At 37.8% G+C, this 1,152,549-nt stretch overlaps 5 protein-coding genes, 3 long non-coding RNA genes and 2 pseudogenes across 17 annotated transcripts; 6 read left to right on the forward strand and 4 right to left on the reverse strand.

The window, feature by feature from the left end:
- Positions 1–21,528: 21,528 nt before the first annotated feature.
- FHOD3 (formin homology 2 domain containing 3) lies at positions 21,529–728,668 on the reverse strand. Its single transcript, XM_072599353.1, is given in 31 exon segments — positions 21,529–22,184; positions 30,427–30,591; positions 33,737–33,908; positions 37,238–37,261; positions 44,524–44,716; positions 51,611–51,801; positions 53,481–53,642; positions 54,346–54,465; positions 63,312–63,494; positions 72,031–72,189; positions 84,687–84,986; positions 84,988–85,275; positions 85,277–85,575; positions 90,508–90,813; positions 111,971–112,185; positions 122,868–122,918; positions 131,026–131,160; positions 149,082–149,195; positions 157,260–157,340; positions 157,815–158,189; positions 161,086–161,190; positions 223,256–223,494; positions 228,612–228,755; positions 238,978–239,072; positions 256,812–256,923; positions 289,469–289,563; positions 350,207–350,312; positions 358,868–358,935; positions 573,414–573,478; positions 623,284–623,390; positions 727,939–728,668. Coding segments are annotated over 31 exon segments (4,917 nt in total). The 5' UTR covers positions 728,104–728,668; the 3' UTR covers positions 21,529–22,101.
- Positions 728,669–757,865: 29,197 nt separating this feature from the next.
- On the reverse strand, positions 757,866–876,674 carry MOCOS (molybdenum cofactor sulfurase). 3 transcript variants are annotated; one of them, XM_072605269.1, is made up of 16 exons: positions 876,335–876,421; positions 863,813–863,910; positions 863,249–863,338; positions 859,288–859,354; positions 855,498–856,139; positions 849,372–849,448; positions 849,026–849,225; positions 844,771–844,887; positions 838,743–839,198; positions 836,769–836,931; positions 821,923–822,004; positions 811,268–811,392; positions 804,107–804,212; positions 794,301–794,439; positions 783,635–783,739; positions 757,866–763,073 (listed from the first exon to the last, which is right to left on the reverse strand). In XM_072605269.1, exons 2-16 carry the CDS (start codon positions 863,868–863,870, stop codon positions 762,948–762,950), a joined length of 2,553 nt encoding a protein of 850 aa, XP_072461370.1. In that variant the 5' UTR covers positions 863,871–863,910; positions 876,335–876,421; the 3' UTR covers positions 757,866–762,947. The 3 variants fall into 3 exon arrangements, 2 of the variants coding, with proteins under 2 accessions (XP_072461370.1, XP_072461369.1); XM_072605268.1 differs by lacking the exon at positions 863,813–863,910 and having other exon boundaries at positions 876,335–876,667; XR_011966214.1 differs by lacking the exons at positions 794,301–794,439; positions 863,813–863,910 and having other exon boundaries at positions 876,335–876,674.
- On the forward strand, positions 780,227–803,922 carry LOC140501524 (uncharacterized). Its single transcript, XR_011966217.1, has 3 exons — positions 780,227–780,327; positions 798,196–798,393; positions 803,318–803,922. It is a non-coding gene; the product is annotated as an uncharacterized lncRNA (long non-coding RNA).
- LOC140501522 (uncharacterized) lies at positions 876,347–881,129 on the forward strand. Its single transcript, XR_011966215.1, has 4 exons — positions 876,347–876,435; positions 877,151–877,254; positions 878,426–878,467; positions 879,668–881,129. It is a non-coding gene; the product is annotated as an uncharacterized lncRNA (long non-coding RNA).
- Positions 881,130–900,721: 19,592 nt separating this feature from the next.
- LOC140501523 (uncharacterized) lies at positions 900,722–910,099 on the forward strand. Its single transcript, XR_011966216.1, has 2 exons — positions 900,722–900,847; positions 909,235–910,099. It is a non-coding gene; the product is annotated as an uncharacterized lncRNA (long non-coding RNA).
- On the forward strand, positions 904,405–905,889 carry LOC140501520 (dicarboxylate carrier UCP2 pseudogene; annotated as a pseudogene).
- Positions 910,100–913,075: 2,976 nt separating the features above from the next.
- Positions 913,076–914,700, reverse strand: LOC140501521 (14-3-3 protein zeta pseudogene; annotated as a pseudogene).
- A 9,988-nt stretch (positions 914,701–924,688) lies between these two features.
- On the reverse strand, positions 924,689–972,912 carry ELP2 (elongator acetyltransferase complex subunit 2). Of its 3 annotated transcripts, XM_072605271.1 has the most exons (22): positions 972,745–972,912; positions 966,073–966,151; positions 964,081–964,151; positions 960,469–960,625; positions 957,079–957,156; positions 955,511–955,575; positions 954,980–955,046; positions 954,287–954,427; positions 952,119–952,214; positions 949,452–949,552; positions 948,989–949,120; positions 946,533–946,682; positions 944,274–944,462; positions 943,775–943,844; positions 940,319–940,414; positions 940,164–940,221; positions 932,463–932,535; positions 931,125–931,317; positions 929,101–929,222; positions 926,498–926,640; positions 925,616–925,729; positions 924,689–925,038 (listed from the first exon to the last, which is right to left on the reverse strand). In XM_072605271.1, the coding sequence occupies exons 1-22, from the start codon at positions 972,880–972,882 to the stop codon at positions 924,882–924,884; spliced, it is 2,490 nt and encodes an 829-aa protein (XP_072461372.1). In that variant the 5' UTR covers positions 972,883–972,912; the 3' UTR covers positions 924,689–924,881. The 3 variants fall into 3 exon arrangements, with proteins under 3 accessions (XP_072461372.1, XP_072461374.1, XP_072461373.1); XM_072605273.1 differs by lacking the exons at positions 966,073–966,151; positions 972,745–972,912 and adding an exon at positions 965,225–965,320; XM_072605272.1 differs by lacking the exons at positions 924,689–925,038; positions 925,616–925,729; positions 926,498–926,640 and adding an exon at positions 928,043–928,221.
- A 6,254-nt stretch (positions 972,913–979,166) lies between these two features.
- SLC39A6 (solute carrier family 39 member 6) lies at positions 979,167–1,019,977 on the forward strand. Of its 3 annotated transcripts, none has more exons than XM_072605274.1 (10): positions 979,167–979,556; positions 982,577–983,254; positions 985,177–985,360; positions 987,568–987,737; positions 992,408–992,626; positions 994,151–994,256; positions 998,791–999,168; positions 1,004,912–1,004,992; positions 1,015,480–1,015,670; positions 1,018,641–1,019,977. In XM_072605274.1, the coding sequence occupies exons 1-10, from the start codon at positions 979,491–979,493 to the stop codon at positions 1,018,791–1,018,793; spliced, it is 2,226 nt and encodes a 741-aa protein (XP_072461375.1). In that variant the 5' UTR covers positions 979,167–979,490; the 3' UTR covers positions 1,018,794–1,019,977. The 3 variants fall into 3 exon arrangements, with proteins under 3 accessions (XP_072461375.1, XP_072461377.1, XP_072461376.1); XM_072605276.1 differs by having other exon boundaries at positions 998,971–999,168; XM_072605275.1 differs by lacking the exon at positions 979,167–979,556 and adding an exon at positions 979,560–979,924.
- Positions 1,019,978–1,054,927: 34,950 nt separating this feature from the next.
- RPRD1A (regulation of nuclear pre-mRNA domain containing 1A) lies at positions 1,054,928–1,150,050 on the forward strand. Of its 4 annotated transcripts, none has more exons than XM_072605278.1 (7): positions 1,054,928–1,055,257; positions 1,085,110–1,085,239; positions 1,086,270–1,086,376; positions 1,086,460–1,086,557; positions 1,088,733–1,088,859; positions 1,088,957–1,089,132; positions 1,148,411–1,150,050. In XM_072605278.1, exons 1-7 carry the CDS (start codon positions 1,055,107–1,055,109, stop codon positions 1,148,558–1,148,560), a joined length of 939 nt encoding a protein of 312 aa, XP_072461379.1. In that variant the 5' UTR covers positions 1,054,928–1,055,106; the 3' UTR covers positions 1,148,561–1,150,050. The 4 variants fall into 4 exon arrangements, with proteins under 4 accessions (XP_072461379.1, XP_072461381.1, XP_072461380.1 ...); XM_072605280.1 differs by lacking the exon at positions 1,148,411–1,150,050 and adding an exon at positions 1,090,734–1,090,820 and having other exon boundaries at positions 1,054,934–1,055,257; XM_072605279.1 differs by lacking the exon at positions 1,148,411–1,150,050 and adding an exon at positions 1,090,722–1,090,820 and having other exon boundaries at positions 1,055,009–1,055,257.
- The last annotated feature ends 2,499 nt before the right edge of the window (positions 1,150,051–1,152,549 follow it).

Genomic DNA, 1,152,549 nt, shown 5'->3' on the forward strand with positions numbered 1-1,152,549 from the left:
AAAGAGGAGGCAGCACCACTGTACTTTCTTTTAGTGGTCACCTTAAATCCACCTCAGACTATATTTTGTATGACTCCACATGAGAAATGATGATGAAAACACTAATTATTGATTGATATGTCACTGATGACATACCATATAAGAATGCTGAGTTGCCAAAACTATGAACCAGTACCATAACATCTTTAGTATTGTGTATCCTTTCCCCTAAGTTTATTAAGTCAACAAAACCATTCAAATGAACAAACAAGAATAAAAAAAAGCGTGAGTAAAACCATAAACTCTGTCATTTACAGCCGACTCTATAAAATGCTTACTTATTAGTGGGGAGGGGGACCCTCCCTGGTGCTCATTACAATCTTGTAGTTAAGTTCCAATTAGATATTTGACCTGGGACTTGAACACATGATTTCCTAACACCAAGTCTAGCAATCTATCCATTACATCACATCGCCTCTTGTCTTTAACAATACAATTAACAAAAATGAGCTATGCTTCTGTGCCTACTTCTGAACCCTTTCTCTAGTATATCTTGTCCTGGATTGCACTGTTTCTATTTCAGACAAGCATGCCAGTTATATTCATGATTACACTGCTCAATGCAGCTTGCTTTGCTCTGCATTGTGTTATAAGTCTTTCCATATTTTGTTATTCTTCATGTAACCTGTGTGTCAAAAAGCTCCCTCCTGACACAAAGAAGCTGAGCACACTTTGGGCTCTACCTACTTCTGACTTACTGCCCTCACCTAAATAATGTGTAAACTTAAATAGCAGACACCAAGATGTAGTCACCACCAACACCCTGGTCAGGCATCGAAGCTCACAGAACTCAAAAAAGAATAGGTTTAACTACAGGCTAAAAAAAAAACAAAACAGAACTCCTATCAGAACCCAAAAAAAGTAACAGTACTCGCCAATGAGGGATGCTTACTTAGGCTTGTAAAGTCCCAGTACTTCCCTCAGTAGGGCTCTATGAGGAGGCACCTAAGGATTGTCCCTACACATCAGTGCCTTGTCTTTGTTCCAATTCCTTTCTCCAGTGGTTCTCAGCAGATGCTACCTCAATTATGGCTCCTTTATTCCATCTTGTGTCGTTTCACTTGTAGCCTACACCCTTGCAAACACTGGCAACTCTTAGCAGGCACTGTTTTTTGTTTTTTGTTTTTTTTTACCTTCTCCATTTCCAGAATTATTGATAGCCAAAGCTATAACTAAAAAAACGTCGCCACGGTTGCCTGTAGTTCTGCGCCACCTTCTGTTCTATTGTTCTTATAAACCTTATGAGAGATGTAGGGGAACCAACTTGCCTTTACACCTTATAAAGAAGGTTTTCTAGACAATTCTGTGTTCACGGAGGGTAACATCATAATTTGATGTACTACCTCCACCTGGGAAGTACTCTTTTCCTCTGTGCCTCCATTAGGTTAGGATCTCTCCACAATTGTCTTTTATTCTGTCATGATTCGTCCTCAGACAGCTGAATCGAATTATTCAAATTGCTGAAACATCAGTAATTTGACAGGGAATGAGTGCTGTGTACCTCCTCAGGCATTGTTAGGACCCATTACATTCATGTTTCTTAGGGTACATTAATAATCCCTAACAATACTTCCATGAGAATATATGTAAATATCTACAGATACATCTTTTCCTTCCTTTTCAATATTATCCTTAGAGATCACTGGATCAGATAGTATAAACATTTTTGCAGCTTTCTTGTACAATATCATTTTCCTTTCTGAGAAGATTGCATGAATCTACCACTCCACGCTGAAGTGTCATAATGTACTTGTCTCTCCACATTCTTACTAGCATTGCATTTTATCACTTTTAATTAACTTTGCCAAAGACATGGACATTAGTCAATATATCAGTTATTTTCTTCTAAATTTATCCAATTATTAGAAAGTTTGAGCAATTTTCAATTGGTAATTGTGTTTGTCCTTTTAAGAACTGCCTATTCATATCCTTTGACCTACTTACCCAAGAAACAGATTTTAACCTTATGACTTTGAGTTAATTCCTTATAGTTTTGGATGTCAGTTTTCTCAGACGTGATTAGTAAATTATTTCCCTCCCAATCTGTTGTTTCCCTTTTTATTTTTGCATGTGTTCTTTGTTGTGCAAAAGCTATGTCTGTAAAATCAAATTCATCTATTTTGTCTCCTGGGCTTTAATACTTCAAAGAATCAATTATCTGTAGTTTCAGTGGTGTGCATACTCTCTCTGCTAATACAGATCACAATCCATCTACTTGAACTACAGTATTCAAGAGCTGCTATGGCCTTTGCCTTCAATAATTTAATTTATTTGTTGACCAGATAAGGATCTTCCTCCTATACAACTGCAGTAGATATATAATTTTGTTTTCTCCCAATTTCCTCTATGATTTTAGAAATAATTAGATCATTGACTTAACTGGAGTTTATTGTATAATAGTTTATTCATAGCTTCAAGGAAGAGAACAGTTCTCACTCTGGGAACATACCTGACTATGATTTATTAACAACAGAAGATGCAGTTAGGCTTGTGTATACTTGTGTGACATAGCCACTTTGAGTCCTGGCCTTTTGTCCTGATCCGGAGTTATGCTAAGATCTCACATATGAGTTTCAACCAAGGGCTGACTAGCTCTGCCTCCATTTATGTGTCTTTAGACGAGAGAAAACAAGCTCTTCTGGCGAATTCAGATTGGGCCAGGTGCTGGTGCTCACCTGAGTTGGTCTCATTTCTTCGATGCTTAATAGTTGTATAAATGACTTATTTGGGGGCTATCCTCCCTTCTCTCTGGGGTCAGAAGGAACATGCTAAGCCTGTCTCGTTGCACAGCTTGACTGGTAACACAGAGAGGTGGAGCCACTAAGGAATATTTCAACTATATTTCATCTTTTCTTATATAAACTATATTTCAGCTCTATTTCATCTTATATAAACTATCCACACCCACAAATGATAAGCACCAAACCACTAAAAATGAGAAATCCTAACAAAATCGAAAACAAGGACATAGAAAATATGTGGTGGTTATATAGAAAGAATACTTTTCCTTGCTACCTCAAAGGAAGCATTCCCATCAGAATTGTGAGAATCCAGACTAGACAGACACATTGCTGTAATTTTTTTAACACTGTTCCAAGTTGTACACAGGTGGGTGGAACAATTTTCTAGGATGAATTAAAGTCAGTGTCATCACAGGAAAGTTAAGTGAAATCCAGTCACTTAGTCTTTTCTCCTTCTGTGTTGCAGACATTAATGGGAATTTCCCCTTAGGAGGTCTAGTCCAAAGAAACCTATATTGGTACTTTGGGAAGGTCACATTTGTTTGGACCACAACAAATTATATGGTTATGGCCCCATGGAGGAAACACCAAAAGAAAGTGGTTTTTCCCCAAGTATCATACTCCCTAATTTCCCTGCATTTTTCTTTATCTCCATTTTTTAGTTCCAAGTGGGTTCCTTACAAGTGTGCAACCTCTGAATATCTTAGCGTTGCATTCGATGGATACCAGGCCCCATTACAAATCCATGCCTACACTTTCTCTCTGGGGAACACATAAGAGTACAACTGGTCACAACTGCTACAACCAAGACAAGGATGATTATGGACTATTTCCATCTCTGAGGTATTTGCCAGCATTCAGATTTAGAACACTTAGGGAAGTCATCAAATCTTGACCAATTCCAAGTTTTCCCTACACCCAAGGGGTGGGTTTTCTTCCCTTTTTATTCTGACCTTAGAAAATACCAAATAAAAGAGGCATTTCTACAAACAGAACAAGAGCAAAAGGATGATAAATGAAACTGAAGAACTTCATTAGACATAGCTTGCTTTTCTTTTTTAAACATGTGCTAAATTCAACATATAACCTGCTTTTCTAAATAATATTTTATTATTTCACCAGCTACATGTACAATCATTTTTAACATTCATTTTCTGAATCCCACATTCTCTCCCCTCCTCCTCCCATACCCTGCCTCCCTGAGATGGGAAATAATTTCATCCAGGTTACACATCAAGATAGAACTTCCTGAGCTATCCTGCTTGTCTGGGATTCTCTCTGGCTTCCCTTTTATGCTCTTCTGTGCACTTTTAAAAAAAAAGTTCCAAAATCCTAAATTTGAATGAACAAAAAGAGAACGTTTCCAAACCAACAATCTCCTTTTTGCATCATTAGTTTTTTAAAAAAAAATATGTAATTAAGTTCTACATGCTACTTTAGAAATTTCTGCTTGTCTTCCTTCTGAATATTCTTTTCTGTGCATTTAAAATTGTTTTAAGGGCCTGTTATTTTTGCTATGGCTAACCTCCCCTATTCTTGCTCTTTTCCCTCCTACCACCCTCCCCCCCTTAAAATTAAGCAAAAGAAAGAGAAAAAAACCTTTGTGGCAAAGAAACATAGTCCAGCAAAGCCTATCCAGGGTGGGGAGCTTGGGGCCTCGAGGCCACATGTGGCCCTCTAGGTCCTCAAATGTATCCCTTTGACAGAATCCAAATTTGACAAAACAAATCCTCTTTGTTCTGTAAAACTTGGACTTGGTCAAAAGGCAGCACCCAAGGACCTAGAAGACCACATGTAGCCTCAAGGCTGCAGGTTCCCCACCCCTGGTCTATAGAGTGGCAAAGTCCACAAAAGTATGTTTCAACAACTTGTGTTCATCACCTCTTTGTCAGGAGATGCATAACATCCTAAGCCCTCTGGGGATATGGTTGGTCATTGCACTGATCAGAGTCTCTAAGTCTTTCCAAATTCTCTTTTACAACATTGTTGGACTTATATGGCTTGTTCTCCTGGTTCTGTTCATTTCACTCTGCATCACTCCAGTCTACCCAGGATTCTCTGAAATCATCTCTTTTGTCGGAGCGTATGGCACAAAGTAAGTGCTTAACAAATGTTTGTTGTTAACTTGAATGTTTACAATACAATAATATGTCATTATATACTACAATTTATTCTGCCATTCCCAGCGTCTAAGAGGCAAGCCAAGGCACTCCCTTAGATTTTTGTTCTTTGCTTTCCTTTGTTTTCCCCACTTTTAATCTCTGCTTCAACACCAGGAAGTTTGTTTGCCTTGTGACTCTTTCCTCCCTTGATCTTACGCTCCTTAACCCTCCTTTTGTTGCTCAGTTATTTTTCAGTTGTGTCTGACTCTTCCTGATCCCATCTGAGCTTTTCCTGGCAAAGATACTGGATTAGTTTGCTATTTTCTTCTCCAGCTCATTTTATAGAAGAGGAAACTGAGGCAAACAGGGTTAAGTGACTTGCCCAGGGTCGCATGGCTAAGAAGTATCTAAAGCTGGATTTGAACTCAGGAAGATGAGTCTTCCTGACTTCATATTCAGTACTCTACTGTGTCACCTAGTTGCCCACTCTTAACCTTCCCCTCAACCCCAAAACATACCATCATACCTTCTTGTCTTCTTGAGTTGAATATATTTAGACATTACTGTGTGTGTGTGTGTGTGTGTGTGTGTGCGTTCAATTTTCCATTGTCCTCCTCAGCGAAAAGTGAGATTCATCCGATGCCCACTCTGACCTCCCAGGTTTCAACACTCTTTTCATGTACCCCTGGAATGACCCTGTACTATATTGTTTTTACTCAGTGTATTACTTTTATTCCCCCTTTCATATTCTCTGACCAGAACCGACCCACCCCCAGGAACTCTGGCCATCTTACTTCATTCCCTCAATGCCCTTTGAAGACAGAAAGGTTATGAAGGAGCACTTGTTTCTTCTCCTTCCCCAAGTCCTCCTCATTAGAATATTAACATTTCAACATCATACACCTCTTTCCAATTGTTCAAAAATTATCTTTCTTGGTTCCTCTAGCCTCATATTTATATTTCAGAGTTCCAACTTGGCTGTGTTCTTTTCATCAGAAATAATGCTTACAAGTCCTCTGTTCCATTAAAAATCCACAGTTTTCCCTGTAGGATTATACATAGCTTTGAAGCAGAAGTGATTTTTGTGTGTTGTAATCCTACATCTTTAGCCTTTTGGAATATTATATTCCCTTTCATTTATAGTAGAAACTACTAGGACTTGTGTGATCCCGACTGCAATTTATTGGAAGTTGAGCTCCTTCCTTCTTGCTGGCAGTATTTTTTCTTTGATGTGGGAGCTCTGGATTTTGGCTATGAGCATTCTTGGAACTTTTCCTTTGGAGCATTTTTTTTCTAGTAGGTAAGAGGTAGATTCTCTTTATCTTTAAAATATGTTTTGTTAAGTGTCTTACAGATGCACAGTCAGTGATATAATAAATGGGAGACTTTTTCCTAGTAGGAAAGGAGTTTGAGCCCAGATAAGACTCTAATTCTCACTGACCAACTTTGTAATAGGAAGTGATCACCAGTAAAAAGCTATATGCCAGGCTCTGTGCTAGGGACTCATGCTACAAAAACATAAATAAATAGTTCCAGGCCTCAAGAAGCTCACATTCTACCAGGAAAATAACACTTGCATAAATTAGGTAGCTGTTAATAAAGAGGAATATTGTACCCTGCTGTGTCTTTATAGTGATGTTGGAATTCCTCATAGTCAAGGTTAGAGGCAGCTTAGCACTCAGTACAAGAGGGCTAAGAAGGTTAGGCCAACGGAGAAGGGAGACTGAGGTAGTAGGTAGGGAACCCATGCTTGCAGGTATCCCTCATCGAAGAGCTACTTCTGCTTTCTGGCTGTGTGGGATGGCAAGATCCCCAACTAAAATTTATTACTCAGAGGCCTCTCAAAGTGGAGACAGAAAGTTTATTTATTCCATTCTCAAGAAGCGGGGCAATTCCTCCACCAGGTGGTCTAGAGCAGGAAAAGCCAAAGACAAAGGAAAAGCAGTGATATATATTATATAGACCCTAAAGCAATACCCTCCTCCCACCACTGACCATTATTCTCATTAGCTGAGAATATGATCTTATTTTCTAGACATGAAATCTAGCCAATCCCCTTTGAAATGAAGGCATCGAAAAGTTATGTAAGTTTTATCCAATCATTGAGACCCTAATGTACTACATAGTCTATATCCTTAAATGGAATTATTCCACAATGAAGGCATTGTAGCCTGAGCCTCTTGGTCTCCTTTACCCCTGGGAGAAGAATTACAATCTGAGAAGTCTTCACTGAATCTATTCCACTCAAGGCCTTGAAAGACTATTAGTAGAAATGGCTTTCTGGGGAAGTTCTCTCCTCACCTGTATACACTCCTAGGCTCCTGGGCCAGGTGCTGCCTTTATTCTAAGGATGACTATCCCTTCAAACCCCCACCTTTTTCCAGCACAGCACTAATCCAGTTAAAGAAACAAGTTCTCTCAACTCAGGCAGACCCTTCTCTAATTGAATTACGGAAAACTGGACTCAGGTTCAGGAATGCTAAGTTAATAGCTCTTACTTGCTGCTAAGTACAATATTAAGCAGACTTCAGAGGTATAGAGCCTAGACTTTGGGACAGAGATTTGGAAGGAGTTGGCCTGACTCTTAAGGGGCATTGTGCAATTGGCAATGTGCTCTCTCATTTTATAGATGAGGAAAGGGAGGCAAACAGGGTTAAGTGACCTGCCACGATTCACACACCTAGTAAGTGCCTAAGGCCAGATTTGAACTGACTCCAGGCCCTGTGTTAGCTGCCCTCCAGGGGAAAAGGTAGACGTTAAGTTGAATTTTTATCCTAGCACAGCATTTCCCAGTCAGCTATTTCAGGTAAGTAGTTGCCAAACTTTTTTCATTGCTCATCCCTATCATTAAAAAGCTTGATACACACACACACACATTTATATATACACATATATTGTGTGTATATATTTATAAGTTATGTAATTTGTATTACTTATGTACAATATAAAACAAAACCAAAAAATGGAAATCTAAAAAGGAAGAGATAAAGGCAAAAATAATGTATGATCTTACAGTAAACAGGAAGTCACTGGAGTTGATCGAGTGTGGGACTGTCATGTTCTGACCCGTACTTCATGAAAACCATTTTAGCATCTAGCTGCAGGATGCACTGGAGGCTAGCCCTACCAGTATTAATTCTCTCAGGGCACTCTGTTTTGCATGGCTATCCTGTTGTAAAGCTTGGAAGCTTAAGTTTCTGACAAAGTCACACAATAGGAAGTCCCTGAAACTGGACATGGATCTAGGCCTCCTGGCTCCAACACTACTTTTCAAAGAACTGTGCATCATTCTTCATTCTCAGCCTTAGACACTGGTGTTCACTGTGAAATAAACAAGAACATGGATGGTGTTTTATAAAGCTTTATTGCAAGATGAGTTTAGATACTGCTGAAGAGATCAGCACTGCGTTGCATGTATCAAGAAGTTGGGACGTGAGTCTCAGTTCAGATTTCCCAGTTGGACTCTATATTGTCAAGAAAAGCAGGACTGCAATTTCCTAGGTGGGGCATGTTGGAAGAAAAAGAACACGGACTTCAGAACACTGAAAATGCCTGTTGGTTCATCTCCACATGGGGTCGGTGTGTCCAAATGGCTCAGGAGACAATTACTGATAACGCTGGCGGGCTAACAAATTCTCAAACACTGTTTCAAGTTCTTTATAGAGTCACTGTCAGAACAACAACAGCAAAAACAACTTTATAGACAACTTCACATTAAAAATAATCAAAAACCTTTTACCTAAAATGAGTAAACAACAGCAGTAGCAAAGACCATGATGGGGTCACCAGTGACCAGAGGCACACAGGGTATTATCTTTTAACATGCGAGGCTTGTTTTAAATTACAGTTCACAGAGTAACACTGCCAAGAAGTCTATTTTACACAATGAGTAGTAACATTTACACAACTGTACAGCTTTTCTCTTTTTACCTTTTCTTAAAGCATCTTTTTAGGCTTTACAACTGTTAATTTTATTTTTTACAACCTTCAGCTCACAGAACAAAAAACAAACAACCCCCACACTGAGTCTGCCTGAAGGCCCTCCCCCAAAAGAAGAAAGTCCTTAGGCCATGGACTACCTCTTCCCATGAGGCTTCTAGACTTCTGGTCTCTATATGTGGCCAGTTAGCCACAGGTTGCCCTTTGAGCACCTCTTGGACCTCCAACTGTGAAGACACATTCCAAATGTGATTTTCTTCTTTTTTTGCCATCTATCATAACAGAGCTTTATTTACACACAGCCCTCCCCCATAGGTGTCCCTTGTTTAAGGGGAACTCACTTTGTGTAAATCCAAACTTACAGAAATAAGAAATTCAAGAAACAATTCTTTTAAGCAGGCCCCCATACTCTTCTGTGGTAATGATTAAAAAACAGATTTCTATTTTATTTTATTTTTTTTACAACATAAAGAATTTACAAAGAATAAAGAAAAGAGCAAAAGTGTAAACGCCCTTTCAAATGTAAAACGTGCCAAGCAAGGCAGAAAAATGGAAAATCCTTGGGTGATGGAGATAGGGTAGAAGACAACAGAAAGCAAAGCACAAGATAAAGCCCGACGGCGATAAATGCATGGCCTAAAGCTGTGGGGCTCTGTAGCTTATGATCTTCAGTCTCAACTGAGAATACTTGACTAGGTTGAGGGCTCACCTTATAGACTACCTTGAGAGGAGGTCAGGAAGTCAACAGGGCACTTCTCTTTCTCATTGAGTTTTCACCTAAAGGCTACACAGTTCCTGGTACGGCATTTGTACTGTGTAATGTTCTAAATCATTTTCTTTGCATCATAGATTTGAAGTTAGAACCAACTCCCTCATTTTACAGATGAGAAAACCAAGTCCCAGAAAGCCTATGTGACTTGCTCAAAGTTACACCAGCACCCTGTGTCAGAGGCAGAATTGAAACCTCAAGCTTCTGCGACCAAATTCAGCACTCCTTTTCACTGGACCTTACCACCAATGGTACACAGTAACAGCAATATTGTACAGTTGAATATTGAATTCAATATTGAGTCACTTAGCTGTTCTTTGCCATACTGTGACCCAAGACAGTCTCAGAAAATTCATGATGAAAAACGTTATCCATCTCCAGAGAAAGAACCAACAGAGTCTGAATGCAGTTTGAAGCATACTATTTTTCACTTTATTTTTCTGTGGGAGGGTGTCTTTTTTTTTTTTTTGTCTGTGTTTTCCTTCACAACATGACTGATATGGAAATATGTTTTGCACGATTGCACATGTATAGCCTATATCAATTGTTACCATCTCAGGGTGAGGAGAGGGGAAGGAAATAGAAAAAGGAGAATTTGGGACTCAAAATTTTCAAAAATGAATGATAAAAGTTGTTTTTACATACAATTGAGAAAAATAAAATATTTTAAAAAAGAAGAAAAATATTGGTTCAAGAGTATTACTGTAGTCTTCTTTATTTAAAAAAAAACCATGTCCTTACGCCAGCTTTTCAAAAACAGAAGCACACTTCCAATGTTACAATGCAAGTCAAAGGGAAAATATGATTTGAATTATAGAAGACTGCTTTACAGCCTTTTTTTCCCCTCCCAAGAGCATAGTTATTCCAGAAAGTTAGCTCCAAATGTACATTTCATGGAAACGTGCTAGCACAGATGATCATCTTTCTGGTATCAAGGCAGCAGCTTAAATGTCTATGTTACTTATGGGAGCACTTCTCATTTGATAGAGTTCCATTCAGTTTTTTCTCATTAGTGTCCAGAATATTTGTTTCTTGAGCTGCATCATGGAGTCACTATTTTCCGAGTGCTTCTTGTTGAGCTGATTTCTCTGCTGGTGTCTTCATTGGAATCCCTCTCCTGAAGTGGAGCTGTGGGGCAGGTGGTGGTGATACCACTCGTGGTGCCACAGAGTCCATCAAAATTACTTCAAAAGAATTACTGCAAAAAGAATCACCTGGGTGTAGTGAGTGCTTTGATCATTTATCTATCCATCCTCCTTCCCATTCTCGCAGCTGTTCTCATATTCCTCAGTTTCCTTTTAACTTTAACTGCCCACAAGAGAGGCATTTCTGGATGTCAAAAGTTAATTTTGAAAACCTTTGTCTTTATGGCCTACATGATTCCAATAAACATCACTAACAGCAACCATAACAAAATCCAAGACAAATCTCATTTTGCCTACCCCATTCAGATAATTGGGGATTTCCCGCCTATAATTTCTGTATTTGTGGCTATTGACACCTGGCCACCTTTTCCTGTAACTGTGCTGGTTAGTTCTGGGCTATGTTGGCCAGTTATCCTTGCTTGTGTAATTTCTGGGGACTTATTGTCTTGATATGACTTTCCATTTTAATGGTGGACTCTTGGCTGCCCAGTCCAAAGGTGGTTGAGAAAGGAGGTGGTTTCTCTGATTTCATAGTTCATGAAAACTAGAAATGCTAAAAACTACAATGTTCCCCAACAATCAGAATCTTTTCTTTGGACAATCTAGTTGTAGCCCCAGTGAATGAACCAATCACAGGTCTTACAGAAAAGCAATGGATCTTTCCAAAGGGCAAAATTGTGTGTGTGTGTGTGTGTGTGTGTGTGTGTGTGTGTGTATGTAATACATATGTATATATATATGTACTTATATATATGTGTATGTATGTATATAATGGACCTGAGAAATCATCTAAGTCAAGCTTCTCATTTTACACATGAACATATGGAGTTCCATAAAGGGGAAATGACAAGTTAAAGGACAATTAGTGGAAGATCCAGAACTAGAACCCAAATCATCTGACTCCCAGACCTGTGTTTTCCCATGACTGCAAAGCTGTCTCATGCAATAAACTGCTCATGGAATGAGTCAAACTGAAAAGCTACAGCCTAGGTTATGGTGACATGAGGGATGGAGGCTAGCACTTAAGAGACTTCATTTTAATTGGACTAATTTGCCTTGTGGCTGATTTTTGTACTTTGTTTTTTAAGTGGTAGCTCAAAGGCACTCCAGGCTCTGTGCCTGTCCCTTGGATATCTCTTTAACTATATAATTAAGCTGCAGCTGGTTCCATTCCTTCCTAGGCAGAATTGCATGTTGAGGCCTAGATCAAACTGCTATTTCTGATGGTGATCTATGGAGTCCCTCCACTGAAGTGGACCTATGGGCCTGGTGGTGACACCAGATTTGCTACCACAGGATCCTTGAAAATGACTTCCATTTCTGCTTTGGTTACAGCACAATAATATTCCTCTCCTCCCTCCCTTGAGATGTAGGAGTATCATTTCAACAGGAATACTGTGAACTGAGCTCTTATCAGTGGTGGAACATGTTTCTTGGTTGGATTCTTCAGACATGTATACATTTATCAAATCCATTCCAGTATATTATTTTACAATGGCAGGTTTTATTCCAATTATCCAATCTGTTTAAATTTTAGCCTGTACCTACATGACACTGTTGCTACATAGCTATATATAGCTGTTGCTTACCAAGCATTTCCAAAGCATATGGGAGGGAGAGCTCACAGTGGAGTATCAACAGGATCTGAAACATTAGCTTTAGATAGCTGTTAAACCATTTCTTTATAGTAAGACTTTCTAGTATATTATAGTATCTAGGACAGCTAGGTGGTATCATGGTACACAGAGTAAAGGACCTGGAGGTCAAATCTGGCCTCAGACACTTACTAGCTATGTGACCCTGGGCAAGTCACTTAAACCTGTTTGCCTCAGTTTCCTCATCTGTAAAATAAACTGGAGAAAGGTATAGCAAACCACCCCAGTATCTCTGCCAAGAAAACCTTGAATGGGGTCACAAAGAGTTAGACACAACTGAAAAAAGACTAAACAACAAAATATAGTGCTACTATGTCCTGCTTGCAGGGCTAAGGCACCTTATAGATATCTCCTTTGCTCCTCATAACAACCCTGGGAGACAGATACTATTATTAGCACCATTTTACAGTTGAGGAAATTGAGATTAAGTGACTTGCCCAAGGTCCCAGGGCTAGTAAACATCTGAGGCTGGATTTGAACTTGGGTCTAATTGACTCCTGGCTCACTCTCGACTGTACCACCCAGCTGCCTGCCATGTTTCTTCTTTTAAGAAAAGCAACCTAGGGGGCAGAGCCAAGATGGTGGAGTAGAAAGACACACATACTGAGGCTGCTCCCACACAGCCCATAAAACACCTGTAGAGAGGGACTCTCAGCAAATTTTGGAGTAGCAGAAGTGAAGAACAACAGAGTAGAGGAGATTTCCAGCCCAGGGTGACCTGAAAGACCCATAGGAAACGTCAGCTGCACTGGATGCAGAGCAGAGCTTGGAGCGTGGAGTGTGGAGCCCAGCCCAGCCTTGGCCACGCATGCACAGCTTGTGAACAGCCTTTCAGGGCGGAATTTCCAGTCACAGAATCCCCAGTCCCAGCAGCAGAGGGTCCACAGATCCCTCAACCCACAGATGCCAAAGGTCAGTGATGGGGTTTGTTCAGCTGGCCAGGAAGGGAGAAGGGCCTTCACTTCAGGCAGGTGGCAGGAGCTCTCAGGGCAACCCCTACAGCAGCCAGAGACCATAGCTGGATCGTAAAAACCCCTGGGGGCACTGAAGAGCTGAGTCTTACCTCAGCCCTGTGTAGATGCCCTGAGGCAGCTGGTCTTTGTCTTGCACTGAATGGAGGCCCTGCCCCCGCAGCTTGACTGAATCCCACCCCCACCCCCCCAGTGCTAGCTTGGCAGAACTGGAGGTCAGGTGCCTGTGGAGAGGAAACGCTGCTAAAATTCTGAGCACAAAAATCCTTTCCTGCACCCAGACCAGCACACACTTGATTGTGCCACCTTGGAGGAACTGATATCTTACAGGTCCCCAGAATATACCCTACTCTTGACAAAGAACCCAAAAGTCAAGTAACTGTTTGGGAAAATGCCCCAAAAAGGGAAAAAAAATAAGACTATAGAAGGTTACTTTCTTGGTGAACAGATATCTCCTCCCATCCTTTCAGATGAGGAAGAACAATGCTTACCATCAGGGAAGGACATAAAAGTCAGGGCTTCTGTATCCCAAACATCCAAAATAAATATACCATGGGCTCAGGCCATGGAAGAGCTCAAAAAGGATTTTGAAAATCAAGTTAGAGAGGTGGAGGAAAAATTGGGAAGAGAAATGAGAGAGAGGCAAGAAAAGCATGAAAAGCAGGTCAACACCTTGCTAAAGGAGACCCAAAAAATGCTGAAGAAAATAACACCTTGAAAAATAGGCTAACTCAATTGGCAAAAGAGGTTCAAAAAGCCAATGAGGAGAAGAATGCTTTCAAAAGCAGAATTAGCCAAATGGAAAAGGAGGTTCAAAAGCTCACTAGAGAAAATAGTTCTTTCAAAATTAGGATGGAACAGATGGAGGCTAATGACTTTATGAGAAACCAAGAAATCACAAAACAAAACCAAAAGAATGGAAAAATGGAAGATAATGTGAAATATCTCATTGGAAAAACAACTGACCTGGAAAATAGGTCCAGGAGAGACAATTTAAAAATTATGGGACTACCTGAAAGCCATGATCAAAAAAAGAGCCTAGACATCATCTTTCATGAAATTATCAAAGAAAACTGCCCTGATATTCTAGAACCAGAGGGCAAAATAAATATTGAAAGAATCCACCGATCACCTCCTGAAAGAGATCCAAAAAGAGAAACTCCTAGGAATATTGTGGCCAAATTCCAGAGTTCCCAGGTCAAGGAGAAAATATTGCAAGCATCTAGAAAGAAACAATTCAAGTATTGTGGAAATACAATCAGGATAACACAAGATCTAGCAGCTTCTACATTAAGGGATCAAAGGGCATGGAATATGATATTCCAGAAGTCAAAGGAACTAGAACTAAAACCAAGAATCACCTACACAGCAAAACTGAGTATAATACTTCAGGGGAAAAAATGGCAATTCAATGAAATCGAGGACTTTCAAGCATTCTTGATGAAAAGACCAGAGCTGAAAAAAAATTTGACCTTCAAACACAATAATCAAGAGAAGCATGAAAAGGTAAACAGCAAAGAGAAATCATAAGGGACTTACTAAAGTTGAACTATTTACATTCCTACATGGAAAGACAATATTTGTAACTCCTGAAACTTTTTTCAGTATCTGGGTAGTTGGTGGGATTACACACACACACGCACACACACATACACACACACACACACACACACACACAGAGCATAGGGTGAATTGAATAGGATGGGATCATATCTCAAAAAAATGAAATTAAGCGGTGAGAGAGAAATATATTAGGAGGAGAAAGGGAGAAATGGAATGGGGCGGGTTATCTCTCATAAAAGAGGCAAATAAAAGACTTTTTAGTGGAGGAAAAAGAGGGGAGGTGAGAGAAAAAACATGAAGCTTACTCTTATCACATGTGACTAAAGGAAGGAATAAAATGCACACTCATTTTGGTATGAAAACCTATCTTACAATACAGGAAAGTGGGGGAGAAGGGGATCAGCAGGGTGGGGGGGATAAGAGAAGGGAGGGCAATGGGAGGAGGGAGCAATTTGAAGTCAACACTCTTGGGGAGGGACAGGATCAAAAGAGAGAATAGAAGCAATGGGGGGCAGGATAGGATGGAGGGAATTATTTTATTAGTCATTATTAAATTATTAGTCATACACAACACGACTATTATGGAAGTCATTTGCAAAACTACACAGATATGGCCTATATTGAATTGCCTGCCTTCTGGGTGGGGAGGGAGGGATGGGGAGAAGTTGGAACTCAAATTTTAGGAATAACTGTTGAGTATTGTTCTTGCAACTAGGAAATAGAAAGACAGATAATGGGGTATAGAAAGTTATCTTGCCCTACAGGACAAAAGAGAAGATGGGGATAAGGGAAGGGGGGGATGTTAGAAAAGAGGGCAGATTGGTGATAGGGGCAATTAGAATGCTCGGTGTTTTGGGGTGGGGGGAGGGGAGAAATGGGGAGAAAATTTGCAACCCAAAATTTTGTGAAAATGAATGGTGAAAAGTTAAATAAATAAATAAATTAAAAAAAAAAAAGAAAGAAAAGCAACTTATGATGTTTCTGGTACTCATGAAAGCAGTGCCAGTTACTTGGCTCTGATTCCTTTGTCCACCTGATTGATCCTACCCTGGCCAGAAGCCTTACTCAAGCATCCCCTTATCAGGAGGATCACTATATCTTCATGAAGATAGGGAACATTCTTGTTGGTTCCCTTGGACTGTGTAGATGCTGAAAAGATGCAGGACAAAGCAGATAGAATACTAGATTTGAGTTTAACCCTACCTCTGATACTAACTGTATGACCACTTTTATGGAACAGCCTCCTTGGGCCTCAGTTTCCTTATCTGAAAAACAGAGATAATACTTTTAGCACACACCTCACAGAGTCATTGTAAGCTAACTCAAAGGAGATAATTTCATTCCACGTCCTTTGCAAACTATATGTAAATGTTATCATTGGGGTTAGGGAACACACCTAAAACTTATCTTTGTAGATGTGTCCAGTTGATAAGGGCCTCACTGCAGGCTCTGATGCTGAGTAAGTGTATGATTATAACTTTCTCTACAGACTCACAGAAGCTGCTCCAGGTTTCAGTGGGGATTTCAGGCCCTGCTCCATATTTGAATCAGCTGAAACAAATGACTGATCACCATGTGATCCCAGTTAGAGGCTGTAATCCAGGCTCTTGATATTAGTGTTAATCAAGAACTTCTGGAAGAATATTGATTACTCCCTCTATGCTTGTGTGGGAGGGTGGGCAGAGCCTGGGTAGATCCCCAGAGGGGCTTTTTGACTTAGAAATGTAAATCTAATCACATTGTTGAGGATCCTTTCTGCTGATTGATTTACTTCATTAAAGATTCCTTTACTGGGAAGGATTAAGGAAGGAGGGTGGCTTTGTAAAAGGTTCTCCCCAATCTGAGAAAATTGATTTTTAAGATATTCATCTTTTCACCATTTAAATGAGCCCTTGAAATATTCCCAGGTACAACTCCTCCATTATCCTCAATGGCAAAATATGTATGTTACTTCTGACAAGTGCCTGGCCTTTCAGGGCTTTGTCTACATATGTACTGGGGGTCATCAATGAAGGGCCCACAATGCCTTTTGTTAAGGGATAACCTAAAGGTTTATTCAAAAACAATATTTAAAGAGTGGGATGTACCAGGAGGACCCAATGAAAGACAAAAAGGCTACCTTATGCAACCAAATGCAGCCCTAAAGGGGTCACCACAACAAAGTGTGTGTAACAGGACACTAAGGGACCTAAAAAAAATCTATCCAATGAGACCAGATCCTTTAAAGCATCTGAAATCAAGGGGATCCAGAGAACTTGGAAAAGCAGAAATTGCGTGGGTTTGGAGTCAGGGGATCTGGGTTCATGTGCCAGTTCCATCACTCCTCAGTTTCCTCGTCAGTAAAACAAGGGAATTGCATTAGACAGCCTCTGGGCTGTAATTATGTAATCACACAACTCCATTGGCTGGTACCTGTTGAAAGAGAGGTTTAAACCAACTAGCTAAATTGAGCTGGGAACATGAAAACAATTATTTAAAACTTGGAAAATGATGTCCCCTTGTCGTTATTTTCGTTTAGTGATGCCAAGCAAGTGGCTTCCCCCCCTCAACTGGGTGATTAAAACAAAACAATCAATTCTCTGTTTTATTCTTAGACTGATATCCTTATTGCATTTGATAGTGATGTCCATCCAGGTCTCTGTTGTACTGTAGAAAGAGCCAGAGAGTGATCTGTTGGGAAAAACCTTAGATTTCAATTCTAGCATTTATTAGTTTGTGGGTATCTCATGACCTAGATAGAGCGTTGGGTCTGGAGTCAGGAAGACTCACTTTCCTGAGTTCAAATCTGGCCTCAGACACTAGCTGTTTAATGCTTAACCCTGTTTACCTCAGTTTCCTCATTTGTAAAATGATCTGGAAAAGGAAATGGCAAACCGCTCCAGTATCTTCGCCAAGAAAGCCCCAAATGGGTCACAAAGAATTGGACATAATTGAAATGATTGAACAAGAACCAATCTGATGATAACTGTGCATCTCAATACCCTGCATGGATTTATAAGATCCTGAGAGTTGGAATAGATTATAATGATCCAGTCCAATTTACTATTTTAAAGAGAAGGAAAACAAGTATAGTTGGTGGCACAGACATGAGTGGGCATTAGGGTTTAGCATATTTAGGGGTAAGGCACAGCTACTAATAACCCAGGTTTCCTGGGCATTTCTTCACCATTGCTTTACGCTTCATACCATATGAAGAGGAGGAGAAAAAACTGGATCAATTAATAATGAAGCAAAAACTTCTTAAACCGCCCCCCCCCCAAAGGTTATAAACAAATAAAACCCAGATCTTGTCTTGCTTAGCAGAGAGTTGCCTTCTAACTTCCTATTTTATTGCCTGTTTAAAACAGTTCTTTGTATTTTAATCATATACCAAGAAGAGGTGAGAAAAAGTTATCTTGGGTGCTCTGTAGTTGAATGTGGGGAATAGAAGGAATTTTTCACATGTGGAAAATTCAAGGTGCAATTCATTTTCTATACTTAATCCTTTTCAAAGCACTATTAGAGAGTTTCTTAGGGGCTAACCCAGCTGTGCCCACCAAAGCAATACCCAAAGAGAAAGATCCAGAATCAATGATGATCCTCATCAGAGAGGAGAAAAGGCAAAAGGGAAAGGATATTCTCATTCTAAATCCATTCATCTTGAAGACAAAGATGAGACTTGTGATTTCATCGGTATAAAGAAAGCCCAGGTGAGGAAAGTCCCTCTACCAATGCAGGTTGGCACCCTCTGTATAACTTAGGGTCTTAATTATCTAGGGCACTGAGAGGCAGAGTCAGCATACCCAAGGTAACATGCCTGTGGGTCTCAGAGGCAGGACCTACCTCACCATGTTGTTTTAAGGATGATTGTGATAATAGACAGTGAAGTGCTTTGTAAGTCAGAGAGCACTACTAGAGAGCAAGTGTGAGTCAATATTACAGGTGGGAGAGGAGGAGGAGGTTCAGGGCATTCAGTCTCCTTAACTATGATTGTTATACACACTTTAACTCAAAGACTTCTTACTTTGGGGAGCTTTGTTTTCCTATAGGATTCTCTACCAATGAACCTTTTTAGACCCAAGGTAAGGTTAAAAAAAATGGGCTCACGTTTGCACTGAGAATAATTAACTGTAGGTTAGGATGAGTCTTTGGTATTTTTTATAAATTCTATGTTTTTACTATCACATACTATATCTCTTTTTAAACCCCTTCCTTTCTCCTCTGAGCCAATATTTTTGTACATGGAAAGACGATACTTAAAGGGTTAAATTGTCCTTTCCCTCACCCACCAAAAAGGCTAAGTTGTGAGCTTGTGTGACTAACCAATAGGATTGCTATTTCCCATGGAGTTCCTGTATCCAATGACACTTGAGTAGGGCCAGGTGAGTAGGAGACACTGGGAACACATCCTTGTTTTCAAAATTATACTGGGAAAGCACAGGAAGGAAAGCCTTTCATAAACTTTAAAGCACTATGTTCATCTGAATTATATGTTAGGATTTAGATTTGTGCAGATTCCACAATCATGGCTTTTTGACATTTTTTTCTACTATTGCAGACAAAAATCAAACACAAATGGTCTATTGTCTTATTCCCAAACCCCTCAGGAAGTGCCAATTGCCAGTCTCTGTCAGGCACACAACCTTATCATAGGGCCTAGAGGTGGAAAGACAGCGTAGGCCCCTGCAAAGAATCCTGAATGTAGTTGGAAGGGTCTGGCTTGGAATCCTCCTTCCATTACTCACTGGTTGTATGGTCTTGGGTGTTACATCATTTCTCTAGGTTTCATTTTTCTTCTTTGAAAAAAGTTGGGTTAGACTAGGCAGTCTTGGATGTTCTAAAATTTAAAACAGGAAAGGACCTTAGAGAGCCTAAATAATTTGGCCAAGAACACACAGGTGGGAAATATCCCAGCTGGGATCTGAACTGATATCCTTTCACTAAATCCCAGGCGCTTTCTACCATACCATACTGCCATCTAACTGCACAATGCCTCTTCCCTAGTTTTCATGTAGAAATTAATTTCTCTGGTTTCTTTATGTTTTTCTTTTATTCTTAAAAAAAATCCTTTAAATAAATTATTAACTCTGAAGAGGAATATTGAAGTATTCAGACATTGCCTTCTGAATGTAAGCTGTGCTGCCATGAGAAAGATTCTGTTTTCAGTCATAAACGTGGTACTTGGAGCCTCAAAAGCTAACCAAGCAACCAAACCCCTGATTCACCTTCTTTTCACGACCACAGAGCTCTTCTCTCTCTACCAAGCAGGCCCATCATGCTGCTTATGGCTAGGGGTTATAGCAAATTACCAAACCATAAGCAAAGCAACACACAACACATTTGCTTTAGAACCTTGATGTTAATAAATAATACTACCCTGGTTTTTTTTCCTTCTTAAATAAGGACCATAATTAAATAAAACTTGTTTTTTTATAGTACTCAGGCCTATTCCATGACATTTACAGTATTTAGGTCATCCTGGGGCATACATTTCATAAACTATTTGACAAATGGTTGCTTTAAAAAAATTCCACCTGTCTCCCAACAAAGTGGAATGCAGACACAGGAAAGATACATTCACTGATGCCTATGAGCAAAACATTAGCTTTAGTGTTCAGGGGAAGGATTATTCCTTCTAAATGCATTCTCAATATCCTTAAGGCCAGGCCTATAACCAGGTCAAATCTATTTGGAAAATGAAACAATGATGGATCTGTAATTTAATGATCATTAAGACATCCCAAATACTCAATGTTAGACATGACTGATCTATTGGCTCCACCACTAGTCCCAAATAATAGAAAAGGGTTCAGACCTTAAGAAATCCCCAAGAGGGTGATTCCCCTCCCCCGACTCCAGTCCCCTGCCATTTCTACCACCACCCTGCCTTGGTCTGGTTCCTGATAGGCTAGTGGTTAAAACTGACTAAAAACTAGGACAAATTCTTTGTCAAAAGGACCTTTGCACAGCTTCCACATGGTTAGCTCTCTCAACTGAGTTAAGTGACATTACTCTGAAGGCTTTTTTTTTTTTTGGTTGCACACTCATTGAGTGCCCCCAAATGACCACAGCATTTGATCTGGTGGTCCTGTACACTGCTTAACATGTCTTTAAAATTTTTTTCTTAGTATCTTTTTTTTTGAAAGACTGAAATTGGAAGGACGCTGAGTAAAGTTTCAGTTTCAGACAGCCAGAATTGTGGGAAGGAGGGGAAGAAGTCCTTTATGGGGGTATGTCAAAGCACTTTATTTCATACAAGTTCAACCTTTATGATAAAGCCATGGGCTGGAGGGAGCTCAGTGGAGTGGGACAGATCACTGTAATCACTATGGTGTCCAGCAAGGTGGCACAGAAGATACTCTCAATGCTAATGTTCATCATGATAAGAACCTGAAAATTCTTCCTGCTTTATGAAATCAGGAGTATTAACAACTCATCTCAGGGCTACTTTCTTCATTTGCTTATCTTTTTTCCCCTGCCATGGACCACCCCAAAGCAAACATAAAAGGCCTTTGAAGTCTCCCTGTTCATTGCAACGGTCTTTGTTTCTGACCAAGACTCCAAAGGAGGATTACAGACTAGACGAATATTAAGGACTTTATCCAGGTGAAGGAAACCAATAATCTCACTGAACTCTATTTATTTAATATTTGAATGTGGCGTGCATTTCTGAATCTGCATGAACATTTACAACATCTAGAATTCCCGAAGCAGACATCTGGGCTTTCTCTGGTGTGCAGCTTTTCACTTCTGATCCAGATATGTTGGTGTTGTATAGACCCTGTCTTACGTGAGTACACAACACATCATGGGAGTGATAACAGAAGACATTTACATCTGAGAGGCCTGCTGCCTACACTGAAAAGATGTCACATGTCAGAGTTATTGAATCAAATCACAGAGAAAACCAACATGGTAAAGAGGTGAGGCAAAGGAGACGTGTGGTACCCATGCTCATCTATACTGAGAGAACAAGCTGTGTGAAGTTGCCTAGAAATACAGACACTCCTTTTCATAACTGTCTGGTTGATTTTTGTGGGGCACGGTGATGCCCCCTTTTATCCCAGCTATACATTTTGTAACAATTAAACCACATGAGCCACTATGTTGTGCACCCACAGACCCGGGGAGGTGCCACGTGGAAGAGTTTATCTTGATCTTAGGGAGGAGAGAGTTCTTGTTATCACCTCTGCCGACGTCACAGCTGCATTTCAGAAGTGCTGACGAGGCCTAGTGCTCTGGCTTCTTCTGGGGTTAGTCCACTCTTCAGAGTTCTTCTTACTACAGTGCCATGGAAACCCCAGGCATGGGAAGACAACAACAACAAAAAACCAGGTGATTAAAAATACAATCCCAGGTTAGTTGGTAGACCATATTGCTTTCTAAGCAGATTACAAAGACAGACTATAATGCCCATGGGTTTGAATAATCTTTTAACCTTTTCAGAAAATCATCTTGCTCCTTCCCCCTGCCTGCCACCCCATACTTTGCTCCTACAGAAATGCCTTTGACCAGCAGGGTTAGAAATGGATATGGGTGTCTGTCTATATGGCCCATGGCAGAAACCATTACAGACACACTATTGTGTTTTGTAATTGACATTGAAATTCTGCCACTAGAAAGACAGTTACTCTTCTTAGCTGTTCACAGTTATAGATTCTCTCTTTTTTTTTTTAAATCCAGTGTAACAGGCAACAACCTCCAGACTCAGAGTAGGGCAGAGAGAGGATGGAAAACAAGGGAGTATTGACTTAACCTGTTTTCTTCTGTTGTCTTTCCTTCTATCCACTCCATGAAGAAGACATTCAGCCTAGAGTGATATCCCTGAAGATAGGACATCTCTCTTGTAAGATGTCCAACCCCAATTAAGGCAAGGGAATAAGCATTTATATAATACCTACTTTGTGCCAGGCACTGTGCTAAGTGCTTTTTAAAAAGTTTCATTTGATCCTCACAACAGCCCTATGAGGTAGGTGTTGTTATTCCCATTTTACAGTTGAGGAAACTGAGGCAAACAGAGGTTAAGTCACTTGCCCAGGGTAACACAGATAGGGAGTGTATGAGGTTATATTTGAATTCAGGTCTTCCTAACTCCGGGCCTAGCACTTCATCTACTGTGTCACCTAGTTGCCTCAGTTAATTAACTAACAAGATACACTACCTGCTGGTACATTTATCAGATGAAAATGCCTCTTAGACTGAATTTAGAATCAAAGAATCAACCAAAGGTATAAACTAGATGGGAACAATTTCTAAATACTTTTATTGAATCTACCAATCAAAAGCATACACTAAGTAAGTAAGGACAACCTAATTAATCTGATGGTGAAATGTACTGGGATTGGTTGAAAGAATGAGATACACTTCTGGACTTATGTATACTAGAGAAGAAGATTCTATCAAAAGGATTCCAGCAACTGCTTCCAGAATCAAGCTTTGGGAGCTCTTTGAGAAAGGAAATCTCTTTTGCCTCCACCTATGCAAAACAAGGTGGGAAGTGGGGTTGCAGTAAGCACAGAGGAAGCAGCATACTTTCCCTTTGCCCTGCCCCACCCCCCTTCTGTGACCATGCCAAATAATACATCTAGCCAGGAGGACAAATTAGGCATACTGAGGAAAAGGCAGCTTTGGAGACAGTCACCTCTTCAGCTCTAGGATTCTCCACTCCAACCCTTGGAACCTAAGAGAAAGCTGTATCTGTAAGAACTTTATGGACACCCCAAAAAAGGATAAAAGAACTTCTAAAAGCCAGGAATTGTGAGTTATGTTTGCTCGTGTGTTCTCTAAACTTTCTACTAGTCTCTGCATGTATTCATGTGAGAGTAGATCACAGCTTTTTAAGGGGGATATTTTGTAAATATTCCTAACTAAAAGCTATTCATCTCTTGCTGGCTAACTGATATCAACTGGATAATTAATGGAGAGCACACTAGCTGTGTAACTCAGTGAGTTACAATATTAGAAAAAACAACCAGACTTCAGGATTATCCCTGTAACCTGGCGGAGGGGGGGGGGGCGAAGGGGGGGAACGACGACTGGAAATGCTCATCCTTCCTTTGGGAACCTGACTAACCAGTATGAGTCTGAGTTGTAGAGCGCATCCTCAGGTACATGTTAGACAACACTTTATACCCAGTTTCCCATCAGTGCTGGGTGAGCACACAGAATAAATGTAAGAGCATCAAGGAAATAACTTGTTCAGACATCAGGAAGGCTTTGAGCCAGAAAATGGTCTGAAGAGCATTTAAATCACTCCTTCCAAAAGTCCAGGAGGGAAAACTCTTATGTAGTTCTTGTAACGTAAATGTAGATTATGTAATTAATTCAGTTTTGAATGACTATAGTAAATGTTACTAATACAACCTGTAGTTTATATACGCTATGCTTAGAAGCATCTGGCTACAAATTGGAAGATTACTGTGTATTAATTGTTTAAAGGTACAGATGTAAATAACATCCCTTGGTAATAATGTGTTTTTTCAGACGGGCTCAGTGGGCTACAAATACCCAAAACTATCAGGAACAGAGAATTCAGTATGCTCAGGCTTTTCTTTAAGGGCCCTGGAAGAGTGGTCATTTTCCTTTAGATCCCTGTGTGCCTCCCTCTTTCCTTTAAGCTTAGATGTTTTAAGAATGTTCATGTCTTAGCTTAACCATGCTTATGACTTGTGTCATGTGGTAATCACTCAAAAAGAAAAGGAACTGATAAGTTATTTCCAACTGTAGTGTTTATGACTAATAGTAGCTTCCTGTATTTGTCCCTCTTGAAGTTATCTGATAATGAATTTTCTGAAACAGTATGGATCCTTGTTTTTGTTGTTCAGTCCTGTGCAACTCTTCTTGACCCCATTTGGGGTTTTCTTGATAAAGATACTGGGGCAGTTTGCCATTTTCTTCTCTAGCTCATCTTACAAGTGAGGAAACTGAGGCAAACAGTGACTTGCCAAGGGTCACACAGTAAGTGTCTGAGGCCAGATGTGGAAGATGAGTTTTCCTAATTCCAAGTCTAGTGCTCTATGGATTGCGCCACCTATCAGCCCCATAAGAAACTCCTTTGGCAGATATCATCAGTCACAGCCTGTGGGGGAGCTATGTCGGGGAGGACCATGCTTACCTGACCCCTCACGCTAAATGATGGCCCTGAAACTCAGGCATTTTCCATCTGTGCTTTAGACTCCTAGAAGCTATAACAATCTCTTCTTCTTTCTTTGCCGTTAAACTCTAGATGTATGTCTAACTTGACTAGACATAATATTTTGGCTCTTAAAGGTCTTGTCTCAAGGCAGATTACATTTAATTGAGTAATGGAATGCATTCTATGCATTGGCAATAAAAGGAAAACTTTCTAATGACCTTTTATGTTCTTTAAGCAATCCTTAAAGCATTTGTTGAAGAAATAGACTTTAATAGGTTAGAATAGGATAAAAATACCTCCTCGTTCTTAACGAGAAAGGCCTGCCGAGATCTCATAACTAAGACACAAAATACTGCCTTAAGAAGGTCAGGAGGGCATAACTTACTGTACTGTAAGGCATCTTAAATTTAATTAAATTTAGCTATCTCAGTAGAAGGTAGAATACAGATGTCCATGAATGGTAATCTTAGTTCATTTAATGGAAAAATGCCTGGTCAAATAAGTAGAGAAGTAAACTTCACAGATCTAAGGGCATTTTTGAATGCTCGCTACACTCTGGGCACACATTGAGAAAATGTTTGGCACTTGGGTTCACATGGTGTTTAAGCATCATCGTGACAGCAATGTTCTGTTTATTTAAATAAATGGAAAAAAATATCTGACTACAACATGGTTTCTTTTAATAGTATAATTTCCTAAGCCTTACCAAAAATAGGGGCATGTGGGTCAGACTTGATTCGCTTGGGCAGGTTTAAATGGCAATCAGGACCAAAACCTCTCCAGTATCATTACCAAGAAAACCCAAAATGGGGTCACAGAGTAGGACACGACTGAACAGCAACATTTTCTAGGTATTTTATCCACATAATCTCCCTAAGAAGCTGATGGCTTTACCCCTCCAATATTCCTCCATGCTTACACTTAATCCCAGTCCTCATACTTGTACAACTATTCAATTTCAATCCTATATTTGACACACAGACCTTACTATCCACTCATGTCCTGGCCAATTATTTTATCCCATCAATTGTATGTTCATGCTATGGTCAATACTGTGTGACTTCAATTGTCTGATTGGCTTTTAACATACATTTGAGAAAGGGAACTGGAGTATGGTATCACTGCTTGTTCAGGCCCCAGCACATCTGAATGCAAGCTATTCTGTGCTCAGAAAATTCTCTTGCTACTGCTGAAAATGAAAAAGTAAAAGTCTACACCAGAAGCACAGCCTTTTTTTCCTTTGTCTATAACGTAACTAGTATGGATGGATTTACTGCTTTGTGTAACCTTGACCTACAAAGGAATAAAATACATTGTTTTGGAGAAAGAAGTAAGTGGAAAGTGCTGAAGTTAAACTCCGGAGATCAGTATCAAGAGTTTTCTTAATGGGATTTGTGGGGAGATTCCTGGATAGCATCAAATACTACTGGAAAGAAAGGGTGGTGGTAACTGAAATGTGTTGGGAGACTGGTAGGCCCAAGGGGGCAGGAAAGTGAAAGAAAGATATTGCCCAGTGAGGACCTTCTGCTTTCTCTAAAGGATTTCTCAGACTCCATCATTCTCTCCCTTTAGGAAATTCTACTCTTCACATGTCACTGTTGCATTCCTCAATGCTATATGAAAGGCGAAAGTCAAAGGCATGCCGGCTCAAATATATTTTGCTTATGTGAAATAAATGTAAAAGAGAGGCCATATGGCCTCCAGGCTTTTTTAAAGGAAATTCAATAAAGAATAGCGATTAATGGAGTGACAGAAGGTATCACTGTATAAATCACTGTAGAAAAAGAACTGGCTCTCAAGACAGGGCTTTCAGGTTCAAATCCTCCCTCTGCCACTTACTGCCCATGTGACCTTGGACAAATCACTTCATCCACTTCAACCTCACTTTCTTCATTAATAAAATGAGAGTCAGACTCAAGGGCCTCTGACGTCCTCTTTCAACTTCAGGTTCTATGATCCTCTGAATTGAGATGTCAGACATTCTCAAATAGCAATGCTGGAGGTCACCTAACCCATTTCACAGATATGGAAACTGAGGCCCTGATATGTGATGTGACTGACATTGGTTGTAAGGGTCTGCTGGTTATGTAACAAGCCAATCAGAGAGCAGAGATTGGAGTTTGGCCAGGAGCAAATATAACTGAGTAAGATCAATCAGAAACTAACTGGACTGGACTAACTGGAAAAAAAAATCAACCGTTGGAAAAAAAGAGGATTTATTATAGTGATTTGGATGCCCTTCTATGTCTCTAAATTGAACAAGTTTTTGACTTTTCAACAGGATGTCTGGCACTGTGTAGGTAGAGCCATAAGCTTCAAATCCAAAAGCAGACATTTAATTATCTTTGCAGCCTTCAAATTGTTTTCATATCATAAATTCCTGGGTTACTGGAAGGATACTGTTCAGTTTCTTGGAAATGGTGTGAATACTTCTTGTTAAAGCGTTAAATGATTCTCTCTTCCAGCCAAATGAGTTTATAGCAAGACTGTTTGTGTCATTCATTATCTACTTCATTATCCATTTACCTCAGTGCCACTGTTCAGCAACTAAAGGTAATGAACTGAAGCCTGAGGCCCTGAACTATGGAACTTTACATTCATTTTTCAGTAGTTTTCGATTCACTGAAACATCATGTTGAGACTTTGAAAGGCTGGAATTTATCAATCACATATTACAAAGGAAATTGGGGTCAACCTAAACTTTTACTGGGTCCTGAGTTTTTCTTGGTTTCCACTACACTCAAATTAAAACCAGCTCTATGGAAATAAACAGTTTCGCTGAGTGAAATGTGCTTGGTCAGATGAAACAATAGATGACTCTTTCGTGCAAGTATGGAAGAAAACTGATAAAACAGAGAATTGTCTTAGGGAAAGGCAAACCACAGGCATGTGGGAACTAGATCATGGAATCTTAAGAGCCGGAAGGGGCCATCTGGTCCAACCTCCCACCCAGTGCAGAAAACTCCCATGCGCTAACATAGGATCTCTTTGAGCACAGAACAAAAGAGAATTTAGAGAGTTAGGTCATGCTTTTCTTAAATGGATCATATCTTTATTAAAAGACCAAGTAAGAAAACCAAACCTTATAAATAATGCTTACTGGTACGTTTTTATGATACCCATTCAAAGTGATATCTAAAGAACCAAAACTTCTGATGGCTCACTAGGAACTCTACGGCAGATATTACTTGTGACTGTAAGTCCAAGAAGGCATTACTTCAGGCCACAACATGCCAATGAATTGATTATGGCTCTATTTTTCCTAAATAGCATTTAGTGCCATGAAATGGTTATTGCAACTTTCAGCATGCGTAATGATAAATTAAAAAATATCTTCAACAAGGACAATTTTGATATGGAAAGGGTTGATTCTACTGGAAAAAATGAATAAAGCCCTCTCTCCCAAAACTATCCCATATTCATCTTATACATGTTCTATATACTTATGGAGTACACACACACACACACACACACACACACACACACACACACACATGCAGATTCTCTGTGCTGTTCCCCTTTTGAATTTGTCTCCCTAGGCCTAGCACACAGTAGGTGCTTAATAAATCTTTGTTGAAGGACTGATAGACTAGACCTAGCTGACTCAGTCTCATGCTGCCTTAGTTTTAGGAAGCCATTCTGGTCTTGTGGCTCTTTTCTGAACAAGGGCTAACATCTGTCTTTTCTTCCATATGTTAAGTCTAGGCTCTTCGTTCTTTTCTCTGTGCCAAGCAGTCACTTATCTCTGTCTCTTCCCTAGACTTCACTCTGTATCAGAAACTGGTGATTCCTAGATGAGATAGTAGGGAACTGGCCATGATGTCTTCATTGCTTGGGGATCAGTAAATAGAGAAGAATGAGTGGGTACAATCTAATGCCTTTGACAAAGTCCCATACCAAAGGCTATATACAATTTTGAGTCATAGTGGGTTTAGGGATTGAGCAAAATAGTTTTGTCTAAGATAATGAAGAATCCTAGGGAAAAGAAAGGACAGAGATAATTATCATAATAGCTAACATTCAGACAATGCTTTATAGTTTTCAGAGCATTTTGCATATGATATCTCATCTGAACCCTACAACAACTCTGAGAAGTGGGTGCTGTCTTTATACCCATTTTGAGGAAACTGAGGCCTGGTGAGGTGATGTGACTTCCCTAGTGTCACACAGTGAGTACCTGAGGCAGGATTCAAACTCAGATCCTGCAGAATCCAGGACTATCTCCATTATGCCACCTAAGGATAAATCAGTACTTCTCTAGATGGAAAAGTATAAAGATCTGTCTTCCTTATGGACTGCTACTTGAATTAGTATTATTAGTTGTTGCCCAGTCATTTTCTGTCAGGTTCAGCTGTTCATTTGGGGTTTTCTTGGCAGATATACTGCCAAGTGGTTTGCCATTTCCTTCTCCAGGTCATTTAACATATGAGGAAATTGAGGCAAACAGGGTAAAGTGACTTGTCCAGGGTCACATAGCTAGTAAGTGTCTGATGCCAGATTTGAACTCAGAAAGATGAGTCTTCCTGTCTCCAGACCAAGTGCTCTATCCATGGTGCCCTACTAATTAATATCTTTATAAATTATCTGTGAGAGGGAGCACACAGCAATATCTCCAAGTACAGTGATAACACTAAACAGTTCTGGGGAGTAAAGAGATGCTGGATCTGGAATTGAGAGAAACTAGGGCTTAAAGAATACACCACCTTTCACAACCTGAGCATAAGCTGTCCTTGGCCCACACCTCTGATCTCCAGTGCTGTGTATAGAATTGAGAGCTAGAATGGGTTTTAAAGAACATCTAGTCCTACCACTCCCTCATCCTTTTACACATGTGGAAACTGAGGGCCAGAGAGTTGAAGGAACTTGTTTAAGGTCACATGCATAATACTCAACAGAGCAGAGGCTGAAAGTGAGGGACTCTGATTTCAACTCCATTGTTTATTCACTACATCATACTGTCCTGGCTAAGGATGCCTGTGGCCTTCCTTGACTAAAAGTTTGAGCCAAAGCAGGCTTAGGAAAATAGCTTCAGGCTGTAGCCCCTGGATTGTATCTTCTTCTGGCAGAGCTCCTGGGGAATCCCGAGGGGATTTGAATTCTGCAATACTGAACAGATTTCTAGGACCACTGGAAGTCCTCAGAGTTCTAAGAGGGACCTTTTGTTGCAGACTGACTCCACCGGGGTCGATGCATGACATATCTCTTCTGTCTTGAGCTATGGCCCCAGAGCTCTTTACAGCATGACGCTACCACAGGCCAAAGACATGGAGCTCATGTATACACTGCCCCTGCCCTGGTCCCTCTCATTCCTCTCTGCAGACTGGACGGGGGAGGTCGGCTTCTTGGAAGACGTGCTCTGTTCTGCGACCACTCCCCTAAGGGACTTACATGATTTTCTATTTGCCCGTGATCGTTTCCTTTCTCTTGGCACCACTCGTTGACTGGGCACTTGGGTGGCCGATTTGACGATGCGATCCATGATCTCATCCGCTGCATCATCCGTAACATTGGGTGAGTCATCAATGCCAGCGTGCCATGTGCTGCTAGCAGAGCCTAGACAGAAAGAACCCCAAAAGACACGAGGTTGTGAAAAAGAAAAGAAATAACAAGACAAAGTGAACTTTTCATCTAGAAGCTGTATGAAAACTAGGTATCCTCCTGAGAATTATCCTAATAAAAGTCCAACTGAGAGGTTAATACACTCAATTCTCAAATAGTTGCATTTGTATTCACTATTTCAAATGACATCAGAATACTCTGAGCACCTTCCAGCTAACGTTGAGCTTTAAAGATGAGGGACCAGGTCTGGCATTTCTTTGATAACCATCTTGAAAGGGTGCTGGGTCTAGAGTCTAAAAGAACTTGTATTCAAATGTAGTCTCAGATTCTTACTAGCCACGTGACCCTGGGCAAGTCACTTAACTTCCTTTTGCCTCAGTTTCCCCTCTGAAAATGAAGATAAGAGCACCTTCCTCCCAATGCCTGTATTACATAAACATTAGCTATTATTATTATCTCAGTGCCAAGGTTAGAACTATGTACATCGTACATGTTAATTAAATATTCATTACATGCATGAATGAATCCTATGAGACATATAAAGTTGGTGTCATTATCCTATAACATCGACAAGGAAGCTGGAGCTCAGGTAAATCATATGCCTAAGGTCACAGAACTAGTTGAAATGAGGCTTTGGGACTAACAGTTCCATGAACTTTTTACTAGACTTCAGTTGCCTCTCTGGATTGGTTTTCTAGTAGTGAATGATAAATGCGTAATTAATTCTTAGCCCTTTTAGCAAACTGTTCCTGTTATTCACTCAGTCTGACACTTCATGACCCCATTTGGGGTATTCTTAGCAAAGATACTGGAGTGGTTTACCCATTTCCTTCTCTGGTTAATTCTGCAAATGAGGAAACTAAGGCAAACAAGGTTAAGTGACTTGCCCAGGGTCATACAGCTAGTAAGTGTCTGAGGCCAGATCTGAACTCAGGAAGATGGGTGTCTACCTGACTCCAGGCTCCACACTCTATCTGTTGTGCTACCTAGCTGCTATATAGGTCAAAATAATACCAGAAAAACAGCATACACTTCTGAATAGGCAGATATTTAACTCTCAAGGGAGAAAAGATCTTCCCTGGAAATTGTGCCAACAGTGTATGTGGCCATTAGCTGATTATTCCTTCCTTATATTTACCATCATATGCCCACACTTAGACTCATACAGAGTCTCTCCCTGCCTTTTTGCCACAAAGCTGTGACAAGGAGCAAGGTGTAGGTTTAATGATTGGCCCTGTGCCATGAGGACATTTCATGAGCACCAGTTAAAAAACTGTTAACAGTGATGAATCCAGATGAGGAGATTAAAAAAAAAAAACAAAACTCAATACAGAGTTTTTTTTCCCCCAGAAAGTCACCTAATTAGGGCCATTCAGTGAGTACATGCAGGTTGTGTGCCATTATTGTTGCTTTAAAGACTAGAAGAGGTGGAACTAGACTGAGTCAAACCAAAATGTTAGTGATGAGGCCACCTTTCATATGAGCCAGGAATCAGACTGCTAAATCTAGACCTTTATTGACTATCCTCTGGGGAATCCTGTGGGAAGGCCCTTCAGTGGTTTTTCATTGGCTTTGTTCCCTGACCAGGCCTTTTGAAAGCTTGCCACTGTTACATTTCTTCCCCTCTTCCAATTACACAAGAAAATAAATTTTATGTACAAAAAGACATTACAAGATAATTATCCCCATTCCTCAGGCAGTCAAGGGCTAGGCTGCTGGGAACCCATCAAGGGAAGCTCTCTCCACATTGTCATTCCCTTTATTTAGTCCATGCGGATCTTCAGGGTTATAAGAATTCCATCAGCAATTCTTGAGGAACAAAATGTATGGCTTGCCTAGGAGGCCTGTGTTGAAGGGTGAGGACTGGTGGTTTAAAGCTGGCTGCTGGCTGCTTATTAGTGTAATCTCTCTCTGACCTAGACAGCCTAAAGATATTTCCTTTGCCACTGCCAGGAAGGCCTCTGTATTATGCTTTTCCAAACTCACTTAGGATTGAGTAGTTTTGTGAAATCACCTGTTTGCTTTCCCTCTCTCCATTCCATATGTAAATTTTTATGAAGGGAAGATATGCACATGTAAAAAGTTAAATAAATAACAGCACAAGAGATGTTACCAAATGGCATAACCAAAGGGTCAGACAAGTGGGACAGACAGTAAGTGAGAGGCAACATATAGGAGTGTGAATATAATGCTGGACTTGGAATTATTCACATCCCATCTCGGCAGCTATGTGAACAAGTCATATAACCTTTCTGAGACCCGATTTCCTCATCTGGAAAATGGACCTAATAATACTTGGTAAAAAGGGCTAGTATGAGGCTCAAATGAGATAATGCACATAAACCTTAGAGAGCTTCAAAAATGTCAGCCATTATTATCAGTGTTTTGAGTTCAGAGGAGGGAAAGATTGGTAGGTTGGGCTTATATGGAAAAGCCAAGCTGGACCTTTAAAGAGAGGCAGTTCACTAAAACAGGAACTCCCTGGTAAGTAAACTCCATCCCCCAATTTACTTGCCATTCACCAACAGATAGGAAGGAGGTTGGCACTGGCAGGAGGTGGTATGCCCTGAGGGAGCACGAACAATAGATGTAAAATCGAGAGCCAGATAATGGAGGCTGTTCTGTTTTGCTGAGCATTTCTTTCATGTCATACAATGGTAATGATACAAATGCATCTTCATCTATCTGTGAAAGTGATGCTTCCTCCTTTTCCACGGTCAGTTGACCATAACAGCAGGTACTATTTCAGTATAGAACTTTTTGTTTTTCAAGTTGTTTTATAGCTTGACTTTGAACAAGTCATTTATAATCTCTCTGAGTCCCAGTTTCCTCATCTTTAAAATGAGATTAGACACAAATGGCCTTTGAAGTTCTTTCCTCTGATGGGGGCCTTTAACCTTTTCTGTGTCACAGACCCCTTTGGCAGCCTGGGTGAAGCCAAGGGACTACTTGTCAGAGTAACGCTTGAGTGCACAAAATCAAATACACTGGATTACACAGAAAACCAATTATACTGAAGTAATGTTAAACCAAGTTCACAGACCCCAGGTCACGAACCCTAGATCTGTGACCTGAGAGTCAATCCCACTGAAGCTTGTATAATGAGGAGAGTACTATAAGGAAAGAAGTGGCCAATTACCTCTACTGGCTCGACTTCGTGTCCTCATGCCTAGCACCGAGGTGCCCTCTTCACCAGTGGAGGAGGTTTTCAGCACAGCCTTCATGTTCTCATGTTCAGCTGCATCTTCTGCATATTCCAGTCCCTGTGGTTGGCTCTGGGAGGGAGTGGAACTGTTGGAGAATTTTCCAGTCTGCAAAGAGGCAATCAGAGTCAAGATATGTGTCACCTTTCTGAAACAGCTGTTCAAGAGGGAAAAAGAAATTCACAGCTGAATTCCATTAAAAAAGAAAAAGCGAACAGAAGACGGCTGCCTCTGCAGATTCAGCTATTACTGCGGTTTACAGGGGTTGTCATCTGTTTGGAGATAATAATAATAATAGCATTTGCATAGTGCTTTTATGTTTACAAAATTCTCTACAAATACTATCTTATTTTGTGAAAATATCTGTGTGACAAATTCTGTTGTGTGAGAGAAGAGCTCTTGGGTCTTTTGTTTGCCACAAGAAGGAACTTGTTGGGGGACAGCATAGGGATTGGACCTGTGATTTCACTAGTATGGGAACTTCTGTAGAATAAACTCCATCCCCCATTGGAGGTTAGCACTCTCTCTTTAATTTAGAGAGTTGTTGAGAAGACCAACAAATCTATCAATTCTAGTCTTTCTTTCTTTCTTTGTTTTCTTTCTGTTTTTTTCTTTCTTTCTCCGTCCCTTCCTTTCTCCATCCATCCATCCATCTACGTATTTCTCTATCTATTTTTGTATGGCTAACCAGCCTTGCTGCTTCACAGTTACACTGACTCATGCTTCTTTGCAACCATTCTACCATCTTCCTGTATCTCTATTGTGTCTCCCTCAGGAAACCACTCATTCCTTGATGTCTTATATTTCTTTGTGCAGCTGCCTCCTATACAGGGGTTTGACCCAGTTCTCATAATAAAGCACACACATCGTGGATTGACTGACTCCAACTGACTACTTTAGGGGAAAAGGAAGGAGTACTAATTTTACAGAAACAATCTTGTGTGTGACATAGCTTGAGGTGACAGACTTCCTGTTAAGAAAAAAAAGAGTTATATTGTAGTGAAGGGTGGGGACAGGCTTGGATCTGTAATTTCAATGGTATAGGGAGTTCCAGGATAAAGAAACTCTTATTAGGGCAGGTCAACATCTTGTAGTTTGAGAGTACTGCCCGGTGTCACACAGCCAATATATGATAGAAGCAGGGTTTGAACTCGTTAGTAAAGGGTAAGTTTGGCAGATTAGGTCATAAGGATTTAGCATTCCTGAAAAGGGGATCCATTTTCTTGCCAAGAAGACCTTAAAAAAACTCTACAATAACATCTAATCATTTATGCGATCAACAGGATAGCATATAGTTGATTTGACTGGTCACTGTCTAAAATGAGCATGCATAGACTGACCACAAATGCACATAACTCTCTATATTATGATTGTTTGTGCCTGTGTCTCATCTCCTCTGGGGACAGGCACTACATCTCACTTAGACTTCCTATCTCCCCTGTGCTTAGCATACTGATCTTCATAGAATATAATAGGTACTTAATAAATATTTATTGAATAAATGAATGAAAACCCTATTGAGTTAGGTTACTGATTGATATGATAGTGAAAAAAATGAATTGCCTGCGAATAGCTGATTTTCTTATTTACTGGGTTTCTATGGTATCCAGGCAATCACTTTGTTCCTAGTTAGGATGTACATAGATAAGTGAGTGTGGCAGCACAGAGTGTAAATCCCTCATGTTGTTTTTGTCCTTCATGTTTGAAGAGGAGCACAAAGATATCATGATGTTAGCGTCAACGTATAGTGTGTAAATCCCTGCTACTGTGGAGGTGGAGGCTGTGTACTCAGTCAATCTGGTATATGAATTAATCCAGTATGATCAGTCTCTGAGCTGTGGAGGGAGACATTAAGCTTCCTAAGGAGGGAAACTGGCCCATGATGGAAACAGAACAGACCAAAGTTCTCATGTGGGGATATATATGTATATACATATATATGTATATATATACACATATATACACACACATATATACACACATATATGTATATATACACATACATATGTGTATGTGTGTATATATATTTTATATGTGTGTGTATGCATATATATATATATAAATATATATTTTTATGTATGGATAAATGAATAAAAGGAGTGAGCACTTCCAGGGATTCTGTTTTCAAGGTTCATCCTTTCATAGTAGAGAAGCATCATTAATATTAGCTCAAATTTTGGGGTCTAAGTTAGACATTAGGATGAGGTACTATACTATTCCCATACTACAAGGACTTAGGTAGTAGCTACACCTGAGATTATAACTTACATTGAATATCCAGTGAATATGGAAAAATTAAAGCATCTATGAGTTTCTAAATATCGGTGGTGAGGCACAGTGTTCCCTCCACCCAACATAGTGTAATCCTGGATTGTATGTACTAGTTCATAATTTGGAAAAGGAATTTAACCTGGAGGTAGTGATGGGCAAAGAAAAAAATCTGTGGAAAGATATATACATGTTATATTACATGTAAACTCATGCTGAAACAGTGAGATAATATCCACTACTTTTGGTAGTGACAGACATTTTAGTAGTTTTAACAATCATCTGCATAAAAAACATGCAAACTGGTGTTTTCTTGTTCTATGAACCATAAATTCTAGACCAATCACAGCAGCATTCTGAAGGAGGCAAGCTAATACTTCATGGTGAATAACTCTATGATGCTAAATATCTAGCTGAATCCTGAAAAATTCAATTATCTAGATTTTGGCAGGGGAAACACTGCATTTCCATAATTTGACTTTTTTCCTTTTTACCCAGGAGTTTGGCATTCTATAGATCCAGCCCTGGCCATGGTAGTAAGGCAGTTTCATAAATCATTCTACAAAATTTTAGGTCCACAACAATTGCCTGAAGACTAGATAGCTGTCATTTATATCTTCCAATGATAATTCCCCTCTCTTGTTATCTTCACCTTATTTTATTTCTACTTGTATTACCAGGTTCAATTAATGCAAATATCAGACAATTTAGATTTCAAGAAACAAAATAGGAGAGTCAGAAAGAGCAAGAATAGATTTCTGAGATTTCTTTTCCATATTCCTGGAAATATTTCATGTTCAAGAATATTTAAGAGTCAAAATTTAAATCTTTAGCCCCTTATTTCACCAAAAGAGCTGGGCTACCCCTGAGGGTCAGTGGGCATTTTTCCTGGTTTCTGTTTACTTCCAGTGGCAAGGAAAACATAATAGGATTCAGCCTGAAATTCCTGAAAATCCTGCCTCATGGCTGAATGAGAGGAAACAATGAAAATCCCCATAAAAAGCTGTTAATGATAAAACTGTCAACCAAACACAAAATTCCAAGTGTAGGGTTTCAAGCCCCTAAGTTTCAGATGCTGAGCACGTCACGCTGCTGGTGTTAGGAACAGACTTCACAGCACACCCCAAAGAGGTCAAGAGCATCATTCCAAGCTTTGTAAGTAAACATACCTCAACTTCATCCTCTTCATCAGTCTATCAGAAGGGAACAAATCATACACAGAAGGTAGAACAGATTCTTAGCGATTACAAAAGCAAAGCATGTTCTTAGAGTTCTTGACATTTTCCTCATTTTCCAAATAAACTCAGTAAACATAAAAACAATGGCAATTTTCTAAGTGGATCCCCACTGCCTACCTCATCAAGTGTATTCATAATGTGGCACAAAGTATGATGATGAACTGGGATTTGGGAGACTGATTCTAGTCCCAGATCTGATATCAGCTACTTGTGTGTTCTTGGGCAACCTAGAGAAGGCTCTTCTTCTGTGAATTCTAGAACTAGATGAAATGATTTTTAAGCTACCTTTTCAATCTCAAATTTTATAATTCTCCTTTTCCTATCTTTGGAGATTCTCCATGCTGAGACCCTAGACTTACTATCCATCTTTCATTCACTGATTCAATCCAATAACATTTACTGGGCACCTAATTTGTAATTGATGGTCTATTAAAAACTACAGGTACCGCAAAGGTGAAACAGACATGGACCTTGCTCTCACGGAGCTTAGAGTCTAATAGAAGATTGTCTTTCATTTCTCACTATTTCGCAATAGTCTGGTCAGTTTCCATCCTGTCCTATGGACGTGCCATGCTCACCTTTCCTCCTCTTGTGCCTTTGCTTGGATTGCTCCTGGTGCCTGTAATATCCTCCTCATTCTCTATTCTTAGAACTCTAACTATCCTTCAACTCTGACCCAAGATTTACAGGAAGCCTGCTTCAGGAACCATCCAGAGACCTCTTAGAGCATGTCAAGTCAGTGCTATACAATTCAGCACTTAGTAATATACTACCTTGTATAGCTTTTTCTTGAGTGTTTATTTTATTTCCCCAAGAAGATTATAAACTACTTGAGGGCAAGGATTTTATGTTTCTTTATAGTATCCCTCACAGGAGGTGGTACATACAGTGCTTGACAGGAACAAAAAGAATCATTCTATCTTAGAATCTGAAAGAACTGGGAAGGAAGGCACCAGATCTTAATCTCCCATCCTGAGGCAGGAAACTTCTCTATCATATCCATAATATGTGGTCATTTCACTGCTCACTGAATAATTCTAGTGATGTTGTTTAATTGTTTTTCAGTTGTGTCCTACTCTTTGTGATTTCATTTTTTCTGGCAAAGATACTGAAGTAGTTTGCCATTTTCTTCTCTAATTCATTTTATAGACGAAGAAACTGAGGCAAACAGGGTTAAGTGACTTGCCCAGGGTCATACATATTTTCCTGAATCCAAGCCCAGTGCTTTTCTATTCCAAGCCCACTGCATCCCTTAGCGGTCAAACCCTACAATTACTGGACTAGGAATAATGAAATGACATCTGGGTTCAACTTCCTACTATGTCATTTATTAGGTCTGTGACCTTGTACAAGTTACTTATAAAAACTTCTCTTAAACTCAATTTTCTTACCTTCAAAATAGGAATAATTATAATTGTACTATCTAAATCAAGGAGTTGTTATGAGGAAAGGGCTTTGTAATTTTTGATGTGATAGAGACATTTTAATTATTCAAATTTTGCTTAGTTTTAATTTTTGGAAGCTCTTTTGTATAACTGAGTCAAAATTGCCTTCCAAAATCAACCGTTTTAGTTTTGCTCTCTGGAGCCACACGGGATGAATGTAATTTCCTTTTCCATGTGAAAATCCTTTAAGTATTTGAAGACAACTATCATTTGCCTTACAAAAAGTCTTCTTTCCTTGAATGATATGGTTTCCAGACTCTTCCCTATCCTGCTTGCCTTAATCTGGATGTATTCCAAGGTGTCAGTGGCCTCCTGTAGGTACTGTCAATGTTGTCCCTATGAATATGGTCTCACCAGCACCCGGTATAGTGAGATGAATTATCTTCTGAAATCTGGGCACTAAACTTCTATTCATGCCATCTAAAGTACCTTTACCTTTTCCTAACGTCTGCTGTGAATTGCTGGCTCATACTGACTTTATGGTCAATTAAAACTCCTAAGTTTTGTTCATAAAAAATGGCTTCCAAGGCAAGATCTCACACATTGTGTAATTGTATAATCTCACAGTTGTACAATCTGATCTTTTTTTTTTTTTTTTTTTTTTTTAGTACAAATGCAGAACTTTACATATTTACCTTTTAAGTTTTATCTTGGTTTTGGCCCCATATCCTAGTTAATGGAATAGCACAGTCCTTTGCGTATAGTAATACTTAATAAATTTATTAACTGTTGATTGAAAAATACAATTTTTCATTTTAATAGTTCTCCATGCATTAGCTTTTCTTCTCACCTTAATAAAGAATGTTAACTGTTTTCTTATCTAAAATATACTTATGACATGTTTTACTGCTTAGACTTCTGTGTAGTTTAATTTTATTGAGAAATAAACTTCTTTTGGAAGCATAAACTGTAACATGGTTGAAAATAGCAGCATTTGCCACATAGGATTTACTCAACTCTCCCCTTGGTCTGGCTCTGTGTTGAATATTACTTCAAAAGGACATCAAAATATCAGAGTGCAAACTATTAAAAATCTTCCTATTTTGAAACTTTATTTTTTAGTTTTACTTAGAATGTAGTTGTGTTGGTGATTTAATAAGCTTGGGTTTAGTAATGTTATAAAGTTTATTTCTGATAGATACTGAAGGAAGATGTAATGGAAAGAGCCTTGAACCAGCTAGGTTCAAATTCTAGCTGAGTCAGAAGTAGCTCCAAATCCATTGTGAATTCCCTGCCAGTGGTGGTCCTCATGAGCAGTCTGGATGACTACTTGTCATGAATGTTGCAGACAAGATTCCTGTTTAGATATGGCTCATATTAGAGAACCTTGGAGGTCCTTCCAACCCTATGTAGTCTTTTAATCAAAGTATTTCAGACTCACATGAGTTAATAAAAGCTTTATAGTATTCTTTGGTTGTTTCACAGAAATACATTTTATTTCTTCAAATAGACTATAACCTCTCTAAGGAAAGGATGAGTTTCTTTTTCTTTCCCCTCTTCAATACCTTACACAGGATAGGGTTGGATCCCTTGAAAGATTTTATCATAGTATAATTAGGTGAATCTGGAACTGATTAAATGACTCAATCTAAAGAAATTGGCTTTTAAGGAAGTTTCCATTGGAATGCTTCAGGGATCTGTGATTGGCCCTGTTTAATATTTTTATCATTGAATTGAATAAAGACATAGATAGTATGTGCATTAAGTCTGCAGATGCTCCAAACATGGGAAAGATAGTTAACATGCCATGAGAGAGAGCATCCAAATATATCTTGAAATAATCTAGATTACTGGATCAAGTTAAATTGAATGAAATTCAGTGGGATAAATGTAAAATTTTACACTTGGATTTTAAAAGTCAACATTAAAAACGGAAGACAGGGGAGGTATGATTAGAGAGCAGGTCATCTGGAAAACATCTTGAGGTTTAATGGACTGCAAGCTCAATACAAGTTAATAGTATGATATGGCAGTCAAGAAAACTAATAGCATCTTGGGCAGCATTAAGAGAGACATAGCGAAGGCAGGTGAGAGTCCTGTGTCATACCACAATTGATACATTGCATTCCGCTCTGAATGCCATAATTTAGAAGGACAGCAATATGCTGGTGGTTGTCCAGAAGAGAGTAATCCAAATGGTAAAGGGTCTTGAGATGATGTTGTTTGAAGATGGGTTGAAGAAATTAGAGATGATTAGACTTAACAGAGACATGACAGAGGGTGTAAAGGGGATCATATAAAGAGGGGTATTTCCTCTGCTTGGCCTCAGGGAGGATAGAGGAGAAGGAAGGATAGAATCTGGTTCTCAAAATTAAAAAAAATGTTAAGAATTGTTTTAACATGTAATTGGGGAAAAATAAATATAAATATTAAATATAATAATAAATTATAATAATATATTATATATAATATCTATAATTGATAAAATTTTAAAAATATTTTTTAAAAAGTTGCCAAAAGGCAAATCTACATGTGATATTTAACAAAAAAAAAATTATCTTTTGAAATGGATAGAGCAATATTCAAAGGTGGAATGGGCTGCTTCAGGAAGTGGAGTACTCCCTTTCATTTGGGTTCCAGCTGACCAGTCTGAGACTCTGTGATTCGCAGAGGTAGACACAAGCATAAGATGGCACCATTTCCCTTGAAAAGTCTTTAAAAGTAACATCCTGAAGTTCCAGTAGATGGGGATATGGCTATGTGAATGAAGACTACATAGAAAAAAGAAGTGACAGAAGCTGTCTCTTCCGACAGCAGAAAGGCTGGGGTATTTTCCTGCTTTGAAAAACTAAAAGATGGATTAGATTCTGCTCATTCCTTGTCCTGACCTTCCCAGCAACATCCGTACTTGTAAATACTTTAAGTATATAGAATATAAAATATAATTTGATATGAAATTTCAAAATATAATTTAATATAAATGTATTTAATACAACATAAATAAAATTTTTAGAAATGTCCTCTTGTGTTTCTAATCTGAAAAAGGAAGATATAGTAAATTAACTAGTTTTTATTCTTATGTATATGGCAAAAAACAGTGCTTTAACAGAACTTGCAAAAATATAGCAGATATTTTTAAAAATAATTTTCCACATTGATTTCTTATGGCACAGTGAACAGAGTTCTGGGCCTGGAGTCAGGAAAGCCAGGTTCTACTTCTACTAATCTCTCTCTGAATATAACTAGGCCAAACCTGAGATGACAGGCACAAAGTAGGTCACTGAGCTCATAATGGAGCTCATGCCAATCATTTTATTTCACTGTCAGCTAAGTGGCATAGTGTGATGATTATATGACCTGGAAATAGGAAGACCTAAGTTCAAGTCCAGCCTCATATACTTCCTAGCTATGTGACCCTGGACAAGTCAAATAACTTCTGCCTCAGTTTCCTTACCTGTAAAATGGGGATAATAATAGTGCCTACCTCCCTGGGTTGTTGTGAGGGTCATGTGACAGTATAATTATAAGGCACTTAGCATGCTGCCTGGAATGTAGCAAATACTATAGAAATAGTATTGTTATTATATTATTATCTTGTTAAAATTCTCCTTTCAAGGCTCAGTTCTGGTGCTACCTCTTTCATTCACCCTTCCTAAGGAGCTTCAGCTGAGTAGGCATTTCTCTCCATTCAAATTTCCTGAGGCTTAGGACTTGGTAAATATTTATTTGACTAAATCGAGGGAGACCTTCTATCTTTTCAGTTCCCCTTGAGGTGAAATTTGGGCAAGGAGTTTCCCACTTGACCTCAGTTTATTTTCATACTTTTTTTGTCTGCAAGTAGAAAGATGCTTATCATCCTCTGGATACAGAAGCCAAGAAGTGTGAATACTAAAGGGAAAACTCAGTTGTCACTGCCATTAAGAAAGGTGTCCAAGTGTCTATAGTTCCTTTGGCCTGACTGATGCTTGGAAGCCCTAGTTCTCTTGAAGCATTACAAGGATTCCTGGAAAGCAAGTTTAATCTTGACTCCCAAAGGATGGCTTAGAGTTCCACAGAGTTAGAGATGAAGACATGAGTCTGTTGGTCTAGAAATTAAATTCTGAGCAATGAATGTCATTGTCTCCAGCTGGTTGCCATCTGAAATAAGTTTTCTCTCTCTTGTCTGGGGAATAGAGTCCTGATGGAAACCATTCACTCGGAAGTATGAACTCAGTTTCCAAGGTTTGGTCAAGTGGGTCTGGAACCAGGTCCTACACATTCTTCTATGAACATGTGACTCACTAGATAGTAAGGGTTGGTGGAGGGACGTGTGACAGGGGAAAAATTTTAATGCTAAGTTATACAGTATAAACACGTATCTCTAACTAGTATGTAGATGAATTACTTATATACTGCTTTCCAATGAACACGACTGAAGAGGGAGCAGATTTATTCTCTATACTTCTATAGGAAAGAACTAAGATTAATGAAAATTTTTGGGATGGGTTGGACAGATGTTGGTTCAAAATGAACAAAACAAAACAAAAAAACTTTTCTGACAGATGTCCAAAACTGAATGATGATAATAATATTATCATAATCTACATTTGTATAACTTACTACGTAGCAGTTTAAAGTTTATATAGCATATTCCTCTCAAGAATCTTAATGGTAATAGATAACATTTATATAGACCTTTAAGGTTTGCAAAGTCAAGGATTATGCTAAATGGTTTACAAATATTTCATTTTATCCTCACAACAAACTCCCAAGGTAGGTGCTATTATTATCCTCATTTTACAGATGAGGACATTGAGGCTGACAGAGGTTAATACTTTGCCCAGGCTCACACAGCTAGTGAGTATTTAAGGTGAGACTTGAACTCAGATCTATCCACACTCCAAGTGCAGTGCTCCTACCACCTAGCTAGTCCATCTATGATCCCTATTTTACAGTTGAATCAATTACAAAAATGACTTAGCCTATGGCAAAATCACTGAAGTATTTAAGCAGAGGCTGAATGACTCTCTATCTGGGATGTTGTAGGAGGGGATTCCTACTTTGGCTAGGGGTTTGATGGTCCCTAAGATCCTTTCCAACTTTCTAGGTTTTGATTGCGTGGCCTGCACAGCCAAGCTCAAGTTATTTTCTGAACAACCAAAATAAAGGAAACGTGTAATTTTGTTGTTGTTCAAACAACTGGACTAGGCTGTCCATTTGCTAGATCACAGAACTCCACTGTTTGGAAGTTTAAGTCATAGGGACCAACCCTTACACCAGGCAATCTGTCGTGGTATATAGGCACAGCTGCTATCTTCATTTATTATATGATCTGACATTTCCTTTAAGTTTATTCCTCATGACTTGTCCTGGTCAGGCCTATTAATAACGATGATAATAACAATAAAAACTCATTTATATAGCACCTTTACATATGCAAACTTAATATATGTTTTCTTATTTGATTCAAATGAACTAACATGGAAAAAAACCGATGTGGAAAAGATCATGGAATAGCTCCACATGATTACAAAGATTCTACAATTCCACATCTCACAATACTGTCTACGTGAAGTAATCTTAAACCACTGAGAAACCTTGCCCTAGGACAATTCACTATACAGAGCAAGCTGCCATAAGGAGCAAAGATGGTAACGGGAACTAGAATGCAGTCTTGGACCTTGGAGGGCATTTTGTTCCCCAAAGGATCTTATTATAAATATTGGTTTAAGGTAAAGCTCTCATATCCAAATGTTACAGCGAGGCTCCTGTGTTCGGCATTCAGAGAGCTGTGTTTATTTATTTTACTCAGAAGCAAACTCTTTGGCAGGAGGCGGATTTCTTGGCACTTACATCAGTGATCATTTTCCCTCGGGTCTTGTTTCTCTCTCTGTGGTTTGCTCGTTTCTGTTTCTGCTGTAAAGCCCGTTCCCGGGTAGTGCGATATTCCAGGGCAAACTCGCTGATGATTCTACAGAATTTATTAATGTTCACATCACGGATTGCGTAAGGGGGGTGACCCATAAACAGTAAGAAGGAGTGGAATCTGTAATTTAGAGAAAAAAAAAGAAAACTATTTTCTTTTTTAAGGAAAATGATTCACTTTTCTAAAAACTCCCAGTATAAAGAAATCCAGCCCATTCCCTTTTCCTTTTTCCTTGTCCAATACATTCCTCAGTTGGCAAATCCTTTTTGCTATTGCAAAGATTTTGGATAATGAAACATCACTGGCATGATATGATTAAATACAAAATGCAAATAACTGACAAATTCAGCCCACTTTCTCAGACTTATGATGGTGATATTTCCAGAATCCCATTTATTTGCATTACTATATTAATTGGTATGTATACATATACATATACATATATATATAACATTTAAAATTTAACAATGAAAATATTCATTCATAAGTTTCATTTATCTTAAACCACTTTAAAAGGATGACTAAGAGAATTTTTAGAGAAGAGGACAGAAGTTTTCCATGCCACCTCAGCAATACAGGAAGGAAAGAATTCCTACTTTATAGGGGTCTGCAAAATGGTCAAATAATTTCATATGCCTTAAGTTTATAACTGTGACCTTAGTCCATAGCATGGGTTCTGCTTTAAAATAAAACATACATCTAAATGAAGTGTCAGGTGCAGTTAAAGATGAACAAGGTTCAGCAGAGAAAGCACATTCCCACATCAGACTTGTGATTATTACTGCTGCTATGAAGGCTGAAATAATTTAATTCAAATAAGACTCTTAACCTGAACTACAAGTATCAATCAACATGTGAACATGTTGGTTGAGCCTAGGTTCTTGCTTTGAAACACAGGACTATAGGATTTATCAACCCTTCTTCAAAAAAACAAAGCCAAATGACAACAATCCCTCCCCTACAATGTCTTCGAATTAAGAAAAAAGAAACAGAGGTCAGCTTAGAAAGCTTCCGAAGTCCTTAGGACAAGAATGACTCATATAATCTAGAACCCAGTCAATGCAGTTTAAGAAGGATATTGATAACCTGAAGAGTATCTGGGGGAGTTCAACCAGAGTGGCCTTGAGTCCTTTCCATATGAGGATGAAAAAAAAAACTGGACATGTTTAACCTGCAGAAGGGAAGAATGAGGGGGGACATGATAACTGTTTTCAAGTATGTAAAAGTTGCCAAGTGGAAGAGGTATTGGAGTTATTCTTTTTGGCCGCAAAAGGAAGAAGTAAGATTACCAAGAGGGTATTACAGAGATCAATCTAGGTTTGATGTCAGCATTAATTTCCTAATAATTGTTCAGTCCTATCTGGCTTTTTCTGACTCTGCGGATCAAACTGTCCATGGGGTTTTCTTGGCAGAGATACTAGAGTGGTTTGCCATTTCCCTTCTCCAGCTCATTTTACAAATGAGGAAACTGAAGCAACCAGGACTTGTCCAGGGACACACTGCTAATAAGGATTTGAGGCTGGATTTGAACTTAGGTCTTCCTGACTCCAGGCCCAGTGCTCTCTCCACTGTGCCATCAGCTGGCTCCTCCTAACACAGCTGTCAAAAAATGGATTGAGCTGCCAGAAGAGGTAGTGGATTCTCTTTCCTTGGAGTCTTAAACAGAGGCTAAATGACCCTTTTGGGTTATTTTGTGATGGTAATTTTTTTCTGCCACAGGGTGAACAAATGGCTACTGATGTCCCGCCCAACTCTCAAGATCTGTTATTCTGAGTGATATCCAATATCATAATACTGTTTACTAAGACATCCATAGAGACAGATGTCCTGCTTCCAAAACTGGATACAAATTCTTAGCTTATTTCTTTTTTTAATAAAATATTTTTGACTACTGATTTTTAATTAATAAAGATCCATCTGCTCTTTCTCCAATACCTCCATCACGCACCAGCAACTTTGAGTAAGAAGTACCATCAATAATTTTTCTATTAGTATGTAGCTTGTTATATGCTAAGCAACAAGATGGTCCCATAAATCACATAAATTCCCATTGTGAATTGGATTCCACAATGCACTTTCAATGTGTAGGGATCAGACCTACTAATCTTTATGAACCATATTAGTGTAGACAGGCAGTACCAATTTGTCTGGCTAGAGGTTTATGGTCAGAATGACTACTGGAACAATTCTGTGTGTGTGTGTGTGTGTGTGTGTGTGTGTGTGTGTGTGTGTGTGTGTGTGTGTGTGTGTGTATGAAAATACCTATCATGGGTATGGTTCTAATGAACTTGGTGGAAAAACTTCTATTTTACTTAGGAAAATAGAGGAAAGTATGGGTGAGGATGTAGGGAGTTCTGATTAATGAGGTGAGGGAAACATAGGTACTTTTGGTAGGTAGTCTCTGTTTGGTGAAATAACAATAAGGGCATTAGCTGAAAGAGAGGTGGTAGTAGCAGAGGCAACGGAACTTTGAGGAGAGAAGATAAGGTTGGAACAGCTTCTGAAGAAGGTAAGAAATAGGATTAATCAGAGAAAAATAAAAATATTGCCATGTAGCACTGATAGTCCATTTAAGATTAGATAACATGCATTTGTAGTAGATACAGCTACCATGGGAATCTGAGTTCCCCCACTAGTGTTCTGTAGCTCAGGGGTAAAGGCAGAGAAAGTAGACGGGGGGTAACCCAGAGGTCACAACAGACAGGATATAAATGGTGGTAAGGCAAGGGAGACAAGGGAGTCAGAAGTAGAGAGCAGTATATAGCTAAAGTGGTCAACTATAAGGTTAAGACTCCATCTCCCTCCATTGCTTCCTCCAGTTTTCTTTCTAACCTTGAGAACATCCAATTGGAGTACACCAAGTATGGCTTTATTGATGGCAACATGTTGGCTTAAGTTAGCCCCTGTGTTTTTTATCTCTGTAAAATGACTCGACATCTCAATGCAGGATGCAGTATATGAAGGTGGAGAATTTTGTGATCACCCAGTGAGAAGATTCATCCTTCAGGTGTTCTTTGGGAATCTAAGGGTTTTAGGGTTAGGGTATCTAACCTAGAAAAGACAAAAAAGACTTCTAAGATCAGCTCTGATCTACCTCCTGAGATTAAGACCCTTATTCCAAAGGCTTAATAGAAAGGCTTAACAAGTATAAAACTGAACTTATCTTCTTTTCTCCTAAACTTAACTTTTCCTTCTAGTTCCCTTATTTCTGTTAATAATGCTACTTTTCTACCAGTCACCAAATGCTAGAAATCTCTGTCATTTAATACTCTTCCTTTTCTTTCTCTCCTACTTCCAGTGTCCTCATAGATTCTCTTTCTACAGTGCCTTTCACATCTATTTTCTCCTTTCCATTATCCATGCCATCACTTAAGTTTGGGCTCTCATCATTTCTTATCTGAATAACTACAATGGCCTAATTGGTCTTCAGTCTTTCATCCCATCCCACACAGCAGATCAGGTCAGGTTAATTTTCCAAATCAAAAACCTTTGATGGTTTCCTTACTGATTATAGTCTCATATCCCTCTATGATCTGACTTTAACCTGTCTTTCCAACTAGACACTCACTACTCTTCCCTGTATCTCCCTAGATTCCCAGAATGGAGCCTTGCATATATCATACATACTCAATAAGCATTTGTGAAGTCAGTTTATATAGGGTCTGGAAACAGGCTAAAAAGTATTACTCAGTGGAGAACTTTAGGGAACCTACTTTAACAAAAAGAAATAATTTGCCATTAGCAAAAGTTTGCAGTCAATGGTGATTCTTAAGTATTTAAGGGATGAATCTTTAAATTTGAATAGATTCTCCTAAGTAATACACAGATAAACTGATTTAGCTCTTTGCAGTTAGGTGGTACAGTGGATAGAGTGTTGGGTCTGAAGTCAGAAAGATCTGAGTTCAAATTTAAACCAAATACTAGCTGTGTGACACTGGGCTAGTCCTTTAACCTCTGTTTGCCTCAGTTTCTTCAATTGTCAAATGGGAAAATAACAGAAAATGCTTCACAAAGTTTTTGAGAATTAAATGAAATATTTCCAAAGTTCTCAGCACAGTGCTTGGCACATAGTAGATTCTATATAAATGCTTATTTATTTCCCCTTCCCTTCCCTTGTTTGAATGTTTACATACTGGTTTGAATACTGGAGTTTGAATTAAATAGATTCAACTGTATAGGAAATAAAAGAGTTTCAATTCCACATTCAGATATTACTCTCATTGAGGATGGAAAGAGTAAGAAAGAGGTGATAGTAGCTCTGTGGGATGGAAATGGTGTTGATGAGGGACATTTTGATGGATGTACCAGTAAGGACAGGAAGTCATCCTACCTAATGTAGAACATCTAGTCACCTACAGTCTTACTTTTGACGGAACCTTTGGATTCTGCCCAATTCTGTTAGTCATCAGAATATGAAATAGGACTGATGGAGAGAAGGAAGATATTGAGGGAAGAAGGAAAAGAAAATCTATCCATGTAACTATTATTGATATCTGTAAATAAAAAAAACATTTAATTTTATCTTAATTCTACCTATTATACTAAGAATAATGAAAAATCATCTCATGTATATGTGTATATACATGCATATACATGTACATATGTGTGTACATATGTATTTATTTATATATGAGACATACATGAGCACCTCTCTGTTAGCAAGAGAAATGCTCTTAAAAAGTTGATTTTAAAATAGTTTTTTGGGGGTAGCATTTACCAATATTTTAAGTGCACCAGGGTAGTCAAGAACTTAAAAGAATCTTGCTTTATCTTCTCAGCAGAATGTAAGCTCCTTAAAGGCAAGGGCTGTTTTGCTGGTATTTTTGTATCCCAGGCATCTAGCATAGCACTTGGCAGGGAGTGGGTACCAAACCACTGTTTTGGTTGGAGCAAAATGAAGCAAATCTGTTCAGTGTTTGTGTGAAGCCAAAAAACTAGCATGATTTCAAAGAGACAAGGAATGAGTCAGTACCTTGTATTGTTAACATATTTTTAGCTTAATTTGAAGATCTTTTCCATCCATTAATAGGCCCATGTAATCTGCTTAAATCACATGGAAGTCTAAGTCACACGTGAGGGGAGGAGCTTGCTGAATGGGTGGAACAGAAGAGGCAGAGCTACAGCATAGCTGAGAGGAAGTACACTAGTCAGAGCTGAGAGAGAGACAGGAAGCAGGCAGTTGGTTGTGGGTGAGAGAAGGGCATTTTGCTTGAGGGTGTTCATTTGTGGGAAGGCCTGATAATGTGTATAGACTTCTTGGTTACTCTGATGGACTTTTTTGTTATTATGATGGATTTGGTTTTGTGGTGTTGGGATTTGACTTCCTGATGTCTGAAGAAATGTGTTTTTTCTGCCTTCTACATGGAGAGCCTGTTATACTTTATGATTCAGAACTACGCCAGCATATTCATAGTTGCCCTTGTTGCTGTGAATATTGCCTTGGCGATATATACCTTCATTTCTTGGTTCTGACACCTTACTGGTTCTATGACCTTAGACTTGGGTTTCTTCATCTATAAAGCGAAAATAATACCTTTACAGACTGTCTCATCGGGTGTTGTAAAGATAAAATAAGATATCGTATATGATGCCACACAAATGAGATAACGTATTTAGTGTCATATGCTAAAAATGCTGTTTAAAAGGTAAGGTAAAGTGAATAACTGCCCCATAACTTGGTGTTTGTCTCTCTCTGTCTCTCAGCTTACTTTGTTCATGGAAAGAAAAAAAATAATCCAGACCATATAGACTGTGTCTTTAAAGTTCATTTTAGTGATACTGGAAACTTGATCTTCATATTGAAAGCCTCTTCTATATGTCCATGGATGCTTCTGAGTCACTTGCTGCTTAGAGAATCAGTAATTTAAAACATATGGTGCTATATTAAATGGATGATGTTTCTATCTAATTATATACTCTGTGAAATTATACTCCTATAACATACCCTTTTCCCCTAAGGAAAAATATGTGAGTTGTGCATGTTGTCTACGTGACAAAACTGTCTGATTTCTGCAAAGATTGCCCTGCCCTAACCACTTTTAAGCACTGTATGACTTCCTTAACTTCCTAGGGCCTCGGTTTCCTCGTTTGTAAAATGAGGGGTTCTGTGTCTGATTACACAATACTTTTACCAGTAAAGAAACACATGGTCTGTTAAAGGTGTTCATGACTGAAATGGATCATGAAACCAAGTATCCTGCCAATTCTGCCCTTGTTCCTTTTTCAACCCTTTAAAATTTTATTTTTTTCAATTAACAAGCATTTATTTTCTTTTCCTTCCAACTCTCTCTCCCCTGAAGAAAAGATAAAGAGAGAAAAAGGAAACCCTTGGAAGACATATGCATAGTTTAAAAATAGTTCCCACATTGGCCATGCCCAACAACTTAAGTCACATTGTACATCTTGAGCCCATCACCTCACTGACAAGAGGTGAGCAACCTCATCAGTCTGGAAAGCAAGGGATGCCCATCAGTTCAGTAACTGAACAAGTTACAGTATATAAATATAATGGAATACTACTATGCTATAAGAAATGGTATGATCCAGAGTGAGGTGAGCAGAAACAGTAGAACAAATTATAAAATGAAAGCAATATTGTAAAGACAAATGACTTTGAAAGACTTAGAAACTCTGCCTTTGTTATTATCCTCCAGAGACAGAATGCAGGCTGTAGTAAAAGACCTAATAATTGGAGATGTTAGCCAAGAAATTGGAAATTCCTTTTGCTCTTCAAGGAGAAGGGAACCCCTGGCACAGAGAAGCCCTTGTCAAGATTCTGTCTGCAACGATGGTTCTAGGTACCAATTCAACAATATAATCCTCTGAATCTATGAAATAGTATGATTATTTTCCTCAGAAAAAACCTATTGTACAGATGAAATGACTGATCATCCAGGACAAATAAGTACTTCTTGCCTTAAATTTATAGCACAAATTTTAGTAATCTTATTTATGACATTCTAGTTTAAAAAGTATTTTCAAAGTATTAATATGCTGATGTCCCAACTCTTTTACCTATTGATTATTCTTCTGTGAACAATCTTCAGAATTATAATTCTTTCTGCACAGTCTTTCAGGAACTCAGACATTCTTTGCTTTAAAACTGGTTTCATTTCATGTTTAGCAATTGCCTTGAGGTGATCCCAGGATGCTTTGCATCTTCGTTCCATCTGACACAAGTTGTCTTGAAGTTGATCAAAGTCAACCTGAAAACAAAGGAGACATTAATAAACTCTCTGTCATAAATGACCACCAAATCTTTACATGGGCCATTTGGGCTATAATATTCATTTCCCATAAGAAAATAGCCAAAAAGTGAAAATGACAACATGATTAATGCTGGGAATGATAATTTGAAAATCATTCATATGCATGTTGACACTGATAATTTGGCTGTAAAACTATTTTCCAAGTGAAACCTAGGGAATGGAGTTACATTTTTCTGTCATGCCTTGAAAGAAAATACCAAAACTCAAACTTTGCATAGCAAGATGAAAGGGCTAAACGTCTGGTCTGAGACTCTTCCACATATAGTAGAGCAAGATAATCTCTTCTTCCTCTAAAGTGATGTTTCACTAATTATAGGTTAGAAGAATGAGTAATTGTTTGAAATTCACATTTATATGGAATTTTATGGTTTGCAAAATGCTTTACTATGTGATCTCATTTGCTTTAAACAGTGATGCAGTGAAGACCATCACATAACTGCCTTGACCTCCAACAGCAAGCTAAGAATTACCACCAGCCAACTCTGAAGGTGAAATGAAGGAAAATGAAGGACTCAGTTGCTCAAACGAGAAATGAGTCTCTCTTTTTTTATCCTTTTTCCTTTCCTACTTTCTTCCTTACTCTCTCCTCCTTCATGGCACATACTTCATTCCAATGGCTCCACTCTATAAAGGCCTGCTGCTCTCAGATCCAACACTACATGAACCTGATATTTTCTTATTCCCAGGTGATAAAAGGGGTTTGGAGAGAGGGAAGGTGGAAGAACACAGCTACTCTTTTTAATTTTATGCCTTAGGACAATATCCTGTGTTCGGTGTGAAGATTAAGGAGAGCAGTTTAGAAAACCAGTATTACCAACAGCAACCAATGAGAAACTTGGAAGAAGAGCAGGAGTAAAAGTTGTCATCAGGGAAATGTATGATAGGAAGAGAGGATGGGTTGGTCACATGACAACAGTGAGGGATATGATTATCATATCCAAAAGAGAACTTATTATCTTTCCTCCCAAACTTTCTCTTCTTTCAGATGTCTGCATTGCTGTCTAGGGCATGACCATCCTCCCAACTTTGCCATCCCATTGTCATCTCCAGCTCCTCGCTCTTAACCTCCATAGCAGTCAACTGTCAAATCATGGACTGACAAGAGTGAGGGATGATGGGTGAATAGTCAGAGCGCTCTACTAGTATGTTCTTGATGTCAGGAGAAATCAAGGAGGACTTTAAACTCATTGGATGTCTCTCCTTTCTCTCCATTTCCTTTTACAGTGCACTTATAGAAGGACATTGACAAGAGCTCAGCACAATGGTTAGGCATGGATGGTCACAATCTGCCCCATTGCAGGAAACATATGAATCAAGGAGATGGCAATTCATTCTGTTTACCAATAAATCAAACTCTGGTATTTTCTGTGCCAAGGTATTAAGTAAAAATTAGCAGGGGGCTGCATGATTGTCTTAAAGACATCAGTGGGAAACAGTCTCACAGAGAACCAGAGGTGAAGGAAGTGCCTTTAAAATTCATTAGGAAGTCACATTCATAATAGGTACCAGAGTAGAAAGAGTGAAAGCAACACTTAAGCATTTATTCTGGAGAAGACTGTTTAAGATCCAACATCTGTAGCAAAGGCAAAAGTTTTCTTCATTGTTCATAGACATACCTTGGCTGACCTAGTGATGGCCCCAATCTCGGAATATAGATCTGTACTGTCTGGGAAATTTTCCACCACCATTGTGCACACATGGTGAAGGAGAGACTGTTTGTGCACAGTGTCTTTGACTTCTGGAACCTTCTCAAGGTAGCTCAACTCAAATGCTTTGGCCTGTTTGGCAAGAAAAGAAAAAGGGAATAAGCTTAAACCTGTTTTGTTTCTCAGTCTCCTAAACAGAACATGAAGCTGTACTAGGAAACTGTGCCTGGTTTAAAAGCATCTTCTTTCCAATCCTTAGGAATTACAGGGATGGACATTCTATAGTACAAGGACTCATCTCCCCATTATTCCTTCACCAAACACCTTTAGTGTAGGGCAAATTAAATGTGCCTGTGATGACCCAGTTTCATCTCCGGTATTCTGATGTCCTCCCTCAGGTTCCTTGCTACCTAGCAGCCTCAGCCTCTCTCTCCATCCTCCTTCCCATCTTATCAGCTTTTCTTTTACCTCCTTTCACTTACAATTTAATTTGAAGTGTTAGACTCGTCTGAAACATAAACATTTTTGAACATGCAGCATGGAAAAAACTGAAAAAGAGAAAGGCGCTACAGATGCCCCTTTGACAGTAATAAGTATACATTAGGAAAAATGTGCAGACTGTTCCCAAGATGATATATTGACATAAAAGCTGAAGGTCTACATTAGAAGCACTGGTAGTTACATGCATTCTCAGGATATACTATATCCCATATTTCCCTGAATAATAAATTAAGAGTTTTGTTAAATGGCACATCATGAGAAATCACAGCTGTAATCTTTGTTAATAAATACTCCTATTACCAAAAAAGCGGGTAGAAGATATTAAGATGCTTACATTAGAACCATTGAGGAAGTTCCCAATGGCTAACAAAGTAGACAGAATGAAGCCCAGGGTTTTATTATTTTCCAATTGATCTATCCCTTCCTTCAGGTCCAAAAGTGGTTCAGCCACCTCCTGGCAGTTAAAAAAAGGATAAGAAAGTAGAATTGGAAAACATGTATAACATTTCTATTTTCATTCTATTTCATATTTCTATTCATATATATTTCATATTTCTATATTTCATTCTATTTTCATTATTATTATTATTGTTACTGAATGAACATATAGACTGTGAGGTTTTGGAAGTTATAATAAAAAAAACTGATTGTCTCTGGCACATATAAGTCATAAAGGTCTGGATATTTTCTTTTGGACACCTAAAAGTGACATAAGGGGACATACACATTGGTTCTATAAAGCTTGCTCTGGTCCTAGGAGAAACCATGAGACCTAAGCAAATGCTTCTGCATGACAGGAATTTATACTACATGTAGAATCAAAGCTGTGGAGTATGTGGGATGGGGTGTGAATGGAGAACAGACATTTCTCCATTACATTCATAATGATTCTGTAGCCCCTCAAAGCCACAGGTATCTGACTTAATTTATGAGACCACCATTAGCTTGTTCTTCAACACTCACCATTTCTCCCCTCTTCTCCTTTCTCTTTCCTCCCCTTTCATTCCTTCATACTCTTCCTCCTCTCTTTTTCTTCCTCTATTCCTAATCCTTTAATTTATTCTGATGCTCTTTCTTGGCCTTTTTCTTTGCTGCTCTGGGTCCCATGGTTCACTTCCCATTCTGTGTTAGCTGATCTCAAGCATGTTTGCTTTATGTAAAACTCATTAATTTAGATCCTTAAATCAATTAACCAGTATGCATTAATTAAAGGCTTATTCTGTGCCAGGGACTGTGTTAAGTTCTTGGGATACAAAGAAAAGAGAAAATAGGCCCTTCCTCAAGAAGCTCACATTATAGTAAGGAAGACATGTAACAATTAAGTGCATAAAGATACATACAAGGTAGATGGAAGGCAATCTCAGAGGGGAAGGTACTACCATCTGGGGAGGTCTGGAAAGATCTTCTGGAAAAGATGATATTTGAACCTTAAAAGGAAGTCAGAGATTTCAGGATGTAGAGATAGGAGGTAGAACAAGCCAGACACGTGGAACAGACAGACGAAAGGCATGGAGATAGGGGATGGAGCATCACATGTGAGAAAGAGAAAGGGGGCTAGTATGGACTGCTTTGTACGTAATATAGAATAGGAAGGGACCAGGCTATAAAGAGCTTTAAATGTCAAAACCATTTGATTTTTTATTTTTTTTTATCTTATTTGATCTTAGGTGAAACAAGGAGCCACTGAAGTTTATTGAGAGAGAGAGAGTGTGTGTGTGTGTGTGTGTGTGTAGGTTTGACTTCTACTTTGGAAAATACTTTGGCAGCCAAGTGGAGTCCAGAATGGAGTAGGAAGAGATCTGAGTCAAGGAGAAAAATTAGAAAAATTATTCTAAGTAGTCTAGGCAAGAGGGGATGAGGGCCTGACCTGAGGTGATGGCTGTGTGAGCTGACAAAAGGTGATCTCTAGAAAAGAGGTGTTGTAAAGGTAGAAATGACAAGATTTGACAATTGACTGGGATGGAGGTTAAGAGTGAGGAGTTGGGGATGACAATGGGATAGCAAAGCTGGGAGAATGGTCATGCCCTAGATAGCGATGCAGACATTTGAAAGAAGGGAAGATTTGGAAGGAAAGATAATGAGTTTTCTTTTGGGTATGTTGAGTTTGAAATGTCCATAGGGGATTCAGTTAAAAACATCCAAGAAGCAGTTTGTGATATGGGACTGGAGAAATGGAGAGAAACCAGGACTGCAAATATTGATCCGGGGAAAATTATGCATTGAGATGACAATTGAGATTCCAATGAGATCAGGATGTAGAGAAAAGAGAAGTGGGCCCAGGATAATGCTGTAGAGAGTCAGTGGGCAGACATGGATAAAGACCAAGCAAAGACTCAAGAGGAGTCATTGGACAGGTAGGAGAACCCTCCCAAAACAGCAGTGTCATGAAGACTTCAGAGAGGTGAGACTATCTAGAAGGAGATGATCAACTGTATCAGAGGCTACAAAGAGTTAAATAAAGCTGAGGTTTGAGAAAAGGCCATTTAGATTGGGCAATGAAGAGGTTATTGGTAACTCTAGAGACAGGTTTACTTGAATTGATGAGATCAGAAGCCAAACTTCAGAAAGTTTAAAAGACTGTGAGGAGAGAAAGGGAAGGCGTTGAATAAAAACTCTTTTCAAGGGCTTTTGCTGAGAAGAGGAAAAGAGAAAATAAGGTGATTGTTAGTGGGGAAAGTAGAATTCACTGAGGGTTTTTTTTTAAAGGATGAGGAAGACAATGGCGTGCTTGAAGGCAAAAGTAGATAAAGAGATTGAAAATTAGGGAATTAAAATGAAGATAGAAGAAAATGATAGGAAAGGGAAGGTTTGGCCTTGGCCAGGAGAAAGTCCACTTTTCATCAGTTAAGAAGGAGATAATGTGGGGCAAAGTCAGAGGAATGTGAGGTGAGAAGGGGAGAACATGGAGCTCTCAGCAAATGGCATCAAGTTTTTTCATTGAAATAGAAGATGATGTGCTCAACTGGTTGGTTGGTTGGTTGTTGTCCTTCGTTCTTGAAGAGCACCAAAACAACATCATTATGCTAGAGTCAAGTTTCAATGTGTCCAACTGTAGTTGATCAGACCAACATGAGCTTGGAATGAGCTCTACTATAGGTCGGGCACGGTGCATGTGAGCATTTGGATTGGATACTCTAAATTTGCGCATCCTGTGTTTCCTTTGAACTATTTCAATTCTTCTTTGCTCATAGAGCACAACACTTCCTCTGATGTGGGCACGCCATGCTGGGAGGTCCTGTGCCAGTGTCTTCCATGTCACACAATCAATTCCAAAGTACCTAAGAGAGACCTTGAGAGTGTCCTTGTATTGCTTCTTCTGACCACCACATGAACGCTTGCCCTGAGTGAGTTCTCCCTAAAACAGTCTTTTTGGAAAGCATATTTTTTTGCATTCAAACAACATGGCCAGCCCATTGGAGTTGCGCTCTCTGAAGCAGAGTTTGAATGCTTAGCAGTTTAGTTCAAGTAAGGACCTCAGACATTATCCTGACAGGTGATCTTCAGAATCTTCCTAAATTCAGCAGAGATTAGGGGAAGAGAAGCTGTGGGAGCCTTGAAAAGAAACAAGTGATTTTGGAACTGATCCTGTGGTGAGAGAATCAATTAGGGAGGAACTGAAGAGGTACTTTACTTCAGTGAGGTCCCAGCTGAGATTACATAAATTTGTAGTGAACTCAGTTCCTACTGTGTTGTGATTTTCTCCAGGGAGGCTCATCCACAGCTCATGGTGGAGGAGCAAAGCAGATAGATGGTAGGGAGAAATCTAGAGTTTGGCTTGGCAAAGTGTGACTAGTGATAAGACAAGAATAAAAAGAATTTGAGATTATAGCATAGTGTAGAGTTGAACTGGTTCACCAAGGGTTCAAGACTGGTAAAAGAAAAGACTGCAACAGGTGAAGGGGCAATAGCCTAGGAAAGTACTGGATTAGAGAGAGAGATCAGAGTAGGGGGCCTGAAGCAGAGAAATATGGAATGATAAAATGTTAGGATCAGATAAAGCTCATGAACACAAAAGTAGAACATTTGTGACTGATGGCAAAAGCAAGTATGGCTATTTCTTTCTGTATGTGGCTAAGGTGAAGTGGAAAAGTAGATCATGGGAACTGAGGAGATTGAGAAATTGAATTAGTGATTATAGAACTTTGTCTTGGAGTCAAAAAGATCCACCTCTAACCCATACTGGCTGTGTACCCTAAGTAATGCCCTAAGCATCCCTCCAAGATTAAATCTACGAAAAGGTACTTCTGTATTTGTAGAGGGTGTTAGCTGATTGGGAGCTTCCAACACTAATGAAATGACAAGTCTACCCCTTAACATATCCACCCCTCTCAAAGGGAGTTATCTAAATGTGATAATTCAGAAGGGAAATAGGCTGAAATGCAATTTTATCTACAAAAAGTACTTGCTAAGCATATTATTACTGTAAGTAGTCTTGCAAGGAGAATATTTCCTTCCATTTTAGAGATAATGTGGTACCTCAGTAGCTGCTGAGTCTAACCTCCCACCTTAAATAACAACTCCTTCTACAATATTCCCTACATGGTTCATATAACTCCAGATTGAATGATTCTAGTGATGCAGCTCAGTATTTCTTGAAACAACCTGTTCATCTGTTTGATTGTATAGCCCTTCCATCTATAAAATTAAAACCTACCTCCTGTAACTTCCACTCACTGCTCCTGGTTTTGCTCTCTGCTTCTATGCAGAATATGTCTATTCCCTCTTCCATATGAAATTACTTCAAATACTTAAGGATGACTATAGTATTTTTCCCTGCCTTTTTATTCCCCATAATACCTTCCATTGAAATGATCTCTATTGTTCCTTACATGACTCAGCTAAAGACAGAATGAGGATAGGTAGAATGTAAACTCTTAATATACAATGTAAGCTTTTGGAAGGCAGAGACTTGCAATTTTTTTTTTTCATCTTATATCCCTAGCATCTAGCCTAGTGCCTAATATAGAGAAGGTACTTAATAAATGTTCATTGATTGACTGATTAAATATGCCAATCCACACCTGAGCACAAAGTTTCAGAAATGATCTGACTAACTTCTGGGAACCTAGACAGCTGGAATGTGGACACTGCAAAGAGAGGTCAACTCATTGCCCCTCAAATACCATTTGTTAGATAGAACTGTACTCTGATTATGTCTAAGGCTAGCCCAATACCATAAATTTATGTAGATTTGTGAAGACTGAGTTGGATTTTCAAACAGGTATTTTCATCAGACAGTCCCAAAATCTATTATACCAGAGTTCTTGCCTACTCAGGAGAGGAAGTCTGGGGACTACACAAACCAGCAGTGATTAGAGCTCCCTATTCTGGCAATACTCAAGCCTTAGGAATATTCTCATGTCACTTCCTGGAGTCACCCAGTCTCTCCCCACTTCCCCTCACCAATATCCCTGTGTGCCAAAGGGAGGAATGGACCACAGGGCTGTGCTTTGGCAGCAACTATCAGACTAAAAGCTCTTTGGCAAGTTCCATTGTACACCAGCTTGCCATAAGGTTTCCAGGTTTTTGGGTTCAGGACAGATACATTTTTATGTAAATTAATGACATTAAAATGATCCAGGAGGATTAAAGGAAGAATCCATTTTTAACGAGCAAAATGAGACATCAGAATGGCTTTGTTCCTTTAGAATGTCACTGAAATGGACAGTTATTTTTACAGTGGACTGGGAGGATGGTGTTTACATACAGAGCCACTTGAGTTTATATTTGCCAGTGCATATGTTTCGCTGTAGATTGCATCTGCAAAGAGTAATTATACCCTTGTGGGTCCCTTGTGCATTTGAGAAATAACATTATGTATTGGAAGGAACGCTGGACTTGGGGTCAGAGGAGCTGGATCCTGGCCCTGGGGCTGCTACAAAGTAGTTGTGTGACACTGGACTAGTCATTTATTTATCTCTTTGGATCTTCAGTTCTCTTGCGAGGATGATTCAAATGGAAAATTCAGGACAAGAATCAGGTCTGCTGTTACCTGAACCAATACTACTACTTGCTTCTAGCTGGGGCCCTTGTTTCGAGTCTTTCCTTTTAAGTGCATCCTCCTGGTGCTGCCAGATTTCAGCATTTTATTCCTCCACTTAAAATTCTTCAAGGTTCTTTACTGCCAATTTTTTAGGTCTTCCCATATCTGGGCCCTTCCCAACTACATAATCCCATAATTCATGGCACATCAATGCAAATTCAACAACAATGAACATTCATTAAGCAGTCATATTCTCTGCTAACCACAACAATAAAAAAAAAAGTGACAAGTGGCCTTCAAAGAACTTATATTGACCTGAAAGGGGGACATGACATCTATATAGCTAAGTATATCACCTGGTAGAGTGTGATGAAGGTAAAGTCTACTAGGTGAACTTTTAGGAGCTAGAGCAGGCCTTCACCAGAGGCAGGGATGGGGAAGGGAGTGGTACTCATGGTATCTGAGGAGGAAGAAGGTACCCGAGCTAAGTTCTTCAGGAAGAGAAGAATTCTCAAAGGTGGAAGTGAAAAATGTGTACATTTCAGACCTGGGAGAGGACCTTTAGGTCTTTCTTTTAGTCAGGGTTGGTCTATTCAGTATACACACACTCTCAAGCATGCACAGTCCTGTCTTTGTCCTTTTGTTCACTCCCATGATGGGTATGCCCTCCCATTTCCTTTTATCTAAATTGTACTAAATCTTACTTCAAGACCCAGTACATCCCATAAGTCTATCCTGACCTCTCCTTCCACAATGTTTGCTCCTTCTTTGGAATTCCTTGGGAATTTATTGTCTGTATCATTTCTGTAACGTGTAATGTGCCTTCTTTGCATTATTATGTGTGCATATATGTTGGTTGTCTTATTGAAATGTACAATTTCTTCCCAATCAAACTGTAAGATAGTGTCCACAAGAGGGCAACCAGATAGAATGGGTCCATATCTCATACTTCTTGGCATCCTGCTAAGCACATAATAAACCTGTGGTAAGAATTCAATAAATGTTTTACAGAATCACAAAATCTGAAAGCTAGAAGAGATCTTAGCGATGACCTAGTCTAAACCACACATGAAAGGAATCTTCTCTGTAACATACCCAACAAGTGATCATCCAGCTTCTGCTTGAAGACCTTGAGGGAAGAGGAACCATCTATGTCTTAAGGCAGCCCCCTCCACTTTGGGATAGTTTTAATAGTTAGGAAGTTTTTCCTGACATCAAGCCTAGATTTATTGTTCTCTTTATAATTTTTCACCCACTGGGGCTGAAAGGAAGAGATGTAATCTTTTCTCCACGTTACAGTCCTTCAAATACTTGACAATGGCTATCTTCAAGTCTCACTTGAATTTTCTCTTTTCCAAGTTAAACATGGCCAGTTCCTTCAACTGTTCCTCATATGGCAGGGACTCAAGACCCTTTACCATCTTAGCTGTCCTTTTCTATATCCTCTCCAGCTTCTCAATGTCCTTGTTAAACTATGGCTCCAATAACTGAACACAACACCCCTTTTGTATCTTACGCACCTCTCCCTGGAAGTTACGGCCCTCTTAGCAGAGCTCATATTTTTACTGGTTGCCACATCACACTGCTAAAGTTGCAGTTCATTAAAACATCCTGATTTTTTTTTTTTTAGAACTGCTATCTCATCATTACTCCACCATCTTATTCTTATGAAGTTATTTTTATTGTTGTATGACTGATGTCGATCTTTTGCTTATTTGATTATTGGTTAAATTGAATTGCAGTAAATTCTTGAAGTATCCAATTCATAATGTGGACAATTCAGGGGCCTTTCTGAAATACTTGTGGCTAGGCTCTTGCCAATGGTGAACTACAGCCTGAGAGCAAAGAACAGAGAATTTTAGAGATAGAAGTGGCTCTGGAGACCAACTACTACTTGTTGTAAGAATTGCCACCATCAACATTTTAGCCTTCCGTCTTTAAGGTGAATAATAATAAACATTTAGAAACTTAGGATCATTCCTCCAGCCTTTTTCTTCAGAGATACTTTATCTAGGCTGCTCAGTGGGCAGCCCCTCCCTTCTTGCCTGAAGATATCTGGCTGTTCTACAACTTAGAAGAGGGAGCTTTTCCAGTCTTCATGGTTTTGATGGCAGAGCTGGCCTCTCTGAAGGCTGGGACCAAGGACAGGGAAGGTACTGTGTGCTTGGCAGAACTCTATCCTCAGTTGTGAAAGCTGTGCTCAAAGCAGGTTGGCACCCCCACAGAGTTTCTTTTCTAGATTGTCTACCTTTCTTTTAGGTGCTTGGCGGCAGATTGGCCCATGGGCTTTTTTCTTCAGATTTCATCCTCCTTGACCCTTCTGACCCCCCTGGGCATTGTTGGCCAACCCTCTTCTACCTTTGGCTTCAGACACACTGTTTTCCTGCTTCTCCTCCTACCTCTCTATAACATCTTCTCTATCTCCTTCACTGGCTCCTTACCTTCCCTACAATCCCTTAATGAGGCATTTTCCATGGTTCTGTCTCTGGTTTTACTTTCTTTTATCTCTACACTCTCTCACTTGGCATTCTGATACATTCCCTTGCCTCTAACTACTACTTCTATTCAGATGACTCTCAGAGCTATAGCTTTCATCCTAACCTGTCTTTTCTTCTTGAGATTCATAGCTCCAAGTACTGATAGGACATCTACCTCAATATTCTACCCTCCACCTCAATATTCAGTGTCCCTCCTGATTTCACTAATTCTATTGTCCCTGGCAGTATCAGTATTCACCCAATCTGAGCCATATCTATAATGTCTGACTTTTCTTTCTCTGTTCTTTCCTATCACCAATCTGTCACCATATCTTTACTATAGAAGTCATTTCCAAAATGTCTGTCAATTCAACCCCATCCTCTATATTCTCATTGCCTCTACCTTCCTATGTGCCTCTATTTCTATCCACCTGGATCAAAATTGTCTTACCCACTCTGCCACCTATTTTTGTATGGCCTGAGAGCTAAGAATGATTTTTTATGATTTTAGATAGGCTAGTGGGCCATAGTTTGCCAATTTTTTACCTATACTATTATAATTGTCTCTTTTTAGGTATACTTGTTTCCACTTACTTCCCCAGGCAGAGGACTGGCAACAGGGACCATGATGAGTGCCAGAGACACCAGCCCAACGGGAATCGTAGGAACATGTAACACTGGGGATTGCTGACTTCTGTCTGGTACTTGACACAATGAACGTCATTTTTCAAATTTTGTCAACATACCCATCAAGCCAAAATCTCCTTGTTCTTGAGAAGAGCTAATTTCTCAGGAACAATTGTTGTGTGTGGCCTCTTCCCTCCCTCATTTACTGTTTACCTTCTCAATGATTTCGTAGTCCATTTTGAAAGCCCAGAGTTGGAGTCTGGCAGACAGTTCACTGATGGAGGAAAGTGTGAGGAGGAACTGCTCAGCACTGCCTAGGGGGAGATCTGGGTTAGCCATCTGGGCCTCCTGGATTTTTTGCTTTTCTTCTTCGGTGGGAATCATGGTGAGAATTTTCTGGAAAGAGAAAACAACACTATCTATTTTCTACTTACAGTGTGGCAGAAAAAGCAATGCTTCTATTATCGTTCTGCTAGAAGCTGGAGATGCGTTTGTTCTTTATGGTGTTTCCTCACAAACATCTCATCAGTATTGTGCTGTTGTAGTAATATAGATCTCAGAGAGACAACAACAGAGAAGCAATGTAAACATGGAAAAAGCCCTCTGTAGGTAGCACTTCTGATGCCTGGGGAAAATTTGTGGATGGAGGAGGAAGGACTCAGAATTAGATCTTGGACCACAGACAAATGGGCCTCAGGCCACTGTCCAGAGTGTGGGAAGGGAGACAGACCCACAACTGCAGAACCCAGAAAACTACTGCCAAGTGGGGCTGTCACGACATCCCCTATGAAAGGCATGGTATGGGTTCCCAGGCCTGGCAGCATGATATAATTTGACTGAGAATTTAACTCTTGGTGCTTTAGCATCAAGAAGAGGTGACCTGTTCCCCAGAGTTGGGCCCATCCCCTTCTGGCATGGCTGACAGCCATTAGTCTCCCTCTGCTTCTGGGAGGGGGAGGTCCAGTGGTGCAAAAGATGAGCCCCAGGAGAGGAACTCAAGGGGTGGTGATCTGGGTCCGTGTGAGGAGAGAGGGCAGTTCTGTCACAGGACTGGTAGATCTGCTTGCAAGGTGTGGGGGCAGTAGGCTGCAGGGGTGTTGGAGGGAAAAAGCACACTCCCTGTATCCTGGCAATCTGGGAGCAAAGTCCCAGTTACCCTACCATAGTTACATCTCCAGATATACATGTATTTGGTCAAGTATTTCTTCATTTTTTACAGCGATCCTGAATAACTTAGAAGCAGAGATTTAGAGCTGAAGAAACCTTAGAGGGATGGTACAGTAAATAAAGAATCAGGCTTGAAGTCAGGAAAGTGTGAGTTCAAATTTGGCCTCAGATACTCACTAGCCATGTGACTCCAGGCAAGTCACTTACCACTACTTACCTCAGTTTCCTCATCTGTAAAATGAGCCAGAAAAGGAAATGGCCAATCACTTCAGTATCTTTGCTAAGAAGACCCCAAATAGGATCGAGAAGTGTCAGACATGACTGAAACAACTAAACAAGACCTTCGATAGTATCTAGGCCCAACCCTCTCATTCTACAGATGAGGAAGTAGTGACTTGCCTGCCCACAGTTGTTACATAGTGAGAAACAGAGTTGTGGCTAGCAACAGGGTCTTATGGTTCCTAGACTGATGTTTCTTCCACTAACTGTCTAAGAGCTCCACGGTTCTGAAGATAGATAGAACTCTAGGTAAGACAAGAAAGGGGCATGTAGGAAAAGGAGAGAGAGAAATCAGGACAAGAATGGAAAAAAGAAAACAGTAAGAACATACACTTTGTGAGATTTTATTTTTTTGCTCTTCATTTAGGAAATATATTTATGGTCAACAAATAAATTTTTCTTTTATGCATGTTTTTCTTTTTTTTTCTTTTTTTGAAAATAAATTGATAATATTATTATATATTATAATATTATAAATTGATCATATTTCAATTTTGTCCATTTAAGCCTTGAAATGAAAAGGAAAATGTAAACACTTCAACTAAAATCAGCCATGTCAAGTCTTAGTTAACTTAAAAAGGATGGTAAATATTTTTGTAAAAAAGTAAGACACACAACTATGAATTCAAAGAGATTTTATATTTTTTTAACTTGCTCATAGCAAAAATCTATTGTAGACTAATTAAGAGAGGGCAAAAGGTCAGCACGGGAATGGTTATTTTGAATTGATATATGGATTCACATTGATTCATATCATTTGGCCTAAGTTAGCATTTTTAAAGGAATGTAAAAAGTTCTATGATGTGATTTCTAATGCAATGTTTTACATTGGCAAAAGGAATTTTCTTTTTTGCTAGTGATTTTCTCTTATGCATTCTCTTTTCCTACCCCCAACACCCACACCCACACCCACCCACACACTCACACTCACACACACACTCTCTCTCTCTCTTTCTCTTTTTTCCTGCTCCTTGTTTTTGGAATTTGTATGAATAAATCCAGATACTTTGGCTGCATATGGATAGCACCAAACATCTGGATGAAAATGGAAAATTAGTCCAGATACCCAGATGTTTCTAACAAACTGAATATTTGGCACCACAGAGTCAAAACAGCTAGATGATCAAATAGATTTTCATCTGAATGTTTTGGTTCTGTAGGGCAGCAAGACTCAGTAGCAGTGAGGTTGCTAGCAGGTGGAACTTGTTTCAGGGGTTCACCCCGAAAAAATTATTTTAATAGATTTTCTTTGTGTTTTTGTCAAACCACATTATGAAACACTTTCCTTGCACCATCGTGACACCTGGTAGAATGGTTTGAATGAAAGTGGTTTGGTCATAATGTGTGCATGGGCTAAAGGCATGTGCACAGGCTGAAGAAAGCTCCTGGAGACATTTAAAATATTTATTTCTGCTCTTCAGCAAATTATGGGCCAAGACTAAAGTTTCAAGTACTGGTAAGTTCTGGAGATTCAGGAATGATGCAACAAAACCTGTTTCTAAGCAGAATGCAAATAATGCCCCTGATGGTCAGGGGCTGTATCAGTTGGGTGAAAAAAAATAACATATAATGATTTAATACCTTACCAATAGCACACTGGGTATAGTGAAGGCTAAGACTCACATATAGGATCAGCTCTAAGCAGCACTGTTACATAAGATTAGACATCTTGTGATTCTATGAGTCTAAATTAAGTTTGTTTTTGGCAGTTTCCCATCTACTTTTTCTTTCTTTCTCCTTTCCCCTCCTTTATTCTTCTCAATCCCTTCTTATGGTGTTTGCTAATAAAATGGCTGAAGGCGTTACTCTTGTTGAATTTTAATAGAGAACTCTTGAAAACAAGAACAACAAAAAAGGTCTGGGAAAAAACCCTGGGAAAGATGCTATAATGGTAGGACTCCAGGCACTGTGATAGGTGATTTGAGTAATGATTTGGGGGAATTCTTGCACTATACAGACAGTGTACCTCAAGTGATGTCATGTTGCTTACCAACTATGGTGCCAACTTATACATAAATTAAATACACTTCCTTGTTCATCACAGTTTTTCTGGTTTTACTTTTTACATGTCATTAATACAACTATGGACTTTCTTGATCTACAAGTAACATGCTTTGCTGGCCAACTTATAATGCTACTCCTTTGCAGAAACATATGGTTTGCAAACAAGTGTTGAATTCAAATGCAGTTATTTTAAACCACTACTAGGAGGTTGCTAACCAGTTGTTTCAAAAATAAATAGCTAGCTGTTTGTATTAAATTAATTTTCAAAGTATCTGGCACATTGAATTTTACCTTCACTCCTCCTCCCTGCGCTCCTCCCTCCCCCAATGCTTTGCATTCAGTCAGATTCTATAACAAAATTTTGTCAGCGCCTCTGTAGGCAGGACTGGTTCTTTAGCAGACAGGACAAGCAATCCTTGATATTTTTATAGTGACGATGACTTGCTTTCTTTGTTCCTGCCTGAGAAAGTAATAACATATTCTTACTTTTGTTTTTTACTCTATGACTAATTTAAACCATTTGTTCAGTGCGGAAGATTTATGAGTCCACCATCTGCCAGTTGGTTTTATTTTATTTTTTACACATTACTGACAATAAAATTACATCAAGGCACAGGAGCATGGCAGGATAAAGTCACCTCCCATGAACTCATAGCTTTTTTTCTTTTCCAATTTAACAAACATTGATTAACAATGAAAAATTAAAATGGAATTTATTTTGTATATATTTTAATATATTTATTAACACACATATTACTTCTGCTGATATAAGCAGAGAATGTATGCTTTCTGATGGTGGGGACATTTTCATTATCATCTTTCTGTCCCCAATACCTATGATGTGTCTTAAACACAATAGGTTCTTTTTGAATGATTGTTAATAAATGTTAAATATCCAGTGCCCAATATATACGAAGAACTATATTAGGTTTAGAGGATCCAAAGAAAGATATGACATAGGGCTTGTTCTCAATGAGTTTGTAATCTAATCTACAGGTTTGGGTTTATTGTCCTGTGCTTATTATAATGAGATATTTGTTTCTACAGGAAAAAAATTATTGGGATCCATCACAGTCTATGTATTTCTACCTCAGAGCTACGTGAACCTTGCTTCTAAGAAAAGTAGGGAAGTAAAATTGTTGGTTTTGGCTACCCAGCTCACCTGGAGATGAAGTCATGACTACTAAGTATTTTGCTTGTTGAGTCTGGAAAAGAATCATAGAATGTTAGAGTTGGAAGAGACCCTAAGATCATATCATCCAACCCCTTCATCTTACTGATGAGGCAACCCCCATCAATACTTTTGGAAAAGAAAATAGTGACAGGCTTCTGTGGTCAAGGGGCCCAGAATTCTGGTGCTTTGGATTTCAGCTCTTTTGGCACATTGACATCAGTCCTGCCAGGATCTATGACTTCATCAGCCCAAAGGCTACTCCACCATTGCAGACATCAGTCCTTCTGCCCCATGAGTGGCCATGGCTCCAAAGACCATCATTTGATAGGCAATCTCCTAGAGATGTGAAGTTGCTTGTAAAGATCTGTCTGCATGCAACTATCAAAATTTTACAGGAGGGCATTAAATAGAAAAAAGGCTTTTCACTTGGCACTTAGTACAGTGACTGGCACATAGCAGGTGCTTAATAAAGGCTTGTTGACTCTAGGTGGTATAAAGGAGTAAGTCCAGCACTTGGCATCCAGGAGACCTGAGTACAAATTCTACCTCAACTGTTTATTAGTTTTACCACTCTAAGCAAATCACTTAACCTCTGTTAGACTCAGCTTCCTCATCTGTAAAATGGAGAGAATAATGGCACCTACCTTACAGAGTTGGTGAGAGGACAAGATGTGATAACATAGGTAAAACATTGCAAACTTTAAAGTTCTTTAGAAATAATTATAACTATTGTCATTATTATACTTCCATAAAATTATTATTACCTTAAATGAGTATCATTTATTGTCATTATTTTGTTTTTCTCAGGTATTTACTGCTTTATCCTCAAAAACTCTGTGAGGCATGTAGAGCAGGTATTATTATGCTTAATTTACCGATGAATCAACAGGCACAAAGAGGTTAAATAATTTGTTGAAAAGTCAGATTGCTAGTGATGAACATCACTAGGGCTCTTTCTGTGGGACTTGCTTGCCTTCATAGAAAATTCCTTAATTAGACCTCCTACTTTCTTACCCCTTTTCCCATATTTCACAGGTTATCAAGCAAAAAAAAAAAAATTCAATACCCACAGATTCCTGGGTTTCCTCCTTTCAGATAAGCATTGACCTGTGGATTAGCATCAGAAAGAAGAGATATGGGGCCTAAGAATTCGGCTGCTTCAGCTACAAGTCTCTTGTACTCATGCATGTAGGAGAGGATGGTATTCCTGTTTCCCACCATATGATGTGATCATGATGATCTTTTGATGTCACCTGATTTAACTATCCCCAAACAGACATGGCCCAAGAATTCTACAGCAATTAAATGGCAAGAAAAAAATGAATTCCCAACATTTAACTATAAAAATGAGAATGATATTAATCTGGAAATTTAAGACTATAATCTGGTTCATATGGGGGCTGCATCCCTTCCCACATTTTCTGAAGTCTAATATACTTAAGAAAAAGTAACTGGTGAATGTTTCCACAGTGACATTTAGTTGACTAGATGTTTTTGTTCAGTTTTTCATGATGATGCATGAATCCATGCCATTTGGCTGTTAAGAGACAACCCAGAATGGGATTAAGACAGCCTAGTAAGGCTCTGTTTAGAAACACAGATCATATATGCAGATCTGCTGAGTGTTAGTGTCATCCTGGAAAGCTAGAGAAGAGGAATGAAACTTAAATAGTCTGTTGCACTGTACACCAAGCCTGAGTGATTGCCAAGAAAGGAAGGAAGGAAGGATGGAGGGAAAGAGAGAATAAGGGAAAGAGGAGGGAAGGAAGAAAGAGAAAGAAAAGAGAAGGGAGAGAGGGAGGGATGGGGAAAGGAGGAAGGAAAGAAAGAAGGGAGGGAGAAAAGAAGGAAGGAAATGAAAAGAATGGAGAAAAGGAAAAAAAGACAAAGAAAGAAGGGAAGAAGGGAGGGAAGGAACAAGGAAATGAAAGAAGAAAGAAGGGGGGAAAGAGGACAGAAAAAATCCAAGCAGAAGAATTAGTTAAAGGCCCTTTGTGTACAAGTTGAAAATCTTTTTAGCAAAGTTTCATAGATATGTACTTATATTTTTCCAGCCCTGATTTCTCTCTTGAATAATAAATTAAATTAACCAGCCTGAGGGGAAGATGGCAAAAGATCATAGGATTAGGAGATGGAGGGAATTGTACATGCCACATAAGTCGACTTCATCACTTTACTGATAAGTAAACTGAGTCTCATAGATTTTAAGTGACTCGCTCAGGTCACACAGGGCAGAGCCGGTGTGTTTGAATTCTACTTCCTTGGCTTCAATTATAATAACACTTTCACTATTCCATTCTGACTCCAACTCCAGTTGGCTCCTGAAAGGTGTTTTTTCACAGAGATTAATCCTCATTATTTACTAGATAAGAGTTGAAAGAGTGGGCTCAGTTTAAAGTTTTCATATAGCTAGTCCTTCCATTGAACTTAAAAGGGGCTGTGCCTGAGAGGAGCTTTAGAGTTTAGAGAACACTTGTCTGCAATTAGTTTGGAAGGAAAAACCTACTTTTGAAGGGAGCCCCTCAGGTATAAATGCTTAAAAGGATCTTATTACTGGCAGTATTTGTGGCAGTGCTTTGGGGGAGGGTTTAATATATATTTACCAGGTCTAAAGAGATGGAGTAAGATGGGTTTACACTTGAAAAATAACTTTTAAGAAAACCTCTGGAAATTGAGTCAGACAAGTTGTTTTAAAAACTATCAGTTCAAATTAGTCAAAATAATCTCTCTAAAACACCAATTATTAATCATGTTTTTGAAAAATAAAGTATTAAAGCCACACTGAGATCAACTCTTTCTCTCTCCTTTTCCTCCCTTCCCTAAAGCATTCTGTGTGCAGATGTAAAATATAGTACCAGTCTTAGACAGAGTTATAAGGCACACTGACTTCTGAATTCTCCTTCCCACCTGACTGTTCCTTTACCTGCTTTTGCTTCCTCTGTCTTCATTCCTATTGTACCTTCACTCTGGTTTCTGGCTTCCCTTTGATCTAGCCCTGACCACACCGGGCAGGCAGTAAACAAGGCGGCCCACTTGTGAGGCTCACCTCTTTAAGCCTCAGTTTCCTGAGCTCAATGGTCCTCAGCTCTTTCAGCTCTAGGTCTATGCTCCTTTACAAATCTATGGGCTATGTGGCCATGATATATTCTTACCTTTATTTCATTACTGAAATGATTGGTTCAAATTGAGTCATATTTTAATGAAAGATGGTGAACAACAACAACAATTATTTAACATTTGCACAGTTTGTATTCTTTTGAAGTCCAAATATACAGTTTCTCATTTCAGTGCCTGTTTAAAAAAATGCCAGCTCACATATAAGATAGGAAAGGAGTGTGCCATAACAGAAGGGACCTGAGAGGCCACTGAATCCACCCCTCTCTTTTACTTTTTAGAAAACAGAGATGCAGGGTGGTTTTAATTTTAGTTATTCAGTCATTTCAGTTTTATCCGACTCTTTATGACCCCATCTGGGGTTTTCTGGGGAAAGATACTGGAGTGGTTTGTCATTTCCTTCCCCAGATCACTTTACAGATGGGAAAACTGAGGCAAACAGTGTGACTTGCCTAGGGTCACTCAGCTAGTAAATGTCTGAGGCCAGAGTTGAACTCTTGAAGATGAGTCTTCCTTACTCCAGACCCATCTTTCTGTCCACTACGCCACCTAGCTGCCTCTTAAAAAAAAAGCTAACATTTATGTAGCAATTAAAGACTAACAAAGAGTTTTGCATATATTAGCTCAGTGAATCCTAACAACAAACAAAAGAAAGAAGGGTGCTGTTATCAGCCTCATTTAAGGCTTTGGGACTTGCTCAGGGTCACCCAACTAGTAAGCGTCTGAAGCAGTAGTCAAACTCAGGTCTTTCAGACTCTTAAGTCCAGAACTCCATGTAATGCACCCAGGGAGTATATAGTTGAGATGAGATTCAAACTCAACATCTGTGATCCAAGTTCAGGACTCCTGTTCCATGACAATGTTAAGAGCAACCAAAAAGGTATTTCTGCAATATTTCTCATATATAATAAATGAATTTATTTATTTTTTTAGTTCAGACCTGTGATTTCAATGGTAGGGAACTCCTAGTGAAGAGACTCCTTCTACCAATGCAGATCTGTCAACTTAAGGACTAAGAGAGCTGCCTGGTGCTCTAAGAGAACAAATGAGTTGACTAGAGGCACTCAGCAAGCATATGTCAGAAGTGGGATGTGAACACGCATCTTTCCTGCATCTGAGGCTGACCCAAGCCATCATGCCTCTTCCACAATAAATATACCATCGTACAGGGTGAAGTATCATATTTTTTCTTACCTCAATGCCTTCTTTGTTTAAGGCATACTCATCGAAATTCAAAATGGCAATCTTGATTGTCCTTGGTGGGGGTAACACAGTCAGACCAATGTTAATAGCATTACTGCGCTTGGAGTCCAAAACGATGATTTCTTGTCGTTTTCCATCTGCAGCAGTTTTCTTAGTAAGAAAATAAAGGAAAAATTCAAGATTAACTCATAATCTTTGGTGCTGTGTGCCTTTCATCAAGGAACTGTTAAAAGCTAAGTCTCTCAACTTACTACACATTTAGGGAGGAAAACAAAGAGCTCAAAGCCAGGAGAGGGGAAAGCCTGGCGACTGACCAGTATGAAGAGATCAAGGAGTGAGAGTGGGGAGCAGTCCAAGCATGGGTCAGGCAATGGAACTTTGCAAGTCAGACATGTTACAAAATCAAATTGATTTTCCTTCAATGGGGGAAAGGGAATAATTTGTGATAGTTGAGAAGAAAATGGCAAGTTCTGTATTTCCAAAGCAGTACTAGTAACAAAATTAAAATATTCAAGGGTCCTCATGATGGGTATTGAGAAAAATGCTAGCATTTGCCTCATTTGGCTCTAGATTTTCAGGGGATTCACATTTTTGTTTGTTTTGAAGGCAATTGGGGTTAAGTGACTTGCCCAGAGTCACACAGCTAGTAAATATCTGAGGCTGGATTTGAACTCAGGTCCTCCTGACTCTACTAATCTATCCATTGCACCACCGAGCTGCCTGAAGAGGATTCACATTTTAAAAGTATATGGAAATATATAATTCGAGATTTTGAGCGCATGGTTTAAGAAAGCAGCCTTTCAGGATGAAAGCTAGTATTTCTAAGAAACTAAGGGCATTCCTGAGTAGCTGCACTACTCTTGAATGGAAAAGGAGAGGGATAGTAATATAGTACAGGCACAAGACAGGGAAGAGACAGAGACAAAAAAAGAAAAGGAAAGGAAGAGAAGGTGACCATAAGAGGCAGAGCAGAAATAAGGGGTCAGAGTGTACAAGTTGATGCTCCTAACTCTCTTGATTTTGCAAGGGGGTCACTCTGGAAACAGACCTACATAAACTTGGCTAATATTTCTTGTTGTCACTTGGTGCAAGTCCTCTCAGAGCTGGATTTTTGTCCTGTCTAGGACAAGCCCTTGGCCACTGGGCTGAAGGTTGATAATGGTAAGGAAGAAGGTTAGTGGTCGGGGGAAACAAAATCTGACCATACTCCAACTCTTATCTTAAGGCTGTCCCCAAACCTGAAGTCTAGGTGGTTTGGCATTAGAAGAACACTCTTTGGCATGACTTCCCCTTTGTGAGGAGCTGAATTTCCTTTATCCCTCAGTTCTTCTGGTATTTGAAGGTCTCCTCCCCACCTTGTTTATTCTAGAGAGGGGTAATCAACCCTGACACAGACAGAGCCAAATGCTCAGGAAAGCCTAGCTTGCAAGGACACCACAATAAAATTTCCATGACAGCATTATAACACGCCAATCAGGAGGCCATGGGTTAGCAAATGGAAAAAGGAAAAAAGAAGCTTTCTTGGTGCCACTACTGAGAACAGTTCTTAGTTCCCTTAAATGCCATTTTCCATTCCTACTCGACTGGGCACATTTAAATGAAGAAGGCTGATTTTGGGTTATTCCAAATGTGCTCGGGGGTAAGAGGTCAAATTACTTTTTTTCAGGAAGAAAAAGGTGAAAAGTATTTCTGTCTTTGGGAATTGCTAGGGCAACTGGGTTTTAAGAGGGTTAGAGAAGCTTTCCTGTGAAGTCTGGCTACCAGTGTACTAAAACAGTTAAATTCCAAAAGAAATGTGATTGTAGGCTATTCAGCTGGGACAAATTTGCCCCTTTTAAAATTTTTTTAAATTAAAATAAATTTAATTTTTTTAAAATTAAAAGAAATTTAAAGTGAAAAGAAATTCCTCTTGTTCATGGCATCACGTCTTCCACTTGAGACTCCATGTTTTTAATCATCTGCCCCCATATCATCCTGGCACTTCAAGACCAGGTCTGAGCTTCCATTTCACAGGACCATGGAATTTGGAGCAAGAAACTAAACCAAAACCAAACAAACAAAAACTTTAGCGATCACCTAGGCAGTGAGCTGGGGCCAGTAAGATACATGGAAGGAAATGGGAAAGGGGGTACAAGAGAGAAAAATGAGATGTTGATATGGCAATTAGCTGCTCTGTTCTCTGACACTATAAGCAGACAGTTCTTTTATATGGTGGGGTATTCATTCCAGGCCCTGCCTAAAGGCCTCTCAAGGGACCCATTTTCTCTAAAGGAAAGCCATTTCCTTGTCTGAATAACTGTAATTGTAAAGAGATTTTTTTTCCTAAATCTGCCCTCTGCAACCTCCAAGCATTGTTCCCAGTTCTTCTCTCTGGAGCAAAGAAGAAAAAATCTAATATCTCCATATGATAGCCCTTCAAATACTTGAAGACAGTCACTATGTCCAAGTTTCTCTTCACCAGACTAAATAAACATCCCCACTTCCTCCAAATTATTCTTGTATGGTACATCATAAGGTCTTTTCTCATCCTGGTCACAATTATCTGGATGCTCCCCAACTGATCAATGTGTTTTTAAAAAGTTGCTGCTGAGAACTAAACACACATTCCATCTGTGATCTATGTAGTAAGACCTTCCCTTCCCAAGTCCTGAATCCTATGCCTCTCTTAGTGCAGCCTAATTTTTGCCTTCTATGCACAATGTTGACTTGAAACACTAAGGGTACAATCCATGGCAGTACCAAACATTCCCCCCCCCCACCCCAGAACTCTTGTGTAACTTCATGAAGTTGACTTTTTGATCCTAAGTATAAGACTTTACATTTATCCCTAATGATTTTTATCATCTTATATTCTATCCATTGTTCCAGCTTGCAAAGATAGTGTTATATCTTCACCCTGATAGCTATCATGGTGGAATGGCAAGAAAGAGGGACTCTGAGTCAGTGAAATGTGAAGTTCCACCTCAGAGAAATAACAACATTGGGCAAGTCAAGAAATTCTCTATCCGCAGATTCTGAGGGGATTTGGTAGTTTTTTCACCAGTGAAACCACAGATCTGGTCCAAAAACAGACAACGACTCCTCCAACTGATACTGCACTTTAGAATCAACACAATGTTTCCTTCACAATTACCTGAGAAAGCAAGTAGTAAAAATATGCTCATTCACATCTTACATATGAGGAAAGAGGTTCAGGGTGCTCATGATCTGCTTAGAGTCATGCAGTTCATCAAGAGGCAGAGCCAGAAGTGGAATGCACTTTGCTCTATATCACAGTATCTCCCTTAAAATTTTTGTTTATTTATTTTAGTAGTAAGAAACAAGGAGTCTTCAGGAAGTCAGAGATAAGTTTAGGCAGTTAGACTATACAGTGGCCACCTGGTGTCTAGAAGACCAGAGTTCAAATCCAATTTCAGATACGTGATACGTTTATGACCCTGGGCAAGTCACTTAATCCTTGTTTGCCTCAGTTTTCTCATCTGTAAAATGGGGATAACAACACTTCTCTCCCAAGGTTGTTCTGAAGATAAAATATTTATAAAGAACTTTGCACACCTTAAAGCACTACATGAATGCTTGCTCTTAAAGGGTTGTTTTATTATTTTGAAAGCAAAAAGAAGCCTAAGTTTAGTCATCAAAGTAAGTGACTTTTACCTATCCCCAGTTCCTAGGTAGCAGTTATTTGACTTACAGGCATAGTATCCAGGAAGAACTACTTTTTTGGAGGGCATAATTTACAAATTCAGTCCTACTAAGTGACAGACTTGTCACATATAGGAACAGGAATATTTTATACAGCACATAGCACACAAACAGGATAATGAATTAGGGCCAGAAATATTAAGATTAGAGAAGCTACAAAATTAGAGTGGGTAGTGAAATGGGGAGACTTCAATCATTCCCATAGACTAGTGGAGTACCTCACAGGGAAGAAATGAAGGCATATGGGTTTAGATCAGATCAATCAATCATCACTTCTAAGAACAGAGAGTTTTAAGGTCAACAAGGAAAGGAAACATATTGGACTTAGATCTGAGAAGTTAACAAGAATCTTCCCTTCTGACCTCACATAGTACTTTATTTTAAAACTCTCTGATGCATTTATTTAATATTGTGAATTACAGATATCTGTATATTTTTGTTCTTTGATCTTCTACTAGACTGAAAATTCTGTGAGGATAGGGATTGTGTCATATCTAACCTTTGATCATGCTAAGCACCTAACACATGCTCTGCACACAGTAAGTGTTGAATAAATATTTGGTGAGTGGAATCGAACAGGAAATATTTGCGGGTAACTACCACTAATTAGGGATTATAATGTAATTAAATTCATAAACTCCCAGCATATTATAGAGCTACTCAATTTTAAACAATGGAACTTTAATTAATTTGGACACTGGTGTTAAAACATTTAGAGTTGGAAAGGCCCTTAGGAAAGGCCCATCAATCCACTTCCTTCATTTTATAGATGAGGACACTTTTCTAGCAAGGAAAGAATAGTAAAAATAGTAAATAAAACTCATGAAACTTGAAGACTACTTAAAAAAAAGACCTTATTGGAAGCTTGGGGGTGGCAGAGAGGGAAAAGGAAACGTGCTGAGAATTAAGAGCATCAAAAGCTCAAAAATAACATATCAAAACATTGAATAGTTAACTAGTAATTTTTAAAAAGGTTTTTCTTTTTAAATAAAAAGATTCCCCAAGTGAGAAGAGAAAATTCCTTGGTATGTGGCAAGATACATATTAGAAAACAGATAAATTAAAAATGAATTTAAAGAGTTGGCACCTACAAGGAACTCCAAAGCCCATAATAAAGGGATTTTTAGATGAGAATAACAGTGGCTCTTATTTGGATGGTGATTTCAAAGAGCATCAAGGGGCTTCTCACCTCATTCTTATGGTGTTAGAGGACTTGTCCTCCATGGAGATCATGGAGTTAGAGCTGAAAGTGACTTTAGAAACCATCAAGTCTAGTCTGCTCATTTTACAGGTAAGAGAACAAAGGCACAGAGAGGTTGAAGAACTTGCCCAGGGTTATATAGCTAGTCATTGTCTGAAACAGGAACTCTTATCTCTATCTCCAGATCCCTGCCAATTACATCAGAGGTTCTCAAAGTGTGGTATGGGAATCGCTGAGACTCCTTCAGAGCCTCTGAAAGATCAAAGATATGTTAACTTCTAATATGCTAATGTTAGCCCACATCAACTGTTCTTTGGGGGTATTCAACAATTTTTAAGAGTATAAAAAGGTCCAGAGACCAGAAAGATTGAGTTTGCATTGCACAGCACCATAGGCTTGAAATACCAACAGCGAAGAGAGAATTCTTTGCAGTCTTGAACGAGAGAAATGTTAAAGATGAGAAAGTCATCTTTGTGGTTTACAGGCTGGAGGTACTAAATTAAACAATGGCAAAAGCAGAGGTTTCTAACAAATTAGATGCAACCAAGTCACAGGGATTGGACATGCTTGGGGCTACATCTCAAAGCTTTTGAGTTTGCTGCCATGAAGGATAATCAGGACTTCCCACAAAATATTCTGTAATGTCAGTGGCGTCATGGGTTTTGGAATCACTGGTGTCTTTCAAGATTTAGCTCAGCCATCACTTTCTGCATGAAAAAGTAAAATGTATGATACTTCCAGTGATAACAATGAAAAGAATAATGGATTGAAGCCCAGATCTGGGGTTTACTGGAATCATCTAGGTCAGTTTCATTACCTCTCTGAGACTCAACTCCCTCCCTCAGGGGTAGTACTTAACCTTCATGGGACAGTTATAGGGAAAGCACTCTGCAAACCTTAACATGGGAGATAAATCTGAATTACCAGTGCATTTAGTTTTCCTTTTGCTTCTTACACCAGGGTTCTGAGTAGGTAAAAAAAAAAGCTTCTTCTCTGCCTAAGAGATGAAATTCCAAGAAGGAGTTATCATTATGATAATGGGAAGCAAGTAGGAGTAACTTGGGGAGGGGGGTAGAAGGGAAGAAAGCAACTGCCCCTCCCAAAAGTAGTATTTCTTTTATTTCAAAACTTTCACTCTGACTTTCCTTTTTAATCTCCCAGTTTCCTATACTTCTATGCCCCATCTTCCTCTCTGGACTCAGTTTCTTGTACCACTCTATTTCTATCACTGAAGAGATTGAGATTGTAGCACAGGTCCCATTTTTAAGATTCCTCCCACTTCTGAAATTCAGGTAGGTATTTCTAGGTAAAGGATGGTGCCTGGTAGAAGCAGCACAGGCATTATGGGGAGGCTTACTTCAGGTTTGGACAGCTCGGGGAAGCAGATTTGTAACACTCATACCTGTATGTGGAGATGGACTAGACTAGAGTACTTCCCATGGGGTTAGACATGGGTACTTATGCTTCTTGAACAGGTAAACATGCTCTGGTCCCTTACTAAAGAACATGGGAGATCAGCAGCTCTTGGTTGATCCTCATGTACCCCTGTGATTGACTAGGGGCTGTGCCAAGGGGAACTGGTGCCTTAGCCAAGAGGCTACCTTGGAAGAGGCTTGACACCATCTCTCCTCACTTCTTATAGCCCAAAGGATAGATGACTCTTTATCCCTTACTCATCTTTGCTCTTTGACACATGCACCAGTCATGAGGATACTTGAGGACTAACCAGGAGCTGAGCATATTCTTTAGCAAAGGGCCAAACAAAGTATGTGTCCTAAGCCAAAGCATCCATAACTCCATGGTGGTGGTGGTGGGATTCCAGCCCACCTCCTCCTACCTACCCTACCCCCACTCATATAAACATTTTATTTAAACATACTCTGGCTGGTTTGCCTATAAGCTGGGAATTAGATAGTCTCCTTTAAGGAGAAGGTAGTGGTTTCATTTCTCTCCAGTTAATGCTGCCAGCGGTGGAGGAAGAAGTGTGAGAAAGGGAAATTTACTAGCCATAGATTGGGACTTGGATTTACCTTGTATCTTAGCACAAGGTGTTCTTTGGGAGTCAAAACTCTGCATTTCCTTTGTCCTCTTACCTTCTGCTCATCCTCATCCCTTTCTTCCAACTCCACAAGTCTTGGATTGTACCCATTTAAATCCCCCACAAGAAAAAATAGAGTTAATAACTCTGAAGTTTGAGCCAGAAAATCTGGGTTCAAATCCCAGTTTTGCCACTTAATAGGGACAGTAAGTCCTTTGAGCATTTAAGTCCCTGAAACCCTGAAGGTTAAATGACTTGTTCAGAATTGAGGGGCCAGTATGTATCAGAGGAAGGACCTGAATTTTAGGCATCCTGAGTGTGAAACTGACTCTGTCCACTCCATCACCCTGCCTCTCATAATTAATTCTACGTAATATAATAGGATCGGAGGAGTAACTGATCTGTGATTTCCCCTGGCATGGGAGTCCATCACAAGGAAACTCCCTCCAAATTCTGGTCAGCACCCTCTTTGCTCTCTTAGAGAGCTGCCTACAGGAAGGAGAGGTAAAATCACCAGCCCTGGGTCACACAGTCAGTATACGTCACGTATAACTTGAACCCAGGCCTCCTATTCTCTATCCACTTATATACCACAATGCCTCTACACAGCACAATAATATAAAGGAATAACAGGATATAAAGACAAGTTTTATTCAAAACTTTAAATATGGAAATATTGTATAAAATATTTGAAATCTACACTTTTCTTTAGCTAACTAGCTAACTTTAGCTAACTAGCAACACAAATGCTAGTTTCCCAGGTAATGGTGAGAACAGCTTGCTGTTTTTATTCAATAAGAGAAAATCTATAAAACACTGTTTAGATAAATTTTTTCTGCACATTCAGTTATTCTTAATATTGAAGGACTTTAAGATCTGCCACCCAAGTTCATGTTAAATTACTGATGAGGGGATTTCTATTTGTCATGCAACTGAGTCCTAGGTTCTAACTGTAATGTCATCAGTACCAGACAGCGCTTATCCCAGACCCAGTAATACACAGTTTCTTCTCATCTACTTTCATTTGAGGTCTGTCTCCTTTGGGACATGGAACAGCTAAGCAGTATCAATCAAACTCAGAATTCTAAACTATACTTTAGACCAGCAGTAGAGGTGCAAAATAATGAAACCCAGGATATTGTTCATATCTTTTTGCAGAGAAAAAAAGTTCCATAGAATGTTGGAGGGGGAAGGGGCCTTGGAGATTTTTTATTTGAAGACTCTCATTTGACAAATGGGGGAACTGAGGCTTAGCAGTGAAGTGATTTGCTCAAGGTTCCAGGGCATTACCCAAGTCTCCTGATCCCTCACCCCTCAGCCCTAAATTCTTTCCATCACACTAGCTTGTTTTAAAGTAAGCTTACATTCTTGCTCTTTTTCCGCTCTCTGTCTCTCATTCCCCCCTCTAATATCTAAATTGACAAGACAAGAGGCAATATGTAGGTCCATGTTCCATAAGCCATTCAGACAGAAAATTACAAGGGACATCTTTGTTTTCATATTAGTTCTATTAAATCATCATCATAATCTTTAATCTGGCAAATCAGTTTCCTTCTTTACTGAGGTGGGGAACAGGTGGGGAGGGAGACATTGCTTTTATGATTATAATCATATCCCTGTGACTCTCTCTTGGTGTAAGTTTTGTGTCCTAAACTACAAATGACTCACTTGTGTTATATGCTGCCACATGAAGTCTATTTCATTTTATTTTTGTACACTCTATTGTGTTTAATAAAAAACTTTTTGTGGGCCAGAATTAGGAAGTGGCTGTTTATAGCTATGTTTTATGGAAATCACAGTTAAGGATTAGAAACAGAAGTAGAATTGGTCACATCTGTATCAAATAACATAAGCCCCCCAAAAATGGAGTCAACTTTTTTTTCATTTTAATGCATATTAACTTTAAAATAAATTTCATTTAATTTTAATTTTATTTTTGTTTCCCATGCCCTTAATTAGCACCTACCCATCTTGGCTATATCAAAAAGTAGTGAGCTCTGTGTTTTTATTTCTAATTGTGGAACATCTTGGAATGAGTTTCAGAAAATTTTTATATTTTACCTTACAATGTTCTATATATTACCTTAATCTTATATTTCTATTCTAGAGCTGAGATATAGAATATGATCTTAGATTAGAGGCACTGAATCATAGTGTTAGAAGGAATCTCAGAGTTCAAGTAGCCAAACCACCACCTAAAGCATCAATCTGCTCTATGCTGATGAGCTCATCTTTATTGGAAATATAACTTCAACCCAGCCACTTTTTAAGATACATTTAGTACTGATAACTCTTTTCCTGACCTGTCCTACTAAAAGCCATGTCCTAATGAGTACAAGAATGCAGAGCATTTATATGGGCCACAAACTTATGGTTTCCTGGGGAAGACATTTACTCATGCTTCTTCCTTTTAAAAAAACAAATAAAGTGTTATGTTTCCTCACTGCCAAATGGTTACTTCTCTCTCCTCTTCTCTACCCTTTGCCAAAGGTAGCTTCTTCCCAGGAACATCCATTGGCAATTAGCAATCCTTGTTTTCACTAGCTAAACCATCTTCCCCACCCTCAGGAGTCCAGAGGGACTTAATCCCCTTAACAAAAAAGACATTTTCTGTAAAACTTGGACTCAGTCAAAAGGCCGCATCCAAGGATCTAGAAGGGCACATGTGGCCTCCACCCCTGCAGCCTGGACCAATGGGAATCTAATGGATCTAATGAAGCAATGGGAATCTAATTGGCACAACAGAAAAACACCATCTAGATGAAAGCCATGCTGATTAAGTTAGTGTAAGAAGGCCAAAATTTTCAGTTTGATCTCAGTAATAATCAGTTCATTTTTAAGAATTAAAAAAATTTTCTATAGCCACAGATGTATTCTTATTCCTAGTCAGTTATCTTTTAAATAGCCACTTAGAACTGGGTGAAAAAGTGGGGGTGCTTTGTCACTGTTTCTAGACAAACTTGAATCACCATGACATTGATGATGGGTCACTGCTACCATCTTTACATAAACCACTTGATGTACATAATCAAAATTGTGTCTTTGGTTATTTGAATGTGCAGGGCTGCCTCTTTGATAGGAGTTTTTCTTCATTATCTCCCAGAAGCCTCTACAAAATTCCTCCTCTTATCGATACTTCATGGTGGTTTGTAGAAGACAACAGAACCTCAAAAACTAGAACAGCAGAGGGAAAACCTTGGCAGGTTTTGCCAAACCAGAAAGGCTTCAAGTATAGCTCTGGTTAAAGAGTAAGTCTGCTCTCCAAAGACTGGCCTAGGTAAGTATGGAGGGACTTATCACTAGTTAGCTGGCATAAAGGTGATGAATTCTTTGGTCATGGCAACCATCCTGCCAACATGGCTCTCTAGACAAGAGATAGATAGCATTTCTGCTGAAGAAAACTCCCTTTCGGGAAAATCAATTACATTTTTACACGGAGTTCTTCACTGATATGGAACAAAAGTGGGTAATGTAGAATAGATTAGTTGGGTTTTCAATCTGTGTGTATGTATGCATGTGTGTGTGTGTGCATGTGTGTGACAGGAAGAGGCATTTAGGGGAGGTGGCATTTGATAAAAGAAAAACTTATGAACCAACTAAAGCCAATAACAATTGGCTATCTATATCAAACTGTAAGGTGGATTTGAAATGAGTTGTGGGAAGTCATAACTCAATATATGCCTATATTCTCTGTACCATAAGCACCTTAACTCTGAGAATTGATTTACTTTCAAATAGAGCAGATTTCCCATACTGGTTGACTGGGAAGTCCAAATGGGTTGACTGCAGACCTGTACCTTCTATAGTAGCTCTGTGTTTTACTAGCATTCTAATCCTTAAGTTGTACAGGCAGTAGTGCGGCAGGTCGTTTCAGCTCACCACAGGAAATCCCAATGAGGAATAAAGATGAGAGAGAAGGGATTGTTGGCAGCTCCTGGCCATGTGCCTGGGAAGCAAGCCTGGCCCTTTACCTCATTGCTCATGGATTTTCAGCACTCCGCCCAATCAGTCATGAGCATTCAGCTGAATGCTACAAGAAGTTTAGCGATCCTGATAGAGAATAGGAGTTCAGTGCTCTACTCCCCTTACATAGCTACTTAGGGCCACTTACTCAGGGTAATATACAATAACCAAATGATCAACCCCTTCCATTCCAACACTTTCTTCTTCCTCCCCTTGCCAAAGCATGGAATTTATGAAGATAAACACTACATACAAAATATAATTGTGTATGTTTCAGTTTTTCTATTTCCTTTGTGTTTGACCCTTATGGGAGTCTGTGTCCATGGGGTAACATGGGATAGTTTTGCTCATTTGATGAATATAGTCATTGAAAGTGGTGATATATAGCAAAAGAAGAAGGAAGAATGGGTTAATGAAGACAAAATTTGACATTTGTAGATGGCAGTGTACTTGATAAAAGTGCTTCCACAAATCTTATTTCATTAAAAGGGAAAAGCAATTGTAAGTGGTGACAAAGGACATTTTGCAGTTTAAATACAATTTTAGTGGATGTGATAATTAAGGAAATATTTTCAAGACTGCAATATACACTGACTAAAAGTTTTTGGCCTGCTTTTAAAGATGAGAAACCTACCTGAGTGTCCAAGCTAGGATTTTATTTTAATGCAATGAACAATCAGAAATATGTTATTAAGTCTATACTGGAGAATTTTTTTCCGTAGTACCCTATGTTAATTTTTACTTTGCATGCATGTACCTTATAGGGAGCTATCTTATTTTCAGTAACTTGGAAGATGAAGTGTAATTCATATATGCAATACTTCAGTTAAGGGCTAAAACATTCAGGTGTAAACCAAAAACTTCAATCAATCAGCGCACTGCACATACTGTCTATTCCATCCAAAACATAGAAAGATTAGGTTATTTAGAAAGGTCCATATTTTTGGCATTCTGTAAACTTATTCAAGGGATTACTTGAAGAAATTCACTAGAAAGATGATATGTATCTTCTTTTGTAGGCACTGAGTTGCATCCCATAGTCAACTCCCAAACTGTCTAACGTTAAATTAGGATTGCTGGATCACTATATTCATTGACTGGATAATGCCATTTCTGGGCAGCTAGGTGGCACAGTGGATAGAGTGCTGGGCCTGGAGTCAAGAAGCCTCCTCTCCCTGAGTTCAAATATGGCTTCAGACACTTACTCTGGGCAAGTCACTTAACTCTGTTTGCCTCAGTTTCTCACTTGTAAAATGAACTGGAGAAAGAAATGGCAAACCACTCCTGTATCTTTGCCAAGAAAACCCCAAATGGGGTTACAAAGAGTCAGATATAACTGAAACAACTGAACAACGACAATGTTATTTCCAGCATGTCAGTAGTTTTTAATTCTCTAACTGGCTAACATGAATGCTACCTGGCTAATATTTTTAAATAATTCTTCCTTCTTCCAAGCTCTGACCACCTGAGTTCTTAGATGGCCATTTTGGTTCATATTCACTGACTACCTCCTACATCATCCAGGCCACAGCAATGAAAATGGAGCTAAAGAACAAGAATCATTAAATTTGTATCAGAGCTGGGAATGATAAATTAATAATTCAAATCATAATAGATATATGGCTCCTATTGAATGCATAAGGCAGCATAAATGTATTTTGTGAGCTACAGAGCTCTATGGTCTTACCAAATGATGAACAGAAATGCCACAAATTAAAGGAACAAGCTAGATGTACGTGGTACCTTTGTGACAGACAGTTCCTTGGATTTAGACTCAAAGAGGTGCTCCAGTTTGGAAGTATCCACTTTTATGGGTTCCAGTTTCGACCACAGGAATTCTCTGCAGCGTTTGTTTTTACACTGCCACTCAAATGGCCGCACCTCATTCCAAAAGAGACGGATGGTTTTCTTCTTCTTTGTGAATGCTGGCTGACCCCTAGGAACCTGGGGCCACCCTAAACCCTGAGGAGTGCCAAACATTGGGGGAGGAGCCAATAAATTAGCAGGGGCTGGAGTTGGAGATGAGCAATCAAAAAGAGGGGGGAGGGGGAGGTGGAGGCAAACACAAAAAGGAAGGTGGAGGTGGAGGAGGAGGAATAAGCGAGTCCCTAGGACCCCAATCCATGTCCAAAACGTCTATATCATCCTCATCTCCCAAGTCCGTAAAGTCCATTTCTTTGATTTTCAGTTCCCTGGGATTTGCCATGAGCTGATCCCAAATATAGTCCGACTCCTTCTTTGGTTGTGCTTGTGTCTTTTCAGAGACCTGTTCACCAATTCCTGTCTCTGATGATGCTGTGCCCTTTGTGAGCTCACCACTGTTGAACTTCTGCAGCAAAGGCTTTCACGCTACCCTGGTTATCTAAATTTTCAATCTCCATCTTTTTGACATTCTCATCTTTAGCCTGTGTGTTAGCCTGGAGAACAGAGATTCTACTGGCTACACAGGTGACGGACTCCTCATCTTCTTCTGTCCTCTTCCTCTCCTCCCCCTTCTCTGGTTCTTTCTCCTCTTCATCCTTGGGTTTTTTATTATGGGCATACAACATGTCCAGCATAAACCGCTTGTTGTTGAGAATGTTGCTACACTGCTCATTTACCCCAGCATCCTGAATGGTCTGTGACCATAGACCTGAAATTATACAAGCATAATTAATGGAAAACGTAGAAAAAGCATAATTAATGAAAAAAAATTTTAAAAAGAGGGGATCCAAATCAACAAGAGCAGATGGTAATGGACATGAACAAAACTGATGATTTTTTGGCAGGTTACAAATTTGGAAAATCAACACCTGTATATATATCCCGATGGTTCTCTCAGAAACATGATGCTTTTGTACACAGCTACTTCTAGATAACTGCTTCTCTACTGGGCAGTTGGCAGAAATCTCCTCTTTGTCTCCAACATCCTACAACTTGATCCCTCTGCCAATCACACATTCATGAGATGAATCTGTTTTGAGGACCTCTGTCTCTAAAGAGGCAATTCATTGTTTTCCTTGAATGACCATGACAAGTGGATCCCTGCTTTGAGTCTCCCATGATCTTTCTTTAATGATAATATATATTCTATTCTTTTCTTTTATTCTCTATAGAATCAGCCTCAGAGTTCAGAGATTTAAGTTAAGATTAGAGTCTTTGCGGTTGACTCTCTAGGGATAGGGTCCTTGAGTATCCCTAATGAAGCAAGGGCTCTCTGGACAGTTTCTATGGGATACCTAGTCTCTCTTAGTAGAGTAGGGAAATCATGGATGGCTCTAGATAAGGGGTGGTGAAACCTGTGGCCTTCTAGGTCCTCAAGTAAGACCCTTTGACTGAATCCAAACTTCACAGAGCAAATCCTTTTAACATAAGGATTTGTTCTGTAAAATTGGATTCAGTTAAAAGGCCGTATCCAAGGACCTAGAAGGCCACATATGCCCTCAAGGCCACAGGTTCTCCACCCCTGCTCTAGACATTTCTACTTTGCCACCAGCATGCAAAGACCGTAGCCAAAGGACCTTATTCTATTGTTTTTTGATCCAAACTTATGAAGCATTTAATTCAAAAAGTCATACTCTAACCCACCCAAGAAAAATGAAGGTCTTCAGTGTGGATACATTTTCTAAAATATACTCTTGTTCCATGTTTCGAGAATTCCTGTTCAGTTTCACAAATTAAATAAATTTAAGAAACAAACATATTAAGAGATGAGCAGCCTATTTGAAATGGAACGGAAACTAAATCAAAATGAATCTTTCATGGCTCTGAACAGCTCTCTTGTTCTTCTATTATGTTGACGATGTTTGGATTTTCTCACATGGGTAAGAAGACCAAATGGTGCAATATTTTAAACTCTGGATTTCTCTGCTTACTTTTCTACCACTGTCATGAAATTTATATTACACAAGACCCCAAAGAAGAACCAATATGAATGTAAGAGCAAAAGAAGAAATCATAAAGTAAGAAAAACAAAGATGAGTTTCTTTCAAGTTTTAAATTCTTTTCCCCCTTTAAATGAACATATAATCTGTGGAAACACTGACCTGCTAAGGACAACTAGATTTTCTCTGAATTCCTCTTATAGGTTTAGAATCACAGGGAAGTGTGTCTGTAGGCACCGAATGAGAGGACTGCCAGAGCCGATTATTCCAATTCACCCCAGCTTGTTTGGATAAGCAGCAAGACTTCTCAGAGCCCAGTAATAACAGACTGCAGTAAAGCAGGAGGCATCCGATTATACCATAAAAGTATAGACAGAGCCACAGCTTGTGAATAATTAGTAGCATTTGTTGATCTTCTGTTCTTGCTAAGAAGGCACTCACTTGTGATTGAGAGCTGAGACTCTGCTTTGGGAAAGTTATCCATATTTGGAAGAATGTTGAATAACCTGAGCCACATGAGTTCATTGGCTTACTTTACTAATCCAACTAGTTGATATATTTTGGGACTGCTAAACGGGGTAATGATGACTAGCTGTTAAAGCATAATAAACAAAACATGATGCGGGCAACATGAAGAAAGTTTGGATACAGAGCGTGTGTGCCTACAACCCTGTACACAGTATCAGAGCAAGCAGTGGAGAAGACTCTAGCTAACCTGACTTGGAATAAAATTCAACTTAGCATTAGCGTGGTGTCATACCTTGCACTAATTCTACTGCAGACTCCTGCAACTCCATAAATAGAAGACTGGAGTAAAAGGCAACGAACATCCCTGAGATGCAAACATATCACACATTTCTCCTCTGTCACTCCGTCATGGCTGCCAAGACTATGGACAATATATCCCAACACTGCCTTTTGCCCAGGCAAATAATAAGGGAAAATGGACATCTTAATTAGTCAGCCTGACTGTTAACTGTCATCATCTATGTAGTCTTTCTCATTTATATAAAAACAAGGTAATTCTGGAGCTAAAGAGCTGCTGCCACAGGAGTCTGCTGAGTGATCCTCACAAGGTTTTTTGAGGCCACTACTCCAGAGAATCCAGCTTTAAAGAATTTGTATGTCTTCTGGATGAGAACCTTTTAAAAAAATATTTCAAGGATCTGTGACTCCACCATCAGGTACACTCCCTCATCAGTGTGATTTAGGTCATCAGGAAAGAGTGCTCTCAAGTTTGGGGGAACACATCAAAAGCTGCTGGCCATTCCTCTGGAGATGAGCATCTCTCTGAGCTCCATGGGACTGATCCTTAGAGCTCAGGCATGTAGTTTGCTGCTCAGGAAACACTGAGGGCAAATTAGCTTAAAATATACATTAATCAGCTGATCACATGGCATGTGACCCCAAATGGATTTACTTTAAAAGAGTAATAATAGGCAACTTTTTAAAAGACTATCATTTTAACTTCAGGAATTTAACATCCTTTAAGTACTAAAGGGACAGCAAAGAGCTCTATTTATGAGTTAATAAGTGACACCATATTCACCATTACAGGCAGTTTTTACAGCATTTGCAAATTGTTTTTAACCTTATACTTAGAAATCTAAATGTGGCATATTCTTGTAAATCCCATGATAAAAACTTCAATATTTTTAAAAATCAAACCCATACTTTCAGTGTTCTATTTTTCACTTTGTGCAAAAATTCTTCTCCCAGCAGTGGAAAGAGTTAGATTGTGTATGATCCCCAAAGGGAGTAATTCCAAAATTAAAATGGTGTAGTCTAAATGAGGGAAATGGCCTCAATCAAATCTTAGGAAATTCAGCATGCAATATAATACAAGGAGCAGGTGGTGTGGCATCAGAAGATCTGGGTTTGGATTCTGCCTCTCCTACTGACAATATATATGACCTTGGGCAAATCACTTAGCCTCAGTTTCCTCAACTGTAAAATGGGAAGACTAATGTTCATACTATTTCTTTCCCAAGATTGTTAAGGGGATCAAATGGGATTCCATATGTAAAGTACTTTATAACACTACAGCACCATGTTGAGTTATGATCAGCCATTGCTTTTTCCATCGGAACACTGACCACAATGGTTCAGCTTTGGAATTCAAAGACTGCAGAGGTATTTGCAGGGTCTCATCGATGTGGGAACTGTTTCTGCTAATTCAGATCACAGTGGCCCAGCCCATGTGACTTGTCCATGTACTGCCATAAAAGCATCAAGGGGGTGCATTCATAGGACCTGTCTTGCTTTCTCTCTACTTTGTAAGGATACCAGCTTGTCTCTTCCTCTAGATAACCAATCTTCTTTGGTGAGAAGGGGTGAACCAGACCTGTGACTTTACTGATTATAGAAACTAGCAATGAGGAAACTGCCTCTACCAATGCAGACTGGCACCTGCTTTGTACCTAATAATCTGAGAGTGTTTCCTTGGGTACTGAGAGGGTAAATGACTTATTATGGGTTACAGAGCCAGATTGTGTCAGAGGCAGGACTAGAACCAGAGCTTCCTCAATCCAGACCAGAACTCTGACTACTAGGTAACACTGCCTAGCAATTGTTTTTTACCCTAGAAAAAAGACAAATTAAGGATTTTAAGAAAAAATATTAAATTTCACAACACAATGTAATCAAACCCATGCCATCATTGTGTTACGATGTTTTAGTGCTATCAGCATTTGCTAAGTACTTACTATGTGCCAAAAACTATGGAAGGTGCTAGGGACACATAGACAAAAATTAAATTATAAAACTGTGAATTTATTGGTAACAAAGAAATAACTACATAGCTCTTACTGTACCCTGGGAAAGAAAACCTTCTTCTTGTCTCACAAAAGAGAGAGAAGGTGGTGAGAAAATAGCTTCTTTTACAAGATTAACGATTATCACAATGTGATAATCCAACCAGCCTGGTGAAGTATGCCTCCCTCCCGCCCTCCTTTCTTCTTTTCTTACTTCTCTCCCTCCTCTCCTTTTTTCTTTTGTTCTCTCTCTTTCTCTCCTATCCTTGATACCTTTCTCCCTTTCTTCTTCCCTTCTTTCCTTCCTTCTCTTTCCTTTCTTCCTTCTCTCTCTCTTTCCTTCCCTCTCTTTCCTTTCTTCCCTTTTCTATACTCAAATCTGTGATTTCCTGAGTGTAGGGAATTCCCAGTGAAGAAGCCCTTTCTTATGGACACACCTGAGGTACTAAGTAGTTAAGTGACTTGCTCAAAGTTACATTATATGTGAGAGATGGGCCCAGGACTTTTTGATTTCAAAGCCTACCTTTGAAAAAAAATAATAGAATTTTAAGGACTGCAGTAAAATCAACCACTAAGTCAATGAAGTATAATGCTTATTTCTTAAGAGAAACTACCTGATCCTTTAATTATCAGCAAGTTCAAAGAATTTCTGAATTCAGCTCTATGGTAAAGTCTACTACCATATGCTACAGAAGGATAAAGGGTACTGGACTTAGAGTCAGAAAGGCCTAGGTACAAATTCTACCTTAGATACTTATTTACCTATGTGACTCTATACAAGGCATTTAACTTCTCTGTGCCTCAGTTTCCTCAGTGGGAGTTGGACCTTTATGTTCTTCCTCAAGGGGGCTGTGTGTATTATCCTACGGCCAATGTGGTGGTTCACTTGTCTCTCCCACCCCCTATTTTCCTTAGCCTTTGTTTGCATGATTGAATAAAGGACTTTACCAGCTTCATTATCACTGGTTAACTTGCTCTCTTTCTCTTCTCTTTCTAAAGTGCTGCTTGTGGAAGAAATGCTGGAGGCTGAGCAGTTGTCTTTCTCATTCACTTCTTCATTCTGCCTTTCCTTCTCGCTGAGTATTGTGCTTTCTTCTGGTCCTTGGGTCCCCTCACTCTTTGGCCCCCCTTGCTGACATAACACTTCCTGATGTGGCACATCCGCCCTCTGCTCCACTCCGGCCTCTGCTTTGTGTCCTTCTTCCACTCTTTCTGTCTCAGTCTCTGCTTCAGGATCAGGGCCACTTGTACTCACTGGTGGAGACAACAATGGAGAAAATATTCACTTAACAGTCATTTCTCGAAGATGTTGAGTGAGAGCTGAAAACTTATGGGAGTGGGGTTGTCCCCCCTCTTTCCATTCTTTTTTTCTCCTAAGGAAAGAAAAATATCCATGGCGAATGTACAGCCTCACAAGTAAGTGCTGATGGATGCTGGATGAAATCGAGAGGTACCTGAACAAGTTCCTCATCCTTTGTTTCGATTGTTCCCACACTGGGACCCTCTCCATATCTTCAAAACATATTTAGAAATTTGGCTCTGGGGTTCTCAAAACCATTTATAAGGCTATTAGAAATGGAGGCCGGATGCTTATCTTCTAGTAAAATGGGGACCTCCACATATGGCCTGATTTCCTGGGCTATATAAAAACTAAATATGTTACATCATGCCTGTCTGTCCTGGGTGGAACTGATCATGTGGATCAGTTCAACTTTCTGGGACTCCTATTCAAGTCCAAAGAATTGGGGAAAAAATTCTGATTGAATTCCTGCCCATGCCAGAAATATGTACACAGGTATAAAACCAGAAGAAGATAAGGTCACTGATTAGAAGGGACAAGATCAAATTCTTCCAAAACCTTCCACATGCAGAGTCAGTATGTGAAGTATATGTATATTTTTTTAACGGACAAAATCACAAGGACATGCAGACAAAGGGAGAGAGAGCCCCATAAGGGTACATGGGAGTCACCAACAAGTTCTGTGTTTGAGGAAGGGATGTACATGTCTCCCCAACAGAATGCAAGCTGCTTGAAGTCAGAATCTATTTCCCTTTCCTATGCCCAGTACCTGACACACAATAGACACTTCAAAAATGCTTTTTGATTGAGTAAGCTCTGTCAAAACCTCTCTACTACTAATGGCAAAGGGAGTTTTGCTTTCAGTTTCTGAATGCCTCAAGAGAAATTATTTTTTCAAGGCTTACTTAGGAGATCTTCATAAGCTCTCTGAACTGTCCCTTGCTGAGAGGGCTAAATGTATGTATCTAAGGGTGAACACTAGCCTGTGTACCAGTCCTTGAACATCTAAATATGACCTGTTTTTCCACTGAGGAATTTCTCAGGGCTCTTTTGAGATATAAATGGATAATGGGGTGAGGTACTGCTCTCCCAGTCCTCCATCCCTTGCTTTGCTAGCTTTGGGAGGCTTAAAAAGGTGGTGCTTTGTTAAGATGTTCAGTGTGTGAATTTAATTTTAGAGGCTTTAGTTGATAAATGCAGAGGTTATGCACAGAGTATGGCATTCATGGAGATAGGTAGTCAAAGGTATCCTACTGCATCTTTGTTATTAGAAAACTCATCTTGAAACTCTGAAGACCTAGGTTTGAGTTCCAGCTGTTCCTCAGTAAGGGTATTCAGGACCACCTGAAAGTCACTTAAACTCTCAATTTCTTCATCTGTAAAATGAACATAATTACACATGCACTACCTTCCCCACAGAGCTCATGGGGGACAAGCACTTTGTATACTTTAAAGTGGTACATAAAGACAATGTATTTTACAACCATGATAATCACTGACAAGTTCTCTGAGTAACAAGTGTGTTATAGGCTTAGGAGTAAGAGGCATCTCGCTTGATCCTCTCCTCTATTCAAAGACATGCTGGATCCAAACAGGAACCCAAATGTTCTGCAACATGCTTCTTAGTTGTGTTGTACTACGCAATTTTTGCTTCCAAAAGACAAAAATGAATTATTAAGAGGAGCGACTGAAACACAGGTGAAAAGAAAGCAGAAGCGTGCCTTTTAGTTTAATTTCCTTTGGTGCTTTTCCATGGAGATCCCTATGGAAATATGAAAGGAATACTCAGCAAAGCCTATTAATTTTGTAAGTGGGGCCATGCCAGAGTATAGAAAAATGGCTGTGTCAGACATTTGGTTGACAGAAAGCACATGTTTTTACACAAATTTCCATCTTAATAGCCACATCAAAACTGAAGTGTTTCCAACAGCTTGGCATATGGCATCCATTTTGCTTTTAATTGATTGGCATATGGTGGGAATTGTTGGTGGCACACTCAGTCCAAGCCTGAACCCTAATGGTGAAATCCAGCCAGTCATCTTCTGTGTTTCCAGCTAAGCCTGGGTTTTCTTTGATTTCTGTAGAGTGGGAAAGTAACAAGAAAGCAGAAGCTGCGATTTGGTGGTTTGAATGACCAGGTTTCCCATTTTAACCTTGACCACATCAATTTACAGCAATGCTTGGCTATTTTTCAATGTAAGCAAAAAATTCAGCCCTATTAAGATAAGCAAACTCATGTCTTCTAGCAACAACACTGGACAGTAAGGCTAGAACTGATCAGGATGACAACAGAAATTCACGATCTGTAAAGGGAGTTAGTAGAAGTACAGCATCAATAATAAGCACTATGTATTCAATGCTGGGCAGCAAGGTGGTACCATAGTACATAGAGTCAGGAAGACTCATCTTCCTGGGTTCAAATCTGACTTCAGTCGCTTACTAGCTGTGTGACCTTGGGCAAGTCACTTAACTCTATTTGCCTCAGTTTCCTCATCTGTAACATGAGGCAGAGAAGGAAAAATGACTGATTAGCCCTCTTTCTACTCCTCATGGAAAAGAGGTTAATTCTGTTTGTTCCTAGAAGGCAGAACTAGGAACACTGGGTACAAGTCACACACAGGCTTAGCACAATGCCTGGCATATTTTGTTTCTGGGCCCTTTTTCAGTCATGTCTGACTCTCTGAGACCCCATTTAGGGTTTTCTTGGCAAAGCTACTTGAGTGGTTTGTCATTGCCTTCTCCAGCTCATTTTACAGAACGGGAAATTGAGACAAACAGGATGAAGTGACTTGCCCAGGGTCACACAGCAAGTAAGTATCTGAGGCCAGGTCTGAATTCAGGTCTTCCTGACTCCAGGCCTGATGCTCTATCCACTAAGCCACCTAACAGCCCAAATGGCAGCCACTAAGCATTTAATAAATATTAATAGATTGATTGACAAGCAGGTAGTGTTTCAATATATGATATTTCCTAACACATAGGCTATTCAGAAAAGGAATGGGATGTCTTGGGAAGAGATTGTGAGCTCCCGATCACTGGAGGGGGTCTCCTAGTATAGGCTGGATAAATGCTGGGGATACTGGAGAGCAGATTCCTACTCTGGCCAGAGGTGGACTACATCTGTGGTATCAAACAAACAGAAATAGGGACTGCTAAGCTGTGGGCTGCATATTGATTTAGAAACTGCATGCTTTTTTATATGTGTATATATGCATATATATACATATAGACACATATGTATTTATTAATACATCAACACACTAAAATTAGATACAAAGTACATTGAATCTGGTTCAAGCCATACTCCAGAGTGCTATGTAAGTCTATACATCTGACACGTCTGGACTAAATGACCTCTCAAGTCCTTTCCCTCTCTGGGATTTTGAAAGACACACCTGTCTGGCAAGGTGCCTCTGACAAGCATTTTCAGATCTCATTTTCTTTCTGTCACTGCATCTGTTCCCTGGCAACCTGCCTGCCATTGGGCAGGTGAATGGTAAAGAAGTGACAGGAAGGGTCATTTCAATTCCACCCGGGGAACAGAAAACCGAAGCAGAAACAGTCAGCAGTCAGTCACCAGGGGACTAAGGAGATGAGGCTAAAAACACCCCTCGATTCCTGGGGAGACAGAAGAAAGGTAGACACTGAAGAAATTGATGCAGTGACCTCCAAGGTGTTCACTATTTCTTTTCCTGAGGGGACCAACAAGACTACAAGGAAATGTGTCATTTAAAAAGGGAAGGGTTGTTTAGATACCCAAAAGGGATGAGACTATGCTTAAGCCTAAAGGTCAAAACCCAGGAATGGATAACGATAGCAGAGAGGGGTGAGTACTTCAGGACCCCCTACAATTCCTCATTCTTCACAAGATCATAAATGTCAGGGACCTTAGCAGACATCTAGCCCAACTTCCTCATGTTATAGACAAAGAAAGTGAAGTGAATTGACTAAAACCACACAGGTAACTTTTGTCAGAACCAGAATTCATGTGAAGGTCTTCTGATTTTAAGCTCAACTCTCCTGCTGTGCCATGCTCTTCTCTCTTATTTTTAAATAGCTAGTTGTACACTCTTTTGCTTTCTCATTGTTGTAGAACTGAGTTTTAAATGCAATTTAAGTATAATTTTATTATGGACCACAAGTATTAAGAAATGCAAACACATTTTAAATTCCAAATTACATAATGAAAAAAAATGTGATATATTGATGTGTCAATAGTATTCAAACTTGCATCCTGGGCCATCTTCAGTAGTCCTGATGAAGATCTGGCTACGGGACTCTGATCGCTCAGGAGAAGAAAGTGAGGTTGGTGACCTTGCACAGCCCTCCTTCAATCAAATCAAAGTCAACTGCAAGTCATGTCATCATCCTGATGATCTTTCCTCTCCTCTCCTCCCTTCTCCTCCCCTTCTTTCCTTCCTTCCTTCCTTCCTTCCTTCCTTCCTTCCTTCCTTCCTTCCTTCCTTCCTTCTTTCTTTCTTTCTTTCTTTCTTTCCTTCTTTCTTTTCTTTCTTTCTCTCCCTCTTTTTTTCTCCTCACCACTGCTCTCTTCTGCTCTGCTCTGCTCTCCTCTCTTTTTCTCTCCTCTCCTCAGGTGTTCTACCCAGGGGAAGGTACACTTCCATGGCCAAAAGCCACCTTTCTTCCTTTGGGTTTACTGGCTAGATTTCTTGCTCAAAGACCAAGCCTTAAGCCCAATTCACTCTGCAGCTCATAAACTGCACAATAGGTCCCCACCATCCTAGCACAGAGTGAATGTAAATACTAAATGGTAACTGTTTCTCTTTTGCCCAGGATCCCCGAGGGTCTTCCCCTCCTAGTTTGATTTTTTCTTCTTACTAAAGGGACCATCCCTGGCATAAATACTTAAAGAGGCCTATTCATTGAATGAGTGTTTCCCATTGCATCCTGTGCCATCTCTAGTCATCCTAAAGAATATCAAGCCACTGGACCCAGATGGCTCAGGAGAAGAAACTGAGGTTGGTGACCTTGCACAGCCCTCCCTCACTCAAATCAAATCAAATCAAATCAAAGTCAACTGCAAATCATGTCATCATCTTGATATCATGGTCTTCTTTCAGAATGAAGGACAAACACAACAACAAATTGTTCAAGAAATCAGTATTACTTAGGTAACTGAAATTTCATTTGACAGTGACAAATTTTATGCTGGGCATTAAAACCAGCTTCCTATTGTGCTTAATTATAAAATGAATTAATAAATAAGTATTCATTAAGCACTTATTACTTCTTTCTAAGCATAGTGCTAAGTGCTGGGGATACAAAGACATAAATGTAATAGCCCCTGCAAACAAGAAACATATATTCTGTTGGAGGAGAAAATGTGTACACACATAGACAAAATATATAGGAAAAAATACAAAGTAATTTTTGTGAGAGATAGCAAAAAGTTAAGTTTCCACAGAAGTTATTATTAGTTGATGAAGTCGTTAAGAAAAAGTCAGATAATAAGAAGGCTAGCAGACTACAGGTGGGCTCAACCAATCAGGAGACAGACACTGGCCTTCAGAAAACTACAGAGTTCTTGATAAAGGGACCAAATCTAAAGCTAGCTAGAACCAGTCAGGGAAAACGGCCTAGAGTTACCTGGAGAGGGCTTTTCTTCACTGCTCTTGCTTAATGGACTTCATGTATATAAGCAGACACAGCCTAATAAAATTATCCCTCCATTTTCAGATTATGGGTCCTATGTTGAAACATGTTTGGGAGGGGGAATCACACCAGGGGTGGTTATGTAATGGGCATGTAGAGAAGATAGTGACTTAATGGAGAACGGACCAATCCATCTTCTGATGGGAGGATCTGTCCTGAATTAACAGTATAAAGCCAATCTCACTTCTGTATTCGACTCCCTCCTTCTGAAAAGAGGGTGGGGGCCCACTCTGGCCAAAGTGTTCAATTCCTCTGAATTCTGCTGTAATAAATTTTCCTTGATACCTATTAGTGTCAAATGTGTTTCTAACATTCTTTTAGAGGAAGCATTAGTAGCTGTGGGATTCAGCAAAGGCCTCCTGTAAGAAGTGGCATTTTAGCTAAATTTTGAAGGAAAGTAGAGATGCTAAAAGGTTGAAGTAAGGACGAAGGTCATTTGAGAACAGCCTGTGCAAAAGTAGGGAGAGAGGACATGGATTATTGTGTGTAATGAATAGAAGAGAGCAATTTGGATTCAGTAATATGTGGAGAGTAACGTCTAATAAAACCAGAAAGGTGGTTGAGACCAGTTTGTGAAGGGCTTTAAATCCCAGAGTTATTTAAAAATAATGCTGTGCTCTATGTATTATGGTTGTTATTTTGTGTGCTATTTTAATATATTGGAGGGAGCTCTTGTAACTGTGTTGCCCCAGGGAGCCACCTGTTCCAAATCTGCCTGTGGCAGAAAATGAAATCAATAGGTTATAATTTACAGTGAGGCTAAATTCAAATCAAAAATAAGAACAAATTTCCCAATAATTAGAGTTATCTCAAAGTAGAATGAGCTGACTTACTTAATAGGCAGAAAATTTCTCGTTGTTGCAGGTTTTCAGGAGGATGATCAATTGTCAGGGATTTATTTGGTAGTGGCACTTCCTGCTTAAGGGGGGAATTGGACTATTTGACTTGGGGTCCCTTCCAAGACCCCTCTATGACTCCCTCTTTGTTACAAGAGCCATCTTGTCATTGTGCTAGTAAAAGAAAGAAAAAAGGTTTGAGAGGTACCATTTTATATTCTGGGTAATTAGAGAAGATGTAGCAGTCTTAGAGGAGAGAGAAGAAATACAGCAGGAAAGAAGGCAAACAAAATATTCTGAGGAGGAAGGCAGCCAGTTCCAAGGAATCCACACCGATGTGGAGGGATAGGAGAAGACAAAAATAGGGAAGAACAGATAACCCTTCCCCCCAACTCTGCACAACTTGGGCTCCATAAAAGGTGTGAGGACTTTCTCAGAAAGGGTAGTTGCAGAAATCTTAAGGAAGCTCCTACCCATCATACACAGAACACCCCTAAAGTTGATGACCCACAGCATTAACAGATGGGAACAATTTTTTTACTGGTCTCAGAAAGAAGAAATGTATCATGATTTTTGAAAACTCCCTACTTAGAAGTAAATGCAAGTAAATACACATTAACATAACAATAAAATAGAAGTAAACACATATTTAATGCAATGTAAAGTAAAAGAAGGAATATAGAAGTAAATACATATTAACCTAACACAATAAATTGGTAGGTATGTTTTCTTCCATGGCTGTGTAGACAAGATGGGACAAAGAACAGATCAAGAACCATTAAACCAGCTGACCAGTTTCCTTCTGCTGATTCATATAAAAATAAATGACAGTCAGAAGGAACCTGGATTGTATCTCTAAACACTTTACAATTCTGGAAAGGAAAGTCAAGGATTTAGGAACATAAGTCATACTGTCATCTATTATCCCAGTTAAAGTTTGTTACTTATGAAGACAAAGGAATAAATAGAAAAGTGAATGGCTGGCTATATAGATTGTATCAAAGAAAATGATTTGGTTGCTGGGACACAGCCCAGGACTCTAGAACAAAGGGTCCTTACAAGGCACATGGTGCTCTTCACTGAAACAGCAAATAATATGTTTGGCAGAAGACTGGCCAACCTAACCAAGGAATCTTCAAACTAAAATTCTACTGAGAAGGAGCAAAAGACCCAAACAAAACTGCCAGTCAGGATAATGTGTAAGATAACTTTTATGAGACAGAAAGAGCAGAGTGGAGAAGCTGCTCAGTACTTCTCAGGAGCAAATAATAGAGACTCAGATTGGGAATGACAGCAACAGACTTGGTTGATTACATAGAAGTGCATGAAGTAGCGGTAACCAATAAAGGGATCTCAGGGCTTGGGTTCTTATCTGAAATATGCCAACTGCAAAGTGTATTTTATTAAACAAATGCACATGCACACACACACAGGTGTGATAAAAATGGAGAAGTGCATAGAAAGCAGGAATAAAGAAGGACAGAGAGAACATCTGGGCAAGATTGAAAGGAGAGAGAAAGTGAAGAGTTATTCTGAATGTATACTCTATCCAGATCACTGCCAGGTGGAGGGCACAGAATTTTAGATATGAAAGGTCACTTAGATCAGAGGTGTTAAAGGCCAACTCTAGGCCATATGCTGCCTACAACAAAGTAGATAAATATACAGTAAATCGCAAATGTCACATTTTAAAATTAAGTCAATGTGCTATTTTGGCTGAAGCTTGATTGAAGACTGTTTCCTTATGGATCACCTTCCCCAACTATTAGTTAATGAAAAGAACATTGGACTTAGAGTCAGGATTCAAATCCTACCATCTGCACTTAGTTGTGATATGACTAAAGGCAAGGCATCTAACCTCTGTGAGATTTGGTTTCTTGATCTGTAACAGGGGGGCAAATAGCTCATAATAGTGAGAAAATGAGATAATGCCAGGAACGTCAGAAACTGTTTAAAGTTTAAAGACTTCTGTGAATATGTTATTTTTATTGATATTATTATTTTTTAACTATTAGTTTCCTTAAAGAGGTATTTATAAGGTCATAGGGCTTGATGCACTTAGTACAATGCCACATGCAAATAGGAGCATTTGGATACCTTGACCTTCAAAGTAAGACCTTTCCTCATTTGGACTCTTCAAAGAGTATTTTCAGACGCTGGAAAAATCTTATGTAAAAATGTCTTCCTCTTTACTGAGGAGATAGCAAGAAAAAGTTGTATTTGTAGGTTCATCTCACACATCTTGTATAATCTGAATATAGAAATAGGACGTCTAACAAATAACACAATGTTCAGCACCTGGACAAAAGTCTTACAACTCAGACAGCTGAGAATATTATTACATAGGAAGGCAGTACAGTGGACAGAGTGCTGGACTGAGTCAGGAAAACCTGAGTTTGACTTCCACTATCCTCAGACACTAACTAGCTATGTAACTCTGCACAAGTCACAACTTTGCTGAGCCTCAGTTTCCTCATTAGTAAAAAAAATGGGGATAATAATATCTTGCCTCATAGGATTGCTGTGAGGATCAAATGAGATAAACTGTGTATTTTGCAAACCTGGAAGATCTATAGAAATGCTAGCCACTATTATCCAGTTTTCTAAATTATCTAGTGGTAACTTTATTGAACCAAAGAAGAAAATATATAGCCAAACTTACTTGTCACTACATCTTGTTAATAACAGATGGTAGTCCATGAGATAAAATTGGCAGGAACTACAAGTAAATATCTCACCAAGAAGCAAGTGTTATTGACTGTTTTACGATCTGGCCTTCATTGTTTATTTTAACTCCAGAGATGGACAACTTAGCTGCGCCAAATGTTTTCATTTCCTCCAAGTTACTTTGACTCTTGGTGTTATTGAACTTGAGTCCCACCAGACACACAGTTGGAATGGTAAAGACCTTTATGACTAAGGGCTTCCCATACTAGTTTTGCCATAACATACTTAGCACTTGAAATTATCAATAGAAAACATAACTCTATTCTGAGGAGCCTGGAAGACTGGAATATTTCTGAAACAAAGAAGGATCTGGGAAATTTTGGATCAGGATAGAAGACATTCAGCTTATTCTGAGAGGCAGTGTTGTACTGGTGACTGAGCTCCAGCCTTGATTCAGCAGACTTGGATTGAATCTAGCTCTGTGACCATAGGAAAATCAATTAACCCCTCAGAGTTTCAATTTCTTCATCTGATCCTTCCTCACTTCATCCTGTAAATTAGTTTGTACATATTTTGTACGGATTTATCTACATACATGTAGTTTTCATTCAATGGATAAGTTTCCATGAGAATGAATCTTATAAAAAGACAATACTAATATTTGGACTAATTACCCCCACCAGATTATGAGGACAGTATTCTGTGACAGCCTTAAACAACTCTCTAGGTAAATGTAAATTCTTATTTCTTCCAATGAAAAGAAGTTGTGTATGATGGACAGTTTTGATACGTGCATAATTTCCTTCTTCATGGTTCTCAAAGAATCAATGTTTTCTCCCAAAACTGCTATTCTGATCATGTGGGACAAAAGGGTTCTTTGGGATCTAACTAATGAGATATGAGAGTAAGGTTTAGGGACAATGTCTACCGTGGATCTGGAACATTGTTGGGCGTAGTATGTCTTTGGGAAGAAAGATTATAAAAGTATAAATCTTTCTGGATAATGGAAAAAAGTGATTTAAAAGAGCCATACTTGCTGACTCCTAGTGATAGGGAGTCTACTACCTGAGGTAGTAGCTAGCAAGGTAGCAAGCTATTCCTTACACTGAGCCTAAGTGTCTCCCTCCATTTCTATTCAGTGCTTCTCATTTTGGTCTCCTGATCTACTTGGAACACTGTATCGCAGTGGAAAAATCAATATATCTAGAGTCAGAGGGTTTAAGTTTTGGCTCCAACATTTACTACTTGTGTGACCTTGGGCAAGTCACTTAAACTTTCTGGGCCTCAGTTTCTACAATAGCTATAAAATGTGGGGATTGGACTATATAAAATCTAAGCACTGGGAGTACAAAGAAAAATCCAAAAATAGTCCCTATCCTCAAGAAACTTGCATTCTAATGGGGGAGACAGAATGTAAATAATTAGATACCCACAAAATACCTATAGAATTGTGTGTTTGTCCTTAATTCTCGAAGAGGACCATGATCTCAAGATGATGACATGACTTGCAGTTGACTTTGATTTGAATGAGGGAGGGCTGTGCAAGGTCACCAGCCTCATTTTCTCCTCCAGAGCCCTCTGGGTCCAGTGGCCAGATATTAATCAGGATGACTGGAGATGGCCCAGAATGCAATGGGAGACTGTGGCCTTTTAGGATAAGGTCTTATCAGATTCTCACTTTGAGTGAGATGAAACATAATGTTAAAGAAGAAGACACTGGCTTCCGGGAAGGGCTGAGAAAGGCCTCCTGAAGAAGGTAGCATTTGAGCTGAATCTGGAAGGAAGCCAGCAAAGTTAGAAGGTAGAGGTGAGGCCCTGCAGGTATGCAGTGCATGAGCAAGGCCAAGAGATGGAACACTGCATACTAGGGAGGGCAAAGAGAACGGTATGGTTGGACTTCAGAGTGCATGGAGGGGGATAATGGGTATGGAAGACCGGGAAGGAAGGAAAGGGCTAGGCTGTGAAGAGTTTTGAATGAAAAATAAAAGATATATCATTCTAGAAGTAATAGAAAGCCACTGGATCTTACTGAGTAGGTGGTAACATGGTCACATGTAGACTTTAGGAAAAGCACTTTGGCAGTTAGTTGTGTGGAGGACAGATTGGAGTGAGGGGAAGTTTGATGTAGTAAAACCAATTAGAAAGATATTGTAATAGTAAAGGAGAGGGAAGATGAGGGCCTGAATGAAGGTGATGTCTATGAAAGTAGAAAGAAGGAGAGATGTGGAAGCAGAAATGACAAGATTTGACTACAAATCAGATGCACATGTTAGGCTCAGCCATTAAGCATGATGCCAAGGCTGTGAACCTGGATGAATGAGAAGATGGCAGTATCCTCCAGAGTAATGGAAAAATAGGGGAAGCTGTGTTTTTTTCTGTTTTTATTCTTTCATGCCATTTCTACTTCCTCAATAAACATTTTTTGAATTGTATTACTGGCTTTCAAATGTAGTGACTCTACAGTTCTGGATGATAAAAAACCTGCTATAAAAATTCTGCAGATCTTTTCTTTCTGTTATTTGTTGTTCTGCTTCAAGTTTTATCTTTAAGTGCCTCTGTGATGGCTTAGCTTTGTTGAAGCTCTTGCCATGCTTTCTTTAAACTGATTATATCCTCCATTTATCTGTTTTCTAAGATGATACTGCTCATAATTCTCTGCAATAATTTCCCAAAAGATTTTATAGATAAGTTTCTATTCAAAGCTGATGTTGTCCTTGGCTGTCACATCTCTCCATCTGGCAAGTAACTGAAGTCATTACAGAATAAGGTGCTGTTAGGATACTAGGTCAATCTCTTGGATAAAATTATAACTTGTGTCTATGTCTTTTTCTCATCCAAACATCCCATTTCTTTCTATCAATAACATGAATACATAATTGGTTAGATAGGATTTTTAATTATGTATCATATTTTTTCTCATGTCTATTTTTTTTGGCTATGTATGAATGACCATTTTTTTGGGATGTCATCATTCAACCAATTTTTAATTCACAGAGTTGTACCATCGTGTAGCCCTTACCTCTCTCTCTCTCACTCTCTCTCTCTCTTTCTCATTTTAAGACTTTAACAGACTGTTTATTACATGTTTTGTTATCCCATTATATTAGTTTCCATATCAAGAAATGAAGCTAGTCTGGCAGGACCTGTCTTTGATGAAGGCTTGCCTGTTGCTTTCTTTTCTAAATGATCACAAATCACCTTTCAAATAATATGTTCTACAATTTTTCCAAGAACAATGGTCAAAGTCTCAAAGTCTTTGCAATTTGTGGACTCTTTCCTGATGCAATCTAGCCAGAGGAGGCTCCTTTCCCTAGAAGGAGAAGGAAAAGAAACAGAAACAGCCAGAAAGATTGATTAATCCCATAATAAAGATAGCCCCCCGATAACTCCTTACTTAGCTCTGCTATTATTGGCATTTGGGGGTCTGTTCATCTAAGATAGATGTATTTGAATAAGGTCAAAGTTCCCTCTGCCTTTCTGGGTGAAAAACATGGTCCTGGCTCTAACTAGCAGAGTCATCTGGAACCTGCTGGCACAGGACAGGTCTGTTTTTTTGTCAATACCGTTTGTTTGCTTTACCTCTCCAAGGCTTGAATGGACAGCAGAGACTTGGGAGGCTTGACAATAACAATTAGCACATGAGTTCTCGAACACTTTCTATAGTTGTGTGTTTCTGATGATCTGTATAGTATCAATGACCCTCTCAGGTTTGAAAAGTATGGGACTATCTTTCTTTTTCTTGATATCCAGGAGGAGACTAGCTTATTTTCTCTCTCTCTTTTTTGAAAATCAACACATTTAGAGGCAACATGGTGGCCCAGAAGGAGCCTTCAATTTGGGCTGAGAAAACAAATCTGGGTTCAAATCTTGGCTTTGCTACTTACCAGCAAAGTTTCTGCTTTTCTTCTTACTAGCTAGATAAGTCACTTTACTTCTAAGTGCCCCAGTTCCCTCACTCATCAAATGAAGGGATTAGAGGAGATGATTTCTAAGATTCCTTCTACCTCTAAATCCCATAATGTGTGATTTGTTTTTTCTGAGCTCTGGAACACTTCTCTCATTCTCACTGATCTTTCACAGGGTCATTGATAAATGTTTTAGCAATCACATCTACTTATTCTTTCAGTATTCTAGAATATAGTTCATCTATACCTAGTGACTTGACCATCTACATGCTCTTTTCTCAACAATATAGTTCATTTTTTGTTACCTGGTGCCTTGTTGTTTGGAATTAACATGCTTATGAGCAGCTTCCTGAGACTATACTGTGGTGCACAAGTTTTAGCAGATCTCATTAAGCAGGAAAGACTTTGAGTATAATTGATGAATGAAGTGCTTGCTGTCTGAGGACTGGCCAACTAGGTGTGGAGAAGTTTATCATCAGAGGGTAGAAGGTGGTGATTTTAAATATAGTAACTTGTGAAAACCATTTCTTATGGTGTAGAAGGGTTGAAATCTGCACAGGAACAATAAAAACAACTAACATATCTATATTGTCCCATTAATCTGTTGGGTGTTCCTTCTAAATTCTTTACTGGCTTTCTTCTTGAGAAACTGCAGGACTGAGTTTTTCAAATTAAATCTTTCATGAGAAGCAAGCAATTTTCAGAAACATACAGTTTAGTGATTCCTGGTTATCACTGTTAGAATAGTTAATCTGTCTCATCAAGAATACAGCTAAAAGCAATTTAAGATGATTTGCAGTATTCATCAACCTATCATCAGTCTTTGATTAAACAAACAGGGACTGTCTTTGGGCCAAACCATATAACAGAATGCCAGTACTATTTTCCTCATGTCTGGTGTCTAAAACATGTGGTTTTTCACTCTAGCAACTGGGAGTATCTGCTCTGTGGGCACTTGCTAGCAAACCCAGTCATGAACTGTTTTGAGCTCGAACACCTTCCCAAGAATCAGTAAGGACAACACATATTTAAAAACCAGTCTAATGGACATGTGAACAACTGAATCTTCTATATTAAGTTCAATGCATCAAATATAGATATTACACACCTTCTCTACTGCTGAATCATAAGAAATCAAAATACTTCAATCATATTCTCTTTCTCTGCACAAGTTCACTGAACAAAAAGTTAATTTTATTCTCTCAGATATCAAAGAAAATTGATACATGAATACCCTCTTCCAACAACCTTCATATGCTTTTCTTATTGGATCACAGATTTAGAACTGGAAACAACTTAGAGGTCATCCAGTCCAACCCCCTCATTTTACAGATCAGGAAACTGAGGCCCAGAGAAAATAAATGACTTGCCACATGGCTCAGAGGTAGCAAGACTCAAGAGATGAAATTAAAACCCAGGTGCTCTGAGACCAAATTCAATACTCTTTCCACTACACTATTCTGCCTCTCAAAAATGAGGAAGAAGACATTGCCTGTTATGATGTCCAACTCTTATACAAAGACTTGTGAGTTTTTCCCTCAGTTCAATTCCAGAAAAAAAGTTTCAGATAAATCTGAATGATTTCTTTTGTTACAGTGAAAGTTCTATAATTCAAGAGTTTTTATTTTGTCCCTTCCGTCTAGAAAACTTAGACCCAAACTGAGTAGCAATTATTAGCAAGTGTCTTCTCATAATATCTGTTCCCTCTCATATAATTCAGAAATCCCCTTCTCCAACATACACTCATAGAAATGGGCTTCCCTTTAGATGATTTGTCTCTAAACCCTTTTTATACCTAATTATTCACTTTTACATTAATAATTTGCTCTCAATCCTTACTGAAGTAGACTAGATGTAATTCATACATAAATATATAAAAGTAAAAAGTAGTTTTTTCCAAATTTATTAATTTGTTTTTAGTTTTCAATAATCACTTCCATAAGTTCCAAATGAAAAGTAGCTTTAAAAAAAATCTAATAAAGCCTTAGGATGAATTAATAGTAGCATGATGTCCAGCTCATGGAAAATAATTATCTCACAATAAACAGAGTTAATCAGACCTTATCCTGTAAATAGGCCTGTCTATTGTAAATATGGTTAATTCTAGATGCCATGTTACAAGGTGCTACAGGCTAGATTACCTCTAGAAGATGGTGGCCAGTATCTTATTTACAGAGTAATTATGACAGAATTAAAGACAGAGAAATCTGAGGTGGGACAAGATCTCTGTCTTCAATGATGAAAGAATTTTCATTTAGGAAAAGGAACGGTTTTATTTTGCATTGCTACAGAAGAAAGAATTGAGACCTGTAGATTCAGGGGTGAGGAACCTTGAGGCCAGCCACAGATTCTCCACCCTGATAGATACTAAAAGGAAAAATATTTCAATTACACAGAAGTTAAGGACTTTGTAGCAAGTAAAGCAGCTCACCAAAGAAAAAAAGGAGACATGAACTACATCCCTGAACATGTTCAATGAGCACTTGCTGCTTGAAGTTTTTTCAGCAACATGGAGTACTGAGAAAAGAACAGGATTTGGGAATCAGAAAACCCATTTTTGACCCAACAGCTGGATTTAACAGAAAATTTGGAACAGAAAAGCAAGAAAGACTGGAGAGTTTGTAGAGGAAGAGATAGTAGCTTCTGAGTGATACAGGGGCCATCAGGAGGGGCCAGACTCAAGAAATGCTAGGTAAAGTCAAGGTATAGCTTCCTTCTCTCCAACTTCCCAAACCAGGTAAAGGAATTTGGTCCTTTTAATGTCTAAATTTTATTTCTGGAAAAAAAGTTCAAGCCATATAAACTTACTTACAAAAATATATTTTTGTTCTTTAGGACCAAAGAATTTCTGCACTTTAGACACAAAAATGTGACTTACATGGATCTGGATGTCTACTAACAACAAAGTCCAACATTTCGAGGCCTTTTTTTTCTTATTTCTATCTGAATTATTTGAAGCTATATAAATAAATTCTTTAGGCTATAGATAAATAAGTAACAAGCAACTGAACAAAACTACCAGTCACACTTATAATTTATTAGATATGTTCAGATACAACAAATGAGCATGAGGATGGATATACCAGTTAATATCATGGTCATGCCAAGTTTAAAAAGAAAGTTGAACAATATATGTAGTATTCAAGATATCAATTATATTCATTTTTATTTTAGGAACTCCAGTTTAATTTCTATGAAATGGGCATTCTAAAAAGACATCAATATAAATGTTATCTTTAGCATGTCAACTGCACTGACAGGAACCTTTGTATCTTTAGAATAACTCCCATGGGAATCAGATTGAAGAAAGATGCCACAATTTGAAAGCTGTGCTTATTTCTTTGACTAAGGTGAACTGGTAAAGAGCTTCCATGCTATGAATTCAATAGCATATGATTATTTAATGATAACACATGAAAGGTCAAAGATGAAAGTCTTTTAAATGTGTAGGGCAGGGCAAGTGAAGAGCAGGAAATTAAAAGAGATCTGTGGCATAATGAGGAGAGCACCCGAGCAGGAGACCAGGCTCTTCTTTCAACTTGTGCGACTCTTGAGTAAGCTTCTAAATTTCTCTTACAGCCAGTTTTCTCATCATTAAAATAAGGGCACCTGTTGGGTGTGATGACAGAGTTCTTACTTAGGTACAGGTTGGACAATGCGGTCTCTGAGGTTCTGAGATACCATCCCTAGGTGATCTCTGAGGTCCTTCTGATGCTAACAAGCTAAGAACTCTATCAAGAGAATACATGGAATCTATTTCTATGCCTCAGAAACTGCATGGAACTGCATGTCACATGAAAGAAAGTGCCTGGAGTTTTGTGGGGCAGTTCAGCTGGTTGCGGAGCAAGATGATGACGATATCAAAGTTGTGAGTAGGAGCCTCATTTGTGCTGGAGGTGATAGGAACACACCACAAAAATGAATTCAGGACTGCTTTTTAGAAAAATGCTTGCTGCTGGCCCCGGGAGACCAGCTGCCTATGAACAGACTGGGGCAAACGCCTCTCTGTAACTCAAGTAGTAATTTGAGGAACATATCACAGTTATGACTGGATGGCAAGTAACACCACTGCTTGATGAGGTATGCTGATTGGGAAGGTCTCTGGTGAAAAAAAGATGTGATTCTAAGGCATGCAGTGGGGGCTGGCTTTGTTTTTATTATCATCATCATTATTGGCGTAGTCATTTTTCAGTTGTGTCAGACTCTTCATGATCCCACTTGTGGTTTTCTTGGCAAAGATACTGGAGTGGTTTGCCATTTCCTTCTCCAGCTCATTTTACAGATGAGGAAACTGTATATACAGTTTGTACATACTGTATGAATGTACAGATGAGGTAAGCAAGATTAAGTGACTTGCCCAGGGTCACACACCAGTAAATTTCTGAGGCTGGATCTGAACTCACAAAGATGAGTCTTCCTAACTTCAGGTCCAGGGCTCTGTGCACTATGGTGCCACCTAGCTGTCACTGTCACTGTTATTGCTAATAATAATAAACACTATGTTATATCATTTGGCCCTCACAACAACTCTGGGAGGTAAGTACTATTATTATACCCATTTTACAGATGAAGAAACTGAGGCTGAAAAAGGTTAAGTGACTTGTCCCAGGCTATCTAGTTTATAAGCTTCTGAGATAGGATTTGAACTCAGGTTTTCATGGAACAATCTAACACTCTCTACTGTATTCCACGTTCTTTCTTTTAAGAATTTTTAGGAATTTGTGATACACCTGACAGAGGGAGTTTTCTAAAGGAGCTCATATTCTGAACAAGAGCTCTGGGATCTTCTTCTCTTCTACCTCTCCTCTCAGCAAATATACTTTTAAAATGTATACGTATATATATATATATATATATATATGTATATATATATATATATATATATATATATATATATATATATATATATATATATATATATATATATATATATATATATATATATCACTAGGAGTCTCTTCTTTGGAGAGGTGGAAGATAGAACGGTAAAAAGATCATGTGCCATCCCTCAGTGACAACACATCTGGATAAAAAGTGAAAAGTTCAGTCAATCATCTAGATATTTCATCTACATGATACCAGATGTTTTCAGTAGTTCAAAGATTTGGATGACTCCACTTTTCTCGATCTAATGGGGGTGCATCTACCAATAAATTCCACTTTTTTTTAACCATTTGACAAGAAGTCCTGTTATAACAGACTAATGACAGTTCACATTTATGAAGGACATTAAGATTTACATAATGATTTCCTCATAACAACTTTGTAAGGCAAGCAACATAAGTACTCTGGATTAGATAGAAGAAATGCCGCTGAGATAACCAGCAAACATGACTGACCAAAACTTTTAAGAGCATCTCCAATTTCAGAGAGCCCCGCCAGAAATCATTCTCAGCAGCTCCTTTGGTGTCCCAATCCACCCCATTGTAATTCCAATTCTATCTTGTCCCCAAATACTCTTGCATTGAAGATAAAGAGAGTAGATTCACTCAGCCAGTCAACAAACAAAGAAGGGCAAAGGTTATTTTAACTTCCAATGGACTCATTCAGCTTATGGAGGAAAATTCACATACTCCTGGAAATCAAAAATTACTCTCTTTAGGACATTAATTATATTCAATACTTTTTTTCCTCTAGATTCAGCATTCTATTTCCAGGAATTTTACTGTTTGTTCTTGACAAAACAACTTCTCAATTAACCCTAGCGGAGGGTTGCGTGAGGGGACGATAATAACAAACTCAAAAATCTGACATCATTTCAAGTTTCAATGGGTTACACAAAGTAAATATTTTGTGCTTCCTCATAAAGATTTGGTAAATATCTTCATGTCTGCCCTACTACAGAACTGGTGTTCTTTGATTGCATGACCTCAGAGGATGGCCATCCAATGAACTGTAGCTGGCCAAACTCAACCTCAGGAAAATGTAGCTAAAACACATAGAAGTATGACTAGTAAGCATTGACTTGAGGGATGAAAGGTCCCTCTTGTACCTTGCTGATCTTGTCCTGACTATTGTTTCATGCTAGTCTACTGAGCTAACTTGGACCATGAATTAACCCTTTACGACCTTTTAATAGTTGACCATCAGGCAGTTAGGTGGTACAATGGATAGAGGTCTGCAGTCAGAAGAACTGAGTTCAAATTTGACCTCAGACATTTACTAGTTGTTTTACCCTGGGGAGGTCACTTAACCTTGTTTGACTCAGTTTTTTCATTCGTAAAGTGAGCTAGAGAAGGAAAGGGCAAACTACTGCAGTATCTTTGCCACAAAAGACCCAAATGCGGTCATGAAGAGTCAGATATGACTGAATAACACAGTTGAACATGTTTTTTGTTTGTCTTAGATACTGATTAGGGTAGGATGGAGTAAGTTGCCTTTGCTCAGGCTCAAAAAAGACACCTTGGTGGCACAATGGACCAGAAAAGACTTGAGTTCAAATCCTGCCTCAGACACTTTCTAACTACATGATGCTGGGCAAGTAATTTAACTTGCTAAGCTTCTGTTTTCCAATTTGTAAAATGGGAATAATAATAAAACTAATCTCAAAGGGTTGTTGTGATGATCAAATGAAATACGTAAAATGTTTTGCAAAACTTAAAAGCAATAGCTACTATTGCTAGTTTGCCAGCTACTATTACTGTTTGTTCAGAATATAGATTGAAAGAGTGAAATGAAACGTTCCAGTGGAATTTCTTCAACTGGCTATTGACAAATATAACTGTTGGCACCATTAAGATCAGGCAATAGAATGATGCTTCAAAACAGGAACCTTAACGTGTAGGTTTGTGAATGGACAATATTACTGCTTCACATTCAATGAGATAGTACTTGAAAATTAGATCTGTAGATAAATGGCCATAATTTCCAAAATTTTAGTCTCACAGGAAGTTAACAACACTTCTCTCAATCTAGGGATCAGTGTCTATAGAACCACAGTAGTCTTAGATGGGACTATAATATTTGGTTGTTACTGATTGTTGAAATGGTATTTCCAGGTCCTTGCTCCTTATGCAGTCACAAAGACAAAGACAAATTAGACAATGAATTTCTCGATTACATTCAACCCTGAGGTTGTAGAGCCACCATTTGACTTGAATGAAACCATATTTTATTATATTATATTTAGTAAATGCTTTTAGACTTACGAATTTACTATGTCTGTTCTGTTTAGTTGGCTAACTTCAGTCCATAATGTGCAATTAAACAAAACTGTGACAGTTACTTCTGTATTAATTAACCATTCAGTACAGGGACCATACTACATGGCAAAAAGCAAGCAGGAAAACTGATCCTTAACATGCATTAGAAATCATGAAAATAACAGAGAAATAAAGTTGGCAGTGGACAGCATACAATCAATTTTCTCTAAAAACAGTAAAAAGTACATGCAGAATTTCCCTAGGGAAATTCCACACATGTGTACACACAGGCCACATGCTAGTAACATTTCTGAAAGTAGGGGAAAAACTTTTAAACTATTTTATTTCTTCTCTACTGTCTGGCTTCTGTTTTTCTCTAAATCAACATTTTTTCCCTGTGCTGTATTCAACTCATTTTAGCTTCAGTTACAACAATTTAGTTTGCTTAGACAGTCCTGTTCTTATAGTCTTGGTAATAAAAGTTCCTTTTCCCCTAACAATGGCACAAGATGATGTTTTATTATTATTCCATAATCTGTAATTATTTCTAGTTTCAGAATCAAATGTCAAAGTTATATCTTGCTCCAAGCAGTGTTTTTCTTTTCAGTTATCCTACATAACAACATATCATCAATACTTAGCATAAACACAGACAGCTACTAAGACACCAGAAAGTAGCCTACGAAAGGAAATGAGCGAAGATAGAGGCAGGTGGAAGAAATCTATGTGACAGGCTTCAATTTATCCCTCTTTGGTATCTCAATATTATTTTGTACTGAAAAGATATGAACAGCAGGCGACTGCTGCCCAAACAAAAGACTTAAGCTAAGTGAAGAAAATTCTCATTGTCAGATGGCTCAGTTCCCCTATATTCTTTCTTGCACTTACCTTCAACAGGCTGAGTTGTTGCCTGGGATGTTGAAGTTTCTTTAAGCTCCTCTTGGGACTGGAGAGATGGTGGGCTAATGCACTTAGGAATTGGAGAGGACGGGGTGGCAGGAGCGCTCAAGTCTAAGCAGAGCTCAGTCCTGCCTCGGCTCGTACTCCGACTTCTCAGCTCCTTTTCATACTCCTCAGTTGCCAACTGCTCCAAGTATTTGTATCTGAAAGTTAAATTCCAAAGGGTTTCCGTAAAAAGACAGAGGAGGCTGTGGTTGCTGCTTGTTTATGGCTGAAACACCTGCAGAGTGAGCAGATTTCCTGTTGCATGGACTACAGTGCAAAACTGACTGATGGGTCAGTCTGCCAGAGAAGTACAGCAAAGCCAAGATGTTAATGATAAAGGAAAAATGCACGCCATTCATAACAGCTTAAATAGGAAAAAAAAAAAAAAGACAATATTACTTGATCCCCAGATACTGCCTGTACTTTCTGCATTAATCCTATCTCTTTGGAAGCATTTGCATAAATAATCCAATCAACCTCCCCCTCCCCCCAACTGTGAAGGTTCTAAACAACAAATCTGAAAAGTGCAGAGATGGGGAAAAAGGAGGATGGCTCAGTGCAATGGCTCTAAAAATAAAAAAGTAGTTCCCTAGAAAAATACCAATACTGAGAGTTTGGATTGAGGCCTCTTAGTTTCTGAACCTGCTTCAACGCTAACAGCAGTGTGCTGGAATTCACTTTGTTCTCTCAATGTCTACAATGGAAACTTTTTTTATATTCTAAAATATTTCTGAGCCGGACTCAACCACCCAATAGCTTGGACCTGACGTCACATATAGTTGATTCATCAAAGTCAGTTTAAAAGAACAAAGATACATCTGTTTTGCATTTTAGGCAGGCAGAACTCACTGTTTATTAAGACCAGCTACCAATCATATTCTTCATACTATGCTTTATAGAATCAGACCAAAATAACTTTGAAATATGTGCCTCTTCCAGATGTCTGCTAATTTTATCCACCATTATTTGCTAAGGAATAAATTGATGAACATAGCTGTAGCAGACTTAGGACTATCTTATCCACAATCAGACTCCTAAAGAACATCTTTGAGACCTATCTTCCTCCTCCTCCCTTGACAATTTATGTGGTCAGTAACCAATGGCCAATGGATTATAACTTTCTCACCCAAGAAGCCTTCCAAATTCCTGCACACTCTATCCTTGCTACATCCTAAATACACTTAGGACAAGGAAGTTGTTGCACATGTTAATAGATTTTTTTTGGAAACCAATGCAAATGTAATATACATTCCTATTTTCTTGCCTCAAAGGCTCTAGTAATTCTCTCACTCATAATATCCTCTCTCCTGCTTGTCATTTAGTCAAATACTACTTACCTTTGTAGTCTCGGCTCCAGTTCGTACCTTCATGGGGCGGGGCGGGGGGGCGGGGAGAAGCAAGAAGGCTTCTAAGAGTATGGCAACTGGAAGTAATTTCTTTCTCCATTGAAAGTCTTATAGCTCTAACTATAAGGGATGCTCATTTGGCATTTCTGATTTAATGTTTAGTATTGTTAATTGTCTTTGTGCACGTATACAGTTTATATCCCTGTACTAACTGTATGCTCCTCAGGAACATGAGCCATATTTTATAGCTTTTTGTAATGACCTCAGCACCTAGGACAGTGTCTGGCACATAGCAGACATCCAGTAAATGTTTGCTGCTGCTTGAAAATAAATGTGCCATAAAAAATATTAAGAAAAAGAAAATAAATGTGCCATACTTAATGCACTCTTGGTGGCCCAGCCATTCTGGAAAGCAGTTTGGAATTATATGAAGAAAGTAATTAAAATATCAGTACAATTGAACCAAGCAATTTTACTGCCTCAAGGATGTAAAAGTTAAAAAGAAAACTCACCATAGTATTTTATAATACCCCCTTTCTTTAGTAACATAGAATTAGAAGCAAAGTAGATAAGAACTGATTGGGGAATGGTTAAATTACATACATAGAAGCTGGTGAACTTTTTGCTTTTGATTTTCTTGGAAAATAAGAAAATGGTACCTTCCTTGACCTGTTACTTTGGACTCATCTTCTAACCAACAAGGAAAAAATGGTTGGGGATGAAGAGGAGACAGAAAAGACAGTGATCAAAGAATCTGAGAATTTATAATAGTCATGAAAGTGACCAATCAGCATCAAAATATCTTTACCCACTTTATTATTTAAAAGTAAATTTCTAAAAGTTCACAAGAAAATGTCTAAAAACTCATGATTAATTCAATGTAATTTTCTTAAGTATCCACTCTTTGTTGGGTGTTCTGAATAATGAAAAATGTATATGGTTGGAAAGTTTAGAATCTAATTGGTTGGCAGGATGAAGTGTACACAAATATGATATAAGTTCAATAGGGTAAAATCAGAGAAGAAATGCACTATGAAAATTTGAGAAGGGATCACTTTGGATTGGATCAGATTAGATTTTATGGATGATGTGGTACCTGAACTGAACCTTGCAAAAAGAGGATTATTTCAGTGAGATAAGAAAGGCATGGGAGACTGCATGAATTCCAGAAGCTGGAAAAATGTAAGACTAGATCAGGGAAGAAACTTACCTGGAATTCAGAGAATGAAAGAAAACTGAAAAGGTATACCAGAGCTAGAATGTGAAGGGTCATGGATAGCATACTCACTGACAAGTTTGGACTTTATCCTATAGAGGATGGTGAACCTTTGAAAACTTTTGAGAAGGGAATGATATAGCCAGCCACATAGTAGGATACTCCTTTAGACAGCTGATGAAAAATGGATTGGAGAGAAGAGAGACTGATTAAGGATTTTTAACTAAATGAAAGTCTCAAAAGCAAAATTTTGATTTTATAATTTTAAACAAGCTGAATAAGAGAGGAAATGTAATTTGAACACCTGAAACACTTGAAAGCATCGACAGAGAGCAGTAAAGCTACCTAGGAAGTTTTATGATGAGCATATATTTGAGAGGATAAGTACTATAACAGGAAGAGCAGTTGATTGTAAAGAGGTGGCTATACTATAGTGGAAAGACCATTGGACTGAAGAACAGAAAATGTGTATTCACCTCCCATCTCTGCTACTTATTACTTGTGCAACCTTGGACATCTCACTTAAACTCTTTGGAATTCTGTTTCCTCATTTGTAAAATGAGAAGGTTGGTCTAAATGTCCCCAGTGGTCCCTTCCAACTGTAAACATATAATCCCAAAAGCAGAAAAGATGGAAAAAGGGACATATAATAAAGGCTGAATACAAAGGACTATTTCAAACCAGTAATAATAGGCTCAGGAAGACTGAAAAACCAAAACCCACATTTTCTGAAGAGGATCATGACAAATGTTAAACATTTCGTAAACTCAAGTTTAGGACCTTATATTTATCTGTTTTGTCTGACCTGTCAATATTTTTCTTGATCCTAATTCTATCATTCAATTTTTTTGGTCAATGAAGCTTTATGTCATGTGTAAATTTGATAAGTACCCCTTTATCTTCATCAATGATGAAAGTATTAAGCAGTACAAGGACACCCCCTTAGAGATCTCACTCCAAAATAACAAACTCATTAATGACTGCCATTTGGATTGTGTTATTCTACCAGTTTGAAATCTACCTAAATCTAATTAGGCAATATAAAGTAGGCACTTCATAAGTGTTTGTGGAATTGAACTGAGTTAGAGAATCTAATTATCTAAACCTCTATTGTATTTTACAAGGATTTACTAAAATATAATCACTAATATACTGGATGAGAAAATCGAGATTTTAAAAGACTCCACTAGACAGGAACCAATAAGACAAAATTTACCATGGATAAATGTAAAGCACTGCTCTTAAATTAAAAAGAAAAATCAATTGCACAAATATGGAATAAAAGGGGGGGAAAGAAGATGTATATTACCAGCAGTTCATTCAAGAAAAAGATCTAAGTGTTTTAGTCGACTGCTAGTGAGATACATTCGGTAAATATTTGTTTAATGTAACACTCCAGAATTTTGTCGGGAATCTCAAGTCTTGGCAGACTTCATTCTCTTCCCTTTTCTTTAAAAATTGGGAAATTTATCCTATTCTAGTTCTCTTCTAGAGGACTCTTCTCTTTGATCTTTCCAAGGCCCCTGACAATGGCACAAAATCATAATAGCCAATTCATTATTCTAGAATAAAGGTGATGTGAATTCATTAAAGGTAACTAGTTTTTCTCGTATTACCTTCTTAGTTATTTTGGATTTCAGTTACCTATTAGCAATTTTCCCATCTTTTTAGTTCAGGATAATTATCCTTGGCAGAGAAAAGCAAAATAAAAATTGAGTAGTTCTGCCTTCTTGCCACTGTCTGCTATCGTCATTCCATCCGCTCTGCCAAGAGTGATACAATTTGATCCTCTTATTCTCCAGTACAAAATCCCCTTCTAATTGTCCTCAGCATTATTCTAGTGAACCTCAGATCATTCTAACTTCTAGTGCTCCTGGCCATGCCATGCTTTTGGATTTGTGTTACGTTGCTTGCCATGTTTCCATCTTTTGTATCTTTAAGGAATAGTCTAAATTGATCAATGAGATTCCTTACTCTTGAAATGACTCCCCCTTTTCTTCCTCATATAAATTTGTGTGGGTGTGTATTCAGATTTTGACTTTTGAGAGTTTCCCATCACTTCTGAGCTGACTTCTACATAATTTTAGGTCTTGGGAACCTACTTATCTTTTCTGAGGATTCTGAAACTGTTTGAAGTTGAGCAAGTTCAGTGGAAGTAAGAGAGTGAGACAGATGGAAAGAAAAAGGTGAGAACTTATGGTCACATAGGGTATTTTAGAGTTCAAGACCTTAGAGGAGGAAAAACTCATAATAATGATGAAGTCCAAGGCATGGTAATGCTCATGGCTATATAGAGAGTAGCTGATTTAAATAGGACACTCAGGCACTGTGGGTAACATAAATTAGAATAAGAAAAGTTCAGAAGGTAGAATGGTGTGTAATCATAGATGAACACAACACAGTAGCATCAAATGGTGACAGCAGCCAGAACAGTTCAAGTCTCAAATAAGATAAGGCTTCAGAAAAACTCTAAGGGAAGCAAAAAAATTAAAAGGAGACACTTGTTGCATATTTTGCTTCAACTTCTACCATATAAAAGAATTTTCAGATTGGTAATGGTAGAAAAATTATATTTAAGAATTAGAGTCCAGAGTAGATGAGAAAGATAACAAGAGAACATCAAGCTTCTTTAAATGAGCTAAAAACTCCAGGCTCAGAGAAATTTGATCCCAGATACTGCAAAAAATCATATACATGATCAAGGAACCACTGTCAATAATTTCTGAGAAACTGTGGAGAAAGGAAGAATTGTCAAAAGACTAGAAATGAGCAAATACTGCCCAAATTTTCAAAAGGGTGAAAGGAGTTTGAATGTAGAAACTACTTTGATGTCAGTCCCTGGAAAAAATTATTTAAAAGTTAGAAAAAGAAGATCACTGAAAACTACCACGAAATCAATAAGAACATGATACAACAAGATAGCGTGATATTCTCTTTTTGTTAGCATCGCTAAACTGGCAGGTTTGCTTTGAGTACAAAACACCTGAATTTCAGAAAGGGATCTGACAAAGTGTTTTTCAGGTTATCCTCATGGATAAAATTTGAACGGTTTCAAAGTGTCAATTAGATCCTATTGGTTGGTCCTAGGGAGTCACAGTAGTTTATGGATCAGGGGACTGACATGATCAGACTGATATTTTAAGGAGCTGTGTGGAAGAGAGACTGGAGGGGGTTCGACTTCAAGTGAGAAGACTAATTAGAAGTTAATTGCAACAATACAGAGACAGCGGTAACATGGCCCTGAACAAGGGAGGCAGAGTGTGAGTGAAGAGGAAGGAAGGATGTCACAGAGATAGAGACAATGAAATCTGTCAACTGGTTGAATATGCTGGGGAGTGAAGAGTCACCCATAATACTGAGGTTGTTAGCCCGGGACCTTGGAATAACAGTGCACCCTTAAACAGAAATATTAAGTTTGGAAGAGGGGTAGCTTTGTCAAATGCATTTCTGGAATTCAGGTATATTATATATAAATAATATTTCCACTAGTACTTTCAACTTTATCCACAATTAGTAACCTTAGGGAAAAAAGTTTTGTGTTTTTTTTTTTTTAATAAAACCCTATTTTGCTGTGGCTTGTTCTTAATGAATTCATGGTAGTATCCAGTGTTGGACCCAAAGTTAGGTTCAAGTCAATGCATTAATGACATTTATTAGGCATCTACTATAGCCAATTCCTCTAGATACTCATTGCTTAGTTTTATCTGGGCAAATCATTTAACTCTCAACCTTGGTTTCTTTATTTTTAAAATAATGATAATACTGGCACCTCTATCATATGGTTGTTATGAAGATCAAATGAGGTAACGATTGTAAAGTGCTCTACAAGCCTTTAAGTGATTTAACAATGATAGCTACAGCCACCATCACTGTCATTTTATTGGGCAGCTATGTAGTGCAGTGGATAGAGCACAAGTGCAGGAGTCAGGAGGACCTGAGTTCAAATCTCACCTCAGACACTTGACACTCACTAGCTGTGTGACCTTGGGCAAGTCACTTAATTCCAATTGCGTCATCCTGGGTCATCTCCAGTCATCCTGATGAATATCTGGTCACTGGATTCAGATGGCTCCGAAGGAGAAGTGAGGCTGGTGACCTGCACAGCCCACTCTCACTCAAAACAAAGTCAAGTGCAAGTCATGTCATTATTTCTCTGATGGAATGGTCTTCTTCGGCAATGAAGGATGAACATACACATACACACTGTCATTATTAATCATTATTAATTCTTTTACTGGAATCGTTATACTAGACATCTAACGTGTTTCCACAATTCTGGTGTCTCCCTCCCTTACCTGTCTTCTACACTGCTGCCAAAATGATTTTCCTAATGCAGAGGTCTGTCTATCACTCTCCTGCTCTAAAACTTTTCATGACTCCCTTTTGCCTTAGATAAAATACAAACTCCTCAGCCTAATAATAAACATTCCACATTCTGGTTTCAAACTTTTCTTTTCAGCCTTGTTTCCTATGAATCCCTCTCCCACACACTATCTTCTTGCTAAGATAGGCCACAAACTATTTCTCAAACCCTATTATGTATATCATCTCCTATCTCTGTTCACTCACTCACACCATTCCTGGGTCTGGAGGGCAATATTCCCACCTCTATCTTTAGCTCCCATAAACTTATACTCCTTTGAGGATAAAGTTAGGTACCATTCTCTTCCATGAAACCTTCCTCAATTACCCTAATTCTAAGTAAGACCCATCTTCTTCAAATTACTTTGTATTGACTTGTTTGTGGGCAGGTTTAATCACCCTAATAGGATGGAAGCAAGCTCCTTGAGGGCAGAGATTGATCATTTTTGTTTCAGAATCCCTATCACTTAGCACAATATCTGGCCCACAGTAAGCACCCAATAAATGCTTGTTGAATTGTTGGCACTTAATAATTTTTGTGGAGCTCAATCTGTCCAACAGAACTGAACAATGATTGCCCTTCTATGAGGTGGAATGTTATCTATCACAATGCAAGTGTTTAAGAGGAGGCTGGAAAATCATTTGTCAGAAATACTAGAGAAAGATTCCTACACTGAGGACAGAGTAGGACCAAATGCCCTCTAAACCATTTTAACCTCAAAATTCTATGAGAGTAAGCTGTTCTCCCACACTCCTTATCATACTCAGCTTCTCTGTGGCACTGTTAATCACCCATCATTTAAAACTCTTTCTGTCCTGTATTTTATAGCACTATGCCTCCTGGCTCTCCCAATTTGTGATAACTCTTTGGAATCTTCTTAATTTTTTTTCTCCTTTTTTCCTCAACTGTGTGTATCTTACAAGGACGTTTCTTCCTTTAGGTCCTCTCCTCCCTCAGTGTGTTTATTCACTGTCAAGTCTTCATATTTTCCAAGGTAAAACTCTTCTCTTCCTTCAAGGTCCAACTCATAGGCTGTTCCCTCAATAGAGAGACAGACAGACAGACAGATAGATAGATGACACATAGATGAGATACAGAGATAGACAGATGATAGATAGATGAAATAGATAGATATAGATAGACGGATAGATAGATGAAATAGATATAGACAGAAGGATAGATAGATGAGATAGATAGATGAAATAGATAGATATAGATAGATAGATATAGATAGATGGATAGATGATTGATAGATAGATAAGATAGATACGTCGATAACAAAATGGACCACTTCTAAGGCCTTTCCAGCTCAACGTCTATGATCCTGCTCAAAAAATGTGTCAATGAAGAACAAACATAAGACTATACAATGGTATTTATCTAGCTAACCATTACCTGGCACAATGAAACCAACCATTTCCTCTGGTTTCTGTCCTAAATGCCTTTTTTCTGTGAAGTGGCATAATATGACCCTGTCAGCTTGATGAACCAGTAAATATCTTTAGCTACTTGGAAGAGTGGTTAGATAAGTACTCTTGTTTCTGTGTTCTCCTTCACCTTTAACATCACCTGTCTCCTAGCCCTTATCCCAGCTTTTAGTTTGTTTCCACTTCCCAACCCTCAATGAATTGGGATTTTCTTCATTTGCTCCCCAATCTATCACATTTGCATTGAGTAGGGAACACCTTATTCTCCTGGTGCTGTTCATACAGATCTTCAGAAATACTTTTTCAAAATAAAGCACAATTACAGGTTGCTAAAAAACCTAAAACAATAAAGCACCAAGTTATAGAACCACAAACTGTGGCTATACTTATTTGCCAGTAATGAGTTATAGAAGCAGAATATTTGAGTCTGGGTCAGAGGTAGGGGAACTTGGACAGCTTTTAAAAGAACAAACATGGCCATTCATGATGTATCCTGGAATCTAAGTGGGTGCAAGAGGAAGGGGAAGAAGAGAGCAGGCAATTGGCCAAGCCTTTTGGACCATCTTAATTGTCTTATTTGGAGAAAAATAAGTGGCCAAAAATAATGAAATGAAATAGCTCCTTCCTAATCATCGCAGTACATTTCAAGGTCTGTCAGAGATAGCTCAGACATTAAGACACAATACCCTGAGACCTCACCAGTAGCTTTTAAACAACTACAGCTGTTTTTGTTTGCTTGTGTGTGGACATAACCTAAGAGCACAATCACCCAACCTAAAAAAGTTTGGAATCTGGAACTCTATCTAAAACACATTTAAACTCTCCAAATCCCTCAATTCTTTAAAAACAGAACAAGACATATTATAGTCATACAAGGACTGTTATTGAGACAATTATATGTAATAAAATTAAATAAATCCCCTCAATGGAAAAAAATATGCCCAGAAGATCAGAAAAACTCCTCAGTTTCTCTTTTGGTCTCCTGTTTGCCTCATATTTCTAGGCTACACTTGATTTTTAGGCATGGTAATCATGTAGTTGGAAGAATCAGTGTTCTATAGTAGGTAGAAGAGCAGTTTGGAGTCAGTCAAGAAGATAAGTCAAGGGTTCAAGTCTTGTCTCCGACAGTTACTTGGTTATGTGACTCTGGGTAAGTTACTTAACAACTTAGCATCCCAGGCAACATTCTAATTTAGGTTATGGATGGTTTGTCAATTTAAGTGATTGGAGGGAGTTTCCACACCACTAAAATCATACGTTTAGACAAAATCAAAAGAGAAAAAATCAATTTTTACTTTTAAAGCAAATTCTATTTTGATTATTAGAATGACACTAATAATGGAATTCTTTCAAATTCTTCCAAATAAAAAGTATTTTTTAATATTTTGCTATTTTGCTAATCTGTTCAAGTACTGGCATCCATATTTCACTTTTCACTGACACAGCCACTCAGAAGCACCAGACATCCTCTAGCATTGAAGAAGGGTACATTTAGAACTAGATGGGAATTGAATACAGAAAGGATCTGTGATTTTATCAGGGAGAGGAACTTCTGGTGTGGTACTTCCTCCACTAAGAAAGACCACAGAGCATGAGACACTTCAAGGTTCAGCGTCTTGCCCAGGGTGATACAATTTAGTGAGCATTAGAGGTGAGATTTCAACTTGGGTCCTCTTATCTCCAAATCTTACACTCTACCTATTATACTATCTGTCTATTAGCCTCTCTAGGCTATGAAAGACACAGAAGGGAAAAAAGATTTTCTTTTTTAAACAATATTCAATATTTTGCTTAATTAAAGTCATTAGAGACAACTCTAACCTTGTATTTTTTCCAAAACGTGTATTGACATTGAATCCAAAGAACTAGTGACCTGAATCAAGATATTTATTTGGTAAGATTTTAAAAAAATCACTTAGTTAAAAGATCAATAAATAAAATTATCATAGGTGGTGCAGTTAGGTAGTGTAGTGGACAGAGCACTGAGCCCGGAGTCAGGAGTTCAAATCTGGCTTCAGATATTTACCACATCTAGTAAAGTCATTTAATCATTTAAGTTTCTTAAACTTTAAAATGGGGATAATAACAGCACCTCACTTACAGGTAGTTGTGGTGAGATATTTATAACACATTTAGTACAGTGCCGGGCATAGAGTGGGAGTTTAATAAATGTGTTCCTTTCTGTCTCTTCCCTTCCCCTAATCATACTGCATACCTGTAAGTTCTGAAAATGAAGAAAGTTTCTTAAATCTTACCCAGAAGCACCCTCATCCTGAGTATTTCACAGCACTTACCTATAAAATGCAGTTAACCAAAATATCCCATTCCTCAATCATATCAGTTATCTGAGTGGTTAGTGGATGTAACTTAAACTGCGACCATATTAAAATATTTCATTTTAATAGTTTTTCTTGCATGCTTGGTTAGCTTTGTGTTTTAATTCCAAGAACTGTGTGGTTAAAATGGGAAAAATGACAGATTTACAAACCTTTCTTCTCTTGCTTGTCTTTGCTCCTCTCTTTTGTCTAAATAGTCTCGACTAACGGAAGCATACCGAAGAAAACAATTTTTTTAAAGATAGGAAAAATGAAAGTATTAGATGATCAGCAAATGATAAAGAAATAGCTAACAGAAGATAATGAAAGTCTTCTTATTAGTAATAGAAAACAGTTGTAGATGGAAAAGCATTCTCTCTTGTTTCAAACTTTCCTAAGTCTGGATCCTTCCTTTGTCCCTCTCACAAAATAGTAATAAAAATAACATCAATAACAATGATGATAAATAATGATAACAGAGTTTACATAATGGTTTAAAATTTGTAAATCCCTTCACATATCTTGATACACCCTTAGAAGCACATACAAACTTGTGTATTTCAGTACAAGAGATTCAAGTACTATTGGCATCTTACCTTAATGTAATGGTTAGAGACAAAGGAAAATAGGAATATATGAATAGTAACTGCCATTTATAAAGAGCTGTAAGGTTTGCAAAGCATTTTACATATGCTATCACATTCAATCATGTTTGATCCTCACAATAATTCTCTAAGGTAGGTGATCTTATTATCTCTGTTTTGTAGCTGAGGAAACTGAGGCTTAGGTTGAGTGGTTTGTCCAAGACCACACAGCTAGTGAGTATTTGAGGTAGAATTTGAACTCAGACCTTCCTGACTCCCTATTCTATACACTACGCCACCTAGCTACCTAATAAAAGAAACAACATGGGGATCCTAATTACTTTCTAAGTGCTCATAGCTCTTTTTTTTTTAAATTGATTTTTCACTTAACCAGACTTTTTCTATGGGGATTACAGGAACTGTAATTCCCAGATGCCTGTGGTTTATCCTGATGATCCAAATTCCCCCACAGAAGAGGATTTTTCCATGATTTATTTATGTGTCTTTAAATAACTAACAAGACCAATGAAATACTGGCAGGTTCAGACAATTAGACAGATGTTTCTATATGGGGAAGTTAGGTTTTGATTCTCAACGTGCTTTTCCCATTCCATTTTAATTACTTAGTAGAGAATGCAAGTGAATTGGATTTAAGTAAGGGAGGGCTGTGCAAAGTCACTAGCCTCACTTTCTCCTCCCAAGCCATCTGGATCCAATGGCCAGATATAGATCAGGATTCAGACCTAGGACAGCTTAGTCTCTACTGTACTTGTTCATCACATTGAGATGAAATATGCCCCCTTATAAATTCAACTAGTTTGTCCTTGTTCTGATTTCTGGGGCTAGGCAGAACAAGTCTAATTTTTTTCAGTGGTCAATTCTTGACATGTTTGAAGACCATCATCAATTCTCTCTCCCCTCTGTTGAGCTATTCAGTCAGCAAGCCTTTATTAACACTTAGTAGGTGTTAGATACTAGGCTAAGCACTGGGGATACCAGGAAAGGCAAAAACCCAGTCCCTCTCTTCAAGTTCACATTCTAAGGGGCTGAGAGGGAGATAACATATAAATAACTAGGTACATATAAGATAGATAATCTATCTTTTATATATATGTATATATACACGCACACACAGTAATATACATGTAAGACGCAGACATATACAATGTAAATGGATGATAACCTCAAAAGGAAAGCACTGGAGGTGGGAGAGGGAAGGCTGGAAAGGCCTTTTACAAGATGTAGGATACAAGCTGAGTCTTGAAGGATGTCAGAGAACACAGGAGGTTTGGGTGAGGAGAGAAAGCATTCCAGGCATAGGGATACCCAATGAAAAGACATGGAGGAGGGAGATGGCGTGTCATATTAAGAGAAACAAGGAGGCCCATGTCTCTAGGCTGAGTCAACATTAGTAGTTCTTTAAACTTGGATTTTTGTTTTTAAATTGACACTTTCATCCATCTTCAGCGTTTCTTTAGTTCTACTTCTGACTGAGAAATAAGGGACCCATATGCCTCTACAGGGGAGCATACAATTCTATACTTAGAGCCTCCAAATCTCAATCTTCCTCTTTAAATCCTATTGAATTGGACAACAGGTCCAATCACCACTTAATGGTTATTTTTTTGGACCTTCCTGGCTCAAAGTGAATGCAAATAGTAACTGTTTCTCTTTTGGCCAGCAACCCTGAAGATCTTCCCCTCCTAGTTTGATTTCTCTTTTCTTTTCTTCCTTTCTTTTTCTTTCTTTCTTTCTCTTTCCTTCCTTCCTTCTTTCTTTTTCCTTCCTTCCTTCCTTCCTTCTTTCTTTCTCCTTCCTTCCTTCCTTCCTTCCTTCCTTCCTTCCTTCCTTCCTTCCTTCCTTCCTTCCTTCCTTCCTTCCTTCCTTCCTTCCTTCCCTTTGTATTTTTTTTTTTTTGATCAAGGTCATCCCTTGACTTACTTTTCAAAAAGACCTATTCACTGAATGGACCTTACCTCACTCAAAGTGAGAATCTGAGAAGGCCTTAGCCTAAAAGGGTCAAGGTCTTTCACTGCATCCTGGGCCATCTCCACTTGTCCTGATCGATATGTGGCCACTGGACTCTGATAGCTCTGGAGGAGAAAATTAGGCTGGTGACTTTGCACAGCCCTGCCTCACTCAAATCAAGGTCAACTACAAGTCATGTCATCATCTCCCTGATGTCATGGTCCTCTTCAAGAACAAAGAAATACAACAACAATTCCACACCTCATGCTGTTTAATTTCACTTGTATGGAAAAAGAGAGTCCACTGATACCTCTAACTCAGATACTGATAAATGATTCCAGATTCCATTCCTCTTATTACTTTCAAAAAATTTTGAATGAAGTTATATAGCATTCAATTTTTCTACTGAGTGTATCAGCTAGATACTGAAGAAATCTTCCAATATCTTTCGCTCCCCAATAGCTTTTGCAAACTGTTCCTCTCATGGTGCTGTTTAGCACCCGTTCTTAGGAGTATTCCTTTATAGCACCATCTTTCCTCCTATGATTCTTATAGTGCTGACTACTGCCTATCTATCTGTCTGTCTATATGTCTGTCTGTCTATATGTCTGTCTGTTTATCTATCTATCTATCTATCTATCTATCTATCTATCTATCTATCTATCCACACACATATACATGTACATATACACATATATGTATGGTTGCATGCTTATCTTGAAACATTTTTACTCTTTCTGTCAATATTTCTTTATTTTATTTTATTTTATTTATTTATTTCACTTTTAACATTCATTTTCACAGAATTTTTGGGCTCCAAATTTTCTCCCCCCTTGTCCCCTCTCCCCACCCCAAAACACCGAGCATTCTAATTACCCCCATCTCCACTCCACTCTCTTCTCCATCATTCCTCTCTGCCCTTGTCTCCATCCTCTCCTCTGTCCTGTTGGGCCAAATAACTTTCTATACCCCTTTACCTGTATTTCTTATTTCCTAGCGGCAAGAACAGTACTTGACAGTTATTTCTAAAACTTTGAGTTGCAACTTCTTCTCCTCCCTCCCTCACCTCCCCCTCCCTTTGGAAGGCAAGCAATTCAATATAGGCCAAATCTGTGTAGTTTTGCAAATGACTTCCATAATAGTCGTTATATAAGACTAACTATATTTCCCTCCATCCTATCCTGCTTCCAATTACTTCTATTCTCTCTTTTGATCCTGTCCCTCCCTGTGAGTGTTGACCTCAAATTGTACCCTCCTCCCCATGCCCTCCCTTCCATCATCCCCCCCACCCTGTTTATCCCCTTGTCCCCCACCTTCCTGTATTGTAAGATAGGTTTTCATACCAAAATGAGTGGGCATTTTATTCCTTCCTTTAGTGGAATGTGATGAGAGTAAACTTCATGTTTTTCTCTCACCTCCCCTCTTTTTCCCAAACTAAAAAAAATCTTTTGCTTGCCTCTTTTATGAGAGATAATTTGCCCCATTCCATTTCTCCCTTTCTCCTCCCATATATTTCTCGCTCACTGCTTGATTTCATTTTCTTTTTTTAAGATATGATCCCATCCTATTCAATTCACTCTGCGCACTCTGTCTCTATGAGCGTGTGCGTGTGCATGTGTGTGTGTGTAATCCCACCAAGTACCCAGATACTGAATAGTTTCAAGAGTTACTAATATTGTCTTTCCATGTAGGGATGTAAACAGTTCAACTTTTATAAGTACCTTATGACTTTTCTTTGCTGTTTACCTTTTCATGCTTCTCTTCATTCTTGTGTTTGAAAGTCAAATTTTCTTTTCAGCTCTGGTCTTTTCATCAAGAATGCTTGAAAGTCCTCTATTTCATTGAAAGACCATTTTTTCCCCTGAAGTATTATACTCAGTTTTGCTGGGTAGGTGATTCTTGGTTTTAGTCCTAATTCCTTTGACTTCTGGAATATCCTATTCCATGCCCTTCAATCCCTTAATGTAGAAGCTGCTAGATCTTGTGTTATCCTGATTGTATTTCCACAGTTCTTGAATTGTTTCTTTCTAGCTGCTTGCAATATTTTCTCCTTGACCTGGGAATTCTGGAATTTGGCCACAATATTTCTAGGAGTTTCTCTTTTTGGATCTTTTTCAGGTGATGATCGGTGGATTCTTTCAATATTTATTTTGCCTTCTGGTTCTAGAATCTCAGGGCAGTTTTCCTTGATAATTTCATGAAAGATGATGTCTAGGCTCTTTTTTTGATCATGGCTTTCAGGTAGGCCCATAATTTTTAAATTGTCTCTCCTGGATCTATTTTCCAGGTCAGTTGTTTTTCCAATGAGATATTTCACATTATCTTCCATTTTTCCATTCTTTTGGTTTTGTTTTGTGATTTCTTGGTTTCTCATAAAGTCATTAGCCTCCATCTGTTCCATTCTCATTTTGAAAGAACTATTTTCTTCAGTGAGCTTTTGAATCTGCTTTTCCATTTGGCTAATTCTGCTTTTGAAAGCATTCTTCTCCTCATTGGCTTCTTGAACCTCCTTTGCCAATTGAGTTAGCCTATTTTTCAGGGTGTTATTTTCTTCAGCATTTTTTTGGGTCTCCTTTAGCAGGGTGCTGATTTGTTGTTCATACTTTGCTTGCAAGTCTTTTATTACTCTTCCCAGCTTTTCCTCTACCTCTCTAACATGATTTTGAAAATTTTTTGGGCTCTTTATGACCTTTTCCCAGAACTTATCCCATTGAGTGGGCTGGGATGTAGAAGCACTGACTTCCGTGTCTTCCCCTGATGGTGAGCACCGCTCTTCCTCATCAGAAAGGAGGGGAGGAGAAACCTATTCACCAAGAAAGTAACCCTCAATAGTCTTGGTTTTTTTCCCTTTTCTGGGCATTTTCCCAGCCAGTGACTTGAGCTCTGAATATTCTCCTCACACCCACCTCGCCTCTGGATCCTCCCAGCCCGTGCTTGGGGTCTGAGAATCAAATGCTGCTTCCCAGCCTCAGTGCTTTGGGTGGGGGCAGGGCTGCTATTCAGTGTGAGATTATGTTCAGGTGCTCAGGTGGGGGCAGGGCCACCTCACGGGCTCAATTCCCTCAGGGGGTTTATGCGGAGACCTTCAACAATGGATCCGGGCTCCTGCCTGCTTGGGGAGCCCCGGTCTGCTCCCGCCTCCGCTGTTGCCTCCCGAGGGGGCCTGAGTATGGGGGCACCCCACTCCCCTCTCGACCCACCAGAGAGACCTTCTCACCGACCCCGTCACCTGTGGGTGGAGGGACCCGCGCGGCTGCTGGAGATCCCATTCTTGAAGTCCGCTCGGATCTGTTCCTCTCGGTGCCGGGGCCGGTGCAGGGCTGGGCTGGGCTCTGCGTCCGTAGCGCGACGGACCTTTTGTGAGAGGTTTGCAGGTCCCTCTGGAACAAAAATCTTATCCGCTCCACTGTTATGTGGCTTCTCCTGCTCCCGAATTTGTTGGCGGCTCTTTACTACAGATATTTCATGGGCTGTGGGTTCGGAGCTAGCGTATTTGTGTGTTTCTACTCCGCCATCTTGGCTCCGCCCCGGTCTCTGTCAATATTTTTGTGAGAATTCATTCACTCACGGTGGCTACAGGAAATATCTGCTTTTGAACTGCTCAGTTTTGGTACAGTTTATTGGTTAGTTAGATTTATACTGTCAGACTCAAAAAGTGCTTTTTGAAATTCCAGTCCAAAGTACGTCCATCTCCTCTTCAAAATCATTTGACTGGCATTACTTTGTCATTTATTTTGTTAGTATTCAAACTTTCAGGAGTTTGTGTTAACTTAAGTTTTGCACTGACTTTGGGTTTTTCAACATTTTCCTTTTTTCATATTTTAGCTCTTATGTTATCTAATCTGGACTTCACAGTAAAGTTATTTCTCACAATTGCCCTGCATTGGTTTACAAAATGCTACTGTCTGCTATTGGAGCTGAGGGTATTGTTGACAAAAAGCAGCAGTCCTTGATAGTGGCAAAATGACTTGCCCAAGTCCTTGCTTATAACTGGAAAGATCTGTTTTCAGTTTTGTTAAGATTATGCTGGCACGTAATGAAAGCATCTGTATTGCCAGGTCTTTTCTAATGCACTCATAATTTGCTTGCTTTACTGGTCAGTGCCATCTGCACTGAAGCATTTCCAGAAGGTGAGGTATAGGTATTTCTGGGTTCCCCCCCCCCCAGTATAGCCTTTCTTCTCTTTGCACCAAAACACAAAGCATATCATCGTGATAGTTTGAATAAGGCTGGCTTATAACCATATACCACTGTTTCTATTTTCTTTGACTCTTAGGAACAGTTCTATCATAACTGACTAGGTGCTAACCCAACTGGCAATATTACTGGACCCCAAATTACCAGTCTTTCATGCTTTCTGCTAGGAAGAGCCTTACCTTTCTTAGTAATACCCCAAATGATGAAGTCTCCACTGGACATCAATCTGACTGACATTCTCCTATCAGGCTGCTGGCACTCTTCCCCTCTCACAGAATAGGCAATGGACAGAGCTTTGAGGAGATTGTTATGATGATGATGATGATGATGATGATGATGATGATGATTATTCAGGTAAAATTTAGTAACTAATTCTATATACATACACTCAACAGTGATAGATCTGGAAGGAACTGTAAGAAAATGGCTTTTGATAAAATATGTTGAGATAGCCACAAGAACTATAAAATCATTTTCCCCCTTCTACTTATATGGTAATCAAGATGGTCATTGCATCATCTTATAGAATTTCAGATTTCCAGGTGGATAATTATATTTAAGTAATTTTACAATTGCGCTCATCAGAATTCAATTGGATTCTGATGATTTGATCAGAATCAGTTGTCCCTTTATGGTAACCTTTCTTGTGGCAAAGACAGTTTGGACAACAAAGACTGTTTTAGGTAATAAGTATGAAAAGTGTGGATCACCTGTAAGTGGCTACGCGAGGGACAGGAAAACAGTGGAAAAAGCACAGGATTCAGTGTGAGGAAACTGGGTTCAAAGCTTGGCACTTCTGCCAATGATAGTAGTGTGTAGCTGACCTTGGGCAAATCATTTAAAAACTATCAAATTTAGTTCCCTCATCTATAGAATAAGAGGACTGAATTGTCTCAAAGATATCTTTCCACTGTAGCATTCTATGACTATTTCTGTGAAAGAATCTCTAACTTTCTATAACAAAACCTACCTAAAGAGAGATTATCTGATATCTAATATCTTTGATTTTAATTTGATCATATAGATACAACCTCAAATGGAAACTATTCATAGAAACAAACCTTTAAAGCTGATTTCAAATGTCATCTAAGCCCTCAATTTACAGATGAGGAAACAGAGGAACAGAGTGTTTTAGTGACTTGTGCAAATTCATGAGGTAGGAAGGATCAGATCAAGGAGCTGAACCTAGATCCTGACTCCCAAAACTAGGATTCTTTCCAGTTTATCACATGATCTCTCATGTAAAAACATGGTGTAGCATCCAGAGTGAAGGACATGAAGACAGGTTTGAGTCCTGTCTCATGACACTTACTGGTTGTGTGACCCTAGTCAAATCACTTAATTTCTTTCAGCCTTGGTTTCCTCATCTATAAAGTGGGGCAAGAATAGTATCTTCTTCATAGGGTTGTGTGGTGAGACTCAAATGAGATAATTTTAGTAAAATGTTTTGCAAACCTTAAAGCACTTATGTGAATTCAAGACACTAGTATTACCATTAGAGCATTTTCATGTATAACTGTATTGGCATTCGTGGTGACTATTTTCAAGGTATCACGTCATACATCTCAAAACTGTTCCTTACTTGAATTTGTTTCTTTCTTCCCGTTCTATCCTTTGCAACCTCTCTTCTCTCTCCTGCCGTCGCCTCTCTCTTTCTGCCGCTAATGACTCTTGGTGTTGACGAAATGATGATGTTAGAAGACCACTCAACGATGACCTAAAAATAGAATGTATTCCCATTACTCAGAGACTGTTTTAGTGACTAAAGTAACAAAATGTATTAATAATCACTAGGAACAAACTATATTTTCACTATCCAGAGTATCTTGGAAATAAACACAAATGAATAATTTATTCATTCAATAATTCTTTTAAAGTGCCTATTTTATGTTAGGGAAAGTATAAAAATAAATAATAATAATTATATCTAATCATAAATGACCAACTGTTATAATTAATATTATTAATTACTAATGAAAATATAAACAAGAAATAGTTTGCACTTAAGAAGCTTACAACTGAGTATAAAAAGTATAACCCATATACATAAATAATTATAACACAATATGCACAAATAATTATAACACAAAATAGAATACACCAAATTAATAATAAAAATGCAAAGGGCTATGAGTTTATTTGAGGAATAAGTCACTTGGAAAATCCAGGGAAATCCTTCTAAAAGAGGCAGGATTTCACCTAGACCTTGAAAGATGGACAGAAGGAAGAGTTAAGGAAAGATTTATTAAAAACTATTACTTCCCCTAAAGAACGTTTAACTGAGCTTTTAATCGACAATAATTTCCAATGACATGTATATTATATATTTCTACATTGAGTAAGTTAACATCCAGTTCTGTGGTTCTCTGTGACTCACTGTGATTCACCAGCTTCTTTGTCCTGGAAAATGCCTTTGCCACCATCCTCCAGAAACCTCACCCTGGATGATCATGCAGCCTTCTCAAGCTAGAAGATCTGCCTCCCTTTGTGGCCCCTTCATCTGACTGGTTGTTTCCTCTTGCAATCTCCATTTTAAGGCAGGGCTCCAAGTCCAGCCATGTTTACTCTGTCAGCCCTCTCTTGGCCCTGCTTTGGACTTTCCAGACTTCTTTCTCCACCACATCCTTAATGGGTACTTTCCCTTGCTTCGGTGTCAGCTTCCTTTGATACGTTATCTTCCTCCATCAGAAAATTGTAAGTTCCTTGAGTGCAGGGACTGTCTTTCTTCTTGCTTCTATTTGTATCTCCAGCGTTAATCATAGTGCTTAGCATACAGTAAGTGCTTAATAAATGTTTGCTGCTCAATGAATTATTGGTCCTATTCTATTTGCTTTTTATTATCTCTTCCTTCCAGCTTTCTTTACCATCCTCCTCCCCAAAAAGTCCCCCAATAATTATACAGCATTGGACTTAGTAGAACAAAATTTGGCCTCAAAGGCTCTCTTCTATAAAGGCGTCTCCCATATATGCACCAAGATCATGCACAAGTCAGATGCTCCCAGAGAGATAACTTTGTTCAGTGATCAATATCAACACCAATTGAGACATAAGCCAGGTAATGAGGATGATGGAGGAGACAGAGAGTGCAGAAATGACTTAAATTTATGTCTGTCTCTTGCCAGGTCTAGCTATGGGTACTAAAAAGGTTGTGAAGGTCTAGAAAATGCCATGGAACCCCACAACTTCTGAACTCATTCCCTGCCAATTGGGGAAAAGGAGAAGCCAAAGCTCAGCAAAAGAGGCTGTATAATACCATGAGCAGAGTGCCAAATTTGGAATTAGGAAGGACTGGATTTAATCCTACCTCATAAACTTAGCAATTATTCTGGACCCCCCTCCAGAAAGTCACTTAAATTCTCTAGGCCATAGTTTACTCATCTGTAAAATGGACTCAATGTTCTCAGGGTTCCTTAAAGCTCTAAAGCTACAATCTTATGATCCGTGGTCTTGGGTTTTGAGGAGGATATGATTCATGGGAGGTCCCTATGCCAAAAGAGTCAGAAGAAGAGGCATTGCTGGGGGAAAGCTATCATGGTTTCAGCACACAATAGAAAATGGGAGGGGGGTGAATTTACTACCTTAGTGGAAAGTCAATTTATCTGTAAAAGTTTCAGTTCTATTGTCCCACCCTCATTTGTACCACAAGCTAACCAAGTGAACCCGTGCTTTAGCATAGCTAACTGACTCCTGACGGGTATCTTGTCTCTGGCTAAATTCTTTGTATAACACTTGCATACATCTCATCTTTTTTCTTCCTTTTTTTTTTAATGGAAACATCTGTTGATGTCATCAAAAGGTCATAGGAATTTTTAGTAGTGTCCAATTAAAGCAAGAAGCTTCTCTTTAATGTTGAAGCCTGCTGGGAACACTTTAGGTGAAGGACAATGAAGTGGCTACTTGGATTGAGGAAAGCTTAGTTCCTGCTTGACTTTGAGAGCAAAGAGTACTTATTTTAGCAGGTAGTTATCATTAAAAACAGATGTAAGTTCTCTCTCTCTTCTGAATAACTGAGTTCAGAAGAGATTGTAATGTGAACTGAAAGCACTTGAGGAATGAGTTTTTCTTTCCCTGAAATGAAACAAAATGACTTGAACGACTATAGGTTCAGTCTTACTGCCCTAAATATTTGGTTTGTTGCCTTTGTGAAACTAGCTTTCTTCTAATTCAGATAGGGATGGGAAACAAGAAATAATGGAATTTCTCCACGCTTAGCTAGTCTGGGGGACATGTTTTTGTTTTTGTTTCCCAAGCTGAAGACACCATGAGAAGCAGTATCCTACTGGAAGCAAGTTGACATAAGTATAATATGTCAATAAACTGAATTTCTCTAGATCTTATCTCACTTAGATGCATATTACACATGGGAGAACAAAAACCTGATATTCTATAAATTTGGTTTCTGGAAGTATGCTAAAGCTAAAATATCAATGCTGGAATTCAGTCAAAACCATAAATTTTTTTTAATATTATGAAGCACTATAAAAAATTTTCATTATAGTCAACTATACACAGTCACTCATTTCTTATAAATCTATCTTTAGCAGATTTTTGCTTTTCATTTTAACTTCTCCCCAAAAAAGGATTGGATGCATTAAATTAAGGTTTTGTAAGACCTGCCTTGACTTTTTTTTTATGGAGGATAAGTGGTGTGTACTATTCCTCTCTCCAGACTAGCTTTTGAGAGGAAGGGTAACATTGATGATTTTAAAATTTGAGTGCAAACCTCCAATGATAAAGGAAGGGAGGTTGTTTTTGAGGTAGGATCCATGCTCCTGTCTGAATTCAGCAGCTGCCGGGCTCACTGGGGCATCTGGAAAGAAGTCTGAAGTATAGCCAAAGCCTCATTAATGGAGTGAAACCACACAGGACTGCATACCACATACAAGAAGCAGGTGGAGCAGGACAAGGGGAGGTAATTTTCAGGGGAATCTATAATCTATGCTGAGTGGAAAGAGGTGCACCATTTAATTCTGGCAGTACCAGGTACCAGGTGTTGTCTTGGATCCATCCTTCAACTGGGGCCTTACTGTATGATAGATCTTTATAATAGCTCCACATTGTACATTGGGATATCTAAAACAATCGGGGAGTTCTACAATTTAGTTGGATTCTAAAAACATTTATTTATTTGTTTTATCTATTTATCTGGCTGGACACAGAACCTCATTGGTAGAGGGAACTCTCTATGAGAAAACTCCCTCTAACCATTGCAGATTGACAAGTGTTTGGCAACATAGTCTTACAAAATTGTCAGTCATTTAACTGACAGATGCAGTTGCTTCTCCAGGATCACACAGACAACATATATTAGAGGTGAGACATGACCTCTAGTCTTACTATTTCTGAAGCCAGATATCACCACATGCTTCTCACATAATAATATAGTAATATATGTGTACATATATACATGTAGTAATAATATAATAATAAAGTATACCATAGCAAATCCAGGATTTCTTTACCTCTATAGGTAATATATATGGACTGCTGGACTCATAATGGTACCATTAACCAATGGTTCATTAAGATGGTTTCTGATGTCTTCCATCACTATTACAAGAATCTTCTGGGATTCTTCTCAAAATGGTTTGGAGTTAGTACACTGTATTCTGTGAGCTGATCCTTGTGTGTATCCCAAATACCACTCATGCAATGAGAACATGCCTATTTTATTCTGCATTTCTGTCTCACTCAATACTTCTATTCTAGAAGGTGAGTTGGAGAACTTCACCATTTAGGCAATAGCTCCCTTTTCTTTGGCTTTAATGATGGATCTCATTCTATGCAAGGTTCTTCCATCATGATCTTCCCAGTTATGAGGGCTCTCCACTTCCCCTAAAATTAATTTGTATGTATTTTGTATTGATTTACTGTGTATAATGTGTTTCTTTCAGGTAGAACATATGCTCCTTGAGGACAGAGATTTTTTCATGTTTCTTTTTGTATTTTTAGCCCTTAGCAGAATGGTTAGCATATAACAAATTCTAGCTAACTTGAATGGACTACTGAGTCTTCTATCTGAAAGGATCCCTAAACATCTTATTGTTGTAATCTAAAGTCTACCCTCTCTTGATATTGGCTTAGAAGATACTCTAATTTACCCTAAGCACATGATGACTTAGGGTGGTTTCATATAGGCCAATATGTGCTTCCCTGGCTAGCTTATTTAAGACTACAAATGCTGTAATTGAGAAAGAGTAGCTCTGGGAACTATATATTTCATTTAATGAAATACACACACACACACACACACACACACACAAACACACACACATATATGTATAGGAGACAAGTCCTTTAGAAAATTTTGGCAGGTTAATACTTTATTGAACATAATAAATGATGCAATGTACTATGTATTTTGACTATAAGCTATATCTTAATACTCTTTAAAGGTAAATAAAATTTAAGCAGAAATTGTTAACTTCTTCAAAAACTGAACAGACCACCAATGAAAGATAAGAAGTCTATTAGACACATTAAATTCAATGTGAAAAAGGAACTCCAACACAAAGGACTAGAACATCCTGCAACTACCTGATTTGCCAGATGAGGTGACATGCCATGCCATGCACCAAGTCACACAAGTGGTAAGTAGCTGAGTTGTTATTCCAAATGAGAATTCTTACCCTTAGGTTCAAGAAATCACCTTAATAAGTACAAGATGAGGGAAATATAGCTAGATGGCAGTTTGTGTTATATATTTTGTGGAGATTTCTTTTGAGAGATGAAATAAACTGGAGAGTCATGGTTCCTTCCAACTCTAAAATTATATGATCCTGTATGAAAAAAGATCTGGGCTTTGATAGATTACAAAGGTCAAGAGGAGTCAACAGTGTGAGATGGCATACAAAAAATTAATTCTATCTGGGGCTAGATCAAGAAATGAAGGAACAGGGTATGGAGCCAAGATGGTAGAGTAGAAGCTTTCCCCCCATAGCCCATAAAATATCTGTAAAAAATGACCCTCAACAAATTCTGGAGCAGCAGAAGCAACAAAACGGCAGAGTGAAAGAGATTTCCAGCCCAAGGCAGCCTGGAAGGCCAACAGGAAAGGTCTATTGCACCAGACCTAGAGTAGAGCATAGCCCAGTTTTGGTTGCATGGCAGGGATCCAACAGAACTGGAACAGGCTTCAGGGAGTCGTATCACAGGTAGCAGCTGCGATTCCCGGATTTCTCAACCCACAAACGCCAAAGACAGCTTCAAAGGTCAGTAAGAAAGCTCTTTCACCTGAGTGAGAAGGGACCAGGGTCTGGCCCTAACTCTGGCACCAGGGCAGCAGTAAGCATCCATTTTTGGAGCCCTGACCTAAAGACCCTGGGGGAATCAAGCAGCTGATCTGAGCCTTAGTTCTGAGTGGTAGTCCTGGGGTAAGGAAGTGCACTGGTGTGGTGGAACTAGTGGAGGCTCTGGAGATGGAATTCTACTCACAGATCCTGGGCAGAAAAGCTTGTGGTTACTCCCAGACCAGACCACAAGCTGCCACCTTGGAGGAACTGAGAACTTACAAGTCCCCAGAGTATACCCTCCACTTGACAAAGGACTCAAAAGCCAAGTAACTGGCTAGAAAATTGCCCCAAAAAAGGGAAAAATAAGATTATAGAAGGTTACTTTTTTGGTTAACAGGTATTTTCTTCCATCCTTTTGGATGAAGAGGAACAATGCATACCATCAGAGGAAGACATAAAAGTCAAGGCTTCTGCATCCAAAACCTCCAAAATAAACATGCAATGGTCTCAGCACATGGAAAAGCTCAAAAAGGATTTTAAAAATCAAGTAAGAAAGGTGGAGGAAAAATTGGGAAGAGAAATGAGAGTGATGCAAGAAAATCATGAGGAGACCCAAAAAATGCTAAAGAAAATAACACCTTTAAAAACAGCATAACTCAAATGGCAAATGAGGAGAAGAATGCTTTAAAAAGCAGAATTAGCCAAATGGAAAAGAAGGTTCAAAAGCTCACTGAAGAAAATAGTTCTTTAAAAATTAGAATGGAACAGATGGAGGCTAATGACTTTATGATAAACCAAGGAATTACAAAATAAGACCAAAAGAATGAAAAAATAGAAGACAATGTGAAATATCTCACTGGAAAAAAAACTGATCTGGAAAACCGATCCAGGAGGGATAATTTAAAAATTATGGGACTACCTGAAAGCCATGATTAAAAAAAAAGAGCCTTGACATCATCTTTCATGAAATTATCAAGGAAAATTGCCCTGATATTTTAGAACCAGCGGGTAAAATAAATATTGATAGAATCCACCAATCACCTCCTGAAAGAGATCCTAAAAGAAAAATTCCTAGGAATATTGCAACCAAATTCCAGAGTTCCCAGGTCAAGGAGAAAATATTGCAAGCAGCCAGAAAGAAACAATTTGAGTACTGTGGAAATACAATCAGGATAACACAAGATCTAGCATCTTCTACATTAAGGGATCGAAGGGATCGAAGTCAAATGAACTAGGACTGAAACCAAGAATCACCTACCTAGCAATACTGAGTATAACACTTCAGGAGAAAAAATGGTCATTCAATGAAATAGAGGACTTTCAAGAATTCTTGATGAAAAGACCAGAACTGAAAAGAAAATCTGACTTTCAAACACAAGAATCAAGAGAAGCATGAAAAGGTTAACAGGAAAGAGAAATCATAAGGGATTTATTAAAGTTGAACTGTTTACAATCGTACATGGAAAGATAATATTTGTAAGTCTTGAAACTTTTCTCAGTATTTGGGTAGTTGAAGGGATTATACACACACACACACACACATACATATATAGACAGAGGGCACAGAGTGAGTTGAATAGGAAGGGATGATATCTAAAAAATAAAATTAAGGGGTGAGAGAGGAATATATTGGGAGGATAAAGGGTGCAATGAAATGGGGCAAGTTTTCTCTCATAAAAAGGCAAGAAAAAGCTTTTTTCAATGGAGGGGAAAAGGTGGAGGTAAGAGGGAAAAAGTGAAGCTTACTCTCATCACATTTGGCTCAAGGAAGGAATAACATGCACACTCAATTTGGTATGAAAATCTATCTTACACTACAGGAAAGTAGAGGAGAAGGGGATACGCAGGGTGGAGGACTATGATGGGAGGAGGGAGCAATTAGAAGTAAATACTCTTGGGGAGGGACAAGGTCAAAAGAGAGAAGAGAATAAATGCGGGGCAGGATAGGATGGAGGGAAATATAGTTAGTCTTTCACAACATGACTATTAAGGAAGTCTTTTGCATAACTACACATGTATAGCCTATATTGAATTGCTTGCCTTCTCAATGGGGATGAGTGGGGAGGGAGGAAGGGAGAGAAGTTGGAACACAAAGTTTTAGGAACAAATGTTGAGAATTGTTTTTGCATGCAACTGGGAAATAAATACAGGTAATGGAGTATAGAAATCTATCTTGCTCTGTAAGAAAAGAGAGAAGATGGGGATAAGGGAAGGGAGGGGTGTGATAGAAGGGAGGACAGATTGGTGAAAGGGGTAATCAGAATGCATGGTGTCTTGGGGTGGGGGAGGGGAGAGATGGGGAGAAAATTTGGAACCCAAAATCTTGTGGAAATGAATGTGGAAAACTAAAAATAAATAAATAAATATTTTTTTAAAAAGGGAAAAAAAAAAAAGAAATGAAGGAACCACCTCCAGACAAAAGTAGTTGACAGTCCTGTTGTCATCTGCTCTAGTCAGGTCAGGCCAGTCCTAGAGTACTATATTCAGTTCACGGTATTACATTTTTGGAAGGACATTGTAGAGAATGTCCAGAAAAAAGCAACCAAAAACCTGAAGTATTGCCAGCATATGCCATGTGAGGAATGGAAAAGGAATGAGATTATTTACCTTGGAGGGTGAGGGTTCAGAAAGGCTGTCTAGGGGAAGAAGGATTATTAGGCTGGTCTCTTTCAACCCAGAGGGTAGAATTAAGAGATAGGGGTAGAAGGTGCAAAGGGATAAGCTTAAGTATTATGTAAGGAGAAAATTCCTAATAATTAGAGTGACTCAAACATGGAATGGACTTCCTTAGGAACCAGAGAGCCCCCTTAGTCTTTAAAAAAAAATCTAGATGATCACTTATTTGGTCTGTTGTAGTAGAGATTCTTTTTGTGGTGTGGATTGGACTGACTGACCAATGAGTTCCCTTCCAACCAATGAGGATTCCTTCTGCTCTGAGCTCAAAAGCTAAGAAGGCTTCCGTGATTTCCCCACTGCCATGAGAGGGATTTCTTCCTCTTTTAACACTCACAGCCCTGTGTTTATATTTCTGTTATATACACTTACTGCATTCTGTTTTGTACTAGCTATTTACATACATCAGTTATCTTTCCTTTTTTACTGTAAGATGCTTGAAGTAAAAAAAAAAAAAAAAAGTTATATTTTCTTTATTTCCCTCAGTGCCAGGGACACAGTAGACAATAAATGGTTGCTGAATTTGAATTTGATTATACTTGGTACATTTCATAGTAAATTTCCTGTGTGTATGAAAGTATTCTTAAGCTTTTAGTCTAGAGTCTGGGAAGACAGAGAGGGGGAAAGGGAGGGATAGAATTTGGAACTCAAAACTTAAAAAAAATAATAAGTATTAAAAATTGTTTTTACATGTAATTAGGGAAAAATAAAATATTATTTAAAAAAGAAACAAAAGAGATTGTGGAGACTGGCTAAGGATGACAAAGATCAAGAATGAGGGACCACTTTTAAGTGAGCCTCAATCATGAATAAACTTTGGGAGGTGGGAGCCAGGGTTGGCCTTAGTTAAACTGGTCCATGGCTAAAGTATGAAGATGAGGCCCTAGAGAAAAGTGTGGAAAAATCTCGACTTTTCCTAAAGCTCAAAAAAGAATACTCTGGCCATAAGGCATTCTGGCTTCCTTCTCCCTCAAACTTCAAGTGAGGGCATGAGCTGGAAGCCCAGAATCCCAGGTCCTATCATCATACTAGAGGAGAATAGGGAGCAAGTAAGGGCAAAGCCATCCAACTTCGGGATATGTCTTCATGCAGCTTTTGCGGGGGACTTCTGCCTTTTTCTCCCTGATGTTCTTCTGTCCCCATTAATTCCTCCCAGCCTTTACTGGTGCCTCAATTTTCCCTAGAGGCAGCTAGGTGGTGCAGAGGACAGAGTGCTAGGCACGGAGGCAGGAAGATCTGAGTTCAAATCCAGCCTCAGATAATACCTAGCTGGGTGACCTTGGGCATGTCATTTAAACTCTATCCACCTCAGTTTCTTCAAATGTAAAATGAGGATGATAATAAAACACTTACCTACCAGAGTTATTATGAGGATCAAAGGAAATAATATTTGTGAAGTAGTTAACACAGTGCCTTGCACACAGTAGGTACATAAATATTTATTTCCTTATTTTCCTTCCCTCACAATAAAGAAACAGAAATATTGGCTTCATTTTTTATAGATAAATATATTTTCAAAACTGGTTCACAGAGATCAATAGGTTCAAATCCCACATTTTATACATGAAGAAATCAGTGTGAGAAGTTCAGTGGCTCACCCTAAGACCCTCCAGATCTTAGCAAGTTAGTGATAGGGCTGGGACAGGAGCCTACATCTCCTGCCTGCTGGTCTAGTATCATTCCATAGCTCTGGGCTGTCTCCTTCAGGATTAGAAAAACTATAAAAGCTATAACTCGGCAAGTTTTCCTTGTGCTAACTTCAATTTTTCCAGACTAAAAAAGGATCTGCATTTTCTTTTCTGACAGGTACTTAGCACTGTCTCCTTTCTGAAAATCTGGACAGAGAGAAAGGTCTAGGCTCTAGGAAATGCAAAAAGAGTCTTCCCTATGCTGAAAGACATTCCCTTAGATCTGAAAATAACAACTCCTCGTTTTCCATTATATAACAGAGCTTTAATATGTGAGCAGTGATTGTTCCATTTTCTTAAAATTCTCTCTTTCTTCAGTGGAAAAGTGATATGCTGGAAGAATCATCACAGACAACTGGTCACAACAGACCGTAAGTAATGTAGAATGTTTCTTGGTTCAACCACAGCAAAACAACTGGCCCAGGCTGAAAAGACCCAACAAAGGAGGCTAACTCGGCCAAGACCCATTGTTCTTCACAGTTTTGGCAACTATTTCTGTGATTTGTAGTTTTTTTTCCTTCTTTTTTTTCCTCTGATGGGTCAGCCCTGTGTTTATCTAATGAGCTGCATATACTAAAGTTTAAATTGTAGGATGGCTTCATACAAATCAGTCTAGAAAGTAGGAAAATCAGAGGTTGATCTACAGATTTGCTTTTATTTTTAAAGATCACTTGAAGATAGGCCTGTAGACTCTGCTACTGGGGAGTCTGAGCCAGGTGGATCACTTGAACTCAGTTCTGCTGCAGATCAGGTCTCTGCAATAAATCTGGTACCTTTCACCCTCCCCATTCACAACCTCCTGAGAACAAGGGGCTACAAGGCTGGCCAAGAGAGGTGAATCAACTCAGGTCATAAACAGTAGATCAACGCTCCTATGGTGAACAGCAGTGGGGCCAGGCCTGGGTGAGGTGGGGAGATCTATTCTCCAAACACACAAACAGATAAACAAATAATAATGATAAATAATAACTGCTAACCCTTACATAGCACTTAGGATGTGCTAAGCACTTTACAATTATGATCTCATTCGGTCCTCACAACAATCCTGGGAGGCAGATGCTGTAATTATCCCCATTTTACAGATGAGGACACTGAGGCAAAAAAGAAGCTAAGCAACTTTCCCAGGGTCACAAAGCTAACAAGCGTCTGAGCAGAGATTTCAGCTCAGGTCTTCCAGAACCCAAGTCCAATATTCTATGCACCACACCACACCACCGTTTGAAAACAGTGTGGACAACAAGCCTATTAATTAACCAAGAACTATCAACTGATCACAAGACATCAGGCCTATTTTAATTAAACTGCTTGGCCCTTGGTGTTTCTACTTCTCTGCTTGTCCCACGCCAAACATCTGAAGACTTGACATTAGATATAACTTAGGTTCAATATTCAATCTTAAAACAAATCACTGAAGTCAATAAAGGATGTGAAACTGGACTCTTTTTCTGCAAATTTGGTAACTGTCCATGAAACCCTCTATGATCTGATCCTGTTCTTTTAAGCTTATTTTTCATTTCCATTCCAACATGAGCCTTCTTCACCAGTTGAGACAGTTTTCCAACGCTGTGCCCAAAGCTAGCAAGACTCATAGGCGCTTATAGACCTATGCTCATGTTAGTCGCCTTACCTGGAATAGCCTTTTACTCCTCTTTACCTGTTCAACTCCTATGACTTCGCCATTTCCACCTTTTTCCATGGAGATTTCTTGGATGATTCCTGCTGATACTGAAACTTTCCCATTTCAGTAACACTTCTTGCTATCAACTCACTTTGTTTCACTTTTTAACATTTTTGTTGTTCAGATATTTTTCAGTCATGTCTGACTCTACATAACCCATATGCAATCATGTAAAACATTTCCATATTAGTCAATTTGAAAGAAAACCAATGTAATGCCCATTCAGGCTCCATTTCAAAACAAGTAACTAAAACTGTTAACAGATGATTAACTTAAAGCACTCTGTAAACTTAAGCAGTTTGTTAAATTACTTGTTTTTTTAGAAAATTTTAAGGCAGCAATTTAAAATTTTTAAATTTAGTATGTAATTCATACTTTAAGAAAGTGTTGGATTGGATGACCTCTCTAAGATTGTAGGGTCATATAAAAATAAAGCAATGATGTAACACTTTTATTTTAATATAACAGACCTCAAAGACACCTCTCAATCAGAAATCACTTTTGGGGGACAATGGGGGCATTCTGAGTAATAGGATGATCCACTTGTTCAGGATCATTAAGAATCAGACTTGTAATCTTTTGAGAATCACAGGAATGATGTAAAATAAACTACACAAGACAGGGCAGATGGCAATGATATACTTGATGCTAATCTAAGGCCTGCAAAGGAGATGGGGAAGGACTTTTCTTCTATGTTTCAAAGATGACTTTGGATGCTGATAAAGTAGTTCCATATAAACTATGACTTGAAAGACCTTGCTGCCACTCTGACTTGGGCTTTTGTTGGATTCTGTTTGCAGATACTGATAGAACCGTATAATCTAGCATGAAATTTCATGTTCCCACTTAAATCTCTGGACAGTAGTTTTCATTTTCTTTTTTCCAAATTCTCTTTAAATTGAAAGGCTTTTCTCTTGACCATATGAGAAATTTATGGTTTTGTCCAATTTACCTGTGATATAAGTTTGTAGTATGTTTTCTACCTTTTTTTCTGAAGGTGATCTGTAGATTTACTCATTTGATGCTTTATTATCTGTTTTCAGAAGTTCTGGGAAGTTTTCTTGCATTATTTTCTCGATTATATAATTTGGTTGCTTTTTTTAAAAATTATTCCATTCTTCTTTGATACCTGTGATCCTTAGATTGTTTCAGTGCATCTTGTCTTCCAGGCAATCACTGGTGTCAGAAGGTTGGAGGGATGTGAGAGCTCTAGGTCATAAAATAAGAGCTAGAGCTCAAAGGACTCTCTTAAGTTATGACTTGGCCAAGTTCACACAGATAGTAAATGACAGAATGCAAATTTGAACTTGGGTCCTCTGATGTGATGATCTTTCAAACTGTACCACAATTAATAAATGTTCTACAAAAAATAGTGGGATGAGTTCGATATGGGAGTGATAGCTAGCACCCCTCCCATCTTCTCCACTGATCCATTCAGTTAATCTGATTCAAATCCTAGGCTTCTTAGGGGCCCTGGGAGACGGACATGGTAAGCCATGGGATTCTCAAGAGAGGCTGCCTGAATTCTAGGGCCATGGGGTGGGTGGGAAACAGACCCCAAGTGATATAATCCTCTGGGACAAATAATTCAAGTCTAGAGCCTTGAACACAACTAGAGCTCAATAAACAACTGTTTGTTGATTTGATTTGACTCGAAATAGGACTGAATAAGAGCCAAAATGCCTTTAAGATACAATATCCTCAATGGGCAAGTCAATGAAAATTTCAAAAATGATTAAAACTTCAGAAATTAAAAAAACATTTAACATGAAAAGGGTTGGCATGATACCATTGGGAGTTGCAATATAAATATTATCTGGGCCCTTCATATTTAGCTATGGTAAATTTTGTTTTTCAACCACTGCTGTCACAGGTGAGCTTCTGGCACTTTATTGAGGATCTATATGTTTCTAATCTACAGGATTCTTGTTGATATGGAAACTTTGCTTCTGATACCACACTGCCCAGTGGTGGCAGCTGTGTGATTACAGGCTTACTTTGTCATCTTTCCTGCTAGCAAATATCTGAAAGTGATTTGGGAATTATTTTAACAAATTCTTTCAGTATTGTCCACTTTTTGTAGATAGAGCTCACAGTAAAAATAATCTTATAATATAGTCAAGAAAAGCAACTGGGAACAGAGAAGGCAATGCTTAAAGTTATGATGACTGCAGGCTGTGTGACCCTGACCAGCTCCCTCACCCTCTCAGTGTCCTGGGCATCTCTTTAAGATTATTAGTTGCAGAACAGTTACCAATCTGCACTGATAAAAAGGGAGAAGGTTTTCTCATGAGGAGCATTGAAATCCTTAGTCTGTATGTAACACATAGAAATGCCAACTGAACAAAAGATTTTTGAAATTAGAAAACTGAATGGGTATTTTTGCTGGATAAAAAGTCAAAACAAAGAAGTCACACTAGGAAAGAATAAACTGTACCTAAAATTCACAAGAGCCATCCAGTACTTGCCTCTCAATTTACTGTCATATGACCACCCTTTGTGGTCACTGATATTTAAACCATTTTGTACTTGAAAAACAATAAATATTCTAGAGTTTTCCCGTAAGTTACATTCTTCCCAACAACGTGGCACAAATGTATATCTTTGACTATGGACTTTAATTTTTTTCTATAATTATTCCTAATGTATTTTAACACTATTGAAGCTTCTTCTTTCTGAGAATCATCTGAATACAATCCACGTGAACACTACGATATTTAGCAGATTTAACTCACTCAATTAATTTCTTTGTTGCTGTCCCAGGAGTAACATAAATGACCTCATTCGGAATATCTTTCAGTGAGGAATCCAATGATGATCAGGATGAGATCTCTAGAATGGGCAGGTTCATTTGGAGCTGGCATTTCCTGAGTTTTCGTAGAAAGAATGTCTTTCCATCTACCTCTTCCAAGGGACAGCAAAGGGGTTACTGGGATTATAGTCAGTGAGAGTCCTCTCACGCCAATACACATTCAAACTCTGAGTTAGCTGGCTTTGCCTTCCAAACTCCTGTAGCACAGATTTCCACTTTGTAGTCTAGGAAAAACAGGCCCAACTGAAGTCACTCTGTCCTTTCCTTCCAATGTTGTTCAGTCATTTTGGTCATGTCCGACTCTTCACGACCACATTTTGGATTTGTTTGTTTGGTTGGTTGGTTTTTTTGGCAAAGATATAGGAGTGGTCTACTGTTTCCTTCTGAAGCTCATTTTACAGATGAAGAAACTAAGGCAAACAGGGTTGAGTGAGTTACCTGAGGTCACACAGTTAGAGTCTCCTGACTCCAGGTCTAGTGCTTTACCCACTGTACCACAATACTCTAGATGATTCCCTTTCTAGCTTTCATTTTCCCATTGTCTTTGTTCTCCTCCTCACTTGTCCCTAAAGACCTGACTTTAAGTCAATTGTGAGTCTTTTCCATGGCCCAGATGACTTTGACTACTTACTCTGCAGCTGCAGGGATAGGTTAAGGCAGAGGTGGAAAAAATGACTCACCAGATCTTTACTGATCCCTCTAGTGTACTGAGCCCATGCTGAGCTGAACTGTGGATGAGACAGATGTCTGTTATCAATGGTGATAATTGATAGTTCAGGCACAGCTGGAGGGCCTTTGTACAAAGCATAATCTACATACTCCATTATGCTGAGCCTTAAGGGTCTGTGGCCTTTTGACGGAGGCACAAGCCCCCTCCCAAAATAGAGGTCCAAGAAGATATTGTCAAAGATGCAGCTGTCACTGACCTTGATGTAGTAGTCATGGCTCAGTCCAAGACTTTAGTGATGACCTAGTCTCAGCACTTGCTTTAAGCAACTTGTAACTTTAAGCAACCTGTAACTCAGCCCAGCACTCAGGAACTCTCCAGGCACCTACACAGTAGGGAGACTACCAGTCCAGATACAGAGGGAAAGCCATTTAGGAACCATAGCCCTGGAACCATACTATGTTTTTATGTGGAGGCCATAGCTTTCTTAATCTCTTTCAGAGAATAAGACACTCTCAAAATAAGAAGGGACTTCACAGATCTAATCCAATCTAGACCTGATTAGGAACTGCCCTCTATACTGCTACACAAATGGTCATCTGGGATCCTCCTGAAGACCTCCAGCAATGGAGAATCCATAGCTGAAGAAGGGAAGGTAGTGACATAGCCTTACAATTCCCATTTCCCTTAACAAACTATTAGGAAGATATCTGAGCTCTTCCAGACTAGGCTGTATTTCAATATGCGCTATCTCACAGAGTATAATGAGTCCCATATGTCTACTATATACTTGCAAAGAAAAGCTTCCTTTTATTTGTCTTAGACTAACCTCCTTTCAAGATAATAACCTCTGAGAGTGGATTATGGTGGGCCAATCTGTAACAAAGAGGAGCCCAAAGGTTTTGGCTCTTCTGGTTCTTATATACTTCCTCCTGGCAGCCTTACAATAGGAGGGATGCTTGTACCCTCCTTTGGTAGTGGCTGCTGCCTTTGGGTCCCTACCGCTGAACTGTCCTCCTTGATGAGGGTAACACTCAACAAGGACAACTCTGTTGCAAGTAGCATCCAACAAAACAATACTCCGTATAAATATTCAGTCTAAAGAAGCAAAAAGGTCAAAACATATGAAACAGGGAGGTTAGTAAACAATGTTCCACTTGTCCTAGGAAGCAAATTAACCTCTGTAATCTGCACACTTGTGAACTTTTCCTGACCTGTGCCAGGGTTTTCTGTTTTTTTTTTTGTCATGGACTCCTTTGGCCATCCAGTGGAGCCTTTCTCAGAATCATGCTTTTTGATCATAATAAAAATGAAGAAATGCTAAATTTCAGCTAGAGGTCACTGAAAATAAGTAATTCCCACCCTCCTCCCACCCAAGTTCACAAGTCCTCTGAAATTCCAGGTTAGAAAAACCCTGACCTATGGTGATTTCTTTGAATGTAGAGTTCTAGCCTGGATTCTAATCCTGACTCTATCACTAGCTAACTGTGAGACTTGAGCAAATCACTTAAATTCTCTGGACCTCAGTTTATTTATTTGTAAAATGAGGAAAGGTATTGAGATTAGCTAATTCTTAAGGTACCTTCCATCTCTAAATCCCTATAGTGATCATAAAGCCTGCATTTATACAGTACTTTTGGTTTGCGAAGTACTTTTTCTACAATGGTCTCTTGAGACATATGGTACAAGTATTACTATTACCATGTAACACATGAGAACAATGAGGCTCTAAGAGCTTAAGTTATTTGCTTGTGATTCTATAACCAGTGTCTGGGGCAGGATTCAAACCCAGGTATATTTAATTGCCCCTAACAATCCTGTAAAATCCAAGTCATGTCTCTTCTGTGGGTTTCAGTAAAATGAGGAGGATTGGACCAGATAACTTCATGATTTAGAGGCTAATTTGTTAACACTATAGGAACTTATTTAAGCTTAACTGATCTTGATGCAATATAATAAAAATCAGTTACTTCACTCTTTTAAATCTACTCTTTTGAGTGATCATTCTGTCAGATAGTAAGTGCTCATTTCTAGCATCCTGGATTCTTTCTTTCTTGATTGAAGGGCTCCCCAGGGTCCCACTGTGGCACATAGGTAAGTCTGAGCTTGTAAAGGCTAAGCCAGGACAGCGTGAAGTGAGCTGACATTGAGATAGCACTTACTATACGCCAGGCAGTATTCTAAGAGCTTTACAAATATTATCTTATTTCATCCTTATAATAGCATGAAAAGGGTAGACATTCAGTGATGAATCTTTTGGCTACTGAAAATGAGATAGAGAGAACCCATACAACGTAAAACTGGATCATTTGTAGCAAGGAGTTTCCTGCCAAATGGAATTCCTTCCATGTTGCCATAAAATTCTTTTGCTCTTTTAGGAGAAAATACAAGAACTTTTGGATCATTGCTCAGTGATATATTCTGGTCTATCCTGCACTAATTTCTAAAAAATTAATGGATACCTGATTTATTTTCTTTTCTTTTTTTCTCTAAGAAGTCTTCACAGTGGGAAAATAAAAGTGGGTGTACATGATAAAATTACATTTTTTAAAAGAACAAATTAAGGTACCCCGATTTAATTTTTAATACTTACTTTTCATGGAAAGTAGATAGGAAGAGGAATGTAACTAACCTCTGACCTTCAATGAAATAATCCCTAGAGTATGTTAGTCAAATAAGAGGGAGGGGAGTGAGAGTGAAGAGATTTTTTTTTCCTTTCGAATGGTTTTCTCTAAAGAAAAAACATTTAGAATTCTGGCACCCTGTCTCCTAATTTCCTCAATTCTCTCCAATAATTTTCCTGACAATGTTCCATGTTTAGAATTTCATTTTCTTTGCCCCTGGATGACAGCATCACTAAAGTATTGACATAATTATCATTTACCAACCGTTCTGATTTGGCCTCCTGGTGTGGTGAGAGGGATGAAGTAGGTGTTGTAGGTGCACTTGATCCTGAATGACCTCTTGTGGAGAGGTAAGAGCTATTGCCATAGTTGCTGTATCTGATGAGTCCAGGAGCCCAAGCAGAATGGGAAAAAAGAGAAAGAATGTCAGTCAGCAAAGCAACAAGGTATAGCAAAGTCCTTTGGTTCCGACATAGGAGCAAAATAATACTTCCTTACAGGAAGTATTCAGTTAGGCCTTGATATTTACTGAACCTGCATTTTGGCCAGGGAAGATGGGGCTGTGGTTGTGGAGCAGTGGGTGGATCCCTGTAAGAGAGAGGAACTGCAAAATCTTGGGTTTAACCCATAAATGCTTATCAAGGGAAAGCAGGCAGGGCTGAGAAAATGGCACTTGATGGCTTACTCCAGATGAGTCAAGTCTTTATAACCCCTTTAACTGTGACTTTGAATTAAGGAACATCTTCCTTAGGCTAGAGTATGAAGAACATCTCAACCACCAGCTGGCTGGCTCAGTGGATAGAGTGCTGGGCCTGGAGTTAAGAAGACTTAAGCTCAAATAGGACTTCAGATACTTACTAGCTGTGTGACTCTGGACGAGTCATTTACCTTTTGCCTACCTCAGTTTCCTCAACTGTAAGAGATAAAAATAGCAGCTACCTCCCAGAGCTGTGAGGATCCAATGAAATAAGATTTGTGAAAGTGTTTAGCACAGTGCCTGCCTGGCACAGAGTAGGTCCTATGTAAATGCTCACTCCTTTCCTTTCCCTTTCCTCAGAAATCCAGTTGTCTAAAGCTTAGTATGAACTCCACAGACCAAAATACTCTTTGGTTTAAATTACTTTATAAAATGAAAAAAAATACAACTGAAAAGTAAAATTAAATGAGAAGCAAAGGAAACCACAGAACTAAAAGTGCAACTTGAAGAACCCTGAGAGTGATTTATTAGCTGGTTTGAGACTTGATAATTGATCATTAGGAAAGAAGCCGAAAGGCCAAAACACATGAGTCAGCAGGGTTCATTCTGAACAAATGAAAGAAAACCACGAGGGTTATTACCCAGGCTTCATTACAACCATACATGCAAATTATTTGGCAACACATATGTTACAAGTGAAAAGAATCCAAATTCTTTCCAGTTAGAACATGAAGCATTTTCTCCCTTTCACAAATGCACACAGGTGTTGCTCTCTGAGAAGCCCCTAAAAGAGTTTTTTAGTCATGGTTAAAGACGCATCCCTCTCTGGGAGGAAAAAGCAATCCACAAAACCCAGAGCTTTAGGGATTTCAATATCCATTTCATTCATTAAAAAACAAAACCACACATCCAAAATACCCAACTTCAATATGTGCTTGTTGATCAAAGAGAAACTGTTTCCACAGCTTCTGGAATGACCATTTATCTCCCTAGAGTCTGTTTTCAACCAGGACTGCGTACAAAGCCAAAAGCACAACCGCTTCACTTCCTCCCATCCTTCTCACCCTACCATCATATTTAACTGACAGGACAGTTACAGGACATGCACATATCCCAAGGTTTCCTTTTGTTCTTCAGAAACAGATGTCCTTTATCATTTGGTCCTGTTCACTAGCCATTAATCACTGCAAGAAAAATTTCCATGGAGTAAACACAGATCATCATGAATTACTGGCTTAAATATATTAAATTTACTTTACCCTCTAGCCCACTCATAAAGTCCATATTGACTATTGCCCCTTCAGAATAATTCTCACCTCTAGGGCCTGATTTGACTTATGAACAAAACTGTCTGGATATGTGATAATCATTAAAAACACACTCTACTCAAATACCTTGCTACCTAGAAAAGTGTTTTTTTCATACATATTTCAGAGAGAAGGTAACAATAATAAAATCTAATGTTTATATAGCACAGAGTTCCTTAATATAAGTACACATATGTGGATTAAATGTGTATATATATACATTATATATATACACACACATATATGTATATATATGTGTATATATATAGATAGGATTAAATGATATTACACATTGCATTCATATATAATATACATATATAATTTATATATGTATATAAAATATATATAAATTTTATTTATATACACACACACACACACACACACACACATAGTTTAATCCTTACAACAATCCTGTGAGGGAGGTATTATGGATATTCCCCATTTTATCGATGCAGAGAATTAAGGATGGGAAAGCTCTTAATATCAGAGCTAGTAAGAGTCTGAGATAGGGTTTGAACCTACATCTTCCTGATACCAAATTCAGCATCACCCTTATGATGATGCTGGTCATCTTTCAGAATGAAGGATGCAACCACTACCAAATTCAGCTCTCTATCTACTCTACTGCATTGCTATAAAAACTAAGCTAAAAGTCACCTTATAAGGGAAAGGCAGAGATTTTAACCCTGAGCTTCCATGTATCTTCAATTTAACATGATGAAAGAAAACCTTTTATACACAGAACAGATATCCTCGACTGTCCAACTTGTGTCCCATGTCCTTGTCTCCCCAACTCCTTTATTCCAGCCAACCTCTTAGTTCCCTTGGGTTGTTGGAAACTTCCTTTTCCCTCTCAGCAGGCAGAAACCTACAACACAGACCCTACAAATCCTATTCTCTTTCCCTCTGTTTACCTACTTCTATCAAATCTTGGTGGCTTCTTATGTTCCTTGCAGAATCCTATAAACTATAAGCCAAATATGCTAATTCCTTTTTTCTCCAAGGTACATACATGGTCCTTTTCTTCTTGTTATAATAAATGAGCCCATCTCTGTTCTCTAGAATATATTTCTGATAGCTTTCTAGACAGCAAGGTCTCCATCATTAGAGATAATATATTGCAGTCTGCCCACCGTACATCTTTTTATGACCTTTGGGTTATTTCATTTAATTTTTTTTCCCTGAAATGATAATACTTTATGATTGAAAGCTATATAGCAACACCAGTAGTGTGTTGATATTTAAGAGATGAGCCTTTGTGGTAGCAAGCAGTATGGGATTATTAGCTTAATTTCCCAAGTGACATCCAGATTAATCTCTTCCTCTCATTCAAGTCGGGGTCCAGCTCATTGTACATTTACACTCATTTATATATTTATATGTTGTCTCCCTCATCAGAATCAGAATCAGAATTCCCAGAGGGTAAGATTTTACTTTTACCTTTCTTTATATCCCTAGACATAGTCCTTTCACCTGGCATAGTGTTGTATCTAACATAGGAGTAAAGAGTTAAATTTTCATTAATTCCTAGAAAACAATTTGACTATTTAGAAAAAATTATATTCCATAGCAGAATATAGGCATGAATTTGAATAAAGGCCACAAGATATGGCTCACAAGTTGGGACAATCAACTCAGTCCTTTATAAAGTAGTTTTATGGAATGGTGATAAGTCAAGGAAAAACTTCATACATGATGTACCCTGTAGGGTCAAGTTTATAGGGCTTTTGGAGTCAAAGTAGGAATTAACTGGATTATACATTCAATAAGTTTCCCTTGAACTGGAAATCTTCAGAAGACTGGTTCTCCACAGAAAGCCCAGAATTAGCAAATCAAATGATTATTACTCCATCACTGTGGTAAATTAATGTAATGAAGACAGTTGAGATTTGTGCTTTAATATAATCTTTCCACAACTGTTAAACTGAAAGACTTTCTTTTCTAAATGGATGTTGCCTGACTGGTAACATTTTCGTTGTTTAATCCCAGGTGGCTAATCTCAAAAGCAGGAGAAGAACATCCCAGAAGACCTTCATGGCCTTTCTTCCTTGTTCTAATAGCTCCTGGATTTGGGGAAATAGTGGTCGGTTTAAGTGGATGTGTAGATGAGAAGCTGTTGTCTTTGCTGCTGTTCCTCCTTCATTCTCGAAAAGAACCAATGGCATCACCTTAATTTAGAAAGGTCAAGGTCATCCACTGCATCCTGTGCCATAGTCTGTTGTTCTGAATTCTGTCTTGCCACTTGACTTTGATGACTCTGGGGAGAAAGTGAGGCTGACAACTTTGTGCAGCTCTGCCTCACTTAAATCCAATTCATATGCAAGTCAAGACATCACTCTATGATGTCACTGGTCCCATTAAATGGGAGGCAACGCAAGAGGGGAAGGCACCAGTATGCCCAAAGGATAGGATAGGGAGAAGGGGAAAAAGGTGAAGGATGAAAGAAAGAGGCATGGAGAGAATCCTAGGTAGGAAAGCTGAGAAAAAGAGTAAATCTGCAGGTACTCAACAGAGGTTCCCATTCATACTCTGGGCTGTGTCCCCTTTTTACATTCATTTACATATTCTTCATGTTATACTCGGGTTTATCTCCAGTTCATATACATGAAGCATGCAATGTCTAATAAAATACATCAAAAATTGGCTGTCTCTCAGAGATTGTTATATCACATTATGTATCTATATGGCTCAACTGAAATCAAATATAGTTAACTTATTTTAGGGGCTGCCAAGAGAACCACTTGCAAAACAACTGATTTGATCACCTTTTGATCAATTCAGTTTGGTTGCACTGGAGCACAGGCAGGCTTTTAAGTTTAATCTCAGATTCTACAGAGGAGAATCCAGGACTGGTGTTCCAAAAAAGGCTGAGAAGTGTCAGAAAGAAGGTCAGATAGATAAGCAGAATCATGACCACTGAAAGAAGGCTTCAGACAAAAGCCAGAGGAAATTCTGAAGTCATCATCCATGGAAAGAAAATGCTAAAGGAGAGCTATCGGGTCTGGGTCAACAAATGATCCAATCTGCTACACAGAAAGGCTAAGGGAGAGCAGGGTTGACACATAGTCAGCCTGCGCTGAGAGCTGAAATTTTCAGCTGCAGAGGCTTCAGGTTTTATTAACGCCATTATTTATGTCTGCCCCTTGGCTCATGGGAGATTGTGCACCTGTTTGACTCCAGGGCTGAATACATGGTCTGGTGATTTTCATTTTCTTAGTGACTAAAGAGAACTGGCACTGTGGCCATATGATCAACTGCAGTCAACTTAACAAATGGTCAAACCAGACCTACATGATGTAAGGATCACACACTAAAACGATAGCAGTAGCTAAAACTATATTTGTTGAATACTGGAAAATTCAGTAAGTATGAGCAGTATTTATTCCGTGCTCAGATAATACTGTCAGAGACATTCTAAGACATTTGCAAAACTCTTCAGTAAAATCTTATTTCACATACTTAAGCAAATGTTAATCTTCTTTGATTTTTATAAGTGCTCAATGAGAAAGTTAACACATGGTAAACCATTATCAGTGACTTCCCACCCAACATCATGTCGTGATTATGGAGAAAAAAGTAGAATGTTTGGACCAGGAGGGCTTTATGGAGGAGATTAGGGACTTCACTAAAACATTTGCCGGCTTCTGATAAAAGTCTAACACCTAATATTTATAAGAAAATGACACAAATTTACAAAAGTAAGACCTGTTATCCCACAGATGTTTGATCAAAGGATATGAAAAGTCAGTTTTCAAAAGAGGAAACAATTATCAACAGCCATATGAAAAATGTTCAAAATCTCAATAATAAGAGAAATAGAAGTAAAAGAACTCTGGGATTCCATATGACATTGATCTAATTAACCCAAATACAATCTAACAAAATTCAATGGTGATACAACTATGATAAGACAAACACTGCTAAGAGGAGCTGTTGGTCCAGTGTTTTGGAAAGCAACACAATTATGTACTAAGTGTTTTACAAATGTGAATTCTGCTGATTCGCCAGACCCCTTACTGAGATTATACCCCAAGGAAGTTACTGACCAGAAAACAAAACAAAACAAATTTCTCTGTACAAATGTATTTCCAATATCAGTGGAGATGTAAAGGCAAAAAAATTAGAAATAAACTAAATGTCCAACAACTGAGTAATGGTTGAATAAATTATATTAATTGAATGGCATGGAATGGAACAGTGACATGTTATGTTGTTGTAGAGTTGTTTCAGTTGTGTCCAACTTTTGTGACCCCATTTGGGGTTTTCTTAGCAAAGATACTGGTGTGGTTTACCATTTCCTTTCTCAGCTCATTTTACAGATGAGAAAATTGAGGCAAACAAGATTAAGTGAGTTTCCCAGGGTCATGTATCTAGTAAGTGTCTGAGGCCAGATTTGAACTCAAGAAGATGAGTTTTCTTGATTCCAGACGCAGAGCTTTACACATTATGATACTACCTAGATTCCCTTGGGTAGACCAGTTTCTGATTGTGATTTGGTGAGCAAAATATTTAAGAACAACATATGTTCTTAACTCCTCATCAATTTTTTCCTCTACAAGGAGGATCTGGGATATGTGCTCAGGGATGTTGACAGGGCTGTAAAATTCCACTAAGAATTCCTGGGAGATAGTTGTTTAATTTACATAGAAGCAGTTAGGTGGTACAGCAAATAGAATGCTGAACTTGGAGTGAGAAAGACCTGAGTTCAAACTTTGCCTTAGGTCTACTTGCTAGCTATGTGACGTTGGGCTAGTTACTTAACCTCCCTGGCCTCAGTTTCATCACTTGTAGAATGAAGATTATAGATCACTTACCTCAAAAGGTTATTGGGAGACTCAAATAAGATAATGATAGAAGAGTGATTTGCAAAGTGCTATATAAATGCTTATCATCACCATCATTATTAGCCTAGGAAAGGATAGATTCAGCAAAAATCCAATGAGACCACAGACAGCAGGTTAGTGAGACAAGGATCAGGCCCATGCAAGGGGGAGAAAGTTCACACTTTTTCCTCTTAAAGTTGTTCTTGAAACCATGATATTTGGAAGGTATGGGGGTAGGTACCCAATTCTGTGGTAGACACATGCATCTCAAGATAAGGCAGAAGTCCAACTGCTGTTACTGACCAGGGTTTCTTTAGTGGTTTGTGGGTAGCTGTTGCCTTAGGTCTTACTTAGAACAGAAAATGACTGAAAGGAAGGACACTAGGAAGGAAGGAAGGTGGATACTACTGGATAATGACCTGATCATGAGCATTAGTAATGTCATGGGGCATTTGGATGGCAGAGAAGTCAAGGCAAAAGGTGACTATAATCAGGCAGGCAGGAAGGATCTGGTAACACCAAAATTCATGGTCTGAAGGGACTGTCGGAGATCTAGATAAGACATAGGCCATTATGAGAGGCTAGTAAAGTCCTGGGATAAAGAGTAAGTGGAAAAGATGTAAAGGTTATTGCATTTGCAGAACCAATATCTTTTACCAGTGATGACTGCTATAATGCTATAATGCAAATCCATTTGTCAGAGTAAAGTTTCATACCGAATGTTTTCTCTGGGGCCATCTTGGTCTGGGATTCCCCCCTTGCTAGACACCAAAAAAATTCTATCCTGGGTATCCTAGATCTACTGAGAGTCATAGATAGCTGAAAAGGAAATCTAATCTGACTCCATCATCTTACAGAAGAGAAATCCAGGCTAGGAGCCCTTTTTACCTGGGTATTTAGGGAAGGTGACCAAGGATTAACACATCAAAGCATCACGTTAGGAATCCAGGAAGATGGACAGAGAAGTCAACAAGGAGACAAGAGGGTCATTGCTACTGAGCTATTAGGTCCACCTAATAGCTTCTTATATACTGTGTGTTAGGGTACAACCCACAAAAATGTTGTGGGCAATTCTGAACCTATGGTTCACAGCAGGTAAGTGAATGAATAAACCTGGCTAGAAATTAAGAATAAAGTAGGAAAGGGAAAGGAAAAATTCTTAAGTGAAAAAAAAAGCTTCCATTATAAAATTAACATAAGTAACTTGTTACTTAACATAACTTATTAACATAAGTAACTTTATAACTATAAAAGAATTGATCAACTAGACTGTAACAATCATGCCACTTTCCATCTGTAGCTCTGCTGAATTTCAACTCCAAGGAACATGATGCCCCTGTGCCCGAGGATGCCCTGGTGTCTTCCCCCACCCTCTTTCTCAGCTTCCTTTTCTGTGCCATCTTCCCCCATTAGCTCCTTGAGGGCAGAGATTGTCTTTCTATTCCTTATTTGTACCCTCAGAACTTCGCACAGTACCTGGAAAATAGTAGGGGCTTAATAAATATTGATTGAATTGAATTGAATTATTTTGAAAAAAAATGTTAATTTATATGTAGCAGGGAAAAAACCCAGAAAAATAGAAATAGAAGAAAGAAAAAGAAGAAAAGACACCCACCTATTAGAAGAAAAAGACCGGAAATTGTAGGGATCAGAATCAGAATCAGGGTATTTGTTCAAATGTACAGGATCTGATGCACTGCTAAAGGAAGAAAAATGTATATGTTATGTAGGTTATGTCATTAAGAAAGGGCAATAATACTATTTCTGTTATTTGTGTCAAAAAAGTGGTTGTAAAATATGTAGCTATGTTAGAATATCCTTTTGTAAACTATGTTTTTGTCAGAGGTGCTTTTAACTGGGGTATTAATAAAAGAACTGTATCAAAGTGAATACTACTTACCCAGCCTTTCTGTAAAGTATACTTCCTTCAAACTCTCTACTGAATCTTAAAGTAAGAATCTTCTGTGTAACTTAAATAATTAATGAAAAGCTTAGCCAGGCTGAATATAAAGATGTTCTTATGTAGTAGTAGTTATTGATATCTGAGCCAATGAAAATGCCTGCAGATACTGCAGAAGTCAAATAAAAAAGCAACTACAAAGAATACGCTCATGCTCCCCAGAAGAGTGCTAAATAATGCCTGTGCCAAGAGCACATGGGAAAAATCTACCTGTTTTCTTTCTGTACTTCCCTTTCCTTTTCTTTTGCAGTTAAAGGAGAGTCCTCAAAATCATAAGAGAAAAGGTGAAAAGGAGTATGTGGTACATAAGGCAACTTTTCTACCACTGGAGATGCCTTCTGATTGGTAGATGCCGATGAGGAAGTAGTAAAAGCGGTTGCAGATGAGGGTGGTGAATTGGAAGCATGATGGGGGGATGATCCAGGAGATGAACCAGGCACAAATGATGAGTTGGAAGATGGACTTTTTGATTTAATACTTGGAGAAATCCATTTTTCTTGAATCATTGCACTTGTGGCAGTTGAAATTTCAGAACTCTCTGAAATATCATTTTCAGCTTGCTTGAACTCTGGACAGTTGACTTCACTGTAAGAAAGAGATGTAGTAGAGAGGAAAGAAAGGGGATAAGGAAACAAGATTTGAGAAAGGAAGGGGGGAGAAAGGAATATCAAGCAATCTCTAAGATTAGTACCATTGAGTACAGTTCTGTCCATATATTGGAAGCAGAACTATATATAATCTAAAGAATTTGACTATACAACTCTAAAAGCAATGAGATCTGTAAGTCCCTTGGTTGTCTCTTTGGGGGTAGGGGCAGGCCCAGTTTAATGAGTACTGAGAGCAAGCAACTGCCCGCACATTTAGATTTAAGGGCCATCCAGAAGGCTCCTAGTCTCCCAAATCCCCTTCTACCTTGTGTCCCAAATTCTTTCATATTACATAATTAGAGTTTCATTCCTTGCCTTAGGTCAAATAGAGTTTATTCCTTTTTAAGAGGAAATAAAGCAAGGAGAGGGAAAATATAGTCTTTTAAGTGCTATGCAAACCATTCTATTAAATCATTTTCTGAAAGGAAATTCTGAGGAGAAAAGTGAGGAGGAGAGAAAAACAAACGGAGAAAGATAGTGATGACAGGGTAATCAAGCAGGGTTCAAGGTACAGAAAGCAGAGATGGGGGACACTAACAACTAATTTTCCTGACTTCATAACTTAGCCTACTGCTAACCCTATCCATTGAGCCAAAGTCAATCAGAATGACCAACTGTTTTAGGCATGCCCAACTCTGCCACATTTGTATAATCATGGCATAGAACAAATGCTTCATCTAAAAGCATCCCATATGTACACTGGGACATGTTCCTTCTACTTGTTTCTCAGAAATTCAGAACTTTGAATCATTTTAAGCAAACCACTGAATTTCCCCTGGGCTTCAGTTTCCTCATCAGTACAATTGGGCAGACTAGATAGCCTCTGATTTTTATTCTTCATAGGTTGTATTTCAGAATTCAAAGGACCTTGGGGTGACAGATGTAAGGCTGGAAGTCTTTGGAGATCATCTAGTCCAATCTTTTCATTTTAGAGCTAAGGAAGGGGAGGTCCAGTTGAGTATGTATAGCTTACTCTTCTTGAGGGAGTGTGACATAGTGGACAGAAAACCAGGAAAACCTGAATTCATGTCTTGCCTCTGACACATATTGGCTATGTGATGCTAGCAAGGCACCAAACTCATCCACACCCCAGGAAATCCTCTAAAACTGTTTAAGAGAAAGTGCCGAACTGCCTTAATAGAAGTTGTTCCCTATATCAATGAACCACAGATTCAGCCCTTATTTGTACTTCACTTCTCTCTTATCACCTTTATCCCAGGAATTTCTGGAAGGGTTCAGCAGTAATTAGTTTATTAGGTCAAAAATGTTTTAAGATCTCCCGAGAAAAACCATGAATGTGTTAATATTTAGAAAACAGTCTCTCCCTTATACAAACCAAAAAATTCTCCCAGATCCAATCTCTCTTTTTTTTTCCTACCATGAGACACTGTCCCATCTTTCTCCTTCCTTACACTGCTAAACTTAGAAAGAGTAGCCTGATACTTGCTGGCTGACTCAACTCCTTGACCACCCAACCCTTTGCAATATAGCCACCTTTCATCAACAGTACTCAGTTGAATCCATTATGTCAAAAGAAACCTCCCAACCACCCAAATGAGTCTCTTCTTACATCTCTCTGACATTACTGACTATCCCTTCCTTCTTGTCACTTTCTTCCTTTACCTTCTGGAGCAATGCACTGTCTTTTGTCCTTGTTATTTTCTCCTCTCTCTGATCATACCTTCTCTGTACCTTTCTATTCTTCCTCTTGGAAATTCCCCGAGGTTATCTTTATCTACTTTCCCCATGTGTTCTCTGTCTCTATCTCTCTTTCTCTGTGTGTCTCAAAATATGGAATGTTTCATAAATTTCAGCAACTCTTTGCAGAGATACCATGCTAATCTCTTTAACATTCCACATATATATATATGTACATATATATATATATAAATATGTAGTACGTGTATATGTATACACACACAGCGGAAGTGAGCATTTCTAGCAATCTCATCTGCAATATAATTGTCAATTTGAAAAAATGGAATTTACTAAGTTTACTAAAGATACATATACATATAAAATAAGTATTGTGGTAATACATGTTTTATATATATATATAGTTACATGTGCATATAACTATATTGTATAGTTAACAAGTTAACTAAAGATAGATATATGTATAAAATACACATTTATACATAGAAATATAATTCCCTAAAACTACATATGCCAAAAAATATAAAGGGAATGAATACAAATTGATGCAAAGTAAGAATTAAATGCAAGGTAGTTTGGGAGGGAGTACACTCGTAGTTGAGAGGAAGAGAAAAGGCTTCATGCAAAAGACCGATGCTTGAGCTGCATCCTGATGGAAGACAGGACTCTGTGAGCAGAGGTAAGGAGAGAGGGCACATCTGCCCTTGGATTTCCCCCACTACCCACTAGCTGAGTGCCTCTAAAATAGTAGATTCATAATAAATGTTTGTTGAATTAAATATTTTAAAAAACAAAATATGTGAATAATTGTAGTAGTTTAGTAACAAACATATTCAATCATTTCTGCAAATTAAGGCTGCATGAAAAACTGAAGCGTGATACAGTGGTAAGAGTATTTTCTTTAGAACCAGAAGACTTGGATTCAAATCCTACCCCCAATGCTCACTACCTGTGTGACCTTGGGCAAGTCACTTAACCTCCTGGGGCCTCCGTTTCCTCATTTGTACAATGGGGATGTTGAATTAGATCCCTTCCCAGCTTCCTTCCAGTTCTTGTCACTTAATAAACAAAATATAGACCAGTGTACTAACAGGTAGCCAGTGACAAATTAGTAAAGTGAATTAGTATTGACACTTTCAGATTTGAGTCCAGTCAGGGAGTGCACACAACCATGATACCTGTCTTTAACCTGACAGGAAGCATCATCCTCTCTCTCATCCTCTGAATTGGGTTCTGTGATTGGTTGTTCTTCTTCTTCTTCAAATTCCTCCTCCTCCTCCTCTCTGATATAAAGCCAAGAAAAGAGACATGCATATAGAAAGAGACAAGGTGGAAGAATGATGAGTTACACAAAGAAATTGCACAGAAAATTAAGGGAAGTAAGAAAAAAGGTGGAATTGATGAAGACAACACATGTGATTACTGGTAGACAAGATGAAAACCCTAAGAAATCTTAAATCACAAGAGGCAGAGAAACACAGAGGAAAGAATTCTGAACTTGAAGTTAAAGAACCTGGGCTGGACTCTTGGACATTCACTTATTATTTATGTGCCTTTGGACAAATCACTTAACCTTATTGGGTCATAATTTCCTTATATGTGAAATGAAAGGGTTGGTTTAAGTGAACCCTAGGATTCCCTCTGGCTCAAACTGTGATGGGGGTTGGCTGCCTCAGCCCATATGCCAGATAGCAAGTGGACAGATTTTCTCTTGTAGGTGGTCTGGATGCCAACATATAAGCCTTCCTGAGGTTAGGGAGAATTGCTGCCAGCAATGATCATGAAGCAGTCAATGCCTATAACTATTCTGTGACTTCCATTGGGATTCAGGAGTCAGGAGTCTTGGGTTCCAGTCCTGGTTTTGTCTCTAAATAGCTGTGTGACCTTAGAATTTAGGGAAAGCACTTCAGCTTTTTAGGCCTATCTTTCTTTTCCCATAACAAAAGGTGGTTGAATGAGATGGGCCTTCAAGGCCCCTCCCACTTTGAAAATTACTATGATTCCTGCCCCATGCCTGACAATAGCTATAGGCTTTATTTAAAACAGAATCTTATTCCCAAATATCTAGTTTCTAAGTTTACTAAAACAAAGACTCTATGTACATGTAAATTTAAGGTTTGGAAAATAGTTCCATAGATTTGACCTTACCCTTCATTCCTAAAGACTATTATTTTTTTTCCCCCAAATCATCCTAGTGTTTGGCTCTTCTCAACTATTCTCCTAATTATATGTGAACCAATAAAATATGTTCTTTTGACTTCCTGATCCAATGGATATGCCTGGAGAAGATGATGAATCCGGTTTTTAAGATATCTTGTCTGGTCCTGACACTGTTTTCAGCCACTCTAGTCAAGCACACACTTTTAATGGGTAATTTCCTTTTGCTCACATGCTACCAAAATCACCATCTATTGCTGTTGCAACAAGGTTATTACTAATATACACTCTCTCCACTTAAGGACTGCCTTAAAATAATTGGAGTCTCACAGAATTTATAGAAGAAACATAGGTTTTGAGCTGTAAGAGTCCTTAGAAATCATTTAATCCAACCTCCTCCATTATGTAGATGAGGAATTTGAGGCCCTGGAGATATGAACCAATCAAGAAATCAATCAACAAGAATCTATTAAGCACCTGCAAGCACCAGGCACTGTGCAAGGCATGGGGAATCCAAAGACGAAAGGGAAGCAATCCCTGCCCTCAAACAGCTTATAATCTAGTGCAGTACACATGAGTACACACACACGCACACACACACACACACACACACACACACACACACACACACACACACACACAAATACCAAATGGAACCTCACCCCACCAAAAAATATCCCACAACTTGGGAGAGTATTAGCTACTACTAGTATCAGGAGAGGCTTCACGTAGAACTTCTTGAACTGAACTTTTCAGGGATATAGAAACTCTAAGAGAAGGGGCAAAAAAAGAAGTACATTCTAGGCACAGGCTGGACAGATAGGAGGGGATAATCCTATCTTGAAGGGCTTCTCATGCCCCCAAAAGCACTTATATTTTATCCTAGAGACAACAAGGAACCAGTGGAGTTCATTGAGTAAAGGAATAATGTGGTAAGACCTGAACTTTAGGAAAATCATTTTGGCAGCTGTGCAGAAGATGGATTGGAGTGGAGAGAAACTTAAGGTAGAGATAACTACAGGAGGCGTTGCAATACTCTAGATGAGAGGTGATAAAAAACCTGAATTATGATGATAGCCATGTGCGTGGTTAACGAGGGATGAATTTGAGAGATGATGTGGAAGAGAAAATGGCAATATCTGGCAAGAGATTGAATCTGTGGGTTTGAGTTAGAGCGAGGAGTCAGTGATTATACTGAGGTCACAGACTTGGATGACCAAGAGAATGGTGATACCCTCAAGAGAAAAGGTTGAAAGAAGGGCAAGATTAGGAGGACAGAACTGTATTTACTACACATTTACTTGTGATTCACACCTACAGTCACAAAGTCAGCAAAAACAAACAAAACAAAAAACAGTGCTAGTAGTAAATTGTACATCTTCTGACTTCTATATTCTGTACCCACCTCTTAAAGACTCTTTACCTAAAAATTTATGTAAATGCTAATGAAGTCTGAAAAAGTCTTCAGAACTTTCTTTTCAAGATATTGTTACCCTGAGGTTAATGACTTCGAACTGTGGCATTCTGTGCAAAACATCATTTCCAGGTGGACCTTCCAGCTATCTGGTTATGCTGAATATTCGGAACAATGATAAAACCAATGTGGCTACTTTAACATTCAGGCCTTAAAGGATCAGTTAGAACTTCCAGTAAAATAAGAATTAGCAATGTGCAGTTTATTTTAACATACTCATTTTTTTTTCTGGAGTACAGAATCCATATAACTGGATTGTCCATTTGATCAGCACTACTTGCAGGGGCAGAGATGGGGAATTACATTCATGAGGCCACAAACTGGTAAACACATAATACATGAAAGTGAATGCTAAGGCTATAACTTAGATACTGTGTCTTCATAGCTGCTACTCTTTCCATAATATCATTCTGACTCCCATAGTCCTGCACCTACAGAGAAAAACTGTGCAACCTTGAATATGTCCTTTAATCTCATTGGGCCTCAGTTTCCTTCTTTGTAAAAGAAGGAGGGTTAGACCAGATTACCTCCAAGGTCCCTTTCATCTCTCAGATTCACTTTGCAGGAATGCATGTAATATTTAAAGTCAGACCAAACTGTATTAAATCTCAGAGTCCTCAGGGGATGCAGGTCAGCCTCACTTCTACATTTCCAGTCATTTGGGAGCATGGAGGGAAGTAAGAGTAGCAATGAGTTTGCTTGGAAACCTGCCCCCTACATGCTCTCCCGCTTGGCCTCCTTCCTACTGCCTGATCTGGTTAACCCCAAACACATGTTCAAATGAGTATTAAACTAAGCCTTGTTTTTAAAAGGAGAATCCCTTTCCGGGAAAGCTTTCAGAACTTTCTTTTGGGGAGTTATTTGTTTGTAACTGTGTGCAATGAAATCACTTCAAATCTGTTAAAAAATCTTGTTCAGTTTTCTGTTTGAGTGTTGTTTCACTGTGACATTCTGGTACCAACTTGAGTGTGAAACTAGATGCTCTTATAATACAAGGCTGGGCATTATCGTATCCAAGGCATGGAAAAGGCTGGAAAAGGTTTCTGAGAAGAGTTGCTAAGTGATGTTCAATGTATAAGACTTGCTTTTTTTTTTTTCTAAAATGTCATCTTATGGAGCAGAGAAAAGCTTGAGAGCCCAGACAGGAAAGGGGAAATTTCTCTTTTCTAGTAGAGCGCAAAATTACCTCCCCTCTCTTTCTGATGGACCAGTAACTAGAGTACACATAGTCACTGTAGAAACAAGCTAATGTGATTGCAGTCTCCTTGGTTTTCTCCATTCAGGAAAGGTGAGGGGGGCACATCTTTTCTCAGTCCTTATGCTCCTTAACTTTCTCTTGCAGAGTCTCATCTATCTTTCTAGTCTATTTTCACCTTTCTATCCCTCATGAATCCTCCATTCCAGTCAAATTGGACCGTGGTCTGTCATCTGGGCAAAGTATTTCATCTGTTCTCTATTCCTTTGCAAAAATAGTCTCCCTCCTCTGGAATACATTTCCTCCTCATTGTTGCTTCAAAAAATCCCTACTTTCTTCCACAGAACAATTTAGGTGCCAATTCTCACCCAATGCATTTTCTGATTGCCTTCCCATTTCCAGACACCTCAGTTATTAGCTCTCTCTCCCTTTTGAAATTATTTTTTTATGTTCATGTTGTAAATCCCTCCCCTCCCGAAAAATTTAAGGTTCTTGAAGGAAGAGACTGTTTTGTCTTGTTGCTGTTTCCACAGGATCTAATACTGATTTGTTGTCCTGTACCTAAATCTGTACCTGTTTGTACTCAAATTTCATTGGCGCTAGCTTATTGGGTTTTCAAATGAGCAATTACTATTTTTCTCTTTCTGTGGATTCTCTGCATAATCCTCATGGGCTCAGTTTCCAGTTGTATTATTCAGGATTAACCCCTCTTCCCCCCAGTCAACGTACTTCCCATTAACAATTAGCCATTAATTAGCCATTCCCATTAACAATTAGGATTCAATTAGCTTTTAATTAAGGTATTTACTACGATGACATAGTAAGAATAATTAGAACAAATATTCTCACCAGAATCCTGGGGCACACTCTCTCCAAAACAGATAGAGGTTCATAGGAAGAATGAACTCAGACTTAGAGGGAAATGGTAGTGGAGCACATGGGTAGGCTACATGTGGCAAAAGGTAGCTCATATTTTCTCTGGCGCAAAGGGTCGTGTGCCTTCATGCTGTCTCCCTTTTCCGATGACTTTCTATATTCTTTTGTCCTTAATGTGTCACTTTGCTCCCAGAAGACTATCCTACTGTTCTGGTCTTTCTGATCCCAGCAGGACTGCTTTTCATCTACTTTCTCTAAGAATATGGTCAATGGAGAAAGGGGGAATGGGAGAAAGAAACATTCTCCTCCTCCAAGATCAATTCTGCCTCCCTGGCTTGGTTCCCACTCTGGAACTAGAATCTTCTATCTGAAAGCTGAGCTGGCTCCACCTCTGGACTGACATGACCCATAAATGTGTCTGATACTTTCAGCCAATCACAAATATTTCCTGTGTAGCATCATCTATTTTCATCCATTGCTTGAAACACTGTCTTTCTAATTGATCAAGGAACTGTTCACACATTTGGAGGAAAATTCCTTAATATCTAAGAGTCTATTGATTGTATCTGAGCCTTCTCAGATTAATTGCGTTGGGAATAAAACCCCCTACCCTCTCATTTATATCCTCTAAAAACATGGTGAACATTTTTATTGATATTACCGTTTGAGGGCGCAGTCATATTTTGATTCTTATGCGATATCCTGTTTACAGCCACTAGGCATAGACGGAGACTCACATAAACTCACAGCTACGTGATAGAAGTATCGTGTTTACAGCTCACAGCCACAGAAGAAATGAGAAAATATATATGCTGGTATTACATGGCCCTTCTACACAAGCATTTTTTTCCCATCAATCCATATAAAAGTGGTGCTGGCTGTCACAAAGAGAACATTTATTCATTCCATCTTCACTGGAGGCTGCTAGTAAAGAAGTGAAAGCAGCTTTCATTCTCAGCTCCAGAGAAGCTGTGTATGCATTCTTCAGGTAGTACTGGAAAAGGACGTGTGCCTCAAGGCATCTTGATATAGTGGAAGGAGCAAGGTATTCATACTCCGAGAACCTGGGCTCAGTCTTGGCTCTGCTGCTTAATGTTTATGTGATCTTAGGCAAGCTACTTCCTTTCTCTCTAGACCTCAGTTTCCTTACCTGAATAATGAAGGATGACCTCTAAGGTCCTTTCCAGAGCTAAAGCCTGGTTGTTTTTTGTTTGTTTTTTGTTTTTTTTTTTAGAACATAATCCAGACTTCACAAACCAATTCCCCAACAACAAACATGCTCTCTGAGGAACACAAGTACGTGACTTTCAGCCTGAGGAAGGACCCTCTTTGTCTAGAGAGCTTTGTTTTTATGATGAGAACAGCTTGAACATGAACTGTTGTCATCTGCATGAACAATATTACATCAAGAAACAGCAAACAACACTGGTGTAATTTTTATTCTTGAAGGGAAGCTTTGAAGGCAACAGAGTGCTGTTGAAAAGTCACCATGAAATGACAATAGCCAAAGAATGCCTCTGCTTTATATGAAGCCATTCAGAATCCTGCATCTGTCACTCTCACAGTCATGCCCTCACCACATGAGCAGATGATGTTTGTTGACTTCTCCGGACAGTCTTTCAAGGAATTTCCATGTGCCAACTTAATTTTAAAAACCCAAATGAATCCAGTCTGTGTGCTTAAGGACAAGTCATACGACTGTTTTCATCATTTTTTCCTGAAGCTTTCCAAATCAATCAATCAACTGACAACCATGTATTAAGGACTTACTATGTGCCAAGCACCACCCTGCACATTGAGAATACGAAGATAAAAATGAAACAACCCCTCTCCCTAAAAGTTTATGCTCTATCATAAGAGGGTTGTACGCAAATACAAAGTGTATATAGAGTCATATAAAAACTAAATACAAGGTCATGGGAGTAGGGGAAGAGTTAGCAGTTGGGGGATCATGAAAGGCCTCATGTAGGAGGTGATGCTTGTGGTGACATTTCAAGAAACTAGAAATGAAAGAGGGAATGCTGCCTTCCTTTCATAGTGGCCATGAAAGCCACAGTGACTTATGGTAGTGTGCTAATCACTGATATGGATGGCTGATTTCTACAACTTGATGCCTTTTCTCCAAAGAATGGATAAGTAACATGTTTTGCTAGCAGTCATGGAAGGCACACTCCTCTTTATGTCTATACAGGCAGGCAACTGATATGTCTTTGAAGTTCCTTGGAGTTTGTTCTTTCTGTTGTTCCACTCTTTATGATCCCATTTTCATGGGGTTTTCTTGCCAAAGATACTACGGTGGTTTGCCATTTCTTTCTCCAGTGGATTAAGACAAACAGAGGTGAAGTGACTTGCCCAGGTTCACACAGCTAGTAAGTGTTTGTGGCTGGATTTGAACTCTTCCTGACTCCAGGCCTAGTGCTTTACCCACTGAGCCACCTAGCTGCCTCCTTCTTCTTTCTATATCTTGCTAAATAAGATCTGCAAGTTGGGTAAAATAACTAGGATAACTGCTGAAAAGAATCAGGATTCCAAAAGACCCTTGCAGGATGACATAAAGGAAAACTCCAATGGAAGGCAGAGCAGGAGAGACAAGAGAGTGTCAGCTTTTGAATCAGAAGATGTGAATTTGAATTCTGATTGCAATTTACTACTGTGTGACTTTGTAAAGGTAACTTAAAGCAGGGACTGACAAACCAATATACTGGTCTATTATATTATTATATTTAATATAATATAACATATTATTATATTTAATGATATTTATATATTTAATATTTAATAATATATTGTATTATTATACTTAATATAATATATTATAATATTATATCATTATATTTAAAAATATAAAACTAATGTGAGCTTGTAGAGCAAACAAAAACTGGCTGAGGGCTGGATTTTGCTCTTGGGACAGAGTTTGCCAACCAACGATTTAAACAATCCAGGTTGTAAAATAGAGGGTCTACATGGACTGGCTCTCTTCTCCCTATATACTTTTGTGTGGCAATCTCACTCACTCCTATGACTTCCACTATCATCTCTAGGCAGCTAAGTGGCTCAGTGCATAGAATATTGGGTCTGGAGTCAGAAAGACCTGAGTTCAAATCCAGCCTCAGAACACTTACTAGTTCTGTGACCCTGGACAAGTTACTTAGGTTCTGTTGGCCTTAATTCACTGGAGAAGGAAATGCAAACCTACCCAGCATCTTTGCCAAGAAAACTCCTGCACAATATTGGCGTGCTATGGTTCAAGGGGTGACAAAGAGTTAGACATGACTCAACAACTGTAACAATAACGCTTCTACACAAGTGGCTACCAAACCTCTATTTCCAGCTCTGACTTGCTTCTCTAGCTGATTTTAAAATGTCTCCACCTGTCTGATGAAGGTCTCATTTATAAAATATACAGAGAACTGAGTCAAATTTACAAGAATACAAACCATTCTCCAACTGATAAATGGTCAGAAGATATAAACAGGCAGCTCTCAGATGAAGAAATTAAAACTATGAAAAAATACTCTAAATCACTATTGATTACAGAAATGCAAATTAAAACAACTCTGAGGTACCACATCACACCTCTCAGATTGGCTAACATGACAAAATAGGAAAATGATAAATGTTGGAGAAAATGTGGGAAAATTGGAACACTACTATATTGTTGAAGGAGTTGTGAACTGATCCAACCATTCTGGAGAGCAATTTGGAATTATGCTCAAAGGGCTATAAAACTATGCATACTCTTTTACCCAGCAATATCACTTTTAGGGCTGTATCCCAAAGACATAATAAAAATGGGAAAAGGACCCACATGTACAAAAACATTTATAGCAGCTCTTTTTGTGATGGCAAAGAATTGGAAATTGAAAGGATGCCCATCAGTTGGGGAATGCCCGAACAAGTTGTGGCATATGAATGTAATGGAATACTATTGTTCCATAAGATGAGTTGGTGGACTTCGGAAAGACCTGGAAAAACTAACATTAACTGATTCTGAGAGAAGTGAGCAGAACCAGGAGAACCCTGTACATAGTAAGAGCCACAATTTGCAATGACCAACTTTGATAGACTTAACTCTTCTCAGCGATACAAGGATCTAAGACAATTCCAAAACACTCATAATGGAAAACACTATCCACATTCAGAGAAAAAACTATAGAGTCTGAATGTAGATCAGAGCATACTATTTTCTTTTCTTGCTCATTTCTTCTTTCTCGTGAATTTTCCCTTCTTTACAGTATGACCGATGTGGAAATATGTTTGATATGACTGTAGGTGTATAGTCTATATCAGATAGCACACTGTCTCAGGGAGGGAGGGGAGAAAATTTAGAACTCAAAATCATATAGAAGTGAATGTTGAAAACTAAAACATTAAATGACATGTATGCAAAAAAATGTCCCCACCTGGACATCCTAATGGGATCTCAAATTCAAAATAAATAAAGCCATGCTTATTATCATTTCTCCCAAAGCTGACCCTCTCTCTGACTTTAGTACTTCTTGCCAGTAGCACCATTACTCATCTAGTCTCCTATATTTATAAACTTGAGGTCCTTTGATTATTTGCTCTCCCTCAATTCTCATATCCAATCAGTTATCAATTCACAACTCAACTCTGGCTACCCCATAACAATTATCTCCATACCCTCTCTTCTCATTGACACCACTCTGTGATACATTTTTGTTACAACCCAAATGGCCTATCATAATAGCTTCCTAAAAGGTTTTCTAACTTCTCCTTCTTAATATATATTTAATAGTCATTCCGGAAGCTGGTCATGTAACTCTTTTTTCCCAAAAATCTGAGTGGCTATCTCTTGCCTATCTGGTAAAGTTCAAATTACCTTGCCTGACATTCAAGGCTTATTATAAACCATAGCTGTCCTATTTCAAGTCTTATTGCCTTGTGTATTTGATCAAGTCAAACCAGACATTTCTCTATTCCCTGAAAGTGTTCTATATTTCCTAGTCATCTTTGTAATTAGCACCTCAATTGCCTTCTTCATTCAGGAAGCCTTTCCTGATGCTCTAATCCAAACATAACTCGCTACCTTCCACATATTATAGTTACCTGTGCACACGTCTCATCTGCTGATGATAATCATGGTTAGGGCAGCAGCTGCATCTTGCCAAACTTTTCCATTCTCTCAGTGCCTATCCAAACTGTTGCTGTTGTTCAGTTGTGTCCAAGTCTACAAGAGCCCATGGACTTATGTCCATGGGGTTATCTTGGCAAAGATACTGAAGTGGTTTGCCATTTCTTTCTCCAATGTGTCCCTGTTTTACAGGTGAGGAATTGAGACAAATAGGGTCCAGGGTCTCAGAGCGTGTCCAAGGCCAGATTTGAACTCAGACATTCCTGTCTGCAGGCTTGGTGCTCTATCCATTGTGCCACCTATTAGGTACTTTTTTGAACTGGAATACTTCAAAAGTACCTTCAGAGGTATCCTGAGTCTACAGTTCTTTCTTGTTGAATTGCTAGATGAAAATTACTAAAGTTATAGCAATATATGGAAGGTGAACATGTCCCAAAGAAACTTTAAAATATGTTCACTGTCAGATAAACCAAAAATCAATTGGAAACTAAATAATCAAATCCTAAAGAAGGAGTGGGTTAAAGAAGAAATCACAGAAACAATCAACAACTTCATTCAAGAGAATGACAATAATGAGACAACCTACCAAATCTTATGGGATACTGCAAAAGCAGTTCTTAGGGGAAGTTTTATATCCCCGAATGCCTACATAAATAAAACAGAGGGAGAGAGGAGATCAATGACTTGGGCATGCAGCTGAAAAAGCTAGAAAAAGAACAAATTGAAAATCCCCAAGTAAATACCAAATTAGAAATACTGAAAAGCAAAGGAGAGATTAATAAAATTGAAATTAAGAAAACTATTGAATTAATAAATGAAACCAATAGTTGGTTTTATGAAACAACTAATAACATTGATAAACCTTCAGTAAATTTGATTAAAAAAAGAAAGAAGAAAATCAAATTACTAATATAAAAAATGAAAGGGGTGAACTCACCTCCAGTGAGGAGGAAATTAAAACAATAATTAGAAATTACTTTCCCCAACTTTATGCCCACAAATTCGATAATATAAATGAGATGGATGAGTATTTTAAAAAATACAAATTGCCCAGATTAACAGAAGAGGAAGTTGAATACTTAAACAACCCTATCTCAGAAAAAGAAATTGAACAAGTCATCAATGAACTCCCTAGGAAAAAATCTCCAGGGCCAGATGGATTTACAAGTAAATTCTATCAAACATTTAAAGAACAGTTAATTCCAATACTATATAGACTATTTTTGAAAACTGGGGAAGGAGTACTCTCAAATTCTTTCTATGATACAAATATGGTTTTGATACCTAAACCAGGAAGAGACAAAACAGAGAAAGAAAATTACAGACCAATTTCTTTAATGAATATAGATGCAAAAATTTTAAATAAGATTTTAGCAAAATGAATACAGCACCTTGTCACGAGAATAATACACTATGATCAGATAGGATACAAAACAGGAATGCAGGGCTGGTTCAATATTAGGAAAACTATTAGCATTATCGATTATATCAACAAAACTAACAAAAACCACATGATTATCTCAATAGATGCAGAAAAATCTTTCGACAAAATACCACACCCATTCCTATTAAAAACACTGGAGAACATAAGAATAAAGGGAACTTTCCATAAAATAATAAGCAATATCTACCTAAAACCTTCAGCAAGCATGATATGCAATGGGGATAAGCTAGATGCATTTCCAGTAAGATCAGGGGTGAAACAAGGATGTCCATTATCACCACTATTATTCAATATGGTACTAGAAATGTTAGCTGCAGCAATTAGACAAGATAAAGAAATTGAAGGAATAAGAATAGGCAAAGAAGAAACTAAGTTATCACTCTTTGCAGATATGATGATAGAGAATCCCAGAGATTCAAGTAAAAAACTACTTGAAATAATAAACAACTTTGGCAGAGTTGCAGTTTACAAAATAAACCCGCACAAATCTTCAGCATTCCTATATATTAGCAACAAAGTCCAACAGCAAGAGATAGAAAGAGAAATTCCATTTAAAGCGAGGGTAGACAATATAAAATACTTGGGAGTTTACCTGCCAAAAGAAACCCAGGGACTATATGAGCACAATTACAAGACACATTTTGCATAAATAAAGTTAGATCTAAGTAAGTGGAAAAACATCAGTTGCTCATGGGTAGACCGAGCTAATATAATAAAAATGACAATTCTACTTAAATTAATTTATTTATTTAGTGCCATACCAATTAAACTATCAGATAATTATTTTCTAGAGCTGGATAAAATAATATCAAAATTCATCTGGAAGAACAAAAGGTCCAGAATATCAAAGGGACTAATGAAAAGAAATGCTAGGGAAGGTGGCCTAGCATTACCAGATCTCAAATTGTATTATAACGCAGCAATTATCAAAACCACTTGGTACTGACTAAGAAGCAAAAGGGTAGACAAGCGGAATATACTTGGCACTCAAAACACAGTAGGCAAGGAATGTAGCAACCTCCTGTTTGATAAACTCAAGAACCCAGCTTCTGGGATAAGAACTCACTGTTCGACAAAAATTGCTGAGAAAACTGGATAACAGTGTAGTGGAAACTAGGCATAGACCCATGCTTGACACCGTACACAAGAATAAAGTCCAAATGGGTACACGATCTAGGTATAAAGACTGATAACATGGACAAACTGGAGGAGCAAGGAATGGTGTATTTATCAGATTTATAGAGAAGGGAAGAATTTTTTACTAAGGAAGAGATAGAAAGCATTATGAAATGCAAGATGGAGAATTTTGATTACATTAAACTGAAAAGTTTTGCACAACCAAACCCAATGCAACCAAAATTCGGAGGGATGTAGTAAATTGGGAAAGAATTTTTACAGCTAATCTCAGGGATAAAGGCCTCATTTCTAGAATATAGAGAACTGAGTCAAATGTACAACAATACAAGTCATTCCCCAATTGATACATGGTCAAAGGATATGAACAGGCAATTTTCAGAGGAAGAAATTAAAGATATCTATAATCATATGAAAAAATGCTCTAAATCACTTTTGATTAGAGAGATGCAAATCAAAACAACTCTGAGGTACCACATCATACCTATAAGATTGGCAAACATGACAGAACAGGAAAATGATAAATGTTGGAGAGGATGTGGGAGAGTTGGAATACTAATTCATTGTTGGAGCTGTGAGCTCATTCAACCATTCTGGAAAATGGTTTGGAACTATGCCCAAAGGGCTACAGAAATGTGCACACCCTTTTGACCCAGCAATATCACTACTAGGACTGTATCCCCAAGAGATCATAAAAATGGGAAAGGATCCCACATGTACAAAAATATTTATAGCAGCACTCTTTGTAGTTGCCAAAAACTGGAAATCAAAGGGATGCCCTTCAATTGGGGAATGGCTGAATAAATTATGGTACATGAACGTAATGGAGTACTATTGTGCCATAAGAAATGATGAACAAGAAGACTTCAGAGAGGCTTGGAAGGACTTATATGATCTGATGCTGAGCGAAAGGAGCAGAACCAGGAGAACTTTGTGAACAGCAAGTACCACTGTGTGTGAGAGTATTTTCTGGTAGAGTTGGAACTTCGTAAAAATGCAAGAACTTAAAAAAAAAAAAATTCCCAATGGTCTTCTAAGGCAAAATGCCTTCCACACTCAGAGAAAGACCTATGGAATTCATTCGCAGAATGTAGCGGATCATGTTTGTTTATGTGTGTGTGTGTGTGTGTGTGTGTGTGTGTGTGTGTATTATGTTTTGATTTGTTATATGATTTCTTCTATTTATTTTAGTTCATCTACACAGCATGACTATAGTGAAAACGTATTCAATAGGAAAGTATATGTAGATCCTATACAGAATTGTGTGCTGTCTTGGGGAGGGGGGGAGTGGTGGGGGAGAAATCTAAGTTTCATGGTAGTGACTGTAGAACATTGCATAAATAAATTTAAAAAAAAATATGTTCACTGTTCATTTACTCAGACATAAAGAGAAGTCTGCCGGCTGTGACAGCAGCTGAGATAGATCACTCATCCACTACAGGGAAGATATTACCATATATCAGATTCCATAGATTAGTCACACATGTCAATGAGTAGTATTTTACCAGTCATGAGAGTTGAGAGTATCAACATATCAAGTTGCAGGAAATATGTAAATTGTTGGGTGCCATCAAAAAAGCTGTCTCTGGAGATGGTGGGGACTGTGAAAAGGAGAGGGGTCTGCCAACATGCAGACTGAAGACACTTATAATCATTGCTACGAGGAGAGGAAATCCTAGGGAGTTCTGGCTTGGGGGCTTAGAAGTTAAGCTTCTATCACTGGCTGCCATATTTGAGTATTTTTATGAGAAAGCCATCAATGTAGGATGTTCTACCAACCGAAAATTGTTTAATGGCACAAAGTACTTCTGACAGCATTGGTGATGAAGTAATTCCTATGTTAATCTTGGGCTTAAAGATCTACTGCTAAATCTAATCTAAGAAAATAGATATTTTATTTTTTTATGACCAGGCCTACAATAAATTTGGAACTATTTGGGCTTCAAAACTCTATTAGGTATAGTGTGATGCTAAAAATGGTAAGAGCACTAGGAGGCCCAGTGGGCAGCTAAGAAGCTTGGTGAATAGAGCACTGGTCCTAGAGTCAGGAGGACCTGAGTTCAAATCTGACCTCAGACACGTACTATCAGTGTCACCCTGGGCAAGTCATTTAATCCTGCTGGTCTCAGTTTCCTCATTTGTAAAATGAGCTGGAGAAGCAAATGGCAAATCACTCTAGTATCTTTGCCAAGAAAACCCCAAATGGGGTCACAAAGGGTCAGATATCACTGAACAATAATAAGGGGGCCCTTATAGTCAAGTCTAGACACTGGTAGACCTGAAGTCAGGAAAACCTGAGTTCAAATGCAACTTCTAACATTTATTTTCTATGCAACACTGGGCAAGTCACTTAATATCTATCTGCCTAAAATTGAGGCAAACTCCTTATCTGTAAAAATTGAGACAATAATACTCTCTACCTCCCAGAGTAGTTTTGAGGATCAAATGAGATGATACCTATAAAATGCTCTGTAAACCTTAAAACACTATAAAAATGCTAACCATTAGCAATAGTAGTAGCAATAATACTTAATTTTAATTAGTAATTTATTTTTAATATAATAATAAGCACTTAATATGTATAATACCCTGCGCTATAGGAAAAAAAAACTATCCTTCTGCTCAAGGAGTTTATTATGCACATAGAGCATGTACACAGAACAGTATAATATGGGACAGGAAATGAGGAAGGCGAGGAAGGGATCAAACAAAATGTCCTAAGAATATATGAGGAGGGAGAGAACGCTAACAGCTGGTGGGATTAAGCTTCAGTTTTGATCCCCATATGGCTCAGTTTGTGTAGAAGAAAAATAAAACTATTAATGGACACAGACAACAGCCCTGGCTTCAGTCAACCATCTTTCAGATTCCTGGTATTTTTTACATGGTGATCTGGAGAAGAGAGTTGAGTGAGGGTGACTCATCACTAGTCTAGTCTGGCTACTGGAAAACAAGTCAAGGCAATGTCCTAAGGATGGCAACTTGAAAAAAATTTTTTTTTTGCAATGGGAAAACTTTCAGAACTATCATGTGATTTTATATTCGTGCTAATTATTTTTGCCAAGGAACACATTTTTGAAAAGCTGTTAACAGCTAAGGATCAAAGTTCATGTGAAAAGAGGCCTAAAATGATCTCAAAATTAACAGCAAGAAATATAGGGTGTAGAGCAAATGGGTTACTTAGAATGTCCAAAAATAAATAAACTTTTAAAAAGCATAAAGTTGATTTATTAATTATTCAGGAAAGGGGAAGATTATTCAGTACCTAGCACACAGTAGGCACTAAATAAATGTTTGTTGAACTGAATTCACAGGATGAAAGAAATAGATGCCAATGAAGAAATATTTTGCATGTGCCTAATGAGATTTCCACCTTATGAGTCAGTTACAAACCACATGGGAGGCAGATGGAATTTATCACCCACATCTCTTTTTCTCATATTAGCAATACATCCATCGAAAGGAAAAGTGAGCCAATAGTCTACTCATTATTTCCTTACATTTATTCTGTGTAGAAAACACAGAGAAAATGAAAAATGAGCTTTGTGGATTTACAATAGTTTAAGGATTATAAAGGTCAAGTCAATATCTGTTTTACCATCCAGAAAATGTTAGAACAGTATGGTCTCCTGCTAGAGTGAACAGTCCAAGAGAAGTCAAGTATTAAGTGATTTCTGAAGTAGGTAAATTCTGAGTTGGATTTTTAAAGAGATGAGGTACGGGGATTGGCAGAGAGGAGTGGATAGGTCATTCCAGGCAGACAGGATAGCATTGCAAAGGCATGAATAAGCTACATGAAAATGACAAGATGACTGATCTGGTAATTATTACTACTACTAGTGCCCAGATTATGACATGGAACTGGATTAGCTGTCTGTTGAGTACAGCCATCAATATATATCATGGAGACCTGTTGCAAATGGGCAATGAACTAGGCCCAGAAATGAGAAGTACGAGGAGTGAGGAAGATCTTATTTGGGAAACTGCATTGTGCTTTTGATTACCTCAAACTACTTGATGTTACAAAGGCCCATCTTTAATACTAATACTCTTGGGGTCATGCTATATGGCTATGGATTATGAAACTCTATGATCTTGGAAGAATCAAAATAGCAATTAACCCAAACAGGGAAAGGGAGTTGTGGTTAAAGTAAGCAAGCTGCAGCATGCTAGCAATGATGATTTGAATGCAAAATTATGTAGGTCAGGAAAAAGAATTAAAAACAACAGTGACAGACTGAATGGCTTCTAGCAGACTGGGTAAGTCGTCTGTTATGGAAATAATTATCCATGGCAATGGGTGGAGTGGGGGGAAGTGTGGGGTGGGGGGACCCAGAGGTGTTGCAGTCTCATCATTTCTCCTCAAACTAGGAAGACTTTCTTGACTTCTCCATCACCTACAAAGGCAGACAAAAACATCCTCCTGCTTCCCCAGGCTTGAGTTTTTATTCCTTCCTTCTTTGCCCTCAATATCCAGCAAGTTACCCGATAGGCCAGTTCTTTCTCTGTCCATATTACTTGTGCCCACTGGCCCTTCATTTCCATAGCCACAGACACTGGCCAAACTCACATCAATTCATATCTGAATTTATACAAGTGTTTCCTTACTGATCTCTCTGCCTCAAATACATCCTATAAAGAACTTACAAAATCAACTTTGGTTCTCTATTGCTCAGATCCCTAGCTAAACTCTTATTTAATTAGTATATTGATCTGTACTGGCAATTTTATTCTATTGGCTTAGCTCTCTATTACCTTTGTGGCTAAATTCCTTGAGAAAGCCATCTACAATAAGTGCCTCCATTTCCTTTCTTGTCATTCTCTTCTTAACTCTTTGCAGTCTGACTTCTGACTTCATGACTCAATTGAAACTGCTCTCTCCAAAGTTACTGATGATCTCTTAACTGCCAAATCTAACAGTCTTTTTTCAATCCTCATCCTTCTCAATAAATGTTGACCGATTTTTATATTCACATTGTAAATATGATATAGGACTTCCAAATCTTTATTTTTAACATCCTTAACTGGTTTTTATAATCATCTGGATTGTTTTCATATGCTAACAAATCTCTTGAGGAGTACTTGATCATTTGGATGTATTAAAATATTGTTAAACTTTATGGTGTCATGTAGCCAGCTTACTGTTACTGCACATTATTTAACATTTCACAGACTTGTGACAATAACTGGTCATATCCAAGACTTCTTTCCCTCTGCCCTGGAAAAAGGAACAAACAGAGAATTTAGTACTCTCTTCTACTACTCAGGCTTTGGAGGACAAAGGGGGAAGAGCTTTTCCTGAAGAGCAACACAGTAATATGGGGATGGAAGCCATGGAGGGGAACAGACCCTGTCCCCCACTATCCCACTGGGCTAGTGACTTGGGCATGCAGCAGGTTTTGGACACCAAGTCACTCAGAGTTCACACTAAGATCATGACATCAGAGAAATGATGACATGACCTGTACTTCACTTTATTTTGAGTGAGGGAGGGCTGTATAAGGGCACCAGTGCCACCCTCCCCTCCTGAGCCATCTGGATCCAGACATTAATCAGGATGCCTGGAGAAGGCCCAGGATGCAATGGGAGACCTTGGTCTCTTCAGGTACTCACTTAGAGTGAGGTAAGGCCATTCAGTGAATCAGCCTCTCTAAGAAATATAGTATTAGACAAAGCTGATGGGGCATGAATAAGAGACTGCCTCTCACCTCTAGGGTGGGCTGGGAAGGGGAGACTGAGATAATCTAGACCAGAGATGTCAAACAAGTGGCCCCCAATACTCTCAAGTGTGGTCTGAAACAGATTCAAATGTAATTGAGAAATATCTAACAAAATAAGTAAAAATACAATAAAAATAGATGATATTACTTTTTAAAACTAAGTCACTATGCAGTCTTCAGGAATCCTTAACTGCAGGTTAGTGGCATCATTTCTATTCTGACACCACTGATTAATACCACTGAAATCAGAGTATCTTCTAAGCTGCTTAAAAGCAAATGCAGAATGAGAGTCAGGGACTCTCTTGTGGCACAAGAGACATGTAGCTGAGGAAAGCAGCAATGAAAACCTGGCAGACGACTATCCTGGGGTGAGGCATGAGTGGTTTTCAACTTCTTTTCACAAGTCCACAGTCCTGCTCTCTGAACGGGGTCACTGCTAGCAAAGACAGTCTGAGAGAGGGAACATCTCCATCTAACCTCTGCTCCTTCACTGTAGCAGGAGGTCTTCTATGTTGTGGTGCCTTCTCCATATCCCTAAATGCTATAGAGCTACACAAAAGTAATAATTTTGTTGTTGTTCAGTTGTGTCTGACTCTTCATGACCCCATTTGGGGTTTTCTTGGCAAAGATACTGGAGTGATTTGCCATTTCCTTCCACAGCTCATTTCATAGTTGAGGAAAGTGAGGCAAGCTGGGTTGAGTGACTTGCTCACTGTCATACAGCTGATAAGTGTCTGAGATTTGATTTGAGCTTGGGTCTTCTTGACTCCACACTGGGTGCTCTATCCACTGTGCCACCTAGCTGTCTAATAAAAATGATAATAGCTATCGTTTATGTAGTGTTTTAAAGATTTACAAAACATGTAATTGCTTTTGTTTTCACAACAACCCTACGAGGTAGGTGCTATTTATTATCTCCACTTTTAGATGACAAAACAGAAGCAAAAGTCATTGACCCCTTGCATTGATACAGCTAGTAAGCGTCTGAGTATGGATTTGAATTTGCATCTTCTCCACTCTGTTATCTGACTGCCCCACTTGGCTGACACATCAGTGGTGACTGGCCACAACTATGGACCGTCAGCAAAGAACTTTCAACCTAGATGTAGGCTGCACTGGCATAATCAGCCATTTTAAGGGAAGAAAAAGGCACTAGCATTGAAACGCCCAATGGCAGAAACAGAGAGGATCCTGTTTGCTGTGGGGCACACCAATCACCAAGATTGTATTTGATTATAGCCTCTAAATCCAGCAGAGCAGCCAGCTAAACCAGCAGAGCCTCCCCCTGGCATCGACCCCCAATTCCCCTTCATAAACGGTTTATTAAGAGAGAAGTGATTTAGCTAATTTTGCTTTCACCCTAATGGGGATTTCCCAAGAAGTATGCTTTGCTTTGTTTTGCCTTTAAGATTTTTTTAAAAAGTCAGCTCAGGGGTGCTCATGTACTCTGGGTCTTTGAGGTTTAGCATTTTAAATACTCCATGAGCATTTATCTGTCATCGGTTGGCTTGCTGAGTTGATGAAAATGTGAACTTGGCACTGGCCTCACCCCATCAGGTATTTTCCCTATTTCCAAAAGCAGGCCTAGACTTCAGGCCCATTTTCTGCTTGTTACAATACCCCCAAGAGCCTGTGGCTTGTCCAAGTCTTTCAGGCCTAATTTTTCACTTAGAAAAGTATCCCTAAGGTTCCAAGTTAATTTCATTTCAAAGCTGACTTAACTATTGTATGTTTAGAGTATTAATCTGGGGTCACTTTTCCTTAGACCTTAAGAAACAAACATCTTACCATAAGTGCTCTGGGCTTATTTCAAAGTAATAACCCAGACACTGGAAACAAATAAAATTAACCCACATTCAATAGAAAAAGTAAATATAACTGAGACAACTAAAAAATCAGAAATATCCTGGGGAACTGGGAGGTGTCTAGGACAGCAATGTGGTATCATAAAAAGAAAGCTAAGGGAGTAAAAGCAGGGACTTGCTTGAGCTTTCCCCCAGACATCCAAATACCTGTAAAAAGGATGCTGAACTGAGTCTTGGTTCTTCCACTTATTAACTACGTGACTTTGGAGAAATAATTCAACACTTTAAGCCTCAGTTTCCTCACCTGTAAATAATCTCTCCATAACCTTCATTTTGAGGAAGGGCTTAGGACAACTTTGCCACCATGACTTAGTAACCTTCCTCTACCTTGATACAGTTCTCTTCTCCCACTGGCAAATTTTTCCCAGAACCTCCATTTTGAGGAAAGCTCCAGGAAGACCTACCCTTCATTTTCCTGACTTCATCACCAAAATGTGTGAGTACTTTTACCCTTCCCAACACTACAATTCAGCTTCATTCAAGGCAAGGACTATCCTTTTTTTCCTTGTATTTGTATCCCCATCTCTTAGCACAGTGCCTGGAACTTAGTGCTTTAAAAATGCTTATTGACTGACTGATTGATTGACTAACAAGACTCACATTCCACATGACAGGACTGCTGCAGAGACATTAAAGTGCTAAATAAATGTGAGCAATTCCTAGTCCCAAAATGAAATGCCCTCTTGGGGTTCCTGCAAGTAGCACTGGACCCCAAATTTCATGAACGTAAGGATAAGGTTGAAGAGTGATATAATGGACTGAGATCATTGTCTAATAAGTCTGTACTCTGAAATCAAAACTCAACAAACCAGTAATATAAATTCCACAGTAAATGGGCTTGTTTTCCATGTTGTTACTCATGCCATCATCTGTGTTTTTCAGTCTATCTCTACACAGAGAGCCTTGAATTATAAATCAGTAGCTTCTGGCAGGTATTAAGTAAACATAGCTGGACCTTCTTGCTATATAAGATTGCTGACTTTGGAGTTAAAAGGGTCTTTAGAGAACAGCTAATCCAATATACTTTTTTATAGATTAAAAACTGAAATCTGAGGAGAAGTGACTTCACCAAGGTCACAATGATAGTAAGTAACTGCATCTGGAAACACATGCGGATCCTCTGACTCCAAATCTCCTGCTCTTATGCCCAAAACAGCACATTGAGGAGGAAAAAATTTAGTAATATTTCATATTCATACAAGGATTATAATTTCAAACTTTTTTCACATCCGCCATGTCAATTGATCTTCACAGTCCTGTACAGTAAATCATTTGCTGTATCATAAAAGCTCTGAGTCTCACAATTGAGGATAAGTCTGATAAGTCTACAACATCCACAGAAAGATGATGAAGACTGAAATGACTGGAGACCCCTTCAAATGACACTTGTTTGAAAGAAGGGAGGCTTTTTAGCTTGAATAAGAAGACTTAGCAGTGGTATGATCTATAAGTATGTGAAGGGATTAGATTTGTTCTGCTTGGTCACATAGTGCAGTGGTTGGAAGCTGCAAAGAAGCAGATTTGGACTTACCCTAAGGAAAAAACTTCTTAATTTAAAACTGTTCAAAAGGAGAATAGATAGTGAGCTTCCTCTCAGCAGAGGATTTCTGTTTTTGTGGTCAAATGGAGGTTGTATGTCTTGTTGGGATAGTTGTAGAATGGATTCTAGTTCATTTCTGGGTTGAACTAAATGAGCTCTGAAGTCCCTTCCAGCCTTAAATCTATGATCCTGTGATTATCTCCAGCTCTGAAGTTCAGTGATTCTGTATGCTTCAACTGTTATAAAAAATGAAACAACTTAAACACTAACATAAAGGTTTTTTTTTCCATTTCCCCTGAAACTATACAATTAGATATCCAATAAGAAGAGACGGCAACATTGGAAACCTTTCTGGAAATATGCTTGGGTAGTGTCCAATTGTTATAGAAACATGAGACCAATTGTTTTTGAACTTGCTAAGGTCATGGTCACAAACATAATCTGAAAGGGAAGAATTTCTCATCTCTTTTCTCTGGGTGCACAACTTCCTGTGCTTTTGAAAAGCCTTATTCCACAAAGAAGCTTGGAAAGGACCTTGTAAGGAGAGCTTGTTTCTCTTTAGTGGTGCCATGGAAAAAAAGTAGGGAATCTGGGAAGAGGGAGCTGGAAGAGGGAGGAAAGAAGATGAGTTTACTCTTGGACATGAATCTGAAGTGATGGCAAGACATTTGAGTGGAAATGTGAAAAACATGTCAAATGTTATTATGAATGTTATATTGCATTCAAATACGGTAATGGGAGAGGGGTGATGAAGTCCTGGTGCTCTCAGGTGTCGGGGTTTTGGGACAAGCCAAATGCTTTTTGCACAACATTCCCCAAATCATAACTGTCTGAATATAAAACATATAGTATACATTTGCTTTGTGTAAAAGGATTTTTTTTAAAAAGGTAATACAGTACTGATAAATCTGTCAGTTCCCAAATTTAACTTTGCATATTCACTTCTCAGAAGGATTTATTTATTTCTTCAGAATTGCCCTTGCAATTTACATATATGGCCCACTGGGGGCAGTAATGTGCCACATGATTGACTGCAGGTCCCAAATGCCTTTTGTAGAATTCAAGATGGTGGCTCCCTACTGGAGCTCCTTCAGATGAAGCTATAAATCTTCCACATCTTATTTTTCTAATAATGTAGTCACTTTACAAAGATACACAAATTTAATGTAATAAAATGAAAGCTACATGGGGAGATCTTTATTCCTTGTTTGTTTTTTTAACTGTTTTCAGACTGAAAGTCCCTCAGCTTCTTTATTCATTTAACTAAGTACTAAAAGCTGTTTTTGGTTGTTTGTCCTCAACTTTTGGATTTCAGGTAACTGCCTTTCAAGCCTTATTCCTTTCATCCCCCTTCCATGTTCTAGTCTCATGAAACTCCATTAGTTTTTCCTTGAACTATCATTTCATTCCTGGTCGCTATGCCTCCACACAGGCAGCTGCTCATTCTTAAAACAGTCTATTCCCTCTTCTCTTCCACATCTCAGAATTTTCATTTTCTTTTGAGGCTCCGCTCAGGAGCAAGTTCCTATACCAAGGCTCCCTAATCCTTGCTTCTCCCTCCTAAAATTCCCTTGTATTTCTCTATCTGTATACACATTGCCTCCCTCCTAGAAGAACATCAGCTCACTGAGAGTCAAGTTGTTTCATTTTTTCTCTTTTATTCCCAAGATCTTGCCTTGCATATGATATACATTCAATATTTGTTGAACAGAATTGAGATGTATTTTTCCTAGCACCAAACTTTCCCAGTTGTTCTTTTCTTTCGTCTCTTATCTCTAACTCTCTGATTCATTTCTTTAAGATATTTTCATTTCTTTGTCAGCTAAGTAAAATACAAAACCTCTATCCACCTGGGAAGTAAAATATATATCCCTCTTTTCTCCCCCATCAGGGAGATGCTCTTTTTTTTTTTATGTTTAATGATCCCTTTGTATAGGAAAACAAAACACCTAGCCTTATGGTCACTATAAGAGTTTCCCCAACTCCTATCTTTCTTGGGTTTGTCAGTGCATGAGAGATGAGCCCTGCAGTTGTCTATGGAAACTAATATCATAGGGGAAGCTTCTTGTCTGTCTTTCCTGAGGAATCAAGGCTTTTTTTTTTTTTAAAGACAAAGGTTGACGTTGACTGTACTAGGATTACCTAACCCTTAATGCTGATTTGCCACTGCAATTAACATCTGATAGCCAGGTCTGCTGACTGCCCTGAGGATAGACAACAATTTCATTAAACTGGATCTTTACAGAACAAAAACTCAAATTTCTATCTGCCAGGAAAGCAATGAGAAACAACTTTTCAGACCCAGTTCAGGGGGTATAAAAATATGATTATGCCCATTAGATTGTAAACACTATGGATATCTTCTAGCATTTATTAGTTTTACTTTACAGGGTCTGCTGGATCATGACATGGTGATCTACTTGAACAAAATAATTACAATAATAATATGCATTTGTATAGCACTTTGAAGTTCGCAAAGTGCTTTATAAATATCATCTCATGCTATCATCACAATGATCCTGGGAAGTGGGTGCTGTTATTATCCCCACTTTAAAGCTTAGGAAATGGAGCAACTGAGCTGTTAAGCCAGAATCACACAGCTAATAAGTGTCTGAGACTGGATTTGAACTCAGGTCTTCCTGACTTGGGGTCCCAGCACTCTATCCCACCTAGCTGCCTGTATCTAAATCTCCTAGAGCCTAAGCACCATAATCTAATGAGTACATATAGGCCTGCTCCATCTTTGGGAGCACGACAGCCTCTACACAAAACAAGAAAATTTTTTATTTAAACTGAAGGGAATTTTTTAGAATTGCAGGTAGGCCAACAGAAAGTCAAAATAGATTTCCAGAAAGTGAATGTGGTATAATCCCAGGGGGACTTCTAAGTCTGCAGATTCAAAACTGGGACCTGATCAACTTGCTTACAGACATACTCAAGGTCCCAAAGGACCAGAGATTTGAATTATCAAATAGTAATTCCTGAAACTAAACACGAGTTTCTTGACTATCTTCTTCCTGGCATACGCTGGCCCCAAACATCCTTTCATGGAGATAACTAACTCTTTGGAGGCAGCTACACGGCAGAATATACAGAATTCCTGAGTTCAAATCTGACCTCAGATATTTACTACCTGTATGATCCTGAGCAGGTCACTTAACCCTGTTTGCCTCAGTTTCCTCATCTGTAAAATGAACTGGAGAAGGAAACTGCAAATTACTCCAGCATCTCTGTCAAGAAAAACCTAAATGGGTTCATAAAGAGTTGGACATGGAATAACTGAACAACAACTCTTTTGAGGTAGCAATAGGTAGTAACCTCTTGCAGAAGGACCTCAAAACTGACCCATTATGCCTCTGGGCCTGCTACTCCAGGAACATATCTGGAGCAGACCACTTTGCTTCCTGGGAAAAGGAACTGTTGGCAGTCAAGATGGCTTTTGAACCATGAAATTGCTACCTTGAGGAGACACAGCATTTAATCACCACACACGATGACCACCCAAACAGAGCTTCTGCCTTTAGCCCAGAAGCTAAACCAGTGCCAGATGTAGTTGGCCCTTTTGTCAATTTCACTTTTTAATACCGAATGCTTCCCTGGAAGCCAGAACCAACCCAGGCCCTGGGGAGAGGCAGCCTCTATAAGCTCTACCATGCTGAGAATTTCATGGTTATTCAGCCACACCTTGAGTTCATTAAGATGATCCAGTAATATATTTCATGGCTAGCCAGCCTTACCTTGACCTCATTAAGATGATCCAGTAACAATGCCACAAGGATCCAGATAACACTTAGATAACCAACTTGCCTGGTATGCCCAATGATGAGGCAATCTTAGATGGGATCCCACATGAGAGGTTTCCTGTGGGTTCCCACCTAGATCAGAAGAGTAGGGAGTTGTACTACAACTGTGGCATGATGGGATGGCATCAATGTAGTGATCAATGTAGTGTTCAGCATTCTACAACATCTGCCAATACACTGCCTAGTATTTTCCCATCTGTGTCACAAACATACCTGGAAAACTGACAGTTCTCCTTCATTTTAGACCACAGAAACCATGATCTTCCATCCAAAAGAACTTTACTTTAGTTCTATCACCCTTACTGGTCTAGGATGCTATCTTGTCTGATATTTTTAATCATTTTTTTCCCTTGTGCCAGATCTTTCTGTGCCATTAAAATGGCCTGGTTATTCTCATATGGGATCTACCACTTTCATACACTTCTTTTCCACTTTCAAATTATGGTCCACTGTGTACACTGTCCTCTGAATCATTAGTGGTGGCACTAATCACCTCCTGAACCAAGAGACAGAATACACTAATCATTCCTCAAACAGGAGTCTGCAGCCACACATCATATCAGTAGAACGATGGGACAGTCACTCTGTCAAATCCATTCATTCTTCCACTGAGAACATACTGTCTTATTAAGTGTTTCATGCTGGTTCTGCTCATCTGCCACCACTTGGACTATGTCCCCATGGCAGAAGACATCTGTTGGTCCATGAAACTACCTAAGTCAATCTTTAGGCCACCAAGCAGGCTGCTGCTAAGGTAGTGTACAATGTGTTAGTCAAACGTCACTGAATCTTGGGAGAAGTACTACGATCAAGGTTCTTAACCCAGAGTCATCACCTTGTTGAAAAAATGCAAAACTATATATAAACATTTTTCTGAGTTAGGGGTCTAGAAGCTTCATTTATCTGTTTATCTAAAACCTTCATTCTACCTTGCCCTCTAAAGAAGCCAGGCCTTTGAGCATTTCTCAGTCCTCATATGGGCATTCTTCTAGTGTCCTTCCAGTGACAGCTTCTTGTTTCTTTCAGAGTCTGTCCTGTCTCTCATTGAGCATTTCTGCATAAGACTCAATCATTCCAAGTGTTAGCAATTTGGCTCTCAAGTCCCCACCAATGTTCATGGGAGGATAGGAAGATTTCATAATCCATGCCATCTTTCATTCTAAGCAAAGGTAGATGAACTTCCAGTCTCTGGTTAATTGGGAGGTGATGGATTCAAAATGCAGATTGAGACAAGACTTACATTTTTGGACATGGCCAATGCAAAAATGTGCCTACGTCATCAGCTTCCCTGATATCTTGACCCAGTTTGCCAGCAGATGGTACCTATCTACTTTAGTCCTAGATTTCAAGTTGCAGACTTGAATCCATTTCCTAACTTTTCAATCACTATTTAACTGGTTTGTCACCATCTACACCTGTCCAGGCTGGTTCTCTGAGGTATCTGGGGGATATCAAGAGGGAGTTTCTAAAGATGATCATCTTATGATAGAAGGTCAGGACACACCACAACAAGTCAGGATCTGTAGTAATGCTCACTCACTGCTGGATGTTGATATATATATATATAATATATATATATGCATATACCTTTCTACACTAGAAAGTGAATTGCATTTTCTATTGTGATAATTGTTGACTAATTTCAGTTGTGTCCAACTCTTTGTGACTCCATTTGGGATTTTCTTGGCAAAGATACTGGAATGATTTGCCATTTCTTTCTTCAGATCATTTTACAGATGAGGAAGTTGGGGTAAATAGGGTTACGTGACTTTTTCAGGGTCATACCACTAGTAAGTGTTTGAGCCTGAATTTGAACTCAGGAAGATGAGTCTTCCTGATTCTTAAACCCTTATCCATTGTACCACCTACCTGTCCATATTATGATAATACCATGGTAGAAAAAGCACAGAAGAAGCAGAGGGCCTAGGTTCAAATTCTGACTCTATTCCTTATTACTTGTGTGAACTTAGGTAAGTCACTGAAACTACTTGAGCATCAGTTTCCTCATTTATAAAATGGGAGAGTCAGACTAGATAGATTCTGAAATTGCTTCTAGCTCTAAATCTACGATCCTACTAGTATTACATGTATGGTATATTATGAGTCAATAGGTGCTTGTGGGTTGACTCAGGAACTTAACCACTATTTATTACATTTATTCCATGGGAAGATACGTTCCAAATTCCAAAGACGTGACTTACAAATGAACTTTTGGAGAACAACCCATTTGTAATTTGAGGAATGCCTGGATTATTGTTAGCTAGTTCAAAGCGATCAATATCCCTAACAACAAAAAAAAAGCATATTCCTTTCTATTTCTAGAATGCTTCCCTGGCCTAAGTCTTCGCTGCCTCACATGTGGATGATCATGGGGCTCTCTGAACTTGTTTTTCCACATCTAGTTCTATGGCTTCATTTGACCCCAACTCACCTCTCACTTGTCCATCTGCTTGGTGCTGCCAGATTAACTGGTTATTTGTCATCTGTTTGCTGATGATGTTGTTCTGATTCCAATCCATCAGCAGCCCCAGTACCTGAAGGATAGGGCTCTAATTCTTCAGCCCAGAATTCCAAGACTCCAACCATCTGGCTCTAATCTATCTTTCCAGCTTTATCTCCAGCCATTTCCCTACATGAGCCTTCTCATTTAACCAAACTGCTGTACTCACTGTCTCCTGGATATGCTGAAGACATTCACATCAGTCTCTCTTCTTACAAAGTCTTTGTTGATACTGGGACTCAGGTGGCAATAGCGTGAATCAAACTGGTGATGTCTAGGCCCAGAGACTAGCAAGACAAACTGTAGGGAGGCAGGTAATTTGAGGAGAGTAATGCTTTGGGAATGAAATTAAGACAGCTGGCTTATCAAAAGATTTTGATGGGAAGTAAAAGATGGAGGTTTGTGATGGATACTAGCATCTGGCCAATGGTAGGCAAGCGATGAAATAGGCAGAATCCTAACTCTTATTAATGAGAGAGAATTTGGAGATCATCCTATTCTTTTAAATATATATATATATACACACACATGTGTGTACATGTATAATGTATATATACATATATGTATATACATATATGTGTGTATATACACACATATATACACATGCACACATACATATATGAAAACTGATTCTTAGAAAATAGAAATAATTGCACAAGGTTACACAGGCAGTAAATTACAAAGCTAGGATTCAGATTCAAGTCTGACAGCAGGTAGCTCTTTCATTGGAACATGGTCTGGTGGCAAGCAGAGGTGGGCATCTAGGCAAGAAGTTGGCTGGACTCATGGATAGCTGGCAGCATGGAGTGAAGATGGCCCAATAGTCTGTAATTTGGGGGCAGGACCACCGGCCCTGGAAGGACTGACTGACAAGATCAAATCAAGTCTCTAGCCTCAGAAGAGTTGAGGTACTTGACAGGGATTGCAAAGTAAGGAGCAAGGCAAAGATACAATTAAGAGCATGTCTGTATTCTTCATGTAGAAGCTGAAGAGATGCCCTGATGGCAGAGTTAGGTCTGCTGTAAGGAAAACATTCCTAATTCAAGTTATCCATGGGTAGAATGAGTTATCTTGGCAGTCTCTAAGTTAAGCCTGGATAACCACTTGTCAAGGAAGCTGGAGAAACAATTCTTGCTCAGGCTTGACTAATTCTAAGATTCCATACAATTTTAGCAGCACCACCTTGCACTATAATCACTTAGCTCTGAAAGCCCACCTGACACCTGCCAGGCTGCAGGTGCTACTAAGTCTTTGTCCCAGTAACATGCTGAGCCCTGAGCTGTAACTTCATTGTTCATTTCTTTTTCTCCCATCGAGAATCTGAACTGTACCCAGAATCTGGGAAGCAGCCTCCATGAAAGGGTAAATTAGTCCCAGCTCTAGGGATTACAGCCATGTAGACATACAGAAACAATCACTTCTCTGTCCTCCCTTCCATTTGTCTAGGTCTTACCCATCCTTCAAGAACCAACTCAAATGTCACCTATCATCATAACAAATTTTTCCAAATGAAAGGATCTTGAATGTCTGTGAGGCCTTTTCTGACACTTTCTCATGAATTTACATAAGATTCATTCATACTTGGGGCCACTCTGACTATGGGTTTCCTTATATTACTTATCTTCTTATATATGTGCACTAACTCTCCAACTAGATTTTAATATTTCTTAAGGTCAAATGCTATGGCTGGGCTACAGTGTGTGTCTTATACCTGCAGCACCTAGAAGTGTTTTATGCAAAGTAAATGCTTAATAAACGCTTGCTGATAAAAAGATAATAAAATTAAATCTGAATAAATGTGAGTTCAATATCAATGGCAGAGACTTTCTGTGCATCCTAGCAATTGACTTCCATATGTTTTGGCTATAATGTGTTCCTTTAGCTTATTACAACAAGATTTTACATACAGTTTAAATTGTCAGGGAAAAAAATATTCCATGGAAATACTCTGTTGAATTTACCCTACAGAAAGAATCGCCGTTGTTTTTATTTTGGATTGTCTCTTTCAAATGACCGTTAAAATGCATTTTTGTGCCTATTTTGGAAGCACAAAGGCTAGAATTGGAATGATATGGAAAATATGTTCTTTTTTTATAGCCTTTCAGAAACCCTCATGCCACTAAGTTGTTGTTCAGTAGTTTTCAGTTGTGTCTGACTCTTTGTGACCCTATCTGGGGTTTTCTTGGCAAAGATCCTGAAGTGTTTTGCCATTTCCTTCTCCAGCTCATTTTGCAGATGAAGAAACTTAGACAAACAAGGTTTAGTGATTTGCTGAGGGTCACAGGGATAGTAAGTATCTGAAGCTGGATTTGAACTCAAGTCTTCCTGATTCCAGACCTGGCACTCTATTCACTGTGCTATGACATTTCAGATGCATTTAACTTGACCAGTGATGTTTGGAATTTTTCAGTTAACATTTTTTAACAAATAAAAACAAATTTCCAAAAATGGAGACGTCAATTTTACTTTTAAAATGAACTCTGGTTATCCATTGAGGTTAAAATAAGAAAAAAAATGAAAAGACTATCATCAGCCAAGTGAATGAAAAGCCTTAATACAGTTCAGTTGTTGCATGGTGGTTTCCATGGTGAGAACCCAAAGTTAGACAGAAAAGTATTTATTGTCCCTTTAAAATATGTGTACATTTAGAAAGGACTATAAAATACAGTATATAGATAGTACATTCACCAGAGAAGCTGGACAACAACTAACCAATCTCCAAAGAGCAGAGTTTGTCTTCTTGTGGTTTCAATTCAGATGGCTGAAAATGCCAATTGATCAGTTTATTATTTCATCTGTTGAGTTTATGGGGGAATTCTAAATAATGAAATCCAAGCACAACGAACATAGATGTCAATCAAAAAAAAAAAACCAAAACTGATTAGTAGTTTAAACCACAGATGTATCTATGAACAAAAGGCAAATCAATGTACTGCTAATCAAAGACAGTGAATCAAAATGAGCTTTATGGGAATCGTTTGACATTTGCTTTCCTGTAATATTTTATTTTCATTTTTCCCCTCTAATTTAATTTTAATCTAAGTCATAAATATGGAATCAAGGTATCTGCAGTAAGCACAGAAGAAGTCTAAACTTCTTTTCAGGGAGTGGGGAAATGTAATGATGTGACCATGAGAAAACAGGCTCCAGATCTCCTAAGCAACAGGTGTTAGAAACAGCTGAGGCATTGAAAATCGGCTCTAGATGGAGGATTTTGGACAGCTGTAGCTAAACTTGCCATCCAGAGACCTAGGTTCTAGCCCTGACTCTGTGGCAAAATGTTGTATGACTAGGAGTAAGATCCCTTCTACATCTAAGAACAAAGGAGAGATTGAGACACATGGGATCATAGAATCAAAGACTGACAGCTGGAGGTGATTTTGGAAATTAGTCCAACTTCCTCATTTTACAGAAGAAGCAACTAAGGTAGGGAGAAATTAAGGGTCTTGCTCAAGGTATTTGAACTCAGATTTTCTGACTTCAAATCTAATACCTACTCTATAGTGCCTTACTGACTCCCTGTAACTAAACATTTGAAGATAACAGATTCTCATTATAGCTTTCCCCCCACCCCACTGCAAAACAAACCAAAAACATGCAGAAGGGTAATAGAAATCAAACTAGATTTGGAGTTAAAGGACCTGGGTTTGAATCTCAGTAAACATATCAATGGAGGCTCATGAGATACTTTTTTTTGAGCAGATAAAGATTTTAAAATTGGGATCGTTTTTTCTGGGGGACTCACATGAGACAGGTTGGTACACCAGATGTGACAATGAAATGTGGAGGATTTTTACTTGAACGATTTGAAGACTTATTAGTGTTACTGAAATCAGACATTACAGAGGCAGACTCAATACATATCTACATTTTAAAATGGAAATGTTAAGGAAGGTTCACGTCACATTATCTCCATTTTCTTTCTTTTTAAAAAAAATTACCTTCCACATAACTATCAAGTATGGTTTTCTTTCTACATGGCACGTAGAAAACAATTTTCATGAATTCACAGGTGAAAAGGAAAAGAAAAAATATTCTGTTAAGAAATATTTGGGTCGGGGGCGGAGCCAAGATGGCGGAGTAGAAAGACGCACATACACATAGCTCCGAACCCACAACCCACAGAACGGCTAGAGGGGACCAACTCACGGTGAATTCTGCACCCAGAGGCCACGGAATATTGGAGCGAGGGAGATTTCTGTTCCGGAGAGACCTGCAAACCTCTCGCGGGGGGTCCTTTGCGCTGTGGACTGGGCGCCGGGACTGGGAGCTGAGTGCAGCCCTGCAGCGGCCGCGACACCATGAGGAAAAGATCCGAGCGGGCTACGGGGACAGGATCTGCAGCGGCCACGTGGGTCCCTCCACCCACAGAGGGACCTGCAAACCTCTCGCAAAAGGTCCGTCGCGCTGCAGACAAGGAGCCCAGCCCTGCGGCGGCCGCGGCTCGGAGAGGTACAGATCCGAGCAGGCTTCAGAGACGGGATCTCCAGCGGCTGCACAAGCCCCCCCCACCCACAGGTGACGAGAGTCGGTGAGAGTCTCTTTGGCGGGTCGAGAGGGGAGTGGGGTGCCCCCATGGCTCGGGACCCCCCGGGAGATAGAAGCTGAGAGGCGGCTGCAGACAGGGGCTCCGCAAGCAGGCGGGAGCCTGGATCCATTGTGGAAGGTCTGTGCATAAACCCCCTGAGGGAACTGTGCCTGAGAGGCAGCCCTGCCCTGACCTGACCATCTGAACTTAATTGTCACATTGAATAGCAGCCCTGTCCCCGCCAAAAGCCCTAAGGCGGGAAGCAGCATTTGAATCTCAGTCCCCAAACGCTGGCTGGGAGGACCAGGAGGCGAGGTGGGTGTGAGGAGAATATTTAGAGGTCAAGCCACTGGCTGGGGAGAATGCCCAGAAAAGGGAAAAGAAATAAAACTATTGAAGGGTACTTTCTCGGAGAAAAGACACTTCCTCCCTTCCTTTCTGACGAGGAAGAACAATGCTTACCATCAGGCAAAGACACAGAAATCAAGGATTCTGTGTCCCAGCCCACCCAATGGGCTCAGGCCATGGAAGAGCTCAAAAAGAATTTTGAAAATCAAGTTAGAGAGGTGGAGGAAAAACTGGGAAGAGAAATGAGAGGGATGAAAGAGAAGCATGAAAAGCAGATCAGCTCCCTGCTAAAGGAGAACCAAAAAAATGTTGAAGAAATTAACACCTTGAAAACTAGCCTAACCCAATTGGCAAAAGAGGTTCAAAAGGCCAATGAGGAGAAGAATGCTTTCAAAAACAGAATTAGCCAAATGGAAAAGGAGATTCAAAAGCTCACTGAAGAAAATAGATCTTTCAAAACTGGAATGGCACAGATGGACGCTAAGGACTTTATGAGAAAGACAGATATCACAGAACATAGCGAGAAGATTCGAAAAATGGAAGATAATGTGAAATATCTTATTGGAAAAACAACTGACCTGGAAAATAGAATCAGGAGAGACAATGTAAAAATTCTGGGACTACCTGAAAACCATGATCAAAAGAAGAGCCTAGACATCATCTTCCATGAAATTATCAAGGAAAACTGCCCTGAGATTCTAGAACCAGAGGGAAAAATAAATATTCAAGGAATACGCAGAACACCGCATGAAAGAGATCCAAAAAGAGAAACTCCTAGGAGCATTGTGGCCAAATTCCAGAATTCCCAGGTGAAAGAGAAAATATTGCAAGCAGCTAGAAAGAAACAATTCAAGTATTGTGGAAATACAATCAGGATAACACAAGATCTAGCACCCTCTACATTAAGGGATTGAAGGGAATGGAATAGGATATTCCAGAAGTCAAAGGAACTAGGACTAAAACCAAGAATCACCTACCCAGAAAAACTGAGTATAATACTTCAGGAGAAAAAATGGTCTTTCAATGAAATAGAGGATTTTCAAATTTTCTTGATGAAAAGACCAGAGCTGGAAAGAAAATTTGACTTTCTAACACAAGAATGAAGAGAACCATGAAAAGGTGAACAGCAAAGAGAAGTCATAAGGGACTTACTAAAGTTGAACTGTTTACATTCCTACATGGAAAGACAATATTTGTAACTCTTGAAACTTTTCAGTATCTGGGTACTGGGTGGGAGTACACACACACACATGCACACATGCACACATACATAGAGACAGAGTGCACAGAGTGAATTGAAGAGGATGGGATCATATCTTAAAAAAAAAATGAAATCAAGCAGTGAGAGAGAAATATTGGGAGGAGAAAGGGAGAAGTTGAATGGGGCAAATTATCTCTCATAAAAGAGGCAAGCAAAAGACTTATTAGTGGAGAGATAAAGAGGGGAGGCAAGAGAAAAACATGAGGTCTATCTCATCACATTCCATTAAAGGAAAGAATAAAATACACACTCATTTTGATAGGAAAACCTATCTCATAATACAGGAGAGTGGGGGACAGAGGCACAAGCAAGGTGGGGGGGAGGATGGAGGGGAGGGCATGGGGAGGAGAATGCAATCCGAGGTCGACACTCATGGGGAGGGAAAGGATCATAAGAGAATAGAAGTAATGGGGGACAGGATAGGATGGAGGGAAATATAGTTAGTCCTATACAACACAACTAGTATGGAAATCATTTGCAAAACTACACAGATTTGGCCTATATTGAATTGCTTGTCTTCCAAGGGGAAGGGGTGGAGAGGGAGGGAGCTAAAGAAGTTGGAACTCAAAGTGTTAGGATCAAATGTAATGTTCTTACCACTGGGAAATAAGAAATACAGGTTAAGGGGTCAAGAAAGCTATCGGGCCCTACAGGACAAAAGAGAAGACGGAGACAAGGGCAGGGAGGGAGGATAGAGGAGAGACCAGATTGGTCACAGGGGCAATAAGAATGCTTGGGTTTGGGGGGGGGGGGGGGAGGGGATAAAAGGGGAGAAAATTTGTAACCCAAAATTTTGTGAAAATAAATGTTAAAAGTTAAATAAAAAAAAAATATTTGGGTCCAGTCAAACTTTACTATATGTGACCCTTACATAGAGGGATAGTGTTAACTTGCCTTGGTACTGCTCCTTAGTCCTACAATGTCCTCTCTTGAATTGTCTGCTTTTTGAAATCTTATTCATTATTAAAGTTCAAGTTTAAATGCCTTATCTATCAAGAAGCATTGGCTGACTCTGCTGGTCAGAAATAATCTTACTTTCTTTGAAATTCACATATCTTTAAAAAATATACTTATCTTATTCTCCTTTGTTAATAATATAAGCCACAAGTAATTATCAGTTAACAAACGATAATAAAAATCACAAATACTAAATAGGGTATACAAATATTTCTTGATGTAAATGGCTCTCTCCAAGATTTGAAGCTTTGTGAAGGAAGGAGCTATCTTCTCTTTGGATTTCCCTAAGACCTTGCAGAGGACTTTGCACAGAATTGACACCTAAGTAAATGTTAGCTGAATCTGCTGTTAAAAAAAAGCTTTGTAAGTCAAGATACTATTATTGGGATTGATATTACACTTTTGTGAAATATACGTGTTCTAGATGAAATGGCTCTATTTAGGCTTGAAAATTTGGATGTAATATGCTCTAATGAGACTCTTAATTGTATGACTAGTCTTAAATATCATATTTACATGTTAATGTTACAAGATTGAGAAAACCCTTTACAGTGGAATAATCACCAATAAATTTATTTCAACTTGGATTTTCTAGAGAAACAGGAATATTGCAAATGAGTAGTTGCAAAGAATATTGTAATTTTATGTAAACTTTCCATATAATTCCTTACTTATCTGGATATTTAATATACAGATGATCCATAAGAACTTCAGACAAAAGTGTATTTACCTCTTACAAATAATCTGACAGATTGGACTGAGGGAAATGATTATTTTTTTTATTATATTATCAATTATTAAATTAGGATTAAGGCTTTTCTCCTTTATTTACTCATTCAGGGACCAGTCAGTCAATCTCTGAAGGACACTGCTGATAGAAGAGATTGCCCAAATCCTCTGGATATGTGCATCTTGGGTGGGACCCCACACCAACTAGCAGACCTTACTTAGGTTTAGAGGGTAAACAAAATCTAATCTAGGTGAATTCTTGCCCTTAGGAAATAAGCTCATGTCCTTGCACCCTTCCACTGGAGTTCAGGGTAACCCAGTTTATGAAGGGGAAAAACCAACTAGCAAGGTCTGGTTAGAGAGAGATTCCTTTGTCCAGACTGCTGAAGGTAGCTGAGTCTCAGGATCAAGCCACATTCTCAGCAAGAGGAGCTAAAGATGTTTAGCTCATCTCCTCAATAATAGGTCTACCCACTCATTAACTGTTCACCAGTCAGGATTGATTTTCACCTGTCAAGGGCACTTCCTTTTCCAAAGATATTTAAGCATTCAGTGATCTCCATGGTTTTGTCTTTGGTTACTGAAAGAGACCACTGACCATCAATTTATTAATTATCAGCTAGCCTAATTAAAAGATTGATTATTAACTAGAAAACATGTCTCTTGGACTTTTCATTTGTTTCAAGACCAATGTTGGAATGTGATAGGCATCAGGGACATAAAGAAAGAGACCTCACCTTCCACACATCCATTCTTCTCTGGAGAATATATTCAGGGAAGAGCTATCAACTCAAGATACAGAGGAGGTTGATTGTCTTAATGGAATTCGCTAGAATTTCTTCATTCATTTTTCCAGTTTTTCTCCTTAAATACAGTGACAGGAAGCAACGTACCTATTTTCAAAGAGAGACATCTTGTTCTCCTAAATCATCCACTTTGTTCTTCCCTTCTAAACATTCTTTTCTGCTAAGAGGATAGTGGGACTATCTAAGTGGGACTATCTAAGTGGGACTACTAAGAGACTCTTGCTGGGCTCTGTCCTGCCCAGACCACATCTGGAGTAACACATTCATTTTGGGTGCCACACTTGAAAGACACTTACAAACTGAAATGTGTCTGAACATAAGAGGGTTGTGGAAAGCATCTCCTAAAAGAACAAGTGAAGAAACTGGGGATGTTTAGCCTGAAGAAGAGTTATGAAAGACATGACAGTTGTTTTCAAATATTTGAAAGCTGGTCTTCTGGAAAATGGAGAAAACTTTTCTGAGAAAGTCTAGAAGACAGAACTAAGAGGGATGGGTTTTTCAGGACTGAGTAGAAACACAAACTCTTAAAGTGTTTTAGGGTCTCTGTTATGAATATAAATGATTACTACAGCAAGGGAGGGTAAAAGATTGTATAAAGAGTATCAGCTGATTAAAGCTCAGACAAATCAGTTGTTATTCTATTTGTATTTTAATAGGATTGTTTTGAGGGGCAGAGCAAAGATGGCAGATTAGAGGCATCAATTCAATTGAATGCTCTCAGTATTTCCCTCCAAATAATTCTAAAATAATGTTGCTAATCAAATGTTGGAGTGGCAGAGTCAACAGAAGATTAGGGCGAAATGTCTGTCTACCCTAAGAAAAGTCAGGAGATCTGTAGGAGAGCAGGGTGGAGACTTGTCGGAAGTGCACACATGTGGCACACTAACAACAGTTGCAGAAGCTCTTAGCACTAAAACTGAAAGGGATCAGACAACTGGTCAGAAAGAAATTATAGGGGACCTCTGGCTGGCACTAAGTTGGCACTGATTTCCTATACACAATTCTGGGTTGCAGTTTCAGGGCAGAGAGGAATGCTTATAGTTAGTCACATGGGACCAGGGGTCCTGGTTGCAGCTCCAAGGTGGAGAGGATCATTAGTACTTGAGGCAGCAGGAGAACAGGGGACTTAGTCACAGTTCCAGGACCAAAAGGAGAGCTAGCACTTGTGGCTGAATGGGAACAGGACTCCTTCCTGAGTAAAGACCAGACCAGACAGAGAGCAGTCACCACAGCTCTCCCCAGATCAAACCACCTTGGAAGCACCAAAAACTTGCAGATCCCCAGAAGCAGCTCTGAAAGTCCCAACCTTCAAAAGCATGAAACTTGAGGCAGCACCTCCCCATCCCCAGGTGAGGAGAACCCAAGAAATAGGCTGGAAAAGTGAGTAAACAACAACAAAACCTTGACAATAAAAAGTTACAATAATGGCAGGGAAGACCAAAACACACAGCTCAGAAGAAAACTGCATCAAAATAGCTACAAGCAAAGACTCAAATAAAAATGCTAATTGGACACAAGCCAAAAAGAATTCCTGGAAGAGTTAAAGAAAGCAATAAGGGTAGGAGAGGAAAAAATATGGAAAAAAGAAGTGAGTGACACAAGAAAAATAAGAAAAGAGAATTAATGGTTTGGGCACAAAAATATTGAAGAATATAATATCTTAAAAAATAGAATTGGCCAAGTTATAAAATAAGGACAAAAATTCACTGAAGAAAAGAACTCTTAAAAAAGCAGAATTGTCCAAATGGAAAAAGAGATGCAAAAGCTCACTGAAGAAAATAATTCCTTAAAAATTAGAACTGGAAAACTGGAAGCTAATTATTTCATAAGCCATCAAGAAATATTAAAATAAAAATCAAAACAATGAAAAAAATAGAAGAAAATGTGAAATATCTGATTGGAAAAACAACTGACCTGGAAAATAGGTCAAGGAGAGATAGTTTAAGAATTATTGGGCTACCTAAAAGCATGAACAAAGAAAGAACTTAGTCATCATATTTCAAGAAATTACCAAGGAAAACTTCCCTGATATCTCAGATCCAGAGGACAAAACATAAATTGAAAGAAACCACCAATCACCTAAAAGAGACCTCAGACTGAAAACTCCCAGGATATTGTAATCACATTCCAGAGCTACCAGGTCAAGGAAGAAATATTACAAGCAGCCACAATAAAACAAATAAAATATCATGGAGACACAATGAGGATAACAAAAGATTTAATGGCTTCCATATTAAAGGAGTGGAGGACTTGGAATATGATATTCCAGATACCAAAGGAGCTAGGATTACAACCAAGAATCACCTACCCAGCAAGACTCAGTATAATCTTTCAGAGGTAAAATGGACATTTAATGAAATAGAAGACTTTCAATATTCCTGATGAAAAGACCAGAACTAACTAGAAAATTTGATATTCAACACAAGACTCAAAAAAGGTATAAAAAGGAAAACATGAAAGAGAAATTATAAGGGCCTCAATAAGGTTAAACTCTTTACATTCCTATATGAAAAGATGATTCATGTAACTCCGAAGAACTTTATCATTTTGAGGGCAGTTAAAAGGAGTTTACACAGATAAAGAGCATGGGTGTGAATCATGTATGTTAGGATGATCTAAAAAAAATAAAGAGATGAGAAAGAAGGATGCACTGGGAGAAGGGGAAAAGGAAGAGAAGGAATGTGGAAAATTTTCTCACATAAAAGAGGCACTTAAGGAAGACCTTTTATAATGTAGTGATAAATGGGGGCAATTGATGGACAATGTCTGAACCTTCCTCTTACTGGAATTGATTCAGAGAGGAAAATACACCCACACACAACACTCAATTGTGTAAAGAAGTTTCTCATGAGGAGGGGAAGGAGATATGAGAAAGAGGGCAAGGGATAAAAGTGAGGGCAAATTAAGGGGGAGAATGATGAGAAGCAAAATACATTTTGGAGGAGAAATAGGATAAAAGAGAAGGAAAAATAAAATGAGGAAAATAGGATGGAGAAAAATACACGGTAATTATAACTGTAAATAGGATGAACTCACCCATAAATGGAAATGGATAGAAACCAGAAGTCAACAATATGTTGTATATAAGAGACACATTTGAAACATAAAGATAAACACAGAGTTAAAATAAATGGCTAGAGCAGAATCTAATAGGCTTCAACCGAAGTAAAAAAGGCAGGGGTAGCAATCATGATTTCAGGCAAAGCAAAAGCAAAAATAGATCTAATTTAAAAAGATAATCAGAGGAACTACATTTTGCTACAAGTACCGCAGACAATGAAGTAATATCATAAATTGTTACAGTAGATTTCTCTGATAAAGGCCTAATTTCTCAAATAGGTAATTAAGTCAACTTTGTAAAAAAAAAAAAAAATAAGAGCCATTCCCCAATTAATAAATGGTCAAAGAATATGACCAGGCAGTTTTCAGAACAAGAAATCAAAGCAATCTACAGGCATATGAAAAAATGCTCTAAATCACTACTGATTAGAGAAATGCAAATTAAAACAACTCTGAGACACCACCTCACACCTATCAGAAATGATAAATGCTAGAAGGAATGAGGAAAATAGATACACTAACTTGGTTGAATAGTGAACTGGTGCAAGCATTCTGCCGAACAATTTGGAACTATACCCAAATAAACATAAAGCCATGCATACCCTTTGACTCAGCAATAACACTACTATGTCTATATCCCAAAGGGATCAAAGAAAAAGGAAAAGGATTTATATGTATAAAAATGTTTTTAATAGCTCTTTTTGTGGTGGCAAAGAATTGGAAATTGACAGGATGTCCATCAATTGAGAAATGGCTGAACAAGTTGTGGTATATAATTGTGATGTAATACTACTGAGCTATAAGAAGTGATTGGGGGAGGGGGGGCCATGGGTCAGAAAAACATGGCCAGACCTCTATGATTCAAAGTGAAGTGAGAAGAAGCAGACGATCATTGTACACAGTAAGAGCAAGGCTGTAATAAAGATCAACTGTGAAAGACTTGATTACACTGACCAATTACAATGATCCAAGACCATTCTAAAAGACTCATGATGAAAAAATGTTATCCACTTCCAGAGAGATCAGATGGACTCTGAGTGCAAATTAAATTATAATTTTCTCACATTTTTGCTTTTTATTTTTTCTTTATGACTAATATGGAAATATGTTTTTCATGCTTTCACATGTATAATTGATATCATGTTATGGGGGAGGGAGTAAGATGGAGGGGGAGAATTTGGAACTCAAATTTTGAAACGAAAGAATGTTATATGTTTTAACTTCTATTAGCTAAACGATATATTTTTAAAATCAATAAGACTGTTTTGGGGACCAGTGTGACTTCTCACAACATCACAGGGTTTTTGTAATGCCAATGAAAATACAGGGAAAATGGTCTTGTGTAATAGGACCTTCTATTTAGTTGTGTTCCATTCAATTTCACATTTATTATATTCCTATCATATTCCAGGCACTATTAGGTACCATAAATACAAAGACAAAAAAATTAAACAGTTCTTGCTCTCAGAGAGTTTTCATTCTGCTGTATATAGATAAATAAACCCAAAATATATACAAATTAATACAAAATCATTTCAAGAGAAAGACAGGACTAACAATGAAGATGGGACAAAAGGAAATGGTTACTACTTAGAAATGATAAATGTTTCTTTTTTCTGGATATAGTACTATAACTTCTATCATAATCATCATTGGTTGATATTAATAGAGCATACATTGTGAGGTGCAGCTAGAAAGGTACAGCCCATGGAATGTGCCTCCCACAAGCACTAGTTTGTAATAGCATCTTTTGGGGGACAGAGAAGAGGGAAGTATAATGAACCTACAGGTATAGAAGCTCCCATTTGTGGAAGTTTCTTCCTCCAATGGAGATCAGTCATTCTTCAGGGTTTATTGACCTGGGGATTTGCCAGAGGCACCAAGAGGTTGAAAGTGGCTTGCTTGCTCATGATAGCAAGGTTGTGTCAGGGACAGAATCTATGGATCCAAACCTGGTCCTGTATCCTCTTTACTTCTGAACATTAATATGTCATGACCTAATCCTGCCATAATGTCACAGAACCCTGCATGATATCATCCTTTGGATCATGCCCCTCAAACATTGTTCCAATGGAAATGTCATGTCCTTTCGCCTGTCATATTTTTGTGAAACTGGTTAGCAATATTAGTTGGCCGTATTTAAGTGCTTGCAAGGATTATAAAGAGAAAGAATATAAAAAAGCCTGGATGACTTTTCTTTATCAGCCTTTAGTCTTTTTTCATTCCAACTAGTCCAAAAGACTTCTGAAAAAAATAATCTTTATTGCAATGTGCTTTGAATATTCTCCTGCATACTTTTCATTCATGATTTCACTTCTTAGCATGTTTAGACTCTTGCCAGTCTTCAAGGTCATTTTCCTGCTTGTTCCCATCTATAATGCCTCTCTTCTTGTCTACCTACTCCTCTGGTTTGAGTCAAGCACATCTGATCTCAGCCTCTTTGGCATCCTCTGATTCCAGGCTCTAACAACTTTTTCCATGGTTCATTCCAATCTAATTCCATACAAAAGGCATTTATTAAACTGACACTCTTTTCCTAGCTCCATGGCAGGCATTGTGTGGCATAGAAAAGAAGTAGAAAATATAAAATCCTACTCTCAGACCTCTTACAATCTAATTATGAAGATGAAAAGTATTTACATAAAACAAATTAAGAATACAAGGCACTGGAGACTGAGTAAAGTAGCTGAGCCTTACTTAGCTAGCTGAGAAGTCAAAGACAGTCATTAAATGTCTTGGTACAGAAAAGTACTCAATTAGGAATTAGGAAATGAAGTTTTTAATCATGTATCTGCCACTATAATGCAATTCATCTAATTTTTTAGGCCTTCATTGCTTTATCTTTAAAATAAAGGAATTGAACTAGGTTCTAGAAACATCAATTCAGTGCCTGCTGCATACCATAATAGATATATAATAGATATAGACCTAGAAAGAACCCTCGGTTTAGAGTCCAAGACCCTCTTCTTATAGATGAGAAAATAAGGCTCACTGAAGATAATCAACTTCACCAGGGTCACACGGCTAGTGTCTGAGGGAGGATCTGAACCTAAAAGTCTTCCTGATTCTATTTCCAGTGCTCTCTACATGGTATGCCACTTTGTAGTCAAAATTTAATTAAAACAATAGAATCATAAAGCTAGAAGAAATCTTAATTATCTTATTTTAAGGGTGAAAACACTGAAGCTTAGAGAGCTGAAGTTACTTGTTTAATGTCACAGTTAGCTAGTGGCAGACCAGAATGCACTCAAATTTATTATCCCTTATTTTGGTGGTCTTTCCACTATGCCATGTTTAATCCCAACAATATGATTTGTCTTATTGATCAGATTCGGCTCCAAATGACTTTACAGCCAAAATTCAAATCGACCCTAAAAGAATAAAAATTTGCTGCTAGAAATTCAGACATAGCCTTTGGCTAATTCCCAAAGCTCCTTTCAGTCACCCAAGTTCTCAACCTCCATGTAATCCTTGACTCATCAATCTCATTATTTATTACTTATGTCCAATCAATTGCCAAATCATGTTTCTTTTACCTCCACAACATCTCATATATCTCCCATTCTCTCCACTCACACAGCCATCACCCTAGTTTGGAAGATCCTCATCACTTATCACCTGGCCTACTATGATAGCTTCAAGTCTGTATACAAATCCACTCTCCCTAAGGTTGCCCAGGTCTGGCCATGCTACCCTCCCAACTCAAAGGACTCTAGTGGATCCCTATTATCCATGTCATCAAATACAAGTTCTTGTTTAGAGTTGTAAGCTCTCCCCAACCTGGCCCTTTTGTAACCCTCCAGTCTTCTTCCCTTCACGTACTCTATACTCCCTTTATATTTCATACTTATTCTTCACATGTGACACTCTATCTTCCATCTCTGTGCCTTTGCACCAGACATTCCTCATGCCTTGTCATTGTCACCTCCTGGATTCTCTGATTTTCTTCAAGATTCAACTCAAGTGTCACCAACTATAGGAGACATTTTCCAGTTCCTCCAGTTCCTCTAGTATCTTCCAGTCTGTTTTAAAATTGCCCTGTATTTACCACTCTACATATACTGTGTCTACCATGCTAGAATGAATTCTCTTGAAGGCAGAGACTATTTCACCTTTGTCTTTACGTCTTCAGTGTTTATTAAGGTTCTCAGTACACATTAGACACTTAATAAATGTTTGCTGCTTGACTGGTTCATTGATACATTGCTATTATAAGTTCCTGGGATGTTCCACTGGCAAGGCATACATTTTGAGCTGCACCCTCCCCTCCGGAGTTCACACTCCCTTTTCTTTGGCATCTGCAGTCTTTACTTTGGATCTTGGCCATCATGGCCTTTTAGTCTGACAATGTAGCTTCTGGCCTGGCCCAAGGACACTTTGCCACTAACCCAGAAGCTGCTGCCTCTGACTCACATCCCCCATTTCCATCATAATCTAGAAGTATCTTCCTTGCTTCCCCCTTACTCACTCCTGTGTTCCTTTTTTGCATATTCTAGGGGCCTACTGAATTAAGGAAAAAAGCTATTTAGCTCCTCTAGCAGTGACTCAGATCCTCTTCAGGCCAGTACAATCAGCATGGGTAGGGCTGACCCAAAACAACAGACTCACTCAGATCAAATAAATATCTTATTCTGAAATTAGGATGCTGTACCTATTATTCCCATATACCTTAACTACAGTGCCTGCAGGAAAGTATTTTCTGTCACATTCAAGAGGACTAGCCTGCTCACATAGTGCCTAACTATGAGGAAGGGTCTAGCCTGAAAAAAAAGACAAAAATATTCCTAAACTAGTATCCCAAGTAAGAAAAGAGAGGCTGTAGGTGATGACAGTGAAGACAGGAAGCCTTCAATGCTGCCAACACTGGTTAAAATGAAATTCTACTACAAAGAAAAATATTTGCATTCCCGATGGAGTTAGCTGTAACAGGATTTGACCTGTACATTACTTAGACAAATTCACTCATGCTTTTCAGCAGCTGGAAACAATGAAATTATCATTTTGAAAGCAAGGAAGACTATGGGACTCATTATTTGAAGACTGTTGGAACGAAGACTGAAATAATTTTATAAATTGACATTGGATATGGTACTGACCACCCATGCCAATCCAATGTAAGAAAACTCTGATTCCTTTCCATACTAACGCTGATCAGGAGACTCAACACCACTTCCTTTTTTCCGATCATTTAAGCATATTGAATATCTATTGTATTTTCTTTTAGTTGAATGGTCCACCCATCCACGTTTTATATCACATATAGTTTGTACCACACCACCTATATGACTCCTGTATGCTTCTGAAATATCATCATAATGTGGGATTTTGTATACTGATTATTCCACTGCTAATTATTGTGGCTATAAATTATCTCCTTGAACAATGTATTACCCTCTTGACTGTGAGTCACTGCTCCACACAGTCCTCATTATGACCCTCTCCTTACATCATGGGAGATCCTGATTTCCCTAGTTTGAAGTCCTATCAGGAAGTCCTATCAGCACTTAGAACTAGCAATGAAGCACTTGGAGCTTTATTGTACAGTAATTTTTGTCTTTGTCAATAGTTGTGAGAGGGAATCTCAACTACCGCTAGATTTCAAAATCCTGTAGGGTAGTGTCAATATCCTGCAGTTCTTTTGTGTCCCCCAGAGTATCTAGCAGAGTAACTGCTTGATAAAGAGGCAGAATTAAAATCCCTAACACCACTTCCTTACCCATTCTGCCTTTATTCTGTAATGTGTTATACTCTGAGAAGACCCAGCCTTCTAAGGTAATATCACATACCTGCTACCTAGTTAGACTTATTCAAGGCAACAAGCTTTTAAAGCTTGACTATATACAAAACCCTGAGATTACAAAGATTAAAAATGTGCATCATTTCCATACTGTCAGTCAGTACTGTCAGTAAGTCTTCAGCACCATCCCCAACTGATATCTCTTCTTTCTTTACTTCATGAATATTAAAAAAAGAGTTTGTTTAGCTATTACGGACATATTTGAAAACATCCTGTTCAATGAGTTGTCTCCTGGATTCAAACATCTATGCCCAGGATTGATTTCTTCCCATTCAGATCTTTTCTCCAGGGGCTCTCACAGTGAGAGACTACTATAACAGCTCACCTCTAGACTATCTTCTTAATAGTTGCAAATGAAACATAGCCATCAGCAGAAAAAGGTGCATCAGTCACTTAGCTTCATTAAAGTTTCCTGTTTCTCAGCTGAATATTATGAGCACTGATTCCTGCCCGGTTATAAGCACCTAGAGTAAGATGACATGCCCTTGTTTTTCTTACTCTAAACAGATTTATGAGGGATGGTGGCTGAATATCTTAACTGCTGTTACACAATCCCAACAAAAAGATTCCACTTTTGTTAAGCATGTCAAGGACTGCGTGTTACATTTTACTGTGCTTTGTACTTTGTTGTGATCAGCGAACACAAAGCAAATTGGAATTTGCTATATTTGACATTTTCTGTTGTCTGTTAGAAAGAATTGATTAGACAGTTAAGTGTGCTGAGAGAGTTCAGCTTATTGCTTTCCAGTATGTCATTCAAGGACTTCCTGACATATTTAAGTAAAATTCTAAAGAGGATTTTATATATTTGTGAGAGAAGAATAATCAACTGGTAGTTATAAATAGTCTTTAATTCTCTTGTCCTTATGAGAAACATTGCCTTTGATTTTTTCCCCCACTCTATGACTTCAATCATGAAATTAAAAGACTCCTGCTTCTTAGAAGGAAAGCTATGGAAAATCTAGACAGCATACTAAAAAGCAGAGGCATCACCTTGCCCACAAAGGTCCATTTAGTCAAAGCTAGGTTTTTTCGGGTAATAATGCATGGCTGTGAGAGTTGGACTCTAAGAAAAGTTGAGCACTGTAGAATCTGTGCCTTCAAACTGAGGTTACTAGAGAAGACTTTTGAGAGTGCCTTGGAAAGCAAGGAGATCAAATCAGTCAATAAATAAAGAAATTAATTCAGGCTATTCGCTGGAAAGTCAAATATGGAAGCTGAAACTTAAATACTCTGGCTGCGTAATGAGAAGAATGAACTCACTGCAAAAGTCCCTAATATTGGGAAAGATTAAAGATAAAAGGAAAAGGGGATGACAGAGGATGAGATGGATAGTGTCATGGAAACAACAAACAGGAACTTGGACAGACTTTGAGAAATAGTGGAAGACAAAAGGGCCTAGCATGTTATGGTCCACGGGATCACAGTCAGACGTAACTGAACAAACAGAAAAAAGCAGCAACAAAAGAGGGAGTGTGTTCCAGGCATGTGGGATGGTCACTGCAACGGCATGGAAGTGGGAGATAAGAGTATCATGTGTGAGGAACAGAGAGAGAAGGGCAGTTTAGCTAGATTGCAGAGTGTGGGAAGGAAAATAATGTCCAGTGAATCTAGAAAGACAGGTTAGTCCCAGAGTCCCAGGTTGTGTAGAGCTTTAAAAGCTTTCCCTTATTAAAACAGAAGCTTCTGAAGGCCAGGGACTATCTCACTTTTGTATTTGTATCTCTCATAGTCCTTGGCACAAAGTAAGAATTTAATAAATTATTTCTTTCTCTTCATTTCTCTTTATTTTCTCCTTTCCTTCCTTCATTTCTTCCTTTCTTTCTCTTGAAGACAGCTATTATATGTCAATTAAGTCTTTTCTCCAAGCAACTATCTACATGTCTTCAATCAATATTCTGGTGGCATAAGCGGAGATCCTTCTCCATCCTAGCTGTCATTTTCTAAACACTCTTCAGCTTACCAGTGTCCTTCCTGAAATGGGCACCCAGAGTTCAAATCAATATTTCATAGAGACTCTGACCAGGTAATAGTAAAACAGAACTATAAATCTCACTAATTCCAAACAAGAAGCCTTGGAAGGAATACATTGTAACAACACTGTATTAGCATATTATATTCTGAGTCATACTTTCTCAGATAGACTGTTGGGTCACCATGCCTCCCCAGTCTTATACTTGTGAAATTGATTTTTCAAACTCCAGTACAATGATTTACCCAATTAAGTTTCAATTTATTAGATTCAGCTCAGTTCTCTATCTAGTTTGCCAAAATCATTTTCAATCTTGACACTATTGTTCAGTCAGTATATTAGCTATTTCTTCCAGCTTTCTGTCACTTACAAATTTGATAAGCATGATAAAATATAGTGTTTATTCCAAGTCACTGATAAAAATGTCCAACCTACATCTCTAGGACAATCCATGGAGACCTCTTTAACAAGATGACATAGAACCAATAATGTCTACTCTTTGGGTCCATCCATTCAACAAATTATAAACCCACCAAATTATGCCATCAGCATATCCCATAGAAGCAGCATGGGGGAATTTGGTATGTGTTTTATTAAAATCTACGTAAAATTTAGCTATATAATTTTCCCCTAGTTGTGCTATTAAAAAGGAAACAAAATTAATCCATCATGACCTTCCTGATGAAGCCATCCCAGTCCTATATGATCACTACTTGCTTTTTATTAGAACCTAAGCTTCAAAGTGACCTCTCCTTCTTTGACTCTCTTTGGCCACTTGTCTGATCTCTCTGTGTACTTAATCTTTTTTTTAGGTTTTACTGCAGATTATCCGTATACACGTCTCAGCTTCATTCTAGATCATAAACTTCTGCAGGGCACTACTTGTTCAGTCATTTCAGTTGCGCCCAACTCTTTGTGACCCCATTTGAGGTTTTCTTGGCAAAGATACTGGAGTAGATTGTCATTTTCTTCTCTAGCTCAATCTTACACATGAGGAAACTGAGGTAAGCATGGTTAAGAGACTTTCCCAGAGTCACACAGCTAGTAAGTGTCTGAGGCCAGATTTCAACTTGTCTTCTTGACTCCACTATACTACCTAGCTACCCTCAGGACATTACAGTGGGCTAGATATAATAATTATATGAAACATAAATGCCACAAAATAAACATAATGAAATATATTAAAAATAAATATAAATTATATAAAATATTAATACCATTCCCCTACTTCACCCTTTTGCTGGTCAGAACATTTTTGGAGTGGTATGACCAGTCCTGGCTGGTTACCACACTTTATGACAGTTAATCTAGAACAGTTTTTCCCAATGTAAACTGATTGGTAGACTGGTAAGTTGATGTCAGAGACCATTCTGCCCTTGTTAATCTCAGTACAGCAATTTAGAGAATGGGAGGTGGGAGCCAGGGAGAAAAAGGGATCAAGGTAGGAGAGAAGTAGGATGCAGGAACAAGAAGTCACCTTTTCTTTTTTTTAAAGGGGATAGTCTATGGAAAGCATGGGCATTTGATAATAAAAAGTGGATAGACAACTAGGAAATGTTGGTATAGAGCTTAGGAGGTATTTGGAAAATAATCAAGCTAAAACAAAGCCAAAATAACAAAAACAAAACCAGCCAAAGTTCTGAGGCCTTCTTACTGGTCATTTTTAAAGATGTATTTAATCTTCCTTCCTTCCTTCCTTCCTTTTCCTCTCTTTTTTCCTCCCTCTCTCCTCGCCCTCTGACCACATAAGGAATCATATCCTTACCTGCAGATGCTCTGCCCAAAGGAATATAAATTTTGATTGCTGAAACCTCACAAGACATCTTGAGGTTTAGATTTCTTTCTGGAGGACCATGCCTTAAACCCAGATCACTCTAGCTCTCATTGCTTGCTAATGCTAGGTCCTAGCCCAAGCCTGACTTGGTCACTGTTTGGGCTCTGATGGCTAAGACTGATTGTAGACATCATCTGTTTCTGTTTTGTCCAGAAACCCTAAGGATCTTTTCCTCCCAGATTGATTTTGTTTTGTTTTGTTTTAACTAAGAGGACATTCTTTGCCTTATTTCATACCTACCCTTAATTACTGAATGGGTGCTGCCTCAGTCAGACTGAGACCTGAAAAAAAAACTTATTTTAAAAAGACCAAGGCGTTTCACTGCATCTGGGGCCATCTCTAGTTGTCCTGATCTATATCTTGCCACTGGACCCAGATGGCTCTGGAGGAAAGAGTGAGGCTGGTGACTTTGCACATCCCTTCCTCACTTAAATCCAATTCACTTGCAAGTCATGACACCCCCTTTCCAATGTCATGGTCCTCTGAGAATGAAGAAGAAACAACAGTTTAATCACCCAGTCACTGACTAACATTAAATATTCCACTCATTTTTAATAGCTACTTGAAAGCCTGAGTTTTGCTTCCACATGTTAACACATATAAACAATGTCAGATGTTTGCATCACATCTGGAATTGAGAGGAATGGACAGAAACCTGACCTCAGAGACAGAAAAATCCAAGTTCAGGTCCTAACTGGGTGGTCCTATACAAATCTCAACCTCTCCAGAATCCTAGGAAATTCACTAAGACTGACTTTCAGAGAAAGTGCTGAACCACATCTACAGGGAGAGTCTCCTCATTTGGGAGCTTTCTATCCCAAGGAAATCCTGTGCCTAATCCTCATCCTGCTAACTGATGAAATACATAAAAAAAAATGTATTACGTAGATACAATGAATATCTCATGAATGACTGAATGAATATGCTTTCAAAAAGGCTGTTCTGTTGATGCCTTGAGAGGCAGCACTGGAGTGCAGTAGGGGAAGCACTAAATGAAGAGTATCAGAAGACCGAGGCTCTAAACTCATGCCAGCTCTTAACTAGCTGGGTAACCTTAGACAAAGCATTGAATCTTTCTGGGTTGAGTCATGTCTGTATCTGTACAAAGGGGAATAAGGCCTATCTCACAGTGTTGTGGTGATGATCATGGAAGAACATCAGAATGCTTTGAGGATCATAGATGTGCAGGATTTGGAGTCAAGAAGGCTTAGGTTTGAATCCTGTTAGACACTAGCTGTATGATGCTGGGCAAATCAGTAGTTCTTCCTGGGTCTCAGCTTCTCCTTCTGTAAAATGGGGATGATAACACCAACTACCTCATGTCATAGTTGTGGTGAAGAGAAGATGAGATAAGGCACATGAAGTTCTTTGCAAACTTCAAAGTGTTATATAAATGTCAGTGCTTATTATAAATAATAATACATTATAATAATTTAAATACAAATATGATTTAATAAAAATAATAAATAATAATAAAAGTAAGGTATTGTGTTTCTATCAAGTGGACTATGCAGTATCTTTCTAACCTTTAACCTAGTTCCATCTTTCAGTCAAAAGAGTTAAGAGTTAGTTGGATCACACAATTGTAAAACTTCATTTAAAATTCCTTGCATGTGGTGCATACGGTCAAAAAGGAAAAAAAAAAACCCCAAAAGGTTAGCAGTAAGTAAAGCCAGAAAATTCACATAGATTCGAAGAAAAGAAATCTAGGTCAGGCATGCTTCTGTGTATTTCAAGGTCTACAGGGAATTCAATACAATGAGCTACTTTATTTTAAGGTATTTTTTTAATGCACAGATGTTACACAGGTGACTCAGCTATGCAAAGAGGGACCATTTCCCACTTTACTTCTCACCCCCACCCCTGCCTTCCACTCTCTCTCTATCATTCACCTATTCACAAACTATAGAGCTGCTTTGGGGGCCACAGAACAAATACCCTTCAAACGCGCATTTGGGATGAGGCCATTTCACAGGAACCAACTTTTGGAACGTGATTCATCTTGAAGAATGTGGAAGTATATTTTTTTAAAAAACAAATAAAACTTTTTAAACTAGGCTATCTTTAAGTAAATCCGGAAACCAGGATAATATCATCCCATGTGAAAAGAGTCAGATGTTTTATAAATAAACTGTTGTCAATGGTATGTTTGTAATTCAGAGAAGAAACATGGGCCACACTGCTTTGCACTTCTGAAGGGCCTAACGCCATGAAACTAATGGGCTGTGTCTAGCAGGTGGTTTGCGCACCTGTTCTTACACAATCTGTGACTACAGCACAATGTCATTATCCTCTCCAGCCAAAGGTTACTAGGCTTTTCCACCTGAACTCACAACATACCAAGCCAGTGAGCAGTATTCAAGGCAAGGCATAGACTAGAATAAGCAGATGGAAAATTAATTAGGTCAACAGACCTCTATGGGATGCAATACTGATGCCAATTTAACCCTTCTCTCTCCCCTCCAATAAATCTATTTTTTTCTTATAAATTTATTTATTTAACTTTAAACATTCGTTTTCACAAAATTTTCGGTTCCAAATTTTCTCCCCTTTTGTCCCCTCCCTCCACCCCAAAACACCAAGCATTCTAATTGCCCCTATCACCAATCTGCTCTCTCTTCTATCATCCCTGTCTGCCCTTGTCTCCATCTTCTCTTTTGTCCTGTAGGGCCAAATAACTTTCTATACCCCTTTACCTGTATTTCTTATTTCCTAGTGGCAAGAACAGTACTTGACAGTTGTTCCTAAAACTTTGAGTTCCAACTTCTTTACCTCCCTCCCTCCCCACCCCTTCCCTTTGGAAGGCAAGCAATTCAATATAGGCCAAATCTGTGTAGTTTTGCAAATGACTTTCATAATAGTTGTGTTGTAAAAGACTAACTATATTTCCCTCCATCCTATCCTGCCCCCAATTACTTCTATTCTCTCTTTTGATCCTGTCCCTCCCCATGAGTGTTGACCTCAAATTGCTCCTTCCTCCCCATGCCCTCCCTTCCATCATCCCCCCCCATCCCCTTATCCCCCACTTTCCTGTATTGTAGATAGGTTTTCATACCAAAATGAGTGTGCATTTTATTCTTTCCTTTAGTGGAATGTGATGAGAGTAAACTTCATGTTTTTCTCTTACTTCCCTTCTTTATCCCTCCACTAATAAGTCTTTTGCTTGCCTCTTTTATGAGAGATAATTTGCCCCATTCCATTTCTCCCTTTCTCCTCCCAATATATTTCTCTTTCACTGCTTGATTTCATTTTTTCACAAGGGTCGGTGAGAGTGTCTCTTTGGCGGGTCGAGAGGGGAGTGGGGTGCCCCGATAACTCAGGCCCCCTCGGGAGGCAGCAGCAGAGGCGGGAGCAGACCAGGGCACCCCAAGCAGGCAGGAGCCTGGATCCATTGTTGAAGGTCTCTGCATAAACCCCCTGAGGTAACTGAGCCTGTGAGGTGGCCCTGCCCCCACCTGAGCAGCTGAACCTAATCTCACACTGAATAGCAGCCCCGCCTCTGCCCAAAGCCCTGAGGCTGAGAAACAGCATTTGAATCTCAGACCCCAAGCACTGGCTGGGTGGATCTGGAGGTGAAGTAGGTGTGAGGAGAATATTCAGAGTCAAGTCACTGGCTGGGAAAATGCCCAGAAAAGGGAAAAAAAATAAGACTATAGAAGGTTACTTTCTTGGTGAACAGGTATTTCCTCCCTTCCTTTCTGATGAGGAAGAACAATGCTTACCACCATCAGGGAAATACACAGAAGTCAAGGCTTCTGTATCCCAGCCCACCCAATGGGCTCAGGCCATGGAAGAGCTCAAAAAGGATTTTGAAAATCAAGTTAGAGAGGTGGAGGAAAAACTGGGAAGAATAATGAGAGACATGCAAGCAAAGCATGAAAAACAAGTAAACACCCTGCTAAAGGAGACCCAAAAAAATGCTGAAGAAAATAACACCCTGAAAAATAGGCTAGCTCAATTGGCAAAAGAGGTTCAAAAAGCCAATGAGGAGAAGAATGCTTTCAAAAGCAGAATTAGCCAAATGGAAAAGGAGGTTCAAAAGCTCACTGAAGAAAATAGTTCTTTCAAAACTAGAATGGAACAGATGGAGGCTAATGACTTTATGAGAAACCAAGAAATCAGAAAACAAAACCAAAAGAATGAAAAAATGGAAGATAATGTGAAATATCTCATTGGAAAAACAACTGACCTGGAAAATAGATCCAGGAGAGACAATTTAAAAAATTATGGGACTACCTGAAAGCCATGATAAAAAAAAGACCCTAGACATCATCTTTCATGAAATTATCAAGGAAAACTGCCCTGAGATTCTAGAACCAGAGGGCAAAATAAGTATTCAAGGAATCCACCAATCCCCTCCTGAAAGAGATCCAAAAAGAGAAACTCCTAGGAACATTGTGGCCAAATTCCAGAGTTCCCAGGTCAAGGAGAAAATATTGCAAGCAGCTAGAAAGAAACAATTCAAGTATTGTGGAAATACAATCAGGATAACACAAGATCTAGTGGCTTCGACATTAAGGGATCAAAGGGCATGGAATAGGATATTCCAGAAGTCAAAGTGCTGGGGATGGAAGCTCAATTCCATGTGGACAGTCTTGGGCGGGTAAAGGTGGGAACTTCTAAATCTTAGAGTTCTCACGAGGCCCCCCCCAGGAAACGACTGGGAATCGAGGTGAACCGAGCTATCTCGTGTATTTCCGCCTCTTCCCGTGAGAAACGTGATGGGAGAGAGCTCTCCCCGCCCTCGAGATTGTCCTGGATCTGGGCACACTATTGTTATCTAACAGCACGGTATTCAGATGCAAACTATGCTGCTGAAGAGTTTAAGTAGGATCAGGAAAGCCTGAAAGTTCTCTTGGGCGGAGGGGCGCGGAGTGGACAGGACACAAGGCTCCGCTTTTCCTCTCTCCTCTCTCCCCTCCCCCTCTCTCCCCACTTATACTTCTACTTCCAATCTCTTATTGTAAGATCTTTGTCTCCTTGGGAGATTCTTCGCTCCCTCCTAAGGAAGAATTCCCCTGCACTTGTAACTAGACCCTGAAATAAAGCTCAACCCTTGTTCGACTCTGGAACGTCCTTTCTCTCATATGAGCATCCGGTTTGGCCAACCGAAGACCTCCGATAGAGGTAAGGGAAGACTCGGGTAGCCCTCAGGCCTCTAGGCCTGGCACAAAGAAACTAGCACTGAAACCAAGAATCACCTACCCAGCAAAACTGAGTATAATACTTCAGGGGAAAAACTGGTCTTTCAATGAAATAGAGGACTTTCAAGCATTCTTGATGAAAAGACCAGAGCTGAAAAGAAAATTTGACTTTCAAACACAAAAATGAAGAGAACCATGAAAAGGTGAACAGCAAAGAGAAGTCATAAGGGACTTACTAAAGTTGAACTGTTTACATTCCTACATGGAAAGACAATATTTGTAACTCTTGAAACTTTTCAGTATCTGGGTACTGGGTGGGATTACACACACACACACACATGCATACACGCACACATACATAGAGACAGAGTGCACAGAGTGAATTGAAGAGGATGGGATCATATCTTAAAAAAATGAAATCAAGCAGTGAAAGAGAAATATATTGGGAGGAGAAAGGGAGAAAGGGAATGGGGCAAATTATCTCTCATAAAAGAGGCAAGCAAAAGACTTATTAGTGGAGGGATAAAGAGGGGAGGTGAGAGAAAAACATGAAGTTTACTCTCATCACATTCCACTAAAGGAAGGAATAAAATGCACACTCATTTTGGTATGAAAACCTATCTTACAATACAGGAAAGTGGGGGATAATGGGATAAGCAGGGTGGGGGGGATGATGGAAGGGAGGGCATGGGGAGGAGGGAGCAATTTGAGGTTGACACTCATGGGGAGGGACAGGATCAAAAGAGAATAGAAGTAATGGGGGACAGGATAGGACGGAGGGAAATATAGTTAGTCTTACACAACACAACTATTATGGAAGTCATTTGCAAAACTACACAGATTTGGCCTATATTGAATTGCTTGCCTTCCAAAGGGAAGGGGTGGGGAGGGAGGGAGGTAAAGAAGTTGGAACTCAAAGTTTTAGGAACAACTGTCGAGTAATGTTCTTGCCACTAGGAAAGAAGAAATACAGGTAAAGGGGTATAGAAAATTATCTGGCCCTACAGGACAAAAGAGAAGATGGAGACAAGGGCAGACAGGGATGACAGAAGAGAGAGCCGATTGGTGATAGGGGCAATTAGAATGCTTGGTGTTTGGGGCAGGGAGGGGATAAAAGGGGAGAAAATTTGTAACCCAAAATTTTGTTAAAGTGAATGTCAAACAAATAAATAAATGAAAAATTAAAAAAAAAAGAAAAGAAAGGAAACAATTCAAGTATTGTGGAAATACAATCAGGATAACACAAGATCTAGCAGCTTCTACATTAAGGGATCGAAGGGCATGGAATAGGATATTCCAGAAGTCAAAGGAACTAGGACTAAAACCAAGAATCACCTACCCAGCAAAACTGAGTATAATACTTCAGGGGAAAAATTGGTCTTTCAGTGAAATAGGGGACTTTCAAGCATTCTTGATGAAAAGACCAGAGCTGAAAAGAAAATATGACTTTCAAACACAAGAGTGAAGAGAAGCATGAAAAGGTAAACAGCAAAGAAAAGTCATAAGGGACTTACAAAAGTTGAACTGTTTACATTCCAACATGGAAAGACAATATTTGCAACTCTTAAAACTATTCAGTACCTGGGTACTGGGTGGGATTACACACACACGCATGCACACACCCTAGAGACAGAGTGCACAGAGTGAATTGAAGAGGATGGGATCATATCTTAAAACAAAAAATATATTTTTTAAAGTAATGTCCAGATGTAAAGATTATCACCTATATCCTCTTTCTCCAAACTTCCAGACATCCTTAATGTGTTCGTAATGATGCTTTAATAGGGTGAAAGCCTAGAAAATGGAGTAGTTAGTTGATAATGCTGAAAATTTGATTTCTCTCATGCTGACAAGTTGCTCTTCCTAAAGCACAGGTCAGACTCTGCCATCTTTCTTTTCAAGAAGTTTCAGTGACTCTTTTTTTTATAGAAAAAATGCAAACTCCTCTGTTTGGCATATAAGACCTTTCCCAATCCAGCTCCAAGCTATTGTTTTCTGGACTGATTTCATATCCCTTTCCTGACCTCAACTTTGTAGCCAAACAGGCTTACTTCATGGTCCCCTTTCCTATGCCCTGTGGGACATCCCATCTCCTATCTCTACACTTTTGCCCAGATCTTTGCCTCCTAAGCCCTGCCTCTTGGAATCCCTAGCTCCCTACAAGGCTCAGCTCAAGGATGACCTTCTATAGAAGGTCTTTTCTGAGCCGGCAAGTTATTAGGGCTCCCTTCTGAAATTACCTCATATTTGCTTGGCATATATTTATTTACTTATACACATATATATATTTTCCTTCAATAGGATGTAAGTTCCCCCAGAAGAGGAGCTGCTTTTTTTTTTTTTGCCTTTGTGTTCTTAGCTTAGTAGATGCTTAATACATGCTTAATGAATTGAACTTTAAGGCTCTCTAGCTTTCTTTAACACACTGTCCCCAAGGGCTCATGCCATTTGCACAAAAACAATGTTTGCTTATAAAGTCTATTTGAAATTCTTCTATGTCATTTTAAAGATGTATAAGAACTCTCAAGAAGAGCACCACTGTTTTGATGGGGAAGCACTGAGATTATGCTATCAGTACTTGGAAGGCAGATGTGACACATCAGAGGAAATCACTCAGAGCACTGAACTCCTTTGGGTCGAAGTTTGGGCTGCTTTAGGTCAAGGTTATTTCATGAGTTCAAATCTGCTAAGATCATCCCTAGAGCAGCTATGTGCCATAATGGATAGAGTGCTAGGCCATTTTCCTGAGTTCAAATCTGGCCTCAGACATTTATTAGCTTTTTGACCCTGGGCAAGTGACTTAATCCTGTTTGCCTTAGTTGAGATAGAAAGTCTGTCTGTGTTCGTCCTTTATTTTTGAAGAAGACCATGACATAAGAAAAATGATGACATGACTTGCACTTGACTTTATTTTGAGTGAGGGAGGGTTGTACAAGGTCACCAACCTCACTTTCTCCCCCTGAGCCATCTGAGTCCAGTGACCAGATATTTATCAGGATGACTGGAGATGGCCCAGGATGCAATGGGAGACCTTGGCCTTTTCAGGTACTCACTTAGAGGGAGATAACAACCATTGAGTAAACAGGCCTCTTTAAGAAGTAGTCAGGGAATGACCCTTTTAATGAACAAAAGAAAAAATAAGTAAATCAACTGAAACAGTTACTAGTGATAATCACTGTAAGCTAACCATTAAGTGGTGCTTGGGCAGAGACCTATTGTTGTCCGGTCCATGGGCACTGGCTTTAAAGTTTTGGGAAAAGGAAGGAAGGAAGGAAGGAAGGAAGGAAGGAAGGAAGGAAGGAAGGAAGGAAGGAAAGAAGGGAGGGAGGGACATCTAGCCAGTAAAGCCCCAAAGGAAGGGGAGAGGGAGACAGAAAGGAGAGGATGAGCTGGGTTACCCAGCTAGCTGGGTCCCCACTCAGGCAGCGCTGAGCTGGAAAAGGAAATGGCAAACCACTCCAGTATCTTTGCCAAGAAAACCCCAAATGGGGTCATGAAGAGCTGGACTGAAATGAAAAATGACTGAAAAACACCAATAGATCATCCCTAGAGATGAGATGGAATGAGGTTCCCAATTTTGTGTAGTCTTATATAATTCTAAAGCTAGTTTTGGGGAGAACAAATACACAGTCTAAATCTCTTTGCAATGAATTTTTAAAGGTGATGGTGAAATAGGGCATTGGCATTCCATGGAGGGAGCTACTCTCTGCTGCTAAATAGGTAACATGCTTTTCCATTTTAATACCTTTCCTCATATTGTTTCCCATACCTAAAATGACTTCTTTCTTGTCATCTCTTGCATTTCTACTTATCTTTCAATGACCAACTCATATGCAGCCTCTTTTATGAAATCTGCCCTGTTACTCCCCTAAATAATGTCAACAATGACCTCAAACCTCACATGGCGCTTAACTATAGAACATATTGTCACATGATATCTTTATCTTATCATGATATTATGTCTTATTCTCTTATTAGATGGTAAATTCCATGCGTATAGGGTCCATGTCAAATCTAAACTTTTTAATCTTTTGTACCCAGAGGGGCTTGATAAATATTTTACTGAACTGAGAGGCTCATAAAGAAACAGCATGGCTTGGCTAGCAGAGAGTTGAGCTTGGAGGCGTGAGGAGGTGGGTTTAAATCCCACTTCAGGCACTTACTAGGTCAGCCGTGTGACCCTGAGTAAATCACTTACTATCTCTGAGCCTCAGTGAATTTACCTTTTTTTTCCTTATCCTTAATGAGGGAGAAAGGGGAGAGGGATAATAATAATCCCCATGTTATGGAATTGTGAAGTTCAAAGGAGATTATGTAATGCTTTGAAAATCTTAAAAGACTATAGAAGTGTCAGTGGTTCTGAGGGAAACCAACAGCATCTAAAGAGGGTCCAGAGCTAGGAAAAGGAAAAACCAGGTTACTATAGCAGGTTTAAGGTTTAAGATACAGTGAGCCCTGCAGAAACATAAAACACGATTGAAGTCAACTTTACCAAGTAATAATTAAAAGAATCAATTAAAAAGGAAGCAAAGTCAAAAGAACTCTACTTAGTTCCTCCTAGAGAATTAACAGTCAGGAAAGCTTTCCCCTGAGAGTCACAAGACAGGCAAGGTGAAGCTTTTTGCCTCAATCCCCCTTGGGCTTAGGGAGGAAGGAAGCAAAACTTTCTCCTTATTCCCTCTGAGGACAAGTAAAGGATTAGCTTACCCCAAAATATGTGTCATCCCTATAGTCCTAGCACTCCTGCTTCCTAAGACCCCAACATTCACCTTATCTTGACCTTAGATATTTATACCATGGGCGGGGACCCAGGTCTCCAGCCTTCTCCAGCAAAGATGGTCAGGGAGATGAAGGATGGGGCTTGGAATTAGTTTCTTCCACTGACAGCTAGCTCTGTCATATGACGAGCTAAACAGCCCAACTCCCTCCTAGACATTGAGAAACAACAGGGTGAAGAGTGGGGATTTGGGACTAGGCAGCACTATTTCAAAGTGTGGAAAGGGTGTTCCCTCTCTTTGTTTAAATGACAAAGGTACAACTGGACAACTCAAGCTTCCAAGTCTAGATCAGAATAAAAAGCGTGTCAGGGAGAAGGTGACCACCTCTACCTTCCCACAGGAGTGAAGCAAGTGACTATAGAGCACTTCTTTATAGTTCAGAAGACCAAGGTGTGAATTTCAATTTGGCTTCTTATTACTAAAGTACCCTGGGAAGTCATTTAACTGAGTCTCAGTTTACTAATTCTTTCTAGGGCTAAATATTATGAGATCCATAATTTTCTTTCTTTTGCCACCCTCCTCATAAAAAGACCCAATCTCTTCCTCTCTATCCCACTGGATGATCCCAGAAGTATTCTCCATATTCTAGCTTTTGCAGTCTCTATGCCTGAACTGGATTCCACTTGATGAACGCTTTGCTTCTTGGAAACTCCCAGGATCAGAGTAGCTAAACTGTCAGCTTAACTGACCTCTTCCAAAGCCGCAATCCAAACACTATTCAGATGTTCTCAGTCGTCACCATCTACTGCTCATGTAGCATGGCTGTGAGCTCATGGAACATAATCATCAGCTCATAACTTTAAAAGAATTAAAGGTTATACATATTGGGTTGGAATCTTGTTTTTCCTTTCAAATCAAATCCAGTTGTGGTTTTGTCTGCCTAGGTCTTGTTTTTATTTAATCCCACTCCTACCAGGAAAGAAAGGGAAAGAGAAAGAAATTAGGAAAAGGAAAAGCAAGGAACATGATGAAAAAATTAAGACTTCAGGAAGAAACAGGTTAATCAATGTGATCAGTTTTAGAAAGATGAGTGATAGCTTTGTGCAGGATAGCTTGAAAGAAGGAAAAGCTGGGGGTAGGGAGTCGAAGAGACAAAAGGAATGGTGAAAAGACTCCATAAGGTGATGTGTCAAAGGAATAAGGGATAATTAGTCTGGACGAGAGAACACTTGGAAGGTGAGGGAGGAAGAAGGGGGGAGATGGTATCTGTCCCCGAGTATTTAAAGGATTGCCAGGAAAGGATCCCTACTGGAAGGGGCACCTGGGCAAAGGCCCAAAGGGAGCTCAAGATGCTGAGAGGCAGCGGTGAGGAGGGAGAACATTGGAGAGACACGAAGTGGGAGTGGGGAAGTCTGTATGAAGGAATATTTAAAAATAGAGGAACACTTTGCAATGCAGGAATGATCACCACAAAAGCACCTGAAAAGTAGTTTTGAGAGGGATCAGGCATGGAAAAGACCTCTGTATGCAGGTAAATCAGAAACCACCTTTAGCCTAACGTAGAATTTACAACTCCTTTCTCAAATACCTAGTAAGATATCCTGCTTTGGACACTTTGGCTTTCTCTTAAATGATTCAAACTTTAGGTTTCTTTATGATCCTATGACCTAAATAAGCATATAACTTTTGCACTAGGCTAATTAAGTGATTAAACAAGAATTCTTATTTATATATATAATATATGCATATATTGTATGTGTGTACATATATACATATACATACACACAAATAGATGACAGTCCATCATAAACATTTGATAAACAACTACATTGTGCTAGGCACTATGCTAAGCTCTGAGGGTGCAAAAAGGGGCAAAAGATAGTCTCTGCCCTCAAGGGGCTCACAACAAGCAAACAAAAATGTACAAGCAAGCTATATATAGGATAAATAGGAAATAATTAATTCTTGTTTTTAATTAACAGAATTTTAGTCCATTTTTTAAAGTAATGGTTTTAAATAATGGAATTGGGGCTGGGAAAGGTTTCCTGGATTTTAGGTGAGATTTTTAAAAATGAAGGGGGTAGAAATGGAGGAGATCACTTCAAGCATGGGGGGGGGACAGATAGAGAAAATTCTCAGAGCTGAGAGATGGAACATCTCCATAGACAGACAAACAGAGAAATGGTAGAGACAAATAGATAGGAAGATGATGATAGATAGAGCAGTAAAATGGAACCTAATTAGCTATGACTTCTACTTTTAGAAAGTTTACTTGCCCATGGTCACCCAGAAGGCAAAAGGATAGGAACCCAAGGTTTTCTGACTCCAGATGCAAACCTTTACCTACGATACAAAATGACTCACAATGTCTGTGTGTGTGTGTGTGTATATATATATATATATATATATATAATATAAATACGTGTACATATTATATATCCTTTTTAAACAAACAATCGTATTAGAAGTGCATTCTGGAGGTAGCACGGAGGGTATTTCAGGTCCTCAAATAAGACCATGCTACTTGCCTTCTCAATATTGAGTGAGCCACATCACCCCCTGGTGAAGGGAGAAAATAAATTTTTTTAAAAATTTAATCTGCAAAGCTAGGTACCAGACAATGTAAAATAATAATTATTTCTCATATACATACAGATGCACACCCAGCCACCACACATCACACACACCCATACTCCATGACACACACAAAAGTTGTGTCTCATAAAGTACAGTCTGACACAGCCATCCAGTCTTAAGTGTATCAGCACTTAAGTAACAACACTCACTGGGTGTGCCACTGCTTTTCTGAACTATTTGTGGTTTCTATAATATCCACTCTAACTTCACCTCCCTGCCCTACACCCCTCGAGATCCATAATCTCTCACAGACTTGTTGGAGTTTTCCACTTCCAAGCAAGGGAAAGTTCTAGAGGAAGGTTTTATGTTCTCCCTCAGGATCCACTAAACTAACATCAGTAGAGACTTTAGACTTTTCACAAGGGCTTTTCCAAAGTATATGAACATTGTAGTTCATGGTCTATTATTAGCTTGGAGACCAGAAGTACCTCTCCCACCTGACAAAAGTGCTACATATTCCCAAGTGCATAATGGAGACAAAACAATGAATGTGTCAGGCTGGTAAGATGAAGGCTCCCACGTCCCTTCTTGCCTGCCCTGGACAGCTTCAGAGAGAAATCCTGCTGATGCTTTAGATAGAGATCTATATGAGAGAGGAGGCAGGAACTCTTGAGTTGGAACCAGAATCCAAGAGGGTATGACACTGACAAGTGGAGATAGGGGCGAGGTATGCTGATCTCTTCCCCGCCTCTCCCTCTGGCCATCAGAGGGCTACCATCTGAGGGACAGCACAGCTTTGGGTAAATGGGCTTACTTTTCACTGAGCTCTCCAACGGGATGGCTTTGGCTGAGCTTGAAGCTAGGAGCTGGCTGGTTACAGGGACTAGTAGGAGCTGATAAAGTGCTTTTAACACTCTGAACTGAGTGCCTCCGGCTCCTTCGTCGATTTAAGCCCCGATGTTCACTTGAACCCAGACTAGCCCTTCGCCGATCTTTCCATCCGTTGGGGGGAGGGTCAGCATTCTCATCACCATCCTCGTGCCTCAGTGTCATCTAAAGAAGAAAAAGGGAAAGGTCACTGTTTAATACTAATTTACCAGGAAGTGTGGAATAGGACAGTAGTTGCAAATACATGGTGAATGCAGCCCTGCAACACTCCTGAATGTATCCAAAAGCAGATTAAAATGTAATTGGGAAATATTTAACACTATAAACAAAATACATTAGAACAGAGATAATATTAATACATGTCAACATGCAACCTGAAGGAATTCTTTATATATTGTTTAATGACCCCTGATTTGAAGGTGATACCATTGACACATGGCAAAAAGTGGCCGTCATTTTTTGTTTTTAGTGTTCTAATAGAGGTACATATTTATTAATATTTCAAGCAATGGCAAGGGACATTATCAACAAGCAAGGATTCCCTAAATCAGCCAAGCATTATAATTTAAAGGAAATCTGGGGATTTAGATATTTATATTTATATATTTCTATACCTGATACAGGGAATTTTTAGGGAATATTTATTTATTTATTTAGGGGACATTTATTTATATATTTACTTATATTTATATACCTGATATAGGGAATTCTAGTGATTTCTAAGCAATTATCATTATATACCTTATGTTTAAAGTTAAAAATGAAGCACAGAGTGTTTATCTAACAGAAAGGAAAAGTAATTCAAAGATCTATCTGTAGTGTTGTCATATCAGTAACTTATCAGTAACATATAACATCAGAGACTGCAGGATAAGATCCAGAAATTTCCATTACAGGGATCTAAAAAACTGAGCCCTTTGTATCTATAATATTACTAAAATATTCTAGTATATTATAATCAATTGGCAAATAAGCAATAGATCTTGATTCTACCATTACTGATTAGATCAGAGGCCTAGTTTTTTTTTTTTATCTATCTACCAATATATCTTTTAATTCTACTATACTTGTAAGTTTGAGACTTAAATAGTGTGTTTCTCCAATCATTCTCTTTGACCAAGAGCCATAATAACGGCATCAGCCTCACTCCTCTACTTGCTGCTTTCCCCTTCTCACATCTGGGATGTGATGGCACTTACATTGTGGCAGACAAGTTGATTGTCTTTTTAAAAAGCTTTTATTTAGTATTTTATTTTTCCTCAATTTTTAAACAATTTTTAACGTTCCTTTTTAAAACTCTGAGTTCCAAATGGAAAAGCAACAGTCTTACATTTAGGGGAATTGTGTTTGAATCTTGTTTCTGACATTTAACAATTTTGAGCCTTAGATTCCTCACATATAAAATGGAAATAATTTCACTTATTATATTTATACTGGAAATAACTTACCTACCTCACAGGAGACTTGTGAGAGGACTTTGCAAAACTTAAAAGTTTATAATTATTATTAAACTTTCTTATTGCTCCTAAATATGTTTAATTAAATTTTTATTTTCAGTTTTCAACATTCACTTCCACAAAATTTTGAATTTCAAATTTTCTCCCCTTCTCCATCCTCCTCACCCCAGGACAGCGTTTATTCTGATTACCCTTTCCTCTAATCTGCCCTCCCTTCTATCACCCCTCCCCACCCACACACTTATCCCCTTCCCTTCTATTTTCCTGTAGGGCACGATAGATTTCTATACCCAATTGCTTATATATCTTTTTTCCTAATTGCATGTAAAAACAATTTTTAACATTCATTTTTAAAGCTTTGAGTCCCTCATTCTCTCCCTTCCCCTTCCCCACCTACCCTTATTGAGAAGGCAAGCAATGTGATATAGGTTATACATGTGTAGTCATGCAAAACACTTCCATAACAGTTATGTTGTGAAAAATAAACTATATTTCCCTCTATTCTGTCTGCCCCTAAATATTTTTATTTTGGTATTTTTCCTTCTAGTCTATAATGGTATAAAAATTAGGAAAATTACATAGGTATCTAATTCTTCAATAGGAAGCATTCTACAGAGCCTGATAAGTAGGACACTTTTGTCAACAATATCATCCTCTGCATAACTTTCTTAAATTTCACCTCATCTAAGTTCTCATTTTCTCTGTCAACAGCCTTTAATCAATCTGTACCTTTGGCTCAATATTTTTTAAGCTCTTCATTTATCTTCATATAGAACATATGGGAATGACCACAAATTCTTTATCACAAAGTATTAGATTTAAGATGAGCTGAAGAAAATGAACTAAAAAAATAGAATTAAGATATTCATCTTAATTTCATCAATCCCAATAATATGAGTGGCACAGAAACTGAAGAAATGTATAAAGTAATTCCCATTCCCAAAGCTAAATAGATACATTTACTCTGACCTTGAAACCACATGCCTGATCATCACATGCAGCCTTTATCCTAGAAAATGTCAGAATGAAGAGGTCAACGCAAAGAGCCACATCTCACCTTCCTCTCTAACTTTAGCATTATATTCCTGGAAGACTGCCAGACATTAGAAAATGAACTCCCCAGTGTCTAAAGAATTGAAATTTTTTTTTTTTTTACCCCATGTAGCTGCCTGGCAAAGTAACTAGCTATGTGATCTAGGGAAGATTATTTAACTGTTATATGCCTCAGACAACTCCTAAAGACTTAATAAGGTCATATTTGAACTCATATCTTTCTGATTCCAGGCCCAATTCTCTCTCCAATGTGCCCTATCTACAATGAAGTTGAGATGAGAAGTGAAGGACTATGGGAAAACAAGAGTCTGGCTTCAGCCTAAGTGCATATCTCTTCCTGTTTCTCCTTTTCCCACATAGGTGGGTTGGACTCTGCAAAATGAAAGGAGCTCCCACATTAGTAGTTCTCCATAAGGATGAAATCTCAGATCCTGTGGGTATGAGAAAATTGCCTATTAGAACAGTGAGATAATAGGAACAAAAAGTTAAGACAGGATAAGAATGTCCACAATTTTAAAAAATTAATGCCCTGAGGTATAAATAATTGCTAGCATTCCATTTACATTGTCTTGAAGGAGACATTTCCTCATTAACTACATACTAGTAGTTGGTAGATAGGCTGAAAGAAGCCTGGAAAATAAGACTGAGAAAACAAAGAACTGACCATATATTTTGACTCCATAAGGGTTTGCAGAAAGCCAAAATAAACAAAAAACCAAAAACCTAACACAAACAAACCCTGGCAAAGTTATCAGACAATGTCACAAATGAAGTTCGGTTAAAGCCAACCAAACACTTGTTAGACTATATTATTTTACATTATTTCTCTTACCAAAGAAATTTGGATTATAATAGATACCCATGGTAGATTTTAGACTTGGGGATCAGGGGTAATAGTGAATACAGTCTCGGATCAATGACAGTGGTTGGCAGTTTTGATAAGGGAGGAAAAGAGAGGGAAAAGGAGAAATAGGAAGAGATATATATTTACAGAGAAGCCAGATTCCTACTTTCAGAGTCTTATCTTAATCTCAGCCCTTTACACACTGTAGCAAGGTGGTGAGGAAGTCTATAGACTGCTAGGCTTGGAGTCAAGAACAGAGAATTCAAAGCTGGCCTTAGATATGTACTAACTGTGTGATCTTGGACAAATCACTCAATCTCTGTTTGCCTCAGTTTCCTCAACTGTAAAACAAGGTTAACAAAAAGCACCTATCTCACAAGGCTGTTGTAAGGATCAAGTGAAATAATATTTGTAAAGCACTTAACACAATGCCTAGTAGGCACCAGACAAATGCTAAATATTATTATTTGTGTTATCCTCCCTGTGCATCTTTATTTTGAGTATCAATCCTAAATTTTTCCCTACCTGTAGAAATTTCTTGAATTACACCATTCCTTCCACACTTTGACCAATTACAAAGGGCCTTCTCTTTTGAAAAAAAAAGGAAGGTTTGTGAACTATGAGCAGTATATTTCTACCAATATCAGGGAGTTTGTCCTGACTAGGGTTGAGAACACTTGCTCACCTTGAGGAGGTCTATCCCTACAAGACCCCCTACTTTCTCAGATTCTATAAACTTCCAATGTCTTCAGACAGGTTTTTTTTGTTTATTTGTTTTACTGATATTCTAACCTGGAACACTAAGAGATAATATCCATGGTATAGCCTTTTTTGACCATCAACCCACCTCTTATAATGCCTTATAACAAACTGCTAAATGGTACTGACTTTGAAGGGCAGTTAGGTGGTACAGTGGAAAGAGTACTGGGTCTGGAGTCAGGAAGACCTGAGTTGAAATCTGGTCTCAGGCACTTTTTAGCTGCGTGATTCTGGGCAAGGTGCTTAACCCTGTCTGACTCAGCACCCTCATTTGTAAAATGAGCTGCAGAAGGAAATGGTAAACCACTCTGCTATCTTTGCCAAAAAAACCCCCAATAGGATCACAAAGAGTCAGACACAACTGAAATAATTGGACAGCAACGACTCTGATAATCCATATTTTTAAGAAAAAGTTCATTTTCAAGAAATATCATGAGAAAGACATCTTCATGCATTTTCTGTTGCAAACAAGTTGCACTATTAGTTTGTGCTCAAACTCAATACTCCATCTTCCATTTCCATTCATTTTCATTAGGGCCCCCTTTCTTAGAACACAGCTCCTCCTTAATCTATGTCAGAATCCTTACCTTCCTGTAAGGCTCCTTTTATGGGTGCTACCTCCCCTCTGTAGTCTTCCCTGATCCCCTTAGTTGTTAGTATTCTCTCCTTTCTTGAACAATTTTGTATTTATCTGCGTACAAGTTGTTTCTCCCCAAGACAATGCAAATTCTTCAGATGATGGAATTGTTTTGTCTTTGTGTCCCTAGTACCTAAAACAGTACCTAGCACATAGTAGGTGTTTAATAAATGTTAGTTGAACTAAACTGAATATAGCACAGATGTGGAAGTGGGAAAAACACATTTGAAGAAAGTTTAATGAGAGGTCAAAGTAACCTAGATTATCCCCAAAGCACTAAGATGAAACAATGAAAAATGGAAAAGATCTGTGAAGATTCTTGTAACAAATGTTTCTATCACTGGCAAGAACTCAAAATTTTTTTAAAAAAATGAATGTTAAAAAATTCACATATAACTGGAAAATATTTAATGAACTAAATAAAAATATATTTTAAAAAGAAAATAGGAGTGATAACCAAGTTTTCCCTAAGTTATGTTTCCTTTCAATCTTTAGAGTTAGCATGTGGATAATGAAGGGCAGATTAGGTTACCTCATAGATGTTAAATTGTTCCACCAAGTCCAAGTCTGTGCCTTTCTTGTTCAAATGTCTCTGAGAAATGGCTTCAATGCCGAGCTCCTCCAGACAATCTACTACATCATAGAAAGTATCTTGATCTGGCAATCCTGATAGAGTCTGAGGAGAGAAAAAACATTCACAGTTTTAAAAGATTTCAACAAATCTGCCCAAAAAGGCTGATTTGGCAGCAACAAGATTTGCCAACAAGTTGTTTTTTTTAAAAAAACAAACAAACATGGCAATCATTGATCCCAGTCAAAACAAAGAGAACAACATCATCAAAGCAGAGGAGAACGGGTAAAAACATGAACTCGTTTTAGCAAATTGCTTTCATAATTTATAAAAATCAGATTTAGGGCAATAAACCCTCTTTACTTTTTTCTTTTTTGGCTAAATTATCATCATTATTTTTTGATGAAAATTCAACAGAGGCTTCTCTGATCTATACAACTTAGAAAGTGAAAATTTTTAAAAATTAGAGCAATCACAAAAAAGGAAAGCAATCCAGCTGATAACATATTCATTCATTGAACTATCTGAATATCTACTTGTATGTCATGTAATCTTACTGAAACTCATATGTTTCCTCATATGTAAAAAGGACATTCACATAATTAATCTCCTTGGATTGTTTTGAGCTTTTAAGGTTATTTGTAAATCTTAAAGTGCTACATTGTAAGTTGTTGCTGTTGTTAATATAAATAATATGGACAACTGATTACATTGTGCTAAGTATACATTTCTATAGGGAGAAATAAAATTTTCCAAGTAGAGGATCTCCAGCTATTGAATACTGAGTACTACCATGTGAAAAACCTTATGTAAATAGCAAAGTTGAATAAGACATTAATTATGGCCCACCCTGAAGGAGCTTACTGATTCTTCATAGACTTCTGCCTTTTTAACCTGTTGAAGAGATACCAGGTACATACCTAAATTAGCAAAGTCCCCCAGTCCACTCTCCATTCCGTACCAGCTCTTTAAAATCAGAACCTGAGGTCCTGAAGGGACTTCAGAGGGCATTTCATTCAATCCTATCATTTTACAAATTGAGAACCAAGAATCCAAGGGATGTGATATGACTTACTTTGTGTCATTCACCTGGTTAGTGGCAGAGCAGGGATAGAACTCACATCTCCTGACTTCCAGTTGAAGGTTACTTTCTTCACTTATCTTGCTTATAAACTTTTCTGTGCTCTGTATATTAATGTAGACTGAAAAGAGCAATATTTGTCCAAATAATATTTCTGTTCAGTGTTCAGCTGTTCAGTGGAGCCATTGGCTCACGTTGCACATTGGGAAGATGATGATAGATTTCAATATAACCTCTCTGACAGAGATTTTATATAGAATATATATTTATTATATATATTTGATTATATTATATAGAATATTATATTTTATATAAACTCTCTTCTATAAGAGAAGAGGGTGTCTCCATTTACAAGTCAGATTCTTGTTTTCCTGTTTCTATATTGATCAGAAAAGCCACAATAATATCAAAAAGAACTTAACAGACAAGCAGGACAGCTTTGGAAGCTGTACGTTCCATTTATTTTATACTTTAAAATAAAAGCTAGTGATACATAAGAGAAATCTGTAGTTCCATGGAAAATCCTCTTTTTCTGTTCTGCCATGCATATGGAAACATCTGTATTATTTGTGGTATGTTAAAATCAGAATAAAAATAAATAAGATTTTAATTTTTAAATGAATCAAAGGCAAAGAGCATGAGATAAATAAGAAATACTATGAGGCCATATCAGCTTTTAGTTTTACATTTGCTTTCTGGAATAAATATATACATCTTAACACAGAAAGATGCCAAGACAGGGGCCTTTAAATTATGAAGCCCTAGAAAATATACACTTGATCACAATGTTGAGCACTGGTTTTTGTTGTTGAGTCATGTTCGACTCTTCATGACCCCATGTGGGGTTTTCTTGGCGAAGATATTGGAGTGGTTTGCCATTTCCTTTTCTAGCTCATTTTACAGATGAAGAAATGGAGGCAAACAGTGTTAGAAGTGACTTGCCCAGGGTCATACAGCTAGCAAGTGTCTGAGAGTCTGCCTCCATTTCCTTAATTGTAAAATGAGGACAATAATAGCACCTGTATAGAGTTGTTATAAAGATCAAATGAGAAAATATTTGTAAGGTGCTTTTAGCATAGTGTCCGGCACATAGTCAACACCTGACAAATATTTGTTTCTTTCCTTTTTTTCCTTCAATAAACCCCTTTGGCTCTTTATCTCCTCTAGGATCCAACAAAAGTTGTTGTGTTAGACATTTAAAGGTCTTCACAACTTAGCTCCTTCCTTCCTTCCTTTTCAATTCTTTTACATAATACTTCCCTCCACATACTCTAGGTACAGATATACCAACCCTACTTGCAGTCTTTCAAACCCAACATTCTACTTTCCCCCTATGCACTGTTGTCCTGGCTGACCCCCATGCCTCGAATGCCCTCTTTCCTTCAAGACTCAGCTCAAGCTCCAACTTCTAATGAATTTTTTTACGATCTCTGCAGTCACTAGGGTCCTCCCATACCAAAATTATACTTATTTAGTATATATTCTGTATTTTATACATTTATACATGCAGAGGTCAGCTCCTTGTTAAAATGTCCCTGAGGGAAGGCAGTTCACTTCTGTCTTATATCCCCAGCATAGAGCTTGTCATACAGTAGGCGCTTAATAAATGTTTGTAAATTGATTGATTCAAATATGTTGGATAATGCCTTTTGTATCACTTCTCATCCTCATAGATAACATTCTTCAGCCCATACCCTTTTAATTGTCCCTTGGGGTATTTATCATTACTCTTCTGAGATGGTAGAATTCCATGTAACCATGCCAAGCAGTCTTACCGAAATAATACTGGTATTAAAGAAAACTTCTTCTGTGACAGTTTAGAATGATTTAAAGAACAGTATTGCTTTCAACATGCAATCTAGCCAACTCTCTTCTTTCTAATAAATTCTAGACCAAGCTTAATGTTCATCTGCAGCTCCTCTGTTTCTGACTCTTCTCTGTTTTCCAAATTCAATGGATTTCTTTCCTTTCTTAATCTTGAGCCACATTTTCCAACCTATATTTTGACAGTGAAAATCTCTATAAATGTGGCAATCGTGGATACATTAAGTAGATACACATTCTAACTTCACTGACAACATTTTACTCCATTTTACTCAGTTGGAATATTTCTGTCTAGCCTGATATCTAGTGGGCCAAAGACCTTTTGGATTTTTTTGAAACTTCTGTTTGTTTCCCCAAAAAGTTAAACTCTTGGTCTCAACTGGGTTTATACCTTTCAATATCCAAGAAATCTATTCTCTGCACAGTCTGAATTCCTGTTTTCCTAAATATTTTTTCTATTTTTTCCTATCCTCTTCCCTCTCTCCAACCTAAAATCTCCTCTCTTTGCTCTTATTATTCTGCAGATCCACAATCATCTGGCCTCTCCTTGGAAATTCAGAAGAGAATCCAGACAACTATTCCTCTCATTAATTTAATAATATACACAATCAATCAACACTTATTTATTACGGACCTACTATGTTTCAGGCTCTGGATATACAAAGACAAAAATTAAATGATCTCTGGCTCCAAGGAACCTACATTCTATTGGAAGAGACAACACATAACATATATTCTCTGTCTCTGTCTCTCCACACACACACCCATACACACACATGTACATGTAACTATGTATGTATGGTTTTTTGGAAGGTGCCTATAATTTAATTGGTGTAGAGCAACAGTTCTAAAGTGTGATCCAGACGCCCCTGGGGTCTCTGACACACTTTCATGGAGATCTATGGGATCAAAATTATCTTCATAATAATACTGAGACTTTCAATCTCTAAAACAGTAAACATAGATATAAACCACATGGACAAAAAACTCTTTAGTGGGTCTGCAATAATTTTTAAGAGTTTAAAGGAACCCCGACAAAAGTTTGAGAATCACTGGACAGTTTCTGGTAAATAACTTCCTCTACTGAAGTAGAATGCACCTTCTATGCCATTTCTAGCCTTAAGAGAGTTGGCCAGGATAATACTGAGAATTTAAGTGATTTGTCCAGGGTCAAATAACCAGTTTGTGTCAGAAGCACATTTGAGCCTACTTCTTCCCAACTGCAGCCCACTCCGCCATCCACTGCCTCACTAGATACAGAGTATATGAAAAATTCATACCGGATAGTATTTGGTGGGCAAGCATTATCTGGAGTTTGAAGAAAATGAGGAGGGAAAGCATTCCAAGTACAGGAGGCAGATGACACAAAGGGACAATCCCTCTTGTGTGATAGGAAACAAAGATGATGTTGTTATTGATGATAAAGATAAGGCCAATAACGACAGTTAGCATTTATGAAGTGCCCGATCAGTGCCAGGCATTTTGCTAAACACTTTACAACCACCTCATTTGATCCTCACAATTGCCTGGGGAGGGAGGTGCTATTATTATCCCTACTTTACAGTTGTGGAAATTGAGACGTTTAGAGGTGAAGAGACTTGACCAAGGACACACATGTAGTATCTAAGGCTACATTTGAACTCAGATTTTCCCAACACTATCTATCCATGGCACTATCCAAGGCCAGTTTAGCTGTAGTGAAGAGTGTGTGAATGGGAGTAAACATATCGTAAGGCTGAGCTGGAAAGGCAGATTGGAGCTAGGTCTTTAAATATGAAACAGAAGAGAATACGTTTGATTACAGAAGTAATAGGGAGACACTAGAGTTTACTGGGCAGGAGAGTGACATTGTAAAACTTGTGCTTTAGAAATAGAAGTTTGGTGTTTTGGGGGAGGATGGACAGAAAGAGGAAAGCCTGGAGGCGAGTGGACCAATCAGCATGTTATTGTAATGGTCACAGTAAGAGGCGACTAGGGCCTGAGCTAGGGTAGGAGCCATGAAGGAAGTGGACCAATCTATATAAAAAGATGCCTATGGTCTAGGTCTGTGTATAATTCACTTTTAGTAGGTTGCTGAGCCTTCTTCACACCACAACAATAACTAACATTTATACAGCACTTGAATGTTTGCAGAATGTCTTGGATACACTGTCATTTAAGCCTAGAAACAACCTCTGAGGTCAGTACTATAGATACTAGCCTCCTGATTTTACATGAGGAAACGCATGCTGATGGAGTGACTTGTCTACGGACGTTCAGCGAATGTACTCACCTCTTCACAGTCCCAAGACCTTTATTCTATCTACTATACAAACTGTTCTCCTCTTCGAAATAAGAAAAGCACAAGAAACAACAGTGCTAGGGCTGAGGCAAACCTTTGGGCCTGAGCGAGTCAACACTGCTAAGATATTTTAACGAACACTTATTTAAACAAGGCTGTCTTTCAAGTCCCAGCTAAAATCCCTGCTTCTACAAGAAGCTTTTCCCAATCCCCCTTAATGCTAGTGCCTTCTCTCTGTTGATAATCTCCAAATTATCCTAGCTATAGCTCGTTTGTACCTCATTGTTTGCCTGTTATCCATCCCTCCTCACTGCACTATCAGCTCCTTGGGAGCAAGGACTGCCTCCTGTACCCTTCTTTGTAGTATCCCTACCACTTATCACAGGGCTTGTCTCTGGTCAATACATGTTTGCTGACTGACTGACACTGATCTACTTCAATAATATTGTATCATCCTGACATTATTTTAATCAATAATAGCATCCATGTGGTATGTCCCACTAAACAGGCAATAATTTAGTTTGTTACCTTTAAGATTTCTGGATAGGGTTGGTCTTAGGCATAGGCAGAGTAGAAAACTACTAATGTTTTGACTTGAGAGGCACCAAAAGGCTTACTGACCCTAGATCAACTTCTTGAATGCAAGGATCCAGAGGCTAGGTGGCTAATTCTTCCCCAGACTCATCCTTCTGCCCCTTCCTCTCCCACAAAATCTAAGCTTCTGGATGCTTTTCATATTGCATCCCATAAAACACTGCATTTACCACTAAGAGGCGAGTTTGTATTTTAATTGTATCTTATTTTCCCAGCTACCAGTCCCTTTTTCCTGAAATTGGTTTCTGCTAAGAAACTCAGATCTGCCTTCTGTCCTCTCAAAGTTTCCACTATCACTTTCAGGTGGCAGATACCAGTTCCAGTGGAAGACTTTATTCTGCTAAGCAGGATGGTATCATTCCCCACAAACTGCCCTTCTCATTTTGTTTTTGTCTCCTGGCACCAAAAAGAGTCCTCTCTCTCCTTCCTCTTCTTGCAAATATGATGGCTTTGACTTAAGAACTGGGAAACTGCTGAGAGAAAAGGCTTGAGTCCTCTTCCCCCAGTGAGAACAATCTGTTCTCAGAGGGAACAGGCTGGAGAGTGGTAGAACCTGCCCTGACCCTCCCATAGCCCTCCACTACTCACTCTATACTTTTTCTCCTCTCTCGCCTCACTGGCTCCCTGGGCTCTTCTCCCAGTCCCTCATCACTCCTTCCAGTTCCATAACCAGCACTGGCCCCCTCTACTTGAAAGCCCCATGCTAATGCCTTTCTTTCCTGCCAATGGAACTAAGAAAGGTGACAGAAGAATTCATAAGTTGGGGTGCAGTACTGGAAAATCCCCCCAACCACTTTTTCAAAAATATACATACACACAAGAGACAGAGAGAGACAGAGACAGAGGAGAGACACAGAGAGAGAAAGTCATGTAGCCCCTCAGGAAAAAAGGGAGGAAAAAAAAAGAAAAACTTAGACTTAGAAAAACCAAATAGAAAGTGAAGGAAAAAATCTGCTTAACAAAACATATAATAATCAAAATAACGATGATGATAACAATAATAACTGACATTTATATGGTATGATAAGGTCTGTACAGCACTTTATCTAAATTACCTCATCTGAACCCCCACAAAAGCCCTGGGAAGGAGTCTTCTGAAAGTGTTAGTACGGGTTTAAGTTATTTAAGCTAGTAAGTTATGAAAGCTTCAAATCACACTGACTTCTGCGATGCCCTGTATCATCATCCTCATAATTCAGATGAGGACACAGGCTCGGAGAGGTTGTGACATAGCTAGTAAGTGTCAGAGGTAGCACAAAGAACCTACTATGAGCAAGTCATTGTGCTAGATAATAAAAATATAAAAATGAATAAAAGAATCCAGAACTGTGCTACATAATAAGAATACAAAAATGAGTAAAAGAACCCAGAACTGTACTAGACAATAAAAATATTAAAATGAACAAAGGAATGCACTCAAGAAGCTTCCAAGCTACTAGGTAAATCACACAGGTAACCAAATAATAGAAGGTGTTAAGAGCATCCAGACAAACTGCTATAAAAATGTGAGGAGAGAAGTCGTTTGCAGCTCAGGTGGAAGGGAAGACTTCTGGGGAAAGGTGGCTTTTGAAAGAAGAGAAAGATTTTAACAGGTGGAGAGGAAGAGTATGTTTCAGGTACTAAGAGTGTCCGCACAAATACACAGAGGCAGCAGGGGGCAGAACAAGATCAGACCAATAATTCAATTCAGCTTGAACGCTGAATGTCAGAAGAGAATTTTGGTCAAAAAAGACTGAAAGAGCAGGCTGGGGGCAGATTTTAGAAGATGAAGAATTTGTATTTTACCTTGTAGGCAAAGGGAACATGCTAAATATTTTTGAGCAACGTGATCCGTCTTACGCACATTATTAATAGTTTAGTAGTTATTAATTTTATTAAAAATTACTTTACCAATTGTATGGAGAATAGGTGAGACACTGGGGTAGAATGACAGATCAGAAGGTTTATTATTCTAATCTAGATGAGGGGTAAGAAGAGACTAAACAGGGGAGGGAGCTTTGGAATGACAAGGTAGAACCAAACACACATGGATACATATCTCCATGTATATACATAGCTTATGGATGTCATTTTTTGAAGCATGATTTCTCCAGCCTTGTGACCTGGTCTGATACAGTATTACAAGGACAGCATTAGTAATATCTTGGGTTTCCTTATTTCCTTACATAGAGGTTAGGTTCTACCAAAGGAGAAGTGAATGGAAACAGGTATTATAGTGTAGCGGTGCAGCTCATGGACAGATATGTGGATCCATACATCATTACTACTATTGCTGCTGCTGCTGCTGCTGCTACTACTACTACTACTACTACTACTACTACTACTACTACTACTACTACTACTACTACTACTACTACTACTACTACTACTATGGCCACTACCACTACTGATAGCATACATATATTTATGTAGCATTTAAGGTTTGTAAAGCATTTTACATATGCTAACTCATTTGATCCTCCCTCACAACAATCCTGTGAGACAGATGTTTTCATTTCCATTTTATAAATGAGGAAACTGAGGCAGTGAAAGATCGAGTGACTTGCCCAGGGTCATCAATCTAGGGAGTGCCTGAAGCAAAATCTGAACTTAGTTCTTCCTTGCTACAAGTCCTGTGCTCTATCCACTGTACCACCTAACTGCCTCTATTATTTTCTATGCTATAGTCTGAAATAGAAAGTAACATTTAAAATAGACACCAACAACCATTTTACCTTGCAATGGAGTAAGATAGCAGCCACTCAGCTCTAGAGTTTAGAAGGAAGTCAAGAAAAAAGAAAATCTTATATCATCTGACCTAATATCCCTGTCCTCTTCTTGAATTAATTTTCATTTTTTTCATTTTGGGGGTGAAGTCATTTGTTGGCTGCCTAGTACAAAGAGTAAAGGGATCCACGGTGATAATTCCTAATAGGATGGAAGTATGACTGAGCTCAAGTGGCTGAGATTAAAACCTGTCCCTGTTCTGAGACATGGCTGGGTTCCAAACCAGGATGGGGGCCATTACAGTCAAAGGGCATCTTTGGATTTATGACTGAAGAAGATGTGGAAGAGTAGGCCAAGTGGGACCATAGAATTCCTGCCATTACAGTGGGGGAAAGGGAGAAATACAAGACTCTTCCCTTACTATAGATATGCATTTTCACATAATCAGAATTTACTACACAATCCAAATTAAATATTCTTGAGGTCTTTCTTAGGTCTCATAGAATCTTCTAGGGATAAATCACAATTTTCCATTTTAAGGAAAATTCTTTCCAACAGTATGATCTTGGTATTTAAGGCAGTTACAAAAATATTACAATCATTACTTCATTTTAGAGGAAATCAATAGATACTCTGATGAAGCCAGTCACACTACTGATTGCACTGATATCTTCTTACCCTGTGTTATTCCTGTCATTGCCTTTCCATTAATCTTTCATAGAGGATCCAATCAATATGCTTGAGACTTTTCTCCAATTCTTTTAAATGGCGGAGGGGAACGGGGAATCAGTGCAACACTCAGGTTGTCCAATTGTTATCTCTCACATAAATGGACTACCTACATTTCTAGCCTCCTATATCACTAATTTTTTAAGCCACAGATTCATGGGAATTCATGTTTGCATATGTGTATATATGTGTGTATAATATACAGATTCATTGATGATAATGAATATAAGTTAACTAATATACAACATTATTGTGTATAGTATGTATTTTCTGTCACTTACAGTCTTTTGCATGGGAACACTGAGAGGATAAGACATAAGAACTTAGAATGGTGTTTACATTTTAAAATAAAATAAAACTTTATTTTAAAATGCAAAAACACTTCTTAGCTCATAGGCCATACAAAAGCGGGCTGACATTTGACCCATAGGGCATTTTTGACCTTTGCATTATACCATGCTTCCTCTTACAGGTAATTTACCATCTCATCTCATATCATATCACATCCTACCATATCATGTGGCTTATAATGTATTACCACATCATATATTATAATGTGTTATGTCACATTATATCATACTATATATTATGCTATATGCCTTTTCTCAAGTCAACTACTAGAAGGCAAACAGAAATATACCATGATTTTCCAAGAATTTCTCTATTGCTATGTCTATCTGGTCAGATCTTAACCATCCCTCAAGGCCCAACTCATATAAAGCCATCCCTAATTTGGAACTATTCTCTCCCCCAGCACCTTGAAGTGATGTCTTCCCTTCTTGACCTCATAACATCTCATATCCATTTCATATACTCCTTCTATTCTAATGTATAGTTTATTTTTCTGGATTTATGTTTTCTTCTTCTTCTTCTACCAAACTGTTCAGTCCTATAGGAGCAGGGATAATGTCATTTAAACAATGCATATGCTTCAGTGTCTAGCACAAGGAGGAGGTGAAACCTAGTAAGTTTAGGTTCTTAATAATTTTGTTGAATGAATGAACGAAGGAAGGAAGTATGACATATTGGCCCTGTGTTCTTACCACAGTGGGAAGAGTTATCTGGCTTGGCTCATATGTAGGTGGTGAATTTCAGTCTAATTGTATACCAACCTTATTCACTAAAGTCATGGCATAAACCAGCAGTTCAGTGTCAACCCCATCTTTCTCTTCCAAGATCTCCATTATATTAGACCATGGCTTGACTCCTATAAGACAAGAGCAGAGGGCATTAAAAATAATTGTTTATGTTATAATTCACTGTCTTGCACAATTTAAATCATACATTCCCTGAAGTGACAGCACCCAAAACAGTGTCATCAAATGGAAGTTTTCAGAAGTGCACATTTTAATTAAAATATGTTATGATGAAAGTAGAAGAAGCCCCAGGTTAAGATTAAGAGTTCCTCAAAAATTCCAAAGACCTCTGATTAGAACTTATACCTTCTTTTTGTATACCATAATTAATAAAATCACAGGATTTCAGTGCTGGAGTGGAACTTAGAAGTCATTAAATCCAACTGCTTTACTTCACAGAGGAGGCCCAGAGAAATGAAGACTTTTGCCCTGAGAGAAGTCATTATTTTACTGTTATATTAATAATCAATTGTTAATTAGGATCCAGGCTTTTTATTTCCTCATTCTGGGCCCAGCCCCTGTAGAAGGTCAGTTAGTTTCTGAAGGACATGTCTGATTGATGAGATGGCCCTAACCCTTGGGGAACATGCTCTTCAATCTTGGGTTGGACTCACCCAACAAGGGTAGTGGGGAGTAAACAGAATCCAGTCTAGGTGAGTTCTTGACCCAAGGAGAATAGCCATGCCCTTGCACTTCTCCATTAAAATTTAGGGTGACCCAGCTTATGAAGGAGAAAACCAACCAGATTAGTCTGGGTGGAGATGGATTCCCCTGTCCAGACTGCTAGAGGTGGCTGTCTCATGATCAAGCTATGTTCTCAGCAGGAAGACTTCTAGCTCATATCCTCATTAAATGTCTACCAATCTGGGTTGATTTTCACTTGCTAGGGCACTTTTTAGAAGGGTATTTAAAGCATTCAGTGTCTCCTTTGGGAGTCTTTGGTTTTCCGAGAAAAATCACAGATCATCAATTTACAGATTATCAGCTAGCCTAATCAATAAATTGATTATTAATTACCCAGAAACTCTGTCTCTCAGGTTTTTCATTCATCACAGCTTACAAAGAGCAGGAGACACATAAGGTTAAAGCCAGGGCATACACCCAGAGCTCCTAATCCATTGCTCCTAGTCTATTCCCCTCTAACTGTCCATGTGAATCTTAATCATTACAGACTACTAGAAGTGAGGAAGGAGGGAAACTTCCACACTTAGTGCCTTTTGTTCTGCTTCTCACTCTTGAACTGGGACAAAATCCTTAGTCACTGGCACATATTCTCACCTTTGGAGAAGAACAACAATAATGCTGGTTGACTTCATATAACCAGCATGTAGCACGGTTCACAGAATCGTAGGAGTTAACAAGTGAGACAGCTAGTCTAATTCAGCTTTTTACCAACATCATAAAACTGGATGACAATCACAAGCTTGAGTGGATGTGAGTGCACGGATATTGGGGGAAGAGGAAGAGGGGAGTCAGGGCATGAGGACTAAGAAGCATACCTCCTGATTTAGGGCCAGTGTTCTTTTCCCTATACAGTGCTGCAGCTCATCTTTCTGAAAATATACATATAAATATTAAGTGTCTGTTTTACAGGTGTGCCCTACTTTAAGAAAAGGCTATATATAAGGTTAATTACAGAATACTATATTTCAAATTAAAACTATAAGCTAATGAACAGGGGAAATATTTTCCAAATCCAAATATCCAGAACAGAAAAATGAGGAACTGATTATTCATACTAATCAATAATGCTTCCTTTAACAAAAGGATTTAAAACTTCAAATTGCATAGATCATCTACTTCTAACTGCCCTCCCCCTCATCCCTACCACACTTCACCATTGTGAGTACTCCCATTCAATTTAAAATACAATTTACTAAAAATTAATTCACTTGCCACTTTTAAGGACCATATCTAACTTATTCAAATTATATCAGTAAAACTATATGTTTATAAACAATGTCCAAATCCTCAAGTTTGGTATTTCAAAAAAAGGAAAATGCTACTGCTAGAATTGTCTGATTCACTACAAGAGCTAGCCTTCCTACCTATCTATTCCCTGCCTGCCTGCCTTCTTGCCTACCTTCATGCTATCTCCTTTCTTTCCACTGATTCAACAAATATTTGTGGAACATCCATTGTGACTATATTACCAGGCCAGACACCATGCTATACAAAGTTGACAACAATAAGCCTCTGCCCTCAACTGTAAGAAAAAATCATGGTAGAGTACATATCTCAGTGGAGCACATAATAATAACTTACATTTATATAGCACCCTAAAGTTTGTATCATAGCGCCCTGAAGTCCTTCCAAGTTCACATCAGATTATTAATAAACACTCCAACCATTTCCAAATCCACCTAACTGAACTATTATTCAGCACACATCTCTCCATCTGTATACCAGGATATCATGAGAGATTTAATCAAATGTCTGACTGAACGTGAGACATACAATGTTTGTGGAATTCCCCAGTGCTCACAAATACTGTCTAATCATATCTTAGATTTTGAGGGAAATGAAATTGGGTGATTTATTGTCACTGTGTTTAGGAATTATCAAAGAACCATAGCTTGAAATTCAATCAAATAGGGAGGGGGTTGCTTCCAGAATATGATACCACTCCTGTCAACAAATTCCCACATGAAGAATAGTTGAAGAAAAAGGAGCTATCTATCCTGGTGTGGATTTGGTTAAGGAGACACTTGATAGCTATCTTTAAATATTTGAGGGGCTGCTGTGTAGAAGAAAGAATCAATGGTACTCTGGATTGTTCCTCAGGGCACAACTAGGATCAACAAATAAAAGATATATGGATATAATTTCAATTTAATGAAAGAAAGAACCTTTTAATTGCTGGAATAGTCTAACAATTGGATAAAACCAAGGATGTGCTGAGGCCAGCTCAAATTAACTTGTCAGAGCCATTGTTGAATGTTCCATGTGAGCACTGACACCTCAAAAAATGGCAAATGCTACAAATCAAGGCTTGATTTATTGTTTTGTGGATCATTCCAGAATTAAGAAAGTGGTGAAGAAAATGGAAATAAAACAGATTTAACATAAAAGTGTGTTATGCATACATTTATTTCAGAGAGTCAGTTGGTAAACACTGTTGCATAAAACTTCCTTAAAGTAATTGGATCCATATCACCATTAGGGTTCAAGCATACTCTGTATGGAAATAATTTGTATGTATTAGGGGAAGGGAGATTTCTATCCTGAGGGGTAAGTTAAATTAGATGATACATAAGGTCCTTTACTACTCTTATTGAGTAACAAAATCCATGAGCAATATTTAATTCTGAAAGGGTGACTTCTTCCCACTTTCTCTTCAAAATAAAAAAATAATTTCCCCCATGCACTATAGTTCCAAAACAAAACAAAAAAAAGAGATATTCTGTAATGGACTTTTCCAGTTCACAGAATCATATATTTAGAGCTGAAAAGGTCCTCAGAGGCCTGCTACTCCACCCACCTAAATGCATTCATATGCTCTTTTCAATCACAATCGACAAGCAATGATGGCAAGCATAATCAACAACCTATTCTGTCCCGGGCACTTTGAGAGATATGTACAAAGAAGCAAAGACATGGCTCTTTCTTTCAAAGGACTCTTACTCTAGATGGGGCAGGCAGAAGACAAGCAAGTTACATTAAAACACTGATAATCAGTCAGCCTAAGAGCTAATTGGGTGGAACAAATATCAACTGCTATGGGAATTAAGTGGTGGAATGGCTCCATGTGGGTTGGGTATAATCAGGACAGACTCTTGGGATTGGTGGAATTTGAGCTAGGTTTTGAAGAAAGTGTAAAATTTATATAAGTAAATGAAAGATAGGGAGAACATTATGAGATGAAGGATGGCAGGGCAGGGGTGAATTATGTGTAATGAGCAGACTGGTTTGCAAGAAGAATTTGTGGAAAGCAGAAAGAGATAAAAAATAAATAGGGAGAATGGGAATAAGCAATATAGGGCACTGAATTTGAGACTTCATTTCATAGGTAATATGAAGTCATTGAAGATTTTTAGAAGGGACTATCACCATATAAAGCTGTGATTTAGAAAGATGAATCTGTCACGGATATGAAAGAAGTATTTGGGCATGAAGATACTAAGGGGAGACAGTTAAGCTAGGACACTATGAAAGCAGTTCAAGAATTTGCTGATGAGGACATAGAATAGGGTTACTAAATCAGTCAACAAACCTTTGCTAAGTGACAATTGTGTGCTAGTCATTGTGTTAAGCACTAGGGATAACAAGAAAGGTTTTTAAAAAGCCAGTAGGGTGATGGCAGTGGAGATGAGAAGGAAGGAAAAGAATGAAAGGGCTATTGAGAAATCAGAATTGGCAGGAAATGGTGAATGAGGACTTGTAGAAGACAAACAAGAAGGAATCAAGGTTTTGAACCTGGGTAAATGGAAGGATGATGCTACCTAATATCAACAGAAACAGGAAAAAACACAGGGAGGGAACTTGGGGAAAGGACAATGATTTGGTTTTAGCCATAACAATGGAATGGCAAGAGGAAATATTAAGCAGACAGAGAGAATGAGAGCAGGAACAAAGTGAGGGCTGGTTATATAGGCTTACATATGATCTGTTTTAGTGGCGATATTTGAGGAAGAATTGACATTTTCAGTGCACTTTTCACATGTTCCCAAAAACATGTGGAACAGATTTATTCAGTTCAAAGAAGATACATAATCAGTTAAAAAATCCTTACTACAATATTGTCTTCCTGTGGTTTCTAAATGAAGGGTAGGAAAAGAAAGGGAGGAGTAAAACAGATCAGAATGGAAGTTCCAGAACATTACATTATTCGGAAGGGCATATACATACATGTGCAAATGTTCCAGATACACATGCATGTGCAGAGTTTCATATATATATATATAATATATATACATACAGATGTTCCACACAAACATACATGTAGACTTTTCCATGCATGTACAGATATTCCATATATACATATATAAATACATACATGCACAGCTCCTCCCTTGTCTGAGAAGAGAGCCAAATGATTCAGCTGCCAAACTGACTCTTCAGCAAGGCAGCAATTCTACCAGAAGACTTAATGTCAAGAGATTAGAGAGCTTCTCAAATTGGGAACAGTTCACTGCTAACTTGGAGGGAAAGCTGAGTGAACACACAGCTGGCAGGAGTGGAACAGAGAAGGAGTGGGCAACTTTCAGAGATCTGGTGTATGCATTTACTCATCTGGGTCAGAACACTCACAGACATCAAGTTTGGTTTGACAAAAAAGGGGGAAACACAAAAGCTGCTAAGAGAAAAAATAAGAACTCCACAGGGTTTACCAGCAGGATAGCTCATCCATCTCTAAAAAGGCAGCATTTAAGTCCATCAAAAGTGAAGTGCAAGCAAAGCTTAGAGAGATGTAGGATTCTTGGCTCAGTAAGAAGGCAGATGAAATTGAGTTTTATGCTGATAGTAACAATCCAAAGTACTTTTATGGTGCCCTGATGGCTATTTATGGGCCAAAGATCTATGGTGCATCTCAACTACTCTGTACTGATGGAGCCACACTGATGGTTAGTGATATAAACATGAACCTGGAGAGATGGGCTGAACACTTCTGCAGTGTTCTCAATAGACCTTCATTAACCAATGATGATGCCACTGACTGTTTACCTCAAGTTGAAGTCTCCCTTTCTAGCCAAACTTCCAACTGAAGAAGAGGCTTTGAATACAATTAAATGCCTCTTATGTGGCAAAGCACCTGTTGCTGATTCTTTTCTAGATGAAACTGACACTCATACAAAAAGCTCATACAAAAACTGAATGAAATCATCTGGACTATATGGCAAGAGGATTTTATTTCCCCAGGAATTCAAGGATGCCTCCATTGTCCATCTCTATAAAGGTAAAGAAAATAGATTGTCCTGTGATAATCACAGGGAGCTCTTAGTTGTTGCTGACAAGATTCTTGCCAGAGTCCTTTTTAATAGGCTGATTCCTCACCTGGACAATGGTCATTTACCTGAGAGCAAGTGCAACTTCAAAAAAACTGAGAAATGATTGATATTGTGTTTGCTGCCTGACAACTCCAGAAGAAATGCCAAGAGTAGAACAGAAGTTAATACACAATGCAGATCTGATGAAGGCCTTTGATATTATCAGTCATGAGGGCAAAATGTGGTTGCCCAAAGTTCATTGGTATTATATGCCAGTTCCACAACAGCATGCTAATACAGATTCTGGATACTGCTTTCCTAGTCGCCAGTGGAATGAAGCAGGGCTGTGTGCTTGCTCCCATGCTTTTTAGAATGATGCTTTCAGCAACGTTATCTTACACCTTTAATGAGGATGAAAACAGCATCAAAGTTATCTACTACACTGGAAGGCAAGTACTATTATTATTCCTATTTACAGATGTAGAAACCTTGGCAAACAGGTGACGTGATTTGCCCAGGGTCCCCCAGCTAATAAGTGTCTGAAGCCAGATTTTTAACTTAGGTCTCCCTGACCCCAGGCTAGCATGCAGAAAGCTAAGAAGCAAATATACATGCGTACATACATGCATAAATACACATTACTTCTAAATAGGCCAATTTAATTCAATTTTTCCTTAGGTTTTGGAATCATAGCTGACATATCTGTCACACAATTATGATTTGGATCCCTCCTTTATCTCAAACAATCTTTAAAATTAACTTTACAGAAATTGTTAGGGTCAAGACAAGGCATTAATTATCAATATATTTCTTTCACTAATCTGTATAGTGCTTTGCACATAGCAGGTGTTCAATAAATAATTCTTGAATGAATGGGTGAGTGACTGAATCTTTAGACTACTGGCCTGGACAATTCTTTTCTACTGAAAATTCAGTGTCCTAGAGTAAGGAAAGGAAGAAAATGAAAATCAGGTAAATTTTGTCTTATCATACACCCACATGCACACATGCACATGTTTATGCGCGCACACACACACACACACACACACACACAGAGCTCCTTTATCTAACCATGGTACAACAGAAAAAGCAATAGCTCTGGAGTCAGGAGATGTGGATTCCAATACCACCACTGATGCTCAGTACGAGTGTGATCTTGGTGAAATAATTTAATCTCTAGGACTTCAGTTTCCTTTACTAAAAAGTGAAGGGTTAGAACTAGATGATGTCTTGTGTCCCTTTGAGGTTTAGTGTATGACGGGACTAACGTGAAATATCCAAAGCTTCAATCTTTCCAAAAGTTGCCTCTTATCAAGGTTGATGTCAATGAAACCTTCCTATACCTCTGCAGCACTTGAGAAACAATCTGATCTAACCTGTCCATTATGCAGAAAGAAACTATATAAAGTTTATATATAAACCATATGTAAAGAAACTAAAACGCAGAAGAAAGTTAGATGGTGTCACCAAAGCCACAGGAAAATCAGCGGTAGGGCTTACACTAGAACCTAAGTCTTCTGGTTTCCTGTTCAGAGTTCTTTCATCTTTCTATGTTTCCCCTTCAAAAAATTCCTCAAGTTTCTTTCTCCCAAATTCAGAACCAAAACTTTCTTCATTTCATCATCACTGACCCCAAAGGAAAATAAGATATTTGGCAAAATGTCTTTTACATGTGTTTGTCTACGTTAGAATAGAAGCTAGTCGGGGGCACATTCCATGCCTTTCAGCATGATTGATAAATACACCGTGGACCTTTAATACATATATATTTCTACTATAAATAATAATGACATTATAGTCTTATTTCTTACATTCACTGGCTTCCATGCTGCTTTGTACTTTGTTGTGCATGTGGAGATATTCTAGAGCTGGAACCACAGATGGGATCACTTGGACGGAGAGCTGAATTATGATTTTTTTTCCTGTTAATCATGTGTGGTACACATGTTTAAGAATTATGTCATATCTCATCGCCTTACATTTGAATGAAAAATGGCATTTCTTCAAAAGCAGCGCTGAACCTAATTAGTGAGCTCCACGATTTATGATTAAAATTCCAGAAGAAGCCATTGCATCTGGTCTGTCTAACATCTGATAACCAAGATCTTATAGGTTAATGAAAAGGGCTTGTCTGAAAGGAAGGGGTCTGCAAATGAGACTTGGATTCACTGAAAAAAACCTATGGAAGGAAGAAATAGACTCTTCTCTGGTGACCTAGAATAGGACTGAACAGGACCTATCCAGGATGGAACTTCAGGCACCATCAAGCCCAGCCCTCCTAATTTACAAATAAATAAACTTAGATACAGTGAGGTTAAGTGATTCCACCCCTCTTCCCTCCCTTGGGGATGCATTATTGTTCTTTATCTCCATCCATACATAAATGAAACAAACAAACAAAATGTGTACTTTGGCTCTCTGATTTCAGTGGTGTGATATTTCATTCAATGGTATAGGTTGAAACCTCTCCACATCTTTTCATTCAATGGGATTCTTTTTTTCATAAGTATGAAAATCCAGTCCAGTTCAATCCAACCAACTTTTATAGAAGCCTACTTACTATATAATAGCCCCTGTTCTCAGGGAGCTTACATATTACTGAAACGTAAACTTTCCAGAATCAGAAGCCTTTCTATAATTCCTTTAATATCTCAGAGGTATTAATGTAACATTCAGCTCTCCATCTTTTTTCTCTTATTCTCAGTACGTGTCTGACCAGCTGGTTACCTCATCTTCCTTGTATATCTGGCAATAATAATAATAACATCTTCTATGCACTGTCCTGCCTTGTCCCTCCGAAAAGAACCAACACAAAATTCCTACCCTACTACATCATGGTAGCATGGAGGCAACCCTGGGTTGTTGTTTTTTAAAGTGATGCCAATGGACCAAAAGCTCTGACAAAAACTACCCCAATAGAATGGTGTCTACTACAAATCTGGCATCTAGTACAAATCTGGTATCAGAATGTGTCTAAACTAAGTACAGTGAGGGTCATTAACAGGCAAGGATCACCAGCTTCTGAGGGGGCACAGTGACCCAGAGACAGACAAAAATGATTAAAGATGCAAAGCAAACAAAAAAGGAAAAATCCCACCAATGAAATGTGTTAGTCATCAGGAAGTGCTAAAAACTAAGTCAAATCATTTTTTCACTTCTGCTTCTTGGTTTTAAAAAACGTCAAATTAATTGAGTGGGGGTTTCTTCTTCCTTCCTTCCTTTCTTTCTTATTCTTCATTCATTTATTCAGCAGATATTTCACATCTCTACTATGTACTCTGACCACTTTGTTTGTCCTTTCTCACATGTATTGCTCCCCCTCCCCAACTGGTTCTCCCCCAGCTGGAACCAAAAAATTAACTTTTCCTTTGAATCTGACTAAATTTTTCTTTTCTCTCTCTCTTTTTTTGGGGGGGAATGGGGAGTCAGGTGTGGAGAGAGCAATCTCAGAAAGTTTAATCTCCTCTGGAACTGTTCTTTTCCTTCTTTCTTTTTAGGGACTCATTTATTTAATGGTTCTGTTCGTTTACAAAGCCTAGAATTTCCAAAAAGAGGTGGAGTTACTGATTCCTTAGTGACCTGACATTTAAACAATCTAAAATGAGTCCTCCAAAAGAGCTTTCTATTTCCTTTGACCAATCTATTCATTTGCCCCTCTGGGAGACTGGTATAAAACAACTCTAATGACCCAAATTCTTGATTTACTTTAGAAACTTTGCAGAGGAAAATATGATCACTTCTGCCCCGCTCCCGTCCAAGTTTCCATCACTCTTTCTTTGGACTGTTTTCCCCTCTTCTTTTCTACTTTGAATTTGCCTGAGGTAGGTTCTAAAATAATCCGAATACCTTTCCCACCTCATGTGCTTCTGAAAACTAACAGACAACATATTAATGAGTGTGTCAGCCCTGTGGATAGAAGAGTTCCCATGGTTCCCCACTTCCCTCGGACTAACATAACACTACTAAAAGCTACCACTTTCAGACATTACATATTGTTATGCCCTTGTCCCCTGAAATAGAGGCCTGGAAAGTATCTAAATTGGTTTAAATTGGGATGCACTGCACATGGTAGCATTTAAAAAGAGGGTTTGGTCCTCTGGAGGTTGGTCATTAGTGGTTTCAAATATTCACAGTTTAGTGCACCAGGCCATGGTGACTTTTTTGTCTCAATGAACCTTTATAGGCTGCACTTAGAAAGGTGAGGAAGAGGTGGAGGGTGGGTGGCCTGGGGCTGGAATGCTGGGAATTTTTTTAAACTCTGGTTGACTAGTTAGGAAGGGAATGGGGAGTTGGATTTTATGGCTTATATAAGCAAGAAACATAAGAAGCATATTGAAATACATACATTATCTCATTTGATCCTCACAACAAGCCTATGAGGTAATTACTATAATCATTATAGGTTTAGAGACTTTTGCTGGTTTACATAACTGGTGAGAACACAAAACCCTTGAGAATGTCAAGAATCTACCCCATTAGAATATAAGTGACCCCCAACATTAAGATGGGTTTGAGAGATAACCCATCTCTCAAAAGTTCATTTGAAAGTCGTGTTTGAATTAAGAATGAGTTTTAACCCTAGAAACCATACTACATTTACCCTGCTCACAAAATGTTATTTAACTAATTTGCCTTAAATAAAGCATTATATTAATAGGATTATAGAAACCGATTGCCATATATAAGTGTTTTTCATGGAAAACTGCATTCAGAGTTCTAGACTGGACTGTCCAGAAGAGATTTCTCCTTACATCTGCATAGAGAACAGGGACTTTTAATATTTGGCACAAGCCCCTTCCCCACAGCTCCTCCACTGTAAAGTAAGGGACAGCAGAGAGTTCACCAGGTTCAAACTCTTATTAGTGTCAAAGAAAACAAAATGAGTAAAAATATGGAGATGAAAAATGCAAAGCAAGCTTGGTGAATGGTACATCATCTAGGCTGGGGAGAATTCAGAATTCTTATAAGGACTCAACAGGAAATAAAGCTGGAAAAATCATAGATGGGGTCATTTAGTCTAAGTCATTTACAGAAGAAAAAATGGTAGTCAATGGTAGAGGTAGAGCAAAGGAAGGGGTGTTCACTGTTGTTGCCAAATTATGGAGGCCCCTAAATGCCAAGCTAAGAACTTTGAATTTTGTCTAATAGGTAATAGGAACCCCTAAAGGTTTTTGAACACAGAGCAAAGATGTGTTTCTCCTGTATATGCATGCCCATTTGCCTTTTCTTTATGCAAAGATGACTAAAGAGGAGTTTTAGAATATTACTCTGAAGGTCACTACTTAGAATGAATTAAAAGTCTGAAAGAATGAAGGCAGGAAAACCAATTCAGAAGCCACTGCAATCAGCTAAATGTGATCTGAGTCTGAACTAGGGTCATGGCAGTACAAATAGAAAGGAAAGGACAGACTGATGAGATGCGAAATGACACAGAACTTGGCACCTAAAGGTGGGAAGCAAAGGAGAGATGCTAAGTTTGGATGATTGAAAGAATTGTGGTACTTTGCACACAGTAGGCTTCTATCTGATAAATTTGTGTTAAAATGAAATGAAACAAGGAAGTCAGAAGGAGAAGCTGGTTTTGAGAGTCTGGGCTTGAGAAATAATGAATTTGAAACATTAAGAGAGCATCCCATTTAGCAGGCAGATGAAAATGTGTGAGTAGAGGTAGCCAAAGAGGTTTAGGTTGGAGACAGAGATTTGAGAGCCACTGGCATAATGGATACAGTTGAAGCTGTAGGAGTCAACGAAAACAAATATGAAAGAGAAATGTGCAAAGAAGGAAGAGAACGCAACCAAGGATGGCATCTTGGGGAATGGTTGAATTTAGTTAGTATTGCAGAAGACCATCAAAAAAACAAAGAATTACTGGTCAGAGAAATAAAAAAAGTAGGAAAGGACAAAGTAATAGACAAAAGAGGAGAGACTTTCAAGAATGAGTGAGTCAACAGTCATACCAAATGCATCAGAGAAGCCAAGAATATAGGAACTGAGAAAAGGTCACTGGTTTTGGTCATTGATGCCTTTTTAATGAACAATTTCAGTAGAACAGAATGGACAAAAGGCAGATTACAAGTCAAAGAAGTTTGTGGGCAGTGGGGTGGTGGAAGAAGCAATTACAGACCAAAATGTGGAAAGTTGGATGGCTTATTGAAATTATAATAAGCTATTTAAAAAATTTCAGCAACAGTAATTGCTCCTTCAACAGGAATGGACATTTTTAACCTTCCTATTTACCAGATAACCACAATGCGTAATTTTTCAGAATGTTCTGGGAAAGCAAATATTTAAAATAATTATCCTCACAGTTGGTATTATTTCTGTGAACACAATACATTTGCTTTATTTTTATTAATGTAAATTTCTATTAAACAACTTTCCCTGAACCTAAAACTTGAAAGGCATAAAGAAAAGGCAAATGGGCATGCACATAAAGGAGAAATGATGGTTATAATCTACTTGAATTCTCAAGAAGCTTTTGACAGGGTTCCATACCAAAGACCTTTTTTTAAATGGAGTTACATGAAAAGATCCCAGAAACAAAGCCTGAAATAAATGTGTACAACTCTGAATATTTCTAAGGAAAAAAATAATGACTTGTTTTATTTAACCTGTATAAATGAAATGAAGATCAATACGTTCAGTGAAATTTCTAAGTTTCTGAATGACAATAATAACCTCTAGTGGGTAGTGAATGGCTGAGCTAAGGGGACAAAACAATAGGTAGATTTGGTGAATCTGTGCCTGAGCAGAAAAAGGGGCAAATAAGAGTGAAGACCACAGAATAAACACAAATCTACAAATCTAAACCACACAGCCAGGTCCTCATTACTGCAAATAACAAATCCCCTGAAGAGGTTGCGTTACTCAAATTCACACTGCATACTTCTACTGAGCTGGAAACATTTACCATTTTTAACATAATTATAACTTTGAACAGTGAACATTGGACGGCATGTGACCACTTCAGGGGATTCTTTGTTTGCATGAATCAGGACCTGCCTGATATACAAAATGAATTATAGGAAAAATTGCTGATATTTCTAGGGTGCTTGAGGGATTGTAAGTAGTATTTTATGCATATTATCACATTTGAGCCAGCAAATTTTAAGCAACTACAGGTATTATTATCTACATTTTACAGATTAGGTAACAGGCTTAGAAGGATAAATCACCCATGTCTATGAACCTTAAGTGACTAATATGTGCTAGAGGCAGTAAGCTTGATTCTAGGCCCCCTTGAATTCAAGTCAAGCATTCCAATAATTGTCCAGATGCTACTTCAGATAAAATACGTCTGAAGCCCTTGGGTACAACTTAATAGTTATTGTATATTGTTTCCTGAGTACATTGGTTCAATGGGTAGAAAAAAAAAGCCAATAAAATATTAAGTATTAAGAATAAAATAAAAATACCATTGCACTCATAAAAAAATGCATTTGTGAATATGCATCTTCTTGCCTAGAGACTTATAGTGGCACATGCATTCTTTTTTTTAAAAAAATGTTAAATTATATTCGTTAATTTTTAACATTCCTCTTTAAATTTTGAGTTCAAATTCTCTCCCTCCCCATAGCTCTGCCCTCACCTGTTGAGAAGGCAAGCAACATAATATCCATTATACATGTGAAATCATGCTAAACATATTAGCCATATTTAAAAATAAAAGCAAGAAAAAAAGTAAAAAAAATATGCTTCAATCTGCATTCAGAGTTCATCAGTTATCTCTTTAGGTAGAAACCATTTTTCATCATAAGTCCTCTGGAACTGTCATGGATTATTTTATTGATCAGAGCAGCAAACTCTTTCACAATTGATCATTGTTAAAGGATTGCTGTTAACTGTGTACAATGTCTTCTGGTTCTACTCTGTCTTACATAAATTCATATAAGTCTTCCCAGATTTTTCTAAAATCGTCCTTCTCGTCATTTCGTATAGCAATAGTAGCTTGCCACAATCATATATCACAACTTATTCAGCCAACTGATGAGTAGCCCCTCGATTTCCAATTCTTTGTCACCACAAAAAGAGCTGCTACATTTTCGCACATATAGATCTTTTCCTTTTTTCTTGGATCTCTTTAGGGTACACAGCTAGTAGTGGTATTGCTTGGTCAAAGAGTACACACAGTTTGATAGTTCTTTGGGTATCGTTCCGAATGCTACATGTATTCTTTGGCTCAACAAACTGTGGTACAAGATCACAATGGAATACTACTGTGCAGTAAGAAATGATGTTTCAGTAACCTTAGAAAAACATGTATAAACTTGCACAAAATAACAAAGAACAAAACGAGCAGAAACAAGAGAATGTTGTATACACTAACATCAATATTGTTTGAAGAACAACTTTGAGTGACTAAGTCATTCGGACTATCATAAATTCTCAAATTAACCACAAAAGGACAGATGAAGGAAGATACTGTCTGCATTCAGAGAAAGAACTGATAAATCGAAGTATGTAGAGAATGAGTTTACACATATATATACATATACATATTTTTGTCTAATGGTAGCTATCTGTAGGGTGAGGAAGAAGGAGGGAAGGAAAAAAGTTAAATAGCTTAAATATATATTTTAAAGGAATAACAAATTATACATGCTAGATTAGCAATTTCATGTGCAATCATATTTTTCCCTTTCTACTATGTTATAGAAATGCTTGTTTTATTTCTTAAGTTCAGAATAAAATGAATTTTTAAAAAGGTGTAATGGAACTATGAAAGACAGTGTGGATTAGCCATTTCCCAATTTCTCTGAGTAATTATGTAGGGCTCTGTCATTTAAGCATTTGTTCAAATTAGTTTGGAATCCATTCCTAATTTTTGCCTCCATCACCTCTTAGGGTAATGAAAACCATGAGAGTAAAAAAAGACCAAGGTTCAATTTCTGCCTCTGACACACATTGGCAGTGTGACCCTGGGGAAGTCACTTGAACTTATGGTGTCCCAGGTCATTCTTCATGTCTATAAATTCTAGACCTGATGCTGATCTGTATCTGTGGTAGAAATTTCTACCGTGGGAATTCATCACATCAAGAAAATCATATGACTCTCCCCTCCTTTTTTTTGGTGAGGCAATCAGAGTTAAGTGACTTGCCCAGAGTCACACAGTTAGTAAGTGTTAAGTGTCTGGGGTTAGATTTGAATGCAGGTCCTCCTGACTCCAGGACTAGCCCTTTATCCACTTTGCCATCTAGCTGCCCCTCCTCCTCCTTTTTTAAAGAATATAAAGTCCACAAAAGAATACTTAGAACAGATAGGGTCTATTGTATAAAGACAGAATAAAAAGATAGAAATCCACAAAACTGGTAATACCCAACAAAAATGGGTAGAAAGAACAGAGATTTGTTCATGAAATCACAAAACACTAGGCTGAAACTTGAATGTGGTAAATTCAGGACAAAAATAAAATAAAATCTCCTTCACCAGAAAGTAATGAACTTATGATGCTCATTACCCTAAGCAGTGGTAAAGAGAAGAATTACAAATGGGTTCTAATTAAGTTTACTAAACAACCACCAAAAGAAAGTTGGGAAACAACTAACCTTTCAAGTTAACTAGACCTTCCAGATCTCCGCTGGCAATGGAATCCTGGCTTAATGGACCATCAGTTGGATCCAATGTGGCAATTCCTGTATTCCTACAATTCCTCTCTAAGCATTTTCCTTCTAATGTGAGGCCATGTAATGTCCAGAATGACCACAGATTAGTGGGTTGGTTTTTTTTCTTTAAAAGAAAAGTATTGATGCTGTCTTTTGTCCTTTTGGCAGCCACATTTTATAGATGCATTGTGTATGCCGGCTTTTATAAACACGTTTGGCACGTCAGCGCTTCTGCAGGACTCTCCCCACAGTCTCTCCAGAGGGCTTAACCATTTTAATGACTTCAAACATTTCTACGGGCATGACACTAGGACCAACCCAATTTCCAGTTCATCACTTTCAACTGCCTCTAGGACAGCTCTGCTAGGTCATCCTGCCAACATCTCCTAATAATAATAATAATCCTAAGAGTCAAGAGCTAGAGTTGGAAGGGAACTTGGTGGCTAAACAGTCTAACCCCTTTATCCTATAAATAAGGAAACTGAGCTCCAAGCAGGTTTCTCATATTAGAAATGGGGAAAAATAGGATTTTCTCAAAGTAGAGGTGAGCTTTGAACTCATGTCCTCTGCCTCCAAAGCCAATGATTTTTTCATGCACCATGTTGCAGCAACTTGTTCCAAATCACACAATAAAGGATAGTGTTAGGACTGGAACCAGGTTTCCCCAATTTCTATCCCACCCTTTGTCCATCACATCATGCTATCTTGTGTATCTTTTCTCCTACTTCTTTTTTTTTTCCTACTTCTTTTTTTTAAAAAAAAATTTATTTTTAACTTATGAAATAAAATAAGAATTTTCATAACATAGTAGAATAAAAAGATGAACATGAAACCGTAAGTGTATTATTACATGCTTGTTATTCCTTTTAAATATATAATAAAGTTTTCTTGTAATTTTCCTTTTTTTTCCTTTCCCTCCCTTCCCATGGTTTTCAAGAAGCTTAGAACAGCAAGAATATTACACACTGATAATTTTGGGTAAGAAAAATAAATCTTAAAAAAATGAATGTTGAAAACTATCTTTACATGTAATTGGGGAAAAAAAATTAAGACTACCAAAAAAAATTCTGTGTTCTAGAAGAAGCAGAATTGACTCTTGTGCCCTAGTTAAGTTCCAGAGAGGTTGTTCTCCTTTTCTGCTGGCCTTCTATCAGTTGATTTCTTGGGAGTCATTTTGAGAGGTCATATGGTGGTACTCCTAGTGAAAAGATCACTTCACCCAATTTCAGATTTATGAGATTAATAGTCTTTTGTCCATGAACCTATGTGTAATGAAGTGGCTTTGAGGGTGGAAAGCTAACTTCAGGTTTTAATTGAACTCTGAACTTTCTGCCTAAAAGGAACACATCCCAAGGATTGAAGGTTAAGTAAAAAACTATCCAAGAGCCTGCCCTAATCCCTAAGCACTTTGTAGTACCTACCAAAACCGACAAAGCCTTTAGACTACTATTCTACTATCAATGGTCCTTTAACTTTATTAGCCAGGTTGTTCTCAAATTCTTCTTAGTTACCTCCTGTTCCTTCTAGAATCCCAGTTAAGACCCAGTCCCTCTAGCTGACTACTGGCCTTTTTGCTTTGTAGCTATGGTCAGTCTTGGCCTTTGCCTGATACTATGAGTTTGCCCACACTCATAATCTTGGCCATGCTCCATCTGTCCTGTTCCACTATCCCTGATTCTTTAACCACTGGACTTATGATTCTCAACCTTTTCAAGAAGGAAATTTTTAAAAAATATTGCAGTGTACTGTCAGGCACAATTGTTTTATTACTCATTTTTACTGTAGTGCCATTTTTATTTTTTTACTACTTCTTATTTAATTTGTTATAAGGTCTGGCTTGGTGGGTTGAAGAGAGAGAGAGGAATACATTTAGGAATGAAAATGATATAAAAACAAAAGTTATCAATAAAATGAGTTTTAAAAATTGGCCAATCCTTACACAACTGAAGCTGTCATCATATTGTCTGAGTTAAAGAAAGACAAATGATATTATTTGGTGGGAACATGGATCGGAGCCTTTTTTCCCGTAACTCCTCCCCCAGAAGACCTGGGACACAGAAGCTGCGAACCATTGCTTTGAGCAACTCTTTCCCCAGAGCTACCTAGAGTCCTTACTCTCTGTTGAGTCACATAAAGGAGATGACCTGATGGCTGACTGCAATGTACCTTACTCCTCCATCAAAAAAAAAAAAAAATGTACAGCTTGGAAAATTGTGTCAAGTCTTTTTCATCAAAATGTTGTTTCTCAATCAAATGCTTAGCAACAGAAAAATACCTTACCTCTTTCTGTATCGACTGAGGAGACAGCCTGAATCAAAAGGGGCGCATTGGACTCAGCGTACTCCACAAACACCAGCAGTAACTTCAGGGCAGTCTTCACCACTAGGCGGAACTGGAAAGAGAAATTAAATTCATTATGCAGCTTTTTGGAGGGGGAGGAGAGAAGCTTCTTTCTCTTCTGGGTTTCAAGCTTTGCTTTTCAGACATAGTCAATTATAGGACAATGAAGCTACATTTATGGAGTTTCAAAGAGTAGATGTTTTAACACATGCACACATATACACAAACACACACACACACACACACACACACACACACACACACACACATACACATGCTTAAGTCACGTCCAGTTGGTTCTACCATCTCTAGATTCATTCCCTTGCTCCCAAGTCATCTTACATTGATTTTGCAAGGCTCTCCTTTTCCTTGAAGGAATCCATTTTTTCTCCACATGTGGGGGGGTTCCTGAACATTTCCCCTGACCCATATACTCTTTTGTTTGCTTTGTCTGAAGCAGGCTAATTAGCCAGATGCTAACATATTTTATTAGACCTTTCACTGCAGGTGAGCTAGGTGACTGAGTTGAACCTCATTAGCAGCCCTGGTCTCTGCATGGAAGATGTCATCCCTCCTTGAACCTGATTTGCATTATTTCAGCTTAGTCTGAATTAAAGTTCTATTTACTTCCTACTTTAAATTTTTTTCTTTATTTTGAGTCACCTGTTTCCTGTCTGGGGATAATTTTAGTTTTCAGTTTATTTGCAAAGCAGAGATAATTGATAAACCCCGAACCCAATGATACCTTTCTTGGTTGTGTTTATAAGGACTACTCTTTCATTGGGTTTTCTGCATCACACCAAATGAAAGAAACTTGCCTTACTAGCTCAAAAGTTCTCCTTCATGTTTCCTGAATTCCTAATAAATAGAATTTCATGCACATTAACAGCTACCTGTTAACTTTCATAGTGTTAACTAGAAGGAGACTGTTGGTCATTCACACTTTAGTGAAAATTAGCTACTCAGCTTTTTTCACACCTAGTCCTGGTATGAGGAAATTTGCTGAGGGGAACAGTTTTAGTAAGTGCAATGGGGGTTTGTGGAAAAAATCTAAAAGAATTTTTGAGGGTATCTAGTGTGGGCCAAAGGTTCTTAAATTGGTGTCTGTCAAACTGATTTTTTAAAAATATTTTTACTGCATTTCAGTACAACAGGTCTCCTGTGTATTCCTGTATATTTTACCTTATGAATTAAAAAGAAGATCCATCAGTGTCACTAGGCTGCCAAAGGGATCTATAGCACCAAAAATGGTTAAGAACCCCTGATATAGGTAGAGATCAGGATCTAGGCACTAGGTCTTTAAGAGAGGCAAAGAAATAGGAGTTGATAATATGAAGGAAAGGGGTTAATACTTTACTTTGAAGCTCCTTGAAGGTAGAGACCACTATTGTTTTTTCTTGGTATTCTCTATTTTGTCTTAATTCTTAAAAAATGCCTACAGACGGCTTGCTGGAGCTGTAACTTCATCAGTTTGGATTCTACTTCATCCGATGTAGAAGATGCTATAAGAGAGCCTAAAAATGGGGATAGGAGGGACAAAACTAGACAGAAGATGGGAAAGGCATAGGAACCAATACTTTCTAACTGAGAATATTTAAATTTTTTTCACATTATTGGTCTCTTGAAAGAGACCATTTGGGCAAAGCCCCCCTAAGTATAGATAAAGAGAAAAGGTAGAGTGGTCTTTTTGCTTTTTTCCCTCAGAAAATTAATTAGTGAACTTTCATATTTCTATGGATCTGTGATCTCATCAATGTGAGTGCTCTCTCCGACCAGCTGGCAATGTGGTTCAGTAGCAAGAGATTGGAGTCATGGAACTTGAGTTCAAATCTTGGCTCTGTTACTTACCACCTATAGGAATTTGGGCATTCTGACCATCAGTGTTTTCATCTGTAAAATGAAGGAGTTGAACTGGATATTCTTTTTCAGTTCTAGATCTATGACCTTGTGAATCTAATTAATATCAGCTCATTAAACTGAGAAAGCATAGAAGGAAATAGCAAAAAAGAAAAAAAAAGGAAAAAAAGATGTAGTTTTAGAAACTGGTGAGTCTGCATAATAATTATGTCCTGTATTACAGTAGGAGATATTTTATGGGTAGGAAAATAATGTGTCTGTAATAGGAGATTCCAAACTTATTCTTTTGCAACTTGGCTGAGAACAGAGTAAAACTCTAGAGCTTGTTGCCAACAATTATAAGGTTGAGGGGATAAGGAACATGTAGAATAGGAGAGTTGAAATTTTTTATTTTTTTTATTTTTTGCTTCAGGGAATTAGTTTCAGGTAAATTAGGGAAAATCAGAGTAGCAAGTCCAGGCCTGGATTCCATCTTCTTCTCTAGAGGGTGTACTATCATTATGAACTTTAAGCCTTTAAATACTTTAATGGGAAATAACCTGGCTGCTTCCCAGATCTGTACTGCCAGCCTTGTCCTGACAGGTATCTACACTATGCTTATGTAGTAAAGGGCTCTTCCAAAGCCCTTCTACTCTAAGGTAAAAGCAGTACTTCTCTTCTCTAGGATGCCCCTCTCCCGAAATGTTCTCCAGTTACAGGGGCATTTAATTTTCACTTCTTCTGGGCATGTCATTTCACGTTCTCCCTCTGTTAAGAATGCACTCCACTGGCCTAACATTCTGCCCTCTTTTCTCAGCACTATCCATTTCATGTTATTTGAGCTTTACAAGAGGGGAAGCGCTAGGCTATCCAGTAGGTATATTTCCCAGATCTCTGGGTAGTATCAAATGAACAAACTCCCAGAAGTTAGTCCAGGCTTTTCATGCTACAGGTGCCTCTGACACAAAGCTTACCTGCCATGAGACAGGAAAACAATCACTTTCAAACACTACAGTTTTTACACCATTTAGAGCTGTGGAAATGGACCCTATATGTTTGCTTGAACCCATCAGAGGCAATGATCTAAACTTGGGATCATAGGTCTAGAGCAGGAAATGCCAAAGAGGCTATTTTGCCCATTTCCTTAATTTTACAGAAGAGGAACTGAGATCTATGTTCAAGATCACAAAGGCAATAAGTGGCAGAGTTGAAATTTGCACTTAGCACCTATGACCCTTTAGCAGTCTTTCATTATTCCATAGCTTCATTTACTAATACAGCTCTTATGGTTAGAGCACAGGGGGAAAGATCAACCATATAGTTTTTATATGAGTGAACATTGATATTTTAATTTCTTCACAAGTTTTACAAGCACAGATATATATATATATATATAGATATAGACATAGATATAGATATATAGATATATATATATATGGTTGTATTCTTGTTCTTTTCCCCCAACTCTCACCCTAAGAGCTACACACATACATACATACATACACACACATACACACGTAACTCTTTCTTTTCCTCATCTTCAATGGAAATTACACCTAACTGCTGGCAGGATGGTATAGTTAAAAAAAAAAAAAAGTACTGAACCTAACTAGAATCAGAAGGCCCATTCTGCCTTAACTTGAGAAAGTCACCTAAACTCCAACTTCAATTTCCTTATTTATAAAATTGGACTAATAGATTTAGAGTCAAATTTAAATTTATATTTATATTTGTGGGAGGGACCATGGAGGATATGTAGTCTAGCCCCATCATTTTAGTGATGAGGAAACAGAAAGGCTTGCCCCAAGGCACACAGTTTACCTCAACAGCAGTGAGGTCTGAAGCCAGGACATTGCAAAGCAATGGTCTTTTCCACTCTACCAGGGCTGCTTTCTCCACAGGGCTGTTAGATAAACTCACTTCATCTTGCCTGGGTCAGTTTCTCCCTCACTTTCCATCCATTATCAAATCTTGCTGCCTGGTTCATTTGGCATCATCCCCACTTCTTCCCTAGCAGAAACTTGGACCTCATACCTAGAATCACTCTACTTTCTAATAAGTGAACTTTCCCTTTATCCTTCAAGGATCCAGGACTTTGATTAACCTCCTGGTCCATTTCAACTCATGACCCAACTACATCTGGCTCCCTGCCTCTGTCTCTCTAGTTCTCCTTTAACTATGATCTTCCCTCTTTAGAATATAAGCTGCTTGAAAGCAGGGACCATCTTGCTTGTTTGTACTTGTTACCCTAGAGTTGGGTACTGTGCCTGGCTTATAGTGAATGCTTTTATGTGAACTGTTTTGTAAAGTGCAAAACTCTGAAATAAAACTAGTTATTATTAATGCTGTTCTTATTAATAAAAATAGCTTCTATGTCTTAATTGGCGGGGGGAAGATGAGGGAGACAGAGCACAATTCATTCTGAAAAAAAGCTTTCTACTCTCACAAGATACTATCCCCATCTTGTGGCATGTTAGGATTATTATCATCAAAGACATTTAAAACCAGGTTGTGTTTTTGCTGCTACAGTCATAAATGATACCTGCAGGCTAGATTCAATTACGTGAAGGGACAGATTTAATCTGGGTACAAAGGTTTCCCATCCCCCCTTCACTGAGTCTCATTCTGGGAAACACTAATCATATTATTTTAACACATGCTCATGCAAAATGGAGGCTCATTTATATTTTGGAATACTTTAAAATGCACAGTCAAGATAAATTAAGATGATATGAACAGTCATACCATTGACTGATATAGGACTCTTGTAAACAATAAGAATAAAAATGAGTATAAGCAGCTATACATGGAGTTATCCTACATGATAAGAAATATCACTCTCTCTGGCAAATCTGAGGGTCTGCTTATTCACTATTTTTACTTTTTCCTACAACATCCCTCACTTTGCATAGTGAGTTATTATTAACTGATAAAGTAAAAATTACAAGCTTTCAAAGTTACAAAGCTGTGACTTACGGGAAATACATCCTTTAATCACCACCTCAGCTAGAGACTGAGCTCTCTAAATCATGAAAGGCTATGCCATGGATGATGAAGATGAAGGAGGAAAAAGAAGGAAGAGGAAAAGAGGAGACGATAAAACAAAACAACGAAAGTACCAACAAGTAAGAATAAAGTAAGCAGAGTCAAGAAATTAGATAATAGAACCCAAGGAGGTAGACTCAAGAAGAATAAGGACAAGGTAACTGGAAAGACAAGGAAGGTAATTAAGAAAAGTTAAATGGAAATATTAGAGGATCAAGTAAATTGATAGTGATGGGTGAGAAAAATTGGTAAAATGGATAAGAGGCACAACAATGCAGAAGGAGCATGGGTGTCCCTGTGCCTATGAAGAAAGGAAATTGAGTGGCATTGTCTTTAGAAAGTTTTAACTAGATATTTGGGGTTGAGGTATAAATATCCACAAGTTGTTTCAAGAAACATGGCTGAACATCTCAACCATTATGGAGAATAGGAGTAATTATGCAGTGACTTGAGTCAAGGGTACAATGTTTGTATTTCTGCTATTTGTGTTCCAAGGGCATGCTGATCTCTCTCCTGGAGGGGGAAGTGAAAGCACTCAATGAACAACTTTCCATAACGGAGGCTGTTAGGGAAGAGTTCCTAAAATAGGGGGAAGGCTTCAATGGGAAAGAAAGTGTTCTGAGGTTGAGGAGAGGAGATGTGTCCCTTCTAAGGATAGGAAAGGAAAAGCAAAGCTATACAATTAGAGCTTAAAAACACACTTGAGGTTCTTCTTGAGAAGAGAGATGGATGCTCTGAAGAAGAAGTTGTTTGTGCTCCCATTAATAATATCATAGAATCGCATCATATCATAGAGAAAGAAGAAAAGACTAGTAGTCGATGGTAATTCTTCATTCCAGGTTACTGGGGTAGCCAACTGTGTTCCTGATAAGAATAAAAAGTTCTGATGTCTTCACATAGTATGTATCCAAGACAAAACTGGGAATTTCCTTCAAAACTTATCAAAATGCGTGACAATTACCTACTTATAATGATTCACAATGGGCAGAAATCACACTTCCAAAAGGAATCTAAAACTTATTGCTAAAACTCTAAAGTCTTGAGAGAGCATTGGGGCATTTGGTATTTTCCTCAGTGTTGTGCCCATTTAAGGTAAGAGATGCAGATGGTAAGTGAACAGCTGGCTAAGGAAGTGATGTCTGAGAATGAGATTTGGATTTCTAGACCATGGCTTACCACAAGGAATTGACAGATTCCTGGCCAGAGATGGAGCATGCATAACAAAGGCTGGTAAGAATGTAGTTGGAAGGTGTCTTGCAAATCTGATCAAAAGGATTTAAAGCTTAAAAAAAGGATGGGAAAAATAGAAGATTCCTTATGCACATGCCCTAAATTAGATGTTACAGAGAGTAGCAATGAAGAAAGAAGATGAATAGCATTTGATATATCTTAAAATTCACAGTTCCCAAAGTTCAGGAAAGGAGGCAGCAACAAAACCCAAATATCTAGGTACAAATGCCCAAAAGAAGGGCAACAAACAAGATGAACTAGAGATCTTCATGCAAGGGGACAATCTGACCTCATTGGTATCATAGAAACTTAATGGGAGGAAGCCTATGACTGGACTAGGGCTCTTGATGAATATACCTTATTCAAAAGGAACAGGATGGGGGGCAAGGAGGGAGATGAAACAGTGGAGCAGCAATGCATTTTAAGAATTTATACTCGTGAGGAAATCCAGAAACAGAGGGAAAAGACATTAAAGGTGAAGGTCAAAGGAGAGAAAAACACAAGTAATTTTATCAATGGAGGACACTACAGGCTACCTGAACAGAAGGAGAAAATAAATGAAGAGTTTGGGACACAGATCATAAGCCCAGCACAGAGCCATGGTATTTTAGTGATAGGGGACTGGATATCTGCCGGATATCTGCCAAAAGTAATGATAATTTCATCCTTCAAAAGGTGGAAGAACCAATAAGGGAAAATTTTATTCTAGATCTGATTCTCACTAACAGGTAGGAACTGGCTTTTAGGGTGGAAATAATTGAGTCCTTGGGGGAAAATGATCATTCCATTACAGTCTGCAATAAGGAAGAGAGGAAAGATAGGCATAGTCTGAAATGCACCTTAGATTAAAAAGTTCAAAAGACAGACAGGTAAGATATCCTGTAGCAACATGTTTCAGGGGAAGTCAGCCAAAGATGGGAAGAGTCTTAAAAATGAAATTCTTCAGTTTCATTTCCATTGATAAAATCACATCCATTTATGATGTTGAATCATTTTGTGGTGCCAACAACTATTATGGAAGAAACTTTTTTTCTTAGTCTTTAGCAGTTGTGTCTGTTGAGAAGGCAGGGACTATAGCCCCTGCAAAGGGAGCTACCAGGTTGACTCTCTACAAGGGTTGCTCCTTTCATCAGTGGCTGGAAGGATAAACTGGAAGCAATGCTGGTGGTCTGTTGGGGAACTGCTATTTCCAGTATTCTTGGGATTACCTGTCCATTAGTGGCTGTTGGCTAATGGCTGGTGTTGGTGATGACCTTTCTCCAAAAGAGTTGCTGCCCTGGAGTCAGTTGTATGAGAGCAAGGCTGGTGATCTGAGAAGGTTCCCAGGACTCTTAGGCACAGAGTCCTTCAGGGACAGGGCAGGGACCTTAATAATCATCTTCTTATTCTCTTCTGCTAGATCTTCATCCTAGTCTTGCCTATTTCCCAAGGTTGTTCCACAAGGTTCTTTCTTGAGTCCATTTATCTTCCCCTATTATAAGATTTCACTTGGTAATCCCATCAGCTTAATTTTTAAATCTACTTATCTTGCCCTAACCCCTCTGCTGACCTCCAGGTTTACTTCTCTATTCTCTTCTTTACTGAACCTACTGAACTGAATATCCCACTCACCATGTCTATAACTAAAATCATCTTTCCCCAAAACCCTACTCTCTTCATAACTTCCCCATTACTGCTGAGCATACCATCCTCCCAATAACCTAGGCTCACAACGTAGCTGTCTTCCTTCACTCCTTATTCTCTCTCAAATCCCCCTCCCTAATCTAATCTGTGCTCAAGTTCTGCCCATTCCACTTTTACTCCATTCTAACTCTTAGAATTCTGCCTCTTTCCTTCACCCCCCCTCCCACTTTGTAGATAGGAGTAAACTGGAGTTCTCATCCTTTAAAGTTAAGCTATAGAGGTAACTATATCAATATGTATACCAGAAATACCTTTCCATCTCCATTATGACACTCCCTTAAAATGTGTTTGATTCTTAAAGGGTCAAACTATCTTTATTTATTTGTATTTTGAAGCATCTCTTTTTGTTTGTTTGTTTCAAAGTTCTATCTATATTTTTAAAAATTAACTGTTACTCCTCCCTTTTATATTTACCTCACAGTAATTTCTGGATATATTCCTTTCTTTGTAATAAAGAAAAGTGCTTATGGGAAAATGACTGATTCAATGGCTAGGTCCAGAAATACTGTGCCCCTGTAAACCCCTACCTCACTGCCAATAGGAGTGAAATATATTTCTGATCTGTTTTTTTCCAGGACCATGATTTGGTTTGCAATAATTTGAAGAATTGTTTCCTTTTAGTGATTTTTACATTAATATTGTTATAGTCATTGTATTGAACTTCCTGGTTCTGCTTATTTCACTTTCCATGAGTTCATACAGATCTTCCCTTATTTCTCTAAATTTGTCATATCTCTGAATATTTTAAATTTATTTTTAAATAACATTTGAATTTTCTGAGTTATAATTGATATTTTTCAATAATAACTCAGATTCCAACATATTAATTGATCTTAGTTCCTTTAGTATTTTAAAAATACATATTATTTTTGAAATTCTTTAAATCTCTTCCCCCTCAAACAAATGAAGAAAGACACAAACCTTGTAAGAAACAAGAATTGTCTACAAAAACAAATCCATATATTTGCCATGTGCCCCAGAGTGTTTAAACTTGTTTTAAATTAGGCTTTCCTCATACCTATTGCTTCCCTCCAGGGGCTGATTTTTGTTTTGACTTCCATAAACAGCTACAAGCCACAGTCTGAGAAGCAGGAAGTTGTGATCTGCACTGTGGATACCTAAGCTAGCAGCCCAGACAACAGCAGCATACTAATTAAGATGAATGAGATATGTCCTTTCTGGGAGACAGTTTGAACTCCTGACAAGTGGGGTAAGAAAGGTCAGAACAGAACCACAAGGTAGAACTCCAAACATACACAAAAGTGCAGAAACTTGACCTTGAATCTCAAGGTGTGCCTTGCCTTGGTCCTTCCATCTTGTTCTGGGCCTGCAATGCCTTTCCATCATGCTCAGGCACCATCTGCAGCTACCTACACCTCCTCTGGGTCTGCCTTACCCCAACCCAGACATTCTCCATGCAGCTCCCCTATACTTTTCAACTCTGGGATAACTCTACCTGAGGATAAACTCCTGTGGACTCTGATAACCTGGATTCATTCCCCACCTTTCATACCCACTCCATCACAGCAATTCTGAATGACTAATCATCATTATTCAAACCCTAGTCAATATCCTCACTGAGCTCTCCCTTATTCCCATCCTTTTCAACCTCAATCTCCCACCCCTACCCCAATTCTAAAGCTACCCACACTTTTACCATGCTGTCTAGAAAGCCTACTCCATAGATAACAAACTAGCCTTATCTTAAACCTTTTCCTTTCTCGCTCCTTCCATTTTGCCCTCACAGAGATACAGCTCCCTCCTGATAACGCAGCTTTTCTACAGTCCTGGTTGTATTTTCATTCATTCATCCAGACTCTCTGGTTGTGGTGGGGGAACTGAACTACTTCTTGCCCCCCATTGCTACTCCTAAGTTCTCCCTCTACCACCATTACTCAGCAAGGTATTAATCCCTTAGGTTCATTAAATACATATTTGCCAGGCAGTCAAGACTCTGGTAAATGTTGTCTGCAGACCTCCAGGACACTGCACTTCCTTCTCCAGTGAATTCCATGCCTAGTTCACACTCTTTCCTCCCCTCATACTAGGGGACTTCAACATACAGACAGGTATTTCCTCAGTTCTTCAACTTTTCTTCTAATACCCCTTCCTCTGGATTACTCTCACCATTCATTATTTTGACACTGACTCACATGCTATTGTACAAAGATGTGGAAAATCACAAAACCATGCTGGTATTTTCCACCACAAGTTTAAGTTACAGTCTCAACTCGGACCTTATCACAAGGCAACCCTTGTATGTCTCCCTTATTCATTCACTATCCCATTTAACACAGTGACTTTTCCAAACTTTTTCATCCTTCCTCAAATCCCTCCATAGCTCTCTCTCCTTACATCCCTCAGCTGAGAACTTTGCCTCATATTTCACTGAAAAAATTAAGGTCATTTGCAGAAATCTCCCTCTTCTCCCTTGCTTCTCACTTCATATCACTCAGAAGCCTTCTGCTGCTACCTATTCTGTCACCTTTATTTCACACAAACAGATGGTCTTTCTTCTTGCCAACACAAAACCCTCTATATGTTCCAGTGATCCTATTCCATTCTGTCCTCTGCAGCAGACTGTCTCTTCTAACATCCAAGCTCTCTCACTAGCATTCATTGCTCCCTGTCAGCTCCCAGTCAGTTGACTGTTTCTCTACTGCCTACAAACATGCCCATATCTGTCTTCTCTATTCTCAAAAAACTCTCATTTGATACATCCCACCCCTGCTCACTATCTTCCTGTATTTCTTCTCCTCTTTGTGCTTAAACTCCTTGAAGAAGTCAACTCTAGCAGGCTTTCATTTCCTTTCCTCTCACTTTCTTAATTCCTTATAGTCTGGCTTCTGACCTCATCATTCAGAAAAAATTGCTCTCGCCAAAGTTATTAACGATCTCTTCATTGACCAGTCTAATGGCCTTTATTTCATATTCATCCACCGTGACCCATCTGTAGCCTTTGGCATTGCTGACCATCCTTTTCTCCTTGATACTCTCTTCTCTCTAGATTGTCATGATGCTTCTCTCTCTTGGTTCTCCTATCTGCCTCTATGGAATGCCCATGACCATTGGACAAGACTCCTTCCTGAACCTTTTTCGTTTCTTCCTCCATACTACTCCACTTGATGGAATAGTAGCTCTCATCATCACCCATGGTTTCAATGATCATTTCTTTGCATATGATTCTCAGATATCTTACACTTGAGGCTCCACAGACATCTTAAACTCTGCATCTCCAAAACTGAACTCATGTTCTCTGTCCCTATTACTGTCAAGGGTCCCACCATTTTCCTAGTCACCCAGACTTCCAAGGCAGGTGCTATCTTTGACTCTTCACTCTCTCTCACTCCCCATACCCAATTAGTGGTGAGGTCCTGTGCATCTTACCTTGGTGACATTTCTCACATATGCCCCTTTTCCCCTCTTCTGACACTGCCATGACTTTGATGCAGTCTCTCATCACATCATGCTTTGATCATTGTGGTAATCTACTAGTTGGTCTCCCTGACTCAAATCTCTCCCTGCTCTAATCCATCTTTACTCAGTTGTCAAGTTGATCTTCCTAAAACACAGATCTGACCTTATTACAACCACCTTCACATATACTCACCATGTGGTTGAACAAAGATGGAGAAAATCACAAAACCATGTGGATGCATTCTACTACAAATTTATGCTAGACAATCTTAACTGAGACCTCATTACAGCAAGACAACACTTTTACATCTTTACAAACCTTACTGACTCTCTATTACTTCTAAGATCCAATTCAAAATCTTCATTTGGGCTTTCAAGACTCTTCATACCTGGCCCCTTCCTATCTTTGCAGACTTCTTATACCTTAACTCCTCTCCACACACGCGGCAATACAATGACACTGTTCTTACTGCTTTTGCAAGACACTCCATTTTCCAATGGTGAGCATTTTCCCTGGCTCTCCCCCATTCTTGGAATGTTTTTTCTCTTCATCTCTGCTTCCCAGCTTCCCTGACTTCCTTCAAGTCTCAAGTCCCACTTTCTGAATAAAGTCTTTTATAGTCATTCTCAATCTTAGTGCCTTCCCTCTGAGATTACTCCCAATCTGTCCTATATGTATCATGTTTGTACACAGTTGTTTATGTTATCTTCTCCACTGGGCTGTGAACTCTTTGAAAGCTGGGACTTTTTTTCCTTTTCTTCATATTCACAGTATTTCCTTTTCTTTGTATTAGTAACTGGCCCAGATCAAGTACTTAACAAATACTAGATATCTGCCTGATACTAAAATGAAATAGATCATATTCAATCACAAAAACGATTCATCTGCCATGACAGCCTTGCCTACAAAAAACCTCTCTGCTTTTGGCACTGTTTTTTTTAATAGTCCCTTGTAATTATTTCTGTCCTTAATGTCACATGACTAAATAATTTAAAGACTCCATAAGTAATAAGCTATAAAGATTGAGTCTAAATGAATGGTTTACTTGACATAGAAAGAAGTAAATATACTAGCAGCCCATCTCTTCCCATTTCATCCCAAATTCCCAAGATACAAAGGCACCTGGTAAATTAAAGTGTACCCCAGGTGGAATGAGAGCAGGAGACAGTTTTACCAGGCCAACAAGACTGGACTGAACTTCAAATGATCATTACCCTAGAAAAACAGAGACCTAAGGCCAAGGTTACCCAATGAGTTACAGCTTAACCACTAAGTATTAAGGTTTGATGGGAGCAGGAGGTTACGAAGGAAGCAGAGGAAATGTAGGATCTGGGATAAGGAATGTATTTCAAGAGTCAGCTAAAATGAATGAAGAAGGCTTTGAGACTGGGATTGATAGTTCAAGGGGAAGTCCTTCATTTGCATGGGATGCCTATAGCGAAGGCATTTCAGGAGCCAATGTCCTGTCTGCCATAACTCTCAGCCAGTGTCTAACCTCCTGCTTCTACTTTCCTTATTCTCATCTCACTTCTAGTTAAGAGCACAGTAATCTTGCTGTTACTCAAATTGTAATCCATTCTTTTTGTGAATAGCTGAATTCAACACTTTTAATTTTTAATTTGTATGAGTGAGACAGAAAGAGAGAGAATTGGGTAGGGGTGAGACAGAGTGAGAGAATGAGAGGGATAGGGGAAGGGGGGGGAGAGAGAGACAGAGAGAGAGAGAGAGAGAGAGAGAGAGAGAGAGAGAGAGAGAGAGAAGGAGGAGGAGGAGGAGGAGGACGAGGAGAAGGAGGAAAGGAAGAGAAGACAGACAGAGGGAGGAAGAAAGAGGGAGAAATGGAGAGAGAGGAAGGGACGTAGGGAGGGAGAGAGAGAGATAAAATATAAGAGATATGGGGGAAGGGAGTGGGGAGGAGAGGCAGAGAGAAAGGAGACAGAACTGAATTATACTTGGTATTATCCATAACTGTAGCACTGACAATATTTAAAGTCGCTAGAGCACTATCCAGAAAAAGAGTAAAACAGCAGAAACCTAGTTTGGCTGTGCAAGACTATTTATCATTTATGCCTAATTAGCATGAAGTATAACAATAATAATGTCTGTCATTAAGTTTGGATCAGATTAATTTTGGTAGGAGTTTTATTTAATTATAACATCAAACTCACGAGCTTAGTCTTCACAGTTTGTTTGCCACATGGTTGTATGTTACAACTATAAGTAAATAAATTATAGAAGAAACATGGCCAACGAATGAAAATCTGGGTAGGTCTCAAACAATTTTACACAGTTAAAAGGTATGAAGTGGCAAGAAAGGGTCAAAAATGGTAGAGAAAGTAGAAATTAGATTATGTTGAACTATCTAGATGGTTATTTTCCTGTTAAAAGCAGTGTTATGTCATTCGTCAGTAGATTCATCTTTTAAAGTTATGACTTTTCCTTTTCCATTTTTCATATTTTAATGTTTAATTCTTTCCCTAAGTAGCTCATAAGTGTTTTAAAAAGCTGTCTAATTAATCTTCACAGCCTCACAGTCAGATGAATAAGAAACAATTTTATCATCTCTATTTCACATGGGATTTATAGAATTGCTCAAAGCCAAATAACATCCCTGTGACCAAAATGGGACAAAAACCTGGCTCTTAGTCCAGTGTTCTGTCATAGCTAAGATTAGATCCTGATGGAATGCTTCAGAGAGAAAGCAAATTCATTTATTAAAAAAATGCACTTTGGAATATGAGATTTCAATCAACTATAATCTAGTCAGAGTCAAAGAATACTAATTCCAAATAGTGATTACATCCCAAATGAGAATATCAAATTAAGTGACACTTGGTACTTACAACTCATAATTTCTCCTATCCTAGTGAGGCTACATTAAGCATATCATTACAATGCCAGGAGTTTTTCCACAAAGCATCATGGTGATTAACAAATTTTTCCCTTAAGGTATAGAAAAAAATTACTTAATGAAAATGTTTTGATCAATATAGCAAATAATGACTTTATTTTTACAGTAGTTTGGGTAGTCAACTCACTAAAAGAGAAAATCAATGGTATACTAGTAAGACCACTGGCTTTGAAAGCTGAGAACTAAGCTTCAAATCTGACCCATCCCAATCCCAATCTCTTCCATCCCTAAATCTCTGGTCCTAGGTTGTTGTTTTGTTGTTTATTCATTTTCAGTCATTTCTGACTCTTTGTGACTCCTTTTAGGGGTTTTCTTGGCAAAGGAGGAAACTGAAGTAAACAGTGACTGACTTACCCAGGGTTAAGAAAGTATGGTAAAATTTAAAAATTTATTTGCTTCCTATGAGTTACCTGCCACTGACCAGACCATTCACACAAGTATAATATCTTAGAGATAGAAGGGCCCTCAGAAGCCACCTAGAACAAGACAAATCTCTTCAATAACATCTCCATTTAATGGCAAAGCCTCTGCTTGAAGATGTCCAGTATGGGGAAACCTACTACCTTCCAAATCATAGTATTCCTCCTCTGTTCTCTAAGTATTATGGGGTTTTCCTTTATATCAACAATTAAATAATTCCTGATGTCCTTGGTCCTTTTCAAGAAGAAAGGACAAACAACAACTTTCATCCACTGTTCCTACTTCTGTCCTCTAGGGCCAACCAGAAAAAGGCAACTCCATCTTCTACCTGAGAGCTATTCAAATATTTAAGAAAGTTATTCTCTTTTTAGCATTCACATTTCTGCCATTTATATTCCCCTATGGCAACAGCCCTCAACAGCCTGGCCAACCACTTCCAGGGAAAACCTCAATTTATCTGTCTTTCCTAAAACTGAACAAAGATATAGAAGGATGATGTAAGCAAGCAGGGTGTAAGATAGCAGAATTAAAGCTTTCCTCATTCTGGTCACTGTGTATCTTTTAATGCTGCTTAAGACTGCATTTGATTTTCTGGCTGCCATCTTGGTCTTATGATTACCACTGGGCTTGTACTTCCCTCACGATCTTTATCACAGGTACACCTCTCTCTCAACTCATATTTGAGAAGTCTAATGATGACCAACTTACCGAATACTACTCCCTGACTGAGCCAAAGTCATTAAATTATAGTACACATCCTAAATTTTAAGTAGTAAAAAATCATGAAAATAAATCTTGAAATCTCAAAAAAGCTATACATAAAAAAATAAGATGATTGATAGCAGCAAAAAGAGATTTGGATAATTTTTAAAAAATCTTTTAAATTTAGTTTTGCAAGGTGTGTGAAATATCATTTATAACTGAACATAGTGTTCAAACAATATTTATCACTGCTTTTAGCAATTGTTGAGAGGTTCTAAAAGGCTAAAAACAGACGAATGCTCTAATTTTCAAAAAAAATGGGGGAAGATAAATGATTATAGAAATTGGCTTCTGAGTAAGTTTGGTGCTTATTTCTAGAATGAATGATTAAATAGATGGATTGTGAACACATAAAAGAAAAGAGTGATCACTAATAATTTATGCAGATCCATTTCATTTTCTTTTCTTACAGGATCAATACAGAATCACCTCATTTTCTTTTCTTATTGACTGACAGATAAGGGGCATGCCACAGTTTTATTAAATCTTAATTGCAACAAGGCATTTGACAAAAAGTCTCTCATGATATTATTCTTCTGAACAATATGGAGATACAACATACTGAAAACCACAGCCAAAGAGTATGGATCAATATCAACCTAGTGAGACATCTTTAGAGGATCACTGCAAATTCTACCATGCACCTAGTTTACCTATAAACATGATCTATAATTTATCTTCCATTTTAAATGGAATGAATAATTATCTGCTTCCTAGCCCCCAAAGTACAAAGCTCATACTCCTCAGCTGAGCCTTCAAGTCCATTTTATTTCAAGTCTTAGTTCTTGCTACCTTCCTACATGAACCAACTGCCTCATACTTCTGTAACACCAACTTTAATAGCCTTCCCCATAGATATTACTGTATCTTCCCCATAGATATTTTTAAGAGGCAATATCTTTAAGAGGCAATAGTAAGAGGGGCAGCTAGATGGCACAGTGCATAGAGCAACCAATTTTAAGTCAAGAGGACGTGAGTTCAAATATAGCCTCAGATACTTACTAGCTGTGTGACCCTGGGCAAGTCACTTAACTCCAATTGCCTTAAAAAAAGGCAATAGTCAGTTAATATGCTCTAAGCACTGTGATAATCTTGAGGTACTAGCAGTCTGAGTCATTCTGGAGATATTTTATTTGTCATCGCTACAGTATAAAAGACAATGAAGAAAATTTCTTTCCTGAGAGAACGATTTTAAGTCTTATCTTGGAAACAAACATTATAAAGCTGACTAGCTGGGGATATGCTTCCAGAATTGAAAAGAAAATAGCAACTGTAGCAATGGTTAAAGGTGACTCTTTCTCATAGCTGTTACACTAAAGATGATAACTTCTCTTGGTTTTATTGCTGGTTACATTGTTAATAGTAACAATTGACATTTATACAGTACTTCAAAGTTAGCAAAATGTTTCAAATACATTATCTCAGTTGATTATCACAACAACCCTAAGAGTAGGCATTGCTATCCCATTTTACAGATGAGTACATTGAAGCTGACAAAGGTCAAATGACTTGTCCACAGTCTTAATAAGTGCCTGAAGTAGGATCTGAATCCAGGTCTTCCTGACTCCAAATCCAGCACTCTATTCACTACACCATCTAGCTACCTCCTTACTAATGAATAGCGTAGCCAGTATCCTTTATGTTTCTTTAAGCCTAGGAAATGGTGGGGTCTCTTAAGATATACATGCACACACACACACACACACACACACACACACGTATTTGTATAAGACAGATGAAAAAAAGCTTAAGAAAAAAGTATTACTTAAGTTTCTGAAATAAATAGTATTTAATAAATGGTGTCGAGGCCTTACCTTTATAGAAAAAAGAAAACAACATTAATAAACACAGCAACTTTACTAACAAAGGACAGTTTTTCTCTTGTCATAGAATCTTCAGTCTGTGCAGCTTCGGCATGGAATATTGTGAGCGGAGACTATACTGGGTAAAGAACACTTTTATTTTTCTTTTGAAAGAGTAATGGTTTGCCTGCAAATGTCATCACTTTCTCCCCTGGCTCTTGGTTTCACATATCTGCAAGTATGCATTGCGTAAATGCCCTTTGGCAGACTGTAAGATCACATTCTGTTGCCCTTCTTTGTTCATGGAAAGAAAATAGATTATGATAAAAATGGAATGACATTATTTTTTTAACACTGAAATTCAATTATCAACTCTGATCTTGTTCAAGACCAAAAAACAAAACAAAACAGGATCTTGTGGTAAACCCTTCTCATTAAGGGAAATTTGACTCTTCAAAGGGAAAATTCTGGGAGCTCTGGCTCTCCTAATTTCTTAATTTAATTTGAACCATGGAAACATACTGTGTTCTGTTATCATTTCCATAATCTTAAAGTACTTGTTCTATGTGACTGGGTAGGTATATAACCTTTGAAAAGCAGTCTTTCTTCTCAAATAATATAGCTTCAAAAGACAGACACATAAATATACCTTTTCTTTTTCTAAAGTCAAAACTGTTTTTCTTTAGGTCTTTTTTAAAATGTGGCTCACATGACTCTTCATATCATTCATTTTTGCCAATCAGTCTTAGGTGGCACAGAAGAATATATACGTATTTAAAATTTTATAAGTCAGAAGTAATTTCTTCAAAACATTGCAAATAAACTCCCATTTATTTATTTAGTTAATTTATTTGGGGTTTGTTTGCATCGAGCTGCTGCTCTAGACTCTAGCACACATAGATGAGCTGTGTGCAAGTGCATTTGGAAGATGGTGAAGGAGGAGAATGCTACATATGATAAGCAGTACAAAGTCTGTTTCAGGTATATTGTCTTCAAATAAAATTATGAGTTGCCAGAGGTCAGAATCCCGTCATATTTAGTTTCTGCTCCCCACAAGATCCACAATTGTGCTGTATATGGTGGGATCTCAATAAATACTTATTGATTAAATGGGATTGAGGAAAGTGGAAACCAATATATCCTTTCCTTTCTGGAAAATGAAAGGCAGAGTGAACAGTGAATAGTATGGATCCACTAAACCAAATAATACAGAAAAAGAAAAGAAACAGAAACCAAACTGGACATGAGGGTGAAGATGGGGAACAGAGGACTGTGTGCATTAAAGAAAAAAATACAACACTTCATCTTTTGTTTAAAAAAGAAGTGAACCTTAGATTTAAAATATGGGAGATGAGGATAAAGGCAGTCATTAAGCAAAGGGGAGCAATAAATATCAGTCTTGGAATATCATCACTTTTAGAATAATAAAATATTATTGTTAGAAGGGACTTCAAAAAGTATCTAGTTCAACTACATACACAGTCTTCTTCCTTGCCACTTGGCCCTGTGTGATAAAACCTCTGGTAAGAGAAGGAAGAGACATGGGAAAATTATGCATTAGTGTTGATGCCTTACAGGTGGTACAGCCTATGGCTTTTCATGTTCTGTTTATAAGACATGACAATTTCAAACCAGCCTTTCTTACAAACGTATGTATAATCTCAAATTTGCCCAATCTTTAAGAAATACATATTTACTGAAGCACTCCTGTAAATACACTTCAAGTTTCCAAAACAAAGAGTCTGAACTAATAGGCAAATAAACCAAATACCATTCTAAAAGTTATAATTTGAACAAAGTACATACTGCAAAGACAGTACACTTAGAAAGTTCTTTGGCTTTTAGGAAGAAACAACTATCAGCCAGTAAGTGATTATTGAGTACTTACTTTGTGTATTGTGGAGGACACAGAAATTTTTATTTCTGTCAGCACAGATCTTATGATTTATTTGATGACAGGAGACAAAAATGGTAACAACAACAGCTAAACTTTATATAGTCCTTTCAGGTTTGCAAAGCTCAAACTCCCTATGCATATACATATATGTGTCTATATGTATACACACATGTTATTCCATTTGATGCTTCCAACAACTCTGTCAAGTAGGTGCTACAGTTATCCCCATCTTACACATGAGGAAAACGAAGCTGAAAAGTTAAATGACATACCCAGAGTCACATAATTTGTAAGTGTCTGAGGTGAGATTCAGACCCAGGTCCTCCTGACCGTTTTATCCACTAATTCATGTTGTCTCCCAAAAGTTAATACAAATATTTAGTTGTACAAAAGAAGTCTAAAAAAGATAAACAAATAAAAGTGATGCTAGATTGATGTTTACTTTCTGACTTTCTAAATGCTATTTCACACAAACACACACGTATACTGCACTTCTTACTCAACTACATGAACTTGAGGTTGAAGTAAGTAGAGTCAAGGAAGCAATATACACAATAACCACAACAATGTAAATGGAAGGAACTACATACCCCTCCCCCAAGTCCAAAGAGACTGTAACAAAATTATGAAGATAAAGTACGACTGAAATGAAGAGAGATGAGAAGAAAGCCCCGACTCACCCTTTTGTGGATTGGGAGGTCCATGGGTGTTAGGACGTTGTACATGGAATCAGTTGTGCTGATTTCCCCTTTAAAAATGCTATTTATTATGTGAGATGGCTCTCTAGGAAGAAGAGATGGAAGGATACTAGGGATATCCACAACAATGGAAGAAATGGAAGACTTCAATCAAAACATTTCAAAAAACAGAGTTGGGAAGAAGCAGCTGGGGTTGCAGAGGAAACATCCTCAGGGACAAAATAGAGATCGAACACTGTTATTTCTTCCTAAAGAGCCACATATCTGATGGGAGTCTGAGAATTTCTTTTTTTTTTTTTCATCTTCTTTTTTTTTTTTATTTAACTTATAACATTCATTTTCACAAAATTTTGGGTTACAAATTTTCTCCCCTTTTATCCCCTCCCCCCGCCCCAAACACCAAGCATTCTAATTGCCCCTGTGATCAATCTACTCTCTCTTCTATCATCCCTCTCTGCCCTTGTCTCTGTCTTCTCTTTTGTCCTGTAGGGCCAGATAGCTTTCTATACCCCTTTACCTGTATTTCTTATTTCCTAGTGGCAAGAACATTACTCGACAGTTGATCCTAACACTTTGAGTTCCAACTTCTTTACCTCCCTCCCTCTCCACCCCTTCCCTTTGGAAGGCAAGCAATTCAATATAGGCCAAATCTGTGTAGTTTTGCAAATGACTTCCATAATAGTTGTGTTGTATAGGACTAACTATATTTCCCTCCATCCTATCCTGTCCCCCATTACTTCTATTCTCTTTTGATCCTATCCCTCCCCATGAGTGTCGACCTCAAATTGCATTCTCCTCCCCATGCCCTCCCTTCTGTCATCCCCCCCACCCTGCTTGTCCCCTTGTCCCCTACTTTCCTGTATTGTGAGAAAGGTTTTCATACCAAAATGAGTGTGCATTTTATTCTTTCCTTTAGTGGAATGTGATGAGAGTAGACCTCATGTTTTTCTCTCACCTCCCCTCTTTATCCCTCCACTAATGAGTCTTTTGCTTGCCTCTTTTATGAGAGATAATTTGCCCCATTCCATTTCTCCCTTTCTCCTCCCAATATATTTCTCTCTCATTGCTTGATTTCATTTTTTTTTAAGATATGATCCGATCCTCTTCAATTCACTCTGTGCACTCTGCCTCTATGTATGTGTGCGTGTGTGCATGTGTGTGTGTGTACTCCCACCCAGTACCCAGATACTGAAATGTTTCAAGAGTTACAAATATTGTCTTTCCATGTAGGAATGTAAACAGTTCAACTTTAGTAAGTCCCTTATGACTTCTCTTTGCTGTTCACCTTTTCATGGTTCTCTTCATTCTTGTGTTTGAAAGTCAAATTTTCTTTTCAGCTCTGGTCTTTTCATCAAGAATGCTTGAAAATCCTCTATTTCATTGAAAGACCATTTTTTCCCCTGAAGTATTATACTCAGTTTTGCTGGGTAGGTGATTCTTGGTTTTAGTCCTAGTTCCTTTGACTTCTGAAATATCCTATTCCATGCCCTTCGATCCTTAATGTAGAGGCTGCTAGATCTTGTGTTATCCTGATTGTATTTCCACAATACTTGAATTGTTTCTTTCTAGCTGCTTGCAATATTTTCTCCTTGACCTGGGAACTCTGGAATTTGGCCACAACGTTCCTAGGAGTTTCTCTTTTTGGATCTCTTTCAGGCGGTGTTCTGTGGATTCCTTGAATATTTATTTTGCCCTCTGGTTCTAGAATCTCAGGGCAGTTTTCCTTGATAATTTCATGGAAGATGATGTCTAGGCTCTTCTTTTGATCATGGCTTTCAGGTAGTCCCCAAATTTTTAAATTGTCTCTCCTGAATCTATTTTCCAGGTCAGTTGTTTTTCCAATGAGATATTTCATATTATCTTCCATTTTTCCATTCTTCTCTCTTTGTTCTGTGATATCATGCTTTCTCACAAAGTCCTTAGCCTCCATCTGTGCCATTCTAGTTTTGAAAGAACTATTTTCTTCAGTGAGCTTTTGAATCTCCTTTCCCATTTGGCTAATTCTGCTTTTGAAAGCATTCTTCTCCTCATTGGCTTTTTGAGCGTCTTTTGCCAATTGAGCTAGGCTAGTTTTCAAGGTGTTAATTTCTTCAACATTTTTTTGGGTCTCCTTTAGCAGGGAGCTGATCTGCTTTTCATGCTTTTCTTTCATCTCTCTCATTCCTCTTCCCAGTTTTTCCTCCACCTCTCTAACTTGATTTCAAAATTCTTTTTGAGCTCTTCCATGGCCTGAGCCCATTGGGTGGGCTGGGACACAGAAGCCTTGATTTCTGTGTCTTTGCCTGATGGTAAGCATTGTTCTTCCTCATCAGAAAGGAAGGGAGGAAATGCCTGTTCTCCAAGAAAGTAGCCTTCAATAGTCTTATTTCTTTTCCCTTTTCTGGGCATTTTCCCAGCCAGTGACTTGACCTCTGAATATTCTCCTCACACCCACCTGGCCTCCTGATCCTCCCAGGCAGCGTTTGGGGACTGAGATTCAAATGCTGCTTCCAGCCTTAGGGCTTTTGGCGGGGGCAGGGCTACTATTCAGTACAAGATTATGTTCAGGTGGTCAGGTCAGGGCAGGGCTGCCTCTCAGGCTCAGTTCCCTCAGGGGGTTTATGCACAGACCTTCCACAATGGATTCAGGCTCCCGGCCGCTTGGGGAGCCCCAGTCTGCAGCCGCCTCTCAGCTTCTACCTGAGAATTTCTTAATAAACAGATAATTTGAAATCCTTTGATACTACTTTCTAGAGTGGAAAAAGAAGCATTATACTGGAAAATCCATTTGGTCAGTGATTCATTAGTAAGTTGGGCAGGAGTGACTGAACAACCCTGACTGCTATACCAAAGATCTAAGCAGGAAGAAAAGATGGGAGAAATGAAAAAGGGAGGAAGACAGAAAGAAGAACAAGAGAAGATAGGAAAAGAAATCCTCTCAGGGTATGTGTGTATATATATATATACATAAATATATATATAAATATACACATTCGCTCAGATATATATGTATGTACATTACACATCAAGCATAGATACGTGAAGAATTTGTATACTATATCATACATATTTAATTACATTGTATCTGTATATATTTTAACATTTGTGTATTTATGTGTCAGTAGTAAGAAGAGGAAAGAATAAGGCTGGCTGAAAAACCTTAATTGATGTGGTAATCATATGTAGAAACATACCTATCACATAACACATAATTACATGTGTGTATACATGTATGATAAGGAATGACAATTACTCAAATAACATATGGTGCATATATTTTAAAATATATCTTTATATACATATATACATATATATATATACATATATACATATGTATATATATATACATATATGAAAGACTAATGCTCAGGGAATTTACTTTCCTCATCTTGTTCCTCTTTCTCTCTTTTGCCTTTTTTCTCCTTTCGTCTTTTCTTCCTCCCCTTTTTCTCCTTCTTTATTTTTATCCCCCTTTCTCTTTCTGTTTTCCTTTTTTCTCTCTCCTCATTTCTCTTATTTTCCCTCTTTCTCCTCATTTCTTTCAGACTGTTTCTTCTGCCTATTTCCCATCTTCTTCCTTTTAGTTCCCCTATTTCTCCCTTCAGCCCATCCCTCCTCCTTCTTCTTATTCTGCATTCCTATGATTGGACACTTGGAGATAGGGTGTTTGTTTTTTTTTTTTTTTTTTTGAAGTAATGAAAGTTCAATGACTTACCCAGGGTCAGATATGGTTATTCTTTTTAAATGAGTTGCTTTCATTGCATTTTAGAAATAGAAATATTTGTTTCACACACAAACATACTAACTACAGTTAAACCATTTATGATGATACAATTGCTTAATCAGGATAGCTCTGACTGTGTCACTGTCAATTCTACAATCATTCTTCAGTTACAAAAAATCCACCAGTTTCCCTGAGATCATCTGGAATGATCAAAGGTGACTGTCAAATGAATATAAAAGCTAAGCCTCACAGAAGCAGAGGCACTGTCCAGAACAGAATCAAAAGACAAACTAGGAAAAATTTAAACAGCATGTGAGATATAAATCTTTAATGAACCTTGCTAAATCAACCTAGGCTGAGCATTCCACTCAGTCTTCTGAGGTCACCCAGCATCAGTTTGAAAATGGATTAATTTCCATTTTCCATTGAAAATAAAGCCAAAAAGGGGTTTCAGTTCTCTGGAGGGAAACTGCAGCAGCTTCCATTATGAAACAGGGGAAAATCACCATCATCAATTACACAGTGAAAGGGAGAAAAAAATGGCTAAGTAGTGTGAAGCTGTGCTATGGATTTGGGAACATTTAATGCTACCTTAAGCATAAATTCTAGGCTGTGAGAACAGGGAGATGGATTTGTGAGTTTAAAGAGAAAAGGAACATTTACATACTCTAATTCCATGTTCAGGGAACATGAAGACATATGGACCTAACTAGGTTAAGTCTGGTTAGGAACTCCCTCTCTAAAATATCTGGAAAAGCTCAGACTAGCCCTGTGCTCTCCTTGGACAAAGCTGACATATCACTACGTTGGTAATTTTCAGTACGGAAAATCTGAACTCAAATGCAAGATGAGAGGATGTGTTCCATCTTGAGGCATGTAATATCTTTGGGTCATATAAGGTTTTGAAGTTGTCTTGTCCTGCTCTCCTAGACTCACCTTGTGCATGCATACGTGCGTGTGTGTGTGTGTGTGTGTGTGTGTGTGTGTGTGTGTGTGTGTGTATGAGGAGTGGGGTGCATGGAAGTCACAGGTAGTTCTGAGTTGGCCTGATACTCTGAAAGAATTATAAAAGCAGAATCATAACTAGGAATCTTTCCACCTGGGACAAGCACCTGGAGCAACTGACATAATGAATGAAGGTTGAAAGCAATGGCTAAGGAAGGGATATGGTGACCCTGTGAAACTATCTCAAGGTTATTGGCAGGGAGGTTTTTCTTGGGGTAAGCGAAGCTTCCACTAATACAGGCACATGGCAGTTTCCTATTTTAGCTAATTATCTCTACCAATTAAATGTTAAGCTGTGTTGTTTCTACACTGAAGGACAAATATTGTAAGCCTTCTCTAATCCCATCCCACTATGGTTATAGTCCTGTCCGTAGGTTATGTCAATTCTATCCCTTATCATTTCAAACTCAAACTCTTTAGTCCAGTATTTAAGATTATTCAATCTCACATCAAGGGGCAGCTAAGGTGGCACAGAAGTCAGGAGCAACCGAGTTCAAATCTGGCTTCAGACTCTTATTGCTGTGTGACACTGGAAAGTCATTTAACCCTACTGATCTCAGTTTCCTCATTTGTAAAATGAACTAGGGAAGGAAGCTGGTAAATCACTCCAGCATCTTTGCCAAGAAAACCCCATATGGGGTCACACAGATCAAACATGACTAATCGACTAAACATCAACAACAGAAAAATCTTACATCTCATTATACTTCAACATATGCCTATTAATATATTCATTTCAGTCTTTTTACTGCCCCATTATAGGCATTTTCATTTCCCCTTCTCTCCTTCCTTGCATATGTTGTTTCCCTCATGTTAAAGTTTCCTTTAATCTCATTTCTCAAACTTATTCTAGCCAAGTTAGTCTCCTGATCAACTTTCCAATATAGGCCATTTTTGTCACTCGCCACAGTTGTGTGTTTGTCCTTCATTGCCAAAGAAGACCATGACATCAGAGAAATGATGACATGACTTGCACTTGACTTTGTTTTGAGTGAGGGAGGGCTGTGCAGGTCACCAGCCTCCCTTCTCCTCCAGAGCCAGATATTCATCAGGATGACTGGAGATGACCCAAGATGAGGCAATTGGGTTAAGTGACTTGCCCAAGGTTACACAGCTAGTGAGTGTCAAGTGTCTGAGGTGAGATTTGAACTCAGGTCTTCCTGATTCCTGCACTGGTGCTCTATCCACTGCACCACCTAGCCGCCAAGTTACCACACATATCAACCATGTAAGAGGTTAGCTGGGTAAGAAGTCACATTGATAACAGCCTAATTTCCTGTACCTTGTAGCTGGCTTCTCAAATGGCTTGGCTGGATGTAGACATCACTGCTTATTCTAATTTCTACTTCATATACAGTGCCTGATTCCTCATTACCCATCTGGCCTCTGACCAACAACACTGCCTTGTTGTCTCAAGTAACTATTTCTCTTTCTGGTTTATGATGACCGTTCCTGGCTTTGATCTACTCTACTTCTTTAACTTTTAGCTCAGCAGTTCTCATACTTTTTGGTTTACATCCTTAAAAGTTATTGAGGACTTTACATCAGTTATTTCTATATTGATATTTGCCATCATCTGAGTATTACTAGGAAGATAGTTTTGATCTCAAGAACTGCCTTTAAGGATTTCAGGGAGTCCTAGAAGTCCCTGCACCACACTTTGAAAATTTGATTTAGTTCAGGTCTCTTGGACTAGTTCCTGTTTTCCTCATTGCAACCTACTATGTTCCCTTGAGATGGACACTAGGTGGCAGCATCATTTAAGATAGCATGGTAGAACAACTACTTTAAAGTATGCATTTGAAAGTTGAGAAGCAATGTCAGTGGAGACAAGGAAGAGAGAAAAGGGTAATGGACAAGGAAGAGATGTATGACTGTGATTGTTCGTGTCTTAGAAGAGGCGTGCTGCCTTTCTTGGTTACTTAAGAGTTTAACCAGTATGTATCTTTGCGCAACTAAATTTAACCTTTTTTCATCACGGGGACTTCTATCTTGCACTTTTTTCCTATGAATGACCATTCTGCCTGACACATCAGTGCTGTACACATAAGCATTCAAAAGCACTTTACTGAAAAAGTGAACAAACACGAGTTTGGAAGAGCTTTTAAGTGGTTTCATGATAATATGTTTGAAAACATTCATATGGAGGCAGATGTTTTCATTAAGAAAAATAATATCTAGATGCTTTGGTAAGATAGGCCAAACATTCAATAGTTTTACCTAATTTATAAAGTGTCTTCATAAGTCATAGTGCTATGTCAGTCAGAGTGCCATGTCATGTTTCAGTGCTATGACTTCCTTATGGGAGTATTTAGAATGTATTAAACATCCTCCTTTATCCCTCTTTCCTACTACCACAGAAGTCTTCAAAAAAAGTATAAAATAGTTCATATTGATAATATTTAATAGTTTGCATGCTGAAGTAAAATGAATATAAATATTCATTCCAAATTCCCTTACACATATTTGTAGTTGTGATGAGGTGAGCTATTTTTCAGGAAAAAAAATCACAAAATGACATTTAATTTTAACTTCACGATGCTTTTATTTGAGTCTTTTTAAGAGAAAGAAAAAGGGAGAGGTTGCTAAGGAAATCTATGTGGCTGCACAGGAAGTTCTCTGATGAGTTCATTTGATTAAAAGACATATGAAAAATGACTAGAGGGCCCTGGAATTGAAAAATAACGGAAAACTAGTCCAGAATGAATTAAGCCTTCTAAAAAACAACTAATGACAGAAAAAAGACTTTTTTAAAAAAACATGTTTATATAAGAGCATATTTTAAAAGAAAATATGATTTCAATAAATATCTTTCAACTCTATAATGCAAGTATCATTTCTCATTTTTCTGTCATAGTTCTGATTTTTAATCATATAAAATAGTTTGATATTTTAAAAAGCAACTGAAATGCAAACGGCCACTGGTTACCTTTAAAAACTTACAATTTACTATGCCTGTAAATGTATTACTTCTAACGAAGCAGTGATACTGGGTAATATGAAGGTTAAGTACCATAAAAGCAGGAAAAGTATTTTATTGGAACTTGATGTTTTTGTTGAACTCAATTAAATGAAGCCAAAAGGGACTAGGAAAAACATCTAATCACACACACACACACACACACACACACACACACACACACACACACACATATTTTGTCTTTCCCCTTAGCTTCTAACATTCCCTCTTCCTCCTCCCCTCCAGTGTCTCCCTCTGTCTCTCACATATATACTGCTAGGTTAGACTCAAGCCTGAGATCCTAGAGTGGAACAGAGGTTAGTTTACACAGAAATGAAAGAAGAGAAGCATATAGAAGGCCCACATTCTTTCTCTCCTCCCCACTTCTTCCTTACACCATACATTCCCTACTTTTGCTCCCAGGGATGCCCCATATCATCAACACAGCCTGAGGAAATAACCAAAAAAAAATTCAGAAATACCAGCCTTAGATGAGAATATAGGAAAGATTGGAATAAACACAAAAGCACAAAACTGTACAACTTGTCTTCATTGTATTTTATTTGTAATGAAATTCAGAGAATTTTCTAGTCTAATGCCTGCGTATACTGGCTAATAACAAATATCAGCCACAGTTTATGTACATATTTTAGTATGTATACAGTTTATGTATATAGTTCAATATTTAAGGAGATAAATATAAAAATGCAGTGGATAAAACAATCAGTATTGTATCCATATTCTCAGAGAAAATAAAGGAATTTATTTTCCTAAGAAAAATTGGATTAAGTAATCTCTAAGGTCCCTTCTATCTTTAAATTCTATGACGCTAAAATATATATTCATAGGCTCTTAAACTATGAGAGACAAAGATGACCTTAGAGATTATAAAATCAAAGCATCTCAGAGTTATAAAGGATGCCAGACACCATCTAGTCCAACCTGTACCTGAACAAGGACCCTTTCTTTAGTCTTTCAACCTTTGCATTAAAGACCTCCAGTGAGGTGGAAACCACTCCCTCCTCTGGAGATCCATTCATTCTACTTCTGGATAGTTCTAAATGTTAGGAACCTCCTTCCCCCACCCCAGTCCCCCTTACATTAAGCCTAAATTTACTTTCTACTTCAACTCTGACTCATTTCTCAATCTCTTGCAATGTGGCTTCCAATTTGTTTACTACACTGAACTTATTCTATCTAAAGTTACCAAAAAGCTTTTAGTGGTTAAATCTGATGATCTTTGTCAGGCTTCACCCTTCTTGTCCTTCATTTAATTTTTGATATTATTAACCACCCCTTTACTTGGGATGTCTCTTCTCTGCCAGCATTCATGAAGCTCTCTTAGTTTTCCAAACTATCTCACCACTCCAGTCTCCTTTGATGTATATCATCTAGGTCTTACTCCATTAATGACCATATTGGTATCTTCTAAGAAAGACACTCTCCTGGACTCTCTTCTTATACCCTCTCCTGATCATCTCATTAGCTTCTAGGGCTTAAGTCATCAGCTCTATGTAGAGCACTCTCAAATCTATATATCTGGTCAGAAGCTCTTTTCTGAAGCTCAGTTCTGTGTTGACCAACTGACTAATCTTCTGCTCTAACTAATCTCTTCTTCCCATTCTGTAGCAGGCACCACCATCATCCCAGTCTCCTAGGTCTAAAACCTCAGTCCTTCTCAAATTTTTCATTTACCTTCATTCTCCTCCCCACATCCAATCAGCTACCGAATCTTGTCAATTAAATATTTTTCCTTTTATTATCATGAACTTGAGGAACATCAACAAACATGAAAATTTCCCTTCATAAAGAACAGAAAAAGAGGCCTACATATGAAACCACAAATCTCCACAATGTACAGGTTATTTTTCTTTTGCATATTTCAAATTTAATATGGTTGTTTAATATTGCTCTAAGTCATCTTCTGAACTTTGTTCTGCAATATTCTGTGTTTTTTAAAAATTTTTTAACATTCTTTTCTTCCTTTTTTTTTTTCGGGTAAGTTTTGACAGTTTTACTTCCACAGTGCCTCTCATATCTGTCTCATGATTCCACACTAGTTTAGATTACCTGGCCTATTGTAAAGACTCCCTTTTTGGTTTTCTTACTTGTAGTGTCTCCTCTCCAATCTATTTTACACATAGACAACAAAATAGAATTTCTAAAGCACAGGTCTAACCATATCATTTCTCTGTTCAAAAATCATCATTGGCTCCTTGGGGACTTTAGAATAAAGTACATACCCTGGCCTTTAAAACCTTTTATCCATGTCTTCCTGCACAAAGCCAACCATAATTAAAATACCTTTGATATGAACCTTTTTTAGGGACATATAACAAGCATACCTCACTTTATGCTTTTAACCACAGAAGTAAGGCCATTCACTTTGGATTCCTTGCTATCAATTTATACAATCCATTACTTTAATGCTAGATACAGGTTTGAGGTCTGACATCTCAGAGGCTTCTATGAGAATAACTTCATTATCTTACTATGCAGGACTGTAATTAAATAAAATGTCACCGAACAATGTAAAATTGTTGTTATTGAGTCACTTTTCAAATGTGTCCTGCTCTTCCTGACCCCATTTGAGTTTTTCTTGGCAAAGATAGTGCAGTGGTTTGCCATTTCCTTCTCCAGTTCATTTTATAGATGAGGAAACTGAGGCAAACAGGGTTAAGTGGCTTGCCTAAGATCACACAGCTAGTAACTATCTGAGACCGGATTTGAACTCAAGAAGATGAGTCTTCCTGATTCCAGGCCCAGAGATTTATCAGTGGATACCTGTACCACCTAACTGCCCTACAGTGTCAGATGATGGATATAAATTTGAAACAAAAACATACAGTTCACATATTTATCATGTTTAAGAGTATGATCATCAATCCAGATATCTCTTCATCATTGCTGTAAGCCACAGTTAACTGACATGACCCTTGCTTGTTCACCTGCCAGTTAATCACATTCCTATCTCATCTCTTATGTTCATTTCATCTAATTCTCTTATGTGTTCTCATTACTTGCTAGATAGATAGATGTATAGATAGACAGAAAGACAGAGAAACAGACATTCAGACAGACAGGCCTAGAGACAGACAGACAGATAGATAGATAGATAGATAGATAGATAGATAGATAGATAGATAGATAGATAGATAGATAGACAGACAGATAGACAGACAGACAGAAAGACAGACAGATAAATAGGAATTTAGATACGTAGATAGATAGATAGATAGATAGATAGATAGATAGATAGATAGATAGCTTCTCATAGCTTCTCTAAATAAAGTGACAGGAATCTCTCCTGAATGTGACCTACATAGGGGCATCTAGGTGGCACAGTGAATAGGGCACAGGTCCTGGCATCAGGAGGAACCTGACTTCAAATCTGGCGTCAGACACTTATTAGTTGTATGACCTTGGGCATGTCACTTAACCCCGATTGCCTCACCTCCCTCCTCTAAAAAAAAAAATCAGCAACATAAATTCTTCTTCTCTCTCCTGTCTGGTTAACAGTTTCATGGATGATTTTATAAGCTGAGATTCCAAAAAGTCCGAGAAACTTACATTGGAAGGAGAATTCCCATCCCCCAGATATTATGGCCAACAAACAACTTTTTAAAGTCAATAACATATTTGAAATCATAAAAACCAAGAATATTTAGCTCTAGAAAGGTACTCAGAATTGTTCTTATTCAACTTCCTTATTTTAATAGATGAGGAAACTGAAGCTGAGAGTGGCTAAGTGATTCCCTCAAGGTCATACTTCCTTACTAAGCCTAGACCTTACGGTGGCATTTTTCACTCTCTGGAATCTTTCTTGAAAATGGACTTTCTTGAATTGGCAGAAAATGCTAACAGAAAGTCACATCTGGACTACTGTTTGGTCATCCATGGGTGTCCCATTTGGGGAAGAACACAGTAAGTACTATGCAATGAGATTTTATTCATCATCATCTTACATAGAAGAGAATAAAGTTATTATCAATACTAGATCCTGTGATCTGGCAGGCCTCAATCTGTATCCAACAATTAAATGATGGTACATCCAATTTGCAGATAGAGAAGAATTCAAAATTCTATAATCCTTACTTCTATAGTATTAACACATACAGCAAAGTATACATCTTATCTGTTCCTGACAATCAGAACTCTAGTAAAAGAACACTGATGAGTTGGGAGCCATCCCAAAGGTAACTGAGATGGTGAGAAGCCACAAGAACTTTCCACAGTTGAAGGAACTAGGGTTATTTTGCCTGAAGACCTCTGGGGGAAGTTATATCTGCCTTTGGTACCTGAAGGGCTTTTACACATGGAAGAGGAAGTCAACTCATTTTCTTTAGACCTCCAGGACAGAACTATTAACCATGTGTGAAGATGCAGAGAGCCAAATGTGCAGCTGAAGTAAGGAAGGATTTACACACAGAGAGGTCTAGTTAGAGTGGGATGCACAGGGAAAGAGTAGGTTGCTCTTCACTGCAGGTCTTCACTTAATGGCCACGTGGCTTCTTTGCTACTATGTCATAGATAAGATTGTTTTATGCTTATAAGTTGGATTAAATGGCCTCTCAGGTCTCTTTGCTAAGTTGGGTCTTGGGGGACAGACTGTTGCCAAACACATACTCAAAATCTTTCTAGCTTTGTAGGACCTGCTTGAGTTTACATTTTGTGCTGGCATAAACTCTGGGAACCAAGGATCATTTCTGTGCCAGAAAGAGGCAGCAGTGCTGGACTCCAGTTACAGAAAATAAGATCAGAAGGTAAGCTGGCAATTTTTCATATGGATTCTGGGCCAAATGGAAGGATATTTATTGTAATCATACCCAGAATTTGGTAACATAGTCATTAATGTATGTTTAAAATTTTATTACCAAAATATTGAGGCAATCCCATTATAAACATGAATTCTTGAAATTGAAATCAATAGAAATGTCCCCAAGATTGCATGGGGACTTGTTGGATTTATTTCTGAGGGAGTTAGAGTTCAAAGAGATATCAGACTTGATGGGATGGCCTCCAAGGTCCCAACTTTCTCTGAGATTCAGTGATTCTCAAAATATGTCACATTTCATTTATTCAGTATTCATAAAAAAATCTAAAAGGTAATCTCTCATATTTGTACTGTGACATGGCTAAGGCAAAATTACACAAGATTTTTTTTCTGGGTATAAAAATGGTATTTGCCTATACAGTGCATGAAATACATAACCTTGGCATTCTCTTACCTTTGAACCAATGAGAGTATACAGCCATTGAATGGTTTCATTATGATTTATGACTCCATTCATCCCGTCTACATACAACATTATCTGGCCCAAAGCTATGGAAAGGAAAAGAAACAAGGAAGCATTATGGTTTCTTGTAAAAAATATTTCTAATCTATGGATATCACAAATAAGCATTCATCACATATCATGACATTAATCAAGGAATTTTCATTCCTTGAGCACTTAGATTCAACACATTCCAAGAGGGATTTAAAGAGGACTGATTAATGAGTTTTTCCTATTGGCTATACCTCATTGCCAGAAATGAAGGCAGCAGCAGATTGCAGCAGAAGAGGGAGAAGCATTCCCTGGCATCAGTTAGAGGGAATCAGTCTAGGGCAAAATCTGGGGTGAAAGCCAGAAGTCATGGATTTACAGGACCGAAGGTAAAAAATGCTAGTAAGAGTATCATGTGAAAAAAGGATTAGACATTCTGTTTGGTTCTAAGGGGCAAAATGAGAATGAGTGGGGAGAAGCTATAGGAAACAAAACTTCACCTCATTTGCAGAGTAATTAGTCACCCTCCAATTGAATGGGATGTCTGAGAAAGAAGTTAAAATTATTGTCAGTAGAGGGAGTTAAGTAGAGGCTGGAGGAGAATCCAAGGAAGATACTGTAGAGGGTGTATGTTCGTCCTTTATTGCCGAAGAAGACCATGCCATCAGAGAAATAATGATGTGACTTGCACTTGACTTTGTTTTTGAGTGAGGGAGGGCTGTGCAGGTCACCAGTCTCACTTCTCCTCCAAAACAATCTGAATCTAGTGACCAGATATTCATCAGGATGCCTGGAGATGACCCAGGATGAGGCAATTGGGGTTAAGTGACTTGCCCAAGGTCACATGGCTAGTGAGTGTCAAGTGTCTGAGGTGAGATTTGAACTCAGGTCTTCCTGACTCCTGCACTGGTGCTCTATCCACTGCACCACCTAGCTGTCCCAGGTCAAGGGGGCAGCTGAATGTATGGACTTAGCAGTCATCTGCAGAAAGATCATAACTGAGTCCATCAGAGTAGATGAGAGCCACTCATCCATGGTAGAGGGTAGAAGATGGACCAAATGCCCTATGAGGTCCCTTGGATCTCTCCATTTCTATGATTGTGTGCAATCAGGCTCAGGAGTTAAAGTAGACATCCAAGACAAGCAAAAGGAGGTTCAAGACCAACAGAGTAGAACCCAAGACTGTGGTGGAACCAACAGCTCATTCTTCTTTTGAGACTAATCCCAGACAGTGACTGAGCTCCTTAATTAAAACTAGTAGGTTCTTGAGATTTTAGAGCCTTGACAATAAGAATTCTGACTTTTACTATCTATATAGCTTAAATTTTGGAAGAAAAATAGAAGCACCATATATATATATATGCATATGACAATCTACACTCATATGCTGATAATTTTTAAAAATTTTCTATGATTCCATCAATGTAAGCAAACTTCTTTCCTTGATTTAGGACAATAACAACTGTAACTTAAAAGTCTTGACTGCTTAAGACAATGAAATGTTAAATGACTTGCTTGTGGTCACAAAGAATATGTCACAGGTGGGACTAATTCTAGATCCAACTCCATGCCTTTTATCCTCTATGTCTCCTGCTTCATATGTATGCATATGGGTGGTATGTATGTGGTATACATATATATGTATACACACACACACACACACGCACACATATAGCTATCTATATCTGTCTAGGTGTACATATATAACTGTACTCTTTTTTCAATCTCATCATATTGTCTTAAACAAAATGGCTGAAAAGAGGCAAGTTGTTTTGACTGAGAGAATATATAACAGCATTGTTTGATATTTGGCTTACATTGAGTCACTCTAGCCTATGTTTCATCTATAGCATTTGGCTGAAGAGATTTACATCCTATGGATGCTATATGGATGCTTTTGCAGAAATAAAACGAAACAAAACTAAAAACCACAGATAGGTAGATGGGTGATACAAGAATGACCTATGGGTCAATCCAGACCAGGAATGAATCTCTAGGATTAGTGTGAACCCCAAATGGCCTCCAGAAACTTGGCCAGAATTAATGAAACATCTAGGGATGGGGAAGAACAGGGCAGAATCCATGTGAGTATTTATTCCATCATTCTTCTAATTGTATACGTTTCTCATCAATAACAATCTCATCTCACACCAAAATAGTTATTTTCCAACCAACCAGATACAAAATTACTTTTAAAGCTCCATCAACCTCAAAAGAAAAAGAAAAAAACATGGAAAGGGATCAAAGAATAGCGACTTTTATTTACCCAATAAAACAGTATTTAATAAAATAAATTTACTGAGCATCTTGTGTATCTTAAGTGTTGCACTGAGACCAAGGAGACACAAGATTTAAGTAAGACATAATTTCTGCCCTCATTAAATTTACAGATTAGTAGAAGGATAAGCTATGTACAGCGTTAATTGTAAGTACATAATTATGTAGGATGGGTACATTAGATAGATAGGTGTAAAAGAGACTGTTATGTGAGATCAAAGCTAGAAGGGATTTCAGAAGGTTATTTAGTGCTACTCCATTTTGTAGATAAGGAAACTGAGGCTCAAAGCCACTAAGTGGCACAGCCAGAAATTGAATTTACATTAATTCAGTGCTCCTTCTACTGTACCACTCAACAGAGACACTGTGGGAGGCTTGCTTCATGGAGGAGGTAAAAGCATCATATGAATTTGGGCTATAAATGATGGAAATAATTCAAGTCAGAAAAAGAGGGACACTACAGGCATAGGAAACAGCACAGAACTAGAAATGTACAAGGTATAAACAGTCAGTCAACTAGCTTTTATTAAATTATTACTGTATACCAACAATGGAAATACAAAGAAAGAGGAGAAAAGAAAATAAAGTCTGTGCTCTTATGGAATTCACAATCTAATAGGAAAGACAACATGGAAACAACTATATACGTACAAGATCTATACAGGATAATTTGGCGATAATTAACAGAAGGAAGACACGAAGATTAAGGCAGACTGGGAAAGGCTCGTTGCAGAAAGTGGACTTTAATTGAGACCTAAAGAAAGCCAGGAGGCAAACATGAGGATACAGATAGTTTAGTTGGAATAGGAGAGGGATAAGGGATAGACTTTTGATATCTTCGGTATAGATAACTCCCAGTTAAGGAGTTGGCAGGGACTAAAAACCACGAGTATAGAATACCTCCCTGGTAGACTCTCACAACATAACAAGGTATCACTGATGAGAAACATTTCACATCCCTTCTCAGAATAGGAAATAGAGTAGACACCAAAGTAATGTCTCAAGTGCCTCAACTATGCTCCTGGAAAATTAAAGGGATCTCTTCACGGACAAGCAGGGACTGTGATACCCTCTTCAAGGTTAGAGAATAGTGATCAATAGCATATGGATGTGGGGTGTGAAGGAGAATGGAGGATCTTTAAGCTGATGAAGCAATGGTGACACAAGACCATCAGAAGTTTAAAAAGTTTTAATAATCTGACAAATGTGTGCTAACTGTTGGAATTCCTCTTTCTGAGAACACTCATAGCTTCAAACTGGGAGTCGGGGCCCAGAGGTACACATTGTTCCAGCTTGAAAAGAACAGAGGCCCCCTTGACAGGAGCTTGGACCAGAAAAAAAAGTTTAATTGTGTGTCTATTTTAATGGTCCAGAAATTATCTGATCTGAGGAGAGGGGAAAAAAAGTCAAATTAGTCAATGCTTCAATTAGACAGTCAATTCTTCTTGGTTCCATAAGGAAAACCTCAGTTCGAATAACCTGGCCAAATTTTCATTTTTAACTGAGATGTTAGATCATGTGCAGACACTGCCTTAAAGAAAAATTCATTCCACTAAGGGACAATCTAAAAAAACATTTTAAAACTTCTTTTTAGTACAAGAGACTTGGCTTTTGAATAGGGCAAGATCAAACCAAGATAAGATCAGCAAATAGTTCTGCTTTATGGAATTCTTTGGATGGGAGCAAAGATGTTAACAATGAATTTGGAATCGATGTGAAATAAACAGCACGTGTACCTGTCACATTTTGAAATAATATATGTGTAGGTATATTTTAAAATCAATGACAGCAATAACTTTCCTTTGAAACAGGGCAAGGGGCAAGGAAGACAGGAGATGCATCAGTGTGATCACGTTTCCTTGGATGCTTTAATGCTGCTTCCCCTCTTAAGAGTAGGTGACACTCTTCTGGAGAACTCTTCCCAGTGTCTTCTTATCCTTCCTATAGGATCCAGATATGGAACTCTCAGTGTGGAAATTCCCTCTGCCAAGACAGATTAGCAACTCCTGTGTACAATCTTAGAGAGAAGCCAAAGGCACTGAGAAATAAGGAAACTTGTCCAAGGTCTCACAGCTAGTTATGTGTTTGAGTTGGGACTTAAACTCAGGTCTTCTTGTCTCCTTTTTCCTGTGTGTATGCGCATGCGCACACACACGCATATATATATATATATATGCTTATGTGTATATTGTTTATATGTCTATATGCATGTGTGTGTATATATGCTTTGTATCACATGTATATGTGCATGCATGTGTTTGTGTATGTATATGTATCTCTGTGTGCATATATGAACATACTGTATTGTACATGTATGTGTATGTGCTTATGTATATGTGTGTGTGTGCATATTTATACACATGGGCATATAACATTATAAACATGACAGTATTCCAGCCAAGAGTAAAGATAAAAAGAGAAATTATAGAAATGATGAAATAATTATCTCAAATTCAAATGTTACTTCCTTCCCATTTCTTTTCCTGAGGTCCCTTGGTGAGGAATGATTTTACCTCTCAACCCTAACACAGGTACTTTGTCTTGCACCTCTCTGATGTACTAATCTAGTATTACATTGGCTCTTAGCACAGTATCTGACACAGTGAAGGTTCTTAATAAAAGTTTATTGATTAATATCTATGTGTATGTATTATTCCTTTGATTAGATTTAACAACTATGAAGGCAAGAATTTTAATCTAAATTTTGTTATCTACTCCAAAACCTACAACAGTGCTATGCACAGACGAGGTCCATGGTAAAAGACTGTCACTCTGGAACTTAGCTCAGGGAAGGTTCAGTCTGGCCATTTTTCATTCCTATCTCAGATATGTTTCTGACACTTTGGATGCTGCCATCATGTCCCCAACTGGGTACCTCTACCTGAGCTTTTCAGTTCCCTTTTAAATGTAAGCTCAAGGGTAAAGAATGAATTGGTTTTGCCTTTAATTTTAACCCCAGAATTTATGTTAATTCTTTGTATCCTAACAATGTTGTAAGTTAGCTGCTATTATAATCCTAATTCAATAGAAGAGGAAACTGAGACAGAGATAAATGACTTGCCTAGGGTCACCCAGTAAGTGTAGAAGGCAAGATTCAAACTCAATCCTCCTGATTCTAAGTCTCACTTTCTATCCATTGTACCACCCAGCTGCTTCAAATAAGGTCAAGGACAAGGAGAATATGTACCTGAAATTGTGGAAATGTATTCTAGCTCACTTCACTCTTGGTTTTAGGATCCAAACCAAAACATATTATCAACCACTTTGACAAGTTTACTAGCAGTACCAGTGGGTATCATCTAAAATCTTTTTTGCAAAGTCAATGAATGCTAAGTGAGATATTTGTTATTGTTGAGATATGACCATATGTATATAGAAAATCAGTAAAACCTTTCTCTTGATATACACACATTTATTTCATACATATACACACGTATTCATTATATATTTTCACAGTGTCTCCTAGAGGGAGACAAAATCTCTAGATTTCTATTTTTTTTTTTGCTTTTATTCCATTTATAATTGCTGCTGAATTTATATATGTGCAGGATGTGCAGGTATATTCAACCTAATGGTTTATGGGAAGAGATGATTTTAGATTTCCATTTCTGCAAGGTGATGACCTTCAAGGAAAAAGGGTCAATGGAAAGTGTCCCACTTCTGACTGAATCTCACCAATGAAATGCAATTAAATAATTTTAATTTGATTAATTATTTTTTAAATTTAATTTAAATCTAAAATTTTTAATGTATTTGATTGACAAATTATTAAAACAACTTTCTTTTCACAAAATCAGCTGCTACTGATTCACAACAGTTTGATTCTTGTTTTGTTTTTTAAGTCCATCTTAATTAACACTTTTGTCCTGAAGCTGTCAAAACTAAAGTACTTCTTCATGTCAAACTTACTCTAGACACATGATGGAACCAGGCAGATTCAAGTACATTACAACTGACCTGGGACTCACTTGAATCAATGAACACATAGAGCCTTCTTAAAAAAAAATACACAGGCCAAAAAAAAAAGTGAAAGATGACCAGAAGGCACAAATCTCAGTAGGAAATATAAGTCCCGGAAGCTTTCAAAAGGAAGAGTAGGGATGTGAAGAGAGAGAGGCATGAGCGCTGGGGCCCCAGTTACTTCTCTGTTATCTATCTGATAAGAGAGACTACACATACAGCAAGAGTCATTAAGATTTTAAAAGAATGTGAGATTAGGGATAAATATATAAACCATATCAGAAATTTAACAGGACTTAATGAGAAAGAAGTCAACTTGACTATGGAAAGTGGAAAGCGAACCAGCCTGCCAGTTTAGGTGGCCTGGGTTCAAATTGCCATAAGAACATTAACTGAATAATCCTTCATAATGCCATTCAACTGCTGAATGTCTGCCACCAAAGAAATTCCACAGAGGTCAATGCCGGTAGTCATAGCAACTGGGTGGTGCAAAAGATAAACCGCTGGGCTCAGAAACTTAGTTAGGAAGACCTGAGTTCAAATCCAGCCTGACACTTACTAGCTATGTGACTGAGCAAGTCACTTAATCTCTGTCTGCTTTGGTTTCCTCTACTGTAAAATGGGAATGATAGCACCCACCTCCCAAGGTTGCTGTGAGGACTAAATGAGATATTTGTAAAGCACTTATCTTTAGGCACAGTATAAATATTCTTCTCTCCCCCTTTTCTCCAGCCAGGAAGGATCTGCCTGAGTCTGGAGAGTGAGGATTATATTGTAACTCCCTCCTGACAAATAAACCCATTCTCTTGATGTAATTTGTCTTTTTGTCTACCTACATTTTCTCCAATAGTGATCTGGACTATTGCTACCCCTCTTCCCTTACAACTTGTGAATTTCTGGTGTGGACCTTGCCTTTGTCCTGCCAGTCCTTTATACTGGCTTGCACTGCCACCCTCACCCCATTCCCCATTTCCTCCCTCTCTCTAGGTTGGCATTTCTACTTTTCTTCCTATTCCTCAAGTGTTCATTTAGTCCCCCTAACCTTACTCTGCTACAGTTCTCCTCCTCCTCAGATAATAGCTACAGTGAACCCTATTCCCTACTGGCAATCAGAACAGCAAGGGCTGGGCCACTATACAGAGGAGAATCTCCCTGGGGAGGGAGATGGGAATCAGGGAGGGAGAGCGAGTAGCTCAAAATGGCACCCGAGATGGCACCAGACCAGGGACTTCTTGGATCCACTGCCCAAATCTAGTTGGTGATTGGTCTAATTTCATCTTATTATCAAGGAGGCACAGGAGTAGTTATAATCCTCTCTGCCTACTGCCAACAGAACTATGAGGACCAGGGACTACCCTATCAACCCAACCTTGGGACTTCACAGTTATCTAGGCCACCAGTGTTCTAGTACCCTTAAATGAAGTCCCAGTGAACAAGAATATTTTTGGGGGGAAGAAACAAAACCTTTGAAAAGTGCTGATCCATCCTCTCTATCTCCCCTCCTGGACCCTTTCATGAAGAAAAGGAGTGAGCAGATCAGTCTCTTCCATGACTATCAGAATCTCAATGGAAACAGAACTCTCCCCATAATCCCTGACCTTTCAGACATGCTACATTCGAATATCCTTTTCCCTGAAATGGATCCACGGTGGCCCTCCCTGTAATCCTTTTCAGATTTATGAAAAAACTTAAAATGGAAAATGACATTTCAGACCTCTCAGGAACAATCTGAGGATAATGCCAGATTATGAAGATTGCGCAGCATCTGAAGGGTCAGGTGGCACTGTACAAATGGGCCCAGGAAAGTCAGAGGCAGTGTGACCAAAATCTGACCACCGAGGACCTCCAGCCCTTCCTCGAATTCCCACCCTCTTACTAGTACTGCTCTTCTCCAGGCATTTCTACCCTGACTGCACTTCTCGTAGACCTTCCCCAGTACTCAGCTCTGGAAGCCCTGACCTCCAGGAGGCTTTTAAGAAACTGAAAAGACAATTCACTATGACCTCAAAAGCAACACACTCAGATTCAGACAAGGCCTATGCTTTTTTTTATCATACTCTTTTTTATTATCAGCAGATCCTACGTTCTTCCAAGTCAGATATTTTCTGAAGGTACTTCAGCAATTTGTATATTTTTTCATGGAAGCTTTCAATAGTTGAAGGAAAAAAATACACATACACACACACACATATGTATTTAGAAAAAAAAAAAATGAGTCATCATGGAGGAAGTACTTGAAGTTTGGTTTCATCAGTTGGAGGAATCCCAGCAGCCTGTGGTAGTCTAGGCATTCCACAAGAAACTAAATCTTCTCCAACAGTCCAGAAACTCAAACTGTGACAGATAAGGTAGCCATACTTCTTCACCTGGTTTAATTTCTCTGTAGTTCTAGGCCACTGTTTGGTCATCCAGTTGTGTCTGACTCCTTCTGACCTGGACCACTACTATTCATTGGGTTGGCTTGGCAAAGATACTGGAGTGGTTTGCCATTTTCTTTTCCAGTTCTATTGTCAGAACTCTCCACTATGACCTGTCCATCTTCAGTAATCTTGAAGGCATAGTTCAGTTTCATTGAACTACACAAGCACCTCTGCCATGAAAGGGAGGGCTGCTGTAGCCAATTGAATCCTCAGTCCATCCTTTGAAGCCCAGTTCTCATACCACTATCTCCACACGGCCTTCCTTTATCTCTCAATCTCTCCTCACTAAGATTTCCTGTCATATGGTACATGTCTCTGATGCATAGATTGGGCATTTTTGTTCCACATCACCTATCAACCCCCACCACTATCAGGTGACTAATAAACACAATACACATTGAACACAGTGGCTATATATCTTATCTAAACTTTCTATCTGCCCCAATGTCTAACACAGAGCTCTGTACACTGTAGGAATTTAATAAATGTTTACTCTTTAACTGAATGATATCATTGGAAGGATCTGAAGTTAAATAACTACACTTGTACCCTGTTGATTCATATCCTGAAAAGTCTCCTTTTGATGGGCCTATGTGAAATTTTCATAAATAGATTAGATAAAAGCACAGGTGGAGAGCATAACAAATCTGCAGATACTTGAAAGGTGAAGAGATAGCTAACATCCCTGACGGCAGACAACAGGTTCAAGATTATAACTGACATTTTCCTTGTGCTTTAGAGCTTACAAAGTATTTTACACAGATTATCTCCTTTGAGCCTCACAGTAACAGATATGGGTATAAAATCCTCAGGTCAAGCTCTCATAACTTCTAGGCTCCCTGGAGCAACTCCTTAACTCATATCTCCCCACTCCAGTCCCTCCTACACAATGCTAAACACATAATTCCCTTTCAGTGCAATAATTTTCTTTAAGTCACCTGCTCACATGACTCCCTTATCCAGTCAACTCCAGCAGCTCTCTCTTGCCTCTAGGATAAAATATAAAATCTTCTGCATAGGTTTTAAAGTATTTCATAGCCTAGATCCAAGCTATCTTTCCAGCCTCACTAGACATTATTCCTCAACTTCTGAACTCTCCAAACCAGCCAAACTGGCCTTTTCTCTATTCCTTACATATGGCACTCAACCACTCATCTCTCCTAAGCCTAGAATGCATTCACCTCCAGCCCCATTACTTTGCTTCATAAAATCTCTTTTCCTTCAGGACGTCGGTCATCCACCCATGAAGTCTTACCTGATCCCCTCACAAGTGCTGGTGCCCTTTCTTCTGACCTATCCTTGATTTAACTACTTCATATTTAGTCTCTTTATACTTATCCTGTTAGGTGGCACAGTGGATACAATACCAGGCCTGGAGTCAGAAAGACTCATCTTCCTAAATTCAGCCTCAGACACTTACTAGCTGTGTGAGCCTTGACAAGTCACTTAATCCTGTCTACCTCAGTTTCCTCATCTGTAAAACGAGCTGGAGAAGGAGATGGCAAACCACTCCAGTACCTCTGACAAGAAAAACAAAAATGGGGTCATGAAGAGTCAGACACGACTGAAATGACTAAACAACAACATGTATTCTATATAGATTTAAATATGAACTTACTATCTCTCTTTAGAATAAGAACTCTTTAAAATTGGAGGTCACTTCTGTATGTACCAGCACCGTGCCTAACAAACAGTAGATGCGTAATACATGCTTGCTGAAAGATTAGTCGATAGTCCTGCTGTAGTCCCATGGCAATCAGATAACATTTGAAATATTACGTTAAATTTTGGGTGCCATATTTTAAAACAGACGTTAATCAACTGGTATGTTTTCAGGGGTCAGAAATCAGAGTGGTAAAGGGTCAAGAAACTATATGATAAGAAGATGGGAGAAAGAACTAGGAATGTTTTGCCTTGAAAAGAGAGAATTTATAAAACATATGCCACAACACCTTCATATATTATATATGAAACATACACATGTGAAACCTGTCTTCAAATATCTGAAGCTTAACTACAGCATGGTTGAAAGCCATAGAAATCCAATTTTTGTTCAGCCTTACAAACTTTATAACAATTAGAACTGACCAATGATGAAATGACTTCCCTCCACAGACAGGAGCTTCCCCAATACCAGAATTATCTAAACAAAAGTCAACTGATTACCTTACAGACATAATGTAGAAGGAGCTTTTAATAATGTAAAAGAGACTATACCAGATGAACTATAAGGCCTTTCCCCAATTCTTATCTCTTGTTCAAAGACTCTATTTCAATTCCTTTATCAGAGCAATAATCACTCTGCAACATCCTTGTTTTAGATGATATTCCAGGCTTTGCTTGAATTGTGAAGTAAAATTTTACTTAGTCACTAAGCATGCAATTAATTCTTGGAATGGCTTAGGTTTGTCAATGTCCCTCTAAATGACTTCCCATCTAGTTCTAAGATCCTTCCTATCTATCACTGATAATGTCCTGAAAATGACTTTTGTACGAAGATTGGGACTACTTTCTTGTTCTTTCCTTAAGGAAATTATAAAAGTAGAATGTGATAATACTGTCTTTTTTTAAAGTAAATAATGCCTTTTCTTATAATACCAATACAGATAATATTTAACATATGTTCAACTTATCAACAGGCAAATATATATATATGTATACATATATATACATATATGTGCTATTTTTCTCAAAAATACATCAATATATCAATACTTTGTAGGATTGGGATTCTGGCTTCCTTCTATGCAGATCACAGCTAATTCATGTTTTCTTATTTTGTTTAATTCTTGTCAATTGGTCAATTAACAAGCATTTATTAAGTATCTGCTATAACCTTCTACTATACTAGGCAGTAAGTATAGTAAGAAAAAAATGATCTCAAGAAGATTAACTTCTATTAACAACACAAATACGTAAAATTAAACAAACTATATACACAGTTAAATGTTAAATAATTTTTTGGTGAGATCAGAAAAAATATCACGTAGGAGGCAGCATCTAAAGTGAGTTTTGCAGGGAAGAAGGGATTCTAAGAGGGACAGGTGAGGAGGGAGAGTGGTGAAAATCCACTGACATAGGAGGTGGAATGTTTCATACAAGAAACTACAATTCGAGGAACTGTGTGCAAGGACTGGACAACTAGGCCAATTTGTCTAAAACACAGAATATGAAGGTGGACACGTAGGCTAGAGTGAGATTGTGAAAGTCTTTACAAGTCAAACAAAAGAGTCTGTATTTTTTCCTAGAGGTATTAGGAAGGCACTGAAGTTTTCCAAATGACTCTGCATTCTTCCTCAAGCAAATGTTACACAATAGAAATAAAATAGTTTATTAAAATTGACAAAGCATCAGCTTATATATTCAGATCATCTATGGATGGAATGGATATCATTAAATATTAACTTAACCAGATGACATTTAAGAGAACTAAAACCTCAATTTTTACATCAATTTTTTTAATTTAAAAAGAGTACAAATATAACTATGTTTTGCTCTCTCAAACATATAGTTATTCTCTTTCATCTGGAAATATTTTCTTAGTGTGTTGTGAGAAATATAAGCAAGTTTAGTCTGTACTCCCAAATCAGTTATCTGCCTGCTTGTGCATGGTGGTTCCCACTGCCAAGGATGTCAGCAAAACTGTGGAAGGAATTGAAAGGCAATTCCTTACTGGCACCAGTGTTGAACTTTGTTTTAACAAAGAGTTCTTAAATATTGCTATCCTGTTTAATCCTTTTTATAAAACTTCTGGCCCTCTATTCCTTTTCTTGGCTAATAATACATTCCTTAAATGGGCATAAAAAGATCCATCAGCTAGAATCCCTTTTTTAGTGAATTCTTTAGAAAGGGATATTGGTATTTTTCTTCCAGGACTGGTGAAGGCAGGCATCATTATCACTGTGGGACTCCATAGACAACGTGGAAATGTATCCTACTGTTCAAATAAATGGGCAATTTTCATATCAGCTGGGACTTTTGCTTTTAAACTAAGCATTTGTTTAAATACTTGGCTCCACAGTTTACCCCACAAGACAAGGGCTGAGCAAAGATTCCTCCCACTGAAGTCTCAGAACTTATGGTTCTTTCCTACATTTTGAGCAGTATTTCTTTTCAGGAAAAAAATAAGCTTAAAAAGTTGTTCTCAGAAATATTATTAGAAACATCTAGTAGCAAGCAATTTTTCTTCATTAAAACTGAAGTAAGCAAAGGCAGAATATTAAAAAAAATTTCAATTCAACATGCCTATATACAAATCTAATATCTGTAGGGTAGATTGAGTAGATTACAATGAGACTATGAGGTATTCCCTGCCCTCATGGGGCCTACAATTCAGTAGAAGAGATGAATCAGGCACATACATAACTCTGAATAAAGGACAGCAATGACAATAATAGTAGCTAGCATTCATACAGCACTTTTAAGTTTTACAAAGCACTTTGTATACCCTATCTCATGTGATCCTCACAACCACCTGGGAGTAGGTGCTATCAAAATTCCCATTTTAAAAATGATGGGGTTAAAGGATTTAACCAGGGTCACACAGTCAGTAAGTGGCCCCAGCAAAGACCCAAATTCTTGTCTTCCTGATTCTAAGCCCATCATGTCATCTGCCATACTATCTAGCTGTGTTAGTACAAATAAAGGGACAGGATCCATGGCTGTAAATTTAAATTTCATAGTCCTCTGGCATATTGCAACGGTGTTTCTGAGAGGAATAGCCTGAAAACGGGGCTCTTTTGAAAGTGCAGTAAGAGATATAAGATGTGATGAAGTCAAGATCAGGTCTTGCAGGGAAGGCTAAGAAAGGCTTGAGTTAACGAGGTCCATGGCTGCCAACTACAAACAAATGCCCCAGAGCTTCAGAAAAAATAGGTCTAGCAATGAAAAATGTTCACATGATCTTTAAGAGGATGAAACTGGTTTTTAAAATATAACTTTGGAGAATCAATTCCCTTACAAAGCAGGTACCTGCTTGTGACTTGGGGTGTGTGTGTGAAGGGAGGACCAAAATTTATGTTGCTTTATCTTAACTGGCCACTATGCAGGCATATTCTTTAAAAGAGAAACGTATCATAGTGAGTGAAAAAGCAAAAACATCAGCGGCATCGCAAAAACCTTATCATTTGGAAAGGCTGAAAAATTATTTTTAAAACATTTTTCCCATTCTCTTGCTTAAAGAGAATGCATGTTGATTTATTTTAATCAATTCACTGAAACTTAGTATTCTAAACATTCTTCTCTGAAATGACTCAGACTGGCCTTTATTCTCATTATTTATCAAAAGACCACTGAAAATATTGGAAAGAGGTTTATGATTTTAACATTCCTGGAACAAAATGGAAACTGTTGGGTACATGTTATTATTATTCTGTTCCACTTAATTGTCTGTCTTAAATAATAACCTCAGTTCTATTTTTCCCCAAGGGCAACCGTCAAAGAAATACTCTTTCAACACTGATTACCACATGAAAATTAAGGCGAATAGGCTGCCAATTCTAGGCTGGAGATAGGAATGTAATCTGCATGCAGAGAGAAAACAAGGTGTCAAACTTTTGAGAACCTTGCTGACATTCAGAGATATTTGCAATGCAAATTTTCACAAGTGCTCCCTGAAAGATGACAAACACTACTCCTAATTCCAAAAAATTCACTCCCAAGAAGGCTCACCAAGATAAATTTAATAATAAGTTAGAACTTAAGCCCACTCAACACTTACATGCTTAATTAATAACTTGGTATTGGGGAATGGGGGGTGGGAAGGGTAACAGGGCGTGCCCTAGCCACCAACTCTTCTGCAACAGGAAATGATTCTAGTCATTTCTGAGTAACTTTTCCACAAAAGCATTATTGCAACCAAACCCTGTCTCTTCCTGACATTTTACTGTCCTATAGAAGTTGACTCTGTCTTTCTTTTATTCTTTCCTTTTTCTTACCAATGACCAAAGTTCCAATCCTAGGTCCACGTGAAAAAATAGTTTAGAGGAGCTCATCCTCTAGACCATTGTTGTCAGAAACAATTCTTCAATAAACCATGAGACTACAGATTTCATCTGTGGCTTTAGATCCCACGACATGAACCACTTTTCATCTGTGACCTTAGATCCCACAACATAAACTGTTTTCGTTATGCTGGCTGATTTAATAAATTAAGAGAAATTTAAGGGATGACGAAAAAAATGAAAGTAGCAGAGATTTGAAGTCTCTTGAGGGAAAAAAAAAGTCTTTATCTTAAATGCCTATGGACCCTGAGCAAAGGTCTAGAGGTAAGCACTGAAATATAAAGCTGACAGGTCATGACTGGTACAATGGAGAGCGTACCCACCCTGATGAAATCATGATGGATTGAGTGATGACTGATCAGGGAAATATCAGGGAAAAGTTCAACTGAATATCTGTAGAAGCATGTGTGTTATCACAAAAGAATTCATAATATCAAGAGATGAAATGATACATAGATATGCCCTTAAAAATGAATATTTTGAATGATCAGTTAAAAAAAGCATCTCTTAAGTATCTACTATGCTAGGCACTGTAAGAGAATACAGATCACATTGCCCTTTCCCTCAGGGAGTTTACACTATCATGGACTCTTAGAACTGAAGGTGATCTCAGAGGTTATCTAATACAACCCATACCTAATAAATAGAACTGGCATACATACAACACATATTATATAATACATACATTCAATGAGAAAACAATTAAGACCAACCAGAGAAGTAGACTCCCAGAGTCATAGGAATCCAGAGAAGACAAAGATCAGCATGTATAGAGAAGATTTTCTACAAGAGGAAGGGTTGGAATTGGGTCTCAGGATTTGGGCAACATTTTACATGGAGAAAAAACCATGAGGAAAGATTCAGAGATGAGCACTGAGAGATTAGGCTGTCTGAAACTAAAAGTATGGAGGATGGAGTCCTGGGAAATACAGTGAGATAACTAAAGGGGGATTGATTGGGACAAACCATGAAAGCAAGGCAGAAGAAATTTTGACCTATTATTTTGTTAGGCAACAGGGAGGAGAATATTATATTTGCTTGAGCAGGGTCACAACAGGATGAAAATAGTATTTTGGGAATTTTGCCCAGTAGGAGTTTGCGGTAGGCATTGAGGGGAAGTAAAACCATAAGCAAAGAAATCAATGTTTACCTGAATCTAGGCATGAGATGATGAGGATCTGGATTGATTTTGGAACAAAATATAGGCTCCTCTATTTGGCTTTTAAAGCCCTTCACAACTTGGTCCCAAACTCTTTCCAAACACTATAAATTTCTCTCCTCTATTAGTTAGTTAACAAGCATTCATTAAGCACCTACTACATACCAAGCATGATATTAAGTGCTGGAAATACAAAGAAAGGAAAACAAAGTTCCTATTCTCAAGGAGCACACAGTCTACTGAAGGAGATAATATGCAAAGAACTACGCACACACAGAATGAAGGAAGATTAAGAAAGATTCCTTGCAGAAAATAAAATCTTTAGGAAGAAGCTGAAGAAAGCCAGGGAAATGAGGAAGCAGAGATGAGGAGAGCATTCTAGGCATGAGAAACAGTCAAATAAAATGCCTGGAGTCGAGAGATGGAGTGTTTTGGTCAATGACATCAAGAAGATTGTCAGAAGCCCTTCAGACTGAAAGGCCCTTTTGATGTTCCTCACATATACATTATAATACTCCATTTCCTTCTTCTGTACATTTGCATCATCTGTCTCACGTGTCTCCAAAGAATTTATTTCTCATGTTGGTCCTAGACGGCCTGTCATTTTATTAAAAATGACAATGAAATAGAATAAAATAAATAGAAAATAAAAATAGGAAGGCAAATCCAAGAAACACTTTAAAAGAAGACAACCCTTAGAGAAAAATAAGTTATAGGGAATTATAGCATCAGAATATTAAAACTAGAATGTACCTTTCTTGCTCAAGCTCACATAGCTAGTAAACATGTTAGCTAGGACTTAAACTCAGGTTTTCCTGATTCCAAATCAAATATTCCATCCACTAAATCACTTAACTGCCTACATTTCAATTTGGGGGTGGGGAGGTTGTACAGAAATGAAAAAACGTTGCCATTTACATAAAATCATTCTTGGGGAGAATGAGCAGACCTCCAATTTCCCCAACTTAGAGACTCCCTCTACCAATGTGGTTTGACAGCTTTCTGCAACACATACTTAATGCAAGGAGTTAATGTCATGGACCCCTTTGAAAATCTGGTGAAGCCCCTGGACTCATTCACTTTTTTTAAAATTTATTTATTTATTTTAATGTTCTACAATCACTACCATAAAACTTAGATTTTTACCCCCCCCACCTACTCCCCACTACCCCCCTCCCTCCCCAAGATGGCATACAATTCTATATAGGATCTACATATACTTTCCTATTGAATACGTTTTCACTATAGTCATGCTGTGTAGACGAACTAAAATAAATGGAAGAAATCATATAACAAATCAAAACATAACACACACACACACACACAAACATGATCTGCTACATTCTGCAAATGAATTCCATAGTTCTTTCTCTGAGTGTGGAAGGCATTTTGTCTTAGAAAACCATTGGGAATTTTTTTCCCCCTGGACTCATTCTCAAATATTGTTTTTAAATGCACAAAACAAGATACATAGTGATTACAAAGGAGATAATTTATATTGAAATATAGTTGTCATTTTTTAAAATGCAGATTCCAGTTTAAGAAACCACATCTTAGAGAACTGTCTAAGGCACTGAGAAGTTAAATTACTTACTCAGGGTCACAAAGTCAGCAGAAGGCAGAGGGGATCTGAATCCAGATCTTCCTGTCTCGTAGTTCAATATCTACTATACCATGTTAGTCTCTCATGTTAAAACGAGGACTGTATTAACTGAATAACTTGGGCATTGCATATCACCCAGGGGAAGCCAGATGGCTTAGTGGATATAGTCATGGAGTCAAATACGGCCATAGTCACTTAATAGCTGTGTGACCCTGGGCAAATCATTTAACCTCTGTGTGCCTCGGTTGCCTCATCTGTAAAATGGGACTAATAGCACCACCTCCCAGGGTTGTTGTGAGGAACAAATGAGATAACAGTTGTAAGGTGCTTAGCATAGTGCCCAGAACACTGTAAGCACCATATATTAGCTATGATTACTATCATTATTAAACGAGATAATAATTATGAAGTGCTTAGTGCAACACCTGGCACGTAATAAGTGCTATAGCCTGGTACACAGTAAATGCTATATAAATGTTAGCTATTATTACTATTATTATTAAATGAGAAAATAATTATAAAGCACTTAGCACACAGGAAGCGCTATATAAATATTGGCTATTTATGATCACCCTCATTATTGTCATCATCATGATAGGACAATAGAAGAAATACATCTTATAACAATATGCTAAATAACAAAAAACGTAGCCACTTTGAGGGCCCTGTGGAGAACGATATTGCTCCCAATGATTATTAAAGTATTATCAGAGTAAGTCATCATAGAATTTCACTTTCTTTTCTGTTTTTCCCTAAAGCCTAGATTTGCCAGCTTCCCTCTGCACTTCCCCATCTACAGCCCCTAAGTGGTTCTCCCTTGGGCACACCCTGATAGCTATGACTAGCTAGCCTGGGGCATCTTGCCTCTTTGAAGCTCGAAGCATCAGAGTTGAGCATGAAGCAAGTTAGTTGTTGGAACCTATCAATTAACTTTAAAAAGTAGTAATGCTACTTACTAATGAATCTACTCTGAGACAGATAGCAGCACCAAATTTGAAACTCAAAGGAAACCCAAAGACAGGGCGTTGTAAATGCCCATACTCCCTGTTTTTCTAATTATCTTTAACCCTGTCAAGGCTGAATTCATCACATGTATGATACAGCCAGGACATATGATTCTGCTTGCTTCCCTGAGGTGCAAAAAGTGTCCAAATTCTTGTGTAATCTCTGGGTTTTTCCTTTTATTTGTTTCCTTTTCCAGCTCACAGTTATAAAAAGTTTCTTTACACTCAGTCATGGAAAGCTAGAGATGAAAGTCATAGATATCATCTGGTTTGAACTTTATAGATAAAGAAAGTGAATCATTGATATCTGGCAAATTAGAGGCCCAAGGAAACCAGACTTCCACTCGAGGGCAAATCTGCTCATAAAACTCTTTCCCTAAGTCATTTTATTAGCTTATTTGGTGTGCTTTCTGCTTACAGAAACTGCTCCAATGAATTTTTTCCCCCTTTTAAACATCATGATTGTTTAAAGGCAACATAATATATCTTTATTACATAAGATAATAAGAGAGATTTTGGACATATATGGAACCCTAGTTTCTACACAAAACCTAACCATGAGGGTTTTACAACTCATCAGTGGTTAGCACATTGCCTGGCACATAATAAGAGCATAAAAAATACTAATCAATTTATTGACTAACCTATAAAGTCATCTCACTAATACGACCATCCCATGGCAAAGCCTTTACTAATGGTGGAGTTGTTAGTATTCTTGTGGAGTCAAGAAGAGCTTGGTTCAAATCTGGCCTCACATACTTCATAGCTGTATGACCCTGGATAAGTCCTCTAACATCGTTTTGTCTCCATTTCCTCATCTGTAAAAGGGGGATAATAATAGCACCTACTCCCCAGGGTTGTTGTGAGAATCAAATGAAATAATACTTGTAAAGCATTTGGCACAGTGCCTGGCTCATAGTAAATGTGATATAAATATTGGCTATTATTACTAAATGAGATAATAATTGTAAATTTTAGCAGAAGTCAACCTATGACCTGAAAGGAAAGACAGAAAAACATCATACAAATAAAAAATGTAATCATATCTATTTTATAGACCTGAACTTGGCTGTGTGAGTAGGAGAAGATGATGTTGTAATGTTAGACAAAACAAGATTTGGTAAAGGACTGGCTGTGCGAAGTTAGTAAGAACAATTACTCAAAAATCAATCAATCAATATGCATTTATTAGGTGCCTGTTATGTATCAGGTGCAGCTAGGTGGCATAATGGATTAAGGCAGCACCAAGCCTAGAGTCAGGAAGACCTAAGTTCAAATCTAGCCTCGGACACTTACTAGCTCTGTGACCCTGAGCAAGTCCCTTAACTCTGCTGGCCTCAGTTTCCTCATCTGTACAATGAGCAGGAGAATGAAATGGTGAACCAGTCCAGTATCTTTGCCAAGAAAACCCCAAATGGGATCATGAAGAGTCAGACACAACTGAAACAACTAAACAAACTACAAAATGTGCCAAATACTGTGTCAAGCACTTTTTACAAAAATTATCTCATTGAGGCAACAAGTAAAGTAAGGAGAGCCTAGTGCTGGGTTAGTGTTCTAGAATGGATCATTATAAAACTTTTTACAGAGTTTGAAAGAGAGTTGGTGGTGAACTCTTGATGACAAAATGGTGAACCTCCCAGAACTTGGCGTCCCTCAATGGCTGTCTCTGAGTCTACTTTGTGTTCTTTTGTACTGTATGTCTCTGGGGTTGTATTGTGGATAGGCCATACTCTAAGCTAGAGGTCTTATGCACTGAAGACAGGGAAAGCTTTGGTGATGAGGATCCTGCATCGCAAACTTAGTGACAGAAGTACCCTCGACAAGGCCTTCTGAGTTGTTTTCTGTCTTCCTGGGCATGTTGGTTTTGGAGTTGTGAGGATCAACTGTAAAGCGCTGTACAAATGCAAAGTATTCTTTGTAATAAGAGTAGGTTCTGCCTTTGTTTGTAACATGATAATTCCACAAAATAGAGGTTTCACATCATACAAATTAAGTAAACTCCCTACTTCATTAATTCAGCATGTATAATTCTGCATGTCAGTTTACTAACAACTTTAGGGACTAACACTGTAAGGCACCTTTCCCTAAAAGCTTAACCAATATATACTTTCAGACAGGAGTTTCTTTCCTTCAGTGCTCAATGCCTGAAGTTTGGGTTGGTTTTTTTTCTACTGGCTTCTAATCTTGATGCAGAGATAATAATGATTTAATGACTGTGAAATTACTTTGAAAGCCTATACAATTGTAAGAGATTAAGGTAAACGATGAACTTGTCAGGAGACCCCATCTGCACATATTTACTTAAAATAGCTAAGGTTCATTTATTATGAACCTTATTCATAATTCATATTGAGAACCTTACTCATACTTCAATATTTATTTATTTATTATGAGTCACCAATAGAGACACTAAAAGTAAATGCAAAGCATGAAGATCAACTTCAGTTCCACTTCTGGAATTCTTCATTTGGGGAAAATGAGCTTTGAAAAACTTTAAATTGCTACATAAATGCTACCTATTGTTATTATTGTTATAGATTACCTATGTGCCTCCTTTAGCCTACACTTAGATGTATATCAGGAGAGGGGATAATGTTGTTATAGACTGACAATGATTTGGAAGGAAGGAATAAGCATGTTTTAAGAGCCTACTATGTGCCAGGCATTGTGCTAAATACTTTAACAGATACTAACTCATTTGATCCTCATCACATCTCTGGAAAGTAGATGTTATCATTATCTCCACTTTGGCAGTTGAAGAAACTGAGGCAGACAGAGATTAAATGACTTCTCCAGGGTCAGAAGTCAGGAAGTATCTAATACAAAATAATAATAATTATTGTTTGATGTAGTATAGTAACATATCCGCATCAGTTATCTTGGCTGAATCTTTAAGCTATGCCCTCTAACCAAGGGTGTCCCTCAAGGCTCTCTACTGCTTCCTTTTATCTTTTCCCTCTGTATTATCTTACTTGGTGATCTCTTCCATTCCTGTGAATTTTATTATCATTTCTATGTAAGTGATTTCCAAATCGATATAACCAGTTCTAGTCTTTCTCCCGAGCTACAGTCCCACATCACTAACTGCCTTTTGGAACAATTCAAACTCAACATAAGAAAAAAAAAACACATCACCTTTCCCTACAAAACTCTCCCTTCTTCCCAACTTCCCTATTAAGGTCAACTACATCACCCACCTTCCCAATTATCCAGACTCACAACCTCAATATCATCATCATTCTCACTCACCCCACATATCTGTTCTACTGTCACCTCCACAACTATCTTACATACTCCCCCTTCTCTTCACTCACAAAGCCACATCCCTAGTTTAGGTCTGAATTCATCACATTTCACCTGGACTGTTATAGTAGCCCTCTAGTTGGTCCCCTTGTCTTAGGTCTCTCCCCATTCCACTCTGACCTCCACTCAGCTATCAAAGTGACTTTCAGAAAATATATGTTTGACTATTTCGGCCCCCTAATCAATAAACTCCAGGGGCTCCCTATTACCTCCAGGATCAAATATAAACTCCTCTGTTTGGCACACAACTCTTCATAGCCAGGTTCCTTCCTTTCTAGCCTCTAGAATCCAGTTCCTCAAGCATGACATTCCATGTCCTATCTATGTATCTTTGCACTGACTATGCCCAAGTATTTAATGCTCTGCCCCCATCACCTCTGCCATTTAGCTTCCCTGACTTTCCTCAACATTCAGTTCCAATCTCACCATTTGTAGGAATCCTTTCCTGGTCCCTCTTCCTTCCAAACTATTAGTGTTTTCCCCTCTGAGATTATCTTCCATATGCTCAGTATATATCTAATAATAATCCTCATTTTATATTACTCAAAGACTTACAAAGCACTTTGTAAATATCTCATCTATATGACTCTAGGAAGAAGGTACTATTATTAATCCTTACTATTAATTAAATCTACTAGAATGGAAAAGGTCACCAAATAAGATAATATAAAACAGGCCTGCACAACATACGGCCTGTGGTCACTTTTGGCCCACCAAATCATTTCAGGCAGCCCACGAAAAATCTAGAGGATGTAAATTAAGTGGTAAAGCAGAAACAGAAAAGAAGAGGTTGTAGGACAGAGCCTCAGGGTACACCCATGGTTAGTGGGCATATCATCAGGGGTGGACAACCTGTGGCTTGAGGACACATGTGGCCCCTGAGGTCCTCAAGGGCAGCCCTTTGACTGAATCTAAACACAGAGTTCTATAAAGTTTGAATTCAAAAGGGCTGCACTGGAGGATCTGGAGGGCTACATGTGGCCTCAAGGCTGCACGTTACCCGCCCCTGTAAATATTCAGTCAAGGTAGCTGATATGGATATATTGCTATACTCCATCAGATAAGAAATGGGATTGGGATTAATAACAGCACCTATATCTTAGGGATAATGAGAAAACTGAGTCACAGGGAGGTTAAATCTTGATTTTGAGCTAATAATGATTTAATGACTGCAAAATTAACTTTGAAAGCCTATATAATTATAAGAGATTAGGGTAAATGTTGAACTTGTCAGGAGGTCCTAACTTAACAGATTTATTTAAAACAACCAAGGTTCACTTATTCATTATGAGTCATAAATAATGGTACTAAATGCAAATGTGACACACTAAGATCAAGTTCAATACCACTTCTGCATTCACCATTTGGAAAAAAAAAAAAAAGATTGGGGGAGCTTTTCAAACCTTAGATTGCTATATAAATGTTACTGCTGCCAGGGTGCTGCCCGTAGCTGGTAGGTTTCTGAGGCTGCATTTGAACTCAGATCTGCTGGACTCTAGGTTCAGCATTCTAACCCTAGGCTGCTTGAAGAGAGAGATGGTGGATGTGCCTTTCTTTTTATTACTTAGCATCATGTGTGGCCCACATTAATTACAAATGGTTGTTTACTGACTGGAAATAAGGCAAGAAACACAAAAGGATGAGGAAGCAGATTGTAGAGGGCACATTAGGCCAAGGAACATATATCTTATGCTATCAGCAAAAGGAAATCACTGATGGTTTTTGAGCAGGTGAGTGATATAGATCCTTGGATTAGGAAGATTATATTGAGAACTTTTTCAAAGAAAGGCTGAGGAGGGAGATTAGTTAAGTAATTGTTACAATAGTCCAGATGATAAGTGCCTGGATTAGGAAATGTCTGTACAAATGTAGAAAAGGACACAAACAGAAGGGATGTTTTTAACTTACAAACTGATTAGATGAGGAGAGAAAAGAGAGAAAAAGAAGTGTTCAAGATGGTGCTGAGATTTATACTTTGGGGGACTGGGAAGATGATGATACTATTTGAAAAGGAGGGTATGACTCCCTGATGACTCTATGAGGGAGTTTCTGGGTTCAAGATTTTTAGAGACTATAAAACCTTATTTAGGATAAATTAGTATGAATAATGAAAAGTTTAAACACCTGAACATTTAAACAGAAACCAAGTTGTTTTTTTTTAATTACTTTCAAATACTATTTAAAAGCATTGCTGATGGTCTTGTTTTTTTCCTTTCTCCTGTGTTGAAGAATCTTTAAAGTGTTTTAACAAACAGATAAGTCATTTAAAATTATCCTAGGATTTTTTTTAACTGAAATCCTGACACCAATGACCTTCGCTGTTAAGTAGGCTAATATTGCCTTTTGGGTGTGTGTGTGTGTGTGTGTGTGTGTGTGTGTGTGTGTGTGTGTGTGTGTGTGTGTGTGTGTGTGTGTGTGTGTGTGTGTGTGTGCGCGCGCGTGTGTGTGTGTGCGTGTGTGTGCATCTGTGTGTGTCTGCGACTGCGTGTGTCTGTGTGGGTGGGTGTCTGTATGGGTGGGTGTGTCTGTGTGTGTGATTTGACACACTTATTTCCTTAGGAAATGTGGTAGTTTCCTTGGTAATTTTTTCATACTCATTTCATAATAACACAAAGCTCTTTATCATCATACTATTTCCAAGTTCTTAAGGATGAGAACAGTAATAGCCATCAGGTAATCCTGGAAACAGAAGACAAAGATCTATCTATCTAAAAAGAACATTTCTGTACAGTGAGTTCTGCTGTCTCCGATTCATGTCTCTACAGCAGCCACTGGAGGGCTGCTAGGTCTATCCTATCCCACTCATTCAGAACCCAAACTCGGAAGAATTCAGATGATTAATGTGATCATTATGATTTCAAAAGATGGTGATAATATTCAGCATCCTCCCACCTAAGTAAACAAAGTATTTGCAAGGTAGCTTACTAATATTTTAAAACCCCTTAAACCTTTCTCCCTCTTCCTCCTGCTCTCCCCCATTCTTTGAATAATTTTTTTTTCTCAGGCATCTAGGTGGCTCTGTGGATAAACCCCCGGGCCTGAAGTTTCAGGAGACCTGAGTTCAAATTCCACATCAGACATCTACTAGTTCTTTGATTTTGGGTAAGTCACTTAACTTCAGTTTTCTCAGCTGTAAGATGGGGATAATAACATCCCCTGTTTCCCATGGTTGTTGTGAAGATCCAGATGAGATAATACTTGTAAAGCACTTAGCATAGTTCCTGGCACATAGCTGGGAACTATATGTATCTGCTCATTGCCCTTTTCTCTGTGACTATCTCTTGTTTCCTCATCTCTTTCTCTCTCCCCTGTACCTTTCTCCTTTCACCCTTCCCTTCATTCCCCTTTCTTAGCAATCCATGATACTGAATTTTAAAATATTTTCAATATTCATATTACATAAAATTTTGCTTCCTGTTGTGTGCTAAATAGTTTTCTGAATATGTTCCCAGTTAAAATCAGGTAAGCTTTAACTTATTTCTCTTCGTCTTCACTTGTAAGGAAGAAGAGATAAAAAAAATTTACTCTTATATACATTTGATTTTTTCCTATTTAATGTAAACCCAAGGGTCTTGAAGAAGAAAGCATTTTTCATCCATAAATCTTCAGAAAGGATAGTATAGGCGCTATTTCATTATGGGTCCTGTGACTTCTGGTCTTTATTACCCTTGCGGCTCTTAACATTTTTTGTGTGTCCTAAACAATTTTGACAAACTGGTGAAGCCCATGTAACCCTTTTCTCAGAATAATGTTTTTAAATGCATAACATGAAATATATAGAATTATAAAGGAAACCAAATATGTTGAAAGCTATAAAAATTTCTTTTAAAATTTTTTTTGCACTTAATAGTACTTAAAAAATGTTTTTTAAGCTCATACTCAGGTTAAGAAGCTCTGCTGCCCTGTGTCTTCCCTGGCTGGCCCCTCTGTCTTCCCTGGCTGGCCCCTCTGTCCCTGCTTCTCAGGGTCATGGTACTTTTGTTATTATGAAAGTCAACAACTGTAACTGGCCATTGGATGCTCTCTCTCCATTATGATAAGGTCCTGGAAATCTTTCTAAGCAAACATCACGATGAAGTAGGGCAACATGAGAAGCGATTTTCAGCATCCTTCAATACCATGTTCAACTACCTAGGTCCTCTACACCTAGATCTGTTCTGCTGATAAATGTAGGTTTGTCTTTTGGGGGAGTGGCTGCCTACAGGGAGAAGAACCCTGGAATTGGGGTCAGAAAGCTGGTTTTCATCTGAGGCTCTTCCATTTATCAGCTGTGGACAAATCCAAAACTTATGAGGCTATAATGGAAAGTGCCTTGGTGCTAGAATCAGAGGATATGAGTTCAAACCATAACTCTGACATTCACTGCCTTATGTGACTGACCTCAGGCTGTTCCCTGGATCTCCGTTTCTGGAATTGTTTCTAGTCAGAGATCTAGGAACCCTCTCTGGATTTCAGTCTGGTTTTTTGTATTTACACTATCTAACTTACAGGACTGTTGTGAAGAAAGGTGTTTGGAAACCTTCAAGCACATTTAAATATGACATGTTATTATTTTCCTACATTAAGGTGACAAGGATCACATTCACCTTGTAGAGTCAGTTACTAGTTATATATGACACTTTCTACAGAGATTTCCTTTTTAAGTGGACAGGGATTGATTATCAGTATTAGATGAGTAAACATTGGGTATTCTAAAAAGAATAATGCAGACATTAATTTTTTTTTTTTTACTCAACTCAGATAATGTGCTTATTTACAGTAGCTTCTAAACATTTGGGCTTTTTCCTACCTCATCTTTTATTTTTAAAAATTGAACTTTCCTTTAGCTGCTTCCCCAGGAGGTGTGTTTGCATAGGGGAGGAAACCAGTATGAATGGAAGCAGGATCATTTCCACAATATTTCATTTACACACAGACCTAATTACACATTAAGGAGGAATCTTGCTCGAAAACAAATATACCCATAAACCTTAATACACATAGACTACATTTTGATCTTAAAGCTCCAGACTACTTCATGACTTGAACCACGAGCCAATCCATTGTATCTCAATATTGGTGGATCAGCTAAAGAATCTAAGGCTATTTCACCTGGAAGAGAAAATGTGGTGAGGTCACAGTAGCTTTTCTTCCCCTCTTAAATCTATTTGATGGGCTATTGGATTCGGAGGGAGTAGATCTGTTCTTGGCTTCAGAAGGCTGACCCAGGAACAATGGTTGGAAATTATAGAAGCAGATTTATACTCAGTGTATCAGCTACAAGTGCCCAGAAGAGGAATCCATTATTTTCAAAGGTAATAAGTTCCTTGTCATTGAGGTATTTCAAATGGAGACCAGATTACCACTTGTTGGATATTGTACTGTAAGGAAATTAGCCCAAGACTTCTGAGGTTTCTTCTAAGATTCCATGAAAGAAACTACTTTGAGTTTCTTCTCCATGCTTGGTCAGTATATCAGATTGAAACTGTTATACAAACACTTTGAACTTCACAGTATCATTCATGAATGCCACTGGCACTTAAGCAGAATAATAAACCATCACTAGAAGAATGAATGGTCCCTGAGACACTTTCCCCCTCTTGGCATCATCCCCCCTCCCCGAAAATCAACAAACACATTAATTATACTGATGCTCTGAACAGGAAGCAACCACAAGATTGTTTCTAGCATTCTCTGTGACTGCTAGTTTCATTTTAAAATTAAACATTCACACTCTTAAGTTCAAATGAAAGTTGCTGCTGAGGGTTGAACAAAAGCACACTTATCTGGGAAAAGAGAGTGAGTAAACAAACAAATGCGGGATGAAAAGGAGACCAACTATCCCTTAGGCATTTTTGCAGTATGAGGAGGAAACACATGTATGAGTACAAAAAAGTTTCTGTCACCAGGTAAAGTTAAGGTCAAAAGAATTGACTTAAATAGCCTAAGGAGACTCAAAATGAATGTGATTTATTCTCCATAGCACTACTAAGTAATGTTTCTTCTAATATGAAGCATGTGAGTCATCTCTTTATATGAAGAATATGCCTTCACCTATCCATGAGTTCCACAATAATTTACATTGGTTACATTCCAAAGAACACGCAGATATAAAAATAAATGTGGGGAATTCTCTTTAAGAAATGGATGTCCCTATTAGCAGTCCTCCATACCTTATCCTACTTCTTAGGCAATACTGATCTGGTTTGTTACTGGAGTTGTTCCGGCTTAAAATATCTTAAATGAAATTTTTCTACATCAAAGTAGCAGCAGTACACAACTAAACCTCATACTCTACCCCACTTGTTTTAGAAAGAAATAGTCCAAATCAACAAAATTCTACTCTTCTACCAATAAGAGAAAGCACACTCTGAAAACTGGTGGGAGACTGAGAACGGAGTGCTGTAGGCACTGTCAAACACAAATCACTATGGTGGTGGCATGTACTTTTTTTTCTTACAAGGAAAGCTTCAGTGTTTTCTGGGGGGGATTACTTTGGGGTGGAATAAATTAAAGTGTATGAATGGAATGAAATATTACTATGCTGTAAGAAATAACAAAAGACACAATTTCAGAGAAACCACAGGAGATTTGTAGGAACTGATACAGAGCGAAGTGAGCAGTATCAGAAGGATAATTTATAGAACAGCAACAATGTTATAAAGACAATGAAGTTCCACAGAACTTCCGCATTTCTACTTCAATGCAGTGACTAAACACTATTCCAGACAACCAATGATGACCTCCTGACAGAGGTCATGACTCATGTTGCAGAATGAGACATACATTTTTGGACATGACCAATGTGGAAATCAGTTCTGTTTGACTAAATATATGTTTTCCTTTCTCTTTTTCAGTTAGAAGGGGAAGGTGCGAAAAATAGGAAACAGTGCTTATTAATTAAAAAAAAAAAAACTTGATTAAGGAAATGACCATGATTCAAAACCAAAATTACTGGCAAAACTTACTTTAAAATAAAATCAATAACCTTTGAAGCATAGAATGCCTGTCTGAAGTAGAAGAGAGGTTAGAGATCATCATATCCAATCCTTGTATTTTACAGACCAGGAAACAGATCAAAACTGGGGAAAGGGTTTATTCAAGGTCAAACAGCACATGATGCTTGACATTCACTAATTCCTAGTGACTGGCTCTTTCATCACATCACACTGCTCTGACACATATACAAAGGTTCACACAACTTTGTCTTCTACTATTTTATCCAGATAAACTTCTGAATTTAGTACATATAAGAATCCTCCAATAACAACAGTCCCTGAGCTTTTCTACAAGCAGTATGGTTACTGTAGTTGACAGAAGCTCCATGAAATACTTTACTTGACAGTTTCTATCTATGTGAAGTCACCAAATAACAATTATTATCTCAGTAATCAAATACTTGGAAATAGATAACAACCTACATTAGTCATTTGGATTCACTGACTGCTACTGAGGAGCAACATCAATTTAAATTTGGCAGTGCAGAAGACTCTGAGCCCACTGCTTCCACAAACATCCTTGCCAGGAACCCAAGATGGTCACTTCTACTTTCTGGGAAACCAAGAGCTACAGGTGCTAATCAGGTTGTAGCTACATTACTCTATATCAACAAAAGAAGAGAAACTAATGAAAAAGCAGTCCATTTGGTCTGCTACACAGTCATGACCCACTGACATCAAGATGACAGCACAGAAGAAGTAAGAAAAAATAGACCCCCTCAAGAATCATTACTTACTGTCCATCCTTACTAGCAGACGAGGTAGATTACATCATATATCACTAAGGTTAAACTCAGGTTTGACTATGGCAAAACTCACTCCAGACAAATCACCTGCCCTAAGCATCCAGGTGTAGCACTCCACGCTTCTGTGATTAAGTTTCTTTGCAAAGCAAGAATGATAATCTTCACCTTCCTCCTCTTTGGGAGCATCATGAGAAATGACTTAAAGGTTAGGATTGCAAATTTTTAGGGAATTACTACACCGGGTGCTAACAATAATAAAAAATAATGACACTAGCTACAAAATGACAGGAATGACGGACTTGTGACAGACACTGGGGGAAAGAATGAGCAGACTAGGAAGCATCTAAATAGATAATATAAATTAAAAAGCCCTCAGGGATTAATGAATAGAGAAACTCAAGTAAAACCCAACTCTGACTACCTTTTTCCTCCTCATCCCTTTATCCCCTTGAGGGGAAAAAAATAAAAGTAAATGCTGAGAGGTGTGGGAGGAAAGAATTGTACCAAGTTGTTTTCAACATTTTTTCTCACCAGAGAGACCAAGTCATAACCACTGAAATCCATAATAGGCAGCCGAGCTCTGGAGTGATTGTTCCAACCAGCACAGGAAATGTCTTTCAACACTTTAACACTGGGGACAGTGAGATTTCTGTTTATCTAGTAGGCACTATTCTAAGAAATTCAGATGAGAGAATTACAAAAAATTAAAATGATTAAGATTAAACAGAATTTCTCTCATGTAATTAAACATTTTTACATGTCTTAAAGAAAAAGAAATTTGTTGAAAGAAATGCCAGAGAAAAAAATCAGGAATGGAGAAGTGGAATTCCTTCAGAGACATTTATAAATATTACCCTGTAGATATAAATTCAGAAATATGCCAGAGGAACTCATCTACCTATGCCCCGATTTTCTCATTGATACTTACCTTATCTTCCAGTTTCTCCAAAGCCCTTGTCTTGTTTTTCTACAGAAGATCCACCACCCAGATTGGTTCTCCTTCCCCCCTACAGCTGGCTAGTCATTTTTGTTTTATTAGTTGCCTCTTACAGGCCCAGGTGCGCTGTGGAAGATTGGTTACGACAAGACATCTGGCGTCAATAGCTGTAATTACTGAATGACTCCAGTCCGGAAGCATTTTACAGAGAGAGTTGGCTGTGGATGCAAAGGAGCTAAGAACACCACACACAGTAGTGTATGAATCTAGTCTTGCCAAATGAATTGTCACCACTCTCATACTATAAAAATAGAATAAGATTAATCAATTAGCAAGCATTTATTAAGTATGTACTATGTGCCAGGCACCACATTTTAGGAAAGACAGAGCCAAGCTGAAATGTGACCAAAGAAGAGTGACCAGGAGGATGAAAGGAACTGAGGCTGTTTTTTCTGGAGAAGAGAAGGATTAGGGAGAAATGTCTTTAAATAACTGAAAGGTCACCATGTCAAAGTGAGATGAGACTTGTTCTGCTTGATCTTGGAGGGAAGAACCGCTGGAAGTTTCAGGGAGGAAAATTTAGACTTAATGAAAGGAAAATTTTCAAACAATTAGAGATAACCAAAAGTAGAATGAATTGGCAAGGGGAAAGGAGTGAGCATTTATATAGTGGCTATATATAGCCAAGCACTGGGCTAAGTGTTCTACACAGATATTATTTCTCTCGATCCTTATAACAACCCTTTGAGGTAAGTGCTGTTATTATCCTCTCTGTACAATTGGGGACACTGAGACAGAAGTTAAGTGACTTGCCTTGGGTCACAAAACCTGAGGTCTGAGGTCACATTCAAATTCAGATCTTCCTGATTCCAGGCCCAGTGCCTGGATCCACTGATGCACCAACCTTGCTATCTTGGGAGATAGTGGGTAGCTCCTCCCCTGGAAGCTGTCCAGCAGACAGGGTGGATCTCTACTTCTTGGGGAAGCTGTGGACATTCTTGCTTAGGAATGGGTTGGACAGGATGACCTTTTTGCTTCCTCCCAGCTTTTAGATTCTGTGATGCTAGATTTGAATCCCAATGCAAGCTATTTCCTACTGATGTGACCATGAAACAGACTTGACATCTCTGGACCTCAGTTATCTTACCTGGAAAACAAAGGGGTCAGACTGACCTCTAAGCTCCTTTTCCACTCTAAATCCAATGAATAACACCTATTTTGCTAACTGCAAACTCTCACATAATGAGATTTATGTGGAGAACTAAGATAAAAATGCTTGCTTCTCCAACTTGATGGGCAAGCAAGTCTAGAAATTGAACATGTATTAATATAAAAAGAGTTCACTCTTAAACCCTATGCTTTCCAATTAAAAGTTTCATAGTCTTTTTCTGATCGTAGGTTTCCCTTCTAATTAACCTTTTTTGGAAGGGGAATAAAGTATCTTCCCCCTTAATTTTTAAAATTCATCAGCTCCATGGTAAATGTTGTATGAAATTGAAATACAATAACACTTATATAAGGAAATGAGGCAATAGGATAGAGAAAAGTACACCAAATGGGCAATTAAAGAACCCTGAGTTCTAAGCACAGTGCTGCCATTTAGGTTTCAATACCATGAACAGGGCAGATTAGCTGTAGCTGATCTTTAAGTTTCTTCCAGTTCCTAAATTCAAGAAGTTACCTTTGCCAAACTGCAACTTCAGAAACTGCCTTTTATGGAGCTTCCTCTTACAAAAATCTTCATTTACACTACAGATTTCTCTTCTCAGAAGTCTAACTCTGTGCCAAAATTCAGGTCAGTTAAGCGTTACTGAGTACAGTCCTTAGGATACAAAGACCAACTAAACAGACCCTGTCCTCAAGAACGTTTCATTTTACTGGGAGGATTCAACACGTATGTAAATAAGTTTAATACAAAGACAACTACAACAGGAAAGAGCACTAACGGATAGGAGCGATCAATCAATCAACATGCATGTATGGAGTGCCCGTTCTGTGCTAGCCAGTGGGGGTACAAACATAAAAGTGAGGCCAACCCTGCCCTTACAGTCCACTATGAGGATGCGATGCATTTCAAAGGATCGGTGGCCAGGGAAGGGAGTTAGGGTCTACATGTTCACAAGGATTGTGAGTTGAGCCAAAAGGTAGAAGTTTGTCTGACCGTATCCAGGAGCTACGGCCTGGAGTCAGGAAGACTCATCTTCCTGAATTCAAATCTGGCCCAAGACATTTACTAGTCATATGACCCTGGGCAAGTCACTTAACCCTGTTTGCCTCAAGTTTCCTCATCTGTAAAATGAGACAGAGAAGGAAATGGCAAACCACTCCAGTATCTCTGCCAAGAACCCCAAATGAGGTCATGAAGAGTCAGACACAACTGAAAAATGACTAAACAACAAATCCAGAAGTCATGGAAATACTGATCTAATTATTGTTCCTCAAGCAAGAGACGAAAATCAAGATTAAAGCAAGGAACATGTGCTTCATATAATGGAGTACCAAACCCATCTATAATGTAAGGCTTGTAAGAGAGGAGCATATGAAATAAAGATAAAAATGTGGGTAGGAGCCACGTTGCAGAGGGGCTTAAATGACAGGCTAAGGAGTTGAGATGTTTATCTTATAGTTGAGAAGGAGCTCCTGAAGACTCTTGGCCTGGGAATATGGCTGCAAGATGATTCTGGTAGGATGAAATAAAGGAGGGATTCACTGAAATAAGGACAACCATTAAGAGATTATTGTAATTGTCAAAGTAATTCCAGTCAATGATCCTGTGATCCTAGGGGAATAAGAGCCTGAATAGGGTATTGGCTATGTAACTAGAAAGAAGGAAATGTTGTGGAGATAGAGTGTAGAGGGCTTAATCAACAATTAAATACTGGTAGGAAAGGGGTAGGGAGAGAAAGGGAAGAATCAAGAATGACTAAGGTTATGGAGCTGGATGACTAGAAGTATGGCAGAGCTATGAAAATTAGAGAAGCTTGGAAGAGAAGCAGATTAAGGGGAACAGCTAATAATAAGCTCTAAATGCACTGAGTCTGAGATTCCAACTGGAATCAAGCAAGCAGATGATGATGCATGATTGGAGTTTAGGGGAAAGATTAGGGCTTAATATATAGCTGAAATAAAGGTGTCATTTAAGTAACTCATGGGAACTGAAGAGATTAACAAAGAGAAATCGAGAAAGGAAGAAAAGGAAATCCTGGGAAGCAAGACTTTGTGGAAAAGAACAAGATATTTTAAAAATATATTTTAAAATAGAAAATCTAATAAAGTTTTAAACTCACCCACTAAAAATGTGCTAAGTAAACAAATAGTTTCTGAGAAAGATTATTAAAGGTCAGTGAGAATAGGACACAGGTGGCAGATAAAATACTGAAGCTAAAAAACTAAAAACAATGAAAAAGTCTAGGCTGTCCTTTATCACCATTTTTTTACATCACATTTAAAGGAAACATTTTGTAAATGTGGAATAGTTCTTTATTCAGTTCTAGTGGATAGATCACTGGATTGGAAATCAGGAAAACCTGAAGTCAATTTCTGCCTGTGTACTGGACCGTGAGCAAGACACAACCTGATGAACTTCAGTTTGGTGAAAATAATGGCACGTACCTTATACTAGTGGGAATCAAATGAGATAGTTTATGTAAAGTGCTTTGTGAACCTTAAATCGCTATACAAATGCCAGTTATGACTAGTTCTATGACCCTGAGCAAGACAGTGTCATAGGTGGTGCATAGTGCCCAGAGGACCAGGTCTGGATTCAGGAAAGCCTGGGTTTAAATCCAGGCTCAGACACTTACTAGTTGTGTAATCCAGGGCAAGTCACCTAGCCTCTGTTTGCTTCAGTTTCTTCATCTGTAAAATGGGAATAATAATAGCACTTACCCCTGAGGGCTGTTGTGAGGATCAAATGAGATAGTAATTATGAGATGTTTATCACAGCACCTGGCACACAGTAGGTGCTATATAAATGTTAATGATGATAGTGATGATAATGATGACCATGATGATGATATAAAAACTCACCATTTCCTATGAGTCCTCCGTTTGTAACAGGGATATAAGATGCCTCATTTTTATATCTTTTACTTTGTTGTTTGGTTCTTTAAAATATACAAGATTTATCAGTGTAGGCACTCTCTCCACAAATTCAGGTTCCAACAAGTCCAGGCCTTTCTCTTCTCGTCCTGTTCATTATTTCTGGCCTCATATAAATATAAAGAGGTAGTGTGGTGTAGCAGATGGAGTGTCATTGAGTCAATAAAAATTTATTAAGGACCTACTATGTGCAAGGAACTCTGCAAAGTGCCAGCAATACAAAGAAAGGCAAAACACAGTTGCTGCTGTCAAGGAGCTCACAAACTGATGGAGGAGATGACATGCAAACAACAATGTGCAAACAAGATATATACAGGATACATTAGAAATAATCAACAGAGGGAAGACAGTAATGTTAAAAAGGCTTCCTGGAAAGTAGGTTTTCAGTTGAGGCTTAGAGGAAACCAGGGAAACTGGGAAATAGAATTCCATGCATGGGGCATAGCAAGTAAAATGTTTGGAGTCCAGAGATGAAGAATTTAGTTTGAGGAAGTACAAGGAGGTCAAATTCAGTGGATAGCAGAATATGGGGGGAAAGTGGAGGGGAAGAAAAAAAACAGACTGGAAAGGTTGGAAGGGGCCAGATTACAGAGCGTTTTAAAAGTAAGAGGACTTTATATTAGATTCTGGAGGCAACAGTGAGTCATTTGAATGGACTATTTAGGGGTGTGTGTGGTGTGGTGTGGTGTGTGTGTGTGTGTGCGCATGTGTGTGCACGTGCGTGTGCATGTGGCTTGGTGGGGGAGAGGGTGACCTGGGCAAACTTGTGCTTTAGGAATATCCATTTCACAGTTGAGTGAAGGTTGAACTAGAATGGCAAGAGATCTGAGTCATGGAGACCAACCAGCAGATTACTGCTTGATGCTGATGGCCTTCACCAGAGTGGTGGCAATGTCAGACAGAAGTTGGCAGTGGGTTAGATTTGAGACTGAGAGAGTGAAGGGTTCAGGATGACGTCGAAGTTGTGAGCCTGTGTGTGATCTGATTGATGGATGGTGGTAAACTCAACAGAAATGAGGAAGTTGACAAGGGGAAGGTTTGGGGGGAGGATAAGTTTAGTCATAAGATATCTATGTGATATCCCAGTTTGAAATATCCAATACCAGTTAGAAGTGTAAGAGCTAAAGTCAAGAATTCTCTACACTACTGAAGAACATATATCCCTATGTAACATCTCAATTGATATCAATACTCTGGGAAGGGTTGAACAAAGTTACTGTGACCTCTGATCAAATGATGTAATGTATGCAAAGTGCTTTGCAAACCTCAAAGTGTTACGTGTGTGAGCAATGAGGATGAAGACGATGATCTCAACAAATGAGATAGATAAATTTGGGAGTGATTATTTGGTTTACAAAAATATGATCTTCATTACAAAGGATTCATCTCTGGGTTTCTTTAAAGAGAGAGCTCCTCTAAGTGGCCTTAATGTAGTTGCTTGCCAATTAAGCCACTGCTTGACCTCAAAAGCTTGGGATAGAGAAACTCAAAGTTAAGGTAGGAGTGACTGCCAATTGAAGATGAATCAGAAATGATGAAAAAGCCTTGCTTAAATTATGATGTAAGCCTATTTCAAAATATTATTCAATGACAAAGCTCCCTTACATGCTCCCCAAGCCAGGCACCAATTGTAGAAATGGAGGAACCCTATATTTAACTTCCTGTTTTAAGTTCCAGCCTATGAGCCATCTAATTTGCACCATACCACTGTCTTCATAAAAGTATAAAGGTACCACTAAACGTTCAAAGAGGTGTAGGGAATCTCATTAAAGCCATCCTCATTATAAATAGCCATATCCCATAGCGTGTCAGTCTTTTAATTCTGGTATATAAACCAGGGTCCAAATTCCCATTCGTAAAACTCTCTTTGATGTGGGGAAACAGCTCAGAAATGGAATGGTGACTGTGAATGCTTCTTGTCAATCTTGGGATTCTGGCACAGGTAAACATACACCTTCTCTAGCTCCCCCCTGAAGCTAATACACTAATAAAAAGGACTTTATAAGCATAAAGCATTGTTATCTGAAGATCTCTAGGTGGATGCAAACATTAATTTCTCAGCCTTCACCATAAGGACAATCTATAGATATAGATGTTTATATCATCCCAAGAGTCAGCTTAGGCTGAATACAAATTGCAGAATGAAAGTCCAGCACAGGGAAACACAGTAGAAACTGAATTGGGACCACTCAGTTTACAGATTAGGAACCAGGGAGGAAATTTAACATACCCAGTATACTACAGCAGTGACTGACTTAGATGATTCTAAGCCTGAGGTTCAGGACTCTTCATATGTTAATAATTAACCACAAAATTTCAATTTAGCAGATGATTCTTAACACAGTCAGTGAAATGGAGGAGTCACAAGAGAAGAAAGGCACAGGGGCAGCTAGGTGGAAGAGTGGATTGAGAGCTGGACCTGGGGTCAAGAAGACCCGTGTTCAAATACGGCTTTAGACACTACCTAACTGTGAAAGCTGGGAAAGTCACTCAACCTTTGTTTACATCAGTTTCCTCAACTGTAAAATGGGATAATACTTTCCAGGATGAGGATCAAATGAGACAATATTTGTAAAGCACTTAGCAGAGTACTTGGCACATAGTAAGTGAAATATAAATGCTATTGATGATGATGATGATGATATGGTTCATTCCAGTAGGGAGAGAGAAAAGGCAAACAGAAAGAGGAGAAATATGGGGGAAAGAGGAAGGGGTGCTTCAGAATAGTCTGCATTTGCAGTTGCTTGCCCTGAATATAAATTTTAGTTCTCATTAAGTAGTGCAAAGGAATCAGGAAAAAGAACTGTGAGACTGGGTGAACTGCTAAGTGAAAATTTCAAACGAGGGATTTTTCTAATATTTCATGTCAGTAAGTATCTGTAGGGCAGTTAGATAGCACAGTACATAGAGTGCTGGGCCTGGAGTCAGGAAGACTCATCTTTCTGAGTCCAAATCTGGCCTCAGACACTTACTACCTGGGTGAACCTGGGCAAGTCACTTAACTTTGTTTGCCTCAGTTTCCTCTTCTGTAAAATGTTTTGAGGAAGGAAATGGCGAACCACTTCAGTATCTCTGCAAGAAAACACCAAAGGCAGTCATGGAGAGTTGGACACAACTGAAACAATTCAACAACAAAAGTACCTCTAAAGAAAGAGCAACATCAAGGATTTGGAGTCGGAAGCAACTTGAGAAGCAACTTGAGAAGTGATTCATTTTGAAGATGGAGAATTTGAGGCCCAGAATGGCATCAAATGACCTTCCCAGGGTGCCACAGGGAGTAGAGGCAGAGGAGAGATTCAACTCTGCCTCCTCTGCTCCAGACCCCATGTCCTCTCCATGCTACCTCAGTGGGCGACTTCTAATCCCTGGACCAAGCTCAGTCTCAGTACTATGTTACTGGAGGTGGGCATGTGTGGAGGGGGTGATTTCACTAATAGACATTGTACCTGAATAACTCTCTCAACAGTTTTTTAAGCTTCAAGCTTCATTCTTATCGGAATTTTGAGCCCTCTTCTACCTGGCTTTGGGATGAAGACTTCAATTCAAAAAACAGTGAACAACTGTACAAAAATATTCTAAGTCATTAATAATCAGAGAAATGAAATCCTAATGTTTCATCTATCTCACAACTCATAAAATTGAAAAAGATGGTTTTTAAAAAAAGGGGGGAAAGTAAGTTGTTGGTGAAGTGTGGGAAAATAGGCACACACATTCACTGCTGGTGGTAGAGTAATGAATTGATCCAATTGCTCTGGAAAATAATTTGAAATGATTCAACGAAGCTGTTCATATCTTTTGATTTAGCCATCCCATTACTGAGACTGAACCCAAGGGATTCAATGACAGAAAGAAAGGTACCATGTATACCAAAATATCCATAATAGCACTGTTTGCAGTAATGATGGGAATTGACAGAGGTACACTGAGGGAGCTCAGGGTGAGTAAATGTCAATTCACTGGTTTGACTGGTTGCTGTTTTTAACCTTCTTTTGAATTCTGGGTTTCCTAGACCATGGAGACAGTTGAACTTGCTTTAGCTCTGGTGCATAATTTATGTTCTACAGAGGTTTGAAGGGTGGTGGAGATGAGAGAAAATGCCTGGTCCATCGTCTTGCTGCTTATGTGACTCAGAACACCCCCTCCAAAATAAAAATTCATAGAAACATGGGAAGACTTAGGCAAGGCAGCTTATTGTGGACCACATAAACATTTTAAATATAGGAATACCACTGAGCAAAATAAGGCAATGACTTGCTTTTGTCCCTTTCTCTTTTTTCCTATTCTTATTCATTTGCATAGAAGACAAAGAGTATTGGATTCAAGGGGTGCTTGAAATCAGAAAGCCCTTAGTAGATTGCCAAGAGATCCACTAAATTGATGCTGATTAAATACAGTTTAGCAAACTGAGATTTAAGCAAGGAGTCACGAGAATTTCTAACTGTAAATAAGTGAGGTCTCTCACTGACTGTGGTGACCAGAAATCCAAAGTTCTTTTTTTAAAAAAATAAATAATAATAAATAAATAATAAATAAGTTTTTAATTTTCAACATTCACTTCCATAATATTTTGAGTTCTGAATTTCCACCCCCCCTCCCCAGGAATCTGAAGTTAAAAAAGTAACCCTCAAGATACCAGTTAACTGAGATGACAAGGTCTGTGTACCTAGCTGCTGGGGAAAGGAATTGACTTCTGCAAAGAAAGTCACAGATTAAAGACACAAAATGAGCTCTTATGGATTTTGCCTTTACTCTGATGAGGGTATATAAGACCTTTGATTATCTAAAGGAGTTTTGTTCTAAGCTAAATGAGCAGTGACAACTTCTCCTATACGAAAAGGCCGGCTGAAGGCTCTCTGTAAAGTAATGAGCTGGAAACAGAAATAAATTCTCCAACCTGAAGCCACCAGAGTCTGGCAGCAAGTAATAACTGGCAGAGATGATATTGCATGCCCATATACTCAGCCGGGATTATATTTCAACCATGTACAGCAGAAACTGCATACTACACAAGACCCAAAAGGGCAGTACTAAAAAGCAGAAGCACTAAAATATTCCCAGAAGACATCGGTGGCCCTGCTGTGCTTTCATCATGAATTCCACTTCTTCATTTGTGCTTGACTGCATGTGCCCCTTATATTGTACATTCTCTCCACTAAGAATATGGGCATTGGTAGGAAAGTATAACCAGTTTTATGGGGAAAGATTGCTACTCTCTTTACTATGATATTTCATTAAATGTCTTTTCTTTGAATATTTTCTGACTACCAAAAGTAAATACATTCATGGGAGCTTATGAGCTACGGTTTTGTGTGTATATGGCAACCAAAACGTACTTTGAAACCAAATTTGAGTAGTTTTGTCCAGTGGATTTATTTATATTTGAAATGAAGGGGAGGAACCCTCTAGGCATCACATTTATATGAACATATTCAGAAAAATGTAGGACCAAGAGAACAATATGCATGTCTACAGTGTACATAGAGACAATTCAAAAAGACAACAGAATTTAGGTTAAAAATAAAATAGTGATGTTGGATCTAGATCTAGATCTTGCCTTTCTATCAAGAAATGGTAAGCTCTAAAAATAGAAAATTACTTGTATTGTCAGTCACTCCAAAAAAAAAAAATGATTTTGTTTAACTTCTTATAAGAAGAGCCTGAGTTGGCACATGTGAGTTTTTGTTTTGTTTTTAATAGGAAGTGACACTGTGTCCAAAACATATTAATAAAAAGATATTTTAAAGAAAAATTAAATCAAACATGTAGAGTTTCAGTTAATCTATTGCACTGCTATCCCCCTGAACTACTCTCATACTTTATTCATCACCAAATTAACTCCCTCCCATTTCAAAAATTTAGGAAAAAAAAAGATTTTTTTTTTTTTACCATATTCCATCTTTCTGAACACAAGGGGGTTACAATATAAAATTAAACAGCCATGATAAAAAAACTAATGAAAAGATTCAAGAAGAGCTTATCATGAAGTTGACCATGTTAAAAAAATCAAAACAAAAAATGAATTTATAATTTATTGGCAGGCAGGATGTGAATCTAAGTGGACCTGGCCATGGAAAGTAGCTACTTCAAATTTACTGATTCAGTCACAATTTGGCAAATTAATGTCTCAAAATAACATTTTCAAGCCATAATCCCCTCTTTGTAAGATATTGGAAAACATTCCATATACCTTTTACATGACTCCTATTGTCAATTCTGAGATTTCTGAATAGTGTATTGACGGAAAATGGCTTAAATGACTTTAATTAAAATAAAAAATTTTAATATATTTTTAAAGTTTTGAGTTCCAAATTCTATCCTTCCCTCCTCCCAAGAGATGGGAAGCAATCAGATATAGGTTATACATGAGCAATTATGTAAAACATTTCCATATTAGTCATTTTGTACCAGAAGACTCAAATAAAAGAAAAACATGAAAGAAAAAGTGAAAATAGAATGCTTCAAACTATGTTCAATCCAGTTCTTTCTCTAGAGGTAGATAGCATGCTTCATCATTAGTCCTTTGGGATTATCTTGGATCACTGTATTTTTGAGAATCATTAAGTTTAAGTCATTCACAGTTTTTTATCATACAACATTGCTGTCACTGTGCAGCATTCTCCTTGTTCTGTTCACTTCACTATGCACCAGTTCATGTAAGCTTTTCTATGTTTTTCTAAAATCATCTTGTGTGTCATTTCTTATAGTACAATAATATTCCATTATAATCATAAAATATAGCTTGTTTAGCCATTTCCCCAATGGATGGGCATCCCTTTGATTTCCAGGAATATAGCTTTTTAACAGAGGTATGTCTGTATCAGCTGCATCCTTACTTTGTGCTCCCGCAGTTCAGTTTCATTTCCACAACCAAAAAACATAAAGGAAATTACACTGGGCTACAGTACAGTGTGTCATACAATAGAACAAAAATGATCAGATATTTTCTAAGCACTTTCCACATCTATCATAATTTGAATCGGGCTACATCAGATAGGTTTGTTATAGTGAATTTCCTCTGTTTTTAAGTTCCCTGTTTGCCTAATATTTCATGCTGACTCCACGCCACACCTGCAGTATTCTGTGTCATCAAGGAATTCACTTTGATCTGTTAGAATCATACTTGTTAGGGCAAAACAATGAAAAGGACTATTATTTAAATGCAACTATGCAAAGCCAAAGGCAGCATGAAAAGCATTTCATCTTAAAGGGTTCCTTCTTGTCTCAAATCTGTCTGAGGTCTCCCATGAGATGCCTGTATCACCATGGCCAAAGCAGCCACGTCCCATAGACTCAGCATGCTGCTTCATCCTGGTTTGCTCGTATTGGTGCGGTGGACGGAGCACCAGGTCTGGAGTAAGGAACACCTGAATTCAAATCTAACCTCAGACACTTATCGGCTCTGAGACCCTGGGCAAGTCCCTTCATCTATTTTGTCTCAGTTTCCCCATCTATAAAGTGGTTGTTGTGGGGATTAAATGAGATCATTGAAAAAGTACTTAGCACGGTGCCTGGCACATAATAAACACTATATAAATACTAGCTATTATTGTTGTTGCTACTGTTATTATATATAAAGTCTGCATTTTTTTTGCCATGTCCACTCCTGCCAACCAATCTTCTGTAAAACAAGGAGACAAACTGATTTCAGCACTTAGTACAGAACCTGGCACATAGGAAATACTTAATAAGTACTGATTTGTTGTTCTAGAAAATCCCACTTAGCACTTAAATTCTCTATCTTTTTTGTTAGTAAAAATCTTATCCATTCTTGCCCCTCTCTGGTGTCATGGAATGTCATATGATAATTACACTTGTGCCTTATTTCTTTTCTAGTCTGGAAATTTTCTTGGTTCCCATATGTTGACAAGAAATCTAGAGGAAAGTCCTCAATATGTTGGGTGGCCCCCTTGTGGAGGATTCCCTGCAGGACATGAGCACATGGACAAGTCACCCAGGAAGAGGAGGCAGGGATGAGTTCTGGGAGGGAGCATACACATAGATGAAATCGTAGTATGGAAGCCCGTAACTCCATGAGGATGAGGTCTGAGAATTTTCTATATTTTGTATCCCTCTCAGTATCTACTCTTCACCCAATAAGTACTTGATTGCTTACTGGCAAATGAAGGATTCAGACAATAGAATCAAACTCTTAACAGAAACTTTCAGACACCTTGAAAATTAAACGGAATCTCCAGAAATTCTCCAAAGAGAGTTTTAGTTTCCATTTTCCCATGGGGCTGGGTATTTGGTTGGGCTTAAAATTTTCATGTCCCCAATACAGTTGATGAGTATAAAAATCTGACTTTGTTCTTGCCTCTAGTGCATACCCTTCCTTCTTACTCTGTATTTTCTCCCTCAAATTCTGGGTGTATTCTTTCCAGCAAGGGCTGGGACTGAGTATTTTCAGGGTCCAGACAGACTCCTCACTTTGGGAGTCTGGGAAGCAGACAATTGAGAAGTTTTCTGTATGGAAAGAATATTGCATAAACAAACTAAGATCAAGAGTAAGACAAACTTTGGCTAAGGAGCCATGAGTCTAGAAGTTGGAAAACATCTGAAAGCCCAAGTGCCAAGTGGGTCTTGATTCTTGAAGCTAAACGCCCCAGTTCTTTCAACCATTCCTTATATTGTGGTTTCTAAGCCCTTTCCCATCTTAGATGGGAACATGTATTTTCTTCTGAACATGTTTTAGCAGAAGATGACTCAGTTGTTTACCAGTAACTACATCCTTTCACTTTTTCCACTTAAAGAGACAGCATGGCGCAATGGGTAGGGAACTGACTTCCAAGTCAGAAAGATCTGAATTCAAGTTCTGCTTTGGACATGTACTGGCTCATCTGACCTTGAGAAGGTATCAACCTACATCAACTTTCCTCACAAATTATTCAAAAATCTAGCCTTTCACAGTTTAAAAGATTTTTTAAACTAATATGGTGACATACCAACAAAGAAGGGCATTTTAAAATGCCCTTTTTGTCATAACAACAATGATAAAATAGTCATAATCCTTTATATTTGAATTTTTGTTTTCAGTCATTTTCAGTCATGTCTGACTCTGTTGACCTCATTTGGGGAGTTCTTGGCAAAGATACTGGAGTGGCTTGCCAATTCATTCTCCAGTTCATTTTACAGATGAGGAAACTGAAGCAAACAGGGTTAAGTGACTTAACCCTGGGTCGCATAACTAGTAAGTATCTGGAGCCAGATTTGAATTCAGGAAGATGAGTCTTCCTGACTCCAAGACCCAGCGCTCTACCACTGTACCACCTAACTGTCCTTATATTCACTTTATAAATTTCAAAGTATTTTCTTATAGAGAATCTCATTTGATTTTGACCTATGAGCTGGACAGGGCAGGGATTAGCATTCACTCACACAGCTAGTGAGAGCAAAAGCCGAATTTAAACCCAAATCTTCTGGCTCCAAGTCCTGCCCTTCAAGTATTGCACACGACCTCCTCTTCCCTCTCTTGTCAGCCACACCATCCCATTAGAACACAAGAGAGCTAAGGATTCTTAACCTTGGGTCTGCCAACTTTTCATATTTTCATAACTCTATTTTGATAGAATTGGTTTCTTTTACAATCCTAATGTATTTAATGCATTAGAAACATTATTATGAGAAAGGGTCCATAGGTTACTAGATTGCCAAAGGGGTCCAGGACACAAAAAGGTTCAAATCCCTTGATAAACCTCTCAGTGTTCTAGGCAAATTCTTCAACCTCCATAGGAGTTTCCTATGCCAATGAAATCACAGGAATGGTATCAAAAATGATACTTTAAAGAGTTATTATGATTATTTTGGGTTTTTTTATCCCTTTCTTTTTATCACTTAGCTAGAGTCTGGCACAGTGTAGGCACTTAACAAATGACTGTTGACTTTTGGCTTAATTTCAGCAGATGATAATGATTACAATACAGATTTGTATTTTTGTGACTATTTCCCATAAGTTAAGCACCAGGATGTAATATCAAACAAATAGAACTCCATCATGAAATTACAAATGCTCTTTGGCAACATCTATGTTTCCATGTGAAGAAATTTCCCCAAGGCAGGCAAAGCAGACAGATATTTTAAATCAGTAAACAGGTCAATTTTGTTGTTGTTTTTGTTATTTTCTGAATCGATCACCATGGTGGGGGAAGGAGGAGAAAACATAATTATTAAGACTTTAAAGGGCCACAGAAAAGATTTCTTTGATCCTATGCCCCTAGACTTCTGGTTACTTTCCACAAATGTCTTTCAGTGGCTTCATTGCTAAGAAGAGCAAACTGAAGTTAAGCGAAAGCAGTACATGTTGCTCACTAATTAGTACTAGATCCACAACACATACAAGCCGGTGTACTAGTGAGGGGCTTTGTAGAACAGGGCTAAATATAAGTCAGAGTAGAGATAAGACAGGAAAATTCCTTTACATTATACAACAGCCTTGGAAATAAAAGGCAAACAACAGTAACTCCAAACAATTAACAGGTACTTCCCATCTTAGGAAAGTTTCTTACAAATGCCCCCCATAGCTTCGGGTCCATCCTCAGTTTGGTTCAAGAAAAAGAATTCCTTTTCCTTCTTCTCTCCTCCCCACCCCCACAACCTATTTCTTCCACACATGAGCTGCTTTTCAGAGACTCCTCCTCCCCTCCCCCTGTTTTCTTTCCTTGCCATTCACATCATTCTTTCCCTCCCTCTTTTTTTCTTCCATTGCTATAGCCAGTGCCCGTAAGTAGTGGCCTACTTTCAAATGCCTTAACCTGATGAACTCTCCATACTCACTTGCTTTGACCTCCAATATCCAATTATTCCTCCTTAACTTTCCAACTTCTAAGGTGATTCTAGATCTTTTGTTTTGTTTTGTTTTGTTTTTTATTTTTTTTTATTTTTATTTTTAGTGTTCCAAAATTACTATCACATAACTTAGATTTTTTTCCCTCCCTCCCCAAGATGGCATACAATTTTATATAGGTTCTGCATATATATTCCTATTAAATACATTTTCACCACAGCCATATTGCATAGAAGAATTAAAATGAATGGGAGAAATCACACAACAAATCAAAACGTAATACAAAAGAAGATGATCTGCTACATTCTGCGACTGAATTACATAGTTCTTTCTTTGGATGTGGAAGATATTTTGCCTTAAAAGACCACTGGGAATTTTTTAGGTCATTGCATTGCAATGAAGTTCTAAGTCTACCAGAAAAAATCCTCACCCACTGTGGCTGTTACTGTGTACAAAGTTCTCCTGGTTCTGCTCCTTTTACTCAGCATGAGTTCATATAAGTCTTTCCAGGCCTCTCTCAAGTCTTCCTGTTCATCATTTCTTATAGCACAATAGCAATTGATTCTAGATTTTTAGGCTGCCTTTGAGTAAACTCCAGATTCCCACAGGCTCTGCATCACTTTGATTATTTTTCATTCTGGAACTCCTCATTCCCTTCAAGGCTCAATTCAAAGACCACCTCCAACAAGAGACTTTTCTAGATTCCACTAGATGTCAGTGGCTCTCCACACTGCCCCCCTCAAATATCCCATATTGATTTCAAATATAGTTTGCATGTATTTATTTGTATATACAGTATTCTCCCCTAAACAGAATGCAAGCTATTTGAAGGAAGGAATTGTTTTGTTTTAATCTCTGTATCCCCAGCACCTATAAGAATGCCTGGAAAATACCAGGCCCTTGTTTAATCCTTGTTGAATCAAAATGTATAAAATATCAACTTTTACTGAACCCTACAATCCAACTTTCACATGCCCTGAACTGGCTCCCTAATCAAAAGGCCCAGTCTCACTACAGCCTGCATTCCACTATGATTCACAGGGTTCCTTGAAGCTTTCCCTAGAATGTGCATCTTGGTTAAATGTTGCATACTTGGATGTTTTTCCTTAGTTATTTTTGTAAAGGTTTGTACTGGTTTTTTTGGGGGGAGAAGGGTGAGAAAATATCCTGTACGCATCTTACTTGTACATAGTTGATGGAATGTTATCTCCCCCATTAGACTAGTTTTGAGTCTTTCTTTGCTTTACCAGTGCTAAGCATAGTGCCTGGCACACAGCTGGGGCTTCATAATATTAGCTGACAAACTGCTTTAATTGTGCTAAAATTTTAGAAATCCTTTTATATGTACTCAGTCAATTTCCTGTTTTCAATGACTGCTAAAATGGAGGGCAGAAGATAAGAAGGTGAGTGGAATGCTGTTCTGAGCAGCAGAGTCTAACTTCCTATCCATTAGGCTTTGGGGCCACCTGAAGCAGCAGTAATCTTTGGAGCAGCCCATCAGGTCTTGATAAGGGGATCTGAAGAGGTGTGAATACTGCTAAAATAGCAAGACAGTATCCCTGTCCAGGAGCTGCTGGAACACAACCAGTCTAGCCAAATGAAAACAAGATCCACTGCACAATTGCTAGGACAGACATCATCAAAGGAACCCTTCTGGATAACTGACAGTGGTCATGGTGAAGCGGAATATGCACCAGATTCAGCGTCAGGAGACACCGGATTAAATTCCAACATTGCTAATTGCTACCTTAGTGATCTCAGGAAGGTCGCTTAACTTTTATGGGTCCCAATTTCCTCATTTGGAGAATGACTAGGTTAAAACAGATGATCTCTAAGGTCCCTTTCAATTCTAAATTCTATTGGCCTAATCTATTTAATGCATGTTGCTTGGGTTAAATATTTGCCTTAAACTCTTTTACATATTTTAGAAGTATACATGTATCTTAAATAATCATAATCATAACTGATATATATATAATAGCATCTTAAAGTTCTGTTGCCCCCATTTTGTAACTGATGAAACTGGGGCCCAGATAAGTTAATTGCTTGCCCTTGGTCACACGATTAGCATTTTCCCATATCTCCTGCCCCCCATTTAGGTAGCAAAATATCTTTGAAAACAGGAAATGCTGTCAATAAATATAGTAGTAATCTTGATATTTTAGTATAAGAGAACAAGATGTAAGACAAACCTCCCTCTTCCTTCCACTTTGAAAATCAAGGTCATTTATTATTCAGTGAAAATATTTGTAAAGACAAACAGATTCAACAATACTAATAATGTTTTTCACAATAATAATAGCGAACAAATAATACGCCAGGCACCATGCTAAGCATTGTACAAATATTACCTCATTTGAGCTTTATAATAACCTGGGAGGTAGGTGCTATTATTATCCCTATGTTACAAGTGAGGAAACTGAGGCAAATAAAGGTTAAATGACCTGGCCAGGGTCACACAGCTAAAAAGGGACCAGGTCTGGATTTGAACTAGGATCTTCCTGACTCCAAATCCAGGAATCTATCCACTGTACCACCTAGCTTTCTTGATCAAACAATTAATTTCAAGCATTTATTAAACACATGCTCTGTACTAGACACTGTGCTAGGATGACTGCAAACCCTCCATTATGACCAGCAACATGTGGTATGGGCTTGTTATGAAATATTAGTCTTGTTATGCAACCAGTATCCTAAAACCTTATACAGAGAGGCTAATCATTCCTATGAGGACTTGGTGTTCAAAACCAGCCTAAGTTCTTTGTAGTTTGTGAGATTTCCAACATGAACTTGGAAACCTTATGCCTCTTAGGACGTTAACTTGTCTCCAATGGTCTAGAGATATCTGGGGAAGCAGTTTCCAAAGCCTGTGTGAATGTCACCAACAGTTATATCTATTTATAAAATATCAAGTTAGCGAGCCAATGCCTGCTCTCCAGACACCCTCTTTAGAGCAAATGTTCATGTTTGTTTGGTGTCAGGCTCAACTTGTGGTTATCTCATGAAGAATGTCATCTGGTTCATACCTATCAATCACCAGAACAGCTAGAGTCCAAGAGAAGGTGAGATGAATGTTAGATCCACACAGAACACTGAGGCTGGATTTCCTCAAGAGAAGCAGGTAACAATGTGCATTAGTCTTGCTTATCCCAGAATTAGAAGTTTTATATTACAACAGCTTCCTTAGCACATAGAGCCTTCAGGGAATAATCTGGAAGACAGCTGCCATGATATCTTTTGGATGCTGTAGGGAGAAGCCTTAATTTATAAAAAAAAAAAACCAAACCAATGCTTTGCTCTATAAATTCAGGGTGATGGTGTTTATACAACCTGCCTCAATGGCTTGAGAGGGAAATAATTTGTAAACCTTAAAAATGTAACAGAAATGTGAATTACTATAGTAATTGAGGAACTGACCTCAAAAAACACTGACAAAACGACATCACTTATGTCTTAGAAGACTAAGAGATGGATTCCATTGGGTGACATATTAGGGGCTGAGAAGGGAGGTTCACAGAACACCCTGAGGGGAAGATCTGAGGGGGAGGAAGAGGATATTCTTAGAGGCAGATCTAAGGAGAATGAACATTTCAAGGATGTAATTCAGGCTCTACAGAGGTAAAGAGATGGCAGACGGAATGCTGATTCTGAGTTAGCGTACAAGTCAGTTTGGCTAGAAGGTGTAGTGTACAAAGGGAAGAGACTGGTATGTTTGAAAATGGAGGCTGGATGAAGAAATCTATACATACATATATATACACTCTACACCAAGGAATACATGCGTGTATGTGTGTATATATACACATTCTATGTTGTGGAACACAATGTTTATTATTATATGCACATATGTGTATATATGTATGTATACATCCATTTTATCTAAGGATCAAAAGGGATCCAGTGAAGATTTCTGAGCAAGAGAGTAGCTCAGTGAGACTTGTGCCTTATGAAAATTATTTTGGCAACTTTGTGGGGCCTAAGAGATGGGATATTTAGGGGACTATCACAATGATCCAGATGAGAGGTGACAAGGACCTGAGTTAGACAATGGCTGTATGTGGGGAAAGAAGAGAGCAGATACAAGAGATGTTGCATAGGGTTGCTTGCAAAAGGAAGAACTTGTATTTTAAGATCTTTCTTATGTGTTACTACTGTTTAAATGAATCAGAGTGATATTGTGCAGACCAAATGTTCAAGTCCCATCTAACACTCATAGGGTTATAATCACATTTATAAAATTGCTATGCCTGAAACACAGTCAAGTCATCAATTCTCCAAACGTTATCAAGTTATCTACTCTACAAAGTACCATGAGCTATTATGTCCCTGAACTACAATGCTGGTCTTCGTTTGTCAGCCATGTGGTTTTTTCTCAATTTTATGTCTAAGATTCACTTTTCTGCTATGAATTCAAGCATGCTGTTGGCTGAAGATACTTTTTTACAACAAAGCTAACCTGAGAATGAGTCAATTGTCTAGTTTTTTATATTTCATTTAATAAAATCTGAGCCTCAGTTTCCCCATCAATAAAATGAGGTACTGGAAGAGATGACTTCTAAGTTCCCTTTCCAGTCCAAAGCTATCCTACAAAAACTTTAATTTCATCACTTATTCATGTACATGAAAATGTACATTCAGGTGGGATTTCTGCCCCATCCCCAAACCACAAAGTGCAATAAAATCTTAAGTATATATTGCATAATTTTTTTTAACTTGATCCTGGCAGCAACCAAGTTTACACATACAAACACACACATGCATATATACACACATACATAATATATATGTATGTATGCGTATGTGTGTATGTATGTGGGTATGTGTATATATGTATGTATATATGCATATGCATATGTATGTATGTATATACGTATGCCCAGGTTGGACTGAATTTGTTTTGATAAAAAATTTTGTTTTGACATACACTTGACTTAAGCAAACAAAAGCTAGCATTGGAAGGGGTTAGCAACTATGTAAGATCTAGAGGGGAGAAATTCAGTAGTCACATTAAATTTTTAAAATGGATACAAAATTTGGGAGGGTAGAATCACAAAATTGAACACTAGAAGTTTAATGTATGCACTAGAATATATAGCAACACACACACACATACACACACACACACACACACATACACACACCTCTCTCCTTTTCTCCCCACCAAAGAAGTATGTAGTCCTGAAGATAGGCCTTCAATACCACAACTGAGTCTTTGTCTAGGGAACTTCAGAAGAGATCTGTACTTTGCTCTCTTATGCAACCAGAGGCTTCTAGCTGCTCACCATGTGCCATTAGCCTCCCTTCACTGAGCAAGGGACAATGAACAGTAAAAAGTGGCTCACTTGGTAGACTTTAAAGGGAGAGACTTTTGCTCTCCTTCAGCATCTCCTAAACCAAGCAGGAAGCTTCATGGGGCCAAAAGTGAATATTTCTTCAGCTGTAGGTAGTACTGTCCTGCAGCCATGGCCTGCCAGCATCTTGGAGGTGAAGAGACCAGGCATACAGAAGTCAGATGTGCCACTCAATCCTTCTAGCTGTACTTCCTCCTTTGGGGCATACACAAGATGGATGATCTCTTCTGGCTTCTATCTTCCAGGAGTCTCCAAAAGCCAGATTCAAAGAGAAAACACTAAACTGGCTTCCGAAGTCCCATTTCTCTAAAGCAATGCTCTCCAGGAAGCAACCTAGGAGCCAAAGGTTATATGCATGGGTCTACAAAGATACAGAATCATAGATTCAGAGCTGGAGGAAACTTGGAGTCCACCTACAATAACCCTCTCATTTTACAGATGAAGAACTGAGACCCAGTGAGGTCCAATGTCTTTCTCAAGGTCACAGAAACAGTAAGTGCTAGGACTAGAATTTGGGCTGATCTCTGAATCCAAATGAAGCATGCCTCTCACCATGCCATGCCATGTCACCTCCCTATTAATTTGGAAATACTGGAATCTTCTTTATTTTCCCCTTACCTGAGACTGCATTTGCATAATATTTGCAAATATGATTTATAAATTTTGAAAAAAAACAATAAGGAAACCTCTACAAAGATTCTAAAAGGACAGGAGGCAGCAATCCAGGACCAACTGCTCATTTCTCAGTAATTAAAAGATATGTGTTTGTCATGCTTCAGTGTATTCATTTTTCACAGGATCAGTCTGGCCCAAAGTATCACCTTTCATGGAAATCCAATAAGGCAGAATATACAAACCAAAGTTTCATTTTTATGCAAGCAAAATGATAACCCTAGCTTAGATTCCTACAATATTTTACAGTTATAAAGAACATTATAAATACATATTTGAATATATATTATATACATGTATACATGATTTAGACAGTAAGCACTTGACTCTACTCAGAGTACCTGGGTTCAAATTCCACCTCTGACAAATGACCTGCATGTCAAAAAGGGAAGGAAGGAGAGAGGGAGGAAACATTTATTAACTACCTACTGTGTGCTAAGCACTTTACAAATATTATTTCATGTGATCCTTATACTAACCCTGTGAGGTAGGTGCTATTTATATCCCTACTTTAAAGTTGAGGAAACTGAGTCAGCAGAGGTTAAGTGACTTGTCCAGAGTACACAGCTAGCAGATATCTGAGGTAGGGTGTGAACTCAGTTTTTGCTGCATCCAGGGCCAGCACTGTATCCACTGTACCACCTCACTGCCTGATCTCATTTTCTCCTCACAACAACCCTTGGAGGTAGGTGCTATGATACTCATTTTACAGATGAGGAAACTGAGACTAAGAGAGGTTAAACAATTTGCCCAGAGTCACCCAGCTAGTGAAAGTCTTGAGCCCGCATTCAAACTCAGGTCTTCTTGAAGACAACACAGAGCCCAACTCCAAGCTGACACTCTGTCCATCTACGGCACCGCTTAGCTGCCCAAGTCATAACTTCCCTAGACTTCAGTTCCCTCCTCTATGAAATATCTATGATTCCATCCTTTCCTTACCACAGGCTGTGAGGGAGGGTTAGATGGCATTTTTATCATTACTTTTCAGACAAGGAAATAGGTGAATCATATAGAGAGGAAGTGGGAGTGCCTGGTATTGAACCCAGAGCTTCTAATCCCACTCGAGCCCCTGAAACAGTAACATAAAACCTTCTGGTATCACCAGGACTGACAGCAAGGAAAAGATGTAATTCTCCTGCTTTATTTCTGAATTCCACAACAGTCCTATGTAATTATCAGTAGTGCTAATGTGAAAAGGTATTTTATAAGTGAGACTCGATGACTCTGTAAATTGCAATGTGGACATTAAATGAGTAATCCTAGATTAGAAGTCATGTCAGTTTCTGTTCCTGTCTAGATAAACAAGCATTCCATTTAGTCTGCAATATAAAGCTATGATACCCTGTGGGTGAACGACAAGACTGGAATTCTGTTTTCTAGATCTGGTGGGAGGGACACGTGGAGACATTTTCCAACTTAAAGAACAATCTGACTGTTCCCTTAGGAGGCTGCCCAGTGGTGCATTTGCAAGTCCTGTAGCCTACACTAGTTCAAGCAAAAAAAAATGTACAATATTTTTAAGACTACATGTTATAAATTAATGTTTTGATTATCTTAGTAACAGGAGCTGACCACAATTCCATATACCAAAGCACTCTTAGAATCTTCAGGAGCACGGTTATTCAGCAGAAGTACCCAGTGAGTCTCAAATATAAAAGATGCCTGATACCTAGCTGGTTCCAAATATAGGTTATCTTTTCCCCCAAAATCTAGTTTTACTAAGTACAACCTATAAATATCACTGTTTTTGGTCAGTCTAACTCTCTATGCATGTGTGAATTATGTATTTTCTTTCAAAGAGATCTCATTTGAAGTGTAAACCTATACTTGGATCAATAGAATATTTTGGTAATTAAAAAATTTTTCATATCTTTTATTTTAAATACCACTTCTATTTCTAACTATCTTCCTAGCCATCCCATCACCAAAGGACCAAGCCTTATAATAAAGAATGGAAGAGAAGAGTGAGGAAAGCAGTTCAGCTAAACAACGAAGATTGGCAATATTATACAGTGTTTTACACCTTCAGTGCCCCACGTCTTCAAAGATGGAAGGTAGGTTTGTCAGTGCTTTAATATAATTTGAAAAATTAGAATAAAACTTGAACATCAGAATATAGTGACTAATTTCTTCCCTCTGGTTAATATTGTTACAGTCTCACAATACTTCATTGCTTAAAAGATGCAGCAGAGGCTATGAGATTAGCTCTGTTTCCCTATAGTATTGATTAAGAATATTCATAATGTAGTGCTTAAACAAAAGCTCACTACGTTAAAAGTTATGTCAAACTATTATATATGTGTATATAAACACACACACATATATGTATGTGTACACACACATACCTCTAAAGTATTTTGTAACAAATTTGTAATCTGTGGCTCCCAGAGAGCATTGTCATAGAGAGGTCAGACCCTAAAAATGACAAATAGACACTCTCTTAGAGAGTTCACCAGATTGGTAACTTCTTTTTGAGTGCAACTTCTAGAGACTTCTGAGAAAGAAGCCAGAAGACCATCCATCTTGTATGTGCCACACAGGAAGAAATATGACAGAAAAGAATGAGCTGATTTCCAGATGCCTGCTCTCCTGCTCCCTCCCTGCAGGATGCTGTTAGGCTGTGCCTCCAAGACAGAGATGCTTGCTACCTGCAGGGTTAGGGGAAGAAGATACAAGAGGAATACAGAAGTTGCCAATTCCTTTAAAAATTTACAGAGTGGGCAATTCTTGCTATTCAATACTCTTTGACTCAGCTCTAATTCCCTCTTGGCACTACACAGTACACAGGGACCAGCCAGAAACCTCTGGTTGCATAGGAGACCAAAGAATATATCCTGAAAGAATTGGTCACAGCATAGGCTCATCATGGTGCATGGTCCATAGGATGGGCTCCAAGATCCCATCACCCCTACCTCACCACCACCACTATATCCTCATTAATCAAAATTAACCAGAATTTCCAGCATTGTGCTGTGTAATTAGAAACAGAACCAATCTAATTGACAGGTTAGATGGCTGCAGAAAAACTATCTTTCCTTTCCCTAAAATTCAAGTCAAAATCCATACTAATAAGCACGGGGTATGCAAAATGTCATGAATGACAGCTTGTCAAGTATGTTATAATGGAGATTACTTTTGTGTATGGGTCAGTTTAGATGGCTGCTGAGGCTCCTCCTAAAAATGGTTAGACACACTTTTAAATTTAATCTGCATTGTTACCATTTTTCCATCACTTTCTTAAGTCTAGACATCAACAAAACAATAAATCAAGTACTGATTTGTAATGTTTATTCTGGAGGTATAAATGCTCTCACTGAAAATTTAACAATCAGCTCCCAAGCAGGCACCAGAGTAAAGCACATCCTTAACTCACATTTCAATGACCACGGTCCACCATGACATCAGCAGTACTTTTTCTTAAAATTGAATTTCTAAGTGTAGAGTCCTTTATAATTTAGATAAATTCCTTCAGGTATTTCCTAGCCTTCTGTATTATATAAATGACAAGAATTTGCTGAGCTAATTAGCGTCAGGCATGGGGACATAGACTCTGCCCCGCATCCTTGGAATGCCCTCACTTCTCACAATTTAGAACTCCTGACTCCCTTCAAGGCTCCATTCAGGTATCACCTCTCACGATGACATCACCTCTCACAGGAAAGAAGAAACAAAATGCAATATATCTGTTAATTCAAACACACATATGAGTCATTTGCTATATCAAAACAGTGGAGTTCCAAACTGAAAGGAATATTAGAAATAATCTAGGCTAACTCCCTCATTTTACATGAAGAAAATGAGAAAATTAGGAAAGTAAGATTTAAATTAAAATAACTTGTCAAAGGACTTGAGTATGAATCACCACTCGACTACTTAATCATTGAATGACCTTGAAAAGGCATTTAACTTTACCGGGCCTATCTCGTCATCAATAAAATGAAGGATGTGGATGACTGGTAAGGTCCCTTCCAGCTTTAAATATGGGATCTTAGAATTCTAAAGTTTTTCCTAAGATCAGAGAGATGTTTATTGACAACACCTGAAGTAAACCCAAGTTGCCTGATTGCCTGTCCAATATTCCTTTCACTAGACTATGCTATACTGCACTAAGGTGGGTACAGGGAAAGAACAGAAAAGTAAATAAGACATCCTCTTTAAATTCAATTCATTTCGGTATAAGCTATTTAATGTATACTATATATTTACAAACTAGTGGGTGTGATAAGACATGTACATAGAATACCAATGAGCATTGCTGCTGTTCAGCTGTGTCTGGCTCCTCATAAACGTAACCATGGACTCTACTGTTCATGGGTTTTCTCAGCAAGAACACTGGAGTGGTTTGCTACTTCCTTTTCCAGTGGATTCAAGCAAAGAGAGGTTAAGTGTGTTGCCCAGGGTCATACTGCCAGCAAATGTCTGGGGCCAGATTTGAATACAGGTCTTCCTGACTCCAGGTCCACTGAACCATCTAGCTGCCCCACAAATTAGAATATTATTATATAAAAGAACTGAGTGTTCTGAGAGTAGATAAGGCTATTTTGCAATAAATTTGCAATCATTAAGGAGGTGAGGTTCCTCGTATAACAAGAACCAAAAAGTAATACTGGTACATACAGAATGGTATAAGATTTAGAGAAAGGCCTCCAGTATGTTGGGTAGTCTTTGTCTTTGTGTAGGGGGCTGATGGGAAGAGACACACAAAGATTCCAGAGAAACTATGAATGAGCTAAGAATTTACATAACTGGAAGATGCCTATTTCAATGAGATCACAGACCCACTAGGATGCAACTGTGTGTATACATATATATTACATAATATTAATATTATTAATATTAAGTATATAATATTAATAAAGTGAAGTAAGTAGTATGCATGGACAACTAGGTGATGCCATAGTGCGGAGCACTGCGCTTGGAATCGGCAAAGTTCATTTTCCGGAGTTCAAATCTGGCCTCCTCAAACACTTACCGGCTGTATAACCCTGGGCAAGTCACTTAACTCTGCCTCAATTTCCTTATTTGAAAAATGAGCTGGAGAAGGAAATGGTCAACCACTTCAGTATCTTTGCCAAGAAAACTCCAAATGGGATTATGAAGAGTCAGACATGAGTGAAAAACAATTCAACTACAACAACAAACTTATTTTGTGCTGGGCACTAAGCTAGGGGCTGGGGATAGAAAGGCAAATTTGATGCAGTTCCTACTTATATTCTAATAGGGGTGGCACCACATGTGGGAAAGTGATGGCTGGAGAGGACAGCTTGAGTTTGGAATGTCCCAGGGATTATAGAGGAGCCATCGGACAGTTGATTATGAAGTTCTTTCCAGTGGCTAAAGTAGTATTATTTCTTTATTCTAAGAGAAAGAAGGATAAAGAGTAAGGGTGTCTCTGGCAAAAGGGGTGAGGCAATGATGCCCACATAAGCCATCATTTTCTAGTTTGTGGCTGGTTGGCATGTGAAGCATGGTACGGAACAGGCTGAATGTAGTGCATTACGAGAGTTTGTATTCTCTTGAACGTGTATTATATGTAAACTTTAACATATTAATATGTGAATTCCATAAAATATATACTCTTCTAAGCAATTTTAAATGTTTTACTTCAATTACCATAGCCATGAGCTAATGTAATACCAAATTAGATTTATATTAAGTACATGGCTATCATGAAAGCTTTAGAGTATCCACTAGAGTCATCCAAAAATAATAAGATAGATAAATGTTATTTTTACTTGTTGTACAGTCAGTGTTCTTCTTAAAAGCCTACTCACGTTTGAAGAAATTTGGTTACACTATAATTCAAAACCTATCTTTATCTCTCTGTAGATACAACCTTAAACTGAAAGCACATAGAGATTCCTGGAACTAGAAAAGAGCTGACATAGAATTGAAGTAATAGCTTTAAAATATTCAGGGAGAGGGAGGGGAGAGGAGAGGAAAGATAAATTCAAAGTATTCTAAAAACAGATGTGGGAAAATAGTAAAGATTCTACAAATGTTATTTCTTTATAGAACCGTGGGTAAAAGACAGACACATACATTCCTATATACACTCACAGTAGGACACAGATTCTTACTATAGTTTTAGGAATTAGCTTAATATTAAACATTTTAAAAAATCAATCATGCAAAAATTGCCTGGTGGCTGACTAACAGTGGAATAATTCAAGGTGAGCATGTGTTTTCCACAATTACAAATATGAGCTGATGGTATAAACACAGAGAAAGAGATTTATGAGACTCTATTTGGAAGTAACAAGGGTAAATCAAGTATTACAAGATAGGAGCACTAAGAAATAATTTCCCTATGTTAAACCCAAAGACACAAAGTGATCATTTAAATTCCTCAGAATGCACTTCCCTCAAACATTCATAAAAGGATACTATAAAAATGCAATAATCAAGAAATATATTATGCCTCTAATTACAATCAATTATCTAGACACAAGTAAATTAGTTTCAGAGTACAGCAAGTATTATCTTTCTATCTATTTATCTATCTATCTACAGATACATAATCTACTCTGTAATCTAAGTATACCTTGGTGGGGTATGTTCATTTACCGTCAAAATTATATGCTGGGAGATCTCCTATTTCCAGACATTGGAAATTCTTTGCAATCCAAAATATAATAATGTAATGATTAGACCTAATATAGAAATGTTGAGTCACCAATGTCTTTAGAATTAGATTACACTAGTGACTGTATATACAATACAAATCAAATATGTCCTCAGTATTGACCATTCCCCTTTAATAACTTGAAACTGTTTGCTTACATTTATTCTGTCTAATGGCATTTATCTTAGAAAGGCAATGTGGTATAATGTCGAAAGAAATTACCTCAAAGCCAGGATGACCTGGGTCAATCCTGCATCTAACATATTCTGGCCATGTAACCCTGGGCAAGTCATTTCACCTTTCAGTTAACAGTTTTGTGCTACTGGCAACTCTCCAAGTCTCTAATCAGTAAAGAAGATGCCACTCTGAATCAGGAGAGGCTTTCCTACCATGGGAGTTCCCCTACACCAGTAAAATCAAGCATTTTAGACTGTTTAGATCATTTAGAATTTTGATTGTCCTGGTATTTAATTATCCTGTCCAGCTTCACGCCATCTGAAAATATGATAAACATTTCATCCAATCTACAAAATGCTGACCAATATGTTCTTATCTACTGACATGAGTACCTAAAATTCAGATTCTTATTTAAGTTAGAATTGAAAATTTTCTTCTCCCTAGTTCAACCTACTTGAAACTCATTAATAGAAGAAAAAAAGAAGTCAATGGTTAGAGGACACAATCAATTTATCAAACCATTAATAAGTATTAATTAAATGCTTACTGTTCCAGGAACTGTGATAAGCACTGGGGACAAAAAGAAAAAAAAAAAAGCAGGGTCTTCCTTGACTTCTTTGTTTACCGAGAAACCACTGACCATCAATTTATTGATTGCCAGCTAGTCTAATTAATAAATTGATGAATTACCCAGAAATTCTGTCTTTTAGGGGTTTTTGTCTCAGTGTACATGTGTATGTATATACTCATACACACATTTATACATATGCAAACGTATATGTGTGCATACATGTATGTGTATGTATGTGCATATAGATGCCTATGTTGCCTCCCCCATTAGAATGTACATTCCTTTAAGACATAAACTGTTTCTGCCTTTCTTGAGGGCTAGGGGCAATCTAATCAATAAGCCATGCCCTTCAGAGACTGACTGACCTTAACAAGAGTTGCACCTTTACAGAAAATAGAAGGAAAAAAGGTGGATCAATTAAAACTTAGTTATTAACATATTAGTATAATACTAATTTCTCTCAACACATATATACAGATCCATGCGTATATGTCTGTTATGTAACTAAAGGACATCCAGTTAAGGGCAGCCTACTACCTCTGGTGACAATCCATTTAATTTTTGAAAAAATGTTAGGAAGTTTTTCATTAAATCAAGTCTACTTGACCCATTGCTCCTTATACTGCCTTCTGGACCAAAGAAAAATGAGCTTAATGCCTGTTTCATGTGATAGCCCTTTAGATAACTGAGGGTGGCTAGCATTCCCCCTACACACTTCATTTCTTCTCAAGTCTTTTCTTGATTAATAAATAATAGAGCTTATCCACAAAGCATAACTTTTAACAACTTTCTATTGAGAGCACCAGCAGCATGGCAAAAAAACAGAAGTTAAAAAAAAAAAGAAGTGTGTGTGGGGGAGAAGACAGATTCCCAGGTCTTTTGGAACTGCTATCCTAAGACAGAACAAAGAAGAACAGCCACTAGGGATGGGTTACAAAATACATGCATGACATTTGATGTGTTTATCAAAAGCTAAGAGAACATTAACATTTACTTTTTATAAAGTTTTATGTTTTTCTTTGTATTTTTCTTTTTTTTTTGACATAGGTTTCTGGGCAAGGCAGTGTGAGGCAAGGTGAGAAGGAAGAAAGAATCCAGATAGTTGGGTAAGGGGAAAATGACCATGCAGAGAAGATAATGACAGCTGTGGCAAGAGGACATGCCAGGAACTAGGTGAGGACAATTCAGTTCTGACTGCCTTATAATTCTAGTCAACTTGATCTTTAATCACATATTACATGGATTTATTCCTTAGCCAAGACCCAACAACATGAAGAATTGACATTTTCCTTATAGGAGTAAATCAGTCCCTTGCTTTGCCAAGGCTTGGCCATGAAGGCAGAGGTAGCATACACATCAATGGTGAAAATAACCTCAAGTTCAGGGTTCAGGGAGACTGTCAGAAAGCCAAAATTACCCCCACTGGGCACAATATACCAAGAACTAGTTTAAACTTCTTTTATCTTTTATCCTTAATTAGTGAAGGCTGAACTTCATTTAAACACACTGAACATTGTAGACTTTCATCTAACAGGATCTATTTTAATGATTATCTCAAGTATTCAATGCTTCTCTCTCAAAAGTTTGGAAGAGAACTTAATTTTATGAAACTCATAGAATTATGTTCGACACTAACAAGTAGGAAGAGTGGTTTACACCAAAGATTTTTCTTTTGCACCATATGAACCCTGAAATGGAAATTCCCTAACTAGCATGGCAGCATGACAGAATAAATAGAGGGATGGCCTCATAGTCAAGGTTTAGGTTAAAGTTTTGCCTTTGATACATCCAGGCTATGTGATCCCAGGCAACTCACAATTTCTCAAGCAATTATTCACTACTACAAGGTGGAAAGCAGTTTCCTATCTGTTTAGGTATGAAGAATTTCCTAGTCAAATGTTCATTATGCCAGTAAAAATGGACCTTTGACAAGTTCAGACCAGGAAAAAATATATTAGGTAATTAAATCCTTAAATAAGAAAAGCAGAAACATTCTTCAAGAGAGTCATGGGATTGATTCCAGTTACTTACCTCTAAGGATATAGTTTTGATAATTCTGGTCTGCCTCAGCTCCCACCTTTATTAAGCAAGTTAGTCCTTCAGCCACAACAAATTCATGCACCAAATCCTTGTCATCCTGAAAGGGAAGGAGGAAAAAATTGATCTTATACATGGTTCCTCTTTAAGTTACATATTAAACCAAATTCAAACCATTAAACCAAAATTCTCACCATTATTTTTGGTTCTATTTAAATGAATTTACTTAAATATTCCCAAAGGAATTTAATAACCTGTTTACAAATTATCATGACATTTGTGTTTATAAACTGTTTTTCCAGATATCTAAAGAAGAGGAGGCAAATGAATGTTCTCTACTTTGTCAGAAGTGTTTTGCAGAACATTTTTTGTTTGTATTTCAGTCTTTGAAATTGTCCCATTTCATCCAAAGTTAATGCCGGACTGAGTATCTAGAATCTTTTTAAAAAATTATTTCTATAGGTAAGATCCCATTGAGAGGCATCATGGAGTAGTGGATAGATGACCAGCCTTAAAAATCAGAAAGGTCTGGGTTCCAGCCCTGCCTTTGACATATATGGGGTATGTAACACAGACCTGTCATTATACTAGGCAGCTCTCTAAGACCCTAAGTTATACATGACTTGCCAATCTGCATGCCTGACATGAATCAACACCAGAGTTCTCTTCATCTGTGAAATCACAGATGGGGGGGGGGAGAAATCCATCTCACCAAAATGTATATTAGTATACAAGGAAGGGCGTTCCACTCCTAATGTCCAAAGAGACTGACTTCACTGACTTGTTTATGACATTGTTTTTTTGTTTTGTTTGGTTTGGTTTTACAATAAAGGCTATAAGACACCTTTTTCCTAGTCTGTTGGTCATGGTCTCCCATTTATTCAGAGCTGGAAAAGACCTTAATGGACCACTGCATCCAACGCCTTCATTTTACAGATAAGAAAACTGAGTCTGAGAGAGCTGAACTAACTTGCCCAAGGTGAGCAGCAGAGCCAAGATTTAAATTTGGGTCCTCAATTCAAAATTCCTTCCACTGTCCCAGAAATAAGACCAAAAGCATTTGATTTTGTTCTGCATGCAGTGCAAATGGTGGGAACTTAGTGGGGGGAGAGGGAGAACTGAAGAAAGACAGCATTGTGTTCTCTATTAGTTTTCCTTTTCAGTAGCAATTGCAGCTCAAACTCTCCTCACCTCCAGTATCCCAGGAGGTGTGGATTCTGGTCTCAGCAGACACTAATTAGGCGGGTGATGCTGGCAATGATCAACTTCTCTAGACCTCAAGCTTTTTCATCTGAAAAATGAGGGTATCAGACTAAATGACACCCAAGATCCCTTTTCCCTCTAAAAAGTCTATGATTACTATGATTAACAAATAATTTTTGTTAAGAGGTATTGTAGAGATGATTTGTACCTTGCTCAGTTAGGTGATCTGTAAACCCTTCCAGCTCCAATATTCTATTATTCTAAGTCCTCTTCATTGTCATTCCACTCTACAAATAAATAAAGCAACCAAGCCCCAAAGCAAAAACTGCCTAAAGTCCCCAGTGACCCATCAAACACACACACACACACACACACACACACACACACACACACACACACACACACACACACCCACCAACTACCACCACCAAAAAAGATCCAAGAGCTTGCTGAAGGAAAGGTAGAAATTTTCCCTTTTCTACTGGTTCAAAATACTTCAAAGCATTTTCCTCTAATTTGCTAATTCACTACAGAAAACCTGGTATGAGATCTGCCTCCTCTGCAGATTCTGCACACTGCACATTACGGTGGTCATGAGATTGCTAGCAATGTATTCATTACAACAAATTCTATGAAATTAATTTAGAAGTCCCATAAAGTTAATTAAAATTGGTTTTAGCTGTAAAACTCTCTAATCTGTTGATAACCTATATGGCTGTGTCTTTATTATCTTTATTGTTCAAACCAATCTGATCTGAACATTTAGGTATTAATTTTATAATAAATCTGTTCATGCAATAGAAATCTCCTTGGTGGAATGACAACTACCTAGAAATACTGTTTTCTGAATTTATGTCTATCCATCTGTAATATCTATAAATATTTATTGAACCCTGCCTTCCTATGCCAGGTGCCAGAGCATATTTGAAAAAAAATTAAGACATAATCCTGGCTTTTAAGTGGTTTACTATTTAGCTAGGAGAACAAACATAAAAGAGTAAAAACAAAGACAACAATATAAATCTAATAACATTTCAACTTTTCAACAGAAACGATGTCACAAAGGAATCCATGATTAATCATTCAATGAATAAAACAATGAGGGTCATAGGAGCTTGCAAGTAGTGAGGTGAGTTATCTTCCATAATCTTAAATGTTAGCCTTTCAATTAAGCCCCTCACTTCGTCTTTGTTGTTTGGTTGTGCCCTACTCTTTGTGAGCTCATTTGGGATTTTCTTGGCAAAGATATTGGCGTGGTTTGCCATTTCCTTCTCCAGCTTATTTTCTAGATGAGTAAACTGAAGCAAACAGGGTGAAGGGATTTGCCCAGGGTAACATAGCTAGTAATTGTCTGAAGCCAGATTTGAACTCAGGTTCTCCAGATTCCAAGCCTGGCACTCTATCCACTGTGCTACCTTTATCCTTGTAATGTCATTGATCCTCTTAGAGAACAAGGAACGAACAACCAACCCATCAACTAGCTGCCCTACCTTGGTAAGCATCTGCTATGTGAATCTACTCTTCTTGACCCAAAGATTCTCTTCCCTGCTTCTCCATTCCTCATCTGCCACAGAGACCTACATCCACGGTGTTACATACATATAACCTGGGGAGTGCTTTGTGGAAATTGTCCCAGGTTGGGAAATGGAGGGTGTGTATGGAGGTATTTTACATTTTGTGCGGCTGCATATATATCTGCCTATCTATCTAAGCAGGAACTATGGACAGGAAACAAACCACAGCAATAGTTGATCATTTATTGCATTTTTATAATTCTCCAAAGAAGGAACTCTCTTTTTACAATCCATTTCAATATTTACCAACAAAAATGAGAACTGATAAGCTTGGTCATTTTAAAAGTTGAAGGACAGAGGCAAGGACAGCAAAGCCAGAATTTTGTCCTACTTCCCAGACTTAGATATTTATTCCCCTCTATGTTATCTAGACCCAATACTTTCATTATTTAGTCATGTTTACCAACTGCCTCTATTCCATTTGAACAAGAGATAAATTTGTTGGAGACACTTCAGAGTATATTCATGCATTCATGCATTTGACATGAGGCTGAAATTATAATTTAGATTTGTTCCAACCCTGAGATTCTATGATATGATGGCCCTAAGATGAATAAAGAAAACATCTCAAGAGGAATGAACTTTTGAAAAACTGAAAGGTCTGACAATGGAATAATGAATTAAAAATCCCAAAGAAGAAGAAAAAAAGAGAAGCATTTGTCAAGAACAATGTGGTTGTGCAAGGAGTTCTGTGATGTGCTCAGATTTTCAAAGGTCCTAGACAGAGGATGGATGGAGGAAACATAACCAAGATTTATTTTTTAAAGAGTAGCACAAATCTCTAGGAATATTAGCAGGAAATCTAAAAGCAAAAATTATCTTAAGATTCCAAATAATGTTATAAGGACAACAAAAAGAGCTTTCTAAGGTAAGAGAAGCAAGGAAAACAATTAGAGCTAGACTTTACCTGACATTTAGGGTGGATTGGATAGTCTTAACAGACAAAAGAGAGAAGGAAATACATTGTAATTCTAATTTTGCTTCCATAGTCTCTATCAAATGAAATCTTCATCAGCCTATGAAGAGTAGTTCCTATATAAATAAAAAGGAAATGGAGTCCCAAGTAGGTGGAGATAATAAATGATCATCTAGCAGCTCTGAATGAAGTCATGTGCCAGCCCAGCTAAATTTTATACCAAGCTAGAGTAAGAGCTTATGAGATGATATAGCTGAATGTTGGAATTGTGGGAAACATTTCCTGGAAAAGTAAAAACAGGCGAATTTTACCGTAATTTTCACAATGTTGTCTGTAACCTCAACATGTATATATGAGAAGGGGGAGAGGGAAGAGAGGAGAGGGGGAGAAAGGGAGAGAGAGAATAGTGTCAGAAACAAGAGTTGACACCATATTCTGCTGCCTAGCTTGTCTGTAAAGTATCATGATCAAGTCTGGGCATCACATTTTAAAAAACATTTTTATTTACAGTTTTGAGTTCCAAATTCTACCCTCCCCCCTCTCTGAGGTGGTAAGCGATCAGATATAGGTTATACATGTACGAATATGCAGAACATTTCCATATTAGTCACTTTGTATAAGAGAATTCAAATAAAATAAAAAACGAAAGGAAGTAAAAAACGGCATGCTTCAGTCTGTATTCAATCAATATGAGTTCCTTCTTTGGAGGTAGATAGTATGCTTTACCATTATTAGTCCTTTGAGATTTTCTTAGATCATTGTATTGCTGAGAATAGTGAAGTCATTCACAATTCTTCATTGAACAATATTTCTCTTACTGTGTAGAATGTTCTGGTTCTGTTCACTTGTCTACTGGATCACCTCACTGGGTATGAGGTCCTCCCTAGATAGTATCAATGGACCTTTTGGGAGCCCTTTTCTTCCTTTCCAACAAATCAGATCCTCTGCTCTATTTACCCAAGGTCTTTCTAATTTTTAGAGCAAAAGTTAGCTAATCTGATGTGAAGCCAGGTTAAGCCATGGGAGGGTCCACCCTCCACCCTAACAAGAGGCTTCTAGAAACAATGCCTTAACTCCAAGAATAATTATGAGGACAGGCACTAATGTTGCTATGGATTGATGTGGTATATGTTTCTGAACAGCTGTTTATTCCAAGTTCAAATAAAGGTGGGCTTGGCTGTTTGATTAACTGATATAAAGCCAGCAATAAGAGAAAGGCATTTAGTGTCATATAATAAAAAGAGTGCTCAAGTTGGAGTCAGAGGACCTCCTTTTTTTCTCTAACCTTAATATTTTATTTTTTCCAATTACATATAAAAACAATTTAATCTTCATTTTTTTTGTAATTCTGAATTCCAAATTCTGTCCCCTTCTCCTCACTCTCATTGAGAAGGCAAGCAATTTGATAAAGTAATACATTTGCAGCAGAGGACCTAGTTTCAAATATATGCTTTGACACTTACCATCTGTGACACTTTGGAAATAACACTAGCTGGGGGGCATCTCATTTTTTTCCAGGACAGCTGAATTACAGGTGGTGCACACCTGTAGTCTCAACTACCAAGGAGGCTGAGGCTGGAAGCATTTCTTCCACATGGGAATTCTGAGCTATAGTAGGCTCTGCAGAAGGGGCCCTATACTGTCTATCATCATTATGGTGGGCTTCCTGCGCCAAATGGCCTAAGAAGGGGGAAACAGCCCAAGTTATAAATGAAGTAGGTCAAAGCTCCCTTAAGGGATCAGGTCTGTGAGTATCCTCAAACTTCTAGCCTGGGAAAGATGGGGAATCAGTATTTACTGATGATGATCATGATTAATGATAAATAAAATGAGGAAGGTGGACTAGATAACTTCAAAGTTCCCCTCCATTCTAAATCTACAGTCTAGGATTCTCCTTTGATGTTTCTGTACATTTCCTGTATAAGGCCATGTCTTGGATTTAAATATGTCCAGGATAAAGTTGAGGCATTTGGCCAAAATTATAAGAACAAAGCAAAAATAAAAACCTCAGTGATGTAAAGACTAGAACTCCTAATGGGATAATGGAAGGTTGGTGTTAAAGGAATAGTCAGTAACTATGGTTTATCTCCAAAAGGGAAAAATAATTTGAAATAACTGCCCTAATTCTCCTGGCTCTACATGGAACTAAGCTTTTATTTGAAGTCTATAATATTTTTGAAATTACATGGATGAAGGAGTAGGGCTAAATTTGGGTAGGCACTAACGACGTCACCTCTTGAACCAAGAAACCATAGGGAAAGTTCTAATATGTTATTCAGGTGGGGAAAAAAACGTTATGTGCAGTGCCCTAAAGTAACGAAAGACATCTGTGCTTAATTCAGTCATTTGAGATAATCATGGCTTTGGGAGAAAGAGAAAATGGGAAGATATCATGAATTTTTGGAAAATTACTTTACACCCATAAGTAAAAAGGAAATAAAAAATAATTTTCTCTCTATCCATATCCCTTTCCACTACCATATGTTAAAAATGAACATTTAGATGAGCTCATGTCTAGTCAGAAAGTTTTTCCAAGCATATAACAAATGTTTATTGCCTTAACTAAAATGTCAAATCACACATGGCTTCATTGTACAAAAGTAATGACTAGTACTCTCATGTAATATCTCCAGCTAATCATTAAGATTAATACTGTACACAATTTTTACCAACTGGCAGAGGAATATCTGTAAGAAGAAAAAGCAAACTTATGCTACACTAATAAATTTGTATTTTATAGTGCCTCATTGCTGTCAGTAAATTATTTTGGTTAGAATCTGTGTGTTCCTGTCTTAGAAATTAGAAGCCTTGTCTTTTACTCAATAAATATCAGTTTTAACCTCACTTTTCTGCAGGGATGACAATATTTGTCCATCAGGAATTTTTCAAGGATATTGGAAGGATGAAATAATGTTATCAAAGAAGCTCAAGATTTCAAATAAGTATAAAATATTTAAACCAACTTAATAATTACAGACATAGCATGGCATATTAGATAGAAAGCTGGTCTCAGATTTAGGAAGACGTAAGTTCAAATCTCTAAAACTCCGTCTCCAAACTCTCTAAAACTCTGGGTAAGTAATTTAACTTCTTAGTGCTCTAGTAAGCTTTCTAAGATTATAAGTTGCAAAACAGTTGTAAATGTACATTGGTGAAGGGAGTTTCCTCACCTTGAATTCCCTACACCAATGAAATCACAAGTAATATGAAAAAAATATGTAGGTATCCAACGCCAGATCATTGCAAAGAATCCCCAAGGAGCTTCACATCATTCAAGAGTTTAATCTAACTGTCCACGTGGAAAATATCAACTGGATGAAGAATATCTATTATCCAGATAAAAATAACAATTGAATAGGATCATAAAAACTAGTCCATTCAGAAACACTTGTACAGGTACTGTGTCTGGACTATGGACTAAAAGGAAGAGAACAGGTTGAACTGCTTTGAAGAAATTGTAGAGTGATTTTTATTGACACCAAACAAAGACCCATCTTGAACATCAATATTCTTCCATTCATTTCATACAGCTTTGAGCTGTGGAATAGCTCAATTCCAAAGAAATGAAATTACAGATCATCTGAAGGGTGATGAGGAGTTCAATGACAGCTGTGAGTATGCTGCAACATGTTAATAATGAAGAATTGAGCAGAAGGGCCATCAAAGATATTATCAAAGACATAGTAGACTTGAAAAGGAAGCAGTCTAGTCAGGTAGCAAGTGTAAGAGATAACTACTAGTTAATTACCTCAGTGTTACATTGATATCCAGACGACATCGTGGTTTAGAGGAGGCCTTCAGAAGGAGGAATATTTAAGAGCAAATTTGGGCAAAAGGCACATAAGTTGAAAAGGTGTGAATAAACTGCGATCTGCACTATAGAGGAAGTAACCACATTGCTGAAATCACAGGTTCGTTAATATTATGAGGAGGGCACTGTGCTGTGGGCACTGCTGGGATAAAAAGATAAGTAAGACATGGTCCCTTCCCATAATTAGCTTATTAAAATAGCTATGGGAATAACATTATCACTAAAGAAAAATTATAGCACAAAACATAACAAGAACAGAGCCATAAATGTGAATAAATGGATGAATGAATGAATGGGAGGGGAAGCATTTACTGAATGCTCATTATGTGCAAAGTACTCTGCTAAGCATTAAGGATACAAACAGAAACGTAAGATCCTCCCTGTTCTCAAGGAGTTCATATTCTAACAGCCAAGTAATAAAACGCTATGGGAGTTCAAAAGAGGAAATATATCCAATTGGTAATGTGGTAAAAAAGTTTCACGAAGGACATGGCATTTGCATTGGGCCTTGAAGAACAGATAGGATTTTTACAAGGAATCTTTTGGCTGGAGGATAGAGCATATGGAGAAAGATAATATGAAATAAAGCTGAAAATTGGGTCGGTGGACTTCATGGTTTTAATGGACTTAACGTAGTAGATGGACTTGAATGATAAAATTAAGGAACTTGGACTTTTTAGGCAACATGGAGCCACTGAAAGTTTTAGAGCAGTAGAGTATGGTGGTCAACAGTAAATGGACCTAATTAAATAGTGGAATGGTATATCGTTCTACCAGAATTCTTCATGCTTTTCCAGATCATCTATGGGATGTCCTCAGAAAAACTAGATCCCCAAATAAAGGGTGAAGACACATACTAGTATGATACTGAGTCTTTTTAGGTGAACCTGACCTTCTGTCATAATTATTTGTTCTAAGTATAGGAGAAGAGGGAAGGTTAAGTTTTGCCTCTATAAACAATAGAGGGTAAAAGTTCAATATTTAATTTCTGAGTCTTGAATAAGCATTTCTCTACTAAATTACAGAAGATAACTTCTCCTAATTTTCCCTAAAATGAAGTACAAACTTATCTGCATTAGGTTGTTCAGCAAATACAGCTAACACAATTTAGCATTCTCCAATAGAAAGTTAATTTAGTCAAACTTTTTTACCTGAAATATCTGCTTCAAGGAGAAAAGAGCCCGTCTTAACTCTCGTCCACTGGAGTTGTACAATTTTTCTGAAATAAATAAAATAACAATAACATCAATTTCATTACCCAAATGGATAAGCGAAGCACACTGATGATCTGTGTTCATTATAAAAATTTCTAGTGAAAAAATAAGTAGAACTGACAAAGGACACATAATTTAGCCTTCTAATAACATAGAGAAATTCAAATTGAGTAAAGGGAGTTTTCATAATTGAGAATGGGATAAAGAACAAAAACATTATTTAGTGGATCATCCACTCTCAGGCTTTCAACTACCATGTACCGACTACCAGTTGCATTAATAACTCCCAGACAAGCACCTTTAACCTGACCTCTGTCTCTGTCTCTGTCTCTATCTCTCTCTGTCTCTCTCACATACACACACATACATACATACACATACACACATACACACACACATACACACACACACCATTTCCAAATACTTAAATCAAAATCAGAAATTTTCATTTTTCCCCTCAAATCAGCACCTCTTTTCAATTCACCCATTATTTTTATTAGACCATTTTCTCAGTCTCTGTTTTGGTGACTCCTTCCTTCATGTTCCTCACTAATCATTTAATCAACGAAAGTTTTTACTTCCTATTACTGTACTGTAGTACAGTACAGATAGTAAGCACTATCAGGTACACAAGAGAAGTATAAGACAAACATGATTCCTGCCTTCTGAGGTCTTAAGACCTAAGATAAGACTTTTACTGCACAGTATAAAGAAATACAGAATTAAAACTACAGAAAATTTAAGCTAAACAGTTTAGAGACAAATCTCAATAAAATGAAGAGTTGAGTTCATTGTCCAGTGAAAATATTCACATGCAAAACCTTTCTGAGGAATGGCAAGAGGAAATCTGCAGGACAGATACAGAGAATGGAATAGGGGCAGCCTCTCACATGGAAGGGTGGCTGGGTAGAATCATAGAGCATAGAATGAAGGGCCTGGAGTCAGGAAAAATCATCTTCCTGAATTCAAATCTGGCCTCAGATATACACATAGTAGCTGGGTGACCCTGGGCAAGTCATTGAACTCTGTTTGCCTCAGTTTCCTCATCTGTAAAATGAGCTGGAGAAGGAAATGGCAAACCACTCTAGTATCTTTGCCAAGAAAATCCCAAGTGGGGTCATGGAGAGGCAGACAGGCCTGAAAAACAACTAAACAATAAAAAATCATGCGAAAAGACAATAGGCAAAGCATGTAACAAACATGTCAGACAACAGACAAAGTCCCCAATTAACAGCCTGGATCTCATGGGATCACCAGAGGCAAAGCAGAAGACTGAGCACTAGCTAGCCAGATAAAAATGGAAATAGCAAGTACAGGATGAAGGATGTTCAAATTCAGTATATGTGTGCTTGAAATGGGATGTGATAACAGATGTGGATGTGAATATAATTAAGTGTTAGGTTATGTGGTATTAACCATATGTACAATCGTGTTAGATTGGAGAACCCCAGAGGGAGGCAGACAGCTGTGTGGATTGAAGACGTGGTGTTTGTTCAGCTGTCCTTATTTGCTAATTACTGCTCCTGTCCCTCTGGCAATAAAAACATTAAGACATGTTCTTGATCTTTTGGGTGTTATCTTGCTCCAGGGTGTTTTTGTGACAAAACACAGAGGGTTATCAGTAGATCCAGGGATGACAGAGAGATAATGTAGCAGGATTCAGTGTATGTGTGTATGTGACCTGGAGTGACTAGATACTTGAGTTTGACAGGATGAATGAAATCAAAATCAAGAAAGAATAGACTGTGGATCATTTTGAATGGCCTGTGGAAACATGACAATTTGGAAGGCCCTGAAGAAAGCAGCTTGCATTTCAATTTGGGAAACTGTGGTAGTTGCTGGAGGCTGAGATGTTCCATTGTAGCTTGGCACCCCAAGACTCTATATATGTAGCTTCTGGTGCCATCCCACTGAGAAATATCAGTATTTGGGAAGTCAAAAGGAAAGTACCCTAGCAGATGTAGCTATCAGACAGGCCAAATTTTAAACCCCCAGCACGCAGGGAGACACCAATGGATCCTGGAATCTGAATGTCAGACATGGTAGTAGGAGGAGTGGAGGGGGGCAGTAAAGTGGGGTCTAGACATAGGAGAGATCAGTGTGACTTGCTGTAGTCAAGGAATGCCTCAAGAGAGGAGGTGGGCTTGGAAAGGGATAGTGGGCAGAGTCGGGAAATAACAAAGTAAAAGGTTTAGAGGAAGGAATTAGCCCAGTGGGTGTACTGGTGTGCTCAAGTTTTCTGGCTGTATGCTCTAACCCTGCCCCATGAACTGAGTCCTCACCTATTGGTTTAGTCATGGTCTGTTCCCTGGAACCCATCATGACCTTGGGGAATGAGGGTGCTGGAAGGGACCCTGACCTTACTGGTTTCCTGGCTCAACATCTAGTCAGTTTAATTGTTCGATCAATTAATCAACCAATAAACATGCATTAAGTTCTTACTATGGGCCAGGCACTGTGCTAAATGCTTTACAAATATTACCTGTTTTGATGGTCACAATAACCCTGAAAGTTTGGTGCTGTTAATATCCCCATTTTATAGCTGAAGAAACTGAAGTTAACCTAGCTTCCCCATGAGCCAGGCACTGGGTGACTTATTCAGAGACACAGAGCTAAAAGAATTCTAAACCCAAGGCCCTGACTCAAAACCTATTTTTCTTTCCAATCTAACAAAAGTCATCTTCACCTTCATCCCCTCATTTTACAAATGAAGAAAAAAACTGAGAGTCAAGAGATCAAAGTCACAAAAAGATCCAAGGGTCATATCTATCACTGTCAATAATTAAGCTCAAAAATTCCCTCCCTACTAGTTTTCCATAATTATAGCTCCACCTTAATCCCACTAATCTATGATTCCTTTAGCATTTGAAGGGTCAAGTGATTCAGAATAATACAGTAAAAGTAATTTTTCCCTTATGGCTGGAATTGCTTTATAATGTAGGATGGAGGATTAATGGAAATCTTGACTTTGCAACTGGATTATAAACACCTTGAAGGTAGTCATCATGCATCTGATCTGTTGTATATACCCCCAAAAGTCTTGAACATTCAGTATATGCTTCCTAGATAGCTATGATCTTGGTTAAAAGGGATTCAACAAGGGTGGGAATGACTAATTCCGAAAAACAAAGCATAAAAGAGGCTCACAAGACACCATGACCTTTACAGATGAATAGGGCTCATTCATCATCAAATATCAATGAATCAAAAAGCTCTGGATAAGCCAAAAATGACCCTTTGACAGGAATCTAGAAAGTACCTTAACTGTTGTTAAAATTCTGATGCTAGACAGAGAGAAAAATGTAGCTGGCTCCCTGTCTCTGTTAGATTTACCAACAATAGGTCACTTCAGCTCCCTAAGCTTATGACTTCTCCCATAACTTCCACCACTCACAACATACCTCAAATTCAGGACAAGTAAGCCTTTGCTAGCACCACCTCCACTAAATGGGAATGTTTTACCAATGAAATTCATGTGCAACAGATCCATCATATGAAAATATGGGGCAGGGTATTCAATAGATGGTACTTAAAGGGAAGCCAAGCTTTCTTCCATTACTTTCTAGGTTATGCTACAAGTGCTTTTAGGAAACACATCCAATTTGGAGTGACTACTTATGATATATGCTTTGGGGCTTAGTCAGAATTTCTCTCTGAATTGGATTTATATGGTAAGCAAGTACTACTACTACTATTAATAATAATGATAATAATAATAATTAGCACTTATATAATGCTTTAAGACTTACAAAGTGCTTTTCATGTGTTATATCATTTAATCCTCACAACAACCCTGGAAGGTTGGAATTATTATCATCCCCATTTTACCGAATGGAAAACTCAGCCAGTTAAGTGACTTGTCCAAGACCATCCAGCTGTACCTGTAACAGAATTTGAACTCAAGTGTCCCCAACTTTAAGAGTAGCCCTCTATACACTATGCCACCTAACTGCCATATTCATGGGATTCCTCACAATCCTTTATTAATTGTCTCCTTTTCCTATTTTCCCCAATGCCCTCATTCCTTTCACTTCCCTGCCAAGAACAAGTCACAATTGTGGAAATGTCAGCAGAACATGAAGATATGATCACCTTTAACTGAACAGCCATTAAGGAACTGTTTTTCAAAAAAGCAAATTCACTGTTCTAATAGAGGCATTATTCTCCATAAATACTTACATTATTCATTTATTCCTCCTGCAGAAATCAAAAGGGGGCATTTCAATATATTTATCCCCACTGATTCTTTGTATGCCCACTCTGAGCCTCCTGTTCTAATTGGTACTACTTAAGGTCCCCATTTACTTTTAGGAGAGCCCATACAAAACCATCAGTAAACAAAATGCAAGTCCTTGACAAAAATACAAGCAAAAGGGACTTTTTCTCTATCAGCTGAAAGTAAAAATACCACAAGAATATTTACTTTAATCTGAATGCTGAATCCACCTCAAGAAACGAGGTAGGGTCGTATGACTAATTAAATGCTCTGGCTAATGGAGGGTCAAGAGTAATAATAGTTCTATGTTGGTTTGAAAACCTACCTAAACCTGGCTTTTGTTCACTTTCCCAGTTAAACTTTACAAAGATTTACCAAATGCTTATCATATTTAGGAAAATATCCAATTTCATTCTAGGTAAAAAAAAAATAATGATTTTTTTATACTGTTAACCTCGCTTTATCTTATGACCAAAGCCTTTTCCCTTTCCCATCTTAGATATTCCATAATTCTCTAGTAACTGTTCCGGCTCTGAAATTTATTTTAAAAACATGCCACTTGAAGGCAATCTTAAATTCAACAAATATTTGTTATGCATCTATACACATTTTATCCACTTTCACTGTGTTGACTTTTTAATGTTAAAACTGAGGGTTTCCTAGTGTCAATAGAGAAAATTCACCTGTGAGAACAAATAGTTTCATGTTTATGATAAGGAAATATTATTACAGGGCTGAATTGAGGAATGTTTTGTCTTGCTGTGTTTCTTTGTTTTGTTTTCTCCAAAAATATATCCATATAGAACAAAAATAGAAACAGAATCTCCACCCCACCACCCCCATGCCTCAGGTCTGTGATAGATTAATTGAAATGAGCAATTCTCTGGTGTGGAAACTTCCTTCACCAAATGGCAAATCAGCAATTCATCTATAACTGATCTTCTTAATGAGCTGCTTGGGGCAATCAGCAATTAAATGGCTTGCCAAGAGTCATATACATAATGTGTCAGGAATGAATTTGAATTTAGTTCTTTTTCATTGCCTGGCTCCAACCCATCTTTCTGTTATTATCACACATTATTCTCCTTCATGTGTGCTACTGTCTAGCCAAAATGGTCTTCTACTGTTTTTCACACCCAATGTTCTATCTCTGGTCTGTCTGACTTTACATGTGCAAAATCATGCCTGGAATGCTATCCTTCACCTCCTCACCTCCCCAAAGGCAATTAGGTGATATAGTATATTCAGTACTAAGCCTGGAATCAGGAAGATCTGAATTCAAATCTGATCTCAGATATTTATTAGCTGTGTGACCCTGGGCAAGTCACTTAACTGGTGTCTGCCTCAGTTTCCTCACTTGTAAAATGAGGAGGACAATAATAGCATCTAATTCCTACAATTGTTACAAGGACCAAAGGAAATAATATTTTGTAAAGTGCCTAGAACATAGTAGGTGCTAAACAAAGCATATTCCTTCCTCTCCTCTGAGAATCAAAGCTTGGCTTCAGGATCACTTCCTATATGAGGCATTCCTGATTCTTCCAGATGCTCATGCCTCTGCATTGACTTTTTCCTACATTTTGTGTCTTCTTATATGAATATATCATCTTCTTCCCTCTTCCTTCTTGCATAGAATGTTAGCTTCCTGGGGGCAGGGATTCTTTGTTTTTGTATAGCAGTGCCCAGCAATGTTCCTGACACACAGTAGACATTTAACACGCAATGCCAATTGATTGACTGGATTCTAAATCTGGCCCTCTGATCTGCTAAACTGCCTCTCACCAGTATATTTTATGAAACTGGAAACATCCTGAATTAATATCCATGTCCATGGCTATTTCATAAGAGAAGCTACCTCAGATCACTTAATAGTATCTTTAAACTCTGAGAGGAATTGTACTTGACTACCAATATAAATGTCAAAAAAAATTCTTATAAAACACTGAAAGTCAACCTACTTCTGATTTTGATAAGAACATGTTAAGAAATAACCCAAACTTTTTTGCAAATGTTTTTCATTTTCATAAAAAAGCATTCTATTTCCCTTTTTAGTATTTGTTTTTGAAAAACAGGTAACATTCTCAACTGCCTTGATTTTTTTTCAAAGTAAAATTCTTTCCACTCATTTCTTTTATCCTTTTAAATATGCCCATTTGAAACAGCACAGGCTCTTACTACTAAATTATAGACCCTTTGTTTGAAAGAGTCTTCCTCATTAACTATGCAAGAAAGTGATTTCACTTAAATTCTAAAGTTAGATTTTTCTTTTTATAATTCCAGCATTCAAGGATTTGCTAACATGCACAAGAATATCACATATTCTGGCTCAATGAAAAAGCATGTCAGAAATGATTTTTTACAAGGTTATTTTGAAACTTTTTTTTTTGGTTTCATGTATTATAAAGCACAAACTATTTCTATACAAGAAATTCTGCCATCTGGCATTGGTTATATTATGGCATTTTCCCCCTTTGTACAAATTACTGGCAATGAAGTTTCATTTTAATCATAAGAGACACCATCGCTTAGCATGCTAGAAATCTTTGATTTGTCTTTTTAACCAACTTCTTAACAGATGTCATGTGTTAGTCTCTGTTCTCACAAAATCACAATAATGACATTCCACCATGGATGGAATAACATTAAAAAAAATTCATAGAAAAGGATAGAGCAGATAGGCCAGATCTGTGTTTAGTGTCATTCTAAAAGGAAGACCAGTCCTTTGTTAAAAGATTGCACACCAGATAACGAAATGTAACTGAAAAGGCTAATTCAAACTCAACAAACTTAATTTAGAAAAAAGAAAAATCATGCAGCCAAAAAAAAAAAAAGGCTTTAGAAGTTTCCTACTTGATTTCCTACTCCAGCAATTTTAACATATATTTCTTAAGACACCATCATTTGCCCCCTGGAAAACAGGTGGTTACTAAGTTTATTATACGCCAAAAAGATCAAAAAAAAGAAAAAAGGATCCATATATACAAAAATATTTATAGCTCTCCTTGTAGTGGCAAAAAAGGAACAAACCTGAAAACTTAAGGAATGCCCATCAATTGAGGAAAGACTGAACAAATTATGCTGTATGAATGTAATAGAATATTATTTCATCATAAGAAATGATGAAAGGTGTAGTTTCAGAGAAACATGAGAAAACTTACATGAACTGCGGTGGCTAAGTGAAGGTATCAGAACCAAGAGAGCTATTTACACAAGGACAACAATAGTAGACTCAAGGATTCTGATCGATACAGTGACCAATCATGATTCAATAGCAAAAGAGTTGATGGATTCAGGCTGAAGAATGAGGAACATATTTTTGGACATGGCCAATGAGGAACTTTGTTTTGCTTCACTGTGCATATCTGTCAAGAGGATTTTGGTTTTTCTTTTTCTTTTTCTCCAATTAGGAATGGTGGTTGGGGAGGGAGGGGAGAGGTAGATCAGGGAGGAAGAGAAAATAAATGATTCTTAATCTTTTTTTAAATCGAAGAAAATAAAAAGTTTATTTTTTTTAAAAATAGGTGGTCTTGGGGAAGTTTGGGAGAAACTTTATATCTAGCACTTTATAAAGTGCTAGATTAATAGATTACTGCAATTATCATCAACATTATGGAACGAAAAACTTAGGAAAGAGACACAAGTGGAGTTTAAGCAGTGGGCAGTGAATTATCAGGAGTTACTTCCATGTAAAGTAGTAAGACATCAAGGAAGTTGACAATCAGAAAAGACAAGGCAGTTCTGTAGGGACAGAAATGGATGACAAGGGAACAGCTATTAGAAGACCTTTGCCACAGTGGTTAAGTCTATATAGAACTGATGGGAGGAAGTGGACCGGATTTGCCATGGATGGGTTACTATTTGCAACCTTTTAAGAGGTTGCCAATCAAAGAGATGATGAGCTCATCAAAATATGGAAAAAGACTTTCAGCTCAGGAATTTAAGTTTTTCTATTCAAAAGAAGAACTATATGTGCTTAATACATAATAGTTCTGCATGTAAAACACAGAATTTTCAGCTGACATTTTAGCATAGGGTTTTTTCCCCCTTCATTATACTCTTACCCATTAAGTTCATATATCGTGCATAGAGATTCTTGGATGCAGATAGGAGATGGCTTCAGCATTTTTAAAGACTTTTGCATTCTAAGTTGCTATGGTGTTCTCTGTCGATAGATATTTATCCAGAACTTTTATACCAACACTGCCTTGGTAGGCTGAAACTATTTATCCCATAGTATTAACTGAGGATAGTATAGAAAAACAATTTTTGTGAAATGAAAGAGGTTGAATTATTTACCCCTAAAATCCTTATAAGAAATAGCACTTGATTTGTTTTCAACATCTTAAAACTCAGAAAGGAGAAATAAGTTTGTTTTTGTTTTTTAAGTCAGCTACTACACTTGGTGCCTTCATTGTTTGGTAAATCTATCTTTGAACTAAAGAAATAAAGATTGAAAATAAAAGAAAAGAAGTTTTGAAGTATTTTTACCTTGCAGAAGAAAAAAGAAATGAGAAAGATTACAGATTAGGCCGTGTGTCCTAACTTGGCAAAAATATCATAGTCTCTATGTGTTTACTATACAAAAAGTTGTTAATACACATTTACACTTTTCTTTTCCCTTGCTATTTGCTTTCTCTATAACGAGGAAGTCTGTTTTCTTTTTTCTTCCCATATTTAAAATCCAGAGGAGATGCTATGAAAGACTCCATAGGAACTTAGAGAGGGGCAGGGGTAATGGTCAGAAAAAGACACAGTGAGGGCTAACATGAAGGTTCCAATGGGGTTGATATGGGGGTTCTATATAAATGAAATGGTTGTTCAAATAAACTCTGGCATTTTAAGTTCATTACAAAATGGCTCCAACCTATTTTTCGTGTGTGTGTGTGTGTGTGTGTGTGTGTGTGTGTGTGTGTGTATTAGTTTCTCTTTGAAAACCAATTATGGGGAGTATGATATAATGATAGTAGTAGCTTGCATTTCATTGCATGTGCCTTATGACATCCTGGGAAGTACATAGCTGTATTGTTATGTCTTTTTTTTCAGAGAAAGAACCTGAGACTCAGAGAAGTAGCCCATTGTCATCACGCTTAGAGTCAATGGCCCCTAGGAACTAAGGTGGTCTGGATTCTCTTCCTGGCTCTCCATCGGGGAAGATGAGCAAATCATGTAAACTCTGTGAGCCTCAGTTTCCTCATCTATAAAGTTAGAGGATTAAATTAGCTCCAAATGTCAATGGCTTTATCATTCTAGGACATACAACAAGTATTTGAATTGTGAGGCTCAAAACAGCATCATCCTGGCTGATGACAAAGATGAGAAAGACAATAAAATCCCCACTTTCTGGGGAAAAGAAAAACCAAAATGCCAGGAAGAGTCAGTTACAAAGTTGGTTAATTGGACAGTGAAAGAAGGGAGAAATTGATAGAGGTAGAGAAGGGAGAAAGAAATCACTTTGAACTAGGTCATTTTAGAAAAATTTTAAAAAGAAAAAATTAAAATGTGATACGTTTTAACCACTTAGGTCCATAAAAATACTGGATATAAAATTAACTGTTTTAACATCCTCTTCTTTCACTGAGTGTCAAACAAGTTAACCTGTTACTCCAATGGAAAATTTGGGCTGACACCAAAAGAAGTCCTTTCTTTCACCTGGTTAGTCAACCTAATTCCTTGTGCTTTCAAGCCAGAACTACATAAGGGGATTCATCAATAGGCAAATTACTCTCTACTGTGTATTTCAAAAATCCTATTTACATCTGCTGTGAAATAATCTCATCACATGGTTTTTAAAAGTGTTGTTTGTTGCCATGCAATAAGAAATATGAAGGTAGAGAGTTTTCTCAACTGTTCAGCAGTGCCAGCATTTTATTCCTTTGAGAAAGTTTGAATCTGTACGCCTGGTTGGGCAGGAAATAGGGAAGAACAACTTTGTGAAACGTGACAAATTTTTACTTGAATAAAATTAATTTACAGAGTTTATATTATAGTTCTGAACCTGGCCAGGTAACAGTCAATTCAAGTAACTGTCAGCATTTAGTGTTTTCTGAGAAATTTGTCCATGAGATTTCTTGCCAGAGAACCAAAATGTATGCTACATGACACACATGTCATGACACACATTAGCACACTAATAATGAAGAAATATATTCCATTTTAACTCTCCATCTACAGTCACAATTGTGACTTCATTAGTAATCACTAGATATTATTTTAAAGAGAATCATAGATGTAGCTATTATTATTCTTTAATGGATAAGAAAAAAAAAATGGGACCAGAAACAGCCCCTTCAGTTTCCCAATGCAAATTCTCAGTTGCCACCTGGGGAACAGTGAAAATAGAAATTGTTGTTATTATTTAGTTGCGTCTGACTCCTAGTGACCCCATAGCCCACATCACACCAGTACTGTCCATGGAGTTTTCTTGGCAAAGATACTAAGGTGGTTTGTCATTTCTTTCTCCAGTGGATCCTTTTGTCAGACAATCAGAGGTTAAGTGATTTCCCCAGGGTCACACAGCAAGGAAGTATCTGAAGATGTATTTGAACTCAATATATGTATTTGAATGTTTTTGAACTCAGGCCCAGTGCTCTATCCATTGAGCCAACAGCTGCCTCTCAGAAAAGACGTAGCTAGAGGCAAAACCATCTAGTAGTAAATAGTAGGGACAGAGCCAAAAGACAAGTCCCTCTGTCTATACTTGGAGAATGAAGGAGAGTTGAAAGACAGACACTCAGCAAGGAAGATGCATACACAGATTCAGGAGTCAAATGTATTAAAAATAATAATAGAATCCATGAAGTGAGATCAACAAAGACCAATAAAGAGACAATGAAGAGCTTCCCAGAACAGGCCCGAAGGAGAGTATTTATATTTAACAGGCAAAAGGAGAAAAAGAAGTCAGGCACAGAAATATAGGGAAAAAAAACCCAACCAATACTGGAGACACGGAAGTTCTGTCTCACAGAAGACAAAAGAGAAAGAGCTTTAAAAGGTAGGACTGGACCTCAGTGTGAAAAACTTCAGGGAAGTCAATAAAGATGATTCCTAGAAAATGGCCATTAGATTTGATGCCCAATGGTGACCTTCAAGAAAACAATGCAGTAGAAATGGAAGCCATTCTGTAAGAAGTCAGAAAGTAGAAACAATAATGATGAGGGAGAAAACCAGAGGTTATGTTTTGCATTCAAAATCCTAGGATTGTGAAGAAGTGAATCTAATTTTAACAGAGCCAAAATTGAACAACATAGCTATCACCAAGAATCCTATATTCTCCCAAGGCTAATTTTTTGCGTATTAGAGAGTAGACCTGTGTAATTAAACCCAGAGAGGGGACAAACATATCACAAAATGCTTGTCAAACAACTTACTGGAATTTAAATACATTTCATTTTCATACTTTTTGTAGCCACCAACAAAACACTGGTATAAGTCCATGCAGTGAAGATTGATTAAGCACTGTGCCAGGGCTTTGGAAGTAAAAGAAAGGTCCTGATCTCAGAGAGCTTAAATCTAATTGAGGAAAGGTACATAAATAAAAAATTGATATGAAGGATAGGGAGATATGTACCAAAAAGAGACTCAAACAAAGATCAATGAGAGATGTGAGGAAGGAGAATTCATTTTTTGGTTGAGGCAGGAGGAGATAGACTGGGGCACTGATGAAGGGGACATGGAGTTGGGAGGTAGATATAAGTTGATCCTTGAATTATGCTATGGAGAACACTTCTGGCATAAATAATGGTGTAAGAAAAAGCATGAAAAGTAGCAGACAAAATGAAAGAATAGGATGGTAAGTCACAGAAATCAGATGGAACATAAAGGGGAAGTGTATGTGTGTTCGTCCTTTGTTGCCAAAGAAGACCATGCCATCAGAGAAAAAATGACATGACTTGCACTTGACTGTTTTTTTTGAGTGAGGGAGGGCTGTGCAGGTCAGCAGCCTCACTTCTCCTCCAAAGCCATCTGAATCCAGTGACCAGATATTCATCAGGATGACTAAAGATGATCCAGGATAAGGCAATTGGGATTAAGTGACTTGCCCAAGGTCACACTGCTAGTGTCAAGTACCTGAAGTGAGATTTAAACTCAGGTCCTCCTGACCCCTGCACTGCTGTTTTATCCACTGCACCACCTAGCTGCCCATAAAGGGGAAGTATTATGAGAGGAGATGGCACGTGCTGGATGGGTGGAAGAGAGTACTGCTGTTAGTAATCTAGTAGCATTTTAAAGTTATTTGATCATTAAAATGATCCATAGGAAGAAAAAATAAATCAAAAAGCATTTTTAAGCTCTTTGTTATGGACTAAACACTGTGTTAAGCACTAGGGATACTAAGAAAAAAGAAACAGTCCCTGCCTTCAAGAAGTTCACATTCTAATGAGTGACATAACATGTGAAAACTTCTTGTTCAGTCGTTTCTGACATGTCTGACTCTTTGTGACCCCCTTTGGGGTTTTCTTGGTAAACATTCTGGAGTGGTTTGCTCTTTCCTTCTCTAGTTCATTTTACAGATGAGGAAACTGAGGCAAACAGAGTTAACTGACTGAAGTCAGATCTCAACTCAAGAAGATGAATCCTCCTGTCTTCAGGCCTGGCATTTTACTTCCCGAACCACCTAGCTATCCTACTGACCTCCCTGGCTTCCTTTAAGTTCCAACTAAAGTCTCACCTCCTACAGGAAATATCCTTAATTCCAGTGCCTTCCCTTTATCCATTATTTCCTATTTACCCTGCATATAGCCTGTTTTGTATATAACTATCTGCCTATTGTCTCTCCCATTAGATTACAAGCTCTTGAAGGGCAGAGACTGTTTTTTGCCTTTTTAAAAAATTCTCAGCACTTAGAAGAGTACCTAGCACATAACAGTACTTAATAAATGCTTATTAATTGATCGAATGAGTAAGACACTTTAATATCAACAGAGATAATCCACATCAACAAAAGCTCTTTGGAGTAAAGAGGTTGAGTTCACACATTGCTGTTCCTCTGGGTCATCAATAACGTGGGGATTAGAATTGCCCAATCTGCAAGAAAAACCACTGAGGCAGAGTTCTGAGCCAATGGTACTTTATTAAAGGGGTTCTTCTCTAATAAAATGGACCTCAGATCTTCCTGGTGACCTGAGATGCCCTCTTCTTCCAGAACCTTATTTTTATAAGGACAAACCTTTTATCCTTTAAATATTTTTATAAGGATACCAGATTTAACACTTGAACACTCTAGAGGGACTACACTGTTTTATAATCTTTGCTTTGAGGGCCAAAAATGATGTATCAGTCAAAAATATTATATCATCACAGGGGTCATGAGTTGGGCAAAGCCTGGAGCATCTCCACTAAGTGGTCATAAGATAGTCACCTGCTCATGTTGGACAGGAGGGAGTGGTCTGGAGGTACAAAAATAAGTTGGGGGACTTTCCATGTAACTGAGTCACCTCCACCACACTATGCTTGGTCACCGTCACAAGGAAAAACAAGGGTGGAGGGTCTCTAGTTAGCATCCTATGGTTAAGCAAGTGAACTTACTTAGCGTGTTCACTTACTGTGAACTTACTAATGACCAAGCAGACTTCAAAAAAACATAGAAAGATTTACATGAACTGATGCTGTTATATGAGCAGAATCAGGAAAACATTGTATATATACACTAACAACCACATTGTGGGATGGCTGGCTTTGACAGACTTAGCTCTTCTCAGCAATGCAAAGATCCAAGACAACTCCAAAAGAGTTGTGGAATGGAAATGGAAATGCAAATGGAAAATGCTATCCACATCCAGAGAAAGAACTTGAGAGTCTGAATGCGAATGGAAGCAGACTATTTGCTCTCCTTTTCCTTTGTTGTTTTGTTTTGTTTCTTCTTTCTTGTGGTCCCTCCTATTAGTTCTAATTCTTCTTTACATCATGACGTGAAAATATGTCTAATAGGAATGTATAAGTAGAGCCTATATCAGATTACACACCATCTTAGAGAGGGGGGAGGAGACAGAAGAGGAGAAAATTTGAAACTCAAAATCTTATGGAAGTGAATGCTGAAAACGAAAATTATAATTAATTAATTTTTAAAAAAGAAAAAAAAAACAATCCCATCAGTTCTATTTGTCAGTAACCTACATTGATACACTTTTGCCAACGTGAAAGATTTAATGCACCCTGGCCTTCATCTTGCTATTCTGATACTTCTGAAGTCTGGACCTGAAGATACTTTGTTGCTGATGCTGCCACTGTTTTCCCTTCCCCTTTCCAAAGACCACACTTCAAAGTAGTCATTTATTAGTCACCCTCCTAGAAAGTACCTCACTTTCTCATAGTTTAATAATAGCTACCACTTACATAACATTTTTATTGCCACATTCTTATAAGATGCTCATTATTCTATCTCAAGAACATTGTAACTTTTATTGTATCATGATAACCATGGTCTTGAAAGCTGCAGAATCAAGAACTGAACCCAGATCTTGAGTCACAGAACTGTAGATTCTAGGACAGGAAGAGTCTTTAGATATCATTTATTTAGTCTAATTTCATTTTATAAAGTTTGCATTTGAAGCCCAGAAACACTAGGCATCTTACCTAGGGTCACAAAGGAAAGGAACTGTAGCACCTAGATTCAATTCCATGTCTTTTGAAAAGCCAATATTTTCCCACTATCTCTTAGATATGGTTATACTCTGATAAAGTCTAAAGTATTTCAGTCTTTTGGCAGAGCAATGGGAACTCCATCTACTATGAAGTATTCTCATATAGGTTATGGCTTTCTTAAATATTAGCAGAAGATTATGTTGATATTAAATGGAAAACAAATTTAGGATTGATACCATGTGACTGGTTAAATAAATAGCTTTTGATGTGCTTCTCTATGGTCATTTTAAGATGTAGGCTTTTTTAAAAAAAATCTTTTAAGCTTTAAAAAAAACATCTTAGAGGATCCAACCTAGAGTAGGGGTGGTAAACCAAATTTGGTCATTAAATTGATTTTATTGAGCCTTTGGGGTCATCGTACTGTTATAAAATAAAATGATCACATACAACTCCTCCCTTCCTGTCACTTTAGGGTTTATGGAGGAAAATAATGTTCTAAAAGACTGCAGAAATAGGAAAGGGCCAGGTTGTGAAGAGCTTTAAATGTCAAAAGAGGAACTTATATTTGAGTAGATTTTTATAGATATAATGTCTTTTGATATCACTTACATTTCCTCCTCCCACTCTTTCTCCCAGAGACATCCCTTATAGCAAAGGATTTTTAAAAAGAGAAAGAAAAACATAGATAGCTAAACCAATTAACATAAAAAATAAAAATATGATGTTATATACAGTATTCCACACTTGTGGACATTCATCTCTATAAAGAAGTTGGAGAAGGATCTCATTCTCTTTTGGGGCTACATTTGGTCATTATAATTTCACAATGTCTGCTTCATTTAGCTACCTGAGTTCAAATTCAGACTCAGACACTTACTAGCTGTGTGACCCTGGGCAAGTGACAACCTTTGTCTGCCTCAGCTTCCTCAACTGTATGATGGGAGTAATAATAGCACTTACCTTACAGGGTTGTTGTAAGAATCAAGTGAAATAATCTGCAAAGTGGTTAGTGCTTTTTTCCTCCCTCCCCTACTATTAAATTCATGTACTTGTTAGCCATTCTCCAGTAAACAGGCATTTACTTTATTTCCAATTCCACATACCATGTTTCCAATACCACACATACACATACACACACATACACACAAAATACTATTATATTTTAGTAAACATGGGTGACTTTCTTATCACTAATCTCCTCAGTCAACATAAAACAAGCATTTATAAAGTACTTACTATGGGTCAGAAGCTATGCCAAGTTCTGGTGATGCAAAGAAAGACAAAACATAGTCCCTTCCCTTGAGGATCTCATATTATAATGTAGGATGCAATATGTAAACAATTATTTATATACAAAATATATCAAGGATAACTGGGAGGTAATCTCAGAAGGAAGGTACTAACAGTGTTGAGGATAGAGAGAGGTCCTAGAAAGGCATGGGACATAGCTAGTAAAAAAAGTATGGAATCTGGTGATGGAGTGTCTTGGGCCAAAACAGCCAGATTAGTGTCACTGAGTCACAGAGTTTGGGGAAGGGAGTCAAGTATAAGAAGACTGGAAGGATAAGAAGGGGCCAGGCTATAAAGAATTTTAAAAAGACTAATAGAATGTTGTGTATTTTATCTTGGAGGTAATAGGGAACCATAGGAGTACATTTAGTAGGGTAGAAAAGAGATGTGACATAGTTGGACCTAAGCTTTAGGAAGATCATTCTGGCATCTGTGTGAGGAATGAAATGGTGTGAAGAAAGACTTGAAGCAGGGAAGCCAATATGAAGGAGTCTGCAGTAATCCCAGGAAAGTGCCTGGATAGCGGAGAAAAGGAGACATTAGGAGAGATGTTAGTGAGAAAAATAATTCAAGACAATCTTCTTACTTTTCAAATGAAGAAAGGAAAGTCCAGAAAGATTAAATGTCTTTTCCAATCAGTTACCACCACACAATGAGTACATACCTTCTACTCCCTCCCCTAATCAGCCAAAAGGAAAGGGTTAAGAGGTTAGGCCTTGTCAAGACCCTATGAATGGTTGCTGACTTCTGGGTTAATCAGCTAATTAGCATGTCAAAGGTAATAATAACAGGGCAAAAGACAACTAAGTTGTGATAAGAACAGCTTATTTTAACTATCTCTTCAGAGCCTACTCAAATTCTCCTCTCCCTTTTTCTTCCAGTTGTCTCTACGTTTGTATATCTTTACCTCTGTAAAGAAAGGAAAGGTCTATTGTCAACCCTGGGTATAAACTGTCAGGTTAAATTACCTTGACTTTTGAGGTGATGGGAACACTGTCATTCCCAGTTTCTATTTCCTAGTCTCGTGAGGCAGACAGGAGGGGAGGAGAAGACAAGAGCCAAAGATTAAGAAGGAATGTAAAGAGAATCCCCAAAGTCACCAGCAATTGAGGCATCTCCACTGGCTGGAATTGAGCAGAAGCCCTAGAAACAATGGATACCTAGTGGGCAAACTCCAAAATAATGAGGGGTTGCTATGCTACAGAAGATGCCATTATAAGGGTAACGCCATATACCAGAACAGCACATTATACCATGGGTACAAAAATCTGAAAGGCTAAACTAGCCTAGAGAAGTTAGACATGAAGTTAGCAAGCTTAGGTCCCAAATTGCCCTGATGTATTATTCCTCTATTTGTATATTTTCTTTTTAAGTAGGAATAAACCCTGAAAAATAAACTCTTTTGCTCTTGAATGTGTAACATTTGGGAATAATAAGGGAAAGATAGCGTGGGTACTAGAATTGAGCATCTGGTTACAGTGTCAGGGGTAATTAAGGATTTAGATCATAGATCTCGGAACCCAGGGATTCAAGCAGGGATTCTCCTTAAAGAAAGAGAAAGTCAATGGGACTCACTGCTTTGATTCAGAGATTAAAAATTAAGGAGACAGTCCTGTGGCCAAGAAAAGCAAAATCCCTTGGACTAGAAAAATGTAAGGTTCAAGTTCAGAACTTTTATTTACTGCATCTTTGAGGATGTCTCTGAGATTCTTCTGTTTGTCTCTTGCTTTTAATAATAGCTGACATTAATCAGAACTTTATAAATTTCTTTAACTACACTGTCTCACTTGGTCCTCATACCCACCCTGTTGAGGTAAACACTAGTATTAGTCCTGCTTCACAGATAGGAAAACTGAGGCTCAAAGTGGAGTCAGAAGAAGAATTCAAATCAAAGTCTCACCTGATTCCAGATCCAACATATTCTGTACCCTATGCTACTTGGTCTCTTTCTCTTTTATCATCTCCTGTTCACAGAATCAGCAGGTCACAGAATCTGACAGTTAGAAGGAATCTCAGAAGTCAGCTGGTTCAACTCATAGACAAAAGAAATTTCCAGCAGAATATAATCCGTGTGCTGCCTTCTCTACTTTACCTATTCCCCTGACTCTTACTACCTCCAAAGACTGGAATTTAGAACTGTTATTATTCAGTCATTTTCAGTTGTGTCTGACTCTTCATGACCCCATCTGGAGTTTTCTTGGCAAAGATACTTGGAGTGGTCTGCCATTTCCTTCTTTAGCTCATTTTACAGATGAGGAAACTGAGACAAACAGGAGCAAGTGACTTGCACAGGGTCATACAGCTAATAAATATCTGAGGCCGGATTTGAACTCAGGAAGATGAGCCTTCCTGATGTCAGGCCCAGAACTCTGTCCACTGTGGAGACCTGGCTGCCCTTAATTTAGAACTAAGTGTATTTTAAAACATTTATTTACTACAGTTCTATGTTACTTTTACTTAATTTTAAGAATTATGTGCTATTTCTCGTTAACAACAAATAAACCTCCAAACAAAATTAAGTTACTTTTGACTTGGGCAAAGGCCTCAACTATTTTTTTCCTATTAGTTTTTAACAAAGTGAGAACATACCATGATCCAACCAAGTGATTCTTCAGGAACATAGCAGACACTTGATTAATGCTTATTGAATTTAACTGAAATGATGCTAGCTAAATGTTACACTCTATTCACTGCCACCACTGGAAGGGTATAAAGGAACTTTTTCTGGGTAAAAATCCATCTTCTGTGCCCTCTTCTCTGGCTGTATCTGCACTGCCAGCGCTCCTCCCCCACCCCCCACCTTCACACACACATATTTGGCTACCTGACATCTTGTCTTCAGACAGCTGTGATGCCCAATTACTGCTTTAAAATGATGGGATATTGGGAAGAGACACACCTGTACACCTGAGACATGACCCAAATAAACTATATTTTCATGGTTTAAGTCAGGTTACAAAACAATCACCTTACAATCCATGGAGTTGATGAGTCAGGGTTAACAGTCCTACAGTCTCAAACAGGTGCCACTTGTAACTCACTCAGTCCTTTCCTTCCAGACACCTGAGTCAGCAAGCATTTATTAAGCACCAAAGGTGTGCTTGACACTGTTCTAAGCAATGGGGATACAAAGAAAGGCAAAACAACATCAACCACCACCACAAAAATCCACCAAAAAGTCCCTGCTCTCAAAGAGTTCAGTTTAATAAACAAGGCAATATGTCAATGACCACATACAAACAAGATATATACAGGATAAAGCAGAGATCCTGTCAGGGGGAAAAGAACTCATTGAAGGAGATTGGGAAAGGTTTCTTGCAGAAAGTGGGGTTTGAGCTGGGACCTAAAAGAAGCCAACGAAGGGAGGAGACAGAGATGAACATGGAGAGAATGTCAGGCATGGGAAGGAGGGTTCTCATCTCTTTACACTTTTTACACTCACTCAATCTCCCATTCTGATTCCTTCCTATCAGCAGCAAGGCATAGGACCACCAGAAGCCCTGAACTTAGGATCAGAAGACCTGGTCTTGAGTCTCAACTTCTTGCATTACCTTGAAGTAAGTCACTTTCTACCTGAGATTCATTTATCTTTTAGTACAGTAAGCTTTGGGGTCCCTTCTGGCTTGAAAATCCTCTGACTATAATCAGCACTCTGCCTACTCTCTGATAGAGTGCACCTGGCTTTCTGCATACACTTTCTTCATGAGAGATATCTTCTTGGTTTCACGATACACATTTGCATTTCAAAAGCATTCCTCTAGGCCTTTACTTACAAAAATACCCAAGATCCTCCTTTTATGTATGAAGATAGACAAAGCAGGGTCAAGGTCTGGGATGCTGGTCCCCCAATCCAAGAGACTCTCCCCCTTATGCTTAAGGGCTGTCAATACGAAAAATGTTGTCTCTCTCTACTTTAAAAAGTTATGGAGGAAAATGATAGTGAATTTCCAGTCCTTGAGGAGAAGGTAAGGACCACATTTAGCTGGAGTCAAAAGCCAATGCTGTGTCATCAATCATTTCATAAGGATTGAACATGGTAAAGACTCACTAGCTCATCTTGTCCACACCACAGCAGCCAATGCTGAGTTGTTGCTTTTTCCCTAAATTCTATTTCAAGAGGAAAGCAGTCATTATCCTGAAACAAGCATTACATAATCTAAAAAAGTGGAGCCAGAGAAAAATGCCTTTAAAAAAACAAAACCGAATGGGGGTTGTTTTTGGTTAGGACTTATTCTAACCATTCTGTGGCCATAATTGTAATCTATCTATAACATTATACGCACACACACACACACACACACACACACAATGTATATGTACACATATGTATGCAGATATATAACACACATATGCAGAGATATAACACATCTATGCATATATGAAAATAAACACATGCATATGCACACATATGAACATATAACTTACATATATGCAGATATAAATATATAGAAATGGAAAACCTTAAGTATAAGAAAATCTGAACTATAGGTCTCTGCATGTAAAACACAAAACTAAAAAACAGAGAAGTTCATAAACTCCTGGTAATCTCAGACTGCTTTCCCTCTGTAAATTATCCTCTGGGTTGGATGCCAAAGTTCTGCCAATTCCATTTACAAGGTACATTCTCTAAGCCAAGGATGATGTGTGATTGCAGCAAGTTGTTGCAATAAGAATGAAAAACAATTTTAAGCTCAATTTTTCAATCACTATGTGGTAAGAGTTAGGTGAGTTCAGAAATATTTGAAAGCAGAGGTGAGGGGAAAAGTTGTTCCTAAATTCCAATAAATTCTCAAGAACAAAGGTAAAGTCCAAGGTTGGGAATAGAATGGCAAAGATTATTCATTTTCACCTGCCCAACCTGGAGCAAGCTGATTAAGTGTTAACTCCTTCTTTTCTCTCCTACCTATGGATTCCTAGAAGAGTATAGCAAATGGAGGCCCTAATGAGAAGGCACTGCCCAAGACTGGAAAGAAAAATCCAGAGCTGGGAGCTCAAATACAGTAGAAGAAACACAGGGCTAGGAGGTCTAAGCTCCAATTTGACCTGGACAATCTATTTGATCCTTCTGGGCTTGAGTTTCCTTAACTGAATGATAAGGCTGCTGGACAAATACCTGGGATCCATTTCTGCTCCAGAATGTCTTAAATCTATGACTAAATCTAAGCTTTACTAGAGACTGATTTTGGTTACCTTAAGTAATATTAATGACCCTTTTTATGTAATCCTTTTCCAGGTCTTTACAAATGAAAGTGATAACACTGGTTATCTGCAGATAATATAGAATGCTTTGAAGAACACCAAAGGATGAGTCTATAACATTTCACAAATAAAATATGTCACAGAAATACCTGGCAGTGTATAAAGCTGGCCTGGGTTAATGTTCCACCTCAGATACATACTGCTTCTGAGACCCTTGACAAGACACTGAATCTTTCAATGCTATAGGCAACTCGCTAAAACTATAGCAACTGAAAAGGAGCTGGCCTGCATAGGTAAAGAATGTTTTCTCACCAGATAGCTGTGAAATCAGTGAAATCAGTGGTCCAAGCCATATTCCTATGAAGTGATTACTGGTTATGAAAACGTCAAAATATTAAAATCCTTGTCAATAGCACTAAGAAATGGAGGTAGAAATGGTCCAAATGACTAAAAAAGAGCCAATTCCCATTAGAGATTTCTAATTTCATGGCTGTAAATACATTAATTCTAAGCTATTAGAACCACAGAAGTTAGGGACTTGGAATTAATACAGATGAAAGTAAAACATTGGAGTTGGAGGATATTAAGGAAAAGAAATGAGAAAATTACTGGAGGCCTGGAAAATATAAAAAATAATAATAATGTGGTCATCCTATTTCAAATTGCCAAAATTATCAAAAACAAGTGACAGTCTGTAAATATAATAAATCCCTGCCTCTAGTCTTTCTCCTCTCCAATTCATTTCTCATCCAGCTAAGCTGCCAAAAAGCACAGGTCTGACCATGCCAGAGAAAAGAAGCACATTATAGAAGATTAAATGCTAGACTTATATTCAGGGAGAGGTGGTTTCAAATATCACCTGTGCTACTTGTGAACTTAGATGCCTTCTCTGGACCTTAAGGACTAGAACTAAAAAATGAACTTGATCTCTAAAATCCTTTCTAGCTCTAAATCTATGGTACTACTATCACACTCAAGGGGCTGGTTCCCTATCACCTCTAGGTTCAAATGTGAACTTCTCTGTATTTTACAATCTGGTTCAGATTTTGAGCCACTTTCCTAGATTTAGTATACATTACTTCCCGGAATGCACTGCACAAGGTGGCTAATCTAATCTATCTGCTACCACCCCAATATTCCATCTTAGATCCTTGTGTCTTGGCACACACCGTGTGCCACACCGTCCCATGACGGTCATGTATTTCCTTCTCACCACTGGCTTTTCATATTCTTAGACTCCTCCAAAGCTTAATTCCAGTGCCACTTCCTACATGAGGCCTTTCCTCCTACTATCCCCCTAGTCCGCTTGGTACTTGATGGTAATTCTGTATATATTCTGAATATACTTGCTGCATTGGACAGAGTACTAGTTCTGGAGTCAGAAAGGCATGAGTTCAAATCAGTCCTCAGACACTTACTATCTATGTGACTCTGACAAATTACCCTCTGTTTGTCCCAGTTTTCTTAATTATAAAAGGGGGAAAAACAGCACCTACTTCACAGGGTTGTTGTGAGGATCAAATGAGATGATATTTATTAAATGCCAAGCACAGCTAATGCTTAATAAATCTCTCTTCACCTTCTTTACCTCTTTCTTTCTCATGTCTTTACCTGTTTTTTTCTCCTTCCCTTCCCTTTCACTTTATTCCATCCTTTCTCTACTTCTATGGGTACAGGTTGTTTCTCCAGATAGAAAATGTGAGCTGTTTCATTGAATGCAGCAATCATTTTGGTTTTGTCTTTATATACCCAATACTTAGCATGCTGCTTGGTATGTAGAAGACACTTAATAAAAGCTTATTGACTATGTGAATGAAATACAGAATTTCAAGAAGGAACTAAAAATTCAGCTTACTGAGGAACGGCATTATCAAACTTAAAAACTACACCGACAAAAAAATTCTTCAAAAAGTTATAGGGAAAGTACTTTATTTATAAAGAAACATAGCCCAGAATTGCAGGGTTATTTTTTTGGCAAAGAATAAAAATACCTGAAGTTACACCAGAAAATCATTGCATTTAGAGTTAGAAGGCACCTTGTAAATCATCTACTTCAATCCTGAATCTTTACATGTAAGGGAACTGAAGTCTTTTGAAGGGAAATGACTTGCCCAAGGTCACACAAGTAATAAAATATTGAGATGTAATCCCTTATCAAAATTCCAGAGAAACCGAAGAAATTGGTTGAAAACAAAAGATGGCCACTTATGTAGCAGAAAAGATTCCAAAAAATTCTTAGAGAAAAACAAAATAAGCATATGTCAAAAGGGTGTGTGGAATTGAGAGAGTGAAACAGAAAGTGAGATGAGAAAGAGAAACCCAAACAGAAAACCATGATGAAATAGCTGTCCTAATGTAAAACCTTCCATGAGTTTTTTTTAAAGTACAGTTGATAATGGTTAAATGATAGAGGCCAAGAAACTTCAAAGAAATAAAAGTAAATAACGTAAAGGGAGTCATAGATAAAGAGAAAAGCCATGTGAATGAGGAGGAGAGGGGAAGGGAAGGAGACAATGATATTGATGATGAACTTCCTTCTGTTTAATGTACTTTCAATCGATTTTGCTTAGCAATAGAGTGATTTTTTAAAGTTTATATTTTTGTATCAAAACTAATAGCAATTTAAGAATTATAAAATACAAATCTAATTTAACTATTAAATGCTAAATGTTAATAAATTCAACTCACCAGAAGAAAAATAAATTTTGAAAGAATAATATCATATTAGACACATAGCTAATATCAACAAAATAGTATGCATTTTAGTATGTTATTTGTAGATCAAGAAAATCTATAGTAGTATTAATGACATGTAAAATGTAAAACCAGAAAAACTGTGATGAACAAGGAAATGTGTTTAATTTATATATCTATATACACACACACACACACATATCACTGGAAAGTGGGGCCATAACCATTTTTAACATGAAAGCAATTATTAAAAAAGAGAATTTAGCAGTCTTGACAAAAGAAATAAAAAACTAGTACTAATAATGAGTTCAAAACACTTTTATCACTATATAATGGGAACTAGTATATGTTCAAAGTGCCTCTAACCATTGAAGGAACTTGGGAATCCTGCTTCCAGGAGAGTTATAATGTCATATAACATATATATGACTTGGAGACACTAAAGAATTTATAGACATTCTGTAACTGACTCTGTTCAGCTAACCAATAGTGGTGAATAGGAGTTTATCCGGCTGTGGAGGTACGAAAGAAAAAGCCAACTCAAAACAAACAAACCAACCAACACCCCCCCCAAAAAAGACCCCAAAAACAAGAGACTAGAGCTTGAGCCATTTTGTCTTAGGCTGCTCTCTCTTAGTTTGACTCCTTTATTGAACATGTACAGTGAGAGAAAATTAAAGGAACAGGCTTTGGACCTTCCCTGTATGTCACAATATAAGTATATCCTCTAAATCAGCCATTACAACCAAGTAGAATTACATACAAGGAATTCAAGGGTGTTTATAATATTGGGAAAACAAGTGAAATAGTAAATCATATAAGGAAAAATATAAACCTAATTAGGTTATCAAGATATACATTACCATGTTAGAAAATTTTAAAATAACTTTCATAGAATTAGATGAATGAATTAACAACCAAAGATCTAATACTAAAATTAAATGGAAGACCAATATGGCCAATATGTCAGTCAGTTTCAAATTAAAATCTACTGAGTTGACAGATAAGTCCTAGAAAGTCATATGAAACACTAAGAGGATAAATGACTCGTTCATTGCCAGTAGATATTAGGAAGTGTTAAAGGAAGAATTTGAAACCAGATTTTTCTAGCTTTGAGTCCACCTCTTGCAACTATTTCACACTGCACCTTCTTGGGATTTTATTATTTTATTGTGCAAACTAGTTGAAAGTGTTATTAAATTTGCAATAAATCATTATTTTAAAACTATAATGGAACTAGAATTACACTGGCTGTTTTCATAATGTCAATTTCTTGCCAATTTATATTTAGAGATTCAGAGTCTCTGTGAGGTATAAGGGAGAGTCCAAGGACAGGATTTCCTTTCAATGAACATGTTACTATCAGAAGTGTCCCCCAGCTATAGGAGCAGATGGCTGAGAAGACAATCAAGAAAAAATAATACTCTTCAACTAAAATACCATAATTGAATCATCCTACTGAAATGAGATTCCTTGAGGTGAGGGGAAGAACAAATGAATCTCTTGCAATGACTTTTGTGTCTTCAAGACTCCTATATGAGGGGAAAATAAGGGGATATATTTGCATGTGATGCAGCACCACCCAGCTTGTGATATTATCCCCTCAAATTTCTCTAGAAAATGAGCACATACATAAGCCTATGTTCTCACTGTTTGAAGGGCAAAATGTGTTATCCACAAAGAAGAATGAGGGAGGAGCTCTCTGGGCTCACTACAGCAGAGCCAGGCTGGCTACATTTTCTCCCCACCCCACTCCCAGTCTTCTAAAGGTACCTCTGCGAAGCTATGGTGTTTCTTTTCTACAACAAATGGGCTCAAGTCCCCATTCTGGAAATGTTCTCTTCACCTTGAGCCACCAGTGACTAGATCCCAGTTCCATTTAACCACTTAATAACAATTGGATTTTACATAGATATTAATTTCAAATATATACATATTTCCCTCTAATATCTTAGGGGTCTATTCCAAATTAGGATTAGATTTTACCCATCAATTCTCCATACAACCAAATATGGACAGTGACACTTGCACTTAGAGAGGTTGTTTAAGTGGTGTGTGTTCATCCTTCGCTGCCGAAGAAGACTATGCCATCAGAGAAATAATGACATAACTTGTACTTGACTTTGTTTTGAGTGAGGGAGGGCTGTGCAGGTCACTAGCCTCACTTCTCCAGAGCCATCTGAATCCAGTGACCAGATATTTATCAGGATGACTGGAGATGACCCAGGATGAGGCAATTGGGGTTAAGTGACTTGTCCAAGGTCACACAGCTAGCGAGTGTCAAGTGTCCAAGGTGAGATTTGAACTCAGGTCCTCCTGACTCCTGCACTGGTACTCTATCCACTGCACCACCTAGCTGCCCCTGTTTAAGTGGTATTATAACAATGAAGAGAGAAAGAAGTTGGATCCTTTACTTTAAAACTTCAGCTTTCTCTCCATTGCCTTGTAAAATTTCTATATAAAGATCAGAGTTATCACACTTGAGAGTTTAAAGGCACATTAGAGATCATTCAGTCTTACTTTTTCATTTTATATATGAGGAAACTGAGGCCTAGGAAAGAATACAGGGTTGCCTTAATATTAGGAAAAATAAAAAAATATAGTCATAAGTATAAACAGCAAAGTAGCCTGATTCTATCAATATATTCAGAAAAAGCCTTTGATACCATGTAACATCTTTTTATGCTAAAAACATTAGAAAACATAGGAATATAAGACTTTTCCTTAATATGGTAAATAATATCTAGCTAAAAATAAAAACTAGTATCATCTGTAAAAGGGAAACACTAGAGGCCTCTCCAATAAGTTCAGAGGTAAAGCAAAGATATCCATCATCACCACTATTATTTGATATAGTTTTTAAAGAGCTAGATAGATCATTAAAAACACCACCACCCTCTCAAAAGGAAAAGAAATTTAGAAAATAAGCACACACAAAGAATAAACAAGATTACTGCTGTTTGTGATTACAGTTCATTTAGAGAATCCTGGAAATTCAAATTAAAATCCATATAAACTATAACTTCCGTAATTTAGAAGGATTCAGAACAAACCAAAGAGTCTTTCTGTACACTACCAAATAAACTCAAAAGAAAAGTGAAAAAGAAATTCCAATCAAAATTACACTATCATGTGTAAAATGCATAGGATACCATTTATTAAGACTTACACAGGAATTATATGACCGTGTAAATGTGACTTAAATAACTGGAAAGGGGCAGAGGGATTGTTAGCAATTGTTGGAATGGCTGGACTATGCCAAAATAGGATTGACACTTGCGATTTCATTGATAGAGAGAGCTCCCAGTGGGAGTTTTCCTCTACCTTCTTGAAAAGTTATAATGTGAGATAGTTTCTTAGAGTACAAAAAGGCAAAATGAACCAGGGTCACACAGTGAACTGTGGTCTCCTAGACTCTGGGCCCAGTACTTTCTCCACTGTACTGTCTATCTCCCTCTAGATGAGGTGACCTACTCTGTATCATACAGCCAGGATGTGTCAGAGGGTGGGCCCATGAGTCCTGGTCCTTGTGGCTTTCAGCCTACTCCTTGTCAGAGACTGCCTGCCTCCCCAAAGAGGATGCTACTTCCCTCTACCTGGTACTGATTAAAGTGATTCCATTCTAAGAGCGTGTATATAGGCCTTATTCACAAAGAATTTTTTTTGCTGAATGTTCATTCGTATTCAAACACTCTGTGTGGGTGTCATCTCAAAGTTAGGATGAACAGACAGCCCATATTGGCGGGTTTTAAACCAGTGTGACACATGTAAAAGTAAACGTGAAATGTAGACAAAAAAGTATTATTTTTTGTGGTGGCCACTAGATGGCAGAGCTGAAATCTAAGAGTCCCTCCTAGCTGAAAGCAACATTCAGTCTGCATTATACTTGTAGAGTGAAGTGGACACACTTGTCTCACTATTCCAGAGCTTTAAAATGCTTTTACCTAAAACATCCAGAATTATGATGAGAATGGGAGTTTGCCTGAGCAATGGAAGAACAACCACTACCTACTTCATGTGATCTGAGCAGGGCTCCCTTCCTCTCTCTGTCCAAGTATCTGGAGGACCAAATACTGCCCCGACAGAAAAAAAGGGAAGCGTTATCTCCCTGGACCACAGAAGCACCTGCCAGGACCCGCACATTTTCCAAATCTCCTGGTCACGTGGGTAAATAGAAAGGAGGGCTCTTAAAGAAAGGAGCAGAGAAGCGGACGAGCTTTGATGGAAAAGTGAGGAAGATTGAGTTTATTCATATTTACATAGGCTTTATAGTTTATAAAATACTTTTCTCACAACGATCCCATGCTATTTCCATTTTTCAGATAAGGGAATTGATGCTGAGATTATGTGACTTACAAACAGCCAGTAAAAGCAGCAGCAGGGTTGCCACACTAACCCATGTCATCTGATTCCATGCGCAATCATCCTTTTTCTCTAGTGTTGCTGAAGTCAAACAGAAACGGATCCCTGCAGGTCACATTATTGACTTAGAAAACCACAACTTATCATTATTTCTATTATGTTGTGAGGTTTTTTATTTTTGGAACATATCTCAATTGAATTTTCACATGGTTCTGCACTGGATCCTGGCAACCCTGGCTATGAGTTTAACACCTCTGCTACACCACACTGGTATCTACAGCATGGGGCACTACCCAAGAAAGAATGAGAGAAGAAGTCATCAACAACAGACTTTATCTAGTTCATAATTTTGTCTATAACTAATTCAGTTGTAAAACGAACTACTTGTGCAGCTGCCTCAGTTCTCTACAAAGCTTTCAAGGTGCAGATACAACTGTTTGAAAGAAATCACAGTATTGCAGAGAATCCTAGACTCAGGTCTGAAAGGCATTTCAAGAGTTTTTTTCATTTATCCCTATTCAGATAAGCTCTATTTAAGATCTGGCAGCAAACAGCTGTAGGATTAATATTCATATTTAAAGGAAAACAATAACTTTATCAACATTAAGCAGAGGCCAAGTGGTGTACTAGAACAAGCACTAGAATTAAGAGTCACAAGATCATAGTTCTGGAGCTAGAAGGGAGCTGAGAGATCATCTAGTCCAACTAGCTCATTTTGAAAATGAAGAAATGGAGGCCTGATAAATCAACGAACACTTAATTAAGTATCTACTGTACGCCAGTCTCTCTGCCCAGAGAGGCAGGGACTTGGATAAGGTCACTCAGGAAACAAATGGTACAACCAGTCTTTTTTGACTACATAATATATATAATACACACATGCATACACACACAGACATATATGTATATATGCATATATATACATACACATATATACAGATATGTAGATAGATAGATGATAGATAGATAGATAGATAGATAGATAGATAGATAGATAGATAGATAGATAGATAGATAAAAATACTGGTTTGAGACCTGCCTCCAATGTTTACTAGCAGTTTAGGTAAGTTTACTTAACCTCTCTGAATAACATATCAAGTATCTCCTCTGACACATACTGGCTGTGCAACTATGTGCATCTTAATTTCTCAATGCTCTAAGATGATGCCAATCTCCACTGGAAGAGGAAGTTACTCCATGAAAACTCCCTATACCAATGAAATCATGAATCTTGTTTAATATACGTAAACATATATGTGTATGTGTGTATATGTGTATGTATCAGGGATTTTAAAGTATCAGATGGAGTTAAACATTTCTAACATAGTCCTACTATTCATAATCTTGGCTTATGATGTATTGCCAAAGAAACCTAATTAACATTAAGGAAATAACTCAATCCTTGTGGTGTTTGACATCAAGCTGATTCAAATCAAAGAATTAATCTACAACCTTGGGCAAGTGATAACTCGGCTATGCCTCAGGATCCACAAAATCAGAAGAAGAATCCCTTAAAGGCACATATCATCATCATCATCATCATCCCTTTATCATAAATAGAACTGTGGCCCACACCTGTCAGGACATAACATTGATCCCTAAAATATTAAATATAAGTTTTAAAAAGCTGTTTCATGCCAAACACTCAATATTTCCAAGCTACTTGGAATAAAAAGCTTTCAAAATGTAGAGAGAAAGCTAGCAAAAGAAATAAAGGCCATGACATGTAAGGATCACCCAGTCCTCATGGCTACTGCTGGGCCCTGCCCCAAAGATGCCTATAGAAAATGAACATGTGTCCTAATGCTTTTATTCCTTCATTGTATTCCCAGTGTATCCTGGCATGGTGCCTGGCATAGGACAGGTGTTTAATAAATGATTATTGAGTGATTGATTGAAAGCCCTTTACATATATTATCTCATTTTCACAACAGTTCTTTGAGGCAGGTACTATGTACAATAAAGATGAGAAAACCTTGAGGCTCAGAGAGTGTAAGTGAGAATCGCTCATGTATACATAGCTATTAAGTTAAAAAGTAGCATTAGAAGCCTGCTCTTCTGGATTCCAAAGCCAGCACTCTATCCACTTCACCAGGACACCTTTATGGAGAGCATAAAGCAGAGGTCAGCAAACTAATTCAGTCCAGGGGTCTGGGAGCTAAGAATGGTTTTTACATAAACTTTATTTTAAAATGTAAAAACTATTCTTAGCCTGTGGTACAAAAACCAGAGCTATAGTTTGCAATCTGTATAAAATAAAACTTAGAAATGTCTGATAGGGTGCTGCTAATTCCGATTCTGACATGAGGCAGGCAATGCTGGGTACATCCCAGTTATTGCCTCATTCGTGAAGTTACAGTTATCTAGATAAGTAAGTAAGCAGCACTGATCCATGTATATTAGCAAACCTAAGCCACAAGGTATATCAGCAATCCTGAGTCACGGGAATTGTGTTTGTGTGTGTGTGTGTGTGTGTGTGTGTGTGTACACACACATATATAGTTGTTCAATCATTTTTCAGTCATGTCCAACTCTTTGTGACCCCATTTGGGGTTCTCTTGACAGATACTGGAATGTTTGATCATTTCCTTCTCCAGCTCATTTCTCAGATGAAAAAACAGAGGCAAACAGGGTGAAGTGATATGCTCAGGATCACACAACTAATAAATGTCTGAGGCTAGATGTGAACTCAGGAAGATGAGTCTTCCTGATTCCAAGCCTGTCCTTCTACACACTATGGCACCATTTAACTGCCCATATATAATATATAATACCACATATACACGTATGTGTATTACATAAATATTTATACATATGAATTATGTACACATGTACACATATCTATATATACATACATATGCATGTCTACATATACACATATAGGCATAGATGTACTATGCATGCACACGCACATATACACACACCTCAAAGCAAGGTCTTCCTTGTTAGTTATTATCTCTGAAATTCTGTCCTTTTACTCAGAGGTTATTTCCAGGCAGGTGGAACTGTAGGAGTACATATTATACATATGATTTATGTGTATACACACATAAATACACACACACACATATGAAAAATCAAAGCAAGTTCTTCCATGCTAGTTATTAGCCCATATGTCCCACATAGTTCCACACTGGTACAATGGATAGAGTTCTGGGCCTGGAGTCAGGAAGATCAGAGTTCAGTTCCGGCCTCAGACACTTATTACTCGTAGCTGTGTAATTCTGGGCAAGTTACTTGTGTTTACCTCAGTTTCCTTGACTATAAAATGGGAATAATAACAACATTCACTTCACTGTATGGTTGTAAGGATTAAATGAGACAATATTTGTAAAATACTTAGCATGGTGCCTGGCACATAGTAGGTTTATTCTTCCCTTCCCCCTCCTATTTTATAAATGGTAAAAACTGAAGCTGAGAGGATAAGTTATTTCTCCAGAGTTACATGCGCTAATGTGCCTGAAAAAAAATTGGATTCAGGACATCTTGACTTCAAGCACAGTACTCTACTTATGGTGCCAACTAGCTGCCTCTCCTAAGTAATATTTCTCTACTACTAATATGAAAATACTCTGACAACAGATAACTGCATGTGGTGCCCTGTCTTGATGCCTTGATATCCTGAGTGCTAACACAGTGACTGGTACATGGTGGGTAATGGACAAATATTGCTCAATTTAGTTGAAAACTAAAGACAGGATCATTTATAGTGGTAGATTTCTAGAACTCTTCTCCATATACTATCAATTTGTTTATATCTATGATTGAATAATTCTTGCTCATTAAAATGTTTCATCATTTTCAGCTGTCACAGAAAACTGAGCACTATATACCAGCACTGTGCAGCACGATGGAAATAAAAGTATTGCAAATGTAGTCTCTGCCCAGGAAAAGTTTACAAGGTACTTGGGGAACAAGACTAGCTCATATAAAACAGTAGGAAACAATACAAGGCAATACATCATTAAGCAATAAATTGATGTGGTGTTATGAAGTTCTGGAAAGGAGATGGATGAAGTCTGAAATAACCAAGGACAGTTTCCTTGAGAAAATAGGATTGAAGTTTGTTCTTAAAACAGGGGTTAGGTTTGGATGGGAAGGAGGGAGAAGGGAGCAATTGTCAGAGCGGTGAACAGTAAAAGTAAACCAATAAAAAAGAATATGTAGAAAATGAAGAAGAGACAAATACTCTTTCCACTGTACAATGCTTCACTTGAGTAAAGAGGGAACATTCAGAAGTAGTGAAAAACAACATTGGATTGGAAGTGGAGCCAAATTATGAATGGCCTCAAATGTCAGAAGAGTTGCAAGGTAAAAGATGAGTTATTGGAGGTCGACCTAGGAAAGCAATATAAAATTGAAGGAATATTCATGGCAGGAATGATGTATGCAGAAAGGAGACTGGACTCAGGAAGATAAGACTAATTGGAGGAGAACTGCTGAGTGTGGTTTTGATACTTTCAATTTGAGATAAGAGTGAGTCAAAAGTGGAGAAATATCTAGAATTGAAGGACTGGAGCTAACAAGAAAGAATTCTGATTCTTCATTTCTGGGTACCACATTTGAGAAAGGACAATGATAAACTAGATAATGTCTAGAGAAGGACAAATGGGATGATAAAGGGACACATCCTATGAGAATCTAGTGAGCTGGGAATATTTATCCTAGGGAAGATAAGATTTATCGGGGACATAACTGTGGTCCTTAAGTACTTGAAGTGATGCCATATGGAAGAGTCTTGTTCTGCTTGGCCACAGATAGTGAAACAAGGAGAAATATGTAGAAAATGCAGAGGCAGATTTAGGTTTACTATAAGTAAAAATTTCCTAATAATTAGAGCTGTTTTGAGAAATAATGAGTCTCTACTATAGTAAAAGTGAGATGCTTGTTTTCTCAGTATTTTATAGAATGGATGCTTGGTCACATAGTGTAGTAGATGAATGCCAATCTTTTTCGACTCTGAGATTTCATGATTCTGTTTACTATACATACAGATTTGGAAACTGTTCATTCAGAGATGAGAGTTTAAGCTATGAGAACAGATGAACTCTCAAAGGAAAAGAATACATCAAGAAAGTAGCAAAGGAACAATCCTTGATGAGTGCTACAGAAATCAAGTCAACAAGCATTTATTAAGTGTCTTCCATGTATCAGGCACTTTACTAAGTGCTAGGATACAAGGATTTTTTAAAAAAATACTTCCCTTAAGGAGCTCAGAATCTAATAGGGGAGACAAACAACTATATACAAACAAGATATGTACAGGATTAATTTGGAGATGATCTAAGAGGAGATACCAACATTGGATAAGACTAAACAAAAGTTTCCTTCAGATAGTGGGATTTTAGCTAAGATTTAATGGAAGCTATGGAAGCCAGAAGGCAGAAATGAAGAGGGAGAGAATTCTAGGAATAAGGGACAGTCAGTGAAAAGTCTGGAAGTTGGGAGATGAATGTCTTGTTCAAGAAATAGCAAGGAAGTCAGTGTCACTGGATCATCACAGAGAGCTTGCACTAGTAACGTGTCAGTGTCAGAGGTAAAAAATGAGCATATGCAAGAGTTACTGCAAGGTAGAATCAACAGGACTCAGCAACGTATTAGACATGGGAGGTGGAAGTGAGTGAGGCACCATGGAAGACACCTTGGTTACAAACCTATTTGAGTGACTTGATGGTGGTAGTACCCTGGAGAGTAGAAGGAGAGTTAGGAAGAGGAGACATTTGGGGGTAGGGAAATGAACACGAGTTCAGTTGTGAATATGTTGAGTTTTAAGATGTCTGTGAGACAGCTAGTTCAAGATGCTTAACAGGAAGTTGGAGATGCTGAACTCAACATCAGGAGAGAGGGCTAGACAAATAGATCTGAGAATCACTGTCACAGAGATGATAATTGAACCCATGGTAGCTGGTGTGAAATCCCCAAGCAAAACAGTATAGTGAAAAAAGAGAAAATGACCCAGGACAGAGTCTTTTGAGACATACACAGTTACTGAGTACAACCTGGATGATGATACCGCAACAGAGACTGGGGATCAGTCAAACAAGGAGAAGAACAAGGAAAAAGAAATAGGAAAAAGGAAAGGAAAAAACATAGAGAGAAAAGAGTATCTAGAAGAAGAGTGATTGACAGTATCAAAGCCTGAATCAAAAATGTCTATTTTATATTCTGTGGTCCAGGTCTGCAGCCAGGATGACTGTTAGTTCAAATTCAGCCTTAGATACTTAGCTGTGTAACCCTGGGCAAATCACTTAACCCTGTTTGCCTCAGTGTCCTCATCTACAAAATGAGCTGAAAAACAAAATGGCAAACCACTCCAGTATTTTTGCCAAAAAGGCCCCCAAACGGGATCACGAAGAGTCAGACACAACTGAAACGACTGAAAGCTACCAATTTTGTATCTAAATCGTATCCATTTGTAGTTTGTTTTGGTATAAAGTGTGAAATGCTGGCCTCTACCTAATTTCTGCCAGACTGCTCTCCAGTTTTCACAGAAGTCCTTGTTAAATAGTGAGCCCTTACTCTAATAAAGGACCTTTAGATTTGTCAAAATTGAAGCTGCTACGTTCATTTGTTTCTGTATATTGTGAACCTCATCTGTTCCACTGAGCAACCTATCTATTTTTTGACCAGTAGCGAAGCATTTTGATGATTATGTCTTTGCAAAATAGTCTGAGATCTGGCAAACCTAATCTCTCTTCCATATAACAATCTAAAATAGCCAAAGTCCTCTCTTCCTCTCATCTCCAATCCTCTGAATCACTTTTTTGTCTGACATATTTCCAAGACCCTTAACTTTCCTTTGCTACTCTCCTCTAGAGTTTCTTGTGTGTCAAGATCCTTCTTGCACATGCAAATGTAGCACCCAGAAATGAATGCAACACTCCAGATGTGATCCTACCAACCCAGATCCAGAACACAATGGCATCATTCACTCCTGTAATCTTGACATATTTTATTAATGTGGTCTAAGATTCCACTAGCTTCTTTTAGTAGCCAGTTCACACTCCTGACTCATAGTGAACCTTTGGTCAGCTAAAAGTCGCAGGTCTTTTTAGTAGCACTTAAAAACTACAGCCTCTGGAGCAGTGGTTGGACTCTCTACTGTGAGGTGTCCCACTTGGCGTGTAGCCCAGATTCCTCCTTCTCCCCTACTCACTAGGCATTAAACAAAGGACTAGCCCTGAATGGCACCTTAGAGATCATCTAATATAATCTTGTCATTTTACAGATGAGAAAATTGAGGCTCATAAACATATCCAAGTTCTCAAATATAGTAAACAGCAGAATCTGAGCCTTGTGCCTCCAAATCCAAAGCTCCTTCTTCTTCATGACACTGCCTCTCTGTACATACAGAAGATGAATGTTAAGCTGGAAGAGATTTTAGAGATTTATACATCTTACCAGCTCTCTCCACCCACACCCTCAGTTGTTAACTGAGAAACCTTAGGCTCAGGAGATTAAACTATTTGTCTATTGGTATGTAAGCAAAGTTCAACTTTGAATCCAAGTTACCTATCTTCCAATTCAAATCTTATTTGCACTATACCCCTTGTCTCCTGGGCCAGGTGCATGGCAGAGGGAAGATTTGGGATCACTGTTTGTTAAAAAGAATAATACTTCTCTTTTCTGCCAAGGAGGGTTATTGGGTTGAATAATTTATACATAGGTAATGAGTGGAGAGAGTGCCAGGCCTGAAGTCAGGAAGACCTGAGTTCAAATCAGTTTCCTCATCTGTAAAATGAGGTGGAGAAATAAATGGCAAAATACCCTAGTGTATTTGCCAAGAAAATCCCAAATGAAGAGTTGGATACAACTGAAATGACTGCACAATAACAAAAACTTTTATACCTTCTTTATTTATTTTTTCAGTGTTTTCTAAAAGGGAAACAGTTTCAGTTTCCTTGGTTAGTTGCTCTTTGCATAGGCTAGTCATTCAATCTTCTCATATCTTCACCTTCTATAACTGTTACATTTTTGAATAAGTGCTGCCTTGGAGTGCTGTCAATAATTTCAGTGACATACACATAAATATCACTTTCCCCAGTGACTGCCTGGGTAAAGGAAAGAAGCAGATCACATACAGTAAGGGTTACATTTTTCTATCTTATACAATGTTTCAGTTTTACTCTCTTGTTTATTTTGGAGAACCAGGATTGATTTATGGGATTCTTTAACAAAGCTGCAATATAGGGCCCTCCTAACCATCTTGCCTGTTTCTCTGAAAACAAGAAACAGTGACAGGAATCATTCCTGAGTGAATTCTTGTTATTCAGAATCATAAGAAAATATTAATTGATCTAAGCTATTGATCTAAGCTATCTTTCATTTATACAGACTAAAGAAGCTTCAGTATTTCAAAATCTGGTCCAGGCAGTTTATTGATTTAATGGAAGTTATGACTTACATAAACTCCAAATATCTGACAAAAAATCATGTTTTATTTTTTATGGTTTACCGAATGACTGCATTAAAAAATTCTTTCCAAAGTAATTCTGTAAATTTTCTTGACTTCAGATACAACAAAAGAAGCAACATTTTTACAATTTATATTTTCTCAGTGATTTTGAGGTGAGTTACCATCTGAACACATTGAGTGACAAAGATATTTGTTGAGTATCTGTCCATGGTACTAGTGCTACACATGGGTGTCTACTTGGCTAAGAGGTGTCTGAAAAATCTTGCTCTCAATACTGCTATACCACTGCAGTCATCATCACCACCAGAAAAAAAAAAGCTGCAAAAACTCGAACTTTCTCTTACAACCAAATGTTCCTAGAGAAAATTTTATAATTTTTTCAACAGGAATCACCTATATTAATAATAAATCCACTTTCTCTAAACATCAAAGCACTTGGGAAATTTTTAGATGTCTGAGGTCGAGGGACTGGAAACTAAAACAAACTTTATAGATTATCTAAACCAAGATCCACATTCTATAAATGAGGAAAATGATGTCAAAAGAGGTCAGGTGACTTGTTCAAGATGATACAATTTTTTCTGGAATTCAAACCTAAGCCCTCTTTCTACCATACTACTATGCTGCTTATCAAGAATGAACTGCTTTTATTTCAGAACTTTTTGCAGGAGCAAAGAACTGAAAATAAGGCATCTGTTCTTCAACTGGTTAATGACTAAGCAAGTTATGATATCAGAATGTTTTCAAATATTACCATGCTATAAAAAAGATCAATCTGAATGAAAAGTAAAGAAAGACTTAGATGAATTAATACAAAGTGGAGTAAGTAGAACCAGAAAAAATGCACATGTACACATGTGCACATGCGTGCAATTACAATAATATACATGGAAAGAACAGCAACAGCAGAACAACTGAAATCAAATGAAAGAAAATAAAATGAACAAGATTGACCACAAAGAAGTCACGTAAAGAAGCACCTCTCCTCACTTTGGCTTATATACTCTTTTTTAAACACTATTTTCAAAGTGTCACCTCTTTTTGCAAATCTATGTGATGACTCCCTGATTCCTGATACATCAATTCTAAACTCTTGTGTTTAGCATGTAATACTTTCATTATCTGGTCCAAAACCACCAATTCAATGTTACTTCCTCTTACATTTTCAACTAGTAGGCAATTTAAGTTGTGCTTTTGCCTATCAGCTATTAATATAAATTTGAATAAAACAGCAACTACATTGCAAGAGAGCTATAGATACCAGCTTGATATTCCTAACATCCTACTGGTAGAATCACTAGTGGCCAGTCTCTCTTCTGAGCTCTTGCTCATGTAGCATCTTCTCCATTTAATTCTCACTATCCACTTTAAAGACCACCTCTTCCATAAAATTGTTATTGATTTGTCTCATCTTTGTTGATTTCCCTTTCCTTTAAAAAACTTTACAATTCTCCTTATGACAACATTTATCAGTTAATTATCTAACTTTTACACTGTATTTTTGTCAATTGTGTATGTGTAAGTCTTGCCCTCTCCCCCAATTGTATTAGATATCTCTTCATTTCCCACCTAGATGCATTGTTTTTGGACTTCTTTGACTTATCCACCAAGTCCCCTCCCCATTTTTCAGCTTCCTTTTGTGTGCTGTTTTCCCCCATTAGATGAACAAGTTCCTTGAGGACAGAGACTGCCTTTTTCTTGTATTTTTATCTCCAGTGTTTAGCACAGTGCCCAGCATATAGTACAGGTGCTTAATAAATGACTTTATTATAAACCTCTTGAAGGCAATAACATCGGAATCTTTCATAGCAACTCCCATAGAATTAGGGTTACAGTTATTATTAATAAGAGATAGATTTAATTGAGCATTTGAAAAATGAAGTCTATATATGAAAGTACTTTAAAATTTACTCTAAAATAATTTTAAAATTTTTTTTAAACATCTTAGGTGGTATTTCATTCATATTTTTCTTGGTTTCTAAATGTTAGGTATTAAAACTACTGTTGGCTTTCTGTATTTGACATATTTTGCATTTAACTGGCTTCCTAATTCCACATCTTAAAACTGGTTTGGAACTGAGAAGTCTTGCTCCACTTGATTCTGTGGCAGCCCCAATGACCCAGACTGATATAGATATAATTTTAATGCAATCAATATTAAGCTTTCTACAACTGTTGCCAGATTTCAAGGAAAACTGCTAAGAGACAGCAAAACATTCCTTAAGGAATGTCCTCAGGTGGATTGTTTGTCCATTTATCCCAAATCTCTGAAGGCCTTGAGGATAACAGGACGAGAGAAGCAAATGAAGTATTTTTGAAATAGTTAGAAATTGAAGCACTGGACACATTCTTATCACTCAATTGGGCTAAGAAAGTGATGCAAATTCCAAGGTAACATTGCCTTCTCAATCCCTTAAAGTGGAGTGCTCAACTCTCTGGACTATGCAAAAGATCATTATTGCCTAACAAGGATGCCAGACTCACTCTCCAACCATGATATGCCAGCTCATTCATTCAGATTTCATCAATTGCTTGACATTCCAGAGTATTCTATTTGACTATCAATTATCAATATAAAATTTCAAAACTTCAATACTTCATAAGTTTCAACAATCATTTAGGTAAGGCAATGAATGGCTGTTTAACCTTAGTTTCCTATCAAAACTATCAAATAACTTGATTATTGACAACTTAAGAAATAAAACGCTGATGGACAAGTACAAAAAGTCATTGAGGGTCATATACAAATGTAGCCTAATTTTACTATGGAGGAGGGGATTGAGAGAAGGAAAAATACAAAAGTTTCAACTCCATCTTTTATAAATTACAAGCAAAGAACTTTAAACTATTCAGTAAATTTGAAAAATGTTAAAAAAAATAAACTATACTCATATCATATTATGGCCAGGGGAAGGAACACAGTAAAAAAAGACAAATGTGAGAGAAAAAACTGAGATGGGGGAGAAGAAGAGAGTAAAATAGAGGAGAGGCTAACATTTAAAAAAATTTCCTACTCCATCTCATTGCCCCCAAACCCTGTCTACCCAAGTTTATGCTTGCATATTGTGACCCTGAAATTCCCCACTCTCTATTTCAAATGTGTGCAAAAACAATTGCTTCTTTCTGGGTCTCATGCTTCTTGAAACGCTTACTGCTGCTTAAGCAGAATCACAGCATCTGTTAGAACAGACCTCGGGGTGAATCTAGTTGAACAGGATAACCCTACATAACATCCCTGACAAGTGATTATTCAAGGCCTCTGCTTGAAGACTTTCAGCAGGAGGAAACCCAATCCAGGTTGAAACAACCCATTCCAGCACCTTTCCAGTCCTTAATGCCAATTCTTCTGCCAATGGACAAAACCTCCTACCCATCAACATTCTGCTTCCTGTAACCCCCAGATTCCCAATAAGGCTCCAGCCCCAGCAGCTTCTCTCTGATTCACAAATTTGTCAAAACCTGCTCTCTTAGCATCTTGTCCAATATCCAATATGAATTCATAGTATAGCCTCTCAACTGTTCAACCTTGGCTAGTCTGGATGCTTTTAATAATGGAATACTTCATCAGGGATAAGTGAAATTAAACCTTGGAATCCTGAAATCAGAACTAGGCTTAGAGTCAAGAAGCATGGGTTTTAAAATCAGATATGTTACTGACAAGCTTCACAACTTTATGCAAATTATTGTTTTTAACCTCTCTGGGCTTTAGTTTCTTCATCTATAAAATAAGAGTTATGGGTTAGATAATTTTTAAAGTTCTTTTCAACTCTCAAAGTCCATTTCACCTTTGGACCTGGTTTCTTTTTCTTTTTCTTGTGGTGGGGCAAAGGGTGGCAGTACAAGGCAGAAATCAAACCTTCAATTTCATTGAGTCATGGAACTGCCAACAATCACCTCTTCTGAAATGTATAACTTCAGAGAGCTGCTGGGGACAGTGAATATTTAAGTGAGTTATCCAGGGGCATGGAGTCAGCATTTTTCAGAAGCAGGACTTGAACCGATATCTCTCTGATGCTGAGGTCAGTTTTCTGTCCTTTCTGGCACACTGTCTCATTTCTTTAAATTTCCTTCAGTGCTCTAAAAAGGGCGTCAACAAATTTTTAGCCCATTATTTTTAAAATTAAAAGAATTGGGCAATAACTGAACATTCCTCACAAAAATCATATCACTTTTGTTCTATTCATAATATAAATTGTGTTTTACCCACCCTTTTCCTATAGGCAAGACATCATCTCGAGGACTGCAGAAGCAAAGGGTGCAAGACTCAACTCCATCCACCAAGAAGCTCCAGAATAATTCATACTCTGGGACCTTGGGGGCTGACATTGGAACCTTAGGCAAATCTTCAGTCTCTCTGGATTTTTATTTTCTTATCTATAAAATAATGGGATTGGAATGGCTCATTTCTTCAGAATAACTTAACATTATTAAATGTATGTTCTTACATATATTAAACGTTTTCTCAAATGCCACTGCTTTATAACCTTTCATCTTAAATAAATAACTACTAAAGAAGTAACAGTCAAGTCCATCAGTCAACAAAACTTTTTAAAAGTTCACACTGTGTATCAGGCACTGAACTAAGTACTAGGGATACAAAAAAGGGTAAAATTATAGTCCCTGCCCTCAAGGAACTCATGTTCCAAGAGAGGCAACATGAAAATAGCCATGGAAATTGAAGATGTATAGTTTAAATTGTTTATATAGTTTTAAAGAGAGGTGTCCTGCAGAAGCTGAGTTGTGAAGGAAACCAAAGAAACTAGGAGTCAAAGGTAATAAGGAAGGACATTCCAAGCATGGGAGAACTCTAATACAAATAACATGTCAGGAAATGTAACACTGTTTGTGAGGAGAAGCAAGCAGACCAGGGTGGCTGAACTGTGGAGTGTTGGAGTGGAGTTAAGTGTAAGAAGACTAGAGAGGTGAGGTAGAGCCAAAATGGCAGAGTGAAGGCAGGAACTTGCCTGAGCTCTCCCCCAAACACTTCCAAATACCTTTAAATAATGCGCAACCAAATTCAAGAGTGGCACATCACACAAAAAGGTGGAGTAAAACAATTTTCCGGCCGAAGACAACGTACAGGGTTAGCAGGAAAGGTCCGCTGTACCAGAATAAGAGAGAAGCACAGTCCAGTGCAGGTCGCACCAGTGCAGACCAGGCCCCAGACCACCAGGAGCAGACCTTAGGACAACTAAATCAGTGGCAGCAGCGATGGTTTCCAGAAAGCAGCCCACAGACAGTAAGGGGATCAAACAATGGGTCAAAAGGTTTACAGGGGTGCCTTTGCTAGCATCAGGGGTAGGACTGTGTTGCATTGCCTATACATGGATCTGGTTCTTAGTCCCAGTGTGAGGAGGAGCATTGGCATAGCAGAGCTTGTAGTCCCAAGAGTGCAGGGACCCTGGTCACAGTTTCAGGTTTGAAACAAGTACTTGTGGTCACTCACAAAACAGTCCACAGTACAGGAGAGTAGTAAACACACGTCTCCCTAAATTACACTACCTTGCAAGAACCAAAAACTTACAGCTCCCCAGAATTACCTCTGAAAACAGTTGTACAGAAAACTTGAAGCTTGAGACAGTGCCCCATCAACTTGGGAAGCAGAACCCTACTTTAGCATAAATTTATAAGTTCCAGAAATAGGATGGAAGACAAGCAAACAACAGAAAAAATTCTAACCATGGAAAGTTACTATGGTGACAAGAAAGATCAAAACACACACTCAAAGGAAGACAACAAAGTCAAAATTCCTGCATCCAAAGCCTCAAAGAAAAATATGAATTGGTCTCAGATCATGGAAGAGCTCAAAGGAGATTTTAAAAATCAAGTAAGAGAAGTAGAAGAAAAATTGGGAAGAGAAATGAGAGTGATACAAGATAATCATGAAAAAAAGAATCAACAGCTTGGTAAAGGAGGCAAAAAAAAAAATACTGAAGAAAATAATATCTTAAAAAACAGAAGAGGCCAAATGGTAATAGAGGTAGAAAAAGTCAATGAAGAGACAAATGCCTTGAAAAACAGAATCGGCCAAATGAAAAAAGATATACAAAAATTCACTGAAAGGAAGAACTCCTTAAAAAGTGGAACTAAACAAATGGAAAGGCAGTTACAAAAGCTCAGTGAAGAAAATAATTTCTTCAAAGTTAGAATTGGGGAAGTGAAAGCTGATGACTTTATGAGACATCAAGAAACAATCAAACAAAATCAAAAGAGTGAAAAATAGAAGAAAATGTGAAATATCTAATTGGCAAAGCTGACCTGGAAAATAGATCCAGGAGAAATATTTTAAGAATTATTGGACTCCCTCGAAGGCATGATAAAAAAAAAGAGCCTAGACATCATCTTTCAATAAATTATCAAGAAAAACTGCCCTGATATTCTAGAACCACAGAGTAAAATAGAAATTGAAAGAATCTACCAATAACTTCCTGAAAGAGATTCCAAAATGAAAATTCCCAGGAATATTACAGCCAAATTCCAGACCTTCCAGATCAAGGAGGCAATACTGCAAGCAGCCAAAAAAAAATAAAAAACCTAATTCAAATATCATGAAACTATAATCAGGGTAACACAAGATTTGGAAGCTTCTACATTAAAGGATTGTAGGGCTTGAAATATGATGTTCTGGAGGACAAAAGAGCTGGAAGTACAACCAAGAATCACCTACTCAGCAAAACTGAGTATAATCCTTCAAGGAGGAAATGGAAATTCAATGAAATACAGGACTTTCAGACATTCTTAATGAAAAGACCAGAGCTAAATAGAAAATATGACTTTTAAATTCAAGATGCAAAAGAAGCATAAAAAAGTAAACAGGAAAGAGAAACCATAATGGATTTGATAGGGTTAAACTATTTTATATTTCTACAAGGGAAAATGATATTTATAACTCCTAAAAACCTTCTCATTATTAGGGCAGTTAGAAGAATATACATAGACAGAAAGCAGGGGTGCACATTGAATGTGATGATACAATTATCTAAAAAAATAAAATTGAAGGATGAGAAAGCAGAATGCAGTGGGAGAAGGGGAAAGGGAGAGGTAGAATGGGATAAATTATCTGACATAAAAGAGGCCTGAAAAAGATTTTACAGTGGAGGGGAAAATGAGGGAAGTGGGGAGGGAAGCACATGAACCTTACTGACTGGAATGAGAGTGATACAAGATAATCATGAAAAAAAGAATCAACAGCTTGGTAAAGAAGGCAAAAAAAAAATACTGAAGAAAATAATATGTTAAAAAACAGAAGAGGCCAAATGGTAATAGAGGTAGAAAAAGTCAATGAAGAGACAAATGCCTTGAAAAACAGAATCGGCCAAATGAAAAAAGATATGCAAAAATTCACTGAAAGGAAGAACTCCTTAAAAAGTGGAACTAAACAAATGGAAAAGCAGTTACAAAAGCTCAGTGAAGAAAATAATTTCTTCACAGTTAGAATTTGTAGAAATAAGTGCCATTTCTTAATTGATAAATGGTCAAAGGACATGAACAGGCAGTTTTCAGACAAAGTAATCAGAGCTATCTATAGTTATATAAAAAATCTTCTAAATTGCTACTGATGAGGGAAAGGCAAATTAAAACAACTTTGAGCTACTACCTCACACCTATCAGACTGGCTAATACAACAGAAAATGAAAATGACAAAAATGGCGGGGAGAATGTGGGAAAATTAAAACACTAATGTACTCTTGGAGAAATTGTATACTGATTCAGCCATTCTGGAGAGAAATTTGGAACCATGCCCAAAAGGCTATAAGACCATGCATACCCTTTGACCAAGAAATAACACTACTAGGACTGTATACCAAAGAGATAAAAAACAAAAAGGAAAAGGACCTATGTGAACAAAAATATTTAAAGCAGCTCTTTTAGTGGTGGCAAAGACTTGGAAATTAAGGGGATGTCCATCAGTTGGGAATGGTTGAGCAAATTCCTGTATATGATTGTGACAGAAAACTATTTGCTTTAAGAAATGATGAGCAGGATGTGCTCAGAAAAACACAGAAAGACTTACATGAACTGATGCAAAGTGAAATGAGCAGAACTAGGAGAACATTGTACACAGTAAAAGCAATATTAAGTAATAATATATTATGAATAACAGCTATTCTCAGCAATATAGTGATCCAAGACAATTTTATAGGACTTATGCTGAAAAGTGCCGTTCATCTCCAGAAAAAGAACTGGTAGGGCTTGAATGCAGGTCAAAGATACTTTTTTTTTACTTTATTTTTCTTGGCTTTTCTCTGTGTTTTCTTTCACATAATGACTTACATGGAAATGTATTTTGCATGACTAGCCATGTATAATGTATATCAAATTGCCTGCCTTCTCAAGGTGGAAGGTGAGGAAAGAAGAGAATTTGGAACTCAAAATTGGGGGGAGAAAGAATGTTAAAATTGTTTTTACATATAATGGAGACAAACAAAATATTAAATATTATTTTTTTAAAAAAGAAGACTATATTCCCCAATTGATAAATGGTCAAAGGATATGAACAGGCAATTTTCGGAAGAAGAAATTAAAGATATCTATAATCATATGAAAAAATGTTCTAAATCACTATTGATTAGAGAGATGCAAATCAAAACAACTCTGAGGTACCACATCACACCTATAAGATTGGCAAACATGACAGAACAAGAAAATGATAAATGCTGGAGAGGATGTGGGAGAGTTGGAACACTAATTCATTGTTGGTGGAGCTGTGAGCACATCCAACCATTCTGGAGAGCAATTTGGAACTATGCCCAAAGGGCTACAAAAATGTGCATACCCTTTGACCCAGCAATATCGCTACTAGGACTGTATCCCCAAGAGATCATATAAATGGGAAAGGGTCCCACATGTACAAAAATATTTATAGCAGCACTCTTTGTAGTTGCCAAAAACTGGAAGTCAAGGGGATGTCCATCAATTGGGGAATGGCTGAATAAATTATGGTATATGAATGTAATGGAGTACTATTGTGCCATAAGCAATGATGAACAAGAAGACTTCAGAGAGGCCTGGAAGGACTTATATGACCTGATGCTGAGTGAAAGGAGCAGAACCAGGAGAACTTTGTGCACAGCAACAACCACAGTGTGCGAGAGTTTTTTCTGGTAGACTTGGAATTTCGTAATAACGCAAGAACTTCTTAAAAAAAAAAATCCCAATGGTGGTTCTCTAAGGCAAAATGCCTTCCACACTCAGAGAAAGAAATATGGAAGTCATTCGCAGAATGTAGCAGATCATGTTTGTGTATGTGTATGTTTTTGTGTATCATGTTTTGATTTGTTATATGATTTCTTCCATTTATTTTAGTCCGACTACATAGCATGACTATAGTGAAAATGTACTCAATAGGAAAGTATATGTAGAACCTATACAGAATTGTATGCAGTCATGGGGAGGGAGGGGGGTAGTGGGGGATAGGTGTGGGGGGGATAAAATCTCAATTGTATGGCAGTGATTGTTAAACATTAAAAAATAATTTTAAAAAAAAAAAGAAGACTATAAAGGTAGGAAGGGGCAAGGAAGTAAGAGAGTGTGGCTAAATTAACACATCTTCTCTTCCCCCTCAAGCCTGAGACCATATACAAGTGCAACTGTTCAATTCCATTCAATTCATCAAGTATTTGTTTAATATCTACTACGTGAAATGCACCATATTAAGCACTGATATATAAAGAAAAAAAAACCAGTCCCTGTCTTCACAAAGCTTGCTATTATTCTACTGGATAATACAACCTGTAAACATTAAGTAAGAGTAAGATAATTTAAGACGGGAGAGCACTGATATCATGAGAAAACAAAGGAAGTGCCCTCAATAGCCAAATAGTCCATCTGATTTTCCAATACATCTATCTAGGTTGGATCTGCTTCTATGTTCTTCATCCGTATAAGACTATAGTTCCAGAATGGTGAATTTTCTAACCTGACCAACCCTACTCATAGCCCTACCCTCCCCCCTCTTTGCAGCTGTTCCAAAGCACCATGAACCAGGCCAATCCTCTCCCCAGTAGCCCAGCTGCTAGCTCATGTTACATTCTTTACCTCATCACCCCGTTCTTCTCTTTATGCTATCCTCTGACCCCACCCCCAACTGAAGGTCCATGACAACATTCTGGGTTCTTCTCTCCTCAGTCTTCCTTGCTATTTTTAGTATTACATTCTTTTCCTAATTCCCTGTCCACTCCATCTCCCCATTCATTTGGTTTCCTTAATGCAACTGCAAGGCTGGATTTCCTAAGAAAGAAACAAATGTTCCCAATTTTCAGTCAGTCCCTGCAAACAAAAAGTAGAATTTCTGTGCTTAATGAACCACCAAATTCAACACCCTGACTTTAAAGATGAGGAAAACGAACTCTGAGAGGTTAAAAATTTTTTCCAAAGTCACACAGTTATTAGAAAAGCCAGAATAAGAGCAAAAGACTCTCAACCTTTCTCCAATACTAGTCATTTTGGTACTGACCATCAACAGGTACAGAATCACAGAATTTGAGAGCTGGAAGAGATCTCCTTAGTTGCCTGCGAAAGGAATCCTCAACTATGCCAACAGGCAGTCCTCCAGTCTACACAGAAAGACCTCCAAGGAGGGGGAACCCATCACCTCTCAAAGCAGTCCATTCTACTTCTGGACAGCTTGAAATGTTAGGAAGTGTGTTTGTTTTTTCCCCTGACATTAAGCCTAAATTGGCATCTTTGTGACTTCCACACATTGTTTCTAGTTCTGCTCCCCGAGGCCAAATAGAACACGTCTAATTCCTCCTCCCCTTGACAGCTGTTTACATATTTTAACACAGCTATAATATCCTTCCCCAACCTCCACCAAATCTTCTCTTCTCCAGGCTAAACACATTCAGTTCTTTAATAAATCTTCATATGACAAAGACTCAACGTCCTTCACCATCCTGGCTGATCTTCAATCACAATCCAATTTATCAATGTTTTTCTTAAAGTGTAGTACCCAGAACTGAACATAAAACTTCCAATAAGGTCTAAAATTGGCAAGGTACAGCAAAACTTTTACCTTCCTGTTACTGAGTTAGGTCCCTCTTAATGATATCTAAGATTATGTTACCTTTTGTCTTTGTCACATCACAATGCTGAATTATATTGCGTTTGCAGGCCAATGAAAGAAACCTCCTGACCTTTTTCAGAACAATTTCTATCTAACCATGCCTCCCTCATTCTATATTTGTAAAGTTAATTATTTGTACCCAAATTCAAGGATAAAGTATTTATCCTTATTGAATTTTATCTTATCAGATTCGGACCAAAGCCTTTCACGATCTTTTTGGAACCTGATTGTCACCTAGTTAGTTACTTATCTCTCCCAGATACGTCACATACAAATAGGAAAAACATATCATCTATGTGTTTATTCAAACATAAAATAGCACAGGGGCAAGCATGGATCCTTGGGGTAGGTTGCCTGAGATCTTTGTCCATGGTGATCTTGAATCATCAGCAACTACTCTTTGAGTCTGGCCACTAAACCAGTTCTGAATCCATTTGATGGCATTATTCTCTAACCCTTATCTCTCCATCTTTGTACAAGAACAGCAAAACATAATTTATGGAAAACTTTGCTAAAATCTCAGTAAACTATACGTACAGCATTACCTTCTTGTACTAGTTTAATGGCTGGCATGACTTGTTCTTAATGGCTCTATGTAAGTCACTTCCTCAATCTCTGGATAGTAACCACCTTCAGCAAAATTACATTCTAGAATTTTCCCAGGAATCAAAGTCTACTTCACTGGCCTATATTTTGCAGGTTCTGCTTTCTTCCTTTTTTAAAAAATCATAATATTTGTCCTCCAATCATGTGGTAGCTTCTATTTTCTGTGATCTAAATATCAATGACAGTAGCTCAGCAATCACATCTATCCTCTTTTTAGGACCTGAGGATGTTGTTCATCTGGTCCATGTGACTTGAATTCATCAAGAGCAGTTACACTGCTTCTTAGTACGTTCTTATTTATCTTCAGTATAAACTCACTTTTAATAATTTTGGTTCTGTCATTTCCAGTACAAGCAAGGGTCATTCTTTAGCACAGAAAAATGGAAAGAAAATGAGAAATAATTATCTCTTCCTTCATCCAATCTGCCCACTCAATAGATTCTCTTTTTCCTCTTTTGTAAAGTACAATGCACAGCAGCTATGCCTTGGTAAACCATCTCAGCAGAGGAGCTAAATCAAGCTGAAGGTAACCAGCAGACTTCAAACTTGTGGATGAGCTAGGGGAATGTCTGCCTCAAGCCTGTGAAGACTCACACCCCTATGACCCCCACTTTGGCCCAAGGAATGGGTAGATTAAAACAATTTTTTTTCCAACAGCCATAAAGGCAGCTGAAGCAGGCACTGTAGAGCTTGGTCAGACATCAAAGAACTATGGTCTTTCACTGCATCCTGGGCCACTGTCAGTTGTCTGGGTTTTTGTCCTTTCACTAGAGTTTGATGACTCAAGAAGAAAGACGACTTTGTGCAACTGCCTCACTTAAATCCAATTCGCAGCAAGTCAAGACATTACTCAGGATGTCAAGACTCTTCTTCAAAATGAAAGACAAACAACAAAAAGTTTTTAAAACGTTCTTCATTGTTCCCAGCTGTTCCTCAAACTTCAACTCATTCTAAGCATTCTTGACAATATTTTTTATAAAACTTGAGCCAAGCTCTTACATTCGTCTTTATTATCAAATCTTGCTTCCATCTTATATACGCTTATTTTTAAAACTGAAGTTGGTTGGTGAGTTCCCTATGTATCCACATTGGTCTCTTTGAACCAATTCCATTTTTCCTCTTCAATGAAACTTTTTTCCTTTGTGTCTTCACATTTTCATTCCTTATTGTAAAAAAAAAATTATTGTAAAAAAAATGATGAAGGGAATGGTTTCAGAAAAATCTGGGAAGACTTGCATGAATTGATACTAAGTGAAAAGAGAAGAATCAGGAAAGCACTGTACACTGTAACAGCAATATTGTAAAGATAATCAACTGTGAAAGACAGTATCTCTTGTCATTGTGTTGACTATTAACCACCACAATCCCAAAGGACTCATGATGAGAAATGCTATCCACGTCCAGATATAGAACTGATAGATTAAGTGTGCAGACTGAAGCATATTTCTTTTCTGTCTTTCTTTCACATTTTTTTCTTTCTTTTTCTTCCTTCCCTAAACTTTTAGTAATTCATGTCAACAGTTAAATTGTACAATCCTTTCTTGGATTTTTATTTCCTGTGAATTTCGTGGTATCTCCACCACTGTTCTTCCTTGTTAGTGACTATTCTCTATAGTATCTAACATGGATAATATACATACATAGTTCTCTTCCTCCCCCATCTTTTTTAGTTTAAATATTGGATTAAATTTAGAAGATAAGCCTTTGTTAAGAATTTCCATTTCTGTTCAGGAAACTATCAACTCTATATTTTAAGTTATGATTGAGAAAACCCAATTCCATCATCAGACACCACTGTGTTACCTAATTGTTAATTTCCTAGATTAATTTTTCTTTTCTGTATCTCTTGCCTTCAGTGGACAATAGTGAAGGAAAACAGAACTGGTTCCCTTAAGGTCTTTGGGTCCTTGCCCAAGACTTCATAATTGATGGCAATGCCTGTTAGGCTGCTTCTACAAGTGTCATCCACTTTGATAAGTTTTGGATGTTTCTCTGTTATATCTAGAGTAGACTAGACAAAGGAGTTGCCTCTGCCTTTTCTTCTAGTTTCTCAACCAGTGATGAAGGGTCATTTGAGGAGTTTTGCATTTTGGAGGGTTGTTCTGTTTCATTTTAGAAAAACTCCTTACCTCTATTAGGAATAGGAATATAGGCATTTAAGAAAATAATGCTATTTGACCTCCTCTAGCGAATTTGAGTTTTCCTCTGATTAAAGGATCACATGTTCAATAAGCATTCTCTCTCTCTCTAAAATATTAGTTCCTCAGAAGTAAAATAATTTCATCTTTTGACCCACCAATACCAATACTAGGTCTAAAGAAAGAGAAAAAGGTTTGATATGTATAAAACCAATGATAGGAAACTAAGGGGGTACCCAAAAATTAGGGAAATGACTGAACAAATTATGGTATATGAAAGTAATGTATACATATATGCATGTATAATTGTGCTATAAAATTATGATAGATAGTTTAATGGAAACCTAGGAAGACTTGCATGAACTGAAAAAGTATGGAGTAGAACCAGGGAGAAATTTTATGTATAATAATTTTGAAAAAAATTAACAATTTTAAAAAGACTTAAAGACTTCTCATCAATACAATGATTGAAGACCAATGATGAAGAATGCTGCCCACCTCCTGGGACAGACTAAATATACACAATGAGACATATATTTTTTGGACATGGCCAATCTGGGAATTTATTTTGCTTAACTGTGGGGGGAGGTTATTGGAAGGGAAGAAAAAATACCTGATGATTGGAAAAAAATTAATAACTATATAAGTTCCTGAAGGCTAATAAGTCTCATATCACTGCCCTATGAAAGCTGCCTTGTTAACTAGAATATTCCTAATCTGACAAACTCTGCTGGGGACTGGCTGTTCTTAAACTTGTCATGAGGTCTGTAGCATTTAGCTGCTACATTTCAGGGAGGAAGAAAGAAGCACCTTGGAGCAGGCATGTTCTCTACTTCCTTGCAAGATCAATGGGCTACCATTCCCAGAAATCACTGAGATAGCGGACTGATTCTGCACCTGAGGGCAACCACCAAAGAAAGATAACTCTGCCTGGGAGATGAGAGCCTTTCAAAAATTCCAAGAGACTCCTGGAAATTCGGGAATTTTGAGAAAGCCTAATGAAAAGACTAAAATAGAAAGAAAAACAAGACAACACTAAAGGTTGAGGAGAGTGATGATATATAAGAGGCAAGAGTTTTAGGTGGGACCACACACACACACTTCACCTCAGCAGGGTCACCAAGAGTCCAGTGTCTTGTCCCACTGCTCTGAGGTCTAGAACTAAAATAATTAACTTATCTTTGGAGTCATCATACCACTTTCAAATACAGTTGGGACTGTCTCATGAGCCTGAATGGCAATTTACAAATTTACAGCCAGACTGCCAAATGGACAGGAATGTTCATGTTGGCTAGTCAGGGAGCCCTTTCTCCTGAACAGTTCAACAGAAGCAACAACAGACATGCTCTTACCCTCCAAGTCTCCATTTTTTTAGATGCCATGATGATAACCTTTCAGTTGACATGTTGCAATTTCCAAGTTTACAGCTGAATTTACATCATGTCTCCTGACATCTAGGGCAACACCTTAATTTCACCTTCTCTAATGGGTAGTTAGCTTCAATCAAAGAGAAGATCTTTTCCCTGGTCCTGCACTTTTCTTGACCTTGTTTCCTTGATCTTGAGGCCTATCTTACATTTGAGTCTGTGACTCTGTCTGGTAAATCCAATATAACCAAAATTCATAAAATCCTAAAATATAAGGACATACTGAATGTCAACCTACATGCACCAAATCTCATCAGAATGAAGAGGAGGGGTGCCCATTAATTTTTTAAAATTCAATTTTGAGAAGTTGCTACTGTAAAAACAGGACTCCCAAGAGTGGATATAAGTTGAAAACTTGCTGTACTTAGTTGCATAATTCCTGCACCTTTTTTTCTCCAAATTTCACCTTAAAATTACTGGGGAAGAAAAAAAACAGAGTACAAAAGAATTTAGGATTTAAAACTCCATCAGCCTTCATTAATTTTTTTAAAGAGTATTTATCTTAAGTGAAATAAGTCATTAGAAAATTAGCATTAAACACTGATACAAATAATCAAAGCAAAAAAGCATAATTTTCATTATCCTTTAAGGTCCTTGGCCCACATTTCAAAAACAGTGAGGTTACAAATTTAGTTACATCATATAATATTTGCCACCTTCCTTTAGCAATTTATCCCAGAATAGATTAAAATGTGGTTGCTTTCATGTTGAGAGAGATGATTTGAAAGTGATGGGAAGTTGGTATTCAGCTTTAAGATTTTCTCTATTTTCAAGTTTTTCCATATGAAAAAAGTTTGGCATAAAAAGGAGGTAAAGTAAATAAATTGTGTATATGTGGAGAAAATATAGGGAGTAAGCAGTCCCTGAGTGAATACAGTCAATGGATTCAAGAAGGGATGAGACAAGGAGCAAAATGATGTAGTAGAAAGAGTCCGAAATAGTGAAGAGACCTAGGTTTTGATATTGGTTTAGCTAGTAAATGGATACATGTGCTACTGGGTAAAATCATTTCCTTTGCATTTCATACTCGTTTCAAAGAGGACTAATTTATTCTGACTTATATAATTGATCACTGATTTTACAGAATATCTTTGTTAATGATAACACAACATTAAATTAACAATTCACAAGGGATTATGAGAGTACCCTTTTATTCTTCTGATTCAGCCTCATGGAGGGAAAGTCAAAATATCCCTTAAACTGTCTGAAATGTGGAATGGGATGCCTCAAGAGATAGTAAATTCTTTGGAGAGTTCAAGTAGAAACTGGATGACTCCTTGGGATATTACAGGACAGACTGCTATTCAGCTACATTTTGGATTAGATGGTATAATAGGTAGAGTTCTGGACTTGAGTCTAGAAGATTTGAGTTCAAATCCTACCTCAGATATTTACTAGCTGAGACCTGACAAAGTCACTTAAGCTTCTTTTACCCTGAGCTTTTCTCATCTACAAAATGGAGATAATGGCTGTCATCTATAAAATGGTGATAATGGCTCAGGGCTATCGTGAGGGTCAAATGATATAACACATTTTGTGTTCTGTAAACTTGAAAGTGCTGTATAAATGCTAGGTATCATCATCATCACTACCACCACCACCACCACCACCATCATCATCACACCTCTAAAGACCCTTCCAACTCCAAGATTCTGTGATACTCCACATCACTGATTCATGCTTGCCATATTTAAGATTTCTACTCTGACCATCGGACCCAGTGCTAACCACCATTAATTCTCCATTTCCCCTCTAAAATGCTCTGATTTTCATGTGGTCTGGTTTCTTGCCTAAAGCTTTCACATTGTTTGTTTTGCTTCATATTGTACTTTTTTTCTTTAAATCAGTGTTTTCTAATTCTTCAAAGACATAGCTACAGATTTAAATACAAATATAGACATAAAGAAGATATGAAATTAGACTTGTGCTAAACAGGAAAAAAAGATAAGAAAAAGGGAAACCTTGGTAAATAAAGAGATCTTGCTTTTCATACCCATTTATTGAAAAAGAAAAAAAAGCTTGGTAGTGTAGTATAGTGAACAGTCCTAGATTTGGTTCAAATCATCCTGACTCCTATACTTGCTATTTAAGTGGCCTAAGAGAAGCTGATTCACTTCTCTGTGATCCTATTCCTCATTTATAAAATGAGATCATTAGACCAGATGACCTCTCAAGTCCCTGCTAATGCTAAGTCTACTATCTATAAAATACTCTGTCCTAAAATAATTTGCCCAATTACCCATTTATAACATTGTGTCTATGGAAATCATTGTGAAATCATTTCATCTATTCCCCCTCCACACAAAACCAACTAACAGTAGATCAAGGATGTCTGTATTGCCTGATCCCCAGGTTATTCTCCTCTTTCTTCCTCATTTTTCACATCCTGTTATTTCTCCCCACTTATTACTTCTTCCATTTTGCTCTACATCACTAGCCCTTTCTCTTTCTTCACCTGCACTCATTTGTTTCCTTAACCTATTCTTCAAGACCAGAACTTCTGGGCTTAAGCATTTTGGAGTCAGGACCCCTTTCTTTAAAATTAATCAATCAATTAATTAATTGAAAGTTAATGTGGACTACAACAAGCTTTCTTTTGTTTATATGGGTTATATCTACCAATATTTACCATAATAAGAATTAAAATAGATAATTTTAAAATATTTTATTATTTCATTTAAAATAACAATAAAAAACTCAATAAATAGTATATTTTTATGAAAACGAACTATTTTCCAGAACAAAAAAATGGTGAGTAGCATGATTTTGCATTTGGAAAATTTCTTTAATGTCAGAGTTGATAAATGACAGCTAGATTTTCATATCTGCTTCTCCATTTAATCTGCTATGATACATTATTTTGGTTGAAGTACATGAAGAAAATCCATCCTCACATAAGATACATAGCTGGAAGAAGGAGAAGTATTTTAATACGCAAATAATGTCTTAGTATTATTATGGAAATATTTTTAATTCATGGTCTCAGGAAACCTCACGGTCCATGTACTCTACTGTAAGAACTTTTCCTTTTCAGCTTTTGGTACATCCCTACCAGTAGCTCTAATTCAGGTGTCATAACTCTGTGGCAACAAGGGATGAGAAATTTGGAAGTAGAAAAGATGTTAGGGGAGGGATTTAGTCTCATTTTACAGGAAAGGAAACTGAGGCACAGGGAAGTGATATAACTTATCTAAGATTACGTTGGTAGTAACTGGAAGAGTCAGGATTCCAGCTTCGGTTCTCCGTCTCCAAATCAGACCCACATGTGTGGAGTGCTTTATAGCTTACAAAATATTTTCATATGCATTATCTCATTTAATCTTCACAACAAATCTGGGAGGTAGACAGAGATGGTATAGTTATCACCATTATAGTTTTATTCAGTTATTAATTAATTCATTCCTTTGACAACTGCTCATTAAATGGTTACTAAAGGCCTGTAATAAAGACAGGTGGAGGAGCCCTGTGTTTTCCCTGCCATCAGCATAAATTTTAATGTCTGTCTACAGAGTTATAATTTATCCCTGTACCATGACAATTAGGCACAAGGAGATAGATGGATTTTCTTAGAGTCATCCAGAAAATGAAAGGCAGTATGCTATTTAGCTCACAGACCCACATTATTTCTCATATCAAATATAATTTTAATAAACAAATTGAGGAGGTTCAGAACTGTGATTGCATTGAGGGAACTCCCAATATTAAAATTCCCTCCCTCGAAACAGATCAGCAGCTCTGAGAAATTGGATAACCTGTCCAGGGTCATACAGCTAGGCCAGCAAATTCCGGACTTTTTTCACTATGCTATAACGTCTCTCATAACTAACATGTATTTAGTAAATTTTTTTAAATGCCAAACCCAGTTCTATATACTGGACTAAATCTCATAACTTTTTTTTTAACCTCCCAGAATATCTTGCAGAAAGTCCTTGGCTTTTGTGAAGTTATACTTCATGATATTCTTGAAGTAGGAAATTCATGGCTACAACACTATGTATAATAAAAGGGGGTAAGGAAGAGAAAGGAAAGGGAGCCAATGAGTGGAGGATAGATAATATGATAGCAGTTGTCTAATACACTCCCCTGGGAACAGGCAGCAGGTACAACTTAATCTTCTCCATCTCTCTTTTTCACCTCCTTTTTTCTCTCTTCTCCTACTAATGACCCAGAGATGGGAATGGAGAAGATTGTATAGAAAGACATAGGGTTCAACTGAGCTAAGGGAAGCTGTGGTTTAAAACCTTCTAAATTAGTCGATATTATCTCTGGCATCAGCAACAACAGCCTGTAGCATATAGCATAGGAAATGTTTTTTTAGTGGCTATGACCATGACCTTGGGCAAAATTACAAAATTTATTTTGGGCACTCTCAACTCCCTTTCTGAATTTCAAACTCACCACAACCAGCTTCTTTTCTCCCTGGCTCCAGATGCATCCAGTGTCCTTATGTTTGTCTCTGGGATTCCCAAAGTCATACACCTCCCCTTTCCAGGATTCAAGTACTTTCTTTGATTATTGGGTGGGTGAGAAAATATACTTGATGTTATGGTATGCCCATGAATTTATTTTGCAATCACAGTAGAAAACCAGTAGCCTGAGGGACCTATCACCAGGGAAGAGGGGCCTGGGTTGGTCTAGTTACTTATCCTCCCAAAGTAGAAAAGTTAAGGAAGATAAAAAAGATTCTCAATATTTATTAGTCCTTTTGTTTTCTTAGCCCAAGCAACAAAGGATTTAGAGACAGACTCTCCTGAATATTGCAATTCCACAGTGACTAAACTATCAAGGAGAGAATTGATTTAAACAGATCCAACTTTTAAAGAATCTACTTCACAAAAACTGGAAGAAACTTTGAGATTCAATATTTATCCAATGCCCACACACTATGTGCCAGGCACATACATACAAACACAAAAACAGAAGTCCCTGCTCTCCAAGAGCTTATAATGTACAAGATGGGAGGAAGGCAAGAAAGAACGGTTCCTGAAGAGAGCTGTCAGACCTAGAGCAAACCTTTCTTTTCTTAAAGCCTTAGGTTCTCATTTATAAAATATAAATATGCTTGCTCTGCCGACCTTCTAGGACAGTTACGAGAATCATAAGAGGTGGTATGTATTAGAAGGCTTTGTGTGAACTATGTTATTGTATAAAACGTATGTTGTTACTATGCCTGATTGCAGACATTGTTTCCCTTGCCCAGAAGGCTTCTCTCCCCATTACCCTAATTCTTCCCCTTCTACCAAAAGAAAAAATGTTTCCCTTAAAAGCCTAGTTCAATCTTCTTTCTCCCATCTAGGTCATTCTAGGCTACTATGATCTCCCTGTCCTCTGAATTCTACTGCACATTTTGAAATTAGTCATGGTTTTAATATGACTCATTGATATTACTCATATTTACTCATATTGTATTTTAGGTACCCTGGATAGAGTGGGCCTGGAATCAGGAAGACTTGATTTCAAATCCAGCCTCAGACACTTCTTAGCTTTGTGACCTTGGACAAGTCACTTAACCCTGTTGGCTTCTGTTTTCTCATCCATAAAATAAGCTGAAGAAGGAAATGGCAAACCAGTTCAACATCTTTGCCAAGAAAACCCTAAATGGGAATCTCATGAAGAGTCAGACTAACTGAAGTAAATGAATAACAATAAGAAAATTGCGTTTTGATGTCACAGCATCCAAACAACTCTACGGTCTTTGAAGGCAGGACTACGTCTTCCACAGCACCTAACCCAGCATTTAATAACTGATGTTTGGTGATTTTATTTAATGAACTTTCCTCTTCTTGAACTCCTTCTGCATTTTCTCTTTGTACTTTCGGTGCTGTTTCATTCTCTGCACTGTGCCTTTCAGAACGTTATCGTAATCTGACTTGTTCACTGTTCATTTGGGTCTATGGAGTTATACTAAGGAGTCTAGGAGCTCATTCTGAATAGGGAACCAGCACATTTCTCTTACTCATTTTTGGAGGCAGCTGTGCTATAACAGAAAAAGTTTTAGATTTGAAATTAGAAAACCTAGACTTTACCTCTCTGAGGTTATTCCACCATCTGTAAAACAGGAATAAAAACATTTAGATTATCTGCCTCAAAGAGTGGTAAGGATCAAATGAAATAATTAACAGAAAGTACTTTAAGTGCCTTTTAAATGTCAACTACTAATACTGTTGGCCTTGTATCTTCCATAGGACCTACCTCAGTGTCTTGTACAGAGCAGGAATGCAATTAATATTTGTTTAATTGAATTGAACTGTACAGTATTTGCTCAACAAATACTCGTTGACAGATTGATTGAATACTAAAGAAAGGAAAGGAAATTAAGGTGGTATATATATATACATATATATGTGTGTGTGTGTGTGTGTGTGTGTGTGTGTGTGTATGTATATATGAAGTATGGGATGCACATTATGACAAAAAGGAGGTTAAAATAAGCCAGGAGGCATGCAGTGAGCTCCTGGCTGTGTTCCTAGTACTGTACTAGGCTCAATCATGCTGCTAGTAAAAGCTGTTTCCATTGAACAGAGAGGGTCAAGTCACATGGAGAACAACTGAGAGAAACAACAGTAGTAGAAGAACATTTCATATGATTCTGGAAATTTGTAAAGTATATGTGGAACTGTAATGGTAGAGCCAAAAAAGCGGGTATATTTTAGAGAGAGACACATTTCCTGAAGACAGAGAGCAATGGTATATCTTTGAAAGCTAGTGAGAAAACAAGCTGACTTACTCTCATGCTAGAGAGACATATGACTGGAAAAAGAAAGTGGGCCGATCATGTAACAAATGATGGACAACCGATGAACAACCTCAGTGCTCCATCAGTGTCTAAGAAATATCTAGAGACCTGGAGGAAGGACCTGAGCATGTCTCATAGGCCCTCTGTCATGGGTTTGCAGGAAGACACAGATAAAGAGTTACACAGGATGAGACAGAGATGAGTTGCAATCTGAATCCACAAAAGTATCAAGGAAATAAGCAAGAGCTATCTATCCAAAAACAAAAAATCAGTGCAAAGCAAGCAACTCGAGATAATCAGTAGTAGTGTCCTGAGTTAGAGGAAGCAGGGAGAGAACTAATATGCCTTTAATATTAGAGATTCAAGAATTTGGTAATCCTGGCACATGAATATATGCGTTTGTCCTTCATTGCCAAAGACCATGCCATCAGAGAAATGAAGACATGACTTGCACTTGACTGTGTTTTGAGGGAGGGCTGAGTACATGAATATAACCTTGAGCTGAGTGAACTAGGAAATGATTCCAATGTCCCAATGTTATTAAAATAATATCAACAGCAATCTAGGATCCAACACAGAAAGAATTACATTGTGAATGGACTAGGGTCAGATAGACTAGAGAGTCTCTTTTCAAATACTTCCCAACTCCTCCAAATGAACGATACCTTCTTCTGAAATCTCTCTATCTCCAATATAATCACAACTTTCTTCCCATTTCCAAGGTGGAACTATTTCCCCATTGGGCTGTCACCCATGCTAATCAACCTGGTTCCTGTGCTTGCTTCACAGCACCAGCATACATGTAAGGGCAACAAGGGAAGAAGTGAGCACTGGCAGAGAGGAGTCCACACCTCCGATTTCTAGTTTTATTTAACAAAGAAGAGCTCCCCTGCTCCCACGATCAATTCTAGACTGACTCCTTCATATATCAATCCATATTCTCTACCAGCAATGGAAGGTTAGTGTTTTGAGCACCCATAAAATTTAAAGATTTTTAATAAGCATGAAGCCTACAGCACATTAAGTATATTTCCCTGAGGATGCATGGTATTAAATGTTGCCTTCATGTATTTTTCCTCCCCTAATATTCTTATTTGTAGTCAGGGAGAGTGCTTCACAGCTCCCTCTAGCCAGAACAACCAGGAGGCCTCCAGATCAAAAAACATTTTCCTCATTTCATCAACTGGTAGATTTACTTGCATTTTTTCTTTTAAAAGTTCTACAAGGCTCCAGATATCCCCTAGAATTAATATGAATTGCTTTAATCAGTTCTATATCTAAAGGAAATAAATCTTAGGGACTGAACCTTTTAACTAAGTTGAGAATGAAAGGGTAAAAAAGACTGAAGAAATAATCTATAATGAATAGGTCTCCTACTCTCTCTGATTTTGTGCCCCACCATTGTCTCTTCCTCCAATTCTTTCCTTTCCATGTTATTATGAGTATTTTCCATATCTTTTAGGAGTATGAATACCCTAGAATCTACCCCCAACAAATGTCCAGAGCATTCTGTCTCATCTACATGCTAAGACAGAATAACAAATCATTAAATAATGAAAAAAAGCCCAACATACAAATTATGAGGCTGTAATCCATCTAACTACCAACTATAACTTTAGGTACAACATAACTATATGATTAACTAGAAACAAAAATTTTCTTATACCATTTCCAGGCCATGATTTCCTGTGGTCAATTAACTGTACTAAACATTGGAGAGCTCTTTCAGAGAAATAAAGAAAGAATACTTACGGACTCAGAGGAAATGAAATTCCAAAAAACAGACACATCCTTCTTCACCTACCCCAGTAATTTCTGTGGTTTTCATCATTTCTCTGCTATCAAGCAAAATTGTCAAAGTCTTTGGAACCAGATTCAATTCCACCAATAAAGTCGATTTACAAAAGTTGTTCCTTTCTTCCCCAAACACACTGCCTTCTGCCGCTGGATTCAAATGCCCATTGTTGCTGAAATTAAGCCAAGTTTCTTGCAAAAACCAGATGTTCTCTTTCAGAAGCTTGTGTTTACTACATGGTCTTCTACCACATCTGAAGGAGGTCTTCCTAATGGACAAACTATCAGCTCTCATGATCAGAAATCTCACTCAAGATTCTGCAGTGATGACCCAAAACAAAGCAGTCAGTATTCTGAAACAAGGGTTCTTAGTTTCTGAGGCTTTAAGAAGAGCCCCCGATGGAACATAAACATGATACCTAAAATAAGTATTATATATCATTTCATGGCTACAAAATTTATAAGTCAAGGTACAAATTTTATTGGTTTAACTTATATCCACAAAAATCGGTCTGTCTCCTGCCATTGCCAGCTACAGGACCAAGGAAGTAGTATTAAAAGCTGTGAAATAATGGGCAACAGAAGCAGTGCCAGGTCCTCCAAGGAGGAAAAGACACTTACTGTACGTTTGCAAGGTTAAGTCATAGGGAGAATTTTGCTTTACAGATGATTTTTCAAGACTACATCTAGCCCATACTGTGACTGATAATTATATTTTCTCTGTGATTTAATGAATTAATGATGTAAAAAAGTCAATCTAAAGCAACACTGATCAATATGTACCATGAATTAGGTACTGTGCTTGGTGCTATATGTACAAAGACAGACAATAATGAAGTCCCTGGCCACAAGAAGCTTCCAGGCTACTGGAAATGTGTAAAGGGGGAGGCAATCAGATGGGTACATAGGGATATATAATATTTATTTTCTGGAGCTAATGAGAACAAAAGAGAAATCTAGACAAAGTACTCCCAGAAAATTTGAGAAGGCAGAGAAGACCATGAAGGAAATAAAAATTTTGAGGAAGCTGAAAACACAAAGCTTAGTCAAGAGTTCTTGACCTGAGATTTGTGTACTTTTTAAAAAATACTTTTATAATTGCATTTTAATATAATTGGTTTTCTTCATAAGTTTATGCATTTTATTTTATACACTTAAACACATTATTCCAAGAAGGGGTCCACAGACTTTGCCACACTGCCAAAGGAATCCATGACACAAAAAAGGTTAGGAATTCCAGGTAACAATTACATCAGTCCACATCTAAAAACATCTCTAGATTTCTGGTGGAGAGAAGGTAGGAGGTGGTGAGGTCACTGTTGTCAGTCATGTCTAACTCTTCATGACTCCTTTGGAGGTTTTCTTGGAAAAGATACTAGAATGGCTTGCCACTTCCTTCTCCAGCTCATTTTACAGATGAGAAAACTGAGGCAAATAGGGTTAGGTGATTTGTCCAGGGTCATACAATAAGTAAGTATCTGAGGCCAGATTTGGACTCCAGAAAATGAGTCTTACTGACTCGAGGCCCAGCATTCTATCCACTGCACTATTTAGCTACTTCAAGGTTAAGAAAGAGTATTCAGAGCCTAAACTGAACACTGAAGGAAGATAAAAATCTTTAATAGGTAGGCAGGATATGGGAATGCATTCTAGGCATAAAGAAGGGCCTATATAAATTTGAGAAGACCTCACATATGGCAAATCAAATTTGAGGAATAGCTATTAGTCTCATTGGCTGGAATAAAGAATTTGTGAAGGGTAGTAATATGAAATAAAGCTGGAAAGATGGGTTGGAGTCAGTGTGAAGAATACTAAATTCTAATCAGCTGAATTTGTATTGGTGCTTAAAGGAATAAGAAGCCCTGACGGCTGTTTTTTTGTTGATGTTTGTTTGTTTTTTAGTAGAAAAGGGACTTGGTCAAAACTTTGCATTAGGAAAATTATAAGTTTGGCAGTTGAATGATGACAGATTGGAGAAGTGAGAGACTGAAGGCTGGGAAGTTATTACAATAAAGCCACTGAGAGGATGATAAGGGACCAAACAAAAGTGCTGGGAGAGAACTAGACACAGAATATGACAGAATCTAGCCACTGTCTAGATGCCAAAGATGAGAAAAGAAAAGACCAAAATTCCCTGGGAAGGAGTATTTTAGTTGCAGTAGTAGTGGTAGTAGTAGTAGTAGTGGTAGGAGGAGGAGGAGGAGGAGGAGGAGGAGGAGGAGGAGGAGGAGGAGGAGGAGGAGGACGAGAAGAAGTAATGACGATGAGCATTGACATTTTTATGATACTTTTAAGAATTAGAAAGCACAAAGTAATGTGTCTATAGGAGGCACTTAACAAATGTTTGTTGAACAAATTTAATTTCCTCACAACAACATTATGAAGTAGATAGCCTATTTCATTGCCTCCATTTCACAGATAAAGAAACTGAGTCCCACAGGTGAAGTAACATGCCCCAGGAAGTAAAAAGCAGGACTGAGATTCAAACCCAGGTCCTCTGAAAACAAATCCAGGCTTCTTTCCATTATTCCAGGCTGGCTCTAAGTTTTTGCTATGTTTTAATTGTCTTGGGTGAAAAATGACACTTCATACAACTTCATAATAGTGTTAGAAGTCAAAGTAAGCATTTAAGAAAATCTTGAACCATTAGCACCATCCAGAAAATTCTACTAACTAGTTCAGGCAGCACTCCAAAATATCTTCTGGTTGAGATAAGAGGCCTATCAGAATGTCCTAGGTAGAAATTAGTCAGTCAATTAGCAAAAACAAATGATTACAGGTAGCTAGGCAACTCAAGCAATCAAAGACTTTAGAACCAGTTAAGGGCTCAACACAGCTGCCAAGTGTAGAGGATATGGTAGATAGAGACAGACTCCCTTCCCATCCAGAATTCAAATACCAATGTGAAAATGACCATTTACTTTTACCTCATAATTCTATGCTCCATTTATTGTGGGTTTATCACATAGGATTCAAAGATGAAGTTCTCTTTGTTGTTGTTTAGTAGTTCAGTCATGTCTGACTCTTCATGACCCCAGGAAGTAGGGCCCTTCTATCCTTCACCATCCCTCAAAGTCATCCAAGTTCCTATTCATTGTTTCCATGGGGGCAGCTAGGTGGTGCAGTGGATTGAGCACCAGTGCAGGATTTAAGAGGACCTGAGTTCAAATCTCACCTCAGACACGTGACACTCACTTGACCTTAGGCAAGTCACTTAACCCCAATTGCCTCATCCTGGGTCATCTCCAGTCATCCTGATGAATCAGATGACTCTGGAGGAGGAGTGAGGCTGGTGACCTGCACAGCCTTCCTCACTCAAAACAAAGTCAAGTGCAAGTCATATCATCATGTCTCTGATGGCATGGTCTTCTTTGGCAACAAAGGATGAACACACTCTCCCAACCATACATTGTGACGGGTTCTCTAAGTACCTATTAATGAAATCATTGTCATCGGAAAAAGGTGAACTGTTCCTGTAACAAAAGAAACCAACCAGGGAATGGGTGCAGGGGTGGGGAGGAAGAGAGAAAGGAACTTGACACACTTACTTCTCCTTAAAGGCACTTTCCAACTCTGATCCTGCATCTTCACTGAGGATCCTGATGGTTTTTATTATGCTTTCTCAGCTAAGTTTCCTAATCAGAAGATGTATTTCTCACTATAAATTATTCAACTGGCTTTCTGGTACAAACCAGCCTCATGTGAGTCTAGGTAGTGTGAACTGGTTTTTGCCAAGGCTTGACCACCTCTTGATAAACTGACCCAAGAATCTACAAACTAGCAGAATTAGAAGATCAAAAAGAACTAATAGTAAAGAGTAGACTTAGAGTGTTTCCTGACCATAGGGCCATTTCCCTCATTACTATGTAATAGGTACAAAAGGAGTATTTTTTTTTAAAAAGTTGTCCATAAGGTGCTCGCAATTTGATTCTAGCTAAGGCCAGCAAATAAGTGTGCAGTAAAAGAATTTGGAGCATCTATAGTAAGGTAATCACTTCAGGAAATGGCAAATCACTGTAATATCTATGCCAAGAAAACCCCACATAGGCTCACATAGAGTTGGACACAACTGATATGACACAACAACAACAAAACCACAAGAAGTCACTTTGGGACAGAAAACGAGTAAAAGAAGAATTAGAAGGAGGTTTGCTGGGAAGGAAGGAAGGTGGACCACATAGAGAAGACAGTACTTAAGTTGGTGCTTGGAGGATAGGCAGAAACTTAAGAGAAGAATAGGGCACTTCAGTATGGAGAAATGTCTTTCTTGAAGGCAGAAATGTTCAAGATATTTTAGGAAAAATAAATGATTAGATGTTTTCAGCTGTCTCAATTATCTCACTTATAAAACCAATGGTTTAAATTAAAATGACAAATAAGGTCTCTTTTGACTCTAAAGCTTTCTGCTTCTAGTTGAAGAATAAATGGTATGTGCCTCAACCATGGTTATGATAGTTGGAATAGAAATCACAGTCATATTGTAAAGGAAAAATTGATACAAATTTGAGCTTGTGTGAGAGAATTAAGTGCCAAAAGACAGATCATAATGAAAAAAAGCAAGATGATACTTGAAGTAAATTATTTTTATCATGGCACATATTCTATATCAGGGTCAAAATTTGTTTGATGGAAACAAACTGCTCAAATAAAAATAAGAAACTAAGAATATTTATTCTGATCCAGGATAACATGTAGTCCTTGATACTGACATAAAAGGATATGTTCAAAAGACCAGATAGCTACTACATTCTTATCTCATTTTCATCTACTATCCATTATGGATTATTTATTCATTCATTTATATAATTCCCTTATAAACTTGTTTCCATATTTTGCTTTGTTTTCATATTTTCATATTTATTCCTCAAAATAAGTTCCATATGTATGCTATTGTGGTAAAAAAAAAAAAAAGTTCCTTTTATTTTTCCTAAAACTAAGGAAGGAACATGTATGGAATATGCCTAGCACCTGGTATGGTTTCAGTAAATATTTGCTGAATAAAATAAATTATTAGAAAACTATTTTTCCCCCTTCAAGCTTCAGAAGGAGCTTCCTAGTGTTAGTATCCCAGGATTTAGTGAATGAGTCTGATCACATTTTATGATCTAATTAATTTTGATTGTATCTCCCTCCTCAGGTTGTATCTTTTCCAGACTAGAGTCCTAAACTTTTTAATGTTAGTCAATATGAACATGTTCACTTTACACATTCCTTTTCAGTAATGTATCTAAAGTGTAAAGGAAAATCCTTAGTAGAGGCTTATTCTCATTTTCGATATCATTTTTCAACCAATTAAAATTCTTGCATAACTACAGTGAAACTGTCTTTAGTCTCTGCTCTATCACTATGAAACAATCTAATTTTGAAACCTCTAAAATATCCTTTGAAGTCCTCAGTTTTATCTTTAAAAAACAACAACAAAACTTTTCAAATCATGAAAAGGAAAGACTGCCCAAATACTTCAATGACAATATATTTTCCTAGTTTTACTTTTTCATAACATTTCTTTTCTTTGGCCCCTTCAGTAACTTTTCTTTTTCTTAACACATACAAAAAGGCAGCTGATGGTGTAGTGGAGAGAGCACTGGACCTAGAAATGGGAAGACCTCACTTCAGATATGAAGTATACATATAAGATACACTAGGTAGGAGACCCTGGGTAAGCTACTTAACCTCTCTTCAGTGTCATCAATTCTAAAATGGGAGGGATAGAGGGACCTACTTACAGAGTTATTGTGAGGATCAAATGAGATAATATTTGTAAAGCATTTAGTAGGGCATCTGGCATGCTTAATAAATGCTTGTGGCCCATCCCCTCCAATCTTATTAAAGGCAGCCTCAAAACTCACATTGTGATAGAGTACTGGACATAGTCCAGAAGATGTGGGTTCAAACCTAGCTTTCTGCATTTGTAGGAATTGAGTGACACTGGGCAAGTTAGTTAAGCTCACTCAGTCTCAGTCTCTTTATAGTAAAACAAATCTATTTTGGGGATCAAATTAAATAATGCATGTAAAGCATTTAAAAAACACTACACTATTCTGAGCTACTACTTTTAGCTTTTATAGCTCTTTTCACTTGGCAAAATTATCCATATCCATGTCTCCACTTATTATCTCTAAAGACAGTGACTCCTCCTCCAAACCTACTTTTAGATTACTGAAATCTCCAGGTCAGTTTATTATGCCATGTTCCTATCTTGTGCTGTCTTCATATTTCCACCTGATGTTTCATCCTTACCTCAAATTCGACTCACTTAAAACCAGTTACTACCCCCTCCCTTAAGTTACTGGGGGTCTCTGACCTTGCTTACAATTCATCCAGGTTCAAAATCATGAAGTTGGTTATCTTTGATTCATCTTCCATTTTCATCTCCCTCTCAGAGTCAATCATTAACCAAGTTTGCTGGTTTCCCCTTCCAGTGTCTCTTAAAGTTGCCCATTCATTTTCATTTCTATAGCTACCACCAAAATTCAGTTTCTCATGACCTCACCCCTTAATAACTAAGTCAGTCTTCTAACCGGTCTCCATGTGTCCAATCTACCTTTCCCCTTCAACAACTCTCCTTCCTATCCCCATTGATTACTCTGTTGCCCATCCCCAGGTTCATCTCTTCATTTACCATATCCTGCTGGCCTAGAATGCTACTATTACTTACACCACTCCAAACACAAGCCACACTATAAAGCCCCATGTGGCAAAATATCCATTTTTGTGCCTTTACTGCCACCACCAAAGGTTTGGCATTCCTTGGAATTATGGCCTCAAGAATGTTTTTTTTGTTTTATTTTGCTTCCAGTCTGACTCCTCATAATAAGTCAATAACAATGCATTCCCTGGCAAGACTTTCTTAATTGCAAACAAAAGATTTTATTACACACTTAAAATTTTATTTGAGAAAAACTTGATGGAAGTGAGTAACTGCATATATATAGAGTGGATACAGAGCCCAGCCTGGTCTGCTTTAAGAGATTCATTCAATCATTCATGAGGCATTGATTAAGAATCTACTGGAAAGTCCACTGGACTAAAAAGAGATGAGTTCTAGTCCAAGAACTCCCTCTAATAAACTATGTGACCTATGGCAAATCACTTTACATTTAGGCCTCAGTTTCTTGTCCTAATTGGTTCCTAAGGTACCCTCTTGGCACTCACATTCCATGATCCTACTATGTACCAAGAGAGAAGGCTGTTAGATTATCAGGGGAGACAAAGGGGAGACACAGAGGCTATTCTCAAAGAGGTCAAAACCTTCCTGGATGAAGATCCATTATGTATATTTTCATCCAGCTACTTGAACAAAGCCTTTTCCCAGGCTAGGACTTCTCACTTTTATCATTCAAGAAAATATTTTTCAAGTTTTATTCATTCTGTTTCTCCCTCATCCAAACTGGGATATTCCTCTAAGTCTCCCCTCTTATCATACCCAAATCAGTTTTCTCTTCATACAAGTTCATATAGAAAACTCAAAAAGAACTTAATTCTCTTTGCTTCTCTTTTGCCTACCACTTGTTTTCTAGTTCAAATTTTAATTTAATATTTAAACTGGAATGCAATCCTCTTCAATTAGCTGCATGCCTCTCATACAACTCTGGGGCCACTGAGTGGAAGGCAGAGTCAGATTTTGTAAGGAAAAACTTCCCAATGATTTGAGTTATCCAGAAATGGAACAGGGTTCTTTATAAGGTTTTTACCAGAGAAATTTCATACTCACATATGACTTGGACTAGATGAGGGGTGGGGAACCTACAGCCTTCAGGTCACATGTAGTCTTCTAGATCCTTAAGTGTAGCCTTTTGACTTAATTCAAATTTTACAGAACAAACTTGTTCAGCCAAAAGGTCGCTCTTGAAGATCCTGAAAGCCATATGTATCCTAAAGGATACAGGTTCCCCACCCCTGGACTAGATAATCTAAAGGTCTTTTCTGTTCTATGAGTCTATGATTCTATAAGAGAGGACAGTAGCATGTCTATATTAGATAGGAGTAATTATGGGGCTTTTCCATATACCCAACTCAAGCCTCACCTTCTTTGTAGCCCTCCCACTTGATTCCAACATGACCTTTTTCCTTTTCTGAGGAAAAGGTATTATCTGTACCATTACAACCTAATACTAGGTCTTTTTTCTGTTTTGTATTGTTCTCTCACTGTTTCACGCTTATAAAATTTCTCTTCCTGATGGTTGGTCAAACTATTACACTCCCAAAATATTTCTACTTTTGATTTCTGTAAAAGTAAACACTATAGAATGTACTTATTTCATGTGTGTGTATACATATGCACCCGTATATACACATACATACATACATACATACATATAAAAAACTAGCTTTTCTATAATGCTTTGAGGCTTACAAAGTTCTTTATACACATCATCTCATTACTCATCACATACTCATAACACCCCTATTAGGTAAACTCCCTGAGAGTAGGGACTGTCTTGCTTTTGTATTAGTATCCCTTTTGCCTAGTACAGAGTCTGATGCATTTTAAGCACTTAAAAAAGGCTTGCTGATTTATTGGTTGATCTCTGTTTTGCAGATGAGAAAACGAAGGTTCAGAAACGTCAAGTGATTTATTTAGGGTCATGCAACTAGTAACTACCTGAGGCAAGACTTGAACCCAGGTCTGCCTGACTCCTAGTCCATTATCTCATTGATGCTGGTAATAGTCCTATGAGATAAGTAACATAAACATTATGGTCCTCATTGTACATATGGAGAAACTGAGGATAGAAAGGTTAAAGTGACTATGATATAATTTGGCTGATTGACATTGGCTGATATTTGAAACACTGCTATTATAGAACTAACTGTCCCCTTGTAGCATCATTTCACCCAAATTTCATATTTTTAGGGAACCAATTAGTTCCTACCCTTTAGATACATTCAGTGGATAACTCTATAACTTTCCATCCAAAAATGCCATTTCCTGACCACACCATTCCCCTATATGTATTGTTTCTTCTATTAGAATGTAAGTTCCTTTAGGGCAGAGACTTTCTTCACTTTTGCTTTACACTTAGAGCACTTGGTAAATAGTAAGCACCTAAAAAATCTTTTTTTAAATTCTTTCACTTTCATCAAATTTAAATAGAAAGCAAAAAAACTGATGCTATTAATATAACTTGGCTGATTGATCACTCACATTTGTAATGTTGCTATTATAAAACTAATTGCCCCCTTGTAACAATATTTCACCCAAAATGTTTTCAGAGAACCAATTAGTGACAAAGGCCAGAATGTGCTTTTTTGTTGTTGTTAATATAGACAGTTGTGGCACAATATAACCAGCAAAGGATTTGGAGCTGGGAGCCCTGGATTTAATGCCTAGCTTCTCATTTACTAGTTACAGGGCCTTTAGAAATGGGCACTTTAATTTTTCTAAGACTCAGTTTCTTCATCTGCAAAATGGAGATAAACCACACTTACCACTAATTGTCTCACAAGATTGTTGCCAGCATCAATAAGGTAATATATGTGTGTGTGTATACACACATACACACACACACACACATTTCTAATCTTCAGGAGGTTATAGAAATGTCAGCCATTATCACTGTCTCCCCACAATATCTTGTTGGGAATATTTCAATTAAATGTGGGTTTTTGTTTTCATGATGACAGGGCAAAAGGTGCAATCATTTTCAGATACTAATCAAGTCACACTGAAAATGAATCAGTTGAAAGTATGCTTTTTTCCCTCTCAGAAACACATAGCTTACTAACCTCATGGGGTTCCTCCATTCACAGGTCAGCACATAAATTTGCAGCCATGCACTTTTAAAGCTGATTCAGCATGAGCAGGATTTGAAGATGTCGTACTGCCATATTTAGGCCTGCCATTCATCTAGTCATCTTCTAGAATGTCCAAGGCCTACACTAAAGGAAACTTGCCAAGGTTTAAAACACAGGCATAGTCTTCCCATCTGATGCAAGGAGATTCTGCTCTGCATGAATGGGTCAAATAACACTGAGCTAACCAGAAATCCCTATTCCCTAACCAAGACCATAAATTATACAATTGTGTGTTATGACACAAGCTCAGGGATTTTAGTAGTTATAAAGCATAGAAATGCAGTTGTGAGTCTATTATTGTCACCTTTTCAAAGTGTTAATGTTGGGTGTCTTCCACTGGGTAATACTCTTCTCCTCTGGGATTCAGCCTTTCCCCTCTATAGATCCTTCTCATATTTGAGGCATACTTTCTAAGAAGGAAGCTTATCATAAATTATTATTTAACAAACTGAATCATCCTACAAATTCAAAATCATCTCAGCAAGCTAAAATGCTGAGCTAATACCAATAACATGACATTTAACAGGGCTAAATGTAAATTCCTGCACTAGGGATCAAACAAAAATTAGCAAGTAAATGACTCAATTGGAAAGAAGGTCACGTGAAAAAAGATCTAAGGTATCAGTTGGTATGCTTCATGTCATTCAATGATATAATGCATCTATGAAGAGCTAATGCAAACTTAGACTTGAGAGGGTTTAAATAATGGAAAATGCTCTTTTCCTACCCAGATCCCAGTTAGAAGACCGTCTGTCACATTCTGGATCCCATAAAGAAGAATGTATGCAGAGAAATTCAACTGGGATGGCAAAGAATCCAGAAACCTTGTCATATGAAAAACAGCTAAAAGAACTCAATTTTCTCATTTATAAATAATAATTATAGTTCACATTTTTATAGTGCCTTGCCATTTATAACGTGCTTTCCCCACAATAATTTTGTGAGATAATTGGCTCCACCATATCATTTTACCATCCACTTCCCTACAACCTCCTCCAGACCACCAAGCCTTCTTCTGGGGAGACAACCCACTCAGCTTTAGAGTTCTCGTCCTGCAGCCCATGCTATCTTGGTTGATGTCGGAGTGCAACCTTACATGACCCTCTCTATGTAGTCAGTCCCAGGCATGTCTCACATTCCACCCTGGCCCCTTTACTGCTCTTATATCATCAAACCCTTTACAATTCTTCCTCTAGGAACGTTAATCAAATCAATTCTGCCTTTACTACTCAATCTACTTCCTTATGGTACCACTTACTACAACTGTGACTTCCCAACTAAAAAAACAAAACAAAACAAAAAAAATCAACTCCCTGGTCACCATTCCCCTAAATCTAAGTTCCCTGAGGATACTTTTGTGTCTGTATTCCTAGCAGTAGTCTTTGGCAAATAGCATTAATTAAATGATACTCAGTCACTCATTCAATCATCTAAGTAGCATTTATCCCATTACAGAGAAGAGGAAACTAAGGTTCAGAGATGAATGAATTCATCCAAAGTCATACAACAGGTAAATGTTAGAGCTAGGGTTCAAAGCCCATTATTCTAACTATAAGTCCAGTGGTCTTTCCATGACCCCTTTATTCAATGACCCAAGATACCTTCTAATGATCCTGTAAGTCTAGTCAAATGATGAGTATGGAGAACAGAAGTCTATGGGGACAGGTGAGATGATCACTAGGTTATTTTTGGTGAGAGGTCAAAATCTAAAGACTTGATCACTAACTTCAGACATATAAAGGGCAGTCACATAAAAGGGAACAGAGTCATTAAATTGTTTCGAATGACCAGACCAGAAGGAATGGGTGAGAATTATAAAATGGTAAATGAATAGAGCTCCTCAGTGATGGAAAAGGGTGCTCTAGAAGACTGTGACTCTTTTTGCTAGAGAAATTGGAGGTGAGGCTGAATGGCCATACATCAGAGATGCCACAGAAGTTCCTAAATTGGGTGGAAGGCTAAACTACATGACATCTACAAGTCCTTTCCAACTGTCACCCTAGATCTCAAATGACTCTATAAATACTCTCTACTATTAATAATAACCACAATTAGGATTTGTATATCACTGTATATTGTATATCACTTTAAGGTTTGCAAAGTGCTTTACAAATATTTCATTTGATCCTCCCTACTCCTCTGGAAGGTAGGTGCTGTTATTATTCCCTATTTTATAGAAGTGGAAACTGAGGCAGGCAGAAGTTAAATGACTCATTCAGGGTCACATAAGTAAGTGTAAGAGGCTAGATATAAACTTAGGCCATTCTAACTATAGGTCCAGTACTGACACTTAGCTGCCTCTAAGGAAACAGGAACACAGAGCAGGAGTGGGAGAGGCAATGTAAAGTTCTCTGAGTCTAGAGTTCAAATCAAGTCCCAAAGCAAGGACAGCAAATGAAAAGAACAGACAGTAATCATCCAAAACTAAGGCAAGACTTGTACCCTAGATAGTTGTCAAAGCCAAAAAAATACCCTCCCCAACACACACACACACACACACACACACACACACACACACACACACCGAGGTCTACTGTGTATTGCTGCAACTGATCATATCTATCAGGTACTGACAAATTAGACAGAATTACCTAAAATCAAAGAATCTTTATCCTAGCATATATGGGACCACAAATTCCACTTTTTTTTAATGGAAACTTCTTTCAAAAAAACTTTTCTTTACAACAGCCTCTCTTCTCCCTCCCCCAGTCCTTCAGGTTTAAAAGGAGAATTCAGTGAAATAGTGAGAAGAGTACCCCAAAAGGGGGAGCAAGAACACAACCTGCCTAAAAATTCTGCACTAAACATAATCAACAAACTTGTTATAAGTCTCAAACTCTTTCCAATCAGTATCCAAAGTTGATTAGTCACATACCATCAGAAAGTTCAACCTTGAAAAATTTTGCATGGTGAAAGGATTATGCTCAAAGCTCAGAGGCTAATTAGAAATGCACTGGAGTCTTAGAGCTAAGGTCCACCCGTCATTGTTCAGCGATCGGCCCAAGAGGTGTTCTGTATTCTGGCACTGACTGCTATCCTGTCATGTAAGACTCACAGAAACACCATTAACTCAGTAGGGGGTCTGGCAAACGCTGGAAAAGTCCAGCTTGGCCAAACAAATATTAACTCTCGCAGGCTTCTCAAGAGATGGCTGATCAACATTCCTGAGCAAAATTCTGAAGAATGTCCTGCAGGGTGATATACATTCTTTGTTATTTATTCTTTGGCTGTGTCTTAGAGCAGTAACTCAGGGATACTGTACATATGTAAATAAAATAATAACTACTCATATATGGGTGGCATATTGTTATTAAAAAATCTTCCCTTATTTTAATCCTCCCAAAGAATGCCTTTGAGGTAAGCAATGCAAAGTGTTATCAGTCCTGTTTTTTAACAGAAGAGGAAATGGAGGCTTAGAGGAGATAGTATCTTGTAACTTACCCAGAGCCACAGGATTTGAACTCAGTTTGCTGCCTCCAAATTCAATGCTTTTCCAATAACTGTTATCAAGAGCCTGTAAGCTTCTTGACTATAGGGAGTGTTTGATTTTTTTTTAATAGCTCCAGCATGAAGCACAATGACTTGCATGTAACAGGTGATTAATAAACATCCATAACATTAAATAAAGGATTTAAACTATGGTGTTATCAGCAACATCATTTTCCCCCTTGTTTTACTTGCATTTATATTTTCTTTCATATTTGATTTCTTTTTATATTTAATTGTATTTATATTTTCTTAAAGATGGTAGATATGCATTTTAAAATAGTATTTTTCCAATTGCATGTAAAGATATTTTTTATAAAATTTTGAATTCCAAATTTTCTCCCTCTTTCTCTCTCCTACTCCCTCCCTAAGATGGTAGGCAATTTGATACAGATTATTATATGTGTAATCATATAAAGCATATTTCCATATTAGTCATGTAAAAAACACAAAATAAAGTTAAAATCTGTATGTAGAGTAAATCAATTCTTTCTCTGTATGTGGACAGCATTTTCCATCATGATTCTTTTGGAATTTTTTTGGATCACTGTATTGCTGAGAAGAGCTAAGTTAATCACAGCTGATTGTCCACAATGTTGCTGTTACTGTGTACAATGTTTTCCTGGTTCTGCCACTTCACTTTGGAGATGCTTTCTCCCCACCACATTGCTGTCACTTCCCACTGATTCCTCCAACTCTACCAATGAATATCTTCCCCTTCACAATCAAGATATGTAGCTAAGCAAATCAAATCAACATATTGGCTGCACAACTTCTGCTCCATTCTGAACTCATAGCTTACTCACCACAAAGAGGCATGTTCTAATAAGAGATAAATGAAGTTAGGATTAGTCACTGCATTGATTGGAGCTCTGCTGGCTTTCAAAGTTGTCTTCCTTTACGTTCCTATGAACCCACACATGGTATTTTTAAAGGCTATAGGAAACTGCTTTTATTAATAACACAACACTGACATGGTAAAACAAAGAGCAGGAATTACCATGTCACTCCCCTACTCAATTAACTCAGTGACTCCCTCCCAGTGGATCAAACAGAAAAATCATCTGTTTGAGGAGTGCAAGGAAGAACTTCTAGCATGGAGGGGAAAATGGGGAGTGGGAATGATCAACAGTAATAGAAATCTACTTTACCCAATAGGGAAATAAGGAGATAAAAGATGGGAATGGGGCAGGGGTGGTAAAATAGAGGGTGGATTAAAGAAAGCAGTGGTCAGAAGCAAAACAGATTTTTGAGGAGGGACGAGAGAGAGAGAGACAGAGAGAGAGAGAGAGAGAGAGACAGAGAGAGAAAGAGAGAGAGAGAGAGAAACTCAAGTAATCATAATTGTGAACATGAATGAGATGAACTCACCCATAAAACAGAAACAGACAGCAGAATGGATTAGAAACCAGAACACAACAATATGTGATTTATAAGAAACATACTTGGAATAGAAAGACACAAACAGAGTTAAAATAAAGGGCTGGCACAAAATCTATCATTCTTCAGCTGAGGTAAAAATGCTAGGAGTAGAACTCCTGATCTCAGCAAAGCAAAAGCAAGGAGATAATCATGGAAACTATATTTTGCTAAAAGGTACAGACAATGAAGTAACATTAAAAAAAATTTCCAGTAAGTTTCTCTGATAAAAACCTCATTTCTCAAATATGTAGAGAACTGAGTCAAATTTGTAAAAATAAGAGTTGTTCCCCAATTGATAAATGGTCAAAGGATGTATACAGGTAGTTTTCAAAAGAAGAAATCAATACTATCTATAGTCATGTGGAAAAATGCTCTAAATCATTACTGATTAGAAAAATACAAATTATAACTCTGAGGTACCACTTCATACCTATCAGAAATGACAAATACTAGGGAGGATGAGGGAAAATAGATGCATTAATAAATTGGTGGAGCTGTGAACTGATCCAGCTATTTTGGAGAACAACTTGGAACTATGCCCTAAGGGCTATTAAACTGTGAAAACCTTTTGACCCATCAATATCACTAGCAGGTCTGTATCCCAGAGACAGCAAAGAAAAAGGACATATATGTACAAAAATATTTATAACAACCCTTTTTGTGATGGCAAAGAATTGGAAAATTGAGGGGATGCTCATCAATTCAGGAATGGCTAAACAAGTTGTAACACATAATTGTGAGAACTCCATATAAATGGAGTACTATTGTGCTATAAGAAATGACGAGAGGGGTGGTTTCAGAAAAAAACATGGCAAAACCTAAATGACCTGATGTAAAATGAAGTGAGAAGAACTGGGAGAGCATTGTGCACAGAAATAACAATATTATAATGATGATCAACTGTGAAAGACTTGGTTACTTTGATCAATATCCATGACAATTCCAAAGTAATCATGATGACAAAATGCTATCCATCTCCAGAGAGAGAGCACTGATGAACTCTGAGTGCAAAATGAATTATAATTTTCTCACTTCCTTTATTTTTTTTTGAGAATGGTTACTATGGAAATGTTTGCATAATTTAACATGTATAATTGATATCATTTTGTTTGCCTTCTCAGTGAGAGGTAGGGAGAGAATTTGGAACTCAAAATGTGCAAAGAAAAAAAAAATGTTTAAAATAAATAATAAATTTGGGGAAATTTGCCATTCACAGCCTTTCACAACTTGGCCTCCTCTTGCCTTTCTAGTTTGTTTGTTTGTTTGTTTACATCTTACCCTCCCCCTTCTTTCCACAAACAAGATCCTATCTCCTAGCTCCAGGCATTTTCACTAGCTTTCCCCACTACCTGTAATATTCTCCCGTCCTCTTCTCCACCGCTTGCCTTCCCGGACTTCCTTTCTAGTCCCAGTTAAATCCTATCTTTTAGAATCTGGTACTGTCTTGATCCCCCTTAATTCTACTGCCTTCGCTCTGTGGACTATTTCCAATTTCTCCTGCGTACAGCTTGCCTGTGCATCATTGTTTGCAGAACAAAAACTATATTTTGGCCTTTATGTACCCCCAGCACTTAGCACAGCATCTAGCATACAGTAAGTGCCTCATAAATATCTGATTGTGTGACAAAGAGAGAAATTGGGGGTGGGGGAAAGGAGGTCACCAAAGGGCAGGCTTTTTGCTACTGCCTGGTAGCTAATGGACATGCCACTGAACTTCAATTGCACAATGGCCACAGCACCAGACCAAATGCCTGGATGGGGAGAGAATAAAAAACATGCTTTAAGGAATATCAAATGCATTTGGAATCATAGTTGACTCAAAGGAAAAGCTGTAAGAGGCAGACTCATTATCCTATCAGTTCCCTTTTTTATTCTCTGGCTCCTTTCTACTGGCAACTCATTTACTCGTCATCCCTACTTAAGAGTGGAGGTTGATTGAATCAATCAGCCAACCAACCAACCAATCAATCAATTAATAATCCAGTCAATTAAATCAATCAAATCATCTCAACCTAAAGCAGATGTCAAGATGCTATATTTATCTGTCGAAAATGCACTGAGATTGTTCACTGGGTGTAAATAAATACAGAGTACCTTCCCAGGTACTTTAGGAAATATATTTTCCATGGCTAAGGGACTTGTTCATACCCCCTGGGGCCCTTATAAAACCAGTAGCACTAGATAGAATTGGGCATCCGAACATTTGCTAGTATTAAAAAAAACCTTTCCATCTAAGCCCCCTGAAAAGGAATCACTTGGGGGAAGAAGGGTAGCAGGAGTCAGGGAAAGAGAGGATGTAAGGGAGAAGACCTCAGGCTCAGCTTCAGGTTTTATCCCCCACTCCTAACTGGATTTGGATTTTGTCTTCAACATCAGAACTGTATCCCCCAGATAGGAGCAGCTGGAAGCAAGTGTCTGCAACAAAAGCCAAGGACAGATTGGATGAGATGAGGAAAGTAGATCCAAAGGCTCAATAGAGATCCCAGCAGAAAAACTACATCATAACTAACTTGAGGGTTACAGGAAAAGGATGTCTCTTTGCCACAAATATTCTGTAAGCATGAAGCCTGGATTTCCCTGGATTTCTGAATGTGTCATGGACTTCTAAAAGGCTGTTTTGTACCAACTGTCATGACTATACTACCTTAGTAGATACCCCTTTCTACAAAGCTAATTATGTCTGGTTGACTAATTTATATCATCTGATAATCATGGCAAAATGCATGGACTGAGGGATGAGGGTGCTGTGAGTTTACAGCATTAGAAAAACAACCTCCAATGCCTTTGGGCTGGCTACCCTTTGGACTCTGAGGAGAGATGTACCTATTCAAACTCTGGGAACCCCATCTGATGGTGCCAGTGGGGTTTGGGGAAACATCTCGAAGGCATGCTGTACACCATCATAGTTAGAGAAAGAATGAGAGTCTTTACTAAGATTTAGCTAATATCACTAGCACCCACTCTAAATGAAAGAAAAAGTCCAAAGGACTTTTTTAAATTAATTTTTGTTTAACATCTTGTTATTATATTGTTTAAATCTCCCCCTGTATCCCTCTTCCTTTCCCCTTCTGGAGTCATGCCATATAATAAATAATATTTTTAAAGACCAAAGAAAAAGAGGAAGAAGAGAAAAACGATCAGCAAAAGCAATCAATTCATTGAAAAAAATTTGAAATATATGCAATGCTCCACATTCATGGATCTCCCACATCAACACAGAAGCCTCTATTCATTGTAGTCATCGATTCTTACAGCACAGTAAATACACGTACCACAATTTGTTTGGCCAGTCTCTAAGAAATGGTCCTCTAATTTGTTTCCAATTCTTTGTTAACCTAAAAAGTACTACTCTAAATATTTTGGTATATATGAGATCCTGCTTTTTATCTATTATCTCCTCTCTAAGTGAAAGGGTCAATTTATTTGCCTAATTCCAAAACAAATACACTCACTCAAAGTTCTGCCAACAATGTACCACTGTGCCTAGTTTCCCACAATCTAGACCTGTTTTGAAAAAAAAAAACTACCCCAAGAGAATTGTTACAAGGCTGGTGTACTCAAATCTTCTTTATGAACAAGCTGATATGACCATAATGTATATCTTTATAGAACAAGATAGCAAAAGTATTATTTCTCCATTGTAGTGTGCTAAATTTACCTTCCTGGACATTTTGTCTTTAAAAAAATTTCATGTCAATTTATATTACTTCCTAGTATTCAGAGCCTACTTCAAGACCCTCTGCAATGAAAATTAAAACTTCCTATGAGAAATCTGGCACAAGGGGGAGGGAAGGAGAAATAAGCATTTGCTATGTGCCTACTTACTATATGCCAGACACTGCTCTAAGTGCCTTACAAATATCATCTCAATTTATCCTCTTCAGAATCCCAAGATGTAAGTACTATAATTATTCTCATTTTATAATTGGGGAAACCGAGGCAGGCAGAGGTTAAGTGACTTGCTCAAAATCACACAGATTAGAACTCACATCTTCCTGACTTCTGATGCAGCACTCTATCCACTGTGTCACTTAGATGCACAACCAAGTTGGAATCCAATGCATTTGAGATTTTTTAATCAAACTAAAAGATTTAGGGCAATAAAGGACTTGATCACTCATCTAGTACTACCCTATCATAAAGGACTTGACAACTCATCTAGTACTACCCTATCATAAAGGACTTGACAACTCATCTAGTACTACCCTATCATTTTACCAGCAACTGGTTGGGCACCATAGTACATAGAGCACTGGACCTGAAGTCAGGAGAAACTGAGTTCAAATTAGGCAAGTCACTTAACTTCTGCTGGCTTCAGTGTCCCTATCTGTAAAATGGGGATAATAATAGCGCCTACCCCCAGGATTGGCGTGAGGATCAAATGACACAATAATCGTAAAGCACTTAAGCATTGTATCTGACCCATTTTAAGTGGTAAACTATATACATATAAATATATATATGTGTGTATAGATATATGTTAGCTACTATTACTATTAATATATCATCATTATTATTTTTATTACAAACTACGAAACTGAGACCTAGAAATGTTAAGTGACTTTCCAAGGCTACCTAAGTACTAAGGGACAGAGACTCTACCTGAAGCCAGGCAGAGCCCTGTGACTGCACATCCAAAGCTCTTTCCTCTCGTCACTAAAGAGCAACCGAAATCACTCATGCTGATTCCCTCTTGGCTTTGGTCACAACACTCTCCAAGTTGGAAAACCTTTCCCTTCATCCATGCCAATTCAAATGGCCCTTTCTGGCCTATTACTATTATGAATTAGTCATGGTTCTTCTCAAGTGGGGCCTCCTTGCCCCTTCTAAGTCCTGGGGATGTCACTCCTCTGAACTCTTCCTGCATTTACAATTTTTGCCACTCATACTTAGCACCTCTCAGAACTTGATTACATATAGACCCAGAGGTCTGTTTATCCCTTGTTTATGTCCTATGTTATAATAATCTTCCCAAGGTTATTGCAGAACTCTTAGAGGGAAGCCTCGCCTCACCTTCCATCTACAGCATCCTGATCTACCCCCATTTGTTAGTACCCTCTCCGTAAAACTACATAGTATTCATTTTGCATGTATTCTGTGTGTATATGTATGTATAACATATATATACATATAAGTTTATATATACACATGCATATACACATACACAGTTTACATATTGTCATCCCTGTCACCCTGAGCATCAAGACGTTAGTTTATGTTAGAGACAGGTTGCATCATCATTGCATGGAGAGAGTTCCTTTATTATTCAGGTATAATTTTCAGACCAATTAAAAGGGCTAGCCACCCAAGGAGTTACTATAATTTTAGTATTTAAAACCCTTCACAGTCTGGCCACCTTTCTAAACTCCTTGAGGGCTGGCACTTATTTTCTTGTTTTTGTCTTCCTGGTACACAGTACTTGGCACATCATAAGTGTTTAATAAATGTTTTTTGATTGATTAGCATGCTATGAAGGAAGTAGTAGAAACTTAATCACAGCTTGTAGGCTAGTTGAGTGATTGTCAAATAGATTTTAAAAATATACCTGACCATAGGTTTATTTTGTCTTAATGCACTTTTATGTAAGGTCAAAGGTATGATTTTATAAGAATGGTTTCTCCTCAATGATAACATGTTCATGTAGGTTTCTCTATTAATGTCAAGAAATGGAAGACTGAAAATTAAATACAGTGGAGAAAGATAAGCAGAAAACTGAATTGTTGGAGTGACAAAACACATCTGAGGCTCCTTTCAAGGAGAAGAATTTGGAATATTCTTGAAAAAGTTCTATCCTATGAGGTCCATAGAATATAGAAAGATCTACTAGTCACAAGCACAGGAACAGGTGGGATGCTTCTGGGAAGGAGGTGGCACACAGAGTCAGGACAGATTTCTCACTTCTTACACTTATTTACAAGCTATTTCTCTTAATTTCTCAGCGCTATAGCTTTATCCTCAGGAAAACGGAGATGATACCCATAGTGCTTCCATCCCACAGGGAAATCCTGGCAGTGGCAAGAATCAAGAAGACATTATATACAGTGCTTTGTAAACCTTAAAATCCCAGACAAATATCAGCTATTATAGGAATCCTGTTTTTGAATATATATAGTGGTTATAGGAGATACAAAGAGGTAAAATATTCACAAAGATTCTTCTAAAGAGTGATGGAAAAGACAGATTACAATCATATGATGGAAACATATCAAATATTCACTAGTTAAGCTCCTGTAGATGGCAGAGCACCATTCAAGGCATCAGAAAGATTAATATGGGGTAGGAGTAGGGTGGCGGAAAAGTGGTAAAAGGCTAATTGGAAGAGAAACTAGAGGCAAAAAAGAATTACAGAATCTTAAGGTCTCAGAACTGGAAGGGACCTCAGAGACTACCCATCTAGTATCCACCCAAGAATTTCAAAGTCAACCTCACAAGTGGTCAGTCATCCAACTTTCACCTGAAGACTCTAAAGAGAGAAAACCTGACACCTCCATTCCACTTTGGGATAACTCTATTGTTTGGAAGTTTTTCTTTCCTTACATCCAAACTAAATCTTCCTCTTTACCACTTTCCCCTACTGTTGGTTCTATACTCTTGTACAAACAGAATATGAGAATTCTCCAAGTACTTGAAGGTGGCCACTTAAGTCTTCTCTTATCTAGCCTAAACAGCCATAGTTCATTGAACATATTTTTGTATAGTATGGTGTCTAGTTCACTCACCACTCTAAGTGTTCATTCTCCCCTAAGTGCTTTTGTGATAGATTAAAAGGTCCCAGTGGTAAGGAAAAAATTAGAAAGGCAAAAGAGAGCATATGGTCAAAGAAGTACACTCTTGTAGGTGGTGAGAAAGGATAGGATTAACACTACAGGTAAAGGAGTTAGTCTTGAAAAAGAATAGGGATACCTCTTCCTTTGAGATAGGAAGGAAGAAGGTCTGTGAATTTTCTTTTATTATAACAGCAATTTCAATAGAATTGGTTTCCTTTGCAATTCTATACATATTATTTTATGCACTTGAAAACATCATTCTGAGAAAGGTTGTCCACAAGCTTCACAAAGGTTAGGAACCCCTGATGCTGAGGTAGATATGAATGGAGATGATGCTGATGGCTTCTACCTTCTTAGTAAAATGGAAGGCAAAGTCATCTTCTAAAAGTGAATGGTGATTACTGAAGAAAATAACTCTTGGAAAAATTAGAATTGGCCAAATGGAAGCTAATGACTCTATGGGACATAAAGAAATAATAAAACAAAGACAAAATTCTGAAAAAGTAAAAGAAAATGTAAAAATTCTCACAGGAAAAACAACTGACCTGGAAAACAGATTGAGGAAAGATAATTTAAGAAGCAACGGACTACCTAAAAACCATGAACAGAAAAGAACCTAGGCACCATATTTCAAGAAATCACAAAAGACAACTGTTCAAATATCTTAGAACCAGAAGGTAAAGTATAAACTCAAAGAACCACTGATCACCTACTGAAAGAATCCCAAAAAAAGTGAATGGTGAGTGTCAGGTGAAATTGGGAACCTAAATAGAGTACACCTAAACATTAAAGCCAGATGATAAAATAATTACTAGGAGCAGAGAGGGCCAATTGAAGTTCCAATTATAGGTTTCGTCCAAATCCCACTCCCACCTGACCTTTCCCGTTTTATAAGGAAAAGTCCACTTTCCATCACATGGCATGCTTTTGTACTTTTGTAGAGTTATATAATTTTTCATCATATCACTTTTTACTGGACAGCAAACTCCCTGTATAAACATAAAGGGTAAGAATTGTTTCCTTTTTTTATCTTTATATTCCCAGAAAATAGCAGTGCCTTGCTGGTGCTTAATAAATGTTTCTCCTTGTCAAATTGTTTCTTTTTCAACAGCCAATACAAAGAGGGGAGGGGGAGGAAAGATGAGAGAACAAAATTAGCTAAACAAACTGCCACAACTGCCACAATCCAACTTGTCACCATACAAGGCAATCCCAAGGCTGGTGCTACCCAGGAAATTTCTTTCTCTGGCTCTATTTTCGCCTTGGTTTCTGTCATCTCTTGGGCTAGAAAAGTTCACTCACAGGCACTCTCTTTTCTGACCTGGCATGTCAGAAAGTTGTGTCAGCACATGGAACTCCAATGAATCTCTTCTCTAAAGCAGCCATTACTGGGTAATGAGGGAGAGTAGACTGGAAATACATAGGCTTCTCCCACTTCAGAACACAGCCTCTATGGCTGTGCTCTGGTCTATCTTCTGAACAGGAAAAAAAAGCTGGCCGATAATCTAGGGGGCAGGCCCAGTCACTGAAAACCAATCAGCATTTGTCTATGTCCTTTCAGTAAAGTTCTAATGGACACACCTACACTCTTTATAAGGAGGGACCTCCCTGGCACCAGACAAAGGCTTACACTTCTTTTGAGTTGATCAAACTGAATGGGCAGATTAAATCAGAGGACTGTTCTGATCAATATTCTCACTCTTCTTACATTCCTTTTTTTTTTTTTTTTGAAAAGTGGCTTTAAGGCAATGAGAAATACTGTCACCATACTGTTAAGATATGGCAGCTGTTTTCTCCTCAGACTGATTACTCATTTTTAATCTGCGATCATCACCTGCCTTAAGAAGATAATGGCTAACATTTACATAACTAGAACTTAGAAATATAGCTAGCAATTTATATAAGCACTTCAGCTTTTTGCAAAGTATTTTACATATGCCACCAGCTCCTCAAAATAATCCCATGAGGTAGTTAATATTATTACCTCCATTTTACTGATAAGGAAACTGAAGCTAAGAAAGTTTAGGTGACTTGCCCAGGACCAAACCATCAGTGTGAGAGGAAGGATTTGAATTCAGTTCTATCAGACTCCAGGTCTGGCAAAGCAGCACCTAGGTACACCTAATATACTGCTATTAAGTCCCATGCCATTTGTGGCCACAGAAAATTATTTGCTTTAAATACCATTGGATCAAACCACTTATTCACCACATGAAACTTTGATCAGTTACTCAAATAACATGGGAGAAGACTGCTCATCAATATAGCTGAGTAGCTAGCACATTGGGTTAATTAAGACTGATTACTTAGAATCACATGAATATGCTTGAGCAGTCTGGGGACTATGCCAATGATATTTGCAATTTAGAATGTTAAGTCAACAATGATCAAGAAGATTTCCTCTTTATGATAACCAAGAACCACCTAAGCTTCCAATTATTAATTGTTTCTGTTCTAAAATGTATAAACAAAGATACAGTGAAACTCTTCCCCATAAAATTAACACATATACATGCAAAGTGGCTTCTATTTGTTAACAGAATAATTTTCATTGTTCTTTAAAACAATTATCAATTCTTCATTCACTCTGCATATGCACTGTTGTTCAACAATTTCTATCCACCGATTGGGATAATAGATGACTTGGGAACAACAAAATGGATATATGACCATTCTGTCCCAGAGCTCATACTGGCTCATTTGTGAGAAGACATCTATGGTGTCCTTACTAATTTTTTCACAACCTACTCTTTTTCTTGCCTTTTGTAGTTACAGTTGTATGCCTTCCTGTGAAGTTTGCTGATCAAAATGAGTCCAAGGCAGGTAAAGAGACATTAGGAGGGTCACAGAGGAGCTTCCTTTTCCCTTTACCTCCCCTACCTTTTAGCAGATGCCAGAAACTCTTTTCACCACGGGGTTCTCATTCTACAATGAGAGATAAGATTAAAATTGCAAATGCCTTTGAGAGGAATCTGTAGCTAAATTCACACTAAGATACAAATGATGGATTACAGATTATTTTCTTCAAGTAGGTTGTAGATGTAAGTTAAAGAAGGAGAAAACAAGAGAATGATAAATCCCTTTGGGATAAGGGTTACCACTTAAAAGGGAAAAGGAACAGAAAAGGGTAGTTTATCTACTTGGTGAGTTTCCTAGGGCCTCCTTCTATGTAAAATTGGATATTAAAGGCCTATTTCAGACAAAGAGCAAGTCAAGACACAATGATCTAATCAACTAAATCACTGATACCTTAATAATAAGGGTGGGGTTTGGCCACTACAATAATTTACCATTTCTTCTGCCTTGCCTACATTTTTGTTTTGGCCTCACCATCACCTACCATGCACCTAGAGACCTCATCTAGAACTGACCTTGAATGGGCACTGGGCTTGAAGAGGAGACAGTGGTCCCAGGCCTCTAAGATGGGATATGCAGAAAGGGAAAAGAGGAAGAAGGAGGGCAGATCAATTCCCACCCCCCAAAAGACAGAAAAAATGAGTTACTGAAGTCACCTAGCTGGGAAGGTACTCACATCTACATGTGCATGTGAATGGATGAATGAGTGAATGAATGAACAATGAATGTGGTGATTTGTCTTTCATTCTCAAAGAGCACCATGACATCAGAAAGATGATGACATGACTTGCAACTGAATTGGATTTGAGTGAGGGAGGGCTGTGAAAAGTCACCAGCCTCACTTTTTCCTCCAGAACCATCTGGATCCAGTGGCCAGATATAGATCAGAATGACTAGAAATGGCCCAGGAGGCAGTGGGACGCCTTGGCCTTTTTAAGTTAAAGCCTTTCTGAGTTCTCACTCTGAGTGAGGCAACACCCATTCTGTGAATATGCCTGTCAAGAGATGGCCCCTTTAACCAGAACAAAAAAATCCAACTTGGTGGCGAAGACCCTTAGGGTTGCTGACCAAAAGAGAAACACTTACCATTTACATTCACTCTGAGCCAGGAGGGCAGGAAAAATAGCCATTAAGTGATGCTTGGACAGGGACCTGTTGCTGTTTAATCAATGAGAATGAATGAGTAAATGAAGCATTTATTAAGTGATTTTATTTATTTATTACTTATTTATTAAATGCATTTATTATGTGCAAAGTATTGTGCTAAGTGCTGGGGATACAAAAAGAAAAAGTAAAGGAGCCCCCCTTTATGTGTGTGCATGTCCAAAGTCTGAGCCTAAATCCACCCTGCCGTTCCCTCTCTTCCTGTACTCTCCTTTTGACCCCTTTGGTGATTTTTAAAAAATCTCTCTCCATATAGAGCACTCAGAAATGTTCATCTGTTGGCTGGAATTAAGATAAATTTGCCCAAGCAAAATGTATTACAGGCTTCCAATGCCAAGCCACTCATGCAACGAGATCAAAGATTGCTGCTTCAAATCCTTCCCCCCGCTGATTTCACCTTTCACATATCCCAGTATAACCTTTCTCCACTCTGTAGAACTACACATGCAGTTGAACCACAACCATTGTCATCTGTTTCTGCTTTTGTGTGTTTTTCAAATATCCTTATTAACAGACCCTCCAATCTGAATCTGATCATTCTGGATTCTCTTACCTCTTCAAAAGCTCCAGTTTTCTACTCCCCTTTCCCAAAAATTACTGTTCTACCTGGGATGCCAGTGAAATCTCATTTGCATTTTCTAGGTTTCCCGTCTACTTTGGGACAGCATAAATATGTCTACCAGCAAATATACTTCAATTATCCTGGCACCAGACAGATGTGGAGGTTCTCAATCCACAATGATTTGTGGGATGGGTGTGTGTGTATTTAGACTGTAGGCATATACAAACTTAGCGCTTTGTTTAACAGTTTTTTTATATAAGCAGTGAATATATGAATGCCTTCATTTCATCAGTGAGGAATTCAATGTGGGAACTCCTTCCACTAACTAATATGTGTATATATACACATATACATATGTGTATATATACACACATGTATATACATATACACATGTATGTATATATGTGTGTGTGTATATATATATTAAATATACACATGCACGTGCGCGCACACACACACACATACCTGTCTTTGGGAATCACCTGAGTTACAAAGTGATTAAGTGACTTGCCTAGGTTCACAAGCTGAGTAAATGTCAGACAAAAGATTAAACCCTAGTCTTTCTGGTTCTGAGTCCCCTACTCTGCCTACTGCTTCTAAAAGGCCAATAAGGACTTCAAGATACTTGAGAAAGAATAAAGGAGAGATATTAGCTATTAATAAGTATGGGAAAATCCTAGAAAGGACAGGAACTTAAGAATACTTCAAAGGACCTGGGTTTTTCTGGCAAAGATAGTGGGGGTATTTGCCATGTTCTTCTCCAGCTCATTTGACAGATAAGGAAACTGAGGCAAACGGGGCTAAGTGACTTGTCCAGTGTCACATAGCTAAGTAAGTGTCTAAGGCCAGATTGGAACTCATGAAGATGAAACTTCCTGATTCCAAGCATAGTGATCTATCCACTGGATCACTTAGCTGCCTTTGTACATATTAGAGATAGGATCAAAATTTTCATTTCAAAGCAAAATCATAATATGTGTTTATACAGAAAGGAGAAATTATAATATAGTAAAATTATAAAAATATTTTTAAAAAAATTATTCACTTTAAATTCCTGCATCAATTAATACAATTGACATACCTGGTACTTATGGTATTAAAGAATGGTTTTTCTTGTATCAAAAAGAAAAATGATTAAACATTAAAAGTCAACATTATTTCATCAGAAAAAGGTCATTCTAGATTAATGCTATGTATTTTTTTTTACAAAGTTACCAGATTAACAGATTTGGGGGATGTTATGAACATATGGTATTTTACAAAGTTTTACATGCTATCCTTTTGAACAAGATGGGAAATATGCTCCAGAAGCCCTTACAATTAGGTGGAATTGAAACTGGTTGAAAGACTAGACTCAAACTATAAGTCATTAATGGGCCAATATCAAGTTGGAAGAAGATTCCCTAATCAGGTACCCCAGGGATTTGTGCTTGATCCTATGCTGTCTGACATTTTTATCAAGGATCTGGATTTATGGATAAGCATATGTGTCATGCTTAGTAAGTCTGTAGATGACTAAAAACTGAAAGGCTAACTACACATGTCAAATGACAGGATCCTAAAAAGTCTGCAAGGTTATAAAAGTCATACAAAACTAACAAGGTGACATTTAATAGAGATGAATGTGAAGCCCTACCCAGTATTAGAAATTTAATCCATGGCTAGACAATATTTTGTCTGAAGAAAAGATCAGAGGGTCATAGTAGACTGCAAGCTGAATATGAGTCAACAATGTGATGAGGCATCCCCAAAAATTAATGCATATCTAGGTAGTATGATGAGAGACATAACCAGAACAAAGGAGGTGACAGTCTCACTGTCACATGTATTGATCCTACCATATTTATAATACAAATTCAGTCCTGCGTGCCATATTTTAAGAAAGATACAAGTAAGAATGTCTAGATGAGTGATGCCAGATGAATGATCTCAAAAACCATGCCACTGTATGAGGAATCATTGAAGGAAATAAAGAAGATAAAGTTTGGGTTCAGGATGATAGCTGCCTTCCAGTATTTAAAGGGCTATTATAGGGCAGATGGATTTAAATTTGTTCTGCTAATATCTCCCTTCCCACAAGGCAGGACTAGAAGCAATGAATGAAAGTTAGAGACAGATTTTTACTCTACTCAAGAAAAACTTCCTAATGGTTAGAGCTATCTCAAAGTTGAATAGGCTAAGGAAATAATGGAGTTCCCCCCTTCAATAATTCTTCAAGCAAAGGATTTTCCCCTTCTTTATTCATTCATTTTTCTATCTTATTTAGTAGCAGTCACAGTCTCTAAAGTCCCCTCCAATTGCAAAATTCTTTGGTTCTAACTAATCCAACCATTCTGAAGAGCAATTTGGAACCATGCCGGAAAGGCTATAAAACTGTGCATACCCTTTGATCCAGGAATACCACTATTAGGTCTGTATCCCAAAGAGATCATAAAAAAGGAAAAAGGACCCACATGTATAAAAGTATTTATAGCAGTTCTTTTTGTGGTGGCTAAGAACTGGAAATTGAGGGGATGCCCATCAATTGAGGAATGGCTGAACAAGCTGTGGTATATGAATGTAACGTAATGGTTCTATAAGAAATGATGAGCAGGCATGTTTCAAAAAAACCTGGAAAGACTTACATGAACTGATGTTGAGCGAAGTGAGTAGGAGGAAAACATTGTACACAGTAATAGCAACATTGTGCGATGATTAACTATGATGATTAACTCAGCAATGCAATGATCCAAGACAATTCCAAAAGACTTGTGATGGAAAATGCTATCTGCCATCAGAGAAAGTACTATGGAGTCCGAATGTAGATTGAAGCATCCTATTTTCACTTTTTTTGTTTTTGTTTTTCTTGTTTTCCCCTTTTGTTCTGATTCTCCTTTTACAATATGACTAAAATGGAAATACATCTAATATGATTATACATATTAACCTATGTCATATTGTTTGCTGTCTTGGAAAGGGGAGAGGGAAGGAAGGGGAAAAAAGGATTTGCAACTAAAATCTTACAAAAACGAATGTTGAAAACTATCTTTACATGTAATTGAAAAAAAAATAAAATATTATTAAGTAAAAAAAAAATTATTTGACTCGGTTTATCATTTCAAAAATTCCCATGCCGTTCCAATAAATTGGATCAGCAGAATAAATGCCACTAAAAATCTGCTAGGGGTTGACCATCTCCACAATGTATAGGACAATATCCAACTCCTTGAATGGGCATTCAAGGATCTCTTCTATTTAGTTCCAACTGTAAGACTGCTAGATTTAAAGTAAGTAGGAGTCTGAATCCCAATTCATTTGGCCTTTCTGGGCTTCACTTTCTTAAAGTGTAAAATGAAGGGATGTTTTTTCATAGACTTCATCTCTGCCCTCCCATGTCCTCCTGAAAACTTTGCTTTTGGAATTTCTTTTCTCTATGATTTCAATCTTTGCTGACAACTTGGGCTGATAAAAAACACTCCTTACTCTCACCTCCTCTAATGTTCTTTGTTGTTGTTTTTCAGTCATGTCTGACTCTGAACCCCATTTGGGGTTTTCTTAAAAAGATACTGGAGTAGTTGGTCATCTCCTTCTCCAGCTAATTTTACAAATGGAAGAAACTGAGGCAAGCAGGTTTAAGTGACTTGCCCAGGATCATAGACCTAGTAAGTGTCTGAGGCTGGATTTGGACTCAGGTCTTCCTGAGTCTAGGCCAGGCACTGTATCTGTACCTAACTGCTCCTCTTTGTCTATAGGATTTATTTTGTCTATACTGTAGCATAGACAAATATACTATAGTATAGTATAGTATAGACAATGCATAGTACAGTATAGTATAGACAATGTATACTATAGTATAGTATAGACAATATATAGTATAGTATAGACAATATATAGTATAGTATAGACAATGCATAGTACAGTATAGTATAGACAATGTATACTATAGTATAGTATAGACAAAATATAGTATAGTATAGTATAGACAATATATAGTATAGTATAGACAATGCATAGTACAGTATAGTATAGACAATGTATACTATAGTATAGTATAGACAAAATATAGTATAGTATAGTATAGACAATATATAGTATAGTATAGACAATGTATAGTATAGTATAGACAATATTTAGTATAGTATAGTATAGTATATAGACAATATACTATACTATACTGTCTTTTTTTTAACTTTGTTGTATTCTTCCTGAGAAGACAGTAAATCCCTGGGGGGCACAGTCTATGCTTCCTAATCCTTCCTGAATCCCCAAAGACATGTATAGGGTCAAACATTCACAGAGCACTAGATAAATAAGGCTGGAGTGGAGCCTGGTCCCTTTATTACCCTATCTTTCATATCCTCCAATCTGGCTCAGAGACTTAAAGGGACCAAAAAAATTGTGATTGAGCTTAACTGAAAAATAACTCTGGTGAAACACTGTTCTTTCAGTTTAAAGTTGTTGGCATTTTATTATTCTTTATAATAATAACAATTAGTATTTACATAGTGCCTACTACATGCCAGGCACTGTGCTCAATACATTACAAATGTTATCATTCAGTCCTCCAAGAACTCTAGGAGCTAAGTGCTATTATCCTCTTTGTACAGTTGAGGAAACTGAGGCAAAAAGAGGTTAAGTGACTTGCCCAAGGTCACAGAGCTAGTAAGTACTTCCTTTGAACTCCAGTTTATCTGACTACGGGGCAGCACTCTGTCCACCGCACCATGTAGCTACCTCCTATTTCTTAACTTCTCAGATCACTGGCAAAGCTTATTCACAGAGACTCCAACCTGAATTATAACTAAACTAGGCTGACCTAAGTTTACATTCCCTTTTCATGTTAGCTTTTCATTAATGCTCAGAAGGAGAGCATTCTTAGATTTTATTCCATCCTGAAAAAGGATTTCTCTTTCCTAAGAAAACAGCTGACAGTGGTTTAAAGCTATTTGCCAATAGCAGTTACACGCAAGATTAAGACCAATAAATTCATTCATTAGGCAAGTAAGGAGCAGCACCATGCATCTGTCAACAACCACGAATGGTTGTACTTTGTTCTCTTTCATAGGAAAGAAGTTCTAAAATGGAACGCAGGCACCAGGATGCAATGTGTTTTCTAAGTCATAATAAAGAATTACCAAAAATTAAGTAGTGCATTTAATGAGAGTCGGTGGGGAGAAGACTTGTACCTAAGAAAGAGTTGTACAGCAGGGAGCAGCCCCAATAAATGTCATTTACTAACTTGTAGAAATACCAAATTGCTGAAAAAGAGTGGTCCTTTTTCTTCAGCCTGTGAATTCTTCAGTGACTGAAGTTTCAGAAGACAGATGTGCTTTCTCAAAAGATGCTACTTTAGTTAGAAAAACTTCTTGTGAAAAATGTGACCCAGACTGGCACATGGGTTTATGGTAGAGTGCCCATCCTCTGTGTTTACTTTACCATATAAAACATCAGCTGCAATTTTTAGAATTCTTCTTGAATGTCACATAATCAAAAAGTCATAAGAAACAGAGTACTAAAGGTACACAACGCTGAAAATCAAACATGTTTGAAAGATTATGAATAGGACAAAAGTCATTGAAATTGATACCATTTCTTCTTTAAAATTTTTATTTTGTTTTATAACTTTTAAAACTTTGTTTTATGACCTTTTATGATCACCTTTACTTCCAAACACGTTCCTTCCCTTCCTCAAAGAGCTGTCCTTTGTGATAAATTTTTAAAGGAAGCAAGAGATCTGTTTAATTACCTTTTTACTTCTTTAAATACAAAAAAAAAAAAAAGATATCATCAATTATTTGTAAAATGTTAAGACAGCATTCACTTTAGATCAAAGACTTTACTAATGCTTGTGTTAATAAGCAACTCTCCAAATTTAAAATGTTTACAATACACAATTCATTGTGAGATGAGGCCTAGATCTGCCATTTCATTGGTAGGAAACTCAAAGGTTAGGAAATTAAATTCTTTCTACTACTTCAGGTCTGTATCTTCTCTGCAACTTAGAGAACTGCCCAATACTAGTGACTTGTTCAAGATGACACAGCCAGGAAGGCTCATAGGTAGGATCTGATTAGGTCAACTCTCTATCCACCAAACCAGGATGCCTCTTACAATGAGCTATAATCTCAATTACCTAATTAGCTTCATACCCAGTCTCTCCATGGAAGATTATAGAACAACTGCTACGCAAAGACATTCTCCTCTTAAAGAACAGGTTGATACTATTCTACAAAACTGCAAGCTTACTGATAGAATGAGGCCCAGAAATTTGCCAGCAAAGAGTTGGAGGTTGGGGTTGATACAAGGAGGGCTGGAAAGGGAAAGTGAGAGAGAATATGACAGGCAACTGGATGCGTCAAGCAATGATACAGATATAAAGGGCTGGGATACAGGTATATCTGGACTGGGACTTGCTGAGGTAGTGGATATGGTTTACTTTAATAGACAGAATCCCTGGAATGACAGGTCAGTTAGAGATATACCCTTTCACTTAAAAATGGGAACTGTGAGAGCTGCCATGTTCAGGCAATTTTCAAATTTAGGACGCAAATGTAAATTTTTAGAAGTCATTTAATTTCAATTAGTAAAACTGATATTTCAGTTAAAGCAGTCTTACACAAAGTTTGTTTTTTTTTAATCAATTACAAATCATTTCAAATAATAAAAGTCATTGAACTTTTCTGGGGGTTTTTTTTACATACCTGGAAAATAAAAATATATCATAAGTAGGATAAGATTCTTTGTTAGGTTACTGGGGAATTGCCCACAATGGAAATATCTTCTCATTTTTGCCAACAGGGAAAATAGAGAAAGTTTGCTAAGCAAACACTCATTATTGCATAAACCAGGGACAAATTGCCTTTTTTATTTCTTCTTAATTAATGGATTCATTTCAAGGATCTTCATTATCAAAGAATCACAGAACATGAAGGAGAAGAGACCTCAGAGATCCTTGAGTCCAACTCCTTCATTTTATAAATGAGCAAAGTAAGCACAGAAAAGTTCAGTGACTTGGCCAGTCACACAGCTAGTAAAAGAAGTGAGACTAAGCCCCAAAGCTTTTCAGTCTATTAATACTCATAGGATTCCCTTAGACATAAAGCCAAGCTCCCCCTTCCCCACCGGTGCCACTCCTTGGGTTGTGTAATTTCTGCATTTACAGTTCCCTCAAACTATTTCATAACTGAGTTTTCTCTAATTCCAACTGGTCTTTGCTGAATCATTGCCCTTATTTCAGTCATACCCATTTCAAATGTCTTTCTTTTCCTTTTGAGACAGGGTCTCCCCTCTTACCCAGGCTGGGAGGGCACCAGCCCCTCACAGGCTTCATCTTTTTGCTGATCTGAAAGAGCTCTGACCTGCTCGATTTCCAACAGGGGCTGGTTCAGCCCTCCTTAGGAAGCCTGGTACACCACTCCCAACACACTTTCAGGAGCTAACCCCATTGGTGGGAGAGCTGAGCATGCTGAAGCTCAGAACTCCAGAACTCAAATGATCTCCTAACTTCAGCCTTCCCAGTAGCAAGAATGACAAGACACCTAGCCTTGACTGCCTTTTCAATAAAGTCAAACTCTTGACTTTGACTTCATTGCTATCTTCTCACTGATTTGACATCTCAGCCAAATTCCCTATCTCTCCCTACATATAACCTGGAAATTTCATTGTCTGAATGTTCTGTTACTGTTCTTCTGACACTTGGGCTTAGGTCATTCTTCAAAGTGAAAATGCCCTTCCTTTTCACAACCTATGTTTAAAAATTTGCCTCAAAATAAATGTTCCCCACCTCTGCAATCATGGTTCTTAGTGTGATCTAAAATATTTGCTAAAGAGTTCACCATGTAAACAGACTCAGTAACTGTATATGAGACTTGTTCAAGAAAAACACATTTCCTCCCCTTAAGAAGTTTACATTTAAAGATGTACACATTGGCTTATGTCCAGCAAGGAATGTCATAAACACATATGCATTTGTAGAACGTTAAAAATAGAGAAGTTTCTTGAGTATTATATCCTGTTAGATAGATTTCTAGGAAAATGGAGAGTAGCGCAAGGTAAGTACAATGTTAAAATGTAGGAGAGGAGAGAGGTCACTGACCAAAAGTTTTTCTGCTCCTCTTCCTAGGGCACAATAATTATGTAAAATCAACTCTTAATTATCTCCTGGTCAAGCTGCTACCTTGGGCTCCTTAGAGTTCCATCTCCCTTCTCTCCATGCCCTTTGCTGTCCCCTATATCTTGAATGCTCTGTTTCCCATCCTCCATACCCCAATTTGCCTTTGAGTTTCTCTGTCATCCTTCAGAACTCAACTCAAATCCCATTTTCTAAAGGCCATTCTCAGTCCATCTCAGGGAAATGATACCTTCTTCTCTCAAATTACCTTCCACTTACCTATAAGCATCTAATTGTTAAAAAAAATATAATGGCTGCTCATTATTTCTTCCATTAGAAGGTGCATTCCTTGAAATGGCTCTGGAGGAGAAAGTGAAGCTGGTGACCTTGCACAGCCCTCCCTCACTCAAATCAAAGTCGACTGCAAGTCATGTCATCATCATGATAGGTCCTCTCAGAGAAAAATGGACAAACACAACCTGAGAGTGCCTAACAGCTCTTCTCCCCTCCTCTCTTCTGCCTGGGGTGCTCCACCCAGGGGAAGATACACTTCCATCACCAACAGCTGTGATTTTTCCTTTGGGTTTACTGGCTAGGTTTCTTGCTCAAACACCAAGCCTTAAACTCAATTCACTCTGGAGCTCATAGATTGGACAACAGGTCCCCACACACCTAGCAGAAAGTGAATATAAATACTAAATTGTAACTGTTTCTCTTTTATCGGGGAACCCTGAGGGTCTTCCTCTCTCACTTTGATTTTTCTTTTTATTAAAAGGGGCTACGTCTTCCTCTTGGAGAAGGACATCAACAACTACTTTAAAAAGCTTATTCGTTGAATGGGTATATCTCACTCAAAGTGAGAGTCTGATAAGACCTTAGCCTGAAAGGGACAGGGTCCCCCATTGCATCCTGGGCCATCTCCAGTCATCCTGATCAAATATCTGGCCACTGGACCCAGATGGCTCAGGAGAAGAAAGTGAGGTTGGTGACCTTGCAGAGCCCTCCCTCACTCAAATCAAAGTCAACTGCAAGTCATGTCATCATCTTAATGTCATAGTCCTTTTTGAGAATGAAGGACAAATACAGGGCAGAAACTTTTTTTTTGGCCTTTCTTTGTATTTCAGTGTGTAGTGCAGTGCCTAGCACATAGTAAACACTTAATAAATGCTTACTGACTGATTGATAGCTAGGGCACAGTAGAGATAGATGAGGTAGTGGTCTATGTACTATGATGGGGGAAAGGGCAATGGAAGAGGTCTCATCAAAAAAGATCCACTCTTCCTATCCCCAAACACACTGCCTAAAATTGTACCAAGAAAGATCAGTTGCTTTGATTTAAAATAATGCCTCCATAAGATGAAAGGAAAGTGTAATTCTTTTCTTTTATTTATTTATTTATTTTCAGTGTTCTACAACCACTGCCACATAACTTGGATTCTTTTCCCACACCTTCCCCCTTCTGCCCAGAGATGGCATACAATTTTATATAGGTTCTACACATATATTCCTATTAAATACATTTTCACCATAGTCATATTGAATAGAAGAATTAAAAGGAATGGAAGAAATCATACAACAAAGCAAAATGTAATACAAAAGAAAATGATCTGCTACATTCTGCAATTGAATTTCATAGTTCTTTCTTTGGAAATGGAAGGCATTTTGCCTTAAAAGAACACTGGGAATTTTTTTAAGTCCTTGCATAGCAATGAAGTTCCAACTATATCAGAAAAAAATTCTAGCACATTGTGCTCGTTGCTGTGCACAAAGTTCTCCTGTTTCTGCTCCTTTCACTCAGCATCAGATGATGTAAGTCTTTCCAGGCCTCTCTGAAGTCTTCTTGTTCATCATTTCTTATAGTGCAATAGTATTCCATTACATTCATATACCATAATTTATTCAGCCATTCCCCAATGGATGGGCATCCCCTTGATTTCCAGTTTTTGGCCACCACAAAGAGCGCTGCTATGAATATTTTTGTACATGTGGGACCCTTTCCAATTTTTATGATCTCTTGGGGATACAGTACCAGAAGCACTCTTGCTGGGTCAAAGGGTATGCATATATTTGCAGCCCTTTGGGCATAGTTACAAATTCCTTTCCAGAAAGGTTGGATCAGCTCACAGCTCCACCAACAATGAATTAGTGTTCCAACTCTCCCTCTTTCTCTCCAACATTTATCATCCTTCTGTTCTGTCATGTTTACCAATCTGATAGGTGTGATGTGGTACCTCAGAGTTGTTTTGATTTGCATCTCTCTAATCAATAGTGATTTAGAGCACTTTTTCATATGACTTATGATTATATCATATGACATAGCTTTAATTTCTTCCTCTGAAAACTGCCTGTTCATATCCTTTGACCATTTATCAATTGGGGAATGACTTGTATTTTTGTATATTTGACTCAGTTCTCTATATATTCTAGAAATGAGGCCTCTATCAAGATACTAGCTGCAAAAATTCTTTCCCAGTTTCCTGCATCCCTCCGAATCCTGGTTGCGTTGGGTTTGGTTGTGCAAAAACTTTTCAGTTTAATGTAATCAAAATTATCCATCTAGCACTTCATAATGCTTTCTATCGCTTCTTAAATCAAAATTTTTTCTGTTCTCCATAAATCTGATAAATACACTTTTCCTTGTTCCACCAATTTGTCCATAGTATCGATCTTTATACCTAGATCATGTACCCATTTGGACTTCATATTTGTGTACTGTGTCAGGCATTGGTCTATGCCTAGTTTCCACTACACTGTTATCCAGTTTTCCCAGCAACTTTTGTCGAACAGTGAATTCTTATTCCAGAAGCTAGGGTTCTTGGGTTTATCATCAGTAGACTGCTATAGTCATTGCCTACTGTGTCTTGAGTACCTAGCATATTCCACTTGTCTACCCTTCTGTTTCTTAGGCAATACCAAGTGGTTTTGATAATTGCTGCTTTATAATACAATTTGAGATCTGATAGGGCTAGGCCACCTTCCCTAGCATTTCTTTTCATTAGTCCCCTTGATATTCTGGACCTCTTGTTCTTCCAGGTGAATTTTGATATTATTTTTTCCAGTTCTAGAAAATAACTATCGGATGGTTTGATTGGTACGGCATTAAATAAGTAAATTAATTTAGGTAGAATTGCCATTTTTATTATATTGGCTCAGCCTACCCATAAGCAACTGATGTTTTTCCACTTACTTAGATTTGACTTTATTTGTGCAAAAAGTGTCTTGTAATTGTGTTCATATAGTCCATGGGTTTGTTTTGGCAGGTGAACTCCCAAATATTTTATAGTATCTACCCTAGCTTTAAGTGGGATTTATCTTTCTATCTCTTGCTGTTGTGCTTTGTTACTAATATACAGAAATGCAGAAGATTTGTGTGGGTTTATTTTGTAACCTGCAACTTTGCCAAAGTTGTTTATTATTTCAAGTAGTTTTTTACTTGAATCTCTGAGATTCTCTAAGTATATCATCATATCATCTGCAAAGAGTTTCCTTTTTGCCTATTCAAATTCCTTCAATTTCTTTATCTTCTCTAATTGCTGCAGCTAACATTTCTAGTACCATATTGATGATAATGGACATCCTTGTTTCACCCCTGATCTTATTAGAAATGCATCTAGCTTATCTCCATTGCATAAAATGCTTCCTGAAGGTTTTAGGTAGATACTGCTTATTATTTTATGGAAAGTTCCCTTTATTTCTATGATCTCCAGTGTGAGAGGGTAATTCTTACAAGTGTTAATGATTTTATCAAAGGGAACACAAAAGGAATGGAACTTTTGAACGGAGAGGGAGAAAGAAGACAGAGAGATAGTAACATTGAAGCCTGGAACAACGCCAAAGTGAAATAGGCCTGCTTCAGTTAATCACCTGGCACCATGAGGTATCCAGATGGGATGGAAAGCACAGAAATGCTGCCAAGGGTGGGTTCTACCAGGAGGGCTTGAGTGAGAATCCAAGGACATCAAGTTGCTTTCAACTTCTTTGTTGAATTTTTTGCTTCCTTAGTAGCTTCATTCCCTAGATAACTCTGCATGTAGTCCATAACCCAGAAAGAGCTGGAAGAGAAGGAGTAGTGGTTTGAAATCGCAACTCTCAGCTTGGGCTCATGGCCAAGAAAAATGACTTTTCAACAAGAAAGCCCTTACTGGTGCTTAGAGGAGCTCTGTGAGCTGGACAGCTAGGAAACTTAGAATGAAGGGGGGCAGGCATCTCTGCTCCAGTGGGAGGATAGGCCAGGAGGGAGTGCTGCCGATCTCTAGCCTCAGCATGGAATGAGGGACAGGCAGAAGGGGAATGGACTACATGTGAGGAAATCTGGGCAGGGTTCTGGCTTCTTCTGAGCTTGGTCTTCTGCGCTATTATTTTATATGTGTGGTGAATTCCTACAATGTCAGGCACAGTGAAGGAGAAAAATTCACTCTAAAATCCAATTTAAAGTATTCATTATAATGATCCCTTGCTCTGCATCTGCTGTTCTACTGCTTTTCTCCCTCTTTTACCTCTTCAGCCCTATGAGCACAGAATCTTGAAGGTTGGCTATTTCTGGATACAATGTTAATATACATTAATGTATGTGCTTAAGGAAATGCTGTAGTCCTCTTTCCCTCTCTTTTGGAATTTTAAGATGGAGAATGAGAACTGCATTTTACCTTACATCCTAAAACCATCTCTAGTACACTGGATAATAACTATAATAATATTAATGACAATGCTTATATAAAGCCTAATTTGTAAGAGACATTGTGCTAACCCCTTTACAAATATTATCCCAATTGATCTAGACAACAACCCTGGGAGGAAGGTCCTACTATGATCTCCATTTTACAGTTGAGGAAACTGAGGCAAAGAGACATTGCCCAAGGTCACATAGCTAGTAAGTGTTTGAGGCTGGATTTGAATTCAAGTCTTTCTGACTCCACACACCCAGCACTCTACCCACTGCACGCCCCCCAGCCCCAGGCTGTCTCACACCCCAACAAAACAGACCTGACTAGAAAAGACAATCATTAAACAAATACATTCAAACATACATATATTTTGCAGATTTGTTCATATGCACGTTATATGTACGTATATCCTAGGCATGATCAAACTTTGTGATGATCAGACACTGTTCAAATCAATGTTTATTGTAAACTGATTTATTATGTCAGTGTTAATCACAAAACAGGGAATTGAGAAAAAAAGATTTAGGGCAATAGGACAGATGTCTTCAAAGAGTTTAAAGGTCCTCGCTTGGAAGACACAAGCAGATTTGTCGTATTTGACCTTAAGGGCCAGAACTAGGATCAATGTGTGAAAATTGCAAAGAGGTAAATTTGGCTCAAAGTGAAAAATTTCCTAATAATTAAGAGCCATTCAAAAAGGTAATGAGCTGCCTCAGGAGACAGTAGGTCCCCCCACCCAGGAGGGCTTTAAGGGACTAGTCAAGGGTACAGAGGAAAGCATTCTTACTGATGCTGATGGCTATTGAGTTCCCTTTTAAGATTCTGAGAATCTTATTCTGTGAATAAGGATTTTAAAGAGACAAATCAATTTTGCAATCTGTCCCACCATTCTCTACCACCTCTCTCAACCCTGACAACTATTTAAAGAGCCCAAATTATTCATGTTCAACTTATCTTAAATTTAGGGGCAGCTAGGTAGTGCAGTGAATAGAGCACCAGTGGCAGGAATCAGGAGGACTTGAGTTCAAATCTCACCTCAGACACTTGACACTCACTAGCTGTGTGACTTTGGGCAAGTCACCTAACTCCAATTGCCTCATCCTGGGTCATCTCCAGTCATCCTGATGAATATCTGGTCACTAGATTCAGATGGCTCTGGAGGAGAAGTGAGGCTGGTAACCTGCACAGCCCTCCCTCACTCAAAAACAAAGTCAAGTGCAAGTCATATCATTATTTCTCTGATGACATGGTCTTCTCTGGCAACAAAGGATGAACACACACACATCTTAAATTCAAAAGAAAAGACATTGGAATTATAATTTCCTATGTGTTACCACAGTAGGTCCCAGGATTCCCGAGGTCAAAGTGAAGGCCTTTTCCTCCTACGGGTGGTAGAGGACACGGCAGCATTCTTTTGGACACCTCACAGCCCCAGTCACCTCAAAGTGGACTGAATCAAGCTTCTCTCTAGAGTTAGTCTTAAGTGCAGTGTGATTCAGAGTCCTTCCCATTCCACCCCCTTCCTCTCCAACAACTTTTTAATGCTTGAAATTCCTTTAAACAGTACACAAAACCTTGAATTAGAGATAAAAGGCTCAAAAAGCCTAGTTGAGATAGCATGTTGATGGAAACTCATGTACACTGAAGCATAATCAGTTAATCAGTGAACAAGTATAAATGACGTGAGATTCCTTTCTCCATATAGGGAGAGACAGTTGTGCGGCAGAAGGTACCTGGGCAACTCAAGTTGGGAGAGGGGAGGGAGCTTTACAAGATAAATGATATAGAAATAAATTCATGTCTGTTGTACTATTGTATTTGTGGAAAGGGGAAGGGGACTGGGGACAATGAGGCAGCATGGTACAATGGAAAATAGGGGTCTAGAGTCAGAGTAGTTGCGTTGTATCAGTCATGTCAGACTCTTCCATGATCCCATTTGGGGTTTTCTTGGCAAAGATACTGGAGTGGTTTGGAATTTCCAGTTCATTGTACAGATGAGGAAACTAAGCCAAGCAGGATGAAGCGACTTGCCCAGGGTCACAGAGCCAGTATCTGAGGCAGGATTTTAACTCAGGTCTTCTTGACTTCACTGTACTGCCAGAGTCAGAGGGCCTAGGTTCAAACCCTACTTCTAATGCTTACTATTTATGTGACCTAGGGCAAATCATTTAACCAGCCTCAGTTTCCTCAACTATAAAATGGAGTTGCACCAGATGGCTGCTCCTATCCCTTCCAACTCTAATATCTGCTCATCAAACTTCATACTATGACTCTTTAACCTCAGCTATGTTCACACAACTAGAAACCATGCATACAAGCATCTTCCTATGTTCCAAGTAGCTTAGTGGGAATGAGTTCATTTCCTCATATATTACCACCAACACTTCTTGGCAAGACCGGAGATTTGTCTTTATTTGGTTTTGTTTTAACGTAGACATTTTTATTATAAAAGTACTTCCTAGACAATTCTTAATCAAGGTAAATGCTGAAAGATTCACCTATGGAAAACTATTCAATGATCTCTTCAAAAATCTGTAAAATATTATCTAAAGGGGCAAAAAGTTGATAAAATAGGTTTTGAAATTATTTTTTCTCTTTTGGAAAAGCACTATAAATTTTTATTAGTCAGATAATGGGAAATATGCAACAATACAGGTGTATCACACACTGTTACAAATATAAAACCCTATGTAGTAGGTATGCCTTAGTATTGTCCTAGGTTCTCACTGTCTCCCTGATATGACTAGGAGACATGATCAATGCTGTAACAATGGGCCAGGCTATGCCTTCCAGGGCATATCCAGTGTGCTGTGTAGACTCAAGATGTCAAAGTCAAATGTAAGGGATCTCTGACAGCTACATGTTGACTTAGAAAAATCACAAATTAACATTATCTATGCTGGATTTTATTTTCATTTATTTTGTTAAACATTTCCCAAAGACATTTTAATTTTGTTCTGTCACACGTGGAACTGACTTTGACACTTCTGCTAGTGTGAAAAGGGCCCTGGAATTGGGAGTCAAGAGAAACAAGTTAGGATTTTGACTCTGACACAAAAGTTGTGTGACCACTAGAAAACTCAGCTTCCTCAAATCTTAGATAGGAATAACAATTCATATATTACCTACTGCACAAGGTCATTGTGGTGAAAGTACATTCACTATCAGCCTCAAAGTACTAAAGACAGTGGTGTGCTGAAGCTAGCTGGAATCATTGTTAAATTTTCAGTAGGAACATTTACACCCCAGAAATTGGCAAACACGGCAAATCAGGGCTTAATTTACTGTTTTGTTGATTATCCAGAGTCTAGACCTAAGAAAGTGATGGAGAAAACTGAGGGCTGGTTGTTAAACATTGATCAGCACATCCCTGTCTACAGAGATGATAAGTGTTAAATGAGCCTGGAAATTGTGGGTTTTGTTTGTTGATTCATTCATTCTTTAATTCATTCACTTTAGATATGTTGACCACAGATTGGAGAAGGTAAGATCCAAATCCCCAGGAAAAAGGAAGCAATGGAAAACCACTAATCCCTAGTCTAACTGATTCAGACTTGGGAAGGAAGGGGGTGGCAGTATTCAGAAGCCAAATCTTTTTACCTCCCATTCTTCAAGAGATTGGATATAGATAGGAAAGCAAATGGGACAGTGACTTCGAATTGGGCTAAAACTTATACATTTTTCAAGAATACTTTTTTCTCTCCTTCTTTCCTTTGTGTTCCAAAAGCACAGAGGCAGAACAGTTCCCTTGGCTGTGATTAAATAAGGCAGCTATCAGAATCTCAGAGGCACAGACTTGTTAGAGATCCCACAGGTCATCCAATTGAACACAGTCCATAACATCCCCTGGAAGTATCCATTCAGTCTCCCCCTGAACACCCCTAGCAATAGAGAACTTACTATGGCTTGAAGTAATCCATTACACTTTTGAACAGTTTTAATTATCAAAAAGTGTTTTTTAAAACTAAGCTAAAATCTGCACCCCCTGAAATTTCCATCCATTGCTTTCAGTTATAACTTTTGGGGACAAGGAGAACAAATCTAATTCTTCTTCCAACATGACAACCCTTCAAATGCTTGAATACAAGCTCATGTCCCACTGAAACATTCTCTTTTACAAGCTAAACATCTTTTCTTTCCTTCAATTGAGACTTCATATAACCTGATTTCACTGTCCTAGTCTCAGACCCTTAGTCATGGAGAAGCAAAGTGGCCTCTCTGTGCTCACCACACTGATGGCAGAATCAGAACTAGGAATTGGGTCTCCTGCCTCTTGTTCCTACATCTTTCCTCATTAAGCCATGCTACCTCCCTATCTACAGACAAGGCTACATAATAAATTTATTACCAGTATGGACAATTTCCCAATTGTTTAGAGTAATCATCACACTCAGCACTATGCACCCATGCGTAAGTATTGTAAGTTCCAGGGCTATGCTAGTAAATGTTTAACACCCAGGACTCACTTTTAAGTTTAATCTTCATTATCAACATTTCCTCCATCATTTTGTTGTCAGGACAATCAGCCAAATAATAAGTCAGGCCCTTGATTTGTAGCTTGACTTCCAATGTGTAAATGCTCATGCTAAAAACTTTAACATTTGTCTCCCAGTCCAAGCAAGTCAGCTCTCTCACACTATAATCCTTAAATGCAGAGACAGGTTGGAAAACAAAAGGAAAAGAGATACCAGGAAGAAATCTTCTGGCAAGCAGAGATAGGCTGGGTTTAGTGGTGTTAAAGCAATATTTAATTTGTGATGTATGAGGATCCAGGATAAATTAGCAAGTGCAACAAGAGATAAACCTTAATAAATCATCTGAGATTATTAAAGAAGGGTGTGGCTAAGCCAGAGACACTTTTATATCCATGAGAAAAAGCCACAGGCGGTGAAGAGACTGCGAAGGAGAAAAAGAAATCAATTCTTAGATTTTAAGCTGTTAAGGTCAGACTTGCCGGGTTGCTAATATCCAGCGTTGCAAGGGATTCTGAATTGAAATCTATACTGTCCTATCATTCTGGAAACCCTAGGGAACTAAAGGGCTATGGGGGAGGCAAATGTCCTATGATTTAGAAACCTCAGCCTCAGGCTTGAGTTACTGCATCCCTCTTTGGGAAATGGTTTTGATATCATTTTTCTCTGTAGAGAAACACTATAAGGATGATGACTGGCATTTAAGGAATTATTGATTTTGGAAAATGTCTCAGGTCATCCTGAATACCCTGATTCCCTCTTTCCTAACATCAAGGACATTTTCTTGCTACAAAATGCAAAACCAGTAATTTGACAAGGGATCATTGAGTCATTTAATCATTTGAAGCCTTACCTGAGATGAACCTTTGCTCAGGTCATCAGTGCAACTGACTAGGGAAGGAAAACTTTAAGCCAATGGAGTTTTTTAAAAGACCTCACCTTTCTGGATCCAATCAACAACAATGGGGATATTGTTATGAGGTCCAATGGCAGTCTAAATTTGTGGCTGTCTTTTCAAGGTCTTGAGGACCCTGCAAAAAAAAATGATTCAATGCCTGGATCTTGAGGTAGTGACTGAAACCATGAGTGACAGAAATCTCATGAGCAGGAACTAGCTAGTAAAAGCTGGGAGGCAATTTGGAAGAGAAAAGAAAGCTTAAAAAAGTTTCATATTAAAAAAAAATTCCTTCTGTTACCACAATTAGAAAGGTAGGGCAGCTGATGTATGGGGCAGGAAGGCAGCAATTGTTGCCAACATCAGTAATGACTTGACCAGCCTCTCTCCCACCCTGTGGCTGCCTGGAGGCGACATAATACATGCACACACTTGTGTCTTGTCTGGCTCACTATGCTGCAGGGCCAGGGCTCTGAATTAGAAAGAGAAAGGAGAGGAGATCCAAATGATGCCTTTCTGTTCATCTTGTAGATGGGTGTCCATGGGTGTTCCTTTCTGCACTCTCTCTAAGCTGCCTGAGGTCTGGAGTACAGAAAAGACAAAGGACTATTTGATCATGACTGAGTATCACAATGGATCTTAAACAACAAGCTTCCCTTAACTCTCTAAGCCATGCTACCTATAAAACAGTTATTGCTTCCACATCCAAACTTTCTCCATTGTGGTTTTGATATATCAAGAGTCAGTATAAGAAATTAAATGAGAAATTGGGGGAAGTTTCACAGAAGCCATAGATGACACACAAAGGCCAGCAGACAACAAAGAAAAGGTTTAGAAATTCAGAAATACATAAAATGCAAGTATAATATTGCATAATATCAAGCTATTTCATCTTTTAATACCATAATAATTCAGGTTTTTCCTTTGGTATGAAGGAAGGGTCAAAAAATTTTATGCGGATTTTCCAGATTATGAAGGTGCCACGCCCCTAACCTCCATGATATGGGAGGGATCCCTGTAGTCACAGGATTCAAGTAATAACACCAGAAAATCACAAAGGCTGCTTGTCCCACACTAACCATCAAGGGTCCAATGTAGTGAACATGAGTACTGTAAGAATAGCTTAACTCAGTGGTTGCTTAACTTGAGATACATAAGGATACAAGAATAAAGTGATAGAGGTGATTCTGCCAGAACCCCCAACTTCTGCAGGGTTGCTGCTGTCTAAATCTGCCTATTTTTCACCATCCATGGCTCCAAGAGAAGCAGAATAGACAATGACCTTCCTGGGTAGTCATGAACTAAGCTTCAAAACTTATTCTATCACCTTTTCAATAAATGCAGCAAGGGTAGTATTTGTTGAGATCAGAGTGGAGAAAGAGTCCTGGATTTGGGGAGTCCTCTGACAGAAGAGTGAACCTGCTGCTAAGTCATTTGTAGAGCCAAAAGATAATCATACTCCTATCACTGTCATACTGGAACTCTGATTGGGAGTTTGAAAAAGACTTCGAAAAAGATTGCCAAATTCTGTCAAATAAGTATGACCTTGGGTTAGAAGGAGGTAGCACTGATGGAGGTAGTTTAAAGAACTTGAATGAGAACCCAAATGTTCATTTAGCAGAGTATTCTATTCCTACCTGGGGTACTACCAGTCTAAATCATGAACAGTACAAATCTATTTATTTAGCACAATATCTATAGAATCAAGGCAAGCAAGATTATCCAAAGCCATTGGGTCAGTAGAATATCAAGGTCATACTGCCAATTCCAAGATCAGCTGGATCTATCAGGGCCTTAATGGTCAGCAGAACTAGTCTTAAGCATGACTCATGCTATTCATGTAACATGGACGTACCAATGGGTCAAGAATTGTTTTCACCAAGAATGGTTCGTTTTAAAAAGAGTTCCGAGACATCTAGCATAGTAGTGCATCAAGCAACCAACCTGAGGTTGGAGATCTGCCAAAATCAGAGGAAGAAATATGTGTATGGGAGAGAGTGGTATTAAGAAGGGTCCTACTTGAGAAACTATTTTCCTGGGAATTGGGAGAGGCAAAAATGATATTAATCTTTGGCAAACTACAGTTTTTTAGTTATTGAAGAGATGGGGAAGGCCATTCTCTTCCAAGGTATAGTGGAACGAAGGCTGGATTGAGAGTCAGAGGCCCTGGATTTGAAATCTGGCTCTATGACATGAGCAGATCACTTACTACCTCTGGGCCTAAATTTCATTTTCTGTCAATAGATAAAGCATTTTATCTACATGCTATTTACTTCATGCTAGTAACTGTGCTGAGCATGGGTGCTAAAAGTACAAGCGAACAAGACAGACCCTGCCCTCAAAGAGCTCACATCCTACTGGGGATAGAGAACACATAAAATGGTGCTGGAAATGAGGGGAGGAGGGGAAAAGGAAGGGTACTGGGTGAGGAGATAGACAGGACCTGTCATGTAGGCCTGGTAGCAGGTAAGATGGCAGCTCACTTCACAAATCCATTGGACCCAGGGGTGGTCTAAGTAAATGTAAAGTAAAATGAGGGAGGTTAGAGAATATAAAGGCCCTTTATAAGGATTCTTCCAGTTCTAAATCTATAATCCAATGAACTACAAACTTTTAGTACCTTCTAAGTGATTCTCTCTGGTGTCAGAGGTCATGGGACTTAAAGTTAGGAAGTTGAGGAACCCTGACATACCTACTCTCCAAACCCTTAACAATTAAATTTCTTAAGGGGGGGGTGTCTCCTAATTTTTACATGTTATTATGCCTATTTAACATTCAATTTGGAGCTTTTACATTGTCCTCAAATGGTTTTAATGTGTGTTCCATTTGTCTCCCAAGGTATATAGTAACTTATATAAGAAAAGGCATTATTTTTTTCCTACTTTTGCATCTCCTAATGCTTGGCATAGGGCTAAAAGAAAGATGGTGGATACTCAATAAATATTTGTTGGTTGAATTATTTAGAGAGCACCTAGAGAAGACAGTGATTAAAAAAATTATTTTTGAATGATTTGTTTTGGTTCTTGATTCTAGTACAAATTTTGCCATTCAGGACCCCTGAACTTCAGAAATTCGTTCTGTTTCCCACCCCCGCAAAAAGTAACCTTCTAGTCTCCATGAGAAACTGTAAGAACAGCAATAAAGTTCCATGAAAATGGGAATCATGTCTTATTTAATTTATTTTCCCGCAATGTTCAACAGAGTACTGTATTTGCAAAAAAGCATTTAATAAATAATTGAGTTTAGCTGACAATTGAAGTTTAGGATATAGTTGGAAGAGTATCAAGTAAACAGTGAGAGCATTTCCATATAATATAATTACTATGAGAAATCATAGTTGAAGGGTAGCCAAACCGTCCTCAGACATTTGTTCTCATCTTTCCATTGTTTCTTGGATGTTCTCAAAAGTCAAAGAAAAGGAATATTATGTTTCTCCTCTGTGGCTGAGAGTAGAAGAAATCATGACAAGGAAACTCTATTCCAGAAGGTGTGGAATATAAAGTGGAAGCATATGGCTTCCTATCAGAAACCAAGAAGTTTCACATCCATTGACTTGGACTGTGCACCTCATAGCATACCAAGTGTCCTCCTAATCTTTCATGTTATCTAGTCAAAAATTCCTGCATTCAAGTTACAATAGTTATCTGCCTGTTAATATTTTCACAATGAGAAGGAACTTTCTGATTGAATTTCTATCCCCAAGGTCTATGGATGCAAACCCAGCTGCCACAGTAGTTCTTTTGTAGTCTGCCAGATGTTTGTTTATCCTTAATTAATATCCTTTCCTGATAGTTATGGAGTTAGAGGTGACTGTAGAAAGGGACCCTGATCTCTCCTCTTTTGGATAAAACAGTCTTATATGTTTTGGACTCATAAAAAACTTGAAGATAATTTTGGTGATCTCTTCCAAACTTCACGTATGTTGCAGTTTTCTCTAAGATTTTGATGACAACCATCATGCCACTGCCCTAGGCGATCAGTATCTGGACTGATGTATTAGAACTAATTAGGAAGACTAAAAAGCTTAGTTTCTCCTAATTCAGTCTAGCATCCTTAGTTTAGAATAGATTAGTCCAGGCTTTCCAACTTAGCCCAATTTCACCACCCATCTAGTTCCCACATTCTGCTAAAATGGGAGAGAACGATGGGAAGAGAAAAAGAAGCATGGACATAGGCTTCCCCCACGTCTCCCACTTACTTTTTTTATCTGTATGGTTTGCTACAGTATCCAGGGACTTTCCCTATTTCTGGGACTTCTAGATTATAAAGGTTTGCTAGAAAATCAATCAACAAGCAATTATTAAACAAATACTATGTGCCAGATGCTAGGGATAGGAGGACAAAAATGAAATGAATTCTTTTCTATACAAGCTTATATTCTATCAGGAGAAACAAGATATACCTTTAGAAGTTTGTTCAAAATAAACACAATAAATACAAATCCAGCAATACCACTTTTAGGTCTGTATCCCAAAGAGACCATAAAAATGGGGAAAGAACTCACATGTACAAAAATATTTATAGCAGCTCTTTTTGTGGTGGACAAGAATTGGAAAGTGAGGGAATGCCCATCAATTGGGGAATGGCTAAACAAGTTGTGATATGTGAATATAACAGAACATTATTGTTCCATAAGAAATGATGATCAGGAGGACTTCAGAAAAGCCTCAAAAGACTTACATGAACTGATGTTGAGTGAAGTGATGAGAATCAAGAGAACATTATGTGATGACTAACTTTGATAGACTTGGTTCTTCTCAGCAGGACAAGGATCTAAGACAACTCCAAAAGACTCATAATGGAAAATTCCATCCACATCCTGAGAAGGAATTATGGAGTCTAAATGCAGGTTGAAACATGCTATTTTCTCTCTTTCTCTCTTTTTGTTTTTTCTTTCTCATGGTTCCTCCCATTGGTTCTGATTCTTCTTTGCAACATGACTAATGTGAAAATATGTTCAATATGAATGTATATGTAGATCCTATATCAGATTGCATGCTGTCTTGGGAGCAGGAAGAGGAGAGAAGGGAAGAATATTTAGAACTCAAAATCTTATGGAAGCAAATATTGAAAACTAAAAATTAACTAATTTATTTTTTTAAAAAAACCAAATAAATTCAAGCTAGGAAACTAACAGTTGGGAGGCCAAGAAAAGACCTCAGGATACTTGAGCTAAGTCTTCAGGAAGACTTAGAGATACATGCTTAGATGTACATTTAGAAGTTTGTTCAAAATAACTACAAAATTAATCCAGCAATACCACTTCTAGGTCCGTATCCCAAAGAGACCATAAAAATGGGGAAAGAACTCACATGTACAAAAATATTTTTGGCAGCTATTTTTGCGGTGGCCAAGAACTGGAAACTGAGGGCATGCCCTCAGAGAAGGTGAGGCAAGACTGCATCCTAGGTATGGGATGACCAATGCAAAGGCATAGAAAGAGGAGACAGAGTGACATGTGTGAGAACCAGAGATAAAGCCAATTTAGTCATTCCAGAGAGTTACAAGAAGGGCAGGAAGGTAAAATGATGCTCGAAAGATAGTTTGGGGGTCAGGTTAAAGAGCCCTTTAGATGCCAAACAAAGAAGTTGGTATTTTAAGTTAGAGACAATATTGAACCATTGGTGTTTGAGAGATGGAGTAACATGGTTAAATGTTCATTTAAGGAAAATTGGTTTGGCAGCTTTGTGGAAGAAAGACCTGACTACAAAAAGATCTGAGGTGGATCTGAGACTTATTAGAAAACCATTACAATCATCCGGGCAAAAGGTGAAGACCTAAACTAAGGTGGCGGCTGTGTGAATAGAGAGAAGGGGCCAGATACAAAAAATGTAGAGATAAAAATGGCCAGACCTAGAAACTTTTTGGATATGTGGGATAAGGGAAATTGAGGCATGAGGATACTGCTAAGATAACAAACCTGGTAGATCTGAAGGATGGTGAGACCTTCACAAGAAAGCATGAAGAAGTTGAGGAGAGAACTGCAATTAGGGAGACCTTCAGGAAAGCATTCTAGTCTAAGAATTAGCAAAAAAGGACAAATTTTCAGTAGTTCAATCCTCAAGAAGTAGGGTGGGGTTGAGGAACACAGAGAAGTTCCTTTCCCTGTGCTAAAGGGTAGAAATTATTTTCTCTGGAGTGGGGAGCATCCCACACAGTGCATTTTGTCAGAAAGGCAAGGCGATTCTTAAACATTAAGACTACCAGCATCCCAAGCAGAATAAGAATGGACGCTGGGAGGAGGAAGAGGGCAAGGTTGGGTTCTCACAAATGCATTCACGTAGACCCCTCTCTCAGACCATTAAGTAAAATCTTAAAGATTTACCTCTGACACACTTGCTATAGGATTCTTAACCTAATTCTATTCAAAAGTTACCCATCAAATCTTTCACAGCTAGGAAAGTTAGCTGGGTCTACCAAATGGAAACAGTGAGTAATTCAAAGAGAGAGATCAAATGAAAATGAAAGATAATAGTGAACATTTATTTAATCAGTGTAAAGCTGCCAAGTATTGATGCCTCAAGAAAAATAATAATTATATGTGTATGAATATATATATATATAATATAAAACCCAATTCTGGTTATCTTTGGCGTTTACTTTATTCTGTTGCCATTATGTTCAATGCAGTAATGTATCCTTTATGTCCACAAAAAGCTTTCTCTTGGAATTCAGCACACTTAATGTGAGGGTGCCTCACATTAGACATTAGCTATATTCCTATAAAAATACTCCTGGCAGAAAAGCTCTGTGAGAAATTTCTATAAAGTGAATCATATTTTAAATGTGCTAAGGGAAATCATTATTTATAGGAACTACTTAAACTTTAAGTCTCTCTTTAAGTCTTAAAAAATTCCTTCTACACAGAAGGAATAGAAATTTTGTAATATTAGTGATAATTTAGATGATTTGTTTGCAATGTTTTCCCAGGTCAGATTTTCTGAGAGTGGAGCATATCTGTGCTAATCGTCTGCAAGTATTAGCCTTACTTTACAAAAAGAAAATGAAAAATTCCAGAAAAAGAAATCCTGTTAACTGGGAACAGTTCCTTTAGGACATAAATATTCCCTTCCCTCCTTTCTGTTCTGTTCCCCACCCTCTTATTTCCTAAGATTAATCAATCAATATTTATTAAGCACCTACTGTGTGTCAATATTTGTATCCACTATCTCACATCTACAACAAATGGAATGATGCAATGTCAGGCTAAGAGGTCACTCGGTATGGCCTGAGGGACATAGTTTCCTGGGTAGTACAAGTTCATGGACAAAGAACTTGTGATTTATGAAAAGCATTGGGACATTCTTCTTCATGCTTGAGAGAGAGAAAATTGTCCTGAAACCAGTGATTTTAAGTCTTCTTCTCTTACTTTATTTATCTCCTAGAGAGGATCCAGAAATCTTGGCCTAGAATAACTTGCTTTTTTTCCTTTCTGTCTCCGTTCTTTCCCAGTGTACAACGTGTCACTGTAACTTGACTAAGGTCCTTTCTAACTCTAAAATAATTCTATGATTTTATGACTGGGTCCGTGATTTTTTTCCATTGTGAAGGCCCTGTGTCCAAAATGTGATAGGGAATCAAACTACTCTTGACCATGATGTATATAATTAAGGGGCCATAAAGGCAATTATATGGTACAGTTGTTTGTGGAAAGCTTTCCATGGAACATGTGGTATACCCTAAGAACCAACTACTTATGTGGACAATGATTCTGAAAATAAAATTAAAAGAGCCTATTGGCAAATACTAGAATTAGAATTTTTTTTCTTTGCAATCCAGTGCTATGCTTATTATAATGTCTAGCACAAGATAGCCTCTTATTGTGTACATGAAACAATGTGAAGCTTCTTAAGAAATACTAAGCATCAGGGGTAGGGACTGAGGGCTCTCACTCCCAAAGCCATGATGGAAGAGAGGTGTGGGAGATGTCATTGCCAAAAACCTTAGTCCCAGATGTCCCCCTTCTTATTCGACTTTTGATACTCCTCCAAGGCATTCTAGCCAGGGTAGGGGCATAGGTCTTGTGTTTGCAGCTATGGTCAATATTACAGCCCAAATCCCTGGTGCTATGCATCAGGACCAGCACTGGGAATCTGACAACCAGCCCCTTGCTAGTCTACGTGAAAAAAAGTTTTCACCTCCCACCCCCATCTCCATTCTGCTAATCCTGCCCAGGGCATGAGAGTACTATCTCCTGAAAAAGGAGTTCAGTTTTTCTGCTAGGAGCAATTTTTTTTCTCACGTTTTTTAATCTTCAGAGATCTTGAGATCACAGAGTTTAATGCATAAAACTTTAAATACCCAACATTCAAACAGGTTAATGAAAATATCAGGAAGAGTAGGAAATGGATTATTTTTTAAAACTGAACGACAAGGAACAAAAAAAGAGTATACCCACCCCAAGTTCTAAATTTTTTCCAGCTGGCATCATCTATTTTAGAGACGGGAAAATTGAGCATCAAAGTAGGTTGCTGACTTGTCCAGGACCATATAGGATAAATATAAGGCTTATAAGTGCAATTTAAAACAAGTTCTTTCTGATTCCAAGCCCAGCTCTCTATGCACCAACCTGCTCATGTATTGTATGAGAGATTTGGAAGTCAAGAAACCTGGGTTCAAGTTCTGACTGTGCAACTGACTTGAGCAATGGCTTATGTGTATTCAATAGAGGCAGTTAGGTGGCACTGCAGACACTTAGTAGCTGTGTGACCCTGTGCAAGTCACTTGACTGCTATCTGAATCAATTTCACCAGTTGTAAGACAAGGATACTAATGGAACCTTCCTCCTATGATTGTTGTGAGGACCAAACATGATAAAGTTTGTAAAGTACTCAGCACAATGTCAGGAACATGGCAGGTGCTTAATAACCGATGATTTCTTTTCCTTCAATAATCCTTTTATACATTCTTACTTGTACTCTGAAGACTCAGTCCATAGAGATGTATAAAATGTGGGGTTTCAAATAGACAGAAATCCCATTAATTTCAGGACTTATTCTATAAGAGAATATCTTTTTAAAAACAGAAAAATTATTTAAAATAAAAAAAAGTTCTCAAAGTACAGGTGAGATGCAAACCAGAAATTAGGTAGACTTCCCAATTGAAAGAGTATCTTAAAGGATGAACATCTGTTCAAATGATGGATCTGCTGCTTATTACTTGTGGAAAGTTAAGAAAAACACTTCCCTTCAATAACCCTCATTTTTCTCATCTATCAAATTAGGTAGATCAAGTCGATGACTGTTAAGGTACTTTCCAGCTCTTCCTGTAGGAGCTCATCCTCTTCCTTCTGTCCCTCCCCTTAATTCTCCTCTGCAAAGAAAGGTAAATTTGGATGGCCAGAGGATGCCCAGTTAACTTGGGATATACTGTCTAGGTTTCTTTCTTTCTCTCTTTCTCTTTCTTTTCCTTCTTTCTTTTCTTTTCTCTTTCTTTTTTTTCTATCTTTCCTTCTTTCCTTTCCCAAAACCTTCAACACAGTGTACTCTGAAGTCCATAGATTGTACACCAATAGGTCTTTGCCCCAACATCAGTTAATGGCTGTTTTCTGGACCTTCCTGGCTTAAATGTGATTATCAATAGTAATTGTTGCTCTTTCCCTTCCAGCTTGATTTACTTATATTTTTTTCCTTTTGGTCATTAAAAGGGCCATTCCCTGACTGCTCAGTGAATGGGCATCACCTCACTCTAAGTGAGTACCTGAATAGGGTCTAGCCAAAAAAGGACAAGATCTCCCATTATATCCTGAGCCATCTCCAGTCATCCTGATGAATATCTGGTCACTGGATCCAGATGGCTCAGGAGGAGAAAGTGAGGCTGGTAACCCTGCGCAACCCTCCCTCACTTAAAACAAAGTCAAGTGCAAGTCATATCATCATTTCTTTGATATCATGGTCTTCTTCGAAAACAAAGGATGAACACAAAAAACCTATTAACTCATAAGTCATTTAGAGAATGTTTAAGTACACCTAAAACTGGAAGGGAGGGAGGGGGAAAAAAGGAGGTCAGCCAGCCAGGCAATCAGCTTGACAATTATGAAACAAAATGTATGTTCAAATGGCAGGAGGGACTGTAAGTATTTTAAACTTCAGCATTTTCTCTTGTCATGTTCCTCCCTACCTTCCTTTTCCTAATCAGCTCTGTTTACTTTTGCCTCCTTCCATTTCTCCACTCCTATTTTACATTGTCAACAAAAAGCTTTTCCTGTACAATGACAATATTATACAGGTGTGTATAATGTATGTGAATGAACTTAAGAGTTAATTCCATAGGTGTGATCAAAAAACTGGCCCCTTTCAACTAACAAAGGAGATGGAAGTCTAGAATCTATGATAAAAAGACTTCTAACAGGTCTTCTCCATCTTCATTCTTTCTTTCTTCTAATCTTCTACTTTTCCTGCCTCCAGGGCTTTGATCACACCATTCTCTGAGTCTAGAATGCTCTTACTCCTATTACTTAACAGTTTAATTCAGTTATCCTTTAATTTCCAACTCAGATACTTCTTCCACCATATCTTCCCTAAGTTCCCCTTCATATGTCACTACTCCTGGTTCTACTCAGTGTGGCCCAAGCAGAATAACTCTAGTTTCTCTTCTAGTTTTCTTTAAATACTTGAACAGAGCTTGCCACATTCCCATTGAGTCTTCTCTCCTTCTGGATAAATATGCCCAATTCCCTCAAATAGTTCCATAAGCAAAGCTTTACTATTCTGTTGGTCCTTCTCTGGAAACTCTCCAGTTTATTCATGTCCTTCCTAAATGGGGGCCCCCACTGAATGCAATACTTCAGAGATGACCTGATAAGCACAGAGTACAAAGGTACTATCGCTTCCTTGCTAAGGTTGTCCAAGTCATCCCCAGGAAAATAGAAGTATTTTATCCTCATCTTAAGTTGATTATGTTCTTTTTCATTCCCCAAGTGCTGCAAAGAGGATAAGGAAACTGACAAAAAACATCTCACATACCTTTAACAACAAATGGTCTAATAGGCTGAACAATTCTATTTCCAACAAAGAGAAAGGAAAGTATTTAAACTAGTATCCAGCTGGCACTCTTTCTGGTGGATTTAAAATTACAGAGCAGAGTAAAACAACATGGGCAAAAATAAAGACCAATCACGGTCCGTTTCTGAAGAAAGCATTCAGAACAGCCATGGTACCAGCCTTTCTAAGAGCCGTCCACATCAGCTGTAACAACTGCCCTACAGCGTACGGTTCATTGAAAGATGCATCTCTCTTTTTGTTTCATCAAAGCTATGATTATTGGAAAGCGGAAATGCTCAAAAAGGATTACCAAAAAAAGCACTTTTTTTTCAAAAAATTCTTTGTTTTTATCAAATGGAGTGTATCTTTGCTGACTAAATGCAAAACATATTCTGTGGGGATGTTATTACCACATGCTATGTTGTTTCCCTTGTACTCACTCCAGTCACCATACATTTTTAAAGTAACAAGTTTATTTTATGACCACAACTCTATACAACAAAGCACAGTCTTTGTTGTAGCAACTGGGGCTTGTCTTACTTCTTTGGAAGCCAGTTTGACTCTTCCCACTTAAAGGTACACTCTTACCAAAGCTTTCCTTTATAGTAATTATTCTATAACCTAAATTATAATGATTATAACCCATCACTGAAGTACACGTTGGAGATTCTGAAATTAACATAAAATTGAAGAAGTCTATACTTTTTGTAGTATCTTAAGAGTAGGAAAGGACCTTAGGGATCAACTAATTGAATCTCTTACCCAATGCACTGATCTGTTCTGTGGTAGACCTGACAGATGTTCATTATGTCGCTGCAAGAACCATATATGAGTCCTCTTCTACTGAGTCTAATGATTTGTGTGACAATTTCTGTCTTCAAATGCCTCTTTAACTCTATTTTACATAGACGTACTTTAACTATTCTGTGACACATACATACTTTCAATTTAACCAAAATACTAAACACTATCATTGTTACACTATTTCCCTTAATTTCCATAATTCATTCTGTTTTCATATAATTACGTATAATATATGTATGTATATAAAGCCATTAATGTATAAGCATACATGTTTACATAACTAGCCCCAGTACAGGATTTTGCTATTCAAGCTTGGGTTTAATCTCTAAAAGTCTTCCACATAAATTTACTGTACACCAGTGTCAAAGACAATTTAGTTTAGTGGAGTTGAGTTGAGCAGCAGTTGGGTGCTTCAGGCCCATTCCTACATATTTCATGTCTCTGAAAATGCTATAGTAGAAAGAGTGATTGATTATAGAAGTTGGAGAACTTGGGTTCAGGTACTGGTTCTACTTTCTTTCTTTGTAACCTTAGGCAAGTCACATTCTTCAACTAACCTTGGTTTTCTCATCTGTAAAATGAGGGGGTTAGCCCAAGTCTTAAAAGTCCCTTTTAGCTCTAAACCTATTATGAACTTTGTAATTTATTTCAGTTTCACTAATTGTTGTTCCATCATGTCTGACTCTTCAAGCCACCAGGATGACCACAGCATGTGAACACTGTCCATTGGGTTTTCATAGCAAAGTTACTGGAGTGGTTTGACATTTCCTTCTCCAGTGGATTAAGGCAAACAGAAGTTAAGTGACTTGCCCCGAGTCACACAGCTAGTAAGTGTCTGAGGAGACAATTTGAACTCAGGTCTTCCAGACTTCAGCCCAGCATTTTATCCACTGAGCCACCTCGTTGTCTCAATTCCACTAATACCTATAAAATATATTACAGCCTATTAGGTCCTTGGGGAAAGAATGATAAATAAGTCAAAGTCTTCAAGAAGCTTAGAATCTAAAAGGGGACCGTTAGATATGAACAGGTAAACATTACATAAATTAGAATAATTTTGTCCTCTACTGCTTTCACTCAAGGTTGTGAAAGGGTTATTAGTTTTCGTGGGGTTTCCTATCATTCTTTGTCCATTGAACATGTTATTCCTTTTTTTTTTTTTTTAGATCCTATGTTCTTTTGCTATTAACATTCTATCTATTGAAGTTGTAACATTTTCCAAATTCAGGGCACATCTGTGACTAATGACTGCTAAACCCTTTTCCTGGAATTCACTATCATTCCCATTCTTACTGAATTTTCAGGAATTCTTATCCGATTCATCTTGACCAAATTTAGTCTATATTACTTCATCTTTTATAGTTTCCTAGCAGCTGAATACATTGAAGTAGCTCTAAGTATTCAGCATGTTTCAAAAGCTTTCCTTAAATCCAGTTTAGCAATTTCCAACAATCCTTTCCACATGTTCTCTTTCTATATTCCAATAGCTATTCAGTCTCTAATAAAGTTGCAAAATTACATACTACAACTTTAATTATTTAATGTCATGTAGTACACTATTAGCCCTTTGTGGGCAAAGGTCATGTTTTTGTATTTTTCTATCCCAATAAGCACATAGTTTTGTATGAATTTCTTGGGACAAGATAAAGTAATTAAATGTATTGATTTTTATAATAAACCTTAGAACCATTTGCATCTTTACAAAACTCCATGTTTACTATATCCTGCTTTTGCTAGTCTCTTGTTTTACGTGGTGTATCATTTCTTCAATTTTGACACATATTTTTAAATTCTTGTCATAAGATCACATTTTTATCATATTAAATATTAAATCTTTCTTTGACAAATGGTCCATTTTTCTAAGTCTACCTTGTTTTGTAGCATAGAACTTCAATGAGATTGAAATCAGCTGAGTTCCTAGGTCACTGAAGCACATTTATCTTCGTCTCTTGAATAAATTTCTTATGCTTTTATCACATAAGGTATAGTATAAGGTTATGTTGAAGCTTTACATCTCCTTTGGGGAATTTCTTCATGTCTAGCATAATTTTACATTTCAGAATATCAACATATTTATTAGAGTTCATTATTCTTTCAATGATGTCAAGATACGTATGTTCAACTGAAGTAAAAATTCCCCCAAACTATTTTTATGGATATTTTACCTTCTGATAAAGATATTCAGATCTCACAGGCTCACCTGGATTTCTGACAATGGTTTTAGCATAGCCTTTAATGAAAAAACTAATTTCACCAGTAAAAATTACCTTTTTCCAATCTTCAATACTCCAGTCTATGCACTATCTTGCCCATCACAAGCATTTTTTCTTCTCTTCAGAGATGTTTTTAAACTAATTTTCTCATTGTTCTCCCAAGCTCAAGAAGTCTATACCACTTTGGGGAAGTAGGAAGAGCAATGACCCCCAGTGCTTATAGACCTCTGCTTTTTTCTTGAGGATTTCATGGACTGTTTTGGAGCAACAGATGGTCAGTTCTCAAATTCATTTTTCATTTTTGATCACACTTTCCTTTGCCCTTCCATGCAATCATTCCTGCTTCACTATGAGCTTGAATGATACTTGAAATACTGACTTCCCCAAAGAGCAGCCATTGAAATATTTGTTCTTTAAAAGTTATAACTTTTCTGATGCTGAGCGAAAGGAGCAGAACCAAGAGAACTTTGTGTATAGCAACGACCACAGTGTGCGAGAGTTTTTTCTGGTAGACTTGGAACTTCATAATAACGCAAGAACTTAAAAAAAAAATCCTAGTGGTTTTCTAAGGCAAGATGCCTTCCACACTCAGAGAAAGTAATATGGAAGTCATTCGCAGAATGTAGCAGATCATGTTTGTGTGTGTATGTTTGTGAATTATGTTTTGATTAGTTATATGATTTCTTCCATTTATTTTAGTTCGTCTACATGGCATGACTATAGTGAAAATGTATTCAATAGGAAAGTATATGTAGATCCTATATAGAATTGTATGCCATCTTGGGGAGGGAGGGGGGTAGAGGGGGTAGGTATGGGGGGTTAAAATCTAAACTTTGCGGTAGTCATTGTAGAACATTAAAAAAATAAATAAAATAAAATTTAAAAAAATTAAAAAAAGTTATAACTTTTGCAATTTTCCTTGGAGTCACATCCATTCTCAAAAACCACAGAATTAAACGCTCAACCAAAGAAATCAATGCAACACCTGTAGACGGCATGAAATCCAGTCTTCAACTGACAGAGAACCAACTTAAAGTTGGAAAACCAGCTCACTCCTATTTCATCTGAAGAAGGTCAGGCATTCTGAGTCAGCCTAGCATCAACAGAACCAAACACACAGAAACTAATGCTTTAACATAAGGAAATCATGCCAAATTATTGCTTAACCCAAGTAATTCACACACCACTATGTTATCATTCAAAATACTTGCTAACCTATTAATATTCTATATGTTCTAGATATTCTATCTAAAATATATTCTATGCATTCTAATATTTAACACATTACATGAAACATCTTTTATGTTTCATTTTCCCATAAATAACAGCAGTCAAGTGCTGAATTATCAGACTATGATAACATTGACCCAATTATTAGCTAAAAGGAGAATACCTACTGTGATATCAAAAATAATGACTAAACTTTTTGGGGGCAGATAATATTATTATGTTTTTTGGAGCTCCCACCAGGACCTAGGCAAAGAGCTATAAATATATTAAAAATCAGAAAATTCCAGAGGAAGTTTTAGCGATGGCTAATGTAATCCCTGATTTTACAGAAAGACAAGGAGACTTTCTGCAAGGTTCAATGCCAAGTTAAAGGTAGATCCTGACTACATGGGCAGCTAGGTGGTACAGTGGATAAAGTATCAAACTTAAAGACAAGAAGATTCTTATTTGTGAGTTCAAATTCAACCACAGACACTAACTGCATGACTGTGAGCAAGTCATTTTAACCCTGTTTGTCTCAGTTTCCTCATCTATAAAATGAGATGGAGAAGGAAATGGCAAATTGCTCCAGTATCTTTGCCAAGAAAACTCCAAATGGGGTCACAAAAGATCAGACATGACTGAACAACAATTCAGATTATGAACCAAACTGCTGACTCTGACCACAATTCACTAAATATTACTGGCTGAGTGAAATTATCTAAGCATTAATATTTTAGTCCATTTTAAATCTTTAGAAGTTTTCATTTTTCAGTGTGATAAGCACATAAAGGAGAATCTCTGTATAAATCTCCTAATCTATTACCAAATATTCCCTGGAGGCCAGTGGGGCCAATGTTCTCTTCCTTTCCTGAAGAAAAAGCAATCAATTGGTCAAGGAGATGCCTTGAGTGACCTCTAAGACATTTCCTGGAGATGAGTGGTCAGTGTTCTCCTTCTGTCCCCTCCCTTCCCTAGTCCCTTCTCTCCCTTGCTTTCTCTACCACCTGTCTTATCGCCGTTGTTGCACTCTAACAAAGAAAAGGCCAGAGAGGGGAGAAAGGGAGGAGAGAAGGCACAACAGTGGAGGCCAGCAGTTACTGAGACTAATGGAGTTTTGTCAGTAGGGGCAGTCTCAGGGGCACAGGAATAAATTTAGCAACACCAGCAGATTTTCCCACCATTCCCTCATGAAATACTTCAACGGACTACTCTATGACAGTCAAACTAAGACACAATAGTCTATGACAGACACTTGTGTTTCTATGCCTTGCCTCAAAATGCAACTAGACAATTTAGAGACAACCTTCAAGTCCCACTCACCTTAACAACACAATAGTTTGAGAACTCAACGGCAAAGAACGAACAAGAAATTAACCAAAAAAGTAGAAATCTTACTTATGTCAGGAATAGGAGGAAGCAAGATATAAAGAAAGGAATGGGAAAAGAGCAGATATAATAATAATGTAATAAATGTATGATATTAAACACAAGTGTAAAAGAAATTCTGAAAACCTCTTTCACTGGACTTAGAATTAATGGTAATAAAGATAAGGTATTAACAGAAGTAGCCTTAAGAATATGAAATACTACCTTGACTTTATTCCTTGTTATTTTACAGATCGGTCCAAACTGAGTAGTTCTACACACTACAACAATAAAAATAAATTGTTTTCAACTCAGCACAAACTTTAAAAATGGCAAATCTTTAACTAATTATTAACTTCCCTAGTAGAAACAAAGACCAATATAAAGAGTGCTGGATTAGGAATAAGAAGATCCAGGAACTAATCTCTGTTCTTCTTTCCACCTGTGTGACCAAAGGAAAGTCATTTAATCCCTTCAGACCTCAGTTTCCTCACCTCTAAAATGAAGGAGAGATTAATCTCTAAGGTCTCTTTCAGTTCTTAATCTATTAGCCTATGACTCTTGAATGAGTGGGTTTGTCTCAGGTGCTTTAATAGCCAAAAGACAGAGCAGTGGAAAGAGGTGTAAGGGGAGAGTCTGAAAAGAAATATCATGATAGCTTAGTGACATCATAAGGCAACTTGCCTGGATGCCTGTAGGAAATAGTTTGGGAAATTACATACTCCAACCGAGAGTCAAGAAGTCAATAATCAATGACTTCTAATTCAGTCTTCAATTTGGGAATGTCCTTCATCATCTGACAGTAGGGCTAAGCCTGTGTCTTAGACCTGTGTCTTCGTCAGTATGAAGAGCTTCCAGGTAAGGAGGCTCCCCTCTATCAATGTGGGTCAATACCTACTTTGTAACTTACGTCAAATAACTTGCCCAGGGTCAGTAAATTTTCAGGCAGGAGCGGAACACAGTTCCTGCCTCCAAGTGACTCTAGTCACTATGACAGGCTGCCAAAATTCACAGAGTTTCAAACTATAGAGAGATGACAAAGTAAGTGGATACACTATTCTCCTTAAAGCTAGGTTCAACTTTAAGCCCCTCTCCTAACATGGACTGTCTATGTGACCCTTGGGCAAATCACTACTCTCCTCTAATGCTTTAGTGACCTCTCTGAGTTGCAGAGAAAGTGCTGATCTGCATTGGGAGAGGGACTTTCCTCACCTGGGAGTTCCCTGTATCAATGAAATCACAGATTCTACTCTCCAGGAAATCACAGAGCCAGTTATAATAAGAAGTATCCGATACGTATTTTTCTTTACTCACAAGTGAGGGGAAATCTTCAGTTAAGATATTATGGCAACGACACCGACCAAAGCTCAGCATGATGCAGCATTGCTGTTATCCCAGGTATCCTCTGCCCTTGATTCCTCTCACATGAAAACAAAATGTTTCTCTCCTCTCTCCTCCTGCTCTGAGTCTCTGTCCCTCCTTCTCTCTGTCACTGTCCCATTCTTCCTTCTCTGTCCCTCCTTCCTTCCCCTCTTTCTCCCTGTGCCCCATTCCTGTCTTCAAAATCGCGTATTCCCTTTCTCTCTACCAAGTATCTGTCTGAGGCAGAATTTGAATTTGAACTCAGGTCTTGCTAACTCCAAGTCCAGTGCCCTACTTACCATCTCTCTGATTAGAAGGCCTTGAGGTGGCTTTTAGCTCTAGACATATGAGCCTATGATCTCAAGAAAGTCTGAATATGGATGTTCTAAGTGTCCAACGTAGCTAATCTTAAGTGATAAATCCTAAGGAGTGTCTGAGGCCTGTGGACATTGAATTATTTGTCTGAGATCAGACAGGAATTAAGTGTCAAAGATGGTATTTGAACTCAGGTTTCCCTGACCCCAGCATCCCACTATACGCCATACTAGAACCTCTATTTCATTATCATTAATACAAAAAGAACTGGAGCATTCAAGTGCTCTCTTTCAAAGCTGGTACAAAAGATAAAACATGGATAGTGAAGTCTAGTATACACCGATTGGTAAAGTAGCAGAGCCTAGGAGGGGAAATGAGACAAGGACAAGTCTTGAAAAAGAAAATGTCATTGATGCCGTGATCCATTCATTCATTCCACAAAATAACATGTAATAGGCACACTCCATTCATTTGAAGTTACCAGGATCAGCTGAAAGGTGGGAGGACCCATTACTCCATTTAAGGAAACAACACATTGCTTGTGGGTACAGTGGGTACAGAAACTATTTTTAGAGCTTCCCAAGATATTGGGCTTAAAGTCACAACTACTTGTGTATAAGCTCATTCCTTCCAGTACTGAAGTGCTTTCTCAGTGACAACTTCCTTCTAGTTTGTTTCACTCTTTTATTACCACAGTAGAAAATACTCACTGAATGGACATTCCTCCTGCCCCAGTATCTACCAGATGCAGTAACTTACTATTTATAAGAGGCCCCTCTTGCTGGGGACACAGCTTGTGTGAGGGGATCTAATCCAGTGACAACAGATATAGGTTTTCTTTTTTACATCTCATCTCAGAGAAAGACCTGAAACTGCAAGTAGCAGGCTGTTATAGGCTTCCTACCGAACATCAACATTCTCTCCTTCCATGGTTTTATGTCGATTCACGAAAACATGTGTGAAACATCTGCCTTTTATTTAAACAAAAAAGCAATAGCTCGGATTGCTATGTTGTGGCATTTTATGTACAAAACCAATAGGCTAAATTGGGCGCCCTGTCCATGTGAAAGCACTTAGTTTTGTATGTAACTATTTCCTTAGGTCACCACAATTGCCCTGGTCACTAATTGTGCAGGAGGCCTCAACTTGGATTCACTGTGTGTGATGTTTAACAGCAGGATAGAGTTCAAGTTCAAGTGCCCCAATCATAGCATGCCAAAACATTCAAAGAGAGGCAAAGTTCTATACAACAGCCAAGTGAACAGAAAAGGCCAAGAACTGGTTGATCCTTGGATGGTGAGAATGTTGGTGTAAGGTATATTGTTTTTGAAGGATGGTACCTACTGAGTGCCAGGCACCGTGCTAAGCACTTAAAAAAACAACCAGTATCTATTTGATCATCACAACAACCCTGAGATATGGCTGCTATTATTATCTCCATTTTGTAGTTGAGGAAACTGAGGCAAACAGAGGTTAACTGACTTGCTCAGGATCACAGCGGACATTAAGTGTCTACGGTCAGATTTAAACTTAAGACTTCTTGATTCCAAGCCAAGTACTGTATCCACCGTGCCACCAGGTGCCTCTAATATACTATTACAGTTCTCTGAAATTCCCTTTCATTGTCTCCAAAGTTATAACAAATCCTTTTACTTAACGATGGCAGAACCATCAATATGTGGAAGTGTCAAAACTATTATTAATACTACTTTAGAATTATTCAATTTTTCTCTTCTCTCATCAATGGGCTAATAGTGGGAGGCTAGGTGGCACAGCGAATAGAGCACCAGCCCTGGAATCAGGAGGACCTGAGGTCAAGTCCAGCCTCAGACACTTGATATGTATTAGCTATGTGACCTTAGGCAAGTCACTTAACCCTGATAGCCTCTCCTCCCCCCTCCAAAAAGAAAATCAATAAAAAATAAGAAAAACAACAGCCTAATAGTAACAAGGACAGGTCTTCATGCAGTGATTTGGTCATCTCATCTGATCCCACTAGAAGCGTGCTTGAGCACATACTGAGCATTCCCAGTAGCTTAATAAGATGGAATAAAAGGTTTGAAAAAGAGGGCACTTTACGGGGCAAGGTGTTTGGAACAGAATGATGACTTCCTCTGAAACAAAGAGAAGATGAAGATTCCTTCTGAAGCTCCTCTGGCACCTAAGATTGACACATTATGATCATATGTGTCTTAGCTTGCCTTGGAAGATGCACGTTGTGTTTTCAGTTCCAAACCACTGGAATAGGGGTGTTTAACCTGGGGTCTGTGAACTTATTTTTTCATTTCTATATAACTGCTTCCTCTCTATTCCTATGTATTTTATTTCACCTATTTTAAAAACTTTATTCTGAGAAAAGAGAGAAAGGGAATAAACATTTCTATAGCAGCTCATATCTGCCAGGCACTGTGCTGAATATTTTATGAATATTAATTCATTTAAACTAAATAAATTAATGTTAAATAAATAAATCGAATTAAATAGATAAATAAATAAATATTAATTTGTTTGACCCTCATAACAACCTACAAAGTAGATGTTATTATCCTCCTTTTACAGTTGAGGAAACTGAGGCACACATAGGTCAAGTGATTTGCTCTGGGTCATACAGCTAGTAAGTGTCTGAGGCCAGATCTGAACTCAAGTCTTCCTGATTCCAAGCCCCATAGGCTTCACCAGTTAACTAAAGCCTCAAAAAAAAAAAAAATCTAAGAACTCTGCTGTAGGAGGAGCTGGATGATAATGGCAGATTACAGTCCCTGTGCTGGACTAGGGAGAGTAACCTCACTGATCTGGCCCAAGTCAGTAAAAATGGGGCAAAACATGAATTCAGTAAGTATATCCTCAACTTTTCCCTGGACAGTGAACTAACCAGTGGTCTATGCTTGGTCTCCCCTCCTTCCCAGACAAACAAGTCTGTGTCGCACATGTGAAATGTCCTGAGGGTCCCATCACTACAGCAGGTGGAAAGAGCAAGGCAGACGGGAGAGTGACCGAGGGCTCTGCTCTGTTCTGGTCAGTCTCACACCCACATCCCCATTCTCCTTCCAGGGCAGTCACCTGGGACTGCTCTCTCTTTCTGCTAAGTTACTCAGAAGTTCCAGGCTGAGCAGTTACACCCAGATAGGAGTAAAATATAACCCAAAATGATCTTCCTTGTGTTGTGAGGACAGATTTTTAATGTTCCATGTTAAAAGTACATCCTCATGCATAAAATGTCCATGAATCATAAATAAGAAGAATAGCTAACATGTATGTGGTGCTTTAAGGTTTGCAGAGTACTTTACAAATACTACCTCACTTTATCTTCACAATAATCCTGGGAGGTAGGTCCCATTGCCATTCCGATTTACAGTTGAAGAAACTGAGGCAAGGAGAGGTGAGGAAATGTGTCCAAAATCCCACAGCTAATAAGTGTCTGAGACAAGGCTTAGGTTAGTTCAGTCTTCCCAACTCCAGGTCCAAGGCTCTATCCATTGTGCCACCTAGTTAGTTCTAAAATATAAATATAGAACTGAAATGAAAGTGAGGACATTGAGAAGTGGGAAGGTGATGTCAGTTGCTGAGGGTCCCACCATAAGTGCCATAGATGATATTGGAAACAAAGTTCTGTGGTGCCAAATCCAGGAAGTAAGAGTTTAAATTTAAATCTTGTGCTTTTTTGCTTAGCACATAGTAAGTTCTTAATAAATTCATGTCAATTGACTGGATGAGTATAAACGAAATATGGCAGAAAACATAGGACAGGGCCATTCCCTGTAGTTAAGAATTTCCTCCTAGTCTAGGGACCTAACTTTATTTGTAAAAATAAAATTTCTGAAATGTCTGAATTATTATAATCTATTAATGTAAGAAAAAAAAGCATGATGCTGTAAAAAATGAGAAATATAAATACAAGGAAATGTGGATAGATATAGATATAAATATAGATATATAGATGCAAAACTTAATTAGAAGTTTTGAATACCCATTTACTACAAGGCATAATATAGATCAGAAAAAGAAAAAGGAAGCAAATCCAAAGGAAGCAGAGTAGATGGCTTTAGAAAGGGATACTGAGAAAATATTTTCCATGTTTGGTGTTGCTATTTATTTCTAGGCTATTAAATAATAAGGGTTATTGTTGGGATTGGAAGCTCAATTCCGTGTGGATGGTCTCGGGCGGGTAAAAGTGGGACTTCTAAATCTTAGAGTCCTACGAGGCCCTCCATGAACAGCGGGGATTCGAGAAGGTCAGACTGAGCTAGCTCGGCTAGCTCGGGTATTTCCGCCTCTCCCCGGGAGATACGTGATGGGTGGAGTCTCCCTGCCCTCGAGGTCGTCCCGGATCTGGGCACACTATTGTTATCTAACAGCACGGTACTGAGATGCAAACTGTGCGGCTGAAGGTTAAGTAGGATTGAGGAAGCCTGAAAGCTCTCTTAGCACGTGAGGAGCCAAGAGGACAGTAGGCTCCGCTTCTTTTCTCTTCTCTCTCCCCTCCCCCTCTCTCCCCGCTTGTACTTCTATTTCCAAGCCCTTAAGATCCTAGCCTCCTTAGGAAATCTCCCTCTCTTCCTCCTAAGGAAGACCCCCCTGCACTTGTAACTAGACCCTGAAATAAAGCTCAACCCTTGTTCGACTCTGGAACGTCCTTTCTCTCATATGAGCATCCGGTTTTGGCCAACCGAAGACCTCGGAGGTGAGGTAAGAAAGACTCGGGTAGCCCAATACAGGCCTCTAGGCCTGGCAGGTTATATATTTCATAGGATCATAGATTTGAAGCTAGAAGGAACTCAAGAGATCATCTAATTGAACTCCCTCTTTTACAGAGAAGGAAACTGAAGTCTTGGGGATGGGGGGCTCAACAGTGAGGTTAAGTAGTTGACTGGCCTCAGGTCATGTAAGTAGTATACATCACAGGTAGCATTTGAATTTCAGCTCTCTGATGCCAGAATTAGGAAGCAATTTGGTGATTCATCTTTTTTCACAGTTATTTAGTTGATAACAACTTAAAAGGAAATCTTATTGCTAGGTGGCTCAGTAGATAGAGCGCTGGACCTAGAGTCAGGAAGACTCATCTTACAACCTCCAACACCTACTAGCCGTGTGACCTTAGGCAAATCACTTAACCCTGTTGTCCTCAGTATCCTCAGCTGTAAAATGAGCTGGAGAAGGAAATGGCAAACTGCTCCAGTACATTTGTCAAGAAATGAGGTCACAAAGTGTCAGACACAATTGAAATGACTAAACAATCTATCACTTGTAATAGTGAGTGAATTAATAAATGGATATAATGATAATTAATAAATGAATGAATCATGGATTTCTATTTCTAGAATTCTTATTATTGTAGGATTATACTTGTATTGAAGCAAATGCAATGAAACATTATTCTAGCCTCTGTGGTTTCTAAACTTTTTAGAATCATGACACTGGTGTTTAAGGAAGAAATAAAGGTGATAAATGAAGCCATATAACAAATGAGGGGAAAAAAGAGAAACTAGAGTAAAACAGTGAGATAGCTACATGTTTAAGGAGTGAGAGGAAGAGGAAGAGTCAAGTAAAAGAGATAAAGTAGGGTTGGGGAAAAAAGTATGGTGAAAGCTATGACTGTACTGTGAGATGGTAGAAACACAGGTGGGAAAGGTATCAAGGAAGACTAGTCCATAGGGTTATATGCTTCAGAGAGATTAAGAAAGATGAAGACAGAAAAGGAATTAGCAATGAAGAGGTCAAAAGTGCTGCTGTAGAAAGCTTTTTGGTGGGAATGGTAGAGATAGAAGTCAAATTGCAAAAGAGTGAAAAATATGTGGGTGATGAGGAAGATGGTGACAGTGAGTGATATGTTCTGAGGGAAAGACTGATCTAAGGAGAGAATATACCACAAAGTTTTAATACATATTATGGTAAATGATATGAGGCCCAAAGAGAACTGAAATATTAATTATTCTAAGATTGTCCATGTGAGTCAGAATATAGACTAAAGAAATTCAACTAAAACTAATCAAAGAAAGCAAGACTTCAGTTTCTTTAATTTAATCCATACATACCTTTTTTGACTGCTAGCTAATCTGGAAGAATTCCATTATATAAGATTTGTAACAATTGTGGCATGGAATGCAAATAAGTCTATGTCATATGATTTTGTTGAAAAAACAAACTATACCTGTTTTAACTGAATTTGTTCTGAGAAAGGCTAAAATAATATCATTCCTCTAGGAACAACAGAAGTTGCTAAAATGTTCTGAATCTTTAAATAAATTATATATCCACCTGCCTTCTTAACAAATTTTTACTATAATGAAGTAGTTTCCCATTCACAGAGTTTCTTAATCATTTTTATCTTGTTTTAAAATATAACATTGTTCGGGCATCTGTCCACCTTTTAAGTTTCCTGCTGTCCTGCATTTTTCATCTTACATATTTTCCATTGTGAACATAATATACAGTATCCCCATTTGAAATGTAGTTTTAATAAGATTTATCTTTGGCATCTGGTATAAACATAGGCTGAGGGAACCCTCAGTAGAGTCATTTATTGCTGAAGACATTCATCGCATGACCTCATCACCAACACTGTTTTCCATTTACCTAAATGCAATAAAACTTCATGGATGCACCCTCACAGCAAACACTGGCATCTAACAGACTATGTGAGTGTAAGGAGATGTAACAAGATGTGAGAATGATAAAGGCAATGTGTGGTGCAGAGTGCTGGAATGATCATAGACTTATCCTTTTCAAGCTAAATATTCACAGTCATCAAAAAATGCCACCCCCTCAAGGCAAAATGACTACCAGAAGAATTAGTGTCAACAAATTAGAGCTCTTCTCTGAGCATGAACAGTTTGCTGCTGACTTGGAGGGAAAGCTGAACCAACACACACAGTTTGCAACAGTGGAGCAGAAAAGGAGTGGGTAGCTTTCAGAGATTTGATGTACAGCACTGCATTTGCTCATCAGGAACAGAACACTTGCAAACACCAAGACTGGTTTGATGAAAATGATGGGGAAATTCAGAAGCTGCTAAATGAAAAATGAGAACTCCACAGGATTTTCCAGCAGGATAGTTCATCCACCTCTAAGAAGGCAGCATTTAATTCCATCAAAAGCAAACTACAGGCAAAACTTAGAGAGATGCAGGATTTCTGGCTCAGTAAGAAGTCAGATGAAATTCAGTTTTATGCTGATAGCAACAATCCAAAGTGCTTTTATGATCGCCTGAAAACCATTTCTGGACCAAAAACCTATGGTGTATTACAACTACTCAATGCAGATGGAGCTGCAGTGATTAGTGATAAGGACATGACCCTAGAGAGATGAGCTGAACATGTCCATAGTGTTCTCAACAGACCATCATCAATCAATGCTGAGGCCACTGACTGTTTACCTCAGGTTGAAGTCAATTCCTCCTTATCTGAGCTTCCAACTGAAGAAGAGGTATTGAGGGCCATTAGGCTCCTTTCATGTGGCAAAGCACCAGGTGCTAATTCTATTCAAGCTGAGATTTACAAGGTAGGGGGACCATTGCTCATACAAAAGCTGAATGAAATTTTCCAGGTTATATGGCAAGAGAAAGTTATCCCCCAGGAGTTCAAGGATGCCTCCATTATTCATCTCTACAAAGGTAAAGACTGTAGTGTGACAATCACAGGAGGGTCTTTCTCTTAGTCATTGCTGGCAAAATTCTTGCTAGAGTCCTCCATAATAGGCTGATCCTTCACCTGGAAGATGGTCATATACCTGAGAACCTTCAGAAAGGGCTGAGGAGAAATGCCAGGAGCAGAACAGAGGTCTGTACACAACATTTGCAGACCTGGCCAAGGCCTTTGACTGTTAGTCATGAGGGCTTAAGGAAAATTATGTCAAAATTTGGTTGCCAGAGAAGTTCATCAGTATCGTGTCAATTTCATGACGGCATGCTTGCCTGGGTTCTGGAGAATGAACAACACTCTCGTGCCTTCCCAGTCACCAACGGAGTGAAATAGGGTTGTGTTCTTGCTCCCATGCTTTTTAGTAGGATGTTTTCAGCCATGCTGTCAAACATTTTCAGTGAGGATGAATGTGGCATCAAGGTCAACTACTGTACTGATGGTAAGTTCTTCAATTTGAAAAGGCTACACAAGACAAGACCAAAGTAGAGAGCGTTGGTGCATGATTTTCTGTTTGCAAATGATTGTGCACTCAATGCAGCCTCTGAAGATGAGATGCAACAAAGTATGGATCAACTCTCTGCGGCCTATGCTAATTTTGGCCTAATAATTAACACCAAGAAAACACAGGTGCTCCATCAGCCACCACAACACTATCCATACGTGGAACCAGCGTTTACAATAAATGGAGAAGTTTTGAATGCTGTGCATAAGTTCACTTACCTTGGTAGTGTACTTTCCAGGGATGTATACATTGACAATGAGGTTGATGCACGTACTGCCAGAGTTAGCTCAGTGTTTGGGAGGCTCTGAAGAAGTTTGGGAGAGAAGAGGTATTAGACTGACTACCAAACTGAAGGTCTACAGAACCATTGTGCTGACCTCATTGTTGGATGCCTGTGAAACATTGACAGTCTACCAGCGCCATGCTGAATCGTTTCCATTTGAACTGCCTTAGAAAGATTCTGAGGATCACCTGGCAGGATAAGGTACCAGACACTGAAGTCCTGTCAAGCTGAACTGCCAAGCATTCAAACTATGCTTCATTAACTCCAATGGTCTGGCCACACAGTTTTGAACGCAAAATGTACGCTGCCAAAAAACACTATTTTATGGACAACTCACCTGGGGCAGATGATCACATGGTAGTCAGAAGAAGCAATACAAGGACACTCTAAAGGTCTCTTTTAAGAATTTTGGATTTGACTGTGCAACATGGGAGACACTGGCACAGAACCGCTCAGCATGGCATGTCCACATCAGAAAGAGTACTGTGCTCTATGAGCAAAGCAGAATTGAGACAGCACAAAGTAAACAGAGGATGTGCAAATTTGGAGTATCCACCCCCAATACTCACATGGACTATCTGTGCCCAATCTGTGGTAGAGCATTCCAAGCTTGTATTGGTCTGATCAGTCACAGTCAGACACACTGAAACTTCACTTTATCATGGTGATGTTATTTTGGTCCTCTTCAAAAAGAATGGACAACAACCAGCCATGGTTGAGAAAACCCACTAAGGGGAAGCAACTAATTTATTCTGCCTAACCTTCAGTGAGGAGAAATGAACCAAAATAACATAAAGACACTTCTTAATTCCCACAGCCAAAAGCATTCTGAGATTCTCCTAGTCTACCTCCCCATCTGATCTGGCATGTAGTGAAAGTCAGTGGGCAGGTTGATCATTCTCCTTGGAGAATTCACTAGTACATCTCTCTGTCCTCATATGCACACTCAGAAACAAGTTCCTAAAATTAACAGAGCTCCTGGTGGGTCATCTGCACAGACAATAAATGTGATCACTGATAATATAGGAATTCAAGTTCCCTCATATCATATCCCTTGTCTAATTATAAACAAGAACAGAATGGAGCAACAGGAGTAGGAGGAGAGGGAATTCTCTCTGGGAAGATGAAAAAAGAGCAAGAAACCATTAGAGACCATTGGTGAGATTTAGATCCATGCTGTCACTTTACTCCAACATGTGCAGTCATGTTATCTGTAGGCTTCTTCTCCAATCCCACTTCCTTTCCTCCAATTATTTGTGCTCTTGATTACAGTACAGTTGGTGATAGTTCAGGCTTCCTTCCAGGGATGTGTGTGCAGGTGCTTATGTGCATAAGTGTGCAAGTTTGACAGAACTGAAAAAGTCATGCTCTAACTGATCCCCACATCCTCAATAGCAAAAAAAAATCTTAATTCCAAACATTTAAAATGAAGTAAAAATGACCTATGGAAAGAATGAAATAAAATTCTAATGGGAAAAGTCTGCTGCCCTTCTCAGAACAAGAAAACCAAAAATGTTGCTTTCTTATTTTTGCTAAAGGCATTAAGATGAAGTCAATAAGACAGTCATTTGAAACAGCATTGTCTGAAACTTTTCTTTAGAAAAAATAATCTGTATGTCTTGGAAGGTGGTTCTGAATCTTTCCTTGTATACAATAAGCAAGTGTTATTTCTGAGGAAGAATGGTGCCAGGTCTACTTTTATCCCCCTAAATCAAGATTTACAAGGAAGAAGAGTTTGCCCTTAAAGCATTTTTTAAAAGTCAAAAGCTTTTGCTGAGTTCACTTCAGATTTTCTGACAGAGTAGCTGCACTGAGTGGAAATATGTTCTGTCTTTTAACATAGAAAAATGTAAGGGACCTCCCCATTGGGATGTCATCAGGGTAAAGAAGACACTGCTCAAGTCAGGCTGTAGCATAACATTTAAAAAATTTTGAAAAGAGAATGAAAAAGCATGAGAGAAAATGCCAACATGTAGAAAAAACAGGTTAACCAAGCTTGAGTAGCACTTGTAACGTTTGATTCCTCTGACCTGTAAAACAATGATTTTCTGCTACACAGTCCTCTTGAACACAACTTGCAGAATCTATACACGGAGCTCTGGATTTTAGATCTGGTTTCTAACCCATTCCATTATTTCTCCAACTAGCTCCGTGGCTTTAGGGGAGTTATTGAACTTTCCTGAATCCCAGGCTCCTGATCTGTAAAACGAAGACATTGCAATTCAGTCTAGACTTGACAATTTCTAAACTGTCTTCCAACTCTATCATGCTATGAGTCTACAAATCAAAGTTACAGATGGTACAGAGGGATAGTGGAAACAGTATCCACAAAATGTTAAGGGACTCAGTAGAAAGCCTCTCTTCATGCTTCATGAATCTGCCTGTGGAGAAATTGGCTGAGAAGGGATAGTTGGATTGCAATTTTCTTCACCGAAGGGAGAACCCACCTCAGTGAGATCACAGATTTCTTAAAATATTAAAAGCACAGATAGTGCTAGAGGCAAAGGATTTCACCTTTCCCCAGATGCCAACCCCAGAAAGTTGGATTATGTGATTCAATTCCTGCACAGAGAACAAGAATGTGCTATTTTCTAACTGCTTCAGACATCACAGTTTCCAACAATACATGTCTAAGACCTGCCAGACAAAGAGAATTGAGTTGGAAATGATCGACTTTCTCTATCTCATTTTCCAAATTAAGTCATAAGACTAAGTCCATAATGCTAAGTCATTGCCAGTGTCTGTTTGAGAAAAGCGACATGGAGAAATCCTGATGGAGTGAGAGGCTGGCAATATGATGTCACAGTATGACACCAAGAAATGAGATCTTTATTATTCATGGGCTGAGCATGTCAACACCAGAAAGGTTTGGAGGGGGCAGGCTAAAAAGCAGGCACAGACAGGGCCCACCTGCAAGAAACACGAACCAAATCCCTCAGAGGTTACTTTTTCAGTCAAAACAAAACAAAGCAAAACTGTGTGACATGTCTTCATTTGGAGCATGGAAACATGATACAACAGGGAAAAAGTTTCTGTCACTGCCAAATGCAAAAGCTGTTTCTGTTGCCTCTGCTCTGAGGTTAAGCAGGCCATGTGGAACAGGCTCTGACTTTTGACTTACTACGATGCAGCTACGAGATGACGGTTATTGCAAGCCGCTGTCAGAGGAGATGGGGAGCCCAGCCCTCCTTTCCACAGCAGACCTTCATGTAACACACACAATTGTGTACATCATATGACCAGATGACAATTAGACATGCTGGGTTCTCTTCATATGCTATTCTTTTCTTCCTCACTTACTCCATGGTTACTTTCAAAATTCCTCTCTCTTCTTTTTTTCTTTGATATCCTTAGAGAGCTAAATTTCTCATCAAGTGTCTAGCCATCAGAGCCTTCCTATGTTTTCTTTGAACTCAAAGAAATCTGCTTTCCTAAAGTCTAAAGTACGTGCCTGACTATGTCCAGGTTTCTTTTCCTTTGCTAGGACATGTTCTAAAATATTATATTTACATTTGCTCTCATAATTTCTCATAAGTGTAACAGCAGAAGGGACAATACTGGCAGGCTTCCTAGCACACCCACAGTTAAGGTTTCCACTTCAGTAAGTATGAATCATGATATCTACAGCCACCCACAGACGCTTTATGGCTGGCTATCCAGGAAATATCACCTGTGTGGATTTGGGGCAGGAAGATCACTACCTTTTATCGTGCACTTTTTTATTCCCAGCTTGTATCTTCCTCACCCGAGGCCTACTCCTGAGACCAAGGATTCTCCTAGTTATACAATTCTTGAAGTTGATCCCTCTTTTTGGATTAAGTAATGGGTGAATTTAGATGCCGTGTTCCAGACTGAGGCCCCACTTGAACCTGAGGTCAGTGCCATTTAAAAAAGGAGTGTGCCAAAGTTCAGGAACTTTTTTCCTTCCAAATTTCAGAAATGTCTGAGTCGCTAACTCCTGCAAGGAGGAGGCAGAGATGTACTGGATGCCAATTCCCCTTGGGTGGTTAATGCCAGGAGGTCTCAAATAGGAATTTGGCAGTCATAACTGGTATGCCATCACTGCTATATATTGCCAAAATGTTATCTAAACTTACAAAAACTTGAAGTGGCAAAAGATATTTTGAAATGTTCCAGTCTCCCAACTAATCCTGATTCACCATTTCCATCCCTAGCCCAACTTAGTCTAGGTCCTTAGTCTCTCACTACTGAGTAACAGTCTCAAACTTGGGCTACTTGCCTCTAGTTTCCTCCCTTTTCCAATCTGTTATACTCAGTGTTGTCAGGTTAATTTTACTAAAATACCAGATTCATAATGTCACATCCTTGCTCAAAAAACTCTTAGTAGCTTCCCACTGCCTAGAGTCAAGGAGGAGGGGATTCTTAATCTTTTTTTAAAATGTGAGTTATAAACACTTTTGGTAGTCTAGTGAAACTTACATACTCAGAATAATTTTTATTAAATAAAATATACATTACAAAGAAAATCAATTTTACTGAAATACAGTTATCAACTTTTTTTTTAAGTTCATGGTTTCCATGTCCTAGAACAGAGTTCTCAAACTTGGGGCCCATGCAGGACAAGACTCTTGAGTGTTTCTTTAAATGTAATTGGGAAATGATTAATAAAATAGATAAAAATACAAGAGAACATTTGTTGTTGAGTTGTATTCCACTCTTTGTGACCCCATGGACTTGTCCATGAGATCTTCTTGGCAAAGACACTAGAGTGGCTTGCCATTTCCTTCAATGGGACTGCCATTTTACAGATGAGGAACTGAGGCAAATAATAGTTAAGCAACTTGCCCAGGATCACACAGCTAGCATCTGAAGCCACATTTGAACTCAGATCTTCCTGACTCCAGGCCTGGTGCTTTAACCACTGTACCACTTCATTACCCTTAACACAGATAATGTCAATTTGTGTTTTTCTGAGTCAATATGAGGCCACAAGAATAGTTTCTATTTGCATTTGACACCATTAGCCTAGAGGATCAAGCATAGATGACTCAGGATGGTATGTGAGATCCTCAATAATCTGTGCCTACTAGCCCTATCCAGTTTTATCTTTCCAACAGAGAGGAATGAGAAAATGCAAGTATAAGAGCACTCATCACTTACTCCTCAACATCCAATTGCTCATTCTCAACTTCATGTTATTTCCCCTGCATAGAATATTTTTTTCCTCCTACCCTCCAACCTGTCTCTTCACATATCCAATCTTATTCCTCCTTAAATGTTGAGTCTCACCTACCCCACATGGTTCCCCCAGCTCCTCAGGACCTTTACCTCTTACTATTCTTCATCATTCATCCTGGCACTTAAAATTAATTATATACTTTCTCGTAATGTTACTTATACATCTTATGTGGATGTCTTCTCTCTCAAATTAAGGAAACTTGATCTTTTTTTTCTATCTAACTCAGCTTGTAAGACATTTCTAAGAGCATTCTTCCAGCTGTCTCTCCAGATCAAAAGGCTGTAGTGGCTCCTTTTTAGTTAATATTAAGCATAAAATTCACACTCTTCTGTTTGGCAATCAAAGACCTTCACTACCTGGCTCTAGCCTACTTTCCCAGGCTTATTACATATTATTTCCCTTCATGCACCCTGTATTCCAACCAAAGTGGCTTATTTGACATTACTCATATGCAACATTATAGGTCTTTTTATAGACCTCTTCACCTTTGCTATGAGAATCCTTAGCTCCCTCATACCTCCTTCATAGGGTCTTTTCCTGAGGCCTTTAACTGTAAAGGATTCCACTACCCCAAGGTACTTTATATTTACTTATACATATATACACCCTGTTTTCCCAGAAGAATAAACTCCTTGAGGCAAGGAAAGTTGTTTATTTACTTGGGTTTTGTTTTGCCTTTGCATCAAGAATACCTAGAACAATGCCTGACTTATGCGCTTATTGATTAGTAGATCAATAAATATTTTATTAAGTACCTACTATGTGCTGGGCACTGTGCTAAGAACTGGGGAGAGAAAGAGAGGAAAGCTTACCAGAGTCACTAGTAACCTTCTAATTGGCTTTTTCTTGGTCCTTATATACTTTGAACTTTCTGCAGCATCTGAACCTCCTTCTTCAAGAAAATTTTAATCCAGCCCACATTTATTAAGCACCTCTATGGACTAGATTTAGTACTAGAACTGTCATCCTCCTCTGAATTCTATGACATTTCACCAACCTGGTTCTCTCATCTAACTCTCCTTCCTTTCTCTGCCTCCTCTTTGTTTCTGGACCCCATAACATGAATGTTCCTCCAAAGTTTTGTTTTTCCTTTGACATTCTCTCTTTTAATGATTTCTTTCCTGCCCAAAAGCTCATCCATCGCTTCTAAAGTAGAAGATCCCTGATCACTATCTCTAATGCTAGCCTCACTGAGCTCACTTCCATATTTCTAACTGTCTGGTAGACATTTCAAATTTGATGTCTCATGTCACCTCAAAAATCATCATTTCTAAAACCAACTCATCATCTTCCCTCCAAGTCAGTAACTACTCCTGATTCCTCAGTATCTGTTAATGGTGCCACTGTTCTCCTTATCACCTACATTTAAGCTCTGCACTCATCTTTTATTTCTATTTCTACTTTTAGACAGCTCAGCCCTACCCCCTACTTAAAACTACCTTTAAGCTCTTAGAACTCTAAAATAAGACAGGAACTTACACTTTAATAATAAACTAAGAGAGTCTTATAGGGGAAAATGTCATGTAATTAAATAGAATACCTTCTAAAACAAATATAAAATATCACACGAAGGTGTTCTTCAAGGACCTTAAGTTTATAAGCTAAATGTTAAAGTTTGAGCTTTAAAGATGGATACTGAAATTCTGTCAATTTTCCCTTTTAAATATCTGTCAAATCCATTCATTTCCCTTCCCACTTTCACTGCCCTATATTATGCTCTTATTTTTTCACCTCTTTACTAAATAATAATAAAAATAGCTAACACATATAGAGTGCTCATATAATCTCATTTGACCTGATGTGGTAGATGTTATTACTACACCCAACAATTGAGGAAACTGAGGCTGAAAGAGGTGATGTGACTTGACTAGGATCACACGGCTAGTGCATGAGTAAAATTTAAAGAGCCTTCCTGACTCTAAAGGTAACACTCTCTATATAAAATATAGTCACCTAGCTATTTCCAAAGCCTCCTCTTCTTCATAACTTCATCCTGCAGACTACCACCTAATTAATCAATTTAAAGTACTGCTTTGACTAAGTCCCCTGCTCAAAACATTTTGTGGGTTTTTTTTGTCTAATGGATGAATTTCTAACTCAATTTCCTATTCAAATTTCTTCACAGTGTGGCTCTAACCTCTCTTTTCAGATTTATTACCTACCACCTCCCTTCACCTACCATATACTCCAACCAAACTGCCTTATATGTTAATGCCTAAACACATAGTTGGTATCCCTATTTTACAGTTAAGGAAACTGAGGCAAAGAGAGGTTAAATGACTTACCCAGAGCCACATAGCTTGTGTCTGAGGTGGGACTTGAACCCACCCCCACTTTATCACCTAACTTCAAGGAGGGAGGGGGATTTTTGGAGAGGGATCAACAGAGAATACAGTTTGTCTGAATTAGAGTACCTGGAGGGGTAAAGCAGATAAATTGACTTTCATTCATGATAGAGTACAGGTAGGGTAAGTAACAGGGAGCCGGAGAAGAGTTCTGAAGGAGAGAGAACAAGGTGTGCAAACAAGCACCATCTGGTAAGGTTTTGCGAAACTAGCAACAAGTTGTTTGTGTAGCTAGAGAACAAAGGAAGAACTGTTGGGGTGTGTGGTTCAAAAGGGTGAACAAGTAAGTAGAAAACTTCCCAGAAATGAAATGCTATGAAGAGGTGAATACAGGTAACTAAGGAACTTCACTGCTCTAGGCATTTGAAAGTGGATTCAATAAAGCACTTGGAAAGAAAGTGCAGGGAACAGCCTGTGATCAGAGAGTGAAGCAAGTAATGGCTCAGCCCACATCCAACGTCAGCTGACTCCAGAGGCTGATGATATTGGAATCTCCTCAACTATCGAGATAAGCTGACTTTCCCTGGGTGCCATGTTTCAGGCAGGGCTAAGAAAGCAGCAAGATTCGACAGTGTTGGGTAAACACTGATAAAGTATACCTGTAGAGAGACAAAGAGGCTTTGCTAAGTTTAGGATGTTTTATTATCTAACTGAGATAAGAAAAATCAGTAATACACTCTGACAGAATATGAAGAGGGCAATTTGGTGGCTTATACTTAGAGTGAGGAAGGGCCACTTATAATCTCATTATTTTAGAGATGACCAGATACGTTAGATACATGGTTTATTCAGATCAGCATTTTTTTTTCTCTGAGTGCAGCACCAAAAATCTGGCACTGATGAGGTCTAGTAACAGGAATGGAACACATCCAGAATCCAGGTTATTATTTTTACCCCTAAACCTCTCCCCCCTTTTTATTTAATTCTCCCTAACACCTTCATTTACCATTTTTCCGAGTTACAGACAACAGCTCACTTCTCCCTCTGCAACCAGATGTTATTCTGGGGAATATCACATCTCTCATGTCCCTTTCCACCTCACTGATCTCACTGCCATCACCCATATACAAGCCCTCACTACAGATGCCTAACCACCTAGATGCATGCCTCCTGGCAAATCTTTCCAAATCTCTTTCTCCTCATTCTAGTCTATCCTTCATGCCACCGCAGGATTAGTTTTCCTTATGTATTGATCTGTTCATCTCTCTTCTCTGTTAAAAAATACCTGGGGTTCTCTCTTGCCAGTTAATTTCACACCTTTTTTTCCTGGTATTCATGAGCTTCCATCATTTAGCACTACCCACTCCCTTCCATACAATCCACACTGCAACCAAAAGGGATTCCTCTTCACCCTATGATATCCTGTGTGCCCTTACGTTCCTTATTCTTAGAGTGTCCTCTCTTCTTATCTTGGCTTGCTGGCTTCATTCCTATTCACCTTTTAAAGCTCAACTCAAACAGTCCCTCCTTCATATAGCCCTGTCTGAACCCAACCACAAGTAAAAATCTTTCTCTGGAGACTCCCACATGACATTTTATTTTGCACCTCTCTAATATGCTTATTGGGGTAGCTAAGTAGTGCAGTGGATAGAGTGCCAGGCCTGGAATCAGTACTTATCTTCCCAAGTTCAGATCTGGTGTGATACTTACTGAATGACCTCGGGTAAGTCACTTCACCCTGTTTGCCTTAGTTCCCTCATTCTATAAAATGAGCTGGAGAAGAAAGGGCAAACCACTCCAGTATCTTTGCCAAGAAGACCCCAAATGGAGTCATGAAGAGTTGGACATGACTGAAAAGACTCAGCAACAATAAAAATATACTTTCTCAGCATATGCTAGCTTTCCATGTGCAGGAAGAAAGAGAAGGTGGATCCTTCATGGCAGTGAGGACTCCATGTCTATAGAGAAAGCTGTCATAGAGTGACAGAAAGGGAGGCAGAATAGATATCTCCAGCTTCTTCTTTCCCCACCCTTTCCAAGGGAGACTTTCATTTCTGCTAGGAGGAAAAGCAGGAGATTGAGCCTGGAGGCCACTCTGCTCTCCTCAGAGTGGGGTCTAGCAAGCTAGAAGACAGACAGACAGAGACAGACAGATAGATAGAAATGGATATAGAATACACGCTCTCTTAAATATTATTTGTCCAGGGGATATGACTGGGTTCCCAACTTCTGATCACTTTGTCATTTTGAGAGGAAGACAGACCCCAAGCTCTATATTCCAGGCTTGACCCCTTTCCCACCTAAAACTAGTTTCACAATGAACATCCGTAGTACATGGCTAAGAAGCCCATTTATCCAAATCACAGCAAAACAGAAATCAGAAAAGGTATATATAAGAGAATGTACACCAGACAATACAGAGTGAAAGCACTCTCCCACATGGAACAAGATAAAGCAAAACAGCGTTCACTATCTCACCCAAAGGGAGCTCCCTGGCATCTATAGAGTTCCCTGATGTCTATAGAGTAGCAAGCTGGGAACAAGAACAGAATGGAGACTTCCAGCTCCTCTCATGTCGTCCTAGTCTTTTCCTTCAGCAACCTGAAATGAGGTTGGTCTCTTCCATCTTCTCTCTTGGAGCTGAAAGCTGACTCAACACTCAAAGACTTGAAGCTTGACCAGTCCCAAAGTGGAACTTAAGGGAATTCTCACTTGTAGAATCTTGAAAGGTACTGATGATGGCTGGAGCTCTCTTGCCTCTCACTGACTCTGCCTCCCCTTCTACAGGGCAGGGCTTTCATCTCCAACAATAAGGAAAGTGTCCCACACCAATGGATTTTGGGACAGGGGTTATGCATGGATGTGACTTTATTTCCCTTCTGGACTAGGGTGATGTCTTAATTAATTTTATATCTTCCTTAGCACCTGGTTCAGGGATATGTATATAGTAGAGTCATGCAGATTATTTGTTGAATTAGTCCCTGTAACTATATCATGTCTCCTTCCTTGCAGACTAATTTGGAGGCAAAATTCACTACCATGGAAGCAAGGAAGACTCCTTCTAAGAGGGTTCAGACATATTTATAGAACCCGTTAACTCATGGATGTAGAATAGTTTGTTAAGGAAGCAGGACCCCTTCCTTGATACCACTGGCAGAGGTAGGCTGAATGAACCTTATTATGGTCAAACATTTGTATTTTTATGAGCATTTCTAGCGTGAGTTTAGAACTGACAGGCCTCCCTTTAGCAAGAATATCTGGCCCAAAATAGTTCTCCAAAGATTGCTAATTTTCTACAAGTCCCCTGTGTCCAGGTAGTAAAGGCTTTTCTTTACCATAGGGGCTTCAGAACTCATTTGAAATGAAAATGAGATCAAAGATCCTTCAACCACACCTTAAGGAGGGGAAAAAAGCCCCTACTAACTAGGCTGTCTGGGAATTCTGCTCACAAAAAAAGCATATCTAATCCTTTTAAAATGTTCAGATCTTTTAGCCAGACTAGGTACTTTTTATCGCTCATTTTTAACAGTTGTTTTTATTTTTTCATTTAACAATCATATTTGTAGTAATCTGTCCTTTCTACTCCTCATTTCACATTTAAAAAATTCTGAAAAATAAAGCCCTTAATACACAGTTGATAGTCCACCAAAACAAATTCCCACATTAGCCAAGTCCAACTCTGACTTTTAAAGGTTTATTCCCTAGAAGATCACTATTGCAAATAAGTAAGTAGACACGGGGCTTATTCAGAAGAGATTTGTTCATAAGATCAAAGATAATGCTAAGACCATCTATTCTAACCCACTTATTTTACAGATGAGTGAACTAAGGCCTCCAGACCTTAAATACCTTCCAAAGATCACAAAAATAGTAAGGAATGGATGTGAACCCAGGGCCTCTAATTTGAAATCATGTTCTTTTTCCTGTAGCTTCTGAGCATTAGGAAGGAATATATTTGGAATGATAATTTTTATTTCTTTTTTTTCCTAGGAAAACAAAAGTAATTCTATCACTAGAACACACACTTAAATGTCAAGAACAGTGATGTCAGAAGAGCCAAAGAAATCAATCTGAGAACTGAAATTGTGCCTCTATTCCATTAAGGGTAGCACTGTATATTTTCACGCTATTTAAAAAAACAATCATGGAAATAAGTTAATTTTTGTTGATCAACTATTTCCAATGGAACAAGAGAAAGGGTACTGAATCTGGAACCAGATCTGGGTTCAAATCCCAGCTCTGCAACCTGTGTGACTCTGGGTGAGTCATTTAACTACTCTGAACCTCAGTTTCCTTATCTATAAAATGAGATGGCTTTGACTACCCACTTCCTGAGTTCCACCAGCTCAGATGAATTTGGTGCAAAGAACGCACTTGAAAATGACGCATAACCCTCTAATTCACATCTCTTAATTTTCATACCTTTCCTCTGTTAATCATTTTCTATTTGTCCTATATACAGTTTGTTTTGTGTATATTTGTTTGCATGTTGTCTCTTCCATTAGATTTAAAGCTCCTTGAGGACAGGGACTGTCTTTTGCTGCTTTTTTTATCCCCAGTGCTCAGCACTGGTACATAGGAGACGCTAAATGTTGATTGATTGATTGATCTTTAACAACAAAAAAAGACCTTCCAATAAAAAGTAACAAGAAAAATATTATTATATAATATTATATATTACTGATTACAATGACATATAGCCTAGCATCATAAAATGCTAACAGTGAGTAAAATATGGAACAGTTTCAAAGCTGGAAGAAATTTATAATATATCTCTGAATAGGAATCATTTCCACAATATAAAGCAATCAGTCATGCAACCTTTGTTCTACGGGAAGACCTGCTACCTCTCAAGGCTATCACCATTATTCCTTTGTACATCTTTGACTATTAGGTAGTTTTTCCTCTCTGTGATTTCTATCCATTCTCCTGGTTGCTGCCCTTTGTAGTCAGAGGCAAACAGGTCAAATCTAATTCCTTTTCAACATCACAGCCCTTCAAATATTTGAAAAAAGAGGAAAAGTCTTACTGGAAGGATACCTTAACTGTCTCTACCCATCACATTGCCAAAAAATATATTTTCAAGAATGGATGCTTTTAAACATGTTTTCTCTTTTCACAAACTTCATCTCTTGCATAAGCTATATCTTCCACATTCCAATTTACATTCCCAGTCTTCCCTCAAACGGAGTGTTTCTCCAAACCAAGTTCCACTCCTTTCTTGCTCACTTTTGCCTGTGGTACCACCACTATCCCAGATTCACAGGGACTAGAAACCTCCTAGTCCTCTATAACTCTTCACGCTCCTTCAACCTTCTATCTGATCTGTCACCAATCCTGTCTATCATTTTCCTAATTTAAGACCTTCCATTTCAATCCTTCCATTTCTTGCTTTTCAGTCTTCAGCATCTTACATTTGTTTTTCTATATTATCCTACTAAACTGATCTCTATCACTCAAAGATTCCTGCTCCCCTCATCCATCTTGTATATACTGTATATCCATCTTGTATATTCTGCATATCCATCTTATATATACTGTATATCCATCTTGTATGTACCACTTTAATCATGGCAATGCTCTTACTTAAAATATAGATTGACCACTTCAAGCCCAAATTTCTCTGCCTTGCTTTCAAGGCCTTTCCTCTCTGTCTGAAATTATTATCTACTATGTACTTCCCCCATCTTACCCCCAAATCATTTCTTTTCCCATTCCTGTTAATGGCACCACTGTTCTCTCAATTCCTTGGTTCAAAACATCAGTCATCTGTGACTCTTCCCTGCCTCTCATCCAATGTAGATGTGTAGATGTGTCAATTCTGTTTTGAAATTCTTTTTTTGACCAGTCGTTTCCTTCCCATTCCTAATACCAACATTATAATTTAAACTCTGATTGCTTTTTGCTCACACTATTACAGGAGCTTCCTGATTGTTTTCCCTCATTGCCAGTCACTGCCTCTGGTAATCAATACAGCCAACATACTAAAGTTCCTAAAGTATTGATTCTAATGCCATCATTCAACTGCTCAAAAGCTTTAAATGATTCTCTACCACCCAATAAGTCTAGATTCTCCAACATGATATTATTCAAAGTTCCTCTATGAACTGCCCACCACCTTATCTCCAGGAACACTCTGAATGACTTGGCCTAGTCATCCTGCTTATCACTTCATCCCCAAGCACCTTCCTCAATGCTTTATACCTTGTAGACATCTAATAATTGCTTCTTGAACTAATATTTTCTTTCTTCAATAGGTCTGATAAAAACATCTTCTAAAGTTTATTTGAAAATTATAAATGTTATCAAATTCCATCATGGTGCCAGACTTTCATGTTCGTATGCCAGGCAAGAGTTTAATCTGTGGGCAAGCTCCTTGAGGGCAGGTTTTATATATGTCTTGATATCCCCACTACCCTGCTCAGTGTTTTAAGGTATCACACAGCAAGCACTTATAAAACATCTATAGGACTTAACTGAATCAAATACGGTTTTAACTAGAGTCAAAATATTTAAAGACCAACCGATCATTTCTGATCCAAAACAGTTGTTTCCGTACCACAGTAAGGATGTATCATAGATTATACGCCCAATACAAAGAGTTACATTCCTAGGAGAGAGTTTGATTAATTATGTATTCTCATTTTTAGTGTGTTGGACTGTCTGATCTGGGTGGCTTAAATGAGACAGTCCGATGACATCTTCATGTAGAATTTCTTGAATGTGTAGAAAATACAGTGGAAAAGCAGACTGACTAAAATCAAAACAGGCATAAAAAGTGTGCAAAAGCCAACAGTTATGGAATACAAGATGAACAAAGAATACATGCTTCATCACACTTCTCATAAGCCAAATGTGAAGAGGTTTTTATATATGACCATAAACATCAAAATATGGAACAGATGTGTTTGTTTCTTTCATAAATGGAAGAATAAACCCAGTCTGGAGAGAAAGGTTCATGTATACTAGGGTATTATATAATACTCATTTTCCTTTTCCCTCAGTCATTGTTGACGAAAAGAAGAGAATTAGTGCTCCGTTTCCACTCGAAGGCTCAGTATTTCCCTATTATCTACCCTTTCCATGAGTTGAAAAACTCCTGGAACAGGTGTCCAGAGTTACAACAAACCATAGTAGGGCTCTCAGAGAAACCTGTCCTCATTTTACAGATGAGGACTGGCAAACAAAGGCTAATTGACTTGTCCTGGGGTCTAAAGGCTGGACTTGAACTCAGATATTCCTGACTCCAGGTCTTGTGCTCTATCCATTCCTCCACCTAGTTTGATTTTATGAAACCAGGAGGTGACCAACTTTTAATAGAATATAAGACCCTGTTAAAGGATAGCTTGATATAACTTAATTAGTGGTCTGGTCTGCTGTCTAATTATTATGGTTACTGTTTTGGTCCACATCTCTGATTTTATTAGTGGAGGAAAATCCTTGTGAAGAAATTCTCACCACTGTTGCAAATCATCAAACTATTCTACAATTTCTAGTCTGAGAGTTTCCTGGGGCATGAAAAAATGGAGTGATTTGTCACAGAGACAGTATGTGTTAGACCTAAATGACTTTGAGGCTACCTTTCTACCCACGATCCTATGCTTACTACCTATCATGATTACTGCTACCTCTAATAACAGACATTTATTTCTCTAAAGTGCGCATAATGATACAAACAGAGGTACTTTGGAACCTAGAGTACTTTAATAAATAAGAAGCTTTATTAATTAGCATACTATTTATATTAGTAGCACTCAGGTATTTAAAATTTATTTTCTAGTATTGAATAGTTTTCTTCTGGAATCTCATTCATAATCTGCATTTTCCTAGTAAATGCCTTCCCTTTACATTACTAATACTATTATAAGGATATATAATACACAAAGGACATAAAATACATGATAAATGTTACCAATGTTTACAAAGTGATGACACACTTTTTTCACAATAACCATGTCAAGTAAGTAGAGGAAATATTATTTTTCTCATTTTTCTTATAAGAGAACTGAGATTCAAAAGGTTAAGTGATTTGGTCATGGTCACATAGCAGTCAATAAGGTAAAGTAGGTCTCGAATTTATATCTCTCAATATGAAAATTTACAAAAGTAAACCAACCCTAAGTGTCATTTAAAATTTTTTTGCATTAAGAATAATATTTATAGGAGATTTCATCTCACATGTTTATGCTCCAAAAAAGGATTTTTTTATTAGGAAGTTTATAAGAAATGTCAAATGCTCCTTCCCTTCCCCCACCACCATCAATGGAAGAAATGTACAATTTAGTATCTCCAGCAGATGGAAAACCTGAGGTTTAATGAACCAATGAGTGAAAGACTTAGGGATCTTTGTTTTAGGAAGTTAGAAGAAACAATCAAGATTATTGAATCTGATCTCTTCCTTTTAGAGAGGAGAAAGTATATCCAGAGAAGTTTGGCCTTTTTCAAGATCAAACAATCCAGTGGATGACTCATAAACTTTAGAAGTGAAAAGGATGTTTAAGACCACTTGGTCCAACCATATCATTTTATAGCTGGGGAAACTAACACTAAGAGAAACTAAGTGACTTGCTCATGTTCATACCACTAATGAGTGACAGTACTCGGTATTTTGACTCCAAATTCATTGTTTTTCCTCTACATCAAAGTGTTTCACCATCTTTTTTTAGTGTACTTTTTAAAATTAATTTTTAGTTTTCGACATTCACTTCCACAAGATTTTGAGTTCCAAATTTTCTCCCCATCTGTCTCCCCCTACCTCAAGAGAGTGTGCATTCTGATTACCCCTTCCCACAATCCGTCCTCCCTTCTATGAACCCCCCTCCCTTCTCTTATGCCTTTCCCCTTCTATTTTCCTGTAGGGCAAGATAGATTTCTATACCCAATTGCCTGTATATCTTATTTCCCAGTAGCATGTAAGAACAAGTTTTTAACATTCATTTTTAAAACTTTGAGTTCCAAATTCTCTCCCTTCCTCCCTTCCCACCCACCTCCACTGAGATGACAAGCAATTTGATATAGGTTATACTTATGTAATCATGCAAAACACTTCCATAATAGCCGTGTTGTAAAAGACCAACTGTATTTCCCCTCCATTCTATCCTGCTGCCCATTTATTCTATTCTCTCCTTTGATCCTGTCCTTCCTCACAAGTGTTTACTTCTGATTACCCCTCCCCCAATCTGCCCTCCCTTCTATCATTCCCCCCCTCATCCTATCCTCCCTACCTTCCTATAAGAGAGATTTCCATACCCAATTGAGTGTGTATGTTATTCCCTCCTTAAGCCAAATCTGATGAGAGTTCATTCATTTCCTCTCAACTCCCCCTCTTCCCCTCCACTGTAAAAGGTTTTTCTTGCTTCTTTTATGTGAGATAATTTACCCCTTTCTACCTCTCCCTTTCTCCTTCTCCCAATACATTCCTCTCTCACACCCTTTAATTTTATTTTGTAGATATTATCCTTTATATTCAACTCACCCTGTGCCCTCTGTTGATAGATAGATAGAGAGAGATAGACAGATAGATAGATAGATAGATAGATAGATAGATAGATAGATAGATAAACAGATAATTACCCTAATACTGAGAAAGGTCTCATGAGTTACAAATATCATCTTTCATGTAGTAATGTAAACTGTTCAGTTTTAATAAGTCCCTTATGATTTCTCCTTCTTGTTTACCCTTTCATGCTTTTCTTGAGTCTTGTATTTGAAAGTCAAACTTTCTATTCATCTCTAGTCTTTTCAACAAGAATGCTAGAAAATCCTCTATTTCACTGAATGTCCATTTTTCCCCCTGAAAGATAATACTAAATTTTGCTGGGTAGGTGATTCTTGGTTTTAGTCCTAGCTCCTCTGACCTCCAGAATATCATATTCCAAGCCCTCTAATCCTTTAATGTAGATGCTTCTATATCTTGTGTTATCCTGACTGTGTTTTTACAATACTTGAATTGTTTCTTTCTGGCTGCTTACAATATTTTCTCCTTGACCTGGGAACTATGGAGTTTGGCTATCATATTCCTGGAAGTTTTCCTTTTGGGATCTCTTTCATGAGGTAATCTGTGGATTCTTTCAATTTCGATTTTACACTCTACTTCTAGAATTTCAGGGCAGTGTTCCTTGATAATTTCTTGAAAGAAGATCTCTAGGCTCTTTTTTTAATCATTGCTTTCAGGTAGTCCTATAATTTTTAAATTATCTCTCTTGGCTTCATTTTCCAGGTTAGTTGTTTCTTCAATGAGATATTCCACATTGTCTTCTATTTTTTCATTCTTCTGATTTTGTTTTATAATTTAATTTTTCATAGAGTCATTAGCTTCCATTTTTAAAGCACTATTTTCTTCAGTGAGCTTTTGGACCTCCTTTTCCATTTAGCCAATTCTGCTTTTTTTTCTTCTCCTCGTTGGCTTTTTGGACCTCTTTTTCCATTTGGGTTAGTCTATTTTTAAGGTGTTATTTTCTTCAATATTGGGGGGGGGGTCTCCTTTAGCAAGATGTTGACTAGTTTTTCATGATTTTCTTGCATCGCTCTCATTTCTCTTCCCAATTTCTCTCTACTTCTCTTACTTGATTCTAAATTCTTTTTTTGCTCTTCTATGGCCTGAGACAGATTCAAATTTTTCTTGGAGGCTTTGGATGTAGGAGCTTTGACTTTGTTGTCTTCTTCTGGTTGTATGTTTGATCTTGTCACTAAAGCAAGAGTCTGTAGTCTGACTTTTTTTCTGCTGTTTGCTCATTTTTCCAGCCAATTACTTGACTTTTTAACTCACTGTTAAGGTAGAGCTCTGCTTCCAGTGTGGAGGGTGTATTGTCCCCAGCTTCAGGGTTCAACATAGAAGGAAATTTATTGGTATGGAATATTCTTTGATGGGCCTTCCAGCTTTGTGTGAGAGGATCTAAGAAAATATCAACATATATACATATATGTGTGTGTACACATATACATATATGTATGTATGTGTATATGTAGATGTTGATAAACAGATAAAAAAGAAAATGCAAATAAAGACTATAAATGCTGTTGAAATAAAAATCAGATTGCCAATTGTGTGCTGATAAGTTGTTAGTCTTTAAATCAGGATGCACCTGTTAGTTTTTTTTCCCTTTTATTTTCAGTGTTTATTAGAGATGGGTCATCGAAGTACACCTTTAGAGTTAGAATGCACCTCAGAAGTAATTTGGTCCATTACCTTCATTTTGCAGATGAGGAAACTGAGGCCCAGAGAGAGAAAGCAACTTTCTCAAGGTCTCTAGATAAGAATTTAAACCCAAGTTTTCTGACTAGATTTGTTGTACTTCCCATTACACCTTGTTGCTTAGTTATTAACCTGGTCAACCAAGAGGTGTTGAGATATCATCTCATCTCTGAGATTCTTAGAAAATGTTAGAATTAAAAGGAACTTTGGATATCTTCTAGTCCTGATGCTTTTAAACTTTTTGCTGCAAAAGAGATAATCTAGGGCAGTTTGTGGATACCTCAGAATTAGTAAATGAATTAAATAAAATACAAGATTATGAAGACCAATGACATTGAGGCATAAAACTATTTTTTAAAAAAACAGTAAGTTCTCAGATACCCCTGAAGTTTATTCACAGACCACTTGGGAATCCTTAGATCCAGGTTAAGGATCTTTGATCTAATCTAATTACCTTATTTTACAATTGAGAGAACTAAGACCTAGGAAAGAAAGGTAACTTCCTCAAAGTCACCCAGCTAATGGTGGAGCAGAGACCAGCACCTATTCTGGTATTCCTTTTGCTAGAGTCCTCATCTCATAGGCCAGAAAAATACTCATTGACTTTGGAGGGAAAAATGTCCTAGGATTTCATGATAGGCAGACCAAATCTATACCCAAAAGAATTCCTTGTGAGAGGTTATGGTACATACAATTTGAACAGAATCATTGCTCACTCTCCTCTCTTCCAGGAATGAGCCCAGCAGCCTGCCAAGGGCCCTGCAGAGTTCTCCATGTCTGATTTCATTGGTTTTCAATCTCTGCAGCAACTCTGATGAGATCACTGGCCACATCAAGTGAATACCACTGAGTAACTCTTTCCATAGTTCTCCCAAACCATCAAGCTTGAGTTCCCTCATTACCTTCCTCTCCACCACAAAATATGTCTCTCCACTAATCCTTCTGCCTTCCCACCTGTCTCATAGGAAGAGGTCCTCCTTCAATTGTGAAACTGACCCTCCATTTAATAGGATTCTTCTCAATTATCCCTCCATTCCCACCATTTACAGTTGCTTCCACTCTACTGGCCACTTTCCCCTTCACTGCTTAAATCAGGCATAGATCTCCCCTACCCCGAGAAAAACTGCATTTCATTTTCCTGTCTCTTCAAGTTACAACCTCTATCTTTCTTCCTTTTACTATCAGGCTCTCAAATGAATGGTCTCCATCTACTCTTTCCATTTGTTTACTAATTATTCACCCTTAAACTCTCATAATCTGCCCTGTCTCTTCAACATTCTGCTAAAACTACACTTGACGGTGATCAGTAACCTAATTATAAATCCCTTTGGCACTCTCGTCCTTTTTTTCCAAGCTTCCTTCTTCCTGGCTTCTTTGAAGATTATGATGCTGCTAACAGATTTCTCTTTATTTTCAGCCTCCCACTAAACACTTCTAAACATTCTTAAAATATTAATTTCATCATATTACTCTCTTGCTCAGAAATTTTCAGTGGTTGCTATATGCTGGCTGTCCCAAGATGAATCTTCAAGGCTCTCCACAATCTGGTCTATAATCTCCTATTACTTTGTAGGGAGAAACTTCAGGTTGCTTGAGTATCCTGTAACAATCACCACTACCAGCACCACCTCCTTCCCCCTCCCCATAGAGATAAAGCTCAAAGGGACATCATAGGCCATCTGATCTAAGAATTGTATTTTACAGATGTCCTGAAAAAGCAAAGTTCCTCATCCAATGTCAGAAAGACTGCAAGTAGCACAACCAGGATTTTAACCTAAGTTCTGACCCCAAATCTGCTGCTCTTACATTGCACCTGTAGGTACCTAGGTGGCACAATGGAGAAAATACTGGGCCTAGAGTCAAGAAGCCCTAAGTTCAAATATGGTATCAGACACTGACTAAGCTATGTAACCCTGGGCAAGTCCCTTCATCTCTGTTTGCCTCGATTTTCTCATCGGTAAAATGGGAATAATACTAACACACTTACCTCCCAGGGTTGTTGTGAGGAGTAAATGAGATAATCGTTGTAAGGCACTTAGCACAACAGCAGGTGCTTAATAAATGCTTTCTCCCTTCTCTACCATCCCCTATTCGATCTTCACAGACACCGTGGGGAACAGGCATAATTATTATTGTCATTTAAGCACTGAAGAAACTGAGGTTATATCACTTCCCCATGGCAACATGGCCAGTAAATGTCTGAGGTGAGATTGGAAAACATGTCTCCCTGGCTCACAATCCAGCACTGTGCCACACAGTAGGTGTTCAGCAATCTTCACGGAATGAACAAAAAGTCAATCTTTCCAAGAGGGAAAGGAGCTGAAATGCATATATAGAGATATATATATATATGTATATATATATATACACACAAACATATGTAACACATATACATAATCAGTCAATCAATAAACAATTATTAAAGTGTCTACCATGCACTAGGTACTGTGCTAAGCTCTGGGAGTACAGGAAGTGTGAAGACAGAAGAACCTATCTTCAAGAAATTCACAATATAACGGGAGACGTAACAAAAAATATAGACAAACCAGTTACATACAAGAAAAATAAAAATAATATAGGGAAGGCACTAGAATGAAAAGAGGTTGGGGAAGGTTCCCTACAGAAGGTGGGATTATAGTTTGGATTTAAAGGAAGCCAGCAAGATCAGTAGGTACAGATGTGGAAGAAGAACATTTCTGACTTGTCCAGAGCTGAGAGACGGGCTGTCTTATTTGTGGAATGGCCAGAGGGCCAAAGGAGGAGATCAAAGAGTACACGTTGGAGAGTAAGGTGTCAGAAGACTGGAAAGGAAGGAGGAGGACAGGTTATGAAGGAATCTGAACATCATACAGAGAAATTTATATTTGATTTGATCCTGAAGGTGATTAGTAGCCATTGCAGTTTACTGAGTAGGAGTACTCATAATTTTACCTACATATACATATTATACATGCAATATGTATTTCATTTTATATTGTAATAAACATTGTATATAACAATACATTGTAACAATAAGATATATCATTACATATTATGATGTATCATCATATATCACAATATATCAGTACTTATTGTGATATAACACTATATCACAATATAATTATCATAATATATGATGTGTGTGTGTGTGTGTTCCACTGACCAAAAAACATTCACTGGTTCCCTAATGCTTTTCAAGGGAAATTAGAATTCTTTTACCTACCTTTCAAAGTCTTCCACAACCTACCACTACCTCACGGCATACTCATAATCTCCTGTTTATTCCATGTCTCTGAGTCTTTATTGAAGCCATTCTCCTACCTAGTATACCCTCTCTGACCTCTTTTCACCAACTAAACAACTCTACATTTTAAAGGCTAAGTAAAATAGCACATTCTCGAGGAAACCTACCCTGATTCTCCTGGTTACTAATACTTTTCTCCCCTTCTTTCCTCTTGTGTTAAATTTTTAATGCACTTTTTATGTAATAATGCATGTTATCCTGTCATCACTTTTCCTACTCTAACTTCCATCAGGGTAAGGACAAGGTCTAATCTAAACTCTGTATCTTTCTCAGGAGGTCTGGCACATAGTAACAAATGTTTACTTATTTTTAATTCCAATATACTCATTGAACTTTATTTCTCACCTAGTTGCAATACTCAAGTCACTAATCTATTAAGCAGACACAAGATGAAAGGAATCCAGCAAATGAGATGAGGTCTCGGTTTATTTGTTCTAAGGCTACATTTATCGGATATCATCTACTCCACTTAGGAAAAGTAACTTTTAAAAAATCACAGCAGCCTAAATGTGAGTTGAGTGTGTGTGCGTGTGTATGAGTAGTGCTTCATGCAACTTTGTGTCACACCATAGCTCTTAAAATTTGATTTGTCATCCTCTGTGTCACTAGATCAAAAATCTGTTAGCAAAATCCATATTTATTTTTGTATCTGTGCATGAATTTGTGTACAGGTTTTTGTTTTCATAGTAGGGGGAGCAGCTGGATCATTAAACAAAACAACTCAGACTTAGAAGTAGTTTTGAAAGAATCATTAGTTTTCAAAAATTCTTTTCAGCCCACAAAATTTGATGTTCTTTAAACCCCAATCCCAAATCCTGAAATCCCTTCTGTACACCAAAATGGTGCTACCGATCTGTTGCCACTGAGAAGTCTATTTTGGATTGTTTTTACAGTGGTCATAATGTACTTTTGCCAGCCACCCACACATTATTGCTTGGTTTCCCTTTGTGATCACAAAAAAGCACGTGTTAGTGAGATCATAAAAGCATATAAGAAATGCCAAATTGGATGAGACAAGTGTTCCATCCATTCCAGTATTTTGTCTGGGCCCCAAGTGATGTTTTGTGGGATTATATGGTAGCCGCCATACATGATATCTCCTGTGGGGCTAATTCTCTAACCTTTTAAACATTCTCAACTTCCCCCCTTTTAATGCATTTCAGGTCTCTAATTCATGGAGATTTTTTACTTATTTATATTTTCAACTGATACTAGCTCTCAGAATAATGACTTCTTCAAAATACATTTTCCTCTTTGAATAAGTTGGGAGTCTCTAGGTATGGAATGTTGCATGCATAATCAGACCCTACTTATATGTATTATGGGGGTTACACACAGAAACGACTATGTGTGAACCTTAAAGGCACCAAAAATTTTTTAAAGGAATTCTTCAAATTTAATGCTTGCTGTGTAGAATGATCCCATTTTATTTGCCCTTAAACTCTCTCTTAAGTCTCAAGAGTGCCACTGTAGTTGTAGTATTTAGGGACCTAATGAACTAGTGAGGATTCACCCTATTCATTCCCTTCATGATTAACTAGGTTATGATCATATCTAATTGTAATTTCTCATATCCCCAGGAGGAAGAGTTCTGTAGTATCTTCTTTATGCCTTTTTCTGGATCTTTTCCAACTTCATCATATCTTTCTTGAGATGGGGTCATTAACGCTGCAGACAGTATTAACGACTGGCTAAATGAAGGTTTCATACATTAGTGAGATTATGATGGCTCATGAAATCAAAAGCCTGGGGTTGAAGCTAGTAGGATAAAATTCAGCAAGGGTAAATATAAAGTCTTATACTTGGGAACAAAAAAAATCAACTTCACAAATACAAGATAAGGAACTTAACGGCAAGCAGCAGTTATGGAAAAAGTAGGTTGCAAGCCCCTTATGAGTCAGCAGTATGGTATAGGAGGGAGCAAAGCTAATGTAATCTTGGGCTGTATTAAAGAAAGATATGACTTTCAGAAGTAGGTCAGTGGTCCGGCCTCCCTTAATGATATTCAATCCTGGGCACCACATTTTCAGAAGGATATTAACAAGAAGAGTGTCCAGAGAAGGCCACCTGGGATGAGGAAGGGCCTTGGGTCTAAGTCATCTGAGGACTGGTTGAAGGAACTGACCACGGTTACCCTAAAGAAGAGAAAACTCAGGATTTGAAGAATTGTCATATGGAGGAAGTATTTAACTTGTTCTGCTACTCTCTCAGAATGGAACCAGGAATAGTGGATGAAAGTAACAATAAGGTAAACTGAGGCTTAAGGTCAAGAAAAACTTGCTAACAATTAGAGCCATCCAAAAGTGGAATGTTTACCTGGTAAAGTGTCTGTTTCTTTGAAGTAAGGATTCTTTTTCAGGAGAGGTTCAATTAAATGGCAGCTAAGTTTCCTTCCAACACTCAAACAAGACCTTGAGGTAGGTAGTCAAAGGTACTTGAGGGAAAAAAATCATTACATACTAAACAAAATCAAACTATATTCCAGAAATATGCACAGGACAAAGAACAGACAAAATGAGCAACCTATATGTGTAATGGAAGAAAATTTTAGTCTTTCTGGCACACAAATATTTGTTTTGTGACAAGTTGTCCCATTTCTAATACTGAGGGCTCAAAGCTTCCAGTGAAACAGTCATATCTGAGGCTCTAATTTCCAATTTTTAAACCGTGCCTTGGGCATGCCAATGCTTTGGCTATACCAATGCCTTGGCTAGGCTTTTGGCAAAACACATATATGTATCTGGGAGCCTTGAGGCAGAAGTAATAGATAAGAGGTTGAGTTAATATTAAAACATGGAAGAAAGTAGGCCCCAACATGTATCTAGGCAGTGTTAAAAGAGAAGAGGGATGAGAAATCTGAAGAAAGGCTAGATTTTGGTAAGGCAATACTCTAGGTTCTAGAATAAGCCAGTGAAAGGAAGTTACATATGGATCAACCAACAACAGCCAGCCTCTCCAGGTAAGCAAGCAAGGACTGTTTTTCCCCCACTCAATTCATACTATAGGACTAACTCACATTACTTTCAAAACCATTCAGAGGTTGCTCAATTTAATTCCAGGATACCACTTCCTTCCTCATCCTCCACCCCTACAAAACTTCCCATCTTGCTTAGAAATACTTGAAATTCCTAAAATCAATCTTTTTGTTCCACAATTAGAAGTCAAAGAAAAAATATATATGTAAATTTCTTGTTGATGTGGCACATTCATGTAAATTAATTTGAATTAAATTATAATAAATCAGTGGGCTATTAGAATCTATCAGAGCCTAATATATACAAAAGTCTAAAAACAGAAAAATATGTGATTTATAGCAGGAAGAAACCCTAGTATGCATCTTGAACAGGGGTTCTTAACCTGGAATTCATGAACTTCTTTAAAAAGTATTTTGATAATGGTGTTTCAATATAATTGGTTTCTTCTATGGTCCAAGGAATTTTATTTTATGCATTTAAAAACATGATTCTGAAAAAGAGTCCTTAGACTTCACTAGATTGTCACTGAAAGGTTCCAAGACCAGAAAAAAGGGTAAGAGGCTCTAAGTTAGAACAAGTCCTGTATGTCACAGATAAGGGCTCCAAAGCCTAGGAAGAGAAAATATACCTAAGGAAAGACAATTATGGACAGCCCTGAAGGTAAGAAATTGGAAGAAATGGGCAGAAGTTAGGGATACAAAATTAGGTTGCAAAGGAAAAATTTCCTAGCAACCTTAGCAGCAGAATGAGCTGCTAAGGGACAGCTAACAAACACATTGGGTGAGAGAGGGTCAGGATTCCCCCAGATTCTGATAAGTGAGACCACTGGGCTGAACCTGATTAGATGAAATTAGAAGTGGTAAATACCAAATCTTACACTTGAGTTTAAAAACTCAACTTTACAAGTAATAGTAATACTTAACACTAATACCTCTATAGTCCTTACTATGTACCAGGTACTGCACTAAGCACTTCACAATTACTATCTCATTTGATCCTTACAATGACTTTTGTAAGTAGATACCATTACTACCCCTATTTTACAGATGACAAAACTGAGGTAAACAGAGTTTAATTGACTTGGCCATGGTCACAGAACTAGTAAGTCTCTGATGCCACATTTGAACACTGGTCTTCCTAACTTTAAGCCAAATTCATTACCTGTACAAGATGGGGGGAAACAATTAGACAGGAGTTCATTTGAAAGTATTTTTCTCGAGACCTTCAAGCTTAATATCAAAGGGGAACACAAAGCAGCCAAAATAGCTAAAGTAATAAAAGGCATATTCTTCAGGATGAAGCAGGCACTCATCCGCTTTCTAGACTGTTATGACCAGATCACAACTACAGCATTACATTCAGATCTGGGTACCACATTTTAGGAAGTATGGGAGTCTGAAGAGCATCCAGAAGGGGGCACCATGGATGTTTAAAGACCTTGAGATAGTAGGATGGTTGGTTGAAGGAACTGAAGATGTTCAATCTGGCGAAAAGAAGACTTTGGATAGATATGATAAACTGCCTGTTTCAGGTACTGGAAAGGCTACGAGATAGAAGGGCTATTAGACTAGCTCCCGCTTAGGGAGGGCAGAAATCAGTGGATGTTACAAAGAAGCAAGTTTAAGCTTAATGTCAGGAAAAACTTCCTAACATTAAGTGGCATCCAGAAGTGTTGCTTCAGGCAAAGGCTTGGTGACCACTTGTCCAGAAGGCTGTAGAAGGGATCGTAAGATCCCGATTTATCCACTTGGGCAGCAAGTGGGAGAGCTAAGATTAGAACTGAGAAGCTCAGACTCTAAAGCCAGTGTTCTTTCCATTTGACCACAGACTCCACTGTTCAGGTATGAATCCAACACTCTCTTCCAACTCTGAGGTTCCATGATTCTAGTTCAGTGAGGACTAGACAGTTTTGAGAGATTTTTTAGAGATAGAATCAACAGAATCTAGTGACTAACTCAAAATTAACTCAGTCTAACCAATTACTGCTTATGTCCAAGACTTGGGGAACAGCACACCTCACAACTTTGAAGGGGACATGTGTAATTCCTCAGAGTTTGCTTGTATTACAGAACCACGCTGAAGCAGTCAAGAGAGGGTTGTTTTTTAAAGTGAATTAAGAATCCCTTCATTGCATTAAAGTTATTCATTTTACCCTAATTTTAAACAAGAACAGAGAAAAGAGCACATGGGAAAGAGTGGAGAAGCAGGGACATTTTTGTACCATTAAACACAGACTGTCTGAACCTTATACTGAAGCTAGAGCCACATGTACCTCCAATGTCCCAGACATGAATCATCTTTTACTGATTCCCCCCAACAGTTAAGACCCTCCCACCTACAGTAACTTGTTTTGATCTCTTTTGTGTGTCTGTGTGTGAAGTGATTCATTTTATATTCATGCTGCATATATTTTATATGTACTTGTCTCCCTCATTAGAATGTAAGAGCTCCACAAGCAGGGGTTGTTCACTCTTGTTCTTGTATCCCGAGAACATAATATACTATCTGGCGCATGATGTTTAAAAATACTTGTTGACTGATTGATTAATACTTATTATATGTGGAAACTGATGTGTCAGCCACATTTGTAGGACTGTAAACCCTATAAGGTTTAAATTACAACCTCCTAGTCAATATAGCTACAATTTGGGATAATTGAAGTCAGGTGAACAATAGTACTGTCTGTTCTGATTGTAAAAAGAAAACCAACAACCATCACCAAAAAGCTCCCTTGGGAAGTTACAACCCATAGATATTCAGAGGAATTCCTAAAGGAAGGAGGGACAGCAGATGAAACAGGAATGACCAGAGAAGTAGGAGACGATCCTGGATACTACTGGTACAGAAAATAACAGTTAAGTTTCAAGGAAGAGGTAGTAAGTATTGTCACCGGGATCAGGGGCTGTCTGGATCTGTGTATTTGACAAAAAGAACACTGGTGATATTCAGAGAAGTAGATCAGTAAAGAGGATGGAATGGAAGGAAGTCAGGTTGCACAAGGCTGATGCAGAACACAGGAAACTGAAAAGTGACCCGTAAACTGTGATGTTGCTGATTTATCTATGTTCTGGAAGGGAACTGAATTATGTTGTCCATTTGGTATTAGCTGTATAAAACCATGCACTAAAAGTTGAAATGAGAGATGACTACATCATTTTCTCCCATTCTCTGTGAAAGGGAAGAAATTAATAAAAGTCATCTTGATTTTCACAGACTTTAGAAACAAGGAAAAAAACGAGGATTTTAAAAATCAATGGTTTTCTGTAAATTTCAAAAGTACCACTAATAACAAAAAAAAAAAATAGGTTTTCTTTTACTCCTTCAAAACAGATTTAGATAGACCTAATTTGACTGCTAACTGAGAAATTCATCAAGAAAATTATGTGGCTTTTCTTTATGTAATTTTAATGACATTATATCTACTGACGAGAAAATTGTTAATACAGGTATCATTTGTTCATCACATCCTCTAATACAGTGTTTGGTGTCGAGGCAAAGGAAACACTTTTCTCAAAAATATAGCAAAGTTCAACAAAACCATCCTCAGGAAACAATGAAAAAATTTTGAGCAGTATCTTTTTAATCAGAAATCATAAAGCATTTGAGCACTGAAGAGTAAACTTCAGGATAAAAGGATGATTTTCTCACCATGCAACAAATGAAATTACAGTTCTTCAAAAATGATTCTCAGGCAGACCATTCCCTAAGTCAAAATATGCATAATATTTTTTTTAAAATCTCAGCATCTTCAGATGACATCCATACTAGTTTCTACCTACAAAATAATTCATTCTATGTTCAGTTACATTTTCAACCCTGAGAAAGCAAATGGAAATAATCTTAAGCTAAAACATTTCTAGTTCTTTGGAATTCACTCTTTGGAAAGAGTATTATTTGTTTAACCATTCTGTCAGAGGCTCCCTCCTAATATGAAGAGCCGAGCATGAGGTATTCTTTCTGATCACTAACCTAACTCCTGGCACAAACTCAGTATCTAACACTGTCTTTAAGGCAGTCACGAGCTCCCTTTCCAAGCTCTTAGGTTCACAAGACTTAAAAACATAGAACAATTTTAATTACACAGAAAAGTTAGAGACTCCTCAAAGCTCACAAAGATCAAAGGGATAATAACCTTCTCTAAGGAGTAAAATGCCCTTCATGACTTACAGTACTATTTCAGGTATATGATAATGGAACAATTTACATGTGAACCTATAGGCAGTCAAAAGAGCCACCTTCCCAGTGGCCATGCACTACTCCCCTCCAGGAGTCTATGTAGGCAATGAGATTTCCAGTGCTACTATCACGGAGGGTAACAAGGCGGTACTCAGGGTTCACTATTCCACATTGCTTCTCTGCTCCTTCACTCTTCTTTTACCAGGAGCTCCTCTCTGGCACTCTATTCCTCATCTTTGTCAGCATCTAAATGTCTTCTGCCATGCTACTCTTCTGTTGGTACCTCCTGCCCTACCCCCACAGGTGGTACCAGTTACCTCCCAGGTCTAACTCTGGAGCAGGAGGCTCACTATGGAAGGTATTCACAGTACCTACTCACAGGACTTGTGAAGATTCAATGAAATAGTGTGTGTAAAGCTCTTCACAAATATTAAAGCACTATAAAAATGTTATGTATTATTAATATATGTAGATAAATAAATACAAAATTTATACAAAGAAAATAAATGGTAGTTTTAGGAATGGAAGAGGACAGCATTAAGAATATCAGAAAAAGTCTATAACAGAGCACCTAAAGAAAACTGAATTTCCAACAGGCACCACTGAGGAGGGAGAACAATCTAGGTATAGGTATAAAATATGGTTATTATTTTATAATAAATTACACATAATTGTATGTCTACTGGATCTGCCTTATAGAGTCGTAGATCTCTCTTCTACTCTTTTTTACTTCAGAGGACCTCATCATATGCTTGCTCTGAATAGACAAAGCAGCAAAGTTGGGGGTCCCCTCTCCTGTGTGAGGAAGGAGGGGAAAAAGAACAAAATTCTCCAACTCTCACATCTACCTCAGAAAGGGTTTCCCCCTCCATGGTTTTATGGCAACATATGTTCTAAGACCCACATTTGGAGAATCAGCTAACAATTTAGGATACAAACTCAGATTTTCATAAATCACTTAATATTTCACTTGAAATATTTAAAAATTTGATTATTTCTTCCCCTCCTTACTTTTTCCTAATACCACTGCTCTTGAAGGTTTTAGACACACTGTCATGACTTAGCACAGTTTAGCTAAAGAGAGCTTTCCTATGGCCCAGCCAGCTTTCATTTCTAACTCACGTCATTGTTGGCTGCTGCTTCCATCCAGGGAAACAAGTCTCCCAGCAGATGTGAAACCAAAGCTATTGCAGTGTGCAAATGTTTGGTTTTCTTCAGCTGTTGGAAACTCACTGTGGTTCAAGTTCAGATACTTTGGAAACTGAAACATATTTGTGAAGGGCTTCATATTACAAAAAGGTATCATATCCCAGCTCCCCCCACCACCCGAGGCATTATTCCTTTGCCTTCCTCCATTTATTCACAAGAAAGGAAATGGACCAAAGGTCTTGGGAGATCCAAGCCCTTTTTAATTCTTGACCGCCATAGTAGACTGCCTGGATTTATTCCATTTCAAGATTTCAATAATATCTCTCTGGAGAAGTGGTATATTTAGAGGGGCAGATCTTTGGGCTAAGAGTACACTATCCAACCCTAGTTGGATAGAGCACTGGGCCTGGAGTCAAGAAGACCAGAGTTCAGATTTGACCTCAGACACTTGATAAGTGTGTGACCCTGGGCAAGTCACTTAACCCTGTTTGCCTCAGTTTCCTCATCTGTACAATGAACTGGAAAAGGAAATGGCAAATCATTCCAGTATCTTTGCCAAGAAAACCCCAAATGGGGTCATGAAGAGTTGGACACTACTGAACCACCACAACAAAATCCACCACTAACCAGCTGTATAACCTTGCACAAGTCTCTGGGTTTCAGTGTCCTCATAGGTCAAAAGAAGGGATTAGAGGAAATAAGCTTTCTTCTCTCTTCCTGCTCTAAATGAATGTGAATTATGAGTTAGTCTCACTAAGGGATGCTGCTCCTACTGGCACTTGGTGTTGGTCCCTGTATGCTTCAAATTACATTGATGAGAAAAGAAAAATGAAGCAAAAACATTCTGGAAGAGGACCTTCCACTAAAGGATGGGTGAGTGAGATCCTTCTCAATGCAGTATTTTCACACCCCTCAGGCAGAACTTCCAAAAGGCCCTATCTGTTAAAGATGTCTTCTCTCACCTTCTATATCCTGAAGTACATGGCAGTACAAAGAAGCATCATACTCCTTTTCCAACCTTGCCTCTCCAATGCCCATCTGCTTTTCCTCTTTGACTTCTGATTTGCTTTCCTACTGTTCAAGTTTATACTTTAAGAATAAAAATTCTAATTATACCATATCTAAAGCATTCTGTATAGGAACCTGGAATCCTGTAAGGAAAGGCACTATACAGAAAAAAGGGATTAAACTAGATGATTACTAAGTTCCCTTTTCAGACTTAAAATTCTATGAATCATCTCAGTCTCACTAAGGCTTAATAAGTGAATTGAAGAATGAACAAATAGCTAATCATACTGTTGGCACTCAATTGTAGAAATTTTCACCTTTCTTTATCTTTCAATGCATAGCAATATCCTGTTACAGCTGCCCTATGCAGGATTTCCTGTGAATTTTCCACACTAACAGCTTAATCCATGGTAGCTAAAGCCCCAGACTGAGTCCCTACCTTCCTTTACATTTCATGTAGCACTTTTCATATTACGAGCACATTCACACATTATTTGCTCTTCACAACTCTATAAAGTGGGCAAAGTGAATCACTATTTTACAAAGGAAGAAATCAGAGCTCATATGGCTTAATGTCACATAACGACATGTTGTAGAAACTTGGATTGCTCAGCCTGGAAGAGAAGTCTCAGCAAGGACTTGATAGAGTGATTTAAATATGCAAAGATTTTCATGTGGAAAAAAGATTAGATTCTTACACAGAGCTCTAGACAATGCTGCAGGTTGTAGGAAGGAAAATTTCAGTCTAATGGAAGGGGCTGGCAGCAGTGGGGAGGGAGAAAATAGAGAAGGAAAGGGAAAGGAGAAGAAAAGGTTACAGAGAGTACGGGTTTCTGACTGTGAATGACAAGATCTTGATACCATTTATAACTAATTACCATGCAGTATGATAATAGTCATACATATCATTTTATATGTGCCTTCACTGCCTCCTTGCCTCATACCTTGGTAGAAAAAAATAGAATTGCCCAAAACAGATTTCTGGCTTACTTTGTAGTTATATGAAGCCTGATATTAATGCCTTTCTGTAATATACATTATTCAACTCTTCCCTAGCAGATCCTTTCCTCCTATGAAATAGTAAACTTCATGAGAGAAGGAACTGCGTCTTAACTAAATTCTATACATCTCCCAGGATTTAGCATGGTGCTCTGCATAAACAGGTATTTAATAAATACTTGTTGAATTTGAACTCTTTTGTACAACCAGGATTTCCCATCAAAGTGGGACGACTCATTCATTTCTGCTCACCTAGGGAAACATACTTAGCATCTAGTACCTGAAACCATTTCCATACTTTTAATTACCCGGAGTCTGGAGGCAAGAATCATGAGTGAAGTTTCATAAGCCATTTCCAGGAGAGCCTCCTTTGGTATTTGGCATTTAGATGCTTTCCAAACACAAATTCCTCAAGGTCTGAACTGAATAAAGGAGATAACTGAAGGCTGGGGAATGCTATGAAGTCAGCCTGGTTGCATTTCCAGCCACAAAAGACTAATCACATGGAGACTGAGCCCTGTGATGTGGGATCAAAAGGGTGGTATCCTCTGCCACTAGCAGTTTTGCAAGTAATGAAACCCTCTGCTATGGAATTGGAATCCATCTGAAGCAAGTATAATTTTCTGCTACGTGGGCAGCAGGTTGGCAGGTGCCATCCAGCATACCAAACAGTCTAGGATTGTAAGGACAGGAACCACCTTATAGTATGATAAGTCCTCGACTTGAGATAACAATCACTGGGGTTCATTCAGAAACTAGAAGGAATATCATTCTCATCTAAAGATTAATTTTAAAAATTTTGTCCCAGCTCTACTTATTCTTCTGAGTAAAGGTGAACTGTTGAAGGTATGCATTCTCCAGGAAGGTTCTAATGGAGAAGAGAAAGGAACCCTGACTTGACATCCCAGACCACTCTTAGGATTTCCTAAGCTACTAAGGAATGCTAGGTTCAAAAGATAGAAGGACTATTATTTCCACCCCTGGGAAAATGATGATAGCCCCAACCTGGACAAATTAAAGTTTTAAAAATCCTTTTTGGGAATAGGGACAGAAGAAACACAGTTCAGAATCATTACAGGGGTGTCTTCATGCTCTACCAGGGCTTTTTTATGATATTGAATGATATTTATGATATTTTTATGATATTGAAATGATGATAATTGTTCTTCCCAGGGCACCTAATAAAAGAGATTAAACCATGAGCTCTAGATGCAGCTGCTAACATGCTCAACATCACTCATAGGCTGCCTGTACAGGTGACTGACATTTAAGACACTTTCCTCACGTTGTTTAATCTATTCTTTGTAAATAAGGAAAAAGAATTATTAATGGCATGTATTTCCTAAGATTGAATATAGAAAGATCTATGATACCCCTGTAAAAATATTACTAGATTATAGGAAATGAAGTGCCCACCTGTAGATACTAGATGTGAGTCCTACTAACACTTAACAGTCCTTCTTATGTCATAACAGAAAGACTGTAGTCATCATACTTTTGCATGATCATCCTAAAAAGGGGTAAAAGGAAAAGAGAACATAATATTTGAATTCTCCTGGATTATAAATTGCTGTAAAAAAAAAAAAACAGAAATGGCAATGTGATATAACATATAAAGAGCAGAACTCAAGAGTCTGGGATGATGTGAGTTCAGATCCTGCCTCTGACACATACTCATACTGGCAGAATGACAAAGGGCCAGTCGAAACTCACTAAGACCATAAACTGCAAAATAGTTAATGATTTGCACTGGTAGAGGTAGTTTTACAACCAGGATTCCCTACAACAATAAAATAACAGATCTGGTGAAAAAACTGAGGACATAATGTTCCCTCTCATAATCTTAGTCTCAGTCTTCCACACATCTAATGAAAAGTATAACCTTCGTAAGTATCATGCCTGCAGCATCCACAAGTGAGGAACACATGGGAGGCATGGGGCTTCTTCTTTACCTAGCAATTCACCACACTGTGGATGCTACTGTGAAAGATAAGAATACGAATTCTTTCTTCTTAGAGGCAAAGTTTTCTAGACTTAGTTTTTTGGTCATTTTTCAGTGAAAAACACTAAGCTCCATCACAAAGAGAAACACAGATAAAAGGAACGTGTACAGCAAAGGCATGCACATGGAAGATTAACTCATTTTTTAATGCTACAAAACTGCCAATTTTAAAGAAGTCTTTTAATTGAATTTTTAAGTTTTATAGATGTATTTTGTTTATACATTAAAAATATTTACCGATTGCTCCCACTTCATGAGAGGTATCTTGTAGCAAAATAAAAGAGTTGAGCAAAACTAATGATACAATGACTTCATCTGAAAGTGCAAATGACATTTCACATCTGTAGCACACCCTCCCATCTCTCTAATTAAAAAAATAGAGAAATCTGTTTTTCTCTTCCTACCTCCCCATCCTACTGAAAAAGAAAACTTTATATAATATTCAGCCAACCAAAACAAAATGGCTGTACATAAAAAGGGATATGCCTGTCAAGACCCTAAATTCTTTGATGACCTGTCTGTCATAGAGAGCATGTTTTATTGTCAGTCTTCTTTAAAAACTTTCAAATTTTTTTCACAGTGTTGCTACTATATAAATTGTTCTTCTAATTCTGTTCATTTCATTCTTCACTACTTTACAAAAGTCCTCAAAATTGTTTATTTTTATAATATTGATATTGAATATAATTGATACTGAATATAATACTGAATTGAATATTTATGATATTCTGTGTTGTTCTGAATCTGATTACTTCACCTTCCATTGTTTTATATGTCTTTCCATGTTTTTTTTATTTTTGCTATTTCCTCATACCTTACATTCCTAATTCCATGCAGTAGTACTCCATCATATTCATATGCCACAACTTATTCAGAATTTGTTCAATTGATGGGCATTCCTTTAGTTTACATTTTTTTGCCACCACTAAAAGAGTTGCTATAAATATTTTTGTACATAAAGGACTTTTTTTTCTTCTATCTTTGATCTATCTGGGTATAGGTGTAGCAGTACTGTTTAGTTAACTTTTTGTGTGTTGTTTCATGTGGCTTTCTAGAATGTTTACATCCACTCACAGGTCCACCAACAGTACATCAATGTGTCTGTTTCCCCAAAACCTTTCTAATATTTATCATTTTCCTTTTTTGTCATCTTTTATATTCTTATGGATGAGAGATGGCATCTCAGAATTTTGTTGATTTTCATTTCTCTAAATAGTAGTGATTTGAAGCATTTTTAATGATTATAAAAACCCTGGGTTTCTTAAGCCATTTATCAATTAAGAAATGGCTTTTTAAAAAAATTTTTACATTTGAATCAGTTCCTTAGACATCTTGGAAATAAGACCTATATCAGAGAAACTTCCTACAAATATTTTTCCAGTTATTTTTCTTTTTAATGTTAACTTTGTTAGATTTGTTTGTGCAAAAATTTCTTAATTGTACATAATCAAAATTATCCATTCTGCCTTCTGTGATCTAATGTTTCCTAATTTAGGAATTTAATTCTGGCAAGTGTCAGTTGATCTACTTGACAGTACTTTCAGCTCCCCTTCCCATCCACTGTGGTTAATAAATCTCTCCCCTGAAGGGAGAATATGTTTTCTATAACACTGATCCTTTAGATTCCTTCAGATGATTGCCTTATCCTTTAGTTTTCAACTAAGGCATTTCTTCAGAGCTATCAACAACTCCAGCTTACAGCCTCTGGTAGTGCTGTGGTTAATAAGCCTCTCCTCTGCAGAGGAAGCTGCAGATTACCTCAGGCAGCCAAAAGTCAAAAGGTTTGTCTTTCCTAGTCTACTCTCAGCCAATAGTTCAGGAGTTCTTTATCTAATCTAAATTGTACCTATAAGTACATAAACCCAGGTTACACTTTTTTATATTTTTTTCATGTTCCTGTTTACTATATTCCTCTTCTGAATGCTAATAACACTCCTCTCAACTTCCATATCCCCTATTATGTCAGCAACTGTCACTTATCTTATGATTAGAAACCCTTTATAATCCTTAGGGCTTAACATACCCCCTTGGTTGAGAAAAGTATGCCATGAGATCAGCTTATTCAATAGAAAAAGCAGTTGTGTGACACAGGGAATACAAGTGTTTTAACTTCCTCCCAGCAGTCCCTAGACTCTAAATGAATGGCAAAGAATGAGATGCTAGAGAAAGCTGATGATTGTTGACATTTGTCCCAATTTTCCCAACAATGTAGAGTATCTTTGTCTCTCCCATGTCTTCCTATGTTTATAAAGTACCTACTTATTTCTATATAGCACTGTGCTGGCAATGAAGATAAAAAATTTTTAAAGGAAATAATTCCTGCTCTCAATGATCTTATCTTCTACTGTGTGTATATATATATATATATGTACATATATGTGTGTGTATAGATATATAAATTACAACTAATTTGAGAACAGTAACAAATGGTAGAGGGGAGAATCAGGTAAAGTCATGCAGAATACAGCACCTTAGCAGCCAAGATGACCCACTCCACCCGACCCCCCAAAAAACAAACCTATTCCAGGCACTGAGGATGGCCCAAACAAATGTTGAGTTGAGGAAGTAGCAAGTTTAGTTTAAATGTAGATTATATAAAGGGGAGTAATAGTCAATAAGGTTAGAAAGATAGTTTGGAACTAAACTGGAACTCATTTAAATACTAGGATGAAGAGTTTGTATTTTATTCTCAAAGAAATGTTTTTGAGCTGGGGAAAAAACATACTTGGACCTGTCTAGAGGATGGCTTGGAAAGAGAGTAGCCCAGGAGTGGGAAAAACAATTTAAGAAACTATTATAATCATTTAGGTGAGATGTGATGAGGAAATAAACTGGGAGGTGAGGAGGGGTGACATATATATGGATATACAGATAAGAGGAGAGAGATATAGATGAGTACCCTCTGAGAAGCTCCAAAAGTTGAGGTTATTCATTTCAAAAGAAGTAAGTACCTTTTTCTCTGTCTTTTCTGAATGTATCTGACCAACCTATTTATTTTGCTGCTCCTGGACTTGAACAAATACTAACTTATTAAAATACTGACAACATGGTTTTAATTACATGGAGGTTTTCTGTCAGGAAACAGATGAGACACTGATCATCTTCAACATTTCAAAATTTTTAGCATTTCTCCTCATTAAGGATAAGTGATTCAAAGAATTAAACATGAACATTGTTAGAACCTGCACTGACAAGTAATTCTTTGCATTCAGGAAAAAAATCGCTGAGCCACTTAGGACCTTATACAAAGGTTACTTTGTTAATCTTCTACACATCCCTACAAAGTAGCTGCCAAGAATTATTCCTAATGTTTTTTCCTTGAAGGGAAAAAAAGTACCATCTCACATAACTCATGACACTGAAATGCCTTTACAATTTGAGGGAGAGGAATGTGACTAAATGGGGAAGCCCTCTAGTTAAATGGAGGCAAGGAAAGGGATGAGGGGAATCCCTAGATATACAAACTATAAGTTCACTAATTTGTTTAAGTAGAAAATAAATACATAACTTTGATTTTCTCCATTTTGGAGATGAAAACTTCAAGAAAGTCAATGGCAAAACTGGGATAAAATTTAATGTTCACAATACCTTTTTTTCAAACAAATTTTTCCTATCCATCTGACTTTACACAGAAAGAGTCCAAACACTAATTGTATCCCCAGATACATCAGATGGATTCTGCCAAGCTTCCAGGTAAAAAGTAAAAAAGAAAAAAAACCCACAAACTTTCACAGCACAGCCTCAGTGTGAGAATGAAAAAATCCTTTGTTGCCTCATATTCCCCCATTACCCCATATTCCCCCATGCTTTCAAAACAAGTATCTAGGTCATGTAGCTTTTCTTTTTTTTAATTAAATTATTTTATTTGTTTTCAGTGTTCTACAATCACTTCCATGTATCTTAGATTTTTTTCCCCTCCCTCCCCCTCCTTCCCCACTCCCTCTCTGAGTAGGCGTACAATCTTACATAGGTTCTACGCAGACATTCCTATTAAATTCATGTAGCTTTTCTTAAGCTAAACATATATGTATGTATAAAGGCATATTTAAACACATGCACCTATATGCACAGCTAAAAGCTATATGTAAAATGATAATTGTTCAAGACGCTCACAATCTTTTAAATAAATGTTAATAACATTCCCCTGGGGGCATGGATTTTTATTATTATCAAAATTTAAGAGAAATGTCCCAGGAGACATCATTAAAAAGGAGCAAATGGAAAATTTTCCAAAGATAAAGGAAGTTAAGCATCTGAGCTATGGTGCCATCAGTATCTTGAGATAAAGTTCAATTCACAGTTTTTCCTGTGTTTTTATTTGCAGAGCAGCAGAAATTTAACAAGAAAAATATGTTGAGATTAAAATCATACACTCAACGTCCCTCTGATTTCCTGCATGCTGACTTGGTTTCTGAGTCCCTGTTTGTAAGAAAACAAAGGAAAATAACCCACCACCCTAAGGAAGCTGCCCTCTCAAAGATCATCCTCTGCAATCTTCTGACACCACTGACCACTCACTCCTTGAAAATGTCTTTTTCCTTGATTTTCATTATGTTGCCTTTTCTTGGTTCTGGGAATACTTCTGGGGACTGTGTCTTCTCTGGTGATTGCCCCTGGCCACCAAGCTCTGACTTCTACCCTCTGTTCCTGGCAATTAAAATCCATCCCACCTGTAAGGCTTTGACCATCACCTGCATTCTAAAGACTACCAAGTATAAACTTTCAGCCCTATCCTCTCATTTATATACTGACATCAGATTTCCAACTGAGTACCGGTATCCTATGAGAGGCAGCATGGCATAATAGAGACAGAGCTGGCTCAGAGCTAACCAATCAGTCAGCAAATATTTTTTAAGCACTTGCTTTGTGCCAGGCTCTATGTTAGGCTCAGAGAAGAGCTACTCTAAAATGAAGCAATCACTATTCAAAAGATGCTTACAGGAAGACTTGGATTCAAGTCTTATCCTGCCTCTGATACATAATGGTTACCCTGGCCAGGGATGGCAAACCTGCAGCCTCAAGGCCACATGTGGCCTTCTACGTCCTTGGGTGCGGCCTTTTGACTGAATCCAAACTTCACAAAACAAATCCCCTTAATAAAAGGATTTGTTCTATAAAACTTGCCCCTGCACCTGGGCAAACTACTTAACCTCCAGTCCCTCTGGCAGCTCTTTAGTCCCAGACTGTTAGAACTGAAAGGGATCAGAGACACCCGGCTAATCCAATGCAGCTCTCCCACTTAGAGGAAGCTAGGCCAGGCAAATAGAGCACTGTACCTGGAGTCAGGAAGACCTGCATTCAAAGCCAGCCTCAGGACCTAGGGAGGTCATTTCATCTCTGTCTGAATCAGTTTCCTCATCTTCAACTAGGGAAAAATAATGGCACCTACCCTCCAGTGTTGTTGTATGGATCAAATGAAATGAATACTTGTAAAGCTTTTTACAAACCTTAAAGTGCTTTATAATTAGCAGATAAAGACAGTGAAGTAAAGGCAATAAAGTGACATGGCCACAAGGTTAACTGACCCCAGAACCTCACTGTAATCATCAGCATGGAATAGCCAGAACTATAGTTGCCAGCTTCTTGCCCCAAATCTAGCACTCTTTCTACAATATGAAGAGGACCTTAAATTTCCTTTCCTAATTGTAAAAGGCCTCCATCATCTTACAGTGTCATACCTACATAACCTTATTTGCCAATCTCCCCACTATCACATTCAGGAGTCAGTGCCATCTTTTCCTTCTCCTCTTCCTCAAAACTCAGAATCAAGGCTAGCAAAGAGGGATGTCCCAGAGTAGAAAGCACTGGGTGTTGTCCTGGAAAGGCAGCTGAGTATGAAGAGGGCAACATAGAAGTGACCATCAACAAAAAAGCACTACCCAAGGACCAAAAACGAACCAAGAATAAAAAGGAATTAGGAGGAAGTACCACCTCTCGGGATGAGCAGAAGGACTCAGGATGGTAAACCAATCATGCAAAGAGTAGATTGGCAAGATATTAACGTATGTTCAGACAGCTCTTTTGATTGGACTGTCCATATATTCATCAATGTCACTTCTTTAAAAAGGAGCATTTTCAACAATACTATTTTCTACACCACCTTTCCCTTCACTTAGCCCAGTCCGAACTATTTATCTAAGCCCAGCTTCTTTCTCCATGAAGATTCACAATGATGTTTCTCTCCTCTTATCTGCAGCACCAAGATAGCATGTACCCAAAATAGTTAGTACTACAGTCTTGTTTGTACTTACATTCTGCTTCAAATTGTTTTCCAGTTGTTTCACGTGTTTCTCTTATCTACCCCTCATGAACTGTTAACTCTTCAAAGAAAACATACTTAATAGTTCTTCACATCCTCCACACTCTGTGTTTCAGATATAGTACAAAATCAATGTTGACTGGCTGTTTGATTCACTGAAATATCAGGGTTTGGTAAAAGATGCAATGAATTGTGATTTTGAAGGAAGCCTTGGTTTTAGGGAGAAACCCTCTGCTTCTTTGATTTATGCCCTTCCCTCAACAACTTGTCTCTCAACTTGGCTATTTTTGCTCGGGGAATCGATTCAGTGACTCCCTTTTTCACTGTCTGGCTTCTAGAGACTCACTCAGCTATTTCTTTTTGTTTTTAAACTGTTCATTGAAATCCCTTATTTTCACATCAACTCCATATCACAATGTTTCTCTTACTTACACTTCCCAGGAGCCATCTCCCTTATAAAGGATAAAAATAAAAGATCAAGTAAAGAAGTTCAAAAAAGTCAGAATAAATGAAGTCCAAAATAAATGGAGCATTTCCTACCCATATCCTTCTACCTCTGTACAAAGGCCCTTCTTCAGGGCCAAGCTTGGTCATTATAATGTGAAGCAAACCAGTCCAACTGAAGTAACAAGGCACCCTAAAGGAGAAACAGGAAGTAGCACGTGCCAGGAAAGTTACTCCCCCCATCCGGACAACCATCTCCTCTCAGACCCTATTGGAGAAAGCCCAAGACCCTAAACCCAAGAGCTGTGAGAATACCAGTGTTCTGCCCAACCCTCAGAGGTTGAGGGTTGAAAATTGAGGGGGAAAATCATGGCAATGGGGCTTACCTTTCTCACCACAACCAGTAACAACTAATGACCAGTGGCTACAACCAGCAGATAAGCATATCGTAGGAGTAGCAGCATCCCCCTGACTTCTGCTACTGCTTCCAACACAGCTCTCACAGCCATCCTAAAGGACAGCAACTGCTATGGAGAAGGGACCAGTGAAACCCACCAACCACCAAATAATTAACACATACAGGATCAATAAGCAAGTCCAGCTGAAGTAGCAAGGAACACTGTGGGAGAAACAGGAGGTAGCATATGCCAGGCAAGTAAAATCACCACCACCATCTTGATCACCCATCTTGATTTCCCTTCACACTCATTGGAGACAACCCAGAATCCTGACTCCTACAACCTCGGGAATAGTAATACTTTTAACACTGTGCAGGCAGGCATCATTCAGGGAAACAACCCCAGTGCAGATGTAGCCTGGCAACTGCTTCTTCATAGCTACTAAAAATTCAATAAAGAAAATTCTTGCCACCAAAGACCTTGGCACTGTCAAATGGTTCAACACCAAAAACTGACGGGATTTTATCAGTGGAGATGACATTTAAAAAGAAACGTTACCATCTGCTCTGCCCCAGAACCCTAAGGATCATGGGACCATTCCATCTAAATAGCAGCTAAACTTTCAATATGCATCTCTCGCATTAGAATAAGAGCTCCTTGAAAGCAGAAACTATTTTTCCTTTTTATATATTTAACGCCAGCACAGTGCTTTGCACATAGTAGGCACTATGCCTTGTACATAGCAAGTACTATGTGCTTCCTTAATAGATTTTTTTAATTCCTTCATTATTATAAACTCTTCAATTTCAATTTGCTATTGCAGTCTGTTACCATTTACACTGCTGTAACTATATTTTTCCTGGGTCTGTTTACTTCTCCTTGAATTAGTTCATATAAATCTTCTGATGCTTCTCCATAGTCTTCATCTTCATCATTTCTTATACTGCAGTAATATTCCATTATATTCATATACCATAATTTGTTTAATCAGTTAGTGGGCATTTTTAAATTTCTAATTCTTTGTTGCTATAAAATGTTGCTACAAATAGTGTGGTATATATGGAGCCTTTCTATCTTTGACCTCCTTGATGTGTGATGAGATCTCTGGGTCACAGAATATGAATATTTTATAGTCATTTTCTCAGCATAGTTCCAAACTCTTTTTTAAAATTATTTTCATTTTTAATTTATGGAATAAAACAAACATTTGCATAACACAATATAATAAAAATATACACATGAAACTGCAAATCTATTATGTAAAACCTGTTATTACTTTTAAATATATAATAAAGTTATCATGTGAATTTTTTTCATTTTCTTTTTTTTCTTCCTTCCTCTTCTCTCTCCCTCCTCCCAATCTAAATTAACTTACCTATTTCTTTCCACGCCTTCTTTCCCTTGGCAAAAGGCACCAGAGAAAAACAAATGAAGGTACTAATATTCATCCTGATTCCCATTTTTAAAACCTTTGACTCTTCCCTTTCTTACCTCTCATATTCATTTTAATTACTAAGTTCTATCAAGTCTATCTCTGCAACATCTCTATCATCCCTAATCTTTCCAAGCTATCAATAATTGTACGAAAAAATGCTCTAACAATTCAAAATGCAAATCAAAACAACTCTGAGGTTACACCTCACACCCATTAGATTAGCAAAAGTGATAAGAAAGAAAAATAACAAATGCTGAGGCAACCGTGGGAAAACAGACTTATTAATGAATTATTAGTGGAGCTATAACCTAATCCAGCCATCCTGGAAAGCACTTTGGAACTATTCTTCCCAAATCTATTACCTGGTGCCTATGAATCCTTTGACCTAACAACATCACTACTAGGTCTATACTTCCAAAGAGGTCAAAGAAAGATGAAAAGGACCATAGGTATAAAAATATCTATTACGGCTTTTTTCATCATGGCAAATAATGGTAGTGACCATCAATTGGGGAACGGCTAAACAAGTTACAACTGTGATAGAACATGATTGTACTGTGAGAAGTAATGAAGGCAGTGGTTTCAGAGAGACATGGAAAGATGTGTAAACTGAGCAGAAGTAGGAGAACCATTTATACAATGAGCACAATATCATAAAGGCAAACAACTCTGAAAGACTCGGAAACTCTGATCAAAACAATAACCAACCACAATTCTCCATGACTCGAGCTGTCTACCTCTGGATAAAACGATGAAAGAACACAGACCGAGACGTGTTTTTTGGACATGGCCAGTGTGGGAAGTTATTTTGCTTGACTCTACACGTTTGTAACAGAGGCTTTGTTTTTCTTGCTCTCATTTAGAGGGAGAGAATGTAGATTTGAAAATAAAATAAGATTAATTTTAAAAAATAACCAGAATTTTCTCCATAATTTCACTGCTGCTGCTCTAGCATCACTCCTCATTTCCATATGCCTAATGTTACTCACAGGTGTTCCTGCCTCTACTTCATGACTTAGAGGATTCTCCGTCTTCCTTACTAATCAATAAGTTCTTGGCTCAAAAATCTTCTGAGGAACCTCATTGCTTAACAAGAAGTGTTCCAACCTCTCTGCCAGTCATTTAACCCTCACTGTCTGTCACAATCTGCCTTTCTAGCTTCACTGCCCAGTATGCCCCCTACATGATCTATGCTACATTCTCGTGACATTTAACTATGCCTGAAATATTCTCCTACATTTTCTTTCCAATCAATGAATAATTCAATCAAACATCTATCAGTATTCAGTATGTGCAAGACACTACTGGGAACTTAGGATACTAAGAAAATGCAAAAGCTCTGGTCCTGAAGCAATGTATAGTATATAATATCAGATTTATAATGGAGAAGATAATTGGATACTAGGGAACAGAAGAGAATAAAACAGTAAGTTCTGCAATGTGGGAACAGCCATTTGCCTCTCAGCTAGGTGTAATGGGTCAGTGGGGTCTTATGCAGGGACTTTTCATTTAAGGGAGCTCAGGAATATGTAGGGGAACATAAAAATGTGACTCACTGGGGGAAAAGAAAGCTTGATGCTGAGGCCTGGACATCCCCAATTGCTCCCAAATGCCCCAATGTGGTTAGTGCCTTGAGGGAGGAAAACTCCAGTACCAAATGAGGAGCCTCTCTCGTCACAGAATCATGTAATTCACCCTCTAAGCTTTCGTGGTGATTCCCCCGTAGAGCCATAATCCACATTTTCCAAGTCACATTTAATCATTTAATTCCAGGATAAAGCAGCTCGGTCCATTCTTCCTGTCTCAGCCTTGGCCTTCGCTTGCCACAGACATTGCCTGCATTCATGTCTGATCACATCACAGCCTACTTTAGCTTGGCAAGAGTTGTTCCTCATTCTAATTTTAATCACACACACACACACACACACACACACACACACACACACACACACTCTTTTTCTAAGGTCATGAATATTTTCCAGCCTATTAGCACATGCATAGGATAGCCAGGACCTACAGGTGTTATTTCCTAGCTGACAAATTACAGTAATCACTAGTAAGCCAAATATCTGACTTGTAAGAAGACAACATAAACACTGACCATTTTTGTCCCATCATTTTCTAAAATGTTTCTGAATGGAAGTCAATTTGGAAGATACTACCAAAAAATGGTGGCAATTTGGTAAATGGTACCACACTGTGTAATAGGAATAATACATTTATTCAAAAGAAAAACCTATAATATAACCCTTTCCCTATCTACATACATTTGCCAACTTTAGAACTAGAGGGGATGTCATAAAAAATCTAAACCAACTCCATTTCATAGAAGAAAATATTGAAGCCCAGAATGAGAATATGCCCAAGGCTGCCAACAATTTTGAGAGAGCCAGGATTAACTCAAATCCAAATCTTCTGGATTAAGTGCTTTTTCCATTAATCCATCCTGCCTCTACTTATCTTAAAATTGGAAGAAAAAAAAGTAAACAATTTTAAACTACAAATGTAATGAATGATGATAAACATAATTCATTGGCCTAGTAATCATGTTTGAATTACAAGGTGCTGGAAGTGATATGGATGACTTACAAGGCTAGAGCTAAATATATGTGTTTACATGTATGTATACACACACACACACACATATGACTAAAAGTATAAAATAAAGTGTTTACTGAAGAACGAAGAGGATCAGATGGAAATCAGCAACCTGCCATGAAAGCCTCCTTCAGAACACGAAGCCTCACCTTCCCAGCCCTCTGAAGCACAGAGCAGGTCAGACTGATAGCAAGTAGACATGGCAACAAGCAGGGTGCTTGGTTGGTCCACAGCTTTTCTCAAAGAAGAGGTCTTTATGCCCCAAAGGAGGTTCAGATGAGAAAATAATGACAGTGTCCTCATAATTTACCTCCTTTTTTATCTTGTGTATTCTCATTTATCTCGTGCAAAGCATTCCACGTAGAAGCAGATGGCTAGAAGAAACTAGTGACACGAGTTTGAAGCCTTTCAACATCTAGCTCCTAGACTAATCCTAGACTAATTAATCGTCACTCCCCTGCCTACCCCAATGTCCATACAAATTGACCTTTGTTATTCCTCACACCCAACATTCCATCTCCCATCTCTGCCTTTTCACAGTCTACGACCCATACCTGGAACCTACTCCCTATTCTTCTCTACCTCTTTAAATCCCTAGTTAATTCAATTCAACAGTCAGCTTCTACAAGAAGCTTTTCTTAATTCCATCAACAACGTGCTTGTATCTTCTCCACCAAATTTGTTATTCAGTCATTTTCAGTTATGTCCAAGTCTTCATTTGGGGCTTGTGGTTTTCTTGGCAAAGATATTGGAGTGGTCTGTCATTTCCTTCTCCAGTTCATTTTACAGAGGAGGAAACTAAGGCAAAAAGGGTTAAGTGACTTGCGCAGGGTTACACAGCTGGGAAGTATATGACCCCAGATTTGAACTCAGAAAAGATTAGTTTTGCTGACTCTAGACACAAGCACTTTAGCAACTGGGCCACTTAGCAGTTCCAATATTTTTTAAAAAGCACCTTTTTAACCCAATTTGGGGTTTTCTTGGCATTAATACTGAAATGACTTGCCATTTCCTTCTGCAGCTAACTTTACAGAGGCAAACAAGATTAAGTGACTTGCCCAGGGTCACAAAGCTTAGCGTCTCAGGCAAAATTTGAACTTAGGTCATCCTGACTCCAGGCTTGGGGCTCTATCTAGTACCATCAAGCTGCTTGACACCGAATTACTTTGTATTTCAATACAAACATGAGTATTCAATATATTTCAATAACACATATTTCAATAAATATAGATTTCACAGATAATTAGTACATGTACATTTGCATATACGTGTACATATCATATTACACATAATATGTACACGTACATGCATGTGTTGTTTCCTCTAACAATGTAAGTTGGGAAATTTCATTTTTGTCTTCCTTTCATTAGCACCTGGCATACAGTAGGTACTTAGTAAATTCTAATGAATATTAATTAACCACTATAGATCAATGGATGGATAGATAGTTGAATGACGGAGTGAAATCAATGGGAAAAGTCTACAAGAGTTGAGTACAAATAGCATATGCCTGCCCCACTGGCAATTACAGCCTACCAAACCAGTCAGTGGGCTCTTACACACAGAAACACACACACACACATAGAGTCCAAAGGCAGAGAAGTGATAGATTTCTTAGTTCTAATCATATCACCTTTTCACCTAAATTGTCAGTGGTTTCTTAATACAGAATTAAATCAAAATTCTCTCGTGGTCCACAGGAGGCTATCAGCTCCAAAAAGGGGGTATATCTCCAGAGTCAGAAGATAAATCTGTAGATTTCATGCTTTCAAGATGATGCTAAAAATGATAAATATTAAGGGAATGTGAGTAGTCAGCTACAGAAGTAATCTATCCTATGAGAGGGCATAGAATAGGAGACTGATAAGACGAAGGGTAAAAGGTTTCCCAACAGGTTGGACCACGTGGGTTTTGGTGTCCCTTACAATTCTGAAAGCCTGTAAGTCTGAAATCTCAACCAGTGCTTAGGATTTCACTCCAAATTCCATCAGGCAGACAACTATCTAGAATGTGTCTGATATAAAATAAGCTTTAGTCTAATTAACTGGAACATGGCCATTAAAAATATTAACTGGAACATGGCCATGAAAAGGCAACATTATCTTCAGAACTGGTAGTCTACAGGAATCCCAGAAAAAAAAGTAAGCCAAAAAATAAGAAATTGCCTATGGGAGAGAGAAAGTGTTGTGATTCCAGATCATTGATTCCAACCTCTTAGATGGAAATACAACTAGAATGACAAAGTACAATTTGTCCAGAGAGCAAAGCTTGATAGGAAGATCCTTTAGGAACACCCAATTTTCTCTGGCCTCATTCTATACTCACCAACCTCCTGATTCTATGATTTGGTCTCACAAGTGAACTAATACCAGGAAGGAAGGAGTATCCTGTGTAGACTTGTGCAATCTTAATTAATCAACTGGCATTCTGGTGTAGAAATCATTCTTATGAGTTGCCCCAAGCAGCTCTCCATGACTGTAAGCTGCAGAAGTTACCAATCTGGACTGGTAAAACAGAATTTCCTGAACTAGAGCTCTCTTCACCAAGAAATCTCAAGTCCTACCAAAAAAATTGTTTTGATTCATGTGAATTCATTTCCTAAAGCTTGGACATCCCAAGCAAATGAAAATAACTAAATTTATGAATGTGCAAAGCCAAGAACTATTCCCTGGCCCTTCAGTGACCCCTACCATGAAACTCTGGACAGATTTCTCCCTCTCTCTATCCTTGACTGTGCCATCTGCCACTCAGTAATCCTTATCACCTGTCCCACAGCCTCCTTTCTTAGCTTTATTTCCCTCTACTCCTCCTAAGTCATCGACAAATTAGACTACTCAAAATCTAATCAACACATACTTTTCACTTTCCTATCTTTGCCCCTTAACTCGTGTTATTCCATCTATCTGGAATGCCATTTCCATACTAAAATTTCACCCACATTTCAAAGCCCAGCTCAACTGTACCCTCGGCTGTGAAGCCTTCCCTTGTTTCTCCTCTCTCCACTTCCCCAATTCCTTTCACTCAGGCAGACAAGCTCTCTATATCTTCTGAATCCCTATAACCCCAGGACCCTGAACCACTCATATGACACTCAGCACATTCTACTCTGCATTAAGAAACAGCATGGTGGAATGAAAAGATTGAAAATCTTTATCTGGGTGCAAATGTCCAGTCTGATACTGAACTTGGGCAAGTCTGTGTGACCTTGGGCAAATTGCTTAACCTCTCTGGGCAATAGAGAGGTTTCTTCATCTGTAAAATGGGGTTGGAATAGATGAGGTGCCTTCCAACTGTAAATCTATGATCATGTCATACTACTTCTGTACAGGAATCTCTCCCCCACTGGGTGGCAAAGTCCTTAATTGCTAAGATGTGTCTTGTTCATCTTTGTACACAAGCAGTCAACATATTGGAGAGCCTCAATAAATGTCAACTGAATGAATGAATTTTTAATACGGCTTTAGACTCTACTCCATACAGTATTCTCATCAACACCTAGGAAAGTGTGGTACATAAATGAACAGACAAGGTTGTATCCCAAAGGTAATTATAATTGATTTGGAGTAAACTTGGGTGGAAGTATTGCATTACTCCACAATAGAGCAGCCTGTTACATAAACTGTTGATGATTCAGATGAATCAAGTTATATTATTATTGTATTAGAGCCAGGCAGCCTAAGGTGCTGGCTGAGAACTATAAAGCCTCAGGTCAATAGTCTGGGTCATTAGGGTTAAGTATGAAGGGCTGAGCCAGGCATGTGGTAGAGCAAAGTTAGGCATAAGGAAACCAGGGAGTACAGAGGCAATGTGTGGATTCAGGAGTCAGGGAATGGGTTTTTAACAAACTCTAGCAAAGTGTATCCATCAGCTCCAAGACCTAAGGTTAAAAAATAAAAACTGAAGCCCCAGGTAGCAAGAGCCACAAGGAGTGCCATGAAGAATGACTCTTGATCAAAGAGAAATTTTGAGCTTCTCTCAGTTTTTAAGCAGAGGCAGCTCAGGAGCCAAATTCTCCAGACTGAAACTTCCTAGTATCCAATCAGGTTTCTTGCAGTCAGTTTCCTCTGGTAAAGATACCTTCTCCACAGGAAGCAAAGAGGCAGACTCTAAGGAAAGGCAATGCTCTCAAGGCAAATGACACCTGTGGCACTGCTGCTTTCTACCAAGATCCAGGGAGGGTCTCTGTCTTTAGAGACCCTGATATGCTCATCAAAGCTACTACATGTATTAGATTAGGGCAGACGGGTAATTCCTTTTTTAAATTTTTTTATTAAATTATTTTGTTTTCAGTGTTCTACATCTTAGATTTTTTTTCCCTTTCTTTCCCCTCCTACCACCCCCTCCCCATGCCCTCCCTGAGATGGAATATAATTTTATATAGGTTCTACACATACATTCCTATTAAATACACTTTCACCTTAGTTGTGTTGCATAGAATTAAAATGAATGAGAGAAATCACAAGACAAAACAAAAGAAAATGGTCTGTTTCATTCTACGATCAAATTCCATAGTTCTTTCTTGGGATGTGGAAGGCATTTTGCCTGAGGAGTCCATTGGAAATTTTTGAAGTCCTTATATTGCAATGAAGTACTAGGTCTACCAGAAAAACTCCTCGCACACTGTGGTTATTGCTGTGTGCAAAGTTCTCCTGGTTCTGCTCCTTTCACTCAGCATCAGATCATATAAGTCTTTCCAGGTCTCTCTGCAGTCTTCCTGTTCATCATTTCTTATAGCACGATAGTATTTCATTACATCCATAAACAACAACTTGTTCAGCCATTCCCCAATTGATGGGCATCTGCTCAATTTCCAGTTTTTGGCCACCATAAAGAGAGCTGCTATAAATACTTTTGTACATGTGGGACCCTTTCCCATTTTTATGATCTCTTGGGGATACAGTCCTAGAAGGGATATTGCTGGGTCAAAGGGAATGCACATTTTTGTAGCCTTTTGGGCATAGTTCCAAATTGCTCTCCAGAATGGTTGGATCAGCTCACAGCTCCACCAACAATGAATTAGTGTTCCAACTCTCCCCCATCTTCTCCAACATTTATCTTCTTCCTGTTTTATCATGTTAGTCAATCTGATAGGTGTGATAATGGTACCTCAGAGTTGTTTTGATTTGTATCTCTCTAATCAATAATGATTTAGAGCATTTTTTCATATGACTATAGATAGCTTTGATTTCTTCCACTGAAAACTAACTTCATATCCTTTGACCATTTATCAGTTGGTGAATGACTTGTATTCTTGTACATCTGACTCAATTCTCTATATATTTTAGAAATGAGGCCTCTATCACAGACACTAGTTGCAAAAATTCTTTCCCAGTTTTCTGCTTCCCTCCTAATCTTGGTTGCATTGGGTTTGCTTGTGCAAAAACTTTTCAATTTAATGTAATCGAAATTATCCATTTTGCACTTCATAATGTTTTCTATCTCTTGTTTAGTCAAAAATTTATCCATTCTCCACAAATCTGATAAATATACTATTCCTTGCTCCACCAATTTGTTTATAGTATCAGTCTTTATACCTAGATCATGTACCCATTTGTACTTTATTCTTATGTAGGGTATCACACATTGGTCTATGCCTCGTTTCCACCACACTGTTATCCAGTTTTCTTGGCAACTTTTGTCAAACAGTGAGTTCTTATCCCAGAAGCTGGGGTCCTTGGGTTTATCAAACAATAGATTGCTATATTCACTGACTATTGTGTCTTGAGTACCTAACTTATTCCACTGGTCTACCTCTGTTTCTTAGCCAGTACCAAGTAGTTTTGATAACTGCTCCTTTACAATACAATTTGAGATCTGGTAGGACTAGGTCACCTCCCCTAGCGTTTCTTTTCATTAGTTCCCTTGATATTCTGGACCTTTTATTCTTCCAGATGAATTTTGATATTATTTTTTCTAGCTCTAAAAAATAATTATCTGATATTTTGATTGGTACGGCACTGAATAAGTAAATCAATTTAGGTAGATTTGTCATTTTTACTATATTGGCTCGGCCTACCCATGAGCAACCCATGAGTGGATGTTTTTCCACTTACTTAGATCAGACTTTATTTGTGCAAAACATGTTTTGAAATTGTGTTCATATAGTCTCTGGATTTGTTTTGGCAGGTAGGCTTCCAAATATTTTATAGTGTCTACCTTACCTTTAAATGGGATTTCTCTTTCTATCTCGTGCTGTTCAGCTTTGTTAGTAACATACAGAAATGCAGATGATTTGTATGGGTTTATTTCAGATTGGTAATTCTTGCAAAAAAAGAAATATAATTCAAAATTTCCTATATAACTTTCCAAATAAAACATGAAATTTGAAGGTAGCAAGTACAATATTTAAAATATATAAAGATGCACAAAATGGGAAAACACTGATTCAGTATAAATGTAAAGGAAAAAGACCAAGGAGCTGACTCTAAGTTTAAATATAAGTTAAAAATTTAGTGCTGCTCCATGTATTGGGGGATATGGGTTAGGAAGTAGAGCCAACATGAATCTGGAATTTAATAAATGCGTTTTTACATGGAAAGACCAGAAAATAATCTTTTCTCAATTCTCCTCATCTATTGATAGATCTTTATTAGAGTACTTTCCAGCTTTGGACACTGCATTAGGAAAAGATGTGAAAAAACTATAGAGACCATATAGAATAAGATTACACCATGGTCAGCTACCTCTAACTTGGTTTTCCTGAGAACTAAGCCCCATATTAGATCATCACTGGCACTTGTTTCTCTGTTCCTATTCTCTGGACTCAGAGCAGGACAATAAGAAAATATAAAGGCAACAGATCCTTCCTGTTGTAGAAATCATGCTGTTCACCTTTAACAATTTTCTTATTCATCTTTCCACAATGGCTGTTCCAAACCTTTTTGTTTAAGTCTCTGTAAGACCCCAATCTTCATACCACCTATCCTTCTTCCTTCTAAGAGTAATCCCTCCACCCCAGATGTTATCCCTTCTTGACACAAAGATTTCATGCTTACATTTATTCCCTCCCATAATAATCTCCCATTTCTTTCTCTTTAAATCACCTGCACTCTTTCTAACTTCAAACATGCACAGGTCTTGCCTATCATGGAAAAAAAAATTCTTTCCTTTTCAGTGCCAACCTTCTCATGGTCTACATCTTCTACCTTCTTCATCCTTCTACCTAGTCTACTCTTCACAGCCCATCTCCTCTATGAAACCTCCATGCCAACCCAAATAACTTCTCCCCTGGTGAACTCATTAATTAGTATTTATTACTAGAACTACTTACTTGGCACTTATCATAAGGTGCCTTTATGCATGAAGTCAATATGTCATATTGTCAATATGCAATGAAGTCATATGCAATGAAGACAAATGTAAGCATATCTTCAAAATACTATGTTAAAAATTATGAACAAAAGTTTTGCTAGCTTTATTTTCCAGAAATTAGGAAACCACAGTGGTTCAATGTTAACTAGTAGGATGTAGCTCTCCCAGAGAATTCACCAAGGACCAGTACTTGGTCCTGTGCTATTTAACATTTTGATCAATGACTTGGATAAATAATAGATAGTAGGCTAAATTGCACATGACAATGGAAGCCCACTGGATGAAAAAATTAGGATTCAGATAGAATAGATTCAGATGGTCAGGAACACTGGTATGAGTCTATTTGTTGAATGAATTAATGAATCTAATAAGATGCAAAAGGGATAAATATTAAGTCTTACATTTGGTTTAAGAAAATCAACTTTACAATCACAAGACAGAGGTTAGCACGATTAGACAACAATTTATCTGCAAAATATCTACAGGGTTTAGTAACTATCAAGCACAAGAAGAATAAATAGTGTGAAAAGGAAGCTAAAAAGGGTTTTTTGTTTAGTTCTTGGCAACATAGTTTAGTAAAGACATTGATAAGGTGGAAAGTATTCACAGGAGAGCAACCAGAATAATCAAAGACCTTGAGTTCATGTCATATGTGTGTGTGTGTGTTCATCCTTCATTGCTGAAGAAGACCATGCCATTAGAGAAATGATGACATGACTTGCATTTGTCTTTGTTCTGAGTGAGGGAGGGCTGTGCCTCACTAGCCTCACTTCTCTTCCAGAGCCATCTGAATCCAGTGACCAGATATTCATCAGGATGACTAGAGATGACCCAGGATGAGGCAATTGGGGCTAAGTGACTTGTCCAAGGTCACACTTGTCAAGTGTCTGAGGTAAGATTTGAACTCAGGTCCTCCTGACTCTTGCACTGGTGCTCTATCCACTTCACCACCTAGCTGTCCCCATGTCATATAACAAGAAGTTGAAAGAATTAAGAATATTAAGCCTAAAGAAGAAGAAGGGAAATATAGTCATTAAGGATTTGGAGGGTTGGATACAGACATGAGATTACACTTGCTCTGCTTGGGCCCAGAAAAGGCCCAACAATTAACTCTAACAATTAGAGCTGCACATACTTGAAGTGCCCTGCCCCTGTCTTTGGAGGTGCTGGGTTCCCCTCTAAGTCTTCAAGCAGAAGCTAGATGATGACTTGTTGAGTTGCATAGTGGGGCTTTCTTTTTCAGGTTGGAGTTGTACTTGATGGGTGATAAGGTCCCTTCATGCTCTAAAACTGAGATTCTATGAAGAGAGCTACATAGAGTATTCAGAATAGTAATGAAAGCAATGGAGCGTCTATGAAAAATGAAAATGTAGATTATTATTGTAGTGTTGGTGGCAGCTGGAGAGTAAGAGCTGTTCCTTATTCAACTTCGTACCCCTTTGTACACCCCTCAGCATAATGCTTTGTACCTATGTGAGTTTCACCAAATATTTGTTAAATAAATGGTCTCACACACACACACTTCACACAGACTCCAGCTTAGTGTCTTCATTGTACAGAGTAAGCAGTCATTAACTGTTGGTTGATTAATTGATCAATTGCCCTGTTCTCTCATCAACCCTCTATCTTGTCTTATATCCAAGCAAATCCAACAAGGATTTGTTCAGTACATGCAAGGCACTGGGGAAACAAAGAAAAAATGAAAAAGTATTCCCTGTCCTCAAGGGATATAACATACAAACAGGTAAATAAACACATGATAATCCAAGAAATGGAAAGAAAACCTCGTAACTAGGGCAACAAAGGCTTCCCTAGAGAAGATGGCACATCATGTGAATCTTGAGAGAAAGGATGGGCTCTGAAGGCAGAGGTGAGGAGAGAGTACCATGCAGGCACGGGAGACAGCCTAAACAAAAGCATCACGTTGGGGGATGTATGCCAAATTCAGAGTTTGCATTAATCAAAATTATATTAGTGATTTTTGAGACGAATCAAAAAGACCCATTTATTATGTAGCCACAAATAGCAATCCAGCAAATGTGCCCGGGAAAGGAAGGAAACTGTGTGTCCAGCTCAGAGTCATGCACGTCGGCTGTGCTCATGCTATCAAAAGTGTAGACTTAAGGAACTGAACATTCTTCACACTTGTAGCTACTAATATAGAAATATGTCTGTGCACTTGCTCCCCCCACCTCCTCAAATGAAATCTGACTTTGCATTAAAAAAAAAAATCTCTATCTTTAACCTGCAGTGTACACTGGCCTGAAATAAGAAATTCCAGGGCTTCTACTATATTAAATTTAACCACAGACAGCCAAGCTCTCCCAAGAAAAGCAGGAGCAGCTGGCTGTCATCTTATTGGGATGGGATAGTCATTATCTTCATCTGCTTAGAAAGCTCATCTGTCTAACCCACTTCACAAACTAAGCTCTCTTACAACTCAGAGCAGGCCCAGGGTTACAAACTCTTGAGCCTTTCTCAGTTAAGAATCTCCACAAAGCTACATTCTACAGAATGGGCACAGGAAAATCACAGTAAAATACAATGATCTCATCCAATTTCCTCTCAAGCACCACTAATTCATATCAATTTGCCCCCAAGAAACCAATAAACAGTTGCCATGTGATTTCATGATGGAGGTCTAGTTCTAACAATCTGAAGTCAGGGAAGAGGCGTGCATAATAAACCTGTTCCATGAGTCCACACTAGACAATAGAAGTGGGAGGACAGACGTGGTTGGCCCTAGCAGGAACAGTAGGAGCTACGGCATGCCCATGCTGGTTCCTGCACTGCATCCATACTGTGGAATGTTCCCTGAGCACTCTGAGGGAGCTGAGCAGCAGCTTCTAAAACCACATCCTGCCCCTTTCCCTGCTTCCACTCTCCCTGGGAGAGAAAGACTAGGCCTGCCCTCTGTTCTGCTCAGTTGTAGCCAATAAAGGCTCAGGGGAACCAAAGAAGGATTTGGGAAGCAGAAGGCTGTCTCTCTTCCATAGGTCTTCCAGGAGATCCAGGGCCTTACAGAAGTAGAAGACAAGGAAAGAAGTAGTATAATTATGATTTGGTTAACAAAAATCCTTTGGGAAGGCAAAACAACAAGAGGAAAAAACTAATAACTTAAATAATGAAAAATTAGAAGACTTACAACTATGAAAATATTACCAGAATTTTGAGGATGACAGAAACAGTATTACTATACTGTCTATCAGAGGGTTTAATGAGTTTATCATACAATGAGGTTTATCATGCTTTGGCAGTATTCAAACGAAATTCAAATTCAAATCAAAAGTTAGTTACATAGAATACCAGGCCTGGGTCAGGAAGATTCATCTTCCCAAGTTCAAATCTGGCCTTACACACTTCCTAACTGTATGACCTTAGGCAAGTCACTTAACCCTGTTAGCCTCAGTTTCCTCATATGTAAAATAAGCTGGAGAAGGAAATGGCAAACTACTCCAGTATCTTTGCCAAGAAAACCTCAAATGGGGTCATGAAGAGTCAGACGTGACTGAAAACGACTGAACCACAAAACCAAAACCTGCTGTCCAAGAGTCGATTTAGAATTCAATTGCTTATAACTCACAAGGCACAAAAATATCAATAACAATTAAGTTCCCATCCTAGCCTACACAATCTTTTTTAACAAATCAAATAACAAGCCTTTAATTTGGAGCTACCAGACACTATGTTCTCTGCCTAAAGGACCTGACAATCTAGTGGGGCAGAGAAAACCGGTACACTAAGAACCACAATAAAAACACAACACAGTAAGAGTATATGAGAGATCCAAAGTGCTAGTAGGATTCGAAAGAAAGAGGGTTTTTTTCCAGGGTGGGACAAGGGACAAGTGTGTTAAGGAAACCACTGTGGCAAAAGCAGCATTTGAGCTGGGCCTTAAAGGTGGACACCTTTGCTCCTGGCAATTCTCAAGGACTATAACTCAAAGTGGGCGCCCAATGTGTGTTGGAAGAGGGGGTTTTCTTATCTGTTGCTGTTGCTCAGTCACTAAGTAAGCTAAGAAACTGTCTGAGGCCAGATGGGAACTCAGGAAGATGAGCTTTCCTGGCTCCAGGCTTGGCTCAGCACTGTGCCACCAAGCTGCCCTACAGGTACTATGGCACCACCTACCTGCCCACTATACCCCTGAGAGCTCCCTAAACTAATAAAATCATATATCCAGTCTCTTATCTCTGAAACAACTCAAGAACTATGACAAATAAGTTAGGAAAGACTGGGAGATGACAAATTGTGGAGAGTTCTGAAAAGTAAGCTAAGGAATTTGGACTTTAACCCACAACATAGCTTTCACCTAGGCATTAAGCAATTCTCAGTCTGTTCCCTAAAATAGAGTTAAGCAAGTAAGGAGTTGCAATAGCCATGCATATACATTGAATCTCTTAGTGGATGCTCATCCTTTTGCCCCTAACCGTGGGTGTCCCCCAAGGTTCTCTCCCAGGCACTCGTCTCTTTTCTTTCTATACTGTCTCGATTGGTGAGCTCCTCAGCTCCCACGGGTTTAATTATCGCTATGAAGATGATTCCCAAATCTATATTTTCATCTCATCTCTTCAACAGCATCATCAGTTGCCAAACAGAGACTTCAAACTGGATATCCCAGAGACACTTTAAAATCAACATGTTCAAAACTAGACTTCCCCCCGCACTACCAACATCACACTCATCCCTCACCTCTTTCACACTACTTTACTATTGCTATCAAGGTACCACTACCCCAATCACTCAAATTCTCAAATTTGGCTTCACCCTTAACTATTCATTCTTAGCCACGCCCCATATCCAACCAGTTGCCAAATCTTGTTTCTACCTTTATATTTCTCCTAAATATCCCTTTGTCTCATCACCTCTCACTTGGACTATTACAACAGTCTTCTAGTTGGCCTTCCTGCCTTCCCCAGGCAGTGGGAAATCACTTCCCCACTATAATCCATCCTCCAGTTAGCTGCCATGCTGATTTTCCTAAAGTATGGGTCTGATTATGTCATGCCCTCCTCCATCCCCACCCCAACCTCTGAACAGTAAATTCCAGGAACACCCTATCACCTCCAAAACTCTTCTTTTGACTTTTAAATTCTTCATCACCTGGTTCCCTCCTGCATTTCCAGTCTTCTCATACTTTCCTCCCTTCCATACGCTCTATGATTCAACTATACTCCAATCTTTGTCCCTTTGTAGTGTGTCCCCCCTGCTTGAAATGCTCTCCTTCCTCATCTCTATCTCTTGGAATCTCTGGAGTCCTTCAAGACTCAACTCAAGCACCACACCCTCTGCAGGAAGCTTTTCCCAGTTTCCCCATGCACTGAGCCTTCCTCTCTAAGGCTGCCTTCCTTCTACTTTATGTCTTTCTGTCTATACCTATTTATTTATTTACATGTTATAACCCCAGTTATCATGTAAGCTCCTTGAGAACAAGGACTGTTTTTGCCTTTTTTATCTTGAATGCCTGGCACATAGTATCACTTATTAAAGTTTTGTGGATTGATTGATAAATGTGACTAATTGTGTATTTAGTGAGCTAGAATTGCCTATACTTGCATAATACATCTTTTTATCCACCTTATTTAGTTTTGTTCATTATTTTTCCACGTGGATAAATGCGAAGGCCATCATATTTATAGTCAGAGGACCTGGATTTCAATCCTAGCTCTGATTCTTACTTTATAACCTTGGACAAATCATTTAACTTTTTATGACAACAGTTTACTCCTCTGTAAAAATGAGATGGTGGGACTCGAAAATTCTGTATGAACCCATGACCTTATTCTCTTTTCTTGGTTTTTGCCTAAATTCAAGCAAAGGAAAGCAACCTTATATGTCAGGATTTTGTCATATGTTTGCCTAGGCAATTCCTGTAAGGAATGTTTTTTTTTTTAATTTATTTTATTTTCAATGCAGAGAACAAAACAAGCATTTTCATAACACAGTACAATAAAAAAAGATGATTGCACATGAAACTGCAACTCTATCGCATACAATTTGCTATTTCCTCCAAATATACAACAAAGTTATCATGTAAATTTCTTCTTTTCTTCTTTTTCTCTTCCTTCCCTGCCCCCACCCTACGGATGGCTAGCATTAGACACAGGAATATTCTAAAACTCCTTTTTTAAAAGTCTCTAATGGCCTCGTGATTATCTTTACAGATTTTTAAATGTGTGTGTGTGTGTTTGTGAAGTCCTATGATCACCATCACTTCCAATTATAAACTGGAAAAGGATTTTAATAGTCATCTACCCCAATCTCTTATCCAACAAAGAAATCATCTCTATAACATCCTTAAATATATACATCTAGACTTTCCTTGAATATTTTTTGGTGACGAGAAAGTCATTACTCTTTCTGGTAATCTTTATTTCTAACAACTGATGTTGAGTAGCAGTTTTAAATAAATAGAGAAGGCAGGAGAAGCTGAAGCAAAGGAAAGCTAGAACAGTGTTTACTTTTCTAAATTCTTTGGGGCACAGAGGGGAAGGAAACACTGCCTGCCCCATCATCATTAGTAACACAGGTGAAATTCTTTGACATTCCAAAAAGTCTTTGTGTCTCTCTTTGTGCTCAAGCACTAAACACACTCCAAAATTCCCTGCCCTTTTCTGAAAACATCTAAGATTTTCTATACTTGTAAACCTCCATGCCTTGTGCTTGGGGAGGAGGAAGAAGTTTCCTTACGAGCCAATCCCTGCCATCTTCCTTCCTATAACATCATATATGGATAATTAGTCAGATGGCTGAAAACCCAAATATCTCTTTCCTTTAAAAGTCCTGCTCTCATAGTTCAGTGGAAGGAGCATAGGATTTGGCATCTCAGGACTTTGAGTCAGTCAATCACTTCTCTCTGGACATCAGATTCCTTATTTGTAAAACAAAGAGACCAAACTAGATGACTTCTAAGGTGTCTTCCAATTCTAAGTCTTTTGTGAAATACTTTTCAAGTCCCCAGACTATTCCAACAGACTGGAACAATTCCTACTCCCATGCTGTTGTGAGGATTCAATGAGATATAATCTGTAAAGTCCTTAGCACAGTGCCAGGCACATAGTAGGTGCTTAACAAATGTATATTTTCTTCTGTCCTCAAAGAATGCTAGCAGCAGCAGCAGCAGCAGCAGCAGCAGCAGCAGCAGCAGCAGCAGCAGCAGCAGCAGCAGCAGTAGTAGTCATAGGTATATAGTTATATCTTTTGAAGCATCAGCATAGTACCATTTCTGGATTTAGAGTTATGACATCTGGTTTCATTCCTGCCTTCAGACACTTATTCTTACTTAATCAGAGCCTTGGTTTCCTGATCTGTAAAATGAGAATAATAATACTTGGAAGAGCCTCCCCCCCCCCCCCAAAGTGTAGTTGTGGAGAGTTTTTCAAATATGAAAGTGATTTTTAAATGGAAGTTATTAAGTTTGTTATCATTACATATTTTTGGTGATATCTATGATTTCCATTACATAAATGATGCCAAGTCAATACCTATAATACTCTCCTCAAGGGGACTGTTGTGAGGACCACATGAGACGTACTTATACAAATGAGCTATGATATGCCTTGTAAAACTGAAATCAGCATGTAAATGTCAGTGATTAGCATTACTTCCCCCCAGTAAAATGTAAACACTTTGAAGGCTTGGGTTGTTTCATTTTTTTTCTTTGTATCTCCAGCAGCTATCAATGTTCCCATATAATGCAGGTGTTTAATAAATATTTGAGAGCCAGTAAGGAGAAGAGGAAGGGTCACCTATATTGTTTAAAAAAAAAACCCTTTAATAATCAATTTTTAAAGACTTAGTAACCGATCAACACAGTGACCAACCACATTTCCAAAGCACTCATGATGAAATAATGCTATCTACTTTGAGATAGACTCAAGATAAACTTTGAGATAGACTTGATGGACTCAGAGTACAGACTGAAGCATATTTTTTCTCATTATTTCTTTTTTTCTTTCTTTTTTTTTGACATGGTTAATGCAGAAATGTATTTCGTATGACTACGTGTGTACGTATATTTATGGTTGTTGTCCTTCGTCTTCAAAGAGTACCAAAATGACATCACCATGATAAAGTGAGAGTTCAGTGTGTCCAAATGTGGCTGATCAGACCAATATGAGCTTGGAATGCTTTATAACAAGTTGAGAACAGATAGTCCCTGTGAATATTTGGAGTGGATATCCCAAATTTGTGCACCCTGCGTTTACTTTGTGCTGTCTCAATTCTGTTTTGCTCAAAGAGCACAGTACCCTTTCTGATGTGGGCCCACCATGCTGAGCGGTCCTGTGCCAGTGTCTCCCATGTTGCACAGTCAAATCCAGATCTTGAGAGAGAGAGACCTTGAGAGTGTCCTTGCATTGTTTCTTCTGGTCACCATGTGATCGCCTGCCCCATGCAAGTTCTCCATATATTTATACTTCTGTATAAACATATAGATATAGATATAGATACAAAATGGTTTTGTTTTTCTTGCCTTCCCAATGGATGGGGAAAGTGAAGCTATACTATGCTGATGCTTAATAAGATATAAATATATTACTACTATAACTAGCCCTTATATAAAGCCAATATCATAAAATTGATTTTTTTATAAAAAAGAACCTTCACATAAGGCAATCAAAATAAAGATGTGTTCTCAGAAAATTTACCAAAAGGATCACAATGATAATTTCTAGTCATTATAATATACATCTATAACATAACATTCCCTAATCTATTAAAACAAAATTAAGAGGAGCTATAAAATTCACCAGCAAGGATAAACATCAGCTAAGAGCTATATACTCCTCTGTGACTGCCTACCTAATATAACCTAGGTCTTCAAAAGCACAATGATAATTGAGAAACTAATTATGGGGGCAATTATCTGCACAAGAACAATATTACAAATGTAGTAAGCGGACTATCAGCTGAACTGTTCATGTTACATTAAGGTTTGATGATTCTGCCATGATATTTCTTTAAAGTTTCTTAGTGATATCACTGTGGCAATATTATAAAGGTAAGGCATGCAAGTCTATTACTCATTGTAGGACATTTGGGAACTGTACATCTGTACAGCAAAGTCCTATTTTATGTAATATAATTTTAATAAAAATGCTATTTGATATAGAATAAATAACTTTCTTTTATTTATAAGGTGTTTTCATCATACAAACTTCTGTCATACATCTGCATCTGCTGCTCTCCCAAATTATTAAGTTCTTGTTAGAGGGAAATGAGCAGTTTATTTGGAGTTAGTGGACCCTAGGTTCAAATCAGCTCTGCTCTTCATTTCCACTGTGATCTTCAGCATATCAATTAAAGCAAACCCTTGAGGCCTCAGTTTCTTCATCCATAAAATAAAAGAATTGAATTTTAGATCATCTCTAAGGTTCCTTCTAGCTTTCAGACTATTATCTTATGATCCTTCTGGACACAAATCCTTATTTTAATAAATACTATTATAACTATCAATTTTCTATTAAGAGTCTATTTGTCAATTCTGGGTCATATGACCAACAAGCAGGTTATCTAGACATTTTCTTCTATCCTCATAACCTTTCAATCCTCTCCAAAATAGGAATTATTTGTAAAACCTAAAGCAAGTTTATCTGTCTCCACAGTCTAAGATACTAAGAGCCCAAATGAGATAATTCAATGAATTAAAAGCAGAGAAGATGATTTGTGAGCACTCATTCAGCACTCATTTCCCCACCACCCATCATACTCAGGCAGCAGCAGGGCTGGACAAGTTGGCCCACAAGCCTGAAGTAGAACCCAACCCTACTATTCCTTCCTCCTGGTGCCAGAGAAATCCAAAAAGCAGAAGTCTGCATAACTTAGTGTAAGCCCTGAAGTGACATAGGGAACTGGGACAAGAAACATGTATGTGACTGTAGCACTCCACTAAGCCTCAAGAAAAGAGCCTAGCATCCATCTAGTGACAATTATCTCCACAGAAGTGATTTGGGGCAGTGATTGAGTCTAGTTAAGCATAAGTTGCCCAGCATAGGCAGAAGGTAAGACAGCTTTTGAGGTTCAGCTCCCAAGGAAACTATCAATAAAGGAAAGGACATCAGAAAGTGAGCAATCAGTGACTATCAAGGGGGAAAAAGACTGAAATTGCCCTTAGAAGAAAAAAAACTCAGTTAAAGACCTTAAACATCAGCAGATAAACCAACAAGGAAGATATTGAAAATAGAAGATAATATGGCCTCCAAATTAGGCAAAAGAATCCAGGCATCTATGAATAAATATTGTAAAACAAAGGAAAATGAATCAATGTCTAATAAGGCAGGAAACCCTGTGGATTTCCAAGATAGCACAGAACCACAGCAGGATATTCCTGAATGGTTTAAAAGAAAGGTAATAATTATGAAAGCAGAATTTTTGGACTGCATAGCAAAAATAATTGGCAGAATAGAAAGGTTTGAATCTACAGTGACAAGAAGAAGGAGGAGGACAAAGAGGACAAAGAGGACAAAGAGGAGGAAAGAAAAATGATTGGGAATGCAAATACCCAGAGCATTTATCTTAAAAGAGGCTTTTAAAGATGCTCTTCAAGCTAAGGGAAGTGTTAAATGATGCTTTTTTCAAACCAAGCCAATTCTGTGCTCCAGGAATGGCTCCCAGGTTCCAAGTTATATACAAAACTTGAATTGCTTTGGGAACTACCAAAGAACCAATTTGAATTTAGATAAAGCACTTAAAGGCAACATGATTAAGTGGATAAAACACCACAGTTGGAGTCAAGAAGCTCTTAATTGAAATCCCATTGCCAGTGTTTACCACCTAAGTAACCAAAAATAGGTCACTCAAGCTCTCCAAACACAGTTTCTTCATTTGTAAGATAGAGGTGATAATACCTGCAGCTCCTGTCTCCCAGAGTTAAAAAGATCAAAAAAGATAATGTATATAAAGAGTCTATAGTCAGTGTCTCCACCTCCTTTCCTCTTACTCTCTTCTGAACTTTCTGCAGTTTGGCTTCTTCTGGATTTATCATTTCACTGAAATTGTTCCTTCCAAAATTAATAATGACCTCTTAACTGCCAAATCTAAAGGTCTCCTCTCAATCTGTATTCTGTTTATCCTTCCTAAACCCTTTGACACTTTAATCAATCTCTTCCACAAACCCTATCATCTCCAGGATTTTATGACATTGTTCTCTTTTGTCTCTTCTCCTCCCTATATAACTTGTCCTCCTCAGTCTCTTTTATTGGATCCTCAACCAATAATGACTGTGACCACTATCTGTGAGCATCTTCTAAGAATCCATCTTGGGTCTTCTTCTTTCCTCAATATTATATTGATTGGTAATCTATTAAGTTTCTATGGCTTCAATTGTCATCTCTACACAGATGATTCTCATATCTCTTTATGCTCCAGTCTTCTATCACCAACTAACTGCCTACTAAACATTTCAAAATGGACATTCTGTACACATTGTAAACTCAACAAGTCTAAAACAGAACTTATTTTCTTTCCTCAAAGACTCTTTCAAATCTTCCCAGTTTTCCTATTACTGTCACAAACACCACCATCCTCCCAGTGACATAGGCTCACAACCTAGATGTCATCCTCGACTCCTCATTTGCACTTACTCCACACATCCTTTTAAATAGTATTTAATTTTTTTCAAATTACATGTAAAGATAATTTTAACATTCACTTTTTAAATTTAACATATATACATACATACATGTATACATATATATATACACATATATATTACCTCTAACTACCTTGATTGTGTTTCCACAGTACTTGAATTGTGTATATGAATGTATGTTAGTATTCCCTCTCACCTACCCCTCTTCCTCTCCATTGTAAAAGCTCTTTCTTGCCTCTTTTATGTGAGATGATTTACCACATTCTACCTCTCCCTTTGTCCTTCTCCCAGTACATTCCTCTCAATGTTTAATTTTATTTTTTGGGTATCTTCTTTTCATATTCAGCTCACCTTGTGCCCTCTGTCTATATATACATACATACATATACACACATATACATGCATATATAATATATGCACAAGACACACACACATACATACACATACCTACACATATACCTACACTATATGTATTATACACATACGTACATATATAGTGCATATACATATACACACATACACATATATAAACATATATGTGTGTGTATTTCCTCTAACTACTCTAATACTGAAAAAGGTCTCATGAGTTACAAATATCATCTTTCCATGTAAAAATGTAAACAGTTCAACTTTAATGAGTCTTTTATGACTTCTCTTTCCTGTATAAGTTTTCATGTTTCTCTTGATTCTTGCATTTGAAAGTCAAATTTTCTATTCAGCTCTGGTCTTCTCAACAAGAATGCCTGGAAGTCCTCTATTTCACTGAATGACCATTTTCCCCCCTGAAGTATTACACTCAGTTTTTCTGGGTAGGTGATACTTGCTTTTAATCCTAGCTCCTTTGACCTCTGGAATATTATATTTCAAGCCTTCTGATCCCTTAGTGTAGAAGCTGCTAAATCCTGTGTTATCTTTACTGTATTTCCACAATACTTGAAATGTTTCTTACTGGCTGTTTGTAATATTTTTTCTTTGACCTTTGGAATTTGGCTACAATATTCCTAGGAGTTTTCCTTTGGGGATCTCTTTTAGGAGATGATTGGTGGATTCTTTACATTTCTATTTTAGCCTCTGGTTCTAGAATATCAGGGCAGTTTTCCTTGATAATTTCTTGAAAGATGACATCTGGGATCTTTTTTTCATCATGGTTTTCAGGTACACCAATAATTTTTAAATTCTCTCTCCTGGATCCATTTTCCAGGTCAGTTGTTTTTCCAATGAGATATTTCACATTGTCTTCAATTTTTTCATTCTTTTGGTTTTGTTTTATAATTTTTTGATTTCTCATAAAGTCATTAGCTTCCATTTTCTCCATTCTAATTTTGAAGGAATTATTTTCTTCAGTGAGCTTTTGGACTTCCTTTTCCATTTGGCCAATTTTGCTTTTTAAGGCATTAGCTTTTTGGTTGTCTTTTGTCATTTGGGTTATATTTTTAAAGATGTTATTTTCTTCAGCATTTTTGGGTCTCCTTTAGCAAGTTGTTGACTCATTTTTCATGATTTTCTTGCATCACTCTCATTTTTCTTCCCAATTTTTCCTCTACTTCTCTTACTTGATTTTCAAAATCCTTTTTGAGCTCTTCTATGGCCTCAGACCATTTCTTATTTTTCTTGGAGGATTTGGATGTAGGAGCCTTGACCTCACTATCTTCCTCTGGTTGTGTGCTTTGATCTTCCTCTGGTTGTATGCTTTGATCTTCCTCATTGAAAGAAAATACCTTTTCACCAAGAAAGTTACCTTCTATAGTCTCATTTTTCCCCTTTTTGGTCATTTTCTCAGTCAATTACTTGACTTTTGAGCTCTTTGTTAAGTGGAGGGTGTACTGCCCCAAGTTTCAGAGGTTTTGTGCAGTTGTTTCCAGAGATATCTCTAGGGACTATAAATTCTCAGTTCCTCCAAACTGGTATGATAAAAGGGGAGGTGTTTACCCCTCTCCTTGCCTAAACTGTGGTCTGTGAGCAACCACAAGCACTCTTTTCTGCCCTGGAACTGTGAGTAGGCAGTGGCTGCCACCTCCCTGGGGATGGGGCTGGGGCTGGGGCCAGACCGAGTTCCCCTCTCACCCAGATGAAAGAGTTTTCCCACTGACCTTAGACGCTGTCTTTGACATTTGTGTGTTGAGAAGTTTGGGAACTGCTACAGTTGCCAGTGATTCAGTGCCCTGAGTCCTGTTCCAGTCCCATCTGTGCCAGTGCAGCTCATGCTGGGCAATATCTGCTAAGAGCCTGGTGCAATAGACCCTTACTTCCTGTGGGCCTTCCACGTTGTCTTAGGCTGGAAATCTGTTTCACTCTGCCATTTCGTGGCTTCTGCTTCTCTAGAATTTGTTTAGAGTAATTTTTTACAGGTATTTTGAGGGGTTTGGAGGGAGAACTCAGGCAGGTTCCTGCTTCTACTCTGCCATCTTATCTCCACTCCCTGGCTCTGAAAATTTTAAAAGACTATATAAATATCAATTATTATTATTCATTCTATCACATTAATTGGTCTACAACTTGAGTCCTTCAGACCAAAAGACAGAAAGTACACAGTTTTTTTAAATAGGTATGCCTGTCCTCAACATTCCCACATTCCAGCACCAAACAACATCCTAAGAACTTTAGTTTCCTATATGGACCCAATAAAGCCAGTGCTAATAAACCTGTTTGAGTTTCCCTCTCTTAGGGAGGTTTCTTTATCATCTGTTGTATCTGTTTTTGTATCTTCTTTATCTTTATCTGTTTCCTCTTCTCTGCCCTATAAAAGACAAGTGGTATTTTTTCCCCTGTTAACTCAGAATTTCTTGCATAGTAGTCAGAAAAATATTCTCTTAATCTCTTCACATTTCTAGAATGTTTTCTTAGGGTGAATTAGCAAATTGCTGACATTTGCTTTCAGAGAAAGCCATCCTCCATTTTTATAAACTCAATGAATGATCTTGGAGCTAATTCACTTTCCTGTAAAAGGGATTTTGCTATGTATGCTTAATGAACATTCAGTCCATTTATTCAACTTCAAAAAATAGTCCCTTTGTGACCATAAAGGATTAAAGGGGCCACCCAAATTACAGTGTCTTAATTTACTACCATCAAATAACTCCAGCAATTCAATCCAATAAAAAAATGCATTAAGTGCCTATTGTAAGCAAAGCACAGGTGATGGGAACCACAGGTGAAATAAGACACTCAATGAAGTATGTGTTATTATTAACAATTAGCCTTATTCTCCCTTTCAGGCAAAGGCTGTGAGGCATATGTTTCTATGCTCCAGCTACTTGCCCTGTCCCTCCAGGAGGACATAACTGAAGTACCAAGGGGAAATCTTGGAGAGTCTAGAAATAATTGCAGAGGTGATGCCTAAGGAAAATGATGGACTCTTTTTAGTCAGGTTATTTCAAAATGTGAAGGAAGGAAAGAGAAATATTCACAGTATCCTTCTATGATGTAACCTTGGTCTATTTTTTAAACATTAGTTTGCAAATATCAGAGCAAACTAATAGCTCCTTCATTTTTAAGAGATTAAGTACTAGCTGCTCTAGAAAGGTAACCCTGCTCTCTTCCTCATATGAACACTTTTTCAAAGAAACAAGGGATAGATTAGATTCTCCCTTATTAAAAAAAGCACTAAAGGCATATGGCTATGCCCATGGAGAGATCGTAGCAAGGATGAAGACATTCACCCTAACTAGGATTTCTTAGAACAAAAAGGCCAATAAAGGCCTTTCCTCATCTTGCTTTGCTTCTAGGTTCTTCTGATCTTTTAAAGTTTCTGTGAAGACTTCTGGAAAATCTGTACTTCATCTCAGTTTTTTAGCTCCTTCTAAATGCTAACAGCCATGTCTTCATCTACAGTGCATGTCTACTTCTGACTGCAATATAAGCTACAGCTGGCAATAAAGTCTGTCCACCTTTGAATTGATTTCCTAGGTTTCTAAATCCCACTACCTGTATCCCTGAAGCTAAGTTCAAATGACAGAAAAATCATAGTGAACCCTCATTGCAAACCTAGATTTCCCCTGAGAACCACTCCATGAAAACCTCTCCAGTAGAGACAGCTCTCCCTCTCAATCTTGCTACACTTGACAATGCCATCAGGAGGGTCTATATACTCCTTGCTCCCCACTGGTATTTCTTACCTTATTGTTCAAAGGTGTCTTTTCTATTAAAGTTTAATGCTTTCCCTTTATCCACTTGGCAGGGGGGGGCGGGAATTTGCTTTCCTCCAATACTCTATTTCACCTTCCTCAATGGTTTTAGTTCCTGGCTCATACTTTTCTATCTCATTTACTGCTAGCATCATGAAAGCTTCAATATGCATGGGGTTTGACATTGCACCCTACTTCACAGTCTGTCTTCTTAACCATGAGATTACCTCCACTCCACTTTAATGAACCATATGCAAGCCATAGCTTAAATATCAACAACCAGAACAAAATATGCCATTAGTACCACAACCACCTGTAATGGTAATTTAAATGGGAAGATCTTTCCCATTCATTAATAGGCCCATGTGACCTGCTTAAATCACATGGAAGCCTAAGGCACATGTGGTATGAGGGAGAAAGTTGGTGAGAGTGGTTGCGGGCAGAGGAGAGAGGATGCAGGCAAGAAGACAGCTGGTTTTGCAAGTCTTTGTTTGTGGGAAGGACCCAGCAGAGGTGAGGGGGGAAGCTTGGGAATGCCTTTGTTCCCTGAAGTGTTAATGTGTATTGATTTCTTGGTTACTATGACAGATTTGGCTTGATGTCTGAATAAATGTTTTTCTTCTGCCTTCCGTGTGGAGAATCTGTTATACTTTTTGATTCAGAATTATGCTCACATATTCATAGCTGCCCTTAGTGCTGTAAATATTGCCTTGGCGATACATCACCACCACCACCACCACCATCATCATCACAGCTAGCACTTTCATGCTGCTTTACGGCAAATATCTCATTTTATTCTCATGAGAATCCTAGAAGGCAGGTGCTATTATATCCCCATTTTACAGATGAGAGAAACTGAGGCAGAGAATAAGTAATTCGCCCAGGCTCACAAAATTAGTAAGTGTGTGAGGCCAAAATTGAACTCAGGCCTTTCAAACTCCAAGTCCAATGCACTATTCACTGCAAAACACAACTACTATCTTAAAGCACTTGAATTCTGAAATTCACTTTTTGACCACAACTTTCTGTCCTTCTGGCTCTTTTTTCCTCCTCTCATTTCTACATCAAGCTGAAATATTAGTTGTCTTGATCTACACATTTGATCAGGCCACTCTATTAGTCAGACACTCACAATGGAAGAAGCAGGTTTATCATTTAGGCTCTGCTATTTAGTTGGTCAACCTATAGATATAGGTATATGTGTGTTTACATATATTTATGTATATATACATATATATCTATGTATGTGTATATAAAGTATACATGAACCTCTTAGTCAGATACAACAAATGGACAATAAGTTAGGCTCAAAACTGAACAAAAGAAAGGGTGGACTATATTGACTTTGAAAAAATGGAAAGCTCTTTTAATGACCCTAGATTTTGCTTTAAAAGCAAAGGCTCATCTTTTTGGTACCAGTATTCTACTAGTGGTGTTGTATGGCTGTGAGTCATGGAACATTGCATTCTCTGAAGAACCGGAATTGGGGATCATTCAAAGGGCATGAGTATCACTCAAAGGGTAACAGAGAGACATCTGGTGAACAGGAGCAGACTGTAACACATCACAAGTAAGGAACTGCAAAGGAAAAGAAAAGGAAGAGATAGACAATCCTTTTTTAGGGGTCCAGTCCTGTGATTTTATCAATGTAGCACGCTCCCTTGTGTTGTAACTCCCTATGCTGATGCATGCCAACAAGTACTCTGAAACTGATAGATGAAGAAAAGTCCCTGGGCACAGAGAAGTTCAGTGCCTTGCCCTATGGGTGGGAAATCTGCAGCCTCAAGGCCACATGTGGCCCCCTAGGTCCTCTGAAAAAGTCAAAAGGCTGCACTTGAGGACCTAGAGGGCCACATGTAGCCTCAAGGCCACAAGTTCCCCACCCCAGACTTTCTTGTGGTCACCCAGCAAGTAGTAGTCAGAAACAGAACCTGAGCCCAGTGTTTCCTGACTCTCAGGTTAGCCCTCTAACCATTAAGTCATGCTGGGTAAGAGCTGTCATTTATATAATATTTCAAATATGAATGTAATTTGTTCTCATAATAATCCTGGGAGAAAGGTATTATACACAGGTATTTTTGTCCTCATTTTACAAGTAAGGAAACTGAGGTTCAGAGTGTGTCACTATTTGTCCATATAAGTCTAACCAGGGTCAAACAGAATTTTTTTCAAGATATGTGTTTATAGTGAAACAAAGCAAAAACCCTTTATTAACCTAACTAGTCGTATGTAGTAGCAGGCTTTCAAACCAGAAACCTACATGGAAGCAATGCACCCAGCTTACCAAACAATCAAGAATGGAGATTGTTCTCCCACTAACATTATGCAGAACACTTCACTTATATAGTCTAAACTCCTTCCCTGATCCCCCATATGCCTGAGACAAAATAGCAAGCACTTAATATGTCTTTTTAGTTACATATCTGTATACGTTCCAGTATCAGATTCCCTTTACCTTTTGGTCTTGAGTTCAATTACAGAAAGTAATTTTACTTTACTGAGTCAGTCTCTGTGATACCTTCCTCTCTACCCCAACCCTACCTCAAAAAGAAAGGTGAGGGTGGGGAGAGGGAGGAGGCTTAGTAGAGAGGAGTAGGTAATATCCCACTCAGACAAAAGAAAGTAAAGAAGGAAAGAGAAGAAATGATCAGTACAGCTGCCTACAGAAAACATTGTACTAGTTTTCAGACATAACAGAGTCTACATTCTCAAGAGAGAAAAAAAAAACTAGCTAGCATTCTTTCTTTGCCTCTTCATTTTTTCTTTCTTTCCAATTTATATTCCTTCTTTCTATAAGCACTTATAATGTATCTACTATATGCAATGGACTTTGCTGACACTATAGATATTTCCAAGGTCAGCATCCAATCACAAGCCTCTGTTTACAAAGAAGTTGGCCTCTCAGTTCCTGATCTTCCTCATTATTTTGGGGAAGTCTGGATCTTGGTCCTTTACAAGGGTAATAATTTCAAAAGGCAGAGGGACAGAGGACTAATCCCCAGGAAGGTATATCTCTACAAAGGCCTGAAATGAGAATAAGACTATAGGCATAAAAGAAAGCCAAGATGAGACATGCAGGCAATCTGGACTGAAGGCAGGGAAATGTAAAACCATTAGTAAAAGCAGGCAGTTTCTTTATTAAAATGGAATCAGTTGGTTTTATTTTTACGCTGACTTATTGTCCTAAGGCAGTTTGTGAACCATACCAAAACTTAGCCAAAACATTTGTGCTTTGAAACTCAGTTAAAGTTTACTTAAATAAGGGTAAAAATTTTCAAGTGTGATTTTATTTAAATGTTTCTGGCAGCCCTCCTTTGGTATTTTATCCCAGAAGGGTTGCATCAGATCTTCCCAATCACATCTTGAAAAGAGAAGGCTAACGATGCTTCAAAGAGAACATGAGTATCTAGAGTTCTAATTGTAGCTCTGCTGCATGACTCTGGGCAAAGCAATCACTGAAAGAGGTTTTTAGTTTCTTCAACTATAAAATGATACTAATCATGCAATTGCAACCAGGGCAATTGTGAGGGCCATATCGTACAATGCATGTGAAAGTGTTCCGAAAGCTAAACTCTGCTAGAGGAGTATAAGGTATTAATACCGATCTTTCACTAACATCTCACTATTAAGGAGAAAGTTCAATATTAAATGTTAAAATAAAAAAAAGAATAAAATAATCTGAAACCTAAATCTTGGAGGGAATGATCTTAATACTGAAACCTTACACTGATATAGGTTGTTACTGTTTCAAAGTACTTCCAAATACATGATCTCATTTGAGAGCAATGTTATTAACTTCACCTAAACTGAACTCAGAAGGCAATATGAAATAGTAGAGAGAGGGTTGGCCTCAGCATCAGGAAGACATGAGTTCAAATATCACCTGTGACAAATATTGGCCCTATGATCCCAGACAAATCACTTCACTTCTCAGGGACCCACTAAGCTGTGGAACAACTGCTGACCTGCATCATTAGAGGGAGATTTTTCACCTAGAGTTCTTTATTCCAATGAAATTACAAGTGTAGTAAAAAATGGAATAAACCAAGTGAATCTAAACCAGAACAAGAGACAATCAATAAGCAAATACTTATTAATATACTAAGGGCCTAGCACCAATAAAAATATAATAATAACTGACATTTATAATAGGCTTTAAGTTTTGTAAAGCCTCATTTTACACACATTATCTCCTTTAAGCCTGACAATAACCCTGAGAGGGTAACATTACAAGTATTATTATCCTTATTTTACAAATAAGGAAGCTGAGGTTGGAAAAGTTTAAGTCATAAGAAAGTCATAAGAAAGGCAGGATTGGGCATGAGAGGTAGCCAAGGGCACAACAGATGGAGCACTAAGCCTGGAGTCAGGAAGACCTGAGTTCAAATCTAGCCTTAGACATTTACTAACTCTATGTGAGCTACACAAGTTACTCAGCCTCTGTTTGCCTCAGTTTCCTCAAATGTAAAATGGAGATCATAATAGCACCTACTTCTCAAGGTTATTGTGAGGATCAAATGAGATAATATTTATAAAAAACTCTTAGGGTAATGACTGGCAATATATATAAGTGATCATTCCCTTCATCTATTCACAGTACCCTAAAAATCAAGTTATAGGAATCTACTAATTACAATTCAATCAACATCACCTTTCCAGTTAATCATGATCAAATTTTTTCTCTTTTCTCCCTATTTATGCTGAAAGGTTACTTTTAAAAGATGTTCAATTGTTACTTTGTTGCTATCAATAAGCTATATAAAAATCTAAAACCACAGAACTTTGGACAAATCCTTAAGGCACCTTTTTTTTGTTTAAATTAAATCTGAATTAGTTGCACGTTTTGTTGAACTGCTAACGTTGTCCACATGTTTTTTTTCTTTCAAGTTGAAAATGTTTTCTATTAGATATTTCTAACACAATAGAAATCTGTAAAATGCCCGTCAAAGAACTCAAACAGCTACTTTTCTCCAAGTCCTTCATTTGGAGCCATAAATCGCATTTACAAAAACCTAATCCTTAAAGAACTTGTATGAACCAAGGGGGAAAGCGGAAAGCACATGATAAGATTTCCTGTATTCTTGTTTTGCCTCCATTCCTAATAAAGAGACTAAGGCTATTTGCTTTCTAATATATTCTTTGATTATGTCCTGACAAACAAAATTTCTAAAATGAAAACCTACAGGAGATTATTCATAGGAGTTGCCAGAATTCTTGTGAACCAGTGATACATTGTTCCACTAGGTAGACCAGACAAACACATCAGGGAAAGATAACTTGGGAGAAACTCTATCCTGTCCATACCAACTCCTCTTTAAGAAATGTGGTTTATATTAACAGGGTTTTATTTTCTTGGCATAACTTGGCATAAAGTTTCCTTGTAAATATCTTTAATGAATTAACTTTTTCAATGGATAGCAACTCAGTGATTCTATCAGCCAAGGTATGATTCAAACACATCCTGCAATCCTAGCTATGGGGAACAAACCTACAATCCCCATGACTTTCACTGAATCATCATCAAATGTGAGGCTGTACTTCAGATGCACTATTAATCAATAATGATGCACACTTTAGGACACAGCAAAATAAAGACATGCAATGAATAAGTCATCAAGAAATATCCAAATTTCATCATTCAACAATCACTATGAAGCTACTTTATAGATAGTGGGAAATAAAGCCATGAAGTAATAACTCAGGTGTTCAGGCAAATGGATGATATAGGGAACGTTGTAGAAGGTTATACTAGATCACCTCCAGGGTACGTTTAACCTTGAGATCCTATTCTAGACTATAAAAGGTAGGTAGGTAGATAGAAGGATGGATGGATGGATGGATGGATGGATGGATGGATAGGTAGACTGAGAGAGGAATGAGAGACAGAAAGACAGATAAAGGAGAAGGAGGAAAGAAAGTAGGAGGAGAAGGAAAAGGAGACAGAGAGAGGAGGAGAAAGAAGAGAGGGAAGAGGAATAGGAAAGAGAGGAGGAGGAAGGAAAGGGAGACAGTGAGAGACAGAGATGGAGAGAGACAGAGCTCTTTGAAAATAGGGATTGTTTCATTCAATGTATTTATATATCCCCAGCATAGTGATTTACATAGTGCTGACAATAAATTCTTGTTTATTGGTAGATAGAAACATATATATTTTTATAAGACCTATAATTACATTGATGTAGAGAGGTCCTCATAAGAAACTTCCTCTACCAATGCAGGTGGGCACCTTTTCTGTAATTTATACTCTTAGAGAGCTGCCTAGAGAAATTAAGAGGTTAAGTGACTTGTCATACAGCCTGTATGTGATAGAGACAGGACTTGAACCCATCTTTCTGACCCCAAGGCCAAGACTCTATCCACTATATTACTGTAATTTTTAAAAAGCACTTTAAATCATAGAATGTCATAGCTGGAAAGTACTTCAGAGGTATTCAAGTCCAACCAGTACCTTCAATTATGCCACCTAAGTCTTCTTTTACAGGTTTAACACTCCCAGTTCCTTCAGCTAATTTTCATTTGGCATGGTCTCCAGTCCCTTCACCCTTCTACCTTCCTCTGGATGTGTTCTGGATTGTCCATGTCCTTTCTACAATGTGGCACCCAGAACTGAACTCAGTCCTCCAGATGTGGTATCATTAAGGGAACATCTCATTCTTTTTCCTTTTTTTTGCTATGGATTTGTTTTTGGTTTTTGTTTTTGATACTAGGTCTCTCTTACCTCACTTTTTTGTTGTTACTGATCAGGTAAAAGAGGTCATTCTTTGCCTCGTTTCTTACCTAGCCCTAATCACTGAATGAGTATTGCCTCCACCTAAGTGAGACCTGGGAAAGATCTTGGCTTGAAAAGGCCAAGATCATCCAGGGCTATTTCCAGTCATTCTGATCTACATCTTGCCACTGGACACAGATAGCTCTGGAGGAGAAAGGGACTTTGCACAACCCTCCCTCACTTTCCAATCACCTGTCTGATGTCATGGTCCTCTCCGAGAACAAACAACTCTAACTCACTCAGGATGGAAATGCAGAAGACATCTACAATCCCAATCCCAGTACTGATTGGCATGGAGACCTTCATTTGCTCTGGATCAGCTTTCTCCTTCTTAGTCAGCCTAGTGGCCCTCCACTCCAGGGGTCTCAGCATATTGCTGCTAGACTCAGTAAGGATATCCAAATGGCTTTTAACCCCATGACAGCTCAAAACTCATAAACTTGAAAAATTCACAAGCCTCAGCCTCCCTAGTGTAAAAGGTTTCTGGTATGCTCTACCACGTCCATTAGCACTATTTACTTCCTATTAATGCAATCAGGTTCTTTTTAGCACCATGTCACATAGTTGACTCATGTTTCTTGTTTGGCCATAACTCCTCATCATATAATTTTTTAGTTGACTTTTTAATGTAAATCTGGTACTTTAAATCAATCACTATTAAATTTCAAGCTCCAAATAGATAAATCACATCCTATTGGATCCAACCTATCATTCTTATTTGGATCCCAAATTCTAAGTTCTGTCCAGAACTTATCTCTTCAACCTCTGCGTCACTATGGATGGGAGCCTACACCTATGAAAAACATGCTAATGATATTTTAATCCAAATCACTAATGAAAGTGTTCAATGAGACAAAGCCACGGAAAGATCTTTGGAAAACTCATTAGAAACCTCTCCTTAATTAACATTGATGCATTAATCATTGCTCCTGAGATTCAGTCATTTAATCAGTTCCAAACCTACCTAAATGTTCTATCATTTGGCCCACATCTCTCCATTTTGACTACAGGGATACCATGAAAGACTCTGCCAAATGCTTTGTTAAAGGCCAGTATTCTGCTTGTGACCTTCTTGCCCCTTAATCTAAATAACCTTTAGTAACTTTTTATTAACCCTTAAAAAGTAAAAGGAAATGAGGCCAGTGTAGCATGGCCTATTCTTTGTTTTGCATCTCTATCTGTCTACTTATATTTTATGATGGTTCTTAATGATCTTCATTTCTGTTCTGCTTGGTCCCAGAAGAGAGAACTAAGAACAATGAGTAGAAGTTACAAAGATGAAAATTCAGGCTTGAAGAAATAAAAACTCCCTAACAGTTGTGTCTATTCCAAAGTGGAATAACGTGCAAAATGGGCATCCCTTCCTCACTCGAGGCCTTCACATTGCATAACCACTATCAGGTATATTGTACAAGGGATTCTTGTTCATGTGGATGGTGTCTGAGTGCCCTTCTAACTCTGAGATTCTTTACTTCTGTGACATCCAAAATCCAATGCTCTACAGTACATTTGAAGTCTAGTAACTTGGCTCTTCTGCCAAAGCTGTATGCAATAGCCTCAGGGTAATGGTGAACTGTGGAGACCCAGCTCTTTGAAGGGAGACTTCAAACCTTGAAGTAATTGTCGATAGGCTAGGGAGATTTCTAATGTATCACCAGACCCTAGCCTCAAAGGCTACAAAGCAACTGGGGGAGGGGGAGGGTAGTGTTGGAAGTTTGGTTCACTTTACAAAGAAGAAAAGGGACAGACGCCCACCTCCTTCCTCTTGCCAACCCTACAAACCCTTCCTATGACACAATGATATCCAGGAGGTGGAGGGTTGCCCAGTGGCTGCAGGTGGGGGTGGAAGTGGGGGAGTGCACCAAATGGGAACAGCTAATTTACATCTTCTTAACAACCTTTTTATGTACCTAAGAGCACCTAATCTGTAATAATTTTTATGAGAGCACCAAGTTCATTACTACAAACTGATATACAGGAAGATCAAAGAGAGGTATCTATAGTTCTTTTAGGCACAAGGAAAAACCGAAAGGTAATGGGTAATAATAATTTAGATTTATTTAACCTTCTAGAGTTTCTCTTCCTCCCAACAACCCTGTGAGGAAAATAACACATGTATTATGTGTAATTCACATTTTATAGATTAAAAAATACTAAGGGCAAAAGGAAAATTTAAGCAAATTACTGAGGTGACCATGATATTAAGCACTGAAACTGAATTTTGAACTCAGGTGTTATGAATATGAGATCAGCATTCTTACAATCTTACCACAGCATTCTGTTGCCTCTGAGTAGCCTACTTTTCACCTGGCCCTCATCTATACTTGTACATCCCCACAAGTGACCTCACCTAGGTCCTGGCAACACCTCAAGGATAAAGAACATCCTTAAACTCATCTCCCTTAACTGGGAATAGAAATTTACCCATTTTATTGACAAACAAGCCAACCTATGGTCAACTACTTTTCTCTAAACATCAGAAAAATAGATATCTACTTTTCATAATAGGTGGCATTTGCTTACTTAGGGATATATTACCCATTAAACTACCCTTCCCTTTGCCATCTAGGATGTTGAGCCTATCCCTGAAAAGTATGCCCTAGGTCTCTAAAGAACAGTATTCTTTAACGGATAGAGAGCACACCAGGTCTGGTGTCAAAGGACTTGGGTTCAAATTCCAGCATTCCTTGGACAAATTGTTTAATCACTTTTGCCTTCATTTTCTCATCAGTAAAAAGAGAGAGTTGGACTTAATGGTACAATCCAATCCAACAACCATTTGTTAAGTACTCAGTATGTACAAGGCACTGTACTAAACACTGGAGATACAAAAGACAAAAAGAGAAACAGTCCTTGACCTTGAGGAGCCTACATCCCTAGTCCCTGACCTTGAGGAGCCTAGAGTCAGATTCTACATAAAAAGATAAGCATTTACATGATCATTTGAGGAAGAGGAAGAAAGCACTGACAATTAAAAGGGCCAGAGAAGATCTTCTTGTAGTAGGTGGATCTTAGGAGGCACAACAGGTAAGCCATGAAGCAAAGTAGGAATTCTAAGAGGCCAAAGTAGGCAATGTATTCCAGACACATAGAAAAAAATGTAAAAGCAGAGAGAGAGAAAGATGATGGAAATCTTTTCCAATATCAAGGGGTCAGTTTAGCTGAACACTGAAATTGAGATCTACCTACTTAACACATTGAAGGCCTTCCTTTGGGTCTTATATTCTATAGGTTTCAACCAGTAAAGTTTCACTTTACTCTTGGGTTGTTCATCTGTTATCCCTTATTCTTGTTACATAACTAGCTCACTTTCTTCTCAAATCACAAATCTCCTACATGATAGCTTTTATTTTTATAAATGATTTTTTACAAACTTAATGCTTGCTTTCTAACAACTCACATTTCATAGCTCTTTCTAAAAATAACACTTTTTCAGTCACCATATCCATTAGAATCATTCGTCCATTCTCATTCATTTTTCTTTTGTGTTCATTCTGCTCTGCTTCTGATTTTTTCCCTAAGTATATTGCATAGAGGTCTTCCCATATTTCTTTATATTCCTCATATGTGTCATTTAGTTGCATTGCAATATTGCATTGCATTAATATACTATAATTTAATTAAGCATTTTGTTAACCACCAATTTAAAATACTGTAGGACATTTAAGTGACTTGCAGGTGGTTGTTTTGAAATTACAAAGTATGTTGTTATGAAAATCTTTTAACAGATAACTTGTTTTGTTTTGTTTTATAACACTTTTGAGGAACTGCCTACCAGTGAAATTATTTGGTCAAAAGGTATGATCATCTTTTAAACTTTTACTAGATGCTGTGAGACTGTTCTCCAAAAAAAATCATTTTACCAGAAACTGATTGTACCTAATTCTCCATAATCCCAACAATAATGAATTTCATTGCTTTTAATTATTTTTGCCAATTTGATAAATATAAGATGGCATGTCATAGATGTTTAAATTTACATATCACTGATCACAGGTGAAGCATTTTAAGTGATTATTAACGATTTGTGTTTCTTCTTTTGAAAACTATCTATATCACTACGCCATAAATACTTGACACTTTTCCCTCTATAAATTTTTAATGGTGCCCTATATATTCTCTATGTCAAGTTTTTTTATCTACTATATGCCATAAACATTTCTCCAGTTTTTTCTTTTAATTATATTTTTGTACAGAAACATTATACTTCCTGTTATTGAACACATTCATTGTGTCTTTAATAATTAATAAGCACCTTCAAGTATTATGACCATTACAAATATGCTTACAACCTATCACATGTGTATCTTTCTTGCCCTTTAGATCATGTTTAATTTTTATTATTAACATATTAACACAGCCTAATTTAATCTTGTCTTAGTGACTCATTCATGATTCATAATTAGTTTTTGAAATATGTGTTAGATGCTGATGTATTTGAACACTGGACAGACTAAGTGCAGAGACCAAGATACATCCCAAAACTTATTTTCCTTAAACAAATGCTTATTGTCTTCTTGAATCCTTGTTATTTCCATCTTTCTCACAAAAGCAGAGTACAGAATGTGCAGCTGCATGACCTGGGCAGTGTAACATGGCCTTTGTTCAAAATTAATTATCAAATCAAAGTCTGAAGTCCAGCCTTTTTCTAAGTCACCTTCCTGCTGTTGATGACAGCATCCTTGTCACTACCTCAATGAGTTCCCATAGACTTGAACAGCATTCAAAATATCCTCTTAATGCAACTCCGATGACCGCTTCATCCTCTTGCTCAGCTCCAAACTTCTCTGTTCCTTGGCTTTAGTTGCACAAGGTAATACGATAGTGTGACCTTTTAGAACAATGTTGATGAAAACCATTTAGGCCAGATTATGGGTTTTTTCCACTACCACTTTCTTCTGCTATTTGTTTGCCTCTTGGTTCCCCACAGTTCCAGACACTTGGAAGTGGAAGTGTGCATGTCAGACAATGGACCTTTTTGTTCTACTTATTTCACTGATGGAAGGGACCAGTTTGCTTGATTTGGTTAAATTCAACAAAATTTATTAGGCACCTACTGCGTGCAAGACAGAGTATATGGGATACAAGGACCAATTCCTGCTCTTAAGGAGATAACATTCTACTGGGAGAAGAACATGTACACAGACAAGTAAGTACAAAGAATTTAAAGAGGGAAAGAAAGCTAACAAGTGGGATGGGACAGGTTCTGATTAGGAAAGGCTTCATATGTAGGAGGTGTTCTAAACTGTTCTTAGAAAGAAACCAGGGATTCTATGAGAATTCCAAATGACAGGGACCACTTGGGCAAAGGTACCAAGATGAGAGATGAAATGTCATGGGAAAGGAAGAGCCAGCAGGCCAGTTTGAATGAAAGGAAGAATGTGAGAAGAGGGGAGGACTTAAATAAGAACAGATATGCAGGTGGAAGCTAGACTTTAAAGAACTTTAAATGCCAAGCTAAACATTTTTATATTTTGTTCTCTAAGCATGGAGATTATTTTTTGAGAAGTAACAACTTCAGATCACTGCTTTAGGCCACTTTGTGAATGATGGATGAGAGAGGAGATCAAACTGGAAGCAGAGACACTAATTAGGAGTTTATTATGATAGTCTATGGACAGCTAGGTGGCTCAGTGGATATAGTGTCAGACCTGGAGTCAGAAGACTCATCTTCCTGAGTTCAAATTTGGCCTTAGATACTAGCTGTGTGACCCTCGGCAAGTCACTTAACCCTGTTTACCTCAGTTTCCTGATCTGTAAAGTGAGCTGGAGAAGGAAATGGCAAACCACTCCAGCATCTTTGCCAAGAAAACCCAAATGGGGTCACAAAGAGCCAGATATAACTAAAAACATCTGAACGACAACAACTAAAGATTTTATAACAAATCTACAATGCCCAATGAAACCAACCACTCTTCTTTTAAAAATAGTTTCACTTGATATTTAATAATCCCAATAAACACAAAATAAAAGCAAAAAAAACTATACAATTGGGCCAACTTACATATTTTGGAAAAATATATATACTTCAACAACATAATAACAACTTATTTATTCTGTGCTCCTTTCAAATCTTTCCTATCTGTATAAATATAAAACAAATAAAGACTACTGTGTTTTGTTAGAAATTTTCAGCTGGCTTTACTTCAGATTTGTGTGTAACCTACAGACCAAATGCAACACAAAGTGAACATCCTTTAAAGCTGAACTCATTCTTCAGCCCACCCCCTTGACATTCCCAACTTGCTCCACCTCTCTCTCTCTCTCTCTCTCTCTCTCTCTCTCTCTCATATATATATATATATATGTGTGTATATATATATACATATATATGTATATATATATACACACATATATATATATATATATATATATATATATATATATATATATATACACTGAGGCAATGATAAATCATGCAACACTCAAAAGAGATAAGAACTACAAGATGACTACAAAGGAATAAGTAAGAAGAAAAGAGAAATCCTCTGGAATAATACCCAGTATATATACATATACATATACATATGTAACACCCCTGTCCTCCCTACAAGAGGAGCCCTTATTCACAACTGAAGTGTACTGTTAGATGTCTAGCTCCTAGAAGCAATAAGGCTACTAACTGTAGGGCTCTAACGTACTATCTGCCATGCCCAAGCTGAACCAGAGACTACAACTAAAGGTTAGAAGAAAATCCTTTACATATCAAAACACAGCAAAAGTACTGAGCTGGAATAAAGAGTCAGAGCCATTCATCTACTCTCACCTAAATTCAAATATAAAACACTAAACTGGAAGAATGTGGAGAATTCCAAGATAAAAGGACACTCCTTGCAAATCTTCATTCGAACAATTTGTGAGTCTATTCCCGATTTAAGAACAAGAGCTAGTTCTATTTACAATGCATAAAAGCAACAGTACTCAGGAAAAATACCCTCTACGTATCATGTGAATTGTAATTGCTACCATTCTCTTCTTTTACCTTTAAAATAGCATGATATGATCGCTAAAATCAGGTTTAAACAAGTTCATGGATTAATAGGTAATCCAAGGCTACATCAGCACAACATCACTGTTTCTAAAAGTATAAGTTTTACCCCAACTGCCTGCTTGGTAGACAAAAATATAGTGAGTAAATAGTCCCACTCACAGACATGGTGCGCAGGGTGATTTGTGCTGCTTAAATCACCAAGTAAGTAAATGATCAGGCTTTTTATATGAATGGATTCATCTGATTGAAAACTCCCTCACAGACACTCCCATCTGCCTCCCTATTACAGTATTCACATTGTACTTCAGGCTATTGGCTACCGTTCACAAGTTAGGGTCCACAACAATCTTTGCTGCTATTGATCTCACATAGAAGGATGAACTTCTGTCTTCTCTGAAAGCAAAAAGCAGTTAGAACACTTAGAAAAAAAACTCAGAAAGATCATGGGGCTTACAAAGGACACATTTTGTACCCAGACAGCAATGCATAATGGCACTCTTTGCTCACTGTGGCTCTGTGATTTGAAGTAGAAGCCTATTCCCTGCTTTACAGCTAGGGTCATATGTCCTTGGATCCATGGGTCAACTCCACCAGTGAAGAATATGCCAATATAAGGGAGCATCTGTTGTACTTTGCTCCCAAGAAGCAACTTGAGTCACTTAGCTGTCTTTTTTTAACCTAAGATTAGCTAAGCAGATACAGAAAGATGGTGTAACCAAAGTGGACCTTTCACATCCTCCTTGTAAGTCTGTAACAACGAAAGACAAAAGTTACAATTAGCTTAGTGAAAACGGGCACATAGAAATGACAAAAACTGTCTGATTTCACTCTCAAATTGCTGGTTTCCAACAGTACATTTCAACAGCATCTGTGAAGAAAAATTCCCCTTGCTTTGCAAAAGAACATGAAGTTTGCTACTTACCAATGCAGGCATGGACTCTCACTGACAGCTGGGTTCTTAGGATTATACTATGCTTCTTACCCCTCCTAAAGAAAGCAAAAACATACGATGAGCACCAGAGAAAAACTCTGAGAGAGTTTGTTCCTCACAGTTCACAGGAACTCACTAACACAAAATTAGTTCTTTCATGAATAACAATAGCCAATATTTATACAGTGCTTACTATGTGGCAGACACTGTGTTAAGCTCTTTATCTCATTTCATCATCACAAACATCTTGGGAGGTAGGTGCTATTACTATCATCCCCATTTTACAGATGATGAAAACTGAGGCAAATAGAAGTTGATTTGCCCACGGTCCCACAGTGTTTGAACTCAGGTCTTCCTGACTCCAGATCCAGTACTTTAAACACTGTACCACCCAGGTGCATTAAGAACACTGCATCTAATAGGAGCTCAGATTCAGTGCATGCTTTAAAATAATAATATCTGACAGCTACACAGTATTATAGACCTTAAGTGATTTTAAAGATCTTTTAAACTTTTTTCCTTTACTAAATGCTGAGAATTCAAGAAAACTGTAATCCTAATGTTCTTTCCCAATTTCTTTTTTAAAAGAATTTAAGATAACTGAAAGATGAAATCTATTGAGATGCTCAATTTAACCCCAAAAAACTATATTTAAAAATGTTCCATGAGTGGTATATGGAAAGAAATACTTAATCTAGATTGGCATTTATATCTGATTACCTAATCCTGAAAAATTATTTAATCTTCAAGGCTTGCATGCACTCATAGATTTACTATTTGGGGAAATTTTAAAATTCTGTTTCCAAAATGTAAAATCCCTATATTGTTCCAAAACAAGTCACATCTACAACTACCTTTAATTTCTAGAAAATAAAATTTAAAAGGAAATGCACATCAGTGCAACTAGAAAATAATGGTTCAATCTCTTCTGTAATCAATACAGGAAAATGCAGTTTGTAGAAAGACTTTGAGGCTCAAAGTACAGGTTTGCACTTTGTATCTGTCAATGGTTACTTCTTGCTTCATTTCTAATGGAGAATAAACAAAGTCTAAGAATCTCTTCTCATGATGAGCTTACAGCCCCTCCTACCCAGGCTGTTTCTTTTCCCTTTGCTCTTGAAAAGCACTGTTTTCATTTACTTCATGGAGCCCAGGGGAAGCCACAAACAGAAGAGAGTAAGGTGACCAAACACCAAAAAAAAGAAAAAAAAAAGTTCTGGCTTTGAGTGCTATTAGTAGAAGTAGCACAACCGCATGAAAGTTAGCAGTTAGCAGTTAGCATAATTTCACAAAAGTAGGCTTACCACTCCTTTCCCAAAAGAAATTCTAGAAAAAGAAGTATAAGTTAATGTAAAGTTAAAGATCTTCTCCACTCATCAACAAGTCTCAGGTGGAGTCCATTAAGGGAAGCTTGATTAGGAGAGATCTGTTTTGTAGGAAGGTCCACACCTTTTGTTAATTTCTAATGATGCACTGGTTCTCAAGGTCCTGATGCCCTCTGGCTCTGAACGGTATAAATATACCCTGAGGTGAGGTTTTGCTTAGGCGCATACTCATTGGAAGTGTTCCTTTGGCCAGATGAGATCTGGGTAACCATTAAAGATCCCCTCTCTGAAAACCCAGAAGTTGGTGCTTCCCTCTCTGGTAACAACATACATATGTAATGGTCAGACAGTTGGATCTGGATGTTGATCTGTGATGTATGTATTGCTTATGGTCCAACAATTGGAAGCCCTGTCTGTTGGTCTTTATTTCTCTGCTTGTATTTTCTCTGTTGGTATATGTGATCAATTAAAGTGACTGATGACCCCTCAAAAGATGCTTTCCTTTTAGAACAACAGAACAAGTACAGCAGGCCCTTCTGTGTATGCGGGGGTCCTTGCTGTTACAGGAAACAAGGCACTAAAGACAAAGGACAGAGAAACCAGCTAGAAAACAGACTTTTGCTCTGTGGTACACAGCACATACAAATTTACCTTTCAAGTTTAAGATTATCTCCTTAACTGTACGTATCTTCATAGATGACTCCGCTTCATACTCACTCCACTGACTACTCCAGCCAAACTATAGCACGGGCCCAAAGATATCCAGGAATCTTCCTGTCATTCCCACTTACAACAAACACAGCCTGATATTATTTACCTCTAAGTAAGTTAGGGCAAGCTGCCTCTTTCTAGGGTTCACTGTTAATTTATGGAGAAAGTTGCATGCCATTTCTCTGAGACCTGAGAAATATAAATAGAGCTCCCCAAGGCCTTCAAGTGACCCCTTTTTCTTTTTTTTTTTTTTTTTTTTTGGTGTAGGCATGTGATTTCATTGATATAGAGAGCTTCAAGTAAGGAAATTTCCTATACTAATGCAGATTAGGAACTACTGTCCTGCAATTTTTAATCTTAGAGAGTGACCTGGGTCACCGAGAGGTCATAGAGCCAGTTTATTTCAAAAGTGGGACTTGAGCTCAGGACACTAACTCCAGGTTGACTCTCCAACTATGACTCTTCAGGTGAATAAGTGAAAATAATTTCCTTTTTCTTTTCTGTAGACAATAAAATATTTTTGCATTAGATTCAACAGTTGGTTATTAAGTTCCTACGTTATACAAAAAGTGCTGTTCTAGGTGCTAGAAAGATAAAAATGAAAAATGACATAGATCTGACCATCAAGGAGCTCACAATATGAGGGGATGAACCACAGTCACAGGAAACTATAACAAAAGTTAGAAAACTATCAAGTGAATGGGAGAAGTCAAACAGTAGCTCAAGGGACTTAACAAGGGAAGAGACCATTGATAGCTGGTGGAATCAGAGAAAGATGGCACATGAGCTGAGTCTTGAAAGAGAAGAATGGAGGACGACATGCCCAAAGGCACAAAAGTAGGCAAGGACAAGACAAGATCAGTGGATAAGCTACATGACAGACTTCAACCCTTCAATGTCTCTATGATCTGATCCATGTGGATATTCCTTTCAGTGTAGGCACACCTGTGAATATTGTCATTCAAAAAATGTAGAATCAGTAAAGGAGGTATACCGAGAGAGTGATAACAAATGGACATATCAAGGACTATCTTTACACCCATGAAATGTTGAAAGACTTAGAGAAAGGCCTCCAGCAGTCTGAGTAAATCCTCTCGACAGAAATTACAGGAGAGCATGGACATATATCACACAAGATTAGAAGGTATGGGTGGGCTATAATCTGCACTCTTTGAGAGTAATCACCAATCCACTGAGGCATTTATGTTTTGTAAAGCACTTTTCTCACAAGATTCCTCTGAGGTAAGTCATTATCATTATTCTCCACTTTACAGAAGTAGAATCGGGCTTAGGAAGGCTAAATTGCTCACCCAGGGTGAGAGAATGAATAAATAGGTACCTGGAGCTAGAATTTGAACCAGGGTCTTTGACTCTACAACCAAAGCCAAACTATCAGCTAAAATTTGCACCAGAAGGATACATAACAGCAGTATCTTCAGCCAAAATTAGTTTAATGTAGAAGAATAACAGTCTCTCAGAGGCTAAGATTTCCCTTATAACAGGGAAAAACACTACTACCTACTTCACTGCACTTTGGAAATCTTATATCACTCCAAAAGTGTGGGTTATTATTATTCCTCTACTAACCAATGAAGGAGACAAAGGGAGAACAGGAAGACAGAAAGAAAGCGAGTGTAGGATGGTAGAAGGGAGATCAAAGACAAAGCGAGTTTCAAGAAATTTTATGCCTAAATTATCAGGCATAATTAGTCTCCCTGTCATTCCCTAACTTCCTGTCCCAATCTATTCCCCTACCATCTAACATCCATTCTATGCACTACTGACAGATTAAACTTTGTAAAACTCTACTGTTAATGGGTCACCACACAGTTTCAAAATGTTTTATGGCCCTTCATTAGATATAGAATATATTCTACTATAAATTTATGTCATTTAATATTAACAATTGGGTCTTCACTGCTACTAGGGGAAATTTATCTTCATGTCTTATCAACTTCCCACTGTATTCCCTACAGAAAATTTTCAAGACTTTTCCACTCACATAAAGCCAGAATTCTTCTCCACCTCAGACCCCTAGTGTTTCAGCTTATGATCACCTCCCCTATTTTCCTGAGACTGGGGCCCTCTTCAGTGATTTCTCTTAATACCCCTTTTTCATATGTCAAAACCTCTTTATGTCACCCCCTTCTTGTTTCAGGAGAAATATCCCTCTTCCCTACCATAACTAACCCCCTCCATCTTTATCCTTGATTCTGTCTTTTTCCCATCTCCTTCAAGGCCCAGATCTATCATCCCTTCTTATTGATGCACCTTCAATCTTGCCTTCTACTCCCTACTCCTCTTCCTAAAATCATGCTCAGATTTCTAAAAAAAAAAAAAAAATCTTCCCTTAATTCAATAAACCCTCAAACTATGATCTTTTCACCTCTACTACCTTTCATTTCCAAGAAGCCTAATCTATACTCAATCCCTTGGCATCCAGTTATTCTTCTACCAGTCTGACTTCTATCCCAAAACTCGACTGAAACTACTCTCTGAAAGGTCATATCAAACGGTAGACTTGCATATCCAAATTCATCTCCCCACTAAAACCTGTTCCTTCTCCTAACTATTTTACTTCAATTAATGACATTATTCTTTCTTTCACCTGGGATGTTACCATCATATCTTTATCTTTGTATCTTCCCCAAGACTCAGTTTGAGGCCTGGAACGTGGTAAATAGCCAATAAATGTCTTCTTGAATGAAAGAACGAAAGAAGGAAACGATGGTTATCAGTATCAGGAAAGATAAACACAACAATGCTCTTAACTTCTTTCGCTGATTCTTTGTTCATCCTCCTCCATCTTGATTTGGTTAGTCCGAAAAATGATCACTAAGATAGATATAATTTTCCATTCCTCCCACCAAAGAAAAAAAGTTATATGACCCAGAGCTAATTCCATATAGTCACTGTGAATGATCTCTACATTTCAAGCCCTATTAGCATTAAAATACAAAAAAAATCTCAAATATACCAGTAATGATTTTGGAGACAGAAAACCCAATTAATTCCTAGTTTTCTTCTACTTTTTTTTTTATTAAGCTGGAAAGAGTGGAACAACAATAGTTGAAATTATGTGGAAGCATAGGATTATTAATAGAACATCTAGTTGTTTTGAGGGAATCTGAGAAATCCAACAAATTATATCCCCGCATACTGAAAGAACTTACAGATGTGATGATCACAAATTGCTGTCAATGAAACATAAGAAGTCATGAAAATGGGGCATGTGCTGTAGGGGGGATGAACAATAACAGAGCAGACCTATAAGTCAGGAAGACGCAGATTCAAATCTTGCCTCAAATACTAGCTGTTTGAATTTGGGTAACTTCTTAACCTTTCTGGGCTTCAGTCTCCTCATCTATAAAATGAGTGGCTTGTAGTTGTGGCTTATAAGGTCTGTTCCTATGAATAAATAAGGTCATGATCCTATGAATAAATGCTCCGATTTAAAAAAAAAAAGAAAAATGAAGATTCTTGAAACTACAAAATGACTAAGTGCATGATGTAATATCCTTGCAGAATTCTAAAATAGATTATTAATTAAATGGTTTGTAAGCACTTAGATTCACTAAGAATTAATATCAAACTAATGTCACTTTCTTTGTTGACAGATTTACCAGACTGGAGAATTAAGGGAATGATTGCGATACACTATAATCAGGTATATAAACACACAGATAAGATGGAGAAACATCAGCTGTGTCCAGTTAATTTGATTCATTGTTGAATGACCGTAACCAAAGAGTGGTTACTAATGGGTGGAACCTAAAGGGAGAATTCTAATGGTTTGTCACAGTACTCTTTCCCTGCCTTGTTTGGTTCCCTTTCACAGGAGGTATATGGGCATAAGTTGCATATGATACTGAATTAAATGTCTTCTAGAATCCTTTCTAAATCTTGACTTAATGAATATTTTTTTCTAGCAAATTATTATTGCTAACACTAATTTTATAAATCATAAATGATATAAAAATAGACTAGAGGTGAAAGCCAATATGTGCTGAAATTATTAGAATAATGTCAAGTTCAGACAGGTTTTTAAAATGTCAATTTCATTTCTGTTTCTAAAGTATCAAGAATAAGCATCTTTTTCAAAAGTCCAAAAGTTACACATTGCCTATTTACTATGATGTATTCAAGTGACCATCGGCCCAAGAAAAACTTTCTCTTTTTACTTTGGGAAGAGTTAGAATAAATTATGCATACTCCCTTTCCAACTTAACTTCAGTTCTCAGTTGTGGCTGCACACTTGAGAATTCTGGGTTAATTATTCTCCCTTTCCCTCTCTCTTAGTTCTATTCATTATGATGTATCATTTCATTAGCAATAGCAGCCATGGTGGAAAGAATCACTAGACCTAGTCTTTATTATACCACTAACTAGCTATGTGACCCTGAATAGGTCCCTTAACCTCTCTGAGTCTCAATTTCATCATCAAATAAGGGGATTAGACTAAATGATCTCTAGGGTCCTTTCCAGGTCTAAAATGCTATGATAGCTAACAACTAAAACCACCTACCATATTACTTTATACACTGCCATAAGTTCATAGATACACATAATATATTTTGTCTAAAATTAAGGGGTTCTTGGCTATAATTTAGGCCCCAAAACCTTAATTATGAAAATCAGTTTTAAAGTAAGGTCTGTATAGCTGCCATGAAACCCACTGAAACCAATCTCCCAACTTGTGGGTTAGAGAGTCTCAGTCAGAAGGAGGGAACATAGACACTATTTTCAAGTAGAGAAATTCTTTCTGCCTCCTACCTCCCTCCCCCAAAAAAGTAATGCTCTTCAAATGTAATATGTATTTTTTAAAATAAGGTGACAAAACTTTTCACCATTTTTCATAATTTAATGGCAAGCCCTGAAATATTTTAAGACACTTTTGAGTGCAGTAAAACCCAAGTTTGGAACTATGGACCTGAGAACTTGTCGTGTTACTTGCTAGGATGCCCAGGAAAGTGTTAAAATCAAAAGCAGATATAGCAATCGTTTGCTCAAATCTGACAAAGAGTGGACACATCAAATAGCAAATCACAAAAAGAGCTAAAAAGGATGTTTAGAGATCAGCTTTTCTAACTCCATCATCAAACACTCTTGGTTGATGACAGAGTTGGGATTAGAGCCCAGGACTCCTGGCTCCCGATCCATTTAGTTTATACAGGGAACTTATTAAACTTAAGAAGAAAATCAATCTGATTATCCAATGATTATAACTGCATTGGCTTACTCATGAAATAATAGCACATACAGTTTGGCTATTTATCTCAAATAATTGAAGAGAAAGTGAGTTGGAGGCAGTCCCAGAGTAGAGGGACCTAGTTTCAAGTTCTGCCTCCAATAAATATTGACTGTATGACCCTTGGTAAGTCATTGAACCTCTTAGTACCTCCTGGAATTTTCTGGGACTAGAAATTGCTGAACAGCTATTGATCTTCATTGGCAGAGAGCTTCTTTGCCAGGTATTTATTACACCAATGAAATCACAGACTCAGATCACCTTCCTCCAAAAAAAATTTAATTTCAAGAGTTTCAGTGATGCTATATGACAGGGAATCATAAAGAGCACCAATCTCTGTAGAATCACAAGTGCTGGTGGTTCAACGAGCAATGAAAAGGGGCATGACAAATATAAGCAGACAGCAGTATATTGCCAACAATGTCTTACATAAAAGACATATGACTTGTAAAACTAGGTAAAAAAAAAAAAAAAAAGGCAACGGTAAGGATATGCATGACCAGAAAAGGGGGTAGAATACTGCTAGAATGAAGGATAGATAACATGGGAGCAGCCCATGTATTGAACTGATAACCAAAAAATATTAGAAATTCTCAATCTGAGGCCCACAGAATCTGAAAAGCCCCTGGATATATTTGAGGGGTTCCATGAACTTGGGTTGAAAAAAATACATCTTTACTTCAATATTTCCTTTGTAATCTTTATGTTTTATTTTATATGTTCAAGAAAGGGTTCAAAGGTTTCACCAAAATGACCAAAAAAAAAAGGTTAAAATCTTCTTATTCAGGTTTTCAGGATATCTGGATACCATAGAAAGAGAATTTACAAAAAGATATAAAAAATTCTTACAGGATAAGAATGCATGAGGGTAGGTATCCTCAGGCAACCATAGATTTTTATTGTTTACTATGTGCTGTGCACAGTGCTAAGGACTCATGATACAAAGACAAAAAGGAAACACCTCTTGACCTCAATGAACTTGCATTGTAATGAATGAGATCACTGATCTATCCAATTAAGTCAAGCAGCCCTATACTTTTTTAAAAAATTCCTTCTAATGATAAAACAGAATTTGAAATCTTTTTATATCTTCTCTCCCTCACTAAGTACTCTTTTGATAAAATTTTAATTATTTTCAGAGTAGTCACATGGATGGAAGTGTTTCAGAATTCAAAATGCTGGTAAGATTTTTCTCAAGGTTAAAAAAAAAGATTTCAAAGGAAAGGAGGGAAAATCAGGAATACCAAGATTTCCATAATAAACAATTCCAACACAATCTTCCCTTTTTATAATCACATAAGCTCCTTATTCTTATGGTTAAACTTGACCAAACCAATAATATTTGTTCTCTTATAGTAGACAATTAGAATTTCTGAATACTCAGGACAGGCTGACTAAATCTGATGAAAGCTTTTGACTTCAGGCACAGTCATTTCAGATGCTAGGTAAATTCTCTTCTAACTTGGACAAGTGAGCTTCACATGTGTTTTCCTCTTTCACCAAAGGACCCCACCACCACCAATCCTTTTTTGAAATATTCTCTCCTTTATCTTCCAATTCCCTTTTTTCAGGAACTCTGAAACAATTTCCTGCTTATGATGTAGATCACTTTGCTGCTTGGGCTACATATCCTTGATCCGTAATTCAGTTTCCCTGGGAATTTTATCAGAAAAATTGATCCAGTTCGATTATATCCAAGACCTATTTTCTAGTATCTGATTTAGCTTTCTCTATCCCATAGAGTTAAAACTTTCTACCAAGAGTATCAAAAATTATGCCACAGATTATTTTGGTTATGACTTCAATGTTTTATGTGGCCTTTTCAAAAAAATGATCCAGCTATACTCTAGATCTTGTAACCCAATATTTCCCAGTTGGTCTGTAACAAATATTTATTGGTCCACAAACCATTTACTACCCAAGATCTTCTTTAAATCTATAAACTTAAAATACTAACCCCTCCTCCCATCAACCCAGCTCCCTCCTTCTTGGCTCCTGGTCCTTGTCTACTGAGCCACTGTGTATTTCTGGAGGGATTTTGATAGCGAATTTAGATATTTTACAAGGCTACAATATAATTTGGCCTGGAAAATATTGTTTTAATGCCTCTCTTTAAATCCCTTTCTCCCCACCCTCCAATGTTCCAGGTTATTTTTATGTACTTTAGGCAGCTTAGTCTTAATTAAATTAGGTGGGTGTTTCATGTAATCATCCTCCCACTTCTGGGATACTTGTTCAAATGTAGAAAAGAAAAAGCAGTGCTGTCTCCTGGAAAGACTGCCATGAGGCTTCTGTGGAGGCCTCAGGCGACCCTTCCTGATTTTACTGCAGAATCTTTGTTCTATCTTGGGTTTCCATTGATTGACTTCATGTTGGTATTGCTTAGTTGCATGCCTTCCCTCTAAGATGGCCTTCCATCTACTCTGTATATATCTTATATGTACAGAATTGTTTGCATCTTGCCTCTCCCCCTGGAATTTGAGCTCCTTGAGGAAATAAACCAGATTTTTGCCTTTTTTTTTATAGCCCTAGGGCTTAGCACACCTTATGGGACACAGGCAAGTGCTTGAAAAATGCTTGCTGACTCACTGTGCTAGAACTCAAGCTCTGACTCAGTTGTTCTAGGCTAAACTTCTGCTTCTCCAATGAGTCAGATAGTAAGCAATTATTAAATGCCTAGTATGTGCCTGGAATTATGAAGAAAAGCAGAAGTTCGTCGCTTCTCTCAAAGGAGCTTACAGTATAAAGAATGAGATTCATGAAAACAACTATGCACAACCAAAATATATACAGGATAAATTGGAATAATAATAAATAAATAATAAATTTGAATAAAGATATTACCATGGGGGAGAGGGGATCAGGAAAGGTTTTTTGTAGAGAATGTGATTTTAGCTGGGACTTGAAGGAAACCAGAAGGTGGAAATGAGGAGGGAGAGTCCTCCAAGCATGAGGAACAGCCAGCAAACATGCCCAGTCTGGAGATGGAGTGTCTTAACTCTGGCCCTCATCTCTCTTGGCTATCATTTTCATTCCTTCTCCAACTCAATACTAGATAAAGATTCTCTTTAAATTATCTTTAATTCAGAGACCTTCTCTAATGAGAGAGAGCGTTGAGTCCATCAATAACATCTGATGAGTACCTAGCATGTAGAGACTACTAGGAACTATTAGAGATACAAAGACATATAAGAACACAGACCACTTTCAAGGGTATTATTATCTTGGTAGAACCTCAGTTTATGATTAACCTGATTTGTGTATGCTTTGCTGGATGAGGAAAAATTTTTCACAAAATTTGTCTTGCAGGACAAACAAAAATTCACAGCATGAACATCATGTTTGGACTTGAACAGCTCGTGAAGGGGTGATGCTCAACTAGGATGATGATTTTTGTTTTTATTTTGCAAATGTGCAAAATTTTGTTGAAAAACATCACCCAAATAAGGCAGGCTGTAGCAATGAGAGCCACAAATATTTTTAATGACAAAGCAATGTCACATTTCCATGACATTCGGGAAAAAATGTCAAATATAAGTGTCACTAGATGGATTCCTAGTCAGAAGTGAATGGAAAGAAAAAAATAATCAGTGAGTCAAAACATGAAAGTGATTTTTAAAAATGAAAAATAAGTAAAGGCAAGAGTGTTAGTCTTACTTTTAGTGAAGGTAGCATAAAAGAGAACACTGCCATAACCCTTCTTCCTTCTCCTTCCTCTTCTCCCTCATGCCAGACATGACTCTTCTCAAAGGTAAAATGCAGGTCAATTTATTTTATTTTCGATTTATATCGTATACTAATCATTGCTATTGTATTTAGGCACATTGGGGACAAAAAAACTTACTTAAAATTATAAATAATTATTTTATATGAATATTTTTGGGAATATGGTACCTATGACCTGACTTTACATTATTTCCTATGGGAAAATTCACTTTGCAATATGAACAAATCGCATGACAAAAAGAATCTCAGAACAAATTAAATTAGAAAAACAAGGTTCTACTGTATATGTATATACATACATATATAACATACATACATGAAATGTATATATATGAAAAATTAAATTATAAGAGGATAGTTCAACATACCTACATTGACATATTTCTCCAGATAGACTAGGATTCATTGTCAAATGAATTAGTTAAAAAATAATACAGTAGCTCAAAGAAGGCTCTCTTACTATGAGCTGTTAGAAAGCTAAAGGAAGAAGAGGAGGATTCTAAGCCCTCCCTTGAAGAAGAGGCAGGAGAAATGCCAGAAAGGCATTCTTAGGAGGGCAAATGATAAGAATGAAACTTCAGAAGTGGAAAACCCAAGACGTGGTAGAAGAGCAGTGCAACAGTTTATCAAGGGTAGAGGGTTCATAGAGCTGAATAATGGAAGATTCAACTGGGAAGGTAGTTTATAGCTAAACTAGGAAAAACTGTCTGAACTTGATCTTGTAGGAAATGGCAAATTCTTAAATGCTATATTTTGTTTGGTTTACACAGGACAATAGCAGAATAAAAAAACAGTGAAGCAGGATGGACTGTTAGTAGGAAAAGCTGGAGGTATAAAGAACAATTATCAGAGACTCATAGCATTTCAGAATATGATAGAGTCTAAAAACATAGGCTTGTAGAAGAATTCCCTTTACAATAACACTGACAAGTGGTCATTCGACATCTACTTGAAGATCTTCAACATAGGGCACTAAGGAAGGTTATACCAGTTCCACCTTGGGACTGTCAATAATAATAGCTTACATTCATACAGTACTTTGATGTTTGCAAAGCACTTTACATTATATTAGGCCAGCTACGTGGTACAGTAGATAGAGTACTGGGCCTGGAGTGCGAAAGACTCATCTTCTTGAGTTCAAATCTGGCCTCAGACACTTTCCAGATGTGTGACCTTGGACAATTCACTTAACCCTGTTTGCCTGAGTTTCTTCATCTGTAAAATGAGATGGAGAAGGAAATGGCAAACCACTCCAACAGCTTTGCCAAGAAAACCCCAAATGGGGTCACAAAGAGTCAGACATGACTGAATGACAACAATTACATTATTTGTCTTACCTGATTCTTACAAGAACCCAATACTCTGGATACTATTATCATACCCACTTTATAGATGAAAAATAGGCACAGAAGTTAGGTGGATTGTCCAAGGTAACAAGGTGGAATTTGAACACAGGTCTCCCTAGCTCCAAATCCAACATTTTATTCTCCATGCCAAGTCTTTTAAAAATTTATTCTGATTTAAAATCTGCCACTCAGAAACTTCCACCCACTGCTGGGGACAAGGAGAATAAATTTAACTCATGTTCTGTGTAACAGTCCTTCAAATGCTTGAAATAAAAGCCTTCTGTCCTCCAAGCCAAACACCACCAGTCTCCTTTTCTCCATCTATGTCGCATCTCCAAATGTGACTGGAGCCCAAGACTCTGTCCTGCTCTCACTTCTTTCTATACCCTCTTGCAGAGTGGCTCTCATCCACTCAGATGGGCTCAGTTACAATCTCTATGCAGATGACTGCTAAGTCCATACATTCAGCTCTAGATTATCCCTTGACCCATATCCCAGATTCTTGACCCACCTCCCAGACCCATAGTATGTCCTTAGACATTTCAAATGTGATTCCTCAGATGCTTTCCAAACTTAACACATACAAAATAGAAGTCATTATCTTTCCCCCTAGAGCCACTTTTGTTTTTGCAGGGGAGAATGAATCTTCCTGCTGCTTCCAGCCACTCATCAGCCCAGTTTTACTATTAATTAGCATGGGAGCTTTGGCCAGCTCCATTTCCAACCTAGTTCTATTTAGCCCTCCTTAGGCAGCCTGGTGGCCTCCCACTCCAGGGAGTTTACTATATCAATGCTAAATTTAGTGCAAAAAACATGATAAGCATCCCACTCCATCTCACAACTCCCAAGCTCAAGAGATGTACCAGCCTCAGCCTTCCCTGGATTACAGCCTGGATTATAGATGTGTGCCACCACGCACTTTCCCATTGCTATCAAGGGTACCATCTTTTTTCTAGTCACCCAAATTCACCACCTCAGGATCATCCTTAAATCTTCATTTTCACTCATTCCACATGACAACCATGTTGCATAAGCTTGTCATTTCTATCTCCATATCTTTCACATATATCCCGTTGTCTCTACTCATGCTGCTACCACTCCAGTCCAGGCCCTGATCACCTTTATTATGCCAATAATCTTCTCATTGGTTTCCTTGTCTCAAGACTCTCCCCACTCCAATCTATTTAAACACAGCTTCCAAAATGAACTTCCCAAAGCACAGGTAAGATTATGTCACTTGGAAGTTTACTCTCATCACATCTGGCTTAAGGAGGGAATAACATGCACACTCAATTTCATATGAAAATCTATCTTACACTACAGGAAAGTAGGGGAGAAGGGGATAAGTGGGGTGGGGAGAAGATAGAAGGGAGGGCAAATGGGAGGAGGGAGTAATAAGAAGTAATCACTTTAGGGGAGGGACAAGGTCTAAAAAGACAACAGAATAAATAGGGGGTAGGATAGGATGGAGTCTTTCACAATATGACTGACTATTATGGAAGTCTTTAGCAAAACTATACATATATAGACTATATTGAGTTGCTTGCCTTCTCAGTGGGGATGGGTGGGGAGGGAGGAAGGGAGAGAAGTTGGAAATCAAAGTTTAAGGAATGAATGTTGAAAATTTTTTTTGTGTGTACAACTGGGAAATAAGAAATACAAGTAATGGGGTATAGAAATCTATCTTGCCCTACAAGATAAGAGAGAAGATGGGAATAAGGGAAGGGAGGAGGGTTAGAAAGGAGGGCAGATTGGTGGAAGGGTTAATCAGAATGCAAGGCGTTATCAGGTAGGGGGAGGAGAGAGATGGGGAGAAAATATAGAGCTCAAAATCTTGTGGAAATGAATGGTGAAAACTAAAAACAAATAAATTTTAAAAAAAGATTATGTCACTTGACATGTGACTTAGAATTGATGCCTATTAAATTTAACATCATTACATTGTTAAAGACTGATCTAGCCAGATATTTTTAAAATCAAAACTGTGTGATTTAATTTTATCTATTACTCCTAACACTGTCATCTACAGAGTCATCAAGAGAAACAAACTTCCTCTGATACTTAATTCAAAGAAGAATTTATTGTAAGAAGTTTCCAGTAAGGGGCATTAGATAACAGGAGACAATGCCTTTAAATATAATTTTTCAAAACAAACAGAAAACTTGATCAAATGGACACTTTTTTTCTATCAACCTCCTTATGTTGAGTGAAGGCATCTAGAATCCTTTGACTTTAAGAGGAGAACTAACGTAATGGGATGCAGGTACATTTCTTTCAAATGATCTAACTTAGTAAAGGGTTATAGTTTCACAAAATTAGAAAAATGGACTGTTAACCCATCCAAAATGTGCATTCTCTCAAACAGCAGATGTCTCAAGTGAGCTTTTAGCAAGTGCCAGATCCCAATCAATTAGTAGTTGAAATATCTGATGAGTGCCCCAACTGTGGATAGCTTTGTTGTGAATTGAAGAAGGATTCACAAGCTTTGAATATCAGACTGCAGAACCGAGGTGACATTCAGGGCCTGACCTTATTTTTGTTCAGATTGAGGGCCATCCCACTTTCTTTCAGAAATGAGTTAAAGAGGGGGCTATAAAGCAAGGCCAAAGTCGTATCTGAAAGTTCCTGAACACTTAGAAAAATACTCAATTGAATCTGAAAAGTTCCATGCATCATAAAGCATGGAAGTAACAATTTGGGTATGGAAAATTTTACAGGCAGGTGTTACCAATTGACCACTTCAGCCATAAAAGAATCTTATTGTTATGGCCCCTGACAGATGTTGTGTAGGACTATGCATATTAATAGTCTGGTCATGACAAGTTAGCTGCAAAATGCACCCTGCCAATTAGCTAGTTTGGCATTTAAATGCTAGGAAATACCTATAGAATGTTTTTAGATTTTTAGTATAATTGAAACTAATCTTCCCTCTCTGACAATAATTAGTGAACAGGTTTGCTAAAAATTTATTATTCCTACTTCCAGAAAACAAAGAAATGTTCTCAGCAGAGAAGAAAATACTTTTCTTCCCCTTTGTTATATGGCTGGAGAGAAGGAATCTAATTCATTTAATAATTCCACCAAGTTATTTAAGTGTAAGTTACAAACAGGAGAAGGGCAGGAACTCCCCTCTTATGTTGCTTAGTACTAGAATTTCGCCCATCAAGAAACTATCTTTTCCAACACTGATGGTGATAATAGTATATAAAGGCTTTCAAGAAACAATAACAGTCTAGCATTTATCCAGAAATCAGACATTTATTTTACTCATCAACATCACTATGGTTTCCTGGTCACTTTGATCCAATTCCGTTTCTTTCACTCCTCCTGCTCTATTCTTTAACTGTCCATTACGTAAAACTAAAGTATACTTCAATTGTCTATATTGCTGTAAAGAGTTTGATGTTCTCAGTAATTAATTTTCATTTAAAAATTGAATGAGAGTGAATGAAATATTTTATATCTCATTTCTTCAAAAGAGAATGCTCAAATAAAAAATTTTCATCTTCCAGTTTTACTTCCTCTTTTACTTCCTCTTCTCCTCTTTCTTATATTCCTCATCTTCCTACTGCAAGATTCCTTGAAAGCTATAACAAAAGAAATTACTAAAAAGTAGGTAAGTCATTAAATAGGGAGAGAGAAATAGGTATAGATACAGATATAGCCACCTAAACTGTTCACCATGATGGAGGAGATGCATCACAGAATCCAAGTTGAAGGGAGATTTCTTGTGGAAGATGATTCTCTACATGTTCTTATTCTTGAACAACACTATAATTTGAATGACATTCTAATGGTTTCCTCAAAACCTAGAACCTTCTAGAAGAGATATTTAACAATTCCAAAGAGTTTGGCTTGCCAATCTACTCAGAAAAGACCAAATGTATGAAAAATATCTATTGCCAAACTATAATACACATTTTGATGGAGAATGTACAGAACGTGTCCACCAGTATGCCTATCTAGGATAGATAACATAAATAGATAATGAGCTGGGCCCAGAATTAAACAAGCTGGATTGCCTTCAGGAAACAGTAAATGTCCTTTAATGACCACAAGCTCTAGAATACTTTCCAATGTACTGCTGATGTTGCTTTGTGGCCACAAGACATTGAGCACAAAAAAAAAAAAAAAAAGATGCCAAAAAATCGAACATGAATTTCACACAAACAGCAATGGAGAGGAAGATGATGGCTATGAATAGGCTGCAACATGTAACCAATGGGGAACTGTGAAGACAAGCAGGAATAACAGATATTGGCAAAAAACTGTATAATATGAAGAGAAGAGCTGTATAATTTACATACACATACACATATATATACATATTTTATATACATACACACACACACGCGTGTGTGTGTGTGTGTGTGTGTGTGTGTGTGTGTGTGTGTGTGGAGACAGAGAGAGAGACAGAGCAAATAATTACAGACAGAAAAGCCTGAGTGCTTCACTGGTATCCTTATAATATCAAAAGAAATAAACAAAGGTCTCCACCATGTCACTGAAAGGAACACCCAAATCAATCATGCATCTATTCAATTATTTGAGTCCCTTAAATTATTTTTTCCTATGTATCAGTGATCCTCAAAAAAAGAAAAAAATGTTATTCATCCCTGTTATAGAAACTATAGTTCTGACTGCCAGTTAAGATGGTGGAATGACTGGAAGAACAACCCAGGTCTTTTACAACTACTCCCCCACAGATAAAAGGGCAGGAGGGCTCCTAACCAAGTAAAGAGCAGGAAACTCAAGGAGAAACTACAGAAAGTATATCTCAAAGAAAGAACCAGAAACCTGAAGGCACTAGGGAATGGGTCAGGCTAGAAAAGTGCATTCTGTGGACCCATCATACAGAAGCATCCTCTGTGTGTATCAGGGGCAATCCAGAGAAACCTGGAACCTCTAGTCATGTGCCTGCGAATACAAAGATGTGCCTGTGGTTCAGGAGAAGGCAGAGAAATCTGATGCCTACAACTACGTCACTCTGACCTCTGACAGGAGACGAGACTTCAAAACTTAGACCAAGAGAGCAATAATCAGTCATAGTCAATACTCTTCCCTTAGAGCAGCTAAAGTTTGCCCCTGAGGTCCTTGAAAACAAAGAGCTCAGTACTGTGAGGAAACTGTGACAGGACCCCAGATAACAGAGATCAGAACCAAACAAGGCCACATCAATCCTTCAAGAAGTATACAGGGCCTAATCCTGACACAGAGGCCCAACTGAGGAAGTAGGGCTGAAAAAAATGAAAAAAAGAGAAGACACCACCTTCAGGACATTGCCTTTATGATCTAGGGACACCCACACCACAAACTGAGAAGAAAAGAAAAACTCCACATCATCAACAAGCAAGGTCTCAACCAAGAACAAAGTTTTGCCACAACATTTCTATAAGAAATGAAATTTTTTAAATGATACTATAAATGAAATGAGAGGGCTAAAGAAAATAATTGGAAGTCAAATGAGAGCTCTAGATGGGAGAAAATTCTAAGGAGAACAGATAGCAGAGGAGATGCAAAATCTTACCTGAGTACCAAGTTTCCTAATAATTAGAATGCATTAAGCAGAAATAACAAAACAAAATCAAAAAACAAAACAATTAAAAGAAAATATGTTATCTTGTATAAAAACTAACCTGGAAAAGAAGTCTTGAAGAATTGATCTAAGACTCACTGGACTACCTAAAAACCATGACCACAAAAAAAAAACAAACCACATTTGGATAACATTTTTAAAATTTATAAATGAAAATTTTTCAGACCTATTACAACCAAGAGACAAAATGAAAGGACAAAGAATTTATAGTCATTTCCTGAAAAAAAAGAAAATTCTCAAAGGTATTATGGCCAAAATCCAGAGCTTTTGGTTCAAAGAAAATTATTTCAAACAGCCAGACAGTTCATGTATCAAAAAGCCACAGCTATAGTCTTCATCATCATCATCATAGATAATATTGATGTGTACCAGGCCCTCTTGTAGGCACTTTCCATTTACTATCTCATTTGATCGTCCCAAAATGAGGGGTAGGCACTATTATTAACACCATTTTACAAATGAGGAAACTGAGGCAAACAGAGGTTAATTGACTTGCTCAGGGTCACAGAGATATTGAAAGAAACCAGAGAAGCCATGAGGTAGCAGGAAGGAAGGAAGAAGAAGGGCATTCCAGGCAATCAAGGACAGTCATTGAGAAGGCACAAAGTCAGGAGATAGAGTGTGGTGTAAGAGCAACAAGAGGTCAGGTGCTGTTGGATCACCAAATATGTGGAGGGAAATATAATGTAAGAAGCCTGGAAAGAAAAAAAAGGGCAAGATTGTGAAGAGCTTTAAATGCTAAACAGAGCACTTTATATTTGATCCTGAAGGTAATAGGTAATATATAATCATATTTTTCTTTTCTCTTGTTCTTTTTATATGGAAATGCTCATTTTTCACTTTTTAAATGCTGGATAATTTTCAAATAAAAAATATAATTTAATAAATCTTACTTAGATTTGTTTTTAAAAAGAAGAAATGTGAGTTTGGAGCCTAATGGAAAACATGGATTCAGATTCTAAATCAGGGTTTCTTAAACTTGTGGCAAAACCATATTACTATATTAGTCTGGTAAAACTGATTAACCCCTTCTCAGAATGTTTTTAAATATATAAAATAAAATACTTAGGGGATTATGAAGGAAACCAACTGTACTGAAATAGTTATCAAAATATTCTAAAATAATAAGTTCATGGACCACAGGTTAGAAATTCCTTTTACTCTGATGGATAAATAATCCAAAAGAAGTTTAGGTTTATATTATCATCACTACCTCTTTAAAACTGATTATTCTAATAAATGCTTTCTCATGTTTCTAATCAAGCTGTTTTTTAACAACCCATTTTATAGACTTCTTGAACTTTCTACTTTTTACCTTTGGGCAGTTTAGAGAATAGATCTTTTTTTTTCTTTTTCCACTTCGCTAAAGTCATCAGACACAGCTCTCACTTTATATTTTCATAGGGCTTCTTTCAAGGTGTGCTGGTAGTGAAGTTAACAGACAGGCTACTAGAATGGAGACTTGCAGTTGATAAAGTTCCTATATTTCTGAAAATAACTGAGAATGCAACTAGTGCCTAACATGAAAGAGGCAGGTAAAACACAGGGCTTTGCTCCCTATCAGAGGGGGTCTGCTAGTTTTGTTACATAAATGAGTTTCCCTTCAGTGAACTAGAAAATTCAGTAAACCAGAGAATACATCATACTTTGACCCTGCCCATTAACCAAGTTACTCTAACAGCGTGTGCCTTCTGGCACATCTTGCAAAATCCATAAAACAATTTTAAAAATAAAAGCATCATACAATGTCTCAGATGTATATCCTTTATTTTGCTAGATCACCATTCCCCCCAAATTAAGAGAGACACAGAGAGATAAAGAGACAAACACAAAAGACAGAAAGATAGAGAGAAATAGAAATAAAGAAACAAAGACAAATACAGAGGGACAGACACAGGGAAGAGAAGGAAAGAGATAGTGGGAGGGAAGGGAAAGTGGAGAAAGAGACAGGAAGCTAAGGAGGGATGAGTGGAAGAGGGACAGAGAAGAAGACAGCAAAAGAAAAGGAGAGAAGGGAAAAGAGAGAGCTCAAGGCTAATTTGAGTGTAGAGCTTTAGAAAATTACTGTTTACAGGCAATGGAAAGGAGTTCTAAATGAAATGCTCTCCAAATGATATCCATGAACACATTGATGAACAAAGGACCATGATCTCCAGAAACTCTTGTTCCATTTATGATTGACATTTTACCTGTTGTTATCAAGGGGTCATACTCTACTCTTAATCACACAAAGGTTTTTGCAAAAACTAAGAAAACCAGGCTCAGAATGGCAATGTTCATTTCAGCAGTTTTGAGCTAACGAGCACACAATGAACCATAACTGCCACTAGCTTAAACTACTCATATCAGGAATTTGTTACCAAGAGGCCATGTGGGCTCAGGCAAAGGACTGGGATCTGAGGAATTCTAACCTTGGCTTGGTCACCCTGACTTACAAGGTTAGGTTCCAAAAGTCACATAATGTTTTCATATCCTCCTGTCTCTTCTCCAAAGTAGACATAAACAATCACCATCATCACCATCACAACAATAAAGTTAAATTAATAATTACAAGCAAGTTAATGGACTTCATAATTTTTTTTAAACAACACTGCTAAAGTTATAACCACACTGGGGAATTTGAAGACATAATCCCATTTGGAGATGATGGACTCCTAGCTAAAAGCTTCCCTCAACCTCCCCCCACAAAAGATACTTGAATTTGAAATAAATCCTGTGACTATTTCTGGGCCACATAAGGACAAAATTCCTGAATGCTGCCTGTACCAAGAAGCAATTCTGCAGATGTGGTTGCTGTCAGTGGGTCTTTTTTGCTTAACTTTTTCTGGGTTATGAGCAAGGATTTGGTTCCACAGTAGCAGTTGGGAAAGGGCGGGGGGGGGGATCACCAAATTTTAAAAGCAAAAGACATCAATAAAACTTATTTTAAAAGAAGTAAAGAATGTTGAGATGAAGAAGCTGATAAGAATCGGATTAGTTGCTATCATAATAATGATGGTAATGAACATAAGTGGCATTTAAAACTTACTAGTTTGCAAAGTTAACACACATTAATCTTATTTAAATTTTACAGCCCTCTCTCACTCCAAACAAAGTCAAGTGCAAGTCATGTCATCATTTCTCTGATGGCATGATCTTCTTTGTCAACAAAGGACGAACACACAACCCAGTGGGGAAGGAGTAAAAGGATTATCCCAGTTTCTGAGATGGGCAAACTGAGACTCAGAAAGATTAAATCATCCATAGTTTAATACTCCAAGTTTCTCACTCTTTCCCCTCTGCCATGTGGCTACAATTTAGGATAATTAAGTATAGCCCCTTTGTGTTAAATGGAGAGCCTGAAGGAATCAATTTACAAGCATGTGTGTGTGTGTGTATGTGTGTGTGATTGTTGTTCAATCATTTCAGTTGTGTTCCACTCTTCATGACTCTATTTGGAGTTTTCTTGGTAAAGATACCAGAGTGGTTTACCATTTCCTTCTCCAGTTCATTTTATGAAGATGAAGAAACTGAGGCAAAGAGGGTTAAGTGATTTGTCCAGGACCACACAGCTAGTAAATGTCTGAGGTCACATTTGAACTCAGAAAGACAAGTCATACTAACTTCAGACCTCACATTCTGTCCTCTATGTGACAACAAAGTACATGGTTATCCCTTGCTCTCACTTTATAACTGCTCCATCTTCCTTTGTGGTCATACATTTCTCTGATAATCTGCTTTGAACCATTTCTCCCATGTAATTATTCATTAGTAATATGTCTCAGTCTAATTATCCCAAGTATGGGCCTTACTACTGCCAGGACTGGCAACTTTAAATCTCCTAAGACTATCATACACTATGACTTGTAGCCACATGGAATCATTGGAAAAATAATGAATTTCTTTTGTTTTTAAAAATCAACTTTTCTTTCAAGGAGAAGGTTGGAATCATTAAAAACATCATACAATTTCCAATAGCAATGTAATATACATTCCTCCTGTTCAGTCCTAGATTCATTTTACTGTGCATTTCCAGTCTCTGACCAAGAAAGAGTAGGCACTGATTGACCATATCTATGGGGTATCCACTCAAGTGCCTATTATAGCCTGGACAATAAGCATTCTTTGTTATTTCCCATGTATATAATTAGGTAAAACTTTTGAGTGGTCATGATTCTCATTTTGAAGACTCTACAATTTTCTAGGACACAGTGCAATCAGCATACACAAGAATGCCTAAAGTATCCCACCATCTCTCATGATCTGGACTCTGTGCTAGAATTCCTTCATAACAGTGGCAAGCATCTTGGGAAAGCATATGTCTTGTACTTTCACCTCATCTGATATGTATAATATGAGGCAAGATGGGAATCTAGCTAGAGGGTCAGTTCTAGAGTCAAAAAGAACTTGGTTAAGTTTTGTTTTTGACATATATTTGCCATATGACCTGAGCAACACATTTAACTTTTCAGTGTCTCCTATGAGTATATATTACAGAGGAGTTGCTAATATCCATAGGTGGAGAGAATTTCCAGACTGAAAACTCCCATCACAATGAAATCACAGGTTGAGACTTTCCGCCCCTAAAAATTTCTTCTATCTTGCAATGACTTGTATATAATTTTCACATGTGCACAAGAGGCCCCTTATTGATAGAAATCCCATGAGGTGGTATTTTGCTCTGCTATCTCAATTGGGTAGTCTCCCATTGCATCCTGGGCCATCCAGTCATCCTGATGAATTGGTCATTGGATCCAAATGACTCAGGAGGAGAAAATGAGGCTGGTGACCTGCACAGCCCTCCCTCACTCAAAACAAAGTCAAGTGCAAGTAATGCCATCATTTCTCTGATGTCACGGTCTTCTTCGAAAATGAAGGACAAACACAACAAGAAATCCCAATTTATTTTCAGAGTAAAGAGGCAATAAAAAAAAGATCTTGTATTGTCTATTCTTTCACTCAGTTGTGTCATTGTAAAAAACAAAATGCACAGAATATCATTTGCAAAAGCTTTCCTTATGCCTTCTCATAGCTTCATCAAAGGTATCCTGAAACAATAGTGTCATTTTCTCAGAACAATTTTATATAGCTGGAAATGTGAGAATAAAGATTAATAGTGATTAAGATTAATAGTCTCAGTTCCCTTTTAATAGTCTCAGTTCCCTTTTTTCCTAGGTTTTTTTCTAAGTTCTGAGATGTTTTTCCCTTGCCTCCATTACCTTTGCCATTTCATTTCTAGGTCCCTTGAGAACTGATCCCTAAATGCCCTCAAAATCGTGTCACTATTAGCATAGACCTGCTCTATAAAAAATGTATAGTTGAGCCACTTCTCCTATCTTGGTTTTGCTCAGTGTTATTTACACTTCATTATACAGCACATCCCAGACTGTGATGTTGGCGTTCAAATGTGGTGATTCCACTCTACATGATGATTACAATGAATTTGTTATTAAAGACTCCAGAGATCTTTGCCATTTTTAGTCCATTCTCTGTTCTCCTTTCAGAGCTTTCTCCAAGAGCCTTGGGAATTTATCTACTGGTTTAGTTGAGTCTCTTGTCAAATTTACTGTTAATTTGTTTTTCTTTGCACTGCTTCTTACTGTTTTATAAGGTGACACTGTTCTTATCTACTATCTCCTGTAAAATTTACAAACGAACTCTAAACCAGTGTTCTTCATGCCATATCTTTTCACTTACCAAGGAAATCAAATATCTGCAGGCCTATGCTATTTCTGGGCTCTTCTGGGTCCCTGTGGGCACCGTCACTTTCGTTAAATTTCCTTGCAAATGGATATAATATCTGCCAATGTCAATTCTTCCATTCTTTCCCCCATATTTTTGTGTTAAGAGTTCAAGTTAACAATAGATTGGAGCTACCTCAATTGTACACCATGTCTTTTGGGTTGCTGTTGCCATTGGACTTGCGAACTTCCAGTGAGAAACTTTCTCCAACCAGCTCCAGCTCTACAACTTGTACCCTCAGAAAGCTTCCAGGGGCACTGAGGACTTGTGACTTACCCAAGGTCAAACAGCCAGTATATGTCAGGGTTATCACTTAAACCCAGATCATCCCAATTGAGACCAGTTCTCTAAGCACTATTCTAGGTGGCCTCTCCAAATCTTCTTGATTTTACTCTTTCTCCTAATTTGAAATTGATTTAATTTGTAATTCTATTCTAACAAAGTAATGCCATGGTGGCACAGAGGTGAGCTAATTTGGAAATGGCTCTCATGTCAGTTACCAATTATTTCCTATTAAAGTATAATCAATTTCCATTTCTATGACATTATTTAGGGCTTGTCATGTCAAGTACCTTCTCTGTCTATTCTCAGAGGAAGTAGTCAAGCTATATAGGCATGTCTGCTCCATATGAACATATGGAATATAAATATATGCCACATAGGCATGTGTATTCCACAAACCCCTGTACTCTCTCATTGCTCTTTTAAGCATATTTCTCAGAGTGTTTCACTATCTCCTATGCCCTCCTTTCTCATTGAGCATTAAAGTATATGCTTATTTAATTTAGAACGTCTTATCAAGTTCTTGGGCAAATAGGTGGCACAGTAGATGGAGAGCCAGACCCAGAGGAAGACTCATATTCATGAGTTCAAATCCTGAGACACTTACTGGCTGCGTGATTCAGAGCAAGTCATTTAACTCTGCCTCACTCTCTTCATTTGTAAAATAAGCTGGAGAAGGAAATGACAAGGCACTCCAGTCTATCTACCAAGAAAACCCCAAACGGGATCACAAAGTCAAACGCTAATGAAAATGACTAAACAACAATCAGGTTCTTAATAAAGCTTCTCTACCTCCTCATCCTCTGCCATAGATTTTCATGTAGAAATATCAGTTGTTTTCATGGTGATTTTTATTGTGAGTTCTACAATATGAAATAACCAAATATCCCATGAATAATGTTTCTTCTCACTTTTGACCACATAATACAATTTTAATTATCTCTTCAAGAAGACCTGTGAGCCATCCTTTCATTTCATTTCAACTTCTTTTTAATCTTCTGGTTTCATTTCTAAAATGTTGAGATTAATAGGACTGCACTTCTACAGAATTAAGTCCATTCATTGGTCAGTGGAAAAGGATGATAACTTTCAAATTGTCAGAAATCTTAAAGGCCATTTAGTCCAAACTTGTCTTGGATTCAAGAGAAGTAAATCACTTGTCCCAGGTCATATACTTAGTGGCAAAGATAAGATTTGAACCCTGGTTTTTCTAACTAGAAGCTGTACCCTCCATCCATTATATACTGCCTCTCATTCAGAGTACTAGGTTACTAATAAATGATTCAAAAAATTATTCAGGTCTTAGCACCCTCAACTTCGTTTTCCACCATTTGGCTATTGACACTGTGAAAGTTGAAGAAGACTACAGAAGACAGAGGGCAGGCTATTTTGTGTTTTCCTTTATTTTGCGAATTGCCATAAACAAAGGATTCATCACTAAGTGATGAGACCCAGAAATAATGGTGATAAAAAATGCATCAATAAAGCTTATTATTTAAGACAGAAAGAGAGGGAATACATAAGTAAATATGCTGATGCGTTACTAGAAAAAATGTGAATCTGCCAAATGGTTCACTTCTTTTTGCTTAAAACATCAAATCAATTAAGAGTCAGGTGATCTAATAACTAGCTCCTTTTTAAAAGAGACTTTCAACAAAATTTCACTATAAAGTATTTTAAGAACTGTATTCTTCTCTCATTGTCATTATTGTGATTTTTTAAGCTCAATATCTACTTCTCTCTGGGAGTCCCATTTGCAGGGTGGAGGGAATGCAATGTATCAGGTAACAAAAGTGGATCATCCAGATATCAGCTTAGCTTGACCTGAATCTCCCTTGAGAGAATCAGCTTCTATTTCTATCACACTGCACCACTACTGCCAGGGGAAACTTGGTTGGTTTCTGACTTAAATTATCCTCCTGAATCAGTAGCATCAGCATGGACTGCCCGTACATGATGCCAATGCATGACACAACTGTGCCATTACAGGATGACTATCTAAAACAGACACTAAAGTCAGGGAAAATTTAATGCAAAGCACATGTGCCAAGTACGTGATTGCATTGTTAAAGGAACCTTTCAAGACACTCAGATTTCTCAGCATAGGCAGCCATATCCTATAATAATTTTTATGGTCTTAGATGGAATGAGTTTAGCCTAATAGTATTTGCTGGAAAATCACAGTACCAGTTCTAGTCCCTATCTCCCAAGGGAACTTTTTTTAAATAAGAAATGGCACAGGAAGTCCTTTTGTGACCAAATCACAAAGTATAAATCACATGTACATGCCATACATTTCTTCATTAAGCAATATATGAATTTCAACATAATTTTTATTTCTAAAAAGCCCATCACCCAATGATGAAAAGGATGCCACTCAAAACCCTTTCAAAATTTAATTTTTAAAAGGTATAAATTTTGTCTCTTAGAAAAGTAAAATAATCTTTTTACTCAGGGGCATGAAAACTTCACCATGAAAATTTTATCTGATACTGGGCTTGATTTCATCTTGCCCAGGCAGATAACATTGCTCTGACCACCATAGCTGTAGCCAAAATTGTGAACAGTAGTTAACCATCATATTGAAAAACAACATTAACTTATTCCAAAGCATAAAATTCAAATTTTTTAAGTTCTTATAATTAGCTCAGAAGTTAATATGAATACTTCTGTTTCTATATCCCACCCTCTTTTTTGCTAGCTTTCTATAGGTCTTCTAAAGGCTGAAAAGTTTTGAGGCATGATACATATACAAATTAAAAGCAGGAAACTAAAAAAAAGGATTGAAGGACTATACCTCCAAGCAGTTCCACCTCTTAGACCTTCCCCTTTATCCCTTCTATTCATTTGCCTGGAAGAGCAAATGGATACAGAGAAAAAGAAAAACCAAGAGACTTCAGGTCCAGATAATTCCTGATGATCTTTTAGAAAGGCAGCCTCTAAACTGATGCTGAAAAGGCACAGGTTGATGATCGGACATTAAGCAAGGAGTTGTAGAAGCCTTCTAACTCCAAGTCCTTAATGATCAAGAAGCGGATGATAAATAGAAATTTGAAGTCCACAGGCATCATCTAGCTGGTAGCCTAGTCTGTGTTCTATATCTATAACCTCCTTCAGGAGAGGAAATACCTAATATTGGCAAGGTGGTGAGGACACAAACTCACGAAAAAGAGGAAAAAGATTTTTTAGGGTTCTTGTATCGTTTTGCCATTCTGAAGATTATGTGTGTGCCTTTCAAAAAAATGATAAAAGACAGACAGAAGAACCCTCTCCCACTGCGCCCCCCCTTCAACCTTAAGGATAAGAAAGAATGCCTAGCTGAAGACTATAACTGAAGCCAGTTAGAAACAGAGAGAAGCTTCACATCTTAGTGTCCAATGAATCTATACCTGATAGCAAACAACAGGAACCAAAGGACCAATAAAACACCATAAAGCAACATCTATAAGAGATAGGGAATGAATAATACCTCATCGGGATGGGGACTATGTGCCATATATCCAGAAGGGATGATGTTACCTAGTAAAGACTGCACACCAGGAAAGAAGAAAGAAGAGGAAACCCAAGGAGAGTAATGTAACATTACCAGAAGATATAAGTGGTTCTGCTACCTCTGAGATAGATTTCTCCACAAATGGACACTCGAGTCTTCCTTCGGCGTGTCTGCTCTTCCCACTGATGACATATGATTTGTGGTCAAACATGCCCTAGATTTATGAAGAAAAAGTTCTACCGCTACTTTTCTTGACTGTATGATTTCCTTAAATGTTTTTACTTTGAATTAACGGTATCCTCTGGTTGACTGATAACAGTAAACGCATCATCAGGAGTTTGTGCGCTATGGTTTTTTTAAGTCAACGTGTAGCCACAGAGGATTTCATACTTGTGGTAGTTTCTCCAGCTCAACACACCTGCAAATTGAAAGGTACCTCCAGGTGCTACATATACATACATAAGTAAATATATATATGTATGTCATATACATAATATATATTCATATATATATGTGAATGTTTTCTCTCAAAATCTGTATGTACTTATTTCCTAGTTTTTCCTCTTTACATCTTTTTCTCTCCTTTTCTGACTTCTCTCACATTCTTTTTTCCTTTTCTTTCCATCCCTACACCTCTCTCCCTTTGCTGGGGCAGCTAGGTGACACAGTAGATAAAACAGCAGACCTGGAATAAGGAAGACGAGTTCAAAGTGATCCTCAGACACTCACTAGTTTGGGGACCTGGTCAAAGTCACTTAAACCTTTGTTTGTCTCAGTTTCTTCATCTGTAAAATGGAGATAATAAAGCACCTACTTCCCAGGGTTATTGTGAGAATCAAATAAAATAATAATTGTAAAGTATATTGCATAGTACCTGGTACATATTAAATGCTATATAAATGTGAACTATTATTAATTATTATTTATTGGCCATTAAGAGGAGCTGAAGTTTTTTTTTTTTAAGTATCTGACATTTATTGAATAAAGTTTTCAGTTCCCTGTTCCTGATTTTAAAAGCAGGTGGGTTAAACACTTTTTTTATGCTTTCCTAAGAAGGAAAAAAATACCTAAATTAAGTTGCTTTTTACACATGCATGTGGTCCTTTATTACTTTTTTCCTATGGTTTGTGGCCTTCAACAGAAGGCTCCTCATCCATACTTCAAATGAAATGTACAGTTGAGCCCTAACTTATATGAGAATACATTCCTGAAAAAAAAAATACTGTGTAACATGAAACTGTGTGACTGGGGGCATGAAGCCTATGGACTTAATTGGTCAGAGCTAACACAAACAGATGCAACTTAAAAAGAGCACTATCGCTGAGTATCTAAGGGTGGCAGGAGGGGAGCCAGAAGGTGAGTGTGGCATTATAGAAGGGGACAGAGAATGGAACCTATGACCAGTATTGATGCCTTACTTTGCTTCTTGTATAGCAGATAGTAAAACACAGAAGTTATTTCCTTCTTCCCCACAAAACCCTCTCCCATAATTTCTATCACTTTCTTTCATTTATAAGCTCCACTTACCATAGGTGGAATAAAAATAATAAATAGTGTACATACAATTAAAATGCTTTTAAAATACCTTCTACAGAGTTAATAATTAATGATTTACTTTGATTAGCTAAACCCAAGGTTTAAAATCTAAGTTATAATAAGAGAGACCAAACTAGCATTTATGTGTGTGTATATATACACAGATTTATCACTAGTTTTAAATCATTTTGCACACATTTCTATTTTTTGATCTCCATAAATGAAGGCTTGAATGTGGAAATTGAAAATAAAGGAGACAATGAGTTGAGGAAAAGGAAGAAAAAGAGGAGGAAGAAGTAACTTTGGTGTATAAAGCCCTTTCGCTGGGAGGTCAGTGGGGTCAGGAAATTTAACTAAGTGAAGCACTATAGTCATCCAAAGGGCATTATGAATGACTTGAGCTCCTTTGAGGGGAGGGTGAAGGAAACAAAAAAGGAGAAAGACAGAAAAGAAAAACTTCAATTTACTACTCAATATTGCAAAATGGGACTTAAAAAGAAAGTATAATTCAACTACATTACTTAACTTAAAAAAGGTGATTATGCATATTCCTTAAAGAAAATATATCTGTTTTCTCTCCTGAAAACTCAATCAATCAGCAAGCATTTATTATTTATGGAATTACACCATACACTGTGTTAAATTCTAGGGATACAAAGACAAAAATGAAATAACCCTTGCTTTCAAGAAGCTTATATTCTAGCAGAGGAAAGAACTTGTACATAAATAACAATATACAGAATAAAATACAAGGTAGTGAGGGAGGACACTAGTAGCTGGGAACATTGGGAAAGGGTCCAGGCAGATAGAAATTCTTATCACTTTATGTGTCCAGGTGATCTTATCAGTATGACATTTTTAAATAACTGAAGGAAATTCTCAATTTTAGTTAGGGGTTAAGGAAAAGAAAATGTATTTTTTTCTGTCCAAGTCTATGGGTCCCTTGAAATCCCTCCACAGACCCACAGTGGGTTCATGGACCCCAGGTTAAGAAACTTTGGTGTGGAAGGTGATGTTAAACTGCATCTTGAAGGAAGTAAAGAGTTTTATGCGGCAGCAGTACATTCCAGACATGGGGGACAGTCAGTACAAAGGCAGAGAGAGAGAAAGAAGATAGAGTGCCATGTGGGAAGAGCACATGGCTATAGCAGTATAGAAAAGGAAATAATGTATGCTGCATCTGGAAAGACAGGTTGGGACCAAGTTGTAAAGGGTTTTAAATACCAGAGAAGTTTAGACTTCATCCCAGAGGCAATAGGGAACCACTAGAATTTAATGTAATCCAATTAATTAATGTAATCACTGAAGGTTAATAATCCTCCATCAAACTAATCAATCAAAAATATAAACTAGGAGTGATTAAGACCTTAATCAATTTGAGATGATTTTATAACGTTTTGGTCATTACATAAAAGGCAGATGATGCTATACAGGAAACATCTTACAATTGGTTGAGAAAATTAATCACAACTCTTGGGCTAGGTGTAAAAACGTCAAGACAGTTACAAGGATGGCAGTCAAGTGAACCTCTCTAGTGGTGGAAGATTTCCAGCTGGGGGGTTCAAGAGTTAGAGCCAAACCTCTGAGAGGAGAAAGTCTCTCCCTATCTGTACAGTAGCAAACAGTAGTTTCAGGTGGGATCAGAGAGACAATAGGTCCATCCAGAAGTGATAGTCACCTAAGAAAGACTATTTCAAGGAGCATGCATGATCCCTCCAACTGACTCTCCAAAGGCAATGAGCTTCATAGCCCAGAAAAGAGCTATGACTGAAGGAAATTTCATTAGGACTCTATGAAGGAGAAGGGGTGGGGAGTAGAGGACAGGGGAAAAGAGATCAAAGTAACCAGGAGCTGATAATTACATACTTTGTCATATGTGTTTTCTACTTTACTATATTTGCATTTTAAATTTGTGCCCATTCTCCTCAGGGATCCTTTATATATTTGTTGATTTGGCGGGGGGGGGGGGGGAGGGGGGAGTTTTTTAATTTAATTAATTTATTTCTTGATTTGGGGGAACTTTTTCAATTTAATTAATTTACTGATTGATTTTGAGGAAATGGGTTTTTTTAATTTAATTAATTTATTTTTGGTTTTCAACATTCACTTCCATAGCTTTTGAGTTTTAAATTTTCTCTACCTCCCCAAGATGGCATGCAGTATGATACAGGCTCTACATATACATTCTTGTTAAACATATTTTCACATTAGTCATGTTGTATAAAAGAATTAGAATGAATGGGAGGAACCATGAAAAAAAAAAAAGCGAAGAGCAAATAGTATGCTTTGGTCTGCATTCAGACTCCATAGTTCTTTCTCTGGATGTGGATGACATTTTCCATCATGAGTCTTTTGGAGTTGTCTTAGGTCCTTGAATTGCTAAGAAGAGCTAAGTCTATCAAAGTCAGTCATCATACAATGTGGCTGTTACTGTGTACAATGTTCTCCTGGTTCTGCTCACTTCACTGAGCATCAGTTCATATAAATCTTTCCAGGTTTTCCTGAAGTCTTCCTTTCATCATTTCTTATAGCACAATAGTACATTCATATACCACGACTTGTTCAGTCATTCCCCAATTAATGGGTATCCTGAGGGGAATGTTTTTTATAACTTCTGTTCCTGGTATACTGTCTTAGTTATCATCAGCTTTATCCCTGGTAAAAAAGCTAATGAAGACTGGCTGATTATTAGCAGTAAGTACAATGTTGGGGGCTGATGAACTACACTGCCAGAAATTTATCCCCTCTGGGCTAACCAGAGAATTCTGAAAGTAATAGTCAAATGCCTTGTGGGGACCTGGCCAATCAATTCCAGTGGGAGTTGGAAAAGAAGCCTTGGAGAGAAGTCATACTTGTGCTTAAGAAAAATAATTTTGTTAGCTGTGTGGAGAATGAGTTGGACGGTAGAAAGATGAGGCATGAGGATCAATTAAGAGACCATTTTGATAGCTGAGGGAAGAGGTACTGCACGTTAATAGTGTAGATTGGGAGAGGGGGTGAAGTATGGCTCCTTTAACTATTAAAAGCTAGTCTGGGAGAGATGAAAAGGAATAGGTTTATATGGCAGCATAAAGGATTTAGATTAGAAATGGTCTCTTGAATGTGAGGCACGCTGTACCCTGAATGGTCAAGAGAGATTATGGAACCTCTTTTTAACAGAAGGAGACATTATCTTCTTGGGTCAAGTTTTCAGCTTAATCTTGCTTGAAAACCGGTTTCTCTTAAATGTCAGGATGATTTCTTGTAGCTCGAGCTCCCATCTCTGTAATTTGCAATGTTGCTTGACAGCAGTGAGGGATGCTTGATTTTTTCAGCACACACTTTGTTTCCTACACCTTCAGAGATGGTGTTAAGGTCTCTCTACATGCATTGCTCAGTGTTCTGGCTCTCTTGGTCTAATGTCAGCCATCCAACAACACCAAGATGTTCATCCTTCATGAAAACTGAGGTTTTCCACTTCTAATCATCATTAAACAGTTCACCTGATGAAATCCCTTCATATGGGGAGGAGAAAATGGGTAATGTGGGAAGAGAGCCAGAGAAAAGAAGAGGGTGGGGAAAAGGGAGAGAAACGGAGAAAGGCAATGAGCGAAGGAAGGAAGGAAGGAAAGAAGGAGGGAAGGAAGGAAGGAAGGAAAATGGGAGGGAAATGGGAGGGAAGTGGGGGGAGGAAGGGAAGAGAGAGAGCAGAGGCAGGGAGAAGAAGGATGTTTCCTGTCTTCAAGGTGATAACATTTTATTGGGGAGGGGGTTAGATACAATATGCACATAGCTAAGTAAACATAAAATAATCTCAGAGTTGATGGAAAAAAACACTACAATACAAAGATATCCAGAACTGTGATGCAAGAAAACTTCTAGGCTTGTTTTAATACCTATACTTCTCTCTATTAAACAGGATCCCCCAATTTATCAGTAAATCTTTACCTGTTAAGTTCAGTATTCTCACCATATTCTCATCATAGACCCAACAATGAGGCTCAAAAAAATGTACAATTGATTTAAATCAATCTTTCTAAACAGGAACAAAAAAAACAAAAACAAAGCCTCCTGTTCTCATTGACAAAGAACCTTTCCAGACAAAAGATGAATGTGTTAATAAGCTGAAAACAAATGAAAATGCTTCTGCAGCTGTGACAGCAACACCTGCACTTCACTACCATTTGAGACAGATTTTTGCAATTGCTGCTACCACTAACTGGTTGTGTGACCTTGGGCAAGTTATTTACCTTCCTTCAGGCTTTAGTTTCCCAATCTATAAAGTGAGGGGATTGAGCTAGATGACCTCTGAGGTCCTTTCCAGCTCAGTGCAGGACAGCAGACTTGTAGTAAGAAGTCTGTTATTGTTCAGTTGTGTCCAACTCTTTGTAACCCCATTTGGGGTTTTCTTGGCAAAGATACTGGAATGGTTTGCCATTTCCTTTTCTAGCTCATTTTATAGATAAGAAAACTGAGGCAAACAGGGTTAAGTGACTTGCTCAGAGTCACACTGCTAACACTAGTCTGCACTCTAGTCCTCCTGATTCCAAGACCACCTAGATGCCCAAGTAAGAAGTAAAGCAAGAAGACATGACTTCATACCCTATCTTTGACACTTACTAGCTGAGCAGACACTTTGCCTTTTACAGTCTCTCTTCGTTTACCTATAAAACAGGAATAATAATAAATAGGAGTTTTAATTAGGGGGCAATTAACGCTTATGGCCTTTCTTCAATTGTAGGCTTTAACTGACAACCTTAATGGCAACAAGCCTTCTCTGCTCACTGGTAGACGGCTCTCTACATGTAACAATCTGGTTGCTCTTTGCCACTTTGTACAAGTGAGAAATTAGTTTTATATTCCATGAAACTTGGCTTAAATCTTTTAAAAAAGGATTCCAGCCCTACTGTGCTGTGATTGCCCATGATTCCCCAGTGATGATCTTTCCCCAACTATAAAGGATACCTCCCACAGATACTGGCTACTCCATGTTAAAAGACTAGCAACCCAAATCCACACATAATTCATCTATTTACCAGCAGTGCATATAGGCATTTAACTTCTTCCATACCTGCTTCTAATATTTAAAGGCACTATGAGCCTTTTCTAAAACACACACCATTCACACAGAATAGATACATGAAGTAATTTCTTCATACCCATTAGCTTTGCCATATTCTGTCATGTATCAAATACTACATGATTTTAATGAAGCTTGACCCCCCCCATATTTAATATTCTTACCTAATGCTTTACTGCCACTTTAGGCTAATGAAGTGATTTAAAGCAGGCATAAGACATTACCTCATTTGTTTCATGAACAAAGGGTTAATGTTCTTTAAAGCTCCTGAACATAATTAACTGTTTTCTGCCTAAAGATGCATAATAAAAATCAATGAAAGGGAAAGATAGTCAAAGTGGGATTCCAGAGGACTCTCAGACTAGCCACTACACCCTATGGGCCTCAGTGTCCTTACTTCTATGAAAGCATGGGTCTATATTATTTCTCAGAGCCCTTGCCGATCTCAATTATTTTAATGTGTGTCCAATAATTAATGAATACTCCCAAAGTCAGCCTAGTAGAACCTTTCCAGCTCTCTAGCTGAGATTACCACTCTTTGGTTAATTTGGTTAATTTTCTGGTACTCCCAATGGGAACTCCCAGAAGAAAAAATCCCTCTACCAAAGCAAGTTAGCACCTTCTCTGAAATTTATTGTTTTAGAGAGTTGCTGCAGGGACTGAGAGGTTATGGTTTGCTCAAGCTCACATAGCCAATGGGTCAAAAAGACCTGAACTCATGTCTTACTGATTGCAAGGCAAAGTTTATCCACTACACCCAGCTGCCTCTCACTATTTCAATCTGTAGGGAAATATTCATCCCATTTCTCAGCAGAGGCACGAGATCATAAGGGCAGAGTATTATATACATTTTCAGATGCAGGAATCACAATATCATTTGTTTTACTAAACTGTTTGAAGTGACTAGATCAGAAGAAAAAGTTCAAATGCAGAGTGGGAAATAGGAATTATGGAGGAAGCATCAGACTTGGAGTCAGAAGATTTAGTTTCAAATCTTAAGTCAGGCTCTTACTACCTATGTGACCCTGGGCAAGTCACTTAACCTCTCTGTACCTCAGTCTCCTCAAATGTAAAATGAAGAGTTCCATCCAGTTCTAAATCTATGATCCTATACTATCAGATAACTATAATACAGGGTGTTCCAAAAATCTTTGTGCAGATTTAAATTATTAAAATCTTGCACTATGCTTTTGGAATACCTTACACAACAATAAAAGACATCGATGAAACTTTTTTCAAATTAATCTAGCCAACCATATACTCATTTGTAGCCATTTGAAATCAACCATACTATGTGAGTCTCTCTTGCAAGGAATAATACATAGCTATAGGCCCCTAAAACTCATAGTCCCAAAGATGCTAGAAATGATCATACAGAATAGACAATAGTTCTACAAAAGATCTGGAAATTCTCAGTGAAATACAAGCTAAAAATGAGTCAACAGCATGACACAGCAGCCAAAAAGACACTAATGTGATGTTAGCATATATTACAAGCATATGAGTGCCCAGAATGAGAGACGAGAGTTTGGCTGTCTTCTTTCCTTGTCAGAGCTCTGTGTTCCATTCTGAGCACCACGTTTTAGAAAGAACATTGGTAGTCTAGAGAGAGGCTGGATAAAGGAGGGCAACCAGAATCAGTCAATCAATAAGCATTTATTAAGTGCTTTCTCTGAGCAAGGCACTGTGCTAAGCACTGGGCATATAAAGAAGGGGGTTGGGAGGGGAAATGGTACCTGCCTTTAGAGAGATCACATTTCAATAGGGGAAAAACAACATGTAAATAACTGAGTACAAAAAAACATATCCAGACAAGATGGGAGGCAATCTGAGCAGGGAAGGCACTAGCAGCTGGGGGATATCAGAATAGGCCTCCTGCAGAAGGTGAGATTTGAGCTGAGTCTTGAAGGAGGCAGGGTGCTAGAGCAGGGCATTCCAGACACAGGTGTTAATCAGTGCAAAGGCAAAGTGACAGGAGATAGAGTGTAGTGTTTGAAGAACTGCAATTTTTCAGTATTGTAGCCTAGTATTTTGTTGCCTACAGAAGTCTCTTTCTCCTTTGTCCAAATAAAATGGTGGTTAAAATCCAGAGTTGGTTAGCTTTGACTTTCTTTTATTTTGAGGGGAAAACCTTTTATTTGCTCTCACTTAGAGGACTGCCTTCAGTCCTGACACACAGCTCTTTGCACAAACATTTTATAAAAGTGGAAATAGAGTATTGTAGACTGCAAAGTGCATACAGTCTGTAAAGAAGAAAACAAGAAAGATAGGTCCAGGTATGAAGAGCTTTAAATGCCAGAGGATGGGAGAAGGCCTCGTGACCATTCCAAACAAGAATCAATAGAAGAAAACAGTGGTGTTTATCTTAAAGAAGAAAGGATCTGAAGGAAACTCGAGAGTTATTTTCAGAATTTGAAGGAGGTCATCTTGGATTGTCCACCTTAGCTTTAAAGAGCAGAGCTAGAAATAATGTAGGTAAAGATGTAAGAAGACAGAGCTGACAATGGCATCGACTCCAGTGGAGTATATAGTATGAAAAGCCCTGGGTGTGGAATTAAAAGACCTGTGTTTGAGTCACAACTCAAAGTGGTAAGAGCCACTCACTAACTCTGTGAGTCACCAAGACAATTAACTTTTCTGAGTCTTATTCTAACCACCAGATTCCCAAGATTGCTGTGTGGACCAGAAGAAACACTTTGTATGAAGCTACTCTGCAACCAAAATGCAATATATAAATATGAGCTCTTACTATTATTAAAGTCAAAAGAGGAAATAGAGCTGCCTGATACCCACCTAAATCAACTTAGCCAAGAATATAGACAGGAAGTAAAACTATGTCAAATTCATGATTAGGATAAAGCATGTTTGGTGAGACTGAAGGTTTTGTTATGTTGACTTAGGACATAATGATTAAAATTTCTTCACAAGTTTATGAAAAAGGGAAAAATCACTTGAAATTGAATGCGAATGATCTAAAAATAACTATTAAAATGAACCCATGGATTGTGGGTATACTTAAGAGCTAGAGACTTTAACAACAGATAAAAAAAGTCCCTAAAAACTGAATAAAGCCACTAGGTCTCAAATATATTTTTAAATGACTAAATGTGAACTTAAGAATACTCTAGAAAATAAGCTGTATGATGCCCTGGAATAGACTTAGAATGACAGTTAATCGTAGCAAAGATCAGAAATTCTGCTATGTCATAAAACTATAATACAATTAAATTTAGTGATATATCTGTTACACTTAGACATACTGCCAAAAATTAAGCAAAAAATCATGGAACATTGGCAGAGGAACAAAAACAAATGTGGAAACCAAGAAATATCAAAGTAAAGCCAGTTATTTTGGTTACTGGAATGGTTTCACACACATTTGTTGGCCATATCACAGACACAAGGATCTCACATATTTTGGTGGAGTGAGGGATATTTGGAGATTTCTTTAATAGAAGATGCATGCTAAACATTTTAAGGCAATGATTCATTTTAATTTTTTTTGGATTGATTTTGCTCCATAAAGAAATCATAGTACTATTTTCAAACTTAAATTTTGTTTAATTGTGTTTCTAAAGCTCCACAGGTGAAGAAAGTTGCAAACTTTCAGAAGTCTCTGGCTACAAGTTTCAAAGGCCAGGTTGTAAGATGGTGATGATGCTTTGCACAAATGAATCTAAAGGGACTGAGTACAGGGATATCTGTGAGTGAAGGTTAGTTTCTGCTGGCCATTTGACAGAGAGTATGCTGGGCTTTGAGTAAAGTACTTTACAAGCCCTGAAATGCCTTTGTTTGAGCAAAGAGCAATGGATCAGTACTGAAGGCAATCCTCTAAGGGCAAATAAAAGATTTTCCCCAAAGAATAAAAGAAGGTCATAGCTAACCAATGCTGGAGGTCCAGAGCAGGGACAAGAGAGGGTTGAAGGAGTAAACATGGCTGGACTTGGGGCCCTGCCTTAAAATAGAGATTTCAAGAGGAAATAACCAATCAGAAGAAGGGACCACAAAGGGAGGCGGATCTTCCAGCTTGAGAAGGCTGCAGGATCATCCAGGGTGAGGTTTCTGGAGGATGGTGGCAAAGGCATTTTTCAGGACAAGGAGGCTGGTGGATCATAGTGGTGGAGATAACAAGAGAACTGGATATTAACTCATTCAGCGTAGAAATACATAATATACAGCCCTATTCAATAAATGGGTGCTGCCTCACCCTAAGTGAGTACCTGCAAAGACCTTGGCCTAAAGGGGACAAAGTCTCTCAGTGCATCCTGAGGCATCTCCAGTCATCCTGATGAATATCTGGTCACTGGATTCAGACAGCTCTGGAGGAGAAGTGAGGCTGGTGACCTGCACAGCCCTCCTTCATTCAAAACAAAGTCAAATGCAAGTCATGTCATCATTTCTCTGATGGCATGGTCTTTTTTGGCAACAAAGGACGAACACAATCCTAGTGAGATAACCCCAGAGGCACTGCTATACAATAATGGATGAGATTTTTTTACTTTGCATGTGGTCACCTCATATCATACATTCAACTCATAGACTCACCACCCTCATAACACAACAGGATGGGGTTTTTTCTCTTTTAAACTATCTTTTTTCACTTGTTTTCTTTTTCAGCACTGACCTTTCTGTTATTTCAAGGTTGGAAATAAATTAAGAGGCTCAAATCCAAAAGATTCCTCCTGTCTTAACCTTGACAACTAAAGCCTTAAATGAAACTTTCAAATATTCACATATTTTAAGTATGTTCCCAATTATGACATCAATAGAAATATTGTGAATATGTGAGTCTCCCACTGTCAAATCAAGAGGAAAAAAGAAACATGAATTCAAATGTACTTGGACAACTTTTTTTTAAAGAGACTTTGAATAGTCCATTTAAATCATCCCCCAAAACTAGCCTTGAGTTTTCAGAAGAGGAGCAAGTTTTTGTTAGTTGGGTGCATAATCATCATTCATCATAGCTAACACCTGGTTTCAGAAATGTAAGATTTATAATATATAATAAAATTACATTTTTATTCCCTGATGCTTCATATGCTTCATAATAAATTAATATTATCCATATAATCATGGAATTTAGAATCCTATAATTTTAAATTAGAAGAAAACTTAGAAAATACATCTGACATTTGTCTATTATCATTTCACAAATAAAGAAACAGCCCCACAAGATGAAAAGATTTCAGGTGTACTGATGGAAGGGTCCTTACAAAACACCTAGTTCAATTTCTTCATTTTATATATAGGGAAACTGAGGCATGAGGAAGCTTAAGTGACTTGCAGAAGATCTACCCTGCAGAACGCAGAAGTGGAAGAGGCAGACTGGACCCCAGGTCCCCTGAATCTAAAGCTAATTACTCTCTGGTGAAACTAGCCATTAAGGGCAGCACCCAGGCTTCTTCCTTTTAATCTTTCTGTTCCACACTTTTATTGATGCTAATTTCTGCAACCCTAAGAATAAATTAACATATTTTACTCTACTTTAACTAATAATAATTACTTTGTCCTTCATGTTTGAAGGACTTCTCCCTTTACCCTTCATTCAGTCAAACAGATGTGGCTTGAATGATCATTCAAAACAAAGACTGAGTTAATTTTTACCCTCTACATTATAGTCATAAGTAGGTTAAAGACAAGAAACAAGGAAACACAAAATCCCTCAGTATGCGAAATTCACATAAAATATTGCATGGAAAATATTACCACTTTTATATGGCCTATTGTACTTAAGTATTTTGTATTAAAAAATATTCGCTGTCATTTTGTTACATAAAAAAATTCTACAAAAAAAAAAAACTTAATAGGTTAGGAGCTGTAGGCCAGTAAATATGATTTGCCTCATGAGGGCTATTTCTAATTAAGGAGAAATTATTCTTTAACTCAATGAGTTCTTGAGTAGTATTGACCTTTCTAACAACAAATAACTAAAAGAGGTGATGCGAGAGGCCCCCAGGGCAACTGTCTCTGGGAACGTAACAATTCAATTTCACAAGAAGAAGGCATTGTACTGGCCTAGGGATATAGGCAGACAACAAGAATTTATAAACACGTAGACACAAAGAAAGTCCCTGTGTTCAGGCAGCATACTTACTTTGCTGAGTGCATGGGGAACACATGGTAACCATTAATACAATACATATATGTGAAATAATTTCTGGAAGAAGAAATTAATAAAGTGAGGAAGGGTACATCCAGAAAGGACAGGAGTTGGCACTTGAGTAGTGAGTTAAAGGATGCTAGAGATTGGGACAGCTAGATTGAGTCAGGAAGACTTATCTTCCTGAGTTCAAATCTGGCCTCAAACACGTACTGTGTGACCCTGGGCAAGTCACTTAACCCTGTTTGCCTCAGTTTCCTCATCTGTAAAATGAATTGGAAAAAGAAATCGCAAACTACTCTAGTACCTTTGCCAAGAAAACCCCAAAAGGAGTCACAAAGAGTTAGACGCAACTAAACAATAACAACAGGGAATGTAAGATCCAGAGGGAAGGAGGGGGTCCATTCCGGATCTGCAGTACTACTTTTGGTAAAATGTCACAGGAAGGACACAGCTAGTAGGCTAGTTTAACTGGATCAGAGAGTATGTAAAAGGGAGTACTATGAAATAAGACTGGAAAGGTATGTGGGGGCTGAATTGTGGAGGGTTTAAAATACCAGGCTGAAGATTTCATATTTTATCCTGACATTCACAGGGAGCCACCGACGATTTCTGAGTAAGATATCACCTAGTCAAATCTGTGCTTTAGAGAGATCAATCTGACAGCTATTAAGGTAGAGGAAGAAATGTCACCCAAAGCCCCAGACAATTTGCCCTTATGTTTCCAGGGCCTAAGGTTATTCTCCTAAAAAGGAGAATAACTGAGCCGGTCTCCTTACCCTTAGATAAGAAATATGTAGTTTACTAGTTAAGGGATGCCGACTGCCATTCCAGGGGCATTAAGAAAAATGAAATGAATGATACTCTGGCCACCATGCTATCAGACTCATTCAATCAACAAGCACCATCAATTAATTAATTAACTAATTAAGCACCATGTGCCAGGCACTGTGAGCAACCCTGATGATTCAAAGGCAAATACGATCAAACAGTCCCCAACCTCAAGCACTTTACATCCTACTGCGCAGACAATTTGTATGTTTAAAAGCATATAAATAATATCTAGATGACAAATAATAGGTAGCTTGAGAAGTGAGGGCTCTAACAACTGGGGGAATCAGGAAAGGCTTCGTCCCAAAGGAATCGAGATATTCCAAGAGTGAACAGTGACGACAAAGCACATTCCAGCCACGGACACAGAGAGCAGTGGCATGAAAACAAGAGGTTCAGCACTGTATGTGCACAACAGCAGACAGGCCAAAATGGCAGGACTACAAAGTGACTGGAGACTGCAAAGTGTAAGAAGATGAGAAAGGTAAGGAGAGGCCAGGTTATGAAGAGATTTAAATGCTAAACAAAGGGGTTTATATTTGATCCCAGAGGTAATAGGGAGACAATGGAGTTTATTAAAGGGTTACATGGTCCAAACTGCACTTTAGGAAAATCGCTTTGGAAGCCCTATGGGGAATGGATTGGAATAGGGAGGAGCATTGCAGGGAGGGGGACCAGTTAGAAGGCTATTGCAATTACCCAGAAGAGAGATGATGAGCTCCTGAAACACAGTGATGCTTGTACAAATGGAGAGAAGGGGGTGTATGAGAGAGACATTCTGTAGATAGGAACAAGATTTGGCAGCTGAATGGCCCCTCTGGTCCTTCAGGCTCTTCACAATCTGGCCCCTCTTTATGTCTTCTTACACCATACACTTTCTCACACACTCTGAAATTCAGTGACACCAGCCTCCTTTCACAAGACATTCCATCTCCTGATTTTAGGGGCATTTTCACTGGCTGTCCCCATGTTTGGAAATGCTCTTCCTCCCTATCTCAGCCTCCTGATTTCCCCGACTTCCTTCAAGTCCCAACTAAAATCAAACCTCCTACAGGGAGCCTTTCCCAACCCTCCTTAAATCTAGTGCCTTCCTCTGTCGATTATTCCCAATTTATCCCATAGATAGCTTGTTTATACATAGTTGTTCGCATATACTACCCCCCCCAGTCAACTGTGAGTTCCTTGAGGGTTGTTGGTTAGTCATTTTCAGTCACAACTGACCCTTCAAGACCCCTTTGGGGGGATTTTATTGGCAAAGATACTAGAATGGTTTGCCATTTTCTTCTCCAGTTCATTTTACAGATAAGGAAAATGAGGCAAACAGAGTTAAGTGATTTGCTCAGAGTCAACACAGCTTGTAAATGTCTGAGGTCAGATTGGAACTCAAGTGTTCCTGACTCCAGATGCAGCACTCTATCTATCCACTGCACTACCTAGATGCCCTAAGTGCCACCTAGTCTCTTCTTGAGAGTAGGGGCTATCTTTTACCTTTTTTTGTATACCCAGCACTTTGTACAGTGCCTGGTACATAAGAGGCACTTAATTAATGTTTATTGACTGACTGATTAGTGGCAGAAGGAAGAGTAAAGTGTCAAGAAAGACACCAAGGTTTTAAGCCTGGATGACAAAGTATGGTGACACCCATAGGAGTAAAAGGGAAATACAGAAGAGGGGGAGGGAAGAAATCAGCTGCAAGGACCTCATACAACATTATTAACTCAGGGGATACACTTCACCAAAAGCTCAGTTTCTTCCTATGTCAAGTGAGGGAGCTGAATGAGATGGTTCCATCTCACTCAATAGCCTTCAGGCTGAGGGCAGTGGTTAACCAAAAAGGAGAGTTGGGGTGTCACTCCCACTGGAGACACTGCAAACCCTTTCCTGGGCAGTTCTCTACACTCTGGTAGCTATACACACAATGATTCAATCTTAACCAGATTGAATGAATCCTGTGAGAATAAACTTTTAAATATAAAGCTGTGCATTCTATAAAGACAGCCACCTTTAGGCTGACTCTGGAGGGAGGAATCAGTTCAAGTTTCTTTCACAAATACCCAACTGTACCTGAGGAGAGCTGAGAACAAGTAATGACCCTCACAGTAAGTCCTGTACACAGGACTTACACTCCAACAGGACAAGGGTTCAGACCCTGCTGAACCAGGAGGCTAGTCAAGAAAGCATATTAACAGGAAGCAGTACATAGAGCTTATTGGATAAACTATTCCAGGATAGAATGGTGGTAAGACATCAATCTACCCAGCCCCCATTTTACGGATAAGGATACTGAGGTTCAGAGAGATCAACTGATTGACTCAAATTCACAGTTACAAAACAGTCACTGCAGGGATTCAAGTCCAGATCTTCAAACAAATCCACTGTACATGAGTTCTTTGCCAGTCTGGTGACTTTATTTCTCAGAATAAAGTTTTGAACTGAGTGAAATAAAATATATAATATTGCAAAAAAAAACCCAATTACATTGAAATATATTTATCAAAAATATTTTTAATATTTTTAAAAGTCAAGTTCACATACCCCCAGTTAAGAATCCCTCCCTTCCCCAATGTGCCTCCCAAACAGAAACTAAATCTTTCATCCTGAACTATAAGCACACTTTTCCACAAAGGTGCATGCACTGCTATACATGAAATATATCTTACCACCATGTCTAACAGTGCAGACTCAGACAAAGATAAACAGTGCTGGCCCTTGTCAAAATTATGAAATCAGTAGTGCTAATCTCCAACCTCTAGTTCTCCCTTTCCCCTTCTCCCATCTTCAAACTCCAAATAGAGGTGTTTCATAATCCTCTCCCCCTTATTAAAACCGGAAAGGATCTGATAACCATCAAATACGCTTTAAATAAAACATTTCACATCAATGTCTGTAGATCCCCTAAGGATTTGTATTTTAAAACCTTTTATCTCTAAGGCCTGTGAGCCTTTGTCTACTGTTAAAAGAATTTCAAGCTACAATGAGGGAGATAACTCTAGAGGAAAGGGAGCAGGAAAAACTTCACTTTGCTCAGAAATCATACCAACCCCAAAGCACCTACCCTGAAGATAAATCTGATCTATTCTTTTGCGGAAGGGTGAATCAAAGAAATGGTAAGACGCACAGGTCAACTCTCTCCCTTTCCCATCTGTTTACTGTAAGATGCCAGGAATACTGAGTCTATTTTCATTGTGCCCTCTCTGCTTTTCTAGACCACTATGCTAATTTCCCTGACCTAGGTCCTGGGTTCCTTCCCTCTTCTACCAACAGCAAGGCATTTGAAACTTAAACAATCCAGCCCTAGAACAGAGAACATAGATTATAATAGTGGTGATGATAAAACACTATGTAGTATTACATAAAATGGTCACAGGGCTGGTATTAAACCTCTGTTTAAAAACAAACAGACCTTTCATTTGTGTGGAAGATGGATTGGAGTAGGGAGAGGCTTGAGGTAGGCAGACCAAATAAAAGGTTATTATTATAGAGGTGATGAAGGCCTAAACTAGTTTGAGTGGAGCATGGAGGATGAAGAGAAGAGATGTGAAGGCAGAAATGACAAGATCTGGTGACTGGTGGATAAGTGAGGTGAATTGGTGTGGTAGCTATGTGGAAAGCGGAGAGGGGATGTATGAGAAAGATGTTGAGACAGAAACAATAATACTTGGCAACTACTAGAATATGCTGGGTAAATGAGAGTGAGAAGCTGAGGATGGCATCAATACTGTGAACTTGGGTAACAAGAGGGATGATGGTACCCTCAACAGTCAAAAGAAAGTTTGGAAGAGAAATGAGTTTGGGAGAAAAATATAGTAAGTTCTATTTTAGAAATGTTGGGTTGAATCTTGAAATGTTAAATTCTATTTTAGAAATGTTGATGTCTATAGGACATCTAGCCTGAAATGTGCAAGAAGCAGTTGCTGATATGAGATTAGAGCTCAGTATAGAAACTAGAGCTGAATATATAGATCTGGGCATCTTCTATGTGGAAATATTTGAACTCATGGAAGCTAATGAGGTCACCAATTGCAAGAGAGTAGAAAGAAAAAAGGAGAAGGCCCAGGACATGACCTCAGATTTCATCAACAGTTAGGAGACATGTCTCAGGGAGGGGAAAGTTCACCAAAGGAGTCTAAGAAGTGGTTAGATAAGGTAGGAGAATTAAGAGAGAAGAAATCCCTTCAATCACTAAAAGTTTATTAAGTACCCACTATGTGCCACAGAATTGTGCTAAGTGCTGGGGAGACCAAGAGAGGTAAAAGACTATCCCCTCTCTCCAGGAGCTCACAATCTAAAGGAGGCAACATCATTTAAAAAAAACTAATGTACAAACAAGCTACAGACAGGATAAATGAGAGATAGTGAACAGAAGGAAAACACCAGAACTAAGGGAGATCGGGAAAGGCTTCCTAGAGGAGGTGGGATTTTAGCTGGACTTAGAAGGAAGTCAGGAGACAGAGCCAAGAAAGGCACTCATTGCAGGCATGAGGGACAGTCAATGAAAATGCCTGGAGTTGGGAGATGGAGTGTCTTCTTTAATGAATGGTAAAAAGGCCGGCACTGCTGAGACCCAGAGTACATGGGGGAGCATAAGGTTTAGGAAGAAGATTGGAAAGTGGACAGTGACTCCCATGTTGTTGTCTCTCTGTGTTTTGTTTCCTCTGTAAATCTAACAAGCATGTTTCTATACATTTGCTTATATCAGTGATAAGTCTTCAAATCGGTAAAACTATATACAGAGCACTATGGCACAGTACTAGGCAATTTCCTCATTGACAAATTTACCTTAATCAAATCTTTTCCAGCAGGGTTATTCAACTACTTATTAATTCAATTCTGTACCATCATCCCAGACATATTTCTCCATCTTGTGCTCAAGAAAATAAAATTCTGAATGCCTGCATACCTCTTCAATAAATCTGTGAACTCATTGATAAGTCATCATCATCATCATCATCACTGTAATTAACATTTGTATAGTATTTACTATGTTCAAAGCACTGTGCTAAGGGTGTTACAAATATTCTTCTCATTTCATCCATAAAACAAAGCTAGGAAGTAGTTGTTATCATTCTCCCCATTTTACAGTGGAGGAAACTAAGGCAAACAGAGGTTAAGTCATTTGTCCAAGGTCACAGAGCTAGTAAATGTCTGAGGTTGGATCTGAACTCTGCTATGGGGCATGATGACACCATATAGTTGTACTATGCCATGTAGTTGGATTTCTTCCACTAACATAGTCTTAGTTATTGAATGGGAATGGCCTCAGACAAACTGAGACTTGGGGAAGACCTTAACTTAGAAAGGCTAAGGTCATCCACTGCATCCTGGACCATCACCAGTCATCTTGACTCTTGCCTTGCCACTGGACTCCAATAACTCTGCAGGAGAGAGCTTCTCTTATGACTTTGCATAGCTCTGCCTCACTTAAATCCAATTCACTGGCAAGTCAAGGCATCATCCTCATCATCTCATTGGTCCTCCTCTTCCAAAATGAAGGATCAGCAGTAACACACAGTACATTCCATCCAGACCTTCTCATAGATGCAATTCTTGTTCATATGTTATCATAAATCTCTGAATAAGACCCACTCATGCAACACCTGGAGGCCTCTTTCTAAGTGTTTTAATAATAATAATTATAGTTTGGCAGTATGGCATAGTGGATATAGTGCTTCAGTAATCAAGTAGATTTGGGTTCAAATCTTACCCCTGATACTTACCAGCTGTGTGACCCTGGTCACACTGTGCCTCAGTCAACTAACTACCAGTGACTTATACACAGGGTCAGAGAAAGGCCTTCATCTTCAGTACAGGAAGTTCCCACACTGGAGGGAAATCACAAATCCTTTTCATAGTCTTCTACTTTTTAAAAAAGCAATGTTATCTGATATTTAAATAACACCTTATTATTATAAAACATCCTACATTCACTATTTAATTAGATCCTCACAGAGCCTAGTAAGGGAAAGATTTGGGGCTAGACTTGTGGTTTCAGTGCTGTGGGAACTCTCAACAAGGAAACTTGCTCCATTAATACAGTCATCACTTGTTCCCTGATTTATAGTCTTACAGTTGCCTTTGTGATGAGTCTAAGATCAAAAGCCAGTATGTGTCAGAGAAAGAACTTAAACCCAGGTCTTACTAAATCTAAGGCTGGTTCATTATCCATCCACTAGAATAAGGAAAAGAGAAATGGGATTATTTTTTCCCTTTAATATATAGAAGAAACAGAAACTTGGACAAGTTAAGTTTAAGCATTATATTGTGGGCTCCTAGAGGGCAGAGACTATCTTTTGCCTTTCTTTGTATTTCCAGTACTCGGTATAGTGCCTGACTCATAGTGCATGTTTAACAAATGTTTGTAGACTGACTGATTCATTGAAATGGCCAGTTTAAGGAATGAACCCATGTGTTTTAACTCATGGAAGATAATGAGGTCACCAACTACAAGAGGGTAGCAAGAAAAAAGGAGAAGGCCCAGGACATGACCTCAGATTTCACCAACAGTTAGGGGACATGTCTCAGGGAGGGGAAAGTTCACCAAAGGAGTCTGAGGCATGGTCAGATAGGTAAGAGAATCAAGAGAGAAGAAATTCAGTCAATCAGTAAACAGGATAAACTAGAGATAGTGAGCAGAAGGAAAACACCAGACCTAAGGGAGAAAACCAGAAGGAAACACGATGTTCTTTCTAACACACTGGTCACCTGAAATCAAACTATGTCTCTGGTATGGCCTTGATCTAGTGACTATCAAAAGGAAATCAGATAAGTTAACATGGCTTCTTGTTATTAGCTCTCCTAATATCCAAAGGACTTTCAAAAGTTTAAAGTACATTTTTAAAGTATATTTGATCTCAACAGCAGCTCTCTGAAGTAAGAACAGCAAATATGAATCAGAATTTCAGAGTCAGAAGTGAGACCACTGAGATAGCTTCCTGCTCCCACTTCTGGATAGTCCCCTCAGCTCTCAGGGACCAATCTACAACAGAGCTGTGTGAGGGCTGCTTGTGGGAGCAGGCAAATGAGGACACAGTGGCCGAGACGGAAAGGGAAGCAGCAGAGACACAAGAGAAAAGGCAGCCCTCAATGCCATAGAGAGAACGAGAAAATGAGAAAAGAGCGCTAGGCTTGATTATCAGGGAATCATCAGAGACCCCTCCCCCAAAAGGGCTAGTTACAACAGATTTGGCCGATTGAGTCTCTCTTCTCATTTTCTTTCATTATAATGTCATCTGTTTCCTACATATTTTATCCTATCTGCCAGAAAAGTGAATTTTATGCTATAATATTGGCAGCACAGTCTATATATTTTTACCTTTACGGCTTTCTTGGAAAACTATTAGATACTTGGATAGTTGATTTTTTTTTTAATACATTTAAGTAGCTCTTGAAGATTTTCATGGTGCTGTTAAATCACTTCTAATATCATCACTGTGCTGGTAATTCAAGCCTTGACTGACACCACCTCCCTCAACTGCTTCTTCTCTCTCATTGGAAGGTACAATACCAATCTCCTGCCAATGCCTTCAGAAGCTGGACTTTTTGACTCACTCTACCCTGCATCTCTTTTTCCACCTTGTCTCAACTCCATGGAACAAGATGCCCCCTCATGGTTATACCACAGTTCTCCTCCCCACTTCCCTCACTTCCTGCCTCCTTTTGGGTGTCTCCCTCTATTAGACTGTAAGCTCCTTGAGGACAGAGACTGTCTTTATTATTGTGTCCTCAGCACTTAGCATAGTAACTGGCACTTAGTAGATGCTTAATAAATGTTTAGTGGAACGGATTGGATTAAATCAGTGCCGAGGACATGGGCCCAAGAAGAAGCATAAAGACTCACAATCCCAGGCAGGAAAGGTTCTCAGCAGAACAAACCCAAACATGAGATCCCCAGGGGGCTCCCAAATGATAGCTTAGCAAAGCTACAGGGGAGGCCCACTGGACAACCAACAACATCCTAAGTTTGGAGCAATATTTCAGTCACTCCTGGCACATCCACTTCAGGAGAACTGGGATGGTTCCTTCAAAAAAAAGAGGCTATATGTATAATTTATGGCCCCTGTGCTGAAATACAAAACTATTAGGATAGTTTTTCATTTAAAAAAAACCTACACAAACGTTTCTGAATGAACTAAAAGGTCCAGTAAATCGAGGGCCAGAAAGTAAATAGAGAGTCAAAAGACCTGAGTTCAAATCTAGCTTCAGATTCTTCCTAGTTGTATTATCCTCTGCAAGTTACTTAAACTCAGTTATCTCATCTGTAAAATGAGAATAACAGCACCTACCTCCCTGGGAGGCCACAAGGATCAAATGAAATAATAATTAAGGCACTTACCATAGCAACTAGCAAATACAGTAAGCACTACGTAAATGTTAGCTATTATTAATATTACTATATTAAATAATAGCACTAATTAACAGCATTATCATTATTACTCTAATACTATAATAAGTAGTACTAAAAGATACAAATCAGTAAGAACATAATTTCAACGTAAAACACTGGGTAATGTATTGGTAAAAATCTGTTTCTTGAAAATGAAAATGAAAAATTCTACATATTTGTTGAAACTATAATTGAAATCAAAAAACTTTCCAGAATAGCTCACATTTAATTACCTCAACAAACCACAACTCCTTGCAATGCACCAGAAAGAAAAACTAATCCCAAAACCACCCCCAACTAAGCCATGGGGGTTGCTCATCTTTTATAAATATTATAAACATTCTTCTCTTCAGTAATTGTGAGTGATGAAACAAATAAAACTAGGGCCTCTGAGGGTTCTTTTTACCATTTCAATGCATTAAATTTAAAATCCATTTTCATAAATGTAATCCACATTCCCTGATAACTTGATATTTTATCAAATCTACCAAGAACCATGCTTACCCAGCATCCTCCTGGAAGCCTTCCAGTTCATCTCTTTGCTCAGCTAAAGTTGATTCCAAATCCAAATACGTGCCATTGTGAGAGAGCTGCAGTGTGCAGTCATCAAGCTAGAAAAGAAAACAACACAGGAGACTTATGGATTGATACAATCTGCTATGGGGAAGAAGAAAAAAACCTCAACAACTTTGTCTTTTTAAAAATTTCATTTTGTTCCATTTAAATATTTTCAAATTTATATTCTGGTACATATACTTGGATTAAAACCAAAACCTCTACTACTACAACATGTTAAATAAAAAATGTCTTAGCATAATAATATTGGACATTACATAATAATTAAGGTTTTTGCAAAGTACTCTACAAACACTATCTCATATGGAACTTAGAAGGACAAATGATGGATTTGTTTTTTCACACACAAAAAGAAAATGTAAGCAAGCCATTAGCATTCTCTTGAAATCAAGTTAATGCTTATGAGAAAAAGAAGTTTGTAAGGGCTTTTAATACCAAGCTGATCTGAATCTCCAAAACACTTGATCTAAAGCAACAGGCATTCGATAAAAGCACTTTTTACTTCATGCATAAAGATTCAATGTAATTAGTAAGCATCTTATTTAAAGCTGAGCAACTAAATAGATAATTCAGAACTCAAATCTAGGGATTTATCTTCTGACTAATAAAATTTCTACTTTGCCACTTTGTAGTAGGTGCTATGAAAGACACAATGAGATATAAAACAGTCCACATCCTCAAGAAATTTATGATCTAATTGGGAAAGCTGATGTATCTGGTAAAAAAGGTAGTAAGTTATAAGCACCAAATGAGTTGGTATAGACCATCAAAATATACACAAAACAAAAGTGCCATATCCCCACTTGCATTATTAAACAAAGAACATTTTAGAATAATGAAAAAAGGAGTTTAAGTTACAGTTTCTGATTCTATTTTTCACTACCATTCTGAATAGAGCTTGATTAAGGGAGCCTGTTTTTAAGTAGTCTCTTTGTACTCTGCATACCATATTATTCAGTTTTCCCGTAATTATGGAAACAACAACTATTTCTAAAAGCAATGAAAATTAAGACGACTTGGTCAAAAAAGAACAAGACAGACGTAGTTAGTGTTCCTGAATCTCTCCACCCATTTGCTAATACTTTCTCTTACCTGAAAATATTTTGTATTTTGTATCTATATGTTATATGCCCTGGACACTAAGTAGAATGTAGGCTTGTTGAGAGCGGAGACTTTCATTTCTGTCAGCACCTACCACAGTTCGTGCTGTATTTAATAAATGTGTGCTGAATTACTTACTGCATTTTTGTTGAGGAAGTGATCATGGCAATATGCAATAATAAACTGAATGTTAGACAACACGTAGGCAGCATAATGTAACTCTGGATATCTGAATAGATGGATGTTCCAACATCCGTGGGAAGCACCATGTCAGAGAAGTCTGGCTTCAGGAAATTATGAAAAGCTTAGGTAGGAAGCCTATGTCAGAAGATCTGGCAATGATACTCAAGAATACTAGGGACAGCAAAATGGGAATCTAGCCTCATACAAGTTGGAATAGCACACAAGGACACAAGGGCAGAGACTAAAATAAAGACCAGTTATTAGAACTGGAATAGAAAGAAATAACTTGGTCACAAAGAACAAAGCAAGGGACTAAGTTACTGGAACTAGATACAAAGGCAAAGAAAAACCAGCAACAAGCTAGGCAATCATGAGCCACCAAGTTATAAAATAATGGATCTTTTAGTCTTCCTTGCCTTGGGGCAAAGTTGATGTAGCTAATCCAACAATCAAGGATTAAATGACCCTAATGGTGGTGATGGGAAGGATTCAGTGATAGAAAGCCAGTCACTACAAGCCTCAACTCTAACGTAATTATCAATCTTCTGAAGTCATGATAAATCATTGCATTGATCAAAGTTCTTAAGCAATCGAAATTGTTTAATTTTATATTATTTGAGTTATTATGTAAATTGTCCTACCAGCACTGTTCATTTCACTCTGCGTTAATTCATGTAAATCTTCCCAGATTTCTCTAAATCTTTGCTTTCATCAATTTTTAGGATACGATTCTATTCCATGATGCTCTTATACCATCATTTGTTCAGTCATTTCCTGGCTGATGCAGTTCACTGTGGCTCCAGACCGCTGATTCATAGCATCCTCCACCACCAAAAAACAATGAACCCAATTTATTAACCATTCTAACTGTAAATTGTTCCAGAAGTGCCATTTTAGGAATTACTGACTACTAAATAATCCGACCTTAGCACTTCAGGAAACTGTTTACGAGATAGGCAATGTGCTACAAGAGAAAGAACACTTGAGGGGCAGCTAGGTGGCACTGACCTTGGAATCAGGAGGACCTGAGTTCAAATCCTGCTTCAGACACTTGATACTTACTAGCTATGTGACCCTGGGAAAGTCACTTAACCCCAATAGCCTTGCAAAAAAAAAAAAAGAAAGAAAGAAAGAACACACACATGATCTGGAGCTGAGGATATGGGTTCTAATCTTGATCCTGTCACTTAACACCCATGTGACCTCAGACAGCAGAGGCAGCATCTTTCAACTGGTTGTTCAATCTTTAATTCTGGAAAGGGCCTTGGTTCAAAGCCACACTTTGATGCCTACTTAATACTTGTGTTACATTAGGTAAATCGTTCAACCTCCCTGGGTCTCAGTTTTCTCATCTGTAAAATGAAGGGATTAGATTAGATGATCTTTGAAGTTCCTTTTAGCTTTATATCTATAATCCTTTAAGATTCATGTTCTTTGGAGGAAAGGGCTTGGAATCAAAAGAAAAAAATAACATAAAAACACCACTCTCAAAAAAAAGTCAGAAATGTCATTAAAATAATTATAGTCATCCCAGAAAAAGCTACCAGACCTAGATGTATTCAGAAATGAATTCTTACAAATCTTCAAAGTGTAAGTAATCCCTCTACTATTCAACAGACTTTCTATATACAGAAAAAAGTTGAGGCAAGTGTGATTTTCTAACCAAAAGCTGGAAAAATAAGACTAAAAAAAAGCATGGATCAATATCACTAATGAATATTTTGAATAATTAAAATATTATTTAAAAGAATATAATAACAAAAAATATACCATGGTTAAATAAAATTTATACATAGAATGCAAAAATAGCTTAATATTAAAAATATAAAAAAATCATAAAAGTATATTTTAAATTATATGATTATACTCATAGATAAGTAAAAGGTATTTAATAACCTATATCACCCATTTTTGTTAAAAAAAATCATCTTTAAAGTCAAATCAAGCCAACAAATATTTATGAAGCAACCACTATGTGCCAGGCACGGTGCCAAGCACTGAAAATAGAAAGAAAATGAAAGGAAGGAAGGAAGGTAGGAAGGTAGGAAGGAAGGAAGGAAGGAAGGAAGGAAGGAAGGAAGGAAGGAAGGAAGGAAGGAAGGAAGGAAGGAAGGAAGAATCCTGTTCTCTAAGAGCTTATAATCTAATAGGAGAGAAAACATCCAGCAAACATATACAATGATGACATAAATAGAATAAACTAGGGAGAGTCTGAGAGAGGAGACACAAAGATTAAAAAGGATCAGGAGACTTCTTCAAGAAGGTAGGATTTTAACTGGGAAGTAAAGCAAGTCAGGGAAGGCAGGAGACAGATCTGAGAAGAGAAGTGCCAATGAAAAGGTGAACATCATCAGGTAGGAGAGCCTTGTACGAAGAACAGCAGTGACCACTATCACTAAATTACAGAGTACATAGAGGAGGTAAGGTAGAAGAAGGCTGGAAAGGCAGGAAAGAACCAAGTTATGAAGGTGTTTAACAGCCAAATGGGATTTTACACAGTCCATTCTGCTATAAAATGCATTTTGAAAATATGAATTTGTTCCAACACAATATATATATTAGTAAATATTCTGAGCTAACTCAAATTTTGGATTTGCTTCTGTGTGATTTTTTTCTCAAGAAACACCTTGAATGGAGAAAACAGCACTTCATAGTAACTCAGAAGCTGTAACCTTTCTGACATCCACTTGCACACATAAACTCCAGGTCTTTGTCAAGGTGTAGTGCCGTATTTATTGTCTAACTTCTGGTGTAGTAAGACCTGTGGACATAAGACGGTTGGTAACACATATAAAACTGTGCTACTATTTTTAGATAGGTTTCTGTCTTTTTTTAATGTATCATTGACAAAATGTTTGAGTGTTATATCCATCACCTCATCTTCCCCACAAGATCTCTGCTTTTTAGTCCATAATTGTGCATAGTGTGGTTGGCAATATACATGTCAAATTATAACAGTACTGACTGCACTTGATACTGAAGGCAACAAGGAGTCACTAGAGTTTATTGAATGGAGGAGGTAGAGAGATGGACAGGTCACATGGTCAGACCTGTGCTGTAGGAAAGATTAATTTGAGAGCTGAATGGCCTGGAAAAGGGAAAGCCCTGCCAGAGAAACTACCCAGCAGACAATTCAAACAGCCCAACCTTGAAGCGATGAGGGTCTGGACCAGGGTGGTAGCAGTGACACAGAAGAAAAGTGGACACACACAAGAGATGCAAAGTATAAGAATAAAAGCCTTTGGCCTTAACAAGATTAAGAAATCTGTTTGAAAACAAAAGTTAGCAATATAAAATTAAAGGCACTTACACTCAAAACAAACATAAGACAGTTATTCAATGACATACATGAATTCTATTTACTGTGGTTTTGGAAATATTGGCTGCAATAATAAATAATGAGAGAAATAAGTGAAATGAATAAGCTTTGGCAGCTTAGAGATTAAAATATCTCCATCTGCAGAAGAAAAGATCACAGATCCAGAAAATCCAAAAAATATAAAAAATTAAGGTAATAAATTACTTCATCAAATAATGAAGTATAATGTAAACTCACAAAACAATCTGCATTTAATTATATCTCAACAAAAATTAGAAAAAACTGTTGAGAAATAACATTTATAATAATACAAAATTTCAGACATTTTACAGTAACACAAAAAACCTACAAAAGGAAAACTCAAAATTTAATAGGAAATAAGGAGTAACTGAACAACTGTAGGAATATCCCTCACAAATGTTTAGGTGAAACTCATTTAATAAAAAGGTGAATTCTTTCCCAGTTATGTTATAAATGTATTACAAAACCTATAAAAATAAGATAGAACACAATACACGATAAAATTTGTAAGGGAAATGGATGGACTATCAAGAGAAACTATAGACTGGGGGGACTGAGGAAGTAGCAATTGTTCTGGCAAGATTTCAAAATGCGTGACAAAATAATCTTTAAAAGTCTATCTGGCATTAAATAAAACATAAAAGGAAAGGGATCACAGTAACATAATACTAGAATCCATTACATACTAAATAAATGTTTGATAGAGATTCATGATTTAAAAAATATTAGAGAAAGGAATGATTCAATAAAAATTACTGACTAAGAGTTCACAACCTTCAAGTCAACTTTGATTTATTACTCTCCTCAAACCCCACATCCAATCAGTTGTCAAGTGTTGTCAATTATGTCTTCATGACATCTTTCCTATATGTCCCCATCTTTCCACTCATCTAGACTTTGGCCTAGCTTCTCATCCTTACTGAAACAGTCTCCTTATTGATCTTTCTACTTCCAATCTCTCTCCTCTCCAATTCATCTTTCACACAGCTCCAAACTGATCTTCCTAAAGGAAAGGTCTGAGCAGGTCACTCCTCTACTCAAAAATCCACAATGGCTCCTTATAAATAACAAAGGATAAAATACAAAGACTCTAGTCTGAAATTTAAGCCCCTCCACAATCTGACTCCCACTGACATTTAAAGTCATATTTACACACTCTCTTTCACATATTCTCCATTCTAATCCACCTGGAATACTAGCCATTACCCAGGGATGCCTTTTCTTCCATGATTTTGCCGAGGTTTTCCTGCTTGTCTGAAATGTACTCCCTCCTCTCCTGGATGTCACAGAATCAATCTCTGGCTTTCTTCAAAGTACAACTGAGGTATCATGTCCTATACAGAGTTTTTCCTAATCCCCTCTCTTCCTTGTTGTTAACACCCATTCCCTTTTGAAATTACTTTGTATTCCTGTGTATATACTTTGTATATGTATAGAATAGCCCTGGCAACAGACTGTTTGCTTTCCAATGACAGGTCTGTCCAAGAACAGAAAAGTTTATCACCAATGAAATATGCCCTCACAGAACTATGAAGACCCCATCTGCTTCTATAACAACAATGGCAAAGGATGGGAAAAGATGTCAGAGGATGTCATAAAAACCTGAAAACAAAGTGATTCTGTTCTTAGCTTTGGGAAATAGCTGAACAAGCTATGATAAAGAAACATAATAGAATATAATTGTATCATTAAAAATTGGTAAAAGCATAGATTTGGAGAAACCTGGGAAGATTTATATGAACTGCCCATAATTGTCGATATTTATTCTGTTCATAAAAAAAATAAAAATGAAAATTATTTTAAATTGAAATCACCATGATATTATAGGAGATGTCCCAGATGTCTTCTTTCCAGCCTAGAGAATGTAAACAAAAGGTAAAAATAAATATGTCCTTTAAAGAGAGAAATTTCAATAGAAGAATGCGCAAAGAATATGCTGATATCAGTCTTTGTCACTTTAATAGCTATTCTCAGATGAAGAAATCAAAGCTATCTGCAGTCAATAGAAAAAAATGCTCTAAATCACTATTGATTAGAAAAATGCAAATTAAAATAACTCTGTGGTATCGCATCACACCTATCAGATTGACAAATATGACAGAAAAGGAAAATGATAAATGCTAGAGGGGATATGGAAAAAAAAATTGGCACACCAATGCACCAATCTACAATTGGTAGAACTGTGAACTGATCCAAAAGTTCTGCAGAGCAATCTGGAACTATGTCCAAAGGGCTATGACCTATGCAATGCTGTGTCTGGAAGATGACTGCACCCTTTTTTGCCTTATTTCCTTTTTTAACAGGGTTTTGTGAGGTCTCAAAAGTTGATAGTGCCCCTAGAGGTCCAGCAGCAAGGTCAGAAAGAAACTAATCCTGAGGAGTGAGTGACATGCTTAATCCAGCAGAGCACATAATTTAGCCAGCAAGTAAGACACCATATCCTACAGGCAAGGGCATCATCCACAGCACATCTAAAAGCCCTGTCACACCTAAAAGTGAACTTGATCAAACTACAGGTTAGTAGGACATTTAGGGAAGGATATTTTTGTTCCTTTATTCTTGTGATATCTTAAAGGTAATATTCTTTGATACTGAATGTTAATTGGTTATCGATGATATTGAGGAGTTTAAAATGCCAGTGGGATACTAATTCCCTGGTATCTGTGCTAACGAAAAGGATATTAACTGGCTCTGGGAATGGAAGGGCAAAACAATAGCATGAAAAGAACCCACAGTCCCTCCTGGGGGGAATTATAGTCCCTGAACCCTGAAGATCCAATCTGCTAGTGCATATATAGGTTGGGAGAGGAAGTTCAGAGTCTATTACTACTCATTTATAACCTAGAAAGCAGATGTCGGAATGAAGACTGTCCTTGGTCCAATCCCATGCCTTGATGCTCTCTGATAGACTCTAATGTCAACCTTTCCTGTAAATGATTCTATAGGCAACAAGGCTTTTCTCTCCACCATGCATTTCTACCACTGACATTGCAGTGAATACAGTTCTGACCATACCTTGGCAATGCATTGGCAAGAATTCCTTTTCTTTGTTCAGGGCTTCTGTAGCCATGACACTCTCAGGGTACATTGGGACAGAAGACAAAGTTGTAGGGCTATGACAGAGGCTCAGATTGCAGTACTATGATAACAGTGGGCTGGTGGAAAGGATTTAGGGACAGTGACAATAGCAGTCTAAGAGGATTTGAGATCAAGTTGCAGGGTGACTTAAGAAGTTTAGCACTATAAAATCTGCAGCCTGGATTTTAGAGGGTAAAGATAGTAGGAACTGATGAAGAAATCAGTGATAGAATGAGAAAACTCCCATTATGGAGTTACATTCAAAAACAAATATTTATCACTGATTCGTAATTGTAATTGCATGGCCACTCTGTGTAAAGGGGTCAAGGTGGATCATTAAGCAGCCTAATTTTCTCTGTAGAAGCAGACAGCCTCTTTATAGAAAGGGGACACAAGGTCACTCTGGGATTCTTTTTACACCCCTTGTGATAGATAGTCTACTTAAAAAGACACGACAGAAGCAGACTTAATAAATAACAAGAGAAAGGGTGATACCTCAACTCCTGGATAATTTATACGCTTCTCTTTGTGCTTTAACCTAGTGAGGCGAAGGGTTACTGGGGACTATTTAATGACTACTATGGTTTGGGCTGCAGGTCCCATGTAAGATAAAGTGATCTTTTATGTCTTCGATTAAATATACGAATAACCCTGGACTCCTTCTGTACGAAAGGAATTGAGACAAATACATACCACTATTACTCTTAAAATCAGATTTAGAAACAGTATTTTTAATATTTCTCTTCAGAAGTTTAAAAGAAAAAAAACATAACAATTCAAAATATACTACAGAACTAGGCCAATGTTCCTTACTTTTACTATACATACATGTGTTGGTATGTACTGTCATAGCCATCTTTTAAGACAGAAAGAAACCACTCATCATGCTGATACTGCACATGAATACAATTAACTCATTTCACAACAGAAATAACAATAATGTGCATGTATACAACAATGTACAGTCACAAAACACTGTATATATTATCTCATCTGGCCCTTGCAATAACCCTGTCAAAAAGGTAATTATTTATTATTAATTCCATTTTACAGAAAAGGAAATTGAAATACTAAGAGAGACCAAGATACTTGCCCAAGGTGACAAGTCATAGTGCAAGGATTCAAAATGAAGTTTCCTAATTGTCAATCTAATACACACTACTCCAACTCAGCAGAATACTCTTCTTTGATAAAAGCTGGGACCCAAACACCTAAGTAAAGGAAAATCCAGACTAGGTTTTTCCTAGTTCTTTTAAAACACTAAAGGGAAAGGTATCTCCTTGACAGTTTACTAGATGGTGCCATAGAGCATATAGTGCTAGGCCTGGAAGCAGAAAGACTTTTCTCCCTGGGTTCAAATTTGGCCTCAGACACTAACTAGCTGTGTGACCCTGGACACATCACTTGACTACGTTTGCTTCAGTTATCTCATCTATAAAATGAACTGGAGAAGAAATCATCAAACCACTCCCAGAAAACCCCAAATGGGGTTGTGAAGACTCAACAACTTTCCTTGAGAAAAAGAAATTAAATCAGGTCCATTTTGAAATTGATTTTCCCAGAGTTCCTTATAGCTATAGCTAACAGAAATTCCAGAAAGTGTAATACTTATGTAGTGCCTATTATCAGCCCAGCCCCAGGACTGACCAATATATTCCCAAATCCAGCTAAAGTGACTAGTCTGAGCTCAGCAGAAACTTTAACCAACATCAGTGGACTGAGCCAGAGCTCTGATTTCCTATCGTCAAGCCAAATTTAAAAAGCAAACTCTGAGGCAATAATGATAGGACTTTGTAAAGTACAAAGGGACTGTGAAAGGAACCACCAAGAACTCCTTCCACCAAAACAAAGACTTTCAGTAGAACTTCTTCTGCATCTAAAATGATGCTTATCACAGAGTTCTTGAGCTCCACTGGGCCTTAGCAGTTTTTTGTTTTTACAGAAAATGTACATTTTATTAAATCAAACTGGATTTGACCTCCTAAATTTTATATTTCATAATTTAATGTGTGTCTGAAAATGTTCCTGATGGTTCTCCAGTTTTTCTGTGCATCTGTAAGGAGGCTTAAGGGTTCCTCTTGGTAAGCTGGATGAACAGAATGGTCCCTTTGCCTTCTACAGTATCAATAAAATCTATCTAACATGCTGATGACAAATAATAAAATAAAAACAACAGGCGTTTAAAGTTGTCTAGGAAACAATAAGACAAAGAGGAAGGTCCATTAGGGAACCAGATATAAGTACTCTGAAAAACTGATCCATGCAGCAATTAACCCAATATTTATTTGAGATTTCATTCATCTGTGGTGTCAGTGTGCACATATCTAAGAAAATGGCTGAGAATACAAATATTTGGAAAAGGGAATTCCTAAATCTAAGCAAATTCAGTATGAAAAATGGTGCCATTCTGTCTTTCTGATGACTAGAACCTAAACATGGATTTATAAAGTGGGTTAATAATTTCCAAACACAAAAGCTGAGGGAACCAATACATGTTCTGTTACGGGGGGGAAGGGGCCTTAGCAGTTTTCACAGGACCACAAAGATGGTCTGGATTTTTTCAGTAAGTCAGTTCTAAAAAAGCTTGGGCTCCGTTTTGGCTTAAATGGTGCTTCTGTTGCTATGCAACTGTGACTCCTTCAGCTTTCTGAAACATTGTGGTTCCTTCTAAATGTACAACAGAAAACATGCAGACTCAAGGGGACCAGCAGAGCAAGCGAAGAAAACTCTCTTAAGTATAGCTACCTAAAAACAAAGTCAAACATCCCTTTTACATTTCCTACCAAATAGAACAAATAGCTGTTTAGTTCTTATTATCTGCAGCCTTTCAAAAGGGGGAGGGGGGGAGGGCAGGGCAAGAAGCAAGCCTCAACAGATCAAAAAGAAGAGAGGACAGAAACATTGCTGTTTCTTCAACTCACCACAGATGGAACACATGCATTATCCTAAATATAGGCATGTCTCTAGCTTACAAACATTTGGTTTACAAGGGTCTCAAATATATAAACAGGTGACTGTAATAATTGGCCATAGTCCTTGACCCCTTAGAGGCAATTGCTCGTCATTCCTTAATTCACAACATCTGGGTGGTAATAACCTAGAGTATAAACTTTCAGACCACTTTAAAGAACAAACAAGTTACTGGTATGCAGGGAGATCAACCTTATCTGCTCCCTTTTTGCCCCAATCTCTACCACACAGGCTACTGAGAAGATGTGTTCTCAAAATCTCAGGTTGAAAACTGGAATCTACTTTCCCACAAAGATAATATTAATAATAAACTTTTAGTAGAAAAATAAATAAAATGGCAGAAGAAGGTGTAGTTATGACAGACAGGTGGTCAGACAGAGTGCTCCACTAGCACCCTTCAGATGCTAGAAGAAAGTAAAGTAAGCCTCTAGAACTAGGATGACCTTGTAGCTAACTTGTTAGATCATGGGCAAAGTCATGGGCAGATGGGCAGGGATGGCTGGTTTGCTATCTATCTCACTGCAGAGAATTCCTAAAGTTAAGAAATCATAGATCCATATGAGCTGTGATGACCATTAGAGTTCTCTATCTTTCACAGACTGACAGATGACAAATGTCCATTCTGGAAAATTTAGCCAATTAACTGTACATGAATTCTAGATCATTATCACAAATGAAACTGGTGCTCACAATTGCCTGGAAACAACATTAATTTGTAAAAAAAAAAAACAAAAAACTAAATAGGTGCTGATTTACAAAATCGTCATAATCTTCAAACTACATGGAACAATTAAGCCCTTCTCATCCCTGTGGAATTGTTTACCGCTCAGATTGTAACTGCAAATGATTTCAATGAGCTTAAGGGATATGATTTTTCATCCTCACACATTTATTGAACAAAAAAGCAGGTAGATGACGTCATTAATGTCAAATTAGTATCATTCCGGGGGCCATCTCCAGTTGTCCTGAGATATCTTGCCACTGATGCCAGATGTCTCTAAAGGAGAGAGTGAGACTGGTGCCTTTGCAGAGCCCTGCATCACTTAAATCCAATTCACATGCCAAGTCATGACATCACCTTTCTCATGTCATGGTCCTTATCAAGAATGAAGGACAAATGACAACAAATAGTATCATCCCAGCTAGGGAAGGAATCTTTAACTATTGATTACCAATTCATTTCTCTTTCCAAAACACCACAGCTGCCTCACTACACTTTTCACAATACTCTTCTGAATTTAACAACCTATGGGAAAAACTATTTGCAGTTAAGACAGATGGTCTGACATCAGTAATTTATAAGGAAATGTTGCCTGCCTATTAGAATAATACACAGTACACAGAGAGGAATCAAAGGACAGGAATGGGGAATTTCTGAAGAAAGAAATACAAATCATTAATAATGACAGGAAAGGTTGTTCAAATTCTCTAATCAGATTAATACAAATCAGTATATTCTTCAGATACTACTTATAGTCATCCAAATGAAAAAATAAATAAATGATAAAATTCAGTGTTGACAGAGCGATGGGAAATCAGGCATATTCAATATTTACAGCAGATGGTATCCAAATCTTGAAATACAGTTTGGCAATAAAGTGAAGCATACAGAAAAATTTAGATGAAGATAACTAAGCAAATGTGTTGTTGCTGTCCTTATTTTGTTCAAAGAAATTATACATTTTAATAAAAATATACACTCAAATTTTTATTTGGAAATTAACTCCATATTTGGTTTGTTAGTATTTGTTGACAGTTTTGCTTAAAATGTTAGAGTTTGAAAATCAAAAGCCAAAAATGAATTAATGTACCTTCCATATTTTCTATATCCCAGAGGTATAAGAGTCTATAGCAATACATGATATTGGTCTATTTTTGTCAGAAAGTGAGATTTAAATACAGAAATTAGATCTCAGAGCTCACTTATGTGTGGTTCTTTAAGGTCTATAAAACACTTTGCTCAGAGGACACCTTTCTCTTTCTCTACAAATCTACTCATGCCTGCATTTATGAAAAAAATTATTTATAAAATGGTAGTTTCAGGCATTTAAATATGAAAGGAAAAGTATTTTAACAAAATACTAGAAAATCATGTTCTCCAGAGTTTTTCTTTCTTTTCTAAATGCTTTCATTTTAATCTCCCATTCTCCTCCCCACGCTGATGGAGACTGACTAACCACTGGAGAAATCTGACTTGAAACAATATGTCTTGATCAGAATCTCCAGAGATAAGCTATATATCAGTTTCCCTAGGACAGTTAAATAGTTTTATTTTATTTACTCTGGTTATTTATTTATTTATTCATGTCACCTGGTTTCATTTGTAGGAAAAATGTCAATATGATATGGGTCATGTTTTATTTATTTAAGATTTACATCTTACTTCTGTAAAGAGTTAAGGCAGATGAAAAGTACAGTTCTAGGTAAAACATTTAAGGATAAAAATAATAAAACAGTTGATCTGAAGCAATAGAGCAGAAGCAGAAACTTCAGGCAACAGAAATAAATAGATTACCACTACATATGACTAAATTTTCTGACAGTTAAGGCAAAAGTGGAAGAGAAATATTGAGTTACATTCATTTTCTGACAAAATAAATCTGAGATAGAATTTTTTTTCCTGAAACTAAACTAAGAATTTAATCATGGATGCTTATTCAAAGAATACTGAAGATATATTGTATACTGTCAAACAACCAAGTTTTATGAGAGTATTTTCATTTGGAGAATTCTTATAACTAACCCTGAGAAACAACCAAAAACACCAACAATGCATGTCAGATCAAAGGGTTCTCGGAGGACAATTGTTTCAACTTACAGATTAGAGAAATGAGGCTCAGAAAGAGAAAGAACCCATATTTATACATTATATAGGCAACTACTGGCAAAAATGGAACTAGAGGCATATTTCTAACTCCCAGGGCAGTATTGATGCCATTATACTAACAATTTTCCTTTTAAACACTGGGCATATGAATTCGATTCAAAAGAAATGCATTATATACCTACTACGTGCAACCATGTTAGGTGCTGAGGATACAGAGATACAAAGCTGGAAAGAGTTTAAGAACTAGTCGTAGTCATGACTTATGTATGATCCTGTGATACTGCCCTTGCCTTCAAGTATGGAGGGAGGGAGGATGGAAGGAAGGAAGGAAGGAAGGAAGGAAGGAAGGAAGGAAGGAAGGAAGGAAGGAAGGAAGGAAGGAAGGAAGGAAGAAAGGAACAAAGGAACGAAGGAACTTCTTAAGCCCCTACTATATGCCAGACATTTTGCTAAACACTTTATTAATATTACCTCATTTGATGCTTACAACAACCATGGGAAGTAAGTGCTAAGTATTATTTCCTCAGCTACAAACAACTGAGGAAACTGAGGTTAAGTGACTTACCCAGAGTAACACAGCTAGTAAGTATCCAAGGCTGATTTTGAATTTGGGTCTTCCTGACTCCGGGCCCAGAGCTCTCTCTATTGGACCACCTAGAATCCCAACCCATTTCTTCAAGAGTTTGAAATAATATAAAGTCTAGACCCTTTGCTTTCTGATGGTCTAACAACACAAAACTAGATGAATGCATAGTTTCTCAGTTAGGGAATGTTATCAATGAGCTTTGAAAAGATTTTGGACCTCATTCAAGTACTAATGAACAAATCTTCTAACAGTAGCTGAAATGACATTTTCTACCTGGGTCCTGAGTTCTTCAGCTGTAAAATGAAGGCACTGATTCTGTGATCCTAAGATATTCCACAGTGTTGCTTTAAATGAAAGCCATATCATACCTGAAAGGTGGAAATGACATTCTGCTACAGACAAGTTATCCCTGTATTCTTTGGGCTCAAGCAGGACACCAACCCACCTCAGTGTGGGCATAAGTAACAGGGAGTCACAACAGGAAGTCAATTCTTTTTTTTTTCTTTGAAAATGGAGTTCTACATCTCCTCATGCTGAAGGGCTGAGTATATTAAAATATTTTGTGTGACAGATTACTTTAGCACTGAAGTGAAAACTACAAATACCTTCCCAGAATAACAAAGGAAATGCTAAATTTCAGTTTGAAATTAATGAAAATAAAGGAACAGTTTTTTCCCAATCAAGGTCTTGGATCCCCTGAAATCTAACGATGGACAACTTATGGGGTCTGTGGACTCCAGGTTAAGAACCCTCATTCTAGTGATTCATTGAGATTTCCAAGTACCAGCCAACAAACAAATAGGAATGACCCGGAAATGTACATAATACTAGTTGAAGTGCATGTGTGTAAATGTATGTATGTATATATATGTGTATATATGTGTGCGTGTGTGTGTGTGTGTATGAATCAGCCTGCCCTCACTCAAAACAAAGTCAAGCGCAAGTCATGTTCAATCATTTCTCTGATGGCATGATCTTCTTCAGCAACAAAGGACGAACACAATCCTGTGAGGAAACGCAACTGGCTTATTGGGGACCCAGCTAGCTGGGTAACTCAGCTCCTCCCCTCCTGTCTGCCTCCCCCTCCCCTTCCTTCTCCTCTCCAAAGGAAGGTTTAGGATGGCCAGAAGATGCCCAGTTGACTGTGTTTACTGGCTAGTTCCTCCCCTCTCCTCTCTTCTGCTCTGCTCTGCTCTCCCAAAACCTTAAACCTACTGCACTCTGAAGCTGAGATGCCAGGGACCCTCTGGACCCTCCTGGCTTTAGAGTGATTATCAGTAGTAACTGCTGCTGTTTCCCTCCCAGGCTGATGTCTTTCTTTCTCTTGGCCTCATTAAAGGGGCCATTCCCTGGCTACTTCTTAAACAGGTTTATTCAATGAATGGGCGTTGCTTCACCCTAAATGTATACCTGCAAAGACCTTGGCCTAAAGGGCCCAATTTCCCAGTGCATCCTGGGTCATCTCCAGTCATCTTGATGAATATCTGGTCACTGGATTCAGATGACTGGAGAAGTAAGGCTGGTGACCTGCACAGCCCTCCCTCACTCAAAACAAAGTCAAGTACAAGTCATGTCATCATCTCTCTGATGGCATGGTCTTCTTCGGTAACAAAGGACAAACACAATGTGTATGTATGTATACACATATACATATATACACACAGAGAGATGATATGTATATATATGTGTGTGTATATACATGTGTGTATATATGTATATGTACATTTATACAAACATGCATGGCTACATATGCATTGAAGTAATTTAAAGGATATAGGCAGTGGAAAAGGTATAATCTCTGGAGTCAGAAAACCTGGGTTTAATACCTGTCTCTGAGGCTTACTACCTTGGATGACTGTACAAATCACTTAAGGTTCCTTTGGTGTCAGTTTCTTCACCCGTAACAGGGAGTTCACCTAGAAGATATCTAAGGCTCCTTCTAGCACTAGATCTTTGAAATGTAATGCTAACAGGACAACTTCAGCTGAACTATAAATACAGCTGGACCACACTCATCTGTAAAATGAGAGAGTTGGGCTAAATGATTGCTAAGATCACTTCCATTTCTAAAATCCTATGATACTGCAATCCCATAAAAGTGAGACAAACTAGGAGATGGGATGGGACATAGAGACCTATGAAATAAGACTTGGAAATATAGGAGAACCGTGACCAAAGGGATCACGGATATGAAAGTGGTACTACAAGTCTATCCTACCCTTTCGTTCTTGTTCAGGATTTCAACCAATAAGCCAAGGGGATAAAGTTATATTCAATCTAAGAATTATTTTTTTCTATTTTTAAATTTCATTTTTTAATATATAAAATAAAACAAACATTTCCATAACACAGTACAATTTTTAAAAGATGACTGTACCTGAAACTGCAAATCTACATTGTGCAACTTGCCATTCCTTTCAAATATATAATGCAATTATTATGTAAATTTCCCTTTTTTTCATTCTTTACCTTCCAAAAACTAACATTGTAACTGGTTGGTCAGTTATCCCAAAGAGAAAAAAGGTAGATTTTAATGCACAGTAGATTCCCTTCCACCCAACAGACTGTAAGGACTGGTCCATTGCAGAATAGATACATGAGTCAACACATTGGCATCATGAATGGGAACTGGAATGAGATCAAAGAAAAAGAGAAGAGATAAGTGACATCCTTTTCAGAACTTATCACCTCAGTTAAACTGTGTCATCATATGCACAAAATTATATTAGCAAGTCAGATTAATCAGAAAATAGTAGTGTAAGAATGGAGGACAGATATTCATTTACAAGTGCCCCACGCAGAAGATCCTTCTCAAGGAGAGAGATTTGGACATTATGAATAAAAAGCATCAATCTATCATCCCCCACACACTAGAAGGGATTCACAATCCCTAATAGATAGAAGGAATCCATTCCTGGGAGAAAGGTATATCACAGTGACTCTTGAATAAAAAAATATAAAGGAAGCTATGAGCAAACTTGGCATATAAATCTGAAGATGTTTTCTCCTGATGCAAGTAATGATTGGGAGGCAAAGGAAATAAAGAATCCCAAGTCTGATGTTGCCAACGTACACATAAATTCACAAGGAATGGGTATTTGGGAGGGAAAGACACATCCAAGAATATCAAACTACAAGGAAAGCTATACTTTGTTGGGGATGTAATTTGGTGTAGAGTAAAGAATAATGAAATGGAAGTCAGAAGATTTATGTTTTGGTCCTGGCTCTTCTACAAACTACCTCCGTGACCTGGAATAAATCATTCCCCCTGAGTCTCCTTTCTTCCACTGGAAAATGAGAGGGTTGTATTAGATCTTAACCCAGGGTCTGTAACGTTTTTTTGTTTTTGTAAAATATTTTGTTACCTGCATTTCAACATAATTAGTTCCCCTTGTAATATTATGTATTCTATTTAAATCCATTAAAATCATAGTCCATAGGCTTCACCAAACATCAGATAAGTCTATGACACAAAAACGGTATAGAATCCCTGAACTGAATGATTTCTATCTAGCACATATCCCAGGACTGAAGAAACTACAAGACTCATCAAAGTCGCTGATCTCTACCTACTTTTGCTGATTTAGATAGAAACAAATTATACAGTTGGAACAACTGTGGGAAAAGTCTCCAGAGACTGAAGTTTGAAGTGGGAAAGTGAAAAGCTTGGGGGCACAGATGGTGTTTTGTTTGTTTTGTTTTCTTAATCCCTTCATGGTTTGATGGCTGAAACTGTGGAAGAGAAAGGAGGTTGTGGGAAGTGAATATCTATGTAGGAGGATGGTGCTGATGAGATAGAATTGTTTTCTGTAACTACTGCACTTGTTTCTAGTAAAGAATAGTGCCCCCAGAGACTAAAAGAGCAGAATTTGACAAACTTGCCCATCGGATCAAAAGATCTTAATACTAAATTTTAAGCGGGGATAAGAAAACAAAAAGCTTAGATAAAACTACAGAACTGGCTATTATAAAGGATGTCATGTGATCACTGCAGCAGAAAGGAGCAATCCTCAGAGAAGCAGTACCCAGCAACTCCCACCAGATATGCTGTTCAAAGGCCTGGATTCAAATCCTACACGGGCCATTCGTTGTTGCAATCGTTCAGCTATTTTCAGCCCATTTGGGGTTTTATTTTTTTCCCCAATTTATTTATTTATTTTTAGTTTTCAACATTCCTTTCCACAAGATTTTGAGTTCTACACTTTCTCCCCCTCTTTTCACTCCCCCCTTTCCATGATAGCATGTAATCTGATATAGGTTCTACATATACATCATATTAGACATATTTTCACATCAGTCATGTTATAAACAAGAATTAAAATCAATGGGAGAAACCACTTGGGGTTTTCTTGACAAAGATACCGGAGTGATTTGCCATTTCCTCCTCTTAAGACCAACAGGGTTAAGTGACTCACCTAAGGTCACACAGCCAGTAAACATTTGAGATAATATTGAAACTCAGGAAGATAAGTCTTTGGGACACCAGGCCCACACTCTAACCACTGTACCACCTAGCTATTTACTACCTGCATAATCTTGGGCAAGTGACTTCATCTCCCTAGGCCTCAGTTTCCTTATCAATAAAATGAGATAGTCCAGCCCAACTAGATAATCTCTGAAATGCCTTCCAACTCTAAATCTATGATCCTTTGACCCCATAATATAACAGAGTGTTTGTTAATCAGGGGCAAAATTTAGAGCCTCAGAATCTTTTTGATCCATACACTGATGAAATCACAGGTCACAAAGTACAAAATTTAGGTAACAAATAGCACAATATTCTGAAAACCAAAGGAGGAGAGTTTCAAAAAGGGGGTGGAGGGAGGGAATAGTATCAGAAGCTGCTGAGAATTCAAGGAAAATGAGGTATAAAAAAGGACCCTGTCTTTGACAATTAGAAAGTCATAGGTGACCCGAGGTGGGGAAAAAGTTTCATTGAAGTAGTAGGGGTAGAAAACAGATGGCAAAGGAAACAGGAAGTGCTGGAGAATAGGCAAAGGCAATAGAATTTTATGGTAAAAGGAAAGAAACATGTAGAATCTCAGAGATGAAGGCATCTCTGGGACCTTGCAGTACAGCATAAAATGAACTCATGCTCTTAAATGTGAGTTAGTGGAATGAAGGCTAGACTTGGGATCCAAATACCTGGGTGTGAAACCCAGTGTAATGTTTACAGGTACATGATCACAGATAAGTCATTTAAACAATCAGCACGTCAGTCGCCTTATCAGTGAAATAGGGACACTAATATCTACACTAATTATATCACCCCCATTGTCGTGACAAAAGCACTTTTCAGCCCTTTAAGACAACATAAGAATGTGAATTATCATTATTCACCATCCTGGTTGCCCCTTATCAATGCCCTGCCTAAAGCATGCTCAGAACTGAATAAAATAATCCAGATGCAGTATAACCAGGTCAGAATACACCAGAACTACCACTTCCTTTATTCTGGATACTAGGCCTCTTTTAATGCAACCTAAAAGTTAATGCAGCTTTAAATCTTCTGGCTCTCATGTCGCAATGGGCTTGCTTCCCACTGACCCAGTCTTGTTCAAGACAAATTCTATGCAGTCCCATCTCTCCTGTCTTGTACTGGTGGAGTTGATATTTTTTTAAAAATCAGGAGTAACACTTTATTTGGATTAAATTTCATATTGTTAGATCTGATCAAAATTTTGGTTTATGAGGATATTTTTGTTTCCTTCTCTTATAAATGCAAAAAATCAACTATATCTCTCAGTTTTGTGTCATCTGTAAACTGGATTAAATATATCATTCAACAATCTACCTAAATTAACAATGTTTAATAGCACAGGTCTACTCCCTAAGGTAATTCATTAATGACCAATCTATAGGTCCCACAATCCAACTAGTTGTGATTCCACCTAATGATACTCTCATTTAACCTACATCCCTTTACCTCATCTTTAGAAGAGCAGAGGAGATTTTTAATAAGGACTTGGCTGAAAGTTCAGTAGCAGCTAGAGGATCAGCATTATCAAATTACAGGATTGGTTAGCTATCTTATTTTTTCCTAATATAGGAAGATAGCAGAGGAAAAGGAACATGTTTGAAGTCAGATGGAAAGAGGCCAAGAAAGGGAATTATTGGCATGTCATGCCCACCTATGACCACGCTGACCCAGAGAGACAGTGCTGTCTCCTAGGTCAGACTTAGAAAATTCCAAAGGTACAAAATAGTGAAGGAACATGTATATAGTCCCATATTGTTGTAAGACCAGAATGCATTACCTCCCCTACTCCAAGTTAAGAGTGCCCAAGAAACCTTGAGCCACCACATTAAAAAGAAATACTTGACAGCAAACTTGTATCAGTGCCCAGAATGCACCACGCTATCTATTTCAATTCCAATAGCATTTCTTAAGTGTCCTGCTGTAGCTGTCTAGTTTGGCCAGGGCAGAAAATAAATGAAAGGGAGTAGTGTGAAGTGAGACTGGAAAGGTAGATTGGAGCCAGACGGTGGAGGAGTTTCAGTGTTAAGCTAGAGGTTTGCATTTTATTTCCTTTCAATCACATGGCCAGTCCAAGGCAGTGTTGGACATGGCAGCTGAGAAGGGTAACTGAGAGGCAGAGTCTGGACCATATAGGTAGCAGTAGTGGTGACTGGAGGGCTTGGTTACACATGGGAATCAAATATCTGTAGATGAAATCCTGTAGCACTTTGGAGGAGGGATACAGAATCTATGCTGAGAGGAAGGAGAGAGAGAGCACCTCAGTACAGATTATTAGGAATTAATGAGAAATAAGTAAGGGAATAGCCAGCCACATTGATTGTCTGATAATTATCATGCCAGGATGATTTCCTATTAATGTCTATGACAATAGCCCAAAGCTCTCCAAAGAGGTTGAATTATGACCACAGTCTCTGTGAGAAGTACTGGATATTTATTAGCAGGCCTACCCCTGGTCTGAGTGATCTGAGTGAGGATTTTAGGGCAATTTCAGTCTCTGCTAGAACAACAATTTTTTAATTAATCAATCAATCAAGAAGCATTTATCCAAAGCCTACTCTGCTAACTATGGGGTATTCAAAGACAAAAAAGAAATAGTTCCTTTCCCTAAAGAGTTTACAGGCTAACCAAGGGAGACAACTGAATTGTGGCAAATCTTGGGCAGAGAAAAGACCATTGGGACAGCAACAGTATTAACTCCTTGTCTCCATATCATTGCCACCCTTCCCCACATAGTCTGCTTCCCCAAGGAAGTGCCCAAGGTGAAAACCTAGGGTCCTGACAATAAACACAGTTCCCTCCTCTGACAAAAATTCAAGCTATTGCTTTTATCTTGGTTCCATTATCTTCTTGAATGATTTGGTCCTACTTTTATCTGTCAAACACTGCCACTCTCTACCCAAATTTGGATAAGACCCATCTATTCCTGTACCCAGTCTCCATCCCTACGTGTATCTATCCTTCATCAGGAACTCTTGCCTTCATTCTCATCTGTTCCAACAGAGCCACAAGGCTAATATATCCATTGAATTTTACCATCTCAACTCCTTACTTCATCTGGTCAGGTGGTTGTCCAATCCCGTGAGCTAAAACTATCTTCTCAGTACCTATTCACTGACTGAACTGACATTCTTAGTCTCCAACAATATCCATTCACAAAACCATACTGCCCAACTCCATCCAGTAAGGGAGAGCCCCTTGGATACAGCACAGTATAATTCCATCAAAGATGATCACAGCATCAAAATAAGAAGAGACTTGGGAGATCCCAGGTCCAACCACATCATTTTACTGACGAAAAAACTGAGCTCAGAAAAATGAAGTAATTTGACCAAAACTCAAACAGTGTCAAAGACTGTAGTTGAATCCTGGCGTTGTGTTGTCAACCTTGCATCCTGGCTGTCCCCCATGTCACCCTCTTCATCTCAGCCTCCTGACTTTCCTGTTCCTTAAAATCTAAAAGCTAAAATTCTACCTTATATAAGAAGCCTCTCCTAATCCCCCTTATTTGTAGTGCCTTCCCTTAGTCAATTATTTTTCATTTATCCTATATTTGACTTCTTGGTGCACAGAGTCTCCCTTCCTCCCTTTCAATTTTACAACCCCTTAAGAACAGGGACTGCTTCTGCCTTTCTTTGTAACCCTAGTGCTTACCACAGTGCCTTGAAGAGAGTAGTTACTTAATAAAGATTTACTGACTGATTTACTGATCCAGGGAAACCTAGGAGACAAGGCAATAGTTGCAGGGGATCTGAGGCTGGAACACCACAAACACTGACTTTTTGTCATTATGTATTTTCTCAATCAATGAATACCAGTAGTACAATTACTATCAGACAAGGATCCACTACATACCTTAAAAGAGATCTAGTCGATGTATTAAACATAACTGGAAAAAGGTTGAGAAACGCTGCTCTAGACCAGGGGTCTCAAATTCAAATTGCAAACAAAATCATTCCTAGTCTAGTTGCAGTACAATTTAAATTGTGATTTCTCTTTGGAGGACAGATTATATCCATATCTACTTAAACAAAGTGCTACACAATAAGCCACTGAAATAGGAGAACTTCCTTAACCTTTGGCTCTCCCTTACTGTCCTTATTAATTTGACAAATATATATGAGTTAACTGCTATGTAGGAAGTATGAGGCTAAGTTGGTGGTAGGGAAAAAGGGAGAGAGAAGACTTAGATAAAATACAGTTTGTTGTGCTCATGGAATTTATGGTCTAATAAGGGAATAAGGTACTACAGAGTGAAAACTTTATATGAGGATAAGATCCTATACAAAGAGAACTGTAATGAGCGCTATTACAGGATAAGTTAGAGAGATGAAAAGTAAAGTGCTAAGATGATGAGAATTGAGGAAGGTAGAATATATGTTTGTCTTTCCTGTCTATAATACTGTCCCCTCTCCTCTGCCCCCCCCCCAGAATATCTCTAGTGCTATTTGAAACTCTCCCATCATATTATAATTTGTATGATAGTTACTTGTCTATTTGTCTCATTCCTCTAGTTCGATATAAGCCCATTAAGCATAGAGAGTATGATTTTTTTTTCACCTTTAAGCACCTACTATATGAATATAGGAAACTCAGGTGGAGTTTCTAGGTACAAAGGGTGATCCCTGCATATAGTCTATATTTCATAAATGTTTGTACAATCACAGTCGTATATGTTGACCTTTTAACCATAACCAGAGAAAAAGTTCTCAAATTCTTTTGTGTCATGGACCACTTCGGCAGCCTGGGGAAGTCTGTGGACTCCTCAGAATGATGCTCTTAAATTCATTAAAAATAATAATAATAATCATTTATAATGCACTTTAAGGTTTGCCAAATGCTTCACATGGTATCTCACTTGACTCTCACAAACAGCCCTGTGACACAGGTGTCATTATCATCACATTTTACAGATTAGGAAACTAAGGCTGAGAGGTTAAGGAACTTTCCCAGAGTCATATTAAAACAAATACGTATATCTAATAAATACCTAAGTTATCTAAATGTTAAAAAATACAAAGTTCCCAAATCCCAGATTAAGGACCCCTACACTTGGGTCTAACCTCCTCAACAGCATGTATTAAATCTTTATGTCTCTCCAACCCTTGTCATGGGTCATACACAGAATGAACATTCCATAAATATTTATAATAGATATTCCTTGCTTCAGCTCTCATACCACATATACCCACAACATTAGCATTATGAAATGGTGGGCTAATTTCCCATTTTGTGGATGAAAAAGATGGGATTCAGCAGTTAAGTGCCCAAGATTCCACAGACAGTAAGTGGCAGAGTCTACCTTTGAACCCAAGGCTTCAAATCTCAAGTACCCAGCTCTTTCCACTATACCCCATTAATCAAAAATGGACCTTCATCTACTTTTTCACTGAATTCTAAGTGAATTCTCTTCTTTGATGATATCATTTTCCTGTTGGATGGATTTCCCATGAGAACAGTTTTAAAATAACTAACTCCATGAACTAGACCAAGTGAATTATCATAATTATAGGGAATTAGACAGAGTTATAAGGTACAGTGGACTGAACTCTGACTTCCTTGGAAAGAAAATGGAGGAAGTACCAATTGGATCACCAAAAAAATTGCCCTATAAGTAATCTAATCCTATTTGACAATTTATACAATTAGCTTTAAATGTATGCTGGTAATAAAATACTGATATAATTGGGTACACATGTTAAACATATGGATGCCTAGTATGTGCCAGACACTATGCTAGGTCAATGGTGGAGAACCTGCCACATGTGGCCTCCAGGCTGAAGCTTCCCCATCCCTGTGCTAGGGGATGGATATAAAACAACAAAAATGCAAGAGCTCCTACCTTCAAGGAGCTCACATTCAATCACAAGGAAAACAAACAGAAATCTATACAAGGTTCATACAAGGGAATTGGGGGGAAGCACTAGCACTATTAATGTCCATTTCCAATCAGAACCAAATTACCATCATAGTTTGTTGGGATTTCTTAGTTATGGTACATGAATACCTTCAATTTTTTAGCAATTCCTTTAATGTTTCAGGCCCCAGGAGTCCCAGAGAACTTCATCAAAATCCCTTATACCAGCCACTCCAGGATGATCATTGTAGCAAGTCTGGCTTTGTTTTTCCATCAGCCCAGAAAAGTTGCTCTTCTTGTTTTAGATAAAAAACCACAAATGGGTGGAGGCTAAAAATGGGGAAATTCTTCTGCAGTTTTCTTTTATAATACAATAAGTATACAGTTTACCAATGAATTGTACTCCAACCATTTTATAAGTCAGCTCAGGACTCAAAAAAAAAAAAAAAGTTTCCCATGGAACTAATGTTATAAATGGGAATTAAGATTGCCAGGCTTGTCCACAACTGTCTATTTAACTCATGATTTACCATACCTACTGAGATAGCACCAGCCTGACTTCTGAGTACTTGGAGTAATAAATCCATGTTAACACAGAAGCAATGACAGGATGGAGTTTATTCTCCCTTTCCTGGTCAGGGGGGTCATCCGTAGGCAGTTATTTATATTCTTTTGCTACCTTCTCTGCATTTCTTTCAAAATCCTCCAATGTCCTAAAATTCCTTCAACCTTAAATCTACAATCCTGTGGTCCCCATGGGCCTCTCCCTCACAAGCATCCACACACAGAGGCCCGCTCCACCACCATCTCCCTTATTGCCTCTTCCTCTTAGTCAAGAAACTAAACTGTGCTTCTCTCTCACTGCCTAGGACAGTGCTCTGTTTTTCTTATAAAGCCCTCATAACCTGGCCCCTTCATACCTTTCCAGTCTTCTTGCACTTTGCACAACCCTCCTTCCCATATACTCTTTGATCCAACGACACTGGTCTTCCTGTTCCTTGAACAAGACACTGATTTCCTGACTCCTCAAATTCTCACTGGTTGCCCCACACTTGAAACATTCTCCCTCTTCATTTCCACCACCTTCCACACCTTCCAGGTAAGGTCCCTTCTTCTGAAAGAATTCTTTCCCCCTTCCAAAAGAAGCCTTTCTGGACTCCCCTCAATGCTAATGCCTTCCTCTGCTTATTCTCTCCAATTCATCCTGTATAAATTCTTTTGTGTACACAGTTATTTGTATGTTGCTCACCGTCCCCCACATTTAACTGTGAAGTCTTCGACAGCATGCGCTGTCTTTTGCTGTCTTTCAACTTATCCCCAACACCGAGCACATAGTGGGTGCTTAGTAAGTATTTGTTGACTGACATTATCTCAGATTACGTACATAAGGTATTGGAAGAAAAGCAACTAACTCGTCTATTTCATGTTCATGTGTGAGTGATTAATTTATGGCCTCAATCCTTCCAAAGCATAGATTCTTAACCTGGGGTCAGTGAACTTTTTTAAAAACATTTTGATAACTATTTCAATACAACTGACTTCCTTCACAATCTAATTTTTTATGCTTTCAAAATCATTATTCTGAGAATGGCTCCACAGGCTTCAACAAGACCTTCAAAGTGATCCAGGACACAAGAATGGTTAAGATTCCCTGTTTTACAGTAATCTCCTTGCAGGATATTACCAACTTTGCAGGGCTATTGTGAAGGAAGTACACAAATACTATAGAAATGTGGGCTATCATTATTAGTGTTTGAAAGACAGTGTCTTTTCATCTAAATTTAGCTTTAATTAGTGAGATTAAGGAAGTGAGGGAAAAATTCAGGAAGATTGGGAAGGGGAGATACAGAAAGACAGAGGTAAGGCAGCCCTTCCTGAGAAAATACTCCCAAGGTTACTTCTCCTACACTATCCCTGCATCATTTCTTTATCTACTTCTCAATTAGGGGACAGTTAGGTGGTGCAGTGGATAGAGTGCCAGTGTAGGAATCAGGAAGACCTGAGTTCAAATCTCACCTCAGACACTTGACACTCACTAGCTGTGTGACCTTGGGCAAGTCACTTAACCTGATTGCCTCATCCTGGGTCATCTCCAGTCATCCTGATGAATATCTGGTCACTGGATTCAGATGGCTTTGGAGGAGAAGTGAGGCTGGTGACCTGCACAGCCCTCCCTCACTCAGAACAAATCAAGTACAAGTCATGTCATTATTTCTCTGATGGCACGGTCTTCTTCGGTAACAAAGGATGAATACACACACTTCTCAATCCACAAATTCTCTAAAAACTCTTAAGGTTATTTTTTTCCACAACAGTTCCCTTGATGACTCCCTTGGCAGATGGGGGGGTTGGGGAGAAAAAAGGCAGCCCTCTATAGGTATGGCTCATTCGTAAGTGAGACTATTTATCTTCCATAAATAGTGCTCCCTAAAAGGAAAACTAAATGTCTTTTGATACTATCATTTTTTATAACATACATGAAGCAATGTTTGGAGGGAAAGTCTTCTGAACATCTCCTCAAAATTATTGATACAGGGGCATGCCAACTCAAAACTAGGAGTAGCAATCCTGTAACCATGGCAACCAGGTGCTTTAGAATGCTTCTCAGAATACCACATTTGTACTTCAACAGCAAAAAAAAAAAAAAAAGACTCCAATTCTCATTCTATTACTTGGCGAATAAAGGATGAAAATCTGACCCTCTTAATGACAAAATATTAATAAGGGATTTTTTCTAGGATTTCACAAATTTACTGATGGATAGAAATTCACTATGAAATACTGTCCTATATTGATTATTATTAGTAAGATCCAGAAAAGTTATCAGAATTCATTTCATCCACTTCATTTATCCAGCTCTCCAAAAAGGCAGCTGAACAACATGTTTAAATTTCATCTTTTAAAGGATGATTCCTTTAAAGAATTTTAACGAATTTTAAGAATTTTAATTTTAAAGAATTCCTTTAAAGAAGTTTCAGGAGTAGTAAAAAAAAAAAATAAAACAAACCACAACACATTTCAGCTGCATAGAGTAATGTGTCCTCAGGAAGATTTATACTATCCTTGGTAAGAGCCTGCCACTTGATAAAAGAGGAATGTTCTTCTGAAAATGTGTATGTGTGTGTATTTTTTTCATACCTATACTCAGTTCAGAGGAGACCCTAACATTAACAAAATTAGCCACTTATTTTTTGAATCTGTCTAAATGCAAGTTTCTTGTGGCTTTCAGTGTTTTTAGACAGAGGGCTAAACATTTCCAGCTGTTTTAATAGGAATGCTCTGGTCAAGAAAGACCCTGCCCTACAAGATGTCTCTAGCGTATGAATATCCTCCAAGGTTGCCATGGACATTGAGATTATTCTTCCAACAAGATGCCCATAAAGTCACTTGCCACAAATGCAAGTTGGTACATATGAAACCTTGATCTGGAGAAATGACTGCAGAACAGAGTAGGTAATGATTAACTCCTTATTATCAGTGTCTATTTTTCAGAGAATTCCATTCACCCACCCAGGCTGTTTACAGATATGATAATTTAAATATAAAATGTAAACTTGAATTTCAGTTTAAGGTAGTATGGGGTTTGCAAATCTGGATGCACGTGAATGGTTCTATTGATGGAAGCATCTGCACAGACAGAGCATTGGGTCTGGAGGCAAGAAGACTCGAGTTCAAATTCAGTTTTAGACACCAGCTGTGTCACTTCTTCATGGCATCTGTCTCTGTACCTTGTGATTCAGAACAACCAATATTAAGCACTTGACTGTGTGCCCAGAACTGTGTCAGTCAAACTGGAAGAGCTAAAGAAGTTGCTTTACAAAGTTTCTGACAAGGAGCTCATCTGAATAGGGAGATCACTAGGCATTCAGACCCTACCACCAATCCTTGGTTGCCCAGCATGACCAATATTAAAACAGTAGATCCTGAAGGGTAGAGTAGAAGGTCCTTGGTCCATGCTTGATTTAATGAGTCATCTGAACAACTAGAACTGCCCAGGGTTCATCCAGCTAAATCTTGCAAACATCTGAGAGTCAATAAAAATAAAGCTCTTGGGACAAACCTTCTGATCGTCATGGATTACCCTGGAAGAGGAGGCTCAGAATATAAGAACACCACACCGTAGAGGTATGGACTTAGGTGGAACCAGGAGTTATAGAGTTACTCTTTCTGGCTACAGAGGAGGAATAAGAACTGGGCACGTTATTTCATTGACACAGAAAATTCTTAATAAACAAAGTCCTTTACCAGTGAAACCAGCACCTTCTCTGCAATTTACACTCCTGGAGAGCTGCAAGGAAGGAAGAAAGCAAGGGAGGGAGGGAGAAAGGAAGGAAGGAAGGAAGGAAGGAAGGAAGGAAGGAAGGAAGGAAGGAAGGAAGGAAGGAAGGAAGGAAGGAAACACACATTTATTGAAGTTGCTAAGCACTTTACAAATATTCTCTCGTTTGATCCCCATAACCACCCTGCGAGGTAAGAAAACTTCCACTTTACAGGTGAGGAAACTACAGCAAACAGAGGCTAAGTGACCCAGCTGTCCAGTGTTACACAGCTAGTGTCTAAGACTGAACTTGAACTCAGGTCTCCCTGACTCCAGACCCAATGGTCTATTCATTACACCACCTGGCTGCCTAGAGCACTGAGAGGATTAGGGATTAACAAGGTCATGCAGCCAATACGTGTGAGGCAGGGTTTGAATCTAGGCCTTCCTAACTGTAATCAGCTCTTTAACCCCAAGTCACACTGACCATTCATCCAGGGCCTTTGCCAAAGCAGTGAAAATTATGTGATTCCCATGCTATATGCTGCCTTCTCTCACTTTACATCCAACATTCTTATGCAACTATATACAAGCTGGAAAAAAATCAATGAGATCAGTAATTTTCATTGTTATAAAATTAACTTTCAGGTACAAAGTAGTTTGACCTGAGTATGGTTCTCAAGAGCTCCCCTTTCACAGAGCCTGCTCTCTCTTGGAGAAGCTGTTCATTGAGAGGCCTTAATCTTGGAGGAATAAAGAGCCAGCCCTCGACCCTTAAGGTTCAGTACTCCATGAGGTCCAGCCTAAGGGAGACAGAGAACCTGATCCCTTCCAGTACAAAACTGGTGAATTCAAAATCAGGCCTAGTGAAGACAACATGCCATGAGACAGCTAAGAATTCTGAAATACATTTATTTATTTACCAGTTATTTAGTAAGTGCCTATTGTATGGCTTTGTAGTACTGTAGAAAGATTGCTATATTGGGAGTCAGAGATCCGGATTTTAATCCCAACTCAGCTATTTTACTACCCATGTGATGTTGAGGGGGTCACTTAACCTCTTAGAGCCTCAGTTTCCTCATCTATAAAACAAGGAGGTTGTACCATATGATCCTTTCCCCTCTAAAATTTATGATCTATGTACAAAACTCTCTAAATCAAAGCCGTCTACCTCATATAGAAACAGAGGCTACAAAACCACACAAAATCACACATGTGGGTGCATTCTGAGTTAGAAAATCATGTTTTAATATTTTTGTTGTTCAGTCGTTTCAGTTTTATCTGACTCTCCATAACCCCATTTGGGGTTTTCTTGGCAAAGATATTGGAGTGGTTTGCCATTTCCTTCTCCAGCTCGTCCTACAAATGAGGAAACAGAGGCCAACAGGGTTAAGTGACTTGCCCAGATTCACACAGCTAGTAAGTGTCTGGGGCCAAATTTAAACCCAGATCTTCCTGACTCCAGGCCAGCTGCTCTGCCCACTGCACCATCTAACTGCCCCTATTTGATATTATCTGTGTTCTACTGTATTTTTATTTCTTTTGTTAAATATTTTCCAATTACATTTTAATCTGGTTCAGGCCACACTCAAGAGTGTTGACATATCTGCTCTAAATGATGCAAAGATCTATAAAGTGCAATTTCTGGTCACAAGAAGCCCATAATCAGCTAGCTGAGATAAGGCATGTATGAGAGGCAGTGTTACATAGCGGACCTCCAAGTCAGGAAGACCTGGGTTTACGCCCTGCCTTTGAAATCCACCTGGCAAAATCCACAGAGACTTCTATGGTTTCTATAAAATATTTGACCCAGAAGGCTGACCTTAAGCAAGGCACTACTTTTAGAAAAGCTCTCTGTCTCTGGTCAGAGATTTTTTCAAAATGTGAACAACAGCCACTTCAGATTATCCCCTCCATCAACACCTCCCCCCCCAAATGAATTCTCTTGTAACAAAGAACATTCAAGCAAAACCAACTAAAACATTGACCATGTCTGACCATGTATGCAACATTCTGTCCCCGTAGCCCCCTATCTCTCTGACAAAAAAGAGGCAGATGTTTCCTGTTCTCTCCAGGGCCAAGATTTGTCACATCAATTACTGAGTTTTGGGCTTGTATTTGAAAGTTCTTTTTGTTTATATAACTATAGTCTTATATAGTCTGACTCTTCCTATTACATTCTGAATCAGCTCATACAAGCAACCCAATGTTTTTCTGAATTTCTCATATTCATCATATCTCTCAGCATAATATTTCATTACATTCATATCAGGTAACTTAGCTATTCCCCATTCAATAGATAATCACTTTTCTCCTTTTTTTTTTTTTTTTTTGGCTGATGCAAGTCTGATTATTACTATTTTGATATATGTGGGGCTCTTCTGTTCCTGGCTTCCTTGGCATCCACCCCCAGTAGTGAATATCTGGGCCAAAGAGCACAGGGTATGAACAGTTTAGTGATTTTTCTTCAATAACTCCAAATTGTTTTCCAGAACATTTGGACCAATTCACAGCTCCACCAACAGTATGTCAGTGTGCCTTGACAGGTTCTTTTAAATCTCTGCTGATGACTTTGCCTTAGCCCAGACAAACAGAGGAAGAGATAAGGAGCATTGTAGATGAATCTGGCACTCTTCTCACCTTGGACAGAAATAGTGCCCAGAATTTTGGAAGACGCTCAAATACAAAAATTATTTTAAAAACACCGGAATGAATTTTGCCACCCTCAGAAAGGAGACAGGAAGTCTTGGTGTAAATCACTGGGAAAAAAGGGCAACTCTAGGGGACTATTTAAATGCTACAGAATCACTTTTAAGGTAAGAAAAATTTAACCAGCATGGGGGACATATGGCCAGTCACAATGGTGGAAATATGAGGGAGATGATTCAAGAGAGCCTGGAAAGCAAGGAAAAGGCAGAGAAAGTATACAGGACAGATACTAAAGGATCTCAGTTTAAAATACAGACCCTCCAGGGAGTCAGGGAAATGCACTGAGAAAATTGCAGCACAGGATTAAGCCTTAAGACATTGCTGGGCTTACAAAATCAAAGGGAAACGGAGGAGAGGAGGCTACAAAAGCTTGACTTCTGCTCAGTGGCTTGCCCCTAGTCAATGCAGGGTAACTGGCCCACACAGGAGAAGGAAGACTGTCATTTTTCAAAGTCTACAACACATGCTGAAACTAGAGATCAGAAATCTCCAGTGAATAGATAGGTTCTAATATAAACATTTACATTTTTCAAGCATGCAACAGTGGTCATGATGGCATCATGCTGGAAGAGAGTCTTAACTCTGGGGAATGAATCCCTCCTAAATAAAATTTTGAATGTCATTAATCTAAGTATGTGAGAGAAATTTCCCCTATGCAAGTTTTAAGTTTTCAGGTAATGGACCCCAGCCAGCTGGGATAGATATACTCAAACCTGGCAAAATCCACACAGAGACTTCTACGGTTTCTATAAAATATTTGACCTGGAAGGTTTGAGAAATCAACTGATCTCTACCACCACACTACAGAAAACATTCACCAGTCCCTGGTAATTCTAAAACAGAAATACTCCTTTCAGGAAATTCATAAATTACCACAGCTGTGTACTGGAACAGGGTGTGAAGAATGGGAAAACAGATCAATATCAAACAGTCAACAGGGTGAATAGGCTTTGACATATTTTTATCATGTATTGTCTTTGAAGAGTTTCTCTCTAATAATTCTATCAGGATCAGAATATCCTTAGATGATGCCACAATTACCAATGACCATGAAACACCATGGATAAGATTAGCGTTATAAAATATGGGGAGACATTGATTGGTTGGTGGAAAGAATCTGATCAAAGTTGCTCTGGGGTACAAAAACTGAGGGCAGCTAGGTGGAGGAGTGGATAGAGCCCTGGCCCTGGAGTCAGGAAGACTCATCTTCTGATGAGTTCAAATCTGGCCTCAGACACTTACTAGCTGTGTGATCCTGGACAAGTTACTGAACCCTGTTTGCCTCAGATGCTCATCTATAAAATGAGTTGGAGAAGGAAATGGCAAACAACTCTAGGATCTCTGCCAAGAAAAACCCCCAAAAAAGAGTCAGACATGGCTGAAACAATCAAACAACAATGAACACATACTGAAGCTTCAGCACTTAGATATGACTTGCATAACATGGGATCATTCATTCCTTTCAGAAGTCTTCTCTCCTAACCTAACAGTGATGCCTGAAGAGGGAAAAAAACCATCATCCATCACCATCTAACTTATCATTAGTGAGTTGGCAAGGAAGAGGGCAACCTGAGATTCAATTCAACAAGCGAATTAAATAAGCAACTTATTAAGCACTTAATATGTGCTGAGCCTTAGGGATGCCAAGTCAAAAATGAAAATTCCTGACCTCAAAGTACTTACATTCTACTGGGGAGGAAAAGAAAAGGGGGAGAGAATAAGCATTTATATAGAGCCTATTACATGCCAGCCACTGTGTTAAGTCCTTTATGAATATTATCTCATTTGAATCCTCACAACAACCATGAGAGGTAGGTGCTGTTATTTTCCACATTTTACAACTGAGGAAGCTGAGGCAAGCAGAGGTTAAGTGACTTGTCAAAAGACACACAGCTAGTAAGTGTCTGAAGCTGGATTTGAACACAGGTCTAGCTAACTCCAGGTCTGTACCACCTAGCTGCCTCAGAAAATACATAAGCAAACATGTACAAAGCAAATATAAAGTAATTTCAAGAACACAAAGTATTAGGAGAATCATGAAAGGTCATTTGTAGGAAGAAAGTAGGATAGAAAATATGCCAGATTTTCATCACCTTGGGAATAACTAAATAAATTGTGGTATGTGAATGAAATGAAATATTATTTTATGGTAAGAAATAAGGATGGAAATGGGCAGTCTGGCACAGAAGATGGAGGTGTGGTTTAAGCGTCAGGAAAACCTGAGTTTGTCTGGCTATGTGACCCTGGTAAGTCACTTAACCCTCCAGCTCCCCTTGGCAATTTACTACGACTATCTTCAGTTGCAAAGTGTTGTGTATTTGTGCTGCTAGAGAGTATTTCCTCATCAAGACCTCCTAACCCCAATAAAATCACAGGTCTACACAAAACAAAAAGAGAGGACAAATGGGTAATTCTCAGAATCATGGGAAGATTTATAGGAACTGAAACAGACTGAACAATGCAGAACCTAGATAATAATATAGACAGTGGCTACAAAAACAAATATTTTTGCAAATGAAAACAACACTAAAAAAGCAGCTGAACTCAGATTAATTGTGATAACTAACCTTGGTTCCCAAGAACAGATGGCAAAATATGCATCTCTCCTCTTGATGGAGAGGTGGAAGACTACACAGCAGGAATGTTGTAAGAACTGCCAAATATGATCCTGTAGTCATTCGGTTTTGCTTACTTGTATTTCTTAGTCACACAGAAGACTGGTAGATATTGGGGGATGAGTGTCACATAAAAAAAATACCCACCATAGCTAAATCAATTAAGTAATTTAATTATTTTATTTAGCATAATTTTTAATTTAATTATCTAAGTAATTATGTCATGTCTTGTCAAAGTGAAATATTTTAAAATATATTTAATTTAAATATCTTTAAACTATTTTAACTTAAATTAGTCATTTAACTAAATTATTCAAATAATTCTGATGTCATATATCCTGCCTTAAAGTGAAATTGGATATACTATGCCTTGTAATCACCACAGAAGTGGCAGCATCTCCATGAAGAGGATTCATGCAATACAAACACTGGATATGGATACTACAGTATCATTATACTTGGGAGATGAAAAAGATGGAGTGCAAAGCAATGAGATAGCTCAATGGTCTGTGGAAATCAGTCTTGTAATTACAGAACATATAATACTCATATTCAAAAATACAAACAACTAGTTTAATCATGCCTCTGAGTCAATGAACAAGTATTTTTTGAATGTATACTGTGCACTCAACTATGTGAGCTATGAATAACATTTCAAAGGCCAGTCTAACAAAATATGTCCCTGATCTTCCCTTCCCCCATCCTCCACCCAGGGTAGAGCAACTTTGTTTGAGCTTTCCAACAAGGAAATCAGCTATACCTATTTTTTTTTAAGTACTGATATATATAGTAAGACTGTCACACTTTGATGAGTGGAAATCAGTGGCTCTAAGTTATAAAAATAATTCATTTTTCCACTTTTAATCAACTACTTGGATAAAGGGATACATAGTACACATATAAAGTTTGTAGATGACACACAGCTAGGAGGGATAGCGACAATAACAGACAGAATGTTAACAGTATGAATTCAACAGAGATAAATGAAAAATGTTGCACTTGAGTATAAGAAATCAACGTCACAAGTATACACTGGGGAAGCACTGTTAAACAACAGATGTTCTGAAAAATATCTGGGAGTCTTAATGGACTACAATCTCTAGAAGAGTCAACAGTGAGATGTAGCAGCCAAAATAGCTATTGCTATCTTGCATTCGGAGGGGCACAGCTTCCAGGAGTAGGGAGGCAATAGTCCCATTACACTCTGCCTTTATCAGAGCTTATCTGGAGTATGTTCAATCTGGGTACCATGGTTCTAGAAGGATATTGACAAACTGGAAAGTGTCCAGAGGAAGGCAACAAGATAAGGTTTTTGCCTTAAATTCACATCATATGAGGATAGGTTCAAGCAAATGGGAATGTTTAGGAGAGGCTAAACATGGGTACATGATGGTTTTTCTAAGGCATCTGAAGGGCTGCCATATGGAAGAAAGATTAGATTTGTTCCATGTGTCCCCAGAGAGCAGATATATGAATGGTTGGAAATTACAACAAGGCTCATTTAGAATTGATTTCAGGATAAGCTCCCTAACAATTAAAGTTGTTCAAAAGTGGAATGGGCTGCCACCTCTAAAAGTGGTTGAGTTCTCCTTCTTTGGGAGCCTTCAGATGAACTGTCAGATACACTGCAGTGGGGATTCTTTTATATAAGAACTGCGCTAGATGACTGTTAAAGTCCCTTCCAACTCAAATTCTGGGATTCTGTGAGAACAATGTTCCCTGGATAGGTTTCAAGGGGTCCAAGAACTTGGATAGGAACACAACAATGTATACCTTATTTTCACTAACCGCTAAGTGAAATTTAGCATTTCTTTCTATTCCTTAAAAGCATTATTCTGAGAAAGGGTCCATTAACTTCACTAGACTACCAAAAAGGTTCATGATATACTAAGAAAAAAAAAGGTTAATAGTCTATGATGCCATGAGATCTAAACAAGTGCCAGGCCCACCTAGCTAACCTCATCAAACTGTCCCCTTCTCTTGGTAGGTGACCAAGCCAGCCAATGGGACTGTTCAACCACCCTATTAGGTACTTTCTTCTGATTCCATATCCATTTAATTAAAAAGTTTTGACTAAGTTCCCTGGCTTCCTTTAAGATTCAACTAAAGTTGGGGGAGGAGCCAAGATGGTGGAGTAGAAAGATACACATATGCTAGCTCTGAACCCACAGCCCATAAAATACCTGTAAAGAAGAACTCCCAACAAATTCTGGAGCAGCAGAAGCCACAGAACAACGGAGTGGAAGAGATTTCCGTTCCAGAGAGCCCTGAAAAACCCACACGAAAGGTTCGTCTCGCCCCAGACTCAGAACAGAGCCCAGCCCTGTCTTGGCCGCAAAGCACTGGGGGGAGCAGATCCGAGCAGGCTTCAGGCACAAAATCTCCAGCAGCCACACAGATCCCTCCACCCACAGGCGCCAAAGGTCAGTGAAAGAGTCTCTTTGGCTGGCCGAGAGGGGAGTGGGGTGTCCCCCATAACTCAGGCCCCCTTGGGAGGCAGCAGCAGACAGGGGCTTCCAAAGTAGGCAGAGGCTGGGATCCACTGTTGAAGGTCTCAGCATAAACCCCCCTAAGGGAATTAAGCCCCGTGTGGTGGCCCTGCCCCCACCTCAGCACCTGAACTTAATCTCACACTGAATAGCAGCCCCACCCCCACCAAAAGCCCTGAGGCTGAGAAGCAGCATTTGAATCTCAGACCCCAAGCACTAGCTGGGCAGATCTGGAGGCAAGGTGGGGGTGGAGAGGAAACTCAGAAGTCAAGTAACTGGATGGGAAAATGCCCAGAAAAGGGGAAAAAAATAAGACTATAGAAGGTTACTTTCTTGGTGAACAGGTGTCTCCTTCCATCTTTTCAGATGAGGAAGAACAATGCTTACCATCAAGGAAAGACATAGAAATCAAGGCTTCTGTATCCCAGCCCATCCAATGGGCTCAGCCCATGGAAGAGCTCAAAAAGGATTTTGAAAATCAAGTTAGAGAGGTGGAGGAAAAACTGGGAAGAGAAATGAGAGAGATGAAAGAAAAGCATGAAAAGCAGGTCAACACCTTGCTAAAGGAGACCCAAAAAAATGCTGAAGAAAATAACACCTTGAAAAATAGGCTAACTCAATTGGCAAAAGAGGTTCAAAAAGTCAATGAGGTGAAGAATGCTTTAAAAATCAGAATTAGCCAAATGGAAAAGGAGGTCCAAAAGCTCACTGAAGAAAATAGTTCTTTCAAAATTAGAATAGAACAGATGGAGGCTGATGACTTTATGAGAAACCAAGAAATCACAAAACAAAACCAAAAGAATGAAAAAATGGAAGATAATGTGAAATATCTCATTGGAAAAATGACTGACCTGGAAAATAGATCCAGGAGAGACAATTTAAAAATTATGGGACTACCTGAAAGCCATGATCAAAAAAAGAGCCTAGACATCATCTTTCAGGAAATGATCAAGGAAAACTGCACTGATATTCTAGAACCAGAGGGCAAAATAAGTATTCAAGGAATCCACAGATCACCGCCTGAAAGAGATCCAAAAAGAGAAACTCCTAGGAACATTGTGGCCAAATTCCAGAGTTCCCTGGTCAAGGAGAAAATGTTGCAAGTAGCTAGAAAGAAACAATTCAAGTATTGTGGAAATACAATCAGGATAACACAAGATCTAGCAGCTTCTACATTAAGGGATCAAAGGGTGTAGAATATGATATTCCAGAAGTCAAAGGAACTAGGACTAAAACCAAGAATCACCTACCAAGCAAAACTGAGTATAATACTTCGGGGGAAAAAAATGGCCTTTCAATGAAATTGAGGACTTTCAAGCATTCTTGATGAAAAGACCAGAGCTGAAAAGAAAATTTGACCTTCAAACACAAGAATGAAAAGAAGCATGAAAAGGTAAACAGTAAAGAGAAGTCATAAGGGACTTTACTAAAGTTGAACTGTTTACATTCCTACATGGAAAGACAATATTTGTAACTCTTGAAACTTTTCAATATCTGGATAGTTGGTGGGATTACATACACACACACGCACACACACACAGAGACAGAGAGCACAGAGTGAATGGAATAGGATGGGATCATATCTTTAAAAAATCAAATTAAGGGGTGAGAGAAATACATTGGGAGGAGAAAGGGAGAAATGGAATGGGGCAAATTATCTCTCAAAAGAGGCAGGCAAAAAACTTTTTAGTGGAGGGAAAAAGAGGGGAGGTGAGAGAAAAACATGAAGTTTACTCTCATCACATTCAACTAAAGGAAGGAATAAAATGCACACTCATTTTGGTATGAAAACCTATCTTACAATATAGGAAAGTGGGGGAGAAGAGGATAAGCAGGGTGGCGGGGATGATGGAAGGGAGGGCAAGGGAGGAGGGAGCAATTAGAAGTCAACACTCTTGGGGAGGGACAGGATCAAAAGAGAGAATAGAAGCAATGGGGGGCAGGATAGGATGGAGGGAAATATAGTTAGTCTTACACAACACGACTATCATGAAAGTCATTTGCCAAACTACACAGATATGGCCTATATTGAATTGCTTGCCTTCCCAAAGGGAATGGGTGGGGAGGGAGGGATGAAGAGAAGTTGGAACTCAAAGTTTTAGGAACAACTGTCGAGTACTGTTCTTGCTACTAGGAAATGAGAAATACAAGTAATGGGGTACAGAAAGTTATCTGGCTCTACAGGACAAAAGAGAAGATGGGGACAAGGGAAGGGAGGGATGATAGAAGAGAGGGCAGATTTGGTGATGGGGCAATCAGAATGCTTGGTGTTTTGGGGTAGGGGGAGGGGACAAATGGGGAGAAAATTTGGAACCCAAAATTTTGTGAAAACAAATGTTAAAAGTTAAATAAATAAACTTAAAAATAAAATAAAAAATATTTACAGAGCAACTGCCAAATACATTACACTGTTTCAGCTTATTCTGGGAGACATAAATATTACAAGACACAGTTCCTGGGCCCTCATCAAGTAAATGTCTCATCTTGATTTTGCAGAGCAAGCAGAATTCCCTACTAGGAAAAGACAACCTATACACACCTCAGTACATGAAGAAGTTCTATTTATTATAAACCATTTAATTCTTTTTTTGCTTCAAAGTGGTCTGGTGGCTGAATAGTGGACAGGATGTGGGTAGAGTGAGACTTTTTTTAAAAAGCTGATTGCCCCTGGATAAGTTGAAAACTTTATACCTACAGAGTCGGAGAAACTCATACAAGTTAAAAACAAAAGGCAGTCACCCTGAGGCCCTTTACTAATTCACAGGAGTTTGCAGAACATTTCAGAAATATCACCTTATTTTGCCCTCACAACAACCTTGAGGTATATGTTATTATTATCCCCATTTTAGGTGGGGTATTGAGGTAATGAGACAGACAGATGTTACATAGGGTCACACAGCTAAGTGTCTGAGGCCAAGTTTGAACTCAGATCTTTCTGACTCCAGAGGGTTCTCCTGAGGTTCTAGGAGTAAAGAGTTAATTGTAGGAAGGAAAAATAGAAAACAAAGTGTATGCAATCACTTATAGCATTATAGCTAAGCTACAAATAAAGTCTACTACTGCTTTAAACATTTCTCTCTCAGGTGCCTTTTCCCCTAGTTTACACTTACTATACTGTGAAGTATACAGGATTTCATCAAAGTCACAGCCCATCTGGGCCTCAGAGACAGCCAGGTACAATGAAAAAGCACTAGAAGTGAATTCCAAAAACCTGAATTTAAGGGCCAGCTCATCTACCCGCTTAACTGTGGGATGATGAACAAATTACTAAAGTCCAGGCCCTAACTTCCTCATGTATAAAATCTAATTGGAGTTAATGACCTCTGAAGTCCCTTCCAGTTTCTCTGAGATTTCTTGTCCTATGTGTTTTCCCATAAATAGTTTCAATACTGTTTAAACTCCCAAATGATGTTTGAAAAGAAAGGATCTCTCTAAAGTTCTCCTGTCTGAAAACTTAAGTACTACTTCATTTCCTTTGAAGAGATATACACAAACCCAGCCTGCACTGGATTTGGAGTCAGAAAGATCTACATTAAAAACCCAATTCAGTTCCTAACTGTGTCACCCTGAGCAACTCACTTAATCTATCTCTGTCTCAGTTTCCTCAACTATAAAATAGAGGGATTGTATTTCATAGACTCTAAGGTACCCCCACCCCAAGCTCTAAGTCTGTGATCCTATAAACTTATTAAAAAAAATAAAACATACAATTTTTTCTTCATTCCTTTCCAAAAGAATTACAGGTCAAATTAATGAACTCAACAGCCCTGTGAAAATCTCCCAGCATGCCTAAGATGAACTGCATCCTCTAAAGCAGGACTGTATATAATAATCTTCTACTAATAAAACCCTAGAATCCCCTACAGGGAAGATAAAAATGAAGTAACTAGGATGGAGATATGTTTAACTGGGACCCAGGCATTTCCAAATGGAGCAATAAATGCAATTACGTTCCCCAATGCAGTGATGACTCTACCTCAGACTCAGTGGGTAATATACATGTGAACTGCTTATACCTGAATAGTATCAGGCTCCTAGAAGTGTTCCACAATAATGTTCCAGGGATCTTGTTGTCATGTGCTGTTCCAATCCTCTGAAAGTCAGGGGCTCTCTGTTGCTGACATCAAGGCATGTTTGGGGCAATATATTTTATAGAACTATAACACACAACTGGAAGTGATCTTGGCAACCATCTAGCTCACCTTCCCATTCTCAACCTCCTCATTTTACAGTTTGAGGAAATTTGATGCTCCGGAGATTTGATAGCTCACAAAATTATCCTGAAGAGTCAAAACTAGGACTCAGGTCTCCCTTGAACATTGCTTTTTCTGTGACAGAAATGACAGCCAAGTAGCACAATGGATAGAGTACTGGGCTTGAAATCAAAAAGACTCATCTTCCTGAGTTCAAGTCTGGCCTCAGACACTTACTAGCTATGGGACCCTGAGCAAGTCACTTTACCCTATTTGCTTCAGTTCTTTATCTGTAAAATGAGCTGGAGAAGGAAATGGCAAAGCATTCCAGTATTTCTGCCAAGAAAACCCCAAATGGGGTCACAAAGAGTCGGACACAACCACAACTACTGAATAACAACAAATGATACAGATGGCTATCGCACTATTGTGACCCTTCAAAGTAGCAGGAGGAACAAAACATAAGCGGGGATCAGGGAAACTGACCCACCTTCACCTTACTAATTGTTCACTCGTTTTTCTATTAATAGTGTCCAATTCAAAAACTTTCTACTCCAACTAATCAGCAACTGTCTTTGTTAGAGACTGGCTCATGGCCAGTCAGGACTGCCTGCTAGGACTGAGACATCACCAGCCCAGAAACTCCTCAGGGAATCAGAGTAATTTCAAACCTTTGTGATACCATAATGAACCTCAACTAAGAAAACTGCCAAGCATAAAAGAATCTCTTCATAATTACAAGTAAGGAGTTAACACTATTGCTAACTTATAGCTGATTCCAATGCAGAAAGAAAAAAATGAATTTTTCCAGCAAAAAATTTTATTTTGTGGTTATAGTTGTTTTAAATCAAGAAGCAATAACATCAAAATACTGCAGGACATTAAACTGTTAAATTGAATGTATTGTAGCTTCCACTTCAACCTTCAGCTTTGAATTTTGAGAAATAGATGGTGTTTCTTCCATTTGTTTCAAAAGTAAATATTTGGGGATAACCTTTTATAGTAGAATTAATTCTATTCTGACAGATGCCTTTGAATTAACTTGTGCCAAGGGAATTATCAGATAAGATGACACAAAATAACATCTTACCTAAGTACTGCATGAGGAAGTTAGTTGGACTTTGAGATATCAATCACTGACCTGAGGTGGGGCATCTGGGTGGTGCAGTGGATAGAGCACCAGTGCAGGAGTCAGGAGGACTTGAGTTCAAATCTCACCTCAGACACTTGACACTCACTAGCTGTGTGACCTTGGGCAAGTTACTTAACCCCAACTGCCTCATCTTGGGTCATCTCCAGTCATCCTGATAAATTTCTGGTCACTGGATTCAGATGGCTCTGGAGGAGAAGTGAGGCTGGTGACCTGCATAGCCCTCCCTCACTCAAAACAAAGTCAAGTGCAAGTCATGTGATTATTTCTCTGATGGCATGGTCGTCCTCATCAATGAAGGACAAACATACCACTGACCTGAGGCAGAATACCTTACTAGTCAGCTGTCTGTGTCACAAAGGTCAGAGGTGTCAAGAAGGTAACCCATAACCCTCACTAGTGCTACCCAGGTCAGATTAAAATGTAATAGGAAATATTTAACAAAATAAATTAAAACACAATAAAATAAAAATAATACAATATTTTAAAACTAAGTCAATCTGTGGCCCACAGGGATCCTTATGTATGGATTAGTAGCCCCCATTTTTATTTGAGTTTGACACCACCAACATAGTCAACTGTCTGCCTATAAGGCCAGCCCTCAGGAAAACTTTAAGCCATGGTGCCATTGGCCTATATTAGACCTAAACTAAGGTGAATTCTGTTATCAGATTCCAATAAACCTAGTATACAAATAATGTAAACTTTACACAAGTTTCAGTATTTCCCACATTTTTATCAAGGAGGCAACATCGAATAGTAGCAGTGGTAGTGATAGTAAAAGTAGTAGTATACTACTAGTGGTAGTATAGTAGAGGTAGTAGAAGTGTAGTAGCAGCAGCAGCAACAGCAGTAGTAGTAGTAGTAATAGTAGTAGTAACTACTATTTATACAATATATTAAGGTTTACAAAATGACTTACCTCTTTTATCTCATTTGAGCCTTATAACATCCCTGAAAGATGGATGTTGCAGTTACTACCTCCATTTTACAGATGAGGAAATTAGGTTTTTAGAAGGTTAAGTGACAGACCCATAAACACAACTAATTAAACGCTATAGGCAGAATTCAAACCTAGCTTTGACACTGACCTACATGTGACATGGTTATATCTCTTTAGCTCTCAATCCCCTTCCTCACCTGTAAAATGAGCATTATCATACTTTCATGATAATGCTCAGGGATGTTGAAAATAAAGTGCTTTGTAAACAAACCTTAAAGTGATATTTTAAAAGGTGAGCTATTATTCAGATATAGTCTTAAATTTTGTGGCCTCAGGCAAGTTGCCCAACTTCCCCTAGGGGTGGGGAACCTGCAGCCTCGAAGCCATGTGTGGTCTTCTAAGTCCCCAAGTACGGCCCTTTGACTGAATCCAAACTTCACAGAACAAATCAAAGGGTCACACTTAAAGACCTCGAGACCACGTGGCCTCAAGACCATAGGTTCCCCAGACCTATATGACCGAAACCCTCATCTCTAAAATGAGGGGTTGAACTCAATGACCCTTGAGGTCCTTTCTAGATCTACCACTAGATGAGTCTGTGAACAAGGCATAAAGCTTTTCTTTACTACAGAACCTTACTACAGTTCCATGAACAGAGTTCAAATATAATTTTCATCTTACTGGATCAAAAAGAAAGCTCTGTGAGCTTACGGTGTGTGTGTGTGTGTGTGTGTGTGTGTGTGTGTGTGTGTGTGTGTGTGTGTGTGTGTGTGTGTGTGTCTGTCTGTGTCTATTTGTGTCTGTGTCTGCGTGTTTTAGTTTCTAAGCATGTCCAAAAGCCCATGGCTGTAATTATCACAGGCATGTTTTCTCTCTTCCAAATGCTTCAGGACTATTGATCATCTTCTAGACACTGCAGCCCAAAGTCTATTGGTGTAATAGAAAGGATGACTTTTCTACTAGAATAATAAACCTTAATACCAAATATTTCTTGCAATAATTTTCCTTTTCCTTCTAGCTAATATGCATGCTTTTTATCAGATTTAAGTAACCAGCACTCAGCATTACATGCTAAAAGGTCATTAATGGCAAAACTTCAATCTCACAAATAATAGTATAATCACTGCCCTTTTATAACAACTGTGCATTTTCAAAATGGAGAAGGCACAAAGGGATCTATATTCTGGACAGAGCTAGAGCTGAAGAGACAAGTAAAAAGAATGACTAGCATCAGAGAAGCTCTGTGCTGCTGTTCAGTCAGGAAGATGAGTCTCCAAGTCCAGCAGTCTATCCACTATGTCACCTAGCTGCCCCTTGATGATGATGAGAGACAACATGGAATAGAATAGTGGTGTCAAACTCAGATAGAAACAGATCTTTGTGGGAGTCATATATCAACTTAGAAAACCACAAATTAACATTATCTGTGTTTTTTTATGTGAAAAAACTTTATTTTTTTATTTATTTTTTAGTGTTCTACAATCACTACCAAAAAGCATTATCTGTGTTTTATTGTTTTTATTTTATTAAATATTTCACAGTTACATTTTAATCTGGTTCTAGCTATTGTACTGTGAGGACAGAGAATATGCCTTATAAACTAAGAAAGACTGTGTTCAAAAACCACTTTTCACTTGGATATGTGACCCAAGGGCAAGTCACTTAAACTCTCACTTTACCCTAGGAAAATCTCTAAAATAAGAGTTTTTAACCTGGGTTCCCTGAACATAGATGATAGACAGATAGACAGATATAGGTAGATAGAGAAAAAAGATGATAGAGATAAGCATACAAAAAAGAGGTGTATTTCAATATAATTGACTAGGTGGTGAAGTGAATAGATCACGGGCTTGGAGTCAAGAAGACTTGAATTCAAATCTGGCTTCAAACACTTCTTACCTATGTGACTCTAACCAAGTTACTTAATCCCTGTTTGCCTCAGTTTCCTCCTCTGTAAAATGAGATGGAGAAGGAAATGGCAAACCACTTCCATATCACTGTCAAAAAAAAGAAACCAAATGGGGTCACGAGTCAGACACAACAGAAACAACTAAACAAAAATTCCTTTGTTGTCCTATGTATTTTATTTTATGCATTTAAAAATATTAGTTTCAAAGGTCAATGGGCTTTACCAGACTGTCAAAGAGATCTATAACATTAGGAATCCCTGCTCTGAGACCATAAATGACAGAATGGTGGTGTTAACATAAGTGGCCTGCACCCAAATATCAGAGTGCACAAGCTCACTGTGATCTGCGTGCATGTAAAGATGCCCCATTCTTCAGTACAACAAAGGAAAATGGAGTAGAAAAGTAAGGACCCTGTACCTGCCATCAGCATGTTGTTGTTGTTCAGTCATGTCCGACTCTCTGTGACCCCATCTGGGGTTTTCTAGGCAATGACACTGGAATGGTTTGCAATTTCCTTCTCGAGCTCATTTTATAAATGAGAAAACTGAAGCAAACAGGGTTAAGTGACTTACTTGTCCAGGGTCACACAGCTAGCAAGTATCTGGGGCTGGATTTGAACTCAGGTCTTCCTGACTCCATGAACAGTTCTGCATCCATTGTGCCCTGCCATCTGCATGCCTGACTCTAATCCATACTACTCCATCAGACTTTCATCCAGAGTGACAATTCTTTCCTTCCCTACCTCTTTCCTCTCCCTCCCAGATTTCACCTCTATGCATAGATAAGACTAATCCACATTAGGAGCAGATCAGCCCACTGTTCCCAGAATTCAATCTACCCTCTACAGCCTTTATTTGGCTATGAAAAGCAATTGCTAAGTAGAGTACTTTTTGCTACTAAAAACATTCTGAGCTGTTACTTGGGTCCTTCAACAGGCTGAATAAACAGTCATTCTCTGAGAATTTAAACCCCATCTGCTGTACAAAATACAGCCAAAAAAACAAAAGGGGAGGGGGCAGGCTCACACCATTGGTTTTAAGGTTGCTGGGTGGGAGGGTGAGGGGAATATTTTGATTCTGTGTCTTGGGTTGTCAGGAAAAAAGTGAGTGCCAAAGGATGGAGAACAACATAGATGCCAGCTGAAGATAAAGTCAACGTCACTGGGCTACCTCATTTCCCAAATTAGCCAAGAAAATATCCCAATACAAACCAGGGGCAGTCAGCAGAGATACCATTAAATGTAATTGATTGTCATGCCTATTTTGGGCTCACTGTTGAGAGCTCTGCTCCCTGCCTTCCAGGGGCCCACCTCTTGAATCATTTGATAAAAATTGCCATTGAAGTCAGGGCTGAGAAACTACAGGGTCCAGGGCAGCTGAACTTGGCTCAGAATCTGCTCCCAACTAAGTTCCTGGTTCCTAAGCCAATAAAATTATTGACTTTCTTCACTGTTGTCTTTACTCTCCTCATAGACTCCTTGGTAAATGAGGGTATAACTACAAAGTCAGGAACTGGTGCCTCATAATTAACATGGAGCTAGGAACTCTGTACTAATTTCTCCAGAGAGTTTATAGCCTGGTCTATTTTATTCATGAAAAATAAAGTAAAAAAGAAGTGATGTTTAAACATGTACTCCATTGGATTTGTGAACAGACGAAGCTTTAACACAACCTTGATTCATTAAAAGTAGAAGTAAACAAAACTGGTCAGTAAATTCTCTGCCTAGTTTGCAGTTCTTTCAGAGAAAGATTTTCATATATTAAACTAAAATAATAAGGTGAATTGTGTGGAGACAGGGGCTTAATCCCCAGTCTAATTATTCAGATATGGCTTACACTGGGTCCATGAAACAGAAAGGTATTCCTCCCTTCCTGCTTTCTATTCTCACAGCTTCAGTGATACAAGGAGAAAATGTGTCATGCCTAATGATTGAAATGGGGGCTACTCTTACCCAGTGAGACAATCAGCACACACAAAGTGGGTAAGATTAAATTTACTCAACTTCCCAGCTATGGGAGTTAATACAATGATATATGGTAGATTTAGAGAGCAAATTAGTCGTCAATACTATCACCCAAAAAAAAATTACTTGGAAAATACTTTGTTGAGTGCAGAATCTAACAACCAAGTTAATGTTTCTTTTCACTTTTTTTCAATTTTATTTCAGAAATTTAAAATGAAAGGCAGTATGGCCAGAATGGATAGAGAGTTAGCCTTGAAGTCAGGAAGAGCTGGGCTTAAGTCCCACCTTAGATACATCCTGGTTGTGTGACCCTGAGCTAGTCTCTTACCCTGTAAATGTCTCAAGCAATTTTCTAGGATTGAAGAACAGGTACTACTATGCATTAGCAAAGAAAAGTTTCTCACTGGAAGTTCCTTATGCCAAAAAAAATAATAAGCAAAAACAAAGTTACTTTAGTCTCCATTTCAAAATATTTTCTCATTTAGAGAGAAGTCTATCTTCTCAACTAAACTGTAGATTTCTTTCAGAGGGCAGGACAAAAAGTGGGGTGGAGAGCAGAGAGTCTTCCATTTCTTTCATATTATTTCTAGAGTTCTTCAAAGTCAATTACCATTTAATTTAACAGTGGATTGGGGGGGGGGGGAACAGTAATCAAGGAAACCCCAGATCTATTTCAGTGGAGTGCTTCCCATGGGTTTGACTGGGGTAAAGAGGGAACATGTACTCTCATCATAAAACAAGAGTATGTATGCCCATCTCCACAGAAGGCACCTGGCATCTCCAATTCCAGCAGATCAAGGAGGCTCTCCTGATTTCCTGCAATTATACTAAGGACAGCCCAAACCAGGCAATCACGAAGAAAAACTCTGTGTACTGTAACCTAACAACCTTGCCTCCAACAGAGAAGAGAAGAATCCACCCTGAAATCATGTCTTTCTTGCCTAGACCTAAGGATGTAGAAATTCCTAGGAGAAAGAGGCAATTCACACTGCTGATAATGTTCTGATCCCTCAACAAATTAGGAATATAAGCCTATACGCTGGATCAGAACTACAATCAGCCCATATCATCAACTAGTTCAAATACAGGAACAAAAACGTCAGCAGTTAACAAATAACTGTATCTCTTCAACAAGTGAAGATGCTGGAGAAACTGTTACCTATGTAATGAGACAACTGAATGCTTATCCATGTAATACGAGTCTTCCGTACAGCTGCATGTGTTCACTGATGCACATATTAATTACTATTGTAACAGGAATTACTGCACCATAGTAATTACTACTATTTTCAGTATGCTCCTGTTTTATTATCTTATTTTTATTTGCTTGTTAGTTTTATATGCGTACTGTGGCATTATATATTAATTATTACTGCTTGTTAGTTATGAATTGTTTTCCCACATGTACCACTTTTGTTGTTCAGTTATTTCAGTCGTGTCTGACTCTGTGACCCTATTTGAAGTTTTCTTGGCAAAGACACTGGCATGGCATGCCATTTCCTTCTTCAGCTCATTTTACAGATGAGGAAAACGAGGCAAAAAGGGTTAAGTGACTTGTCTAGGCTCACATAACTAGCAAGTGTCTGAGGTGGGATTTAAACTCATGAAAATGAATCTATAGTAGATATCAAACTAGATGTGGGAGTCAAAGGACCTCACTCTGCTACTTACTAGCTATGCTATTACTAACTTGGGCAATCAATCAACAAGCATTTATTAAGTGCCTACTATGTGCCAGACACTTTTCAATAGTAGCAAGGACAAGTCTATTCTAAGCTTCAGTTTCTCCATCAGTAATAGGAACAAGATATCTGAGGTCACTCCCAACTCTCAATCTATGATCTTATGAGTATGTGAGTATGAGTGTATGTATTTTAATAAGTGAACATCTACTACCATACTTTAGTATGAAAGATGTTTGAAAAATTTTTTTTTACTATAATTGTGGCACCAATCTAGCTTTTCTCCATATCTTTGTGTTTTTGAGTCAAGATTAGAGACTACTAGGGTAGAATGTTGCATCCACTGTCAGAGGTAGTTTATTGAGCTACTTTTCTTTGTTATAAGGAAAGGTTCAATTCTGAAAGCCTGAAAGGAGGGATGGGGAAATTGTACTCAGAAATGACTTAAATGTTTTAAAAAGCAGCCATAAATTTTATTTAAACAATAACAATAAATCAAGCTTTTCTAAAATCAAGTTCATTCAGATGACAAAACCTGCAGCTTCCCCCGTCCCTTTTCATGAAAACTGAAAACTCTTTGTTGTACTAATGATGAAAATGCTAAGAGCTCAACCACCTCCATTTCACTTGGCTTTTCATTCAAGATCTGTGAGGTATCCTGGATTACTCCTGAGACATAAGGAAAACCAGCCTATGCTATAATAATAAATCAGCCTTCCCCTGGAGAGGCTGGATGGCTAGGTGAATCCAAGGGCTTTTATTCCATCCTCATCCCTTTCCTCACTAAAATACATTGACAGCACATTGTCCCAGAATTGTCTAATGCCTTGTGGTTTGTTGCCTGTCTTTTTATACAACTGTGGATATACTTAGGATGCAAAGAAAGAAAACACAAGGGAGGGGTTTTGTTTTTCACTTTGTTATTATAAGCTAAATAACTGTTAAAAACCAATAACCAAACAAATATACAAAACAAGGATAATCTTACATGAAATCCTTAGTATTTAATAAGAACCAAATGAATTGACTAACAAGCAAAAAAATGTTTTTGTTCTGCGTCCCTTTCCATGACTTCCCAAAGCTCTATTATATCTAGCTTTGTTTTTCTTTTTTGTTTTTAATTTATAATTGTAGTCAATGTGCTCACAGTCCTGGTTCTGTTCATTCTACTTTCCAGATTTTATTCTATGCTGCATATTTATTAGTTTTTATAGCACCATAATGCTCTATTACAATAGTATACTATAATTTATTCAATCATTTTCTAATTTTTAGACAAAGTTAATCCCAACTTCTTTTTTATTACTACAAATTAAAAAGCTATGAATTTTTTTGTACAAATGAACCTTTTTTTTCTTTTTATAATATTTTCAGGATAGCAATGAAATCAGTTTTATGACTCATTGCATATTGCTAGTTTGATTTTTGGTCCAGATATGTAATTTTAGCATAGGACAACTTCACAGGGCACTTTCTAGGAAAGAAACTCCCTCCTCTGAGTCAGAACAATGATCACTAATACATTAGGATCACACTGACAGAGGTAGGATTTGAACTCAGGTCCTCTGATTCCAAAGCTAGCAATTATCCTATTGCACCAAGTTGCTTCCTTATTGATCTGTTTTCTCACTAATTGCCAACACTGTATATCCTAAAAGCTGATTTGATTTGTATTCTGTGACTATCAGGTCATTTGGATATCTTTTCTTGTGATTATTAATAGTCTTTATTTCTTCCTTTATAAGTTGTCAGTTGTTCATATCTTCTAGCTTACTCTTGGGAGTATGTATTATTAGACTTGCTCACCTGCATTAGTTCCTTATAGAATCCTTATAGAATCTAGTTATTTGACTTTGATATATTTACTATAAATATTTTTCCAACACACTTCTTTCCTTTTGATTTTAGAGACACTTCTTTTTTGTTGCATAATCCTTTTTATCATTTTATAATCAAAGAAATCAATTTTATCATCAATAATTTTTTCTATGTGTATGATGATAAAAACGTTTTCCTTTAAGGTTGAGACTGATACAATATTCACTATTCTTCCAGATTTTTTTCAAATAAATTATACTACATTTTTGGCATGTATGTAGCCTAAATTTCTCCTTATATCCTCTGTCTATAGTCATCCAATATGACAAAGAATGTTTTAAGAAAAGAAAAAAGAAAAAATCAGCAAAATCAATCAAGACATCAATAATAATTTATGTAATCTTCCACACCTGTGGACTCCCAAATCTAACAAAAGCAAAGGGGCACTACACTCACATCTCTTTTGTAAGGTAGGTTTGTTCTTTGTAATTTTGCAACATTCAATTTCAGTGATTTTGGAGTGATTATTCTTTTCATTCACATTATTATAGTAATTGTGTATCTTGTTTTCTTGGTTCTATTTACTTCACTTTGGATCAATTCATATAAGTTTTTCCATGCTTCTCATATTCATCTTATTTATCATAGTCCAGTAACATTCCACTTCAGTCTTTAACCACAACCTTATTTTAGCCATCCCCCAATTGAAAAGTATCTCATTTGTTTCTAAACCTTCAATAAAGGTTGCTATATATTGGTTTAGATGGAGCCTTTCTTTTAATCAGTTAGGTTTATACCTAGCAATGAAATCTCTGGGTAAAGGGGATATAAAACATTTTAGCCATTTTATTTTTATAATTTCAAATTGCTTTCCACAGTGATTTTACCCATTCACATATGTATTACCATATTACTATACTCCATAATGTATTACTATAATTGTCCTCCCACAACCCAGTCAACATTGGCTGTTTCCATCTTTTGTCATCTTTGCCAATTTCCTGGTTATAAAGGAAAGGCTCAGAGTTGTTTTGCTTTGCATTTCTCATACTAGTGATATGGAACATTCTTTCAAAAGGCTGCTAATGGAATTCAATAATTCAGTGTTCCATAAACTTGAAAACATAAAATTACTTAGGAAAGAACTCCCTCTTTGGTAAAAACTACTGAAAACCTGGGGAGAAGTCTGGAAGAAATTAGCCTTGGACTGGCACCTCACTTCATATTCCATGATAAAATTAAAATAGATAAGTTACCTGAATGTTAAAGATTACATACTATTTTTTTTAAAAAACCTAGAAATTAAGTAGATTAAATACCTCTCATTGCTATGGGCAAAAGATGTATTCTTAACCAAACAAGGAAGAGAGGTAATTATAAAAGATAAAATGGAGAATTTTGATTACATAAAATTGAAAAGCTTTTGCAAGAACAAAATTAATGCATCTCAGATAAGAAGGTAAGTGGTTCAAATAAGAAAAATTTTTGTATCAAATTTCTCAGATGAGGATTTAATATACAGGACATATAGAACCTAATAGAAATATATAAAACAAAAAGCCATTCCCCAAAAGACAAATGATCAGAGGATAAAAATAAATGGTCCTTAGGGGGGAAAAGTTGCAAACTATCAACAACCTTTTAAAAAAATTTTTTAATTTCCTAATTTAATGATTCAAGATACAAGTATCTTTCCTAGCCCCAGGAAGACTCAGTGGGAGATGCTTACCCAACAGGAGACAATATAACCCAGGTTCTGGACAATGGAACAAATGAATGGGACCAATTCACCATTAGTTGGCCAGGAGGAAAAAAATGTGTATGTCTGATTGAGCAGGATGAAAAGAGAGTTCCCACAACTGCCGAAGGAGAGCTATGATGCTAATTACACATTCTCTATAATTCCTCCACAGTCCATCTGCTCAAGAATTGGTATCTTTTCCTGAGACAGAATGCAATGTTAATGAGTGCTGGAGAAATGATGCCAAATGAGGGCAGTTGTTAGGAAAACACTATTTTTTTGAGAACAAAGAGCAGCCACCTTGGTCAGAAAGACCTACAATGTATGCTAGATGATGATCTCAGCAGCAGAAAGTCAGAGCTTAGATGAAAAGGGAAGAGCAGTGTGGCAGGGAGATGGAGCAGTGTAGCAAATTCCACCAGAGTAAACAAAGGAAGAGAATCCTCAGACCCAGAAGCCATGAGGCACAGGCTCTGATGAGGAGGAGGAAACATGGACTTCCTCCATCTTGGTGCCTTTCCTCTGAGACTATATTCAATTTATCAGTTTACCATACAGATAGATTTCTTTCTTGAGAGAAAGACAGATTAGACAGACATGGATATGCATACATATAGGTACACAAATATATATGTGTGTATGTATATATACACACGTGTAGAGAGAGAGACAGAGAGAGAGAGACAGAAAGCTTGTTTGTACGCAGTGGTTTGCATATCGTCTCCCCCGTTAGACTGTGAGTTACTTAAAAACAAAGAATGGTTTTTACTTTTCTTTGTATTGGCAGGGCTTAACACTTAATAAATGCTGACTGCGACTACGACATTTGCTCTTGTAAAAGTCCCATCCAGGGCAATTCTGCAAGCCATGAAGACTGCACAGATCCCTAGGAGGAATGGTCCAGCAAAAAGGGAAGGCTTCTTGACTCCCTAGCATATTCCAAGTTCTTTCCCTTTATGGTTGGGAATAGGCACCCAGTTTAATCTTCTAAATCTGGAGGGCTCCATAGGCAAGGGCAAGTTTCACCAGAAGAGAGTTTCTTAATTGCTTATGGGCTCAGATGTGAATCTTTTCCATGTTCTTTACAATGTACATGAAACCTGTTTCTGTTCAATGCCTTGTTAGTCTGAGTGCTTATATGGTATATAAGAAGCCTAAAAACCTAGGTTTGTATTAGAGCAGCAGGGCAGCTAAATGAATAAAGCATTGGATCTGAGGTCAGGGAGATCTGACCTAGAGTCTGGCCTCAGACACTTACTAGTCAGTATGACTGCTGGGCAAGTCACTTAATCTCTGTTTGTCTCAGTTTTCTCAACTATAAAATGGGAACCATCGCAAAACCTAACGAAAGTGTTCAGGACAATGCTAGTCACAGAACAGGTGCTTAATACTTGCTTGTTCCCTCCTTCCTCCCTGTAAAATGGGGATAATAATAGCACTTAGCTCCCAGGGTTGTTGTGAGGATCAAATAAGATGATATTTGCAAAGTGCACAGTGCCTGGCACAGAGTGAGCGCTTAATAAATACTTGTCTTCTTCCTTCCTTATGGCTAGCTACCCTTTAGGGAAGTGCCAGATGGTAAAGTTCCCAGGTGCCACTGAGTTTGGGAGGCAGTGAGTTGGGTGCTACCTTTTTAGGACTATCAGACACTATCACTCCCTGTTTTCACTAAGTATGGGCAGATGGGAAAGAGAAATGAGAGGTGCCCCCTCCCCTCAAAGTATGCCCAGACTCTTCATCTTAGAAAATAGCCTCTGACACAAAATTTGCAAAGGCTTCAACACGGGAGGGAAGAAAAGGGGAGGAAATGGAGAGCTACAAGTCAATGGGGTTACAGCACATGTACATTCAAAATAGCAAACAAACGTCATAGCAGTGCTCTGACAGGTACTAAGTGCCTGAGCAAGGCAAGGATACAACAGTGCTTCTACAGGGGCTGCTGCTGATTATCTAGGTGTGGAGAGAGAGTCGGGTAAGTATCTCTCCCCAGCTGAATTTGGGCCCATAACATTCCACAGCTTCTGACCCCCCAAAAACATTTCAAATGCTGCTACAAGATGGGTGAGCAAATCAAATCACAAAAAATTCCAAGTGGAAAAACAAACTTTAAAGAGAGCCTCTGATCCAAGCCTGCCTTTAGGGAGGTAACTGATTAGACCACCTAAGACAAGTGGAAAGAGTATTCCAACGAGATCAAGTGCCTTTGTCAAATACTATAGCTCAGGACTCGGAATTATGCTCATGTTACCAGGCTTCATTGCCCAAAAGGCTGTGTGAGTTGGAAACAGGAGAAGAATTAGATGGTAAAGAAACCTCTAAAATGTAATCATCAGAAATAGCCACACTTCCAAGGCTGGGCACATAACTGTGTGGTTTGCATAGCCAGGGCAAGGCCAGAGGACCTCCCCTGAGCAGAGCTCACATTGTTTAAGATGCTGAGAGTGCGACAAAAGCAGCAGCAGGGATTCTAATGATGGATGGGTTTCAAATGCTCTATTTCACTCATAAAAGCTAAATGCCCTGCTGAGCAAGGGAAGCTCCTAAGACATCCATAGTATATGTGTTTGGGAGCACTGAAGAGCCACTGTCCTGACACTGTACTTTCTCCCTGCAACCCTTAGCCTTCATATATGATGGTGAGATTCCCCAGGGCTCTGTCCTAAGTCCTATTCTAGTCTCACTACACTCTCTCATTTGATGACTATGTTAGCTCCTATGAATTCATTAACATCTCTATGCAGATGATTCCTAAATCTATATATCCAGCCTCTATCCTCTGTCCTGAGCTCCAGACTTGCACCCCCAATTGTTTATTAGACTTCTGAAACTGGATGTTCCTTAGACATCTCAAATTCAACACGGTCAAAAGAAAATTCATCATCTTTTCTCCTTAAACACACTCCCTTCCAAACTTCCCTATTTCTGTTCAGTTTTCCAGGTTCATAATCTCAGAGTTATCCTCAACTCCTTATTCTTCTTCTTCCCACAAATTCAATCAGTTGTCAATCTTCTATATCTACCTCCATAACATTGCTTGCATTTATTCCCACTTCTCTATTCACATTACTACCATTTTAGTTCAAGCTCATCACCTCTCCCCTGGACTACTGAAATAGCCTCTATAGAGCTGGCAATGTAGCTTTTTCTTAAGCATGGAACCAATCATGCCATTCCCTTTCTCAATAACTTCAGTGATTCCCTATTGCCTCTGGGATAAGATATAAATTCTTCCATTGCCCCAACTTATATTTTCTATCTTCATCACACATTATTCTCTTTCCTGTATTCTATGGCCCAATGAAAAAGCACTCTATCTCCCATCTCTTTACCTGGACCAGCACCACAACCCCTAGTATGGGTGGAATGTACTTTCTCCTTAGCATTAGATTTCCAGTTCTTTGAAAGCAGAGGTTATTATTTGTCTAGGTAGCACAGTGTTTTAGGATATTGAGCTTGGAATCAGGAAGACCTGAGTTCAAATCTAGATTAGCTGTTCGACCTGGGCAAGTCACTTAACTGCTGTCTGCCTCAGTTTCCTCAACCATAAAATAGGGATGATAATGTTTACCTCATATGGTTGTTGTGAAGATGAGGTGAGATAAATGTTTGCAAAAGCACTTAGCACAGTTCCTGGCATATAGTGTATACTTAATAAATGGCCAGTTGCTTCCTCTTATTCCCCTTTTCTTTGTATCCTCAAAGCTTAGCATTGGGACAAGCACATAATGGGTGCTTAATAAATGCTTGTTGACTGGTTGCCTCATAGAATACCTCACTTCCTTCAAGACTCTGATCTTTCCTGTAGTGTCCAACTTCTAGTATCCTTCTCTCCCTAAATATTTTTACTTACTTATATTTATTCTGTATATACTTATAGATGATTACAAGGCTTGTCTTTGGCTTGTCTGTCCCAGGTATGTTTTGTGAAGTTCACCCCAGATACCAAAATGGCTAGTTATGTACACAACACTGGCAATTTCTGATACCAAAAAGAAACACAGAGGTTGTCTTAGCCAGTTCAAACTCAGGTTGTTATTAAACATCTTCTACAGTCAAGCCCCAAACATCTTTTACACTTTCTCTTCTCACTACTATGCCATGAGAGTCTTTGACTCCAGTCAAACCAGTCTACTCACTGTCTCTTAAACCATCTTGTATTTTTCATTTTCCCATTTTTTCACATTGTTCCATATCCCTAAAGTTCCACCTCCCTGTCTATCCATCTATCCAGAGTTATTCTTTCTACCATTCTTTAAGAACTGAGCCAAATCACATGTCTTCCATAAAGTCTTTCCTGAGCATCCCAACTTCAAGTACTCTCCCCCTCCTCTGAAAGCATAAGCAGTTACTGCCCAAGTAATTTATATGGTATTTAATGACAGAATGGCATGCGATTTCTATTGTTGCCTTGAACAGTCATTGAACCTTTTACTAACTAGCTATAAATTCCTTGTGGGCAAGGACCCTGTACTATATTTCTTTGTATCTTCACAGTATATTGCAGGGACTCAATAGACATATGTTGATTTGATTTTCCCATTTTAAATACTTCTACCCAATGTTCCAAGGTCAGTCTATTTCCAGTCAACACTCGATGCTCCAGAAGAGTCTTATCACCCCCATCTGCCAGAAGAAAAAAACCCATTTCCATTCTATTCCTAATGTGCGTCTGAATTGAATTTTTTTTCTCTGTTTCTGTCTTTATTTACTTCTCCAATTGTCTATTGAGCATCTCAAACTGGATACTCCACAGACATCTTAAATTAATCATATCCAAAATAGAACTCATGATGTTTCCCAAAAACCCCTACCCTCTTCCAGACTTCTCTATTACTGTCAAGGGTACCACCATCCTTCCAGTCAGAGATGACCAATACAGATTGCTGTGACAGATCAAAATATGAGTCAAAAAAACAAGTGTTAAGCCTACTACATGCCAGGAATGGTGCTAAGCAGTGGGGATACAAAGAAACACATAAGACAGTCTCTACCTTTATGTCCCTTAGCTATGGTGAAGTCATGAAGCTGAGATGGGAAAAGATCCAAGGAGCTAAGGAGAGATGAGTTTCTGAGTTGATTTCACCTTACAGAATGATGAGTTTCTGGAGATGATGAAACTCTAGCACCTGGTAATATCACCCACTCTGTCTCTCTTGATTCTCTCCTCTTCTCTCCCCCTTCTCCACTACCCACCAGTTAGTTGTCTGTTTCACCTATACAAACATCATTTCCTTTATTTGCATTTAAATGTCCTTATCCTTTCCTCCTTCTAGGTTTACTTATGTGCATGCATGAGTCTGGGCAACATTGCATAAAATGCATTATTATAAACAAAACATGCATTACGTCTTTGTGTAACTGTCTTAGAATGTCTTGGAAAATATAGTAGAGGATGTGAACATAATGTACTTAGAGTAAGAAGGGGATGTATATTGCATGTAGGAATTGTTGTTGAAGAAGTCCAAGAACCTTCAAGGTAAGTGGACATTCAATGGAAGAGTCATCAAGGAGACCAAGATATAGTTTTTTTTAGTAGGTAGCTAGAAAAATTAAGAAGAGGAAGGGACCGGGATTAGAGAAGTGCAATGGAGAGCTCTGGTGTTGAATTTGGGAAAGATATAGGTTCAAAAACCACCTCTGACATGTACCAGCCATATGAACACAGCAAAGTCACAATGTCTCTGAGACTTAGTGTTCTCATTTAAAATGGAGACAAGGATACCTAGAGCACCTACCTATCATTGTTGTGAAAATCACATGAGACCATGTATATGAAGCACTTTTTAAACCTTAGAGTCCATACAAATGTCAGCTATTATGGTGAATCCTACCGCCCCTAGCAGCCTAGCAGCATGCTCCTTTTCCTTTCTTCCCTTCCATAGCAGCTTCTCTTCTTCATATCTTGTAGATTCTCAAAAAGTTCCTATTAATGATTTAGGAACAGGGAAATTAAAAGGGCTACCACAACCCATTATGGTGCTGGAATCAGCCAATTGGGGTTCTGAATATCTCTTCCTACACATTTAGGAATTAATCCATTAATTCTTCTGCCAAGGATATGTCATGACTCTTTATTTACCTTTCATGTGTGAACTGGACAAAACCTACCCCACCTCCTAACTGATAACATTGATGAAAGTCTTCATGCCGCATTTCAAGTTCAGTCAACATTAGCATTCAATACATACCATATACTGTTGTATTTGTCATTTTATTAATCCTAAGAATCTCTATTCACCTGTGCCCTGTTTGTATTTTAAGCCCTAATGACTCACATAGTAAAAGGAAGTATTGCTTCTTAAAGATAATTTAAACTCAGCAAAATCCTCCTTGAAACTTTCCAATCCTAACTTAATCTCATTGTTGATGCTTTCGGGAGGGAAGCGTGATTCTTTGAGGGAAGGGAGGAGTTTGCTACTTCCTAAAGTCTCTTCTGTAAAGACAAGTATTAATTATCCAAAGAAAACTTTACAGAATAGTCCAATTCAAGTGATCTAGACTTTACAGAGCTGTATGTGCTAGCTTAATGTTTCATATTAGCAGAAAAAGTCCATTGATGTACATAGTTTATAGCTACAGTAGTGGTTCAATAAAAATATTAGATAACAGGCCTGAAGAAAACAGAGTACTCAGACACACAAAGAAAAGCCCCAGCTTTAGGAGGCTCCAGTCACTCCCTTCCCTTTTCTATCTCTTGTCAGCCTAGGATCATCTTTTTCAGGTTATCATGAACAACACAGCAAAAATAAAGCCAACTAACTCATACTCCTCCTAAAGTCCTACTTGACTATCTACTAATGGCACAGAGGTGACCTGAGGTTCTTAAAGCCTATGCTATTGAGGTTGCATCTCTGGCTCCTGCCAAGCTGGAAAGACTGAGTATGAGCCAAGTGACATATTATATACCTGTTATCTTAGGAACAGCCTAACAAGGTTCAGAGGCTTATCATCAAATTGGTCACTGAGTGATAAATTTTTCAGCCAGAGCAATTTTCTTGACTCTCTTTGATAGGGGCCTCTCCCAAGTTGAAGTAAATTGTCTATTCTTACCCCCCTCTATAAATAACCTCTCTCACCAATTTTATGTGCACAAATGAGTATAAACTTTGACACTGCCATGCTGATTTGGGGGCAAGGGGGCACATCTGTGATTTCATCAGTGTACAGAACTCCATTTCCACACTGTTGGTAAAGATTAGCAATGTGTCCATGATTTACAGTATTAGAGAGTTGCCAGGGGACCATGGACAAGGTAAAATGACTTTTCCATGATCACTCAGCTAATATGTGTCAAAGGAGAGGACATGAATGCAGATCTTCTTGATTCCAAGGCCAACCTTCCCTCCTTCATTCAAGCAGCCTTACAACCATGCTCATATTCCTCTGAATATACCTCTCAAAGGTACATTGTTAACAGAAAAAACATGGTTCTGGATGTAGAAACACTATGTTAAAGAGGAAAGATTGTTAGTTCAGTGGGAGCCAAGGCACAGGAAAGGACAAGGCTGAGGAAGGCCAGATGAAGACCAAAAGATGACTGTAATTAGAAAGAGAACAGCATCCAGATATCACCCAGATATCACAGGGAGCCTGGAAAAGGGATTCTTGGCAGATGACTGGCTGCTCTTGGGTGTCTGTTCAGAGTTATGCAAGGAGATCTCAGGAAAACTAATTTTGAGCCAATGTCATAAAAATATCAAAACTTCCCAAATTAATTTATAAAATTAATGCTATACCAAACTATCAATAGTCTCATGGAATTAAGAGAAAATAATCAGTTAAAAAAATGTCTGCTTTATGTACCATTAATTCCTATCTGCAAAAAGTCTGTAGAGTTCAGCATAATTAAATAAATGATGAGGCCAAAAGAAACCCACAGGAATTCTGGATTAAATCACAAAAAAATCTTAACCCCTGTTTGGTTTTTGGCACCTAAAACATCACTGTAGCTCCAGTCATCTCCTTATTTTCTCCTCCAATTTCAACAAAAAGGTGTCTTCCATTTCCAAAGCTCTGTGTTCCTAATACTGTCCAGGTCAGCCTTGTCATAGACTTAGATAACAAAATTAGCCTCTCACCCAAGAATCTTCAGCTTCTCCTCCATTGGTTCCTTCATCGGTACCTACAAGTATTCTCGGGTTTCTCCTATCTTAAAAACAAATAAAACACTCAACTTTGCTGGGCACTATAGCTACTCTACTGCCCTACTTATCTCCTTCCTTTCTCTGCTAAAAGTCCTAAGTAATGAATCTATACTCACTGCCTTTACATCCTGACTACCCACCCACTCCTTAACTCCCTTTAATCTGACTTTCATTTCTGCCCCTCTGTGGAAAAGTCAACAGTCATCGCCTAATGGGCAAATTCAATGGACTTTTCTCAGTATATTCTCTTTTCCCTTTTCATAACATTTGAGATGGTTGATCAACCTCTCCTTCCTGAAACTCTTTCTTCATTTGGTGTTTTTGTCCCCACAAGAGCATAGTGCTAGTTCTACTATATTCCAACGTATCCCACAAGGGGTAGTTAGGTAACATAGTGGATAGAGTGCCAGGCCTGGAGTCAGGAAGACTCTTCTTCCTGAGTTCAAAACTGGCCTCAAACACTAACTAGCTGTGTAACCTTGAACAAGTCACTTAATCCTATTTGCCTCAATTTTCTCATCTGTAAAATGAGCTTGAGAAGGAAATGACCAACCACTCCAGTATCTCTGCCAAGAAAACCCCCAGATGGTGTCATGAAGAGTTGGGCATGACTGAAAACGACTTAGTAACAAGAGCACCGCACAAAGATCAATGCTATTTCTTTCTTCATACTTTACTCTCTTGGAGATGTCATTTGTTCTCAAACTTTAAACTATCACCTGTATGAAGATGAAACCCAAATCTCCCCTAGTATCAGTCCTCTCTCTCTTACTGGATACTGTCTCATCAAACTCAATGTGTTAAAAGCCAAATTTATCATATTTACTGCCAAACCAGCCTCCCCTCAACCCCAGATCTGGCCCATTCTATAAATTGTACATCATTTTCTCACTCAGTTACCCAAGTCTAATCTTTAATATTATCCCTCTCCCTTGACTTAGAATTGCCAAGTTCTTTATTATCTTTCTTATCTATTTCTTCCTTCCAATTTCAGTCACCAAACCAGTCTAAGACCTCATCTCTTCATGTCTGAAGTGGCATTTCCCATGCTGCATTAGGCAGAGCCCTCATGTTCTGCTCAATGTGAATCACGATTATGTAAGAAAAATTTCAGTGTTACTGATATTTGCCCCTATTAAGGCAATAAAAATGCTCATGCAAAACAATCTTTTGGAATCAGAAATAGGCTTGATTTTCTTTGTGTTGGTCTAGACCTGTATCCCTTTAGGTCAAGGGTAACCTGTGGCCCCAGGACCCCTTGAACTAAAATTTATGGGTTCCAGTGACATAGTTCAGGAAATAGTAGTCTGGACTATGGTGAAAGTCTCCTAACTAGTTTCCACGCTTTTTGCATTCCCATCTCAAACTTTCCAACATACTACTACTACCAGGTGTGTACTACTAAAATACTCTCTCCATATATACCACACTCCACTAAAAAATCTGACACCTCCCTACTACCTACAGTATAAAGTTCTCATTGCTTTGTTAGACACTCAAGCTCCTCCCTCTATAGCCTGTCTCCAATACAATCTGTCTTACTTCCCAATATTGTATTTATTGTTGATCCAACTGATCAACTTCTTTCTAGAATATAGTGTTCCACTGCACCTTTCCTCTTTCTACTCTGCCCACCTGGAGTACATTATGCTCTCCATCACTCTTATGAAAGTCACCCCCAGTCTTAAGGGTAATGATTACTTCCTCCTCCAAATGCCTCCTGTGGCACTTATTTGTACCAAGACCTATTTGGTACCCAGTATATGTTACCTTCCATAGTAAAGTCCTGGCTAGCAACAAAATAAAAATACAAATTACGAAGAGGAAAAAAACATCCTAAAGGAACATGGGAGCAAACAAACCAAGTTTTATGGGTTCATATTTTATCAAACTTTAAAAGATGTTCTTTATAACAAACTGCAAACAATTTGGAACTTGTGGTATAATTTATAATCATTTTCATTTTGTTTATTTAAATGTTTACTTTTCTTAATGATCATTACATTTAGAATAAATTGTGAAAAACATTGATTATGTGGAATCCAGACTTTTGGACCCCTCAAGGCTCCAGGATTATACCAAACCCAGAATTAGCAAGAAATAAAAGTCCTTTTGGTGCAAAGTTGCTATCTCTAAAAATCCAGCCAAAAAAAATTGACATAAGCAAGAAGAGCTAAAGATTATAAACTCAACACACTGTGATTAGTTGGCTTGTCAAAGAAAAGGGCAATAAATGTCTTTGAAATCCCAGCTTACTCTCATTAAAATTGAAAAGTGAGGAAGTGACAAGAGACAGAAAAGGCTCAAATTAATAAAAATAAGGGAAAACCACCAGCTGGGCTCTGCCATTTCAATAAAGCCTGCAGCCTTCATTCAGGGTGGGATCCAAACCACAACAGTACAGCATACGGGCTGAAGGCAGGGGAAGGAGGTGGTTCACTCTACAAAGACACAAAACATTGCACCTGTACTTCTACGTTCATAATGATGACCCTTGGTCATCTATTTCCTCATCTATAAAGTAAGGATAAGAATATTTATACTACATCCCTCAAAGGATTGTTATGAAGAAAGAACTTTGTAGATCTTAAAGCTCTAAACAAACCTGGGTTATTATTCTCAAGAAGAGTTCAAATTCTGTTCAGCCTACTATATTTAAGAAGGCAAAGAAGCATATAGCCAAGATACCCTAGAAAAAAAGACTAGAAACAAACAAGTGTCAGCATTTAAAGAGTTAATCACCAACAATATGGGTAAGCTTCCCAAAGTGTCCAGATCGGTCAGTTGCTAGTCAGTAAGTCATTCAAGGAATATTTTTAAGGACCTACTAAGTACCAGGCACTGTGCCATGTGCTAAGGATGCCAACAACAACAAAGCAATCAAAAAGAAATTGTCCCTGCCTTCTAAGAGCTTACATTTATCTATTTTTATGTGTATAAAGCACTTAACAATTGCTCTGTAAATGCCCTCAAGGGTTGGCATGGTTTCTAAAGTCTCTTTCTATCCAAAGTGCATGGCACAGTTCCACATGGAAACAATGCATTCCGTATATTTTCATTTTTGATGATGAGAAGGATAATTATGATGGTGATAACTATATGAGTTATAATTCATGTTTTTTTTAAATACATGGAAATTCTGAAAAGAAGCCTCAATTTCACAGACTGACCTTTTCATCACCACCTTTTCTTCATCTTCAACTTCCTTCATATGGGTATCATGGAAATAATTTATCCCCATTGGCTCAGTATAAGGTAAGGCTTGATGTTCTAGCAATAAAAAGAGACTTCAACTCTCCTAACATCTATAAGGAGTCCAATTCTGCTGAAAGTAGAATATCTGATAAATTACTGAGTGCCTTGAGGACAATTTAATCTCTCAAAAGGTGAAAGCAACAAGGAGAACTTTGCTAAATCTAGAATAAAAAGGGATTGTTTGTTGAAGTGGAAGTTACTGGAACTTCAGGAGAAAGGGATTAGGTCACCTTGGGTTCATAATAATGAAGAAACAGACACTTGGCATAGTTAATTACACATGTATCTTAGATTTCAAGAAACCAAATTTCAAAAAAGTTCAGATGAAAGAGAGAAACAATTTCTTGGTAAGAGACAGTAAAAAACAATTCAGATCAAGAGCAATGGTAAGAACAGATATTACAGTTATACAATTGCAAATAATATCTAATATTTATTTAGCTCTTTAAGGTTTGCAAAGCACTTTACACTCAGAATCTCCTTTGTTCCTCACAACAACCCAATGAGATGGGTAGAGATATTATTCCCGTTTTGTAGATGAGAAAACTAAGGGTGAGTGATCTGACCCAGTATCTGAAGCAAGAACTGAATTCTGGTCTACCTGACTCCAAGTTCAAAACTCTAACCACTGTGACACCTAATAGTCTCTAAAAGAATTTAATAATAATATTTCATCATATTAAAAATAATTGTTCCAATAAAGATGAAAAAGGGAAGGAAATCAATACTGTAGCAAGTGAAAGTCTCTGATCAGTTTGTTTTTTTAAATACACACACATACAATTGATACCTTTTGTCCTTATAATAATTTCAGATAGAAAGAACTGAGGCATATTTTTATAGCTTGAGAGACATCCACTTTTGTACTGAGCAGATGAGATTGCCACATTATTATTTCCTGTAATCCCTCCATTATCTATTAATCTGTTATTATCCCTGTAAGTAAATAACTGCTTCAAATTTAAACTGGTTCAGGTCTGATGAAGAGGAAAAGAAGTGGTTGCTGAATAAAAAACTTTGGAAGGGTTGGCAGCCACTGTCAGAATTGGATGAAGGATGCTTTAGGACTGGAAAAACCTCAGCCTTGTGCAAGTAAAAGAAGTGAGGAGGCAAAAAGAGGTGGCAGAACAAGCATGGTGCTTGGTGAGAGGGGGCAGCTACATACATGGTTTTTTCTTAAAACAGGGGCTCTATCTATAGACAAATACATCCTCTCTTTTTTCTGATTATTTCATTGATGAATTCTATTTTCATACCAAAATAATACCAATAATATCAATCCACCACAGAACCCTAATGAGTTAAGTAAAATCAACGCACCTCACTGACTAATAACACAATCCAAAAAAGAAGGAAGTGTATTTCATTGCAGATTTTCTTGAACAAGATTGGTCATTGTATTTAATCTGATTTCTGGTGTCTTTTAATGTTTTTTTTCATTTACACTACTATAGTAATTGTGCCTATTGTTCTCTTGGTTTTACTTTCTTTACTCAGCATCAGCTCCTATAATTCAATGGGCTTTTTCCTGAATTACTCTTATTATAGTAAATTAAATTCACAAACCATTTGTTTCCAGATTTTTAATACCATATAAAGAGATGCTACAAGTCATTTATCATAAAGGAAAATTTTCCCTCTGTCTAACCTTCTTAGCATATTTTCCCTGTAGAGAGATTACTGAGTCAAAACATTAGTAATTTAGTAACTTTTCTCAAATATTTCCAAACTATTTTTCAGGAAAATTGGTCTAAATCACAGCTCCACCAACAATGTATCTGACTTCCCATAGCCCTTCTTACATTGACTACTTCTGTATTTTTTCATCTTTGCCAATTTGATAAGTGTAAAACTTTAGTTATTTCAATTTGCATTTCTCTTTTCACATCTTGAGTATTTTTCACATAGCTGTTAATAATTTGCGTTTTTTCTTTAGGAAACTTATCTTTTAGTCATTTATCTATGTGACAGTTGGTTAAATATTCATGGCAATTCCTTACATATTATAGATATTAGTCTTTATCAGATACTTAATGCATATATTTTTCCCAGTTGGTATCTTCTCTTTTAACTCTAATGGCACAGATTTTATTTGTTAAAAAAATTTAATGTTATCATTTTGTAACATCAAAATTGTTTATTTTTTTTTAATATCATCAATCCTTTGCTTGGCTATTAATTCTCTCCCTAAACAAAGCTGTGCAAATATGAAGGAATAAATTCAATTCAACAAATATTTGTTAAATGACTACTGTGTTAGGGATAACAAAAGCAAAAAGTTAGTCCTCCACTCAAAGACCTTATATCCTACTGGGAGACAGAATACATTGATAAGTATGTTTTTTAAAAACCCACTAAAGAAAAATCTAGAGATCTAGATTTAAACTTAGAATTCAAAGAGGCATCTAGTGGGATCAGGAAAAAGACTCCCATAACAGATATCACCTTACCTGAGCCTTGAAGAAAACTAAGAATGATAAGATGAAGAGGTGAAGAGGGAATTTATTACAGGTACATAGAGAACAATCCATACAAAGACATGGGATGCTGAGTTCAAGAAACAGTAACGGATGGAATGACACATTCATAGAGAGGTATAAAGTGCAATAAGGTTGCCTTGGGATTTCTGTAACTAGTTTTTTAATAGGAAGCTTATGCGTTGCTATAGTGGACAAAAATAAGACCAATGGATGAAAGTTACATAGAGACCACTAGGCTCCAGTTGCCCCAGCAAATGGAATGACCTTCTTCAGTCCAGCCATCTTCCACCATGTCATCACTGCTGCTTCCCCTCCTTCTAGAGGAGCTCTAGAGACAATGGCCAAGAGGACCAGTGGGACCATGTTTCTTTCCCACAAAAAGAATATCAATTACTGCTCTGTTATTCCACTCACCATACCTATAAGTTCCCAAACCAAAAGACCTTTCCCTGGTCATCACTCCCCTCTATTTGTAGCCTCCTCTTATCAGAATCTAAGTTCCCTGAAGGAAGAGACTATTTAAGTTTAAGGTATATATGTATGTACATGTGTATATATATATATATATATATATATATATATATATGCGCATATGTGTATGTATATCTTAAGCATTTGATACAGTGATTGGAACATATTAAGAACTTAATAAATCTTTTTTCTTTCATTTATGTATTGATCCTTACTCTACTTATGATGAAGATGGTGGGTGGGTGGGAGATGTTTATTTTCTCAGTTGTACACTTGTATAAATTTCAACTCTCCTGGAACGATTATGACTATTGTTAATAAATGCTATGAGTATTAGCCATAATGGCTATGATCACTATTAATAATCTGACATTACTAATAATCAAATAATTATATGGAACATTTCGCTTTCAAAGTTCTTTAACATGCTTATTCATTCTAACTGAATTATGTAGGCAAGGAAAATATTAACCTAACTTACCACAAACCTAGCTAAGCTTACATTAGTAGTGCCATAGAATCTGGTTCCCCACTTGTAGTTCTGGGCAACAGTACAATAAAACATTAGCCCCTGGGGCTTCTTCAAGCCCTGGCAATCGCAAATGCAAAGAAGTCTTTAGTCATGGGATCCCTATCCCCTCCCATCTAGAGATACCAGATGACAGCAAAGCAGGGCCCTGGAATGTTACACAACCTTCCCAGGTTTTGCCCAGTCTGGAATCAATGTATATACCATTCTTTTCTTTGAAGTACTGCAACATTAAACTAATCACCCATCATCCTTTATAAGGATAAAGAAAACTGAATGACCAGCTAACCAGCATGAAAATACACTCTCCAGAGGTAAGACCATTTCAGGGGTCAGTGATTCAGCACTGAATAGGGTATATTAGTAATATATACTGACACATATAGAGAATTTGTAAAGTTAATACAGTCATAGAAAACATGAAATGTTAGATAACTATGTTGTATTTTCGAATATCCAGTGGGATTTTCAATATTAGAATTCAGTTACCTCTAAAACATTATTGAGGTGTGAATGTTTTTCTGTCAAGAACCCTGGTCTATGGGGGGTAAAGCTGTTGAAGAACCACAAAAGTTAAAAAATAATTTAATTTAATTGAGGCTGCTACAAACACTGGTATTATAGGCATTTTTCTGTGCTATTTTAAGAAAAAGATGAATATATATAATATTAAATTTATCTGCTTTTTACATTAAGTGGTGACAAAGTTTTAATCATTCTATGGTGATCAATACACATTTGTTGAAGGTTTCATTTTGAAGTCATTCAAATATTGTGTATCATGCATATAAAGAATACTGGGGAATATAAGAGAAACACTAAAACATGTTTCCCTAGTTAAACAGATACACAGGCAGAACTAGGTAAAAACCTACATACGTGAAATAATTAAAGAACAATATTCAAGGGCCAAAAGAAGCCACAGGGCCTTTCTCAAGACAGAGCTTTCCCTTCCTATCACGCCACTCCTATGGTCTTATAGCTGTCCGTGACATATTTTCATAAATGAGCGTTCAGGCTTCCAATCTTTCCCCATTAAAAGTGAGTACTGCAGAGTTTAGAGCAGAGGTACATCCATGTGCATTATTCTGGCCCATGGAGGCCAAGCAGACAAGAAAGCCTTATGAGAGAGGGTAGACATTCTATAGAGGAAAGACTATACCAGTTGTCAGAGAACCAGAGGAGGCAGTGTGGAGTGGTGGAAAGAATACTGGATATAATATCAAACATGTGAATCCTGACTGCAACCACATGGGGCCCAGTTTCCTCATCTATAAAATAAGGGAGTGGAACCAGATGATGTCTAAGGTCCAAAAGGATTTAAATGGAGACTAGGTGGCGCAGTGGATAGAATACCAAGTCCGAAGTCAGGAAGGTTCATCAATACGAATTCAACTCCAGCCTCAGACACCAGTGGAATGACCCTGGCTGGCCAAGTCACTTAACCCTGCTGGCCTCAGTTTCCTCATCTGTAAAATGAACTGGAGAAGAAAATGGCAAACCACTCTAGTATCTTTGCCAACACAAAACAAAACCCAAATTGGGTCACAAAGAGTCAGACATAACTGAAAAGATTCAACAAAATTACCACAAGATTTAGAAACTGGAAGCTGAGACCCACAGAGATGAAGTGACCTGCCTGCCAAAAGTCACAAAGGCAGGTAGTAAGTAACAGGACTGACATTCAAATCCAGGTCATTGGACTTTAAATGCATTTTTTTTCTTTCTAACACACACACACACACACACACAGTTCAAAACTGATCTGTCCCTTAGAAAAAAGAAGCAGCACCCTGAAAATGACTCTCAAATCTTGTATAAAGCTGGAAAACTGTAAGATGTTTTGTCTGGAATCCTGAAGGGACACGGTGGAATAAGCTAAAGAGAGACTAGCAAGATATAAATTATGACCCAACTCAATGGCAAAGAGTGGAAAGGAAATGGGGAAGTTGCCCATGCTGGACAGATAATTCCCCTCTTTAGTGTTCTCTTTTCTTCCAACTTAATAATCTGCTACCAGCCCTCTCTCTCACTCAGTGCCTGAGGCCAAATTAGCCTGTTCCCACCCTTCAGATGTCATGCCAGTCATGCCCAACAAGACCCTAGATGGGGGTACTCATTTATAATCTAACTCCATCCTCTTTGCAAGAAGCTTTTATGGCTATACCATGAAGGTTACATGTTTAAAGAAATTATTCTCACCCTATTTAAGTCATCTTGATAGATCTGCATGTTTGCAGTTGGCCAGAAATTTCCCCCAAAAGTACAATTAGCCCTTCCATCTTTAGACCCTATGAACTTGGGCAATCATTTAATCTCTCTCTACTTTGGATTCTCTTCTGTAAAATGGGCATAATGATACCTACTCCACCTATCCCTCACAGTTTTTATGAATATCAAATGAGAAACCAAAAATGAAACCATCTTGAAAAGGATAAAAAACTCTACAGGGATTGCTATGGGGCTTGAGCAGAATGTTAGAGCGTGGGTAAAATCTCAATAGACAAAGAGAAGGGGGACCTCAGGAAATAGGAACCAAGCAAAGGGCTGAAGCAGGGACTGAGTTTAGGGTAAGGTAAGGAGACTATGAGCACAGAGTTCCAATAGATAAAGTCCAACTTATGGACAGCACCAGTCAGGGATGGGAGGGAGAATGTTAGGTTCCTCTATAGTAACAGGAAAATTAGGAAGAGGATAGTGTTTATGGGGAAAGAAAACGAGTTCAGTTTTGTATGTATTTAATTCAAGATGTCTGGAAGACATCCAGTTTGAGATGCTCAAAAGGCAATTGGAAATGTGAGACTAGAGGGCAGCAAAGAGGTTATGCTGGATAAACAGATCTAGGAATCATTAGGATAGAGAGGAAAATTGAATCTATGGAAGCTGAAATGATTAATCAAAATAGTTTAAGAGAATAGTATGAGAAAAGAGAAAGAGAACTCAAGACAGAACTTTGGGAGAAAATCTATGATTAGCAGCTGTGACCTGGATGAAGATTCAACAAAAGACAATGAGGAGTCATAACACAAGTAGGAGGAGAACCAGGAAGGAGCAGGGCCATGAAAACCTAGAGAGAAGAGAGTGCCAAGGAAGAGGGAGTGATGATAGACAATGTCAAAGGCTACATAGTGGTAAAGAGGGTAAAGAAAAGGCAGGGAGAAGATCATTGATCTTAGCAGTTTCAGAGCAATTTTTAGCTGAATGAAGAGGTCAAAAGCCATACCGCAGAGAATTAAAGGTGAGAGGAAAGGAAGAGGAGACATCCATTGCAGATAGTCTTCTCAGGAAGTTTAGCCATAAAAGGAAAGAGAGATAAGGGATGAGAACTATCAAAGATGGATAGATCAAGAGAAAGTATTTTGAAGATGGGGGAGACAAGGGAATGTTTATTGGTAGCAAGGAAACAACCAGTAGGTAAGACAAGATTGAAGCTTAGTGAAAGAGTGGGTATGATAAAGGAGCAACCTTTGGGAGAAGATAGCATGAAATGAGATCATTTGCACATATAGAAATATGTATCTTGCCTAGAAGAAGAATAACCTCTTCATGTGAGACAGAAGGAGGAAATAGTGAGAAGGAAAGGAGAAGAGAAGGAAAAAGAGAAGGGAAAGGGAGGAAGAAAGGGAGAGAGCTATAGAAATATAAAGACAGGGAAAAATTAAAAGTAGTGTGACCAATGGAAAGGGAGAAAGGGATAGAGATAACAGAGCTAGGCCCAGGAAAGTAAGCTGTATATAGCAGAATTTCCCTTGCTGCAGCTAGCTCTGTCCCTCAGAGATCTAATGTCCTATTCTTCTGAGTTGCTCCTAAGCTAATGCTCCCCAAGACTGTCAAATGGTTATTAAGATGTTAGAAGATGACTACTTAGGATACTGTCACTTCCCTGAGGTATCTATATTTTTAAGAAGCAGACCCTAGTAGTCAGAAGAGCTTGAGAGATCAAAAGAAATGACAGGCAATTGAGTTAATATTCTTAGTCAGGGGGCTGTGCACAATCGTAGTCAAAGTAGGCTCCTACTACCAATGCTGCTGCTAGAAGGGAAGTAGCCTTGGGTAAAGAACCCTTGTGAACCCTCTCCTGTTCACTAAGTCTGAAGATTTCAGGGAGTTACTCTTAGAAAAGAGAATTGACTAGTTATCCAGGAACTCTGATTAATCAACTTTATCTTTAAGACTTCTATAGCATCTCTCTTCAAGGAAGAAATTATTATATGCAAAACACCTATAGCAACTAAAGCCACAGCAGCCAGTGTGTTCTAAGGAAGAACAATATCAACTCGCACTCTTGGTGGTCTCGGTGAAATCAAGCCAAAGACCGGATCTTCCTTATAGCCAAATGGCCACACAGACCCTTGTTCTACTCTAATATATACTCAGCACCCTTCAATTATATTTAACTCAACAAAACTGTTAGAAGTGATAGACAGGACTAAGGCTTAACAGTCTGCCTTCATGAGTACTCCTTCAAATCAATTTGACTTGGAATGCATTTTTCCACCCTTCACTGAGTGCAGATCACCAGAAATTCCAAAGACCAATTAGGAAAGTATCACAAATAAATCAAGCAGCAAGCAGTCCCAGAAAAATAATGTTTTTAAGTAGCCAAAGTTCCATTAGGAATACTTGTTAGATAAGTGGAAACAAGTCATCAAGTACTGTAGTAAAAATATTTGTCTTTTTGTTTCAAATGTGTGTCAGGTCACAAGGCAGACCTAAAACTAAGGAAATGGGAACAGAGGTAGCAAAGGTATCTCTTTAAAGAATCAGGGAAATTTAGAGGTGAACACGTGAAAACAACCAGCTTTCTGGAGGAGTTTGTTTTTGTTTTTTAACTTGTATTCCCTAATGAAAAGCTCGAAGCTTCTCTGGTCCGTATCTGTTGTACATTCCATATGTGCTCAGATGAATAGAATTCTCAGCATGGGAGCAGGAATGCAAAGTCACCAAGTCTGGCCTCTGGACCCACTCACAGGTCTAAAGGCCTAACCTGGGATGATAGGGACGTGTATTGTTCTAATGCGTAGAGGAGGGAAGAGGGAGTGAAGGCAGCCACAGTAAAAGGCAAAGTTACATGCAAGGGAAATAAAGGATAAGATCTAAAAAAAAAACTGAGAAATGAGGGTCCAGGACAGGATAAGGAAACAAGTCCAAGAATGCACTCCCTTCAACTCATCTCAGTACTCTTGGAGCTTAGCTCTCTCCAAGGTTCAATCCAAGTGCAAGCCTTCTGTGATTCCCCCTTTTCCCACTGTTGGTGTTCTCTCCCCAAAACTGCATTGTATTGGTTTTGTATTTACTGGTTGCCTATTTGTTGCTACCCCTATAGAACATAAGTGACATTCTGTCTTTGTATCCCCAGCACCTGGCACAAAAAAACAAAAAAACACGAACTTAATAAGTGCTTGTTTAATGAAGTTGGGCATGGCAATGCACACACCTGCAATGCATGCTGCTAGAGTGAGTGAGGCTGGTGGAATTCAGCATCTCATGTCTGCACTAAGGCCTACAACAATATGGTAGAGAGAACAGGGGAAGCAGGCTAGCCTATCAGATTGCCCAAGGAGGAATTAAGTGATCCATCAGTACTGGAACCTGTCCTGTGCTGATCACTGATAGTATCAGGCAGTGAATGGACACTATACTTTGAGCATGGGCAAGACAAAAAGATCTAGTCAATAGACGGAAGGAAGGAAGGAAGGAAGGAAGGAAGGAAGGAAGGAAGGAAGGAAGGAAGGAAGGAAGGAAGGAAGGAAGGAAGGAAGGAAGGAAGGAAGGAAGGAAGGAAGGGAAGAGAAAGAAGGAAAGAAGAAAAAAGGAAGGGAGGAAGAAAGAAAAGCAAAAAGAGAGGGATAGACATGACAAGATAAAGACAGAAAAACAGAGATAGAGATATAAAGAAAGAAGGACAGAGGAAGATAGAAAGATGGATAATAGACAAATAGAGAAGGATAGAGAAAGAGATGGATAGATAAATGATAGAAAAGCAAATACAGTGGAAAAGAGAAAGATTATAGATATAAATGATACGTGATAGAAAAAACAAAGACAAAGATTGAGGGATAGAGAAAAATATACTAGAAAAACAGAGAGAAACAGAGACAGAGACAGATATTTAGACAGACAGACAGACATGAATGCATATTTAATGATGATTTAATGATAATTCCATGTAAGTAAGTACTATCTCAAAGACCAGTGCTAGGTATTGGGGACACAAAATTTAAAAAAAAAAAACTTCTATCCTCCAGGAGTTAAATTTCTATGAGGGAAAAGGGAGGAAGACCACCCAACTATTGCTGAATCTTCAAGCATCTCCATGCTTGAATAGGAGCTGTCATACAAGATTATCAGACTAAAAAATATGAAAGAAAATTATCTTATAATCTTGATTATATTGAAGTCACTATTTCACTTCACATAATTCAAAGGAATAAGCAACCAAATAGAAATTGATCATTTTTATATACCTTTGAGAGACTACTGTCTTTTATGAGAGATATGCCATTAATTTATATCTCTATTACCAAAGTAGCCTCCAACCACACAACAACTAAAGAATTAGTCCACTAGTACAAAATGCGGGTAAAGAGAAGCTTGGGTGAAGCCAAGATAGAGGAGTAGAAAGACACACATACTATAGCTCTTCCTCCACAGCTCACAAAATACCTGGAAAAAATGACTCTCAACAAATTCTAGAGCAGCAGAAGTCACAGAACGACAGAGTGAAAGAGATCTCCAGCCAGAGGTAACCTAGAAGGCCGACAGGAAAAGTCTATCCCACTGGACACTGAACAGAGCAAAGCCCAGCCCTGGCCACATGGCACCAGAAGGAACAGGACTGGAATAGGCCTCTGGGGCAGAATCCCCAGCAGGGAGGGTCTCAGATCCCTCAACCCACAAGTACCAAAGAAAATTTCAAAGGTCAGTGAGAGGGCTTTCCCAGCTGGGTGACAGGGGAGCAGGATCCCCCCAGCACAGGCCTCAGACAACAGTGGCAGCAGCGCTGCATGGCAATGGCCAAGTCAGGCGGCAGCTTCCATCGTGGGAGCAGCTCAGCTTAAAGCCTCAGAGGGAATTGAGAAGCTGATTTGAACCTCAGCCCTAAGTGGCGGCCCTGCCTTTGCCTAAAGCCCCTGGAGGAATTGAGCAGATGATCTGAATCTCAGCCCTGAGCACAGTCCTGGAGGAGCACTAGGACGCTCCTCTTGACAAAGAATTCACAAGTCAAGTAACTGGTTGGGAAAATGCCCAAAAAAGGGGAAAAAAAATAAGACCATAGAAGGTTACTGTTTGGTGAACAGATACTTCCTTCCATCCTTTCAGATGAGGAAGAACAATGCTCCCTTCATCTCATCTTCAGAGGAAGTCAAGGATTCTGCATCCAGTACCTCCACAATGAATATGCAATGGGATCAGGCCATGGAAGAGTTTGAAAAGCAAGTCAGCAGCTTGCTAAGGGAGACCCTATGGTGTGTGTGTGTGTGTGTGTGTGTGTGTGTGTGTGTGTGTGTGTGTGTGTGTGTTCATCCTTCGTTGATGAAGAAGACAATGCCATCAGAGAAATAATGACATGACTTCCACTTGGCTTTGTTTTGAGTGAGGGAGGGTTGTACAAGGGCACCAGTCTCAGTTCTCCTCAAATGCTGAAGAAAATAGCACCTTTAAAAACAGGCTAACTCAATTGGGAAAAGAGGTCCAAAAAGTCAATGAGGAGAAGAAGGCTTTAAAAAGCAGAATCAGACAAATGGAAAAGGAGGTTCAAAAGCTCACTGAAGAAAATAGTTCTTTAAAAATGAGAGTGGAGCTGAGAGAAGCTAATGACTTTATGATAAACCAAGAAATTATAAAATAAAATCAAAAGAATGAAAAACAAGATAATATGAAATATCTCATTGGAAAAATAACTGACCTGGAAAATAGATCCAGGAGAGGAAATTCAAAAATTATGGGACTATCTGAAAGCCATAATCCAAAAAAAGAGCCTAGACATTATCTTTCATGAAATTATCAAGGAAAACTGTCCTGATATTCTAGTACCAGAGAGCAAAATAAATATTGAAAGAATCCACCGATCACCTCCTGAAAGAGACTCGAAAAGAGAAACTCTTAGGAATATTGTGGCCAAATTTCAGAGTTCCCAGGTCAAGGAGAAAATATTTCAAGCAGCTAGAAAGAAACAATTCGAGTATTTTGGAAATGCAATCAGGATAACACAGGATCTGGCAGCTTCTACATTAAGGGATCAAAGGGCTTGGAATAGAACATTCCAGAAGTCAAAGGAACTGGGATTAAAACCAAGAATCACCTACCCAGCAAAACTGAGTATACTATTTCAAGAAAAAAAATGGTCATTCAGTGATATAGAGGACTTTCAAGCATTCGTGATGAAAAGACCAGAACTGAAGAGAAAATCTGATTTTCAAACACAAGAATCAAGAGTAGCATGAAAAGGTAAACAGGAAAGAGAAATCAAAAAGGACTTTCTAAAGTTGAATTGTTTACATTCCTACATGGAAAGATAATATTTGTGACTCTTGAGACTTTTCTCAGTATTTGGATAGGTGGAAGGATTACATACACACACACACACACACACACACACACACACACACACACATATAGACAGAGAGCACAGGTTGAGTTGAATCAGAAGGGATGATATCTATAAAAGAATAAAATTAAGGGGTGAAAGAGGAATATATTGGGAGGAGAAAGGGAGAAATGGAATGGGGCAGGCTATAACTCATAAAAGAGATAAGAAAAATCTTTTTTCAATAGAGGAGAAAAAGGAGGAGGTGAGAGGAGAAAAGTGAAGCTTACTCTCTTCACATATGGTTTAAGGAGGGAATAACATGCCCACTAAATTTGGTATGAAAATCTATCTTACACTACAGGAAAGTAGGGGAGAAGGGGATAAGAGGGATGAGGGGGATGATATAAGGAAGGGCAAATGGGGGAAGGGAGTAACTAGAAGTTACTAGTTGGGGAGGGACAAGGTCAAATGAGAGAATAGAATAAAGGGCAGACAGGGTAGGATGGAGGGAAATATAGTTAGTCTTACACAACAGGACTATTATGGAAGTCTTTTGCAAAATGACACATATATAGCCTGTATTGAATTGCTTGCATTCTCAGTGGGGATGGGTGGGGAGGGAGAGAGGGAGAGAAGTTGGAATTCAAAGTATTAGAAACAAATGTTGAGAACTGTTATTGCATATAACTGAGAAATAAGAAATACAGGTAATGGGGTATAGAAATCTATCTTGCCCTACAAGAAAAGAGAGAAGATGGGGATAAGAGAAGGGTGGGGTGTGATAGAAGGGAGGGCACATTGAGGGAAGGGGTAATCAGAATGCAAGGTGTTATGGGGTGGGGAGAGATGAGGAGAAAAATTGCAACTCAAAATTTTGTAGAAATGAATATCGCAATCTAAAAATAAATAAGTGAAAAAATAAATAAAAAGAGAAGCTCATTAGTGAAACACATTGGTGAAACACAGAATAAACTAAGGAGATTCCATTCTAGTTATTATGGGAAAAAGGAAAATTTAAAAGGTTTTCTTACCACACTGTATAAAAGAGGGATTAAGTATACTTAGCTAAAGAGATATAAGAGTGATACAATGGAAGTGGAGCTGGATTTGTATTCAGAAGACCAGAGTTCAAAAGTTGCCATAGCTACATACTGCCCACATGACCTTAAGCAAGTAACTCAGGCAGTCAGTAAACATTTATTAAGCACCTACTACATGCCAAGCACTGTGTTAAATGCTAGGATTAAAAAAAAAATGTTCTGTAGCTCATTTTCCTTATCTGTAAAATGAGGGAGTTCAATTATCTTGTCATTTGTGTTTCCACAGCTTTTCTCCTATATGTTCTCTTCTTTCCACCAGTACAGCCACCATCTCAGTTCAAGACCTTCTCACCTCCAGCCTAGGCAACTGCAATCACCTCCTATATGATCTCCCTGTCTCAAGTCTCTCCCTATTCTAGTCTGTTCTCCACATAGTCATCAAACTGATTTTGCTGAAGTCCAGGTCTGGCCATGTCACACCACTACTGGCATCCCATCCTACCCCACCCCACTATCCTGTGTCCAGTACATCCAAAGCTCCTACACTATTTCAAGTAACCAATGGAACTTCCTCTATTTGGCATTTAAAGCTCTTCAAAACCTAAGCCCTCCTGTCTTTCCAGTCTTCTAACACATAACTTTACTCCACATAATCTACAGTACAGTCACATTGGCCTAGTTACTGCTCCTCACACATGATGCGGCAACTGTCAACTTCTTTCCTTTTTGCTGGCTTCATACTTATAATGTTCTCCCTCCTTGCCCCCATTACCTGGTTTACTTCAGGTACAAATTCAAGTAACATCCATTGAAGCAGGTCTTTCCCCATCCCCCCTGAAGCTAGTGCCTTCCTTTCTAAGGCTACTTTTTGAATGTTTTTCATGTATCTAATATATACCTGTCATTGTTGTTTAGTCACTTCAGTCGTGTCTGACTCTTCATGATCCCATTTGGGATTTTCTTGGCAGAGATATTGAAGTGGTTTGCCATTTCCATCTCTAGCTCATTTTACAGATGAGGAAACTAAGCCCAACAGAGTTAAGTGACTTGCCCAGGGTCACACAGCTAGTAAGTATCTGAGGCCACATCTGAACCCATGAACATGAGTCTTCCTGACTCCAGGCCTTGTCCTGTATCCACTTCACCACCTAACTGCTTCTTGAGGGCATATGCTCTTTGAGGACAGGGACTGTTTTCATTGTCTTTCTTTTTTTGGGAGGGAAGGTTCTCAAGCACTTGGCACAGAACATCATGGAATACAATATGCAATTAATAAATGTTTCTTAATTGATTTATTGACTAGGTGACTCCTAGGATGCCTTCCTTAACTGCCTTCCCTGAATCTGTGATTTTATAATCCTAAACAGAGTAAAGATAAATACGATGCTATGGGCATTTGATGACACTGTGCTGCAGGAGAGATTAAAAGAACACAGTAAAATAGGAAGAAAAAGTCATAAAGAATCTGGAAACTTTTAAGTAGATGAATGTGGGGAAATAGCTTGAAACTGAGATATCACACTTCTTGCCTAACCATCCATTCTTCTACATGTCTCCAAGGTCAGCTAAATCAAAGGTATCAAGTAACTTGAGATATTTTAAAACTAAAAACTCGGCACTACTGGATTTAATTAATTAAAGAATTTGCAGAACACAGTCAAACAATGATATTTGGAAGTAGTTAATTATAAATCATAAGATCATAGGCATAACTTTTATCTTAGAATATCTAAATTCCAATTAGGTCAAAGGCTTAAAAGGAGGAATTTTAGGATAATTTTTATGTCCCTTATAAACTAACAAACTTCATCATTCAAAGGGAAGATGAACTTTGTATAAGTTAAGTACAAAAACACTTTGCTTATCCAGCTACCTCAACTACCAGGAAGACAGACATAAGCTAGAAAGAAATAAATAAGATTTCTGAAAAGACAAAACCTATAAGGTCTATGTACACTATAGCCTAAAGTGAAGCCACTGCAACTTAAGCACTTTATGCATAAGAGACTGGCACACACATTCACTTAGGGTCCATTTACTCTTATCTTACACACAGTTCTAATAAACATGGTAATATGATGTTCCAGTCTATAGATTTTTTTAAAATGAGTTGAAGAAGGTAATTGGTGTAATTAAAAGCAGACACACAGACAGCTACAAGGAAGGCAGTTGAAAGCTTGAAACTGAGAGGGAAGATAGAAAAGTTATTTTTTTAATCTGACACAAGAACTCAACAATTATAGCAATCTAGGGTCAACTGGTCTAGTGGCAAACATCCCTGCGTACTGCAATAGCCCCTGAGATCATCACTGTTTTATAGCAAGATATGCATAACATACAACCCTCAACTCTCCACTGTGATAGAGTTCTACTCTACCAACTAATAACCAGCAACACAGCTCTCTCAGAATATCCAATGAGCAGTTAAAAATAAGGCATGTCCAAAACAGAACCTACTATTTTTCCTCCTTCACCCACCTTTCTTCATAGCTTCCCTATCTTCCAAGAGCATCACACCATTTTTCCAATCTCCCAGGTCCCAACCTGGGAATCACCCTAGATCCTTCACGCACCCTCACCACCCAATATCCAATCATTTGCCAAGATTTATCATTTCTGCTTCCTTACTGTGTCCAGAATCCATCCACCAGCAAGGTGCTGGTCTGGAGTCAGGAAGACCTGAGTCAGACATTTAGTAGCTGTGTGATCCTAGGCAAGTAAATAATTTTGTCTCTATTTCCTCAGCTGTAAAATGGAGATAATAATAATACCAACAACAACCTTACAGGGTTGTTGTTAGAATCACACAAGATAATATTTACAAAGCACTCAGCACAGCATCTGGCACACAGTAAGAGCTTAACCAACCAAGGTCTGTTATTTCTCTTTCCTCTTTTCCACTTAAATGGCCACCATGCTAAGGCTTCATCACCTTCCACCAGCATTGTTGCAATAAGTGGTCTTCCATTATCTCCCCTCTACTATCCATCCCCCACACAGCTTCCAAATCACTACAGTTCTGGAGATTCTGGAAGTTTCAGTAGCTATTGTCTCTGGCATAAAGTTCAAACTCCTTAGTCCAGCACTGAAGATCCTTCACAAACAGGCTATCGACTGTCAGCTCACATTTATTTCACACTCTCTGTTCCAGCAGCACTGCCCTGCTTGGGGATGCCCAGAGACACCATGCCACCTCCTGTCTCTGTACAGGCTGTGTCCTGCTCCCTGGAATGTTATCTCTCTTTACTTACTCTTAAAATTCCTACATCCTTTCAAGACCCAGATCAGGCACTACCACCTATCAGAGGTCTTCTTGATTTCCCTTACTACTGGTTTTCTTCCCGTACTTGTCCCTCCCAAAATCACTTTCTATTTTCTTACCGACATTCATGTTGTATCCTCTCAGTAGAATTGAAGTTTTTTGTGGGCTGGGGCTTTTTTACTTTATCTTTGTACCCCCTCTTCCCCAGTGCTTAACACACTGCCCTACACAGAGCAGCTATTTAATATTCATTTGCTAGTCAAATTGAACTGAATGAAGAAAAGGTTAAATTATGTTCTACATTCTATAAATATAGAATGCTGTAGGGCAGCTAGAATTCACTGTATGGAGTGCTAGTCCTAACGTCAGGAAGATTCACCTTTGTGAGTTCAAATCTGGCCTCAGACACTCACTAGCTGTGTGACCCTGGTCAAGTCACTTAACCCTGTTTGCCTCAGTTTCCTCATCTGTAAGATGAGCTGGAGAAAGAAATGGCAAACCACTCCAGTATCTCTGCCAAGAAAATCCCAAATGGGGTCATGAAGTGTCGACTGAAAATGAATGAACAACACTTCTATATTTAAGAAAGGACACGTATAAAAATACAGAAAGATTGACATCAAAATGGCTAAAGTTCAACTATTAAGTGCTTCATATGGTTTAGGCATGGGATATATACAAAGACGAAGCTGATATTCTATTGGTGGAAAACCAACATGAATACATAAATAAGTAAATACAAAGTTATGGTGGATGAGAGGAACTTGCCAAAACAAAAGAAACCAGAGTAAGACTTTTGTAGCAAGTGGCACTTGAAACCTCCTTGTTACAGGAAAATCTTTTCTGAAGACAACCAAGTCCACTGAATAGCAAAGAAGTCTTCAGTCTCTTTATCCTTCCTTTCCTAAAAGAAACTTGGGTCAAGAAAAACCAACAAACTCTATTTCTGATCCATCTGTTGCCTAGAAAACATGATTCCGATAAAGCAGAATACTGTAGAGATAAGGCCAGGCATTATTGCTTTAAAAGAAAAAAAAGCATTAAAATTTAAAGGGAAAAACTTCATTTATCCAGAAAATTAACTTATGCAAATGAACTCCTTACCCCTAGAGTGTCAGGTAAATGAGTTGTCATCACAGTGGCATACTTCATATTCTCTATGCATTCCAGCAAACTGAGATCTGTTCCCTCTTCTGGATTCTCAATGAACCAATTTGGGATATATGCTTTCCTGGTTACTCTAATTTTAGTTTTTAAAATAAATTTTATTGATTTTTGTTGTTGTTTTATCATTTATATTTCCCAACAGATCTCTCCCCTTCCAGAAAACCATTTCTTAATTATTCATATTTATCCATTTTGCTCTTATTATTACTCATATATTTTAACTCTTCACTTTTCTTATCATAATAATTTCAATGAATACTCCAGACTGTAGGAGATCCCCTCCTCTAAATTCCTCTTCCTCTAAGAAAACTGAAGCTAAAATGGAGAGTAACTTCAGCAAGTAATCATCACTGAACACTTAATGAAAATGTATTGTAGCTCCACAAATACATAATACATGTCTTCAGGGTGGGGAGTAAATAACACACGTGGTTTTGTATTCCTCATAGCCTCTGACACAAGACAAAATTCCATGAGGGCTGGATATGGATTCGGGAAGCCCTGAGTCACTCACTTAACCTCTATCTGCCTCAGTTTCTCATTTTATCAGCAAACGAGAATAATAGCAACTAATTTTCCCAGTTGTTTTGAAGATAAAATGAGATATTTGCACAGCACTTTGCAAACCTTAAGACACTATATAAATGCTATTAGTATTATTTTAATATATTTGTTAATGAGCTTAAAGAAGATTTTCAGTAGTAACAAACAAGCATGTACATAAGGCCTGCTATTGATACATCAATTCAACAAATATTCCTGAGTTCCTACTGCATCCTGGATATAGGCCTGAGGGCTGTAGGGGACATGAAAATGTGTAAAATATAATCTTTGCCCATCAAGCTCTTTATGATGTAGTAGAGATTGATAATCGCATTGTTTGAAGCACACACAAAACAGTCGTTGATGGACCTTGACATTTGATAGTCCATTATTACATGTCTGAAAGATGCCAACTACTTTAGCAGATGACAGAGTCAACATGTAAACATGCAAATTTAATTTATAAAACTAGGTTTTTATTGGAGTAAGTCTTGATAGAGTATCTCTTGAATCTGTCTGTCCCTGCCATTCCATTGCCACTGCCATTATCCTTCTTCAGTCATGCATTTCAACTTACCTGTACTACTACACTGGAGTATCTAGGAAAATAACATACATAGTGCAGTGGTTCCCAAAAGTTTCTGTATCGTGAACCCTTTACAATTAAAACAAATGTGTTCTGAACCTCCAGGGTAAATTAATATACTATTCATAATTCAAGGATAATGTTTATACAGAAGAGCTAAAAGTAAAAATTCATATTATATAGCCATAATTATAAAACATAAAATTTATTCTATCTATAATTATGAAAACCCAAAATATAAAATTATAAAATCATGAATATTTTATGTGGAACATTCTGTAAAAAATTAAAAGATGTAATCCAGCAAGTTGTCAAAAGCTTACTATTGCCTGAAAGATTTCATATTAAATTTCTTTTATCTAATTAATTTTGTTGACAAAAAATATTTTTATGAAATAAATTAGAACTTACAAGATGTTTAGTAACTACACATAAACAATTTTTATGTTGGACTTTTTTAACAGGAGTTTGCAAAATTTAGCTTAATACCAGACAAACAGTCTTAAATCTGGTACTATGTTGTGTTTATTTATGTATTTTGATTTAAAACAAGTAAAAAGTGAAAATGCTCACTCACAGGGACATGCAGGAAAAATGGTAGAATCATTTTACAAGCTCTCTTGCTTAAAGATAGAAATTCTTTTTTAAAAATTTTAACCACCTAACCAATCAATGAAAATGAATAGTTAATTAAAACATAAAATATTTATATATTATATCATATTTATTGATATATAACATATTTATATAATAATATAAAATATTCACTTTGCTACTGGCTAATGACAAGCACTCTTGTCATTAATTTTTATTAAATTGTCATTAATATTTATTAAATAATAAATGTACTTAAAGTTCAATTGTACATACTGCTTCATTTTTAACAAAATATAAAAACTGAACTCTGTAAAGAAAAATATTTCTTCAGATGTGACTTTTTTTTCTCTTCTTTTAGGGCATACTGGCTATTCTCTCACAGAAACTCTATTGAACAACTAACTGATGTTGCCAACCAATTCATCTGAAAATCTTCCAGACAGAAGAAGTTCCATAAGCAGAGGACAAGTTTAAATTGGAAATCAACCTTAATACTGAAATGGGAGGCAATATGACATTTGTTTCTGCAGAATGTTTGTAATCATCCATGATGCTTTCAAAATGTTTTTAATGTGCATGCCAGGAAAAAATATTTTTCAAAAAGCCTGACATGTGTACTGCAAGAATGCAAATGTTCATAATATCTTGGTCATGTGATTACACAGCTGATGAAGTAGAATTACATGTAACATTGGGGAATGAGGGAGCTACTCTAGTGCAGGATATAGAATGCAAATGAGGATGTGCACATGTGTATGACCATCTGTTGAGAATCTGTTTGCACTCAAATTTTGAACCCTTGTGTTGGTTTGGAAACAATTTGATGACAGGTTGAAAAACTGCAAAAATATGTTACACTTCGAGAGACATGGTAACAGTTTGAAGTAATTACTGCACAAACACTAAAATTACTGTGTACATGATCATGAAGATTTTGAATTGCTACAGAAACAAACCTAGAATGCCTCAAATATACACATGCCTACTGTTGCAGAAGAAAAAAATGTATTTGTGACATAATTGAGTAATTATTTGCTGCTTAAGGCATTATTAAAGAATTTTTGTAACATGAACTTCTTGGTTCATCTTCTACCAAACCACCCAATAGGAACTATTATCATGGTGGATAGAGCTTGCCTCAAAGTCAGGAAGACCAGAGTTCAAATCCTGCCTCTGACCCAAATTGAATGTGTGGCTCTGAGCAAATGATTTTACTATTCAATCTCTAGGCAACTCTCTAAAACCCTAAATTTCAGAGAAAGTGCCCAGCTACATTAGGAGTTTCCACATCTCAGAGTTGTCCATATTAATAAAAACCCAAAGCTAGTCCCACTCTTTCTGTTATTATACTAGCCTCCTGATTGATTTCACTACCTCCAATCCAACTGACACCATGCCTATGCACAGATGTGACCACATCACTGCTTTGCTCAATAATCTTAATTGCTTTACATTGTCTGCAAGATAAAGTCAAAATTCTTTACATTAGCATTCTAGGCCTCCATGATCAGCCTTTTATCTCCCTTTCCACCTTTATTTCGGATAATTTCCTAGCAAGTATCCTATTCTTATAGTAACTATGTGTCCCAGATTTTCTGGCATATCTCAATGTTGAGAAAACAAACTATTTTTAATGAGGTTTTGCAAAGAAACCTCCTGGGGCAGCCAGGTAGTGCAGTGGATAGAGCACCAGTCTTGGAGTCAGGAGGACCTGAGTTCAAATCTGGCCTCATACACTTGATGTTTACTAGCTGGGTGATCCTAAGCAAGTCACTTAACCCAGACTATCTTGCAAAAAAAGAAAAAAACTTCCTTTGTCAAACTACATGTCAATATTTGGGGTTTGTTAATTATGGCCACTCTATGTTCTACAAAACTGCACTACTCTACAAAGTCACCGATAATATCTGAATCCTCAGATCCAAAGACTTTTTTTTTCCTTTTCCTCAGCTTCTTTGAGGTCCATCAAGGAAGTTTTTGATGCTGTTAAGCACCAACTTCTGTATACTCTTTTCTTTATCTGCTTCAGACACCACACTCTCCCATTCTCCTCCTTTCTCTCTAGCCACTCCTTTACTTCCATTAGCTAACTGTCCTCTTCTTAATCTCATGAGATTTTTTTAAGTGGCCATGAGACCTTACATACAGCCTACATGCTGTGTGCAATAAGGCTAAAGATCAATGAATCTGTAAATTGCATCCCAAGCTCCTGAGCTAATTAATACCAGGAGAATAGGAAAAAGGCAGCAGAGTTGGGGGAAGAGGAAAGCTTGCCACAGGTATAAAAACAAACAGACAAACAAACAAAAACCTCCTGGTAGTACAGAGATTCAATGAGACAGTGATGAGGCAAAATACATATAGAGACTGATGTCTAATGACCAGTGAGAGTAAAGAAAAGAAAGGAAGAGGTAAGAAATGGATGGAAGTTGGATTTTGACAGAAAATCTCAGTAGCAAAAAAACTAGGCAATTACTTTTTATATTAACATTTGCCAGAACAATTGACCTAAGCAAACAGTCTCACAAAACAGTAGAAAATTAAAAGTAGAAAAACCCTGGAAAATCACTCAGGGAACTCACCCTCCTTTACTTTCTCTTCCTCAGAAAAAAAAAATTAAAAGAAATAGGGTGCAGCTATTCTGGGCCTTATTCTCACCAATAAGGATAAATGGATTGCCAAAATAAAAATGATGGGAAACTTGGAAGAAAGCATCTTTGAACTTGTGATAAATGAGGGGAAAGCTAGGCATCTTTCCAGTTCCTCGTACTTGCAACCTCAGAGTCACGCTCCAGTCTTTACTCTCCCTCATTTTATAAATCCAATCAGTTGCCAGATCTTGTTGATTCTACTTCCATAATCCCTTAACCATCCAACCTCTCCTCTCCATGCAGAGGCAATAATCCTAGTCCAGGTCCTCATAAACTCTCACCTGGATTACTGGATTAGCCTTCAAAATTGGTCTCCTAACCATTTTCTCCTCTCATCCCCGCAACAACCCATCCTTCACACTGTCTCCAAATTGACATTACTAAGTACAGGTCTGACAGTCTGCTTTCTCTGCATAACCTTCTTGCCTCTAGGATAAAGTACAAACACCTCTATTTGATTTTAAAGTCCTTCACTAGCTGACTCCAAGCTATCTTTCTAGGCTTACTGCACATTATGCCCTTTCACACACTCTGTTCAAGCCAGACTAACCTTTTGGCTGTTGTCCCATACATCCTATCTCTCATTTTAATGCCTTTCAACAGGCTGTCCCCTGTGCCTGGAATGTTCTCTCACAGAATCCCTGGTTTCCTCAGGTGCCACCTCCAGGAAACCTATCCTAATGCTCTGCTCCTCACCCCACCAAAAATTACTTTGTTATCTATTTCCTGTTTCATTTTTGTGCCTTGTACATGCTGTTTGTTCTCAACGCAAATTCCTTGAAGGCAGAGAGTTTCTTTTTTTATCTTCGTATCCCCTCCCCTAGCACAGTGCCCTGCATATAACAGGTGTTTAATAAATGCTCATTGAACAAATCAATGAACCACTGATTTTTCAAAAGCAACCAAAGAAAGGATAGGTATAATCTCACAGGCACATTCTACAGGGAAAGTGGAGTAAGAGGAATTTGCTTATTCCAGAGAAACTGGAGTAGGATACTCTTGATAATGAAACTATGACAACAAAAACAAGTGATTCTGATAGGGAAAAAAGGAAGAACTTTCTAAAAGACTAATGTGAATGTGTAGGAAAATCTTTGAAGGCTTTGGATGGAAGCAATGGCAGGTAACTGAAGATGAAAGTCAAAGCTTGACACTATTCTCTAAGAATATCAGGAACATTCAGACCCAGACTAGTGCTATATTCTGGTCAAGAGAAAGAAAAGGAAATCATAGCAGAAGTACTGAGGGAAGACAGAGTGACTGATAAGGGACAACAGCAAAAGGGCAGAAGTACTCAACTCTTACCTTGCTCCTTTTTTCCCTGCCAATGAAACAGAGTTTTGGACCCAGAATGACTGAAAAATAATAATAGAGGGCTGTAGCCCAAGACACATGAGGTAGTATTAAGAGTCCTTAGATTTTCCCACTGAATTCAAATCACCAGGTCTGGGCATCCAGAAAAAAAATTGAAGATGTGATGCTTGAACTTTGGCCCATAGTCTCTGAAAGATCCTTGAGAAAGAATTAGACTGGAAATAGGTATATGTCCCAGTTTTCAAAAAAGGAAAAGAGATGAGTCTTTAAACAATAGGCTGCTGAACTTAACTTAAATTTTTGGTAAAATTTTAAACATGTTATTAGAGGTAATGGTTTGTGCACACAAAAAAAGAAAACAATCAATACTAACGACTCAGTATGGGCTCCTCTTCTGACAGGGATCACCGACTAGGGAAACCTGGAGTAGTGGACTAAGGACTGGGCTTGAAATTGGAAAGATCTATATTAGAATCAGCCTTTCACATTTACTGGTAGTATGACCCTGGGCAAATCACACAGGCATCTCTCCAGGACATAGTTACTAAGTCCGAGGACCTATGGGTGGAAGAAGGCTGGTCCAAATCCACACACTCTTACTCCTCCACCCTCTTCCCACCTTCTGCCATGGCTACTGTAATTACTGCCCAACAAGGCTGCCCTCTATTCTATATTCTGGGGTGCAAGCCCAGCAGAAACCCAAGGATGTGGATGGTGCCCCCATTCATTGGATATTTTGGTTTTTTTAACCATTTAACATGTATAAAATTGAACTCTCAGTTTTATTAGGTTCCTATCTTTTTTACTGTATCTAATGAAGTTACTGAGTGCTGTGTTCCCAATCTCATTTTCCCCATAAGCCCTGTGGTTTTTATTGCAAGATTTTACGTAACAGTGATTTTTTAGGTGCTCATATGCTGAGTTATGACAGAACTAATTCTATATCTTTATTTTTACTAACTTTTGTTTTTCTCTGTAATTTTATTAATTTTTATTGTGCATTTAAAAACATTATTATGAGAAGAGATTCATTCATAGACTTCATCAGACTTCCCAAGGGGTCTAGGACACATGTGAAAAAGTTATAAAACCCTGCATTTGGCATGTAATAAATGTTGGTTGCTGAAAAAATAAACTTTGTGTTTGTACAGATTTTTAGAAGACTAATCCACAAATTTCAAAGGTATCATCACTCATATTAAGAGAATATTGGTTTACAAAGAAATAATATCCGTGATTCTGTGAGTCATTTTATTGCTACAAGTAAGACTTCATTAACCACCACTAATTTTTATTTTATGATTTTTCATAAATCTGAGCTCTAAGGATTCTTTTACTTCTAAAATTCTATTAATGTAGGGGCTGGGTTCTACCTTACTTTGACCATCTCTACAAAGGAAACATTTGCTAAAAAAATTAACAGTGTAAATATGATTTCAGGAAGTATATTTAACCTTCTTAAAAGAGCCAACCATTTCTAAATATTTTAGCAGATTCATTGGCTACATGCAAATGATAATTACAGATGTTATTTATTTATTAAATAACAAGGAAAGTAACAGTCCCACTGTATATTTGCCCCATTGGTAATACACTTAAGTACACAGACTATCTGATACTCACTGTTAAGAATATTAAAGCTATATTTAAAGACATTTTATAATTCAAACTTTTTATAATTCAGGCGGTTGTTCCCAACCTAATCCAAATTAAAAAGATTTTACTGTATCATTTGTTAACACTAACATTGATTGTTATGACAAAAAAAAAACATAATGATTAGCTACCACAATATGTTAAGCATTTTTTTCAAACTTCACGTTGCTTCAATGACACAAATTTACAACTTCTAGCACAATTTTGTCATCAGCTGCTAGCTAATCAAGACCTCGAAGGTAAGATTAATATAAAAGAGTAGAAAATTCATGGCATAGACTAACTTCAAAGACCAAACGCTGAGGGTGGGCCTGGCTAGGACAGGAGGATCTTGGAGGAATAATGAGCCCTCAGAAGACTACCTCCAAAAGACAAAGCCCAGATGAATATTCTTTGATGTTTCAAAGGCAAAACCCAAAGGTACTAAAGCCCCCAAAAATTAAGCCACCAGCTTCAAAGGAAACTGCATGTCTACAGTCCAAAAGTGGACCATCCAAGCATGCAGCCAGGGAAATAGGGATGTGAACAAAAGTGTTCAAATTCATTTAGTTTTCTTAACTGTTCCTTTGAGAAAACCCATTCAGTCCCATAATCCTTTGGAAAAAAGACTGAAATCAAACAAGAGACCCACTCCATGACTCTTCCATTATGGACTCTGATTTCCTTCTCCTCTGAAAATCTTGGGGTTCTGAGGGGGTGGAACTTTAATGAGAAGCACAGGAGCATCAGTTCTGAAATTCCTCATTCTTACCTCCTCCCTAATCTAAAATGTCTACTTCTACATGTATTCTTTCCCTGTCTCTTTTTCAAGGTTTACTTTTTGTTACTACATATCTGATCTTGTTGCTGTGTTCATCCTTCGTTGCCGAAGAAGACCATGACATCAGAGAAATGATGACACGACTTGCACTTGACTTTGTTTTGAGGGAGGAAGGGCTGTGCAGGTCACCAGCCTCACTTCTCCTCCAGAGCCACCTGAATCCAGTGACCAGATATTCATCAGGATGACTGGAGATGGCCCAGGATGCAGTGGGAGACTTTGGCCTCTATAGGCTAAGGCCTTTTCCGGTACTCACTTAGACGGAGGTAACACTCAGTCAGTGAATAGGCCTCTTTTAGAAGTAATCAGGGAGTGGCCCCTTTAATGAGCAAAAGAAAAAAAATAACTAGATCAAGCTGGTAGGGAAAGAGAAACAGTTACTATTGATAATCATCTACGCCAGAAGGGTCCAGAAAGCAGCCATTAAGTGGAGCTTCTTGTCCTCTGTTTCCAGTCTGGAAGTAATCAGTGGTTCCATGCTCAGTTCTACCCGTTGCCTCTTGACCCTCAAACAGATTCCACTGGAGACAAATAAAGTGATTTGGTACTCTCATCTCTTTGAACATGTGCCACATTTTGTGGTGATCCAAACAGACAAAAGCATTATGATGATCCATGAAGAAGAAGTAGGTTTTTTTTTCTGAAACTCCCTTGATTTCATCATAATCCAAAGAATTTAGCAGAGGAAGTAGACCCCAAATTGTCAAATCTGATCTTGAGCCAGACACTGAAGGAGAGGGCTAGATTAGTCAATGCTTCTTAAACTGTAAATACGTGATGTGAACCCATATGGGGTCTTGAAAAATTTGGCAACAATAAAAGGTTTCTGAAGGTGCAATGACAAAAAATTAAAATCCAATGAGTAATGAATCTGAGATGTTTCAGGCAGGGCTTGCCCATGTTGTATCTCTAAACTTCACCACAGCCTTGGTTCTGGACACAAAGCATGCACACTTTGCACTGCACATGCTTTCAGGCTGCCCAACAGTGGAAAAGGGTCTTGAGTGGGAAAAGTTTAAGAAGCCCCAGACTACATGGCCTCTATTCTTAGGCTAGATAGCCCTTTCATCTCTAAAATCTGTGATCCCCAGTGATGGACTACTCTACCTGTGTTCAATTCAACAAACGTTTAGCAAGAGAACTTCTACACACAAATACAGATGCTAAGAATATTTAGATGAATAACAACACAGTACCTGCCCTAAGGGAGCTTATAATCTAGTGGGGGAGGGGGATGCCCACGACAGAAATGAAGCATTGCACAAATAATTGTCATAAAGACAAAAGAGTGCTCTTCAGTAGAGCTGCTCTAAGAACATTTGAGAGAGAGACAGAGACAGACAGAAAGAGGAGAGGAGAGGAAAAGAGAGTTCCTTAAGTTGGAGAGCTGGAGGGATATGGAAAAGCTTCATGAGGGTGATAGCATGCTATATTGGGCTCTAGAGTATCTCCATTCACTTGCCAAGGGTACTCAATTTCTCATTTTTTTCTCTGTCCCTCATATATAATCCCTCTCTCCTCTAACTCCCATCTGCCTTCAAATATGGATAAGCCTCCCCTATTTTAGAGGAAGGGACAATAAGCCAACAAACTCATCATTTTGCTCTGCACCCACCTCGACTATCATTCAGTGTCTTTCCTGACTATTTCCTTCCTAGGCATCTAGGTGGCACCACTGATACAATGACCCTAAATTCAAACCCAGTTGCAGAAACCTGTGCAACCCTGGGCAAGTAAGTCACTTAATCTCTATCTGCCTGTAAAACAGAGGTCATGACAGCACCTACCTACCAGGATTGTTGTAAGGATCAGTTAGCACAGTGACTGGTATACAGTAGTTACTTCATAAATGCTTGTTTTCTTCCTTCCTGTCACTATGAAATTCTCAAACCATTGCTTTGTATCCACTGCTTCTACTTCCTCCCTACTTATCCTTTTAAAGCCCTATTACTGATTCTTCCCCCATCCTGCCCCTGCTCTCCTGAAATTTTACTCTCTAAAGAAACCAATGACCTCTCCTTCCCCAGATATAAGGGCCTTTTATCTTCAGTCCTCATTTTTCTTGCCCTTTCTTCAGCCACTGACACCACTGACATCTCAACTTCCTGAAAAATTTCCTCATACTTGAGTGTTTATAATCTCAGAAAATCCTAGCTGTCCCCCTGCTTCTGCCTGTTCTTCCTCCTGCACCCTCAATGTGGGTATTACCCAGAGTTCTGTCTTCAGTCCTCTATCCTTCCCTGACTACACACTCTCCCTTGGAGATGTCATCACTTTGCACAACTGTATTATCTCAGTATAAATGCTGACCAAATCTATAGCCGAAGTTATCCTCTCTCCCTCAAGATGGAAGTCCTGCATTTCCAGTGGTTTGCTGGACATCCCACTCTGACTTCAAAGTCAACATGAATAAAGCTAATTTCATCTTCCACCCTAAAGTAGGCCATGGTCAGACCTCTTCACATAACAAGAGAGGAAACAGGTCCTGAGAAGTAAACAGACTTTCAAGGGAGACTATGTTAGGGGGACTTTCTTATGCTGTGTTATCTAGAGGAGTTCAAAGAGGAGACAGAATTACAACACACTAGAGGTTGGGGGATAGTGTTGTATAGTAGCCCCCCCTTCCATAGAGGCAGCTAGAATATAATGGTTTCTTTGTTTCAAGCAGAACAGAAGGCTTTGAACTGGTAACTTGCTATATAAGCCCCCTTAGATATATAAAGCTGTCCAGCAAAGGCAGTACACCTCTCCCATCATGTGGGTCTGTACCAGCCACCAGCTACAAGTGCAAGTACTATCTCTATGGAGAAAAGAAAGATAAGGGAAAGTACTGATCATCAAGTGGACCAGAACTGAACCAGAACCAGGACTACCCATGTGTATTCTTGTTCTGTATTCTATTAACTGTATCCTTATAAATTAAGTAAACCTCTTCTTTTATATCCCTTGTTCACGCCAGATTGACCATTTGTGCATCCAGGATAGCTAGGCTTAAGATTGCTTCACAAGCTTCCCATCATACACCCAAAAGACTTTCTTTTCCACTCTGACTTTGTTATTGTTAATGATAGTAACCTTTTCACTTGTCAGATCTGGGATTTGCCTTTGAGTCTTCCCTCTTCCTTGCCTCCCTCATCAAATTATATGGTAGATTTAGAGCTGGAACAGACCTCAGTGGTCATCTAGTTAATTACAGATGAAAAAACCAAGGCCCAGAGTGGTAAAACGATTTGCCCAAGATTGTATTAGCACAGAGAGAATCTGAATCCTGGTCCTCTGACCTCAAATACAGCACTGATTCCATAGTCCTACACCCCTCAAATCAGCAATCAGGTCCCTTGGAGTAGTAGAGAGAAGTTCCCCTTCATAATATTTCACATTTCTACCTGAACCTTTCCACTATTAATTAAGTGCATCACACTGACGCTACTTACAAATTCTAATTAATAGACTTCCTACTCAGAGTCACTCCCTCTTATAATCCACCCTACACACAACTGTCAGATTAAACATCCTAAAATAGGACCTTCATCATGCCACTACTCAACACCCTTTACTGGCTCCCCATAGCCTACAGAATAAAGTCCAAACTCCCTGTCCTGGTATCCAATGTCATCCAGAAGCTAATTCCAATCTACCTAGCAATGTGATGTAGCAATTAAAAAAGTTCATGTGATCTGGGGCTACACCGAGGGACATAGCTTCCAGGAACACAGAGATGTCAATCCCAGTGTACTCTGCCCTTATCAGACCTCATCAGAGCACATTTAAGGACACTGATGACCTGGACAGTGTCCAGAGGAAAGCAACCAGGATGATGAAGATCCTTGAGCACATAACATATGAGTATTAATTGAAGGAACTAGGAATATTTAAACTGAAGAAGAGAAGACACAGGGGAGCCATTATAACTATGTTCCAGTAGTCGAAGGACTCTCATATGGAAGAAAGATTAAACTGTTCTGTCAAAGTCCCAGAGGACAGATCCAGGAGCAAAGGGTGGAAATTGCAAAGAGGCCATTTAGACCTGATGTCAAAATAAACGTCTTAACAAATAGAACTATGCAAAAATGGAATTACCTGACTTGAAAAATGGTGGTGAGCTCCCTCTCCTTGGAAGTCTTCCAATACTCTTATATGGCACCATAGCATAGTGCTGAGCCTGGAGACTCCTCTTCCTGAGTTCAAACCTGGCCTCAGACACTTACTAGCCGTGTGACACTGCACAAATCACCTTACCCTGCTTGCCTCAGTTTCCTTATCTGTAAAATGAGCTGGAGAAGGAAATGGCAAACCTCTCCAGTATCTCTGCCAAGCCAACCCCAACTGGGGCCATGAAGCATCACACATGAATGAAATGAATGAACAACAAAAAGACTGCTTGTCAGAAATGTCATATTAGAGATTACTTTCATGTATTTTTTGGACTTCATTGCTACTGAGATCCCTTCCAACTTGTCAAATTCAGTGATTCTACTTTTTGAGATTTCTTCCAACTCCAGCCATTGTGTGCCTCAAACAAGCCTTCTATTGTCCTTTCCTTTCTCTGCTCCATACTCACACTATCATCTTCATGAAGTGCCCTGTCTACCTCTTTTATATCTTCCCAAATCCTCTCCATTTTTTGAGGCCTATTTCAGGTCCTGACTCCACCAGGAAGTCTTGTCAGACCACTCTAGTTCACCGTAATCACTTTCTTCTCTCAATGTAGTATTCATGACATTATTTCAAAACTATTCACATACTAACTTATGGCATTTTTTGTATTGCTGTCCTGCATTGTGATTTAACTTTTCATAGATCTACGCCTTGTCTCTCCAATTCAACTACAGAGGTTGTTACAAACAAAAAATGTCCACATTTCTTTCGACACATAACAGAGCATGTCTTGCATGGGTCAAGTGTTCAATAAACACTGATTCATTTATTGCACTTATATAATTACATCCTCAATATATATGGGGAGTGTCAGCTAACATGGGATAGAGTAAATTAGGTGATACAGCGGCTAGGGCCCAGAGTCAGGGAAGATTGGAGAATCTAGCATCAGACAGTAACTAGATCTGGAAAAATCATTTAACTTTCTGCCTGCCTCAGTTTCTCAACTGTAAAATGTAAAAATCTTCTCAACTGTAAAACGTAAAAAAAAAATTCTTACCTTCCACAGTTGTGGTGAATATCAAATAAGATAATATTTGTAAAGCACTTAATGCAATTCCTGGCATATAGTAGGTATTTAATAAATGTTTATTCCTTTCCCTTTCCCTTCATTTGAGAAAAATTTAGTATGTACCACAACCATGGAAAAAACAAATTTAAAAACAAGATCAAACTGGATTCTTTAACATCAGTATTTCAAATATACAAAATAAATTGTGCTAAAGGAAATAAAGTATGTACTCCTAACTCTGTGGACTAAGGATTTCACTTAATAAAACCACTTAAGTTATAAAATTTGAAAAACTATATAAATATATTGTATTTCTATAATCACTTAAAAACAGTTGACTATGGTAGACTCAACCACAAATCTAATTCAAGATGTATCTTGATATCCTTCAGTGACATCTACATTTCCTTAAATTTATTAAAACAAAAATATCATGGAACAGACAGAAACATTTTAGTTTTCAAAGTGGCAAACTGAAGTCATTTCACAAATCTGGGCCTCAGCTTCCTCATCTTTAGAATGAGGGGCAAGACCTTTAAGAGTCCTACCAGCTCTAATATCAAATTAGACCAAGCTACAATTTTCAAAAAGGGTTATTTTTACAAAAATAAGATCATGGAGTGAAATGCATTGGAATTATCCAAGAAGACCCCAACATTTCTATGTTTTCTCTTTTAAAAAAAATTTCCATCATAATTCTCATAGTTTTGAGATTCTAGAAACCAACTAAAAAGATACTCCTGGAATCAGTGAAGTATTTCTGAAATAAAAGAAGGTATTTGAAATTCTGCAATTCTATCGATGGCAGTAAACAAGCATGAAGGTAATTTTCCAGTCTCTGTGCAACATAAGTTCAGAGAAGTGATGTCAATAGTTGTTTATGCCCACTTAAACTTTCTCTCCACTCCCCATATAAATGGAAGGAAGCAGTGACATAGGTAACACGGAAGTCTTGTATCTAGTACTTTGGAATTCATTCTGATCATTCCATGTGAATATCAATGTGTCTGATGGAATTCACAACACTTCAAATAACATGAAGTCAACACCTTATGCAAAAAGAAATGTTGCATGGAAAAGGGATGAGATTTGTTGTTCTTGACCCCAGGAGACAGAACGTGCTGCAATGGATAAAGGTCGCAAAGAGAAAATTGTAAGAATGATGCAATAGAAAACTTCCTACCCAAAAGCTGAATAGGCTGCCTTGATAACTGAACCCCTCACTTAAAATCTTCAAGCAATGACTGGAAGACCATTTGCAAAGTAAGATAGAGAGGCGATTCTTACTAAGCTAACAGGTTGGATTACTTGGCCTTTGAGATCTCTTCCAACTAAGAGATTCTTTAACCATGATTTAAAAGGGGTTGTGGCATGGTACAAATGTTTGCTAATCAGGAGATTTTCTGTCCCATCTTCTGCTCAAGTTCTGTGAGTATGGCCACTGATTATAGAAGAAAAGAAGATTCTTTCCTAAACCTCAGTCACAACCCATCTTTCCTGGCCTTTCCCCTACTAGTTCCAGCTTCTCTAGCAGTCAGCAGCAACTTTCTTCTCTCCTGCCACCCCAAAAACACAGGAAGTTAATGTATGTACACACAGCTTAAATTTATTACAATTATAAAACTCCAAATATACAAATATTAGAAATATTCCCTAAAGATGTAATTTTTTTAAAAAGTTTTCTGTGCCAAAATATTTAAAGTTGCATTATTTGTAAAAACAAAAAACTGGAAACAACCTCAATGTCTAATAACTGAGGACTGTCTAAACCCGCAAGCAGACTTCATTGTGTTAGAATACTATAGAATCATTGAAATGATAAAGTAACTATTAAGAAATATAGAAAAGACACATGAAGAAATGCAAAGTGAAGGAAGCAAAACTGGAAGAATAGTAAAAATTGACTATACAAAACTACATATGTATACACATATATCATTAATATATATGAGCAATATCATATCAATCAAGGAAATTAAGAGGTACAGTTAACTCACTACTGTTATTTGTACATTAACATATATTTGTATCACCAGTTGTCAAATACGATGATTTCTTACATAAAACTAACTTCATCATAAAAAATACCAGATTTTACCATAATATATAAGTATTTCAGCTCACAAACTGTAAGCTAATATTGCTATATGACTTTAAGGTTTCCAAAGTACTTCATATACGTTATCTCACTTGATACTCACAAAGACTCTAGGAGGTTGGCTCCATTATTATTCCCATTTTCACAAATGAGGAAATTAAGACTGAGAAATTAAGTAGTTTAGGTCACGCTGCTAGAGTCTGAGGTAAGATTCAAACTCAGATCTTCCTGGTTTTCACTCTCATCTTCTATTTCCACCTTCTCAGGTCACACTCATGCTTAGAGACACCCATTTTGGGACTCCACCTTTGTAGGGTGAAGTCATAGGAAGGTAGATTCCAGATGTTCCTAACTAGAGACTATAGGAAGCTGTTCCTAAGTAGAGACTGAAAAATTTAACAATCTGATTCATGGACTTGTGGACTCCCAGTCACTGAAAGTGTTCTAGCAGAGGCTGAATCTCTTGGGGATGCTGGATACATGTAAGAGGTTAAACTAAATTATCTCTAGGACTCTAAGATGTCCTTTTTTCTTTCTTCTTTCTCACAGCTCCTTTCACTGCTCCCTGTTGGATTAAATCACACTAAATGTTTTCTCTCCAACAATTCCTGACCCTTTTCTTTCTATTCATGAGCTATTTTCTTAAATGCTGTGCTTTTTTCGCCTTTGGTTTGAATTTTTTATCCCATGTTTTCCTGAATTCAATCCACTGTTCTCAAACTTTTATGACTCACCCTTTTTCTCAGGGTCTAAGGCAGCCTGCTGAGTAACAGTGAAAATACTTTGATCATTTATCTTAGCATAGGCAAGTCACTTTTTCTCTCTGACCTCAGTTTTATCTGTAAAAGGAGGGGACAGAGGACAGGGATCAAGATAAAATGACAGAAAAATTACTATCTTGTAACATTCTATTGCACTTTTAAATTGCTTTAGATGTTAGGAACTTTTTCCCTACGTTGAGCTGAAATTTACCTCTCTTGGACTTGCCCCTCCAAAGGGTAGGATGTCATTTTGGCATAGGCAAAGGACAGAGTGGAATAAAGGGAGAAAGCCATGGTGAATCATAAGAAAATTCTCTCTTCTGCTTAATGATGCAGTAGAAACTTGAAAGCCAGATCTTCGTGGAATAGAACTCAACTTAATTCATTTTTGCTGTTGTTTCATTACAAATATAAGGACAGCTGAGCACCCATTGTGACACTGTAAAGAAGTATTATATGATATGATTGTTGTTATTCAGTCATTTGAGCTATGTCCAACTTTTTGTGACCCCCACCATTTGTAACTTTTTTGGCAAAGATACTGGAGTGGTTTGCCATTTTCTTCTCCAGCTCATTTGACAGATGAGGAAACTGAGGCACACAGGGTTAAGTGACTTGCCGAGGGTGACACAGCTAGTAAGTGCTGAGACTAGGTTTGAACTCAGGAAGATGAATGGTCAAGACTCTATCCACTGTCTTACGTCTTAGAGCTCCAATAAAGTGTGTGTATATACTGTTTATATATGTATATTGGTGAAAAATTCCATAATATAACTTACATAATAGTTAAGTCTATCCATGAGTAGTTGATAGAATGAGGTTATCTTGACATTTGAATTCCCAACTTACCAGTTTATTTATTTAATTAGAGGTTACTGTCTTCATTAGGTAAGTCTTTTAAACTGTAAAGCCTGGCAAAGTCAGTTTATACCTATACTGGCTCTCTTATTTCCCAGACTAACTTTTTTAAACATCCTAATGAGTACTGGACCATCAATGTAAGCTCAAAAGGATGAGTGCCAGGAACAGTCAACAAATTTGCTGATGATTGATTGACCTTAACTATATTACTTACACACTTATACACACATACACACACACACACACACACACACACAAAGTAAAAATTTTGATGCTAAAAAATACCTCAAAATCAACTTTAACTAAAATGTAACTTTTTCCATTCTGTCTTTTCTTGGGTTTTTTTTTTGTTTTTAGCAGAGAGTAGGGAGAAAAAAACATTCCCATAATGAAGCAGAAAGCTAAAATCTCTAATTTTTTTCCCAAAAAAGAATACCAAAAAACCCCAAAAAGTCTGAAAACCTTCCACGTGAATTAAAAACTACATTCAGTGGTGTTGACTTGGGTTAAACGTTAAGTTAAAACATGAAAGGATAATGGCCAATGATGGTAATTTTTAAGCCTGTCACAGCCAATAAAGAAGAAGTAAAGGGGAAGAGTGCCCCCCATTACCAGTAGTTTCAGGAACTGACGACTGTCCTCTTTCAGATGACAGAAAAATCCACACTATTCAAGAAGTTCTGTCTTTGGATACACAAGCCAACAATGGAGAGGAGTGAAGGGGGAGCCAGAGGTCTTTCAGTTGGCCTCAGCACGTTAATCAGTTTCAAGCCTGCCACCACTGACAACCAGTGTTTTTTAAGTCTTTATGATTCCTAGGTGTGGACGTAAGTATAGTATAGTAGCTTTTTATAGAGATTGAGATCAAGTAACAGGGTTTCTAAGGAGAGCGTATTTGCTACTTGTCTGACCAAAGAAAGCCCTTGGTGCAACTGTCTGGCTCACAATAATATGCTGTTTGTACACAAAAAAAAAAATGACAAACCAGACCCACCATATGGAAATCATTATTTTCCAGGAGTAGTGAGTTGATTCGGCCACATTCTCATATCCATTCATCCCTGAGATCAACATCACATGTATCTGCAAGATGTCTGACTAAAGTTAATAATAATAAATGGCTCACATTTCTCTAGCTAGTTTTAAGGTTACTCACAGCATTTTACATACATTATCTTTTTTAATCCTTACAACAATCCCTTAAAGTGGTTACTATTATGCTCAATTTAGAGATAGGAGACTAAAGCTCAGAGATGGTTATTTAACCAGGATCACATAACTTACAAATATTGAGAAGATTCAAACTCAAGCCATCCTGACTTCCAGTCAAAAACTCCATTCACTATAAAAGGGGTTCTTAAACTGGGGTCCACAGACTTCTTTAGGATAGATTTCAGGGAACCTATCAACCTGGATGGGAAAAAAATTACAACACAATTTTCACTAATCTTTCATTTCCTTTAAAATACTATGTATTTTATTCTATGCATTTAAAAACATCGTTCTAAGGAGGGGTTCACAGGTTTCACCAGACTGCCAAAGGAATCCATAACAAAAAAGGCAAAGAACCCTTGCACTATACCATGCTGCATCTAATAATAGCTGACATTTTTGCGGTCCTTTAAGGCTTGTACAATGCTATATATACATTACCTCGCTTAATCCTCACAATAACCCTGTGAGGTCAGTATTATTATTATAATCATATAGGACAGATGAGGAAAATGAGTCCCAAAGAGGTTAAGTGACTTGACCACAGTCACAGAGTTATGAAGAAATTGTGGCAGGATTGAAATCTGGGTCTTCCTGATTCCTGGTCTAGCATTATTGCATGCACCCTCTTCTCCTAAGGCTTAAGGGTATACAAATGTACCCTCCCTTATTAATTGGTTCCACAAAACCAGAAAGTTAGGTGAAATGATATTATGTGGGGAAGTTAGTTCTATATATGTGTATTTGTCTTTCATTGTGAAGAAGACCACGCCATCAGAGATATAATGACATGACTTGCACCTGACTTTGTTTTGAGGGAGGGAGGGCTGCGAAGGTCACCAGCCTCACTTCTCCTCTAGAGCCATCTGAATCCAGTGACTAGATATTCATTAGGATGACTGGAGATGACCCAGGATGAGGCAATTGAGGTTAAGTGACTTGCCCAAGGTCACACAGCTAGTGAGTGTCAAGTCTGAGGTGAGATTTGGTGAGAGTCAGGTCCTCCTGACTCCTGCACTGGTGCTCTATCCACTGTATCACCTAGCTGCCCCTAGTTCTATATGAACAATATATGAAACACAGAATCAGTTGAACAATATTCTATCAAGATTTTATGCCTATACAGGGAGATAGGGATATAATTATTGGTATATGATATGGTATGGTATGGTATGGTATAGCGCAACATATAACATAACATAAATGATGTTATCAAAGAATGACACTGTTGTGGGCAAATTTTTATGGTGTATTCTTACAACTTGTAAGCATGGAACAAAATAACATTAAAGGTCATTCATAGGGTTTGAATTCATGATAATGGTCTCATTAGCACTGGCACTGTAAGCAGTTGAACAAGGTTTATAATAGAGAAACAGCTCAAACTCATTGCATGAGCATTCTCTCAATCATCAGGAATAAATGTTTTCAGTCAGACAGACATATTAGTGGTGGCGTTACACATCTATTATCCCAGCTCCTGGAGAGGCTTGTCCAGGTTGATCTCTTGAGCTCAGGAGCTTTGAGTTGCAGCAGGCTAACTGCATTGGGAACGCACCCTAAGTTCGATAGGACAGGATAAGAAGGTCCCTAAGCTGCCTAAGAAGGGACAATAGCCTCTGCGTTTCCAGCCTATATATGGAGGCCTAAGACTTCATGACACAATGGACATGTCAAATTTGCTATGAATCTCACATTTCTTAAAAAGACAGAAGGTATGTGAAAGAGGCTTCTCTTTTAAGGAGATTTTAGAAAGTAAAGACAGGCTCATTTAAGTAAGGTGAATGTATTAATCCTACTGTACTAACTTCCACCTGTACATTTCTATGTAACCAACACTATACTTAACCCTGTGAGAAACACAGGATATGGTCTTTGCCTCGAGGTACATACAATCTCCTTGGAAGCAAAAGACATAGCCACATGAAACAAGAGCAAACAAGAGACTGTATGATTAGGTGTGAAATTGCTTAGGAATGATTCTAAATGCTTAGGAGTTCAGAGGGAGATAAATGATGGATAGAGTAGCCAGAGGAAGCTTTCCAGAACAGGTTACCCTCAAACTGGACCTTGACAATTGCATTAGATTTGACTAACTGATTGAGTAGGTGGAGGAAATGACATTTCAGATGGGAACAAGAAAGACAAAGCCCTGGAGACAGGAACTTGAGTAAGTATCAGGGTCTGAACCTAACCAAAGTGAAGAAAGGGTGTTAGGTAGCACTTGGAAATAAAATCAGATAGGTAAATTAGGAAAGGTTTGGGATATGTCCAAGCTCTACCTATATTACAAAATCATACCCCCCATTTTGACAGCAGACCTTATTTTACTCATTTCTGTGATAACTTTTTTATATATCACTTTTGCTTTATAAAAAAACCCCACCATCAAATGAAACATTCCTTGTATTAATTTTAACCTAAACAGGGTAACTTGATAACTTTTGCTAACATAATAATTATAATGTATTCTTCAAAACCTTTTAAGCAGTAGTGAGTAAGTCAGAATTTACACAGTGTTACCTATGTTCAGAGAAGCAGATGTGGGTTCAAATCTTGGCCGTGTATCAAATACATCCCAGCTTTTGATGTGTGTTGATACTTTTGCCCTAAACTTAATGTTTTTTTATTGTGTTCAGTAAGGCCAATTTCCCCTAAGAAACAAGAATAAACATAACTGTTTTTGCTGAGCAAATACCACTGTGATGTAATAAGAGCCCCTAATGAAAACTGTAACCATTTGTCGAACAATGAGACAGAAAGAAAAACAACAGAATCAGAAATTTAAAGCTCATCTAGTCTATTCTCTGTTACTTTACAGATCAGAAAAATGAAATCCAGACTTGCCCAAGGTCACAAAGTTAGTGGAAGTGCTTTTATTAACAGAGGTGCAACTTAATAATTTGCTGATAGCCATTAGCTACTACGCAAACTATTAATGTGTGCATACAATGGATTCTGCTTTCTAAAAGAACTAGTTCATAGAATTAGTTGTTTAGTTTAAATCAACAGGTGGAATATAGTCGCATGTACTATGTAACCAGAATATCTATAGTTATATGTATGGGATATATATATATATATATATATATATATATATATATATATATATATATATATATAATGTTGCATATATATATTCCACATATGGAATAGACATAGGCATATAAACATTTATATCCATGTAAAAATCACTTATATTAATAACTTTTCATTTGAGGAGTCAGTTTAAGTGAATATTCTGATGGATTGTTGTTATAAAGACTTTAACCAATCACTATAAGCTTACAGACCCTTCTGCAGCCTATCCCTGCAGGAAAGATTTTCTATATACATTTGGTATATATTTCTTTAGAAAGCTGTGGAGTTCTACCTTGGAGTCTGCATGCAGGTCCTAAGGCTAAGGGTGTCTGCCACTCCATCCAAGGGGTCAGAAGTGACATATCAGCTGGTTCTGTTCAACTCAGGACAATTCAGGAAAGCTGACAAAGCCAGAGGAGCCAGTCTCATTTCCAATTCTGTCTCTTGGAGAGGTTTCTTAAGCACATAGTTAAGAATACTGTTTACATAAAGTACCCACATTCCACTATAAATTGAGAAGACTAATGATTTCCTTCAAGGTTTCCCTACAGGGGTCCCCAATATCACAGGAACTATAGGCTAAGATATACAATGCTTCAATCACACTATTATACTTATGACAACCCACTATATGGATCTATTTCCCCTAAACTTTTAAGTTAAACTATAATTCTTCAGGTCAGAAAGTAGAAGCTCTTCCTAAAGTCCCCTTTTAATGTATAGTAGATTATGAAAAAAAAATCTCTATTTTCTAAACTACTTCTAATAAGCAAAATCCACAGAGTATATATACATATATATATGTACATGCACATATGATCATAGGAGCATAGATTCAGGACTGGATAGACTTTAAAAGCCATGTATCATCTACACACTCATTTATGTCAACCTACTAAATTAACTTTCTACAAAAGAACCTGCACAGAGAATAGACTGAACTCTTCTAATTCCTCATTCCTTAAGCAGGATTACTTATTAAAGAACACAATCTGACATACTAACAGAGTTAAGAAAAACACCACTACCAAAGTCCAGAAGGTTCCATGTATTGTCTCCCCTCTATTTATCAGTCAGGTAAACATGATACAGGAACCTAAAGGATACCCCCAAAATCCATATTTCTTTGGAATTTAGGTTGTCTTCCCAAAATATTTATAAATGTTCAACCCCAAGGAAATGAATCATCTAAAATTTCTGACGTGTATGCCTGCAGAAATGGGCTCCTGAAGTCTTTTTTTCCCCAAGTTACATCCAGTAATTCTAAGTGGAAGTCGGTTCCACTCAGGTTATTTTTTTTCAATCTATAGCCCTTTGCCGGAAACATCATTTTGTACAAAATGTCTGTCTTTCTGGACAGAATTTTAAAAAAAAACCTTATCTTTTGGACTGCAAAGCTGTTCTTCCCAGGGGACTCTTGTTTCTGGCTGAAAGGCCAAGAGTCTTTGTGCATGCTCCACCTCACCCCACCCCACCCCCCAACAACTGATATCCCTAAAAAGGCCCTGTGCCCACTGATGGCCTGTTTTTCCTCGGAAGAAAATAGAAATACTCTACTAAGTGGCAGAGGCATGGATCCAGGCAGTCTATTCTGATGCTTGTACACTCTTTGGAACTATTACTGCAATATATTTAAACAGAAGTGTATCAGACTGCAGCCAGAGGAAGGAAACTTGATAGCCTGCTTCTCACACACCAACATTTGATCGATTCTTCTGGCTGGCCTGGAGCTGCATACATTAGATTATGGCACAACTTTTAAGTAAAATATGCGACCCCTGTTTTCTCTTTAATCACTCGCTGCCCATCTTCTTCCACCCATTTACCCCTTCCCCCTTGGCTGCCTCTCTCTGGGAACGACAGCCAGAACACTTTGAAAATGACTAGGGAGTTATGTGTCCACTCACTCCTCCATCATTCGCCCCTACATGGGCATTCTGGGCGCCTCTCTCTGGGGACGATCTAACGGACATGGGGAGCTAGGTTCATCACGGCCCAAGTCACTTTAAAACCCAACACCCGATCCCAAGGGGGAACTTTGTACATCCCTTCTAGAGGCTGGAGAAGCACCTGCTGTGGAGCTCCCATCCCCCACGGCCCCCAGAACCAGAGCCCAGCATCCTCAAGAAAGCTGCTCTCCCTGGCTAGCCCTGGAGCATTGCGAGTCCTCAACCTGCATGGCAGTCTCAGTGAGGCCACTAAGGAAGCAGCTTTCTAAATCACCATCCCACACTGGAGGTTTCTAACCGGTATGCCGCAGCAGTACATCGCCTCCCTCCCCGCTGCTACTCGCCCCACAGACTCATTAAGAGTACATTGTGCACCCGAGTCGTAGGAAGATTCCAACCCTTAAAACCCACCGAGGTCCTCCCCCCACCTCTCTCATCAGCACACACACCCCCGGCTCCTGTCCCACCCCTGCCCCCCGCGGGGGGTTTGCACAGCTTCTCCTTTGGGGCTACCTTGTGGGGTGCCCGGAGCAATCGATGAATCCCAGCCAGTTGGGTAACGAGGGCGATGTCCTCCCGGAAAGTGTACAGCGGAGGCCGGCTAGGCTCGGGAAAGTTGGTGCTGTTGAAAGGGTCGGTATCATCTAGGAACTGCACCCTGCAAACAAGCGTAGCCATGATGTATCCATGCAAGACGCCGAGCCGGGCCAGGAGGAGGCAAGCCCCCCGAAGTTCGAACAGCCCCGAGGGCACAGGCTCAGTCCGTCCGGGCTCCCGGCGCTGCTCCAAAGCCCCCAGAGCTCGGCGGGCAGCTCGGGGACGTGCCGCCGCCTTCCCCCGCTTCCCGCCCGGGCTCAGGCTCTGCAGCCGCCGCAGCAGGAGCCGGACTCGCAGCGCAACAAGAAAGGCACGGACTGGCGGAGGAGTTCCCTCCTCCCGCCAGCTCCTGCCGCCGCTCCAGACTCCACGAGTCCAGCACTGGGGGCGGGAGCGGGGGAGGGGCAAGCTGCCCTTTTCTCTCTCAGGGCACCCGAGGTGGCGGCGGCCGCCGCGGCTGGTCCGGCGTGGGGTGCCCGGGGTGGAGACCTGGGTTAGAGGAGCACAAGGACAGTGAAAGGAGGCGAGAGAGAAAGAGGAGCGGCGGCGAGCCCGCAATCCACTGCACCAAAATGGGAAAGCCAGGCTCTGACCAGGCTGGCTGGTGAAAGAAAAGCCCCGAGCCTGGCTGGAGCCGGTCTCACGGAGCCCGAGCTCCAAAGACAGGCTCGCCGACGCCCTCCAGTGGGCCCGCCGAGCCCGCCTGGCTGGCCGCCCGCCCGCCGGACAGCCTGGCTTGGCCCTCCGCTACCTAAGCGGGCCAGCGAGTGGGGCCTGAGCGCCTACTACGCGCCGAGGCTTGGGTGGTACACAGAGCAAGCGCTGGGGACCCGGGAAAGCCTTGTCCTTGAGATCGATCTAGGGTCTGCTTGCCCCACCCTGGGAAAGAGGAGCTGGGAGAACGAAGGAACACAGCTAGAAATCTGCAAACTGCAACCATTTCGTTCCAGGCTGATAAACTCCGGGCTGCAAACGTCTCCCAGGCTAGGGGAGCGGGGGGGGGGGGGGGGGGGGGGGGGACCGCTTCCAGGTGAGGGGCAGTAGGCATGGGCCTCAGAAGGAATGGCAGAGGTCATTTAAAGGAAGTCGTCCGCCTCAGATTGGAACTGAAAAGAGGACGCTGGAAAGGTGAAACTCCCTTATTTCCCATAGGAAAGGGATACGGAGAAACCTGAGGGAGAGGGATTTTGTAGGAGAGATGCTCCGAGAACACTGCCTTTCATCTTAGGGTCAGTCTTTATGCTTGCCTGCTTTTGTGTCGATCTACTGCCGCACTGATCTCCCCAGTGTGACTGGGCCACTCCCTGATCATGGAGAAGCAGGAATCAGGATTCTTTCTCCTCCTGTTTTCTCTTCCCCTGCTTGTAACAAGTGGTCCCATTTTACCTGAAAAACTGATCTTTCCCTTCAATTTTTCCTCCACACCCTTCCTGAAGCAAAGTATTCCATTGATTTGGCCTTATCTTTAGTGATCCCTCCTGGGGAGGGAAGGCAGGGTCTAGCCTGTACCTTATGCCTCAGGTTCCCCCTCTTAGCTGTCATACACTCCCTTAAAGTTAGGTGATGATAATTAGTCACACTTTCAAAGGTATTTGCATTTTAATAGCTAGATTTGTCATCCTGGTGGCCTAAACGACTATCTCTCTAGTGGTCAAATTAGAGGTGATTTAACAGTCACATAGAAGATCTGGGGGTGGAAGCCTATGCAGCATAGTTTAGCTTTCTGCTCTTCCAATATGCCTCATTTCTACCCACCACTATACCTACCCTATTATTTTGCTGTGCTCCCTTACGTCTGATGTGGCCTGGAGATATTGTGTGAACACAGGCTCTGGGCCCAGTGTGACCCCTGTTCCATGGAGGGGTAGTAATGTCTCCTCTATCTTAAACCCATTTTTTTCCTCTCTTCCACCTTCTCCTCTCCTCACTTAAGAAGAAAACTGACTCTCCTCAGGATGTCTTACATCTTGTCTAAAGCTAACCAAGTCCCCTGTTTTTTCCATTTCTCCCATTTTTCCATAACTCAGGATAGAGTTTGAGCTTCTCTTTGCTCCCCATTGATCCACATCTTCTCTGAGCTTCTTACCATTTAAAGCTTATTCAAATTGTCATAGCTTGTTCATTATACTTTACCTCTCAAGAGTCATTACCCTCTCTTCAAATGACCTCACTCTGATTCATCTTTTTCTTCTCTATCAACAGGATGACCACTTAGCTTATGAGCAGTAGCCTGAACACGATGATGAAGTCTTTGGCCATGGCAGTACATGAAACAAGATATAAAATGGCCCTCAGTGATGTGCAGCCTTTCTATTTTTGCAATGACAGAGGCAGAGTAGAGAAAAGAGGTATGGATCACAAGTTTTAGATAATCTACACATATTAACATAGCTGTACTCTGGATGTGAGATCCTTGACCAATAAGTCAAGGGACAATAGATCTGAGTTCAAAGCTATCCTTAAACACTTAACAGTTGCATAACTCTGGGCAAGTAACATAATCCTATTTGCCTTAGTTTCCTCAACTGCAAAAAAGTGATAATAATAGCACCAATCTTGCGGGGTTGTTGTGAGGACTGAATAAGATAATATCAGTAAAGTGTCTAGGCTAATGGTTGGTACATAATAGGCACCTAATAAATGCTCCCCAATAAGTAGACAATGGAGGACAAAACTGAGTAATCTTGACTTTCTCACTATAAATGAATTAAGAAGGTAGATTCAAGTAAATAAAAGGATGACATCCAGATTCTCCTTGGAGAAGCACATAAGAGAATCAGTGGTGTTAATTTTATTGCACATACAAAGTCAACATAAAGCATTTCATGGGACTTTTTGTATCTCTTATTGAAATGTTTATGATTAATATTTGCCCAAAAAAGGCCATCATAAAGTAATTGCGGCTTATCCGTCAAGCTCTGCTGTAGAAGATACAAGGAAATTCTGGTAAGTATTCAGTAAAATACTCCAAAGTGAGTGAATAAACATGTTTTGATACTCAGTGATTTGAATACAAAGCCATAGAAAAGACATTTGGGTAATCATACTGTATATCTATAGTATAAATCTATTTGGATAGACACTGCAATTAGACTGAATTGGGTTGAAAATCCTTTAATAAACCCAAGCTTCTCCTTGAAACAAAGGCCCACCCTACTCTACCAGGATTACTGTATGACTTCAACTCATGGAATACTACAGTCTCCAAAGAATTACATCTTGAGTGGCTGCAACATGTAACAAACAAGGAATAACAAAGGAAATATGAGGAAAAGAAGATCATCAAAGAAATATATGCAAAGAAAAAGAGGTTGGTCATGTGTCAAAAGTGATAGATGACTAATGGGTGATCCATTGGTATGCTTGCAATATAAAAATGGAGAAAGGAGGACACCAGCAAATTGAGCTATGATGAACTTATGGAAAGATGTGGAAAAGAGTCCTTCAGGATGTGCAAGCATGGATGGATTTCAACCTATGTGTACGGAGAGGAGGTCTACTTTGATGACACCACAAACTTCTTTGAGTATTTTCTTCTCTATCCCATTCCTGATCATCTTCAGCAACTTCAACATCCACATTGTTGACTCAAAAGATACCTTGAACTGATAATTGTACCTTCCTTTCCCTAACTGATTATTGTCTTTCAACATTATCCACAAACAGGACCATGCTCATCTGTCTGAGATTTAAAACTTGGCACTCTCCTTCAACATTATAGCTTTCAATTCCCTATACCCAGAACCTCAAAACACATCACCTAGAGTATGTCCCTCTCAATTATATACATATACATATACAAGAGGGCACAGGGTGAGTTGAATAGGAAGGGGTGATATCTAAAAATATAAAATTAAGGGATGAAAGAGGAATATATTGGGAGGAGAAATGAAGAAATGGAATGGGACAAATTATTTCTCATAAAAGAGGCAAGAAAAAGCTTTTTCAATGGAGAGGGAAAGGGGGAAGGTGAGAAGGAAAAAGTGACACTTACTCTCATCACATTTGGCTTAAGGAGGGAATAACATCCACATTCAATTTGGTATGAAAATCTATTTTACACTATAGGAAAGTAGAGGAGAAGGAGATAAGTGGGGTATAAGGGGGATGATAGAAGGGAGGGCAAATAGGAGGAGGGAGTAATTAGAAGTAAACATTTTTGAGGAGGGACAAGGTCAAAAGAGAGAATAGAATAAATGGGGGACAGGATAGGATGGAAGGAAATATAGTTAGTCTTTCACAACATGACTATTATGGAAGTCTTTTGAATAACTACACATGTATAATCTATATTGAATTGCTTACCTTCACAGTGGGGATATGTAGGGATGGAGGAAGGGAGAGAAGTTGGAACTCAAAGTTTTAGGAACAAATGTTGAGAATTGTTTTTGCATACAACTGGGAAATAAGAAATACAGGTGATGGAGTATAGAAATCTCTCTTGCCCTACAAGAAAAGGAGAAAATGGAGATAAGGGAAGGAAGGGATGTGATAGAAGGGAGGGCAGATTGGGGGAAGAGGTATTCAGAATTCACGGTGTCTTGGGCTGGGGGGAGGGGAGAGATGGGGAGAAAATTTGGAACTCAAAATCTTGTGGAAATGAATGTTGAAAACTAAAAATAAATGAAGAAAAAAAAAGTAAAATCCTAAAAAAAAAATAGAGTATGTCCCTCTCCCTAGATACATGCATACCTCCCCAACCCTTTTGTTATTCCATTGAGTTAACCATCACTAATCCTGGATTACCTCTGCTATCTGCCCAAGGATGCACAAGTAATAAGTAGCAGTGCTGAAATTTGAATTCAGGTCTCATGTCTCCAAATCTACTGCTCTTGCCAATTCAAGATGCTGTTTATCTTCTTCACCTCGACATGTGACTGATTCTGCATCTATTAACTCATTCTTTGTTCTATATTCCTCTTCTCTAAAACTAGCCCTTTTCACCTATATCCTGGGATTTCATCCTTCTGCTTCTAGCTCCTGTTCCTACACTCCTCTGTTTCTTCTCAGCCTCTTTCATAGCTTACTTTTGAATGTTTTTTCTTGTCTCCAAATGTGGAGGTGTCCCCTCTTAAACCACTCAAAACTTTCCTCATAATACCAAAAATAAAGAAAAGAATAACAAGAAACACAAAAAAGAAAGGTGAGACCCTACAAGAACTGGAGAGAGATTATAATTAGACCAGTTTCCTAGTAAGTTAAATCAGTTTCTGGAATCCATAGTCTCAGAGCCAGTGCTGACGTAGATTTGGTGTGTTGTACCCCCATCCAAAGCACCTCTATCTCTAACCTGGATTGGGTTGAGGGAATAAGGGAGATTGGGTATCCTTTTCCACAGCCTGACCTGCCTCCATATGTTCTATATTCATCATATCTGAAGGTAGGGTCATGAAGACAAGCCCAGATAATGGATCACAGGGAATCTGGCTTCTTGAGCCAATACCTGACCTGAATTGAGTCCTTGTCTCACCCAACCCACAACATATAATTCAGGCCAAGGCCCTGAAACCCAATTAAAAGGATTGGGCAAGTAGAGAAGGTTTTAAGGGGTGAGAAATCATCACAAACAAAATAAATTTCATCTTTGGAGGGCAGATCATAAAAGGGTGGATTAAAAGAAAAGAAAAATGTATGAAATAGTGATCAATTTCAAGACTGTGTGAAGACTGAAGAAGCAGAAGAGAAGGATGAGAACAACTTATATATTATTCATGTTTACCACATTTCTTTTCTTTTCCTTATTTTCTTTGTAAAGGAATAAAGAAATGGAAAAATCATAAAGATATAATAGAGAAAAACACACTCCTCACTGTGAATTTGAATAGGATAAGTTATCCCCAAAGTTCAGGAGGATGCTATGTGCCAGATACTCTGCTAAGTGCTTTATAGATATTATCTCATTTTTTGGAAGAATTGATTATGAAACAGACTCCAACAATGTTGTTTACAAGAAATATACCTGAGGGAGGGCGGGGTAGAATTTGGAATTTTAACATGTAATTGGAGGGAAAATAAAATATTATTTTAAAAAGAAATACACTTGAAACATAAAGATTCACAAGGAATTAAAATGAAATGTTAGAGTAGAATTTACTATATCTCAGCTGAATGTAAAAAAAATAGGAATGCAATCATGATCTCAGACAAGGCAACAGTAAAAAGACATAGTTAAACGAAAATTACGTTATGCCTACAGGCACCATAGATAATGAAATGATAGTAATACTATGTATACACACATACACACACACACACACACACACACACACAGAATGGCAAAATATCTAAGTACTGAAGGATCATAGTAGAAATTTCAAACTGGAAAGTACCTTAGAGGTCATCGAATCCAGCTCCCTCATTTTGTACATGAGGAAACTGAGGAACAGAGAAGTTAACCTGCCCAAAATGAATGAATAAATATTAAGTGCCTAGTATGTGTCAGGAATTGTGCTAAGCTCTAAGTCACATAGTATCTGAAGTAGGATTTGAATCCTACTCTTCCTGATTGTAAGTGCAACATCCCATCACAGCCTTTCACTGAATTATAAACAATGAAACTATAATAGCAGGAGACCTTAATGCGCCCATTTCAGATCTAAAAAAGAAAATTTACAAAAGATGAACAAGAAAGGAATTAAGAACTTTTAGATGAGTCAGATATGATAAATCTCTGAGGATTACTGAATGGGAATGCAAGACAATATACAAATTTTTCAGCTGTGATGGACACCTTATAAAAATTGGAAATGTGCTAAGGCATAAAAAATTCTCACCAAAAAATGTGACAAATCAGAAGTATTAAGCATGTCATTTGCTAACCACTACAAAATAAAAATTATAATCAATAAAGTGAATTTGAGGAAAAATTTCAAAATTAAATGGGGACAAAGAAACATAACCTAGAAGAATATGTGGGTCAAAGAAAAAATCATATAAATATAAATAATTTCATTTTTTAAAAATGACAGCAGGGAAACAACATACTTATGGGAAATAATCACATTTGTCCTTAGAGAAAATGTATCTAAGTGCTTTGGCATCAATCAAAGAAAAAAATAGCTTAATGAATTGAGAGGAAAACAAGCACAAAAAATTTGATATGCAACAAAAAGAACTTAAAAGGCAACATATTTTTAAAACCTATGAAATAAAAAAATTATAATAAGCATCTTACCAACACCAAGGAGAAATAAACCAAAAAAAAGGAGAAACCATAGGCAAGTTTCTAATAAATATTGATACAAAATATATTAAATAAAATATTAGCAAAAAGGTTACAACAACATAATGAAACAGACTATAACTAATCCGAATATATACCAGAAAGCTGGAGATTATGAAAAATGTGGAATTATGCCCAAAGAGTTATTAAACTATACCCTTTGATTCAGCAATACCACTACTAGGTATATTTCCAAAGATAATTAGGGAAAATGAAAAGAACCTATATGTTCTAAAACTCTCTTTGTGGTAGCAAATAACTGGAAATTGCAGGGATACCCATCAGTTGGGGAATGACTGAACATGTTGTGGTATATAATTGTGATGGGATACTACTGTGCTATAAGAAATGATGAGCTCAATGATCTTAGAAAAACATGGAAAGACTTACATGAAATAATGATGATGAAATGAGAAGAACCAAGAGAACACTGTATACAATAACAACATTGTTCTAAGAATGACTTTGAGCAAATGAGTCATTTTGACAATTAAAATACCCCAGTCAACTATAAAGGACATATGAAGACACTATCTGCATCCGGAGAAAGAATGGATAAATAGACATATAGAATGTTTTTACACATGTGTGTCTATATACATATACATGTGTGTATAGGTATATGTGTGTTTATGCATATGATACATGTACATAATACACACACATACACACACATATTTGTATCTAATGATAGTCTGATATCTCTGGGGAAGAGAGGAAGAAAGAAAAAAAGGAAAAAAAGAAAGTTATATGAAAACTTTATTATAAATTTTAGAGAAATAGCAAGTTGTTCATAATACATTTGTAGTTTCATATGCAATCATCTTTTTTTGTTATAGTGTGCTATGGAAATGCTTGTTTTAATCCATAAATTTAAAAATAAGTTAATTAATTTTAAAAGGAATATATATCAGAAATGCAGTCTTGGTTTGATATTAAAAAACAAGAAATGTAATAGACTATCAATAACAAAAACAAAAATCACATGATTGTATCAATAAATGCAGAAAAAACTCAGACAAAATACAACATTTTTCTTTTAAAATTACATATTAAAGAAACTTACTTTTATTCTTATGCATTATAGATACTATTTAATTAAAACTAAGATCTTACATATAAGAAAGTTATAGTTAAAGAAATACCAAGTAGAGTAACATTGGACCATTCAAATACAAAAGGAAAATGTTAAAGTTAGCTAAAAAGAAATCTATGAAAGTATTTTTAAAATAAAATAGTGTGGCAAAATTACATGTAATAAGAGCTAATATTTATATATCTCTTTAAGGTTTGCAAAGCATTTTCAATATGAGAGAATATTACACAACCATATTCTAACAAGCTAAAGAATTAAGTGATCCTCTACAAAAATATAAATTATACAATAGAATATTAAAATAAAAATAGCCTAATTTTAGAGAAAAGTATGAGACAATCCAAAGATTCATACCACCCAAAAAAATACCTGATTCAGACAAATTCATAGCACAATTCTTTTAAACTTTCCAAAAATAAGTAACTTTGCATTATTCTATTTCCAATCATTCTATTGCAGATTATTCATAAACAGAAAGAAATGGAATTATCCAATATATTTTATAAGGCATATATAATTTGGATTTTAAAACCAGATTTTCAAAAGCAAGAAAATTATAGAGCAATTTAAGTAGTAAAAAAAAATAAATGTTGGAAATATGTGTTACATGACAGCATATATATAAACTATATCAAACTGCCTATTGCATTTAGAATGGAGAGGAAGGAAGGAGTAAGATTTGGAATTCAACATCTTATAAAGATGAATGCTAAAAATTTTCTTTAATTTATCATTGTGGATAAAATAAAATACTACTTAAAACAAAAATGAAAAATTCTAAATAAAATATTAATAAGATTCAACAATACATTGAACAAATGATTCATTATTATAAAGCAGGGCTGAAACGAGACAGAAAGCTAATTCAAAACCAACAAAACTATCAACATCCTCAAATATATAAACAAACAAACAAAAAACACCTTTTTGTCATATTATACTTGTCATTATTTTGTTATATTATAGGATCATAGATCCATAGCTGGAAGGTATGTCAGAGGTCATCTCTCACAATATACTAGTCTTAAGAATGGGAAACAGAGGCCCACAAAGGTTGATGTGTCCAGGGTCACATGAGTAGAAAAATGGAGCCAGGATTTAAACCCAAGTCCTTCAACTCCAGAGCCAATATTCTTTCAAATGTACTAAAATCCAACACTAATTCATAATAATAAAATAAACCTGACAATAACAAATAGAGAAAGATTTTTTTTCCAAACTTAATAAAAAGTGTCTGCTTTAAACAAATTACCAATGTAATATGTAATGGAGAAGTCTTAGAAGCATCTCCACTAAAAGTAAAAGATGTCATTTTTATTTGACATTTACTGAAAATTAGAAATTGACATTTATTAGAAATTTATTAGAGATTCAAGCAGTTGTAATAAGATACAAAAAAAATCAAAGGGTTTAACATTTGAAGTCAAGACATAAAAATATGCCTATTTTAAGATGATGTGATAATATATCTAGAAACTTTAACTACCTCAGCCAAAAAAAATAATGAAAATATGAATTCAGGATTATTTTAGAATACAGAGTAATGTACAAAATCATCCACATTCCTCTTCACTAGTAATAAAGTTTAAGAAAGTATAATTTTAAAAAGAATTACATTAACAAGGACAAAAATATCAAATATTTGGAAATCAATGTAACAAGGCATACACAGGACTTCTGTAAGGGCAACTGTAAAAAGTATGTAATGACTGAAATGATTAAGGACCTAAATAACTGAAGAAATATTCAATATCAATATGGGAGGCAACATGGGAAAAATGGTAATGTTCCCAAAATTAGTTAATATATCAAAAAAATTCTCATTTAAAATTTCAATGGTTTTATAGAGCTAGACAAAATAATGTACTATTTGGCCTATTACCCAAAGGAATCAAAGAAAGAGAAAAAGGACACATACACAAAAATATTTGGAGCAGCTCTTATTATAGTGCCAAAGAACTGGAAACCATAGGGGTGCCCATCAGTTAGAAGATGGTTGAACAAATTATTGCAAGTGAGTATAATAGGATACTACTATACTGTTAGAATAATGAAAGTGACAGTTTCAGAGAAACTTGGGAAGACTAAATGAACTAATGCAGAGTAAAGTGAGGAGAATGAGAAGAATAATTTACATAATAATAACAATTATATCAAGACAAAAAACTGAAAGACTTAAAAACTCTGATCAATGCACTGGCCATCCAGGATTGCGGAGGACCAATGAAGCATGCTCCCTATTCCTGACAGATGTGATAGATTCAAGATACAGTGTGAGACATACATTTTTAGATGTGGTCAGTGTAGAATTTTTTTGCTTAACTATACATGTTTGATACAATGGCTTAGTTTTTACTTCTTTTTTCAATGGAGCAGAACATAGGAAGAAAATAAAATAAATGCTTATTAATTTTAAAAGGAAAGTTTATTGTATGAAAAAGTAAGTAGTCAATAATATCAATGGACACACTGAAAGGAAAAGCTAACCTAGATAGCATTTCAGTCTCAAACTTTAAAATGTATTATAAAGCAGTAATAATCAATTATATCTAGTGTTGAGCAAAAAAATAGAGAAATAGGTCAATGGTGTGAAGATATACCAGATATATATGCAAAAGATTACTGTTTGGTAGATCTATAGAAAATAATAAGGAAAAGATCTATTATTTAATAAATTGCTTGGGAAAATCAGTTGTCAAGTCAAGGTAAAAAGATTTCAAAGCCCATACCTTGATGAATTCCAGCCAAATACACTATCAACAAGATGGCAGAACAGATATTTTCTCTGATCCCCATGACCTTTCAAACCTCCTCAAAACAGAAATTAAAGATAAAACAGCTTCGAAAATTTCCATGGTCTAGAGGACCATGAATCCAAGAATCCAAAACAAGATTAAAAAATGAAAAGCAAAACCCAGGAATGCTTACTGACTCTGTTTATTTAGCACCACTACCCCACCTCCCATGCAAAACTTGACTAGTAGACCCAAGGAGATGACAAGTTTGCATGAAAACCTATCTTTTTTACCTGGTCCCCCCTCCCTTTTCTCAGTACCATAGAGATACTCTGGCTCCAGTCTGTAGAAATTTTCTTGAGCCTCAACAACCAGCTTTGACATAACCCTTTAGGAGCAAAATTGCCTGTGAGAGTCTACAACCTGGAAGCAGCAATTCTGCAAAGCTCTGAACTGCAGTAAATCTGAACTGCTAGTGGTGGGGAAAGCAGGTTCTGAACTGCCTGTGCTGAGTCAAAGAAATAAAAATCAGAAGGAATGGGACAGGTCACCAGGATATGACACTGTGCATGTGAGGAGATATAAAGCACTCCTCTAAGCCTGAAGAAAGAGCACAGAATTCTATTAGAGTTAATTGAGGCAAAAACCTACGCTGGTGAACTGTGAGTTGCACAGGCTGAGACACTTTGAAATCCAGCCCCCAAGCAATCCACAATCAAACGGAAGTTAGTCAAAAGTGAGCAATAAGGAAAATAATGGAGGGTGAAAACTGGAAATACCAAAGATTCCAAGAAAAAGAAATCTCAAAGACCTTGAACATAAACATAAATCAACAGGAAAAACAGTAACAACAGAAAAATATGGCCTCTAGATCTAGTGAATGAATTCAAGCATCTATGAACAAATATTGCAAAATGAAGGAAAATGACCTGACATTTGATGAGACAGAGGATCCTACAGAAATTAAGGAGGTCATGAGACCCCAATGTGCTATTTCTGAGTGGTTTATAAGAAATAAGAAGCATGAGAACATGATTTATGTCCTGTGCAGCAAAAATAACGAGTAGCATGGAAAAACTTGAATCTGCAATGGCAAACCTCGCCAAAAAAACAAAAGAGAGAATAGTAAGTTAGGAATGCAAATATGGAAGTAAAAGACAAACAAAAACAAGAGGCAATAAAAGAACATTAAAAGAATATATGCATACCATGCATGCAAAATATATGGATCCTGAAGACAGAAAGTGCAGAGACAGCCTAAGGATCATAGAACTCCCAGAAGAACGTGACAGGACAAAAAACGTTAACACTACAATGAAGGAAATAATGGAAGAGAACTGTTCAGAACTTTTGAACATAGAAAATGAAATTCCAATTGATAGAATTCACAGATTTTCTTCAGAAAAAAAAATCAAGTCTTCAAACTCATGATAGTTAATTCTCACAATTCAGAAACAAATTCTGCAAACCATCAGGAGAAAGACCTCCAAACACAAAGAAAAGGACTTTTGAATAACACAAGACTATTCTGTACCCACTAGAAAAAAAGAGAAGGGAATGGAATAATATGTTCCCAAAAGCACTGGAGCTCAGGATGAAGCCCAAGGTGACCTATATTACAAATCTGAGCTTAAACATACAGGAACAAAAGATGGACTTTCAATAATAAAGAACAGTTTGAGATATTTTCTGAAAGAAAATCAAAAGCAAAGAGATCATTTGCATTGCAAACACCCGAAAAAACAGAAATGCAGGAGTAAATAAAGGCAGACAGCAACAGAGTGTCAACAAAATGACCAGTTAGAGATATCTTTCTAAATGTACACCAGAAGACAGGATTGAAGGTGGAAATCTGGTGAAAAGGTGTACAGGGAGCGATAAGGTCAGAACCTGGTGACACCCTACCTATAGATGAAAGTTTCTCTTGTAATATGGGAAAGTACATGAAGGGGGAGGGGAGAACAGGGGGATAGAGAAGAAAGAGTGATGCACTGGGTCAAATCAAGAGCTGGAAATGAGGAGAAGGTGACCTTTGTGATCTCAGAAAAAGAAGAGCCTAAAGGGGAGTGGGTGAGGAGAGGGGGCAATTGAAAAGGAAAGGGAAAGAAAGAGGCTTTACTTTGGAGGTGGAAGGGATTCCACTGATAATGCTTCACCTTTACTGGAAGGGAGATGAGAACTTTATACTGGATGAGGCCTAGGGGTTTTGGTACCTGAAAAAGTTTACTTGCCCTGGGGTAGTTGGAACCTCTGAGAGCATGTAGCATCTGGAGAAGTAGAAGAGCACAGACCCAGGAAGGATATTTCCAGACAAAGAAAAAAAGGGTCAACCAAAAAGGGTTGAGGAATGGTTAGAGGGAGAAGGAGGTTATGCCTCATCATGAGGCAGCATCCTCTCCAACACCTACAATGATTGGAATTGTTCTAAAATTCAGGCGAGAGAATTTTAGAGAAGGGGAATCAACTGGGTAAATCCTATCAGTCAGTGGCAGAAAGCACCTAGAGGGCAGAACCTAAAATAGATACCTTAAAAGTTTTTGACTGTATGAAGAATACAGAGAAAATAGAGAGACTAGATGATGATAATCATGATAATAATCATGATAATAATAATAATCATGATGATAATCATGATAATAATCATGATGATAATCATGATAATTAGGGGCCCAGAATAAGAAAATGAGATTTTAGAGCAGGGGTGGGAAACTTGCAGCCTGGAGGTCACATGTGGCCTTCTAGGTCCTTGGGCACAGCCTTTTGATTAAGTCCAAGTTTTGCAGAACAAATGCTTTTATTAAAGGAATTTGTTCTGTGAAGTTTAGATTCAGTCGAAGGATTACACTCGAGGACTTGGAGGGCCACATGTGGCCTCAAGGTCACAGGTTCCCCACCCCTGTAGAAAGAGAAAATGGATAATGAAGAGTGAAAGAAGCCCTTTTTTTGAAAGGGGCATAAAAAAGGAAATTTCAAAAATTAAGGAAAAGAACTAGCTAACTGGGAGTAAAGTAAGGGTAAATCTACCTAAGAGAAAAAGGGGGTAGAACCCCTAAGCAGATAAAAGTGGAAGAGAGTAACTAATAAACAAAATCCTAAAAGTAAAGGGGTAGCAAATGAGAAAATGGGATTGGAGTAAGAGAAAGAAAGCCAGTGGGAATGGGGCCACCTTTAAAAAAAAAGATTAAAGTAGCTAAAGGAACATAATACTATGTTTATAACAGAAGAAGGGGAAATCATAGCTTAAAAAAAAACAATTTTAGAGATAGTTGGAGGAAAACCTAACTTATCTTTAGATATAAATTAATTAAACCATCCAATAAAATGAAAAAGTAGCACACGATGAAAAAATAAAACCCTACAATCTATCACTTACAAGAAACATTTTTAAAACTGAGACATACACAAAGAAAACTGAGAGTATAGGAAAAAATTTAACATACAACAAGTGAATCCAAAAAAATATGTTAACAGATAAAGCAACAACAATAATAATTCATAAATAAAAAGGGATAAAGAATGAAAGAAATCTTATGCTGGGGGGCTAGTTTTCAAAAGAAGGTTTGTGTGCCAGATGAGACTGCGGGAAGCTGCTAGGGAGCCCCTCAGTTTTGAAAATCCAGATGTTGGTGCTTCTCTCTATGGTAACAATGTATGTAATGGTCAGACACTTGGATCTGTCTGTTCATCTATGATGTATGCATTGCTTATGTCAAGCAGTTAGAATCCCTGTCTGTTGATTTTGATTTCTCTGTATTTTCTCAGAAGTTCAGGGTGCTGACTTTTTCCCCTAAATTAAGTGAATGATACATGTGCTTGATTAAAGTGATTGTTGACCCCTCAAAAAAAAGCAAAAAGAAATCTATGCTGACAGAAACCATAGACAATAAATCAATATCAATAATAAACTTATATGCTCCAAACGCCTAGGTATCCAAATTCATAAAGAAAAGTTTATCTGAGCTTCAAGAAGACATCAACAGTAATGAAATTGTGACAGGAGACTTCAGTATCTCTCTATCACTTTTGGATAAGTCTAACAGAAAGATAAAGGGGCAGCTAGGTGGTGAAGTGGATAGAGCACCAGTGCAGGAGTCAGAAGGACCTGAGTTCAAATCTTACCTCAGACACTTGACACTCACTAGCTGTGTGACCTGGGGCAAGTCACTTAACCCCAACTGCCTCATCCTGGGTCATCTCCAGTCATCCTGATGAATATCTGGTCACTGGATTCAGATGGCTCTGGAGGAGAAGGGAGGCTGGTGACCTGCACAGCCCTCCCTCACTCAAAACAAAGTCAAGTGCATGTCATGTCATTATTTCTTTGATGGCATGGTCTTCTTTGGCAACGAAGGACAAACACACACACAACAGAAAAATAGACAAAAGGTAACATATGGAACTGAACAAATATCTGGAGAAACTAGAGTTTAAAAATTTATGTCTTCTAAAGGAGAAGCAAAAGAATATCCATATTTCTCTGCACCACATGGAACTTTTACAAAAACTGACCATGTACTACAGCACAGAGATATTGCAAACAAATATAAAAAGGCAGAAATAATCAATATATCCTTCAAAGACCATAATGCAATAAGAATATAAATTGCTTCAGGGGCTACACACAAAAGATATGGACCCAAATGGAGACTTAACAATGATATCTTAAATAGCGTCAGCTAAATACTTAAAGAATCAGAAGATCAGACAGAGATCTTAAATAATCCCATCTTAGAAAAGGAAATGGACCCAACTACCGAAGGAGCAGGGGAAAGTGGAGAACCTACTGAAAGTGAGGGATTCACAGGAGAGTTCTATCAAACTTTTAAAGAACAGTTAGTACCTATACTTCACAAGTTATTCTCAAAGATTAAAAAATAAAGAACTCTAGCAGAATCCTTTTATGAGACAAATATAATCTTAATACCTAATCTGGGGTTAGATATAACATAGAAAGAAAACTATAGAACAATATCATTAATGAACATTGACTCAAAAAATTTACACAAAATCCGCTCAAATAAATTATGGTAACTTATTCAAGAAATCATTTAATATGATGAAGTTGAATTTATGCCAGGGACGCAAGGCTGGTTCAACATTAGGAAAATAATCAACATAATTAATCATAATTGAATCAATCATATTCAAATCCAAAACATCCCGTACTACATGATTATCTGAACAGATAGAGAAAAAGTACTAAACTCTTTTATGTAAACTTACAAAATATAGACACAGAGAGACCTTTTTTAATATGACAAAAAGAATCTCTCTAAAACAAAAAGCAAGCATCATATACAACGGGGATATACTAGGACTTTTTCCAACAAATATAGGAGGGAAGCAAGCATGTCCACTTTCTTCCTGTTGTTTGTTATAATTCTGAAACATTAGCAACAGCAATAAATAAGAGAAAGGAATTAAAGGAATAAAGCTGGGCAAAGAGGGGATAAAACTATTCCTTTCTGCTGATAGTATGATGGTTTATTTGAAAAACTCCTGGGAATCAGCAAAGACACTAATTGAAATAATTAATAGCTTTAGCAAAGATACAGGCTACAAAATAAATATGCACAAATTGATAGTATTTCCATATAATAACAAAAAAACACAAGAAGCAATAATAGAAAGGCAAATTCCATTCCAAATAGCTGTAAAATGCACAAAATATTTGGGGATCCAGCTCCCAAAGCACACAAAAGATCTGTAAGATTCAATTACAAAGCACTCAGAGAAATAAAGAATAATCTAAATAGTTGAAGGAACATTCAGTGTCATGACTAGGCTGTGCCAATATAATGAAAATGCCAATATTACCAAATACAATTTATCCTTTAATGATACACCAATCAAATTACCAAAGGGATGCTTGGTAGAGCTTGGTAAAATAATAACAGAATTCTTTTGGAAAAACAAAAAATCTAAAATGTCAAAGGAAATGATAAAAAGAAGTAGGAACAAAGGGTGAATAACACTTCTCAACCTCAAGCTATATCATAAAGCAGCACTCATCAAAACCATCTGGTATTGGTTAAAGAATAGAAAGATAGAGCAACGGAAGGGAGACAAGGGAGATTGAGAAACAATAGAACTCAATAACTCTGTTCGATAAAGTGGAAAAATAACTTACCTAGGGATATAAACTGCTGGGAAAACTAGAAAGAAGTCTGGCAGAAATAGTTTAGGAAAACATTTATAGCAAAAGACAGATTAAAAACGACATTTAAAATATAAAATTAACTTTAAAGTCAGTCTTCAATGGATAAATGATTAAAGTATATTGACAGTTTTTCAAAATAGGAAACATAAATATCTAGCAATCAACTGAAAAATGTTCAACCTCACTAATAATCAAAGATATACAAATTAAAACAATTCTGAGGTAATACTCACCTACCCACCAACTTGGCAAAATTAATTAAAAACAATGAAATTCAACTGATCAATTTGTGGGAAAAATTACTATAGAATTTTTTTCATGTGCAGTCTGACAACATGCAATAAAAGCTACAAAAACAAGTCCTTTGATTAACAATTTGATTGTTAGGTACATACTCTGAAAGTACTATTAAAAATAAACAAACAAAACAAACAAAAAAAGACTTCTTCGAAGTTTTCCATCAGAACCTTATATATAATTGCAAAAAAATTAACATAGAAGCAGCTTAGTTATACAATAATAGGGGAAAGGTTAATAAACTGTGCTACATTAACATACACATTAACTAAAAAGATATAAAGGGGCAGCTAGGTGGTACAGTAGATAGAGCACCAGTACAGGAGTCAGAAGGACCTGAGTTCAAATCTCACCTCACACACTTGACACTCACTAGCTGGGTGACCTTGGGCAAGTCACTTAACACCATTTGCCTCATCCTGGGTCATCTCCAGTCATTCTGATGAATATCTGGTCACTGGATTCAGATGGCTCTGGAGGAGAAGTGAAGCTGGTGACCTGCACAGCCCTCCCTCACTCAAATCAAAGTCAAGTGCAAGTCATGTCATTATTTCTCTGATGGCAAAATCTTCTTCCGCAACAAAAGACGAACGCAACATAAAGGAAAAAATGAGTGACAATGAATAGATAACCAAAGAATCCTAGTGGATTAGAGGGAGAGGTGAAACTGTTGATATTATATGCTGAAATTAATGTCATTAGTCATTAGCAATTTCCACAAAGTCTTTTCATGCTGTGGAGGTGATTCTGACTTCTCAAATGCTTCACAAGTTAAAAAAATCTTACTGTGAAGGAATGGCTAACAGTATATCTGTGAGCAACCTAGCTAATCCCAGAGAGGTGCAATATAGGTAGGTTAGTCCCTAGTAATGCATTTTTGGGCTATGTCATCTCATGAAACAAAGTCATCAACTACTATTTGCCAAGAGGATAGATACAGCAGCTTACATCAACAGCATTATAGAATATGAATTCATTTATAAAATAAAATGATAAAAATGTTACAAGCAGTATTGCATAAGCAGGGGAAAATGGAAAAAGCACTCAGTTGCACCAAATACAAACAGAAGAGGTCTGAGCAGAAAGGAACACTTTTTTTTGAGAACACTGAAGGATCTCCTATTAGGAGGAAGAACTAAGTACAAAAAAGTATTATAATATTCAAATGGTCTCTTTTTCAACCTATTCTCTATTTCAATTGTAATAGAGCTCTGGCACATGGCCAAAGTGGTGTCATCCACATGGAGGAGTCTAAGGAGTTACTTCTAAGCAACATGAGGACTGGAGTCTGTGTGGACATTCTGTGCTGGCATACCATGTGGTTGGGAGGAATTTCTTTGTCTTGGCTGCATGGCCTGTATTGTCAGCATCTTCAAAGGGGTTGAGTCAATACCAGCTTTAGCCTTTGTGGCACTCACATCTGAAGATGGACATGACTCCTTCACACATATCAAGTGATAAAGTAGGGAAGTCTATAGGCCTTCTCCTCTTACCCCTCCCCCAAAGTCCATATGGTCCTTCCCCCACCCAGGAATGGGCTTGAGTCACTGGCCTTCTCCTTTATTCTTTTCTGTTCTAGGTGGAATCTCCAATCTGGAGCCACAAGGAACCAGGAGTCCTCAAATCTAGTCCAAGTGTTGTGGGCAACTCAGGAGTAATAAACTGAAGAACAGATTCCTGGACTTCAGCTGTCATTGATGCCAGATTTATATCTGAACATGGCAGGACCAGTTCTATGTAGGAAATGAGCTAAGGCATAAGGCTAATCCTCACCCCATCTCAGAGACTGAAATAGTGTATATGCTGTGAAGTGTGCTACCAAGGTATTAGGGAAAATATTTTGTAGGGTGTATGGGGTTTTCAGGAAGGACTAGCACCTCTGGTGTGAGGGTTTGCTGAACCCTTTTCAGAAGTGCTTGTCCACCTTCGGTGTCCATGTGTCACCCAACTCTCACCTAGGGCTCCAAGGAGCCATAGCATGTGAAGTAACCACACTCTGATGAAACTCTGCAATGGGTTAAATCGTCTTGAGGGTAACTGACAGGCCTCAAACCTGTTGATGAGTTAGGATGTCTACTCCAAGCATGTGAACACTTTCCCCAGCAGAATGGGCAGATGAGGATAATTTCTTCCAAGTCAGCTGAAGCAGGCCCTGTGGAGCTCTTTAGAACTTGGTCAGAACCCAAGTTTATCACTGCATCCTGGGCCATCACCAGTCATCTTGACTTTTGTCCTACTACTGGACTTCTACCATCTGTAAGAGAAAGCGTAGTTGATGAATTTGTGCAACTCTGCATCACTTAAATCCAATTCACAAACAAGTCAAGACATCATCCTATGGTGTCATTGATCCTCTTTGAGAACAAAGGACAAGCAACAGGGAAAAGATTTGTACATTTGTTCTCACAATGTCTTTGAAGTAAATATTCCTCTATAAAATCTAATCTAACACTAAGTGATTAAATGGAATTGGGGTGCTCATCACTGAACTCCTTAAAGTGGGAGAGATGTGGTCGGTAGGAGCTTGACTCAAATACAGAGAAAAGAGACAGCCCCAGTCCCCTCGGTGTCTGTGAATGCTATGTCACTACCTTGGCTATTAGAGGGAGAAGCCAGAATAATCATGACACATAAGTAAAATGATAATATTTAAATATATATAAATGAATATACTTCCCTGATAATTTATAAAGAACCACATTGTAACAAATTCATCTGGTCTGTCTTTTTTTTTTTTTTTTTGGTTTTCAGAGAAGCCACCTTATGCTTAACTTTGTCCTTCCCAGAGCCCTGCTTTCTCCTTACCAATGCCCAGTTCCCCATGCTCTATGGCAGGCTGAAGCAGTCCTCCTTTCCTGCTGACTCTCTTCTGCCTTTTATAGTGAAAGTATGTGATGGCAATCTGTCTCAACTGTTTTCAATTAAAATCCCCACAAACTGTCTCTAAATAAATGATTCAGCATGATTCAGCAATCTAACTTTTTAAGGGGGCTAATTTGGACCAAAACTGACATATTAAATAAAGTTAAATCACTTAATTAAAAAAATAAGTAACAGTAAAACATAAGCAGGTGTTTGAGGGTGGTGGCTATGTGTTATGGGTAGATTTTTGGTCTCTTTTTGTGTGCCAGATATTGATCTTTTTTTTTATTGGGAGCACACTGCTCATATAGGATTCCAGCAGTATTTATACCACGTGTCTTCTCTGTTCTCCCTCTTTCTACATCTTCTCCCCTCCTCTCCAACCTTCCCCCTTTGAAACTGAGTCTCCTTATGTTACCCAGGCACATGCAGTCACACACCAACTAGCCTGATCCCCATACTGATAAACAACAAAATCTTCAACCTGTTCAGTTTTTCTGTCCTAGGCTGTTTTGCCCCTCCTCAGGCAGCGTGACAGGATACTCCATTCCTGGAGGCTCACCATGTTGGTAACTAAACTCACAATAGACCTTAGCCCTATTCTACCTCAGAATTCCTGAACTCAAGCAATCCACTAATCTCAGCCTCCTGAGTAACAGAAACTATAGGAATGTACTGCCACATCTAGCTGACTTTCTTAAAGGATGCCAATTTCTTCCTCCCTCCAATTTGAACAGTTTAAATACATTTGAACAGAGCAAAGTAGAATCTAGGTGGAGGCAATCCTTGGTTTGGGTTTGGGGGATTTGAGGCTTTTATTTTTTGTTTTTGTTTTTTACCCTTACAAAGTGTTCTTGGAAATTGCTTCAGAAAGCAAAACTTTGTAAAGTAAATCATTTTTTCCATGGGAATAAGTAACTTCCAGATATAACCAACAATATGCCATAGAAAAAGGATAATAATTACAAACATCCATAAGTATTTAAACAGCAAGATTATGCTGCAAGACACAGAATTTTAGATCTGGGAAGAATCTTAGAGATATATCCTAAATTCTCCCAAGCAAATTTGACTGCAGACGATTTTTGTCCTTTTAATATATTAATAGAAAGTATCTAGAAGTGGAGGGCACCCCTCAACTTACTACTACTCCTCCAAACTATTCCAGATTCAAGTTACTTGTGAATCCAAATCCATTTTTAAAAAATACTTCATGAGCCCCCACCAATGTGTTTTTTTAGGAGTCAGTCAGAGGACATAACTAATTTAAAGTAAAGGCATTTAATGATATAAGAGAAGTAGAAATAAAAATTTTATCCTTTAAGTATGGGGAAGATCCTCCCACAAATACATACACAGAAAGTAGAAAAAGTAAACACACCTGAGGACCACTGTAGAGGGATAAATAAATAGGGAATACACGTGCCTGGGGTGCCTGCACAAGGTCAACTTACACCTCTGACACTTCACTAAATCACTGTCTTCTAGTGTTATGCAATGTTAATGAAAGATCTTCCCCTCTCATTAATGGGCCCCAGATGGAGTCCATTAAGGGAAGCTTGATTAGGAGAGTCTTGTTTTGTAGGAAGGCCCACACTTTTTGTTAATTGTTAATGAGGCACTGGGTCACAAGGGTGATGATGCCCTTTAACTCTGAAAAGTGTGAAAGTATGTGTGTATACACACAGAACACACACACACAAACACACACAGACACACACACACATACACTATATATATGTGTGTGTGTGTGTGTGTGTGTGTATATATATACACATATATATGCTCTGAGGCAAGGTTTTGCTTTGGGACTTACTCTTGGGAAGAAGGTTCGTGTGTCAGAGGAGACTGTGGGTGGCCTTTAAAGAGCCCCCTGGCTTTGAAAACCTAGATGTTGGTGCTTCTCTTTCTGGTAACTATGTATGTATGTAATGGTCAGACAGCTGGATCTGTTGATTTGTGATATATGTATTGCTTATGGTCAGACATTAAGAAGTCCTTTCTGTTGGTCTTCATTTCTCTGCTTGCATTTTCTCTGTTGGTACATGTTATTGAAGAATATTATTGACTCCTCAAAAATTGTTTTCTCTTAGAAAAACAGATCTAAGAACCTGTGCTAGCAGGACAACTTGAATGTGTCAGGGTGCTTGCTGCTACATGTTATCACTGAACTTTCACTGGGCCTGAACTTCACTGGTTTGGAATGACACATATTGCATACTGCTGGTCTTGAATAGCCACTGCCAAAAGGTACTCCACTGGGTTAGTGGCCACTGCCAGAGTATGAGATGGTTGAGTACTTCTCTACTTCTGGCTTCCACTCAACTCTACCCCCACCAAAAAAAAATCAACAATGGACATCCATAGAGACCAAAAGCCAGTCCCAACACAATCCCCCCAAACTGCCTATTCATATGTTCCTATCTTAAGAGAATAGGCTCTACCATATCTCTTTTAGCTTAAAACCCAGAAACTTTAGCTTAAAACCCAGAAAGCTCTTTTAGAAAAGCAAGGATTTCACACATCCAGTAATGAGAAAAGGGGACTTATTTTTTCTCCCTACACCTACACTGAACCCAGATACCAAGGGAATTACAAACAGTGGGAAATAGCTTACATCTAAGTGGATAAGAAACTTAGAAAACCTTATAAATTCCAATCAGGAATCATGGGAAATGTAGTTGGATAAGAACTACAGTTTAACGTGCCCCTGTTACATACATAGAGAGATTCTACCTTCTTATAAGTCTTCCCCTTTCAGAAGCACAATAAAACATGTTTAGCATGTGCCAATTTGCAGTTGAAAGAATGTAACCCTTGTAACAGAGGACTGTATAAGGCAACAAGGGCCTAGATACAATTCTGGGGATTTCTCACATCAATGCTCTTACCCAGAAGATATGAGAAACACACTATCTGGCACCAACTACTGTGCAGTCACCAAAGTTCACAAAAAACAAGTCAGATTTTCAAGTGTATGACAGGGCTATGGAGAAGCATTACCTTCTACCCCTGGCTAAAGGGAAAGGGGACAAGTGAAAATAATCAAATGGAAGACCCGATAGCTTTCAGGCTCTGGCAATGAGTTAATTCTGAGGGACAGGGTTCAAAGGGATTGAGATCTCCACCACCCTTGATTGAGATGGGTCAATGTGGTCCAGGAATCTCTTGGACTTTGGTCAGCAGTGGAAAGATGGAAGCATAGGCTGTCCCCACTGTCTCTCCACTCAGGCCTCCGCATCTAGCATGGCAGCTACTTGGGGCCTCAGTCATTCTTCTCTGCCCTGGTTCCATGCAGGATCTGGGGACTTGGCTGAGGTTGGGTGCCTGATACAAATTTGATAGCCCTTGACCCATTCATTGATAAGAGCAGCAGCAGAGAGGAAGCAGTGATCCCTTAAACACTCCGTCAGATACTTCCCTCCATGCTAAAATTCACCCATTAATAAAGATATTTTGGATTGATCATTCTACCAGTACTAAGGCTACCAAACTTTACTATGATTCAGATTGTCTCTCTGGCTTAAAAGACTAAATAATTGTTTTTGCTGAAAATCAGATACTATTATGAATACCTTCTAATCTTTAATCTAATAAATATATCAATAAAGGAAATGAGACCAGTCTGACATGACTTGTTCTTGACAAAGCCATACAGGTGTTAGTGACCATTACTTGTTTTTCTGAGTGTTCACAAACTACAACTTTAAATCTAGAATTTAACCAGGAATCAATGCTGAACACACCTAAATATGGTCTGCAAATTCCGCTTTCTCCTTTTTTCAATATTGGAACATTTGCCCATGTTCAGTCCTGAGACACCTCTCCATGATTTTCAAAAATCACAGTGGCCATTCCTTTCATTTGGACCTGGTGACAAACTCATTGAGATAAACCAGATGTTCTATTATTATCTCCTTACTTAGATTGGCTTTCAGCTCCTTGTTAATTATTTTTATCCTATTCTTCCCAGTTCAATGACCCATCTGCTCCAGGTTCAATGATCACTTCTATGCAGATGCCTTCTAACATTAGAGTGCCTCAATATTCCACTGTAAGAATGTGACTAATGAAACAAAATGATTAATAATAAAGAAATTATGGATTTGAGCTACTTTAATAAATCTCTCCCCTGAACCTCTGTCCATGTCCCACCAGCAACATGGTACAGCAACAACAAAACAGAAAATACAGGACTTAAGCAGTAGGAATTTGAATTCCCACACTGCTGGTAGCTGTACACCCTACCTATGTTATTTAATATTCCCAAGTCTCTCTGTGTAACTTGCATATAATCCTGCTTACATGACTGATCTTTGTAAACCTTAAAATGTTTACTGCATAGTGGAGAGTAATTGTAATAACTAGTACTATAAACTCAACTGACACAAAGTAAGTTCCTTACTCTCCCCTCTAAACCTGTCCTGTCTCCCAAGTTTTTGTCTAGACTCCTGATAAACATTTCATAAGCATTCCAGGTAGCCTTTTGCCCATTCATTGATAAGACTGTTGACTAGCACCACAAGTGTAGCACACATCTCTGGAAGACTCCATTATAGAAACTCTCCCCTGTGCTGACATTGACTCTTAAATGAAGAAACAACTCCCATCCTGATAGTCATTCAGGTTTTTAAATTTCAGAATCTTCTTTTATTCTCCATTCTCCCTTATCCTTTACATCCAATCATTTGGGAAGTCCTTGACATTTGACTTGAGCAACATTTCTCCTAGGTATCCCTTGTCTCCAATCACATTGTCCTTAGCTTAGTTCAGATCCATATTACCTCTTGCTTAAACTATTTTGATAATTTCCCAATTGTCTCCCTGCTTCCAGGATCTGGAGAACCAGCTCATCCTTCTTACAGCTACCAGAAGCATTTTCCTAATGTACAATTCTGTTCATGTCACATTCCTGCTCAAAAATCTCAAGGAGCTCATTGTTGCTCAGAGGTTACAATAAAACATCTGTAGCCTGGTACTGGAGGCCCTTTCTGAATTACCTCTAACCCATCTGTCTAGTTTCATTTCATAAGATTCCAATGAACCCACTCTCTGTTCCAGCCAGACTAGACTTCTACTAATTTTTCTCTGCTCTCTCTCACCTTAGTGTATTTGCACAGTCCATTCCCCATGCGTGGAATTCACATCATCCCCATTGCTGTTCATTGAAATCTTTGTCTTCCTTCAAGGCTCAACTCAGGTTTCATTTCCTTCATGAAGCCTTCCTAATCTCCTTCCTGCCCCAGTTGAAAATTACCTGTTTGTTGGTCATAGTTGTCTCAGATATGACAGCTTCAAGGTTACTGTGGGGTGCCATGGAGTTGGTGGTTCAGACTTTGGAGACACAAGAATGGGATCTGGCACCCATTTGCACCATGGTGACCAGAGGAAGTATATAATTTCTGATGAGCAGCAGGTTACTGGTTTGTAGAGAGAGATTATGATGGCTTCAAGGAATGATGGATCTATGCAATATACTGAACCCAAAGGCAACTCCAGGGACTAAGGAGAACCCCAGACTGGCCTCTTCCATTACTGACAAGTGAATAGTGGTCTGTATCTATGAACAAGACCATAGGATATCTCACTCTGGCTTCACAATGGCGAGACACAGCATTGCCCTAACTGTGGAACCCATTACAAGCTGGTGCCTCATCAGTTGAGCCACTGACCCCCTGGATTAATTTATTCAAGATGTGTTGGAATGTTTTCTTCCCTTCAATAAAGGACTAGTCAATGCCCTGGTTATAGGAAGGGAAGGGAAGGGAAGGGAAGGGGAGGCAAGGGAAGGGAAGGGAAGGGAAGGGAAGGGAAGGGAAGGGAAGGGAAGGGAAGGGAAGGGAAGGGAAGGGAAGGGGAGGCAAGGCAAGGGAAGGGAAGGGAAGGGACAGGAAGGTGAGGCAAGGGAAGGGAAGGGAAGGAAAGGGAAGGGAAGGGAAGGGAAGGGAAGGAAAAAGAATTTTCTGTCCTTATTCAAAATTTCTCAGGGCATTTTGGATAACTCCTTTGCCTCAATGACATCATTTCCTAAAAACCTATTTGCATGTATGTATACATTCCACTTTGAGATAGCTCTAGATGTTAGGATTTTTTCCTTATCTCAAATTTTAATCTTCCTTTCAAGAACTTCTACCCATTGCACGTAGTTCTGATCTCTGGGGACAAGGAGGAATGAAGGAAAGAAGGAAACAAGCAATTATTAAATGTGTCAGGCATCATGCTAAGAGTTTTATGAATATTATCTCATTTGATCCTCACAACAACCCTGGGAGGAAGGTATTGTTATTGTTATTCCCATTTTATAACTGGAGAAGCTGAGGCAGACAGAGGTTAAGTGATATATCCAGAGACCCATAGCCAGTGTCTGAGGTGGGATTTGAACTCAAGTCAACCTGATTGCAGGCCCAGTATTCTATCACTGTGCAGCCTAGGGGCCACAAACAAGTCTAATCCCTCTTCCACACAACCATCTTCAAATACTTGAAGACATCTCAATATCATCCTCACCAAGCCTTCTCTTCTTCAGGTTAAACATCCCCAGGGTCTTTATCCCATCTCCATATAGTGTGACTTCCAGTCTTCTTACCATCTTAGTCATCCTTCTCTGATCCTTCTACAACTTGTCACAGTCTTTCCTAAATATGGCCCTTAGGATAGAACACAAAGCTCCACTGTGGTCCAACCAGGAGAGAGGAGATGAGGACTGTCTCCCTTTATTGAAAGTTGATGCTTTTAATGCAGTCTAAGTGTACATTAATTAGTTCTGTTACCTGCCATCTCATACCATCTCATACTGATGATTATCTAAATAGACAGCAAATGGCTAGAACACTGGGGACAGTTCAGGAAGACCTGAGTTCAAATCCGACCTCAGTCGTTTAGTAGCTGTATGACCCTCAGCTAGTCACATGAACCTCAGTTTCCTCATCTGGAAATATGGGGATAATAATAGAACCTACCTCCCAGAGTTGTTGTGAGGGTCAAATGAGATAATAATGGCAAAGAGTTTACCACAGTACCTGGCACATAATAAATGCTATATAAATGTTAACTTATTATTATTTTACTACTATCGGGCTTGAAGTCTGCCAAAACTCTCAGGTGCTTTTCACCCAAACTATTGTGTAATGTTCCTCATATTGTTCTCATGAAGTTAATATTTTTTTAACTCAAGTTTAGACTTGACACTGATCTCTGCTAAATTTCCCTTTATTGGATTCAATCCATTCTTCTAATGTGTTGAAATCTTTTTGGATTCTGACTTTGTCACCCAACATGTTAGCTATCCACTCTAAGCTTCGTGTCCTCTACACAGGATAATATGCCATGTGTAACTTGTGGACTAGAACCGAAGAGCTGAGTTTTCATGGGCCATGTTCAATTTTGTGAACTGCTCATTAATCATCTCTTTTGGCTTGTGCAACTACCTATGGTAAATAGCTCATGGCTCAGAACAGAAGTTCTGAGTTTGCACAAAGGGGGTTCAATCTTGGGAGCTCTGTGCTCATCATCTCTTTTGGCTCATGCCCCAACCCAGGGTTTCCCCCAGGAACATCAGAATTTGGTTCATTTTGCTTCTACTCAACCTCCTCCCCACTTCTCAAGGAACACTTAAATTTGGCTCATGTCTAGGTCTCTAGAGAAAAGAAAAACTATTGTCATAGAATACATAGAAGAGAGGCTTCATCATCCAATGAAAACAATGCAAGAACTTACACAAAATCTCACAAAAAGTCAAAACAACCCTGCTTCCTTTCCCAATGCACTTACCTCTCACAGGGTCTTATAATACTACCCCTGCAGACTTATAATACTGCCCTTGGGTTGACAATTTCCTGACCCAAAAGGAAAAGTGTTTTAGGGTTGCTAGAAAGTTAAGCAAGTCACCCTCTTGTTGAACTCTAACTTCAACTGTTGCCTAGACAGCCCTACAGACTTATAATACTATCTTGGGCATAAGGAACACTTGAAAGAAGAAATCACTTGGGTTTACTAAAGAGTCAGGAAATCCCCCTTCCTACAGTGAGCTGCACCTCCCCCAAGAGACCTTTACAAACCTACAGATTTATGGTACTATCCTGGGGCTAACTCTCCTATCCCAGAAAGAATTTTGAGTTGCTAGATAGTCAAGCAACCCTCTTCCCCCAGAATATCATCATTCATATGATTCACAGAACAAGAGTCTATGTTTGCATTACTATTTGTTCTCTGTCTCTCTCTGTCTCTCTGTCTCTGTCTCTGTCTCTGTCTCTCTCTCCTTTGCTGATTTTTATCAGCTTCTTCCAGAAGGCAAAAGATGAAACTTAGTCATGGGATAAACACCTAAGAAAATACAAGAGAGAGTCAGAAGGGCCTTACACCCTCTATATATCTATTGCTTCATCTAATCAATCAATAAACAAGCATTCCTTAAACACCTGCTATATACCAAGTACCAGGTTAGGCTAGGCATTGGGAATACAAAGGCAAAAATGAAATAGACCCTGCTCTCAAAAAACTTACAGTCCTTTGGGAGAAATATGTACCTAAATAAACATATATTAAAAAGCACGAAGTAAATTTATAGGGAAAAGTCTTAATAGCTGGGAGAGGGGGACTAATTTTTTTAGGAGACAATCTGGGACTTGCCCAGAGTCACATAACTAGTAAGTGTCTGAGGCCAGAAGGGGCTAATTTTTTAAAAAATAATTTATATCACTTTTCACTTTAACAAATGTCAAGTACCTACGATATGTGAAACACTGTGTTGAGTGTTAGGGATATACAAAATTCAAAGAGATTTAATCCTTTCCCTTGTAGAACTTACAAACTAGCAGTTCCCCAGAGTAAAGTTACATCTCCTTCCCTTTAGGATACAAGGGGGACCTCTGAGGGATCAAGGTGCCTTCTAATACTATCATTCTTTAGCCACCATCCAATGTGTTCTCCTTAATATCAGTCACTAGTTAATGTTCTCCAAATATTGCCTCAATGTCATTCTGACCGGTTGACATCTCTTCAATATCGATAACCAATTAAACTCAACTTTAACAAAGGAATATTTACTGAAAAGATATAAGGACCAAAGTATATCTAGGAAAACTTTTGTGAATTGATAAAGGGTGAAGTGAGGAGAACCAAGGAGAAAAAGTGATACAGTAGTATTATAAAGAAAAACAATTTTGAAAGACAACAATTTTTATCAACATAATGACCAAACATGGTTCTAGAGGACTGATGTGAAAATATACTACCCACTTACTGACAGAGAGTGAATGAACCTAAGATGCCTGGTAAAACACATTTGCAGATGTAGCCAGTGGAAAGATGTGCTTCACTTGGGTTTTGCTTTCTGTTTTCTTTTTTCTAATAGGAGGATCAGAGAGGAGGATGGGAATAGGATAAGGGAAATAAAAAAGACTCATTAAAGCATCTTTTTTAATGTATTAAAGAGAACAGAAATAAGGCCAGAAAGAATCACAGACAATAGGATAGTTTTGACAGTTGCACATTGAATTTATTATATTAAATTTATTTAATTATTAAAATTTATTATATTAAAAGAAAAATAAGCTATACAGGATAGAGATCTGAAGTTTCATATACAATCTTCTTCCTCTGTAATTTATGCATGTTGACATGCCCATTTTTTATTTGTTGAGAATAAAAAGTTTAACCCAAATTACAAAAATTCTGAAACCAAGAACTCCCTTTTTTTAAGACCACCTCACTCTCTAGGGAGAATGACCTCAAACTTAGAGAGCTCTCTGCTAAAGGGGTAACTCACAGTTCTGGCAAATCCTTTTAGTAAAAGTTCCTTTTGTTCCCTTGTCCCTCATGCTTTAGACATAGTGGAGCTTTTCTGCTTGAGTCCTTATAAGGATACTGAAGTTTTATTTCCTCAGCGTGTCTAGTTTGTCCCTGGCTCCAAATGCAGACACTACTGTTCATCACTATTGTTCTAAGAAACACTTCTAGGTTGTCAACGAAGTTCATGAGATTGTCCTCTGGTCAAGGAGGTGGGGAGGAGGCAAAGTTCTATTCTCTTACCCCTCCCCATTGAAATGATTCCCTCTCTAGGACTTGGCTAGGGCTGTTTTAATTTAATCGAATAAGCACTTATTAAGCACCTGTGACATGAGGGGCACTGTGATAAGTGCTGGGAATACAGTTTATAAAAAGAATGACAATCCTTGCCCTAAACAAACTTACAGTCTGAAGAGGGAGACAATACATAGAAGGAGGAAAGAAAGTTGGGGGGAGGGCAGGACAATGGAGCTGGAACCAGGCAAAGCAAATGCAAAGTGCAGAGAGTCTAGTCTCTACCTTCTGTAAAGAAAGATAGTGTTTCCCTCCCACCGCAGTCCAGACACTAGGATGCTTTACGTTCTGAACTATTTTGTAGTAAACCTACAGAGTGTGATGGGGTCTCCTCAGTCAATACTAACGTGTCATTTTGAAGAAGTTGTTCACCTAGCTGAAATACCTTTGATTGATTCAATAAATTCAAAATTCAAAAAATCTCACTTGGTAAAGGTATCAGAGCTAAAGTATTTTATTATTTACCTTAATTTTTATTGATCTTGATAACTAATTGGCTCAATCAATCCCCACTCTTCCTTATACCTGTATAAGTTGTCTCTTCCCAACAGAATACAAGCTCCTTGAAGTCAGAGACTGTGGAATATTGGGGTTTGTATTCCCAGTGCCTCATATGGTACCTGACACAAGGAACCGCGATTGATTGAATAAAGGAATGAATAAGCATTTCCTAAGTGCTTACTCTATGCCAAGCACATTGTTACTCACTGGAGATATAGTACAAAAAAGTAAAGACGGGCTCTGTCTTCAAAGAGTCTGCAGAGTCAGTTAATAAATATTTATTAAGCACCTACTGTGTACCACCCACTGAGTAAAGTGCTGGGGATGCAAAGAAAGGAAAAAAGACAATGCCTGCTCCTGAGGAATTAATCACCTAACTGGGGAGACAACATGCAGATAACAACATACAAACAAGCCATATTAAATACAGGATAAACTGGAAATAACCAAAAGAGGGAAGGTTCTAGAATTAAGAAGGATTTGGAAAGAATTTCTTTAGAAGGTAGAAGTTGAACTGAGACTCTTAGGAGACCAGGAACTGGCTGACTGACTGACTGAAAACCACGCAGGGAGGTTTTTTAAGGAGCTTGGCCAAGAAATGGAGGAGTGATACCATATGACAGCTTACGTGGATGGTGGGATCAAGTGAGAGTTTATTAAGGATGGAGGGACACTGAGCATGTTTGTAGGCAGTAGGAAAGGAAGTCGTAGATGGGCAGAGATTGAATACTAGAATGAGAGAGAAGATGGTTGAGGGAGCAAACTGCTGGAGGACTCATGAAGTACAGGGAGAGAGGCTGGAATTGCCAAGGAGAAGGGTCACCTCTTCATCAAAGACTGGAGCAAAGGAAGAAATATTAGTGGGGCAATAGGGAGAAGGTGGGAGGGCAAGAGCAAGGGACTGAGGTGACTTACTCTGCTTAATACCAGAGGAATGAACTAGAAGGAGTGAGTAAGAACTGTAAAGGCAAATTTAGGCTTGATGCCAGAAAGAACTTCTTAAAGATCATAGACTCAAAAACTAGAATTGGCTCCCTTGGGAGGCAGTGGGTCCCTCTCATTAAAAGTCTTAAAGCAAAGGCTAGAAGACTCCTTGTGAATGCTGTGATGAGGATTTTTTTCAGATATAGCTAGGCAGCTTTTTAGATTTTCTTTTGCTTTTTTAGCTGTAAGATTGTGTGATTCTATAACATACTTTAGGAGTAATGGCTATTGGACATCTTTCCTTGTTCTGAATTACAGGGACAAATGACTTCCTAATCCAGATGTTGGGTCATTGGACAAGTTTTAGTCCCTCTCTCATCAATTTGCATATCTAAGATCTCTTGCTTTTATAATCTACAAAGAAAAATTGTTTGTATAATCTATCCACAGAAACTATGTGTACATGCTGATTGATATACTCTAATTCTCCACCCTCACTGACATTCTCCGGTCAATAACCAGGCATGGGCCTCAGCACTAAGGATTTAAATGGCAAAAATCAGCTCATCATGTATGAAAAATGATGCTCCGTGTATTAAAATTTTGGTTTTACAGATGATGCTGGATGTAATTTGTAGTAGTATTTACTTAGGCTTTCCTATTGTGAAGTTCTCCCTAGGAAATCTTACCATCAAAAGTATTAACATGTGAACTGAGAATAGGTTGGGAAGTCTTCTTGAAATAGGAATTTGGGTAAGAGTCTTCAACTTCCAAGCCAGGAGACCTGGGTTTGAATCATATCTCCAGCCCTTACAGGCAGCATGATTGAGAGTGATGCTCAACTTTTCTGTACCTCAGTTTCCTCATCTGTAAAATGGAAATGATAATGTTTACGTTATCTACCCATGGCATCACTGTGAGAGAACCACTTTGTAGGCTATAGAGATCACAGTTGTGTGCTGTTACTATTATTTTTGAGTCTATTTTACAAAATAAACCGAGATAAAAAAAATTAATCTTAAACCCTCTTGAGAAGAACAAGGAAAAGCTTGCACTGCAGGCAAATGTGGACATTTTGGGAAAACAGTATCTTCTATAATGTAACATTGCATCAAGATTTTTAAATATAAGCTTTTAAAAAGCACAGTAAGAAAAAAGTGGCTATTGAAGTGTTCTAACAGATGTGGGGGAAAATACAAATGTGTTATTCTTAATGTGTAAAAATGCTGGCCCCTTTTTGTAGGATAGGCCCTTATCACTTAGTCTCCCTTGTACCAACTTAGAGCAGATATTTGTGAAAAAGCTGGTCAAAGAAAAGAATATATTACATAAATAAGGAACAGTTTTCCTCTGTGTAAAGCTAATAGGCTAATAATTAAATCCATCACTTTGGTCTCAGTAGACCAAGCCAGTTATCTAATGCAGATATATCCATATTAATTGCAATAGAATCAATCAATAAATATTTATTATTCCAGGTACTATGTTTAACACTGAAGATATTTTTTTAAAGCCATAGTCCCTACCCCCAAGGAGCTTCTATTCCAAAGGTGGAAAACAACTGAAGACTGAAAGACAATCTTAGAAGAGAAGGCTCTTTATTGCCAAGATTTGAATATAATTTTGTCTGCTAAATATTTAATTGCAATTTACAAAAGGCAATAAATTGAATCTGGCTATGAAAAGTCTTTAAGACCAAAAAAGTAAAGTGTGTGCTTGGCATGATAGGCAATAGGAAATCATTGCTGGTTCTTGAGGAGGGGAGTAACATGATGAAAATAGTTTTTGGACTATTTATCTACTAGGTATAGAATAATCTGAAAGATAAGAAAGGTTAGAGTAACTAAGTTGTGTTCATCTCTGATCAATATAAGTCAAAGAAGAATTTGCCTTGGGCTGTGTTCCTTAGGAAATGAGGACTAAGGCTAATGGGAAGGAATTATAGGAAGACATTCCAACTTAGCATAAGAATTTTCTAAATCTTAGACCTGTCCAATAAAGTAACAAGCTTCTCTCCTTGCAAAGCATTAGTATTTATAGCCATCTGCCAAGAGTGGTGTAGAGGGGATTGACTAAACTAGAGAAGATTTTGGACCAGATGACTATCCAAGGTCCCCTTCAATTCCAATATTCTCTGTGGTCAGTAGATTCAGTCTATATGTCAACGTGCAGGAGAGAAAAATGGTTCTACTCCCTTTGTGCAGGACCTACAGCCCTCTGTGCAACTATGGCAGGTACACAGACATAACAGGAATGTGACATAGGTTTGGAATATGGCAAAGAATAAGGGAAGTAATAAAAGAGTCTTTCTTTGATTTGCTTAATGGCTCCACTGGGGGGACTAAACAAAAACATGATGTTCTGAGTTGGTCTTCTCTGCTTGTTGCTGTAAAGCTAAGAATTTGGCTGTTGATCATCCCCTGGTACAAGTAGACACACTTTTGCCTGCAGTGGAGAATAGAGCAGGAGGGTAGATGCAATCTTCCAATCCTCTCAGCCCAGGTAGGCACTTACCACTCCCCTTGACAGCAAAGAGATAGTGGTAAAAAAAAAAAAAAAAGAACCCCCAAATTCTACATAAAGCATGAAAGTAACAATATGCAAAAATGGCATGATATCAACAGAAATATAAATTAAAACTCCCCACATATTTTAATAAACTTCTTGTTTCGAGATAATCTATAGTGAAATACATATTTGCATTTGAACAAGTGACTGTTTTGAATAATCTTTAATTATATGGGATATTTAGCCTAATTCTTTTCTCCATCTCATTCCTCTACTCTACTAGTATGAATCTATTCTGGATATCATTGGGATATCATTCAGGAGAGGAAAAGGGAAAACACTCCCTCAAGTTCCTACTCTTCGTAGGAGCAGAATATCCCATTTTCCTTTTAAAAGCACTTCTTGAAGAACTGAGTTGACAGTATGTTTTTGTGGATGATTTGCAAATTGTAACAAAGATCATGGAGTCAGTTGGGAAAGACTTAATTTGTGCCTGAAAATGCTGCCCTGAATATTATCATCCTAAAGTCGGTCTGCTCCTCAATAACTTGGTAAAGAGTTGTTTTCTGTATCTTTTAACACTGGAAGCAACTGTGATCCCACTGAGAGGAAACATGTCGCAGATGAGTCTGAAGGCTCATGCATCAGGTATACCCCAAAGTTAACCTAGAAAACAAGAAAAAAAAGATTTGTTTGAATATTATTCTTATTAACAATAATAAACTTCAAAGAAAGTACATTAGAATCTTTAATAACAATCATTTTGGAGAGCAATTTGGAATTAAGTCCAAAGAATTATCAAACTGTCTATGCCCTTTGACCCAACAATATCACTACTAGGTCTATTTCCAAAGATGATAAGGGAAAAAGGAAAAGAACCTATGTCTTCTAAAATACTTATAGCAGTTTTCTTTGTGGTGGCAAAGAACTGGAAATTTCAGGGATGCCCATATGAGGAATGGCTAAAGAAATTGTGGTATATAATCATGATGGAATACTACTGTGCCATAAGAAATGATGAGCTCGATGATCTTAGAAAAACATGGATAGACTTGCACAAAATAATGATGAACAAAATGGGCAGAATCAAAAGAACAATGTATAACAGCAATACTGTTTTAAGAACAACTTTGAGCAAATAAGTCATTTTGACTATTATAAATACCCAAATTAATTACAAAGGATCTGTGGAAGAAGATGCTATCTGCATCCAGAGAAAGAACTGATAAACTGAAGTATGTATAGAATGATTTTACATATATACATATTTGTGTTTTTTAACACAGACTGAAACTATGACCCAGTATGAGTATAGTTTGCAGGGGAATCCAAGGGCCCTCTTAAAAGCTTTTAATCTGTTTTTGTCTTTATTGAGAAATGGATTTACATAGCACCATAATATGTTTAATTTAAAGAGTAGGAGGAATGAATGCTCTGAGTGAATGTGCTGAACAATGAATGGACCAAGAGAGATTGTATAGTCCTTGTAAAAGGTGGATTTTAGCATGCTTTGGTTTGAAAGCAATAATCTGGAAGATGTAGGTATTAGGTCACTCTAAGCCTAAAAATTGATTACATATAGCTAGAATTAGTAGCTGTTACTTTATTACTGTCACTTTGCATATTTCATTCACCTCCATGGCTTCAACTCCCACTTTTATGCAAGTGTCTCCCAGGTATATTTTCTCCAGAACCACATCAATAGCTGTTTGTATGACATTTCTACCTGGGTGTGTCGCTGAACTTTGAACTCATTAGTTCTAAAATTGAGATTATTATCCTTCCCTCTTGCCCTACTCTTCCTTCTAGGGGCAGCAAAGTGGTGCAGCGGAGCACCAGTGCAAGAGTCAGGAGGATCTGAGTTCACATCTTACCTCAGACACTTGACACTCACTAGCTGTGGCAAGTCACTTAACCCCAACTGCCTCGTCTTGGATCATCTCCAGTCACTGGATTCAGATGGCTCTGGAGGAGAAGTGAGGCTGGTGACCTACTCAGCCCTCCCTCACTCAGTACAAAGTCAAGTGCAAGTCATGTCATTATTTCTCTCTGATGGCATGGTCTTCTTCGGCAATGAAGGATGAATACACACACATACATATTTGTGTCTAATGGTAGCCATTTCTGGGGTGGGCAGGGGCAGAAGAAAAAAGTCACATGCTAACTTTACTATATGTTTTAAAAGAACTGCAAGTAGTACATAATAGATATATAGTTTCATGCGCAATTATCTTTTTTCTAGTCTACTGTTATAGAAATGCTTGCTTTATTTCATAAGTTCAGAATAAAATAATTTTTTTCAGTTTTTAAAATTAGTCTTCTATTTTTACCAGTTCATGTAAAAATAATTTTTAATATGTTTTTAAAACTTTAAGTTCCAAATTTTCTTCCTTCCTCCCTCCCCACCCTACTTCCTATTTGAGAAGGCAAGAAATTTGATACAGGTAAAATAGTTTGTGTGTGTGTGTGTGTGTGTGTGTGTGTGTGTATGTGTGTGTGTGTGTGTGTGTGTGTGTATGTGTGTGTGTCTACTGAAATTTTTCTATAACCCTACTTGGTAAAAAGTAAAATTTAGTGTAAGGGAAGGTTCACTACTTCATTACTAGAAGCACCTCATTATGTGGCACCCCTTCTTAACAGTCCTCCGATCACAGAATTGCAGAATTAGAAGGGATTTTACAGCTCACTTTGTCAAGCCTAAATCTGAACAGAAATCCTTCTCTGCAGCTCCGGCCAAAGAAGCCACCATTTATAACTCTTCTTTCTGTCTTGGAGTAGAGCCCTGTGTCATCACTATTGTTTCTCACTCTGTTGATCCTTATCCAAATGTATTCCATCCTGTCCTGCCTGATCTTAGAATCATAGGATCATAGATTTAGAATTTATCTAATCCAACTCTCTCATTTTATGGTGAGGGAAACATGGGCTGGGAGAGGCTAAGTGACTTTGCCCAAAATCATTCAGGTAGTAGTAAATGGAAGAGACAAGATTTGAAACCAAGTCTTCTCTGTCCACCTCTGTCCACTCTTCTACTGAGCCACAATTTCTTTACATCTCTTAAACCAACCCTGCTATTCCACTAGTCTTTTTTATCTATTCTCTTCCTTTTGAATAAGGCATATCCTTCCAGTTCCATTTCAAAGAATTTCAGCAAATTTTAAGGTCAAGTTTGATTTTTTTTAAATTAGGATCAATAGGTTGCCTTGTATTACTTATAGATTGCACATTTCTATATCGATACGTTAAAGCCATAAGTTTAACTTCTGTCTCTTGTCTTTGGATATTGTCTATTGTAAATTTCTAGTCCTCTCTTCTGTCATACTCATGCTTTGCTTGCTCCTCTCCCTGGTAGCAGGCTTGATAAATCTATGTGGACAGTATTTTTTCCTTTCTTTTTCCCTTTCAGTTTGTAGACTTCCTGATTTTTTACTTCTGCACACCTAACCTCATCCCCTGGTCCTCCCACATCTACCACAGTTCAATTTTTTTTTTCTTTCTCATCCTATGAAGTTTTCTGTGCTTGAATTGCTATGTTATTCCAGAAATGAAAGCCATTCTGTGAAGATCAAAATGCTACAAGTTCCTAGTGAATTGAGCACAATGGTTACACTCTGACTTGGGGGAGAAAGGTGAGACTTAAAATGGATAAAATGAGAAAAAATCTAGTCAGAATTTTTTATCAGTTATGAGAATGGACAGCAAAAAAAAGAATTTTGATGGAAACTTAGAGGGAACAACTAAGAATATATTTTATGTATTGAAATGAATTTAAATATACATAGATGATGTGAGAAACACTTGGAGAACTAGACATTTCCTCTGATCCCTACAACCTCTCCAAAATAGAAATTATGGTGTCAAAACCTGCAAGGGACCATAACCCTATAACCAGAACTGCAAAGCTCTGAGCTGGTGGGAGCAGAAGTGTGTGTGTGCATGTGTGTGTGTGTGTGTGTGTGTGTGTGCGTGCGCGTGTGTGTGTGTGTGTGTGTGTGTGTGTGTGTGTGTACCATACGGTGCTGCACCAAGACTGAAGGAAAGAGCATGGCATCCAGCTGGACCCAGTTGTGACTATTCAAAAGTCACTTATAACAGAGGCCTAGGCTGGTGAACTGAGTATTACCTAGCATACTAGATGCTTTGAGATCTAGTCCCCAAGAAAACCACAATAAGAAAGGAGTCAGAAAGTGAACAACATGGGAAATAACTGGGGGAGGGAGGAAGGAATGAAATTACCAAGAATTTCAGGAAGAAAACTCAAAGACTTTGAACATAAACAGATAAATCAATAGGAAAAACAGTAACAACAGAACCAAATATGTCCTCCAGATGTAATAAACAAGTTCAGGCATCCATGAATAAATGGAAGTAGTTCCTAAGAGAATTTAATTAATTGCACTAATTTTCAAGATTGTTTTAATGTACCACTTCATTAAGAACAAATTCTATTTTGTTAATTTTCAAGACTCTTTTAGATAAGATGTTGGAAGAATTTGTAAAAAACCACTTCCATAAAGTATGTTCTACTTCCCAAAAAGATCCAAGACCAAGTAAACATTAGGAGAAAAAGGTAACCTGCTGACTGCCTAGATCTATATATAATTATGATGGAGAAGTCAAAGATAACTCTCAAGAGTCAATGCTACATGATTAGAATGAGGCTCCTGACAAAAAAGGTGAGGATGATATTGCAAGAAGGAACTGGTTTGGGAGAAAGTTGGTGAATTTCACTTTCCCAAATCACTTTCCTAACTGCCTCTAAATCTTCTTCCCTGTTATTCAGAAGATTCTTTGATTTGTCAGCAGCATTAAAAACTTCCTCTCTTCTTCCTGCATCACTGGCCCTGTGGATCAAATTAACCTCACTGTCAGTTTCTCTTCATTCTTCCTTTATCTATACTATGATAGCCTAATTTCCCTCCCCAGACACTAGTGGTTTCCCCATATCAAAATTCCCTTGTATTGCAAATGTATTTACTTAGATGGATTCATGTTTTTCCCACAATTGAATATAAACTCCTTCAGGGCAGGAACTGATTTTTTTAGTGTCTGTATCCTCAACACCTAGCACAATACCTGGAACACAATAGATGTTTGATAAATGCTTCCTAATTGATTGAAATGTAGTGTTTGTCATAGCCAGATTGGTAATGTAGTGGTAGATAGTGGTAGATAATGTGTTGGCTCAAAATCTGGCCCAGGAACTTACTAGATAATGACCTTGACCAAGTCACTTAATCTCTTTCTACCTCAATTTCTTTATCTAGAATAAAAGCACTTATATTACAGAGTTGTTGTGAAGATCAAATATGATCATGTATATAAGTATATAATAGATATGTACATAAGATCATGTATGCAAAGCCTTTTGCAAATCTTAAAGTGCCTTATAAAAATAAACTATTATTTTATACGGTAAAAGCTTTCTGCAGAACTTAAACCACCATATAAATGCAAGCTATTGTTATTTTTATGTCAAGAATCTGAGCTAGTTTATTTTGGAAAGAACTTACTCAAGGGCTATAAATTTTTCTTTATCACCATCATCATAAGAACATATTTCTGCAAGGATAACACTAGGCTACAATTTCCTGAGAGACCTCCTTAATATTGAATATTTAAAAGAATCCTGGGTGCAAATAGCATTAAATATTAATATTTTATGTTTTAAAAGGAGCTGAGATGGATCAAATTTCTTATGAATTCTCTTCTCTAATAACATTTTGTAGTCTGAATAATACCCTTGTCCTCAGCTAGAAGTAATATTAGCAGACAGGAAGATGGTCAAAATATTCCTAGATACCAACCCTCAGGTCTTCTCTATTATTTTCTAGTGTTCCAATAGTTTTGCTATCCTCAGGTAATCTTTATATTTTAAATTATTCTTTTGTTAAAGGTAAAGCTATAACATAGCCAACCAGAAGAAGTTACTTCTTTTTTCCATGTATTAGACACATTCTATGAATATTACATAAATCTAAATCATTAGTTTTCAATAATTAATATTTACCTTTTATGAGAGTCTACAATATTGACAAACTCAAAATCATCCAGCTTTTATTCAGCCTGAACCTTGGGGAACTTGACTTACCAGTTAAAGCAGAATTTTGCCAGCATCAAATTTAGCTTAGAGGGAACCAAGCCTCAAAATCCAACTAGGCTTCAAGGGTATGAAATAGACAACAGATTTTAGAAGGACAGATGGAAGTCATTTAAGATCGATACTATAAGTTTATGGTGGTATGGTTCAGTATTAGGATAAGCAACACAAATGACCAGAAGATAGCAAAGGCAAGTGGTAACAGTGACATCACTTGGGAGGAACAAAGTCTTGCAGAAGAAGCAACTTGCTCCTAATGAAGATAGGAAGAGATGAATGGGCTGAGTTGGGATATAATGAGTTCTTCTTCATCTGACATCTTCAAAGAGAGATTTATGGTTGCTTGTCAGACGTTGTAGATTTTTTAAAAATCTTAATCACCTGTCATTTCATCACTCCCTTTACCTCGAGCTTCTCCCTAAATCTATCCTTTGTCCTCATCACAATCTCTGGTCCTTCCACCCCTCCCTTTCTATGATTTCTGCTCTGGTTTCACTTTTCTTCCTTGATAGCCTTTACACAATAGTTGACCAGTTTAACTAATACACTGCTTTCTACCCTTTAATCACTTCCCACTTTGTCCTTTGGCTTCTCACACCAGGCTGATCCTCAGTGCTTGGGTCATTCTACCCATCTACTTTCCCTGTCCTTACTCCTAGACTCCTAAATGCCACTGACTAAAGCAGGGCCACATGTGGCCCTCTAGGTCCTCAAGTGTGACCCTTTGAATCCACACAGAACAAATCCCCTTAATAAAAGAATTTTTTCTATAAAACTTGGACTGAGTCAAAAGGCCACACCCAAGAACCTAGGATGTCAAATGTGGCCTCAAAGCCACAGGTTCCTCACCCCCAGACTGGGAGGAAGTCTCACAACCATTCTGACTATGTCCACTACAAACTCGTGCTCTCTCAAGTTGAAATTATGCATAAAAACTGACTAAACTGTCTAATCTCATAACCCAGGTCTGACTATTGGATCTCTATCCCAAGGAGATAAGTAATAGGAAGGAACTACCCATGTATACAAAAAGATTCATAGTAGCATTGTTTGTGATAACAAAAAGCTTGAAACCTTGAAAGAAGGATCATTTTTTTTTTGCTTTTTTTCATTATACTCTGAATGCTTAAGACAGTGTCTACAATACAATAAGCACTTAATATGTGCTTATTCATTGATTAATATGCATCATGATGGGAATGGTTGAACAAATTATGGTTGAAGTATATGATTGGATCTAACTAGGCTGGACATTAAGACAAAAACAAAGAATTCAAAAAACATTAGGAAACTTATACAAAGTGATGTAAAGAAAATGGAGTAAAAAAAAGAATAACAAGCAATTATTCCAATTCTCTGATGCATCTTTGACCTCAGTGATGTGCATATTGTCTCCAATGGGACAGAGTGCAATTCACATATGTCTGCCTATGACTTTCATCCAGGTCTTCCAATGAATTCTCCACTGGGACCACACCAAATCTGCTGAGAGTGGAGGCAATTTCCCTATTGACAATGTAGGAATACCAACAGTATTCACAGAGTACTAATAGTGGTCACAAATCCATCAACTCTAATTCTCACCATGTGACCAGCAAATCTTTCTTTTCACTTCTTTGAGGGCATCCTTCACACTACTTCCCCTGCATAATTCCTCATTTGTAATATGTTGAAGTCTACTCATGCTCACCACGCACCTTTCCACTTGGGTTGTTGTTCAGCTGCTTTCAGTCATGTCCAACTCTTTGTGACCCCATTTGGCATTTTCTTGGTGAAGATACTAAAGTGGTTTGCCATTTCCTTCTCCAGCTTATTTTACAAATGAGGAAACTGAGATAAACAGGGTTAAGTGATGTCATTCATTATCAACAGAAGATAGTATTAAATAGTATTAAAAATGGGCCTTTCCAAAAAGAACCAGAGACTAGGTAGGTGGCTTTAAAAGCTACCTGTTGAACTTATTATTTATTTAAAAAGAAAAGCAAGTTGTATGTAATATAGATCTTCTAATGTGCAATGCTTTTTTGTTCTTTATGTGGAAATGCCTATTTACTTTGATGTTTGTTAAGCTCAGAATAAAAGTAGGATTTATTTTCAAAAGATTTTAGAATATGGGCTTTTACTTCAGAGAGAAATTTGGGGTTACTGAGTCTAGTCCAGATGATACAGGTACTGACAGAGAAGTTCTAGAGTTTGTCCATCAAACTATATATTATGACAGTCTGGAAAACTGGCGTTCTTCACATCCTTTATCTTCAACAAGACACCTAGCTGGAAAAGAGCCCTGAGGTGGCATTTTGCTCTAACAAATCAAACTTGCTTTTTATAATTGTTGTTATTGTTCATTCTTTGTTCTTGAAAAGGACCATGACATCAGGAAGGTAATGTCATAACTTGCAAGTGAATTGGGTTTAACTGAGGTAGGGCTGTGCAAAGTCACCAGCCTCACTTTCTTCTCCAGAGCCAACTGGGTCCAGTGGCAAGATACAGATCAGGATGATTAGTGATGGCCCTGGATGCAGTGGGAGACCTTAGCCTTTTTAAGTTAAAGTCTTTCCCAGATCTCAAGCACACTGGGATCTTGTATTCCCCATACCTTTCAGTCAATTATGTTATTGCAAAGAGGTAGCAAATTATGTGGAATATTACCTGCAAAAGCCTGTCTATTTCATTCTGTCTGTCTGAAGAAGAAGACCATGACATCAGAGAAATGATGATATAACTTGCACTTGACTTTGTTTTGAGTGAGGGAGGGCTATCCAGGTCACCAGCTTCACTTCTCCTCCAGAGCCATCTGGGTCCAGTGACTAATAATATCAAGGACTCCTCAGCATGTGCATATTGGTGGTCTGGGGTGGGGGGTAGAGGGTAGTGGTCTAGACTTGTGATTTCATTGTGCAGTTCAGTCACTCCTGTGTAACTTCTATTCTTAGAGAATTATCTAGGCTACTGAGAGGGTAAGTCCTACATCTAGAGTTTGCATAGGCAACACCTGAACACAGGTTTTCCTGAATCCAAGGCTTTCCTTCAATCCGTTATCATTCTGCCTCTCCTCATGAAAATGTTGTATAGGTGGGAAAGTAGAAGTCTATATACTACTACAACAATATAAGGCAGTTAGGGGGTACTACAGGGCCTGGAGTCATGAAAACTCATCTTCTTGAGTTCAAATCTGGCCTCAGATGCTTACTAGCTGTGTGACCCTGGGCAAGTCACTTAATTCTGTTTGTCTCAGTTTCCTCATCTGTAAAATGAGCTGGGGAAGGAAATGGCAAACCACTATAGTACCTTTTTCAAGAAAGTCTCAAATGAAGTCACAAAGAGTTGGATACCATTGAAAACGACTGGACGACAAGAACAACAATGTAAATAAAGAACATGTGAAAAAGCAACAAAACACAAATCCTAGCTCACTATCAGAGCTCAAGGCACACATCCTTCTTTTCTGTTAACAACTGTTAAACTACAAAAGTGGAACAGAACATGTCTTATCAATCCCAATCACACTCCTAGAAGGTTTTGTTTTGCTGTTTTCAGGAAATATACTTTGTGAGGAGAAGGTACATTGAGAATTATCTATTGTGTCATTGATAAACTGCATCAAGGAAATAAAAATTCATGTTATCTAATCTTAACTGAGCCTTTGCTACACAGTAATCTTTTGATTCTTCTCCAACTGAGTCACTATCATGCTGTGAATGGTAGCTGTTCCTAAACTTCCTCTGCCTTTCTCCACACATCCCTGCATCATCCCCCATATCCACCTTTCCGAAGATCTTGCTTCCTAATTACTGAGAAAATCAAGGCCATCATTCCTGAGTTCTGTCTTTTGCCTTACTCTTCAAAATCCTCTACATACTCTTTCAATTTCTGACTTAGTCTCTGCAGGGAAAAGTGACTATTTTCCTTGGAAGCTGCAGAACTTGGACTCCTTATTCCCATCCCCTCTGGAGGTTTGTCCAAACAATCTTTACCATCAGCAGAACCAATCCCTCCATTATCTTCAATCTCTCCATACATACTGGTTCCTTCTCTACTGTCTACAAAAATAGTAAGTCAGATCCTTCAAAAAATCTTCATTTGACCTTGCCATATCCCCAAGCTATCATACTATATCCATTCTCTCTTTCACTCTTTCTAGGAGCTAAGTCCATTGCTCCTCACCAAGCATTTAATTTCTACTCCTTGCCATCTGGCTCCCAATCCTACCACTTAATGAATTTCCAGACTGCTACATCAAAAGTTATTATTAAGAGAAGACCTTCATCAATATGAACAGATGCAGAATGAGTAAGTAGAACTACAAGAATAGTTTACTCAATAACAATATTATAAAGAAAAACTGCTTGAAAGATATGAGAACTCTGGTCAATTAAATGACCAATGATGATGCCAGAGAACTGATGATGAAGTGGCTACCCACCTCTTGGCAGAATGGTGATGGACTCAAAATGCAGAATAAGGCAAATATTTCCAGACATAGTCAACATAGCAATTTGTTTTGCTTAATGATACATATTAATTTCAGGGCCTTGTTCTTTTTCTTTCCAATGGAGGAGGAATGGAAAAGTAAATGGGAATAGGGATGGGAAGGAAGAACGACGAAAGTAAGAAAGGAGGGAAGGGAAGCAGAAAGAAAGGAAAGAACAAAAGGAGAGAAGGAGAAAACAGGAAGAAGAGGAAAAAACAGGAAGAAGAAGAAAAGGTTATTAAGGCATCTTTTTTTAATTCAGAGAATGGAAGGAACGCCAGAAAGAAACAGTAACAAGCAGGAGAGCTCTGAAAGTTACAAGTTGAACTTAGTATGTATTTTTTTAAAGCAAGCTGTACATAAAAGAGATCTGTAGTTTTAAATACAAGCCTCTTTATATTCTACTATTTTGACAAAAAAGTTCATTTTCTTTGGTGTTTAAGTTCAAAATTTTTTAAAGTTATGAGTGACCTCTTAACTACGTTAAAAAAAAATGTTTTCTCAGTTTTCAGTCATTTTAACAACTCTGTAACCTTTGACAACTACATCCACCACTCATTTATACTTTGTCCACACTTACCCCTATAACACTGATCTCTCCTCATTCTCTCCCTACCTGTCCCATTCTTCCTTGGGCTCTTTTGCTGGATTATCAACTATATCCCACCCCCTATGCATGTTTCTTCCCTTCAATACTCTATTTGGGACCCTCTTTTCTTCTACACTTTCTCAGAAGCAATGGGTACAATTATCATCTCTACATAAAACTCTCATAGCTATATACGTAGTCCTCACCTCTCTCTTTAACTACAGACCTTCCATTAGCACCTCCCCATTGGACATCTCTACTTAGACAGCCCAGGGGCAGCTGAAATGCAACATATCTAGAAGGAACATGATCTTCTCTCAAACATACTGCTCTTAATATTATAGATGGTATCACCATTCTTCCAGTTTCCCAGGTTTATAAACAACTCATTTCTTTAACATTTATTAAGTACCTACCATGTGCCAGACATTGTTCAATAATCCCTACCCTCGAGGAACTTGTAATTTAATGAGGGAAGACACCACACTGAAGGAAACTGGAAAATTAGGCATGGGGGGGCAGGCAGAAAAATACCCAATGCAGGAGCATGGTGATGGTGGAGTTAAAACCAAGGCAGGAAGCTACTGGGAAATGGTTGTGCCCTCTGAATCTTTCTAAATGGTGGTTTGGGCAGGAGGTTTCTACTATGCCATCCGGGCCTTCAATCAGAGGGTACTGATTGGGTATGAGAACTAAAGTTAATGCAGCCTCCTTCATGATGAGTTTCCTGGTGATGAGCTTTCTCTAGGAGTTGAATTCATGGAGCTATTTAGAAAAGATTAGCAGGAATAAAGGAGAATCAAGATAGGTGGAAATGGTTGTTATATTCTCCGAAATTGTTTTCCCTTACCTTGTAGTACTTGCAGAGATCTTTGCTTAAAGCAAGCTTCCCCTAGTTGGGTGATCTTGACTCAAACCCACACCTAGTGGACTGTGGAGCCAATAGCCACATCTATGGTCTCTCCTTATACCCGATTCCCACTGATGGTTCTCTCTCATCACCCTCTTTCCTGTCCTTTGTTCCCTGACTCATAGTGGCAATAGCCTGGGAAATGAAGAGTAGTTATTCCTCTGGGAAAGATTGGAGACATTACTGAGATAGTGCAGGCCTCAAGATAACTTGGTGTGTGCACATGCATTCTTTGGTTATGCTACCCTATACACAGTTTATGGCTATATCATGCATTTAGGTTCATTTTTGTTTAGATAGATTAAAATGAAATCCTGATTCTCATCCAGAAAAGGAAGTAGCTATAGCAAAATTTGGCCTATATCACTCATTTGGCATCTAATCATATATGACTTTATATAGTTATCTGCATTGCTACGTGTATGTCTTATCTCTGTTTTATGGGCTGCCATGAAGCATTCCAAACATTACAAGTATATGTGATAGAAATTCACAGTTTCTAATAAAATTCTTTTTCTTGTTCCTTTATGCATATTGCAATGTTTGTGTTTGTTGATGATTAAGTTCATAATAAAAAGGATCATTTAAAAAAAACCTTATGAAAAATAATAGCTAAAGAAAAAGTGTTGCAAAAGAATGTCTTCAGAGACATGTATGACTCAGGAGGTGCAGTAAGGATGGAAGAAAGAGAAGTTGAACCAGTCCCATAGTAAGAGTAAGAGGTTACTGATGGACAGGCTGCATGCTCCAGTGCCAAGAGATCTAGAGGAAACCTGTCCCCTCAGCAGGGCTGTTGGAGATCCTGCAGAAGATACAAGAGAAGAGCCCCACAGGATGGACAGATGGGCATGAATAGGTTATGATCTGAAGCAATGGAGGCAAAGTTCCAGTAGATCCATAGACACAGGTCCATAGAGTCAATCAATCAACAACTGCTTACTAAGTACTTACTATACACTATGCTAAGCAGTGGGAAAAAGAGGCAAAAATGAAACCATATCTGCTCTCACAAAGCTTATATTCTAATGTGGCAATCAATGGTATAAGCATATGCAGAATATATGCAAAATAGACACCAGATAGTTTTGGGAGATAGGACATTAGAAGCAACATGGATCAGGAAATGTTCTGTGAAGAAGGTGGTGCTTCATCTGCATCTTATAGGAAATCAGAGAGTCTAAAGGAAGAGGGTAAGGATGGAGTGCATTCCAAGCATAAAGGATGGAAGGTAGAGTTTAGTGTACGTGGAAGATCAAGTTCCACAAGTATATTTATATACTCAACAAGACTATAATAAGCTTCTCCAGGGCAGGGCCCCTCTTTTATTCAGATCCCTTTAAACACACAGCACAGTACTATAGCGCCTTTACACACAGAGGCAGTTTACAAAATGCATAGAGAAACTACACGTAGATAAAAGTACTGGCCTTAATATCAGAAGATCTGAGTTCCAGTTCCGATGTTTATTAGTCATATGACCAGGGACAAGTCATTTAACCATGAGGAGTCTCAATTTGCTCACTTATTAAATGAAATTATAATAATAGCAATACAGGATTGCTATAAGAAAAGAACTTCATAAACCATAAAATGCTACATAAATGTGAGTTACTATTATGAATAAAATATTTTAGTTAATCAAAGTTTCACATCCAGAATAACTCACATCATTGCAGATGTTTTCCATTTTAAAAGTCTCACCCCATATTGATCATCACTCGCTTGCTTTGCATTCCTCACTATATATGAATCCCATATTTGCCAGCATAATTTCTCTTTTTCTCCACATGAGATATCTTTTTTGCAGGTGGAAAAAAAGCAGAATCTCTTTTCCTTTAATCAAAAATATGAGCTTAAACCTGTCAGCTCTTTGTTCACTTGTTTCACAATAATAAGTTGCACCCTGGGAAGACATGAGCTGGAATGGGGTATGGAAGGAGCAGTGCTCTAGGGGTAGCCATTATGAGCTTAAGCAGTAGCAGATGGAATGTGAAGTCACTGGACAGGAAAAAGTTGGCAGATGCTCATCTTTCTTTTCCATTTTTCCATTCATTCATATATTCCACAAACATTTACTGAGTACCCACCATGTATGTAACACTATGATGCAAAGATGCAAAAATGAAGATGACATAGTTCTTGCCATCAAAAAGTTGCCATCCAGTAAAGGAATTAATGCTTATACACAAAGAAGCATAGAACAAAACAGCATGGGATAATTGCATGAAAAACAGAAAGTACTATGAGAGTTCGGAAGTGGGATCTTCTAACTTGGAAGATCAAGGATGTCTTCATGGAATAAATGGCCTGGAAGGATGGGCAGAATTTCAACAGACAGAAACAGAGGGAGGGATATTGCTGAGAGGGAATGACAGACACAAGTAAAGGCAAATAAATAGGAAGGCTCAAGACATAGGAAATAATGAGTCACTGGGAGTGAAGTGGGCTGGTAGGAGATGGCAGGAAAGGCCAGTTAGAGAGAGACAGAATATGGTGACCCTTGAATGTCATGCTAAGGATTTTGGAATCCTAGCCAATTGCTGGATTTGATCAGAGTTTTCTTTTAAACCAATGAGGTTATCTTGTAAAAGCACACAACATGTATATTCAGGGCCTTATAAATAGGTAAGAAAGTATAAGAAGTTGGTCTGATAGTCAGTTGAGGAGACAGCACATATCTTCTAAAAGACAGAACGACCAGAATTTACAGGATTTTTATTCCTCTACTCTTGGCAGCAAATCAGACAGAAGTTTTGAAAGCTTGTCAGGCAAAACAAAATAAAGTCACTTCAAACACCACCAAAAAATTCATAGTTTGATGTCCTCTCGTTGTATAGTAATAACCACCTGCCAGGTTCAGGATTTGTTGTGGATTTGGAAATTGTCTTTTCAAACAAAAATAAATTTCTCCTGTCCTCAATTTCATTTCCAAAAGAATTTTCTACTTTCATCTACTGTACATTTCAGGCCTTTTCACTTATACATCATATTCCTCTAGCTAAGCATTTATTTCCATAATATCTAGAGGTAACTGGCTACGTGACCTTACACAAGTCACCTGACTCACAGATTCTCCACCTATACAATGAAGAGGTTGCACTAGATGTGAACTGCTATGTGTAGAACATTTTACAAAGCATTTTCTTCACAACAACTCTAAGAGGTCATTGGCAGATAGCACAGCAATTATCATCTCCATTTTTAAAATGAAACTGAATCTCACATAGAGAATAAATTGTCTCACTCATTGTTCCACAGCTTGTAAGTGTCAGACCTGGGTCTTCAGACTCCAATTTCAATGCTCTTTCCATAGAACAATACTGATTAAGTTGTCTGGGCAAGTTGCCTGGAGAAATTCATCAGTATTATACATCAGTTCCATGTGGCATTCTTGCACAGGTTCTGGATAATGTACAATGTTCTAGAGATCTCAGTCACCAATGGAGTGAAACAAGGCTGTGTACTTGCTCCCATGCTTTTTAGCACGGTATTTTCAACAATGTCAGACACTTTCAATGAGAATGAAAACCACATCAAAGTCAGCTACTGCAATGATGGCAAGTTATTTAACTTGAAAAGGCTACAAGCCAAGATTAAAGTAGAAGGAGAGTTGCTGCATGGTTTTTTGTTCATAGATGACTGTGCACTCAGTGTAGCCTCTGATGCTGAGATGCAATAAAGCATGGATTGATTCTCTGCTGCTTTGCTAATTTTAGCCTAGGTTCTTGACTAGCCAGCACCGCACCATCCATACATGGAACCATGTTACAGCAAATGGAGAAACAGTGAATGTGTGAATAAGTTAACATACCTTGGCAGTATATTTTCCAGGGATATACATATAGATGATGAGGTTGATGCACACATTACCAGAGCTAGCTCAGTGTTTGAGAGGCTCCAAAGGAAAGTGTGGGAGAGGAGAAGTATTAGATTGCCTTCCAAACTGAAGATCGATGGAGCCATTGTGTTGACTTCATTATTGCATACCTGTGAGACCTGGACAGTCTACCAGTACCATGCCAGAAAAGTGAATTACTTCCATTTGAATTCTCTTAGGAAGATTCTAAAGATGACCTGGCAAGATAAGTTACTGGGCACTGAGGTCCTTTCTCAAGCTGAACTGCCAAGCATTTAAACTCTACTACAGAGAGTGCAACTCTGATGGGCTGGCCATGACTTCTGAATGCCAAATATACATTTGCCTAAAAGACTATTTTATGGAGAACTTATGCAAGGTAAATGCTCACATGAGGGTCAGAAGAAGTGATACAAGGACACTCTCAAAGTTTCTCTGAAGAACTTTGGAGACTGCATGACATAGGAGACTCTGAGAAACCCAACATGGTGTGCCTGCATCAAAGAAAGTGCTGTGCTCTCTATGAAAAGCAGAAATGCCATAGTTCAAAAAGAAACATGAGCTGTGTCAATTTAGAAACATCTCTACTGCAAATGTTTATGCGGATTATTTGTGCCTGATCTGTGGAGGAGCCTTCCAACCTTGTATTGGTTTGATAAGCCACAGTTGGACCCACTCTACTTTGACTCCAACATAGTGAAGTCATTTTGGTCCTTTTCAAGAACAGACAACAATCAACCACTGGTTAAGTGATTTCTGACAAATGTTGGCCCACATTGATGACTCCCTTGTTTTTCATTCTTCTGTGTACCATATATACCATACATACTAGCATAATTTCTCCTTTCTCTCACATGATATTTTCCACTTTAAAATGAATGTACAGAAGAATTGTGGAGAAATGTGTATACTGAAGTGCTAGTCTGCCACCATCCTTAGTAAGATGAAAGAATCCCACTCTCATTTACTAAAGAAGTGGCTAAGTGAGATTTAAATAAATGGCAATTGGCAATAATGTTAATGAAAACATAGTTCTCTCCTAATTTTTCTTCTTCAGGAATTTCTCAGTGCTAAGCATAAAAGACTGCTTTAATCTAAACTCCATAGATTTGGTTATTCTTAATTTTGATCCTGACAAATATCAACAAACATTAACAATTCTATGTACAAATAAGAAGACTATATATGAAAACACAAATCTCAGTCACTTTCCTCTTACTTATAAATAGTAAATTTAACATGTCAGTTCCAGAGCTATCTTGCTCATCTCTATCTCCTTCTGAACTTCCTTCATTTTCTTCTGGGTATTTTAAAAATGCTTCATGAAAACTCTTTTTTCTTTTCTTTTTTTGGGCATCACTATCACTATTCCCTTTAGCCCCACTCATACACTCCCCCCAATAATTTTTTTAAGCTAAACTTTTTGTTACAAATAAGCAAAGTAAGTTCACATATTGATTTTATCCAAAAATACACGTCTCATTCTTTATCTCTAGTCTATCACCTCTCTGTCAAGAGGCGGATACCATATTTCATGATTGGCCGTCTGGCTTCATGAAAGGTCACTACATTTCTAATGCGGCTCTCCCATGTGATGTGCAGAAGTGACCTCGCATCCAGCAATGGAACATTTTTTGAGGCTAATGAGCCCATGCGTGCTTCTGGTTACATGACAGCACCACACCCAAAACAAAGACGAACAACCATAGAGATTTGGGATGAAGAAATAAACTCCAGGTGATCCTGTGATCCTATCTGTGCCCCCTGACAGTAGCAAGGGAAGGGAGGTTACTTTGTCAATTAAAAAGAAGAGACAGCTTCTGGCTAACTTTAACTTTCTTTAACTGCCGTAGTGGCAGTTAATTTTTCATTAGACTTCCAAGAGGAGTGGGAGGGGGTTGGGAAGAGGAGGGGAAGGACAGTTTACCCCACCCCCCACCCAAACTACCATGCAGCCGTGAGCATGAAGCCACTAAAGTCAATTCCCAGCATAGGTAAGCCTGATTCTAGGTTTGGGGCTGACTCTTCTTTGCTTTTAGGAAGTGATCTTGTGAGTTCAAGAAGTCCTGGGTACATTGCATAGAGCCAACTGTAGTAAGGGAATTTTTTTCATGAAAGAAAGTGACCACTAGCACAATAGGATGGGCTCAACCCCTTCCTTGCCTGGATTAATAAAAATCATGATAACAACAATAACAATATATAGCAAAATTATTTCATTTGATCCTCACAACAACCTTGGGAGGTTGGTGCTATTATTATTATCCCCTTTTCACAGTTAAGGAAACTAAGAGCTGAAGTGACTTGCACAGGTTCACACAGCTATAGTATCTGGGGCAAAATATGAACTCAGGTCAATCCAAACTCCAGAACCAACACTCTATTCACTGTGCTACGCAGTTACTTCTAATTTAGCAGGAAACAGAAACCAGAAGTTGTTTAGACAATACAGTATAGAACTAAGGTGAAATATGGTATGCCTATTAGGAAGCCCCATAAAGCATTAGCCTCCTGAGAGATTATAATAGTAGTTGTGTCATACATTTATTAATATGCAAATATTAATATATCATTTATATTCTTGATTGCTTAAGTTTTGACAATCCATACTCTAACTCTTGCGTTTCCTTTAACATTCCTTTTGTGTGTAGGAAATAAATTCCTGTCCCACATCTAATTTATGTAGTACAATGAGTACTTTTCTACTTCCCTTTAGGGAGACTTAAAACATGAGTCAAAACTTAAGCTTTGAATACTTAAAGCAGGGTAGGAGATATGATGGGTCAAAGAGGGAGAGAAGAGGAGTCTGATCCTTCTTCTAGGTTAGAGGCTTTTTTCTTTTCCATATCATGGGCATCTTTTGTAGTCTAGTTATGTCTATAGATCTCTTCTCAGTATACATATAAAATTAAATTCATAGAATTACAAAGGAAATTAATTATAATGAAACAGCTATCAAAATAATTTAAAAGCAAGTTTACAAATTCCAGGTTAAGAAATTCTGTTCTAGGTGGTCAGATGCCTCTATGACTGAACCTACTTAAAAGGAGCCCCTTAGGGAGACAGAGTGGGTGCAGTGTTCCATCCCTTTGGCCTAGCAACACATTAATAATATGAGACAGTAATCAGTTTTTATGTTTTTCTAAATTGTTGGGGTTATTTAATAATGTTTTAGCCCATGTTTAATTTAGTTTTCTGATTCTACTCATTTCATTCTAGATTAGCTTATGAGTAAGACTTCCCAAGTTTCTCTGAATCTATCCCTTTTCTCATTTCTTATAGTGTAATAATATTTAATTACATATTTGTATCATAATCTTTTCAGCCATTCCCAATTATAGGTGCCCTTTTAACTTCCAGTTATTTCTACAGCGAAAAGAGATATTACAAATATTTTTATACAAATGGGTATTTTCCCCCTTTTTGTAATTTCTTTAGAGTATGTCTAGTAATAGAATTACAGAGTCAAAGGGCATAAACAGTCCAATGAGTTTTGGGTATATAGTTCCAAAACGTTTTCCAGAGTAGCTGGACTAACGACTCCATGTATTTGTGAAAAAGACAGAACAGAGGTGACTGATTAGTGGTATTTCCCTTCCATTCAGATTTCAGAGCTTCAATAACTTTAATCCAAGGAATGAACTGTGCAATTGCTGCAGCCTCTGGCTCCTGATAGCCACAGGGCTCGAGATGTAGTTGGAGACACATAACTGTCCATTCCTAATCAAGAGAACTAGGAAGGAGCACTGGGAGGATCTCTCAGGAAGAGGCTATGCTATGAGTTCTCCCGTACCCCATCCTTGCATTGGCATGCCTGCTTCTTTAACTGATTCCTACCAGTATAGGGCTCACCGAGATTAGCTTCTACGAGCAGTCAGGTTGATGTTTCAAATAATAACAAAGTGGTAGAAAGGAAATTATATGTGGAAAACATTTTGAAAATGTATGTGGGTATAGAAAACAGGAGGGGAATTATACACTGGTAAAAAAAAATAGTCTTTCATATTGCATTGTTTTTAATTTGTTTACATATGGTCACTTTATCTATGTTTTAGTTTCCATAACTTTATTGCAAGCTCCTTGAGGATAAAGACAATGCTCAGGAAAGAGTTTGGTCTGCTGTAATTGTAATTTAAGTGGGAAGATCTTTCCCATTCATTAATAGGCCCAGGTGATCTGCTTAAATCACATGGAAGCCTAAGTCACATGTGGTGGGAGGAGCTTGGTGAACAGGTGGAACAGGAAGGATGGAGCAGAGTTGAGAGGAAGTCAGGCTAGTCAGAGCTGGGAAGGCAGGCAGGAAGGCACAGCTAGTCTCATGGATGTTTATTTGTTTGTGGGAAGGCCCTAGCAGGACCAGGGAGGCTTTGCCCTCTGCAATTATAATGTGTATTGACATCTTGGCTACTATGACTGATTTTACTTTCTGGTTCCGGGATTTGGCTCTCTGGCATCTGAATAAATGTTCTTCTTCTGGCTTCTATGTGGAGAGTCTGTTATACTCTGCAATTCAGAATTACACTGGCATATGCATAGTCACCCTCAGTGCTATGAATATTGCCTGAGTGATACATCGACACTTCAGTCTTTGGGCAGATTGTGTGCCCAGGGAGTGTATACCTTTGCAGGTGAAAATTACAACCCATTTATAAATTTTCATTCTGTGTGATTTTTCCTCATGTAGTTTCATAAATCTTCTATAAGAAGATCTACTTGCCACACTGGGAGTCTTCCTCTGGACTTTTTAATACTTAGGAGATATTAATATGATACCTGATTTCCCCATATGTTGCTTCTTAGTTTTGCTATAGGTTGTCTCTTCCTACTTTTCCAGGCCCTAATAACTTCTTCAATAACTTTCCTGAATTCTCAAAGGTCACATCAGCAGCATATAAACTTCAGCAGATTCTACTGAACTTCAAAGACTCCCCAATTTGGTCCAAGGAACAGCATAGATAACTATAAATATGTTTCATCACTAGCAAACTGGCCACTAAGCAACAACTTCTTCAACCCAAGGACCCATGAAATACTTCATTCCCTAGTAATCTAATAGAAGTTGTTTGATTAAGTGAATCAGTGAATGATTGATCATTTACCTTTCTACCTCTGGAGGTAAATAAACCCATGGAAACATTAAATCATAATCCTGTTTTCCTTATAATTCCAGACTGTAAGGAAAATAGCCAATCACAGTTATAAGGAATTCTTAATAGCAGATGTGAACAAAATACTGGTCACAAACAATATGCACAGCATCTTAAATATTATGCCATAGGGATACTTTGTAGTTCTACTTACCCTCCTCTCTCGAACAGAAGAAAGTGCTTGGAATACATTTTGGTTTCTTTGTCCAGTTTCTTGATCAATGCAAATCATTTGGCATCTGTGACAAGGTCCTAACACCTGAAGAAGCAGGAAAGACAAGCGGTAGAAGGAGAAACCTTCATAGAGTACAGGACTGCAGTAAAATAGGTCTGTGACACTGGGAATTGTTAATTTTCTTCACAGGGATGGCTGCAGTGGGTCTACACATTACTAACTACAGACCTTCCCAATAATACCAAACAGCCTGAAGACACCATCATCATCATCATCATCAAGACCTGACCCCAGGCCCTCCACATTTACAATACAGTACCTACCTGTGAATCATTCCTACCTTACATCAAATAAGATATTTAAAAAGCATTTAGCACAGTGCCTGCCACCTGGTGGGAACTTGATCAATGCTTCCTCCTTTCCCCATACCAATTGTTTAAGTACCAACAATTGCGTGTGTATATATTGTATACTTCTTATGCAGGGAAAAAGAGAAAGACTTTGACCTGTAAGTGCTCCTCTTGGAACAACAGAACAAAAGGGGAGATAGGGAAAGATGAGCAGAGACATAACTGGAAATCACTGTACCTCGAGCAGCAGTCAGGAAAGGTGTCCATAGCTAGGGAGATGGGGGACAGGTTACAGAGGAGACCTATGGACAGGTGTCAAGAAGCTGACTCCTGCACATCATGTGGTAACTGCCAACACAATTCAAAGAGCTGGTAGGCAATGGAGGAACACAAACAAAATGTCCTCAAGGGGGCTGGGAAGCAGGAAGATACCATATGTAAAAAGATATGTACATGATAATTTGAGCAAGGAGAGAACATGGTGTTGCTCTAGGAAAATCAGGAAGGTTTCCTGTTGGAGGTAACACAAGAATTGAGTTTTTTCAGGAAAGTAGGACTTCTAAGAAGCAAAGATGAGGAGTCCATCAAAGATGAGGAAGTCAATCTTCCTTCAATCATGGAGGAAGCTTATGCAAAGGCACAAAGACAGGCAATAGAATGCCAAGACCATTGAACAGAAAGTAGGCCAATATGGCTGAACTACAGAGTTTGTGAAAGTCATAACATGCAATAAGTCTGGAAAGATAAATTGGAGCCAGGTGGTCAAGGACTGAAATGCCAAACTGGGGGGAGGGGAAAGTTGTATTTTATCCTGGAGATAAAATTGAAGCTTTTTGAGCAGGAGAATGATGTGGTCAACTTTGTGCTTTGGGAAGATTATTTTTGGTAGCAATATGGAGAATGGATTTGAGAGGTAAGAGTCAAAGCCAAGAGTGCCAATTAAATAATTATTATAATAATCTAGACAAGAGGTGATGAATACCTGAACTAGGGTATTATTTTTATAGTGAAAAGGGATTGTGTAGAAGAATAAACAAGACTTGGCAACTCAATGGTTAGGGGTGTAGGATGAGTAAGAGGGAAGAATCAAGGATGATGATGAGGTCGCAAACTTGGGTGACTGGTAGGGTGGTGCTATCCTCAACTGAAACAATGAGTTTCAGTCACAATTTGAGATGCCTATACTATATTCATCTGAATATTTTCAAGAAATAATTGGAGATAAGGGACTGGGGATGAGGAGATAAAGTAGGGCTGGATATCTAGATCTGGGAGGCATCAGAAAAAAAATTACCATTGAGCTGATAGGAACTAATGCAGTCACAAATAAGAGACAAAGAAAAAGAGAAACCTGGTCTATGTTCACATGGGGCATTCCAATGGCATACCCAACATACAGATATATGTATAGCCAACATGTATATATGTATGTATGTATATACCCATATGTGCATATATATCAGTGACATAGCTTTAGAAGATAAGGCACTAATAGCCTAAAAGACCAGAACAGGATTCCTACGGGAGTTGTGCTTGTACTAAATCTTAAAGGAAGCCAGGAACCTAGCTTGTCTCTAGTTCAGAGGTTTAAGGAATGGGGACCACCCATCCTTCTCAGCCCCATTACTCTCATCCTGATCTTGGCTTGGGTACAGGAGAATGAAAGCTTCTTGAGGGCATAGACTATTTTATTTTTCCCTTGTATCCTCAGTGCTTAGAACATAGTGGGTACTTACTATATGTTTATTACATTGAATTGAAGCCTTGACCTGAAGGAAGAGGAGATACCTGCCTCCAACTTCCCCACACTCTAGTGGAGAGGTCATGGATGAACTGAGTTTGCATAATGAGCCCTAAGTGTTGGTGGTCCTACCCCTTTCAAGCCACCCTCCCAAGAATGAACTCTTAGCCTCATACTCCCAACAATACGGCATCCTCTAAATTTGTCTTTGCTTGGACAAAGCCCTGATTGTCCCATCCTGGTTATGTTCGTGAAGAAAATTAATAAACACCCCTTAGGTTGGAATTTCATAATTGGAGAGTAGTAAATATGATGATGGATGAAGACAGGGATGTGAGGGAAGTAGGCTGTGACTTTAAGCAACTGCTCTTAGAAAATAAGACATCACTCCAGTGATGTGAGACATACGTATATTGTACATATGAAAAACATAAACATTAAACACCAGCTTGTTCTCTCCTCCTTCACTCATTGAGTAAAAAGCCAATGGTATCTGATACTGTAAGTTAAGTCTGGACATATGCTGCCATCTTGGGATCAAATCTATTCCCATCATCATCCAGATCTCCAGGTAAAAGGTATTGCTAAGTGAGAACAGAAAGATGCTTTGTAGATATTTGATCAAAACGCCCAAATCTCATCCTGTTGGGTTATTGCAAATGGGCAACAAACTATGGTGCTAGAAACAGAGTCTTCCCTCAGACAAATAAGGAAAACAATAAAACTAAAGCTATAGTATGTGACACTATAGTATGTGACACCCAGCACACCTGGAGGAAACTGTAAATGCTCCTCTCTGAGGTTGACCCTAGAGTAAAGGCAACTAAGACAACAACTTATCAAGAAAACAAGTTTACTCTTCTAGCCTTGCCTCAACTATGTTATTCTGAGTGGACATGGTTCTCCAGATATCTTTAACACCACAAAAAAAGAATAAGCTAAAACAAATATACTCTCAGACTCAACCTCATTCCATAGCATTGTGGAACAACCTCATCCCAGGATATATCACTCCTACTCCATTCTCTAGTCTTTCTAATGAGACTATAAGTAGTAGATCCTGGACTCAAAAAGAATAATGAAATGCCTCTACTATATTGTAGACTAAGAATTGTTGTTATTATTATCATTAGTAGTATTAATAGTGGACTGGACACTTGGCACAGTGTTTTACACACAAGCCATGTTCAATAAATATTGGATGACTAGCCTCCTAATTGCTCTCCCTGCCTCATGTCTCCTCACTCCAATCCATCTACCACAAACTTCTAAAGTCCAAGTATGACCATGTCACACTCCTCAATAAATTCTAGCAGCTTCCTATTATCTTTAGGATCATATAGAAACACTTTTAGTTGACTTTCTAAAGTCCTAGACAACCTGCACCCAACCGATCTTTGCAACCTCATCATGCATTGCTCTACTTCCCTCACTCTATGGTATAGCCAAAGTAACCTTTCTGCTCCTCACTTCTAGCATCTCTCTTCACTCCCATCTCCCATGCTTGAAATGCCCTCCCTCCTCAGCTTCACCTCTTAGAATCCCTCATTTTCTAAGTAACACCTTTTGCATATAACCTAACCTTATCTCCCTAGTTACTAGCACCTTCCCATCCAAATTACCTTGCACTTTAAATATATGTATACATAATATATATATATATATATATACATATATAGTCTCTCATACAATGTAAGCTCCTTGAGAGCAAGTACTGTGTAATTTTTGTTTTTATATCCCTAATGCTTAGCACAGAAAAAGTGCTTAATAAATGCTCATTGATGAATGATTCTATAAATCTGAAGTTCAATCCTGGATATATGTACTCTGGCCAAATTCTTTGATTTCCATTGTGTTCATCTTAATTAAATCCAGATCCTAAAAAGGAGGTGCAGATGTATAGTAAGAATATGATGTACCCCAAGATTTTATACCTTAATCCTAGCTACAATCAGAATGCTATCAGAGTATGATTAATTATTTCTTACTTTATACCTCACCCACACACTACTACCAATCACTCTGAGAAGGAAGTATAATATAGGCCAAAGGGCCCTCAGATGAAGTTCCCTCTTGTTTTTTGGTTGCTGGTAGTATCTTATTTTACCTATCATCCTGAATGCTGGAATCATGTTTCCCTTGAATATCAAGGCCTACTTGTCCTTTTGCACTTCATATTTTGTCCTCTTGGTTCTTAGATGATTGATTTATTTCTGGCAATTGAAAACTCTTATTACTTCACCTCTATCTTGGCCTCTTGGTTTCTAGACTTCAAGCTAGTCCTTTTTCATGGATGCCGTAATTCCCTTGTTACCTTAATCACTAGGCTTGTAGATGCTTGGCTTACTTTTGATTCCTAGCAGCAATGAGAACCTTAACCATCTGTCTTCAAGGTATCAGGCCTGAACCTCTGCCCAGGCATCTCTTACTAAAGACGTTAACTATTGCTGTTTCTGAGAGAACTGCAATCTATATGAAGAAATTAACGGAAGTCCACTAAAAGACTATCCCTAGTCCCAGCTTTAAAATCTCATACAAACAATGCCCTTGTCAAATGCAGAAATATGGCCACCAAGGACAACAACAGTTTAGACTGCAATCTCATTTCCAAAACATTGCAGAGAAGAAGGATAGGAAAATTGTGAATTGTTTCACCTTGGGAGAAAAAAAAATGTACAGAGCAGTTGAAAAGAAAACAAGATTTAAACCTTAAGCAGATAAAAATTCCCTGGCTGAAGCAAAGTGTTGGCATAGTATCAAGGTCTTCTTTGATGCCGGTGTTCTGTAGTCAATGCCCAGATTCCTTGCTTAGCTTCTGACTCCTCTTGCTCAGAATGTGGGCCTGGCTTCTGAGTGCTCAGAACCAGGCTGTGTCCCTGGATTCCAGACTAGGTTGTCTCTTTTGACCTTCGAGAATTGTGGTCCTTTGAGCCTGCCCTCTCACCTACTGCTTGATCCTGACGTTGGTGCTTGTACATTTTCTCATTTCTGATGATCCACCTGATTCCTAATCCAAAGTGTTGGTCACCACTTTGGTGGTCCTTCTCCAAATTGGACCCATTCTCATGCCTACACCCTCCTACCACCCCCAGTCTTAGCTTAGATTCTTTGGTCTTGGCTCCTGAGTCTATGACCCATTTTCACCTATATTACTGATACTGATATAATCTCTATAGAAAACTTCTAACAATCAGGAATACAGAAACCAGTGCAAGTGAAAAGACAGATCTCTCAGAGCAGATTTTGGAGTCATTCCCAAGAAGTGATAGATAAGACTATGTATGTGGGTGGGGTTTTTGAAGAACAGTGTAGAAAGAGAAAAAAAAGACTAAAGGAAAACTTAGGGTGAAACCCCAATTAGGGATAGGGGAATAATAGGAGGCATCAGAAAAGATGGTGAAGGTGTGACCAAAAAGGAAGGAGAACCAGAAAAGGAGAAGGAATGGGGTGGGGGGAGGGGAGAGTTAAGGAAAGGAGAGAGGCAATGTGCTTATGGAATTAATAATTAATAACTAGCACATAATAAGCACTAAATGAATGCTTTATCTCTCTATCTAATGTTTATTATTTAGATAGCCAGAGAGTTGAAATCAGAATCATTAACTACCTGGCTTTTGGAGCTCTAACTATAACCAACCACTTTATATAGACTTTCTCCTTCAAAAAACACCAGATCAAATGTGTTCTTTGTTCTCCTTTAGATGTCAAACCACCCCCTACTTGCCCCACCTCTCCTCAAGTCCTTGTTTCTCTTCCTTTCCTTGACTGCCTTGAAACCCAAAGCAACAGAAAAATGAAAAGTGAAGAATAGTTAGAATTTATTGAGAGGAACTCATTTGGCATCTTTCTTCTCCCAAAATTCTGACTCCAATTTTCAAGTGTTGTTATCTTGGGCAGTTGGCCCAAGACCACAACTGGCACTGAAAGGCAACTTACTGATAGTTAAGCTTCAATTTCAGGTCAGTGGCAAAGATTTGATGACCTGGAATTCTGTAAATTTTTCAGGAAAGGAAACCATCTCATACGTAAGTACATTTCTATTTCATTTTTATCACTGACCTAGTGAAGAGAGTTTTGAAAACTCTTTGGGAGACACAGAATACATTCCTGGGAGAAATTAAAGAAGCTGAAATTTTGGGTAGCTCTTAAATTATCCTTTACTAAAGACATGAAAGTCTTGGAAAACCTGGGAGAAAGATCATATACATTTAATAAATGGTTGTTGATTAATTAGTGTGAGCTGACTACTGAAATGGAGAGGAGACATTAAGGGGAATAGAATATACTAAATTTATACATTCCCTGCTAAGGGAACCTCTTGGTAAGGAAATTCCCTCTGCCAGTACAGACTAGCATTTGTTCTGCAACCTTGAGCATTAGAGAATTGCCTGTGATATAGAAATGACCAAGTGACTTGTTTAGGGTCATCAGACAATATGTGGTAGAGGTTGGCACTCTACTCACAAAGCCAGGCTGCCTCTCTATGCAAGATTATATCTTTAAAAAATAATATTCTGAGGGCAGAGCCAAGATGGTAGAGTAGAAGTAGGGACCTGCTTGAGGTATCCCCCCAAACTCCTCAAAAAACCTGTAAAAAAATGACTCTAAACAAATTCTGGAGCAGCAGAAGCCACAAAATGACAGACTGAAGCAAATTTCCAGCCCAAGACAATCTGGAAGGTCAACAGGAAGGATGTATCATAGCAGGATAGGAACAGAGAACAGTTCAATGTGTGAGGCAACGGCACAGATAGAGCTGGAGCAGGCCTTAGAGGACTGAATCACTGATGGCTGTGGCAGTTTCCAGACTTCTCAACCCACAAAAGCCAAACACAGCTTTGAAGGTCAGTGGGAAGGGTCTCTCACCTGGATGAGAGGGGAACCTGGTCTGGCCCTAGCCCCAGCCCCAGCCCTCAACCTGGCCCCAGTTCCAGGGCAGTGGCAGCCACTATCGAAGCAGAGGCTGCTTCTGGAGCCCTACATTTAACAAAGAGCTCAAAAGTTAAGTAATTGGCTGGGGAAATGAGCAAATGGGGGGAAAACAGACTATAGATTCTTACTTGCTCAGTGAAAAGGCATTTTCTTATGTCACTGATGACAAGGAAGATCAAAACCTACAACCAGAAGAAGACAACAAAGTCAAAGCTTCTGCACCAAAGCCTCCAAAACAGATATGAACTTGTCTGAGGCCAAGGAAGAGCTCAAAAAAGGATTTCAAAAATCAAGTAAGAGAAGTAGAGGAAAAATCGGGAAGAGAAATGAGAGTGATACAAGAAAAATCATGAAAAATTAGTCAACAGCTTGCTAAAGGAGACTCAAAAAAGTGCAGAATTAAAATTAGACTAACCCAAAAGGCAAAAGAGATCCAAAAAGGCAATGAAGAGAATGCCTTCAAAAGCAGAATGGGCCAAACTGAAAAAGAGGTCCAAAAATTCACTGAATAAAATACTTGCTTAAAAATGAGAATGCAGCAAATGGAAACTAATAACTTTATGAGAAATCAAGAAATTACAAAACAAAACCAAAGGAATGAAAAAATAGAAGACTGTGAAGTATCTCACTGGAAAAATAACTGACCTGGAAAATGGATCCAGGAGAGATAGTTTAAAAATTATTGGTCTACCTAAAAACCATTATCAAAAAAAAGAGCCTAGACATCATCTTTCCAGAAATTATCAAGGAAAACTGCCCTGATAGTCTATTACCAGAGGGTAAAATAGAAATGGAAAGAATCCACCAATCATCTCCTGAAAGAGATCCCAAAAGAAAACCTCCTTGGAATATTGTATCCAAATTCCAGCGTTTCCAGGTCAAGGAGAAAATGTTACAAGCAGGCAGAAACAAATAATTCAAGTATTGTGGAAACACAATCAGGATAACACAAGATTTAGCAGCTTCTACACTAAGAGATCAGAGGGCTTAGAATATGATATTTCAGAGGTCATAAGAGGTAGGATTAAAACCAGGAATTACTTACCCAGCAAAACTGAGTATATTACTTCAGGATAAAAAATTTCAATAAAATAGAGGACTTTCAAGCATTCTCGTTGAAAAGATCAGAACTGAATAGAAAACTTGATTTTCAAATACAAGAATCAAGAGAAGCATGAAAAAGTAAACAGGAAAGAGAAACCATAAAGGACTTATTAAAGTTGAACTGTTTAAATTACTACATGGAAAGATGATATTTGTAACTCATGAGACCTTTCTCAGTAATAGGATAGTTGGAGGGGATATATATGTGTATGTATGTATATGTGTATATGTGTGTGTATATATATATATATATGTGTGTGTGTGTGTGTATTTATGTATATGTATATATGGAAAAAGAGACAGAGGGCACAGGGTGAGCTGAATATGAAGGGATGGTATCTAAAAAATAAAATTAAGTGTTGAGAGGAATGTACTGGGAGAAAGAGAAAGGGAGAGGTAGAATGTAGGAAATCATCTCACATAAGAGGCAAGAGAAAGCTTTTACAATGGAGGGGGAGAAGGGATAGGCAAGAGGGAATAAGTAAGCCTTACTTTCATTGTTTTGGCTTCAGAAGGAATAGCATACACGCTATTGTGTATGGAAGTTTATCTTACCCTACAGGAAAGTAGGGTGGAAGGGAATAAGAGGATAAGGGATAATAGAAGGGATGGCAGTTTGGGGGAAGGGGTAATCAGAAGCAAACACTTTTGTTGAGGTATAGGTCAACAGAGAGAATAGAAGAAATGGGAGGCAGGACAGGATAGAGGGAAATATAGTTAGTCTTTCACAACATGACTATTATGGAAGTGTTCGTCATGACTACACATGTATAATCTTTATCAAATACCTTGCCATCTCAATGAGGGTGGATGGAGAGCAGGGAAGGGAGAGAATGTGGAACTCAAAGCTTTAAAAATGAATGTTAAAAATTGTTTTTTAAATAGTCAAAGGATATGAACAGGCAGTTTTCAGAGGAGGAAATTAAAGCTATCTATAATCATATGAAAAAATGCTCTAAATCACTATTGATTAGAGAGATACAAATCAAAACAACTCTGAGGTACCACATCACACCTATCAGATTGGCTAACATGACAAAACAGGAAGATGATAAATGTTGGAGAAGATGTGGGAGAGTTAGAACACTAATTTATGGTGGAGCTGTGAGCTAAACCAACCATTTTGGAGAGCACTTTGGAGCTACGCCCAAAGGACAAAAATGTGCATAGCCTTTGACCCAACAATACTGCTTCTAGGACTGTACCCCAAAGAGATCACAAAAATGGGAAAAGGATCCACATGTACAAAAATATTTATAGCAGCTCTTTCTGTGGTAGCCAAAAACTGGAAATTGAGGAAATGTCCATCAATTGGGAAATGGCTGAACAAGTTGTGTTATATGAATGTAATGGAATACCATTGTGCTATAAGAAATGACCAACAGTTGGACTTCAGAAAAACTTGGAAAGACTTATATGAACTGATGCTGAGTGAAATGAGCAGAACCAGGAGAGCATTGTAACATTATAACACTATAGCCACAGAGTGCAAAGACTGTTTCTGATAGACTAAGCCCTTCACAACTATGCAAGGACCTAGAACATTCCCAAAGGACTCTTGAGGCAAAATGCTATCCACATCCAGAGAAAGAACTATGGAATCAGAATGCAGAATGAAGCAGACTATTTTCTCTTGTGTTGTGTTTTGTTTTGTTTTGTTTTTTCTTATGGTTTCTCCCATTCGTTTTAATTCTTTAATGCAACATGACTAATGTGAAAATGTGTTTAATAAGAATGTATGTGTAGAACCCATTTGAGATTGCATGCCATCTCAGGGAAGGAGGGGAGAGAGAGGGGGAGGAAATTTAAGCTTATGGAAGTGATTGTTGAAAACTGAAAACAAATAAATTAATTAAATTTTAAAAAATTTTATATGCAACTAGAAAATAAGATGTATAAGCAATGGGGTATAGAAATCTATCTTGCCTACAGGAAAACAGAAGGGAAGGGGATGGGGGGGAAGGTGATCAAAGGGAGGGCAAATTGAAGGAAAACTTAATCAGAATACATGCTGTCCTGGGGTGAGGGAAGAGGAGAGATGGGGAGAAAATTTGAAATTCAAAATTTTGTGAAAGTGAATGTTGAAAACTGAAAATAAATAAATTTAACTTAAAAAATAATAATATTCTATATTGAGTATAGAGACAAGTAATTGAAATTTTATGATAATTGGTTACTCTGTTCCAAACCTGAATCTTCAAAATTGGCCAGGCTTACCGAGACAATGCTGATAACCTGGGAAGGAATTCCAACCAGCTAGTTTCTATTAAAATGCCATCCTCTTAGCTTGACTTAAAATGTTGACAAGGTAAGGGAAAGGGGGCATAGGATCCTTACACATAAGGAAACTGAGTAAGGGTTAGGGAGGCTAAGGTCACACAGGGAGTGAAGATCAGAGGCAGAATTTGAACACAGATCCTTGAACTCTTAAGTCAGTTGTTTGTTCCATAGTACCATGGACAGTTTGGATCTATGTGGGGATCTCTGGGCACAAATAACAGAACTTCTTTCTACTTACCAGAAAACGTAGAGAGCCAATGGAAATCTCATCCCATTTCTCTTCTTCAAAAGCTTTATTTCCACAGATAACTATGTTGGCACGGAAACGTTGAATTAGCTCTCTCATTGGCAATAATTCTTCTGTTCCATTTTCACCACTGTCAATACACAGCCCCCCAAAATTGGGAGTAACGTATCAATTGTACTGTAAAAACTACTTATCTGTCTGACTAAATGACTACTATTGTTTATTTATTGACATCTTACTTGTACTTGGGGCCTTGGTAATTAGGGGAAATTGTTTACAAAACTTGATTACCAAGATTTTGGGGAACAGACGTTGCTCTATAAATGGAAGATGCTGGTTCACCTACAGCTTATATTTAGACACAGAGCACATTCCTGGAAGAAAGCAAAGAAGCTGAAATTTTGGGTAGCTCTTAAATTACCCGTTGCTAAAGACACGAAAGCCTTGGGAAACCTGGGGAAAAGATCATATACGCTTAATAAATGGTTGTTGATTAAGGTGAGCTGACTACTGAAAGAACTAATTCTCCAAAAATAAAATAGAAGAAAGCTTTTAGAATAATAATACTGAGGCGGAGCCAAGATGGCGGAGTAGAAAGACGCACATACATATAGCTCCGAACCCACAACCCATAGAACGGCTACAGGGAAGTAACTCATGGCGAATTCTGCACCCAGAGACCACGGAACATTGGAGCGAGGGAGATTTCTGTTCCGGAGAGACCTGCAAACCTCTCGCGGGGGTCCTTCGCGCTGCGGACTGGGCGCAGGGACTGGGAGCTGAGTGCAGCCCTGCCGTGATCGCGGCACCGAGAGGAAAAGATCCGAGCGGGCTTCAGGGATGGGATCTCCAGCGGTCGCACAAGTCCCTCCACCCACAGGTGGGGGTCAGTGAGAGAGTCTCTTTGGTGGGTCGAGAGGGGAGTGGGGTGCCCCCATAACTCAGGCCCCCCCGGGAGGTAGAAGCTGAGAGGCGGCTGCAGACCGGGGCTCCCCAAGGGGGCAGGAGCCTGGATCCATTGTGGAAGGTCTGTGCATAAACCCCCTGAGGGAACTGAGCCTGAGAGGTGGCCCTGCCCCGACCTGACCACCTGAACATAATCTCATACTGAATAGCAGCCCTGCCCCCGCCAAAAGCCCTGAGGCTGGAAGCAGCATTTGAATCTCAGACCCCAAGCACTGGCTGGGAGGATCAGGAGGCGAGGTGGGTGTGAGAATATTCAGAGGTCAAGTCACCGGCTGGGAAAATGCCCAGAAAAGGGAAAAGAAATAAGACTATAGAAGGTTACTTTCTTGGTGAACAGGCATTTCCTCCCTTCCTTTCTGATGAGGAAGAACAATGCTTACCATCAGGCAAAGACACAGAAATCAAGGCTTCTGTGTCCCAGCCCACCCAATGGGCTCAGGCCATGGAAGAGCTCAAAAAGAATTCTGAAAATCAAGTTAGAGAGGTAGAGGAAAAGCTGGGAAGAGAAATGAGAGACATGAAGTCAAAGTATGAACAGCAGATCAGCTCCCTGCTAAAGGAGACCCAAAAAAATGTTGAAGAAAATAACACCTTGAAAACTAGCCTAACTCAATTGGCAAAAGAGGTTCAAAAAGCCAATGAGGAGAAGAATGCTTTCAAAAGCAGAATTAGCCAAATGGAAAAGGAGATTCAAAAGCTCACTGAAGAAAATAGTTCTTTCAAAATTGGAATGGCACAGATGGAGGCTAAGGACTTTATGAGAAAGCAAGAAATCATAGAACAAAGCGAGAAGAATGGAAAAATGGAAGATAATGTGAAATATCTCATTGGAAAAACAACTGACCTGGAAAATAGATCCAGGAGAGACAATTTAAAAATTATGGGACTACCTGAAAGCCATGATCAAAAGAAGAGCCTAGACATCATCTTTCATGAAATTATCAAGGAAAACTGCCCTGAGATTCTAGAACCAGAGGGCAAAATAAATATTCAAGGAATCCACAGAACACTGCATGAAAGAGATCCAAAAAGAGAAACTCCTAGGAACATTGTGACCAAATTCCAGAGTTCCCTAGTCAAGGAGAAAATATTGCAAGCAGCTAGAAAGAAACAATTCAAGTATTGTGGAAATACAATCAGGATAACACAAGATCTAGCAGCCTCTACATTAAGGGATCGAAGGGCATGGAATAGGATATTCCAGAAGTCAAAGGAACTAGGACTAAAACCAAGAATCACCTACCCAGCAAAACTGAGTATAATACTTCAGGGGAAAAATTGGTCTTTCAATGAAATAGAGGATTTTCAAGCATTCTTGATGAAAAGACCAGAGCTGAAAAGAAAATTTGACTTTCAAACACAAGAATGAAGAGAACCATGAAAAGGTGAACAGCAAAGAGAAGTCATAAGGGACTTACTAAAGTTGAACTGTTTACATTCCTACATGGAAAGACAATATTTGTAACTCTTGAAACATTTCAGTATCTGGGTATTGGGTGGGATTACACACATACACATGCACACACGCACACATACATAGAGACAGAGTGCACAGAGTGAATTGAAGAGGATGGGATCATATCTTAAAAAAAAAAAATGAAATCAAGCAGTGAGAGAGAAATATATTGGGAGGAGAAAGGGAGAAATTGAATGCGGCAAATTCTCTCTCATGAAAGAGGCAAGCAAAAGACTCATTAGTGGAGGGATAAAGAGGGGAGGTGAGAGAAAAACATGAAGTCTACTCTCACCACATTCCACTAAAGGAAGGAATAAAATGCACACTCATTTTGGTATGAAAACCTATCTCACAATACAGGAAAGTGGGGGATAAGGGGACAAGCAGGGTGGGGGGGATGATAGAAGGGAGGGCATGGGGAGGAGAGTGCAATTCGAGGTCGACACTCATGGGGAGGGATAGGATCAAAAGAGAATAGAAGTAATGGGGGACAGGATAGGATGGAGGGAAATATAGTCAGTCCTATACAACACAACTATTATGGAAGTCATCTGCAAAACTACACAGATTTGGCCTATATTGAATTGCTTACCTTCCAAAGGGAAGGGGTGGAGAGGGAGGGAGGTAAAGAAGTTGGAACTCAAAGTGTTAGGATCAACTGTCGAGTAATGTTCTTGCCACTAGGAAATAAGAAATACAGGTAAAGGGGTATAGAAAGCTATCTGGCCCTACAGGACAAAAGAGAAGACGGAGACAAGGGCAGGGAGGGATGATAGAAGAGAGAGCAGATTGGTCATAGGGGCAATTAGAATGCTTGGTGTTTGCGGGGGGAGGGGAGAAAAGGGGAGAAAAATTTGTAACCCAAAATTTTGTGAAAATGAATGTTAAAAGTTAAATAAATAAATTTAATTTAAAAAAAAAAAAGAATAATAATACTGAGCCTTAGCTGTCCAAGTGCATCCACATCACCTAAAACCATTTACCTTTAAGCCAAAAAAAAATATCACCAGGAGTTACAAACTAGATCTCAGTGACTTGTCCTATTACCCTGAAGAAAACCATCAAAAATCACCAGTGTGACAAAAATCTTGGTAGGGTGTAGAATGAAGTTGGAGTGAACAACTGTGAATCATGAAGACAGGATGAATTTTCAGCAGTGTACACTGAAAAAATCAGTGAACTGAGTGTCAGGAGGTCTGGGTCCTGCCTGCCTCTGACCCCCAGAAGTTGAGTGGGTAGCAGTGTTGCTTCTTTATTTCTAGAGAAATTTAATTCCTCTCTCCAGAAGCAAGAGTGCTATCTTTCCTCACTAGAGGGTCCTATAGCATGGGAAAATATTACCATCTAGTGGTATATTAGGATACTGCTACCAAAGATTTCTAAAGTCAGAGGTTAGAAGGTCAATTTCTCAAAGCAGAATCCCTTATAAGTTTCATAAGGTGATGGCTTCATTTATTCCTACAGGTGTGAAAATGTGACACATCTTTAAAAGTACTTAGTGGAAAGTCCTGAAAGGCTCCAATACCAAAGAGAGTCAGTCATAGAATGTCAGAGGGACCTAAGCTGCCTTTCACCAACCTAAAGAAGTATCAACAGGGAAAGAAGGGAGGAGGTAAACCCAATCCAGTGCCAGCCCAGAACCCTCTGCAACATCCCTTGGAGGTTGTGAGCTTCACTATTCCTGTTTCACTGACTCCTGTTCCTGTAACTAACAATCTCCCATCTCCTGGGTCTCTCTCTATACCTGTATTAATCAATGGAGCAACTCTTATCTTCCACTGACTCAGTCCTATCCTACTCAACCCACCTCTACTCATATCCTACTCCATTGCCTCCTACCCTTTCCTCTGTGCCCTATGAAATTCCCTTAATTCTGGTTCTTTTTCTCTCATACATCCTTCTACCGACTAGTCCTCACTGAACCTTGTGTCTCCTATGACGCTCCACCCTTGGCCTCCTCACTAACACTCCTCTCTAGCAGCTTCTCTCCCACCCTGCCTCTCCCTCACATATACACTGATCCTAGAAGAAGAGTCAGACTATTCTCTGTTTCCCAGTGAAGCTTCCACCCTCTCCCTCTGACTCCATTAGTAAGCAACCTCTCCTATTTTGAAGTTCAATCACAATTTTCTTCCCAACTGAAGTCATGATGGCAATTGAATGCAGTCCCCAGGTTGTTCTCCCTTCTTTGTTAAGGTGTTCAGCCTCGTGTACACTTCTGCTTCTCTTTCCCAAATCCTTCTCTTACACTAGGGGACTTCAATATTCACACTGTGATATTCACACTGATGATCCCATCTCCTCTACCTAATCCCCCAATCCTTTAGCCTCCTTGAATCCCATGACCTACGATTCCTTCAGTTGACTTTAGACATACATAAGGAAAGTCACACACCAGATCTCTACATTGTTCACAAGTTCACAAGTGTTCTGCTTTTCTAATTAAGAAATGTGATATTCCTCTATCTAGCCACAAAGTCCTCTCATTGCATCTCTCCCTATCCCCCCTCATCGTGGTCCTCACTAAGACTTTCAAGCCCCCCTCAGGTCTTTTTCAAGACCTTATCCCTATTCTTAATTCAATTTCTTCCCTTCCCACTTTATAGTTAGCCATTTCAACTCAGCTAGGTGGCTCAGTGGATAGAGTTCTGGACCTGGAGTCAGGAAAACTTCAGTTCAAATCCAGCCTCAGAGACTTACTAGCTGTGCAACCCTGGACAAGTCACTTAACCTCTGTTTGCCTTAATCCACTGGCAAAGGAAATGGTAAACCTCTCCTTTGCCAAGAAAACCCCACTGACATTATGGTCCATGGGGTCACAAAGGTTGGGAAACAAGTGAACAATTTCAACTCAACAATATCCTCTCAAATTCCTCCCTCCTTTATCTTTCTTCTGTTCATCTCTTGCCAAACCTCAGCCCTAGATGATTCCCACCATCCACCTTGTCTATTTCTGGTCACATGGGCATTAGAGATGAAAGGAGTTCACAACTATGCTGAGTTGGTACATTAAAATTTCATATTATTCAACTTTAATTGGACTCTCATTCCAGTGGACAGAGAGCCAGCACGGAGTCAGGAAGATCCGAGTTCAAACTCTGCCCCAGACACCTATATAATAGGTGTGACACTGGGCAAGTCACTTAACATCTGTTTGTCTCAGGTTTCTCATCTGTAAAATGGAGATATTAATAGCACCTATCACCCAGGTTTGTAACAAAGATGAAACAAGATATTTGTAAAATCCTTAGGACAGTGCATGGTACATAGCAAGTGCTATATAAATGTTATCTGTTGTTACAGTTTTTATTCCTCACTAAATGATTCTCTGTCTCACTCCTTACAGAACTTATTTCAAACCTTTCGGAGTCTGCTATAAATTCCTCCTCTCTCTCTCACTCAGTTGAAGACCTTGTCTCTTACTTTAATGAGATAAATGAGATTATTCCTTGTGAACTCTCCCATCTCCCATTCTCTTCATCTGACAACTGCCTGACACCATCTCTTGTCCCGTAGACACTGATAATGAACTAGCTCTTTTCCTTCCCAAGGCTAGCCTCTCTACATGTGCACTTGATATCATCTCCTCTCATCTTCTTCAAAACTCCCCATCCTTAAAAAAAATTCCTGTGTCCTACCATCCCCATGAAGCTCTCATTTTTTATCTCCCTTCCCTTTCTCAATCAAAATTCTTTAAAAAAATTTGCCTTTCCAGGGCATGAGGAGGAGAGTGCAATTCGAGGTCGACACTCATGGGGAGGGATAGGATCAAAAGAGAATAGAAGTAATGGGGGACAGGATAGGATGGAGGGAAATATAGTTAGTCCTATACAACACAACTATTATGGAAGTCATTTGCAAAACTACACAGATATGGCCTATATTGAATTGCTTGCCTTCCAAAGGGAAGGGGTGGGGAGGGAGGGAGGAAGAGAAGTTGGAACTCAAAGTGTTAGGATCAACTGTCGAGTAATGTGCTTGCCACTAGGAAATAAGAAAAACAGGTAAAGGGGTATAGAAAGCTATCTGCCCCTACAGGACAAAAGAGAAGATGGAGACAAGGGCAGAGAGAGATGATAGAAGAGAGAGCAGATTGGTCATAGGGGCAATTAGAATGCTTGGTGTTTGGGGGGGGAGGGGATAAAAGGGGAGAAAATTTGTAACCCAAAATTTTGTGAAAATGAATGTTAAAAGTTAAATAAATAAATTTAATAATAAAAAAAAAAAAAAAAAGAAAAAAAAAATTTGCCTTTCCTGATCTCCTCACTGTTAATGCCCACCACCCTTAACTGCCTTATACTTATCTACTTTATATTTATGCTATATATAATTATATATGTATTTGTTCCCCATTAGAATCTACATTCCTTGTGAGTAGTTTGTTTTGCTCTTTGAACTTTGCATCCCTAGCACCTAGCACTCTGCCTGATATAAGCAAGTACTTAATAAATGCATGTTGATTGGTTAAAGATTAAAAAATCATATCCAATGCTATCAATTACAAAAATTTCCTTTATCGTATCCCCAGCCAGTGCTGAGGCATCTTTTTCTTGAAGACCTCTCATGAGAGGATGTCCAACGCCACCTGAAGCAGCCCACTGAATTGATGAATTGGGAGATTTATATTTGAGAAAGGCCTCTCTACAACTTCCAAACAGTGTTCCTACATCTTCCCTCTGTGGTCAAGTAATATAATCTCATGCCTTGAAGACATGGCCCCTTTAAATTTTTCTTCTTTGGGTCAAGCACCCCCAGTCCTTTCAAATATTCTTCATGGGGTATGAACTTGAAGGCCTTGACTATTCTAGTCATGCTCCTCTGTTGCTCTCTAGGTTATCAGTTTGATTTTGGAAAGCATGACATCCATTCTAGGCTGATTTACCCTGAAGAATTTTATGTCATTGTGTCTGCCTATACTTTCTTTGAACCCTTTGGTATGTGTTTTCCCAGTTCAAGCCTGGGCAGAACTATGTTCACAGAGCTAGCAAAGAGTTATGATCAAAAATCAAGAAACTCAGTTGGCTATGCTGTCCCAGATGCTTAATCGAATGCCTGACATGTTACCTTGTACACAGTTGGCATTTGATATATGTTGAACAGAAAATAATTGGATTAAGCTCCTTTCACCTGTTCCTTTAAACTAAGATAAAGAATAAAATTAAGTATAACCAGCATTTGAAAAGATTTTGACAGACTTGAACGTAAAACTGGATCCTAATACATTCAGCTTAATAGAGATAAATGTAAAGTGTTACAGTTGTGTCCAAAAAATCAATTCACAAGTACAAGATGAGTAATTACAGCTAGACAACAATTCACCCAAGGACTTACGGGGATTGTAAGATTTACATGAGTAAATGGTGGGTACAACTACCAAAAAACCCCCAAACTCTACATGTAATTTGAGCTATTTGAAGGGAGGTAGAGTATCTAAAGTTAGGGATGTGACAGTCTCAGTGTACTCTGCCCTAGTTAAACCATAACTGAGGTATTATATTTAGTCCAGACATCATATTTTAGGAAGGACATAGTGAGGCTATAGAACATCCAAAGGAGGAAACCAGGAAGGGATGGTGAAGGACATCAAGATCACTTCTAATCAATAATAATAATAATAATAATAGCAATGCTATCTTTAGTAGTTATCACTTAACACGTTTAAAACACCTTTGGAATATGAACAAATATTTCTCAAAATAAGAACTGTAAGCAATTAATATTCTTATGAAGAAATGCTCCAAATCCCTACTCATAAGAGAAACGCAAATCAAAACAACCCCAGGGTTTCACCTCAGACTCAGTAAATCGGCAAAGATGACAACAAAAGGGAATGGTGAATACTGAAGGAGACATAGAAAGATGGTTACATTAATTGTAGGTGGAGCCATGAGTTAATACAGCCATTCTGGAAAGCAATATGGAATTATGCAAAGAAAGTGACTAAAATGCCCATACCCTTTGATTCAGACATTCCACTGTTAAGCATAAACCCCAAAGAGGTCAATGACAAGACATGGAAATATTTGTTTATCTACGCCACAATATTTCAAGTAATACTTTGTAGCTGCATTACTGTCCATCCTTTAAAGTCTGATGCAAATATCGTCTTGGCCATAGAATCACAGATTAGTAGCTGAAAGTGAGCTCAGAGATCCTGTAGTCCAACCTCCTCCTTTTACAGATGAGAAAACTGAGGCTCAGAGAAAGGAAGAGGCTTGCTCAAACTGCAGTTAATTAAGTAATAGAAGCAGGACTCCAACCTTGGTCCTCTGGCTCCAAATTTCAAAAGCCTTTCCTGATCTCCCCTATCCTGATTTACCCTATTATTAATGATTACCTCAGACATTACATCCATTTTGCTTTACACCTGTCAAAGACTTACAAATTAACATCGCTTGTTATATTTGTGTCTAATCCTCTCACAATACTGTAAGCTCTTTTGCAGAAGGAAGCTTATCTTATCTAACCTTTAAATCTCCCCTACCTCCAGCAACTAACACAGTATCCTACATTCTGTACAGACTTTAAAAATGCTTCTTGAATTGAATTTGGTTTCTTTTTCATCATGAGCCTTCAATTCCTACAGGTGATCAAGTCCCTTACCCCATTTTTGGAAGGACTAAGGACTCGTCTGAAATAGCTATACCCTGTCCTGCCCCCATCCTACGCATATAAATAGATAAGAAGGCTCCTTCACTGATCCAGTCTCAAGTATGGCTATGAATTACATTTTAAATTTGCTCTTCGACCCCATAAACCTTATAGGGCACAGATCTTGAAAAAGGGGGAAACCTGCTAAGAATTTCATAGCTCACGACAGAAAATGTGCCAATCTCTGCAAGACCTTCATCCAAAGTGTTAGCGCTTACATCAGAGGGAATGGCAGCTGCCTGAAACCAGAGACCCCCACAGGCCTGGAGGAACATGTTCTACCTGAAAAAGCTCCAAAAGCCCATATTTCAGCACGTATGTCCCCCCACCTCCATTCATGATCAAGCACAAACTGGAACCCTGAATTTCATCACAATAAATTTGGCGTCTGACCTGCATGTTTTATGAGACATAAGGGCTATCTTTCATTTCTCTGCTATGGCGATAAAGTCACCTCCTTAGAGGACATCTACTGCTAAGTGATTGGGAAAACTACACGCTCTTGAGCTGCCAATTCACTAGTACAGTACTTTGTACATAATAGACACTGAATAAATATTTGTTGAATTTGTTGAACACCAATAAGATGAGTCACATTTTGAAATGAACAGGAGGACCACCCCAGAGAGCAGCAGAAGCTGCTAAAAAACGGTTGCCTACAAAATATCCATCATTTGCCAACAGCTTACATGGCTCTGACTCTTCTTAAGAAAGTATTTCTTACCTTGCATTTAACAGCTGATAAAGGTCCAAAACACTAGCTCTATTTATCAGGAGATATTGTGCTTCATTTACCAGAGAAAGGGTGGCTGTTGTGGCATGCGATGGATCTAAAAAGAAACAAGTCAGTATTTTAATGTCATAGTTAGAAGCAAATATGCTACGTCTTGTTTAGTAAAATACCGTCATTCCAGCAAGGTTTGCTTTAAAGATTTTCAAAAAACGAGTCCAGTCCCCATTCATTTGCATTCAAAAAATTAGAGAAGTATTTTGCCAGAAAAAAAGTTGGAAGGCCTAGTCATAACACAAAAAATGATGATGATAAAATAATATGATTTTGTAATTAAAAGCATACCCAAAATAGAAACAATCAATAAAAAAATTTTGCAACAAAATAAAATCTTTCCAAAGGGAAAATAAACCACAGAACCAGAAACTTCAACCATCTCCTTCCTCCCTGTGTTTCACATTGTGTTCTTACCACAGAAAAAACAGTACCTTAGGGCTGGTCTTAGATGAACTTAACCTGTGACTTTGAAACCATGGTGATTCTTTACTTCCCCCTCCCCCACTTTTTCAATCAGTTGAATTTGCTGGTCTCTTTCCAAATACCTTCGCCCAGTCATACTCACTTTGTGTGACCCCTTATAAAGCTTAGACTTAGTTTGAATACCCCACCCTATGAAACTCACCAAAGGAAGACTCAGTATTTCTAAATGTGCTTTGCAATGGAGGGTCATGCTAATGTGTTTTGGGACAGGTGAGTTTCTAGCTAATAATAACAATAATTCACATTTATATAGTTCTTAGAGATTTATGAGATACTTTCCTAACATCTCCATGAGGAGACTGGTGCATGGGCAGTTATTGCCATTTCTCAAGGTGGCTGAGAGATTAAATAATTTGCCTGTTTGCCTGAGATGTCACAGGTAGTATAAGTATCAGAGGTAAGGATTCAAATCCGAGGAGCATGGCTAGAGTTAGTGCTCCTTCCATTAATACACATGAGGAAGTTAATGTGGTACAGTGGAAAGAGCTCCTGCATCAGGAGTCAGGAGGACCTGAGTTCAAATCCAGTCTCAGGAACTTAATAACGGTGTGACCCTAGGTAAGTCACTTAACCCCATTTGCCTCAGTTTCCTCATCTGTAAAATCAACTGGAAAAGGAAACAGCAGACCACTCCATTATCTTTGCCAAGAAAACCCCAAATAGGTCACAGAAGAGTCAGACACAACTGAAATAACTCAACAACAATAAAAATATATCATCTGCAGGTTATTTAGATTATATTAAGGTTACTTCTGTTTGCAGAGCAGTCTGGTACAGAGCTAGGGGCTTCACTAAGGGTCCTTGACTCATCAAAACAAGTTTTATTATATCCACAAAGGGTTGACCATCACTGGGCATTGACTGGTTGCTATAATTCAGCTGTGATACATCTAAAGAAGCTGGACAGAGCAGTTGGGAGCAGAGACAGTTGTAAGAAGGTAGATATGAATTAGTGTCATGTGACTCCCAAATTCAGAAACTTCACAACATGCTGAAATGAACTGATTTATTAATTCCTTAAGATTAGTTGTATAGCCAACCAAATTTCAGTTGGGTAAAATATATCTGTATAAAAATATACTTCTTCAAACTAATTATAACAATAACAGTAGTCGTTGTCATAGAATAATAGAGCTAGAGCCAGGAGGAACCTCGGACTCATCAACCTTGGACTCAACAACCCTCCTTTTGTTGTTATTCAGTAGTTTCAGTTGTGTCTGACTCTTTGTGACTCTTCTTTGGGTTTTTCTTGGCAAAGATACTGGAGTGGTTTGCCATTTCCTTCTCTAGCTCATTTTACAGATGAGGGAACTGAGGCAAACAGGGCTAAGTGTCTTACCCAGGGTGACGTAGCCAGTGAATACAACATACAGTATATACAATATACTGAATACAGTGAATACAATACAAATCTGAGGCCAGATTTGAACTCAGGATGATGAGTCTTCCTGACTCCAGGTCCAGCACCTTATCCACCATACCACTTAGATACCCAAATCTTCCTTTTACAAATAAGAAATGATGGTTCAGAGAAATTAAACAACTTCTCTTAGGTTACAACGAGGAGAAAAATGGCAGCCAGAATCTGAACTTGGGTCCTGTAACTTTCGATTCATGGTTATCTCCAGTATACCACACTGCCTCCCCCTAAGTCCATGCTTCATCATAATGTGGAGGATATCTTGGGTTCTGGAATACTATGCCAACAGAGCTGAAGCTCTGGCAGGTTCTAGCCAGCTAGAAGTGCTTTAAATATGGTCTGAAGACAAAAGGAAGTTGTAGCTGAATAAAAGGTGAATTTACAGGTCCTCCTTGAAGAGGCAAACAGTGCTCATGATAAACAAATGCCAAAAAGAAAATGACTATAAAAATAAGCTTATGCAATAGCATCTTTTGGAGAGGAGGAAAAAGTAGAGAAATTCTAAGATCCTGATAATATCATCCAATTAAATCAACACAATTAATACACACACAGTGTGAAATCACTCAAGGATAACAACGAATTATGTTACAAAACAAAAACTCAAAGATCAAGAATTAGAAAAGACCTCAAACCCATCTGATTCAGCTCCCTCATTTTATATGAGGAAACTGAAGTTCAAAAAGGTTAAATGATTTGCCTATTGTCCCACAAGTAGTAAGTATCAGAATCAGCATATGAATCAAAGGTATCTGACTCCAGAGCTAGTATTCTCCAAGGAAACAAATGGTTACCAATGTGGGAATAATTTCTAAATTATTAATTTCAAAGGTAACACCACTTTGAGGAACTGAAATTCAAGATATATTAAAGAAGGAAATTAAACTCTTGGGGGAAAGCACAGATTTTTATTAATGCCCCCCCAAATGTGACAGAGAAAATATTGATAACTGGCTCGTGTTATTAATAATTAATTAATTTTATATTATTATAATTAATTGTGAATTATTCATTAGTCCTTGGTGTATAGCCAGGTCATCAACTTGTAGGAGCAAAGGTCAATATCAAATTATATGATTAAATAAAAACCAGAGGATAGGGCATTTTATTAAAACAGCCATGGCCTAACCTAATTAACCAAGCTATTGATGCTAAAAGACGGGAAATAAATAAAAGAACAGACATCAATGCAGACTGTCATCATTTCCTAAGGAAATTTAATCAACATAAGTTATCACAATGAATATACATCCAAAGAGCCTAGAATCACCCTGCCTCTGATACTTAGTTTTGTGACCCTGTGTAAGTCACTTAACCACTTTGCCTCATTTTCCTCGTCTGTAAAACGAGAGATCTGGCCTCAGTGATGTCTTTAAGATTCCATCTACTTCTAAATCTATCGTCTTATGATCCTTGCTTAGAGAGCTATGGCAAACAGTGGTTGCTGGTTTAGAAAGTAAATTTAATTAATTCTTAAGGAAGAGGAGAGCAAAAGCATATGATACTACTTCATTAAACATCAAGAAACAAGAGAGGGGGAAAGAAGGTTTATAGAAAGCTTGCACTTAGAGATAAAACTGGAAAGAGGGTAACAGAGAAAAAATGGAAAATATATGCTACGATTTCTATAGCAAAGTCTGTTCTTATCAATACCAGTGGAACCACCCTATTTTAACAACCAACATAGCCCTAGTATGCTATCTGAAGAAGCAGCATAAATGACACTAAAGAAAAAAAGAAGGTAGAAATAGCAAGGATTAAATCAGATGTAGACAGAGGAGGTCCACATTGAAGGTAACATGACTGAGAGACTGAAATTCAAGATATATTAAAGAAGGAAATTAAACACTAGGAGAAAAGCATGGATTTTATTAATACCCCCCCAAAAAAAGTGCCAGAGAAAATATTGATAACTGACTGGTGTGACTACTCTCTGATCTCTTCACAATCTTCATAAGACTTATCCTCATTTATATAAAAGGCATCCTTGATGAAAACATAAGTGAAAGAAAGAAGCAAGTCTTTACAAATGCTGTTCTACAAGGTATCACATCTTTACAGTCACATAATTGATGAAAGGTGTAAACAATAAAAGATGCTACTGGACTTAGACTGTTAACTATAAAAAAGTGTTCAACTGTGGGATAAAATGAGGTCTCACTTCACATGTTCTCAACGAACAAGGAGTCCTTACAGGCATATGTCAAAATCATATGAGATTTCCTAAAAGATGTCACATTGCTTGTCTGATGACCACACACACATACACACACACACTTATTAATTGCAAGTGAATCATAACACAAGAAGACATGGTTTCCACAGGTATTTTCCACTTTTATCAAGGATATCCAGTGCAAAGAGCAAATTGGAAGATTAAGTCCCTTTGGATGTTCCCACTTGTGCATTATACTATTTTCATCCATTTCATCCAGTGCCAAATCATTATAGAACTTCCTAAATGAGACCTATACTCACTTAAAAGAATGTGGCTCCATTATACACACAGGGGGGAAAAGTGAAAATTACAGATGAAGATGAAAATTATCTACTGTCCTGATTGTGAAACATAACTAGATGAACAACCCATACAACTAGACCAACAGCACATGTATCTTGTGACTAACAGTGGACAACAAACTAGATCCCAGCTTGAATATGAGGAGAATGGTCTGGCTTGTCTTTGGAAAATCTCATCATGTTTTTAATAGTCCAAAGACAATCCAGCCCGCTTTCCTCCTATGGCTCACTTCTGATCCAACTTATTGTATCTCTCCAAGTTATATGTACTAATGGACCAGCTCCATAAGTTGTCCATACCACTGCAAATCATAGTCTGGACAACAAAATCTTCAAAAAATGAGTTTAATCAAATGAGATCAAATAAAATAGTAATCATAAAGTGTTTTAGCACAGTGCCTGGCATATAGCAAATGCTATAAAAATACTAGTTATTATTATTAATCCACTTTTTTTTCCTGGGTGGATAGTTACATCAACTTCTTTAAAGTGCTTGTACACAAATGTTAGAAGGATCTGCACTATTCTGGAGTTTACTACAATCAGTATATCATCTGCAACCAAGAACATTTGGAAGACTTCACCATCTAGAGGGACTCTCTTCTCAACTTGGGCTCAATTTCCTCCATGACAGTAGCAAATATCTTGGAGGAGCATGTGTTTCCCTGCTTAATATTAATAGTCAGATGGCTGAACAAAGTTATCTCTGTGACCTCTGAGAGTCATTTATGATGTTGACATATGAGAGATCTATTATTGGACAAGAGTCTCTAAGGTGGTATTTGGTTTTACAAAATCAGAGCCTTTTTAAAAGTTAAACAGAGTGGCATCTTTTGGTCTTTACATCTTTCAGTCAGTTGTGTGATCTACTGTGGAATATTGCTTTCAAAGACTTGACTATTTTACAAGGCCTCTATATATGTGTAGTTTATTCTCATTAACATTTATATAAATTGGAAAGTGAGCTATGTACTGGAAGTTATTAGTGTTCTTTCAGTTGCTTCCTTGAGGGTGACAAAGAGCTGAGATTCTTTTATACACTTTCAGTATGTTCCCTTCCTTCAGACACCACAATGCCCTCTTAATTATGTTGGCTCTATAAAAGACCTCTTCTGTCGAGCTGTTTTCCTAACTTTGTTTTCTTCATTGTCATTTCCATTTTCTCCACAAACAGGTCTAGAGCTGTGATGTTTGAGTCCAAATGGGTTGGCTCTACTATCCTTGGTGATGAAAAGAATTTTGTAGAAAAATACTTGCATTTCCATTTTTCATGTGTGTTCCCCTCCTTCCCTTTTGATCCTTAAATTCCTTCAATTTGACTTTGCTTATTTGGGTCTTATGCCAAGCTTTCTTTAAACTTGTTTTTTCTTTCATTGTTTCTTACTGTTTTATGAGGTGATTCTGCTCATAATTTTCTACTATACTTCTCCATAAAATTTTACCAATGAGTTTATATTTTAAACTGGAGTTGCCCTGGGCTGTTCTATCTCTGTACTTCTAAAAGAACAAGTATTTACTGGCTAATGAGTCTTTTATGCTTTTCTTTTAAGTTCTTGTTATAGCAATGGATTTACATCAGTTAAATTATTGTATAAAATTGCTATCATCCATGTCAATGTACTTTTCTATAACCATTTTCCACTTTAGATATTAAGAACTTGTTTGAATATGTCAGATTGGAGTTATTTCGATTGCACGCCATATCTTTTTCTCATTATTCTTTCTTCTGCTAGCTTTATATCTGTTTTAATATTTGCCCTAAAAAGCTGATGGTTTCACCATACACATAACTACCACAACAGTACCAAGTTATTTCCTGTATGTCAAAATACTTTCAATTTCTTTTTTTTTTTTTTTATCACTTGGTGTTCACTGTATCTGGGACTTGCCGATTCTTTTCTCTACAAAAATGTTGATAATTTATAGACAAAATTTCTGAGTAGTCTACAAACCTAGATCCTACTCCTGATTCTACTTTCCAATATATTTTTTACCATTTTTGAGTAACATGAGTTACCAACTATCATAGCTTATGTTAATGCAATTTTTGAGGGTCTTTGAATGATTTCTTTGTAGAATTCATATACCTCAGCAACAGATGTTGATACATCAGCTGCAATTATTTTCAAGGTAAAATTAAGCAATTTGCAGAGGGACAGAGGCAAGATTAGAATTTATATCTTCTGATGGTAGTTTAATGCTTAATAATTTATTAAGTGCATTATTATCATTATTTATTAGGTGCACATTATTATAATATTATTATAGTGCATATTATTATAATTATATATTATATATAACAATTAAATATATAATTATAATAAATTATTAATTTATTGCATTATATCAATTTATTAGGTGCATTATATCAAAAACTTCTGTACGTAAGCTCAGTACAAGTCTGAGACCTGAACCCTAGGAAGAGAGGGGTTGAGATCAACCCTCATAACCCTCTCAAACAGCCTATCTACCATTACACATTCACTAATCAATAACATGTCACCTTGCCTGGAATAGAGTCAGTAATTTCTCCTTTCTAATATGAAAGATGGCACATGCATAAGAATATGTCTTCCTATAAATTAAGTCCACATGTAATACTGATATATGCAAGGGCCAACATACTAGATGAACCTAGATCCCAATTTTCCGAGAGCCAAGCTAAATTGATTTACCTTTTCCAAATTTCTTATTTGCATTTCTTTTGAAATTTGAACTTTGTTTGATCAAACGACATTGACGACCAAAAAATTTTGACAACCAGTCTGAAATTTTTTCCCCACAATCATATGTATTTACCCTAGAAAGAAAAAGACACAGAGATCATTAGTGTTTCCTTAAACAATAATTTATAATCGCTCCCAACTTTCTTTCAATTTTCAAATGCAAGGACAAAAAAAATTTTGTCTAGGCAACACTCAGGGTAAGTGAAATCTCTCATATTTAAAGGCAAATGAGATGGTGGGAAAGGGGAGAGAATGAATGTTTTTAAAGGCAGAGAGAACTGACAATTTTGATAAGATACTTAAAAGCTGCTGCCTGTGTGAACCCTTCATGGGGAGAATAAAGCTTTAGAAATCATTTTGAAAAGCATTATATATGTAATTATAGCCATCAAGAACCACAAAGCTTAGAATTTCACACTTTATAAGAATTACAACCTTGTTATTTGAAAAAGCCCTAAGGTCACAGTTCTGACTTGTTTCTTGAATCAGATTTAGTTTTTTGTTTTGTTTTGTTTTTCCTTTTGAGGGGGCAGGGAGCAAGTAGGAGCTGCATGCAAGTCTCTGAAAAATAGGCAAACACTGCCAGGTTTTGTTCTACAATGTCCTAAATGTGATTTGGAAGGTACAAACACAGGTGTTCTTAAAATCCTCTTTACTTCTTTTTCTACCAAGGAAACATCTTGCTCTGGAAAGGTGAGGCAAACACAAGATCTCATTATGTAGCTTTCCCTTTCTTGTGGGCTTTTAGGAGATTATCTATAATTTGGCAACTAATTTTGTCACAAATATAGAATAACACCAAGCTAACTGGATTTTTTTACACGGTACATCTTATTCCTCTTCTATCCATGTGGTGATCTGAGGTGTTATTTAATAGCTTCTGAAAATATTCAGTCCAATAATTTCTTAGTCTGTGTAGTACACAAAACTACAACTGTTAAAACACAGAAACATAAAATAATGAAGAATTTTTGAAGTTCCATTATATTCCAATATTCAATGGCTCTGTGAGCTTCTTGATGGGAATGCCAATGGTATAGATTTCAATCCATCCATGTCCTGCCCTTGTCCTCCTAGGAATACCACAAAGGATTTGCCCAACCCAGAAAGATGGAGACATTTCTCTAGGCCTATCAACATTCCATGAGTAACAGAGCTGCACTTGAGCCTGTCTATTATCTCCTCCTTTTCCAATCATACATTTCCTACAAGATATCTTTTATGCTATTTTCCAGCTCATAAATAATCTTCAGTAATATGAAAAAGCAGGTTCAACCCACTTATACCCATCATCCAGCTGTCAACAATCCCTGAACTACCCATGATTTCAACTCCCCAGAGACTGTGGTATATATGATTTGCAGCCATTTAGCATCGCTGGGAGAATACTAGTATTAAAAAGATGGCTTGTAGAGCCCTAGCTTGTAGTCATTAAAGGTACAGATCAATTTCCTAACACAATCTAGTCTGAATCCTTCTAGTTCTTATCCATTTGCAGTATTTGTCTAAGAGGGGTGTGTGTGTGTGTGTGTGTGTGTGTGTGTGTGTGTGTGTGTGTGTGTGTGTGTGTGTGTGTGTGTACATACATACAGAGAGGGAAAGAGAGAGAGAGGCTCTGAATGGGCTGCCATACAACTATATTTAACAACCATTTATTTATATATTATTACCATGTAAATAATGAAATATGTACAAGAATTATACAGAGTACATAGAAGGTAATCTCAAAAGGCGAGGCACAATCATCTTCTATAGAATGTAGGAGCCAGGTCTTAAAGGAAGCCAGGGAAACTAAAAAGAGAAGATAAGGGCAGAGAGCAAGCCAAGCATGAAGCACAGCCAGTGTAAAGGTACAGAAAAAGGAAACAAAGCATCATATTTGAGGAACAACTAGTAAGCCAGTTTAGGAAGATCATAGAATATATGGAAGGGACAAAGTATGAGACCAGAAATATAGGCAAGGGACAGATTATAAAGGGCTTTAAGTGCCCAATAGAGGACTTTATATTTCATCCTGGAGGTAATACATAGCAACTAGAGTTTATTAAGCAAGAAATGACATAGACAAATCTAAACTTTGGGAGAATCATTTGACATAGGGAGACCAATTAGAAAATTAATGCAATAATCTAGTCAAGCAGTCATGAGGGCTTGAACTAGAGTTGTGGCTATGTGAGTGAAAGAAGTAATTGGAGGTGAAAAATGTTGTAAAGGTAGATTTGTTGATTGATTGGATATGCAGATCAAGGGACAACCAGGAGTGGAGGATGACATCAACTTTACAAACTTGAGTGGCAAGGAAGATGGTGATGTCCTTCCCAGGGAAGTTCAGAAGGGAGAGATTTGGAGAAAAGATGAATCCTGTTTTGGACATGTAGAGCTTGAGATATCAATTAGACATCCAGTTTGTTGAAAAAGTTTTTTAAGATTAGAGACTGGAACTCAGGAGAGAAACTCTCCTGGGACAAGAGGTATTCTTTCATCCATTTGTATTTTCCTTTGTGGTCCAATTTCACTTTAATAGTTGCGGATATCCAAAGGAAAAAGGAAAAACATCTATATGTGCAAAAATATTTATAACAGTGGTGACAAAGAATTGGAAAGTGAGAGAGTACTCATCAATTAGGGAAAGACTGAACAAATTCTGGTATGTGGACATAAGATTAAATACTATCGCTCTGTAACAAAGAAGAAGGGATGGTATCAGAGAAAATTGGGAAGAGTTGTATGAACTGAAGCAGAGTGAAGTGAATAGAGCCAGAAGAATAATTTATACAATTACAATATATAATAGTTAATTATAATTACAAAAAAAACAACTTTGGAAGACTGGAATTCTGATCAACACAATGACCAGCCATAGTTCCAGAGAACTATGCTACCCACCTTCTGACAGAGAGGTAATGAACTTCAGAGAACAGATTAAGACTTTTTTTTGGATATTGCTAATGTAGAAATTTGCTTTGTATGACTATGCATGTTTATAATAGAGGTTTCTTTTTCTTGCTTTCTCAATGGGAGGGATTTAAGAGAGGTGAGAGGGGGAAAATTTGGATCTTCATGAAAATAAGATAAAATTGAATTTTCAAAAACAGTTGTAGATCTCATTGAGGACACTTTATTCTATTCCAGAATTTGATACTACAAGGCACAGTGGAGAGAACCCTGAATTTATAGTCAGAGGACCTGGATTCAAATCTTCTTTTGACAATTTATCATCATTTATGAGACCTTGGGCAAATCATTTTACATCTCTGGGCCTCAGTCCCCTCATCTATATAATAAGAGAGTTGGTCTAGATTATCTGAAACGTCCCTTCCAAAGCTAAATTTGTAATCCTAGAACCAGGTGTTATTTGAGGAGGGAATTGAAAGTTCCTTTAATTTCTAAAAGCATGATCCTATGGGCAGAACCAAGATGGCGGAGTAGAAAAAAGCATTGACTCTACTGCTTCCCCCACAGCCCACAAAATACCTGTAAAAAATGACTCTCAACAAAGTCTAGAGCAGTAGAAGCCATAGGACAACAGAGCAAAAGAGATTTCCAGCCAAAGGTAACCTGGAAGGTCGACAAGAAAGGTCTACCTCACAGGACCCTGAGCTGAGTGGAGCCCAGCCCTGGCCATGAGGCATGGGGAAGAACAGGACCAGAATAGGCTTCCAGGGCAGAATCCTAGCAGGGAGGGTCCCAGATATCTCAACCCACAAGTGACAAAGAAAGCTCCAAAGGTCAGTGTGGGAGGGCTTTACCAGCTGGGCCAGAGGGGAAGGGATTCCTCCACCAATAGCCCCAGGCAACAGTGGAGGCAGTGGCAGCAGACTGCAGGCAGCTACGGTGGCAGGAAGCAACCTGGGTCCATTGTCCAGGTAGCTCAGCTTAAAGCCTCTGGCAATAGGGAGCAGCTGATTTAAATCCTAGCCCTGAGTGACAGCCCTACCCCTTCCCAAAGCCCTGGGAAACAGAGCAGCTGAATCTAATCTCTTGACAAAGGATTCAGAAGTCAAGTAACTAGCTGGGAAAATGCCCAAAAAAGGGGAAAAAAATAAGACCATAGACCAAGAAGACCAAAATAAGACTTTCTTGGTGAACAGGTGTCTCTTCCCATCCTTTCAGATGAGGAAGAACAAGGTTTACTGTCACAAGAAGTTAAGACCTCTGCCTCCAAAGTGAACTTAAATTGGGCTCAGGCAACAGAAGAGCTCGAAAAGCCAATGAGGAGAAGGAAGCATTAAAAAGCAGAATCAGCCAAATGGAGGAGAAGGTTCAAAAGCTCACTGAACTCTGAAAGAGAGAATTGAGTTCAAGGAAATGAATGACTATGAGATAAACCAAGGAGTTAAAAAACAAAACCAAAAGTTTGAAAAAATAGAAGATAATGTGAAACATCTCATTGGAAAAAAAAGTGACCTGAAAAATAGATCCAGGAGACAAAATTTAAAAATTATGGGATTACCTGAAAGCCATGATCAAAAAAAGCCTAGAAATTATCTTCCATGAAATTATCAAGGAAAACTGCCCTGATATTCTAGAACCAGAGGGTAAGATAAATATTGAAAGAATCCACTGATCACCTCCTGAAAGAGACTTGAAAAGAGAAACTCCTAGGAATATTGTGGCCAAATTTCAGAGTTCCCAGGTCAAGGAGAAAATACTGCAAGCAGCTAGAAAGAAACAATTCGAGTACTGTGGAAATACAATCAGGATAACACAGGATCTGGCAGCTTCTACATTAAGGGATCAAAGGGCTTGGAATAGGATATTCCAGAAGTCAAAGGAATTGGGATTAAAACCAAGAATCACCTACCCAGAAAAACTGAATATAATACTTCAAGGGAATAAATGGTCATTCAATGATAAAGAGGACTTTCAAGCATTCATGATGAAAAGACCAGAACTGAAGAGAAAATTTGACTTTCAAACACAAGACTCAAGAGAAGCATGAAAAGGTAAACAGAAAAGAAAAATCATAAAAGACTTTCTAAAGCTGAACTGTTTACATTCCTACATGGAAAGAAAATATTTATAACTCTTGAGGCTTTTCTCAGTATTTGGGTAGGTGGAGGGATTGTACATACACACACACACACACACACACACACACACACACACACATAGATAGAGAGTACAGGCTACATTGAATCAGAAGAGATGATATCCACAAAAAAATAAAATAAAAATTAAGGGATGAGGGAGGAAAATACTGGGAAGAGAAAGGGAGAATTGGAATAGGGAAGGCTATAACTCATAAAAGAGATAAAGAAAAATCTTGTTCAATGGAGGAGAAAAGGGAGAAGGGGAGAGGGGAAAAGTGAAGCTACTCTCTCCACATATAGCTTAAGGAGGGAATAACATGCTCACTAAATTTGGTATGAAAATCTATCTTATACTACAGGAAAGTAGAGGAGGAGGTGGCAAGTGGGGTGAGGGGAATGATAGAAAGGAGGGCAAATGGGAGAAGGGAGTAACTAGAAATAAACACTTTTGGGAAAGGACAAGGTATAAGGGGGGAAAGAGTAGGACAGAGGGCAATATAGTTAGTATTACACAACATGATTATTATGGAAGTCTTTTGCAAAATGACACATATATAGCCTGTATTGAATTGCCTGCCTTCTCAGTGGGGATGCGTAGACAAGGAGGGAGGGAGGGAATGAATTTGGAATTCAAAGTATTAGAAATTAATGTTGAGAATTACTATTGCATATAACTGGGAATGGGGTATAGAAATTTATCTTGCCCTACAAGAAAAGAGAGAAGATGGGCATAAGGGAAGGGTGGGGTGTGATAGGAGGGAGGGCTCATTGAGGAAAAAGATAATCAGAATGCAAGGTATTAAGGGGTGGGGGAGGGGAGAGATGGGGAGAAAAATTGGACATGCTACAAAGTGATATAAAAGCAATTAGTATTAAAACAATTGACTGAATTAATTACTGAGAATAAATCAGAGACATCTTTAGTTTGGGAAAAGAATTTTAGTCTAAATCTCCTAGAGGTTGGTAACCTCAGGTAAAATTTGGCATTGATGGAAAAGTTAAGGTTTTAATGGTAAATTTGATTTTATGATCGTCATTTAATCAGGAACTAGAACATGTATAGAGAGGCATGTAAGCCACTTAAGACTTGCCTCAAAAGATGTTCCTTAGCCAATGTGAAATTATAGTCATATCTGAAATCTGGTTATTGGAACTTGGTATTTTAAGATTCTACGGGACCATTAACTGACTGTTCTTCTGAGTCTAACTCCAGGTATGGATAGCAACAAAGGTGGTCTGAGCCTCTAATCCATGATGCCAGTAAGCCTGTGAGATGCTGGTATGAACTGCAAAAGGTGATCTCATGGGAAGAGTGGGAGAGTGGCTGTTCAGCCTGGGCTGAGGTAGGATTCTCCTCACTCAATTTCCCCACTGACACATGGCAGACTTTAAGCCTCACCGAATGCACGTTGACAATCTAATCCTGCCTGGAATTGACATGAAATTGGAGAGATATTGTTTTCCTGCAATGTCCCTACTCTTAGAGGCAATTTCCTATAGTCAAAAGGTTTGTAAGCTTAATACCAGATCTATTAAATTATAGATTGTTGGTAGGGGAACATCTGAGGTTAAGTCTAAAATTAAGCTATTAGGCTTAGGACTTTAGACCAACAACAATAAGTTAGGGTCCTTTAATTCTTAGTAATAGCGTGGAGACAATTAGGTCAAGGGCTTATGAAGTTACCATATATAGTTATTATTTGTGTCTCAGCTAGTTAATGTTAAAAAAAAGATTTGTTTGTGGTCTATATTGTAAATGCTTTAAAAGAAATATCACCTGACCAACAGTTGGAGTTGTTTTATGTGGTATGAACTGTGTTAAAAATGAAAAATTTTAAAAAATATATGATTCTATGATCCACCAAAAGGAATATCAGAAAGGCTTCATTATCTATGGAAATCTCTCTGATTTGGACGCTACAGAGGACACTATGATGATGTTTTTGGGGGCAGAGATGGTTACATATCTCCATGTTTTATTCCTCTTTTGATGTTAATGATCAAAGGGTCACTGAACGAAGTAACCTCTGTGGTTGCCTCTATCGAAGAACTTCGTATGATTATAGCATATACATGGAAGATAGCTTGTTAGAGAAGAGTCCTTAAGGCTGCATTTTGCTCTACTGAAGAAAATGCTCTTTTACAATCTACAAACAATAAACACTTTTCACTAAATTTTGTATCCATAAAGAAAGGGTCTGCTGGAGAATATAATTTGTAAAAGCTTATCTATTCCTTCCTCATATTCTCAAGGTTCATATTCTTTATTGTCATAAATATTTTATAGAACTAAGAAGGTAAGCGCATGGCCCATGTTGCTGATGTCATAGCCTTGTTATCTTTTTGTTGTCTTTTCTTCTCCCCCTTTTCATTTGCTAACAATTGATATTTGTTCCCAAACATTTAGTATCATTTCTTCTTCTGGGATATCTAGAAAACCAGAATTAAACTCATATTGTATATTCTTCTCTTCTAGAAATTTACTTTGTTGACTCTTTCTGTACTTGCTGGTTGATCCATCTCATAGAAATAAGAAACCCTCAACTTACCTAGTACTGAAAAAAAAAGCTTTGAGTATACTGTTAACCTATACATTGTTGTAGTTTAGTCAATTAGTCGTGTTCAACCCCTTGTGACCCCATTTGGGATTTTCTTGGCAAAGATACTGAGTTTGCTACTTCTTCTTCAGCTCATTTTTCAGATGAAAAACCTGAAGCAAACAGGGTTAAGTGACTTGCCCAGAGTCATACAGCTAGTAAGTGTCCAAGGCCAGATTTGAACTTCAGGCCTGGAGCTCAATCTACTACGCTACCTAGCTGTCGTCAACCTGTTTACTGCCCCTATAAAGCACACTTTAATTTAAAGCATGCAATCATGAGTATAATTGTGCTACAAGAAAAGATGAGACCTGGGTTCAACTCATATTTCTTATACTTATTTATTTGGAAAGTCACTTAAAGTCCCTAGATTTCAGTTTTCTCATCTGTTAAATGAGAGGCTTGGACTCTGAATCTATAATGCTCTAGATCAATAATGATTGAATGATCTTGAAATTGTTCCTTCTTTAAATATGCATTCCCAGAAGGGAGCAGAATGCCTGGCACATAGTAGACATTTAATGTATGCTTGTGAATTGATTGATTAATCTTATGAATGATGTTGTACAAAAATATTTATAGCAGCTCTCTTTGTGGTGGCCAAAAACTGGAAATCAAGGGGATGCCCATCCATTGGGGAATGGCTGAATAAATTATGGTATGTGAATGTAATGGAATACTATTACGCTATAAGAAATGATGAATAGGAAGACTTCAGAGAGGCCTGGAAAGACTTATATGATCTGATGCTGAGCAAAAGGAGCAGAACCAGGAGAACGTTGTGCACAGCAAAGACCACAGTGTGCGAGAGTTTCTTCTGGTAGACCTGGAACTTCATAGCAATGCAAGGACTTAAAACATATTCCCAGTGGTCTTCTAAGGCAAAATGCCTTCCACATCCAGAGAAAGATCTATGGAATTCAATTGCAGAATGTAGCAGATCATTTTTTTGTATGTATTGCCTTTTGGTTTGATAGATGATTTCTCCCATTCATTTTAATTCTGCTACACAGCATGACTATAGTGAAAGTATTTAATACGAATGTATGTGTAGAACCTATAGAGGCTTGTATGCCATCTCGGGAAGGGAGGGGGAAAGGAGGGAAAAATAATAATCTAAGTTGTATGGTAGTGATTGTGGAACACGGAAAATAAATAAAATTAATTTAAAAAATCTTATGACTGATGAAAGACATTTGAATGAAAATAAAACATAGGCAGGGTTTTATTTAACTTCCCCCCCCCCCCCAAAAAAAAGTCTGGGCATTTGTTGTAAAATCTATATGAGAAAACTGATACAGTTTGCATTAGCATAGGGAAGTTATAAAGCCCCAGGAATCTAAATTGCATACTTACAACTATTGTTTTCTATAAGTATAAGAGTGGTTCTTTCATAAAATTTGTAAATTAAAAAAAAAAACTGATGAACAGGCTTCAGAAAAACCTGGAAAGACTTGAATGAACTGATGCTGAGTGAAGTGAGCAGAACCAGGAGAACATTGTACACAGAAACAGCCAGACTGTGTGAGAACTAACTTTGATGGACTTAGCTCTTCCTAGCAATGCAAGGATCCAAGATAATCCAAAGGAACTGTGATGGAAAATTCTGTCCACATCCAGAGAAAGGACTAAGGAGTCTGAATGCAGATTGAAGAATATTATTTGCTCTACTTTTTTTCTTTTTTTCTTTGTTTCTTCTTTCTCGTGGTTTCTTCCATTGGTTATAATTCTTCTTTATAACATGACTAATGTGAAAATAGGTTCAATATGAATGTATATGTAGAGCCTATATCAAATTACACAGTGCCTTAGGGTGAGGGAGGGGAAAGATGGGGAAAAAATTTGGAACTCAAAATCTTATGGAAGTGAATGTTGAAAAGGAAAAAGAAATACATTTTTTAAAAAGCATGTAATCTGACTCAAGAGAGTTGAGTCATACTTGGGCCACAGACAATTTTTTTACTTTTTTCTATTTTTTCTTTTTTACTATTATATATATATTTAATTCATATATATATATATATAATATATATTTATATATTTTACTATTATATATTTTTCTTTTTTACTATTTTCTACCTGATCTAAGAAGCCTCAGGTTCCAGCACTGAAGAAGCGATATCTACACAGATAATAAACATCTATGTGGAGGATTTTGAACACTGGAATCTGGGAACACACAGCCGAGAATGTCTAATAAACCCTAACCCAAGGCCATGGGAAGAATCAGATGACATTCCCTTTCTTTTTTCCCATTTTTCAAATCTCCTTCCACAGTTTAAATGTTCAAAGAAACTAAAATATAAATCTTGGAAGGGATCAAATTAAAATGCTAAAAAGCACAAAGCAAACTTGATAAGTCAGAAAACTGTTTAGGACTCTCATAGTCTATATGGGCAGCTGAGGGTTTTCCTGTGCATAGGAAAGACCAGAAACCTTACCATATTGCTTTCTTCATGTGCCTACTATCCAGATGTTATGAGTGGACTCAAAGACAGAGACCTCATAAATCTTTTTTTATTATTTTAGTTTTAATTTATGGAATAAAACAAGCATTTCCACAACATAGTATAATAAAAAAGATGACCTTGGGAAGCATTCCCCCACCTAGAAATGCCTGAAGTCTCAATAAGGAGTCACACTCCTGCACCATGAGATCAATGCCAGGTGATGACACCTCAAAATTTTCATCTCAATAAATTTGGCTTCAGATGCCTAAGTGTGTACAAGAGCTATTTTTTATGTTTCTGGTATGGCCACTAACCACAGAATTGCCCATTTGCTGGCAAATGATAGAAAAACCAATAAGTTCATCAATAAGTTCACTAAGTAATATCATTTAACTACTGTAAATAATTTATTATTACCCTAAAAAAACCTTTTACTCAATACCTACTATGCAGCACTAGGGTATCTACATGCTTATAACAGACTTAGAAATTAAAATCAGAGATCTGCATTTTAAAATTCTTACCTGTCTGCACAGACTTTGCTCTGACAAATCTGATATTCTTCTCCACTATTTTCGTCTAGAGGCACATCTATAGGTTCCATCCCTACATGAATAAAGGTTAAAGACAATTATGATACTGAAAAACTATATCTAAGTAGATTTCTTTAGTTGAACCAAAAGTTGCTTGTATAAAGGACATGTGTGGGCCTTGGTGATCTTTTTGTAACATAAGATTTTTATTAACATTTTCTTCAATAGATCATCTGATACCACAGCCAGGGCTCTTTTTATACACCTGCCCTGGGTTCAAATTCACACTTGCTGTATCCACAAATGAATCATAAGCCTCAGTTTCCTTATTTATAATATGGGGATAATAATATTTAGATTCTCTATTTTAACAAGCTGTTGTCAAGAAAGTTTGTAAACCTTAAGGTATTTATGGAGACAGGGCCCAGAATTGTGATTTCATGGATGTGACAAACTCCTAGGTGAGGCAATTCCTTCTACCAGTATAAGTTAGCACCTTCTCTGCAACTAAGACCCTCTAGCACTAAGAAATTGAGTGACTTATTCAAAGTCACACAACCAGTATGCTGGTTTAGACCCGAACTCAAGTCTTCTTGACTCTGAGAGTGGTTCCCTACCCATTCCACCATGCTGCCTCTCCACAGCATTAGACACATATGGATCATTATTGTTCGCAGAAGATAAGCTCTCCCTGTTGCTGCTAATAAGGGACAGTATAGTATAGTAGAAAGGACATTAAACAGAGAGGAAGGTAAAAGGGAGAGAATTTGGAACTGGAAATAAAATAAAATTGAATGTCCTTTGAAAAAAGATTTTCAGAGGAAGAAATTAAAGCTATCTATTTAAAAATATTTAAAAATGCTCTCAATCACTATTGATTAGAGAGATGCAAATCAAAACAACTCTGAGGTACCACATCATACCTATCAGATTGGCTAACATGACAAAACAGGAACATGACAAACGTTGGAGAAGATGTGGGAGAGTTGGAACACTCATTCATTGTTGGTGGAGCTGTGAGCTAATCCAACTATTCTGGAGAGCAATTTGGAACTATGCCCAAAGGGCTACAAAAATGTGCCTGCTCTTTGACCCAGCAATATCATTTCTGGGACTCTATCCCAAAGAGATTATAAAAATGGGAAAGGGTCCCACATGTACAAAAATATTTATAGCAGTTCTCTTTGTGGTGGCCAAAAACTGGAAATCAAGGGGATTCCCATCAAGTGGGGAATGGCTGAACAATTTGTGGTATATGAATGTAATGGAATATTATTGTACTATAAGAAATGATGAATAGGAGGGCTTCAGAGAGGCCTGGAAAGACTTATATGAACTGATGCTGAGTGAAAGGAGCAGAACCAGGAGAACTTTGCACACAGCAATAACCACAATGTGTGAGGAATTTTTCTGGTAGACTTAGTACTTCATTGCAATGCAAGGACTTAAAAAATTCCCAATGGACTCTTGAGGCAAAATGCCTTCCACATCCAGAAAAAGAACTATGGAATTGGATCGCAGAATGAAGCAGACTATTTTCTTTTGTACTATGTTTTGTTTTGTTTTATGGTTTCTCCCATTCATTTTAATTCTTCTATGCAACATGACTAAGGTGAAAATGTATTTAATAGAAATATATGTGCAGAACCTATGTAAGATTGTACACCATCTTGGAGGGAGGGGGGAGGGAGAGGGGAAGGAGGAGGAGAAGGGGAAAAAAATATAAGATGTATGGAAATGATTGTAGAACACTGAAAACAAATAAAATAATTTAATAAAAAAAAGAAAGTCTACTTTGGGGAGGAGTGAAGAAAAGGGAAGAATCAAAGACAACACCAAAGATTCAAGCATGGGAGATTAGGTGAATGGTTATGCAGGATACAATTTAAGGGCTACCTACTATGAGAGAGGGGGTTTCCTAATCACACCAGTTATTAAGAAACTATTTTCTGCTGCAAATATTTTGTATTATTTTTCTACACTTTGTACTTACTTATCTATGTACATATTGTATTCTTCACCCTATTCTCCAATAAAATATTGTCTCTTAGGAAAAAAAAGAAGTTAACTTTGGTGTCAAAGAACTTTGGTTCAAAGTCCTCGGATTTCTACTTGTGACCTACAGAAGACACTTTACCTCTTGTCTCAGTTATGGAGAAGAAGGGAGAGGAGAAGAAGGAAGAGGGGGGAGAAAGGAGAGAGAGAAGGAAGAGAAAGAGAGTAGAAGAACAGAGAAAGTAGAGACAGTCAAGGCAGAGAGGGAAGAGGGAAAAGAGAAAAAAGGTATGGGAGAGAAGGAAGGCAAGGCAGAGACTTTAGCTTTAAAGATACAGATAAGGAGGGAAACCAGCCTCCATTATGTTCCTGGACTTCCAGTACCCATAGCTCCAGAGAGTGGACTCATTTTAGTGAAATTATTTCCTCTCTCCTTGTTTGAGCTGAGATTTTATCTCACTCCCAGCTGAAAAGTTATTTTACTCTTGTGAATTCTCTCGTATATTCTGTAGAACTTCTCCAATTTCTATTCACTACTTTGCTTGGACAAATGGCTTTATTTGCTCTTTACTATTCACAATGGTCTTTTGTATAGCCAGTGTTTGGTGGGAAAGGGCAAAGCTGATGAGTATAAGCTAAGGGCTACTCTCCCCTTGAGAGATGAGAGAAGGGATTCTCATTCTGAACTCCCCCACCAGGGTCTTTTTTTTTCAATCTTACCATGATTTCCACATCTCAAACTTAAAAATCAATATTTTAACCCATTTTACAGTGATTCCTTTTATTTACATCTTGTATTTATATTAAGTATTTATGTATTGTATTATGTATATATATATTATGTACAAACATTGTATTATGTATTATTATATTGAGTTTGTCATGTAATATAAATATATTACATTTATTCCCTTTCAATTTCATCTTATTAAAAGAGACCCCATATTTTAACTTGTCAAGATTTTATTAGCTACTGATTATGTATCCAGTATGTCAACTATGCCTCTCATATTTTCATCATCTGACAATCTGGTAAGCGTGCCAAGTCAGTGATAAAGATATTACATGGCACAGGGTCAACCACAGATCACTAGGACCCTTCAGTGGAAATCCCCAACTAATTTACACTTAATTTACAGTAATTACTCTAAGAGATTTACAGTCACAGAAGTCAGAAAGATGGCAGATGAAACACATTCTTCAAAACCTTTAACTCTCTGTGAACTGATTCAAACATCTGTAGGGCAATTTGGAACTATGCCCAAGGGCTATAAAACCATGCTTATCCTTTGACTTAGCAGTACCACTACTAGGTCTGTATCCCAAAAGAGATAAAAAATAAAAAATAAAAGGACCTATGTATACAAAAATATTTATAGTGTCTATTTTCTGGAGGCAAAGAATTGAGGGGATGCCCATCAATTGGGGAATGACTGAAAAAATTTTGCTATGTGATTGTGATAGAATACTATTGTACTATAAGAAATGATGAGTAAGATACTCTCAGAAAAAACCTGGAAAGACATTCATAGGCTAATGCAGCAAAGTGAAATGTACTGTGTACAAAGTAACAGCAATATTGTAAAGATGATCACCAATGAATGACGTAGCTATTCTCAGAAATACAATGACAACTCTGAAGGACTTATGATGAAAAGTTCTTTCTATCTATCCCTAGAGAAAGAACTGGTGGTGTATTAATACAGACTGAAGCATACTTTCCAAAAAAATCTTATTTATGTTGAAGAAAAAAAACCCTTTAAGTCTGAAAAACATCCTTCTCTCCCCCCAAAAAAAGATTAATACACCATATGTAGAACAACTACAGCCAAATCTACAGACTAAAGAAAATACCTACAAGTTAAGAATTAACAACCCAGAACAATGATCCTTCAAATGCTCATTCAATGCCCTTTTCTCAGAAAATATTACGCACCCAGCAAAAAAGGTAACCTGAACCCCTGGAACCCATCGTAGGATTCCTTTAACTGCAAAACACTAGTGGGCCATAGAGCATATGAAGCAGCAGGCATGGACTCCACCCAGCAATTTGAAGAAGCAGGTAGAGGAGTGAAAACTATGGTGCCTTGTGATTGAATGTAGATTCAGTTTAGAGACCGCGTAATGTTGCAGAGAACATGGAACATATTGGTTGCTGCTGTCTTCCCACTGTGGCCAAAGTGGCAGGCAAGGATATTGGCCCTAAAAGGGGAAGAGGATGAAGGGAGAAAGTGGAATGGGGAGGGGAGAGGAACCATGTGTGATTGTGCTAGGCCTGAAGGAAAGGTGAGTGAAACACAAAGGAGGGAGAGGGATAGGGAGAGAGGGAGAGAGGGAGAGAGAGAGAGAGAGGGAGAGAGGGAGGAAGAGAGAAAGAGAAAGAGAGAGAGAGAGTATGTGTCTTGAGTCAAGAATTTGAAAAAATGTGGGTATGTTATATTGATAATATTCCCTTGATCCATAACTCCAGTGACCCCATCAAAAAGGAAATCGACTAATCTGACATGACCTGTTGTTGATTATATGTGTGAGAGATCAGTGCTTTCTTCTATAATTATTGACTAACCATGATAATCCATTCTAGATTTCCCCCAAAATCCAAGTCAAACTCATTGATCTATAGTTCACAAGACATATTCTTTTCCATTAAAAAAAAATTAGGACAATTTTTGCCCTGTTCCAAATCTGCATATGTAATGGCAAGCACCCCAGCATATACAGGAGGGCCTGCTACACAGGTTCTTAGATCTATTCTTCTAAGGAAAGTAACTTTAAAATGGGTAAACAATCTTCCTTTAATCAAGTACATGTATCATTCACTTAGTTCAGGGGAAAACGTCCTGAACTTTAGAGAAAATACAAACAGAAAGACCAAGACAGGACTTCCACCTGTCTGACTATAGACAATACATACATCATGACCAGAGAGAGAAGCAACAACATGGCGGGGGAGTCCTTAATGGCTACCAGGGCCTCCTCGAGCCTGGTCACACAAACACTCTCTCAGTGATTTGAGTCACAAAGTAAAAGTCTCACCTCAGAGTACATATATACATACATATATATATATATATGGAAGGATGGATGGATATGGATGGATGGATATATGTATGGATATGTAGATATATGGATATATGTAAATAGATATAGACACTTTTCAGAACTGAAGGGCATGACCCTGTGACCTAGTGCCTCATTAGCAATCAACAAAAGGTGTGGGCCTTCATAAAAACAAGCCTCCCCTAATCACACTTCCCTTAATAGCCCCACCTGAAGCCTATTAATGGGCGGGGAAGATTTTTGACTCCCATTACACACTACCATTCCCATTACACAGCCTTCCAAATATTAACAATAGTAAAACTCAGGAATCATACTCTTTCTAGGAGATCTTTCCCTTCTCTGAATTCCTTATAGTGTATACTATCCAACCTTGAATTTGAATCTATATTGCACTGTATTTTTCCTTAGATTGCCAAATCCTTTAGGGCAGGGACCTTTGTCCTTCTATTTCCATTGTACCTCCCTTAAAGTTTAGAGAAATTCTCAACATCCATGAAGTAACTTAATAAATAACCGTTTCAACAACTGTAAAATTATCAACTATCTAGGTAAGTACAATGGATCTACATTAATATTAAACTAACATTAATCTTAAGATGCTGAGGTTCCATTTTAAAGGCACTTTCTGAATTATGAACTCTCAGCTTTTACAATGGTCTATATGCATGAGTGTGTATATATGTATATATATATATATTTTTCCCTTCCTCCCCTCAACCCTCATTGAGGTGTCCCATGGTTAGCAGCCATAGAGCACAGGGAATATTGAAGAGATGGATTTTTTTCTTATTAGTGAACAGTGTTAGGTCAGAGACCACTTTTCAGTTCTTCAAAGGCTACTCTCTTACTGCTTGTTATGGGTCCTGTTCATTTATATATTTAACAGGACTAGACTGCATATTCAACTGTATATGACAGTCTGGAAAATATATACATTATGTGAAAAGATAAAAATTTATGTTACCTCAAATTTCTACTATACTGATTCTATTCTGCAATTGACCCTATTTCCCATTTTGTCAAGCCACATTTCTCAGCTCTGGAGTTAAGCTCAAGAATGCAATTGTCCTTCCTAACTACTTTAAAGGTGTTAAAGATCTCCCCCAAGGAGATAAACCTGGTGGTTCTGGTCTCCTAATCAAGAATATAACAGACAGATGAGTCCCATAAAACAATTAACATTCCTTCATTGTCAGAGAAGAGTGTGATTAGCCATAACTGAATGCCAACCCACTTTCCCCTGTGTAACCAATTGTAATGTTCCTAGACCCCCTCCCTTCCTGCATGTCAATAAAGAGGATTTCTCCTTCCTCAGTAAGGTCATTGGCTGTACAGAAGTGGTCAGTCTGACCCACTTTGTTAACAGTTATATGCATTGAGAGGATTATATTTTGAAATAAAATTAAGCATAAAAACAACCAATACTCAACCTCTTAAGTCCTTGAAAGGGTGCAGAAGTCCCTTTCATAATTTCCATAAAGATTTCCTTCCATTTCCTCATCATCTAATTAAAACTTTCTTTCTCAAACTATAGACTTTGAGAAAAAGAAAATTGTATCTATTTTGATTGGTCTTCTCTTAAGCTTCAGGTATCATGAGGAGTGAGATGGGAGTCTGTTGATGCCACCCAGAAGACAGAGGCAAGAAACCTGAGAGAGTGGAAAGAATCTTCCTCTGGATTCAGATGATCTGCATGAAAATCCTACCTCTCCTTGCTTACTACCTATATGCCCCTGATAAAGGAATTTAACTTTCCTGGGTTTCAGTTTCCTCATCTGTAAAATGAATGTTGAACTAGAAGTCTCCTAAGGCTCCTCCCAGCTCTTGATCTAATCCGATGAGCCTGTGACTTTACAAAGAGCAGAGGATTGGCAAATAACCAGCACAAAACCAGGTCCTTAGAAGAAAGAGTTATCGGTTGGGTCTACAATGAATCAGTTCATGAGGCAGCACCATGACTGTTCAACACTTAAATTGCATCTGAGTTCAAGTACAAAGTCATAAGTCATTCTAAAAAAGATAATGGAATGCTATTAAAGAACAAGATTTCTGAGCTTCACTCCCTTTAGTGCCATGCTTTCCTCAGATTCTAACTGTCCAAGTGGCCTTCATTGGGCTACTCGCTCATATTTACACCAACTTGAATAGGGGAAATTATTGACATATTTCTTATTTTGCTTTCCTGATTTTTTAAAAATTATGCCCTAGGGGCGGAGCCAAGATGGCGAAGTAGAAAGATGCACATACACATAGCTCCGAACCCACAAACCACAGAACGGCTAGAGGGGACCAAGCCAGGGCGAATTCTGCACCCAGAGACCACAGAATATTGGAGCGAGGGAGATTTCTGCTCCGGAGAGACCTGCAAACCTCTCGCGGGGGGTCCTTCGCGCCGTGGACTGGGTGCCGGGAAGGGGAGCAGAGTGCAGCCCTGCCGTGGCCACGACACCGAGAGGAAAAGATCCGAGAGGGCTACGGGGACGGGATCTCCAGAGGCCACGCGGGTCCCCCCACCCACAGAGGGACCTGCAAACCTCTCGCAAAAGGTCCGTCGCGCTGCAGACGCGGAGCCCAGCCCGGACCTGCGGCGGCGGCCGTGGCTGCGGCTCCGAGAGGCACAGATCTGAGAAGGCTCCAGAGATGGGATCTTCAGCAGTGGCACAAGCCCCCCCACCAACAGGTGACTGACGGGGGTAGGTGAGAGAGTCTCTTTGGAGGGTTGAGAGGGGAGTGTGGTGCCCCCATGGCTCGGGCCCCCCCAGGAGATAGAAGCTGAGAGGCGGCTGCAGACAGGGGCTCCCCAAACGGGCGGGAGCCTGGATCCATTGTGGAAGGTCTGTGCATAAACCCCCTGAGGGAACTGAGCCAGAGAGGCAGCCCTGCCCCTGACCTCAGCACCTGAACTTAATTTAACACTGAATAGCAGCCCTGCCCCCGCCAAAAACCCTAAGGCGGGAAGCAGCATTTGAATCTCAGTCCCCAAACGCTGGCTGGGAGGACCAGGAGGCGAGGTGGGTGTGAGGAGAACATTCAGAGGTCAGGCCACTGGTTGGAGAGAATGCCAAGAAAAGGGAAAAGAAATAAAACTATTGAAGGGTACTTTATCGGAGAAAAGACACTTCCTCCCTTCCTTTCTGATGGGGAGGAACAATGCTTGCCATCAGGCAAAGACACAGAAATCGAGGATTCTGTGTCCCAGCCCACCCAATGGGCTCGGGCCATGGAAGAGCTCAAGAGGAATTTTGAAAATCAAGTTAGAGAGGTGGAGGAAAGACTGGGAAGAGAAATGAGAGGGATGAGGGAGAAGCATGAAAAGCAGATCAGCTCCCTGCTAAAGGAGAACCAAAAAAATCTTGAAGAAATTGGCACCTTGAGAACTAGCCTAACTCAGCTGGCAAGGGAGGTGCAAGGGGCCAATGAGGAGAAGAATGCTTTCAAAAGCAGAATTAACCAAATGGAAAAGGAGATTCAAAAGCTCACTGAAGAAAATAGATCTTTCAAAACTGGAATGGTACGGATGGACGCTAAGGACTTTATGAGAAAGACAGATATCTCAGAACATACCGCGCAGATTCGAAAAATGGAAGATAATGTGAAATATCTTATTGGAAAAACAACTGACCTGGAAAATAGAATCAGGAGAGACAATGTAAAAATTCTGGGACTACCTGAAAACCATGATCAAAAGAACAGCCTAGACATCATCTTCCATGAAATTATCAAGGAAAACTGCCCTGAGATTCTAGAACCAGAAGGCAAAATAAATATTCAAGGAATCCGCAGAACACCGCATGAAAGAGATCCAAAAAGAGAAACTCCTAGGAGCATTGTGGCCAAATTCCAGAACTCCCAGGTGAAAGAGAAAATATTGCAAGCAGCTAGAAAGAAACAATTCAAGTATTGTGGAAATACAATCAGGATAGCACAAGATCTGGCACCCTCTACATTGAGGGATAGAAGGGAATGGAATAGGATATTCCAGAAGTCAAAGGAACTAGGACTGAAGCCAAGAATCACCTACCCAGCAAAACTGAGTATAATACTTCAGGAGAAAAAATGGTCTTTCAATGAAATAGAGGACTTTCAAATTTTCCTGATGAAAAGACCAGAGCTGGAAAGAAAATTTGACTTTCTAACACAAGAATGAAGAGAACCATGAAAAGGTGAACAGCAAAGAGAAGTCATAAGGGACTTACTAAAGTTGAACTGTGTACGTTCCTAAATGGAAAGACAATATTTGTAACTCTTGAAACTTTTCAGTATCTGGGTACTGGGTGGGAGTACACGCACACACACATGCACACACGCACACATACATAGAGACAGAGTGCACAGAGTGAATTGAAGAGGATGGGATCATATCTTAAAAAAAAAAAATGAAATCAAGCAGTGAGAGAGAAATAATGGGAGGAGAAAGGGAGAAGTTATATGGGGCAAATTATCTCTCATAAAAGAGGCAAGCAAAAGACTTATTAGTGGTGGGATAAAGAGGGGAGGCAAGAGAAAAACATGAGGTCTACTCTCATCACATTCCACTAAAGGAAAGAATATAATGCACACTCATTTTGATAGGAAAACCTATCTCATAATACAGGAGAGTGGGGGACAGGGGCACAAGCAGGGTGGGGGGGAGAATGGAGGGGAGGGCATGGGGAGGAGAATGCAATATGAGGTCGACACTCATGGGGAGGGAAAGGACCATAAGAAAATAGAAGTAAAGGGGGACAGGATAGGATGGAGGGAAATATAGTTAGTCCTATACAACACAACTAGTATGGAAATCATTTGCAAAACTAAACAGATATGGCCTATATTGAATTGCCTGTCTTCCAAGGGGAAGGGGTGGAGAGGGAGGGAGCTAAAGAAGTTGGAACTCAAAGTGTTAGGACCAAATGTAATGTTCTTACCACTGGGAAATAAGAAATACAGGTTAAGGGGTCAAGAAAGCTATCCGGCCCTACAGGACAAAAGAGAAGACGGAGACAAGGGCAGGGAGGGAGGATAGAGGAGAGAGCAGATTGGTCACAGGGTCAATTAGAAAGCTCGGGCTTGGGGGGGGGGGAGGGGATAAAAGGGGAGAAAATTTGTAACCCAAAATTGTGTGAAAATAAATGTTAAAAGTTAAATAAAAAAAAAAAACAGAAAAAAATAAAAAATAAAAATAAAAAAAAAAACTATGCCCTAGAATGATCCTTATGCACGCTCCAGTTCAACCCTCTACTACACGAGCTGCAGCAGGATTGTTTGCTATTATTTTTCCATAGAAATTGAAATGTAGCCACTTAAAACATTTGTTTTCTATGGTAAAATGTGTTGCAAGTTCCAAATGCCCGAAGACATTTTGGAAGGCAACTTTTTTCACAGATGGGGATTTACTCTAAAATTGGCATGAATTTAAAGGGACATATTTATGGATAGCTATCATATGACATTTTAAACAATTTGTTTTATTTATATCTCTCTAGAACAGTCATTTCCTACCCCACCCCCAGGACTGAACTCTCACTTTTGACAAAGAAAAATCAATCAGAAAATAATATCTGATACAAAAACTTTGTATTATAGCATATATGTGTGTGTGTGTATGTATGTATACGTATATACTTTTGTTCTAGTAGTTCCTATCTTCTCTACCAGGAGTGAAATGTGTTGTTATCTCTTCTCCAAAGAGATGACTTCTTCACTGTCTTCTCTTATTTCTCAGAATTCAACTTCTTTTTAGTAGTTTTTTAAAATTTACACAGTTGTTATTGTATATGTTGTTTTCTTGATTTTGCATATTTCATTCTGTATCAGTTCATACAAATCATCTCACATTTCTCCAAATTTCTCATATTTACCTTTTCTTACTATATAGTCTACTACATTCACATATAATTTTTTTCATTTATTTTCTTATAGTCTCTTCCTCCCATTTTGTCTCTAATCCTCTGCTACCATTAAGAGTGCTATGACACTTTTGACATACATACAGTGCTATGACACATTTTGGCATACATTGGATATTTGTTTCTGTCTTTACTTCTTTGTATTATATGGCCTGTAATAGAATTGCTGGGTCAAAAGTATGGACTTTTTGGCCACTTTTCTTGCATATCTCTAAATTGAAATCCAAAATTGTTGGACCATTTCCCAATTTCATCAACAATGTGTCCTATCATGTGATCTTATTGTCATCTGTCAACTGCTCTACTCAAACTGTTTTCTCAAAGGCTGCCAGTGACCTTCTAATAGCCAAATCCAAAGGCCTTTTCTTGGGCTCTCTTTCTCGCTATTTGTTTTAACCTTTAAATTCCCTACAGCACTTGACTTTCACAACAACACAGTCTCCTGGTTCTTTTTCTACCTCTCTGACTCCTCAGGTTCCCTTTGTTGCTCCTGACCCTACATGTTCACCAAGCACAAGTGATGTCAACCCTATCCTCTTGTCTTTCTCTACTACCCTTCCACAGAAAATGCATATCCATATGAGTATGACTCTCAGTTCTCAGGACTCAGCCCTTTTACTTCTCTCCCAAGTTCTCGTATCCATCTCCAATTACTCTCACTTCACAAATAATATGTCTAAAACCAAGCTTATTGTTATTTTTCCACTCCAGATTTCCTTATTTCTCACAAGAGCATCACCATCCACCCAAGCCATCAGACTTGCAATCCCAATGTCACCCTTGACTTTCCCTTCTTCCTTAATTTTCATATCCAATCCCCAAATCCCTTCATAATTGTTTTTGCATTTGAATGGGGATAGTGACAATAGCACTTACCTCACAGGGTTGTTGTGAGGACCAAATGTGTTAATATATGTAAATAGATGTATACAACTTAGCAAACCTTCAAGCAATATATAACTTTCAATCACTATAAATTTGAGTTGTCATGACTACTTCCACTCCTATCCACAACCACACTACTTTGAGCCTTCCTAGCTGGCCACTCGATCCCTAGTCTCTCCTTTGCCTGACTGTCTTATACATCATCAAACAACTTTCATTCAATTGATCACTTATTCATTCATGTATTCAGATCTACCCTTACAACATGCAAATATAAATCCACCTAACACCAGAACCAATGACCTTATGGTCAGTTTTCTTAAAACCCTGCCTTTCATTGTGTTACTCTCCTCAAAAACATTAGAGGGCTCCACATGCCTATAGGATGAAGTCTTGGTCTTGGTCTTCAAAGACCTTCATAATCTGAACCCAATCTACTTTTCGAACTATCTGCCACTACTCCCTAGGAGACAATATATCAACCCTGTTCTATCCTCAAACACACTTCTCTCTTACCTACCTCTGTGCCTTCTCCCAGACCCTTATACTGCTATCGTCTCTTTTCTCTGCAATATAAGCAAATGTTTCTGCCCACCCATCCAAATTCTTCTTAGCTTTGAAGAACCAGTTCAAGTTCTACCTGGAAACATTCCTTCATCATGACAGTGCACAGTGATCACTTCCTCCACAGAAACCCTCTGACATTCTTGTCTACACCAATCAAATCTTTTGGCAATTATGTGCTGCCTTTTATTACGTAATTGTTCTACATGCGTTTTGTGTCTCCAACTCGTTTATGAATTTTATGAGTCATGTCCATTTCAAGAGTCATGTTATTGTTTTTTGCATGCCATTTGTTTATGGAATTAATTCCATAAACATTCCATATGTTTATGGAATTAATATTTATATTGCATGCACTACATTGGGAGTAGGGAGGGTAGTGGAAATCCAAAGATGACAAAGCTATTATTATCTCACCAAACTCCTAGGGGATTTGGCATTTGGAAAATTCTTAGATTATCCTTTTAGAGCAAATGATACTCATGTAAACAGAGAACATAATGAATAGCCTCATTTGAGTACAGAAAGGCACTTAACCATGTCCTACTCCCAGTAAAGGGGAAGCAAGTCTCCTTTTCTTCCCTTTGGCTTTCTTTCATTTAAGAAATGTGGAAAAACAACCAAAGGACTTTGTAGAAGAGGCTAGATTTGAAGATGTAGCATTACTATCAGGAGTAGACTTTTTCCCCCTGGGGCTAAACTGTTCATAGTTTAAAAAAAAAAAAGAAGATGAAAACAAAGGCTTGACAGATGCCAGAAAGGAAAATGTTCAGAAATCTGTGGGTTTAGGGTTAAGGTTACATTGTGTTATGTAATAGCAACACCCACTGGCCACATGGAGAACATCTCAGCACACTCTTAGCCTTGCTAAAAAACCATTTTCATTAGCCCTGCCACACTGAATAGAATGACATAACTACCTAAAGCCTTGGGGGGTGGGGGAAGGTCTGTACTTCCCTGAGATGGCCAGAGGAGGAATGAGAGCTGTCAAATGTAGAGCCTGAGATAGAATTTCCATTAAAAAGTATCCCAGAAAAATTAAAGCTGACTGTTCATGTCACAGGATCATGTCAAAAAGTTTTGGCAAATCAAAGGAATTCACTAGACCATCAGGGGAAGGTGACATCATAGAATTCCAATATCAAATTCCTTCTATTTTCTCCAGAAGCCCCTGAACCCTGAACAGAGACTCTCAGCTCACCAAACTCACAGTGAAAATGAACCTTACCCTGCCTCTTTTCCTCTTTTGCTTATTTCAGATTATTTCCACAATCAGCAGGAGTTAAAACCATCAGTTTACTTTCATAGGGTTACAAAAACACCTTGCTAGCTGCTAGGAAAAATTCTCAGTTGTCTGTATTTAAAACATAAGCAATCCCTGATGTCTGTTCTACTAAAATAAGAATAATATATGATATATACACAGTGCTTTCTACTTCAGAGAATCAATCACATTTTTAAGTACACATTCTGTGCCAGGGACTGGGATAGGCACGGGTGATGCAAAGAAAAAAATGAAATAGTTCCTACCCTCAAGAGGCTTACAGTGGAATGGAGAAAACAACATGTACATGAATAATAAGATGCAAGATATATAGAGATTAAATACAAGGTAATTGGGACTGCAGGATGACACCAGAAGCCAAGGGAATCAGCTCTGAAGGGAGCCACACGTTCTAGGAAACAGAGAGATATGGGGAGTAAATACATTCCAAGCATGAGTGACTGTATACAAAGGCACAGTGACTGGAGATGGGAGTAGGGCGTGTAAAGAACAGAAAGAGGTCAGCCTATAGGTGAACTTCTTACCAGAGCTGCCCTCTCCCTTCTGGGACCACAAGAGAATGTGGAACCCCATTCCTTCTCTACAGAAATTGGAAGCCAGAAAGACTAAGATTTCTCTTGTCTCAAGCTCTCACCAATTCTGCCTTCACACAGGAGGGGATCATTAAATAATCAATCTCCACTAATGAGGAGCTATGCAAATGGACTTTGAGCCCTGGGTTACAACTGCAATAGAACTGGAAGAGTAATTTTGAGCCAGGTTGTGAGGGGCCTTAAATACCAAACAGAGGCATTTGTATTTGAGGCACTGGATTATATCTAGTAGGAGAGTGATAGCATCAGACCTGTGCTTTTCTCCTCCATCATCTCAGTTTTGTCTTCACAACAACCCTGTCAAGGAGGCTTGGTATGTGTCATTATCCCCATTTTACAAAAGAGGAAACTGAGCACCACATAAATGAACTATTTTGCCTTTCTATTCTATTCATGCTGTTTTAACCCACAAGACCTAATAAATTCAACACAATGAACCTGGCTGGAAAGTGGCACAACAAACAGAGCTGAGGCCTTTTTTACTTATAGCCAGCTCTCTCCACTACACCACACTTCTTCTGGCCAAGGAGGGAATGTGAATATGAGCTGGTGATTTCTTCTTACCTTCAGCTCTGATGACCATAGTCTTTCGCTGCAGGTCAATTGAGGGTTTAATTAAGCAGAGACGAGGCTCTTGCTTCTGGCTGAGGCAAACTCCATTATGATTCACAACCATCCAGTTCCGATCATATAACAATCCTTGGTTTCCAACTGGCCATTTGGTAACCTGAGAGAGAATCAAAATAAAAGTTAAAATTTAAAATGTAGGCTTACTTTAGACAAGAACCTTTTACATAAATTATTGCATAAATATTTTTAGCATAGTTTGCACACTGACTTCTCAGAAGTAAGAGGATTATAACTTAATTATAAATTATAAAACATTTTATATACAATTTTATATATTGTATATAATTTGTTTTATACACACACACACACACACACACACACACACATATATACAGCTAGGTGTCTCATTGCATAGCATTCTGAGCTTGGTGTCAAGAACTCTCATCTTCCTGAGTTCAAATCTGGCCTCAGACACTTCCGAGTCAGTCACTTAATCCGTTTTGCCTCAGTTTCCTCATCTGTAAAATGATCTGGAAATGGCAAACCTCTCCAGTAGTTTTGCCAAGAAAACTACAATTAGGGTCACAAAGAGTCAGATATAACTAGAAATGACTGAATAATAAACATTTGATTAATGGATTCATATCATTTCAAGGAAGAAGAGGAGAGAAGATGAGGGGGAAAATTATAATAATTAACATTTATATAGCTTTATGTAAACTATACATATGTATGTACATATGTATAGTTTAGAAAGTGTCTAGAAAGAGAGAGCAGGGATAAATACATGATTATGGAGCTAGTAAGGATAACAGCCAGCATTTAAACTCAGCCCTTCAATCTCCAACTCTTCCACTTTTTCCATTATTCCATTCCATCTTCACATAGTCCTTTCCCAGATGGAGGATACCCACCTCCCAAGTCAGTCATAGCTTTAGCCCAAGTGATTATTCCAACTCTCAATGGGCCGGCTCCAACCCATTCAATCAAAATATAACAAAAAGGAGGCAGTGTGGTTCATCAAAAGACCACAGCTCTAGAGCTTACCAATTGTGTGACCTCAAACAAGGCATTTAACCTCTACATGGGCCTCAGTTTTCTCATCTGTAAAATGAGAGGATTAGACTAGATGTCCTCTGAAGTCTCAGCTCTAGAGCTATGATTCTATGATCTTAAATACAGAATAAGTTATTTGCATCAGGATTATACTGTCATAAAATTTAGAGTTGTAAGGGATGTTAGAGTTCAATACCTTCATTTTACAGATAAGGATATTGAGGTAAGGAGAAGTTAATTGACTTGCCCATGGTCACACTGGTAGTAAATACCTTCAGTAAGATTTGGACCCAGTAAAATATAACCCTAGAGCCTACCATAGTGTCATGCACACCATGGGCACCTAGTAAATGTTTGTTGGATTGTATTGCCCTGAGAGAATCTATCAATCAACCAGTCAATAAGCATTTATTAATCACCAGGCCCTGTGCTAGGCTTTGGGGACAGAAAAATTAACCAGGAGAAATGGACATAAAACGACCAATAAAGTAAATTCTAATTACAGCAAGGATCTCTCCAAGTTAGAGAACTGGATTCAACATATTATGAAAATTGAGTTCAGAAGAACTTCAGAAACAGAGACTCTGTTTCATCCATTGGTCTTTTCAGTAACGTCTGTACATAGTGAGATGATAGAAAGATGGACATACATCTGTATATCTTACATTGTAAGATCACAAGAGATAGAAAGAAGCATACTAAAGTAATAACTATAATAATACCAACTGACATTTGTACAGTGGATATAAAGCTTTCAAAACACCTCACATGCATTATCTCATTGGCATACCAGGCCTACTTCAGCGACTGTGTTGTGTGAATTTTTTTCTTTGTTTTATGATAAAATTGCTGTATGGAGATAAAAACGATGTCAAAAGAGAGCATTCCCAAGGCCATGTTTAAAATGCATACCTCCAAGGCAGCACAGGATTTGATGGGGTAGATGTATATATTGGTGATGGTGAGCGGTGGTAGCCCTCCATCTAATGCTGCTGTAGAGGTCAGTGGAGTGATGTGTAGGCTACCTCCTGGCTCAGTCTCAGGGGGATGTGAATCCATGGCATTCAGAGTCACAGAGGAATTGTTCAGCTCAGCCTGGAGGAGGACATCTTCCTGAGGCAGTTCCCCAGTTTCATGCCCATTCACCCTTGCTTCTCGTCCCACAGGTTCTACTGATATGGCAGCAGTTGCTCCAGAAGTTATCTGAAAGCGAAGTTGACTGTCTCCCTTACCTAACCTGGTTGCTATGATGAACTTCAGAAAGGTCTGTGCATCTTCAAAAGTGGACATGTAGCCGAATGATATTCTCACTGAGCCTGTAGGGTGACCATCAATGAGATCTATGTCATCCCCACAGACATGGCCAACCTGGGAATAAAAAAAAATTATAAGCCCACACTAATATTTTTCTTTATTATTTTATTTCTCATGGATAATACTTAGAGCCCATTCTACAAATAATTAATATAGGAAAAGAGAATTTTCAAGTGGTTAAATCAATTTACTAATCATCTAGTATTCTATTCAGTTTAAGAAAAGGGGAAATTCAGGACTCAGGATTTGTGGTTTGGATTATTTACTGTAATCTCTTATGACCCAACTAGGAATCCAAGTATCTGCTGATTCCTGGTGCCCTTTATTCCCAGCCTCACATTTCATGACAGCTACTGCTATTGCTTCCAGATGACCCAGGCAAGGCCAGGAGTACATATTTTGGTTATATCATGAAATAGGGTGCAAAACTCTTGTAGGAGACAATCAGAAATGACATTGTATTAAAGAGATTTTTTTTTTACCATTTAATTGAGACTTTGTCCCAGATAGAATCTGAAAAACTGAAGGAATAGTGGCAAAAGGAAAGCTTTGGAAAGAAAAGTGGGAAGTATGGATGCTCTAGGAAGGATGGATTCCACAGGAAAATGACTCAGATGATGAGACTAAAGTCTCTCCTCAGACACCAGATTTTGCTCCAGAGATGACAGGGGACCCAAGGCTTTCCCTAAGCCCAAGTCTACCTGAAAGGTTTATTTCTACCTCTTTGACTTAATGGCAAAGAGAATTCATGTTGGGGTTGCTGAAAGACAAGGCTACATAGGACTGGTAGAGACATCATCCCAAAGGCTTTGAATATCAAGCTGAAGAATCTCACCTTGGTTAATAGCCAATAAGGAGCTACTGTGAGCGACATCATTGCATTGCTAGAGACTGAGACTCTGAATCAAGAACCCCAGGGCTCAGTTTCTGCTTCTGATACATACAAGCTTTGTGTCTTAACCTCCTGAATTCCTGGCAACTTTCAAAAATATAAATGATGGATGAATTGAATATCTACATTGGTAAAGGGAGTTTCCACACATGGAATGCTAGGACCAAAAAAAATTTGATGGATAAAAATACTGAAGATTTTAAAGTAGGGAATAAATTTGGAGCCTGAGAACTTGATTTTGAATTGTGGCTAAAACTATTTACCATGTGACCCTGGACAAAGTACTCAACCTTCCTAGACCTCAGTTTCCACACCTGTAAAAGGCAAGACTGAAATAGATGATCTCTGAGGTTCATTCCAGCTTGAAGACTGTGAATCTAGGATCCCAGCACTTCAGAAAAATTAACCTGCCCACTCTGTGCTGGGTTTACAGGGTCTCATTAGGAGGCTATTGAGAAAATGCCAAAATATAGAAGGTCCCAGGGAATTACATCACCAGTAACAATGGAGTAAAAAGATGACTTTTAGATTATTAGAGCTAGAATGCATCTCAGAGATCAGGTAGTCCAATCTTCTGATTTTACAGAGCTAGAAACAGACCTGGAGAGGTTAAGTGACTTTACTCAACTCATAACAGTAAGTTAGTAGCAGAGAATCCTAGAGACATTTTTGAAGAATATTTAACTAATTCTCCCTGAATGGAGGGAGAGAAAGAGATGAAATTAACATGCATACATATGTTAAAGGTATCGTAATGATTAAAGGACTTCCCAAAGGGATCTCCCCATCTAGAAACTCCAAGACAGATGAGAAGCTTCAGAGCCTCTAAACCAAGCCACAAGTTCCTTGAATGGGAGCTGAATAACATCTAGAATGAATTTCCATGGACATTAAAGAATGTCCAGTGTCTCTATGCTTTGCTCCCAGATCTATATCATTTCCTCTTAAGGAACAGCAGTTGAAAAATTCTCATCTTGATGTCATGAAGACTTTGCCTAAATATTCAGTCAGAAAGTTTACGTGTCTGAAAAAGCAGTGGAATATACATTTAAATCCTCATTATTTATGAAAGTCTTGTATGACAGAGACCTGTTTTATCATAGTCTTCCCTCCCTGACAAAACCAACAGGAACAGTTTCTTTTTTAATTTCTTTCTCTTCTAGTTATCTTCTGAAATACTGCAGATTACTGAATAGCTTTTTTTATTGGGAGATCACATTTATAGTTTTTATTGTTCAAGTATTGGACAGCAACAGTTTTACTAGTGAACTTTTAATCCCCTTTAGATTTCCTGTAGTCCTATGTGCTTTGTGGGCAACTAGGTGGTGCAGTGACTAGAGTCCCACCCCTGAAGTCAGGAAGACTCATGTTCATGAGTTCAAATCCAGCCTCAAACATAGACTAGCTATGCGACTCTAAGCAAGTCACTTAACCCTTTTGCCTCAGTTTCCTCATTTGTAAAATGAGTACAGAAGGAAATGGCAAACCATTCCAGCATCTTTGCCAAGAGAACCCCAAATGAGGTCACAAAGAGTCAGACATGACTGAAACGACTGAAGAACACATGCTTTGTACAGGGCTTTAATGCTATGGAAATGACCAGGAGGCAGAAAACTTCCTTATATTACAATGAAAAAGTTAATGAGATTTAAAAAAAAAGATCCATTAACATAGAATCATAAGATTTAGAGTCAGAAGGGATCTTAGAGGAGATCTGAAATTAACCAGTTCCCTTGACAGATAAGGAAGCAGAGGATGAATAAGAGTAGGGTAAGTAACTTTCTCAGGTTCTGACAGGTAATAAGTAATTAGACCTGGCACGGTTTTCAACCCATTTCTTCTTATTCCAAGTGCAGGACCCTTTCACATGTAAATAAAATCACAGGATTCTTGTTGATTGGAAGATGCCTAAGAGGTCACCTAGCTAACTCTGAAACTGAAAGTCCCCTATTAAATTCTTAATGAGTGGTCATCCTTCCTCTACTTGAAGACCTTCAGTGACGGGGAACTCACTACCCTATAGTACAACTCATTTTACTTTTTGGACAACTTTGGTTGTGAGAAATTTTTTTAAATTGGGTTAAAATCTGTCTCTCATTAATTTCTATTTATTGGCCCTAGTTCTGCTCTCTGTGGCCAAGCTGGACAACATTTGGGGGTCTGTTTATTCCTTAATTGGTTATAAGCCATATACATTATCTCAGCTGTAGAGAACATTGAAATAGTAAAGTCTGAACAATTTTTGACATTTTTTGCCAGAAAATCCATTAGAATTCTCCCTCTTGCTCCCCACCATCTGCTGATGCTTCATTATGGAAATCTAAATATAAGTTTGGCTTATTTCTTGATGCTTTCTCTACCAAGGATGGCTTTTTTAAGACGCTTTTACAGATATCTATTTGAGACATTTCTGTGACAACCTATGTGCCATTCACCACGTGGGAACTCAACAAATAACAGGCTAGGCTCCTGAGAAATTTGGACATTTGCAGAAACTGTGTGATCACTAACCAGGACCATAAGAGCAGGCTTACTTGTCCCTCTAGGGGCAGAACGGACCAAAAACCTCCAATGGATCCTTTCTGACCTCAGAAGGGTGCAAAGTCATGTTCCAAAAATATGAAACATATACAAGATTCTGAGATTATAGTATAAACATTTGAAGTCACCTAAGGACAATGACCCTGAGGCACATGCCTACATAATTAGAGGCTGATAGGCAAGTCAGGATCAATGCACCCAGGTCCACAGACAAAAAAATGCTGATCCCAAGAGAATTCAAGTATACCATGCCAATCTTTCCAGGTAACAAGACTTACATGAATTGATGCTGAGTGAAGTGAGCAGAACCAGGAGGACACTGTATACAGAAACAGCAATGATCTACTATGATACACACTTAGTTCTTCTCAGCAATACAGTGATCCAAGACAATTCCAAAAGACTTAGGACATCCAGAGAAAGAATTATGGAGTCTGAACACAGAATAAAGCATTCTATTTTCACTTTTTTGGGCTTTTTTCTTTTTTTCATTTTTTCCCTTTTGTTCTGATTCTTCTTTTATAACATGGCTAATGTGGAAATATATTTAACATGACTGTGCACGTATAATGTATATCAGATCACTTTCTGTCTTGAGAAGAGGGAAAGGAAGACAGGAAGGGAAAAAATTTTGGAACTCAAAATCTTACAAAAAAAAAAATCTGTCCAAGCTCTCCACCTAGGATAACAGGAAACATTTATGTACCAGGAAATCTTGTGAAAAGTTTCTACTTAGTCTCACAGGAGTAGGCAGAAGAGGTCAGTTGACTGGAACTAATGGTTGAATGAGGTAGGGGGTGGAAGAACCTTAAAAATTCTGGTAAATTCTGTTTACATCTCAAAAGGCGTATGCCAGCCTGAGAAGGGATCCAGAGTGACAGAGAGCACAGTACAATTTTGTGAGACATGATACTAGCTTTATGAGAAATGTAAATCATGAAAATACATAGAGATAGGGATGGCATAAGGAGAGGACCACTGTATATACTTAATCACTATTTGACTAGGAGAGATGTCCCTTTAACTTTTGTTGAGAGATCATGTCACAAAAGGCTAGAAATTGAAGAAACATTGTCTCTCTGTCTGAGAAGAAAAATTGCAGGCTCAGGAAAGAAGAGATCAGAAGCACCTGGAGAGGAATCAGAGGAAAGGACAGAAGCTCATAGGATCTTAGGGCTGAAAGGAAGTTCAGACTCATCTAATTTAATATCCTCATTTTACAAATGAGGTGAAGTGATTGCCCAAAGTCACACAGATAGTAAATAGAAGGGATGGAATCTAACCCAGGATAACTGACTCAAAATCCAGGACCTTCTGCTGTACCACACGTCCTCTAGTATGTCCGTTCCTCTACCTCTCACTCTTTTGTAGGAGAAGGAAAGGTCACAGGGTGTTTCCATCCCCTAAAATGAGCATGGCCCACAGCAACTTTTGTGTGGAGGATACCTTAACAGTGTGGGTCAATTCATTAGTTATTACCAAAAATTCTTGCAAAGAGGTGGTGGGCAACAGGTGAGGAACTGTTCCCATCTGTCCATTTCTCTAGGAGAGGTCTTCACATGCCTGGGGTAGACATCACCCTACCTCACTGGGGTTTAAGATCTGTTGGATATCCTCAAACTTATGTAACCCATCTACCAAAATATAACCCATCTACCAACTCAGTTGAGAGCTGGGTGTAGGCAGACACCAAAGGTGGATAAGCAGCCCTGAAAAAGATGTTAATCCTCTCTCAATGCCCCAGATACCTATTAGAATTCAACCTCCTTGAAAGCAGGGACCGTCTTTTTGCTTCTGCAGTACTTAGCACAGAATTTTGATCATAGGGAAGTGCTCAAAAATGCTTTATTATCCAGTCATTTTTGACTTTTTCGGTTTATTTACTCCCCTAATATACAACTTTTCCTTGAAAATTAATTAATTATAAATTACCAATATGTACACAGATATTATATGATTTTTTTGAAAAGCTCAAAGAGGAAAACAACTTAAACCTCTCTTCTTCTGCTATTCATAGCCAATGAAATTTACTAAAGCAAAATTAATCAATAAAGATGCCTACCCTCAGAAGGAACCTCGATAGAATCAATCTACAGCAGTGGAGTGGTCTTCCAGCCTGTGTCTCTGTCTGGTTACCTTCTCTTGCTTCATTCTTTAAGATCTCAGGAAGCATTAAGTGGGTTCAGGACTTACCTGAAGGTTCTTTTTGATGGTTTCATTGCTGATTCTCAGGTGCTTCTGGCATGCCCCTATATTACAGAAACATCCAGTCCGAACATGGATATTATGAAGGCTGGCCATTTTTTCTATCTGTGGATTAAATAAAACGTGAAAATAGCATAGGGAAACAAGTACATTATTTTAACACATATATCTTGTGCTTTGAATGTCTTCTAATAGTGTATCTTACTCAAGATATTTTATCACTCTGGGCCTTGTTTTCCTCATCTATAAATTAAGTTGGAGTAGACAATTTTCAAGATCTAAGTTCTAAGAATCTATAATCCTACCAGTAATTCATGGGTCCTTGGGAAAAATCATAACCTCTCTGGTTCTCTACTTCCCAGTCTTTAAAATGAAGGGACTAGATTAGGTTATTTTTAAATCCCTTTCTAACTCTCACATTCCTGCTGATATCTCTAACCCTACCTAACCCTAACTCTGTATCCAACCCTAACTCTGCTTCTAAGTCCATATCATGAATTCACCACATTTATTTTATTAAATATAAATTAATTGGAGAATAGTTGCATATTTGCATATGTTTTTCATCATCTAGCTAGTTTGTTTATGTTTATTGATAATACATAATCTTTTCCACCCTGCCCCTCCAACCCCACACACAATTAGAATTCAGGCACCTTCAGGGCAGAGATTCTTTTCTTTCAAAAAAAAAAATTGTCAGTACGATGCTTGATCTTAACTAGAAGCACAGCAAGAGCCTACCCAGAGTCAAGAAGACCTGGGTTCATACCTTCCCTCTAATACATACTGGCTGCATGATTCTGAGTAAATCACTACCAGGCAGCTTTCAAACACCTTAAACAGTGAAACAGTTTCTGACCTGCATTGGAAAGGTATATTCCTCATAGAAGAGTTCCCTACACTCATGAAATCACTGGTCTAGACAAAAATAAGTCCCTAGCATCTATCTAGCACTGTGCTTGGCACATGGGAAACATTTAAAAGATAATTGTTGAATTAAGTTGAAGTAAAAATATTTAACACAAGTTAATTTGTATAATAAGAAATTACCATTCCAACATAACAAAATGAAATTTCCAAACCCCAAACACTGATCCACTGGTTTTAAATAATATTCACAGCAAAAGACTAGTACCAATAAAATTGGGGGTGGGGAGCTGATCTTTGGAGTTTGCCATAATGAGATTAGATCTTTAGTCTTTCTTGAACTTACTTATTATTCCTCAACATTTTCCAACTGAATTATGAATGACTACCCAGAAGTAAGACCCCTTTAACATTAGTGTGTTGTATGTTACCCACCTTCAGATAGAGAAGTGATTGACTCAGAGTTCAGAATGAGACATATATTTTTTGATGTGGTCAGGGTGGGAATCTGTTTGGATTGATTGTGCATATTTGTTATAAGGATTTTGTTTGTCTTTTTGTGAGGAGTGCAGAGAAAAAATAATCATTTGTTCACTAAAAATTTTTAATTTTTAAAAGAGAAAACATCAGTACATTACAATTTTGTTTCTGATTTTCTGATTCAAACTATTGTGAATAACCAATATGGTCAGGAAAATATATCTAGTCATAAAGCTAGCTCCACAATTTCAGCCTATCATCAGACTCTATTATTTCCCATTCTTGCCTTCCTATTACTTCTTCTCCATCATAGTTTGTTGCCACTTCTATTCAAGATTTTGTTCTTCTAAATCAATTCAGCTGAATAAGCATTTGCAAAAAGCCCTATGTGCAAGACGCTCCTATCAGAGTGCTCTTCGGGTCTACTTTTTAAGTTAGTAGGTAGGTGGTAATTTAGGATATACATGACTCCACAGATTTCAGAGTCCCATTAAAAGAAAGTATTACCTAGCAGCCTTCTCTCTGACACCTCTTGCTTATTTAGCCTCACTCCTAAACTTTGTGGAGTTAAAAACTAGCTTGACAGAACCAGAGCTATTGTTCTTAGATTGGAAAGTGAGACTAGGTCAGAATGACCTCTAAAAAGCAGGTCTTGTTTTAAGTGACCCTCTAGAGCATTATAAATCTAGAGCTAGAGGAATTATAGATTTACTTGCAATCTTCAGTTTGATTTTAATATTGGAAGACCACAGAACTTGACCATCAGGGTGTTTGCATCAGGGAAGGGGTGAGGGAAATGATGAGATGGACAAAGAGGTGAGCCTAGAATTAAATGGGAGGAAAAAGAGCAGGATGGATTGCTTTCAGACTATTGCAGGCTTCTTTTATCCCAAATTTCTTCCAGAAATAGGTTCCATCTTTTTAATACCAATAGTCTACTGCTATTATCTCTCTGTGAGACAAGAAAAACAATAGCATCCCAAGAGCTGGAAATGAATGTCACACAGAAGGCTAGAGAGATAGCTAGGTGGAGGTAAAGAGGGTGCAAAGTAGGAATCAATAAGAAACTGAAGAAGTAAAGGACGCCATCTGGGAAATATCTGGTCAAAAAAGAAGATGATCCCATCACAGGGTGAGACTGAGGAATAATAGGTGGACAATCTAAATGACCCCTTGGTCTACCTTGTGATGTCTAGAGAAATTGAGGCAGGGACCTGGCACATTGGATGGACCACCTGCATCAAAGCTATGGGAAGACATGGACAAGAGCCTCACAAGATGGGCAGGGATGGAATGGGAGTGATCTACATTGCTGGTCCTGATGACACTAATAGTTCTATTTTACTTTTGCACTAAAGCTGAATCCCCAAGTTCCAAAGAATGACTTAGAAATAAATGTCTGTAACCCAAGCTGCTTGGAAGCTGGTCTCTGTCTGAATTGTACTAAGCTATGTCAGGATCCATGGAATGGCTCAGAGGTTTCTGGTATAGCTAGGACAATTTGCTGCTGCTGCACTTTAGTTTTCTCACTTTCCTTCCTCCTTGCTTTTCCCTTGCTATCAGCTGTAACATCTTATAGCTCAAGAATGCCTGTTTTATAGAAGCCATCATGTCCAAAGCCCTCATGTTACAGATGAATTGAGATTCAACTTGTGAACTGATCCAACCTTCTCAAAAGAAATTTAGAACTATATTTTAAGGGTAACTAAAATGTTCATACATTTAGACACAGAGATCCCACTGCCAGACATGTGCCCTAATAAGTTTAATTATGGATTTTTAAAAATTATATACAAAAGAGTGAAGCAAACTATTTTTCTCTTGTGTTATGTTTTGTTTGGGTTTGATTTTTCTCATGATTTCTCCCATTCGATTTAATTCTTTGAAACATGACTAATGTGAAAATGTGTTTAATAGGAATGTATGTGTAGAGCCCATATGAGATTGCATGCTGTCTCAAGGAGGAAGGGGAGAGGCAGGGGGAGAAAATTTTAAGACTTATGGAAGTGATTGTTGAAAACTGAAAACAAATTAACTAAATTTTTAAAAAATTATATACAAAAATATTCATAGTAGAGTTCTCAATGGTACAATCAGAAACAAGGTGGGTACCTACAATTTGAAAGATGGCTAATCAAATTGTAGAAGATGAATACGAAATGTTATTCCATAAGAAATGGTGAATATAAAGAATTATTTCCTGTGACACAGAATCAACTTTGTAGAACAAAGAAAACAATTTATACAACAACAAAGAAAACAGAAATTACAATTAAATGAAAGTGATCTCTCTGCAATTGTGATTATAGAGCATGGCTTCAGAGAAGAATTGAGAAACTGAACCTCCTTCCCTCATTGCAGAGTTGAGGACACTAAGGGTAAAGAATACTCCATATACTAGTCTCACTAAATTTTGTTATTATTTCTTCTAAGTCCTAAAAATTAAAACCTTAGGTAGTTTTGATTGCTACAGAAGTGAATAAGTGAATCTTTACTGCAATCTTTACTGTTTACCAAGTAGAGAGAGGAAAGGGATAATATATATACACAAAACATAGTCTGTACACACACTAGGAGAAATAAATGATATGTATAAACTCAAAAGGGATCGAAAAGTATTTTTAAAGAGCAAATAGGAGCCAAGTGAGGGCCTGGAGCGGGGAAGGTTCCTATACGGTACATTGTATAGGCTTTAGTTAATGAGTTTTGTGAGTGTGACTTCAGCAGCTCAAAGGTCTTGTGATTACTAAAGGGTTTGGGGACTGTTCTCTGAATGGTTGGAAATTGCCATCTAATTGTGACCTTCCAGATTGAGGGTGGGGTAAGGGTGGTGAGGAGAATATACGTTATAGTTTTAAGATCAGACAAGGTGAGAAAGAAGAAAAAACCCAGCTACCTGAGAATAACCAATGATGTCTCCATTGTCATCCAATACGTTAAAGGCAATGATTGGACCCTGGGTCTCCGGACTGTTGAATTCTGTATCGTTGTAAATCTGAATCACAGGTGTTCCATTTGGGTATTGGAGAGCAACCAGCACTGTATAGGTGTAGTGAGCCAAGGCAAAAGTATGTTGTTTTATGTTTTCCATTCCACCTAGCAAAGAAAAAGTTTGTGAAAAATTTGAAAATATACACACATGATAATTAAATACAAGTTATTTATAAAGTAATTTCTAAGGAGTGAAATACATGTGGCAGAAGTAAATCCACATAGATAGAAAGGAAAATTTTTCCACTAACCTGTCAGTCTTTCTAGAACATCAAATCCATGTTTCAATGCTATAATGTCAAGGAAAGAAATTGTACCATCTTCAAACCTACAAAAACCAAACCAAATTAAAAGAAAACAAAACAAAAAACCCTAAGTTAAGAGAATGAATGGCTTCATGGGTAGTTAATTGGCTCTTTGTCTGAGGATCTCAACAAATGCTTCCCGCCTTCCTCCATGTTAGGATATTAATTTAGGTTGGTATTCGGTCCTTCCTTGTTTGGTCACTGACTTTTCATTCTGTAACTTTGAATCACTTCCTAGAGTTCTAGAATTGGATACTGATGATGGCAAATGGCTAAAATATCAGAATTGCCATGCTGATACTCTTTTTACCTACCATAACAAAACTCTGTCCTTGGAGAACCAAAAAAATAATTTTGCTCTTAAAATGTTGCTTTTGTAAGAAACTTCTCCCTGAGGAAGTTTCACTACTAGTGCAGATCAACAACTGCTCCATAATGTATCGTCTTAGAGCTTTATCTAGAACGCTGAGAGGTAAATGGAGATCTGACCTCAAATCAAGAAGATCTCAAAGACTGGGTGACTCTGGGCAAGGCATCCCTCCTGACATTTGGTAATTTTGTTGGTGGCACCCAAGATCCCAACCTTTCACACAAATCAGATAGGTTCTGCCACAGAACTATTTCCTTTGTATGCATTTTGTATTTATAGTTCCACGTGTTGGTTCCCCTCTGCTCTCCAAGTGAATATAAGCTCCTTGGGAACAGGAATTATTTTACTTTTATTTCCATCTCCAGGCATCTAACACAGCACCTGGCACATACTAGGCACTTAAAAAGGCCCATCAAATGAAATTGTTTACAAGGTACTTGAGGTATTTCCAGGGAGCTCTGGAACAAATCAACCAAATTCTGGCTCCATCATTACACATAGACAGATGCCTGTTTCCTCTAATCACTAACTCTTGGACCCTGAAGCTTGATCAGAAAAACCATGCTTGGTGCATGGGATCCTTTTGGACTATCAGGTAACCTTCTATTGGCTTGAGCATGGATGTTCTATTGCATCCTGTGTCTCATTTCCAAACACAGCAATACACACCAGGCAGCTAGAGTCACAATCAGCTTCCTAAAATTTATGCAGGAGGATATCCCTGGATTTAATCATGTGATAGGGAAAGCTGGTAGTATTCTGGGGGTTGTCTAGGCAAGCATTCCAACTAGCACCTCCTAGAACCAACTTCTAAAAAAAATTATTTATTTGGTCTTCTTTAGTACATCTTGGGTCATAAACCCCATTTTTCCATCTTGAAGGGCTTTCTTAGACTTTAAGATCTTCTTTTCAAATATAAGATATTACACCTTCTTAAGTACCTCATTTTAGATCTTTCACTAGTTGTATGACCTTAACCATTTAACTTCTCCAAAACTTAGTTTCCTCATCTGTAAAATGAGTATATTATAGCACCTGCTTCACAAGGTTGTTCTGAGGATCCAATGTGGATCCGATGCTTTGGAACTAAATAACATCAGTTCTTACTGTTACTGTGATTATGATTACCTGTAAGAAGCTATCCATTACCTATTACTTCTAAACAATGGCTAAATCAAAAGAGTAAACCATAAGATTTGAGCAGGACCTAGGTGCTTCCTAGATTACCAATAGAATGAGGGGCTTCAAGTTAAGACAAGTCAACAAGCATTTATTAAGTATCTACCGTATTCTAGGTACTGAATTAAGTGTTGAGGTTAAAAAGAAAGGCAAAAACAGTCATTGTCCTCAAGCAGCTCATAATCTGAAGGGAGAAAAAACATGCAAATAACTATGTGAAAACAAGATATGTACAGGATAAACTGGAAATAATCTCAGAAGGAAGACTTCCCTGCCTTACTCTCATAAGGTTTATAAGAATGACAGAGGATAAAGAGCAATGGAGTTGTAGTCAGAGAACCTAAATTCAAATTCTTCCTCTGAGTTTAACTGATTGTATGATCCTGGATAAGTCACTTAATCTTTTGGGGCCTGTTATTTCAGCTGTAAAATGAAGATAACATCCATACCACCTACATTATAGGGTTGCTCTGAAGCTTAAATGTGATCATGTATTTTTTTTAAACATTTAGTATACACTATAGTAGGAGGTGTCAACTACAAGCAGTCCACTTCCCAGTGCAGCCCCAACCAGATTAAAAGTGACTGGGAAATGTTAAACAAAATACATAAAAATACAATCCAACATTGACAATGCTAATTTGTGATTTTCTAAGTCATTATAGAGCCAGAGGGGATCTGGCTGCTATTTGAGTTTGATTTCTTCCCCCTCCCCCAACCCAGTCCACAGCAGGTGTGCCAGTCATTTCATCCCACCTCATTTAACTCTTTAGCAATATCTGCTGTTACTAGCAAGTGTGATCAACTTGCATGTAATCTACTCATGCATTATCTGGCCGTTTGAGGTGCTCAAGGATACTGTCACTTATGAGCAGGGTCCTCACTTTTGGGAGGGAGTAAAATTTGGTTTGATCATCCAACTTATTAGGCTCTTTAAAAATGAGAATGGCCACACCCCACCTGTATTTTCATCATCCAGCAAATTTCCCCCATTTCCTTTTAGTCTGCTTTCATTGACTCTCTTAAGATTTATCCTATGGGATCAGGGGGCAGAGCCAAGATGACAGAGTAGAAAGATGCATATGCTCTAGTGCTTCCCTCACAGCCCACAAAATATCTGTAAAAAAATGACTCAACAAATTCTAGAGCAGCAGAAGCTACAGAACAACAGGATGAAAGAGGTTTCCAGCCAAAGGTAACCTGGAAGGCTGACAGGAAAGGTCTATCTCAAGGGACACTGAATGAAGCAGAGCCTAGCCCTGGCCATTGTGGCACTGGGAGGAACAGGACCTGAACAGACCCCCAGGGCAGAATTCCCAGCAGGGAGGGTCCTAGATCCCTCAAGCCACAAGCAACAAAGAAAGCTCCAAAGGTCAGTGTGAGAGGGCTTTCCCACCTGGGAGAGAGGGGAACAGGGTTCCCCCAGCACTGGCCCCAGGCGGCGGCAGCAGCAGCGGGTGGCTTGCAGCTATGCAGAAGCAGCCGGGGTCCATTGTCCAGCCAGCTCAGCTTAAAACTTCTGGTAGAATTGAGCAGCTGGTCTGAACCTCGGCCTTGAAAATGGTACTGGGGATAGGAGGAGTACTAGGACCCTCCTCTTGACAAAGGATTCAGAAGTCAAGTAACTGGCTGGGAAAATGTCCAAGAAAGGGGAAAAAAATAAGACCACAGAAGGTTACTTTCTTGGTGAACAGGTGTCTCCTTCTATCCTTTTGTATGAGGAATAACAAGGCATACTTTTAGAGGAAGTCAAGGTCTCTGTCTCCAGTACTCCCAAAATGAATATGAAATGGGCTCAGGCCATAGAAGAGCTTGAAAAGCATGTCAGCAACCTGTTAAAGGAGAACCAAAAAAATGCTGATGAAAATAACACCTTTAAAAAGAGGCTAACTCAATTGGAAAAAGAGGTCCAAAAAGCCAATGAGGAAAAGGAGGCTTTAAAAAGCAGAATTAGCCAAATGGAAAAGAAAGTTAAAAAGTTCACTAAACAAAATAGTTCTTTAAAAGAGAGAATCAAGTTCAGGGAAGCTAAGGACTATGAGATAAACCATGAAGTTAGAAAACAAAACCAAAAGACTGAAAAAATAGAAGATAATGTGAAACATCTCATTGGAAAAATAACTGACCTGGAAAACACATCCAGGAGAGACAATTTAAAAATTAGGGGACTACCTGAAAGCCATGATCAAAAAAAAGAGCCTAAACATTATCTTCCATGAAATTATCAAGAAAAACTGCTCTGATATTCTAGAACCAGAGGGCAAAATAAACATTGAAGAATCCACCAATCACCTCCTCAAAGAAACCTGAAAAGAGAAACTCCTAGGAATATTGTGGCCAAATTTCAGAGTTTCCCGGTCAAGGAGAAAAATTGCAAGCAGCTAGAAAGAAACAATTCGAGTATTGTGGAAATACAATCAGGATAACACAGGATCTGGCAGCTTCTACATTAGGGGATCAAAGGGCTTGGAATAGGATATTCCAGAAGTCAAAGGAACTGGGATTAAAACCAAGAATCACCTACCCAGAAAAACTGAGTATAATACTTCAAGGGAATAAATGGTCATTCAATGATATAGAGGACTTTAAAGCATTCATGATGAAAAGACCAGAACTGAAGAGAAAATTTGACTTTCAAACACAAGAATCAAGAGAAGCATGAGAAGGTAAACAGGAAAGAGAAATCATAAAAGACTTTCTAAAGCTGAACTGTTTACATTCCTATATGGAAAGATAATATTTGTAACTTGAGACTTTTCTCAGTATTTGTGTAGGTGGAGGGATTATACACACACACACACACATATAGACAGAGAGTACAGGTCGAGTTGAATCAGAAGAGATGATATCCATAAAAAAAAATAAAATAAAAATTAAGGGGTGAGAGAGGAAAATACTGAGAGCAGAAAGGGAGAAATGGAATGGGGCAGGCTACAATTCATAAAAGAGATAAGAAAAATCTTGTTCAATGGAGGAGAAAAGGGAGAAGGTGAGAGGGGATAAGTGAAGCTTACCCTCTTCACATATGGCTCAAGGAAGAAATAACATGCTCACTAAATTTGGTATGAAAATCTATCTTACATTACAGGAAAGCAAGGGAGGAGGGGACAAATGGGGTGAGGGGGATGATAGAAGGGAGGGCAAATGGGAGAAAGGAGTAATTAGAAGTAAACACTTTTGGGAAGGGACAAGGTCAAATGAGAGAATAAAAAAAAGAGGGGGATAGGGTAAGACAGAGGGCAATATAGTTAGTATTACACAACATGATTATTATGGAAGTCTTTTACAAAATGACACATATATAACCTGTATTGAATTGCTTGCCTTCTCAGTGGGGATGAGTGGGGAGGGAGGGAGGGAGAGAAGTTGGAATTCAAAGTATTAGAAACAAATGTTGAGAATTATTATTGCATATAAGTAGGAAATAAGAAACACAGGTAATGGGGTATAGAAATTTATCTTGCCCTAAAAGAAAAGAGAGAAGATGGGGATAAGGGAAGGGTGGGGTATGATAGAAGGGAGGGCTCATTGAGGGAAGGAGTAATCAGAATGCAAGATGGGGATGAGAGGAAGGGAGAGATGGGGGGAAAAATTTAAACTTAAAATTTTGTGGAAATGAACATTGAAATCTAAAAATAAATAAATACAATTAATAAAAAAGAGATTTATCCAATGTTTTGCCTCTTGCTTCTCAAACCATTCTAGGTAAACACCTTTCCTGACTAAATAAGCCCCATTTCTATTACAATGATTAGTTGTATCTAGCAGAACCTGGCTGAAAAACATATATCCTTTATCAAACAGACTAGAAAAAATATGATCTGAAAAATTTATCCTGCCACCCAATAGATCAAGCCCATAATCATTGTGGGGTGGGAACCAGTGCTGTTCACTAGCACCACTGTTGCTAACCTTCTTGCCTCTAAGATGATAAATAGAATGTGAGGTCCTTGAAGGGGACTGTTTCATTTTTATCTTAGTGAAAACAGAAGCTGGCCAATGAATGGCCAGTCTTTATGAGCATGTCTAGAGGGCTCTGTTTGGCACAGTCTTCCACATGGACTTTCAAGCATACACAGGTATTCTATGACTGCTTTCTATCCGCTTACCTCATGGTAAAGACAAAAGCCCTTTAGCTGACTGCTAACCTAGAACTAAATGTGCATTCAGAAGGGCCCTAACCTGCCAAAGTAAATCCTTTGCTTTTTCCTGATGTGAAGAGGGGCAAGGACTGATGGAAGTCTCTAAGGGGGGACAGCAGTCACTTAGGAAAGTGCTAGGCACATCCATAGCCAAGGTGCCACCTCGTGGAACCTAAATAAATGTTTGTTGATTGACAATTGGATCTATAATTCTTGCCCCGCTTTAGCCAAACTCCCTGGATTCAGCCAAAGGCCTGGGCAGCAACTTGTTTCCCTTGATATTAAGCCTAGATCAGATGCCTCCTGCACAGGTAGGCTGCCAACCCTGGCTCCCAAGCTAGCCTTGTCTCTTGCAGCCTACCCTCTAGTTTAAATTATTACCTTTCAGATATAGATTTTCTGGGAACATAGAAATCCTCTCCAGCAAGGTATGCAGCAGCTGTTCCTCCACCAAAGTAAGTTTTCCGGAGGAAGTGAGTAACTCGATTGTTTACCAATAGTGCTCCTAAGCCAGTGGGGAATCCAAAGATTTTGTAAAATGAAATGGGGATAAAATCTGCTGGGTGGGCTGCCAGATCTAAAGGAGAGGTGCTGACATAGGCTGCTGCATCAAGCAACACAAACCATTCCCCCCGAGTGGTCATGGGACTCAAACGTCCAGACTTCAGCATTTCTATCCAAGAAAGGGGGTATCGAGTTCCTGAAAAATTACTCTGAGCTGGGTAGCAAAAGAGATGAGGGGTCTTGCAGGCTGGTTCATAAAGTGCTCCATTGCTTTTCTCTGACAACAAAATGTCCTCTGGTTTCACGGCAATTGATGACACTTGCATTGCCTCTGCTATCTTCCTGATGCCCACCACAGATGTGTGGCTGTCCGTCAGGTAATAAAACCTGCTCCCACCATCCTCTGAGCTTGCTGGTCTCCATGGGAAGGCCTCTGCTACCAGTTTGAGTGCAGCTGTGCTGCCTGATGTAAAAATGATGCTGTAGTCTTCAGAGGTGGTATTAAAGTGTTCCAGGACCCTGAAAGAAAAGCAGAAAGTTCTTGGTTGATTTCTTGTTTTGTCTTTAAACATCATCTGCTTCTCCTTTCCATGAGTCACCTAGTCCTAAAATGTCTGCCTTAGTTAAAATAGAAAATACCATTAATATTAGCTATGATTTGAGGTCTGGGGCACAGCTGGTGCAAAGTGGGCATGGCAATGTCACATCGACAGTACTGCCACCAGGTTTAAATTTCTCTAGCCTTAAAATAATCTCACATGAGTCTGAAGCAGGACAGAACAAATCTTAATTAAATGCAACTATATGGTTATCAATTTAAGTGCCTGTTTGTTGAAATACGTATAAAAACAGTGATACCTTTTCCCCATCGTCCTACATGGCCAATGACAGTGTAAGGTTACCTGGGCTATGTGACATGTTTGTTCCTTCAGCTTGGCCAAAAGATAACAAAATTTAAATTTCTTAAAATTAAAATTTCTTAATTTTTGTAAATTTCTAAATTTTATTAATGTATTATTTATTGTTATTATTTTATTTATTTATAATTTTGTATTTATAATAATAGTAAATATAAATATTTAAATATAATAATATTTATTTATAAATAAATCCTCTTAAAATTTCACTTCATGACAACACCTCCCTCACTCTTCCTCCTAAATTACTTTGAATTTACTTTGTATATGTTTATCTGTGTGCGTTTCTCCCCCAACCCCCAGAAAAATGCAAACTTTTGAAAGCAGGAATTTTCTTTGTTTTCCTCTGCATCCTCAGCATACATTCCTAGTACCATAGTGGGTACTAACAAAATGTTTTTTATTGATTTTGACATAAATTATTAATAAATATCGGATATGACATATTCTCCTTTTTTACTCTCAAAAATGTCTGTTTTCTATGTCCTGCAATATGCATCAAGCTCGTCATTGCAAATAATCTGTGTTAAGGAGCTGAGACTTTTGGAAAAGTTTGATTAGAAAATGAAAATGAGATTCATTTATGAGAAATTCACATTGCTGCTTCAAAATAATAGAATCTCTCAAATTTTCTAACACAGAATTGTCACTCTCAGTTTCTAACACTTCATGGCACACCTTTCTCTTAGACTGGTGAAGAATTCTCCTATCATTAACTGAATATATTTCTACAGGTCCATATTTTACTGCTGTGGGGTGGGTTTTTTCCCAGCTGTGCATGATTCTCTGCTTCTCTGATTCATGCTTCTGCTTGCATACTGAGCTGAACGTCTGTTTCTATTCTTGTGAGTTTCATGCATACTAGATATCATGGAAGTTTCCTACCCATTGGTGTTACATGAATGTTTTTTAAAAAGTAGAGTTCTTATTTTTGATTGGATGGCAGGCTGGCCTGAATAGATGGTTTTCTGGCTTGAATGCTTTAAGTATAATTGTTGGATCTACTTGCTCAACCATATGCTACTGAAGTTTTTCAACGGCCCTTGGTCAAACTGTCATCTTTTCCTATTGGATTTAACTGATTTTTGTAAGTATCATTTGTAGTTTTCTGTGCAGACTGCAAATTTAGTCCTGATAAATGGCTTTTCTAGTTCACTTTCACCGTCATAGCAAAGTGGTCTGTTATCTTGCACTTTCTCTGTGATTTTTTTTTCAACTCCTTTGCTTTTCTGTTCTATTTTGGAAATACCATGTACATTTGAAAAATAAGCAATCTGGAAAGCAGCTTTAAAATTCTGATAAACTCAATGAGCAACCATGACTTGGAAGGACTTATGATGAAGCATGCCACTCACTTGCTGACAGGTACCTCAGGGTACAGACATATTTTTCTTGAACATAACCAGTTTGAGAATTTCTTTTGCTTGACTATAACTATATGTTACAAGGATTTTGGTTTTTCTTTTTCGAGAGGAGGTAGGAGATTAGACAGAAAGAAAATAAATTTTTGCTGTTGAAAAAAATCAACATGATAAAACAGTTTTTCTTTGAATATTTTGGTCTAATGGGTACAGAAGTATTTTATACAACATTTCCAAAATCAGATATAAATAACTGCAAATAATTTCTCATTCAAATGAAGACAAATGAGTAAATCCAAATAAACTGAACAGATTCATAAGCCATGAAAGAAAATTGAAAGAACAAAATAAATCATGAAAGAAAAGTGGAGGTACACTACTGCTCTGATCCTTTCTTCCCAACTTTTCTGACCAATAATCTGATTGACACTTGAGGCTGCCTGACACTTTTTTCAGCCTCTGAATATTATTCTGTTACCATGTTAACTGGGCAAAACATTGGTTTAACTGCTAAGGTGAACTTGTGAGGTTGTAACACTGATGGATATGATGACACTATACGGACCTGTGATGAAATAGGGAACAGGGACAGGATCTGGGCTTTCATTCAGGTGAGGAAACTCCCTCAACAAATTTAAATTGGCACTTTCTCTATGACTTAATCCTGGAGAGTTGCCTAAAGTAAAAGTTGTGACTTGCACAGAATCACATAGCAAGTATGTGTGATAAAGAAGATGAACTCAGGTCTTCAAGGCTGGATCTCTATCCACTGCTCCTTTGTGGGAGGGGAATCTATAGCAAATTGAAGAGTCTGCTAATCTTGCACCAAAAACTAACAAATATTGGCATTAAAATAAAATTTCTTCTTTAGCTATTTGATTTGTTCTTGCTACAATTCTTTCTCTTCTTTGTAAGAATTTTTACCTCCCAACAAAAATTCTCTTGTCAACTCATACTAATATTTTGTTGCTTTATTTCACCCACAGGATAGTAGATAGAACCTCATCTATGATAGGCAGTGTCACATAGTGGATGGAGAGGCAACTTCAAAGTCATGAAGGTTTGAATCCAGACATGTCTCTGACAAGCTATGTAACCTTGGGTTAGTCACTTAACCCCTCTGTGCTCCAGATAACTTTCCAAGACTTCATTCAACACACAATCTTCCTTGGTGAAATCACAAATTCAGATAAACAAATTATCAGATGGTACCTAAAGTATGGTCAAAGTAATTCAAGCTCAGAATAACAAAAGAAAATGTGGACACACTGTTCACGTGAAAGATGCATGAATCCAAGACAAAATGTCATACCCAAAGAAATATGAAGAATAAATACCAAACATGTATGAAAAGATATGAAAACACATATGAAAATAAATTTCTCCTACCTATATCGTACATGTTCAATAGTGTCATAAGTAAGTTTGCTGCTGATATTCTGGCTATGAGGATTACCTAGGAAAAAATTTTTAAAAACAAGGCTGTCAAATCAAAAATATACACTCTCCTTTTGCACTTTATCAAATACCATCCCTTACTAGTCTCACGAAAAGGAAAAAGTAGAAATGTAGACTTCCAGGATTGGAAAGGACTTCCCAGGTCATCCAGCTCATTCCTTACTCAAATCAAGATTCTCCTTCTTCAGCATCTTCAGTAGATACTCATCTGCTACCCCATAAGGCAACCTATTCATTACTGGGCAGCTCTAATTACTGGTCAAGTTCTTTGTCAAGCTGAGCTGAAATTTGCCTTTCTCTCATTGACCCATTGGTCTGACTCTTTCTTTCTGTGATCTCATATAACAAGTCTATTTCTTTCTCTACATATTCTCTATAAACAATACTCTCAGAACCAAGGACTTAGATCCTCCCCCTTATACCTAAGAGAGAGAGAGAGAATTCAATCAGTATCAGAGCTGGGACAGTCCTTGCTAGCTCAGAAGGGTGAATGAACCTACTGCCCTCTAACCTAACAAGGGACGTCAAAATTCTTATACACAGGCACTCTAGCTTTTTTATTTATTTTATTTATCCTTTAGGATAAAATATGCACTCCTCTTTTTGGTGTTTAAAGCTCTTGCAACTTTGCTCCCATCTCCTTTTCTAGACTGGACAATCCTCTTCTTCCCCCATACTACAATCCAGTCAACCTGCTTTCTTTCTTTTCCCTTATACTTGAAACTCCATCTGCCATCTCCATTCTTTTGCAGTTGCTTTCATTGAGTTGTTTTAAGTCACATCTGACTTTTCATGATCCCATTTTGGAGTTTTCTTGGCAAATATACTAGAGTGATTTGCCGGCAGTGACCATCCCACAAACCCGTAATGTACTTTCTTCTCACTTGTTCCTTACAGCTCAAGAACTATCTCCATATGAAATCTTTTCTAATCCTCATCATGAACTGCTAACGTTCTGCCTTTCGAATTTATCTTGTACTTAACTCATGTTTCTCTGTGTTCACTTTATATGAATTCTGTATTTATATATGTACTTGTTTCCCTACTAATTTGGAAGTTTCTTGAAAGTAGAAATTGTTAAATCCTTTGTATTCAAATCTCCTATACTAGCAGAGTTCCTGACATATAGTAGACATTTAATAAATGTTTTATGGTCTCGTTGGTCCTAAGATAGAATGGCACACATTCCAGACTTGCTCAGAACTGTGGTTGCAAGAGGCCCAAAATCCTGTTTTCTGACCATAATCTATTGACTTTTCATCTCCCCCTCTACCTTCCCTTACAAAATCCTTCTCCATCTATACCATGATCTCCATTCCTTGATCCCTTATTTCTCTCCCAGGCCATCTCCCCTGCACCGGCCACTCTCTCCTCTTCTTCCCACCTTGAGCCCTTAATGAACTAATTCAACTCTACCCTCTTCTCCTTTCTTGAATCCCAAGCCTTCCTCTCACTTCACTGATTATGTCTTGCCAAGCCACTGCTGAACAGAGGTAGAGAAAATCATGCAACTATTCTGCCTGGGTTCACTACACATTTTTGTTACACAACCTCAACTGGCCCTCACTATTGCTAAGTAATCCTTCTCTACCTTTCTTATCAACTCATCATCCCATTCTCCACATTGGCTCTTCCAAACCTCTCCTCAAACCTCCCTTAGATCCCCCTCCATCCACTCTCCCAGCTGAGAACCTTGCCTCAATGTTTACAGAAAAAAATAGAGGCATTTTCTGTGAACTCCCCCTTCTCTTCTCTTCTTCATCTCTTATCATTCAGACATCTTCGGCCAATCTCTCCTCGTTTACCCTTGTCTCACATGATGAAGTGACCTTATTCCTTGCCAAAGCTAACCCCTCTACTGATTTAAGCGATCCTTTACTTCAATAAATTGCCCTCCCCTCAACATCTTTACTACTCTTTCACTTATTTTCGATTTCTCCTTCTCTGCTGGCTTACTTCCTACTGCCTACAAACATTCCCATATCTCCCTCATCCTGAAAAAACCCTGATTTGATCTTTCCATCCCCACTATCATCCTATACCTCTTTTGCCCTTTTTAGCTAAACTCCTTGAAAAGATTCCCTAATATAGTTGCCTTCACTTTCTCTTCTCTCACTCCCAACCCCTTGCAATCTGGATTCCAAATTTATCTAACATTCCACCAAAACTTCTCTCGCCAAAGATCTAAAAAGGGATCTAAAGATACCTTGATTGTCAAATTCAACTGTTTTTTCTCAATCTTTACTCTCCTTGACTTTGCAGTCTTTGACACTATTGATCACTCTCCTTAATACTCTTTTCTCTCTAGGTTTACTTGACAGCACTCTCTCCTGGCTCCTCTCCTTTCTATATATGATTCCTTTTCTATGCTGAGTCCTCTTCTAAATCATACCTTCAAACCATAGGTGTTCCCAGGTTTCTGTCCTATGCTCTTCTCCATCTATATTGGTGATATCATCAACTCCCATGGATTTAATACCATCTCTATGCTGATAATTCTCAAATCTATCTATCCTACTTCCAAATGCTATGCTAACCTCCAATCTCACATCTTCAATGGTCATTCAGACATCTCCATCTGGATGTCCAATAGATATTTTAAACACAATATATCCAAAATGGAACTCATTATCTCCCCCTCAAAACTTTTCCCCCCTCTTCCAATTTCCCTGTTACTGCAAAGGACATCACCATCCTCCCAGTCACTCAGGCTTGCAACCTAGAAGTCATCCTGGATTCTTTAATATCTCTTATCCCACCGTTCCCCCTATCTAGTCTGTCACCAAGGCCTGATGATTTCACCTTTGCAACATCTCTCAAATACACCCCTTTCTCTCCTCTGACACTGCCACCACTCTAGAGCAGTCTCTTTTCACCTCATGCCTGGATTATTGCAATAGCCTCCTGCTGGGTCTGCCTACCTCAAGTCTCTCTCCACTCCAATTCATCCTACATTCAGCCACTAAAGTGATTTTCCTAAAGTGTAGTTCTGATCATGTCTTCCCCTACTCACTAAACTCCAAAAGTTTCTTATCGCCTTTAGGGTCAAACACAAAATGCTCTATTTGACATTTATAACCCACCTTTCCAGTCTTCCTAACATTTACTCTCCAACATTTGCTTCTCAATCCAGTGACATTGGCATCCTGGGAGGCCCATGAACCAGACACTCCATCTCTCAGATGCAGGCATTCTTTCTAACTGTCCTTCATGCCTGAAATGCTTTCCCTTCCCAACTCTGACTACCAACCTCCTCGGTTGCTTATAAGTCCCAATGAAAATTCTACTTTCTACAGCAAGCCTTCCCCATCCCCATTGGTTTTAAACCAATGCTTTCCTCCTTCTAATTATCCCCTATTTATCCTGTATATATCTGTTTTGTACATTTTTCTTTGCATGTTGTCTCCTCCATTAAAGTATAAGCTGCTTGAGGGCAAGAATTGTCTTTTGCCTCTTTTGTATCCCTAGGGCTTAACACATGGTGCCTGGCATATAGTAAGCACTTAATAAATCTTGATTGATTGATTGATGGATTGATTTAGTTATTGAAGACAACAATCCTGTCCCCCTATAATCTCTGATTCTTCCTAAGATCCATCTCTGTAAACACTAATCCTGCACTGAGTTTTATTTGTAAGTAGCAGTTATTTGATAAAGAGTTAATTGATTGATCAAGGATACTCTCTGACTCAAACATTTGGCATGTATGCATCTCTTCCAATATTCTTCCAGGTATTTATCTAAAGCCCACCTCAAGTCAACCACTGTTTAATGCCACCAACTCATCAAATATATAAAGAATACTCACTGTGTTCTCATAACTGAATTAGGTCCTGTGACAGATAATTTGGCTAAATTTTAAGCAAAAGAATAAAAATTTCTGGGTCTTTACCATAAACATTTTTAGTTAGGTCATCCATAAATCTTGTAAGCTGACTTTGTGGAAACAGAGTTGTTCCTGCATGGTCAAGGTATGTCATTCCTAAAAGAAAACACATAACAAAAGTTACATTTCTGGATATCAAATTCAGAGTTCAGCAACCCAGCGCGTTTCACTTCACCATGTATCTTCTTGATCTTTCTACATTTGATTTCACAGTCATTGCAATTCTATTCCTCACATTAATTTTCTTTGAAACTGGAACTGAGACCTATATATTTAATTTCACAGAATGGTAGAGCTGGAAGGGACCTGAGAGAATTTATTTGTAAGGTGCTATTTTTCTAGATAATTTTAAAATGTTGGTGTCAAAGACAACATTGTACGTTAAATTATTTTTAAAATAATGAAGTTTCTTTAATGCTCTCTCAGATTTTAAAACTGGAAATTTTAAAACTGGAAATGAATCCCTTTTTCTTGGAGAAGTAACCTTTTACCTTCTTAGAGTCTGACAGTTTCAAAAGCTAGAGAAAAAGGCCTCCTCATCCAGTGGCCAGTGAACAATAAAAATATTACCTCCAACTACTTGCTGGTAAGAGAAGAAGGAAGAGGATGAAGAGAAGTAATTCATCATTCTTCCATGTTGGGTCCTGATCTACCTCTATTACAGAGACCTGAGGGAGAGGTAGAAAGAAGGCAGACATGCTTCAAATATATAGTTCAAATTCTTTTGCCTGCCATTCAAGGTCCCACATCCCTTTCACCTCATTTTGTCCTCACACAGTGGTGTTGCTGTTTAGTCATTTCAGTCATGTCCAACTCTTCATGACCCCTTTGGAGGTTTTCTTGGCAAAGCTATTGCAGCGGTTTGCCATTTCCTTATCCAGATCATTTTACAGATGAGGAAACTGAGGCAAGCAGTGGTAAGTGACTTGCCCAGAGTCACACAGCTAGTAAGTATCTGAGGCTGGATTTGAATTCAGGTCTTACTGATGCCTAGCCTGAACTTACCTAGTGGCCCATTTATGCAAATACATACATTTCCAGCAAAAACGGGAGTATTGCTCACTCACTGCTGTCCAGAATGTCTTACTCTTGTACATACTACTTCATTTGTTCAATTTCTACTCATCTTTTAAAGGTTAACTCAAATGCTGCCTCTTCCACACAGCCTTCTTGGACCTCCCCAGTTAGGAATGACCTTTCCTTGCTTCAGACTTCACGTGGCACTTTGTTCCCCGCTGGTGAGCTTTTCTTGTAGTATTTTTGTATAGCGGTCATTGGTGTGTGAATCACAGTGGGAAAAGCTCTGACTCTAGAGTCAGAAGACTAGGGCTATATGCCTCTATTACTTATAAGGGGGCAACTAGGTAGTGTAATGAATAGAGCACCAGTCCTACAGTCAGGAGGCCCTGAGTTCAAATTCAGACTCAGATACTTCTTAGCTGTGTGAACCTGAGCAATCCTGTTTGCCTCAGTTTACTCATCTGTAAAATGAGCTGGTGAAGGAAATGGCAAACCATTCAGCAAACCAAGGAAACCCCAAATGGGCTCATGAAGAGTCAGATACAGCTGAACCTACTGAACAACAACAAAACTACTTACAACATAAGTCATCTTGGGTAATTCACTTAACCTTTGTGGTCCTATGTCTTCTCCTCTATCAAGTGAGGAAGCTGGACCAGAAGGCACTTATGGTAAAGGAAGCAGCACGGTTTAGTGGAAAGAATGCTGAGACCTGGGACCAAATCCCAGCTCTGCCCCTTGCTTATTCATCCATTGATTGATTGATTGATTGATGCTCACATGCTATTTGCCTCTGTGGGAAGGATAAAAATGAACACAAAGGAAAACCATTTTCAGGTACTTAAAAAAAAAAGGTCCAGGTTATCTGGATTATCGAATTATCAGGCTCAGATCCATTTAATTTAAATTAAATTTTATGTCAGTGGTTCCCAATCTGTATACCATGGAACCCTGCAGTGTCATTTTTGTATTAAAGTTTTCCCTTAGTTTCTGTGGTGTGTTGTTTTGTTTCGTTTTTTACAGAAAATGTGTATATGTTTTCAAATGAGGAAATCATAGAACATTATAGTCAGTTACACAACCATGTAACTTTACAGATGAGGAAACTGAGGCTCAGAGAGGTTAAGTCACATAAAAAAGGTCCCACAGCTAGTGTCTGAATTTGAATCCAGGTCTTCATGACTCAAAGTCCAGGACGACCAGTGGCAAAGAGTCCATGAATGCATATCAGATTGTGTTATGTCTGACTCTTTCACAAGGCATTCTTTTCCCCTTCCCCCAACCTGAGAACTGAGAACCTTGCCTCATACAGAGAGAGAGAGAGAGAGAGAGAAGTTTTCAACCAAGAGCTCCCTCTTTTCCCCTCCTCATCTAATATCACTCAAATGTCCCTTCCTGTTCTCTCCTCCTTCATCCCTAATTCACAGGAAGAAGTGGTCCTTTTCCTTGCAAAGACAAACTTCTACATGCACATATGACTACATTCCATCTCATCTTCTCCAGCAGACTGCCCTCTATATCTTCCCTACTCTTTCATTTATTTTTTATCTCTTGCTGTCTAATGGCTGCTTCTTTACTGTCTAGAGACACACCCATTTCTCCCATATCCTTATAAACCCTCATTTGATCCAATCTAAAGTTATCACCCAATCAAGATTCTAGTGTCTGTTATCTTTTGGATATCCTCCTGCTGGACAACATTCTATGTCTGTCCTCCTTTTTACAGCTAAACTCCTTGAGAAAACTATTTGAGATAGGTTCCACTATTTCTCCTTTTCACTCTCCTAAACCTTCTGCAGTCTGGCTTCCTACCTTCAATTAAAATTTCTCTCTCCAAAGTTACCAGGGATCTCTTAATTGCTATATCCAATCACCTTTTCTCAATCCTTTTGGAGCTCTCTGAAGTTAGACCCTGTTGATCATTCTCTCCTTCTAGATACCCTCTTCTATCTAGGTTTTCATGACATAAGATCTCTCCTAATTCTCCTCCCTCCTGTCTAATCACTCCATCTCAGTATCCTTTGCATTTCATATGCTAAGTCTGGCATACCATCACAAAATATGGGATTGAACTCTCTTTTGGTTCCATATGGTTATAACATCTGTAATTCTATAAATTTATACTATCTTTCCACTTTAACCAAGCAAATCTATTATTAATCTCCATTTTCAGTCCTCCCTCTCTTGCCTTCCTCTTGTGTTCAGGTCATATCAACTCCTACTACAGTCACTAACAATTTAGTTTACAATCCCTCCTTCTCCAGGAAACCTACGCTGATTGGCAGACCTACCCTCATTATGCCAAACCTACCCTCACTTCTACATTAGTATGCATTCATGACTGTGTAGATTTACATGTTTCATATGAATAAATAGCATCAATTTATTTATTTAGCAATAAAATGGTTAGCCAGTCATCTAGGACGGAAGCTCTTTTATAAAGGGGGTATCCTCCTTCCTGAGTTGACAATTCAACATCAATTGACAATATCAATCTTTTATAAGACTAGCTTAGCCTGTGGGTAGTGAAGTGCTCAGTCTTAGTCATAGGTCATGCACCCTGCTTGAGAGTTAGAAAGATTGCAATATGATGATAATATCTAGCAATAAGAGCTGTCAAGTCAAAACTATCACAATCCACATTGCTTGTCTCAGCTTACTGAACTTGTATACAAAAAATGTTAAAAGTCACAAAATCCCAGCATCTCAGATTGGACAGGAACTTCAAAGATCATCTAGTCTTTTTTAAATAATATTTTATTTTCCCCAATTACATGTAGAAACAACGCTTAATATGTCATTTTTTTTAGTTTTGAGTTCCAAATTCTCCACCTCCTCCCTTCCTCCCTCTGAGACAGTAAGCAATCTTGACATAGGTTAAATTTACACTATCATCTAAAACATTTCCTTATTAGTCATTTTGTGTAAGAAGACTTGAACAATAAAGGAAGGAAGGAAGGAGGACAAAATAATATGCTTTGCTCTGGGTTCAGAGAACATCAGTTCTTTCTCTGGAGGCAAATAGAATTTTTCATCATGAGTCCCTTGAGAGTGAAAGATTTTCTAATCTTGAAATAGGAAGCCCTTCACAGCATCTCTAGCAGAAAGGTAGGGGCATTTATGAACAGTTGATAGGCTTAGCACTGATGGATGAGAATATAAACAGTTGACTATCTGTGAAATCAGAATATTGCTTTAGAGATCTCTAAAGTCCCATCTAGTTCTAACATTCTGTGATTCTAATGTCATTTCCTATCCCCACAAATCACTTTGAAAATCCTTAGATAGTTTAGTCACTGAAATCATTGGGCCATATAGTTTGGGATTTCCATTATTCAGAGTACAATCAGGAAGCTGAGACGTTTATAATTTAATCTGTTTTCTAAGAGAAAAGTGAGAAATCAAACTATAATCCTATTTTTAAAAATTAATTTTCTACTGAAAAAAAATCCTAATACAACATAACTAGTGTCCTGCTTTTTAAGCAAAGGAAAGAAATCTCACCTTGATGGTCTATTTTCTTTATTTTCATATAGGGAAATAGCTCAACATTGGGAAACTTTTGGCATATTACAACTAAAGATCATTTTGCCATACTGTTGCATTTTTTTTGCAATTACAGACATAAATGACTTTACTTATTTTACTGATATCCTAAAAAATTTCCAACTCTACTTCCCATAAAAATGTTTGTGATAAAGTGCCAATGCATCTATTTCATAAATTGTAGGCATTACTCTATAGCTAGATCATCAATATTAGTCAAAAAAAAATCAGCCTGGGAGAGAAAGGATCATTGTGATTCATTGTTGAAATATTTAAAGATCTTCATATGGTTCGTTACATGTTAATAAATTGTATGTCCAGTAACACTGAAGTTTTTTAAATCAAAGAAATTAGGGGGTTTAAGAAAGATAATAGAAAACTTGTGAAGAAAGTTTTCTTTGGTTCTGACCAAGAGAAACTGAAATAGGGGCTCAAAGCTAATTATTAATGATACAGTTTTTGCATAAATGCGAGAACATAAATCTTTGTTGCTCTAGAAACTAGCATGAGAATTAATGAGGAAAATGAGATAATAGCAATTAAAGAGAGGAAATGACTACCTGACCAAGGCTACATGTGGGGATCACTGACACTAAAACTGCTACACATAGATGGAGAAACTGAAGCTTACGCAGATTAAATGACTTGCCTCATGTTACATACCTTGTTGGTACCATAAACTAGGATGTAAAATGAAGTCTCTTAACTCTAGGCCTGTGTTCCTTTCACTACACTATGATGACATACACTGTGGCCTCAGAGATTTCAGGAGCCAGGAAGAAACAGAGATGTAACTGGAAATTTTTGTGCTCAGAGCTAGTACCGTAAACTGCACCTACCACATAGTTCATCCAACCTTCTATCTGGCAGTTTCCTATCTTAATTAGTTATTATTATTAACTAGGTAACTCTTTGCAAGAGCCATCAATGCCCTTTAAGTTTATGGTATTGTGGCTACTCAAAGTTGATTACAGTTCTGGAAAAAAGCAAGAGTTTCTTGCCTTAAATGGACAGAAAGGTATTTAACTAGTGACCTCTAGAACTCATAGGTGAGAACACATTTAATTCATTTAAATATATCCTCAGTTGAAAGAAAACAAACCTCTATATTCCTATTGTTACCATCTAAGAATAGGTCTTTATCAGCTACATTATAGTAATAGCATCCTATCTGGTTTCCTATATCTCAGGTCCCTCCCAGCTCTGAAATAATATTGCCTCGAAATGAATTTCATCACTCTCATTCCACTGTTCAAAAATCTTTATGGACTTCCTATTATTTACATGATAAGACTCAAGAAATTTGTCCTGGCATTCAAGTTCCTCTATACTCTGGCACCAGGCTCGTCTTTTCAAATATGTTTCCTACTATAAAACCCTAGATATAGCCAAAGTGGTCTACTCATTTCCTCCCAGAACATACTTGGAGGAACTTAACTATTTTCATAAGATCTGTAAGAGTAGAAGGGGAGGGGGAAATTAGTTAACAGTAAGTAATAATGATGCTATAAGAATCCAGATCTTTTAAATTTCCAGTTTAGTGGTCTTATCACTAACCCATGATGGCATGCACTATATATGACTCTGAGATACAGTGTAAGAAGATAGTCTGTTCAATTGTTGGACAGTTCAAGTCCACAGGACCATAGATTTAGAGATAACAAAGTCTCCAAAGGTCACCCATTCCAACCTCCTCATTTTACAAATGAGACAAGTAACACTTAGAGTGGACACGACTCGTCCTAGATCTCACTGGGAGCAAATTGTAGATCCACACTTTGGGTCCAAATGCTCTGATTCCAAATCCAGTACTCTTTCCACTATACCAGAATGCCTAGTTGTTAGTAAGATCTTTATACTGGCCTCAAATCTGATTCCCTCTAACTTTTGCCCATTGATCCTTGATCAACCCCTAGGAGCAACACATAATAAATGTACTCTGTCTTCCACATAAAAGTCCTTCAGCTACCTGAAGCCATTCTGAGTGAGCTAAACTATTGGACAGTGATCTATAAACTTCCTCATTTTGAATATTGTTGAAATATTTAAATATCTGTATGAGTAGAATGGGACGAAGATATGCTGAGGAGGTAGAATTGACAAGATTTAACAAATTATTAGATATGTGGGGTGAGTAAGAGTGAGAAAGTAAGGCTAACTCCCAGGTTGCAAACTTGGATGTCTAAAAATTTGGAGGAGGGGTAGATTCAGCCAGGAAAGAGTAAATTCCATTTTGGAAATGTTGAGATTTAGATTGCTACAGAACAACCAGTGTGAAATGTTCAATAGGTAGATGGTGGTCTGGGATTGTAGTGCAGGAGATAGACTAGGGCAGATTATGTCTTGGTTATGTATCTGCACTGAGATGACAGCTGACCCCACAGGAGTTGATGAAATTAAGACAAAGGATGTAGAAAGAGCAGAGGATCCAGGGCAGAGCCTTAGGGACATACCCACAGTTAGGGAGAGGGATATGGATGACATCCAGTAGAAGAGACTGAGTGGTGACCTGACAGGCAGAAATATCTGCAATTTAACCTTTGACTCCAATTTGTATACATAGAACTGTCAGGAGATCCTATATATGATTGCTGGTATCATCCTAGGTAAGGAAGTCAGGCTGATCCTACTTCCAAAGATCAATTTAGTTAAATAGCCATTCATTAACAAGCATTTATTGAGTATTTAACGGATGCTAGATATTGTGCTAAATGCTGGGGAAAGAAAGATAAAAACATAGTCCTTATCCTCAAGGGGCTTACATTCTAATGGGGGAAACCAAAAAGCTAAACAAATAAGTAAGAGCTATATAAGAGAAAGGAAAAGTAGTTTGTTAATGTGTGACTGTGCTATAGATCCCATCTCAGAAGGAGGAATTCTAATAGGAAAAGAATTTAAAGAAGAGTTACTGGATTGTCTGCCTCCCTAGCTGATGCCCCTGTTCTGCATATGAAAAACAAAAAACAAAACGAGATGAGCAGGGTCATTGCAATGACTGCTGGAATCTGGGTGATATCATTATCCAAAAACAATATCCTCTCCCTCTTTATCCCTGACCTGTTAGGGCAACTTTCAACTACCAGCATCTATATCGAACTTCATATTTGAGGCATGATGATATTTAGTGGATGAATAAAAAGAACACTTTCCTTGATACCTTCCCTCTCCCCCGACCCTTAGACTTTCCCTTGGTCTTATTTTCTTAGTCTATTCTCCCTTAGTCTTCTAGCACTAAATGATCAATGTATTTTAAGACTTCCTAGAACAGCATAAAAAATGTGGTCAGCAGTCCCATGCCACAAAATCAGATTAAAATGTAATTAAGATTTACAAACTTTGTACTCTCACTGCTGGCTTTTCCCAGTTTTTTTTCCCTTACCTTTTCCACCTCTGTGAATATGAACATATTATTTTATCTGCCTAGAATGGTCTCCTGACCCATGCCATTTTATTTAAATCCTCTTTAAGACTTAAATTGCTCAAGAGATATTAATTGCTCACCATTGGGTCATATCAATATAATAAAAATGGTATTATTTAAATAATCTAATAGATTTGATGCTATAAACCTTCCAAGGATTTATTTTATAGATATAGACAAAATAATACAATTTATCTGGAGGAATAAAAGGTCAAGAACTCTAAAATAATTAATAAAAGACTAGGAATTAGTGGAGTTTGTCAATAACAAATTTCAAAATTTACTGTAAATCAATAATCATCAAAACAATTTGGTGCCAGTTCTGAAAAAATATAACTGCTGATGAATGGAAAAGATTAGATAAATAATACCTAAAAACAACTAAACAGTGGAATAGGGCACAATAAATCCAGGACTTCTGATATAAGAACTATTTGTTTACCAATTTCTGGGAAAACTGGAATATAACTGATAAAAATTGGGTTTAGATCAACGCTTTCCACCATGTATGACAGTAAGTTCCCTCTTTTTATTCTGCTTTTTCTTTAATCTATTTCACCTCTTCCATATATCTAATCATTTTCTAGCTTGTTAATTTTGCATCTAGTTTGCTCATGGTAGACGCTTAAGAAATGTTTGGTAGACTGTATTTTATTGACTCAGGTAGGCTCTCATTCTTCCTTCTAAAATAGAAATTCTTTGAAAGTAGCATTCTAGCCACAAAACCTCTACAGTTGCCATGTAGTTGCTACTTAATAAATGTTATTTATTTTTATGATGTAATTTTTATTACGTAATAATGTTATGCCATTTTTATTGCATAAAAAATGTAATTGGGAAATATCCCACAGAATAAATAAAAATTCAATACAACATAAAGTTAATTTGTAGTTTTCTAAAGCAGTACGTGAGCCCTAGGGTTCACTTCTATTTGAGTTTAACACCACTATCCTGGAGTATCATAGGATTTTCCCATCATACCTTTTTAACTCAAAAGCAGCTGAAGTGGATAATGTGAATAATGCAGCACAGTGGATACACTACTGGGCCTAGGGTCAGGAAAACCTAAGTTCAAATCTTGCATCAGACATTTGCTAGCTGTATGGCTAACCTAACCGCTCTTTGTGTCAATTTCCACAACTGTGAAATGGGGATAGTAACAGCACCTACCTTACAAGGTTGTTGTGAGGACCAAATGAGGTGGTATTTGTAAAAGTGCTTAGTATACTGTCTACCATATAGTAGGCACTAAATACTATAAATATTAACTTTTTATAATATCAAATTTTTATCACTAATTATCCTACATTTCAACGTGAAAACAATATTTCTGCAACTTTACATCACTTTAACAATGTTATGGCTATTGTGGATTATCCTAAGAGTCTAAGTTCCATTTACATAAGATATTCCTATGGTTTGAGGAGAGAAGGGAATGCAAAAATGTTAGGAATACATTATGTATATGGAAATTGAGTGAACCACACTGAATCCATCTTGTGATTCAGTTCTGGATCTCGCTCAGTTCCTTATCTGTTCAATTACAGATCTAGTCCAATTTCTAGTTAGAAAATTTTATTCAATTATGGGAAGTGTGAAAAAACTTTATTGCACTGTTTAAACCTAGCCCTGTGTGGCTGGGAAGTTGGACCATCTCTCCCTGCTGCTTAGAGATCCTTAACTAAGGTCCTAGGTTATGCTGACAAGAAACCAGTCAGATATGAAGACTGATGCAAGGAATTGTCTCCCAATTATACATCAAGCATATATCATACGTATATTATACGTAAGACCATACGTCTTATCTGAAAACTGGTCCCAAACTGGTCAATAAACTGCTTTTTCCATGTTCTTTTGATTGCTTGCTTGTTTGCTTTCCCACTCCCAACTCAGAAAGCTCCTACTCTTTCCTCCAATTAGAAATCAAATTACCTAATCCTTTTTTCTGATTTATATCCTGTAAATTGCTTTCTTCTAATACATAAAAATCTGTCTCCCCCTCCCCCTATTGAGGGTCCAATGCCAAGCTGAAGAGGCCTGGTGCCAATGTGTTATGCAACTGGCATGCAATGATTAATAAATCAATATGCTTGGAAGCTCCAACCTTTGTTTCCTCGGTTATTTTATTTTTTACCTGCCACACATACACATATTCTCTTATTCTCTCTCTCTTTCTCTCTCTCTCTCTCTCTCCCTCTTTGTCTCTCCCTCTCTCTCTCCCCATCTCTCTCTCTCTCTTTTTCTCTTTATCTATCTATCTCTCCCTCTTTCTCTTTTCCTCTCTCCCTCCTTCCTTCTCCTTGCCTCCTCTTTCTCACTTTGGATACCAGGAGAGGTTGACTGTCCTGAGAGGTCTAGAAAAGAAAAAGAGAGGACCACAAAAAGCCTGAAAAGGACCAAGAGGGTGAGAGAAAAGACTGGGGATTGAAAGAAGGTAAAAGAGCCAAGAAAGCTAAGTGGTAACAGAGGTATCATTCCCCTTTTCCCTTACTGTACTATAAACTAGATTTGGTCAAGGCCTAAGTCTCATCTAACTTCTAAATGTCCCTCAGTGACTGAGGACAATGCTCTGCTGTACACATTACACAGAAATGTTTGCTTAAATTAAATTATAGGTTCATATGTGGATTTGGGGGTAAATGGTAAAGCTGGATTCCCCCATCCTCTCCTTGGGAGAAAAAAAAAACCAAGAGTTCAAGAAACATTTTTAAATTTCATGACTGTGGAGAAGGCGAGGGCACTAGCCCTGCTGCCCTCCATGAGAGCAGTCATAAATTGTTTATCCGATAAGTCAGGGAGTGTCCAGACCAGGCTGAGCTCGGAGGGTTCAGGAGACTGTGATGGCACCATTCTTGGCCTAGGCAAGAGGATGTCCTGTTCCCAACAACTTACTATAATTTGTGGTATAGCTCCCCAACAAAGTTGGAACTAATTTTGAATTCTATTTAATAAGATAGCTGTATCACAGAGAACCTTTCATTCAGAAAGGTCAAAAGTAGTGGATGAGGCAGAGAAGTTTTGAGCTTCTGTCCTTAACTACTTTCAATTTAGGCACACAAGGAGCATGGAGTCAGTTTGGACTTAGAACTCAGATTTCACCAATCAGTCCTCTAAACTTTCATACTGGGTTAGCTAGTTAGAAAAATTCACTTTTTTTTTTTAAACAAATACGAAATCAAACTCAAAAAATTTTAAATGACTGGAGTTGCATAATAAGTCTGGAACATTAGACAAGATTTCAGAGCCATTTTGTCACATGTACTTAACATTCCTTTTCCAGAGTTTGCTCTCTGGATAGCTCCTAATACAGTATCTTTCTTGTAGCACAAGGGACATTAAAGAGTCATCATCACCAGATCACACAATCTGGGATTGCTTTTCCAATCTGTTCATACAAAAGTTTGTCATATTCTCTCCTAATTCTCTGACAGCTTGGGAAATGGCTAGGCAGTGGCTAGAGGTGCAGAGATTTTCTGTGGGAAGTAAATTGGCCTCATTACAGTCACCTAAGATAACTAGACCAAGCTAATAATTGCTGACATTGAAAATTTTTGCATTTCACTAGTTAATCAAACCAGAAAGTTCTGTCTTTCAGCTTGTAGTGCTTAGTAAAAACAGAATTGCAAAAACATGCAACAGTATAGGTTGAAGCATGATATAAACTCTCTTTGTGCCAGAAAAATAGAGTAAGTCTGGCTTAGTTTAGGTTACTTCAATTCTGTGTCATAAAAACTCAGAATCACTAGCTTGAATATATCATGCTGACCTTTCCGAAGAAATACAGGTACCAAGAGTTACTGATGTACCTTGTTTAGATAAAAAAAAAACCAAGGGATTGACAAGATGTCTTTGGATCTGACCTAGCAAAAGCATTAGGCTTTTCCCATTCTATTCTCCTGACAGAGAGATGAGAGACAGGGTGCAGACTGATAGCTATGTATTTTCTGAAATGTCCAGTGAGAGAATTTGTTTTGCTTAACTATGCATGTTTGTTACAAGATTTTGTTTTTCTTTTCTTTTTTTTCCAATGGGGGTAGGAAAGGGAAAATTAATTTAAAAATTTTTAAAGAACAGCTAGTTTCCATGGAAATGAAGGGCCTTCAGAGCTCACTGATATTTTGCTCATTGTAAAAATTATCACCAAAAAGGCTCATAGGATCTTCAAGATAAGCTAGTCCAACCCTCTCATTTCATAGCTAAGAAAACAGTCTGGGAGACTTGCCCAAGTATACACAGATAATATGCAGAGACTGCATTCAAACTTAGTTCCTCTAACTTCAGATCACTTGCTGGTCAAGATCTTAATTTGAATGAGTTAAATACTAAGATATTTCATTTTTAAATTTAAATACATGAATGCCAGTGATAATGTTTAATATAAAATTTTGGAATAATCTTTTTGCTCTCTCTGAAGCAAATTCAGAGAATGCCTCTTCCTATGTCAACAAAAGCCAGCCAATGCTGACTTAACATTCCTTAAGAGACCTTTAACCTAAGACACTATCTTGAATAATGGGACATTTTCCATATCTTAATATTTATAGACATATACTATGATATGGCATATTAATGGTAAAGAAAATACAGGCATCTTAGGTCGTAATTTCTATTTGAACTTTGTTTACCCTTTCCTGAGTCAGCTATTTCAAATATCTGTTTAGGACAGGAAGCCTGCCACTCACTAGCGGTGGGATTTCCTTTCTTGTCATATGTCAGCGAGACATATGTTTACCCAGCCTGGAATCGCAAGGCTCAACTGACATTGCTCTATTAATTGTCTTGTCTTACTGAATTTAGGATTTGTTCAACTAAGAGAGTTCCTTTCTCATGGCAAAATGTATATAAGCCAGAAGACTTCTGTACTCGGTAGCCAGAACATTTTTCTGGCTCCATAATGCATTATGTTACCGTTTTCTTTAATGGGAATTGATCAATTAATTAAATCATAAAATGTATGCATTAGCCTGTTGCCTTTTCTTTAACCAAGTTTTCAGGTTAACACCAGTCATCAAGAAAACACCAGCCTATAACCTCCGCAGCTTTCTCTTCACCTCTATGCTCACTTCCTCCTCTCCCCATGCACCCTCTGGTTCCCTGTTAATTACCTCTCAGTCTGCTGAATTCACTTTCTATCAGTGCGTTCATGCTGCCTTGGACATAACCATAGCTGTGCCTGGAGAGAGAAGTGGTCTGGAAATGCTGGAAGGTGAGTAGTTTGTCCCATAGCTGCTGCTGCTGCTGAGACTCAGGCCTTCTGTCAGGCTTACTAGCCATAGGAAAGAGTCTGATTAGACAGTGAGACACTCAGTCCCTTCAGTCTTCATTAAATACGTTAACAGGGGCTGCGCAGCAGGAAGTGCATTCACTAGTTAAGCCAGGAGATCCATCGGACTCCTCCCACCCAGAGAAAATCTGAAACTCCTAACCCTCTCTTTGAACAAACTACTTTCTCTTTCAATTGTCTCCAGAGGAAGTCAGTTAGACCTGCCCTTCTTTTATGAAGAACAGGAGACTCTAGATTTCTTGGTGAAGAATCCTAAGAGATAAGGAAAGTGGACTGTTCACCTAGAGTGTGAGAGAAAAGGTGTCTGTCGTGCATCTCTCCTACTAAACTGCCCAAGCTGCTCCACTGGCTTTTCTACATTTGCTTTCTTCCTCACCTACTCAGAAATCCACCCTGACTCACACTCAGGGAGTAGTTTTCTTGCATGATGTTTTTCCAAATAGCCCCTTAATTTCTTTTACTTAAAGGCCAGAGGGGAGGGGAGGAACTGTTGCTTTTTAAAGCAATTCCAAAACTGAAAGCTATCCAGATGTGAAAGAAAACAATGGTAGAACACCACGTCCTTTTTTATCTAATTGTTCCATGAAGTGGGAGAGGAGGAAATAAAGGGATCAAGTGATTTTTCTCCCTCTCTTAGAAAAACGGAAACTTTGTTTTTAAAGCAGCGGACTCCCCGAAAAGTAGCCTGACGCTGCCAACAGCTGCTGACAGCTGGACTAAGACTGCTAGAGGCCGGAACTAGTAGGTAAAGGGGTTAATCTGTAGAGTGCTGGGGTGTTTTAAGGATCTCCCTGATTCATGAAGTGGGTGGGTACAGCGGAGACTTCGGAGAACATATTGAGCAAAAGCGTCCTTCCCGACAAACGGAAAAACGTATTGGGAAACCAGGCACTTGGCAAACCAGATCTGGTTACCAAGCTCCGCCCCAAGGGGGGAGGGACTTAGCGTGAAATTGAAGGGCAGGGACTCCAAGCCCCGCCCACACAGACACACTCTTCTCCTATTGGCAGAGCACCAAAGTGCACGGTCATGTCTTGTGGCTATTGCTCAAGGTTCCGAGAGGAGGGCGGCTAAGGATATTATGTTACCTCTCAATTACTCTGGTGAGGGCCTGAGCAAAGCAAAGCCTCTTCTGAGCCCAGGTACCATTTCTGCAGCGGAAGACGAGGCAGTCACCATGGGACCTGCCCACCCCCACCTGCCTGCTGGTCTCTTACTCTGACTGCTGCAGGAAGGACCTTGGGCTTCGGTTTTTATGCCAACAAAATCAGGAGTTTGGACCTCTTTGGAAGAGCTTAGGAAGTGTATACATTTTAGAAAAACAGACAAGGAAATCGTTAAAAACAAAGTGATGCCAGTACTTAAAAGTGTTAACCATCAAGTCCATCAAAAATAAGCTATATGACATGCACGGTGCTGGATGCTAGAGATATAGGAACCAAAAAACATCCTCTGTCCTCAAGGGACTTACGTCTCTTTATGTTACGTGAACTGTTTTCCCAAATAGTTTGTAATTCCCTCAAAGGATGATGCCGTTGCTTAGGCTTTTTTTTTTGTATCCAAAATGCCTAGGATAGGGCTATATATCTATGTGTGTATATGAATGTATATGTACATTCATGTACATACATATAACATTCAATAAGTACATTGTTTGTGATTACAATGTGATGATAATTTGATCGTTTCCATGGGATTCAGACTTATTTAAATACATGGACTTTCTGAAAAGAAAAAGCAGGTATGTGAAAGTAAGACCTCTTTTAATAATCAAGAGGACAGTGAGCTTCCTTTGTGCCCAATATTGAGCAATATTGGTTTGTAGCTTTTTAGTGATCTGTAATCATAGCTCCAAGGGTTTTTGAAATGTTGATCAGGTGTGGTAATTCTTCCTTGCTTTTCTTCATTTTAGCCTCTTCTGTCTCCTGTTTGGAGGTTTTCACATTTCCTTAGTGTGAGTACTCCCTTCTTGCACCTGAGATAATAGCCTTTCTATAATTTAGTTCTTTGACTGAAAAAACCAATTAGCTCTAAATCTTCTGATGATGAATTCCCATGAATTTAGCGAGGCTGGTCCTTAGATGACAGGCACACAAGTTTGTCACCACTCCATATGAGCTGCTTTGCAACTTCATAGAACCATACAGAGTTAGCTAACAAAATACAAATATAATAATAGCTCACATTTATATGGCACTTTAAGTTTTAAAGATAGTATACGTATAATATCTCATTTGAGTCTCACAACAACCCTGGTGGGTAGACTTTAAGGATATTTTTACAGGTAAGGAAATTGAGGCTCAGAGACTTGCTCACAGGCAGCTAGCTAGCTAGTCAGTATCAGAGGCAGAATTTGAACCCAGAGACTGAGTCCAGTACTCTATCCACTAGGCTACACTGTCCTTCGTAGAGATGTATGAGTGTTTCAGTTTTTTATGACAGTGTGCATGTGTAAGTTTTGGACTCAGCACATTAAATCATGCGTGTAAAGTGTTTCAAAAACAGTAAAGTGTTCTTTAAGTGCTTGTTTTTATTAATAGCAGTAATGGAAACCATTTCATGGTGCACAAACTCACACCAGCTGAGTTTGTAGCAGAAAGGGAGCTTATTCATGTATAACAAGATTTGAGGATAAATATTTGGGTTGACTAAATCAAATGAATGCCCAGGTTGTCTGACCATAAAAAGAACAAAGAAAGAGGAACCAGACCCATTCATACAATTATGCTGTATGAATGGAATGGAATGGAATATTATTGTACTGTAAGAAATAATGTAAGGATTTCAGAGAAATTTTGGAAGACTTGTATGAACTAATATAAAGTGAAATGAGCAGAACCAAGAGAATAATTTGTACAACAACAACACCGTAAAGACAAATATTTGAAAGACTTAAGAACTCTGATCAGTGCCATGACCAATCAATGATGAAGCATGATGCTGTCTCCTCACAGTCAAGATATAGAATGAGAAATATATTATATATATATGTATATACATATATTTGATTGGGTCAAAGAAGGAACTTGTTTTGCTTGACCGTGCATATTTGTAATGAGTTTCATCCTATTTTTTTTTTCAGTTAAGGGGGGGGGGAGTGGAAGGGAGAGAAATTCTTTTTTTTGTTAACTGACAATTTATTTCTAAATACCAGGTGTCTAAAAAACCAAATCAGTAACCAGAAAGAAGCTTGCTCAGATATTGAACTATATGCAAAGGAAGCCGATTGTCCATATTAAAATTTTGTCATTTGATAATTTGGAATTATGCAAATAAAGTGACTAAAAATTCCAAATCCTTTGACCCAGATATTCCATTACTAGTTTATACCCCAAGGAGACCACTGACAAGAAGAAATTCTTATATGCACCAAAATATTTATAGCAGCATTTTAGAAACTCATGAGATGATCATTAGTTGGAAATGGCTAAACACATTGTAGCACATGAATATAATGGAATATTACTGTGCTATAAGAAATACTGAATATGATGATTATAGAGAATTATGGAAAGATCTATGTGACCTGATGCTAAGCAGATCCAAGAAGACAGTATACACGACCACATATGGAAGAACAACCATCAAAAAAGTCAAAAGTGAACTTTGCAAAATTATAAAGAACAATCATGGCTGGAAAGGAGATGAGAAGACACTCCCTCCTACCCCTCTGCAGAGGTGGGAGGGCCACAAAAGTGGTACATTACACATATCTTCAAACTTTTTCTGATGTATTGATCAGTTATGCTCATTTTTCTTCTTTTTTTGTCATAAAAATGATATTGTTATGTGAGGAGACTTTCTAGGACAGAGGAGCAAGAGGGATATTGGGGGGAAATATAGTAATGTAATAAAAACAAAATATATCAGTAAAATGTATTTAAAATATATTTGTTGCTTGATTGGCATTTATCAACGCCTCAATGCTAAATAACCTACTGAGTTCTAGGGGTGAGGAATGAAGGCAGAACTTTCTAGAATAGTGACTATGGAGGTGGGAAATAAAATAGCATTTAAAAAAAGAAAGAAGAAAGAGTGACTAAAAATAATAAAAAAGAGACTAGCAGTCACTGGGTACTTCTCCCTAAAGCAAAAGGAACTTTTGATTAAATCAGAACTCCTAAGAGCAGCTGGCATCTAGTGAAGTTGACCTATGCTTATCACGTGATTCAGCTTTCCAGATCAAGAATCTCCCAAGCATAACTTTTATTTGTCTTTGTAGTTGAATACAAACCGGGCTGACCTTTTACAAAATTGTAAAGTTAGTGAAGTTTGTCCCCAAGGTCCTCTTCTTTGTCCACCTCTCTTCTCAGTGTTGGCTCCTCCCCTGCTTAAGTTAGCCACTGCCCTGCTGCTCTCCAATCCTCTTGCTGGTGATGTAGGGGAGAGAGCCCAGGACCTAAAGTCAGACATCATAGGTTTGAGGTCCATCTCTGCCACTTAGCCCTGTGACCTCAAGCAAATTGCTTAACCTCTGCTAGTCTCATTTTCAAGGTTCCTTCCCCTCAGGATCGTTCTAGCTGAGATATGTCCTTTGATTCCCCTGAATCGGTCAAAAGAAATGGATCCACTTGAAAGACACCGTTGGTAGAGGCCCCCTTTACACCAAGGTGTTAATTAGAACTTTAGGGATAATTTAATCTTCAAACTTGTCCATACCTGGTACTCCCCTGTCTCTTGTTTAGTAAATTCCTACCCTTTGTTCTCCAATCCCTATAATTCAGAACAAGTCTGACAAGTTGGCATGCTCTTAGCTCCCCTTAACCACTTTCTCTATGACTACCATTCAGCAGTCTCTCCTCCTTTAAAGTTCATGTCTTTCTTATTATATTATTTTGTCCTTATAACTTATATATGCTCAGATGATCCTCACTCCCATGGTCACATATGAGTCCCAGTTCTTGGAGCAAGGCTACATCTTTTGCTCAGGTTCTGGAAGTATTCCCTAAGGAATTGGAGGGCATTCTTTAATGCCACTACCTCAAGCTCCCACCGCTATACTCCCTCTTAAGATGGCCAGTTAAAAATTAATTAGTCAGACAATCTTAAACAGATTTTAGAAAGAGATGTTTACTAAGATGATACAGTAAAAATACTTGGCATAAAACATTCCCTCCCCTACAGGTTTGTAACAAACTTCCTGAAAGTGCATAAAGAAAGAACTGTGAGAAAAACTATTGCATTGTTTGAACCTAGCGCTGTGTGGCTGGGAAATTGGATCATCTCTGTGTGTTGTTTAGAGACTCTTAACTAAGGACCTTCCTTATGCTGACCAGGAACTCAGATTCAAAGATTGATGCAAGGAGTTTTCCCTAAGGGCCCGGCCCCTACCCGGTCTGTCTGACTATTCCCACAGCTGTCAAACTGGTAGGTGTTTACTCCTGGATCATCTGAAGAAAGCCCCTGCTCCTGAGGTAGAACCTTCTGGAATCTCAAGGTTTGTCTGACACCCAGATGAGACAGCTGTCCTAGGATTCTAGACGAGAGCTGATTATACTGTCCTCTTCCCTTTTGTTATGTGCTCTGATCATCAAAACCCTGATTCAAATGTGTGTTGGTATTTTCTCCCTCTACATTCTATCTCTCTCCCCTCCACCCCAACCTTTTCTGCTTACAAGCAAACAGTGGTTAGCCATGTACCTGGGACATACTTCCTGGATAGGTCCCCTCAAGGAACTAAACCCCTGGGCAATATCTCATCCTGGTCTAACTGGTCTCTCATAGCATCTTGGCTTATACCAGCCTCTCCTTAATTGGCCAGAAGGGTAGGGGTTCTTTCAGACTCCCTCCTTTTTGCCAAAAGGGGGAAATGTCAAACTTTTATGAGACATGCTGTTTTCCAGAGCTAAGACCCAGCAAGCAAGCTGTGCCCTGATCTTCGCATAACAATAATCACCCCCTGGCAAAATCACATAATTATCATATTGCCTTGATCAGAGCCAGGTGTTCTCTGAGCTCAGATAAGCATGGAATATATATCCATGCTCCAGTCATGAAGGAAGCCCTGCTATAAATCAAACTTGTCTCACTGTTGCTCTTACCTCTTACCTCATTGTCCTCACTGCACAGCTATTGGTATAGGTACTCAGATCTCCCACACTGTCTCAGGTCCCCCCACTAGGTTTGGGTCCCTGAGATGTGTCTGATCTGCCTCCTTGCTTGCAAGCCGGTTCCCTCACTTTGAAATTAAACTTCTGTTTGATTCCTGATTCTCCAGTCCTTGGCCTGCTCTGTTTGACTCCCGCCACCCACAGATTAGAGGCCAGTTTCTTCCAGTTGACTCTAGATAACTGCAGTCAGCTTAGCCAAGAATGCTGCTAGGACTTCGAAGAGAAGAGGAGCAATCCAACATTCTTCAGCCCCTTTGAAGCTTACAAGATACTCCTCTGACTAAAGGGAATATAAAATAGACCCCAAACTGAAGCTGAGACCTTTCCCCCCAACATACAGGCAATTCTAGTTTAGTAGCTCTGGTTCTAACAAGCTGTAATGAATCTTATTACATTCCCCGCACTGGTAATTACAAGATTTTCCTCTCTCCTAAAATTCCCAATGCTTCTCTTACTCCTCTTAGCAAGTGCTCTTGCCTTCTGCCTTACTGAGAGTAAGACCATATGTTTTAAATTCCCTTGACTCCCTTGTTCTACATCTCAAAATGTCTCTACATCTTTACTACCCTCTCCTCTTTTGCCCTAGTCTCAGAGAATGAAATAGTCTAATAAAATAAGATAAACTAGTGCTAAAATAAAATGCAAGAATAGAGGTAGAAGGAGGCTTGGGACATGTGATTGGAGGCAGAGGCTCTGCAACTGGGAACCACTTAATCTTTTCTTGCATTTTTGTTATGTCCGATAAAACCTATGGCTATAGTAAATTGAATGAATGCACATTCACAGTATATAGAGGTTATTGGTACATAACAGAAGAATAAGACACAGGGAGAGGCAGAGCCATAGAGTCTATATTTTAATAATTCTGAATATTTATTTTTCATTACCTAATTTAAATCAAAACCCAATCCTTGTGATCTGAAGAAGTTTAGCAGTGATGGAGTGATGGAGTTTGAATATTTGTGGGCCTAGAGCCCGCTGGTGGTCAGTGGGGATACTACAACTTTTTTAGTATGGCTAACAGGTAGGAGATGCAGTGATTAGCGTTGGGCCTGAAGTCAGAGGGAAGCTCATCTTCCTGAGCTCAAATGCGGCCTCAGACACTTCCTAGCTGTGTGACTGTGGGTAAGCCACTTCATCCTGTTTGCCTTGGTTTCCTCATCTGTAAAATGAGCTGGAGAGGGAAATGGCAAACCACTCAGTGTATCTTTGCCAAGAAAACCCCAGATTGGGTCACAAAGTCAGACACAACTGAAAAACAACCAAAGCAACTCTAATAGGACAACTTGGACAGAAATTTGAGAACATTGTCACCTGGTGGTCATCGGCATTGTGAGGAAAACGTTTTACAAATTAAAACTATATATATATGATTTATTATTCTTACAGTAAACACATGACCTGATCCTAATACTCTCTTAATCCTATCACCTAGTACCATAAATACAACATATTAGTCCAGATTTCTGCCCTAACATCACTTGATCTTGCATCTCATGAGCATTTATTGAGTATCTAGTAGGTGCCCCACAATGGAAACACAGAAAAAAAAATTCAACAGTCTTGCCACCTGATAAACAGTCAAAAGATATGAACAGGCAGTTTTCAGAGGAAGAAATTAAAGTTATCTATAGTCATATGAAAAAATGCTCTAAATCACTATTGATTAGAGAGATGCAAATCAAAACAACTCTGAAGTAGCACATCACACCTATCAGATTGGCTAACATGACAAAACAGGAAGATAATAAATGTTGGAGAAGATGGGGGAGAGTTGGAACACTAAATCATTGTTGGTAGAGCTGTGAGCTGATCCAACCATTCTGGAGAGCAATTTCAAACTATGCCCAAAGGGCTACAAAAATGTGCATACCCTTTTACCCAGCAATACTGCTTCTACAGCTGTATCACAAAGAGATTGCAAAAATGGGAAAAGGCTCACGTGTACAAAAATATTTGTACCAGCTCTTTTTGTGGTGGCTAAGAACTGGAAATAGAAGGGATGCCCATCAATTGGGGAATGGCTGAACAAGTTGTGTTATATGAATGTAATGGAATATTATTGTGCTATAAGAAACGACAACCAGGAGGACTTCAAAAAAGCTAGAAAGACTTATATGAACTGATGCTGAGTGAAATGAACAGAACCAGGAGAACATTATAGACAGTAACAGCCACAGTGTGCGAGGACTGTTTCTAATAGACTTAGCCCTTCATGGCAATGCAAGAACCTAAAACATTTCCAAAGAACTCTTGATGCAAAATATCATTCACATTCAGAGAAAGAACTATAGAGTCAGAATACAGAAGGAGGCAGACTCTTTTCCATTTTGTTATGTTTTGTTTTGTTTTGTTTAGGCTTTTCTCATGGTTTCTCCCATTTGTTTTAATTCTTCTATGCAAACTGACTAATGTGAAAATGTGTTTAATAAGAAAGTATTTGTGGAGCCCATGTAGGATTGCATGCCATCTTGGGGAAGGAGAGTGGAAGGAGGGGGAGGGAATTTAAAACTTATAGAAGTGAATGCTGAAAACTGAAAATATATAAATTAATAAATTGGGTGGGGAAAAGTTAAATTAAACTTTGACAGTAGAATAAAAAATTCAACAGTTCAAGTCTTCAAAGATTTTCTATCCTACTGGAGGAAAAAAACAACATATATACAGATATGCAAATAAGAAATATATATGTATTAAAACCAATATAATTTCCAGGGGGAGCACTAATAATTAGTGATATCAAGAAAGGTCTTCTCTTGTGCAAGAAGGTAGCACTGAAGTCATGCTTTTAAGGAAGTTAATAACAGGATAGAGATGAAGAAAAGCCATTCTAGACAAAGACACTGAGGGAGAATATAGATATACAGGAAAGACTGAGTAGGGCCAGTCTATGTAGAGGGCTAGGGAAGGTAATGTGAAATCGATCTGGGAAGATATCTTGAAGCCAGATTATGAAGGACTTTAAAAACCAAATGAATATGTTGACATTTTTAATCCTAGTGGAAATAAGGAACTATTGAAATTTCTTGTTCAGACTTGCATTTTATAACTATCAGGTGGGCAACTTGTGGAAGACAGACTGGTGAAGGGAGAGACTTGCTATTTCAATGGGAAGACCAATTAGGAGGCTATTGCAATGATAAAGGTAAGAGAGAATGAGGCATTAAACCAAGGTGGTAACTGTTGAAGTAGAGACAAGAGGGTGGATACAAGAAATATTGTGGAGGTAAGAATCAAAAAACATTTGGCAACTGATTGGATATGTTGGATGAAAGAATTCTGAAGTTATAAACTTGAAAGACTAGAAGCATGGTCACACCAATGATGGAAATAGGAAAGTTAGAGAAAGGGTTTTTTTTTAATATTACAATAATGAGTTGTTTTGGATACGTTGAACTTGAGATGTCTATGGGATATGCCAATAGAAATGTCCAATAGTTAGCAATTTGGGGTTATAGGTTCAGGATAAAGATGAGAACTGGAAATGTACATATGAGAACAATCTATGCTACTATGTCCCAGGGTACCTGCCTAGGGAGGCTGCTCTCTATATTCATATGTACTTCGATTCATCGAGTGGGAGATGAAAGGCAGACTTTTCTCTGCCCATGTCTGATTTATTATCCTCACATAGCATTAACTTTAGGACAATCTCTAAAACAAAGCTTAAGTATGCTCATTCCAGTTTATCTGTCGGATCTATGGATAAGGAAAGATTTATGACCAAACAAGAGATGGAGAGCATTACAAAATGTAAAACTGATAGTTTTGATTATATAAAATCTGTACAAACAAAACCAATGCAATCAAAATTAAAGGAAAGCATAAAACTGGGAGGGGGGGAGGAATTTTGCAACAAATATTTCTGAGAAAGGCCTCATTTCTCAAATATAAAGAGAACTGGGACTAATTTATAAAAATACAAGTCATTCCCCAATTGATAAATGGTCAAAGGATAAGAACAGGCAGTTTTTAGACAAAGAAATGAAAGCTATTTGTAGTCATATAAAAAAGCTCTGAATCACTATTGATTAGAGAAATGCAAATTAAAAAAACTCTGAAGTACCACCTCATACCTATCAGATTGGCTAATATGACAAAAAGGGAAAATGACAAATGTTGGAGGGAATATGGGGAAACTGGGACTAATGTACTGCTGGTGGACTTGTGAACTGATCCAACCATTCTGGAGAGCAATTTGGAACTATGCCCAAACGGTATAAAACTGTGCATACTCTTTGATCCAGCAATACCTCTACTAGGTCTATATTCCCAAAACATAAAAAAGGCAGAGAAAGGATCTATTTTGTACAAAAATATTTATAGCAGCTCTCTTTTGTGGTGGCAAAGAACTGGAAATTGAAGGGATGCCCATCAATTGAGGAATGGCTAAATAAGCTGTGGTATATTATTATAATGGACCATTACTGTGCTATAAGAAATGACAAGCATGATGATTTCAGAAAAACCTGGAAAGACTTACATGAACTGATGCAAAGTGAAGTGAAAAGAACCAGGAGAATGTTATATAGAGAAACAATAATAACAATGAATGAAGAATTGTGAATGACTTAGCTATTCTCAGCAAAACAATGATCCAAGAAAATTCCAAAGGACTAATGATGAAGCATACTATCCACCTCCAGAAAAAGTACTGGTATTGTTTGAATATAGACTGGAGCATGTTATTTTTCACTTTCTTTCTTAATTTCCCCTTTATTTGAGTCTTCTTGTACAAAATGACTAATATGGCAATGTTTTACATGATTGCACATGTATAACCTATATCTGATTGCTTACCATCACAGGGAGGTAAGCAGAGAGAGGAACAGAATTTAGAACTCAAATATTTTTAAAAAGAGACAAATGTTAAAAAAAAATTGTTTTAACATGTAATGGTGGGGGGAGTATTATATATATATGTATGGAAAGTATGCTCATTCCTAGAGTTTCCCCCAAATGTGGGTAACTGTGAAAATGTAATTACATTATAAGAAAGGATGAAAGGGATGGGTTCAGAGAAACATGGAGAGAGTTGTATGAACTGATGCAGAGTGAAATGATCAGAGTCAGGAAAACAATTTACATAATAATGACATTGTAAAGCCAAGCAATTTTGAAAGATTTAAAATGATCAGTGTAACCCATCTCTAACAGAGAGGTGGTAGATTCAAAATGCAGAATGAAACATACCATTTTTGACATAAACAATGTTAGAACTTTATTTTCTCAACTATGCATATTTGTCACAAGGGTTCTGTTGGACATTGTGGTCAGGCTGGTAGGAGGAGAACCAACAAAGAAGAGTGTCAAGAAACCAAGGGAAGAGAAAGTATACAAGATAAAGGGATGGTTAACAGAACCAAGACAGGCAGAGAAGTCAAGAAGGATGAAGATTAAGAAAAGACTATTTAAATTATTTTTAATTTAATTATTTAAATTATTAAATTAATTAAATTATTAAAAATATTTAATTATTAAAATTGAGCATTTAAAATAATGTTGGAGAAAACCTTGGTAAGAACTACTTCAGCTGAGCGGTGGGGTCTAAAGCCAGATTGTAAAGGGCTGAAAAGTGAATGGATAGTGAAGAAAGTAGAGAAAGTAAGAATAGAAAATTTCATAGGAGCTTGGCAGAGAAAAGTAGGAGAGATCTTAAAGCTATCTGTAGTCATATAAAAATGCTCTAAATCACTGTTGATTAGAGAAACACAAATCAGAGTAACTCTGAGGTACCACATCATACCTTGCAGATTGGCTAACATGACAAGACAGGAAAATAATAAATGCTGGAGGAGATGTGGGAAAATTGGAACACCAATGCATTGTTGGTGGAGTTGTGAACTGATTCAATCATTCTGGAGAGCAATTTGGAACTAGGCACAAAGGACTATACTCTTTGATCCAGCAATACTACTTGGTCTGTATCCCCATAAGATCAAAAAACAGGAAAAGGACCCGCATGTACAAAACTATTTATTGGAACTCTTTTCGTGGTGACCAAGAATTAGAAAATGAGGGGATGCCCATATGAATATAATGAAATACTATTGTTCCATAAGGAATGATGAACAAGCAGACTTCAGAAAAACCTGGAATAGCTTACATGAACTGATGCTGAGTAAAGTGAGCAGAACCAGAACATTTTACACAGTAACAGTAACATTGTGCAGACTAACTTTGATAGACTTATCTCTACTTAGCAATGCAAGGATCTAAGACAATTCCAAATGGAAACTCATGATGGAAAATGCTGTTCACCTCCAGAAAAAGAACTATGGAGTCTAAATGCAGATTCAAGCGTACTATTTGCTCTCTCTTTTTTGTGTTTCTTCTTTCTTGTGGTTTCTCCCATTGATTCTAATTTTTCTTTATAATATGACTGTGAAAATATCTTTAATATGGAAAGAAAAGAGAGATGCAGGAAGATAACTTGAAGAGATAGGAGGGCCAAATGAAGGTTTCCAATTATGAGTAATACCTGGGTATGTTTGCAGGTTGCAAAGGGAGCAGTTAGAAAGCTGAACCTGTAGTTAGGAAGACCTGAGTTTGAATCTGGTCTCCGACATTTCATAGCCTTGTGACTCTAGGCAAGTCACTTAGCCTCTGTTTATCTAACTTTCCTCATCTGTAAAATGGGGATAATAATAACTACCTCACTGAGTTGTTGTGAGAGTTAAAGGAGATAATCGTTGTAAAGCATTTAGAACAATGGCTGGCACATAGCTGGTGCTACATATATGTCAATTATTGTTATCATTAGGCAAAGAGCCATTAGAAAAGAAAAGCGCAAAGATGAGAAAGGACAGAATGACAAGCTTGCAAAGGAGGTAGGAAGAGATGGGTATGAGAACACAAGTAGAGCTGGGTTAATCTTGAGAATAGCCACTTTTCATGGCCAAACTCCTCTTTGTTCAGTCATGTCTAACTCTTCATGACCCTTGGGGGTTTTCTTGGCAAAGATACTGGCGTGGTTTACCATTTCTTTCTCCAGCTCATTTTACAGGTGAGGAAACTGAGGCAAAGTGACTTGTTCAGGGTCACTCAGCTATTAAGTTTCTGAGGCCTTATTTGAGCTGAGACCTTCCTGACACCAGACCTGGTGCTCTATCCACTGAGCCACCTACCTGCCCTCAACATCCTCTCCTCTCACTCAATTCTCAACCACTTGCAATCTGTCCTTTGACCTCACCACTCAATTGAAATTCACAGCCTGAATCCACCTAGTCTTTCAAGGCTTGTTATACTTTACTATTCTTCACACACACATTATGATCTAATCAAGCTAGTTGTCTTGTTGTTTCTCAGAAATATTCCATGTCTCTCTCACCACTTGTTATCTGCTGCTTTCTTTTTCTGGTGGCCAGAATAGAGATTCTGTCACTCTTTCCTCTCTATACAAAGCATAATTTCTCTCTGACACTCAAGTGATCTTGAGTCAAATAAGCTAATAATTTAATCTTCATCTTCTTTGAGCAGGGAACACTTATATGTTTGTGTCTTAAAATTATATTCTTAATTAGCAAAAGTAATTTTTTATTAATTTGAATGTTAAAAAAATTTCCTGAAAGTCCATGTATATGAAGGTCCTCATTAAATAATCCTCCCTCTCCTATTTACCCATTTATTAAAAAATCTTGGGAATTTTGTTCACTAGTAGCTTGGGTTTTTTTTTAAGCTAATTAGAGAGGGATTTAATGGGCCTTCCCTCAAAAAAAATTAACTTGCTCATAGGAAATAATGTTCACATAGAGATCTTGCCTTTATATCCATGAAACATTTAGGTTGGGAGTGGCAGTGGTACAGCAATCAGTCATCAGGATTTGCACGTACAATAAATGCATTGTCAAAATGAAGAGGGAGGGATGGGATGATGGTACTTGGGGAACAGGGAAAGGATGTAGGTATAGGCAGCTTGCCCAATGGCAAGAAATTCAGAGTAAATGATTTGTACTTGATGAAAAGAACAAAGAAACAATGGGTGGTATCACTGGAGGACCGTGAGAATATTTTCTCTGGCCACCTGGTATTAAATCAGCTTTTAGACTTAATACTAGGGATTTAAGCTAAAGAGAAAGGCAAAAAAAAAAAAAAGAAGAAGAAGAATGAGAAAGAAAACAAATAACCTGAAAAGATCTGAAATGTAAGGCTCAAGAATGATCATTATTAATGCAGAGAATGGGGAAAGTTAATTCCAACAATGGGTTGAGATTTTAGTGCTATGGCAGGGTCTACCAAACTCTGTGAGCTTCAAGTCTGGGCCTTCTCATCTAAGTGAGACTTATCAGGAGGCTGGCTAGTAAGTGATGGTTTTTTGGTAATAGCAACTCATGAGTCTACTGTTTCTTCGTCTATTACTTCCCTTCACACTATACTCTAGCCAAACTTGACAACAAACAGAGTATGGACTTTTCCTCTCCTTTCTCCCTCTTCTCCCCTGCCCCACCCCCCTCAGCTCCAGAAAGTTAGGCTCATCTTTGAAGAAGATACCTAAGTGTCCTAAAGTGATCTCTTGTTCAGCTATCCAATTTGACTACATAGAAAAAATTCAAATGTTAGTAAGGCTGAATTGAATATAGAAAAATCAAAAAATTCTTACCATGGGAAAGTGAGTACCAATAATATCTATGTACTGTGCAGTATGAAAAATTTATATATACTCAAGAATTTGAGGTGGGAAGATGGTGGAGTAGAAAGACACACGTACAGAGGCTGCCCCCACACAGACCATAAAACACCTGTAGAGAGGGACTCTCAACAAATTTTGGAGCAGCAGAAGTGGAGAACAACATAGTAGAGGAGATTTCCAGCCCAGGGTGACCTGAAAGACCCACAGGAAGCGTCAGTTGCGCCGGACGCAGAGAAGAGCTTGGAGCCCATCCCAGCCTTGGCCAAGCTCAAGCATGCACTCAGCTCATGAACAGCCCTCCAGGGTGGAATCTCCAGTCGCAGAATCCCCAGTCCCAGCAGCAGAGGGTCCACAGATCCTTCAACCCACAGGCACCAAAGATCAGTAACAGGGTTTATTCAGCTGGCCAGGAAGGGAAAAGGGCCTTCACAATGGGCAGGTGGCAAGAGTTCTCAGGGCAGCCCCTACAGCAGCCTGAAACCATAGCTGGATCATAAAAACCCCTGGGGGCACTGAAGAGCTGAGTCTTACCTCAGCCCTGTGTAGACGCCCTGAGGCAGCTGGTCTTTGTCTCACACTGAATGGAGGCCCTGCCCCCACAGCTTGACTGAATCTCACCCCTCCAGTGCTAGCTTGGCAGAGCTGGAGGTCAGGTGCCTGTGGAGAGGAAACGCTGCTAAGATTCTGGGCACAAAAATCCTTTCCTGCGCCCAGACTAGTACACACTTGATTGTGCCACCTTGGAGGAACTGATATCTTACAGATCCCCAGAGTATACCCTACTCTTGACAAAGGACCCAAAAGTCAAGTAATGGGTTGGGAAGATGCCCAAAAAGGGGAAAAAAAATAAGACTATGGAAGGTTACTTTCTTGGTGAACAGATATCTCCTCCCATCCTTTCTGATGAGGAAGAACAATGTTTACCATCAGGGAAAGACATAAAAGTCAAGGCTTCTGTATCCCAAACATCCAAAATAAATATTCAATGGGCTCAGGCCATGGAAGAGCTCAAAAAGGATTTTGAAAATCAAGTTAGAGAGGTGGAGGAAAAACTGGGAAGAGAAATGAGAGAGATGCAAAAAAAGCATGAAAAGCAGGTCAACACCTTGCTAAAGGAGACTCCCAAAAAATGCTGAAGAAAATAACACCTTGAAAAATAGGCTAACTCAATTGGCAAAAGAGGTTCAAAAAGCCAATGAGGAGAAGAATGCTTTAAAAATCAGAATTAGCCAAATGAAAAAGGAGACTCAAAAGCTCACTGAAGAAAATAGTTCTTTAAAAATTAGAATGGAACAGATGGGCACTAATGACTTTATGAGAAACCAAGAAATCACAAAACAAAACCAAAAGAATGAAAAAATGGAAGATAATGTGAAATATTTCATTGGAAAAACAACTGACCTGGAAAATAGATCCAGGAGAAACAATTTAAAAATTATGGGACTACCTGAAAGCCATGATCAAAAAAAGAGCCTAGACATCATCTTTCATGAAATTATCAAGAAAAATTGCCCTGATATTCTAGAACCAGAGAGCAAAATAAGTATTCAAGGAATCCACCGATCACTGCCTGAAAGAGATCCAAAAAGAGAAACTCCTAGGAACATTGTGGCCAAATTCCAGAGTTCCCAGGTCAAGGAGAAAATATTGCAAGCAGCTAGAAAAAAACAATCAAGTATTGTGGAAATACAATCAGGATAACACAAGATCTAGCAGCTTCTACATTAAGGGATGGAAGGGCTTGGAATATGATATTCCAGAAGTCAAAGGAAAAGACTAAAACCAAGAATCACCTATCCAGCAAAATTGAGTATAATACTTCAGGGGAAAAAAATGGCCTTTCAATGAAATCGAGGACTTTCAAGCATTCTTGATGAAAAGACCAGAGCTGGAAAGAAAATTTGACCTTCAAACACAAGAATCAAGAGAAGCATGAAAGGGTAAACAGCAAAGAGAAATCATAAGGGACTTACTAAAGTTGAACTGTTTACATTCCTCCATGGAAAGACAATATTTGTAACTCTTGAAACTTTTTTTCAGTATCTGGGTAGTTGGTGGGATTACACACACACACACACACACACACACACACACACACACACACAGAGCACAGGGTGAATTGAATAGGATGGGATCATATCTTAAAAAAATGAAATTAAGCGGTGAGAGAGAAATATATTAGGAGGAGAAAGGGAGAAATGGAATGGGGCAGGTTATCTCTCATAAAAGAGGCAAATAAAAGACTTTTCAGTGGAGGGAAAAAGAGGGGAGGTGAGAGAAAAAACATGAAGCTTACTCTCATCACATTCGACTAAAGGAAGGAATAAAATGCACACTCATTTTGGTATGAAAACCATCTTACAATACAGGAAAGTGGGGGAGAAAAGGATCAGCAGGGTGGGGGGAATGATAGAAGGGAGGGCAATGGAAGGAGGGAGCAATTTGAAGTCAACACTCTTGGGGAGGGACAGGATCAAAAGAGAGAACAGAAGCAATGGGGGGCAGGATAGGATGGAGGGAATTATAGTTAGTCATACACAACAGGACTATTATGGAAGTCATTTGCAAAACTACACAAATATGGCCTATATTGAATTGCCTGACTTCCCAAATGGAATGGGTGAGGAGGGAGGGATGGGGAGAAGTTGGAACTCAAAGTTTTAGGAACAACTGTTGAGTATTGTTCTTGCAAGTAGGAAATAGAAATAGAGATAATGGGGTATAGAAAGTTATCTTGCCCTACAGGACAAAAGAGAAGATGGGGATAAGGGAAGGGAGGGATGTTAGAAGAGAGGGCAGATTTGTGATAGGAGCAATTAGAATGCTCGGTGTTTTGGGGTGGGGGGAGGGGAGAAATGGGGAGAAAATTTGGAACCCAAAATTTTGTGGAAATGAATGTTGAAAAGTTAAATAAATAAATAAATATTTTAAAAAAATAAGAATTTGAGGTGGAAGGGGTGGAGATGATGGCGAAGAGCAAACTTTTTCTACTGCTGCTTGTTTGGGGAAAAGTGGTTGGATGGTTATTTTGTTGAGATTTAGGGATGCTGGGACCCCAAAATAGCGACATGCAGGTCCTGTCTCAAATGAATTCAATTCAAGCCTTATTTCAGCTAAAGACAAGGTTTATTAGAACACTGATAGGTTCTAAAAATATGCCATATTGGCCAGACTCAAAGAATCTAAGCATTTATGAGCTTGTGTTGACAAGAGGGCCAGATTGAATCTGAGCCCCTTAATGTAGGCAAGATGGGTCTTATAAACATAGAAGAATGTGGGAACAGAGAAGGGGTTTAGATGGAATTAAGGGAGCAGTGGTCTAAAGTGGGGCCAAGTGCAGACAATGAAGAGGTAGTTAATTAACTGGGAAGGGCCAATTGACCTAGGCAAACACCTGGGACAGGTGGGAAAGGTCAGGGGTTTCTCCTTTTTGGGGTCCAGATCCCAAAGACATGGTCTTTTCCTTTGGGGAATTCAGATTCCATTCCCATTGCTTTATTGTTTTGTTTTTTCCTTTTTTCTCAATGACTTGGAGAGAGGCCCAAAAGTCACTAACCTTCTTGGACTTTACTGAGGAATGAGAGGCTCAAAAACTCTCTTGCTTTTTCTTCCTACCTAGGACCTCAAACTTATTCTGTCAAGAATATCTAAGAGTACCCTGGGAAAGGTATCTATTAATTCTGCCCAGTCTTCTAGTAGATATTTTCACTGCATTCACAAATGTGTTCTACTTCTCATCAGTATTCTTAGCTGAGGATATATATGCAGATCTGAGAAGTTGAGAAATCCAAGTTCCAAATACAAAGTAGTAGTATCTGATCGAACTTATTTTTTTTAATTTTACATATAATTTTTTTCTCACTTACATGTAAACAGAATTTTTTAACATTCACTTTTTTAAATTCTGAGTTTCAAATTTTATCCCTCCATCCCTCCCCTCTCCTCTCATTGAAAAGGATAGCAACTTGATATAAGCTTACATATGCAGTCATGAAGAATATATTCCCATATTAGTCATGTTATGAAAGAAAACTCAGTCCAAAAAACAAGAAAAATAAGAGAAATTTGAAAAGTATGCTTCAATTTGCATTCAGACTCTAGTTCTTTCCCTGGAGGTGGATAGCATTTTTCATTATAAGTCCTTCAGAATTGTCTTGGTGTCATCAAATAATAATAATAATAATAGGTAATATTTATATAGTGCTTCCATCTTTGTTTTTTGTTGTTGTTTGTCCTTTGTTTTCAAAGAGGACCAATGAATTCATAGGATGATGTCTTGACTTGTAGGTGAATTGAATTTAAGGGAGGGAGAGTTGCACAGTTGTCAGCCTCACTCTCTCTCCCAGAGTCATCAAAGTCCAGTGACAGGAGTGGTCAGGATGACTGGTGATAGCCCAGGGTGCATTGGGCTTGGATTTTTTAGTGTTGACCAAACTCTAAGCACTCCACAAGCCCTGCTTCATCCACCTTCATGGCCATGGGAACAAATTGTTCTCATTCATCCATTCTACTAGACATCCCCCCAAATCATGGTATGTGGCACCAACTGCTGGGCCTGGAGTCTAGAAGACTGTTCTTCCTAAATTCAAATCTGACCTCAGACACTTACTAGTTGCGTGACCTGCAAGTCAGTTGTTTGCCTCAGTTTTTTCATCTGTAAAACAAGCTGGAGAAGTAAATGGCAAACCACTCCAACTTTACTTACAGTGAAAAGAATACTTGCTCCAAAGTCAGAGGACTTAGGTTCAAATCCTGCTTCTCACTTTTACTGTCTGATCTTGGCTAAGTCACTTAAACTTCCTGATCCTCAATTACTCATCTATAAATGAGACAACTTCTAAGGTTTCATTAAGTGACAGATTTATTATTTTATTATCCTTTTATATAGATCTTTTAAAAAAATCAACCTCTCACTAGTACTACATAAGGAATTCTCAATGACACTTCTGTTACAAATGAAAATAGGCATTTTCTGATGCCCAGGATATCCTATGAGCTATCTACTATGCCAGCCTCTTTCTCAAATGTATGGATAACTCTCCCTTAAAAGTATTTCAAACTTAAAAGTTAGGGAATGTGTATGTAGGGTGAATTTTAGTCTGATTACAGTGACTTCTAGTGTGTGTAAACAGAATTTTTGTTATTATTTCTTAGAGTTCAGTTTCCCAGGATCCATAGCTATAGCAATCTCTTGTTCCTAGGTATTAAGATATGAGTTACCACAGTCATGGTTCAAAATTTCTCCACCATGCTTGCACAGCATTATATAATGATGAATAGCATAAATATCTACTGCTGCTATGCGGTGAGATATAGGGATGAGGTGATGCAAACTTGTGAGGCTATTGCTGGCAATATGCCTTCTGCGTTGGTTGTCTTATAAAGCAGGTGGGCAGTGATTAGTGAATGGGGAACACTAGGGTTGAATGCACAAGCTGAAATGTTATGTGTGCCTTGATCAGCCCCCATCAAGGCTTGGAGGGAATCTGTGCTTGCCTCAACTGGCCACCATTGAGGCTTGAGTTTGTGGGAAACAAGCAAGTTCTGTTTCCACAGTTTTGGGTGATCAAGGTTGTGACCTAGCATGGTCAGGTAAAGGTCAGAAACTTGTGCACAGGCTTGATGAGCTGTTTGAGGGAAAACCTATATGAAGTCACATGGCCAGGTGACGGTGGGGCACTGAGTTCAAAATTCAGAACACTATAAGAAGCTTCCATTATTCTGAACATATGGAATTCTTCCTTACTGGAAACTACCCCTTCATTCAAGGGAATCAGCATAGAAGGCCCTCTCTCCTCTGAACTTTATTTAATAAATTTTCCTTGATATTATTTTGTGTGTCAACTTTGTCTCTAACAGTTTGGTGCCAAATGTGGGGCTTGACTCACTGACTTGAGGGATTGAGAAAACATAGGGAGAGCGCTCCTGTAAATTTTTTTTTTTCAGTCCCTGTAAATTAAATCTACTCCATGCAAGCACACGACTCTGAACCCTGTTCAGGGAGTTCAGAGGAACCGGGGTCTCTAAATTTGCCAGTTGACCAGGTGAACCACTATACTGGGCAAGGATCAGGACACTCCAGGAACTTACACTTTGGGTTGGTCTTTTACTGACTGAGTGAAGTTCAGTGTGGCAAACTCTTTGTTTGTCATATCCTTGTCCAGGAGTTTCTGTGTTGGCCCTAAGCCAAGGAACGAACTTGGATAGAGTCCTGGGAATTCAAGCAAAGGTGGGGAAATTGATATATATTATAATGCTTTGTTAAATGTCTTGTTTGTGTGTATTTGTAAAGTGTTTTGTTAAATTTTAAATGCAGCCAGGCAGTAAGACTTCCCCATTATCTTGCCCTTCTCCCTCCCCCTCCATCTCCCCCCCTCATCGGCCCAAGTACTTTCAGAGGAGTGAGTGGGGCAGGAAAGACAGAGAGAGTTCTTGAATGTGAAAAGAAAAGTAAGGGAAAATCTTTTTCTCTCAGATAGGGGAGGGTAAGGACAGTCTCTTTTGTATTAGCAAGTAAAAAAAGAAGGAAAGAATCTTGGGCAGTTTGCAGTAAAAAGCTGAGTTTTGATTTGATGAAATGTGAAAGCTAAAATCTGTACTTTAGGTTTGAATTGTATCAATGTATCTGATACCAGACAGTATGTTTAAAATTGCAAGTTCACTTTGGAATTTCAGTGATTTCTTTTGGAGGCATTAACTCTCTCCAGATTCTGAAGGATGAAGATAAGGAGAGTGAGTATACAGGCAGTCAATCATTTAATCCTTTGAAGCTATGGAAGCCTCTGCCTGGGGAGACTGGCAACGTCCTGACAGCAACCTTATGTCTCTGCCTGGATCAAAAGCCTCATCTTAGAAGTACTGGCATATTTTAAGCTAACCTGAGGAGAAACGGTGTGATTTTAAACTTTTTGTAGAACTTTACATGCTTTTCCTAGTATATAGCCTGAAATTCCCAAGGGAAAAGGATATGGGTGGAACAGCAGAGTATCCATATGTTCTTTACCAGGGAAAGTTACCTCCTGTCTCCCCACCCCCCTAACTGATTCAAAAGCTGAAATGGGACTGGGAGAGTATGTCTGTTGAGCCTCGGAGAGGGGAGGGGAGACAGAAGATGCAGTTTCAGCTCTTTAGGAAAACAGAGCAGAATAGGACCATCCTCTTGACAAAGGATTCAGAAGTCAAGTAACTGGCTGGGAAAACGCCTAAAAAAGGGAAAAAAAATAAAATCATAGAAGGTTATTTTCTTGGTGAACAGGTTTCTCCTCCCATCCTTTCAGATGAGGAAAAATAAGGCATACTGTTACAGGAAGTCAAGGCCTCTGTCTCCAGTACCTCCAAAATGAATAGGAAATGGGTTCAGGCCATAGAAGAGCTTGAAAAGTGTGTCAGCAGCCTGCTAAAAGAGAACCAAAAAATGCTGAGGGAAATACACCTGTAAAAAGAGCCTGACTCAATTGGAAAAAGAGGTCCAAAAAGCCAGCGAGGAGAAGGAGGCTTAACTAGCCAAAAAAGCATAACTAGCCAAATGGATGAGAAGGTTCAAAAGCTCACTGAACAAAACAGTTCTCTGAAAGAGAGAATTGAGTTCAGGGAAATTAATGATTATGAGATAAAGCAAGCAGTTAAAAAAATAAAACCAAAAGTTTGAAAAAATAGAAGATAATGTGAAACATTTCATTGGAAAAACAACTGACCTGGAAAACACATTCAGGAGAGACAATTTAAAAATTATAGGACTACCTAAAAGCCATGATCAAAAAAGAGCCTAGACATAATCTTCCATGAAATTATCAAGGAAAATTGTCCTGATATTCTAGAACCAGAGTGCAAAATAAATATTGAAAGAATCCACCAATCACTTCCTGAAAGAGACCTGAAAAGAGAAACTCCTAGGAATATTGTGGCCAAATTTCAGAGTTCCCAGGTCAAGGAGAAAATACTGCAAGCAGCTAGAAAGAAACAATTCGAGTACTCTGGAAATACAATCAGGATAACACAGGATCTGGAAGCTTCTACATTAAGGGATCAAAGGGCTTGGAATAGGATATTCTAGAAGTCAAAGGAACTGGGATTAAAATGAAGAATCACCTACCCAGAAAAACTGAGTATAATGCTTCAAGGGAATAAATGGTCATTCAATGATAAAGAAGACTTTCAAGCATTCATGATGAAAAGACCAGAACTGAAGAGAAAATTTGACTTTCAAACACAAGAATCAAGAGAAGCATGAAAAGGTAAACAGGAAAGAAAAATCATAAAAGACTTTCTAAAGCTGAACTGTTTACATTCCTATATGGAAAGATAATATTTGTAACTTGAGACTTTTCTCAGTATTTGTGTAGGTGGAGGGATTATACACACACACACACACACACACACACACACATACACATATAGACAGAGAGTACAGGCTGTGTTGAATCAGAAGAGATGATATCCACACAAAAAAATATAAAATAAAAATTAAGGGATGAAAGAGGAAAATACTGGGAAGAGAAAGGGAGAAATGGAATGGGGCAGGAAAGAAAAATCTTGTTCAATGGAAGGGGAGAGGGGAAAAGTGAAGCTACTCTCTCCACATATGGTTTAAGGAAGGAATAATATGCTCACTAAATTTGGTATGAAAATCTATCTTATACTGTAGGAAAGTGGGGAGGAGGTGACAAGTGGGGTGAGGGGAATGATAGAAGGGAGGGCAAAGGGGAGAAGGGAGTAACTAGAAATAAACACTTTTGGGAAGGGACAAGGTCAAATGAGGGAATAAAAAAATAAGGGAGGATAGAGTAGGATAGAGGGCAATAAAGTTAGTATTACACAACATGATTATTATGGAAGTCTTTTGCAAAATGACACATATATAACCTGTATTGAATTGCTTGCCTTCTCAGTAAGGATCATAGGGAGGGAGGGATAGAGAGAAGTTGGAATTCAAAGTATTAGAAATGAATGTAGAGAATCATTATTGCATATAACTGGGAAATAAGAAACACGGGTAATGGGGTACAGAAATTTATCTTGCCCTACAAGAAAAGAGAGAAGATAGGCATAAGGGAAGGGTGGGGTGTGATAGAAGGGAGGGCTCACTGAGGGAAGGGGTAATCAGAATGCAAGATATTAGGGGGTGGGGGAGGGGAGAGATGGGGAGAAAAATTGGACATATTACAAAGTGATATAAAAGCAATTAGTATTAAAACAATTGATTGAATTAATTACTGAGACTAAATCAGAGACATCTTTAGTTTGGGGAAAAGAATTTTAGTCTAAGTTTCCCAGAGGCAGGTAACCTCAGGTAAAATTTGGCATTGATGGAAAAGTTAACGTTTTAATGGTAAATTTGATTTTATGATTGTTATTTAATCAGGAACTAGAACATGTATAGAAAGACATGAAAGCCACTTAAGAGTTGCCTCAAAAGATGTTCCTTAGCCAATGTGAAATTATAGTCATATCTGAAACCTGGTTATTGGAACTTGCTATTTTAAGATTCTAAGGGACCAGTAACTGACTGTTCTTCTGAGTCTAACTCCAGGTATGGATAGCAAGAGAGGTAGTCTGAGCCTCCAATCCATGATACCAGTAAGCCTGTGACATGATGGTATGAACTGAAAAAGGTGATCTCATGGGAGGGGTGGGAGAGTGGCTGTTCAGCCTGGGCTGAGGTAGGATTCTCCTCACTCAATTCCCCCACTGACACCTGGCAGACTTTAAACCTCACTAAATGCAAGTTGACAATTTACTTCTGCCTGGAAGTGACATGAAGTTGGGGAGATATTGTTTCCCTGCAATGTCCCTACTCTTAGTGACAATTTCCTATAGTCGAAAGGTTTGTAAGCTTAATACCAGATCTGTTCAATTATAGATTGTTGGCAGGGGAACATCCGAGGTTAAGTCTAAAATTAAGCTATTAGGCTTAGGACTTTAGACTAACAACAATAAGTTAGAATCCTTTAATTCTTAGTAATAGTATAGTAATAACGGAGACAAGTAGGTCAAGGGCTTGTGAAGTTAGCATACATAGTCATTATTTGTGTCTCATTGGTTAATGTTAAAAAAAATTCGTTTGTGGTCTATATTGTAAATACTTTAAAAGAAGTATAACCTGACCAAAAGTTGGAGTTGTTTTATGTGATATGAACTGTGTTAAAAATGAAGAAAAAATTTAAAAAAAAAGAAATGACAATCAGAATGGTTTCAGAAAAACATAGGAAGGCTTATATTAACTGACACAAAGTGAAATGAAGAGAACCAGGAAAGCATTGGATGCAGTAACAGCAATATTGTATAGATGATCAACTGTGAAAGATCTAGCTACTCTTATCAAGACAATTATCTAAGACACTTTCAAAGAACTCATGATGAAAAATGCTATCCACTTCCAGAGAGAAAACTGATGAACTCTGAATGCAAATTGAAGCATATTGTTTTTCACTTTCTCTATTTTTCTTGCTTTTGTTTTTTGCAACATGACTAATATGGAAGTATATTTTTATGACTTCATATAAAAAAAAAGAAAGTAGAACAAAAAGGGAAAAAAGCTATTCAGACCTGAGAATAGCCATGTGTTCCTTCAAGGGATCAATTATGGGAAGTTATGAAAAAAGTTTTCTTTTAAGTAGCAGCAATATTTGACTCAAGAAAAAAAATGAGGTATGGAGGGGCGGAGCTAATATGGCAGAGTGAGAGCTCATATTCAGCTAAGCTCTAAGACAAACTCCTTCAGATACCTCTAAAAAGGGAATTTGAACAAATTTTAGAGTGACAGAATACAATAGAGATCAGAATGTGGCACATTTCCAATCCAGGACAGCCTGGAAGGTCGATGGGAAGGATCTATTTCATGGGGCTGGAGGAGAGCACAGTGCACAGGCTGTACCAGTATGGACCGCCATAGCAACGTTGAGCAGGAATCACCAGGTTGTCAGAAGCAACAGCAGTGAAGATTCTCAAACATATCAGCTCAGGACAGGAGTCCAGTGGAATGGAGTGAGAGAGAACCACAGAACCCCAGGTAACTGCAGCAGTTGCTCCTGAGACTCTCAGCCCACAGATTACGTGTCTGTAAATCACTTATTTGAACTTCTAGGAGCTAAGACAGTGGAGTGGAGTGATAGGTAAATGCTATCCCCTTCCCCTTGTTGACCTTGAAAAACCTAGAGAATATTTCCCTAGGAAAAATTCTGGAACAGTATGATCAACCAAAGGGGTAAATAGTCCCTTAGCCCACGAGGCTAGAAAAATCGTAATGTGGGGTACCTCTTGCTGTGGCTGAAGGGAACCAATGCAGGACTGGAGCTGCCCAGGCAGCCCCACCTCAGCGAACTAGGAGGAGATTCTGAGCCCCAGTAGGGTGGAGCCCCTAATCTAATTGGAAACTAAATAATCTAATCCTAAAGAATGAGTCGGTTAAACAACAACTTCATTCAAGAGAATGACAATAATGAGACAACCTACCAAATCTTATGGGATACTGCAAAAGCAGTTCTTAGGGGAAGTTTTATATCTTTGAATGCCTACATGAAAAAATAGAGAAATTGATCTCCTGATTATTGCATGCAGCTGAAAAAGCTAGAAAAAGAACAAATTGAAAATCCCCAAGTAAACGCCAAATCAGAAATACTGAAAACCAAAAGAGAAATTAATAAAATTGAAACTAAGAAAACTATTGAACTAATAAATAAAACTGAGTTGGTTATATGAAAAAAAACAATAACATTGAAAAACCTTTGGTCAATTTGATTAAAAAAAGAAAGAAGAAAACCAAATTACCAATATCACAAATGAAAAGGGCGAACTCACCTCAAACGAGGAAGAGATTAAAACAATAATTAGAAATTACTTTACCCAATTGTATGCCCATAAATTTGATAATCTAAATGAGATGGATAAATATTTTTTTAAAAAATTGCCCAGATTAACAGAAGAGGAAGTTGAACACTTCAATAATCTGATCTCAGAAAAAGAAATTGAACAAGCCATTAATGAATTCCCTAGGAAAAAATCTCCAGGGCCAGATGAATTGACAAGTGAATTGTATCAAATGTTTAAAGAAAAATTAATTCCGATACTATTTAGACTATTTGGGAAAATTGGTGGCAAAGAAGGAGGCATAACAAATTCTTTTTATGATAACAAATATGGTTCTGATACCTAAACCAGGAAGAGTCAAAACAGAGAAAGAAAATTATAGACAAATTTCTCTAATGAATATAGATGCAAAAATACTAAATATTAGCAAAAAGAATACAGCAACTTATTATGAGAATAATACATTATGATCAGGTAATATTTATAACAGAAATGCAGGGCTGGTTCAATATTAGGAAAATTATAAGCATTACTGATCCTATCAACAACAAAACTAATAGAAATAATATGATTATCTCAATAGATGCAGAAAAAGTTTTTGACAAAATACAATACCCATTCCTACTGAAAAAACTGGAGAGCATAGGAATAAATGGAGCCTTCCATAAAATAATAAGTAGTATCTGCCTAAAATCATCAGCAAGCATTACATGTAATGATGATAAGCTAGATACATTTCCAATAAGATCAGGAGTGAAACAAGGATGTCCATTATCACCACTGTTATTCAAAACAGTATTAGCTTTAGCAATAAGAGAAGAAAAAGAAATTGAAGAAATTAGAGTAGGCAAAGAAGAAACTAAATTATCACTCTTTGCAGATGATATGATGATATACTTAGAGAATCCCAGAGAATCAAGTAAAAAGCTACTTGAAATGACAAACAACTTTGGCAAAGTTGCATACAAAATAAACCTAGAAAAATCATCTGCATTTCTATTACTAACAAAGCCTACTGGCAAAAGATAGAAAGAAAAATCCCATTTAAAGCTAAGATAAACACTTTAAATGTCTGGGAGTCTACCTGCTGAAACAAACCCAGGGACTATATGAACACAATTACAAAACACTTTTCACACAAATAAAGTCAGATCTAAGTAAGTGGAAAAATATCAATTGCTTGTGGGTAGACCAAGCTAATATAATAAAAATGACAATTCTAGAGTGCGCGCATCCACCTCCTCAGCGACAGAGATCTCGGAGTGTCGTAGCGAAGACCCCAACGCAGCCGCTCACGCCTGCCGGACCCCGCGCTCTGCCGCTGGCCTTGTGCCTCCCGCCGCCTCTTCGTGTTTTCCTCTACGGTCCAGAGCACATAGTATGATCATTAGGTGTTCAGTTTCCCAACAATTTTCTATGGAAAATAAAGGGAAGTGAGCCATGGTTGCTGTGAGCAACTTTGAAGAGCAGGACACCTTTAGAGAAGCTTGATAAAGGTGCCATCATCGTGAGACCCTCCGGATCAGGACTCCAGCAGAGTTCCTCTATCTCATCTTGCTCAATCAGTAGAGGCTATCTTTCCATTTCTCCTCTGCCTCCGGGGAAGTAGCAGAAAGCCAGCATCCAAATCATGGTTGGATTTAAGCCTACAGATGTGCCCCCAACAGCCACTGTAAAGTTCCTTGGGGCTGGCACAGCTGCCTGCATTGCTGACCTCATCACCTTCCCCCTGGACACAGCCAAAGTCCGGCTGCAGATTCAAGGAGAGAGCCAGGGGCCATCCGAGCTTCCTCTAGCACTGCCCAGTATCGGGGTGTCATGGGCACCATTCTGACCATGGTGAAGACTGAGGGCCCTGGCAGCCTGTACAACGGGCTGGTGGCTGGGTTGCAGCCCCAGATGAGCTTTGCCTCTGTCCGCATTGGCCTCTATGACTCTGTCAAACAATTTTACACCAAGGGATCTGAGCATGCAGGCATTGGGAGCCACCTCCTGGCAGGCTGCATCACAGGGGCACTGGCAGTGGGAGTAGCCCAACCCACAGATGTGGTGAAGGTACGTTTCCAGGCCCAGGCTCGTGCATGTGGCAGCTGGAGATACCAGGGTACAGTGGATGCTTACAAGACTATTGCCCGAGAGGAGGGCCTTCGGGGCTTATGGAAAGAAACTTCACCCAATGTCTCCCGCAATGCTATTGTCAACTGTGCTGAGCTGGTGACCTATGATATCATCAAAGATGCCCTTCTGAAGGCCCACCTCATGACTGATGACCTTCCATGCCACTTCACATCAGCCTTTGGGGCTGGCTTCTGCACCACCATCATTGCTTCCCCTGTGGACGTGGTCAAGACAAGATACATGAACTCTGCCGCGGGCCAGTATGCCAGTGCTGGCCACTGCGCCCTCACCATGCTTCGGAAGGAGGGACCCCAAGCCTTCTACAAAGGGTTTATGCCTTCCTTCCTCCGCTTGGGCTCCTGGAATGTAGTGATTTTTGTCACCTATGAGCAACTGAAACGGGCCCTGATGGCCGCTCGCACTTCCCGGGAAGCTCCCTTCTGAGCCCTCTCCTGCTAGCTCTCTGCCTTATATATCCCCCCTTCGAGTCTAGAACCCATTCTGCCTCTCCTCCCTTCCATTTTCCCCTCATTCCTCTCCTCCCCTGCCTTAGCATTGAAGGTACTCCTCCCCCTCCCCTCCTGCACCTTCCCTCCTTAGAGTTAGCCCCATTTAAAACCTCCATCCAGCCTACTTCTGCCATTGTAATCTCCCCAGTTCTAAAGCTCCTTGCTTCTAATAAAGTCAGACCAGAACCCCCCCAAAAAATAAAAATTGACAATTCTACCTAAATTAATTTACTTATTCAATGCCATACTCAATCAGGCTGCCAGATAATTATTTTCTAGAGCTAGAAAAAAATTCAAAATTCATCTGGAAGAATAAAAGAATATCAAGGGAACTAATGAAAAGAAATGCTAGGGAAGGTGGCCTAGCCCTACCAGATCTCAGATTGTGTTATGAAGCAGCAGTCATCAAAACCACTTGGTACTAGCTAGTACTAAGAAATAGAGGGGTACACCAGTGGAATAGCTTAGGTCCTCAAGACACAGTAGTCAATGAACATAGCAATCTACTGTTTGATAAACTCAAGGACACTAGCTTCTGGGATAAGAACTCATTGTCTGACAAAAATTGCTGGGAAAACTGGATAACAGTGTGGTGGAAACTGGGCATAGACCAATGCCTGTCACCACATACAAGAATAAAATCCAAATGGATGCATGATCTAGATATAAAGATTGATACTATAAACAAATTAGGGGAGCAAGGAATAGTGTATTTGTCAGATTTATGGAGAATGGAGAAATCTATGACTAAACAAGAGATAGAGAACATTATGAAGTGCAAAATGGAGGATTTTAATTACATTAAATTGAAAAGCTTTTGCACAAACAGACCCAATTCCACCAAGATTAAGAGGGAAGTAGAAAACTGGGAAAGAATTTTTGCAACTTGTGTCTGTGATAAAGGCCTCATTTCTAAAATATATAGAGAACTGAGTCAAATGTACAAGAACACAAGCCATTCCCCAATTGATAAATGGTCAAAGGATAGGAACAGGCAGTTTTCAGAGGAAGAAATTAAAGCTATCTATAGTCATATGAAAAAATGCTCTAAATCACTATTTATTAGAGAGATGCAAATCAAAACAACTCTGAGGTACCACATCACATCTATCACATTGGCTAACATGACAAAACAGGAAGAAGATAAATGTTGGAGAAGATGGGGGAGAGTTGGAACACTAATTCATTGTTGGTGGAACTGTGAGCTGATCCAACCATTTTGGACAGCAATTTGGAATTATGCCCAAAGGGTTACAAAAATGTGCATACTCTTTGACCCAGCGATATTGCTAGTAGGACTGTATTCCCAAGAGATCATAAAAATGGGAAAGGGTCCCACATGTACAAAAATATTTATAGCAGCTCTCTTTGTGGTGGCCAAAAACTGGAAATCAAGGGGATGCCCATCAATTGGGGAATGGCTGAACAAGTTGTGGTAAATGAATGTAATGGAATATTATTGTGTTATAAGAAATGATGAACAGGAAGACTTCAGAGAGGCCTGGAAGGACTTTTATGAGCTGATGCTTAGTGAAAGGAGCAGAACCAGGAGAACTTTCTACACAGCAACAACCACAGTACATGAGGAATTTTTCTTATATACTTAGTCCTTCACAGCAATGCAAAGACCTAAAAAATTCCAAATGGACTCTTCAGGCAAAATGCCTTCCACATGCAGAGAAAGAACTATGGAGTTGGATTGAAGGATGAAGCAGACCATTTTCTCTTGTGTTATGTTTTGTTTCATTTTGTTTTATGGTTTCTCCCATTCATTTTAATTCTTCTGTGCAACATGACTAAGGAGAAAATGTATTTAATAAGAATGTATGTGTAGAACTTATATATGATTGCACACCACCTTGGGGAGGGATGGAGGAAAGAGGGTTAGGGGTGGGACAAAAATCTAAGACTTATGGAAGTGATTGTAGAAAACAGAAAACAAAATAATTTTTTAAAACTGAGGGCTAAAATGTTTATCATTAGTGTTATAAATTCACATTTGACATGATTCAAGTCAAAATATGTCCTGAAGGAATAAAGGGCAGCATCTGACAGTGGTCTTCCTATCAGGATTAAGCAGAAAAGATATTGTTATTTGGCATTTATAATTGTAAAGTGCTTGACGCAAGGATAGGCATGTGTTAGATGCAACATTAATCTAAAGTAAATGCTACAATTTTTGAATTTGGATTTTGTTATATAGAGATTAGGGTTTTTAAAACGATGTGATAGAAAGTTGATAATTTGAAACTTTGATTTGAAAATTTGATTATAAATAAGCAGTGATAATGGTGATGTTTGCCATATAATGGTAGATTTAACTTCTTTGCTTTGTTTAAGAATGGGATTCCAGAGCAGACAGTTATGGTGAAGATGTGGAGGAAGGCTGGATAATCTGAGTAATGGGATTGAGAGATTTGGAAAGATAAAGGTTTGACTGAAAATTTGAAAGGCAGATAAGGTTTGCTGGATGGGTCAGTTTCAAATGGTTTCAATAAGTGGTGAGGGGGTGAGAAAGTATTTTAACAAGACAGAAAAATCATGTAACTTGATTTGATAATTAATGGCTCAATCAAATTTGAGATGACTCTATCTGAAAGGATATCAAGCCAATATTTATTTGCTATTTAAGACTTTATGGGACTACAATTTACCATTATTTTAAGCTCTGATTACAGGAATAAATTGTCTGAGTTCTCATAAAGGCAATTGACACAAACTGCATGCAGGCTGAGAATGACTAAAGGCAGATATTTGGGGAGAGTTTTGAAGACCTTGAGACAGGATCTTCCCAAATCCATTATTCAATAACTTTGCTATGTCCTTTCTGAAAAAGGAAAATTCCCCACCTGACTACTCTTAAGCCCTGTTTTCAGCACCTAGTGACCACATGATTGGCTTTCAGATACTGACTCATTCCTGGAATCAAGCAGAGTTAAGGAAAATCTTTCCTTCTATTAAGATATATGACATTGTCCCTCTTTTTCTTTTATAGCAAATTTCTATGATCAAGAAGTTATATTGAGCAGTTGCAGGACCACGAGGTGGGAGGGAAGGAAGGGGAGGGACCAAGGGACCAGAGGAGTAGAGGTCCTGGGAGCCTGGAGAGAGACACCACCAGCACCGCTGCAAAGCAGTGGGGAAGTTCTGGAGGTCTCCCCTTGAACTTGGGTCCAGTCATCCTCCATCCCCTCTCCTCCCACCTCAGTCTCAGGAGACATGCAGCACTTCCAGAGGTTGCTGGAACAGAAAACCATTGTCACTGATGTCCTGGGCAAGCTGGAGGAAGTCTCCAGTGTCAAAAAGTACTACCTGGCTACAGGTTCCATGGCTTTCCTAGTCCTCTATCTCATATTTGGCTATGGGGCTTCCCTGCTCTGCAATCTCATCGGATTCATCTACCCAGCATATGCTTCCATCAAGGCCATAGAAAATCCCAACAAAGATGATGATACCATCTGGCTAACCTACTGGGTGGTATATAGCATATTTGGGATGGCTGAGTTTTTCTCTGACATCATCCTTTTCTGGTTCCCCTTCTACCATGCAGGGAAGTGTGCCTCTTCCAGAGGCTTGCAATGGCTCCCAGCTCCTGTAACATCGCCTGATCCGCCCCATCTTCCTGAGACACCAGGCTTCCATGGACAGCCTGGTGACTAACCTGAGTGGACAAGCCCTGGACACAGCAGCCCATCTGATGAGAGAAGTTGTCCAGGCCTTGGCTCACAGTCAGATGGTGCTGACCTCCCACATGGCTCCTCAACTCCCTCCAGAGTCTTCCAACCAAGGCAGGCGCAATTCACCTCCAGAAGAATAAGTGAAGAGACCACCCCTGAGTCAGAGGCCTCAAGTGACTGGACACTCTCCTCCCAACCCCCTCAGCATCAAGGGACTGTGGCCTCCAATCCTAGCCTTTCCCAGCTGTATGTATGGCTCCAACCAACTCCACTCTCTTGGGCTTTAGGGCATTAGAGATATCTCCCCAGGCTGGGAGGTAGGATGGGGGGGGGGGGGGGGGGACCTTTGCCCATTTAGGATCCACCAGCACCTGCTAAGGGCCCAACTGGTGCTAAGACTAAGTATACTATTAACCATCTGCCTGGGGCCCCTTCACCCACCACTGGCCTCCCACGGGACTCTTGATGTGTCCTGGCCATTTCAGCTGCCCATGTATTTAAAAAAAAGTCCTAAAAAAAAGAAGTTATTTTAAATGATTAACAGGTGGATAGTGTGTGCCCATGTGGTGGTAAGGAGATGAATTTTCATGCAAGGTGATGTGGAAAGGCATTCACCTGAATGGATAATGGCTTGTTTTGTTTTAAATATGTAATAAAATTGTTGAAAAAGTAATTTATCTAAATGTTGTTATATTAGAAACTGCATTGTTAAATAAATGATGAATTGGTTAAGAAGCTGTTATGAATTTTGTGTAAAAGTTTCTGTGTTGTAGAATTCCCATTCAGAAACTGAGAATTCTTGAATGTATATGTATGTGTGTGTGATTTTCAAGTCTGTTCCATCTAAGAATGTATTACATATGTTTAAAAGTTTATTTCTGCTATTAAGAAGGAAGTTTTAACTAAAATTGTTTGTGAAAGGAAACTCATTAATTATGCAAAGGCCTTGATTTTAGATCTTTTCTTGTAATTTTTGTCAATTCAATAAGTTGTAAACTGTTTTTAAGAGAGGAAAATATTTGTTGTATGAAGAAATGTTTTGTAAAATCTTTTGTATGATTTTTGGAAGGCCTTCCAAATCTATATTTGTAAGCTAATTTGTTATATAAAAGTTTTATGGAGGTTGGAAGATAAGGGACAAGATAAAAGAGACCAGGAATTTTATGGCTCTAGGAAGCTCTGTGATAAATTTTAACACAGCCTCCTGGCCCCATTCCCCTTTCTTTTTGAAGTCCAGTCATTATTACAGAAGGACTTCTTAGAATCTAACCTGAACTCAGAGCTGCTCAGAGAAAAGATGTTAACTCTTTCCTATTGTCAAAGGAAAGGAGGGGCACCAGCCCCACCCTGGGCCTCTAAGGCTGGAAAAGTCTTCAAGCATCACCCAAGTGGCTATAGCGTCTGAGGCTTCTAGCAATCAGTGGCGTCTCAGACTCAGATAAACTTGCTTTGTTAAAGTTGTAGTCTCTATATAAAGAGTAAACTGTTTGTATATGGAATTCCTAAACAAGGAATTTGTTTTGGTGATAAATGATCTCTAGTGATTGATTTTTAGTACACATTTAAGGTTTAAGATGCAAGTCTGGTAAAATTTTTGATTAGTGAAACCTGCCATCTGATGCAAAGGCTCTGGGACCATTACTAATTGTTCTGCTGCTCAGAGAGGAATGTGACTTGTTACAGGCAGAAGTTTGCCTCAGGGGACAATCCTGTCCTCTGCCTGCCATGGGATCCTTCTGGCTCAGTTTCTTTATTGTGTTCTTTTGAAAAGGAATGCTTCCCCACTTGACTATCTCTGAGTCCAACTATAAAGTAGAGATGATATCTAATTAGGTCCTTGCTCTTCATCTTCATGGCATGTTTCTATAATCAAAACAGAGAATTTAAGATTTAAACAATGCAAGTAGTGGAATCTTGCTGTTTTCAATTAACTGGGTAAATGGGTACTCTGGTATAGTCTTATGAAAGACAAAACCCCTGCAATAGAACATTCTTTCTGAATGTTATGGAAATAATTAGATAAAGGAAAAGAAACAAAAGTATAAATGTGATGTTGAATTATTGTTCCATAGAACAAGACTGGGATTTAAAGTTAACTGCAATTGTATGGAATTATTGAGGTTAGGGGTACTTGGGTGGACTTTTAGGAAATCTGAGCATTTGTAATGCTAAAACAAGATGTATCTTATCTATAGAGAGACTGAAGGAGTTTGGGAGTGACTCCAGGTGGTCTGGGGATTAAAGGGATGGTCCTGATAGGAGTGGCCAGTAACCTGGAGATTTAGATTGATAGGCTCAAGGGTGGGAAATAGAACAGAGATTTGGACATAGTGATAGGGAAAAGCTTATGGACCTCAAAAGAGCCAGTTCAAGTGGGGAAATCCAAGGAGCTTTCAAGGTGAGGTTTTCCAGGGCCCTTTTAGACAAATGGAACTAAAACTCTTTTGGGGTAAGGGACAAAGGTCCCAATTTGGAATAAGGTCGTTACAATATTACAAAGAACAATAGGGTAAATACAATTGACTGAATCAAATTACTGAGACTAAATCAGAGACATTTTCAGTTTGTGGAAAACAATTTCAGTGTAGTTTCTTACAGGCAGGTAATCTCTGGTAATATTTGGCATTGATGGAAAAGTTAAATGTTTCTGTTTTGACTTGAATTCATTTCATGAACGTAAGTTGAAGTTAGTGTTTGAATTTATATGTATAACTCATTCTTTTAGACTGAGCATGGTTAGAATGGGATAGAGAAGCTTGGGAAGCGTATGTAAATCTACTGGAGCAATAACTTATGATGATTGTTATTTAATCAGGAACTAGAACATGTATAGAAAGGTATGCAAGCTACTTAAGACTTGCTTCAAAAGATGTTCCCCAATCAACGTGAAGTTATAGTAATATCTGAAACTGATTATTGGACCTTGCTATTTTAAGATTTTATGGCACTATTCACTGACTCTTCTTATAAGTCTAACTTCAGGTATAGATAGCAAAAAAGGCTGTCCAAGCCACTGATCCGTGAAGCCAGCAAGCCTGTGAGATGCTGGTATGAACTGCAAAAAGGTGATCTCATGAGAAGGTTGGGAGAACGTCTGTTCAGCCTGACCTGAGGTAGGATTCTCCTGACTCAATTTCCCCACTGACACCTGGCAGACTTTAAGCCTGGCTGAATGCCAGCTGACAATCTAATCCCGCCTGGAATTGACATGAAGTTAGGGAGATGTTGTTTCCCTGAAATGTCCCTACTGTTAGTGGCAATTTCCTATAACCAAAAGTTTTGTAAGCATAATACCAGATCTATTAAACAATAGATTGTTGGTATGGGAACATCTGAGGTTAAGTCTAAAATTAAGCTACTAGGCTTAGGATTTTAGACTAACAACGCTACGTTAGGGTCCTTTAATTCTTAGTGGTAGCATGGGAACAGTTACATTGAGGGCCTATGAGGTTAACATACATAGTTAATAGTATTTTTGTCTCAGCTGGATAATGTTAATAGAAGAATGGTTCGTGGTTTATATTGTAGATGCTTTAAAAGAAGCATCACATGACCAGAAGTTGAAATTGTTTTATAACGTTATATGTACTGTGTAAAAATGATTATTTATTATACTTATGTATGTACTAGAGCCTGTTATTAATTCCTTAGTGAAATCTCATCCTCCTGATGGGAGAAATAATGAATTAATGTAAAATGTAAAAGCTGGGTTCTAACATGAATTTTTTTTTTCCATTCATAAAACTTTTATTCCACTTACATCAACTTAATGCACATTTTCTTAACAATTACGCTTGGATTGTTCATGAAAATAAGACATCAAACAAAGCTAGCCATCATCTCAAGTTATTTCTCTGTTAACTATTTTTACAGCACATGCATATTAGGCAAGTATCAAAAAAATCACAAAAGCAAAAAACCTAAAAAAAGTTAAATACATGGGTTTTTTGTTTTACTGCTGTGATATACAGTGATATACAGTGACTTTATGAATATCAAGCAATTCATTTTTATTGCATTTTTACTTGTTCTTAGGTTGCCTAAACCATTTAAATACAAATAAAATGTGTGTAGCAAAAATAATGAAAGCAAATAGCAGGTAACTACAAATAACGGAATGTGAACCGTTTCTGCCCTCCTCCAGAGTAAAATTGACTGGGTTAAAACTTTGTCTTAAGGAACACTTTTGCAACAACAATCATAAAGGTGTACACATTGAGATTGTGTATTCCACAGATACACATGGAATGACATGTAATATCAGTGGGACATCAATTTCTACACCTGTGGCTGGAACCAATTATCCCTTTATCCCCCCACCATGACAAACCAATATGTAGGCAGTTTTCTTTGTTTAGACAAGGAAACTGTTTTAACACTAGCCTTATGAAATCACAATGTATACGTCAAACATGTAAAACGTGTACAAAAATTCCATATCCTCATATTGGTCACCTCAGATGAAAACAGATAACTCCCCAAATGTTAACTGGCTCTACTCCCCTAATACTAAACATAAAAATCACATGGGAAATATAGAAATCCAAATAGAAGTAACATAAACCTGCCATAAATCGTAAACAAGAACTATTTGTGGGACAGCATGGATGACAAATGGTCTACTGTGTCAATTTTAGAATGAGGCAGACAACAGTTGGAAGACTGGTTAGTTCTCCCCTCCTCCTGCTTCAGCTTCATCTCCTTGGGTGTCTGATGTCCACAATGTCAAGTTGTCTCTCCGTAACTGTATTATTAGTGTGCTGTCTTCATATGATTCTTCACTTAATGTATCAAGTTCAGCAATGGCTTCATTAAAAGCTGTCTTTGCAAAGGAGCAGACTTTCTCTGGAGAGTTCAGGATCTCCTAATAGAACACAGAGAAGTTCAATGCCAGACCCAATCTTACAGGATGCATTGGTTACATCTCCTTTTTGCTGATTTCAAATGCTTCTTGATATGCTTGTTCCACTATTCCTTTCTTGTCATCACCAGCAGCAACCTTAGCCAAATAACGGTAGTAGTCTCCTTTCATTTTCAAATAGAAAAGTTTGCTTTCTGCTTGTGAAGCATTGAATCAAGAACTTTTCCAACAGAGACAGTATATCATTGCAGATATCTCTTAGTTTGGTCTCAATTTTCTCTCTGTATTCTCAGACCATCTGCTGCTTTTTCTCAGCACCTTCCGTCTTTTGCTCAATACTTGAAACAACCTTTCAAGATGACCATCAGGCCCCTATGACATTTTTGTAAGCAACAGAGAGAAGATTCCTCTCCTCATTGGATAATTCAGCTCCTTGCTCAGTTACAGACTTCATGCAGGCTGCCATGTCATCATACCTCTCAGCTGTTCTGCACCAGCTCATTTTTATTCACGACTAAATGTTCTGTGCCCAGAGTGAGTGGTGGCAGATGGACGGACGCGGGGTTCAGCAGTCTCTGGGCAGCAGCAGTGGCCCTAACATGAATTTCTTAAACATGCCAATTGGTCAAATTTCTAATTTTGATTTGGTAAGAGTATAAAGTATAAAGATAAGAGTATAAAGCTTAGGAATAGTAATCTAAAATTGTATTAAGGTCAATTTTGTAGGAGAGTGGACATCTGGATTTCTACAAGAAGATAAAGGGAAGAAGAAGCTGAGATGCTGTGCCGAAGACAGCTTGAAAGAGCATGCAGACCAGAAAACTACATCAGATGATGTTCCTTCCCAGACTGCTGTATGAGATGGAACTTCTAAAAGGATAATTCATTGATTTGCCTTTTTCTTCTGAGTGTCTTCATCTGTATTTATGAAAGGGGGCTGCCCCCTTGTAATTTGTCAATGTGTTTGTCAACTTTGCTTCCTTCCTATATTCATATAAAGGGGAGACAGATGAAGGGAAGAATTCATAGGGGAAAGAAAGTGAGGAGGTATTGATTGGATTTAGATGTGGAAACAGAAATATTAATAAAGAGAAAAAGGGGGAGAAAGGGGGGTGGAGCCAAGATGGCGGAGTGAAAGCAACGACTCACCTAAGCTCCTGGACAAACTCCTCTGGATATCTCTGAAAGGAGAATCTGACCAAACTTTGGAGGTGTGGAATCCAGTGGGTGACAGACTTTGACAGATTCGGAGCCCAGGTTAGACTGGAAGGTCCATGGGAAGGATCTGTTCCGCGGGAGTAAGCCCCCAGCACACAGCACAGCGCGGTCAGCGCAGCAGGGTGGAAGGGACCTGAGAAGCCCGAGAGTGGCGGGCGAAACCAGCGGAGCAGGAGACAAGCCAAACCGAGCCAGTGAGAGCCGCTGAGCGCCAGATATCAGCGCAGCAGCCCTTGAAACCTTCAGCCTGAAGACTAAACTTCGGTAAGTCACTTGAACTTCCAGGAGCCAGGATGGCGGAGTGATCAGTAAATGCTCTCTCCTCCCCGCTGATGACCATGAAAGAACCATAAAATATTTCCCCAGATAAATCCTGGATCACTGGGAACAGCAGAAGGGGGCAAATAGTCTCATAACACCACAGGCTAGAAAAATAGCAAAGGGGGATTCTTCCCACTGTGGCGGAGGCGATCTGGAAGGACAGACGACCCAGGGCAGAGAAAATTCGCACTGAGACCCAGGCAAGCCTCAGAGCCGGGAGACAAGCCCCAGGAGGGGCGGGAACACGCATTAGCTTCTAGGCATGCCCCAGCCCTCCAGGGGAAAAGGGAAGACAATAGGGAAGCTGGGATCACCATCCCCTGACCTTGCCTTTGCCTCAGGTCAGCTGAGGAGATCTCCTGAGACCAGACCACCCCTCCCACACACCTAACAAGCTAACCCCAGGGTTGATCTGGGAAACAAAAAACAAAAACCTGCTTTTAGCCTCGACACACATCAGCTCAACACAAAGATCTGTACCTTCTGACTGAAAGAACCAGAAGCTACAACACTCAGCCAACATCATGAATCGGAAAAAGCAGATGAAAAGTGAAAAAACCATAGAATCTTTCTATGGGGATAAGGACCAAAACACAAACACCAAAGAGGTCAGAGCTGAGACTGTACTTCCATCTGAAACCTCAGAAGGGACTATGAATTTCTCGCAAGCTCAACTAGATTACCTGGAACAGCTGAAGAAGGAAATAAAAGAAAAACTGGCCAATGATTTTAAAATTATAAAAAAAGAATTCACTGATGAGAACATCACTCTGAAAAGGAAAACTGAACAAATGGAAAAGGAAGTTCAAAAATTAACTGGAGAAAATAATTCCCTAAAAGGAAGAGTTAATCAAACGGAAAAGGAAACCCAAAACCTAATTAGGAAAATTGATCAAATGGAAAAGGAAACACAAAACCTAACTGGAAAAATTGGTCGAATGGAAAAAGAAGTACAAAAATTAAATGGAGAAAATAGCTCCTTAAAGGGAAAAATTGGTCAGATGGAAAAGGAGATGCAAAAGTTAACTGAAGAAAACAATACGATGAAGATTAGAATTGGGCAAGTAGAAACTAATGACTCAATGAGGCAACAAGAATCAGTCAAACAAAATCTAAAGAATGAAAAGATAGAAGAAAATGTAAAATATTTAATTGGAAAAACAACTGACCTGGAAAAGAGATCCAGGAGAGAAAATCTAAGAATTATTGGCCTGCCAGAAACCCATGATGAAGAAAAGAGTCTGGACAATATCTTCCAGGAAATCATCAAGGAAAACTGCCCAGAAGTACTAGACCCAGAGGGCAAAATAGTCATCGAAAGAATCCACCGTTCCCCTCCCGAAAGGGATCCCAAACTCAAAACCCCAAGAAATATCGTTGCCAAATGCCAGAGCTATCAAGTGAAGGAGAAAATACTACAAGCAGCCAGAAAGAAACAATTCAAATATCAAGGACATACAGTCAGGATCACACAGGACCTTGCAGCTTCTACATTAAAAGATCGAAAGAATTGGAACCCAATATTCCGTAAGGCAAAGGAGTTGGGACTTCAACCAAGGATCAACTACCCAGCAAAGTTCAGCATAACATTTCAGGCAAGGAGAAAGTCATTCAACGAAATAAGGGATTTCCACAGCTTCCTGACCAAAACACCAGAACTCAATAGACAATTTGATCTTCAAATGCAGGTCTCCAGAGAATCATAAAAAGGTAAACAGGGGGGAAAAAACAAAAACAAAAACTTGCTACTCAATTAGGGCAAACTGTTTACCTCCCTATAAGGGAAGATGATACCTGTTAATCTTGAGAACTGTGCAGCTATTATGATAAAAGGGATATATGTAGAGGGAACGGGTATAAAGTAAATGATGTCATGTCAAAAATATGATTTAAGTATGAGAAGGGATTGTAATAGGAGGTGTGAAAAGGGGGAAGCAGAAAATGGCAAATTGTATCACAGGAAGAAGTACAAAACTATAGTAGAGGGAAGGAGGGGAGGGAGATGAGCATTGTTTGAGAGGTACTCTCATCTGATTTGTTTAAAGGAGGGAACAATAATCTTAAGTAGATAATCCTAACTAGCTCTATAGGTAGTAGGAGGGGAAGGGGGAAGAAAGGGGAGGGTAGCTAAAAGGGAGGAAAGAAGCAATAAGAGTAAAGGGGAGTAAAAGGGAGGGGGGCTAAAAGAAGGAGGGGAAAGCTGCAGGAGGAGGGGGAGAAAAGTGAATACTATTGAGGAGGGGTAGGGAGACGGGAGAGCTAAAAGCACAAATGGTGGGAAAGAGGTTGGAGGGAAATACACAGATTGTAATCATAACTGTGGACGTGAATGGAATGAACTCTCCCATAAAACGGAGACGGATAGCAGAATGGATTAAAAGCCATAATCCAACAATATGCTGCTTACAAGAAACACATTTGAAACGGGGGGATACACATAGGATAAAGGTCAAAGGATGGAGCAGAATATATTGTGCTTCAGCTCATGTAAGAAAGGCAGGAGTAGCAATCCTAATCTCAGACAAAGCAAAAGCAGAAATAGATCTAATCAAAAGGGATAAGGATGGAAACTATATCCTGCTAAAAGGCACCATAGACAATGAAGCAATATCATTACTAAACATGTATGCTCCAAGTGGTATAGCATCCAAATTCTTAGAGGAGAGGTTGGGGGAGTTGAAGGAAGAAATTGATAGCAAAACTATACTAGTGGGGGACCTCAACCTCCCCCTCTCTGAACTCGATAAATCTAACCTCAAAATAAACAAGAAAGAGGTTAAGGAGGTAAATAAAACTCTGGATAAGGTAGATATGATAGATCTTTGGAGAAAATTAAATGGGAATAGAAAGGAATATACCTTTTTCTCAGCGGTACATGGAACATTTACAAAAATTGACCATGTACTAGGACATAAAAATCTCACAATCCAGTGCAGAAAGGTAGAGATAATCAATGCATCCTTTTCAGATCATAATGCATTAAAAATTACATGTAATAAAAGGCCATGGAAAGAGAAACCAAAAATCAATTGGAAACTAAATAATCTAATTCTAAAGAAGGGTTGGGTTAAAGAAGAAATCATAGAAACAATCAACAATTTCATTCAAGAGAATGACAATAGTGAGACAACATACCAAAACTTATGGGATACTGCAAAAGCAGTTATTAGGGAAAGTTTTATATCTTTGAATGCTTACATAAATAAAATAGAGAAAGAGGAGATCAATGACTTAGGCTTGCAGTTGAAAAAGCTAGAAAAAGACCAAACTGAAAATCCCCAAGTAAATACAAAATTAGAAATACTGAAAACCAAAGGAGAGATTAATAAAATTGAAATTAAGAAAACTATTGAATTAATAAATAAAACCAATAGTTCGTTTTATGAAAAAACTAATAAAATTGATAAACCTTTGGTCAATCTGATTAAAAAAAAGAAAGAAGAAACTCAAATTACTAATATTAAAAATGAAAGGGGTGAACTCACCTCCAATGAGGAGGAAATTAAAACAATAATTAGAAACTACTTTGCCCAACTTTATGCCCACAAATTTGATAATCTAAATGAGATGGATGAATATTTTAAAAAATACAAATTGCCCAGATTAACAGAAGAGGAAGTTGAATACTTAAACAACCCCATCTCAGAAAAAGAAATTGAACAAGCCATCAATGAACTCCCTAGGAAAAAATCTCCAGGGCCAGATGGATTCACAAGTGAATTCTATCAAACATTTAAAGAACAGTTAATTCCAATACTATATAGACTATTTTTGAAAATTGGGGAAGAAGGAGTCCTCCCAAATTCTTTCTATGATACAAATATGGTTTTGATACCCAAACCAGGAAGAGACAAAACAGAGGAAGAAAATTATAGACCAATTTCCCTAATGAATATAGATGCAAAAATTTTAAATAAGATTTTAGCAAAACAAATACAGCATCTTATCACGAGATTAATACATTATGATCAGGTAGGATTCATACCAGGACTACAGGGCTGGTTCAATATTAGGAAAACTATTAGCATTATCGATCACATCAACAACAAAGCTAACAAAAACCACATGATTATCTCAATAGATGCAGAAAAAGCTTTTGACAAAATACAACACCCATTCCTACTAAAAACACTGGAGAACGTAGGAATAAAGGGAACTTTCCATAAAATAATAAGCAGTATCTATTTAAAACCTTCAGCAAGCATTATATGCAATGGGGATAAGCTAGATGCATTCCCAATAAGATCAGGGGTGAAACAAGGTTGTCCATTATCACCACTATTATTCAATATGGTACTAGAAATGTTAGCTGTAGCAATTAGACAAGATAAAGATATTCAAGGAATAAGAATAGCCAAAGGAGAAACTAAGTTATCACTCTTTGCAGATGATATGATGATTTACCTAGAGAATCCCAGAGATTCAAATAAAAAATTACTTGAATTAATAAACAACTTTGGCAAAGTTGCAGGTTACAAAATAAACCCACACAAATCTTCTGCGTTCCTATATATTAGCAACAAAGTCCAACAGCAAGAGATAGAAAGAGAAATCCCATTTAAAGCTAGGGTAGACAGTATAAAATACTTAGGAGTCTACCTGCCAAAACAAACCCAGGGATTATATGAACACAATTACAAGACACTTTTTGCACAAATAAAGTCAGATTTAAGTAAGTGGAAAAACATTAGTTGCTCATGGGTAGACTGTGCTAATATAATAAAAATGACAATTCTACCTAAATTAATATACTTATTTAGTGCCATACCAATTAAACTATCAGACAATTATTTTCTAGAGCTGGATAAAATAATATCAAAATTCATTTGGAAAAACAAAAGGTCCAGAATATCAAAGGGACTAATGAAAAGAAATGCTTGGGAAGGTGGCCTAGCGCTACCAGACCTCAAACTGTACTATAAAGCAGCAATTATCAAAACCACTTGGTATTGGCTAAGAAACAGAGAGGTAGACAAGTGGAATAGACTTGGCACTCAGGATGCAGTAGGCAAGGAATATAGCAACCTTCTGTTTGATAAACCCAAGGACCCCAGCTTCTGGGATAAGAACTCATTGTTTGACAAAAATTGCTGGGAAAACTGGATAACAGTGTGGTGGAAATTAGGCATAGACCCATACCTGACACCGTACACAAGAATAAAGTACAAATGGGTACATGATTTAGGTATAAAGATTGATACCATGAATAAACTGGAGAAGCAAGGAATAGTGTATTTATCAGATCTATGGAGAAGGGAAGAATTCTTTACTAAAGGAGAGATAGAAAGCATTATAAAATGCAAAATGGATAACTTTGATTACATTAAACTGAGAAGTTTTTGCACAACCAAACCAATGCAACCAAAACCCGGAGGGATGTAGTAAATTGGGAAAGAATTTTTACAGCTAAGCTCGGGGATAAAGGCCTCATTTCTAGAATATATAGAGAACTGACTCATATGTATAATCATACAAGTCATTCCCCAATTGATAAATGGTCAAAGGATATGAACAGGCAATTTTCAGAGGAAGAAATTAAAGATATCTATAATCATATGAAAAAATGCTCTAAATCACTATTGATTAGAGAGATGCAAATCAAAACACCTCTGAGGTACCACATCACACCTATAAGATTGGCAAACATGACAGAACAAGAAAATGATAAATGCTGGAGAGGATGTGGGAGAGTTGGAACACTAATTCATTGTTGGTGGAGCTGCGAGCGCATCCAACCATTCTGGAGAGCAATTTGGAACTATGCCCAAAGGGCTACAAAAATGTGCATACCCTTTGACCCAGCAATGTCGCTACTAGGACTATATCCCCAAGAGATCATAAAAATGGGAAAGGGTCCCACATGTACAAAAATATTTATAGCAGCACTCTATGTAGTTGCCAAAAACTGGAAGTCAAGGGGATGTCCATCAATTGGGGAATGGCTGAATAAATTATGGTATATGAATGTAATGGAGTACTATTGTGCCATAAGAAATGATGAACAAGAAGACTTCAGAGAGGCCTGGAAGGACTTATATGACCTGATGCTGAGTGAAAGGAGCAGAACCAGGAGAACTTTGTGCACAGCAACGACCACAGTGTGCAAGAGTTTTTTCTGGTAGACTTGGAATTCTGTAATAACGCAAAAACTTCTTATAAAAAAAAAAAATCCCAAAGGTGGTTCTCAAGGCAAAATGCCTTCCACACTCAGAGAAAGAAATATGGAAGTCATTCACAAAATGTAGCCGATCATGTTTGTGTATGTGTATGTGTTTGTGTATCATGTTTTGATTTGTTATATGATTTCTTTCATTTATTTTAGTCTGACTACATAGCATGACTATAGTGAAAATATACTCAATAGGAAAGTATGTGTAGAACCTATACAGAATTGTACGCAGTCGTGGGGAGGGAGGGGGGTAGTAGGGGGTAGGTGTGGGGGAGATAAAATCTCAATTGTATGGCAGTGATTGTTAAACATTAAAAAATAATAATTAAAAAAAAATAAAGAGAAAAAGGGGGGAGTTTGTAGAAAACAAGGAAGTTCTGTTTCCACAGCTTTGGGTAATCAGAATTGTGACCTAGCATGGTCAGGTAAAGGTCAGAAATTTGTGCACAGGCTTGATGAGCTATTTGAAGGAAAGCCTGTCAGAGGGGAGAACATGAAGTCACATGGCCAGAGGACAGTAGGGCACTGAGTCCAAAATTCAAAACACTATAAGAAACTTCCATTATTCTGAACATATTGTAGTCTTCCTGTAGCCTTACTGGAAACTACTTGTTCATTCAAGGAAATGAATGTAGAAGGCCCTTCCTCTTCTGAACCCTATTTAATACATTTTCCTCAATACCCCTTTATGTGTCAAGTTCGTCCCTAACAAGGGGATTAAGGGGGATGCAAAAGTTGTACCTGTCTCAGTTGACCCCATCTAAAGGTAGAGGTAGTTGCTCCCCCCTTTTGCTGGACCCTGCCAGAAGGGTGATTAGGGAATGCTGTAGAAGTTGTGCTCCCATTATCAGCAATCCTCCTGAGAAAACTAGTCTAGAATAAAGTGAGATTATTAACCCCTTCTTAGTGTCTTTCCTGTCTGACCAAATCAAGAGTGAAGCTGTGCTAGCAGCTCTCCTGTGTGCTGTGTTTATCTGTCTTACAGAATGTTTTGTGAATATTTAACTCTAAACGACACATTTTAGGAGGGACACTGGAAAACTGGAGAAAATCTAAGGTTAACATGCTTAAGGCATCTAAAACCATATTATATGAGGAATAACTGAAAGATTGGAGAACACTTAGCAATTAGAAGAAAAGAAATCTAAGAATTGCTAAGACTTAAAATGTCTTAAGTCTTAAAATGCCAAAAAGGCACGTGGAAATAGTCTCCACAGCTTAAGACACAAAATTGGGAGCAGTAAATAAAAATTCTCAAGTAGTGACCAATCAAAAAGCACTTAGGTTAAAAGCAGTACCTACCCTCCCGGAACTCAAATTCTAACAGAAGAGATATATAAAGATTTAGGTACATACAATATAAAAGGAAGGGAAGGGGAATGGGAAAAGTGTTTGACTAAGTGCGCTAGGTACTTAAGCACTTTTATCTCCATTGATTCTCACAACAACCCTGGGAGGTAAATACTGGTAACATTTAATATCCTTTTGGACTTTAATAAGGGCCAGAATTTGAATTAATCAGTCAGAAGGAGAACCTAGACCTAACAGTCTCTTTGTTCTCTGAAGTAAACTCAGAGAATACCTCTTCTTATGGCAACAAGGCCAGATGGGGCTGACTAAATATACTTTATGAGACCCTTAACCCAAGACGCTATCTTGAATAATGGGACTTTCTCCATATCTTAATATTTTGTGGACATATACTATGTTATGGCATGTTAATGGTAAAGAAAAAAAATATCCTGGGTCATAATTTCAATTGAAACTTTGTCAACTCTCTTATTGTATTTACAACCTATTCAATTAAGAAAATTCCTTCCTCATGGAATAGATAAACACATAGAGACCATAAATCTGAGGGACACAGACAGACATCCTTGGATTGTCCTAAAACAGATTTAAGCCTGGTCATTCCTGTAACAGTCAGTCAGAGGTTTACTTCTGGCTCCATGGCCATGTAACCTCTAGTTTTAAGGGAATAAACAATATGCATTTGGCCTGTTTGCCTTTTTTAATCAAACTTCCAAGTCGACAGTACTATTATTATTCCCATTTTATAGTTGAAGAAACTGTGGCAGAGAGAGGTTAAGTGACTTTCCCAAGGTCAAAAAAACAGCATATGTCTGAGCATAGAGTTGAATTAAAGCCTTCCTGACTTCAGTTTGGGATGCTGAGAATCCTAAAATCCAAGGGTACAGGGGATGTGACTGGAAAGAATTTGACCACTCAAGCTTTCTTTCAGTCAGAGTAAGGAGGTTTTCTTATAACATCAGCTAGGTGGGCAAGATTCCTAGAAAATCTGCTATTGTATTGCCAAATAAAAGCTGCCAGATTCTAAGAATCTGCCCAATTTAATGGGGGTAAAATTGGTACTTACATGCAAGAAAAGACTATGAGAAGATCTGAATGGGATTAAGGAGTGGTAAATAGCCTGGGGTGATCCAGGTGCAGCCAAACAAAGGAGTTAAGTGGTCAGAGAGCCACAATCAAAAAGATTATTGGGTAGACTGGGATGGGCAAGAGGCAGCAGGCCAATGCCAGGGATCTGGGCTGCTGAGACGTATGGGAAAGTTCAGGGGCTGGGTTGTGTCCAAAAGATAAAGTCTTTTCTTTTTAGGGGTCCAGCACGAATCCCATAATCCCATCATATCCACTATGCCAAAGCAGATGGGAAGAAATCACATGGGTGAAGACACTAGGATAATTGGCCCATAAATAAAGTGTTAAGCAGAATTAAAAAAACGAAATTCAAATGAAATTATGAAGGTAAAGAAAATTTATTTATTTATTTACAAATAAATATTTAGACAATACTGACAGTATTGTCAAAGCTGTTTTTAGATATTACAAAAACACAATTACCTTTTTAAAATAATATAAAAATTTTCAAAATGTGAAACTCAAGCAGGTGAGTGAGGTTTTTACATTTTAATGCAAATTTTCTACTTTACTTAAAGTGTGTATCTGTTAACATTGAATATTTTGACACAATTATCCTCTCCACAGCTTGCCAGCTGTAACCACTCACTGCTCTCAGGGTCATCATGTCCAGCTCTTCCAGTACAATTCCTCCAGCACAGTTTTTTGACAGTGAGTGTATGAGTTTGCCTGTAATAAAGACAGAAAAGTCGTAAGACAAAAATGTATCTTTGCAAACTATAACTGCAAAACAAATTAAGATTTGACCTTAATTTCACCACTTAATTAATGCCCCCCAAAAAATCTATGCCTAAAATGCACACACTTTTTAATCCAAAGATCCTACTTGCTAGACCCATACTCCAAGGAGGTAAAAACAGAAAGGAAGGTCCAAGTAATAAAAGTAGCAGTGAAAAAGTGAATTCTCCTCCCTAGTTACCTACCCTGTCTTTTGCGCCAAGCAAGAAGTTCCCAATATCTCCCATTCTCCCTTTTTCTGTCTCTATTTCTCCTAGACTGTAAATGTCTAGAATAGATCCTACTTTTATCAGACTGCTATCAACAGTCTGAGTGATGGGAGAAAGAAAACATTTTGGGACTGGAATATATTATTATGCTTTTGAAGGAAGAAAGAGTTTCATTTTTCTGCACCTGGGTCTCTGCATGTGTATAAAAACTGGATTTAGCTTATTGCACAAAATACACTAACTTTTGTTCAACTCAAATAAAACAAGTATTGTCTGTAGGGAGTGGGACACAGAAATACCTAGGATTTGTTTCTATGCATCTGGTCCAATCTGAAGATGCTGGTTGCTGGAGAGTCCTTTCCCATGTATACAAGCAGATCTTTCCACACTCTAATCCTAATGCAACAACATATCTTTAAAAAAAAAGACAGCAAAAAGTATTAAAATTACTTCTATTATCACCAATGTCACTTCCTAAACTTAAGGTGTTAATTGAGCATCAAACCTCAACAACAGCAGGACTGTATAACCAATTTATAAGCATTTGCTATCAGGATCCAAAGGAACCAACCACTTCTTAAGGAAAACATGCCTATATCTGATTCTCTGCTGGGAAAGCCTTTGATGAGTGAGTCTAATGTTTGCCACAATACTCGGTTTTCCGTTAAACGTTCTGTCACACAGAGAGACTACAAATCTACATCTTGGTCCCTTTTTTATCTTTGCTGTTGTGTTGTTTCAGTCATGTCCAACTCTTCACAACCCCATTTGGAGTTTTCATGGCAGAGATACTAGAGTGGTGTGCCATTTCCTTCTCCAGCTTATTTTACAGATGAGGAAACTGAGGCAAGTAGAGTGAAGTGACTTGCCCAGGGTCACACAGGTAGTAAGTGTCTGAGGTCACATTTGAACTCAGGAAGAGGAATCTTCCTGACTCCAGGCTGGTGCTCTGTGCACTATGGTGCCGCCTAGCTGCCTCTTATTTATCTAGTTTGATTAATTTTAACTAGCTTAAGGACAACTCCGAAATGCCAGGAGTCCTCACAAAGGAAGTTAGAAGAGGAACAAATGCTAGGAAGGCAAACAATACTGCTGGCCATTTCAGAGTTTGGCCTTACAATGAACAAGTGAGAATTAAGGTATTCTCATCGTTAACGTGAAATCTAAGAAAGCAGCCATACCTTCTGGCAAGGGTAAGCACCGGGCTGACGCTGATGGCGGTGACTGCATCGCCTGCATCCAAGACTGAAGAGCAGGGCCCAATATTACAGATGCGGCTGTCTTCTGTAGCACCAGCAGAGTTGCACTCACCCCAGACTACAACCTAAGCCAGACACACAGAGGAACAAATTACAAAGCTGTGTATGGTGGAACAAAAATATCCTTGACATCTGAGGTCACAGACAAGTCTATCAGGAAAACATTTCTTTTCCCCTGGGATGCTCCCTGCAGGTTTCTTCTGGAATAGATATTCCATAAATAAGCCCATTCTCAGGTGTTCCAAGGTATGGTACAGGGACACAAAGGATTTTTTAAAATTCATATTTGACATTTCTTTCACACTTGAATTTGCATATGTACATGTTAAAGTATTACACCCAACATGATTAAGTTACATAGTTACACACAGAAAACTAAAGGAGGCAAAACCCTACTTACTCTACTTCTCCTCAGTTTACTTCATAAAGGTGTAGTAACCAAGCACTATTAAAAATGAGTGGGCCTCACTGTTCTAAGCTCTGGAAAAGTCTTTTGATCTGGTGAGATTTTGTAAGACAGGGTGATCTAACCAAAGAACCTGTTTTCTTGGAAATGTACATGGACCCATCTTCTAATCCTGATTCCATTTAAGTAGTAGTTAAAGAAGAAATTAAAGGGGAATTGGGCTGGGATTCCCAAATGGAGAGGAGATCTGATGAGCATGCCAAGTAGCCTTTATCTGAGTCACTGATAAACATATTAAATAGCATCAACCAAGCAATCATCCATGGGGCACTGTGTTAAAGAACACAGAGATAATGGAAGCAAGCTATCTGATTATAATCCAGCCTTCATTCTCAGATACAATGGCAGGTTCTTTACCTATCTCTTCAGGAAAAATCATAAATATTAGGGGAAGGTCTCCTTTCCCAAATGTCCATCTCTCTTGGTGATGGAAATCTAGAGCAATACCCAAGAGTGATTTCTTCTGTGTTTTCAAACAGTTGTTAATTTAGAGTAAGAGGTCATTTTAGTTCAGCCTCTTTAGTGTACAGATAAGGAAGACGAGGCCTGGACAGATCATGTGCCTTGTCCTCCATGTCTTAGAATTTTATACTTTCTTCCAGACTCATTTGCCACCTTCTTTCTTGGTGAAGCCCTTCCTAATCCTAACTACTAATTCCACCCTTCTCCCAACTTTTGTTAATGCCTTTCCATGTACATGGAGGCAGTCTAGTGCAGTGGGCAGAAAGCTGGCCCTGAAACCAGGAAGACATGAGTTTCAGTCCTGCCCCAGACATATATAGACTATGTAACGGGGATCAGTAAGTCCCTTATCCTCTCAGTTAAATAAAGAAAACTGCCTAGAGCACTATTCAATTTGCAAAGAAGGTACTGACCTGCATTGGGAGAGGGAGTTTCCTCATCTGCTATTTCTCTGTAACAATGAAATCACAGGTCCACTTTCTATCCTTTTATATGTTTGTGCTATTTTTCTATAGTAGAATGTCAGCTACTTGAGGGCAGAGATTATTTCAGTTTTATCTCTGTTTAGCACAGCATTTAGCACAGTGCCTGACATATACAAGGCACTTCACTGATTATTCGTTGATTGATTGGTTGCTCATGGAACTTGAAAAGGATGTATGACACATGGGTGATAGGATCCAAAAAGATCCTGACAGATTGGAACACTAGGATGAATCTAGAGGATGAAATTCAAGAAAGATAAATGTAAAAATTTATAACTGGTATTAAAAAAATCAACTTCCCATGCACAAGATGGAGGGGTGTGGAAGGGAACAGAGTTAGACAACAGGCTCTCTGAAAATGATCTAAAGGTTTCAGTGAACTCTAAGTTCACTATGACTCAGCAGGATGATATGACAGGTCTCCCCATAAGTCAATGATATCTTAGATAGTGTCAAGAAGGCACTGCTTGGGGCATCACAGTTTAATAAAGACACCGGTGGGCTGCAGGGGAACCAGGATGGTGAAGGGCCTGAGTCCATGTCAGAGAGAAGTTAATAAAAGGAGCTAGGCACGTTTACTCTGCAGGAAAGAGGACTCAGGAGGGCCAATGATAATCGCTGTTGTGACAAGAGTAATTCAGTTCTGTCTGGCAGAAATAAGAGCATTTGGTGGAAGTTAAAAAGAGGCCAGTGGAGGCTTGTCAGGAAAATGTTCCTACAATCAGAACTATCCTATGAGCTGAAAAGGCAAATGAGGAATTTTCTCCTCCCTGGAAATCTCTGGAGCAGAGGCTAGAAACCCACTGGTCAGGGGATGCTGCTGGTCAGGCAGGCAACCGGTAGCTCAGGGTTTACTGCAGACTCTATGTTTGCTGAGGTCTTTTCTATCTTCAAAATTCTATGATTCTGTCATCATTTTTAACGAGAAATAATGTCTTTCTCCTTCTTCCTGCTTCTTCCTTTAACTTCCTCAGCCCCCTCCCCTGGTACTTTCTATCCTTTAGTTTATCGCTTAATCTAAATGCTCCTTGTTAAAAAGTTTTCATGACAGCAGCTCAAGCTCTTTAAATAAAGTCTTAAAAGATTTAACATATTTAAAAAAAAAAAATCACCTTTTTGTCACGACTCCCTGTGAAGAAATATCTGCTGTCAGGGCTCCAATCACAACACCAAATGATTCTGCTATGTACAGTTGTGTTTTTGTCTGTGAATGCACAGAGACTAAAAGCTGGTTCTGGAAAAAAAAAAGTATGTATCCACAGTTAAAAAATCATCTCCTCAATGAGAGATGGCTATTTTTTTTTTACCCTTTATAAAGCCATATTTTAAAGATGATGCTTAGCAACTCATTCTGTATAGTACATGTTTTTGTGAAACTACATTGCTAAACTGTTTTGTATTATGTAAATAGAGCTACTGACCTGAAATCAGTAGGACACATACTTTTTTGTTGTTTTTCCAATAGTGGGGATGGATTTCTGCTAACCAAGTACTCTTGTGATCAGTGGGTATATTTGAGACAGCTAGCTCGGGGTTCAATTTAGGGGCAGTGATGCCATGGACAATAAGATTAAAGGCACATTATCGCAAAATCATTTTCTTTTCCTTTCCAGTAGAAATAACTCTTGCTCTTCAGACAAGAACTATGTAGCCCAAATATCAAACTTAATCTACTTATGCCTGCTGTATACATTTTACAAGGAGAATTTTGGAAGATGGAAGTGAAATAGTCTCCTGAGAAACCAAGTCCTTAAGGGCCAGAGACCAAATGGATTAAAATGTGTACACCCAATAATCTCTACCAGATTCAGGGAAAATTGCACATAACAGGACTGAGTCAGACAAAAATACTCCAGAATTACTGGTAAATAAATATACCAAATCATTCTCAAGAAGGAAAACTGAAAGACTTGGTACCAGGAATCTTGTTTTCTTGGTTTCATCCCAGGGTTAAAAGGCATTCAAAAGAAAACAACCTCTTGGAATTTAAAGAATATTTCCTCAGGCCTAGCTGAGGCTGCAGGCAGAAGACAGCCAAGAGATCAGAGGGGATGAGGAAGGGCTGAAAGCTCTCTAAGTTGAACTGTTATAATGCAGACTGAAGCTTTGGTACCTGTATAACCTGGGACTTAACAAGGTCCCTGGTCCCCTAATAAAGTCCCATCTTAAGCTCACTTGTAAATATCAAAGAAACAAATATCTAAGTCTTTTAGGATCCTAGGTACTTGGACAAGTGTACTCTGGTACCACACTCAACTGTGAAACTAGGATAAAAAAAGTTAAGGAATTCACCCAGTCTTAGGACACATTCCTGGAATGGGGGAGGGAAGGAGGGAGTAAGCATTTATAGAACACCTACCATATGCCAACCACTGTGTTAAGTGTTTTTTTACAAATATCTCATTCGATTCTCATGACCTTTCAAGGTAGGTGCCATTATACAGCTAAGGAAACTGAGGCAAGCAGAAGTTAACTGACTTGCTCAGGGTCACACAGCTAGTCAGTATCTGAGGTCAATATGAACTCAGGTCTTTAAGAATCCAGGCCCAGCATGCTATCCACTGAGCAAGCAGCTTCCTTTATACCTCTCTATGGCTAGGAAGAAATCTCAGAGCTTATAGATTAGAGATCTAAAATGACAAAAAGAACATAATTTTTAGCTCTTTACTGCCTCTTGATGTGCAGATACAGCTACCATAAATTTGGCAAATGAGCTTTGCAAGCACTATTGAAAGTACTACTATGCTCTTGGAAAAAATTTAAATATTCTTGGTTGTATTTCCAGCTCAACGTCTCTGCCACATAAGATCTAAAGGTCACAATATATATTACTTATCATGTTTTGAAGCAAAATTGATTTTTTAAAAATGTCTTCAGTGTCTATAAAATGTCCCAGCCATAAAAGCCACAACTCAGTTTTGCTGCAGAACATGACATACCCTTCCTCCCTTAACATACCTGTCACCGTTATCAGCCTCACTCTCTCCCTTTATCTCCAAGGTTGCTGATGATGATCATGGAATTGTGGTACTCCAAATTCAATCACTTCAAAATTATCTAAACTTCCCCTTTTCCAACCAATGCTGGAAACAAGTGAAACACGAAGCCAGAGGGATGGTTTACCACTGTATTTTACCTGGCTGTTGTGAGTTTTCCTCCTGTCTTTTCCACAGTGACCAGTTTCTATCTCTGGAAACAGCGAGTAGGAATTTATCATCTGGAGAAAAGGCCAATTGGGTCACAGTGAGGTTGTGGAAAAATAAACTTTGCAACTGCTTCCAGGAGGCAGTACTCCAGAGAATGACAGCAGCATGTTCCTTCTTGGTTGCCTGCAGGACAGTAGTAAAAAAAACCAAACAAACAACAACAAAAAAAAGAAACAGGAAAAACTACCACAGCTAGAAAGTAACTGAAAGCAAAATGGCAAATGTACATGTGAAAAGAGCTGCAGCTGGTTCAGATGTCCAGCTCAGCTGCACAGTCCCTGTTTCATTCATTCAGAGGTACAACCACACTATTAGATGCACTTCAGGTCACACTCCTCCCTCCCCAACCATCAATCCCTAAAAGACATTCAAGAAGTTAACAAGTTATAAATGGGAAGAATTCTAAAAATTCATTTGAAGTCAGTCATTGGGAACTAAAAATATTTTCCCCTGGGGAGTATGGGAGGTAGGGAAACAGCCTACTAGGTAGTTAAGTTTTCATGTTAGTCCTCAAAGGTCTATTTAACATAATATAATATGGCTTAATGGTACAAATGATCTAATCATCATTTATAACAAGATTTCTTTTTGTGTGTGTTTTTTTTAATATTTATTTTAAAAAAATTTTCCCCCAGTTACATATAAAAACAATTTTTAACATTCATTTTTAAAACTCTGAGTTACAAATTCTCTCCCTTCCTTCCTTCTCTACCCCATTTAAGAAGCAACAGTTTGATACAGATTATACATGTCTAGTCATGCAAAAACATATCTAAAATAGTAATGTCTAACAAGATTTCTAAAGGAAACTGCATTCCAAGTCCCAAGTACAAATCCCAAGCCCCAAAGTAGGAATTCCTACTGGATCCCCTTTCCCACTAGCCCAGCTCACAAAAAGGGCTCTAGGACAAGACAGAACACAGGGTCTTGGAAGCTGGTGCTGGGGCGGGGTGAGAGAAGTTCAGAAAGGGGAGGGGAGGATGTGGTAAGGTATAACAGCTTTCAGAAACACCAACTTCTCCAGGGCACAACAGGAGCGATTTTTTCTTCCAGAGCAGCACCAGCAGAGCAAGGCATTGTGGAAGACCGAAGGCAAAGGTACAATGAGCAACAGGGGTCCGCAACAACATCAATTGCATGAATTGATGATTCATAAGTTGAGTGTTTAAAAATAATAACTCCCATAAGTTCTGCCCAGGACCAGTGACATCCAAGACCAAATGTGATCTCAAATATGATACTAAATAATAATAAGAAATATCTCATACCTTACATGCTGAGGCAATCACGGTATTTGAATTGTTACAGGCAACACAAAAAATTTCATAACCATGTCCATACCTAAAAGAAAAAAGTAAGTATATCATATATTTCACTTAAAGGAAAAAAGGACATAGAAGCCTTTCTCAGGTATACAGCTCTTACACAGTATTTTAAATCTGAGCAGAAAGACAGGAATGATATTGCATGTCTAATTAGAATTTACAAAAGCTTTCAGAGAAGGATTTGTTTAGCTCCCATACCATAATGGAGATGTTCAAGAAAATTCCCTTGTAGCAAATAGCAAAACATCTTTTCACTGACCTTCCCTTAAAGTCATGTACATGCTTTTCCAAATTAACATGTGTACTGACTAATATGGAAATATGTTTTATATGATTGCATATATATATATATATATATATATATATATATATATATATATATATACACATATATATGAGTGTGTGTGTGTGTGTGTATGTGTGTATAACCTATATCACATTACTTACTGTCTCAGTGAGGGTAAGAAGAGGAAGGGAGGTAGAAAATTTGAAACTCAAAATTTTTAAAAAGTTGTTTTTACATGCAATTGGGACAAAAAATATTATTAGAAAAAAACTGATGCTTTAAACCTTTTTCAAGACAAAAAAAACTCAAACCAAATTAATATGTGTAGTTAACCTTGTATTTTTATTCCTTACTAGTGGGTTTGGTGCATATCTATATACTCAGAAAAAAATTCAGTTTGATCCAAGGCAATTCGTGCTAGGCACTCAAGAAAGGACTGTTGAATGGAACTGCATTGATTTGAATGTATTTTTCTGAGTGGAAAGGTCACCCCTAGGTGGCAGCACCTGAGCTGTACTTTGAAGGGAGCTAGGACTCCCAAGTGGTAGAAGGAAGGAGGGAGTGCATTTCATGAGCAGGGACAGACAGCCTGTACAAAGAGGGGCTGAACAATGGAATGTCATTTTAGGGAAAAGCTAGTAAGCCAGCTTGTCTGAAATACAGGGTGGGGGAGAAGGAATGGAAAAGAGAATGGATGGAATAGAAAATTAGGTTCGAGTCAAATTGTAAAAGGCTTTAAATGCCAGTCAGAGGAGTTTGATTCTAGAAGTGATAACGATCTCCTGAAGCTTCCTGAGTAAGGGGGTGACATGCTTAAATCTATGCTTTAGGAATATCAACTTGGGAATAAAAAGAGAAAAGAAGGAAAAGACTGAACTATCAAAAATGTCCAAAAGAAAACAGAAGGAAGACCAGAAGGTAACATGGACAAGCTCGGCAGTTTGAAAGCTATATGTCAAATTTATTATATCCTTAAAAGGAAAAGCAAGCTTTATGTAACAGAGATCAGCAGTTTCACTGTATGGAGCAATGCTTATTATATTTGGTGCAGAAGTCTAAAATAAAAAATTTATTTTAAAAAAAAAGTTTGGCAGCTTTGTGGAGGATGGACTGGGGTGGGGATAGCTTGGAAGCGAGGAGACAAATAAAGAAGCTACTGCAATAGTACAGACAAAAGATGCTGAGGACTTGCTTGATCCAAGACAGTGACCGGATGAATGGAGAAAAGGTTACAGATATTAAAGAAACTGGGATCAAGTGGATGGAGAACTTCTGTTGTCCAATATATGTGCAACTGAACACTCAGCCTAGAGAGTTCATCTATTAGTTCTTTTATTTTGGACAGATGTTTGATAATAATCAATCAGTAAAATGGGCCCCAAACTGAAAAGTGAAAATGCAAAGAAGGCTGCATTTGGGAAACTGCGTGATACTTTTGAAGACTTCCAGCTTCTCCCTCAAATAAAGAGCCATGTTTTTAATTCCAATATTTTTTCAGTATAGAGACAATATCATATAGGGGACTGAGAGCTGACCTTGAACCAGAAAGACCTGGGTGTATGACTTTGGGCAAGTAACTTAACTTCTCAACAGTGTAAGCAACTCTCTAAGATTAGAAGGTGCAGAGATGGTTCTGACTAGCATTGCTAGGGGAGTTTCTCTATGCCACTGAAATCACAAGGCTCGTCCCTATAACTAAACCTATTCTTTCTCTGACACTGATGAAATCCTAATAAAGCTACTCCCAGACCCAAATTCTAATGTCCTTATGAGCCTCACTGAACAGCAGACATGTCCTAATTTAACCCCAATCTGACTTTACCCACACCACAGGACCCCATTCTCAATACAGCCATTTCCCCTACCTAGCCCCTGTCTCTGCACCCCATCCCAACTCAATATCCTAACTTTCTCATATATGCCTCACTGCTCTTTAGAATAGGTGTGTCCATAAACTCCTGTTTCTCACAGAAACAGCAGGCGTGCCCATGTGATGAGATCCCAGTCACTGCCTCTAGCTAGCCACTGCCCCCAGATCATTTCCTCGTATTTCCCACAGAAAACAGGTGTGTCCATATACTCAATCATAACCACATCCATCTAATTACAGACAGGGGCACAGCAGCCAGTCCATCAGAAAGCAGCACCACCAGGATGCCCGAGCAGGATGTAGACCCCAAAACAATAGACAGGACTTTCCCTAAGAAGGCACCTGCATGGTAATAGCAAAAGCTATCCTTTAGGTGAATTTATGACGTAGAGAAGTTCATTATAATATCATTATCATACATGGTATGCATACACATCCCCTCAGTGGGTATTTCTATATGAATTGTGAGTAACTGCATGTACAGTTCCACTGAGGCTGGGACCCCTCCCCTTTACAGAGGATTTACAGGAGGACATGGGCAGGATGAGAAAGCTACAATCCTTACTGGAGCAACAGTACCCACATTAACAGCACCCTGAGGTCTCTGAGAGAAGCATGCTTCATGTAGATACTGGGTGTCTCAGTAAAGATTTCAGCTGTGAGAATTTGGAGACTAGCAGTCTGTGGGATCGGGTCTTCTTCTTCCTCTTTTATCTGCTTCTCTCCTGTCTTCCCATACACCTCCATGCTGTCTTAGGTAACTTTTTCTAGATGACTCAGGGCAGTCATGAGCATCCATTGGCATACGTGCTGAAATACAATGATGTCCTAAGGGCCTACTGAGCATGTAACACTGGTTGTAACCATATTAAACAGGCCTGAGCTTTTACAGCTGCTATGATTGCTGTAGGTGGGGTCTTTCCTGGCTGCCCCTATTACTTCTTACTGTTGTCAGCCCATCCTCCTCCTAATTCACTGAGTTATTTTTTTACAAAACATTCATAGTGAAGGTAGCTTTATTGCTATGAAGGAGGATTTTAAACCATGGTTTTCCTCTTACTCAAAGGGATAAGTTATCTCCCAGATGGCAGGAGTTAATACGAGTGTTATAATCATAATGCTTTCTTTCATGTATGAAGATGCTGTAACTAGTTCACCACCAACAGAACATCTCCTTTATAATGATGGATTTGCCCTGATCTTGCTGTACCACCCTGCCCAGTTGCCTATGTCACAACACATATTTAACAGAAGGCAGGGAGGGGTGATGGGTACACCATGTGGTTAGGGGTGGTAAGAAGTCCATGTGGAACTGATTCGCATCACTGCCTATCCCTCTGGGCTAACTGGACAATATAAGGGTCACCGAATCAATCTCACCAAAGATGGCATGTCTTGGTCTTGACTTGCTGTTGCTTCTGTCTCTACTGTGTCCATTCTTTCCTACTTTTAAGTAAAGGAGACTGAAGACAGCTATGACCTTGGAAGCTTTGAAAGGCCAAAAGAGTAGGTCATCAGAAGGCAGGAAGCTGGAGTCCATGCCAACAAATACAAAAAGCTAGACTATGAAAACTGAAGACCAGAGAGACCTGTTTGACCCAGGACAGCAGTAAAAAGAGATTCTGACTCCTTCATCTTTGGCTATGCCTAGTAGAAATTATGTTAAGCATGAGCTCACTCTCCCCATGGATGAAAGTGGGAGAGTGTGACCTCAGGTGTTGGGGGAAAATGTTTGTAATTTCTGTTATTGCAGTAAATACTTCCATAAAAAGCTAAATGCAACTACAATCCCAATCAGTGGCAACTAATAAGCAGAAAGAATAAAGACCTTGAAGGTGCGGAGCTGGAGCCAATGGTAGTGGAGAAAGACAGCCCTACTGCTCAGGAGTGTCCCTAGATTCCTGAAGGGGAGCTGGCCTTGTTCTGGAAAAGGGAGTTTAGAGTCATGCTAGATGGGAGGGCTCAAATGGAATAAAATTTGGCCCTTTGTATTTTGGGGGACCCTCAAGGGAGATACCCTAGTTACTCCTGGATACCCTTGCTTTTAGGATCCACTAGAGAAAAACTGGCAGGATATTTTCTCTTTGTTTTGAGCTATAATCATATAGTCATTGTTTTTTCTGGTGTTTCCCACATAAACCTGTTGCTTTTGAAATGATTTCTGCAGATTTCTGCATTTGCTGATTTACTGAATATTTAAATACTGAAACTTGCTGTGTTACTGAATCTGGTACAAATACTGATATTAAAGGTACTATGACAAGTATGGGCTTTATATCACTAAAATGCAGATGCCCAGTTAATAAATGCTGAGGTTATCCCATAAAAAAAAAGATGGGATGTGTTGCTGAGAAGCTGCACACAGATCTTTTTTTGTAATTTAGTGCCCTGGGGAGGTGCTAATTAAAAAGATTCCTTTGATAAATCATTTTCTAACCAAAGAATTATACCCTATGATAAAATAGTGTAATGACATAATGAATGTGGGAAGGCCTTCCCCCAGAATTTAATTCTTACTCAACATCCGATAATTAATATTAGAGAGAATCCTTCTGAGTGTAATGAATGTGGGAAGACCTTCAAAGACAGTTTATCCTTTGATTTCCATCATATAATTCACAATGGAAAGAAGCTCCAAATACTTAACACATGTGGAAAAGATTTCTAACAGAACTCACAGCTTAGAGCACATCAGATAATTTGTACTAAAGAAAAAAATGTGCTGATTGTTGTAATTTGGGAATACTTTCTCCAAACTTTTTTTGCTAGAGGCACCACCATTCTTCCAGTTGTGCTAGTTTTGCAATGCTGGATTCATCCTTAATTCTTTTCTCCCGATATTCAATCAGTTGCCAACTCCTATCATTTCTATCTTCATAACATCTCTCTAATCCCTTTACTTTGTCTCACACAGACTCATCACCTCTCACTAGGACCACTACAACAACTTACTCACTGGTCTTCCTACTTCTGGTCTCTCCCCTCTCCAATCCACACTTTCACACAGCTGCCAAAATAAAGATCCAAAAGCACTGACCTACCTCCTCAGACTCATTCCCCATTCACTTGACACTAAAGCCAAAATGGCCTAACTTGGTAGTTTGATGAGCTCATCCTTCTATCTCCTGGCTCTATGCCTCTGCACCATTGCCCTAAGCCTGGAAGGCTTTCCCTCCTCCCCTCTGAATCCCAGAATTCCCAGCTTCTTTCAAGCCTCAGCCCCTCCTTCAGGAAGCCTTTCCCAACAACCCTAAGGGTTAGTGTTCTCCCTCTCTTCCAATTATCCTGCATTTACTTGTGTTTTCTTGTTTCTCCCAGGAGGAGAGTTTCTCAAGGACAGATATTGTTCTTCATTTTTGCCTTTATGTTCCCACTGCTTAACATGCACAATATTTTGCAAAGAACAGGTATTTAATAAAGTTGAATTTAATTGAATATAGGGTACCTACAGGCAGCCTAATAACCTTCTCTTCTTAAAGGAGGAGGTAGGAGACAGAAGATTTCTCCTGGAGATTGACAGGCAGCCTGATGCAATAAATAGGGCAATGGATTTAGACTCAGAAAGACTTGGGTTCAAACTCATATCCACCACTTACTGTCTAATACTGAGCATGTCACTTAACCTTTTTGGTCTTAGTTTCTTCGTCTGTAATATGAGAAAGTTGGACTCCAGAGTTTCTAAGGTCTCTTCTAAGGTTTTAAATCTATGATCCTATGACTCACAGCTTTTTCCACCTTTCTACTCTCCAGTGGTATTCCTCAAGCACTGCTTCTACTGTAACAACACACAGCAGCTGCAATGATATGGTGAGAGAGTAGCTCCACTGAAGTCCCCCTCTAAGGTCTCTGCAAAATGGAAGGGCTGCTCCATTCTCCAAGGCAATGCCAATCAAGCCCAAGCTCTGAGAGATCCTGCCGTGGTGGAACGACATCGAATATAGGCCCAGTGATGGACTATATGTCTTTTATTTGAGTTCTAGCCTAGCTAAGTTCATAGAGACTCATCACTAGACTGGCGACAGGGTGATGAAATTTTGGCCAAAGCAATTCTCAAAAACTCTACTAAGTCAATGAAGGTTTGTGATCTTCATTGGTGAAGGAAACATACAAACATAGTGAAATCAAAGATCTTTGGAAAAGTGGAAGGAACCTCATAAATATAAAGACATAAAAAACTAAATCAATGAATATATAAATGAATAAATGTATCTGTGAGAGACAGAGTCAGTGACAAAGTGAGACAAAGAAAGAGAGAGAGAAAACTTAGATCAGTTAGAGGCACATGATTTCACTCAATCAGATTAATGAAAGTTTAAAACACTAATAGTCTTTTCACTCCCCTTTCAGTCCCTGGCTTGGTCCTCTGGCCTTTATCCTTGGAATTACTCTCCTTTCTTAACACTTCACCATCAATCTCAGGTGATGCTCTCTGTCATTAAGTCCCTGGAGAAGTACAATCCTTTCCAGTCTGTACCCTAGGTACACTAACACAGCTTCAAGTTAAAACTGCCATCTGACCAAGGTCCCCTGGACTCTGTCTATAAAAGTTTCCTCACTCAATCACTTTATACTGGATTTTCAACTCTTTTTGAACCCAAATTCTCCATAAGCTCCTGCCTTTTTTCACAACTCCAAATTCCAAGGTCAGCAGTCTATCTGGAGAGCTCTTATTCCTCAGGCAACTAAGCCTATAAAACAGCACAGGCCCAATAACAGATCTATAACCAAATTACATTTCTGCCCCTTTGATACCCTTACTCCAAAGAAGTATTTGATACCTAATGATTTAAAGTCTCCAGACACTCTCTCTTAAAGGATCTTTGCATCCTCCAGACAACCTCCTTCCCTGAGATACAACAACAAATATAAATTAGCCTAAGGCCTTTCACATCATGGTATGGAGGCAACCATGGGCTCTTAAAGGAAAAGTCAGGACAGAACAAGCTCTCAAAAGTTCCCATCAAGCTAAGAAGGCTTTGTGTGCAGGTGGGGAGATATACTGTCTGCCATATAAAAGCAGGACTAGAATCAGAAATGAGTCATCAGAAGGCTGGTCACCAAGTGAACATCATGTCTAGCCTCAGTGAAAAACTATGAGCTTAGGCACAGTGGTTATGATTTGTGAGGGCAAAGGCAGTACCCACAGTAATGAAACACAGATCTTCACAGAAAATACCTTAAATCAAATACTGCCTACCTCTAAACTTCATTATGCTGGGGAAAAGAATTACTATCTCCTGGTCCACATAAATTTTGCAAGTCATATACTTTTAAGTTTCAGTAGTTCACCACCATGTAGATGGTGAACAGCATTGTCTGAGGTGTTTTATTCTCACATATCCTATTTGAGAGGCAAAGAGGGGCTCCAGAGTATGTGGGACAAAGAACATGAAAGGTCTTTAATAATAGTGTGTGCAACTGAATATAAAGATTAAAATGAGGTCATCCAATCAAAGCGCTGATGTGCACCTAAACTAATACAACTTACAGTTTTTGAACCTCAGGCCAGAGAGTGTTTTGTAAAAGATGGTCCTCAGTAGGGGGCTCTATGAAAAAAAAGACATTCTGCATTAAGTTTTTGCTTGATCTTTACAAAGTCAGTTTCACTATCACAACCATTAAGAATATTCTTCCATTTCTTACCAACAAGATTGAAGGACTGAAAGCAAATGTCCTGGTACTGACGACCAACACCAACAAATCTTTCCTCTTCCTCAGCTGACTGAGAAGTTATGTCTCCTATTTTAAGGAAATAAACACAAAGATAGTCAAATGCACTGACCTATCCCTTTTTCATTTTCCCTCCTCAAATTTTTCAAAATCAAATGAGATAATGCATGCAGTGAAGCTCCATGCAAACTTTATGTGAATGGCAGCTGTTACTGTTATTTAAAGGCAGCATGGCACAGTGAATAGAGAGCTGGTCTCAGAGTCAGAAGAGCTGGTTCAGGTCCTGCCTCGGACACACACAATCTCTGTCAGCCTGGACAATTTACTTTGCTCACCTCTCAGTACCTTGAGCAACTGTTAAAATTAAACTGCACTACTTCACACGTATAAGTGCTATCAAAATGATTGCCTTCTCAAGGCACGAGGAAAGAATGTGGAACCAAAATTTTCAAAAATGGCTTTACAAATAATTGGGAAATAGTTAACAAAACAAATGAAAATATATTTTAAAAAAAAACAACTAAACTGCAGAACTCTCATCTGCACTAGAAGAGGAAACTTCCTTACCAGGAAATCCCTACACCCATGAAATCAAAAGTACACATCAAAATAAGAATTACTACCCTTTTTTTTCAAGTCTTTATCAAAATTCTTTCCATATAAAAGTCACAAGTCACAAAGAAGTTGTAGAGAATATAGCTGCATTAAGAGGGGATGTTGTTGTGCCACCTGGAACAAAGCTGGGAGACTCCCATCAACTGGGGAATGGTTGAACAAGTTGTGGTATATGAATGTAATGGATGAACAGGTGGACTTCAGAAAAACCTGGAAAGACTTATATGAACCGATGCTGAGCGAATTGAGCAGAAACAAGAGAACGCTGTACACAGTAACAGCCAGTGTTCAATGACTGATTTTGATAGACTTAGCCCTTCTCAGCAATGCAAAGACCTAAAAAATTCAAAGGACTCATGCCAGAAAATACCATTCACATTCAGAGAAAGACCTATGGAGTACAAATGCAGAGCAAAGCAGACTATTTTCTTTTGTGTTTTGTTTTCTTTCTCGTGGTTTCTCCCATTTGTTCTAATTCTTCTATGCAACTTGACTAATGTGAAAATGTGTTTAATAGGAATGTATGTGTAGAGTCTATATCAGATTGCATACAGTGTTAAAGAGAGAGGGGAGAGGGAGGGGGAGAAAATTTAAAACTTATGGAAGTGAATGCTGAAAATTAAAAATAAATAAATTAATAATTAAAAAATAAAGCTGGGAAATTGGAGAACTAAGTGAGAAAAAGATATATTTAGAAATACAAAACTAAATAAAGGAGAAATAGAGACAAATTCTGAACAACTGCTACTAAGAGGTAATATTGTAAAATTGTGAAGGAATGCATTATGAAAACAAGTTGTAGTGTGTAAGATCATAAAGAAGTAAGAAAGCCTTTGTTCAAAGAGATCTCAGGTCAAACAGAGAGCTGTGCACCAAAGCTCTATAATCCTTATAGTGTCTCAGGTCAGCAGGAGCTACTATTGAACCAATGACCTGTTCTGCAGAAGGTAAAGCTACAGGCATAAGACTATTAACTTTGCTTTATTATTAATTATTACCTTTGTCTGCATAAAGGCAAACAGCTTAGAAAAATAATTCTGTCTCCTAACTTTTGGGAGAATTTTTAACTGATTTTACATTGCCAATAGTATCAAATTATGATAACAGATTCCATTATGTTTCTACAGATGGAGTTTTCGCAACTAAGAAAAAAACAATCTTAATATACAACATACTTCATCTGTGACAAAAGTGAATTTTCCTTTTCCAAAACTGCCTTAAGAAGATTAACTCTTTCAAGAAAACTAAATCAATTAGTTCAAACAAGAATTTCTGTTGTCATGGAAGTAATTTTGTCAATGCAGGAACTTCTACCAAAATAGACTTCAACCTATCTATCTCTTAATTAAGTCTGAGGAGACTAACGGCCCATGGTTCAGTAAGGTTAAAGGAATTACCCATGGTCATACAGCTAGAGAATGGCAAGCACTCTATCCAAAAAAGGACATGGGGCCTCTCACATATTCATGTAGGAAATGACATCTGATAATTTACATGTCATCAATGCCTTTAAAAATGAATTTTAAAATTTCAAGTTTTTAAGTTGCCTCAAATTCTTTTTAGAAGTGTATAAAGTATATATCCTAAATAAATAGTAAAAGTATATAGCTTAAATCTGAAATTATCCAAATAAAGTGGATAAAACATCCATATCTTTTGACCCAGAGATTTCACTGGCAGGCATACACCTCAAAAGGTCACAGACAAAAAGAACAGAATGTCCCCCATATACACCCAAAGACTCTTTTGTGGTAGCAAAGTACTGGAATCATTGAATGGAATATTACTGTTTTGTAAGAAACAATGAATATGATGACTACAGAGGTGCATAGAATGAACTCCATGAACTGATGAAGACTGAAGGAAGCAAAGCCAAGAAAACAGCATGTATACACAGGGACTACAACTATGTAAAGCAGAAAGACAACCATCACAAAACAAAAAAAATGGAATGCTGGAAATTATGGAGCACAAGCTTGGACCCAAAGAAGAGATACTGAGAAGGCACCTTCTGCAAGAAACACCTTTGCAGAGGTAGAGGGTCCACAGGTGTAGAACGCTGCACATACTGTCAGATTTTTTTCAGTATTTTAATTTTGCTGACTTTTTTTTCACTTCTTTTTAATTTTTTAAAAAAAGTTGTGTTATATGGGACAGTTCCTATTGTTATATGAGAGGGATACAGATGATACAAAAACAACAGCTATCAATAAAAATTTATTTAAAAAAAAAAGATAGCTCATGTTCCTGTTCTACAGCATTTTTTTATTTATAAAGCACTTTATACCAAGCCTATAAGCCAGGGAATAGAAGCACTACTATCCCAATTTCATAGATGAGGATCTGAGGTTCCTATAAGTTAACCTTGCCCATAGTCACACAGCACCAAAGCTGTGATTCAAACATGGCCCTTATGACTCCAAGCCTACAGCTCTTTCCACTATACCATCCAGCCTTTCCACTAATTAAACCAGATATCAAATTGAAATTGTGTTTTTATACAAATTCACTACTACATAAGTTATTTCCTAGAGCCTAACATGATGCCTTCTACATAACAAATATTTTTAACTGAACTGATTTATTCAGAATGTAGTTGGCCCTTAACTAAGATTTTTAAATTTACCTTATTCTTTATCTCCCTCAGTGGGACGTATGGATGGGCACTTCAAAAATAGTATACTTGATTGTGAGAATGAATCTATAACCTTAATAGTCAGGAAACTCACCAGACATTAAACAGACAAGCTTATAGGCAGTTACAGAGATAAATGTTAGTTAGCAACTGCAGCTTCAGTGATTAAAGGTACTTACCCTGAAAAACAGCTTTGTTGGAGAGTCCCAAAGCAGGCACTGTAGCACCTTCTGGAAGGTCACTATTTTGCTTAAAAAAAAAAAAAAAAAAAAAAAGTTGAGTTACCTAAATTTTAAGAAACATATATTACTAAGAGGTGAAGACAATAAACTAGCATTTAAAAAAGGGTGAGACTTTGCTGACCATTCAGCATAGGTCCTGTTGAGTCACTAACCCCCTACTCTCTCCTCTGAAAGTTAAATGCTGCTTTAGAATCCTTCTACTTTCTTTGTAGACAAAAACATTCTTATTCTTAAAACACATATACCTATGAGCTAGCAAGCCCACAATCACTTATGGCAAGTCAGTAGTACAGAAGTTGATTTTATTTTTCTTACAATTTATAAATAGTATGTATCACTTGAAAGATAAGGAAATAGGGTAGAGCATTTCTTTAGGCTGGAAAGATCAAGTTTAAAACTAAGATACTTCATTTAATTAAAAATGATTTATACTTACACCAAAAAGTAGTTTCTTCACTGTGTGCCCGGTGATGTTACAGAAATTCTCCACAAAGTTCCTTGGAGCTGAGAAGACTCGAAGCACTTTTTCATCTGCTCCAGATACAAACTGAAACCGACCAATCATGGCTAGACACTTCATGTCAAATCCATGTATCTGAGGCCTTGCAATTTCATGCCAGGTCATCTAGTCACAAGATAAAAAGCAATCCAACACGATTTTAATCTACTAAATTGTATTTGAACAAACAGAATATTTCAGGCTCGACGGAAACAAATCATTCCATTTGATATTTATATTCTTGGATTTCGCCCACAAAGGCTAAAGGAACATATTACTACAAAGCTGAAGTAGTAGGAGAAAACCTGAGTGAGGTGTAAAAAAATAGAGAGAGAACTTTGAAGCTGACAGTGCTAAACATTCACATGATCAACAGGTGCCACTCTCCCCCATGGGAGATGTTTCCCACCTTTTACAAGAAGCCCTTCCTGGTCCCTTTTAATGTGAGTGTCAGAACTCTGTGATTATCTTCATTTATTCCTGTGTATATCTTGTTTGTACATGGCTGTTTCCATGTTGTTCCAACAGCCTGTGAGCTCACTGAAGATGAGCACTGTTCTTTACTTTCCTTTGCATCTACAGCACTTGGCACAATGCCTGGAAGAGCAGATATTTAATAAATGCTTTTTGACTTGACTTACCAACTTCCTGAACCACATGATACTGATTTAGAATTCATTATTCAGATTCCTACAGAAAAGGATATTTAATTGCATAGACAAATGTGTTAAGTCTAAGAATACAGCTAATACTCTTACTTCAGTGAGGTACCCTCTCTACCTTTAAAGTTGTTTTTAAAACAACTTATTTATTTGCTGGTGTTTGGGAGTTTGGGGGAATATGCTAATATTACTGATCTCATTCCCATTCATCTTGACTAATAAGGCAGATGGATAAATAGGACATGCATAGTGGTAACTCAGTGAACATTTATTGATAATCCTTCACAATGGCTTCACTTATGAAGTCCTCAAGATTTATTTCTCAGTGTTGACATTCCAAAGAAACTTGTTTCAGTAAGAGAGAGGGAAAGCATTTATCTAGAATATTAAGATATCATCTGCCAAACGGAAGCCCTATGGGAAAAGTAATCAGTATATATAGTCCAGGCAAAAAAACTGCATGTGGTACAAAAGGTCCGACATGACCCTATGGGAAACACACAAATTTTTATATAATCTCTCACTTCTAGATGCCATCTAAACTAGCAACTATTAATGTATACTCTTCTGAATCCTCACAATTTGTATAAATAACCTGATACTTTTAGGTAATTAATATTTGCCCATCAGCAAGTTATTTATAAGTATTCCCAAACTGATGACCACAGAGATAATACCTCATCCACCCTACCAAAAATTAAATTGTCTAACTTACAAAGGTTGTCTCCCTTTGTGGGGCTAGGGCTTGAAGCGGAATTATGAAAACTGTCACCACTATCACTCATAATACTTCTTAATACAGAAGAAACAACCAGGTCCACAGAGAGAACTATGGCAGTCTGTTGTCAGAGTCAACCCATAGAAAGGTGATGGGACAGAGGCCGAATGCAGAATGCCAAAGTCTGATGCTGATAAAATTTTTCATGTTCATGTCCATTTTTCATGAAAAAAATTCTGCTCTCAGTGGATTCAGTTCCTCATTGTAGGCCAAAGTGTCAGTGTCTCAGATGGGGACATGAATTAGGTCTGATACTAGGACATTTCACAGATCAATGCTTAGATGTGCCCCAAAATACTGAGAGCACACAGGTACTGCCCTCCAGATCTGGTCTGTAACTATTCTACAAAATCCCAAAGATTAATACAGGTCTGGAAGAAAGTGACCTGAGAAGCAGAGCTTCCCAGAGATGATAAAAAGAGACTGAGTCACGGTAAGAGATGAAGTGTCACAAATGACTCAAGGTTGGAAATAAGTTACAATTACAAAAGAGGAATACAGGCCTTCAGTGGCACAGGGCAAGGTAATCAAATATAGAAGCAATCTTTAAATTTACATTTTTCATACATTTTCTATGTATATACACATGTGGGTAGGTGGGAGTATATATAGATACAAAACAAAATTTTAAAGCTGATTTGCTTCCATTTGAGGAAGGCGTTATTTCTCACCCATACACAAGATAAGTCAACCTTTTAATCTCCTCCACGACTCTACTGACATTATTTAACATGCAAAATTTAGAAAAAAATTTACCTGTGAATTATTTTTTCTCCTCCATGGAGCAAAGAGGCGAGTTGTCTGGTCAGCACTCACAGTCACGAGAAATTCTCCTTCTGGATCCCACCTCAGATCCTGTACACTATTAAAGTGCCCAGAAATTACAACTCCTGGAACCCATTCTTTCTGTACAAAAAAGTATATGATGTATAACATCACAAAGTGACAGCACTTCACATTTCTAGAGAACTTTATGGTTGTGGGTGCACTTTCATTTATATATGAATCTAGCAAAACTCCTGGGCAAAGCACTGTTCAGATGAATAAATTGAGATTCAGTTCAATTAAGTGACACAACTAGGTAAGCAGAGTCAAAAGAGAAACAAGGTCCCCTTACTCTTAATCCAGTACCCTTTCCTCTAAACTGATGCCCCTCAAATGCACATTATCAAAAGTAAAAAAAGGAAAAGTGAGGGAATGTGATTGATAACAAGAGCAAAACCACTAAGGAAGCGATGCAACGTAAGAGGGGCACAAAGGGATTTGGAGAACCAAGAGAATGGAAGCCATGTATAGGAAATGGGGCTATGAAGTACTGCCACCAGTTTTCTAACAAACATGGGAGAGCTTTGATATCTGCATGAGCATTGTGCCTTTCCTTTCAAAATAGTCACATTACAAAGTTAAACATTTTTACTCTAGAGATGTTGCTAGTAGCCAAAACCTTCTTGAAATTCCTTTTCTAGAGTTGCTTCAGAGCCAATAGCACTTTTGGGAAAAAAAATCTATCCACTGAGGGTGGATTTTTCTAAAAAATCAGTGCAGAGTTGCTCAGTTCCAAGTATGCTAAATAAGGCTGGGAATCAAGTGAAGTGACAAATTTTCATTTTAAAATGAGGCGTGAATATAAAGTAACAAAATGGATTTTATCACGTGCATTGACTCTAAAGGAAAACTTCAAAAGATGACTTCCAAAACTGAGTTAAGCAACAGCACACATCATATGAGTAAGTACAAAGTCTTCCCTAATAGGACTAGCTTGGATAGATCAGTTCTAACTTGCCTGTTTAAAAAGCAGTCTCATTACTTTAAATTTCCTCTCATAACTATGCCATCTTCCCTTAAAGGCATAAAGAGGGTACTCAGTAAATCCTGCCTTTTGTCATTTACTATTTCAATCTTTCCACACAGTGCATCTTTTTGCAATATTTCTCAAAGACTAACTGAAGGAGAGATCAGAAAGGGCTCAAAAAGTATTAGGAATAAAATTAAAGGGAATTGTATAGTGAGAAAACTAGGAAACTTTAATATATACACTTCCATGGATAACCTTGTAGACCAACACACATGCAAAAGCTAAATATTTTATTCGCTGCTACTATTAATCGTATGTTTAAAGGAGAATGCATTGAAGGAAAGAAGTTAGCACTTAAAATGTAGAAAGAAGGGAATGCCCTTTTTTTCTAAGAGGTCAGACTTCAGTGAATCTCAACCATCTAAAATACAAAGAATATAATTTTTAAAAGCCTCTGAGCCACAAAAATATTACTATAATTTAGAATCTATTGAATTGTAATTCATACACAGTTTTAACAAACACGGCCATATTTAAGTTTTCTGACTAAAGCAAATTAAAAATTAAATATTCACAGAGGACAAGGGGTGCCAGAGTATGAGAAATGACAGCTAACATTTAAGGAAGAGAAATAAAAGCTTCTAAAAAAGCAGACATGATGATGACTGGAAAAGCATAAGAATCTAAGGTCACTTAGAGTGGGTACAGATAGCCCTCTATCTCTTAAAAGCCCTTGAGTGCAGCATATATTACACAGTCACTGATGTTCATGACAGCCTTAAGTCAACAGCAAAAGGTTAAATTACATTGAACATTGCTGTTCAGTTGTGTCTTACTCTTCATGACTCCATGCACCATAACATGCCAATGCTGTCCATGGGGTTTTCTTGTAAAGGTACTGGAAGGGTTTGTCATTTCCTTCCCCAGCTCATTTCACAGATGAAGAAACTGAGGCAAACAGGATTAAGTGACTTGCCCAGGGTCACACAACTAGTAAATGTCTGAGACCAGATTTGAACTGGAATCTTCCTAACTCCAGGCCCAGTATGCTACCCACTGAGCCACCTAGCTGCCTTATGAACATACTCCATTTAAAAAGTTAGGGAAGAGAACAGAACATTTTTAGAAACACTTCTATCAAACATGATTTAAAAATATGTTTCAGGTATCTAGACAACTCATTTCTGTGGAATACCTCATTCCCCAGTGATGCCATGGTAAAGTCAATGTATCAGAACTAGGAACTGTTGGGATACAACTACAGGTATCAAATTGAGATTGTCAATTTTAAATGATCTCTGTTTTCAAAAAGTGAAATTAAAAAACAAAACAAAATTTTAAAAAACCCACTGTTCAAAGCAGCTATTATTAGGCTCCCAAATACCGTACCAGAAACAATAAAAGAAAAACATCTTACCGATCCAACCGCATGTTGCTTCCAAAGGTGCAGTGCTCCGTGGAAAGCATGGGCTAGGATCATGGAGCCATCTGGACTAAACTGGCAGTCATAAAACCCCAGAGTGTTCCCACCCACTTCACCTACTCGGACCTAAGCAACCAATGAAAGAAAATAACTGTAAATAAATAGCCTATATTTCATAATAAAAAAAAGGACATTATAGTCAATTCATTATTTGCATAATATTTACTAAAAGGAAAAGGTTGCAACTATGGCAATTCATTCTTAGAAATATAAAAGTCTAATTTATAAAAATAATAATTACTGCTAACTAAACAAATATTTAATTCTACCAAGCAGACATTTATTATACAAATGTAATGTGAGTGAGCCATAGCTGAGGAGATAAAGAAAATATGAGACAACACCTCCCCTTAAAGAGGTTACAAGGCAGTAGAAGAGATGAAACATCTGTCTTTACCTGCTCCAGCCATACTCCAGACTCTTCATCAGGAGCCCAGAGAATCATAGTTTTATCCATTGAGGCAGATAACAATCTCACTGGCTGCTGAATCACATCATCTAAGGAATAATACAATACACTGTTACCTCTAGAATAACACTTGAGTTCTATTTACCATAAAGTCATATCAGGTGATCTTTTAAGTTTAAATTCAGCCTGTGAGCTGAGTCACTGCAAAGGGTCTATGACTTCCTATGAACCCCAAATATGGTCCAGTAGCAGCAACACTCTGTATACTAAATAAACATACATTTTGTAGATTGAATAAATACTATGACCCACTAGCACATATGTGTATTATTATATTTCAAATGCATGTAGACACTGTGGTAAATAAAATACAAATTCATTTAAAATCATTAATGAATTTAACAATTTTTGTCATTCTGCATTTTCTCAATCAATGGATTATCATGGTACATCCGCTCTGGGGTTATAAAGGGTTCTCATACTTGAAAATATTAGGAACCACTGCCCTAGAGTATAATACCTTAACATCACCAGTTTTTGAAATTTTTCTGTGTTCAGGAAAGTCTAATTAAAAACCCAATTTTCTAGATGTTACACTTAACATCCTTGATTATGTACTCCTTATACACTGGCAAGAGTCATTTTAATTGCTTTTCTTCACTATCTTAATCATCCTGTGACACTTTCATTCCCCTAACCTTCCAATGCATCCCTTTTGCCCATCCCAGATTATCATCACAATCAAATGCCTCTGACCCAGTATCTGTGCTGCAGTCTTCTAAACAAGTAGACCTGCCTATGGTCTACAGATAAAACTTCATACAGAGATTGCTGACTCAGTCCTCACAGTAGCTATGCCAAAGCTGCTTATTTCTCCCTAATATACCACTCCTCTCACTTTCTCATGTGAAAATTCCATCACATCTTGTGTCTCCAAAAATGACATCTAGTCTAGTCTCCAAGATGACTCCAATGACATCTACCTATATATTTTATTTTTCACCTTTACATATTCTTGTTTCTATGACTATCCTTTCTCATAATTTCTTGCCATCACATAAGAAATTGTCTCTCTTTACAACAATTTTCCCACAAATACCAAAATATTTATAATAGCACTTTGTGTGACACCAAAGAGTTGGAAACAAAGTGGATGCCCATTGATTGGGGAATGGCTGAACAAATTGTAGTATATGAATGTCATGGAGTATTATTGTGCTATTGAAAAAAGATGAATATGATGAATACAGAGAAGCAAAGACAGACATATGAATTGATGGCAAAGTGAGGTAAGGAGAACCAAGAAAACAATAAACACATTGACCACAACACTGTAAACAGAAGGAACCACAGGGTGGAAAAGTCAATATTCCAACATCACAAAAACAAGAATGGCTGGAAAGAAGATATATGAGAAAATGCTCCTTTGCAAAGGTGGGAGAAAAGTATGCTGATGTTTAAAAAAATTTAAACTTATTTAGAACAAAATAAAAATTAAAAAAAAAGAATTCTCTTCTTTTTGTCTTAATATTATTTCTCACCTCCCAAGAACATCTGTTTCTAAATTCATTCTTTCCTCCTTTTACATCCTTACTCTCTTCTCTAGTCAATTTCCCTGTTGCCTTCATAAATATATCCCTGAAAAAAAGTTTCGCTTAAATTGGTTGCCCTTCAAATTGGGATACTGTGCTGTACCTACCTTTCATAGGCTCATTACTTTTGCAGGTGATCCAAAACCATTACTGCCAAAGTTTTATGCCTTCTACCACTCTGATAATACCACCGCTCACATTTCCACAGTGCCATAAAATGTACAAAATGCTTTCCTCATCACCTTCTTGTGATGTGTACAGTGCATTACTCACATTGTAAAGATGAGCAAACTGAGGCTCAGACAAGTAGTCACCTTCCATTTAAGTGTCAAAGACAGATTCAAACCTAGGTCTCCTGATTCCAAAGCTTGCAGTTATTTCCACGATGCATAATTACTTTTTTAACTACAGCCCAGTTTCTGCCCCTACTACTCCAATGAATACTACTGGATGAAGGACATTCCCTTACTTTTACACCAACCTAATTCTTTGGAAACAAATAGGCTCCCAAATGAAGACAGTGTTTTTGACTCATAAACAAATATCCATCCAGTTCTATCCACTGAGATATTAATTTTGTTAGGAGTATCAATGGTGATACTTTAAAGTAATAGAAGTCAAGGAAACGGCAGAGAACTAGATTTCTGCAAACCAAAAAAAGGGTTAAACTTTACTGTAACTCTACAAACTACCCCAAAAGGGCCAGTGAGGTTTAGGCTATCTTGATACAAATAAAAAAGAAAGGAGGAAGGAAAGGGAAGACAATAACTCTGAGTGAAATTGATTGTGAGATCTTGCCCACCAAATTATACCTTTTCTCACCTTAAAAAAAAATGCAACCATGAGGTGTAACCTCACACTTAGAAAATTAGTGGATATGCCAAGAGATGGTAATCATCAATGTTGGAGGAAATGTTGAAAAAGAGACACAATAATAATACCGTTGGCCAGAACTATGGTGCAACCATTCTGGAGAGCAATTTGGAATTATTCAAAGAAAGTAACTAAAATATACATAATCTTCTTTAAATAGCTGGTAAACCTCCATTTATCTCTTTCCTACCTGTATAAAATGAAGGCTGCCAATGAACAGCATTTACCCAGTTTTCATGACCAGCTAACACTGTCTCCAGGGTAACAGCATATGTTGCCTCAGCACCTACAACAAAAGTCAATGAAATTACTTTTTTTCTAAAATCAGAAATCATGTCATCTCAAAGAAAGGAGGGTCCTGAGAAAATATCTGGCCCAATTAATTCATTTTAAAAATGAGAAAACTGGGATCCAGAAAAGTGCATGGCTTGCCCAAGATGATGCTGCTGCAGAGCCAGCACTAGAGCCTGGGTCTTGTCACTCCGAGGCCAGCACTCTGAGTGACACACTGCTGCCCAAGCTCTTCCCCAAAGAACCACCAGAATATTCAGAATATTCAGGTGTGCAAGTAGTGTTAATGCTCAGGAAAAACAAGATATACAACTTTTAATTAAATTCAAAAAATTCTAAATGCTTTTACTTTTATCCATGCAATAGAATTTATATAAGAGAAAAGTTGTAAAGACTTAGTTTTAAGCTTAGCATACTATAACCAGCTTATTAATGAAATATAGAAATGAATGTATCAAATATTTCTTTAAGCCCTGAGACTTTAAAATTAAATTTAGGGTATGTATAAGTTAATATAAAGTACCTTCCTCCCTCCCCCATTTACTTTAAACTATACTAACTACAGGCTATAATAATGACCACTTTTGCGTATGTACATACTTTGCATGGGCAATGAAGGTGAGATCAAGCACAGTCTGGCAGAACAAAGTAACAGTTACAAAACACTGCCAGGAATACATCCTGAAAGTGTTATCAAAAACAACAAAAAAGGGCTCTCAGCTTGGGTTCTGTCATAGAAGCATTATACATCACTTCAAAAAAGCTGAAAATAAACAAAATATCCAATGACAGTATAACAGTTAAATAAATTGTACTACATTAATGTAATGGAATATAATGAAATTAAGACCAAGGCGTTTGAGAAATGCAAAAAGAAACCTGGAAAAGCCTTTATGAAATAAGGCAAAGTGAAAAAGGCAGAATCAGAAGAATGAAATATACACCATTATTATATGAGGAAAAGTAAATGAGAATGATCAGAGAAAGAATTTTGATGTGGACTTAAAGTGACAGTCTCAACATTAATTCAAATGTAAGTAATTATTAAATAAGTTTAGTTTGTTTGTACTGACATTCAATATGAAGTTTTTATCACAACATAAAAGTATGAGAACTCCTTGCCTGAAAAGAATCAAAGAGTTCAAATATAACATTGTGCACACAATATTATGTGCATATTTAACCCTTTCACTATAGAATACTGTTATAATTGAACAATACTTATAAACATTAACTGCTAACTATAGGTTCAAAAAAGAGATATTCAAGAATATAATGAAACTAATATATGAGCAGTAGTGCTTCCATGTTTTGTACATAGGAAAGCAGAATTTTATAGAACACATCTGAATACTGTGATTATTTTGTCTATTGTATGTATATAAGTATGCGTATATAAGAAGCAGTGGAGGAAAATGAAGAGACATCTGGTTTTAGAAATCAGAAGCCTTGTTCAAGACCTGCCACTGATTCATGCCGTCTGCACGACTCTAAGCAAGTCACCTATCCCAGGGATTCTTGAAGACATTAAATTGTAACTGGCAACGTAGGTGGTGAGGTGCATTGGCAGAGGGAAGTTCCTCACTCAGCTTTTCCTGCACCAATGAAAACACAGATTGTCCAAAAAAATACATATTATTCATACCCTTGACAGTTTTAAAAGTTTAAATGTGTCCCTAAATTAGTTTTCATTTTAGAACTGCCAACTCACCAATGTTTAAAAAGCTACTTACAACAAATATTTTATATCGCAAAATTTTCATTGTAATATATTTACTGTTGTCACAATTTTGACCTTATACTGTTATGCATTTATCCAAACCAAGTCTATTCTATTTGGACCATCTGGAAATATTATACACCATCAAATTATTTCATTTTCAAAGGAAATTATTTCAGATGAATCATTTTCACAAACGAAGAACTTCACAAATTAATTTTTAATAAAGAATTGACAATTGTAGAGAAAAAACCTTCAAATTAATCACTAGTGAAAGGACTAAATGAGCTACAGAGAAGGGAGCAAATCAAGGATTTCTATATCCTAGCATTTTTGTTACTACTCACTTTCATTTTTCAGAGTAAAAGTATTTTCCTTCAGCTTTATGTCATTATCTTCTTGAACTTCGAAGGATGTTGATTTTACATACAATTTCCAGACCCTTATTAAACAGTCTTGGGAACAGCTTGCTAAAAAAAGATCTTTTCCTAATGAAGAAAAATGACAATTTAATATTATATTCTAAAACTATGCAGTCTTTCTTCCACAGTAATCCTTCCCTTAGCATATTCTAGGATTTGTTTATATGCCATTTCCTTCCCCAACATTACACTTAAAATGTTTTCAAAAACCTCCCACACAACACAGTGCTGCACAATGTATGCAAAATGCTACTTTCTTACATCTAATCTGTCATGTTACGGAACCATAAAATAACATGGGAAATTGTTCATTCACATAAAGACTCAAAAGAGAACTTTACAATCTTCTGAAGACAATTTTCTACAAGGACATTTCCCAAAAAGTGGCTTTCCTATAGGAGGTAAGTTGCTTAAGTTTTCTAAGTCCTGTCAAACTGCTTTATTCTATCTACTCTTACTGACGATCAAGAGAAAGAGTAATAACAATAATATCTAACATTATTGCTTAAAAAGACAAGAACCTTTTGTTCTGATAAGGAGCAAAGAATGGGAGATATAAAAGAAATGAAATATAAAAAAGTATATTTTTTTCCTTAGAGAGATATGACATATACTGACCAAAGGCTGCCCATTCAACTCCTCTTATCCAATCCTCGTGTCCAGAGAGCAAAAGCACTTTATGAAACTAAACAAAACAAGATGACAAGATTCTTTTAGGTACTCAATATGTCAAGACATTTCAAGAACTTCATTGGTCCTCAAAAGTCCATACCCAAAGTCATCTTCCTATCTGGAGGAATTACCAATTCTGCAGAGGATAATATACTAATCACATACCATTTAAACTCTCAATTAAATTGGGAATCAAAAGTCAGAATTATGTATGTATAGATACATAATTGCTTTACACCTATGCAACTTCGGACAGATCATTTAACTTTTCATCCTTCCACCTCAATTTCCTCTAAGGGGAAGAATCATGAATTTATGATATATAATTACATTAGAAAAAGATAAGAATACATGCATGTACACATATTTATAGTTATCTAATCAGATAACAATTATAACAGACCCTATGAAGAAAAGACAGCAAGAGAAAGAAAACAGGAGGAATTTCCAAGAGCAAGAGTGAAAAGTAGTGATTACCTCATCATCCTGCTGTATATATAAATGAATTCTGCAGTCATCACCGCCACAAGCTAGAACTGGTACTAAAAAACAAGGTCAGAAAAATTTTTTATTGCAAAACTGTCAATTCAATTTGATTTAATAAGTATTTATTCATTGTCTTTTATGTGCAAGGCACTGGGTTAGACTCTGGAGATACAAAGACAAAAAGAAAAATAATCACCCAGGCACAAGGAACTTGAATTCTAATAGCAAAATGTTTTATGCTGAGATTTGGGTTGAATCTTATCACAGTAAAATAGAAGACAAAGCTAAATATTACTTAACTATTTCTCGTTACCATATTTATAGACCTTTCATGTTTCAGTATTACATTTCTTTCAGTTCCATGCTGTCTAGGACTCAAAGAACAGTGACTAGTTTAATATTTACTGGATCAATAATATTTTAAAAGGATCTATATTTCGTATCTTCGTTTTTATTAACTGTCACCCATATCCATCCTCCCTCAAACAACTGTTGGCAATTCTACTATACCCCACTGACTACTACTGAAAATATCAATGATCACACCTCTCATCCAAAACTTCATCGTTGTGGCTATTAATACTCCTATAACTATATCCAAACTATGATATGTTTTCCTTCAGTTCAGACTTTGGGGAGAGAGGGGAAGAACAATAAAGAGAAAGGAAAGATAAAAGAAAATAGTTGACTGGTTGATACAGAATAAATTTTGAGATGAAATTATAAATCTTCAAATGACTGCATTATTCAGCATAAATATGGTGACTGACTAGCAGAAATGACAACCACTAAAGAAAAATTTCTCCAGGCAAGAACTATAAATTTGAAATCCCTTTTGACTCAAAGAATGACTGTGACAGATGGGCAAGTACTATACTGAGAAGTGAGGATAACTTGGATAGAGTTTGTTCCTAAAAACATGAGGTGCCCTAGTATTAAAAGGAGTATTTTCAAGGATGAAGAACTCAAAATGGTATGGGGGGAAAAGGAGATTAGAGGAAGAGCAAACCATGAACAGGAAGCATCTATTATCTGGGCAAAAATAGCGTAGGTCTTATAGCATCACTACTTGACTTTTTATAATTACCCAATTCTTTGTGTTCAGGAGACTTAAAATACATGGAATTATGTATACATACATAATACATTTGAGTTTTGCTACTTTTTAGTTCTGGCTATAAGTTAATTTCCAAGCCCACAAACATTTTATCAGTTATAAAATTTATATTAACTCCAATCAAATTTAATAACTTTTTCTTTTACCTTTTAGTATTCACTACCTTATACTAATCCTTAGAGCAACGAAATACGAGAACCTGAAACATCTTGGTAGCCCAATCTAAACTCTCAGAATTGTCATAAAAACTCTATATTTCTTGGAAATCAAAAAGCAACAACCAAAAGAAGAGGCAGAGCTAGGATATGAAAATGAGTGCAAGTATGAGTGTGCATGTGTTATATAAAATTTATTTATTTATTAAGCCTTTTAAAAGGTCTTTTTATAGCTGAAATAGACAAGCACTCATTTATCTTTTATACATGACCAGCAGGATACTTACCAATACTATTAGGCAAAAAGGATAAGGAGACATCCAAAATGAACCCACTTCCAAACTGCAAGGTCTGAAGACATTTTGCTAAAAAAATAATAAAAGCACAATTAATAATTATAACAACTCATTTATTTATAGTGGCTCTTAAACACTACAGGGTATTAACCAGTGAAGGAAGCAGCAGGTTTTGGCTTAGCGATGGGAAAAGTCACCTAGCAGCTGGTAAACACAGGAGGCAGTGAAGGACCTGGATTTTGATTAAGAAAGACCTGAGTCTGAATCTTGCCAATTATTATCTGTATGAGCTTGTGCCAATCACAGTAGAGATAATTTTCTAACAACCATCTGATTATTAATATTAAGCAAGGCACAAAACAGGAAGATATTTGATTGCCAAAGATATTTTTTACCATTATGTATGATATCTAAATTAAAAAAGGATTTATAGATAAGATCTTTCAGAAGGTCCTCTTTTTTGGATGTCATTGTGCCAATTACATCAAACCTCAAAACACTGCAAAACCTCCTAAATGAGATTCCTAATGACTCAAAAGAGTTCAACCTAATTACCAACAGGAAAAACCAAATGGATGAAGAAGGTTAGACTGTAATATAATATACAGGTAAAGGACAATCCATGAAAGTAACTGATTCCTTTACTTCCTTAACTGTATAACAAAAGCAGTATTTTTGCTGTCTGTCTCAGTGGACTTTTATGAGAATTATGTGAGATACTGGATATAAAAGTACTCTCTAAACCATAAAATGCTATATACATTTGATTTATTAATATTATCATTAATGATAAGAGTTAAACAAGAGAAAGAGGGTGGGCTAAACTGTTTTCAGGAAATTGCAAAGCTCTTTTACTGACCCCATCCTTCCCGTGAAAGCAAATGCAATCTCTTCAATATTAATATTCTACCAGAGTTGCAATATGGCAGTAAGACATGGAATACAACTGCTTCTAAAGAATTAAAAATAAGTACCACATAGCAAGCAATGGTGTGAACAGGCTGAAACAAATAAACGGAAAAAGTTCTAAGAAGTTTTGATTCAAAACAACAACATGTATACATGTAAATAAGGTCTGAGAAATTCTGAAAAGGAAGAGGCACGGAAGATGTCATCAAGGAATTTTATGATAAGAAGAGTAGATGGGCTGGTCACACGGCAAGGACAAGGGATGACAGGTAGACAGCCAGGATGTTCCACTGGTATCCCACCAACACCAGGAGAAATCCACTGAATGGATCCCCTATGGCAAACCATGGAAGAAATGAACAAGAGGCCCACAAGAGGGAAAGGCATGAATGATCTGCAAACTGCATCACTGGAGAAAACTCCCAAATCAAAGAGACCACAAATCCATCATAACAACAATAATATCTCACAAAGCGGTGGAAATTATTCATAAAATAAATAACCTACATGGATAAATGAGGACTGATAATTTACAACTTAATACCATTAGTTGATGCTAAAACAAAAGTTATATAAAAAGTGAGAAGAGTTGTACTTATGAAAAATGGCTAGAAAAAAAGTATGGGTTGGGAAAATATTAAATTGTAAGGTAAATTAATTTTCCTTTTTAGCTTGTTAATGTTTAATAACAATATACTAGTATAATGAAATATAACTGCTTTGAAAATAACATTTACTTTTGCTCTTCTGTTGCAGTTTATGTTTTTTAAAGTGTTTTTATAACATGTGGCATATGACTTCCAAAATCAACTGACAACAAACACTTATTAAGCATCTGCTACAGCTTCATTAAGTGTGGGAGACAGCAACACAAAGCAGTCCCTTCCCTCAAAGAATATGCATGGGTACAAAATACAAGTAAATAATAATGAAAAGTAATCTGGGAGGCGGGGCCTGAAACAAAAGGCTGAGCCTCAAAGAACAACAAACAATCCTAAGCAGTTTACAGGAAGGTTGTGTGCATTCTAAGGCCTGGAGATTGGCCTGTGGAATCCAGGGATGGAACACTGAATTCAGCAAAGCAGCTACCATGATCTTTGTCTTACAAAAAAAAACTTAAACTAGTTTATGACAGCACCAGAGCTAAAACCCAGGCAGATATGGAAATAAACACAAAATAGTTTTCATACAAAGTTAGATCTAAATTATTGAACTAATACCTAATACAATTTTCAAATAACATTTTTACCTAATCTATTTATGTAATACCAATCCAATTAAATTACTAAAAAATTATCTGAGTCAGAAAAAAATTATAACAGGGTTCATTTGGAAGAGCGAGGGTCAGAAACTTCAAGAAAACCAAGGGAAAAACATGTAGTAGTATCAGGCCTTAAACCACATTGTAAGATGAAACAGAGCTGAAGTGTAAAATGGATAATTCTGATTATTTTCAATTTAAATTTTCTGGTATAAATAAAATCTATGTACCCAAGAACAGAAGGAATACAGAAAAATTGGGGGGGAAACTCTCTTAGACAATCTCCCAGACAGAATGTGCCTGGGTTGGAATACTGTTGTGCTTTGGAAATAATGAGGTGGTCCATTTAGAAAAATATGGAAAGACTTGGATTTATGAAGGAAGGTACTTTCTACCTACAGAGAAATAGATGATAAGTGGAAATAAGCATAATATAGTCTTGCATATGTGTTAATGTATGTATGTATGTATGTATGTGTATATATATACATACACACATATGTATATATGTACATTTTATGACTATCTATGTACACATGTAAAATGTATACATATATACACATACATGTACCCATATAAGTATATGTGTTTATATACATAGATATGTGTACGTGTATGTATATTAATTGTAGTGGAGGAGAAGGAGAAAAAATTAATAAAGTAAAAAATGCATGGCAGGACAAAAGAAACCATACAAGTAAGCAAAAAATAGCTGGGCAGCTTTGAAAATAATGTGTACTATTTATTATATAGGTTTTCTTGAAATGGAAATTTATTGTTTTATAGTGAATCCCCTCTTATGTTCTACTGTGTATGTGGCAATGGTTTTTTTTCTTACTTTGTATTTAAGTTTAAAATAAATTTAAATATAATGAAAAAATAAAATAAAATCCAGGCAGGTCTCCTGATTTCTAGTCTAATACTCCTTCCAAAAATCCTTCCATTAGACTAGTCAAAATACTCTATAAATTTAAAGGCTACAGTTACTAAATACATTTGATTATGAAATTACAAAGAAATGAAAAAGGAAAAAAAGACTAAGGATTTCCTTTAGCTTTACAGAAACTGTGAGAAAATTCAAAAGAAACATTTGAATTCCAAATAAAATGTCAGAAAATATTAATAATGACTACCTCTTCTAATCTTTTATTTAACAATCAATTATTTTCTTTAAATATTCAATCTATAACACATGAAGAAGTTTTGCTTACCTTCTGAGTCCACCTTGGACCACACTCGAACTGTAGAATCAGAAGCTGCAGAAACTATAAGTGGATATAATTTTACACCTGAGGCACTCTTCTGGTAAATAGCAGCGATAGTACAAACAGCACCTTCATGGCCTTTGAAGTGAGTTACTTGTATAAGCTACAACAACAAGAAAAAGCAATTAAGTGCCTACTATGTGCAAGCACTGCCCTTGGAGTCAGGGAAACAAAAACCAGTTCCCTCAAAGAACCTATAGTCTTTCTGGGGGAAAACAGTATGTATAAGTAAAAACAAGTAAGTATAACACAACACATATAGCATACATACAAAATGCAAACAAAAAGTCATGGGGGACAAAGGACTGTAATTGAGGGAACAGGATAGTCCCCATATGGGAAGAGAGGCAGGACAGAAAGCACTGCAGGCTGGCGGGGAAGGAGACCCCATGCAGAGAGTCATGAAGTGTCCTGTACATAGACCCGCAGGAGGCCAGTCTGGCCAGGAGATAATAAGTGTGATGAGGAGTCGGAACAGTAAGGGGAGGCTGGAGCCAGATCACAGAGGGCTTTAAATGCTGAATGGAATAATTGCTATTTTATCCTAGAAGCAAGAAGAAGTTACTGGAGGTTCCTGATCAGGGTCGTGACAAGCCAGACCTGTGCTTTGAACATATTAATGTGTTAGGTGTGTGGAGAACAAATGAGAGAGGAGAGACTGAGGGCAGGAAGACTAAGTAGACCTCCAAGTGAGAAATGATGGTTAAAACTTGTGTAGTGGCTTTCTGAGTAGGAACAAGGCCAGATGTGAGGGATGTTGTGGAGGTGAAATCAATGAGACTTGGCCACTGATTTTTATATGGAGCAGGGAAGGGAAAAATAGAGGGAGAGGAGAAGAAGGAGTCAGGGAGGACTCTGAGGGTTTAAACCTAGGTGACTGGAAGGATGGTGATGTCTCAACAGAAACAAGGAAGAGCAACATTAAGATAAAAAATATTATGTCAAAACGGTGTTGCCAACCTCATCTTAAATTACTTGGATTAAAAAAGCTCCACTTTTTAAGGATTAAAAAACCTTAAAACCATAGTACAATGAAAAGATGAGTGATAGTGCCTGCCTTTAAGGACAGTCCTGGAGGACATTTTATCTTCACTAACATAGTTTCCTGTCAACCATGATGCCCTGGCCTTTCCATATTACTTCTACTTTTTTCCACAACAATCCACCACTGACCCTTGCTATCTCCCCCATAAGAGAAGGGCTGGGATCCTGTTGATAAGGGGTGTTACAGTAGAAATAAAATGAGGAACAAAGTTCTGAGCATGATCAACTTATCAGTAAAAAACAAATTTACTAAAAAATAGGATCTCAGCTCCCTCAGCAAAGATATGACCCCCAAATGAGAGGGACAGCTCTCTTTTATGGTTTTGGGGAGTACAGAACAAAAAGCATGACTTCGTAGGTAGGGAATAAAGATCTCAACACCACAAATGAAGAAATTGATGACTGGGGGACAGTAGGACACATTGGAAATTGAAAATGAGGAGCTAGCAACAACCCTCCTTCCCTCCTGTCACTAAGAAATGTTCACTGTTTGCACCCTCCTTACTGGATACTTTGTCTTCCTTTGGCTTCATTCTCCTAGTTCTCCTTCCCACCTCAATGTTTCTTCTGTCTCCTTCACTAGGTCCTTAGCTTCTTCCCCCGCTTTAATGTGGTCATTCTCCTAAAAGAACATGGCCCCTCTTCTCTCTACTCTTCCCCTTGACAAACATACATTCTTGCCTCTCACAACTTTAAGCAAATGAATACCAAATATCTATTTCCATGACTAAGCTTTCATCTGAGCTCCAAACCCACATCTCCAATGGCTCTCGATGCCTCTCCACAAGGACAAACCACTGGCATCTGAAACTGAACTCATTATCTTTTCCCTAAACTTGCCCTTCCTTCTGACTTTATTCTGTGACTGGCAGGACATTAACTCAGTCTCCCATGTTCTTAATCTTGGGTTTATATGTAACTCCTGCATTTCCCTCATCTCTCATATCACATCTATTCAATCACACTGTTATGGGATTTTAGTTCTGTAGCCTCCTCATTAGTTCCATGGCCACCATTTTAATGTAGATCCTCATGACCACCCTCTCATCCTGGTGCCACAGCCTAACAGATCTTTCCCCTTTCATTCCCTCTCTTGTCCATTAATCCTTATGGTAAGTGCTCCCAAAACATTTTGATGCATAGATTTAACATGTCACTCATCTCAAAAATGTTTAGTGTCTCCCTACTCTCTCCTGAGTCAAGCAAAATTTCCAGGCCCTCCACAATGTGAAATTACCCTCCCTTTCCAACTTTATGTCATGTTGTTCCTCTACAAGAACTCTATACCTGCTCCAGTCAAACTAGGCTATTTTTTAACCTAAACACATCCTGCTCTCATGCCTCTGCTCACCTTATTCAAATGAGATAATGTATCTAAAGGACTTTGTAAACATTTAAGCACTCTATTATTATCTTTTACTATTATTATGTTTGGAATATCCTTCTATACCTCTTCACTATAATTTCCTACTCATATTTTAAGCCCAACTCAAATGCTACCTTCTCCAAGGTTTCTTTAATCCCTCAGTCAGTAATGATCCCTCCCCCTACTCCATATACTTCTTTGTCTTTGATCTATGTAATATACACATTCTAAAATATGGTATACTATAGTCCTCAGCATTTGTGTTTTGCAGTATCCAAGACTGTAAGTGCCAAGCAATCAGGAAACATTGTATCTAAAGTTTCTATCCACCCCAGGGCTCTGCAAATAAATCCCACTGTTGTACAAGTAAAGGTTTCTGTTCTCACAGCCCAACCAAAACAAGTAAAAGGAGCAAAGGATACAATGAACGGAAAGTGACAGAAATGACAACAAGGTCTATTGGGCTTTTACCCAGTCTTCTGACCTTCCAAAATAGATACAAACCCTTAATAATCAGCCCACACTTGCCTCCTAAGTTAGCCATGCCACAGAGCCCAGTCACTCTGGCAGAAGGAAACAAGGAACACTGGTCCAATGTGAAAATCCCTCATGGCCCTTTCTACTTGGCTCTGATAAATACAGAGAGAGACGGACGTGGCTGACAAAGTGGATTTTGAAAAGCATTCAGAAAACACCTGGACATTCAGAAAGATATTTGCAATCACATGGAAATAAGATATGAGACTAGGGTGAAGAAAGTTATGAGGTTAATGAAAATTATAAGATATAGTGTCTGTGCATAAAAACCAAGAAGCTTGCAGAAAATTTTAAAACAACAGAAACAAGAGGAAACAAAAACCATGAATGACAATTACCAGCAAAAGCAAAATATTTTTACAACTATACAGGACACTAAGGGAAGCAGCATGGAACAATGAATAGAAGTTGGCCTTAGGGTCAGGAAGACCTGACATCAAGTCCTGCCTCTGACAGGCTGTGTGATCCTGGATAAGTCACATTGAGACTATAAGATGAATTGGTAAAAAGAAGTTTCTCATTGGGTGCCTCCTATACTGATGAAATCATGGATGAGATTTAAAAATAAATAAATAAACAAATAAAAAGCAACTCAAAACATGTTTGTTTACCTCGTTTTTCTGTATCTCCCAAAGAATCATCTGATTATCTGATCCTCCAGAAATCAATTCTGTGGCAGGAGCTAAACAAGATAAATTATAAATGGGTGAATTCTATTATTTCTTACATAATATCTCACTGTTAAATTCATATGTTAAACATATGTTAAATTCAGTATTACAGCATACTATAGCTGGAAAATTTTTCAAAGTGAAAAATTCAAGGCCCATACAAGAATACTCTATACTAATCCTTCACTCAATCTGTAATCTCATCAGTGTGGGTAATCACACTAATACAACTAGTTACAATAAATATAATCCAGTCCTCATCTTGAATATTTCTTGTCCATATTCTTCTTTAAATCTTCCATAGCCATGCTGGGCGCTTCCTCTAGATTTCTTGACCTTCCATAGGCACCAGTGAGTATCTCTCATTCTACCTATCTCCTTCTCCCCTTATACATATGCACACTCATAAAATCAGGTACATAACTCATAAAATAGTTTAAAAATGTTTGCACACGTTTTTGTTGTTAAAGAGCAACAGCTCATTTTGGAAAGGAGGCAGGGAGAAGAATACATAAATATAGATATATAGATATAAATTATGTCTATATATTGTACACTTGGGAAACAGCTTGGTATACTGGAAAGAGTTCTGATCTGAAATGAGGTTTCACCTTTGGCATATACTAGCAGAGTAACCATGAACAAATCACAACATTTCAGTGTCCTCAGGTAATCTAAGATTATATCTGCATCAGAAAAAGGAGTTTCCACATCAGAAATTCTCCCATACCAATAAAACTCTGTTTTATTTAATTTATTCTAAAAAAAATTGTAGAATTAAAATGTCATTAAATAAGTACAACAAAACCACATTAATTCAGCCTGAATTCTAACTGTATTCAAATTATAATGTATTTGAATCACAGTATTATAATTTCTCGAAAGACCAAACTAATAAGTTTACATTAATTGTAATTATTTTAACAATGTGTATATTAGAGCTATTTAAGCTGTAAAAATCTGGTCTTTTTACAGTATGTATAACATCAGACTAAAGATGAATATAGAGGATAATTAAGAATCAATTTTGTCCTATCAAGAAAAAAAATTCAAACTAGTTTAAAAGAACCCAATTAATACTTACAATCATCCTGTTTTTGAATCCATTGCATGCAATTAATTCGACCAGTGTGACCATTCAGAGTGTCAATAACAACTCCTTGCAATACCAAATTGCAAGAAACATGTTTAAAACATTTGGGGGGTAAATGAGCATTTAAAAGCTGCAGCTTATGCTAATTATAAATGAGAATCACAAATTGCATTTGCTAAAAGAGATCTTACTGATTATTTGGAATAATTCTCTCATTTTAAAAACTAGGAAACTCGGGCTGAGGGGCTTGTCTAAGATCACACAGCTGCCTGGCAGGAGAGTTGGGACTACACTGTAGGCTTTTTCATTTAAGACTCCAGGTCTTAACACTAAGTATTGCTAAATTAGCTATTTGCTGATGATCATAATGATGATGTGCTCTTTGTGCTCCATTTCATTCCTTCTCAATTTTTCTTTTTGGAGATTTCCTAAGAACCTCTCTGTTAGCTGAGCTTTGGTTACTAAAGGTACCTGAAAGAAAAGTTCATAGCTTGGATCTCAATTCTTAACGTACAAAACAAAAGAATTGGGTTAGATAACCACTAAGGTTCTTTTTAGTTCTAGTTCTATGACTGTTTGATGTTTTTATTTTATCCTTTAAGATTTTTCATAAATTAAACTATTCACTCCATAATATATCCAAACTAGTGTAAGTTTACATTAATTGTAATTATTTTAATAATGTGTTTATTAGAGCTTTTTAAGCTGTAAAAATCTGGCCTTTTTACAGTATGTATAACATCAGACTAAAGATTAATATGGAGGATAATTAAGAATCAATTTTGTCCTATCAAGAAAAAAAATTCAAACTAGTTTAAAAGAACCCAATTAATACTTACAATCATCCTGTTTTTGAATCCATTGTATGCAATTAATTCGACCAGTGTGACCATTCAGAGTGTCAATAACAACTCCTTTCTATGAGAAAGAAAACAGTGGTATTAGTAATCTATATTTCAAGGCTGGACCTAAACAAAATCAGGATTTTTCCCTCTAACATAAGATACAGCTACCCAGCTATGGAGATGGATAACTTCATACAGGTTTCCCTTACTTAACAGAAACTAAACCTAAAGAATTCATGCATGAATCACAATTCAATCTCAAATGATACAGTAGCAAACTACATGGGACACAGCCCTGAGGAGCTATTTTATGACTGATATTTACCTTGGAAATTAGCTTATATTGCTTTACACTATGTTTTACAACCAAATTCTGGCAACCAGATGATATGACAAAAATACGCACTTTCCCAAGTTCAATAAACATGACACCAGCCACCAGACTATCTGATATGATATAGTGTGGTATGGGGAAGGCAGGGGGAAGTGTTAAATTTGTGGTCAAAAGACCTGAGTTGTAGTGAAGCATTTCCTTAAGGCCAGGGAAATGTAATTTTTTATCTTGGTACTCCCAATGGTATATTAAATAGAGAGACTTGCCACTGAGGTTAGGAAGACTTGAGCCTTGCCTCTGATATGCACTAACTGTATGATCAGAGACACAATGCTTCACCACACACAGTGATAATTAATTGAATATAGCAGCATTATGTTTGATAAAGTCAAGAACACCAACACTTGGACAAGGAAAATCCCAAAATTTAACAAAAACTGCCGTGAAACAAAGAGAGCAAAGAAAGTACCCATATGCACGGCATTACTTACAGCACCTCTTTTTGTTACAGCAAAGAAGTGGAAACTAAGAGGGTGTCCAAGAATTAAACAATGGCTGAACAAATTACAATTAGTTAATGTAACAGAATTCTATAGTACTGTAAGAAATAATGAAAAGAATGGTTTCAGAGAAGCCTGGCAAAGCTTGTAAGAATTGATGCAGCATTAGTAGAATACTTTTCCTGACCCTGTAGACCATACTGTGCATGGGGTTTTCTTGGCAAAGATACCAGAATGGTTTGCTATTTCCTTCTCCAGTGCATTAAGGCAAACACAGGTTAAGTGACTTGCCCAGGGTCACACAGCTAGTGAGCAGCTGAGGCAGATCTGAACTCAGGTCTTCCTGACTCCAGGCCCAGCACTCTATCCACTGAGCCTCTTCAGTAGCACAGCCCTCCCTCACTCAAAACAAAGTCAAGTGCAAGTCAGGCCATTATTTCTCTGATGGCATGGTCTTCTTCAGCAACAAGGAACGAACACACATCAGCAGCATATTATCTCCCACATGTTACACTCCAGTCAAACTCAATTGCTCCCATTCACCAGCACAATGCCAAAAATCTTGTCAAAAAACAGGTACAATGGGAAATGACACCAAATGACCCTGACTCTCTTGAAAGTTTCATGCAGCCATTAACTGAGCAAATATTTATTATCTACCTCATAAATTATACCATGTTAGGCAATACAGGGAGAATACAAAGAGTTCTAAGCTATGGTCTCTGACTTCTATGTACTTGAAATCTAAGACCAATACATTAGAACAATTAAGAGAAAATATAAAGTAGTATATATTTTAAAGTATTAAATTTTATGGTGCATAAACCGTAGGGAATGAATCGTGAACAATCAAAACGAAAGCATTATAAAAAAAGTTTATGGATTCAGAACAATGAGATGCCCAGTTATATCACAGGACCAAAAACGAAAGATAAGCACCCTGCTGACAGAGAAGCGACACCCAAGGTGCAGACTGAGACCTGCATTTTCAGAGACTGACAACACAGAAATCTGTTTTGTTTCACTACACATATTTGTTACAAGGATTTTCTTTTTGTTTTCCCCCAAATAAGTGAAGATAAGAGGGGTTTAAGGTAATAGGAAGAAGAGGGACAGCAATTGCTAATTGCATCATTATTATGTCTATACCTCAAAAAGATCAATGAGGGAAAGGGTTTTATGTAGAAAAATACTTACAGTTAGTATTTGTTGTTGTAACAAAGAACTAGAAACAAAGTGAGTGCCTGTCGATTGAAAAATGGCTGAACAAATTATGGCATGTAAATGGAATGGAGTATTATTGCTCCATAACAAAAACAAAAAGGCAGATTCATAGTAGCCTGGGAAAACTTGTATAAACTGATGCATAACAAAGTGAGTCAAACCAGAGGAACCTGGAGAACAAATACTATAGGATTTTTTTCCCCCTACTTAATAGTATTTTTTCCAATTATATGTAAAAATAGTTCTCAACATTCACTTTTATAAGATTTTGAGTCCAATTTTTTCTCCCTGCCTTCCTCACCACCCCTCCCAAGCAGTCTGATATAGGCTAAACATGCACAATCATATTAAACATATTTCCACGTCAGTCACGTTGTGAAAGAAGAGTCAGAAAAGGGAAAAATGATAAAAAAGAAAAAACAACAAAAAAGTGAAAATAGAACACTTTAATCTGCATTCAGACTCCATAGGTGTTTCTCTGTATGTGGACAGCATTTTCCATCATGAATCTGGGGAAGGCCAAGTTTATCAAAGTTGATCACTGATAATGTTGCTGTTTTTATACAGTGTTCTCCTGGTTCTGCTAACTTCACTTACCATCAGTTCATCTAAGTCTTTCCAGGTTTTTTTGATATCCACCTGCTCATCATTTCTTATAGCATAATAGTATTCCATTACATTCATATACCACAATTTGTGAACGATTACTATTTTGACTACAACATTACAAATGACAACTTTGAAAGACACAGTATAGCCAATACAATGACGAATCATGACTCCAGAACACTGGTTACCTATCTGTGCTACTGGTACAGAATGAGGTATACATCTTCAGACATGACCAGTACAACTCAAATTTTTTCTGCTTGACTGTAGTTTCTTGTGACAAGAGAAGGCAAGCTTTTACTGCAAAAGAGGTGATAGGTGTCTTGGAAAAAGGGGGCAAGTAGTGATAGTGATTAAAAAAAAAAAACAGCATCAATAAAACATAAAATTACACATAAGAGAATAGAAGGATAATCAGAAGGGGATACAAACAATAAGAGTAGTGTTGTATCCTTCACATATGGAAATTTGACGTTTGCTGCTGACTTCATCATTAAAAAAAATTAAGGCCTGTCATATTGCTACTGGAGAGTCAGAGACACCTCTACCTAAGGATAGACCCTCCACAGCTGCCCATTACTTAAGGTAACATCTTGGTGATTCACATAATAGTAGCTGCCTTTTACACAGTGGTTTACTTTTTACACATTTTCATTACTGCAACACTTTGAAGAAGATAATAGTACAGTTGTTATTACTGTTTTATAGATGAGGAAATGGATTTGGAAAAGTAAAGATGTAGTAGAAATGGCTAATATTAGAGCCAGGATGCCAACCCAGGGCAGCTGACTTTAGGCTCCCATATTTACTTTCTCCCTTGGGGAGCTTGTCCCTCATTCTTAACTATCAACTATCATTTCTTTGCAGATAACTCTTATTCCACTCTTGTACTCCAGGTGCCTACTGGATATTTCCACTTGGGTATTCCATCCTCACTTTGAACATATGCCCAGAAGTAAGCACATCATCTGTATCCACCAAAACTCTTACTATCCTCCAAACTTTTCTTTCTATATACATCTTTCTACCAATTATACAATGTTTAAATCTTGGGAGTACTTGAATAGAATGGACAGCGTCAGGAGATGGCAGGTTTCTGTTTACTGTTTGCTTCAAACAAAGGCTTGTTATGTACATTGTAGAACAGATTATTTTTCCAGATACTATGATTCTGTGACTCTCCTCTTCATCCTTCATATTGTCATCAATTGCTATCACATATTCCTTCAAATTCTCATTATTATAGCTCTCTATTTCTCTATGTTCTCATTATTACCATTTTACTCTATCCTTTCATATCAGAATTACTTCAACAATTTCCTAACTGACCTCCCTAATTCCACTCTCTTCTCCTCCCTCCTTTCTTATATAAGGGATAGGACTGCTAAGTGGAACACTGGATATAGAGCACCAGGCCTGGAATCAGGATATCCCGAGTTCAAATCTTGTCTAAGATACTAGTTCACTCAACAGTAAAATGCAGATAATATCAACATAGTGCCTACCTGGCAGGATTGCTGAGAGGATCAAATGAGAAATATTTGTAAAAGGCTTAGCACCATGCCTACCACATAGTTTTCAGGTACTGTATAAATGCTTGTCCCCTTCCCTTTCCTTTCTCTCTTCTCTCTACCCTAGAAGGGATCCATAGGCTTCACCAGACTGCCAAAAGGATCCATGAAACAAAACTGTTTAAGAAGACCTGTTTTAAAGGCTCGTATTGTAACAAGTTTCCCATTAATGTAAGGTCATACAAGATTCCTCAGTGTATGTGTAGAGGAAGTGGATCTGGGCAGTCCTTAAATAAATCAAGTTTTCCCAAACAACCTGATAATAGAGAACAAAGCAGTTTCCTAAAAAAGGTAGTATTATAAAGCATCTACCATTCGACAAAAAAAAAATGGACAGAATACAAGAACATGTTGGTTGGCTGAACATCAATCACAACTCCCAGGTCTTTAAAAAGCAAGCTGACACTACTATTAGACACTGAACTCTTAGGAGTCTGTCTAAGAGGATGGATTCAATTCTTGAAAACTTGCTCTTTACATTTCTGCTTGTACCTTTCTTAAAGAACAGCAGGATGGGAGATTTCTTCCTACCCCCTACTCTCCCGACTGGAAGAAAATATACATCAAAAGCACATAGCCAGGAAAAATGTGTTTGAGAAAGCAATTTAAGTACACTGTTTTCCTGAATCCCAATCTTCCACGTGGGGAAATGCATATCCTGAATTTCCTAAACAGCATGATCCTGGAATCTAATCTTCTAAGAGGAGTAAAGACATGTCCAGGATAGTACCAATTTTGAGAGTTGCTTCATAGGCAGAAGATTTTGGCGAAGCCAGAAACCAAAACAGCAAAGACTACAGCCAAGCAGTGTCCAGCAAAGCAACAGAAGAGAGAATGACAATCAAGTTCACCGAGAGCAGTGCAAAAACATCTTTGGCATTCTAGCATCAGAAGTATAAGCTGAACTTCACCACATCTGCCTCTCTACTTGTGACTTCCATGGGTGGTCACTCTCCCCACGGATCCTGAGCGATCTGTAGAAGTAGAAGACTTATGGGCAAGATATTTTGTTGCCTAATTTCTTTCTCTGCCAGTACAATAATATCCTTGCTTTGAGCTGCAACCTCTTTATGGCTACTCCAAGGTAAACGTGTTACTTTGGGCTCACAAGCTACAGCTTTAGGAATTCAAACCTACAGAGTATCTCAACTGAGACAGATAGTCATCCTCTGCTGTAGTTCATGTCAGTCCTGTCTGACTCTTTGTAACCCCATTTGGTGCTTACTTGGCAAAGATATTGGAGTGGTTTGCCATTTCCTTCTCCAGTTCATTTTACAGATGAGGAAACTCAGGCAAAACGGGTGAAGTGACTTGCCCAAGGTTATACAGCTAGTATCTGAAACCAAATTTGAACTCACTCAAGTCTTCCTGACTGCAGATTTGGTATTTGGCAGCTATGTGGCATAGTGGATAAAGCACTGGGCTGGGAATCAGGAAGATTCATCTTCAAGAATTTGAATTCCAGCCTCAGACACTTACTAGCTACGTGACCCTAGGCAAATCATATAACCTCTATTTGCTTCAGTTTCCTCCTCCTCATCCCTAAAATGTTAGTAATAATAGCACCTAAATTCCAGGGTTGCTGGGAGAATCAAAAGGGATAATGATTATAAAACCCTTAGCATAGTGCCTGCAGTACCTGACACATAATAAGTGCTAAACATAAATGTTGGATATTATTAATATCGGTGAAATGACCACTCATAACCAATGAAATTATTCAAGTATCAAAGCTAGGGAAAATTTAGGCTCTTTCAAGCGACGCTTTACAGACGTTGCGTCCCCGTCTGCCCGCCCCACGGACGTGTTTGAAGACTGACAACAGGAGTCAGTATAAAGTGAAAAAACTGAGCTAAGTTGTAGATGGGAAAAAGGTTCAGGCAAGGTCTAAATCATTAAGAAGTAAGCTGGAGAACCCAAGGTACATGGAAGGAATGGAGCTGGTAAAGTCTGAAACAACAGCTGTAAGAAGGTGGGAAATCAAATCTTCAGAAATGAAACAAAGTGGCAACAGCCAGGGTGAAGTCGGACGGCCAATGTCCGGACGACACGCAGTACGATCAGTAAGTCACAAGCTCACGCACCGCTGAAAAGGCACGAGAAATGAACGGGGAGCCTACGCCGCGCTGTCTCTGAGGCAGGGCACCGCACGTGCAAGAACCCTGGCAGCGGGAGGGCCGAGGGCCGGGCCTCCCCCAGGAGCACTCTCCTGGGCACCTCCGGCCCGCGCAGCAGCAGGGAAGCCGCGGGGCTGGCAGGAAAACACTCGAAGGGGAGGACGGCCAAGGCCGAGGCTCCTCCAACTCCAGCGCCCGAGCAGCAGCGCACACAGTAGGTGCTTCACACGGGTTGGCGGAAATAAACGTAACAGGATGGGGGGGGGTCCCCGAGGCGGAGGATCTAGAGCAGGGGGCGCGCTCTCTCTCACCTGCGGCTCGTAGAGGACCACAGAGCGGCAGGAACCGAAAGCCAGGAGACCCCCGGGTCTGGGGTCCCAGCGCACGGCGCCCCGCGCCCGGTTCGCGCTGCAGAACACGTGACACGTCTCCATCACGGGCGCCGCCATCTTGCGGAGGAGGGAGCTGTAGCCCCGCCCAAGAGAGGAGCACTTCCGGCCGCAGGAGCGGAAGAAGCATCTCCCTGAGCTCGCGGGGCGGGTACCACCTGCGCTGCAGCCTCTGGCGTTCGCGCCGCTTCCCGGCACCGGGGCGCGGCTGCCCCAGGTTTTAGAGTCGGCCGGGGAAAGGGAGAGTGGGGAGGCGGAAAGCGCCCGGAGGGATGGAGAGGCTGCGGTCTGGGAGGGATGCTTTTACTGGCGTTGTGCACCGGCTCAGCTTCCGTCTGTTACAAAACTGGACGTGGTTCTAGCGGAGTGCAGGGAATTGCGAAAGGGCTGGAAGGAGCGTAGGGAAGCTTCGATAGGCACTGCCCAGCTCCAGTCTGGGACCCTCGTGCACGGGAAGCGCATGCTCGCCGTGTGCAAACCCGTCCCCGAATTTCCTTCTTGCTCCCGAGAGTGCCAGCCCCTCCCCATGACCCACATGTCCAGTCCGGTGCCAGGTGTTGCTTCCACCTCTCAGCGTTCCTTGCATCCGTCCCACCATGCTTCCCATTCACAGAAGCCACCCACCACCCTCGTTTGGCACCCTAGACTGTGGCAAATATCGTCCTAAAGGGTTATTTTAAGAGGTGGAAGAAAAATAGATACACAGATACAGAGAGTGGCACAGATTAGATAGATACATAGACTGGGTTTCATTCATTGATTGATTCTTTCAATTAACGGTAAGCGCCTACTATGTAACCCTGTGCTAAGCGTTGGAGATACATAAAGAGGCCAAAGACTGTCCTGCCCTCAAGGATCTTACGGTACCATGGGGGAGACCACGCGCAAATATATACAAAGCAAGCTATCTGCAGAATATTAAATAATTTTATTTATTATATAATTTATGCAATTTAAATATAATTTATATAAATTGTGTTTTATATAAATTATATAATTCAAATAATTTTAAAAGAGAAACCACTGGAATGAACGCATTTTCAAATAGGCCCTCCCTATAGGATCAATATAAAACCCTCCGTTTGGCATTCAAAGCCCTTGGCGACTTGCCCCTCTTTTCCAGTCTTTTTACTGCGTACTTCCTCCCTGCCCACCACATACTTTGCTATCCAGTGACACTGATCCCCTTGCTGATCCTCGAATAAGACAAGACATTCCATCTGCAGACGTCAAGAGTTTTCTCCAGCTGTACTCTCTTCCTCCCTGTCTCTGCCTCCTAGCTTCCCTGGTTTTCTTTAGCTGAAGGCCCACTTCCTGCAGGAAATCCTTCCTAATACCCTTTAAATCTTCTTACCCCCACTTTATCCTGTATGTATCTTGTTTGTACACAGTTCTTTCCGAGTTTTCTTCCCTTGAAGAAGCAGGGAGTTTTGTTTTGATATCCCCAGGGATTAGCACATTGCAAATCTCCCTTCTCCCATACATTCTCTACACAGTTGCCAAAGTGAAGTTGCCAAAATGAAGATCTAACCATAAAATCCTATGGCTCCCTAAGTGTCCAAAAAGGGTCACACATGCGAAGAACTGGAAATTGAGGGGATGCCCATCAATTGGGGAATGGCTGAACAAGTTGGGGTTTATGGTTGTAATGGAGTACTCTTGTGGTATAAGAAATGATGAACAGGTGGACTTCAGAAAAACCTGGAAAGACTTATATGAACTCAGATGCTGAGTGAAGTGAGCAGAACCAGGAGAACATTGTACACAGTAACAGCCACAGTGTTCGATGACTGATTTTGATAGACTTACCCCTCTTAGCAATGCAAGGACCTAAAAAATTCCAAAGAACTCATGATAGAAAATGCCATCCACATCCAGAGAAAGAACTGTGGAGTTGGAATACAGAGCAAAGCAGACTATTTTCTTTTTTTATTTTGTTTTCTCTCATGGTTTCTCCCATTCATTATAATGTTCTTTGCAACATGACTAATGTGAAAATGTGTTTAATAGGAATGTATGTATAGAGCCTATATCAGATTGCAGATTGCATTGTCATTGGGGAGGGAGTGGGGAGGAAGGGGGAGAAAATATAAAACTTATGGAAGTGAATGTTGAAAACTAAAAATAAATTAACTAATAAAAAATGATTTTTAAAAAGGGTCTCTCTTGCTCTCTTTCTCACACACACACACACACACACACACACACACGCATACCTCTGTCATTTAAAGCCCTTCACAGCCTGTCTCTAACCTACCTTTGCAAATTTATTATATACATTACTCCTCTCCACACACTTTTCAGTCTAGTCAAACAACCATCCTCAGACACTACACTACGCTTTTTTCACAGACAGTCCCTCATACCTAGAATGTATTTGGTCCTCACCTCTACCTCTTAAGAGTTTCTAGTTTTCTTCAAGGCTCATTTCAAATGCTACCTCCTACAGGAGTCTTTTCCTAATCTTCCCAGCTTTCCAGAGTATCCCCTGCAAAATCACCTTATATTGGTGTTGTCAACTGGCATAAAACTGTTGATACCAAATGTAATATTACCTGCCAAGTCCCTTAAATGATCCTAGTAATGTCACAATGTCAGTAATGTCATTGCATCCCTATGCTTAAGATATTTACTCTCTATTAGGCTGAGCTGAATTACACTTGACTTATACTTCATACTTTACTTCATATATTTCATATATATATATATATATATATATATATATATATATATATATATATATATATATATATATATATATATATATATATATATATATACCTTATACTTTAAGTATAAGGACCTTTCCTAGTAAACAATCAGTTTGAGCCAGATCAGCCCCAGAGTTGCCCCCAATATCTTCATGTACTTACTCCTTCCTTTGGGATTCATGGAATGAAGGGCAAAACAGCCAGAATGAAGTGATTTTCCTTGCTCATTTTCCTAGGGGTGCTTGGCATCTCATGACCAGGCCTTACTACCTAACATGACTCCCCCTTTTCTCCTAAAAATATAAGAACCTTGTCCTGTGAGTACCAGTGAGACATCCCGCAGGGTAGCAGATTTGCTATCATGTTACCTCCATCCAGAAAAAGAACTATGGAGTCTGAATGCAGATCAAAGCATACTATTTGCTCTTTTTTTTCTGGTTGTTTCTTCTTTCTCATGGTTCCTTCCATTGGTTCTAATTCTTCTTTACAACATGACTAATGTGGAAATATGTTTAATATGAATGTCTTTATAGAGCCTATATCATCTTGAGGTAGGGGAAGAAAATCTGGAACTCAAAATTTCATGAAAGTGAATGCTGAAAACTAAAAATAAATTAATATTTTTGAAAAATAGAACAGAGGACTTTCATTTTGTCTTTGTATCTATCCATTGCATAGTACAGTACCGGGCACACAGTAAGTGCTTAATAAATGCTTGTTGATTAAGTGCCTTAATGAAAGCATCATGGCTTTGGAGTCAGAAGATCTGGGCAAGGGTCCCAAATTTTCTGCTTAATCTCTCTGTGACCATTTCCTTGGTGATTGGTCTCCGTGCCTCTCTCCAATCCAATTTGCTCTCTACTTAGCTATCAAAGTTATCTTTCTAAAGTTCATGTCCAGCCATGGCACCTCCTCTCTCATGAATGGGAGAGCAAAGCAAAGGTTAAGCCCAGGGTCACACAGCTAGAAAATATCTGAGGCCATATTTGAACTCAGGTCTTCCTGACTCCAGGCTCAGCCCTCTATCCACTAAACTAAGTCATAAGGCTTCATTATGAAGGGTATTGAGTGCTAAAATCAGGTGTTCGTACTTAATCCTGTAGACATTGAAGAACCATGAAAAATCTCAGACAAAGGAATAACATAAGAGTAATACTACTTAAGGAAGATTAATATATGACAGTAGTATTGAGCAGTGTTGTCAAACTCAAATAGAAATGAGGGCTATTAAGCTGTATATAAAGACTTCTGCAGGCAGCATATTGATTTAGAAAACCACTTTTAAAAATTGTCTATATAGCATTTCTATTTCATTAAATGTTTCTCAGTTACATTTTAATCTTGTTCTGGGGCATTGTAGAGTTATTGCCAGCTGAATGTGGCCAGCAGGCCTAGTGTTTGGCACCTTGAAAAGTCCATATCATATGGATTGTATCAGTTGAAGGAAATGGAATGGTTAGCCTGAAGAAGACTGAGGGGTGGGTGCAAGAGGGGGTAGACTGGGGCAATGCAGCAAGACATGATAACTCCCTTCAGGAATTTGAAAGATGAGTACATGGAAAAGGATTAGACTCCTTCTGTATGGTCCCAGAGGGCAGAACTATGAGAGAAAGGCAAAAAGAGCAGAGGTAAATTTTGGCTTGATGTTGGGCAAAACTTCCTAAAAATTCAAACTGTCCAAATGTCAGATGATCTGCCAAGAGAGATGGTGGTGACTCTCACTGGAGGTCTTTGGAGAGAGGCAAAATGACCACTTGTCAGGGGTAGTATAATGGGAATTCCTTTTGGGTGTGAGTTGGACTAGATGGCTACTGAAGTTCCTTCCAAATCTCAAATTCTCTGATTCTGTGGATTGAAAACTGAAATAGTATGGTCGTTGCAATACCATGTTTTAGAGAGTCTGCCCTAGGGTGGCAGCCGTAGGAATTGCAAGGAAGGAAGGAAGTGTGAGAGACAGCAAAAGTTAAGTTTCCACAGAAGTTAAAGTCATTGAGAATAAGTTAGATTATATAGAAGGCCAGCACACTGCAGGTGGACTCAACCAAAGACAGACAGTGGCCTTCAGAAAATTACAAAATTTTTGATAAAGGAACCAAATCTATGACTAGCTGAAACTAGTCAGGGAAAATGACCTAGAGTTACCTGGAGAAGGCTTTTCTTCACTGTGCTTGCTTAATGAACCTCATGTATATAAGCAGACACACCCTGCATAAAATTATCCCTCCATTTTCTGATCATGGGTCCTTTGTTAAAACATGTTTGTGGGGGGGTGTCATACCAGGGGTGGTTGTAATGGGCATGTAGAGAAGATGGTGACCTAATGAAGAACTGACCAGTCCGCTCCTGATGGGAAGATCTGTCCTGAATTAACAGTGTAAAGCCAATCTTGCTTCTGTATTTGACTCCCTTCTCCTGAAAAGAGGGTGGGGTATCACTTTGGCCAAAGTGTTCCTCTGAACTCTGCTGTAATAAATTTTCCTTGATACCTTTTTAGTGTCAAGAGTGTTTCTAACAAAAGCATTTATTAAGTTCCCACTGTGTGCCAGGTACTGTGCTAAACATTCTACAAACATCATCTCCCTTGACCTTTACAATAACCCTAGAAGGTTGAGGCTATTACCCTTATTTTCCAGTTAAGGAACTGAGGCAGACAGAGGTTGAGTGATGTCAGATCAGAGCACTACCCACTGCACCCCTTAGCTGACTCAAGGAGCAGGGACAAATTAGTGACTGAATACAGGAAAGGGCTGGAAGAGCTGTAGAGCTGACTCTCAAACAGGACTTTCCTGCTGCTGGAGGTCCAAAATAATTTCTTTCCAGTGGGCTCAAAACCAGATTAAAATGTAATTGGGAAATATCTAACATCATTTTGAAAATCCAATAAAACAGTTTACCTCACATTTTAAAACCCAGTCAGTATGCCACAGGGATCCTTAGATATGGATCAGTGGCTCCGGTTTCTATTTGAGTTTGAAACCATTGGTATGGAGGGCAGGACAATGAAAGAAATGAGATAACTGAGATGAATTGAACCTGGGGAAATAGAAGAATGGTACTACGGTGAACATAAGGCACTCGAGGCTGGGGATGGCAGGGACAAGTCAAGATAAACTGTTTGTAGTCCTGGATCTTCTACTAACTGGATATATTCATTGGGGTTCATTGAACTTGCACAGCTCTCAGTTTCCTGTAATGCGGACTTCTTTCTACTAACTAAACCATCTGTGAGGTACCATCCAAACCTAAAATGCCACGATTTGGGCAACCATCTTCATAATGCAGGCAGATGAAGTATTAACGCGGTCTGGCATTGCCAGAAGAAAGGGAGGAGGGACAAAGACAGCTTTGGGGGATTGCCTAGGTGTAGAGAAACAGGAGCTAGTGAAAGACACCGAAGAGCACGTAGAGGGGGTAGGAGGAAAACCAGAACTGCAGGAAAGCAAAGTGAGGGGAGTTTCAAAGAGAGAGAGAGATATGATCAAATGCTTCAGAGTAGAAAAGGGTGACTCTTATGACCACGGGGTTTCTGGTAACCTTCCAGCATACGGGTGGGCGTAGAAGCCAGCCCGAGGGGCACGGGAAAAGGCGTGGGTGCGAGGCAGTGAGGTCAGCCGGCGCGGCCCGCATGTTGCTGCTAAGGAGCTGGACCCAGAAAGCCAGGAGGGAGAGGAGACTGAGAAAACCAGGGGGATGAAATCACCACTTCCCGAGGTTTTTTTCATTTTCCTGCCTTTTCGTTTCCCCAGTGCACACACATACACCCTGGTGGCGGAGTGGGTGGGGAAGAGGCGAGGAACAGAAGCCAACGATCCCAGCTAATTAAAAAAGACAAATTTTCTCCAGCCCCGCCCCTCCACCGAAGTAGCGAGGTCGGCTAGCGCTCCAGCGGCGCATCCTTTCGGCAGCTTCTAAAACCCGGAAAAGGACGTGGACGGGACCGCTGCGGCCGCACTGCGCATGCCGCTGAGGCGAGCCCGGTGCGGGCAGCTTGGGGCCGGCCTCGGGGCTGGCCGGACGCCGCAGGTGAGGGAATCGTCCTCGTGGGGCCGGACGTGCGGCCCCGGGGGCGTCTCGATCGGGGCTCGGGCACTTTACCTTGTTGGGCTAAGAAGCGGCCCTCCCTGCCCCCCGAACGGCCGGCTTGGGCGTCGAGAGCGGGCGGCTTCGGCCCCCGGCGCGGAGCCCCCCGCCTGGGCGGCGAGGTTTGGGGAGGCTACAGGCTGGCGACGGAGGAGGAGGAGCGGAAGGGGGGATGTGTGAGGTGGGGGCGCCGAGGGCTGGGGGGCGCGGTTCGCGTGGGGACCTCGCCCCGCCGCAGCCGCTGCCGCTGCTTTGTTTCCTGGGAGCAGCCCCGCCCTCGGGACGGGGTACCGGGAAGCTGACCGCCCCGGGTATGTCTGCTCTTCGCCCCAAAGCTGGAAGGAACTTTGGGGGGGGGTTGTCTGAATCGGGGTGTCTTTACGCGGGGCTCGAACGGGCTGTTCTACAGTTTGATGACTCCACGTCAGTCTAGTTGACTTCCTTGATCATTCTGTTTTATGCCTTTAAAAACTCGGGAGCCGTTGGTTTTAAAAAAGGTTAAGAATCCATCCTCTAAACGTAGTTTCACAGGCGAGGGAATAGATCGGCGCCCACGCAGCCGCGGCCGGGAAGGCTTCAGATCATTTTGTGTATGCTTCTACAAATTAGACATTCACATGAATGTGTGGGTTCTCCCTCTCTGATACAATGTAGCACAGAAGTATTCCTTCTCCTTTCTAGTTGTAATTGTTTCATTCAGTGTACTAGGTGTAGCACCGTGCCTGGCATGTAGCAGATACGTAAAAAAAATTTATTGATTAATTTCTGTTCCTCCCTACTCCCAACCCCAGGAGGATGTCAGCAGCTTGAGCTCTAGGGTATCCCTGGAACTCAGCTAAGTGGCTCGCACTTTATTGGGGGGAATAGATGATCGAGTAGCATTCCCGACTTGGAATTGCAACCCCCTGGTGAGAAACTGCTTCCCTTGTGGATAGGAAGCGGATCTATACTTAGAACACTAAGTGAAGTGACTAACCCTTGGTCACAAAACTAGTGCGAATCAAAGGCAGGACTTGAACATTAGCCGCTAGGGATAGTATTTAATTTTTGCTTAAATACCGGAGACATGTTGCCCTCCGTGACTAATTGGGAGGGGGCTTTCATGTGAATGAAAGCCCAGAGAGGAGAGGAGGTATTACTCCCTAATGTGAATAGAGGTTTGTGTGTTTTGGAGGTAGATGGGAGAAGAGGCAGTGCTCTTTTTAGTGTGGAATAGTTTTTGCTAGGATATCATTGTAAAGTAAGGGGAAAGTTGTCGAGTAAATAGACTTAAAGTCCCTTACCTAGAACTACACAGCACGATGGTGAGGGGCTGAAATGAGGCTGTTGCTACCATCCTATTTCTGGAAGGAAAGAGAAAAAATATGACAGTCACCAGCCTGCTTTGTATTTGCTTAATGAAAGGTCCTAAAAGCTGAAACTGTTATTTCTGGTCATTCAGCACAGGGACCGATATCCAATTTCCTTTAAATCTCTTTCATTTTCTTTTGCCCCATCTTCCTTTTCCTTTTTCTCTTTTGTTTCTCCGCTTTTATCTTATCTCTTTTCTTTTAGGCTCTTTTCTGTTCCTTTCCACTAATCCTCTTAGAGATTCTGTCAATCCATGAGCATTTATTAAGCACTTACTATATACATACACTGCCAAGAGCTGGAGATACAAAGAAAGCCAAAAGTCTCTGTCCTCAAGGAACTCATTCCAACGGGAAGGACTACATGCAAACAATGATGTATATAAAAAGGCATATACTTTGTAAATAGGATTTAGGTTCAGGGGGAATACACTACAGAGATGGTAAAAAGGGAGAGACTGGAACACCCTCCTACAGAAAGTGGGATTTGAACTGAGTCTTCATAGAAATAAGGAGTTAGAGATGAAGAGGGAGAGCATTCCAGATATGTAGGACAGCCAGTGAAAAGGCAGGGATTCAGAGTCATGAATATCTTACAGTGCTTTGAGAGAAGTATTTGCATATTTTTTTTGGTCATTATCTTTACCATGGTTTGCTTTCCTTTTAGAAAAGAGGACATTCTGCAAGCCAGACTTAACCACTGAAATATTCTCCTAACTGTGCTAACCTCCAGTCTTTGCATTTTAATCAGTCATACAAGCTGCACCAACACTAATGGTCCTAAAACATTTGCTTTTATCATTTCTCTGTCTTATTCAAGGGCTTCCTGTTGTCCAATCAAGGACAAAATTCTCTCTTCCCATTTAATGCTCTCCAAGACCTTGCCTCTACCCATCCAATCATATTTCTTTAATATTCTTTTTATTTTCTGCCCTACAAAGTAGAGTGTCTCACTTAAATTCTTCCTCCTTTTCCTTTTGCAAATCTCATTCCTCATTTATTTTTCTTTGCAGTGCCTGTTTTCATTCTATGTATCTAAACCTTAAACGTTTTTCAAGACTTATCCAAGACCACATCAGTCTGTCCTTTAACTCAGGGGTTTTTAATCTTGTTCATGCGTGTGTCATGGGCTCATTTAACTGGTGAAGTCTTTGGACCCCCCTCTCAGTATAATGTTCATTGTCTACATTCATAATCAAAGGAAATGCTAAATTTGAGTGCTTAATTTGCTAATTAATTGTTTGTGCCCTGTGTCATACTGGTCCCCATATAGTATTTAAAGATCATAAGAATAGTCCCTAAGCTTACTGGGTGGACTCGGGTTTGGCGCAGGATGAGAAGGCATGGCTTCAGTCTGCACCATGGACAAAAGTACTTCAAGGAGATCGCATATTCATCGAAATATTACTTATTTGTGTTTATGTTTTATTCCCAAGTAGAGTATAAGGTCTTCAGGACTGATTTACTTTGTCTTTGTGTCCCCATGGCTTAAATATGTGCTTACTAAATATGTGTTTGTTTGTTTACTTTTTCAAGCACATGATTTTTGAAACCTGCTATTTTTTTTTTTTACCAAAGACAAGGAATAATTATTTTCTTCTCCCTTTCTTATAGGAAACTGCAATGGAGAAGACATTTTCTGTGTCTCTGCTCTTTACGTTAGTTATATCAGTGTTAGGAAACCATCATGGAATGGAACCAGAAAAAAGCGTTCCCAATTGGGCAACTGGTATTAATGTTGATTTGGCAATTGTTACTCAGCGACAGCATTTACAGGAACTTTTCCATAGATATGGCGAGAATAATTCCCTGACAGTTGAAGGATTTAGAAAATTGCTTCAGAATATAGGCATTGATAAAACTAAGAGAATCCATATAAATCATGACCATGATCATCACCATCATCACCATGGTACCACAAATAAAAATACTAAGAAAACTCTGTGTCCAGGTCATGAATCTGGTGGTACAATTAAGGATACTAGGAGTAGCCAGATTAAAGGACTACACAAATCAGAAAATATTGAGAACCAGCCAAGCATTTTGGTCAAGGACAGTGTTAGTGAGATGACCACAGCTATTTATAGCACTGCCATAGGAGGAAATCATTTCCTAAAGACTACCAAGCAGCTTCTGCCCAGAGATTTGAACAGTTCCTTGGCACCTGCTACTACAGAGGGTAATGGTGTGAGCTTGCTGGCAAAAGAAAAAGCAAATGAATCCGTTGTGAATGAACCAGACCAAGGAGGAAGTTCTGTATATTCTAAACATTCCAACCAAAATGTGCGGGAGGTAAGATTAATTTTGTTTATTGTTTTTAACTAAATGTACTGAGTGGTATGCCATCATGGACATTGGCATTAGATGGGAAAAGAAGAGAAAGATAGGCACTGAAAACTGTTTACTTCTCAGTTTTGCCCTATTTTAAACCCTTCCTGCAACTCTTAAGTTCATTTATAACAAAACAAGGTTGTCTTGACTAAAGACAAAGAAAGGTTTTGAATAAATGGATTTTTTTTGGCAAGCATAAACAGAATCTTAGACATAGAAATTACTACTACATATATTTCTGTGGGAAAGTGAAGTATTGTAATTATCAGAACAAAAAGTGGCTTTCAACTACTATAGTCAACTAAAATTCTAATCTGTAGAATTGTAAAGAGCTGAATTATTAGCTGCATTTTAATAAATGAAAGTATTGTAATTTGAATTCACATCAGCATAGTAACCTGTTATGTTATTAACTACTGGTAAAGGACATTCTGAAGTATCCTGACTTACAAAGGGTGAATTTCAAGGTAACTGATCTAACAGTTGAGACAATTTGAACAATCAGGTAATTAACCAAAAAAAGCTTTGAGGCCAGTAGTTTATTTTTTGAGAGAACCTGTTCCTGAAAATAAACCAATATTTAAGTAAATACTTTTTTTTCTACAGTAGATGGTTTTTAAAAATTGCCAGTCTCCTCTTCCTGAAAGATATCTGTAAGATTTTATTCTAACAGCTAACATTTACATCACACTTTTAAGTTTGCACAGTGTTTTACATATATTATTTCATTTGGTTCACACAACAACCCTTTGAGGTAGGTCCTGTTATCCTCATTTACAGATGAGGAAACTGAGACTGAAGGAGGTTGTTAACTGACTTACCTAGGACCAGCTTATAAGTGTCTGAGACTGGATCAAGTCAATGTTCTCTCCATTAGGCCACCTAATAGCTGCCTGCTTGATCAGTATTAATTCTATTTACCAAAGAGAGAGAGACGCTATATAAGTATATCCAGGGCTGAACTAAACCTATTACAGGAGAGAGAGCATGATAAATGTTTATTAGGATGAATGACTTCATTTTGTTAAGTCCTTGTTGGAATTGCCATTTATCATAAGTCAGCAGATTTCTTAAGGCAGCTTCTATTTGATGGTAGATATTAACAAGTTAATAAGGGTTTGCAGGTAAGTAGGATGTAAATCATAAATATGTTAGGTGGAATCTTAGACTTTAAAGCAGGAAATGACTTTAAGATCATCCATTCCATTGAACCATTTTATAGATCAGGAAATACCCATATCCAAGAGGGCAAAGTGGCTTGTCTAAAACCACATAGTGACAGCAGGGACTACCACTTCAGTTGCTTGACTCCTAGCCTAGAGAAAAATTGACTCAGGCTTGCATATGCCAGTTCATTCATATGCATGTTATAGAGCAGTGGTATCAAACTCAAATAGAGAGGCCACTAAATCATACCTAAGGATCTCTGTGGGAAGCATATTGACTTGGAAAATCACATATAAACTTTATCTTTGTTGTATTTTTATTTTGTTAAATATTTCCCAATTCCATTTTAATCTGGCTCTTTTGTGGGCAATGTTTTTACACCTCTGCTGTAAACTAGGTTAGTACTATTTGTCTGTGAATTTCAAATGCTTCGCAAGAAGCAAGCAGAGACTGATTCCAAAGAGTGTCACCACCTCTCATTAGACTGTCAGCTGTGGCCTGTTTGGCAGTAACTCTCAGTCTCTGTACTTCATTTCAGGATGTGCCCAAATTCTCAAAACAAAATTAATTTAGAGTCACTTGAATTTAGACAGTTTTCCATAAAATGTTTTATCAGGAAGATAGGTTTCTCATGTAGCAAAAAGCTAATTTTTTTTTCCATAGGTACCATGCTGTGATAATGCCTTTTGTAATTTGAAATGTTTTGTTTTCATTAGTGCTTCAATGCATCAAAACTTCTCCAGTCTCATGGGATGGGCATACAAGTATTGCTGAATGCAACAGAATTTAATTATCTTTGCCCAGCTATTATCAATCAGATTGATGGCAAATCCTGTATAGTTCATGTAACCAGTGAAAAGAAGACTGAAATCCCTCCCAAGACATATTCTCTACAAATAGGTAAGAGGGAATTATGCTGTTTAGCAATTTTGTTTAACTTTGGGGGGAATGTAATAGGAAAGAAGGAAGGGGTAGAAGATATATCCTATGAAAAATTATCAAATTAAAAAAATACTCTGGATATTTTTGTAATGTAAAATTTGAAATTCAGGAGACTTTTTAAAGAATTTTTATTTAGGAGACAGTGTTCTCCAATGGAAAGAGTACTGGTTTTGGAATCACAAGACTTGGGCTTCCTGAATTTAATGCTTCGTATCACCATGATATAGTGCAAGTTACCTATTCTCCCTCAATCTAAGCAATATGATATCAGTTATACATGTGAAGTCATGTAAAACATTTCCATATTAACCATGTGGCAAAAAACAAAACAAACCAAAAGCAAGCAACGTAGAGTAAGGGGAGAGGCTGGGGGTGGGGAGGAGTGTGCTGCAACTTGTACTCAGAGTCCATCAGATCTCTCTCTGGGGATGATTAGTATTTTTCATCATGGGTCTTTTGGGATTGTCTTGGATTATTACGTTGATCAGAGTGGCCAAGTCACATTTAATCATTGTTACAATACTGCCGTTACTATGTACGATGATATCTTAGGTCTGCTTACTTTATTTTGCATCAGTTCATATAAGTGTTCCTAGGTTTTTCTGAAACCGTTATTTCTTTTGTCATTTTTCATATCACAATTACATTCCATCACCAGGCAGCTAAGTGGCACTGTGGATAGAGTGCTGGGCCTAAAGTCAGGAAGACTCATCTTCCTGAGTTCAAATGCAGCCTCCAACATTTACTAACTGTGTGACCCTGGACGAATCATTTAACACTGTTTGCCTCAGTTTCCTCATCTGTAAAATGAGCTAGAGAAGGAAATGGCGAACCACTCCAGTATCTTTGTCAAGGAAACCCCAAATAGGGTCATGAAGAGTTGGACACAACTGAACAACACCAATCCAAAAAGTGGAATGACCTGCCCTGACGGGTGGGCTTTCCTACTTCGTCTTGGAGTTCTTAAAAAAGAGGAGGCTAGACAGTCTGTGTTTATAGTGGTAATTCTTTTCATGTATAGGATAGAATAGATGAACTGTAAGGTCCTGCCATTCTAAAATCCTTTGTTAACACGATATGTCCTTTTCTCCTTATGGCCTAATTCTGAAAATTTCCCATTCTAAAAAATTTTGTTTTTTCAGTTAACAAAAATTTGCTTTCTCTTCTTCCTACTCCCCCATACCTCCCCATTGAAAAAGAAACGAATGTTCATAGTCAAGCAAAACAAATTTACAAATCTGCCATGTCCAAAAATACATACGTACATATATATATATGTATATTCGTGTACATATATATAAAAATATATATATATATCTCACTGTGCATCCTGAGATCATCACCTCTCTGTTGGGATATGGAGAAGCATGTTTTATCAATGGGTCTTCTATCATCATGCTGTTTAGAGTTCTTAAGTATATCCTGTTGATTATGAATGCAGCTATTATGTGGATATGTAATTCTCAAAAGTCATATTAATAGCTACTGACATTTACATAATATTATAATGATTATGGAATGTTTGCCCTGTGATGACCTTCTCAGATCAGTTGTGCAAGTATTATCCCCGTTTTACAGGTGCGGAAATTATGGTGATTAAATGATTTCGCCAGGTGCATAATAAAATGATTGGTGAATTGAAATACTGAGGTTCAAAGAACTCCTGTTAAAAGAGCAAGACCATTAATCCTAGAAAACAAGTAATTTCATTCGAACTCCAGTCTGGTCAATGTTATTTAAGAACTCTCTGATTAAGATTACGAACCTGAAAATGTTTTTCAATAGATTTGTCATTTCACCACAGCTTTAGTCCTAACAATAATAATAACGATAACTTACATTTATTTGAGACTTTAAAGTTCGAAAAGTACTGCACAGATATTCCATTTCATCTTCACAACAGCCCTGGAAGGTAGATGCTATTATTTGTTCCATTTCACAAATGGGGAAACAGATGGAGGTTGTGATTAGCCCAAGGTCATATAGCCAGGAATAGTCTGAGACTGGATTTGGATTTAGGACTTCCTAACTCTGGGTCCCGTACTTTAATGCACTTTGCCCCTTAACTGCTCCTCTGCTGACCTATGTTGTGAAAGTCCAGAAAACAAGTAAGCAACTTGAACGTTAACTGAATGATTATCTTTTTTGTGTGTTTGTTTTAACAGCTTGGATTGGTGGATTCATAGCTATTTCCATCATCAGTTTCCTTTCTTTGCTTGGTGTCATCTTAGTACCCCTGATGAACCGTGTGTTTTTCAAGTTTCTTCTAAGTTTTCTTGTGGCTTTAGCTGTTGGGACATTAAGTGGTGATGCCTTTTTGCATCTTCTCCCACATGTAAGTAGTGTTAACTCATTTTCACATGCTTTGTTTCTTATTCGGTATTGACAGTGATTATTAGTTGTTCAGGAGTTATTTTTTAGTATTTATTTACTAAAATTGTTTGTATCCAGTGGTGGACATGCTTGAAGTTTGAATTTTGACAATATGATGCAATTTTGAAGAATGTTGGACATTATTAACTTGTATATACAGGTTTTTGTGCTTTTTTCTTTTTTTCTTTAGGAAATTTACTAAGGATAAGCTAACATTTTGGATTTTTAAAAAATATTGAAAGGAGATTGATTGAGGAATGTGGGCCACAAAATTCCAGTCAGTAATAAAACACTACTGAGGCAGGAGTCTGAGCTGTAATCTATTTTTTAGGGAGATTGGTGGCCTCATACCATCCAATTCAAGATTTCCCTCTCTTGATGCTCAGAGGCTGAGGGATTTTATAGACCCAGAAGAGTCTCTGGGAAGTTTCCTAGGCCTTGGGAGGGTTCTTCAGAAGCATGGAAACTCCTCTCCTGTGATTGGTTAACCAGAAGCTGGGGCATTCTCATGATTGGCTAAGAGCAATCCATCGGTCATGACTTTGTCAACAGACCTTTCTCTAGTCATTAGCTATGTTAGGCCACCTCAGCCAGGGCTTTCCTTTTGTCAGCTTCACAGGGGTTTTCCATTGTTCTGAACAGAGTGTTTGATCAGCTGTTTCCTAGGATTAAGGAAGTTGTGATTTTGAAGCACAAGGTCACAAGGAAGTGGAGGTAATGATTCATCAAGTTGGAGAGGCAAAGGGTTTTTATTACAAGCCCAATACTTGGAAGGGCAGGGGGAATGGTTGGGGTAGTAATTATATTCTTATTACACTCCTAACTAACAGTACAAATCTGTTTGATAAAATCAAATATAATTAATACAGTCATCAATACATGGTGGATTAGTCTATTTTACCCTATCTTACCCTAACAGCATTAGCTAACCTGATTATATTACTTTTAATTCTGTTCTGCTTAATTCACTGATACAATCACTATACCCTTCAAAATACATTGACTTGAATAAAGGTTGATTAAATGAATAGAGATATCAAAATTATAATTGTATGACAAATTGAGTTTAATTACTTTTGTAGCTTTAAGCTTTGATATTAGTGCAAGCATATCCACTTGAGAGGCCTGCATTGAAAACAGTTTCCTTTCCTTTTAGTGTTAAGTGCTATTGGTAGTGTTAACTGCTATTAAATGAGTGACTGAAGTTGTTTGTTTTTGGAATAAATAATTGTTTTCTATAATGTGACAATATCTTAGATGTATATAATGTGCAGGAATTTCTCATTATGTTTATCTAAAACCTAAGACACCCTAGTAGTAGGTAAGGCTTGTATTATTTAAATTTTGGCATCTAAGGAAACAGACACAAGGGTGACATGAGTTGCATTAAATCATATAGCTAGTTAATGGCAACAGAGATTCTCTAATTCCTTATCTTACATCTTTTCACTAGAACTTGGCAGGGAGATGCTATTATCCTTTTTATTTTTACTCATAAAAGAAATCCCAGAGAGGTAGGTCATGAAGAACCCATAATTTTATGAGTACTTCTTGTATTTGCAAATATTTACGTTTGGGTTCACGCCACAATCCACCTTATTAAGATTCTCTGCTTTTGATATGTTTTAGTATTTTATGTTCCTTCACTTATAATGTGACTGTTTTAAAAAATAAAAACTGCACTGGAGTTCAATATCCATCATAATTTTTCTTCTTGACTGTTTAATTGGTAATACCTTACTAATAGGAAGCAAAATAAGTTCCCACAAAAGTGTTTAGAGCTTGCCATTATCATTAAGCTGTCAGCAGAACAGAAAATCTATCCTCAAGGTTACTGGTGTCAAACTCAGAAAACATCCCTGTGGAATACATATTGACTTAGAAAAACACAAATTAACGTTATCTGTATTGTATTATATTTTTATATATTTTTGTCAGACATTTACCAATTATATTTAATCTGATTCTGACCAACTTATAAAGTCTGACACCCCTTCTCACATGCTTATGTTTATCTCAGAAACTGTTTTCTTGTATGCCTAACCACTGTACACAATTTTAAGATACCTACATAGATCTGCCTCTCTTATTCAGAATCCATGCGGGTCAGTGCCTCATAACCTCATAAAGCTTAAAATTCTTGACCTACTGGCAAGCTAGTAATAGAGACCTGAGCCCTGGAATTGGGTAGATGTGCTTTTGTAAATTGTATAAGATTCATCAGTTTTTGATGAATGCTGAATGTCTAATATGGATGATATATTGAGATTAATTAGCATATGAATTATAAACAAACTCCAGGCTTTCTACCAGATAAATTTCAGTTTTTGAAACATGTGTTCTTTGGGTTTATTTTTGGGCTTATGTTTGCATAGGCACATGTGTATGATATTCTTTACCTTGGTAAAGAAACTCTTAAACGTTCCTGAATTTTTTTAGACAATTTAAGTATATAACCCTTTAAATGTGGAAATAACATTTTTAAATGAATTATTTTTTAAATATGCATAGGAAACAGCTTACTGAGTAGAATTTCACCTTTTTATAAAAACTTGGGTTATTGTTACAAGAATCACTATAGTAATTCTCTATGTGAATTTATTTTGTTTGACTATGCTTCTTTACTATAAGGGTTTTGTTTTTGTTTTGTTTTTTCTGTTTTCCATTGGAAAGGATTGGGAGGTAGGTGGGGAGCAGCAATAGTAATGCCAGAAAAGGAAAAAGAAGAATGCAGCACGAACATTTTATAAAGTGAGCAGAGAACAGAAGGAAGCACAAATCATCTATGAAAGTCATAGGCTTGAATCATGTTTTTCTTTAAAAAAGAAGTGGTATGGAATGAATATTAATAGCTTCATTCATACATACATATATTCCTATACATAAAATCCTTTTTGTGTTCTACTTCATATATAGGAATGCTTATTGTTAGGGGGTGGGGTGTTAAGTTCACAATGAAAGAAATTCAAAAAAACTCCAGACTGTTTAATTGTCAAATCAGAAACCCAAAGCATTCTCTTCAAGTATGCACCTTTATTATTCTCAGTGACCTTTAATTTGGTATTGACATTGAAAAGCATTTTCTCATATTTTGGAATCACATATACAGTGAACCAGTAGAATGTAAGCTTCCTTCACTCAAGGAGGTTAAAAAGATAAAAAGACAGGTTCTAAAAATACCAAACTGTTTATAACAACATTTTCTGTAGTAGCAAACAACTGGAAACAAAATGGATGTCTAGTGAATGAAGAGTAGCTAAATAAATTGTGAATGGGATGGAATATTGCTTCAGCATCAGAGACAGTAATTCCCAAAGATGAATACAGAGAAATGTATGAAGACATTTATAAACTGATACAAAGTGAAATAAGCAGACCCAGGGAAACCATCTTCAGTGACTACCACAATGTAAATTACAAGAGCATTAACAATAAAACAATCAGAATTGAATGTTGATAAGTTATAATGACCAAGCTTAACCCCACAGAAGGAGGGTGAGAATGTGCCTTTTGCAGAAGTGAGAGCATTGTAGGTATGAAACCCTGCATCCAAATTTAGACTCGGTTGATATATTGGGAGATGAAGCTGAATTGTTTTTCCCTTATTTTTCATTCTGTTATGATGGAAAGCCCTCAGTGGAAAAGAAGAGGGATATCTTGAGAGATGTTAGTGACATAAAAACAAGATATTAATAAACTTTAAAAAGGAAAAAAAATTAAGCTCCTTGGGTATGTATTAGTTTTGTTTTCTTCCTGTATCTCTAGCATCTTGCACGGTGCTTGGTATATACTAGGCACTCCTTGACTGAATGACCACAGGCACATCAGTTTCAGCTGTCTTTATTCTTATATGTACTTTTGTGGAATGTAAAGGAATGATAGGTTTTTTAGAGCTATAAAAGACCTTCATCTGATTCAGGAAGATTCCTAAAAAATTGGGGAGTTTATTTAAGAATCCTTCATCTTTGGGGAGGGAAGAAGGGAGAGAAGTTGGAGTCTTAGGAACGAATGTTGAGAATTGTTTTTGCATACTACTGGGATATAAGAAATACAGGTAATGGGGTACAGAAATCTATCTTGCCTTGCAAGAAAAGAGAGAAGATGGGAATAAGGGAAGGTAAGTGTAATAACTTACACTTATCTCCTACTGACCTAAGAAGATAGCAAGTATTATCAACATAAACCAATTTTATTGTAGTCTTTTATTTATTGTCTTTTGTTCAGGGGCTAAATTTTTTTAAAAAATTTTCAGTTAAGTACTAGTCCAAATAATTGGAATCATTGGAGAGCTAAGATCTGGATGAGTGTGGTTTTTTTTTTTTGATATACATATAAGTGCGCTCTTTTTATGTCCCCACATAGATGTGTGTGTGTGTGTGTATATATGTATGTATGTATGTACATATGTATATATTTGTATCAGACTAATTGTACCAAAGTATAAACACACACACAATCTTTGGTGCAATTGGTTTGATACTCTTAGTTTCTACTGTACTTAATTATCATATTAGTTAACTTTAAAGATGAAAGGATTCTTAATGTTGTTTATTTCATTGGCAAGTCATTTTTAATCATTTGCATGTTAGTAAATTGAATCTAACAATTTTGAAACATATTGTTTGTTTATAGTCTCATGCAAGTCACCACCACAGTCATAGTCATGAGGACCAGCCCCTTCAAGCAAGCAGAGGACCACTTTTCAGTCATCTGTCTTCCCAAAATATAGAAGAAAGCACTTATTTTGACTCCACTTGGAAAGGCCTTACAGCTCTAGGAGGCCTGTATTTCATGTTTCTTGCTGAACATTTAATCACATTGATCAAACAATTTAAGGACAAGAAGAAAAAGGTAAAAATATTAATATCTAAAACTTAATGTATTTCAAAAGCTATCCATGCTGATAGGTGGTGTATCTAAGGTGTAGGATCTTGGATTTGGGAAGTTAGTAGCCTCTGGTCCTGACTTAAAGGAACTGAGGGATTATTTGTAGGTCTCAGTACTTCTAGATTCTTCTTCTCTAAAGTCTCCCACAGTATGGAAGAGGACAAAGGTAAATGTCTAGACTTATGCATTAACAGGGCTCCTAGACCCAGATATACAGTAGGTACCCAATAAATATTAGTTGATGCCAGGGGTGAACATTGCTTTGAAAATGTTGCCCTATAGTTTATCTTCTTTTTTTTGGCTAGAAATTTGTGTGGCACTCACTTGGTATTCTGCCAGAGATGGTATGTAGTTACCCAGGTGGTTCTCATGTTCTGTTGACAGTACCTTTTCAGTTTTGTTATTTATGTCTTCCATACTCAAAGACCTTTTCCTCATCAATCCTAGTGGTTTAACCAGGAGATGCTTTTTCTGCAGTTAGCTCTAATCTTTTGAGATTGAAAATGGGTAGATAGGGCTGGGAGAGTGCCCTCTTTTTGACCTAATTCAACAAATACATAGTAAGTGCCTTATTGTAAACATGTCCCTATGTTAGTGATATGTGCAGGATAACCAGTGAAGAATAGCTTGTGGAGATGGTTCAGGGTAGCTCAGTATTGGGCAGTTAGATGGCACAGTGGATGCCTGAAGCCAGAAAGAATCATCTTCCTGAATTCAGATCTGGCCTCAGATACTCACCAGCTATGTGACTGTTTGTTTCAGAGTCACGGTAAAATGGTGAAAATGTGGTAAAATGAGCCACAAAAGGAAATGGCAAACCACTTCAGTCTCTTTGCTAAGAAAACTTCAAATGGGATTACAAAGAACTGGGCACAACTGAACAACAAATGCACTTTTACATAAAAGGCATTTTCTAATTTTTAATGGCTGATGAATATAATTGTCAATATTGGGTTTTTTGTGTCCTCTTCGCAAGAGATAACAAAGGGACAAATTTCAGTCTAATGAATCATTGTACTTCTCTGAGAGAAACATATTTTGCATTAATTAATCCTTAGAGTTAATGACTCTACTGTTACAACTGTATGAGAATGGGGTCCCCTTTGTGTCCCCTTAGTATTTCAAATACTAAGGAAATTAATATAGCCACAAGTCACAAATTGAGGTGGAAATGTACAAGTCTGAGGTGTTGTAGTCCTGTTAAGACTTTGAATTCATATATTTATGATTTGATATGAAGTGAACTCCTTATTATACACTTAACAATTACATCTCTGTAAACTACTATGTACTTAACAAACGTGTATCTGTGCATATATAAAATGCCCTTCCCCCACCCCAAAGGATGCGATATACTTGCCTGCAATGAACGCTTCAGAATCTGCTGTAATCTGTTAATATGGCTTTTATCTTAAATATTGGCTTAAATGTTTGATTTTTAGATGTTTGCAAATTTTGTTAAAGTATCACTTTCCCTTGATGCTTTAGACTCAAAAAAAGCCCGAAAGTGATGATGAGATGGAGATTAAGAAACAGTTGTCCAAGTATGAATCTCAACTTTCCACAAATGAAGAGAAACTAGACACAGATGATCGTAAGTCCTGGTAATCAAATCTGAGAAAGAACCCTGCTGTATCCCTTTTTTTTTTTTTTAATCAGAAGAGCTGATACCTTATCTCCTTCCTAAAGAACAGCTGATAAGTTATGTGGTATATCCTCTAAAAGTGATAGAAAGTGAGAAGGTCTTCATTTTCCAGAAGTTCCAAGGCTGGCCATCTTTAGCCTTGTGGGATCTTACTGTACCCTTCTTATCCTAACTCATTTCTTTCACTGGAGAAGTCAAATGATCTTGGCTAGGTGGTCATTTATTTTAGGGCCCATCAAATTTTACAATTTTATTTCCATAGCTCTACTGCATGGGATTTACCTCTAGTGTATTCCCTTAAAAATAACAGGAATTTGAAATCAACCCAAACACTGAAAAAAAGAACACTAATATAATGAACCCAAATAAAACCTTTTTAAACCAAATCAAAGCTTCATCCAGAAATTCTTCAACTGAAGAAATTTTTCTTCCCTATTATAGTTTTACAAATGAGAAATCTGAGACTCAGAGAGAGTAAGTAACCAGTAAACCTAATAAAAACCCCCATCATAGGCTGTTGTGAGGATTCAAGAAGATGATTTATGGAAGGCTTCGCTGCCTTCAAGTCCTGCTGCTGCTGTTCTTATAGTCACCACCAAACGGAATCACACAGCTAGACGTAGTGTGGCTAGGCTTAAAACCCAAGTCTTTGAATTTCAAATACATTGTCTTTTCTTCTGTCTCATGCTGCCTTTTGTTGCCTACTTCATCATTACTAGTATACTCTTTTAGAGAGAATTCATGAGGGTTGTTTATTTAGTGTTTTTTCCTTCTCTTCTCTGCCTTCTGATTCACTTTTCTGAGGTATGTATACACATTACCTGTTGTTTTCAACATCCAGTATCCCTAGACTTCTAATGTTTTATCTGACTGGATGATTATAAACAATTGTCTTTTGACCCTTAGTTCCTGGTGTAAAGCATACTTCATTATGAGTTGGTATTTATTAATGAGCAGTAATTATCATATTTCCTCAATGTTTGGAAAGGGGCTTGACAAACTATTCTACTCATAGGATGTGTGTAATAAATGTTGATCATCTAATTCTTCCTGTTTTTCACACACACACACACACACACACACACACAGAATTTTGGAAGGATCTTATTTGATCCTTGAAAAAGCTGTCCATACTCACTGCCCCCACTTCATCTCCTCTCACTCATTAACTGTGGCTGCTTCCCTGCTATCTACAAATATTCCCACATCTCCTCTATCCTTAAAAAAACCCTTACTTGATTCATCCATCTCCATTAGCTATTATCCCTTTTGAGGCTTAACTCCTTGAGGAAGTTGTCTATCATCAGTTCTTCTATGTCTTTTTCTCTCACTCTTAGCTCTAGGTGGTCTGGTTTCTGACCTCATCACTCAAATGAAACTTGTTCTTTCCAAAGTTGCCAATGATTACTTAATTTCCAGTTATAATTAGGTTTTCCCCCTACCTGTTTAACTGCTTCCCCATCTCCACTTCTTACTCATTATCCATACAATACCTCCTATCTCCTTTTCTTACTCATTATCCATATGATACCTCCTAATGGTTGGTATCCTCCATGGTTCTATCATAGGCCTTCTTCCCTGCTGCTCTACTCTCCTAGTGACCGCATTTCCTCCTATGGGTGTAGTTCTCATATATATGCATGTGACTGCTATATCTCCAGCTCAGTCTCTCCCCTCAGGTTTAGTCCTACCTTACCAATTGCCTTTCAAACTAGATGTCCTGGAAACATCTTAAAATCAACATGTCCAAAATCAAACTCATTTCTACCCTTCCCCAACTGTTGCTCTGTTCCTAACTTCACTACTTCTATTGAAGGTACCATCACTCTTTTCAGTCTTACAGGATCATAATGTCAATGGTGGACTCCTAATTCTTTCGCTCTATATCCAGTCAATTGCATATCTTGCTATTTCAATCTCCACAATCTAGCTTATTATCCGAACTGTTCTCCCTATTCACATAGCTAGTTCAGGCCATCATTACCTTTCATCAAGGTTATTAAAGCAGCTTCCTAATTAGTCTCACTGCCATAAGTCTGTCACCTCCCTAGTCCATCTTGTACTCTCCTGTCAGAGTAGTTTTCCTGAAGAACAGATCTAACCATGTAGCTCCCCTACTCATCCATCTTCAGTGCCTTTCTGTTTATTGCCTTTAGGATAAAATACAAACTCCTTTTTAGCTTTTAAGGCCCTTCACAACCTGGCCCTGACCTATCTTTCTAGAGTTATTGAACATTTCTCCTCCTTCTCTCTGTCATCCAGTCAGTAAGTAAGCATTTATTTAAGCACTTCTGTGTCAGCCACTGTGTTAGACCCTCAGGATACAAAGAAATGTTCAAGATAGTCTCTGTGCTCAAGGAGCTCACAGTCTAATGGGGAGACAACATGTAAACAACTATGTACAAAGTCAGTGTAAATAGGAGGTAATGTCAGAGGAAGTGTACTAACTTGAAACAAGGGAGATTGGGAAAATCTTGGAGAAAGTTGGATTTTAGTTGGGACTTGAAAGAAGCCAGAAAAATCAGTATTCAGAAATGAGGAGAGATAGCATTCCAGGCATAGGGAATAGCCATTGAAAATGCCTGGAGTTGGAAGATGGGTTGTCTTGTTTAAAGAACATCAGGGGCTTGGATTCCTGGATTGAAATGTACATGGGAAGGGAATAAAGCAAAAGAAGATTGTAAAGGAAGGAAAGGGCCAGGTTGCTAAGGACTTTGAATACTAGAGTATTTTATATTTGTTCCTAGAAATGGAAGGAAGCCACTGGAGTTTATTGAATTGAGGGCACTGACATGGAGAGAACTGCATTTCAGGACTGCTCCTTCAGTTCCTTTGCTGAATGTTTGTCCAGGCCATGTCTGCTAACAGTGGGCATAACAGGGGATACTTCTTGGGGCTCTTTCCTAGGCCGTTTCCCAACATTAATAAGGAAATTTGGAAGAGGAAGGCATTTAGGGTAAAGATAATGAGTTCAGTTTTGTACATGTTGAGTTTAAGATATCTGTGAGACATAGGGTTTAAAGTATCCAGTAAGTGACTGGAAATTTAGTGACTGGAGATCAAGAGAAAAGTTAGGTCTAGATAAGTAGAGATGGTAATTGAATTCATGGAAACAGATGAGGTTAAGGCAAATGGAGAGGGCCTAGGTTATCCCCTTTTATGCCCACTGCTAGCAGACATGGCCTGGACAAACATTCTGCAAAAGAAATGAAGGAGCAGTCTTAGAAGTAAATGGAGAACTAGAATAGCCATGATATCACAGAAACTCAGAGAAAAGAGAGTGGCGAACATTTTCAAAGACTGTAGAGAGATCATAAAGGATAGGGATTTTTAAAAAGGCCATTAGATTTGGCAATTAGATTGTAGAGTGCAATGATGGTATTAGAAGCTAGAATGTAGACAGTTAGGAGGAAAGTGAAAAGAAAGGAGTTGAAAACTTTGATGACAAGTCTTTTCGAGGAGTTTAGCCACAAAAGGGAGGAAGGATAGAGGACAATAGCTAGCCAGGGATGAGTGGGTCAAGTGAGGGTTTTTTGAGGTTAGAGAAGACTGAAGCATGTTTATAGGCAGTGAGAAGCAGCCAGGAGGCAGGAAGAGATGAAGATAATTGAAAGAGAAAGGGTGATAGAGGGGGTCAGTCTGCTGGAGAAGATGAATGGAATGGAATCGGTTGTGCCTGTGGAGGAGTTTGCCTTGGCAAGGAAAAGGTCCACCTCTTCATATGAAGTAGGAGTGAAGGCAGGATTGTGGCAGAAGGCGTCTGGAAGATATGAATTGAGGAGGAGGGGAGAAGAGAGTGATCTCAGTGAATGCAGTTTTTTCAGTAACATGTGATATAGGATTTTCAGCTGAGAGGCTACAAGGAGGGGGATAATAATGAGTTAGAGAGGTTTAAAAAGACTGCTTTGCTGCAGTGGTGCCTCAGTTGAGATTATGTAGCATCGTCTCTCTGTTCCTCACGTGAAATTCGGTCTCTTGTCATGCCTGGAATGCACTTCTCCCTGTTTGCCTCTGCTTGCTAGACCCTTTCTTTTTCTTTAAGATGCATGCAGCTTGGGTACCATCTTCTGCCTTTACTGAAGCCTTTCCTGACCCTCCCTCCAAATATTAGTATCCTATCTACCAAACTTATTGTAGTGAACTGTTTTTTATATGTCTATACTAATTTTATACTGTATATGACTTGTCATTCCCTTTAAAAGATAAACTTACGAGTAAATACTGTTTCATTCTTTGTACTTGTATCCCTAGGATCTAACGCAGTGCCTAGCACAGACACTTAATAAATACTTGCTGATTGATCCCTATAATCATAAAACAAGAACCCTTGACTAGAACCTATCATATCCTATTAATATTATTTTGTTGTTTACTTTAAATTTTGAGTTTGTATTTAGATACCGCGTGTTTTTCCCCAGCTCAATTGCCATGTTCTTTCCAAATGGACATTTTAAAATCTAAATTCCTTGCTGTTGTTACCTAGGGCCTGAAGGTTATATAGGGGCAGACTCACAAGACCCTGCACACTTCGATTCTCAGCAACCAGCAGTTTTGGAAGAAGAAGAAGTCATGATAGCTCACTCTCATCCGCAAGAAGTTTACAATGAATATGTGTCTAGAGGGTGCAAGAATAAATGTCATTCCCATTTCCATGATACTCTAGGCCAATCAGATGATCTCATTCATCATCATCATGATTACCATCATATTCTACATCACCACCATCATCAGAATCATCATCCCCACAGTCACAGTCAGCGCTACTCTCGGGAAGAGTTGAAAGATGCTGGCATAGCCACATTAGCCTGGATGGTGATCATGGGTGATGGCTTACACAATTTCAGTGATGGCCTAGCAATCGGTAAGTACAACTATATACATTTCTTTGCAGTACTAATATAAAATTCCTCTTTGGCCTGTATGCCATTTAGTGATCATGTTGTTTAAACAGTTAAGATTATTAAATTAGTAAATATCTATTTTTAATACATTTGTGGATGGTTTATAGAATGTACCAGAAGAGAGATCACAGTAATGCGATTGACAGTGTTTCAAATAATGAAAGTTTTATGGCATTTGAGCAGGACCTGAATGCTTTAGGAATTCTAAGTAGCATATAAGAGAAATTAGTCAAGAAACAAATTGTAAGTGTATAATTCATTGGAGTTTCTTAAAGGCTGCATGAATTTGGGGAGACTTAAACATATTTTTAAATTTTATTTTTTCAGTCAGCAGGAATCTGATTTCTTTCCTTCCCACCCCATCTCTACCTCAATTGAAAACAAAAGAAAAACAAAACCCCTGTTAAAAACATGTATATTGAGCAAAACAAATTTTTGTATTAGCCATGTCCCCCCGAAAAGTATCATTCTCTACTCTGAGTCCTTTACCTCTCTATCAGAAAGTGAATAGTATGTTTCATCATTAGTCCTCTGAAATTGTAGTTCGTTATTACAATGATCAAAGTCTTTAAAAGTTGTTTGCCTTTACCATATTGTTGTTATAACATAAAAAGTTGTTTAGTTGTGTCCAGTTCTTCATGACCCCATGGACCATAGATAGCATGCTAAGCTCTTCTGTCTCTTGAAGTCTGTTCATGTTCACATTCTTTGTGTCCATGACACTATCCAGCTCATTGTCTGCTATCTCCCTTCTCCTTTTGCCTTCAGTATTTCTCAGCATCAGGGTATTTTCTAATAAGTCCTATCCAATCATTATATGGCCAAAGTATTTAAACTTTTAGCTTCAATATGTGACCTTGCAGTGAATAGTCTGAATTAATTTCTTTAAGTGTTGACTGATTTGATCTCACTGCAATTCAAGAGACTCTCAGAAGTCTTCTCCAGCACCACAATTTGAAAGCATCAGTTCTGTGACACTCAGTTTTTCTTATAATACAACTTTCACAACCATACGTTGCTACTAAAATACCTTAGCTTTGACTATATAAACCTTTGTCGGCAAGGTGAGTTCCAAATTCTCTCTTTTTTTTTCTCCCCAGTCACCTCATTGAGAAAGCAAGCAATTCAATAAAGGATATACATGTGTAGTCATACATAATGGTCATGTTATAAAAGAAAACATAGACAAGAAAAAACTCAAGAAAAATAAAGAAAGTAAAAAAATATGCTTCAGTCTATATTCAAACTCCCATCAGTTCTTTCTGTGGGGATGGATAGCATTTTTCATTGTCTTGGATCGTTGTGTTGTTTCCTCAATTATTTGTAAAGCCTCATCAAATAGCCATTTTGCTGTCTTGTTATTTTTCTTTGGGATGGCTCCTATTGTTGCCTCTTGTACAAACCTTTGTCCTATCAGATCTAATCCCTTAAATCTATTCATCACTTCCACTTCATCTTCATAAGGGATGGTATTTAGATTATGCCCACACAGTCTGATGGATTTCCCTACTTTCTTCAACTTAAGTCTGAATTTTGCAATAAATAAAAATCAGTCAGCTCCAGGTCTTGTTTTAACTGATTATATAAAACTGCTGTACCTTAGCTGCAATGTATATGTCATTCTGATTTCTACATTGACCACTTGTGATGTGATGTGTGTAAAGTCACCTTTTGGGTTGTTGAAAAGAAGTGTTTGCTATGATCAGCAAGTTATCTTGACAAAACTGTTAGTTTCTGCCCTGTTTCATTTTGTACTCTAAGCCCGAACTTGTCTATTATTCCAATTACCTTTTAATTTCCTACTATAGCATTCCAGTCTATGATGAAGGTGACATTTTTTTTTTTTTGGTGTTATTTTAGAAAATGTTATAGGTCTTCATAGAACTGATCAGCTTTGGCCTCTTTGGCATTATTGTTTGGAGCATAGACTTGTATTATCTTGATGTTGGAACAGTTTGCCTTGGATTCGAACAGATACCATTCAGTCACTTTTGAGATTATACACCACCTTTTTATTGACCACAAGGGCCACTCCATTTCTTCTAAGAGGTTCTTGCCCACAGAAATATTTGTAGCAATTACCTAAATTAAATTCACCCATTTCCATCTTTTTAAGTTCACTGATACTCAAGATGTCAATGTTTAATCTTTCCATCTCTTTCTTGACCACATCTAACTTACCTTGGTTCATAGATGTTATATTCCAGGGTCTTATGCAATATTCGTCTTTAGAGTTTTGGTCTTTCCTTTCCTCTCCTCCTGAGCTTCCTTTCAGCTTTGGCCCAGCCTCTTCATTAGTACTGGAGCTACTTGTAGTTGTCCTTCACTCTTCCCCAGTAGCATACCTTTGGACCTGAGGGGCTTATCTTCCAGTGTTATCTCTTTTATCATTTTAATACTATCCATGGAATTTTCTTGTCAAAGATACTGAAATGTTTTGTCATTTCCTCCTTCATTGAATCACCTTTTAACTCCCCACTATGACCTGTCCATCTTGGGTAACCCTATATAGCATACCTCACTGTTTCAATGAGTTTCACAAGACCTTCTGCCATGACAATGCAGTGATGCAGGAGGGGATATAAAAAGTTGCCCTGGATCTGTTTGCCGCACTCTGCATCAGTTTATAAAAATCTTCTCATGTTTCTCTGAAACTGCCTCTATCATTTCTTATAGCACAGTAGTATTCCATCTGATTTACGTACCGTGATGTACTCAACCATTCCCCAGTTTATGGATACCCCCCTCAGATTCTCATTCTTTTTTCACCTCAAAGAGAGCTAGAAATATTTTTGTACATCCTTAGTTAGAATTTTTTTTGCTTAGAACTAATCCTTCCCTTAATCTTCCCCTAATCTCCCCTTCCCTTTCTTTCCCTTTTATTTCTCTGTTGAGTGAAATGTATTTCTGTACTCAACTGTGGGTGTATATTCTCTCCTGTGACCAGTTCACATGAGTGAGGTTAAGTCATCCACTACCTTTCTGCCCCTTCTCTTTGTTGGTCTAGAGTGATAGACTGTCCTTTGTGTACCTTGATTTTATGAGATAATTTTCCTGCTTTCCTGCCTTGTGAATTTCTCTTACTCTTCTTTTTCATTCTTCTCTTCAGATCATGAAGACATAACAGAACCATCCCCAGACCTTCTGTCTAATTGGTCTCACTCTGTGATTCATGATAATGATAGAGTTCGTAGGGAACAGCTGTAGTATGTCTGCGTGTTAGATTGTAAGCTCCTTATCCTTGTTTAGATCTTTAGAATTATGTTTACCTTTTTTTTCTTAATTCCTGTGTTTGAACTTTAAGATTTCTACACAGCTCTGGTGTTTTCATCAAGAATGCGTGGGAGTGCTCTGTTTCATTAAAGGTCCATTTCCCCCACTCTAGCATTATATTCTATTTTCCTAGGTAGATTATTTTTGGCCAAAAGGCTATTTCTTTTGCTTTTTGAAATGTCATTTCCTATGTTCTCCACTTCTTTATAGTGGTGGCTGCTAAATTGTGTGTGATCCTGACTATGTATCCTTAGTAATTGAAATCTTTTTTCAGTTTTTTTTCTTTGATTTCTTAACTCTGAATTTTGGCTATAATGTTCCTTGGAGTTTTCATTTTGGAGTATCTTTGAGGAGGTGACTAAAGGATTCTTTCTATTTTCAGTTTGCTTTCTGATTCTAAGAGATTTGGGCAATTTTCTTTTAAGATTTTGTGAAATAAAAGTTGTGGGGTTTTTTGGTCAAGTAGTGCAAAGATTCTTAAATTTTCTTTCTTTTTGGTCTATTTTCCAGGTCAGTTCTCTGGCAAAGATACCTTACATTTTCTTCTCTTTTTTGTTGTCCTGTTTCATGGAATCATCAGCTTCTGTTTGGTCCATTCTAGTTTTCAGGGCATTTTTTCTTAGGCAGGGTTTTATGCCTGTTGTGCAAAGCTGCTGATTCCCTTTCCAGTTCTTCCTTCCATAGCTCTTATTCCTTCCAACTTTTTTACAAGTGCTCTCATTTCACACACACATTTTAACTCCAGCTTCATCTTTTCCAGGAATTCTAGGTGAATTTGTGCCCAAACTATGTTTTTATATACAGTTTTGCTTATAGATGTTTTGGAATCATTCTCTTTTAGGTTTGTGTCATGGGCATCCGTGTCATCATAATAGCCTTGTATGGTGGAATTTTTTTTTTTGCTTGTTCAGTCTTCCAGCCTATTTTTTAATCTCAGACTTCATGTTATGGACTGTCTCTGTGCACTTATTGATGTTTAATATCAAATTTATAACAGAACTCTTTAATGTTAAAAATATGTTTAGAGGAGTTAGACACTAGATAGCTGAAGAGCAGGAAGTAGTACAGTGACTTCCAAATGCCTCCAAACATATCTAAAAATTGAGCCAGACTGAGTCCAGATGGGAGAAATTCTGTTGTGATTTTCACTGGAGTATTGAGTGTGATGTTATTCTAGGATCTAACTGAGTCTGGGGATCTGTAAGCTATTAGTGCTCACCAAGTGTTCTGATCCAGGGCAAAGTCTGATATTGCCCCTTTGGTCTGAGCTCTGTAAATTCCTGACATGAGTTTGGTTGTGAAGAGCAGGTGACTGTTGCCACACTCTCTAGCTGGAAAGTTCTGAGTGAGAGTAAGAACTACAGGTTTCCCTTCAGTCTAGGATTCCTGCCCTGGTTATTGCTCCATAGGCTTGAGACTAGACTAGAAGCTAGAACTAAGACCCCACTCTGCTTTTGGAATCTGAGTCTCACTACTGCTGCTCCTGAAGTGCCCATATACCTGTCTATCTCCTTATGCTGATCTGGAAAAATGATTCCCTGTGACTTTCTTGAATTTCTCCCATCAGGATTCAGTCTGGTGCAGTTTCTAGATCTATTTGGAGAGCTTTGGAGGGGGAGCTCGCCATATTTTTCCTGCTGTTCTGCTGTCTTGACTCCACCTCCCCTAAACTGACTTTTAGCATTATTTTGAAGTTTTGTTATAAATGTGATTGTAAATATCAATAAAAGCAATTGCACTTGTTTTACTCTTTAAATTTAAGTAAAGGAATTTTAATGCTTAAGATAGCTTAACTTTTCAAGCACTCCTTCAGTTTTCTTCAGAAATCTTTGTCCCTTTATTCCCATTTACTTTTCTTCATACATGGCTCCTCTTTTAACGTTAGTGTACTCTGCTATTATGATTCTTTTTTTGCTCTGTGTCTGTTTCTCTACATCTCCACCTGTATTGCTTTGAATTATATTTGTCAGTTTGTTTATCAGTTTGCATATGATTATTAATGAGTCAAGTATTTTTTCAAATAATTATTTGCAACTTATTTCTTCTTTGGAAAATTGTCATTTGTTTTTTAAAAAAAATTTTAGTTTATATTTTAACTTTTGCTGTACCAAGTCATTGGAAGTATGCACTAGGACAGTAAGTTTTTCAAATGTCAAAACATGACTTTACCATCATGATTATGATTACACTTACTGTTTAAGAAATTCTTAACCTTAGTGAATGGAATAGTAACCAGTGGAGAGTAACTTTCTACCTTAAAGATTTAATTCAAAGTTGTTTTTAAAAAATGTCATTTCCTATTTGGGGTTTGGTTGAAAGTTTTATTTTTTTAAGATCAGACTTTATTTTACGTAGACCTTTGAGTGATGCACAAAAATTAGTTATTAGACAGATTCATAATTTCTGATGCTTTATTTGTCCTTTTCACAGGGGCAGCTTTTACCGAAGGCTTATCAAGTGGTTTAAGTACTTCTGTTGCTGTCTTTTGTCATGAATTACCTCATGAATTAGGTAAGAAACATTTTTAATTTGCATTTTTAGGATACTTATGTGGACTATTCTTTTATTACCAAACTATCAGAATTTTTTGAATTTTGTTTCTCTGAACTTAATCACCAGGTGTAATGATTTTAGAAAGGAGTAGATTCTTCTGCCCCAAGAGTACTAGATATTGATTCACTTGTATTTGCACCAGTGAGTCTTCCAAAGACAGCTGTTGTTTGCCTAAACAGTTTTTTTCATTTGATCTTCTTTACCAGTCATGAACATCTAAACAAATGCAGTCCATATTCAAATGATTATGTGACCTCATTGTTTGGGAAAGTTCCTGCCATTAGTATAGATCATAGTCTATTCTAGTCTGCCCATCCTGTGAGACTTAACCATATTATCCCATAAGTTCACACACCTTTGGCTGGAGAACTTCTTTGATTTCACCTGACAGCTCAAGGATACCAGTCAAGCACACTGGATATCCACCTATTATCTATCACCTATTTCGTATGACCAATCCATCCTCTCTTCTTATTTGGTGTTACTTTGTATCTGTTTATTTTAAATTAAATTTATCTACTTCTATTTTTTCCCTTTCTGAATTTAATTTGTTACTTATTCTAGTCCTAACAGGCCCCTCTTCCCAGCTTGTCTGTTGTCATTATCTCACTCAATATAGACTTTTCCATACATTTGTATTTTACATTTACCATTTCTTGTGGCACAGTAATATTCTGTTATATTCATATATCATAGTTTGTTTATACATCTTGCAGCCACTTTGTTTTGAGTTCTTTTCTACCACAGAAACTGTTGCTATAAATATTTTGGTATAAAATAGGACCTGTTCTGTCATTAACTTCCTTTGGGTATGTTGAAGTGTGGAAATCTCTTAGTCAAAGGATATTGATATTTAAGTCACTTTCTTTGAATAATTCCAGATAGCTTTCTAGGACACTTGTATCAAATCATACTCCCCACCAACAGCGTATTAGCGACCTTGTCTTCCCACACCCTTCCCACACCTTGACTTTTCTTATCTTTTGTCATCTTTAGGAATTTGTTGGATTTAAGGGGAAGCTTCACTGTTATTTTGTTTTGCATTTCTCTTACTATTAGTGATTTGAAACATTCTTTCCTATGATTGTTAAGAGTCTGTAATTCTTTTGAGAACGGTGTTTTCATATACTTGGTTGGACTACTTATCTATTTGGGAATGGTTTTTGGTTTTATATACACAATGGAACTATATGTTATCTTAAATGATGGAAATGTATATCTTAGATGTCAGACTCTTATCAGTGATATTTGACACAAAGTTTTGGGGGGTTTTTTGTTTGTTTTTTTTTGCAGGCAACCACTTTTCTTTTTATTCTAGTTGCATTAATTTTGTTCATGCAAAAGTTTTTCAGTTTCATGCAGTCAAAATAATCTATTTTATCTTTTGTAAGTCACATTTAGTCCCTTGTTTGGTTAAGTGTTCATTGTCTTGAAATAGTACTTCCAGACTTCAAACCATGTTATAAAGTACTAATCACCAATCAGTAGAATAAACTGTAGAAGGGAGAATCAGAAATAATAAAAGCCCAGTACCCAAAGTACAATAAACATGAAAGCATAAATTACTTAGGAAAGAACTCTCTATTTGATAAGAACTAGGAAAACTGTAAAGCAATCTGGAGATCCACTACTAGATGTATACCTCAGGGAGGTCATTGATAAAAAGAAAGGCCCCATATACACCAAAGTATTTATTAGTGACACGTTTTGTGGTAGCAAAGAATTGGAAACAAAGTAGATGCCCATAAATTGGAAATGGCTAAACATTAATGGTACGTTAAGTAGTTCATTAATGTAATCAAATATTAGTGTGCTATAAAAATGATGAATAAGGAAAAAAATTACATACCCAACATGAAGTGATGAAAAATTAAGTAGAACCAAGAAAAGATTGTACATAGTGACTATTGCAGTGTAAATAGAACTACCATAAAACAACAACAAAAAAGAATTTTGCAAAATTACAAAGACCAGGAGGGGGCGGAGCCAAGATGGCGGAGTGAAAGCAACGACTCACCTAAGCTCCTGGAAAAACTCCTCTGGATATCTCTGGGGGGAGAGTCTGACCAGACTTTGGAGGTGTAGAATCCAGTGGGAGACGGACTTTGACGGATTCGGAGCCCAGGTTGGACTGGAGGGTCCACGGGAGGGATCTGTTCCGCGGGGGTAAGACCCCTGCGCACAGCGCAGCGCGGTTGGCGCGGCAGGGCGGAGGGGACCCGAGGGGCCCGAGAGTGGCGGGCGAGACCAGCGGAGCAGGAGATAAGCCAGGCCGAGCCAACGATATCAGCGCAGCAGCCCTTGAAATCTTCAGCCTAAAGACGGGACTTCAGTGGGTCACTACTTGAACATCCAGGAGCTGGGATGCCGGAGTGATCAGTAAGTGCTCTCCCCTCCCCCCCATGACCGTGAGGGAACCATAAAATTCTTCCCCAGATTAATCCTGGATCAGCGGGAACAGCAGAAGGGGGCGGGTGGTCTCATAACACCAGAGGCTGGAAAAGTGGCAAAGGGGAATTCTTCCTACGGTGGCGAAGGCTATCTGGAGGGACAGACAACCCAGGGCAGAGAAAATTCGCACTGAGACCCAGGCAAGCCTCAGCCCAGGAGACGAGCCCCAGGAGGGGCGGGAACACGCATTAGCCTCTAGGCGTGCCCCAGCCCTCCAGGGGAAAAGGGAAGACAATAGGGAAGCTGGGATCACCATCCCCTGACCTTGCCTTTGCCTCAGGTCAGCTGAGGAGATATCCTGAGACCAGACCACCCCTCCCACACACCTATCAAGCTAACCCCAGGGTTGATCTGGGAAACAACAACAACAACAACAACAAAAAAAAAAAAAGCCTGCTTTTAGCCTAGACAAACATCAACTCAACTCAAAAGATCTGTATCTTCTGACTGAAAGAACCAAAAGCTACAACACTCAGCCAACATCATGAATCGGAAAAAGCAGACGAAAAGTGAAAAAACCATAGAATCTTTCTATGGGGATAAGGACCAAAACACAAACACCAAAGAGGTCAGAGCTGAGACTGTACTTCCATCTGAAACCTCAGATGGGACTATGAATTTCTCGCAAGCACAACTAGATTACCTGGAACGTCTGAAGAAGGATATAAAAGAAAAACTGGCCAATGATTTTAAAACTATAAAAAAAGAATTCACCGATGAGAACATCACTCTGAAAAAGAAAATTGAAGAAATGGAAAAGGAAGTTCAAAAATTAACTGGAGAGAATAATTCCCTAAAAGGAAGAGTTAATCACACGGAAAAGGAAACTCAAAACCTAATAGGGAAAATTGATCAGATGGAAAAGGAAACCCAAAACCTAACTGGGAAAATTGGTCGAATGGAAAAAGAAGTACAAAAATTAAATGGAGAAAATAGCTCCTTAAAGGGAAAAATTGGTCAGATGGAAAAGGAGATGCGAAAGCTAACTGAAGAAAACAATACGATCAAGATTAGAATTGGGCAAGTAGAAACTAATGACTAATGAGGCAACAAGAATCAGTCAAACAAAATCTAAAGAATGAAAAGATAGAAGAAAATGTAAAATATTTAATTGGAAAAACAACTGACCTGGAAAATAGATCCAGGAGAGAAAATCTAAGAATTATTGGCCTGCCAGAAACCCATGATGAAGAAAAGAGTCTGGACAATATCTTCCAGGAAATCATCAAGGAAAACTGCCCAGAAGTACTAGACTCAGAGGGCAAAATAGTCATCGAAAGAATCCACCGTTCCCCACCCGAAAGGGATCCCAAACTCAAAACCCCAAGAAATATAGTTGCCAAATTCCAGAGCTATCAAGTGAAGGAGAAAATACTACAAGCAGCCAGAAAGAAACAATTCAAATATCAAGGTCACACAGTCAGGATCACACAGGACCTTGCAGCTTCTACATTAAAAGATCGAAAGAATTGGAACCCAATATTCCATAAGGCAAAGGAGTTGGGACTTCAACCAAGGATCAACTACCCAGCAAAGTTCAGCATAACATTTCAGGCAAGGAGAAAGTCATTCAACGAAATAAGGGATTTCCAGAGCTTCCTGACCAAAACACCAGAACTCAATAGACAATTTGATCTTCAAATGCAGGTCTCCAGAGAATCATAAAAAGGTAAACAGAGGGGAAAAAACAAAAACAAAAACTTGCAACTCAATTAGGGCAATCTGTTTACCTCCCTATAAGGGAAGATGATACCTGTTAATCTTGAGAACTGTGCAGCTATTATGATAAAAGGAATATATGTAGAGGGAACGGGAATAAAGTAAATGATGTCATGTCAAAAATATGATTTAAGTATGAGAAGGGAATGTAATAGGAGGTGTGGAAAGGGGGAAGCAGAAAATGGCAAATTATATCACAGGAAGAAGTACAAAACTATAGTAGAGGGAAGGAGGGGAGGGAGATGAGCATTGTTTGAGAGGTACTCTCATCTGATTTGTTCAAAGGAGGGAACAATAATCTTAAGTAGATAATCCTAACTAGCTCTATAGGTAGTAGGAGGGGAAGGGGGAAGAAAGGGGAGGGTGGCTAAAAGGGAGGAAAGAAGCAATAAGAGTAAAGGGGACTAAAAGGGAGGGGGGCTAAAAGAAGGAGGGGAAGGCTGCAGGAGGAGGGGGAGAAAAGTGAATACTATTGAGGAGGGGAAGGGAGACGGGAGAGTTAAAAGCACAAATGGTGGGAAAGAGGGTGGAGGGAAATACACAGATTATAATCATAACTGTGAATGTGAATGGGATGAACTCTCCCATAAAACGGAGATGGATAGCAGAATGGATTAAAAGCCATAATCCAACAATATGCTGCTTACAAGAAACACATTTGAAACGGGGGGATACACATAGGATAAAGGTCAAAGGATGAAGCAGAATATATTGTGCCTCAGCTCATGTAAGAAAGGCGGGAGTAGCAATCCTAATCTCAGACAAAGCAAAAGCAGAAATAGATCTAATCAAAAGGGATAAGGATGGAAACTATATCCTACTAAAAGGCACCATAGACAATGAAGCAATATCATTACTAAACATGTATGCTCCAAGTGGTATAGCATCCAGATTCTTAGAGGAGAGGTTGGGGGAGTTGAAGGAAGAAATTGATAGCAAAACTATACTAGTGGGGGACCTCAACCTCCCCCTCTCTGAACTAGATAAATCCAACCTCAAAATAAACAAGAAAGAGGTTAAGGAGGTAAATAAAACTCTGGATAAGGTAGATATGATAGATCTTTGGAGAAAATTAAATGGGAAGAGAAAGGAATATACCTTTTTCTCAGCGGTACATGGAACATTTACAAAAATTGACCATGTACTAGGACATAAAAATCTCACAATCCAGTGCAGAAAGGTAGAGATAATCAATGCATCCTTTTCAGATCATAATGCATTAAAAATTACATGTAATAAAAGGCCATGGAAAGAGAAACCAAAAATCAATTGGAAACTAAATAATCTAATTCTAAAGAAGGATTGGGTTAAAGAAGAAATCATAGAAACAATCAACAACTTCATTCAAGAGAATGACAATAGTGAGACAACATACCAAAACTTATGGGACACTGCAAAAGCAGTTATTAGGGGAAGTTTTATATCTCTGAATGCTTACATAAATAAAATAGAGAAAGAGGAGATCAATGACTTAGGCTTGCAGTTGAAAAAGCTAGAAAAAGAACAAATTGAAAATCCCCAAGTAAATACCAAATTAGAAATACTGAAAACCAAAGGAGAGATTAATAAAATTGAAATAAAGAAAACTATTGAATTAATAAATAAAACCAATAGTTGGTTTTATGAAAAAACTAATAAAATTGATAAACCTTTGGTTAATCTGATCAAAAAAAAGAAAGAAGAAAACCAAATTACTAACATTAAAAATGAAAGGGGTGAACTCACCTCCAATTAGGAGGAAATTAAAACAATAATTAGAAACTACTTTGCCCAACTTTATGCCCACAAATTCGACAATCTAAACGAGATGGGTGAATATTTTAAAAAATGCAAATTACCCAGATTAACAGAAGAGGAAGTTGAATACTTAAACAACCCCATCTCAGAAAAAGAAATTGAACAAGCCATCAATGAACTCCCTAGGAAAAAATCTCCAGGGCCAGATGGATTCACAAGTGAATTCTATCAAACATTTAAAGAACAGTTAATTCCAATACTACATACACTATTCTTGAAAATTGGGGAAGAAGGAGTCCTCCCAAATTCTTTCTATGATACAAATATGGTTTTGATACCCAAACCAGGAAGAGACAAAACAGAGAAAGAAAATTATAGACCAATTTCCCTAATGAATATAGATGCAAAAATATTAAATAAGATTTTAGCAAAACGAATACAGCATCTTATCATGAGATTAATACATTATGATCAGGTAGGATTCATACCAGGACTACAGGGCTGGTTCAATATTAGGAAAACTATTAGCATTATCAATCACATCAACAACAAAGCTAACAAAAACCACATGATTATCTCAATAGATGCAGAAAAAGCTTTTGACAAAATACAACATCCATTCCTACTAAAAACATTGGAGAACGTAGGAATAAAGGGAACTTTCCATAAAATAATAAGCAGTATCTATCTAAAACCTTCAGCAAGCATTATATGCAATGGGGATAAGCTAGATGCATTCCCAATAAGATCAGGGGTGAAACAAGGTTGTCCATTATCACCACTATTATTCAATATGGTACTAGAAATGTTAGCTGTAGCAATTAGACAAGATAAAGATATTCAAGGAATTAGAATAGCCAAAGAAGAAACCAAGTTATCACTCTTTGCAGATGATATGATGATTTACCTAGAGAATCCCAGAGATTCAAGTAAAAAATTACTTGAATTAATAAACAACTTTGGCAAAGTTGCAGGGTACAAAATAAACCCACACAAATCTTCTGCATTCCTATATATTAGCAACAAAGTCCAACAGCAAGAGATAGAAAGAGAAATCCCATTTAAAGTTAGGGTAGACAGTATAAAATACTTAGGAGTCTACCTGCCAAAACAAACCCAGGGACTATATGAACACAATTACAAGACACTTTTTGCACAAATAAAGTCAGATTTAAGTAAGTGGAAAAACATTAGGTGCTCATGGGTAGGCCGTGCTAATATAATAAAAATGACAATTCTACCCAAATTAATATACTTATTTAGTGCCATACCAATTAAACTATCAGACAATTACTTTCTAGAGCTGGATAAAATAATATCAAAATTCATTTGGAAAAACAAAAGGTCCAGAATATCAAAGGGACTAATGAAAAGAAATGCTTGGGAAGGTGGCCTAGCGCTACCAGACCTCAAACTGTACTATAAAGCAGCAATTATCAAAACCACTTGGTATTGGCTAAGAAACAGAGAGGTAGACAAGTGGAATAGACTTGGCACTCAAGATGCAGTAGGCAAGGAATATAGCAACCTTCTGTTTGATAAACCCAAGGACCCCAGCTTCTGGGATAAGAACTCATTGTTTGACAAAAATTGCTGGGAAAGCTGGATAACAGTGTGGCAAAAATTAGGCATAGACCCATACCTGACACCGTACACAAGAATAAAGTCCAAATGGGTACATGATTTAGGTATAAAGATTGATACCATGAATAAACTGGAGAAGCAAGGAATAGTGTATTTATCAGATCTATGGAGAAGGGAAGAATTCTTTACTAAAGGAGAGATAGAATGCATTATGAAATGCAAAATGGATAACTTTGAGTACATTAAACTGAGAAGTTTTTGCACAACCAAACCCAATGCAACCAAAATCCGGAGGGATGTAGTAAATTGGGAAAAAATTTTTACAGCTAAGCTCGGGGATAAAGGCCTCATTTCTAGAATATATAGAGAACTGACCCAAATGTATAATCATACAAGTCATTCCCCAATTGATAAATGGTCAAAGGATATGAACAGGCAATTTTCAGAGGAAGAAATTAAAGCTATCTATAATCATATGAAAAAATGCTCTAAATCACTATTGGTTAGAGAGATGCAAATCAAAACACCTCTGAGGTACCACATCACACCTATAAGATTGGCAAACATGACAGAACAAGAAAATGATAAATGCTGGAGAGGATGTGGGAGAGTTGGAACACTAATTCATTGTTGGTGGAGCTGTGAGCGCATCCAACCATTCTGGAGAGCAATTTGGAACTATGCCCAAAGGGCTACAAAAATGTGCATACCCTTTGACCCAGCAATATCACTACTAGGACTATATCCCCAAGAGATCATAAAAATGGGAAAGGGTCCCACATGTACAAAAATATTTATAGCAGCACTCTATGTAGTTGCCAAAAACTGGAAGTCAAGGGGATGTCCATCAATTGGGGAATGGCTGAATAAATTATGGTATATGAATGTAATGGAGTACTATTGTGCCATAAGAAATGATGAACAAGAAGACTTCAGAGAGGCCTGGAAGGACTTATATGACCTGATGCTGAGTGAAAGGAGCAGAACCAGGAGAACTTTATGCACAGCAACAACCACAGTGTGTGAGAGTTTTTTCTGGTAGACTTAGATTTTTGTAATAACACAAGAACTTCTGAAAAAAAAAAAAATCCCAATGGTGGACCTCAAGGCAAAATGCCTTCCACACTCAGAGAGAGAAATATGGAAGTCACTCACATAATGTAGCAGATCATGTTTGTGTATGTGTATCTGTTTGTGTATCATGTTCTGATTTGTTATACGGATTCTTTCATTTATCTTAGTCTGACTACATAGCATGACTATAGTGAAAATATACTCAATAGGAAAGTATATGTAGAATCTATACAGAATTGTATGCAGTCGTGGGGAGGGAGGGAGGTAGTGGGGGGTGGGTGGGGAGGGAAAAAATCGCAAATGTATGGCAGTGATTGTTAAACATTAAAAAAAAAAAAAAATTACAAAGACCACACATGGCCCTAAAAAAAAGATAAGAGAAGACAACTCCTCCCCACACTTGTCGTAGGTGGGAGGTCTACAGGTGCAGAACATTGCATATGTTTTCAGATTTTTTTTTTTACATTCATTTGTTTTACTGATATCCTTTTTAAAAAGATATTTGTTCTGTGTCGTGGCTGTCTACGAAGTGAGGGGGAAGTGATATAGGAGGGGAAAATGTAGGTAATGTGAAAAATAAAAGATATCAATAAAAATGTATTTTAGAAAATTCATCCCTAGTCATTGTGTAAGGTATATAATCTTTATGTATAATTTTTGGTATTCATGTTACAAATACATTCTGAATTTACTATGGTGTAAGGTATAAAGTCGTTTGTCTAAACTTAATTTCTGCCAGAATGCTTTCCATGATTTTTACTTTATAACTTAGTTTAACGTCTAAAAGTGTTACATGCCACTTTTATTAAGGTTAGAAATTTAATCTCCCTATTCCTTTCCCTTTTATGTTGGAAAACACTACATGATGCATATGCTTTCTTTGAAATACTTTATTCCTACTTCCTTTAATATTGACATTCCTGGATATTCTCTTAAATTACTGCAGCACCGAAGGCTCCAAGAGAACCTCTCTATTTTCTTTTCCTTAATCTTCAAAAATTGATCTTCTATGTCATTTTTATATTCAAAATGTATTAAATGGGCTCTCTGTTGCCTATTATGTCATATCTAAACACTTTTGCCTGATTTTTGAAGACTCATAATCACTCCCCCTTTACCTGTTGAACCTAATTTCTCCTGAAAACACATCTTGACTCCATTAAATTCTTTCTCCTATTCATGTGTGTTTTTTAAAGTATGTTGTATTTTCCATGGTTTTAGGTATTATTGTAAGTTCTAGATAAATATTTGATTGAATCAGGAAGATAGAGGTTCAAGTCTTGCCTCTAAGGCTTAAATAGTAGGTCACCTTCTGCAAGTTAGTTAATTTCTTTGAGTCTCAGCTTCTTTATCTGTAGAATGTGAATAATGTTAATTAGCTTACCTGCCTTTAAGGGCTATTGTGACACTTAAATGTGAATGTTTCTCAAGTGCTTTGCAAATGTAAAATGATTAAATAAATGTCCTTGACTTGATTGATTTGTTAGGAGGCCCAGGTACAGACCCAGGTAAATATTCATCAGTGAGATAACTTTGAGTTCTTTTTTTACTTTAGTGTTCTTTTTTCAATAAATTACACAGTTGCAAAAAATAATCATTTGATGAATCTTAATGGAATGAGAAACTTTGCTTTTTAAATTAAGAATTTTTAAAATCACCAAATACAAAGGTCTTGTCCTTTTGTGAAAGCTATAATTTTGTCTAATTTATTTTTGTCTGAATAACTTAGTTTTGTTGGAATGTAGTGAACTTGGTAGTTTGTTTCTCTTTAAAATCTAAGTTTGCCTTTTTGTGCACACATCGTCATACAGTTATCTTTATTTTTGTTAACAATAATGAAGGAACTACATAATAGCTGGTTTTGTTTCTCTCTCACACAGGTGATTTTGCAGTTCTATTAAAAGCTGGTATGACTGTTAAGCAAGCTGTTCTTTATAATGCCCTGTCAGCCATGCTGGCTTATCTTGGAATGGCAACTGGAATTTTTATTGGTCATTATGCTGAAAATGTTTCTATGTGGATATTTGCACTTACTGCTGGCTTGTTCATGTATGTCGCTTTGGTCGATATGGTAAGTTTTGATGCAGTTAAATCACATTCTCTGATCATCATAACCAAATACTAAAAATAATCATTAAGAGATTACTTTTGAAAAATATTTTATACAGAATGTTGCAGTGATGAAACTTGTGAGGTTTGTCCTGAGGAACAACACATGGAGCATCTGCTTTTCTGTAGACCGATGGTGTCTGGTGCCAGCCATCTCCTTTCTAACACATGCGACAGTGTTAACAATCCCACCTTCTTTTTCAGGCCTTAGCAACCCACACAGTTAGTTTAAGCTGAGTAGACTATCAAGACAGTCAGTCTCCTCTTAGTTATTTATAATTATTTGGGGAAAACATAGGATAATTAACTCATTATTTAAAGTTGTAGCAAATAGAAAAGTTGGCTGTGTTGGTGACAAACTCTCTTTGTTTCAGAATACTTAAAGAGCATTGTTGATTGATAAATGAACAAAATTTCTTGCACAAAACCCATATAGATTATGTTATTTGAAGTCTTGGGCAGCTTGGTAGCACAGTGGATAGAGTACCTGGAGTAGAGTTAGGAAGACCTTAGCTGAAATCTGGTTTCATAGCTGTGTGACCCTGTTTGCCTCAGTTTCCTCATCTGAAAAATGAGCTGGCAAACCCCTCTGGGATATAGAAAATCCCAGATGGGGTCATGAAGAGTCAGACGTAACTGAAAAATGACTAAACCAACACAGTAAAATTTGAGATGTGAGAAGGCAAAGAGTTACTGACACAGCACTACAGTGTTGTACTGAGCTGTGCAGAGCTATGATCTTAATAGTCAACTAAGAGAAGTTTTTTCACAAATACTCTTGAGGAAACTTAGAGCCATGATTCTTGTTTTTTGAGAAACTGGTTCTTTTTCTCATTAGACTCAGAAGTGACCTTTGCACGCATCTAGTCCAGTTCTACCCAAAGTACAGTTCTCCTTATGATGTTAGAACAGGAAGTCATCCAGCTTTTGCTTAAAAATTTTCAGTGACAGAATTCATTTTCCTCAAGGCAATCTGTTTCTCTTTTGGACTACCCTATATCACTCTTGGGGGAGACAAAGAAGGAGTTCTGTTTCCACCTGGTTAAAACTCCTCCTAGCTTTAAGTGATAGCAGTTGATCAGAGTTGTGACCCAGAATGGTCAGGTAGCAAAAATTTATTTTACCTTTTTTCTTATTTAATTGCACAAACTTCAACCCATCCTTTCATTCAGATGTTTCGATAACCAAATTCTTTCATTCAATAGGAATATAAAATTGCTAGAAGTAATAATAAATTTTAGAGGTTGTGCTTATAGAAAAACTTGTTGCTTTCTTGAACTGCTGTTCCATCACCACTTGTAGCTTCTCAGGCCTCCTGGTTTTTAACAGGATGGACTTTTTTTTAAATCCATGAATTGGCTCTTTCACTGAGTCTCTGAATTTCTTATCTTTTGATCCTTTTGATTGTTTTTGAAATTCTAAAGTTTGAAAGGTCATAGGATCACAGATTTGGAAGTGGAATAGACTTTCAGGGGTCATGATGTTCTGCCCTCTCATTTTACAGTTGAGGACGTTGAGGCCTAGATATGTCAAGTGACTTGACCTCTACCCCACAACTGCTAAGGCAGGTTTTGTACCAAGGTCTTAGTGACTAAGTCCAACCCTTTAGCAACCCACTAGCTCACCTGGTCCAACCCCCACCCAAGTTATTAATTCCCTCTAGAGTATTAGTGATTTAATCTGTACTCCTTCATAAAGCAGCCCTCCCCTTTTTTGGCCAGATATCTAATAAAACAGTATATTTGTTGATATTTAGATAATACTTGGCAGAGTATACTATGTGCATTCTCATTTGATCCACTAAGTAGAACCCTGTAGGAAATTAGGTTAGGGTTTCAGAATTTTAGAATTAGAAAAGAAAGGATCTTGAGATTAATTTGTTCCAGAGAAGTGAAAATAACTGCCCCTAGTCACACAACTATTTAGATCAAGCATTAGAGCCAGAACATGGTGAGTGAAGTTTTGCATAAGGGTTACGGTTGGTATTATTGTCATTGCTTTAAGTGTTCTGCTCTGTATGGTAGTACACTGTGTACTGCCTCCTGTTTTGTTCTCCCCTCATTAAATCAATTATAGATTTTCTTTGAAATTTTTTACATAGTTACCACTTCTGTCCCCTGGGGCCAAATACAAGTGTGATCTCCTAAAAGACCACCCTTCAGACATTTGAAGATGGTGTCATGTGTCTTCTCCCTTAACCCATGTCTTCTCCTAGCTGAACATCCCTAGTTATGCGTATTCCATTGAAGTGATCCATCTCTGGATCCTTTCCAGCTTCTCAATGTCCTTTGTCAGATGTCACCCAAAATTGAGCACAGAGCCTTTGATTTGGAGATTATACTTCTATGAATTCACTTATACAATCCTAAGTTTGACCTTAAATCTGTAGAATCAAGTCTTTCCATTCTGTTTATGCTTTTCATTTTAAGCATCAATCTTTTTTATGTAGCGTTATTTCTATAAGCCAAACAAGAACATTTTCATGACCTCACTACGTAGAAATGATATTTTTCATAAAAACTGCAAGAAACCTTAGAAATAATCTAGTTCAGTATGTTTATTTTGACAGATCGGTAAACTGAAGCCAGGGAAGGTGTTAACTTCCCAAGTTGATACTAGTAGTGACAGAGCCAGGAAATACACTAAAGTTAATTTGTACTTAATACTCTAATACTTTATTATAGGTTAATTTCTTTAAATCAGGCTTTTTTACTATATTTTACTTAGGGAGAAAATGGTTTGATTCATGATAGTTCCAAGTCTGTGCAGTGAGAGATGCTATAGTTTTATAGGATGTGTATCTTTGCTTAAAGCTTTTATAAAAATCAATTACTGGTTAAGTTAGTATATTTTTCTCTGGTAATTGTTCAAAATTGATATCTGCTGGCTGGAAATTTTAGCACTGTAATGAATTTTTCTTTTCTCTTTTTAGGTGCCTGAGATGCTTCACAATGATGCTAGTGACCATGGATGTAGCCGCTGGGGATATTTTCTGTTACAGAATGCTGGGATACTACTGGGTTTTGGCATTATGTTACTTATTTCTGTTTTTGAACATAAAATTGTATTCAGTATAAATTTTTAAATTGGGGTCATTAATGTTAGAATAAATCTTTTCTACTTATTTGTTGCTATATTTCAGATATAGGTCATAGGGGAGCTGGGTTTTGTCGTTTTTTATTTTGTTTTTTATGTGCTTCATAGAGTTTATACTCAATAGTACTTGAAATTTTGTATTAAGTATTGCTGTTAGTTATGACTGTAAAATTGGCTACTGATGTAACAAAAGGTACGTTTTAATGATGTTTAAATTATTCTGTTCTGGAAATATAGCTATGTTGTTAAGATTCACCATTATTTACAGCTTTGCTGTATGGACAAGTTGATGTGGTATGGCATGGCATGGTCTATATATATATATATAGTTCAGTTTAAAAAATTTTTTTTTTTGCTGATTCCTTCAGAAATTACCTTCTAACATAGTTTTGCTCAGACCAGATTTTAAACCTCTGAAGTTCTTATGTAATAAGGGGTAGTGGAGTCCTCAGTATCCTAAGATATGCCATCTATGGGAAATGGAAGATCTATCCTTGAAATCAAGATGAGGAGATGTAAAGAAAGAAAAGGACCTATGAAGCAAAAGTGGTAGTCTGGAGTACTGTTATAATTACAAAAGAGTCACTAGCTATTTAGCAGGTAAGGAAAGAAAAGAATGAAAACTTTGAAGCTGAGTGAAAGTTTAATGGGTACGCTGCAGAAAAAGAAACATTTTGATCATTGCTGTTTTAATATACTATACTCAGGTGGATACTTAGCCCTCTTTTTCTGCTAACAATATGAATAGCTTGAATAAGATGATCATCATAACACCAAGCAGTGTAATGGTTGGCTGGAAAATCTCAAATCCTAAACCATAGTGTGACAGCATAGGAAGCTTAGAAAGAAAATTCTTGCTTCTCCAGAATAGTTTGGAAATGGGATGTTCTTATTACTTGTGACTTGCCCTACATTCTTGTACCTACGCTACTAATTTTCAAAGGATTAGAACACAATTACTTGTAATCACAGCTACAAGTACTAAATCCCAAAAACCATTGAGAACAATTTGATCTTTTTTTCTTTTTTTTTTGCTAATTAAGAAGGCACTTCATGATCTTGAAAAGCCTCAGGGTCAACATTTTGAACATTACTTATTATTTTGTGGTACTTTAGTTGTAACCCTGTGGCATGTCCTGAGAAGCTTGTTCTTTAAATAAATATTTTATATCAGTTTATTGTCATTTGTATAATTTTCATAAAATAAGAATGGAAAATGTGTAAATATATAGATTCTGAGACGTTGTATTCTGGCTGCCTTTCTGCAAACTCAGCACTCTATCCACTGTATCACCTAGCTGCCCAGCATAACTTAGAGAAAAATAGAAGGGCAAAGGGACAGGATGAGGGAGGAATTCTTAGAAGGGTGTGTGAATTAAGAAATAGGGTAAGGGGATAATATCAGGGAGGGACTTTTAGAAGGGTGTGCAGATTAGGGAGGCAGTAATCAGAAGTCAATTAGACTTCTGTGGAGAGAGGGGGTGAAAAAGGGAGAAGGATAAACAGTGGGAAAAGATAGGCTGGAGGGAAATGCACAACAGATGATTATAATTTTGAATGTGAATGGGATGAACTCATCCATAAAATGGAAATGCATAGCAGAATGGATCAAGAACTAGGACCCAACAACATGTTGACAAGAAATACATTTAAAAATAAAAGATACACAGAGTGAAAATAAAACTCTGGAATAGAATTTATTATGCTTCAGCGTATGTAAAAAAAATAAAGCAGAAGTCATGATCTCAGACAAAGTTAAAACTAAAAGAGATTTCATTATAAGAGATAAACCGATAACGGCATTATATTAACAAGTACCATAGATAATGAAGTAATGTCAATACTAAACATACACCAAATGCTATAGCATTCAGATTTTTAAAGGAAAAGATAAATGAATTATGGGTGGCAATAGGAAAACTGTAATAGGGGGATTTCAACCTTCACCTCACTGAACTAGATAAATCTAATGAAGATGAAAAAGAAGAATGAAGGATGTTAATGGAATCTTAGATAAGCTAGATATAATAGATGTCTGGAGAGAATTGAATGGAAACAGAAAGGAAATACCTTTTTCTCAGAAGTACATGGTACCTTTACCAAAACTGAGCATAAATTAGGTCATAAAAACTTTATAGTTAAGTGCAGAAAAGAAGAAATATTAGATGCATTCTTTTCAGATTATAATGCAATGAAAAGTACATTTAATGAAGGATCATAGAAACATTTAAAATTAATAAGCAAATTGTGAGAGCAAGGAATAGTTTACATGTTAAATCTATGAAGAATGGAAGAATTTATGACCAAACAAGAGTAGAGAACATTATGAAATGAAAAATGGATAATTTTGATTACATTCAACTTAAAAAGTTTTGCACAAACAAAACCAGTGCAACCAAGGATTAGAAGAAAGCAGAAAGCTAGAAACAATTTTTATAGCAAGTGTTTCTGATAAAGACCTCATTTCTCAAATGTAAGAATACAAGTCATTCACCAGTTGATAAATGGCCAAAGGATATGAACAGCCAATTTTGAGATGAAGAAATTAAAGTTATCTCTAGTCATGAAAAAATATGCTCTAAATCATTATTGATTTGAGAAATGCAAATTAAAACAACCATGAGGTATTAACTTGTTCCTATCAGATTGGCTAATATGATAAAAAAAGGAAAATGATGGATGTTGAAGAAGATCTGAGAAAATTGAGATATTAATGCATTGCTGGTGGAGTTGTGAATTGATCCAACCAGAGCAATTTGGAACTATGCCCAAATGGCAAACTGCATACCTTTTGATCCAGCAATACCTCTATTAAGACTGTAGCCCAAGGAGATCATAAAAAAGGGGGAAAGGATCTATTTATAAAAATATATTTATAGCAACTTTTTGTGGTAGCAAAGAATTGGAAACTGAGAGGTGCCCATCAATTGAGGAATGGCTGAACAAGTTTCGTATATGAATGTAATGGAATACTATTGTTCCATAAGAAATGGTGAACAAGCAGGTATCAGAAAAACATGGAAAGTCTTACATGAACTGATGGTGATTGGAGTGAGCAGAACCAGGAGAATATTGTACATAGTAACAGCAACATTGTGCAATGATCAACAATGATAGACTTAGTTTTTCTCAGCCATACAATGATCCAAGGCAATTCTAAAAATGCTATCCACATCAAGAGAAAGAACTGTGGAGTCTGAATGCAGATCAAACCATATTTTTTCACTTTTTTTGTTTTTCTTCCTTTTGTTTCTTTTTTCACAACATGACTAATGTGGAAATGTGTTTAACATGATAGTACATGTATAACCTATATTATATTGCTTGCCATCTTGGAGTGGGGGATGAACAGGAGGGAGGGAGAAAAATTTGGAACTCAAAATCTTATAAGAAATGATCGTTGAAAACTATCTCTACATGTAATTAGAAAAAATAAAATATTATTTAAAAATTTTAAATTGGAGGCTGTGACCTAATCTTAAAGAATGAGTTAAAGGACAAATCATAGAAATAATTTTATTAAAGAGATGGACAGAAAATATAGGACCTTATGGGATGCAGCAAAAGAAGTAGTCTCAGGAAAATGTATATTTCTAAATGCTTTCATCAGTAAAACAGGGAAAGCAGATTAATAAATTGGATATGCTATTTAAAATAAAAACCTAGAAAAAGAACAAATTTAAAATCTCCAATTAAGCACCAGATTGGAAATCTTGAAAACTAAAGGTGAGATTAACAAAGTTGAACATAAGAAAAATGATGAATTAATAACCTAGGAGTTGATTTTATGAAAAAATTAATAAAATACAGATATTGTTGGTTAATGTGATTTTAAAAAGAGAGAAAAGCAAGTCACTAGTATAAAAAATGAAAAGGGTGAATATGCCATTGTTGAAGATGAAATTTAAGCAATTATGAGTTGTTTTGCTAAATGATGTGCCAATAAATTTAACAAGAGAGTGAAGGTAAGATGATGGAGTAAGGCAGGAACTTGTTGAACTCTTCCAAATTTGCCTTCAAACAACTATAAAATAACTCCTCAAAAAGAATTCTGAATTGGGAGAATCAACAAAAAGACATGGTGAAGCAATTTTCTAGCTCAAGACAACTTGGAAGTTTGGCAGGAGAGGTCTTTCTCACTTGGATAAAAGTTGAATGCAGTCCAGTGCTCAAGCAAGTCAGCAACAAAGCCACATAGCCATGGCTGAGCAGGTCAGCAGTGAAACCCCTGCCCACACCCCCACCCCTCAGAGCAAGAAGTTTGGGACAGCACTTCTTCCACTCCAGGATAAGAACCCAACTTTAACATAAAATTAAAAGTCATGAAATATGCAAAAAAAAAACCAAACCAAACCCAAAAAACCTGACAATAGAAAGTTAATATGGTGATGAAGAAGATCAAGAGAAGCTAATTTCAAAACAACTACATGTGAAGCTTGGGGAAAAAATGTGAATTTGTCTCAGACCCAAAATGAACTTCTATAGGAGTTCAAAAAGGATTTTGAAAATCAAGAGAGGTAGAGGAAAAAATGGGAAAAGAAGTGAGAGTGATGCAGGAGAATCCAGAAAATAGAGTCAGCAATTTGGTAAAGGAAGCATGAAAAATGGGGAAAAAATGTACAAAAATTCACTGAAGAAAACAACTCTTTAAAAAGCAGAATTGGTCAGATGGAAAAGGAGTTATGAAAGCTCACTGAAGAAAATGATTCCCTAAAAATTAGAACTGGGCAAGTGGAAGTTAATGACTATGAGACATCACGAGACAACAAAACAACATTAAAAGGATAAAAAAAGTAAAGGAAAATTTGAAATATCTGATTGGAAAAACAACTAATCTAGAAAATAAGTCCAGAAGAAATAATTTAAAAATTATTGGACTACCTGAAAGCCATAATCAAAAAAAAAGATCCTAGACATCATTTTCAATAAATTATCAAGAAAAACTGCCCTGATACCCTAGAACCAGAAGGTAAAATAGTAATAGAAAGAATTCACCAATCACCTCTTGAGATTCCAAAATGAAAACTTTCAGGAATAAATTTAACAATTTAAGTGAAGTGGAAGAATACTTTAAAAAGCATTAACCAGATTAACAGAAGAAGAAATTTTAACTCTAACTTAAAAAAAAAAATTGACTGGGCCATAAATGAGCTTCCTAAGGAAGAAAAAAATGAGGACCAGACAAATTTACAAGCGAATTCTACCAAACATTTTAAGATCAACTAATTTCAATATTAAATAAATTATTTTAAATAATAGGCAAAGAAGGAGACCTACCAAACCTCTTTTATGAAACAAATATAGTACTGATACCTATACCAGGAAAAGCAAAAACAGAAAATTATAGACCAATTTCACTAATTATTGATGCAAATTTGCTAAATAAAATATTTACTTAGGAGACTACAACAAATATTATACATTATGGTCAGTGTGATTTATACCAGGACTTTAGAGCTGGTTCAACATAAAGAAAATTATCAACATAATTGTATCAATAACAAAATAACAAAAAAATCATGATTACATCAGTAGATGCAGAAAAATGAAGTGGAGCCAAGATGGTGTAGTAAAGGCAGGTACTCTCCTGAGCTCTCCCCCAAACCCCTCCACATACCTTTAAAAAATGACTAAACAAATTCTAGAGCTGCAGAACCCACAAAAAGATGAAGGGAAACAAGTTTCCAGCCCAAGACAACTTGAAAGGTCAGCAGGAAAGGTCTGTTGCACCACAGTGAGAAAGGAGCACAGTCCAGTGCAGGGCACAACAGTACAGACTGGGCCCCAAAAAACCCAGAGCAGGCCTCCAGGTGACTGACTCACTAGCAGCAGAGACAGTTTTCAGATGTCTTAGCCCAAGACAACTTGGAAGATCAGCAGAAAAGGTCTGTTGCACTTGGGTGAGAGTGGAGCGTAATCTAGCACAGACTATCCCAACTCAGCCCTGGCCCCAGCAAACCAGGAGCAGACCTTGGGAGCCACTGAATTAGCAGCAGTAGTAGCAATGGCAATGGGCAGTGGCTGCTTCCAGAGCTCCCTGCCCACAGACAGTAAGAGGGTCAAACAACTGGTCAGAAGGAGATTATTGGGGCCTTTTTGCTAGCACTGAGGCAGGACTCTGTTGCTTCAACCATACTCAAATCTAGGTCATGGTCCTGGGTTCCCAGAGCTAGGAGGCTCAGTACTAGCATAACCACAGGGGAAGGGAGATCCTCCTCACAATTCCAAGGCAGAAAAGAGTACTTGTGGTCACTCAGAGACTAGACTATGGACCAGGAGAGTAATAAACACACCTCTCCTTAGATAATACCACCTTGGAAGAACTGAAAACTTACAGGTCCCTAGAAGTATCTCTGAAAACAGCTGCACAAAACCCCTGAAGCTTGGGATAGTGCACCCTCCACAATGGAAGCAAATCCCCACTTTAAAAAAGGCTTAAAAGTCAACTAACAAGCTGGAAAAATGAGCAAATGAGAAGAAAAAAAACTATTGAAAGTAACTATGGTGACAAGGAAGATTAAAACATACACTTAGAAGAAGACAAAAAATATCAAAGCTCCTACATCCAAAGCCTCTAACAAAAATACACTTTGCTGTCAGGCCATGAAAGAGCTCAAAAATGATTTTGAAAAACCATTGAGAAAGGTTGTGGAAAATTTGGGAAGAGAAAAGAGAGTGATCCAAGAAAATCATGAAAAATGAGTCAATAGCTTGGTAAAGAAGACAATAAAAAATAGTAGAGAAAATAACACCTCAAAAAACAGACTTGATCAAATGGTAGAAGAGGTCCAAAAAGCCAATGAGGAAAAGAAAACTTTAAAAAGCAAAATTGGCCAAATGGAAAAGGAGGTCCAAAAACTCACCAAAGAAAATAATGCCTTAAAAATTAGAGTGGAACAAATGGAAGACAATGTGAAATGTCTCACTGAAAAACAACTGACCTGGAAAATAGGTCCAAGAAAGATAATTTAAGAATTCTTGGAGTACCTGAAAGCCACAATCAAAAAAAGTATTTAGATACCATCTTTCAAGAAATTATCAAGGAAAACTACCCTGATATTCTAGAAAATAGTAACAGAGAATCTACTGATTCCCCTCCTGAAAGAGATCCCAAAAATGTAAACTGCCAGGAACATTATAGACAAATTCCAGAGTTTCCAAGCAGCCAGAAAGAAATAATGCAAGTATGGTGGAACCACAGTCAGGATAACACAAGATTTAGCAGCTTCTACATTAAAGTACATTCTACATTAAAGTACTGGAGGGTTTGAATATGATATTCTGGAGGTCAAGAAAGCAAGGATTACAACTGAGCAAAACTGAGTATGATCCTTCAGGGGTAAAAATGGGCATTCAGTGACATAGAGGACTTTCAAGCGTTCGTGATGAAAAGAACAGATTTTGAATTAAAAATTTGACTTTCAGATATTAGACTTGAGAAGCATACAAAGGTAAAAAAAAATGGAAAATCATAAGGAACTTAAAAAGGTTAAACTTATCAAAAAATTTTATTATAGAGCTAGAAAAAAATAACATCAAAATTCATCTAGAAGAACAGAAGGTCCAGAATATCAAGGGAATTAATGAAAAGAAATGCTAGGGAAGATGGCCTAGTCATACCAGATCTTAAATTGTATTATAAAGCAGCAATCATCAAAATCATTTGGTACTAGCTAAGAAACAGAGAAGTAGATCAGTGAAATAGATTAGGTACAGAAGACACAGTAGTCAGTGACTATAGCAGTCTACTGTTTATTTGTCAGATTTATGAAAATGGAGGAATTTTTGATCAAACAAGAAATATAGAGCATTATGAAATGCAAAGTGGATAACTTTGATTACATTAAATTGAAAAGTTTTTGCACAAAGCCAATGCTACCAAGATTAGGAGGCAAGCAGAAAACTGGGAAGGAATTTTTTACAACTAGTGTCTGTGATAAAGACTTCATTCTTAAAATATATAGAGAACTGAGTCAAATGTACAAGAACACAAGACATTCCCCAATAGATAAATGGTCAGAGGATATGAAAAGGCAGTTTTCAGAAGAAAAATTAAAGTTATATGTAGTCATATGAAAAAATGCTCTAAATCACTAATGATTAGAGAGATGCAAGTCAAAACAACTATGAGGTACCACATCATACCTATCAGATTGGTTAACATGACAAAACAGGAAAATGATAAATGTTGGAGAAGGTGTGGGAGAGTTGGAACACTAATTCATTGTTGATGGAGCTGTGAGCTGATCCAAACATTCTGATCAATTTGGAACTATGCCCTAAGGGCTATAAAATATGCATACCATTTGCCCACACAATTCTGCTTCTTGGACTGTATCCCAAAGCAATCATACAAATGCGAAAAGGACCTATATGTACACAAATATTTATAGCAGCTCTTTTTGTGGTAGCCAAAAACTGGAAATTGAGGGGATGCCCATCAGTTGGGGAATGGCTGAATAAGTTGTAGTATATGAATGTAATGGAATACTATTGTGCTTTAAAAAGTGACAAACAGGAGGACTTCAAAAAAGCCTGGAAAGACTTGTATGAACTGATGCTGAATGAAGTGAGCAGAGCCAGGAGAACATTATACACAATAATAACCATAGTGCATGAGGATTATTTTTGATAGACTTAGCCCTTCACAACAAGGACCTAAAACATTTAATTCTTTTTTAAAATTTTTTTAATTTTTCATTTTTAACACAGGTCGTATCACATAAAACAATGCCAACTTTTGGTCAGGTGATATTTCTTTTAAAGCATTTACAGTATAGACCACAAACAATTTTTTTTTTAACATTAACCAACTAAGACACAAATAATAACTGCTAACTTCACAAGCCCTTGACCTAATTGTCTCCACACTATTACTAAAAGTTAAAGGACCCTAACTTATTGTTGTTGGTCTAAAGTCCTAAGCCTAATAGCTTAATTTAGACTTGACCTTGGAGGTTCCCCTACCAACAATCTGTAATTTAATAGACCTGGTATTAAGCTTACAAACCTTTTGACTATAGGAAATTGTCACTAAGAGTAGAGACATCGCAGGGAAACAATATCTCCCCAACTTCATATCATTTTCAGGCAGGAGTAGATTGTCAACTTGCATTCAGTGAGGCTTAAAGTCTGCCAGGTGTCAGTGGGGAAATTGAGTCAGGAGAATCCTACCTCAGTCGAGGCTGAACAGCCACTCTCCCACCCTTCCTATGAGATCACCTTTTGCAGTTCATACCAGCATCTCACAGGCTTACTGGCATCATGGACTGAAGGCTCAGATCACCTTTCTTGCTATCCATATCTGGAGTTAGGCTCAGAAAAAGTCACTTAATAATCTCATAGCATCTTAAAATAGCAAGTTCCAATAACTAGGTTTCAGATATGACTATAATTTCACATTGGCTAAGGAACATCTTTTGAGGCAAGTCTTAAGTGGCTTACATGCTTTTCTATACCTCTTCTAGTTCCTGCTTAAATAACAATCATAAAATCAAATTTACCATTAAAACCTTAAGTTTTTCATCAATGCCAAATTTTACCCAAAGTTACCTGCCTCTAGGAGACTTAGACTAAAATTCATTTCCCCAAACTAAAGATGTCTCTGATTTAGTCTCAGTCATGAATTCAGTCAATGGTTTTAATACTAATTGCTTTTACATCACTTTGCAACATGTCCAATTTTTCTCCCCATCTCTCCCCTCCCCCCACCCCCTAATACCTTGCATTCTGATTACCCGTTCCCTCAATGAGCTCTCCCTTCTATCACACCCCACCTTTCCCTTATCCCCATCTTCTCTCTTTTCTTGTAGGGCAAGATACATTTCTATACCCCATTACCTGTATTTCTTATTTCCCAGTTATATGCAATAATAATTCTCAACATTCATTTCTAATACTTTGAATTCCAAATTCATTCCCTCCCTCCCTCCCTCCCTCCCCATTCCCACTGAGAAGGCAAGCAATTCAATACAGGCTATATATGTGTTGTTTTGCAAAAGACTTCCATAATAATCATGTTGTGTAATACTAACTTTATTGCCCTCTGTCCTACTCTATCCTCCCTTATTATTTTATTACCTCATTTGACCTTGTCCCTTCCCAAAAGTGTTTATTTCTAGTTACTCCCTTCTCCCCTTTGCCCTCCCTTCTATCATCCCCCTCACCCTACTTGTCACCTCCTCCCCTACTTTCCTGTAGTAAAAGATAGATTTTCATATCAAATTTAGTGAGCATGTTATTCCCTCCTTAAGCCATATGAGGAGAGAGTAGCTTCACTTTTCCCCTCTCCCCTTCTCCCTTTTCTCCTCCATTGAACAAGATTTTTCTTCATGTCTTTTGTGAGTTATAACCTGCCCCATTCCGTTTCTCCCTTTCTCTTCCCAGTATTTTCCTCTCTCATCCCTTAATTTTTATTTTATATTTTTTTGTGTGGATATCATCTCTTCTGATTCCACACAGCCTGTACTCTCTGTCTATGTGTGTGTGTGTGTGTGTGTGTGTGTGTGTGTGTGTGTGTGTGTGTGTACAATCCCTCCACCTACCCAAATACTGAGAAAAGTCTCAAGAGTTATAAATATTTTCTTTCCATGTAGGAATGTAAACAGTTCAGCTTTAGAAAGTCTTTTATGATTTTTCTTTCCTGTTTACCTTTTCATGCTACTCTTGATTCTTGTGTTTGAAAGTCAAATTTTCTCTTCAGTTCTGGTCTTTTCATCATGAATTCTTGAAAGTTCTCTATAGCATTGAATGACCATTTATTCCCTTGAAGTATTATACTCAGTTTTGCTGGGTAAGTGATTCTTGGTTTTAATCCCAGTTCCTTTGACTTCTGGAATATCCTATTCCAAGCCCTTTGATCCCTTAATGTAGAAGCTGCCAGATCCTGTGTTATCCTGATTGTATTTCTACAATACTCAAATTGTTTCTTTCTAGCAGCTTGTAATATTTTCTCCTTGACCTTGGAACTCTGAAATTTGGCCACAATATTCCTAGGAGTTTCTCTTTTCAGGTCTCTTTCAGGAAGTGATTGGTGGATTCTTTCAATATTTATTTTGCCCTCTGGTTCTAGAATATCAGGACAATTTTCCTTGATAATTTCATGGAAGATAATGTCTAGGCTCTTTTTTTGATCATGGTTTTCAGGTAGTCCTATAATTTTTAAATTGTCTCTCCTAGATGTGTTTTCCAAGTCAGTTGTTTTTCCAGTGAGATGTTTCACATTATCTTCTATTTTTTCAAACTTTTGGTTTTATTTTCTAACTGCTTGGTTTATCTCATAGTCATTCATTTCCCTGAACTCAATTCTCTCTTTCAGAGAACTATTTTGTTCAGTGAGTTTTTGAACCTTCTCCTCTATTTGACTAATTCTGCTTTTTAATGCCTCCTTCTCCTCATTGGATTTTTGGACCTGTTTTTCCAATTGAGTTAGCCTCTTTTTAAAGGTATTATTTTCCTCAGCATTTTTTTTGGTTCTCTTTTAGCAAGTTGCTAACTCATTTTTCAAGCTCTTCTATTGCCTAAGCCTAGTTTAAGTTCACTTTGGAGGCCCTGGAGGCAGGGGTCTCAACTTCCTGTGACAATAAGACTTGTTCTTCCTCATCCAAAAGGATGGAAGGAGATACCTATTCATCAAGAAAGTAACCTCCTATTTTCTTACTTTTTTTCCCTTTTTTGGACATTTTCCCAACCAATTACTTGACTTCTGAATCCTTTGTCAAGAGATTCAACTCAGCTGCTCAGTTCCCCTGGGCTTTGTGTGGGGGCAGGGCCATCACTCAGGGCTGGGGTTTAGATCAGCTGCTCCCTACCACCAGAAGCTTTAAGCTGTGCTGCCTGAACAGTGGATCCAGGTTGCTTCCCAGCCTCTATAGCTGCCTACAATCTGCTGCTGTGACCTCTGCTGTCTCCTGGGGCTATTGCTCAAGAAACCCCATTCCTTCTTGCCCAGTTGGGAAAGCACTCCCCCACTGCCCTTTCGGAGTGTTCTTTGTCACTTGGGGGTTGAGGTATCTGGGACCTTCCCTGCTAGGAACTCTGCCTGGAAGTCTGTTCAGGTCCTGTTCCTCCCACTGTCACCTGGCCAGGGCTGTGCTCTGCTCCACTTAATGTCCCATGAAATAGACCTTTCCTGGCTGCTTTCCAGGTTACCTTTGGCTGGAAACCTCTTTCGCTGTGTTGTTCTGTGACTTCTGCTGCTCTAGACTTTGTTGAGAGTCATTTTTTACAGGTATTTTGTGGGCTGTGGGGGAAGCGCTAGAGTATATGCATCTTTCTACTCTGCATCTTGGCTCCACCCCCAACCTAAAACATTTTCAAAGGACTCATGATGCAAAATGCCATCCACATCCAGCAAAAGAACTATGGAGTCTGAATGCAGAATGGAGCAGACTATTTTCTCCTTTGTTATGTTTTGTTTTGTTTTTCTTATGGTTTTTCCCATTTGTTTTAATTCTTCTATGCAACATGACTAATGTGAAAATGTGTTTAATAGGAATGCATGTGTAGAGCCCATATAAAATTGCATGCTGTCTTGGAGGTGAATGAGAGAAGTAGGGGGAGAAAATTCAGAACATATGAAAGCGATTTTTTAAAACTGAAAAGAAATAAATTAATAAATTTAGAGAAAAAATAAGGCAAAACTTTACATTCCTTCATGTTAAGATGACACCTGTAACTCATAAGATCCTTCTTATTAGTAGGGTAGTTAGAAGGAGTATATATAGATAGAGGGCACAAGTGTGAGTTGAATATGAAGGGATGATACCTATAAACTAAAATTAAGGGGTGAGAAAGGAATGCACTGAGAGAAAGATGTAGAATAGGGTAAATTATCTCACATAAAAGAGGCAAGAAAAAGCTTTTGCAGTGGAGGGGAAGAGTGGGTAGGTGAGGGGCAGTAAGTGAACCTTACACCCATCAAAACTGGCTCAAAGAGGAAATAAAATATACACTTAATTGGGTATAGAAATCTATCTTACCCTACAGGAAAGTAGGAGGAGAAGGGGATAAAAGAATTGGAGGTGTGGGCAAGGTGATAGAAGGAAGTACATATTGGGGGAGGGATAGTCAGAAGCAAAACACTTTTGAGGAGGGACAGGGTAAAAGGAGAGGGAATAGAATAAACAGGAAGATAAAGGAAAATACAGTTAGCAATAATAACTGAAAAAAATTTTGAAGCAAGTTTCTCTGATAAAGATCTCATTTCTCAAACCTATAGAGATATGAGTCAAGTTTGTAAACATGAGGGCCTTCCCCAACTGATAAATGATCAAAAGATATGATCAGTTTTCAGATGAAATAAAGCTATATATATATAGCCATATGAAAAAATACTCTAACTCACTATTGATTGCAGAAATGCAAATTTAAGCAATTCTGAAGTTCTCCTTCATATCTATTAGATTGGCTAATAGGACACAAAAGGTAAATGACAGATATTGTAGGTGATGTGGGAAAGATGAAACATTAATTGGAGTTCTGATCTTGTAGATTTTGTAGAACAATTTGGAACTATGCCCAAAATTATGCATACCCTTTGACATAGCAATACCCCTTCTAGGTCTGTATCCCAAAAGAGATGGAAAACAAAAAGGAAAAGGACCTATGTGTACAAATATCTTTATAGGAGCTCTTTTCTGGGGACAGAGAATTAGAAATTTAGGGGATTCCCATTAATTGGAGAGAGGCAGAACAAGTTGTGTGGTATGTGATTATAGTGGAATACAATTCTACTTTAAGAAATGATGACCAAGATTCTCTCAGAAAAACCTGGAAAGCGTTGCATGGGCTGATGCAAAGTGAAATGTCCCGTGTACAAAGTAACAGCAGTATTGTAAGATGATCAGCTGTGAATGACTTAACTATTCTCAGAAATACAATGATCCAAGACAATTCTGAAGGACTTTTGATGAAAAATGCTATCCATCCCCAGAAAAAGAACTGATGGTGTCTGAATACAGAGTGAAGCATACTTTTTTTTAACTTTCTTGATTTTTATTGAGTTATTTTTTGGTCTATGTTTTCTTTCACAACATTATTATCATAGAAATGTTTTGCATGACTAGAAATGTATAACCTGTATTTAATTGCTTGCCTTTTCAGTGAGGAGGGGTGGAGAGGAGGGAGAGAATTTGGAATTCAAAGTTTTGAAAACAAAGGTCAAAAATTGTTTTTACATGTAATTGAGGGAAAACAAAATACTAAATTAAGAAAATAGATGAAGAAAAAGCTTTTGACAAAATGCAACATTCATTCCTATTAAAAACTCTTGAAAGCTTAGGTGTAAATGGCTTTTCCCTTAAAATGATAAGAAGTATCTACCCCAAACAATCAGTAGATGTTATCTGTAATGAGAATAAACTAGAAACCTTCCCAATAAGATCAGGAGTGAAACAAGAATGCTGATTATCACCAATTATTATTCAATATTGTACTAGAAACACTAGCAATAGCAATAAGAGAAAGAAAAGAAATTGAAGGAATCAGAATGGGTAATGAAGTAATAAAACTATCTCTTTTTGCAGACAATATGGTAGCATACTGGGAAATCCTAGAGATTCAACTAAAAAGCTTGTTGAAACAATATTTCTAACAAAGTGGCAAGATATAAAATAAACCCATATAAATCATCAGCATTTCTACATATCACCAACAAAACCCTGCAAGAAGTGATAGTAAGAGATTCCCCATTTAAAATAGCTATTAACAATATAAAATACTTTGGAGTATATCTGTCAAGACAAACCCAGGAACAATGTGAACATAATTATAAAACACTTTTTATACAATAAAATCAGATTTAAATAATTGGAGCAATATTAATTGTTCATGTGTGGGTCAAGCTGATATATTTAAAATGACACATTTGTCTAAATCTACTCATTCAATGACATCTAAATTAAATTAACAAAAAATTATTTTATTGAGGTAGAAAAAAATGACAAAATTTATTTGGAAGAAAGGTCATGAATTTCAAAAGAATTAATGAAAAAAATGTAAAGGAAGGAGGTCAAGCAGTGCCAGATCTTAAACTGTATTATTAGGCAGTAATTATCAAAACTATCTGGTACTGGCTAAGAAACAGAATGATGGGTCAGTGAAGTAGAGTAAATACACAGTATCGACACAGTGGAAATACAGAGTAGCAAATGATTATAGTAACCTTATGTTTGATAGATGTAAAGACTTAAGTTTTCAGAATAAGAATTCACTGTTTGGTAAAAATTGTTGGGAAAATTGGAAAGCAGTATGGCAGACTCTAGGTATAGACTGATGTTGTTGAGTTGTGTCTAACTGTATCAGTGAGCACCACAACATATACTGGGAGGCCTGCTATCACAGGTTCTTAGATCTGCATTCATAAAAGGAAAGGGAACTTTTGAGGGGTTAACAATCATTTTAATCAAGCACATGTATCATTCCTTTAACCAAGTACATCTATACGTCACCTAGTTCAGGGGAGTCAGCACCCTGAACTTCAAAGAAAATACTGAGATCAACAGGCATGGTTTCCACTGTTTGATCATCAACAGACAGATCTAACTTTCTGACCATAGTCACCAGACAGGGAAGCACCAACATCTGGATTTTCCAAGCCAGAGGGCTCCTTAGTGGCTTCCCAGAGTTCTCATCTGGCCAAACAAACACTTCCAGTCAGTAAGCCCCAAAGTAAAACCTCAGTTCGGAGTATTTATACCTTTTTTAGAGCCAGAGGGCATTCCCACCGTTTCAGAACCAGTGCCTCATTAACAAAAGGTATGGGCCTTCCTATAAATCTTTCTGAATCAAACTCCCATTATTGGACAAGCCCATTAATGGGTAGGGAAGATCTTAAATCACATTAAAATAATCAACAATACAAAAACATATACTGTTTTTAGTTAAAGAAAATCTTTTTTCTGTACTTTACTCCTAGTAAAGACTCTTGATCGATAAAGGCAAGATTAAATCAGAGGCACTTGATACTAAAACAAAAACAGCAAAAAAGATCCTATTTTGCTTGCCATCACACTGACCCCACTTGTAGTTTTGTTGGCAAAGATACTAGAGTGGTTTGCCATTTTCTTCTTCAGCTCATTTTACAGGTGATGAAACTAAGACAAACAGGTTTAAGTGACTTGCCCAGGTTCACACAACTATTAAGTGTCTGAGGACAGATTTGAACTCAGGTCTTTCTAATTCCAGACCTGGTACTCTATCCACTATGCCAGTCTATCCACTCTATCTACTATGCCACCTAGCTGCCCAATGCAAGATAATACCCAATACCAAGATAAGGTCAAAATGAGTACATGACCTAGATATCAAGGGAGATAAGTAAATCAGAAGAATATATTGCTTGTCAGATTTATGGATAGGAGAATAATTTATGAATAAACAAGAGATAGAGAGTATTATAAGATGTAAAACAGATAATTTTGATTAAATTAAAAAGGTTTTGTATAAATAAAACCAATATAGCCAAGATTATACGGAAAGCAAAAAAAAAAAACAACTAGGGGGAGGGAATTTTATAGACATTTTCTCAAATAAAGGTCTGGTATCTCAAGTATACAGAGAACTTTATTGAATTTATAAGAATATGAGTCATTCCCCAAATGATAAATGGTCAAAAGATATGAGCAGGTAGTTTTTAGTGAAAGAATAAAGTTATATATAGTTATATATAAGAAAATTGCTCTTATTATGGGTTAGAGAAATAGAAATTAAAACAACTTTGAGATACCATCTCATACCTATCAGATTGGTTTAAATGATAGAAGAGGGAAATGACAAATTTTAGAGGGATATGGAAAAACGGGAACACTAATATATTGCTGTTGGAACTGTGAACTGTTCCAATCATTTTGTAGAGTATTCTGGAATTATACCAAAAGAATTATAAAGCTATGCATGCTTTTGACCCAACAATGCTACTGTTAGATCTGTTTCCCAAGGTGATCAGGGAAAAAGGAAAAGAATGTATATGTTCTATGGGAAATAAAGGAAGAAGTTCTGTTTCCACAGGATTAAAATTCCCAGCTTTAAGTGATAGCAATTAATCAGAATTGTAACTTAGCATGGTCAGGTAAAAGGTCAGAAACTTGTGTGCAGGTTTCACGAGCTATTTGAGAGAAATCCTATCAGAGAAGAGAACATGAAGTCACGTGACCAATAGATGGTGTAGCAGGAAGTTTAAATCTGAAACAGTATAAAAGGACTTGCATTGGTCTAAACAAATTGTAGTCTTCCTGTATCCTTACTTGGGAGCTACCCACTCATTCAGGGGGAATGAACGTAGAAATTAATGAAAGCTTTCCTGATTTCACAACAAGTATTGTTCTTTGTTTAAGGTGAGCACATTTCTCACAGTTGGGGGCTTGTTGAGCTCATTTCTCACATGTTCAAAAATATTTATAGCAGCTCTCTTTGTGGTGACAATTGGAAATTGGGATGCCATCAGTTGGGGAATGGCTAAATACGCTGACATATGTGATTGTGATAAAATACTACTATGCTGTAAGAAATGATGAGCAGGTTGGTTTTAGGAAAACTTGGAAATACTTGCATGAAATTATGAAAAGTGAAACAAACAGAACCAAGAGAATGTTGTATACACCAACAGCAATATTGTTCTAAGAGTAACTGATTAAGCTATTCTGAGTGATATGAATATTCAAGTCAGTTACAAATACCTTCTGAGGAAGATGTTACCCACCTCCAGAGAAAGAAATGATATGTTGAACAATGTATTATATAATTTCACATTCTATATGCATATATATACACACACGTGTGTGTGTGTATGTGTGTGTGTGTGAGAGAGAGAGAGAGAAAGAGAGAGAGAGGGGAGTGTTGTGCTGCATTGGGAAGGAGGGAAGGAAATAGCTTGAAATTCAAATGCATCCAAAAAAGTAAAATACGTATTTAATAAGCAAATATTTATTTAAAACATTAAAACCACGTGGGGTGGGGGTGGGGTACTCTTCAGCTAGCTTCAACTAGAGCTGCTAGAGAAATTGGAAGTGATTTGGAAGAAATTAAATTTATACTAGGGTCTTATACCATATACTACAAGAACCTCTAAATGAATGCAAGATTCTACAACTTCCTTCAGAAGTGGTCATCTAACCTTCACTGGTAGATAATTTACTAGCTCCCCAAAGCATCTGATTGCACTTGTGAGTACCTCTAACTGATAGCAATTAGAGACCAGAAAGAGATACTTTAACTATGCCTTAGTTAATAAAATATTGAGGTTGACACAAAAGATTAAATTGTTTAAGTTACACAAAGTTAATGCCTTTTGGGAGAAAAAAATAATTTGTGGTGGGGAAACTTTTGCATCAAATCTCTCATAAGAGATAGATATCTAAGAAAAATAGCAATTTAATAGAAATATGTGAGTATAAGATACATTCCCAATAAATAAGTAAAGGATATGAATGTTTTCCAAAAGAACATTTACAAACTGTCAACAGCAACAACATTATTAATAATAAGAGAAATATAAAATAATTTATTAACATGGAAAATATGATAAAATGGAAATAATCATAGTTGGAAATGCTGTTGGAAGATAGACACACTAAATCTATGTTGGTGTATCTATGAGTTGGCCCAGTTGTTGGGGGAGGGCACAGGGAAAAGTGAGGGGTGAACAACTTGGAATTGGGAGAAAAGTCACTTAACTATTTATAATCTTTAACCAATCAATGATCCTACTAATGATCCCCATATGTGCTTATATGACCCCAAACAAGTCAAAATTAGAAAAATCCTATCTATTCTAAAATATTCATGACACTTTTTATGGTAGAAAAAAAACCTGGAAAAAACGTAGGTACTCATCAGATGGAGAATGTCTGAACAAGTTGTCATATAAATATAATGGAATATCATTGTGGGGATGTACTGGTAAATGTTTAACGACTGACTGAGAAAAAAAGACACACCACACTTTTAAGCTGAATCTGAATTATTAACATTTTCTCCATCACTTTCTTAGACAATCAATAAAACAATAAATGAAGCCCCGTTTTGCAGCATTAGCCAATTTCTGAAGTTTAAATGCTCATATTGAAAATTTAATAATTATCTCTCACAATCTGCCTCAAATGGCTACAGTATGCTTCTAACTACTGAAAAAATATAAATATGAGAAATTCAGAGAAAAATGGGAAGATCTGTGTGAACTAAAGCAGAGTTAAGTAAATAGAAAAAATGCACAACTACTATAATGTAAATGAAAACAAAACTAGAGGTCAAATTCTGATTAGTTATAATGAACAATCCTTGGTCTAGGAGAACTGAGGACAAAGTGTTTCCACCTCCTCTTCGTCAAGGAGCCATGGATATGGAATATTTTATAAGTATATATATATATATATATATATATATATATATATAGTTATACATGGTCATTGTGTCTGTGGATTTTGTTTAAAAGGTTTTTTTCTCTTTCACCGTTCCTCCCTGCACTTACATGAAAATTTTTCAGAGAATAAAATTTAAAAAATTACAAACAAAAGAAGGTGAACGAGGAAGAGGAGAGGTAATTTTTACTTGATTAATTAAGAGGAAAAGAAGAGGGGAAGAATTAAATAACTAGATAAATAAAAAAAGAGAAATAATAAGTAAGACTATGTATATTTGTTAAAAGAGTTGTTTTTCTTGGTTTTTTTCAATGTGGAGGGGAAGGTGGGAGGGAGAGAAAAAACTTTTTTATTAATTTTAAAAAGTATAATAAAAGTTACATTAAAATATCTTCTCTGTGTGTTTTTGGAAAACTTGATTTATTTATTAAATAAAATTTTATTTGGCCATGTAATTTTACAAGTTTTTATGCCTATGAAAGAATGACATAGGTTTTAGAAATTCACTTTGGAAGCTTAGAAATATTGACCAATTTATCCGTTATACTTGAAGCTCACTTTGATGGACAAAAGCTATATCATTTCCTTATCTTTTTACATGAAAGATTAGGGTTGCCTCATTCTACAATACCTGGAAATTACAAATGAAAATCAACATTGCTTTAATTCATTCAATGAACTGAATGTCTGTGCTAGATTCTGCAAAAGATATTTTACTAATATTTACAATCCCCTCCTTCCTTTACATTATTTTTCATCAGTTCCTTTGATACTCTTGACTTCTGTTTTTCCAAATGAATTTTTGTTTTGTTTTGTTTTAGGCAATCAGGGTTAAGTGACTTGCTCAGGGTCACACAGCTCCTAAATGTCTGAGGCCACATTTGAACTCAGGTCCTCCTGACTCCAGGGTTGGTACGCTGTACACTGCACTGTACTAGCTGCCCCTCAAATTAATTTTCTTATGTTTTTTTCTAATTCAGAAAAATAATTTTTGGTAATTTTAGTAATTTGGTAAACAACAAATATTGGATGGCATTTGGAAAAATTGGGACACTAATTCATTATTGGTGGAGTTGTGAACTGATCCAGTCATTTTTGAGAGTTATCTAGAATTATTCCCAAAGAGTTATTAAACTGCCTATCTTCTTTGATCCAGCAATACCACTACTAGCTCAGTTTCTCAAGATGATAAGGGAAAAAGGAAAAGAACATATATGTTCTAAAATATTTATAGCATCTCTTTGTGGTGGCAAAAAACTAGAAATTGTGGGGATACCTCTCAGCTGGGGAATGACTGAACAAGTTGTGGTATGTGATTGTTCTGTTATCAGAAATTATGAGCTCAGTGATCTTAAAACACCCGCATAGACTTACATGAAATCATGAAGACAGAAATAAGCAGAACCAATGTTGTATACAGTAATAGCAAAATTGTTTTAATAGCAACTTTGAGTGACTAAATCATTTTGACTATTATAAATACCAAATTAGCTTCAAAGGACATGTGGAGGAAGATGCTGTCTCCATCCAGAGAAAAAACTGATAAATAGTAGTGTGTGTAGAATGGGTACACACACACACATACCTATATACATATGTACATGTTTGGGTCGAATAGTAGCTATTTCTAGGGCAGGGAGAGTGGGGAGGAAAGTAAAAAAGGGTAAAAAATGTTACACGGTTACTTTATTATATATTTAAAAGGAACATAACAGATTTGCAGTTTCAAATGCAATAATTTTTTCTATTCTATTATGTTATACAAATGCTTGTTTTGTTTCTTAAGTTCAGAATTAAATAAATAAAATAAAAAATACAATCCCTTCAAGCTATGTTCCTCTATCTCTCCTCCCTTCATCAACCAAACTTTTGGAAAAAGCTGACTGCCTCTCTTTCCTCTACTCTTAACTCATTCCTTGACCTTTTGCAATCTGGCTTCCCATTTCATCACTCAGCTGAAACTACTCTCTTCAAAGTTACCAATGATCCCTTAATTGCCAGATTGTCCTTTTTGACTTAAATCTCCATTGGACAATGAGGACTACCCAGGTGCTGCTGAATATTATCTCCTCTCTAGGTTTTCATGAAAACGTTCTCTCCTGGATCTCTTGTCTGAATGCTGTTCCTGAGTCTCCAAACTCCCTTTTATTTATCAGCTTTGTATTAATTTCTATTAACTATATATATTCCCAAACTTCTTGTCTTTACCATTATAATGAAAAATTTAAATAATTCTTTCTGCTTGATAGAAGATACAGTAAGAGAGGAACTGAAATCACCTTCACCCCACTCAACCCTGATACATTTATCAAGTGATAACACATCTCGATTGCCACATGGTGGGAACATGGTCTGGATACCACCCCAGGTATAAATGCAAGTCTGTCAGCTGAGGATAGGGTTGGCTGAGGAACCTCATCGCAGATCTGGGGCTTGTATCACACCAATAAACTAACTGAAAATGGGGAATTTGAATGAGTGAAGAAAGCATTTCAGCTAATACCTGAGAAGGAACTTGGGGGGAAGGGAAAAGGAAAGAGAATTCTTTGGCTTCAGCCTTAGTGTGTCATCACACATACAAACACTCTAGAGAAGAAGACATCATGAATTTTGATGGACCAGAGTATTTATACTATTTTTTTGATATTTCAGCAATATTCCTGGGACAGTAGTAACAAGCAGCAGTGCCTATGTGTAAGGGCCAAGGACACATTGGATGTGATAAGGAATGATTGAAGGCTCTACAAATAGCCCAACTGAAAAATTATACTCTATTTAACCGGAATATCTTGAGAACTCTAGAAAAAGAATTTCTCCAAAGTATGACTTTGCTTCATGTGTTCTGTAAACTTTAGCTGTTTTTCCTTGGACTCTATATGTAAGATATATGACTCTATATGGTGAGATAGTGTCACAGACTTTTGTGAAGATGTTTTGTATCAATTATACCTTCTCATTAAATACCCCTTTCTAAAAGCTAATTATAATTTGGCTTACTAATTAATATCAAATAATAATTTTGATGAGAAGCATATCTTGGGAGTAGATGAGCTTCAGTATTAGGAAAACTCCTAGTGCCTCAGGGATAATCCCAGAACCCAGAGTGGATTTAGTAGCCATTGGAGTTCTAGACTTGAATTTCTGAGGGTTACTAGGTCTCTTCAGAGTTCCAGGGTTATATCTCTGAGGGATTGGGAGTTTTCCTAATATTGGAGTTGAATGGTGACTGGGATGATAGCCCCAGTGCCTGTGATAATAATATAAACTACTGTGCAGAATCTTAGTACTAGAAGGTACCTTCAGTGATCATTTAATCCAGATTAATAGATGAGGATTCTTTTCTAAAAAATTAAATTATTTTGTTTTCAGTGTTTGACAATCACTTCCATATACCTTAGATTTTTTTCCATACCCTCTCCCTAGTCTCCCCCTCCTTCCCCACTCCTTCCCTGAGACAGCATACAATCTTATATAGGTTCTACAAGTACTTTCCTATTAAATATATGTTGCATAGAAGAATTAAAATGAATGGAAGTAACCATAAAACAAAACAAAACAAAACATAATACAAAAGATAATGATCTGCTTCTATCTGTGATCCAATTCCATAGTTCTTTCTCTGGTTGTAAAAAGCATTTTGTCTCAAGAGTCCGTTGAAAATTTTTTAAGTCCATGCATTTCAATGAAGTACTAAGTATACTAGAAAAATTCCTCACACGCTGTGGTTGTTGCTGTGTACAAAGTTCTCCTGGTTCTGCTCCTTTCACTCAGCATCAGTTCGTATAAGTCTTTCCAGGCTTTTCTGAAGTCTTCCTGCTCATTGTTTTTCACAGCACAATAGTATTCCATTACATTCATATACCACAACTTGTTCAGCCATTCCCCAATTGATAGGCATCCCCTTGATTTCCAATTTTTGGCCACCACAAAGAGAGCTGCTATAAATATTTTTGTATATGTGGGACCCTTTCCCATTTCTATGATCTCTTTGGGATAGAGCCCCAGAAACCATATTGCTGGGTCAAAGGGTATGCACATTTTTGTAGCCCTTTGGACATAGTTCCAAATTGTTCTCCAGAATGGTTAGATCAGCTCACAATTCTACCAACAATGAATTAGTGTTCCAACTCTCCCACATCTTCTCCAACAATTGTCATCTTCCTGTTTTGTCATGTTAGTCAATCTAATAGATGTGATGTGGTACCTCAGAGTTGTTTTGATTTGTATCCCTCTAATCAATAGTGATTTAGAGCATTGTTTCATATGATTATAGATAGTATTAATTTCTTCCTCTGAAAACTGTTTGTTCATATCCTTTGACCATTTATCAATTAGGGAATGATTTGTATTCTTGTACATTTGACTCAATTCTCTATATATTTTAGAAATGAGACCTTTATCACAGACACTAGTTGCAAAAATTCTTTCCCATTTTTCTTCTTCCCTCCTAATCTTGGTTGCATTGGGTTTGTTTGTGCAAACACTTTTCAATTTAAGGTAATCAAAATTATCCATTTTGCACTTCATAATGTTCTCTATCTCTTGTGTGGGTCATAAATTTTTCCATTCTCCATAAATCTGACAAATACACTATTCCTTGCTCCCCTAATTTGTTTATAGTATCAATCTTTATACCTAGATCATGTATCCATTTGGACTTTATTCTTGTGTATGGTGTCAGGCATTGGTCTATGCCTGGTTTCTGCCATACTGTTATCCAGTTTTCCCAGAAATTTTTGTCAAACAGTGAGTTTTTATCCCAGAAGTTGAGGTCCTTGGGTTTATCAAACAGTAGATTGCTATATTCATTGACTACAGTGTCTTGAGTACCTAACCTATTCCACTGGTATTACCCCTCTGTTTCTTAGCCAGTACCAAGTAGTTTTGATGATTGTTGCTTTATAATACAATCTGAGGTCTGGTAGGACTGGGTTACCTTCCCTAGCATTTCTTTTCATTAGCTCCCTTTTGTCCTAGACCTTTTGTTCTTCCAGATGAATTTTGATATTATTTTTTCTAGCTCTAGAAAATAATTATCTGGTACTTTAATTGGTAAGGCACTGAATAAGTAAATTAATTTAGGTAGAATTGTCATTTTTATTATATTAGCTTGGTCTACCCACAAGTAACTGATGTTTTTCCACATACTTAGATCTGACTTTATTTGTGTGAAAAGTGTTTTGTAATTGTATTCATATAGTCCCTGGGTTTGTTTTGGTAGTTATACTCCCAGATATTTTATGGTGTCTACTGTAACTTTAAATGGGATTTCTCTTTCTATCTCTTGCTGTTGGGCAGATGAGGATTCTTAGACCAGGATCTAGGAAAGGATTTCATAGATCACTTCCCAGAAGCGATTTCAGTCATTTCATAGATAGGGACTGGTAGGTGGCTCAGTAGATAGAGTGTTGGGCCTGGAGTCAGGAAGATCTGAGTTCCAATCTGGCCTCAAGCACTCTCTTTGTGACTCTGGGCAAGTCACTTAATTTCTGTTTGCCTCAGTTTTCTCATCTATAAAATGGCATTAATAAAAGCAACTACTTCCTAGAGTTGTTGTGAGGATCAAATGAGGTAATAGTTGTAAAATGCTTAGCCCAGTGCCTGACATACAGTAGGCCCAATATAAATGTTGGCTGTTGTTATTTGACAAAGGTCACATACCTGCTGTTGTTGTTCAGTTGTTTTCCAAATCTAGGTAGAACTCCTTGCACTACTCCATATTATGTAAGAAGAGAGGGCTTTTGGATGATTCAAATGTTGATGATTCCAAAATCTATTCTGCATGAACCAGTCTGTTCATCTCCCATCTCCAACTGCCTTTTACACATAAATTGGAAGTCCAGTAGACATCTTAAACTCAATATGTCCTCTGAAGGGAATTATAATTTTCATATTAATCAACATGATATATGTAATGAATATGCTAATAATTTAGATTTTTCAAAATTGCTTCTTCTGGCTTGCAAGTCAGAAGCTTACAATGCAGCTTGAAAGGACTAATCAAACCCTTGACAAAGTACTCTTAATCACTGCATTCTTGCGCTTGTGTATTTTAAGTGAAGCAAATCAAAGACTGCAGAACCTGTTCCTGTCATGGAATTCTGATCCTATGACCCACCAAGTAACAACCCCCAATGGCCTGAAACAATACTGTTCCCACAAAACTCCAGACCATCTCTTTTGTGGACTTATGGGCTTGTTGTGGAAAACTGCTCAGGCCCTGAAAAATGCTTGTTTGTAATCCACCTTCCCCCCACCTCCTGCCTTCCCCCCACCCCCCACCTTCCCACCCCCACCCCCTCCTTCCCACTTGTGATTTATGTATATAATCTCTGTCTCCTCTAAAGAAGTTCTGTATTATGAATTCTACAGGAGAATTCTGATCAGGAGAATTCCTGATTTGTAAATTTGTTCTTCATAATGAAACTAATTAATTAAACCACTATTTGAACACTGGCGCTTTGTCTCTGACCTGTTTAACCATACTCAGGGTAGAGACTGGCTCAGTGAAATACTGTTAACAGTCCAAAACTGAACTTTCCCCCAACATCTCCCCTCCTCCCAACTTTCTTATTACTACTGTTGAGGGCAAAACCATCCTCACCGTTCCTCAGGTTCACAACCTATGTGTCATTCTGGACTTCTCACTATTCTTTACTTCCTTTAATCTATTGCCAAAGCCTGTCAATTTCGCCTTTGTGATATGTCTTGAATATGCCCCCTTCTCTCCTTTGACACAGCCACCATCTTACCTTTGCAGTCTTCTTACACTTTATTCCGCAAGATATTCTGTTTGATCCAATGACACTGGCCTCCTGGCTATTCCTGAACAAAATACTCCATCTCCCAGCTCTGGTCATTTTCTCTTGCTGCCCCACGCCCCCTCCACCTCCCATGTCTGGAATGTTCTCCTTCCTCATCTCTGCCTACTGACTTCCCTGGCTTCCTTCACAGTCCATAGGAAGCCTTTCCCAACCCCTCTTAATTCTAGTGCCTCTCTCCTATTAATCATTTCCTATTTATTCTGTATATAGCTTGTTTATATTTATTTGTTTGCTGTCTCCCCCATTAGACTGTGAGCTCCTGGAAGGTAGGAACTGTTATTTGCCAGTTTTTGTATCTCCAGCACTTAGCACAGTGCCTGGCACTTAGCAGGCACTTAAAAAGTGTTTATTGATTGATTGAGATAAGATAGTCAAGAAAGATCTCCTGGAAGAGGTAGCATTTAATTTGGTCTTTGAGCAAAGGTAGAATTTGGATAGATGGGGTCTGGGAAGATAAATGTAAGGCGTGAAAGACCTTCCAGATAGAGGGAGTGGAGTAAACAAAGAAATGTAGAGAGATAAGAAGTTGTGTTCAAGGGGCTATGTTTAGAATGGGGTGGAGAAACTGCAGCCTCAAGGCCACAAGCAGCCCTCTAGGTCCTCAAGTGCGATCCTTTGATTGAATACAAACTTCACAAAACTTGTTCTATGAAGTTTGGATTCAGTCAAAGGGTTGCACTTGAGGACCTAGAGGGCCACATGCAGCCTTGAGGTCAAAGCTTCCCCATCCCTGGTTTAGAATATTTTAACTGAAGTGAAGAGTTGTTATAGCAGAATTGTGAGAACATTGTAAAGTTTGGCTGGAACCTGTGAGTCATTGGGAAACTACAGAAAATTTTAGAGAGGGAAAGTGCTAAGAAGAAAAATATAGAAGATGGGATCTGCTTCTAAGTGGAAGGCAATGAATTGCTAGCATGCCAAAGCATGGTACATGAACATTATGTGCCCTTAGGCAGACTTAACCTCTCTAGTCATTAGATTCTTCATCTGTTAAATGAGGGAGTTGGACTTGGTGACCTCTGAAGTTCTCTCAGGCTCGACATACAGGATCTGTTTTAGAAGTCTGAGTTGAGATCAAGGTGATAGAGTTTAGTGGAAAGATCCAATAGAGACTGTTGGAAAGGGAGCTAGAGCTTAGAAGAAAGGTCAAGTTTGAAAATCATTTCTGCATGTGATATATAAAAAAGTTCAAGAGACATAGGTTGTGGGTAATTAGTCATTTTATTAATCATGCTATTGGATAATTAATAAAAGAGGTCAGTGACACTCTTGAATGCCAAAGACCTCTCATGAAACCCATTCAACTGCTTACATGCCCTTGGAAAAGTGGGTATTTCTGAGGGTGGCAATCAACTCTGATTGATTAGCAGTTAATGAGAAGAATGAATATTGTAATGAGATGTGAAACCATTCTAATGAAGGCTGGGGAAAATGTGACTTTGATCTCTCTTGCTCCCAGACCCATCCCAGCAAGCAAGCTAGACCAGCACTTCTTAAACTGTGGGTCACGACCCCAAATGGGGTAAAAAATGGCAACAGAAAAAGGTTTCTGAATGCACAATGACCAAAAATTAATTAAAAATCAAGCACACAATGAATCTGAGGTGTTTCTGGAAACACTTGCCCATGTTTCATTGAGCAACTTCACTGCAGCCTGCATTTTGCACTGCACATGACCTCAGGCCATGTAACAGCAACAAACTGCCTAAACAGGAAAAGGGGTTAAAAGTGGAAAAAGTTTAAGAAGACCTCATCTAGGCAAAGGATCTGCCTCCACCTAAGCCTGAATAGAACACAATGGACTGGAATTTACCTGAAACTCTTGTAAGGCTCTCTAGTAGAGTGGGGTCTATGACCCAGCAGGAATAGTTCATACCACAAAGGATTTGGGCAATCTCATCCATCAACAATGTCCTTCAGACACTGAACAACCTACAGGTTTCTGAAAAAATTCTGATCTTAATTTAACAATTGATCATAAATTAGTGGGATAGGTTTAGTGAAGACTTCTCAGATTATAATTCTTCTCCCAGGGGTGAGGTAAGACTGAGAGGCGCAAGGTTACTATATTTTTAGAACAGAATAATTCCATATAAGGACATAAAACTGCGTAGTACATTAGGGTCTCAATGATTGGATAAAGTTTACCTAATTCATCAATGTCTTCATTTCAAAAGGGATTGGTTAGATTTCGTGTCTAGAATGTAAGATCATATTCTCAGCTAATGAGAATAATGGTCAGTGGGGGGGGGGGGGTGACGCGTTAGGGTCTATATAAATCACTGCCTTTTCTTTGTCTTAGGCTTTCCTACTCCTACAGGTTAGTCCTACTTCTCGAGAATCGAATAAATCTCTTTTCTGTCATGACTTTGAGAGGCCTCTGAGTAATTGATTTATGTAGGGACCTGCGCCTTCCCACACATAAATATGAGAGAAATAATCATTTCTCTCATACAGAGATGATATCTGCAGCCATAGTCTCTGAGGAAGTGTGTAGGAACCATTCAATTGGCATACAAGTACTAAATCATAGTGTGATTATTTATCAGTCCTCATGTTGACAGTAAAGCTATTGTCCTGAGAAGTTATCTGTCTTGTGGGTAGGAGAAACTAAGAAAACTTTTGTTTTCTTAAAGCTAATGTGGGAAGTTAGTAGTAAAATTAGTAATATAAAATGTGGATGCCACAAAATGAAATAAATTAATTGGCAGGTAGGTCCCAGGGAGAGAGGAACCAGAAAAGGTAGCCAAGGTTCATTTTGCTGGGCAACGGAATAGAAAAAAACTTTAGGATTTATATTTGTTGAAGGGATTTGGTACTCTGAGGTAAGCAGGAATTTGTAAAATACATAGATTAAGTATTTTATTGATAAAAATTCATAATATTTTCTATTCCTTTGAAATCTTCCCTTCTTTGAAGATTTGCCTTGAAAACTGATCCCTGACTTTCCTTAATATTACATAATATAATACTATGTAATTTTTTTCCATATGAACATAGTCACATCCAGATATTCTTCCTGACAATCTTTACTTAAGCATCCCTTGGCATGTGGAGTGTTGGGAATTGTGGGGACTGTGGGAATTGAGTGAACCACACTGACTTCATCTTCTGACTGAATTCTGGATCTATCTCAATTTCCTTTCTATTTAATTAAGGAGCTAGTACAATTTTTATCTTGTAAGAAACTTTATTGCATTGTGTCTACTTAGCCCTGCATGACTGGGAAACTGGACTACCTCTATAAGGAACCTAGTCAGATCTGAAGATTGATGTAAGGAGTTGAAAGAAATGATTATTAATAACCAGTGACTTGAGGAGATTCAGATTTCCCCCTTTTCATAATACTCATGTCAAGACTTCAGTCCCTGAAGTCTTAACCTAAATTAATCTCCTCTATCTAGACCCAGGTCAGGCAACCAGTATTTTGTTTAGGCTTGGGTGGGGCATAAATTCTTTGAATAGATTGCCCAAGACTGTTGTTGTGTTGTTGTTGTGTTTGTCCTTCATTTTGAAAGAGGACCATGACATTGGAGAAATTGCACTTGACTTTGTTTTGAGTGAGGGAGGGCTGTGCAAGATCACCAGCCTCACTTTCTCCTCCTAAGCTATCTGGATCCAGTGACCAGATATTCATCAGGATGACTGATGGTAAGGAAGGAAGGAAGCAAGGAAGGGAGGAAGGAAGGCCAAGACTGAGGGTAGAAGGAAGAACTAAATAACATAATCAAAGTTCAGGTCCAGCCCCTCATTGTAATATTCATTTTCTCATTACTTTTTAACAAATCAGAGTTAATTGCCACCTTGGGGAATACCTACTGTTCTAAGGGCATAAAAACTGTGAGGCTGACATGATTGTCTTTAGTCTAACACAGAGAGAGAGAGAGAGAAAGAGAGAGAGAGAGAGAGAGCCAAATGACTTTATTAAAGTATGAGTGTTATTAATAAAATTAATTATAAAAATAATAAAATATGTAAATAAAATATAAATAAAAAGTAATAATTATAATGATAACATTAAATTATTAAATTACCCAGAAAGTATGTCTCTCAGACCTTTTAAAACACCACAAAATTTTCTCACAATTAATCATTTTAAGCAACCCCTATATCTTAATCTGAAAACTGGACAGATAGTATTGAATTAGCTACTGTTTTCTTCTTCCTTTGATTGAATGCACCACTTAGGGGGGAGTTGGAAGCCTCTTTTTCTGATTTCAGAGAATTGCACCTGTGTGTTCTTCCTCTTTCAACTCAGAAAGCCCCTAATCGTTCCTCCATTTAGAAATTGGATTACCTAATCTCGTATCTTGGTTTACATTCTGTTAATTTTTTTTTAATGCACAAAAAGCTGTGTACAGGGATCCGTTGCAAACTGAGGAAGCCTGGTCTGTTTTGTTATGAAATTGGCATGCAATGCTTAATATATTGATATGCTTGGAAGGTCAAACCTTTATTTCCTCAAGTTATTTCAACTTAACCTGTCCAAATAGTGTTCTTTCACTGTTGTCTCTGATGAGAATAGTTCACTATGTCATCACTGGCAAATCCATTTCATTTTATTTCTATTTATGTCCTCTTTTCAGTTTTATATACAAATGTCCTTAAAAGGATTTGGGTTAGCTGTTTTACAAACAAACTCTTTCTCTGCAGGTTCATTTTGCCTTTAACTGCCTTTTTTTCTTTTGTGAGATTGTATTGTTTATAATATTTTACCTCCCTCCCTGATGTTTTTTAAATGACCTTGGACTTTAGAGCAGTGTTGCCCTTAGAAGTCAGATTTCTAGCTTAGCTCAGAAATGAAGAATTTATTGGCTAAAGTGTATTTTGGGTTCTTTTGGTCCTTTCATTGTAGTTTCTGTTGTAAATGGGTGACATTTTCCTGTGTGCTATTAAGTGTATATGGTTTAGTAAAATGCTTGTGTGCATTTTAAGTTTAAGTTTAAAACTACAGTAAGGTTTTTGAGACACCCTGTATATGTGCGAGCAAGTCTAACAGACACATAAATAGTTGTTTAGGGTATGATAGAGTTTGGGAAGATATACAGGGAGAAAGAATAACAGCATATTTGAACAGGCCACTTTTTCAGGTTTATTTATTATTATATTTCTTTTTTAAAATAGTATTACAAATAAAATTCTCATGCTACCTTAACTTTGGGTAAAAAATTAATGTTATATATTCAAATTCATATTTACAAAAATTGGGGAATGTAAATTTTGCTTAAATGAGGATTAATTTTTGTGTTTTTTGTTTAATTAACTTCCTTATACTAAATAGATGTGATTTCTGTGAATGTATCTGTGAATGAGATGGTTTGACAAATGTCACCATGATTTATATTTTCTATTTTGCATAACTAGTGTATTTTTATATCTTTAATTTAAATTTTAGGTTTTAGATTTAATAAATATGAATTCTTTATGACTATATATTTGACTAAACATAGACAACTTATATTCATTAAAATTAATTTTAAAGTTAATGATGCTTTTTTTTTTAAAGCTTTATTTTAAAGAAACATGACATACTTCTGGGAACATTCTGAGGACTGTTAATGGATCTTATTAATGCCTCCCCTTTTCCCCATCACTGTCAATGCTGGATATGACATCCTCTCCATTTATAGTTCGTTACCCTCCCAAACAGAATCTTCCCTGGTGACAAAGAAAAACAAGCAATTAAAACAACTACATCTGATAATAAATGCAACACTCTGCTCCTACATTCCTACACCTCTCTTTGATTAGAAGGAGGTGTGTTTTATTATCTGTTCTTCCAGTATCAAGATTTGTTTTACAGTTAGAAAAATAGATCTACAGCTATAAGGGGCTTCAGGAGATATTTGGTCATATTCCTGCTTTTTATAGCTGAGGTAATAGAGATTCAAGGAGCTTACCCAAGACCACACAGGTGGTAAGCAGCAGAATCAGAACTCGAACTCAGAACCACTGACTCCAGAACCAGAGCTCTTTTCACTCCAGAGTACACTGATTCCTTTACTCAGAGTTTGACTTCCTTTTAGTATATTATTATAGTCACCAACATTAAGAGTACTGGATCTTCAGAGCCCTCTGTGCCATCTCAGGTCTTCTGAGCTCCTAGGTTTCTGGGCTGTACAGGTCCAAGTGTTACCTCAGGACTCTGGTCACTGCTGCTTTCTTGGGCTTCCTAGGTCCCCATGCTGGTGATTTCTGACCACTCTAGGTCTTTCTAGGGGGACCTCTGATTCCTCCGCCTCCTTATACAGAATCTTGTAGGCTACTATAAGGGATGGTATCAATTCAATGTCATTAACAGCTCCCCAAAGGTATGTCTCTAGTCCCTTCCTGGTTCTATCATGAGGCTGAGATTCTTAAGATATCATTGGAGCTGGTTAACTGGTGGCCTTTTTCCCTAATATCCACAAGTTTCTGACTGTTTTTGCAGTTCCCGGGTGAATATGTCACTGTAATTCCTCATTGGATTTCTTTTTTCTTTTTTTTAAATTAATTTCTTTTCGGTTTTCAACAACCACTTCCATAAATTTTAAATTTTCTCCCCCTCCCTCCTCCTCCCTCTCCCAGATGGCATGCAATCTTATATGAGTTTTACACACACATTCTTATTCAATAGATTTTCACATTAGTCATGTTGCATAGAAAAGTTAAAATGAATGGGAGAAACCAACCTCATCCAATTTCTTAATCAATGTTCAGTCTGGATCAAATTTCAGGTTTTTGCTAGAGTTTGTATATGGGAACTGAGTGGTCTGCCTTTTCTCACTCAGCCATTTGCTTTAGTTATATCCTATCCTTATCTTTCAAAGAAACCTTCATTCTCCCTGATAACTTGAATTGAGATGGGTTCCTCCATGCCTTTTACCTTCTCATTCAGCATAGAGCTCATCTTGCACTTTTTGTGTATAAACTGTTACTTAGTCTTGGCAGAAATAAAAACAGCACAGCTTGTGCACATTGTTGCAAAATTTCCCTACCTTTTATCCTTGACAAAGCATTGCTACTCTTGTTGCAAGCTCCCACAACTAACCTTGACAATCTAGTTCATAAACCTGTTCCTCAAGGGCTCAGGCTTAATTCATTACGGTAGCCTTCTAATCTTTTCTCCCAGTACGAAGATGCTATCCGCTCAACTATCTGCTCAACTGCTTTTCAGGGGCAATTAAGTACATTCCGGTCAAGCTCTAACACAAATAACAGTAGCTTCAGGTGTCTTTGGAAGATCAGCCATAGACAATTACCTAATTACTCCAATTACCTACAATTAACAAGAAGTGTAATTCTAACTCTTCTAATTACCCACTTTGCTCTTCTCTCTGGAGATAACTCTGCTTTTCTTGGCTGTTTCATTCACAAAGTAAACTTTTCATACCTTTTGATATCCCTGCCCCTATTTTTCCATATAAATTTTATTATCATGTTACTTAATTCTACAATCTATCCCATTGGTATTGTTTAAAATAATATCACATATGCACTAATTTGGGAAATATTGATATTTCCTTTATATCAGCTACATTTTACAGATAGTAAAATCACCTCCAATTACTTAGTTCTTTCCTTTTGACAAAACTATTTTATGGCTGTTTTTATAATAATAATAATAGCTACTAACATTTACACAGTATCTAATTTGAACCAAATACTGTGCTAAGCACTTTACAAATTTTAATCTCATTTGAGCCTCACAACAACACTGGGAGGGAGTTGCTATTAATATCCCACCTTTTATAGATGTGGAAACAGAGGCAAATAGCATAAGTGACTTGTCCAGGATCATACAGCTAGTAAGTGTATAAGGCCAGACTTGAACTCCCACCTTTCTGACTTTGAGGCCTAAAGCTCTATCCGTTGTACCACCTAGCTAACTTTAGGTACATCTCATATGTATTTTGTTAGGTTAATAACTGTTATAATGATAAGTGAATGGCATTTCTTGCATAAACTTATCCCCGAAAGCTCCTTGAAGAGAGGTATTATCTTTTTGACTTTCTTTTATCCCTAGCACTTAACACACTTGCACTTGACAGCACTTGCCACATAGTAATCTCTTAATGAATACTTGTTAATTGATTGATATATGAAGATGTTTATTTTGGGAAACTAATCTCAAATCCTATCTTCTTAATAGTCATTAATAACTCAATTTTTTTCATGTTTTTCTGGGTTTCCTAAATGTTCTAGTATTTTATTTACAGAGAAATGTTATTCTTAAATTTTTTTTTTTTACCAGTGCTAATTCTCATTTTTTTTTTTCTAAAAAATGTTTTGTTGATGGTATTTTCTTTTTGCATCATTGTTACTTCCCAAATAGAATCCTGTCTTGTAATAAAAGTTACCAGTGAACCCTTAACCTCCCAATCTAATGGCACTACTGGTCACCCTCTTTTTCTTGATACTTTCTGTTTTCTTTAGGTTTTTTGTACTGAGTCTTTCTACCTTTTTGGCTACTCTTTCTATGCTCTCCTTGCTGGCACTTTAGGCAGGTTACTGTCCTTGTCATCAACCAGCAGGTGTCAGCTAGCCAGAAAGTTGGAAGCAGTGCAGTAAAGTGCAAAAAGTACAAATCATGCCTCTGATAATAAATAGCTATGTGACCTTGAGCAAGTCATATAACATCTCTAAGCTTTTGTAACGTGAAGAGATTGGACTAAATCTAAAAAGCAAATTCTATCGATGGGGTAGGGTAGAACCACCAGCAAGAGAAGGGAAAGTTTACAGCAGAGACAGCCTATTTTCCAAATAAGTAGGTTCCTTTCACAAAAATGTGAAGGGAATGGGAAAAAAGTGAGTGCATATCCTTTGATTCAGCAATAACACTACTAGGTCTGTACCCCAGAGATCATAAAAAAGGCAAAAGAACCTACATGTGGTGGCAAAATACTGGAAATTGAGGGGATACCTATCAATTGGGGAATGGCTGAACAAGTTGTGGTATATGAATGCAATAGAATACTACTGTACAATAAGATATGATGAGCAGGCAGATTTCAGAAGCACCAGGAGAGACTTGTATGAACTGATACAAAGTGAAATGAGCAAAACCAGGAAAACATTGTACACAGTATCGAATCGTCATATTGTATGAGGATCAACCATGAACGACTTAGCTCTTCTCAGTAACATAATGACCCAAGACAATTACAATGTCCTTATGAGGGAAAATGCTATTCACATCCAGATTGCTGCTGTTTGTAGTTGATTCTCAACATCACCATCAGGGAGATGATGCCATGATACGCAAGTGAATTGGATGTAAATGAGGGAGAGCTGTGCCAAGTCACCAGCTTCACTTTCCCCTCCGAGTCATCTGGGTCCAGTGACAAGATATAGATCAGGATGCCTGGAGATGGCTCTGGATGCAGTGGGACACCATAGCCTTTTTAAGCTAAGGTCTGTAATAACCATAAGTATTTTCATGTATTTCTACTTATTAATGGGTCTATTTCAAACCTTGATCATAAATTATTTAACAAACATCAGACACCATTTCATTCGTATTTCATTGAGTGCTATCCCATTGTGGTGACATTTTCAAATTACTCCCTAATTTTCAGGATTGAGTTAAAAAAATTCAGAGCCCAGTCCTTTGTAAACTTCAGGTGCTTTATGGACATGTGGCTTCCAAGGGTTTACAAAAATTTAGTCATAGCCTACCCAAATCCTAACTGTCCTAAAATATTTCCAGAGTTAAAGCCCCTCGCACTGTTCCCCCCTCGAGTTGGCCCCCCTCGGGTATCGCCGACCAGCTGCCTGGGGTGGGGGGGTAGGAGCTTCTGCAACGCCACGTGCTTCTCCAGCTTTGAGCCCCGCGCAGGCGCGCCCGCTCCTTCGGCCTTTCGGAGGGAGCACGGCCCCGCCCCTTCCTAGGACCCCAGTGCATGCCGGGAAGAGGGTGGCAGCGACCCGCCTGCCTATGTCACTGCCGGTTGGGGCGCCATCTTGCTCTTGCTTGCGTCTGTGGTGGGGTTGGATGGGACTGTGGCGGCGGCGGCGGCGGCGGCGGCGGTGGCGGTAAGGGGGCGGCGCGCTGGTGCCCGGGCCTGGCGAGCCCCTCCTCCCCGCGGGCTCCGCAGCGTGTTGGGCGCCGGACGCTGGGCGGCGGGGGCGCCGGGCTGGGGGGATGTCCGCCTTCTCGGAGGCGGCGCTGGAGAAGAAGCTGTCGGAGCTGAGCAACTCGCAGCAGAGCGTGCAGACGCTGTCGCTGTGGCTGATCCACCACCGCAAGCACTCGCGGCCCATCGTCACCGTGTGGGAGAGGGAGCTGCGCAAGGGTGAGTGAGCGAGGCCCGGCGCGGCCGGCCGTGACCAGGCCGCCTCCCCCCTTTCCCGTGTTCCTTCTCTCTTTTCCGCTTCCTTTCCCCTCTTCCTCCTCCTCCTTCTCTGAGTCCTTCCTCCTTCCTCCTTCGTTCTCCTCTTCCCTCTCCTCCTTCACCTTCAGCGGCTGCCGCCGCCGCCTCCTTCCTCCCTTCCCTGGCTCCGAGGCTCCTCCCCGGGGCCCCCAGAGAACTTGGAAGGTGCGCCCTGACGCCTCCCGCCCGAGCACCTGGGAGCGGCGAAGCCCCGAGGCCCGAGGACCCAGTGTGGAGGAGCTGCCCGTGGCCCCTGTACAGTTGGGGCCAGTCCGACTCAGTCCCGGTGCAAGAAGCCGCATCCCTCCGGGGGCTCGAGGAGCGCGGCCGGACGGCTCGTGTGCGCCGCAGCCCCGGAGCGAAGGGAGGAAGCCGGCCCCAGAGCTTTAGGCAGAGCCGCTGGGGTGTCCGTGCTCTGCACGAGGGTCAGAAGCCGGGCTTCACTTTGCAGAAGGAAACTAACTCGAGACCATTAGTTGCATGTTGATTGAAGTGTTCAAAGTTATCCGAGCATGACGGTTTTGGAACCCTATTCTTCCTAGCTCTTTGAGTGGAGGAGTGTGTTATGTCCTAAGGTTAGAATGGTTCCAATCCGAAATGATGACTGCTGAGCAAATTTACTTACACGTTAGTTTTAGAGTTTTAAGAGGACTTAGAGTCCGTTTAGTTCTCCAACTCTCATTTTACCGATGAGGAAACTGCGGCCATAGAGATTCATTTTCACTTCACTTTAATAAATATTAAGTAGCTACGATGTGCCATGACATGTATGAAGCCATGGGGATACAAAAAAGAGGCAAAGTTCCTGCCTTCCAGTTTACAGTCTCTTGAGGGAGACAAGAAGCGCACAGATATGTGCACAGCAAAGATTAAGTAACTCCTCTTGTGTAACACGATTAACAAGTTGGGTCTTCTAGTTTCCAAACCCAATGAGTGGTCTTTTCCACTGTACTATGGCTTCTTTAAGATTAGAGGAGGTACGCGTTTAAAATTTGTTTAAAAAATTTGTTAAACTTTTAATAAAACTGATGAAATGGATGTTCATTTACTTATGTAGAAGTTATATGATTTTGTTGTAATTATTACCTGGCCTAAGATGGTCATAATGTACTTGGTGCCACGTGTAAGCTAAATAAGCTGTTTCGTTTTGTTTCAAAACATTCTGCATTTTTTTTCTGTATCTGTTTGTTACTTGGTTTTGATTGAAAAATAGGTGGATACATTTTTTAGATTCATATACTAGTCTGTTTCATACGTTTGTGTCCCTGGCTTTACCTATTTCCTGTGGACAATTTTGTTTTTCTATACTTTGGTTTACGTTTTGTCTGATGAGAATACCTTTTTTCTCACATATGACTTGTAACCTTCAGAAGTTGCTTAATTTTGTGCATAAAATATTCAAACACCATGGTTTTACCTCAAAGATGTGTTTATTAATGAAATTAGAATAATTTTGAGACAGTGGAAATACAACACAGAATGCTGATATTTACTTAGGCCATATGCTAGAAAAAATATGTAGCTTGTCTGTGTAATTTTTCTTAATTGCTTTAGAATTTTCAGGTAAATTAGGGTTTGTTACTTGTTAGTTTTTTTTCCCATTAGAAACATTATTTAATAGCAAAACTGATGGGACCAGACTTGGGAAACAATCTAATGATAGACAGGTAGGTGTGTTGCAAAGATAGAGCACTGAAAGGATCTGAAGTTAGCTAGAGCCGAGTTTAAATGTGGCTGCAAACAGTTAATAGCTTTGTGATCCTGGGTAAATCACTTAACCTCCGGGTCTTCTTCAGTACGCTGTTAAATGGGGATAATTCTAGCACCTACTTTCAGGGTTGTTTGAGGATCCGGTGAGATAATATTTGTAAAATGCTTTGCAAACCTTAAAGTGCTGTATAAATGCTAGCTCTTATTGATGATGATATTGCTGTTTGACATTTATAAAATTTTGTACATAATTCTCATTTGAACCTTACCAGCCCTCTAGGTTTCCTCAACAGATGAGGCAATAGAGGGAAACAGGGAGTTAAGTAACTTGCCTACTAGCTAGTGTCAGAGATGGCACTTAAACTATGGTTTTCCTGATCCAGCATTCATCCACTATACCATGCTATCTCAGAGATTGAAGTCGTATAATTTGGTGAATTGGAGGAGATTAGGAGATTTGGCTTCCTCATGATTTGTTGTGGTATATTTAAAATGCCATTCAGGTAGTAGACATTCTGAGAATGGTCTTATTTGACCTTTTGTTACTGGGACCTGAAATCACTAGTTTAACCATTTGTATTGGTAATGGTGATAGGATCATTCATTTATTTGTTTTGTTTTGGTTTGTCAGTTATTGTAAAGGCATGACTTTAGCGAAATACGATTAAATCTCAGTTATTTTTGTGTAGATTATGCATATTAGAGGAATATTATGCAACCAGAAACACTTTTGCCCCTAAAACATGGGGAATTTCTTGTCCCCCACCTAAACTGGGGCTCCTTGGGTTCCTCCAGTTCCTTTTTGTTAGCCATGTGATCTCATAACCTGATGTAACTGCCTCAGTTTGCCATTTGTTAGATTAAGGTAATGGTTAATATTAATAAAACAAAAAGATGATTTTGGTAACCTTTACTGCTTTCCTCCCTTTAGATCAGATTGTCTCACATTTAAAGGAAGATGTCTTCTGGGGGTTTGCAACTGTTCTTGGTTTGTTGTCATCACAATTTACCTAGAGTGCAGGTAGCAACTAAAATGGAAGCTGGCACTTCCTGAGAAATAAAGGTGGGATTGTTTATTGGAGTTTCTGGGTTCACTGTGGCAGAAGGGGATAATAACTCACATTTACATATTGCTTTAAGATTTTACAAGGTGAATTCAAAAGAGCAAAATGGACTCGTTTTACATTGTATGACTAATTTACTGTAACATTTGTATAACTTCTTGGATTCTCATTCCTGGTTCAGTAAGCACATTATTGAGGTTATCTTTGGGTACTTTATCATTTTCATTAGTTCTCTGGTCAGTTTTTCAGCCTTGAAGTCCCTTAATTCAACAGATTTCCTTACTACTATCCCAGTGGACAACTCTGTTTCTCTAACCCTGTTAAGTTTTATTGGCCCTCAGTTACTCCCAACCAGTGAATTGAGAGAACTTGATGGAATTGGTTTTACTCAAAAAAAATTTTACCTGGGATGATTATTGCAGTAGGAATAATAACTTTATTCATTTAAGTCAAGTTACAGGGAAACTGGTGGCTTCTTTGGTGAAAGAGGAGACAAATTTGTAGAAGAGAAAGTCTTTCAATAAAGCTATTCTAATAGTGTAATATATGTGATTTTTTAAACTGAAACCTTGTCTTTAAGGGACAGTCAGATCTACAGCTGCAGCTTTCTGCCTCTACTTTCATCAGCTGAAGATGGCAGTGAACTCTTTCTTCATAACATTTAATTTGTTGTTTCCTTGGAAATTGGGAAGGTTTCTTGAAATTCAAGTTTCTTCACTTAAATTTTGTATGCTATTGATTGGTTCTACCTCATTGTGTTAATAGACCTGTCATCTGTGTGATGTGAGGAATTCTTTCCATGGGTATGGATCACAATCACTTTATCTTTTGGAATGATTTCCCATATTCTTTCATAGGTCTTCAGTTTTCCATTGTAGGCCTTCTAAATATAGTTTCCAGTATTTCAGCATCCAGTGATAGAAATATCTGTTACCAATGGTTTGGTACCCTGAAGAAATGTCGTTTTTTGACATTAATGTAAAGTTTATCTTCAGCCTTAACTTTGGAGCCACATGTACCATATAAATAGCTTGAGAGTTTTCACTAAAACCTTAAAACCAGCTAACTTTCAAAGTTTGTAACATTTTTCTTACGTATAAATTTTACCTGCCCTATCTCAGAAGCATAGACACATTTAGTTCAACAAACAGTAAACAAATGCTTTGTTTGAGGCATTGTTTTATGAAATGAAGAAAAAAAACTTTCCTATTCTAAAGGAATTTATATTTCCTCTGGGGGATTTGACATATACACCGTTAAAAAGTAGGAGGTAAAGAGGGAAAAGAAGAGGTCAGAGTACTCTTGGAATGTTTGAGGAGGCTAGCTGAATAGCTGTGAAAGGAGTTGTAGAAGTTATATATATTTTTAAGTGTTGTTTGTTGAGGTTGACTATAACAGGGAAGGCTGCAGTGTAGATTCCTGTATGGAAATCAGGTGAGACAGGGCACTGGGTACCGTATCAGCAATGTCTACTTCAAACATCCAGGGAAGCGAAAGTTGCGGCCATAGCCTTGATGGTCTTTTCTTTTAAAAAAAAATAAGGGTAATTACCAAGCAGTTTTTTTCCTGCCTAATCCCCATTAGAGGGGGAAAACAACCAAAATGAAACATATATATATATATATATATATATATATATATATATATATATATATAATCAAATTTCCTGCATTGGTCATTTCTAAAAATGTTTCTCATTTCTACATCTTCTGGGATATTCTTTTAGGAGGTGGGATGGTAGTTGTCTGGAATTCTGATTGATTATTGCTTTAATCAGAATTGATCAGTTTGTCTTTACTGATCTTTTTCATTAGAATAGATAAAGCATATTGCAAGATATTATATTATACCAGTATATGACTTGATTAAAATTGAATGAGATATGTCTTAAAGATTCTAAAAAATGACATCATTTTAGAGCAATATGTTAGGCACAGGGTACACAAAGTTTAGCTAAGGTGGAGAGGTTTCTACCCTCATGGAACTTTTATTGAAAGATAACATCTATTCACAAAAAACTATTAATATACAGTAATATGTGATAAATATATCAGAAAGGTATAAAACAAGACTGTTGTGTGGAAGTGGAATGGAAGTAACATTTGCATTGGAAATTTTAAGGTTAGGTAAGATATTCAGCAGACCAAGTGGGAAAAAAAGAGCATACCAGGTATAGAAGTTATTGTGTACAAAGGCATGAATGGAATCACAGAAATACATCTTCCATTTAGTTGTCAGATTGAGCTTCTTAAAATAGTTGACCTTGTCACTTACCTCATTCTATTCAGTAAACTCCAGTGGCTCCTTTATTACTTCCAGTATCAAATATAAAATCCGTTTTGGCTTTTTAATCACTTTATAACCTGACCCCTTCTACCTTTCCAATCTTACACCTTACTGCTTTCCTTATATTCCATAATCCAGTATCACTTGATCTCTTTGTTATTCCTTGAAAGAGACACTTTATCTTCTGTCTTCATGCATTTTCAGTTACTGTCCCCCATGCCTGGGATTCTTTTGATCCTCACCACTGCTTCTTGACTTCCTTCAAGTCTCAATTAAAATCCCCACTTTTCTAACAACCTTCCTTGACTCCTAGTAAGGATTTTTACCTTCTTCTTGAGGGTACTTCCAATTTATCTCATATCTATATCTATTTGTCTATCTACATATCTTGTTTGTACATAATTGTTCTCATGTTGATTCCTCCATGTTACTCTCAGGCCCTTAGGAGCCAGAGCTATTCTTTGTGTCACTTGTGACACAAATAACATGTAATGTTACATAGAATGCAACATTATGTGACACATAACATATAATCAGTTACTTAATAAACCCTTGTTGATTTGACTGGAAGTGCATCTTCTTTATACATTCAGTTTTTTAATCCTGTTTTGTGAAAATGTGAATTTTAACAACAAGATCCCTTAATCCAATCCATTCTCCTCTTAGCTGTCAAAGTAACCTTTCTGACCATGTCAAACCACCACTCCCCCACCCCACCCCCACTCGATAATGCTGAGTAGCTATTATTAACAAACTCTAGTCCCTGTCACTCCTAAGATCATATAAAATCCTGTGTTTCATGTTCAGAGGTGAGAGTCTTTCTCCATAACCTGGCATCTCCTACTTTCCATTCATCTTACACCAACCTTGATGTACTTTGATTTGGTGATACTGGCCCCCTGGCTTTTATTCAGACAAGACTTCCTGTCCTGACTCCAGGAATTTTTGCTGGGTTTCCCCACATGTAGAATACTTTACTTCCTCATCTCTGTCTCCTGACTTCCCTTAAGACCCAGCCTAAATTCCACCTTCTTTAGGAAACCTTTCCTAATTCCTCTTAATTCTAGTGCCTTCAATCTATTGGTTTTCCCCCCCAATTTATTTTGTATATAGTTTGTGTGTAGGTACTTGCATGTGCTTTGCACCATTAGATTGTGGGCTCCTTGAAAGCAGGTGCTTTTTACCTCTTTTTTACATTTTTTGTGTGTGCCTAGTGCTTAGCACAGTGCCTGACACATTTAAGTTCCTTAATAAATGTTTGTTGTACAACTGATTGACCTCTTCAAACTGTCATCCTATAGATCTACTTTCCATTTTATAACCAAATTCCTAGAAAAAACTATGTTCAAAAAAAGAAAAACCTATCTGTGCTCATTGCCTCCATTTCCTTCCCTCTCACTTTTCAAGTCTCTTGTGTGCATTATGACCTCCTAATTTAGCTAAATAAAACTGCTCTCTCCACAGTTACCAGTGATATTTTCATTGTCATATCTGGTGGGTTTCTTGGTCTTTGCTGCAGTTGACACTTTTGACTGCCCTCTCTTCTCCTAGATGCTCTCACTTTGAGTATTTGTGATACAACTTGGTTTTCCATACATATCTGAATTCACTGGATCTTAACTCATGTCCTGGCTCCCAGCTGTGGTTGTACACTAAGCATCTGTGACAGGTACTCTTCTCTCTATGTGATGTCATTGACTCCTGTGAGTTCAGTTAACAAACCTGAAAGGGACCTTATATATATAGTTTAACTTTCTCTTTTTCATAGATGGGAAAACTGAGATTTAGAGAAGTTATGACTTGCCCAAGGTCAAACAGATACATTGAAACAGGCCTTGGATTAGACCTTGGGCAACAAGCAAGTCAAAATCATTTATTAAGTGTTTACTGTGTCCAGCACTGTGTTAAACGCTGAGGATACAAATAAATACAAGCAAAAAAGAAAGACTGTCTCCTTAAAGAACTTTTATATCCTAAAGGGAGGAGGGGTATACCATAAACACACAAAAGGGAGCTGAAAGCTGGGGGGATTGGGGAGAATTTGAAGTCTGGAAAATCTTTGGTGGGGTAATTGAAGATTGGTTGGCCTGGACCCTTCCTGCAGTGGGTTTAAAACTGATTTCCTGACTCAGTTCCTTCCATTAGATCTTTATTTACAAAATAAGATGTATGTAGCCAGTTGACTGTCCTTTAGGCTTTTGGCCAGTTGTTTTGGTCATTCTGTTCAACAAACATTAAGGGCCTATTATGCATTGGTGATGTGAAGCCTTAAGCAAACACAATCCCTTCCCTCAAGAATTTACATTCTATTTAGAGGACGCAGTATGGAAATACATACACATATATACTGTATATGATTATTTGTGGAGGGTAAGAACACCAGCAACTGAGGAGGTCTTAAAAGGATTCCCATGTAGGTGTGATATGTGAGCTAGTCTTGAATGAAGCTAAGTATGTATTTAAGAGGTGGATTTTAAAAATGGGGAACAGCCTGTGCAAAGGCAGAGTTAGAAGATGAAATGTTCATTTAGGGAGCAGAAAGCACAACAATTTGATTGGAATTTAGTGTATATGTGGTTGTTGTCCAGAGTTTTTCTCTTGGGCTCTTTTATAATTGCTACAACTGAGAAAATAAAGAAAAGAAAGCCTTTTTACTGGGCACCTAGGTGGTGCGGTACATAGAATGCTGGGCCTAGAATCAGGAAAACTCATCTTCTTGACTTTAAATCTGGCCTCAGACACTAGATGTATGACCCCGGGCAAGTCACTTAACCCTGTTTGTCTCAGTTTCCTCATCTGTAAAGTGAGCTGGAGAAGGAAATGGCAAACTACTCCAGGATCTTTGCAAAGAAAACCCCAAAAGGAATCACAAAGAATCGGACATAGCTGAAAAATGACTAAACAACAACTACTTTTTACTAAAAGTATTTTTAAAATCTAGGGGTGAGGAGCCTGTGACCTTAAGTCCACATGTGGCCATCTAGGTCCTCAAGTGTATCCGTTTGATTGAATCCATACTTCACAGAACAAATCCCCTTATAAAAGCATTTGTTCTGTAAAACTTGAACTCAGTCAAAAGGCTCCACCCAAAGACCCAGAAGGCCACATGTAGCCTCCAGACCACAGATTCCTTGCTTCTAGTTAGACCTTCAGTCTACTAACCAACATTATGTACAGGTGTACTTTGGAGACTTTGCAGCTTTGGTTCCAGACCATTGCAGTAAAGCAAATAACACAATAAAATGAGCCACACATTTTTTGGTTTCCTAGTGCGCATGTAAGGTACGCTTATACTACTATACTGTATTCTATTAAATGTGTAATAGTATTATATCTTTAAAATGTACATATGTTAATATAAAAATACTTTATTGCCCAAAAAAGTACTAATCACTTAAGCCGTCGTTGAATCCTAATCTTTTTGCTGGTCTAGGGTCCTGCCTCAGCGTTGATGGCTGCTGACTGATCAGGGTGGTGGTTGTTGAAGGTTGGGCTGTTTGTGGCAATTTCTTAAAATAAGACAGCAATGAAATTTGTCACATAGATTGATTCTTCCTTTCATTTGAACACTTGAATCCATGGTAGGGTTATTAATTGACCTAATATCAGTATTGTTGTGTCTTGGGAAATAAGGAGGCCTGAGGAAAGGGAGAGAGACCAGGAAGGCAGACTTGATGGAGCAGCTGGATGCACTTATAAGGGCTCCCAAACAATTAGAATACTAACATCAAAGATCACTGGTCACAGATATGAGATAACATAACAGATGTGTGTACACACTCACACACACATTTGATAGCCACAACAGAAGAAAAAGTTTGAAATATTGTGAGAATTAGCTAAAATGTGACACAGAGACATGATGTGACACATGCTATTGGAAAAATGATGCTAATAGTCCTGCTTGATGCAGGGTTGCCTCACATCTTCAATTTGTAAAAAATGCAATATTTTCAAGGTTCAATAAAGTGAAATGCTATAAAACTTCTGTATATATATGTATACATGCATATACAGATATACACATATAAATATATTTAACTTATATTTGTACATACTTACAAAATTTTTAAAATACCTTTTCCTGGAAAAAAAAGGTTAAATGATCCAATAACTACAGTGAGTCTAAGCATATCTTTAAAACACTTTATTTCATCAATATGAATTGCCAACTGTGTTGCTGAAATTAAGAGAGTTAGACTCAATTGTGAGAGTTAAAAGATTTTTTGTTTGACTTGGAAAACATTTTGTTCTATTTGACTCTAGGATCTGCTCTCCTGGGAAATGAAAATATTTGAATAATGAACCCACATTATAAAAGTATGACTTTAAAGCAGAAGTTCTCCAACTGACTTTCCTGTTTGACACTTTGCCGGAAGTGAGCTGTCATCCCTCAGATAGACTGAAGGCAACTGTCCTTTCTGTTTGCAGAGTGATGCCTAAGTTAGAAGCAGGATCATAGTAATTATTTTGTTTTTTAAAATTCCTTCTTATAGATCTTGCTAGGCTGCACTCAACAATAATCTTACTCATTTCAATAAACAGAATACATTTTTTAAAAGCCAGGAATTATTTTATATTTGCAAATTAAGTAGCATGTGTTTGCTGATTTAATGGGCAGTGAGTTTGTGTTGTCAATCAACTGACAATGAAAACAACAAAAAAAATTAGTACGTGTATTCTTAAGTATAAATTCTGCATTTGGACCATTTGCTTTAAAATGATGTACTCCTGGCCTTCCACTTTTCCAGTCATCTTTCACCCTGTTTCTCTACGTACACTTGATAGTTCTGTGACATTGACCTTCTTGCTGTCCCTCCAAAATGGTATTTATTCTCCTGACTTCATACATTTTCATTGACTGACCCTCATACATAGAATTTTCTCTGTCTTTATTTAAGTCTCAGTTAAGATGCTGACTTCTACAAGAAGCCCTAATTCCTTCTTAATGCTAGTTCCTTTCCCCTGAGATTATCTTCCAATTTGTCCTGTGTGTCTTTTTAAAAATGTTTTAATGTTGTCTCCTCCATTGGATTATGAGGTTCTTGAGGGACTTTTTGCCTTTCTTTGTGTCACTTTGTGCTTAACACAATGACTGACATGTAATAGACACTTAGTAGATATACATGACTTTTCCAGTGAATATATAAGAATTGGAATGAAGAAAAATGGTATAGTTAGCCTACAACTTACAAATAAGATGTGTTAGAAAAGTTTATGAACAGTTACTGATATGTTGTTGATATACATGTGTGAAAGCATATTTAAAATCAAGTTTTTAGTAAAAGTTAAAGTATTACATATATTTTGCTCTAAAGCCCTTTTCTAGACTTATGGGGAAAAGGCACTTTGGAAGAAGGTAAGAGATAAAGACTTTTCTTAGGGAATTGGATTAAAGATGATCTTTAACCTTTTAACAAAGATTAACTCATCTTCTTAACTTCACCGCTTCCCTTTTCCTGAAAGCAATTGGCTTTAGAACTTACCCAAGGGATATGCCCTCTATTTTGTTGAAAGGGAGGCACCCTCACAGCTTTATATCTAGAAAAGACTGTCCATATTGATCTTCTTTGATTCCTCAAGAGCAGTGGTCCAAGAGGGAATGGATTGGGACCGCGTTACAGTTTTTTAATATCAAGGTTTTATTTTTACATAATTACTTTTCTTTGGAGATTCCTATAAATGTTACCTGAAATCATCTTGAGGCAGAGTCCTGTAGGAGTGCATGGGAGATATGCTAGTTTGAACATCTCTCTCGAAGATAAAAATTCTTGGATCCTATATTAATGTTAAATGAGATTGTTTCTAACAAACTTGACATTAAAATGCAACACAAAAAAATGGTAGTACTGTTGTCCTTCAACATAGATTTCCAAGTCAGTCTATAGATGCCTGCTTAATCCATAATATGATTTAATTGTTGTATTAATTGAACTAATTTCTGTGATCCTTTTCATCTCTACAATTATAATGACAGCATTTTAACAATATTATGCTTTGATTTGTGGTAACAAAAGACCAGGATAATTTTGTGTGTAGTACTTGGGAAATAACTAGGCAAACTACTTTATATAAATTTAATGGAACTCTTTAAGGAATATGACCGCTAAGGTCTGTTCCAGTCCTAAATTTATGATCTTATAAATGATGAGTACAAACAGTTCAAATAAACATGGGAAGACTTATGAAGTGATGCAGAGTGAAAGAAACATATCCTGAAGAACATTATAGTTCAGCAGTATAAAGGAAAGCAACATTAAGAGGCCACAGTACTTGGGTTGGTAATGGTTCTCTACTGTCAAGTTTAAATGTGCATCTATCTATCCTTTCTGTTAAAAATGAGTAAACTTCAAAAGAACAAGTGGCATTTGCTGCTAGTCTTAATAACATTTTGCTAAGGGACCAAATCATTTATAATATTTTTGTAGGAAAATACTGCCTCTTAACCCCCACCCCTCAGACATGTAAGGAATAGAGAATACTACTTATTAACACTTGTTTTAGACCATGAATTGAACACTTGCTGAGGCATGTAAATACCTTGGTTTGGTTCTGCTTAAATAATGGAAATTTTATTTTCTTGTATTTACCTGTTTTAGATAAAGGTTCAGTATGATAATATGGTGTATTATCCCTTCATATTTTTATTGTGTTTTGCATTTCAGTGATTAAAGTGATAAATTCATAAGTTAGTGATTGAGAAACCTTAGATATGAAAAGGAATGGGCTTCCCTACCCACCCCTCTTGACCTTAAACTTGATAATTGTGTATATAATACTAATCCTGATCTTTTATTTTTAACATTCTATGTTTAATTTTCTCCTCTTTTTATAGGAAGAAGATATTTCCTCAGCTTTTTACATCACAAATAACTTCTACAGCATCAGCAAGTGACAGCATTAGCTTGGGAGGGGAGAAAATGTTCAGACTTTTTCCAGTAGCAAGCTAGTTTGGCTGTGAGGGTGAAACTAATTTAGCAGAGAAAAGCAAGCCAAACTTTCAACAAGAACATATGAAAAAGCAGTATACTTTGATTTTTCTGCTCAGTTTTGGGGCAGAAGCTACCCACATGTTAATGCATAGGGTTTTGAACCACAAAAACAGAAAAAAAATTGGGGAGGAATTAGAGGGAGGGGGTCCTTTAACTATCGGCAGAAGTGAGCATGTTTTCCCTTCTAACTCTGTCTTGGAGGAGTATTATGTTTTTTTCTAGGTCCCCTTTGTATGCAGTCAAGTGTTCAATTTTAATTTCTCTCTTTCTATAGCATCAGTATGCAGGCTAATTTTCCAGTGTTGTAGGAAGCAGCATCTATGCCATGGAAGGTATTTATGCCTGAAGATGTTACTTAATCATATGTTGTGGTCATTTTTCTTACTCACATTATTTAACTGCATTTGGTAAAATTTAAATTAATCATCTGTATTTTTATGCTTATGTTTAACCAAGTGGTCTGACTTTTACTCTTAATCCTTGAACCTTGAAGCTAGCCCTCTTGGCATCTGTATTCATTTAGGTCGCAAATATGGAGGAACACTTGGAGTCATTGTAATTTTTAATGTGATAGATTTTGGAATTTGAGACCCTTAAATGAGTAGAAAGAAATAATGAACTGCCATTCCCAAGGTCTTGAGTTTGATGGACTGGGAGGGATGTAGGGGGGGATTGTTCCATGCAGATGACATTTTTGAAGGTAAACTGGGGTTTAACAGTGATTATTTCTAATTATAATATTTCTTAATATGAATTTATAAGCTAAGGCTATTAGCAATCATATCCTGCCTTCAGTATGTGGAATCTTAATCAGGATTTTTTTTTTCGCACTCAAGTAATATATGGTCTATTTTATTGCATAATCGCTTCCAGAATTCATGGAAATCTATTAAGCATTTAAAAATGTTTATGATAATCAAGGGAGTAAGCTGACTGAGTGGATAGAGCTGGGGAGGGGGTGAGTAGACCAAAGAACTGACTGGAATCCAAAGAGAAAATCACTAGCCCCCAAATAGCCTTGGGATGATTGTTCTTTCATCAGAAGGGATTTGACTGAGTAAGGAAGGGAGCTCACTCAGGGCTAGTGGCCAGAGCCTTTTTGCTTAAAAGAGAAAAACTTCCTGTTTCACAAAAGCACTGAAATTTGAATAAGGAACTGAAGTGTCACCCATGGATACCTCCATCCTGCACACAACACATGGCCTACATAGGATAATTTTGAGGATGGGTTTAAGAGCAGGTGTCAAGAGGGAGACACAATAAAGAACAGTGGTTTGGAGTCTTTATATAAGTTAAAAACCCAGGGAAAGGGTGTCTGTAATTATTTAATACTATGGTACTACAAAGTGCTTTGGCTACAGTAGAAGTTTTATCTTTCTCTAACCCTAATAAATACCTTTAAAGATGCAGCTCATGTGGTGATATGGTTGTGTTCACACTTATGAACAAAAAATAGTTATGACAACTGGATCGTAGCAAAATACAGACACCTTTATTTAACAAATGGGGTTTTGTAGAAGAGGATATCACTTTCCATAATTCTAGTAATGGGAAATGATGCTACAGCTAATTGGAATTAGGTAATTTTGCTATGGAAAAAGCTGTAAAAAGGTTTAGGTTGTTTTTTCACCAAGAAGACGCTGCAAGTTGTCAGGAAAGAGTAAGGAGTACCATAATTGCAGACCACAATTGGTGAGAAAAGAATTCTTTTAGCTCCTTTCATAATTCCCCTCAACCTAATGACCACTTTAATAGGATGAACTTGAGAATGTCTTTGAGACAAAATCTTTCCAGTTTTATTCTGTAATTAACTGTTCTGGGCATCTCCTCAAATCCATAGCCGATCTCTTGATTAACTAAATCAAGGAAGTTAATTCTTAGTTAAGTGAAACATCTTATTCTGTTAATCTGGTTTATGTAATCAAATTCGTGCATACCCTTGTTTGGTTGTGAACTTTTCTGTTGTCCAAAGCTACAAAAGACATTTTCTTTGCTCTTATTTTTTTTAAAAAGAATTTTTTATCAGTATTCATTAGTGAAATTGGTCTATAATTTTCTTTCTCGCTTTTTCTTCTTCCTGGCTTAGGTGTCAATGCCATATTTGTTTCATAAAAGGAGTTTGGTAGGACTCTTTTTACCTATTATTCCAAATAATTGATTGCATATTGGAATTAGCTAAATTTAAGTGTTCAATGGAATTCACTTGCAAATCCATCTAGTCCTGATGCCTTTTTCTTTTCCTTAGGAAGCTCATTTATGACCTTTTTCCTAAAATAGATTTATTTAGATATTCTATTTTCTGTTGATCTGGGACATTTTATGTTTTTGTAAGTATTCTTCCTTTTACTTAAATTGTTAAATTTCTTGCCATATAGTTGGGCAAAATAACTTCTAGTATTTGCTTTAATTTCATCTTCATTGGTAGTATATTCACCTTTTTTAATTTTTGTTACTAATGATTTGGTTTTCTTCTCTTTTTTAGATCATATTAACCAATTGTTTACCTATTTTATTTTTTATTGTGTGTGTGTTTTAAATAAAACTGGCTTCTATATTTATTAACTCAGTGTTTTTTTTTTTTACATTCAATTTTATTAATCACTTTTAATTTTCAGGATTTCTGATTTTTAATTCAGGGATTCTAATTGCTAAATTTAAGGATATTGGGGATTTTTATTTTATTTTATTCTTTTTCTATTATTTCTTATTAATTACAAACCCAGTTCATTGATCTGCCTTTATTTTATTGATATCAGCATTTAGAGATATAAATTTTCCTTTGATTACTGCTTTTGCCTGCATTCTATAAGTTTTCATATACTATCTTATTATCATTCTTGTTAATAAAACTTAAAATTTCTATGATTTGTTCTTTGACATACTCATTTTTTAAGATTAGGTTGTTTAGTCTCCAATTTATTTTTAATCTGTTCTCATCATGTTTATTAAATATAATTTTTATTATGTTATGATCTGAAAAGAATACATTTAATAGTTATGCTTTCATACATTTGACTATAAAGTTTTTATGCTCTAATATAAAGTTTTTGTAAAGGTGCCATTTACCACCGAGAAATGATATATCGCTTTCTGTTCCCATTCATTTCTCTCCTGATGTCTATATTTAGCTTATCTTAGTTTCTACTTGTCTCCATGATTTCTTATTTATTTTTTGGTTAGATTTATCTAATTCTGAGAAGGGAATATTGAAGTCTCCCACTATTACAGTTTTGCTGTCTTTTTCTACCTATAATTTGTTTACCTTTTCCTTTATAAATTTGAATGCTATAGCATTTGGTGCATATATGTTTATTACTGATTACTTCATTATCTATGGTACTTTTAATATAATGTAGTTTACTTGCTTTTAAAATGAAATATTTTAGCTTTAACTTTATCTGAGATCATGATTGCTACCTCTGCTTTATTTACATCAACTGAAACATAATAAATTCTGCTCCAGCCCTTTATTTTTACTCTGTGTGTCTATCATTTTAAAAAATGTGTTTTTTGTAAACAGCATTTTATTGCGTTCTGATTTTTAATAGATATCTGTTTCCATTTTATGGGTGAGTTCATCCCACTTGCATTCAAAGTTGTAATTACTAATTGTGTATTTCCTTCCATCCTATTCTCCCCACCCCCCCTTGATCCTTCTCTTTCTTTCTTTTTACCTATCCCTCCTCAGAAGTCTAATTTACTTTTGACTATTGCCTCTCTAATCCGCACACCCCTTTAGGAGGCCATCCTTTATCCTGCCTCCTTGCCCTCCTACTTCTTTGCAAGTTAAGACATTTATACTCAACTAAATGTTTATATTATTATCTCTTTAACTCAGTTCTGATGAGAATAAGGTTTTGGAGCTATCTACCCTTAACCCTGTCTTTCCTCTCCACTGTAATAATTGTTCCATTTTTGCCTCTTTCATATAAGATAATTTGCTCCATTTGACCTCTTGCTACCCAATTTTATTTTTTAGGATCATCCCATTATAATCAACTCAGACTCAAGGTCTTTGTCTATTTATACTCTTTCTAATTGCCCTGAAAATGATAACATTTTAGGTCATGTTACAAATATTTTCCCACGGTAAGACAGTAAAAATTTTAACCTTATTAAATCCCTTATAATTAGTGTTTCATGTCACCCTGATGGTTCTCCTGATTTTTATATTTGAAAATCAGATTTTCTATTCAGTTGTGGTCTTTCCCTCAAAAATGCCTGAAAGTCCTTTAATTCAGGGAATTACTTTGTTTATGATGTGAATTTTTATGTTTAGGCATGTATCCATTTTCAGCTTATTGCATTATATGGTTTGTTGGAACTGTTGTCAATCTAAAGCACTTATATCCTCTCAGAGTTGGAAGGGATTTATTTAAAAAACAAAGTTTGTTAAAAAAAAAACAGAACTATTATGGTGACAAGGAGTGCCTGAAAACTTAAATTTAATTATCAGAAATTCTGTTGTCATCATGGAAGCTTTATATGATTAGCAGAATTATTTCATACAGATTATTATACTTGATCTAAATGGACAGGTGTAATTTTCGGTCTCTGTAACCTTTTGGTTCTAATTTTTCTTTTCCATGCCCTTTGGGCCTGTTTTTGCTCTCTGTAAAGTGAGGTCCTAATAGATAATCTCTGGAAACTGACCTAATCCGGAGAGAAGACATCTTCTGGATATGTAAAAATAGAGAGGGTAGTCTCAGAATTTTCTTGTTTCAGAAATAGAAAATACAAATAGTTGGCATATAACCCTGTTGGCCTCTTATTTTGTAAAACTGAGCTAGGCAGGTTCTCCAGAATGTATAATTTCAAGTTAATAAACACTGCTTTAATAATGGATTGGGAAAATAACTTACATAGCTATGGTTAAACTGAATAATGAATAGAAGGGAACGGACAGTTTCATGTTCAGAATTATAAATATTTTTGCAAGTACATTATTTCTATAGTTTAAGATTTCATTGGTCCTTCCTGAGGTTGCAGATGCTTCATCTTTTCTTTGTTGCTCTGTTATGTATCATTATTAACATAATTCTCTTTATATATTAAAGAGAGGGAAGAAATTCATATCTAGAAGAATAGGTTGGGATGGTATGGGTCACTGTTTAATTGTTTAAATTTTGGATTGAAGCTGACAACACAGCTGCCTTTGTCATTTGCACTCTAAAAATATGTATCTTCTCTACAGATGCTGAAATCCTGATGTTTGTGGAATTTTTAATAATCCTGTTATGACATTCAGCAGAGTTAGAAATTTTTTGCTTTTTACAATCAAGCCTTTGACATTTTCTAATTGGAAGATTGTGTACTTTAAGCCTAAACTAGTTGTGGATAACTTCCAAATTACAATAAATTCAGAAATATCTCCTTTCCAAAAAATATTTATTCAAATTCAGAACCTTTTGGCCTCTTCTTCCCATTCTCCTCCACTTTCTATGTGAGATCTAGTGATTTTTTAAAAAATAATTACTAGTTACCTTATGTTTATAGGAAGACCCAGAATTGTAATGCATCTATTTTAATTTGATTCTGGGGGAAGAGATTGTACATGTTGAGCAAATTTACACTTAACAAGTATTTAATTGATTCTGGCTTTGAAGTTCTGTCACCATCCTGTTTTTTTAGCAACCAAAGGGTAGTTAATTTTTGAAATCTTATTTAAAGTAGTTGTTTATATTTAGTTACTAACTTAAGAAATTCTGTTTTGTTTATAGACACCATTGTCCTTCCTACTGCTGTGCACACTAGGTAGTGTATATAAATTCTGTAGGGGTAAATAAGGGACAGAAAATAGGTTTTTTCCTGAGTGAAAATTCATTTTTTAACATTTGATTGTAATGCTCATTTGTGAGTGCTAGAATAAAAAGTTAGGAAGGCATGCTTTTTAGTTTGCATTTAAAAGTGAGTTCAGGAATCTGGAACTTTGTGTGAAATGTGGTTTGTGTATAATAATATTATCACAGTGAGAAACAGTGGATGTATTTTAGGGAGGTTTTTTGAAAGGGTGGTAATATAAAATGCAAGGATGGAATGTAAGGAGTGTTTTGAACTTGATACTTAGAGAAAAATAAGAATGAGTAGAGTAGCAAAGTTAGTGCATCAAATATAATCCATTCTTCCGTCTTTTTAAGCTCTTCATATTCTTATTCCTTCTTACCTTTTTGTTTTTTAAAAACATACTATTCTCTTCCATTAAATCTTCTTGGTATAGTTTTTGTTCTTAACATTACAATTCATCTCCCTTGCTTTCCTTTTCACCTTTACTTCTTGGAATCCCTGGTTTCCATGAGGACTCATTTCACATACCACTTAATACATGTGGCTTTCTTGGAGTCCCCTTGTGTAGCACCTCCCTCCCAAAATTATTTTGTATTCCTTTTGTCAGTATTCCAAATGTCAGTATATGTACACATTTCCTCATAAGAACGCAAGATTCTTGAGAGCAGGCACTGTTTCATTTTTGTTGCTTAACACAGTGCGTACATGTAACATGCTTTATAAAACTTGTTGATGTATAGCAGTAGATAATTTGTTCAGTGGACAAGAAATATTTATTGAGGGCCTTCTTTTTATATACGGCTCTTTCTAGGTGTTTTGTACTGTAGCAGCTATATTGTATTTAGTAAGTGCTGGATTAGGAGTCAAGACAGCATGCAATTCAATTCCTGTTTCTGCCATTTGTGGCTGTATAATTATAGGAAAGTTATTTAAACTTTCCTGTGCCTCAGTTTTTAGATCTGTAAAATGGGGATCATAGTAACAAATGAAAGATCATCAAGTAAAGGTCATAGGAAGAACATAAAAATAGCAGTAATTTTTTTATTATTTTATTTGTTTTCAGTGTTCTAGTCATTTCCATATGTCTTAGATTTTTTTCTCCTCCCTTCCTCCCCTTCCTCCCTCCCCATAGCTCCACCAACAATGAATTAGTGTTCCAACTCTCCCACATTTTTTCCAATATTTATCATCTTCTTGTTTTGTCACGTTCGCCAGTCTGAGAGGTGTGATGTGGTATCACAGAGTTGTTTTGATTTGCATCTCTCTAATCAATAGTGATTTAGAGCATTTTTTCATATGACTGTAGATAGCTTTAATTTCTTCCTCTGAAAACTGCCTGTTCATTATCCTTTGTCCATTTATCAATTGGGGAAAGTTGGTGATTCTTTTGTTGAGTACCGAGGTAGTTATTTGTGTAGCTTATAAAAGTCTGAGAGAGGTCTGTTGGCATTTTTTGTCAATCATGTATCCAAGACATAACAGAAATTGAGATAACTACCATTTCTGGCATTTTCATGTGGACATAAATGACACTTTTAGAAGGAGCCTTAAAAGTATTGCTTGTTATGAAGTTTCAGACAAATTGATCAGTGCTGTGTTTACAGTTGCCCATTGAAGGAAAGGGATGTAGAAGAAAAAATTAGTTCTGTGATGGGAAGTTTGATTTCTAGACCATGGTTTGCAATTTTGGGATGATATTTCTTGGTCAGAGATGGAACACCCTTAACAAATCATGGAAAGTGTGTATTTGCCAGGTGTTATCCAAATCTAATCTAGTGGACTTTAAAAAGGATAGAGAAGAGAAAAGACTGTTTACATATATCTTCCAGATTAGATTCTCTAGAGCAGGGGTTCTTTACCGTGAGCCACCAAGGAGATCTGTGAACCTGAAAGGGGAGAAAAAAGTGTATCTTTATTTTTCACTAACCTATAACTAAAATTTTACATTTCCTTCAGTTATGATTTTAGGCTACAATAAGCCTTCCTGAACACTAATATGGCTTTAAAAAATAAAATTCAGCTTCAGCATATCTATTTTGAATGAATTGTCTTATGTAGTGTGTTAATAAAGAAGCATGTTACTATGTCATTTAAGAAACATTTTGATAACTATTTCAATATAATTGGTTTCCTTTGTAATGAATGCTGTGTATTATATTTTATGTATTTAAAAATGTGTGTTTATTTTATATATCTCATATACATAGGTTTATTAACTAAAGTGCTGAAGGGGTACATCACACACAAAAAAGATTAAAAACCTCTGCTCTGAAGAGTAACCATGAAGGAGAAAAATAACAGCTGAGATACCTGGAAATTCTCAGGAGACAGAATTCCAGGAAAGAGCCATTAGCAAAACCCTTGACTTCACATGTGTTTCTATAGATGCTCAAAGTTTAGTCAGCAAACAAGAGGAATTAGAGGTCCTAATGCAAGGGGCAAATTTCACCTCTTAGTTATTGATGAGATGATGTACACAACAGGTCCATATCTGTGACCCTATTCAAAAGAAAGAAGATAGATAAAAGGAGCGGATTAGAAAATCTGGGGGAAAATATGATGTAGAATGTTTGGGTGAGGATCAGAGGAGGGAGAAATAAATAATTATGTTATTGAAGTATACTACAAACCACCTGGACAGAAAGAAGAAATAGATGAGTTTGGGAAATGGGTTATAAACTTGGTACAGAAGAGGAACATAATTCAGACATCTGTTGGAACTCACCTTCTGCCAAAAGCTATCCACTAATTAGCTTGATGATAACTAGCATTTATATAACACTTAATGGCTTGCAAAGTATTTTACTTAACTTTTCTCATTTGATCCTAGCAACATTTCTGTGAAGTAGATACTGTTACCTTAATTTTACAGATGAAAATAATTTGACTTGACTTAGCGATAATTTCACCCTTAAAAAAGTAGAGGAAGTAAAACAGAGGAAATATTACTTTAGATCTGATTATCACTGATAGAGAGGGGAGGAGTTGATTGTTGGGTAGATATCATGGAAACTTTAGGGTGAAGTCATCACATCATTTGAAATAGAGGAGTGAAAACCTGGGTGTAGTCTGGTACACATTGTAAGTTTTGGGACAGTAGGTTTCCAAGGGATCAGAGGAATGAATATTAGAGGATCCAGGGAACATGTTTATTGTTTACCTAAATTTCAGCAAAACTTTTTGATGAAGTATCTCATACTAAGTTGGGGTGGTAAAAGAAGTGGTGTAGACAGTATTGCAATTTAGCTGGATTCAGATTTTGGATAGGTTTCAGAAATAGGAGGCCTATATAGTGAAAGTACTCCAGGGATGTGGAGTTGGGCCCATGCTATTTAATGTTGTCATCAGTGACTTGGATAAAGACTTTGAAGGTGTGCTCTTCAAATTTGCAGGCAGCACAAAGTCAGGAGAAATCTCAACAATGGATTACAGAATCCAGAACAATCAAGTTGGAAGAGAAGAGAAGATGAGGGAACAATATGATATCTGCCTTCAAAGTATGTCTTCAGGAGGGCCAGAAATTAGATTTGTTCACTTTGACCCTGAAGTCAGAATCTGGAGAAATAATGGGTCCAAATTTTAAAGAGACAAATTTAGGTTTAGGGTCAAGAAAAACATACTTTACAAAGCTGTTATGAAACTTAAGTGAGATAAAAGACTGAGCACTTGATAAACTGTAATGTGCTATTGTAGTGGATGAGTGCTGGACCTAGACCATAGTAGACAAGTTATTTGCCTCAAATCTATAATGAAAGAATTAGATGGGCTCTTAGATTCCTTCCATTGCAATTCTGGGATCCTTTGAACCTGGGTTCAAATTTCATCTGACATTTACTAGCTAGTGATCATTGTCAAGTTACATTATCTCTCTGAACTTCACATCTCTTGTATCTAAAAAGTGATATAATGCCTTTTCCATGGACTTATTGTGAAGTTTAGATGAGATAATGTTTGTAAAGTACTTTGTAAATTTGTAAGTGCTATGTCAGTTGTTATGAATAAGAAGGGACAGTTGTGGGGTATCCCAGAGCTGCTGAGCACATTTATGAATAGGCAAATGCTAAGTTTCTGGGAGCAAGAAGCTGGATAGCAAACATCCAAGTGTTCTGCTGGGTGGGCATGTGTTTAGAATCGTGACCTTAGGACAGAATGAGGTGGCACTTAGTAGTAATATGGGTTTTTATGACTGTACTTTTATCTCGATAGCAAAGAGAGCCATGTGTGATTTCTTCAAGGAAATAAATTGCTAAAATGTAGCTAATCTTTGGATGTACTCTCTATTGGGGCTCCAAGTGTGATTCTTAATACTTACTCTCTTGTAATATACAAATTACTATCTTTAATAAGGTAGTAAAGGAAGAAGTAATATATTTTACTAGTTAAGAGGAAAGAAAGACCTTTTTAAGTTTGTATAAGTGACAATAGGAATGAATGAAAAAAATGAGTATGGGGGGAGAATTGGGACAATTGCATGAGTTTTTTATTCATTTTAAACTATGATTGTGGTTACCAAAATACAACTTTCCATCTTCATTTTAATACATATGAACTATCTAGACTGAAAATCCAAATACTCTGAAGATGTTTCTACACTTTTCCTCTTCACAGAAGTGAAGTGTCATGGTCTTTATGAGCAATCTCCTGGCATGCTTATAATTCTAACGTGATTGAACATTTGATTTTTCTGTTAGAGGTGCTGGAGAATTGCGTCTTGATATAAACTAATATCCAAGATTGCTTGGGACTGGGAAGAGTCCAGTGGATTGAGGTTATGCTGTGTAGCTGATTTAGATAGAAAAGGAAAGGGCAAAGAAAAATTGGGGGCTTTTTTAGACATTTTAATTGCATGTGTCATTTTCTGAAATGTCTGCCATTGTTATTTCAGAGTCCTTTGCCTAGGACTTTATTAAAAGTATTTCCTTTTATTGTAGTGTAGTTACTGTACTTTTTGGCACTAAATAATCTTTTTTTGTATTGTTTAATTATTTCCTTTTGTATATATATGTTAATTCACTGAATAGATTTCTTGAGTACAGGAACCTTAGCAGCACCTGCTACAATAAATATTTTAGGTCCTGGCTGTATTGGTACATTGAATTCAACAGACATTTATTAAATTGAATCCCTTCTAAGGGCAAAACATCATCATTGTATGGCAGCTTATTAAAAAAAAATTGTATTGCTTATTCTGGGTTTTAGTGAACATCTTATTTTATGAACAACTTAAAGTAGTTTGCTTTCCAGTAATAGATTGGTTATCAGAATTCTACTTCTGTATAGAGGGAGGGTTGTGTTTTTAAAATGTATTTGTGAGTTGGTAACTTGTAACTCAGAATCCATTTCCTTATAGAAAGACCATTTCTTAGTAATATCAGCTGTCCAGAATATACACTTGTCCTTGTCAGAGGTTGGACAGTCATTTATGGGGAAGTTGTGGGGGAGATTCATACTTTGGGTAGTAATGAACAGTTCAATGACTTTTCTTTCATAATTGCAAATTATTTTTCCTAGGAAAACTAGCTGGAGACGCTAAAACTTTTGTTCCTTCAAGTGGATTTTATTGTTGTGTCGTTGATTGTCCCTGTCAGAAAATACATGTATCATTTAGCACTTCTAGTCTGACATCTCACTGCTGATAGTTTTATCTTTGAATTATTTTCCTTGACATTACTACAGTCGTATATAAATTATTCCTCTGATTCTTGTGTCATTCTGTATTAGTTTTTACTTCTCTGAATCTTGTCATTTGTTGTTTCTTTCACTATGATAATATTTCTATACCATAGTCCAGCTATTATTCTCCAATTTAATGGGTACTTCCCTGTTTCCATTTCTTTATTAGGACAAAAATTGCACTTGTGTGTTTTCAGGAATGGCACAGATGGGTCCTTTCTGTCTCTGTGACTTCTTTGGAGTATATACTACCTAGGTACTCATGTTTATAGTTCCAAAAATTTTTTTTTGAGTAGTTGAACCAGTTTGCATCTCCAGCAGTACAGTAGTGTACTTTACCCTCCCTACAGCCGAAGCAACAGTTTTTGTTTTCCTCATTTGTCTTCTTTTCCTGTTTTGATGGGTATGAGGTGGAACCTTAAAGTTTTCTTAATTTGTGTTTCTGTTACTGTTAGTGATTTGAAGTATTTTTTTATTTGGTTGCTGTAGCTTACATTTCTTCTTTAAAAAAAAAAAACTCTTCCTATCCTTTGTCCATACATTTATTTCTAATTTGTACTTTTAAAATTTATTATTTATATTACAGTAATATAAATAATGTACTTACTCTCATCACTTTCCACTCTTTACTACTCATAAATAGAATCTCACACTGTTTTACCAGAACAAAAACAAACATCTGAAGTTTTTGTATCCTTATTCATAAAATGGAAAGGTTTGAACTATACTTTGATACTTTTCTCTTGCAGAGTGCAGAGATTTGCACTTGATACTGTTAGAGACGAACTTGACACAGTAAGTATCAAGAAAAATTTGTTTAAAATGGAGTTCAGAGTAGGAAAGGCCTACCATTCCCCTGAAGGAACAGGTAGCTTCCAGCATGGCCACAGCCAGGTTAGGGTGAGGCAGGACCCTTATAGAATTCCGAACTTTGGATTTCCCGAGATACTATCCCCTGGCCATGTGACTTCGTGGTATCCTCTCTGATAGGCCCTTCCTCACACAGCTCTTTGGGCCTGTGCATTAGTTTCTGACCTCTAACCTGTCTATGTTAGGTCACAACCCCTATCACATAGGAATGTGGACAATAGAACTTTCTTACTTCCCACAATGGGAAAGTGTTTATATATATGGTTTTCTTTTCTGATGCTGGGTTTAATATCTGGGAAAGAGAGGTCAATCTGGTGTTCCAGGCATAACTCGTTTTGAAGAGGTCCCACTAATATTTGAGATAGATTTTTAGGGTCTTTTCCCACCAGAAGAGAAATGATAGATCAACAGCTAAGGAGGTCTGTATTTGGATTACTTCTTGGGTGGAAAGGAATTGGTAAATGGGAGTAGAGGTTTGTTTAAATGCAGATAGGGAGTTTTAGTAAAGGTTTCTGGGGAGAGAATAGAACTTTACGAGATAAAGGGAAGGTACTTGTAGTCTTCACCATGCAAATTATTCATTTTAAGAAGATTTGGAAAAAGGTGGGGGACAAAATTTGTAAGGAGTCTAGAGTCTTATACAGCTGTGTTTGCTGGATGTGTAATGCTTGGTAGAACACTAGAGGCTGGCCAAGGTGAAGTTCACTTAAAAAATACTTTAAAACTAAAAAGCCTCTGAGAAGGTTAAGAGCTTTGTGAATCAGTGTGAATTTGACACCTTCCTCTCATCTAGCCTGGCAAGATCTGCACCACCCAGGGAGTGGTGACTTAGAATGATGGAGGCTGGGAGACTGGAGGAAGTGATAAAAGTAATTGTGAATATTTTTCTGGGGAGGGCACTTCAAGGTGGGATGCTGCAGTGTGGACTTTAAGGCACAATAAATCCTTGGGGGAGCCCAGGGTGTTGAAGGGGATTATGGAAAGGGATATGGGAGGCAAAAGCTGCCTGGCTGCTTTATAATTTTGTCTGGGACCTATCTTATGGCCAGGGGAGATGACTTTCTTCACATGTCCCTGCTCCTTAGGACCCCCCTCTAACTCCAGCTAATATTCTAGTTTAGGCACATTTTTAGTTTCAATAGTCTTTTGTGGATTATTCCAGTAATTCAGCCAGTTGACATCAACTTTTAGAGAATGATAGTTTAAAATATCTGTGATGTTCAGTGTGAATCTTTGTTCTACAGGTGTAGATAACAACTCCTTTCTTCTTGGTCTTTGTAATTCGTATCCATAAATATTGTATATTCCGCATGCTGCTACTGATTTCATATGTGGTAGTGAAGTGGGGAGGCACTGTGTGCCAGTTAGGCACATTTTCAGTGGTCTTGGTGGCAGCCTGCTTATGTCTACCATGCATACTAATATTGTCCTTGGGGTTGGTAATTTTAGTTCACCAACCACTGTGAATTTATATAACTTGCAGCTGTAGAGCACCAGCAGTAGAATGTTGTATTAGAGATGGGCTTTTTCTGTAGTTAGCCATTTGGAATCATAGAAAGTACCCTGCAGTTTCTCAAGTGCAGTCCAGGTATTCTATTTCTCTCTTCTGTGCTGAACTGCGTCAGCTTCATCTTTATAATTTGTTCAACATGTACTAACTTGGTTGACTTAGCCATTCAGCTAAACCTTCCTTCCTGTCTTGTTTTTTTTCAGGGGGAATTAATTCAGTCTGTTAAAAATCCCCATGGATTCCATTGATGAGCCTTAGCTGGGGAATATCTTTTTTTTTCTTGAATTTTATCCCCAGTGCTTAGCAGAGTGTCTTACTTAACAAATGGCTGTTGACTTGATTTGATGCAGTTAGTGTGATGTCATCTGTTAATTTGGAGAACCCAGCTACCACTAAGATAACTTTTTAGCTTGATTCTTTTTTTTTTTAATTCTGGGGACACTGGGGAATGCCTTGGCTCTTGATCTCCTTGTTTAAAAACAAAGCAAAACATGTCAACATTCAGTGGATTATTGAACAAAGTCATTTCTGTAATCATGGCAGTTGTCTAGTCTCATAATTTTGAAGTACTTGTGAGAGAGACATCTGAGAAGATATAAAATTTTATTTTGCTTTATTCATTTAAATGTTTTCTTCAAATTTATAAAAATAAGCATAGTGGATTCTTAGCTTTGTGACTGTCATCATGCTGAAAGACTTTAGCCTGGAGATTCTTAATGATTTCCTATACCCAAAAAAGGATTTCTTTTTTAATAAAAATTATGTTTCACATTGATTACTGGCTGCATGGAAAATTTAGGTAGATTTTTTTTGGTGTTATTAGTAAAACTGATTTTAAAAAAATAATTCAAATAAGTATGCTTCATTACTTTTTGTAAAAGAGTGAATTTCTAATTATCCTTCTATAGTGGTATAGATTCTTGAATGCTAAATTGCTTTTTTATTTGGGTACATACTAATTTTTAGGGGAGGATGAAAGATATTATAAAAATAAGTCTTTGAAAAGGGTAGTTTAATCCATTAACATTCAGTGTTAAATTTTGCAGTTAAATTTCACTTTCCTTTGAATCTTGTTATTTTCTTTGTTGTATAGGAGTCCCAGCATTAATATTTTATTCTATAGAATATACGTATATATTCTATATAAATAGAGTATTCTATTCTCTATCCAAACTTAAAGCTAATTAAGTGTTAATCTTTTTTACCTTAGTTTTATAGTATTTTGATATTTTTTTCCCTTGGACTTTCAGTAAGATGGTAAATTCTGTCCTTCATCATTGTCCTAATTTTAATTACAGTTGTCAGGTTTCTTGTAATGATCATAAATACAGCTTAATTTCTGCTTATTTACCTCAAATTATTTAAGTTAAAATTTCAGAATATCCGACTGAACAGTACTTTAACAATATAGTCAGAATCAGTGTTTTATTTATAGCCTTTTCTTTGAAGTTTTTCTGACCTAGAGAAAAATAATCCAGGAGGATGTTTTCATATATATCTTTTCCAGCATATTTTTGGTAATTTTGTTTTACTATGCCACTATTTTTTAACATGTGTTTACATATAGGAGTCAATGAACAAAGAGGGGGTTTCATAGATGTTGAAAACCATTTTACATACTTTTGTTACTCATCAATAATACATAGGTATTGCTAGTTCTCACATAAATAGCCTTTTTATTCATGTTTCTGAAACAAAATATTTTGAAGATGTGCTTAAATTCATCCTGTATTGAATCCTCTCTTAGGTGCAGAGATATAACCTAGAATATAACCAAGATGATCCCTTGTGATGGTTCTCTGAAAGTTATTAAGATGAGGATACATCGCTGTTCAAAATAGCGTATCATACATGTTGCCCACTTTCCAGAGCAGGCAGTGAAGTTTTTCTACATAGTAAAAGTGGACTAAAGGATTTTGTAATCACTAGGACTTAAAACTGGCAGATAGAAAATTTTATTTGCCTTTCCTCCCCTCTCCCTTTTAATCCTTTTAATCTTTAAATAATTTAAAAAAGCAACATGGGAGAAGTAAAACTTTTGCCTCTCAGTGATTGAGGTATTGCATAATTTAAAATGCAGGCAAAAAAAATTTCACAAATTAGAAAGCTTTGTGTAAATATAAGCTGATGATACTTTAAAAATGTCATTACTAATTTCATGGTAGAGTTTACATCAAGTTTTTTTATGTCTTTTATTTTTTAAATTGGATTTTATTTTCAGTTCCAAATTTTCTCCCTTTCTCCCTTCCCCCATCCATTGAGAAGGCAAGAAAAAATAAAATTCCTTATAAACATGTATAGATAAATAAAACAAATATCCACATTAGCTATTTGCATGAAAATTAAATGATACTTTAAAAAATGTTTTCTGTGATGACTCTTTATAAAGTAGCTTCATGGTTTTGTGTGAATCAGTTAATTAAATATTTATTAAATCCCTCCTGTGTACTAGGTTCCTAGGATTCAAAGCCAAAACAGTTTCTTCCCTCAAATTACTTACATTTTATTGGAGGAAACAACATACATACACATACATATATACAAAGCAACTCCTTGGTGACATTAGGCAAGCTGATTAATCTCTCTGGGCCTCACTTTCCTCCTCTATAAAAGGAAGGGGGTTAGGTCAGATGACCTCTAATATCCCTTCCAGTTCTTAGTTGATGATCCTGTGATATTTATGTAAGATAATTTTGGGGATAAGGAGACATTAGCAGCTGGGTGCTAGAAATCTTCATGTCAGGAGAGGCATATAAGCTGAACTTTGAAGGAAAACAATGATTCTAAGAGGTAAAGGTGAATAAAGGAGTGCATTCCAGCTATATGGGGAACAGCCAATACAAAAGCAAGAGATGAAAAATGAATTCTTATGTATGAAGAACAATAAATAATTCAGTATCCCTATGTTCCAGAGTACAGGGAAAGGAATTGTGTGTAAGGAGATTGGAAATGTTCGATAGGGCCAGGTTGTGAAGAGTTAAAAATGCCAAACAGAAGTATATATTTGATTCTGCAACTGAGGTAGAGTCACTGGAGTTGATTGACTAGATCTGAGCTTTAGGAAAATGACTTCAAGTTGTATGGAAGATGGACTGAAATTGGCAGAGACAAAGCATGGATATCAGTTAGGAGGAAATTGCAATAGTCCAGGCAAGAGGTGATGAAAGCCTTAAAAAAAAAAGAAAAAAAGAAAAGGTAGGAATCATTGCAGTAAGGAAATCTAGGACTCAGTTTTACTGTGGAACAGAGCAGAGTGGCAAGAATCCAGGGCTTGTGATGGTGGATGCTTCCCCTCACTGTACTCAGGTATTGGAAGAGGCTTATCCCACTCAGGCCACTGCTCACTTAAGGGGAGCAGAAGAGATCCAGGGAAGCTATTTTTACTTGGTTTCCAAGAAGCATGGGGAATAACAGCTTATATAAAGATATTGAGATGGGAGTGTCATATGTGAACAATAGCCCTTAGACCAGTTTGACTGGAATATAGAGTGCATAAAAGGTAGCTGTGTTGTTAAAAGCCCAGAGAGATTGTCTAGAGCCATATTGTTTATGAAAGGGCTTTATTTGGTAACCTGTAGATTTTTTATTTCATCCTAGATACATTAGGCAGCTACTGGAGGAGAGAGGAGTACTATCCAGACTCTCCAGCAGCAATATGAGTAATCTAGCAAAAGTAATAGTTTTCAAGAGAATATTGTTTCCTGATGTATCAGGCTAACTGGAACAAATTCATGTTTTCCCCCAAAAAATGTTATAGTAGAACTGACTCTTCACCTGTAATAAATACTGCTATTTCATTATTAAAGGCATTCAAATGTTCTTACTCCTTCGTTAAACGCTTTACTGTGGATTTTAAATCTTTTCTTATTTTTCTTTATCTTTCAGCCAAACCAAACAGGAAACTGACATTTCTTTATCTTGCCAATGATGTCATCCAGAACAGCAAGAGAAAAGGGCCAGAATTCACAAAAGATTTTGCACCAGTCATAGTTGAAGCCTTTAAGCATGTTTCCAGGTATAGTAAAATATTATTTTAAAATAAGACTTTTCCCTTTCAGGTTATTTATTTATTTCAAGTTATTCCCTTTCAGGTATTTCTCTTAAAGCTTCCTTTTCAGTGAATCAACCACCAAGCATTTTTTAAAAAGCAACTATATGCTAAGCACTATACCAACTGTGGTAGATACCGTAATGAAGACATAATAATCCCTAACCCTTAAGAAGCTTATATTATCTTGGGAGAGAGAACATGTATACCCTTATGTACAGGCCTATTTTAAAGAAATCACTAATTTGTATTTCAGGCCATTGATAAATATGTAAGGTTGCTTTATAGAGGAATTAGTTGAATAAGCTATTAAATCTGTACATTTTTAATAACCTCTTTTCCAGAAAGTATTTATTGCCTTGCCTAATGACTTTTGGTATTCTCTGTAGTTTTTTCCTGTCGCTATCCAAAATATTGAATATGGTGGTTGTGTTATAATGATTTATAATTTTATCTGTACCTCATAAATGGTTTTCCACAAATACATTTTGAAATGTGTAGTTGTCTTTCTTAAAACTATTAATCACCTGTACGTATGCATTTATGTATGCATGTGTGTGCGTGTGTATATAATGCATGTATAAAAGATTTTGTGCTCTTTCCTGAAGTTCTTGAGCAAATGTATGAAGGGGAAAAAACTCCAGAAGCTAAGAAATAGCAAAGTGAGTGATTTTAGATAAGGATAGCTCAAACGAGTTAACCCAAATTATAAAATCCAATAGTATATTTGCTAAGATAAGTCATATGAAACAAGGAAAGAAAACATCTTATGCTCTAAAAGTTAAGAGTGTACTAAAGCAAACTCTTGTATTTTCATAGTTTGTTTGAGTAATGCTGCTATTTGTATTGCTTTTTTAAATCTCTTCTGAATTACTGGTCAATTCAGAAATTTTGTTGACGGTATTAATGATTTTGTTTAAAACTAAATACTGAGTTTTTTCAAAGACCCAGAACATCAGGTTTGTAGCTATTAATATCCTGTTTATTTTTACTTCAGTGAGACTGATGAAAATTGTAAAAAGCATCTTGGAAGAGTCCTGTCTATTTGGGAAGAAAGGTCTGTTTATGAAAATGATGTGTTAGAACAACTTAGGCAAGCTCTCTGTAAGTATATATAAATTTATCATTATTTTATTCGCAAAATAACGCCTTCTTCATGAAAATAACTACATTTTCCTTTAAATCAGATGGCGATAAGAAGTCTAGAAAGCGTTCATATGAACAGATAAAGGTGGATGAGAATGAAAATTGTTCAGCACTAGGATCACCAAGTGAACCTCCACAGGTAGAAATGATCTCTTTCCAAAGAGAATCCTAGTATACAGGGGGTCTCAAAAGTCTTAGTGCAGTTCTAAGCTTTAACAGCTTAAACCTACAAGTCTAAGACTTCTGATACTGCCTGTATATGGTTGTAAATTACTAGTGTTGTCATATTTTTGTTGTTACTCAAACTTTTCATTGAATTTTACTGTGGTAAATTGGGCTTACAAATATAGATCTTCTGAATTAAATAAATGTCACATATAACTTATTCAGATTTTTTTGTTTACCACATTGCTTCTGTTTACCTGAAATAGAATTCCATTATTTTAATTGTTGGAACTCTCTTGGAAAAAATCAGATATTCTAAGACAGCTTGTTCCTTTTAAGTAAATAATATATACTTCATCAAAATGCTGGGTTGTATTTTTGAGGTCTCCAGACTTGTATTTTTATTGATATATGTTGTTGTTTTTATTTTTATTTTTTTCTTAAAGCAGTTTTAAGTGCTTTTAAAGGGACTCTTAAAAATTAAATACTATACTGATAATTAAAGGATTGTGGTGATGATCCCTGTGATCCCTTCCATTTCAAAGTTTCTGTTCCTCATTTTCTTCAAAGATGAGTTTTTATCTTCCTTTCCATTTTGTATATTATGGCATCTTTCTTATTGTATGGACCCCTAGAATATTTTTGTTTTCCTGGATTGATGTAGGATTCACTTATTAACTGTGTGACCCTGGGTAAATTACTTAACCTCTATGGATCTTATTTTCCTTATCTGCAAAATGAGGGGATTGGACTTGATAACCTTTAAGTCTCTTCCAGCTTTAAATTTATGAACCTGTGATCTAAATCAAGAGGAATGTTAACTGCTCCTCTTTAAAGAGACTAATTTTCTTGAGGTCTTTCTCCATTCTTTCAGCTTTCTAATTCTAGCTTGCCTACTTTTGAGTTGAGGTAAGTATTGTATGAAAGAGGGGAAGTAGTAGATCATATTCTACCCCACAGGCTCTGGATGTAGAGGGAATCTTACATGGGATGTTTTCTTATTTTATTCATCCTCTTCTCGTTTTTAAAATACTGGCTCAGAGCCCTGAAGGTTTATCCATTCAGGTATAGCCTTAAGTATGTTCTCGAGATTTGTCTCCTTATATCTCTTGATATGAAGAAATTTAGGAAGCTGTATTCTCACATCAGAAATTAGACCCTACCTTCATGTAAGAGTATGATATCTTATTTTGGGATCATCCTGCGAGAGTGATCATGACTATAGTTTTTAGGACCCTTCCTTCATCTTCAGTGTAGACCACTTGATTTTTCTCTGTACTTTCATAAAGCATAGTAACTTGTATCAAACTTTTTATCAGAAAGCCTCATTTGTCCTTGGAGTAGGATAATTTATCAATTTGACATAATTTTTAGCTAGTTGCTAATTATTTAGCTATCATCTTACATTTGGAAAAGGTATTTAAATTGGTGAATTGAAAATCACTAACTTTTATTAGTACATTTGTTTCTCTAATGATTAATAATAAAAATTATTACTAGCAAACTTTAGGTTAGACACTTATACTGACTTTGCTTCCTAACCAATTAGAAACATTGCACTAATGTATAGGACTCAGTTGATCTCTCTAGGATTTGGGAATAGTAACCCTCTTCTGATTGAGCCGTATCTTATAAGACCCTCCAATCTCCATATTCTTTCCAGAATTCTGGAAAATCCTTGAATTGGTATAAGAAAGATGCCTTATTGTGTACATCAGCTGGCTGGAGCGAAAACAAAGAAAAACAACACCCGTAATGTGTTTTGTTTGGCTTCATTTGCAACCATGCAAGTGCTTTGTAATTTTAATTATTATATTGGAAATATCTTACTAATTTAACCAAAATTTGGGTTACTTTAAATAAATTGCTTTAGAAGACCAAATCATCTGATTTTTTTTTTTTTTAGGTGTTCTTTGGGGTCTTGTTGGGTGTAGGGAAACAGGGTGAGATTTTGTTTTTTAAGAGTAAAATTAGTAAAAAATATTTTGGAGGTTATAGATTTATGGTCTTTTAATCTTCCCTAGTGTACAAATGGAGCTTTACAAAGTGTTTGACCTAGCATGCATACCATGAACTTGCCTGGCTATTAAATTAATTTTAACCCTATTGGTCTTGGAAAATTAGATTCTGAAGTTGTCTGCTTTTTCAGACTATAGATCTCATTAGAGCCTTACAAGAACTTGAAAATGCAGCCTCTGGTGATGCAGCAGTTCATCAGAGAATAGCTTCTTTGCCTGTTGAAGTCCAAGATGTATCTCTACTAGACAAAATAACAGGTGAGAAAGAATGATTCTGATTTTTGAATAAAATACAAGTCATAGCTTTGTTTTTAATGTATTACCTACTTGTTTATTACCTTTTTTTGGATCTTAGATAAAGAATCAGGAGAACAGCTTTCCAAGATGGTAGATGATGCATGTATGCTGTTGGCAGATTACAATGGTCGATTGGCAGCAGAAATAGATGATAGGAAGCAACTAACTCGAATGTTATCAGATTTCCTTCGTTGTCAAAAAGAAGCCCTTGCAGAGAAAGAACATAAGCTGGAAGTGCGTAACTCTTTAATTATTTGGAACTTTTAAATTAATATATTTGCTTCATGGATTTTTTCTTATTTAAGCTTTTAAGGCCTTAATTGTAGGTCCTGTCAATTTTTTATTCTTATTTGTATATAAATATTACAGGCCATGCCCTAAATTTCTCTCTTCCTCCACTAATTGAGTTTTCCCTACTTGGACCAAGCCAGTTAGCCAAAGGAATAATCAAAAACTTGGACTAATAGCATTCTATTCACTTTTATAGGTAGCTATATGGAAGACTATGCAGTAGTAAAACAACTTGTCAGCGTTATCATTTGAAAATAAGAGCATCTCCTTTTCTTTCCTGGAACAAAAAGCAATAGAAAGACAGGACTGAAGTGAATGTTTATTTTAATATAGTACTTTTTAAATTACTGCTTTTATCAACTAATCTTTTATATAGTTGATTTAGAAGTTAAAATAACTTGTTAGCCATGAATTTTATTTTGATTTGTACAGTTTGGCCTTGTTCATATTATCAGAACTCCCCAGGGTAGGGAGAGGAAATTTTGGACATGATCTGTAATCTTTTCATGGTTAGACTTAGGTAAAATGTTTTCTGCTATAGCAGCTGCATAGTTTAACATTAATAAGGTTTTATCCAGAATCCAAAGTTGTAGATCTAGGAGCAGTTACCTGTAAACTTTTAAGTTTCTCTTGACACTTCCTGAATTGTCAGTTTGATTTTATCTTTTCAGTGAGGGCCAGCTGTTATATTATCTTCTCCAATTGTCAGTGAGATAACTGATGTTTTTCTTCTTCAGGCAGTAGGAGGTGGGAACTTTCCTACTTGTCATCATCCAGATTAGAAATGGAAGAGTGTGCTAGTTGATATAATCAACTTGACAGTCTCAGGATCAGAAACAAAGCATCATGCTCAATTCAACCTGCTGCATTCTTGTCTATTGTCTGTACTTCAGAGCAGCATGCACCTAGAACCCACGTAGACTACTAGTAGAATTCCGTACTCACCACATTTAAGACACAATGGATGAAAAATACAAATTTAAACACCAGATATGCTATTGCATTGCTTCTTTTGGCCTCACTTGACTTATCTACTGATGGTCACTGTATGTCTTAGGACCACTGTGCTCACAGACACATAGAGGCCAGTGTGATCAATGACTACATCAACTCTTTATACCCTAATTGTAGAGATACTGATAAAAAAAATTAAATGGAGTTGCCAGCCTATATTTCACTATGATTAGAATATATTATATTTCCCTTAATCATTTGACTTTCCTCTAGTCACCATTCATTCAATAGTTCCTCTCTCCTGCTCAATACCGATCCACCACACCAAAAGGAAAGGAATTGTAGTATTTTAGTATACCCCTTTTAAAAGTTTTATTTACCCATATTATATTTAGAATTATGATATTTTTAAAAATAAAGATAAATCTGATAATTTAACAGCTATTGATAATATAATGTGGTTAAAACCATAAGCTAATTTTGCTCTTGCTTATTTTCTTCTTATTAACAGAATCGAGGGTAAGTAGTAACATACACAGCTTTTGACTTTAAGTATGGTTTCTTTAACTTCTATCTAGCTTCTATTGCAGGTATTGGACAAGGGCGTTATCTCCTAATGATGTCGTCATCCATTAGCACACCCATCCTGCTAAAAATAAATATCAAACTCAAAATCCTGTATTGTCTCATGTTTTTAAAAAAAAAAATGGAAGAAGATATTTTGAATTTTTCCCTTACTACCTTATACCACTGTCTCTTTATTTTTTTTCATAATAGCTACTTACATCCAATGGTAGATTTTAACATTGGCAACATAAGGGAATTTCTTCGACACATTAATTCACTTTGTTAGCATTGACTTTCCTGCCTGACATAGAATTGTAATTGATCATATTAGAGAAAAACCTTACTTCCCTTTAACTTTATATTATAGGTAATGAAAACATGGTTAGGATTTTTCTAGGATGATGAAATAATCCTAGAAATTAATTAGACATATTAGTTGCTTGAAGATTTCTTCTTGGCCAGACTTAGAGAAACATGTTAAAATGTTAGCATCCAGGAGGGTTTTTTTTTTTCTTTTTATGTCTTCAAAATCAGGAGAAACTCAAATCTGTATCATTTGTGCTTATTTTCTCTAAGAAGAATCCTTTTTTGGATAGCATATAATTTTAAAATACTTGAATCGTATTAGATGTCCGAAAATTGGATATCAAATTGTAGGATGTTGGGTCCCCTCAAAAAAATTAGTATAAAAACTTACTTATTGTGAAAGAGAATTTAAAATATTTCTTAGAATTTACTAGCCAATTGCCAACATTTAAAAAAAATTCATGAATAACAGATTATAGCCGCAATCAGGTTATTGATGTAAATACAAATGTCTCTAATGGTAGAATTATTGTTATGCAAAAGTTCAAGATAGTACCTAAAGACCTAAATCTAGTTCAAGATTCTTTTGTGTCTGTTAGAAATTGTATTAGCAGTGTTTGTCAATTTTAGGTTAAGAAGTCAGTAGCTAGGTGATTTAAAATTTACTTTCTGAACTTTTGAGACATGTTTGAGATTATAAGTGCTTTATTTTATTGTAGAACCATTTTAATTTAATATTTTCCTCTTCTCTGTTTTGGAAAGGGAGGGGGTGATTATTGAAATAAAGATACATCTTATACATATGAAAACTTTTTAAAAGGAAAAGTCTGTTTTTATTAAATAGATACACTTAAGAAACTGCCTTTAAAAAAACACCAAGATATAAATACATGGTTTAAAAAACACTCCAGGTTTGAGTTGCTCACTTTTTTAGCATGTCATTTTGTGTACATGTAGTTTTAGAAAAGTAATAAAATGGCAAAAGGTAAACCATACACTTAAAATGTGTACATTCATTAGCTATAATTTATTCAGAATGGAAAACATTGTAGTTCTAAGGTCAAAGAATTAGGACATTAAGAAAGGAACCTGAATCTGTCTTTTGGGTGGGGTCATTCTGAATGTCACATACCTTTACATCATGAACCCTCTGGTCTTTCCACTCATCTTTTATGACCTAAAATTACTTTTCAGAATTAAAATATAAATTTAATCCTTGTCATAAATTTAAAAAACTCAAAGCTATAAAAAAGTCAGAAATATTTACATAAAAGTACTCACAGAAAACAACTTGTTTATTGTACTCCCCTTTAGTGTATAAATTTCGATTCTTTTAACAGTGTATCTTTTTTCTGATTCTTCAGTTTGCATACCATATACCCCTTTCAGCATTTCTTTTATTGGTTGCTCTTAACGTAGTAATGGGCCACTGCATTGTTATTTCATATTTTGTTCAAGTCTCTTACAACCATTGGACCCATTTATTTTTTCAGCTTTGTACTATTGCAGGTCAAACAGCTATGCATATTTTAGTTTTTGTAGAGGTTTTTTTCCCCTACTTACATTTTTAGGTCATAGTACTATTAATAGGGTTACTTAGTCAAAGGGTATACATGAGCTTGCTTTGTTCTGTTTTTGAAATTTAAATAGTATTTCCCCCCATTACATGTTAAAATAAGATTTTTAACATTTAAAAAAAGTTGTGAGTTCCAAATTCTGTCCTTTGCTCCTAACCCCCTCCTGCTACACTGAGACGGTAAGCAGTCCAGTATAGGTTATTATATATATGGAATCATTATACGTGAATTTTTAACTCTTTTCATATGTTCCTAGATTGTTATCCAAGTATATTGTACCACTTTATAGTTCTTCCCTAGCTTAAAATTAGAATTGTTCATAGAATACTTATTAACTGGTGAAAATTTGCCACGATACAATAAATTAAGCAAAAAGATAATTCCCGTTTTATGACAGGAGTTTTGGGAAAAGATAATGTCATTTATCTGAAAAGATGGCTGTTTGATTAAAATAGTGATTATTTTTCCCTATTCTATAATCTCCAGAAAATTTAGAACCTGTCAAAGATTTTTGTAATGAACATTTTAAGATGCAGATTTAAAAAACAAATTTAAACTTTTATCTGTTAATGTTTTATTGTTCTAAACAGTTGAAATGTTGAAAAGTTTACTTTTGCAAAGCATGTAGAAATCTTTTTGGTAATATTCTTTAATTTTATCTTACAAATTGGCTAATTTGGGGTTGAAAGGGAATAACTGCATTGAATTTTCTCATTTTCCTCAGTTTATGAAAACTCAGCAGCATAGGATTATAAATTTAGAGCTGGAACTATTCTTAGAGGGCCCTCTTTGTTTTACAGATGAGAAAACAGGCTCAGAGAACTTGAATCAGAGTCACAGCTAGTAAGAATCTGAGGCAGGATTCAAACTCTTATCTTCCATATTCCAAGTCCAGCATTTGATTTGCTGGACTACTCTACCAGTTCCTTAAATATATTTAAAGGTTATATTGTTTGATACCTAGAGTAGGAGACTGAATTAGTTATCTATTGGTTATCTATTACTTTCTGATTTCCACCTTTTCCTCTCTTCTTATTTATTTCACTTTTGAGTGAAATATATTTTTTGTACCTATTTATATGTTATATTCTTCACTTGACCATTTCAGGTAAAAGTGAGGTTCAAGTATCTACCCTTTCCCACCCTTCCTCATTTACATAAATTTTTTTCAAGCAGTGAGTTTTCTAGTTTCGAACTCCAAAACATCCTTTGTATCCATCCCCCATTTCAGTGGGTCATTGCTTCTTACTTGAACTACAATCCTAATGGATTTTTCTCCTAACAGCCATTCTCTTTAATCCTTTATCCATATTCCTTTCCTGGTCAAATTTTAAGTAACTGTGCATTTATTTGCTCTATGATAGAGCAAACCTCTTTAAATTAAACCTCTTTAAATAGATATCTCCCTGCAGTCTGTATTCCTCATCATTCTGTACCCTTTCACCAGGTGTGCATTCCTGCCAAGCTGAACTATGACTGTTTCCTGAATTACATGGACACTCCCAGCAATCAGAGACATGCATTTTCATAGCACTTCCTTCATACCTGGAGTGTAACCCTTCCCTGTCTCTTGCAAAGTTGTACTAGGTCGAACTTTTCTTAATCAAAAAGACTTTGTGTTGGATCTAAGAATTGGTTTTCTCACAGTAACTTGTTTTTAAGATAATGTATAAGTAAGCATTTAGGTTAAGAAAATTTTCAAAATGGCACAAAGGTTTTAGATAAGTGTTTCCATAATTATCAGAAATAAGCACTGCATCTACTAAAGTTAATGTTGGGAAATTTAATTTTAGTTTAAAAAGTATTTTAGCCCTTATTCAGAACTTGTGGAGATTCATATGGCAGATAAGCTAAAATTTACACTTTATAAAGTCCTTTTGCTAGCAAAACTTAGAATATGAACTAAGCTTTTAGTAGAAATGTTTAAACTGCATTTCATGGACTTAAAAATACTTCCAAAGCATCTGCTTTGGACAAAATTTGCCATGCTTATTTATGATAAATTATCAGTACTTTTTTTTAAGCCAAATCAGAATTTTTTATGCACTTAAAAGCAGTAAAACTAACTTTCTTTATTAAACACTTTTATTAATTTAGTCTTTTTACTAATTGATCTTAACCTTATTATACCAAAAATGATCTCTGTAACCATTTTGGCCTCAAGTACTGATCAGATAGATTTGTACACATAGACATTTCTCCTCCTACTCCTAAGGAAAAGCAAGCTTTTTTTTTTAATTTTTAAATGTCAGTCTTATTAAAAGTGACTGTATTGCCGACTCTTACTTATTTGTATGCAACTTGCTGCTTATTTAGCCTTAAAAATTGATTTCATGTTCTTTCTGAAGTCACCTTCTTTCTCAGGAAAAAAAAAGTTTTTTTAAAAGACAGCTATTAAGTTATTGTCATGAAGAAACCAAGGCTTGGTAGTTTTTTGTTTAACATTAACACTGCCACTGTTTCCTCTTGTTCATCTTGAAGTTTTGCAAATATCAAACATTTATCTTTAATGTAATCAAAATAGTTTTTCAAAGGGAAATAATATTTGGGTTATATAATAGTTGATAGTTCATTTATGTGAATAATTGCAAGGATATATTTGAATTTAAGAAATAGCTTCTAGACTTTTATTTCTACCCAATATTTATGATTCCTATGACCATTTTTATTGCTAATTTGTTTTCAGTTTTCAACAAGCACTTCCATAAAGTTTGAAATTTTTCTCTCCCTCCTTTCCCTTTCCCATGATGACATGTAATCTTATATGGGTTCTACACATACATTCTTATTAAACACATTTTCACATTAGCCATGTTGCATAGAAGAATTAAGACAAATAGCAGAAACCATGAGAAAAACCACACCAAAACAAAAAATAACAAAATAGAACAGAGTCTGCTTCATTGTGAGTTCTGACTATAGTTCTTTCTCTGGAAGTAGATGGCATTTTGCATCAAGAGTCCTTTGGCAATGTTTTAGGTCCTTGCATTGCTGTGAAGGACTAAATCTTTTATAAACAGTCCTCGCACACTGTGGCTGTTAGTGTGTATAATATTCTCTTGGTTCTGCTCATTTCACTCAGCTTCAGTTTATATAAGTCTTTCTAGGCTTTATTGCAGTCCTCTTGGTCGTCACTTCTTATACACAGTAGTATTCCATTACATTCATATACCACAACTTGTTCAGCCATTCCCTAATTGGGGGGCATCCTCTTGATTTCCAGTTCTTTGCCACCACAAAAAGAGCTGCTATAAATATTTTTGTACATGTGGGTCCTTTTCCCATTTTTATGATCTCTTTGGGATAGAGCCCTACAAAGTGGTATTGCTGGATAAAAAGATACGCACATTTTTATAGCCTTTTGGGCATAGTTCCAAATTGTTCTCCAGAATGGTGGGATCAGCTCATAGCTTCACCAGTAGTATTCCAACTCTCCCACATCTTTTCCAACATTTATCATCTTCCTGTTTTGACATGTTAGCCAATCTGATAGGTGTGATGTGGTACTTCAGAGTTGTTCTGATTTGCATCTCTAATCAATAGTGATTTAGAGCATTTTTTCATATGACTATATAGAGAAGTATATATGGCTTTATGTTCTGAAAACTGCCTGTTCATATTCATTGACGATTTTGTCAATTGGGGAATGGCTTATATTCTTGCAAATTTGACTCAGTTCTCTATGTATTTTAGAAATGAGGCCTTTATTATGGACACTAGTTCTAAATTATGCATTTTGCACTTCTAACGTTCTCTATCTCGTTTGGTCATAAATTTCCCAATTCTCCATAAATCTGACAAATACACTATTCCTTGCTCCCCTAATTTGTTTATAGTGTCAACCTTTATACCCAAATTATCTACCCATTTGGACTTTATTCTGGTATACACTTGCAGGTATTGATCTGTGCCAGTTTCCACCACACTATTTTCTGCTTTTCTTACCAGTTTTTGTCAAACAGTGCATTCTTATGCCAGAAGCTGGGGTCCTGGGGTTTATCAAACAGGCAGCTATAATCAATGATTACTGTGTCTTGTGAACCTGAACTATTCTACTGATCTATCCCTGTATTTCTTAACCAGTACCAAGTGGTTTTGATGATTACTGCTTTATAATACAATTTGACATCTGGTATGGCTAGACCACCTTCTCCAGCATTCCTTTTCATTAATATCCTTGATATTCTGGACCTTTTGTGCTTCCAGATGAATTTTGATATTATTTTTTCTAGCTCTAGAAAATAATTTTTTGGTAGTATGGCACTCAGTAAGTAAATTAATTTAGGTAGAATTGTCATTTTTATTATATTAGCTCGGCATACCCATGAACAATTGATGTTTTTCCACTTAGATCTGACTTTATTTGTGTGAAAAGTGTTTTGTAATTGTGTTGATATAGTCCCTGGATTTATTTTGGCAGGTAGACTCCCAAATATTTTATACTAGGATTTCTCTTTAAATGGGATTTCTCTTTCTGTCTCTTGCTATTGGACTTTATTAGTAATACATGGAAATATTGATGAATTATGTGGGTTTATTTTGTATACTGCAACTTTGCCAAAGTTGTTTATTTTTTCAAGTAATGTTTTGCTTATTTCTCTAGGATTCTCTAAGTATGTCATCATATCATCTGTAAAGAGTGATAACTTAGTTTCTTCTTTGCCTATTCTAATTCCTTCAATTTCTTTTTCTTTTATTGCTAACACTAACATTTCTAGTACCATATTGAATAACAGTGGTGATAATGGACATCCTTGTTTCACTCCTGATTTTACTGGAAATGCATCTAGCTTATCCCCATTACATATAATGCTTGCTGATGATTTTAGGTAGATATTACTTATTTTGAGGAAGGCTTCATTTATTCCTAAGCTCTCCATTGTTTTCCATAGGAATTGGTGGTGTATTTTGTCAAGAGCTTTTTCTGCATCTATTGAGATAGTCATATGGTTTCTGTTAGTTTTGTTATTGATGTGGTCAACAATGCTGATAGTTTTCCTGATGTTGAACCAGCCCTGCATTCCTGGTATAAATCCTACCTGATCAAAATGTATTATTCTCGTCATAAGTTGCTGTATTCTTTTTGCTAACATCTTATTTAAAATTTTTCATCTATATTTGTTAGGGAAATTGGTCTATAATCTTTTCTGTTTTTTTTCTTCACAGTTTAGGTATCAGAATCGTATTTGTATCATAAAAAGAATTTGGTAGGAGTTCTTTGTCAGTTTTCCCAGATGGTATTGCAATGAACTGTTTTTGTAATGTTTGCTCGAATTCACTTGTAAATCCATGGGGCCCTGGAGATTTTTTCCTAAGGAGTTCATTGAGGGCTTGTTCAGTTTCTTTTTCTGAGATTGGGTTATTTGAGTATTTTACTTCCTCTTTTTTTAATCTGGGCAGTTTATATTTTTGTAAGTATTTGCCCATTTCACTAAGATTGTCAAAGTTATGGGCATACAGTTGGGCTAAGTAATTTCTAATTATTGTTTTAATTTCCTCTGCATTGAAGGTGAGTTCACCCTTTTCATTTTTGATAATTTGGGATTTGGTTTTCTTCTTTTTTTTGGAAACAAATTGACCTAAAGTTTTATCACTTTTATTGGGGTTTTTTTTTTTCATAAAACCGGCTCTTAGTTTTATTTATTAGTTCAGTGCTTTTCTTAATTTTAGTTTTATTAATCTGTCCTTTGGTTTTCAGTATTCCTAATTTGGTATTTAATTGGGTATTTTCAATTTGTTCTTTTTCTAGCTTTTTCAGTTGCATTCCCAATTCATTGATCTCCCTTTTTTCTCTATTTTATTCATATAAGCTTTCAGAGATATAAAACTTCCCCTAAGAACTGCTTTCTCTGCATCCCATAAGTTTTGATAGGTTGTCTCATTGTCATTCTCTTGAATGAAGTTATTGTTTCTGTGATTCATCCTAATTTCTGGTCTATCTTTCCATGGTCTCTTATTACATGTAATTTTTATTGCATCATGATCTGAAAAGCATGCATTACTATCTTCGCCTTTCTGCACTGGATTGTACATGGTCAGTTTTTGTATATGTGCCATGTACTGCTGAGAAAAAGGTATATTCCTTTCTATCCCCATTCAGTTTTCTCCAGAGGTCTATCATATCTACCTTTTCCAGAATTCTATTTACCTCCTTAACTTTTTTATTTTGGGGTTAGATTTATGAAGTTCAGAAGGTGGGGGGGGAGGGGTTGAGGTTCCCCACTAGTATAGATGTGCTATCTATTTCTTCTTGTAACTCCCTTAGCTTTTCCTCTAAGAATTTAGATGCTATACCACTTGGTGCATATAGATTTTGTAATGATACATTTCATTGTTTATGGTGCCTTTTAGCTGGATATAGTTTCCTTCCTTATCTCTTTTGATTAGATCTGTTTTTCCTTTTGCTTTGTCTTAGATTAGAATTGCTACCCTGGCTTTTTTTTACATCAGCTGATGCATAATATATTCTACTCCAGCCTTTTACCTTTAACTATGTGTCCCCATTTCAGAAGTGTTTCTTGTAAACAACATATTGTAGGATTATGATTTTTAATTCTTTCTGCTGTCGACTTCCACTTTATGGGAGAGTTCATCCCATTCACATTCAAAGTTATGATTTCTATCTGTATCTTTCTTTCCATTCTATTTTCCCCAGTTTATTCTTTTATTTCTCCCTTTTCTCTTCCCCTTCTTAGGAATTTTACTTTCAGCCAACACCTCCCCCAGTCTTCCCTCCCTTCTATCAGCCCCACTCCCTTTTCCCTTACTACTTCTTTCCTCTCTTCTAACCACCCTCTCCCTTTTCATTCCCCTTTCCTCTCCTACTGCTTATAGGGCAGGTTAGATTTCTATACTTCACCGAGTATGTTGTTCCCTCCTTGAACCAAATTTGATGAGTAAAGCTCAAGCAATACTCATGTCCCTCCCTTCTTTCCCTCTACAATAATACTTTTTTCTGCCTCATCATGTGATGTCACTCTATTCTGCCTCCTCCTTTCCTCTTCTCCCATTACAATCCCTTCATGCCCTTTAGTTGAGTTTTTTATCTTCACATCAGTTAATTTATACCCGTTTCCTCCCTCTATGTATGTCCCTTTTAAATGTAATAATAAGTATACAGTTCTCAAGATTAACAAGTATCATCCTCCCCTATAAAGATGTAAACAATTTACCCATATTGAATAACAATTTTTTTTCCCCTGTTTACCTTTTTGTGCCTCTCTTGAGTCTTGTATATGAAAGTCAAATTTTCTATTGAGCTCTGCTGTTTTCATCAGGAAGGTCTGGATATCCCTTATTTCATTAAATGTCCATCTCCTTGCCAGAAGGATTAGGCTTAATTTTTCTGGGTAATTGATCCTTAGTTGTAGTCCAAGCTCCTTTGCCTTATGGAGTATCATTCCAGTTCCTCCAGTCTTTTCATGTAGATGCTGCAAGATCCTATGTGATCTTAATTGTAGTTCCTTGATATTTGAATTGGTATTTTTTCTGGCTGCTTGCAGTATTTTCTCCTTGGCCTGATTGTTCTGGAATTTGGCGATGATATTCTTGGGTGTTTACAAATTGGGATCCCTTTCAAGAGGTGAACTGTGAATTCTTTCGATGACTATTTTGCCTCCTGGATCTAGGACCTCAGGGCAATTTTCCTTGGTGATTTCTTGGAAAGTATTGTCTAGGCTCTTTTTTTCATCACAGCTTTCAGGTAGACCACTAATTCTCAGATTTTTCTCTCCTGGATCTATTTTCCAGGTCAGTTGTTTTTCCAATGAGCTATTTTACATTTTCTTTTATTTTTTCATTTGTTTGATACTTGATGCCTCATTGAGTTGTTAGCTTCTACTTGCCCAATTCTAAATTTTAACAAATTGTTTTCTTCTGTTAGCTTTTATACTTCCTTTCCCATTTGTCCAATTTTTCCAGTTAAGTTTTGTATTTCATTTTCCCTTTGGCCAATTTTACTTTTTGAGGAGCTGTTCTCTTCTGTGAATTTCTTTCATTTTGTCAATTATATTTTTAAAATCATTGGACAGTTTTTCCTCTACTTCTCTAATTTCACTTTTAAAATCTTTCTTGAGCTCTTCTAAGAATGCTCTTTGGGCTTGAGACCAGTTCATATTCCCTTTTGAGGTTTCATATGTGAGTACAGTGTCAAGGCTGTCCTCTTCTGAATTCGTATTTTGATCTTCCCTGTCCTTGTAGTAAGATTCTGTGGTCTTTGCTTTTCTGATTTGCTACTTGCTCACAGTGATTGCCTTTTTACTGACTTTGAAAGTGAATCTCTGCTTCTGGGGTACAGGGGCTCTGTCCCACATTTCTTATGCTGGATCTTTGGGACCTGGTTTCTGACTTTGTGTGTTGTGGCCTCTGGTTCTTTCAGCTAGAAGCTATATAATGCTGCAGCTTACCTGCTGTTGAGCTGGCTGGTGTGTGTCAAGGCTGAGGCTAGGTGAAGTCTTTCTGAGTGTCCCCAGGGTTACACTGAATCTCCTGATGTGAGGTGTGGGGGAGTGTATGTTCTGGCCATGGGAGGTCTCCTGCTCTCCTTGGTCTGTGCTAGAGCACAGGAAGGTTCAATGGCTGGTGAACCCTGACTGTACTGGTGTCTGCTCAATTCCCCTGACTGTCCTAAGGTATGCCTGTGGTCCTGGTGTTGGCGCTTACTGGCTCCACTCCCCAGGGGCTCAGGGTCTTCTGCTGGTCCACTCTTCTGCTGAACCACCTGGTTCTTGCTGGGACACTTCTGGTTTTGCATCTGGTCCTCTTCACTCACAGCAAGAAGATTGACACCCCTACCACCACCACCACCCCCAGCTAAAAGACTGTTTACCCCTTCTGTTGGCTCCACTATTCCAGGATTTTTACTGGGGAAATATTCTCTGGGCTTTTATAGGTCAACAAGGGGTGGGTGAGAGCACTTAAATAGTTTACTCTGCCTTCTTGATTCTGAAAGTTCAAGTCTTCCTGTGACATTTTTCAAGAGAAGTAACTTTACTATGTATTTCTTTATACAGCTGTTAGGCATTCTTAATGAGTGTAATACAGAATCAAATTATAGATTTATAATCTGTAATTTTGTTTTGCTTCCCTTGTATTTCTTTCTGTTCTGTTCTATAGCCTACTGTAGAAATTATAATTTTGTTTTGCTTCCCTTATATTTCTCTCTCTTCTGTTCTATAGCCTACTGTTTTAGACAAGGTCCTTTTCTGTATATGAAGATAAATCTTAGGTTCATTGATGTTCTGTTATACAAATTATATCAAAGGAAATCATTGCTAAACTATATTATTGTGCTTATTTTATAGATCAGAAACTATACACCAAACTATAAACATTTAAATGTCTCCTCTGGCAGTGTGCGTTGTGCTAGACTCTAGGAATGTAAGAAAAGTGAAATAGCTCCTTGCCAGGGAGCTAACTTGTTTCTGGGGGCCAGAGGATACACTATGTTCATAGACAAGCAAATACATATACATGCAAAATAATGATGGGGAGGGCCTATCAATCTTGGATATCACACAAGTCCTTTGGAGTGGGTATTTAATCAGACTATTAAGAGTTCCGTGGGAGCAGGAGGGGAAGAGGGAGAACATTTTGTACCAAGGAATGAAAACAGGAGGTAGAATGTCATGTGTGGGGAACAGATAAAACAGGATTTGAAAAGCTTTTTTCTAAAGCAAAACAAAGTTGTAAAAGCACAGGATAACAATTAGTACATCATAAATCATGTTAGCATCAGGTAAAATAATCCAAAGTGTTACCTTTTTTTTTTTTTTAATATTTTAAGTATATCTAACTCTCAATGTCCATTTGATCATTTAGTGACTCTTGAACAGTTAATGTTAATTGTTTGTCTGTACTGTCCTCAAAGTTTAATGTGTTTTCTTAGCCTTTGTTTAATCTAGGACTTAATTTCAGCAGTTTATGCAAAGTCATATGGAATTAAGGCAGACATTCTTGTAGGTACTCAATATGTGATAAGTTTAACCACTTCCTTTCAGGGATGAGAAATCTAATACCGGAAGGGACCAATCAGTGATATTTAGTTCTTTCTTAGACCCATCATTTCATTAATATGAGTATTCTACTGATGTATAAACTAGCTTCTCTGTGCGATTCTGTTCATCCTGTACTATTCTTGTTTCTGTCTTTTATAAAAATAGAAAACTTAATCAATAACAGGAGGCCTTTCTTTGGTTAACGTTATTTAAATAACACCACAGATGGGTCAGTCATATAATAAGAATAAAACACAATAGACTGATATAGCCCAAGTGGAATATGAATAACCAGTAAAATAATATGCAATAACCAAAGAGTTAGATATACTTAAAATATTAAAAAAAGGTAACACTTTGGATTGTTTTACCTAATTTTTAATTTTTTTTTGACCTATTACAATACTCTTTTTTTTCCAACTACATATATGAGACTGGTTCAGGGAAGATCTTTGCGTTGTTAAAAGAACTGTATAGTTTGAAAAGGCACTGTTCTTTTGTTCAGTTCTGAGCCCTGCTCTTTGTTTATAGTGTCTATCCAAAATACATGTACTGATTGTTCCAATCTAGGTCATTTTCCCAGCTGTGTGTTATAATCTGGGTAAGCATTTTTCATCTGTTTTGTCTCGTGTAGTGGATTGTTATAATTTGAATGAGTGTTCATCAAATTTAGGGGTCTCTGTAACATTCTGGACCTTGATAATATGCTGGGAACTATAGCATAATATTATCTTCAATTAGGGTACATATGGAGTATTTTATACAAAAAATCTCTAATGTAAACCTATGATGAACTGATACACAAACCTTTCTAATGTTAATAGTAGAAGGTTGTAAGTCATCTTTGTTAGGAATTCTTTATCTGAAAATGTGGCATAATATCTTCAATCTGCACTCTCTAAATTCCAAATATTTCACTATTTGACCGAATCTTTATGATCTAAAATAATTATCATCATTAATACTACCTCCACTGGTAACCTAGTTTACCTTTTTATTATGAGTAATTTATTACCTATTTATTTATTTTATTCTTATTCACAGCTTCCCTAATCCTCCAGAGAGGTTGGAGGCCTTTGTACATTTCATGGGTTTTAGTAGTCTTCAGTTGTCTGCTTCTTATATCTCAGGTGTGATATGTGACTGGATTAGCTCTTTTCTTTTAATTGCTCCCAAATCATCTTGATAATATTTTATATCCTTTTCCTTGTCTTGCATTTCTAACAAATGTTGCTCTTTGGATCACATGCCTTTTTGATTCTTCACATGCTGTTTTTCCATGATTCTCAGCTATGTTGCAAAAGGGAGAAGACAGATATTGGAATTACAAAGATGACTTTTTACATGAGGAAACATAATAAAATCTTTGATAGCATTGAACAGTTAGTTGTAGTTCAGCGTACTCTCTTTTCAGTTCTTGGCCTGGCCCATTACTTGTGTAAGATAACAACACATGTATACACATACACATACGTACACGGACTAATTCAGTGAATTATCCCGAGTATTATAGTCTTATAAAATAGGTATTTTTCAACTTATTTTTCCTATGTTGGTTGTTAATCTTGTTTCTTGAAGAATCCTATGTCCAATTAGAGGCTTTGTGGTATTCCCTGTACTGGTATTGTTTACCCATGGTAATCTGTAAATAAGGCCATGTGATGGAGTCTAGTTTATGTTTTAAACAGTTCACATTAGTGCAAACATCTGTGCTTCATTTGATGTTGATAATCAAAGGATTTTTGACTGAAGTTATTTCTGTGGTTGTATCTGTCAAGTATTATGATCTTAACATATGCATGAGAAATCTGTTAGAATAGAGATTTATCAAGACCCAAAGATTGAATTTTCCTACAAATTCACATGCTTATTTAAGATCACTAGGCAGTAAGCACATAGAAATCATGTGTTCTCTGTATTTACTCTTTTTCTTCACTTTTTAAAAATAAATTTTTTTATTGATTTCATTTATGGTGATTTTCCATTTGTATTGTTGTGTTAGTCATTGTGTATATTATTTTCTTGCCTCTGCTTATTTCATTCTGCATCATATCATGTAAGTTCATGCTTTTCTGTATTCTTTCTCATTCTGGAAATAAATTAGTTGTTTCTTACAATACAGCAGTGTTCCATTACATTCATATGCCACAGTTTGATTTTGTTGTTGAGTCGTTTTTTAGTCATGTCCAATCCTTGATGACCCCATTTGGGGTTTGCTTGGCAAAGAAACTGGAGTTTTTTTGTTTATTTTGATTTTTTGTCATTTCCTTCTCCAGTTCATTTTGCAGATGAACAACTGAGGCAAAATAGTTAAGTGGCTTTTACAGGGTCACACGACTCATAAGTGTATGAAGCTAGATTTGAACTCAGGAAGAGGAGGAATCTTTCTGACTCCAGCCCTGGGCCTCTTATCTACTGTGCCACCTAGCTGCCTGTTGAACAGTTTGTTTCACTATTCCTGGTGTATATGTGGACTCCTGATCAATGACCTCCTTAGAGTGGAGTCTTTGGTTCAGTGGGCATGGCCATTTTAGTTTGCTTCCTATGCACAATTCCAAATGGTTTTTACTGATACTCAGCTCCACAAATAATGCACAAAATGTCTTTGTCTTCTCACAACCCCTCTAATATTGACTATTGCCATCTTTTGTCCTCTTTCAGGGTCTGAGGTGAAACCTCAGTGTTGTTTTGGTCTGCATGTGTCATGATTAGTGATTTTGGAATTTCTGTGATGTTTAGTTAATCAGATAATCAGTCATTAATGATATGTTACACTGTAGAAAAGTACTTTTGAAAGCCTATTTATTCCCTTTTCATTTTTGGTGAGGCTACTCTTGTTATGTATGTAAATCATTCCTGTAAAAATTTTGTATGAGTGAGGAAGTTTTATGACTCACTAACTAAAATGTCCTATATAATAGTCTTATTTTGGTAATAATATCATTCATGGTTTTTTCCACCCTTTTCTCTGTCTTTCTTTCAGGTATTTTGATAATTTATCCTCCATTCCTTTCAAAACTTGTCATCTACAACTCAGATTTTTCTTTACTTTTCTGGTACCTACTTTTTCATTAGCGTCACAAAATATTGGTGTATGTGATGACTTGGTTCTGGGAATCTTGCTAAGTTCTTCATAGACTCTATTTTTTCAGTCTCAGCATGAGTGTGCATAAAGTGATATTATTTGGAGGTCTTTTTGCTCATATTTATCATGCACTCAGAAAGCCAAGATGTCCAAGGTGATGAGCTAGATTCTGAGTTAGGTACCTACTGAAAGTAGGTAACATATATGTGTGGATAATACTACTGCGATGAATCTCTTGGTTTTGCCTTGAGGTATTCCTTTTAGTTTTGGAGGGACTGAAAGAAGAAACCTTTTGCACACATTAGCTACCAAATTTGTTAAAGTTGTTATTGTAGAATTTTAATCACAACAGCAATAAGATTTTTGACTATAACCTTTAAATTATTGCAATTCTTTGATAGCAATTTCCCTGTTTTTTTTTTTTGTTTTTGAAAGATCACTTGCCTTAATCAGATTTCTAGTTTGTAAATCCAGCACAGCAAAGAATAAAGCACTGGATGTTTTAAAAACATTTAACTTTGTATTTTTATTTGGTAGTGATCATACCACTATGTCACTATGTGAAGTTACTAATTTGAATTTCCATTTTGCTCAGAACCTTATTCTGCTAGGTTTGATTTATTAAAGAGCAGGTTGTTTTTGTTTATTGTGTGTATTAGAAAAATGGAAGTGAAGAAAGCTTTTCCTGACTCATGGAAAACAAAAATACATGGTCTCAGTTATTGTCTTGGTATCTTAAGTGTGAAAAGTTTTCTTGGGTCACATTAGTTGACACTTTTCTTAGTCAATCTCATGTTATCCAGGAAAAATATTACAGCCTTGAAGGATTAAGATGATTCTTTATAAATATAATTTTTCCTCTCATTAGTTTTGTTTAACAATAGATTATCCTTTTTACAAGAGATAACATTTCCAAGTTGGAGGAATGTATCCTTAATATCCTTTGCTTTTTTACATAGCATAAACCATTACTACTGGTTATTAATGAATTTTTATAAAATAAATTTTTATAAAAATATTTTTTTAACTTAGGTAAAATTGAAGTTTTACCTAAGCATACAATACAAGAAGCATACAATCGAGAATCATAGAATCTCATAGTTGGAGAGGTCTTCAGAGACCACTCCAACAACCCCCACCTGAACAGAATTCCTTCTTTAACATACCTAAAATTGGTTATCTCACCTTTGTTTAATGACCTTGAGTGAGGTGAAATAGTCCCTGAGTCATCTTGTTCCAATTTTGGTTGATTCTAATTGTCATTTTTATAAAGTGGTGATGTTTCATGATTGTTTAGTATCACCTGGAGTATGATCTTTGATCTCATCACTGTGTGGTCCCTACTTCCACCAGTGTAGCTCCCAACCCAAGTCCCAGTATGCAGTCATTAAGCATTTATTAAGTGCCCACTATGTGCCAGGCATTTTGCAAAGTGTTGGGGACAAAGAAAGGTAAAAAAATAGTCCTAACTCTTAAGAATCTCATGCTCCAGAGTGATCCTTTAGGATTCTTATGTATGTCCTCCCATAAATTCTTCACAGATGATCTATTCAGTGTGCTGGAGGCTATCTGCTAGTTTTTGGAACAATTTGTGATTCTTCATAGTACTTGCATTGCCCATCTGTTATTAGTTGCTCTTTTTATATAACTGCTGCATCTTTTTTTGAGGTCATACATGTCCTTAATATTGTTTGTGCTATTACTTGCACTCAATTAGTCACTGACAATCTTCTGCAGCCTACTTAGACCTACTTCATGAATTCCCATTTACCTGTGGATCTCTTGCAACTTCAGGGATTATGGTGTAATGTGAAGTATATTCTTGCCAGTATTTGTAATTTTAGGATAAACTCTTTGAAAGACTGCTTTTATTCTCATATTTTTAATTCAGGATCCCCTGGATGCTCTTACAGACCATACTTATTAAGATGAAAAAGTAGGCATTTAAATTGGGATTGGCAATTGCAATTGTATTTTTAGTGAGCTTTTAAAAATGATAATAATCTTTGTCTATGTTGAACATTGGATTATTGATCAGTTTTTTCAGTCCTGTCTGACTCTTTGTGACCCCATGGGGCTCTTGGCAAAGATATTGGATTGTTTTGCCATTTCCAGCTTATTTTACAGATGAGGAACCTGAGGCAAACAGGGTTAGGTGAGTTGCCCAGGTCACACATCGTAGTAGGTGTCTGAGGCCAGATTTGAAATCAAGATGACTGGCTTTCCTGACTTGAGGCCCCACACTCTGTTCATTGCACTGAGCTAGTAGAATTTAAATGATTCCCTTTTCAATAAGAAGAAAATGCCTAGTGATGGTAAATCTGTTGGATTTTATATCCATTTGTACTTTTATGTTTAGGCACTACTGTTCATAATATTTTATTATCTACCTCTAAAAGGTTTTATAAATGAGGTTATTCTCTGATTGTGATGCTAGTGGATAGAGTGCAAGAATTTGCTGATTTCTTTCTTTACCATTGGTTAAGATTTTCCAAGAAATGGTCATAATAAGAATTGATATTTTTTACTTTTGTCTATCTGCCGCCTTTCAGAAGTAATAGCTTATTCAAGTAGTTCAAGTTGGAGTTGTTGCAATTATAGTGTTAACACTTGTCTCTATTCTTGATTTTGATCTTCAGTCAGTTGGCAATCTGATGGCAATGGCATAGGGACAGCTTATTTTGAAATATCTCTCATGTCAGGATCCAGTTGTTTTTTATTTCTTAGGGTATAGTTCTTTTGATTTTTTTTTTTTTTGTGGTATTCAGTTATCACCCTATCCAATGTGTTCTGTTGCTCTTGAAGAAAATATTCATGATAGATAGCTGTGAGGCTTCTGAATTTTATAGAGGTCTTTGGTTCTTAATTCTTATTCGGTTTCCTACCTGGTTTTTGTTATCCTTCCTTGTTTTCAGCTTCACATTAAAATTACCATATGTCCAAGTATATGTGCATTTCTCTTGAAGCCTTTTGTCAATTTCTTTGTAGTATTTCTCTACTTTATCCTCTGTAGTAAAAGTTGATAAATAAACTACGTTTATCTTCTTAGTGGTCTGTTGCTTATGCTTATTCAAGGTGAGATGATGAAGTATTTCATGAAATGTTCTTTTCTTTGACGACATGATTAAACCAAATCTGACAAATGCTTTGACATTTTTTTTTGTGAGGAGGCTCTCTGAGCATTCAGGCACAAATATTTTCATTTATATCAAGAATATCCATGTGGATGTGGTTCTGTTCCTCAATACTGTTTTCAGTTCCTTGAAATTTGTTCTCTAAACCTATATTTTTATCATTTCTTGTTAAAAACTCATTTAAAAATTTGAAGATTCACCTCTTACCTCCTCTATCAACCCCATCTCCCATTGAGAAAAGAAATAAAAACTCCATTATAAGCATGTATAGTCAGTCAAATCCTGCCATTTGCCATGTCCCTAGCCCCCCAAAAACAAAATACATTTCAATCTGCACTTTTGAGTTCATACATCTCTTTGTCAGCATGTGTTTTATCATGAGTTTTCTGAAATCTGGTTTGTTATTGCCATTGATCAGAGTTTGTAATTAAAGCCCTTCAAAGTTGTGAAAACTCATTGTTATTATATATATTTACCTAAGGTCATAGAAATACCTGTGAAACTGTTGGTTTGATTAGATCTTAGAAGAGTTTGAGAAATACTATGAAACTGTTTCAGAACTACCATTGATTTCAAACCTGGTTGAACGCCATTGTTTAGGAAAGGACACTGAGGCAGACAGTAACTCTACCTTCCTCTCCCAGCTCTCAGAATGATAAATACTACCTCTCGGTAAAGTTTTTATATATATATGTATGTATGTATGTATGTGTATGTATATGTGTATATGTATGTATGTATGTATATGCCTTGTTCTGCTCCTAAAAGTTGTAGGCAGTACCCTATTGGTATAGAGGACATAATGGTTAGAAAGAATTTACTTTAATATTTGAAAGTAGAGAAAGCAAGTGTCAGGGGCATGGAAAATAATATTTATTGAGCATCCATCTTCTGGATTCAACACTTGCCACAGGAGATATAAAACTATAAGAGGTCTCTGGCCTGGAATACTTTTATAGTGGAGCTGAGAAGATAACACATGAAACGGTTAATACACAGCAATATGTAATGGTGTCAGATTCTAGGGTAAAGAACAAGAGAACATCTTTTAAGACTGGAATAGTACAATTCTTCATATGATATATGAGAAGTAGGTGGAAAAGACAATTCCAGGCAAGGAGAATAAGAGAGATGTGGAGGCAAGCATGAGTATGGAATAGATTCATTAGAATGCAGAGATCATTTTTGGGAAGAACCTTGAAAATTTTTTAGTAATGTACTCTTTGGGGGGGGATGTAATAGTTGGATATTTTTGGAGTGTTTTCTAAACAAAATATAAAAATGATAATTTTAAAAAATTGAATTCAGTCTGAATCACAGTCAACCAGAGATTCCTAACCTTTCTTGTGTCCTAGACTTAGAATTCTGGTGAAACCTGTGAACCCTTTTACAGAATAATATTTTTAAATGCATGAAATAAAGTAATTACAAAAAATCAATTCAATTTAGGAACTAGAACATGGATAGAAAGACATGTAAGCCACTTAAGACTTGCCTCAAAAGATGTTCCTTAGCCAAAGTGAAACTATAATCATATTTGAAACCTGGTTATTGGAACTTGCCGTTTTTAGATGCTATGGGACTATTAAGTGATTGTTCTTCTGAGTCTAAATCCAGGTATGGGTAGCAAGAAAGGTGATCTGAGCTTCCCAATCCATGATGCTAGCAAGCTGATGAGATGCTGGTATGAACTGCATAAGGTGATGTCAAGGGAAGGGTGGGAGAGTGGCTGTTCAGCCTGGGCTGAGGTGGGATTCTCCTGACTCAATTTCCCCACTGACACCTGGCAGACTTTAAGCCTGACTGAATGCAAGTGGATAATCGAATCCTGCCTGGAATTGACATGAAGTTGGGGAGATATCGTATCCCTGCAATGTTCCTACTCTTGGTGGCAATTTCCTATAGTCAAAAGGTTTGTAAGTTTAATAGTAGATCTGTTCAATTATAGATTAAGGGTAGGGGAACCTCCAAGGTTGTCTAAAATTAAGCTATTAAGCATAGGACTTTAGACCAACAACAATAAGTTAGGGTCCTTTAATTTTTAGTAATGCTGTGGAGACAATTAGGTCAAGAACTTGTGAAGTTAGCAACATAAATATTATTTGTGTCTCAGCTGGCTAATGTTTAAAAAAAAAATTCTTTTGTGGTCCATATTGTAAATGTTTTAAAAAGAAGTATCGCCTGACCAAAAGTTTGAATTGCTTTATCTGTAATAAACTGTGTTAAAAATAAATAATAAAAAATCAATTCAATTTAAATAAAATGATCAACTTTTAAAAAAATTCACAAGTTTTTGAACTCTATGTTAGGAAGTTCTGCACTAAGGGGATGTAATCTTCAAAGGAATTTTATGAGGGAATTTTTTCTCGATCTAATTATGGCTCCCCAATTTATCAGTTTTTCTAAGTCAATATTTTAATAAACTGATTTTGCTTTGGGGGTTGACACAAATAGGCATTTCCTTTTACCTATGCTATGCTACCAACAACCCTCTACCCTTCCCACCCCCACTTCCAGCCAAAAGAGAATAGCCCATGTGAAACCGCTGAAAGTTTTTCAGTAGAGAAGTGTGATATAACTAAAATATTGTGTTTGTGGAATTAGGAGGAAAGTGTTAGAAAAAAAAATAAAACGAGAAGATAGATGGTAGTAGCTGTAAATATTCCACTATCCTATTGAAAACTATCCTCATACTTACCATTCAAGGCTATGTACTTGATAAGTCACATTTTCTCAGTTCATTGCCTAGTCTACTCTTAGGGAACTGTGAGGACTTTGGGGAAGAGGGAGGTCTGGACTTAGCATCTTGGGGGCCAGGGATTGGCCCTGGGCTCCTTATTGGATGTGTATTATGTCCTACCTATTCCTGCTTTGGTCTTCTTACATCTATCAGAGTATCCATTTCCTCTTGTGCTTCTCACTGCAGTTCTCACTCCTTCAAAAAAATCACTATGTGACCCATAATGGAAGAATGTTATTTTCTTCCTTGGCAAGGGGCCTACCTCTAAAGCTCTTAATAAGTTTATTTTAAAATCTAAGAATCCTTTGACTGGGCTCTCCATATGTCTCCTTTTGCCTGAAAATTAGGGTAGCTCTCAAACTCCACTCTTATGTGCAGTGATTATGCTGCTGGATTTCCAGTCAGGACAACCTGTGGTCCAGACTCACATCAGACACTTACCTGTATGACCCTCAACAAGTCATTTAATAGCCCTAGACCTCAGTCTTCTCATCTGTAAAATTAGGGAGTTGGACTTTTATGGGCAAGGTCAACCCTAGACCCTCATGTTGCATGTTAAATCTACTCTTATGAAGGCATAGATCATATCTTACCTGTACTTGGTCATTCAGTTCCCAAGTGTTTTCTGCAAATAGTATAAATATTTTTGGAGTTGACCTGCATTGCTTTCCCAGTATAAATGGGGCATGGTTTGTGGAAGGACTTTGGAATAAGACTCAAAAAGAGATCTTGTTTCTAGTTGCATCTTTGCCATTAACTATTGTGATCTCACGCAGTATTCTGGATCTCTGTTACTTCTTCATTACCAGATGGTCACTCAGATCCTATCCATCTCTAACATCCCATGCTAATAAACTTCTTTCCCCTGCTTCTTAGTGTTATATAGAAGCAGTGCAGGGCAAGCATTATCATAGGAAGGACATCAGAAAGTGTCATATTAGATGCTCAAGCTATCTTTTTCTTTTACAGTTGTTGTGAACGTAAATCAGTTATTTGCAAATAGCTCTTGAAATGTAAATTTGACTATTTTTCAATCGAACTACTCTTTTTTGAGGGAACCCTTATTGAGTGTGTTAGTACATTTTATACCAGTTTTTGCTGGACAATTTCCTCAGAATTTGATAACATGTTTACATACGTATAAAATGATGATCTGATAGTGAAAATTAAAAGGTAGAGATGAACAAGAAAAGTAGCAAACTTTTTAATCTTAAGGTTATAAAGAAATCTAATTTTAAAAGCTCTAGAGTAAATAGGTTGGAGAAGGAAGACTTGAGATGAGCAGAGATATATGGAATTGAGTTGACTAACCAAATGGATACCACTGACTAGTATTATCAAATTTAACAACTAAGTGAAGTAGGGGGTAATGTGAAGTGAGTGCTCAAACATAAAGACTGATTTCATAATGGTAATTATGGCGTAAGGATCAGTTTGGTAAGATCGGCCTTGAGAAACCACTAATGCAAAGATTAGTTCTCTTTGGAACTTCCAAGCTTTGTCCTTCCAATCCAAAATTTGTTCTTGCCTCTTCTGAAAATTAAGTTGGGAAAAAAAGTTCCTCATCTGGCTAAGGATTGTTTTCCTTCCAGTGATTCTTCTTTTCTCTTCTAAAAAGAAAGCATACTTAAATATGTCCATTTACATACAAAGATTTGAGAGTATATTTCTTAGTATTATACTAAATTAGAGCCATTTTTGTTATTATGGTTTTAAATATAAAATTTAAAAGTTTCCAGATGCAGTTCATCCTGCAAACTATATAATTTCTTTATAACTTTACCACCCTTTATTGTGATTTTTTTGTTTGTTTGTTTTTTTTGTAAATCAGAGGTCATGGAACCAGAGTATTTTTTAAAGTTGATTTCATGTTAAAAAATAAACATACCTGACTAAATTTTTTTTATCACAGAACAGAAAAATTTAAGTACAAAGAATTTTAAAATTCATTAAATATTATATTTTACAAGTATTCTTCAGTTTTGTATTGTGGACAGTCAAATAAGAGAGACAAGGAGAGAGAAAAAGGAATACAGCAGGCCAAGTCTGAGTTACAGGCAAAAAAATCTCTGCCCCAGCTCTCCCTGGGTGGCCTGAGCCTAATCGATGAAGCTTCAACCCTGTAGTCTCATAGTTGGAACAACCTAGTGCAAGAAGACCTCTCATAGGAACCTTCATCCTTTTCATCTTATTTCATTCAGGTATGCTTAATTATGTTTGTTGAATTTTCATCTGTATTTTAGATGTATAGGAAATTTGGCATAAATTTGGCTTTTACTAGCAGGAATAGAGCAGATATTTCTATTTTTTCCAATACAAACCACTGATCTAATAGCTGTGTCATTAATTTTAGTGTCATTGCTTTTGAAGGAGGCCCAGTAAAAATATAAATTTAAATTTGTTGACCTAAGTGGTTGCTCAAGTCCCTTCCAATTTTCAAATATGATTTTGTCATTCTATGACTAGCTAAACAGAATAAACTCTTGAGTGGAAGAAAAAATCTTTCCCCAGTATTTAATGTATACAGAAAACAAAACTTGTGAAATGAATGAGTATTTTAAAAAATAAAGTTGTATCAGACATGTAAGAAGGTAAAAAATCTTCAGAATGAATGAAATTTATGAAGTCATTGTCTATTAAAAGTTGCCTCTGATTAAATATAACTCAGGTTAACATAACCAAGTTTTTGGATAGGTTTAGATAGATAAGAGGTTTCCCGTCTTTTGTAGATTTCTTTAATGGACGTTGTGTTTATGTAATAATTGTTTTCTAACACTGCTCAATGTTTAGTTTTATCCAGTGAAATTAGAGATTCATCCTAGGTAGTATTTGAGCATATATTTAAAAAAAAAAAGTTTCCTGAAGGCCTATATTCAGGGTGGTATACTGGACAGTAAGGTGTGTAGAGAATAATCACCTTAGCTCCTATTAAATTTATAATATATAAGGTGATAGAGGATGTTGGCCAAATTAGTGTAACATCAGAAACAATGTTCAAAGTTTTGTGAAAGTTCATTTTTTAGCAAAGTTAGCTCTAAATTGGGGGTTTATGGAAGGTGTGGCATATGACCTGAAAGTATAGTTATGTATTGAACAGACTCTTTGTGGGCAGTAGTTTGGAGGACATTGAATAATGGGCTAAGAAAAAGTAAGTACTTCTCTAAGTTTGTTAATCAGCAGAGGATCATCTTGTCAAAGTTATAGTTTAGAAACATTGATTTTGCAAACAGTATGTAAATTAGATTGAAGTAGGAAGATACAACCAGTTAAGAAAGCTATGTAGTAGGAGTAGCCTATGTAAGGTGATGAGAACTTCAGCTAGCACAATTGCAGTATAAATTAATAGAAGAGAACATAACTGAGGGAGAATAATGATAACATCTGATTAGGTATTTTCAGAGTAGGTGAGTAGTCAGATTATTACACTGACTTTTTGTAAATGATAAATGTGTGGTACCATAAGTAGAAATAGGAATCAGAGGAATTTTTTTTTTAAAGGGGAAAATAACTAGTTTCATTAAGAAGCATAGAGGTGATAGCCAACAGACAGTTGGAAATGTGAGTATGGAACTTGGGAGAAAAAGTTGACATAGTAACACATTTTTGAGCAGTCTGCATAAGGCTAGTATTACAAGCCAGGAAATCAGTAAATGGACAGGAAGATGAGAATAGAACTAAGTAGCTCCAACATACAGGGAATGGGAAAAGGAAGGAAAAACAGAAAAGGCTGCCATATAGAAGAACTTGTTATAATGTATCAGGAACTGAGGAAGTGAGGTTTCACAAGTGGGTGGTAGTTAATCATGCTAATACTATTGAGAGATCATAAAAGGGTTACTAGATGATGAATTGCACTGACCATTTAAATCAAGTATTTATTTTTATTTAGTTCTGCTATACATCAAGCACTGCTAAGGACTGGGGATACAAAATACAAAGACTGAAACTCCCTACTCAAGCTTACACAGACACAAAATGACTTTTCAGTCTCATATAGCACTCTTCTGCCTACATTGGTACAATGACATACTGGCCAAAAAGGAGGCAAAGAGTGTTACAAATCACATGGTTCTCAGACCATCTACAAATAAGTGTTTTAACCTTTGATACTCTTATTATATATTCTTATATTATATATTATTATGTAATATATACATATTATTATATATTCTTTATTTAGCTGTCAGTGAATTAACATGCTAAATGAACTGAACTACATGCATATTGACTTGTGGTAAATGAAACCAGAAAGTTTAAAGAAGTTGGAGGTAATTGGGAGAATGGCTTGCAAAAATGTCAAGGAGTTGATATGGTTGGTTTCATCTTTTGTCCACAGGCACCAAACTATTAATTCACATTTATTTAGTGACTTAAGATTTACAAGTATAGGTAATACCGGTATCTGCTTTTTTCTAATGAGGACACTAAAATAGGTTGTCTTTTGCCCATGGTCACATAATTTGTGTTAGGTTTTCCTACTCCAACTCCTATACTTTCTGCTATACCATACTGCCTTTCAAGAAAACAGTTATTTCATGGTACATTTCATAAGCAAAGGAAATGATGCAGTGATCATAGGTTCATAGCTTTAGAATTGAAAGGATCTCAGAGACCATCTAGTTTGATTCTCATTTTGTAGATGAAACTGAGGCCTGACTCTGATTTGCCCCTAGTCACAGAAGGAGTAAACATCAGGCAAGATTTTAACCCAATTTCCCTGGCTTCAAGAATTAGTATTCTTTCCACTACAGTGCATTTTTAGTAATTGCAGGTATATGTGTTATAGAGAACAAAGAGAAGTTTTACTAAGAACTTCAGAAGAATTCCTAATTAAATCAAAATGTATGTTAATGTCCTTATTACTTTGATGTAAAAGCCAGCATGGGGAAGTCATCAAAACTGGAAAATATTGTTTGGGTTCAAGAAAAGGAAGAGGCCAAGTTTTACTCATAAGCTTCACGTTGGTTTGTTACGAATACTTTATTCAAGAAGACATTTGAATACTAATGGAACTGGAGAGCATTGAATGATCTGATCAATCTAAAGGAAGCTGTTGACTTTTTAAAAAATGGAGTCTAGAAAAAAATTAAAGCATTAACCCTGAATCACCACCATTTCCTTGAGAAGTTTAACTGAGACACAGTACTTGTCACAATGAAGAGGCCAAAAGAACTGAAAAACCACCTGAGCTAATCAGCACTTCCTGACCTACTAGAGATACATGGCAGCCAATGACAAATTTGCTGGGAAAATACCACTGAGGAGGATACCTAAAGAACTTGAATAAACAATAGTGCATGGTGGGGGTTGGGGAACAGTGAAAACAGGTTAAGGAGAAAATCAGGCTTCAGCGAGCTTGATATGAAGTTCAAGTAAACTACAGTAACTTCTCAGAATTTGTAGATTAAACTGGAAAGAAGACAACAAACTGACACAAAGCAAAACAGATTAGCTGCTGTTTAATAGGGATTTGTTCTCATCAGTAAAAATGTTGGAAGCAAGGTAGCCAGCATGATGTTGTAGAGGGAATGGTAGATTTGGAGTCAGAAAACTTGAGCTTTAGTTTGAGCTCTTCAGAACTGAATATCTTTGGACGATTCACTGCTTCTCTTCAGGTTACTGGTTCTTTATAATTAAAATTAAGGGGCTGAACTAGATGATTTATAAGATTTCTTGTAGCTTCAACACTGTGTTCTGTAATTGCACATAAGATTGAAAAGAGATAAAAAAGAACTGCAGAATATTAAAGCTCAAGGTAACATTAAAATTATCTAACCTAACTCCTGTATTTGGGTGAGAAAACTGAGTCCTAGAAAGGTGAAGTTTCTTGCCAAAAGTTCACACAGTGAGTGCTAAAACAAAGATTTTATACAGAGATCTTCTAACTCAAAAGTGCAGTATGCTTTCTATCACATCTTGAAATACATTCTAAAAGAAATTCATCCTGGAAATGATACAATTTTAAGGGCATTTGAGGATAGATTCTTACTACGTCTGAAAAGGAGAATCCAAAAGAATGGAAAAGATCAGTGAGCAATCAGAAAAGGTACTGGTTTGTATTTGTTTATGGAGTGGAGGTGTGTGAAACATAGGATAAGAGGGTTATGTCTGTAAATAACTAGTATGAAAAATGAAAGGTATCAGTAAGACTTAAGAGCAATTGAGGAGATATCAGTAAATACTTTTACACTTGCTTTCTCCTATCAATAAAATCTCTGAGAATAGTCTGTTTATTTCTTGAGGATATCCCATGTGAAAATATGATAAAGGAAAAGGGAAGCTTGTGCAATATTTTTTCTAAAACAGTGCATGTTTATGATCATGCAACTGACTGATTTAGATCCCTTTTATCTTCAAAAAGCAATCAGCAGGAAATGCAGCTTTAAAGGTACTTCTCAGACAAGGTATCTCTTGTTTCTACGTTTAGATCATATAAAACTAATATAAGTGCAATTTTTGTTTAGTGAATAAAGTTTTATAATCAAATGAGGTGTTACATATGGGAGATATATGGTTTTGCCTAGAAAATTATTCCCAAAACAAGGATTTCCTGTTTGGCAAAGTTCTACAGATGTCTTTCTTAGATGTCATTATCTCAATTGCATGGAAGCCCAGAACACTCCCTTGAAAGAAACCTAGGACAATGAAATCATGATGACCACAGAAAAACAGTGACTGAAAAGTACTTACAAGACTGAAATGCTGCAGAATTGATGGGCCCATTTAATTAGCAGTATGGTATCTTAGATTTTCACTCCAAGTATATGATGACTTGTGTCTAGAGTTGAAAAATAAAAATTAAACTTGATCTTTCTTTGAGAATTATACAATGCTTTCAGTAATCCCTATTTATTACCTTCTTCTGTTGCCTTTCTCCCCCTCAAAAAAAATGCATCTCTTTAACACCGTTGTTTTTCTAGTGATGATTTATCTGTGAAATAAGAAATACTCTATGAAACTCTTATTTGTTGCATTACCTACCACAGTGCAATTGAATAGCGTTGAATTTTTTTTTTTTTTTTTTTTTTTACAAATTTCTAGCTAGATTCAGGATATTTTCTGCCTGATGTGACTGAATTTGGGGTACCATACTATCATTCAGTCCCAGGTTTCCTACTTTGTTGGATAACAAGTTCTAAAAGATTTAGAAGGAATATTTAGGTGATTTGAGGTCTTTAGCTCTGAAAATTATGTCAGACTTAATATTTAAGATTTCACAATCAAAAGCTAAGGGAACTTTCATTTCAGTTGGGGCTTTGTAAGGAAATTTGTAATCACAGAAGATAGCTAAGCAAGTTAGGTTATTGAGAAATTGTAGGTCAGATAACCAAAATGGGGAAGCATTCTATGTATTCTTAGGGGCCAGTGGGAGCAGAAGACATTGAGAGCAAAGAGACAAGACCAAAGTAGAATGTAAGAAGTTTGATCATTGAAGGAAAAAGGAGGCCAGAAATGACTGGGAATTGGATTTCTACTTAGGACCTCATAAACAAGACTTGAGGGTAGTTATCCATAAGTGTTGGCCACAAGGATTAGAAGACTTTACAGTGACCTGCAGAGATAATGCTCTTTGTGCTTCTAACAGCATTAAATAATTATTATCAGTGGACATAGTATAAGTTGATCTTTTTAGCAGAGGAAAAATTAAAGGACTAAAGGAAGAATTTTCAGTTCTGAGGAGTATAAGCAGAAATAATTTTTTTTCTAATTGTACAAGTTTTTCAAAGGGAAAACAAAGATGAAGAAAATGTTTTTGAGACAAAGGAGAATTATAACCTGTGTCTAGGGGTTGGAGGAAAGAAGTAAATGGAAGAATGAGTCTCCAATGACATTTTGCAGCTAAGTAGTAGATCTGAAATTTGCCCCATCAAGAGTAGACCATGGACACTTTGATCAGGAGCAACTTCTTAGGTCAGTCAAAACAACCAAGAAACTTTTGAGTCTTCTGTTTTTCAGGTTCTCATCAAGGGTAGATCCTGGACCCTTGGATTAAGAGCAACTTCTTAAATCAGTCAAAACAACCAAGAAACATTTAAGTCTTCTCTGTTTCTCAGGTTCTTTGTAACTTGTATTTATGATGTAGATCCATAGATGTCATGAGGATAGAAGCCATCAAGTTCTGGCTAGAGGAAGAAGAGACAAATAATAGCTGGTTACTTCCAATGAGTACCACTGCTGCCCTGTGTTGACCTTACTTGAATAGTTGGGAGATAATCTTATCTTCTTTGTACATTTAGCTGAGTTTTGTTAGATCTAACAACCACTATCTACCTACTGGTGATTCAAACGGAAACAAATGAAAGCGAATCCCATCAGAAGATACCTAGAATGGATTATGGATTATGGAAAATAAATTGAAATCCTGGGAGCAGTGGTTTTTTATCACTACTGCTTAGTGAAGGTTGTATCAGGAAAGGCTGATTTGGGAAATGGAGCAGCTGGTTAAGAAGATGATGTCTCGGAATTTGGATTACTAGATCACAACCTAAAGCATTGGAGTAATGAACTGTTGGTCCGGAGTATGGATTGCACCTAATGAGGGATGGCTATAAATTATATTTCTGCAAATCTACCCAACTGGCTCTTAAACTGAAACTTATCATGGATGGGGAAGGACAGAAACTATCACCATGTATTTGCTAAGCCAGATACCGCAGATATTAACAGGTGCAGCATAGGTAAAGAAGCCTATTAATGAAGAGGACCATTAATTCAGTATCCAAGAAGAGAAGCAACAAAATACATGGTGTCTATAACACAATACCTACAAACAGAATACCTATAATCAAATGGAGAAAGCATGAGAAATAAGCAAGGTGAATTTTAAATTTTAATGCAGGGAAAGAAATTAAACATTGAGGCAAGGTAGACCTTAGAATTCTGAGTTGAGACTGGCAGTAAATATTACCTTGTAGAGGCAAAAAGAAGATCAAATAAGGGATAGGCCTCCTATTAGTTTAGATGGAATGATATGGACAATAGCAAGACATTATTCAATTCTTGTTTTGCTTCTATTGTTTTTCCAAGGAGAATGATTTTCAGTTTGGGAGATGAGAATTAGACAAAAAATAGATAGTAATTGAAACTCCAGATAAATATTTAGGTGGCTGAATTCAAGTCACCTAGTCTGCACCCTGTGCATCCCAGGATGCTGAAAGACTTGAAAGAAGTGATAGTTTAGTCATCAATATTATTTGAAAATTGTGAGGTATAGAAAAGATGCTGCAGGTACTGGACATAGACAAATATCCCAGTTTTCAAATAAACTGAAGAATATTGAGGTTTCTTCTATAGACTTGTATGCCTAACAGAATTCTAGAATTTTGTGTAGTATAAGTGGAATGCTCTGTTAGAATTTCAAGAGCCAGCCTAGTTTCTTAAAAGTACAGATTAAAACATCTTTCTTTTTTTTGATCTGATCAGCAGAATGTGAGATGGTATATATGGATATCAGGAAATGATGTTACAATCTCAGGTCACTTTTATGAATAAAGTGAAGAGATGTGCCCCTTTATGATAGTACAGTTACACAGAGTTAGAACTAGCTGACTGAACTCTAGTAAGTCACTTTTGGATTAATGAGCCTAGTAGGAAGTAGATTGTAGTGCCTAGGGTTCTGTGCTTGACCCGGTGTTGTTTGGCTTTTTTTTTTTTCAATTTTTTTCACATTTTTATTTGAAGTTTTGAGTTCCAAATTCGGTCCCTCCTCTTCCCTGTCACTGAGGTTGTAAGCAATCAGTTTTAGGTTATGCATGTGCAATTATGTAAAACATTTCCATATTAGTTATTTTGTATAAGAAGATGAATAAAAGAAAAAAAATCAAAGACAGTGAAAAATGGTATGCTTCAGTCTGATTCAGTCAATATCAGTTCTTTCTCTGGAGGCAGATAAGTATACTTCATCATTAGGGATTGCCTTGGATGATTGAATTACTGAGAATAGCTAAGTCATGCACAGTTCTTCATCAAACAATATTGCTGTTACTGTGTACAATATTCTGGTTCTGTTCACTTCACTGTGCATCAGTTCATGTAAGTCCAGGTTTTTCTGAAATCCTCCTGCTTGTCATTTCTTATAGCACAGTATTTCATTACAATCATATGCCACAGCTTGTTTAGCCATTCCCCCAATTGATAGGGATCCCTTTGATTTCCAATTCTTAGCCACCACAAAAAGAGTTAGCGTTTTAAAAATGATTTGACTCTTCATAGGTGACATACTTAGCAGATTTTCAGGCAATGCAAAGGTGAAAGGGATTGTATGTGCTGTGCACAAGGTGCAAGAAAAGGACTAGAAAGATCATCCAAATTTAATAGAATTAAGTGTAATATATAGATAAATATGAATTTCTGTTTGGGTTCAAATAATTTACATGCACAGAGTAGGGATGTGGCTAGATTACCCTGTGCAGAAAAGAGCTAAAGTTTTAATGGTCTGTATGATCAACATGAATTAATAATGTTTGACAACCAAAAGAAGTAATTTACTCTTGTTCCAGAATAACACATGGACATAATGGAAAAAGCACTGGATTAGTTGTCAGAGGATCTGAGTTAAGTCTAGACCCTGTCACTTACTATCTGAGTGACCTTTTCAGATCATTTGATTTCTCCTGTAAAGCCTTGGTTTCCTTATGAAAATTGAATATGATGATATCAGAAGTTTCTTCTAGTTCTAGATCTGTGATTTTATATAATAATCCTTCTTTACTCTTCCCTGGTCCTGTTATATTTGGAGTGTTATCTTCAGTTTTGGACACCATATTTTAGGATGTGGAATACATTCTAAGTTGAAATACATCCAGTGAAAGATCACCAATAGAGTGAGGGGATTAATAGAAGGAACTGGGCATAATTAGCCTGATGAAAGGCATGTAAGCAGGTATATGATAGTTGTTTTCAATTATTTGGGCACTTGGCACATGGAAGAAGATGGGATTAGTTTTATTTTGATTGGCCCCAGAGTGTAAACTAGGATAAATGAGTGCAAGTTTCAGAGGGACAGATTTCATTTTAACATAAGGAAAAATTGTTTAACATTATAGTTGTCAAGTGGAATGGGTTACATTAGGAGAAGATGAGTTTCTTATTAATAGTTTTTTAGTTGAGGCTGGGTCAGACTTGTGGAAGATATTAATGTGGGGTACTCCTATTCATGTAGTGTACTGGCTGACTCTGAGGTCAATTCCAGCTCTGAGAGTATTATTTTCCTTTTTCGTTAATGGTGAGGAGTGTTAGCTTGTTTGATACACTTCTATACAGAAGAGTACCACTTATTCAAGGAGTTTATTTAATTGTAAAGTTAAATTCCTGTTATATTAATCCCATTGTGAGAAATGTTAGTGAATTCATTGATTTAAGATGATGAAATTCAGGCATATAAGTTTAAGGTAATATTAGTGGAATATCTTTTAGCTAATGACCAAGGCCAATATATGCATAAAAACCATTCTGAGAAGAGGTCTTTGGGCCTCACCAGACTTTCAGGGTGTCTGACAAAAAAAGGTTAGAAACTCTTGCTTGAACTTTCTTCTTCATTCCACTTTTTACGCTCCTTGTTTATTCTTCCTTATGCCCAGATCTGATGACATTTATGTCTTCAGAACTCTTTATATGGTACTCTTGCCCTTACTAAAGTCCAAGATCCTTAGCTGAATTAAAGGTCCTTCACAACAACACATGATCTTGTTTTTCCCAGCCTTATATCTCTCCCCTCCAGATATCTTAAGATTTAGACAAACTGAACTTCCCTGGTCTTCTCTCCCTCCTGGGTAATTGTATGATATTTCTTTATACCTCTTGTGTTTCATTTAGTACTTGTACTTATTTATATATGTATTGTTTCCCCCAACTAGATTATAAACTTCAAGTAGGGAAAGACTGTTTTATTTAATCTTTGCATTTCCTCCAGCCTAGTTGTATACTTAATAATGTTGAATTGTTGAAGCTCAGAAGTTAGGGAACTAGATTACAGATGGAGATGTTACTTAAGAGCAGAGGAATATCAAAGACTAATAGAATTTCAAGCTGGAAGCAACCTCAGAGGTCATCTTGTTTAAGCTTGCCATTACAATGTCAAGGCAATAAGCAATAAGTTCCTGCTATGTACCAGACACTATGGTAAGCATTGGTGATGCACAAAGAAGGTAAAAGACAGCCCTTGCTCTCGAGCTCGCAGACTAATGGGAAGAGAAAGCAAGCAAGAAGGACACAGAATAAATTGGAGGTAATTTTAGAGAAGGTAGGAACATTAAGGGGAATTAGTCATTTGAAGCCCAAAGATATTACCTACATGTTGCAAAAAATCTTGAGAAAACAAGCAACTATCCTTGATTATGTATAACAGTATCTTGTCAAGCCACTTGTAGACACAGATTTGTTTCCTTCTCCCAAACAACGTTCCCTTCAGTCCTGTTTCAATCAGAATTGAAGCTGCCCAAGCATATTTCTTCATATCCTTTGCCAGTCTTTATAGATCACATATACCTTTAGTCATTTTAAGTTCTTCTGACCTTTAATTTCTATTTGTTACATCTCCATATCTGTTGTGGAATCCAAAATTCCACAGTCAGTACTTTTGAAAATGAGCGTCATCTTGCCTTTGCTTTTCATCAACACTTCTCTTGCACAATCTTTGGAATTGTAATTTCTCTCTTTTTTTAATATTGAAATATATTTTATTATCAAATATTTTTTAAATTTATTTATTTAACTTTTAACATTCATTTTCACAAAATTTTGGGTTCCAAATTTTCTCCCCATTTGTCCCCTCCCCCCACCCCAAAACACCGAGCATTCTAATTACCCCTATCACCAATCTGCCCTCTCTTCTATCATCCCTCTCTGCCCTTGTCCCCTTCTTCTCTTTTGTCCTGTAGGGCCAAATAACTTTCTATACCCCTTTACCTGTATTTCTTATTTCCTAGTAGCAAGAACAGTACTTCACAATTATTCCTAAAACTTTGAGTTCCAACTTCTCTTCATCCCTTCCTCCCCACTCCTTCCCTTTGGAATGCAAGCAATTCAATATAGGCCATATCTGTGTAGTTTTGCAAATGACTTCCATAATAGTTGTGTTGTATAAAACTAACTATATTTCCCTCCATCCTATCCTGCCCCCCATTGCTTCTATTCTCTCTTTTAATCCTGTCCCTCCCCATGAGTGTTGACCTTAAATTGCTCCCTCCTCCCAATATCCTCCCTTCCATCATCCCCCCCCACCCTGCTTATTCCCTTGTAATTTCTCTTTAAATTGCAGCATAGTTTACTAATTATTTGCTAATGAAAAACTGCCACATAATCAAAAATAAATTCTCCATGATTATATTCTCCCTTTGATTATAGTTTTTGCACATTTACCAAAGGAGGAATTCTGTAGTACAATGAAATTAGGACTGGGAATTGAAACAGTCAGGTCCTTAGAGGCTTCCAGGTGATGCAGTAGATAGTGCACTGGATCTGAAATGAGGAATACTGAACTTGAGCATATCACCTAATTCTGTGACTCAGATTTCTTATCTATCTATTGGAGATAATAATATATCCATCTTCCAGGGCTGTTGTGACGATCAAATGAGATAACATGTAAAGCATTTTGCAAACTTCAAAGCTCTTATCTAAATGCTAACTATTATGACTAGAAGTATTTTTGGCTCTTCCATTACTTTGATCTTGGGCAAACTGCATAAATTCTCTGAACCTATTTCTTCACCTATACCAGAAGTCAGGTTGATTCTTTTGTTGTCTTTTGTTTTGTTTTACAGTCCTTTGTTGTCAAATTTTATGGCATTCTATATTGTTGGTTTTTCTAGGGTCAAATTCAGTTTTAGGTCCAGAAATTTAAGGAATAAAACCTCACAGTCATGTATCCTAACTGTAGAGTTTAATTGATGGTATGTGAGCATTTAATGGACATATTCACAGTAAGAAGATTTGCATTCTGTATCACTACTCTCCACTGGATTCCAGCCTTGGTTCAGGGAAATGAAACCACAGCCAGAATTGTCACTAAAATTCAACTTTTTCAGACATAGCCCGGTTTGCAGATATTTGGAGCTATGCAGAAACAAAGAAACCAGAAGTCATTTATAAATGTGCCCATCTAGTAGAAAGAAATTTTGAATATACTTTTTATGAGTAGGTAAGGCTAAACATAAGAGTTTTTACTTCTTACCTCTTTTAACTGACCATAATATGCATATATACATATGTACATATTTTTTTTAATAGCATTGGATAAAGTATATCACCCATTCTTAATGTAAAAAGTAGGTGCAGTAAATACTCATTCCAAAACAAGACCACAAATTATTTTTACACGTATGTAGTTTTCAGGTTTTTTGGGATTTGATTTGGGTTTCATTGGTTTTCTGTGACTCTGTGGCCTATTTCTTAAAAAAAAGAAACATTAGCCCTTTTTTTCATTTCATGAATTATAGCATAGAATTTGATGTAACACACATTTTGGAACATAGCCAACAATGTTTAGTTTTCAGGAGAATCTGGTTACAACATGATATCAGGGGTCAGTGAAGCATAGCAGAGAGCTGGCCTCAGATTGAGGAAGACCTACTTGGGTTCAAGTCCAACTTCCAACATAGTGTCATTTTGACACAAGTTAAATCATTTAATCTCTCATTGCCCTGACAACTGGATAAAGTGTTCTGAAACTTCAAAGTATATGTAGATCTTCCTTGTTAGAGGAAGTTCTTCACCAAAGCTCCCTATACTGTCTGGTAAATCAGATTTGGTAAAAACAAACAAACCAAAAACCCAAAAAGTTTTCAAGCTGTAATGTAATACCATAGAAGGAACTCTGGGAAGAATGTGCAGAAAAGTAATTTTTTCCCCCCTGCAATGAGTTATTCAGACTGTGAGATAGTTCTGGGAGATATATTATTCTGCAGTTTTTATGCAATAAAAATAGCATTTTTTTAAAATTAATTTTTAAAACTTAAAAACACAGTAAGAAAAGAAAAAAGAAACATAAAATACAGAATAAGAAAAGAAAAAGAAACATTGCCATGTGCACAGCAAAATGTAAGAGAAAATTCAAAATATGTTGCAATAAAGTTTCCATTTCAAGAAAGCCTAAATAAGGAACACTACACGTTGTGTTCAGAGCTGTCCATCTTTGCTTCCTTTGCTTTTTTTCCCATTCTCCAAGAAGGCTGCAATTAAGCCTTAATAATATAAAATGTTTATAATTTAACAATATATAATGTTTATAATATAACAATATATGCACACATACATATGCATACATATACACATGCACACATATATATGCTTAGATATCTATAATCATGTATGTAGACATAGATGTTCATATGCATCTATGTAAGACTGTACCATACTTGTTTATCCTCTGTTTCTCTGAGGGTGGATAACGTCTTCCTTCACAAGTCCAAATCCACACATTTTTCTAAGTCTACCAACTCATTTCTTATACCACAGCAGTATTCTAATCATAGTGTCTAATTATTTTAGTCTAAATATAGTTCACATAGTTTCTCTATTTTTCTCTTGATTAAATCTATTTTAGCTTTAACTGTGTCTGAGATCATGATTGCCACCCCTGCTTTTTTTCCCTAATAAACTCTACTCCTATTTTTTATGTTTGTGTGTATCTCTTATTTCCTATCCCTCCTAACTCTTCTACTTTACTTCGATTCACTACCTTGCCCTCCTGTTACTTAACCTAACTGCCCAACAAAGATCCTTTCCTTATTTTCTGCCTCTTTCCCTTTCCCCTCATATTTCTATCTGAATTTAGAAGACTTTTGTAGCTTTCCAAATACGTTATTCCCTCTTTGTCCCATTCCTCTTAATCTAGACACTCTTCTATTCTCTTGATTCTTTATAAATTTTGAATACTTTTCCCTTCTGAATGTGTATGTTTTTCTCTCTTTAACCCAGGTCTGGTGTGAGTAGGGTTCCCTCTAAAATTCCCTCTCTTATCCTGTCCTTCTTCCCTATCCTCTTAGCCTTTTTATTTCTTTCTGAATTTAGAAGACTTTTATACACACATACGTACATGCATACATGTATGTTTGTGTGTGTACATGTATGTATGGATAGATAGTTTCCTTTTTAACCCATTCCCTATGAGAGTAGGGTTTCAGAATACCAGCCTTCCTCCTCATCAAATTCCTCTGTGTCAGCCTTACTTTTGCACCTCATTTGCATAGGATAATTATTCTTTCTGTCTTTTCCTAAACAGCATAATCAAGCCTCCCCAGTTTTTCTTTTGAACTACTCAGTTCCTAATAACTATCTTAGATATACATTTTCATATGAAAAGTGAATAGTCTATCCTTATTGAGTCCCTTGTAATTAGTCTTTGATGTATACCTTATATTTCTAATGGATCTTTTATGTCCAATTATCCATGAAGTTCAGATTTTTATCTTTTTGAACAAAATCCTCAAAGTCTGGCAGTTCATTGAATGCCTTTTTTTTTTTCATTCAGGATTGTGCTTAATTTTGCTGGGAATGATATTTTTGGCCACAATCCCAGTTCTTTTACTCTTTCATATATAGTGTTCCAAGTTCTGTGGTCTTTTAGTGTTGCCACTGCTGGGTCTTGTGTGATTCTAATTTTGGCTCTGCTATATTTGATTTCTTTTTTTTCATGTTGCTTGTAATATTTTCTCCTTAAGGTGGGGGTTTTGGAATTTGAGTATGATCTTCCTGTAAGTTTTCTTTGTAGGATCTCTTTCAGGTTGTGATTGGTGAATTTTTTTTCCTATTTCTACTTATCCTTCTTGTTCTAAAGCTTCAGGCAATTTTATTTATTTCTTGTATTATTGTATCAAGATTCTTAGGTTTCCTCTTCTTGATCTGTTCTCCTGATCGGTTGTTTTTCTTGTGAGATGTTTCACATTCTGTTTTTTCATTCTTCATATTTTGTTTTATTTTTTGGTCACTTATAATTTTACTGGCTTCCCCTTGCCCAATTCTAATTTTCAAGGAGCTGTTTTCTTCCCTAAGATTGTGGATCTCCTATTCCAATTGGTTGACTTTCTTTTCATAATCTTGTTTTTCTGGGATTGTTCCTATTTTTAAAAAATTTTTCCTCCATATCTCTCATTTGATTTTTAAAGCCTTTTTTAAGTTCGGTGAATTCATTCTGTGAATTCAGTTAACCATTTGATGTTACTCTTTGGGGTAGGAGAAGCTCTTTTATCCTCCTCTGAAGATGAACCCTATTCTTCTCTATTCCCACAGTAACTGTGGGTTCTTTCTTCCTGCCTGTTCATCCTTTTTTATTTGTAGCAGCTTATTATTGTAATCACCTCTAGTCCTGAGGTATGGGGGATGATGCCTTGAATTGTCCTGCAGTTCTCCCCTCTGGCTTGGAACTCCAAGAACTCCACTCTACTGTAAGTGCCTACAGCCAGTGGTGTCTCTCCCTCCTGTTTGTACCCTCACCAGGCATAGGCTAGTTCCTTCTCACCCAGGGCCATGTCTTGGCAGCACAGCTGGGCCTTGTATCCCTTAGTAGAGATTCCCTCAATCTTACTCTGCTCAGACACTTCCCCATACTGTCCAAGTGGTAAAAATTCCTAGGACTGAGGCTGAGGCTACCTCCTAACCCAGCTAACCCCAGGGCTCACTGCTTGCTGTTTCAGTGCAACTAGCCTGAAGGTGTTTACACTTCATGGGGACCAAACCTCAGTACTGGAATTTTTCTTCAGATTTTCTTCAGTTGTTATAGGAGGACCACTGTTCTGCCCAGTTCTTGTTTATTTTTACCACTTTACACTTGCTCTGCGGTACTGTTTTGTTTGTGGAGGAAATGTGGAGAGCTTGGAATTTTCTGACCTACTCTGCCATCTTTCCAGTATCGTCTCCCAAACACATTGTAAAAAGCCAGATCAAACTATACCGACAACATTTTAATTAACCATTCTTTTAATCAGTTTCCATACACATTTTTCTTGATTAAGCAACCAATTATCAGTTATGAGGCTAGCACAATGTAAGAGGTAAGGCAAGGATTCTGTATATGTGTATACACACATGTACCACACCCTCAAGAAATTTGCAGTCATATTAAGAAAACAATGCTAATATACCTTAAATAATTAGTGAGTAACACAAAATGTAAATTCTCAACCTTGGTAGTATGTGTAAGTATAATGGAGGTTGGTGGAAGGGAAAGTTCCTTGTGAACTACTGTGAAGTCTTCCTAAAGGAAGATATTTGAATTGGAACTTGAAAATTTTTCAGAAGATTAGGGAAGGGATGGGATGGAATGACAGAAATAGAAACCAGAAGCCACAAGCCACGTTACACTTTCTTGGGGATTGATAAACTGGTTTGGCTGGAGCAGAGGAAGTATTTTGTTACATAAAATGTTTTGCATGCATCATCTCATTTGATCTCCATAAGGTAGTAGTACAAGTATTGTCTCTATTTTTTTTTAAGGGTAGAGTAGTGCTTATAAAATTATGGAGGACTTGCAAACCAGGCCAGATTAGAGAAGAGGAAACTATAGAACTCTTGGAGGTTCTTATCCTTGGGTCCATGGGCTTGTTTTTTAAAAAATTTGGTGACTTTCAATATAATTGGTTTTCTTTGCAAATCTCTGTATTTTATTTCAAGCATTTAAAAACATTTTGAGAAGGGTCCATAGACTTTACTAGATTGACAAGGAGTCTAAGACACAAAAAAGTCAAAGGCACTAAAACCCCTGATCTAGAGCAAGGAATATCTGCAAAAGTATTGAGAACCTGGAGTGGGAATGGAGAATAAAGGGTGTCTCTTGAAGACGTTTTGAAGAGAGAAACTTGATGCCTGATTGGAGACAGAATCGAGAACAAGAAAAAAGTCAAGATCATGCCTACATTTCCAGCCAGGAAACTAAAAAGTAGAAATGGAGAGATTTGGAAAGGGAGCCATTTTGGAGGTGAAAATGGTAACTGAGAGATTTGTCATTTGGAAATAATTTGTTTTTACTTGCTTTTTATAGATTTATATCCTTGGCACCTAGCACAGTGCCAGGTACACAGAGCAGGCATTTCACTGCTTGTTAAACAGTACATATTTGGAAATTTATGAGAATTGGCTTTTGAGAAGGAACTTTGTAATCAGTTGTCTTTTTTTCATTTATATGATCAGGAACTATTTCCCCTATAGATGTCAAATTGCTTTTTTTTCATATCTGGATCCTATTTTGAATTAATTTTTATATGGGACCAAAATCATCATAAGGGTGTTAAAATTAATGAAACTTCAGATTATATAGGAATATTTTCAGATGTTTGAGGATCACAATCTGTACCCATTTTAAAAAATTAGATTCTATGCAAAAAATAAATCTCATTTGCTGTGTATGTAAAAATGACAGTAAAGTTAATAATAGCTAATGACATAGTGTTTTAAGATTTGCAAAGCATTTTATTTATATAATCTCATTTGATGCCCACAACATACTTGAAAATTAAATATTATTATTCCCATTTTACAGATGAAGAAACTGAAGCTGATAGTTTAGATTACTTGCCCAGGGTCACAGATTTATTAAGTGTCTGAGTCAAGGTTTAAACTTGAATTTTCTGACTCCAAATCCCAGATTCTATCCACTATGCCATCTAGCTTCCTTTTCCACCTAATAAATGTTTAGGTGTACTGCTAGGTACTGTAGTTTTTTTTTTTTAAGTGTCATGTAATTCCTTTAAGGAACTTATAATCTAATTGAACCCTTGACACTTACTAGCTGTGTAACCTTGGGCAAGTCACTTAACCAAATTGCCTCATCCTGGGTCATCTCCAGTCATCCTGATGAATATCTGGTCACTGGATTCAGATGGCTCTGGAGGAGAAGTGAGGCTGGTGACCTGCATAGCCCTCCCTCACTCAAAACAAAGTCAAATACAAGTCCTTTCGTTATTTCTCTGATGGCATGATCTTCTTTGGCAACGAAGGACAAATACACACAATCTAATTGGAGTGACAATACAGACACACTTGAAAAATTAGACAAAAATACAAGGCAACAGTAGATATCACAAAGCAGCTACAGATAGTAAGTGTTATGAGTATACTTTTGTCTTAAAAGGCAAGGGAATTCTTCATTTTTGAACTCATTTTCACATTTGAGCTAATCTATGTAATTTAGGTAAAAATTCCACACTTTAGGACCTGGCAATAGCATCATAGTGGCCTTATATCAATCAGGCATTTCAGTAATACCCTCTTTTCTATTCTTGTTTTGCCTGCCACCTTTCTTGCCCTGATAATTCTCATAAGTCATTCATATCATAAGTAACCCCTCCTCTACTCTTCTTTTTTTTTTATTTTTTTTATTTTTTATTTTTTTATTAAACTTTTAACATTTATTTTCACACAATTTTGGGTTACAAATTTTCTCCCCTTTTTTCCCCCTCCTCCCCCCTGACCCAAGTTTTCTAGTTGCCCCTGTGACCTATCTGCTCTCTCCTCTCTCCTCCCTCCCTGCCCTTGTCTCCGTCTTCTCTTTTGTCCTGTAGGGCCCGATAGCTTTCTTGACCCCTTAACCTGTATTTCTTGTTACCCAGTGGTAAGAACGTTACATTTGGTCTTAACGCTTTGAGTTCCAACTTCTTTAACTCCCTCCCTCTCTACCCCTTCCACTTGGAAGACAGGCAGTTCAATATAGGCCATATCTGTTTAGTTTTGCAAATGATTTTCATACTAGTTGTGTTGTATAAGACTAACTATATTTCCCTCCATCCTGTCCTGTCCCCCATTACTTCTATTTTCTTATGGTCCTTTCCCTCCCCATGAGTGTTGACCTCGTATTGCATTCTCTTCCCCATGCCCTCCCCTCCATCCTCCCCCCCATCCTGCTTGTGCCCCTGTCCCCCACTCTCCTGTATTATGAGAAAGGTTTTCCTATCAGAATGAGTGTGCATTATATTCTTTCCTTTAGTGGAATGTGATGAGAGTAGATCTCATGTTTTTCTCTTGCCTCCCCTCTTTATCCCACCACTAATAAGTCTTTTGCTTGCCTCTTTTATGAGAGATAATTTGCCCCATATAACTTCTCCCTTTCTCCTCCCAATATTTCTCTCTCACTGCTTTATATCATTTTTTTTTTTTTAGTATATGATCCCATCCTCTTCAATTCACTCTGTGCACTCTGTCTCTATGTATGTGTGCGTGTGTGCATGTGTGTGTGTGTGTACTCCCACCCAGTGCTCAGATACTGAAATGTTTCAAGAGTTATAAATATTGTCTTTCCATGTAGGAATGTAAACAGTTCAACTTTAGTAAGTCCCTTATGATTTCTCTTTGCTGTTCACCTTTTCATGGTTCTCTTCATTCTTGTGTTAGAAAGTCAAATTTTCTTTCCAGCTCTGGTCTTTTCATCAGGAAAATTTGAAAGTCTTCTATTTCATTGAAAGACCATTTTTTCTCCTGAAGTATTATACTCAGTTTTGCTGGGTAGGTGATTCTTGGCTTCAGTCCTAGTTCCTTTGACTTCTGGAATATCCTATTCCATTCCCTTGTATCCCTCAATGTAGAAGGTGCCAGATCTTGTACTATCCTGATTGTATTTCCACAATACTTGAATTGTTTCTTTCTAGCTGCTTGCAATATTTTCTCTTTCACCTGGGAATTCTGGAATTTGGCCACAATGCTCCTAGGAGTTTCTCTTTTTGGATCTCTTTCATGCGGTGTTCTGCGGATTCCTTGAATATTTATTTTGCCTTCTGGTTCTAGAATCTTAGGGCAGTTTTCCTTGATAATTTCGTGGAGGATGATGTCTAGGCTCTTCTTTTGATCATGGTTTTCAGGTTTACATTGTCTCTCCTGATTCTATTTTCCAGGTCAGTTGTTTTTCCAATAAGATATTTCACATTATCTTCCATTTTTCGAATCTGCGCAGTATGTTCTGAGATATCTGTCTTTCTTGAAAAGTCCAAAGCTTCCATCTGTACCATTCCAGATTTGAGAGATCTATTTTCTTCAGTAAGCTTTTGAATCTCCTTTTCCATTTGGTTAATTCTGCTTTTGAAAGCATTCTTCTCCTCATTGGCCCCTTGCACCTCCCTTGCCAGCTGAGTTAGGCTAGTTCTCAAGGTGCCAATTTCTTCAAGATTTTTTTGGTTCTCCTTTAGCAGGGAGCTGATCTGTTTTTCATGCTTCTCCCTTATCCCTCTCATTTCCCTTCCCAGTCTTTCCTCCACCTCTCTAACTTGATTTTCAAAATTCCTCTTGAGCTCTTCCATGGCCCGAGCCCATTGGGTGGGCTGGGACACAGAATCCTCGATTTCTGTGTCTTTGCCTGATGGCAAACATTGTTCCTCCCCATCAGAAAGGAAGGGCGGAAGTTTTTTTTCTCCGATAAAGTACCCTTCAATAGTTTTATTTCTTTTCCCTTTTCTTGGCATTTTCTCCACCTAGTGGCCTGTCCTCTGAATGTTCTCCTCACACCCACCTCGCCTCCTGGTCCTCCCAGCCAGCGTTTGGGGACTGAGATTCAAATGCTGCTTCCCGCCTTAGGATTTTTGGCAGGGGCGGGGCTGCTATTCAGTGTGAGAATTAAGTTCAGGTGCTGAGGTCAGGGGCAGGCCCGCCTCTCTGGCTCAATTCCCTCAGGAGGTTTATGCACAGATCTTCCACAATGGATCCAGGCTCCCGCTCGCTTGGGGAGCCCCCGTCCGAAGTCGCCTCTCAGCCCCCACCTCCCAGGGGGGCCCGAGCCATGGGGGCACCTCACTCCCCTCTCAACCCACCAAAGAGACTCTCTCACCTACCCCCGTCAGTCACCTGTTGGTGGGGGGCTCGTGCAGCTGCTGAAGATCCCGCCTCCGGATCCCTCTCAGAACTGTGTCTCTCGGAGCCGCAGCCGCCGTCGCCGCCGCAGGTCCGGGCTGGGCACCGTGTCTGCAGCGCGATGGACCTTTTGCGAGAGGTTTGCAGGTCCCTCTGTGGGTGGGGGGACCCGCGTGGCCACTGGAGATTCTGTCCCGTAGCCCTCTCGGATCTTTTTCTCACGGTGTCGCTGCTGCGGTAGGGCTGCTCTCTTCTTCCCGCCCCGGCGCCCAGTCCCCGGCACGAAGGACCCCCCGCGAGAGGTTTGCAGGTCTCTCCGGAACAGAAATCTCCCTCGCTCCAATATTCCGTGGTCTCTGGGTGCAGAATTCGCCCTGGGTTAGTCCCCTCTGCTGTTCTGTGGTTTGTGGGTTCGGAGCTATGTGTATGTGCGTCTTTCTACTTCGCCATCTTGGCTCCGCCCCCTACTCTTACTTCTAAGCACCCAGATGCTCTTGGAAGAAATCACAGAACTACTCTAAGGCCACCAAACATCTAGTCTTAATTGGACCTTTATTGCTGCACAATATTAATTTTAATCTTCAAATCTTTAAGCTTCTATTCACTATATCTCATTCTGTTCAATGACTGACACAAAACTATCCATTCTTTAATGACCAGTTCAAATATCACCTCCTCTAGGAACCATTCCCTGAGATTACCCTATCATGATTTTCCCCTTTGCACTTCATCTAGAACTTTACACTTCTATTATGCCCTTGTCATGTGTAATAATAGTTCTTTATATCCATATATATATGTATATGTATGTATATACATTTATATGTCACATCCTTTTAATAGACTGTAAGCTTCACAGGGGCAGGGACTATTTCTCTTGTAAATTAGCTGCTCTTCCAGGGCCTATCACATATGGTAGACTCTTAATGCAAGTTTAATCATTGAAGCTAATCACCCATTCTTTTTGATATTAATGTTGAATCTTTCTCACTCTGCCCCTTCATGAAATATTTACATTGTCTAGGAACTCTTTTTATGTTAATTTATTCAATTTTTAACTTAATTACTTTATTCTTAATTTTCTTTCTTTCTTTTTTTTTTGGAAGGCAGAACCAAAACATTTATTCAGACACCAGAAAGCCAAATCCATCATACCAACAAAAATCTATACACAACAGTACGGAGGACAACACCATCTCCAAGCCTTCCCCCCTGCTAGGCTTCCCACAAACAAGCACCATTAGATAAATCTCAATCAGGCTCCCCTTAAACAAATCACAAACAAGCTTTCCTTAAACAAAATGCCCTTATCACACTCACAGCTACGTGCGGGCTGACCTGCATCCTTCAGTTCTGACTATTCTCAAGACTAACTTCCTCTCAGCTCTCCTCCAGCTCTACCTCTTCCTGTTCCACCCATTCAGCAAATTCCTCCCACCATAGGCTCCATGTGACTCAGATTCATGTAACTCAGGCTTTCATGTGACCTGGGCAGATTACATGGGCCTATTAATGCATTTTATTTTTGATTTTCAACATTAATTTCCATAAGATTTTGTTTCAGATTTTCTCCCTATCTCTCTTCCCCCTCCCAACCTGAAATGTCATGCATTCTGATTACCCCTTCTCCTACTCTGCCCTCCCTTTCATCACCCCCCCCCCCCCACACACACACACTTCTAATGTCTTTCTCCCTTGCTTTCTCATAGGGCAAGATAGATTTCTATGCCCCATTGCCTGTATATCTTTTTCCCAGTTGCATGTAAAACCAATTTTTAACATTTGTTTATAAGACTTTGAGTTCCAAATTCTCTCCCTTCCCTCCCAACCCATCATCATTGAGAAGACAAGCAATTCAATATAGATTATACATGTATAATTATGTGAAACACTTCCATAATAGTCATGTTGTGAAATTCTTTCATATTCAACTCACCCTGTGCCCTCTGTCTATCTATCTGTCTGTCTATCTGATCTATCTTTCTATATTTATTTCACCTACCTTAATATTGAAAAAAGCCTCATGAATTACAAATATCATCTTTTCATGTAGGAATGTAAACAGTTCAATTTTAATAAATCCCTTCTAATTTCTCTTTCCTGTTTGCCTTTTTATGCTTTTCTTGATTCTGTTATTAGAAAGTCAGATTTTCTATTCAGCTCTGGTGTTTTCATCAAGAATGCTTGCAAGTCCTCTGTTTCATCGAATATTGATTTTTTTTCCCCCTGAAGTATTATAGTCAGTTTTGCTGGATAGGTAATTCTTGATGTTAATCCTAGCTCCTCTGACCTCTGGAATATCATATTCCAAGCCCTTTGATCCTGTAATGTAGAATCTACATCTTCTAGATCTTGTGTTATCCTGATTGTATTCCCACAGTACTTGAATTGTGGCTGTTTGCAATATTTTCTCCTTGACTTGAGAACTCTGGAATTTGGCTATAATATTACCTTCCATCTGCTCCCTTCTAATTTTTAAAGAACTATTTTCTTCTGTGAGCTTTTGAACCTCCTTTTCCATTTGGCTAATTCTGCTTTTTAAAGCATTCTCCTCCTCATTGGCTTTTGACTTCTTTTGCCATTTGGATTTGTCTATTTTTAGAAGTGTTATTTTCTTCAGAATTTTTTTGGGTCTCCTTTAGCAAGCTGTTAACTCACTTTTCATAATTTTCATGCATCACTCTCACTTCTCTTTCCAATTTTTCCTACACCTCTCCTACTTGATTTCTAATATCCTTTTTGAGCTCTTCCATGACCTGAGACCATTACATATTTATTTTGGAGATTTTGCATGCAAAAGCCTTGACTTTTAGGTCTTCCTCTGATGGTATGTATTGTTCTTCCTCATCCAAAAGGATGGAGGAAAATACCTGTTCACCAAGAAAGTAACCCTTTATAGTCATTTTTTGCCCTTTCTGGGCATTTTCCCAGGCAGTTACTTCACTTTTGAGTCCTTTGTCAAGAAAAGGGTATACTTTGGGGACCTGTAAGTTCTCAGTTCCTCCAAGGTGGCACAGTCAAGGGAAAGGAGTTTACTCCTCTCCTGGCCTGCACTCTGATGTGGGAGCTACCAAAGCTTTTCTGCCCAGGATCTGCAAGTAGAATTCCCTTTCCACAGTCTGCACCACAGTCCACCATGCCAGCACTCTTACTCACCCCAGGACCACCACTCAGGGCTGAGACCCAGATCGGTGGCTCAATTTCCCCAGGGCCTTCTCCAGGGTCGTTAGGCCAAGGGCTCCAAAAATGGACGCTGCTGCTGCTGCTGTTGCTGCTGCTGCCTGGGGCCTGAGCTAGGGAAGGATCCTGCTCCCTTCTCACTGACTTTTGAAACTGCTTTTGGCATTTGTGGGTTGAACAGTCTGGGAACCGCAACTGCTGCCAGTAGCACTTTGTAGCCCACTCCAGTCCTGTCTTTGCCATGTCACAGACAAGGTGAGGCTGGGCTCCATGGACTGGGCTGCACTCTGCCCCACACCTGGTGCCATAGACCTTTCCTGTTGGCCTCCCAGCCTGCATTGGGCTGGAAATCTCTCTCACTCTGTCGTTTTGTGGCTTCTGCTGCTCTAGAATTTCTTTAGAGTCCTTTTTTTACAGATATTTTATGGGCTGTGCGGAAAGAACTACAGTAGCTGCATCTTTCTACTCCGTCATCTTGGCTCTGCCCCCCTACATACATTCTTATTAAGCACATTTTCACATTAGTCATGTCACATAGAGGAATTAAAAGGAATGGGAGAAACCATGAGAAAAACCAAACCAAACCAAAACATAACACAAGAGAAAATATTCTCTTCATTCTGGATTCCACTTCCATAGGTTTTTCTCTGAATGTGGATGGTATGTTGCCTCAAGAGTCCTTTGGGAATGTTTTAGGTCTTTGCATTGCTGTCAAGGGCTAAGTCTACCAGAAAAATTCTTTGCACACTCTGGCTGTTGCTGTGTACAATATTCTCCTGGTTTTGCTCCTTTCACTCAGCATCAGTTCATATAAGTCCTTCCAGGCCTCTCTGAAGTCTTCTTGTTCATCATTTCTTGTAGCACAATAGTATTGCATTACATTCATATACTCCACTTGTTCAGCCATTCCCCAATTGATGGGCAACTCCTCCATTTCCAGTTCTTAGCCACCACCAAGAGAGCTGCTATAAATATTTTTTTACATGTTGGGCCCTTACCCATTTTTATTATCTTTTTGGGATACGGTCCTAGAAGCAGTATTGCTGGTTCAAAGGGTATGCACATTTTTGTATCCTTTTCTTTCTAATTTTGAAGGAATAATTTTCTTCAGTGAGCTTTTGGACTTCCTTTTCCATTTGGCCAATTCTGCTTTTTAAGTCATTCTTCTCCTCATTGACTTTTTGGACCTCTTTTGTCATTTAGGTCAGTCTATTTTTTTTAAAATTTATTTATTTAACTTTTAACATTCATTTTCACAGAATGTTGGGTTCCAAATTTTCTCCCCATTTCTTCCCTCCTCCCACCCCAAAATGCCAAGCATTCTAATTGCCCCTATCACCAGTCTGCCCTCTCTTCTAACATCCCTCCCTTCCCTTGTCCCCATCTTCTCTTTTGACCTGTAGGGCCAGATAACTTTCTCTACCCAGTGACCTGTATTTCTTATTTCCTAGTAGTTAGAACAATACTCAGCAGTTGTTCCTAAAACTTTGACTTCCAACTTCTCTTCATACCTCACTCCCCACCCATTCCCTTTGGGAAGCAAGCAATTCAATATAGGCCATATCTGTGTACTTTTGCAAATGACTTCCATAATAGTCGTGTTGTGTAAGACTAACCATATTTCCCTCCATCCTATCCTGCCCCCCATTGCTTCTGTTCTCTTTGGATCCTGTCCCTCCCCAAGAGTGTTGACTTCAAATTGCTCCCTCCTTCCATTGCCCACCCTGCTTATCCCCTTCTCCCCCACTTTCCTGTATTGTAAGATAGGTTTTCATACCAAAATGAGTGTGCATTTTATTCCTTCCTTTAGTCGAATGTGAAGAGAGTAAGCTTCATGTTTTTCTCTCCCCTCCCCTCCTTTTCCCTCCACTGAAAAGTCTTTTGCTTGCCTCTTTTATGAGAGATAATTTGCCCCATTCCATTTCTCCCTTTCTCCTCCCAATATATTTCTCTCTCACTGCTTAATTTCATTTTTTTTAAAGATATGATCCCATTCTATTCAATTCACTCTGTGCTCTGTGTGTGTGTGTGTGTGTGTGTGTATGTGTGTATGTGTGTAATCCCACCAACTACCCAGATACTGAAAAGTTTCAAGAGTTACAAATATTGTCTTTCCATGTAGGAATGTAAACAGTTCAACTTTAATAAGTCCCTTATGACTTCTCTTTGCTATTTACCTTTTCATGCTTCTCTTCATTCTTGTGTTTGAAAGTCAGATTTTCTTTTCAGCTCTGGTCTTTTCATCAAGAATGCTTGAAAGTCCTCAATTTCATTGAAAGACCATTTTTTCCCTTGAAGTATTATACTCAGTTTTGCTGGGTAGGTGATTCTTGGTTTTAGTCCTGGTTCCTTTGACTTCTGAAATATCCTATTCCAAGCCCTTCCATCCCTTAATGTAGAAGCTGCTAGATCTTGTGTTATCCTGATTGTATTTCCATAATACTTGAATTGTTTCTTTCTAGCTGCTTGCAATATTTTCTCCTTGACCTGGGAACTTTGAAATTCGGCCACAATGTTCCTAGGAGTTTCTCTTTTTGGATCTCTTTTAGGCAGTGATCTGTGGATTCCTTCAATACTTATTTTGTCTTCTGGTTCTAGAATATCAGGGCAGTTTTCCTTGATAATTTCATGAAAGATGATGTCCAGGCTCTTTTTTTTGATCATGGCTTTCAGGTAATCCCATAATTTTTAAATTGTCTCTCCTGGATCTATTTTCCAGATCAGTTGTTTTTCCAATGAGATATTTCACATTATCTTCCATTTTTTTATTCTTTTGGTTTTGTTTTGTGGTTTCTTGGTTTCTCATAAAGTCATTAGCCTCCATCTGTTCCATTCTAATTTTTAAAGAACTATTTTCTTCAGTGAGCTTTTGGACCTCCTTTTCCATTTGGCTAATTCTGCTTTTGAAAGCATTCTTCTCCTCATTGGCTTTTTGAACCTCTTTTGCCAATTGAGTTAGCCTATTTTTCAAGGTGTTATTTTCTTCAGCATTTTTTTGGGTCTCCTTTAGCAAGGTGTTGAGCTGCTTTTCATGCTTTTCTTGCATCTCATTTCTCTTCCCAGTTTTTCCTCCACCTCTCTAACTTGATTTTCAAAATCCTTTTTGAGCTTTTCCATGGCCTGAGCCCATTGAATATTTATTTTGGATGTTTGGGATACAGAAGCCTTGACTTTTATGTCTTTCCCTGATGGTGAGAATTGTTCTTCCTTATCAGAAAGGATGGGAGGAGATATCTGTTCACCAAGAAAGTAACCTTCTATGGTCTTATTTTTTTTCCCCTTTTTTGGGCATTTTCCCAACCAGTTACTTGACTTTTGGGTCCTTTATCAAGGGTAGGGTATACTCTGGGGACCTGTAAGATACCAGTTCCTCCAAGGTGGCACAATCAAGTCTGTACTGGTCTGGACGCAGAGAGGGATTTTTATGCCCAGAATCTTAGCAGATACCTCTCCACAGCCACTTGGCCTCCAGTTCCCAAGTCAGCACTGCGGGCTGATTTTCAGATAAGCTGGATGGGCAGGTCCTCCATTCAGTGTGAGACAAAGACCAGCTTGGCCAGAGCCTCCACCTAGGGCGGAGGCAAGACTCAGCTCTTCAATGCCCCCAGGGGTTTTTACTTCTGTAAGGGCTGCGGAGCAGGCTCTGTGGCAGCTGCCTGCTGCTGGAGCTATGGGAAAGCCCTTCTCCCTTCCTGGCCTGCTGATTAAACCCCGTCACTGACCTTTGACGCCTGTGGGCAGAGGGATCAGAGGCCCCACTACTGCGACTAGAGATTCCGCCCCTGAGGTGACCTCCTCCCAGAATCTCGGTGCACTGTGCCTCTCGGCCATGGCTGACCTGGGCTCTGCGCTTGGCTCCGCATCCAGCACAACTATGCAACCGATGTTTCTGTTGGCCTTTCAGGTCACCGTGGGCTGGAAATCTCCATTCTGTTGTTCTCCACTTCTGCTGCTCCAGAATTTGTTGAGAGTCCCTCTCTACAGGTATTTTACGGGCTGTGGGGAGGACCCTGCGGAAGTGTGTCTTTCTAGTCTGCCATCTTGGCTCCGCATTTTTTTAAGGTGTTATTTTCTTCAGTATTTTATGGGTCCCCTTTAGCAAATAGTTGATTCAGTTTTCATGATTTTCTTGTATCACTTTCATTTCGCTTCCCAATTTTTCCTCTCCTCTTACTTAATTTTCAAAATCTTTTTGAGCTCTTCCATGACCTGTGACCAATTCATTTTTCTTGGAGGCTTTTGATGTAGGACCTTTGACTTTATTGTCTTATTCTGGTTGTATTTTTTAATCTGTCACCAAAGCAAGATTCTGTTATCTGAGGCTTATTTTACAATGTTTGCTCATCTTCCCAGCCAAATACTTGACTTTCTAACTGTTTGTTAAGGTAGGGTTCTGCTTTCAGTGCGAGTGGGACAGGGATGTGGTACTGCGGTACATATGGATATGGTGCTAGGGTTCAGGAGTTTTGTATGAACTGCTTGATCCTCCACCATCTGTGGGCCTAGAGCTTCAGAAGTAAGTGTATCCCCTACCCCTACCTCCACTGCCCCAGGGCTGAGGCCAGACCCCAGTCAAACCACACTCCTCTTTCACCCAGGTTCCACAGAATTTTCTCACTGACCTTCAATGCTGTCTTTGGCGTTTTTGTGGTTTGAGAAGTTTGAAAACTGCCCCAGTTATCAGTGATTCAGTCCGCTAAGGCCTGCTCCAGCCATCTAGACTGGGGTGGCCCATGCTGGATTGTGCTCTGCTCCCAGTCCTGTGTGATATATCCTTCCTTTTGCCCTTGCTGGTTGGATTGGATATTTGTTTCACTCTGTAGTTTTATGGATCCTATAGCTGTAAAATTTGTTTAGAGTCATTTTTTACAGGTATTTGAAGGGTTTCGGAGGAGAGGTTTTACTCTGCCATCTTGGCTCTGCCCCTTCTTGGAACTCTATCCTATTTTGTCCTCAATCAATTATAAGTATGGAATGGAGTCAGATGGGATTAAAGAGCAATTATGTGAAAAATGATCAGGAGGTTGTAATAGACTAAAAGTTCTGTGCAGCTCTTCAATGTGCTGTGGTAGCCCAAAAGTCTTAATATGTCTCTATGTTGTATGAATGGAATACAACATTCATAATGAGAGAGGTGGTAGTTGTCATTCAATTTTCAAACCACATCAGGAATACTGTTTCTAAGATGGTGAAGGAATTCAGATCACTCCACACAAAAATTTGATTAAAGTATATGGAGATGTTTTTCCTAGAGAAGGGAAACCTTTGGGCTAACACAGTAGCTAGCATTGATACAATATTTTCAGGTTTGCAAAGCCCTTAACAGATGTTATCTCATATCATCTTTAGAACAACCTTAAGAGAAATGTGTTATCTCTGTTTTACAGATGAAGACCCTTAAACTAGAAGAGGTTAAGCAACTTGTCCAGGATCACACAGTTAGTGAGTGTCTAAGTCAGGATTCAAACTCAGATGATTCTCAGCAATCTAGAGCTATTTATAGTTATTGAAAGACTTATTCTACGAGAAAGTAGGATTAAATCTTTATGCTTGACCTTAAAGGATAGCATGGCATGGTGATATGCTGTTGACCAGAAGTCAGGGAAGATCTGACTTCAAATCCTTTCTCATATACTTAACTTGGTGATGTAGCTCAATGCTAGTCACTTAACGTCTTTAGGCTTGAGTTCCTCTTCTAAAAGGAGGAGGTTGGATTACATGGCCTCTGGTCCCTTGGAGCTCTAAATATATAGGATGGGATTAGAACTTATGTTTGAAAATCATAAGAATACACCGTTTAGTATTAGTGAAACAATTGTTAACAATTAAACTTGTTCAAAAATAGATAGGTTTCCAGTGACTGGAAGTCTTCACATTAAAAGCTATATGAACATATCAGGAATGTTGTAGATGGGATTAAAACTTTGAATAAGTGATGAGCAAGATGATCTATGAGGTCTATTCCAACTCTGGAATTCTAGAATTTCCTTTAAAATATAAGTCTTTGAATGATTAGATGGAAGCGGCCTTAGAGAACATTGAGTCCAACCCCCTCCTTTCACAGACTTGGAAACAAACACAGAAAGGATAGTAGTATCAATTACTTCTCTAGTTTATATTCTCACAGCATCCAATAAAATCTTTAGCCTCAAAGGCAACCAATCCATATGGTAACATGTAATTTCTTATACTCAATTTATGTCTTGCTCATCACCAATACTCCAGTATTCCATTGTATCTGTGATTCCAAGTCCATCCTATTCTATGTCACTCTTGTTTATATTCCTCTATAAATGCAACACAGAGAGGTTTAATGTCTTAGGACCTCCCTGACCTTCTTTTGATGTAGTGCATACCAATGAAAGACATGGGTTATCCCTTGTATATTCCTTACTTCTGTTATGAGACCAAGCCATCTGCTTTGATTTATTTCATGACATCCTTAACATCAATTCTGCCCAGTTACTGTTTCTTAAATGTTGCAACCTACTTATATGTACAATTTGCTTTTCCATTTCCCTTTGAGTGATCCTCAAATTAAATTTTTCGTAGATATTAAAGTCCCATGAACCATAGCCATCAGAGTGTCACTGGAAGGATTTTCGTGTTAAAGGATGGACATTTCATTCAGAGAGTAACTTGGAGCCATCAAAAGGCTTTGCTGTCTCCCTAAAGTAGTCTAGCCTTCTCTCCTGTGATTCAATAATGGGCCCAGGTCATTATCCTTGGAGAATTAAAAGGAAGGCCTTGAAGGAATCATACTTTTGCGAAAGATTGCATATTCTCTGCTAGTGGTAACCACACTTGCTTTCAGCTGTTTTTAAAATCTACTGACTTAACTGCTTGCTATTCTAAAATTTTAGTTAACAGTTTACTTTGGGCTAGTTTTAGTAAATGGGCTAGAATGTCTGATACTAGTCTTTAAGTTTTTTAGGGTCATGATCCTAGTTGCCAACTTCTGTGTCCTTCAGTTTGGTCTTTGAATCTTTATGTGCCTTTTAAGTTTAGTGGACTGAATTTTTCCTTCTCTTTGGAGAACTTGTTTTACACTGCCAGGATTAGGAGTTAGTAGCTTCTTTAATCCTAAATCCTTTTAACTCCTTTAATCCTAGTGGAAGATAGGCAGTTCCCAACTTAAAAAAAAATAATGTTCATAAGTTTGTTTGTAATTTAGTCCTTTAGAACTTATTATCCATTATCCTCAGATATATGAGGAAATTATTAGTATTTGTACAATATAATATGTAATTAATATAATATAAACCTCATAAATGGTAGTTAGAATTAGAATATTATTACACAAGCCTATTTAATTCATAAAGTGACTGAAACAGTATTTTTAAAATAAAAATCAGAAAACTTTTAAAATACATTTTATAAAAATGGAAAAGAGAAAACAGATACAAAAGTTTTAAAATTTACTTTGAATGCTAGTACTTGAAGAAAAGCAGGTTTAATTGGCAAGATAGAAGGCAAATGAATATCCTTGAATATTCTAAAAAGAATCTGAGAATGCTTTCAAAGATTTAATTACTTGAAAATGTATTCCTTTACTATGACTTAGTGAAGGTAAAATAGTAGTACTACCAGTATAGGTTGAAATTTTTGGTTCACGAAGGAAAAGGAATGAGGAAATTTTCCAGAGATATTAGACAGGAATTAGAAGAGAAGGAGAAGGAAAAGGACATAAGGGGGCAAAAGGGGTGTGTGTGTGTGTGTGTGTGTGTGTGTGTGTGTGTGTGTGTGTGTGTGTGTGTGTGTGTGTGTGTGTGTGTGTGTGTGTGTGTGTGTGTTTCATGACATGGGGGTTACGGAAGTGGGGAATCTGCTGTCTTGAGGCCCCATGTGGTTCTTTAGGCCCTCAAGTATGACCTTTTGACTGAATATGAACTTAATAGAACAAATTCTTTTATTAAGGGGATTTGCCCCTGCTAGAACCTCCAATTTCTACTCTTTCTCTTGACATATCTGCCCAGGAGGGGAAAAAGAAATGGACAAAGTTTGTGATGGGAAGGCAGTTTTGACAAGTTTCTGTCTACCCATTTTTCCTCCCCAACAGTTTATAATGCCCTTGATCTGCCCAAATGACCTCATATAGCAGCATCATATTTGTCTTATATTCTACCATTCCTTTAGTGTACCTCATTTCAACTGAATTTTATGAAGGAGGTAGCCACGTTAAATTGATTCACACTCATTCCTTACCACCATCTAAAGATCTGTGTAGTTTAATACATGACACATGAACCCAAATTTATCTCTTAATTGATAGAATTTCAGGCAGTGTGAGATAAATCAAATTTTTTAAGTAGTGTAGAGCTAGAGATTTGGGGGAAGGGGACCTTCCTACATCTTATGTTATGTTTCTACTCAGCCTAGGGTAAAAAGTCTGATCCTGGAAACGGAGCATAAAGAGTCTTTGTGATGTCCTTTCTTCCTTTATACTTGGAAAGACCTAGCTACTATTGCTTTTATTCATTCTCCCCACCTCCCCTTGGTCAAAGTCTGAAACCTAGTTTCTTTATGAAGAGGGGAAAACCTGGCTATTGAGAGGACATGAACTAAGCTGTCTTGCCTCTAATCATTTAGGAGTAAGCATATTTGTCAAGTAGAGGTTTCTGTGCAATGGAAGAAAATGCTAAATTTCAGCTAAGGAGATAGTGGAAATAAAAGTGTAATTTTTTCCCCCATTCAAATTCACAGACCCTTTGAAATTTATCCATAGACCCGTTGGGGAATCTGGGTGGCAGTTTTAAGAACTATTGATCTAGTCTATAGGCAATCCTTTAGCCACTTAAAGACAGCTATCTTACTCAAGTTTTTTCCTTTCTGGGCAAAATACACCAAGTTATTTAACTTGATAATTAACTTTATATCATTTTTAAAATAGCAAAATACACAAATATAGGAAGACATGGAGAAGTTCACATGGGAAAAAAATTAAACCTCGGGGTTTTAATTGAGCATAAATATAAACCACTGGGGTAAAATGACAGCCAATCCCAATTCCCTCCCCTCCTCAGACTGCTAATTTGGTATTAAATTTGTTCCAGCCTTATAGGCCATCAACTTATTTTTGGATATTGACGTTATCTGGTATGTTAAGCATTTCTCCCACATTTGTGTCACGAACAAATTTGATAAGTATTCCATTTATGCCTGATTACCTTTCCAGGACTCCATAATTGTAGGCCTTTCATGTGAACACTGAGCCATTAATTCTATTAATAATATTTGTTAATAAATATTTTTGGATCTATCCATTCAACCAGTTTACTATCTACCTGATTATACTTAAATTTAGGTCGCATTTCTCCATATTATTCACAAGGATAAATCATGAGAGACTATTAGGAACATTTTGTAGATGTCTTAGTAAGCTGTATTTTGTGACATTCCCTGATCTACTTATCTAATAACTTAATCAGAAGAGGAAATGAATTCCCATCATTTCTAGTCTAAGGTGCAACAATGACTAGTTGTACTTTATTGGACCAAAGTTATTGAAAAGTATTCTCATAAATAACTATTAAGTGACTTTTATATAGCACTTTAAGGTGATTAAGCTAAGATATTATTAGTTTTTCTGCTGTTGGTAGAGAACTCTAATAGGTGTCCTGGTAATTGAAGGTCTCTGTTACTGTTATTTCATGTATCTGTGTAGGGCTAATGATTTGTTTTCTAAACTTCTCATCTATTTCCTCCTCCTTTCTAGGACATTTAGAGTACATATGCATCAAAATATCCCTTATGTTTCTCCTCCTATAGGTCTTCATTGAAATGCTCTCTACCTAACTTCCTATTTCTGACTTCTGGATTTTCTTCTGTGGTTAAATCTTTTTAATAGATCCCTACACTGTTTATTCAGTTCTTTTTAAATAAGTTATATGTTTCCTATCTTCTAGTCATGGGATTATTCCACCAAGTGTCTGTGATAATTTATGAAGTCAAATTTGCTTCCTTGTGTTAGAATCTCTAGTTGACCTTGATTCTCATACTTCATGCATGTATACCTAGATATCTGAGGACTTTTTTTTTTTTTGGTCTCCTATTCTTCCTGCATTGTGGCTATTCTGTGTTATCTAGCTAGGTAATATACTAATACAGTATAGAGATGTTGCCTTATATACTGACATAAAGATACTGTAGATCCAAATGTTTTTATAAAGCTACAACCTGATTCATTCCTCATTCCCTTTTCTGAAGTTCACAAAAATCACTTCCCAATCCTATAGTCCCTGCGCTTCTCCTTTAAGCACAGTCCCTGTTTCTTATTTCATTTAGAGATTGGGCAGTGATTGGGTGACTTGGACCCAGGCCTATCTTTATTATTGCCCAGGGTGAAGCCAAAACTCTCCCTCAGGACCCAGTTCCACCCTTCATGGGTTCTATAAGATCAAGTGATTTTTCCCTAAGAAGCTGAAGTGGGATGAAAGGAGGTGCACTGTCAGCCTGCCTTGCTGACCCCTTTCTGAGGTATTGACTGAACTACTTCATAGGTTATTTATGAGGCAAGTATTATATTAAAAGGGTAAGCATTTATTATTTTATATATATGCATAGTTTGTTGCTCAAGAAATATGAGCTCACAGCTTCAAAAACAGGGAAAACACAAGAAATAATTTATCCATCTTACCTATCTGATATGGGTACTTCATAACATAATTTTTATTTCTAATACCATTCCCCCCGCCCCCATATACAACAAAGGATAGGAATACTGATTTAATTGCACCAAAATTCATCTGGCTAAACATGTTTCCAAAGCTCTGCATTTCCTTATGATCCTGAAGAACCAAATTGCATTATTACTGTTTGTTCATTTTGTAAGCCTCTTGAGGTGGTCAGCTTGTTAGCTAAGTAGCCATTCTTGTTGTAACTTCAGCAAATGCTAATACAAAGTTATTTCACTACAGGAATACAAGCGCAAGTTAGCCAGAGTGTCCCAGGTTCGGAAAGAACTCCGGTCTCGAATCCAGAACTTGCCAGATTTGTCTCGGTTGCCCAACGTCACAGGTAGCCATGTGCACCTGCCATTTGCTGGAGACATCTACAGTGAGGATTGATGGCAGCAGCTTTTTCCAGGGCCTCAGGACTTTGCAAGAGCTGAAGATAGGTTAAGTGGATAGTCTTGTAGTATTATTTTTGTACATTGTTGAAAAAGTGAAACAAACACGGATATCCCCAACAAAATACAAGAAAATATTAAAAATATTTAAAATGTTGGGTTTTTTCCTATTTTATTGGCAAGTTAACATTACAATTTAAAAACTGACATCTATGTGTTAATATGTTCACAAAGAAGTGATTATTTTAAAAAGATCCTTTTATATATTTTTTGATCCAGGGCCCTGAGAGAAACTAAAACCTTTCTATTTTTCTTTATGTAATTTTGAAAGTTCCTCTTTATGTTTCTGCATTAATATGTGAATGTAACTTCAATATCTAATCACTGTATAATATGTAATTTCTTCAGGAAAAGAACTAATCAGGAAGTTGGGACATTATTCTCATATATTATAAAGATTTGATGGTAAAGAGGACATAAAGTTGACAGATTAAGGCTAAGCTTACCCTGGTCTATCAACCCCAATGTCTCCTTGTCTGTGCCTCTCAGTGCTTTTGATTCAACACACATGAAAATGAAAATCATTTTGTGAGTCAAACTGAGGACATTCACATTCTAAAGATAATATTTAAACTGACAAGAGAGTAATTTTTCTGAACTTAGTGGAAACTTTGTTTAATATTACAAGAATATGGAAACAAGTCAGAGTATCCCAGAATAGACTTCAGTTATCACCCCAACTCACTGTGTCCCTGAGCACATCGACATTTCATTTATATGTTGTCACTGGTACAGTAGAAGAGTCTAATTTGCTTATTGCCTATTAAAAGCATAACCTTGTATATCTTAATTCACCAACTTTCAATGTAGGAAAAACAGCATGCTTAATTGGGTAATACATTGAGTATGCCACCATTTATTACTTGAAGAAACAAACTTGGAATTGCTTTGTAGGAATTCGTGAATTCAAAGAGCTGATTCCCTCAAAATATTCTTGATTCTGGAGCTAATTTTATGAGGTATGAATTTTTATCTCCCAGCCATGGAGATAAGTCTCAGCTTTATCTTAAGTATAGTTGATCTCATTAATGTGAAGAAATCTGTAAAATCAGTTGGGCTATAAAAATACATTTTATTGCTTTTCCCAACAATAAAACCTTAAAAACTTTAGGGTTATTTTCAGCTCCAGTATCCAGACAGCATTACAGATAGAACCTTGTAGATGAGTTGTAGTGTTCTGTGTAATTGCCTGGAACACTTTTAATGTCCCCTCAGTTTTTGAATAAAAAGCAGAGTAGATCTGGTATACTTTGCATGTATCCACAGTTACCAAAACAAATATGGTATTTTCTTTTATTTGTAACACTGTTAGAGCTATTCGATCCCATGCTTTCTTTTTAAAGTGCATTTTTAGCATTGGGTTTGTACCAGGTAATAGCCATTTTAGTATAATTGTTCATGAAATTGTCAATAAATGATGGAAATTTTTCATTTTGTGCATTGCTTTGCAGATTAGACATTTTCATTTCCATTGTAAGTATACATGACCTAGAATAGACAATAAATTATCATCTCTTTTTACATCTTAGGAACCAAAAAGCCTACATAGTCTCAGTGTCTTCAGTGTAAATATTTCTTTTTCAGTATTAGTCATATTCATAGATAGTGTGCATGTATAAATAGAAGGGGAATATTTATTTTCTAACATAACTATGGAAAAATATCATAATAGTGAGGGAACTTCATAAAGTGCATTTTTATAAAACCTGTGAAGAAATTTAGAAAAATTTCATCTTTCACGTAGTAAATGTGTGAGTAGAAATTGCACTGGTATACTCTGAGCTCTCCCCAGCTCATAAACACATATATGAAGCTCCTCAGTTACAAATGCTCTGTGTTACAAAAGTCTGAAGGTTGGTTTGTTTGGGTCTTCTTTTCCAGTCTTAGCATTTATAAATGGCAACCATTCCTACCTTCCAGGATAATATTCTATTGGGGGGTGGAGCGAGAGATATAACACACAAACAGATAAACATTTAAAGAGGAGGAGAAAATTATATCAAATGGGAACATCAGAAAATGCTTCCCATAGGTCATGGCACATGGATAGGGCCTTGATGAAACCAAGGGAGGCAAAAACGCCAGTGAGGAATGAGTACATTCCAAGTTTTAGGACCATTTTTGCAAAGTCATGGAAGTGGGAAATAGAATTTCAGAGTCAGCGAATAGCAAATAGGCCAGCTTGACTAGAACACAGAGTGCATGAAGGGGACTGTGAAACAAGCCTAGAAATGTTGATTGGAAGCCACCACGTGTGTGCCTTTAAATGCCAAGATGAAAAGTTTGTATTTTATCTAGTGGCAATAGCTTTTGAAGGCTTTTTAGCAGGGGAGTGGCATGGTCACATGTGATTTAGGAAGATCATTTTAGCAGCAATGTGATGGCTAGAAGGAGAAATCTGGAATCCAGTTCTGTTGGTGGGGCCCAGGTGAGAGGTGATGACTGCCTGAACTAGGTGACTTAGTATACATCTTCTCATAGAAATGATACTATAAATATTTAGGTTCTCAGGCTAGCCCATAAAAACCTGTCTGGAAACCTCGTGTATTTAACCCCATCATAGCTATACCTGTAGTATTGTAGATCCTAACTAGAGAACTTTGGCAGGGGAAGACTCTTCTTTAAAAAGAGGAGATAGCAGTAATTTGTACAGTTTAGATACTGGACCTCACTTTTGAAATCAAGCTTTTGCAAGGAGCCTCTGTGGAGAAGAAAAAAAAATCAGAGGCTCTACTGGCCTAATTCTTTTAAAATAAATATACCATCCTTTTTGGATTTCCCAGATCAAAAATACCATTAGAATGAAAGGACATAATGAGAAAGGTAAAAACTAAATATTTTCACCAAAATTTGGGTTATAAAGAACATTGAAAAGTATTCTAGACAAATTAATCTTTTTAAAGAAACTTCTTAGAGGAATCTTGGAAGGAATAAAAGAAATTGATCTACTTTCACAATCCCTAGTCACACAGTTTGTATCTTAGTGTATTTTCAATTTTTTAGCTTCCTTTGTATTTACGAAAAAATAATGATTTTGTTCAGAAAAAAATTTTTCTTAAAATTATTATGTACAAAATGACTCCATTGTTTAACCTGTTATTTACTGAGAGTTCAGTAAAATGTTTTCATTTGTTCAAAATGTACTCTGACTTAGCTATGACTTTTAATATTGGCATCTTCTTTCTTGCATTTTAACAAGTGACCTAATTTTTGTTTGTAGGAAGAAAAAAAGAAAAAGTAAGAACTGTGATTAGCAGTAGTTCTAAGGAATCAAGGACGTCTCCCCATTCTTGCCTTCCTCTCTTTTCCCAGTCCTTATTGCATAGTCATACTAATGGTATATCCACAGACTGAGGTTTGAGGCTTGAAATCCCACTGCTCGGAGGAAAGCACCTATATATCAGAAGGCAGTAAGGACTCCTTTTTGGAGACAATGTTAGGGCATTGCTGTGGACTATGGGGTGTCACATGGGCAGTCTTGTAATGACTCCATTTGCCCAAGAAATAGTAATGTCTACTACAGAAACTCAATTCCAAGTCACTAATAGCTAGTAGTCTTCTTGATATTTGCCTAAATAGAATTTTTAAGGAGTAGACATTGATTCCAGGTCTTGATCATTTCTCTTCCTATCCTACATTTAACCATCTCTAATTTTGCTTAGCCTTTCAAAAGACAAGAAAGTTATAGACCCTGAACTAAGGTAGGGGGAAGAATAAGTTGTGCTTTGAGTTGTTGTCTTGGAAAGTTTTGGGGAAAGAAATTGCAAGGATCTTGGATGTGGTGGTCCTAGATATCTAGTTGCTTCTTACTGCTGGGGGTGGGGTGGAGAGCAGTAAAGTACTACCTGGGGCTCTGGAAGGGAATAAAAGAATGTCACCCGGGTTCTACCACACAGTAGCTTACCCCTCAGGCAAAGCTTTTCCAGC

Source organism: Notamacropus eugenii, chromosome 4 (assembly GCF_028372415.1).
Source record: "Notamacropus eugenii isolate mMacEug1 chromosome 4, mMacEug1.pri_v2, whole genome shotgun sequence".
Taxonomy (NCBI): Eukaryota; Metazoa; Chordata; class Mammalia; order Diprotodontia; family Macropodidae; genus Notamacropus; species Notamacropus eugenii.

Coding starts and splice junctions, on each gene's coding strand:
- MOCOS (XM_072605268.1), bottom strand. CDS start 876,503: ATGGCTAGTAAGCCTGACAGAAGGCCTGAGTCTCAGCAGCAGCAGCAG. Junction 836,932..838,742: donor AATCCTGTGCTGCCTTGGAG/GTATGCATTTTA, acceptor ATTCTCTCTCAG/GTTACCAAATGGCCAGTTGG. Junction 794,440..804,106: donor TATCAGCTGTTAAATGCAAG/GTAAGAAATACT, acceptor GTGTATTGACAG/TGGTGAAAATGGAACAGAAG.
- ELP2 (XM_072605271.1), bottom strand. CDS start 972,882: ATGGCGGCGCCCGTGATGGAGACGTGTCACGTGTTCTGCAGCGCGAAC. Junction 955,047..955,510: donor ATATACAGCAGGATGATGAG/GTAATCACTACT, acceptor TGTTTTGTTTAG/TTTCATAAAGTGCTTTTGCT. Junction 952,215..954,286: donor TTTTACTCTGAAAAATGAAA/GTGAGTAGTAAC, acceptor CTTTTGTTGTAG/GTGCTGAGGCAACATATGCT.
- SLC39A6 (XM_072605274.1), top strand. CDS start 979,491: ATGCCGCTGAGGCGAGCCCGGTGCGGGCAGCTTGGGGCCGGCCTCGGG. Junction 999,169..1,004,911: donor CAGTGATGGCCTAGCAATCG/GTAAGTACAACT, acceptor TCCTTTTCACAG/GGGCAGCTTTTACCGAAGGC. Junction 1,015,671..1,018,640: donor ATGTCGCTTTGGTCGATATG/GTAAGTTTTGAT, acceptor TTCTCTTTTTAG/GTGCCTGAGATGCTTCACAA.
- RPRD1A (XM_072605278.1), top strand. CDS start 1,055,107: ATGTCCGCCTTCTCGGAGGCGGCGCTGGAGAAGAAGCTGTCGGAGCTG. Junction 1,086,377..1,086,459: donor ACAACTTAGGCAAGCTCTCT/GTAAGTATATAT, acceptor CCTTTAAATCAG/ATGGCGATAAGAAGTCTAGA. Junction 1,086,558..1,088,732: donor CACCAAGTGAACCTCCACAG/GTAGAAATGATC, acceptor CTGCTTTTTCAG/ACTATAGATCTCATTAGAGC.